The sequence below is a fragment of the Haematobia irritans genome, chromosome 4, assembly GCF_050003625.1.
Source record: "Haematobia irritans isolate KBUSLIRL chromosome 4, ASM5000362v1, whole genome shotgun sequence".
NCBI lineage: Eukaryota > Metazoa > Arthropoda > Insecta > Diptera > Muscidae > Haematobia > Haematobia irritans.
This window is the reverse complement of record NC_134400.1, coordinates 157449378-158602810: the sequence shown is the minus strand read 5'-3', so window position 1 is coordinate 158602810 and position 1153433 is coordinate 157449378. Positions and strand designations below refer to the sequence as shown.

Below are 1153433 nucleotides of genomic sequence, written 5' to 3'. Positions count from 1 at the left end.
AGCAAATTTCATCCGATCCGGCTGAAATTTGGTACATGGTGTTAGTATAAAGGGTGATACGGTCAAAATTTGGTCAAGGGAAAACGCGTGTAAATCGGTGAAATTGTTTATTTAAAAAATCAAATTAAATTTCTTTTTCAAGTTCAATTAGTATAAAATTAAGGAAAAATATTCAGTTAGGCTTTCGCTTTTCCAAATCCTAATTGCCGGGCCTCACGCTTGACACCTGCCATCAGATTGTGTACAGCAACCTTGTCCACCTTCTTCGCCGCAGAAAACCAGTTTGCCTTGAACTGCTGCTCGTCCTTAGCAGTTTTTTTGGTCTTCTTTAGGTTCCGCTTGACAATAGCCCAGTATTTCTCAATTCGGCGGACTCTGACGTGTTGGGAGGGTTCTTGTCCTTGGGAACCACCTGCACGTTGTTGGCGGCGTACCACTCCATGGTCTTTTTACCGTAATGGCAAGATGCCAAATCCGGCCAAAACAGTACGGAACAACCGTGTTTCTTCAGGAAAGGCAGCAGACGTTTATTCAAACACTCTTTCACGTAAATTTCTTGGTTGACAGTCCCGGAAGCTATGAAAATGCTGCTTTTCAAGCCACAGGTACAGATGGCTTGCCAAACCAGATATTTCTTTGCGAACTTTGACAGTTTTATGTGCTTGAAAATATCTGTTACCTTTCCCCTTCCTTTTGCCGTATAAAACTCCTGTCCCGGAGCTGCTTGTAGTCGGCTTTGACGTAGGTTTCGTCGTCCATTACCACGCAGTCAAACTTCGTCAGCATCGTCGTGTACAGCCTCCGGGATCGCGCTTTGGCCGTCGTATTTTCTTTATGATCGCGATTTGGAGTCACTACCTTCTTGTAAGTCGATAGTCCGGCTCGTTTTTTGGCTCGATGCACGGTTGTAGACGATACACCCAGCTTATTTGCGGCATCTCGGAGAGAGAGGTTAGGGTTTCGCTTAAAACTACCGGCAACTCTCTTTGTCGTCTCAGCGGCTTCCGGTTTTCGATTTCCCCCCGATCCAGACTTCCTGGCTGTCGACAAACGTTCCCCAAAAACTTTAATTACATTTGTAACGGTTGATTTGGCAACTTTTAGCGATTTTGCCAGTTTGCGTGCGAGTAGCTCGGATTTTCGCGATGTGCGAGCAAAATTTTGATACGCTGTTCTTCTTGCTTGGACGGCAACATTCTACACACACACCTTCAAAATGAAGGGTGTTCAGGTTTTTTAAATGCAAAATTGAAAGAAATACGTCAAGTTTATATTGACCAAATTTTTACCGTATCACCCTTTATGGTCTCTAACAACCGTGCAAAAATTGGTCCACATCGGTCCATAATTATATATAGCCCCCATATAAACCGATCCCCCGATTTGGCTTGCAGAACCTCTAAGAGAAACAAATTTCATCCGATCCGGCTGAAATTTGGTACATGATGTTTGTATATAGTCTCTAATGACCATGCAAAAATTGGTCCATATCGGTCCATAATTATATATAGCCCCCATATAAACCGATCACCAGATTTGACCTCCGGAGCCTCTTGGAAGACCAAAATTCATCTGATTCAGTTGAAATTTGGTACGTGATGTTACTATATGGCCTCAAACACCCATGCAAAAATTGGTCGATATCGGTCCATAATTATATATAGGCCTCATATAATCCGATCCCCAGATTTGACCTCCGGAGCACCTTGGAAGAGCAAAATTCTTCCCATTCGGTTGAAATTTGGTACGTGATGTTAGTATATGGTATCCAACAACCATGCAGGAATTGGTTCCTATCAGTCCATAATTATATATAGCTCCCACATAAACCGATCGTCAGATTTTACCTCCAGTGCCTTTTGGAGAAGCAAAATTCATCCGATCTGGTTGAAATTTGGTACGTGGTGGTAGTATATGATATTTAACAACCATGCCAAAAGTGGTCCATATCAGTCCATAATCAATTATAGCCCCCATATAAACCGATCCCGAGATTTGGTTTTGGAGCCTCTTGGAGGAGCAAATTTCATCCGAGTGAGTTGAAATTTGTGGATGACAGTCTTTCGTAGAAGTTTCTACGCCATCCATGGTGGATTCTGCCTGGCCGAACTTACGGCCGTATATACTTGTTCTTTTGTTAGAGTTTTTTGAATTTCTTCGAAAATTTTAAACTGTTATCACCAAAAAAATACAAAACTTTTGATTTTATATGTGTTATTTAGTCAATTTCGTTTATATCAAGCAATGTTCTTTTCTGACTTTAAGTCTTTAATAGACACATTTTACAGTTTCATAGTAAAAATTTAATATAGTAGTATGTAATGTTGAACATCTTTTTGGAATCTTCCGAACATATGAAGAATATATGTAAATACAAAAAAAAAACTTTTTGGTGTGTGGTCGAAGCAGGGATCGAACCCACGACCCTTGGTAAGCAAGGCGGACGTACCCCCAACTAAATGTATGTTTCTGTTAAATAAAGGTTGTTTAATCCGCTCGTGGGCGCCGAAAACTATGCTATATAAATATAACTGTTTGTGTTGCTTGAGCGTTGGTGGCTACAGCAATAATTTTCTGTTGATGACAATAACAGCTACGTAGCCCAGTGGATAGTGTGTTGGCTTACAAATTGTATGGTCCGCGGTTCGATTCTCCGTCCAGGCGAAAGGTAAAATTTAAAACAATATAAAATCGAATAATTTCTTCTACATTGTTTGTATTACAGAAACAGGTGCTAAGAACTAAAAAAAAAAACTTAGTGGAAGTGAGAAAGATGTGAGGGAAAATGCAATTTGCCAGAAAAGCCTGTTTTTGAGTTAGTCTTTATGAAATTGTTTTTACATCCAGGAAAAATAATAAACGTTTATCACAAGAAGTATATACTTTTCTTCCAAACAAAACTTCCTTACAGCGAAAAGCAAATGAGAAACGATCTTTGTATACAATTTCGTTTGGGAGGAAAGAATTATTTTTTGCATGCAGGGAACATGGAACAAGTTTGTCACAAAAATATTTCTTTTCTCCAAATATAACAGGCTTACCGAAATTAAATATACATAATTTCAGAGAAAATAATATGGTTGCAACAAACATGTTACACTTTACATGCACTTAGAGAAGGAATGTGATCATCCCAAACATGTTTTATGAGCAAAATATTGTTTTTGAATTGTGAACAGGAACATGTTTGCTGCAACTATGTTATTTTCTCGAAAACTATGTATCTAATTTCGTTGACCATGTCTATGTGTGCTGAGAAAACAACATTTTTGCAACAAAAATGTTCCATGTTTACCGTTCAAAAATAACATGGTGCTCTTAAAACATGTTTGGGGTGATCATATTCCTTCTCTGTGTGTGTTAAAAAGTAAATTTACGTTCTTGAAACACGTACGTATCAAATATAACTTGGTACGCAGCAGCCCTGTTTAGTTGATTCGTGCAGAGATGAATATGATCAACCCAAACATGTTTCAAGAACGAAGTGTTATTTTTGGAACATTTTTGTTGCCAAACATATACATACATAATTACCGAGAAAATAACATAGTTGCGACAAACATGTTTCATGTTCACTGTCCAAAAATAACATTTTGCTCTTGAAACATGTTTGGGGTGATCATATTGCTTCTCTGAGTATAGGGAAGAACTTCGATTGTGTCACTTCGCTATTAACCACCCATAGTGCTTTCATAAATCTTATCCAATATTATAGTAGGCACATTTTATCACTTCCGTTTTCATAACACATTGGTTTTTATACCCACCACCATAGAATGGTGACGGGGGTATAATAAGTTTGTCATTCCGTTTGTAACACATCGAAATATCGATTTCCGACTATATAAGTATATATATTCTTGATCAGGGAGGAATTCTAAGACGATATAACGATGTCCGTCTGTCTGTCTGTCTGTCTGTTGTAATCACGCTACAGTCTTCAATAATGAAGCAATCGTGCTGAAATTTTGCACAAACTCGTCTTTTGTCTGCAGGCAGGTCAAGTTCGAAGATGGGCTATATCGGTCCAGGTTTTGATATAGTCCCCATATAAACCGACCTCCCGATTTGGGGTCTTGGGCTTATAGAAACCGTAGTTTTTATCCAATTTGCCTGCAATTTGAAATCTAGAGGTATTTTATGACCGTAAAGAGGTGTGCCAAAAATGGTGAGTATCGGTTCATGTTTTGGTATAGCCCCCATATAGACCGATCTCCCGATTTTACTTCTTGGGCTTATAGAAACCGCAGTTTTTATTCAATTTATCTGAAATTGGAAATCTAGAGGTATTGTAGGACCACAAATACGTGTGCCAAAAATTGTGAGTATCGGTCCATATTTTGGAATAGCCCCCATATAGACCGATCTCCCGATTTTACTTCTTGGGCTTATAGAAACCGCAGTTTTTATTCAATTTACCTGAAATTGAAAATCTAGAGGTATTGTAGGACCACAAATGCGTGTGCCATATAGACCGATCTATATGGCACACGCATTTGTGCCATATAGACCGATCTCCCGATTTTACTTCTTGGGCTTATAAAAACCGCAGTTTTTATTCAATTTACCTGAAATTGGACATCTAGAGGTATTGTAGGACCACAAATACGTGTGCCAAAAAGTGTGAGTATCGGTCCATATTTTGGTATAGCCGCTATATAGACCGATCTCCCGATTTTACTTCTTGGGCTTATAGAAACCGCAGTTTTTATTCAATTTACCTGAAATTGGACATCTAGAGGTATTGTAGGACCACAAATACGTGTGCCAAAAATTGTGAGTATCGGTCCATGTTTTGGTATGGTCCCCATATAAAACGACCTCCCGATTTGGGGTCTTGGGCTTATAGAAACCGTAGTTTTTATCCAATTTGTCTGAAATTGGAAATCTAGAGGTATTTTAGGACCATAAAGAGGTGTGCCCGAAATGGTGAGTATCGGTCCATATTTTGGTATAGCCCCCATATAGACCGATTTCCCGATTTTACTTCTTGGGCTTCTAGAATCCGAAGTTTTTATCCTATTTGCCTGAAATTGGAAATCTAGAGGTATTTTCGGGTCATAAAGAGGTGTGCCGAAAACGGTGAGTATCAGTCCATATTTTAGTATAGCCCCCATAAGAACTCCTTGGGTTTCTAGAAACCGTAGTTTTTATCTGATTTGCCTGAAATTGTAAATATTCTGGTATTTTAGACTCACAAAAACGTGTATCGGATTAAGTTTTTATCGGTCCATTTGGTAATGCCTCCATATAGACCGACTTCACTTCTTGAGGGTTAGAAGGAGCACTGATCATGAAAATTGCTTGAAACTCAATATAAAATTTCCAGATTTTACTTCTACAGATTTAAGATTTCAAATCAATAACGTCTTGATTTATAATTTTCTTGCACACTTACAAGAGATGTTAATGATTCCTCTAAAACTCAAACAAAAACGGTTCTTATAAATCCTGAATCTGATATAGTCCTCATAGGTGAAATCTTTAAATTTATCTTCGGGAAGTGTCCTCAAGCCCTCCTAAAATTTCAAAGGAAACCCTAATATTTGGTTCATGGTGGTGGGTATTTAAGATTCGGCCGGGCCGAACTTACTGCTGTATATACTTGTTAATTGTATCCTTGATCTCAAAGAATCTTTCTATCATGTTACGATTACTATTAAATTCCCTCTTTATACATTTTTTTATATATTAGCTATAATAATTTGGATAATATTTAATAATATTGAACTTAAACTTGAGAGGCCTTGATTCGATAAAAAAAGCTCAATTCAAAATGAATCGAAGTGAATCGAATACAAGAAGAAATGATTAATTAGATGCTAACATAAGTAACCAATGATCATTCCACTGTTAATTGTAATTAAATCAATAGAAAACCACAGTAAAATCGGACAAGCTATTGGTCCATGTATGTGGTCAATTGAAATCACAATAAATAATTAAGTTGTTATCACCTTTAAACAAAAACTGCGATATAACCTAGCAGTCATAAAAGGCAAAACAGGTTCATAATTTTGGAAACATTGAATCAATGGATAATTGAATCAATAGCCCAACTCTAATTACGTTTAGACTCTAAAAGAAATAAAAACCAATGAATCATAAGGCTAAAAGAGCCAATATCAGATGTGGCATTAATATCATTATGATATTATAGATATACTGAAAATAATATTAACCTCATATGAAAGGTGATGTACCTAAATTTTGGGATATGCAAATTATATAATATTAAGTATAAACTTCCTTAAAATAAAACAAGTAAGTAAAGTCTAAAGTCGGGCGGAGCCGACTATATTATACCCTTCACCACTATGTAGACAAACATTTGTGTTACCATCTCAACTACTTAAAATTTGCTGGGAGCTATATACAAGTTTGCATTTCCAGATACAAATACTTTTAATGGAAACAATTTTTTGTACTTCTACAAAACTCTAGAATTAAAATTTAAATCGGCTAAGGCCCTGGGATGAAACACAATGTTAGTAAAAAATATGGGAAATATGAAGCGAGAGAAATTTTAATGCAATTGTACAAAAGAGATTTATGATTTTTCAGGCGATACATATGTATTCGAGATATAGGACAATTAGAGTAATATTTACAATTTTTGCTACTCAGCAGTGGCGATTTTACAAGGATATTGGTTAGATCTCGCCAAGATATGTGGTCAAGTGTGGGTTGTGATATATTATTTGGTCTAGTCGGGCGACTTGGAGCCTTATTTAAAACTCATCCGTTCTGTGGAAATTTTGGCATTGCAGTGTGTAGGATATGGCTATGATATGGGGAAATCATCACAGAAATTTGTGTAGAGTGTGAGAATTTTGGCCATATTTGTATTCTCTGAGGAAACTATCCAGTCAATTGGAGGAAAATCCCATTGAAAATGGGTCTAAAATATGAAACAGTCTACCATATTTCCCAACTCTGGTGTACGTATATATGGGAGCTATATACAATCTGAACTAATTTTGACTAAATTTGACATGCATAGTTAGAATAATAATTCTGCTATCTATGCGAAATTTCACGTAAATGGGAGTATAACTTTGGCCCCCCTGGTCATATGAGTGCAACTCGGACGGGAGATATATATGGGAGCCATATCTAAAGCGATTTCAACCAAATTTGCCACAATTACCTATACTACTAAACGTACTCCTTGTGCGAAATTTGAAGCAAATCACGGCAAAACCCTGGATTTTGAGGCCATATAAGTTCAAATAGAACGAAATATATATATATATATATATATATATATATATATATATATATATATATATATATATATATATATATATATATATATATATATATATATATATATATATATATATATATATATATATATATATATATATATATATATATACAATAGTATCGTTAAAAGTATGTTTCACAATCAAACAACGGACGCTATTGAAATCGTAAGCGTGATAAAATCCGTGAAGGTCATTAAAATCGGTGAGCTTGAATCGTTAACGTGAATTTGTTCGTGAGTGTGATTTTTTTCTGTCTCTGTCTTAACGTGAATGTGAATTTTATCGTGAACGTCAATTTTATCGTGAGCGTGAATTGGATCGTGAACGTGAATTTTATTCGTGGGCGTGATTTCGGAGAAATTTTACTCACGCAAATCACGAAAACAATTTGATTTTTGCTCACGCACGACAAATTTTTGTTTAGTCCCGTTCACGCACATTCATGAGATTTAGTTTAAATTCCATTCACGGCTTCGGGTGATTCATGCGTGATTCACGAAAATGTTTTGTTTTTTTTTTTTTGTTCTGAACCCATGCCAGTTTAACTGGCGGTCTAAAGAACCAAAGTATAGAAAAGCGCAAATATTCGTGCTAATCCACCACACGGACGAAAAAGACCTTTTTGTCATATGTTTGGGTATAAACATTATATGTTTGGAACTCAAATTTTTAAACACAATATTTTTGAGTGCAAACATATAATGTTCATAAACTAGCATAAAATGTTTGTAAATATATTATGCTTGGATTCAAACATATATTAATTTAGAAATAGCCCATAAACATATATGTGTTTACAAAGAAAGCCAAAGTGTATGCTGGAAGTAAAATAATGAAAGTAACCAATTGGCGCATTACAAATATATATACACAAAGAAAATTTCATTAAATATAGGAAAAATACTACGTATGAATATAAACAAGTATAAATTTACATATTATGAGTAAACATATATATGTTGTGATATAAAACTTCGCCAAAAATTGTATATGCTTAAGTAAAATATTAAATTGAGTATTCGGAGAGAAAATTCATTCGGAACCAAGATAAAATATCTCGCTCAATTGAACTCCTAGGTTGTACATTCGATAACTTCATGAAGCTTAGAACCATGATGTTGTTTTACAAAGTACTTAAATTTAGGACACCGCCAAATCTGGCAGAAAGATTCCAGTTTGGAGGTTCGAGTAGAATGCATGCGTTGGTAATGCCCCGTTTTCAGACTTTGGTGATGCAGCGATCGTTCCTAAATCGAGTCACACGCTTATGGAATACCTTAATACCTTACGAAAATAGAAATTTTAATTTGCCATGTTTTAAGTTTAAGGAATTGGTTTTATCTCAGTTATGAACATCTACCATAGCTAACACTTAAATTTTTCGAACTGTGTTTACGCTACAAACATCTCTTTTTCCTTCCATTCATCCATGTTCGTGTTAGGTTCTTGAATCTTGAATAGTATATTAATCACATATTCAAAAATTATATATAGTATTGATATTGATGAGCTTAAATTATATTTTATAATTAAGTGTCAAACCAATGTAAAACTTTTGTAATCAATTTTGGCCTTATTTGAGCTTCTGATTATAATTATAAATAAAGTGAAATGAAATGAATGAATATATTTGAAAAAAGAGCATGAGTTTTGTTTATCATTTTCGCATTACGGGCACAATTTTTTTGTTTCGTCAAAACAAATCGGAACGTAGGACGAGTAAGTCAAAATATTCAAACAAAGGTAATTAAAGGGATCTTCATAAAAACTAACGAAAGGGCACTATACACTGAACAAAAAGCATGTCCGGTTCCAAAGATTATGTCTCCACTTTAACAATTTTGGTATTGATTCCGAACCAAAGAAGCGGAGAATACAAGTAAGGATGCTTTTAAGACACAATTCTCTTTTAAATGGGGTTTTGTGTACTCTACGAAGCACATTTCAATTTTTCGCTTTTTCAGCTTTTTTTCATATGCTATAAAATGTCCGTTAAAAACAAGACTTCCAGTAGAAATTATGCTTTTTTATGATTTTTGCCTTGTAGTCAAGATGCAAAAATGCAACAAATTTAAAGACAGTTTCATTAATTTTAAAGAATTTTTCTGAATTATTAAAGTCAAGTTGACCTTAGTCCAAAAATTTGTTCTTTCATGTTATGATACCCATTTTTAAGTCAAATCACTTAATTATAACGACAAAACGACTTCATTGAAAGTAGCGACCTTTGAACATGGAAAAAACTTTATATTAGAGAAATGCGTCTTCTAAGCTAAGCAAAAGTTGTATTCTTATTTTAAGGACATGAACTCTTTGGCCTCACGACAATATTTTTTCAGTGCACTCTTTTTAGAGTTGTGAAAGTAAAATGAAAACAGGGCGAAACAGTGAAAAATTAAACAGTAAGATCTATAAAAACAAAGATTAGTTCCTCTTTATTAATGAGTAGTCCAAGAGGAGTTGACGGATTTTTTTCGAAAATAAAAGCGGACATTGAGTTTGAGTTTTGCCGCTAAAATTATATCTCATTTTAGCGGCAAAACCAGAATAACATTACAACTTTTTCCGGTAAATTGTATTATAACATGGTGGGGAAAGATCCAAAGCAACAATTGAATAAGTTTATTTTCTTTAAAAGAAATTATTAAAGAAATGTAAAAGGGTAAACATGGTCATTTTAACGCTATAATACCAATTTATACCGGCCTTAAGAATTAAATTAAGTACAAAATTATTCGTTAATAAAAATTCATATTTATTTGTATTTCTAAGTTAATGGTGTTACATGCTAGCAAACAATTGTTCACACCAAAATAAATTTATGTGTTGTTGTAAAATTAATGTTTAGAATTTAAATATAATGTGCTTTTGAATGGTTATCGTTAACTTTAGGATTCGATGGAAAAATATCTTTATATACTCGAATTCACGTTCTTCTTTTGTAAGAGTTTTTGAATTTCTTCGAAAATTTTAAACTTGTATACAAAAACCTTTATTTGTTACACTATTTTTATTTTTCCAATAAAAAAATAATATTTGATTTGAACTCAGTCCATTTCGTTTATATCAAGCATTTTTCTTTTCTGACTTTAAGTCTTTTATAAAACACACTTTACAATTTCGTAGTAAAAATTTAATATAATAGTATGTAATGCTGAACACCTTTTCGGGAACTTCCGAACGAATCTGGAATATATGTTAAAAAATATATTTAAAAAAAATGGTGTTGGTCGAAGCAGGGATCGAACCCAGGAACCCTGTCACGCAAGGCGGACGACCAACCACTGCTCCTCGCTGCCAACAAATGTATGTTTAACAATGTTATGTTTGCTTCGGCTCGTGGGCGCCGCAAGCTATGCTATATAAATATAACTTATAACGATAATTATCTCTTGATGACCATAACAGCTACGTAGCCCAGTGGTTAGTGTGCTGGCTTACAAACTGTGTGGTCCGATGTTCGAATCCCCGTCCGGCAAAAGGTAAAATTGAAAAAAAAAAATTATAAAATTTAATAATTTCTTCTAAAGGGTGATTCTTTTGAGGTTAGGATTTTCATGCATTAGTATTTGACAGATCACGTGGGATTTCAGACATGGTGTCAAAGAGAAAGATGCTCAGTATGCTTTGACATTTCATCATGAATAGACGAACGATCTGCCACAACGTCGAATTTTCAGTGAATGGGCCCTAGAAAAGTTGGCAGAAAATCCGCTTTTTTATCGACAAATTTTGTTCAGCGATGAGGCTCATTTCTGGTTGAATGGCTACGTAAATAAGCAAAATTGCCGCATTTGGAGTGAAGAGCAACCAGAAGCCGTTCAAGAACTGCCCATGCATCCCGAAAAATGCACTGTTTGGTGTGGTTTGTACGCTGGTGGAATCATTGGACCTTATTTTTTCAAAGATGCTGTTGGACGCAACGTTACGGTGAATGGCGATCGCTATCGTTCGATGCTAACAAACTTTTTGTTGCCAAAAATGGAAGAACTGAACTTGGTTGACATGTGGTTTCAAGAAGATGGCGCTACATGCCACACAGCTCGCGATTCTATGGCCATTTTGAGGGAAAACTTCGGAGAACAATTCATCTCAAGAAATGGACCGGTAAGTTGGCCACCAAGATAATGCGATTTGACGCCTTTAGACTATTTTTTGTGGGGCTACGTCAAGTCTAAAGTCTACAGAAATAAGCCAGCAACTATTCCAGCTTTGGAAGACAACATTTCCGAAGAAATTCGGGCTATTCCGGCCGAAATGCTCGAAAAAGTTGCCCAAAATTGGACTTTCCGAATGGACCACCTAAGACGCAGCCGCGGTCAACATTTAAATGAAATTATCTTCAAAAAGTAAATGTCATGGACCAATCTAACGTTTCAAATAAATAACCGATGAGATTTTGCAAATTTTATGCGTTTTTTTTTTAAAAAAGTTATCAAGCTCTTAACAAATCACCCTTTACAATGTTTGTATTACAGAAAAAGGTGCTAAGAACTAAAAAAACTCACGGAAGTGAAAAAAATGTGGGGCAATATACAATTAGGCAGAAAAAAAATTTGAGCACAATATTCTTTGGGAGAAAATTCTTCTCAGCATATAATATTTATGGGTCCAAAATGCCTCCAAACATATTATATGTTCACATAATAACATATAGTTTTTTGGAAGACAACATTATTGAATTTGGATGGAAAAATACAAAATGTTTGGAACTTAGACTACCCAAACATATTATATTGTTTAGACCAATATTCTTTCAAACATATTATATATTGGAAGAAATCAAACATATAAATGTTTGGGCAATACCCAAAAATGTATATGCTTGAAGCAAAATATGCTTGGGATTATATGTTACAGACGCGATTTTTTTTGAGGGTGCAAGAAGGCTGATAACAATTGCTTCTTCTCTTTTTACAATTCCTTTCAAATTCCTTCTCAGCACTGCAGATATGTCTTCCACATCATTGCCGCATTCCTCGTCACTGGGACATCCCAATCGAAGTTCAAAATTTGTTTAATATCATTGTTTTTCAAACCTTTTTTCTCTAGGTCCCATGTCCAAAAATATGTAATTTTACTACCACAATTACCCACTTGTTGTTTTTTGCAATTCTACACTCTCAAAAAAATCGCTTCTGTAACATATACTCCCAAACACATTTTGCTTCAAGCATGTACATTTTTGGGTATTGCCCAAACATTTATATATTTGATTTCTTCCAATATATAATATGTTTGAAAGCATATTGGTCTAAACAATATAATATGTTTGGGTAGTCTAAGTTCCAAACATTTTGTATTTTTCCATCCAAAGTCAATAATGTTGTCTTCCAAAAATCTATATGTTATTATGTGAACATATAATATGTTTGGAAGCATTTTGAGCCCAAAAATATTATATGCTTAGAAGAATTTTCTCCCAAAGAAGATTGTGCTAAAAAATTTTTTCTGCCTAATTGTATATTCCCTCACATCTTTCTCACTTCCATGAGTTTTTTTTAGTTCTTAGCACCTTTTTCTGTAATACTCGTACAAACATTGTAGACGAAATTATTCAATTTTATAATTTTTTTTTTAAATTTTACCTTTTGCCGGACGGGGATTCGAACAGCGGACCACACAGTTTGTAAGCCAACACCTTGTCCACTGGGTTACGTAGCTGTTATGGTCATCAATAGATAATTATCGTTATATATACACGCTCACAAAAAATCGCTTCTGTAACATATACTCCCAAACATATTTTGCTTCAAGCATATACATTTTTGGGTATTGCCCAAACATTTATACGTTTGATTTCTACCAATATATAATATGTTTGAAAGCATATTGGTCTAAACAATATATGTTTGGGTAGTCTAAGTACCAAACATTTTGTATTTTTGCATCCAAATTCAATAATGTTGTCTTCCAAAAAACAATATGTTATTATGTGAACATATAATATGTTTGGAAGCATTTTGCACCCAAAAATATAATATGCTTAAAAAAATTCTCCCAAACAATATTGTGCTCAAAATTTTATTTATTTATTTATATATTTACAAAATAATATGCATTTAATACTAGCGACGCCATCTATGTGTCAGACCGGGGACTCATCAGCCAACCTGTTAATACTGTTTATTTAAAATTGTCTACACCCTCACAAAAAATCGCTTCTGTAACATATACTCTCAAACATATTTTGCTTCAAGCATATACATTTTTGGGTATTGCCCAAACATTTATATGTTTGATCTCTTCCAATATATAATATGTTTGAAAGCATATTGGTCTAAACAATATATGTTTTGGTAGTCTAAGTTCCAAACATTTTGTATTTTTGCATCCAAATTCAATAATGTTGTCTTCTAAAAAACAATATGTTATTATGTGAACATATAATATGTTTGGAAGCATTTTGCACCCAAAAATATTATATTCTTAAAAAAATTCTCCCAAACAATATTGTGCTCAAAATTTTATTTATTTTTTTTATATATTTACAATCATAATGCATTATGAAAATAAACAGGTAATATAGGTGCTAACAACATAGGTTTTCGACCTGAATGCTCAAAATTTTGTTTCTGCCCAATTGTATATTCCCCGACATCTTTCTTACTTCCACGAGATTTTTAGTTCTTAGCACCTTTTTCTGTAATACAAACATTGTAGAAGAAATTATTCAATTTTATGATTTTTTTTTATTTTAATTTTACCTTTTGCCGGAGGGGGATTCGAACAGCGGACCACACAGTTTGTAAGGATCAAAGAAGTAGCTGATCAATTGCCCAAGGAAAAATAAAATGTTAATTTTGTAATAACAAGCAACAACCACCAACTTAATTCAATATCGCTCCCTGTTAAATAGCGCTCCAAGCTACTAAACACATATATGTTTATAGGCTATTTCTAAATTAATATATGTTTGCATTCAAGCATATTATATTTACAAACATTTTATGTCCCAAACATAATATGTTCTAACATATTAACATATATGTCCCAAACATGTTATGCTAGTTTATGAACATTATATGCTGGCACTCAAAAATATTGTGTTTAAAAATTTGTGTTCCAAACATATAATGTTTATAGCCAAACATATGAAAAACAGTCTTTTTCATCCGTGTAAAAATAATCTTAATTTTTCTAAAATTAAACAAAATTTTTCTTCCTGGTGGGTTCACTGTCTTTTCAGTGTATAGCTATAGTTTAGAATTCTCTTCGTATATTATTAATATTCGGAACTGTAAAACTACATGGAAATTATTGTTTTCTCCAACATGAAAAAGCTAAATGAAAGATTTACTAAATTCGTATTTCTCACAAAACAGTTCAGAATTTCCTAAAATTTGTAAATTTTATTAGGGTTTTCTTTTTCCCGGACTTTTTCCATTCCCGGGAAATCGGGAATTTTTTCGAAACCAACTTTGATGTGGCATACATTTAGACAGTTGAATAAATTAGAAATCGCCTAAAGTTACGGTTATAAGGCTCTGTCTGGACAACTGACAATATGTATAATGTTGATCTCTTACATGAGCCATAAATCATACTAAACTACAAAATATTTTGTAATACAAACAATTTTTACAATGATTTCTTTTGGTATAGTTTTCGGAAGAACACTATAGTGGGATTTTTTGTAACATTAAAAAACTGTTTGGAAATGAAAGAAACTTATTTCGATTTCACTCATGTAATACCTCATTCACATTACACTTCCAAAATCCACCTTCACTAGATTTCAACTGTCACTTTCCTTATAAATAAGGAATTTAAAATCCACTTTTAATACATTTCGCGCCTAATGTGAATGAGGTATAATTCAAGAAACTATCTTAATAAAGGTTGGAATTTCAATATTTCATAAAAATATCCTTGTAATAATTGTGAAATTATGCAAATGTGTGTCACATAAGTTAAAATGTCTCTTTGTTTGTTTTAGTAAAGAAAATTTCCCGGAAAAGGGGAAGCGAAAAAATAGCTTGCCGGGAAAAACCCTAGCCATTAAACTTCGAATGACGTAAAAAAACAAAAACAAATTTGCAGTCTTTAACTCCACTTTTTTCTTCGAAAGGTACGAAATTTTTCTAACAAGTTACAAATAATTATGTCTAACAAATTCAAAATCTTGAATTTGTCGAAAAGTATTTATATAAAGGGTGATACGGTCAAAATTTGGTCAAGGGAAAACGCGTGTAAATCGGTGAAATCGTTTATTTAAAAAATCAAATTAAATTTCTTTTTCAACTTCAATTAGTATAAAATTCAGGAAAAATATTCAGTTAGGCTTTCGCTTTTCCAAAACCGAATTGCCGGGCCTCACGCTTGACACCTGCCATCAGATTTTGTACAGCCACCTTGTCCACCTTCTTCGCCGCAGAAAGCCAGTTTGCCTTGAACTGCTGCTCGTCCTTAGCAGTTTTTTTGGTCTTCTTAGGTTCCGCTTGACAATAGCCCAGTATTTCTCAATTGGGCGGAGCTCTGGAGTGTTGGGAGGGTTCTTGTCCTTGGAAACTACCTGCACGTTGTTGGCGGCGTACCACTCCATGGCCTTTTTATCGTAATGGCAAGACGCCAAATCCGGCCAAAACAGTACGGAACAACCGTGTTTCTTCAGGAAAGGCAGCAGACGTTTATTCAAACACTCTTTCATGTAAATTTCTTGGTTGACAGTCCCGGAAGCTATGAAAATGCTGCTTTTCAAGCCACAGGTACAGATGGCTTGCCAAACCAGATATTTCTTTGCGAACTTTGACAGTTTTATGTGCTTGAAAATATCTGCTACCTTTCCCCTTCCTTTTGCCGTATAAAACTCCTGTCCCGGAAGCTGCTTGTAGTCGGCTTTGACGTAGGTTTCGTCGTCCATTACCACGCAGTCAAACTTCGTCAACATCGTTGTGTACAGCCTCCGGGATCGCGCTTTGGCCGTCGTATTTTGTTTAGCATCGCGATTTGGAGTCACCACCTTCTTGTAAGTCGATAGTCCGGCTCGTTTTTTGGCTCGATGCACGGTTGTAGACGATACACCCAGCTTATTTGCGGCATCTCGGAGAGAGAGGTTAGGGTTTCGCTTGAAACTACAGGCAACTCTCTTTGTCGTCTCAGCGGCTTCCGGTTTACGATTTCCCCTGATCCAGACTTCCTGGCTATCGACAAACGTTCCCCAAACACTTTAATTACATTTGTAACGGTTGATTTGGCAACTTTTAGCGATTTTGCCAGCTTTGCGTGCGAGTAGCTCGGATTTTCGCGATGCGCGAGCAAAATTTTGATACGCTGCTCTTCTTGCTTGGACGGCGTTTAGACAACTGAAGAGTGAATTCCAAAATCAAAATAGGAGCAACATTCTACACACTCACACCTTCATAATGAGGGGTGTTCAGGTTTTTTAAATGCAAAATTTAAAGAAATACGTCAAGTTTATATTGACCAAATTTTGACCGTATCACCCTTTATAACATACATTTTCCTTCCTGGTGGGTTTAGAAATAAATCTTTTTTATCACACGAAATTTTAGCCAACAATAACATGTTAAAATTATTTACTTCTATTCATATCCATTTTCAGAAAATTTCAGAAAAATCTATTCACTCTTATTAGTATAAAAATGAATTAAATTTTGCGATATGATGATGTAGTAGTTTCTGGACTAGATTTGCACACTCACCTATTCTTTATTAAAATTTTAAAAAAGTGACTTGATTTGTCTTTCATAAATTTAATGAACAAATTATGATGCTTCTGTTTGTTTTATGTCATTGCAATGTTTCAATGGCAGATATGTAAATAATCGATTTTCGTCATCATTTATCATGAATGAAGGCAGAAACGAATTGTTGATTCTCAGCCTTTCTAAAAAGTACTTGAATAACTGGCACTATTGCTGTTGTTTTTTGTGTCATGACATACAACGATATGACAGCAACAAATTTCTTTAAATTGTATTAAAAACAAAAAAAACGCTAATAGTAAAACAATGTAATTTATTACAAGTTCAATTTTCTCAAAATTTTATTTCTATAGAAAATTTTCTCAATATTTTATTTCTATAGAAATTTTTCTCAATATTTTATTTCTATAAAAAAAAATTTTGTCAATATTTGATTTCTATAACGAATTTTTTCAAAATTTTATTTCTATAGAAAATTTTGTCAAAATTTTATGTCTATAGAAAATTTTCTCTTAATTTTATTTCTATAGAAAATTTTCTCAAAGTTTTATTTCTATAGAAAATTTTGTCAACATTTTATTTCTATAAAAAATTTTGTCAACATTTTATTTCTATTAAAAATTTTGTCAAAATTTTATTTATATAGAAAATGTTGTCTATATTTTATTTCTATAGAGAATTTTGTCAACATTAAAAATAGTCGACCAACATTTTAAGAAAATTTTGTCAAAATTTTATTTCTATCGAAAAATTTTTCAAATTTTTATTTCTATAGAAAATTTTATCCACATTTTATTTCTATAAAAAATGTTGTCAAAATTTTATTTCTATTAAAAATTTTGTCAAAATTTTATTTATATAGAAAATTTTGTCTATATTATATTTCTATAGAGAATTTTGTCAACATTTTATTTCTATAAAAAATTTTGTCAAAATTTTCTCAAAATTTTATTTCTATAGAAAATTTTCTCAGTATTTTATTTCTATAGAAATTTTTATCAATATTTTATTTCTATAAAAAAAAATGTTGTCATTATTTTATGTCTATAGCGAATTTTGTCAAAAGTTTATTTCTATAGAAAATTTTGTCAAAATTTTATTTCTATAGAAAATTTTGTCAACATTTTATTTCTATAAAAAATTTTGTCAAAATTTCATTTCTATTAAAAATTTTGTCAAAATTTTATTTATATAGAAAATTTTGTCTATATTTTATTTCTGTAGAAAATTTTGTCAACATTTTATTTCTATAAAAAATTTGCCAAAATTTTCTCAAAAATTTATTTTTGTAGAAAATTGTTCTCAAAATTTTATTTCTATAGAAAATGTTCTCAAAATTGTATTTCTATAGAAAATTTTGTCAAAATTTTATTTTAATAAAAATTTTTGGCTATATTTTATTTCTATAGAGAATTTTGTCAACATTTTCTCAAAATTTTATTTCTATCGAAAATTTTCTCAACATTTAATTTCTATCAAAAATTTTCTCAAAATATTATTTTTACCGAAAATTTTCTCAAAATTTTATTTTTATCGAAAATTTTCTCAAAATTTTATTTCTATCGAAAATTTTGTCAAAATTTTATTTTAATAAAAATTTTTGTCTATATTTTATTTCTATAGAGAATTTTGTCAACATTTTCTCAAAATTTTATTTCTATAGAAAATTTTCTCAAAATTTTATTTCTATCGACAATTTTCTCAACATTTTATTTCTATCAAAATTTTTCTCAAAATATTATTTCTGCCGAAAATTTTCTCAACATTTTATTTCTATCGAAAATTTTGTCAACATTTTGTTTCTATAGAAAATTGTCTCAATATTTTTTTTTTTTCTATAAAAAATTTTGTCAATAATTTATTTCTATAGCGAATTTTGTCAAAATTTTATTTCTATAGAAAATTTTCTCAAAAAATTATTTTAATAGAAAATTTTATCAAAATTTTTCTTTTATAGAAAATTTTGTCAAAATTTTATTTCTATAGAAAATTTTCTCAAAAACTTATTTTAATAGAAAATATAATCAAAATTTTTCTTCTATAGAAAATTTTGTCTATATTTTATTTCTATAGAGAATTTTGTCAACATTTTCTCAAAATTTTATTACTATAGAAAATTTTCTCAAAATTTTATTTCTATCGAAAATTTTCTCAACATTTTATATCTATCAAAAATTTTCTCAAAATATTATTTCTACCGAAAATTTTCTTAAAATTTTATTTTTATCAAAAACTTTCTAAAAATTTTATTTCTATAGAAAATTTTGTCAACATTTTATTCCCATAGAAAATTTTCTCAATATTTTATTTTCTCAAAAATTTTTAATAGAAAATTTTCTCAAAATTTTTCTTCTATAGAAAATTTTGTCAAAATTTTTCATCTATAGAAAATTTTGTCAAAATTTTATTTCTACAGAAAATTTTCTCAAAAATTTATTTTATTAGAAAATTTTATCAAAATTTTTCTGCTATAGAAAATTTTGTCAAAATTTTTCTGCTATAGAAAATTTTCTCAAAATTTTATTTATATAGACAATTTTCTCAATTTTATTTTTGTAGAAAATTTTCTCAAAAATTTATTTCTATAGAAAATTTTCTCAAAATTTTATTTCTATCGAAAATTTTCTCAACATTTTATTTCTATCAAAAATTTTCTCAAAATATTATTTCTATCGAAAATTTTCTCAAAATTTTATTTCTATCGAAAATTTTCTCAAAATTTTATTTCTATAGAAAAATTTGTCAACATTGTATTTCTATAGAAAAATTTGTCAACATTTTATTTCTATCAAAAATTTTCTCAAAATATTATTCCTATAGAAAAATTTGTCAACATTTTATTTCTATAGAAAATTTTCTCAAAATTTTATTTCTATAGAAAATTTTCTCAATATTTTATTTCTATAGCGAATTTTGTCAAAATTGTATTTCTATAGAAAATTTTCTCAAAATTGTATTTCTATGGAAAAATTAGTAAAAATTTTATTTCTATAGAAAATTTTGATGCGAAATATTGCCTTTCTCTCTTTAATTGAATTATTAGATTTCGATGTCTCCATTCCAAAGTACGCTAAGTCTAAAAAGTGCATTTTTACGGGGAACAAGTTCAAAGTTTTTTTTTGAAATTTCTCAAAAACCATATAAGATATAAATTCACTTGTTTCGGTCTTAAAATCATGTTTATTGTAGATTTTTATACCCTTCACCACTACTGTGGTACAGGGTATAATAAGTTTGTGCATTTGTATGTAACGCCAGGAAGGAGTAATCATAGACCAACCTTTTAGTATACGGATCGGCTTAGAATTAAATTCTGAGTCGATTTTATTTATTTATTTATTTATTTCGTCTAGGGAAAATATTCCTTACAGACTAATGCTTAATAATAAATTGTGTTTAACAAGTTCTTAAATTGATTAATATTCAAAGAAAAGTCTACGTCGTATAGCAAACTTATTCTATTACATTCTGTAAGAAATCTAGTGATGGGCTCATTCATAGCGTAGCTAGTTCTATGACAAGGAACATGAAAAACTTCAAAATTTCTTAATCTTCGGGATGGTACATGAAATCCTATTTTACTAAAAATATAAGGACAATCTAAAGTGCCACATATAACTTTATATAAGAATAGAATGCATTGCAGAAGTCTTCGATCTTTTAATGTAGGCAAATGTATCAATTTACATCGATGCTCATAGAGTGGAATTGGCTCAGTAAAATTGAGTGAACTTAAGCAAAACTTCACAAATTTTTTCTGAAGACGTTCAATACGATTAATATGCGTACTACACGACGGGCTCCAAACAATTTGTGCATATTCTAACTTTGTCCTTACAAGCGCAGTGTACAAAGTCTTGCGAACATAAGGATCTTGAAACTCTGTACTATGTCGTCTGATCAAAGCTAAAAGGGCATAGGCTTTTGGCATTATGTAATCAATATGAGCATTAAATGATAATTTAGAATCGAAAAAAATGCCGAGATCTAAAATCTCACTAACCTGCCTAACACGATTATCGGTAACATAATACTCAGATATCATTGGGGAGTGACGACGACTAAAACATACATAAAAACATTTTCTAACATTTAGTGACAAGTGATTAATCTCACACCAATTCACAATCGAATTTAAATCACATTGAAGATGAATAGCATCTAATAAACTATTGACGCACTTGAATAATTTTAAATCATCTGCATATAACAAAGTGTTGGAAAAAGAAATGCTCTTAGGCAAATCATTTATGAACAAATTAAATAATAATGGGCCCAGAACACTACCCTGTGGAACCCCTGATTTCGCAAAATAATTATAAGAGTTTACGCCATCAATAGACACCAAGTACACTCTATTGAATAAATATGACCCAATCCACTTTAATGATTTTGAATGAAATCCAATCCTTGCTAATTTCGCAAGCAATATATCATGATCGACTTTGTCAAACGCCTTGGATAAATCAAGAAAAATAGTATCTACTTGGCAACCCCTTTCGAAACTATCTATGCAAAAATTAGTAAATGATAAAAGATTCGTTGTTGTAGACCTGCCACTTACAAATCCATGTTGGTAAGTAGATAAAATCGGCTTAACAGCAGCAGAAATGTAACGATACATAACATGTTCAAATACTTTAGAAACATTCGACAATTTTGATATGGGCCTATAATTAGATATATCAGTTTTATTTCCCGATTTAAAAATTGGAGTTACAAAAGAAATTTTCCAACGATCGATAAATAACCCCGATTGTAATGATTTATTAAATATTAATCGTAACGGTAAACAGACAGAAATAGCAAGTTTTTGTAAAAGAAACGCAGATAAACCATCAACATCAAATTTGCGTGAAGCTTTCAAGGATGCAATTGCATCCAAAATATCACTCTCATTAATTTGAATGAAACCAAAATCTAAACAATCATCAACAAGGTCCAAGTAAGAAGTACTATCATCGTAGTGAACTTCCTCATTGAAATTTGATGCGAAGAAAGTTGCGAATAAGTTAGCTAAATCCACAGAATCATTAACAATAATATCACCTAAATGCATCGACGATGGGTATTCACTGAATGATTTTTTCGAGTCTATATATTGCCAAAAAGACTTAGGATTGTCCTTGATCCTATTCTGAAAGTCTAGTAAGTATTGCTTATATAGAAACTTGTTTAAGTAATCAAATTCACGCGAATAATATTTGTAACGCTCATAATTTACATTATCTTTATAATTCTTAAACAGTTTGTAGAACTTATTCCTTAAATTCTTTAACTTTTTCAATCCTGGCGTGTACCATGGAAGTTTATGCACCTTACCATTACTAGCTCGCAAGTATTTATTAGTATGCATCTGAATTTTATTGACAAAATAAAAATAGCAATCATCTACTGATTTGTCATTAAACGCATCAGCCCAGTTATAATCTAATAACTCCTGATTTAAAATCTCAAAATTACAATTATCAGGGTAAAAATAATTACAATACGATGAACTAATTTTACGAAACATTATAAATTCAAAATCAATTTCTAAAGCCACATGATGCATATCTGGCATGGATAAAGGCATTTCACATTTACTAATATCGAATTGTAAATTGCTACTAATAAAAATTAGATCTAAAATACGATTAAGAGAGTTGACAAACCCATTTATCTGACATAAATTTATACTTAGAAGTGTATCTATAAAATTTATTTCAATTGAAGTATTAACATTCATTGCATATAACAACCGGGAGTCAGGAATTGTAGTCCATATCAGCTTACTTAGATTGAAGTCACCAAAAATAGCAAGTTCATTTTGATGACATTCTTCAGCAATTTGTTTCACATTCTGAATATGCTCATTATATACAGTATAGGAGCTTGTAGGGGGAATGTATGAAACTACCACAGTCAAATTAGATTGGCCACTTATAGTAATACATAATTGATCCAATAAACTGTTATCATTGGGCAAATTTACTCTCATAGCAGCTATACCACGACGGACAGCAACAAGCACACCACCACCCCTCATGTTATTAGTACTCATAGTATCTCTATCCTTACGGAAAACTTGAAATAATCTGGCATCAAAGAATTCTTCATCATGGAAATCGCTGTTTAACCAGGTTTCAACCAAGACGATCACATCATAAATACACTGACTGGTGTTAAAGAAAATATCCTGGCTTTTAGTGCGCATGCCAGACATATTTTGAAAATAAAACTTTAGCTTGCTTGTAAGAGGACAGTTTAAGTTTGCTCCTTCGCCAATATATCCTTTCGAAAAAATTCAAAAGGCCGCACTTTAACATATTCAGGCCACATTTCTGATTTAAATAGCTCATTATAAAAAGTCTCCGTTATGCCAAGTTTAAAACTAACTCTTCGTATCGTCGAAAGGTCAATATCTTTCTTTATAAGCTTACGGCAAAGAATGTGATCATTACCAATTCGCAAACTGCTAGAAACATAATTTACAATTTGTTCCTCAGATACTGTCGGCTTGAAAGAAGACAAATGCACCCATTTTCTTCGAGCTACAACATCTAAGTCATTCGATTTATTTTGTCCAATGACAAAAGCTTTACGATTATTTTTCTTGTGTTTAACATTAACCCATTCCGAAATGTTAGTTGGGTTCGGTTTAACAGCGCTCTCATTGCAAGCAAGAGAAGATACAGCTTGAGTATTTGTCTCTCCCTTGTATTCTCTTAGCATATCATCAACAACAACAATATTATTTCCATCAGTACAGATCTCTTTGGATGCAACTCTTTTATTCGCCACAACTACACCATCTCGCAACACATTACAGATATCTTTAGATGAAGTTCTCTCATTAGCAACAACAATAGCATCAGCACCAACAGTTAAAGCAGACGAAGAAGCACTCAAATCAGAAGAATGTGAAAATAATGTGGGCTTTGTATTTACTATTTCACCGCTTGTAGGGGCATTAACAGCATGAGTTGGTAAATAATTACCAGTACCAATAACATTCTCTGTATTTACATTATCCAATACTTGAATGTTAGTAATAATGGGCGCATTATCATCTTTACGCACATCACCAATTTCATTTCTTTCACTCGAGCCAGAGACCAAATGATCTTTCGATGTACTTGCCAGCATTTTATCTACAGATTTATCTAACCTCTCACACATTAAAGTTTTTATGTTTTCCTTTAACTCTTTAATTTCGGCAGAGAGCACGCAAACAGCAGCAACTAAGTCTTTAGATGTTTTAAGACAATCATCACATTTATAGACAATGTTTTTTAATTTATGAATCGCATTATAAATTGAAGGTTCATTAATATCAGCACAAAACAAATGAAGTTTCGATTTACAAATGCAACATTTCATATATTTGTTACTTTGAAATGGTTTGTAACATTTAAAACACACAGATTTTGGCGGAGAATACATTGCTTGCGACTGTTTGTAACAACATTCAGGCATAGACTGATTTAGCGATGTCCGTCTGTCTGTCTGTCTGTCTGTCTGTCTGTCTGTCCGTCTGTCTGTTGATGTATTTTTGTGTGCAAAGTACAGCTCGCAGTTTTAGTCCGATTGTCCTAAAATTTGGTATAGGGTCCTGTTTCGGCTCAAAGACGATCCCTATTGATTTTGGAAAAAATCGGTTCAGATTTAGATATAGCTGCCATATATATTTTTCACCGATCTGGTCATAATTGGCGTGTATATCAACCGATCTTCCTCAAATTTCGTACATCCGAATGTTTTAGGGGTCTCGAAAAACTTGCTAAATATCAGCCAAATCGGTTCAGATTTAGATATAGCTCCCATATATAGCTTTCGTCCGATTTTCACTCATTTGCCCACAGAGGCCAATTTTTAACTCCGATTTAGTTCAAATTTTGCACAGGGTGTAGAATTAGCATTGTAACTATGCGTGCCAAATTTGGTTGAAATCGGTTCAGATTTGGATATATCTCCCATATATAGCTTTCGCCCGATTTACACTCATATGACCATAGAGGCAAATTTTTAACTCCGATTTAGTTGAAATTTTGCACATAGAGTAGAATTAGCATTGTAACTATGCGTGCCAAATTTGGTTGAAATCGGTTCAGATTTAGATATATCTCCCATATATAGCTTTCGCCCGATTTACACTCATATGACCACAGAGGCCAAATTTTTAACTCCGATTTAGTTGAAAATTTGTACAGAGAGTAGAATTAGCATTGTTGCTATGCGTGCCAAATTTGGTTGAAATCGGTTCAGATGTAGATATAGCTCCCATATATATGTTTTCTGATTTCGACAAAAATGGTCAAAATACCAACATTTTCCTTGTAAAATCGCCACTGCTTAGTCGAAAAGTTGTAAAAATGACTATGATTTTCCTAAACTTCTAATGCATATATATCGAGCGATAAATCATAAATAAACTTTTGCGAAGTTTCCTTAAAATTGCTTCAGATTTAAATGTTTTACATATTTTTTACTAATATTGTGTTCCACCCTAGTGCATTAGCCGACTTAAATTTTGAGTCTATAGATTTGTAGAAGTCTATCAAATTCTGTACAGATCGAGTGATATTTAAATGTATGTATTTGGGACAAACCTTTATATATAACACCCTACGGATGTGATATGGTATCGAAAATTTAGATCTACAAAGTGGTGCAGGGTATAATATAGTCGGCCCCGCCCGACTTTAGAGTTTCCTTACTTGTTTTAGTATGTATGAATTCAAAATAGTAATAATAGATCATGGCTAAAAATGACTTAGACCACTTTAAACCGGAAACCCTTAGACTCTTTTTGGATTGGAAATTTTAACATTTTAGTCACAGGCTACGTGCAAAATTAACCATAACTTTTGATAGAGTGTCCAATAAATTCGAACTTTTGACATGATGCAATTCACATCAATCCGAATAAGAAACAACGAACTCCATCAAAAAATGCCAAGTCGACTTAGCGTACTCTAAAGTGAGACATCGATTTAGCGCAACAAAATCTTCCACAAATTGTTGTCAGATTTATTAATTAATGTATTTGATTACAATTTAAACTAACAGAAATCTCATTGAATATATGTACATATGTATGTATGTATAATAGTATGGGTTTTGGAAGTTTATGATATTGTTATCACAAATGATTCCAAAACATCTAATCAATATCCAATTAAATAAATTTTGAAATTACTTTTTTTTTTCGTTTAACGAAATAAGCATCCAAATTACTGAAGTGGTGGCAAATGTACATTCCAAATTGCTTTAGGAACGTGCTTTGCTCCTAATCAAAAAGAGGTTCCGATCGAAATCGTTGATTAAGTGCCACACAAAATTGAATGTAGTTATGACCGATCAATGTCAATGGAATGGTCAATATCGGCAACGTAGGCGGCATATCTCAAAGGGATTGTGTGTAATGACCACAATGAATTAAGATGTTTTTATGGAAAGCCGTGTTTCCCATAATGATTAAAATAGGCCTATATTGATAGCATTTGGAATCTTTAAATTAAATACACTTTTGGAAATTTAAGGTGTCGCATAGTTCAGCAACTGTAAATAGTTTGTTTCTAAGGCATGGTACAGGCTAGGTGATACGAATTTTTAACTAGTTCACTCGTTAAAATAGCAATGCATGATATTCGATTTCGTTTATATCAATCAATTTTCTCTTCTGAAGAACGAGAACGCAAATATTACGTAGTAAAGATTTAAAATAGAGATGGAATATTCCCCTCATCAAAATGTTATTTTTGGAAAATTGGTGAACATGTAAAATGTTTGTCGCAACCATGTTAAAGCAAATGGTAAAACGATGTTCGTTTGTTTAATATTTCGTTGGGGAGGAGAGAATTTTTTGGCTTTGGCTTTAGTTTAACAGGAAATTGTAATCATCAAACCTAAGGCAATAAGATTTTTTTAAATATTCCTATCTCTTTTGTTACATCTTATCAACAATATAGACCTGTTTCAAATTATATTCAGTGACGTGAACCGGAGTGTCTCTCCCACGGGTCCTTATCAAAATTCAAATCAGATATCTAGAGACATGACAGTAGCAGGGCATGTAGTGTATATAAATTTTAATTTTTTGTTTGTTTTTCAAAGCAGATATCAAATAAAAAAATTAACAAACCTTTGCATAAAAATTTGCCGTAATAGAAAAAAAAAAAAATAACCGACTATATAAAAGTGGATAGCTAGCCACCTACGATTATTCATTTGTTTCTTTTGTAATCCGTTACACTTTTGATCCATTTTTACGATCGATTGTGATTTCGAAATTCCAGCACACTTTTTCAATTAGTTATATAAATATTTACCTGCACTTAATGAATAATAGTTTCCCATAAATACAAATGTAGAAAGAGCTTCACATATAATCGTCAGCATTGAATAGATTAACATCCTCCATACAAATGCTGGCCCATCAATCCATCTGTTTATCCGATAAACGTATTGCTCTAAATTTTATGCGATTACACGCTACACCATATGGGCGATACCTGATAAATTTACCATTTCGTTGGAGACAAATCGTAATATTAATTTCCAATAACTATTTTCAAACTTTAGCATGCCCGCCTTCAATACAAAGGGTCATGGGTTCAATCTCAGTTAGACCGAACACCAAAACGTTTTCCGGCGGTGGATTATCCCGTATCGGTAATGCTGGTTACATTTCTGAGTGTTGCTAAGTGGTTTCACCCGAATGCGAAACGCCATTCGAACTCGGCTATATAAAGGAAGTTGAAAGCCATTGAGCTAAACTTTTAGTGTCCGATATCTCTATTTCCCTGTATTTGTCTGTATTTCACTTTTAATCATAAAAGTTTTGAAAAAATTTTCTATAGAAATAAAATTTTGAGAAAATTTTGAAAAAATTTTCTATAGAAGAAAAATTTTGATAAATTTTCTATAGAAATAAAATTTTGGCACTTTCTATAGAAGAAAAATTTTGAAAAAATTTTCTATAGAAGAAAAATTTTGGCACTTTCTATAAAAGAAAAATTTTGAAAAAATTTTCTATAGAAGAAAATTTTTGACAAATTTTCTATAGAAATAAAATTTTGGCACTTTTAATTACTCTTTATTTATAAATATTTATTTATTTAAGATTAAAGTCTTATAATTAAAGTACAGGAATTTTAATAAAAAAAAAAAAAACAATATCCGTTATAAATTTAAAAAGCAAACATGAATCATGATAATAATAATTTATATTAAAACATAATGAAATAATTACAAAATTTTGATAAAAATGAAAATGAAAATATGTTTAAAATTAAAGTTAAATTGAAAGGTTTAATAAATTGAAAAAAAGGTTTGGACATTTGTGTGTTTATAACAAAGTAATTATTAAATAAATAAATTTAAAGTATCAAGTAAAAAAATACAAAACAAAACACTTAAAAAAAATGATTGATAAATGGATTAATTAGTTTGCAAAGACTGGTAATGAGCAAAAATTATTTTTTTTAAATTTCATTGTGTTGTTAGTTTGCTGTAAATTATTAGGTAGATTATTCCAGGGACGTATAGTGTAAATAAAAAAAATACCACTCAGAGACTAGGCTTCGATACCGCATTGGAACAATTTTTTTACCCCTGGTCGATCTGTTTAAACAAAGCTTATCATATAAATACCGTGGTTGACCCGTGGTTTTGTGAAGGAATACAAGCGATCTTATATTAATCATATCACCAATGATACCCCAAATATCAAGGATCTATATCGTGAAATAGGGTCATAACGCCTCAATCCGTATACGTATCTTACTACACCATTATAGATACCATTAAGTTGACGTTTGCTTGCCGCGTCACAACCAGCAAACAATTCGCATCCGTATAACAATGAAGGCATGACATACGTCATAGCAAGCAGAATCCTAGTCCTGAATGGGGTCAACCTTTATGCAAACCATAATGATCTCAACTTAGCATATGCCTGACCTACCACAATATTAATATGATCCGTCCACGACAACTTACTATTCATGACAATGCCAAGGTTCCTAGCAAGCAATGGATTAAGGAATGGATTAAGGAATAGACCATTAGCAGTCGCCACCTATGAATGGCTGCCAGATCATCAAGCCTCCTAATCAGGATCTCGTAAGAATTAAGATCCTGTGCAAGATATATCTGAATATCGTCAGTGGCCCTAGCGTCGAACCCTGTGGAACACCTCGTGACATGTGGAATGGGTCTGATATTCCATTTCCCGTATAAACCGTCTGTACCCTTCCAGCAAGATACGAATCTAAAAGACGCGTCGCTCTTCGAGAGAAGTTAAAAAGGTATCTCAATTTGAGACATAGAAGGTCGTGATCCACTGTGTTAAATGCCTTTGAGTGATCAAGTAATACGAGATAGATACCTTCCCACTATCATGTTCCTTTCTCAAATCCTCGCAGACATTATCCAAAGCAGTCACATTAAAATCAGTCATCATTAAAAGTCATATATTCTGTCATTTGTCTCTATACAATTTTCTCAATAACCTTGGATAAAAAAGGCAATAAAGAAATGGGCCGAAATTCGGAATTTCCCTTCGGAATTGGGATTACCGTAGCATGTCGCCAAAGTCTAGGAAAGTAACTTGATGTTAAAATTGAAATAAAAATATACGTCACATATGGTAATATTGCAGGAAGTAGAATTTTAATAAACCTCGGATCAATATTGTCGTAACCTATCAAGTTTGATTTCACTTCACAGAAAGAGCGAAACACATCATTCTCCGTCACACAACTAAATTCAAAATCAGTACCTCCTTCCAACTGCGGTAAATTCCTGCCGAAATCATGGTACTCAGTATCCAATTGGGGTACCGTAAATCATAAACATAATCATAAACATTTTGAAAACATTTGCTAAACAAATAAAATTTTGGCAAAATTTTCTATAGAAATGAAATTTTGACAAAATTTTCTATGGAATTAAAAATTTTGACAACATTTTCTTTAGAAATAAAATTTTGACAACATTTGCTATACAAATAAAGTTTTGGCAAAATTTTCTATAGAAATAAAATAATGAGAAAAATTTTTTATAGAATAAAAATTTTGAGAAAATTTTCTATAGAAATAAAATTTTGAAAAAATTTTCTATAGAAATAAAATTTTGGCACTTTTAATCATAAAAATTTTGGCACTTTTAATCATAAAAATTTAGATAAATTTTCTATAGAAATAAAATTTTGGCAAAATTTTCTATAGAAATGAAATTTTGACAAAATTTTCTATAGAAATAAAATAATCGCAACATTTTTTATAGAATAAAAATTTTGAGAAAATTTTCTATAGAAATTAAATTTTGATAAATTTTTCTATAGAAATGAAATTTTGACAAAATTTTCTATGGAATTAAAAATTTTGACAACATTTTCTATAGAAATAAGATTTTTAAAAAATTTTCTATAAAAATAAAATTTTGAACATATTTTTTTCTGGGTTTATGTCCAATACTATATTTTCCCCTTTCTCATACTAAGGTCACTTGGCGCCCGAAAATAGGGAAAAAAGTTTTAGATTAATTTAGAAATAATTTATATAAAATTTATTTAATTCATATTTTTCCTTTAGAAAAAAGAGTGACACTTTTTTTTAAATTATTGTGCCACCTTCTAATAATAGTTCCTTTTTTTTTAAAAAATTAGAGAAAGCATTTTTTTTTGACGACAGAAAATATTTTTGGGACAAAAATTCTCCATGTTCCAAACGCCCCCTCCCCCCACCTCCACACACCATCGAAAAATAACACTTTGCTCTTGTTGTAGTATGTTTGAGGTGATCATGTTTCTTCTTGGCGTGTGAAGGGTACACGCGTTTCGGTCTGGCCGCACTTTGCACCAGTTTTGTCTGTTCACCTTAAAATGACAACAAGTGATGCCATAAAATTGGATAATGGTACTTGAGAAGTTACCAGTTCTGTTTTTGTTCAAAAACCTAGTGGTACTTGAGATGTTGGTAGGCGGGTTTCTTGGATAAATAGGTGAATAATTTATCTTGGTGGCTGAAGTTGTTGCCATCATTGTTTATTGGTGGGCAATACGTTCGAATAACTCCATTGACCTCAACTCCTTTGCTTGTGTCTGACTAAGTGGCAAAGTGATTGTTGAATGGTTGGTATACTGAGCCATTCAGCTAAACTAGCAAGGAGATGACGAGACAGTTTAAGACATAAGCTGCTTACTTTAGATGGAATCATCCATTTGGGATATATTAAAGTAAAACAATTGTCTTCGAAACGCAATCAAGTCAACTGAAAACGACTAACGACTTGATTTTTGCTGGAAGGTGACATAATTTACTTATGAGATTTTATATTTAATAATTTTGTTGCAAATATTATCCATTTCTAGTTTGAGGGGAGCAGAAGGGCTTATGTTCTTTATTCCAGTTTGTGCTGAACACCCTAAAACTAAACAAAGGTGTTTTAACTCTTCTCCATAATGCTGCTGACATTAATGGATAGTTTCACTGGTTTTCTAGGTGTCACTGTGCCATACGTCATTCGCAAGTTCACTATATGTGAGTAAAAACTAGAACTTCGTGGAAGACATCCCAAGAATTGCGTGAGTCATATCCCAGCAAAAAAATCGTCGCCAAAAATGAATTGAAAATTTTCTTTTTGGTTCCGGAAGTGGTGCACAATTTATGCAGAAGCAATGAATTTTATATGGGCTTGTCATAGAACAGATGTCCACCATTTCAACTGCCGTTGCACTGAATTTGCATCACTTTTTAAGGGTTGATCCGAATTCGGTCTGTGATATTTTGGCAAATAAATAATTTTTATGATTTTTATAAAGTTCTAACCTTGGTCGCCACAGTTTGTAGAATTCTACCAAAATTGATAGATTTTTTACTGTTTGGTAGATTGGTAGAATTCTTGATGTTTTGGTAGATTTTACATTTTATAAAGAACTAAAATTTTCACAAAATTTTCGATAGAAATAAAATATTGACCAAATTTCCTATAGAAACACAATTTGGCAAAATCTTCTATTAAAAATTTTCTATAGGAATAAAATTTTGACAAAATTTTATATAGAAATAAAATTTTGACAAAATTTTCTAATGAAATAAAATTTTGACAAAATTTTCTAATGAAATAAAATTTTGACAAATTTTCTGTAAAAATAAAATTTTAACAAAATTTTCTATAGAAAAAAAATGTTGACAAAATTTCTTATAGAAATAAAATTTTGACAAAATTTTCTATAGAAATAAAATTTTGACAAAATTTTCTATAGAAACACAATTGTGACAAAATTTTTTTTAAAGAAATAAAACTTTTACACAATTTTCTATAGAATTAAAATTTTGACAAAATTTTCTATAGAAATAAAATTTTTACAAAATTTTCTGTAGATATAAATTTTTGACAAAATTTTCTATAGAATTAAAATTTTTACAAAATTTTCTATAGAAATAAAATTTGGACAAAATTGTCTATAGAAATACAATATAGACAAAATTTTCTAAAGAAATTAAATTTTGACAAAATTTTCTATAGAAATAAAATTTTGTAAATAAAATTTTGAAAAAACATTCTATAGAAATAAAAGTTTGAAAAAATTTTCCATAGAAATAAAATTTTGACAAAATTTTCTATAGAAATAAAATTTTGACAGACTGGTCTATGTAAATGAAATGTTGACAAAATTTTCTATAAAAAAATTGACAAAATTTTCTATAGAATTAAAATTTTGACATAATTTTCTATAGAATTAAAATTTTGACATAATTTTCTATAGAAATAAATTTTTGACATAATTTTCTATAGAATTAAAACTTTGACAAAATTTTCTATAGAAATAAAATTTTGACAAAATTTTCTATAGAAATAAAATTTTGACAAAATTTTCAATAGAAATAAAATTTTGACAAAATTTTCTATAGAATTAAAATTTTGACACAATTTTTGATAGAAATAAAATTTTGACAAAATTTTCTATAGAATTAAAATTTTGACAAAATGTTCTATAGAATTAAAATTTTGAAACAATTTTCTATAGAAATAAAATTGTCTATGGAAATAACATTTCATTTCCATAGACAATTCTGTCATTTTCTATAAAAAAATTGACAAAATTTTCTATAGAAATAAAATTTTGACAAAATTTTCTATAGAAATAAAATTTTGACAAAATTTTCTATAGAAATAAAATCTTGACAAAATTTTCTATAAAAAAAAAATTTGACAAAATTTTCTATAGAAATAAAATTTTGACAAAATTTTCTATAGAAATAAAATTTTGACAAAATTTTCTATAGAAATAAAATTTTGACAAAATTTTCTATAGAAATACAATTTTGACAAAATTTTCTATAGAAATAAAATTTTGACAAAATTGTCTATGGAAATAAAATGTTGACAAAATTTTCTATAAAAAAAAAACGAGTAAGGAAAGTCTAAAGTCGGGCGGGGCCGACTATATTATACCCTGCACCACTTTGTAGATCTAAATTTTCGATACCATATCACATCCGTTAAATGTGTTGGGGGCTATATATAAAGGTTTGTCCCAAATACATACATTAAAATATCACTCGATTTGGACAGAATTTGATAGACTTTCACAAAATCTATAGACTCAAAATTTAAATTGGCTAATGCACTAGGGTGGAACACAATTTGAGTAAAAAAACATATGCACTAACTTATAATACCCTGTTCCACAGTGTGGCGCAGGGTATAAATATGGGAAACTTTTAAATCTGGAGCAATTTTAAGGAAACTTCGCAAAAGTTTATTTGTGATTTATCGCTCGATATACATGTGTTAGAAGTTTAGGAAAATTAGAGTCATTTTTAAAACTTTTCGACTAAGCAGTGGCGATTTAACAAGGAAAATGTTGGTATTTTGACCATTTTTGTCGAAATCAGAAAACCATATATATGGGAGCTATATCAAAATCTTAACCGATATCAACCAAATTTGGCACGCATAGCTACAATGCTAATTCTACTCCCTGTGCAAAATTTCAACTAAATCGGAGTTAAAAATTGGCCTCTGTGGTCATATGAGTGTAAATCGGGCGAAAGCTATATATGGGAGATATATCCAAATCTGAACAGATTTCAACCAAATTTGGCACGCATAGTTACAATGCTAATTCCACTCCCTATGCAAAATTTCAACTAAATCGGAGCAAAAAATTGGCCTCTGTGGGCAAATGAGTGTAAATCGGGCGAAAGCTATATATGGGAGCTATATCTAAATCTGAATCGATTTGGCTGATATTTTGCAAGTTTTTGGAGACTCATAAAATATTCGGATGAACGGAATTTGAGGAAGATCGGTAGATATGCACGCCAATTATGACCAAATCGGTGAAAAATATATATGGCAGCTATATCTAAATCTGAACCGATTTTTTCCAAAATCAATAGGGATCGTCTTTGAGCCGAAACAGGACCATATACCAAATTTTAGGACAATCGGACTAAAACTGCGAGCTGTACTTTGCACACAAAAATACATCAACAGACAGACGGACAGACAGACAGACGGACGTCGCTAAATCGACTCAGAATTTAATTGTAAGCCGATCCGTATACTAAAAGGTTGGTCTATGATTACTCCTTCTTGGCGTTACATACTATAGAAATCTATAGAAATAAAATTTTGACAAAATTTTCTATAGAAACACAATTGTGACAAAATTGTTTTAAAGAAATAAAACTTTGACAAAATTTTCTATAGAATTAAAATTTTGAAAAAAATTTCTATAGAAAGAAATTTTTGACAAAATTTTCTATAGAATTAAAATTTTGACAAAATTTTCTATAGGAATAAAAATTTGACAAAATTGTCTATAGAAATAAAATTTTGACAAAATTTTCTGTAGAAATAAAATTTTGACAAAATTTTCTGTAGAAGTAAAATTTTGACAAAATTTTCTATAGAAATAAAATTTTGACAAAATTTTCTATAGAAATAAAATTTTGACAAAATTTTCTATAGAAGTAAAATTTTGACAAAATTTTCTATAGAAATAAAATTTTGACAATATTTTCTGTAGAAATAAAATTTTGACAAAATTTTCTGTAGAAATAAAATTTTGACAAAATTTTCTATAGAAATAAAATTTTGACAAAATTTTCTATAGAAATACAATTGTGACATAATTTTTTTAAAGAAATAAAACTTTGACAAAATTTTGTATAGAAATAAAATTTTGACAAAATTTTCTATAGAAATAAAATGCTGACAAAATTATCAGTAGAAATAAAATTTTGACAAAATTTTCTATAGAAATAAAAATTTGACAAAATTTTCTGTAGAAATAAAATTGTGACACAATTTTCTATAGAAATAAACTTTTAACAAAATTCGTCAAAGAATTTAATAGTTTTCAATAGTCATGAACTTATCTATGATATTTATCATTCTCTCGAAATGAAAATTTCTTCCGCTTATTACAATCGCTGAATTGCAATTTTTCACTTAACAATCCCCAATAGAATGACCATTGGTTTTTAAAAGGTTCTGGTCTGTTTGTGATTTGCCACAGTTCTAGTAAATCACTCATTCATAATGGATATTGTAAAATTTCTCTTCGTTGTATGGAACTTTACTCCAATTATGGCATTTACATTTGAACCGAAAATCTGGTATTTGGATGCACGTAAACCATCCCGAAGTTTTGAACAAGGCATTGTAGAGTATTTCGAGAATAAAACTGGACTTTTAAGTGTAGCTATACGAGTAGATTATTCCAAAAGTTGGAAGTTTGTCATTAACGGTCATTTGGCAGAGGCTTTTAGAGGAAAGAATTCATTGAAATTTGAAATTTTTAGTGATGGACATCGAAGGAAACACAAATTTTTCAAATATAATCTATGGTATGTGGATTCCTTCAAAGGATTTCAGTAAGTAAATTAAAACATTGCAAATTCAGATTACATACATATTACATTTACAAATATTCTATATTACGTTACAAAACAAATTATCAAAATATTACACAAAAAAAAAAAAAACGTTTGACTGAGGGGTGTAGAAAACGTTGAAAAGTTCAAACCAAAAAAATGGTTTTTTAATTTTTGTTTTTTGCTGTTTCGTTTATATCGGGCTGTGTTAGTTTCTGAAAAACAAGAAAAAATTGGAATAATAAAAAATGCTACATTTGTTTTTTCAAATCTTTGAGAATTTATTCCGAAAAAAATTGTAAATAATCGTCCATCGCAAGCCATTACTTTCTCCCCATCAAAAATTCCAACAAATTTTCTCCTTCATTTTTTGCAATAAAATATGGACAATTTTTGTTATTTTTTTTTTAATTTAGACCTTGTTGTAGTAGATCCGCTATTAGTGATGCAATGCAGACGTTCGCAAGCCTCCCCAAAATGCTGCTTTGTGGGAACAAAAGTTTACATAGACAGAACAAACAAAACTGTGTTGTTTATACTCAGGGCAAATGACCTCTACAGAGTTTTTTTTTTTGCAAAAACTAAAAATGTAGAAAATAACATAAAATTTTAGAATCAGTTTAGATATGTTTGAATTGGCTACCTTGAACCCGAATTATGGATTTCAAACGGTCGACAAAGCCATCACACGCGGGCTCCGCGGTCTTTCGGTACATTCCCGGCGAAGCACAGTCTTGAAAGATCGACACTTTAATATTTCTTAGTGCCAACCATAATCTCCAAAATGGCAAACGGATTGCTACCGCAGATTTTGGTACCCATTGTGCCGTAGAAATGAAACGAAAAATCTCCGTTTTAAGCCAATCTTAATTGCAATAGTCATGGTTGCCACTCGTCCCAAAAATTATGTGCCAAAATTCGAAGAAAATTTAACCAAATATCTACCAAATTGAAAAAAAATTATATATTTTTAAGTTATTGATCAAATTTTTGTGGTTAGTATAAAAAATGTTTTTTTATTCGAAAGAAATATTTTATATTGAATTTATAGATTTTTTTAATTTTGATTCTGCAGAAAATTTTGTCAAATTTTTATTTCTATAGAAAATATTGTAAAAAATTTCTTTCTATAGGAAATTTGGTTAAAATAGAATTTGTATAGGAAAATTTTATTTCTATAGTAAATTCTTGCCAAATTTTATTTCTATTGCAAATTTTGTTTCTATAGAAAATTTTGTCAACAATTTTATTTCTATAGAAAATTTTGTCAACAATTTTATTTCTAAGGATAATTTTGTTAAAATATTATATTACATATAAAATTTTATGTCTATAGAACACTTTTGCAAAATTTTATTTCTATAGACAATTTTTGCATAATTTCTTTTCCATAGAAAATTGTATGTGCGTGAAGATAAATTGTAAATTGTAAATTGTAAATAGCTAAGACACAAACCAGACAGATTTAGCGGCGCACCGAATGGGTTAATTGAGTTATGCTAAAGCGACCAAAAAATGGTTATATTTATTTTGACTAATTTTAACCAATAATAAATTAACTAACCGACAAATTTGATACCATAATAAAGGTCTCGGAGTGCACTTTCAGAATATAAGATCACATGGATAAAAGACACAATAACGATTGAGATATTGCAGAAATAAAACCGCACTAATTGATCATTATTTTTTATAAATTCAGGCCACTGTGCAAAACTGCCCATGATATTTTGGTACCAGGAGAAAGGGCGTGACGTGTACTTTCTGGCTATATGGTCGCTATATTCGAAACCAATCCAGAAATTTGTGTTTTATGCAATTTAAAGGAAAAATACTAACTTGGATGTATTAATATAAGGAAAAATGTCCCACTGTGCAAAACTGTCCAGGATATTTTGGTATCGGGGGAAAGGGCGTGACATGTACTTTATGGATAAAAGATTTCTATATTCGAAATCAATCCAGAAAATTGTGTTTTATCCAAGTTAATAGGAAATTACGAACTATGATAGAAATATAAAGAAAACTGGCCCACTGTGCCAAACTGCCCAGGATATTTTGGTATCAGGAGAAAGGGCGTGACATGTACTTTACGGCTAAATGGTTTTTATATCCAATACCAATCCAGAAATGTATGCTTTGTCCAATTGTATGCAAAAATGCAAACTACGTTCGAAATATAAAGAAAAATATCCCACTGTGCAAAACTGCCCAGGATATTTTGGTATCAGAAGAAAGGACGTGACGTGTACTTTCTGGCTATATGGTCGCTATATTCGAAACCAATCCAGAAATTTGTGTTTTATGCAATTTGAAGGAAAAATACTAACTTGGATGTATTAATATAAGGAAAAATGTCCCACTGTGCAAAACTGCCCAGGATATTTTGGTATCGGGAGAAAGGGCGTGACATGTACTTTATGGATAAAAGATTTCTATATTCGAAATCAATCCAGAAAATTGTGTTTTATCCAAGTTAATAGGAAATTACGAACTATGATAGAAATATAAAGAAAACTGGCCCACTGTGCCAAACTGCCCAGGATATTTTGGTATCAGGAGAAAGGGCGTGACATGTACTTTACGGCTAAAAGGATTTTATATCCAATACCAATCCAAAAATGTGTGTTTTGTCCAATTTTATGCAAAAATGCAAACTACGTTCGAAATATAAAGAAAAATATCCCACTGTGCAAAACTGCCCAGGATATTTTGGTATCGGGAGAAAGGGAGTGACATGTACTTTATGGATAAAATATTTCTATATTCGAAATCAATCCAGAAAATTGTGTTGTATCCAAGTTAATAGGAAATTACGAACTATGATAGAAATATAAAGAAAACTGGCCCACTGTGCCAAACTGCCCACGATATTTTCGTATCAGGAGAAAGACCGTGACATGTACTTTACGGCTAAAAGGTTTTTATATCCAATACCAATCCAGAAATGTGTGCTTTGTCCAATTTTATGCAAACATGCAAACTACGTTCGAAATATAAAGAAAAATATCCCACTGTGCAAAACTGCCCAGGATATTTTGGTATCAGAAGAAAGGGCGTGACGTGTACTTTCTGGCTATATGGTCGCTATATTCAAAACCAATCCAGAAATTTGTGTTTTATGCAATTTAAAGGAAAAATACTAACTTGGATGTATTAATATAAGGAAAAATGTCCCACTGTGTCCCGATACCAAAATATCCTGGGCAGTTTTGCACAGTGGGACATTTTTCCTTATATTAATACATCCAAGTTAGTATTTTTCCTTTAAATTGCATAAAACACAAATTTCTGGATTGGTTTCGAATATAGCGACCATACAGCCAGAAAGTACACGTCACGCCCTTTCTTCTGATACCAAAATATCGTGGGCAGTTTTGCACAGTGGGATATTTTTCTTTATATTTCGAACGTAGTTTGCATTTTTGCATAAAATTGGAAAGCACACATTTCTGGATTGGTATTGGATATAAAAACCATTTAGCCGTAAAGTACATGTCACGCCCTTTCTCCTGATACCAAAATATCCTGGGCAGTTTGGCACAGTGGGCCAGTTTTCTTTATATTTCTATCATAGTTCGTAATTTCCTATTAACTTGGATAAAACACAATTTTCTGGATTGATTTCGAATTTAGAAATATTTTATCCATAAAGTACATGTCACGCCCTTTCTCTCGATACCAAAATATCCTGGGCAGTTTTGCACAGTGGGACATTTTTCCTTATATTAATACATCCAAGTTAGTATTTTTCCTTTAAATTGCATAAAACACAAATTTCTGGATTGGTTTCGAATATAGCGACCATATACACGTCACGCCCTTTCTCCTGGTACCAAAATATCATGGGCAGTTTTGCACAGTGGCCTGAATTTATAAAAAATAATGATCTATTAGTGCGGTTTTATTTCTGCAATATCTCAATCGTTATTGTGTCTTTTATCCATGTGACCTTATATTCTGAAAGTGCACTCCGAGACCTTTATTATGGTATCAAATTTGTCGGTTAGTTAATTTATTATTGGTTAAAATTAGTCAAAATAAATATAACCATTTTTTGGTCGCTTTAGCATAACTCAATTAACCCATTCGGTGCGCCGCTAAATCTGTCTGGTTTGTGTCTTAGCTATTTACAATTTACAATTTATCTTCACGCACATGAAAATTGTGTATCTTAATTGGAGCGGAAAATTTTGCAAAATCTACCAAACAGTAAAATATCTATCATTTTTGGTAGAATTCTACCAACTGTGGCAACCGTGGCAATGATTCTGAGTCCTGTTGTAATTTTCATGGTCTTCAATACTGTCTTTACGACATTTTCCCGATAATATTCGGTATTTATTTTTACCCCATTGTCGATGAATACAAGGGGGAGTGACTATCGGCGCCGCTTGAGTTATGGTGGTCAATCAAAGAAGTAGGATGAGCTCTTACACTTTTTCGAACTTCAATGGCTTCAGTCCATGCTCAGTTTTCAATATGTGTTCCATCCGTTCTCGCGATATGTTCAGCTCAATTTCCTAACAACTGTGGCGTGGATTTCGATCAATTCTGTTACCGTTTGTTTTGTTCACTTTAACATGCATCAAAGCAATCACACTTGATTTCAATCACGCATAACTTTATTTCTGAATTCGACAGGTCAAAATGCTTTTGTAAACTTGTAAACAATTACGTGGATTGCAGTGTTTCAGGATGTAATCTCATGCTAATTATTTTCTTCCAGAACTCTTCTGCCCGACATCGATAATCGTCGCGTAGACAAGAGGGGCCAGTATATGGTAGTAATGGACTCAGCAAAACATTTAAATAGCTCCATAGAGTTACAGCGTATTGTGGAAAAGGCGTTTGAGCGAAATATTGTGGACATTGCTGTGGCCATCTATGACAACAACTACACCTTCAATCTGTACAACTATGATATTTTCCGACCGGGAACGTGTCGCCAAGTTATGTTACATCAATATAATAAATTCCAAGATGGAAAATTCATGTCCCCGGATCTATTCCCATATAAATTTCACGATTTCCACCAATGTCCCATTGACTTTCATATGCGTTTGGCTGCCCCTTTCTTCAGCTACAATCTAACATCGGATAAGAAACGTATCGATCAATTTTGGGGTTTAGAGGCGAAAATCATAAAAACCATGGCTGCCAAATTAAATTTCAAGCTAAGACTAAAGCAATCGTATGGAAAGATTGTTGGTCATGTATTTGATAATGGGACCTTTACAGGTCCTTTTCGAGCTATGATGGATAGGAAATTTGACATTCTAATGGGCTATTATCATTTCCCAGAACGTTCTCAATATTTTACTGTCAGCGAACCTTATTTTCACAGCATATCTGTGGTGGTTATTCGAAAACAACGCAACTATATGCTTGAAGGTCAATGGATTGTTGCTCCCTTCCGCGTTGGAGTTTGGTTCTTAATTATCCTGACAGTTATTTGGGGTATGGCAATGATCTATGTTGTACGCCACCTGGTGAAGACCCATTTGAGTTTGCGAGTAACCTGGCTTGATGTATTCGGCTTAGCAATTGGGAATGCGCGTTTGTTACGTTACCATTTACTCGCAACCAATATTGTAATCATCGTATGGAACTGGGGATTCCTTATGATTTGTGCCACATTTGGAGGAAAGCTTTACGAGGCTTTCAACAAATATCCCGGGTCATCTCCTATGTCAGTGGCAAAGCTAGTCGCTCAAAACTACACCTTTCTAATTAAGAATATATTCAACGAAGAGTTAACGCATGCTTGGCAAATTCCTACGAATCAGATCATCTTCACCAATTTCGCCAATGATGAAATTGGCTTTGAAACACTGCTGAATGCAACACACCCAGTGGCCTTGTTAACAAATTACTGGCAACTTCAATCGTTTATTGCCTCACGTCGTTTGCATGATGAATTTTATATGGTTCCTAGGACTGTTGTCTTAAATCAGATATGTGCCTATCTGCGTCCCCAATCGTATCTTGTTGAACCGTATAATCGTTTTTTGCGTCACCTTCAATACGGCGAAATTTTGAAAAAATGGATGCGCGATATTACCGGAGGCCTACATTTATCGGGCGCTTTACAGCAATTGTCAAGACGAACAGCGCACATCGGACCCCTTCAACTATCATTACAACAACTGAGTATTGTATTTTTGGGCTTAATCATAGGTCATTCGATCTCCCTCCTAGTATTCCTAGGTGAAATTATCGTGCATTTTATTATTATAAAAAAGTAAGCTTTTTTGTGTTGCAATGGATAATTGCAACACAAAGAAGCTTACTTTTTAATGCTAATTGACTAAAATGAATACTAACAAAAACATTGACCTAATATGATATGAAAGTTTATGTAAACTGCATTTTAGAACACAAAAGGAAAATAAAAATCAGATTAAGGACACTTTTCTTTAAAATAAAAAAAAAAATATATATTATCAAAAAAATTACATTTCGGGATTGGGCAAGCCTAGTGCCTAGGGAGCCACCGTGGTGCAATGGTTAGCATGCCCGCCTTGCATACACAAGGTCGTGGGTTCGATTCCCGCTTCGACCGAACACCAAAAAGTTTTTCAGCGGTGGATTATCCCACGTCAGTAATGCTGGTGACATTTCTGAGGGTTTCAAAGCTTCTCTAAGTGGTTTCACTGCAATGTGGAACGCCGTTCGGACTCGGACTTGTCATTGAGCTTAACATGGAATCGGGCAGCACTCAGTGATAAGAGAGAAGTTCACCAATGTGGTATCACAATGGACTGAATAGTCTAAGTGAGCCTGATACATCGGGCTGCCACCTAACCTAACCTGAGCCTAGTGCATATAGAAAATTTTGTAAAAAATTTATTTCTGTAGAAAATTTTGTCCAAATTTTATTTCTGTAGAAAATTTTGTCCAAATTTTATTTCTGTAGAAATTGTTGTCAAAATTTTATTTCTATAAAAAATTTTGTCATAATTTTATTTCTATAAAAAAAATTTGTCAAAATTTTATTTCTATCAAAAATTTTGTTAAAATTTTATTTTTATAGAAAATTTTGTCAAAATTTTATTTCTATAGAAAATTTTGTCAAAATTTTATTTCTATAGAAAATTTTGTCAAAATTTTATTTCTATAGAAAATTTTGTCAAAATTTTATTTCTATAGAACATTTTGTCAAAATTTTATTTCTATAGAAAATTTTGTCAAAATTTTATTTCTATAGAAAATTTTGTCAAAATTTTATTTCTCTAGAAAATTTTGTTAAAATTTTATTTCTGTAGAAAATTTTGTCAAAATTTTATTTCTATAGAAAATTTTGTCAAAATGTTTTTTCTGTAGAAAATTTTGTCAAAATTTTATTTCTATAGAAAATTTTGTCAAAATTTTATTTCTATAGAAAATTTTGTCAAAATTGTATTTCTATAGAAAATGTTGTCAAAATTGTATTTCTATAGAAAATTTTATTTCTGTAGAAAATTTTGTCCAAATTTTATTTCTATAGAAATTTTGTCAAAATTTTATTTCTATAGAAAATGTTTCAAAATTTTATTTCTATAGAAAATTTTATCAAAATTTTATGTCTATAGAAAATTTTGTCCAAATTTTATTTCTGTAGAAAATTTTGTCCAAATTTTATTTCTATAGAAATTTTGTCAAAATTTTATTTCTATAGAAAATGTTTCAAAATTTTATTTCTATAGAAAATTTTATCAAAATTTAATGTCTATAGAAAATTTTGTCCAAATTTTATTTCTGTAGAAAATTTTGTCCAAATTTTATTTCTATAGAAAATTTTGTCAAGATTTTATTGCTATAGAAAATGTTGTCAAGATTTTATTGCTATAGAAAAATTTGTTGAAATGTTATTTCTATAGAAAATTTTGTCAAAATTTTAGTTCTATAGAAATTTTGTCAAAATTTTATATCTATAGAAAATTTTGTCCAAATTTTATTTCTGTAGAAAATGTTGTCCAAATTTTATTTCTATAGAAATTTTGTCAAAATTTAATATCTATAGAAAATTTTGTCCAAATTTTATTTCTGTTGAAAATTTTGTCCAAATTTTATTTCTATAGAAAATTTTGTCAAGATTTTATTGCTATAGAAAAATTTGTCGAAATGTTATTTCTATAGAAAATTTTGTAAACATTTTATTTCTATAGAAAATTTTGTCAAAATTTTATTTCTATAGAAAATGTTTCAAAATTTTATTTCTATAGAAAGTTTTATCAATATTATATTTCTATAAAAAATTTTGTCAGCCAAACCATCAAGAATTCTACCAATCTATAAATCTAACAGAATTGTACCAACTGTGGCAACGGTGGCGGAACCTCCTTTTTTTTAGCTATTTTGATACCCACCACCATAGAATGGGGATGGGGTATAACAAGTTTGTCATTCCTTTTGTAACACATCGAAATAGCGATTTCCAACTACATATAGTGTATATATTCGTGATCAGAGAGAAAGTCTAAGATGATATAACCACACGCAGAATCACCTCAACCATGTTTCAAGAGCAAAATTTTATTTTTGGATGGTGACCATGTAACATGTTTATGGCAAAAATGTTCTTTTCTCGCCAACAATAATATGCTTGCCGAAATCAGACACATAATCTCCGAGAAAATAACATGGTTGCGACAAACATGTTACATGGTCACCATTCAAAAATAACATTTTGCTCTTGAAACATGGTTGAGGTGATCATATTCCTTCTCTGAGTGCATGTCCGTCTGTCTGACTGTTGTAATCACAGTACAGCCTTCAGTAATGGCGCTATCATCCTGAAATTTGACACAGATTCGTTTGTTGTTTGCAGGCAGGTCAAGTTCGAAGATGGGCTATATGGGTTTTAATATAGTCCCCATATAAACCAACCCCCCGACTTGGGGTCTTGGGTTTTTAGAAACCGTAGTTTTTAACTAATTTGCCTGAAATTGGAAATCTAGAAGTATTTTAGGACCCTAACAGGATGTGCCGAAAATGGTGGATATCGATCCATGTTTTGGTATAGCCCCCGAATAGACCGATCACCCGATTTTACTTCTTAGGCTTCTAAAATCCGTAGTTGTAATCCAATTTGCCTGAAATTGGAATTCTAGAGATATTTGAAGACCATAAATAGGTGTACCGAAGATGGTGAGAATTGTTTGGTACATCCCTATATAACCCGATACCACTTCTTGGGTATCAACCAAATTTGGTACAACAAGTTGAAATGTTAATTCTAATGTGCAAAATTTCACGTAAATCGGAGTAAAAGATTGGCCACTGTGGTCATATGAGTGAAAATCGGGCGAACGATATATATGGCAGCTATATCTAAATCTGAACCGATTTCAATAAAATTTGGCACACTTGACTACACTACTAATTGTACTCCTAGTGCAAAATTTCAACCAAATTGGGGTAAAACTCTGGCTTCTGGGGTCGTATTAGTCCATATCGGGCGAAAGATATATATGGGAGTTATATCTAAATCTGAACCGATTTCTTTCCAAAATCAATAGGGTTCTATTCTGAGCCAAAACACATACTTGTGCCAAATTTGAAGTCGATTGGACTAAAACTGCGACGTGGACCTTGATTACAAAAATGTGTTCACGGACAGACGGACATGGCTATATCGACTCACACCCAAAAGGAGAATCTATCTCGTCTCCTTTTGGGTGTTGCAAACATATGCACCAACTTATAATACCCTGTTCCACAGTGTGGCGCAGGGTATAAAAAATTTAGCAGTTTCATAATAGGAAGGAAGGTATACAAAATATGTATATGTCATATTTTATTTCAATATCACCATACTGATAATTCATTGGCCGTTACAATACTTTCTCTACTAAACTTTGCATGTTTGGGTACTATTCCCGATTTATGTGACTTAAATATATATCCATAACGTCTTTATTAAGATAAACGACTTGCTGCAGTTTAGTACCAGACTGTAAATTAATATTTTCTGCATCATTTGATGTTTGGCCATTCTCATCAGTTAAGCTAGAGTTCGATCCGACTGAGGGCAACTCATCTATATATTCCATCCATTGATCATTATTCGTGCTCTCTTTCGATCCAGATGACGACATTTTTTTATAATCTACGGCTCTTTGGTATTTTATGTTGTAAGCCGATTTCACATTTTCTTTACAATCACGGCAAACTTTTTGGTTTTCCCGAAAATTTGGATATATATTTCTAATGAACTTGATGAGGCGCTGATCATCAATAAAAACACCCGGCGATTTTAATGGATGATTTCCCATAGAGCATAATAAGTCTCCAAATGACATTGTTAAAATTTTTGAGAACCAAAGCTTCCAAATAATACACAATAAATGCTTTTGTTTTTTTTTTGTTTGCTTAATTACTGACTTGACAATGTTCACCATTGCTAGTCAAGTGTTTATTTCATAGAAGACAACAAAAAAAAAATCCTCTTGTTGGTATGTAATGTCGACTTTTTGAATTTTTTCTTAAAACTTTTCACGTTTACTTTTCTTTAATAATCAATTTTAAAGAATAAAGGGTGATACGGTCAAAATTTGCATTTAAAAAACCTGAACACCCCTCATTTTGAAGGTGTGTGTGTGTAGAATGTTGCTCTTATTTTGATTTTGGAATTCATTCTTCAGTTGTCAAAATGCCGTCCAAGCAAGAAGAGCAGCGTATCAAAATTTTGCTCGCGCATCGCTAAAATCCGAGCTACTCGCACGCAAAGCTGGCAAAATCGCTAAAAGTTGCCAAATCAACCGTTACAAATGTAATTAAAGTGTTTGGGGAACGTTTGTCGACAGCCAGGAAGTCTGGATCGGGGGGAAATCGAAAACCGGAAGCCGCTGAGACGACAAAGAGAGTTGCCGGTAGTTTCAAGCGAAACCCTAACCTCTCTCTCCGAGATGCCGCAAATAAGCTGGGTGTATCGTCTACAACCGTGCATCGAGCCAAAAAACGAGCCGGACTATCGACTTACAAGAAGGTAGTGACTCCAAATCGCGATGATAAACAAAATACGACGGCCAAAGCGCGATCCCGGAGGCTGTACACGACGATGCTGACGAAGTTTGACTGCGAGGTAATGGACGACGAAACCTACGTCAAAGCCGACTACAATCAGCTTCGGGGACAGGAGTTTTATACGGCAAAAGGAAGGGGAAACGTAGCAGATATTTTCAGGCACATAAAACTGTCAAAGTTCGCAAAGAAATATCTGGTCTGGCAAGCCATCTGTTCCCTGTGGCTTGAAAAGCAGCATTTTCATAGCTTCCGGGACTGTCAAACAAGAAATTTACGTGAAAGAGTGTTTGAATAAACATCTGCTCCCTTTCCTGAAGAAACACGGTTGTTCCGTACTGTTTTGACCGGATTTGGCATCTTGCCATTACGGTAAAAAGGCAATGGAGTGGTACGCCGCCAGTAACGTGCAGGTGGTTCCCAAAGACAAGAACCCTCCCAACACGCCAGAGCTCCGCCCAATTGAGAAATACTGGGCTATTGTCAAGCGGAACCTAAAGAAGACCAAAAAAACTGCTAAGGACGAGCAGCAGTTCAAGGCAAACTGGCTTTCTGCGGCGAAGAAGGTGGACAAGGTGGTTGTACAAAATCGGATGGCAGGTGTCAAGCGTGAGGCCCGGCAATTCGGATTTGGAAAAGCGAAAGCCTAACTGAATATTTTTCCTTAATTTTATACTAATTGAACTTGAAAAAGAAATTTAATTTGATTTTTTAAATAAACGATTTCACCGATTTACACGCGTTTTCCCTTGACCAAATTTTGACCGTATCACCCTTTATAAACTTTGTAAAACGTTGTTTTGGGCTATTCCCCATCAGATTATAATAAAATTTGCAACAGATATAAATTTATACTTGTTTATTTGATTTTTTTACGGGGTGTGAAAACACTTTCATAAAGACTAAAGGTTGAATTACACACCATGCGTCAATCCGTGCGTTGATGGAAGGGTTGATTTTTTTCTATTTGCGGCAGACTATTCGAGCTTTTGATTTCAAAGAGAAATTTCAACTCTTCAATCATCGGACGCATTGAACGCACGTTATGTAATTCTACCTGAACTCAAAAATTGTTTTTGAGTTTTCTGGCTAATTTGCTTCTTCTCTCACATCTTTCTCACTTCCACCAGGTTTTTTGTTTTTTGTGTAATACAAACATGTTTGATTTTATTTGATTTTATAAATTTTTTAACTTTCGCCTGGACGGAGAATCGAACCGCGGACCATACCGTAGAGCCATACAGTTTGTAAGCCAATACACTATCCACAGGGCTATGTAACAGGTTGGCTGACAAGTCCCCGGTCTGACACATAGATGACGTCGCTAGTATTAAATGCATATTATTTTTATATAGTACCAACCTTGTGAGATAGAGCGTCTTTTGTGATGCAACTTTTGTTATTGTGAAAAAAATGGGAAAAAAGGAATTTCGTGTTTTGATAAAATACTGTTTTCTGAAGGAAAAAAATACGGTGGAAGCAAAAACTTGGCTTGATAACGAGTTTCCGGACTCTGCCCCAGGGAAATCAACAATAATTGATTGTTATGCAAAATTCAAGCGTGGTGAAATGAGCACGGAGGACGGTGAACGCAGTGGACGCCCGAAAGAGGTGGTTACCGACGAAAACATCCAAAAAATCCACAAAATGATTTTGAATGACCGTAAAATGAAGTTGATCGAGATAGCAGAGGCTTAAAGATATCAAAGGAACGTGTTAGTCATATCATTCATCAATATTTGGATATGCGGAAGCTCTGTGCAAAATGGGTGCTGCGCGAGCTCACATTTGACCAAAAACAACAACATGTTGATGATTCTGAGCGGTGTTTGCATCTGTTAACTCGTAATACACCCGAGTTTTTCCGTCGATATGTGACAATGGATGAAACATGGCTCCATCACTACACTCCTGAGTCCAATCGACAGTCGGCTGAGTGGACAGCGACCGGTGAACCGTCTCCGAAGCGTGGAAAGACTCAAAAGTCCGCTGGCAAAGTAATGGCCTCTGTTTTTTGGAATGCGCATGGAATAATTTTTATCGATTATCTTGAGAAGGGAAAAAACCATCAACAGTGACTATTATATGGCGTTATTGGAGCGTTTGAAGGTCGAAATCGCGGCAAAACGGCCCCATATGAAGAAGATGGCAAAAATTCATGAATTGGGCTTCGAATTGCTTCCCCACCCACCGTATTCTCCAGATCTGGCCCCCAGCGACTTTTTCTTGTTCTCAGACCTCAAAAGGATGCTCGCAGGGAAAAAAATTGGCTGCAATGAAGAGGTGCTCGCCGAAACTGAGGCATATTTTGAGGCAAAACCGAAGGAGTCGTTATAATCGTTGTATCACTCTTGAAGGGAACTATGTTGAATAATAAAAACGAATTTTGACAAAAATGTGTTTTTCTTTGTTAGACCGGGGACTTATCAGCCAACCTGTTAGCTGTCATCAACAGACAATTATCGCTCAAGCAGGAGCAAACAATCAAATAGTTATATTTATTTAGCATAATTTTTGGCGCCCACGAGCCGATGTAAAGAAACTATAATAAAAACATACATTTAGTTGGGCACCGTGGAGCAATGACTAGCATACTCGCCTTGCACACAACGGGTCGTGGGTTCAATCCCTGCTTCGGCCGAACACCAAAAAGGTTTTTTTTTTTACATATATTCCAAAACTGTTAGGAAGATCCCGAAAATATGAACTGGCTTATTTTGAAGTCGTTTAGTGGGAAAAATGCATATAAAGGGTGATACGGCCAAAATTTGGTCAATATAAACTTGACGTATTTCTTTCAATTTTGCATTTAAAAACCTGAACACCCCTCATTTTGAAGGTGTGTGTGTGTAGAATGTTGCTCCTATTTTGATTTTGGAATTCACTCTTCAGTTGTCAAAATGCCGTCCAAGCAAGAAGAGCAGCGTATCAAAATTTTGCTCGCGCATCGCGAAAATCCGAGCTACTCGCACGCAAAGCTGGCAAAATCGCCAAAAGTTGCCAAATCAACCGAGATGTTGCAAATACGCTGGGTGTATCGTCTACAACCGTGCATCGAGCCAAAAAACGAGCCGGACTATCGACTTACAAGAAGGTAGTGACTCCAAATCGCGATGATAAACAAAATACGGCCAAAGCGCGATCCCGGAGGCTGTACACGACGATGCTGACGAAGTTTGACTGCGTGGTAATGGACGACGAAACCTACGTCAAAGCCGACTACAAGCAGGACAGGAGTTTTATACGGGACAGGAGTTTTATACGGCAAAAGGAAGGGGAAAGGTAGCAGATATTTTCAAGCACATAAAACTGTCAAAGTTCGCAAAGAAATATCTGGTTTGGCAAGCCATCTGTACCTGTGGCTTGAAAAGCAGCATTTTCATAGCTTCCGGGACTGTCAACCAAGAAATTTACGTGAAAGAGTGTTTGAATAAACGTCTACTGCCTTTCCTGAAGAAACACGGTTGTTCCGTACTGTTTTGACCGGATTTGGCATCTTGCCATTACGGTAAAAAGGCCATGGAGTGGTACGCCGCCAACAACGTGCAGGTGGTTCCCAAGGACAAGAACCCTCCCAACACGCCAGAGCTCCGCCCAATTGAGAAATACTGGGCTATTGTCAAGCGGAACCTAAGAAGACCAAAAAAACTGCTAAGGACGAGCAGCAGTTCAAGGCAAACTGGCTTTCTGCGGCGAAGAAGGTGGACAAGGTGGCTGTACAAAATCTGATGGCAGGTGTCAAGCGTGAGGCCCGGCAATTCGGATTTGGAAAAGCGAAAGCCTAACTGAATATTTTTCCTGAATTTTATACTAATTGAACTTGAAAAAGAAATTTAATTTGATGTTTCAAATAAACGATTTCACCGATTTACACGCGTTTTCCCTTGACCAAATTTTGACCGTATCACCCTTTATATAGCACCCAACACATTAGACGGATGTGATATGGTATCGAAAATTTAGATCTACAAAGTGGTGTAGGGTATAATATAGTCGGCCCCGCCCGACTTTAGACTTTCCTTACTTGTTTATTTTCGACATGTTTCTACGTAATTAATTTATTATGCATTTTAAGCGAAATAAAGCCTTTAACTTTTTTAAATTTCAATATAAAATGTTTTGAGTTTTTCTGGCTCTTTTTTGTAAAATCTAGCAGTTTTTGGTGAAACAATTCTGCTTTAAAGCAATATACGTTGTCATACCTCTTATTTGTCCACCATTAAATGAAAATACTGTTTTATTTTTCTGAACACTTGTAAGATTTATTAATAATTTATTTAATCTTATTATGCTTTTTTTCAATAATTTTTGGTGTAAATTGAAACAAAATATTTTCGGTTAACTCTTTATGTATATTACGCAATTGTTTGCTTCATCAAAATTTCTTAAAATCTTATTTTGTATTTTGTTTAATTAAACGGCATATTTGTAATTGATGTTCGTTTTGTTTGTTTTGTTTTAATATCATATGGTTTTGAAATACTTGGATATAATTAACTTTTAGTTCTCAAATACTGTTTTTGTTTTTCAATTTAAAAATCATATGTTTCAAATCGATGTTCAGAGTTTAGTTTTTTCGTTTTTTTTTTATTTTAAATTAAATGCAAATTTGTTTTGAAACAATTACTTTATTTTTTTGTAATTTAACTTTGAAGGTCCCACCAAATTGTTTTTGCCAACTGAGTCGACAATTGTTGGAAACAAAATTAACATAGTCTATGAAAATAGATTCCAAATATAATAATAAAAATTACAAGTAAGCAACTTTCGCGAATGTAATTTCCTAGAATTTTAACCTACACCCAAACAAAATGTGAACCCTATATTTCACTAAAGCCGATTTAACTCTCTTTTCAGTTCTTGGAATTATTACGTTTTAAGAAAGTTTCCATCACGTTAATATTTTTTGTGTACGTTAGTTAAATTAACTAATACAGAGGAAAAAATTATACACAAATGAAGCATAAAGATTAACTAAATTCGTGTCTCCCACAAAATAGTTCAAAACTTCTTAAAATTTGTAAATTTTACCAATAATGCGCCCATCTTTAACTTCGTATGGCACTAAAGACATTCTTGCAATTTTGAACTCCAATTATTTTCTTCAAACTATAAAATTTTCTTTAACAAGTGAAAAAAATTTACTATGTCTAATACATTTTCTTGAATTTGTCGAAAAATATTTACTTATTTTTGTGATATCGGCGTTATGCCAGCTTTTGTAATATTGTTTATTTAAAATTTTCTACAAATAATCGAAATTTTCTAAAATTAACCAAAATTTTTCTTCCTGGTGGGTTCACTACTTTTTCAGTGTAGTCAGTGCAATGGCATGGTTAGGTTGGATATACCGGCAGCCTGTTCTTGTAGTCTCACTTTGACTATTCAGTCTATTGGGTTACCACACAAGTGGTAATCTTCGCTCTTATCAATGAGTGCTGCCCAAATCTATTTTTAGATCAATAACAAGGGACCTCGTTTTTATGACCGAGACAGAATGGCGTTTCACTTTCACAGTTGCCACTCGTGCCAAAAACTATCTACCAAAATTTGAAGAAAATTTTACCAAAAATCTACCAAATTTAAAAAAAATAAGTTTTTTATCCAAATTTTGCCGAAACTTTATATGTATAGAAAATTTTGTCAAAATTTTATTTCTACAGAAAAATTTGTCAAAATTTTATTTCTATAGAAAATTTTATCCAAATTTTATTTCTACAGAAAAATTTGTCAAAATTTTATTTTTCATCTGTTGGTTAAAGCTACACTTGTAGTTTAGTCAATGCATGGTTTTGAGCTGAAATCAAAAACAACAATAATGATTGAATAATAAACCAACAATAACAACAACAAAATTATATTTCTATAGAAAATTTTGACAACATTTTTATACTCTCCACCATAGGATGGGGGTATATTAACTTTGTCATTCCGTTTGTAACACATCGAAATATTGCTTAAGACCCCATAAAGTATATATATTCTGGGTCGTGGTGAAATTCTGTGTCGATCTGAGCATGTGCCTCAAACACCAATGCAAAAATTGAAAACGAAATCGGTCCATAATTATATATAGCCCCCATATAAACGGATCACCAGATTTGACCTCCGGAGCCTCTTGGAAGACCAAAACTCATCTGATTCAATTGAAACTTGGTACGTGCTATTAATATATGGCCTAACACACTCATGCAAAAATTGGTCGAAATTGGTCGAAATCGGTCCATAATTATCCCCAAATTTGACCTCCGGTGCCTTTTGGAGAAGCAAAATTCATCCGATTCAGTTGAAATTTGGTACGTGGTGATCGTATATGATATTTAACAACCATGCCAAAAGTGGTCCATATCAGTCTATAATCATATATAGCCCCCATATAAACCGATCCCGAGATTTGGTTTTGGAGCCTCTTGGAGGAGCAAATTTCATCCGAGTCAGTTGAAATTTGGTACATTGTGATAGTATATGGCCGTTAACAACCATGCCTAACTAGGTCCATATCAGGCTATAGTTATATATAGTCCTCAGATAAATCGATCCCCAATCACACAAAAATTGGTCCATATCAAGTTCATAATTGTATATAGCCCCCATATAAGCGACCCCCATATTTCAATTCTGGCTCTCTACGTACCGTGCAAAAGTTCATATCGATTCATAATTATTTGTAGACTTACCTATACATAACTTTTTTGTCTAATATATACCACGTATGGACTAACTCAAAATTTAGAAAACGATGTTAAGAAGTTTTAAGATACCACACCCAGAAAAAAGTGCCTTTGAAACTAAAGGAAAAAATTTTCATCAATATAGTTTATCCATTTTATTTCCATTAAGGTAAATTTTTGTGAAAAATAATAAAATTTACTCGTTTCAGTAAAAAAATCCTAAACTGTAAGCAGTTAGGAATAGTTCATTAACTAGAATAAGGCATGGAATTTTACTCATACTATTTTCTTCGCTGGGTATAAGAATTTACTACTGAAAAAGAAAATTTTATTCACCGATAACAAAGCATTCGTAAAAATAAACAAAAACCGAACTAAAACCAAGTTTCCTCAAAATTAGTAAAATTTCTTATAAAATGATAATTGCGACTTCCTTTATAATAGAAAGTTTTTCATACATACGAACAACACTTGGCATAGAAAAATATTTTAGTTCATTCGTACTAAGAAGTATGCAATCCTTTCAAAACTTAAGGAAACACACTTGTTAGAATATAGGAAATTTTCCTAAATTTCTATTGTCTACCTGTAATCGATACCTGTCATCGTAATCGATGTGTTTGCGCGTGGGTGTAATCGATATATTTGCGCGTCGGTTGTTTTTTAGTTGGAATCGCGTTGTTTCGGAGAGATTGTTAAAAAATAATATGGTAAAATAATATAATAAATAAAAAATAAAATATATAAAATATTTGTTATTTTAAATTAGTGAGAAAAATTGTCGTTTTTTTTTAAATAAATCTATCAATGTTCGTGATAGTGTATAAAGAAAGAAAACACCAGCAGAATAACAACCCTTTCATTTGTCTTCATTTTGGAATCTTCAATTATCAGGTAATATTCAGTGACGCTAACCTTTTGCAACAAAAATGTTTTATGATTTTTTATATTTGTAGGTATTGAAATTGTAAAAGGAGGACAAAATCGTTAGGCAGCAACTTATTAAAAGTGAAAAGTACAAGAAGAAGAAAAAGTGCGTTTTACAGTTGATAATATCACACGGAAATTGGAAATAGTGGAATAATAAACTAATATTTCAAAGAGATTCGATGCTGTTGATTCTTAATAAATATATTCAATATATTAATAAAACATGTATTTTATTGAAGATAAAGTTGCTTATAGAAATAAATAAAATTGTATTTAAAAACGAAGGTAAGCAGTTCTAATTATGAAGTAAAAGTTTTACCACAAATGTGTAAGATTTGTCCAAATGAATGAAAAATTTCAATAAAATCATTCCATATATGAATTCAAATTAGTTAAATTTTTTCATTCTGTAGTATAGTGGTACATAAATATAGGAAAATGTTAACTAATATATGGAATACATTATTCCTAATTTCTACGAAAATCACATCGTTCAAACAAATAAAAATGGCTTTGGCGCTATACGAAGTTCAACTTTCTTCACAATGAGTTCATTTTAACTTAAAGAAGGGGTCACTTTTTTCTGGGTGCACAACCCAAGTAATTCGATTGTGGATGACAGTCTTTCGTAGAAGTTTTTACGCATTCCGTGGTGGTTGGTACATAAGATTCGACCTGGCCGAACTTACGGCCGTATATACTTGTTTTCTATGAAAATTTTGTCAAAATTGTATTTCTATAGACAATTTTGTCAAAATTTTATTTCTATAGACAATTTTGTCAAAATTTTATTTCTATAGACAATTTTGTCAATTTTTTTTCTATAGAATCCCAAAAGCACTTCCAAAACTGTTCTCTTAAAGATGTTCTTTATTTTAACTACTCTGGAAGTTCTTTTTATTCAATTTTTTGTAACTCGCTTTTTTCGTATTTTTGCAAGGAAATTTTAACTTTTTTTGTTTCAAATAGGTTAAAAACAGAATAAGGATTAATAAAATGGTATAAGTTATTAAAAAATTTTCGAAAAAATGCTAAATCCATTCTAGAAAAATTTTCAATTTTTGAAAATATTTGATGTCAACTGTTTCAGACAAGCTGTACAATGCTTTAAAAATCATAAAAAAATAAATTATTTTTTTTGCAAATTATTGCAAAATTTTTTAATTTACATCCAAAACACTGAATTCGGATCACACCTTAAGAAGTGCTGCAAATTCAGTGCAACGGCATTTGAAATGGTGGACATCCGTCCTATCAAAATTTTCTTTCTATGCACCCAGAAAAAAGTGCCTTCGAAACTAAAGGAAAAAATTTTCTTCAATATAGTTTATCCATCAAGGTAAATTTTTGTGAAAAATAATAAAATTTTCTCGTTTCATTAAAAAAATCCTAAACTGTAAGCAGTTAGGAATAGTTCATTAACTAGAATAAGGCATGGAATTTTACTCATACTATTTTCTTCGCTGGGTATAAGAATTTACTACTGAAAAAGAAAATTTTATTCACCGATAACAAAGCATTCGTAAAAATAAACAAAAACCGAACTAAAACCAAGTTTCCTCAAAATTAGTAAAATTTCTTATAAAATGATAATTGCGACTTCCTTTATAATAGAAAGTTTTTCATACATACGAACAACACTTGGCATAGAAAAATATTTTAGTTCATTCGTACTAAGAAGTATGCAATCCTTTCAAAACTTAAGGAAACACACTTGTTAGAATATAGGAAATTTTCCTAAATTTCTATTGTCTACCTGTAATCGATACCTGTCATCGTAATCGATGTGTTTGCGCGTGGGTGTAATCGATATATTTGCGCGTCGGTTGTTTTTTTAGTTGGAATCGCGTTGTTTTGATATACGGAGAGATTGTTAAAAAATAATATGGTAAAATAATATAATAAATAACAAATAAAATATATAAAATATTTGTTATTTTAAATTAGTGAGAAAAATTTTCGTTTTTTTTAAATAAATCTATGAATGTTCGTGATAGTGTATAAAGAAAGAAAAAACCAGCAGAATAACAACCCTTTCATTTGTCTTCATTTTGGAATCTTCAATTATCAGGTAATATTCAGTGACGCTAACCTTTTGCAACAAATATGTTTTATGATTTTTTATATTTGTAGGTATTGAAATTGTAAAAGGAGGACAAAATCGTTAGGCAGCAACTTATTAAAAGTGAAAAGTACAAGAAGAAGAAAAAGTGCGTTTTACAGTTGATAATATCACACGGAAATTGGAAATAGTGGAATAATAAACTAATATTTCAAAGAGATTCGATGCTGTTGATTCTTAATAAATATATTCAATATATTAATAAAACATGTATTTTATTGAAGATAAAGTTGCTTATAGAAATAAATAAAATTGTATTTAAAAACGAAGGTAAGCAGTTCTAATTATGAAGTAAAAGTTTTACCACAAATGTGTAAGATTTGTCCAAATGAATGAAAAATTTCAATAAAATCATTCCATATATGAATTCAAATTAGTTAAATTTTTTCATTCTGTAGTATAGTGGTACATAAATATAGGAAAATGTTAACTAATATATGGAATACATTATTCCTAATTTCTACGAAAATCACATCGTTCAAACAAATAAAAATGGCTTTGGCGCTATACGAAGTTCAACTTTCTTCACAATGAGTTCATTTTAACTTAAAGAAGGGGTCACTTTTTTCTGGGTGCACAACCCAAGTAATTCGATTGTGGATGACAGTCTTTCGTAGAAGTTTTTACGCATTCCGTGGTGGTTGGTACATAAGATTCGACCTGGCCGAACTTACGGCCGTATATACTTGTTTTCTATGAAAATTTTGTCAAAATTGTATTTCTATAGACAATTTTGTCAAAATTTTATTTCTATAGACAATTTTGTCAAAATTTTATTTCTATAGACAATTTTGTCAATTTTTTTTCTATAGAATCCCAAAAGCACTTCCAAAACTGTTCTCTTAAAGATGTTCTTTATTTTAACTACTCTGGAAGTTCTTTTTATTCAATTTTTTGTAACTCGCTTTTTTCGTATTTTTGCAAGGAAATTTTAACTTTTTTTGTTTCAAATAGGTTAAAAACAGAATAAGGATTAATAAAATGGTATAAGTTATTAAAAAATTTTCGAAAAAATGCTAAATCCATTCTAGAAAAATTTTCAATTTTTGAAAATATTTGATGTCAACTGTTTCAGACAAGCTGTACAATGCTTTAAAAATCATAAAAAAATAAATTATTTTTTTTGCAAATTATTGCAAAATTTTTTAATTTACATCCAAAACACTGAATTCGGATCACACCTTAAGAAGTGCTGCAAATTCAGTGCAACGGCATTTGAAATGGTGGACATCCGTCCTATCAAAATTTTCTTTCTATGCACCCAGAAAAAAGTGCCTTCGAAACTAAAGGAAAAAATTTTCTTCAATATAGTTTATCCATCAAGGTAAATTTTTGTGAAAAATAATAAAATTTTCTCGTTTCATTAAAAAAATCCTAAACTGTAAGCAGTTAGGAATAGTTCATTAACTAGAATAAGGCATGGAATTTTACTCATACTATTTTCTTCGCTGGGTATAAGAATTTACTACTGAAAAAGAAAATTTTATTCACCGATAACAAAGCATTCGTAAAAATAAACAAAAACCGAACTAAAACCAAGTTTCCTCAAAATTAGTAAAATTTCAAAACTTAAGGAAACACACTTGTTAGAATATAGGAAATTTTCCTAAATTTCTCTTGTCTACCTGTAATCGATACCTGTCATCGTAATCGATGTGTTTGCGCGTGGGTGTAATCGATATGTTTGCGCGTCGGTTGTTTTTTCTAGTTGGAATCGCGTTGTTTTGGTATACGGAGAGGTTGTTAAAAAATAATATGGTAAAATAATATAACAAATAACAAATGAAATATATAAAATATTTGTTATTTTAAATTAGTGAGAAAAATTTTCGTTTTTAAAAATAAATCTATCAATGTTCGTGATAGTGTAAAAGGAAGAAAACACCAGCAGAATAACAACCCTTTCATTTGTCTTCATTTTGGAATCTTCAATTATCAGGTAATATTCAGTGACGCTAACCTTTTGGAACAAAAATGTTTTATGAGTTTTTATATTTGTAGGTATTGAAATTGTAAAAGGAGGACAAAATCGTTAGGCAGCAACTTATTAAAAGTGAAAAGTACAAGAAGAAGAAAAAGTGCGTTTTACAGTTGATAATATCACACGGAAATTGGAAATAGTGGAATAATAAACTAATATTTCAAAGAGATTCGATGCTGTTGATTCTTAATAAATATATTCAATATATTAATAAAACATGTCTTTTATTGAAGATAAAGTTGCTTATAGAAATAAATAAAATTGTATTTAAAAACGAAGGTAAGCTGTTCTAATTATGAAGTAAAAGTTTTACCACAAATGTGTAAGATTTGTCCAAATGAATGAAAAAATTTCAATAAAATCATTCCATATATGAATTCAAATTAGTTAAATTTTTTCATTCTGTAGTATAGTGGTACATAAATATAGGAAAATGTTAACTAATATATGGAATAAATTATTCCTAATTTCTACGAAAATCACATCGTTCAAACAAATAAAAATGTCTTTGGCGCTATACGAAGTTCAACTTTCTTCACAATGAGTTCATTTTAACTTAAAGAAGGGGTCACTTTTTTCTGGGTGTGGAACATTTTGTCAACATTTTTTTCTATAGAAAATTTTGTCAACATTTTTTTCCTATAGAAAATTTGGTAATTTTTTTTTCTATAAAAAATTAAGTACATCTTAGTTGGAGAGAAATTTCCAAGAAATCTACCAAACAGTAAAAAATCTCCCATTTTTGGTAGAATTCTACCAACTTTGGCAAACGTGTTCACCACCTAGAGAAGCTGTAAGCCATTCAGAAATGTCACCAGAATTACTGAGAGGGGCAAATTGTTGTGTCCTTACATTCCTTTCTGAAACGAAAATGTCCATCGGGGAAAATTGTGGTTTATACGTGCCTTGTGGGCCAATACCGAGTCTGTTGGTATGACCATGACCAAAATGTTTACGAGAGAACATACGCGAATTAGCTTCCCTTTCAGTTCGACGTCATGCTCAATGAAAACGTCGCGGTCACAGCTGCCTATCAAGGGGGATGGGCAGCTTAACCAAAAGTATTTTCCTTTGTCAAAATGTGATACCTTTCAAAAATAAATGCCCGCTTGAAACAAATCGACTTTTTTAACCCGTTCATCTACAAAAAAAAAAAAAAAACTTCGAAAGGACTGGAATTCATAATGTAACTTGTGAATTGAAAAAATATGTCACGTGGTACCACAGTACTCAAAAGGCACGGAAGTGAAAACTTTTTCAACGCCTCTTGCTATGTCATAAATTGAGATGGAAAATTATGTTGGGTACACTCGATTGAATCAGCGCTACAATTTTAGAAGTTTACAAATTGCTCGATTGAGACTATTCTTGTTTTTTTGCTTGCTTTGGTGACAAATTGGAACTTGTTAGGCTTTACCTTGGGCTTGTTTTCATTAGATTTGGTATCCATTTACGGTATAATTTAAAATATTTAACCACGCGACCATTCACTGCTGTTAAATTTTTGTAATTCTTTTCCAACCGAACAACAATTCGTAATATTTTTAGGATTTAAAATCTTCCTTAAAGGATTTGTATATTTTAGTTCTCTAACATTCTTTAAAGCTTTATATACGATTAGCATACATTTGTTTCTTTGAGTGTACCAGTATAATTATAACGATTTATGATGCGACACAAAAACATTTTGTGGCTTGTCAACAAATCAAAACTCAGGTAGGCAGTGTTGCCATTTTGGTCCGATCGATCCGATGGACCAAAATTGGTCCAAAAATTTATTAATTTTTAAATTAAGTCCGATGATAGGACCAAAAGGAGTTTGGTTGATTTTGGTTCATTTTCGTCAAATCGGCAAATTTACAAAATTTTCTATAGAAATAAAAATTTTACAAAATTTTCTTCAGAAATAAAATTTTGACAAAATTTTCTATAGAAATGAAATTTTGACAAAAAATTTCTATAGAAATAAAATTTTTACAGAATTTTCTTTAGAAATAAAATTTTGACAGAATTTTCTTTAGAAATAAAATTTTGACAAAATTTTCTATAGAAATAAAATTTTGACAAAATTTTCTATAGAAATAAAATTTTGACAAAATTTTCTATAGAAATAAAATTTTGACAAAATTTTCTATAGAAATATAATTTTGACAAAATTTTCTATAGAAATAAAATTTTGACAAATTTTCTATAGAAATAAAATTTTGACAAAATTTTCTATAGAAATAAAATTTTGACAAAATTTTCTACAGAAATAAAATTTTAACAAAATTTTCTATAGAAATAAAATTTTTACAGAATTTTCTTTAGAAATAAAATTTTGACAAAATTTTCTATAGAAATAAAATTTTGACAAAATTTTCTATAGAAATAAAATTTTGATAAAATTTTCTATAGAAATAAAATTTGACAAATTTTCTATAGAAATAAAATTTTGACAAAATTTTCTATAGAAATAAAATTTTGACAAAATTTTCTATAGAAATAAAAGTTTGACAAAATTTTCTATAGAAATAAAAGTTTGACAAAATTTTCTATAGAAATAAAAGTTTGACAAAATTTTCTATAGAAATAAAATTTTGACAAAATTTTCTATAGAAATAAAATGTTGACAAAATTTTCTATAGAAATAAAATGTTGACAAAATTTTCTATAGAAATAAATAAAAATAAAAAATTGGAATAGAAATAAAAATTTAACAAAATTTTCTACCGATGTAAAATTTTGGAAAAATTTTAGCTTTTGAATTATATTAATATTATTTGGTAAAATGGTCCGCTAGTACGAATTTCGGTCCAATTTTGGAAAAATTTCGGTCCAAAATAAAAATTCATTGTGGCAACGCTGCAGGTAGGTGTCATTTTTAATCTAACAGACAACCATTTTGAAGATGCCTTAACTTCTTGTCAACTACCTTTATAGTAAGCGATTATGTTGGATTATGACCTATAGGTCAGCAAAATACCTCGGTATAGATGTACATTAAATCCGTTACGAATTGGAGTTTATAGGATAATTGCTTATATGCGATGCATGGTGGATGTAGTGATGATTCCGATCTAGATTAAAAATTTTTCGAATACGATCGTCAGATTAGTATTTTTTTTTAATTCAAAATAATGTAAAAATTAATTGCTATCAACAATTAAAAAAAAATTAAATAATACAGCGCATTCATTTTGAATGCTGTCTCTCTTTTAAAATGTTTAATTTTTTACGCCGTCAAAACAGAAAAAATTCAGCTGAAAATGACAAAAACAGTCACTGTTTGTTCTCTGCTATTTTTTTTTTAATGAAATAAGTGTTTTAGTTTATTTGAAATTAACAAAAAAAACTTTAATCAATGGTCTATTGAAATGAAACCACATTCGGTAGAGTCTCAGAATAGTATATGATTGGAATACACATCAAAATTATCCTTGACAATCTGTTGGATAGTTCTTCGCTTGATCAAGAATTACAAAATTCAACAGCAGGCATCGACCACAGTTTTTTCTGTGATTGTAAGTTTAACTTTGTCAGCAGACAAAAGCTGCTGTAATAATAAACTTTTTTGCTGCTATTACCAACATTATTTTTGGACCCATGGTGTCCTTGGTAAGAAGTGTAAGAGCAAGGTTTTTATGTCTACTTATAGAAAAAAGTCCTTTAAAAACAGTAATCGATGTATATATATATATATATATATATATATATATATATATATATATATATATATATATATATATATATATATATATATATATATATATATATATATATATATATATATATATATATATATATATATATATATATATATATAAAGGGTGATTTGTTAAGAGCTTGATAACTTTTTTTTTAAAAAAACGCATAAAATTTGCAAAATCTCATCGGTTCTTTATTTGAAACGTTAGATTGGTCCATGACATTTACTTTTTGAAGATAATTTCATTTAAATGTGGACCGCGGCTGCGTCTTAGGTGGTCCATTCGGAAAGTCCAATTTTGGGCAACTTTTTCGAGCATTTCGGCCGGAATAGCCCGAATTTCTTCGGAAATGTTGTCTTCCAAAGCTGGAATAGTTGCTGGCTTATTTCTGTAGACTTTAGACTTGACGTAGCCCCACAAAAAATAGTCTAAAGGCGTCAAATCGCATGATCTTGGTGGCCAACTTACCGGTCCATTTCATGAGATGAATTGTTCTCCGAAGTTTTCCCTCAAAATGGCCATAGAATCGCGAGCTGTGTGGCATGTAGCGCCATCTTGTTGAAACTACATGTCAACCAAGTTCAGTTCTTCCATTTTTGGCAACAAAAAGTTTGTTAGCATCGAACGATAGCGATCGCCATTCACCGTAACGTTGCGTCCAACAGCATCTTTGAAAAAATACGGTCCAATGATTCCACCAGCGTACAAACCACACCAAACAGTGCATTTTTCGGGATGCATGGGCAGTTCTTGAACGGCTTCTGGTTGCTCTTCACTCCAAATGCGGCAATTTTGCTTATTTACGTAGCCATTCAACCAGAAATGAGCCTCATCGCTGAACAAAATTTGTCGATAAAAAAGCGGATTTTCTGCCAACTTTTCTAGGGCCCATTCACTGAAAATTCGACGTTGTGGCTCGTTAGTAAGTCTATTCATGATGAAATGTCAAAGCATACTGAGCATCTTTCTCTTTGACACCATGTCTGAAATCCCACGTGATCTGTCAAATACTAATGCATGAAAATCCTAACCTCAAAAGAATCACCCTTTATATATATATATATATATATATATTCCTCAAATTGAAAATCTAGAGGTATTTTAGGACCATAAAGAGGTGTGTCGAAAATCGTCCGTATCGGTCCATGTTTTGGTATAGTTGCCAATACACCGATCTCCCGATTTTTATTCTTTGGCTTCTATAAACTGTATTTACTATCCGATTTGCCTGAAATTGGAAATTTAGAGGTATTTGGGGACCTTAAAGAGGTGTGCCGAAAATGGTCCGTATCGGTGCATGTTTTGGTATAGCCCTCATATAGACCGATCTCCCGATTTTGCTTCTTGGGCTTCTAGAAACTGTATTTACTATCCGATTTGCCTGAAATTGGAAATTTAGAGGTATTTGGGGACCTTAAAGAGGTGTGGCGAAAATGGTCCGTATCGGTCCATGTTTTGGTATAGCCCCCATATAGACCGATCTCCCGATTTTGGTTCTTGGGCGTCTAGAAACTGTATTTTCTATCCGATTTTCCTCAAATTGGAAATCTAGAGGTATTTTAAGATCACAAATAGGTGTTTCGCAAATGGTGCCTATCGGTCCATGTTTTGGTATAGCCCCCATATAGACCGATCTCCCGACTTTATTTCTTGGGCTTCTAGAATCCGTAGTTTTTATCCAAATTGCCAGAAATTATAAATATAGAAGTATCTTAGGACCATAAAGAGGTGTGTCGCAAATGGTCCGTATCGGTCCATGTTTTGGTATAGCCCCTAGGTTAGGTGGCAGCCCGATGTATCAGACTCACATAGACTATTCAGTCCATTGTGATACCAAATTGGTGAACTTCTCTCTTATCACTGAGTGCTGCCCGATTCCATGTTAAGCTCAATGACAAGGGACCTCCTTTTTATAGCCGAGTCCGAACGGCGTTCCACATTGCAGTGAAACCACTTAGAGAAGCTTTGTAACCCACAGAAATGTCACCAGCATTACTGAGGTAGGATAATCCACCGCTGAAAAACTTTTGGTGTTCGGTCGAAGCAGGAATCGAACCCACGACCTTGTGTATGCAAGGCGGGCATGCTAACCATTGCACCACGGTGGCTCCCTGGTATAGCCCCTATATAGACTGATCTCTCGATTTTACTTCTTGGGCTTCTAGAATTCGTAGTTTTCACCAATTCGTCTGAAAGTGGAATTCTAGAGGTATTTGAGGAACATTAAGAGGTGGTGAGTATTGGTCCATGTTTTGGTATAGGCCCCATATAGACCTAACTCCCGAATTTATTTCTAGGTCTTCAAATCAAGGCGTTATTTCATCATATACACGATATGTTTATGATTTCTCTAAAACTTAAACAAAATTGGTTCTCATAAATCCAGAATCTGAGCTGGTCTTCATAGGTGGAATCTTTAATTTTTTTCTTCGGGAAGCGTACTGCTTGAACTGATTTGCTTGGGAGAAGATTTGTCATCAAACCCCCTAAAATGCTATATATTATCAAGTAACCCGCTACGACGATGAGTTTTCCAAGTAAACTATTATATTTTATTCATGGTGGTGGGTATTTAAGATTCGGTCCGGCCGAACTTACTGCTGTATATACTTGTTTTTGTATATTTCAGCCAAACTAAAACATGTTTTTTTGTGTTATCGTGTTGAAAAATAGGAGACAATGTTTGCTATTTTATAGCAAACAATGACGGATTTCCGTTTTCAGCTGACTTTTCCACTGAGTCTACTAACAAATTCCCTTGGGTGTAACTAAGTATCCTGAATTTTCTGTAAATAGATTCACATTTAGATACAGTTCCCAAATATTTATTTAATCCGATGTACGCAATACGGACAAAATTTCACTGAGATTTAATTTAATTGCGCTAGTGATTGTTATTTTTTTTTTTGTTTGCTTTTGGTTTGCCCAAATTTTATTCGCAAATATATTTAGGTAAGCTCTCTTTCGATTTTTGGGCGATTTACCGTTTAAATACATATACATTTTTAACTTTGTTTTCGATTTCGTTTTACTTGTACACCTTTAAAATGTTATAATGATCAAAAAATATTTATTTTTTTCGGCAAAAATGTGTTATTATTGTTGTTTTTTTTTTTTAATATATAATTCATAGTTTTCTTAAAAAGACACAATATCTTTTGGTTTTTTGTAAAAAATAAAAAATTATATATTTATCTCTTTTTCTATTTTATAATTTGATGAGTACTATTAAAAATACAATATATATTTTTTTTACTAGATAGGATATTTAAAAAGGAATATAAGTTTTCTTTTTTTTTCATAAAAAAATAGCTACAAGAAAATTAGCAAAACTTTTTTTTAGCTTGGAAAAGGGTGGGAGAAGAAACGTAGAAAAATTAATTTACATATTTAAAAGATTTAAATATGTCATAATAATAATTATTTGTATAGAAATAATTTATATGTACATAAATATCTATAAAAATAATTCAAACGTTTCTTTGAATTCACCTCCCTGAAAATCCAATATAGCTGAAAGTAGGTCTGCTTTACAGAGGATTTGTGTTTTTTTTTTTTTTGTTGCTATCTACAAAAAATTAATTTTCCAATTTAAATATTTAAAGATTTTTTTGTAACTTGTATAGAATTAGATACATATAGAAAATATATAGATAAATGGTGTTAAACAAATTATAAATATATAAAACAAAAAAAAAAAAAACGAAAAAATTATAGGCTGGGTTAATTAAAAACAAAAATAAAAGAACAAATTAAAACAAAAGAAACCTGATGTGCTAATTAAACTTAACTAAAATAAACAACTTTGTAATAAGAACTTTAATTTCTCTAAACTAGACTCTACAAGGAGAATGGGGAGGAGGATATCGTATGATATTGTATAATCGATTATCGAATCAAAAAGAAATTGTCTTTGGAACAATTGAAATCTTAGGTGTTTACAAAAGACATTACACGAATCCAATAGAAATTATTAAAAAAAACAATACCAAAATAATTATAAAAAAATATATGTATATATATTCCGTTTTTTTTACTTTTGGATTCGTTTATCATGCATTTAAAATTTTTCGTTTGTATTTGGAAAAAGAAACAGAGTTTTACATAAAAATAAAGGCACTGTTCCATTTGGGAAACTATATTCTCACAAGATGAGAATTCCCTTTTTGTTTTTTTCTTAAAAAAGAAAATTTTTAAATATTTTACAATTCGTTTTCTTCTGCATATTCTTAATATATAAAGCAAGTGCATGTATACATTTCTGTGTTTTTTTCTTTTCTTTTCATTTTTTATCAATTATTTTGCAAAATCTATTCTATAGCATCTCTCTAGTTAATGGTGATACAATAATGGTTTTATTTTAATGTAATTAAGCTCCAAATCAATCATAACAATAGTTAGATCTTTCTCCTATACAACAAGAAAAACCTGTAAGCATATTCAAACTTGTATGTAATTCCTCCGACTTAACAAAGATAATGTCTTTTTTCCTTATAGCTTCTATAGGGATTTGTATTCGTTTTTGTGTTTTTTTTTTTTTGCACCAAATACTACAGATTTCTTTTGTATAAATTTTCTACATCCTTTGTTTCGCTAAAACTATCATAAAATATTTACAATATTCCTCCGGCCACATCTTCTTCGATTGGGGCAGGTGAGTATAGTTTCAAAATATCTTGAATGGCACTATTCGAACCAAAGATAAGGGCAGCCACACCACATATACAGATGACAATGTTCTTCCATATTATCCAGTTGAATGGACCGAAACCGGTATCCCAATGTGTCACAATTTCGATGAAGACCTATGAGAAAAATGAGGCATACGAATATAGAAACGATATTTGTTGTAATAATTTCTATTACAAGGGTAAATACTTACGGGGAAGATCAAACCAAGAATGGAGAAGCAGAAAGCACCAATTAGACCCATAAATGGAGCTATAGTTGGCACAGCCACAGCCAAACCAACGGCAGCGGTAACCAAAACGGTTCTGTAATAACCAAATCAAATCAAAGAATATTTTAAGTTTATTTGCAAAAGAAAGAATTTTTTTATTTTACAAAATATGAATGAAATGAATTTAACACTACAAAGGTGCCCATACACCCAAATAAGTTTGTTGGTGGACACAAAAGAAAAGTCTCCTAAAATGGTAGAAAGTTTGCTGAAAAAGGAAACCCAGTCACTGATTGCTGAAATAGCAAATATTTTTTTGCCCTTAAATGGGCTCATCTAGGGGCTACCGTAACACAATAACCACAAAAGTTAAGTAAATATCTTGTATTTACTACAAAAATCTGGATATATCTCATATTAAGGAGCTTTTCAGATTACCAAAAGCAGGAATATACAAAAACAAGTAAGTAAAGTAGAAAGTCGGGCGGGGCCGACTATATCATACCCTAAACCACCCTTACTGAATTAGTAATCATAAGCATTTGTGGGGTAACATTGATATAGGTCTGGGAGATAAACCGCAGTTGCATATTTAAGAAAATTAAGGGATACATGTTTATGGATGCTTTGACTCAATCTGACTATAGCTCATAGTCAGTGTTGCCAGGGAAAATGTTCGGTTTACCCTACAATGACAGAAAAGTTCCCTACTAATCCATACATTCCCAAACAATCTTCCCTACAATATTTTTCGTTAAATTTAAACAAATTTTACAAAACAACAAGTATATACAGCACTAAGTTCGGCCGGGCCGAATTTTAAATACCCACCACCATGAACCAAATATTAGGGTTTCCTTTGAAATTTCAGGAGGGCTTGAGGACACTTCCCATAAATAATAAAATTAAAGATTTTACCTATGACGACTATATCAGATTCTGGATTTATAAGAACCATTTTTGTTTGAGTTTTAGAGGAATCATTAACGTATCTTGTAAGTGTGCAAGAAAATTATAAAATAACGTCTTAATTTGAAATCTTAAATCTGTGGAAGTAAAATCTGAAAATTTTACATTGAGTTTCAAGCAATTTTCATGATCAGAGCGCCTTCTACACCGTCAAGAAGTGAAGTCAGTCTATATGGAGGCATTATCAAATGGACCGATAAAAACTTAATCCGATACACGTTTTTGTGAGCCTAAAATATCGGAATATTTACAAATTCAGGCAAATCAGATAAAAACTACGGTTATAGAAACCCAAGGAGATAAATCGGGAGATCGTTCTTATGGGGGCTATACTAAAATATGGACCGATACTCACCGTTTTCGGCACACCTCTTTATGACCCGAAAATACCTCTAGATTTCCAATTTCAGGCAAATAGGATAAAAACTTCGGATTCTAGAAGCCCAAGAAGTAAAATCGGGAAATCGGTCTATATGGGGGTTATACCAAAATATGGACCGATACTCACCATTTTCGGCACACCTCTTTATGGTCCTAAAATACCTCTAGATATCCAATTTCAGACAAATTGGATAGAAACTACGGTTTCTATAAGCCCAAGACCCAAAATCGGGAGGTCGTTTTATATGGGGGCTATACCAAAACATGGACCGATACTCACAATTTTTTGGCACACGTATTTGCGGTCCTACAATACCTCTAGATTCCCAATTTCAAGTAAATTGAATAAAAACTGCGGTTTCTATAAGCCCAAGAAGTAAAATCGGGAGATCGGTCTATATGAGGGCTATACCAAAACATGGACCGATACTAACCATTTTCGGCACACCTCTTTATGGTTATAAAATACCTCTAGACTTCAAATTTCAGGCAAATTGAATAAAAACTACGATTTCTGTAAGCCCAAGACCCCAAATCGGGAGGTCGTTTTATATGGGGACCTTACCAAAACATGGACCGATATAGCCCATCTTCGAACTTGACCTGCCTGCAGACAAAAGACGAGTTTGTGCGAAATTTCAGCACGATTGCTTCATTATTGAAGACTGTAGCGTGATTACAACAGACAGACAGACAGACAGACAGACAGACAGACGGACAGATGGACATCGTGATATCGTCTTAGAATTTCTCCCTGATCAAGAATATATATACTTTATATAGTCGGAAATCGATATTTCGATGTGTTGCAAACGGAATGACAAACTTATTATACCCCCATCACCATTCTATGGTGGTGGGTATAAAAATGGTTCTAAGTACTTTATTATCTTAAAACATGAATATGCAACGAATATAACATAGAATATAAATTTGTATTACCACCACGGTTGTCACAGTTGGTAGAATTCTACCCAAAATAGTATTTTCTTTTTTGTTAAATCTCTATAAAAATAAAATTTTGGAACAAGTTTCTATTAACAAATTTTTGTGAGAAATTTTTCTATAGAAATAAAATTTTGAGAGAAAAATTCCATAGAAATAAAATTTTGAGAACATTTTTTATAGAAATAGTATTTAAAAAAAAAAAAAAATCTATAGAAATACAATTTTGACAAAATTTTCTACAGGAATAAAGTTTTGACAAAAATTTCTATAAAAATATTTGTTTGGTAGATTTGTGGTAATCTTCAAATTTTGTTAGATTTTTTGTGGCACGAGTGGTAACTGTTGTTACCACACATTGTTAAAGATCAAGCCTTGCCGTCTTCTAATTTCCTCCTCTAGAGCCACCAAAATGTAAAAATGATTACAAATTTTGCTGAGTGAAAATTTCCCTACATTGTGGCCCTACGTCCCTACAAGACGCTAAATATTAGAAAAACCCTACATATAGGGAATTTCCCCTACTTCTAGCAACACTGGCTGTATTTGATATTGCACCTACGGAGTTAGTATGCCACTAATATTGAGCCCATTATTAAAAAAAAGAGAAAATCGTTCAATTAGTGTGGGTTATAAATCCAAATTTGTAAAAATCGTGCAATATTCTTATGTAAGAGCTACAAGTACGTATAAATACGATCGGCTAGTACATCAAAATTTGAAATTTGAGTAACATTGGTTAATAAATAAGAGTACTATGGCCAAATTTGGGAAAATCGAGCGCTGCATATATATGGAAGCTATATATAAATCTGAACCAATTTGCATAATATTTTGCGCGTTTGATTAATACCACAAAAGGTTACCTTGTGCAAAATTTGAGTAAGATCAGTTAAGAAATGAGGCCTCTATGGTCAAACATAAGGTTATTAGGGGCGAATTTTTCAAAATCGGGCGATACATAAAGGGTGATTTGTTAAGAGCTTGATAACTTTTTTTTTAAAAAAAACGCATAAAATTTGCAAAATCTCATCGGTTCTTTATTTGAAACGTTAGATTGGTCCATGACATTTACTTTTTGAAGATAATTTCATTTAAATGTTGACCGCGGCTGCGTCTTAGGTGGTCCATTCGGAAAGTCCAATTTTGGGCAACTTTTTCGAGCATTTCGGCCGGAATAGCCCGAATTTCTTCGGAAATGTTGTCTTCCAAAGCTGGAATAGTTGCTGGCTTATTTCTGTAGACTTTAGACTTGACGTAGCCCCACAAAAAATAGTCTAAAGGCGTCAAATCGCATGATCTTGGTGGCCAACTTACCGGTCCATTTCTTGAGATGAATTGTTCTCCGAAGTTTTCCCTCAAAATGGCCATAGAATCGCGAGCTGTGTGGCATGTAGCGCCATCTTGTTGAAACCACATGTCAACCAAGTTCAGTTCTTCCATTTTTGGCAACAAAAAGTTTGTTAGCATCGAACGATAGCGATCGCCATTCACCGTAACGTTGCGTCCAACAGCATCTTTGAAAAAATACGGTCCAATGATTCCACCAGCGTACAAACCACACCAAACAGCGCATTTTTCGGGATGCATGGGCAGTTCTTGAACGGCTTCTGGTTGCTCTTCACTCCAAATGCGGCAATTTTGCTTATTTACGTAGCCATTCAACCAGAAATGAGCCTCATCGCTGAACAAAATTTGTCGATAAAAAAGCGGATTTTCTGCCAACTTTTCTAGGGCCCATTCACTGAAAATTCGACGTTGTGGCAGATCGTTCGGCTATTCATGATGAAATGTCAAAGCATACTGAGCATCTTTCTCTTTGACACCATGTCTGAAATCCCACGTGATCTGTCAAATACTAATGCATGAAAATCCTAACCTCAAAAGAATCACCCTTTATATGGGAGCTATAACTACATCTGAACCGATTTCGATGAAATTTTGCACATATAGTTAGTACTATAGAGGACTGGATCTAGCCAACTTTGAGTAAGATCGGTTAATAAATAAGGGTTCTATGGCCAAATTTGGGAAAATCGGGCTATACATATATATCGGAGCTATATCTAAATTTGAACCGATTTCTATGATTTTTTGCACATATAGTTAGTGCTATTGAAGATTACATTTAGCCAACTTTTAGTAAGATCGGGTTTTAAGGGTTTTGTGGCCAAATTTAGGAAAATCGGGCGATACATATATATGAGAGCTATATCTATATCTGGATGAAATTTTGCAGACTTGAAGGGCGATGAAAAAGATTATCATTTGCCAAATTTGGTGGCGATCCGTTTGAAAAAAGCGCAACGTGACCCCATTTGTCGAAATCGGGCGATACATATATATGGAGCTATATCTGCCAAAAAATGTGCCTACCAGAAATATTGATTTTAGACCCCATAACATATATACCGATTGACTCAGAATCACCTCCTGAGTCGATCTAGCGCTTGGTGTTCGTCCGTCCGTCTGTCCATGTATTTGTTGTTCACAGTATTCCGGTTGCAATTATTAACCGATTCGGATGAAATTTGGTACAGGGTGTTTTTGGCACAAGGACGAACGCTATTGAATTTGAAAGAAATCGGATCACATTTAGATATAGCTCCCATATATATGAATCGCCCGATTTCCCAAATTTGGCCATAAAACTCTTATTTAACAACAGATCTTACTCAAACTTGATTGACTATAACCTTCTATAGTACTAACAATATGTGCAAAAAATCATTGAAATCGGTTCAGATTTAGCTATAGGTCCCATATAGATAAATAAGGGTTTTTATGGCCAAATTTAGAAAAATTGGGCGATACAGATTTTTCCAAATTTGGCTATAAAACCCTTATTTATCAACCGATTGTACTCAAATTTGGCTCACTTAGTTGGTAATCTACTATAGCACTAACTATATATGCAAAATTTCATCGAAATCGGTTCAGATTTAGATATAGCTCGCATATATATGCATAGCCCGTTTTGGAAAAATTTGCCCTAATAACCTTAATCTTGACCATAGAGGTCTCATTTCTTAACTGATCTTACTCAGATTTTGCACAAGGTAACGTTCTGTAGTATCAATCAACCCTGCAAAATTTTATACAAATTGGTTCTGATTTAGATATAGCTCCCAAATATATACACCGCTCGCTTTTTCCAAATTTGGCCATAATACTTTTATTTAACAGGTTGGCTGATAAGTCCCCGGTCTGACACATAGATGGCGTCGCTAGTATTAAATGCATATTATTTTTATATAGTACCAACCTTCAAATGATTCGCGTCAAAATTTGACGTCTGTAAGTCAATTAGTTTGTGAGATAGAGCGTCTTTTGTGAAGCAACTTTTGTTATTGTGAAAAAAATGGAAAAAAAGGAATTTCGTGTTTTGATAAAATACTGTTTTCTGAAGGGAAAAAATACGGTGGAAGCAAAAACTTGGCTTGATAATGAGTTTCCGGACTCTGCCCCAGGGAAATCAACAATAATTGATTGGTATGCAAAATTCAAGCGTGGTGAAATGAGCACGGAGGACGGTGAACGCAGTGGATGCCCGAAAGAGATGGTTACCGACGAAAACATCAAAAACTCCACAAAATGATTTTGAATGACCGTAAAATGAAGTTGATCGAGATAGCAGAGGCCTTAAAGATATCAAAGGAACGTGTTGGTCATATCATTCATCAATATTTGGATATGCTCTGTGCAAAATGGGTGCCGCACGAGCTCACATTTGACCAAAAACAACAACGTGTTGATGATCCTGAGCGGTGTTTGCAGCTGTTAACTCGTAATACACCCGAGTTTTTCCGTCGATATGTGACAATAGATGAAACATGGCTCCATCACTACACTCTTGAGTCCAATCGACAATCGGCTGAGTGGACACCGAAGCGTGGAAAGACTCAAAAGTCCGCAGGCAAAGTAATGGCCTCTGTTTTTTGGGATGCGCATGGAATAATTTTTATCGATTATCTTGAGAAGGGAAAAACCATCAACAGTGACTATTAGATGGCGTTATTGGAGCGTTTGAAGGTCGAAATCGCGGCAAAACGGCCCCATATGAAGAAAAGAAAAAGTGTTGTTCCACCAACACACAAAAAAATTTTTTTCTGATTCAATCACCAAATTAATTGATCCAATTAATTTTTTAATTGAAATGTCTTCAATCACGGAAATGATAGTATCAATCACAGTTTTAATTGGGCATAGAAAAAAATCTTGATTAAAAAATAATTGATTTTTTCAGCAAATTTCAATTAATTTTTTAATTGATTCAATTAAAAATTTAATTGATGTTGATTGCAAAACTCAATTAATTTATTAATTGAAAAAGGTAACTATTTTTAATTACTTTCTGAATTGGCTTAGAGTTTTTATTTGGATTAACAAATGATTGTTTGAAATACATTTTTAATTAAAAATTAAAAAAAATCAGCACTTTTTTTAACTGAATTAGTCTTCCGAATTTGATTAAAAAGTTGATTGTATCAATTAATTTTTTAATTAAAAATTTTAAAATTTTCAATCATTGACTTAATTAACTTAATGTTTCTATCATGATTAAAAAGTTAATTGTATCAATTAATTTATTAATTGAAAAAATTTTCAACTTCAATTAACTTTTTAATTGGATATATTTTGGTGATATTTTTTTCTGTGAAGACAACGCACCGTGCCACAAGTCATTGAGAACAATGGCAAAAATTCATGAATTGGGCTTCGAATTGCTTCCCCACCCACCGTATTCTCCAGATCTGGCCCCCAGCGACTTTTTCTTGTTCTCAGACCTCAAAAGGATGCTCGCAGGGAAAAAATTTGGCTGCAATGAAGAGGTGATCGCCGAAACTGAGGTCTATTTTGAGGCAAAACCGAAGGAGTACTACCAAAATGGTATCAAAAAATTGGAAGGTCGTTATAATCGTTGCATCGCTCTTGGAGGGAACTATGTTGAATAATAAAACGAATTTTTACAAAAAAAAAAATGTTATTTTCTTTGTTAGACCGGGGACTTATCAGCCAACCTGTTATCAATCAACCCTGCAAAATTTTATACAAATTGGTTCTGATGATATAGCTCCCAAATATATACACCGCTCGCTTTTTCCAAATTTGGCCATAATACTCTTATTTATTAACCAATGTTACTCAAATTTCAAAATTGAAAGTAGTAGCCGATCGTAGTTAGACTTACGTGTAGCTCTTACATAAATATATTTCCCAAGTTTTACAAATTTGGATTTATTACCCATACTAATTGAAAGATTTTCTCTTTTTTAATAATGGATTCAATATTAGTGGCATACTAACTCTGTAGGTGCAGAATCAACTGTAGCTCGTAATACTAGACATTTCTGTTCAGATTGTGATTAATCTCCCATAAACATGTACCCCTTAATGTTCTTAAATATTGAAATACGGTTTATCTCCCAAACCTATACCATAGATACCCCACCACACAAAGAATGTTTACTAATTCAGTAGGGGTGGTTTAGGGTATGATATTGTCGGTCCCGCCCGACTTTCTACTTTACTTACTTGTTTTTCTATGGATGTAACCAAATCGATACTATTCGGCGGTATAGTTTTCAACTTTTGATAGTACAGCGGAGCCGATATCTCTTGTGCTGTGAGTATCTAAACATTCTATATATGCCTAAAATTTGGCATCTTTAAATGGTACAACAAGAAGAAAAAGAAGAATTTTTGAATTTTTACTCAAAAGTAATTTCCATTTTTTGTTTTATCTAATTTTTTGAAATTGTGTAGCAAAAATCGGATTTAGGTACAACGTGTGGAGATACAAAATACCAACCACTTCGATTTAGATTTCTATATAACCCAAATTTTCATATTTATGGTTATGTGAAATCAATCTAGCAATAGTAAGCATATAAAAAATTTGCCTTTGTTGGTTTCAATATACTCGACTCTGGCCAATATTAGCATTTTCTTACTTTTTTCTATAAGGAAATGGCATTTGGAAATACAAAAATGTAAAATAAAATCTTATATTGTTAAAAACTAAGTATTTTACGAAGGATTACGACATTTTTGACGTATGGTAAAATACGTCGTAAATGTATGTTAAATACCTTATGCGTCTTACAGACTATAAGTTTTTCCGGACGGAATGTATGTGTTTGTACAGAATCTTACAGTGTGTCCAACCGATACGACAATTCGTTGATAACTAAAGAATCGGTAAATGTGTTATCGATCCCAAAACATGCAGCAGTATCGATTATGCCTTCGGACTTAACTTATAATATGGCCAATATATGAGATATGTTCGACACGACCACTGTGGTCCGGATAAACTTATAGTCTGCAAGGCGCATTACAGACCATCTCTGGGTTTAGGATATGTAAAAGTTTTTTTGCTCATAATGAAAATTGCTATCCTCGAGTAGAATTTTTTAAACCTACTTCACGCGTTTTTATGCTTCGAAGTTTTTCAGAAATCTAATATGCCACTCATTTGGACTGTATCTCTCTTCTTCGATAAAACGCATGAATATATAATTTTATAAACAGAAATTTTCATCAAACTACATGCTGTACCACAATTGTAGATTGCTTCGAGTGTTTGTATATTGAAAATCAGCCGTCTGCTATTAGCAGCTGTTTTTTTTTTCGATGAGTGTACATAATGACAAAATATCGAAATTATCTTGCATTTGATAGTTATTTGACTTTTCATTAAAACAAATTTCGAAATTTTACTTACCTCAGAACATAGTTAACCATAATGGGACGTTTGGTACATTTATCCTTAATGCTATCCCATACAATTTCCAAGCAGACATAGAATTGCAAACCGAATGTACAGTATACAGCCAAAGCGATCAACACTTTTACAGCTTGAGCAGGCCTACAGACAAAAAAACCAACATACAACAAGAGTTAAATTATTTATTTCAAAATTTGTTTGCCTTTATAATAACTCACCATTCATGAACTGGCAAATTCAATGTAATACTTTCACCGGTGGCATCACCATAACGCAAATAGCCCAAGAAACCCAAAAACATATAGATCAAAGTTACACCAGACATACCCTGACTCAAGACACCGCAAATACCCAAGAAATGACGGGGATTTTCCATATTATTTTCCAAAGGCATAACAACACCAATGGCCTCCATGGCGAAAATCGAAATGGAAAAGAATGCAGGCATAGTACCCCAAGAGACATAGCTACGGGTTTCAATCGATGGTAGATCTTGGACCAAATAATAGAAAGTAATACCCAAGCCAAGACCCATGAACACATTAGCAACCATAGAGACGGGAGCCAAATATTTCAAATTTGGAATCCAGGATAGAAGGATCAATGGGATAAGGAAGGAAGCAATGAGCAAACGTGAATTCATTTCCGTACCAGTCCAATGGTTTATAACCTACACCAACAATAAAACATGAGTTGTTAATTTGAGATTAAATCAAAATCAAATAGTACTCACCTGTTCGAAATTCTTTGCTACAATTACAGTGTAAACAGAGCAAGTACCAAAGTATGTTAGGAACAAACCAAACAATATGGAAAACTTGGCAATTGGAGCAAAACCACGACACCATTTGGGACCATTCAGAAAAGCCACTTCAGCGATTTCGGCAAAGCTCATTTTTGAACGTCTTGCCTTGTAGTACAATTTGTGGCCGCATTTCACCTGAAGAAGAGAAAATAAAAACAAATTCAATATTTGCCCAAAAAATATTTATTTATATATATTGTCTGAGGATTATGGCTTCATAGCTCATCTAAACATGATCACATAGGCAGGGCATTTCTTGTAAACATAATTTATTGATAATTTGTTTATTAAACTTTCTCGCGACAATACAACAATGAACCTGTGACGCAACCATCCAAAAGTTTACTTATTAACACGTTTATGGATTAACGTACATCAAATTTCTTAATCAAGATTTGTATAATGGGAGAATTTATTTCTTACTAAACATTTTTTCTAGATATTTTATGATAAACATTTTGTAGTCTTAAGATTTTGATACAAAAATTACACTAAACACCGATATAATCAACAAAGTGTGCTCACACAATTTGTATGACCATGAACTGAAAAATCTTTTACTTCCGCAAATACATTATGTGTATATGTATATTTTTTTACTTTCCGGTTGTATTTTGATGCAGATTAATGAAAGAGATTGGTTTCTTGTAAAATATGGAAATATCGATTTCTGACCACATAAATTGTAAGGAGAACGAACGATGTCCGTTCGTCTGTTGCATCCTTCAACAATGGACTTATCATGCTACAATTATTCACATGTTCGTGTTTTTCCTGCAAATAAAGCCCGTCCGAAGATAGCCTACACACAAAAAGAAATTTTTCTGATTCAATCACGAAATTAATTGATCCAATTAATTTTTTAATTGAAATGTCTTCAATCACAGAAATGATAGTATCAATTAAAAAATTAATTGAAGGTCAATTAAAAAATTAATTGATCCAATTAAAAAATTAATTGATCCTATTAATTTTTGTGATTGATTATTGTTTCAATTAAAAAATTTGTTGATTCAATTAAATTTTTAATTGAATATTTTTTAAAACTCAATTAAAATTTTAATTGGAAAATTTTTCGTGAAATTTTTTTCTGTGTATGTAGGTCCAAGATGGAATATATGATATGTATTGCAACCAATTTTAACCGCTTGTCTGACAGATGAGAGATTTATTCATTTTATTGTTTACAAGCTTACGAAAGCATATAGATCTGTTGTAGTAATAATTCGTGATGGAATTCGATGGAAACCCCTCCAGAATTTAAATGTGAATAAATCTATTTCTTTTATCATTGCTCGTTAGCGTGATACTAGCAATGTTGCATGGCGTTCAAAAAGTGCAAAAAAAAACAACGGTAACAACACCAAAAATTATCCAAAAAGTCTACAAATTTGATAGAAATTCACGGCGCTGTGGTAGAAAACTTGCCCATGAGCTGAACATATCACGAGAACGACTGCAACACATATTGAAAAATGAACTTAAAGCACATTGAAGTTCCTAAAAGCCCATAAGCTCACCCATGTTCAACAAAAATATAGACTAGAAAGAGCAAAGGATTTGCTTCACTTGCACGAAAGTGGTCAGTTACCGAATTAGATTTTCTCCGATGAGAATCTATTACAAAATGATCGGGTTTACTTCCCAAAGAGTACTGCTGAAAATTTTGACAAAATTTTATTTCTATAGAAAATTTTGTTAAAATTTTATTTCTATAAAAATTTTTGTTAACATTTTATTTCTATAGAAAATTTTGTCAAAATTTTATTTCTTTAAAAATTTTTGTTACAATTTTATTTCAATAGAAAATTTTCTCAAAATTTTATTTCTATAAAAAATTTTGTCAACATTTTATTTCTATAGAAAATTTTGTCAAAATTTTATTTCTATAGAAACTTTTGCCAAATTTTCATTTCTATAGAAAATTTTATCAAAATTTTATTTCTTGTTAAAATATTATTTCTATAGAAACTTTTGCCAAATTTTAATTTCTATAGAAAATTTTATCAATATTTTATTTCTATAGTAAATTTTATTAAATTTTTGTTTCTATAGAAAATTTTGTCAAAATTTTATTTCTATAGAAAATTTTGTCAAAATTTTATTTCTATAGACAATTTTGTCAAAATTTTATTTCTATAGAAAATTTTGTCAAAATTTTATTTTTATAGTAAATTTTGTCAAAATTTTATTTCTATCGACAATTTTGTCAAAATTTTATTTCTATCGACAATTTTGTCAAAATTTTATTTCTATAGACAATTTTGTCAAAATTTTATTTTTATAGTAAATTTTGTTAAAATTTTATTTCTATATAAAATTTTGTCATAGAAATAAAATTGTCTATAGACAATTTTGTCAAAATTTTGTTTCTACAGAAAATTTTATCAAAATTTTGTTTCTATAGAAAATTTTGTCAAAATTTTATTTCTATAGAAAATTTTCTCAAAATTTTGTTTCTATAGAAAATTTTCTTAAAATTTTATTTCTATAGAAAATTTTGTCAAATTTTAATTTCTATAGAAAATTTTGTCAAAATTTTATTTCGATAGTAAATTTTGTCAAAATTTTATTTCTATAGAAAATTTTGTCAAAATTTTATTTCTATAGAAAATTTTGTCAAAATTTTATTTCTATAGAAAATTTTGTCAAAATTTTGTTTCTATAGAAAATTTTGTCAAAATTTTGTTTCTATAGAAAATTTTGTCAAAATTATATTTCTATAGAAAATTTTGTCAAAATTTTATTTCTGTAGAAAATTTTGTCAAAATATTATGTCTATAGAAACTTTTGCCAAATTTTAATTTCTATAAACAATTTTGTCATAGAAATAAAATTGTCTATAGACAATTTTGTCAAAATTTTATTTCTATAGAAAATTTTGTCAAAATTTTATTTCTATAGAAAATTTTGTCAAAATATTATTTCTATAGAAACTTTTGTCAAAATTTTATTTCTATAGAAAATTTTGTCAAAATTTTATTTCTATAGAAAATTTTGTCAAAATTTTATTTCTATAGAAAATTTTGTCAAAATTTAATTTCTATAGAAAATTTTGTCAAAATTTTATTTCTAAAGTAAATTTTGTCAAAATTTTATTTTTATAGAAAATTTTGTCAAAATTTTATTTCTATAGAAAATTTTGTCAATATTTTATTTCTATGGAAAAATATCAAGAATGCTACCAATCTACCAAACAGTAAATCTACCAGTTTTGGTAGAATTATACCAAATGTGGCAACCGTGGTCCTTTAACGGTCGAATGTCGCTCTCCGCTCGTATTCATCGACTGTGGGGTCAAAATAAACACCGAATATAATCGGGAAAATGTCCTAGAGACAATATTGAAGGCCTGGACAGATCCTTAAAATGGAGGCCCCTTTCTATCATCTCCAGACGGCGCTTCGCTGGGAATGGTCCAAAATACATCAGAGCAACTTTCGTGAGATGACTTTGTAGACCGTTTGAAGATCATAATTCTTGCCAAAGGTAGCCAATTAGAATTAATCTAAACTGATTTTAATACGGGATAGCCTTTTTCGTGCAGCGTGAGATGACTTTGTAGACCGTTTGAAAACCATAATTCTTGCCAAAGGTGGCCAATTATAATAAATCTAAACTGATTCAAAAATTAAAAAGAAAACTGTGTTTATTGTGGCAATTTATCGTCTATTGTAACACAATAAAATTAATATATTTGTTATTATATATTATGATATAATAGCAAACGAAATGTTTGGAGATCACATGTAGAAGAATTTACGAATATTAGAGGACTGGGAAGTACAAAAGAAATAAAACTATCATTTGAAAACCTAAATATTTTACAAATTGTTTTTGCGCTGTATCAAAAATTACAAAAATGTAATTGCAGACATCTACGGTTGTCATTTGCAGACCTTTTCCTATGATCCAAATTGTAATAATAACTTACAAATATTAGACCAAATGTCTGGATATGTATCTAGTAATTATTTGGTTATTCTTGGAATATTGTTTTTTTTTAATCAGTCTCTTAGACGTCTGGTCATATTTTTGGTATTCTGTGAAATCACTTTGTCGTTGAACTTGATATAAGTTCATTGGTATAGAATTTCTAAATTCACTTTTGCATTGCATATCAAATGTTTTATTAACAACGGATCAAGATAAAGGGTGATTCTTTTGAGGTTAGGATTTTCATGCATTAGTATTTGACAGATCACGTGGGATTTCAGACATGGTGTCAAAGAGAAAGATGCTCAGTATGCTTTGACATTTCATCATGAATAGACTTACTAACGAGCAACGCTTGCAAATCATTGAATTTTATTACCAAAATCAGTGGCAGAAAATCCGCTTTTTTATCGACAAATTTTGTTCAGCGATGAGGCTCATTTCTGGTTGAATGGCTACGTAAATAAGCAAAATTGCCGCATTTGGAGTGAAGAGCAACCAGAAGCCGTTCAAGAACTGCCCATGCATCCCGAAAAATGCACTGTTTGGTGTGGTTTGTACGCTGGTGGAATCATTGGACCGTATTTTTTCAAAGATGCTGTTGGACGCAACGTTACGGTGAATGGCGATCGCTATCGTTCGATGCTAACAAACTTTTTGTTGCCAAAAATGGAAGAACTGAACTTGGTTGACATGTGGTTTCAACAAGATGGCGCTACATGCCACACAGCTCGCGATTCTATGGCCATTTTGAGGGAAAACTTCGGAGAACAATTCATCTCAAGAAATGGACCGGTAAGTTGGCCACCAAGATCATGCGATTTGACGCCTTTAGACTATTTTTTGTGGGGCTACGTCAAGTCTAAAGTCTACAGAAATAAGCCAGCAACTATTCCAGCTTTGGAAGACAACATTTCCGAAGAAATTCGGGCTATTCCGGCCGAAATGCTCGAAAAAGTTGCCCAAAATTGGACTTTCCGAATGGACCACCTAAGACGCAGCCGCGGTCAACATTTAAATGAAATTATCTTTAAAAAGTAAATGTCATGGACCAATCTAACGTTTCAAATAAAGAACCGATGAGATTTTGCAAATTTTATGCGTTTTTTTTTTTTAAAAAGTTATCAAGCTCTTAACAAATCACCCTTTATTATGATTCAAATCTAAATGGTTTTTTACAATGGAATTATATTCAGCGGCCATTGACTGATGTCGTTGCGTAACCGAACACGATAACAACCACGATTAAAACAAATTCGGCAATTTTCAACAAGGCATTTTCCAAAAGGGCTTTAACCCCCAGAAATTTTGCAAATTCAGTTTTTTTGTTCTTTTTTAAAGCAACGAATATTTTTTTTTAATGTAACACTTCTATCATATTTTTTTGATTATTATATATTTCAATATATTTTATTTAACTTTCTTTTTAGATTTTTTGCTATGTCGTTATTTATTGTATTTAATTTTTTTTTTGTTTCTAATTTTTAAACACCTACATTTTTAATTCAACTTACCAGCACATAACTGCAGTGTGTACAAATGAGGGCGGTTAAAATTGTGGCAAATATTCCCATAATAATACCAGAATACATGAAAGCTATGGGCATTGATAGAATACCAGTACCCAGTGAAGCTTTCAGCAAATGTGTTAGGGTTTCGCTGTCCCTGTTTGTGAAAAAATAAATAAATAGCCGTTAATTTTAAATCTAAATTTTCTGTTTGGATTTAAAATCCAAAAATTCACAAAACTTACGTTGTGGGATGTTCATTTTGTCTGTCGGCAAATGGGTCATAATCCGATTGATTCAATGCCTGTTCAGTATCTTTGCGAGGTTGGATTTTATATCTGAAATAAAATAGAGAAAAATGTTAATAAATTTCAGAATCAAACAAACTTAAAAAAAGAAATATATATTAATAAACAAAACCTGCCTCAATTCCATGGGTTCGGTTAGGGTATCCCCGGATTTGACCATATTTTAGCTAGTTTCTTTAATTTGTAATTAACAAAAGTTTCTTTTTTAATTTCTCTCAACTCAATAAAGATTCGTTTGTTGTTAAAATGCTTCAAATATTTTCAGAGTATTCGCACGTTTTCAGCACAACTACCTTCCAGTGGGAAATCTTAACGACTACTGTTTTATTAGCAAGACAAGACAATTTGCTTTTAAGAGATATCTGTGCGAAAATCAATCAACAATCAACTGGGATGACCATCTTCTCCAATGTCTAAATTCGAAGTGAAATTCTGTCGACATTAACGATCAGCAAAAACGACTACGACAAGAGTCACGGGCTCAAACACAAACGAAAACTACTGCGATATTTGCTAATAGTGGGACCGCTTTGCCAGTGATGGTCAGAAGCCGCATTAATTGGTCTATAGTGATTTTTTGTGGTGGTACGTACGTTGGTATCTTTTTGCAACATTAGCAAATTCAATTCTGTGGCTACAATTACTCTGAATGGCCCCTCGGCCAAACCTTCCTTCTCCTCTTACTACTATGTATGTTTACCTCTATAACAAACGAACGAAAACTCATAATACAATATCTGGCAAGGGGAGTATTATTCTGTTCTTCTTTGTGGACACCAAAAACAATAGGAGGGCAGGGATTATGTGTATCATAAACTTCAACCATGTGCATACTCAGCGCATTTGTTGCATGTGACTGTAGTTAGTATTCAGTCATGCCCAAGTCTAGCTTCACCACATTCTCCTCCTTTTATTTTTCCTTTTGTGTTGTATGTGCTATGATTCGATTGACCATTTCTATTGCATCAGCCAGCATGTGTTTTTAGTTGGAATCAATTAGAGGAATGTGAAGTTTTATTTTTTTCTACTTCCATTTTTGTATTTGAGTGTTCTGTTACAAGAAACACATATAACAAAAATAAACCATTGTTTGATTGGTAATGTGAAACAATATCGACAATATGGCTTGAATTATTCCTGTTAATTCAATGGGAAAATTTCACTATCCATTGGATAGGAGTAAAGCTATGTGTCTTAATTTGGGTAATTTTAAAGTTTCAAAGCATACTTTTAGGCGTCTTCGAAAAATATACAAAATAGACGCTCGTATTATTCGGCTAGTAAAATACCATACGAATAGTAACGTAATATTCGACAAGTTTTCGTAACGTAAATTTGAATACGTGTTGATTTTAAGCACATTGCAAAGATTAGTACCATTGAGATGAACAGTAATGTTTAGAGAATGAAAATCGATAATTGATTGTTCAATTAAACGAAATATATAAGAGTTTCAAATCAAATCAACTTAATTTTAGTAACTCTGCACTCATAAAAGAAAGTCTGCAAAAAAAATAGCAGTCAGTGTCTATTCTCAAAATTTTCAGAATTTGACAAGTTAACATAGTAAAGTCTAAGGTCGGGCAGGGCCGACTATAACAGGTTGGGTGATAAGTCCCCGGTCTGCCACATAGATGGCGTCGCTGTTATTAAATGCATATTATTTCTATATAGTACCAACCTTCAAGCGTGGTGAAATGAACACGGAGGACGGTGAACGCAGTCGACGCCCGAAAGAGGTGGTTACCGACGAAAACATCAAAAAAATCCACAAAATGATTTTGAATGACCGTAAAATGAAGTTGATCGAGATAGTAGAGACCTTAAAGATATCAAAGGAACGTGTTGGTCATATCATTCATCAATATTTGGATATGCGGAAGCTCTGTGCAAAATGGGTGCCGCGCGAGCTCACATTTGACCAAAAACAACAACGTGTTGATGATTCTGAGCGTGTTTGCAGCTGTTAACTCGTAATACACCCGAGTTTTTCCGTCGATATGTGACAATGGATGAAACATGGCTCCATCACTACACTCCTGAGTCCAATCGCGATTGTCGATTGAGTGGACAGCGACCGGTGAACCGTCTCCGAAGCGTGGAAAGACTCAAAAGTCCGCTGGCAAAGTAATGGCCTCTGTTTTTGGGATGCGCATGGAATAATTTTTATCGATTACCTTGAGAAGGGAAAACCATCAACAGTAACTATTATATGGCGTTATTGGAGCGTTTGAAGGTCGAAATCGCGGCAAAACGGCCCCATATTAAGAAAAAAAAGTGTTTCTCCACCAAGAAAACGCACCGTGCCACAAGACATTGAGAACGATGGCAAAAATTCATGAATTGGGCTTCGAATTGCTTCCCCACCCACCGTATTCTCCAGATCTTGCCCCCAGCGACTTTTTCTTGTTCTCAGGCCTCAAAAGGATGCTCGCAGGGAAAAAATTTAGCTGCAATGAAGAGGTGATCTCCGAAACTGAGGCCTATTTTGAAAAACCGAAGGAGCACTACCAAAATGGTATCAAAAAATTGGAAGGTCGTTATAATCGTTGTATCGCTCTTGAAGGGGACTTATCAGCCAACCTGTTCTTATACCCTTCACCACTATGTAGACCAAAAATTTTAATACCATCTCAACTTCTTCCTATATAAAGGTTTAGGATTTCTTCCAAAATCAATAACGATTGTCTTTGCCCAGAAAAAGCACTATCCCAAATTTAACGACCATCGGACGTAAACTGCGAACTGTACTTTGCACACAAAAACACATGAACGGACAGACAGACGGACGGACAGACAGAGAGACGGACGGACATAGCTAAATCGATTCTGAACTAAATTCTAAGACGATCGGTATACTAAACGATGGGTCTCTGACTTTTCTTTCTTGGCGTTACAAACAAAAACACAAACTTATTATACCCTGTACCACAGTAGCGGTGAAGCGGTATAAAAATGTCACAAAAATGAATTTCACCATTATTTCAAATCCTACTTTTTGTTTTATTGTTTTAAATTATCTGGTAGTCACAGATTATTTTCCATTTCGAGTGACATACGTTTGCCCTATATAAATTTAGGATTAACTAAGTAGCCTTAGACTTAGATAATTTGTCAAAATAGAATTATTGCTTTTTGGATTTTTAATCATTACGACGCATTGATTTCTGCATTGGTGACCCCGACGAAATTGGCGACAACAACCATTTAGAAATATCTCGTGTTGCGGTAAACGTTCCACCATTCTGGCGAAAAAATCCTCGATTATGGTTCCGGCAATTGGAGTCACAATTTATTATATCTGGAATTGGGAGCCACCGTGGTGCAATGGTTAGCATGCCCGCCTTGCATACACCAGGTCGTGGGTTCGATTCCTGCTGCTTCGACCGAACACCAAAAAGTTTTTCAGAGGTGGATTATTCCACTGGTGACATTTCTGAGTGTTTCAAAGCTTCTCTAAGTGGTTTCACTGCAATGTGGAATGCCGTTCGGACTCGGCTATAAAAACGAGTTCCCTTGTCTTTGAGCTTAACATGGAATCGGGCAGCACTCAGTGATAAGAGAGAAGTACACCACTGTGTCGCAATGGACTGAACAGTCTAAGTTAGACTGATACATCGGGCTGCCACGTACCCTAACCTAACATCTGGAATTACTGCTGATGATACCAAGTTCCATACATTAGTAGGTTCAATCGAGAGCAACATTCTAAACCATGTAAGCCATATTTTAGAAAATCCCCCAGCGGAAAATAAGTACGGGACTCTTAAGGTTGCATTATTGAATGCATTTATGGAATCTGAAGAGAAGCGTCTACGAAAACTTTTGGAAAATGTAAGTATTGGTGACAAAAAATCTTCGGCATTGCTAAGAGAAATGCGTGCGTTGTCTTGCGGTAAGATATCTGAAAAATTTGCTGAGAACATTATGGATGCAACGTCTTCCCTCAACTATAAATGCTATACTTTCGGTAAGTGATGCCTTTTCAACTGACCGCAAGCGCCGAACTCAAAGATATTCCCGTAGCTCCTCATAAAACCGCAACAAATCCTTTACATCATCGGCTCTTTGTTGGTATCATAAGAAATTCGGCGCACAAGCAACAATATGTCGATCTCCTTGCGACTTGAACCGTTCGGAAAACCATTAGACCCCTCATCTATGGTGGCGGTAGAGAGTGGTCGTCAAATAAGTCGCCTGTTCATTCAAGATTTTGGAAGTATTTTACCATCACTATTGTCACAAGAGCCATATTATATTTTGTGAAACACCAAGCGCAACTAGCTTATTATTATTAATTTTTTTAATTAAAAACGAAAATGAAGTTCCGAAAATATAGTTATAATAATTGTACTCATGCTATGCTTTAATGTAGTAACTTGGCGTGGTAAAACTTCTCAATACACGGATGAAAAAGACTGTTTTTCATATGTTTGGCTATAAACATTATATGTTTGGAACACAAATTTTTAAACACAATATTTTTGAGTGCAAGCATATAATGTTCATAAACTAGCATAACATGTTTGGGGCATATATGTTAATATGTTAGAACATATTATGTTTGGGACATAAAATGTTTGTAAATATAATATGCTTGGATGCAAACATATATTAATTTAGAAATAGCCAATAAACATATATGTGTTTAGTAGCTTGGAGCGCTATTTAACAGGGAGCGATATTGAATTAAGTTGGTGGTTGTTGCTTGTTATTACAAAATTAACATTTTATTTTTCCTTGGGCAATTGATCAGCTACTTCTTTGATCCTTACAAACTGTGTGGTCCGCTGTTCGAATCCCCGTCCGGCAAAAGGTAAAATTAAAATAAAAAAATCATACAATTGAATAATTTCTTCTACAATGTTTGTATTAAAAGGGTGCTAAGAACTAAAAAATCTCGTGGAAGTGAGAAAGATGTGGGGGAATATACAATTGGGCAGAAACAAAATTTTGAGCATTCAGGTCGAAAACCTATGTTGTTAGCACCTATATTACCTGTTTATTTTCATAATTCATTATGATTGTAAATATATAAATAAATAAATAAAATTTTGAGCACAATATTGTTTGGGAGAATTTTTTTAAGCATATAATATTTTTAGGTGCAAAATGCTTCCAAACATATTATATGGTCACATAATAACATATTGTTTTTTGGAAGACAACATTATTGAATTTGGATGCAAAAATACAAAATGTTTGGAACTTAGACTACCCAAACATATATTGTTTAGACCAATATGCTTTCAAACATATTATATATTGGTAGAGATCAAACATATAAATGTTTGGGCAATACCCAAAAATGTATATGCTTGAAGCAAATATGTTTGGGAGTATATGTTACAGAAGCGATTTTTTGTGAGGGTGTAGTCACGCCGCTTTTTCGACGAGTTTTGGATATCGTATACGACTTTTTCCGACATGTCGGGGATCCTTACAATGTTGGCAGGAGATATACCATATACAAGTTTTTGATGAAACAAAACCGGAAATAATGTAAATGTTCATATATTCCAAAACTATGTTACATTTTTATTAACACATTACGAAATGTATTGTAGTTTTCCAGAAACGAAATCGACTGTGCTTTTGGAATAAAAAGGGATTCATTTATGGCCAAAAAATAAATTTTTATACAAAAAACTTCGTGATAAAGTTTGGACTATTCTAACACTCAAAAAAAGAGTTTACTTGGATTCAAAGATTTTGACCTTCTCTTAAGGATTTTGTATTGATTCCGAGCCAAAGATGCGGCTTCTTTAAAATAAAAATATTTTATATTTTTTAGCGACCTATCTGGCCTTAAATCTAGGGTCAATAAAATTAAAATTAGGATTCAGATCTCATTTATAGAATTTTCATTTTCTTTTCGAGAATTATACACAAATGAGGTAAAAAGTTTTACTAACTTCGTACTTCTCGCCAAATAGTTCATTATTTCTTTAAATTTGTAAATCATGAACTTCGTATGTCACTAAAGACATTCTTTAACAAGTGGAAAAAAATAATTATATCTAATAAATGTTCTTGAATTTGTCGAAAAATATTTACTTATTTTTGTGATATCGGCGTAATGTCAGCGCTTGTAATACTGTTTAGTGAAAATTTTCTAAAAATTTTAAAATTTTTCTAAAATTAACTAAATGTTTTCTTCCTGGTGGGTTCAGTGTAATAAAGCTATTGACGTAAAAACAAATGTAAGTTTAAAAATCCAAATTATAGCGGATACCTCAAAGTAATTCCAAAAAACCTTTAAACCAAAGATGCTAAATCCTAAGACTAAGTCTTAGCCTATATTTGAAGCTTTTTTATCTTAAATCTAAAGATGCAATATTTCAGTTCATTTAAGGACGATTTCTTTAAATCAAAAATGTGTTTCTTTATTTTAAGGAAAATTTTCCTTAGTTCAAAGACACGCGACTTTAACGGAGGGACGCAAATTTACAATATTTGTGTCCTAAATTTAATGAAAAACAAATTTTGAAGTAAAGATTATAAACTTTGTTTTAATTAAAATTTCATTATTTTAAAGAAATTTGTCCTTAATATTTTGTAAATAGCGCATCCAAAAATTTAGGTTGCATAATCTTTAATATCACGTAAATTATTTTTCAGTGAAGAAACATAAAACATACCAAAGAAAAAAAATGTTTGCCTTTCCATGCGTTTTATATTTTTTGTTTGTATCTATTGCACACACAGTGTAATTTTGATGATAATAATAATCCATAAGAATACGCAAAACTGTCATACAAATAATTGTTATTTATAATCTTCCGTTTTTTTTTACTTATAATCTCTCCATAGGCAATCAAGTTTATGGCTACCACTTATGTCAACTTGACATTGATCTTTCCCGTCAATCAATAAGACATTTTAAATTACAATCAATAAAAGATTTGTTAAATTGAAACGAGAGCAGTAGTAGGTACTCAAGAATTTATGGGGAAATGAAAAAAAAAAATAAAAAAAAAAAAAAAATACACAGATAGAAGCAAGTATATATATACGGGTGGGCCGACTCTTGAATGCCCTCCATCAAGGATCGTTTATAACAAATGATAACACCCTCAGAAATGTCACCAGCATTACTGAGGTGGGATAATCCACCACTGAAAAATTTTTTGGTGTTCGGTCGAAGCAGGAATCGAACCCACGACCTTGTGTATGCAAGGCGGGCATGCTAACCTTTGCACCACGGTGGCTCCAACAAAGATTTTTGCCCTTTTTGGATTGGAAATTTTTAAAACTTTAGTCAAAGGCTACACGCAAAAAAATAATTCTTTCCTCCCAAACGAAATTTTAGACAAACAAAGTTCGTTTCTCATTTGCTTTTCGCTGTAAGGAAGTGTATTTGGAAGAAAAGTATATACTTTTTGTGATAAACGTTTATTCTTTTCCAGGATGTAAAAACATCATAAAGACAAACTCGAAAAAAACATTGTTTTCTTGCTAATTGCATTTTCCCTCACATCTTTCTCACCATCCACGAGGTTTTTTAGTTCTTAACACCTTTTCCTGTAATGACAATGTAGAAGAAATTATACGATTTTATAAATTTTTAAAATTTTTTTACCTTTCGCCTGGACGCAGAATCGAACCGCGGACCATGCACTTTGTAAGCCAACACACTATCCACTGAGCTATGTTATGTTATGGTCATCAATAGATAAATATAAGTTATATTTATATAGCATAGCTTGCGGCACCCACGAACCGATTAAACAAAGTTTATTTAACATAAACAAACATTTAGTTTGGCACCGTGGAGCAGTGGTTGCTACGTCCGATTTGCATGCCAAGGGTCGTGGGTTCGATCCCTGCTTCGACCAAAGTTTTTTTTTGTTTTTTTTTTACATATATTCCAGATATGTTCGGAAGATTCCGAAAAAATTTTCAACATTACATTGTAGTATATTAAATTTTGAACTGTAAAATGTATCTTATTAAAGACCTAAAGTCAGAAAAGAACAGTGTTTGATATAAACGAAATGGACAGTGTTGTTGTTTCAAAAATAACTTTTTTTATTGAAAAAATAAAAATTTTGTAACAAACGAATTATGAAATAATTTAAATGTCGTGCTATTTTAGATTCATAATTTTTTTTAAGATCAAAAACTGAAACCAATATGGTAAAAAATGAAAAGCGAGTCTCCGGTATTTGTGTGTGTAAACCATGCAGATTAAGCGCTTTTCCATATCGAATGTAACGACACTATTACCATTTTTGTTAACTTTTTGGCCAGCAAATGACCCTTAAGCAGACAACTGTAGAACAATTGCGATATGAACCATTTTAACTATCACACCTTATCTCATTGTGAAGGACTTCAAATTAATACTAAGAGCACTTTATAATCAACAAGTATATACGGCCGTAAGTTCGGCCAGGCCGAAGCTTATGTACCCTCCACCATGGATTGCGTCGAAACTTCTACTGAAGACTGTCATCCACAATTGAATTACTTGGGTTGCGGTAACACTTGCCGATGGCAAAGTATCTTAAAACTTCCTAACACCGTAATATATACCACATAGTCCATACGTGGTATATATTAAACTAAAAAAGGCCGATTAAGTTTAAAGTTTCTATAGAAATAAAATTTAGACAAAATAAAATTTTGACAACATTTTCTATTGAAGTAAAATTTTGAAAAAAATTTCTATAGAAATAAAATTTGAATAAAATTTTCTATAGAAATAAAATTCTGACAAAATTTTCTATAGAAATAAATTTTTGACAAAATGTTCTATAGAACTAAAATTTTGACAAAATTTTCTATAGAAATAAAATTTTGACAAAATTTTCTATAGAAATAACATTTTGACAATGTTTTCTATAAAAATAAAATTTTGGTAGATTATTTTTGGCTCGAGTGGCAACCATGATTATGAACCGATAAGGACCAATTTTTGTGTGATTGGGGATCGCCTATATATAACTATAGATCGATGTGGACCAATTTTGGCATGGTTATTAGCGGCCTTATACTAACACCACGTTGCAAATTTCAACCGAATCGGATGAATTTTGCTCTTCTAAGAGGCTCCGGAGATCAAATCTGGGGAACGGTTTATATGGGGGCTATATATAATTATGGACCGATATGGACCAATTCTTGCGTGTTTGTTGGAGACCACATTCTAACACCACGTTCCAAATTTCAACCGGATCGGATGAATTATGCTCCTCTAAGAGGCTCCGGAGGTCAAATCTGGGGATCGGTTTATATGAGGGCTATATATAATTATGGACCGATATGGACCAATTTTGGCACGCTTGTTAGAGACAATATACTAACACCACGGACCAAATTTCAATCGGATCGGATGACTTTTGCTCCTCTAAGAGACTCCGGAGTTCAAATCTGGGTATCGGTTTATATGGAAGCTATATATAATTATGGGCCGATGTGGACCAATTTTTGCATGGTCATTAGAGAACATATACCAACACCATGTACCAAATTTCAGCCGGATCGGATGAAATTTGCTTCTCTTAGAGTAATCGCAAGCCAAATTTGGGGGTCCGTTTATATGGGGGCTATACGTAAAAGTGGACCGATATGGCCCATTTGCAATACCATCCGACCTACATCAATAACAACTACTTGTGCCAAGTTTCAAGTCGATAGCTTGTTTCGTTCGGAAGTTAGCGTGATTTCAACAGACGGACGGACATGCTCAGATCGACTCAGAATTTCACCACGACCCAGAATATATATACTTTATGGGGTCTTAGAGCAATATTTCGATGTGTTACAAACGGAATGACAAAGTTAATATACCCCCCATGCTATGGTGGAGGGTATAATAATGAATTTTTAAATATAAAGTTGTAGTTGCAATTATTATTAAATGCAGTCATCGCATAAAATCGATTTAAAGATACATACGTACATATATATTTAAAATCAAAAATTAATTTGTTTTTGTCGAATAACACTCTTATCATAATACTGATAAGAACTGAATGTCTAATACTCACATCACTAATTTCGAAATAATTAAAAAATGTTAGGTAGAACCTCAAATGTTTGTTCAAAATCGACCTTTATTCAGGCTCTGCTGGCGCCTAGCAATCAGAAAAAAATTACAGATTTTTTATACCTCACTCTATTGTATTTATCAAGTTGATATGGACCCTGAGTACTCAGAGACAAGAAGAAAAATTTCAAGAAATTTATAGGATAGCTGGCACGAAAAGTTCACAATTGCACACTGTATATAAAAAAAAACAAAAAGAACCAAACCACGTTTAAAATTAAACGATATCCAGTGGCAGTCAAATGGCAAATGATTTGAAAATATTCCGTGAAAGAATGCAATAAATACCCAGCAAAAAAAGCGTCGCCAAAAAAGTAATGAAAATGTTCTTTTTGGATCCGGAAGTGGTGCAAAATTGACGCAGAAGCGATGAATTTAACATGGGCTTGTCATAGGACAGAAGTCCTTCATTTCAACAGCCGTTGCCCTGAATTTGCATCACTTCTTTAGGTGTGATCCGAGTTCAATGTTTTGGATGTAAATTACAAAAAATTCTGTGATATTTCGTCAAATAAATAATTTTTTATAATTTTTAATGGATTCTAACGCTTGTCGGAAACATTTGACCTCAAATATTTTCAAAAATGCACAATTTTTTCAGATTGGATTTAGCATTTTTTTCGACAAAATTTAAATGATTTGTACCATTTTATGAATTCTTGCTCTGTTTTTAACTCATTTGAAACAAATAAAGTTAAAATTATCCATTAAAAGTATGAAAAAAACCAAGATATAAAAAGTTGAATTAAAAGAACTTCCTGGGTAGTTAAAATTAAAAACATCATTGGGAGTGCATCTTCTGGAAGTGCTTTTAAAGTTGTGCCTTTGGAAGAACTTCCAAATTTTTTTTGCTGCACTGAAAAAAATATTGTCATGAGGCCAAAGATTTCATGTCCTTAAAATACGAATACAAATTTTGCTTAGCATAGAAGACGCATTTCTCTAATATAAAGTTTTTTTCCTTGACCAAAAGTCGATAAACTTTTCAATGAAGTCGTATTGTCCTTATAATTAAGTGATTTTTCTTAAAAATGGGTATCATAACACGAAAGAAAAATTGTTTAGGGTAAGGTCAACTTGACTTTAATAATTCAGAAAAATTCTTTAAAATTAATGAAATTGTCTTTAAATTTGTTGTCTTTTTGCAACTTGACTACAAAGCAAAAAATCGTTAAAAAATAGGACATGTTTTTCAACACTTTATTTTAAAGATGTTTTTTACTTGAAACATAGCATAATTTCTACTGGAAGTCGAGACTGAATTTGGAAAATAAAGTTGTCGTTAACTCGTTTTTAAAGGACTTTGATAGCATATGAAGAAAAAAATCTGAAAAATCGAAAAATCAAGATTTGCTTCCTGGAAGCAAGTACACAAAACCCAAATTTAAAAGAGAATTGTGTCTTAAAAGTATCCTTACTTGTATTCTCCGCTTCTTTGGCTCGGAATCAATACCAAAATTGTTAAAGTAAAGACAAAATCTTTGGAACCGCGCATGCTTTTTTTTCAGTGTGGGTATTGAGGTACCAGTTTGAGGTGAAACCCTTAAGGTTCCAAATATTACACCAAAGAAAAAATGTAGACTGGAAAGAGCAAAGATAAAAATTTCCCAATTCGTAAACTCCGAAATCTCAGCGCTTGAGAATAGCGACCACATTTCCCACAGACCCAAAATTGATATATTCTTTACTGGTTGGTAGAATTCTTGGCATTTGGGAACACTAAAAAAAGTGAACCCCATATGGCACTAAAGCCAATTTAATTCTATTTTACTACATGGAAATATTATGTTTTGAGAAAGTTTTCTTGACTTTGGTATTTTTTATGTACATCCCAGCAAAAACTCCTATTACCAGGTATGAGTACAAGTATGTCTGCACCATATAGGTAACAACTTCTTCGTACATAGTATATCAGCAGTATTACTTTTACATGGGCATACCAGCAGTCGAAAAATAAGTACTTCGTCGCAAGCATACCAGCTCTCCAAAAATAATAGGTTTACCATAAATAGAATCAACAAGTATATACAGCAGTAAGTTCGGCCGGGCCGAATCTTAAATACCCACCACCATGAATCAAATATTAGGGTTTCTTTTGAAATTTCCGGGGGGGTTTGAGGACAGATCAAGCAGAAAAGTTCAACCAGTACACTTCCCGAAGATAAATTTAAAGATTTTACCTATGAAGACTATATCAGATTCTGGATTTATAAGAACTATTTTTGTTTGAGTTTTAGAGGAATCATTAATATCTCTTGTAAGGATGCAAGAAAATTATAACATAACGTCTTGATTTGATATCTTAAATCTGTAGATTTTCACCTGAGACGTAAAATCTGGAAATTTTACATTGAGTTTCAAGCAATTTTCATGATCTTCTATACCCTCAAGAAGTGAAATCGGTCTATATGGAGGCCTTACCAAATGGTTCATATGGAGACTATATCAAAACCTGGACCGATATAGCCCATCTTCGAACTTGACCTACCTGCAGACAAAATACGAGATTGTGCAAAATTTCAGCACGATTGCTTCATTATTGAAGACTGTAGCGTGATTACAACAGACAGACAGACAGGCAGACGGACATGGTTATATCGTCTTAGAGTTGCTCCCTGATCATGAATATATATACTTTATATATAGTCGGAAAACGATATTTCGATGTGTTACAAACGGAATGACAAACTTATTATACCCCGTGGTGGGTATGAAAAGAGCGGGTGAGTTGCTGCTCTCATATCTATTTATAGATTTTATAACGTCTTGATTTGATATCTTAAATCTGTAGATCTTCACCCGAGGCGTAAAATCTGGAAATTTTACATTGAGTTTCAAGCAATTTTCATGATCTTCTATACCCTCAAAAAGTGAAATCGGTTTATATGGAGGCCTTACCAAATGGTTCATATGGAGACTATATCAAAACCTGGACCGATATAGCCCATCTTCGAACTTGACCTGCCTGCAGACAAAATACGAGATTGTGCAAAATTTCAGCACGATTGCTTCATTATTGAAGACTGTAGCGTGATTACAACAGACAGACAGACAGGCAGACGGACATGGTTATATCGTCTTAGAGTTGCTCCCTGATCATGAATATATATACTTTATATATAGTCGGAAAACGATATTTCGATGTGTTACAAACGGAAAGACAAACTTATTATACCCCGTGGTGGGTATGAAAAGAGCGAGTGAGTTGCTGCTCTCATATCTATTTATAGATTTTATTCTCTCTTATAAGTTACTTTCGTATTCTCGGTCTTTTACTACCCCTTTCTCTCCCTCTGTTTATATTTATGGTACAATTTGTACTTTGAAAATCTCTATGACGCCAGGAGGAATCGAACTTAGATCTGTTGTTTTGTAATCCTACACACACTATACCCTATTCCACGGCATGGATTTATTCAATGATGTCATTTTGCAATATAAATGAAGTACTATACAACTTAAGAAAACAAGGGTATATTTTATTGGCATTATAAATTAATATGTTGCAATTTTTTTCTGAAATTTATCGCTACTATTTACGGTGCCCACAATCGCTGTAGAGGATATTCTATTTAAAACAAGTATATACGGCCGTAAGTTCGGCCAGGCCGAATCTTATGTACCCTCCACCATGGATTGCATAGAAACTTGTACTAAAGACTGCCATCCACAATCGAATTATTTGGGTTGCGGTAACACTTGCCGATGGCAAGGTATCTTAAAACTTCTTAACACCGTCTTCTCAATTGTAAGTTAGTCCATACGGGGTATATATTAAACATTAAATACGTAAATAATTCAGTTTGACATAATTTTCTATAGAAATAAAATTTTGACAAAATTTTCAATAGAAATAAAATTTTGACAAAATTTTCTATAGAAATAAAATTTTAACAAAATTTTCTATAGAAATAAAATTTTGACAAAATTTCCTATAGAAATAAAATTTTGACAAAATTTTCTATAGAAATAAAATCCAATGAATGACTGCAACTACAGGGATTGATGACAACAACAACAACAATGATGTGAAGTCTGAGTAAGATTTTCCACTTCCACAAAAGTTGAAGGTACCACCAGTAATCATAAGTTTTGTTGGGTATATTTAGTAACAAAATTTTGACAAAATTTTCTATAGAAATAAAATTTTGACAAAATTTTCTATAGCAATAAAATTTTGACAAAATTTTCTATAGAAATAAAATCCAATGAATGACTGCAACTACAGGGATTGATGACAACAACAACAGCAATGATGTGAAGTCTGAGTAAGATTTTCCACTTCCACAAAAGTTGAAGGTACCACCAGTAATCATAAGTTTTGTTGGGTATATTTAGTAACAAAATTTTGACAAAATTTTCTATAGTAAAAAAATGTTGATAAAATTTTGGTAGATTATTTTTGGGGATCGGCTATATATAACTATAGACCGATATGGACCAATTTTGGCGCCATGTACCAAATTTCAGCTGGATCGGTTGAAATTTGCTTCTCTTAGAGGCTCCGCAAGCCAAATCTGGGGATCAGTTCATATGGGGGCTATATATAATTATGGACCGATGTGGACCAATTTTTGCATAGCTGTTAGAGACAATATACTTACACCATGTACCAAATTTCACCAGGATCGGATGAAATTTGCTTCTCTTAAAGGCTCCGTAAGCCAAATCTGGGGATCGGTTTATATGGAGGCTATATATAATTATGGACCGATTTGGACCAATTTTTGCATGGTTGTGAGAGACCATATACTAACACCATGTACCAAATTTCAGCCGGATCGGATGAAATATGCTTCTCCTAGAGGCTCCGCAAGCCAAATCTGAGGGTCCGTTTGTATGGGGGCTATACGTAAAAGTGGACCGATATGGCCCATTTGCAATACCATCCGACCTACATCAATAACAACTACTTGTGCCAAGTTTCAAGTCGAGAGCTTTTTTCGTTTGGAAGTTAGCATGATTTCAACTGACGGACGGACGGACATGCTTAGATCGACTCAGAATTTCACCACGACCCAGAATATATATACTTTATGGGGTCTTAGAGCAATATTTCGATGTGTTACAAACGGAATGACAAAGTTAATATACCCCCCATCCTATGGTGGAGGGTATAAAAATTGGATTTAAAAATTGTTAAAATGTCTTTAGCGCCATACGAAGTTCAAGACAGTAATAATTTCAGTTAAATTTACACATTTGAGACTCAATTTAAGCAAACTTCTTCCATTTTGGGAAAATATGAACTATTTTATTTTTTTTTAGTAAAATTGTTCACGTCATTAAAGTAAGCAACGAATTATTCAAATAAGGTACATTTACTCACATTGGACAAATTTTAACTAAAATCAACAAATTTTCATTAACTAACTTAGCGCCCCCTTTTTTGAGTGTTGCTAGGATATTTTGTGTTTGTGTGGCAACCGTGACGGCGACCCAAAGCAATTTGATTTGCAAAAAAGTCGATTAGACAAATTTGAAGATTAAGAGAAATTTAAGATTTAAGCTATTGACTTTTTACCGACAAAAAAAGCAGTGAATTAGTCGAAAATACGATTCGACACACTACATTTTCACAACTACCGGCTTTTCACAAACTATACAAATTGTTCTTATTCAAAACATTATCCACTATAATCTAACAGCAATTAAATAATTTAATAATAATTCTACTGGTAATATCTCGTTTTTAGATGCTTTTAATTTTCAAATGGGCAATTGAAGCTATCATGTGCCCATCTAATAGAATTAATAAAGAATTTCCGCCAATGGGGCATAGTTGTGGCAGCAAAAAAGCGCATTTTTTAAATTGAAGATTAAAAACACCAATGCTGACATGATTCACGATTGTCAACAACATAGGAAGATCAACGTTGCAATGTCATCTCCTAATCAAAGGCATGTGTGAAAAATGTTTATTATTTACACGCAAGAACTTAATTTTTTTTTGTGGGAAACAACATTTTTAAAATCGATCCCAATAAGTGTATATTGTTGTTGCCAATATTTCTGATAATAGGTATCAGAACACACACACATAAAATTCTTGCTTCCCAAACGAAATTTTTGACCAACGAACATCGTTTGAAATGTTTTTGGAGGAAAGCTACATTACACAGCGAATATATTTGGAAGTATTTCTAAAGACACAACTTTAAAATCACTTCCAAAAATGTCCTCCCAAAGATGTTCTTTTTTTAACTACTTAGGATGTACTTTTAATTCAATTGTTTTTATAACTTGCTTTTTTCATATTCTTATGAAGGTGGTTTATCCAATGACACCTTTTTTTCGAGTAACAACATTGAACCACGGTGGGAGCCACCGTGGTGCAATGCAATGTTTAGCATGCCCGCCTTGCATACACAAGGTCGTGGGTTCGATTCCTGCTTCGATTGAACACCAAAAAGTTTTTTCAGCGGTGGATTATTCCACCTTAGTAATGCTGGTACCATTACTGAGTGTTACAAAGCTTCTCTAAGTGGTTTCACTGCAATGTGGAGGTCCCTTGTCATTGCACTGAAAAAAAGCATACTCGGTTCCAAAGATTTTGTCTTTACTTTAAAAAATTTGGTATTGATTTCGAGCCAAAGAAGCGGAGAATACAAGTAAGGATACTTTTAAGACACAATTCTCTTTTAAATTTAGGTTTTGTGTACTTGCTTCTAGGAAGCAAATTTTAATTTTTCGCTTTTTTAGCTATTTTTCTTCATATGCTATCAAAGTCCTTTAAAAACGAGTTAACGGCAACTTTATTTTCCAAATTAAGACTCGACTTCCAGTAGAAATTATGCTATGTTTGAAGTAAAAAACTGCTTTAAAATAAAGTTTTGAAAAACATGTCCTATATTTGAACGATTTTTTGCTTTGTAGTCAAGATGCAAAAAGACAACAAATTTAAAGACAATTTCATTAAATTTAAAGAATTTTTCTGAATTATTAAAGTCAAGTTGACCTTAGCCTATAAATTTTTTCTTTCATGTTAAGATACCCATTTTTAAGTCAAATCACTTAATTATAAGGACAATACGACTTCATTGAAAAGTTTATCGACTTTTGGACAAGGAAAATAACTTTATTTTAGAGAAATGCGTCTTCTATGCTAAGCAAAATTTGTATTCGCATTTTAAAGACATGAAATCTTTGACCTAACGACAATATTTTTTTCAGTGTGAGCTTAACATGGAATCGGGCAGCACTCAGTGATAAGAGAGAAGTTCACCAATGTGGTATCACAATGGGCTGAATAGTCTAAGTGAGCCTGATACATCAGGCTGCCACCTAACCTAACCTAACCTAGGGTTGCCAGATGATGATTGCCGAAATCCGGGACATTGCGCCATATATTCTGGGATATGTCGGGACAAGCAAAAACAGTCACATTTTTCGAAAATAGTTGTCCATATTTTATCACTTACTAATTCTTTTGGTAAATTTGCATAAACGCCATGTCTTAGTCGTTATTGTCTGCAGACTTTGAAATTCCTAAATATGTTGGATCCTTTGAAACTTTCTTCCCAGATGGCTGCGATGATTTTAGATCAAACGTCGAAATATTTCGAAAAAATGTTTTTTAAGAGTCGGAAGCCTAAACTCATGTTTACTGACATATTACTTTCGGTTATGGCAAAAAAAAAAAAAAAAAAAAAACGTTAGCTCTGAGGTGACAATCACTGTTTCATTTGTAGTGCCTTTCGATACTGGGAATTTGGACAACGCCATGGACATGGATTTGGGTATATTTCGCCACAATTGATGATTTTTATGTCACTAAAGAGTCTATAGTCGTGATGGCGATAAAATCGAACTTGAATATATTAGCAGGAAACTGATTATTATAATTTGTAAAAATATATATTTATGTATATTTTTTACATTTACTGCTCAAATAACAGTGATGGTGTCTAATTATACAATTATTTTTCGAGCTTTATGGACAGATATAGATTAAGGAACATGGTTAATAGCCATTGAAAAGAAAACGCCAGATACAAATCTATACACGCCTGGACTGTACATGTTTCGGTTCGGGCGAATGAACCTTTCCACAGCCTTTAGTACAGATCTGGCTGGGAGAGATAACTACTCAACTTTGGGCCCTTTATGCTAACTCCTTATGGAGAAAACATTTCGGAATCTTCCTCTTACAAATTGAATCATCTTTTCTCCCACTGTACATCATCTTTTCATATAACTTACAAGTCCCTAATCTTATAATACCCTCCACCATAGGATGGGGGTATATTAACTTTGTCATTCCGTTTGTAATATATATATATATATATATATATATATATATATATATATATATATATATATATATATATATATATATATATATATATATATATATATATATATATATATATATATATATATATATATATATATATATATATATATATATATATATATATATATATATATATGTATATATATATATATATATATATATATATATATATATATATATATATATATATATATATATATATATGTATATATATATATATATATATATATATATATATATATAATATATATATATATATATATATATATATATATATATATATATATATATATATATATATATATATATATATATATATATATATATATATATATATATATATATTATATATATATATATATATATATATATATATATATATATATATATATATATATATATATATATATATATATATATATATATATATATATATATATTATATATATATATATATATATATATATATATATATATATATATATATATATATATATATATATATATATATATATATATACATATATATATATATATACATATATACATATATATATATATATATATATATATATATATATATATATATATATATATATATATATATATATATATATATATATATATATATATATATATATATATATATATATATATATATATATAATATATATATATATATATATATATATATATATATATATATATATATATATATATATATATATATATATATATATATATATATATATAATATATATATATATATATATATATATATATATATATATATTTATATATATATATATATATATATATATATATATATATATATATATATATATATATATATATATATATATATATATATATATATATATATATATATATATATATATATATATATATATATATATATATTTATATTTCTGGGTCGTGGTGAAATTCTGAGTCGATCTGAGCATGTCCGTCCGTCCGTCCGTCCGTCCGTCCGTCTGTTGAAATCACGCTAACTTCCGAACGAAACAAGCTATCGACTTGAAACTTGGTACCAGTAGTTGTTATTGATGTAGGTCGGATGGTATTGCAAATGGGCCATATCGGTTCACTTTTACGTATAGCCCCCATATAAACGGACCCCCAAATTTTGCTTGCCGAGGCCTCTACAAGAAGCAAATTTCATTCGATCCGGCTGAAATTTAGTACATGGTGTTACTATATGGTCCCTAACAACCATGCAAAAATTGGTCAACATCGGTCCATAATTATATATAGCACCCATATAAACCGATCCCCGATTTGGCTTGCAGATCCTCTAAGAGAAACAATTTTCATCCGATCCGGCTGAAATTTGGCACATGGTGTTAGTATATGGTCTCTAACAACCATGCAAAAATTGGTTCATATCGGTCCATCATTATATATAGTTCCCCATATAAACCGATCCCCCGATTTGGCTTGCGGAGCCTCTAAGAGAAGCAAATTTCATCCGATCCGGCTGAAATTTGGCAAATGGTGTTAGTATATGGTCTCAAACAACCATGCAAAAATTGGTTCACATCGGTCCATAATTATATATAGCCCCCATATAAACCGATCCCCCGATTTGGCTGGAGGAGTCTCTAAGAGAAGCAAATTTCATCCGATACGGCTGAAATTTGGTACATGGTGTTAGTATATGGTCTCTAACAACTATGCGAAAATTGGTCCATATCGGTCCATAATTATATATAGCCCCCATATAAACCGATCACCAGATTTGACCTCCGGAGCCTCTTAGAAGACCAAAATTCATCTGATTCAGTTGAAATTTGATACGTGATGTTAATATATGGCCTCAAACACCCATGCAAAAATTGGTGGATATCGGTCCATAATTATATATAGGCCTCATATAAACCGATCCCCAGATTTGACCTCCGGAGCACCTTGGAAGAGCAAAATTCTTCCCATTCGGTTGAAATTTGGTACGGTATGTTAGTATAGGGTATCCAACAACCATGCAGGAATTGGTTCCTATCAGTCCATAATAATATATAGCTCCCATATAAACCGATCCCCTGATTTGACCTCCGGTGCCTTTTGGAGAAGCAAAATTCATCCGATCTGGTTGAAATTTGGTACGTGGTGGTACTATATGATATTTAACAACCATGTGAGTTGAAATTTGTGGATGACAGTCTTTCGTAGAAGTTTCTACGCAATCCATGGTGGAGGGTACATAAGATTCGGCCTGGCCGAACATACGGCCGTATAAACTTGTTTTTATTTCGTTTTGTTACATAGTAATGCAACAACACGAAATTTATTTTTAGAACGCTAATTTGTTAGAATTCACCTAAGTGGTGAACAGTCGAACAATGCTTTGATTTGTTTCTGTAAGTGATGAGTTTGAATGAAATGGTACAAAATCTGACAGATATATGTACATTAAAAAGTATGAAAATCCAAAACCAAAAATATTTTTGAAATTTCAAATTGTTTTCTTTTCTAAGAAATGGGAAATATAAAAATATATGCCTTGAGTAATTAAAATTCTGGGATTTTTTGCAAATTTTGTGAAAGATTCGAGACATTTCCTGGAAATGAAATACAACAAAAATTCAGTAATTGATATCTTAATAAAGGGTGATTCTTTTGAGGTTAGGATTTTCATGCATTAGTATTTGACAGATCACGTGGGATTTCAGACATGGTGTCAAAGAGAAAGATGCTCAGTATGCTTTGACATTTCATCATGAATAGACTTACTAACGAGCAACGCTTGCAAATCATTGAATTTTATTACCAAAATCAGTGTTCGGTTCGAAATGTGTTTATCGACACATTTTGTTCAGCGATGAGGCTCATTTCTGGTTGAATGGCTACGTAAATAAGCAAAATTGCCGCATTTGGAGTGAAGAGCAACCAGAAGCCGTTCAAGAACTGCCCATGCATCCCGAAAAATGCACTGTTTGGTGTGGTTTGTACGCTGGTGGAATCATTGGACCGTATTTTTTCAAAGATGCTGTTGGACGCAACGTTACGGTGAATGGCGATCGCTATCGTTCGATGCTAACAAACTTTTTGTTGCCAAAAATGGAAGAACTGAACTTGGTTGACATGTGGTTTCAACAAGATGGCGCTACATGCCACACAGCTCGCGATTCTATGGCCATTTTGAGGGAAAACTTCGGAGAACAATTCATCTCAAGAAATGGACCGGTAAGTTGGCCACCAAGATCATGCGATTTGACGCCTTTAGACTATTTTTTGTGGGGCTACGTCAAGTCTAAAGTCTACAGAAATAAGCCAGCAACTATTCCAGCTTTGGAAGACAACATTTCCGAAGAAATTCGGGCTATTCCGGCCGAAATGCTCGAAAAAGTTGCCCAAAATTGGACTTTCCGAATGGACCACCTAAGACGCAGCCGCGGTCAACATTTAAATGAAATTATCTTCAAAAAGTAAATGTCATGGACCAATCTAACGTTTCAAATAAAGAACCGATGAGATTTTGCAAATTTTATGCGTTTTTTTAAAAAAAAAAGTTATCAAGCTCTTAACAAATCACCCTTTAGATTTTTCTTTAGTTACCCGGATCAGTTAGATCTCTGCCTTTAATTATTTTTTTTTTGTAAAATAAAATTCTCTATTTGATTAAATAACAGAAACCCTCTCATTATAATAAAAATCTCAATTTTACTTACTTTGTATTTCCACCCAATCCATCGCCGGGTAAGAATTGCTCCATTTCTTGGGGCGCATGTTTGCTGCTGCTATCCTGAAATCACAAAAAGTCAACCAATCATGTGTAATAAATTAATAACGAAAAAAACCTAATAAACAATTAATTGTTAATAGTTCATGCGATTTCAATTTGTTTACACTACACAACAAGTAAACAATTAAGATAGGACATGTACGACAATCAATAAATACATTGAAAAAAAAAACGTATTCGTAAATTTTACTATGTGTCAACAAGTTCTACATTTTATACAGGGATATATCAATGTTTCTAAAATGGAGATTTAGCATGTATAGGATATTTTAAAGTAGGTATCAAAATATTAATGTAAATAAAATATATCACTATATTCTATGTTTTTTTTTCATTAATTATAAAAATAAAAATTATATTAAATTTATAGTTTAAAGCAATTATATCTTTTCATACATTCACATATGTAAATCTCAATCTATCAGTTATTTTAGATAACTCAATTATACATGTTGAATATGGTCAGATAGAATTACGTCAATTGGGTAAGTACTATGTTCAGTTTTGAAGCTGAAACCCAGCATGTTTTACTTTTTTGAATCAATTAACCTTTAACTGGGTACGTGGTGGTAAAATTTACCACCTCGAACACTCGTTTACATATATTTTAAAAAAGACGTGTGAAATAAAGTATATGTTAATCATTGAAAGAACATATAATATTTCGAAATATTGTTTTATTTTCGTTAAATACAATGTTTACTAATCAACAAATATAATAATGATACAAAAAAACCATTTTTTTACAGAAAAAATATTAATGTAAAAGAGGGGGTAAAATTTACCACACGTCGCAAATTACGCAAAAAAATTTCACCTCACCGGTTAAAGGTTAATTGAGAAATATAAAATGTTTTGCAATCAATGCCTTGGGTCTTTTCCATCCATAACTTGACAAGACTTGCTAAAAATGTAATCGTCTTCATATATACGAGGGCGTTTCGGAAACTTCTTAGCCTATCAATGAAAGAGAATAGTTAGTTTTTCAAAAATATTAATATCCTGAAACTTCAATACACTTAGTCCAATGCTTTTCTAGCAATTCTATCCCTTGATTAAAATAGTTTTCCTCAAGGTCTTCAAAATAGTGGTTTACAACTGTAATTGCGCCTTCATTTGAGGTAAAACGCTTGCCAGCAAGGATTTTTTTTAGATTTGGGACCAAGTAAAAGTCACTGGGAGCTAAATCAGGAGAATAAGGTGGGTGGTCAAGCAACTCGTACTTTAATTCGTTTAATTTTAGCCAATGTTAAAACACTCTTGTGCGCTGGTGCGTTGTCTTGATGAAAAATTATTTTTTTGTGTTGTAAGCCAGGACGTTTTTTCTCGGATTTGTACATTTAATTGATCCAAAAGGTTGCAATAGTACTCTGAATTTATTGTTTTACCCTTTTGCAGATAGTCAATCAATAAAATACATTTGAAGTCCCAAAAAACCATTGCCATAACCTTACCAGCCGTAACCTTGTTTTTGCCTTCTTCGGGGCACTTCCTCCAGATTCAGTCCATTGTTTGGATTATTCTTTTGTCTACGGAGTATAGTGGTGGATCCATGTCTCATCAACAGTTATGAAACGACGCTTAAAATCCATTTTATTTCGCTTAAAACGATCCAAGCAAACTTGAGAAATTTCCATTCTTATGCGTTTTTGATCGATTGTTAACAAATACGGCACCCATCTTGCAGAAAGCTTTTTCATCTGTAGTTCTTCGTGCAAAATTAAATGGACTCGATCATTTGAGATGCCCATGATATTAACAATTTCACGCACTTTTATTCGTCGATCATTTAATACCATATCATGCACTTTGGCTACAATTTATGTTGTTGTTGCTGTTTTTGGACGTCCACTACGTGGTTCATCTTCAATGCTTGTACGACCACGTCTAAATTCAGCAACCCAATTTTTTACTGTTGCATATGAAGGAGCACTTTCACCTAACACATTCACCATATCATTATGAATTTCTTGTCCCGATAAACCTTTTTTATGTAAATATTTAATGACGGCACGCATTTCTAATTTTTCCATTGTAAAAAAATTGCGGATGCGTCTTTTTTGAACACCTGTTTCTATATGAAGGAGTTCCCAGATCAGAACAAAATTTAACATGTGTTCATAACAGAGATGGAAGTTTCCAAAACGCTTAACTTTTTTCTGTTTATACCGCGCTTTTTGAGCTAGGCTAAGAAGTTTCCGAACTGCCCTCGTATATTTGTACTTTTAATTTAGTGTTTTGATGAAAACACCAAACATAGTACTCATCTTTAGATGTAATTGTATGACAATATAATAAACAAATATAGGATTAACTACGTTTTGGTTCTAATTTATAAACAATTTTAATTGGAATAGTTTATGAATTATGGAATTTTATGTGAAAAAACTTTTGCTATTACGAATAACTTCAAATATTCCGTTTGGAAAGGCGAAAATCGCAGATCCCGCAAAAACTTGACATGATGACGAATTTCCGGACACTGTAGTAGACAAAAAATCGTTGTACCAAGAACATTGAATACAGTGGACTCCCGAAAAAAATCACCACCAGCAAAATGATTTTGAATAACACCAGTGTTGCCAGTATTGGGGATTTTTCCCCAAATTGGGGATATTTTTTCCGCAAATGGGGGACTAAATTTTTAAGATGGGGACTTGCGGATTTGGTGGGGAATTTCCATAAATTTGGGGATTTTTTTCGAGAAATTGGTTTAATCGTTTTTAACAAAATGTTATTTCTAAAGGAAATTTTGCCAAAATTCTATTTCTATAGACAGACCATTTTGCCAAAATTTTATTTCTATAGAAAGTTTTATCAAAATTTTATTTCTATAGAATGTTTTATCAAAATTTTATTTCTATATAGAAAATTTTGTCAAAATTTTATTTCTATATAGAAAATTTTGTCAAAATTTTATTTCTGTATAGAAAGTTTTGTTTTATTTCTATATAGAACATTTTATCAAAATTTTATTTCTATAAAGAAAATTTTGTCAAAATTTTATTTCTATATAGAAAATATTGCCAAAATTTCTATATAAAAATTTTGTTATCAATTTTTTTTATATTCATTCATAAATACAAGCAACTCGGAACTCCTATTTTCATATCTTCAGCATTTGGAATACGATCACCAGTCTCTTGGTGCTCGAAATCTTGATATTATTGCAGCTTGCTGGATTATTATTACTGATTTTCTACAGCAGAGCCGTTTGCTTTATTTATTTATTTTTTTCTTTTAATGGTCAAAAATGTATTGGAGATTTTTGTGAGGAATTTAAATTTAAATTGGGGATTTTTGGGGACGATAATTTGGGGACAAGAGCCTTAAAAATACTGGCAACACTGAATAACACTAAACTGAATCTGAATAAAATATTGGGTGCGCTCTAATGATCAGAAAATGAAGCTAATTGCCATTCACTGATATTTGGGCAAGATAAAGGTTGCGAGGAAAGCTCACTTCTGACCAAAAACAAAACGACGAATTGATGATTCGGAGTAGTGTTTGGAGCAGATTAAACTTCTCACTATCGAATTAAACCTACTGGTAACTTTAATGTGTTTGTTTTAGTCAGTTGTTCCGGCAGCCTAGAGAAATTTTGGTAATTTTGAGATACTAAGAGTTTCTTCTAAAAATTTGTACAATTTTAAAATTTCAATCAAGCAACCTTAACGCAATAAGCGCTATTAGACCAATAACACCTGTTGAAGTGTAAGAAAAAAATATAAAAAAGAAACCTGAGATAACATCGTGATTTACTAGAGACAGCCTGTTGGTTAGGTTAGATATAGGCCGTTTTTTAGGCTTAGACTATTCAGTTCATTGTGATACCACAATGGTGAACTGAATTCTGTCCGATTCCATGTTTGACAAGGAATCTTCTTTTTATAGCCTAGTCCAAAGGGCGTTTCACATTACGGCGAAACCACTTAGAAAAGCTTTGAAACAATCAGCATTGTTATCACGGTTGCCGCCACAGTTGATAGATTTCTACCAATAATGGTAAATTTTTTACTGATTTTGCAAAATATTCCTCTACAACTAAAAGTTACTTCAATTTTAAATAAAATAAAATTCAGACAACATTTTCTATAGAAATAAAATTCTGACAAAAGTTTTCGTAGAAATAAAATTTTGAGAAAATTTTCTATAAAAATAAAATTTTGAGAAAATTTTCCATAGAAAAATAAAATTTTGAAAAAAAATTTCTATAGAAATAAAATTTTGAAAAAATTTTCTATAGAAATAAAATTTTGAGAAAATTTTCAATAGAAATAAAATTTTGAGAAAATTTTCCATAGAAAAAAAATTTTGACAAAATTTTCTATAGAAATCAAATTTTGACAAAATTTTCTATAGAAACAAAATGTTTCTTGTTTTTGATTTCAGCCTAAAAGCATGCATTGACTAAACTGCAAGTACAGTAACCAACACAGGAAATTTAAATTCAATCATCTGTGATCGTAGCCATAAGAAAAAAGCTCTGTGATATTTTAATTTAGTTTTTTATTTATTTATTTTTGAAATTATTTTAAATTTGTGTTTAATGTTATTCATGTGCCGTCACTTTTTACCTTTTAACAATGATATCGAAAATATGAAAAAAGACTAAATATTACAATAAAATTCATCCCAGAAGAAGTTGGAAATTGCCAACGAAACGTCGGATAAAAATATGAAGTAAAGTCTTTTTATTTGCATATTTACAGATCTTAAAAGTCCGATTTAGAATTAATCTAAAAGAATCCAAAAAGAGGAAAATAATGTTTGTCAAATTTATTTGGGCAAAGCCCTATAGACTGCAAGATGGTTGGATGGACGTGCGTTTCGGAATTTCCACATTCCTCATCAGCATTCTCTATCATCATCAGAAGAAATTCTGGTAGTTCACTAAACCCAAAGTGAACCACACTAGAACCTTCCGAAAGCCGAAATAAAAACAAAAAGAATGATTGAAGAATAAACCAACAATAACAAAACAAAACGAATGAAATAAAATTTTGACAAAATTTTCTATAGAAATACAATTTTTGTCAAAAAAAGTCCATTGTGAGTAAGCTCTCCTTTTAGTAGAAGAAGAAGTAAGTTTATCTAAAATCATTAATATCATAATTTAAAATGAACAAATAAAACATTTCATTCGAAAAAAAGACATTTTTTCACTAACGACGAAAATTTTATCGAAAACTTCAAAATATTTTTTAATTTGGTAGATTTTTGGTAAATTTTTTTATAATTTTGGTGGATTATTTTTGGCACGAGTGGCAACCGTGATTGGTATACATTTTTTGGCTATCTTGAATAAAGGAAGGATCATAAACAACGAATATGGAAGGATGAAATCAAACCCAAAGTGAAATTTCACCCAAGCAATGCAATGAAAACGATGGGAAAATCCATGAATTGTGAAGGACGAAATCAAACTAAAAGTTTCACCCACAAGTTAATGAAAACGATGGCAAATCCATGAATTGGGCTTCGAATTGCTTACGTATCAGAGAACGGCTGCGATCTACCGCAACCGACCAGTGTATTTAGTAAACACCAATATTTGCAATCTTAAAACACCAATTGGTAAACAAATTTTCAACCACTAATATCCATTGCAACCGACGACTGTCGGTCTTTGTTAGTATGAGTGTTGGTCTCTCGAAAACACCGTAGTAAAGCAATCACACAAATTGGTTACCCATATCTCAGCAGTTTGGTATTCTCTTATTTGGTACTCTCTCAATTCTCTTGAGCTAATGACAACTGCTGGTAATCGTTGTTGTTGAGTGCATTCACACTTAAGTGCCACACCAGGGATGGAAAACACAATTTTTAAGAAAGTACAAAGAAGGTATTTTTTTGATCGAAAAGGTACTTTTTACTAAATTTCAACAAAAATTCCACTGGAAGATTACTGTCAAAAATTGTCAAGAAAATAAAATTTTGACAAAATTTTCTATAGAAATAAAGTTTTGACAACAATTTTTGTAAAAATAAAATTTTGAGAAAATTTTCTATATAAATAAAATGTTGACAAAATATTCTATAGAAATAAAATTTTGCAAAAAAATTTTATAGAAATAAAATTTTTCAAAATAATTTTATAGAAATAAAATTTTGCAAAAATTTCGTAAAGAAAAAAAATTTTTAGAAAATTTTCTATAGAAATAACATTTTTACAAAATTTTCTATAGAAATAACATTTTGCAATAATTTTATATAGAAATAAATTTTTGAGAAAATTTTCTACCGAAATAAAAAATCGATAATATAGAATCGCATGCTTTTTTCGACTAAAACATTCTTGAAACTCAATAAAATCGTGTTTTTGACTATGGCTTTCACAAAATCGAGATTTTCTTCTGTTTTGCCAAATTTGTAAAAGACTATTAGCAAATGAGGTTGATAAAGACTTTCTCAAAATATTTTAATATCAAAAAAAATGTCTACACAAAAGGTACTAAATCATTCGCGGGGGTACTACGGTACTGACCGGGGTGAAAAAGTATTGAAAAAAGTACTATAGTACTGAATTTTCCATCCCTGTGCCACACTCGTTTTTTGTTTACCGAGCGTTGTTACGATGTCAATTGGTTTAAGATTGCAAGACACTGCATACGAACATTGTTATATACTGGTGGTGTTTTTATTCTCGCATTTGTATCAATGTAAAAGATCGCATGGTAATTGGTGTCTTACTCACTGCCACCAACATTTTGTGGTTAAGATTGCAATACGAAAAAAAGCCACCGGTTGCTGTTCTCTGTTACGTATCTTCCGTGTTCTCCAGTGACCATTAGCTATTCTCACATCTAAAAAAATATATGCCAAATGAAGCGATGATTGCCAGATTACCAGAGGGTGTCCCCAATAAAATTCCATAATTCATAAACTAATGATTCAACAGACATCTATCCAATTTATACACTTATGTTTGAAAATTAGGACTATACCAAGTATAGTCTCTCTCTAGGATGGAGAGACTATAAAAATTGTCATCAACATATCGTATCGTACGATATTCAATATCGTATCAGTACGATATTCAAATTATATGTATTTTTTTTTTAATTTTATTGAATTGATCCCCTTTTCACATTGAAATATTGGAAAATTTACGAGTGTGCATTTTTTTTTTCAATGTAGAAAAGTAGGGAATTACTTCCACTACTTACTGTAATATTCACCATGATTGTTGTTTTGTTTTCTTTTTTTTTTTAATTTATTGCGATTCCTTTTCAATTGAACTTAAAAAGGTAGTTGGTATTCTCGTGGCCGCTTCCGCTTTTTTTCGAGATTGATTCTTTAATTAATTGATGATGGCGTTTGTTTTGTTCATTTAGAATTAGAACTTATGAGGGTTTTTTCTTCAAATAGATCTCAATTCTTGGCCTTTGGAACACGTGCTTTCAGTGAATGTAGCTCTTCAATGAATTCCTAGATGATGACGGTTTCTGTAAGAAAAAAAAAAACAAACAATTGACAAATTAATTAAAAATGTTTCAATTTATGTCATTACAACAAATCGAGATCAATTAACAATATCTAAGATTGATCTTATTAGCTAAAAACTGTAGTATTCTAATCTAAGAGACCATCATAATTGCTATCAGTTGATTGCGGAAGATGTGATGGGTGTTTGGAATGTGCGTGTCGTATGTATTGCTTAATTAATTTATTGGATTAATTGACAGTTTGTTAAATTTTCTCAATTGTAAGAAATTCCGCAAAGATCACATGTTGTTTGTTCTTTGCCGGCTATACCAGGAATCTTGAACCTAGCATTGATAGTAAATAATTTGAGAAAATTACCAAGACCCTCAAAATTAATTATGTATCCTGAGATAATTGTTGTTGTTATTTTGTAATATTAAAGGTTAAATTTATTAGTTTGAGAGTCATGGGTATAATAAAAAATCTAATATCGTATATCAAGTTATAATTATACGCGCAGAGAAGAAATATGATCACCTCAAACATGTTTCAAGAGCATTCTGTGTCACTCGAAAAAGCAGATTGGATCCCCAACTTGTGATGCGGAAGAAGTGCAAATTTGGGTCTTCTCCAATGAATTTTACATGGGTTTATCATAGGATGGAAGTACTCTGCTTTCGCATCGTTTGCATCGCTTTAGAAGTTATGCTTTGGATGTTCATTTGGATAAAGAATTTGTAAGCAAGGATAACTTTAAAAGCACATAACTTTAAAGCACTTCCAAAAATATCCTCCCAAAGATTTTCTTTATTCTTATTACACAGGAAGTTCTTTTAATTCAATTTTTTATAACCCGTTTTTTTCATATTTTTAAAGGGTAATTTTAACTTTTTTTGTTTCAAATACGTTAAAAACAGAGTAAGAATTTACAAAATGGTAGCAATTATTTAAATGTTGTCGAAAACAATGATAAAACCATTCTACACGGACGAAAAATACTGCTTTTCATATGTTTGGGTGTAAAAATTATACACCCAGAAAAACGGGGCTCTAATGCCAACTGAACTTTATTTTAGTTCATGAAGATTAGTTGATTTTAGTTAAATTTTGCACAATATGAGTAAATGTTCCTTATTTGAATAATTTTTTTAAAAAATTTTAATGAAATTTCCTTCGTGTGGATATATTTTTAAGGTGCCAATTGGTTACTTCCTTTATTTTACTTGTAGAATACTCTCTAGGTCTCTCTTTCGAAACACATAAATGTTTATAGGCTATTTCCAAATTAATATATGTTTGCATATAAGAATATTATATTTACAACCATTTTATGTCCCAAACATAATATGCTCTAACATATTAACATATATGTCCCAAACATATTATGCTAGTTTATGAACATTATATGCTTGCACTTAAAAATATTGTGTTAAAAAATTTGAGTTCCAAACATATAATTGTTACACCGAAACATATGAAAAACAGTCTTTTTCGTCCGTGTGGTAAAGGTGAGTACTAAGTTCGAGTTTAGCTGCTAAAATATGGTATATGGTCTCTCACAACCATGCAAAAATTGGTCCAAATCGGTCCATAATTATATATAGCCCCCATATAAACCGATCCCCAGATTTGGCTTGCGGAGCGTCTAAGAGAAGCAAATTTCATCCGATCCGGTTGAAATTTTGAACATGGTGTTAGTATATGGTCTCTGACAACCATGCCAGAATTGGTCCATAATTATATATAGCCCCATATAAACCGATCCTCAGATTTGGCTTGCAGAGCCTCAAAGAGAAGCAAATTTAATCCGATCCGGCTGAAATTTGGTACATCGTGTAAGTATATTGTCTCTAACAACTATGCAAAAATTGGTCGACATCGGTCCATAATTATATAACATATAGCCCCCATATAAACCGATCTCCCGATTTGGCTTGCGGAGCCTCTAAGAGAAGCAAATTTCATCCGATCCGGCTAAAGTTTGGTACATGGTGTTAATATATGGTCTCTAACAATCATGCAAACTTTGGTTCATATCGGTCCATAATTATATATAGCCCTCATATAAACCGATTCCCCGATTTGGCTTGCGGCCCGATTTCTATAGAAAATTTTGTCAAATTTTATAGCTATAGAAAATAATTATATATAGCCCCCATATAAACCGATCCCCAGATTTGACCTCCGGAGCCTCATGGATGAGCAAAATTCATCCGATTCGGTTGAAATTTGGTACGTGGTGTTAGTATATGGTCTCTGACAACCATGCAGGAATTGGTCCATATCGATCCATAATTATATTTAGCCCCCCATATAAACCGATACCCAGATTTGACCTCAGGAGCCCCTTGGAAGGGCAAAATTCACCCGACCCGGTTGAAATTTGGTACGTGGTGAAATTTGGTACAATGCGCTAGTATATGGCCGCTAACAACCATGCCAAAATTTGTCCATATCGGTCTATAGTTATATATAGCCGATCCCCAAAAATAACCTACCACAATTTTATTTCTATAGAAAATGTTGTCAACATTTTATTACTATAGAAAATTTTGTGCAAATTTTATTTCTATAGAAAATTTTGTCAAAATTTTATTTCTATAGAAAATTTTGTCAAAATTTTATTACTATAGAAAATTTTATTACTATAGAAAATGTTGTCAAAATTTTATTTCTATAGAAAATTTTGCAAACTGAATTATTTACGTATTTAATCGGCCTTGTTTTGTTTAATATATACCCCGTATGGACTAACTTACAGTTGAGAACACGGTGCTAAGAAGTTTTAAGATACCTTGCCATCGGCAAGTGTTACCGCATCCGATTATAGATGACAGTCTTTAGTACAAGTTTCTATGCAATTCATGGTGGAGGGTACATAAGATTCGGCCTGGCCGAACTTACGGCCGTATATACTTGTTTTTTTTTTATTGATTTTCTATTCTATTAAAATTTTTCAAAATTTTCATTTTCATTTTAAAGCGTATGTTTTGCATCTTGTCTTAATCGGAATTGAAAAAAATATATAGGAGATTCAATTCCAATTTTTTTGCAATGTTGCTGGGCATATTAAACACGCCATAGTTATTTCTTCAAATGTTTAGGGCAAATTTCTTCATCGTCGCATAAGGATAATTTCATTGGGTGGGGGAAATTGGAAATAATCTGTTTACCATAAATTTGAGATAGTTTCAGCTTGATCTAACGGTTGACTTTTTCTGTGTACTCTTAACACTTTTTATGTTGTCAACTCAAATTTTCAAATTTTCTCTCACTATAACATATAATTTTCATGTTCCAAATACTTTTCAATGTTTATAAAGATATAAAATTTAAGTCACATTCTTTTCGAAAAGCTTTGAAAATGGTGTTACACCACCACATTATACGACAATAAATTATAACTGATTTTTGATTTTAATTTAAAACAACAAAAAAAAAACAGAAATCACTGATATTACTAACCGACATCCAAAACCAGACTGATTAATTGTGGGATGTCGTTACAGTTGGGGAGACTGTAGGAAACGATTTTAAAACATTAATAGCCTTTTCCATATTTATTTTCTAAAGTATACCTTTATCAACAGGGAACAATATTGTTAACCTTTTAACCCGGAGATTGATGATTATATAGAAAAGCAAATAAGAAACAAAAAATGCTAAGAGAGAACAAGTTTTTGTTGTTTTTTTTTTTTTAATGATTAACATAACAAATCATGGGCAGAATATTTTCATCCACAATGAAATGTATATTAGTGTAACATGAGAAATATTTTGTAACATTACCCAACAAATCTTAATAAAATTAAAATTAGTGAAAAATTATACCAACGTTTTTTCATCAACTCCTACAATGTGAATGCAATAATTAAAATCTTAATTGAGATTGTAGAAATATTGTTTGCATTAATTATTTTATTGACATAGGTGATTGGTATAATTTCTGCAATTAAAAACAAGTAAGGAAAGTCTAAAGTCGGGCGGGGCCGACTATATTATACCCTGCACCACTTTGTAGATCTAAATTTTCGATACCATATCACATCCGTCAAATGTGTTGGGGGCTATATATAAAGGTTTGTCCCAAATACATACATTTCAATATCACTCGGTCTGGACAGAATTTGATAGACTTTTACAAAATCTATAGACTCAAAATTTAAGTTGGCTAATGCACTAGGGTGGAACACAATGTTAGTAAAAAATATGGGAAACATTTAAATCTGAAGCAATTTTAAGGAAACTTCGCAAAAGTTTATTTATGATTTATCGCTCGATTAATATGTATTAGAAGTTTAGGAAAATTAGAGTCATTTTTACAACTTTTCGACTAAGCAGTGGCGATTTTACAAGGAAAATGTTGGTATTTTGACCATTTTTGTCGAAATCAGAAAAGCATATATGTGGGAGCTATATCTAAATCTAAACCGAACCAAATTTGGCACGCGTAGCTACAATGCTAATTCTACTCCCTGTGAAAAACTTCAACTAAATCGGAGTAAGAAATTGGCCTCTATGGTCATATGAGTGTAAATCGGGCGAAAGCTGCAAAATTTCAAACAAATTGGACCAAAACTCTGGCTTCTAGGACAATATTAGTCCATATCGGGCGAAAGATATATATGGGAGCTATATCTAAATCGGAATCGATTTCAACCAAATTTAGCACGCATAGCTACAATGCTAAATCTACTTCCTGTGCAAAATTTCAACCAAATTCGGCCAAAAATCTGGCTTCTTGATCTGGCACTTGACTATACGACTAAGTGTTATGTTTGTACAAAATTTCAAGCAAATCGATATAAAACTCTGGCTTCTGGGGCCATATAAGTCCATATCGGGCGAAAGATATATATGGGAGCTATATCTAAATCCGAACAGATTTCTTCCACAATCAATAGGGTTCTATTCTGACCCAAATTAGGAACATGTGCCAAATTTGAAGGCGATTAGACTTACATTGCGACCTAGACTTTGATCACAAAAATGTGTTCACTGACAGACAGACGGACGGAGGGACGGGCGGACAGACGGACATGGTTATATCGACTCAGCGACCCACCCTGAGCATTATTGCCAAAGACACCATGTGTCTATCTCGTCTCCTTCTGGGTGTTACAAACATATGCACTAACTTATAATACCCTGTTCCACAGTGTGGCGCAGGGTATAAAAACAGAAGGTCGTCCGAATCTTCAGTGCTCTATGCCATTTATATTTTTTTTTCAGAGCCCACGGTGAAAATCTTAAAAAAATCGTATCCAAAAAAAATCGAGTGATTACATACAAACAATTTTTTTTGTGATTCAATCACGAAATTAATTAATTGTTTTAATTGAAATGTGTTCAATCACAAAAATTATAGTATCAATTAAAAAATTAATTGATACTATTAATTTGTATACCCTGCGCCACACTGTGGAACAGGTGCATACGAGATAGACACAGGGTGTCTTTGGCAAAAATGCTCAGGTTGGGCTCCAGAGTCGATATAGCCATGTCCGTGAACACATTTTTGTAATCAAAGTCTAGGTCGCAGTTTTAGTCCAATCGACTCCAAATTTGGCACAAGTATGTGTTTTGGCTCAGAATAGAACCCTACTGATTTTGGAAGAAATCGGTTCAGATTTAGATATAGCTCCCATATATATCTTTCGCCCGATATGGACTAATACGGTCCCAGAAGCCAGAGTTTTACCCCAATTAGTTTGAAATTTTGCACTAGGAGTACAATTAGTAGTGTAGTCAAGTGTGCCAAATTTTATTGAAATCGGTTCAGATTTAGATATAGCTCCCATATATATCTTTCGCCCGATTTACACTCATATGACCACAGTGGCCAATTTTTTATTCCGATTAAATTGAAATTTTGCACACACACACAAAAAAAATTTCTGGTTCAATCACGAAATTAATTTTTTAATTGAAATGTCTTCAATCACAGAAATGATAGTATCAATTAAAAAATTAATTGAAGGTCAATTAAAAAATTAATTGATCCAATTAAAAAAATTAATTGATACTATTAATTTTTGTGATTGATTTTTGTTTCAATTAAAAAATTTGTTGAATCAATTAAATTTTTAATTGAATATTTTTTAAAACTCAATTAAAATTTTAATTGGAAAAATGTTCGTGAAATTTTTTTCTGTGCAGGGAGTGGAATTAGCATTGTAGCTATGCGATTTACACATATGACCACAGAGGCCAATTGTTTGCACAGATTTAGTTGAAATTTTGCACAGGAAGTAGAATTAGCATTGTAGCTATGCGTGCCAAATCGGTTCAGATTTAGACATAGCTCCCATATATATGTTTTTCTGATTTCGACAAAAATGGTCAAAATACCAACATTTTCCTTGTAAAATCGCCACTGCTTAGACGAAAAGTTGTAAAAATGACTCTAATTTTCCTAAACTTCTAATACATATATATCGAGCGATAAATCATAAATAAACTTTTTCGAAGTTTCCTTAAAATTGCTTCAGATTTAAACGTTTCCCATATTTTTTTTTACTAACATTGTGTTCCACCCTAGTGCATTAGCCGACTTAATTTTTGAGTCTATAGATTTTGTAGAAGTCTATCAAATTCTGTCCAGATCGAGTGATATTTATTCATATGTTTGGCTATAAACATTATATGTTTGGAACCCAAATTTTTAAACAAAATATTTTTGAGTGCAAGCATATAATGTTCATAAACTACCATAACATGTTTGGGACATATATGTTAATATGTTAGAACATATTATGTTTGGGACATAAAATGTTTGTAAATATAATATGCTTGGATGCAAACATATATTAATTTAGAAATAGCCTATAAACATATATGTGTTTAGTAGCTTGGAGCGCTATTTAACAGGGAGCGATATTGAATTAAGTTGGTGGTTGTTGCTTGTTATTACAAAATTAACATTTTATTTTTCCTTGGGCAATTGATCAGCTACTTCTTTGATCCTTACAAACTGTGTGGTCCGCTGTTCGAATCCCCGTCCGGCAAAAGGTAAAATTAAAATAAAAAAAATCATACAATTGGATAATTTCTTCTACAATGTTTGTATTACAGAAAAAGGTGCTAAGAACTAAAAAATCTCGTGGAAGTGAGAAAGATGTGGGGGAATATACAATTGGGCAGAAACAAAATTTTGAGCATTCAGGTCGAAAACCTATGTTGTTAGCACCTATATTACCTGTTTATTTTCATAATTCATTATGATTGTAAATATATAAATAAATAAATAAAATTTTGAGCACAATATTGTTTGGGAGAATTTTTTTTAAGCATATAATATTTTTGGGTGCAAAATGCTTCCAAACATATTATATGTTCACAAAATAACATATTGTTTTTTGGAAGACAACATTATTGAATTTGGATGCAAAAATACAAAATGTTTGGAACTTAGACTACCCAAACATATATTGTTTAGACCAATATGCTTTCAAACATATTATATATTGGAAGAGATCAAACATATAAATGTTTGGGCAATACCCAAAAATGTATATGCTTGAAGCAAAATATGTTTGGGAGTATATGTTACAGAAGCGATTTTTTGTGAGCGTGTAGGAGAACAAAAACCTTTATATATAGCACCCAACACATTTGACGGATTTGATATGGTATCGAAAATGTAGATCTACAAAGTGGTGCAGGATATAATATAGTCGGCCCCGCCCGACTTTAGACTTTCCTTACATGTTGTGATTGATTTTTATTTCAATTAAACAATTTGTTGAATCAATTAACTTTAATTGGAAAAATGTTCATGAAATTTTTTTCTGTGTTGAAGCTCAAAAATTAAATCTGGAGATCATTTAAAGAAAACATTTTTGTAATTCGAATTATATCGTAATATCTCTAGACGGATAGACATACACCCAGAAAAAAGTGATCCCTTCTTTAAGTTAAAATGAACTCATTGTGAAGAAAGTTGAACTTCGTATAGCGCCAAAGACATTTTTATTTGTTTGAACGATGTGATTTTTGTAGAAATTAGGTATAATGCATTCCATATATTAGTTAACGTTTTCCTATATTTATGTACCACTACTACAGAATGACAAAAATTAACTGATTTGAATTCATATATGGAATGATTTTATTGAAAATTGAAAATTTTTCATTCATTTGGACAAATCTTACACATTTGTGGTAAAACTTTTACTTCATAATTAGAACTGCTTACCTTCGTTTTTAAATACAATTTTATTTATTTATATAGGCAATTTTTTCTTCAATAAAATACACGTTTTATTAATATATTAAATATATTTATTAAGAATCAATAGCATCGACTGGCCTTTAAATACTAGTTTATTATTCCACTATTTCCAATTTCCATGTAATGTCATCAACTGTAAAACGCATTTTTCTTCTTGTACCTTTCACTTTTAATAAGTTGCTGCCTAACGATTTTGTCCTCCTTTTATAATTTCAATACCTACAAATATAAAAAATCATAAACCATTTTTGTTACAAAAGGTTAGCGTCACTGAATATTACCTGATAATTGAAGATTCCAAAATGAAGACAAATGAAAGGGTTGTTATTCTGCTGGTGTTTTCTTTCTTTATACGCCATCACGAACATTGATAGATTTATTTTCAAAAAACGAAAATTGTTCTCACTAATTTAAAATAATAAATATTTTATTTGTTATTTATTATATTATTTTACAATATTATTTTTTAACAATCTCTCCGTATACCGCAACAACGCGATTCCAACTAAAAAAACAACCCACGCGCAAACACATCGATTACGATGACAGGCATCGATTACGGGTAGACAATAGAAATATAGGAAAATTTCCTATATTCTAACAAGTGTGTTTCCTCAAGTTTTGAAAGGATTGCATACTTCTTAGTACGAATGAACTAAAATATTTTTTTATGTCAAGTGTTGTTCGTATGTATGAAAAACTTTCTATTATAAAGGAAGTCGCAATTATCATTTTATAAGAAATTTTACTAATTTTGAGGAAACTTGGTTTTAGTTCGGTTTTTGTTTATTTTTACGAATGCTTTGTTATCGGTGAATAAAATTTTCTTGTTCAGTAGTAAATTCTTATACCCAGCGAAGAAAATAGTATGAGTAAAATTCCATGCCTTATTCTATTTAATGAACTATTCCTAACTGCTTACAGTTTAGGTTTTTTTTTACTGAAACGAGTAAATTTTATTATTTCTCACAAAAATTTACCTTAATGGAAATAAAATGGATAAACTATATTGATGAAAAATTTTTCCTTTAGTTTCGAAGGCACTTTTTTCTGGGTGTAACCATATTAAATCATAAATTCATCAATATCGCTAATAAATACTATATGAAGTCGTATGCTAATATTTCGATGTGTTACATTATTCTGCCTCAATTAGTATAATAAAAATTGAAGGAAATCTTTGATATGTTTATATTGCCTTAAAAGACATTGAGTTTATTAAAATGTTCAATGGTTCACAAATGACAATGGTAACATTTCAATTTATTAAATTTGTCAAAACATTTCAAACGACAAACCCCTAAGAGATGACATTCTTAAAATGCAAATTAAATTCAATAAACTCCCAGACAATCTCAAACGATTTGAACTTTTGATCAATCGCAAAAATACAAGATAGGAGCTTGTTTATTTAGTTGTAGGCTACATTGTTTAGCTTATAAATCAATTGGAAATTGAATTTCAAAACGGCAATATAGGATTGTCTTTCACGTGACTCTGATGGGAAACTAATTCAAGACGAAGTTCGTTGGCTTTGATGAAGGGGTTTAATTTCCAAATGGAATTTATTTTCACGTAGCAAAAAAGGGGAAAAATAAATAAACAAATAAAAGAGAAAATAAAAATAGGAGAATAAACAAGTATATAAAGCAGTAAGTTCGGCCGGGCCGAATCTTAAATACCCACCATGAATCAAATATAATAGTTTACTATGAAAACTCTCCGTCGTAGCGGGTTTCTTGATAATATATAGAAATTTAGGGGGTTTGATAACAAATTTTCTCCCAAGCATATGATGAAATAACGCCTTGATTTGAAATCTTAAATCTGTAGATTTTTTCCGCCATTATTTAACCCTTTCACTACCGAAATAAATCTAATATTAAAAGTTCTAACTTTTCTTCTGTTTTTACTTGTACTAACAGCATGTAGAACAAAAATTGTCTTTTTGAAACCCTACCCCAATTACTTCAAGAGCTATATGAGCTTGTTCTGAAAACTTGATTCTTGAATTGTGACCAATTGGCCTTACGAAAATAAGCGCTATTTGGCCTATAATATCTTTCAAAGTGTGAGAAAAAATACAAAAAAGAATTCGAAAAAGTATCAGCTATAGGTTTTGTATGAATGTCCATTTACTAGAAACATACAGTAGAAAAATTGTCTCAAATTTTCGTATTTTTCGTTTATTGTTAAAGAAGTTTATAAAAATGTATTGAATATTGAAAATATTTATGGCTTATTTAGATTAAGGCCTCTACTTTAAAATAGCATCGAGAAATAAATCGAAACTAAGTGGGAAAATACAATTTGGTGTCTTTTTCAAATATCCTTCTAAGTGAACATCGGTAGTGAAAGGGTTAAATGAATACGATGAGTAAAATCTGGAAATTTTACTTTCAGTTTCAAGCAATTTTCATGATCATTGTCTAAAATTTCATTCCGGAGGAAAATATTTTTTCTTTGGGTGTACCCTCAAGAAGAGAAATCTGTCTATATCGATGCCTTACCAAACGGACCGGTAAAAATAAATGCGATACAGATTTTTGAGGGTCTAAAATTCCAGTATATTTAAATTTTTGTGCAAATCGGATAAAAACTACGGTTTCTAGAAGCCCAAAGAGTTAAATCTGGAGATCGGTCTATGTGGAGGCTCTACTAAAACATGGGTCGACACACACCATATTCGGCTGACCTATTTGTGGTCCAGAAGTCCTAGAAATAAATTCGGGAGTTAGGTCTATATAGGGGCTATACCAAAACATGGACCAATATTCACCACCTCTTAATGTTCCTCAAATACCTCTAGAATTCCACTTTCAGACGAATTGGGTGAAAACTACGAATTATAGAAGCACAAGAAGTAAAATCTGGAGATCAGTCTATATAGGGGCTATACCAAATCATGGACCGATACAGACCATTTTCGACACACCTCTTTATGGTCCTAAAATACATCTAAATTTCTAATTTCCGGCAAATTTGATAAAAACTACGGATTCTAGAAGCCCCAGAAATAAAGTCAGGAGATAGGTCTATATGGGGTCTATACCAAAACATGGACCGATAGACACCATTTGCGACACACCTATTTGTTATCTTAAAATACCTCTAGATTTTCAATTTCAAGCACATCGGCTAGAAAATATAGTCTCTAGACGCCCAAGAAGATCGGTCTATATGGGGTTTATACCAAATAATGGACCGATACACCTCAATTTCGGCACACCTATTTGTGGTCCCAAAATACCTCTAGATTTCCAATTTTAGGCAAATCGGGTAATAAATACAGTTTATAGAAGCCCAAGAATAAAACTCGGGAGATCGATCCATATGGGGGCTATACCAAAACATGGACCGATAGGCACCATTTCCGGTACACTTTTTGATGGTGCTAAAATACCTGTAGATTTCTAATTTCACGCAAATTGGATAAAAACTACAGTTTTTATAAGCCCAAGACTCCAACTCGGGATGTCGGTTTATATGACAACTATATCAAAACTTGGACCGATATGGTCCATCTTCGAACTTGACCTGCCTGCAAACAAAAAACGAACCTGTGCCAAATTTCAGGACGATAGCGCCATTATTGAAGGCTGTAGCGTAATTACAACGGACAAACAGACGGACATGCTTATATCGTCTTAGAATTTCTCCCTGATCAAGAGTATATATACTTTACATAGCCGGAAATCGATATTTCGATGTGTTACACACGGAATGACAAACCTATTATACCCCCATCACCATTCTATGGTGGTGGGTATAAAAACGGAAAAAATAATCTCATCGTTTCCCTACGGGAAATTAGTGCAAATTGCCATTAATGGACCCATTACAGGACTGGTACTTGTGCTCCAGTTTATCAACATTTTTAATTGTCATCTTTTTGAATCCACACTTTTACTACAATACAACTATCAGAATTATTTATTGTTCAACATAAAGGGTGATACGGTCAAAATTTGGTCAAGGGAAAACGCGTGTAAATCGGTGAAATCGTTTATTTAAAAAATCAAATTAAATTTCTTTTTCAAGTTCAATTAGTATAAAATTCTGAAAAAATATTCAGTTAGGCTTTCGCTTTTCCAAATCCGAAATGCCGGGCCTCACGCTTGACACCTGCCATCAGATTTTGTACAGCCACCTTGTCCACCTTCTTCGCCGCAGAAAGCCAGTTTGCCTTGAACTGCTGCTCGTCCTTAACAGTTTTTTGGTCTTCTTTAGGTTCCGCTTGACACTAGCCCAGTATTTCTCAATTGGGCGGAGCTCTGGCGTGTTGGGAGGGTTCTTGTCCTTGGGAACCACCTGCACGTTGTTGGCGGCGTACCACTCCATGGCCTTTTTACCGTAATGGCAAGATGCCAAATCCGGCCAAAACAGTACGGAACAACCGCGTTTCTTCAGGAAAGGCAGCTGACGTTTATTCAAACACTCTTTCACGTAAATTTCTTGGTTGACAGTTCCGGAAGCTATGAAAATGCTGCTTTTCAAGCCACAGGTACAGATGGCTTGCCAAACCAGATATTTCTTTGCGAACTTTGGCAGTTTTATGTGCTTGAAAATATCTGCTACCTTTCCCCTTCCTTTTGCCGTATAACACTCCTGTCCCGGAAGCTGCTTGTAGTCGGCTATGACGTAGGTTTCGTCGTCCATTACCACGCAGTCAAACTTCGTCAGCATCGTCGTGTACAGCCTCCGGGATCGCGCTTTGGCCGTCGTATTTTGTTTATCATCGCGATTTGGAGTCACTACCTGCTTGTAAGTCGATAGTCCGGCTCGTTTTTTGGATCGATTCACGGTTGTACACGATACACCCAGCTTATTTGCGGCATCTCGGAGAGAGGTTAGGGTTTCGCTTGAAACTACCGGCAACTCTCTTTGTCGTCTCAGCGGCTTCCGGTTTTCGATTTCCCCCCGATCCAGACTTCCTGGCTGTCGACAAACGTTTCACAAACACTTTAATTACATTTGTAACGGTTGATGTGGCAACTTTTAGCGATTTTGCCAGCTTTGCGTGCGAGTAGCTCGGATTTTCGCGATGCGCGAGCAAAATTTTGATACGCTGCTCTTCTTGCTTGGACGGCATTTTGACAACTGAAGAGTGAATTCCAAAATCAAAATAGGAGCAACATTCTACACACACACACCTTCAAAATGAGGGGTGTTCAGGTTTTTTAAATGCAAAATTGAAAGAAATACGTCATGTTTATATCGACCAAATTTTGACCCTTTATTCCTTTCTGGTGCGATACGAATGGAAACTGGGTCCTCAGATTTTGTCCCAGACTGTTTCATGAGCAGTTGTCTATGGGTAGGCCTACTACGTTATTCCAGGACGTGTCCTTTGGGATGAGTCCAAGTCGTGTCCTAATGTATAAATTTTCCCAGCCAATGACAAACCCATGTTGAAGTGACCGGTCCATTCCATACGCTTGGACCAGAACTGTGACTGGTCCATACACACCAGGGACTAACCCTGTACCGGTCCTGCACCGAAAAAAGAAACTGATTTATAGGAAGAATGAGCTACCTCGCACGAAAATTGAACTAAATTTTACTGCACACTTTGAGATTTCCACAAAGCGTTGTTGAAACCAGGAAAATTTCATGCCCTTTTGTATCTTTTAACTGCAGTTGACAAAATTACATCCTCTCATCAAATTTCATGCCCTTTTGTATCTTTTAACTGCAGTTGACAAAATTACATCCTCTCATAGAAGAAAAAATTAACTAAAAATTAAGAAGAAAATCATTGGCGCCAAATCATGACCATTTTAACCATACAGTAGTTTATTCTTACTATTTTTGGGAATCGTACGAAAATCTGCTTTTAATTTAGTTCATATTTCATTAAGTTGTGGAAATTTCAGAAAAAATAATAAAATTTAACTTCTACCAAATAATTTTTTTTTTCGATAAAAATAAGTTAAATGTAACGTTAGTTTAACTACGGATTTTTTTTTCTGTGTCGGGTTAATCCTTTCCCGTAATTACACACTTCGGTATAGGGTTGTTATACCGAAGTGTGTAAGTACATTACAAAACTTTTTTTTTTGATGTATACACTAAAAAAACATGTTTGACCATAAAATTGTACTCAAAAAACAGTGAACCCGCCCGGAAGGAAATTTTGATCAATTTTATATTATTTAGGTAAATTTTAGAAAAATACAAACGTAGATGTCACGCCGATTTCACAAAAATAAGTATATATTTTTCGACTGATTCAAGAAAATTGATTAGACATAATTATTATTTTTTTTTTCGTAGTTTGAAGGAAAAACTTGGAGTTCAAAATTGCAAAAATTTCTTTAGTACCATACGAAGTTCAAGATGGGCGCATTATTTGTAAACATTTTAAAAACTTAAGAAATTTTTAACTATTTTGTGGGACACGCGAATTTTACTAAATTTTATTTAATTAAAAAACTAATTGAAACAAGTATCCTTTTTAATCAAAGTTCGAAGACTAAGTCAGCTAAAAAACAAGTATATACGGCCGTAAGTTCGGCCAGGCCGAATCTTAAATACCCACCACCATGAATCAAATATTAGGGTTTCCTTTGAAATTTTAGGGGGGTTTGAGGACAAATCAAGCAGAGCAGTTCAACCAATACACTTAAATTAAATTAAATTTAAAGATTTTACCTATGAAGACTATATCAGATTCTGGATTTGTAAGAACCATTTTTGTTTTAGAGGAATCATTAACATCTCTTGTAAGTGTGCAAGAAAATTATAAAATAACGTCTTGATTTGAAATCTTAAATCTGTAGATTTTCACCCGAGAAGTAAAATCTGGAAATTTTACATTGAGTTTCAAGCAATTTTCATGATCGGTGCGCCTTCTATACCCTCAAGAAGTTAAATTTCAGGCAAATCGGATAAATACTACGGTTTCTAGAAACCCAAGGAGTTAAATCGGGAAATCGTTCTTATGGGGGCTATACTAAAATACTGACCGATACTCACCATTTACGGCGTATCTCTTTATGATCCAAAAATAATTCTAGATTTCGAATTTCATACAAATTGGATAAAAACTACGGTTTTTATAATCCCAAGAAATAAAATCCGAAGATCGGTCATTATTGGGGATATACCAAAATATGAACCAATACACGCCCTTTTCGGCACACCTCTTTATTGTCATAAAATACTTCTAGATTTCCAATTTTAGGCAAATTGGATAAAAACTACAGCTTCTATAAGTCCAAGAAGTAAAATCGGGAGATTGGTCTATATGGGGGATATACTAAAACATGGACCGATACTCACCATTTTCGGCACACCTATTTATGGTCCAAAAATACCTCCAGATTTCCAATTTCAGGCCAATTGGATAAAAACTTCGGATTCTAGAAGCCCAAGAAGTAAAATCGGGAAATCGGTCTATATGGGGGCTATACCAAAACATGGACCGATACTCACCATTTCGGCACACCTATTTATGGTCCTAAAATACCTCTAGATTTCCAATTTCAGGCAAATTGAATAAAAACTACGGTTTCTATAAGCCCAAGACCCCAAATCGGGAGGTCGGTTTATATGGGGATCATACCAAAACATTGACCGATGCTCACCATTTTTGGCAAACCTCTTTACGGTTCTAAAATACCTCTAGATTTCCAATTTCTGGTAAATTGAATAAAAACTGCGGATTCTAGAAGTCCAAGAAGTAAAATCAGGAGATCGGTCTATATGGGGGCTATACCAAAACATGGACCGATACTCACCATTTTTGGCATACCTCTTTATGGTCACAAAAAACCTCTAGATTTCAAATTTCAGACAAATCTGAGAAAAACTACGATTTCTATAAGCCCAAGACCCCAAATCGGGAGGTCGGTTTTTATGGGAACTATATCAAAACCTGGACCGATATAGCCCATCTTCGAACTTGACCTGCCTGCAGACAAAAGACGAGCTTGTGCAAAATTTCAGCATGATTGCTTCATTATTGAAGACTGTAGCTTGATTACAATAGATAGACAGACGGACCTGGTTATATCGTCTTAGAATTTCTCCCTGATCAAGAATATATATACTTTATATAGTTGGAAATCGATATTTCGATGTGTTACAAACGGAATGACAAACTTATTTTTATACCCACTACCATTCTATGGTGGTGGGTATAAAAATAGTGGAGATTTTTTTCAAATTTTAATTAAAAATTTCTTCATCAAACTAAAACTCTTATATTATTAACTAAATGAAGAGATTGAAAATAGTTACGTTTTTAATTAAAAAATTTATTGAGATTTGTGTTCTACACAAATATTATATTAAATTATGTATTTTTAATTGAATCAATTAATTGACATTTGCAATTAATTTTTTAATTAAGTAGTTTTTAGGTCAAATTAAGACTGTAATTTATACTATAATTTTCGTTATTGAAGACTTTTCAATTAAAAAATTAATTGGATCAATTAATTTCGTAATTGAATCAATTATTTCTGTGTAGCATTTTAAGGACAAACAATCTTTGTACTCATGACAATATTATTTTCAGTGTTTTAGGTATAATTTGAATTTTTAAACTGACATTTATTTGTATGTGAATAATAGCTTTGCTAAAATATCTCAAAACGTGAATGAAAATTCGACCCTAGTTTCAAAGTGTACGAGTATATCTTAATTTTATTTATACACACAAAAATTGTCTTTTCTGATTCAATCATGAAATTATTTAAATGTCTTAATCATGAAAATGATTGTATCAATCACAGTTTTAATTGGGCATAAAAAACTACATGATTAAAAATATAATCGATTTAAGTAGCAAAATTCAATTATTGCTTTTAATTAAAAAAGGTAACTATTTGAAATTAATTTCGGAATTGATTTTGTGTTTTAGTTTGATTAACAATTGCTTGTTTGAAATAATTTGTTTTTTAAATAAACAGTTTGATTAAAAAGTTAATTGCATCAATCTGCATCCTGGGCTAGTGATCAATACAAAAACTTTAGAGAAAACCAATATTTCTGAATGAAAGTAACTTTTAAGTGTATGATGTACCTAACATATTATTTTTCCTTAACGCTTTGGAAAATATTAGTCACATGTGTTGTGTCTAATGTTTATAGTTCAATGATTTCATAAAAGAATACAACAAATTACAATTACAAGTGAAATTCTAACATATACAACCTTCAAATATTGCCATGGCAAAACTATTCGATGAAGAAGAAATTCTCTTAAACCATAACAAAACAAAAACATTGTTCATGAACAAAAACAAATCCCTTTTACTACCCCTTGCTGGCAATTTGCTGTATCCTACACATCAATAGCGAATAACAAAAAATATTAGATTTAAAATTTACATACAGATCATTGGCAATTTTTCAAAAATCAAATTGAAATCGAAAAGTTCACAAACAAAATACCAATTAGTCATCTATAAAAATAATTGTGGAATACTACTATAGCAATATTTATAGAAGAATGCAATCCCTACAATAGTTCTATATTCAAGAAAAAAAACGTTTACTTGATAAATGGGTCAAATAAATTCCTATTGGAGTAGGTTAAGTGGTCTGTTCGAGCTAGACAAATTGACAAAAAAAAAAAAAACAACAGCAATACGAAAAAAACGTGATTATTCAAATTTTATTTAAACATCATGATGGTCCATTGTAGTTTGCGGGTTTTTTTTTTATTTTATTCATTTTTTCTGTGTTTGGTTTTGATTTGATTATTTTTTCAGCACAAAAAGTCATATGGTGAATGGCTTCCCAAAACATATCAAAACATAAATAAAAGAATATTTATATGTATATTTAAATCTATTTGATTTTCTTTATTATGTTAAATTATTTATCATAATACGTAGTGTTGTGCCTAGTGGTCCATTTCATTCACTTATGTGGTTTTTGCGTCATAAGTTTTATGCGAAAATTGATCACTCGACAAGAGAGACATCACGTGTTTGTCGTAGACATGGAAAATTAAAACATGTTGATTCATCTATATCATGTGCCAGCTTTTCAAAGCCATTTGGTAGAAATATTATGTATTATGTAGTTTTTTTATACCCTCCACCATATTAACTTTGCCATTCCGTTTGTAACACATCGAAATATTGTTCTAAGACCCCATAAAGTATATATATTCTGGGTCGTGGTGAAATTCTGAGTCGATCTGAGCATGTCCGTCCGTTCGTCTGTTGAAATCACGCTAACTTCCGAACGAAACAAGCTATCGACTTGAAACTTGGCACAAGTAGTTTTTATTGATGTAGGTCGGATGGTATTGCAAATGGGCCATATCGGTCCACTTTTACGTATAGCCCCCATATAAACGGACCCCCAAATTTGGTTGCGAGGCCTCTAAGAGAAGCAAATTTCATCCGTTCCGGCTGAAATTTGGTACATGGTGTTAGTATGTGGTCTCTAACAACCATGCAAAAATTGGTCTACATCGGTCCATAATTATATATAGCCCACATATAAACCGATCCCCCGATTTGGCTTGCGAGGCCTCTAAGAGAATCAAATTTCACCCGATCCGGCGGAAATTTGGTACATGGTGATAGTATATGGTCTCTAACAACCATGCAAAAATTGGTCCACATCGGTCCATAATTATATATAGCCCCCATATAAACCGATCCCCCGATTTGGCTTGCGAGGCCTCTAAGAGAAGCTAATTTCATCCGATCCGGCTGAAATTTGGTACATGGTGTCAGTATATGGTCTCTAACAACCATGCAAAAATTGGTCCACATCGGTCCATAATTATATATAGCCCCCATATAAACCGATCACCAGATTTGACCTCCGGAGCCTCTTGGAAGACCAAAATTCATCTGATTCAGTTCAAATTTTGTACGTGGTGGTAGTATATGATATTTAACAACCATGCCAAAAGTGGTCCATATCAGTCCATAATCATATATAGCCCTCATATAAACCGATCCCGAGATTTGGTTTTGGAGCCTCTTGGAGGAGCAAATTTCATCCGAGTTAGTTGAAATTTGGTACATTGGGCCGTTAACAACCATGCCTAACTAGGTCCATATCGGTCTATAGTTATATATAGCCCTCAGATTAATCGATCCCCAATCACACAAAAATTGGTCCATATCAATAATTGTATATAGCCCCCATATAAGCGACCCCCATATTGCAATTCTGTCCATATCGATTCGTAATTATTTGTAGACTTACCTACACATACTTTTTTTGTCTAATGTATACCACGTATGGACTAACACACAATTTAGAAAACGAATTAAGATACCACAACCCAAGTAATTCGATTGACGCAATCCATGGTGGAGGGTACATAAGATTCGGCCTGGCCGAACTTATGGCCATTTATACTTGTTTTTTCTTATATATAAGATGATCATCACCTAATTCATCAAACAATACAAAGTGTTACACACAAGCGGTACAGTCAAGGTGAGAAATCTATCACCTTTACCTTGGAAAGTTGTTTTTGTGATTCAATTACAAAATTAATAGATCCAATTAAATGAGTAATTGAAATTGCTTCAATCTCGAAAATGACAGTATCAATCACATAATTAATTTTAAATTAAAAATATTCTTGATTAAAAAATTAATTTATTTCGTCGGCCCATTCAATTAACTTTTTAATTGGCTCCATTAAAAATATAATTGATTTTAACCGCAAAACTCAATTAATTTTTTAATTTAGACAATCAAATATTTATCGTTTTTTTGTTTTCATTGTGATATCACTTCTAGTTGTCATGCATCGTTGAACTCATATCAGTTTTTGAGAAAATTGGGTCTTAATTGGTCACTGTGCCACAAATCTGCAAATCCACCAAGTACTGGTGGAGACATCGTTCCACAAGTATTTAGAATGCGTATCTGAAATCAGTTTATCCACAATCAGTTTAGCAGTTTTGATACAATTTTCTATAGAAATAAACATTTTGACATTATTATTTTATAGAAAATTTTGTCAAAACTTTTTTTCTATAAAAAAATTTTGTCAAAAATTTTGTTTCTATAGAAAATTTTTGTAAAAATTTTATTTCTATAAAAAATTTTGTCAAAGTTTTATTTCTATAGAAAATTTTGTCAAAATTTTATTTCTATAGAAAATTTTGTCAAATTTTTTTTTCTATAGAAAATTTTGTCAGAATATTGTTTCTATAGAAATTTTTGTCAACATTTTCTATTTCTATATAAATAAAAATTTTACAAAATTTACACTTTTTGCAAAATTTTATTTTATAGAAAATTTTGTCCAATTTTTTTTTTCTATAAAAAATTTTGTTTCTATAGAAAATTTTGATAAAATGTACAAAATTTTACTTCTATAGAAATTTTTGTCAAAATTTTATTTCTATACAAAAATTGTCAAAGTTTTATCTCTATAGAAAATTTGTCAAAATTTTATTTCTATAGAAAATTTTGTCAGAATATTGTTTCTATAGAAATTTTTATAAAATTTTTATTTCTATATAAATAAAAATTTTACAAAATTAATTAAAAAATAAATGAAAAATTTATAGAATTTACTACAGAAATAAAATCTTGGCAAAAATTTCTATAGAAACAAAATTTTGACAAAATTTTCTATAGAAATAAAATTTTGTATATTTTGTCAAAATTTTCTATATTAATTTCTACTTGTTATGTATCGTTGAACTCATATCAGTTTATCCAATTGGTTAACACATTTTGAGAAAATTGGGTCTTAATTGGTCACTGTGCCACAAATCTGCAAATCCACAAGTACTGGTGGAGACATCGTTCCACAAGTATTTAGAATCTGAAATCAGTTTATCCAATTGGTTCGGTTTGTGTTTTTACTAAGGGCGTTTTCGATTGGCAAAAAATATGTTGCCTTAGTGTTACACAACTTTTCCCCTCATTGTATTTTCGCCCAAATGATAGTGTCATTCCAAAGTTATTGTTAATTCGTAATATTATGAGGGATACAGGATCCAAAATCCAAGACTGGTTTCTTGAAATTTTGCAATAATTTTCGAGAATGTTGCACCTTTTTACCCAATCGAAATCACCATAAGATAAAGTTAACTTTAACATCTGGGACATCTGCCTAAATCCGCTTCTGCCATAACCTGCCATTTGACAAAATTTCTATAGAAACAAAATTCTGACAAAATGTTCTATAGAAATATAATTTTGACAACATTTTTTATAGAAATAAAATTTTGACAAAATTTCTTATAGAAATAAAATTTTGACAAAATTTTCTATAGAAATAAAATTTTGACAACATTTTCTATAGAAATAAAAGTTTGACAAAATTTTTTATAGAAATAAAATTTTGTACATTTTGTCAAAATTTTCTATTGAAATAAAATTTTGTACATTTTGTCAAAATCTTCTATAGAAACAAAATTTTTTTACAAAAAAAAAGTTTTGACAAAATTTTCTATAAAATAAAATTTTGCAAAAAGTTTATATAGAAATAAAATTTTTGCAAAAATTTGATCAAAAATAAGATCTTTTAAATTTATTAGATATTTGATAAAGTTTTCTTAAAATTGTTGTAGATTATTTTTGGCACCAGTGGCACCCGTGCTTAGGATCCCTGACGGCATTATAAATTAGCTACTTGTTTAGGATGACACTATAATTTAGGGGTAAATACTATTAGGGAAGAAGTAGTGTAGCCCTAGGGTTGCACCTTTTCACCGGAACGAAATCACAATTAAATGGATCCTCACTGCAATTAATCGCTTCTTTGACTAGGACTAGTGTAAGTATACTGAAAAAAACATTGACCTAATATGGAAGATTATGCAACTTAAATTTTAGGACTCGAAATTTACGCAATGCTAAGGACAAAGTTCTTTAAAATAATGAAATTTTAATTAAAAGAAAGTTTATAATCCTTATTTCAAAAACTTTTTTCATTAAATTTAGGACACAAATCTTGAAATTTTGCGTCCCTCTGTTAAAGTTGTAGATCTTTGAAGTAAGGCAAATGTTCCTTAAAATAAAGAAAAACATTTTTAATTTAAAGAAATCGTCTTTAACTCTACTGACATATTGAGTTTTTAAATTTAAGATTAAACTGCTTCAAATATAGGCTAAGACTTATTTTAAGGATTTGCATCTTTGGTTTCAAGTTTTTTTTAGCATTAAGAAAACAATTTTTACTTTGAAGTACTTGGCATAATTTGGATTTTGAAACTGGAATTTGTTTGTACATGAATACCTTTATTAATACACCGCAAACAGAGAATAAAAATTCGATGAATGAGATCTGTATCCAATTTTAATTTTATCGATCCTAGATTTAAAGCCAGGGAGTTCCCTAAAAAATGTCTTTATTTTAAAGAAGCCGCATCTGTGGCTCGGAATCAATACCAAAATCCTTAAAGGAAAGTCAAAATCTTTGGATCCAAGTAAACTTTTTTTGAGTGTACAAAGTATTTCGTTCAGTGTTAGTATATGCAATGAATTTTAAAATTTTACGTAAATAGCTTACCTATATATACTAGATATATTATTTCGTAACGTTGCTAAAACCTGTAAGAAAGAAGATAAATTAGTAATGTACAAAAATATAGAGTATTTTTCAAGAAATTTTAAATTTTACTGTGTACGCTTTAGTTTGACAACAGATTCACATCGAGAGCAACATTGTTCAATGAACATAGTTTTAATGTATTTCATGGAATTAATTCATAATATTTAATTTATTTAAAATGTATTTTATTATTCGTAAATACAATTGTGTTCAAATGTTTGCAATTTCCTCAATTTACCAGCCAAATACTCTCTTAGCTGATTCAATACAATTCCATACATTTTCTCATTTCTGATCATACAAGTCATTTTTAATATCATAAACATTTGTTGAACATTAAATAAAACAAACTGTTTTTGTCCTTTTCGTTTTGTGAAGACGAAAAGACAACTGCAACAATGTAGGCAAAAAAAGTAGAACGAAAAACCATTTTTACGATTAATTTTGAGCACATGACTGCCCACACTAACTAATAACGAATTATTTTTAAACCATACTACCAAATTTGCAGACATTTGAATTTTTTTTTGTAACCAAGAGCCCCATAGTGTACCCCTTTGAAATGGCATTTAAACAATACAAACAATTTTAAGACATTTTTCTGAAAACTATGACATCCCCATATTTATCGTTTTGCTGACTGTCTGAATTTGCTACAGTAACAATATTGCTGATGCAAAAACAAGAAAGCTAGGTGATGATCTAGTATATGAAGAAATATAATATCAGTACCACCTTCAACTAGAAGACAAACAGCATAATGCGAACAATATTATTTCGAGGTTAAAATTAAAGAAACCAAAAAACTGATACAGGAAAACTCGAACTTAAGCAAAATTGTCTTGTTATACCCTCCACCATAGGATGGGGGTATATTAACTTTGTCATTCCGTTTGTAACACATCGAAATATTGCTCTAAGACCCCATAAAGTATATATATTTTGGGTCGTGGTGAAATTCTGAGTCGATCTGAGCATGTCCGTCCGTCCGTCCGTCCGTCTGTTGAAATCACGCTAACTTCCGAACGAAACAAGCTATCGACTTGAAACTTGGCACAAGTAGTTGTTATTGATGTAGGTCGGATGGTATTGCAAATGGGCCATATCGGTCCACTTTTACGTATAGCCCCCATATAAAGGGACCCTCAGATTTGGCTTGTGGAGCCTCTAACAGAAGCATATTTCATCCGATCCGGCTGAAAGTTGGTATATGGTGTTGGTATATGGTCTCTAACAACCATGCAAAAATTGGTCCACATCAGTCCATAATTATATATAGCCCCCATATAAACCGATCCCCCGATTTGGCTTGCGAGGCCTCTAAGAGAAGCAAATTTCATCCGATCTGGCTGAAATTTGGTACATGGTGTTAGTATATGGTCTCTAACAACCATGCAAAAATTGGTCTACATCGGTGCATAATTATATATAGCCCCATATAAACCGATCACCAGATTTGACCTCCGGAGCCTCTTGGGAGACCAAAATTCATCTGATTCAGTTGAAATTTGGTACGTGGTGTTAATATATGGCCTCAAACTCCCATGCAAAAATTGGTCGAAATCGGTCCATAATTATATATAGCTCCCATATAGACGGATCCCCAGATTTGACCTCGGGAGCCCCTTGAAAGAGCAAAATTTATCCAATTCGGTTGAAATTTGGTACGTGATGTTAGTATATGGTATCCAACAACCATGCAGGAATTGGTTCATATCGTTCCATAATTATATATAGCACCCATATAAACCTATCCCCAGATTTGACCTCCGGTGGCTTTTGGAGAAGCAAAATTCATCCGATCTGGTTGAAATTTTGTACGTGGTGGTAGTATATGATATTTAACAACCATACCAAAATTGGTCCATATCGGTCCATAATCATATATAGCCCCCATATAAACTGATACCGAGATTTGGTTTTGGAGCCTCTTGGAGGAGCAAATTTCATCCGAGTCAGTTGAAATTTGGTACATTGTGCTAGTATATGGCCGTTAACAACCACGCCTAACTAGGTCCATATCGGTCTATAGTTATATATAACCCTCAGATAAATCGATGCCCAGTCACACAAAAATTGGTCCATATCAATAATTGTATATAGCCCTCATATAAGCGACCCCCATATTTTAATTCTGGCTCCCTACGTACCGTGCAAAAGTCCATATCGATTCGTAATTAGTTGTAGACTTAACTACACATACTTTTTTGTCTAATGTATACCACGTATGGACTAACACACAATTTAGAAAACAATTTAAGATACCACAACCCAACACTGAAAAAAATATTGTCGTGAGGTCAAAGATTTCATGTCTTTAAAATACGAATACAAATTTTGCTTAGCGTAGAAGACGCATTTCTCTAAAATAAAGTTATTTTCCTTGTCCAAAAGTCGATAAACTTTTCAATGAAGTCGTATTGTCCTTATAATTAAGTGATTTGACTTAAAAATGGGTATCTTAACATGAAAGAAAAAATTTATAGGCTAAGGTCAACTTGAATTTAATAATTCAGAAAAATTCTTTAAATTTAATGACATTGTCTTTAAATTTGTTGTCTTTTTGCATCTTGACTACAAAGCAAAAAATCGTTCAAATATAGGACATGTTTTTCAAAACTTTATTTTAAAGAAGTTTTTTACTTCAAACATAGCATAATTTCTACTGGAAGTCGAGTCCTAATTTGGAAAATAAAGTTGCCGTTAACTCGTTTTTAAAGGACTTTGATAGCATATGAAGAAAAATAGCTAAAAAAGCGAAAAATTAAAATTTGCTTCCTAGAAGCAAGTACACAAAACCTAAATTTAAAAGAGAATTGTGTCTTAAAAGTATCCTTACTTGTATTCTCCGCTTCTTTGGCTCGGAATCCATACCAAATTTTTTAAAGTAAAGACAAAATCTTTGGAACCGAGTATGCCTTTTTTTTTTCAGTGTAATTATGGACTGATATGGACCACTTTTTGCATGGTTGTTAAATATCATATACTACCACCACGTACCAAATTTCAACCAGATCGGATGAATTTTGCTTCTCCAAACGGCACCGAAGGTCAAATCTGGGGATCGTTTCGACCAAATTTTTGCATGGGTGTTTGAGGCCATATACTAACACCATGTACCAAATTTCAGCCGAATCGGATGAAATTTGCTTCTCTTAGAGGCCTCGCAATCCAAATTTGGGGTTCCGTTTATATGGGGGCTATACGTAAAAGTGGACCGATATGGCCCATTTGCAATACCATCCGACCTACATCAATAACAACTAAGTGTGCCAAGTTTCAAGTCGATAGCTTGTTTCGTTCGGAATTTAGCGTGATTTCAACAGACGGACGGACGGACATGCTTAGATCGACTCAGAATTTCACCACGACCCAGAATATATATACTTTATGTAGTCTTACAGCAATATTTCGTTGTGTTACAAACGGAATGACAAAGTTAATATGCCCCCCATCCTATGGTGGAGGGTATAAAAATAAGTAAATATTCCTTGATAAAAATAGTTTTCCTCAAGGTCTTCAAAATTGTGGTTTACAACTGTAATTGCATCTTCATTTGAGGTAAAACGCTTGCCAGCAAGGAATTTTTTAGATTTTGGAACAAGTAAAAGTCACTGGGAGCTAAATCAGGAGAATAAGGTGGGTGGTCAAGCAACTAGTACTTTAATTCGTTGATTTTAGCCATTGTTAAAACACTCTTGTGCGCTGGTGCGTTGTCTTGATGAAAAATTATTTTTTTGTGTGTAAGCCAGGACGTTTTTCTCCAATTTGTACATTTAATTGATCCAAAAGGTTGCAATAGTACTCTGAATTTATTGTTTTACCCTTTTGCAGATAGACAATCAATAAAATACCTTTGAAGTCCCAAAAAACCATTGACATAGCCTTACCAGCCGATTGAATTGCTTTTTCCTTCTTTGGGGCACTTCCTCCAGCTTCAGTCCATTGTTTGGATTGTTCTTTTGTCTCTGGAGTATAGTAGTGGATCCATGTCTCATCAACAGTTATTAAACGATGCTTAAAGGCCATTTTATTTAGCTTAAAACGATCCAAACAAGCTTGAGAAATGTTCATTCTTATGCGTTTTTGATCGACTGTTAACAAATGCGGCATCCATCTTGCAGAAAGCTTTTTCATCTTTAGTTCTTCATGCAAAATTAAATGGACTCGATCATTTGAGATGCCCATGATATTAGCAATTTCACACACTTTTATTCGCCGATCATTTAATAGCATATCATGAACTTTGGCTACAATTTCTGTTGTTGTTGCTGTTTTTGGACGTCCACTACCCAGCAAAAAATATTTCAGCAGTAAAATTTAGTTGCGCTTTTTGGTATACAATAAAGTAGGCAGTGCATCCACTCTGTATGTATCGGCGGCAATAACGTAAACGAATAAGCAAACAAGTTTATGATCATTCGTTTACGTTATTGCAACCAATTCATGCAGTATAGATGCGCTAAAGGTAGTGCTGTTTTCCGTCATACCAATAACAATATTGCTCACCTCTGAGCAATATTGATATTGAAATGAGCAATTATATCAGCGCTATGTTGAAGCTGCTATAAATCGCTCTGATTCGGTTGTTTTGTAAGCAGTTGGTACCAGAGCTGTGGAGTCGAGCCAATTTTGCTCGACTCCGACTCCAGCAGTTTTCATCAGCTCGACTCCGACTCCGGAGTCGACTCCGGGTAATATAACTAAATCTCATTTTAATACCACTAATTTGTAGTTCTATTGAGGGGGTACCTTAAGTGGATCGATATAAAGTATCATATTTATAAATAAAATAATACTATAAATACCCATCATAATATGAGAAGATACCAACAGTATATGTATTTGTGGACCAACATTATTTATACTATCTCAAATCCTTTAAATTTGTTGCGAACTATATGCATGAATTTGAATCTGAATCTATTTAGGCAAAATTGTATATACTTCTACAAAATCTATGTACTTAAAATTTAAAACTAACGTTATGGGACGTAACACAATTTTAACAAAAAATAAAAATGCAAGGAAAGTCTAAAGTCGAGCGGGCCGATTATAATATACTCTGCACAACTTTGTATTTAGATCTACATTTTGATAAAATCTCAAATCAGACTTCTACAAAATCTCGGGCAATATTTGGGAAATATTTATAATTGTTTAGACAATTTCGCAAAAATGCATTTATGATTCATTCATTGAAAAATTTGAAAATTTGAGTCATTTCTACAAGTTTTCGACTTAGCAGTGAGTATCAGTAAGCATACAAATTTTTGTCTAGTAAATAAAAATTTGACTAAATTTTCTATAGAAATAAAATTTTGATTTAAATTTTTATAGAAATAAACTTATCAATAGAAATAAAATTTTGAAAAAAAAAGATTGTGTAACAAACTAAATTTTACAAAATTTTCTATAGAAACAAAATTTTGACTCAATTTTCCATAGAAATAAAATTTTGACTAAATTTCCCATAGAAAAAAATATTTCTATAGTAATAAAATTTTGAATAAATTTTTTATAGAAATAAAATTTTGACAAAATTTGCTATAGAAATAAAATTTTGACAAAACTTTTTATAGAAATAACATTTTGACAATTTTTCTATAAAAAACAACTTTGAAAAAAATTTTCTGCCAATATTCCACATATGTATATGGCCTTAAGATAAAATTAAACAAAATAATTTCGATTGTTCGAAATATTTCAAATAAATTGATATGGGCAATAATATGGATCGATCCAACCCATCTGCTAGTTTAGCATTCTAGGAAACATAAAAAGATAGCCGTAAGTGGAAGTTGATTTTCATTTACAATCATGCTGTACATTGATCGAATGAATAACGCAATGGAATCTAATTTGCGTAAAAACTTGCTTAGTTACAAAAATGTGAAGTATTTTAAAAAATTTGGTTTAGCCGGAGTCGGAGTCGAGCAAAATTTTTACGACTCCGACTCCGACTCCAGCAAAATCTTCAGACTCCGACTCCAAGACTCCGACTCCGACTCCACAGCCCTGCTTTCAACTAACACATTCACCATATCATTATGGTGATTTCTTGTCCCGATAAACCTTTTTATGTAAATATTTAATGACAGCATGCATTTCTAATTTTCCATTGTAAAAAAATTGCGGATGCGTCTTTTTTGAACACCTGTTTCTATATTAAGGAGTTGCCAGATCGAAACAAAATTTATCATGTGTTCATAACAGAGATGGAAGTTTCCAGAACACTTTTTTAACTTTTTTCTGTTTATACCGCTCTTTTTGTGCTAGACTAAGAAGTTTCCGAACTGCCCTCGTACGTGAAACACTTCCATGAGTGAAATATCTCTTAAAAGTAAGCTTCAATTCTGATGAACGACTAAAAATGCTATGGGTAACACCAATTCAAGAAAAATAAACCACGGATGAAAGAAAAATGTTGTGTTCTTCCTTAACCTAAAAAAATCCGTCATCATTGCATTCATGTGAATTTTGCAAATAACTACAAATTCATTGGATTTATTATTATCTTATCCTTCGAAATATTCTGTGAAGGATATGGTTCTTCCCTAAAAATGAGATATTTTTTACCAAATACACCCAGAAAAAAGTGTCTTCGAAACTAAAGGAAAAATGTTTATCAATTTAGTTTAGCCATTTTATTTTCATTAAGTTAAATTTTTGTGTGAAATAATAAAATTTACTTGTTTCAGTTAAAAAATGCTAAACTGAAAGCAGTTAGTAATAGTTCATTAACTAGAATAAGGCATGGAATTTTACTAATACTGTTTTCTTCGCTGGGTATAAGAATTTACTACTGAACAAGACAATTTTATTCACTGATAACAAAGCATTCGTAAAAATAAACAAAAACCGAACTAAAACCAAGTTTCGTCAAATTTAGTAAAATTTCTTGTAAAACGATAACACTGACTTCCTTTATTATAGAAAGCTTATCATACATACGAATAACACTTGCCAAAGAAAAATATTTTAGTTCATTCGTACTAAGAAGTATTCAGTCCTTTCAAAACTTAAGGAAACACACTTGTTAGAATATAGGAAATTTTCCTATATTTCTTTTATCTACACGACTGAAAAAGACTGTTTTTCATATGTTTGGCTATAAACATTATATGTTTGGAACACACATTTTTAAACACAATATTATTGAGTGCACGCATATAATGTTCATAAACTAGCATAACATGTTTGGGACATATATGTTAATATGTTAGAACATATTATGTTTGGGACATAAAATGTTTGTAAATATAATATGCTTGGATGCAAACATATATTAATTTAGAAATGTCCTATAAACATATATGTGTTTAGTAGCTTGGAGCGCTATTTAACAGGGAGCGATATTGAATTAAGTTGGAGGTTGTTGCTTGTTATTACAAAATTAACATTTTATTTTTCCTTGGGCAATTGATCAGCTACTTCTTTGATCCTTACAAACTGTGTGGTCCGCTGTTCGAATCCCCGGCCGGCAAAAGGTAAAATTAAAATAAAATAAAAATCATAAAATTGAATAATTTCTTCTACAATGTTTGTATTACAGAAAAAGGTGCTAAGAACTAAAAAATCTCGTGGAAGTGAGAAAGATGTGGGGGAATATACAATTAGGCAGAAACAAAATTTTGAGCCTTCAGGTCGAAAACCTATGTTGTTAGCACCTATATTACCTGTTTATTTTCATAATTCATTGTGATTGTAAATATATAAATAAATAAATAAAATTTTGAGCACAATATTGTTTGGGAGAATTTTTTTAAGCATATAATATTTTTGGGTGCAAAATGCTTCCAAACATATTATATGGTCACATAATAACATATTGTTTTTTGGAAGACAACATTATTGAATTTGGATGCAAAAATACAAAATGTTTGGAACTTAGACTACCCAAACATATATTGTTTAGACCAATATGCTTTCAAACATATTATATATTGGTAGAGATCAAACATATAAACGTTTGGGCAATACCCAAAAATGTATATGCTTGAAGCAAAATATGTTTGGGAGTATATGTTACAGAAGCGATTTTTTGTGAGGGTGTACCTGTAATCGATACCTGTCATCGATGTAATCGATATGTTTGCGCGTGGGTTGTTTTTTTTTTAGTTGGCGTTGTTATAGTATACGGAGAGATTGTTATAGTAAAATAATATAATAAATAACAAATAAAATATTTGTTATTTTAAATTAGAGAGAAAATTTGTCGTTTTTTTCAAAATTATTGAACATAAATAACAAACAATAATTCTATCTATGTTCGTGATGGTGTATAAAGACAGAATAACAACGCCTTCATTTTGGAATCGTCAATTAACAGATAACATTTTGGGAAAAAAATGGTTTATGATTTTTTATATTTGTAGGTATTGAAATTGTAAAAGGAGGACAAAATCGCTACGCAGCATTAAAAGTGAAAGGAACAAGAAGAATAAAAGCATTACGTTTTACAGTTGGTAACAGTCGATGCTGTTAATTCTTAATAAAAATATTTACTATATTAATAAAACATGTCTTTTATTTAAGAAAAAATGCCTATATAAATAAATAAAACTGTATTTAAAAAAGAAGGTAAGCAGTTCTAATTTTGAAGTAAAAGGTTTACCACAAATATGTAAGATTTGTCCAAATGAATGACAAATTCGTATTCCCTTACATTATACTTACTTGGCGGGGGCCATTTATGAGTTACTCATGTAAAAATTGTTATACAATTTTAAATTTACACACTTATTATTTTATGTATCTTTACTTAGGCTATAGTCATGTAATACATTTTTTATTTGGCCTCATTGGCTTTGTATTACGAAATAAATGGAAATTGAAATTGAAAATTGAAAAAGTTCAATAAAATGATTCCATATATGAATTCAATTCAGTTAAATTTTTTCATTCTGTAGTATAGTGGTACATAACTATAGGAAAATGTTAACTAACATATGGAATGCATTCTACCTAATTTCTACGACAATTACATCGTTCAAACAAATAAAAATGTCTTTGGCGCTATACGAAGTTCAACTTTCTTCACAATGAGTTCATTTTAACTTAAAGAAGTGGTCACTTCTTTCTGGGTGTAGTCTCTCAGTTTGAAAAAATCAGGAAGGCGCAGCGAAGCGGGCCGGGTTCGGCTAGTATTCTATAGAAATAAAATTTTTAGAAATCTGTCTATGTAAGTAAAATTTTGAGAACATTTTCTATAGAAACAAAATTATGGGAAAATTTTCTATAGAAATAAAATGTTTAGAAAATTTTTCTATAGAAATAAAATTTTTACAAAAGTTTCTACACAGAAAAAAAAGTGTCTCGTAAATTTAAGAAGATTTTTACAATAATTTATTACAAGAATTTTCCAGAATTTTAGTTCATTTTTCGTATCTGTAACGAAAATTAACTACTCGAAAGGAAATTTTACAAATTTTAAGTAGCAATCGTTTAGTTCATAGCCTACAAAATACGATGGAAATTTCCTTAAATATTTTCTTAACTGGTAGTTAAAAATTCTTTCGTCATACTATGAAACTACTTATGAAATATTAAATACTTTCTAAATATTATGTGTAATTTACTATAAAGAGTTTTTGTATGAGAAAATATTTTTTTACGAAAATTGAACTTGAAAGCGGATAGCAATTTCTTACTGGCAATTCCTATAGTTAATAATAGTTGGTACAACATTTCTAAATGAAATATTTTTAGTTCACATGTAATTAAATTTATAGACATTTTCGTCAAAAATGGGTAGATATCATTTCATGAAGTTTTTTCTAATTTTAAGTTAAACGTTTCATCGTTCTTATACTGATATGCATTTAAGAGTATTGTTTTTAGAGTAAATTGTGGACAGATGCGATGAACTAATGCATAGTACAGAGATCTTTCTCGTCAAAGTGGAATATGTTTAATGTAAAGATGATGTTACTTGAATTTTTTTTTTGAGAGTGAGAGCATGCAATGCAATAATGAGAAATGGTAGCGAGTGATGGGGATGTTGTGTATATCTGAGCGTGGGGTTGTTTTTATTTTTGTTCTTTCAGTGGTTTGTGTGTGTGTGTGTTGATTATTCGCGAATGGTTTATTTGTCTGGATGAGGTGTTGTTTTCAATGAAGGCACATGTGTTTTTGTTGTTGTAGAAATGTTTTGGTTTTGCTTGGTTTTGTTTGGTATGCTTCAGTTGTATAGTTGGCGTTGGCGTGGGCTGTTGCACCTTTTTAGCAAGTATGTAACAAGGGAATATAAAGGTATGGAATATTTTGGTTTTTTTGAGACATATATTGGTGTTTGTTTATTAAAACTTTTAAATGAAAATTAATATTTTAGCGATGAGGTGTACAATGGCGAAGTGATGATCGGTAGCTTAGAAAAAAATTATTAATAATGTTCAATATTTAGGAAAAAATGGTGAAATGGAAAGTATATTGAAATTGTTTTATCTAATTTAATTTTTATTATTCAATGTAAAAAATAAATATCCAATTTCAGAGTAACTCCAGATGAATTTGGAAAATTGTTTGTTACACCTCAGCGTATAGTTTAACCATACATAGGTAAGTGTGGTTTTCTGTTAAAAAAATAATATTCTTTATGTTTATTATTATTTGCTAATTATTATTATTATTGTTATTTTTTAACCAGCTTCATGTTTTTCTTTGTTGTAAAAAAATATTTAATTTAAGAGCAACCCCAGATGTATTCGGGCAAATTTTTATATTTCTCCTCAGCGTATAATTTAATAGAGAAGTGGTAAGTTTTCTTTTCAAAATTTACTTTCTTTTCACTAGAATATTTACGTTTTTATGACCTTTTTATTATCAAAATTACATGTTTTTAATACCAACATTTTTATGAATTGGTAAGCTTTCTTTAACATTCTTTAACCAGAATATTTACTTTTTTATGCATATTATTTTTTTAATTAGATTTTTGGAAAGCAATTTAGTGTTTTTTATTTAATGTAAAAAATAAATATTTAATTTCAGAGTAACCCCAAATGAATTTCGATAACTTTTTAACCTCAGCGTACAATGTAATAGAGAATTGGTAAGTTTTATATTAAAACTTTGGCTTTCTTTTAACAAGAATATTTATTGTATAATGTCCTTCACATCGATAACAACACAATTTTATGAGTTAATATATTGCTTAATTCATTATTTCTCTAATTGTTTCAGGTACAAACTTTATGAGGTACGTTTATCTAAGAAAAGTTGAATTCCTTGCACCATTTAATAAAATGCCCCCAAATATGGTAAGTTACAAGCTAATTTAAAGAGATTAAAAATTATATTTTATTACATGTTAATTTTTAACAATTTTCATTATTCCTTCCATTTTTTTCAGCAAGATATGTGAATATATACCAGCGATGAATAAAAAACTAAGGAAAAGTCAAAATGTCCAAATAGCCAGTTAAAATAAAGTACTTTCTTGTTCCACGTGGTCATAATTTTTATTCACAAAAACATTGTATTAAGAACTTTCATCATAAGTTGTTATAATAAAGTACTTTTGCTTAAAGAAAGTTTAATTTTATTGTATGAAAATTTTCATAATAGTAAAACGGTTTGTTGTTCCTTTAATTATTTAATTTCTCTGTACTGTGGAATGATTGATTTAAAAATAGTTTAGTCGCGGACATTTTAAAGAGACTGTTACCCAATTTTTATTATCGGGTTTCCCACAAAATAAGCAAGTAAACCAAAATAATACTGACTTTTTAACTTGGTAGGGGTATATAAATCTTATGGTGTTGTAAAAATGAACTAAACTACAATGTTATAGATGAACTAAAATTTAATAGAATTAAAAACTAGACAAGTTGAAAAAAATCTTGAGGGCTAAATCATGGTCAATATTACTACAGTTTAGTTAATTTTGCAATGGAAAAGGGTTCACTGTTTTTTCAGTGTATAGAAATAAACCGCGATCTCAATACTTTGGCGTTTGGGGCTTTTTTGGAGAGTAAGTTTGGACATACAAAACATGCAAAAGTGTCGACCATCTCAAGACCGTGCTGGAAATGGACCAAAATACAGCAGATCTAATTTCGGCAATTTAAAGGCCATAATTGGTGCCAAAATTAAAAAAGTAAGAAAATATATAGTGACTTTGTTGTTACATTGCATATCATCATCCCAGTAGGTTATGTTAGGTTAGGTTAGGTGGCAGCCCGATATTTCAGGCTCACTTAGACTATTCAGTCCATTTTGATACCATATTGGTGAACTTCTCTCATCCTAGTAAAATGCAACTTTTTTTGCAAAAAATAAGTTAAATTTCGTATCAATATAACGATGGCCTTTTTCTGTGTAGTTCTTATTCTACAATATTATTGAATATTTTTGGTATGTCGAACCATATGTAGAAATTTGCTATTTGTCATTATTGTGCCAAAATTCATGTATTTTAGCATAGCACGCGAACATGTGGCCACACCCACTTCTCTCCCCCTCCGAGAAAAAACCTTGCACGCGATGAAAGCTCTTTGTTTTATAAATAGACAAAATAAATAATAATATTTGGTGTCGTTTGGTATTTATAAGTTTTTTTTCCCGTTTTCCACTTATTGCGAGAAATTCATAGAGGAATAGCAAGTAATTACACAATACTAGATAACGAGTAACGATGCTTTTTTTTTCATTTATGTATATGCGTAATTTTATCAAAAAAAATATATAAAAGATAAAAGAAACAATCATTACCTAAAAAACACCGGCAATAACAAAACTTATTGATAATGACAACGCAATATCAAAATTTAATCAATAGATCCAAATACCATAGTGAATTCTCAAATATTACAACAATCTGGCCCAGAGCATGGTCATTGTCATTGTGATAGCAAGGAAATGACGCTATATGCTATGTAATATGCGATTGACAGACGTAGTAATGAATCGTAATGCACTTTGGCACTGGCATTTGAGAATTTCAAAAAAAAAGTGAACATTGCATGTCAATAGAGTGACAGTACCAAACGCCATCTTCTGTTATCAATTTGCTCGATGCGATGTTATACTAAAAAAAATCTTGGCACTTTATTCTCACCTATGTTTATTTATAGAAATCTGAACGCAGCAATGACAACATTAATCGCAATTTTCTGTCAATATGTCAATTTTTGTTTTTGTTTAAATATCTATCTAAGTAAGTTTAAGGAATTTCAACTATTTACCTATGCCTTCCGCCCCCATTGTGCAATAATTTAGTTAACAGGTAATTTTTTTACTGAAATTCTAGAATTTGGGTATGCGGAAAAGTTTAGGTGGAATGACAAGATTATGTAGTCATAGAATTTTTCTGAAAAACTGTTGAAAGATAATAGAGCCTACACTGAAAAAAAAGCATACTCGGTTCCAAAGATTTTGTCCTTACTTTAAAAAATTTGGTATTGATCCCGAGCCAAAGAAGCGGAGAATACAAGTTAGGATACTTTTAAGACACAATTCTCTTTTAAATTTAGGTTTTGTGTACTTGTATCTAGGCAGCAAATTTTAATTTTTCGCTTTCTCAGCTTTTTTTCTTCATATGCTATCAAAGTCCTTTAAAAACGAGTTAACGGCAACTTTATTTTCCAAATTAGGACTCGACTTCCTGTAGAAATTATGCTATGTTTGAAGTAAAAAAGCATACTCGGTTCCAAAGATTTTGTCCTTACTTTAAAAAATTTGGTATTGATCCCGAGCCAAAGAAGCGGAGAATACAAGTTAGGATACTTTTAAGACACAATTCTCTTTTAAATTTAGGTTTTGTGTACTTGTATCTAGGCAGCAAATTTTAATTTTTCGCTTTCTCAGCTTTTTTTCTTCATATGCTATCAAAGTCCTTTAAAAACGAGTTAACGGCAACTTTATTTTCCAAATTAGGACTCGACTTCCTGTAGAAATTATGCTATGTTTGAAGTAAAAAACTTCTTTAAAATAAAGTTTTGAAAAACATGTCCTATATTTGAACGATTTTTTGCTTTGTAGTCAAGATGCAAAAAGACAACAAATTTAAAGACAATTTCATTAAATTTAAAGAATTTTTCTGAATTATTAAAGTCAAGTTGACCTTAGCCTATAAATTTTTTCTTTCATGTTAAGATACCCATTTTTAAGTCAAATCACTTAATTATAAGGACAATACGACTTCATTGAAAAGTTTATCGACTTTTGGACAAGGAAAATAACTTTATTTTAGAGAAATGCGTCTTCTACGCTAAGCAAAATTTGTATTCGTATTTTAAAGACATGAAATCTTTGACCTCACGACAATATTTTTTTCAGAGTTGGGTTGTGGTATCTTAAATTGTTTTCTAAATTGTGTGTTAGTCCATACGTGGTATACATTAGACAAAAAAAGTATGTGTAGTTAAGTCTACAACTAATTACGAATCGATATGGACTTTTGCACGGTACGTAGGGAGCCAGAATTAAAATATTGGGGTCGCTTATATGAGGGCTATATACAATTATTGATATGGACCAATTTTTGTGTGACTGGGCATCGATTTATCTGAGGGTTATATATAACTATAGACCGATATGGACCTAGTTAGGCATGGTTGTTAACGGCCATATACTACCACAATGTAGCAAATTTCAACTGACTCGACTGAAATTTGCTACTCCAAGGGGCTCCAAAACCAAATCTCGGGATTGGTATATATAGCCCCCATATATATGATTATGGACTGATATGGACCACTTTTGGCATGGCTGTTAAATATCACCAGATAGGATGAATTTTGCTTCTCCAGTAGGCACCAGAGGGGATCGGTTTATATGGGGGCAATATATAATTATGGACTGATATGAACCAATTCCTTCATGATTGTTGGATATACTGACATCACGTACCAAATTTCAACCGAATCGGATGAATTTCGCTCTTCCAAGGGGCTCCGGAGGTCAAATCTGCACTGAAAAAAAAGCATACTCGGTTCCAAAGATGTTGTCTTTACTTTAAAAAATTTGGTATTGATTCCGAGCCAAAGAAGCGGAGAATACAAGTAAGGATACTTTTAAGACACAATTCTCTTTTAAATTTAGGTTTTGTGTACTTGCTTCTAGGAAGCAAATTTTAATTTTTCGCTTTCTCAGCTTTTTTTCTTCATATGCTATCAAAGTCCTTTAAAAACGAGTTAACGACAACTTTATTTTCCAAATTAGGACTCGACTTCCAGTAGAAATTATGCTATGTTTGAAGTAAAAAACTTCTTTAAAATAAAGCTTTGAAAAACATGTCCTATATTAGAACGATTATTTGCTTTGTAGTCAAGATGCAAAAAGACAACAAATTTAAAGACAATTTCATTAAATTTAAAGAATTTTTCTGAATTATTAAAATCAAGTTGAACTTAGCCTATAAATTTTTTCTTTCATGTAAAGATACCCATTTTTAAGTCAAATCCCTTAATTATAAGGACAATACGACTTCATTGAAAAGTTTATCGACTTTTGGACAAGGAAAATAACTTTATTTTAGAGAAATGCGTCTTCTATGCTAAGCAAAATTTGTATTCGTATTTTACAGACATGAAATCTTTGACCTCACGACAATATGTTTTTCAGTGTGGGGATCGGTTTATATGGGGGCTATATAAAATAATGGACCGATTTCAACCAATTTTTGCATGGGTGTTTGAGGCCATATATTAACACCACGTGCCAAATTTCAACTGAATCAAATGAATTTTGGTCTTCCAAGAGGCTCCGGAGGTCAAATCTGGTGATCGGTTTATTTAGGGGGCTATATATATAATTATGGACCGATGTGGACCATGTTTTGCATGGTCATTAGAGACCATATACTAACACCATGTACCAAATTTCAGACGGATCGGGTGAAATTTGTTTTTCATAGAGGCTCCGAAAGCCAAATCGGGGGATCGGTTTATATGGGGGCTATATATAATTATGAACCGATGTGGACCAATTTCTGCATGGTTGTTAGAGGTCATATGGTGATACCATGTACAAAATTTCAGCCGGATCGGAGGAAATTTGCTTCTCCTAGAGTCCCCGCAAGCCAAATTTGGGGGTCCGTTTATACGGGGGCTATACGTAAAAGTGGACCGATATGGCCCACTTGCAATACCATCCGACCTACATCAATAACAACTACTTGTGTCAAGTTTCAAGTCGATAACTTGTTTCGTTCGGAAATTAGCGTGATTTCAACAGACGGACGGACGGACATGCTCAGATCGACTCATAATTTATGGGGTCTTAGAGCAATATTTCGATGTGCTACAAACGGAATGACAAAGTTAATATACCCCCATCCTATGGTGGAGGGTATAAAAATGTTCGTTAATTTAATTAATCTCAAAATTTGGAATACAATTTAATTAAATTTTCGCACGAAATAGTTAATTTTTCCCATAATGTAGTTTTCTTTTTTTTCTGTGTCGATGTGACGTTTTGAATAAGGGTGTATTGGAAAGTTATACTACTCAGTGTTAATATTCTTACAGGAAGCATTCTCATTCACACAGTAAACAAATAATAGTAATAAATAATAAATAATAAAACAAGTAAGGAACGTCTAAAGTCGGGCGGAGCCGACTATATTATACCCTGCACCACTTTGTAGATCTGAATTTTCGATACCATATCACATCCTTCAAATGTGTTGGGGGCTATATATAAAGGTTTGTCCTAAATACATACATTTAAATATCACTCGATTTGGACAAAATTTGATAGACTTTTACAAAATCTATAGACTCAAAATTTAAGTCTGCTAATGCACTAGGGTGGAACACAATTTTAGTAAAAAATATGGGAAACGTTAAAATCTGAAGCAATTTTAAGGAAAGTTCGAAAAAGTTTATTTATGATTTATCGCTCGATATACATGTATTAGAAGTTTAGGAAAATTTGAGTCATTTTTACAACTTTTCGACTAAGCAGTGGCGATTTAACAAGGAAAATGTTGGTATTTTGACAATTTTTGTCGAAATCAGAAAAACATATATATGGGAGCTAAATCTAAATCTGAACCGATTTCAATCAAATTTGGCACATATGACTATATTACTAATTGTACTCCTAGTGCAAAATTTCAACCAAATTGGGCCAAAACTCTGGCTTCTGGGGCCATATAAGTCCATATTGGGCGAAAAATATATATGGAAGCTATATCTAAATCTAAACCGATTTCAATCAAATTTGGCACACATGACTATACTACCAATTGTACTCCTTGTGCAAAATTTCAAGCTAATCGGGATAAAACTCTGGCTTCTGGATCCATATAAGTGCATATCGGGCGAAAGATATATATGGGAGCTATATCTAAATCTGAATTGATTTCAACCAAATTTGGCACGAATAGCTACAATGCTAAATCTACTCCCTGTGCAAAATTTCAAACAAATTGGGCCAAAACTCTGGCTTTTAGGACCATATTAGTTCATATCGGGCGAAAGATATATATGGGAGCTATATCTAAATCGGAACCGATTTCAATCAAATTTTGCACACTTGACTTTACTACTAATTGTACTCCTAGTGCAAAATTTCAACCAAATTCGGCCAAAAATCTGGTTTTGGGGCCATATAAGTCCATATCGGGCGAAAGATATATATGGGAGCTATATCTAAATCTGAACCGATTTCAAACAAATTTTGTACACTTGACTATACGACTAAGTGTTATGTTTGTACAAAATTTCAAGCAATTAGTGCATATCGGGCGAAAGATATATATGGGAGCTATACTAAATCTGAACCGATTTCTTTCTTCTTTGAAGGCGATTGGACTTAAATTGCTACCTAGACATTGATCACAAAAATGTGTTCACAGACAGACGGACGGACGGACGGACGGACGGACATGGTTATATCGACTCAGGGACCCACCCTGAGCATTATTGCCAAAGACACCATGTGTCTATCTCGTCTCCTTCTGGGTGTTACAAACATATGCACTAACTTATAATACCCTGTTCCACAGTGTGGCACAGGGTATAAAAAGGAGCATACTTATTACACGCTGCTAAATTTCAATTACAATTTTCGTGTATACATATTTGTTTTTTTTTATGTCATGCCATAAACAAAGAATTTCTACATTTAATAATGTTTTTACTACACAATTTGGCTATTACATAGTTGGCCTATGGTTTAGCTCTTTTGCTCATTGCAAAATTTTTGTTGTCCGTATCGGTTGGTTTATTTTGAATGACATGCATTATCTATTCAAATAAACATTGAAATGTTATATAAAAAAATGTGTAAATGTACGAAAAGTCATTTATTTTCACACAAACACCACCAATTACAAGGAAAATGGTGGCAAACGAAAAAAGGAAAAAGATATTTGTTTAAAAAAATTTTTTTTTGTGATCCAGAAAATATTCGAAAAATTTAAATGACTACACTGCAGTACGAAAAGGTGTTCAATGATGATAATTTGATGCGTCCCGTACAGTGAATTAAATTTGCAAAAAAAAATTATATGACAAACTTTTAATTGTGTAACTTTCAAAGCACAGATGATATTATTTCTATTCACAGTTCATATTATTGTTTATAAGCCACCAAAAGCATTTGTAAGTTATGTAAAAAAACTTATGCAAGCGTAATAAATAAATGAAGTTACAAAAAATGTACATACTATGCGGGCAAGATGTTAGATAAATTTGAAAATTCTTTATATTTCTATAAAGATTTGTGTTTTTTCCAATCCTCGATTGAGCTTTTAGTTTCTCAATCGACTCGGGACTGAGCGCATAAGTATTAGTCAATACACACAACAAATTGTTTTCTGATTCAATCACGAAATTAATTGATCCAATTAATTTTTTAATTGAAATGTCTTCAATCACAGAAATGATAGTATCAATTCAAAAATTCATTGAAAGTTAATTTATCCAATTGAAAAAATTGTTGAATCAATTAAATTTTTAATTGACAATTTTTTAAAACTCAATTAAAAAATTTTAATTAGAAAAATGTTAGTGAATTTTTTTAAACCTTTTTATTTTCCAAAGGACCAAAATCGCAGTTAATTTAAATATTATTTTATTTATTTTAAGCAAAATTTGCCTTACTTCAAAGACATGCGACCTTGGACGCAAATTTCAATGTTTCGTATCCTAAATTTAATGATAAAAATCCGGTGGAAATTATTTGTTACCGTTTTACGGTGGGAAACCGCAGAAGTTCTACCGTGTTGAAATGTCTCTAGTGAATAAACGACAAAAGTTGGTCGAGCAAAATGGATAATATTTGGTTCAATAAAATTCATTACAAACACAAATAAAGGTTTAAAATTTAGTTAGATATAGGAAAAAGATTTTTTAATATAAAAAAAAAACATTTTCTTAAATTAGGAAGAACAACTTCCTTCTAAGATTTAGTGTGGTGAGTATACGAAATTTAATGAAAACAAAATTTTAAAATGATGATTACAAATTTTTTGATTTGAAAAAATGGCTCCCTACACTAAAAAAAAAGAGATCCTATATTTTACTAAAGCCAATTTGCACTCTCTTTTAATTCATGGAATTATTTATTTTTTTAAGTAACAAAATTTTTTTTGTGTACGTTAGTTAAATTAACTAAAAAAGGGGGAAATTATGCACAAATGAAGCTTAAAAATTTACTAAATTCGTGTCTCCCACAAAATAGTTCAGAATTTTTTAATATTTGTAAATTTTATCAATAATACGCCCATCTTGAACGACCCAGCAAAAAAAAGCGTCGGCAAAAAAGTAGTGTAAAAGGTTCTTTTTGGATCCGGAAGCGGTGCACAATTGGCGTAGAAGCGATGAATTTAACATGGGCTTGATATAGGACGGAAGTCCTTCATTTCAATAGCCGTTGCACTGAATGTGCATCACTTAGTGAGGTTTGATCCGAATTCAATGTTTTGGATGTGATTTAAAGAATTCTGTGATATTTTGATAAATAAATAATTTTAAAATTTTTTTTTTTATGATTTTTATGCATTCTAATGCTTGTCTGAAACGATTGATTTCAAATATTTACAAAAATTAGCCATTTTTCAAGAAGGGATTTATCTTTTTTTAACAAATTTTAAATAATCTGTACCATTTTATTAATCCTTACTCTGTTTTTAACTTATTTGAAACAAAAAAAGTTAAAATTACCTTTTAAAAATATGAAAAAAGCTAATTAGACAAAAATTGAATTAAAAGAACTTCCTGAGTAGTTAAAATAAAGAACATCTTTGGGATGACATTTTTGGAAGTGTTTTTAAAGTTGTGCTGTTGTACTTCCATTTTTTTTGTTTTGCTGGGTACATATATCACTAAAGACATTTTTGCAATTTTGAAATCCAATTTTTTCCTTCAGACTACGAAATTTTCTTTTACAAGTGGAAAAAATTAATTGTATCGAATACATTTTCTTGAATTTGTCGAAAAATATTTACTTATTTTTGTGAAATTGGCGTGACATCTGCGTTTGTAATACAGTTTAGTTAAAATTTTCTATAATTAACCTAATTTTATTAACAACAAATATATCCGGCAGTAAGTTCGGCCAAGCCGAATCTTATGTACCCTCCCCCATGGATTGCGTAAAAACTTCTACTAAAGACGGTCATCCACAATTAAATTACTTGCGGCCAATGGCAAGCCATCTTAAAACATCTTAACATCATCTTCTAAATTAGTCCATGCGAGATATATAGTAGACAAAAGACAGGTCGATTAAATACGTATATATTCAGTTCTTGACCGATATATATATAGGGAAGAAATAATTACGAACCGATATAAACTTTTGTGCGGTAATTATAGAGCCAAAATTGAAATATGGTCGCTTTATATGGCGGTTATATAAAATTATGAACTCGAGTTTTCCAAAAATGACAGATTTTTTACTGTTTGGTAGAATTCTTGATGTTTTGGAAGATTTTGCAAAATATTCCTCTCCAATTATGAAATGCTTCATAAATTTTCTATAGAAATAACATTTTGGCAAAAGTTTCTACAGAAAAAAAATATCTGACAACATTGTCTATAGAAATAAAATTTTGACAAAATTTTCTATAGAAATAAATTTTTACGTTTTGTTATTGTTGGTTCTGTTCTTTAATCATTGTTGTTGTTTTTTTTGATTTCAGCTTAAAACCATGCATTGACTAAACTACAAGTGTAGCTTAACCAACCGAGGAAAAATAATGTTTCTTTTCCTCGGTTGGTTAAGCTACACTCGTAGTTTAGTCAATGCATCGTCTTAAGCTGAAATCAAAAAAAACAACAACAATGAAATAAATTTTTGGCACAATTTTGTATAGAAATTATATTTTGACAAAATTTCCTAAAGACATAAAATGTTGACAAAATTTTCTATAGAAATAAAATTTTGACAAAATATTCTATAGAACTATAAAATTTTCTATAGAAATATAAAATTTTTATAGATTATTTTTGGCTCGAGTGGCAATCGTAATTTTTCTGTGATTGGGGATCGGTTTATATGGGGGCTATATATAATATAGATCGAAACGGACCAATTTTGGCATGGTTGTTATCGGCCATACACTAGCGAAATGTACCAACCGGATCGGATGAATTTTGCTCCTTCAAGAGGCTCCGGATGTCAAATCAGGAGATCGGTTTATATGGGGCTATATATAATTATGAACCGATATGGCCCAATTTTTGCATGGTTGTTAGACACCATATACTAACACCACGTACTAAGTTTAAACCGAATCGGATGAAATTTGCTTCTCTTAGAGGCTCCGCAAGCCTAATCTGGGGATCGGTTTATATGGGGGCTATATATAATTATGAACCGATGTGGACCAATTTTTGCACGGTTGTTAGAGACTATATACCAACACCATGTTACAAATTTCAGCTGGATCAGATGAAATTTGCTTCTCTTAGAGGCTCCGCTATATATAATTATAGACCGATGTGGACCAATTTTGCTTCTCTTAGAGGCTCCGCAAGCCTAATATGGGGATCGGTTTATATGGGGGCTATATATAATTATGAACCGATGTGGACCAATTTTTGCACGGTTGTTATAGACTATATACCAACACCATGTACCAGATTTGACATCGGATGAAATATTCTTCTCTTAGAGGCTCCGCAATATCCGTTTATATGGAACTATACGTAAAAGTGACCCGATATGGCCCATTTGCAATACCATCCGACCTACATCAATAACAACTACTCGATAGCTTGCTTCGTTCGGAAGTTAGGGTAATTTCAGACGGACGGACATATGTGACCGATGTGGACCAATTTTAGCACGGTTGTTAGAGACCATATACCAACACCATGTACCAAATTTCACATCGGATGAAATATTCTTCTCTTAGAGGCTCCGCAAGCCAAATCTGGAGATCCGTTTATATGGAACTATACGTAAAAGTGACACGATATGGCCCATTTGCAATACCATCCGACCTACATCAATAACAACTCCTCGATAGCTTGCTTCGTTCGGAAGTTAGCGTAATTTCAGACGGACGGACATGCTTAGATCGACTCAGACTTTCACCACGACCCAGAATATATATACTTTATGGGGTCTGAGAGCAATATTTTGATGTGTTACAAACGGAATGACGAAGTTAATATACCCCCCATCCTATGGTGGAGGGTATAAAAATTTTCCTTCCTGGTGGAGTCACTGTGTTTGAGTGTATTATTGTACTAAAACGTCCTAAAACTTAGGTTGTATATTCTTTCTTATTAGATCAATATGATTTTCAGTGTTGTAAAAAAAGAGGACCCTTATGAGCCATTTCTACGACATCGTCTCTGTTAATGTAAGCCTTTTTAATTTATTTTTTTTTTATTATTTGCATGTTAACATTTTTCGTTATCAGTAAACAAATAACGCAAAACCGCAAAAAATCCAAAAGAAACTTTTCTAAGCCTTATGTAAAATATCAAGCAAATGGAACCAATTCCAAGAAGTTCCCATTTTCAATTCAGATAATGTAAATTTAATAGTACAAAAGTACAATTGTATTCTAATTCAGACGAACTTCTTTATCGCGGTAAAACTGCCAACTACCTCCATATTTTTGCGGTTATTGGTTTTTCGATACGAAAAAAAAACAATGCAAACATCAAACTGAAAAAAAGTAAACCCACTATAAAAAATTAGGGTTATTTTAGAAAATTTCAACTATAATGTGATACAAAAAAAAATTGATATGAAATGTATTAAGGAATTATAAGCTCCTTTAGAGCAAAGCTATTTTTTGTAGATGAAGAAAATGTCGTATTTAAAATAAAAAAAAAAAAAAGTTGAGTTAAATATTGCTAAAATTATACAAAATTCAAGACAGATACACTTAGTTAAAAATTATTCAATTGGGAAAATTATAAACTATTTTGTGATAAATTTCAATTTTGTGCTATAATTGTATAAAATAGATCATATTAAAATAAAATAAAAAAACAAGTAAACTTTACTTAAATTATGTTCAAAATTTTCTAAAATGTGAAAATTATACTAAAAGATTCACTGTCTGAACTTCATTTAGCGCTAAAGGCATTTTACAAATTAATAACTCCTTGAAAATATTAAATTTTCTTAAACACCAAAAAATATTAAAAAAATAATAATAATAAATTTTATTCAATTTGATAAAAAGTATTAACTTATTTGTATCAAGTTATAAAATATTAGTAAAATAATTAACAAAAAATTGTTAAACATTTTAAAAAAATAAATATTTTCTTTCATGGTACACAGAAAAATTTTTTTATACCCACCACCATAGAATGGTGACGGGGGTATAATAAGTTTGTCATTCCGTTTGTAACACATCGAAATATCGATTTCCGACTATATAAAGTATATATATTTTTGATCAGGGAGAAATTCTAAGACGATATAACGTTGTCCGTCTGTCCGTCTGTCTGTCTGTCTGTTGTAATCACGCTACAGTCTTCAATAAAGAAGCAATCGTGCTGAAATTTGGCACAAACTCGTCTTTTGTCTGCAGGCAGGTCAAGTTCGAAGATGGGCTATATCGGTCCATGTTTTGATATAGTCCCCATACAAACCGACCTCCCGATTTGGAGTCTTGGGCTTATAGAAATCGAAGTTTTTATCCAATTTGCCTGAAATTTGAAATCTAGAGGTATTTTATGACCATAAAGAGGTGTGCCAAAAATGGTGAGTATCGGTCCATGTTTTGGTATAGCCCCCATATAGACCGATCTCCCGATTTTACTTCTTGGGCTTATAGAAACTGCAGTTTTTATTCAATTTACCTGAAATTGGAAATCTAGAGGTATTGTAGGACCACAAATATGTGTGCCAAAAATTGTGAGTGTCGGCCCATATTTTGGCATAGCCCCCATATAGACCGATCTCCCGATTTTACTTCTTGGGTTTATAGAAACCCCAGTTTTTATTCAATTTACCTGAAATTGGAAATCTAGAGGTATTGTAGGACCACAAATACGTGTGCCAAAAATTGTGAGTATCGGTCCATGTTTTGGTATGGTTCCCATATACAACGACCTCCCGATTTGGGGTCTTGGGCTTATAAAAACCGTAGTTTTTATCCAATTTGTCTGAAATAGGAAATCTAGAGGTATTTTAGGACCATAAAGAGGTGTGCCGAAAATGGTGAGTATCGGTCCATATTTTGGTATAGCCCCCATATAGACTGACTTCCCCATTTTACTTCTTGGGCTTCTAGAATCCGAAGTTTTTATCCTATTTGTCTTAAATTGGAAATCTAGAGGTATTTTCGGGTCATAAAGAGGTGTGCCGAAAACGGTGAGTATCGGTCCATATTTTATTATAGCCCCCATAAGAACGATCTCCCGATTTAACTCCTTGGGTTTCTAGAAACCGTAGTTTTTATCTGATTTGCCCGAAATTGTAAATATTCTGGTATTTTAGGCTCACAAAAACGTGTATCGGATTAAGTTTTTATCGGTCCATTTGGTAATGCCTCCATATAGACCGACTTCACTTCTTGAGGGTGTAGAAGGCGCACTGATCATGAAAATTGCTTGAAACTCAATGTAAAATTTCCATATTTTACTTCTCGGGAGAAAATCCACAGATTGAAGATTTCAAATCAAGACGTTATTTTATAATTTTCTTGCACACTTACAAGAGATGTCAATGATTCCTCTAAAACTCAAACAAAAATGGTTCTTATAAATCCAGAATCTGATATAGTCCTCATAGGTGAAATCTTTAAATTTATCTTCGGGAAGTGTCCTCAAGTCCTCAGGCCTTCTGAAATTTCAAAGGAAACCCTAATATTTGGTTCATGGTGGTGGGTATTTAAGATTCGGCCCGGCCGAACTTAGTGCTGTATATACTTGTTTTCTATTAAAGTCATAATTGAGTTTTAAAAAATATTCAATTAAAAATTTAATTGATTCAACAAATTTTTTAATTGAAACAAAAATCAATTACAAAAATTAATAGCATCAATAAATTTTTTAATTGATACTATCATTTCTGTGATTGAAGACATTTCAATTAAGAAATTAATTGGATCAATTAATTTCGTGATTGAATCAAAACAAATGTATGTCTGGGTTCACTTTGTTTTGGGTGTATGTCCGAACTGCCTGTCACATTACATGGGAGACCCCAATATCACCATACGCAGAAAGGAAATATAATCATCCCAAACATATTTCATAAGCAAAATGTCATTTTTTGTTGGTGAAAATGTAACATGTTTGTCCCAAAAATATTGTTTTCTCGCCAAACATAACGTGTTTGCCGAAATCATATACATAATTTTCGAAAAATGACATGGTTTGCATCTAAGCATATTATATTTACAAACATTTTATGTCCCAAACATAATACGTTCTAACATATTAACATATATGTCCTAAACATGTTAACATATGCTAGTTTATGAACATTATATGCTTGCGCTTAAAAATATTGTGTTAAACAATTTCAGTTCCAAACATATAATTTTTAGACCCAAACATATGAAAAACAGTCTTTTTCGTCCGTGCACACCACTGCTGTAACAATTGAACTTGGAATGCCATAGGTGATGTCTTACATAAATTAATGTCTGCTTACTATGAACTTTCTAATTGGTTGTAATATAATTTTATTGATTTTAGTCAACTCTTGGACAAATCTATAGTTCCATCACCACCGAATAGACGAAAAGAGAAAGAAACAAACAAAAAAAACAGAGAATACGTTTCCTAAAATCCAACAATAATAAAACTGTTAAGAGGCAGTCATTAGTGGGGAGGAGGCGAAAGAATGAATGACATAGATTAGAAAACAAAACAATTGAGATGTTGGCCTTTCATGATTTATGTATGGTATTATCACCATAATCAGAAATATAACAAAAGCACTAAGTGTGTAAGCATTGACTAAAAATGAAATAAAAATAAAATCAAAACAAAACAAAAATTATTTGAGAGTTTTAGTTTTTAACATGAATCCGAAAACGAAAATGAAATTTTAATGTTCTCTATCGCTGCTCTGTTTGAGAGTATGCCAAATTTGTGGTTTCATAAGAAATTCTGTTGAAATAGTACATACACGCAAAGAAAACAAAAGGCTTGGAAACGTTTTTGTTTTATTAGAGTTAGTTAACTTTTATCACCAAAATAATTCGTTTGTTACAAAATGTTTATTTTTTCAATAAAAAAAGATTATTTTTGAACCAACAACACAGTCCATTTCGTTTATATCAAGCACTGTTTTTTCTGACTTTATGTCTTTAATAAGACACATTTTACAATTTCATAGTAATAATTTAATATATGTAAAGTTGAACACCTTTTCGGAATCTTCCGAGCATATCTGGAATATATGTAAAAACAACATAAACAAAAAACTTTTTGGTGTTACGTCGAGGCAGGGATCGAACCGAGGACCCTTGGTATGCAAGGCGGACGTACCAACACACTAACCACTGAGCTATGTACCTGTTATGGTCATCAATAGATAAATATCCATATAAGTTATATTTATATAGCATAGCTTGCGGCGCCCACGAACCGAATAAACAAAGTTTATTTAACAGAAACAAACATTTAGTTTGGCACCGTGGAGCAGTGGTTGCTACGCCCGACTTACATGCCAAGGGTCGTGGGTTCGATCCCTGCTTCGACCAAAGTTTTTTTGTTTTTACATATATTCCAGATATGTTCGGAAGATTCCGAAAAAATGTTCAACGTTACATTGTAGTATATTAAATTTTGAACTGTAAAATGTGTCTTATTAAAGACCTAAAGTCAGAAAAGATCAGTGTTTGATATAAACGAAATGGACTGTGTTGTTGTTTCAAAAATAACTTTTTTTATTGAAAAAATAAAAATTTTGTAACAAACGAATTTTTTTGGTGATACAAGTTTAAAATTTTCGAAGCAATTCAAAAAACTCTAACAAAAGAAAAACTTTTTTGGTACACGTTTTCCAAACGTTTTTTTTCTTTGCGTGTTGAAGCTCGAGGTCTTTATAAATATTTACATAATTCTTACAAAAGATCGACCAAAAATCAAATAAAAAACGAATAAATAAATATTATTTATTAGGGAAAATATCACACAATTTTTTAATTCACATTCAAAACCCTGAATTCGGATTACACCGTAAAAAGTGATGCAAATTTATTGCAACGGCTGTTGAAACGGTGGACATTCGTTCTATGACGAGTTCCAATTACATTCATCGCTTCTCCGCCAATTTTGCACCACTTCCGGACACAAAAAGAACATTTTCACTTCTTTTTTGGCGACGCTTTTTTGCAGCGTTATTAAGATATTAATTTATGAAAGAATAGTTTTAATTACTATTTTTTAATTAAGATGACTAAACCAGACTAAACAATATAATAAAGGAGCTTTACAGCCTGTTTCTGTATGTCGAATGAGCTCTGTGGATCGACTAAAATGGAAACAAACAGCTGAATTTATAACCAAAAAACAGCTGTTTCTATGCATTTCAGTCGATCGATTGAACTCGTTCGACATACAGAAACAGGCTGTTAGTTATTCAACTAAACCATAAGCTCAATCACAGCTCTATGTCATAAATATCAGACTTCAAACATTGCCATCGGCAACTGCTACCACAACCCAAGTAATTCGATTATGCATGAAAGTCTTTAGCGGAACTTTGTGCGGTTGTATATACTTGCTTAATTTTTATAAAAATGTAAAATCGTAAATAGGTTTTCAAATTCTGGGGGGGGGCTAAATTTTTTCTGGGGTGTCTAAGCCCCCTCCCCAGAGGCCTTCCTACGCTTATGATGGGAGCTATATATAAATCTGAACCGATTTCAATAAAATTTTGCACACTTGACTATACGACCAAGTGTTATGTTTGTACAAAATTTCAAGCAAATCGGTATAAAACTCTGGCTGCTGGGTTCATATTAGTGCATATCGGGCGAAAGATATATATGTGCCAAATTTGAAGGCAATTGGACTTAAATTGCGACCTAGACTTTGATTACAAAAATGTGTTCAGAGAAAGACGGACGGACGGACAAACGGACAGACGGACATAGTTATATCGACTCAGCGACCCACCCTGAGCATTATTGCCAAAGACACCATGTGTCTATCTCGTCTCTTTCTGGGTGTTACAAACATATGCACTAACTTATAATACCCTGTTCCACAGTGTGGCACAGGATATAACAAGTGAAATTGGTGGGAAAAAAATTATTTTTTAGTTGTTTTAATTATTTCATCCAAATGAACTTCCAAGGCACAACTTCTAAAGCAATGCAAATGATCCGAAAACGAAGAACTTCCATCTTATGACAAGCCCTTGCAAAACTATTGGAGATGATCCAAGTTTGCACTACTTCCGAATCACAAGTTGAGGATCCAAACTACTTTTTTGGAAGCTCTTCTTTTGTCTGTAGATCTAATTTACAATAAACTGAAGGAATTTGCATATGTTTTAAATGCTCCCCTCAATCGTCATAATAGCCTGGATTCCAAAGCGTTTACAACAATATCCGAATGGAACATTTCGTTTATATATTTACCGAAATTGAATTTCAAAATAAGTAGTTTTTTATTTTCTTATAATATTTATTCGAATTATATTAAATTTTTAGGCGCCGGCAACAAAGGAAATTTTTTGAAGTTGCATAGGGTATTTTCAAAAATCCTTCTACTTTAAACATAAATTATGTCATGTTTGAAGTAAAGTCCATATCTAATTTAAAGTATTCACAGTCGTATTATTTTTTTTTTTAAGTATCTCCATAGATAATTACTCTACTCTAGATTAAGAAAATTGAAATGCTTTACAAATAAAGACGTAAAATATGATGGTATTACAACGCTTTGACATAAATACATTAGGTTGTAATCATCCTTAAATTGTTATCCTCAGCTGTTGACGGAACTTGTTAGATGAAATAGGAAAATCCATATTCTCTTCAATTATGTGTTGGTGTCCTAAGGATATAAAGTGACTTCATTATAAAACCAAGCGTCCAATTTCAAACTGAGAAAAAAGTAAAGACAGATTGGTGTCAACATTTTCACCCACATAAATCCTTTACGACCCATTTGGCCATACCATTGGCCCCATATATCCAATACAAAGGGAAGTTCTAAAAAAAGCAGGTCAACCCACAATGAATGCATCAAAATATCGTTTTTTTTCTTCATTGCCTACATTGGCTATATGCAATGTTTTGACGTCACTTTTCCCTTGAATTGGCCTAGTATTTCGAGTAGAGGAAATAACATCGCAAAACAATAGTACACAGAGCCAGATGGACTATTTGCATAACTGAATGAATGAATTCGCGATGTCAATGACGTAGAGTAAAAAAAAAAAAAAAAAACTATCAACAGAGAATATTTTGCAGCTTAGGCAAACATGCGCAAAATCGATTTGCCCAAGCATTATCAGTTAGCAAAGGGAAGTGTGAGTTTTTATACCCTACGCAAAAAAAGTAAAATATATTGACCTAATATGAATTTCGATGTATTAAAGTAAGCGAAATTTCTTAATGAATTTTTACATTCTGGAAAGATAATTAACTACATCTGCCATTAATTCATTATGTGCAAAGGACTTTGTATGAAAATAATAATATCATCTAACATATGTGATCAAAGTCTCATTAGCTACACACATAATTAAATAAAGATTGGTAGATATATACACACAAAACATTACGTTTAAATTCAGCAACCCAATTTTTTACTGTTGCATATGAAGGAGCACTTTCAACTAACACATTCACCTTATCATTATGAATTTCTTGTCCCGATAAACCTTTTTTATGCAAATAAAGGGTGATACGGTCAAAATTTGGTCAATATAAACTTGACGTATTTCTTTCAATTTTGCATTCTACACACACACCTCATTTTGAAGGTGTGTGTGTAGAATGTTGCTCCTATTTTGATTTTGGAATTCACTCTTCAGTTGTCAAAATGCCGTCCAAGCAAGAAGAGCAGCGTATCAAAATTTTGCTCGCGCATCGCGAAAATCCGAGCTACTCGCACGCAAACGTGGCAAAATCGCTAAAAGTTACCAAATCAACCGTTACAAATGTAATTATAGTGTTTGGGGAACGTTTGTCGACAGCCAGGAAGTCTGGTAGTTGCCGGTAGTTTCAAGCGAAACCCTAACCTCTCTCTCCGAGATGCTGCAAATAAGCTGGGTGTATCGTCTACAACCGTGCATCGAGCCAAAAAACGAGCCGGACTATCGACTTACAAGAAGGTAGTGACTCCAAATCGCGATGATAAACAAAATACGGCCAAAGCGCGATCCCGGAGGCTGTACACGACGATGCTGACGAAGTTTGACGGCGTGGTAATGGACGACGAAACCTACGTCAAAGCCGACTACAAGCAGGACAGGAGTTTTATACGGGACAGGAGTTTTATACGGCAAAAGGAAGGGGAAAGGTAGCAGATATTTTCAAGCACATAAAACTGTCAAAGTTCGCAAAGAAATATCTGGTTTGGCAAGCCATCTGTATCTGTGGCTTGAAAAGCAGCATTTTCATAGCTTCCGGGACTGTCAACCAAGAAATTTATGTGAAAGAGTGTTTGAATAAACGTCTGCTGCCTTTTCTGAAGAAACGCGGTTGTTCCGTACTGTTTTGGCCGGATTTGGCATCTTGCCATTACGGTAAAAAGGCCATGGAGTGGTACGCCGCCAACAACGTGCAGGTGGTTCCCAAGGACAAGAACCCTCCCAACACGCCAGAGCTCCGCCCAATTGAGAAATACTGGGCTATTGTCAAGCGGAACCTAAAGAAGACCAAAAAAACTGCTAAGGACGAGCAGCAGTTCAAGGCAAACTGGCTTTCTGCGACGAAGAAGGTGGACAAGGTGGCTGTACAAAATCTGATGGCAGGTGTCAAGCATGAGGCCAGGCAATTCGGATTTGGAAAAGCGAAAGCCGAACTGAATATTTTTCCAGAATTTTATACTAATTGAACTTGAAAAAGAAATTTAATTTGATTTTTTAAATAAACGATTTCACCGATTTACACGCGTTTTCCCTTGACCAAATTTTGACCGTATCACCCTTTATTTAATGACAGCACGCATTTCTAATTTTTCCATTGTAAAAAAAATTTGCGGATGCGTCTTGTTTGAACACTTGTTTCTATATGAAGGAGTTGCCAGATTGAAACAACATTTAACATGTGTTCATAACAGAGATGGAAGTTTCCAGAACACTTTTTAACTTTTTTCTGTTTATTCCGCTCTTTTTGTGCTAGACTAAGAAGTTTCCGAACTGCCCTCGTATATGTTTTTCCGATTTGGGCAAAAATGGCCAAAATACCCACATTTTCCTTATAAAATCGCCACTGCTAAGGCGAAAACTTGTAAAAGTGACTCACATTTTCCCTTATTTCTAATACATATCTATCGACCGATGAATCATAAACACACTTTTGCGAAGTTGCCTCGAAATTGGTTCAGATTTAAATGTTTCCCATATTTATACCCTGCGCCACACTGTGGAACAGGGTATTATAAGTTAGTGCATATGTTTGCAACGCGCAGAAGGAGGCGAGATAGACACATGGTGTCTTTAGCAAAAATGCTCAGGGTGGGCTCTTGAGTCGATATAGCCATGTCCGTCTGTCCGTGAACACATTTTTGTAATCAAAGTCTAGGTCGCAGTTTTAGTCCAATCGACTTCAAATTTGGCATAAGTATGTGTTTTGGCTCAGAATAGATCCCTATTGATTTTGGAAGAAATCGGTTCAGATTTAGATATAGCTCCCATATATATATTTCGCCCGATATGGACTTCGATGGCCCCAGAAGCCAGAGTTTTACCCTAATTTGCTTAAAATTTTGAACAAGAAGAACAATTAGTACTATAGTCAAGTGTGCCAAATTTTATTGAAATCGGTTCAGATTTAGATATAGCTCCCATATATATCTTTCGCCCGATATGGACTAATACGGTCCCAGAAGCCAGAGTTTTACCCCAATTTTGTTGAAATTTTGCACAGGGAGTAGAATTAGCATTGTTGCTATGCGTGCCAAATTTGGTTGTAATCGGTACAGATTTAGATATAGCTCCCATATATAGCTTTCGCCCGATTTACACTCATATGACCAAAGAGGCCAATTTTTTTCTCCGATTTAGTTAAAATTTTGCACAGGGAGTAGAATTAGCATTGTAGCTATGCGTGCCAAATTTGGTTGTAATCGGTACAGATTTAGATATAGCTCCCATATATAGATTTCGCCCGATTTACACTCATATGACCAAAGAGGCCAATTTTTTTGCTCCGATTTAGTTAAAATTTTACACAGGGAGTAGAATTAGCATTGTAGCTATGCGTGCCAAATTTGGTTGAAATCGGTTCAGATTTAGATATAGCTCACATATATATGTTTTTCTGATTTCGACAAAAATGGTCAAAATACCAACATTTTCCTTGTAAAATCGCCACTGCTTAGTCGAAAAGTTGTAAAAATGACTCTAATTTTCCTAAACTTCACATACATCGAGCGATAAATCATAAATAAACTTTTGCGAAGTTTCATTAAAATTGCTTCAGATTTAAATGTTTCCCATATTTGTTACTAAAATTGTGTTCCACCCTAGTACATTAGCCGACTTAAATTTTGAGTCTATAGATAGTGTAGAAGTCTATCAAATTCTGTCCAGATCGAGTGATATTTAAATGTATGTATTTGGGACAAACCTTTATATGTAGCCCCCAACACATTTGACGGATGTGATATGGTATCGAAAATTTAGATCTACAAAGTGGTGCAGGGTATAATATAGTCGGCCCCGCCCGACTTTAGTCTTTCCTTACTTGTTTTTTACTAACATTGCGTCCCACCCCCGGGCATTAGCCGACTTCAATTAAAAGTCTATAAATGTTGTAGAACTCTGACAAATTTTGTCCATATCTGGTCAGATTTAAATGTATATGTGTATGGGAACATAACCCTTTATATATAGCACCCAACACATTGGATATGCTATCGAAAACGGGCATCTACAAAGTGGTGCAGGGTATAATATAGTCGCCCCCGCCCGACTTTAGACTTTTCTTACTTGTTTTTTATAAATTTATGGACAGGAGTCTGCGTACATCATAGTTCGCTGATGGTAATTCGCCTTAAAATTTCTTTTGTCTATAATGCCCTTTTAAAAGGTGTTGAAGATAAATGGAGAAAAACTTTGAAAAAAACTCTACCCTGAAATGCAACAAAAAAACCACATGGTTTTCTATACTACTTTGTGCAACAAAGTTCGTGGAAGAAATAAAAAATGTGAAAATTTTTGATAATCACACTGAAAAAAATATTGTCGTGAGGTTAAAGATTTCATGTCTTTAAAATACGAATACTAATTTTGCTTAGCACGGAAGACGCAATTCTCTACTATAAAGTTTTTTCCTTGTCCAAAAGTCGATAAACTTTTCAATGAAGTCGTATTATCCTTATAATTAAATGATTTCACTTAAAAATGGGTATCATAACATGAAAGAAAAAAATTTTGGGCTAAGGTCAACTTGACTTTAATAACTCAGAAAAATTCTTTACATTTAATGAAATTGTCTTTAAATTTGTTGCCTTTTAGCATCTTGACTACAAAGCAAAAAATCGCTCAAATATAGGACATGTTTTTCAACACTTCATTTTAAAGACGTTTAATACTTGAAACATATCATAATTTCTACTGGAAGTCAAGTCTTAATTTGGAAAATAAAGTTGTCGTTAACTCGTTTTTAAAGGACTTTGATAGCATATGAAGAAAAAAAGCTGAGAAAGCGAAAAATTAAAATTTGCTTCCTAGAAGCAAGTACACAAAACCTAAATTTAAGAGAGAATTGTGTCTTAAAAGTGTCCTTACTTGTATTCTCCGCTTCTTTGGCTCGGAAACAATACCAAAATTTTTAAAGTAAAGACAAAATCTTTGGAACCGGGCATGCTTTTTTTTCGGTGCAACTGAAATTACTCAAAATATTTTATAATAATTGGTAAGTAAAAATGAAACACGAAATGAAAACTTTAAGGAAGTCACTAAACTCAAATCTCTTTGCAGACAACTAAAATCATTGGATGCTATATTCTTGGAAGATATTTGCCGATGAAAAAATGATGAAGGAAACAACAAAGAAAAGTTTCCAGAGAACTTTCCAAGTGCAACAAATCCTATATCAAGAACTTCTGGATGAAAATGTGCATTACATCCCGTCATCAGTTTGTTATTTTGGGAATTCCTCATGCTGGAATCTATTCTAACACACGCAGAGAAGGAATATGATCACCTCAAACATGTTTCAAGAGCAAACTGTTATTTTTGTATGGTGACCAGGTAACATGTTTGTCACTAAAATGTTATTCTCTCGTCAAATATAACCTGCTTGCCGAAATCAGATACATGATTTCCGAGAAAATAACATGGTTACCATGTTATATGGTCACCACTCAAATAAAATAACATTTTGCTCTCAAAACATGTTTGAGGTGATCATATTCCTTCTCTGGATGCACGCAGGCCAGCAAGTTCCTCGATAGTAATTATTTCAAATTGCCACACCCTCAAAAAAAATCGCCTCTCTAACATATGTTCCAAACATATTTTGCAGGAAGCACATATATTATTGGATACTGCCGAAACATTAATATGTTTGTTTTATGTGAACATATTCTATTTTTGGAAGCATTTTGAGCCAAAAATATTATATGCTTGGAAGAATTTTCCCCAAAGAAGATTGTGCTCATTCCCTAACATAATTTTCACTTCCACGAAATTTTTTAGTTCTTGGCACCTTTTTCTGTAATACAAATAATGTTGAAGAAATTATTCAATTTTATAATTTTTTTTAAATTTTACCTTTCGCCTGGACGGAGAATCGAACCGAGGACCATACAGTTTGTAAGCCAACACACTACCACTGAGCTACGTAGCTGTTATAGTCACCAGAAGACAATTATCGTTATAAGTTACATTTATATAGCATAGTTTGCAGCGCCCACGAGCCCATGCAAACATAACATTATTTAACAGAAACATACATGTGTTGGCAACGTGGAGCAGTGGTTAGCATGTCTGCCGTACATGCAAAGGGTCGTGGGTTCAATCCCTGCTCCGACCAAACACCAATTGTTTTTTTTTAATTTACACATTTATATTTATACTATATTAAATTTTTATAATGAAACTTCGAAATGTGGGTTATTAAAGATTTACAGTCAGAAACAGTGCTTGATATAAACGAAATGGACTGAGCTTTTGGATAAAATATTATTTTTTTATTGCAAAAATAACAATTTTGTAATAAAAAACTGGTTTTGGTATAAAAGTTTGATATTTTGGAAGGAATTCAAAAACTCTAACAAAGGAAGAAAGTGGGGTCGAGTATAAACATACATAAATAATTTTATAATATACACAAATTAAATAATATTTAGACTTAAATTAAATAATATTTAGACTTAAGCGTATGAAATTGTTGGCCTTTTCATAAAGCAGTTTCCGAAACAACATATAAGCGGTTTCACAGAAATTGCTCTCTTTCGATTCTCTCGCTGTGTTAATTTGATATCTTTCGTCAACCCTCCCGGTTTTTATCTCTATTTCTTTCTCTATACTCTCTCTCTCTCTCTGTCGCTCTCTGAATAAAATATCACAACATATATATGTTTACTCGAAATTTGTCAATTTATATATGTTTACATTCACACATGTAATTTTTATGAAACATGCATGCCCCAAACATAATATATTCTAACATATTAACATATGTGTTCCAAACATTTAGTGTTAGTTTGAAAACATTACATGTTTGCACTTAAATATATTGTGTTTAAAAATTGTGCCCGAAACACATTTTGTTTATATCGAAACATATGAAAAACATATTTTTCTAACAGTGCAGCATATTAATTAATAATTAATTTATAAATAGTTATGGGACACCAACATTATGGAAGAAATCGAATTATACATGTAAAAATGTTTAAGATATTTAAAGTTGTATTGATAGTTTTATTTATTAATACGTTTAATAAGGTAATTATCCCTTGAAATTTAGTGTTGACTTTCAGTTAGAACTGGGATTGACTTTCATACAAATTGTGGTTAGAGAATATTCGCAACAATGTTAATTTTTAATTTGTCAAACATTGAAAACTGTTAGAGAAATTATTTAGTAGCAATGCATTTCAATTTGAGGATTACAATTGAGAAATTATTGCAGATGTGTTGAATTTTACTGTTGAGGGTAATGTCTGTTTTTTGTTGAGAACGCGATTTTCTCAACAATTTCTCAACTGGAAAATTAAATACACTAATCTTTTGAAAAAAATGTTTGAAAAATAATTGAATTTTGGTATTTTTCAACCGTTTGTGTTTATTGGGAACAGTCAAAAAAAAACCAAGTGTGAAAATTATCACAAACATGGGTTTAAATCAAATAAAACGTCATTCATCTTTACCTTCATCAAAACATATTTATGACGGTAATGTTAATGTCATTATCTCAGCATATGGTAACGGGAACATCTAGGAAAGAAATGACGCACATCTACTTTTCAAAGTGAATGGTGTTAATTATTGGCATTGAATCAAGAACTAGTATTACATTTGTATGGGAAATATTGCCATCTATTTAGCATAAATTTGTACTGTCTACTTTTATGGGTATCCGATATATTTAGCAAAGATTCGGGGGAACTATATTTTGTACTGCCATGTTTCACAAAACAAAAATACCCATTTCAGTTATGGGTAATCATCACTATATGATGTTGAATGATAAGTGATATAGAATATATTCTTTATGCTTATCTACACTGTTAGAAAAATATGTTTTTCATATGTTCCGATATAAACAAAATGTGTTTCGGGAACAATTTTTAAACACAATATATTTAAGTGCAAACATGTAATGTTCCTAAACTAACACAAAATGTTTGGGACACATATATTAATATGTTATTATGTTTGGTGCATGAATGTTTCATAAAACTAATATGTGTGATTGTAAACATATATAAATTTACAAATTTCGAGTAAACATATATATGTTGTGATATTTTATTCAAAGAGAGAGAGAGAGAAAGTATAGAGAAAGAAATAGAGATAGAAACCGGGAGGTTTGACGAAAGATGTCAACATAACACAGCGATAGAATCAAAAGAGAGCTATTTGTGTATGTTGTTTCGGAAAACGGTTTTATGATAAGGCCAAAAAATGTGATATGCTTACGTCTAAATATTATTTAATTTGAATATTAGAATGAGTATTCGGAGTAAAGAGAATAGACATTCGGAACCAAGAGAATAAACATTTGAAAAACAGCATGTGTTTTCGCCTTGAGAGCAGCATTTTATGTATGTGTGAACATGTGTTTTGTATATCATTTTGGCATTATGGGCACAATTTTTTTCTTGGTTCGTTAAAAGAAATAGGAACGTACGAGGAGTAAGTCAAAATATTCACACAAGGGAAATTAAACAAAAACAAGTATATACGACCGTAAGTTCGGCCAGGCCGAAGCTTATGTACCCTTCACCATGGATTGCTTAGAAACTTCTACTGAAGACTGTCATCCACAATCGAATTACTTGGGTTGCGGTAACACTTGCCGATGGCGAGGTATCTTAAAACACCGTAATATATACCACATATATACGTGGTAAACTAAAAAAAGCCGATTAAATACGTATATAATTAAGTTTGAAGTTTGTATAGAAATAAAATTTTGACAAAATAAAATTTTGACAACATTTTCTATAGAAGTAAAATTTGGAAAAAATTTTCTATAGAAATAAAATTTGGAAAAAATTTACTACAGAAATAAAATTTTGACAAAATTTTCTTTAGAATTAAACATTTTCTATAGAAATAAAATACTGACAAAACGTTCTATAGAAATAAAATTTTGACAAAATTTTTTATAGAAATAAAATTTTGACAAAATTTTCAATAGAAATAAAATTTTGACAAAATTTTCTATAGAAATAACATTTTGACAAAATTTTCTATAAAATTAAAATTTTGGCAAAATTTTCTATAGAAATAACATTTTGACAATGTTTTCTATAAAAATAAAATTTTGGTAGATTATTTTTGGCTCGAGTGGCAACCATGATTATGAACCGATATGGACCAATTTTTGTGTGATTGGGGATCGGCTATATATAACTATAGACCGATATGGACCAATTTTGGCATGGTTATTAACGGCCTTATACTAACACAACGTTGCAAATTTCAACCGGATTGGATGAATTTTGCTCCTCCAAGAGGCTCCGGAGATCAAATCTGGGAATGGTTTACATGGGGGCTACTTATAATTATGGACTGATATGGACCAATACTTGCGTGTTTGTTATAGACCACATTCTAACACCATGTTCCAAATTTCAACCGGATCGGATGAATTTTGCTCCTCTAAGAGGCTCCGGAGGTCAAATCTGGCGGTCGGCTTATCTGGGGGCTATATATAATTAAGGACCGATATGGACCAATTTTGGCATGGTTGTTAGAGACAATATAATAACATCACGTACCAAATTTCAATCGGATCGGATGACTTTTGCTCCTCTAAGAGGCTCCGGAGGTCAAATCTGGGAATCGGTTTATATGGGGGCTATATATAATTATGGGCCGAGGTGGACCAATTTTTGCATGGTCATTAGAGAACATATACCAACATCATGTACCAAATTTCAGCCGGATCGGATGAAATTTGCTTCTCTTAGAGGCTCCGCAAGCCAAATCGGGGGATTGGTTTATATGGTATATATTTATATATGTAATTGTGGACCGATATGGACCAATTTTTGCGTGGTTGTTCGAGACCATATACTAACACCATGTACCAAATTTCAACCGGATCGGATGAAATTTGCTCCTCTTAGAGCAATCGCAAGCCAAATTTGGGGGTCCGTTTATATGGGGGCTATACGTAAAAGTGGACCGATATGGACCAATTTTTGCATGGTTGTTAGAGACCATATACTAACACCATGTACCAAACTTCAGCCGGATCGGATGAATTTTGCTTCTCTTAGAGCAATCGTAAGCCAAATTTGGCGGTCCGTTTATATGGGGGCTATACGTAAAAGTGGACCGATATGGCCCATTTGCAATACCATCCGACCTACATCAATAACAACTATTTGTGCCAAGTTTCAAGTCGATAGCTTGTTTCGTTCGGAAGTTTGCGTGATTTCAACAGACGGACGGACGTACATGCTCAGATCGACTCAGAATTTCACCACGACCCAGAATATATATACTTTATGGGGGTCTTAGAGCAATATTTCGATGTGTTACAAACGGAATGACAAAGTTAATATACCCCCATCCTATGGTGGAGGGTATAAAAACGGTGGAAAATATGTAAAAATTACAAAGGGATCTTCATAAAAATAACGAAAGGGCACTATATTCTTTTTAGAGTTGCGACAGTAAAATGAACAAGTATATACAGACCTATGTTCGGCCGGGCCGAATCTTAAATACCCACCACCATGAACCAAATATTAGGGTTTCCTTTGAAATTTCAGGAGGGCTTGAGGACTTGAGGACACTTCCCGGAGACAAATTTAAAGATTTCACCTATGAGGACTATATCAGATTCTGGATTTATAAGAACCATTTTTGTTTGAGTTTTAGAGGAATCATTAACATCTCTTGTAAGTGTGCAAGAAAATTATAAAATAACGTCTTGATTTGAAATCTTAAATCTGTAGAAGTAAAATCTGGAAATTTTACATTGAGTTTCAAGCAATTTTCATGATCAGTGCGCCTTCTACACCCTCAAGAAGTGAAGTCGGTCTATATAGAGGCATTACCAAATGGACCGATAAAAACTTAATCCGATACACGTTTTTGTGAGCCTAAAATACCAGAATATTTACAATTTCAGGCAAATCAGATAAAAACTACGGTTTCTAGAAACCCAAGGAGTTAAATCGGGAGATCTTTCTTATGGGGGCTATACTAAAATATGAACCGATACTCACCGTTTTCGGTATACCACTTTATGACCCGAAAATACCTCTAGATTTCCAATTTCAGGTAAATCGAATAAAAACTGCGGTTTCTATAAGCCCAAGAAGTAAAATCGGGAGATCGGTCTATATGGGGGCTATACCAAACCATGGACCGATACTCACCATTTTTGGCACACCTCTTTATGGTCATCAAATACCTCTAGATTTCAAATTTCAGGCAAATTGGATGAAAACTACGATTTCTATAAGCCCAAGACCCCAAATCGGGAGGTCGGTTTATATGGGGACTATATCAAAACCTGGACCGATATAGCCCATCATCGAACTTGACCTGCCTGCAGACAAAAGACGAGTTTGTGCAAAATTTCAGCACGATTGATTCATTATTGAAGACTGTAGCGTGATTACAACAGACAGACAGACAGACAGACGGACAGACGGACATCGTTATATCGTCTTAGAATTTCTCCCTGATCAAACAGTAAAATGTATAAAAAACAAAGTTTAGTTCCTCTTTATTTATAAGAAATCCAAAAGGAGTTGACGGACACGTTCAAATATAAAAGCGGGCATTAAGTTCGAGTTTTGCAGCTAAAACAATTGAAAAAGTTTATTTTCTTTAAAATGAATTATTAAAGAAAATTAAAAGGCAAAACAGCGTCATTTTAGAGCGATAATAAGTTTTACCTTAAAGGTAAAACTGAAATTAAGTACAAAACACGATAAGTTTTAAATGCTAGTAAAAAAACTGTTCACGCCTAAATAAATTTATGTGTATATTATAAAATTATTTATGTATGTTTATACTCGACCCCACGTTCTTCTTTTGTTAGTTTTTGATTTTTTGAATGTTAGAACATATAATGTTTGGGACATAAAATGTTTGTAAATATAATATGCTTGGTTGCAAACATATATTAATTTAGAAATAGCCTATAAACATATATGTGTTTAGTAGCTTGGAGCGCTATTTAACAGGGAGCGATATTGAATTAAGTTGGTGGTTGTTGCTTGTTATTACAAAATTAACATTTTATTTTTCCTTGGGCAATTGATCAGCTACTTCTTTGATCCTTACAAACTGTGTGGTCCGCTGTTCGAATCCCCGTCCGGCAAAAGGTAAAATTAAAATAAAAAAAATCATAAAATTGAATAATTTCTTCTACAATGTTTGTATTACAGAAAAAGGTGCTAAGAACTAAAAAATCTCGTGGAAATGAGAAAGATGTCGGGGAATATACAATTGGGCAGAAACAAAATTTTGAGCATTCAGGTCGAAAACCTATGTTGTTAGCACCTATATTACCTGTTTATTTTCATAATTCATTATGATTGCAAATATATAAATAAATAAATAAAATTTTGAGCACAATATTGTTTGGGAGAATTTTTTTTAAGCATATAATTTTTTTGGGTGCAAAATGCTTCCAAACATATTATATGGTCACATAATAACATATTGTTTTTTGGAAGACAACATTATTGAATTTGGATGCAAAAATACAAAATGTTTGGAACTTAGACTACCCAAACATATATTGTTTAGACCAATATGCTTTCAAACATATTATATATTGGTAGAGATCAAACATATAAATGTTTGGGCAATACCCAAAAATGTATATGCTTGAAGCAAAATATGTTTGGGAGTATATGTTACAGAAGCGATTTTTTGTGAGGGTGCACATTTCGAAGTTTCAGTATAAAAATGTACTATAGTATAAATATAAATTTTTTATTTATTGTAATTTTAATTATAATAAATATAGAAATAAATAAATAAATAAATAAATAAATAAAATAAATATAAATTAAAAAAAAAATGGTGTTTGGTCGGAGCAGGGATTGAACCCGCGACCCTTTGCATGCAAGGCCGGCATGGTAACCACTGCTCCACGTGGCCAACAAATGTATATTTCTGTTAAATAATGTTATGTTTGCATAGGCTCGTGGGCGCTGCAAACTATGCTATATAAATGTAACTTATAACGATAATTGTCTACTGGTGACTATAACAGCTACGTAGCTCAGTGGTAGTGTGTTGGCCTACAAACTGTATGGTCCTCGGTTCGATTCTCTGTCCAGGTGAAAGGTAAAATTTAAAAAAAATTATAAAATTGAATAATTTCTTCAACATTATTTGTATTACAGAAAAAGGTGCCAAGAACTAAAAAATTTCGTGGAAGTGCAAATTATGTGAGGGAATGAGCACAATCTTCGTTGGGGAAAATTCTTCCAAGCATATAATATTTTTGGGCTCCAAATGCTTCCAAACATATAGTATGTTCACACAAAACAAACATATTAATGTTTCGGCAGTATCCAGTAATATATGTGCTTCCTGCAAAATATGTTTGGAACATATGAGGGCGGTTCGGAAACTTCTTAGCCTATCAATGAAAGAGAATAGTTAGTTTTTCAAAATATTTTTATTTTTCAATATAATCTCCTGAAACTTCAATACACTTAGTCCAACGCTTTTCTAGCAATTCTATCCCTTGAGTTTTCCTCAAGGTCTTCAAAATAGTGGTTTACAACTGTAATTGCATCTTCATTTGAGGTAAAACGCTTGCCAGCAAGGAATTTTTTTAGATTTGGAAACAAGTAAAAGTCTCTGGGAGTTAAATCAGGAGAATAAGGTGGGTGGTCAAGCAACACGTACTTTAATTCGTTGATTTTAGCCATTGTTAAAAAATCTTGTGCGCTCGTGCGTTGTCTTGATGAAAAATTGTTTTTTTGTGTTGTAAGCCAGGACGTTTTTCTCGATTTTGTACATTTAATTGATCCAAAAGGTTGCAATAGTACTCTAAATTGATCGTTTTACCCTTTTGCAGATAGTCAATCAATAAAATACCTTTGAAGTCCCAAAAAACCCGTTATCATAACCTTACCAGCCGATTAAATTGTTTTCGCCTTCTTTGGGCCACTTCCTCCAGCTTCATTCCATTTTTTGGATTGTTCTTTTGTCTCAGGAGTACAGTGGTGGATCCATGTCTCATCAACAGTTATGAAACGACGCTTAAAATCCATTTTATTTCGCTTAAAACGATCCAAACAAGCTTGAGAAATGTTCATTCTTATGCATTTTTGATCGACTGTAAGGTTAGGTTAGGTGGCAGCCCGATGTATCAGGCTCACTTAGACTATTCAGTCCATTGTGATACCACATTGCTGAACTTCTCTCCTATCACTGACTGCTGCCCGATTCCATGTTAAACTCAATGACAAGGGACCTCCTTTTTATAGCCGAGTCCGAACGGCGTTCCACATTGCAGTGAAACCACTTAGAGAAGCTTTGAAACCCTCAGAAATGTCACCAGCATTACTGAGGTGGGATAATCCACCGCTGAAAAACTTTTTGGTGTTCGGTCGAAGCAGGAATCGAACCCACGACTTTGTGTATGCAAGGCGGGCATGCTAACCATTGCACCACGGTGGCTCCCGACTGTTAACAAATGCGGCACCCATCTTGCAGAAAGTTTTTTCATCTGTAGTTCTTCATGCAAAATTAAATGGGCTCGATCATTTGAGATGCCCATGATATTAGCAATTTCACGCACTTTTATTAGTCGATCATTTAATACCATATCATGCACATTGGCTACAATTTCTGTTGTTGTTGCTGTTTTTGGACGTCCACTACGTGGTTAATCTTCAATGCTTGTACGACCACGTTTAAATTCAGCAACCCAATTTTTTACTGTTGCAAATGAAGGAGCACTTTCACCTAACACATTCACCATATCATTATGAATTTCTTGTCCCGATAAATCTTTTTTATGTAAATATTGAATGACAGCACGCATTTCTAATTTTTCCATTGTTAAAAAATTGCGGATGCGTCTTTTTTGAACACCTGTTTCTATATGAAGGAGTTGCCACATCGAAACAAAATTTAACATGTGCTCATAACAGAGATGGAAGTTTCCAAAATACTTAACTTTTTTCTGTTTATACCGCGCTTTTTGTGCTAAGCTAAGAAGTTTCCGAACTGCCCTCGTATGTTAGAGAAGCGATATTTTTGAGGGTGCATTTTTAAAGTATTTTTTTTTTTTCGATTTCTTTAAAAAAAAAACATGAACTTTTCTAATATTTTAATGTATTATTTAAGTCAATGTCATCCATCTAGCAGCACGTGTATCCCAGTCATTTACATCACTGTTTACTAAAGACGCAATAAACCAAAATGCTATGGATAATCGATTTGAATACTTAATAGTTTGCAATATGCAAAATTACATTTCTATTCCATAATGGAAAGCAGAAGTCTCTCATTTCCACCTGACCGCAGAGAATTTACTGGTACACAAACAAAAAAAAAAGCTTTGAATTGTATATAAATCTGAGAAGTACGTTTATAGTTCCATACACACATGTAAGCAAAATTTTATTTTCTGGGAAACGAAGGAAAATCCCTATCCCTGGGTAAATAAGGGGAAAGTGAGTGAGTGCGAGAACCTTACGATGCAAAAACCTACTTCATTTCTTTGTAATGTCATGCGCGATTTTCTCCGTGTAAAATATCGAATATTTATGCAATAGTCGTCGTTGCCGCATTTGAAAAAAAATTCTCCTTTTTTAGATAATAAAAGAATGAACAAAAGTGAATACCTTTTCTTGTTCGAAACAAATGTTTAAATAACTTTGTATTTAAACAATAAACAAAAAAGTGTTTCAAGAGTAAATAGAAAAACGATCGTGTGTTGTTCCATGCATAAAAAGATCAAGTCATTCCACTTTTTCAAATTATAACTCCTCGCTTGGGTGGTTAGATGGTACACGCTCACAAAAAATCGCTTCTGTAACATATACTCCCAAACATATTTTGCTTCAAGCATATACATTTTTGGGTATTGCCCAAACATTTATATGTTTGATCTCTACCAATATATAATATGTTTGAAAGCATATTGGTCTAAACAATACATGTTTGGGTAGTCTAAGTTCCAAACATTTTGTATTTTTGCATTCAAATTCAATAATGTTGTCTTCCAAAAAACAATATGTTATTATGTGACCATATAATATGTTTGGAAGCATTTTGCACCCAAAAATATTATATGCTTAAAAAAATTCTCCCAAACAATATTGTGCTCAAAATTTTATTTATTTATTTATATATTTACAATCATAATGAATTATGAAAATAAACAGGTAATATAGGTGCTAGCAACATAGGTTTTCGACCTGAATGCTCAAAATTTTGTTTCTGCCCAATTGTATATTCCCCGACATCTTTCTCACTTCCACGAGATTTTTTAGTTCTTAGCACCTTTTTCTGTAATACAAACATTGTAGAAGAAATTATTCAATTTTATGATCTTTTTTTTAATTTTACCTTTTGCCGGACGGGGATTCGAACAGCGGACCACACAGTTTGTAAGGATCAAAGAAGTAGCTGATCAATTGCCCAAGGAAAAATAAAATGTTAATAACAAGCAACAACCACCAACTTAATTCAATATCGCTCCCTGTTAAATAGCGCTCCAAGCTACTAAACACATATATGTTTATAGGCTATTTCTAAATGAATATATGTTTGCATCCAAGCATATTATATTTACAAACATTTTATGTCCCAAACATAATATGTTCTAACATATTAACATATATGTCCCAAACATGTTATGCTAGTTTATGAACATGCTTGCACTCAAAAATATTTTGTTTAAAAATTTGTGTTCCAAACATATAATGTTTATAGCCAAACATATGAAAAACAGTCTTTTTCATCCGTGTAGTGACAATTATAGAATTATATTACACATAGCAAAGAATTGTTGTTATCTTATCGCAGAATATGGATGTGAACAATATTTGTCGTATGTCGAATTTCTTTTATTTCCGGAAAATTACAAACAAATGTAGAGAAATAATTGTAACGTCATTTGTATCACCTTAGTAAAGTTGGAAAATTGATTTCTATTGACACGTATATGAATAAAGACATTTATAACATTTTGCGGTGGAAAAATATGACATATAGTGGGATTATTTTAAAACCCCTCTTATTCTGCTGTAGGTCCCCGTCGGCCCGTTCTCGTGGTACTGCTGAATAGGCCAACTCATGAAACCAACAATAAATCTCACTATGAGCAAGACTGAAGGTTAACGTAGAAGTGTTATGAAACGCTGTGCATTTCTCTATTAAAATTCAAAATTAGTATGACATGTGTCATAAACACTTAACTAGGTGGAGGCATACACCACGGAATTTGAACAAGGAATTTGTAAATGTAATTAAAGAAAACTTTTAGCAGATTTGTTAAATGTGAGAAATATTTGGTTTCCGTATGCAATTCCATTGACAATATTATAACAAAGTGGGTATGGTAAAACCTTGTACTTATTGGAAAGAATGGTTTTTATATTCACTAATTTATGTATATTACTTTTGTGAGGCCTCATGTGCTAGCATTAATCAGTATCATTAGACATCATCAGCTTTTTACTTGAAAACTTACAAACTGTTTACCGCAGTTTGAATGTATACAGTAATCCTCTAATATTTTGCCACCATAGCAAATAATTTGATATTCTGTGGATCTATATGTTATTTATTTTTATTGAGAACTTGAATATGGGTTTTAAGCATCCTTAAAAGTTTTCAAGGAAAAGTGGTTCCTAACCTGTGTGGTGTCTTTGAGAACTAATTTTAGCAATTGAGCATTGCTGTTTAATTGTTCTCCTAATTGAAATGTCCCGCCCGGACACATAGATACCGCTTAGTTTCTTTATTCCATGGAAATTAGTCACAGAGAACTATATCTGGAAAATACCTTTTTTTGGGATTAAAATTAACAAAATTTATAAATGATTCTAATAAAAAAAAAACTTAAATGTAATGGTACGAAGTTGTCTATTAATATTGCAATTAAATAATTTATTGCGTTTAATTAAATATGTGATATACAAATTTTCCCAAATTGCGAAGAAAGTCCCAACATAAATCCCTAAGTCATCTTGGCCACAAACTCAAAAAAAAGGTTAACCCTCCAGGGCATACAATTTTTTATCGATTTAAACTGTATTTTGGCCGATTGGGAAATGACAAATTTAAGTTGTTCTAATTCTAACAAGTATATACGGCCGTAAGTTCGGCCAGGCCGAAGCTTATGTACCCTCCACCACGGATTGTGTAGAAACTTCTGCGAAAGACTGTCATCCACAATCGAATTACTTGGGTTGTGGTAAGGTATCTTAAAACTTCTTAACATCGACCACTAAATTGAAAGTTAGTCCATATGTGGTATATATTAGACAAAAAAGTTATGTATAAGTAAGTCTACAAATAATTAGGAATCGATATGGACTTTTGCACGGTACGTGGAGATTCGCTTATATGGGGGCTATATACAATTATGAACTTGATATGGGCCAATTTTTGTGTGATTGGGGATCGATATGGACCTAGTTAGTCATGGTTGTTAACGGCCATATACTAGCACAATGTACCAAATTTCAACTGACTCGGATGAAATTTGCTCCTCCAAGAGGCTCTAAAACCAAATCTCGGGATCGGTTTATATGGGGGCTATATATGATTATGGACTGATATGAACCACTTTTAGCATGGTTGTTAAATATCATATACCACCAAGAGGCTCCAAAACCAAATCTCGGGATGGGTTTATATGGGGCTATATATAAATATGGACTGATATGAACCAATTCCTACATCACGTACCAAATTTCAATTGAATCGGAAGAATTTTGCTCTTTAAAGGGGCTCTGGAGGTCAAATCTGGAGATTGGTTTATATGGGGGCTATATATAATTATGGACCGATTTCAACCAATTTTTGCATGGGTATTTGAGACCATATACTAACACCATGTACCAAATTTCAGCCAGATCGGATGAAATTTGCTTCTCATAGAGGATTCGCAAGCCAAATCTGGGGTTCCGTTTATATGGTGGCTACACCAAAATGTGGACCGATATGGCCCATTTGCAATACCATCCGACCTATAGCTTGTTTCGTTCGGAAGTTAGCGTGATTTCAACAGACGGACGGATGGACATGCTTAGATCGACTCAGAATTTCACCACGACCCAGAATATATATACTTTATGAGGTCTTAAAAATTTTGGTTCTCATTTTTGCTCATGATGCAATTTAAACCGCCTTAAAATAGGATGTAGTCAAAATATTGAAGGATGACGGTAGTGTACAAACAATAAGGATGACTTTCCAGGGTTAACTCAAGTTAATGAAAATTATTGTTACATATTCAGGCCTATTCCCATAATCGTAATCGCAAAAAATGTGCGATTTCTCCAATTAGACTTGTTCCGGTCATCGCAAATCGCAAAAATTTTGAAATTTCAAATCGATTTATAAAACATGCTTAACAATAAATTACATGTTCGTGAAAATAAAGTTAACATTAAAATTTATGTTAACATTGTCTTAACGTTAACAGAGCTCTGCTAAGTGCTTAACAGAGAAAATATAAAGCTAACTTTAAAAAGAGCAAATAGGTAAAATTAAAAAGCGATCATAGTGCAAAAACTATAGAGGGGCAGTATACACCCATTTTAGGGCACGATGAGTAGAATCAAAATCCAAAGTAATTTCATCAAATTCATTGCCAACATTTGAGATATTTTCACTTTAAGTGACAATTCAGTTAAAGTTAAAAACAAATGTGACCACTGTGCAAAAACTATAGAGGGGGCAGTATACACCCATATACCAAATTTTAGGGCACGATGAGTAGAATCTAAATCCGAATAATCGTGCCCTAAAATTTGGTAGATGGGTGTATACTGCCTCCTCTATAGTTTTTGCACAATGATCGCTTTTTTATTGTAACTATTTGCTCTTTTTAAAGTTAACTTTATTTTTTCTCTGTTAAGCACTTAGCAGAGCTCTGTTAACGCTCTGTTAACGTTAAGACAATGTTAACATCAATTTTAAAGTTAACTTTATTTTCACGGACATATAAATTGCTATATGTCTTGGCAGTAAATCAAAAATATAAAATATCGAAATAATGTACTTGTAAAGTAATAATCGCGTATATTTTGGTGCGACCCATTTTAACACAATCTCAAGTTTTGCGATTCGCATATCGTGTTCCAAATATTACGATTTTATTTAGAAACTGGTGAGAATGAAACTCAATGCAACACTGAGTAGCGTGGCGCCATAATTATTTTGTAATTTTGTGGCGTCGATGTATTTCGAAATAGGCAATTGCATTCAAAAAAACCACAAATTCATTTATTGTTTTCTTTTTCAAAAAATTTGCTGGACTAAAATGTTTTTTCGTTAACAGCTATGACACATTTTGGAATTGAAATTTTGCGATGTTCAATTTCATACTCTTTCGCACGATTTCCGGAACAAGCAATTATAAATCGCACGATTTTATTTTCGATACATATCGCAAAATGTTGTGAAATTGGGAACAGGCCTGATTATAACAATATTTATTCGAACTTATTGGACAGGAAGATTAAGGGAATTGATACTATTAAATTACTGAAAAGAAAATGCCAGATAAAATTATTATTTTAATTTTTTGGTAACATTTGTTTTAATAAAAAATTCTACAATATAAGAATGTTTTGACTTTTTTGTGTACGTTAGTTAAACGAACTAAAATAGAGGGAAAATACACAAATGAAGCATTAATATTTATCAAATGGTATTTTCCACAAAATAGTATAGAATTTCTTAAAATTTATAAATTTTACCACAAGTGCCCCATGTTGAACTTCGTAAGGCTGTAAATACATTTTTGCAATTTTGAATTCAAAATTGTTGCCTTCAAACTACGAAATTTTCTTTGACAAATGAAGCAACAAAAATAATGATGTTTAATAAAATATCTTGAATTTGTCGCAAATATTTTCTCATTTTTGTGATATCGGCGTTTATTGTACAGTTCAGTTAAAATTTTCTAAAAATAATCTACATTTTCTTTCCTTTTTGAGTTTAATTATATACCTAAATCATTTTTAATATCCCAGCGAAAAAAAAATTAAAGTTGTTCCTAAGCCATTACTTTTAATGAATATGAAAAAAAGATTTAAAAAGTGCACCGATCAATTTCTCGGCAGACGTGAAATTTGTTATAAAATATTTACTAGTATTATTCAAGACGTCTTTTCGTAGAGATATAAGTCGAAAAAATTAAAAAAAAAGTGTGTTTCTTTTCTTATTTTTTATGAAGTTAAATCCGAGATACTAAAGAATTAATGCAAAGAATGTAAAATTGCTTTCTCTTCCGGATCGAAAAAGAACTTTCCATTGCTTTTTTGGCCACTCTTTTTTTGCTGCGATTCTAATAATGAAGTTTATGGATATTTTCGTAAGTAGAAAAAGTTACGATTTCCTATTATATATTTTCGTCTATAAATCTTACAATACAACCTCTCGCGGACACCATTACTTAATAGATTTACTTTATTTAGCCGGACTATATTAGATGACAATTCGAATTACTTAATTTTTTTTTTCGAGAGTTTCGCACATTGGGTCAGTGATGCCATGCGTAGGGAAAAATCCTTTTTTGTAGGGATTTTTTCTTAAAATTACAACTGTAGGGGAAAAAGGACAGATTTTTCATTTTTTATACAAATGTAGGAAATTTTTCCAATTTTTAGATTTTACTATATTTTGCAACAAGAAGAGTACTTTTGCTTAATATTTCAAATATTATAAGATCCAAAATATATAGTAGTCAAGGCATCAACTAATTGAATACGTAATTCGCCGTCAACGATGTTATTGTAATGATATTATTTAGAAAAGGTCAGTGGTATCGTTAAAAGATTTTTTTGCATTGGTATTTAATAACATGAAATAGATTTACTTTTGCAGGAATGAACGCTTCCATTTAGGTACATAAACAGTTGATGGCTTCCCCAACTTGGTGCTTCCCAATATTTTCTAATACAAAAATCACTTCAACAGTGCATTAGCGGTTCGCTTATATAAATGTAGAATGTTTATTCCGGATTATCTTTAAATAATTGTTTTACGCTGTTTACCTATGGGCAAATTACATTCATAAGAGTTTTTAATTTTTTTAAAAAAATTTCATCTACAATTACCATTCCAGCAAAATTTAGAAAAAATACCTTTTTGTGCAAATTGGCTCACTGTTGAGTTAAAGGATTGGCTAACAAAATGACGATTTTAAATGTCAGGGCATTGCTTGTGGAAAATTCGTAAATTGTGGAAAACCTGACCTGAAGAAACACGCGGCCTTTAAAGTTCATAAGAAAAATGTTGGTAGTGTTAAAAATGAGCAATGATGTTGCAAAGTTTGAAATCCGATTAAGAATGTCAGTATTAATATTATTGCACATTTTGGTCCCTTTATTGAAGGATATAGTTCCTGACTATTAATTTTAAAGAAATATTTGTTTGAATTTGTCAATTTTTTACCGTAGCGAAAAATGTAGGGAAACAAGTTTTGGGCGTAGGGAAAAAGGGAATTTTTAGGAGCCGCGTAGGGAATTTTCAAAGAAACTTCCTGGCATCACTGCATTGGGTTGATTTGCAATTTTTTTATAAAATGCCTGTTCGCCTGTTGTTTTTGTAACTTCCTAGATTCTACTTTTACTAAATGTATATCTACCAAAAGAGACAAAAAAAATACTTTATGAAAATTAGTTGATTGTAGTTAAATGTGCAAATGGTTGTATTATTTAACATATAAGAAACTTCCACTGTGCGCCACCTTTATGACACTACTCTGCATTGACATGAAAACGACAACTGTGTTACCCACACCCTCATTTCTTTTTTTCTCACACTCTCTCTTTCTTCACCTATTCTCTTATTTCTTTCTTGTCCATTGTATGCTATATTACTCTTTGGCATGGAGAGATTGTGTTCTAATTTGGTTTTTCTTAACTTTACCCCAGTTCGCAGTAGATCTGGTACCAATGTCTTCATGTGGTTTCGTTTATGTAGATTATGATACCTGTTACAGCATTGACATGAGACAGCAGCTGATTTGCCTTCGACCTTTATAGTTTATCCTATTTCTTGTTCATTTTACTCATTTTCACTAACGAAGGTGTTGGCATAGTAAATTGACAACGGTAAACCGTTGCAATGAGTCGTAGGAGGAAAAATAAAAGATTCCACATATTTTACGTGTCATGGTATAGTTTTTGGTGTTAGATAATTAATCTTCCCATGTTTTTATTTTGGTTCTGGTTGGTTTCCAAAAGACGTCAGACGAAAAAAAAGTACAGTTGATTTTTTACACAGGTAGAAGGTTATTCGAAATTCCAACACCTTTTATTATTCAACCACTAAAGCTTGAATGGTTTATAAATCGTAATTGTTTTGTTGTTTTCTATTTTCTTTTTAAATTTGTTGTAGTTGCTTACAATTTGCTGGTATGTTATTTTAATAATGTTGTTTTGGGCAATGTGGTCTATATGTTTACCCAGTACCATGCTTTTTTTTTATTTTCAAGGGGTCTCTCAACACATAAACAAGTCCAGTTATATTCCTCTTGCTCTCTTATTATTGAAACGTTGCTTGTACCTTAGTAGATTGGTGAGAGTAAGAGTATCGAAGCAAGAACTTACGAGTTTAATAAAAACAAAACAACAACCAAGGACAAAACAGTTGTGCATTAAAATTAAGGGATTAGAGAGAACATTGAAATGACTCATTAGAATTGAATCAGACAACATATTTAGGAAATATACTCCCCAAGTAAAATATTAAATCTCTCACTATGTCCAATTTTCATAGCGAAACTTATTTGTTGCTCGGTTTCTTTTTTAATATGAATGCTAAGGATACTTTAACTTATTTGAAAAAAAGTAAAAACTTAAGAACCCTCCATCATGGATTACGTACAAAGCTCCACTAAAGACTGTCATCCACAATCGAATTATGTGGGTTGAGGGAACAGTTGCCGATGGCAAGGTATGTTGAGCCTTCTTAAAATTATTTAGTAAATTGTAACATAGTTTATATTGACATTTTGTTAAATAAATATGGAAGATTAAATACCTACATAAGCCATTTTATTTCTTGAACGGTTTATATAGGGGTAAAATATTGGGAGTCGTTCGATTTTGGACTTATATAAAATTATGAACCAATTTTTTTACATGCTTTTTAAAAGGCCTATACTGTCACCACGTACACGCAAACAAATAATTCTTCCTCCTAAACGAAATTTTCGACAGACAAATATCATTTCCCATTTGCTTTTTGCTGTAAATGAGGGTATTAAGTTCGAGTTTAGCCGTTAAAATCGAAAATAAAATCTGAAAAGCAGAATAAAACCATAACTTTTTCGGGAAATTTTATTTTAACTTGATGGGGAGAGATCCGTAGAAAAAATTTAAAAAGATTATTTCTTTTTGCTGTACATGAGGTCTTAAGGACTAACTCAACTATTTTTTGTTTCATTTTCTGGATACATACTACTATATTAAATGTTTACTATGAAACTTCAAAATGAGTCTTATTAAAGAAAATTACTATACTTGATATAGACGAAACGGACTGTGATTTTGGAACAAAACTTATTTTTCATTGCAACAATACACTTTTTTAACAAACAAGTGTTTTGGTGGTAAAAGTTTGAAATTTTCGAAGTAATTCCAAAAACTTTAACAAAAGAAAAACGTTTTCCAAAAGTTTTTTTCTTTGCGTGTACCGAATTTCAACGGGATAAACAACAAGCAGAAGTCCAGTGCAAGAATTATTTTATTTGAAATCGAACCGCGGCCCATACGCACAAGCAACACATGCAGTCATGCATTTTATAGAGTATGGGCGCCCACGAGTCGATGGAAAGAAACTTTATTTAACAGAAACATACCTTTAGTTCTTAAAAATATAACTATTGGAAATGGAAATAATATAACTGTACATATATTCTTAAAAGGTTCGACATTACATACTCCTATATAATATTTTTACTATGAAACTTCAAGATGTGTCTTATTAAAGAAATGTACTGTAATTGATATAAACGAAATGGACTGTGATTTTGGAACAAAAATGATTTTTTATTGCAACAATAAACATTTTTTAACAAACAAGTATTTTTGGTGATAAATGTTTGAAATTTTCGAAGGAATTTAAAAAAAAAATCTAACAAAAGCAAAATGTTTTCGAAACACGTTTTCCAAACGTTTTTTTCTTTGCGTGAACAACAAGCACAAGTCCAGTACAAGAATTAGTTTATTTGAAATTTATTTTGCAGACCTTAGAATCTTGAAACTATATTGAAACCGTGGTGCAATGGTTAGCATGCCCGCCTTGCATACACAAGGTCGTGGGTTCGATTCCTGCTACGACCGAACACCAAAAAAAGTTTTTCAGCGGTGGATTATCCCACCTCAGTAATGCTGGTGACATTTCTGAGGGTTTCAAAGCTTCTCTAAGTGGTTTCACTGGAATGTGGAACGCCGTTCGGACTCGGCTATAAAAAGGAGGTCCCTTGTCATTGAGCTTAACATGGAATCGGGCAGCACTCAGTGATAAGAGAGAAGTTCACCACTGTGGTATCACAATGGACTGAATAGTCTAAGTGAGCCTGATACATCGGGCTGCCACATAACCTAACCTAACCTAACATGATTCGCGCAAAGCAAAAAGAAATTATCGCTGATTTTTCCCTTAAGAATCATTTTATTATCATTGACAATGAACTACAATGCTTAAGTATGTATATATATATTTCACTAACATTTTCAAGTCTAAATAATCACAGTGTTTTAAATGAAATAAGAAAGCAAAACATTACAAATTCGCCAGCTAATAGTTGAACTTGGATCTTTGTTTTCAACAAAAACAAAACGTGTTTAAGCCACGTGAGCTCATAATGGTAAAATAATGGAATTTGGAATAGATTGAACCTCAAATGTGTTGATAATGAGTTCAATTTCATGCATGATAACTTAAATGATTTCGTTATTAATTTTTATAAAAATTAATGAATATTTTTGATTTTATACAGATAACAAATAAAAATAATTACAGAAATATACACTGAAAACACGCTCAAAAACAGTGAACCCAAAAGGAAGGAAAATTTTGGTTGGTCATTTCTAATTTTCAAGAATAAATAATTCAAGAAAATTTATTAGACATAATTTTTTTTCCACTTGTTAAATAAAATTTCGCAATTTAAAGTAAAAAGTTAGAGTTCAAAATTGCTAAAATGTCTTTAGTACCATACGAAGTTTTGGATGGGCGCATTATTTGGTAAAATGTATGAATTTGAGGAAATTCTGCACTTTTTTGTAAGACACGAACTTTTCATTTGATTATATTTTTTTTATGATTTTTGCGTGATCACATTGTACATACACGGACGAAAAAGAATGTGTTGAACTCAAATTTGTTAATATGATGGAACATACTATGTTTGGCACGTTACACTTTCCTAAATATAATGTTTCTGGTTGCAAACATATTTTAATTTAGGGATTTCGTAAAAATAGCTGAAGGCCAAAAAAATGTGAAAATTAGAGGTGATTTTTTTTTTTTTGAGGGTGTAAATTTTCCTTAAATGATGGGTGTAAAAATTTTACACACAAACTCAAAACTAAGTGCAAGCATATAATGTTCATAAACTAGCATAACATGTTTGGGACATATATGTTTATATGTTAGAACATATTATGTTTGGGACATAAACTGTTTGTAAATATAATATGCTTAGATGCAAACATATATAAATTTAGAAATAGCATCTAAACAAATATGTGTTTAGAAAGAGAGACCTAGGGAGTATGCTGCAAGTAAAATAATGGAAGTAACCAATTGGTGCCTTAAAAATATATCCACACAAAGAAATTTTCATTAAAAGATAAACTGTTTCTAAATATAATATGCTTAGATCCAAACATATATTAATTTAGAAATAGCCTATAAACATATATGTGTTTAGAAAGAGAGACCTAGAGAGTATGCTGCAAGTAAAATAATGGAAGTACATAACCAATTGGCGCCTTAAAAATATATCCACACCAGTGTATGCCCTAAGGTGAAACATAATATGTTTGAACAATACAAACAATATTTTGTTTGGACCAATCCTGAAAATATATATGCTTGAAGCAAAATGTGTTTGGGGTATACAAGTATGAAGCGATTATTTTGAGGGTGCAGACTATAAGTTTTTCCGGACGGAATGTCTGTATTTGTAAAGAATCTTACAATGTGTCCAATCGATACGAGAATTCGTTGATGACTAAATAATCGGACTTTACTTATAATGTGGCCAATATATGGTATATGTTCTATAAAAATAAAATTTTTTATAGAAATACAATTTTGACAAAATTTTCTATAGAAATAAAACTCTAACAATATTTTCCTAGGAAATAAAATTTTGAAAAAATTTTCAATAGAAATAAAATTTTGACAAAATTTTATATAGAAATATAATTTTCAGAAAATTTTCTATAGAAATAAAAATTTCAGAAAATTTTCTATAGAAATAAAATTTCATTTTCAGAAAATTTTCTATAGAAATAAATTTTTGAAAAAAATTTCTATAAAAATACAATTTTGACAAAATTTTCTATAGAAATAAAAGTTTGACAAAATTTTCAATAGAAATAAAAGTTTGACAAAATTTTCAATAGAAATACAATTTTGACAAAATTTTCTACAGAAACAAAATTTCGACAAAATTTTCTATAAAAATAAAATTTTGACAAAATTTTCTACACATATAATATTTTCGGAAAATTTTCTATAGAAATAAAATTTTGACAAAGTTTTCTTTAAAAACAAAATTTTGAAAAAATTTTCTATAGAAATAAACTTTTCAGAAAATTTTTTTATGGAAATAAAATTTTTTTATGGAAATAAAATTTTCAGAAAATTTTCTAAGAAATAAAATTTTCCATAGAAATAAAATTTTGACAAATTTTTCTATAAAAATAAACTTGTGACAAAGTTTTCTATAGAAATAAAACTCTAACAAAATTTTCTATGGAAATAAAATTTTGACACTATTTTCAACAGAAATAAATTTTTGACAAAATTTCGACAAAATTTTCTAAAGAAATAAAATTTTGACGAAATTTTCTGTAAAAATAAAATATTGGCAAAATTCTCCGTAGAAATAAAATTTTGCAAAATTTTCTATAGAAATACAATTTTGACAAAATTTCCCATAAAAAATTAAATTTTGTCGTCCGCATAAACTTATTGTCTGCAAGGCGCATAAAGTATCTCGTCGCTAGTGTGAAAGATTTTCGAAAATGCATGACAGCGCCAAGAACTTTATTAAACGGAAACAATTATCATTTTTTATATAGCCCTCGATAATACGTACACCCGTTATTTTATTCTATATGTACCATGTCAAATTTTTGTCACTAAAAAAAGCCAATAAATAAGGGAACTAATTAATATTAATAGCTTGCCTGTTTCAATGTCATGCATGTCATTGATTTCTTTATCATCATTATTTTCGACATACAATTGATGAGAGTAATTTAGATATTGGGATTTAATACTAATTTCATTCAAAAAGTTATCTAATGTTGGTATGTCTAATTTAATATGCACTCATCCACAAATATACACCGAAAAATATATCAATTATTTAAAAAAAATCAATTTGTTCGCAAATCTAAAAATCTATGAACTGGCCAAAAATTTATGACTTTATGGAAAAGTGTAGCGTTTTTTGGCATAAACATATTCAGTTAATGAATATTTTGCCTTTTCAGCCCACAGTGAAGGCACAGACTTCCCACGTTTTGTGGCAGACGTGTACATGTAACATAGTCTCATGCCATGGCTTTCAATGACACACACACATACACTTGGTGAAAAACACACTGACAAACAGGAAGGCAAGCAGGCAGTCGGGCGATCATCTCGAAATCATTATAAAACGGACGGACAGAGTTGCAAAAAAAAATAAAATGAACTTGAGCTAAAGCACATGTTTCAATTCTAATTCTTATAGTTCGATATTATGCGTTTGTTTATTTTTATTTTATAAAAAATTAAAAACTTACTTTGTAGTATTCTCTCAGATGTGTGTGTGTGTTGCGAGTAACTATGCAAATCTCTTTTACAATTTTTCGCGCGCCTTGATTTCTAATAACAACAAAAAAAATCAATTTTGTTATTTTTAGCAGCACACCAACATAAAACGCCAAATTTTTGCTCTTTCGTTGATTATAGTTTTTTTTTTTTTTTAACACACGGCGGTCTGCTACAATAGACCGTAAAACGAACGCAAACGCTTTTTTACACAACCAAGTAGTTATCAAAATTTAGAATATTTGTTGTTCCTTTTGTTAGTTTATTCTGATATTACTATTTTTAATTTGGACGAAACACTATATGAAACAGTAGTGATGACGAGACTGGCAGCGCGATGTTTTTTTTTCCGTTACAAAGCGGTTAATTTTAGTAAAATCAATAAAATTCACCAATAAAATGTTCTAAATGGGAAAGAAAAATAGAATTGAAAATGTTTTATGCCGATTCCTGCGTTTTTTGGTAGGATATTACATTAGATAGGGGTTGGGATCCGTTGAAAAAACACATGAGTCGTCAATACCATAAAATAAATAAAAAAATTAAATGAATATTCCTCCGACGACCGTGTTCCGCTTTAAACTTAACGTTACAAAAACCGTCATCAAACTGTGTAGAAAATGCGTGGCGGGAGTGTTAATATAACAATACGAATACAACGACGAAAAAGAGAGAGCACAATACCACCGCACAAATAATAAATTCGAAGAAGCACCACCATTTGGTAATATAGATTTGCCAATAATTCTCTTTCTCTCTAAATTGGTGATGTCAATTATGCGGATATACTAATGGCTAAATTTGCTAACATTAACAGTGTTGTCACTATTTTTTCTACCATTTGTCAACGAAAAATTCCAATTTCAACTGAAATTCTCCAATACGTTTATGAAAAAAACTTATTTTTATTCAACACTTGGTTATTTTTTGTATGCTTCTATAATTTAAGTGACAGCAAAACACTATTATGCTTTATTACATACATATATCGATATTATTTATTGATCACGGTATTGTTGCATAAAAGAGTCTGTAAGAGAGATTAGCATGAAAAAGACACTTTGATGTTCTGACTGGCTTGGGGCCTTAACTACTGAGAAATCGTTGATATGTGTCTATTTTGTAACAAGTAACAGTACCAAAAGAAGTTGTTTTTATTTATTTTTCATAATTCCGCTCTTAAACCGCATATAGCTTGTTTATACTTAATATTAAAGAGTTATTTTATGTAATGTTAGTACACCCAATAAAAGGACGACGAAGGCATCTCTGAAACAGGTGACTACAAAGAGTTTAGCCTTGGCATTACAAAACTGAAGCTCCAAAGGCCTCCGACAACATAATGATATGAAGTTTGCTTCGATGTATTCTTCAAATTATTGCGCCGGAAAATGTGAATAGAATTTAATTATCTTCCCTGTTCTAGTTTACGTATTCGCAAAACGCAAAATTTTCCTCAACCTCAAGACTATGAACTAGGGCTGCCATTCGGGATCGATTTTTATAAATCCCGGGATTTCAAAATATAGAATCCCGAGATTTTTTCGGGATTCTATAAATATTTTGTGTAATAACAATCTATAACGCCAAAAATATTTGTAAATTAAACCAATTTAGTTTAATTAAATTTTATTAACAAAAAATAAAAGAACATAAGAGTTAATTAAAAACCAATTACAAATGCTATCATACTTAACGAACACTTATGCTATGTTCCCACCGATTCGTTTTTCCAAAACATTTCACCGTTGACACCGTGTTGAGATGTTTTAGTTTGACAGTTACCATGGAAACTAGAAATTCACATTTACTCGAAATTCACTTATAGGCAACGTATGTCCATATAATTACCGCGAGCGCAAAGGGAAAAAAATTTTATGTTATTTTCACATGTCAATGTTCTTAAAAGCCTTTGTTTATTCCCTTTTTTCTATGAAACTTATTTTAATATTTTGACATATATTTTGAATAGGGTATGTTATTCAGGGTATATTCCAAATTAGGTCGGTTCATATTCTAAAATTGACGTGTTTTGGAGGAAAACTTGTGTTTTGAACTTTTTTTTTAGTATGGCGAAAACGACTCGTTTTGAAGTGCTTATAAAGGGAAAACATTTCAAACCCCAAAACATGCTTGGTAAGAACGCCGTATTAGTCTAACTGAACAATGTAAAGAAAAGAATAACAGAAAATTATGACAAAAATATTTTAAAGCCCAATTTCATATCTCTATCTTACTCAGCAAAACATTTTAAGGATTTTGATTAGATTAGGATTATATTCGTACACTTGCATTAATCCTTTTGTACTTCATCTTTTTAAGTAACTTCTTTAAAATATCAAGACCTCCAAATTTTTATCAAATAAACGCGATCTTGCCATATTGTCGATGGACCTTTTATAGTTGATTTTTGTTTTATGGAGCACAAATTCCATTTCACATGAACTCATTCTTCAAAAGAGGACCTTATCGTTTAGTTCGATTTTTTGATGAGATTGTGCTTTTTTAGTATACCTCATGTATAATAAATTCTTACTCAAGATGTAGCATAAATGTTTATTAAAATTTATTAGTAAATAATGCTAAAAAGTCACCAATTAAACAAATTGGAATTATTTTTTTCGGGATCCCGAAAAATCCCGGGATTAAAAATAAAAAATCCCGGGATTTCGGGACGGGATTTATCACGGGTGATTATGAATCATAGTGATATATATTACCGACATTTGACTATACATTGTCAATTAGATTGCCTTTGATGACTACAATTTGTTTTTATGAAATTATTCTCCAATTGTCATGTAGATAATGATAATGGTTAAACATTTTCCTGAAAATTTCATGATAAATTACAATTCAGATATACTAAATTATGGTTACTTCCGCTGGAACCGGAAGTTAAAATTATTGACGTTTAGAGAATAAAAATGATTTTTTTTTTAGAAATGACCCCCTCTCTATTATAGCAAGATTTTAATAAATATTAATATTGCTTACATTAATGACAAAATGAGACAAACAAATGAAAGTACACCCCTTAATGGAGCGTTTTAACTAACTTAACACGCTGCAGTGACATTATTGCTTGGTAACACAAATCGCCCAACAATGTTAAGTAATTCAAGAGACATACTTATATGTAGTTAAGAATCGAGAGAGGGATGGTTTAGTATTCTCGCCATATTGTGTGTTGTATAAAAGAACACAATAAAAACATTATATGGTGATTATGATGTTTACAATGACATTTGCGCTCTTTGGGGGATTGCCAACAAGACAAGCCCAACAAAATGCTCTCTTTGCCATATTAATTCAAAATGATATGGGTTTCATTTGTTAAATAGCCATTTGTTTAATTCCAATAAGAATTAAACTTGTTCACAAAATACTCTAGGATCACTTCTTAGAAGGAATGTTACCACTTGACATAGCAAAATTAATACTTCCTTCCCTATAAAATATTTTTAACACGTGCATTCCGAAATAATGAGCGCATTTACATGATTCTTTTAAAAGCTGTATGTTTGTAGTAATGGTACAAGTCAAATTGAACCAAGTCCACTTTCTACATAAATGGGAGGTTTTCTCTCCCCTGTTTTCAGCATGTTTGTTGGTGTTGAGCAGATGCTCTTTTGCTGGTTACCACCAAAGACGAGAGATGTATTTGCTGATGTAAGTCTAGTTCAGTATGTCATCATCAATTGAAGAGAATAGAATTTTTACTTCTCTTTTTTCATCTCAGTAGCCGGCACGGGTAGTGTTGCCAATACTTTGCATCAGTGCTGCCGCTAGTGAAAAATTGAGTGAAGTAGATTTTGGAAAAAAGTGGAGTAGATTGAATAAAATTGAAGTAGCATACATTTTTGAAAACAAAACAATAGAATTCATTTTATTATACCCTCCACCATAGGATGGGGGTATATTAACTTTGTCATTCCGTTTGTAACACATCGAAATATTGCTGTAAGACCCCATAAAGTATATTCTGAGTCGTGTTGAAATTCTGGGTCGATCTGAGCATGTCCGTCCGTCCGTCTGTTGAAATCACGCTAACTTCCGAACGAAAGAAGCTATCGACTTGAAACTTGGCACAAGTAGTTGTGCCACTTTTACGTATAGCCCTAATATAAACGGACCCCCAAATTTGGCTTGCGGGGACTCTAAGCGAAGCAAATTTCATCCGATCCAGCTGAAATTTGGTACATGGTTTCAGCATATGATCTCTAACAACCATGCAAAAATTGGTCCACATCGGTTAATAATTCAATGATTAAAACCGCTATGTTAATCGTAATTAAAGGAATAGGAAAAACAATTAGGTAATATGGGGAAAAATTTTAAAATTTGAAGCAGAAGAAAAAGTGAAGCAGATTTTTGGAAGAAGGAGTGAAGAAGTAAATTTTGTGAAAACGAAGCAAAATACTTCGATTGAAGTAGTAGCGGCAGTACTGTTGCTGATGTAAGTCTAGTTCAGTATGTCATCATCAATTGAAGAGAATAGAATTTTTACTTCTCTTTTTTCATCTCAGTAGCCGGCATTTTTACGTCACGGGTAGTGTTGCCAATACTTTGCATAGCTATTCACCGACCACACGTGTCGGTGGAGTTAGAGTCTCCCATAACTCCGCTCACGGAGAAACATTTTGCACATGACAGTGTTGCCAGGTTAGGGGTTTTCCCCCCAAATTTAGGGGGTTTTTTCACATTTAGGGGGATTTTTAGGGGTAAAATTTATTTGGGGGGATTTTTGGGGGTAAAAAAATATTTCAGACCTTATAAAGTGGAGCAATTCTCAAGCAAATTCGGAACAATTCTAGCATGAGTTATGAGAAAAAAGATGCGGAAAGTCAACAAGAACATCCTAAATACAAACAAGTATCCAATAGCATTATTTTCGTTATCTTTTTTAAACTCTTCTGTTGAAAGGGCATTTTTAATATTTGACAAAATTAAAAACAATCGTATTTTAACTTAGCATCTGAAAGCTTTTTAAGAGTAAGCCCGCTTTTTAAATTGATATACATATTGTATTATTACATCCATAGAAAAAATAATTTCCTCAGGGATGAAATTTTAAACAAACGAAAATCTCTTTTGTTTTAAAGTATTTTCTTAAATAGCAAATTTTATTTTTTATTTACTTCATACGAAAAAAAATTTTAGCATCAAAAGAAAACTTAGTTTTTTTAAAATTTCGTTTCTCAGGAAAGAACTCTTCTTTCAGGATATATATTTGTGTTAAATTTAATTTTTAAAGTTTATCACCACATGATTTTTTTCACGTAATTTTGGGACCACTTTTTGTACTTTTATATTCTGAAATTTTTTGGGGGTTTTTGAAAAAAGCTTAGACCAATTTAGGGGTTTTTTTCTTAAGATTTGTGGGGAAGAATCAAAAATCACCTGGCAACACTGGTACATGACCACTTTCATCATTGTGGCAGAGAGTTGGAAATACAAGAGGACGAAAAGTTCTCTTCTGCAAAGAAAACAAATATTAACCGTATATATGTCGCACAATGCCTGCAGTAGAGGTGTGCGCGTGACACGAAATTTTCGTGACACGCGTGATTCACGCGTGAGTCACGTGATTCGTGAATGAAATTTTGACCAAATCACGTGAATGTGCGTGAATGGGACTGAACAAAAATGTGTCGTGCGTGATCGTGCGTGAACATCAAATTCTTTTCGTGAATGTGCGTGAGTAATTTTTTTTTCAAAATCACGCTCACGACAAAATTCACGTTCACGAAAAAATTCACATTCACGAACAATTCACGCTCACCACAAAATTCACGCTCACGAAGAAATTCACGTTCACGAAGAAATTCACACTCACGAAAACTTCACACTCACGATGACATTCACGTTCACGAAAAAATTCACGTTCACGAAAAATTCACGCTCACGAGAAAATTCACGCTCACGAAGAAACTCACATTCACGAAAAATTCACACTCACGATGAAATTCACGTTCTTCTTGTGCAAAATGTTAAGCAAAGTGGGGTAAAACTCTGGCTTCTGGGGCCATATAAGTTCATATCGGGCGAAAGCTATATATGGGAGCTATATCTAAATCTGAACCGATTTCAACCAAATTTGGCACGCATAGTTACAATGCTAATTCTACTCCCTATGCAAAATTTCAACTAAATCGGAGCAAAAAATTGGCCTCTGTGGGAAAATAAGTGTAAATCGGGCGAAAGCTATATATGGGAGCTATATCTAAATCTGAACCACGCCAATTATGACCAGATCGGTGAAAAATATATATGGCAGCTATATCTAAATCTGAACAACAGACAGACAGACGGACAGACAGACAGACATCGCTAAATCGACTCAGAATTTAATTCTAAGACGATCGGTATACTAAACGATGGGTCTCAGACTTTTCCTTCTTGGCGTTACATACAAATGCACAAACTTATTATACCCTGTACCACAGTAGTGGTGAAGGGTATAATAATGATTGAACATTTTTACATTTTTAAATTGAAAACATACTTCCAAATAAAAAATTAATAATTTTCGGAAATAATTGGTTTCATTGGTTCATTAAATTTTGGCTTAGATGTAAAAAAAAATAATTCTATATAGTATAATTATAATATATGTAATTATAATATAATAAAAAATAAAATAAGTAAACAATAACACTATAAATCATTGATTGCCTCAATTAAAAATTAATAAGGTTTTTCGGCCAAAATCAATCCAAATTTTAATTGAATTTATATTTTGATTTGATTAAAATGTTAATTGTATCTGTTAATTTTTTAATTGAGTACGTTTTCAACTTCAGATTTTTAATTAGAAATATTTTGGCGAATTTGTGTGGGTAGCTCATTTGTATCACGAGCGAGAGTGAGTAAGTTTTTAAGTTCGTACTCATTCGTGAATTACATTTTTTCGTTTGTTTTGTAAGTATAATAGTCGTGAACGTGCGTGAGTTGCATTCTACATCGTGCGTGAATAGCGTGAATAGTTTTTTTTATGAATCGTGAGTGTGTGGAAGTACGTTTCATTGTTCGTGAACGTGCGTGAGTAGTTTTTTTTCGAATCGTGAGTGTGCGTGAATAAGTTTGTTGTTCGTGAACGTGCGTGAGTTGATATATCCCGTCGTGAGCGTGCGGTAGTCACTATTCTGCAATCGTGAGTGTTTATCTTTGCAGGATTTTGGTTCGTGAACGTGAGTGAGCGTGAATCAATAAAAACCTTCGTGCGTGAATGTTACGAATTCATTCGTGAGCGTGCGTGAGTGTGAGCAATTCCAAAACGGGCGTGCGTGATCGTGCGTGAATATTACGAATTCATTCGTGAGCGTGCGTGAGTATGAGCAATTCAAAAACGGGCGTGCGTGATCGTGCGTGAATGTTACGAATTCATTCGTGAGCGTGCGTGAGTGTGAGCAATTTTAAAACAGGCGTGCGTGATTGTGCGTGAATGACATTTTGAATTTGTGAGCGTGCGTGAGCGTGCGTGAAAACTCCCTCACGCGCACACCTCTAGCCTGCAGCTTTGGTATTACCGCCCAGCAAAAAAAGCGTCGCCTAAAAAGTAATGAAAATGTTCTTTTTGGATCCGGAAGTGGTGCAAAATTGACGCAGAAGCGATGAATTTAACATGGGACGGAAGTCCTCCATTTCAACATCCGTTGCACTGAACTTGATTCACTTCTTTAGGTGTGATCCGAATTCAATGTTGTGGATGTAAATTAACAAATTATGTGATATTTTGTCAAATAAATAGTTTTTATAATTTTGAATGGATTCTAACGCTTGTCGGAAACGTTTGACTTCAAATATTTTCAAAAATTCACAATTTTTTCAGATTGGATTTAGCATTTTTTTCGACAAAATATAAATGATTTGTAAAATTTTATGAATTCTTATTCGGTTTTTAACCTGTTTGAAACAAACAAATTTAGAATTACCTATTAAAAGTATGAAAAAACCAAGTTATAAGAAATTGAATTAAAAGAACTTCCTGGGTAGTTAAAATAAAGAACATCATTGGGAGTGCATCTTCAGGAAGTGCTTTTAAAGTTGTGCCTTTGGAAGAACTTCCAAATTTTTTTGCTGGGCGACGTTGAGGTCGAAGCGCTGTTTTGATAAATTGGTTATAAAGGCATCGGCAGTTATAACTCCAAATTGTCTGCCAAAAAAATAATAGAATGAAAACATTTATAAACAAGTGTGTAATGTAAAAGGTCTATATCATACCCTAAATCACCTCTACTGAATTAGTAAACATTGTTTGTGGAGTATCGATGGTATAGGTTTGGTAGATAAACCGCATTTTCATATTTAGGTACATTAATCGGGTACATGGTTATGGGCGTTTTATTACAATCTGAACAGAAATGTCTGATATTAGGATCTATAGTTGATTCTGAACCTACACGGATGAAAAAGACTGTTTTTCATATGTTTGGCTATAAACATTATATGTTTGGAACACAAATTTTTAAACACAATATTTTTGAGTGCAAGCATATAATGTTCATAAACTAGCATAACATGTTTGGGACATATATGTTAATATGTTAGAACATATTATGTTTGGGACATAAAATGTTTGTAAATATAATATGCTTGGATGCAAACATATATTAATTTAGAAATAGCCTATAAACATATATGTGTTTAGTAGCTTGGAGCGCTATTTAACAGGGAGCGATATTGAATGAAGTTGGTGGTTGTTGCTTGTTATTACAAAATTAACATTTTATTTTTCCTTGGGCAATTGATCAGCTACTTCTTTGATCCTTACAAACTGTGTGGTCCGCTGTTCGAATTCCCGTCCGGCAAAAGGTAAAATTAAAATAAAAAAATCATAAAATTGAATAATTTCTTCTACAATGTTTGTATTACAGAAAAAGGTGCTAAGAAATAAAAAATCTCGTGGAAGTGAGAAAGATGTCGGGGAATATATAATTGGGCAGAAACAAAATTTTGAGCATTCAGGTCGAAAACCTATGTTGTTAGCACCTATATTACCTGTTTATTTTCATAATTCATTATGATTGTAAATATATAAATAAATAAATAAAATTTTGAGCACAATATTGTTTGGGAGAATTTTTTTTTAAGCATATAATATTTTTGGGTGCAAAATGCTTCCAAATATATTATATGGTCACATAATAACATATTGTTTTTTGGAAGACAACATTATTGAATTTGGATGCAAAAATACAAAATTTTTGGAACTTAGACTACCCAAACATATATTGTTTAGACCAATATGCTTTCAAACATATTATATATTGGTAGAGATCAAACATATAAATGTTTGGGCAATACCCAAAAATGTATATGCTTGAAGCAAAATATGTTTGGGAGTATATGTTACAGAAGCGATTTTTTGTGAGGGTGTACAGAGTTAGTATGCCACTAATATTGAGTCCATTATTAAAAAAGAGGAAATCGCTACATTAGTGTGGGTAATAAATCAAAATTTGTGAAATTTGGGAAATATATTTATGTAAGAGCTACAGTTTAACTACGGTCGGCTAATACTTCAATATTAGAAATTTGAGTAACATTAATTAATAAATAAGAGTCTTATGACCAAATTTGAGAAAATCGAGCGATGCATATATATGGAAGCTATATCTAAATCTGAACCGATTTGGATAATATTTTGCTGGTTTTGTTGATACCACAGAAGGTGCTAAATTTGAGTAAGATCGGTTACTAAATAAACCTATTATGGTCAGAAATAAAGTTATAAAGGGTAAATTTTTGAAAAACGGGCGATACATATATATGTGATCTATATCTAAATCTGAACCGATTTGGATTATGTTTTGCAGGTTTGGCTGATATTACGGGAGATTACCTTGTGCTGAATTTGAGAAAGGTCGGTTAATAAATGAGCCCACTATGGCCAAAAATAAGGTTATAAGGGGTAAATTTTTGAAAAACGGTCGATACATATATATGCATATATATATATATATATATATATATATATATATATATATATATATATATATATATATATATATATATATATATATATATATATATATATATATATATATATATATATATATATATATATATATATATATGCATATATATGTATCGACCGTTTTTCAAAAATTTACCCCTTATAACCTTATTTTTGGCCATAGTGGGCTCATTTATTAACCGACCTTTCTCAAATTCAGCACAAGGTAATCTCCCGTAATATCAGCCAAACCTGCAAAACATAATCCAAATCGGTTCAGATTTAGATATAGATCACATATATATGTATCGCCCGTTTTTCAAAAATTTACCCTTTATAACTTTATTTCTGACCATAATAGGTTTATTTAGTAACCGATCTTACTCAAATTTAGCACCTTCTGTGGTATCAACAAAACCAGCAAAATATTATCCAAATCGGTTCAGATTTAGATATAGCTTCCATATATATGCATCGCTCGATTTTCTCAAATTTGGTCATAAGACTCTTATTTATTAATTAATGTTACTCAAATTTCTAATATTGAAGTATTAGCCGACCGTAGTTAAACTGTAGCTCTTACATAAATATATTTCCCAAATTTCACAAATTTTGATTTATTACCCACACTAATGTAGCGATTTCCTCTTTTTTAATAATGGACTCAATATTAGTGGCATACTAACTCTGTACACCCTCACAAAAAATCGCTTCTGTAACATATACTCCCAAACATATTTTGCTTCAAGCATATACATTTTTGGGTATTGCCCAAACATTTATATGTTTGATCTCTACCAATATATAATATGTTTGAAAGCATATTGGTCTAAACAATATATGTTTGGGTAGTCTAAGTTCCAAAAATTTTGTATTTTTGCATCCAAATTCAATAATGTTGTCTTCCAAAAAACAATATGTTATTATGTGACCATATAATATATTTGGAAGCATTTTGCACCCAAAAATATTATATGCTTAAAAAAAATTCTCCCAAACAATATTGTGCTCAAAATTTTATTTATTTATTTATATATTTACAATCATAATGAATTATGAAAATAAACAGGTAATATAGGTGCTAACAACATAGGTTTTCGACCTGAATGCTCAAAATTTTGTTTCTGCCCAATTATATATTCCCCGACATCTTTCTCACTTCCACGAGATTTTTTATTTCTTAGCACCTTTTTCTGTAATACAAACATTGTAGAAGAAATTATTCAATTTTATGATTTTTTTATTTTAATTTTACCTTTTGCCGGACGGGAATTCGAACAGCGGACCACACAGTTTGTAAGGATCAAAGAAGTAGCTGATCAATTGCCCAAGGAAAAATAAAATGTTAATTTTGTAATAACAAGCAACAACCACCAACTTCATTCAATATCGCTCCCTGTTAAATAGCGCTCCAAGCTACTAAACACATATATGTTTATAGGCTATTTCTAAATTAATATATGTTTGCATCCAAGCATATTATATTTACAAACATTTTATGTCCCAAACATAATATGTTCTAACATATTAACATATATGTCCCAAACATGTTATGCTAGTTTATGAACATTATATGCTTGCACTCAAAAATATTGTGTTTAAAAATTTGTGTTCCAAACATATAATGTTTATAGCCAAACATATGAAAAACAGTCTTTTTCATCCGTGTAGGTTCAGAATCAACTATAGATCCTAATATCAGACATTTCTGTTCAGATTGTAATAAAACGCCCATAACCATGTACCCGATTAATGTACCTAAATATGAAAATGCGGTTTATCTACCAAACCTATACCATCGATACTCCACAAACAATGTTTACTAATTCAGTAGAGGTGATTTAGGGTATGATATAGACCTTTTACATTACACACTTGTTTATAAATGTTTTCATTCTATTATTTTTTTGGCAGACAATTTGGAGTTATAACTGCCGATGCCTTTATAACCAATTTATCAAAACAGCGCTTCGACCTCAACGTCGCCCAGCAAAAAAATTTGGAAGTTCTTCCAAAGGCACAACTTTAAAAGCACTTCCTGAAGATGCACTCCCAATGATGTTCTTTATTTTAACTACCCAGGAAGTTCTTTTAATTCAATTTCTTATAACTTGGTTTTTTCATACTTTTAATAGGTAATTCTAAATTTGTTTGTTTCAAACAGGTTAAAAACCGAATAAGAATTCATAAAATTTTACAAATCATTTATAAAGGGTGATTCTTTTGAGGTTAGGATTTTCATGCATTAGTATTTGACAGATCACGTGGGATTTCAGACATGGTGTCAAAGAGAAAGATGCTCAGTATGCTTTGACATTTCATCATGAATAGACTTACTAACGAGCAACGCTTGCAAATCATTGAATTTTATTACCAAAATCAGTGTTCGGTTCGAAATGTGTTTATCGACAAATTTTGTTCAGCGATGAGGCTCATTTCTGGTTGAATGGCTACGTAAATAAGCAAAATTGCCGCATTTGGAGTGAAGAGCAACCAGAAGCCGTTCAAGAACTGCCCATGCATCCCGAAAAATGCACTGTTTGGTGTGGTTTGTACGCTGGTGGAATCATTGGACCGTATTTTTTCAAAGATGCTGTTGGACGCAACGTTACGGTGAATGGCGATCGCTATCGTTCGATGCTAACAAACTTTTTGTTGCCAAAAATGGAAGAACTGAACTTGGTTGACATGTGGTTTCAACAAGATGGCGCTACATGCCACACAGCTCGCGATTCTATGGCCATTTTGAGGGAAAACTTCGGAGAACAATTCATCTCAAGAAATGGACCGGTAAGTTGGCCACCAAGATCATGCGATTTGACGCCTTTAGACTATTTTTTGTGGGGCTACGTCAAGTCTAAAGTCTACAGAAATAAGCCAGCAACTATTCCAGCTTTGGAAGACAACATTTCCGAAGAAATTCGGGCTATTCCGGCCGAAATGCTCGAAAAAGTTGCCCAAAATTGGACTTTCCGAATGGACCACCTAAGACGCAGCCGCGGTCAACATTTAAATGAAATTATCTTCAAAAAGTAAATGTCATGGACCAATCTAACGTTTCAAATAAAGAACCGATGAGATTTTGCAAATTTTATGCGTTTTTTTTAAAAAAAAAGTTATCAAGCTCTTAACAAATCACCCTTTATTTTGTCGAAAAAAATGCTAAATCCAATCTGAAAAAATTGTGAATTTTTGAAAATATTTGAAGTCAAACGTTTCCGACAAGCGTTAGAATCCATTCAAAATTATAAAAACTATTTATTTGACAAAATATCACATAATTTGTTAATTTACATCCACAACATTGAATTCGGATCACACCTAAAGAAGTGAATCAAGTTCAGTGCAACGGATGTTGAAATGGAGGACTTCCGTCCCATGTTAAATTCATCGCTTCTGCGTCAATTTTGCACCACTTCCGGATCCAAAAAGAACATTTTCATTACTTTTTAGGCGACGCTTTTTTTGCTGGGCGGTAATACCAAAGCTGCAGGCATTGTGCGACATATATACGGTTACGATTTGGATTATGTTTTGCAGGTTTGGCTGATATTACGGGAGATTACCTTGTGCTGAATTTGAGAAAGGTCGGTTAATAAATGAGCCCACTATGGCCAAAAATAAGGTTATAAGGGGTAAATTTTTGAAAAACGGTCGATACATATATATGCATATATATATATATATATATATATATATATATATATATATATATATATATATATATATATATATATATATATATATATATATATATATATATATATATATATATATATATATATATATATATATATATATATATATATATATATATATATATATATATATATATATATATATATATATATATATATATATATGTATATATATATATCTGTACCGATTTCGATGATTATTTGCACATACAGTAAGTACTATAGAAATTTACATTTGGCCAACTTTAATTAATATCGGTTGATAAATAAAAGACTTATGGCAAAATTTGAGAAAATCGGGCGATACATATAAAGGGTGGTTAAAATTTCAAGGGCCGATGTTGATTTTGAATAAAACACAAACCATTTAGGAAATTATTATAATTTTATTTTATTATGATATTACTGGTATTACTCAATTATGTATGGAACAAAATATCGGCCAAATGGGCACCGCGACCTCGGTGGAACACCTTCATCCAATGGTCCAAATTTTCGATGACGCTGAGGCATAATGGAGGTTCTATGCCGTTAATGTGCCGAATTATTTCATCCTTTAGCTCTTGAATTGTTGCTGGCTTATCGACGTACACCTTTTCTTTCAAATAACCCCAAAGAAAAAAGTCCAACGGTGTCAAATCACATGATCTTGGCGGCCAATTGACATCAACATTACGTGAGATAACACGGCCATTGAATTTGTTGCGCAAAAAAGCCATTGTTTCGTTAGCTGTGTGGCAAGTGGCACCGTCCTGCTGAAACCACATATCGTCCACATCCATATCTTTCAATTCGGGTCATAAAAAGCTCGTTATCATCTCACGATAGCGAACACCATTCACAGTAACTGCCTGACCGGCCTCATTTTGGAAAAAATACGGCCCGATGATGCCGCCAGCCCATAAACCGCACCAAACAGTCACTCTTTGTGGGTGCATTGGTTTTTCGACAATTACTCTTGGATTCTCATTCGCCCAAATGCGGCAATTCTGTATATTGACGAATCCACTGAGGTGAAAATGTGCCTCATCACTGAAGATGATTTTCTTCGAAAATTGATCATCCACTGTTGCCATTTCTTGGAACCATTCTGCCCATTCACGACGTCCATGGTTCAAATTGAGTAAGTCTGAAATAGAGAAATGTCAAATAAAATTCGGAAAAAAAAACTTGGCGTTTAGGTGTGGTTCACATTCAACATCGGCCCTTACAATTTAACCACCCTTTATATTGGACTGTTGGCAAACAAACACTCTGTACTAAATTTCATCGAAATCGGTTAATAAATGCGACCGGAATCCTGTGAACACTTGATTCCGAGTCGATCGGTATATACTATATGGGGTCTAAAATCAATATTTTTGGTAGGCACATTTTTTGGCAGATCAAAGTTATTATACCCTGACCACTATGTGGTTTAGGGTATAAAAAGAGCATTTGTTACTACAAAGTAAGGTTTTAAGTCCTATTTTCCTTACGTTTTTTAAAGTCGGCATAGAACTGAACTGGGTGACGTCGACGCAAACTGTATGATATTTGAGAGAAAACTGCATATTATTAGAGAAATTTTCCTCTTGACTGCCACCTACTGACGCAGTTTCGCTTCACTGTTTCGCTCTCTTGTATTTCCTCCTCTCTGATTAAGGTATTAACTAGGGATGTCATTTGGAATTGATTTTTAAAAATCCCGATATTAGGGATTTCAAAATATAGAATCCCTTGATCCCGGGATTTTTTCGAGATCCCGAAATTTTCGGGATTATTTAAATATTGTAATAACAATCTACACAACTAAAAAATTATAGTGCATTAAGGTGGGTATTAAGTTCGAGTTTAACCGATAAAATCGTCATTTTTTCACTAAAGTGAAAACTAAATCAGTAAAAAAAGGCATAAAATTATACATATTTGTTGCAAATTTTATTATAACTTGATGGGGAATTGCTCAAAGCAAATTTTCACAAAGTTTGTATTCCTTAAAATGGATTATTAAAGAAAAGTAATAGTGAAAAAATGGCGATTTTAGCGGCTAAACTCGAACTTAATACCCACCTATTTGTGGCACGAATTTCACATGAACTCTTTATTCAAAGGACCTTAGAATCCCGGGATTTCGGGACGGGATGACAGCCCTAGTATTAACTCGTTCAGGATAACCTTAACTAAAAATCCACATCATACCAAGGGTAGCGTTTACAGTGTTCGATGCATACTGTATGGAACATTTGTCCGATTTTCTGACATTATTTTTTTTCTTGTTCTAAGATTAATTCAACAACTATGAAATAGATGATTTTAATTTCATTAGCGTTCTCCAAACGTCAAATAATTTTAATATTGTAGTTGCGAAATGAATTACAATTTTAATTTAAAAGGGAAGAAACCCCAATGAAACATACATGAGATGGGCGACGATACACTGAAAGGAAAAAGTACGTCATGAGGATGAATCTTTACATCACGGTGACGAATTTTTCGTCAAAAATGAGCTAACGTAACATTTCATCCCATTGACGATTTTTTCGTCATAGTGATGAATTGAATTCATCCCTGTGATGAACTTATTTACATCCCATACACGACTATGTTACGTCCAGATGATGAATGTATTTCATCTATGTGATGATATTTTTCGTATCTGCGATTATTCTCTTTCATCCATGCGATGATGCAATTCTTCAAAAGTACGATTCTCGTTCGTCATCGCTACAAACGCCTTCGTCATAGCGATGAACTCTTTCCCTAAATTTGACGCAATCCATTCATCAATATGATGTAATAGATTCATCAATTTGATGTAATCGATTCATCAATACGATGTAAACATCAAATTGATAAATTGATTATTAGAAGTATTTTCTACGACACTTTTAATAAAGAACCATATTGTTTTTTATTTTAATTAAATTTAAATTTTATTTATTTGAAATATGTACAACTAACGAAGTAAAAACGTATACAAAATTGTTCATACACATCTACCAAAGCTGTTGATTTTGATAAATTGACCATCTAGACACACAAACATTCTGTTACCTTAATTAGTGTTTAGATCACCAAGGATGAAAAGTTTTATGGGTTCATCCTGTGAAGTAAAAAAATTATAAAGAAGAATTTAAAAATTGAAATTTTAAATTATTGTAAAATATATTCGATCTTTTTAGAACAAAATTTAACTCACCCTTTTTGTGCCCAACTGTTCCTTCTCGTTTTGAATTGTTTGCTCATCCAATTCATCTTTATTCTTTAATTTCTTTATCCGTATTCAGTTTTCACAGAACGAAAAATGTTGCGGCATTTATCTGTAAATTTAAAAATACTTCCATAAACATATAAATGTTGAAAAAAAATTGACCAAAAAATAAAAAAATCGTCATTTTGGTTAAAGTTTTTTTTTTTTTTTTTCGATATATAACACTTCATGTTTACTCACATTTTTGTTTTTATTTTCACTTTCACATCTTTAAGCATTAGCTCTTTATTTTCGGCATGCGCGACTACCTTTACACTTTGGACTAAACTCAACAACTGAGAGGAACCATTTGAAATGTTCTTACCGCACAGAAAAAAACAATATTTCTACCACACAACTACGTATGGATGTGTTATTGCATTAGTATTTGAATACATGTCAACGGAGTAGATGAAACTTTTCGTCTATTTGATTACTATTTTCGTCATTTTGACGACTTTTATTGTTCTCATATGTCTTGTAAGCCCATTTAAAAACAAACATGTGAACAAATGTTTGCTCAAATACTCGTTTGAGTTAAGTTAAATGTGGAGAGAGCATGAAATACCCAACAAAAATAACTTAGCTCTCATTAATAAAAGCTGTGTACAGTTATTTTAAAAACAAAACGTAGCAAGCGCATTTGGTCGTGTGTGTGTTTTTTTAGGTAGAGAAATAAACACACATCTACAGAACGTATGAATTTTATCATCACATTGAACACTGTTTCGTCACATTGACTATTGATTCGACTTTTAGGTGTTTCACTTTAGTACTAATGGAAAAATCTAAATTACAAACATCTATATACTATATACACTGTATATCGTTTTATGTTTTAGTTAGCATTGAGATTTTTTGATACACATTTCAGAGAAAAGTGTGTTTCATCAATTTGAAGATTCTTTCGTCGCATTGACGAAAACCAGCATCCTTGATACATCATGAAAATAAAACACTTAAAACTTTTGTCCAACTTCTATTATTCATATATTGGGACTTCATATAAACGAAATTAATTTAAATCAAATGTTAATTTTGGTTAACTTTTGCTGAATCCGAAAGAAAATAATTTCGTCTCATAGACGAAACTAGATCATCAATGTGACGAACTATGAAAAGAACAAAAATTGACTTTGATGATTGATTTCGTCACGTGGACTACCGAAATACTCCCATGGACGAAACTTTTCATCGCATAGACGAAAACGCATTGATGAAACTCAATCGTCAAGGTGACGTACGCTTTTTCTTTCGGTGTGGAATCTAAAGGTGGGTGGTTTTCAACTAGGGTTTTTTCCCGGGAACGGGATCCCGGGAATTCCCGGGACATTGCTATTTTTCCCGCTTTCCCGGGAATAAAGTGCGGGAATTCCCGGGAAATTTTCTTTACAATATATTACGTATAATAGAGGGTTTTGTATGGCAAATGACAGTTGAAATCTAGTTAAGGTGGATTTTGGAAGTTTGGAATGTGAATAACTATGGTACCAAGTCGTCGTAGTTACCTTGTGGAGCATACATAGTCGTGGGTTCTAATCCAGAATCCAACGGACTCCCAATTGTTAAAAAGAAGTTTGCACTTCCTTATTTATGATTGTCATATATCTGTAAACCGACATTCCGATAGACTGGTAGACTGAGTAAACCTTTAAAAACAACGGGACATTTTACCTTATGTAACCCACGTTGGCAATTGCACAATTTCAAAATTTCATAATTATTGGAAGGATGTTTTTTATGAAATAAGAAAATTCGAACCTTTTTTAAGATAATTACTTTAAAGGGTGATACGGTCAAAATTTGGTCAATATAAACTTGACGTATTTCTTTCAATTTTGCATTTAAAAAACCTGAACACCCCTCATTTTGAAGGTGTGTGTGTGTAGAATGTGGCTCCTATTTTGATTTTGGAATTCACTCTTCAGTTGTCAAAATGCCGTCCAAGCAAGAAGAGCAGCGTATCAAAATTTTGCTCGCGCATCGCGAAAATCCGAGCTACTCGCACGCAAAGCTGGCAAAACCGCTAAAAGTTGCCAAATCAACCGAGATGCTGCAAATAAGCTGGGTGTATCGTCTACAACCGTGCATCGAGCCAAAAAAACGAGCCGGACTATCGACTTACAAGAAGGTAGTGACTCCAAATCGCGATGATAAACAAAATACGATGGCCAAAGCGCGATCCCGGAGGCTGTACACGACGATGTTGACGAAGTTTGACTGCGTGGTAATGGACGACGAAACCTACGTCAAAGCCCACTACAAGCAGGACAGGAGTTTTATACGGGACAGGAGTTTTATACGGCAAAAGGAAGGGGAAAGGTAGCAGATATTTTCAAGCACATAAAACTGTCAAAGTTCGCAAAGAAATATCTGGTTTGGAAAGCCATCTGTACCTGTGGCCTGAAAAGCAGCATTTTCATAGCTTCCGGGACTGTCAACCAAGAAATTTACGTGAAAGAGTGTTTGAATAAACGTCTGCCGCCTTTCCTGAAGAAACACGGTTGTTCCGTACTGTTTTGGCCGGATTTGGCATCTTGCCATTACGGTAAAAAGGCCATGGAGTGGTACGCCGCCAACAACGTGCAGATGGTTCCCAAGGACAAGAACCCTCCCAACACACCAGAGCTCCGCCCAATTGAGAAATACTGGGCTATTGTCAAGCGGAACCTAAAGAAGACCAAAAAAACTGCTAAGGACGAGCAGCAGTTCAAGGCAAACTGGCATTCTGCGGCGAAGAAGGTGGACAAGGTGGCTGTACAAAATCTGATGGCAGGTGTCAAGCGTGAGGCCCGGCAATTCGGATTTGGAAAAGCGAAAGCCTAACTGAATATTTTTCCTGAATTTTATACTAATTGAACTTGAAAAAGAAATTTAATGTTATTGTTACACGCGTTTTCCCTTGACCAAATTTTGACCGTATCACCCTTTAATTTCAAATTTATACCTTATACACATTAGCCTTGAAATCTATTAAAATTGAGGTTTAAAGCCCTTATTTATAGGGCATACGATAACTGAAATCTAATTCAAGTGGATTTTGGAAGTGTAATGTGAATGCCGTATTACATGGTAGTGTTTCCCTTTTGGGAATATTGACTGAAAATGTGCATTTATTGACCCCGTTTAACGAAAGTGAAATCGAAATAAGTTTCTTTCATTTCCAAACAGTTTTTTTAGTGTTACAAAAAATCCCACTATATTAATAGTGATCTTCCGAAAACTATACCGAAAGAGATTTATGACTGATGTAAGAGAACAACATAATATATATTGTTAGATTCCAGAGAGCGCCTTATAACCGTAGCTTTAGGCGATTTCTAATTTATTCAAATGTATAAACGTATTCCACATCAAAGCAAGTTTCGCTTTGACCGGGATCCCGGGAAATTCGAAAAAATTCCCGCTTTCCCAAAAAAGTCAGGGAAAAAGAAAACCCTATTTTCAACCAAAACTCTAAAATAAAAGTGCAAAAATATTTAAGACGATTATATTTTTAATCAATTTTGTCAAATCTTGGATGCAAACGTTTTAAAACATTGATTGTGTAGAATTTCTTTAAAATTAATGGATTCAAAAAAGTAATTGTGGAAAAAGATGATTTTCGGCTTGAAAACCGAACTTTAAAGATATTACGAATAAACAAATACACAGAAAAAAAATATATATATCCAAAACATTGCCAATTAAAAAGTTGATTGAAGTTGAAAACTTCCAATCAAATGAAATAATTAATTGATACAATCAATTTTTTATCAAATTCGGAAGAGTAAGTCACTTTAAAACTTATGGTTTTTTTTTTTGATTAAAAATTTGTTTGAAACCATCAATTTTTGAAACAAATTAAAAAAATATGAAAATTTCTTATAGAAAGTTATTGAAATATAGTATACTGAAAAAATTACTTGAATTTTGCAATCAACATCAATTAAAAATTTAAAATTTAAAAATTAATTGAAATTTGCTAATGAAATCCATTAATTTTTTAATCAAGTATTTTTTTATGCTGAATTAAAACTGTGATTGATACTATAATTTTCGTGATTGAAGACATTTCAATTAAAAAAATTAATTGGATCAATTAATTTTGTGATTGAATCAAACATTTTTTTATGTGTAAAGACAATATAACAACAAACACAGGCTGTATTTTAGCAGATTTTTTCTATGAGTAAATTTTTATATTTTACAATTATAAATCCAATATCGTATTACACATTTTCTATACTAATTTTAAAGGTCCAAGCGTATTTCAATCCTCTACGATCAATATGGTGTTTGGGAGGAAATTGAATACTGATAGCAGGCCCATTTAGTTGCCACTAAGAAACATAAATCAAAAAGTAAATGGATATTAAACTCCAGGCCAACTCATTACTGCCAGATGAGCACACCTACCTTTATTCCTGTATCCTCCATGCCCAACATTGTAATTGAGATAATACTAACATCCAACTCCTCCAAACCCACCAAAGCCACTGTAGTTGTTGTTTCATTGTACTTTTTACCCCATGGATATATGTCCAACGAATTTGTCTCATAAGGATATTCCAAAACAATGGCAAAAATTACAATTCTCTCTTTTTGAGACAAATCATTCGCATTCGTTGAACTGGTATACCATACGCCTGGAGTAACTGTATCATTCTGTTGAGTCCATGGTTTCGAGCCATAAATAGCTTCAGCATTCACTTTTAACCATTGGCCCATATCACGTAATCTTTCTTCAAAAATTGGCAATATTGTGCCATATTTTGTAGGACCAACATTGACAAGGACATTGCCATTGCAACTAACAGTAGTGACAATTTCATGTATAACTTCTTCACTTGTCATAAAGTCATTCAATGTTAAATCGTACCGTTGACCCCAGCTATTTTTATCAAGAGTGAATGCATTTTCCCATTTATGCTTCTGCAAGACACCAGGATTAAAACGATCCTGACAGTTGTAGAAATCGCCATGCTTACAGCCAGTACCAATGCCCCAGCGGTCATTGGTAACAACAGTGTCACGTACGGGGCTGTCATTATAGAGCCTAGTATTAAAGGAAATAAAACAACAAACAAGCGAATTAATATAACTACACTGAAAAAAAGTTTTTGTCTTTACTGGAATTATTTTGGTATTTGTTCCGGGCCGAAGAAGCAAGGAATTACACTAAGGATATATTTAAAACACAAATAAGGTTTTGAAAGACGCTTCCTATTTTTGAACGCTGTTTAACTTTGTAACTAAGATAAACTCAAACAAAAAAAAACAAAAAAACAGTTTTCTCGGATCCAAATATTTTGACCTTCCTTAAGGATTTTCATATTAATTCCGAGCCAAAGATGTACACGCAAAAAAATAATTCTTTCCTCCCAAACGAGATTTTAGACAAACAAAGTTCGTTTCTCATTTGCTTTTTGGAGGAAGTTCATTTCGAAGAAAAGTATATACTTTTTGTGATAAACGTTTATTCTTTTCAAGGATGTAAAAACAATTTCATAAAAACTAACGCAAAAAAACAAAAACAAACAATCTTTTCTGGTTAATTTAATTTTCCCTCGCATCTTTTTTACTTCCACGAGGTTTTTTAGTTCTTAGTACCTTTTTCTGTAATACAAACAATGTAGAAAAAATTATTCGATTTTATAAATTTTTTAAATGTTATCTTTCGCCTGGACGGAGAATCGAACCGCGGACCATGCAATTTGTAAGCCAACACACTATCCACTGGACTACGTAGCTGTTATTGTCACCAATAGACAATTATCCATATAAGTTATATTTATATAGCATAGCTTGCGGCGCCCACGGCACCGTGGAGCAGTGGTTGCTACGTCCGCCTTGCATACACAGAAAAAAATTTCACGAAAAAATTTCCAATTAAAATTTTAATTGAGTTTTAAAAAATATTCAATTAAAAATTTAATTGAATCAACAAATTTTTTAATTGAAACAAAAATCAATCACAAAAATAAATAGTATCAATTAATTTTTTAATTGGATCAATTAATTTTTAATTGACCTTCAATTAATTTTTTAATTGATATTATCATTTCTGTGATTGAAGACATTTCAATTAAAAAATTAATTGGATCAATTAATTTCGTGATTGAATCAGAAAATTTTTTTTTGTGTGTAGCAAAGGTCCTGAGTTCGATCCCTGCTTCGACCGAACACCAAAATTTTTTTGTTTTTGCTTTTTTTTACATATATGTTCGGAAAATTCCGAAAAGTTGGTCAACATTACATACTACTTAATATAGTATTTATACTATAAAACTGTAAAATGTGCCTTATTAAAGACTTAAAGTCAGAAAAGAACAGTGCTGTATATAAACGAAATGGACTGTGTTGTTGGTTCAAAAATATTTTTTTTTCTATTGAAAAAATAAAAATTTTGTAACAAAAGAATTTTTTTTGGTGATAAAAGTTTAAAATTTTCGAAGAAATTCAAAAACTCTAACAAAAGAAAAACGTTTTCGGTACACGTTTTCAAAACGTTTTTGTTTTCTTTGCGTGTAGCTTTTTGAAAATGAAGATATTTTTAGCGACATGCATAGTTCTAAGATCGATAAAAATTAAGATTAGGATACAGATTAAATTTATAGAATTTTCATTCTTTTTGCGATAAAACTATTCACGTACATCGAAAAAAAAAATATTTACGTGATATAAAAGATTATGCAACCAAAATTTTAGGATGCGCAATTTACAAAATATTAAGGAACCATTTTCTTAAAATAATGAAATTTCAATTAAAATAAAGTTAATAATCTTTGCATAAAACTTTTTTGTTTTTATTAAATTTAGGACACAAATTTTGGAAATTTGGGTACCTCCGTTAAAGTTGTATGCCTTTGAACTAAGGCAAAATTTCTTTAAAGTAAAGAAACATATTTTTGATTTAAAGAAATCGTCCATAAATTAACTGAAATATTGAATCTATGTTATAGATTTAAGATAAAAACGCTTCAAATATAGTCTACGATTTATTTTAAGGATTTAGCATCTTTGTCTATGTCTTTGGATCCAAGTAAACTGTTTTTGAGTGTACAAACAAATGCAGGGCTAAACATCAAAATTATAACAGATACTTGAAAGTAAAAAATATTTTCTTAATTCCAAAAAAAAAAACTTTAAACCAAATACACAAAATTCTCAAAATAAATGTTAGTCTATATTTGAAACTTTTTATATTAAAACTAAAGATACAATGTATCAGTTAACTTAAAGATAATTTCATTAAATCAAAAATGTTTTTCTTTGCTTTAAGCAAAACTTTCCTTAGTTCAATGTCATATGACTTTAAATTTAAATCAAAAAAATTTAATTTAATCAAAAAAATTGAGCAGCAAAGGTTATAAACTTTCTTTTAATAAAATTGTCACTATTTTAAAGGAATTTGTCATACATATTGTTTAAATTGTGTGTCCTAAAATTTAGGTTAGGTTAGGTTTTTGTATACAAAAAATCAACCAATTTAAAGGAGATTTCATTAAAGCCAAGATGAATTTTGTCCTACACAATTTTCTTTTTCTTTTATATAAAGATACCCATTTTAAAGTCGAATCACCTAACTCTAAGGACAAAACCCCTTCAATGAAAAGTTTATCAACTTTTGGTCAAATAGAAAATCTTTGTATCAGAGACATGCGACGTTACAGGAAATGCGTTTGCTTACGAATATATTTTGTTCCGTGTAGCAAAAATAGCATAGTTCTGTTGGTTTAAAAACAGATCAACTGTTTTTATGTTTTGTGGCAATTGTTTTTCCAAGAGTGTATCCATTAGCTGCCTAGCAACTCAATATTTTCTTACCATGCTATAAATTCTTCGGACTTCCAATATTTATCCGGTGCCTCCCAGTCACCATCTGACCATATTATTTCCGGTAGATATTCTCGAACCAAGAATTCCTGTTCTGGTCTTACTTTTTGGTTCACATAATCCTGCGTTAAGAATATATGAAGCTTATCATTTATATACATCCTATTGAACCATTCGAATAGCGAATAATATAGTCCAAATTTCAAATCGCTATGCTGGCGTAGGGCCAACGATAGTTCTCCTAAAAAAAAAAAATAGGTAAAATATTTAATAATTATATAAAAATATAAAATTAATATATTAAATAAAAAATGTTTCAGAGAAGTAAAATTATACACATATGCTTACGGATTATATCTCTTTTCGGTCCAACATCCATGGAATTCCATCCAAAGGATTGATGTGAAGGCCAAAGACAATATCCATCATGATGTTTACTTGTCAATACCACATATCTGTAAGAATGTACGAAAGATCACTAATGTCAGTTAACCCTTAAATGCACAAGATCAACGACGGAATGGTAAAAAAGAACATCTACACACACAAAGAAAATTTCATTAAAATTGAGCCATCGAAACTATTTCATTGATGTAATGAAACATTTTCATTGCGACAATGAAAATATTTGTTAATAGTACGAAACGTTTCATTGATTAACAGAAAATTCATTATAATAACGAAAAATGTCGTTATATCAACGAATTTGTTTCATTGTCTCAATTTCAATGACACATTTCGTTAATATAACGAAGTTTTTTCTATCAGTGCATAATAAATTTTTTTGTCAAAAAAATTGTTTGTGTTTTTTTGAAAAAATAATGGTTGTATCTTCAAAAATACAGTGAGCATTGAAAAATAATGGTTGTATCTTAAAAAATACAGTGAGCATTGAACTAAGTTTTCATTTACAAATAAACAACTTGATTTTAGTAGAGAATAGAGATACTTTTACAATACACACTTTTTGTTTACACTGAAAAACAAGCATGCCCGGTTCCAAAGATTTTGTCTTTACTTTAAAAAATTTGGTATTGATTCCGAGCCAAAGAAGCGGAGAATATAAGTAAGGATACTTTTAAGACACAATTCTCTATTAAATTTGGGTTTTGTGTACTTGCTTCTACACGCTCACAAAAAATCGCTTCTGTAACATATACTCCCAAACATATTTTGCTTCAAGCATATATATTTTTGGGTATTGCCCAAACATTTATATGTTTGATCTCTTCCAATATATAATATGTTTGAAAGCATATTGGTCTAAACAATATATGTTTGGGTAGTCTAAGTTCCAAACATTTTGTATTTTTGCATCCAAATTCAATGAACATATAATATGTTTGGAAGCATTTTGCACCCAAAAATATTATATGCTTAAAAAAAATTCTCCCAAACAATATTGTTCTCAAAATTTTATTTATTTATTTATATATTTACAATCATAATGAATTATGAAAATAAACAGGTAATATAGATGCTAACAACATAGGTTTTCGACCTGAATGCTCAAAATTTTGTTTCTGCCCAATTGTATATTCCCCCACATCTTTCTCACTTCCACGAGATTTTTTAGTTCTTAGCACCTTTTTCTGTAATACAAACATTGTAGAAGAAATTATTCAATTGTATGATTATTTTTATTTTAATTTTACCTTTTGCCGGACGGGGATTCGAACAGCGGACCACACAGTTTGTAAGGATCAAAGAAGTAGCTGATCAATTGCCCAAGGAAAAATAAAATGTTAATTTTGTAATAACAAGCAACAACCACCAACTTAATTCAATATCGCTCCCTGTTAAATAGCGCTCCAAGCTACTAAACACATATATTTTTATAGGCTATTTCTAAATTAATATATGTTTGCATCCAAGCATATTATATTTACAAACATTTTATGTCCCAAACATAATATGTTCTAACATATTAACATATATGTCCCAAACATGTTATGCTAGTTTATGAACATTATATGCTTGCACTCAAAAATATTGTGTTTAAAAATTTGTGTTCCAAACATATAATGTTTATAGCCAAACATATGAAAAACAGTCTTTTTCATCCGTGTAGGAAGCAAATTTTTATTGTTCGCTTTTTCAGCTTTTTTTCTTCATATGCTATCAAAGTCCTTTAAAAACGAGTTAAGGACAAACTTTATTTTCCAAATTCAGACGAGCCTTCCAGTAGAAATTATGCTATGTTTCAAGTAAAAAACATCTTTGAAATAAAGCGTTGAAAAACATGTCCTATTTTTGAACGATTTTTTGCTTTGTAGTCAAGATGCAAAAAGGCAACAAATTTAAAGACAATTTCATTAACTTTAAAGAATTTTTCTGAATTATTAAAGTCAAGTTGACCTTAGCCCAAAAAAAATTCTTTCATGTTATGATACCCATTTTTAAGTCCCATCACTTAATTATAAGGACAACACGACTTCATTGAAAAGTTTATGGCCTTTTGGTCAAGGAAAAAAACTTTATATTAGAGAAATGCGTCTTATATGCTAAGCAAAATTTGCATTCGTATTTTAAAGACACGAAATCTTTGATCTCACGACAATATTTTTTTCAGTGTACCACCAATACTTTCATCTCTGGTAAATATTATGTAAATTCCAATTTTTAGTTTTTTTTTTTTAATTTTTAGTCGAAATTTGATTTTCAACTTTGACTGCAGATTACTTAGAAGTACCACGAAATTTCCGGAAAAACATATTTATACCCTTCACCACTACTGTGGTACAGGGTATAAAAAGTTTGTGCATTTGTATGTAACGCCAAGAAGGAGTAATCATAGACCAACCTTTTAGTATACGGATCGGCTTAGAATTAAATTCTGAGTCGATTTAGCGATGTCTGTCTGTCTGTCTGTCTGTCCGTCTGTCTGTCTGTTGATGTATTTTTGTGTGCAAAGTACAGCTCGCAGTTTTAGTCCGATTGTCCTAAAATTTGGTATAGGGTCCTGTTTCGACTCAAAGACGATCCCTATTGATTTTGGAAAAAATCGGTTCAGACTTAGATATAGCAGCCATATATATTTTTCACCGATCTGGTCATAATTGGCGTGTATATCAACCGATCTTCCTCAAATTCCGTACATTCGCATATTTTATGAGTCTCGAAAAACTTGCCAAATATCAGCCAAATCGGTTCAGATTTAGATATAGCTCCCATATATAGCTTTCGCAAGATTTACACTTATTTGCCTACAGAGGCCAATTTTTTGCTCCGATTTAGTTGAAATTTTGCATAGGGAGTAGAATTAGCATTGTAACTATGCGTGCCAAATTTGGTTGAAATCGGTTCAGATTTGGATATATCTCCCATATATAGCTTTCGCCCGATTTACACTCATATGACTACAGAGGCCAATTTTTAACTCCGATTTAGTTGAAATTTTGCACAAGGAGTAGAATTAGCATTGTAGCTATGCGTGCCAAATTTGGTTGACATCGGTTCAGATTTAGATATAGCTCCCATATATAGCTTTCGCCCGATTTACACTCATATGACCACAGAGGCCAGTTTTTAACTCCGATTTAGTTAAAAATTTGCATAGGTTAGGTTAGGTTATGTGGCAGCCATTAGCGTAGTTAGACAATTTTCCTGGGGGGGGGGGGGGGGGCTATAGCCTCCCTAGCTAAAACTTTATAGACTGAACTTATAGGTTCAACTAACGTTTTATTTCATAAAATTGAATAAAAAATAGACATCAAAATAACTCGACAATCAATTTATAATAAAGCAACTAAAAGTACCCCACGGGAAATTGGTGCAAATTGCCACTGCCGGACCTATCACAGAACTGGTACCTGTGCTCCAGTTAGTTGCAATTTTCACATTTAGTGAAATAAAATGATCAGAATAACCTTTTGTTCGACATATTTCAAAAGTTTTTTTTTCATTTCGGGTTCGATTGGGAGCCCAAATTGAAAGAGATTTCTAAGAGTTTGTCCGAGACTGGTTCCTGAGGACCTGTTTATGGGTTGCTCCTGCTAAATTGTCCCAGGACGTGTCCTTTGGGATGAGTCCAAGACGCGTTCTAAAATGTAAGTTTACTTCGTCAATGACAAACCCATGTTAAAGTGGACGGTCCCTTCCATACGTTTTGATCAGAACTGGGACTGGTCCATACACACCAGGGACTAGTCCTGTACCATTTCTGTGGTTGATCCATTTCCCGTAGGGTAGTTCCACACTTTTCCCAGCAAAAAATTGGGAGTTGTTCTAAAGGCACAACTTTAAAAGCACTTCCAAAAATGTCCTCACAAAGAAGTTAACTATTTTAACTACACAGGAAGTTTTTTAACTTATTTTTTTTACATTTTAATGAGTAATTTTTTGTTTTGTTTTTTCAAATAGTTTAAAAAAAGAGCAAGAATAAATAAAATGGTACAAATTATTCAAATTTTGCCACAAAAATGCTAATGCCATTATAGAACAATCGATAATATTTGAAAAAAACGTTTCAAACAAGCGTTAGAATGCATTAAAAAATCATAAAAAAGTATAAAAATTATTTATTTGGGAAAATATCACAAAATTTTTAATTCACATTCAAAACACTGAATTCAGAGCACACCCTAAGAAGTGATGCAAATTCATTACAACGGTTGTTGAAACGGTGGACATTCGTTCTATGAAAATTTCATATTACATTCATCGCTTCTCCGCCAATTTTGTACCACTTCCAAACCCAAAAAGAAGATTTTCACTTCTTTTTTGGCGACGCTTTTTGCAGCATTATTAAGATATTAATTTATGAAAGAATAGTTTTAATATCAATTAGTATTTTTTATTCAACTAAATCATAAGTTCAACCACAGCTTTATTTCATAAATATCAGACTTCTACCACAACTTAAGTAATTCGATTGTACATGAAAGTCTTTAGTGAAACTTTGTGCGCTGTACGAGTATATACTTGTTTAATTTTTATAAAAATGTAAAATCGTAAATAGGTTTTCAAATTCTGGTTGGGTCTAAAATTTTTCTGGGGGGGTCTAAGCCCCCTCCCCAGAGGCCTTCCTACGCTTATGGTGGCAGCCCGATGTATCAGGCTCACTTAGACTATTCAGTCCATTGTGATACCACAGTGGTGAACTTCTCTCTTATCACTGAGTGCTGCCCGATTCCATGTTAAGCTCAATGACAAGGGACCTCCTTTTTATAGCCGAGTCCGAACGGCGTTCCACATTCCAGTGAAACCACTTAGAGAAGCTTTGAAACCCTCAGAAATGTCACCAACATTACTGAGGTGGGATAATCCACCGCTGAAAAATTTCTTGGTGTTCGGTCGTAGCAGGAATCGAACCCACGACCTTGTGTATGCAAGGCGGGCATGCTAACCATTGCACCACGGTGACTCCCTTTTGCATAGGGAGTAGAATTACCATTGTAACTATGCGTGCCAAATTTGGTTGAAATCGGTTCAGATTTGGATATATCTCCCATATATATCGTTCGCCCGATTTACACTCATATGACCACAGAGGCCAATTTTTAACTCCGATTTAGTTGAAATTTTGCACAAGGAGTAGAATTAGCATTGTAGCTATGCGTGCCAAATTTGGTTGACATCGGTTCAGATTTAGATATAACTCCCATATATATTTTTCCGATTTCGACAAAAATGGTAAAAATACCAAAATTTTCCTGGTTAAATCGCCACTGCTTAGTCGAAAAATTGTAAAAATGTATATATATCGAGCGAAAAATCATAAAAACAACTTTTGCGAAGTTTCCTTAAAATTGCTTCAGATTTAAATGTTTCCCATATTTTTTTACTAACATTGTGTTCTACCCCTGTGCATTAGCCGACTTAAATTTTTAATCTATAGATTTTGTGGAAGTCTATCAAATTATGTCCAGACCGAGTGATATTTAAATGTATGTATTTGGGACAAACGTTTATATATAGGATGTGATATGGTATCGAAAATTTAGATCTACAAAGTGGTGCAGGATATAATATAGTCGGCCCCGCCCGACTTTAGACTTTCCTTACTTGTTTTAAAAATAACGTTATGATGTTTTAAATGCAACAAACTTAATTTCAAACACCCACATTTTTTATGGGGCTTAAATATGACCGTGATGAGGGAGGACATAAAGCCCAAACTGAAATTATCCGATTTGACCGCCCCAAGGGAGGTCATAATGCCGAAAAATCATTTCGGGCGACATGTGCGTTGGGGATATGTCCGGCCGCATTTTAAAAACCCAACACCATGAATCAAAACAGAGCTATTTCCATTAAACAACTCTTCGTCGTAACGGGTTACTCGAAAATATATAGGATTTCAGGTGGATTTGATAACATACATATACACTCCCAAGCAAACATATATACCAAAAGAAGGATAGATACACACCATATTCGTTAAACCTATTTATGGAATATTTTGAATTCCAGACGAATCGGATAAAAATTGGGGTGTCTAGACGCTCAATAAATCAAATTGGGAGATCAGTCTATATGGGGGCTATATCAAAACATGGGAAGTTAAATCGGGAGATCGCGCTATAAGGGGGCTGTACCAATACATGGAGCGGTACACATCATCTTCGGCAGACTTATTTATGGGCCTAAAATACCTCTAGATTTCCAATTTCAGGTAAATCGGATAAAAATAGCGGTGTCTCGAAGACCAAGAAGTTAAAACGGGTTATGGGTACGGTTGTGACAGTTGGTACAATTCTACCCAAAATGGTAGATTTTTTGATTGATGTTTTGGTAGATTTTGCAAAATTGTCCTGCCCTACTAAGCAGTACTTCACAAATTTCCTCAAGAAATAAATTTTTGAAATTTTGTATAGAAATAAAATTTTGACAAAATTTTCTATAGAAATGGAATGTTGACAAATTCATACAGAAATAAAATGTTGACAAAATCTTCTATAGAAATAAAATTTTTACAAAATTTTCTATAGAAATAAAATTTTCAAAAAATTTTATTTGGAAATAAAATTTTTACAAAATTTTCTATAGATATAAAATTTTGACAAAATTTTCTATAGAAATAAAATGTTGGCAAAATTTTCTATAGAAAAACAAAATTTTGACAAAATTTTCTATAAATATACATACTTTCTATAAACAACAAAATTTTCCTTAGAAATAAAATTTTGACAAAATCTTCTATAGGAATAAAATTTTGTCAAAATTTTCTATTGAAATAAAATTTTGACAAAATCTTCTATAGAAATAAAATTTTGGCAAAATTTTCTATAGAAATAAAATTTTGGCAAAATCTTCTATAGAAATACAATTTTGTCAAAATTTTCTACTGAAATAAAATTTTGACTAAATGTTCTATAGAAATAAAATTTTGACAAAATTTTCTATAGAAAAAAAATTTAGACAAAATTTTCTATAAATTTACATATTTTCTATATAAACAACTTTAATTTTTGTTTTATGCCATATTAGCAAAGTCTCAAGGGATATTTATACACTCAAATAAATTGTTACTATTAGGATTAGAGGAGGAGATAAATAAAATGTTGACATAATTTTCTATAGAAATAAAATTTTGACAAAATTTTCTATAGAAATAAAATTTTGACAAAATTTTCTATAGAAATACAATTTTGACAAAATTTTCTACAGAAATAAAATTTTGACAAAATTTTCTATAGAAATAAAATTTTGACAAAATTTTCCATAGAAATAAAACTTTGAAACAATTTCCTATAGAAATAAAATGTTGACTAAATATTCTATAGAAATAAAATTTTGACAAAATTTTCTATAAATTTACATATTTTCTATAAACAACTTTAATTTTTGTTTTATGCCATATTGGCAAGGTCTCAAGGGATATTTATACACTCAAATAAATTGTTACTATTAGGAGTGGTCATAAATAAATAAACTTTTAAAATAAAACAATAAAACACTTATTTTGAAGAAACATTTTTTCCATAATAACCACCAACATTTGATCAAACTCGGCAAATCAAGATTTTTTTATTTGGTAGTTTTTTTTTGGAAAAATTTTCTTCAAATTTTGGTAGATTATTTTTGGCCAAATACCTCTACATTTTGTATTTCAGGCAAATCGGAAAAAAATAATGGTTCTAGATGCTCGATTCGTACTATCGACTCAAATAAAGAATTCATGATTTTTTTTTTTGAATTTCATGTTATTTTTGTTTTTATACCCTGCGCCACATTGTGGAACAGGGTATTATAAGTTAGTGCATATGTTTGTAACACCCAGAAGGAGACGAGATAGACACATGGTGTCTTTGGCAATAATGCTCAGGGTGGGTCCCTGAGTCGATATAACCATGTCCGTCTGTCCGTCCGTCTGTCTGTGAACACATTTTTGTGATCAAAGTCTAGGTCGCAATTTAAGTTCAATCGCCTTCAAATTTGGCACATGTTCCTAATTTGGGTCGGAATAGAACCCTATTGATTTTGGAAGAAATCGGTTCAGATTTAGATATAGCTCCCATATATATCTTTCGCCCGATATGCACTAATATGGACCCAGCAGCCAGAGTTTTATACCGATTTGCTTGAAATTTTGTACAAACATAACACTTAGTCGTGTAGTCAAGTGTGCAAAATTTGATTGAAATCGGTTCAGATTTAGATATAGCTCCCATATATATATTTTGCCCGATATGGACTTATATGGCCCCAGAAGCCAGATTTTTGGCCGAATTTGGTTGAAAGTTTGCACTAGGGGTACAATTAGTAGTATAGTTAAGTATGCAAAATTTGATTGAAATCGGTTCAGATTTAGATATAGCTCCCATATATATCTTTCGCCCGATATGGACTAATATGGTCCTAAAATCCAGAGTTTTGACCCAATTTGGTTGAAATTTTGCACAGGAAGTAGATTTAGAATTGTAGCTATGCGTGCTAAATTTGGTTGAAATCGATTCAGATTTAGATATAGCTCCCATATATATCTTTCGCCCGATATGAACTAATATGGTCCTAGAAGCCAGAGTTTTGGCCCAATTTGTTTGAAATTTTGCACTAGGAGTACAATTAGTAGTGCAGTTAGGTGTGCAAAATTTGATTGAAATCGGTTCAGATTTAGATATAGTTCCCATATATAGCTTTCGCCCGATTTACACTCATATGACCACAGAGGCCAATTTTTTGCTCCGATTTAGTTGAAATTTTGCACAGGGACTAGAATTAACATTGTAGCTATGCGTGCCAAATTTAGTTGAAATCGATTCAGATTTAAATATATCTCCCATATATAGCTTTCGCCCGATTTACACTCATATGACCACAGAGGCCAATTTTTAACTCCGATTTAGTTAAAATTTTGCACAGGAAGTAGAATTAGCATTGTTGCTATGCGTGCCAAAATTGGTTGAAATCTGTTCTGATTTAGATATAGCTCCCATATATATGTTTTTCTGATTTCGACAAAAATGGCAAAAATACCAACATTTTCCTTGTAAAATCGCCACTGCTTAGTCGAAAAGTTGTCAAAATGACTCTAATTTTCCTAAACTTCTAACACATATATATCGAGCGATAAATCATAAATAAACTTTTGCGAAGTTTCCTAAAAATTGCTTCATATTTAAATACTTCCCATATTTTTTACTAACATTGTGTTCCAACCTAGTGCATTAGCCGACTAAAATTTTGAGTCTATAGATTTTGTAGAAGTCTATTAAATTCTTTCCAGATCGATTGATATTTAAATGTATGTATTTGGGACAAACCCTTATATATAGCCCCCAACACATTTGACGGATGTGATATGGTATCGAAAATTTAGATCTACAAAGTGGTGCAGGGTATAATATAGTCGGCCCCGCCCGACTTTAGACTTTCCTTACTTGTTTTCCTATAATTCTTAAAAAATCACCCTTTATTAATAAATGTAAAAATGTGTCTTTTTACCACGCTTTACCGCCTGTTCGTGGAATTTTCGTTCGCCTCGAGACGAACGATTCGTCAAAAATCACATATTAATATATCGAAAACAAGAGTCTGTGAAATCCCAATTGTTTCGGTGTTCCATAGTAAATCAGAAATAACGAGTTCATAACAAATTTCAGGATTTTGTACCAAATATATCTAAAGTTATTTTAGTTTCAATCTAGACGAACGATTCGTCTCGAGTCGATTTTGTGTTTCATGAACAGGCAGTTAAACTTTTAAAAGTCGCTTATATGGAACGTTTCATTGTTTCAAAATGGACTCATAATAAAGATACTAAAAAAAAATCTTTACACTCAATGATATGCCAGTATTATAAAAATTGTTGGCAGGAAGTCATTAGTGAAAAAATTTGGGTTTAATTTCATTTTCATGGGGAAACGCGAATTTAGTACTCAAAAAATTTAATTTTGGGGCACAACCTGAAAAGATCTGGCAACCCTAATAACATTCTCTCGAGTGCATTTACTCACTTTGCTCCACTGCTTTTAAATAACAGAGCCCATTGAGTGGCATTGAAGAGCTCGGCAGTAAAATCGGGAGCGAATTCTTGATAAGAAAAGCCGGGTTTATAATTGTTCTCCATAAACTCAACATAGTTTTGTGCTTTTGAATCTATTAAAAAAAGTAAAAAAATATATTAATAAAAATGTTTTGCCATTACTTTCTCATTTTCCTACTTTTCCAATTTGTCCAAAACCATTCACTACCCATACTTGGCACAGAGTATACACCCCAATGTATGAAAATGCCTACTTTGGCTTCATCATACCATACAGGAAGAGGCCGTTTGTCTAAACTAGCCCAGTGTGGTTCATATTTCTCGCCAGATTCACTTATTATTGAACCGATGCAACAAATTAAACTAAAGATAATAACACATATACTTTTCGCCATTGGAAGAAATTCACTTTTTTTTCTTCCGAGAATAGCTATTGATCTCTTCCTAGCTGTATCTACACTAAATAGCATGTAGGCTCTTTAACGAATTAAGCCGAGTTTAATTGAGTTTGTTTTGAATTGAATTGAACTGCGAGATCTTCTCAATTAATCATATGTTCACACGGAGAAAAATTACATGAACATTTTCAAATTATCATGTACACGGAAAAAATGATCACTAACATTTTGTCCAAAAATTTTTATTTGAATTCGAAAAATTATTCAATTAAACATTTAATTGGCTTATTTAATTTTTTAATCGAAAAAAGAAGCAATCAATAATTCATATTAATTGCATAATTTAATTTTTTAATGGAACCAGTAAATATTTTAATTCAAGCCGGTAATTGATGCCATAATTTTCATGATAGAAGCAATTTTAATTAAAAATTAATTGCATCGTGATTGAAACCGACGACGAGTTGTCAACATTTTAATACACCCAAAGAAATTTGTTAATAGACACAGCAGAAGAATCTGGAAGACGCCTCAGTAAAAAATCTGTTGACACAGCAAAAAATCAGCTAAAAGTCTGAAACAGCAAACATATTTTTTATTTATTTTTGAAGTTCGATATAATATCTGAATATTTATAAAAGAATGGCATACACTGTTAGAAAAATATGTTTTTCATATGTTCCGATATAAACAAAATGTGTTTCGGGCACAATTTTTAAACACAATATATTTAAGTGCCAACATGTAATGTTCCTAAACTAACACTAAATGTTTGGGACACATATGTTAATATGTTAAAATATATTATGTTTGGGGTATGAATGTTTCATAAAAATAATATGTGTGAATGTAAACATATATAAATTTACAAATTTCGAGCAAACATATATATGTTTACAATTTCTGTGAAACGGTTGTATGTTCTTTCGGAGGGTGCTGTTATGCCCCAATTTGATAATAGATTTTTGGGCAAATTTTATTGATATTTTGCTTTTTTGCTGTTTCTACTAACAAATTTCTTTGGATGTGGGTTGTTTTCATCAACTCTTTGTATGGACAATGGTAGGAGGAACAACCGATGTATTCACTTTTAAATGATGGAGGGCTCTAATGATAGTCATTTATGGTTCTCCAGCCAAATATTTTTTTGCCACAACAAAAAACCTGCATTATTAAAAAAAAAGGCGATCTGTAAACATTTTGTTTGCTGGTACACCCTCAAAAAAAATCGCTTCTTTAACATATGTTCCAAACATATTTTGCAGGAAGCACATATATTATTGGATACTGCCGAAATATTAATATGTTTGTTTTATGTGAACATATTATATGTTTGGAAGCATTTTGAGCCCAAAAATATTATATGCTTGGAAGAATTTTCCCCAAAGAAGATTGTGCTCATTCCCTCACATAATTTTCATTTCCACGAAATTTTTAGTTCTTGGCACCTTTTTCTGTAATACAAATAATGTTGAAGAAATTATTCAATTTTATAATTTTTTTTTAATTTTACCTTTCGCCTGGGCGGAGAATCGAACCGAGGCCCATACAGTTTGTAAGCCAACACACTATCCACTGGGCTACGTAGTAGTTATAGTCACCAGTAGACAATTATCGTTACAAGTTACATTTATATAGCATACTTTGCAGCGCCCACGAGCCCATGCAAACATAACATTATTTAAAAGAAACATACATTTGTTGGCCACGTGGAGCAGTGCTTAGCATGTCTGCCTTGCATGCAAAGGGTCGTGGGTTCAATTCCTGCTCCGACCGAACTATTTTTTTTTTGCAATTTAGACATTTATATTATATTAAATTTTTATAATGAAACTTCGAAATGTGGATTATTAAAAATTTACAGTTAGAAACAGTGCTTGATATAAACGAAATGGACTGAGCTTTTGGATAAAATATTATTATTTTTTTTTTTTTGCAAAAATAACAATTTTATAACAAAAAACTGTTTTTGGTATAAAAGTTTGAAATTTTGGAAGAAAATCAAAAACTCTAACAAAAGAAGAATATAAACATACATAAATAATTTTATAATGTACATTTAAATTTAAATTTATAATGTACTAGCATTTAACACCATTTTAAATGCCTTTAAAACTTATCGTGTTTTGTACTTAATTTCATTTTTACCAAAATGCCAAAATGACAAACAAAACACTTGTCCCCACATACATAAAATTCTCCTCTCAAGGCGAAAACACATGCTGTTTTTTTTCAAATCTCTATGCTCTTGGTTCCGAATGTCTATTCTCTTTACTCCGAATACTCATTCTAATAATCAAATTAAATAATATTTAGACTTAAACATATAAAATTTTTGGCCTTATCATAAGGTAGTTTTCCGAAAGAACATACAACCGTTTCACAGAAATTGTAAACATATATATGTTTGCTCGAAATTTGTAAATTTATATATGTTTACATTCACACATATTATTTTTATGAAACATTCATACCCCAAACATAATATATTTTAACATATTAACATATGTGTCCCAAACATTTAGTGTTAGTTTAGGAACATTACATGTTGGCACTTAAATATATTGTGTTTAAAACTTGTGCCCGAAACACATTTTGTTTATATCGGAACATATCAAAAACATATTTTTCTAACAGTGAGCAAACAAAATCTTTGCTGATCGCATTTAGGAGCTTGTAACTATATTACAGTGCAAAAATATACCAAAAACTCCTTTTGGTTCTTAAATAGGCTTTGTGGAAGAATTTATAACCAAAAAATTTATAATTTGAATTAAATTGAGCAGTTTGTAAGAGGTCAGCTAAAAATTTACACCTTCGATTGGCCACCAGAACTCACGTCTCGGTGATGGTATTACTGTGGGCCGCTGTAACGGACTATATCTCTCTCCACTCGTATTCCATCTATCGTGGAGTAAAAATAAATGCCGAATGAAAAACATCATACAGACAGTACTGAAGCCCTAGCAGACAAACATTTCGGCCGAAGACCATGGACATTCCATCAGGACTCAGCACACATGAGGCAACATTAGTTTACAATGGAGGCTCTAGGGATCTATAAATCGATTAATCGATTTTAATTAATTAAAAAAATCGAAATTGATTATTAACCTAAAAATAATCGCAAAATCGATTTTAGATTTTCATCTAATTTTTAATTTTAACTATCAAAAATCGATTTTAGTGTTCTCTGTTTTCATATTCATTGGTTTCAATTCAATTGAAAAAAAGTAAGGAAAGTCTAAAGTCGGGCGGGGCCGACTATATTATACCCTTCACCCCTATGTAGGCCAAAATTTATGTTACCATCTCAACTACTTCACATTTGCTGGAAGCTATATAAAGGAGACAATTTTTTTACTTCTACAAAATCTCTAGAATTAAAATTTAAATCGGCTAACGCTATCCAGTTAATTGGAGGAAACTTCCATTGAAAATGGGTCTAAAATCTGTAACAGTCTACTATATTTTCTCAACTCTGGTGTACGTATATATGGGAGCTATATATAATCTGAACCGATTTTGACTAAATTTGACATGTATAGTTAGAATAATTCTGCTGTCTATGCGAAATATGGGAGCCATATCTAAATATGAACCGATTTTAACCAAATTTGGCACAATTACCGATACTACTAAACGTACTCCTTGTGCGAAATTTGAAGCAAATCACGGCAAAACCCTGGATTTTGAGGCCATATAAGCTCAAATCGGACGAAAGATATATATGGGAGCTATATCTAAATCTGAATCGATTTTTACCATATTTGACACATATAATAGTATCGTTAAAAGTACCGCTTGTGCAAAATATAAAGTAAGTCAGGGCGAAACTCAGGCTTTTGAGACCATATAAGTCCAAATCGGGCGAAAGATATATATGTGAGCTAAATCTAAATCTGAACCGATTTTAACAAAATTTGACACACTTAACGATACTATTAAACGTACCTCTTGTGCAAAATTTGAAGCAAATCACGGCAAAACTCTGTCTTTTGGGGCCATATAAGTTCAAATCGGACGAAAGATATATATGGGAGCTATATATATAAATTTGAACCGATTTCAATCAAATTTACCAAGCATTGGTAGAATGTCAATTCTACTCTCTGTGCAAAATTTCACGAAGATCGGTAGTAAACTTTGGCCTCAAATATACAAAATATTTTTGAGTGCAAGCATATGATGTTCATAAACTAGCATAACATGTTTGGGACATATATGTTAATATGTTAGAACATATTATGTTTGGGACATAAAATGTTTGTAAATATAATATGCTTGAATGCAAACATATATTAATTTAGAAATAGCCTATAAACATATATGTGTTTAGTAGCTTGGAGCGCTATTTAACAGGGAGCGATATTGAATTAAGTTGGTGGTTGTTGCTTGTTATTACAAAATTAACATTTTATTTTTCCTTGGGCAATTGATCAGCTACTTCTTTGATCCTTACAAACTGTGTGGTCCGCTGTTCGAATCCCCGTCCGGCAAAAGGTAAAATTAAAATAAAAAAAATCATAAAATTGAATAATTTCTTCTACAATGTTTGTATTACAGAAAAAGGTGCTAAGAACTAAAAAATCTCGTGGAAGTGAGAAAGATGTCGGGGAATATACAATTGGGCAGAAACAAAATTTTGAGCATTCAGGTCGAAAACCTATGTTGTTAGCACCTATATTACCTGTTTATTTTCATAATTCATTATGATTGTAAATATATAAATAAATAAATAAAATTTTGAGCACAATATTGTTTGGGAGAATTTTTTTTAAGCATATAATATTTTTGGGTGCAAAATGCTTCCAAACATATTATATGGTCACATAATAACATATTGGATGCAAAAATACAAAATGTTTGGAACTTAGACTACCCAAGCATATATTGTTTAGACCAATATGCTTTCAAACATATTATATATTGGTAGAGATCAAACATATAAATGTTTGGGCAATACCCAAAAATGTATATGCTTGAAGCAAAATATGTTTGGGAGTATATGTTACAGAAGCGATTTTTTGTGAGGGTGTGCAGTGTAAGGGCAAAACTTGAACGAACACACAACAAATAGACGAACCTCTGTCGGAGTGTTTATCCGACCGTCTAAGGTCCGCTTAATTTTTAATTTTGACTATCAAAAATCGATTTTAGTGTTCTCTGTTTTCATATTCATTGGTTTCAATTCAATTGAAAACAAGTAAGGAAAGTCTAAAGTCGGGCGGGGCCGACTATATTATACCCTTCACCCCTATGTAGGCCAAAATTTGTGTTACCATCTCAACTACTTCACATTTGCTGGAAGCTATATAAAGGAGACAATTTTTTTACTTCTACAAAATCTCTAGAATTAAAATTTAAATCGGCTAACGCTATCCAGTTAATTGGAGGAAACTTCCATTGAAAATGGGTCTAAAATGTGTAACAGTCTACCATATTTTCTCAACTCTGGTGTACGTATATATGGGAGCTATATATAATCTGAACCGATTTTGACTAAATTTGACATGTATAGTTAGAATAATTCTATCTATGCGAAATTTCACGTAAATGGGAGTATAACCTTGGCCCCCCTGGTCATATGAGTGCAAATCGGACGGAAGATATATATGGGAGCCATATCTAAATATGAACCGATTTTAACCAAATTTGGCACAATTACCGATACTACTAAACGTACTCCTTGTGCGAAATTTGATGCAAATCACGGCAAAACCCTGGATTTTGAGGCCATATAAGCTCAAATCGGACGAAAGATATATATGGGAGCTATATCTAAATCTGAATCGATTTTGACCATATTTGACACATATAATAGTATCGTTAAAAGTACCGCTTGTTCAAAATTTAAAGTCAGGGCAAAACTCTGGCTTTTGAGACCATATAAGTCCAAATCGGGCGAAAGATATATATGTGAGCTATATCTAAATCTGAACCGATTTTAACACAATTTGACACACTTAACGATACTATTAAACGTACCTCTTGTGCAAAATTTGAAGCAAATCACGGCAAAACTCTGTCTTTTGTGGCCATATAAGTTCAAATCGGACGAAAGATATATATGGGAGCTATATCTAAATTTGAACCGATTTCAATCAAATTTACCAAGCATTGGTAGGATGTCAATTCTACTCTCTATGCAAATTTCACGAAGATCGGTAGTAAACTTTCGCCTCTGTGGTCATATGAGTCTAAATCGGACGAAAGATATATATGGGAGCTATATCTAAATCTGAACCGATTTGGCTGATATTTTGCAAGATTTTCGAGATTCATAAAATATTTGGATGTACGGAATTTCAAAAAAATCGGTTGATAAACACGCTAACTATGACCAAATCGGGGATAAATATATATGGCAGCTATATCTAAATCTGAACCGATTTTTTCTAAAACCAATAGCGATTGTCTCTGCCCCAAGAAACGGTCCTATGCCAAATTTGAGGGCGATCGGGCTTAAATTGCGAGCTGTACTTTGTGCACAAAATTACATATACAGACAGACGGACGGACAGACAGACAGACGGACATCGCTAAATCGACTCAGAATTTAATTCTAAGCCAATCGGTATACTAAAAGATGGGTCTATGACCACTATTTCTTGGCATTACATACAAATGCACGAACTTATTATACCCTGTACCACAGTAGTGGTGAAGGGTATAAATACAGAGATATTTCTTAATTTTTATTTATAGAATTCTATTACCAATAAGAATAAAAATACTGATTTGATTAAGTTAAATATCAAATTGGTTTAAATGAATCCTTTATGTTTTCAATTTCCTTGAATTTATTTGGGGAAATAATGATAAATGATTCGTACATGTTAAAAATTTTATACTTAACATTTTAAAAATATATTAAACAAAATAAAAAAATATTAACATGATTTTTTTGCATTTCTCTCCAACTCGCAAAAACAAAATAGATTTCATAAAATCGAATATTTTGTATAATCATTATTTCTATTCGATTACGAAAAATCGAATATTCGAATTTTGAATGGTAAAAATAATCGAAAATCGATTTTTGATTAAAAGTCAATAATCGAAAAGTCGAAAAATCGATTATTGGTTTGAACTACAGATTCCTAGGAGGCTCCTCGCTTCTTTTCTGCAGAACAATGACTTCGGATCTCAACCCGTTGGGCTTTAGCGCCTGGGACATTTTGGGGAGTAATATGTCCATCATCTCAAGACCGTGCTATGCCGGGAATGGGCCAAAATACCATTGAGCCATTTTTATCTATCGCCTGATGGGTTTGCTATTTTGTAGGCCATAATTCGTGCCAAAGGTAGACAATTTGATTCCACAATTGTATGTTATTTCCGACTTTTAGAACAATAAAATTAAAAAATATTGCGCTTTGTTTTTGCATTACACACCAGCACAAAAATTTGGAAGGCACAGCTTTAAAAGCACTTCCAAAAATGTCCTCCCAAAGACATGCTTTTAATTTAATTTTTTATAACTCACATTTTTCATTTTTTTCATGGGTAATTTTAACTTTTTTGTTTCAAATAGGTTAAAAACCAAGTAAGAATAATTAAAACGGTACAAATTATTTAAATTTTGTCGAGAAAAATGCTAAATTCATTCTAAAAAATTGCGAATTTAACATTTTTAAATTCAAACGTTTTAGACAAGCGTTAGAATTAATTAAATTTATAAAAATTATTTATTAGGCGAAATATCAAATTTTTTTTATTCACATTCAAAACATTTAATTCGGATCACACCTTAAGGTGAGTACTAAGTACGAGTTTTTCCGCTAAAGTGAAAACTAAATCAGTAAAAAAAAGGCATAAAATTATGCATATTTGTTGCAAATTTTATTACACCTTGATGGGGAATAGCCCAAAGCAAAATTTCACAAAGTTTGTATTCCTTAAAATGGATTATTAAAGAAAAGTAATAGTGAAAAAATGACGATTTTCGCGGCTAAACTAGAACTTAATACCCACCTGTAAGAAGGATACAAATTTAGTGCAACGGCTGTTGAAATGGTGGTCATCCCTCCTATGATAAGCCCATGTTAAATTCATCGCTTCTGCGCCAATTTTGCATCACTTCTGGATACAAAAAAAAAAATGTTCACTACTTTTCTGCCGACGTTTTTTTTTTACTGGGATATTGCACACCTTGTATATATCTGAGACATACAATCTGATTTCGAACGAAAAACACAATCAAAATTTTTGAGCTTCTTTTTATTGCAAAAAATGTATATCAATAATAAATATATGGTTAATGATAGATTTTTATAAAAATGCGTAATATAAAAAATTTATTGAAAGATATTGTAAGACAATAAATCTAGACATACTTAACCTATTAGATGAAAGGATTATTAAATTAAGGATGATTATGAATTGAAGGATCAGACCACTCATGGTATAACTAAAAATTTCTTCCTATTGAATTTATTTAAGCAAATTTTAGTTTTCCAAAAGAAACACTGTTGATGAGTACTTCTAGTATACGTATCGTTACGGATAAGAAAAATTGACCGTTAATCTTTTGTTTGTTTGTTTTTTTTTAGAAAGCTAGGACATTGAAGGAAATTCCATGTGATTATGATCTGACCCAATGTTCCAGTTCAACATAAGTTAACAAAATGGAAAACGCATGAATCAACAACTAATCGATGAAAGATACAAAACAAAGTTAATATGAAAACGAATTTTAATAAAATATTCATAAACAAATATGGAAGTAGCAAAATCGAGGTGATAGTCTTCTGTGTAATACTATTTGTGTACATTTATTAATATCTATTGTTCTGAGATAGCTTGCAAAGTTAGTTACTTTTGTTTTTGGCAATTATCCATGTTATACTTAAAGTATAACATGTTTATTACCTTGATGTCGTTCAATTCCATGTAATAGCGATACCAATAGGAAATAGTTTACAAATATTGAAATTCCAAAAATAAGGAAAAATTTATTTAAATGATTTTTTTCTATCGCCTTCACATGAAACCAACTTGAATCAATAAAATGTGTTTGGTTTTTACTATTTGTAGCAGTGTATGGAACTATTGTTGTTTTGTATAAATATAAAAGAGTGTTTAGGTGTACCAATAATCATAGGCAAGTGATTATGTATAGGATTAAGGATAATAGTTTGTGGTGGTTTAGAGATGAATGTTATAAAAATCGCAAGGTTTTTTTTTGCTTTTCCATTACTTTTCTCAGTAATTGCGATTAGGAATGTTTCCAAATATCTTTGCTGTTAACTTTAGTTGATTGATTTGAGATTTATGTTGATTACATGTTCAAATACGTGGACGTGTAATTTATATATGTATGTGTAAGATAAAAACTAAAAAAAAAATGTGTGTAATTTCGATTTGTGACTTTTTTGAAGTCAAGTTTTTCATTTCATTACTACAACTAATGGCAGTTATGCTTCTTTTCAAAATATGAAGATATAAAAAGTGATGCATGTAAAAAAATTTCTTATCGAAAATTTACAAAAACTCTTTGGTTATTTTTATACTACTATAGATTTAATTATTCCAGATTTGTTTTAGATTTTCGAAAATTTTAATCATTCGCTTTATAGTCTGCGAATGAGAGAGGATTAATAATATACATATATGGTTTTCAAAAATATATATATATAATGCCAAAATAAAACCTTAAAACTCTCTATTTGAAGCCATCAATTATCGAAAGTTTATCACAGATAAACTACGACTATGCATACAATCGTCGAGATTATTTAGAGCATCGATATATGTGTGCCCCTATCTCTTATGGCTTCAAATAGATAAACCGTCAGTGTTCCTCTGGTGGTGTACGGAATTGAGTAATCCAATCGGTAACGCGTAATCGAAAAATTTCCGTTTTGGTTAATATCCAATCACGATATTGATGAGGTATTGCTTCTACCAACTTTTCGGCTATTTCGGGATTTTTAAACATAATCATATAAATGAGAACAACATTGAATGCCACCATTAGTAAGAAAATGATCAGCGATGTTAGAGCCGTACTGGATGTAGCTTGTTTATTTCCATGACCATAAAGTGAGCCATTAGCTGATTTTTTCGATTTTGTTGCCTTGGCAATGATGATATTGTCATTTGTTGGCGCCACTGAAGTTGGCGTTTTACTAGCTCCATCCAATGTATTGTTATTGGTCTTCTTTTTTGATTTGGATTTTTTCGATTTTTTGGATTTCTGTTGGTCTACTACATTACTTGACTCGGGTTCTTCTACAACATTCGTACTTTGTTTTTGTAACATTTCCTGTTTGTATTGTTCCTTAGCTTTGATGGCCTCAATTTGCATAGTGGACATAAATTTAACCTGCAATGCTTGGATTAAATAGAAATATTTCATATAATTAAAATTTTACATACAGTTCTTTTTGCGGATTCTTGACAATCTTTTGTGGTCAAATTAATGCCTACAATTTTAGCCAATGCTGGCGTCAAGGGATTCCCCTTCAAATCAAGATATCGTAAATTTGTCAAATCACCAAAGCTCAAGGGTAAATGTTCCAATTGATTGTTGTATAAATCCAAATGACGCAAATTTCTCAAAAGTCCAAAATCATCGGGTAGAAATTTGATTTGGTTTTTACTCAAATCCAATTTAACCAAACGTATGAGTGTTGTAAAGTTTTTCTAGAATAAGAATAAGGTAAAATATTCATATGAGTACACTTCAAACTTGATCCTCATTCAAGTCAACAATATTAATTACACCGGACAAAGGAACACTTTTCCCTCAAATCAAAGAAACAAATCACGAACACGTATTTTCTCTACAGAAACTCTTATTGCGATTCTCAGGTAATTTGTTAGAAATCTTTTCGACGTGATGAACGAAAAATGTAATAGACCACTCCTAAATGGCTAAATAAAAAATAAAACTGAAAATGTAATTTTTTATTTTCTTTTAAATACGTAAAAAGTATTTTAACGTCAAAAAAAAAGGTATTTTAACGTCAAGTATTTAAATACAAAGTGGATGGATCAAAACAACAAATAATATCCAGAGATTGATAAAATAAGCACCCTTCGACTATCAATTCCATTGTGAGGAGAGGAGATGAAATGAAAACTTTTTGGTGTTCAGCCTAAACTCTCGTAGACTTCATGACGTTATGGGTGAATTTCCGTAACCATCAGGCGATATCTGTCTGACTATATTTTTTACTGTCTCACATTATGGAACTGTCGTAATGAAATTTGCAATTTTTACTCAAAATGGTCTGATCTCTTGATTTTACTTCCAAGGTCTAGGGGCGGATTTTTTCAACCGATTTACCTAAAATTGAAATTCTAATTTTATTTTAGGTCTATCAAGAGATATACTGATTATGGTTTACATTTTGGTCTAATTTTGAGAATAGCCTCGTGTTAAAACAAACCCCTGATTTTATTCTTTGGCACTATGAAGTCCCCATTTTCGTCAGATTCGCCCGAAATTTGCATTTTGGAGTTTTTGTTAGGCCCATAAAGAGGTGTGCTAAATTGAGTTTAAATCGGTTAATATTTTAAGTATATTGGCAAAGTTTTCACAATAACACTTCTGATTGGTTTTCATTTCACTTATTCATTCTCTAATCTGTGAGGCATATTTGGCCTAATCGATTATGCTATTAAGTTGCATAGGCAAAATTAACATACAAATATTTCAAATAAATAATTTTACAAAGTTACAAAGTTATGCACTACAGCTTATGCTAAAAAAACCAGTGGCACAATAATTGATGAAGAAAACATATATTTTATATATTTTATTCACGGTTTTGAAATGTACTTGCGACGTTAATTCCTTGAATTAGTTAAATACAGAAATATACTTACACCTAGTGACAGTAGTTGGTTACTGGACAAATCCAAAACTGTAACGCGTTTTAGGGCCGCCTGAAATTGAAAAGAAAAATGTAAAAGTTTTTCTGTTAATTTTTTGTGCTTTTATGCCATTCCATAGATTGTGTGCTTGTGTAAATATGATGATAATGAGGGTTTATTTATTAACCGCTTAAAGCATAGGCTTATGCACTATTTATTTTGGTTCAAAAGATTCGACCTTAGTATCGGGTTCAGGCGCTAAAATCAAAAATCAATAAATGAATAAAAATATAGTATTGCAAAAAGGTAATGGGGAAAAAATGGGGACTAAAACCGAAAATTGTACATTGGCTGTACACAGCAGTGGTTAGTACTTCAGCAGCTGACAAGTTTAGATAAAGTGCAGCGAATGGCGTACTTCTGTATCTTGTGTAAGACAGGAACAGATTCCCTTAATGTCATGCTGCATCTATGGCCTTTAGACATATTAGCCAAATAGTTAGCAGCAACAACGGATGAACGGTTGCGTGAGCTGTCGCTATGGTAGGAAAAACACACGGCAACATATTGGTCCTCAAAATTATACCAGAGGTGTCAAACTTGGTGGATTACTCTGTGACGAAACCGCTTATGGATATTAAGTATGAAACTCTAATTTCCAACAGTGCGGCGTAGAACACGTAGATCCCTGGGAATAAACGTTATATAGATTTCTACACCGATGGCTCCAAATAGGATGGACAAGTGTGTTTCAAAGTATATTCTAAAGACTTGGAACGGAACTTAAAATAGCGAAACGATTACCTAATCACTGTAGGAGGTTTCAGGCTGAAATATTAGCAATATAAGAGGTGGCTAATTGGGTGAGAAGTACTGTTACACCAAATGTTGGCATTAATATATACTCAGACAGTCAACCTGCAATAAAATCCAAGGACCCGTTGTTCTTTAACTCGAAAACCCCTATCAACTGCCGCAAATCGCTCCATGAGATGGCTAAGCAGTACAATATATATCTAATATGGGCATCTGTCCACAGGAACATACCAGGGAACAGCGAAGCAGATGAGTTAGGAAGGCTATAAACTACTTTACATATTTCAGAGGAATTAATATCTGATGGTATGCCTCTGGCTACCTGCAAGATCATACTGCGTGAGAAGGCTGTTATGATGTCGAATGTCCGATGGGAGAAATAGCATCTAAACTTAATCCGCACACTAGATATGTTAGTGATTTCAGACGTCAGATATCACTTTTGATATTTGCTATAACGGGTCGCTGTCTGATAGGCGAGTTTGCAAAAACTATTGACTACTGGATGAGCTGTTATGATGTGGAGGAAAAGGAATGAATTAGACACCTGTTGTGTGAATGCCCTACATTTTGTGTATGGCGTAATTGAATTTGAGGAGCATACAGTTTTAGATTACTGCCGGACCTGGAAAATGTTAATTAATCGGCCTGCTAATGTTTTTGGAACAATCTAGTTGATTCAACAGAAGAAAATAATTATATAATTAAAACTAGAAGTGTCCATATGTAACATGTACTCTAAGTTAATGTCGTATCACAAGGACTGAATAGTCTAAGTGAGCCTGAAAATAAATCGAGCTGCCACTTTAACCTTTATAAAGCTAATTTTATCAATTGGGAAATGACCCAAAGCAACAATACACTTCTCACCTTAAAATGAATTTAAAAAAATATAACCGCGAAAGTATAGCTGTTTTAAAAAGCTACTTCGCTCTTAATACTGGCCTAAAGGTACAATTCCTTTTCCAATTAGACTGGGAATTCCAATTGGTGCAGTTAATATTGGTTGCAATGCAATAGGTCATCAGTAATGCGAATTCTTCCATATAATAAAATCCTTCGACGCATCATAAAATATACCACTGTATATTATTGCCTCAGTTCCAGATAGTGTATTTACAATTTAAATGCAAAATACATTGTAGCAAAGATCGGTGATATTATGTATATTGCAGTGTTTCATCACTTCTCGGCAATGTTGTTGGAAGGATTTCCTTTATGATTGATGTAAAAGGAATTAAAGAAACGGCGAAAATGTACTTATTTCCACAGAATTTATGCATTGAAAAATTCCTGCCAGGTTTTACAAAAAAAAATAGATGCCTTTAAATTATTGCACATTTGTTTTAGAGTCCTACTGTGGAAGTCCAACAGCAAGCTGACACCGGCCTTTATCTAGTCAGCTGATTTTGGCATATTATTTATAGATACAACTCTCTTTTACTCTCTCGAAGTATGCATACACAGCACACACAAATTTGTTCAACCAAAAACAAGCATTTTAGACAGAACGAATGAATGCGAGAAAGTGCACTTTTTAAGAGTTGTTTTTTAGGCCACCAAAGTCCAACCCCAACGGATATTATGGCGCAGCCCAGCTGCAATTGACCCACAACTTGCTATACCCAAAAGCGAGATAAGCGAAAGTGTTATACATTAATTGGATGGGGATTAAATATCGGTATATGGGTACTCAGGGAAGATTTTAATGCATTTCGTTCAATGGGTGTTTGTAGTGTTTATTGACCCACAAATAGCCCATATTTCCGAAATTTCACGATCTCATTTTTAATAGGGAACCATGTTTATATTTTTTTTTTCATAAATCTCGTACGGACTTTCACTTTTAATTCATCCTAAACCCGTCATTATTTTATTTTTTTTCTAAATTTTCTGCCTACATTAGAAGGCATTTTCTTTTGTTTTCAATGCACAAAACAAACACACACACACACTTACAATTTCTTTCACCGGTATATCCTTTAATTCGCACAAACTTAAATCGCATATATTATCATCCACCACCTTTTCCTTAACATTTATCTTCAGAGATTTTGGCATTTTTATTTAGCAAATTTCAAATAATTTTCGACCAAAATAAGTATTTTATTAATTTTGTATTGGCGAAGCCAAACGAGAAACCCGAAACCACCAAAAGAGTAATGAGAAACGCAGTGCAAGAGAAGTTCAAGGTTTTTGCAAAAATGCCAATGTTCGATAAAAATATATTTTCGGAGGATTTGTCATAGGCAATGACGGGTAAATTATTAATGTTGTGCAGCAGGGTAAAATTTTTACAATGAAAATGTTTTAAATTTGTTTAAATATACAAAAAGTGGGGTGGCTATGGAAATGACATATGGTTTATTAAAAATATTTAATAAATTTTAAACAGCAAATAAGTTTTAATTTTTTGGGTATTTTTATATGAATTGCGAGAATCTACAGACAACTTTATATTGGCAACCCATTATCCTTTAACAACGGAGAAGTGTCTTATCATATAACATTCCATGTGAGTAAGTGAGACAAACCTATGGGCTCTATATAAAACAAAATCTTCAAGAGTTACCAGTATTTTTGCAACAATTTGTATTAGGTTGTTCGCTTTCATTTTAATACAAAAGAGCGGGAGAAATACCATTTAGTAAAATCTGAAAAAAAAACAAACATTGCTGCAGAATAGACACACCAATTTTAAGATTTATACCTATATTCTAGGTAATATTTATATGTTTTTTTTTTTTGGAATTTAGAGCACACAATTTTTATTGCGAAATTCTTTTTTCAGAGTTGCGATTTCCAAAATTTGTAACATTGCTTTCAATAGTACTCAAATGAAAGATTTTCAAATCATAAAAATTTCGTGAAATTTGTTTAAAATTTGGAATTGTGAATCGATCTATTTGTCGATATGCTATTTATGTTTCATAGCAGTTCGAACAATGAGCATTTCAAACTTCGATATCATCGATAAATGGAAATACACAAAAAGTTGTAATCGCAGCAGTAAGTATTTATTTCTACTTGAGCAGCTAATGTATACACCCAGAAAACAAATTCGTTGCGTCAACCGAATTATTTGCCAACCGAAAGCGGTTGGTTCCATCAACTATCAAAGAGTTCGGTCGACACAACTAACATTTGACAATTGTAACCGCTTGGTAGTATGTTGGACCAACCTTGCATTAGTTGTCGTTATCGACTCTTTTTTATTTGGTTTGTTGGTGCAACCGCCCACGAAGTTATTTGTTGTTACCCTGACCAATTGTTAGATATACTTACCAAATTACAGTATTAAATGAAAAGTGCAGATTATATAATTCAATTTTCATATATTATGCATGTACGTACATATAAGTTTTTATAAACATAAAAGTATAATTCATAGACATTTGTAGAAATATGTATATTATAAGAAATTAAAAACTAATAATCCCAAACTACAAATTCTTCTCCAGAAGGGGATACAGAAATGTTTGAATATGAATTTATTGCAATATTTTCCAACTCAAGCACATTGTAATTTTTTCTATTTGAATCGATTCTGTATGCATAGTAATGGTTGTCAAAATATAATGTTTCTAAAATTTTTGTGCATATAAAGTATTTTTTATCTTCAAATATTACATTCTCAATCAACCCGAAATACGGCTCATTATTTTGACATACACTCAAGCAAACTACAACATTCTTTTTTAAAAGCATATTATTATACAAAATCCATGATATTTCCTTGGCATATGGGCTGATCCCACAAAGCTTCATTTTTGAATCATTTGATATTGAACCTGTTTTAATTTGTGGAACGAAATTATTTTCCAATATTTGTTGGGCTGTATTTAGCTGATTTTTAATATTTAATGATTTCAAAATATTGATTCTGTTGTTAGAGTTATGAGCAGTTTTTTTAAAAACTTGATGCTTACTTTCAAATCGGATTGAATTTGTATGAACAAGTGGACCTATTCGATGCATAATTGTCGAATAATGGGTCATAAAATGGAACTTGGGTTTTAAATAACTCTGAGATAATTTTTGGTAAAGCTTATTGTGATAAGCTATCAAATGACTTACATATTTTGGCGTGCTGGTTGTAAAACTTTTTCTATATAAAACACTAATTATTTCCCTTAAAGTAATAAACAGAGACCACTCTTCGCAACCAGTAATCATGTCTCCTATTAAAAATGGGAAATACTTAATGAAAGAAAGCATTTCGGAAGCTGATAATTTTAATTTGGATTTACTCAAGCAATCTTTGTCAAGAAGAGGTGGTTTTGTATCACTTGGCCCGAAATCAAATGTTTCAATTCGCTTATTTAAAAATTCTATAGTGAATATCTTTTTATCTACACAAAACCTTTTTAATATAACTAACAAATCGTAGTGGGCAACGCCTTCTAATAAATCGTGCATTAAATCCACACAATTGTTTTCGACAACATGAAAATTTTGCAATTTATTAAAAATAGAGTTTTCTTTAATACCTTTTGGTTCAGAAGTGTTTGATAGGTCGAATGCATAATTTTTTTTGTCTCTTAGTGAGTTTTCGTTTTCCACACATAAATGTTTGGCTTCATCGGAATTTAATCTACAAAACCTACAGTAATAATGAGCTCGAAATGACTCAGAAAAGCCCAAAATGGAATTAATTCCCAAATTATCGCCACCAATTAGGCAGGTAATAAGTTTAATAATTTTTCCATTTACTGATACTCCCACATTTTGTAAATTATTTAAACTCTGAACTAGCTTGCTAAATATAACATCATTGCCGTATTTTTTCCGGTCTTCTGTGAAAAAGAGCATACCCAAATAAATAGATGATAAGCATGAATTTAAGTGGTCAGGAAGAGCTAAAATTTTTACATAAACACCACCAATTTTATATTGACCACAATGTGAACCTAAAGGATTAAGTATTTCAAAATCATCAAAGTAAACCATTATTGGTATGCATATTGTCGATTTGTCGTTACCAGCGTTAAAATAACGCAGTTTTTCTTTCCATAAAGGGCTTTGAATAATGTTGTCAAGTGACAAAGATAATTCCAATTTACTCATGTACTTGATAATTTCATTAAGTAAAACTGTTTTGGTAAATAGCACACAAAATAGGGTTTCTAAATTAACCAAAATATAAAAAAAATCATAGTTAGAACTTGTGATCTGATTACCATTTTTGTAGCAAAGAGAGGTCTCCGTTTCAATATCAACAACAGTGTAATCTATTAGTATATTCTGCGCTTCTAACAATTTCAATAGCAGATACTCTGATTTTCCTTCCGAAGGGCTTATCATGGACTTAAGATGTTCCTTTATACAATTCGTATTTACTTTGTCATCGTTTAGCAATTTTAGTAAATTATTGATATGCATATCATATACGTCAAAAACACCACTTATTGATTCAAATGCTAATTTTCGTGGTATTCTTTCATCAGATACAAATTTTAAAACCAGTGCCAATAAATCTTTTTTATATGTTTCGAAAATTGAAATATTCTGTTCGGTAAACAACTGCATTGAGTTTGTAATAGGGGTTAATGTGGAAATGGTGGAACCAGAATCTATTTCATTTTCAACCGATCTACTACAAAAAATAGTTTCAAAGTGATAATTTTTAATATGCCTCAAATGGGTGTAAACATTTGAAAAAACTCGACTACAATTTGTACTACTACATCGGAATATCGAATTTTTTCTATGCATGTTTCTTAAATGTTCTGAATAAGAAAGGTAGGTATTTAAAAAAATATTGCAAAAACTACAATTCATGTTAAAAATAATTATCTATTTAAATTGTAAAATACGGTTTTAATACCTGTGTTATTAGAATCGTGCTCGGTGGTTACGTTAAAGACATATTTTTGTAAAAAATTCCATACCATTTTACTTTCAGCTGGATAACGTAAATTTAGGGCCATATAAAAACAAAAGCAAATTTCTATTGCTTGCAGGGGATCGTCAAATAAATATTTGTTGTCACACAATAAAACGTAAGCTTGCAAAGATTTGAAGTCACCTATAAAAACGATGTATGGTTGCGAGGTCAAGTTATCTTCCACATGGTGATTTTCGAAATCATCAGCCTGTTGTAAAGTCTGTAAAAAAGTTTTCATTAAAATGTTATTGTTTTTTCATTGTATAGTGGCTTACATCAAAATGGACAACAAACTTTTCTTGAATTTCAATTTTTGAAACTTTGATTTGTTTCTTATTCTTTGCTCTTATATTAATTGAAGGAAATAAATATGGTAATAGCAAAAACGCAACTGCTTTTTTATCTCCTGGAAACGAAACAAAAAAGGCTAGTAAGAAGTTTTTTTACATATATATATGTATATATAATATCACATACTTTCCGGTAGTGTATCTGCTTTGCGTAAAATTTTTTGAGCACTATAGTCCTTTACACTTTTTAGTCTCTCAAAAATGTTACTGTATAAGCTGTCCCATGTCGAAATTCCATTATAACCCAATAAACACAGGATGAACGTTTTTCAAATGCAACAACTTTTCAGTTTGAGGGTAAATATAATTTTCAACATAAATTCAACATGACTTGAAATAGCTCATCTTCAATACATCTTCAAATTGTTTGCGAATTACTTCCAATTTGCCAAAATGTTGACGAAATCTTTGAAAAGGTGTTGAAGATAATATGAGAAAACTTTGACAAAACACTACCCTAAAATGCAACGAAAAAACCATGTGGTTTTCAATACTTATTTGTGCAACGAAGTTCGTGGTCAATTACAAGAAATAAAAAAATGGAAAATTTTAGACAAATAACCAAATAGTTTATAAAAATAGGTAAGTGAAAATAAAAAATGAAATAAAACTTTAAGGAAGTCACGAAATGTATATCTCTTTGCAGAAAACTGAAATTATGGATTCTACGTTCTTGAAAACATTAAAAAGCTGGCCGATGAAAAAATTGTGGACAATTAACTGGAACTGCTTCAAATAGTTTATAATAATTAGTACGTCAATATGAAAAATTAAATCAACACTTTAGAGAAGTCACTAAATTTAAATCTCTTTGCAGAAAACTAAAATCTTTGGATGCTACATTCTTACAAACATTAAGAAGCTGACCAATGAAAAATGAGTGGCTTATCGACAAGAAAAAGTTTCCAGACAAGAAAAAGTTTCCAGAAACATTACAAGTGCAAGCTATTAAAATTGTTAAAAGCAACAAATTGTTGAAATCAACAACTTCTGGATGTAAATGTGCATCACATCGTCAGTTCAATTCATATGCTATTATCAGTTTAAAATGGATATTTTGTGAATTCCTTCTGCTGGAAATCAATTCTAACACGCGGTCCAGTACGTTCCTAATTTCAAATTGCCCGCATGTTAATAAATGTTAATGCTGTTTTATGACACCAAAAGGAAGGAAATCGAATTATCAATGCAAAAGTGTTTACTAATAATGTTTAAGATATTTAAAGTTTTGTTGTTTTTTTTTTTTGTTCTTATTTGTTGATATGTTTAATAAGATTATTATTTATCAATTGGTATTGTAGTGTATTATGTAGTGTAGTGTATTATTATATATTTTATTTTGATGAAAATTAATAAATTATACAAAATTCATAGAATTTTGGCTTTGACTTTCAATTTGAAGTGGGGATATCATTCATACAAATTTAGGTTGAAAAGTATTTGCAACGATGTTAATTTGAATTTGACTCGCATCGAAAATTGTTTGACAAATTATTGAGTAGCGATGCATTTCAATTTGAGGATAACACTTGAGATATTATTGCTAATGTGTTGAATTTCACTGTTGAGGGTAATGTCTGTTTTTTGTTGAGAACGCGATTTTCTCAACAATTTCTCAACTTGAATATTACCCTAATCCTTTGAAAAAATGTTTGAAAAATTGTTGAAATTTAGCATTTTTCAAACGTTTGTGTTTATTGGGAAGTGGGATAAAGTGATGCTACGTCAGATTTAAAAAGCTCAAATACTCCAGCGTGGTTAGTTCTGAATACTGGAAACAATTGCAAATACTCCCTTGTACAAGAGCCGAGTTTTCGCAATAAGTGTTGTCTTTGCTGCAGACTTCTACACCAAGCTGCAAAATATTCGTCATTCATACGACTGGTACTCTTTAGAAATTCTATATCATCTGAAGTATCTGAATAATGATTGCCATTAACATTTGTCATTTATTAAACGTCATACGTCATTTACCTTGAAACACTGCACCTGGGATGGTTTTAGGCTGGTAACCGCGACGTTTTAAGAAACCAGATTTAGACAAACGTTTTCTTAAATTGTTGTAAGCATCATATAGCTTTCCTGAGGCTTTTTGTCCGAATTTAGCAGGTGAATAGTAAATATCCTTTGGCTCTTGTGGAAAAAGTTTGCATATTAAATCGGAAATATATATGTAGTCGGCTCGCGTTAATCTGCAATGAAAGATAAAAAGAAAATATCAAACGAAGTATTAGTTAATGCAAATCCTATATTTTATCTCATAGTAAATAAATTTGGACTTCTGCTATTGGTAATTATTATATATAAATTGCCACTGAATTTTCGTTCACTAACAAATAGACCTAGACAATTTTTGACCTTTTTCTAAATTATTTATACTCACACAAAATTCACATCGTTTTGCAAAATGTATTTTATAATTATTTTCGAAATTTTGGTTCTATCAGAATTCTCCAAACACTGTACGCTATGCTCCCGCACAATAATTTGAAATTCTATATCTTCCAACTCTTTGAGTATCTATAATTGGTACGATCAGAAATTTTACAAAGAAAATCATTTGAAAGTATTACACTCAAATCCAATAATGCCGAAACGTTGTTTAAATCATTCATTTCATCAGAAACAACATTTTGAGTTTCTAAACTTTGGATTTCTTGAATACTTTTAGATTCAGTTGCTGCTACAGTCAATCCACTGGCTACTTCCTCCACTTCAAAATCATCTTCAATGTCACACAAAATTTCTTGAAATTCAATTACTTCATCTACAGATTAAAGCAAATTAAAATATAAAATTTAATTTTAAATAACTTCAGAACCTCTCTGAAATTCTTTTGCCTCAAGTACCCATCCTGGCACATATCGAAATTGGTTGATGTAGTCAGGCAATATATCGTCTGATATTTTAACACCATTGGCTGCATCAAAAAACTGTATGTGTCCAAGAATTTGGAAATGTTCCTTTACTAAAATAATTCAAAAGAAGAATACTCAGATTTGACATTCCACTACTATTACGATAAATAAGTACGACTGTAATAAAAACTAACAATGTACAAATCTGTTCATAATAATGAAGTAGCTAAAATTTATTTTTTTATATTTATCTCATTGAAAATCACTTACTGTCTTCACAAATAGCATTTGTCGTCAAGCTCAAAGCTCCGCATTTTATTGGAACGATTTCCTTCTTGTTTTTGTATAAGACGTTTACGAACACCGCCATTCCAATTATATTACAAAAATATATGGTAAAAAAGTAGTTAAACTGTCTTGGAATCTTCTGTCTTGAAAACAACCATAGTATTTTTCAGCTATAAGCGCCAACCTTAAAAGAAAACGATCAGATGTTTAAAAATATGACGTAAATGTTTACCAATTATAAAAGCGTGTGCGTTAGTGAAAGTGAAAACAGTCTTATGGCCAGTTTCTCATCCTCCGATTAATTTTAACCGGTGGATAGACCTCCGGTTAGTAAAATTTTTGTATGGGATCAGCTGTTTTATCGACACGATAAATAATAACAAGACATTGAGAAACTGGCCCTTATATCACGTTTCGGTTCTAATAATTGTTCCTTGTGATGTTTGTACTTTCGTCGTTTTTCTTTTTCCGTCTAAAGGTGGGTACTATGTTTGTTGGCACGAAAAAAACTTCACTTAACCATTCTTTCGCGTTGAAAAATGAGAGTGTTGACAATACATTTCGAACGAAGGTTAGGTTAGGTTAGAAAAAGAAAACAGCTATTTTGGAGCTATTCCGCGTTTATTTCTCCGCAATTTAATTGACAACATCGCCAAATGTCATACTATTTTTAGTTATACATACGCAGCAGCTGATTGTTTACATACACGCATTAATGATAATTGTTTTGAAAAGTGTTTTTCTACCAGTTTTTGGATTGTTTTGCAAAAAAATCTCATACAGCACTGGACACTAATAATTGTTAAGAATAAAGCTCCAGCCGCTCTACTCCTGGTGTCTTACCACATTCTGCAACAGCTTTTGCAACATGTGGTACATTGTCTTCTTCAGCTTTTCCAAATGGATACCGTCAATTTGTAACGCACATCAAAAAAACATATAATTCCGGTGTTATGCTAACTTTTACATCATGCGCAGCAATGGACTCATTCATCAACAAACTTAATTCGTTGGTGTCCACAATATCTACACAATCGCATTGCAATACCATGCTGTTACCGCCTCACTAGCAATTTCAAATCCAGTGGTCACCACCACGGTTCCCACAAAGGATAATAACGCCATTTCATTTGCCAATGTTGTTACATCGGGGGGAACAACCAACTTAAGCCCATAACTCAAGTTCAAGGGTAGTTCCTAAGCCAAAGTCACTGTTCCCGACTTATATTTCGTCACAAAGGGATGTTAGTGTTCTATACCAGACTCTTCGTTGACTGAAATTAATACATTGAGAAGCAATTGGCTGGTTTACTGAAGGATGTTATACTCTCCCAATGTATAAGTTCCAATAACTATTTCAGTCACGTTATGAAATTCAACCAGTGTTTTGAATTGATAAAATGCAAGAATGCCGCTAACTGAAATTTAAAAGCCACAACGAAATTAAATCGTTTCATTCCAGCCTATCGCAATCATTTTGGACAAATGATGAATACAAGAAAATTATTTTGCTATTTAAATAAAAATTATTTAATTATTTGCTATAAACATTTATTTTGGATATAACTTTGTTCAGAAAAATTTACTAATTTTATATTAAAAAGTATAAAACGTATAAGACCACCCAATTACTTATACCCCGGTATATAAAAATAAAACAAGTTCGATTATAATTTTATTATGATTTTTTATTAATTTGTACATTTATACACTAATTAAAGACCCTAGAAGACAATGTTTTCTTTTCTGGATTATCAGCTTTCTTTCATTAATATTGTTATATTTAAAAATGTTTAATTATCATTTCTCATATTTAGCTTTCATGTTGTTTCCATTAAAAATTAAAATTGCATTAACATTTCTTTTGTTCAGTTCTCATTCATTTACGCCTCTTACACACAAAAAACGAGCTCGCTTAACAAATAGAAAAGGGAGCAATTACGAGGAGCGGTAAAATAATAAAAAAAAATACAATTCATTTCTTTGTAAAAAATGGGTGTTGAATGTAGAAGCACTGGGTTTACAGAGATAAGACGAAATCGTTTTTAAGCATATTTTAAAAAAGAAATATTCATCGATTACATCTGCAGTATTATGACAATTAGCTTCTTCTACTTCTTCGTGTTCTGTGCAAACATTATGTTGCATAACATTAGTCAATTCTAAATTAGCAGGGGATGATGATAAATGGTGGCCTGGTTGTATCTCTACAATATGACGCTGATGGAATGCTATTGTTGCTGATGGCTGAAGCGATGATGGTACTGTTGTAATAGGCGGAGTTTCCAACGGGCACCGGTCGCCGATTGGAAACTCCTAGAAGACATTCCTTAGGGGTAAAATTTCACCCGGCCACTTCTTCGCCAGCAAAATCCAATTTAACAACATCACCTGGTAAACATTCCTCCACATCAACTTCATTCTCTGCCGTATTTATACGGTTCAATGTCATTGTAATATCTGACCAGACTTAAGTCCACGGTAGCTCCTGCTAAAGCCATTGTAGTGGTGGGAACAACAACATTCGATCCAGCTGCTGGTGATACTATTGTGGATGATTGTGAAACCACCATTGCATTAGTATTGCATTTGTATTACTAACGGCAGCAACAGTCGATATTGCATTTGAAGAATTAGTAATACTGGCTAATGTTGGAGTAGTATTTGCTGCCACCCCAATGGGACCACTCACTACTTGGGCGGCCGTTGTATTTGGTTGTTGCAATACAATATTTGCGATCACAGCCACTGTGGTCGTGGCAGGTGTTGAGGGTGCTATGTTGGAGTTGTTCACTGTAGCTGATGTAGTGGCTGCAATTGTGGGTGTCAGGGATGTGAGGGCAGATGCTACTGTGGCAGAAACGGCTACAGAACCAGATGCTGTTATATATGTTATATACATATAGCACTCCGTTATTTTTATTTCGTCAATCTAATTGCATTTTTAAATAACAACGCGAACCACTTTTGTATTCTAATTTAACACAAATCATTTGAATAAATCAATTATTTCTTAATTCACATTACAAATGGCGCCATGTTTTGAAACTAACTAATCTCAACATATGGAAGGATTTAAAGCCGACCTAATTAGGGACTATGCACTTTATGTCAGTTTTTCAACTCGAAAAAAACAAAGTACCACAAATGAAAAAATATTTCGGTAGTTTTTCGCATTTTTGGTTTTGTATGGGATTTCGCTTCGGAAACCGAACATAGTACCTACCTTAAAGGTTGGTATTAAGTTCAGGTTTAGCCGCTTAAATCATTTTTTCACGATTGCTTTTCTTTTATAATCCACTTTAAGGAATACATACTTTATAAAAATTTGCTTTGGGCTATTCCACATCAAGTTATAATAAAATCTGAAACAAAAATGTATAATTTTACACCTTTTTTACTGATTTAGTTTTCACTTTAGTGAAAAAATGAAGATTTTAGCGGCTAAAGGTGAGTATTGAGTTCGAGTTTATCCGCTAAAATCGATAAAGTGAAAACTAAATCAATAAAAAAGTCATAAAATTATACATATTTGATGCAAAATTTATTATTACTTGATGGGGAATAGCCCAAAACAAATTTTCACAAAGTCTGTATTCCTTAAAGTGGATTAATTAAGAAAAGTAATTGTAAAGAAATAGCGCTTTTAGCGTCTAAACTCGAACTTAATACCCACTTTATAGGCTAGTTTCTCATTCTGTGATTAACACTTAACCGGAGGGTAGACTACCGATTAGTACAAATTTTGTAGAAGGTCAGCTATTTTACCGACACGATAAATAATTATTCATTGAGAAACCGTCCATAATAATGTTTAAAAAATTTGAATTGTCCATTAAAAACTAACATTATCCGAAAAACACTAGATTTGAGAACTGTTAAAATTCCATATGTTTTCAAACACGAAATTATCAAACATACACATTACATTAGCACGCTTTTCAATAATGTTGTGCTTAATGGCGATTCTGTATTTTATGTGAATCACATGTAAACAAACGGGAAATATTCCAAATTGCAGGAAATTGTAACTAAAAGTTTTAAAATATTTACGGGAAAATAATACTTTATCGAAGATAAAATGAACCCAATTGAGCAAGGAGAACATTTGCTTGTGCTAGAAGGTAATATCTGCATAAATACACTTCACGCCCAGCTCTTTCCAATCCGATAAAATTTTGTTTGCTATCACAGTGAAAAATGTGTATTCTTTAATTTACATTATTGTTCCTTAACACCATTAATTTTGTGTATTTCATTGATGCGCCTTACTCGACCAGCACTAAAACCCCCGCATATCATGTGAACCCCGGGATCTGCCACAATTCAGTCTGAAACAGGTCTTGGAAGCTGAGAACACTTCTTTTGCCGGAGCTGAGACATTAGCAGCTGGCCAATTTATATTGCTAACTCAGTCATTTGGAAATATATATTTGGATGAAACCATTTTGAGATATATATGTGTCCATAATTGTACATCTCATCCGGTTGAGGGTGCGACAGTAAAGGCTGACCTACAATTTAACAATACCCGGATAAATTTTCCAATGCATGAAAACTAAACCGGCCACACTGGGTCCTGATGGGACTTTATATGATACGCGTCGGTAGGTCCAAATATATATTTTCTTTATGTAATTTCTTTCATATAATCCTAATTGATGAAAATACATTTTTTCAGGTTGATGTAGTCTTGAGGAAGTCTATTGTGCTGCAAATGAAAAACGACAAAATATATTTGAATATGTACTTACCAGAAATGTCCTCCTTAAGCCTCTAGTGCCGATCTTTAATACAATAATATGCAAATTTTGTAGCGTCATACCATGTTGATATAAATAATTATTTGTTGCAACAACTAGCTTACGCGCGTCACATAATTGAACTAAGATTCTATTAGTATACTCAATTTTTGGTTGTACCAACCATTTGTTGATTCCCATGATGTAGGTCTCTCTATGCCGGTGGTTAGCTCAACAATTTTATGCAGCATAAAACTAAATTTATCGGCATTGGTTATTGTAACCAATTGAGTGATTATGGGAACTTCTCTTTGATTCTGTGAACTTTTTTATGGTCGTGTTGGATGTATAATGGGGAAATTAATCAAAACATTGTTCTTGTAACAAAAAATAGGTTACTGACATTATTTCCTCATTGTAATGATCGAATTGCAACCAACCATTTCTCTGGGTGTAGACTAGCTAGAAACCAGTCAAAACAACGTATGGAAAACATTGTACTCATCTGGAACGACAACACCATGGGAACAGGCCATTTCGCTTGCCCAGCAAAGCCTATCCGTCTCACCACCAGATCACTCTGGACACACCCCATCCTTGTCGCAGAGTTCCTTGATCTGGAAACTACATAAAAAACTGTTAAAACAACAACAACTATTTCGCTACAAAAAATTGGCCCTTTTAAAGTTCTGAGCAGAATTAGCTTTCCATTAGGCCACAACCACCCTATATTCTGAATAAAGTATATGTTTGCGGTGAAATGTTCAAGAACTAAATTTCTATTAGAATTATTGGCTCCCTTCTGTATCCTCTTCGATACGTTAAGATTATATATGCATCATTAAATACATATATGCTCTAATTCGGTCCATAATTTGATATAGGCCCATATAAAGTCATAATTTTCATCTGGTTACTCAGAAGTAGCTATTCTTTCACAAAAAGTCATATGCCCATAACTTCATGCAGTCTACATAAATCGATCTCAAGATTTCACTTATTGAGATATATTTGAGTTTTCTGCCAATTAAACAAATCTGATTTTGGAACAAACGTAATTTTTATTTTTAACATTTTATTTCGATAAATAGTAATTAGGATAAACGGGACATATATCGATGCATGACGTTTTAGAAAATGGTGAATGCTTCCGTAAGGACAATAATAGCGCATTCCCACTAAATCTAATTTATTTATGTATAAAGCTGTTTATCCGCTAAAGGTGGGTATTAAGTTCGAGTTTAGCCACTAAAATCGTAATTTTTTCACGATTACTTTTCTTTATTACTCCATTTTAAGGAATACAAACTTTGTGAAAATGTGCTTTAGGCTTTTCCCCATCAAGTTATAAAAAAATTTGCAACAAATATGTATACTTTTATGCCTTTTTCTTACTGATTTAGTTTTCACTTTAGCGATTCTAGCGGCTAAACTCGAATTTAGTACTCACTTTTAGCCGTTAAAATCGTCATTTTTTCATGATTACTTTTCTTTAATAATCCATTTTAAGGAATACAAACTTTGTGAAAATTTGCTTTGGGCTTTTCCCCATCAAGTTATAAAAAAATTTGCAACAAATATGTATAATTTTACGCCCTTTTCTTACTGATTTAGTTTTCACATTAGCGAATTTAGAGGTTAATCTCGAACTTAGTACCCACCATAAAGGTGGGTACTAATCCATTTTAAGAAATATAAATTTTGTGAAAATTTGCTTTGGGATATTCCCCATACAGTTATAATGAAATCTGCGACAAATATGTATAATTTTATGACGTTTTTTACTCATTTAGTTTTCACTTTAGTGAAAATTAGCGGCCTTAAAGGTGGGTATTAAGTTCGAGTTTTTTCACTAAAGTGAAAACTAAATCAGTAAAAAAAGGAATACAATTATACATATTTGTTGCAGATTTTATTATAACTTGATGGGGAATAGCCCAAAGCAAATTTTCACAAAGTTTGTATTCCTTAAAAAGTATTATTAAAGAAAAGTAATCGTGAAAAAATTGCGATTTTAGCGGCTAAACTCAAACTTAATACTCACCTTAAAGGTGGGTATTAAGTTCGAGTTTAGCCGCTAAAAACGTCATTTTTTCACGATTACTTTTCTTTAATAATCCATTTTAAGGAATACAAACTTCGTGAAAATTTGCTTTGGGCTTTTCCCCATCAAGTTATAATAAAATTTGCAACAAATATGTATAATTTCATGCATTTTTCTTATTGATTTAGTTTTCACTTTAGCGATTTTAGCGGCTAAACTCGAACTTAATACTCACCTTAAAGGACAAAAGAAAATTTTCATTTTCATAAAAAACTGAATTAAAATAAACAAGTATATACGGCCGCAAGTTCGGCCAGGCCGAATCTTATGTACCCACCACCATGGATTGCGTAGAAACTTCTACGAAAGACTGTCATCCACAATCGAATTACTTGGGTTGTGGTATCTTAAAACTTCTTAACATCGTTTTCTAAATTGTGATTTAGTCCATACATGGTATATATTAGACAAAAAAGTTATGTATAGTTAAGTCTACAAATAATTACGAATCGATATGGACTTTTTGTACGCAGAGAGCCAGAATTGAAATATGGGGGTCGCTTATATGGGGGCTATATACAATTATGAACTTGATATGGACCAATTTTTGTGTGATTGGGGATCGATTTATCTGAGGGCCATATATAACTATAGACCGATATGGACCTAGTTAGGCATGGTTGTTAACGACCATATACTAGCACAATGTACCAAATTTCAACTCACTCGGATGAAATTTGCTCCTCCAAAAGGCTCCAAAACCAAATCTCGGGATCGGTTTATATGGGGCTATGTACGATTATGGAGTGATATGGACCACTTTTGGCGTGGTTGTTAAATATCATATACCACCACCACGTACCAAATTTCAAGCAGATCGGATGAATTTTGCTTCTCCAAAAGGCACCGGAGGTCAAATCTGGGGATCGGTTTATATGGAAGCTATATATATTTATGGACTGATAGGAACCAATTCCTGCATGGTTGTTGGATACCATATACTAACATCACGTACCAAATTTCAACCGAATGGGAAGAATTTTGCTCTTCCAAGGGGCTCTAGAGGTCAAATCTGGGGATCGGTTTATATGGGGCCTATATATAATTATGGACCGATTTCGACCAATTTTTCCATGGGAGTTAGAGACCATATACTAACACCATGTACCAAATTTCAGCCGGATCGGATGAAATTTGCTTCTCTTAGAGGCCTCGCAAGCCAAATCGGGGGATCGGTTTATATGGGGGCTATATATAATTATGGATCGATGTGGACCAATTTTTAAATGGTTGTTAGAGACCATATACTAACACCATGTACCAAATTTCAGCCGGATCGGATGAAATTTGCTTCTCTTAGGGGCCTCGCAAGCCAAATCGGGGGATCGGTTTATATGGGGGCTATATATAATTATGGACCGATGTGGACCAATTTTTGCATGGCTGTTAGAGACCATATACTAACACCATGTACCAAATTTCAGCCGGATCGGATGAAATTTGCTTCTCTTAGAGGCCTCGCAAGCCAAATTTTGGGGTCCGTTTATATGGGGGCTATACGTAAAAGTGGACCGATATGGCCCATTTGCAATACCATCCGACCTACATCAATAACAACTACTTGTGCCAAGTTTCAAGCCGATAGCTTGTTTCGTTCGGAAGTTAGCGTGATTTCAACAGACGGACGGACGGACATGCTCAGATCGACTCAGAATTTCACCACGACCCAGAATATATATACTTTATGGGGTCTTAGAGCAATATTTCGATGTGTTACAAACGGAATGACAAAGTTAATATACCCCCCCATCCTATGGTGGTGGGTATAAAAAGAAAAAAATATAAAATTAAAAAAATGGAAAACATATGGCAAAATGTTCAAATGATATTCATTAATACTTATTCCAGCTAGTATAAAAAAAAACTATTTTCTACTGTATTAAGGTGGGTATTAAGTTCGAGTTTAGCCGCTAAAATCATCATTTTTTCACGATTACTTTTCTTTGATAATCCATTTTCTTTGATAATCCATTTTAAGGAAAATTTGCTTTGGGCTTTTCCCCATCAAGTTATAATAAAATTTGCAACAAATATGTATAATTTTATGCATTTTTCTTACTGATTTAGTTTTCACTTTAGCGATTGTAGCGGCTAAACTCGAACTTAATACTCACCTTTAGCGTATAATTTATGAGAATTTTTACCATATCGTAAGAGGTGGCTGTATGTTTTTCTGTGATGTTTACTTATTTGCATTGGAGCTCCAACATAAGCCATTCTGATAGCCGTATTAACCTTATCTGGAAGTTGCAATCCGTTCCTATTTGGAATCTTGCGTTGTTGCTGGCTCATAAAAGTATTTTTCTTTTATTCGATTTTACGCCTTGGATGCTTAGAAGTCGCAATTGTAATCCAATTTTGTCTAGTGTATTTTACACCGATAAAAATATATTCCCAATTTAGATTATAGCGGTTTACTTTTCTCTAGAAAAGAGAACATTCATTGAAGCATGCTAAATGCTGCAGGTTTTTACTACTATAGTTGTGTAATTCGAGTAATTTGTCGAGTAAATAATTCGTACATTTTCTAGGTTTTACAATGTTGCCTAAAGGATTTTAAAGTAGAGTTGTTTAGATTCCTGACCTCTAATATCAAAAGCCGATCAGAAAATATTTTCTTTGCAGTTATGCCTTTAGTTGAGAAAATGTTAAATTTCTGACCAAATAAGATATATTTTTAAAGTATTTGTATGTTTGGTTCCCACTTGTTAAACAGGAACTTAGTACGGGTAAACAGTTTTTGGTCAATCATAAAATTGTTAAAAACTTTGTACAAAAAGAGCCTCATTCATGGTGGGAGGGTATATGAGGTATGGCCCGGCCAAAAACTCTGCTTATTTTATAAATATTCATATCTGTAAACTAGATTTTGCGAAATTGATCTTCCATATCCATTAAAAAAAATATTTAAGTTTCCAGTTTTTTTTTTTAGATCTATCCATTGTAGGATTATTGGTGTAGATGTAAAATTAACAACTACCAATTACACCCCACAAAATCCTCCCCCAAAATTAAAAAAAAAAACTGAAAATTTTCAAAATAAATTTAAAAAGTTCTTTTTATTAGCTTATAAACAAATAAGCTTTGTTTAAATCCTTAAGAAAACATTACAGTTTAATCTTCCTCTTCTTCGGCACCACCGGAACCACCTTGGTTCTTCTTCATGTTCTTCCTCTTAACGCGACCAGGGCGGCCACCACCGAAGGGTGACTTCAATGAGAAGTCAATGTGTTTCTGGGAATCCAAACGGACAACAAATGAGGGAATGTTGACCACTTGTTTGCGGACGCTATTGAAATAGAAAGGAAAATAAAGAAATAACAAAATTAAAATCTCTCCATCAAATAATAGCCAATTAAAAGGAGGTACTTTAAGAGTTTCTTTATCGAGGTTCAGTTTTCTATGTTTTTTCAATATAACTTACTCGGCTGAGCGTTTAGGATGGACCTAAACATAATTGGTTTTTAACTCCCTGCAGATAGTACTACAGTATGGAGAACCAATACCAAAAGACGTTGAAAGCCGGTACAAAATACCCATACCTCCTTTACAAAAACTCAGGGTAAATTGTTCGACTTTCAAGTGGTCTTACTGAACTTTTTCGTTTCCACAGCATATAAGTATAATTTGTTCATTTCGCAAAGCTATTTGGCTTATGCATGGTCAGAGAATATTTACCGAATGTGACGTTGACGGATCAAGACACGAGCATGATGGATGGACTTGGCCAATCCCAATTTGAAAACTTGGGTTTGGAGACGGCGTTCCAAGAAATCTTCGATTTTCAAACCCAACACGTAATCAAGCTTCATGCGAGACTCATCCAAGACACCAATGCGAACCAAACGACGCAACAAAGCGTTACCTGTATGAAGTAGAAGAGAACAATTGAAATAAATGGATATTCACATAACAAAATTTGTAGATAGCGATTTTGGTTTTCAGCGTTTATGTATCTTCAAAGAATTTTTTAAACTCAGACAAGAAGTGTCAGATAAAAAATTAAAATACAAAATCATCATCGCCATCAGACAATCGGCTTAAAATCCCTGTCATTAACTTACCTTGGAACAATCTTTTTTCGTCCTTCTCTTCCAATGTCAACAATTCACGGGCAGCCTTACGGATTTTAGCCAAAGCATACTTGACACGCCATACCTCACGTTTGTTACGGAGACCATATTCACCAATGATCTTCAATTCTTGGTCCAAGCGTGCCTTTTCATAAGGACGACGAGGAGTGACATAGGTCTTTGAAAAGACCGAGGGTATACGTCCGTTCACCATGTTGTTTCCAACTCAAGCCGATTACTAGAATATATGACAAGAGATATTCAGGTTAGACAGAAATCTTTAAACATCGCAAGCATCATGCTTTTATTTGAAGAAATTATTTCCAGACTTTATAGCTAATATATTTAGTTTTCGCTTGCTATCAACATTTTTTTTGATAAATCTTGATATTTAATAAAATATGAAAATAATTCCAACGAAACTCAGCAGCACACGTACATTCGGTTTGACGATTCAACAAAGAAAGAAAGAAAAGGCAAACTGCCGGATGACATTTTTGCTGACAGCTGTAGAGTTGCCAGTTTTTTTTTTTTTAATAATATATTCTAACAATGCTGCCAGATTTGATAAAATGTGGTAATTACATGATAGCTACCTCTAGTACGGCGTTCACACCATGCATGTTTTGGGCCTTGAAATGTTTTTGCTTTATAAAGGCCGGTACTCTGTTCGGTTTTCGCGTTGAAACTCCATACAAAACCAAAAAATGCGAAAAATTTGCGAAATTTTTTCCATTTGTGATACTTTGTTTTTTCGTGTTGAAAAACTGACGTTTATAGCACGGCGCCATTTGCAATGTGAATTAAGAAATAATTTATTTATTAAAAACTATTTGTGCGGGTTTATAAATCAAACACGGACCCTATTTTTGTTCCGAAACTATACAAAGGATCAAAGGAATATCAGATCAATTGCCCAAGGAAAAATAAAATGTTATTTTGTAAAAACAAGCAACACCACCAACTTAATCCAACATCGCTCCCTGTAAAATAGCGCTCCAAGCTACCTAAAAAAACGCCGCATTCTATGTGCGAAATAATGGTTTCCATAAAAATTTTTCGCAAGAATGAACATAGTACCGGCCTTAATACTACGTTTACACCTCAATATTCATTGAAAAATGTTAAAACCCCATAAACACAAACGTTTGAAATATGCTAAATTTCAAAAATGTTTCAACTATTTTTTGCAATGTATTAGGGTAATATTCAAGTTGTTGAGAAAATCGCGTTCTTAACAAAAAGCAGACATTACCCTCAACAGTAAAATTCAACACATTAAGCCTATTCCCTGCCAGCATTTCAAAGTTCCATTTCAACCTCATCGTTACCACAGACTCGTAAATGTCACTTCAACCATCATGAAAAGGTACATCAAAAAGTACATGCAAGTAATTTGCCATCCCTACTGTTAAAAAAGCCATTTTTTTTTTGTGAAACGCCAAGCGCAACCAGCTTGTTATATTTTAATTAAATAAAAACGAAAATAAAGTTCTGAAAACATAGATTATACGCTTAAAATTGTGAAAGGTATATTGGTGAACAATTTGGTGATTTTCCAAATGGAATAAAGTGATTGTTTTTCAGATATTTTACAGACACGCTGCCTCCATGGAATAAAAACACTGGTTGATAGACGCAGCAACATGTAACTCGCTACTTGTAACTCAACATCATCATTAATGCCAAAAATTATGTTAAATGTAATGTGATAGTGGTATAAATGTTATATTTTTAAGAATTTGTAAATGTTTAATCAAATTAATAAATATCTAAACAAACGTGTTTTACTCGACCACAATGATTCTTTTACAACTATCTTAAAATGCACTTTTTCTGATTGTTTGGAGGGTCCCTTATTGGCGTCGTTCTAAATTGATCTATAAAGGCACCTAATAATTGCACTCATGCGAAACCTTTTTGTAGTAACTTTTGCGTGGTACAACTTCTCAATAGTGACGGCGCTTTTCCGACGAGTTTTTGATATCGTATACGATTGTTTTCGACGTGGTGGAGATTCTCAGAAGTGTCGTCAAATTCCAAAAATGTTGGCAGGGTTATTATTAAGATCACGTTTTCGCACGAAAAACTGTTATACTCCATATAAAAAACGTTAGAGCGGAATGCGAAATCTTTGTTTTGAGCATTTTCAGACACATATTTATACAACGCTGGAATTTTCGCACGAAAAATAGGCAGGCATATTATTTCGCATAAATAAGTTAACATCCCTCCCAATAAACACAAACGTTTGAAAAATGCTAAATTTCAACAATTTTTCAAACATTTTTTCAAAGGATTAGGGTAATATTCAAGTTGAGAAATTGTTGAGAAAATCGCGTTCTCAACAAAAAAACAGACATTACCCTCAACAGTGAAATTCAACACATTAGCAATAATATCTCAAGTGTTAAGGCCGGTACTCTGTTCGGTTTTCGCGTTGAAACTCCATACAAAACCAAAAAATGCGAAAAATTTGCGAAATTTTTTCCATATGTGATACTTTGTTTTTTTTCGTGTTGAAAAACTGACGTTTATAGCACGGTGCCATTTGCAATGTGAATTAAGAAATAATTTATTTATTAAAAACTATTTGTGCGTGTTTATAAATCAAACACGGACCATATTTTTGTTCCGAAACTATACAAAGGATCAAAGGAATAGCAGATCAATTGCCCAAGGAAAAATAAAATGTTATTACGAAATTTTTTATACCCACCACCATAGAATGGAGACTGGGGTATAATAAGTTTGTCATTCCGTTTGTAACACATCGAAATATCGATTTCCGAATATATAAAGTACATATATTCTTGATCAGGGAGAAATTCTAAGACAATATAACCTTGTCCGTCTGTCTGTTGTAATCACGCTACAGTCTTCAATCGTGCTGAAATTTTGCACAAACTCGTCTTTTGTTTGCAGGCAAGTTCGAAGATGGGCTACATCGGTCCAGGTTTTGATATAGTCCCCATATAACCCGACCTCCCGATTTGGGGTCTTGGTCTTATAGAAAACGTAGTTTTTATCCAATTTGCCTGAAATTAGAAATCTAAATGTATTTTAGGCCCATACTAGGTGTGCCAAAAATGGTGAGTATCGGTCCATGTTTTGGATAGCCCCCATATAGACCGATCTCCCGATTTTACTTTTTGGGCTTATAGAAACCGTAGTTTTTATCAAATTTGCCTGAAATTGGAAATCTAGAGGTATTTTCGGACCATAAAGAGGTGCGCCGAAAACGGTGAGTTTCGGTCCATGTTTTAGTATAGCCCGCATAAGAACGATCTCCCGATTTAACTCCTTGGGTTTCAAGAAACCGTAGTTTTTATCCGATTTGCCTGAAATTATAAATATTCTGGTATTTTAGGCTCACAAAAACGTGTATCGGATTAAATTTTTATCGGTCCATTTGGAAAGGCCTCCATATAGGCCGATATCACTTCTTGAGGGTATAGAAGGCGCACTGATCATGAAACTTGCTTGAAACTCAATGTAAATTTTCCAGATTTTACTTCTCGGTTGAAAATCTACAGATTTAAGATTTCAAATCAAGACGTTATTTTATAATATTCTTGCACACTTACAATCGATGTTAATGATTCCTCTAAAACTCTAACAAAAATGGTTTTTATCCAGAATCTGATAAAGTCTTCATAGGTAAAATCTTTAAATTTATCTTCGGGAAGTGTACTGGTTGAACTACTCTGCTTGATCTGTCCTCAAACCCCCCTGAAATTTCAAAGGAAACCCTAATAGTTGATTTATGGTGGTGGGTATTTAAGATTCGGCCCGGCCGAACTTACTGCTGTATATACTTGTTTTGTATATTGTTATTACTTAAAATATTCAACGAATACCTAAAAAATCCCGGGATCCCGGCATTCTATATTTTGAAATCCCGACACTCGTTATTTATAAAAATCGATACCAAATGACAGCCTTAATTAATATTAAACAAAAATTCATAAAGTCTTTGAATTAGAATAACTTAAAATTTGTCATTTGTTGAAAATCTGAGTCGATCTAGAGACGTCCGTCCGTCTGTGTAAATCACCCAACTTCCGAACTATCGACTTGAAAGTTGGCACAAGTAGTTGTTATTGATGTAGGTCGGATGGTATTGCAAATGGGCCATATCGGGCCACTGCTAGGTGTAGCCCTCATATAAACCGATCCCCAGATTTGACCACCGGAGCCTCTTGAAAGAGTAAATTTCATCCGATCCGATCCAAATTTGACCACCGAGGTATATTAACTTTGCCATCGGTAACTGTTACCACAACCCAAGTAATTCGATTGTGGGTGACAGTCTGTAGTAGAACTTTCTCCGCAATCATCAAATTTGGCCTGGCTGTATCTACTTGTTTTTTTTTTAATGTTTCCAAAAAATATAGCATCCAAAGATTTTCGTTTTCTGCAAATAGATTTGAGTTCAGTGTTTTCCATAAAGATTTCATTTCAGTTTTTATTTTGGCTTACTAATAATTGTTTTAATTTCTTCCAAATGACCACAAACGTTGCGTTGAATAAAATACAAGAGTAGCTTAACCAACAGAGGAAAATAATGTTTGTCAAATTTATTTGGACAAAGCCCTATGACCAGGGCTGTGGAGTCGAGTCAATTTTGCACGACTCCGACTCCAGCATTTCTTATTAGCCTCGACTCCGACTCCGGAGTCGACTCCAGGTGGTGTACCTAAATCTCATTTTAACAGTATTCCAATTGTAATTTTAAGTTTTCTATTTTGCCACATGTGTTTATATGTCAAAAAGAACTCTAATTTTTGATACGACTCGACGAATTTGACGACCAAATTGAACCAGAACTCTGGCTTCTAGAACCATAATAGTCCATATCGGGCGAAAGATATATATGGAAGCTATAACTAAATCTGAACCGATTTCAATCAAATTTGGCACACATGACTAAAGGGTGATACGGTCAAAATGTGGTCAATATAAACTTGACGTATTTCTTTCAATTTTGCATTTAAAAAAACCTGAACACCCCTCATTTTGAAGGTGTGTGTGTAGAACGTTTCTCCTATTTTGATTTTGGAATTCACTCTTCAGTTGTCAAAATGCCGACCAAGCAAGAAGAGCAGCGTATCAAAATTTTGCTCGCGCTTCGCGAAAATCGCTAAAAGTTGCCAAATCAACCGTTACAAATGTAATTAAAGTGTTTGGGGAACGTTTGTCGACAGCCAGGAAGTCTGGATCGGGGGGAAATCGAAAACCGGAAGCCGCTGAGACGACAAAGAGAGTTGCCGGTAGTTTCAAGCGAAACACTAATCTCTCTCTCCGAGATGCCGCAAATAAGCTGGGTGTATCGTCTACAACCGTGCATCGAGCCAAAAAACGAGCCGGACTATCGACTTACAAGAAGGTAGTGACTCCAAATCGCGATGATAAACAAAATAAGACTGCCAAAGCGCGATCCTGGAGGCTGTACACGACGATGCTGACGATGTTTGACTGCGTGGTAATGGACGACGAAACCTACGTCAAAGCCGACTACAAGCAGCTTCCGGGACAGGAGTTTTATACGGCAAAAGGAAGGGGAAAGGTAGCAGATATTTTCAAGCACGTAAAACTGTCAAAGTTCGCAAAGAAATATCTGGTTTGGCAAGCCATCTGTACCTGTGGCTTGAAAAGCAGCATTTTCATAGCTTCCGGGACTGTCAACCAAGAAATTTGCGTGAAAGAGTGTTTGAATAAACGTCTGCTGCCTTTTCTGAAGAAACACGGTTGTTCCGTTCTGTTTTGGCCGGATTTGGCATCTTACAATTACGGTAAAAAGGCCATGGAGTGGTACGCCGCCAACAACGTGCAGGTGGTTCCCAAGGACAAGAACTCTCCCAACACGCCAGAGCTCCGCCCAATTGAGAAATACTGGGCTATTGTCAAGCGGAACCTAAAGAAGACCAAAAAAACTGCTAAGGACGAGCAGCAGTTGAAGGCAAACTGGCTTTCTGCGGCGAAGAAGGTGGACAAGGTGGCTGTACAAAATCTGATGGCAGGTGTCAAGCGTGAGGCCCGGCAATTCGGATTTGGAAAAGCGAAAGCCTAACTGAATATTTTTCCTGAATTTTATACTAATTGAACTTGAAAAAGAAATTTAATTTGATTTTTTAAATAAACGATTTCACCGATTTTATACTACTAATTGTACTCCTAGTGCAAAATTTCAACCAAATTGGGCCAAAACTCTGGCTTCTGGGGCCATATAAGTCCATATCGGGCGAAAGATATATATGGAAGCTATAACTAAATCTGAACCGATTTCAATCAAATTTGGCACACATGACTATACTACTAATTGTACTCTTTGTGCAAAATTTCAAGCTAATCGGGATAAAACTCTGGCTTCTGGGTCCATATAAGTGCATATCGGGCGAAATATATATATGGGAGCTATATCTAAATCTGAATCGATTTCAATCAAATTTGGCACACATGACTATACTACTAATTGTACTCCTAGTGCAAAATTTCAACCAAATTGGGCCAAAACGCTGGCTTCTGGGGCCATATAAGTGCATATCGGGCGAAAGATATATATATGGGAGCTATATCTAAATCTGAACCGATTTCTTCCAAAATCAATAGGGTTCTATTCTGACCCAAAAAAGGAACACGTGCCACTTATACGTGGACTTATATTGCGACCTAGACTTTGATCACAAAAATACGTTCACAGACAGACGGACGGACGGACATGGTTATATCGACTCAGGGAACCACCCTGAGCATTATTGTTAAAGACACCATATGTCTACCTCGTCTCCTTCTGGGTGTTACAAACATAGGCACTAACTTATAATCTGTTCCACAGTGTGGCGCAGGGTATAATTACGTTCCATTGTCGTGACCAGACGGTGATAAAATGAAACTGAAACGTTCACAAAAAATCAAAACGATATGTTCACAATTTCGTCCACGGGCATTCACGATTTCATGAACGGCATTCGTTTTTCGTTGGCCATGAAAAGTCTTAAAATAATCGTTAGACGTTATTATGGCAACTCCCTCAGTGGTGCAATGTGCTAAGGCGACTGTTAATGCGTATGGTGCAGAAAACACAGGTGGGAGTCACATTTAAAAATAATCAAGCTTCCAGAAGTTTAAGAAGTAAAATCTTAGTATTGGTCTATTTAGTCATTTTATAAAAAATAAATCTATATAAAAAGAAAAATACACAAACATCAAAATGTTGGGCTAATCAGACAGAAAGATTAGATGGTGTAATTTTATCGTTGTAAGATTGAACGAATCGTTTTGAAATGAGCACGACGTGCATGATTTTTTCTATGAGTGTATGGAGATTTCTCAAGTAATTATCTTCATATACAAAATCTGGGCCGACGGAAATTTTCAGCATTTGTTTATGGATCTCAAATCAACTCTAAATTTAAAATTTTTGATAAATCTTATGAAAATTTTAGACTGGGAAAAATTTCGTAAAACAAATCGGAAGATGGGTTTATATGTAAGTGCTGTATCACAAAATTGTCCGGTATGACCCATCTTCGAACTCGACATGCCAGAACAGAACGTTAGGTTCCACTGCTATATTGCATTAAAATTGTACCTTCATCAAGAGTATATATAAATAGGGTCATAAATCTATAGTTTAATATGTTGAAAATGGACAATACAATTTATCAATTCACCCCATATTCTAGTAAAACCTACTATTTATATCATCGTGAAATTTCACCCATATAAATACACTTTGAATGGCTTGAAATCCAGTACTTCGTTTTTCGTTGTTCGATTAAAACCCCTAATGGAATCTAATTTGTCAAAATATTTCTCTAGTTAGGTTAGGTTAGGTTATGTGGCAGCCCGATGTATCAGGCTCACTTAGACTATTCAGTCCATTGTGATACCACAGTGGTGAACTTCTCTCTTATCACTGAGTGCTGCCCGATTCCATGTTAAACTCAATGACAAGGGACCTCCTTTTTATAGCCGAGTCCGAACGGCGTTCCACATTCTAGTGAAACCACTTAGAGAAGCTTTGAAACCCTCAGAAATGTCACCAGCATTACTGAGGTGGGATAATCCACCGCTGAAAAACTTTTAGGTGTTCGGTCGTAGCAGGAATCGAACCCACGACCTTGTGTATGCAAGGCGGGCATGCTAACCATTGCACCACGGTGGCTCCCTTTCTCTAGTTACAAAGATATGAAGTGTTTTTCAAATTTTTCCAGCAAAAAATGCGTCGCCAAAAAAAGTAGGGAATATGTTCTTTTTGGATCCGGAAGTGGTACAACATTGACGCAGAAACGATGAATTTAACATGGGCTTGTCATAGGACGGATATCCACCAACAGCCGCATAGTGGTTTCAAATCGCTTTTTTGGAAATAATTCTGCAACTTTTGAACGGATAAATAAATCAACATAATTTGACTGTGTGTGAAAGGTGAGGTGTAGGTGTAGGTTTCCTCTAAGTTTGCAAATTTATGGGTCCCTAGTGGGTCCACGGGCTGACTTGTAGGCGTTGAAAGTTGGTCTTCTCGGCGGAATGAAATTTTAGCTGTCCACCCCGCAAATTTGAACCGATTCCGATGATTTGCTGGGTAGAACACAGAAACCTCTACAAAAAAGTTCGAGCATGTGGGCACAATTTATTTTTTTTTTTGCAAAATTTTGACAAAGTGAGGTCAGTATTTTGAACCTAGAAGTTCGTTTTTTAGCGGATTCGTAATTTTTCTTCTTAACTGCATTCCCTACAAAATTCTACGAAGTCTAGAAGAAAACAGTATATACGGCCGTAAGTTCGGCCAGGCCGAATCTTATGTACCCTCCACCATGGATTGCATAGAAACTTCGAATTACTTGGGTTGCGGTAACACTTGCCGATGGCAAGGTATCTTAAAACTTCTTAACACCTTCTTCTCAATTGTAAATTAGTCCATACGGCCAATTAAATACGTAAATAATTCAGTTTGACAAAAGTTTCTATAGAAATAAAATTTTGACAAAATTATCTATAGCAATAAAATGTTGACAAAATTTTCTATAGAAATAAAATCCAATGAAGGACTGGGGAATTCTTCCCAATTAAATATGAGCTAAATTATTACACCCAGAGAAATGATTGGTTGGAATTCGAGTACGACAACAAATAGATAGGGGAGACCTACAATTTTTAGTTGTTTGGAATAAATGTTAGTTACTTCCCTTGTTTAATTGTTTCTATAACCAATATAATAGCTGTGTGACTAAAAATTCGTACACCCGACCAAATATTGGTCGTTATTTATATATTGAAGTAAGCAACCATTTCAATATATTCCATATTGTTGTGATAACTAATCTGTTTTGCCAATGTGTCACCAAACCCAACAGAAAGTCTGTCTGGCCAATAAGTTGGTTGTGTTAACAGATTTGATAGTTATAAAGGGAACTTGTTGCTATGGACTACATATATGAAAACAAATAATCTTTTGTTTCATTAATTATCAAGTTAGATTTTTTTCAATGTAAATAAGATCAACATCAAATTGCAACTCACTCTTCACCATTTATCTTAATTTCCATAAAATATGTAGAGATATCTTAGCAAATGTGACCACTACCGAAGTTGGGAAAGGTAAATATATGGTTTGTCTGCCTCATCATCGGTCTCAAAATCTCAACATTTCCCTGCTGCCGATATATAAGAAAAAATTATGAGCCTGATTGAATCCCAAGTCACACTGAGAATTAATCACGTGATTGTGAGTGGTCGAACTAACAAAGTTAATGTATGGTCGTGAGTACTGGCGGAAGTTGGGAAAATCCATGTATTTCATTTGCTATGGGACGATTCCAATGATGATAATATGGTACTACAACAACAACTGGAAATATCTGATTCTGCTTTTGAAGATTGTGCAAATCTCCACCTTAGCTATTTCATGGGGTTATCTTTTACCCTTCATAAAAGGCTTTTTACAAGATCCTTTTTGGTCAATAACTACAATATACGTTAATATATAATAAAATAAAAACTAAAATGAATTCAACGGATTTTTTCTTTAAATTCGCAAGCATTGGTTATCGGGCAAATAGTTAGTTGTTTTGACAAACGAACGCAATTGTATTGGTTGTGATTGCCAATTAGACTGTTAATGTGCCCAAAATTTAGTTATTCAAACTATTTTATATACTGTTGTGTCAGACAACAATTGGTTGCTTCAACAAATTTTGTCGGTTATATTCTGATAGTAGATGGGACCAAATAATTTGGTTGGCAAAAAAATTGGTTGGCACAACAAATTTGTTTTCTGTGTGTAGTTTTTGTACCCAAAAAAATAGCAACAACCGAATTCCAATTACACCCAACAACAACAATGCAGCAATTTTAAATTAAGCCAAACGAAGTTTCAACAACCCACAAAACGGCGAAGAAAGCAACTACAGGGATTGATGGCAACAACAACAATGATGTGAAGTCTGAGTAAGATTTTCCACTTCCACAAAAGTTGAAGGTACACGCAAAAAAATAATTCTTTCCTCCCAAACGAAATTTTAGACAAACAAAGTTCGTTTCTCATTCGCTTTTCGTTGAAAGGAAGTGTATTTGGAAGAAAAGTATATACCTTTTGTGATAAACGTTTATTCTTTTCCAGGATGTAAAAACAATTCCATAAAGACTAACTCAAAAAAAATTTCTGACTAATTGCATTTTCCCTCAACTCTTTCTCACTTCCACGAAGTTTTTTAGTTCTTAGCATCATTTTCTGTAACACAAACAATGTAGAAGAAATTATACGATTTTATAAATTTTTAATTTTTTTTTTTACCTTTCGCCTGGACGGAGAATCGAACCGCGGACCATGCAAATTGTAAGCCAACACACTATCCACTGAGCCATGTAGCCGTTATTGTCATCAATAGACAATTACCCATATAAGTTATATTTATATAGCATAGCTTGCGGCGCCCACATTTAGTTGGACACCTTGGAGCAGTGGTTGCTACGTCCGACTTACATGCCAAGGGTCGTGGGTTCGATCCCTGCTTCGACCAAATTTTTTTTTTAACATATATTCCAGATATGGTCGGAAGGTTCCGAAAAAATGTTCAACATTACATTCTACTATATTAAATTTTTACTATGAACTGTAAAATGTGTCTTATTGAAGACCTAAATTTAGAAAAGAACAGTGTTTGATATAAACGAAATGGACTGTGTTGTTGGTTCAAAAATAACTTTTTTTATTGAAAAACTAAAAAATTGTATAACAAACGATTTTTTTTGGTGATAAAAGTGTATACTTTTCGAAGCAATTCAAAAAACTCTAACAAAAGAAAAACGTTTTCGGTACACGTTTTCCAAACGTTTTTTTTGCGTGTACCACCAGTAATAATAAGTTTTGTTGGGTATACTAATAACATTTTGACAAAATTTTCTATAGTAAACAAATTTTGACAAAATTTTCTATAGAAATAAAATTTTGGTAGATTATTTTTGGGGATCGGCTATATATAACTATAGACCGATATGGACCAATTTTGACATGGTTGTTAGCGGCCATATACTGGGTCGGATGAATTTTGCTCCTCCAATAGCTCCGGAGGTCAAATCTGGGGATCGGTTTAAATGGGGGTTATATATAATTAAGACCGGTGTTGACCAATTTTTGTTAGAGGCCATATACTAACACCACGTACCAAATTTCAACCGGATCGGGTGAATTTTGCTCTTCCAAGGGGCTCCGGCGGTCAAATCTGGGGATCGGTTTAAATGGGGGTTATATATAATTAAGACCGGTGTGGACCAATTTTTGTTAGAGGCCATATACTAACACCACGCTGAAAAAAAAGCATGCCCGGTTCCAAAGATTTTGTCTTTACTTTAAAAATTTTGGTATTGATTCCGAGCCAAAGAAGCGGAGAATACAAGTAAGGATACTTTTAAGACACTATTCTCTTTTAAATTTGGATTTTGTGTACTTGCTTTTAGGAAGCAAATTTTAATTTTTCGCTTTTTCAGCTTTTTTTCTTCATATGCTATCAAAGTCCTCTAAAAACGAGTTAACGACAACTTTATTTTCCAAATTAAGACTTGACTTCCAGTAGAAATTATGTTCTGTTTCAAGTACTAAACGTCTTTAAAATGAAGTGTTGAAAAATATGTCCTATATTATATATAATTAAGACCGGTGTTGACCAATTTTTGTTAGAGGCCATATACTAACACCACGTACCAAATTTCAACCGGATCGGGTGAATTTTGCTTCTCTTAGAGGCCTAGCAAGCCAAATCGGGGGATCGGTTTATATGGGGGCTATATATAATTATGGACCGATGTGAACCAATTTTTGCATGGTTGTTATAGACCATATACTAACACCATGTACCAAATTTCAGCCGGATCGGATGAAATTTGCTTCGCTTAGAGGCTCCGCAAGCCAAATCGGGGGAACAATTTATATGGGGGCTATATATAATATTGTTTGGAAATCTATTCTACATTCTCACAAAACGGCTTGAGTTTTCTTCCGAAATATTAAAATTTCGAATACGATTTCGATGGTTCCATCATAAATTTACTTTTTACTCTACTTGGCCAAGTTAGTTTACTGCTATTATGAAATCATTTTTGTGGAACTGGGACCTCAGGTTGTCCGCTCCTTTCCATACATATCGGATTTAGATCATATATCCAATAAATATAGATTTGATGTAGATGGATCATTTTTAATAATTTGAAGTTTCTTTTTACCCATAACGAACGATATTGTCATAATAAGTCTTAGCCTATATTTGAAGCGTGTTTTTTTATTTACATATAAAAATTCAATATTTCAGTTAATTTAAGGACGATTTAAATCAAAAATGTGTTTCTTTACTCTAAGGAAAATTTCCCTTAGTCCAAAGACATGCGACTTTAAAAGAGGGATGCAAAAATTCCAAAATTTGTGTCCTAAATTTAATTAAAAAATTTAACCATTTTTAATATTTTATAAATTGCACATCCTAAATTGCGTTATCTTTAACATCTCGTAAATACTTTTTTAAGTGTATGGACCAGATCCAGTGGTCAAAACGTATGGAATCGACCAGTCACTTTAACATAGGTTTGTCATTGACGGGGCAAGTTCACACTTTAAGACACAACTTGGACTCATTCCAAAGGACACACGCTGCGACAATTCAGTAGAAATACCCCATGAAACAGTCTGGGACAAACCCTTAGGAACCTGTTTCATTTTTTGCATCCGAATCTCAATACGAAGGAACGGTTAATAAATCTTTGCTTATAAAGGGTGATTCTTTTGAGGTTAGGATTTTCATGCATTAGTATTTGACAGATCACGTGGAATTTCAGACATGGTGTCAAAGAGAAAGATGCTCAGTATGCTTTGACATTTCATCATGAATAGACTTACTAACGAGCAACGCTTGCAAATCATTGAATTTTATTACCAAAATCAGTGGCAGAAAATCCGCTTTTTTATCGACAAATTTTGTTCAGCGATGAGGCTCATTTCTGGTTGAATGGCTACGTAAATAAGCAAAATTGCCGCATTTGGAGTGAAGAGCAACCAGAAGCCGTTCAAGAACTGCCCATGCATCCCGAAAAATGCACTGTTTGGTGTGGTTTGTACGCTGGTGGAATCATTGGACCGTATTTTTTCAAAGATGCTGTTGGACGCAACGTTACGGTGAATGGCGATCGCTATCGTTCGATGCTAACAAACTTTTTGTTGCCAAAAATGGAAGAACTGAACTTGGTTGACATGTGGTTTCAACAAGATGGCGCTACATGCCACACAGCTCGCGATTCTATGGCCATTTTGAGGGAAAACTTCGGAGAACAATTCATCTCAAGAAATGGACCGGTAAGTTGGCCACCAAGATCATGCGATTTGACGCCTTTAGACTATTTTTTGTGGGGCTACGTCAAGTCTAAAGTCTACAGAAATAAGCCAGCAACTATTCCAGCTTTGGAAGACAACATTTCCGAAGAAATTCGGGCTATTCCGGCCGAAATGCTCGAAAAAGTTGCCCAAAATTGGACTTTCCGAATGGACCACCTAAGACGCAGCCGCGGTCAACATTTAAATGAAATTATCTTCAAAAAGTAAATGTCATGGACCAATCTAACGTTTCAAATAAAGAACCGATGAGATTTTGCAAATTTTATGCGTTTTTTTTTTAAAAAAAGTTATCAAGCTCTTAACAAATCACCCTTTAGTATCCGATGCCAAGTTTGTTTCCCAAAAAGAATTAATTATTTGCGTGCAAATTGTGTGCCCACATTCTCGCTTCATACTTAACTTCACAATATACGGGTGCTAGGAAAACGCAAAATTGACACCACTTCGAACCTAGTCGTATCATGAAACAACAACAAGAGCTTTACATAGCACGTTATTTTGACACTTCTGATTGGTTGGCATGATGCAACTTACTTCTAACTTCAAATATTTTCTATAAACAATACAAAAGGCAAGACAGTGTTGCCAGGTTAGGGGTTTTCCCCCCAAATTTAGGGGTTTTTTACACGTTTAGGGGGATTTTTAAGGGGTAACATTTATTTGGGGGAATTTTTGGGGGTAAAATATTATTTTAGACCCTATAAAGTGGAGCAATTCTCAACAAAATTTGGAACAATTCTGGCATGAATTTTGAAAAAAAAAAAAACAAAAAAATGAGGGAAGTCAACCCATGTTCTTAAATACAAGCAAGTAAGCAATGACATTCTGTTTTAAACGCATTTGTTGAAGGGGCATTTTTAATATTTGATACAATTAAAAACCAATTAAGAAATGTTATTGTAACATTAAATTATTGGTCTCATAATTTCACACCTACAATTTTGGCGAATAATGTATATATTTACTGAACTTTAATTTTTGTTTATTTTTTATTTCTATTATTTATACTTTATAAGCCGTTGTTTTAATTAATTTGATTTGAAAGATTTATACATTGAATTATATTGTTTTGTCTGCTCTTTATATTGATATACATTTTGTATTAGTATACCCATAGAAAAATTATTTTTGTGTTAAATTTAATTTGTAAAGTGTATCATTTTTAACAAAATTTGGGACACCTTTTTGACTTATTAACATTCTTAAATTTTTTGGGGGGTTTTGAAAAAAGTCTAGACCAATTTAGGAGTTTTTTTTTAAGATTTGGGGGGAAGAATCAAAAATCACCTGGCAACACTGAGGCAAGAGAACCCTCTTTACAACCGATGAGATGCGATGGGGTAAGATATAGAACGTGGGGAATAATAAATCGAATGTTAAATAAACTGAACATTTTGGGTGGTAATCAACAGACAAATAATCGGAAGTAATGAGTGTTGCCATAATATAGGCGAATGGAGTGGCCTTAAAAGGCATGACAAACAAATGAGAAATTTGAAGACGTTGGAGCTAAATATATGAAATCCTACTTCATATTAGTATTACAAATTAAAGCCAAATACGTCTCAAACTTGGACACTGTGAAAACTGGACAACTTTCACATATGGATAATTCAAAGTAAAAAATTGTTCTTAATCCAAAAAAAAAAAACAAACCAAAGATACAAAATCCTCAAAATAAACCTATATTTAAGGCATTTATATTTTAAATTTTACAAATCAAAAATCTTTTTCTTTACTTTAAGGAAAAAAATGAGGTTGATTCAATACACTTTTTGATTTAATGTTGTTTTAATTAAAAAATTAATAAAAACATTTAATATTTTGTCCGTGTATGAAGTAAAGTAATTAAAAGAAAAGTTTTCAATTTTTTTACTTAGTCCACCCTTATACAGTGGGTCATTCTATGTTACAAGAAGTTTTATGAAATATGTCTGTTTATTTAACATATTATTTAATTTTTAATTAAAAAAATTAAGTGTATGTGTAGTCCTTTAAGCAATATTGACTGAATATGAATACAAGGGGCATATATAAAAACAAGTAAGTAAAGTCTAAAGTCGGGCGGGGCCGACTATATTATACCCTTCACCACTATGTACACAAACATTTGCGTTACCATCTCAACTACTTCAAATTTGCTGGGAGCTATATAAAGGTTTGCGTTTCCAGATACAAATACTTTTAATGGAGACAATTTTTTGTATTTCTACAAAATCTCTAGAATTAAAATTTAAATCGGATAACGCCCTGGGATGTTAGTAAAAAATATGGGACATATGAAGCGAGAGAAATTTTAACGCAATTGTACAAAAGAGCTTTTATGATTTATCAGGCGATACATATGTATTCGAGATATAGGACAATTTTAGTAATATTTATAATTTTTGTCACTCATCAGTGGCGATTTTACAAGGATATTGGTTAGATCTCGCCAAGATATGTGGTCAAGTGTGGGTTGTGATATAAAGGGTGATTCTTTTGAGGTTAGGATTTTCATGCATTAGTATTTGACAGATCACGTGGGATTTCAGACATGGTGTCAAAGAGAAAGATGCTCAGTATGCTTTGACATTTCATCATGAATAGACTTACGATCTGCCACAACGTCGAATTTTCAGTGAATGGGCCCTAGAAAAGTTGGCAGAAAATCCGCTTTTTTATCGACAAATTTTGTTCAGCGATGAGGCTCATTTCTGGTTGAATGGCTACGTAAATAAGCAAAATTGCCGCATTTGGAGTGAAGAGCAACCAGAAGCCGTTCAAGAACTGCCCATGCATCCCGAAAAATGCACTGTTTGGTGTGGTTTGTACGCTGGTGGAATCATTGGACCGTATTTTTTCAAAGATGCTGTTGGACGCAACGTTACGGTGAATGGCGATCGCTATCGTTCGATGCTAACAAACTTTTTGTTGCCAAAAATGGAAGAACTGAACTTGGTTGACATGTGGTTTCAACAAGATGGCGCTACATGCCACACAGCTCGCGATTCTATGGCCATTTTGAGGGAAAACTTCGGAGAACAATTCATCTCAAGAAATGGACCGGTAAGTTGGCCACCAAGATCATGCGATTTGATGCCTTTAGACTATTTTTTGTGGGGCTACGTCAAGTCTAAAGTCTACAGAAATAAGCCAGCAACTATTCCAGCTTTGGAAGACAACATTTCCGAAGAAATTCGGGCTATTCCGGCCGAAATGCTCGAAAAAGTTGCCCAAAATTGGACTTTCCGAATGGACCACCTAAGACGCAGCCGCGGTCAACATTTAAATGAAATTATCTTCAAAAAGTAAATGTCATGGACCAATCTAACGTTTCAAATAAAGAACCGATGAGATTTTGCAAATTTTATGCGTTTTTTTAAAAAAAAAAGTTATCAAGCTCTTAACAAATCACCCTTTATTATTTGGTCAAGTCGGGCGACTTGGAGTCTTATTTAAACCTCAACCGTTCTGTGGAAATTCTGGCATTACAGTGTATAGGATATGACTAAGATATGGGGAAATCATCACAGAATTTTGTATAAAGTCAGGGAATTTTTGCCATATTTGTATAAACCGGAAAAATGAATATATTGAGGCTTTATCTAACTCTGAACCAAATTCGATCAAACTTGACACACCTAAATATCATATTAAATATATTCTCTGTGGAAACTATCCAGTCAATTGGAGGAAAATCCCATTGAAAATGGGTCTAAAATATTAAACAGTCTACCATATTTCCCCAACTCTGGTGTACGTATATATGGGAGCTACATATAATCTGAACCGATTTTGACTAAATTTGACATGCATAGTTAGAATAATAATTCTGCAATCTCTGCAAAATTTCACGTAAATGAGAGTATAGCTTTGGCCCCCGTGGTGATATGAGTGTAAATCGGACGAAAGATATATATGGGAGCTATATCTAAATATGAACCGATTTTAACCAAATTTGGCACACTTACCGATGCTATTAAACGTACTCCTTGTGAAAAATTTGAAGCAAGTCAGGGCAAAACTCTGGCTTTTGAGGTCATATAAGTGCAAATCGGACGAAAGACATATATAGGAGCTATATCTAAATCTGAACCGATTTAAACCAAATTCAGCATACATAACGACACCGTTAAACCTACCTCTCGTGTAAAATTTGAAGCAAGTCAGGGCAAAACTCTGGCTTTTGAGGTCATATAAGTGCAAATCGGACGAAAGATATATATGGGAGCTATATCTAAATATGAACCGATTTCAACCAAATTTACCAAGCATTGGTAGAATGCCAACTCTACTCTCTGTGCAAAATTTCACGAAAATCGGTAGTAAACGTTGGCCTCTGTTGCCATATGAGTCTAAATCGGACGAAACATATATATGGAAGCTATATCTAAATCTGAACTGATTTGGATAATATTTTGCAAATTTTTAGAGACTCATAAAATATTTGGATGTACGGAATTTGAAGAACATCGGTTGATAAACACGCCAATTATAACCAGATCGGGGATAAATATATATGACAGCTATATCTAAATCTGGACCGATTTTTTTAAAAATCAATTTGAGGACGATCGGACTTAAACTGCGACCTGTACTTTGCGCACAAAAATACATGAACAGACAGACAGACAGACGGACATCGCTAAATCGACTCAGAATTTAATTCTAAGACGATCGGTATACTAAAAGATGGGTCTCAGACTTTTCCTTCTTGGCGTTACATACAAATGCACAAACTTATTATACCCTGTACCACAGTAGTGGTGAAGGGTATAATAAGAACTAAAATAAGTATATATACGCAAAGAAAAAAAAAAAAGGTTTGGAAAACGTGTACCGACAACGTTTTTCTTTTGTTAGAGTTGTTTGAATTGCTTCGAAAATTTTAAACTTTTATCACCAAAAAATTCGTTTGTTACACAATTTTTATTTTTTCAATAAAAAAAGTTATTTTTGAAACAACAACACAGTCCATTTCGTTTATATCAAGCACTGTTCTTTTCTGACTTTAGGTCTTTAATAAGACACACTTTACAGTTCAAAATTTATTATACTACAATGTAATGTTGAACATTTTTTCGGAATCTTCCGAACATATCTGGAATATATATGTAAAAAACAAACAAAAAAAAAACTTTGGTCGAAGCAGGGATCGAACCCACGACCCGTGGCATGCAAGTCGGACGTAGTAACCACTGCTCCACGGTGCCAAACTAAATGTTTGTTTCTGTTAAATAAACTTTGTTTATTCGGTTCGTGGGCGCCGCAAGCTATGCTATATAAATATAACTTATATGGATAATTATCTATTGATGGCCATAATAGGTACATAGCTCAGTGGTTAGTGTGTTGGCTTACAAAGTGCATGGTCCCCGGTTCGATTCTCCGTCCAGGCGAAAGGTTAAAAAATTTTAAAAATTTATAAAATCGTATAATTTCTTCTACATTGTTGGTATTACAGGAAAAGGTGTTAAGAAAATGCAATAAGCAAGAAAACAATCTTTATACCCTTCACCACTACTGTGGTACAGGGTATAATAAGTTTGTGCATTTGTATGTAACGCCAAGAAATAATTGTCATAGACCCATCTTTTAGTATACCGATCGGCTTAGAATTAAATTCTGAGTCGATTTAGCGATGTCCGTCTGTCTGTCTGTCCGTCCGTCCGTCTGTCTGTATATGTAATTTTGTGCACAAAGTACAGGTCGCAGTTTAAGTCCGATCGTCCTCAAATTTGACATAACGTCTTTTTTCGGGTAGAAGACAATCGCTATTGCTTTTGGAAAAAATCGGTTCAGATTTAGATATAGCTGCCATATATAGTTATCACCGATTTCATCATAATTCACGTATTTACTAACCGACGTTCTTCAAATTTTGTACATCTAAATGTTTTGTCAGTCCCGTAAAAACTACCAAATATCAGCTAAATCGGTTCAGATTTATATATAGCTCCCATATATATCTTTCGTCCGATTTTGACTTATATGGCCCCAAAAGCGTGAGTTTTGCCCTGAATTGCTTCAAATTTTGCACAACGAGTACGTTTAATAGTATCGTTAATTGTGCCAAATTTAGTTGAAATCGGTTCAGATTTAGATATAGCTCCCCTATATATCTTTCGTCCGATTTTGACTAATATGGCTTCAAAAGCCAGAGTTTTGCCCTGATTTGATTAAAATTTTGTACAAGGAGTACGTTTGATAGTATCGTTAATTGTGCCAAATTTAGTTGAAATCGGTTCAGATTTAGATATAGCTCCCATATATATCTTTCGTCCGATTTGGATTTATATGGCCCCAAAAGCCAGAGTTTTGCCCTGATTTGCTTCAAATTTTGCACAACAAGTACGTTTAATAGTATCGTTAAGTGTGCTTAATTTGGTTAAAATCGGTTCAGATTTAGATATAGCTCCCATATATATCTTTCGTCCGATTTGGATTTATATGGCCCCAAAAGCCAGAGTTTTGCCCTGATTTGCTTCAAATTTTGCACAACAAGTACGTTTAATAGTTTCGTTAAGTGTGCTTAATTTGGTTAAAATCGGTTCCGATTTAGATATAGCTCCCATATATATCTTTCGTCCGATTTGGACTAATATGCCCACAGAGGCAAAAGTGTTACTCTGATTTACGTGAAATTTTGCAGAGGGAGTAGAATTGAACTTGAAACTTTGCACAGGCAGTAGAATTAAGGTTCTGCATATGCGTGTTTATTTTGGTTGAAATCGGTTCAGATTTTGATATAGCTCCCATATATATCTTTCGCCCGATTTTCCGTCATATGACCACAGAGGTCAAAGTTGTTATCCGATTTACGTGAAATTTTGCACAGGGAGTAGATTCAACATAGAACTACACGCAAAGAAAAAAAAAACGTTTGGAAAACGTGTACCGAAAACGTTTTTCTTTTGTTAGAGTTTTTTGAATTGCTTCGAAAATTTTAAACTTTTATCACCAAAAAAATTCGCTTGTTACAAAATTTTTATTTTTTCAATAAAAAAAGTTATTTTTGAAACAACAACACAGTCCATTTCGTTTATATCAAACACTGTTCTTTTCTGACTTTAGGTATTTAATAAGACACATTTTACAGTTCAAAATTTAATATACTATAATGTAATGTTGAACATTTTTTTCGGAATCTTCCGAACATATCTGGAATATATGTATAAAAAAAAACAAAAAAACAAAACAAAAAAAACTTTGGTCGAAGCAGGGATCGAACCCACGACCCTTGGCATGCAAGTCGGACGTAGCAACCACTGCTCCACGGTGCCAAACTAAAAGTTTGTTTCTGTTAAATAAACTTTGTTTATTCAGTTCGTGGGTGCCGCAAGCTATTCTATATAAATATAACTTATATGGATATTTATCTATTGATGACCATAACAGGTACATAGCACAGTGGTTAGTGTGTTGGCTTACAAAGTGCATGGTCCGCGGTTCGATTCTCCGTCCAGGCGAAAAGTAAAACAAATTTTAAAAATTTATAAAATCGTATAATTTCTTCTACATTGTTGGTATTACAGGAAAAGGTGTAAAGAACTAAAAAACCTCGTGGATGTGAGAAAGATGTGAGGGAAAATGCAATTAGCTAGAAAACAATGTTTTTTTTTTTTTTTTTTTTTTTTTTTTGAGTTTGTCTTTATGAAATTGTTTTTACATCCTGGAAAAGAATAAACGTTTATCACAAAAATTATATACTTTTCTTCCAAATACAATTCCTTACAGCGAAAAGCAAATGAGAAACGAACTTTGTTTGTCTAAAATTTCATTTGGGAGGAAAGAATTATTTTTTTGCGTGTATGCATGTGAAATTTGATTGCAATCGGTTCAGATTTCGATATAGATTCCATATACATGTTTTTCCTATTTAGGCAAAACTGACCGAAATACCTACATTTGCCTTATCAAATCGGCACTGCTATGTCGAAAACTTATCAAAATGACTCAAATTTTCCTATTACTCTATTACACATCTATCGACCTATAAATCATAAATACACTTTTGCGAAGTTGCCTCATAATTGGTTCATATTTAAATGTTTCCTATATTTTTTTACTAACATTGTGTTCCACCTCAGCGCATTAGCCGACTTAAATGTAAAATCTATAAGTATTGCAGAACTCTGTACAGATCTGCTCAGATATACAGAATATATGTGTATGCATTCATATAGCATCCAACACATTGGACGAATTTGATATGGTATCGAAAATGTGGACTTACAAAGTGGTGAAGGGTATAATATAGTCGGCCCTGCCCGACTTTAGACTTTCCTTACTTGTTTTTTTGAGTTAGTCTTTATGAAATTGTTTTTACATCCTGGAAAAGAATAAACGTCTATCACAAAAGGTATATACTTTTCTTCCAAATACACTTCCTTACAGCGAAAAGCTAATGAGAAACGAACTTTGTTTGTCTAAAATTTCGTTCGGGAGGAAAGAATTATTTTTTTGCGTGTACAACAGTAAGTTAGGCCGGGCCCACCACCATGAATAAAATATAATAGTTTACTTTGAAAACTCTTCGTCGTAGCGGGTTACTTGATAATATATACCATTTTACGGGGTTTGATGACAAATCTTCTCCCAAGGAAATCAGTTCATCCACACGCAAAAAAATAATTCTTTCCTCCCAAACGAAATTTTAGACAAACAAAGTTCGTTTCTCATTTGCTTTTCGCTGTAAGGAAGTGTATTTGGAAGAAAAGTATATCCTTTTTGTGATAAACGTTTATTCTTTTCCAGGATGTAAAAACAATTTCATAAAGACTAGCTCAAAAAAAAAAACATTATTTTCTTGCTAATTGCATTGTCCCTCACATCTTTCTCACATCCACGAGGATTTTTAGTTCTTAACACCTTTTCCTGTAATACCAACAATGCAGAAGAAATTATACAATTTTATAAATTTTTAAAATTTTTTTTACCTTTCGCCTGGACGGAGAATCGAACCGCGGACCATGCACATTGTAAGCCAACACACTAACCACTGAGCTATGTACCTGTTATGGTCATCAATAGATAAATATCCATATAATTTATATTTATATAGCATAGCTTGCGGCGCCCACGAACCGAATAAACAAAGTTTATTTAACAGAAAAAAACATTTAGTTTGGCACCGTGGAGCAGTGGTAGCTACGTCCGACTCTCATGCCAAGGGTCGTGGGTTCGATCCCTGCTTCGGCCAAAGTTTTTTTTTTTGCTTTTGTTTTTTTTTTACATATATTCCAGATATATTCGGAAGATTCCGAAAAAATGTTCAACATTACATTGTACTATATTAAATTTTGAACTATAAAATGTGTCTTATTAAAGACCTAAAGTCAGAAAAGAACAGTGTTTGATATAAACGAAATGGACTGTGTTGTTATTTCAAAAATAACTCTTTTTATTGAAAAAATAAAAATTTTGTAACAAACGAATTTTTTTGGTGATAAAAGTTTAAAATTTTCGAAGCAATTCAAAAAACTCTAACAAAAGAAAAACGTTTTAAGTACACGTTTTCCAAACGTTTTTTTTCTTTGCGTGCAGTACGCTTCCCGAAGATAAATTTAAAGATTCTACCTATGAAGACTAGATCAGATTATTGATTTATAAGAACCAATTTTGTTTGAGTTGTAGAGAAATCATAAACATATCGTGCAAATGATGAAATAACGCCTTGATTTGAAGTCTTAAATCTGTAGATTTTTACCGTCATTATTTAAATGATTACGAGTAGTAAAATCTGGAAATTGTACTTTCAGTTTCAAGCAATTTTCATGAGCAGTGCGCCTGTTATACACTGAAAGAAGAGTTTCCTTTTCTGATGAACGAAATTTTAGACAAGCAAAGTTTCCTTTAGACACAAATTTTAGAGAAAATCGTTAAATCGCTTATCAAACATTCAGAATAATGTGCTCTAAACGAAAATACTTTATACGAAAGGGGAATTTCGTTTGTCTAAAATTTCAGTCCTGAGGAAAATATTTTTTTTTTGGTGTACCATCAAGAAGAGAAGTCGGTATATATCGATACCTTACCAAAATGACCGGTAACAATAAATACGATACAGATTTTTGAGAGTGTACAATACCAGTATATTTACATTTTCGAACAATTCGGATAAAAACTACGGTTTCTAGAAGCCTAAGGAGTTAAATAGGGAGATCGGTCTATGTGGGGGCTATACCAAAACATGGGTCGACACACACCATATTCAGCTGACCTTTTTGAGGTCAGCCGAATTCTAGAAGTCCTAGAAATAAATTCGGGAGGTAGGTCTATATGGAGACTATATCCAAAACTTGAACCAATACTCATCATTTTCGACACACCTCTTAATGGTCCTCAAATACCTCTAGAATTCCTATTTCAGACTACTTGGGTAAAAACTACGAATTCTAGAAGCCCAAGAAGTATAGTCGGGAGATCAGTCTATATGCGGACTATACCAAACCAAAAACCAATACTCACCATTTTCGACACACCTCTTAATGATCCTCAAATACCTCTAGAATTCCAATTTCAGGCAAATTGGATAAAATCTACGGATTTTAGAAGCCCAAGAAGTAAAATCAGGAGATCGGTCAATATGGGGGCTATACCCAAACATGGACTGAAAGACACCATTTTCGACACACCTTTTTGTGGTTCAAAAATACCTATAGATTTTAAATTTCAGGCAAATCGGATAGTAAATACAGTTTCTAGAAGCCCAAGAAGTAAAATCGGGAGATCGGTCTATATGGGGGCTATACCAAGAGATGGACCGGTACGCCCCATTTTCGCCACACCTACTTGTGGTCCTAGAATACCTCTAAATTTCCAATTTAAGGCAAATTGGATAAAAACTATGGTTTTTGTAAGCCCAAGACCCCAAATCGGGAGGTCGGTTTATATGGGGATTATATGAAAACTTGACCTGCCTGCAAACAAAAAAAAAAAAAAGAATCTCTGCCAAATTTCAGGATGATAGCGCCATTATTGAAGGCTGTTGCGTGATTACAACAGACAGACACACGGACATGCACATATCATCTCAGAAATTCTCCCTGATCAAGAATATACATTATACATTATATAGTCGGAAATCGATATTTCGATGTTGTAACACAACGGAATGACAAACTTGTTATACCCCCATCACCACTCTATGGTGGTTGTCTCCACAGTGATACCAGCAAACATTTTTAACTCAATTAGATATATAACATCACGATAAGAACGGCTTCCAAAACATGGAAAATATTTGACAGTCATTTTGGTCAAATATTTGCCTTTCTACAAAACTATTTTAAACTATTAAAAAAAAATAAACTAAATTTAAACTTAATTAATTGAAAGTTTTTAAGATTTACATTCCCGGCGGAAGGTATATTAGTTGAGACCCATTTTTGTTTAAATACTTTTACAATTTTTCTTTTAATTATTTTTCCATACAAAACCCATTCTTTTTTAATAGGGTCGGCATACTCAAAAAAGGGGGCGCTAATGCCAACTGAACTTTATTTTAGTTCATGAAGATTAGTTGATTTTAGTTAAATTTTGCCCCATGTGAGCAAATTTGAATAATTTTTTGCTAACTTTAATGGCGTAAACTAAAAATAAGAAAAAATGTTGTGTACAAATATAATGCACAATTTTACTAAAAAATAAAATTGATCATATTTTCCTAAGTTGAGAGAAGTTTGCTTAAATTAAGTTCATAAGTCTCTGAAGTGGGTAGATTTTATTAATATTGCAGCTGTCTTGAACTTCGTACTGCGCTAAAGTCATTTTAATTTTAATTTTTAAATCCAATTTTTTCCTCCAACACATGAAATTTTCACAAACAACAGAAAAAATATTTGTTTTAATAAATTTTCTTCAATTTGACAAAAAGTATTAACTTATTTTTTTGATTTGGATTTTGGAACTAACTCCGAAAATAAACAGATTTTTAATGAGAAAATCGAACGTAGTACTGGCCTTAATAACGGAATTCTAATTAGAACAGAGAAAACATGGCAACTCTACCATCATTTGTGAGAGCTCCAACATAAGTGGTTGGTTGCATTCGGCGTTTGTGTTGTGTATATGTGTGAATGCGTTGGGGTTGTGCTTAGCCAACATTGTTTGACTTGTTCGAACATTACTACCAACAGTTGTTATTCGTGGTTCGAAACGAAAGTACCGAAACGGAAGTTGAACGGGTGGATGTACGTCTCTCACATTATCGTCGCAGCAATAGCCGTCGTCGTCAAATTTCCGTCCTTTGTTCATTTACTGGAAAACGTTGTCACTTATATTCGTTGTAAGTTTGTTCGTTTTTCCTATATACGGTGTTTGGTGTTAATAACAAAACGAATGCAAAACAAAATAAAATAATCGGCATAATAAAAGAATAAAACGTGTGTGTGCTTTTGATATCGAAGATGCCGTTGTGTGGTCTAGTGCAACATAATAATTTAGCCGAGAGGAAGGAAGAAGAGTAGAAAATCACAAGAAATTATACATATGAAAATATAAAATACGAAAAAAATACATATCTTCTATTTTAAATACATCCACCATCCATATACCTATATGCATACCAAACAAACATCATCCATCCATCTACATACCTATAAACAAGAATAAAAAAACAAAAAAACAACAAAATATATAAATAACACAACGCGGAGAACAAAATACTAAAATTAAAGTGTATACGAGGCGGCGGCTATACGAATAAGAAGAATATATCCAAAAAAGTGAGAGATACGAAGATTGTCTGGTGTGTTGTTGGCATCAAAGCCCCCCCTACCCCGTAACCCATGCCGATTGTTGTGTATTTCCATGTTTTTGTGGATGTGTGTATGAGCCATCAATGTTCTGTTGAGTGATCATCACTACATGGATTTAGAATAACAACAACAAAAGCAATAAAAAACAGGCTAGGCTATAGTGTTGTTTGTTTTGTTGCCAGTGTGCTTGTTACTCTCTGTTCTATTATTCAATTCCTTGTGTTGTTGGCCCTGTTAGTAAATGGATTATCGTGTATGTGTGCGTGTGTGATTGCATAGTCGAATGGTCGATTATATGTGAGAGAAATATTCGTTTTCATTTGAATGCAAAGAGAGAAAACTAGTTTTTGAGATCTAGGCAACAAACAAAGAAGTTCTCCCATTATTACAAAGCAAAAATAAATCTTATAAGAAAAGTGAATTTTTATAATTATCGATAAAAAAAGTGCATAGAGGATGACATATTTTAAAAATATCCAACTGAATGCAAAATTAACCACTGTTCTTTTATAAAGTGCCGGTAATAACCTTCACATAACAACTCCCTATGTCATCGTCTTTCTCTATTGCGTGGGTTCTTTGTTTGGAGTATATGTGAATGTGACCGAATCTGTGTGTGGCGCTTCAAATTAGTTTGCGATTCATGATTAATTCTCAGAATTTTGTCAGTTGAGAATTTGTTTTTTTAATAAACCAGGCAATATCGAAATTACAATAAAAGAAGAAAGCACACACACACACACGCGCGCGAACATAACCCTCGAATGAAAAAGTTGTTGTGCATTATTTACCGGTTGATTGTAAATTGAGAGGGTTGGCAACAAGTTGCTTAGCTCGCCCTTTAGAGAGCCCCCTATATTGTGATGGAATACCGTTAATGGAATTGTAAGAGCCGGTGTTTATGTGGCATTGTGTATGTGTGCTAGCCAGTCTTTTGTATTATGCTTCAAATTAAACAAAAAAAGAATAATAACAAATTTATATGACTACAAATATCAACAATACGAATTTCCATTGAATTTAATTCAAAACGAATAAATCCTAAATAAAAACATTCAGCAACAATACCTTCCAATTTGCCCCGAAATCAAGGTAGGTGAATAGGAAAAATACGAAAAATGGTAATTTGTTTGGCCAACCAATTGAAATTTGTATAACACCTTTCTACATATACGAATTTTCGAAATTGTTTTTTAAAATCTGTGGACTTTATTAAAGTATTTATTTAGTAGTAATGGCCACTCTATAAAAGGCTGATGCTCATTCAAGCAACCATTATTTTTTGCGAATACATATATTCTTTTTAAATTAATTGAAATGAAAAAAAAAAAATTTTTTTTGATCGATATGGCGTGGAAATATTAGTTTCAGACGTCATAAATATAAATTTTAACTAAAATTAACAAGTGCCAACAAAATACAAATAATTTAATACTTTTATTCAATTAAAAAAAAATTATTAAATATATTGAATGTAGTTTAAAATTTTTTTGGTATTTTGAATTGGATTTAAATTTTGTTCTATTCTGTAATGAAATATCTTTAGCGTTATACGAAGTTCAATTTGGACCTAATTTTTGTATTTTGTGCGCTTTTCGAATTTAGTAAAATCGTGTACTGCATTTTTGTACAGGTTTTTCTAATTTTTATTTCATGTCGTTACACTGAAAAAAAAGCATGCTCGGTTCCAAAGATTTTGTCTTTACTTTAAAAATGTTGGTATTGATTCCGAGCCAAATAAGCGGATAATACAAATAAGGATACTTTTAAGACACAATTCTCTTTTAAATTTAGGCCTTGTGTACTTGCTTCTAGGAAGCAACTTTTAATGTTTCGTTTTTTTTCAGCTTGTTTTCTTCATATGCTATCAAAGTCCTTTAAAAACGAGTTAACGACTACTTTATTTTCCAAATTCAGACTCGACTTCCAGTAGAAATTATGCTATGTTTCAAGTATAAAACGTCTTTAAAATAAAGTGTTGAAAAACATGTCCTATATTTGAACGATTTTTTGCTTTGTAGTCAAGATGCAAAAAGACAAAAAATTTAAAGACAATTTCATTAATTTTAAAGAATTTTTCTGAATTATTAAAGTCAAGTTGACCTTAGCCCAAACATTTTTTCTTTCGTGTTATGATACCCATTTTTAAGTGAAATCGCTTGATTATAAGGACAATACGACTTCATTGAAAAGTTTATCGACTTTTGGACAGGGAAAAAAAAACTTTAAATTAGAGAAATGCGTCTTCTATGCTAACCAAAATTTGCATTCGTATTTTAAAGACATGAAAGCTTTGACCTCAGGACAATATTCTTTTCAGTGTAGATTAACAAATATATATTTTTATTATTTATTTTATGTATTTAAAAATATTTTGTGACCCTACGGGAAATTATTGGAAATTGCCACTAACGGGGAACTATCCCAGGACTGGTACCAGTAGGTCGATTTGTTAAATTTTCATAAAGGGTGTTTTTATGAGTTTTTTTTTTTATATTAATCACTCTGTTGTCTGACAGCTGTTTTGACAGTTTAAAGTGACGTTTTCATTCAGTATTGTTTGGCAAATATTCATGAATAGGTTGACTTCAGAACAACGCTTTCAAATCGTGGACATTTATTTTCAAAAAAAAATGTTCAATTAAAAATGTTTATAGAGAAAAAATTCTCTTCACTGATGAGGCGCAATTTTGATTGAATGGATATGTCAAAAAGCCAAATTGCCGTGTTTGGAGCAAAGATAATCCACTCGCCATTCAAGAATTATCAATGAATCCCGATAAATGTACTGTTTGGTGCAGTCTATAGGCTGGTGGAATCATCGGTCCTTATTTCTTTAAAAATGAGGAAAGACGACGCGTTACCGTGAATGGAAATCGATACAGAATCATGATCAATGAAATGTGGTTTCAAAAGGATGGTGCCACTTGTCATACTGCGGGCGAAACAATGGACTTATTGAAAGAATATTTCAATCACAACATTATTTCGAGAAATGGTCCGGTGAATTGTGGGGATACCTGAAGTCATTTGTTTACGTAGATAAATCAGCAACGATTGATAAATCAGCAACCAGAAATTATCTCAGGTTCCTACGAGTTTGTCCCGGATTGGTTCATGGACTAGCCCTGCATCGGTCCCATAGATGATAAAATTCAAACAAATACACTGAAAAAACTGTGAACCCACCAGGAATAAAAATTTTGGTTAATTTTAGAAAATTTTAATTATTAATTATTTTTAGAATATTTTAACTACGAATAAACTATATTACAGACGTAAACATCACGCCAATATCGAAAAAATAAGTAAATATTTTTCGACAAATTCAAGAAAATTTATTAGACATAGTTAATTTTTTTTACTTGTTAAAGAAAATTTTATACACCCCTCAAAAAAAATCGCTTCTCTAACATATGTTCCAAACATATTTTGCAGGAAGCATACATATTATTGGATATTGCCGACACATTATTATGTTTGTTTTATGTGAATATTATATGCTTGGAAGAATTTTCTCCCCAAGAAGATTGTGCTCATTCCCTCACATAATTTTCACTTCCACGAAATTTTTTAGTTCTTGGCACCTTTTTCTGTAATACAAATAATGTTGAAGAAATTATTCAATTTTATAATTTTTTAAATTTTACCTTTCGTCTGGACTGAGAACCATGCAATTTGTAAGCCAACACACTATCCCCTGGGCTACGTAGCTGTTACAGTCACCAGTAGAAAATTATCGTTATAAGTTACATTTATATAGCATGTTTGCAGCGCCCACGAGCCTATGCAAACATAACATTATTTAATAAAAACATATATTTGTTGGCCACGTGGAGCAGTGGTTAGCATGCCTGCCTGCACCGACCGAACACCAAAATTTGTTATTTTTTTTTATGTGTGTTATTAAAGATTTACAGTCAGAAAATGACAGTGCTTGATATAAACGAAATGAACTCAGCTTTTGGATAAAATATTATTTTTTAAATGCAAAAATAACAATTTTGTAACAAAAAAATGGTTTTGGTATAAAAGTTTGAAATTCAAAAACTCTACCAAAAGAATAACGTGGAGTCGAGTATAAACATACATAATTTTACAATATACTAGCATTTAACACCATTTTAAATGCATTTAAAATTTCTCGTATTTTGAAATACAAATAAATATGAATTTTTATTAACAAATAATTTTTGTACTTAATTTGCCACAATGGACTGAATAGTCTAAGTGAGCCTGAATCTTAATCGGGCTGCTACTTTAACCTAGGACCGGAATTAAGTTGGCATTATCGTTCGAAAATGGCCATGTTTTCACATTTTCTTTTCTTTAATAATTCATTTTAAAGCAAATAAACTTTTTCAATTGTTGCTTTGGATCCAGTTTTGCCGCTAAAATGAAAAATAATTTTAGCGGCAAAACTCGAATTTAATGCCCGCTTTCATTTTTAAAAGTGTACGTCAACTCCTCTTGGACTACTTATTAATAAAGAGGAACTAAACTTTTTTTCTGAAGATCCCTTTGTATTTTTGTTTATTATACCCTCCATCATAGGATGGGGGTATATTAACTTTGTCATTCCGTTTGTCACACATCGAAATATTGCTCTAAGACCCCATAAAGTATATATATTCTGGGTCGTGGTGAAATTCTGAGTCGATCTAAGCATGTCCGTCCGTCCGTCCTTCCGTCTGTTGAAATCACGCTAACTTCCGAACGAAACAAGCTATCGACTTGAAACTTGGCACAAGTAGTTGTTATCGATGTAGGTCGGATGGTATTGAAAATGGGCCATATCGGTCCACTTTTACGTATAGCCCCCATATAAAGGGACCCTCAGATTTGGCTTGTGGAGCCTCTAACAGAAGCCTATTTCATCCGATCCGGCTGAAATTTGGTACATGGTGTTGGTATATGGTCTCTAGCAACCATGCAAAAATTGGTCCACATCGGTCCATAATTATATATAGCCCCCATATAAACCGATCCCCAGATTTGGCTTGCGGAGCCTAAAAGAGAAGCAAATTTCATCCGATCCGGCTGAAATTTGGTACATGGTGTTGGTATATGGTCTCTAACAACCACGCAAAAATTGGTCCACATCGGTCCATAATTATATATAGCCCCCATATAAACCGATCCCCATATTTGGCTTGCGGAGCCTCAAAGAGAAGCAAATTTCATCCGATCTGGCTGAAATTTGGTACATGATGTTGGTATATAAACCGATCCCCAGATTTGGCTTGTGGAGCCTCTAAGAGAAGCATATTTCATCCGATCCGGCTGAAATTTGGTACATGGTGTTGGTATATGGTCTCTAACAATAATGCAAAAATTGGTCCACATCGGTCCATAATTATATATAACCCCCATATAAACCGATCCCCAGATTTGGCTTGCGGAGCCTCAAAGAGAAGCAAATTTCATCCGATCTGCCTGAAATTTGGTACATGATGTTGGTATATGGTCTCTAACAACCATGCAAAAATTGGTCCACGTCGGTTCATAATTATATATAGCCCCCATATAAACAGATTTGGCTTGCGAAGTCTCCAAGAGAAGCAAAATTCATCCAATCCGGTTCAAATTAGGAATGTGGTGTTAGTATATGGTCGCTAACAACCATACCAAAATTGGTCCAATCACACAAAAATTGGTCCATATCGGTTCATAATCATGGTTGCCACTAGAGCCAAAAATAATCTACCAAAATTTTATTTCCGTAGAAAATTTTGTCAAAATTTTATTTCTATAGAAAATTTTGTCAAAATTTTATTTCTAGAGAAAATTTTGTTAAAATTTTATTCGGTTCATAATAAAATTTTCATCATTTTCAAAATTTTATTTCTATAGAAAATTTTGTCAAAATTTTATTTCTATAGAAAATTTTGTTCAAATTTTATTCGGTTCATAATCATGGTTGCCACTCGAGCCACAAATAATCTACCAAGATTTTATTTCTATAGAAAATTTTGTCAAAAGTTTATTTCTATAGAAAATTTTGTTAAAATTTTATTTCTGTAGAAATTTTTGTCAAAATTTTCTTTCTATAGAATATTTTGTCAAAATTTTTATTTCTATAGAACATTTTGTTAAAATTTTATTTCTGTAGAAAATGTTATCAAAATTTTATGTCTACTTTGTCAAACTGAATTATATACGTATTGGATCGATCTTTTTTGATTTAATATATACCACGTATGGACTTACATACAATTTAGAAGATGGTGTAAGGAGGTTTTAAGATACCTTGCCATCGGCAAGCGTTACCGCAACTTAAGTAATTCGATTGTGGATGGCAGTGCTTACAAGAAGTTTCTACGCAATCCATGATGGAGGGTACATAAGCTTCGGCCTGGCCGAACTTACGGCCGTATATACTTGTTTTTAATTTCCTTTCTTGTTAAATATTTTCACTTACTCGTGGTACGTTCCGATTTCTTTTGACGAACCAACAAAAAAAATTGTGCCCACAATGCCAAAATGATAAACAAAACACATGTCCACACATACTTAAATTGCTGCTCTCAAGGCAAAATCACATGGTGTTTTTTTATGTCTATTCTCCTGGTTCCGAATGTCTATTCTCTTTACTCCGAATACGCAATTTAATGTTCAAGTTAATTAATATTTAGACTTAAGCATATCCAATTTTTGGCGAAGCCTTATTAACAGGCCAAGCGCATAGCCAAAACAAATGGAACATGTAAAACAGTTTTTCGAAACAACATAGAAGAAGTTTCAAAAAATTGCTCTCTTTTGATTCTCTCGCTGTGTTATGTTGATATCTTTCGTCAACCCTCCCGGGTTCTTTCTCTACACTCTCTTTGTCTCTGTCGCTCCCTGAATAAAATATCACAACATATAAAGGGTGGTTAAAATTTCAAGGACCGATGTTGATTTTGAATAAAACACAAACTATTTAGGAAATTATTCTAATTTTATTTTATTATGATATATTGGTATTACTCAATTATGTATGGAACAAAATATCGGCCAAATGGGCGCCGCGACCTCGCTGGCACACCTTCATCCGATGGTCCAAAATTTCGATGACGCTGAGGCATAATGGAGGTTCTATGCCGTTAATGAGCCGAATTATCTCATCCTTTAGCTCTTGAATTGTTGCTGGCTTATCGACGTACACTTTTTCTTTCAAATAACCCCAAAGAAAAAAGTCCAACGGTATCAAATCACATGATCTTGGCGGCCAATTGACATCGCCATTACGTGAGATAACACGGCCATTGAATTTGTTGAGCAAAAGAACCATTGTTTCGTTAGCTGTGTGGCAAGTGGCACCGTCCTGCTGAAACCACATATCGTCCACATCCATATCTTCCAATTCGGGCCATAAAAAGTTCGTTATCATCTCACGATAGCGAACAACATTCACAGTAACTGCCTGACCGGCCTCATTTTGGAAAAAAATACGGCCCGATGATGCCGCCAGCCCATAAACCGCACCAAACAGTCACTCTTTGTGGGTGCATTGGTTTTTCGACAATCACTCTTGGATTCTCATTCGCCCAAATGCGGCAATTCTGTTTATTGACGAAACCACTGAGGTGAAAATGTGCCTCATCACTGAAGATGATTTTCTTCGAAAATTGATCATCCACTGTTGCCATTTCTTGGAACCATTCTGCCCATTCACGACGTCCATGGTTCAAATTGAGTAAGTCTGAAATAGAGAAATGTCAAATAAAATTCGGAAAAAACTTTGGCGTTTAGGTGTGGTTTACATTCAACATCGACCCTTACAATTTAACCACCCTTTATTAATCTAAGCCCCTTTTGCAATAATGGATCGGCTGAAATTTGGTACGTGGTATTAGTCTATGACCTATAACAACCATGCAAAAATTCGTGCATATCGGTCTATAATTGGATTTCCGGAGCTTTCTGGAGGTGTATAATTCATGCGACCAGGTTAAAATTTGGTACGTGATGTCAGTATATATAACAGTATATATAACCCGACCCCCAAATTTTATTTCTGAAGTGTAATGGGTGACTAACGTACGATTTAGAAAAAAATGGTAAACATATTTAAGATACCTTGCCATCGGCAAGTGTTGACTGATGACAGTATAACTTTCTACGCAATACATGCTGGAGGGTACATAAAATTCGGCCTGGCTAAACGTACAGCCGTATAAACTTCTTCTTTTGTTTCTGTTTCACCCACAAATCTTATTGAGATTAAAGAAAATCACCATCTCTATCATACATAACTCAACATGTATCCGACAATCCTTCTATTTATGGCATTTGCGATTTTTTTTTAAGGGGTTTTAAGAATCTCAACCTAGTGGATGGGTTATCATGCCGTCTGTTATGGATTTAGGACTGCTTAGGACTGGTTTTTTGTTTTGATTGAGAATCTTCTCATTCCGAGGCATGTTCAATATTCCTTGTTTGTTTTTACTGCTCAAATTTCAAGCTTTTCCACAGAAAAAAAAAAAAACACATGCTCCAATGAATATCATCGGCCACTTTCCACCAAGAAATGGAAAGAGGTCTAGAAACACAAAAACCTACCCCCAGGCAAAAAAAAAAAATGTGTCCAAAATTAAGATTAATCGTTTGGTATTGGTCAATTTCAACATACTCAGTGGTTTTTGGAAAGAGACATTTCTGTTAAACGGATTATTAAATGCAATAACAAAAACAATAGCCGAAAATGTTACATTGGTCGGTTGGAAAGCCTATTAATTTTATGTGGAATTTAGTTATGGGTTTTGTTTTCATTCCTAAAAGGGGGTTTGATGGATGTAACACCACAATCTTAATGGTTTTTTATTTTCAATTGATTCGATGATACGTTAATATTTAAGTAGATAATGTAATCGCATCAATCTATTCGAAGGTAATAAAGCAACGTTCACTGGTTAGAGAGTAGATAAAAGTAGGATACTTAGTTCAGTTAAAAGTTTTCTGTATAAATTTAAAATTTTTAATTGAATTAAATTTAATTAGGAACATTTTGTAGCATTTTCGATACATATACAATTGATTTTATTCCAACGATTATAGGATGGTGATGGGGGTATAATAAGTTTGTCATTCCATTTGTAACACATCGAAATATCAATTTCCAACTATATATAGAATATATATTTTTGATCAGAGAAAAATTCTAAGACGATCTAACGACGTCTGTCTGTCTGTCTGTTGTAATCACGCTATAACCTTCAATAATGAAGTTATCGTGCTGAAAGTTTGCACAAACTCGGCTTTTGTCTGCAGTCTAATCAAGTTCGAAGATGGATTATACCGGGCCATGTTTCGATATAGCCCCCACATAGGCAGATCTCCCAATGTGATGTCTTGACCGTATGGGAGCCGAAATTTTCATCCGATGTACTTGAAATTTGAAATCCAGAGGTACTTTAGATCCATAAAGAGCTTTGTTAAAATTTGTACACGGACGAAAAAGACTGTTTTTCATATGTTTGGGTGTAAAAATTATATGTTTGGAACTCAAATTTTTTAACACAATATTTTTAAGTGCAAGCATATAATGTTCATAAACTAGCATAACATGTTTGGGACATATATGTTAATATGTTAGAACATATTATGTTTCGGACATAAAATGTTTGTAAATATAATATGCTCAGATGCAAACATATATTAATTTGGAAATAGCCTATAAACATATATGTGTTTAGAAAGAGAGACCTAGAGAGTATGCTGCAAGTAAAATATTGGAAGTAACCAATTGGCGCCTTAAAAATATATCCACACAAAGAAAATTTCATTAAAATTTTGTACTACCAGTGTATGCCCTAAGGTGAAACATAATATGTTAGAACAATACAAACAATATTTTGTTTGCACCAATCCTGAAAATATATATGTTTGAAGCAAAATGTGTTTGGGGGGTATATCTTACAGAAGCGTTTTTTTGGAGGGTGTATATTTATTGATATATAGACCATATATAAACCGATTTGACTTCTTGGGGGCATGGAAGCCGTAATTTTCACCCGATTTTCATGCCGCCATATATAGACCGATTTGACTTGTTGGGGGCATGGAAGCCACAATTTCCAACCCATTTCCATGACATTTAGCGATATTTATGTCCCTAAAAGGCTGTGCTATATTTAGTATATATGAGCCCATATTTTTTTTTATCAAGCCCTCATATAGACCGATCTCCCGATGTGATTTCTTGAGAGCTTGGGAACCGCAATTTTCATTCCATTTGTTTAAAATTTGAAATCTAGAGGTATTTTAGTCTCGTAGGGAGCTGTGCCCTATATTGTGATATAGTCCCCATATAGACCGATATTTTAAAGTCGTAAAGAGCTATAAAAAATTTTGTATATATTGGGTCGTGTCTTAATAAAGCTTCCATATACTAGATCGATATTCCAATTTGAGGGGATGGAGGCCACATTTTTTTAAATCTGGAAGTATTTTAGACCCAAAAGGACACTAAAACAAGTATTTACAGCAGTAAGTTCGGCCGGGCCGAATCTTAAATACCCACCACCATGAACCAAATATTAGGGTTTTCTTTGAAATTTCAGGAGGGCTTGAGAACTTGAGGACACTTCCCGAAGATAAATTGAAAGATTTCACCTATGAGGACTATATCAGATTCTGGATTTATAAGAACCATTTTTGTTTGAGTTTTAGAGGAATCATTAACATCTCTTGTAAGTGTGCAAGAAAATTATAAAATAACGTCTTGATTTGAAATCTTAAGTCAGTAGATTTTCACCCGAGAAGTAAAATATGGAAATTTTACATTGTGTTTCAAGCAATTTTCATGATCAGTGCGCCTTCTATACCCTCAAGAAGTAAAGTCGATCTATATGGAGGCATTACCAAATGGACCGATAAAAACTTAATCCGATACACGTTTTTGTGAGCCTAAAATACCAGAATATTTACAATTTCAGGCAAATCGGATAAAAACTACGGTTCCTAGAAACCCAAGGAATTAAATCGGGAGATCGTTCTTATGGGGGCTATACTAAAATATGGACCGATACTCACCGTTTTCGGCACACCTCTTTATGGCCCGAAAATACCTCTAGATTTCCAATTTCTGGCAAATTGGATAACAACTTCGGATTCTAGAAGCCCAGGAAGTAAAATCGGGATGTCGGTCTATATGGGGCTATACCCAAACATGGACCGATACTCACCATTTGTGGCACACCTCTTTATGGTACTAAAATACCTATAAATTTCCAAATTCAGGCAAATTATATATAAACTACGGATTCTATAAACCCAAGATGTAAAATCGGGAGATCGGTCTATATAGGGGCTATACCAAAACATGGAACGATACGAACCATTTTCGGCAAACCTTCTGATGGTCCTCAAGTACCTCTAGATTTTCAATTTCAGGCAAATTGGATAAAAACTACGGTTTCTATAAGCCCAAGACCCCAAATCGGGAGGTCGGTTTATATGGGGACAATACCAAAACATGGACCGATGCTCACCATTTTTGGCACACCTCTTTACGGTTCTAAAGTACCTCTCGATTTCCAATTTCAGGTAAATTGGTTAAAAACTGCGGTTTCTAGAAGCCCAAGAATTAAAATCGGGAGATCGGTCTATATGGGGGCTATACCAAATTATGGACCGATACTCACAATTTTTGGCACACATATTTGTGGTCCTACAATACCTCTAGATTCCCAATTTCAGGTAAATTGGATAAAAACTGCGGTTTCTAAAAGCCCAAGAAGTAAAATCGGGAGATCGGTCTATATGGGGGCTATACGAAAACATGGCCGATACTCACCATTTTTGGCACACCTCTTTATGGTCATAAAATACCTCTAGATTTCAAATTTCAGGCAAATTGGATAAAAACTACGATTTCTATAAGCCCAAGACCCCAAATCGGGAGGTCGGTTTATATGGGGACTATATCAAAACCTGGACCGATATAGCCCATCTCCGAACTTGACCTGCCTGCAGACAAAAGACGAGTTTGTGCAAAATTTCAGCACGATTGCTTCATTATTGAAGACTGTAGCGTGATTACAACAGACAGACAGACAGACAGACAGACAGACGGACATCGTTATATCGTCTTAGAATTTCTCCCTGATCAAGAATATATATACTTTATATAGTCGGAAATCGATATTTCGATGTGTTACAAACGGAATGACAAACTTATTGTACCCCCGTCACCATTCTATGGTGGTGGGTATAAAAAAGTTTACTTGGATCCACAGATTTTGACCTTCCTTCAAGGATTTTGATATTGATTCCGAGCCAAATATACGGCTTCTTTAAAATAAAGAAGATTTTTGCGACCTATCTAGCTTTAAATCTAGGACCAATAAAATTAAAATTAGAGTACAGATCTCATTTATCAAATTTTCATTCTCTCCTCGCGGTTTATTAATAAAGGTACTCACGTACACTGAAAAAAAATATTTACGTGATATTAATGATTACGCAACCTCAATTTAAGGATGCGCAATTTACACACTATTAAGGATAAATTTCTTTAAAATAATGAAATTTTGATTAAAAGAAAATTTATAATCTTTGCTTTAAATTTTTGTTTTCATTAAATTTAGGACACTCATTTTGAAAATTTGCGTCCCTTCGTTAAAGTTGCATGTATTTAAACTAAGGCAAATTTTCCTTAAAGTAAAGAAACGCATTTTTGATTTATAGAAATCGTCCTTAAATTAACTGAAATATTGAATCTTTATATTTAAGATAAAAACGCTTCAAATATAGGCTAGGACTTATTTTGAGGATTTAGCATCTTTGGTTTAAAGTTTTTTTGAAATTAAGAAAATAGTTTTTACTTCGAAGTATCCGTCATAATTTTGATTTTTATACTGGCATTTGTTTGTACGTGAATAGCTTTATTAATATACCGGAAAAATAGAAGGTATCCTAATTTTAATTTTATAGGTCCACCAAATACACGTAATTTTACCGAAACCTAGCATAACTATTTTTGTTTAGTTTTCTTCAAGATCTTCATATTGATTTGAAATACTTTTATCTCAATTACAATATTCTCAAGTAGAAACTTTTTACCACAGATACTCTATTTTTGTATTGTCTTTAGGGTGATTTATGCATCCCCTCTTCTATTTTTCTAAACTAAGAAATTGTTTATTTACCTCATAATTTTTGCATAGTATATTTTTTTTTGTTCTCCTTAGTTTTCTCCCCGTAAATATACCCATCGCCACATTAGTTTAACACTACTCGAAGAAAACTATTTGGACTTTTGTATATTTTATGCGTAATAAATTTTTTGTTCACTGTTATAGTCTTTCGCTCCTACGAAATCATTCACGACCACCCGCCTTTGTATTACCGTGTATTTGAAATTCTCAAATATACTTTTCCTCCTGGTATTTTCTTTTGTTTTGGTGTTTATAAGAAATGTCTATTAAAACGTTTTTTTACCTTAATAAATATCTTTGGAAATTGTTCTTGTACTTGAATCTTGCTTGGCTGACTCGATTTGCTTTACAAAGACGCGATACCAATTAATTGTACAAAGTCATAAGGTATGCCATTGCATGAATGCCTGCCTGCCACGTATCAAGAGATATGTAGTTTTAGTTTAGTTGGTGTGTTCTTAAAGAAAATTCATAAATTTGCAATGGGCAAGTTTTAGTTTTTCTGGAAAAAAGCCTCAGAGCCACTTTTTTCTGGAAAAAATCTCCGAGAAACTTTTTTCTGGAATAAAGTCTCACCGACCCTTTTTTCTGGAAAAAAGTCTCACCGACACTTTTTTCTGAAAAAAAGTCTCACCAACACTTTGGCTGTCAGCGAATGTCCAAAATTTAGTTTGGCAATGAAAGCAAAAGAATAGGATGTTACTGGTCCAAGAATGCTTCATATAGCATATTTTGCGAGTACAACGATTTCTTCTCCTTTAAATGTGGAGGCGAGTTCTGCTTAGAATAGAAGCCTCATTCCTTCAATACAAAGGTTTTTATTCCTTAATCAAAAGTTGAAAAACTCAGTCAAAGAAGGCGTTTTGTCCCTTGAGTTGGGAGATTGGACCTTGTTTCTATCGCGGACAACACAAATTAAGTGGCGTAGGCAGACGACTTGAAAATACTGTCGAATGTGAGCTTGAGATATTTTGTGACCATAGTCAGAATTGATTCGCCATCGGTTCTAACATTCAAGAAAAAGTCTCACCGACACTTTTATCTGGAAAAAGTCTGACCGACACTATTTGTGTGGAAAAAGTCTCACCGACACTTTTTTCTGGAAAAAGTTTGACCGACACTATTTGTGTGGAAAAAGTCTCACCGACACTTTTTTCTGGAAAAAAGTCTCACCGACACTTTTTTCTGGAAAAAAAGTTTCACCGACACTTTTTTCTGGAAAAAAAGTTTCACCGACACTTTTTTCTGGAAAAAAAGTTTCACCGACACTTTTTTCTGGAAAAAAAGTCTCACCGAAACTTTTTTCTGGAAAAAAAGTCTCACCGAAACTTTTTTCTGGAAAAAGTCTCCCCGACACTTTTTTTCTGGAAAAAAATCTCACCGACACTATTTGTGTGGAAAAAGTCTCACCGACAGTTTTTTCTGGAAAAAAGTCTCACCGACACTTTTTTCCGGAAAAAAGTCTCACCGAAACTTTTTTCTGGAAAAAGTCTCACCGGCACTTTTTTCTGGTCTCATCGACATTTTTCTTGTAAAAAAGTATCAACGACATTTTTTTTTTCCAGAAAAAAGTGTCGGTGAGACTTTTTCCACACAAATAGTGTCGGTGAGACTTGTTTTCAGAAAAGTGTCGGTGAGACTTTTTTTCCAGAAAAAAGTGTCGGTGAGATTTTTTTTTTAAAGAAAAAAGTGTCGGTGAGACTTTTTTCCAGAAAAAAAGTGTCGGTTAGACTTTTTTCCAGAAAAAAGTGTCGGTGAGCCTTTTTCCAGAAAAAAGTGTCGGTGAGACTTTTTCCACAAAAAGTATCGGTGAGACTTTTTCCAGAAAAAAGTTTCGGTGAGACTTTTTTCCAGAAAAAAGTGTCGGCGAGACTTTTTTCCAGAAAAAAGTGTCGGTGAGACTTTTTTCCAGAAAAAAGTGTCGGCGAGACTTTTTTCCAGAAAAAAGTGTCGGTGAGACTTTTTTCCAGAAAAAAGTGTCGGTGAGACTTTTTTCCAGAAAAAAGTGTCGGTGAGACTTTTTCCACACAAACAGTGTCGGTGAGTCTTTTTCCACACAAATAGTGTCGGTGAGACTTTTTTTCCAGAAAAAGGTGTCGGTTAGATTTGTTCCAGAAAAAGTGTCGGTTAGACTTTTTTCCACAAAAAAAGTGTCGGTGAGACTTTTTATCCAGAAAAACGTGTCGGTGAGACTTTTTTCCAGAAAAAAGTGTCGGTGAGACTTTTTTCCAGAAAAAAGTGTCGGTGAGACTTTTTTCCAGAAAAAAGTGTCGGTGAGACTTTTTTCCAGAAAAAAGTGTCGGTGAGACTTTTTTCTGGAAAAAAGTGTCGGTGAGTCTTTTTCCACACAAATAGTGTCGGTGAGACTTTTTTTCCAGAAAAAGGTGTCGGTTAGATTTTTTCCAGAAAAAGTGTCGGTTAGACTTTTTTCCACAAAAAAAAAGTGTCGGTGAGACTTTTTATCAAGAAAAACGTGTCGGTGAGACTTTTTCCAGAAAGAAGTGTCTATGAGACTTTTTCCCAGAAAATTGTGGAAAAAAGTCTCACCGACACTTTTTTTGTGGAAAGAAGTCTCACCGACACTTTTTTCTGGAAAAAAAGTCTCACCGACACTATTTTCTGGAAAAAATTCTCACCGACACTTTTTTTCTGGAAAAAAGTCTCACCGACACTTTTTTCTGGAAAAAAAAGTCTCACCGACACTTTTTTTCTGAAAAAAAAGTCTAACGACACTTTTTTCTGGGAAAAAGTCTCACCGAAACTTTTTTCTGAAAAAAAGTCTCTCCGACAATATTTGTGTGCAAAAAAGTTTTACAGAAAAAATCTCAAAGGTATTTTTTTTTTAGAAAAAAGACTCACCGACCCTTTTTTCTGGAAAAAGTCTCACAGCAATTTTTTTGTGGAAAAAGTCTCACAGACACATTTTTCTTACACCTGCAAGACGAGCGGTTTAAAAATGATAGCAATCTTAATTTGGTTGCAATATATATCAGCTACACTGTATATGCAATTACATTCTTTCCGTTTTAGTATTGCTTATAAATTGTACATCGTGTGTGAGATAGCCATGATCTGATGTTCACAAATAATGTGGTTTGCTTTTTAAATGAAGTTTCTATGAGCCTGTTTGTGCGTGTGTGCTAAAATCTATTCTATAAATAGAATTGCTTGATGTACATATGTGTTGCTTGTGCTTTGATAGCAAAAACAACATTCATGTGTCGATTATAATTAGAACTACATGATCCAAGTGGATAGGGTGTTTTGTTTACAAACCCTATGGTCTTTGTTTCCATTCTATGTTCAAACAAAAGCTAAAATTAAAAATTACAGAATTAAATTGATTAAATTTAATTCAATTACATGAAATAAAATAAAATAACATCAATTTGATCATAATGAAACGGAATTATGTCTAATTAAATTGAAGTTTACCGGTCTGATGTCATTTAGTGGTGTAGTTGGTTTCACTGGTCGCTTTCCTTCTCTCCTTTCAATTTTATTCCGCCGAAAAACTGACATTAGATTTTCCAAGAAATTTATGTTTCTCGCCTTGCATCTATACCAAAAAATCGTCCTCCACCGGGATGAGCTACAAGCCTAACTACCACACATAAATTTTATGATGGTAGAATAAACTTCTTTTTGGCTTAGATTCATCGTCATAGTTTTATCTCTTCGAATGAGTTGAGCTCTTTAAAGTCATTTATCTTGGTATTTCTATGTAGTAGCCTTAATCGAGACGTTTCCGTCCGTTCGTACCTCGGTTGTATGGTATGGCAGGCACATGAAAACAAGCCAAACTAACCAGGCAACATCATTGATTTGTGGGCAATACGCGTCTCAAGGTAAATTACGACATCTTCACCAAGAAGAATAGCTGTGGAATGGCAAAACAGAGATTTTCTGCAAAAAAACGCTGGGCAAGTTAAAATGAAGCATGAAGATTTCGGTTGCTACAGATTCGATTTCATTGGTAACCAGATTTTGTCTTCTTTCGCTTTCATGTTGTTCACTTTTCCCTCTTCTTTCGTTTTCCTTGAATTATGCCAAAAGCCAAAAAGATCCAAGCCAAATACACTGACCAATGGTTAGAAGAAATAATACGAGCGAAGACTTTGTTTGTAGAATAAAATTTAGAGGTTACCATAAATAATGCAAAATTTTAATGAAAAAACTTTGGCTGTCAGCGAATGTCCAATATTTAGTTTGGCAATGAAAGCAAAAGAATAGGATATGTTACTGGTCCAAGAATGCTTTTGAAGAGGCTTTAGCATATTTCATATAGCATATTTTGCGAGTACAAAGATTTCTTCTCCTCTAAATATGGAGGCGAGTTCTGCTTAGAATAGAAGCCTCATTCCTTCAATACAAAGGTTTTTATTCCTTAATCAAAAGTTGAAAAACTCATTCAAAGAAGGCGTTTGGTCCCTTGAGTTGGGAGATTGGACCTTGTTTCTACCGCGGGCAACACAAATTAAGTGGCGTGGGCAGACGACTTGAAAAGGCTGTCCAATGTGAGATATTTTGTGACCCCATAGTCAGAATTGATTCGTCATTGGTTCTAACATTCGAGGGACTGCTTACACTGAAAAAAATATTGTCGTGGGGTCAAAGATTTCATGTCTTTAAAATACGAATACAAATTTTGCTTAGCATAGAAGACGCAGTACTCTAAAATAAAGTTATTTTCCTTGTCCAAAAGTCGATAAACTTTTCAATGATGTCGTATTGTCCTTATAATTAAGTGATTTGACTTAAAAATGGGTATCTTAACATGAAAGAAAAAATTTATAGGCTAAGGTCAACTTGACTTTAATAATTCAGAAAAATTCTTTAAATTTAATGAAATTGCCTTTTAATGTGTTGTCTTTTTGCATCTTCACTACAAAGCAAAAAATCGTTCAAATATAGGACATGTTTTTCAAAACTTTATTTTAAAGAAGTTTTTTACTTCAAACATAGCATAATTTCTACTGGAAGTCGAGTCCTAATTTGGAAAATAAAGTTGCCGTTAACTCGTTTTTAAAGGACTTTGATAGCATATGAAGAAAAACAGCTGAGAAAGCGAAAAATTAAAATTTGCTTCCTAGAAGCAAGTACACAAAACCTAAATTTAAAAGAGAATTGTGTCTTAAAAGTATCCTTACTTGTATTCTCCGCTTCTTTGGCTCGGAATCAATACCAAATTTTTTAAAGTAAAGACAAAACCTTTGGAACCGAGTATGCTTTTTTTTCAGTGTACTTCTGCCGTCCATGTAGTGAATACTGTGACTCAAGATTAGGTGACAGAAATACTTAAATATCTAGCAGTGAAAGAACAAGATCAGCAAAGTATACGTTTAAGCTATTGCAAATGTCATCAACAATGGGTCCGGATGCTATGAATGTCATGACCTCGACGCCGTCCGGAGGGGGAGGTTGTTCCTACATTTCATATACGCCTGCGCCCGCACAGATAATTAAGAGCCCAAAGTTTCGTTCCTTCCGGTAGGGACGTGTTTTCGATGTCCTCGATGGGTTTATCCATACCGAATGCCTTCGATAGGTCAGGCGCAGCGAGGAGCGTCCTATGATACGGCTTGGACTGGTAGAATCCTCTATTTATGTATGCTTTAATGGCATGCAGTGCTGTTGTCGTATTATGCATTTTGCGGAATCCATGTTGTTGGTTGGATCTTGGAGCGGCGTAGTGCCTTAAGTGTCTTAGCTTCGCCTTCAGTAGTGAAATCACCCTACCCATTTTCAGTACATCGGGTCTGGTGAGTGATTCCAAGGACAAATTGGGGAGTCTGGTCAAGTACTCAACTCTCAGTATACCGAGATGCTTCAGCATTAGCATAAAAATTTCGTCTGGGCCCAGCGCCTTGGATGATTTTGCTCTGCTGATAACATTGGTAATTTCGGCTGGGGTAAATTGTCGTGTGTCGATGGCTCGGAGACCACGAATGCTACGAAGGGTCTCCTTTGCTCTCTGCCACTCTCGGAATGCTCGACAAACTCTCGGTTGATAAAATCATCCGCATCTTTTCGGATCAGTAACCGTGCCTAGGTTACATTCCTTCAGGTTCTCTAATCATGTGTTCCGCTTGTGCTCGCAATCTGCAGATTAATTTCCCTACTTCTAGAAACAGCAGACGGCGATCATCACTCTAGTCTGCGAATACCTCCGCTTCTGTCTGGGAAATTCGACCAGCGGATATGAAACAAGCGGCTGCTACTTTGATGATGTCCCGGAACACCCTCTGGTCAATATGAACATGGGAGGGGGACCGGAGCTCCCTGGAGCGGCGATCGGCGCACTTACGTGTTGTTTTTTGGTTTTTTTTTTTCCAGGAGCCGAAACTTCTCTGCACATCGCCTTGTGACCATAACTATTCTTGTAGACCCAACCTTATCAAAGCCCCTGTGAATGGAATATGAAATTTCAAAAGCTTCAGACATTTTGAATCTATAGAATAAATCCTCCTTTGGGCATGCTAGCAGTAACATAAGCATTTTCGGCTTCCAGATGAATGAAGGTTAAGACATGGAATATTACACCACTTGTCTAACTTCTCCTATTTCCTATTGACTTGTAATCAATAATGTACAAGTGTTGAGTGCTGTTCTACGTCATATCTGCTCAGCATTACTCAACCACAATAGGATGGGCAATAGCAAATATAGAATTCGAATCATGTTTTATCTAACAACAAAAATAATCCCTTGAGAGTAAGCCAATGAATGATGGAAAAATATAAGAAGAAATGAAATCCATGACACGTATTTAACACACTATAGACATGTGACTTAGGAAATGTTGGAGAAAACGGTCCGGTAAACAAAAGACGAAGACAATTGTGATAGCCATTTGAAGGATTTAGACTATGCGCCAAAAAATGAGCAACAATGAAATATCCATAGTAACAATATCCCTTTAGATATTCAAGAGGCCTACATACTTACGTATAGAAATTGTTTCTAGGTGGTTTCATGCTGGTAAGGTAGTTTCATATGCAGAGAAGTGATTTATGTTTCCGACAAAATCCACGTTGTTTTCTTCCGAAAAACTGTTTGATGTTCGGTAGAAACTGGAATTGCACTCGTAACTCTTTACAAGGCGGACATGGTAACAATGTTATTATACAACGTGGGTTCCCGATCCAACGATGATTAATTTTAAAATGACTAAACTTAAATGTTCGGCAGTTGGTGACGACTTCGTTAATAGTTAATTGGGAACTGGCTTATTTGCTGATATATAGGTGATCGTGACAGGATGAGCGTTCTGAAGTTTGGAAGATTTCCCATAAACACTACTGTTGACTTGAAGATTTCAGTGGGGGCTCTTGTGGATTCGAAGAACTCAGTGCTGGAACTGTGGATCACAAGAAACCATTACAAAAGTCTGTTCATCCGAACAACACTTTAGGTGTATTGCAATTCTGAAGAATTCAGAGGAGAAACTGCAAAGGACTGAGATGGAAACCAATGAACTCAGTAAGGAGTCTGTACATCGGAAAACCTCTCAGTGCGGGGACTGTAACTCCGAAAAACTTTGTGAAGGGATCTGTACATCCGAAGGACTCTGCGGGGAAACTGCAGATCCGAAGAGCTGAGTGTGGAATTATAGCTGCAAAGAACTGAGATGGGAACTGTAAATTCAAATAACTCAGTAAGGAGTCTGTGCATCGGAAAAACTGAGCGGTATGGATTGTTCAGCAGAAGAACTCTGCGGAGGAATTGCAGATCTGAAGAACAGGTGACATGTACATTGCCTTGAAGATTTCAGTGTAGGAACTGTAGATCTGAAGCACAGGTGACCTATACATTGCGGGATCTGTAGCTTCGAAGAGCTTTGTGGGGAACTGAAGATCCGAAGACATCAATGATGGATCTGTAGATCCGAAGAACTCAATAATGAAACTTTATATCCGAAGAAATCAGTAAGGGGTCTGTACATCCGAAGAACTCAGTGGATGGACTGTTCATATGAAGAACTCAGTAGGAATACTACAAATCTGAACAATTCAGTGCGCAACTGCAGCTCCGAAAAAAAAACTGAGAGGGAGAATCTGTACATTAGAACAACTCATTGGTGGATTTTTGGATCCGAGGAAACTCAGTGTGGGAATCGGAGGTCCCGTGTACGATTATATGTTTTGTATTTTACTTAATGTAGTTAGTGGGGAATTTTAATTGCTATTCAAATTCCCCAAAGGAACTCAATAATCGCTATTAAGATAGCAACAGTCGAGGTTCTGAGGCAACTAATTTGAATCTCGATTGTTAGCGCCATCTTTATTCCCTCATCACTTGTCCCGCCATTCCGATAATTTATGGATTTTTTTTATCTTTTCGGAAGTTTCCTTCCTTGAGGTGACAAGGTTTTGGTGGTTTATCCCACGACACTTTACCATATACAGATGGTCGAAGAGTTTCCCGGATTTTTTCGTCTATAACATTGCTGTGTCATGCTCCTAAATCGGCAGCGCAGTAGTTTGCTCTGCTTTCATAAGGTAACTCCCTCCCATGACTCCTAGGTCATAACTGCTATCAACCAATTCTCCCTGAATCTTATTTCTGCTTCGAACATTTTTGGTAGCCTTGTGTTTACCAAAGACGACCAGATTCTGAAACCTTAAGGTAATAGCCACGCTCTGACCACAGATATGGATATCGAGCACCTAGTTCATCTCATTAGTCCACTACGTGAAAGTTGTTCCTCTTGAATAGAATTCTACCAAAAATGGTAGATTTCTTGATGTTTTGGTAGATTTTGCAATGTATTCCTCTCCAAAAATTTTCTACAGAAATAAAATTTTGAGAAAATTTTTTTATAGAAATAAAATTTTGAGAAAATTTTCTACGGAAATAAAATTTTGAGAAATTTTTTTTATAGAAATAAAATTTTGAGAAAAATTTTATAGAAATAAAATTTTGAGAAAATTTTTTATAGAAATAAAATTTTGAGAAAAATTTTTATAGAAATAAAATTTTGACAAGATTTTCTATAGAAATAAAATTTTGAGAAAATTTTTTATAGAAATAAAATTTTGACAAGATTTTCTATAGAAATAAAATTTTGAGAAAATTTTCTATAGAAATAAAATTTTGAGAAAATTTTCTATAGAAATAAAGTTTTGACAAAATTTTCTATTAAAATAAAATTTTGACAAAATTTTCTATAAAAATTACATTTGACAAAATTCTCTATAGAAACAAAATTTTCTATAGAAATACAATTTTGAGAAAATTTTCTATAGAAATAAAATTTTGAGAAAATTTTCTACAGAAATACAATTTTGAGAAAATTTTCTATAGAAATAAAATTTTGAGAAAATTTTCTATAGAAATAAAATTTTGAGAAAATTTTCTATAGAAATACAATTTTGAGAATATTTTCTATAGAAATACAATTTTGAGAAAATTTTCTATAGAAATAAAATTTTGAGAAAATTTTCTATAGAAATAAAATTTTTAAAAAATTTTCTATAGAAATAAAATTTTGAGAAAATTTGCTACAGAAATAAAATTTTGAGAAGATTTTCTATAGAAATAAAATTTTGAGAAAATTGTCTATAGAAATAAAATTTTGACAAAATTTTCTATAGAAATAAAATTTTGAGAAAATTTTCTATAGAAATAAAATTTTGACAAAATTTTCTATAGAAATAAAATTTTGACAAAATTTTCTATAGAAATAAAATTTTGACAAAATTTTCTATAGAAATAAAATTTTGAAAAAATTTTCTATAGAAATACAATTTTGAGAAAATTTTCTATAGAAATAAAATTTTGAGAAAATTTTCTATAGAAATAAAATTTTGAGAAAATTTTCTATAGAAATAAAATTTTGAGAATATTTTCTATAGAAATACAATTTTGAGAAAATTTTCTATAGAAATAAAATTTTGAGAAAATTTTCTATAGAAATAAAATTTTGAGAAAATTTTCTATAGAAATAAAATTTTGAGAAAATTTTCTATAGAAAAAAAATTTTGAGAAAATTTTCTATAGAAATAAAATTTTGAGAAAATTTTCTATAGAAATAAAATTTGACAAAATTCTCCATAGAAACAAAATTTTGACAAACTTTTCTATAGAAATAAAATTTTGACAAAATTTTCTATAGAAATAAAATTTTGAGAATATTTTCTATAGAAATACAATTTTGAGAAAATTTTCTATAGAAATAAAATTTTGAAAAAATTTTCTATTGAAATAAAATTTTGAGAAAATTTTCTATAGAAATAAAGTTTTGACAAAATTTTCTATAGAAATAACATTTTGACAAAATTTTCTATAGAAATAAAATTTTGAGAACATTTTCTATAGAAATAAAATTTTGAGAACATTTTCTATAGAAATAAAATTTTGAGAACATTTTCTATAGAAATAAAGTTTTGACAAAATTTTCTATTGAAAAAAAAATTTGACAAAATTTTCTATAAACATAAAATTTGACAAAATTCTCTATAGAAACAAAATTTTGACAAAATTTTCTATAGAAATAAAATTTTGAGAATATTTTCTATAGAAATAAAATTTTGAGAACATTTTCTATAGAAATAAAGTTTTGACAAAATTTTCTATTGAAAAAAAAAATTGACAAAATTTTCTATAAAAATAAAATTTGACAAAATTCTCTATAGAAACAACATTTTGACAAAATTTTCTATAGAAATACAATTTTGACAAAATTTTCTATAGAAATACAATTTTGACAAAATTTTGTATGGAAATAAAATTTTGAGAAAATTTTCTATAGAAATACAATTTTGAGAAAATTTTCTATAGAAATAAAATGTTGACAAAATTTTCTATAGAAATAAAATTTGACAAAATTCTCTATAGAAACAAAATTTTCTATAGAAACAAAATTTTGACAAACTTTTATATAGAAATAAAATTTTGACAAAATTTTCTATAGAAATAAAATTTTGAGAATATTTTCTATAGAAATACAATTTTGAGAAAATTTTCTATAGAAACAAAATTTTGACAAAATTTTCTATAGAAATAAAATTTTGAGAAAATTTTCTATAGAAATAAAGTTTTGACAAAATTTTCTATAGAAATAACATTTTGAGAATATTTTCTATAGAAATACAATTTTGAGAAAATTTTCGATAGAAATAAAATTTTGACAAAATTTTCTATAGAAATAAAATGTTGAGAAAATTTTCTATAGAAATAAAGTTTTGACAAAATTTTCTATAGAAATAACATTTTGACAAAATTTTCCATAGAAATAAAATTTTGAGAACATTTTCTATAGAAATAAAGTTTTGACAAAATTTTCTATTGAAAAAAAATTTTGACAAAATTTTCTATAAAAATAAAATTTGACAAAATTCTCTATAGAAACAAAATTTTCTATAGAAACAACATTTTGTCAAAATTTTCTATAGAAATAAAATTTTGAGAATATTTTCTATAGAAATACAATTTTGAGAATATTTTCTATAGAAATAAAATTTTCTATAGAAATAAAATTTTAAGAAAATTTTCTATAGAAATAAAATTTTCACAAAATTTTTTATAGAAATAAAGTTTTGGCAAAATTTTCCATTGAATCAAGACCAGTACAGAGAGAGGATAATTCACCGCTGAAAAACTTTTTGGTGGACCCTTGGTATGTAAGTCGGACAAGATGACCATTGCATTACAAGCTAATTAATGTATCTCATAAGATAAAGTGGGAGGCAGCTCTCCATAATATAGTAGGGTTTCGACCACTGTTTTGAAGGCGAAACGCCACATTCGCTGTATTCTTCATACGATGTGATTCACTTTGCTCTTTCATCATTGGTTTCTTTTCGAAAATGTTTTTACTTCTTTATCGGCTAAGTACTTATCGGAAAACTTTCGAATACTTAAATTCTTAACATGGATTTTTTTAATTTATTTAAATTCTTGCGATAGGACAAGTTTATCGACATTTTTTCATTTACGCCGAATATAGATAAAATATTTTGGTTTGGTGTAATTAGACAGGCGTATGAAGAAATAAATTCACTGAAACTTGCGAGTTTCTAGTTTATTTTTAAATATCCCACATATGTAGGATAAAAAATATGCTTCTTTTCAACTTGTAACACCTTACATCGTGTTCTGATTTTGTTTTTCCTCCCATCGGTTTTACATCGACCAAGTTTTCCATCCTCGTATGGCATCTGCGCGCACCTCACCCCCTCAATATTATTTTCTTTCGAGCAACTGACATCTTCTATAAATAGTTGCCGTAATCATCGTCGTGTGTCTACTTGAACATGGAGATCTGTAGTGTGTATGCATGTAGCCACTAGCCCCCATATGAGTAGCCACCAGCCACCAGGCATTTTTGTTGAGAATAAAACCTCAATAAAAGTTTCATATAACCCGTACGACGTATTCCCCACAATCATATCCAGAAATGTAAGACGAAAGACTTGAATAGAACAAACGTATTTTGTTTTAGTTTCTGGCCATTGCACAAAATAGGAAAGATTTCCCAAAAAGAAAACCCAATGGTGAAGAATGATGTTGCACAGTGGTGTGGTTGTAAAATAAATTTATTTGTTTACCACAACATTTCCAGCACACTCAAAAAGCAATGATCTTACCAGGAAGGACAATTTTTGTTAATTTTAGAAAATTTTAACTAAACTGTGTTAAAAACGCAGATGTCACTCCGATTTCATAAGAATAAATAAATATTTTGCGATAAATTCAAGAAAATTTATTATACATAATTATTTTTTTTTCACTTGCTAATGAAATTTTCGTAGTTTGAAGGAAAAAATTGGAGTTGGAAAAATGCCTTTAGCACCAAACGAAGATCAAGATGGGCGCATTATTGGCAAATTTACAAATTTACAAATTTCTGAATTACTTAGTGGGAGACACGAACTTAATTAATCTCTATGTTTCATTTGTGGACAATTTCTTCTTCTTTTTAGTTCATTTAACTAACGTACGCCAAGAAAATTAATAAAGTCAAGGAAACTTTCTTAAAACATAATAATTGCGTGAACTGAAAAAAATTGTGAGAAAATTTTAGCAATAAATTACCAAATAAAAAAATCTTATTTCTATAGAAAATTTTGTTAAAATTTTATTTCTATAAAAAATTTCATCAAAATTTTACTTCTATAGAAAATTTTGTCAAAATTTTATTACTATAAAAATTTCATCAAAAATTTATTTCTATATAAAATTTTGCCAAAATTTTATTTCTATATAAAATTTTGCCAAAATTTTATTTCTGTAGAGAATTTTGTCAAAATTTTATTTCTATAGAGAATTTTGTCAAAATTTTATTTCAATAGGAAATTTTGTCTAAATTTTATTTCTATAAAAAATTTCATCAAAATTTTATTTCTATAGAAAATTTTGTCACAATTTTATTACTATAGAATATTTGCTTAAATTTTATTTCTATAGAAAATTTTGTATAAATTTTATTTCTATAGAAAATTTTGTAAAAATTTTATTTCTATTGAGAATTTTGTCAAAATTTTATTTCTATAGGAAATTTTGTCAAAATTTTATTTCTATAGAAAATTTTGACAAAATTTTATTTCTGTAGAACTTTTTCTCAAAATTTTATTTCTTTAGATTTTTTTCAAACTTTTATTTCTATAGAAAATTTTGCCAAACTTTTATTTCTATAGAAAATTTTCTCAAAATTTTATTTCTATAGAAAGTTTTCTCAAAATTTTATTTCTATACACAATTTTTTCAAAATTTTATTTCTATACACAATTTTCTCAAAATTTTATTTCTATAGAAAATTTTCTCAAAATTTTATTTCTATAGAAAATTTTCTTAAAATTTTATTTCTAAAAATTTGCCAAAATTTTATTTGTATAGAAAATTTTGCCAAAATTTTATTTCTATAGAAAGTTTTGTCAAACTTCTATTTCTATAGAAAGTTTTGTCAAAATTGTATTTCTATAGAAAATTTTGTCAAAATTTTATTTCTATAGAAGATTTTGTCAAAATTTTGTTTCTATAGAAAATTTTGTCAAAATTTTATTGCTTTATATTTTTTTTTTCAAAATGTTATTTCTATATAGAATTTTGTCAAAATTTTATTTCTTTAGAATTTTTTTTTCAAAATTTTATTTCTATAGAAAATTTTGTCAAAATTTTATTTCTATTGAAAATTTTGTCAAAATTTTATTTCTATAGAAAGTTTTGTCAAAATGGTATTTCTATAGAAAGTTTTGTCTTAATTTTATTTTTTTTTTCAAAATGTTATTTCTATAGAACATTTTGTCAAAATTTTATTTCTATAGAGAATTTTGTCAAAATTTTATTTTTTTAAGAAATTTTGTCAAAATTTTATTTGTATAGAAAATTTTGTCAAAATTGTATTTCTATAGAAAATTTTGTCTAAATTTTTATTTCTATAAAAATTTCATCAAAATTTTATTTCATTGTTGTTGTTTTTTGATTTCAGCTTAAAACCATGCATTGACTAAACTACAAGTGTAGCTTAACCAACAGAGGAAAAGAATGTTTGTCAAATTTATTTATCATCGATTTCGGCATAAGCCGGCTATCATGTAAAACCGTTTTTCGGAAGGTTCAAGTGTGGTTCATTGTTGGGTTTAATGAACTGCCTGAATTTATTCTGATAATTGGTTGATAGTTTTGCTGCAAGTATAGGGAATTTTATTCAAAATTCTATTTCTATAGGAAATTTTGTCAAAATTTTATTTGTATAGAAAATTTTGTCAAAATTTTATTTCTATAGAGTTTGGTCAAAATTTTATATCTATAGGAAATTTTGTCAAAATTTTATTTCTATAGGGAATTTTGTCAAAAATTTATTTGTATTGAAAATGTTGTCAAAATTTTATTTCTATAGAAAATTTTGTGTAAATTTTATTTCTATACAAAATTTTATCAAAATTTTATTTCTACAGAAAATTTTATTACTATAGAAAATTTTGCAAAAATTTTATTTCTATAGAAAATTTTGTCAAAATTTTATTTCTATAGAGAATTTTGTCAAAATTTTATTGCTATAGGAAATTTTATCAAAATTTTGTTTCTTTAGAAAATTTTGTCAAAATTTTATTTCGTTATAATTTTTTTTCAAAATGTTATTTCTATAGAGAATTTTGTCAAAATTTTATTTCTATAGAGAATTTTGTCAAAATTTTATTTCTATAGAAAATTTTGTCAAAATTTTATGTCTATAGAAAATTTTGTCAAAATTTTATTTCTATAGAAAATTTTGTCAAAATTTTATTTCTATAGGAAATTTTGTCAAAATTTTATTTCTATAGAAAGTTTTGTCAAAATTGTATTTCTTTAGAAAGTTTTGTACAAATTTTATTTCTTTAGATTTTTTTTCAAAATTTTAGTTCTATAGAAAATTTTGTCAAAATTGTATTTCTATAGAAAAAAGTACCCTCGTATGTGTGTATATTCGATGTATCAACCAAGTAGATTTTTTCTAGTGTATATGTCTATCCAAAGTTTTTGTTGTATAAGACCTATTGAATGATTTCTGTGTGTGTTTGGCTAAATATGAAAGATCTCCACCTCAATTGTCTATGTAAATACCGTATAGAGAATCTAATCGTCCCTACTATACAAGTTTAGATTCTCCTCATTTAAATTTTACTTTTTTTTTGTTTAGTAAGGGCCACGAAACCAGTTTCGTGTTGCAAAGCGTATGGTCATTGTCCCTTCGAGTTTTCGATCACCTGACATCGAACACTTTTCGTGCTCATCATTTTAGTTGGTCTTCTTTTGTTCTTAACCTTAACATTTTATTGGGGAATTCTCTTTTGTGGTCTTCCTTTGCTAGTAGTCCCACAATTTGTGCTCAACAGAGGGGAGTGTTGTTGGATCTTGCTGATATGCTTTGTTTGCAGACTATATGAAATAATTTTTCATTTCATTTTTTGCTACATTGCAATACAATGCAGTTTTTCCAGTTTTTGGTTTTGCTGGTTGGTTTCGGTGTGTAACTTGCAATTGTGGCTTGGGTTGCCAGTGAAAAGATCCAAAACACCAAGAAAAAACGATAATAATAGAAGAGAAAAAAATCACTTGCGGCTTCGATAATGTTGAAACAGAAATTATTGAGGTGGGGAACGTCATAATACATGTTCTCATGTTCGTTTGTGAAGAATAATATAAGATACGACATGTTCATACATTTTACTGCACCTATCAAACATATACGATCGAACAAGCCAAGTTAGCTACGTCATACCCATAATGGCGTTTGAGAGAGGGATGAAATATTAATAGTTTTCATTTGTACTGTTTTGGATTTGGAAATAGTACCAATTTTCAGAAATAAAAGATGAAGTAGCAATAAGACTTGAAGTTGAAATAATAATAAGGTTGGCCGATATGTATTGTAACCCAATTCAGATGGCTATCATTTCTAAACCGTCTGACAGCTAAAGATTTATTCCAGTGACAGTTCATTTTATTGTTTACTAGCTTACAAAACCAATTTGATGTTTATTTGTGATGGAATACAATCATGATATGATATGAACCAATTTTCACGTGATAATTAGACAACCAAATTTCAACCAGATCGGATGAAACTTGCTTCTCTAGGATGCACAAGTAAAATCTGGAGATCGGTTTATATGGGAGCTATATATAATTTTTGCAATGATTGTTGGAGGACTAACGCCACGTACCAAATTTAAACCATCGGATAGAATTTGCACCTCCAGCGAGCTTCGGAAATAGATTCTGGGGATCGGTTTTTGCGTGGTTAGTACTGGGTATATAGTAACACCGAATTTTAATGGGATCGTGTGAAATTGGCTCCTCCAAGAGGATCTGCAAGCCAAATCTGGGGATCGGTTTATATGGGGGCTATAGTGGTGCAATGGTTAGGGAGCCACCGTGGTGCAATTGTTAGCATGCCCGCCTTGTATACACAAGGTCGTGGGTTCGATTCCTGCTTCGACCGAACACCAAAAGTTTTTCAGCGGTGGATTATCCTACCTCCGTAATGCTGGTGACATTTCTGAGGGTTACAAAGCTTCTCTAAGTGGTTTCACTGCAATGTGGAGCGCCGTTCGGACTCGGCTATAAAAAGGAGGTCCCTTGTCATTGAGCTTAACATAGAATCGGGCAGCACTCAGTGATAAGAGAGAAGTTCACCAATGTGGTATCACAATGGACTGAATAGTCTAAGTGAGCCTGATACATCGGGCTGCCACCTAACCTAACCTATGGGGGCTATATAATTATTGACTGATATGGGCGAATTTTTGCATGGTGGTAGTGGTGATATACTAAAACCACGTACCGAATATCAACCGAATCGGATTAAATTTTCTCCTCTAAGAGTATCCGCAAACTAAATCAGGGGTTCAGTTTATATGGGGGTTATACCTCCGAAATGGTATCAATATCATCCGACCTACATCAATAACAACTAGTTGTGCCAAGTTTCATGTTGATAGCTTGTTTCGTTCGGAGGATAGCTTGATTTCAACAGACCGACGGATGGACGGACGTAGGTAGATCGACTCATAATTTCACCACGTCCCAGCATATACACGCAAAGAAAAAAAACGTTTGGAAAACGTGTACCTAAAACGTTTTTCTTTTGTTAGAGTTTTTTGAATTGCTTCGAAAATTTTAAACTTTTATCACCAAAAAAGTTCGTTTGTTACAAAATTTTTATTTTTTCAATAAAAAAAGTTATTTTTGAACCAACAACACTGTCCATTTCGTTTATATCAAACACTGTTCTTTTCTAAATTTAGGTCTTTAACAAGACACATTTTACAGTTCAAAATTTAATATACTACAATGTAATGTTGAACATTTTTTCGGAATCTTCCGAATATATCTGGAATATATGTAAAAAAAAAAAAAACAAAAAATAAAAAAAACTTTGGTCGACGACCCTTGGCATGCAAGTCGGACGTAGCAACCACTGCTCCACGGTGCCAAACTAAATGTTTGTTTCTGTTAAACAAACTTTGTTTATTCGGTTCGTGGGCGCCGCAAGCTATGCTATATAAATATAACTTATATGGATATTTATCTATTGATGACCATAACAGGTACATAGCTCAGTGGTTAGTGTGTTGGCTTACAAAGTGCATGGTCCGCGGTTCGATTCTCCGTCCAGGCGAAAGGTAAAAAAATTTTAAAAATTTATAAAATCGTATAATTTCTTCTACATTGTTCGTATTACAGGAAAAGGTGTTAAGAACTAAAAAACCTCGTGGATGTGAGAAAGATGTGAGGCAAAATGCAATTAGTAAGAAAACAATGTTTTTTTTTTATGAGTTTGTCTTTATGAAATTGTTTTTACATCCTGGAAAAGAATAAACGTTTATCACAAAAAGTATATACTTTTCTTCCAAATGCACTTCCTTACAGCGAAAAGCAAATGAGAAACGAACTTTGTTTGTCTAAAATTTCGTTTGGGAGGAAAGAATTATTTTTTTGCGTGTATGTATGTACTTTATGGAGTCTGAGATCAATATTTCAATGTTTTACAAACGCAATGACAAATTTAATATACTCCCCATCATATGGTGGAAATGATTACTAGCCAAAGAGAAAATGTACACTTTTTATTGACTACCAGAACTCAAGCGCCATCGATGGTAATGGACGCTATATTCATCGACCCGTATTGATCGATCGGGTCAAACTAAATTCCGAATATTATCTATAAAATGTCCTAAAGACACTACCGACAATCATTTCGGCCGTAGACTAAGGGCATTCCGACAGGACTCAGCACAATCGCACTCAGTACACGCGAACCAAGAATAGCTTAAAAAGTTGTTCCTCGTTTCATTTCTAGCGCAAATGGCCACTGAAATTTTCGGATTTCAATCCGTTGGACTTTTGCGCCTTTGGCATTTTGGAGAGTAAGATTGACACCAAAAATAACGCAGAGTCACTTGCAACGTGTTATAGTTTTTTCTCGGTCGTTTGGAGATTATAATTTTTGTCAAAGATATCCAAGACGAACAAATCTAAACTGATTCTAAAATTTTTGTTATTTTTGCTTTTGAACAATAATATTAATACTAAACAATAAAGTCTATATTAGAGGTGTGCCTAACGTTCACGAAGGAATTTTTTCGTAGTATTGACGCTCATGTACACTCACGAATCCGAATATACGCAGGAAAACCTTTTTCACAAGTGGAACATTTGTATTCACACATACCCACGATCAGAAGAAGGCACTAACGCGCAAAAATATTGTGACCAACGACCACATTCTCGTGGTTCACGAAAAATCTCCTGACTCGAAAATTCGCCTCATCCAAGAACTATCATGATTCACCGTAAAGAATGTACCAAAATTAGTACAATTGTACCAACATTTGCATCCATAAATATAGCAGATTAGGCTGATTGAGTAAAGCTCTCTCTCTCTCTTTATTTCTCATTGGTTGTATTATGTTCGTTATGATGTTTCCGAAACCATCTCAAACCTGTTTGACCATATGATCAGTATATGCAAGTTGTATGATTTGTTTATGCCGACTTCTTTAATCCCCCATCCCACCAACCCTTGAGCGAGCAAAATTGTTATTATGGCCTGTATATATTATGCAAGAGTGTTGTTGTTTTCTATTTCTGGTCTTAGATCTTGTTGCCGATCATTCATTCATTGCTCTTAATGTAATTGCTTGAAATGAGTAGCAAAAAAAAAAAAAAAACAAGTATATACAGCAGTAAGTTCGGCCGGGCCGAATCTTAAATACCCACCACCATGAACCAGATATTAGGGTTTCCTTTGAAATTTCAGGAGGGCTAGAGGACTTGAGGACACTTCCCGAAGATAAATTTAAAGATTTCACCTATGAGGACTATATCAGATTCTGGATTTATAAGAACCATTTTTGCTTGAGTTTTAGAGGAATCATTAACATCTCTTGTAAGTGTGCAAGAAAAATATAAAATAACGTCTTGATTTGAAATCTTAAATCTGTAGAAGTAAAATCTGGAAATTTTACATTGAGTTTCAAACAATTTTCATGATCAGTATTTACAATTTCTGGCAAATCAGATAAAAACTACGGTTTCTAGAAACCCAAGGAGTTTAATCGGGAGATCGTTCTGATGGGGGCTATACTAAAATATGTACCGATACTCACCGCTTTCGGCACACCTCTTTATGACCCGAAAATACCTATAGATTTCCAATTTCAGGCAAATAGGATAAAAACTTCGGATTCTAGAAGCCCAAGAAGTAAAATCGGGAAATCGGTCTATATGGGGGCTATACAAAAATATGGACCGATACTCACCATTTTCGGCACACCTCTTTATGGTCCCAAATACCTCTAGATTTCCAATTTCAGACAAATTGGATAAAAACTACGGTTTCTATAAACCCAAGACCCCAAATCGGGAGGTTGTTTTATATGGGGACCATAAGCATAGGAAGGCCTCTGGGGAGGGGGCTTAGACCCCCAGAAAAATTTTAGCCCCCCCCCCAGAAAAATTTTAGCCCCCCCCCAGAATTTGAAAACCTATTTACGATTTTACATTTTTCTAAAAATTAAACAAGTATATACACAGCAGAAAGTTCCGCTAAAGATTTTCATGCACAATCGAATTACTTTGGTTGTGGTAGCAGTTGCCGATGGCAATGTTTTTAATCTGGTATTTATAAAATAAATCTGTGGTTGAACTTTTGATTTAGTTGAATAACTAAAGCTCCTTTATTATTTTGTTTAGTCTGGTTTAGTCAATTTAATTTAAAAAATAGTAATTGATACTATTTGGGGGCTACACCAAAATATGGACCGATACTCACCATTCTCGGCACACCTCTTTATGGTCCTAAAATACCTCTAGATTTCCAATTTCAGACAAATTGGATAAAAACTACGGTTTCTATAAGCCCAAGACCACAAATCGGGAGATCGCTCTATATGGGGGCTATACCAAAATATGGACGGATACTCACAATTTTTGGCACACGTATTTGTGGTCCTACAATACCTCTAGATTTCCAATTTCAGGTAAATTGAATAAAAACTGCGGTTTCTATAAGCCCAAGAAGTAAAATCGGGAGATCGGTCTATATGGGGGCTATACCAAAACATGGACCGACACTCACCATTTTTGGCACACCTCTTTATGGTCATAAAATACCTCTAGATTTTCAATTTCGCGCAAATTGGATGAAAACTACGGTTTCTATAAGCGAAAGACCCCAAATCGGGAGGTCGGTTTATATGGGGGCTATACCAAACCATGGACCGACACTCACCATTTTTGGCACACCTCTTCAAGGTCCCAAAATTCCTCTAGATTTTCAATTTCGCGCAAATTGGATGAAAACTACGGTTTCTATAAGCGAAAGACCCCAAATCGGGAAGTCGGTTTATATGGGGGCTATACCAAAACATGGACCAACACTCACCATATTTGGCACACCTCTTCAAGGTCCCAAAATATCTCTAGATTTTCAATTTCGCGCAAATTGGATGAAAACTACGGTTTCTATAAGCGAAAGACCCCAAATCGGGAGGTCGGTTTATATGGGGGCTATACCAAAACATGGCCCGATATAGCCCATCTTCGAACTTGACCTGCGCGCAGACAAAAGACGATTCTGTGCCAAATTTCAGGACGATAGCTCCATTATTGAATGCTGTAGCGTGATTACAACAGACAGCCAGACAGACAGACAGACGGACAGACGGACATGCTTATATCGTCTTAGAATTTCTCCCTGATCAAGAATATATATACTTTATATAGTCGGAAATCGATATTTCGATGCGTTACAAACGGAATGACAAACTTATTATACCCCGTCACCATTCTATGGTGGTGGGTATAAAAAACCAAAGAAACACGATTTCTATATCTTTGAAGTGCACATGGAAATGCTTTGCTTACGTCTTTACCGATGTCGTTGACGATTGCAGTTGTTTTTGGTTTGGCAGAAGTGCAAATTCTTGGTTTCGAGGAATAAATTTTATTACTAGCATTAATTAGCAATAACCTGAAAAAATTACTTCTCTAACACATGTCACAAACATATGTTGCAGTGTAACGGCAGGAACTGTTGAAACTTCTCAAAATCTAGTGCTACCTCTATCTATCAGCCGTTTCTGGTCTTGTTTCGGAGAAAATACATCGAGCAAGGTACTAAACTCAAATGTAGATAGCTAACCCTGTTACCATTATCTACCGGCCGTGTTCAGGTCTTGTTTCGGAGGAAATACATCAAACACGCTATTAAACTAGCCCTGCACGACGAGGACAATTTCGATATTAAAAATAAAGTAAACAAGTTAGATGTATTCTTACAATATACAGCGAAATGTAAAGGAGTTCCACGTTGGGCGCCATTTAATATATCTAACGGAACTTTTATATATTCTCAAAGCCTATTGCTGCATTTATCCACCGGCCGAGCTCAGGTGAATGGGTGCAGTTCTTGTTTCGGAGAAAATACATCAAGCACGCTACTAAACTAAAATATAAATAACTAACTATGCACGACGATGGCAATTTCAATATGAAACAAGTATATACGGCCGCAAGTTCGGCCAGGCCGAATCTTATGTACCCTCCACCATGGATTGTGCAGAAACTTCTACGAAAGACTGTCATCCACAATAGAATTACTTGGGTTTTGGTATCTTAAAACTTCTTAACATCGTTTTCTAAATTGTGAGTTAGTCCATATGTGGCATATATTAGACAAAAAAGTTATGTATAGTTAAGTCTACAAATAATTACGAATCGATATGGACTTTTTGCACGGTACGTAGAGAGCCAGAATTGAAATATGGGGGTCGCTTATATGGGGGCTATATACAATTGTGAACTCGATATGGACCACGTTTTGTGTGATTGGGGATTGATTTATCTGAGTGCTATATATAACTATATGCCGATATGGACCTAGTTAGGTATGGTTGTTAACGGCCATATACTGCCACAATGTACCAAATTTCAACTGACTCGGATGAAATTTGCTCCTCCAAGAGGCTCCAAAACCAAATCTCGGGATCGGTTTATATGGGGGCTATATATGATTATAGACTGATATGGAGCAATTCCTGCATGTTTGTTGGATACCATATACTAACATCACGTACCAAATTTCAACCGAATCGGATGAATTTTGCTCTTCCAAGGGGCTCCGGAGGTCAAATCTGGGTATCGGTTTATATGGGGCCTATATATATATATATATATATATATATATATATATATATATATATATATATATATATATATATATATATATATATATATATATATATATATATATATATATATATATATATATATATATATATATATATATATATATATATATATATTTTTTTTTTTTTTTTTTTTTTTGGTCTTCCAAGAGGCTCCGGAGGTCTAATCTGGTGATCGGTTTATATGGGGGCTATATATAACTATGGAAAGATATGGACCAATTTTTGCATGGTCATTAGAGACCATATACTAACACCATGTACCAAAATAGCCCACATGTAGACGGTCCATGTTTTGGTATAGCTCCCATATAGACCGATCTCCCGATTTTACTTCTTGGGCTTATAGAAACGGTAGTTTTTATCCAATGTGCCTGAAATTGCAAATCTAGAGGTATTTTAGGACCATAAAGAGGTGTGCCGAAAATGTTGAGTATCGGTCCATGTTTTGGTATAGCCCCCATCTCCCGATTTTACTTCTTGATCTTATAGAAACCGTAGTTTTTATCCAGTTTGCCTGACATTCGAAATGTAGAGGTATTTTGGACCATAAAGAGGTATGCCAAAAATGGTGAGCATCGGTCCATGTTTTGGTATGATCCCCGTATAAACCGACCTCCCGATTTGGGGTCTCGGGCTTATAGAAACCTTAGTTTTTATCCAATGTGCCTGAAATTGGAAATCTAGGGGTATTTTTGGACCATAAAGAGATGTGCCAAAAATGTTGAGTATCGGTCCATGCTTTGGTATAGCTCCCATATAGACCGATCTCCCGATTTTACTTCTTGGGCTTATAGAAACGGTAGTTTTTATCCAATGTACCTGAAATTGGAAATCTAGAGGCATTTTAGGACCATAAAGAGGTGTGCCGAAAATGTTGAGTATCGGTCCATGTTTTGGTATAGCCCCCATCTCCCGATTTTACTTCTTGATCTTATAGAAACCGTAGTTTTTATCCAGTTTGCCTGACATTGGAAATCTAGAGGTATTTTGGACCATAAAGAGGTATGCCAAAAATGGTGAGCATCGGTCCATGTTTTGGTATGATCCCCGTATAAACCGACCTCCCGATTTGGGGTCTCGGGCTTATAGAAACCGTAGTTTTTATCCAATTTGCCTGAAATTGGAATTCTAGAGGTATTTTAGGACCATAAAGAGGTGTGTCGAAAATGTTGAGTATCGGCCCATGTTTTGGTATAGCTCCCATATAGACCGATCTCCCGATTTTACTTCTTGGGCTTATAGAAACCATAGTTTTTATCCAATGTGCCTGAAATTGGAAATCTAGAGGTATTTTTGGTCCATAAAGAGGTGTGCCAAAAATGGTGAACATCGGTCCATGTTTTGGTATGATCCCCGTATAAACCGACCTCCCGATTTGGGGTATTGGGCTTATAGAATCCGAAGTTTTTATCCAATTTGCCTGAAATTGAAAATCGACAGGTATTTTCGGGCCATAAAGAGGTGGGCCGAAAACGGTGAGTATCGGTCCATATTTTAGTATAGCCCCCATAAAAACGATCTCCCAATTTAACTCCTTAGGTTTGTAGAAACCGTAGTTTTTATCCGATTTGCCTGAAATTGTAAATATTCTGGTATTTAAGGCTCACAAAAACGTGTATCGGATTGAGTTTTTATCGGTCCATTTGGTAATGTCTCCATATAGACCGATTTCACTTCTTGAGGGTATAGAAGACGCACTGATCAATTGTTTGAAACTCAATGCAAAATTTCAAGATTTTACTTCTCGGGTGAAAATCTACAGATTTATGATTTTACATTATTTTATGATTTTCTTGCACACTTACAAGAGATGTTAATGATTCCCCTAAAACTCAAACAAAAATGGTTCTTATAAATCCAGAATCTGATACAGTCTTCATAGGTGAAATCATATGTAAAAAAAAAAAATAAAAATAAAATTTATTTTCGGGAAGTGTACTGGTTGAACTACTCTGCTTGATCTGTCCTCAAACCCCCCTGAAATTTCAAAGGAAACCCTAATATTTGATTCATGGTGGTGGGTGTTTAAGATTCGGCCCGACCGAACTTACTGCTATATATACTTGTCAAGGCGTCAATTGGTTACTTCCATTATTTTGCAGCATACTCGCTAGGTCTTCCTTTCTAAACACATATATGTTTATAGGCTATTTCTAAATTAATATATGTTTGCATCTAAGCATATTATATTTACAAACATTTTATGTTCCAAACACAATATGTTCTAACATATTAACATATATGTCCCAAATATGTTATGCTAGTTTATGAACATTATAACACTTATAGCACTTAAAAATATTGTGTTAAAAAATTTGAGTTCCAAACATATAATTTTTACACCCAAACATATGACAGTCTTTTTCGTCCGTGTATACCCATCCAAAACTTAAATTTTCACTTAAAACGGCCTAATTCCGTACTTTCTAATACTTGTCCAAAAGGATTGCATCGGAAGTGGAAAAAATCGGTAGGGGATTCCGAGATGCGCTTTAAAAGAAATGTTTGTGGACTTCTCCACAAGGACTACTTCGTAAGAGGTAACAATTGATGGGGGGTTCGGGAAAGCGCTTTAAAAGAAATGTTTGTGGAACAACTTCCAATTTTTTTGCTGGGTATCTAAAGAAATCCTTTTTTAATGAGATCAAGCAATATCTTGAATAATACAGCCAGAGGATCCCTGGTTTAAATTGGTTAAATTTAATACCTTGTACCCGCAACACAAATAACTCATTCTGCTGCCCCAATAGTTTTATACTAGTTTATGAACATTATTATGTTTGCACCTAAAAAAAACTGTGTTGAAAATGGACACCCAAACATAAATTGTTTACATGGTGTAATAGAAAGAATCATATTTACAACGTTTCTTCTTTGGTCTGTGTAGTAGTTTTCTTCTTCTATTTTATAGATAATCACTTCCTTTTAAATTTTATATACATTTCGTATTCTATCGAGAATTCTATAGCTCTTGTCGTCGCTGCGCATGTGCACATTCTCAGTAAGCGGGTAAGCTTGCCTCTCAAAAAGTGTTCTTTAATGTTGACGTTCCTATATTGCCAATACCCCTTTAACTCCCCGAGCTTTGTGACAGGGTCGTACTTAATTCTGGACTCTTTGTCCTCTGTTATTGTTGTATGTGTTGTTTTTTTATTGTTCTTTGGTTTTCTCTTATCGCTTGAGTTCTATGTGGTTCTTGTCTTTTGTTAAATGCATTACAAAGAGTGCTGTGTGGTTTAAGGTTAAGGACCCTTTTGACAACAGAAATGCATTCATTGGATATTCTTCAGTACCAAGAAATTGTAGAACATATCGACTGAATGACTTGCCCGATGTATGACGACGTAGCCGTTGAGCATGTTCATATGTGCACGTGCATACAAAGGCGTTTCTGCAATCTCTGTGGATTGTAAAGGCAACATGAAAGTGGTGACGATATAACATACAGGTAATAATCAAAAGCAAGGCCTTGTAATGTTAAATGGGGACTGCAGATTATTTCGGTAGGCCATTCATACCCTTAAAAAAGTCTACGAAAAATTTTAAAGCCAATTTAACGGTACTTTAGTTTAAGACAAAAAAAAAATTATAATATTGGTGTAAAAAAATATTTTTCGAAAAAATTTAAAGATATTTATTATTGCATTTTGCGTTCCTTCTTTAGAATAATGGAAATTTTCCTTAATGTGGGGACAACATTTTTGATTTAAAGAAATAACCGGATGTACAAAATCCATGGTACAGCGATAAAGAAGCTTCATACCCTCAGAAGAAGTCACCGTGGTGCAATGGTTAGCATGCCCGCCTTGCATACACAAGTTCGTGGGTTCGATTCCTGCTTCGACCGAACACCAAAAAGTTTTTCAGCGGTGGATTATCCCGCCTCACTTGTGACATTTCTGAGGGTTTCAAAGCTTCTCTAAGTGGTTTCACTGCAATGTGGAACGCCGTTCGGACTCGGCTATAAAAAGGAGGTCCCTTGTCATTGAGCTTAACATGGAATCGGGCAGCACTCCGTGATAAGAGAGAAGTTCACCAATGTGGTATCATAATGGACTGAATAGTCTAATTGAACCTGATACATAGGGCTGCCACATGACATAACCTAACCTAACCTAATCTACCTTAAAAAAAAAAACTCAACGAAAATTACAAATGTCAATTTAACGATAGATTAGTTTATGACAAAAAAGTTACAATCGTTTTCATTAAACAATTTACAACATTGGTGTAAAAAACTTTTTTTTTCAGAAAATTTAAGAATACTTATCATTGTATTTTGCGTTCGTTCTTTAAAGTCAAATGTCTTCAGAATTTTGCAAATTTTCCTTAACATTTTTGATTTAAAGAAATAGGTTTATTTTTGAAAAATTTCACTAAAATATTTTACTAATTGTAATATGACACAAATAAGTTTATGATATTTGTCAAATTGAAGAACAATTATTAAAAACAATATTTTTTTTGTTTAAGAAAATTTCATATTTTGATGGAAAAAATTGGAGTCAATAATTGTTGAAATGTCTTTAGCGTTGTATGAAGCTTAAAACAGACACAATTTAAGGAAAATTTACTCATTTCAGAAACTTATGAACACAATTTAAGTAAACATCTCCCATTTTAGGAAAATATGAACTATTTTCAAATTTAGTAAAATTGTGTAATATACTTCATTTGTATACAACTTTTTTCTCATTTTTAGTTCAAGTTTTAATGACTTGCAAAAAACAAGTATATACAACACTAATTTCGGCCGGGCCGAATCTTAAATACCCACCACCATGAACCAAATATTAGGGTTTCCTTTGACATTTCAGGAGGGCTTGAGGACTTGAGGACACTTCCCGAAGATAAATTTAAAGATTCCACCTATGAGGACTATATCCGATTCTGGATTTATAAGAACCATTTTTGTTTGAGTTTTAGAGGAATCATTACCATCGCTTGTAAGTGTGCAAGAAAATTATAAAATAACGTCTTGATTTGAAATCTTAAATCTGTAGAAGTAAAATCTGGAAAATTTACATTGAGTTTCAAGCAATTTTCATGATCAGTGCGCCTTCTACACCCTCAAGAAGTGAAGTCGGTCTATACCAAATGGACCGATAAAAACTTAATCCGATACACGTTTTTGTGAGCCTAAACTACCAGAATATTTACAATTTCAGGCAAATCAGATAAAAACTACGGTTTCTAGAAACCCAAGGAGTTAAATCGGGAGATCGTTCTTATGGGGGCTATACTAAAATATGAACCGATACTCACCGTTTTCGGTATACCTCTTTATGACCCGAAAATACCTCTAGATTTCCAATTTCAGGTAAATTGAATAAAAACTGCGGTTTCTATAAGCCCAAGGAGTAAAATGGGGGATCGGTCTATGTGGGGGCTATACCAAAATATGGACCGATACTCACAATTTTTGGCACACGTATTTGTGGCCCTACAATACCTCTAGATTTCCAATTTCAGTAAAATAGGATAACAACTTCGGATTCTAGAAGCCCAAGAAGTAAAATCGGGATATCGGTCTATATGGGGGCTATACCAAAATATTGACCGATACTCACCGTTTTCGGCACACCTCTTTATGGTCCTAAAATACCTCTAGATTTCCAATTTCAGACAAATTGGATAAAAACTACGGTTTCTAAAGGCCCAAGACCCCAAATCGGGAGGTCGTTTTATATGGGGACCATACCAAAACATGGACCGATCTGGACCCGTCTTCGAACTTGGCCTGCCTGCAGACAAAAGACGAGTTTGTGCAAAATTTCACCACGATTGCTTCATTATGGAAGACTGTAGCGTGATTACAACAGACAGACAGACGGACAGACGGACATCGTTATATCGTCTTAGAATTTCTCCCTGATCAAGAATATATATACTTTATATAGTCGGAAATCGATATTTCGATGTGTTACAAACTGAATGACAAACTTATTATACCCCCGTCACCATTCTATGGTGGTGGGTATAAAAACAATATTTTCTGGCTAATTGTAGTTTCACTCACATCTTTCTCACTTTCACGAGGTTTTTTTTAAATCTTAGCACCTGTTTCTGTAATACAAACAATCCCAGCAAAAAAATTTGGAAGTTCTTCCAAAGGCACAACTTCAAAAGCACTTGCAGAAGATGCACTCCCAATGATGTTCTTTATTTTAACTTCCCAGGAAGTTATTTTAATTCAATTTTTTATAACATGTTTTTATACCCTCCACCATAGGATGGGGGTATATTAACTTTGTCATTCCGTTTGTAACACATCGAAATATTGCTCTAAGACCCCATAAAGTATATATATTCTGGGTCGTGGTGAAATTCTGAGTCGATCTAAGCATGTCCGTCCGTCCGTCCGTCTGTCCGTCTGTCCGGCTGTCCGTCCGTCTGTGGAAATCACGCTAACTTCCGAACGAAACTAGCTATCGACTTGAAACTTGGCACAAGTAGTTGTTATTGATGTAGGTCGGATGGTATTGAAAATGGGCCATATCGGCCCACGTTTACGTATAGCCCCCATATAAACCGATCCCCAAATTTGGCTTGCGGAGCCTTCCGGAGCAGCAAAATTCATCCGATCCGGTTGAAATTTGGTACGTGGTCCAAGTATACGGTCTCTAACAACCATGCAAAAACTGGTCCATATCGGTCCATAATTATATATAGCTCCCATATAAACCGATCCCCAGATTTGACCTCCGGAGCCTCTTGGAGGGGCAAAATTCATCCGATCCGTTTGAAATTTGGTACCTGATGTTAGTATACGGTCTCTAACAAGCATGCAAAAATTGGTCCATATCGGTCCATAATTATATATAGCTCCCATATAAACCGATCCCCAGATTTGACCTCCGGAGCCTCTTGGAGGAGCAAAAGTCATCCGATGCGGTTGAAATTTGGTACATTTCGTTAGTATATGGCCTCTAACAGCCATGTAAAAATTGTCAAATTTTATTACTATAGAAAGTTTTGTCAAAATTTCATTTCTATAGAAAGTTTTGTAAAAAGTTTATTTCTATAGCAATGTTTGTCAACATTTTATTTCCATAGAAAATTTTGTCATAATTTTATTTCTATAGAAAATTTTGTAAAAAATTTATTTCTGTAGAAAATTTTGTCAACATTTTAGTTCTATAGACAATTTTGTCAACATTTTATTTCTATAGAAAATTTTGTCAACATTTTATTTCTATAGAAAATTTTGTCAAAATTTTATTGCTATAGAAAATTTTGTCAACATTTTACTTCCATAGAAAATTTTGTCAACATTGTATTTCTATAGAAAATTTTGTCAAGTTTTTATTTCTATAGAAAACTTTGTCAAAATTTTATTTCTACACTGCTAGAAAAATATGTTTTTCATATGCTCCGATATAAACAAAAAGTGTTTCGGACACGATTTTAAACCACAATATATTTAAGTGCGAACATGTAATGTTCCTAAACTAACACTAAATGTTTGGGACATCTATGTTAATATGTTAGAATATATTATGTTTGGGGCATGAATGTTTCATAAAAATAATATGTGTGAATGTAAACATATATAAATTAACAAATTTCGAGTAAACATATATAAAAGTCTTCTGTTTTTTCGAGCTTGAGATCGGTATATATTTATGTATTATTTTCTTTCAATATTTCGCAATTTCTTTGAATTGCTTCTTCAGGAAATATGTATATCGTCTACAATAACTAAACACTTATTCTTATTGGAGTCAGCGAAACATCACTGCTCTCGTCAGGTTTCATTATTGCACTCACCTGACGAGAGCAGTGATGTTTCGCTGACTCCAATAAGAATAAGTGTTTAGTTATTGTAGACGATATACATATTTCCTGAAGAAGCAATTCAAAGAAATTGCGAAATATTGAAAGAAAATAATACATAAATATATACCGATCTCAAGCTCGAAAAAACAGAAGACTTTTATTTGAAAATAAAGATCGAAAAACAACAAAAACATAAAAAAGTAAACATATATATGTTGTGATATTTTATTCAGAGAGCGACAAAAAGAGAGTATAGAGAAAGAAATAGAGATGGAAACCGGGAGGGTTGACGAAAGATATCAACAGAACAAAGCGAGAGAATGAAAAAAGAACAATTTCTGTGAAACCGCTTGTATGTTGTTTCGGAAAACTGTTTTATGATAAGGCTAAATATTTGATATGCTTAAGTCTAAATATTATTTAATTTGAATAAAGAGAATAGACATTCGGAACCAAGAGAATAGACATTTGAAAAACAAACTGCATATGTTTTCGCCTTGAGAGCAGCATTTTATGCATGTGTGAACATGTGTTTTGTTTATCATTTTGGCATTATGGGCACAATTTTTCGTTAAAATAAATCAGGGGTCTTCATAAAAATAACGAAAGGGCACTATACTCTTTTTAGAGTTGGGACAGTAAAATGAAATAAGGAGGAAATAGTGAAAAATTACACAGTAAAATGTAAAAAAACAAACTTTAGTTCCTCTTTATTAAAAAGTAGTCCACGAGGAGTTGACGGACACCATCAAATATAAAAGCGGGCATTAAGTTCGAGTTTTACAGCTAAAACAATTTAAAAAGTTTATTTTCTTTAAAATGAATTATTAAAGAAAAATAAAAGGAATTTTAGAGCGATGGTGTTAAATGCTAGTAAAAAACTGTTCACTCCTAACTAAATTTATGTTTATAAAGGGTGATTTGTTAAGAGCTTGATAACTTTTTTTTTTTAAAAAACGCATAAAATTTGCAAAATCTCATCGGTTCTTTATTTGAAACGTTAGATTGGTCCATGACATTTACTTTTTGAAGATAATTTCATTTAAATGTTGACCGCGGCTGCGTCTTAGGTGGTCCATTCGGAAAGTCCAATTTTGGGCAACTTTTTCGAGCATTTCGGCCGGAATAGCCCGAATTTCTTCGGAAATGTTGTCTTCCAAAGCTGGAATAGTTGCTGGCTTATTTCTGTAGACTTTAGACTTGACGTAGCCCCACAAAAATAGTCTAAAGGCGTCAAATCGCATGATCTTGGTGGCCAACTTACCGGTCCATTTCTTGAGATGAATTGTTCTCCGAAGTTTTCCCTCAAAATGGCCATAGAATCGCGAGCTGTGTGGCATGTAGCGCCATCTTGTTGAAACCACATGTCAACCAAGTTCAGTTCTTCCATTTTTGGCAACAAAAAGTTTGTTAGCATCGAACGATAGCGATCGCCATTCACCGTAACGTTGCGTCCAACAGCATCTTTGAAAAAATACGGTCCAATGATTCCACCAGCGTACAAACCACACCAAACAGTGCATTTTTCGGGATGCATGGGCAGTTCTTGAACGGCTTCTGGTTGCTCTTCACTCCAAATGCGGCAATTTTGCTTATTTACGTAGCCATTCAACCAGAAATGAGCGTCATCGCTGAACAAAATTTGTCGATAAAAAAGCGGATTTTCTGCCAACTTTTCTAGGGCCCATTCACTGAAAATTTGACGTTGTGGCTCGTTAGTAAGTCTATTCATGATGAAATGTCAAAGCATACTGAGCATCTTTCTCTTTGACACCATGTCTGAAATCCCACGTGATCTGTCAAATACTAATGCATGAAAATCCTAACCTCAAAAGAATCTCCCTTTATTATAAAATTATGTATAAATGTTTATACTCGACTCCACATTCTTCTTTTGTTAGTTTTTGAATTCCTTCCAAATTTTAAAGTTTTGTACAAAAACAGGTTTTTATTAAAAAATTTTTATTTTTGCAATAAAAAATAATATTTTATCCAAAAATCAGTCAATTTCGTTTATATCAAGCACTGTTACTGACTATAAATCTTTAATAACACACATTTCGAAGTTTCATTTAAAAAAATTTAATATAGTATAAATATAAATGTGTAAATTACAAAAAAAAACAAAGAAAATGTTCTGTCGGAGCAGGGATTGAACCCACGACCCTTTGTATGCAAGACAGACATGCTAACCACTGCTCCACGTGCCAAACAAATGTATGTTTCTGTTAAATAATGTTATGTTTGCATGGGCTCGTGGGCGCTGCAAACTATGCTATATAAATGTAACTTAAAACGATAATTATCTACTGGTGACTATAACAGCTACGTAGCCCAGTGGATAGTGTGTTGGCTTACAAACTGTATGGTCCTCGGTTCGATTCTCCGTGCAGGCGAAAGGTAAAATTTGAAAAATTTATAAAAGTGAATAATTTCTTCAACATTATTTGTATTACAGAAAAAGGTGCCAATAACTAAAAAATTTCGTGGAAGTGAAAATTACGAGTATGTTAGGGAATGAGCACAATCGTGTTTGGGAAAAATTCTTCCAAGCATATAATATTTTTGGCTCAAAATGCTTCCAAACATATAATATGTTTACATAAAACAAACATATTAATGTTTCGGCAGTATGCAATAATATATGTGCTTCCTGCAAAATATGTTTGGAACATATGTTAAAGAAGCGATTTTTTTTGAGGGTGTATAGAAAATTTTGTCAAACTGAATTATATACGTATTTAATCGGCCTTTTTTTTGTGTAATATATACCCCTTATGGACTAACTTACAATTTAGAAGACAGTGTTAAAAAGTTTTACGATACCTTGCCATCGGCAAGTGTTATCGCAACCCAAGTAATTCGATTGTGGATGACAGCCTTTAGTAGAAGTTCCTACGCAATCCATGGTGGAGGGTACATAAGATTCGGCCTGGCCGAACTTACGGCCGTATATACTTGTTTCATACTTTAATGGGTAATTTTAACTTTTTATACCCTCCACCATAGGATGGGGGGGGGGGGTATATTAACTTTGTCATTCCGTTTGTTACACATCGAAATATTGCTCTAAGACCCCATAAAGTATATATATTCTGGGTCGTGGTGAAATTCTGAGTCGATCTGAGCATGTCCGTCCGTCCGTCCGTCTGTTGAAATCACGCTAACTTCCGAACGAAAGAAGCTATCGACTTGAAACTTGGCACAAGTAGTTGCTATTGATGTAGGTCGGATGGTATTGCAAATGGGCCATATCGGTCCACTTTTACGTATAGCCCCCATATAAACGTACCTCCAAATTTGGCTTGTGAGGCCTATAAAAGCCTATAAAAATTTCATCCGATCCGGCTGAAATTTGGCACATGGTGTTAGTATATGGTATCTAACAACCATGCAAAAATTGGTCCACATCGGTCCATAATTATATATAGCCCCCATATAAACCGATCCCCCGATTTGACTTGCGAGGCCTCTTGGAAGACCAAAATTCATCTGATTCAGTTGAAATTTGGTACGTGGTGTTAATATATGGCCTCAAACTCTCATGCAAAAATTGGTCGATATCGATCCATAATTATATATAGGCCCCATATAAACCGATCCCCAGATTTGACCTCCAGAGCCCCTTGGAAGAGCAAAATTCTTCCCATTCGGTTGAAATTTGGTACGTGATGTTAGTATATGGTATCCAACAACCATGCAGGAATTGGTTCCTATCAGTCCATAATTATATATAACTCCCATACCGATCCCCAGATTTGACCTCCGGTGCCTTTTGGAGAAGCAAAATTCATCCGATCTGCTCGTGGTGGAAGTATATGATATTTAACAACCATGCCAAAAGTGGTCCATATCAGTCCATAATCATACATAGCGTCATATAAACCGATCCCAAGATTTGGTTTTGGAGCCTCCTGGAGGAGCAAATTTCATCCGAGTCAGTTGAAATTTGGTACATTGTGCTAGTATATGGCCCTTAACAAACATTCCTAACTAGGTCCATATCGGTCTATAGTTATATATAAATCGATCCCCAATCACACAAAAATTGGTCCATATCAAGTTCATAATTGTATATAGCCCCCATATAAGCGAGCCCCATATTTCAATTCTGGCTCTCTACGTACCGTGCAAAAGTCCATATCGATTCGTAATTATTTGTAGACTTACCTGTACATACCTTTTTTGGTCTAATATATACCACGTGTGGACTAACTCACAATTTAGAAAACGATGTTAAGAAGTTTTAAGATACCACAACCCAAGTAATACGATTGTGGATGTTGGTCTTTGATAGAAGTTTCTACGCAATCCATGGTGGAGGGTACATAAGATTCGGCCTGGCCGAACTTACGGCCGTATATACTTGTTTTTGTTTCAAATAGGTTAGCAAGAATTCATAAAATGGTACAAATCATTTAAATTTTGTCGAAAAAATGCTAAGTCCAATCTGAAAAAATTGTGAATTTTTGAAAATATTTGAGGTCAAACGTTTCCGACAAGCATTAGAATCCATTAAAAGTTATAAAAATTATTTATTTGACAAAATATCACAGAATGTTTTAATTTACATCCATTGAATTCAGATCACACCTAAAGAAGTGATGCAAATTCACTGCAACGGCTGTTGAAATGGAGGACTTCTGTCCTATGACAAGCCCATGTTAAATTCATCGCTTCTGCGTCAATTTTTCACCACTTCCGGATCCAAAAAGAACATTCTCATCACTTTTTTGGCGACGCTTTTTTTGCTGGGATGTAGAAGAAATTATTCAATTTTATAAATTGAGAAATGGTACCGCGGACCATACAATTTGTAAGCCAACAAACTATCCACTGGGCTACGTAGCTGTTATTGTTATCAATAGACCATTATCGTTATAAGTTTTATTTATATAGCATAGTTTGCGGCGACCACGAGCCTATTAAACAAATTTTATTTAACAGTAACATACATTTAGTTGGGCACCGTAGAGCAGTGGTTGGTACGTCCGCCTTGAAACTTTAAAATGTGTCTTATTAAGACTTAAAGTCAGAAAAGAACAGTGCTTGCTATAAACGAAAAGGGACTGTGTTGTTGGTTCGAAAATTTTATTTTTTATTGAAAAAAAAATAACAATTTTGTTACAAATGAATTTTGTTGGTGATAAAAGTTTAAATTTTTCGAAGAAAAAATTCTAACAAAAGAAAAACGTTTTCGGTAAACGTTTTCCAAATGGGTTTTTTTCTTTGCGTGTAGCATGATCGCCTTTCATACGAGGGTTCAATTCCAGGTTCGATGGAACTCCACAATGTTTTTTAACGGTAAGGTTGACGAAATTTCTGGACACCCTGAACAAAATGATCGTAGATAAACTAACCCTAAATTTAACTTTTAGTTATTGTAAAAAAAAAAGTATTTGTGTGTAGTTAAATTTTATTATTTTTTGGAAATTTTCCACAACCCAATGAAATTTTCCTTTTTTTTTCAGTATGTCTCAATCATTTTAATCGGTCCATTTGCTTTGTTTGTGATTGTTTTACTATAAGTTAATACAAACAAGTAAGGAAAGTCTAAAGTCGGGCGGGGCCGACTATATTATGTCCCAAATACATACATTTAAATATCACTCGATCTGGACAGAATTTGATAGATTTCTACAAATTCTATAGACTCAAAAGTTAAGTCGGCTAATGCACTAGGGTGAAACACAATGATAGTAAAAAATATAGGAAAGATTTAAATATGAAGCAATTTTAAGGAAACTTCACAAACTTTTATTTATGATTTATCGCTCGATATATACGTATTAGAAGTAGAGGAAAGTTAAAGTAATTTTTACAACTTTTCGAGTAAGCAGAGGCGATTTTAAAAGGGAAATGTTCGTATTTTGACCATATTTGTCGAAATCAGAAAAACATATATATGGGAGCTATACCTAAATCTGAACCGATTTCAACCAAATTTGGCACACCTAACTACACTACTAGTTGTACTCCTAGTGCAAAATTTCAATCAAATTGGGCCAAACCTCTGGTTTCTAGGACCATATTAGTCCATATCGAGCGAAAGATATATATGGGTGCTATATCTAAATCTGAACCGATTTCAACCAAATTTGGAACACATGACTACACTACTAGTTGTACTCCTAGTGCAAAATTTCAATCAAATTGGGCCAAAACTCTGGCTTCTAGGACCATATTAGTCAATATCGGACGAAAGATATATATGGGAGCTATATCTAAATCTGAACCGATTTCAATAAAATGTATCACACTCGACTACACTGCTAATCGCACTCCATGTGCAAAATTTCAACCAAATTGGGCCAAAACTCTGGCTTCTGGGGCCATATAAGTCTATATCGGGCCAAAGATATATATGGGAGCTATATCTAAATCTTAACCGATTTCAATCAAATTTTGCACACTTGACTATACTACCAATTGTACTCCTCGTGCAAAATTTCAAGCAAATGGGGAAAAAACTCTGGCTTCTGGATCCATATAAGTGCATATCGGGCGAAAGATATATATGGGAGCTATATCTAAATCTGAACCGATTTCTTCCAAAATCAATAGGGTTCTATTCTGACCCAAAACAGGAACATGTGCCAAATTTGAAGTGGATTAGACGAAAACTGCGGCCTAGACTTTGATCACAAAAATGTGTTCACAGACAGACGGACGGACGGACGGACGGACATGGTTATATCGACTCAGGGAACCACCCCGAGCATTATTGCCAAAGATACCATGTGTCGATCTCGTCTCCTTCTGGGTGTTACAAACATATGCACTAACTTATAATACCCTGTTCCACAGTGTGGCGCAGGGTATACAAATTGTGCATTCGACGAATGCAACTTTTTCCAACGCTGATAAGAGCTAAATTGTATATCAAAATTTTGTGGGATTATAGAAAGGGATCAAAAAAATTGGTATTCGTTTGACTCACCACTGGTGAGATGAATTTCATAAGGCCTTATGGCCTCTAGGTATTCCTATTGCATTTCAATCCTGGATTTTTAAGAAAACCCAAACACACCCGTTACCACCATACAGTACAAGTTGATATTGAACAATATGGCAGTTTTGTTCATGGCTTTTACGACGGCTCCTTCTTTTTTTAGACTTTAACAAGTTTATGGTAGTATATGGTTATTTTTGTTGCTGCCATCTTCATTCCATTAACATCAACAAGAGAAGACGAACAATAGCAATAGCATTTTTTTATACCCACCACCATAGAATGGTGACGGGGTATAATAAGTTTGTCATTCCGTTTGTAACGCATCGAAATATCGATTTCCGACTATATAAAGTATATATATATTCTTGATCAGGGAGAAATTCTAAGACGATATAAGCATGTCCGTCTGTCCGTCTGTCTGTCTGTCTGGCTGTCTGTTGTAATCACGCTACAGCATTCAATAATGGAGCTATCGTCCTGAAATTTGGCACAGAATCGTCTTTTGTCTGCGCGCAGGTCAAGTTCGAAGATGGGCTATATCGGGCCATGTTTTGGTATAGCCCCCATATAAACCGACCTCCCGATTTGGGGTCTTTCGCTTATAGAAACCGTAGTTTTCATCCAATTTGCGCGAAATTGAAAATCTAGAGATATTTTGGGACCTTGAAGAGGTGTGCCAAAAATGGTGAGTGTCGGTCCATGTTTTGGTATAGCCCCCATATAAACCGACTTCCCGATTTGGGGTCTTTCGCTTATAGAAACCGTAGTTTTCATCCAATTTGCGCGAAATTGAAAATCTAGAGGTATTTTGGGACCTTGAAGAGGTGTGCCAAAAATGGTGAGTGTCGGTCCATGGTTTGGTATAGCCCCCATATAAACCGACCTCCCGATTTGGGGTCTTTCGCTTATAGAAACCGTAGTTTTCATCCAATTTGCGCGAAATTGAAAATCTAGAGGTATTTTATGACCATAAAGAGGTGTGCCAAAAATGATGAGTGTCGGTCCATGTTTTGGTATAGCCCCCATATAGACCGATCTCCCGATTTTACTTCTTGGGCTTATAGAAACCGCAGTTTTTATTCAATTTACCTGAAATTGGAAATCTAGAGGTATTGTAGGACCACAAATACGTGTGCCAAAAATTGTGAGTATCCGTCCATATTTTGGTATAGCCCCCATATAGAGCGATCTCCCGATTTGGGCTTATAGAAACCGTAGTTTTTATCCAATTTGTCTGAAATTGGAAATCTAGAGGTATTTTAGGACCATAAAGAGGTGTGCCGAGAATGGTGAGTATCGGTCCATATTTTGGTGTAGCCCCCAAATAGTATCAATTACTATTTTTTAAATTAAATTGACTAAACCAGACTAAACAAAATAATAAAGGAGCTTTAGTTATTCAACTAAATCAAAAGTTCAACCACAGATTTATTTTATAAATACCAGATTAAAAACATTGCCATCGGCAACTGCTACCACAACCAAAGTAATTCGATTGTGCATGAAAATCTTTAGAGGAACTTTCTGCTGTGTATATACTTGTTTAATTTGTAGAAAAATGTAAAATCGTAAATAGGTTTTCAAATTCTGGGGGGGGGGCTAAAATCTTTCTAGGGGGTCTAAGCCCCCTCCCCAGAGGCCTTCCTACGCTTATGGTCCCCATATAAAACAACCTCCCGATTTGGGGTCTTGGGTTTATAGAAACCGTAGTTTTTATCCAATTTGTCTGAAATTGGAAATCTAGAGGTATTTGGGACCATAAAGAGGTGTGCCGAAAATGGTGAGTATCGGTCCATATTTTTGTATAGCCCCCATATAGACCGATTTCCCGATTTTACTTCTTGGGCTTCTAGAATCCGAAGTTTTTATCCTATTTGCCTGAAATTGGAAATCTATAGGTATTTTCGGGTCATAAAGAGGTGTGCCGAAAGCGGTGAGTATCGGTACATATTTTAGTATAGCCCCCATCAGAACGATCTCCCGATTAAACTCCTTGGGTTTCTAGAAACCGTAGTTTTTATCTGATTTGCCAGAAATTGTAAATACTGATCATGAAAATTGTTTGAAACTCAATGTAAAATTTCCAGATTTTACTTCTACAGATTTAAGATTTCAAATCAAGACGTTATTTTATATTTTTCTTGCACACTTACAAGAGATGTTAATGATTCCTCTAAAACTCAAGCAAAAATGGTTCTTATAAATCCAGAATCTGATATAGTCCTCATAGGTGAAATCTTTAAATTTATCTTCGGGAAGTGTCCTCAAGTCCTCTAGCCCTCCTGAAATTTCAAAGGAAACCCTAATATCTGGTTCATGGTGGTGGGTATTTAAGATTCGGCCCGGCCGAACTTACTGCTGTATATACTTGTTTTGTACAATGCTAGTGTAACTTGACTGTTGCATGTTGTACGCTGGTGTATGGATGACGCTTTGTCTATATAGATTTCATACGATTTGGTTTTGTCTGACCTGGCCCTTTATGAAATTTCTTAAAATTGAAGGTGGCTAAATGCATAAAACGTTGCGGTAGGTTATTCACGAGAAATGGTTTGCTTTTAAGCCTAACAAAAATAACAAAACAAAATATATTGTGATGAAGATTTTGGGAATCCGCTTGGCATGTTGTAAAATAAGCCAGATACTCGTACATTCAATCAAATCGAAATGAATTTTTATGTACGCGTTTTTGTAGCATATGCCACAGGATTTAAATGTTTAATCGCTATGGTTCCCTCAGTATCATCATCTGAAACGAGCCCTGTTTAAGTGACAATACGTCTGTTCCATTTGTTCGTTGTTCATATGATCAAATTCCCAATTTTTTTATCTGATTTCCTTGATAGTTGGTGTAAATAGTGTCTTTCCACAATGATGTGAAAGACACTTTTTATAACTATAGTTACAAAAAAGTGTGTATTACACACAATTTTTTTCCTGATTCAATCACGAAATTATTTGATCCAATTAATTTTTTAATCGAAATGTCTTCAATCACAGAAATAATAGTATCAATTAAAAAATAAATTAAAAGTCAATTAAAAAAATTAATTGATACTATTCATTTTTATACCCTCCACCATAGGATGGAGGCATATTAACTTTGTCATTCCGTTTGTAACACATCGAAATATTGCTCTAAGACCCCATAAAGTATATTCTGGGTCGTGGTGAAATTCTGAGTCGATCTAAGCATGTCCGTCCGTCCGTCCGTTTGTTGAAATCACGCTAACTTCCGAACGAAACAAGATATCGCCTTGAAACTTGGCACAAATAGTTGTCATTGATGTAGGTCGGATGGTATTGCAAATGGGCCATATCGGTTCACTTTTACGTATAGCCCTCATATAAACGGACCCCCAGATTTGGCTTGCGAATTCTCTAAGAGAAGCAAATTTCATCCGATCCGGCTGAAATTTGGTACATGGTGTTAGTATATGGTCTCTAACAACCGTGCAAAAATTGGTCCAGGTCGGTCCATAATTTTATATAGCCCCCCCCCCCACATAAACCGATCCCTAGATTTGACCTCCGGAGCCTCTTGGAAGACCAAAATTCATCTGATTCAGTTGAAATTTGGTACGTGGTGTTAATATATGGCCTCAAACACCCATGCAAAAAGAGGCTCCAAAACCAAATCTCGGGATGGGTTTATATGGGGGCTATATATGATTATGGACTGATATGGCCCACTATTGGCATGGTTGTTAAATATCATATACTAACACCACGTGCCACCGTGGTGCAATGGTTAGCATGCCCGCCTTGCATACACAAGGTCGTGGGTTCGATTCCTGCTTCGACCGTACACCAAAAAGTTTTTCAGCGGTGGATTATCCCACCTCAGTAATGCTGGTGACATTTCTGAGGGTTTCAAAGCTTCTCTAAGTGGTTTCTCTGCAATGTGGAACGCCGTTCGGACTCGGCTATAAAAAGGAGGTCCCTTGTCATTGAGCTTAACATGGAATCGGGCAGCACTCAGTGATAAGAGAGAAGTTCACCAATGTGGTATCACAATGGACTGAATAGTCTAAGTGAGCCTGATACATCGGGCTGCCACCTAACCTAACCTAACACAACGTGCCAAATTTCAACCAGATCGGATGAATTTTGCTTCTCCAAAAGGCTCCAAAACCAAATCTCGGGATTGGACTGATATTAACCAATTCATGCATAGTTGTTGGATACCATGAACTAACATCACGTACCAAATTTCAACCGAATCGGATTAATTTTGCTCTTCCAAGGGGCTCCGGAGGTCAAATCTGGCGATCGGTTTATATGGGGCCTATACATAATTATGGACCGATTTCGACCAATTTTTACATGTATTAACACGACGTACCAAATTTCAACTGAATCAGATGAATTTTGGTCTTCCAAGAGGCTCCGGAGGTCAAATCTAGGGATCGGTTTATATGGGGGCTATATATAACAGGTTGGCTGATAAGTCCCCGGTCTAACAAAGAAAAACACATTTTTTGTCAAAATTCGTTTTTATTATTCAATATAGTTCCCTTCAAGAGCGATACAACGATTATAACGACCTACCAATTTTTTGATACCATTTTGGTAGTACTCTTTCTGTTTTGCCTCAAAGTAGGCCTCAGTTTCGGCGATCACCTCTTCATTGCAGCCAAATTTTTTCCCTGCGAGCATCCTTTTGAGGTCTGAGAACAGGAAAAAGTCGCTGGGGCCAGATCTGGAGAATACGGTGGGTGGGGATGCAATTCGAAGCCCAATTCATGAATTTTTGCCATCGTTCTCAATGACTTGTGGCACGGTGCGTTGTCTTGGTGGAACAACACTTTGTTCTTCTTCATATGGGGCCGATTTCAAACGCTCCAATAACGCCATATAATAGTCACTGTTTATGGTTTTTCCCTTCTCAAGATAATCGATAAAAATTATTCCATGCGCATCCCAAAAAACAGAGGCCACTACTTTGCCAGCGGACTTTTAGGTATTTCCACGCTTCGGAGACGGTTCACCGGTCGCTGTCCACTCAGCCGACTGTCGATTGGACTCAGGAGTGTAGTGATGGAGCCATGTTTCATCCATTGTCACATATCGACGGAAAAACTCGGGTGTATTACGAGTTAACAGCTGCAAACACCGCTCAGAATCATCAACACGTTGTTGTTTTTGGTCAAATGTGAGCTCGCGCGGCACCCATTTTGCACAGAGCTTCCGCATATCCAAATATTGATGAATGATATGACCAACACGTTCCTTTGATATCTTTAAGGCCTCTGCTATCTCGATCAACTTCATTTTACGGTCATTCAAAATCATTTTGTGGGTTTTTGTGATGTTTTCGTCGGTAACCACCTCTTTCGGGCATCCACTGCGTTCACCGTCCTCCGTGCTCATTTCACCACGCTTGGATTTTGCATACCAATCAATTATTGTTGATTTCCCTGGGGCAGAGTCCGGAAACTCATTATCAAGCCAGGTTTTTGCTTCCACCGTATTTTTTCCCTTCAGAAAACAGTATTTTATCAAAACACGAAATTCCTTTTTTTTCCATTTTTTTTCACAATAACAAAAATTGCTTCACAAAAGACGCTCCGTCTCACAAACTAATTGACTTACAGACGTCAAATTTTGACACGAATCATTTGAAGGTTGGTACTATATAAAAATAACATGCATTTAATACTAGCGACGCCATCTATGTGTCAGACCGGGGACTTATCAGCCAACCTGTTAATTGACTTACAGACGTCAAATTTTGACATGAATCATTTGAAGGTTCACACAAAAAAAATTTTCTGATTCAATCACGAAATTAATTGATCCAATTAATTTTTTATTTGAAATGTCTTCAATCACGAAAATGATAGTATCAATCACAGTTTTAATTGGGCATAGAAAAAATTCTTGATTAAAAAATTAATTGATGTCATTAGCAATTTTCAATTAATTTTTTAATTGATTCAATTAAAAATTTAATTGATTTTAAATGCAAACCCCAATTAATTTTTTATTTAAAAAGGTAACTATTTTCAATTACTTTCTGAATTGGCTTAGAGTTTTTATTTGGATTAAGAAATGTTCATCACTTTTTTTAACTGACTTAGTCTTCTGAATTTGATTAAAAAGTTAATTCTATCAATTAATTTTTTAATTAAAAATTTTAAAATTTTCAATCATTGACTTAATTAACCTAATGTTTCTACCTTGATTAAAAAGTTAATTGTATCAATTAATTTATTAATTGAAAAAACATTCAACTTCAATTAACTTTTTAATGGAAATATTTTGGTGATATTTTTTTCTGTGTTGGTACTATATAAAAATAATATGCATTTAATACTAGCGACGCCATCTATGTGTCAGACCGGGGACTTATCAGCCAACCTGTTAGCTTGACTCAGAATTTCACCACGAACCAGAATATATATACTTTATGGAGTCTTAGAGCAATATTTTGATGTGTTAAAAACGGAATGACAAAGTAAATATACCCCCATCCTATTGTGGAGGGTATAAAAATCTGATTTCATAAAAACATTTTCGATTTTTATCTCTAGATAGAGAGATACAATTTCCATGTTTACAGAAAAATAGATCGGTACACTTTTCAGACATTTTATGGAAATTGTCATTATATTACATATCCTTGCTGTGTTTTATACACAGTGAAAATTAGAAATTTTAAATTTATGGCTAAAACTGCGCAAAACAGCGGATTTTCATTTATCACCTCAAAAGAAATGCTTGTGACGTAAAAATTATGTCCATCTGTAGAAGAGCATTTTTGGATGTACATCACAAGTAAGAACTTCCAATTTTTTCCAGGGTATATAGTGTAAGACTTATTTGGAAGATATTGCATATTTGGTTCAAAGTTTTTTTTTTTAATTAAGAAAAAAATTTTCCTCCAATTTTTTAAGAATTTTTATTTTAAAGAAGCTGCATCAACATCACATCCTTCAGAGAAGGTTAAAATCTTTAGACCCAAGTAAACTTTTGTTTGAGTATATAAACACTTGCTATCCCAAGGCTGACATTTCCATTCCATCTCATATCGTATTGAACTTTTAAAGCAAACCCATTGGAACAATTATTTTTCCCACTTGCAATTATTGTAGAACCTTTGGCCATGACCATCACCGACTGGCCATCATCACATTATCTGTAGAAGGTCCAACAAGTTCATTTCAATTAACTCGAGGCAATTAAAATGCTTTAGTCTCTTCCATTCCCTTAGTACAGTCAGTATAAGTGTGTCCAACGCTATTTGTCGGTACTTGGATCGAAGGAAAGAAACCTTGACATCTAATGGATATGAAGTTATTGATGGGAATTAAATTTCAAACAGGCGAATAGATGAGTGGTTCAATGCGAAGATTGATAACCTAAAGGATGCTTGTATTTCCCCTGGTACTTGTGGATTCAATAAGTTGTTAGAGACTATAATTGGCTATACTCTTAGCAATATGAAATGAAGAGAATTGAAATAGGTACAATAATGTACTACTGTGGGCAAAAAAAGTACATACAAAAAATATTTTTTGTGTTCAATCACAAAATTAATTGATCCAATTAATTTTTATTTGAAATGTCTTCAATCACAGAAATGATAGTATCAATTTAAAAATTAATCAAAAGTTAATTAATTGAAAATTAATTTTTTAATTTAAAGTTAATTGATACTATTAAATTTTGTGATTGATTTTTGTTTCAATTAAACAATTTGTTGAATCTATTAAATTTTTAATTGAATAATTTTTAAAACTCAATTAAGTCTTTAATTGCAAACATTTTCGTGAATTTTTTTTTTTCTATTTAAGTAAAAGTATCAATTTGATGCTCTTCATATAAAGAAAACAAATTTTTTTTGTTTGGTTTCAATCACCAAAATAGTTAATCCTTTTAATTTTTAATTGCAACTGCTTTAATTAGGGAATTGATAAAATGAATTACCGACACTAATTAAAGATTTATTGATCCAAATAAAATTTAAGTGAAAAAATATTGCCGATAATTTTTTTGCATTTATGCCAACGTTTTTTCCCAACCCTCGAACACAGAAAAAAAATCTCCATTAAAATATTAATTGAATTTTCAAAAATAATCAATTAAAATGTTAATTGATTTAACAATTTTTTTTTGTTATTAAAACAAAAATCAATCACGAAAATTAATAGTATCAATTATTTTTTTATTTTTGGTTATTTTTAGATCTGTTCTAAAATGGTCTTTCAAGGTCTCTCAATATGCAAATAAAAAGACTTTATTTCATATTTACATCCGACGTTTCGTTGGTGATTTCCAACTTCTTCTGGGATGAATTTTTATACCCTGCGCCACACTGTGGAACAGGGTATTATAAGTTAGTGCATATGTTTGCAACACCCAGAAGGAGACGAGATAGATACATGGTGTCTTTGACAAAAATGCTTAGGGTGGGCTCCTGAGTCGATATAACCATGTCCGTCTGTCCGTCCGTCCGTCTGTCTGTCTGTGAACACATTTTTGTGATCAAAGTCTAGGTCGCAATTTAAGTCCAATCGCCTTCAAATTTGGCACATGTTCCTAATTTGGGTCGGAATAGAACCCTATTGATATAGAACCCTACCGATTTGCTTGAAATTTTGTACAAACATAACACTTAGTCGTGTAGTCAAGTGTGCAAAATTTGATTGAAATCGGTTCAGATTTAGATATAGCTCCCATATATATCTTTCGCCCGATATGGACTAATATGGTCCTAAAAGCCAGAGTTTTGGCCCAATTTGGTTGAAATTTTGCACAGGAGGTAGATTTAGAATTGTAGCTATGCGTGCCAAATTTGGTTGAAATCGATTCAGATTTAGATATAGCTCCCATATATATCTTTCGCCCGATATGAACTAATATGGTCCTAGTAGCCAGAGTTTTGGCCCAATTTGTTTGAAATTTTGCACTAGGAGTACAATTAGTAGTGCAGTTAAGTGTGCAAAATTTGAAATCGGTTCAGATTTAGATATAGTTCCCATATATAGCTTTCGCCCGATTTACACTAATATGACCACAGAGGCCAATTTTTTGCTCCGATTTAGTTAAAATTTTGCACAGGGAGTAGAATTAGCATTGTTGCTATGCGTGGCAAATTTGGTTGAAATCGGTTCTGATTTAGATATAGCTCCCATATATATGTTTTTCTGATTTCGACAAAAATGGCCAAAATACCAACATTTTCCTTGTAAAATCGCCACTGCTTAGTCGTAAAAATGACTCTAATTTTCCTAAACTTCTAATACATATATATCGAGCGATAAATCATAAATAAACTTTTGCGAAGTTTCCTTAAAATTGCTTCAGATTTAAATACTTCCCATATTTATACCCTTCACCACTCTGTGGTACAGGGTATAATAAGTTTGTGCATTTGTATGTAACGCCAAGAAGGAAAAGTCTGAGACCCATCGTTTAGTATACCGATCGTCTTAGAATTAAATTCTGAGTCGATTTAGCGATGTCCGTCTGTCTGTCCGTCTGTCTGTCTGTCTGTTGATGTATTTTTGTGTGCAAAGTACAGCTCGCAGTTTTAGTCCGATTGTCCTAAAATTTGGTATAGGGTCCTGTTTCGGCTCAAAGACGATCGCTATTGATTTTGGAAAAAATCGGTTCAGATTTAGATATAGCTGCCATATATATTTTTCACCGATCTGGTCATAATTGGCGTGTATATCAACCGATCTTCCTAAAATTCCGTACATCCGAATATTTTATGAGTCTCAAAAAACTTGCAAAATATCAGCCAAATCGGTTCAGATTTAGATATAGCTCCCATATATAGCTTTCGCCCGATTTACATTTATTTGCCCACAGAGGCCAATTTTTTGCTCCGATTTAGTTGAAATTTTGCACAGGGAGAAGAATTAGCATTGTAGCTATGCGTGTCAAATTTGGTTGAAATCGGTTCAGATTTAGATATAGCTCCCATATATAGCTTTCGCCCGATTTACACTCAAATGACCACAGAGGCCAATTTTTTGCTCCGATTTAGTTGAAATTTTGCACAGGGAGTATAATTAGCATTGTAGCTATGCGTGCCAAATTTGGTTGAAATCGGTTCAGATTTAGATATAGCTCCCATATATAGCTTTCGCCTGATTTACACTCATATGACCACAGAGGCCAATTTTTAACTCCGATTTAGTTGAAATTTTGCACAGGGAGTAGAATTAGCATTGTAACTATACGTGCCAAATTTGGTTGAATTCGGTCAGATTTAGATATAGCTCCCATATATATGTTTTTCTGATTTCGACCAACATTTTCCTTTTAAAATCGCCACTGCTTAGTCGAAAAGTTGTAAAAATGACTCTAATTTTCCTAAACTTCTAATACATATATATCGAGCGATAAATCATAAATAAACTTTTGCGAAGTTTCCTTAAAATTGCTTCAGATTTAAATGTTTCCCATATTTTTTTTTTACTAACATTGTGTTCCACGTAGTGCATTAGCCAACTTAAATTTTGAGTCTATAGATTTTGTAGAAATTTATCAAATTCTGTCCAAATCGAGTTATATTTAACGGATGTGATATGGTATCGAAAATTTAGATCTACAAAATGGTGCAGGGTATAATATAGACGGCCCCGCCCGACTTTAGACTTTCCTTACTTGTTTTTTACTAACATTGTGTTCCAACCTAGTGCATTAGCCGACTAAAATTTTGAGTCTATAGATTTTGTAGAAGTCTATCAAATTCTGTCCAGATCGAGTGATATTTAAATGTATGTATTTAGGACAAACCTTTATATATAGCCCCCAACACATTTGACGGATGTGATATTGTATCGAAAATTTAGATCTACAAAGTGGTGCAGGGTATAATATAGTCGGCCCCGCCCGACTTTAGACTTTCCTTACTTGTTTAAAATTAATTTTAAATTGTAAAAAGCAACGGCACAGGAACACCACGATATTAAACAAATATTTAAAATAATTTCAAAAATAATTACAAAACTAAATTAAAATATCACAGATGTTTTTCCTTATGAGTACGATAATAGAAGATTGGACGTACATTTTTTAAATGGATTAATTAATTTTTTTGTATTGATACTATCATTTCTGTGATTGATGGTATTTCAATTAACTATTATTTGGATCAATTAATTTCGTGATTGAATCCAAAAAAAAAAAAAAGAAACATGTGAAACATGTCGAATAGTTCCTTACCGGTATAGCCACGAAGGCACAGTGCTTCGATCCCATACAACGAATGGACAAAAATAAAAGCATACATCGACGGAAAGCGAATATTTGAAGCGTCTTGTTGATGGTCAAAACTAAAACAAATACCAAGTTTGGTTCCGATCGGAGCACTCATTCACGTACCTCCCATACAAAGGTATCAATCATATCAGATTGCATAAAAGGGGGTGTGATAATACAAATAGCAAAATCTCTGTCATTTGGGAACGGTTATCGATCACTTTTTGAAATTTTGTATGGTTAGAGCCGAGATATTGACCAAACAGTGAGCCAAATTTTGAGACCCTTTGTGGACCGGAACCCTACTGACAGGCCTCTAAAATTAGACTTATATGACCCCAGAAGCCAGAGTTTTAGCATGATTTGCTTTAAAGGAGTCCACTGATAGTATCGCAAAGTGTGCAAAATTTGATTGAAATTAGTAGAGACCACAGATGCCAAAGCTGTTATCCGAATTACATGGAATTTTGCACAGGGAATAGAATTAACATTTTTTACTATGCGTGCTCCCATAAAGAGTGAAACCTCTCAAACTTGGACACTCTGAAAACCGGAGACGTCCCAAAAGTGCACAGTTGTCTGAGGAAGTTTGCTATACTAAGACATTAAAATTGACCTCTCATAACTGGGGCCAAATCACCGCATTCGTCATCGAGTAAAAATATATTATGAATCCAAGTGTTTTTTGTCCTCGTTTTCGGATTCAGACGATGAGTACAAAGTGGCATTAATAAGGAAAAATATTCGTGACAAAAGCAGTCCTTTAGAATTGCCTGAAGTAGAGTAAGAGTAAATTGTGTTTTTAACATCCATAGATTTAAAAGACGTTTTCATATGTCAAAAGAAGCTTTTAAATATGTTCTTGAAAAAATAAGTTTTTTTGAAGCGGCTACTGAGCATTCCTTTCTTTGATCCGATTCCCTAAATGCAAGTAATATATTTTCTTAAATGTATTTTGCCAAAATGGAATAATAATTACATTTTCACCAACTTTTTTCTTTTTGTTTACCTTTTTTCTGCTCAAAAATCACTACATATTTCGTTTTCGATAGCATGCTACCTATCGTGTTCAACTTCGAGTAGAAACAATTCGATAACGACTGCGGTGATCCGCGTAAACTACATTACGAAGACGAAGTACTCGATTTCGACTGCGGTGATTTGGCCCCTGGACACCTCTCAAATGTGGACAAAATTTAGGCGACCGCGGATGTCCACCTTTCAAAGGTTTCACGGTAAATTTTTCGTCCGATTTATACTCGGATGTCATAATTTCATTCAAATTAATTTGAATTTTTGCACAGAGAGTACTGATAACGTTTTAGCAATGTGTACCAAATTTGGTCAAAATCGGCTCAAATTTAGGCACAGTCATCTTATATATGTTCCTCCAATTTTGGCAAATATGGCCACTGCAAAAATAAAAGCTTGTAAAAATGACTACCAACCGATAAATCGTAAAAACAATTTTGCGAATTTGTGTAAAAATGACTTTAGATTTCAATATTTCCTATATTTATACCCACCACCATAGAATGGTGACGGGGGTATAATAAGTTTGTCATTCCGTTTGTAACACATCGAACTATCGATTTCCGACTATATAAAGTATATATATTCTTGATCAGGGAGAAATTCTAAGACGATATAACGATGTCCGTCTGTCCGTCTGTCTGTCTGTTGTAATCACGCTACAGTCTTCAATAATGAAGCAATCGTGCTGAAATTTTGCACAAACTCGTCTTTTGTCTGCAGGTAGGTCAAGTTCGAAGATGGACTATATCGGTCCAGGTTTTGATATAGTCCCCATATAAATCGACCTCCCGATTTGGGGTCTTGGGCTTATAGAAATCGTAGTTTTTATCCAATTTGCCTGAGATTTTAAATCTAGAGGTATTTTATGACCATAAAGGGGTGTGCCAAAAATGGTGAGTATCGGTCCATATTTTGGTATAGTCCCCGTATAGACCGATTTCCCGATTTTATTTCTTGGGCTTATAGAAACCGCAGTTTTTATTCAATTTACCTGAAATTGGAAATCTAGAGGTATTGTAGGACCACAAATACGTGTGCCAAAAATTGTGAGTATCGGTCCATGTTTTGGTGTGGTCCCCATATAAAACGACCTCCCGATTTGGGGTCTTGGACTTATAGAATCCGTAGTTTTTATCCAATTTGTCTGATTGGAAATATAGAGGTATTTTAGGACCATAAAGAGGTGTGCCGAAAATGGTGAGTATCGGTCCATATTTTGGTATAGTCCCCGTATAGACCGATTTCCCGATTTTACTTCTTGGGCTTCTAGAATCCGAAGTTTTTATCCTATTTTTGGGTCATAAAGAGGTGTGCCGAAAACGGTGAGTATCGGTCCATATTTTAGTATAGCCCCCATAAGAACGATCTCCCGATTTTACTTCTTGGGCTTCTAGAATGCGAAGTTTTTATCCAATTTGCCTGAAATTGGAATGTCCGTGAAGTTAAAGTTAACTTTATCTTAGCGGAGACAAAAACCGAGCTATGTTCACTTTGTACAAAAGTTCAGCTAAATAATGAACATAGCTCAATTACGTAGGAAGGAAAAATGAATATTAAATAAAATTATTAATTTTTAATGCGAAACATCCTGTAGGTAAACGAAGTTAAAGCAATTTAATAGAAATATGTATAAAGTGCTGGAAAAAATACAAAGATTTATTGAAAATCCCACATAGTCAGCGAAAATTGGACTATAAAACTGAAAGCTAAAATTTAGAATTTAGGTCACTGTGCCAAAAATCGGCATGGGGGGATATACCAAGTAGTGGTGGAGACAGCTCTCCCCGAGTAGAATACGAATCTGAAATCAGATTATTCAAATGGTTAACAGTTTTTGAGAAATTTCGGTCTTAAGTTGAAATTCAGATTTTGGGCCGATTTTAGTATTTGGGCCACTGTGCCAAAAATCGGCATGGGGGGATATACCAAGTAGTGGTGGAGACAGCTCTCCCCGAGTAGAATACGAATCTGAAATCAGATTATTCAATTGGTTAACAGTTTTTGAGAAATTTCGGTCTTAAATTGAAATTCAGATTTTGGGCCGATTTTAGTATTTGGGCCACTGTGCCAAAAATCGGCATGGGCCCAAATACTAAAATAGGCTCAAAATCTGAATTTCAACTTAAGACCGAAATTTCTCAAAAACTGTTAACCAATTGAATAATCTGATTTCAGATTCGTATTCTACTCGGGGAGAGCTGTCTCCACCACTACTTGGTATATCCCCCCCATGCCGATTTTTGGCACAGTGACCTAAATTCTAAATTTTAGCTTTCAGTTTTATAGTCCAATTTTCGCTGACTATGTGGGATTTTCAATAAATCTTTGTATTTTTTCCAGCACTTTATACATATTTCTATAAAATTGCTTTAGCTTCGTTTACCTACAGGAAGTTTCGCATTAAAAATTAATAATTTTATTTAATATTCATTTTTTCTTCCTACGTAATTGAGCTATGTTCATTATTTAGCTGAACTTTTGTACAAAGTGAACATAGCTCGGTTTTTGTCTCCGCTAAGATAAAGTTAACTTTAACTTCACGGACATAAATTGGAAATCTAGAGGTATTTTCAGGCCATAAAGGGGTGTGCCGAAAACGGTGAGTATCGGTCCATATTTTAGTATAGCCCCCATAAGAACGATCTCCCGATTTAACTCCTTGGGTTTCTAGAAACCGTAGTTTTTATCTAATTTGCCTGAAATTGTAAATATTCTGGTATTTTAGGCCCACAATAACGTGTATCGGATTAAGTTTTTATCGGTCCATTTGGCAATGCCGCCATATAGACCGACTTCACTTCTTGAGGGTGTAGAAGGCGCACTGATCATGAAAATTGCTTGAAACTCAATGTAAAATTTCCAGATTTTACTTCTACATATTTAAGATTTCAAATCAAGATGTTATTTTATAATTTTCTTGCACACTTCAAAGAGAGGATTTTCTTAGAAAATCTCTAGACTTAAATATTAAAAATTTTATCCAAATCGATTCAGATTTAAATAAATATATATGGGAACGTAAACCCAACAAATTTGAAGGATTTGAGATGGTAGCAAAACTACAAAGTGATGTAGGGTATAATATAGTCGGCCCCCCGCCCGACTTTAGATTTTACTTACTTGTATTGTTTTTTTTTTTGCTTTTAGTTCAAAAAATCTCCACAAATATCTACACAAAATATTTAACTTGGAGAAAATCGGACAATTCATTCTTTTTTAATGGGGTTAAATTTAATCCCATTTAAAAAAAAAAAAAACTTAAAATTTTTAAATATTTTTTAAAAATTGTTCTAGTCAATTATAGTAAAATTTTATTTTTGTCTTGATATCATAGTCTATCAAAAGCGGAAATTAGAATAAAAATTGGAACACATCGCCTTCATCGACTCAGCTTTTATCTCCTCAATCGAGGGGTTTGCTGAGAGTGGTCTCAAGCTAATACTATGGTAACGGAACAATATTAGAATACATTTTCACAAGATGATTGAAATTGCGTTATCTTCCGAACGAAACCATTTATCTGCTTAAAACTTATCTACATGTACCAGTTGTTATTAGTATGAGTTGTATGCGATTGCAAATGGGCCATATTGGTAGACTTATAGGTATATGGGGTCTATACCTATAAGTCTTCCAATAAAATAATCTCCGATTTAACTCCTGATACGTGATGTATATGCCTTTTAAGAATCTAGAAAAAAATTTGTCCATATAAGTCAATAATTATATATAGCCCCCCCAAATAAGACCAACCCATGTTGATCTACTTTGTGTCTCCTGGAGGACCAAAATTAATCCCATCCGATTGAAATTTGGGGATGATGGAATCCGTCGTAAGAAGACTCTCAAGTTGAGAAAAAGAAAACAAAATTCTCTAACCGTGGCTCAGTCCGATTTTGATACATAAAATTCCATTATTACGCCCCATAATGAATTTATCATTTCCTCAACAATCGTCTCCTTTTAAAGGGGTTTTTATTTTTAAGTCAAACGTACAGGCGACACCATTATATACCAATTTCTCTTTTTGTCCCCATATATTTCGATCCGTGTTGTTTTTTTTTTTGTAGATAAGAGAAACTTGTATGGTCGTTAGTAACTTTTTCTTTCAGTTCACCAAGGTATAGTTCCCATTTCTGATGTAATTAGAGCATTTCCTGTTCTCTATAAATTAGGTTTTTTTTTTGTGCAAATGCAAAAAATTGCTTTCAAATTGCCATTATCGCTGTCAATGGCATCATCATGATTGGCAAGCTATAAAATAACAAATATGCACTATACTTTTTTTTTTTTTAAAGTCTCGATCAAACTCCAGTCATTAGTACACTTTGGAAAAAAAATTTGTGTTAAATTTTAATGAATTAATTGGCAAATTGATGAATTATTCATGCAGTTTGCTACATTTAACAATAAGTGAAAAAATAAATAAAAACAGAAACTAAACTATCAAGGTTATATGCTACCCTTAATCAATTGGCTGATAGTTGGAGTCCAAGGAGATTGTTAGATATAGCTTCCATATAGACCGATTCCCAGACTTTTTGAACGTGCGGAAAGCACATTTTTCATGCGATCAGCTTGTGTGAGTATCAGTCCTTTAACTATTACACACAAATTGGTCGACATCGGTCTACAACTATTTATATAAATAGATCAGCAGATTGGACTTCAGAAACCTTCTAAGGCTTCAACTATCAACCTATTCGCGTTCCCTAGATGAACCTTCTCCTAGATAAACTTCACTAGCACCGAGTCTATATGGGTCCATACGTCGATGTATTAATTTGCATGCAAGATGGGCATGCTAACTATTGCACCACTGTGGCTCCCAATAATTTTCTTTTGCAAAAGCGAAAATTCTTTTTAGGATCAGTTTGGATCGAATTATGGCCTTCAAACGGCTGATAAAGCCATCACTCTCTGTATGAAAGTGGCTCTATGGTATTTTGGTCCATTCCCAGCGAAGCTGCTTCTTGAGATGATCGACACTTTGATATTTTTAGTGCCCAATGTCTCAGACCAAGTCCAACGGATTGAGATGCGGTAGAACTGAGCCATCCTTGGTTGACGCGTGCTAAGTACGATGGTTCTGAGTTCGGTTGTAATGCTCATGGCCTGCGGCCGAAATGTTTGTCTACCCATGGCATTGTTTTTAGGATATTTTCCCGATAGTTTTCGGCATTTATTTTGACACACGTTTGCGTTCTGGTGGCTAATCGAATATGTAAATTTTCAGCTGATCTCTTTAGCAATTAACGTATTACGATAACGAGCAACGGTACGCGAAACAAACATTTAAATGCTGGAGGGCACTATCACACCATAACGCTTGAATTCCATCACAAAAAAAAAACTTTATCTCTGAATGCAATAGATCGAAATGCTCTTAAAAGCTTGTAAACAATAAAATGAGCTGTCACCGGAATACATCTTTCAGTTGTCAGTTGTGGGTTTAGAAATGATAGCAACCTGAAGTAGGTTGCAATACATATAAGCCACATTGTATACTCTATATGGTCGGATATCTCAATGTGTTTCACACGGAATGGCAAACTTATTAACAGGTTGGCTGATAAGTTCCCGTTCTGACACATAGATGGCGTCGCTAGTATGCATATTATTTTTATTTTTAATGCATATTATTTTTATATAGTACCAACCTTCAAATGATTCGTGTCAAAATTTGATAAAATACTGTTTTCTGAAGGGAAAAAATACGGTGGAAGCAAAAACTTGGCTTGATAATGAGTTTCCGGACTCTGCCCCAGGGAAATCAATAATAATTGATTGGTATGCAAAATTCAAGCGTGGTGAAATGAGCACGGAGGACGGTGAACGCAGTGGACACCCGAAAGAGGTGGTTACCGACGAAAACATCAAAAAAATCCACAAAATGATTTTGAATGACCGTAAAATGAAGTTGATCGAGATAGCAGAAGCCGTAAAGATATCAAAGGAACGTGTTGGTCATATCATTCATCAATATTTGGATATGCGGAAGCTCTGTGCAAAATGGGTGCCGCGCGAGCTCACATTTGACCAAAAACAACAACGTGTTGATGATTCTGAGCGGTGTTTGCAGCTGTTAACTCGTAATACACCCGAGTTTTTCCATCGATATGTGACAATGGATGAAACATGGCTCCATCACTACACTCCTGAGTCCAAACGACAGTCGGCTGAGTGGACAGCGATCGGTGAACCGTCTCCGAATCGTGGAAAGACTCAAAAGTCCGCTGGCAAAGTAATGGCCTCTGTTTTTTGGGATGCGCATGGAATAATTTTTATCGATTATCTTGAGAAGGGAAAAACCATCAACAGTGACTATTATATGGCGTTATTGGAGCGTTTGAAGGTCGAAATCGCGGCAAAACGGCCCCATATGAAGACGAAAAAAGTGTTGTTCCACCAAGACAACGCACCGTGCCACAAGTCATTGAGAGCGATGGAAAAAATTCATGAATTGGGCTTCGAATTGCTTCCCCACTCACCGTATTCTTCAGATCTGCCCCCCAGCGACTTTTTCTTGTTCTCAGACCTCATAAGGATGCTCGAAGGGAAAAAAATTTGACTGCAATGAAGAGGTGATCGCCGAAATTGAGGCCTATTTTGAGGCAAAACCGAAGGAGTACTACCAAAATGGTATCAAAAAAATTGGAAGGTCGTTATAATCGTTGTATAGGTCTTGAAGGGAATTATGTTGAATAATAAAAACGAAAAATGTGTTTTTCTTTGTTAGACCGGGGACTTATCAGCCAACCTGTTATACACAAAAAAAATCAGATTTATTCACGAAATCAATTGCTCCAATTAATTTTTGTATTGAAATTTCTTAAATCACGAAAATGTTGGTATCAATCACAGTGAAATAGCGAAAATGATGGTATCAATCAATAATTGGGCATAAAAAAATATTTGATTAAAAAATAAATTGATTTGATTTGTAAATTTCAAATATTTTTTTTTATTAATTCAATTAAAAATGTAATTGATGTTGATTGCAAACATAAATTATGTTTTTAATTGATTCCAGCAAAAATTTAATTGATATCGATTGGAAAACTCAATCAATATTGATAGATTCGATTAATTATTTAATTAAGCTTTTTAATTAAATCAGTTAAACAATTAATTGAGGTTTGAAATAGAGGTGTGCACGTGAGTAATATTTTACTCACGCTCACGCACACTCACGACGGAAAAATCTTACTCACACACGACATTGTTTGGTAGGTCTAACGCACACGCACACTCACGAAACGAAAACTTTTACTCACGCACGACAATGTCGTGACTCACGAAAAATACTGTGGCTCACGAAAAATATCGTGACTCAAGAAATATGTCGTGACTCTCGAATAATTTTATGAGTAATTTACCTGAGGGACGTGTCTGAAATCATGAGCACGATTAAAATCGAGAGCGTGATTAAACTCTTAACAACTTAGGAGTCAGTAAAATTCCAAATGAATTTAACTTTTAAGCGTTTTATGTTGGAGAGCGGGATTATTTTCGTGAGCGTAATTCGTTACTCACACACTCTCACGAAGATATTGTTTTCGCGACTCACGATCCGCACGACATATTGGTTTGTTAATCACGCTCACGCACACATGAGCGTGACTCACGACTCACGCGTGAGTCACGAAAATTTTCGTGAGTCACGACAATTTTGTGTCACGTGCACACCTCTAGTTTGCAATCGACATCGATTAATTTTTTTTCATTAAATTGTTAATTGGAAAAATTAATTGTTTAATAAACACCGCGAAAATTTTCGCTCGTTTTCGTAACTATGTTAGCTGTGTGTTTCTAAAGGGTGATACGGTCAAAATTTGGTCAAGGGAAAACGCGTGTAAATCGGTGAAATCGTTTATTTAAAAAATCAAATTAAATTTCTTTTTCAAGTTCAATTAGTACAAAATTCAGGAAAAATATTCAGTTAGGCTTTCGCTTTTCCAAATCCGAATTGCCGGGCCTCACGCTTGACACCTGCCATCAGATTTTGTACAGCCACCTTGTCCACCTTCTTCGCCGCAGAAAGCCTATTTGCCTTGAACTGCTGCTCGTCCTTAGCAGTTTTTTTTGGTCTTCTTTAGGTTCCGCTTGACAATAGCCCAGTATTTCTCAATTGGGCGGAGCTTTGGCGTGTTGGGAGGGTTCTTGTCCTTGGGAACCACCTGCACGTTGTTGGCGGCGTACCACTCCATGGCCTTTTTACCGTAATGGCAAGATGCCAAATCCGGCCAAAACGGTACGGAACAACCGTGTTTGTTCAGGAAAGGCAGCAGACATTTATTCAAACACTCTTTCACGTAAATTTCTTGGTTGACAGTCCCGGAAGCTATGAAAATGCTGCTTTTCAAGCCACAGGTACAGATGGCTTGCCAAACCAGATATTTCTTTGCGAACCTTGACAGTTTTGTGTGCTTGAAAATCTGCTACCTTTCCCCTTCCTTTTGCCGTATAAAACTCCTGTCCCGGAAGCTGCTTGTAGTCGGCTTTGACGTAGGTTTCGTCGTCCATTACCACGCAGTCAAACTTCGTCAGCATCGTCGTGTACAGCCTCCGGGATCGCGCTTTGGCCGTCGTATTTTGTTTATCATCGCGATTTGGAGTCACTACCTTCTTGTAAGTCGATAGTCCGGCTCGTTTTTTGGCTCGATGCACGGTTGTAGACGATACACCCAGCTTATTTGCGGCATCTCGGAGAGAGAGGTTAGGGTTTCGCTTGAAACTACCGGCAACTCTCTTTGTCGTCTCAGCGGCTTCCGGTTTTCGATTTCCCCCCGATCCAGACTTCCTGGCTGTCGACAAACGTTCCCCAAACACTTTAATTACATTTGTTACGATTGATTTGGCAACTTTTAGCGATTTTTCCAGCTTTGTGTGCGAGTAGCTCGGATTTTCGCGATGCGCGAGCAAAATTTTGATACGCTGCTCTCCTTGCTTGGACGGCATTTTGACAACTGAAGAGTGAATTCCAAAATCAAAATAGGAGCAACATTCTACACACACACACCTTCAAAATGAGGGGTGTTCACGTTTTTTAAATGCAAAATTGAAAGAAATACGTCAAGTTTATATTGACCAAATTTTGACCGTATCACCCCTTAGTTTGATTAAAAAATTTAATTAATTTTTTTTAATTAAAGGAATAACTATTTTCAATTTACTTTGTATTTTCATTTTAATTAAAAAATTGATTGTCAAATAAATATCAATAGTTTGTTAAGCTTGAGTTCTCAAGCTAAACAAACTATTGGTACTTATTTGAAAGAGAAAAGATCGACTAAACATACAAAAAAAAACGATTGTAACAATTAAATTTTTTTATTAAAAATTAAAAAAAAATCAAACAATTTTTAAACTGCCATAGTGTCCCGAGTATGATCAATTAATTTTTTAATTAAAAATTTAAAATTTTTCAATCATTGTCCTAATTGACTTAATGTCTCCAGTTTGATTAAAACGTTAATTGTATCAATTAAATATTTAATTGAAAAAGGTTTCATCTTCAATCAACTTTTTAATTGGAAATATTTTGGTGATATTTTTTTTTTCTGTGTACCCATATTTTATGGTATTGGATATAAAAACTAAATATCTTTAGGGAAACCATGTGATCCTGCAGTAGTCATGCATTCCTTTAGCACTAACTACCCAGTCAGTTCACAATTTTTTACGTGTAATGATCTCTTTGTTCCCTTTTTATATGATTAACTAACATCCATCTCGAAAAGTGAAGTTATGTTGTCGTAAGGTACACCAAGTAATTGCATCAAAAGTAACTGCCAACAATTATGGCCACCATCGGGTGGCAGTTCCAGAGGACAACCTGAAAAGTGGGGAGCCATACAACAAGGAGAACGTCTCACACCGCCATCATCATTATCGTCATCGGTTGTAGTGGCAGTAGCAGTACCAGCAATATTATCTCATGCATCATGTACAACAAGCAGGGAACATCCATTCATCCAATATATCTGGTTCCAGCACCATGGAGTGAAAAGTGATTTGTATGCTACTCTCTTTGTCCACTGGATGGTTGCGGCGGGAATATGTATCTCGCTCGAATGATGCAATATTAATGTTGCCAAAAGTTTGCCATCCATCAGCATGGTGTGTGCTACAATAGCTAGCAATTTGCCATGGTTTCCTTTGCCTTTCCTCGTTAGCCTCCTATCACCAAATTGTTTGCCCAATGCCTTGTAGCAGATGGTAGTTTAGCAAGCAAATTGTTTTGAATCCATCAGGACTTAAATTGTTGAATATGTTTCATAACGTATACATTGCCTAGGATGTGGATGGTGGATGTGTTTTCCATAAAAATGTCAAAAAAAAAGTTTGTCACTATGGTTCTAACATATATAAAAAAATCTATAGATAGTTCTCTAATCGTTATTAGAAACGTGACGTGAGTAAAATTTTACCCACGCTCAATGTTGGAAATTTTTTCACATCACAGTAAAGAGCAAGTACACTGAAAAAATCATGCCCGGTTCATAAGATTTTGTCTTTACACTAATGATTTTGGTATTAATTCCGAGCCAAAGAAGCGGAGAATTTAAGTAAGGATACATTTGAGACACTTTTCTGTTTTAAATTTGAGTTCTGCGTACATACAAAATTTTTATACCCTCCATCATAGGATGGGGGGTATATTAACTTTGTCATTCCTTATAAACGGAATCGAAATATTGCTCTAAGACCCCATAAAGTATATATATTCTGGGTTGTGGTGAAATTCTGAGTCGATTTGAGCATGTCCGTTCGTCCGTCTGTTGAAATCACGCTAACTTCCGAACGAAACAAGCTATCGACTTGAAACTTGGCATAAGTAGTTGTTATTGATGTAGGTCGGATGGTATTGCAAATGGGTCATATCGGATCACTTTTACGTATAGCCCCCATATAGACCCATCCCCCGATTTGGCTTGCAGATCCTCTTGGAGGAGAAAAATTCATCCGATCCGGTTGAAATTTGGTATGTGGTGTTAGTATGTGGTCTATAACAACCATGCAAAAATTGGTCCATATCGGTCCATAATTATATATAGCCCCCATATAAACCGATCCGCAGATTTGACCTCCGGAGCCCCTTGGAGGAGCAAAATTCATCCGATCCAGTTGAAATTTGGTACGTGGTGTCAGTATATGGTCTCTAACAACCAAGCAAAAACTGATCCATATCGGTTAATAACCTCCGGTTCATAACCTCCGGTTCATAACCTCCGGTTCATAACCTCCGGTTCATAACCTCCGGTTCATAACCTCCAGTTCATAACCTCCGGAGCTTCTTGGAGGAGCAAAAGTCATCCGATCCAGTTGAAATTTGGTATGTGGTGTTAGTATGTGGTCTCTAACAACCATGGAAAAATTGGTCCATATCGGTCCATAATTATATATAGCCCCCATATAAATCGATCCCCAGATTTGACCTCCGGAGCCTCTTGGAGGAGCAATATTCATCCCATCCAGTTGAAATTTGGTACGTGAAATTTGGTACGTGTTTGTCAAATTTATTTGGGCAAAGCCCTATAGACTGCAAGATGGTTGGATGGACGCACGTTTCGGTATTACCACATTTCTCATCAATCTCGAACCATCATTCCAGCAATCTCGAACTCGATGATTTGACGGTGGCAAAGGAAAAGAGATATGTTTGTACGAATGTATTTCGGCATAAGCCGGCTATCATGTAAAACCTTTTTTCGGAAGGTTCAAGTATGGTTCATTGTTGGGTTTAATGAGCTGCCTGAATTTATTCTGATAATTGGTTGATAGTTTTGCTGCAAGTAGAGGATGCTGATGAGCAATGTGGTAATTTCGAAACGTGCGTCCATCCAACCATCTTGCAGTTTATAGGGCTTTGCCCAAATAAATTTGACAAACACGTACCAAATTTCACGTACCAAATTTCAACTGGATGGGATGAATATTGCTCCTCCAAGAGGCTCCGGAGGTCAAATCTGGGGATCGATTTATATGGGGGCTATATATAATTATGGACCGATATGGACCAATTTTTCCATGGTTGTTAGAGACCACATACTAACACCACATACCAAATTTCAACTGGATCGGATGACTTTTGCTGAGAAAATTTTTTATAAAAAAAAAAAATTGAGAAAATCTAAATTGTTTTCTATAAAAATACAATTTTGACCATTTCTATAACAAAAATGGACAAAATTTTCTATAGAAATACAATTTTGAGAAAAAAATATTATAGAACTAAAATTTTGAGAAAACCTTCTATAGAAATAAAATTTTGAGGATATTTTAAATAGAAACAAAATTTTGAGAAAAAATAAAAATTAAATTTTAAGTTTCTATAGAAATAAAATTTTGACAAAAATTTCTATAGAAATTCGTGAGAAAACCCACTATAGAAATAAAATTTTAACCATTTCTATAAAAAAAAAAATTACCAAAATTTTCTATAGAAATAAAATTTTGAAAAAATATTAAATAGAAACAGAAAAATTGATATAAAATAAAATATTTGTTAAACTTTTTTATAGAAATAAAATTTTTAGAAAAATTTTGACCATTTCTGTAAGAAAAATAATAAATAAAAATAAAGAAATAAAATTTTGAGAAAAAATTGATATACAAATTAAATTTTTAGAAAAATTTTCTACAGAAATAAAATTTTCCTTAGAAATAAAATTTTGACAAAATTTTCTATAGAATAAAATTTTGATAAAATTTTCTATAGAAATAAAATGTTGAGAAAATTGTTTATAAAAACAAAAATTTGAGAAAATCTATAGGAGTGACATTTTGGCCACATTTTCTATAAAAATACAATTTTGACAATTTGGACCATTTCTATAACAAAAATGGACAAAATTCATGAGAAAACCTTCTACAGAAATAAAATTTTAACCATTTCTATAAAAAAAATAACAAAATTTTCTATAGAAATAAAATTTTGCGAAAATTTTTTATAGAAATAAAATTTTGAGAAAATTTTTTTATAGAAATAAAATTTTGAGAAAATTTTTTATAGAAATATAATTTTGAGAAAATCTATAGAAATGACATTTTGGCCACATTTTCTATAAAAAATACAATTTTGACCATTTCTATAACAAAAATGGACAACATTTTCTATAAAAATACAATTTTGAGAAAAAAATTTATAGAAATAAAATTTTGAGAAAACCTTCTATAGAAATAAAATTTTGAGAACATTTAAAATAGAAACAAAATTTTGAGAAAAAATAAAAATTAAATTATAAGTTTCTATAGAAATAAAATTTTGACAAAAATTTCTATAGAAATTCATGAGAAAACCTTCTATAGAAATAAAATTTTAACCATTTCTATAAAAAAAAATTAACAAAATTTTCTATTGAAATAAAATTTTGAGAAAATCTATAGAAATGACATTTTGGCCACATTTTCTATAAAAATACAATTTTGACCATTTCTATAACAAAAATGGACAAAATTTTGTATATAAATACAATTTTGAGAAAAAATTTTATAGAAATAAAATTTTGAGAAACCATTCTATAGAAATAAAATTTTGAGAACATTTTAAATAGAAACAAAATTTTGAGAAAAAATAAAAATTAAATTTTAAGTTTCTATAGAAATAAAATTTTGACAAAAATTTCTATAGAAATTCATGAGGAAACCTTCTATAGAAATAAAATTTTAACCATTTCTATAAAAAAAAATTAACAAAATTTTCTAATGAAATGAAATTTTGAGAAAATTTTTTATAGAAATAAAATTTTGAAAAAATATTAAGTAGAAACATATATTTATATAAAATAAAATATTTGTTAAAATTTCCTTTAGAAATAAAATTTTTAGAAAAAATTTGACCATTTCTGTAAGAAAAATTTACAAAATTTTCTATAGAAGTCAAATGATAAGAACATTTTTTATATAAATAAAATTTTGACAAATTTTCTAGAAAATATTTCTATAGAAAGAACATTTGTGGAAAATTTTTCGATAGAAAGAAAATTTGTAGAAGAATTTTCTATAGAAATAAAATTTTGGCAAATTTTTCTTTAGACATGAAATTTTGGCAAATTTTCTTTAGAAATGAAATTTTGAGAACATTTTCTATAGAAATGAAATTCTGAGAACATTTTCTACAGAAATAAAATTTTGAAAACAGTTTCTATAGAAACAAAAATTTTGTCAAAACTTTCTATAGAAATAAAATTTTGACAAAATTTTCTATAGAAATAAAATTTTGACAAAATATTCTTTAGAAATAAAATGTTGGCAAATTTTTCTATAGAAATAAAATTTTGACAAAAATTTTCTATAGAAATAAAATTTTGACAAAAATTTTCTATAGAAATAAAATTTTGACAAAAATTTTTTTTCTGTAGAAATAAAATAATTTTGACAAAATATTCCTTAGAAATAAAATGTTGACAAATTTTTCTATAGAAATAAAATTTTGACAAAAATTTTCTATAGAAATAAAATTTTGACAAAAATTTTCTATAGAATTAAAATTTTGACAAAATAATATTGTTTGTTTGGTAGTTTTTTGGTAAAATTTTCTTCAATCCCGAAATATAAAGGGCAACCCTCGTATACGATTGAGTCAATCGAATCGACATACCCAACTACCAATCAATAAAGCGGGCAGCTTCACAAGTGATTTTGAACAGGAAATTCGTTTTCGAAACTCATTCATTCTCTGCGTAGAACAAAAGTAACAACACCCCATATACTGGGTCATATGATTCATAGATGGTCAGTAGGTGAAATTTAATAGATTGGATTGAATTTTATATGTCGTCACTACAAAAAAAACTGTCATTTGTTCGCAAAGCTGGGTTTGTAGGTAAAAACGCAATCATCACCTATATATCAAAGGCAAAACTAGTTTCGTCTAATATTTTGGCAAAACCGGCAATTTAAAACAGCTCACGCACTTTTGAAGCTGGTATGTGAACGATTAGCTGGTGGTTCACACCAAATCATGGTCTAACTCAATAAAAAATGGTCATGTATACAATTGTGTGTTTGTTTCTTCTCCAGTATCTCTCATAGCCGGCTTGGAGATGGCAAAATACGAAAAACACAGAAAGAGAAAAATAAATATAAACAATTCAACAAACTTATGACCAAGATATCAGAAAATATGCTAATTAGGCAAGTAAATCAGTTGACGTATAAGGCAGAATAGAGGAGTGGAGAGACGAATGTTAAAAGGTCACTAACACCTGATCACACAACGTTCAAACTTTTTAAGGAATACTGTAAAGACGAGATTTATGTCTAGTTTCTATGGTATGTTGGTTTGGTGGACTAACTGTAAGATATCGGAGGTGTCATTCACCGGAAATCAATTATGGTGTTTATAAAATTTTACACACGTACTTCGTCAAGTACTTTGCTAGACAATAATTTAATTTTTATAGAATTACTTGGATACCTGATTGGTTGTAGAGCATGTTGACATAGGTCACCGGAAAGTCTTGGTGACAGGAAATACACGAAAAAAAGTTTCCAAGAAAAAAAGTGAAGAGTAGTACACTTGCCTTGCTTATGGTGGATTCTCACAAATTCGGGTTTATTTGCTATCAAAGCATACGATAACAAGTAAAGATGGTGCCGAATTTGGCCGGTCACATTTTGCGGGCATGTCAGGTGAAAATTGTGTTTTTATGGATCCATATAGTCATATCATGAGATTGGTCAATAAAGCAGATATTTCAAAATATTGATCGCTATGAATTGCCTTTGACTTATCGGAAAAAATGCGGTTTCCATGCCCTCATGAAGTCAAATTGGATGATCGATCTATTTAGAGCCTATATCAAAATTTGGACCGATATATATCAACTTTGGCACGAACCTACAATACCTATAGATAGCAAATTTTAAGTCAATCGATTAAAAACTTGTGACTGTATCCACACCCAGAGAAGGAATATGATCACCTCAAACATGTTTTAAGAGCAAAATGCTATTTTTGGGTGGTGACCATGTAGCATGGTTTTCGCAACCATGTTATTTTCTCGGAAATCATGTATCTGATTTCGGCAAGCGGGTTATATTTGACGAGAAAATAACATTTTGGTGGCAAACATGTTACATTGTCACCATACAAAAATAACATTTTGCTCTTGAAACATGTTTGAGGTGATCATATTCCTTCTCTGCGTGCAAACATGGACCATTATACACCACTCTGGGTATTATAACATATGCTAACAACATCCAGAAGGAGACGGGATAATGTCTTTCGCAATAATTTTTTGTCTCAAAATTTTATATAAAAAATTAACTCAAAATTTTATTCCTCTAGAAAATTTTGTCAAAATTTCATTTTTATAAATTTTTTTCTATAGACTTTAATTCCCTAGAAAATGTTTTCAAAATTTTATTTCTACAGCAAATATTGTCAAAATTTTATTTCTGTAGAAAATGTTGTCAAAATTTTATTTCTATAGAACATTTTGTCAAAATTTTATTTCTGTAGAAAATTTTGTCAAAATTTTATTTCTATAGAAAATTTTTTAAAATTTTTTTTTCTATAGAAAATTTTGTCAAAATTTTTTTTCTATAGAAAATTTTGTCAAAATTTTATTTCTATAGAAAAGTTTGTCAAAATTTTATTTCTATAGAAAATTTTGTCAAAATTTTATTTCTACAGAAAATTTTGTCAACATTTTATTTCTATAGAAAATTTTGTCAAAATTTTTTTCTATAGAAAATTTTATCTAAATTTTATTTCTACAGAAAATTTTGTCAACATTTTATTTCTATAGACAATTTCATGAAAATTTTATTTCTATAGAAAATAAAATTTTATTCTACAGAAAATGTTGTCAAAATTTTATTTCTATTGACATTTTTTCAAAATGCTAACAACATCCAGAAGGAGACGGGATAATGTCTTTCGCAATAATTTTTTGTCTCAAAATTTTATATAAAAAATTAACTCAAAATTTTATTCCTCTAGAAAATTTTGTCAAAATTTCATTTTTATAAATTTTTTTCTATAGACTTTAATTCCCTAGAAAATGTTTTCAAAATTTTATTTCTACAGCAAATATTGTCAAAATTTTATTTCTGTAGAAAATGTTGTCAAAATTTTATTTCTATAGAACATTTTGTCAAAATTTTATTTCTGTAGAAAATTTTGTCAAAATTTTATTTCTATAGAAAATTTTTTCAAATTTTTTTTTCTATAGAAAATTTTGTCAAAATTTTTTTTCTATAGAAAATTTTGTCAAAATTTTATCTCTATAGAAAAGTTTGTCAAAATTTTATTTCTATAGAAAATTTTGTCAAAATTTTATTTCTACAGAAAATTTTGTCAACATTTTATTTCTATAGAAAATTTTGTCAAAATTTTTTTCTATAGAAAATTTTATCTAAATTTTATTTCTACAGAAAATTTTGTCAACATTTTATTTCTATAGACAATTTCATGAAAATTTTATTTCTATAGAAAATAAAATTTTATTCTACAGAAAATGTTGTCAAAATTTTATTTCTATTGACATTTTTTCAAAATTTTATTCCTATAGAAAATCTTGTCAATATTTTATTTTTATAAAATTTTTTCTCAAGATTTTAATTTCCTAGAAAATGTTCTCAAAATTTTATTTCTACAGAAAATATTGTCAAAATTTTATTTCTGTAGAAAATTGTGTCAAACTTTTACTTCTATTTATGGAAAATTTTGTCAAAATTTTATTTCTATAGAAAAGTTTGTCAAAATTTTATTTCTATAGAAAATTTCGTCACAATTTTATTTCTATAGAAAATTTTGTCAAAATTTTTTTTCTATAGAAAAGTTTGTCAAAATTTTATTTCTATAGAAAATTTCGTCACAATTTTATTTCTATAGACAATTTTGTCAAATTTTTTTTTCTATAGACAATTTTGTCAAATTTTTTTTTTGTTTTTCTATAGAAAATTTTATCTATTTATTTCTATACAAAATAAAATTTTTTTTCTATAGAAAATTTTGTTAAAATTTTATTTCTATAGAAAATTTTGTCAAATTTTTTTCTATAGAAAATTTTGTTTCTATGGAAAATTTTATCAAAAATTTTATAGAAAATATTGTTAAAATTTATTTTTAAAGATTTTTTTTCAAAATTTTATTTTTAAAGAAAATTTTTTCAAATTTTTACTTCTATAAAAAGTTTGTGAAAATTTTAACTTATATAGAAAAATTTGTCGAAATTTTATTTTCTATAGAAGATTTTGTCCAAACTTTATTTCTATAGAAAAATTTGTCAAAATTTTATTTCTATAGCAAATTTTGTCAAAATTTGTTTGTCTAGAAATTTTTGTTAAATTGTTATTTCTATTGAAAGTTTTGTCAAAATTTTATTTCTATTAACAATTTTATCAAAATTTTTGTCTATAGAAAATTTTATCAAAATTTTATTTCTATAGAAAATAAAATTTTATTCTGCAGAAAATTTTGTCAAAATTTTATTTCTATTGAAAATTTTTTTTTTCAAAATTTTATTCCTATAGAAAATTTTGTCAATATTTTATTTTTATAAATTTTTTTTCTCAAGATTTTAATTCCCTAGAAAATGTTCTCAAAATGTTATTTCTATAGAAAATATTGTCAAAATTTTATATCTGTAGAAAATTTTGTCAAAATTTTATTTCTATAGAAAATTTTGTCAAACTTTTATTTCTATTGAAAATTTTGTTAAAATGTTTTTTATTTATTTTTATTTTTGTTTTATTTTCATCATGTAATTTGAAGCCACTTAGCGGCCAATTTATATAAATTACAACGGACTACTAACTATGAATAAAGAACAAATCAAGTTATGACAATGTGAGAACATATGCGTGTATATAATAAATATAAATGTGTATAAAATAATATAAAAATAAATTAATTAATAATATGAAATATAACAAAACATTTTAGGTTCCCAATATAATTAAAAGAAGACAAAATAAGAAAAGATTATTTACTAAATCAACCACAACAACAGATGATCGAGTAATTTTTTCGATAAGTCGAATCAGAAATCGAGAAATCCTTTAAGTTAGTAGGGAGACAATTATATGATCTGGCCATTCTAGACTGAAATGACGTGTCCATATAACCTCTGGCAAGCGGCATAACAATCTGATTTCGCCGCGAGCGGCCAAAAGAAAATAAGTCCACGAGAAATCGAAGTGACTGAGCACTGAAAATCTTGTGGAAAAGAACAAGTGACCTGAAGTCAATAAAACTAGAAAATGGGCACCCAAGGAACTCCTGGACATGAGGAGAAATATGGTCATATCGACGAAGTGAATAAAGATAACGGACTATTCTATGAATTGCTAGTTTAACCTCCCTTATGTTACCAGCATTTGTGCCACAAAAAACCTCAATACAGTATAGAATATTGGGCATTGCCAAAGCATGTACAAGTCTCTTCTTTAATGAAAATGGCAGCATCAAATCAGAGTTGTACAATTGGCGTAGAGTCAAATTCGTATGACTAACAACATTGTCTATATGTACATCAAATGAAAGTCTATCGTCAATGGTAACCCCCAAACATTTCAAATGGTGTACAACCTCAATATTACACCCATTGTAAGAGAGAGTTAGTCCAATATCAGGATGAGATGAAAAAAGCAATGCTTTTGTCTTAGAACCATTGACGGAAAGATTATTGAGACACATCCAACTGTATAAATTACTAGTTACAAAATCAATCTTAGCTTGTAAGACATCTATATTCTTAACATCCCCCCGAAAAAGCAACTGAACATCGTCTGCGTACGAAAAAGTGGAACAAAACATATCAAGGCTTGTAAATAAATCATTAACAAAAAGTATGAAAAGCATTGGCCCAAGAATTGAGCCCTGAGGGACTCCACTCCTCACCGACAGCAAATTTGATATTTTCCCATTGATCTGGACATATTGCTTCCTACCTGAAAGGTATGAAGCAAGAAGTTTGCAGGCACTAAAGCCGAAGCCGAAATATTGGTGAAGCTTTTTTACCAATATTAAATGATCCACACGATCGAAAGCTTTTTCCAAGTCTAACGAAAGTAAAACGCATAATTTATCATGCGTGAAATTCCCCCTTATAGCGTCGGTTAGGCCGAGCAGTAACATCGCTGCGCTTCTATGACTTCTGAAGCCACATTGACAATCGGAAAGCAAATTGTTAAATTCCAAATAATCATTAAGTTGCTTTTTCGAAATATATTCGAAACCTTAGATAAAACAGGCATTAGCGCTATTGGCCTATACTGCTGACAATTCGGATTTGACTTTTTCTTAATCGGACACACTCTTGCCGTTTTCCACTCTCGAGGGAACTTAGAGGTCATGATAATGGTGTTGACCAAATGAAGGAAGTGGTCGGCGATATAGTGTATTACTATTTTGTAGAATTTAAGTGGAAATCCATCATTTCCAGAAGCATTCGACTTAACGGACGAAAAAGAACAGATGACATCGTTAATAGTAACGCAGTTGAATGAAAATCCCGCTTCACCAAGTGAAGAAGTTAAAAACGATCCAAAGTCCCCCACGACACTTAATTGGTTACTTACAAATTCCTCATTCAAATCATCAGCACTATTTTTATAGAAAAATTTGCAAAATTTTATTTCTATAGACCATTTTGTCAAAGTTTTTTTTTATAGAAAATTTTATCAAAATTTTATATATTTAGAAAATAAAATTTTATTCTATAGAAATTTTTTTTTTTAATTTTATTTCTTTGGAAAATTTTGTCAAAACTTTTTTTTTCTAAAGAAAATTCTGTAATTTTTGTTTTTTCTATAGAAAATTTTGTTTATATGGAAAATTTTATCAAAAATATATTTCTATACAAAATTTTGTCAAAATTTTATTTTTCAAGAAAGTTTTTTCAAAATTTTATTTCTTTATTTATTTATAAGAAGTTTGTGAAAATTTTAACTTATAAAGAAAATTTGTCTACATTTTAATTTGTATAGAAGATTTTGTCCAAACTTTATTTCTATAGAAAAATTTGTCAAAATTTTATTTCTACAGAAAATTTTGTCAAAATTTTATTACTATAGTTTCTGTTTTCACAATTTTATTAATATAGAAGATTATGTTAAATATAAATCTTTTCCAAAATTCTATTCCTATAGACAATGTTCTCAAAATTTCATTTTTATAGAAAATTTGTCAAAATTTTATTTCTATAGGAAATGTTATCAAAATTTTATTTTTATAGAAAATTTTGCCAAAATTTGTTTGTCTAGAAATTTTTGTTAAATTGTTATTTCTATAGAAAATTTTGTTAAAATGTTATATTTATAGAAAAATTTTACAAAATTTTATTTCTATAGACAATTTGTCAAAGTTTTTTTTTTTTTTTATACAAAATTTTATCAAAATGTTATATCTATAGAAAATAAAATTTTATTCTATAGAAAATTTTGTTAAAATTTTATTTCTATGGAAAATTTTGTCAAAATTTTATTTCTGAAGAAACTTCTGTACAGTCGACTCCGCTTTAGCGCAATGCGCTTTACTGAAAAACCTCGGATAACTGAAATCGATCGCATTCCCCAGTTGTTTTTTCTGTACATTTCATTTAAATTACTCCGCTTTAGTGAAACTCCGCTTAACTGAAAAAATCGGATTACTGAAAAGTTTTTTGTGTTCAAATGAGTTTCGTCACATTAGTATGACTTCGCTTTACTGAAAATGCCACATTCTCGCTATTGAGAGAGAGTACATTTTCTTCTCCGTATTGAGAACGCTTTATTTCAAGTGAAGATGGCACTTTCAAATCACTCTGTAAATAAAATCAACTGAAAGGTAAAATTGTAGATGCCACACACACGGAATCAAACACCTTGTTTTTATTATTTTATGTACATAGCATTGGTCATAAGTTCGGTTAACTGAAATTGAGTGGATTTTTTTCCAGTTATACGGAGTCCGCTTTACTGAAACTTTTTCAGTTATCCGAAGTTCGCATTACTGGAAGTTTTTTTCAGTTATCCGTAGTCCGCTTTAGCAAAAACTTCGGATAACTGAAATTAAATGGCTGCATTTTTAACGTTTCAGCAAAGCGGAGTCGACTGTATTTTTTTTCTATAGAAAATTTTGTTTCTATGGAAAATTTTATCAAAAATTTATTACTATACAAAATTTTGTCAAAATTTTATTTTTAAAGAAAATTTTTTCAAGATTTTATTTCTATAAAAAGTATGTGAAAATATTAACTTATATAGAAAAAATTGTCTAAACTTTATTTTCTATGCAAGATTTTGTCCGAACTTTATTTCTATAGAAAAATTTGCCAAAATTTTATTTCTATAGAAATTTTTGTCAAAATTTTATTACTATAGTTTTTGTTTTCACAATTTTATTAATATAGAAGATTATGTTAAATATAAAATTTTTCCAAAATTTTATTCCTGTGGACAATGTTCTCAAAATTTTATTTTTATAGAAAATTTGTCAAAATTGTATTTCTATAGAAAATGTTATCAAAATTTTATTTTTATAGAAAATTTTGCCAAAATTTTTTGTCTAGAAATTTCTGTTAAATTGTTATTTCTATAGAAAATTTTGTTAAAATGTTATTTCTGTAGAAACATTTGACAAAATTTTATTTCTATAGACAATTTTGTCAATTTTTTTTTATAGAACATTTTATCAAAATTTTATTTCTATAGAAAATAAAATTTTATTTTACATAAAAATGTTTTCAAAATTTTATTTCTATTCAAATTTTTTCAAAATTTTATTCCTATAGAAAATTTTGTCAAAGTTTTTTTATTCTATAGAAAATTTTATCGAAATGTTATTTCTATAGAAAATAAAATTTTTTTCTATAGAAAATTTTGTCAAATTTTTTTCTATAGATAATTTTGTTCCTATGGAAAATTTTGTCAAAATTTTATTTTTAAAGAAAATTTTTTTCAAAATTTTATTTTTAAAGAAATTTTCTTCAAAATTTTATTTTTAAAGAAAAATTTTTCAAAGTTTTATTTCTATAAAAAGTTTGTGAAAATTTTAAGTTATATAGAAAAATTTGTCTAAATTTTATTTTCTATAGAAGATTTTGTCCAAGCTTTACTTCTATAGAAAAATTTGTCAACATTTTATTACTATAGTTTTTGTTTTCAAAATTTTATTAATATATAAGATTATGTTAAATATAAAATTTTTCCAAAATTTTATTCCTATGGACAATGTTCTCAAAATTTTATTTTTATAGAATATTTGTCAAAATTTTATTTCTATTGAAAATTTTGTCAAAATGTTATTTCTATAGAAAATTTTGCCAATATTTTATTTCTACAGAAAATTTTGTCAACACTTTTTTTCTATAGACAATTTTGTCAAAATTTGTTTCTATAGAAAATAAAATTTTATTCTACAGAAAGATTTGTTAAAATTTTATTTCTATTGAAATTTTTTCAAAATTGTATTCCTATAGAAAATTTTGTCAATATTTTATTTTTATAAAATTTTTTTCTCAAGATTTTAATTCTCTAGAAAATGTTCTCAAAATTTTATTTCTACAGAAAATATTGTCAAAAATTTATTTCTGTAGAAAATTTTGTCAAAATTTTATTTCTATAGAAAATGTTGTCAAATTTTTATTTCTATAGAAAATTTTGTCAAAATTTTATTTCTATAGAAAATTTTGTCAAAATTTTATTTCTATAGAAAAATTTGTCAAAATTTTATTTCTATAAAAAGTTTGTGAAAGTTTTAACTTATATAGAAAAATTTGTCTAAATTTTATTTTCTATAGAAGATTTTGTCCAAACTCTATTTCTATAGAAAAATTTGCGAAAATTTTATCTCTATAGAAAATTTTGTCAAAATTTTATTACTATAGTTTTTGTTTTCAAAATTTTATTAATATATAAGATTATGTTAAATATAAAATTTTTCCAAATTTTTATTCCTATGGACAATGTTCTCAACATTTTATTTTTATAGAAAATTTGTCAAAATTGTATTTCTATAGAAAATGTTATCAAAATTTTATTTTTATAGAAAATTTTGCCAAAATTTGTTTGTCTAGAAATTTTTGTTAAATTGTTATTTCTATAGAAAATTTTGTTAAAATGTTATTTCTGTAGAAAATTTCGTCAAAATTTTATTTTTATAGAAAGTTTTTTCAAAATTTTATTTCTATAGAAAATTAAGTCGACTTAAAATCTGACGCAAGTATGTGTTCTAGGTCAGAATAGAGCCCTCTGGATTGTGGAAGCAATCGTTTCCGAGTTACATAGAACTCCCATATATATTTCGCTTGTGAGGTGCTTCAAATTTAACACAAGGAGTACAATGAATAGTGTAGTCAAATGTGCCAAATTTAGCTGAAGTCGGTTCAGATTAAGTTATAGCTCCCATGTATATCTTTCACCCAAGTAAGTTACAGTTATATGACAACAGAGGCCAACGTTTTACTGTGATATAAGTGATAAATATCACAGGGATTACAAATAACATTCTAGCTTTGCATGCCAAACTTATTTGAAGGTATATTTTATTGTCGTCATTTACTATGCAATGCTTTCATTGAACTTGAACTTTGTCTAAAATCTCAAATGTATTTCCTTTAAATATAAATCTTTGGCTGTAGCATTTCCATTTAGCATTTGGAAGACAATGACATCAGTATATGACATTAAATTTTCTTAAATCTGAAAAGTAATAGACAATATTTTACTATTCACCATGTGGGGATTTTTCTCATATCATCATCATTTACTATAGCTGGCTTATATTTAAAGCTGACATTAAAAATTGAAATTCAAGTTCGTAGCAAAAAGCGAATGTATGATTCACGATCCAACGATTTATTTGCATTATCATATATTATTGAAAATTAACAATTGTCGTCAATGTTTATTGGTATTTTATTTCTACTCGATAGGGATTTTATTTTGGATTTTATTTTCAAATGAAAATTGACGAAAAAAAAATTGCATTGTTGTGGAAATCAAAAACGTATAACATTTCTGTATTGCCATTACCACATTTTGTTAGCTGAATTATTGATCTCGAACTTGTAGTCATGTGTTGTGTACAATGCATACAAATACTTGGCAAATTGTCATGAATCATTGACTGTTTCCCTTCAGCCCCCCGATTTCTATTTAATAGCAATGTAATTGTATTAGAATTGCCAGTGATTTGCACTTCCATCCATTTTGTTATAATTGCTTTAATTGGCCAATTTTTGAATTTCCCTTCAATTATCCGAGAATTTGGTCAGAGTTATTTGAACTTAGAAATAATGTAATTAAAGTTCTTTTTAGATAAAGTTCTTTTTAGATGTTTGTTATATGTTTCGGTTTAAAAAGAGATATGTGTTTTGGATTAAATGCTTAATACATGATTTTTGAGTGTAATCATGTAATATTCAGAAACTAATATAAAATCTTTGGAACATACGAGGGTTGCCTTTTGTTTTTCGGGATTAAAGAATAAAAACAAATATTAATCATCGAAAATCGCTTTATTATTTTTCAAAATATTTCCCATTAAGATCTCTATACTTTTGCATGCGTTTAAACCAATTGTCGAAGCACTTTTCAGGTGTCGTAAAACTTTGACTTCCCATTTTATTTTTTTTTTGCGTACGGCAATAAAGTCATTTGGTGCCAAGTTAAGACCACACGGCGGATGACCCATCAAATCGATGTTTTGATTGGTCAAAAATGCTATTGGTTGAGCCGATGTATGAGTACTTGAATTGTCTAGGTGATGTGAGTGATCCGTCTTCGGCGGTTGGTTTTTCCGATTTCTTGGAAGAGAATTGGCAAACAAATTATTGTGAGCCACTCACAATTGACTGTTCTGCATTATCCTACACAGAAAAAACTATCATCAAAATATTTCCAATTAAAAAGTTGATTGAATTTTTTTTTTCAATTAATAAATAACTTGATACAATTAACATTTTAATCAAACTCGGAAGTGATGGAAATTTGTGTTTAATTTTTAACTAAAAATTTATTTCAAACAAAAAATTTTTTAATCAAACTAAAAACACTAACGGCCATTTTCATGTAGCTCCGTTGGGAGCCACCGTGGTGCAATGGTTAGCATGCCCGCCTTGCATACACAAGGTCGTGGGTTCGATTCCTGCTACGACCGAACACCAAAAAGTTTTTCAGCGGTGGATTATCCCACCTCAGTAATGCTGGTGACATTTCTGAGGGTTACAAAGCTTCTCTAAGTGGTTTCACTGCAATGTGTAACGCCGTTCGGACTCGGCTATAAAAAGGAGGTCCCTTGTCATTGAGCTTAACATGGAATCGGGCAGCACTCAGTGATAAGAGAGAAGTTCACCACTGTGGTATCACAATGGACTGAATAGTCTAAGTGAGCCTGATACATCGGGCTGCCACATAACCTAACCTAACCTAACCATGTAGCTCCGTTAGGCTTTAACTGCCAGTTAATAAAAAGTAAATTGCAAATATCTTCTCTCCGGTTAACTTTAACTGAAACATTTTTAGCAGTTAAGTTCCTAACTGGCATTTTGAATATAAAGGGTGATTTGTTAAGAGCTTGATAACTTTTTAAAAAAAAAAAAACGCATAAAATTTGCAAAATCTCATCGGTTCTTTATTTGAAACGTTAGATTGGTCCATGACATTTACTTTTTGAAGATAATTTCATTTAAATGTTGACCGCGGCTGCGTCTTAGGTGGTCCATTCGGAAAGTCCAATTTTGGGCAACTTTTTCGAGCATTTCGGCCGGAATAGCCCGAATTTCTTCGGAAATGTTGTCTTCCAAAGCTGGAATAGTTGCTGGCTTATTTCTGTAGACTTTAGACTTGACGTAGCCCCACAAAAAATAGTCTAAAGGCGTCAAATCGCATGATCTTGGTGGCCAACTTACCGGTCCATTTCTTGAGATGAATTGTTCTCCGAAGTTTTCCCTCAAAATGGCCATAGAATCGCGAGCTGTGTGGCATGTAGCGCCATCTTGTTGAAACCACATGTCAACCAAGTTCAGTTCTTCCATTTTTGGCAACAAAAAGTTTGTTAGCATCGAACGATAGCGATCGCCATTCACCGTAACGTTGCGTCCAACAGCATCTTTGAAAAAATACGGTCCAATGATTCCACCAGCGTACAAACCACACCAAACAGTGCATTTTTCGGGATGCATGGGCAGTTCTTGAACGGCTTCTGGTTGCTCTTCACTCCAAATGCGGCAATTTTGCTTATTTACGTAGCCATTCAACCAGAAATGAGCCTCATCGCTGAACAAAATTTGTCGATAAAAAAGCGGATTTTCTGCCAACTTTTCTAGGGCCCATTCACTGAAAATTCGACGTTGTGGCTCGTTAGTAAGTCTATTCATGATGAAATGTCAAAGCATACTGAGCATCTTTCTCTTTGACACCATGTCTGAAATCCCACGTGATCTGTCAAATACTAATGCATGAAAATCCTAACCTCAAAAGAATCACCCTTTATTAGCAAGATGGCAGATTTGTCCATAGTACGGTTTAAAAGTTCGCTAGCTAACGTAGCACTAACGGAGCTTCATGAAAATGGGGGTAAGTCAATTAAGAAAGTAAGTCAATTAATGGAAAAATTATTTGAGTTTTGCAATCAATATCAATTAAATTTTCAATTGAATCAATTAAAAAATTAATTGAAATGTGCTAATGAAATCAATTAATTTCTAATCAAGAATTTTTTAATGTTCAATTAAAACTGTGATTGATGCCATCGTTTTCGTGCACACACAAAAATGTTTTTCTGATACAATCACAAAATTAATTGATCCAATTAATTGTTTAAATGTAATGCCTTCAATCACGAAAATGATAGTATCAATCACAGTTTAATTTGGGCATAAAAAATATTTGATTAAAAAATTAATTGATTTAATTTGAAAAGTTCAATTATTTTTATACCCTGCTCCACATTGTGGAACAGGGTATTATAAGTTAGTGCATATGTTCGCAACACCCAGAAGGAGACGAGATAGACACATGGTGTCTTTGGCAAGAATGCTCAGGGTGGGGTCCTGAGTCGATATAGCCATGTCCGTCTGTCCGTGAACACATTTTTGTAATCAAAGTCTAGGTCGCAGTTTTAGTCCAATCGACTTCAAATTTGGCACAAGTATGTGTTTTGGCTCAGAATAGATCCCTATTGATTTTGGAAGAAATCGGTTCAAATTTAGATATAGCTCCCATATATATATTTCGCCCGATATGGACTTATATGGCCCCAGAAGCCAGAGTTTTACCCTAATTTGCTTAAAATTTTGCACAAGAAGAACAATTAGTACTATAGTCAAGTGTGCCAAATTTTATTGAAATCGGTTCAGATTTAGATATAGCTCCCATATATATCTTTCGCCCGATATGGACTAATACGGTCCCAGAAGCTAGAGTTTTACCCCAATTTGGTTGGAATTTTGCGCAGGGAGTATAATTAGCATTATAGCTATGCGTGCCAAATTTTGTTCAAATCGGTTCAGATTTAGATATAGCTCCCATATATAGCATTCGCCCGATTTACACTCATATGACCACAGAGGCCAATTTTTTGCTCCGATTTAGTTGAAATTTTGCACAGGGAGTAGAATTAGCATTGTAGCTATGCGTGCCAAATTTGGTTGAAATCGGTTGAAATCGGTTCATATTTAGATATAGCTCCCATATATATGTTTTTCTGATTTCGACAAAAATGGTCAAAATACCAACATTTTCCTTGTAAAATCGCCACTGCTTAGTCGAAAAGTTGTAAAATTGACTCTAATTTTCCTAAACTTCTAATACATATATATCGAGCGATAAATCATAAATAAACTTTTTCGAAGTTTCCTTAAAATTGCTTCAGATTTAAATGTTTCCCATATTTTTTTACTAACATTGTGTTCCACCCTAGTGCATTAGCCGGCTTAAATTTTGAGTCTATAGATTTTGTAGAAGTCTATCAAATTCTGTCCAGATCGAGTGATATTTAAATGTATGTTTTTGGGACAAACCTTTATATATAGCCCCCAACACATTTAACGGATGTGATATGGTATCGAAAATTTAGATCTACAAAGTGGTGCAGGGTATAATATAGTCGGCCCCGCCCGACTTTAGACTTTCCTTACTTGTTTTTAACTTAGTTTGATTAAAAAGTTAAATATAAAATTTTTTTAATATATATTTTATATATATTTTTTTAATTAAGAACTTAAAAATTTTCAATCATTGAATTAATTAACTTAATGCTTCTATCTTCATTAAAAAGTTAATTGTATCAATTAATTTATTATTTGAAAAAATTTTCAACTTCAATCAACTTTTTAATTGGAAAAAATTTGGTTTTTTGCGAGAAAAAACAAAAATAGTTTTTCCAACAAAAAATCTCAATATGGGGAATAAAAATAACTTAATGGTCTAGAAACATGTTTGAGGTGATCATGTTGCTTCTATGCGTGAATATAAAGTGATTCTGAAAATTCGATGTTATTTTCGGCATTTTTTGCTTTAGAAATATTAGAATAAACAAGTATATACGGCCGTAAGTTCGGCCAGGCCGAATCTTATGTACCCTCCATCATGGATTGCATAGAAACTTCTACGAAAGACTGTCATCCACAAATTTCAACTCACATGGTTGTTAAATAAACTACCACCACGTACCAAATTTCAACCAGATCGAATGAATTTTGCTTCTCCAAAATGCACCGGAGGTCAAGTCTGGGGATCGGTTTATATGGGAGCTATATATTATTATGGACTGATAGGAACCAATTCCTGCATGGTTGTTGGATACCCTATACTAACATTACGTACCAAATTTCATCCGAATGGGAAAAATTTTGCTTTTCCAAGGTGCTCCGGAGGTCAAATCTGGGGATCGGTTTATATGGGGCCTATATACAATTATGGACCGATATCGACCAATTTTTGCATGGGTGTTTGCGGCCATATATTAACATCACGTACAAAATTTCAACTGAATCAGATGAATTTTGGTCTTCCAAGAGGCTCCGGAGGTCAAATCTGGTGATCGGTTTATATGGGGGCTATATATAATTATGGACCGATATGGACCAATTTTTGCATGGATGTTAGATACCATATACTAACACCATATACCAAATTTCAGCCGGATCGGACGAAATTTGCTTCTCTTAGAGGCACCCCAAGCCAAGTCGGGGGATCGGTTTATATGGGGGATATATATAATTATATACCTATGTGAACCAATTTTTGCATGGTTGTTAGAAACCATATATTAACACCATGTACCAAATTTCAGCCGGATCGGATGAAATTTGCTTCTCTTAGAGGCTCCGAAAGCCAAATCGGGGGATCGGTTTATATGGGGGCTATACGTAAAAGTGGACCGATATGGCCCATTTGCAATACCATCCGACCTACATCAATAACAACTACTTGTGCCAAGTTTCAAGTCGATAGCTTGTTTCGTTCGGAAGTTAGCGTGATTTCAACAGACGGACGGACGGACGGACATGTTCAGATCGACTCAGAATTTCACCACGACCCAGAATATATACTTTATGGGGTCTTAGAGCAATATTTCGATGTGTTACAAACGGAATGACAAAGTTAATATACCCCCATCCTATGGTGGAGGGTATAAAAATATAGGGCTTTACTTTGTTGCATTACATCTCAGCAAAAATGTTTCTTCTAAAGCGCATCCCGGAATCCCCCATCAATTTTTCCACATCCGATGCAGTTCTATTGGACAAGTCGTAGAATGTACGGACTTAGGTCGTTTTAAGTGAACATTTAAGTTCTGGACAATTAAAATTCGTAAAAAAATAAATAGAAACAAGTATATACAGCACTAAGTTCGGCCGGGCCGAATCTTAAATACCCACCACCATGAACCAAATATTAGGGTTTCCTTTGAAATTTCAGGAGGGCTTGAGGACTTGAGGACACTTCCCGAAGATAAATTTAAAGATTTCACCTATGAGGACTATATCAGATTCTCGATTTATAAGAACAATTTTTGTTTGAGTTTTAGAGGAATCATTTACATCTCTTGTAAATGTAAATACAAGAAAATTATAAAATAGCGTCTTGATTTGAAATCTTAAATCTATAGAAGTAAAATCTGGAAATTTTACATTGAGTTTCAAGCAATTTTCATGATCAGTGCGCCTTCTACACCCTCAAGAAGTAAAGTCGCTGTGTATGGAGGCATTACCAAATGGACCGATAAAAACTTAATCCGATACACGTTTTTGTGAGCCTAAATTACCAGAATATTTTCAATTTCAGGCAAATCAGATAAAAACTACGGTTTCTAGAAACCCAAGGAGTTAAATCTGGAGATCGTTCTTATGGGGGCTATACTAAAATATGGACCGATACTCACCGTTTTCGGCACATCTTTTCATGACCCGAAAATACCTCTAGATTTCCACTTTCAGGCAAATAGGATAAAAACTTCGGATTCTAGAAGCCCAAGAAGTAAAATCGGGAAATCGGTCCATATGGGGGCTATACTAAAATATGGACCGATACTCACCATTTTCGGCACACCTCTTTATGGTCCTAAAATACCTCTAGATTTCCAATTTCAGACAAATTGGATAAAAACTACGGTTTCTAAAAGCCCAAGAAGTAAATCGGGATATCGGTCTATATGGGGGATATACCAAAACATGGACCGATACTCACAATTTTTGGCACACGTATTTGTGGTCCTACAATACCTCTAGATTTCCAATTTCAGGTAAATTGAATAAAAACTGCGGTTTCTATAAGCCCAAGGAGTTAAATCGGGAGATCGGTGTATATGGGGGCTATACCAAAATATGGACCGATACTCACAATTTTTGGCACACGTATTTGTGGCCCCACAATACCTCTAGATTTCCAATTTCAGGTAAATTGAATAAAAACTGCGGTTTCTAAAAGCTCAAGAAGTAAATCGGGAGATCGGTCTATATGGGGGCTATACCAAAACATGGACCGATACTCACCATTCTTGGCACACCTCTTTATGGTCATAAAATACCTCTAGATTTAAAATTTCAGGCAAATTGGATAGAAACTACGATTTCTATAAGCCCAAGACCCAAAATCGGGAGGTCGGTTTATATGGGGACTATATCAAAACCTGAACCGATATAGCCCATCTTCGAACTTGACCTGCCTGCAGACAAAATACGAGTTTGTGAAAAATTTCAGCACGATTGCTTCATTATTGAAGACTGTAGCGTGATTACAACAGACAGACAGACAGACGGACATGGTTATATCGTCTTAGAATTTCTCCCTGATCAAGAATATATATACTTTATATAGTCGGAAATCAATATTTCGATGTGTTACAAACGGAATGGCAAACTTGTTATACCCCCGTTACCATTCTATGGTGGTGGGTATAAAAAGTAAAATTGGAAAAAAATTGTTTTATAGTTCTTTCAATTTCTTCATCCAAATGAACTTCCAAAGCAAAACTTCCAAAGCAATGCGAAGGTTCAAACAATGAAGTACTTCCGTCCTATGACAAGCCCATGTAAAACTCATTGGAGAAGATCTAAGTTTGCACTTCTTCCGGATCAAAAATTGAGGATCCAAACTACTTTTTATACCATGCACCATAGGATGGGGGTATATTAATTTTGTCATTCCGTTTGTAACACATCGAAATATTGTTCTAAGACCCCATAAAGTATATATATTCTGGGTCGTGGTGAAATTCTGAGTCGATCTGAGCATGTCCGTCCGTCCGTCTGTTGAAATCACGCTAACACAAATAGTTGTTATTAATGTAGGTCGTATGGTATTGCAAATAGGCCATATCGGTCCATTTTTACGTATAGCCCCAATATAAACGGACCCCAAGATATGGCTTGCATATCCTCTAAGAGAAGCAATTTTCATCCGATCCGGCTGAAATTTGGTACATGGTGTTAGTATATGGTCTCTAAAACCGTGCAAAATTGGTCCACATCGGTCTATAACTATATATAGCCCCCATATAATCCGATCCCCAGATTTGGTTTGCGGAGCCCCTAAGAGAAGCAAATTTCATCCCACACACAAAAAATTTTTTTCTGATTCAATCACGAAATTAATTGATCCAATTAATTTTTTAATTGAAATGTCTTCAATCACAGAAATGATAGTACCAATTAAAAAATTAATTGACAGTCAATTAAAAAATTAATTGATACTATTAATTTGTGTGGTTGATTTTTTTTTTCAATTTAAAAATTTGTTTAATCAATTAAATTTTTAATTGAATATTTTTTAAAACTCAATTAAGATTATAATTGGAAAAATTTTTGTGAAATATTTTTCTGTGCATATAAACCGACCCCCCGATTTGGCTTGCGGAGCCTCTAAGAGAAGCACATTTCATCCGATCCGGCTGAAAGTTGGTATATGGTGTTAATATATGGTCTCTACTAACCACGCAAGAATTGGTCCACATCGGTCCATAATTATATATATCCCCCATATTAACCGATCCCCATATTTCACCTCCGGAGCCTCGCGGAAGAGCAAAATTCAACCGATTCGGTTGAAATTGTGTATGTGGTGTTAATATATGGCCTCAAACACCCATGCAAAAATTGGTCGAAATCGGTCCATAATTATATTTAGCCCCCATATAAACCGATCCCCAGATTTGACCTCCGGAGCCCCTTGGAAGAGCAAACTTAATCCGATTTGGTTGAAAGTTGGTACATGGTGCTAATATATGGTCTCTACTAACCACGCAAAAATTGGTCCACATCGGTCCATAATTATATATATCCCCCATATAAACCGATCCCCAGATTTGACCTCCGGAGCCCCTTGGAAGAGCAAAATTCATTCCATTCGGTTGAAATTTGGTACGTGATGTTAGTACATGATATTTAACAACCATGCCAAAAGTGGTCCATATCAGTCCATAATCATATATAGCCCCCATATAAACCGATCCCGAGATTTGGTTTTGGAGCCACTTGGAGGAGCAAATTTCATCCGAGTCAGTTGAAATGTGGTACATTGTGCTAGTATATGACCGTTAACAACCATGCCAAACTAGGTCCATATCGGTCTATAGTTATATATAGCCCTCAGATAAATAGATCCCCAATCACACAAAAATTGGTCTATATCAAGTTCATAATTGTATATAGCCCACATATAAGCGATCCCCATATTTCAATTCTGGCTCTTTACGTACCGTGCAAAAGTCCATATCGATTCGTAATTATTTGTAGACCAAAGATTTTGTCTTTACTTTAAAAATTTTGGTATTGATTCCGAGCCAAAGACGCGGAGAATACAAGTAAGGATACTTTTAAGACACAATTCTCTTTTAAATTTGGGTTTTGTGTACTTGCTTCCAGGAAGCAAATTTTAATTTTTCGCTTTTTCAACTTTTTTTCGTCGTATGCTATTAAAGTCCTTTAAAAACGAGTTAACGACAACTTTATTTTCCTAATTAAGACTCGACTTCCAGTAGAAATTATCCTATGCTTGAAGTAAAAAACTTCTTTAAAATAAAGTTTTGAAAAACATGTCCTATATGTGAACGATTTTTTGCTTTGTAGTCAAGATGCAAAAAGACAACACATTTAAAGACAATTTCATTAAATTTAAAGATGTTTTCTAAATTATTAAAGTCAAGTTGATCTTAGCCCAAACATTTTTTCTTTCATGTTATGATATCCATTTTTAAATCAAATCAAAGGACAATACGACTACATTGAAAAGTTTATCGACTTTTGGACAAGGAAAAAAAAACTTTATATTAGAGAAATGCGTCTTCAATGCTAATCAAAATTTATATTCGTATTTTAAAGACATGAAATCTTTGACCTCACGACAATATTTTTTTCAGTGTATACATACCTTTTTTTTGTCTAATATATACCACGTATGGACTAACTCACTCACCACAACCCAATTATTTCGATTGTGGATGACAGTCTTTCGTAGAAGTTTCTACGCAATCCATTGTGGAGGGTACATAAGATTCGGCCTGGCCGAACTTACGGCCGAATATACTTGTTTTAAGCTCTTTATTTGCTGGGATGTCATACATTCTGTCTATGACTCTTCAACCCTCATAATACGCACCATAGGATATATTTTTGATTAAATCGTTCAAAGATTATTGTAATACTATTTAGTTTATTTCCTACTTATTTTGTGAAATCTTACAATATGCCAATTATATGCATTTTTTTTATTTTGCATATTTTAATTAAATATAAATTGATTTTCCACTAAATTTCGTTTTCTCTTTTCCTTTTAGCTACTTCCAGTTGCACAGTTGAAATATCGCCATCCATATCATCATCTTCCTTTGCCAGAGCTAATGAAAATCTGAAATATTCCACTTAAAAAAAGAAAAACGAAAAGATAATTCAATAACGAAGTGCCATCTGTTACCATATTTCCAATTAGAGGTCATTAAGAAAAAAAGGAAGCCAAAAAAAAAAAAAAAATATAGCAATTGCACAAAAAAGAAAAAAAAAAATCATAAAAGTCAATAAAATTGAATGCTCAGTGTTGTTTTTTATGAAAGTATTATTCAAGTTAAAATTTTAGGAAGCCGGTCTGCCATTGTCCGCGTGTGTTTTTTCAGTTTTTTTTTGGTGATAATTAATTCATAGCCTACGATAGCTTCCATTGGATTCATTGGCATACTCACACAAAACCATATCATATTAAGCAATATCCTTGTCACAGAAGATCCATATCACCGGTATCCTTTAGCTTTTGGGGTTGTCTATGACCACTCGTCGCAATTCCACCGGTCTCATCTGGTCGCATTTGAGGAAATCTCTGTACAAACGTAGTACAAAGAAAATGAAAACAATTTCATGATACTATAAGTGGTCTGAATCAGTGTTATTGAATTATTTAAAAATGCCTTCAACACCGTACGACTTGGTACAGGACGATCAGGATTTACGAGTACCATTGCATGCCGAACAGGCCTTTTTCAATGGTATCACATTTCAAGCAAAGGTAAGTGGAATATGGTGTAAACCGTTTTTTATTTTTTGTTTGCCTACATGTCCTTTTAAAGTGGCTATTAAGGATATATCGGCGAAGTATTTATAAAGAAAATATACAGTAGATAAGGGATATAAGAAAATCGGAAAAACACAACTGTTTTCTTATATGCGTTTCGTATACACCGAAAAAAAAAAACAGTAAACTATTTTATAGGAAGAATGAACTACCTCGCACGAAAGTTGAACTAAATTTTTGAGATTTCCACAAAGCGTAATTAAAACCGGGAAAATTTATTGCACTATTGTACTTTTTAACAGCAGTTCACGAAATTAACATACATCCTCTCATAGCATAGGATTCATAGCTAGTTAACATACACTGTAAGAAAATATTGTGAGTCCAAGAGTGGATAAACTATTTAAGAAAGTTGTTTTGTCCTTACAGCTCATTCGACTTAAAAATGGGTATACTTACGCTACATGAAAAACAAGTATATAAAGCAGTAAGTTCGGCCGGGCCGAATCTTAAATACCCACCACCATGAATCAAATATTATAGTTTCCTGTGAAAATTTCAGGGGGATTTGGTGACAAGCAGATCAGTTCAACCAGTACACTTCCCGAAGATAAATTCAAAGATTTTACCTATGAAGACTAGATCAGATTCTGGATTTATAAGAACCATATTTGTTTGAGTTTTAGAGGAATCATAAACATCTTGTGCAAGAAAGTGATGAAATAACGCCTTGATTTAAAATCTAACATCTGTAGATTTTTACCCCCATTATTTAAATGATTACCAGAAGTCAAATCTGGAAACTATAATTCAGTTTCAAGCAATTTTCATTTTCAGTGCACATGGACCGATATTCACCATTTTCGGCACACTTCTTTATGTTCCTAAAATACTTCTAGATTTGAAATTTCATGCAAATTTGATAAAAACTATGGTTTCTAAAAGCCCAAGAAGTAAAATCGGGAGATTGGTCTATTTGGGAGATAAACCTAAACATGGACCAATACACGCCATTTTCGGCTCTCATATTTAAGGTCCTAAAATACCTCTAGATTTCTCATTTCAGGCAAATTGGATAAAAACTACGGATTCTAGAAGCCTAAAAAATAAAATCATTTCTTGCACACCTATTTGTATTCCTAAAAACCTCCAGATTTTCGATTTCAGGCAAAGTGGAAGCCCAAAAAGTAATATCGGGAGATCGGTCTATCTGATCGCTATATCAAAACATGGACCTATACTCACCATTTTCGGCATACCCTAAAATACCTCTAGATTTCCAATTTGATGCAAGTTGGATAAAAACTACGGTTTCTATAAGCCCAAGAATAAAATCTGGACATCGGTCTATATGGGGGCTATATAAAAACATGGTCCGATACTCATCATTTTCAGCACACCTCTTTAGGGTTTTAAAATACCTCTAGATTTCTAATTTCAGGCAAATTGGATAAAAACTACAGATTTTAGACGCCCAAGAAGTAACAACTGGCGATCGGTCTATATGGGGGCTATACAAAAACATGGACCGATACTCACCATTTTCGGCACAGCTCTTTATTGTTCTAAAATACCGCTAGATTTCCAATTTCCGGCAAATTGGATAAAAACTACGGATTCTATAAGCCCAAGACCCCAAATCGGGAGATCGGTCTATATGGGGGCTATACCTAAACATCAACCGATAGTCACCATTTTTGGTACACCTCTTTATGGTGCTAAAATACCTCTAGCTTTCCAATTTCAGGCAAATTGGATAGAAACTAAGGTTTTTATAAGCCCAAGACCCCACATTGGGAGGTCGGTTTATATGGGGACTATATCAAAACTTGGACCGATATAGCCCATCTTCGAACTTGATCTGCCTGCAGACAAAAGACGAGCTTGTGCGAAATTTCAACACTATTGCTTTATTATTGAAGACTGTAGCGTGATTACAACAGACAGACAGACAGACAGCCAGACAGACGGACATGGCTATATCGTCTTAGAATTTCTCCCTGATCAAGGATATATATACTTTATATAGTCGGAAATATTTCGATGTGTTACAAACGGAATGACAAACTTATTATACCCCCGTCACCATTCTATGATGGTGGGTATAATTATTTTGCTGGACTAATATCAACTTGGCTTCAATAATTCTAAAAACTCTTTACAATTAATGAAATTTAAATTCGTTGACTTTTGGTATTTAGCAAAGCTAAACAGGTTGAACAGTTTCTAAAGGACTCTGATAGCACACGAACAAAAAGTCTAAAAAAAAATCGGAATGATTCAAATTTGTCTCCTACACCCTCAAAAAAATCGCTTCTGTAACATATACCCCAAACATATTTTGCTTCAAGCATATATATTTTTAGGATTGTTCCAAACAAAATATTGTTTGTATTGTTCAAACATATTATGTTTCACCTTAGGGCGTACACTGGTAGAAAAAAAAATTTAATGGAATTTTCTTTGTGTGCATATATTTTTAAGGTGCCAATTGGTTACTTCCATTATTTTACTTGCAGCTTACTCTCTAGGTCTCTCTTTCCAAACACATATATGTTTATAGGCTATGTCTAAATTAATATATGTTTGCATCTAAGCATATTATATTTACAAACATTTTATGTCCCAAACATAATATGTTCTACCATATTAACATATATGTTCCAAACATATTATGCTAGTTTATGAACATTATATGCTTGAACTTAAAGATATTGTGTTAAAAAATTTGAGTTTCAAATATATAATTTTTACACCCAAACATATGAAAAACAGTCTTTTTCGTCCGTGCATAAACACACCGCACTTCAAAATTGTTGATATTGGACAAAATTATTATATAGACACCATATAACCACGATTGCCACAGTTGGTAGAATTCTACCAAAAATTTTAGTTTTTATACCCTCCACCATAGGATATTAACTTTGTCATTCCGTTTGTAACACATCGAAATATTGATCTAAGACCCCATAAAGTATATTTATTCTGGGTCGTGGTGAAATTCTGAGTCGATCTGAGCATGTCCGTCCGTCCGTCTGTTGAAATCACGCTAACTTCCGAACGAAATAAGCTATCGACTTGAAACTTGGCACAAGTAGTTGTTATTGATGTAGGTGGGATGGTATTGCAAATGGGCCATATCGGTATAGTATAGCCCCCATATAAACGGACCCCGAAATTTGGCTTGCGAGGCCTCTAAGAGAAACAAATTTCATCCGATCCGGCTGAAGTTTGGTACATGGTGTTAGTATATGGTCTCTAACAACCATGCAAAAATTGGTTCACATCGGTCCATAATTATATATAGCCCCCATATAAACCGATCCCCCGATTTGGCTTGCAGAGCCTCTAAGAGAAACAAATTTCATCCGATCCGGCTGAAATTTGGTACATGATGTTAGTATATGGTCTCTAATGACCATGCAAAAATTGGTCTATATCGGTCCATAATTATATATAGCCCCCATATAAACCGATCAGCAGATTTGACCTCCGGTGCCTTTTGGAGAAGCAAAATTCATCTGGTTGAAATTTCTGGATGACAGTCTTTCGTAGAAGTTTCTACGCAATCCATGGTGGAGGGTACATAAGATTCGGCCTGGCCGAACTTACGGCCGTATATACTTGTTTTTTACTGTTTGCTAGATAGGTGGAGTTCTTGATGGTTTGGTCGATTTGGCAATATATTCCTCTCCAAATAAAAGGTACTTACAAAATTTTCTATATAAATGACAAAATTTTCTATAGAAATAAAATTTTGACAAAAATTTCTATGGAAATAAAATGTTGACAAAATTTTCTATAGAAATAAAATTTTGACAAAATTTTCTATGGAAATAAAATTTTGACAACATTTTCTATAGAAAAAAAATGTTTGCAAAATTTCCAATATAAATAAAATTTTTGTCTATGGAAATAAAAATTTGCAAAAATATTTTATAGAAATAAGATTTTGCAAACAAATTTTAATAGAACAAAATTTTTATTTTCTACAGAAATAAAATTTTCCAAAAAAAAAAAAAAATTCTACAGAAATAAAATTTGGTAAAATTTTCTCCTTTGTTTGTAGAATTGGTAACATTCCCTTTTTGTCGCAAACTAAACTCGTTAAAATATTTTAAATTCTAATTTTTTTTTAAATTTGGTAAATTTGCGGTAAAATGTTCTTCATTTTTTTGGCGCCAGTTGCAACCGTGCATACAACCCGTTTTACGCCGGGTCTTCTAGAGCATTCTGAAAACGAGCTGAATACTTCAAAATAGGTCATTGTAGTACAATTGTACTACAAATCAAATTTAGTACAATTGTACAAACTTTCGCATCCCTGATAGATAGCCAATACAGCAGATTAAGTACCTACACGCAGAGAAGAAACATGATTGCCACAGTCATATTCGAAGAGCAAAATAATATGATAGCAGCTATTTTTGCGGCGACCATGTAACATTTTAACCTGCAACCATGTTGGCTCAGTGAACATGGTTCTAAGAAAAATACAATTGTCCTCATCTAAAATGTTATTATATTGATAAAAAGAATTTTGTTTCCATTAAAAGACAATGGTCACGATCTAAAATGTTATGTTATTCGTCAAAAATGTTTTTCTTCTAGTTAAAAGAACATGGTCACAACCTAAAATGTTTTGATTTTAATGAAAAAACTTTTTTCGTCGTCGAAAAAAGGACGCCGCTTGAGAAAAGAAAACAAAATATCAACTTTATTTATTTGTTTTTATTTATTTATAAACTAATTCATTGTTTATTTTTTATTTATAATGTCGTGCAAGCAAACTTCACATATTTTTACACACTCTAGTTTGGTTCAATTTCAACAATAAGTAATCATTCCATATTTACTTCGTGACCATCAAATGTACAAACGCAGACATCATGTAACTGCAAATAAAAATAAATTATACCATATATCAAAATGCAGAACAAAAACCAGGTATATTATTTTCAATTACACTTTCCTTGTTTGTATTCACATAAAACCACGTGCCATTTCTGAATAAATAAATTAACACAAAACACAATAATTCCGTATTCTCCGTCCATTCCAAGAAACAATCAACGCACGACTGACGCGCAAAATGAAAATCGTGTGTACCTGCTCAATGTTTTTATAAAATTCTTGTCGCTGCAAAAAAATTAAAAAATTAAATGGTCACGAAAACAATGTACATGGTCTTTATGGCCATGTAATGGCTGTAGACATGTCTATACGTAAACTATAAAAATATTTTTTTCTCTGCAAAAAAGTAAAAAAATTAAATGGTCAGATACATGATTTTCCTGACCATATAATGGTCTCAAATTCTATCATTTAAATAATAGAACATGTTTGCGGCATTTGAGAACCATTTAAATGCTTATTGACAACATATATTTTTCTCCGCTCGAAAATTATTTTTACAAAGACAAAATACATGGTTTTCGCGACAATTACATACTCTAAATAAGCATTAAATGGATGCGGCAACCATGTCCAAACATGTTTTTTCTGTGCGTGTATATAAAAACTTTAGTTCTTAATCGGTTTATATGGCAGCTATATATGATTATGAACTGATATGGTATGCATGCATGCTTTTTTAGAAGGCGTATACTGATATCTCGTCAGATGCAATTTGTTCCCCACGAGGTAAAGAAGTTAAATCTGGGAATTTGAGTTCATCGGATGGACGTACTCGTACATAGCTAGATCGACAGAGAATTTGACCATGGTGTCTGAAACCACTATGTGTTAGTAATGCAGTATTGGCAACAGATGGCTTAGATCGGGATATGCGAAACAGTCAAACAGGTTTTATGTCAATCGGAATCTATCTGATTTTTGTTTATTTCTATTTTTTTTTTTTTTATTAAAATCTTTTTCGTCTCTTACCGACCTCCCGAGCCTATTGAGGGAGATAATTTTATCCGATCCGGTTGAAATGTGGTACGTGATTTAAGTATACGCTCTATAACAACCATGCAAAATTTTGTCCATTATTATATATGGTATACAATATAAACCAACCTCGCAAGATTTAATTTCGGAAGGCTCATGGACTGTTCTATATAAAAAGTTCAAGAACATGAGGTATTTATTCTGTCTTTTTTATACCAACATACAATTTAGAAGACAATGTTTGGAAGATTTCCCTGTAGGAAATGTCAATAGTGAAACTGTTGTGAATCACTACTGACCATGTCACCACCCTGTAGGAAATGTCTATAGTGAAACAGTACTGACTTACCATTGACTGTGTCGCCAGTACCACTGACCAAATATACCCCAGACAATGTAAAATTCTATTGACATTTAACATGTACTTGTCATTGAGAATGAACTACTGACACAAGAACTACTGACTAGGTGGTACTTTTGGAACCATATGGAGACATTGGAACCACTGAATCAGTAGTCCATTGTCACTATTTTGTCAACACTTTTTTACCAAATAAAAAGGCGTAAAATGAGAAATTAAAATCATATTTACGCCCATTTTCATGAATCCCCGTTAGTGCTCCATTAGCTAACGAACTTTTCAACCGTACTACGGACATATCTGACATCTTGCTAATATATTCCATATGTCAGTTAAGATCTTAACTGCTGAAAAATTCTCAGTTAAAGTTAACCGGAGAGAAGATATTTCGATTTTACTTTCTGTTAACTGGGAGTTAAAACCTAACAGAGCTACATGAAAATGGCCGTTATTATGTATATTTAATTAAATTAAAGAAAAATTCAGTCTTTTTCATGGGCACTATTTCTTCAAGGCTGGCCGTACCTTTAACATTTTTTTTGCCCAATAATGCTGCCGCAGAAAGCGGAACGTCTAGGCCGTCCTTTCTGGAAGGCGATGTTTCGATGTACCACTGCTTCAGTTTTTTTTTCTCAAATTCAGAGTTGGAGTGGGCAATCAAAATCTTCAAAAGTTTCACAATTTTCTTCTTGCAGCACAAAATCACTGAAAGTGCTCTCTCTAGAAATTAACTTCTCTTCAGCATTTACTCTATCCTTGTACAATTTTAATTGCTTTTTCACAAGTCTTTTGTAAGTTCTTTTATTCCTTTTTTAATTCACTTATAAAACTCACTTATCTTCTTAAACTGTTGTCCAATTATTGCGATACCACGTGTTTTTTTGTCATAAATTTCTCTACACATCAAAGCCAGAGAAATATTTACAGACAAGCTGTAGACAAATTATCTACAATGTCACGGTGGCTCCGTGGTGCAATGGTTAGCATGTAAAACCTTCTCAATATTTGACCTACGGAGCCTCTTGGTTCAAATTAGGAACGTGGTGTTAGTATATGGTCGCTAAGAACCATACCAAAATTGGTGCAATCACACAAAAATTGGTCCATATCGGTTCATAATCATGGTTGCCACTAGAGCCAAAAACAATCTACCAAAATTTTATTTCTATAGAAAATTTTGTCAAAATTTTATTTCTAGAGAAAATTTTGTTAAAATTTTATTCCGTTCATAATAAAATTTTCATTATTGTCAAAATTTTATTTCTATAGAAAATTTTGTCAAAATTTTATTTCTATAGAAAATTTTGTTCAAATTTTATTCGGTTCATAATCATGGTTGCCACTCGACCCAAAAATAATCTACCAAGATTTTATTTCTATAGAAAATTTTGTCAAAAGTTTCTTTCTATAGAAAATTTTGTTAAAAATTAATTTCTGTAGAAATTTTTGTCAAAATTTTCTTTCTATAGAAAATTTTGTCAAAATTTTTATTTCTATAGAAAATTTTGTCAAAAGTTTATTTCTATAGAAAATTTTGTTAAAATTTTATTTCTGCAGAAATTTTTGTCAAAATTTTCTTTCTATAGAAAATTTTGTCAAAATTTTTATTTCTATAGAAAATTTTGTGAAAATTTTATTTCTATAGAAAATTTTGTGAAAATTTTATTTCTGTAGAAAATTTTGTCAAAATTGTATGTCTACTTTGTCAAACTGAATTATATACGTATTGGATCGATCTTTTTTGATTTAATATATACCACGTATGGACTTACATACAATTTAGAAGATGGTGTTAGGAGGTTTTAAGATACCTTGCCATCGACAAGCGTTACCGCAACTTAAGTTTCTACGCAATCCATGATGGAGGGTACATAAGCTTCGGCCTGGCCGAACTTACGGCCGTATATACTTGTTTTGTTTTTTTTTTGCGATATTTATATACGATTGTTTTTCACTACTCTTTTTATGCCCTCCATCATAGGATGGGGGTATATTAACTTTGCCATTCCGTTTGTAACACATCGAAATATTGCTCTAAGACCCCATAAAGTATATATATTCTGGGTCGTGGTGAAATTCTGAGTCGATCTAAGCATGTCCGTCCGTCCGTCCGTCTGTTGAAATCACGCTAACTTCCGAACGAAACAAGCTATCGACTTAAAACTTGGCACAAGTAGTTGTTGTCGATGTAGGTCGGATGGTATTGAAAATGGGCCATATCGGTCCACTTTTACGTATAGCCCCCATATAAAGGGACCCTCAGATTTGGCTTGTGGAGCCTCTAACAGAAGCATATTTCATCCGATCCGGCTGAAATTTGGTACATGGTGTTGGTATATGGTCTCTAACAATCATGCAAAAATTGGTCCACATCGGTCCATAATTATATATAGCCCCCACATAAACCGATCCCCAGATTTGACTTGCGGAGCCTCAAAGAGAAGCAAATTGCATCCGATCCGGCTGAAATTTGGTACATGGTATTGGAATATGGTCTCTAATAACCGTGCAAAAATTGGTCCACATCGGTCCATAAATATATATGGCGCCCATATAAACCGATCCCAAGATTTGGGTTGCGGAGCCTCAAAGAGAAGCAAATTTCATCCGATCCGCCTGAAATTTGGTACATGATATTGGTATATGGTCTCTAACAACCATGCAAAAATTGGTCCACATCGGTTCATAATTATATATAGCCCCAATATAATCCGATCCCCAGATTTGGCTTGCGAAGTCTCCAAGAGAAGCACATTTCATCCAATCCGGTTGTTATTTGGAACATGGTGTTAGTATATGATCTTTAACAACCGTGCCAGAATTGGTCCATATCGGTCCATAATTATATATAGCCCCCATATAAAACATTCTCCAGATTTGACCTCCGGAGCCTCTTGGAGGAGCAAAATTCATCCGATCCGGTTCAAATTAGGCACGTGGCGTTAGTATATGGTCGCTAACAACCATGCCAAAATTGGTCCAATCACACAAAAATTGGTCCATATCGGTTCATAATCATAGTTGCCACTAGAGCCAAAAATAATCTACCAAAATTTTATTTCTATAGAAAATTTTATTTCTATAGAAAATTTTATTTCTATAGAAAATTTTATTTCTATAGAAAATTTTGTCAAAATTTTATTTCTATAGAAAATTTTGTCAAAATTTTATTTCTATAGAAGATTTTGTCAAAATTTTATTTCTAGAGAAAATTTTGTTAAAATTTTATTCGGTTCATAATAAAATTTTCATCATTGTCAAAATTTTATTTCTATAGAAAACTTTGGCAAAATTTTATTTCTATAGAAAATTTTGTTCAAATTTTATTCGGTTCATAATCATGGTTGGCATCCGAGCCAAAAATAATCTACCGAGATTTTATTTCTGTAGAAAATTTTGTCAAAAATTTATTTCTATAGAAGATTTTGTTAAAATTTTATTTCTGTAGAAATTTTTGTCAAAATTTTGTTTCTATAGAAAATTTTGTCAAAATTTTTATTTCTTTAGAAAATTTTGTGAAATTTTTATTTCTATAGAAAATTTTGTTAAAATTTTATTTCTGTAGAAAATTTTGTCAAAATTTTATGTTTACGTTGTCAAACTGAATTATATACGTATTGGATCGATCTTTTTTGATTTAATATATACCACGTATGGACTTACATACAATTTAGAAGATGGTGTTAGGAGGTTTTAAGATACCTTGTCATCGGCAAGCGTTACCGCAACTTAAGTAATTCGATTGTGGATGGCAGTGTTTAGATGAAGTTTCTACGCAATCCATGATGGAGGGTACATAAGCTTCGGCCTGGCCGAACTTACGGCCGTATATACTTGTTAAATTTCTTTTGCTCATATAATTTTTTACAGCTGTCAAAAATGTCTACCATCAAAGGCAAGTGTAGACCATTTCTTGACTATGTCACCATAACAGTTGACAAAAGTGGTGACTTTGAGATACTAAACCCCAGTCTTCCTACAGGGTTAATATACCTTGTCATCGGTAACTGTTCCCACAACCCAAGAAATTCGAAAAAATGCAAAATGATGAAATATATAAATATAATTTTTTTTCCTGAAAATAAAATTTTCTCCAACGATTGTATTCATTGGATATTTTGTTAGTTGGTTAATCTTTTCGAGTATTTCAAGGGTGATTTACTATAACATAAAATTCCCATTTCTCTCTTCAACATCCTGCGTACACGCAAAAAAATAATTCTTTCCTCCCAAACGAAATTTTAGACAAACAAAGTTCGTTTCTCATTTGCTTTTCGCTGTAAGGAAGTGTATTTGGAAGAAAAGTATATACTTTTTGTGATAAACGTTTATTCTTTTCCAGGATGTAAAAACAATTTCATAAAGACTAGCTCAAAAAAAAAAACATTATTTTCTTGCTAATTGCATTGTCCCTCACATCTTTCTCACAACCATGAGGATTTTTAGTTCTTAACACCTTTTCCTGTAATACCAACAATGTAGAAGAAATTATACGATTTTATAAATTTTTAAAATTTTTTTTACCTTTCGCCTGGACGGAGAATCGAACCGCGGACCATGAACATTGTAAGCCAACACACTAACCACTGAGCTATGTACCTGTTATGGTCATCAATAGATAAATATCCATATAAGTTATATTTATATAGCATAGCTTGCGGCGCCCACGAACCGAATAAACAAAGTTTATTTAACAGAAACAAACAGTTAGTTTGGCACCGTGGAGCAGTGGTAGCTACGTCCGACTCTCATGCCAAGGGTCGTGGGTTCGATCCCTGCTTCGGCCAAAGTTTTTTTTTGCTTTTGTTTTTTTTTTTTTTACATATATTCCAGATATATTCTGGAGGTTCCGAAAAAATGTTCAACATTACATTGTACTATATTAAATTTTGAACTGTAAAATGTGTCTTATTAAAGACCTAAAGTCAGAAAAGAACAGTGTTTGATATAAACGAAATGGACTGTGATGTTATTTCAAAAATAACTTTTTTTATTGAAAAAATAAAAATTTTGTAACAAACGAATTTTTTTGGTGATAAAAGTTTAAAATTTTCGAAGCAATTCAAAAAACTCTAACAAAAGAAAAACGTTTTCGGTACACGTTTTCCAAACGTTTTTTTTCTTTGCGTGTACTACAAACTTTATGTTATACCTTTCTACTCGTAGTATTATCTATTTCTAAACTGCAACAGCATTGAATTTGAGATATACATTCAACATGAGTGTTTCATGCTTCAGTCACTTTAGAGTCTTCCATGCTTTGAATTGTTCTAGGAATATTTGATTTCTCAGTTACTCAAATACAACTGGGGATGCTAAGTCTTACGTATGATTTTACATAAACATTCAATCAAACTTAATAGTCTTATTGTAATCTGATGCAATAACATTCAGAAATATCCGTAACTGCTGAGGCAACTGAGAAAACAAACTCTTTTCCCCACTCTTCACAGTTTATGGATATGGATTCATCACTCAAATGGTGAATGCCAATTGTTTGTAGTGAAAATATTTTTGGAAAGCAAATCAACTGAAATGAAATACCACTGTATTTATTGCAGTTCATATGATTCTACCAAGCTACCATCTATGAATATGAACGACAGTTCTATGGTTAGTGAAGTGGCGGGAAAGTAGTGAGAATACTTCGAAAAATTTATATTGAAATTTCATGATATTTGATTTTGGGTTTTCAGTTCTTGCAAATTTGTAAAATTGCTTCAATAATAGTAATGCTCGAAGCAATTTGTTAGAGAATTAAATATGAAAGCAGTTACCAGTGATGCCAGGAAGTTTTTTGAAAATTCCCTACGCGGCTCCTAAAAATTCCCTTTTTTTCCCTACGCCCAAAATTTTTTTCCCTACATTTTTCCCTACGGTACTAAATTCAAACAAATTTGACAAGAAAATGGCAAATATTTTATATTGATTTCAATTTCTTTAAAATTAATAGTCAGGGATTATATCCTTCAATAAAGGGACCAAATGTTTAATAATATGAATATTGACATTTTTATTCGGATTTCGAGCATTGCAACATCATTGCTCATTTTTAACACTACCAACATTTTTCTTGTGGACTTGAATGGCCGCGTGTTTCTTCGGGTCAGATTTCTACAATTTACGAACTTTCCACGATTTTATTTTCCACGGTTTTATTTTCTTCACTAGGCGACATTTTTCTAAAACATTAAAAACTGTTGTGAATGTAACAGTTGTAAAACGGTTTTTGAAGATATTCCGGAATAAAAATCCTACATTTACTATTTTTATGTTAGCCTGACACCAATGCAGGCCGGTTTAATGTCCAAGTTATTTAAACTACATATTATTACAATACTTATTCGAGCTTATTGGACAAGTTCTTTTCAGCAATAAGGTGGGTATTAAGTTCGAGTTTAGCCGCTAAAAACGTAATTTTTTCACGATTAATTTTCTTTAATAATCCATTTTAAGGAATACAAACTTTGTGAAAATTTGCTTTGGGCTTTTCTCCATCAAGTTATAATAAAATTTGCAACAAATATGTATAATTTCATGCATTTTTATACCCACCACCATAGAATGGTGACGGGGGTATAATAAGTTTGTCATTCCGTTTGTAACACATCGAAATATCGATTTCCGACTATATAAAGTATATATATTCTTGATCAGGGAGAAATTCTAAGACGATATAACGATGTCCGTCCGTCTGTCTGTCTGTCTGTTGTAATCACGCTACAGTCTTCAATAATGAAGCAATCGTGCTGAAATTTTGCATAAACTCGTCTTTTGTCTGCAGGCAGGCCAAGTTCGAAGATGGGCTATATCGGTCCATGTTTTGGTATAGCCCCCATATAGACCGATCTCCCGATTTTACTTCTTGGGCTTATAGAAACCGCAGTTTTTATTCAATTTACCTGAAATTGGAAATCTAGACGTATTGTAGGACCACAAATACGTGTGCCAAAAATTGTGAGTATCGGTCCATATTTTGGTATGGTCCCCATATAAAACGACCTCCCGATTTGGGGTTTGGGCTTATAGAAACCGTAGTTTTTATCCAATTTGTCTGAAATTGGAAATCTAGAGGTATTTTAGGACCATAAAGAGGTGTGCCGAAAATGGTGAATATCGGTCCATATTTTGGTATAGCCCCCATATAGACCAATTTCCCGATTTTACTTCTTGGGCTTCTAGAATCCGAAGTTTTTATCTTATTTGCCTGAAATTGGAAATCTAGAGGTATTGTAGGACCACAATTATGTGTGCCAAAAATTGTGAGTATCGGTCCATATTTTGGTATAGCCCCCATATAGACCGATCTCCCGATTTAACTCTTGGGCTTATAGAAACCGCAGTTTTTATTCAATTTACCTGAAATTGGAAATCTAGAGGTATTGTAGGACCACAAATACGTGCGCCAAAAATTGTGAGTATCGGTCCATATTTTGGTATGGTCCCCATATAAAACTACCTCCCGATTTGGGGTTTGGGCTTATAGAAACCGTAGTTTTTATCCAATTCGTCTGAAATTGGAAATCTAGAGGTATTTTAGGACCATAAAGAGGTGTGCCGAAAATGGTGAGTATCGATCCATATTTTCGTATAGCCTCCATATAGACCGATTTCCCGATTTTACTTCTTGGGCTTCTAGAATCCGAAGTTTTTATCCAATTTGTCTAAAATTGGAAATCTAGAGGTATTTTCGGGTCATAAAAAGGTGTGCCGAAAACGGTGAGTATCGGTCCATATTTTAGTATAGCCCCCATAAAAACGATCTCCCGATTTAACTCCTTGAGTTTCTAGAAACCGTAGTTTTTATCTGATTTGCCTTAAATTGTAAATATTCTGGTATTTTAGGCTCACAAAAACGTGTATCGGATCAAGTTTTTATCGGTCCATTTGGTAATGCCTCCATATAGACCGACTTCACTTCTTGAGGGTGTAGAAAGAGCACTGATCATGAAAATTGCTTGAAACTCAATGTAAAATTTCCAGATTTTACTTCTACAGATTTAAGATTTCACATCAAGACGTTATTTTATAATTTTCTAGCACACTTACAAGAGATGTTAATGATTCCTCTAAAACTCAAACAAAAATGGTTCTTATAAATCCAGAATCTGATATAGTCCTCATAGGTGAAATCTTTAAATTTATCTTCGGGAAGTGTCCTCATGTCCTCAAGCCCTCCTGAAATTTCAAAGGAACCCCTAATATTTGGTTCATGGTGGTGGGTATTTAAGATTCGGCTCGGCCGAACTTACTGCTGTATATACTTGTTCTTACTGATTTAGTTTTTACTTTAGCGGCTAAACTCGAACTTCGTTAACGGTGAATTGCGTATTCCATTCGTTGAAGCTTTGACTACCATATATTTTGGATCTTCAAATATCTGGAATATTAAGGAAAAGTACTCTTCTTGTTGCAAAATGTAGTAAACTCTGGAAATTGGAAAAATTCCCAACATTTGTAGAAAAATGAAAAATCTGTCCTTTTTTCCCTACAGGTGTAATTTTAGGAAAAATTCCCTACAAAAAAGGATTTTCCCTACGCATGGCATCACTGGCAGTTACTATTCAGTAAGGACATCAATCTCAAAAACCAATGTTTAAGAAGTATTTAGAGGCAGTAGTTGAAGTGAAGAATGGAGAATTTTAGAAAAATCTTAATTATAGCTAACTTTGTCGTTTGTATTCCATTGAAATAATGGCCCCATCATGAAGCATATACATTTGTGGTCATAGTGGAATTCTGAGGCGATTCTATGAATCTATGTCCCTACTACCGTCTGTTGAAACAACCTTAATTTGGGAACGAAGTAAGGCATCCAATTGAAACTTGCCACAAGTATTTCTTATTGCAGTACACGCAAAAAAAAATTTTTTTTTCCCCAAACGCAATTTAAGAGAAATTTTAGCCATATTCATTTGATTGTAAAATGAAGGCTGAAATTTTGCACTGCGAATAGAATTAACATTTTAGCAATGTGAGCGAAATTTGCTTCAAATCGGTTAACATTTACACATAGCTCCCATATATACAGTGCTGTTCAAAATATTTGCAAGTATCCCTACCATGAACTTAACATAAAGGGTGGTTAAAATATCAAGAGCCGATGTTGATTTTGAATAAAACACAAACTATTTAGGAAATTATTGTAATTTTATTTCATTATGATAAATTGATGGTATTACTCAATTATGTATGGAACAAAATATCAGCCAAATGGGCGCCGCGACTTCGGTGACACACCTTCATCCGATGGTCCAAATTTCCGATGACGCTGAGGCATAATGGAGGTTCTATGCCGTTAATGTGCCGAATTATCTCATCCTTTAGCTCTTGAATTGTTGCTGGCTTATCGACGTACACCTTTTCTTTCAAATAACCCCAAAGAAAAAAGTGCAACGGTGTCAAATCACATGATCTTGACGGCCAATTAACATCGCCATTACATGAGATAACACGGTCATTGAATTTGTTGCGCAAAAGAGCCATTGTTTCGTTAGCTGTGTGGCAAGTGGCACCGTCCTGCTGAAACCACATCCATATCTTCCAATTCGGGCCATAAAAAGTTCGTTATCATCTCACGACAGCGAACACCATTCACAGTAACTGCCTGACCAGCCTCATTTTCGAAAAAATACGGCCCGATGATGCCGCCAGCCCATAAACTGCACCAAACAGTCACTCTTTGTGGGTGCATTGGTTTTTCGACAATCACTCTTGGATTCTCATTCGCCCAAATGCGGCAATTCTGTTTATTGACGAATCCACTGAGGTGAAAATGTGGCTCATCACTGAACATGATTTGTTGCCATTTCTTGGAACAATTCTGTCCATTCACGACGTCCATGGTTCAAATTGAGTAAGTCTGAAATAGAGAAATGTCAAATAAACTTCTGAAAAAAAACTTGGCGTTTAGGTGTGGTTCACATTCAACAGAATTTACAGAATGTTCATAAATTCAACGGAATTCCAACTAAACTATTCCCTGTGTGTACACGCTGTAATGCCAGATTTTCCACAGAACGTTTGTGTTGGCTCGGACTTGTGTAAATGTCGCCCGATTTGCTCAAATGTTGTCTAAAAACCCACAATTGACCCATATCCTTGTAACATCGACACTGCTAAGTAGGAGAAGTTTTAAAAATTTACATTACTCTCAATGTTGCCAGTATTTTTCTGGCTCTTGTCTCCCAAATTATGAAGTTTTCGTCCCCAAACATCCCCAATTTAAATTTAAATTCCTCACAAAAATCCCCAATACATTTTTGACAAGTTTTTTTTGAAAAAAAAAAAAAACAAATAATAAATGAAGAAAAAGTTTTTACTGTAGAAAATCAGTAATAATTTAAAAATTTGATTTTTGTCAAATCCCGCAATCAGCAATAACAACAAGATATCGAACCGCAACCACAAGAGACTGGTGATCGTCTTCCAAATGCTGGTGATATCAAAATGGGAGTTCGGTCCCTTGTATTTATGAACGAAAATTTACTTCTAAATATTCATGTAGTAAAATTCGGTGGTAGGCTCTATAGACATAACCTTCTGAGAAATTTTTTTATTTAGAAATAAAATTTTGACAAAGTTTTCTACAGAAATAAAATGTTCTATAGAAATAAACTTCTGAGAAATTTTCTATAGAAATAAAATTTTGACAAAATTTTCTATAGACATAAAATTTTGACAAAATTTTCTATAGAAATAAAATTTTGACAAAATTTTCTATAGAAATAAAGTTTTGAAAAAATTTTCTGTAGAAATAAGATTTTGACAAAAGTTTCCAAAGAAATAACATTTTGATAAAATTTTCTATAGAAATAAAATTTTGACAAAATTTTCTATAGAAATAAAATTTTGACAAAATTTTCTATAGAAATAAAATTTTGACAAAATTTTCTATAGAAATAAAATTTTGACAAAATTTTCTACAGGTATAAAGTTTTGACAAAATTTTCTATAGAAATAAAATGTTGACAAAATTTTCCAAAGAAATACAATGCTGACATAATTTTCTATAGAAATAACATTTTGACAAAATTTTCTATAGAAATAAAATTTTGACAAAATTTTCTATAGACATAAAATTTTGACAAAATTTTCTATAGAAATAAAATTTTGACAAAATTTTCTATAGAAATAAAATTTTGAAAAAATTTTCTGTAGAAATAAGATTTTGACAAAAAATTCCAAATAAATAAAATTTTGATAAAATATTCTATAGAAAGAAGATTTTGACAAAAGTTTCCAAAGAAATAAAATGTTGACTAAATGTTCTATAGAAGTAAAATTTTGACAAAATTTTCTATAGAAATAAAATTTTGACAAAATTTTCTATAGAAATAAAATTTTGACAAAATTTTCTATAGAAATAAAATTTTGACTAAATTTTCTATAGAAATAAAATTTTGACGAAATTTTCTATAGAAATAAAATTTTGACGAAATTTTCTATAGAAATAAAATTTATCTAATTTTACAATTATTAATCGAGCTTTATGGACAGATTTAGATTAAGGAACATGATTAATAGAGTCATTGAAAAGAAAACGCCAGATACAAATCTATACACGCCTGGACTGTACATGTTTCGATTCGGGCGAATGAATCTTTTCACAGCCTTTAGTAAAGATCTGGCTGGGAGAGATAACTCAATGTTGGGTCCTCTATGCTAACTCCTTATGGAGAAAACATTTGGGAATTTTTCCTCTTACAAATTGAATCATCTTTTCTCCCACTGTACATCATCTTTTCATATAACTACATCTGTCCATAAAGCTCGATTAATAATTGTAAAATTAGATATAAATGCTTTATAACGTTAATTGCCTGTTTCGGTATCAGGCTAACATGAAATGAAATAAAATTTAACAAAATAAAATTTAACAAAATATTTTGACAAAATGTTCTATAGAAATAAAATTTTGACGAAATTTTCTACAGAAATAAAATTTTGACACAATTTTCTATAGAAATAAAATTTTGACAAAATTTTCTATCGAAATAAAATTTGGAAAAAATTTCTATAGAAATATCATTTTAACAAAATTTTCTATAGAAATAAATTTTTGACAAAATTTTCTATACAAATTAAATTTTTAACAAAATTTTCTATAGAAATAAAATTTTGACAAAATTTTCTATAGAAATAAGATTTTAACAAAAGTTTCCAAAGAAATACAATGTTGATAAAATTTTCTATAGAAATAAAATTTTGACAAAATTTTCTAAGAAATAAAATTTTGACAAAATTTTCTATAGAAATAAAATTTTGACAAAATTTTCTATAGAAATAACATTTTGACAAAAGTTTTAAAAGAAATACAATGTTGATAAAATTTTCTATAGATATAAAATTTTGACAAAATTTTCTTTAGAAAAACAACAACAATGCTTAAAGAACAAAACTAACAACAACAAAACAAAACTAATAAAATTTTGACAAAATTTTATATAGAAATAACATTTAACAAAATATTTTGACAAAATTTTCTATAGAAATAAAATTTTGACGAAATTTTCTACAGAAATAAAATTTTGACAAAATTTTATATAGAAATAAAATTTTGACAAAATTTTCTATAGTAATAGAATTTTGACAAAATTTTCTATAGAAATAAAATTTTGACAAAGTTTTCTATAGAAATAAAATTTTGGAAAAATTTTCTATAGTAATAGAATTTTGACAAAATTTCCTATAGAAATAAAATTTTGACAAAATTTTCTATAGAAATAAAATTTTGACAAAATTTTCTATAGAAATAAAATTTTGACAAATTTTTCTATAGAAATAAAATGTTGACAAAATTTTCTATAGAAATAAAATTTTGACAAAATTTTCTATAGAAATAAAATTTTGACAAAATTTTCTATAGAAATAAGATTTTGACAAAAGTTTCCAAAGAAATAAAATGTTGATAAAATTTTCTATTGAAATAAAATGTTGACAATATTTTCTATAGAAATAAAATTTTGACAAAATTTTCTATAGAAATAAGATTTTGACAAAATTTTCTATAGAAATAAGATTTTGACAAAAGTTTCCAAAAAAATACAATTTTGACAAAATTTTCTATAGAAAAACAACAACAATGCTTAAAGAACAAAACCAACAATAACAAAACAATACTAATAAAATTTTGACAGAATTTTATATAGAAATAAAATTTAACAAAATTTTCTAAAGAAATAAAATTTTGAAGAAATTTTCTTAAGAAATAAAATTTTGGCAAAATTTTATATTGAAATAAAATTTTGACAAAATTTTATATTGAAATAAAATTTTGACAAAATTTTATATTGAAATAAAATTTTGACAAAATTTTCTATAGAAATCAAATTTTGACAAAATTTTCTATGGAAATCAAAGTTTGACAAAATTTTCTATAGAAATAAGATTTTGACAAAATTTCCTATAGAAATAAAATTTTGACAAAGTTTCCGATAGAAATGAAATTTTGACAACATTTTCTATAGAAATAAAATTTTGACAAAATTCTCTATAGAAATAAAATTTAACAAAATATTTTGACAAAATTTTCTATAGAAATAAAATGTTGGCAAAATTTTCTATGGAAATAAAATGTTGACAAAATTTTCTATAGAAATAAAATTTTGACAAAAATCTACAGAAATATAATTTTGGCAAAATTGTCTATAGGAATAGAATTTGACAAAATTTTCTATAGAAAAACAAAACCAAAAAAAAAAGAACAAAACCTTGTTGAACAAAACTAATACAATTTTGACAAAATTTTGTATAGAAAAAAATTTAACAAAATTTTCTATAGAAATAAAATTTTGACGAAATTTTCTATAGAAATAAAATTTTGACGAAATTTTCTACAGAAATAAATTTTGACAAAATTTTATATAGAAATAAAATTTTGACAAAATTTTCTATAGTAATAGAATTTTGACAAAATTTTCTATAGAAATAAAATTTTGACAAAGTTTTCTATAGAAATAAAATTTTGACAAAATTTTCTATAGTAATAGAGTTTTGACAAAATTTCCTATAGAAATAAAATTTTGACAAAGTTTCCTATAGAAATAAAATTTTGACAACATTTTCTATAGAAATAAAATTTTGACAAAATTTTCTATAAAAATAAAATTTAACAAAATATTTTCTATAGAAATAAAATTTTTTTCCTTCGTTTTGTTTGTTATTGTTGGCTTCTCTTCAATCGTTATTGTTTTTTTTTTTTTTTTTTTTTTGATCTATAGTCGGCTTCTGCCTATCAAACCCTTTTTCGGGAGGTTCAAGTGTAGTTCACGTTGGGTTGAGTGAATTACCCGAATTTATTCTGATAATTGGTTGATAGTTTTGCTGCAAGTAGAGGATGCTGATGAGGAATGTGGTAATTCCGAAACAGCTGTACATCCATCTTGCAGTCTATAGGGCTTTGCCCAAATAAATTTGACAAGCATACTTTTCCTCTGTTGGTTAAGCTACACTTGTAGTTTAGTCAATGCATGAGATCAAAAAAAAAAAAAATAAAATTTTGACAAAATTTTCTATAAAAATAAAATTTTGACAAAATTTTCTATAGAAATAAAATTTTGACAAAATTTTCTATAAAAATAAAATTTTGACAAAATTTTCTATAAAAATAAAATTTTGACAAAATTTTCTATAAAAATAAAATTTTGACAAAATTTTCTAAAAAAATAAAATTTTGACAAAATTTTCTATAGAAATAAAAATTTGGAAAAAAAGATTAAAGCGAAAAAATCCCCACAAAATTCTCCAAATTTATGGAAACACCCCACCAAACCCCCAAGTCCCCAACTCAGATATCCCCCATCCCCATTCACACCCAGAGAAGGAATATGATGACCTCAAACATGTTTAAGAGCAAAATGTTATTTTTGGGTTGTGACCATGTAACATGGTTTTCGCAACCATGTTATTTTCTCGGAAATCATGCATCAAGCAGGTTATACTTGACGAGAAAATAACATTTTAGTGACAAACATGTTACATGGTCACCATACAAAAATAACATTTTGCTCTTGAAACATGTTTGAGGTGATCATATTCCTTCTCTGCGTGCACGAACAAATATCCCCAATACTGGCAACACTGATTACTCTAATACATGTTCTGTAAAAGAAATGTTTGTTGAACAACTTGTTAGATAGTAATCATTTACGATGTTTTTTTAAGTAATTTACCTCCAATATTATTTAGCGATGGGGGTTTATATCAAAGATAATAAAAGAGGAAGATGGGAGATTGGCTACTGAGCACATCAAACCATTTACCACATTAGTTTAATACTCGAACCAAACGCGTATACGACAGGTATTGACATAGCATTAAAATGCACATAAAAAGAAACTAAGAGCACGAAATAAATTTCCATAAAGGGGAAAATGTAATTTTTTTTGTTGTTGCCTAAAATTTATCATTGTTTCATTAAGAAAATTTAATTTTTCATTTAAAAAATAAAAACTAAAAACAACTAAAAGGGTACAAACATGTATTAAACTAATCTGGTAAATGCAACATTTGGTATGACGCAAGCCAATCTCCCATCTTTCTCTTTTATTATCTTTGGTTTATATAGTCATATTGTTTCGTCATATCCGTCCATCTTAACACTTTTCCTATGCATACCATTCCTTAAATAAAAAATCATTCGTTTACAGCATTCCTTTAAATAAATATAATCCTTGCAATAGAAGACATTCCCATAAACATTAGTTCAAGGATCAGAAAATGCCAATAATTTCTATCCATTCAACCTTTTTGGCCTAAAACGAGGTAAAATACAATCTTTTCCTTTTATTTTTGAAAACTCATCAATTTTCATTATAAAATGCCTTTGCTATTCACATATTTTATGATCTTTTCTATGAATTGGATTTTGTTTTTGGTCATATTGGTATTGACTTTCTTGGATTCCTAGGAACAAAAAACCATGCAAACTGTATGCTTTTCGACATCATTTATGCTGGAGTTAACCTTAAACGTTCGCCCTACTCTTCTCAATGTAAACAAAGAAAATGAAATTCGAAGCAAAACTGCCCTTGAAGGAGGGGCAAGCAACCAGCCCAGTTATATTCCTTCCATGAAATATTTTGATTGTGTGTCCAAAAAGGATATACTTTGAGAAATTCAGTATTGTTGTTTTTTGTGTTGTGCGTAGAAAATTAGCATAAAATGCTAATTTTACCTTGAACTTTATTGAAACCAAAAAATAAAGAAATGGTGTAGTGGGACAATGTAGAAACAATTTTTTCCAATACTTAAGATTAGAGACGTAGACGCCTAGTCTTATCCTAGAAGGTTATATGACTTTTGCCTTCTCAGATATATTGTCCCTTATTTACATATTAAGTTGTTAAGGTTAACATGCACCAAATTATATTAATCTTCTGGTAATATCTTAACCACTTAAAGAGAAGGTGTCATGGTTCATGAAAAGCTCTTGAAATATGTGATCCCTTATGTTGGTATCAAAGGGTAAATGTGGATTTTTCCCAAATTTCTCTTATGAATTTTTTTAATGTCTTTTAAATACCCCAAAAAAGTTATATGCCCAAAGCAGTAGTAAAAGAGGAATTGTAAGGAGTTTTTGGATCCATATACCTATGTTAGGTCTAGGCTGGAATATGCTGCCATTGTGTGGAGTCCTATATATAATGTACATTGTGAACGGATTGAAAAATTACAGAGAAGATTCACTAAATTTGCTTTAGTATCTGTACCTTTTACTGAGCCTTTGCCCTCATATCAAGCTAGATGCAGATTAATTCATTTGAAATCTCTTGAGAACCGTAGATTAAAATTTTCTGTTTTGTTTGTTTTCAAGGTAATTAATGGATTTATAGATTGTCCCCCTCTTCTAGAGATTATTGGTTTTAATGTACCAGTACGGAATCTTAGACGTCATGACTATTTTAATATTCCTTTTCATAGGAGTAATTATGCTTCTTGCGAGCCCATTTTGAGAGCTTTAAAAGAATTTAATAAATTGAATAATAACCTTAATTTGGATTTTTCAATTTCTCTAAATAAATTTATTTGTACCAGTGTTGGGCGTTATTCAATAAATTTTTATTCAAATAACAAATAACAAATAATTTTTTATTCGTTATTTTTCATTTGGAATTTTTTGAAATCAATTTTCAACTGTTATCTGTTTATTTGTGTCACAAATAATAATGGATTTATAGATTGCCCCCCTCTTCAAGAGATTATTGGTTTTAATGTACCAGTACGGAATCTTAGACGTCATGACTATTTTAATATTCCTTTTCATAGGAGTAATTATGCTTCTTGCGAGCCCATTTTGAGAGCTTTAAAAGAATTTAATAAATTGAATAATAACCTTAATTTGGATTTTTCAATTTCTCTAAATAAATTTATTTGTACCAGTGTTGGGCGTTATTCAATAAATTTTTATTCAAATAACAAATAACAAATAATTTTTTATTCGTTATTTTTCATTTGGAATTTTTTGAAATCAATTTTCAACTGTTATCTGTTTATTTGTGTCGTCATTCGTTAGTTGTTATTTGTCATACAAATTATATTTTTTTTTTTGAATCGAAAAAAATAAATTGAATTTATTGAATTCTTCTGATAAAATAATCTTTTTTTGAGGAGCGATAATTGTCTTTATAACTAGGAATGGAACCGGAAGGTACAACATCCAAAAATAGTGATTCAAGTGAATCTGGGTTTTCCATTTTTGATGGAAAATTCTACAGAATTTTAGAAGACGGAGTAAAGAACATCAGTGCTGTGTGTGTGAAATGTGAGCCTGATTTTGTTAAGATAAAAGGAGATAAAAATTCAACATCAAACTTCATATCTCACCTTAAGAGGCGACATGGTAAGCAGTGATGCCAACTCCCGGAAGGCAAAAAGCACCAAACTGTATTATAAATTCTAACATACCACTTCCCACCACAAAAACTACTAACGCCAACCAAAATAATAATAAAAAAAAAAAACAAGTATATACGGCCGTAAGTTCGGCCAGGCCGAAGCTTATGTACCCTCCATCATGGATTGCGTAGAAACTTCTTCTAAACACTGCCATCCACAATCGAATTACTTAAGTTGCGGTAACGCTTGCCGATGGCAAGGTATCTTAAAACCTCCTAACACCATCTTCTAAATTGTATGTAAGTCCATACGTGTTATATATTAAATCAAAAAAGATCGATCCAATACGTATATAATTCAATTTGACAAAGTAGACATACAATTTTGACAAAATTTTCTACAGAAATAAAATTTTAACAAAATTTTCTATAGAAATAAAATTTTCACAAAATTTTCTATAGAAATAAAAATTTTGACAAAATTTTCTATAGAAAGAAAATTTTGACAAAAATTTCTACAGAAATAAAAATTTAACACAATTTTCTATAGAAATAAAATTTTGACAAAATTTTCTATAGAAATAAAATTTTGACAATGATGAAAATTTTATTATGAACCGAATAAAATTTTAACAAAATTTTCTCTAGAAATAAAATTTTGACAAAATTTTCTATAGAAATAAAATTTTGACAAAATTTTCTATAGAAATAAAATTTTGGTAGATTATTTTTGGCTCTAGTGGCAACCATGATTATGAACATATATGGACCAATTTTTGTGTGATTGGACCAATTTTGGTATGGTTGTCAGCGACCATATACTAACACCACGTTCCTAATTTTAACCGGATCGGATGAATTTTGCTCCTCCAAGAGGCTCCGGAGAACGTTTTATATGGGGCTATATATAATTATGGGCCGATATGGACCAATTGTGGCACCGTTGTTAAAGATCATATACTAACACCATGTTCCAAATTACAACCAGATTGGATGAAATTTTCTTCTCTTGGATACTTCGCAAGCCAAATCTGGGGATCGGTTTATATGGGGGCTATATATAATTATGAACCGATGAGGACCAATTTTTGCATGGTTTTAGAGACCATATACCAACATCATGTACCAAATTTCAGGTGGATCGGATGAAATTTGTTTCTTTTTGGCGCACCGCAACCCAAATCTGGGGATCGGTTTATATAGGCGCTATATATAATTATGGACCGATGTGGACCAATTTTTGCACGGTTGCTAGAGACCATATACCAATACCATGTACCAAATTTCAGCCGGATCGGATGCAATTTGCTTCTCTTTGAGGCTTCGCAAGCCAAATCTGGAGATCGGTTTATATGGGGTCTATATATAATTATGGACCGATGTGGACCAATTTTTGCACGGTTGCTAGAGACCATATACCAATACCATGTACCAAATTTCAGCCGGATCGGATGCAATTTGCTTCTCTTTGAGGCTTCGCAAGCCAAATCTGGAGATCGGTTTATATGGGGTCTATATATAATTATGGACCGATGTGGACCAATTTTTGCATGGTTGTTAGAGACCATATACCAATACCATGTACCAAATTTCAGCCGGATCGGATGCAATTTGCTTCTCTTTGAGGCTTCGCAAGCCAAATCTGGAGATCGGTTTATATGGGGTCTATATATAATTATGGACCGATGTGGACCAATTTTTGCATGGTTGTTAGAGACCATATGCCAACATCATGTACCAAATTTCAGCCGGATCGGATGAAATTTGCTTCTCTTTGAGGCTCCGCAAGCCAAATCTGGGGATCGGTTTATATGGGGGCTATATATAATTAAGGACCGATGTGAACCAATTTTTGTATGATTGTTAGAGACCATATACCAACACCATGTACCAAATTTCAGCCGGATCGGATGAAATATGCTTCTCTTAGAGGCTTCACAAGCCAAATCGGGGGATCGGTTTATATGGGGGCTATATATAATTATGGACCGATGTGGACCAATTTCTGCATGGTTGCTAGAGACCATATACCAACACCATGTACCAAATTTCAGGCGGATCGGATGAAATATGCTTCTGTTAGAGGCTCCACAAGCCAAATCTGAGGGTCCCTTTATATGGGGGCTATACGTAAAAGTAGACCGATATGGCCCATTTGCAATACCATCCGACCTACATCGATAACAACTACTTGTGCCAAGTTTCAAGTCGATAGCTTGTTTCGTTCGGAAGTTAGCGTGATTTCAACAGACGGACGGACGGACGGACGGACATGCTTAGATCGACTCAGAATTTCACCACGACCCAGAATATATATACTTTATGGGGTCTTAGAGCAATATTTCGATGTGTTACAAACGGAATGACAAAGTTAATATACCCCCATCCTATGATGGAGGGTATAAAAATAAAAAAAACTTCATAAGATGTATTATAGAAGATTTCGTGTATTGATTTGACGCATTTGCACTTTTATGAAATTATGAATATCTATTCAAGTGTACACCTTGATCATTTTGAATGCTTTCATCATTTTGGTCAGTAATGTCTTTCAAATTTCAAATATTTTTTTAAAGGACAATAAAATTTTTTCGACATTAAATTTGGAAATATTAATATTTATTTCAGTTATGGGTGCTTTTGTTAATTTATTACAAACGTTTTTAATTACATCTTTATCAAGTTCACAAATTCGGCACTCGTCGCTAGACATTTCCCAGCAAAAATTCCTATTACCGGGTATGAGTATAAGTATGCCTGCACCAAATTGGTTCTAACCAATACCCTAAATACCAATATTGATCAAAAAATTATATCGTCAATTAAACTTAATACTGTTCAAATTGAGAAAAGCACCAAAAGCACTAAATGAAAATGCCAGAAACACCAAGTTGGTGCTTTTTTTAAAAGGCACTAAAAAGGAAATATGGTGCTTTTTGCAAATCAAAAAGCACTAAATTTGGTGCTAAAAGCACTAAATTGGCATCACTGATGGTAAGGATGCCTTTGAAGAGTACCAGAGCTATAAACGCCTAAAACGTTCTCAAGCGAAGGAGGTAATGAGGGTTTTTTTTTACATACGTGTATTATTTGAAATTTTATTTGAAACTTTCGAATAACAAATAAATGCTGATAAAAGAACAATTTGAAAATCACTCCACAATGTCAATTCCCTTACAAATATAAAGGGTGATTCTTTTGAGGTTAGGATTTTCATGCATTAGTATTTGACAGATCACGTGGGATTTCAGACATGGTGTCAAAGAGAAAGATGCTCAGTATGCTTTGACATTTCATCATGAATAGACTTACTAACGAGCAACGCTTGCAAATCATTGAATTTTATTACCAAAATCAGTGGCAGAAAATCCGCTTTTTTATCGACAAATTTTGTTCAGCGATGAGGCTCATTTCTGGTTGAATGGCTACGTAAATAAGCAAAATTGCCGCATTTGGAGTGAAGTGCAACCAGAAGCCGTTCAAGAACTGCCCATGCATCCCGAAAAATGCACTGTTTGGTGTGGTTTGTACGCTGGTGGAATCATTGGACCGTATTTTTTCAAAGATGCTGTTGGACGCAACGTTACGGTGAATGGCGATCGCTATCGTTCGATGCTAACAAACTTTTTGTTGCCAAAAATGGAAGAACTGAACTTGGTTGACATGTGGTTTCAACAAGATGGCGCTACATGCCACACAGCTCGCGATTCTATGGCCATTTTGAGGGAAAACTTCGGAGAACAATTCATCTCAAGAAATGGACCGGTAAGTTGGCCACCAAGATCATGCGATTTGACGCCTTTAGACTATTTTTTGTGGGGCTACGTCAAGTCTAAAGTCTACAGAAATAAGCCAGCAACTATTCCAGCTTTGGAAGACAACATTTCCGAAGAAATTCGGGCTATTCCGGCCGAAATGCTCGAAAAAGTTGCCCAAAATTGGACTTTCCGAATGGACCACCTAAGACGCAGCCGCGGTCAACATTTAAATGAAATTATCTTCAAAAAGTAAATGTCATGGACCAATCTAACGTTTCAAATAAAGAACCGATGAGATTTTGCAAATTTTATGCGTTTTTTTTTTTAAAAAAAGTTATCAAGCTCTTAACAAATCACCCTTTAACTCCTACATTAAAAAAAAAAGTTTACTTGATTTTAATGATTAAAAAGCTTCCTTTAAGAATTTTGGTATTGATTAAGTTTACTTGATTTTAATGACTAAAAACCTTCCTTTAAGAATTTTGGTATTGATTCCGAGCCAAATAGGATGCTTCCGTAAAATAAAGTAGTTTTTAAGGGACTTATCTACAAGCAAAACAAAAAAAAATAATTCGTTTCTCCCAAACGAAATTTTAGAATTTTTTTTGTTATGAAGCTTCAAAATGTGTCTGATAAAAGACTTAAATTCAGAAAAGAACAGTGCATGATATAAACGTAATGGACTATGTTAAACCACATAGTGGTCAGGGTATAATAACTTTGATCGGCAAAAAATGTGCCTACCAGTAATATTGATTTTAGACCCCATCAAATATATACCGATCGACTCTGAATCACCTCCCGAGTCGATCTAGCGCTTGGTGTCCGTCTGTCCGTCCGTCCATGTATTTGTTGTTCGCAGGATTCCGGTCGCAATTATTAACCGATTTTGATGAAATTTGGTATATGGCATTTTTTTGGCACAGGGACGAACGCTATTGAATTTGGAAAAAAATCTGATTAAATTTAGATATAGCTCCCATATATATGTATCGCCCGATTTCGACAAATGGGGTCACGTTGCGTTTTATTACTCACCGATCGTCTTTAAATTTGACACAAAGTAATATTTTTCATCATTCTTCAAGTCTGCAAAATTTCATCGAAATCGGTTCAGATTTAGATATAGCTCTCATATATATTTATCGCCTGATTTTGCCAAATTTGGCCATAAAACCCTTATTTATCAACCGATCTTACTCAAACTTGGCTTACTATAATCTTTTGTAATACTAGCAATAAGTGCAAAAAATCATCGAGATCGGTTTAGATTTAGCTATAGCCCACATATATATGTATAGCCCGATCTTCCCAAATTTCGCCATAAAACCCTTATTTATCAACCGATCTTACTCAAACTTGGCCTACTATAATCTATTGTAATACTAGCAATAAGTGCAAAAAATCATAGAGATAAGGTTTAGATTTAGCTATAGCCCCCATATATATGTATAGCCCGATCTTCCCAAATTTCGCCATAAAACCCTTATTTATCAACCGATCTTACTAAAATTTAGCATAACGTAACCTTCTGTGGTATCATCCAAACCTGCAAAATATCATCAAAATCGGTTCAGATTTAGATATAGCTCCCACATATATGTAGCGCCCGATTTTCAAAAATGCATCCCTAATAACCTTATTTTTGACCATAGGTTAGGTTAGGTATAGTGGCAGCCCGATGCATCAGGCTCACTTAGACTATTCAGTCCATTGTGGTACCACATTGGTGAACTTCTCTCTTATCACTGAGTGCTGCCCGATTCCATGTTTAGCTCAATGACAAGGGACCTTCTTTTTATAGCCGAGTCCGAACGGCGTTCCACATTGCAGTGAAACCACTTAGAGAAGTTTTGAAACCCTCAGAAGTGTCACCAGCATTGTTAAATCAATCTGAAATAAACTGTGAAACGATAAGGAAAATATCAATTGAATTTTGACCATAGTGGCCTTATTTATTAACCGATCTTACTCAAACTTACCACAAGGTATCCTTCTCTGGTATCAATCAAACCTGCAAAATATCATTTAAATCGATCCACATTTAGATTTAGCTACCTTATATGTGCACAGCTCGATTTCCCAAGTTTGTCCATAATTCTCGTATTTATTGACAAATGTTATTCAAATGTCAAATTTAGATGTATTAGCCGATCGAACTTAGACTTACATAAATATATTGCCAAATTTTCACAAATTTGGCTACATTATCCACGCTAATTGAGCGATTTCCTATTTTTTTAATAATGAACTCAATATTAGTGGCCTACTAACTCTGTAGGTGGGAGTCACAGTGGTGGGGGTTTTTAGGGTATGATATAGTCGGCCCCGCCCGACTTTCTACTTTACTCACTTGTTTTAATCAAAAAAAAAATTTTTTTTTTGCAAAAATAAAAATTTATTGGTGGTAAAAGTTTGAAATTTTCGAAGATATTCAAAACACTCTAGCAACCGAAAAACGTTTCCGGTACACGTTTTTTTTGTTCTTTACGTTTTGTTTGTCCCTTTTCTTTTTGCGATATATCAACAGAGGTATTACACACATAGAAGGAATGTGATCATCCCAAATATGTTTCAAGAGCAAAATGTTATGAATTCGGTCAAAATGTTTATATTAAAAGATACAATGTGCTTGAAGATAAATTCCGAATTTAGTTAGCACCGACACAAACCATTTTTTTTTTTGCAGAGCTCTGTTAATTAGTTAACAGAGCTTCATAAAGGAGATAACAGAGCACTGTAACGAGATAACAGAGGTATTTTCTGCCCTAACCGTTGATTGATTTATTTTTTGATCACCAGGAAAAATATTAAATGGTCTGCCTGACCAATTTACTTTATCTAAAATTAAAGCACCCACTTGTGGCATTATCACTCACAGCTACATTCACACATATGTCTCAAAATTTTGCAGAAAATTGAGTTTTTCGGCACAATTTTTTGAGAGGATGGAACTCACGTGACCATTGTGGCCACATGGACAATTGTCCCACAATGACCCATACACCATATGAAAGGGCTTGAAAAGCTCTATCGATATTGGATATAATTTTTGTTAATATTAATATATTGCAAAAAAAGAATAAAAATTCGACAAATGAGATCTGTATCCTAATTTTAATTTTAGAGAGCCTTGATTTAAAGACATTTAGCTCCCTAAAAAAAAATTCCTTATTTTAAAGAAAAAGGTGCAATTAGCCAGAGAATTGAAAAAAAAAAACAAGTAAGGAAAGTCTAAAGTCGGGCGGGGCCGACTATATTATACCCTGCACCACTTTGTAGATCTAAATTTTCGATACCACATCAAATCCGTCAAATGTGTTGTGTGCTATATATAAACGTTTGTCCCAAATACATACATTTAAATATCACTCGATTTGGACAGAATTTTATAGACTTTTACAAAATCTATAGACTCAAAATTTAAGTTGGCTAATGCACTAGGGTGGAACACAATTTTAGTAAAAACATATGGGAAACATTTAAATCTGAAGCAATTTTAAAGAAACTTCGCAAAAGTTTATTTATGATTTATCGCTCGATATATATGTATTAGAAGTTTAGGAAAATTAGAGTCACTTTTACAACTTTTCGACTAAGCAGTGGCGATTTTACAAGGAAAATGTTGGTATTTTGACTATTTTTGTCGAAATCAGAAAAACATATATATGGGAGCTATATCTAAATCTGAACCGATTTCAACCAAATTTGGCACGCATAGTTACAATGCTAATTCTACTCCCTATGCAAAATTTCAACTAAATCGGAGCAAAAAATTTTCCTCTGTGGGCAAATCAGTGTAAATCGGGCGAAAGCTATATGTGGGAGCTATATCTAAATCTGAACCGATTTCATTCAAATTTGGCACGTATAGTTACAATGCTAATTCTACTCCCTATGCAAAATTTCAACTAAATCGGAGCAAAAAATTTTCCTCTGTGGGTAAATCGGGCGAAAGCTATATATGGGAGCTATATCTAAATCTGAACCGATGTCAACCAAATTTGGCACGCATAGCTACAATGCTAATTCTACTCCCTGTGCAAAATTTCAACTAAATCGGAGTTAAAAATTGGCCTCTGTGGTCATATGAATGTAAATCGGGCGAAAGCTATATATGGGAGATATATCCAAATCCGAAGCGATTTCAACCAAATTTGGCATGCATAGTTACAATGCTAATACTACTCCCTATGCAAAATTTCAACTAAATCGGAGCAAAAAATTGGCCTCTGTGGGCAAATGAGTGTAAATCGGGCGAAAGCTATATATGGGAGCTAAATCTGAACCGATTTCAACAAAATTTGGCACGAATATCTACAATGCTAAATCTACTCCCTGTGCAACCAAATTGGGCCAAAGCTCTCAATTTTAGGACCATATTAGTCTATATCGGGCGAAAGATATATATGGGAGCTATATGCAAATCTGAACCGATTTCAATCAAATTTTGCACACTTTACTATACTACTAATTGTACTCCTAGTGCAAAATTTCAATCAAATTCGGCCAAAAATCTGGCTTCTGGGGCCATATAAGTCCATATCGGGCGAAAGATATAAATAGGAGCTGTATCTAAAACTGAACCGATTTCAATCAAATTTTGCACACTTGACTATACGACTAAGTGTTATGTTTGTACAAAATTTCAAGCAAATCGGTATAAAACTCTAGCTGCTGGGTCCATATTAGTGCATATCGGGCGAAAGATATATATGGGAGCTATATCTAAATCTGAACCGATTTCTTCCAAAATCAATAGGGTTCTATTCTGACCCAAATTAGGAACATGTGCCAAGTTTGAAGGCAATTGGACTTAAATTGCGACCTAGACTTTGATCACAAAAATGTGTTCACAGACAGACGGACGGACGGACGGACAGAAGGACAGACATGGTTATATCGACTCAGGGACCCACCCTGAGCATTATTGCCAAAGACACCATGTGTCTATCTCGTCTCCTTCCGGGTGTTACAAACATATGCACTAACTTATAATACCCTGTTCCACAGTGTGGCGCAGGGTATAAAAATTGAGTTAGTCTTTTGTAAATGGTTTTTTACATCTTATAAAAGCCGTAAACATCATCACCAAAATAATATACTCTTCTTCCAAATAAAGCTTAGTACCAAAACTATGTTTGTGGGCCTAAAATTTCATTTGCACTAAAAAATTATTGTCGTGAGGTCAAAGATTTCATGTCTTTAAAACAGGGATCCGGAGCGGTCTATTTTTTTCGCTCCGCTCCGCTCCTCTTCGAGAAAATTATAGTACAAACATTGTATTATTTGTTCAATTGAGTTTTATTTTATTTAGAAAAATCGGGCGGTACATATATGGGAGCTATAGCTAAATCTGAACCGATTTCGATGATTTTTTGCACATATAGTTTGTGCTATAGAAGATTACATTTCGCCAACTTTGAGTAAGATGGGTTGATAAATAAGGGTTTTATGACCTAATTTGACAAAATCGGGCGATACATATATATGGGACCTATATCTAAATCTGAACCGATTTCGATGAAATTTTCAGACTTAAAGGGTGATACAGAAGATTATTTTGTGCTAAATTTGACGACGATCGGTTAGTAAAAAAAGTGCAACGTGACCCCATTTGTCGAAATCGGGCAATACATATATATGGGAGCTATATCTAAATTTGATCCGATTTCTTCCAAATTCAATAACGTACGTCCTTGTGCCCAAAAAAACTCCCTGTACCAAATTTCATCAAAATCGGTTAATAATTGCGACCGAAATCCTGTGAACAACAAATACATGGACAGACGGACGGATGGACGGACGGACGCCAAGCGCTAGATCGACTCAGGAGGTTATTCTGAGTCGATCGGTATATATTTTATGGGGTCTAAAATCAATATTTCTTGTAGGCACATTTTTTGGCAGATCAATCTTGTTATACCCTAACCACTATGTGGTTTAGGGTATAATGACTTTAAAACAATGTGTTGAAATATTTTATTAATTTTGAAGATTTTTTCAGAAATATTAAATCCATTTTGACTTCATTAAAGGAAGCATTCTAGGAAGCATATGTTATTTTTTCATTTTTTTAGATTTTTTCGTCAGTTGTTATCAAAATCCTTTAAAAACGAGTTAACGAGTTATTTTTTTTCCATATTAAGACTCGACTTCCAGTAGAAATTATGCTATGTTTCAAGTAAAAAGCGTCTTTAAAATAAAGTGTTGAAAAACATGTCTTATTTTTTAACGATTTTTTGCTTTGTAGGCAAGATGCAAAAAGGAAACAAATTTAAAGACAATTTTATTAATTTTAAAGAAGTTTTCTTAATTATTAAAGTCACGTTGACCTTACCTCAAAAATTTTATCTTTCATGTTATGATACACATTTTTAAGTAAAATCACTTAATTATAAGGACATTACAACTTCATTCAAAAGTTTATTGCCTTTTGGACAAGAAAACAAGTATATACAGCACTAAATTCGGCCGGGCCGAACCTTAAATACCCACCACCATGAACCAAATATTAGGGTTTCCTTTGAAATTTTAGGAGGGCTTGAGGACTTGAGGACACTTCCCGAAGATAAATTTAAAGATTTCACCTATGAGGACTATATCAGATTCTGGATTTATAAGAACCATTTTTGTTTGAGTTTTAGAGGAATCATTAACATCTCTTGTAAGTGTGCAAGAAAATTATAAAATAACGTCTTGATTTGAAATCTTAAATATGTAGAAGTAAAATCTGGAAATTTTACATTGAGTTTCAAGCAATTCAAGTGAAGTCGGTCTATATGGAGGCATTACCATTACCCAAGGAGTTAAATCGGGAGATCGTTATTATGGGGGCTATACTAAAACATGGACCGCTACTCCCTATTTTCGGCACACCTCTTTATGACCCGAAAATACCCCTAGATTTCCAATTTCAGACAAATTGGATAAAAAATACGCTTTCTATAAGCCCAAGACCCCAAATCGGGAGGTCGTTTTATATGGGGACCATACCAAAACATGGACCGATACTCACAATTTTTGGCACACGTATTTGTGGTCCTACAATACCTCTAGATTTCCCATTTCAGGTAAATTGAATAAAAACTGCGGTTTCTATAAGCCCAAGAAGTAAAATCGGGAGATCGGTCTCTATGGGGGCTATACCAAAATATGGACCGATACTTACAATTTTTGGCACACGTATTTGTGGTCCTACAATACCTCTAGATTTGAATAAAAACTGCGGTTTCTATAAGCCCAAGAAGTAAAATCGGGAGATCGGTCTATATGGGGGCTATACCAAAACATGGACCGATACTCACCATTTTTGACACACCTCTTTACGGTCATAAAATACCTCCAGATTTCAAATTTCAGGCAAATTGGATAAAAAATACGATTTCTATAAGCCCAAGACCCCAAATCGGGAGGTCGGTTTATATGGGGACTATATCAAAACCTGGACCGATATAACCCATCTTCGAACTTGACCTGCCTGCAGACAAAAGACGAGGTTGTGCAAAATTTCAGCACGATTGCTTCATTATTGAAGACTGTAGCGTGATTACAACAGACAGACAGACAGACAGACGGACATCGTTATATCGTCTTAGAATTTCTCCCTGATCAAGAATATATATATATACTTTATATAGTCGGAAATCGATATTTCGATGTGTTACAAACGGAATGACAAACTTATTATACCCCCGTCACAATTCTATGGTGATGGGTATAAAAAACTTTATTTTAGAGAAATGCGTCTTCCATGTTAAGCAAAATTTGCATTCTTATTCTAAGGATATGGAATCTTTGACTTCACGACAATATTTTTTTCAGTGTAGAAAACTAAAAAATTAAATATAAATAAGATCGTTTAATTGCATTTATTTGACGTTCATTACAAACATCTTTGTAGTAATACGGGATGAAATTGATCGAAAGTACTGTTGTTACTTTTACAACACATACTAGATATATATTTTGACATTTGCCGTTTTTGAAAACAATTACTAAAAAACACGTTGTGTTTTCCCCAATGTACGTACGTACAAAAATACATATCGTACATTTTAAACGTTTACTCACACTACGCTAAGTACTAGCTAAATTTGAAATTACCTACACAGTGTAATTTCAAAGTTACACATTTCATTCAAGTAATATTTTATTCGGAGCGGAGCGGTTTTTCATTTGGAAACCGCTCCGCTCCGGATTTTAGAAATGTCGCTCCCGCTCCGGCAAAAAAAGGGCTTGCTCCGCTCCGCTCCACGCTCCGCACCGCTTCGCTCCGGATCCCTTCTTTAAAATACGAATGCAAATTTTGCTTAACATAGAATACACATTTCTCTAATAGAAAGTTTTTTTCCTTGTCCAAAAGTCGACAAACTTTTCAATGAAGTCGTATTGTCCTTGTAATTGAGTGATTTCACTTAAAAATGGGCATCATAACATGAAAGAAAAAATGTTTGGGCTAAGGTTAATTTGACTTTAATAATTCAGAAAAATTCTTTAAATTTAATGAAATTGTCATTAAATTTGTTGCCTTTTTGCATCTTGACTATAAAGCAAAAAATCGTTCTAATATAGGACATGTTTTTCAAAACTTTATTTTAAAGAAGTTTTTTACTTCAAACATAGCATAAGTTCTACTGGAATTCGAGTCTTAATTTGGAAAATAAAGCTGTCGTTAACTCGTTTTTAAAGGACTTTGATAGCATATGAAGAAAAAAAGCAGAAAAAGCGAAAAATTAAAATTTGCTTCCTAGAAGCAAGTACGCAAAACCCAAATTTAAAAGAGAATTGTGTCTTAAAAGTATCCTTACTTGTATTCTCCGCTTCTTTGGCTCGGAATCAATACCAAAATTTTTAAAGTAAAGGCAAAATCTTTCCTTCCACACTGAAAAAAAAGTATGCCCGGTTCATACTTTTTTTTCAGTGTGGAAGGAAAGAAGTTTGTGTGCTTGTATAAATTAATTAAAAAAAAAAACTAATTTAAGTTTAGAATATTTATTCACGCCTCTGCATCCTCAATAGACAAACACTTCGACCTTCCTTTAGTCACAGAAAAGGCAAACACTTTCCTTGGCTTTTGCATGAATCATCATAATCATCACCATGGCTCTTTATTGGCTTAATAAAATTGAAACACTTTTATGAATGAATTTTTTCTTTAGTATTTTTTCCATTTGATTGTCATAATTTGGTGCCTTTGATGAAGGCTTTGAATAACTCCCCATATACAATAAAACAGCTTGACATTGTAAGGCTGAATATGAAATGAAAATGTCTGTATGATGGGATGTCCTATGATAGTGCATGCATCCTTTTTTTCACTTTTTCACATGATAGCCCAGATATGTGTCTTTGTCAGTCTTTGTATGTGGTGTTGGATTGTGATACCTTTCTGTGCATACAGTTATGCCTCCTATTGTGTATTTACATTCTTTTTTGTTATGGAAATTTATTAACACTATTTTCCCAGGCATATCTTTCGGGCAAGCTCTGACACATGGACGAGTGTACTTCGCACCCCTGGTACTGTCATTTACACCCTCTTATTTATGTTGGTCTGGTATCTCTGGTGTTTATAGAGAAAATATTCATATTTTCTCATAAAAAGAACCAATTTTAATCTTTATGAACACATTCCGTCTATTGCATAAAAAATGTAGAGTAATATTGTGTTTTTTTTTTGTTATATGCAAACATTATGTCATTCGGATTATTGCGAATAAGGCGATGATGATAATGATGATGCATATATAACAGCATATGAGACGTTGGATATTGTGGGCAGCTTCATAATTCATTCTAAGTGAGTGATCAAAGAAATGTTTATGATTTCATTGGGTTGTGCGAGTTATTAAAATCCTTATAACTTTGAACACCATCAATTTAGGAGATGTTTAGGTAACGGAACAATGGGGTTAGTATTAAGAAGCACTTTATAAATGGTAAATAGATTAAAATCTTTATATATGGTGGCATTATTACTTAAAAATGAAACCTTTTTCCAATCAAATGACACCTGTTTTACATTAAAAATGAAACCATGGTTAGGTTAGGTGGTTAGGTTAGGCAATCACGATTGCCACTCGTGCCAAAAAAAAAAATACCAAAATTTGAAGACAATTGTACTAAAAATCTAGCAAATCAAAAAAAAAATTTTTTTTCTTCGAATGAATGAATGATTTCTCTTATTAGCCAAACAAATTGGAGATATTTATCCCTTGAAGTAAAACTGCACGGGACTACATCTGCAAAAAGGTAGAACTTACTTACAATGGATTGTATGAAATAACACGAAAATTTACATCTCCACCATAGGATGGGGGTATATTAACTTTGTCATTCCGTTTGTAACACATCGAAATATTGCTCGAAGACCCCATAAAGTATATATATTCTGGGTCGTGGTGAAATTCTGAGCCGATCTGAGCATGTCCGTCCGTCTGTTGAAATCACGCTAAATTCCGAACGAAATAAGCTATCGACTTGAAACTTGGCACAAGTAGTTGTTATTGATGTAGGTCGGATGGTATTGCAAATGGGCCATATCGGTCCACTTTTACGTATAGCCCCCATATAAACGGACCCCCAAATTTGGCTTGCGAATCCTCTAAGAGAAGCAAATTTCATCCGATCCGGCTGGTGGTACATGGTGTTAGTATATGGCCTCTATGCAAAAATTGGTTCACATCGGACCATAACTATATATAGCCCCCATATAAACCGATCCCCCGATTTGGCTTTCGGGGCCTCTAAGAGAAGCAAATTTTATCCGATCCGGCTGAAATTTGGTACATGGTGTTAGTATATGGTCTCTAACAACCATGCAAAAATTGGTCCACATCGGTCCATAATTATATATAGCCCCCATATAAACCGATCACTAGATTTGAACTCCGGAGCCTCTAAGAGAAGCAAATTTCATCCGCTCCGGCTGAAATTTGGTACATGGTGTTAGTATATAGTATTTAACAACCATGCAAAAATTAGTTCACATCGGTCCATAATTATATATAGCCCCCATATATAACCGATCCCCCGATTTGGCTTTCGGGGCCTCTAAGAGAAGCAAATTTCATCCGATCCGGCTGAAATTTGGTACATGGTGTAAGTATACGGTCTCCATTGGTCATGCAAGAATTGGTCGAAATCGGTCCATAATTATATATAGCCCCCATATAAACCGATCCCCAGATTTGACCTCCGGAGACCCATCGAAGAGCAAAATTCATCCGATTCGGTTGGAATTTGGTACGTGATGTTAGTATATGGTGTCCAACAACCATGCAGGAATTGGTTCATATCAGTCTATAATTATATATAGCACCCATATAAACCGATTCCCAGATTTGACCTCCGGTGCCTTTTGGAGAAGCAAAATTCATCCGATCTGGTTGAAATTTTGTACGTGGTGGTAGTATATAATATTTAAAAACCATGCCAAAAGTGGTCCATATCAGTCCATAATCATATATAGCCCCCATATAAACCGATCCCGAGATTTGGTTTTGGAGCCTCTTGGAGGAGCAAATTTCATCCGAGTCAGTTGAAATTTGGTACATTGTGCTAGTATATAGCCGTTAACAACCATGCCTAACTAGGTCCATATCGGTCTATAGTTATATATAGCCCTCAGATAAATCGATCCCCATTCACACAAAAATTAGTCCATATCAATAATTGTATATAGCCCCCATATAAGCGACCCCCATATTTCAATTCTGGCTCCCTATGTACCGTGCAAAAGTCCATATCGATTCGTAATTATTTGTAGACTTACCTATACATAAGTATTTTGTCTAATATATACCACGGATGGACTAACTCACAATTTAGAAAACGATGTTAAGAAGTTTTAAGATACCACAACCCAAGTAATTCGATTGTGGATGACAGTCTTTGGTAGAAGTTTCTACGCAATCCATGGTGGAGTGTACCTAAGATTCGGCCTGTCCGAACTTACGGTCGTTTATGCTTGTTTTTCATTTTATTTCTATAGAAAATTTTGTCAAAGTTTTATATCTATAGGAAATTTTGTCAAAATTTTATTTCTATAGAAAATGTTATTTCTATAGAAAATGTTATGTCTATAGAAAATGTTATTTCTATAGAAAATGTTGTCAAAATTTTATTTCTATAGAAAATTTTTTCAAAATTTTATATCTATAGGAAATTTTGTCAACATTTTATTTCTATAGAAAATTTTGTCAAAATTTTATATCTATAGGAAACTTTGCAGATTAGAAAATTATATAGAATATTTTGTCAAAATATTATTTCTATAGAAAACTTTGCCAAAATTTTATTTCTATAGAAAATTATTTTCAAAATTGTATTGCTATATAAATATTTGCCAAAATTTTATTTCTATAGCAAATTTTGTCAAAATTTTATTTTTATAGAAAATTTTATTTCTATAGAAATTTTTTTCAAAATTTTATTTCTATAGAGTTTTTTTTCAAAATTTTATTTCTATAGAAAATGTTATTTCTATAGAAAATGTTATTTCTATAGAAAATGTTGTCAAAATTTTATTTCTATAGAAAATTTTGTCAAAATTTTATTTCTATAGAAAGTTTTGTCAACACTTTATTTATTTAGAAAATTTTGTCAAAATTTTATATCTATAGGAAACTTTGCAGATTAGAAAATTATATAGAATATTTTGTATAGAAAATTTTATTTCTATAGAAATTTTTTTTAAAATTTTATTTCTATAGAGTTTTTTTTTCAAAATTTTATTTCTATAGAAAATGTTATTTCTATAGAAAATGTTATTTCTATAGAAAATGTTATTTATATAGAAAATTTTGTCAAAATTTTATTTCTATAGAAAATTTTTTCAAAATTTTATATCTATAGGAAATTTTGTCAACATTTTATTTCTATAGAAAATTTTGTCAAAATGTTATATCTATAGAAAACTTTGCAGATTAGAAAATTATATAGAATATTTTGTCAAAGCATTATTTCTATAGAAAACTTTGCCAAAATTTTATTTCTATAGAAAATTATTTTCAAAATTGTATTGTTATATAAATATTTGCCAAAATTTTATTTCTATAGGAAATTTTGTCAAAATTTTATTTTTAAAGAAAATTTTATTTCTATAGAATTTTTTTTTAAATTTTATTTCTATAGAGTTTTTTTTTCAAAATTTTATTTCTATAGAAAATGTTATTTCTATAGAAAATGTTATTTCTATAGAAAATGTTATTTATATAGAAAATGTTGTCAAAATTTTATTTCTATAGAAATTTTTTTCAAAATTTTATATCTATAGGAAATTTTGTCAACATTTTATTTCTATAGAAAATTTTGTCAAAATTTTATATCTATAGGAAACTTTGCAGATTAGAAAATTATATAGAATATTTTGTCAAAATATTATTTCTATAGAAAACTTTGCCAAAATTTTATTTCTATAGAAAATTATTTTCAAAATTGTATTGCTATATAAATATTTGCCAAAATTTTATTTCTATAGCAAATTTTGTCAAAATTTTATTTTTATAGAAAATTTTATTTCTATAGAAATTTTTTTCAAAATTTTATTTCTATAGAGTTTTTTTTCAAAATTTTATTTCTATAGAAAATGTTATTTCTATAGAAAATGTTATTTCTATAGAAAATGTTGTCAAAATTTTATTTCTATAGAAAATTTTGTCAAAATTTTATTTCTATAGAAAGTTTTGTCAACACTTTATTTATTTAGAAAATTTTGTCAAAATTTTATATCTATAGGAAACTTTGCAGATTAGAAAATTATATAGAATATTTTGTATAGAAAATTTTATTTCTATAGAAATTTTTTTTAAAATTTTATTTCTATAGAGTTTTTTTTTCAAAATTTTATTTCTATAGAAAATGTTATTTCTATAGAAAATGTTATTTCTATAGAAAATGTTATTTATATAGAAAATTTTGTCAAAATTTTATTTCTATAGAAAATTTTTTCAAAATTTTATATCTATAGGAAATTTTGTCAACATTTTATTTCTATAGAAAATTTTGTCAAAATGTTATATCTATAGAAAACTTTGCAGATTAGAAAATTATATAGAATATTTTGTCAAAGCATTATTTCTATAGAAAACTTTGCCAAAATTTTATTTCTATAGAAAATTATTTTCAAAATTGTATTGTTATATAAATATTTGCCAAAATTTTATTTCTATAGGAAATTTTGTCAAAATTTTATTTTTAAAGAAAATTTTATTTCTATAGAATTTTTTTTTAAATTTTATTTCTATAGAGTTTTTTTTTCAAAATTTTATTTCTATAGAAAATGTTATTTCTATAGAAAATGTTATTTATATAGAAAATGTTGTCAAAATTTTATTTCTATAGAATTTTTTTTCAAAATTTTATATCTATAGGAAATTTTGTCAACATTTTATTTCTATAGAAAATTTTGTCAAAATTTTATATCTATAGGAAACTTTGCAGATTAGAAAATTATATAGAATATTTTGTCAAAATATTATTTCTATAGAAAACTTTGCCAAAATTTTATTTCTATAGAAAATTATTTTCAAAATTGTATTGCTATATAAATATTTGCCAAAATTTTATTTCTATAGCAAATTTTGTCAAAATTTTATTTTTATAGAAAATTTTATTTCTATAGAATTTTTTTTCAAAATTTTATTTCTATAGAGTTTTTTTTTTAAATTTTATTTCTATAGAAAATGTTATTTCTATAGAAAATGTTGTCAAAATTTTATTTCTATAGAAAGTTTTGTCAACACTTTATTTATTTAGAAAATTTTGTCAAAATTTTATATCTATAGGAAACTTTGCAGATTAGAAAATTATATAGAATATTTTGTCAAAATTTTATTTATATAGATAACTTTGCCAAAATTTTATTTCTATAGAAATTTTTTTTCAAAATTTAATTGCTATATAAATATTTGCCATAATTTTATTTCTATAGAAAATTTTGTCAAAATTTTATTTTTATAGACAATTTTATTTCTATAGATTTTTTTTCAAAATTTTATTTCCATAGAAAATGTCAAAATTTTATTTCTATAGTATTTTTTTCAAAATTTTATTTTTATATAAATATTTGTCAAAATTTTATTTCTATAGAAAATATTGTCAAAATTTTATTTCTTTAGAAAATTTTGTCAAAATTTTATTTCTATAGAAAATTTTGTCAAAATTTTATTTCTATGGAAAATTTTGTCAACATTTTATTTCTATAGAAAATTTTGTCAACATTTTATTTCTATAGAAAATTTTGTCAAAATTTTATTTCTTTAGAAAATTTTGTCAAAATTTTATTGCTTTAGAAAATTTTTTCAAAATTTTATTGCTTTAGAAAATTTTGTCAACATTTTATTTCTATAGAAAACTTTGCCAATTAGAAAATAGAAAATTTTGTCAAAATTTTATTTCTATAGAAAATTTTGTCAAAATTTTATTTCTATAGGAAATTTTGTCAAAATTTTATTTCTATAGAAGATTTTGTCAAAATTTATTTCTATAGAAGATTTTGTTAAAATTTTATTTCTATAGAAAATTTTGTCAAAAATTTATTTCTATAGAAAATTTTGTCAAAACTTTATTTCTATAGAAAATTTTGTCAAAATTTTATTTCTATAGAAAACTTTGTCAAAATTTTATTGTTTTAGAAACTTTTGTCAAATTTTATTTCTATAGAAATTTTGTCAAAATTTTATGTCTGAAGAAAATTTTAACAAAATTTTATTTCTGAAGAAAATGTTGTCAAAATTTTATTTCTTAAGAAAAGTTTGTCAAAATTTTATTTCTTTAGAAAATTTTGTCAAAATTTTATTTCTATAGAAAATTTTGTCAAAATTTTATTTCGTTAGCAAATTTTGTCAAAATTTTATTTTTATATAAAAAATTTTGTCAAAATTTTATTGTTTTAAAAACTTTTGTCAAATTTTATTTCTATAGAAAATTTTGTCATATTTTATTTCTATAGAAAATTTTGTCAAAATTTTATTTCTATAGAAAATTTTGTCAAAATTTTATTTCTATAGAAAATTTTGTCAAAATTTTATTTCTATAGAAAATTTTGTCAAAATTTTATTTCTATAGAAAATTTTGTCAAAATTTTATTTCTATAGAAAATTTTGTCAAAATTTTATTTCTATAGAAAATTTTGTCAATATTTTATTTCTATAGAAAATTTTGTCAAAATTTTATTTCTATAGAAATAAAATTTTCTATAGAAATAAAATTTTCTATAGAAATAGAAAATTGACAAAATTTTCCATAGAAATAAAATTTTGAAAAAAAAAAATTTTTTTCTGTAGAAATAAAATTTTGACAAAATTTTCTATAGAAATTCAAAATTTTATTTCTATAGAAAATTTTTGGAGAAGAATACAAATCTACCAAAACATCAAGAATTCTACCAATATTCCAAACAGTAAAAAATCTACCATTTTTTGATAGAATTCTATCAATTGTGGCAACCGTGGTTTGAACCCACACAATTTGTCTACCTCTCAAAAAAAAGGATCGTGTCGATTGGACGAAAGAAATGCTCCAGTCGATCACGGTTCTTCGAAACATGTCTATGACATTGTGACAGGTGATGGATCTTGGATTTATGCGTATGAGCCTGAAAGTAAACATCGATCGACTGTGCGACACCTGAAGAAGTTGTTATGCGTTCAGAATGCATGTTTTGGAGATACCTCAATCAGAGTAACAAAAGTACTTCGACAATTGGTTCAAAATCATGCGAAAGTGTATAGATCTTAATGGAGAATATTTTGAACAAAAATATAGCTATTTTCGATGATTATTATTTGTTTTTGTTCTCTAATCTCAAAATATAAAAGGCGACCCTTGGCTATGTTTAGTTCTTAACTTGCTCTCTAAAACGAAAAAAAAACTGCAATTAAAGTGTAATCGACGTATTTCGCATATTTCAAGTCTTACACATTTTTATATGCCTATATTGCTCTGACTGTAGGTTTTCTTTCGAATATTTTCCCACAGAAAACTTATGTTTTAAAGTTATGGTGAATAGCATTTTCAGGATAACCTAAAGCCATATTTCTCTCTTCCTTAGGATGAATTTCTAATGCCCAAGTGATGCCAACTCTAATTTAAAGTTAAATGCATCCCCTCTTGCCTAATTGTACTCACTTAGTTTTCCCGTAATCCTACATACTTCAAATCCATTTGCAAAATTCCTGGAACCCTAAACGAAAGTAATACGAAACCACAATTTGTATAATCTTAGCACCTACCGTGTGAATTCCATGATCCAATATTTATCAGCTCGATTTGTTGGAGGCCATGTGAACCGCAAGAAAAGTTCATTGTTTGTGAGATTAAAACCTTTTATGGTAAATTATCGATGGCAAAACTGATGGTTTTGGGTATACGTTGTAGCGTAAGCAAATAATGACTCATTGATTAGAAGGAGTTATGGTTCGAAATGAAAAGAGAAACCTTCTGTACGAGTATGTAGCCATAGCCAGGTGTGCCAAAAACTTTTGCCTATACCATAAAAGGGAATAGCAAAGTCGCTGGGTTTTTCTTTTTGATTGCAATGGATATTAAAATAAATAATGGAAAATAGGAAAACAATGGTTTGAAGGAAAAAATTCACAGGAACCACCATATGGAATATTGCATGTTTTACACTGGGAAAATATTGCCCATGAAGTTTAATTGTAAACCAGCAAAGGAAAGTGCTTCTCAAAATGTGATTTATTGTTCGTAAGCCAAAGGTGTGTAATTGCCTTCAACATAGAAAAAAGTCCATTGTTAAATTGATGCTAAAAGAACGAAAAAGCTGATCATTCAGGTCATGCAGCATTGATCGGAACAAAAGGTAATCCGAAGGAGCAATGTCTGGGCTATACGACAAGTAGGGAAGAACTTCCTGTTTGAGTGTTTCCAAATAATTCTTTAAGAATATTGTTAGATCATTATCGTGCTGCAAAATATCATTATCGTACCTTTTCAAATACTGTGGCCGTTTATCATGCAATAATCGGCTCAAACGCATTGAATGAGTTCGATAAAAAACTTCTGTGATCGTTTTACTCGGTTACAGTAGATCATAGTATTCCACACCCAGTTAGCCCCACTAAATATACAGCATAAGTTTCTATCCATGGATGGCGTCGATGTTGAGGCTAAAAATAATTATGAAATTGGAAACACCCAAATTATAGTGTCCATACTGTAGGCACTACTTTTCTGCGCAAAGTTGTAAGTGCAGAATTCAGCGCTACTTCTTATAAACATGTAAGCAAGTTCTTGGGTTACAGCGGGCGACGCACTTAATAGTTTTTTTTTTTTATTGAACGCCCGACAAAAATTATATAAAATATGGAAGTGCTGAAATTAGCGTTGCACTAGAGTAAGCGGGTGCTTCTTCCTTCGCTTACCAAGTTGCACTTCTGTAAGCACGAGCAATTTGTGTTTTTTTAATCACGAATTCTTACAGATATATTAGTTGAATTCTTGTGCTTGAAGGATAAGGACGTATTTTGCGGACGATTCAATTCATTTTGTGTTCTCGTGTTTTGTATATTGTTTAATTTATGGCGTTTTCGATTCGCAAAAAATATGTTGTCTCATTGTTACCCTACTTTTTTCCTCATTGCATTTTCGACCAAATGATAGCGTCATTCCAAAGTTATTTTTAATTCCATATATTGTGAGAGATACAGGATTAAAAATCTATCACAGTGCCCTTCCTATTTTGCTATCAATTTCGAGAATGTTGCACCTTTTTTCCCAATCGTAATCGACATTAGTTCAAGGTAAAAGTAACTCTTGGGGCCAGCAACGCGGACCGGGCCCAGCTGGTATAATTATAGAAAAGGAAGACTTTTAAACAGTTTGTTCATTTCATAATTTTTAAAGGCAGTATTTTACCGCTATCTGGCACTACTATACGGCTATTATGTTTCCAATATTCGAAATTTCTATTTGCATTCTTAAGTCCACTAAGGTTGCAATGATTTTCTCATGTAAATTTAGCGCTGAATTTCATACACATTTCCTTACAAATTCGTCAGTGAATTCTTCGCAGAGGTAAGCCCTGATTGACTTTGACTTCCCTTAAAAAGCTGCTGAAAATGGGAAGTTCACAACCTGTGGTAACAGAAGGGATCGAATAGTCAAAGTGAGTCTAAAATGTCGGGATTCAATTATACAAAACCTAATGTAAGGACAAATTGAGGAGTGTGGTCAAGTACTCAACTCCCGGTATTCCCAGATTCATTAGCATTGAAGAAATTGCGTCGGGGCACCGCGCTTTGGATGGATCTGTACTGTCGATGGCATCGGTAACTTGGGTTGAGGTAAACTGTGATGTGTCCATGGCTCGGAGACCATGAATGGCTCCTCTTTTCGCTCTATAACTCTCTGGATGGTCTATAAACTGTCGCATAAAAATCTTGCTCATTTCTTGGGATCAGCCTCTCTCACTGCGCCTAAAGTGACTTAGATCCCATCAGGACGACTCTTACAGTTGACCATATCAGACCTGTGCCTAGATTAATTTTTTCAAGTGCTCTAACCTTGTTTTCCACTTGTGCTCATTGATGATCTTTTTAATTCAGTTCCCTGATTCTAGGATCAGTAGGGTTGGCATGAACTAGCTAGGATCGCGCTCGTCTGCGAGTCATGTCGTTTCTGGTGGGAAGTTGAGCTCACATACGCAAGTCGATCAGATGTTGTAATGGTGTCCTGGAATACCCTTTCGGTAAATGAACACGTCCCCTCTTCTGCAAGCTCAATGAAGTGGTAACTCACCACTAGTCTATAAAGCTGTCCATGGTGGTTTTCTTTTGACCTTCAAAGGTTTTTGAAATCGAAGAGTCCGTTACTGGTGAGAGTTATGGGGAGATAGCTTGATCTCAGTGAATTTAAGGGGTGCCAGGATACCTCATTTATTAGACTAAGGATATAACTGGCGAATTGCTGCAATAAGACTCGAGGGGCCTCTCCGTTCACATGCGTCCAAAGTATGGAGTCATAAAATTTGTTTTGCAAAAGCTTTGTCCCACTCCTGGGAGCTCACTGAAACAGCGAGTTGTGTAGTGTACGAAGCTGTCCCTGGTGATCTTCTTTTTGTTGATAAACGTCCGATTTTTCAGGTGCTCTAACCATGTTTTCCGCTTGATGCTCGTTCTTATTCAGTTCCCTGATCAGCAGGGTTGGTATGAAGTAGCTAGTATCACGCTCGACTGCGAGTCATGTCGTCAACCAGTGGTTATAAAGCGCGGATGTTGCGTTAATGGTGTACCTATGGGCAAATGAGCAGGTCCTCTCTCTCCTGGGAGTTCACTGAAGCGGTGAGTTGTGTAGTTTATGAAGCTGTCCCTGGTGGTCTTCTTTCGACATTCAGAGGTTATGTAATCGGTCTGTCAGATGAGAGTAATGGGGAGATAGTTTGATCCCAGTGAATGTAAGGGGTGCTAGGACACCTCATTTATCAGACCAAACGACCTAAGGATATACATGGCGAACTGCTGCAATCATCATCCATAATTCTCGAGGGTTCTCTTCATTCACATGCATCAAAAATATGGAGTCATCGATTTAATTTGTAAAAGCTTTGTCCCTCTGCTGGGAGTTCAATGAAACGGCAAGTTATGGAGTGTATGAAGCCGTCCCTGGTGGTCTTCTTTTTATTGATAAACGTCAAAGGTTATATCACTGGTGAGAGTTATGGAGAGATGATGTGAAAGCAGTGAAATGAAGGAGTGCCAGGGCACCTTATTTATCAGGCCAAGCGACGCTAAGGATATGCCTGGCGAACTACTGCAATCGTCCATAATTTTCGAGGGGCCTCTTCGTTCACATGCATCCAAAATATCGAGTCGTCAATTTGATTTGCAAAAACTTTGTCCTTCTGGTCACTACCTAGGAGAGAACTAACAGGTTGGCTGATAAGTCCCCGGTCTGACACATAGATGGCGTCGCTAGTATTAAATGCATATTATTTTTATATAGAACCAACCTTCAAATGATTCGTGACGTCTGTAAGTCAATTAGTTTGTGAGATAGAGCGTCTTTTGTGAAGCAACTTTTGTTATTGTGAAAAAAAATGGAAAAAAGGAATTTCGTGTTTTGATAAAATACTGTTTTCTGTAGGGAAAGAGTACGGTGGAAGCAAAAACTTGGCTTGATAATGAGTTTCCGGACTCTGCCCCAGGAAAAGCAACAATAATTGATTGGTATGCAAAAAGCGTGGTGAAATGAGCACTGAGGACGGTGAACGCAGTGTACGCCCGAAAGAGGTGGTTACCTCTTAACATAAAAAAAATCCACAAAATGATTTTGAATGACCGTAAAATGAAGTTGATCGAGATAGCAGAGGCCTTAAAGATATCAAAGGAACGTGTTGGTCATATCATTCATCAATATTTGGATATGCGGAAGCTTTGTGCAAAATGGGTGCCGCGCGAGCTCACATTTGACCAAAAACTACAACGTGTTGATGATTCTGAGCGGTGATTGCAGCTGTTAACTCGTAATACACCCGAGTTTTTCCGTCGATATGTGACAATGTATGAAACATGGCTCCAACACTACACTCCTGAGTCCAATCGACAGTCGGCTGAGTGGACAGCGACCGGTGAACCGTCTCCGAAGCGTGGAAAGACTCAACAGTCCGCTGGCAAAGTAATGGCCTCTGTGGGATGCTCATGGAATAATTTTTATCGATTATCTTGAGAAGGGAAAAACCATCAACAGTGACTATTTATGGCGTTATTGGAGCGTTTGAAGGTCGAAATCGCGGCAAAACGGCCCCATATGAAGAAGAAAAAAAGTGTTGTTCCACCAAGACAATGCACCGTGCAACAACTCATTGAGAACGATGGCAAAAATTCATGAATTGGGCTTCGAATTGCTTCCCCAGCCACCGTATTCTCCAGATCTGGCGCCAGCGTTTTTTGCTTGTTCTCAGACCTCAAAAGGATGCTCGCAGGGCAAAAATTTGGCTGCAATGAAGAGGTGATCGCCGAAACTGAGGCCTACTTTGAGGCAAACCCGAAGGAGTACTACCAAAATGGTATCAAAAAATTGGAAGGTCCTTATAATCGTTGTATCGCTCTTGAAGGGAACTATGTTGAATAATAAAAACGAATTTTGACAAAAAAATGGGTTTTTCGTTGTTAGACCGGGGACTTAACGGCCAACCTGTTATTATGTCAACAAAAATTTCGTTAGCTCAATTTTGATGATATTTTCTTTATTTTATTTTTTGATGGTTAACGGGCAGTCAAATTTTCCTTTTTGGCTCCAATTTCATAGCTTTATGCATCAGATATTAAATTGCACTCTTTAAATTACCCAATATTTGCTACAGCAGATCCTAGTAATTCAAGACCATGGTGGAGGGTCTATGAACATCAGACCAGACGAACTCAATTCCTTTTCTATTTCGTTTTTATACCCTTCACCACTACTGTGGTACAGGGTATAATAAGTTTGTGCATTTGTATGTAACGCCAAGAAATAGTGGTCATAGACCCATCGTTTAGTATACCGATCGTCTTAGAATTAAATTCTGAGTCGATTTAGCGATGTCCGTCTGTCTGTCCGTCTGTCCGTCTGTCTGTCTGTTGGTGTATTTTTGTGTGCAGAGTACAGCTCGCAGTTTCAGTCCGATTGTCCTAAAATTTGGTATAGGGTCCTGTTTCGGCTCAAAGACGATCCCTATTGATTTTGGAAAAAATCGGTTCAGATTTAGATATAGCTGCTATATATATTTTTCACCGATCTGGTCATAATTGGCGTGTATATCAACCGATCTTCCTCAAATTCCGTACATCCGAATATTTTATGAGGCTCGAAAAACTTGCAAAATATCAGCCAAATCGGTTCAGATTTAGATATAGCTCCCATATATAGCTTTCGCCCGATTTACACTCATTTGCCCACAGAGGCCAATTTTTTGCTCCGATTTAGTTGAAATTATGCACAGGGAGTAGAGTTAGCATTGTATCTATGTGTGCCAAATTTGGTTGAAATCGGTTCAGATTTAGATATAGCTCCCATATATAGCTTTCGCCCGATTTACACTCATATGACCACAGAGGCCAATTTTTAACTACGATTTAATTGAAATTTTGCACAGGGAGTAGAATTAGCATTGTAGCTATGCGTGCCAAATTTGGTTGAAATCGGTTCAGATTTAGATATAGCTCCCATATATAGCTTTCGCCCGATTTACACTCATATGACCACAGAGGCCAATTTTTTGCTACGATTTAATTGAAATTTTGCACAGGGAATAGAATTAGCATTGTAGCTATGCGTGCCAAATTTGGTTGAAATCGGTTCAGATTTAGATATATCTCCCATATATAGCTTTCGCCCGATTTACACTCATATGACCACAGAGGCCAATTTTTAACTCCGATTTAGTTGAAATTTTGCACAGGGAGTAGAATTAGCATTATAGCTATGCGTGCCAAATTTGGTTGACATCGGTTCAGATTTAGATATAGCTCCCATATATATGTTTTTCTGATTTCGACAAAAATGGTCAAAATACCAACATTTTCCTTGTTAAGTCGCCACTCCTTAGTCGAAAAGATGTAAAAATGACTCTAATTTTCCTAAACTTCTAATACATATCGAGCGATAAATCATAAATAAACGTTTGAGAAGTTTCCTTAAAATTGCTTCCGATTTAAATGTTTCCCATATTTTTTTACTAAAATTGTGTTCCACCCTAGTGCATTAGCCAACTTAAATTTTGAGTCTATAACTTTTGTAAAAGTCTTTCAAATTCTGTACAAATCAAGTGATATTTAAATGTATATATTTGGAACAAACCTTTATATATAGCCCCCAACACATTTGAGGGATGTGATATGGTATCGAAAATTTAGATCTACAAAGTGGTGCAGGGTATAATATAGTCGGCCCCGTCCGACTTTATACTTTCCTTACTTGTTTTTTCTGGTATTTTGTCAGTCATGAAAGTAGATGATGGGTGATTGCGACATTGCAATGGATGGCAAATTGTGGAATCGTGCGTGCGTGCCATTGCTGGCTGTGGGGTAAAATGCGCATGCTTAGCAGCGCACCCAGAAGAGAGCAGCTGTTGTTTGTTATTTGCCACACAAATGGTGTTTTGAAGGCGTTGCACCGAAGTTTATTTCTGAACAGCAGCAATTTATTGTTGTTGGACAAAAGCAATGATGGTTACGCTTGGGAAACTTTGTTAGTTAGGTAATAAATATTCTCACTCGTAGTAGTTCTGTCAGAGTCATTCATACCATTCCTGGTGCAATATTAGCTAGAAAGTTAGCTTTTACTGTCTAAAATGCTTTGGAGGACCGGGGAAGAATGGGTGTTGGTTGTTTTAGGTTTTTTTTGTATAAAATAACATTTCCTGTTATTAATAGGGTTCGGTCATTATGAGTTTTCTTTTAGTTTTATATGTTCTGTTCTTTTTTGCACAAAGTATAGAACAACACATACATAAAGTTCTTTATTTTCCTGCTTTTTGAGCGTTACAATATGCGGAGTAGGGATTGTAATGAGAATCGAAAAGTCGACTTTGAGATTTTACGATTTTTTTAATTTCATAAATCGCCTTTTCGATTTTTGTAAATGTCGAGTTTACTCAAATTTATTAGATTGGAGGTTAGGTAGTAACTGAACTGTGCCGAAGTTATCAGCCCACCGTTGGGAAACTCTTTCATGGTGGGGTGATGCCACTCTACGAAGTTATGAATTTTCATCTCTAAATTCAACGTATGCTATATAGTGAGCCATCAGGGATTCAAACTCAGTTTCGAATAAGAATTATTAAAATTTTGTAGAAAAAAATGCTAAATCCAATCTACAAAAAGTGAGAATTTTTGAAAATCTTTGAGGTCAAACGTTTCAGTCTAGCGTTAGAATACATTAAAAATCATAAAAATTTTTAAAAACTATTTGGCAGAATATTACAAACTTTTTTAATTCACATCCAAAACACTGAATTCGAATCACATCTTAAGAAGTAATACAAATTCAGTGCAACGGCTGTTGAAATGGTGGACATCCGTCCTAAAGGGTGATACGGTCAAAATTTGGTCAAGGGAAAACGCGTGTAAATCGGTGAAATCGTTTATTTAAAAAATCAAATTAAATTTCTTTTTCAAGTTCAATTAGTATAAAATTCAGGAAAAATATTCAGTTAGGCTTTCGCTTTTCCAAATCCGAATTGCCGGGCCTCACGCTTGAAACCTGAAATCAGATTTTGTACAGCCACCTTCTTCGCCGCAGAAAGCCAGTTTGCCTTGAACTGCTGCTCGTCCTTAGCATTTTTTTTGGTCTTCTTTAGGTTGCGCTTGACAATAGCCCAGTATTTCTCAATTGGGCGGAGCTCTGGCGTGTTGGGAGGGTTCTTGTTCTTGGGAACCACCTGCACGTTGTTGGCGGCGTACCACTCCATGGCCTTTTTACCGTAATGGCAAGATGCCAAATCCGGCCAAAACAGTACGGAACAACCGTGTTTCTTCAGGAAAGGCAGCAGACGTTTATTCAAACACTCTTTCACGTAAATTTCTTGGTTGACAGTCCCGGAAGCTATGAAAATGCTGCTTTTCAAGCCACAGGTACAGATGGCTTGCCAAACCAGATATTTCTTTGCGAACTTTGACAGTTTTATGTGCTTGAAAATATCTGCTACCTTTCCCCTTCCTTTTGCCGTATAAAACTCCTGTCCCGGAAGCTGCTTGTAGTCGACTTTGACGTAGGTTTCGTCGTCCATTACCACGCAGTCAAACTTCGTCAGCATCGTCGTGTACAGCCTCCGGGATCGCGCTTTGGCCGTCGTATTTTGTTTATCATCGTGACTTGGAGTCATTACCGTCTTGTAAGTCGATAGTCCGGCTCGTTTTTTGGCTCGATGCACGGTTGTAGACGATACACCCAGCTTATTTGCGGCATCTCGGAGAGAGAGGTTAGGGTTTCGCTTGAAACTACCGGCAACTCTCTTTGTCTTTGCGGCTTCCGGTTTTCGATTTCCCCCCGATCCAGACTTCCTGGCTGTCGACAAACGTTCCCCAAACACTTTAATTACATTTGTAACGGTTGATTTGGCAACTTTTAGCGATTTTGCCAGCTTTGCGTGCGAGTAGCTCGGAATTTCGCGATGCGCGAGCAAAATTTTGATACGCTGCTCTTCTTGCTTGGACGGCATTTTGACAACTGAAGAGTGAATTCCAAAATCAAAATAGGAGCAACATTCTACACACACACCTTCAAAATGAGGGGTGTTCAGGTTTTTTAAATGCAAAATTGAAAGAAATACGTCAAGTTTATATTGACCAAATTTTGACCGTATCACCCTTTATGAGAAGCCCATGTTAAATTCATCGCTAATGCGCCAATTTTGCACCACTTCCGGATCCAAGAAGAGCATTTTCACTACTTTTTTCTGACGCTTCTTTTGCTGGGCAGTGATAAGAGAGAAGTTCACCACTGTGGTATCACAATGAACTGAATAGTCTAAGTGAACCTGAGATATCGGGCTGCCACCATACTTAATCTAACCTAACGTATGACTGGCGCCCGCACAGAGAAGCAACGTTTCATTCCTGCCGTTGGGAACTTGGTTTTCGTTGTCCTCGAATAGGGAGACATGGCTGATGGGCCCGAATACCTTCGATAGCTGAATACGGCTTGGGTTGGTTGAGTCCTCTGTTTATATACGCTATAATTGGATGTAAAAAATTGTGCTATGGAATTTTCGCAATCCATGATGGTTAGTAGCGATATAATTTTCCCAAGGTTGGGGAGGAGTAGTGTCAGCAATGGTCATCAGGTATAACGAGTGTATCCAAGCTCAAATTGAGTAGTCCACCAGATTCTTTGACATTATTATTGAAATTCCGTCGAAGCCCTGTGTTTTGGAGGGCTTTGAGCTGTTGAGGACATCGGTAACTTTGGAGTGTCGTTGATTCAATTTTTAAAATTTTGAAATAGTCCAGCCGGGTCGGATTTTAAATACCCCCACCATCATGAGTCAAATAATATAATTTTTTCTTTTGCAAAGTCTTCGTAGGGTTACTTGAAGATGCAAGCCAACATATATACCAACATGAAAATCGGGAGACTTAGTCCTGAAAATCCAGAAATAGTCCAGCCGGGTCGGATCTTAAATACCCCCCACCATCATGATAATTTTTTCTAGTGAAAAGTCTTCGTGGGGTTACTTGAAGATACAAGCCAACATATATACCAACATGAAAATCGGGAGACTTAACAGATGGGAGCTGTGGTTAGGTTAGGACCTAAAATACATCTAAATTAAGAATTTCAGTCAAATCGGATAAAAATTTCGGTGTCAAAAAGTTCAAGACTTGACCTGCCTGCAGGCAAAAGACGAGTTAATTTGAATTTTCAGCACTACAGTTTACTTACTACAAACAGTAGTGTGATAACAACAGACAGACATGGTTATATCATCTTAGAATTTTTCCCCCCGGTCTGACACACAGATGGCGTCTCTAGTATTAAATGCATATTCTTTTTATATAGTACCAATCTTCAAATGATTCATGTCAAAATTTGACGTCTGTAAGTCAATTAGTTTGTGAGATAGAGCGTCTTTTGTGAAGCAACTTTTGTTATTGTGAAAAAATGGAAAAAAGGGAATTTCGTGTTTCGATAAAATACTGTTTTCTGAAGGGAAAAAATACGGTGGAAACAAAAACTTGGCTTGAGAATAGGTTTCGGCACTCTGCCCCAGGGAAATCAACAATAATTGATTGGTATGCAAATTTCAAACGTGGTGCAATGAGCACGGAGGACGATGAACGCAGTGGACGCCCGAAAGAGGTGGTTACCGACGAAAACATCAAAAAAAATCCTCAAAATGATTTTGACTGACCGTATAATGAAGTTGATCGAGATAGCAGAGGCCTTAAAGATATCAAGGAAATGTGTTGGTCATATCATTCATCAATATTTGGATATGCGGAAGCTCTGTGCAAAATGGGTGGCGCGCGAGCTCACATTTGACCAAAAACAACGTGTTGATGATTCTGAGCGGTGTTTGCAGCTGTTAACTCGTAATACATCCGAGTTTTTCCATCGATATGTGACAATGGATGAAACATGGCTCCATCACTACACTCCTGAGTCCAATCGACTGAGTGGACAGCGACCGGTGAACCGTCTCCGAAGCGTGGAAAGACTCAAAAGTCCGCTGGCAAAGTAATGGCCTCTGTTTTTTGGGATGCGCATGGAATAATTTTTATCGATTATCTTGAGAAGAGAATAATCGTCAACAGTAACTATTATATGGCGTTATTGGAGCGTTTGAAGGTTTGAAGAAAATTCTAAAATTATGCGATTTTTTGCAGTTTATAAAAATAAGCTTTTTAGACTTTTTAAAATATTGATAAAATTCACTTTCCACTTTTGCGATTACTGAAAGTCTAACCACATTTGGCTTTTAATTTAACTTTAATCTTTCGATTTTATCAAAAGAGTTTGTTTAACCGATTTTGGGTCACTACGAGTATAAGCGTTGATTATAAATAATTGATTTTGAAAATCGATTTTTTTTTGGCGATTAGTCGAAAGTCGACTCACTTTCGTCTATCAAAGAAATTCTCGATTTCGTTTTATCGATTTGGTCAATATAAAAAGTCTATTTGACGACTTGACGCAATTTTCAAATAATTCCAAAGTCAATTAGTCGACGAATATAAAAAGTCGTGTTTTTATACCCTCCACCATAGGATGGGGGGTATAACATATTAACATTGTCATTGTCATGGAGGGTATAATATATTAACATTGTGACATTGATATATTGCTCTAAGATCCCATAAAGTATATATATTCTGGGTCGTGGTAAAATTCTGAGTTGATCTAAGCAAGGCCATCCGTCCGTCTGTTGAAATCACGCTAACTTCCAAAAAAACAAGCTATCGACTTGAAACTTGGCACAAGTAGTTGTTATTGATGTAGGTCGGATGGTATTGCAAATGGGCCATATCGGTCCACTTTAGCGTATAGCCCCATATAAACGGACCCCCAGATTTCTTTTGCGGAGCCTCTAAGAGTAGCATATTTCATCCGATCCTGCTGAAATTTGGTACATGGTATCAGTATATCGTCTCTAACAACCATGCAAAAATTGGTCCATATCGGTCCATAATTATATATAGCCCCCATATAAACCGATTCCCAGATTTGACTTCCGGAGCCTCTTAGAGAAGCAAAATTCATACGATCCAGTTGAAATTTGGTACATGGTGTTGGTATATGTTCTTTAACAACCATGCAAAAATTGGTCCATATCGGTCCATAATTATATATAGCCCCCATATAAACCCATCCCCAGATTTGACCTCCGGAACCTCTTGGAGGAGCAAAATTCATCCGATTCGGTTGAAATTTGGTACGTGGTGTTAGTATATGGCCGCTAATAACCATGCCAAAATTGGTCCATATCGGTCCATAATTATATATAGCCCCCATATAAATCGATCCCCAGATTTGACCTCCGGAACCTCTGGGAGGAGCAAAATTCATCCGATCCGGTTGAAATTTGGAACGTGGTGTTAGTATATGGCCGCTAATAACCATACCAAAATTGATCCATATCGGTCTATAGTTATATAGCCGATCCACAATCACACAAAAATTGGTCCACATCGGTTCATAATCATGGTTGCCACTCGAGCCAAAAATAATCTACCAAAATTTTATTTCTATAGAAAATTTTGTCAAAATTTTATTTCTATAGAAAATTTTGTCAACATTTGATTTCTATAGAAAATTTTGTCAACATTTTATTTCTATAGAAAATTTTGTACAAATTTTATTTCTATAGAAAATTTTGTCAAAATTTTATTTCTATAGAAAATTTTGGCAAAAATCTATTTCTATAGAAAATTTTGTCAAAATTTTATATCTATAGAAAAATTTGGCAAAATTTTATTTCTATAGAGAATGTTGTCAAAATTTTAATTCTATTGAAAATTTTTGTCCAAATTTTACTTCTATAGAAAATGTTGTCAAAATGTTATTTCTATAGAAAATTTTGTCAAACTTTATTATATACGTATTTAATCGGCCTTTTTTTTAGTTTAATATTTATATACCACGTATGGACTACCTTGCAATTTAGAAGACGGTGGCAAGGTTTTAAGATAGCTTGCCATCGGCAAGTGTTACCGTAACCCAAGTAATTCGATTGTGGATGACAGTCTTTAATACAAGTTTCTATGCAATCCATGGTGGAGGGTATATAAGCTTCGGCTTCGCCGAACTTAAGGCCGTATATACTTGTTACTTTTTAAAATTTTGAAAATGTAGACTTTCGACGTTTGCGATTACTGAAAAGTCCAATCACATTCGCCTTGCGATTTACTTATTGTATTTTTAAAGATCGATTATCATTATAGATCGATTAGTCGATTTTGGCCAATATTAAAAGTCGATAAGTTGATTTTGAAGAGTACACAAAGCCGACTTTGATTTTCCCACAGTGTTTGTTTTTTATAAAAAGTCGATTAATCGATTTTCCACTATTGTATCCCTAATGTGAAGATTTGTTATATCGCAGAATACTACGATACAGTAAAAGTTGCTTAACATGATTGTGAGCATGATGGCCGTGGTGGAGGTTACGTCTATGGCTAAATTTTAGGGCAACTTAGCAAACGTGATAACAATTTCTTATTGTGGCTACGTCGTCATGGCATACTGCCACTGATGGTGCTGAGAAACAGAAGGAAATTGCTGTGTGCATTAGCTATTGCAACAATAGCATCAACATTGTTTGCAAAATGACCCGTAAAAAATGACCCCTTTCCAGTGGCAAAACAACAGAAGAAAAAACAAACTAAAAAAAAAAAAACAACGAACCATGCAAGGAATAAAGAACACGTGTGTTAATGGTCTACATTCATAGATCTAGAAACTATGCTACTTTTGAATGTTGAAAACCAAACATAATGCAGGATAAAACTGTGTACATTATGTGCTGGGGGTGTTGGACTGTCAGTGAAGTAAGAGTGAACGATAAATATTTCGAGATATAAATTATGATTAAACAGGAAGTGAATACTTAGTATAGTCTGCAATTTATTTGAAGACAATGAACCCCGAGAATATGAGGGAAAGATACACATGCAAAAATAACATCTACATCTTACAAACGGAAAGTTTAATAAAAGCGAAAATTCTAGGAAATGACACGAACAGCGGTTATGAACGGAGTTTAATGCAATATCATGGAATATGCTTAAGCTATATAGCAACCAGATTGAGGTTAAGACAATTTTCTATATAATTTTGACAAAATTTTCTATAGAAATAAAATTCGGAGAAAATTTTCTATAGAAATAAAATTTTGTGAAAATTTCCTATAGAAATAAAATTTTGACATAATTTTCTATAGAATTAAAATTTTGACAATATTTTCCATAGAAATCAAATTTTCTATAGAAATAAAATTATGAGAAAATTTTCTATACAAATAACAATGACAATATTTCTATAGAAATAAAGTTTTGAGAACATGGAAATAAAATTTTGAGAAAATTTTCTATAGAAATAAAATTTTGACAAAATTTTTTATAGAAATGAAATTTTGACAAAATTTTCTATAGAAATAAAATGTTGACATAATTTTCTATAGAAATATAATTTTTACAATATTTTCTATAGAAATAAAATCTTGAAAAAATTTCTATAGAAATGAAATATTGAGAACATTTTCTATGGAAATAAAAATTTCTATAGAAATAAATATTTGAGAACATTTTCTATAGAAATAAATCTTTGACACAATTTTCTATAGAAATAAAAGTGAGACAAAAGTTTCTACGGAAATAAAATTATCAGAAAATTTTCTATAGAAATAAAAATTTGAGAGAATTTGTATAGAAATTAAATTTTGAGAAGATTTGCTATGGAAATAAAATTTTAAGAAAATTTTCTATAGAAATAAATTTTTGAGAAAAATTTCTATAGAATAAAAATCTTATATAGAAATGAAATTTTGAGAATATTTTCTATGGAAATAAAATTTTCTATAGAAATAAAATTTTGACAAAATTTCTATAGAAAATAAATTTTGAGAAGATTTTCTATGGAAATAAAATTTTAAGAAAATTTTCTATAGAAATAAATTTGTTGAGAAAAATTTTTATAGAAATAAAACTTTGACAAAATCTTCTATAGAAATGAAATTTTGAGAACATTTTCTATGGAAATAAAATTTTGATAAAATTTTTGATAGAAATAAAATTTTGACAAAATTTTCTATAGAAATGAAATTTTTGAGAACATGGAAATAAAATTTTGAAAAAATTTTCTATAGAAATACAATTTTGAGAAAATTTTCTATAGAAATAAAATTTTGACAAAATTTTCTATAGAAATGAAAATTTCAGAACATGGAAATAAAATTTTGAGAAAATTTTCTATAGAAATAAATTTTTGAGAAAATTTTCTATAGAAATAAAATTTTTACAAAATTTCTATAGAAATATAATTTTGACAAAATTTATATAGAAATGCAATTTTGAGAACATTTGCTAAGGAAATAAAATTTTCTATACACCGAAAAAAAAGTAAACTGTTTTATAGGAAGAAATCATTGGCGCCAAATCATGACCATTTTAACCATACAGTATTTCATTCTTACTATTTTTGGGAATCGTACGAACATTTTCATTTGTTTTAGTTCATATTGAACTTATGTGTACGGCAATCGAACTTTATTCTCACGTTTAGTTCATAAAATATTTGAGACATACTTAGAGAAACGAAAATTTCATTGGGCTGTGGAAAATTTCGCAAAAAGTAATAAACTTTAACTACTAACAAATAATTTTTTTACAATAAAAATAAGTTAAATTTATCGTTAGTTTAACTACGGAATTTTTTTCTGTGTATAAATAAATTTTTAAGAACATAATATGAACATAAAATGTAGACAACATTTTCTATAGAAATAAAATTATGAGAAAATTTCTACAGAAATAAAAATTTGAGAAAATGTTCTATAGTAATAACATTTCGAAAACATTTTCTATAGAAATACAAATTTGAGAAAATTTTCAATAGAAATAAAATTTTGAGAAAATTTTCTATAGAAATAAAATATTGACAAAATCTTCTATAGAAATGAAATTTTGAGAACATTATCTATGGAAATAAAGTTTTCTACACGCAAAGAAAAAAAACGTTTGGAAAACGTGTACCGAAAACGTTTTTCTTTTGTTAGAGTTTTTTGAATTGCTTCGAAAATTTTAAACTTTTATCACCAAAAAAATTCGTTTGTTACAAAATTTTTATTTTTTCAATAAAAAAAGTTATTTTTGAAATAACAACACAGTCCATTTCGTTTATATCAAACACTGTTCTTTTCTGACTTTAGGTCTTTAATAAGACACATTTTACAGTTCAAAATTTAATATAGTACAATGTAATGTTGAACATTTTTTCGGAATCTTCCGAATATATCTGGAATATATGTAAAAAAAAACATAAGCAAAAAAAAAAAACTTTGGCCGAAGCAGGGATCGAACCCACGACCCTTGGCATGAGAGTCGGACGTAGCTACCACTGCTCCACGGTGCCAAACTAAATGTTTTTTCCGGTAAATAAACTTTGTTTATTCGGTTCGTGGGCGCCGCAAGCTATGCTATATAAATATAACTTATATGGATATTTATCTATTGATGACCATAACAGGTACATAGCTCAGTGGTTAGTGTGTTGGCTTACAATGTGCATGGTCCGCGGTTCGATTCTCCGTCCAGGCGAAAGGTAAAAAAAATTTTAAAAATTTATAAAATCGTATAATTTCTTCTACATTGTTGGTATTACAGGAAAAGGTGTTAAGAACTAAAAATCCTCGTGGATGTGAGAAAGATGTGAGGGACAATGCAATTAGCAAGAAAACAATTTTTTTTTGAATTTGTCTTTATGAAAATGTTTTTACATCCTGGAAAAGAATAAACGTTTATCACAAAAAGTGTATACTTTTCTTCCAAATACACTTCCTTACAGCGAAAAGCAAATGAGAAACGAACTTTGTTTGTCTAAAATTTCGTTTGGGAGGAAAGAATTATTTTTTTGCGTGTATAGAAATAAATGTCTGACAAAATTTCTATAGAAATAAAATTTTGAGAACATTTTCTATGGAAATAAAATTTTGATAAAATTTTTGATAGAAATAAAATTTTGAAAAAAATTTCTATAGAAATGACATTTTTGAGAATATGGAAATAAAATTTTGAGAAAATTTTCCTCACAAATAAATATTTGTGAGAATTTTTGTTATGTGTACGGCCATCGAACTTTATACTCACTTTTAGTTCATAAAATATTTGAGACATACTTAAAAAAACGAAAATTTCATTGGGCGTTGGATATTTCGCAAAAAGTAATAAACTTTAACTACTAACAAATAATTTTTTTACAATAAAAATAAGTTAAATTTAGCGTTAGTTTAACTACGGAAATTTTTTTCTGTGTATAAATAAATTTTTGAGAACATAATATGTACATAATATGAACATAAAATGTAAACAAAATTTTCTATAGAAATAAAATTATGAGAAAATTTTCTATAGAAATACAATTTTGACAAAATTTTCTATAGAAATACAATTTTAACAAACTTTTCTATAGAAATACAATTTTGACAAAATTTTCTATGGAAATAAAATTTTGAGAAAATGTTCTATAGTAATAACATTTGGAAAACATTTTCTATAGAAATAAAAATTTGAGAAAATTTTCTATAGAAATAAAATTTTGAGAAAATTTTCTATAGAAATAAAATTTTGACAAAATCTTCTATAGAAATGAAATTTTGAGAATATTTTCTATGGAAATAAAGTTTTCTATAGAAATAAATTTCTGACAAAATTTCTATAGAAATAAAATTTTGAGAACATTTGCTATGGAAATTAAATTTTCTATAGAAATAACATTTTGAAAAAATTTCTATCGGAATAAAATTTTTAAAAAAATTTCTTGGGAAATAAAAGTTTTAGAAATTTTTTTATAGAAATAAATTTTTTACAAAATTTTCTATAGAAATACAATTTTGACAATAATTTCTAAAGAAATAAAAGTTTGACAAATTTTTCTTTTGTCTACTTTAAAAAAAAGAAGATTTTTTTTTTTGAATTTGGTAGGTTTGTGGTATGATTTTCTTCAAAGTTGGTTAGAATATTTTTGACACGAGTGGCAACCGTGCTGTTAGTTCCAAGATTTATTCCGGTGACAATGAAGGAAAGATTTGCTCGAAATCCATGCGGCAGTGAAAAAAAAAAAAAACTTTCTCGTCAGCTGAATACATTGCAGGAGCGAATGCAACACATATTGAAGAATGAATTTGGACTCAAGCCATTGAAGATTCAGAAAGTGCAAGTATTTACCGATGCAGAAAAAAAGTTGGATTGAAAAGATCCAACACTGAAAAAAATATTGTCGTAGGGGCAAAGTTTTTTGGTCCTTAGAGTACGAATGCTCTTTTGTGCTTAGCACAAAAGGCGTATTTCTGTGACAAAAAAATTTCTTCCTTGTCCAAAAGTCGAATGTACCTATAAAACACTTTTCAGCTTTTTTCCAATGTGCCTACGAGAGGTTAATTTTAATGTAATAATATAGCAATAATTGTACGAAAGTTATCCACGTTTGAGAGGTATACGCTTTTCGGAGAATTTTCACTGTTTATTCTATTTGTAAATACTTGTTCGTAAATTATGACGACGTAAATACTATGTAAATGTGCATTGTTTTAAAGGAAGTATTTTAAATTTATGAACAATTTTATACACTTTATGAATAACATCATTGGAAATTTGTTTTTTTTTTTATAAACGAAATGACTATTTCTTATTATTACTTGACTATATATTCTTTGGAGTTTTACATTTTATCAAACATCTTTAATGTTGAAGCTGTTTATTTACAAATATTTTGTACAAATGGGAAATAGCACCAGAAAACACATAGGACCAATCAAGCATACCACTGACAATTCAACATTCCTAATAGATGGCAATGTCAACCATTGAAAGAAACAGCAGTATAGCTGAATGCATGGTTTACCGTGAATTCTGTTTTTGTCAAAATCAAGTTTCAAATTTAATTAAGAGCTATTACCCGTTACCAAATGCAGACGTGCTATTGATTCATACATAAAAATCAATGCCAGTTGAAATGGAAAGATGTGATAAAAAAGAGATATTTGTAAAAGGTTACAAAAAATACATGTGTGCAAAAATCAATCCAAATATATTAAGGTTTAAATAGAATGAACGGATATAGATGGATGGTGATACAATAAATTTGTCATTCCATTTGTAATACATTCAATTATATTCTTGATCAAGGAGAAATTCTAAGACGATATAACCATATCCGTATATACGTCCAACCTTTTGTCTGTCTGTTTGTTATAATCACGCTACAACCTTCAATAATGAAGATGGATTATGTTCGTCCAGGAAATAACATTTTGGCAAAATTTTCTATAGAAATAAAATTTTGCTAAAATTTTCTATTGAAATAAAATTTTGCCAAAATTTTCTATAGAAATAGAAGTTTGACAAAATTGTCTATAGAAATAAAATTTTGACAAAATTTTTTATAGAAATAATATTTTGACAACAATTTCTATAGAAATAAAATTTTGACCAAATTTTCTGTAGGAATAAAATTTTGACAAAATTTTCTATAGAAATAAAATTTTGACAAAATTTTCTATAGAAATAAAATTTTGATCAAATTTTCTATAGAAATAAAATTTTGGCAAAATTTTCTATAGAAATAAAATTTTTAAAAAATTTTTATAGAACTAAAATGTTGACAAAATTTTGTATAGAAATAAAATTTTTACGAAATACTGATTTCAGATTCGTATTCTGCACGTGGAGAGCTGTCTCCACCAGTACTTCGTATATTCACGCTACAGCCTTCAATAATGAGCCAATCGTTCGAAGATGGACTATATTCGTCCAGGGAATAAAATTTTGACAAAATTTTCTATAGAAATACAATTTTAACAAAATTTTCTATAGAAATAAAACTTTGCCAAAATTTTGACAAAATTTTTTATAGAAATAAACTTTTGGCACAATTTTCCATAGAAATAAAATTTTGATAAAATTTTCTATAGAAATAAAATTTTGACAAAATTTTCTGTAGAAATAAAATTTTGACAAAATTCTCTATAGAAATACAATTGTGACAAAATTTTCTATAGAAATAAAATTTTAACAAAATTTTCTATAGAAATAAAATGTTGACAAAATTTTTTATACACATAAAATTTTGACAAAATTTTCTATGGAAATAAAATTTTGACAAAATTTTCTATAGAAATAATATGCTGACAAAATTTTCTATAGAAATAAAATTTTAAAAAATTTTCTATAGAAACAACATTTTTTATAGAAATAAAATTTTGATAAAATTTTCTATAGAAATAAAATGTTGACAAAATTTCCTATAGAAATAAAATTTTGACAAAATACTGATTTCAGATTCGTATTCTAATCGTGGAGAGCTTTCTCCACCAGTACTTCGTATATTCCCCCCATGCCGATTTTTGAGACAGTGGCCCAAATACTAAAATCTGACTTTCAGCTTAAGACCCAATTTTCACAAAAACTGTTAACCAGTCGGATAATCTAATTTCAGATTCGTATTCTAATCGTGGAGAGCTTTCTCCACCAGTACTTCGTATATTCCCCCCATGCCGATTTTTGAGACAGTGGCCCAAATACTAAAATCTGACTTTCAGCTTAAGACCCAATTTTCACAAAAACTGTTAACCAATCGGATAAACTAATTTCAGATTCGTATTCTACTCGTGGAGAGCTGTCTCCACAAGTGCTTGGTATATTCCCCCATGCCGATTTTTGGCACAGTAGCTCAAATACTAAAATCTGACTTTCAGTTTTATAACGCAATTTTTGCCCAAATCTGTGAGATATTCAGTAAATCTTTAAATTTTTTCAGTGCATCATACATATTTCTATTATATTGTTTTACCTTCGTCTGCTGACAATAGTTTTTGTATTAAAAAATCATAATTTTATTTAATATTCATTTTTCCTACATACGTTAGGTTAGGTTAGGTTATGTGGCAGCCCGATGTATCAGGCTCACTTAGACTATTCAGTCCATTGTGATACCACAGTGGTGAACTTCTCTCTTATCACTGAGTGCTGCCCGATTCCATGTTAAGCTCAATGACAAGGGAACTCCTTTTTATAGCCGAGTCCGAACGGCGTTCCACATTCCTGTGAAACCACTTAGAGAAGCTTTGAAACCCTCAGAAATGTCACCAGCATTACTGAGGTGGGATAATCCACCGCTGAAAAACTTTTTGGTGTTCGGTCGTAGCAAGAATCGAACCCACGACCTTGTGTATGCAAGGCGGGCATGCTAACCATTGCACCACGGTGGCTCCCTAAGAGAAGAAAATTTCATCCTACATACGTGACTGAGCTATTTTCATTATTTAGCTGAACTGTTGTACCAACTGAACATAGCTCGGTTTGTGTCTCCGCTAAGATAAAGTTAACTTTAATGTCACGGACATTTTTTGTGGTAGTTTTTGATAAGGTTTTTTCCAAAACTATCGACTTACAAGACGGTAATGACTCCAAGTCACGATGATAAACAAAATACGACGGCCAAAGCGCGATCCCGGAGGCTGTATACGACGTTGCTGACGAAGTTTGACTGCGTGGTAATGGACGACGAAACCTACGTCAAAGCCGACTACAAGCAGCTTCCGGGACAGGAGTTTTATACGGCAAAAGGAAGGGGAAAGGTAGCAGATATTTTCAAGCACATGAAACAGTCAAAGTTTGCAAAGAAATATCTGGTTTGGCAAGCCATCTGTACCTGTGGCTTGAAAAGCAGCATTTTCATAGCTTCCGGGACTGTCAACCAAGAAATTTACGTGAAAGAGTCTTTGAATAAACGTCTGCTGCCTTTCCTGAAGAAACGCGGTTGTTCCGTACTGTTTGGCCGGATTTGGCATCTTGCCATTACGGTAAAAAGGCCATGGCGTGGTACGCCACCAACAACGTGCAGGTGGTTCCCAAGGACAAGAACCCTCCCAACACGCCAGAGCTCCGCTTAATTGAGAAATACTGGGCTATTGTCAAGCGGAACCTAAAGAAGACCAAAAAAAAAATGCTAAGGACGAGCAGCAGTTCAAGGCAAACTGGCTTTCTGCGGCGAAGAAGGTGGCTGTACAAAATCTGATGGCAGGTGTCAAGCGTGAGGACCGGCTATTCGGATTTGGAAAAGCGAAAGCCTAACTGAATATTTTTCCTGAATTTTATACTAATTGAACTTGAAAAAGAAATTTAATTTGATTTTTTAAATAAACGATTTCACCGATTTACACGCGTTTTCCCTTGATCAAATTTTGACCGTATCACCCTTTACTTATCAGGGTGAAAAGATATTGAGAAAAGTACTATAGTACTGCATTTTCCATCTCTGATACACATTACCGAATATCTCTAATCCTCAGAGAAACATATATTTTTGTCTTCAAAATAATTGATCCAATTGTTCGCGATATTATTTTCTGTGCTTGTTTTAAATTATAGTACCTCGCTTTGTATTCTTTTATATATATTTTAATTTTATTTCCTTTATTTTGCCTCTTTTCAGGTGAGTTGTGAAGTGCTAAATTATATTAACATATTTGTTTGGTAAGTTATGTAGAATTTAGATTCTTCCAATATCTAAGAAGATGCTACAGAAACCCCTACATTCCTAAATTTCAATACATATTGTGAAGTCATTTTAATGGGGCTGATTTAGTTCACTTCACTTAAAAAAAAAAAAACATGCCCGGTTCTAAATATTTTGTCTTGACACTAATGATTTTGGTATTGATTCCGAGCCAAAGACACAATTCTTTTTTATACCCTCCACCATAGGATGGGGGTATATTAACATTGTCATTCCGTTTGTAACACATCGAAATATTGCTCTAAGACCCCATAAAGTATATATATTCTGGGTCGTGGTGAAATTCAGAGTCCATCTAAGCATGTCCGTCTGTCCGTCCGTCCGTCTGTTGAAATCACGCTAACTTCCGAACGAAACAAGCTATCGACTTGAAACTTGGCACAAGTACTTGTTATTTTTTTTTACGTATAGCCCCCATATAAACGGAACCCCAGATTTGGCTTGCAGACCCTCTAAGAGAAGCAAATTTCATACGATCCGGCTGAAATCTGGTACATGGTGTTAGTATATGGTCCTTAACAACCATGCAAAAATTGGTCCATATCGGCCCATAATTATATATAGCCCCCATATAAACCGATCCCCAGATTTGGCTGGCGGAGCCTAAAAGAGAAGCAAATTTCATCCGATCCGGCTGAAATGTGGTGCATTGTGTTAGTATATGGTCTCTAATGACCATGCAAAAATTGGTCCACATCGGTCCATAATTATTTATAGCCCCCATCATTAGCGTAGCTAGACGTTTTTCTTAGGGGGGGCTATAGCCCCCCTAGCTAAAAATTAGTAGACTGAAGTTATAGATTCACTTAACCCTCTAATGCCAAAGGCAGGACCTTTAGGCGGGCTTCGTTATATGAGGAAGCCTTTAGTAAAACACACCTTAAGCCAACAAAACTGGGTAAAATAAAAAGAAAATTTCGTTAAAACTCTTCAAGAGGCTTTGCAGCATATACTGAATTTTATCGTATAAATTTTTCTTGTGGCAAAAAAATTGGGGCATTAGAGGGTTAATATTTTATTTTATAAAAATGAATAAAAAGTCAGACTTCAATATACGTAGACAATTAATTTATAATGAAGCAACTAATAGTTCCATAATATTTCCCAGCAAAAAAAAAAATTGGTAGATGTTCTAAAGACACAACTTTATGGTAAAAGCACTTCCAAAAATGTCCTCATTAAGATGCTAATTGTTTTAGCTATACGGGAACTTTTTAAATTAAATTTCTACAACTTTTTTTTCATATTTTTAATGGGTATTTTTTTAAATACGTTAAAAAAGGGTAAAAATTAATAACATTTTGCCTCAAAAAAGCCAAACCTATTCTAGAAATATCGATAATTTTTTGGAAATGTTCGAGGTCAAACGTTTCGGTGTAAGAATGCATTAAAAAAATAAAAATGTTTTATTTGGAAAAATATCAAACAAATTTTTAATTCACATTCAAAACACTGAATTCAGATCACACCATAAAAAGCGATTCAAATTCTGTGCAACAGCTGTTGAAATGGTGGACATCCGTCCTAGGACAAGCCCATGTTAAATTCATAACTTCTGCGCCAATGTTCCACCACTTCCGGATCCAAATATCACATTTTCACTACTTTTTTGGTAACGCTTTTTTGCTGGATATATAAAAACAATGGAAAATCGTAAATAGGTTTTCAAATTCTGAAGGGGGGGGGGGCTAAAATTTTTCTGGAGGGGTCTAAGCCCCCTTCCTTCCTACGCTTATGGCCCCCATATTAACCGATCCCCAGATTTGGCTTGCGGAGCCCCTAAGAGAAGAAAATTTCATCCGATCCGGCTGAAATTTGGTACGTTATGTTAGTATATGGTATCCTATCTAACTACTATGCACAAATTGGTCGAAATCGGTCCATAATTATATATAGCCCCCATATAAACCGATCCCCAGATTTGACCTCCGGAGCCCCTTGGAAGAGCAAAATTCATCCGATTCGGTTGAAATTTGGTACGTGATGTTAGTATATGGTATCCAACAACCATGCAGTAATTGATTCATATCAGTCCATAATTATATATAGCCCCCATATAAACCGATCCCTAGATTTGACCTCCGGTGCCTTTTGGACAAGCAAACTTCATCCGATCTGGTTGAAATTTGATACGTGGTGGTAGTATATGATATTTAACAACCATGCCAAAAGTGGTCCATATCAGTTCATAATCATATATAGTCCCCATATAAACCGATCCCGAAACTTGGTTTTGGAGCCTCTTGGAGGAGCAAATTTCATCCGAGTCAGTTGAAATTTGGTACATTGTGCTAGTATATGGCCGTTAACAACCATGCCTAACTAGGTCCATATCGGTCTATACACGCAAAGAAAGAAAAAAACGTTTGGAAAACGTGTACCGAAAACGTTTTTCTTTTGTTAGAGTTTTTTGAATTGCTTCGAAAATTTTAAACTTTTATCACCAAAAAAATTCGTTTGTTACAAAATTTTTATTTTTTCAATAAAAAAAGTTATTTTTGAAACAACAACACAGTCCATTTCGTTTATATCAAACACTGTTCTTTTCTGACTTTAGATCTTTAATAAGACACATTTTACAGTTCAAAATTTAATATACTACAATGTAATGTTGAACATTTTTTCGGAATCTTCCGAACATATCTGGAATATATGTAAAAAAAAAAAGACAAAAAAAAACTTCGGTCGAAGCAGGGATCGAACCCACGACCCTTGGCATGCAAGTCGGACGTAGCAACCACTGCTCCACGGTGCCAAACTAAATGTTTGTTTCTGTTAAATAAACTTTGTTTATTCGGTTCGTGGGCGCCGCAAGCTATACTATATAAATATAACTTATATGGATATTTATCTATTGATGACCATAACAGGTACATAGCTCAGTGGATAGTGTGTTGGCTTACAAAGTGCATGGTCCGCGGTTCGATTCTCCGTCCAGGCGAAAGGTAAAAAAAATTTTAAAAATTTGTAAAATCGTATAATTTCTTCTACATTGTTGGTATTACAGGAAAAGGTGTTAAGAACTAAAAACCTCGTGGATGTGAGAAAGATGTGAGGGAAAATGCAATTAGCAAGAAAACAATGTTTTTTTTTTTTTTGAGTTTGTCTTTATGAAATTGTTTTTACATCCTGGAAAAGAATAAAGGTTTATCACAAAAAGTATATACTTTTCTTCCAAATACACTTCCTTCCAGCGAAAAGCAAATGAGAAACGAACTTTGTTTGTCTAAAATTTCGTTTGGGAGGAAAGAATTATTTTTTTTGCGTGTGATATTTAACAACCATGCCAAAAGTGGTCCATATCAGTTCATAATCATATATAGCCCCCATATAAACCGATCCCGAGATTTGGTTTTGGAGCCTCTTGGAGGAGCAAATTTCATCCGAGTCAGTTGAAATTTGGTACATTGTGCTAGTATATGGCCGTTAACAACCATGCCCTCAGATAAATCAATCCCTAATCGCACAAAAATTGGTCCATATCAAGTTCATAATTGTATATAGCCCCCATATAAGCGACTCCCATATTTCAATTCTGGCTCCCTACGTACCGTACAAAAGTCCAAATCGTCTAATACATATATAACATGTTAAGAAGTTTTAAGATACCACAACCCAAGTAATTCGATTGTGGATGACAGTCTTTTGTAGATGTTTCTACGCTATCCATGGTGGAGGGTACATAAGATTCAGCCTGGCCGAACTTACGGCCGTATATACTTGTTAAATTTGTGTTTTGCGTACTTGATTCTAGGAAACAAATTTAAATTTATTCGTATTTTCTGATTTTTCCTTTATGTGCTCTCAAAAGTCAAAAATCTCTTAAAGTAAAGTATTGAAAAATACGATAATAATTGTTTTTAGTGTAATGAGTGATTTTAAAGCGATGTTGAAATAATCGATGTTGATAATAATTTTTGTTTGCTAATTTCCAATACATATCGATGTTGTAATAAGCCACCTTGCTTTGGCAAAAAATAGCATCACTGTCCTATATTTAGAATATATTCATACATCTGCATCATATTGTAACTTTCACGGAAGTCGCATCTGTAAAACATAATAATATCAGATGATTACTTTTTGTTTGCAACTCCTATAAAAGTGGATGCCATTAGAAATTCGTTAGCCAAATGGCGCTGATGGTGATTTATTTTGTGAGCAACAAAACTTCCGAAAATACCTCCCATTCTCCAGCTCACCTACCGTCATTAAGCACAGCGAGAATTACCAAAATTCAAAAAGTAAACTTCACACTTAGTGTCTCGTAAAATAATGTGTACGTCTTCTTATTCATGTTGTTCTTCTTAATGGTGGTTTAGTACCTGTACAGTTCTTGTCAATGTTACACCTACTGTATGTGAAACAGTGGTTCGGTCGGTCTAAATTGAGTTATGGGCCAGAACAAATGCTCTTACACACAAACCCAAAAAAAAATATGACCAATATATTTCCAATTAAAAAGTTGTTTGGAACTGAAAAATTGAAAAAAAAACAAGTATATACGGCCGTAAGTTCGGCCAGGCCGAAGCTTATGTACCCTCCATCATGGATTGCGTAGAAACTTCTTCTAAACACTGCCATCCACAATCGAATTACTTAAGTTGCGGTAACGCTTGCCGATGGCAAGGTATCTTAAAACCTCCTAACACCATCTTCTAAATTGTATGTAAGTCCATACTTGGTATATATTAAATCAAAAAAGATCGATCCAATACGTATATAATTCAGTTTGACAAAGTAAACATAACATTTTGACAAAATCTTCTACAGAAATAAAATTTTAACAAAATTTTCTATAGAAATAAAAATTTCACAAAATTTTCTAAAGAAATAAAAATTTTGACAAAATTTTCTATAGAAATAAAATTTTGACAAAAATTTCTACAGAAATAAAATTTTAACAAAATCTTCTATAGAAATAAACTTTTGACAACATTTTCTACAGAAATAAAATCTCGGTAGATTATTTTTGGCTCGGATGGCAACCATGATTATGAACCGAATAAAATTTGAACAAAATTTTCTATAGAAATAAAATTTGAACAACATTTTCTATAGAAATAAAATTTTGAAAATGATGAAAATTATATTATGAACCGAATAAAATTTTAACAAAATTTTCTCTAGAAATAAAATTTTGACAAAATTTTCTATAGAAATAACTTTTTGACAAAATTTTCTATAGAAATAAAATGTTGGTAGATTATTTTTGGCTCTAGTGGCAACCATGATTATGAACCGATATGGACCAATTTTTGTGTGATTGGACCAATTTTGGTATGGTTGTTAGCGACCATATACTAACACCACGTTCCTAATTTGAACCGGATCGGATGAATTTTGCTCCTCCAAGAGGCTCCGGAGGTCAAATCTGGAGAACGTTTTATATGGGGGCTATATATAATTATGGACCGATATGGACCAATTCTGGCACGGTTGTTAAAGATCATATACTAACACCATGTTCCAAATTATAACCGGCTTGGATGAAATTTGCTTCTCTTGGAGACTTCGCAAGCCAAATCTGGGGATCGGTTTATATGGGGGCTATATATAATTATGAAGCGATGTGGACCAATTTTTGCATGGTTGTTAGAGACCATATACCAACATCATGTACCAAATTCAGCCGGATCGGATGAAATTTGCTTCTCTTTGAGGCTCCGCAAGCCAAATCTGGGGATCGGTTTATATGGGGGTTATATATGATTAAAGACCGATGTGGACCAATTTTTGCATGATTGTTAGAGACCATATACCAACACCATGTACAAAATTTCAGCCGGATCGGATGAAATATGCTTCTCTTAGAGGCTCCACAAGCCAAATCTGGGGATCGGTTTATATGGGGGCTATATATAATTATGGACCGATATGGACCAATTCTGGCACGGTTGTTAAAGATCATATACTAACACCATGTTCCAAATTACAACCGGCTTGGATGAAATTTGCTTCTCTTGGAGACTTCGCAAGCCAAATCTGGGGATCGGTTTATATGGGGGCTATATATAATTATGAAGCGATGTGGACCAATTTTTGCATGGTTGTTAGAGACCATATACCAACACCATGTACCAAATTTCAGCCGGATCGGATGAAATTTGCTTCTCTTTTTGGCTCCGCAAGCCAAATCTGGGGATCGGTTTATATGGGGGCTATATATAATTATGGACCGATGTGGACCAATTTTTGCATGGTTGTTAGAGACCATATACCAACACCATGTACCAAATTTCAGCCGGATCGGATGAAATTTGCTTCTCTTTTTGGCTCCGCAAGCCAAATCTGGGGATCGGTTTATATGGGGGCTATATATAATTATGGACCGATGTGGACCAATTTTTGCATGGTTGTTAGAGACCATATACCAACATCGTGTACCAAATTTCAGCCGGATCGGATGAAATTTTCTTCTCTTTGAGGCTCCGCAAGCCAAATCTGGGGATCGGTTTATATGGGGGCTATATATAATTATGGACCGATGTGGACCAATATTTGCATGGTTGCTAGAGACCATATACCAACACCATGTACCGAATTTCAGCCGGATCGGATGAAATATGCTTCTGTTAGAGGCTCCGCAAGCCAAATCTGGTGATCGGTTTATATGGGGGCTATATATAATTATGGACCGATGTGGACCAATTTTTGCATGGTTGTTAGAGACCATATACCAACATCATGTACCAAATTTCAGCCGGATCGGATGAAATTTGCTTCTCGTTTAGGCTCCGCAAGCCAAATCTGGGGATCGGTTTATATGGGGGCTATATATAATTATGGACCGATGTGGACCAATTTTTGCATGGTTGTTACAGACCATATACCAACACCATGTACCAAATTTCAGCCGGATCGGATGAAATATGCTTCTGTTAGAGGCTCCACAAGCCAAATCTGAGGGTCCCTTTATATGGGGGCTATACGTAAAAGTGGACCGATATGGCCCATTTTCAATACCATCCGACCTAAATCGATAACAACTACTTGTGCCAAGTTTCAAGTCGATAGCTTGTTTCGTTCGGAAGTTAGCGTGATTTCAACAGACGGACGGACGGACGGACATGCTTAGATCGACTCAGAATTTCACCACGACCCAGAATATATATACTTTATGGGGTCTTAGAGCAATATTTCGATGTGTTACAAATGGAATGACAAAGTTAATATACCCCCATCCTATGATGGAGGGTATAAAAAAATTAATTGATACAATTAATTTTTTAATCGACTATAAATCAACTAACTCATAGAGAGTTATTCTGCCCTAAATGTGAACGTTTCTCGAGTATCAACCCAACTCTAGAAATTATAAATAACATATTCAAAAATGGGATATTTAGTTGTTGTTATAGGACCCAACAAAAAAAAAATTGGAGGTTCTTTTAAAGGCACAACTTTAAAAGCAAAGATGTTCTTTATTTTAACTGCACAGAAAGTTAATTTGATCCAATTTTTTATAACTCGCTTTTTTCATATCTTTAATGGGAAATTTGAATTTTTTTTGTTTCAAATATGTTCAAATCAGATTAAGAATTAATAAAATGTTTACATTTTATCGATAAAAATGCTAAATCGATTCTAGAAAAACTACGAATTTTTGAAAATATTTGATGTCAAACCTTCCAGACAAGCGTAAGAATCAATTCAAAATCATAAAAAATTGTAAAAATTATTTATTTGTATAAATATCACAAAATTTCTTAATTCCCTTCTAAAGCACTGAATTCGCATTAAACCTTAAGAAGTGATGCGAATTCAGTGCAACGACTGTTGAAATAGTGGATATCCGTCCTATGGCAACGCCATGTTAAATTCATCGCTTCTGCGCCAATTTAGCACCACCTCCGGATTTTTCTATAGAAATAAACATTTGACAAAATTTTCTATAAAAATAAATTATTAATAAAATTTTAAATATATAGAAATACAATTTCCTATAAAAATGAATTGTTGACAAAATTTTCTATAGAAATAAAATTTTGAAAAAATATCTATAGAAATAAAATTTTGACAATTTCTATATAAATAATTTCAATATTTTCTGCAAAAATTAAATTTTAACAAGATTTTCCATAATTAATTTTTTTTTCTAAAAAAAAAAAAAAGATTTTTTAAATCAAAAAAAAAAAACAGAAAAAATTTACCAAATCGGTGTAGATTTAAATATATATGTATACTTTTAGAATAGTCTTTAAATTTGATGTTAAGGAATTTTAGCACTTTTTGGCTTCGAAAAGTACATTTTTCATACATTTTTAGTACTTTTTCGTCAACATAATTTGTCATCTCTTGCAGAGACCCGGTCCAAAATCGCACTGCGAAAAACCATAACAAAACCTCCAACTAGGATGATACCGTTCCTACACACACAGGACGATGAATCATAGCACTTGACCACCGAGTCTTTAGGATGGATATACTTATTGAAGAAGGACCAATTAATTCGCGAATACAAATCGGCTAAAATACCAGACGATGGATCAACAGTGAAGTGCCTCCGATAGGAGCTCGCAAAATATGTTCGAGCAAAGAGAAGTTCTTAAAAAGTTCTGTTACACGATCTTGAAGCCGAACTTAGGACCGAAGTTGTTCAATCAACCAAGAACGCGCAGAGCTCTCGTGTAAATAAGCTAGTACCTGCTGACCACGAGGTTATGAGCATAGTTCAAAATGGAACATAAAATATACTGGAGAGGGCGATTGATGGAAAGAACGGAGGAACTATCCGAGTGTTATCGCCTCTCAACTGGTGGTTCCGCGTTATAGGAGATATCTCCAACTTGGCAGAATTTCGCCATAATGCTGAGATTTCTTGCTTCTATGTGCGTGGATGGTGGAGGTTCCCATCCCCTCCCTTCTAAATATCAAGAAATCTCGTATCCCATAACCATTTTATAACCACCACAATTTTTCCATATTTGTTAGAAGGCCTAAACTAACATCACGTACCAAAACTTAAACTAGATCGGATGAAATTTGATCCTCCAGGAGACTACAGAAGTCAAATCTGGGCTCATTTATAATAACATTCGACCTATATCAATCAGAAGTAGTTGTGTGAGTAACACCTATTTAATTTTTTAGGGTTCAGTTTCACATGGCCTTTTATATTAAACGAGAAAATAACCCCTAATTTTATTTTGGGGTCGCTTCAGTAACATTTTGTTGGGGCTCATATTCATGAGGTTCATATTCATTATAAAGCATCGCCCCATATTTATGACCATGTTTCATTCAGTTTTTAGGTCTTACTTTTGGCATCCAATTTACTTTTTGGGAGCTCTTTTTTGCTGGGTGGCTTATTTAGTCGATGAAGCATTTGATACCAATGTGCATCGATGAAGAGAGAAACAAAATATCTGAAAATATTTTTATCACTTTGCCATAAATTTTTCAAACATAATTGCATAATAAAATGTTGAGCACAATGTTTCTAATTTATCCCGGAAATTTCGTGATGAGAGGGGGGATGGGCTCGCCAAAAGTTGTCCAAGCCAATTGGCTATTTGTTTGAAATGAAGCAACAAAGACAAACCAAAACAAAATCCACTCTTAGACTTCCACTCCTCAAAAAGTGTATTTAAGTAGTTGCTGTCCTAAAAGCAACAGCATCATATCCTGCCTTCGTCTTAGCAAGGTAATAAAGCAGATAATGGAACTGAGAGTAAAATTCCTTCATACGTGCTGTACGTTAAACATTGTGTTAATGCCATTCGTTAGCTGAATATGCCTAAAATGCTGTGTTGTTTGGTCTTGCCAGAGTCAGAGGAAATAAAGATTTGATTACACCATCCACTATGTAGTCAACAATTTCATATAAAAATACCAGAGCTGTTAGAACTAAGAGGATATGCAATTATATTGGTAATGGAATGTTGCTCTTGAATGTTGTAAACTTTTCTCTGGTTTAATTTTATGTTTTTTTTTTTTAGTGTTTTTGGAATTGAAAAATGTTTACATGGTGCTACAGTATTTTGGTCAAGGTTTGGTTTGGGAGGAAAGAGAAGTATGTATGACCACCCTGCATCACACTTAAAACAAAATGATCCCTTAAATATTCTAGTTAAAATGAACTAATTTTGAAGAATGTTCAACTTCGAATAGCACTAAAGCCATTTTGGGTTGCTTGAAGGATATGCCATTTTCGTACACATTTGAAAAAACAACAAGTACATACGGCCGTAAGTTCGGCCAGGCCGAAGCTTATGTACCCTCCACCATGGATTGCGTAGAAACTTCTACTGAAGCCGATGGCAAGGTATCTTAAAACGTCCTAACACCGTAATATAAAGGGTGATACGGTCAAAATTTGGTCAATATAAACTTGACGTATTTCTTTCAACTTTGCATTTAAAAACCTTAACACCCCTCATTTTGAAGGTGTGTGTGTGTAGAATGGTGCTCCTATTTTGATTTTGGAATTCACTCTTCAGTTGTCAAAATGCCATCCAAACAAGAAGAGCTGCGTATCAAAATTTTGCTCGCGCATCGCGAAAATCCGAGCTACTCGCTCGCAAAGCTGGCAAAATCTCTAAAAGTTGTCAAATCAACCGTTACAAATGTAATTAAAGTGTTTGGGGAACGTTTGTCGACAGCCAGGAAGTCTGGATCGGGGGGAAATCGAAAACAGGAAGCCGCTGAGACGACAAAGAGAGTTGCCGGTAGTTTCAAGCGAAACCCTAACCTCTCTCTCCGAGATGCCGCAAATAAGCTGGATGTATCGTCTACAACCGTGCATCGAGCCAAAAAACGAGCCGGACTATCGACTTACAAGAAGGTAGTGACTCCAAATCGCGATGATAAACAAAATACGACGGCCAAAGCGCGATCCCGGAGGCTGTACACGACGACGCTGACGAAGTTTGACTGCGTGGTAATGGACGACGAAACCTACGTCAAAGCCGACTACAAGCAGCTTCCGGGACAGGAGTTTTATATAGGGCAAAAGGAAGGGGAAAGGTAGCAGATATTTTCAAGCACATAAAACTGTCAAAGTTCGCAAAGAAATATCTGGTTTGGCAAGCCATCTGTACCTGTGGCTTGAAAAGCAGCATTTTCATAGCTTCCGGGACTGTCAACCAAGAAATTTACGTGAAAGAGTCTTTGAATAAACGTCTGCTGCCTTTCCTGAAGAAACACGGTTGTTCCGTACTGTTTTGGCCGGATTTGGCATCTTGCCATTACGGTAAAAAGGCCATGGAGTGGTACGCCGCCAACAACGTGCAGGTGGTTCCCAAGGACAAGAACCCTCCCAACACGCCAGAGCTCCGCCCAATTGAGAAATACTGGGCTATTGTCAAGCGGAACCTAAAGAAGACAAAAAAACTGCTAAGGACGAGCAGCAGTTCAAGGCAAACTGGCTTTCTGCGACGAAGAAGGTGGACAAGGTGGCTGTACAAAATCCGATGGCAGGTGTCAAGCGTGAGGCGCGGCAATTCGGATTTGGAAAAGCGAAAGCCTAACTGAATATTTTTCCTGAATTTTATACTAATTGAACTTGAAAAAGAAATTTAATTTGATTTTTTAAATAAACGAATTCACCGATTTACACGTGTGTTCCCTTGACAAAATTTTGACCGTATCACCCTTTATACCACATAGTCCATACGTGCTATATATTAAACTAAAAGAGGCAAAACAACAAAATAAAATTTTGAAAACATTTTCTATAGAAGTAAAATTTTGACAAAATTTTCTTTAGAAATAAAATTTGGAAAAAATTTTCTATAGAAATAAAATTTTGACAAAATTTTCTATAGAAATAAAATTTTGTCAAATTTTTCTATAGAAATAAAATTTTGAAAAAATTTTCTATAGAAATAAAATTTTGACAAAATTTTCTATAGAAATAACATCTTGACAATGTTTTCTATAAAAATAAAATCTTGGTAGATTATTTTTGGCTCGAGTGGCAACCATGATTATGAACCGATATGGACCAATTTTTGTGTGATTGGGGATCGGCTATATATAACTATAGACCGATATGGACCAATTAATTTTGGCATGGTTATTAGCAGGCTTATACTAACACCACGTTGCAAATTTCAACCGGATCGCATGAATTGTGCTCCTCCAAGAGACTCCGGAGGACAAATCTGGGGATCGATTTATATGGGGGCTATATATAATTATGGACCGATATGGACCAATTCTTGCATGGTTGTTAGAGACCATATACTAATACCACGTACCAAATTTCAACCGGATCGGATAAATTTGGTCCTCTAAGAGGCTCCGGAGGTCAAATCTGGGGATCGGCTTATATGGGGGCTATATATAACTATGGGTCGATGTGGACCAATTTTTGCATGGTTATAGAGAACATATACCAACACCATGTACCAAATTTCAGCCGGATCGGATGAAATTTTCTTCTCTTAGAGCAATCGCAAGCCAAATTTGGGGGTCCGTTTATATGGGGGCTATACGTAAAAGTGGACCGATATGGACCAATTTTTGCACGGTTGTTAGAGACCATATACTAACACCATGTACCAAATTTCAGCCGGATCGGATGAAATTTGCTTCTCTTAGAGCAATCGCAAGCCAAATTTGGGGGTCCGTTTATATGGGGGCTATACGTAAAAGTGGACCAATATGGCCCATTTGCAATACCATCTGACGTACATCAATAACAACTACTTGTGCCAAGTTTCAAACAGCCATGCAAAATTGGTCCATATCGGTCTTTAGTTATATATAGCCGATCGCCAATCACACAAAAATTGGTCCATATCGCCAAAAATAATCTACCAACATTTTTATTCTATAGAAAATTTTGTCAAAATTTTATTTCTATAGAAAATTTTGTCAAAATTTTATTTCTATAGAAAATTTTGTCAAAATTTTATTTCTATAGAAAATTTTGTCAAAATTTTTTTTCTATAGCAAATTTTGTCAAAATTTTATTTCTATAGAAAATTTCGAAAGTTCGAAGACGGGCTACATCGGTCCAGATTTTTATATACTCCCCATACACTAATAGAAAAAATTGCGTTTCACAATCGTGAACGGACGTTGTCAAAATGAAACGGAAACGTTCACAAAAAATCAAAACGGAATGTTCACGATTTCGTCCACGGGCGTTCACGATTTCATGAACGGCATTCGTTTTTCTTTGGTAATGAAATGTCTTAAAATAATCGTTAGACGTTGTTATGTCAACTCCGCCGTTGGTGCAATGTGCTAAGGCGACTGTTAACGTGTATCGTGCAGGCAACACAGGTTCGAGTCACGGTAGGGGAAATCTTTTTTTAATTTTGTTTATAAATTCGTAACCATTACGTTTTCAGATCATGAACGCTGGTTGTTGTTTTGAAAACTTATGGTGTCATTTTTACGTTGTCAGATTGTCCCCATCTGTTCTCAGTTTGACAACACATGTGTGTTGATTCACTTTCATGAACGGATCGTTTCAAAATGACCACGCCGTTCATGATTTTTTCTATAGGTGTATAAACCGACCACCCGATTTGGGGTCTTGGGCTTATAGAAATCGTAGTTTTCATCCAATTTGCCTGAAATTTGAAATCTAGAGATACTTTATGACCATAAAGAGGTGTGCCAAAAATAGTGAGTATCGGTCCATGTTTTGGTATAGCCCCCATATAGACCGATCTCCCGATTTTACTTCTTGGACTTCTAGAATCCGCAGTTTTTATTCAATTTACCAGAAATTGGAAATCTAGAGGTATTTTAGAACCATAAAGAGGTGTGCCAAAAATGGTGAGCATCGTTCCATGTTTTGGTATGGTCCCCATATAAACCGACCTTCCGATTTGGGGTATTGGGCTTATAGAAACCGTAGCTTTTATCCAATTTGCCTGAAATTGGAAATCTAGAGATATTTTAAGATCATAAATAGACGTGCCGAAAATGGTGAGTATCGGTCCATGTTTTGGTATATCCTCTATATAGACCAATCTCCCGATTTTACTTCTTGGACTTATAGAAATTGTAGTTTTTAGCCAATTTGCCTGAAATTGGAAATCTAGAAGTATTTTATGGCCATAAAGAGGTGTGCCGAAAAGGGCGTGTATTGGTTCATGTTTTGGTATATCCGCAATATAGACCGATTTCCCGATTTAACTCCTTGGGTTTCTAGAAACCGTAGTTTTTATCCGATTTGCCTGAAATTTCACTTCTTGAGTGTATAGAAGGCGCACCGATCATGAAAATTGTTTGAAACTCAATGTAAAACTTCAAGATTTTACTTCTCGGGTGAAAATCGACATATTTAAGATTTCAAATCAAGACGTTATTTTATAATTTTCTTGCACACTTACAAGAGATGTTAATGATTCCTCTAAAACTCAAACAAACATGGTTCTTACAAATCCAGAATCTGATATAGTCTTCATAGGTAAAATCTTTAAATTTATCTTCGGGAAGTGTACTGGTTGAACTGTTCTGCTTGAATTGTCCTCAAACCCCCCTGAAATTTCAAAGGCAACCCTAATATTTGATTCATGGTGGTGGGTATTTAAGATTCGGCCTGGCCGAACTTACGGCCGTATATACTTGTTGTTTGTTTAATATATACACCGTATGGACTAACTTACAAGACGGTAGTAAGAAGTTTTAAGATACCTTTCCATCGGCAAGTGTTACCGCAATCCAAGTAATTCGATTGTGGATGACTGTAGTAGAAGTTTCTACGCAATCCATGGTGGAGGGTACATAAGATTCGGCCTGAACGAACTTACGGCCGTATATACTTGTCTGTTAGTTGTAATCACGCTACAGTCTTCAAGCTATAGATCTGTAATGGTGCATAAATTCAAGTTCGAACGAAGTTGGGCTATTTCGGTCCAGATGTTCATATAGCCCCATACTAACCGACTCCCCAATTTGTGGTCTGGAGCGTCTACACGCAGAGAAGAAACATGATTGTCACAATCATATTCGAAGAGCAAAATAATATGATAGGAGCTATTTTTGCGGTGACAATGTAAAAAGTCAAAAAATTGGATGGTCAGGTACGTGATTTTCCCGACCGTGTAATGGTCTCAAATTCTATCATTTAAATAATAGAACATGTTTGCGGCATTTGAGAACCATTTAAATGCTTATTGACAACATATATTTTTCTCCGCTCGAAAGTTAATTTAAAAAAAGACAAAATACATGGTTTTCGCGACAATTACCTACTCTAGATAAGCATTAAATGGTTGCGGCAACCATGTCCAAACATGTTTTTTCTGTGAGTGTAGTCATCGCAAATTCTTATCCGATTTGCCTGAAATTCAAAATTTAGATGTATTTTGCGTCTATAAATAAGTGTACCGAATATGGTGTGTATCGGTCCATGGTTTGGTATAGCCGCCATATAACCAGATCTCGCGATTTGACTTCTTGGGCTTCTAGGCACTGTAATTTTATCCGATTTGCCTGAAATTCAAAATCCAGAGGTATATTGGGTTCATAAAGAAGTGTGCGAAAGATGGTGTGTATTGGTCCATATTTCGGTGTAGGTCCAATATAGCCCGATCTCTTGATTTGACTTCTTGGGCTTGTACAAACGTTAATTTTTATCCGATTTGCCTGAAGTTGGAATCTAGAGGTATTTTAGGTCCACATATATGTAAGTGTGCGAAGATTGTGTGTATCGGTCCATGTTTTGGTATTTTCCCTCATATAGACCGATCTCCCAATTTGACTTCTTGGGCTTCTAGATATCGTAATTTTTATCCGATGTGCCTGAAATTCAAAATCTAGAGGCGTTTTGTGTCCACACATATGTAAGTCGATTATGGGGCGTATCGATCCACATTTTGCTATACCCCCATATAGACCGATCTCCCGATTTGACTTCTTGGGCTTCTAGACATCGTAATTTTTATCCTATGTGCCTGAAATTCAAAATGTAGAGGTTCGTAAATAGGTGTAGCGGATATGGTGTGGATCGGTCCATGTTTTGTTATAGACCCCATGTGTTAAGTCTTTTGATTTTTTTTTATTTATTTAGAATTTAACATTAGTTATGAAATATTACAATATTTTGTACCTCAGCGCCCTTTAGGCTTTGTTTGAGGTTATCTGGCGTTACAATTCAAATGAGTAAAATAGTAGTGTAAAAAAATCCGTATTGCTATATATGTTAACGACTTAAGGTCAAGTCTCAATTTTCAAACAAAAAAAAAAAAAAAAACGTCGTTAACACGCCTGTTAACGGACTTTGATGAATAAAAAACAGAAAACCCTAATAAAGAATAAACTTGGTACTAGGTACTAAATTTGAGTACTACTAAAATTGATAGAGAATTAAAATATCTCTCTATTACATACGTATAAATCGGGAAACCCAACTTTTTCCATTTGGCTCGAGGGGCACTTTATTCCAGGCCATATATTGAGATTTCCAAACACATTTTGTAATATCCGATTATACCATCAGATAGAGGACTCAAAAATCTATCTTTCACATATAAATCTGGAACCGCATCTATTTCCACTTGGTCCAGTGGACACATTTCTCTCTGTTTCGTATATACAACCCTCCTACGATTCGAAAAACTTTTTGGCAAGAGATTTTTATACCAATCCACCTTCCCATAGTTTCTCTCACTTCTCCCTATCCTCAAAACAATAAACAATCCTTTGAAGTGTTACTTAATTACTTTGTAAAAAGCAATTGTCCTTAAAAATAAATTTTATTTTAAATCACCCTAGAAAAGTTTATGGTTTCGAATTTTGCTGGTTGTTTTCAAAAGAAATAATGTGACAAGAATATCATCATTGTCTTCAAGGAGGCTGCTGTTGGTACAGGGATGAGGAAACAATGTCATATTAATGAGGTAACACTTTTTCGTTGGTCTTTGCGGTTGACAAAAAACGTCTGGCTTAACCTGTTCTCTTTGTCAATGCTACCGATGAGTGCTTCCTAGATATCCAATCAAGCCATTACCAGGAAGGAGGCCAGTAAAATCATGTTGTTTGCATCATTAAGTTGCGGTGACTACGGTCTCAAATGAAAACAGAGCAGATTGTATTTTAAGACAGGCAGCAGTGTCCCTTTAATGGCTAAAGGCAAGTTATAAAATGGTGGAGGATGAGAGTTTACCTCACTATTTCCAAAACCTCAAGTCCCAATCAGACTGTCACTGTATACACCCTACTCCAAGGGAATATTTAAGTGCAGTATGACAGGGCTGCTGGATCACGGTTGCCACAGTTGGTAGAATTCAGCCAAAAATTTTAGTTTCTTTACTGTTTGGTAGATTGAAAGAATTCTTGATGTTTTGGTAGATTTTACAAAATATTCCACTCCAATTAAGAGATATTTAATTTTTTTATAAAAATAAAAATAAAAACCAAATCAGTTTTTGGCAAAAACTGATAAAAAATCAAATTTTAACAAAATTTTCTATAGAAATAAAATTTTGACAAAAGTTATATAGAAATAAATTTTTTGCAAAATTTTTTATAGAAATAGGTTAAGTTAGGTGACAGCCCGAACTATCAGTCTCACTTAGACTATTCAGTCCATTGTGATACCACATTGGTGAACTTCTCTCTTATTACTGAGGTGGGATAATCCACCGCTGAAAAACTTTTTGGTGTTCGCTCGAAGCAGGAATCGAACCCACGACCTTGTGTATGCAAGGCGGGCATGCTAACCATTGCACCACGGTGGCTTTATAGAAATATAATTTGACAAAAATTTTCTATAGAAATATAATTTGATAAAAATTTTCTATAGGAATAAAATTTTGACAAAATTTTCTATAGAATTAAAATTTTGACAAAATGTTCTATTGAAATAAAATTTTGACAAAATTTTCTACAGAAATATAATGTTGACAAAATTTTCTATTGAAATAAGATTTAGACAACAATTTCCGTAGAAATACATTTTAGACTAAATTTTCCATTGAAATAAAATTTTAACAAAATTTTCTATAGGAATAAAATTTTGACAAAATTTTCTATAGAAATAAAATGTTGACAACATTTTCTATAGAAATAAAATGTTGACAAAATTTTCTATAGAAATAAAATATTGACAAAATTTTCTATAGAAATAAAATTTTGATAAAATTTTCTATAGAAATAAAATGTTGACAAAATTTTGTATAGAAATAAAATTTTGACAAAATTTTCTATAGAAATAAAATTTTGACAAAATTTTGTATAGAAATAAAATTTTGACAAAATTTTCTATAGAAATAAAATTTTGACAAAATTTTCTAAAGAAATAAAATTTTGACAAAATTTTCTATAGAAATAAAATTTTAAAAAAATTTTCTATAGAAATAAAATGTTGACAACATTTTCTATAGAAATAAAATGTTGACAACATTTTCTATAGAAATAAAATGTTGACAAAATTTTCTATAGAAATAAAATATTGACAAAATTTTCCATAGAAATAAAATTTTGATAAAATTTTCTATAGAAATAAAATGTTCACAAAATTTTGTATAGAAATACAATTTTGACAAAATTTTCTATAGAAATAAAATTTTGACAAAATTTTCTAAAGAAATAAAATTTTGACAAAATTTTCTATAGAAATAAAAATTTTGACAAAATTTTCTATAGAAATCAAATGTTGACAAAATTTTCTATAGAAATAAAATGTTGACAAAATTTTCTATAGAAATAAAATGTTGACAAAATTTTCTATTGAAATAAACTTTAGACAAAAATTTCCATAGAAATAAAATTTTGACAAATTGTTCTATTGAAATAAAATTTTGACAAAATGTTCTATTGAAATAAAATTTTGACTAAATTTCCCATTGAAATAAAATGTTGACAACATTTTTTATAGAAATAAAATTTTAACAAAATTTTCTATAGAAATAAAATGTTGACAAAATTATCTATAGAAATAAAATGTTGACAAAATTTTCTATAGAAATAAAATGTTGACAAAATGTTCTATTGAAATAAAATTTTGACAAAATTTTCTATAGAAATAAAATTTTAACAAAATTTTCTATAGAAATAAAATGTTGACAAAATTTTCTATAGAAATAAAATGTTGACAAAATGTTGTATTGAAATAAAATTTTGACTAAATTTTCCATTGAAATAAAATTTTGACAAAATTTTCTATAGAAATAAAATGTTGACAAAATTTTCTATAGAAATAAAATGTTGACAAAATTGTCTATAGAAATAAACTTTAGACAAAAATTTCCATAGAAATAAAATTTTGACAAATTGTTCTATTGAAATAAAATTTTGACAAAATGTTCTATTGAAATAAAATTTTGACAAAATAAAAATTTTAACAAAATTTTCTATAGAAATAAAATGTTGACAAAATTTTCTATAGAAATAAAATGTTGACAAAATGTTCCATTGAAATAAAATGTTGACAAAATTTTCTATAGAAATAAAATGTTGACAAAATGTTGTATTGAAATAAAATTTTGACTAAATTTTCCATTGAAATAAAATTTTAACAAAATTTTCTATAGAAATAAAATTTTGACAAAATTTTCTATAGAAATAAAATTTTGACAAAATTTCCTATAGAAATAAAATTTTGACAACATTTTCCATAGAAATAAAATATTGACAACATTTTCTATAGAAATAAAATGTTGACAAAATTTTCTATAGAGATAAAATTTGATTAAGCTTAATAAAGAAACACATTTTTGATTTGAAGAAATCGTCATTAAATTAGCTGAAATATTGAATCTTTAGATTTAAGATAAAAACGCTACAAATATAGGCTAAGACTGATTTTGAGGATTTTGCATCTTTGGTTTAAATTGTTTTTTTTTATAGGATTAAGAAAACATTTTTTACTTTAAAGTATTTGTCACGACTAGAATTCTTCGGTTTCTATACAATACAATTTTTGTCCGATTGACCTTATAGTGTAATTCTAAAAGTATTTGAGTTCCACAAATATACGCGAGGGTCTATCGGCCATGTTTTGGCTGTAAACTGAAATTTTTTCCGATATGCCCGAATTTGGGTCCATAAATAGAATATATAAAATTTAATTTATATCGGTAATTAACATAGTGGAATACCTATTTTTCGAGTTATACGTCTCATATGCCAACAAAACTGTTACCTGGTGTAGTAAAGGGTGATACGGTCAAAATTTGGTCAATGGAAAACGCGTGTAAATCGGTGAAATCGTTTATTTAAAAAATCAAATTAAATTTCTTTTTCAAGTTCAATTAGTATAAAATTCAGGAAAAATATTCAGTTAGGCTTTCACTTTTCCAAATCCGAATTGCCGGGCCTCACGCTTGACACCTGCCATCAGATTTTGTACAGCCACCTTGTCCACCTTCTTCGCCGCAGAAAGCCAGTTTGCCTTGAACTGCTGCTCGTCCTTAGCAGTTTTTTTGGTCTTCTTTAGGTTCCGTTTGACAATAGCCCAGTATTTCTCAATTGGGCTGAGCTCTGGCGTGTTGGGAGGATTCTTGTCCTTGGGAACCACCTGCACGTTGTTGGCGGCGTACCACTCCATGGCCTTTTTACCGTAATGGCAAGATGCCAAGTCCGGCCAAAACAGTACGGAACAACCGTGTTTCTTCAGGAAAGGCAGCAGACGTTTATTCAAACACTAGTTCACGTAAATTTCTTGGTTGACAGTCCCGGAAGCTATGAAAATGCTGCTTTTCAGGCCACAGGTACAGATGGCTTGCCAAACCAGATATTTCTTTGCGAACTTTGACAGTTTTATGTGCTTGAAAATATCTGCTACCTTTCCCCTTCCTTTTGCCGTATAAAACTCCTGTCCCGGAAGCTGCTTGTAGTCGGCTTTGACGTAGGTTTCGTCGTCCATTACCACGCAGTCAAACTTCGTCAGCATCGTCGTGTACAGCCTCCGGGATCGCGCTTTGGCAGTCGTATTTTGTTTATCATCGCGATTTGGAGTCACTACCTTCTTGTAAGTCGATAGTCCGGCTCGTTTTTTGGCTCGATGCACGGTTGTAGACGATACACCCAGCTTATCTGCGGCATCTCGGACAGAGAGGTTAGGGTTTCGCTTGAAACTACCGGCAACTCTCTTTGTCGTCTCAGCGGCTTCCGGTTTTCGATTTCCCTCCGATCCAGACTTCCTGACTGTCGACAAACGTTCCCCAAACACTTTAATTACATTTGTAACGGTTGATTTGGCAACTTTTAGCGATTTTGCCAGCTTTGCGTGCGAGTAGCTCGGATTTTCGCGATGCGCGAGCAAAATTTTGATAGGCTGCTCTTCTTGCTTGGACGGCATTTTGACAATTGAAGACTGAATTCCAAAATCAAAATAGGAGCAACATTCTACACACACACACACACCTTCAAAATGAGGGGTGTTCAGGTTTTTTAAATGCAAAATTGAAAGAAATACGTCAAGTTTATATTGAGCCACCGTGGTGCAATGGTTAGCATGCCCGCCTTGCATACACAAGGTCGTGGGTTCGATTCCTGCTACGACCGAACACCAAGAAATTTTTCAGCGGTGGATTATCCCACCTCAGTAATGCTGGTGACATTTCTGAGGGTTTCAAAGCTTCTCTAAGTGGTTTCACTGGAATGTGGAACGCCGTTCGGACTCGGCTATAAAAAGGAGGTCCCTTGTCATTGAGCTTAACATGGAATCGGGCAGCACTCAGTGATAAGAGAGAAGTTCACCACTGTGGTATCACAATGGACTGAATAGTCTAAGTGAGCCTGATACATCGGGCTGCCACATAACCTAACCTAACCTAACCTATATTGACCAAATTTTGACCGTATCACCCTTTAGGATCCGTATTCCTTAAAAATGGCCTTGATTTCAGCTGACGACCTTTAGCACAGACAAACATCGCTCAAGTGATTGTAAATTCCAGAGCCTTGGGTCCCAGAACAACCAGAACGATAAGGTCAGTAGAGCACCTCTCATTTGGTGAAGGGCGTGAAAACATTAAACAATGGACTTCCCAGCGCTTATTTAAACTCCAAACCCATTTTAAGATAATTCGAATACATTTTAAGTCAATTCGATTTATTTGTGGCAAAAATTAGATTGGTGATGTTTTCAAAACAAAACAAGAACAAAAACCAAAACATTCCCGAAGCTAAAACAAAAGCGACGAAGAGTGTTTGGAATTCTCTTCAACTGACAAATCTATCCAATTGTCTCTATCTCGAGTCATTTTTCTATCAAACTACTCCGGACAGTACTGGCCGTTTGGTGTTATCATTGACATCATTATCAAGTTGAGTATTCTTTGACTTTCTGGCTATTATGACGGCTTCGCTTTAGTTAACTGGCCTACTGGTTCTACCTCCATTGACGTAGTGGGAGGTTTGCTATTCATACTGGTCTGCAAGGAAGAAAAGGACAGTTGATTTTATTGTCTCACATATCTTACGCTAGTGTCCTTATTTCGAAATAACAAAATTACTATGCTGAACATTGACAATCATGAATGACATGACATCAGTTCCAGATGTAGCTTTCTATAATTTGTTTGGCAATAGATAGGATACACCCAGAAAAAATTAAGGATTAAGGACTACGGTGGTGATAGGTTAGGTTAGGTTAGGTAAGGTGGCAGCCGATGTATCAGGCTCACTTAGACTATTCAGTCCATTGTGATACCACATTGGTGAACTTCTCTCTTATCACTGAGTGCTGCCCGATTCCATGTTAAGCTCAATGACAAGGGACCTCCTATTTATAGCCGAGTCCGAACGGCGTTCCACATTGCAGTGAAACCACTTAGAGAAGCTTTGAAACATTCAGAAATGTCACCAGCATTACTGAGGTGGGATAATCCACCGCTGAAAAACTTTTAGGTGTTCGGTCGGAGCAGGAATCGAACCCACGATCTTGTGTATACAAGGCGGACATGCTAACCATTGCACCACGGTGGCTCCTACGGTGGTGATAACTTGAATCTTCCGATATTACAGTAGGTTTCATTTTTTCTTGAAACTACTAAATGAGTATATACGGTCAAAAGGTCAGTCGCCTTGAATCTTAAATAAAATGAAATCATCTCCTCATAATGGATAATCGAATATGATGTCAATACAGACCTATCTTCCGATTCTGCGGCTTCTAAGCTCCACTGTTGTGTTCGATTTTCCTAAAATTCCAAAAGTGGAGGTACTATTGGTCCACAAATACTTGATTTGCATTAGTTCAGCTCACGAGCAAGTTTTCTACCACTATGGAGTGGATTTCTCAAATCTGGCCACTTTTCGGATCATTTCTGATATTGTAACATTTTTGGTTTGTGTTACAGAAATTATATCTTAATTAACTGTTACATTGAATCTTTTGCTTATACATAAAAAACTTCAAATATGAATTAAAAATTATTTATTTTGAGATCATTTTGCTTCTAATCAATGTCAAAATCCTTAAAAATTCCAATCCAAAAAATCTTTAGATCCAAAAAAAATTCTTCGCGTGTACACACAAAAAAAGTTTCTGATTCAATCACGAAATTAATTGATGCAATTAATTTCTTAATTGAAATGTCTTCAATCACAGAAATGATATGTTAGTATCAATAAAAAAAATTAAGAAATTAATTGATACCATTAATTATTGTGATTGATTTTTGTTTCAATTAAAAAATTTCAATAAAAGTTGTAATTTAATATTTTTTGTAAAGCTCAATTATGACTTTAATTGGAAAAATTTTTGTGGATTTTTTTTTCTGTGTATATAACGAATTGCCAATTGTGGTAATATTAATGTGATAGCTAAGAGAGCCTATGTCCTTTACTTTATTGTGTTGTTCTATCAATTCTTCATTATTTTATCAATGTCATTTCAGGCATTTCCTAACAATGCTGACATCCCAATGACTTCAGTTGACTTGTTATTTCTTTACTCCACCCACCTCCCCTGACTCCGTTTATGGCATTTCTTTCTTCGTCGTCTTGGTTAAAAGGCCTTTCAGGGGCTTCATTGTTCAGCTTACAATTGTGAAAGTAACAGATGTACAATCTCGTTATAGGACCTTATGATTTCTTCCTTTCTACACATTAACCACCATCAGCATTGGTCTTCTTCCGCCTACGATATTTTTATGTCGCCCTCACCATCGAGCCAAAACTTGGATTTGTTTTTAGTGAAATTACTTTGCCACATTTGTTGCTGGCAAGAACATTTTGGGAAAAAAAGGGAAATGAGTGTGCCTGGCATATCTTTAATGTTTTGCCAAAAAGGATGTCAGTTATTTTGGGGGAGACTTTAAAATTCTTTGCCTTTGTCACAACAACAAGCCTCCCATGCTCTCTTTGAAATTCTTTAGTCCAATGCCAAATGCGGCAAATTTTGGATACACTCAAAGAAAGAAGATAAAACGTTTGGAAATTTTCTATAGAAATAAAATGTTGACAAAATTTTCTATAGCAATAAAATGTTCACAAATAACATTTTGCTAAAATTTTCTATAGAAAAAAAAATTTGACAAAATTTTCTATAGAAATAAAATTTTGACAATATTTTCTATAGACATAATATTTGGACAAAATTTTCTATAGAAATAAAATGTTGACAAAATTTTCTGTAGAAATAAAATTTAATAAAATAAAATTTAACCAAATATTTTGACAAAATTTTCTATAGAAATAAAACTTTGACAAAATTTTCTATAGAAATAAAATTTTGACAAAATTTTCTTTAGAAATAAAATTTTGACAAAATTCCTATAGAAAAAAAAATTTGACAAAATTTTCTGTAGAAATAAAATTTAATAAAATAAAATTTAACAAAATATTTTGACAAAATTTTCTATAGAAATAAAATGTTGACAACATTTTCTATAGAAATAAAAATTTTACAAAATTTTCTATAGAAATGAAATTGTGACAATAGTTTCTATAGACATAATATTTGGACAAAATTTTTTATAGAAAGAAAATTTTGACAAAATTTTCTTTAGAAATAAAATTTTGACAAAATTCCTATAGAAAAAAAATTGACAAAATTTTCAGTAGAAATAAAATTTAATAAAATAAAATTTAACAAAATATTTTGACAAAATTTTCTATAGAAATAAAATGTTGACAACATTTTCTATAGAAATAAAAATTTGACAAAATTTTCTATAGAAATAAAATTTTGACAATATTTTCTATAGACATAATATTTGGACAAAATTTTCTATAGAAATAAAATTTTGACAACATTTTCTGTAGAAATAAAATAAAATTTAACAATATATTTTGACATAATTTTCTATAGAAATAAAATGTTGACAACATTTTCTATAGAAATAAAAATTTGACAAAATTTTCTATAGAAATAAAATTTTGACAAAATTTTCTATAGAAATAAAACTTTGACAAAATTTTCTATAGAAATAAAATTTTGACAACATTTTCTTTAGAAATAAAATTTTGACAAAATTCCTATAGAAAAAAAAATTGACAAAATTTTCTGTAGAAATAAAATTTAATAAAATAAAATTTAACAAAATATTTTGACAAAATTTTCTATAGAAATAAAATGTTGACAAAATTTTCTATAGAAATAAAAATTTGACAAAATTTTCTATAGAAATAAAATTTTGACAAAATTTTCTATAGAAATAAAATTTTGACAAAATTTTCTATAGAAATAAAATTTTGACAAAATTTTCTATAGAAATAACATTTTGACAAAATTTTCTATAGAAATAAAATTTTGACAAAATTTTCTATAGAAATAAAATTTTGACAAAATTCCTATAGAAAAAAAATTTTGACAAAATTTTCTGTAGAAATAAAATTTAATAAAATAAAATTTAACAAAATATTTTGACAAAATTTTCTTTAGAAATAAAATGTTTACAAAATTTTCTATAGAAATAAATTGTTGACAAAATTTTCTATAGAAATAAAATGTTGACAAAATTTTCTATAGAAATAACATTTTGCTAAAATTTTCTATAGAAATAAAATTTTGACAATATTTTCTATAGACATAATATTTGGACAAAATTTTCTATAGAAATAAGATGTTGACAAAATTTTCTATAGAAATAAAATGTTGACAAAATTTTCTATAGAAATAAAATGTTGACAAAATTTTCTATAGAAATAAAATTTTGACAAAATTTTCTACAGAAATAAAATTTTGACAAAATTTTCTATAGAATAAACATTTTGATAAAATTTTCTATAGAATAAACATTTTGATAAAATTTTCCATTGAAATAAAATTTTGACAAAAGTTTCCAAAGAAATAAAATTTTGACTAAATTTTCTACAGAAATAAAATTTTGACAAAATTTTCTATAGAATAAACATTTTGATAGAAATAAAATTTTGATTTCTATAGAAATAACATTTTGACAAAATTTACCAAAGAAATAAAATTTTGACAAAATTTACCAAAGAAATAGAATTTTGACAAAATTTTCTATAGAAATAAATTTTTGACATAATTTTCTATAGAAATAAAATTTTGACAAATTTATCTATAGAAATAACTTTTTGACAAAATTTTCTATAGAAATAACATTTTGACAAAAGTTACCAAACAAATAAAATTTTGACAAAATTTTCTACAGAAATAAAATTTTGACAACATTTTCTATAGAAATAAAATTTTGAAAAAAGGTTCCAAAGAAATAAAATGTTGACTAAATTTTATATAGAAATAAAGTGTTGACGAATTTTTCTATAGAAATAAAATTTTGACAATTTTTTTTTCGAAATAAAATTTTGACAAAATTTTCCAAAGAAATAAAAAACTCAATTTTATATAGCAATAACATTTTTACCAAATTTTACATCGAAGCAAAATTTTGACAAAATTTTCTATAGAAATGAAGTTTTGACAAAATTTTCTATAGAAATAAAATTTTGACAAAATTTTCTATAGAAATAAAAACGTTTGGAAATTTTCTATAGAAATAAAATCTTGACAAAAGTTTCTATAGAAATAACATTTTGACAAAATTTTGTATAGAAATAACATTTTGATAAAATTTTCTATAAAAATTACAATTTTGACAAAATTTTCTGTAGAAATACAATTTTGACAATATTTTCTATAGACATAATATTTGGACAAAATTTTCTATGGAAATAAAATGTTGACAAAATTTTATATAGAAATAAAATTTTGACAAAAGTTTCCAAAGAAATAAAATTTTCACTAATTTTGACAAAATTTTCTATAGAAATAAAATTTTGACAAAATTTTCTATCGAAATAAAATTTTGACAAAATTTTCTATAGAAATAACATTTTGACAAAATTTTCTATATAAATAAAATTTTGAAAAAATTTTGTATAGAAAAAAAATTTTGACAAAATTTTCTGTAGAAATAAAATTTTATAAAATAAAATTTAACAAAATATTTTGACAAAATTTTCTATAGAAATACAATTTTGACAAAATTTTCGACAGTAATAAAATGTTGACAAAATTTTGACAAAATTTCCCAAAGAAATACAAAACTCAATTTTATATAGCAATAACATTTTTACAAAATTATACATCGAAATATAATTTAGACAAAATTTTCTATAGAAATGAAATTTTGACAAAATTTTCTATAGAAATAAAATTTCGGCAAAATATCTATAGAAATAAAATCTAGACAAAATTTTCTATATAAATAAAATCTTGACAAAATTTGCTATAGAAATAAAATTTTGACAAAATATTTTTTTGTTTGGTTGTTTTTTTGTAAAATTTTCTATTGGGTCAATTGAAATGGGCTCTTCTGTATAGTCAGACACCAGTTTTAACATAGCCCCACTAAAAACACACGATCTAGTCGGCCAATTGGCCGGTCGCGAATTAGAAGTAAAATGCTTTGTTGCATTTGACATCGTCTTGTTGTCAAGCACATGTCATGCAAGGCAAGCTCTTGCATTATGACAAAAAATTGGATATCATCTCACGGTAGCACTCACCATTCACGTTAGTTTACTATTCAGTTACGTTAGGATTCGTAACACCTTTGAAGAATTATGGTGCAATGATGTCACCAGCCCATAAACCGTACCAAACTGTGACTTTTTCTGGACGCATTGGTGGCTTTTGCAAATCTTTTTTCCGATCTTCACTTCGAGAATGACAATTTAGCTTGTTTACGTTTTTCATTGAGCCAACAATGAGCTTCACCGCTGAACACAATTCTAGCGCCATCAACTTAATAAATAACGCAGTTTACAAACTGAAGATGTTTGATAGTGAAACAAAGCACGAAGCATACATCAGCGGTTGAAGCCAGTAATGCTAAAAAAAGATAATCACTAAAAAAATCACCCTTTAGTTAGTCGTTTGTATGAAAGGGAAAATCAGAAGTTTCTTTAAATGGGCTTGTGTGTGCAGTACACGCTGATCTAAAAATAGATCTGCTTGTCCATATGCGTTACTTGGGTGCTGATGTCTATAGCCATATTTCTGATGAGTGTATGGACTACATGACCCAGTGAATAGTGTGTTGAAATACAAAACGGAAGGTTTGTGGTTCAATCATCCGTTAAGACAAAAGGTAAATTTTAAGATCTGAAATTTGCGTCTGCATACTTTGTATTACACAAAAGAGATAGAGCTACATAAACTATTTGGAAGTGAGAAAGATTAACCAGAAAATGTTAAGGCCGGTACTATGTTCCCTTTTCGCGTAGAAATTTTCGCTGTTACTTTATTAAAATATCTCAATTTAAAGCAGAGAATTTAACTCCATAGATACGTAATTTCTTTGTCGTCGAGATTTCATAAAGATTTAATAGGAATATGTTTGTTTTCATGTATAATTTTGATTATTTCAGAAAAAGTAATCGCGAAAATAAAGTGATTTCAACTCGAAAACCAAACATAATACCGGCCTTTACTTGCAAAAGACATGGAAGATTTTTGTCACAAAACGATTTGTTTCTGGTCAAACGTATATATGATTACCTAACATGGTTGCGACGATGTTACATTATGCTCTTGAAACATGTTTGAGGTTATCATCTATATAAATAAAATAGATTTTAAATCTTGTAACAGACATTAACATTTATCACAAACATAATATAAGTTTCTTGCAAACAACATTTGTTTATGGCGAGAAAAAATGCAAAGAAAATTGCAAATGTTGTTTGTTGGTCTAAAATTTCGTTTAGGAGAAAAAATATTTTTTTTTTTGCGTGTGAAAGTTCTTATTTATAATTACAGCATTGTGCCAAGCAACCTCAGTCATATACAGACATACGGGTAGCCCGGAACCATGACAACAACAATAACAACCCAGCAGCAACATGTGGCCCTAATTAGCAACTGGAAAATATGATAATGATTTTTTCTTGTCATGTGTTTTTCTGTGTAGGATCTTTGTTATAGCCAGCCAGCCTATTGCAAAAGTAAAACTTTTGATTATGGATTTGTTGTGTATGGGGGGGTTGGGGGGAGTTTTGGAAAATTGCTTTGCTGAACTTTGATGCCACAGGTTGGATTTGCAAATATGAAATATAAATTCATGGAAGGACTAAACCCAATTGTAGCGTTTGTGATTTCCTACTGGCCGGACAGCTTAGTGGAAATCCATCGAGAGATGGTTTGAGTTTGTCAAAGTCCAATGATCTTTACAAAAATTTTTTCACCTTTGTATCCATGGAATGCTCACAAAGAAAAATGTTTCCTTTTTTCAACCGTGTCCGGACGGCGTTTCGCATTGTATTGAAGCCATATCGAGAAGCTTCGAAACGCACAGAAATGTTACCATCACAAAATGTTCATTCACATGAACACATACTCACATACACAAAATGTTCATTGAAGTTGTAACGAAATCAATTAAATAATTAACTAATACAATTAAATTTTTATTCAAATTAAAAAAAAAAAAAAAACAAATCAATTATGAAAATAAGGGGCATTTATTACATATTTACAGAATCACCTCCTGAGTCGATCTAGCTCTTGTTGTCTATCCGTCTGTCCACGTATTTGTTGTTCGCAAGATTCCGTTAGGAATTATTTGATCCGATTTCCGACGAAATTTGGAACAATGCAATTTTGTATAGCACCAGCTATACACACATTAAAATAATTAAATTACTTTATGAATAGTATTCACAAAAAATTTCCAATAATGGGATTCATAAATTGTATGAAAATCTTTTATAAATTAAACGATTCCTGACCACTATATGGTTTATGGTATAAAAATATAGTTTTCGAATGATTACGAATACATACATAATCCCAGAAAAAAAATTTGGAATTTCTTCTAAAGGCACAACTTAAAAAGCTCTTCCAAAAATGTCCTCCCAAAGATATTCTTTATTTTAACTGCACAGGAAGTTCATATGAGTCAATTTTTTATAACTCTCTGTTTTCTTATTTTTAATGGGTAATTAAAAATTGTGTTGTTTCGAATAGGCTAAAAACAGATTAAGAATTAATAAAATAGAGCAAATTATTTAAATTTTGCCGAAAAAAATGCTAAATCCTTTCTAGAAAAATTGCGAATTTTTGAAAACATTTGATGTCAAACGTTCCAGACAAGCGTTATAATGTATTAAAAATCATAAAAAAATTTAAAAATTATATATTCGTCAAAATATCACAAAATTTCTTAATTCCCATCCAAAACACTGGATTCGCATCACATCTTAAGAATTGATGGAAATTCAGTGCAACGTCTGTTGAAATGGTGTACATCCGTCCTATGACAAGCCCATGTTAAATTCATCGTTTCTGCGTCAATTTTACACCACTTCCGGATCCAAAAAGAAAATTTTCACTACTTTTTTGGCGATGCTTTTTTTGCTGGGATATTAATGAATTATTTTATATTATAAATGAAATATATATTACTTTCGATATTTTTATTTTTATGGTATACCCTAAACCAAATACTGGTCAGAGTATAATAACTTTGATCTGCCAAAAATGTGCCTGCCAGAAATATTGATTTTAGACCTCATAACATAAATACTGATCGACTAACAAAGTGTCTTTTTTTGGCGCACGAACGAACGCTATTGAATTTGGAAACATCTGATCAAATTTAGATATAACTGCCATATATATGTATCGCGCTATTTCAACAAATGGGATCATATACACTGTTGCCACTCGTGCCAAAAAGAATCTACCAAAATTTGAAGAAAATTTTACCAAAAATCTACCAAACTTAAAAAAAAATTAAATTTTATTACTATATTTCTCAAAATGTTATATCTATAGAAAATTTTGTCAAAATTTGATTTCTAGAAAATTGAGTCAAAATTGCATTTCTGTAGAAAATTTCGTCAAAATTGTATTTCTATAGAAAATTTTGTCAAAATTTTATTTCTATAGAAAATTTTGTCAAAAAAAATTTTTTTTATAGACAATTTTGTCAACATTTTATGTTTTAATAGAAAATTTTGTCATAATTTTATTTTAATAGAAAATTGGGTCAAAATAGTATTTCTATAGAAAATTTTGTCAAAATTTTATTTCTATTGAAAATTATGTCAAAATTGTATTTCTATAGAAGTTTTTGTCAAAATTTTATTTCTATCAAAAATTTTCTCAAAATTTCATTTCTATAGAAAATTTTGTAAAAATTTTATTTCTATAGAAAATTTTGTCAAAATTTAATTTATATGGAAGATTTTGTCAAAATGTAATTTCTTTAGAAAATTTTGTCAAAATTTTATTTCTATAGAAAATTTTGTCAAAATTTTATTTCTATAGAAAATTTTGTCAAAATTTTATTTCTATAGAAATATTTTTTGTTATTGTTGTTTTTTTTTTGTCCTTTAATCATTGTTGTTGTTTTTTTTTGATTTCAGCTTAAAACCATGCATTGACTAAACTACAAGTGTAGCTTAACGAACAGAGGAAAAGAATGTCAAATTTATTTGGGCAAAGCCCTATAGACTGCAAGATGGTTGGATGGACTCACGTTTCGGAATTACCACATTCCTCATCAGCATCCTCTACTTGCAGCAAAACTATCAACCAATTAACAGAATAAATTTGGGCAGTTCACTAAACCCAAAAGTAAACCACACTTGAACCTTCCGAAAAAAACGTTTTACATGATAGCCGGCTTATTCTGTTGGTTAAGCTACACTTGTAGTTTAGTCAATGCATGGTTTTAAGCTGAAATTAAAAAAAAAAAACAAAAAAATGTTATTTCTATAGAACATTTTGTCAAAATTTTATTTTTTTAGAAAATTTTGTCAATATTTTATTTCTATAGAAAATTTTGTCAAAATTTTATTTCTATAGAAAATTTTGTCGAAATTTCATTTCTTTTGAAAATTTTGTCAAAATTTCATTTCTTTAGAAAATTTTGTCAAAATTTGATTTCTATAGAAAATTTTGTCAAAATTTTATTTCTACAGAAAATTTTGTCAAAATTTTATTTCTATAGAAAATTTTGTCACAATTTCATTTCTTTAGAAAATTTTGTCAAAATTTTATTTCTTTAGAAAATTTTGTCAAAATTTTATTTCTATAGAAAATTTTGTCAAAATTTTATTTCTAAAGAAAATTTTGTCAAAATTTTATTTCTATAATTTTGTCTAAATTTCATTTCTTTAGAAAATGTTGTCAAATTTTTTTTTATAGAAAATCTTGTCAAAATTTTATTTCTATAGAAAATTTTGTCATTTCTTTAGAAAATTTCTTTAGAAAATTTTGTCAAAATTTTATTTCATTATATTACATGTTAGCCTGATACCGAAACAGGCAATTGACGTCCAAATGCATTATATCTAATTATACAATTATTTTTCGAGCTTTATGGACAGCCAGATCTATACTAAAGGCTGTGGAAAGGTTCATTCGCCCGAACCGAAACATGTACAGTCCAGGCGTGTATAGATTGGTATCTGGCGTTTTCTTTTCAATGGCTCTATTAACCATGTTCCTTAATCTATATCTGTCCATAAAGCTCGAAAAATAATTGTATAATTAGAAAATTTTATTTCTATAGAAAATTTTGTCAAAATTTTATTTCTATAGAAAATTTTGTCAAAATTTTAGTTCTTTAGAAAATTTTGTCAAAATTTGATTTCTATAGAAAATTTTGTCAAAATTTGATTTCTATAGAAAATTTTGTCAAAATTTTATTTCTATAGAAAATTTTGTCAAAATTTGATTTCTATAGAAAATTTTGTCAAAATTTGATTTCTATAGAAAATTTTGTCTATAGTTTATTTCTATAGAAAATTTTGTCAAAATTTTATTTCTATAGAAAATTTTGTCAAAATTTTATTTCTATAGAAAATTTTGTCAAAATTTTATTTCTATAGAAAATTTTGTCAAAATTTTATTTCTATAGAAAATTTTGTCAAAATTTTATTTCTATAGAAGATTTTGTCAAAATTTTATTTCTATAGAAAAGTTTGTCAAAATGTTATTTCTATAGAAAATTTTGTCACAATTTCATTTCTTTAGAAAATGTTGTTAAAATTTTATTTCATTCGTTTTGGTTTGTTATTGTTGGTTTTTTTGTCTTTTAATCATTGTTTTTGTTTTTTTTTTTTTGATTTCAGCTTAAAACCATGCATTGACTAAACTACAAGTGTAGCTTAACGAACAGAGGAAAAGAATGTTTGTCAAATTTATTTGGGCAAAGCCCTATAGACTGCAAGATGGTTGGATGGACTCACGTTTCGGAATTACCACATTCCTCATCAGCATCCTCTACTTGCAGCAAAACTATCAACCAATTAACAGAATAAATTTGGGCAGTTCACTAAACCCAAAAGTAAACCACACTTGAACCTTCCGAAAAAAAGTTTTACATGATAGCCGGCTTATTCTGTTGGTTAAGCTACACATGTAGTTTAGACAATGCATGGTTTTAAGCTGAAATCAAAAAAACAACAAAATTTTATTTCTATAGAAAATTTCGTCAAAATTGCATTTCTATAGAAAATTTTGTCAAAAAATTTTTTATAGAAAATTTTGTCCACATTTTATGTTTGTCATAATTTTATTTTAATAGAAACTTGGGTCAAAATTGCATTTCTATAGAAAATTTTGTCAAAATTTTATTTCTATTGAAAATTTTGTCAAAATTGTATTTCTATAGAAAATTTTGTCAAAATTTTGTTTCTTTAGAAAATTTTGTCAAAATTTTATTTTTTTAGAAAATTTTGTCAATATTTTATTTCTATAGAATTTTGTCAAAATTTTATTTCTATAGAAAATTTTGTCGAAATTTCATTTCTTTTGAAAATTTTGTCAAAATTTCATTTCTTTAGAAAATTTTGTCAAAATTTGATTTCTATAGAAAATTTTGTCAAAATTTTATTTCTATAGAAAATTTTGTCAAAATTTTATTTCTATAGAAAATTTTGTCACAATTTCATTTCTTTAGAAAATTTTGTCAAAATTTTATTTCTTTAGAAAATTTTGTCAAAATTTTATTTCTATAGAAAATTTTGTCAAAATTTTATTTCTAAAGAAAATTTTGTCAAAATTTTATTTCTATAATTTTGTCTAAATTTCATTTCTTTAGAAAATGTTGTCAAATTTTTTTTTGATAGAAAATCTTGTCAAAATTTTATTTCTATAGAAAATTTTGTCATTTCTTTAGAAAATTTTGTCAAAATTTTATTTCTATAGAAAATTTTGTCAAAATTTTATTTCTATAGAAAATTTTGTCAAAATTTTAGTTCTTTAGAAAATTTTGTCAAAATTTGATTTCTATAGAAAATTTTGTCAAAATTTGATTTCTATAGAAAATTTTGTCAAAATTTTATTTCTATAGAAAATTTTGTCAAAATTTGATTTCTATAGAAAATTTTGTCTATAGTTTATTTCTATAGAAAATTTTGTCAAAATTTTATTTCTATAGAAAATTTTGTCAAAATTTTATTTCTATAGAAAATTTTGTCATTTCTTTAGAAAATTTCTTTAGAAAATTTTGTCAAAATTTTATTTCATTATATTACATGTTAGCCTGATACCGAAACAGGCAATTGACGTCCAAATGCATTATATCTAATTATACAATTATTTTTCGAGCTTTATGGACAGCCAGATCTATACTAAAGGCTGTGGAAAGGTTCATTCGCCCGAACCGAAACATGTACAGTCCAGGCGTGTATAGATTGGTATCTGGCGTTTTCTTTTCAATGGCTCTATTAACCATGTTCCTTAATCTATATCTGTCCATAAAGCTCGAAAAATAATTGTATAATTAGATATAATGCATTTGGACGTCAATTGCCTGTTTCGGTATCAGGCTAACATGTAATATAATAAGCAACGATGAGCCCGTCGTAAAACTAGGAAAAACACGACTAATGTACGCGTTAGAAGTGTTGTTGTATCCTGGAAACCAGTTTCTGTTAATTGTCATATGTTGTAGTTGACTGTAGAAACAATAAGCATTGTTCGACTGTTCACCACTTAGGTGAATTCTAACAAATTAGCTTTCTAAAAATAAATTTCGTGTTGTTGCATTACTATGTAACAAAACGAAATAAAAATAAGATTAAGGGACTTGTAAGTTATATGAAAAGATGATGTACAGTGGGAGAAAAGATGATTCAATTTGTAAGAGGAAATTTCCCAAATGTTTTCTCCATAAGGAGTTAGCATAAAGGGCCCAAAATTGAGTTATCTCTCCCAGCCAGATCTATACTAAAGGCTGTGGAAAGGTTCATTCGCCCGAACCGAAACATGTACAGTCCAGGCGTGTATAGATTGGTATCTGGCGTTTTCTTTTCAATGGCTCTATTAACCATGTTCCTTAATCTATATCTGTCCATAAAGCTCGAAAAATAATTGTATAATTAGAAAATTTTATTTCTATAGAAAATTTTGTCAAAATTTTATTTCTATAGAAAATTTTGTCAAAATTTTAGTTCTATAGAAAATTTTGTCAAAATTTTAGTTCTTTAGAAAATTTTGTCAAAATTTGATTTCTATAGAAAATTTTGTCAAAATTTGATTTCTATAGAAAATTTTGTCAAAATTTGATTTCTATAGAAAATTTTGTCAAAATTTGATTTCTATAGAAAATTTTGTCTATAGTTTATTTCTATAGAAAATTTTGTCAAAATTTTATTTCTATAGAAAATTTTGTCAAAATTTTATTTCTATAGAAAATTTTGTCAAAATTTTATTTCTATAGAAAATTTTGTCAAAATTTTATTTCTATAGAAAATTTTGTCAAAATTTTATTTCTATAGAAAATTTTGTCAAAATTTTATTTCTATAGAAAATTTTGTCAAAATTTTATTTCTATAGAAAAGTTTGTCAAAATGTTATTTCTATAGAAAATTTTGTCACAATTTCATTTCTTTAGAAAATGTTGTTAAAATTTTATTTCATTCGTTTTGGTTTGTTATTGTTGGTGTTTTTGTCTTTTAATCATTGTTTTTGTTTTTTTTTTTGATTTCAGCTTAAAACCATGCATTGACTAAACTACAAGTGTAGCTTAACGAACAGAGGAAAAGAATGTTTGTCAAATTTATTTGGGCAAAGCCCTATAGACTGCAAGATGGTTGGATGGACTCACGTTTCGGAATTACCACATTCCTCATCAGCATCCTCTACTTGCAGCAAAACTATCAACCAATTAACAGAATAAATTTGGGCAGTTCACTAAACCCAAAAGTAAACCACACTTGAACCTTCCGAAAAAAGTTTTTCATGATAGCCGGCTTATTCTGTTGGTTAAGCTACACATGTAGTTTAGACAATGCATGGTTTTAAGCTGAAATCAAAAAAACAACAAAATTTTATTTCTATAGAAAATTTCGTCAAAATTGCATTTCTATAGAAAATTTTGTCAAAAAATTTTTTATAGAAAATTTTGTCCACATTTTATGTTTGTCATAATTTTATTTTAATAGAAACTTGGGTCAAAATTGCATTTCTATAGAAAATTTTGTCAAAATTTTATTTCTATTGAAAATTTTGTCAAAATTGTATTTCTATAGAAAATTTTGTCAAAATTTTGTTTCTTTAGAAAATTTTGTCAAAATTTTATTTTTTTAGAAAATTTTGTCAATATTTTATTTCTATAGAATTTTGTCAAAATTTTATTTCTATAGAAAATTTTGTCGAAATTTCATTTCTTTTGAAAATTTTGTCAAAATTTCATTTCTTTAGAAAATTTTGTCAAAATTTGATTTCTATAGAAAATGTTGTCAAAATTTTATTTCTATAGAAAATTTTGTCAAAATTTTATTTCTATAGAAAATTTTGTCACAATTTCATTTCTTTAGAAAATTTTGTCAAAATTTTATTTCTTTAGAAAATTTTGTCAAAATTTTATTTCTATAGAAAATTTTGTCAAAATTTTATTTCTAAAGAAAATTTTGTCAAAATTTTATTTCTATAATTTTGTCTAAATTTCATTTCTTTAGAAAATGTTGTCAAATTTTTTTTTGATAGAAAATCTTGTCAAAATTTTATTTCTATAGAAAATTTTGTCATTTCTTTAGAAAATTTTGTCAAAATTTTATTTCTATAGAAAATTTTGTCAAAATTTTATTTCTATAGAAAATTTTGTCAAAATTTTAGTTCTTTAGAAAATTTTGTCAAAATTTGATTTCTATAGAAAATTTTGTCAAAATTTGATTTCTATAGAAAATTTTGTCAAAATTTTATTTCTATAGAAAATTTTGTCAAAATTTGATTTCTATAGAAAATTTTGTCTATAGTTTATTTCTATAGAAAATTTTGTCAAAATTTTATTTCTATAGAAAATTTTGTCAAAATTTTATTTCTATAGAAAATTTTGTCAAAATTTTATTTCTTTAGAAAATTTTGTCAAAATTTTATTTCTGCAGAAAATTTTGTCAAAATTTTATTTCTATAGAAAATTTTGTCAAAATTTTATTTCTATAGAAAATTTTGTCAAAATTTTATTTCTATAGAAAAGTTTGTCAAAATTTTATTTCTATAGAAAAGTTTGTCAAAATGTTATTTCTATAGAAAATTTTGTCACAATTTCATTTCTTTAGAAAATGTTGTTAAAATTTTATTTCATTCGTTTTGTTTTGTTATTGTTGGTTTTTTTTGTCTTTTAATCATTGTTTTTGTTTTTTTTTTGATTTCAGCTTAAAACCATGCATTGACTAAACTACAAGTGTAGCTTAACGAACAGAGGAAAAGAATGTTTGTCAAATTTATTTGGGCAAAGCCCTATAGACTGCAAGATGGTTGGATGGACTCACGTTTCGGAATTACCACATTCCTCATCAGCATCCTCTACTTGCAGCAAAACTATCAACCAATTAACAGAATAAATTTAGGCAGTTCACTAAACCCAAAAGTAAACCACACTTGAACCTCCCTAAAAAAGGTTTTACATGATAGTCGGCTTATTCTGTTGGTTAAGCTACACTTGTAGTTTAGACAATGCATGGTTTTAAGCTGAAATCAAAAAAAAAAACAACAAAATTTTATTTCTATAGAAAATTTGGCAAAATTTAATTTCTTTAGAAAATTTTGTCTATATTTTATTTCTATAGAGATTTTGTCAAAATTTTATTTCTATAGAAAATATTGTCAAAATTTTAGTTCTTTAGAAAATTTTGTCAAAATTTTATTTCTATAGAAAATTTTGTCAAAATTTTATTTCTATAGAAAATTTTGTCAAAATTTTATTTCTATAGAAAATATTGTCAAAATTTTAGTTCTTTAGAAAATTTTGTCAAAATTTGATTTCTATAGATAATTTTGTCAAAATTTTATTTCTATAGAAAATTTTGTCAAAATTTGATTTCTATAGAAAATTTTGTCAAAATTTGATTTCTATAGAAAATTTTGTCAAAATTTGATTTCTATAGAAAAGTTTGTCACAATTTAATTTCTTTAGAAAATTTTGTCAAAATTTTATTTCATTCGTTTTGTTTTGTTATTGTTGGTTTTTTTTTGTCTTTTAATCATTGTTTTTGTTTTTTTTTTTATTTCAGCTTAAAACCATGCATTGACTAAACTACAAGTGTAGCTTAACCAACAGAGGAAAAGAATGTTTGTCAAATTTATTTGGGCAAAGCCCTATAGACTGCAAGATGGTTGGATGGACTCACGTTTCGGAATTACCACATTCCTCATCAGCATCCTCTACTTGCAGCAAAACTATCAACCAATTAACAGAATAAATTTGGGCAGTTCACTAAACCCAAAAGTAAACCACACTTGAACCTTCCGAAAAAAACGTTTTACATAATAGCCGGCTTATTCTGTTGGTTAAGCTACTCTTGTAGTTTAGTCAATGCATGGTTTTAAGCTGAAATCAAAAAAACAACAAAATTTTATTTCTATAGAAAATTTTGTCAAAATTTAATTTCTTTAGAAAATTTTGTCTATATTTTATTTCTATAGAAGATTTTGTCAAAATTTTATTTCTATAGAAGATTTTGTCAAAATTTTAATTCTATAGAAAATTTTGTCACAATTTCATTTCTTTAGAAAATTTTGTCAAAATTTTATTTCTTTAGAAAATTTTGTCTAAACTTTATTTCTATAGAAAATTTTTTCTAAGTTTTATTTCTATAGAAGATTTTGTCAAAATTTTATTTCTATAGAAGATTTTATCAAAATTTTATTTCTATAGAAAATTTTGTCAGAATTTTATTTCTGTAGAAAATTTTGTCAAAATTTTATTTCTTTAGAAAATTTTGTTAAAATTTTATTTCTTTAGAAAATTTGGTGTAAATTTTATTTCTATAGAAAATTTTGTATAAACTTTATTTCTATAGAAAATTTTGTCTAAATTTTATTTCTATAGAAGATTTTGTCAAAATTTTATTTCTATAGAAAATTTTATCAAAATGTCATTTCTTTAGAAAACTTTGTCAAAATTTTATTTCTTAAGAAAATTTTGTCAAAATTTTATTTCTATAGAAAATATTGTCAAAATTTTATTTCAAAAATTGCTTAAAATTGTATATCTATAGAAAATTTTGTCAAAGTTTGATTTCTATACAAAATGTTGTTAATTTTTTTTTTATAGAAAATTTTGTCAGCATTTTATGGTTTAATAAAAAATTTGTCATAATTTTATTTTAATAGAAATTTGGGTCAAAATTGCATTTCTATAGAAAATTTCGTCAAAATTGCATTTCTATAGAAAATTTCGTCAAAATTGTATTTCTATAGAAGATTTTGTCAAAATTTTATTTCTATAGAAAATTTTGTCAAAAAAGTTTTTATAGAAAATTTTGTCAACATTTTATGTTTGTCATAATTTTATTTTAATAGAAAATTGGGTCAAAATTGCATTTCTATAGAAAATTTTGTCAAAATTTTATTTCTATTGAAAATTTTGTCAAAATTGTATTTCTATAGAAAATTTCGTCAAAATTTTATTTCTTTAGAAAAATTTGTCAAAATTTTATTTCTTTAGAAAATTTTGTCAATATTTTATTTCTATAGAAAATTTTGTCAAAATTTTATTTCTATAGAAAATTTTGTCGAAATTTCATTTCTTTTGAAATTTTTGTCAAAATGTTATTTCTATAGAAAATTTTGTCAAAATTTGATTTCTATAGAAAATTTTGTCAAAATTTTGTCACAATTTCATTTCTTTAGAAAATTTTGTCAAAATTTTATTTCTTTAGAAAATTTTGTCAAAATTTTATTTCTTTAGAAAATTTTGTCAAAATTTTACTTCTATAGAAAATTTTGTCAAAATTTTCCCTCTATAATTTTGTCTAAATTTCATTTCTTTAGAAAATGTTGTCAAAAAATTTGTTTATAGAAAATCTTGTCAAAATTTTATTTCTATAGAAAATTTTGTCAAAATGTTATTTCTTTAGAAAATTTTGTCAAAATTTTATTTCTATAGAAAATATTGTCAAAATTTTATTTCTTTAGAAAATTTTGTCAAAATTTGATTTCTATAGACAATTTTGTCAAAATTTGATTTCTATAGAAAATTTTGTCAAAATTTGATTTCTATAGAAAATTTTGTCAAAATTTGATTTCTATAGAAAATTTTGTCTATTTCTATTTATTTTGTCTATTTATTTCTATAGAAAATTTTGTCTAAATTTTATTTCTTTAGAAAATTTTGTAAAATTTTTATTTCTATAGAAGATTTTGTCAAAATTTTATTTCTATAGAAAATTTTGTCAAAATCTCATTTCTGTAGAAAATGTTGTCAAAATTTTGTTTCATTCGTTTTGTTTTGTTATTGTTGTTTTTTTTTTTTTTGTCTTTTAATCATTGTTGTTGTTTTTTTTTTTTGATTTCAGCTTAAAACCATGCATTGACTAAACTACAAGTGTAGCTTAACGAACAGAGGAAAAGAATGTTTGTCAAATTTATTTGGGCAAACCCCTATAGACTGCACGATTGTTGGATGGACGCACGTTTCGGAATTATCACATTCCTCATCAGCATCCTCTACTTGCAGCAAAACTATCAACCAATTAACAGAATAAATTTAGGCAGTTCACTAAACCCAAAAGTAAACCACACTTGAACCTCCCTAAAAAAGGTTTTACATGATAGTCGGCTTATTCTGTTGGTTAAGCTACACTTGTAGTTTAGTCAATGCATGGTTTTAAGCTGAAATCCAAAAAAAAAACAAAATTTTATTTCTATAGAAAATTTTGTCAAAATTTAATTTCTTTAGAAAATTTTGTCTATATTTTATTTCTATAGAAGATTTTGTCAAAATTTTATTTCTATAGAAAATATTGTCAAAATTTTATTTCTTTAGAAAATTTTGTCAAAATTTTATTTCTATAGAAAATTTTGTCAAAATTTTATTTCTATAGAAAATTTTGTCAAAATTTTATTTCTATAGAAAATTTTGTCAAAATTTTATTTCTATAGAAAATTTTGTCAAAATTTTATTTCTATAGAAAAGTTTGTCAAAATTTTATTTCTATAGAAAAGTTTGTCAAAATGTTATTTCTATAGAAAATTTTGTCACAATTTCATTTCTTTAGAAAATGTTGTTAAAATTTTATTTCATTCGTTTTGTTTTGTTATTGTTGGTTTTTTTGTCTTTTAATCATTGTTTTTGTTTTTTTTTGATTTCAGCTTAAAACCATGCATTGACTAAACTACAAGTGTAGCTTAACGAACAGAGGAAAAGAATGTTTGTCAAATTTATTTGGGCAAATCCCTATAGACTGCAAGATGGTTGGATGGACTCACGTTTCGGAATTATCACATTCCTCATCAGCATCCTCTACTTGCAGCAAAACTATCAACCAATTAACAGAATAAATTTAGGCAGTTCACTAAACCCAAAAGTAAACCACACTTGAACCTCCCTAAAAAAGGTTTTACATGATAGTCGGCTTATTCTGTTGGTTAAGCTACACTTGTAGTTTAGACAATGCATGGTTTTAAGCTGAAATCAAAAAAAACAACAAAATTTTATTTCTATAGAAAATTTGGCAAAATTTAATTTCTTTAGAAAATTTTGTCTATATTTTATTTCTATAGAAGATTTTGTCAAAATTTTATTTCTATAGAAAATATTGTCAAAATTTTAGTTCTTTAGAAAATTTTGTCAAAATTTTATTTCTTTAGAAGATTTTGTCTAAACTTTATTTCTATAGAAAATTTTGTCTAAGTTTTATTTCTATAGAAGATTTTGTCAAAATTTTATTTCTATAGTAAATTTTATCACAATTTCATTTCTTTAGAAAATGTTGTCAAAATTTTGTTTCTTTACAAGATTTTGTCAACTTTTTATTTCTTTAGAAAATTTTGTCAAAATTTCATTTCTTTAGAAAATTTTGTCTAAGTTTTATTTCTATAGAAGATTTTGTCAAAATTTTATTTCTATAGAAAATTTCATTTCTTTAGAAAATTTTGACAAAATTTTATTTCTATAGAAAATTTTGTCAAAATTTTAGTTTTGTAAAGTTTGCCGAATTTGGTTGTCATCGATTCAGATTTAGATATATCTTTCGTCCGATTTTCCCTCATACGACCACAGTAAAGTTGTAATTCGATTTACGTGAAATTTTGCACAGGGAGTAGTATCACCATAGTTATTATGACTCAAATTTTCGTAAATCATAAATACACATTTGCGAAGATGTCTAAAAATTGGATTAGATTTAAATGTTTCCCATAGTTTCCCATTGTGTTCCACTCCAGTGTATTAGCCGGCTTGAATTTTAATCCTATAGATTTTTTAGAACTATAGATTTTTAGAACATTTTGTCCAGATTGGGTCACATTTAAATATATGTATATGGGAACATAAACCTTTATATAAATAGCACCCAACACAGTGGACGGATGGTATCGAAAATGTGGATCAAAGTGGCGAAAATGTGGACCAAAGTCGGTTCTGTCCGACTTTAGAATTTCCGTACTTGTTTTTATATTAAATCAAACGCATATGCATGTCACACAACGTTGACCAATGGAATCGAAGGAACATCAAACGTATCGAATAGCGCTGATGTTTTTAAATTTTCCAAATGTGGTCGATATAGTGGTGGGATGGTGGGCGTTCTGTCTCATTTGTATGATTTATATTTTAATTTGTTATGATTTTATTTTGCTACTTATGAAATTTATGATATTTTAGTTTCCTTTTTGTGAAACATTTAAAAATTAATGAATATGCCTTCCGAATTTTGAAAATGTATATTTTTATTATTTGCACGCTCGCTGTGTACATGATTTCTCTTGTGTGTTTTTTTTTTTTGGTTTTTGTTTTATTTAAATATTCATATTTATTTTGCCCATTTTGTTGAAAGCAAAGAATTCCCGCCTGTCTTAGCGTGGCGTTTGGCATAGAAAACATCATTGTTTTGGTGCTGCCTTCTGTTGTTTCCCAACTGACTCTTATTTGGCCAATATTCCTTTAAAGAAAGACAAACGAAAGCAAACAAGAGGCGGACAAATATGATTTGTTTTCTAACAACACTTGCCGGCACTTCACTTTTCTGCTCGAGGTTAGTGATGTCAGAGATGTGCTACTGCAGGCTATAACCTTAGAATCGTTGTGTACTCGATTGTTTGAAGCATTGTTAGATAGAAACTGGGAAATTATATGCTGCTAGTTGAGGACACATGTTGCCCACTGGCACTGTAGTGGCTCCATTGGGAGAAAGTTTCCGAAGTAAACCAAGTAGGAAAAATCTACAGTCGGCCCGGAGGTGACTATATCATACCCAATGAAAAGGTTATTTTTGGATTCGGAAGCAGTGCAAAATTGGACACACAAAATATTTGAATTTACGAAATTTGATGAAGATCGACTGATAAATACGTCATTTATAATCAAATCGGTTATGAAAATATATGGCAGCTATATATAAATCTGAACCGATTTTTTTTTTTCAAAATCTATAGCGATTGTCTTTCAGCCAAAGTAAAATTCTGTGCCAAATTTGGGGACGATCGGACTTAAACTGCGAGTTGTACTTTGCACACAAAATTACATATAGGGTAAGTGCAGCAAATGTGGTATGGGCTGGTAATGTGGTATAGTAGCTTTTTTCTCTATCTAACAACATACGAAGAACTAAACCAAGCTGAATAAATTGTGGCTGTCAGAAAATGAAGCTATCAAATATAAATTTGATTTTTGCAACTCTTTCTTTGTGCCAGTTGAAAGAATTCACATTTACCCGTGCTCGAAGGTTTTTTTTTTGGTGGTTCTTAATCATTTCGTTTTGTGTGAAGATATATTTTAAATTTATTAATTTTCGGATGTAAATAACTGACGAGTACTAAATAAGCAAAAAATGTATGCAATTGCGATACACATATTGCATTTATTTTTTTTACAAAAAAAATCTACATTATGGTGTACCACATTACCTGGACATTTTATGAATCCGTGCTTAATGTGTTTTTTAATAAATTCGCAAATATATCCGAAATTATGGGTTTCTAATTTTTCGCTCATAGTTGCGTGGATGGCTAACACTAGTAAAATGAATGTGGTAAAATCTTAGCCTCGTCGAAGAAAAACAAAAAATTTGGCTTTCTGCACTTACCCTACAGACAGACGGACAGACAGACACACCGAAAAAAAGTGCAATTTTTTATAGGAAGAATGAACTGCCACGCACGCAAATTGAACTAAATTTTACTCCACATTTTGAGATTTCCACAAAGCGTTGTTAAAACCAGGAAATTTTAATGCCCTGTTGTACTTTTTAACTGCAGTTCACGAAATTACATCATCTCATAGAAGAAACAAGTATATACGGCCGTAAGTTCGGCCAGGCCGAATCTTATGTACCCTCCACCATGGATTGCATAGAAACTTGTACTAAAGACTGTAAAGACTTGCCGATGGCAAGGTATCTTAAAACTTTTTTACACCGAGTTCTCAATTGTAAGTTAGTCCATATATTAAACAAAAAAAACAAGTATATACGGCCGTAAGTTCGGCCAGGCCGAAGCTTATGTACCCTCCATCATGGATTGCGTAGAAACTTCATCTAAACACTGCCATCCACAATCGAATTACTTAAGTTGCGGTAACGCTTGCCGATGGCAAGGTATCTTAAAACCTCCTAACACCATCTTCTAAATTGTATGTAAGTCCATACGAGGTATATATTAAATCAAAAAAGATCGATCCAATACGTATATAATTCAGTTTGACAAAGTAGACATAAAATTTTGACAAAATTTTCTGCAGAAATAAAATTTTAACAAAATTTTCTATAGAAATAAAATTTTCACAAAATTTTCTACAGAAATAAAAATTTTGACATAATTTTCTATAGAAAGAAAATGTTGACAAAAATTTCTACAGAAATAAAATTTTAACAAAATTTTCTATAGAAATAAACTTTTGACAAAATTTTCTATAGAAATAAAATCTTGGTAGATTATTTTTGGCTCGAGTGGCAACCATGATTATGAACCGAATAAAATGTGAACAAAATTTTCTATAGAAATAAAATTTTGACAAAATTTTCTATAGAAATAAAATTTTGACAATGATGAAAATTTTATTATGAACCGAATAAAATTTTAACAAAATTTTCTATAGGAATAAAATTTTGACAATGATGAAAATTTTATTATGAACCGAATAAAATTTTAACAAAATTTTCTCTAGAAATAAAATTTTGACAAAATTTTCTATAGAAATAAAATTTTGGTAGATTATTTTTGGCTCTAGTGGCAACCATGATTATGACCCGATATGGACCAATTTTTGTGTGATTGGACCAATTTTGGTATGGTTGTTAGCGACCATAACTAACACCACGTGCCTAATTTGAACCGGATCGGAATTTTGCTCCTCCAAGAGGCTCCGGAGGTCAAATCTGGAGAATGTTTTATATTGGGGCTATATATACTTATGGACCGATATGGACCAATTCTGGCACGGTTGTTAAAGATCATATACTAACACCATGTTCCAAATTACAACCGGATTGGATGAAATTTGCTTCTCTTGGAGACTTCGCAGGCCAAATCTGGGGATCGGTTTATATGGGGGCTATATATAATTATGGACCGATGTGAACCAATTTTTGCATGGTTGTTAGAGACCATATATCAACACCATGTACCAAATTTTAGCCGGATCGGATGAAATTTGCTTCTCTTTTAGGCTCCGCAAACCAAATCTGGGGATCGGTTTATATGGGGGCTATATATAATTATGGACCGATGTGGACGAATTTTGGCATGGTTGTTAGAGACCATATACCAACACCATGTACCAAATTTCAGCCGGATCGGATGAAATATGCTTCTCTTAGAGGCTCCGCAAGCCAAATCTGGGGATCGGTTTATATGGGGGCTATATATAATTAGGGACCGACATGGACCAATTTTCGCATGGTTGTTAGAGACCGTATATTAACACCATGTACCAAATTTCAGCCGGATCGTATGAAATTTGCTTCTCTTTTAGGCTCCGCAAGCCAAATCTGGAGATCGGTTTATATGGGGGCTATATATAATTATGAACCGATGTGGACGAATTTTGGCATGGTTATTAGAGACCATATACCAACACCATGTACCAAATTTCAGCCGGATCGGATGAAATATGCTTCTCTTTTAGGCTCCGCAAGCCAAATCTGGGGATCGGTTTATATGGGGGCTATATATAATTATGGACCGATGTGGACCAATTTTTGCATGGTTGTTACAGACCATATACTAACACCATGTACCAAATTTCAGCCGGATCGAATGAAATTTGCTTCTCTTAGAGGCCTCGCAAGCCAAATTTGGGGGTCCGTTTATATGGGGGCTATACGTAAAAGTGGACCGATATGGCCCATTTGCAATACCGTCCGACCTACATCAATAACAACTACTTGTGCCAAGTTTCAAGTCGATAGCTTGTTTCGTTCGGAAGTTAGCGTGATTTCAACAGACGGACGGACGGACGGACGGACATGCTCAGATCGACTCAGAATTTCACCACGACCCAGAATATATATACTTTATGGGGTCTTAGAGCAATATTTCGATGTGTTACAAACGGAATGACAAAGTTAATATACCCCCATCCATAATTATATATAGTCCCCATATAAACCGATCCCCTGATTTGGCTTGCGGAGTCTCTAAGAGAAGCTAAATTCATCCGATTCGGTGGAAAATTGGTACGTGGTGTTAGTATATGATCTCTAACAACCATGCAAAAATGGGTCCATATCGGTCATAATTATATAACCCCCCTTTTAAATTGATCCCCAGATTTGACCTCCGGAGCTCTCGGAGGAGCAAAATTCATCCGATCCGGTTGAAATTTGGTACGTGGTGAAATTTGGTACATTGGGCTAGTACATGGCCGCTAACAACCATGCCAAAATTGGTCCGTATCGGTCTATAGTTATATATAGCCGATCCCCAAAAATAATCTACCAAAATTTTACTTCTATAGAAAATTTTGTCAAAATTTTACTTCTATAGAAAATTTTGTCAAAATTTTATTATTATAGAAAATTTTGTAAAAATTTTATTACTATACAAAATTTTGTCAAAATTTTATTTCTATCGAAAATTTTGTCAAAATTTTATTTCTATACAAAATTTTGTCAAGATTTTATTTCTGTAGAAAATTTTGTCAAAATTTTATTTCTATAGAAAAATTTGTCAACATTTTATTGCTATAGAAAATTTTGTCAATATTTTATGGCTATAGAAAATTTTGTCAAAATATTATTTCTATAGAAAATTTTGTCAAAATTTTATTTCTATTAAAAATTTTGTCAATCTAAATTATATACGTATTTAATCGGCCTTGTTTTTGTTTAATATATACCCCGTGTGGATTAACGTAAAATTGAGAAGACGGTGTTAAGAAGTTTTAAGATACCTTGCCATCAGCAAGTGTTACCGCAACCCAATTACTTCGATTGTGGATTACAGTCTTTAGTACAAGTGGCTATGCAATCCATGGTGGAGGGTACATAAGATTCGGCCTGGCCGAACTTGCGGCCGTATATACTGGTTGTATCTCAAATATGTCATATCCATTTGGCAAATTTTTGGTTTATATCAAATTGGACCCTCTTCAGCCTTTCTCATGAATATGGTTTGTAAAAAATCCTTTTTACACCAAACAAATATTTGCCTGACACTAATTTACATAGTCATTAAAGATTTAAAAAAAATATATATATGTTTTTGTTGATTAACAATAAACTATAAACCATGAACTAACTTTGGTTTTTATTCCTCTGTTGACAAGGGTATTATACAAATGATAGTGACATTGATGGTCAACGGGTTAAAATTTTGTAATTTTATTTTTTCACAAAACCAAACTGCAAGGCTTTATCCAAATTAAAAAAAAAAACGTACACCCACACATATCACAATGTATATACGTCCTTTATGTATATACATTGTGATACGAGTATGTATATATATATATATATTTGGCATATGTATGTAAATATTTTAAGGATAAATATTGATGTTTGACCAAAAAGTTTGTGATGTCTGTTAGACTCTCTTATATTTCACTCATGTGTATAAACATGAAAACCACAGAGATTAAACCACATTCTGTCCTTTATTGAGTCATGAAAAAAAAGAAAACCGAAAAGGTGTTTACTGAACCTTCCAATAACGCTGAACTGTATGACTGCCGAGAACATGCCATGATGAACCAATAGTACAAACTTTACACACAGTGGAGATTCATTTCCCATTATTATAATCACCAACCAATGGGTGATGAGACATCGAAGGGTCGGATTGTATTGCAGATAGGCCATATTGAACCACTATTAGGTATAGCCCCCATATAAGCCTACCGATTTAAACCGATCCGGTTGGAATTTGGTACGTGATGTAGAAATGACGGAAATAGCATCAAATTTTAGAATTATTCAAATTGGCCAAAACTACACGGATGAAAAAGACTGTTTTTCATATGTTTGGCTATAAACATTATATGTTTGGAACACAAATTTTTAAACACAATATTTTTGAGTGCAAGCATATAATGTTCATAAACTAGCATAACATGTTTGGGACATATATGTTAATATGTTAGAACATATTATGTTTGGGACATAAAATGTTTTTATATATAATATGCTTGGATGCAAACATATATTAATTTAGAAATAGCCTATAAACAGATATGTGTTTAGTAGCTTGGAGCGCTATTTAACAGGGAGCGATATTGAATTAAGTTGGTGGTTGTTGCTTGTTATTACAAAATTAACATTTTATTTTTCCTTGGGCAATTGATCAGCTACTTCTTTGATCCTTACAAACTGTGTGGTCCGCTGTTCGAATCCCCGTCCGGCAAAAGGTAAAATTAAAATAAAAAATATCATACAATTGAATAATTTCTTCTACAATGTTTGTATTACAGAAAAAGGTGCTAAGAACTAAAAAATCTCGTGGAAGTGAGAAAGATGTGGGGGAATATACAATTGTGCAGAAACAAAATTTTGAGCATTCAGGTCGAAAACCTATGTTGTTAGCACCTATATTACCTGTTTATTTTCATAATTCATTATGATTGTAAATATATAAATAAATAAATAAAATTTTGAGCACAATATTGTTTGGGAGAATTTTTTTTAAGCATATAATATTTTTGGGTGCAAAATGCTTCCAAACATATTATTGCCCATATGCAAAACAATTTATTGACAGTTTATCGAATGAATTTGTACGGCAGAAGTAGGCTTGAAGTTTTCTTTAACTTTTTTGCATATGGGTGTATATGTTCACATAATACCATATTGTTTTTTGGAAGACAACATTATTGCATTTGGATGCAAAAATACAAAATGTTTGGAACTTAGACTACCCAAACATATATTGTTTAGACCAATATGCTTTCAAACATATTATATATTGGAAGAGATCAAACATATAAATGTTTGGGCAATACCCAAAAATGTATATGCTTGAAGCAAAAGATGTTTGGGAGTATATGTTACAGAAGCGATTTTTTGTGAGCTTGTATTACACGTTGCACGAAAGTGGCTCAGCGGTAGTTTGGCCCATTTGCCGGGGATGCGATATCTTTAGATGGTCGACACTTTGGTCTTTTTTAGTGCCAACCTTACTCTCCAAAATGCCCCTGACGCAAAAGTCCAACGGATTTAGATCCGGAGATTTTGGTGACAATTGTGCGGTAGAAATCAGTTATTTTTGGGTTGACGAGAGCTGAGTGCAATGGTGCTGAGTCCTGTCGGAATGTCCATGGTTTGCGGTCCATGGTTTGCGGTCCAGAGCTTCAATACTATCTTTAGGACATTTTCCCGATAATATCGGCACTTATTTTTGATCCATGGTCGATGAGTACAAGCGGGGAGCAACCATTGGACGTTACGGCGGCACACACCATTACCATTAGGTTAGGTTAGGTGGCAGCCCGATGTATCAGGCTCACTTAGACTATTCAGTCCATTGTGATACCACATTGGTGAACTTCTCTCTCATCACTGAGTGCTGCCCGATTCCATGTTAAGCTCAAGCTTAACAAGCTATCTCCTTTTTATAGTCGAGTCCGAACGGCGTTCCGCATTGTAGTGAAACCACTTAAAGAAGCTTTGAAACACTCAGAAATGTCACCGGCATTACTGAAGTGGGATAATCTACCGCTGAAAAACGTTTTTGGGGTTCGGTCGAAGCAGGAATCGACCCCACGACCTTGGGTAATGCAAGGCGGCATGCTAACCATTGCACCACGGTGGGAGATTAATTAAGTCCACTCAAGTCCACTCCAGCTATCAATAACCCCGCAATTGTATATGGTCCTTCGAGTAGGCATAGCTGCTAAGTATGACATTCTGACGCCAGTAAGACGTTCCTGGGAGAATGGGATCAAAGATCAAATACCAGAAGGAAATAATTGCTACACCGGTGTACCGAACACAAGTGAGAGCACGGGACTGGGCGTATATGTGGAGGGCCCAGACACCAAAATTGCGTACCGATTACCGAACCACTGTAAAATCCTGCAGGCAGAAGTAACATATGTGCTTTAAGGGATTGTGTTAAATGGCTCGGAGAAACGCGAGACCACACGGCGTGAACATCTTCAGAGATTGCCACAGGACAATGAAATCAATAGCACATTACGGTTCGATCGCAAACCGTTTTGGAATATAAAATCATGATCAATGACTACTCAGGGTCCGCATCATATGGGTGCCGCGACATGCCGGAATAAGAGGAAACGTAAAAGTAAATGAACTGGCGATAAGAGCTAGCTTAGATAGGGGAGTGAACATAGAAAACGCAAATCCAATAGGGGCAACGCGGGTCGAGTTCGATGAATGGGCTTGGTAGATACATAAAGCGATGATCGAAAGGGCGACGAAAATACTATGGGGTGACCCAGAAAAAAAGAACTACTCAAATGAGTAAGACGACAGTCAAGAGGACCGTACACCTAGAATTGGGAGCATTTCTGTGACGAATAGAAGCAGAAGAGGATGGTGCATGCAGGGCGTGTTTTGAGGGTGATGAGACCTTGAAGCACCTTACTAGGCAAGGAGTTAAATATATCGGTTAATGCACCGTCCAGACTATAAGTTTATCCGGACGGAATGTCTATGTTTGTTAAGAATCTCACAGAGTGGACGAACGATAAGAATTGTCGGATGTAAGTAAAATATCGATAACTTTGTTATCGATACCATTAACAAGCTGCTGTATCGATTATGTCTTCGTAAATAACTTATAGTGTTGCCAATATCTTGGATATGTTTGATACGAGCACTGTAGTCCGGATAAACTTATATCCTAGACGGCGCAAAAGAGGTGATTCGGGACTTATACCAACTTGGAAGCAGGGACTGGAAAAAAGTAGGGAATTCGTTAGTCATGCAGAGATCCTGGATGGAAAGAAGTAGAAGTAGGTGCATGTTAGCCGACATGAGAAAGGGCAACATGAATCCCCGTTTCAACCTAACCTACACAATTCAATTATTAATTTTTTAATTGAAATGCCTTAAATCACAGAAATGATAGTATCAAATAAAAAATTATTTGATCCAATTAAAAAATTAATTGATACTATTAATTTATGTGATTGATTTTTGTTTCAATTAAAAAATTTGTTGAATCAATTAAATTTTTAATTTAATATTTTTATAACCTGCGCCACACTGTGGAACACGGTATTATAAGTTAGTGCATATGTTTGCAACACCCAGAAGTAGACGAGTTAGACACATGGTGTCTTTGGCAAAAATGCTCAGGGTGGGCTCCTGAGTCGATATAGCCATGTCCGTCTGTCCGTGAACACATTTTTGTAATCAAAGTCTAGATCGCAGTTTTAGTCCAATCGACTTCAAATTAGGCACAAGTATGTGTTTTGGCTCAGAATAGATCCCTATTGATTTTGGACGAAATCGGTTCAGATTTAGATATACCCAGCAAAAAAATTTGGAAGTTCTTCCAAAGGCACAACTTTAAAAGCACTTCCAGAAGATGCACTCCCAATGATGTTCTTTATTTTAACTACCCAGGAAGTTCTTTTAATTCAATTTTTTATAACTTGGTTTTTTTCATACTTGTTTCAAATAGGTTAAAAACAGAGTAAGAATTCATAAAATGATACAAATCATTTAAATTTTGTCGAAAAAATTTTAAATCCATTCTGAAAAAATTGTGAATTTTTGAAAATATTTGAAGTCAAACGTTTCCGACAAGCGTTAGAATCCATTAAAAATTATAAAAATTTATAAAAAATATTTATTTGACAACATATCACAGAATTTTTTAATTTACATCCAGAACATTGAATTCGGATCACACCTAAATAAGTGATGCAAATTCAGTGCAACGGCTGTTGAAATGGAGGACTTCCCTCCTATGACAAGTCCATGTTAAATTCATCGCTTCTGCGTCAATTTTGCACCACTTCCGGATCCAAAAAGAACAATTTCATTACTTTTTTGGCGACGCTTTTTTTGCTGGGTAGCTCCCATATATATCTTTCGCCCGATATGGACTAATATGGTCCCAGAAGCCAGAGTTTTACCCCAATTTGGTTGAAATTTTGCACTAGGAGTACAATTAGTAGTGTAGTCAAGTGTGCCAAATTTTATTAAAATCTGTTCAGATTTAGATATAGCTCCCATATATATATCGTTCGCCCGCTTTACACTCATATGACCATAGTGGCCAATCTTTTACTCCGATTTAATTGAAATTTTGCACAGGGTGTAGAATTAGCATTGTAGCTATGCGTGCCAAATTTGGTTGAAATCGGTTCAGATTTAGATATAGCTCCCATATATAGCTTTCGCCCGATTTACACTCATATGACCACAGAGGCCAATTTTTAACTCCGATTTAGTTGACATTTGGCACAGGGTGTAGAATTAGCATTGTAGCTATGCGTGCCACATTTGGTTGAAATCGGTTCAGATTTAGATATAGCTCCCATATATATCTTTCGCCCGATTTATACTCAAATGACCACGGGGGCCAAAGTTAAACTCCCATTTACGTGAAATTTTGCAGAGATAGCAGAATTATTATTCTAACTATGCATGTCAAATTTAGTCGAAATCGGTTCAGATTATATGTAGCTCACATTATATGTACACCAGAGTTGGGAAAATATGGTAGACTATTTCATATTTTAGACCCATTTTCAATGGGATTTTCCTCCAATTGACTGCATAGTTTCCACGTAGAATATATTTAATATGATATTTATGTGTGCCAAGTTTTATCTAATTTGGTTCAGAATTAGATAAAGCCTCCATATGTTCATTCTTCCGATTTATACAAATATGGCCAAATTCGCTTTACACAAAACTCTGCGATGATTTCTTAGTCATATCCTACACACTGTAATGCCAGACTTTCCACAGAACGGTTGAGTTTTAAATAAGGCTCCAAGTCGCCCGACTTGACCAAATAATATATCACAACCCACACTTGACCACATATCTTGGCAAGATCTAACCAATATCCTTGTAAAATCGTCACTGCTGAGTAGCAAAACTTGTAAATGTTACTCAAATTGTCCTATATCTCGAATACATAAGTATCGCCTGATAAATCGCAAATGCTCTTTTGTACAATTGCATTAAAATTTCTCTCGCTTCATATTTCCCATATTTATACCCTTCACCACTACTGTGGTACAGCGTATAATAAGTTTGTGCATTTGTATGTAACGCCAAGAAGGAGTAATCATAGACCAACCTTTTAGTATACGGATCGGCTTAGAATTAAATTCTGAGTCGATTTAGCGATGTCCGTCTGTCTGTCTGTTGATGTAATTTTGTGTGCAAAGTACAGCTCGCAGTTTTAGTCCGATTGTCCTAAAATTTGGCATAGGGTCCTGTTTCGGCTCAAAGACGATCACCGATCTGGTCATAATTGGCGTGTATATCAACCGATCTTCCTCAAATTCCGTACATCCGAATATTTTATGAGTCTCGAAAAACTTGCAAAATATCAGCAAAATCGGTTCAGATTTAAACATAGCTCCCATATATAGCTTTCGCCCGATTTACACTCATATGACCACAGAGGCCAATTTTTAACTCCGATTTAGTTGAAATTTTGCACACGAAGTAGAATTAGCATTGTAGCTATGCGTGCCAAATTTGTTTGAAATCGGTTTAGATTTAGATATAGTTCCCATATATATCGTTCGCCCGATTTACACTCATATGACCACAGTGGCCAATCTTTTACTGCGATTTAGTTTAAATTTTGCACAGGGAGTAGAATTAGCATTGTAGCTATGCGTACCAAATTTGGTTGAAATCGGTTCAGATTTAGATGTAGCTCCCATATATATGTTCTTCTGATTTCGACAAAAATGGTCAAAATAACAACATTTTCCTTGTAAAATCGCCACTGCTTAGTCGAAAAGTTGTAAAAATGACGCTAATTTTCCTAAACTTCTAATACAAATATATCGAGCGATAAATCATAAATAAACTTTTGCGGAGTTTCCTTAAAATTGCTTCAGATTTAAATGTTTCCCATATTTTTTACTAACACTGTGTTCCACCCTCGTGCTTTAGTCGACTTAAATTTTGAGTCTATAAATTTTATAGAAGTCTGTCAAATTCTGTCCAGATCGAGTGATATTTAAATGTATTTATTTGGGACAAACCTTTATATATAGCCCCAACACATTTGACGGATATGATATGGTATCGAAAATTAAGACCTACAAAGTGGTGCAGGGTATAATATAGTCGGTCTCGCCCGACTTTAGACTTTCCTTACTTGTTTTTTAATTGAAATGCCTTAAATCACAGAAATGATAGTATCAAGTAAAAAATTATTTGAACCAATTACAAAATTAACTGATTAATTTATGTGATTGATTTTTGTTTCAATTAAAAAATTTGTTGAATCAATTAAATTTTTAATTGAATATTTTTTAAAACTCAATTAAGACTTTAATTGGAAAAATTTTCGTGAAATATTTTTCTGTGTAACCTTACATAATCATGCTGTCGCACACTCACGCTATTGTCGTCAGTGTGATTCACGAGAATTTCGTGTCACGTGCACACCTCCATCGTCAATCTCTATACCAAAGCATTTTATTTCACAATTGTAATCACTGGCAAACAACCACGGTATTGACCGTCTACGGTTTGTATCCAAAATGACCACTTCAAAGGGGTCAGATCGGTGAGATGAACAAAATAGATTTACTGTGATGAGTGAATACCAACCGAACCAATAAATGAATCACTGAAAACTCTGGTATCAATTTAATTGGAAAACATTTAATTAATTTCTCTCCAGTACCCATGATGCACTTTGTGTGTCTGGTGGTGTATGATGGCGATTTCTAAATGAATGAACCAGAGTGTTTTTGATCCAAATAAAACAACCCAGCAAAAAAAGCGTCACCACAATAGTAGTGAAAATTTTCTTTTTGGATCCGGGAGTGATACAAAATTGGCGCAGAAGCAATGAATTTAGCATGGGCTTGTCATACGACGAATGTCTATCATTTCAACACCCGTTACAGTGCATTTGCATCATTTTATATGGTGTGATCCGAATTCAGTGGTTTAGATGTGAATTAAAAAGATGTTATGATATTTTGCCAAATTTAAATTATATTTTGTAATTTTCAATACACTCATCTGCTACATTTGACCTAAAATATTTTGAAAACTTCGCATTTTTTCTAGAATGGATTCAGCATTTTTTTTTTTCAAAATAATTTGTACCATTTTATTAATTCTTACTCTAATTTTAACGTATTTGAAACAAAACAAGTATATACAGTAGTAAGTTCGGCCAGGCCGAATCTTAAATACTTACCACCATGAATCAAATGTAATAGTTTCCTTTGAAAATTTCAGGGAGTTTGATCACAGATATTCTCCCAAGCAGATCAGTTCAACCAGTACGCTTCCCGAAGATAAGTTTAAAGATTTTACCTATGAAGACTAGATCTGATTCTGGATTTATAAGAATCATTTTTGTTCGAATTTTAGAGGAATCATAAACATCGCTTGTAAGTGTGCAAGAAAGTTATAAAATAACACCTTGATTTGAAATCTAAAATCTGTAGATTTTTACCCCCCAATATTTAAATGATTACGAGAAGTAAAATTTGGACATTTTATATTCAGTTTTAAGCAATTTTCATGATCAGTGCACTTTCTGTACCCTCAAGTAGTGGAGGCCTTACCAAATGGACCGATAAAAACTAAATCCTATACGCGTTTTTGTTGGTCTAAAATACAAGTAAATTTACAATTTCAGGCAAATCGGATAAAAATTACGGTTTCTAGAAACCCCAGGAGTTATATCGGGAGATCCGTCTTATGCACTGAGAAAAATATTGGCGTGAGGTCAAAGATTTCATGTCTTTAAAATACGAATGCAAATTTTGCTTAGCATAGAAGACGCATATCTCTAATATAAAGTTTTTTTCCTTGTCCAAAAGTCGATAAGCTTTTCAATGAAGTCGTATTGTCCTTATAATTAAGTGATTTCACTTAAAAATGTGTATCATAACATGAAAGAAAAAATGTTTTGGCTAAGGTCAACTTGACTTTAATAATTCAGAAAAATTCTTTAAATTTAATGAAATTGTCTTTAAATTTGTTGTCTTTTGGCATCTTGACTACAAAGCAAAAAATCGTTCAAATATAGGACATGTTTTTCAACACGTTATTTTAAAGACGTTTTCTACTTGAAACATAGCATAATTTCTACTGGAAGTCGAGTCCTAATTTGGAAAATAAAGTTGTCGTTAACTCGTTTTTAGAGGAATTTAATAGCATATCAAGAAAAAAAGCTGAAAAAGTGAAAAATTAAAATTTGCTTCCTCGAAGCAAGTACACAAAACCCAAATTTAAAAGAGAATTGTATCTTAATAGTATCCTTACTTGTATTCTCCGCTTCTTTGGCTCGGAATCAATACCAAAATTTTCAAAGTAAAGACAAAATCTTTGGAACCGGGCATGCTTTTTTTTCAGTGTGGGGGCTATGCAAAAAACATGGACGGATACACACAATATTCAGCACATCTAATTGTAGTTCTAGAATCTAGATCCCAAATCGGAAGGCCGGTTTATAAGAGGACTATATATAAAAAACTATAGCTCTACACAATATATTCGGCACACCTCTTTATGGTCCTAGAATACCTCTAGATTTTCAATTTCAGGCAAATTAGATTAAAACTACGGTTTCTATAAAGACCCCAAATAGGATGATTAGTCTATATGGGGACTATATCAAAACATGAACCGATACTCATCATTTTCGACACACCTCTTTATACCCTTCACCACTACTGTGGTACAGGGTATAATAAGTTTTTTAGTCCTAAAATACCTCTAGATTTCCAAGTTCAGTCAAATTGGATAAAAACTACGGTTTCTATAAGTCCAAGGCACCAAATCGGGATGTCGGTTTATGTGGCGATTATATCAAACCATGGACCGATACTCACCATTTTCGGAACACATCTTTATTATGGGAGCCACCGTGGTGCAATGGTTAGCATGCCCGCCTTGCGTACACAAAGTCACGGGTTCGATTCCTGCTTCGACCGAACACCAAAAAGTTTTTCAACCTCAGTAATGCTGGTGACATTTCTGAGGGTTTCAAAGCTTCTCTAAGTGGTTTCACTGCAATGTGGAACGCCGTTCGGACTCGGCTATAAAAAGGAGATCCCTTGTCATTGAGCTTAACATGGAATCGGGCAGCACTCAGAGCTAAGAGATAAGTTCACCAATGTGGTATCACAATGGACTGAATAGTCTAAGTGAGCCTGATACATCGGGCTGCCACCTAACCTAACCTAACCTTATGGTCCTAAAATACCTCTAGATTTTCAATTTCAGGCAACTTGATTAAAACTACGGTTTCTATAAACCCAATACCCCAAATCGGGTGATCAGTTTATATGGGGGCTATATCAAAACATGGACCGATACCCACCATTTTCAGCACACCTCTTTGTAGTTCTAAAATACCTCTCGATTTCCAATTTCGTTCAAATTGGATAAAAACTACGGTTTCTATAAGCCCAAGACCCCAAGTCAGGTGGTCGGTTTATATGGGGACTACATCAAAACGGACATGGTTAAATCGTCTTAGAATTTCTCCCTGATCAAGAATATATATACTTTATATAGACGGAAATCGATTTTTCCATGTATTACAAACGGAATGACAAACTTATTATACCCCCATCACCATTCTATGGTGGTGGGCATAAAAAATTAAAATTACTCATTAAAAATATGATAATAGTGAGTTATAAAAAATTTAATTAAAAGAACTTCCTGTGTAGTTAAAATACACAAAATCTTTGGGAGGACATTTTTGGAAGTGCTTTAAAGTTGTGGCTTTAGAAAAATTTCCAAATTTTGTTGCTGAGATGGGCTTGTCATAGAACGGATGTCCACCGTTTCAACAGCCGTTGCACTGAATTTGCATCGCTTCTTAAGATGTGATGTGTGGATGTGAATTATTTTTTTTTGATATTTTGCCAAATAAATAATTTATATTATATTTAAAAATTTTTTAATGCACTTTAATAATTGTCTCAAAAAATTTTTTTTTTAAATTTCACTAGTTTTCTAGAATGAATTTAGCAGTTTTTTTGTAAATAATTAAATAATTTGTATTAAGATGTAATGTGTGGATGTGAATTAAAATTTTTTTTTGATATTTTGCCAAATAAATAATTTATATTACATTTAAAAATTTTTTTAATGCACTTTAATAATTGTCTCAAAAATTTTTTTAAAAAATTTCACTAGTTTTCTAGAATGAATTTAGCAGTTTTTTTTGACAAAATTTAAATAATTTGTATTAGTTTATTAATTCTTACTCTATTTTTAACCTATTTGAAATAAATACAGTTAGACTTACCATTGACATTTTTGGAAGTAGTGCCTTTAGAAAAACTTCCAAATTTTGTTGCTGAGATGGGCTTGTCATAGAACGGATGTCCACCGTTTCAACAGCCGTTGCACTGAATTTGCATCGCTTCTTAAGATGTGATGTGTGGATGTGAATTATTTTTTTTGATATTTTGCCAAATAAATAATTTATATTATATTTAAAAATTTTTTAATGCACTTTAATAATTGTCTCAAAAAAATTTTTTTTTAAATTTCACTAGTTTTCTAGAATGAATTTAGCAGTTTTTTTTTTTTGTAAATAATTAAATAATTTGTATTAAGATGTAATGTGTGGATGTGAATTAAATTTTTTTTTATATTTTGCCAAATAAATAATTTATATTATATTTAAAAATTTTTTAATACACTTTAATAATTGTCTCAAAAATTTTTTTAAAAAATTTCACTAGTTTTCTAAAGGGTGATTTGTTAAGAGCTTGATAACTTTTAAAAAAAAAAAAAAAAACGCATAAAATTTGCAAAATCTCATCGGTTCTTTATTTGAAACGTTAGATTGGTCCATGACATTTACTTTTTGAAGATAATTTCATTTAAATGTTGACCGCGGCTGCGTCTTAGGTGGTCCATTCGGAAAGTCCAATTTTGGGCAACTTTTTCGAGCATTTCGGCCGGAATAGCCCGAATTTCTTCGGAAATGTTGTCTTCCAAAGCTGGAATAGTTGCTGGCTTATTTCTGTAGACTTTAGACTTGACGTAGCCCCACAAAAAATAGTCTAAAGGCGTCAAATCGCATGATCTTGGTGGCCAACTTACCGGTCCATTTCTTGAGATGAATTGTTCTCCGAAGTTTTCCCTCAAAATGGCCATAGAATCGCGAGCTGTGTGGCATGTAGCGCCATCTTGTTGAAACCACATGTCAACCAAGTTCAGTTCTTCCATTTTTGGCAACAAAAAGTTTGTTAGCATCGAACGATAGCGATCGCCATTCACCGTAACGTTGCGTCCAACAGCATCTTTGAAAAAATACGGTCCAATGATTCCACCAGCGTACAAACCACACCAAACAGTGCATTTTTCGGGATGCATGGGCAGTTCTTGAACGGCTTCTGGTTGCTCTTCACTCCAAATGCGGCAATTTTGCTTATTTACGTAGCCATTCAACCAGAAATGAGCCTCATCGCTGAACAAAATTTGTCGATAAAAAAGCGGATTTTCTGCCAACTTTTCTAGGGCCCATTCACTGAAAATTCGACGTTGTGGCAGATCGTAAGTCTATTCATGATGAAATGTCAAAGCATACTGAGCATCTTTCTCTTTGACACCATGTCTGAAATCCCACGTGATCTGTCAAATACTAATGCATGAAAATCCTAACCTCAAAAGAATCACCCTTTAGAATAAATTTAGCAGTTTTTTTTGACAAAATTTAAATAATTTGTATTACTTTATTAATTCTTACTCTGTTTTTAACCTATTTGAAATAAATACAGTTAGGCTTACCATTGACATTTTTGGAAGTTGTGCCTTTAGAAAAACTTCCAAATTTTGTTGCTGAGATGGGCTTGTCATAGGACGGATGCCCACCGTTTCAACAGCCGTTGCACTGAATTTGCATCGCTTCTTAAGATTTGATGTGTGGATGTGAATTAAAATTTTTTTGATATTTTACCAAATAAATAATTTATATTATATTTAAAAATTTTTAAATGCACTTTAATAATTGTCTCAAAAAAATTTTTAAAAATTTCACTAGATTTCTAGAATGAATTTAGCAGTTTTTTTGACAAAATTTAAATAATTTGTATTAAGATGTGATGTGTGGATCTGAATTAAATTTTTTTTTGATATTTTGCCAAATAAATAATATATATTATATTTAAAATTTTTTTAATGCACTTTAATAATTGTCTCAAATTTTTTTTTTTTAATTTTCACTAGTTTTCTAGAATGAATTTAGCAGTTTTTTTTTTGACAAAATTTAAATAATTTGTATTACTTTATTAATTCTTACTCTGTTTTTAACCTATTTGAAATAAATAAAGTTAGACTTACCATTGACATTTTTGGAAGTTGTGCCTTTAGAAAAACTTCCAAATTTTGTTGCTGAGATGGGCTTGTCATAGGACGGATGCCCACCGTTTCAACAGCCGTTGCACTGAATTTGCATCGCTTCTTAAGATTTGATGTGTGGATGTGAATTAAAATTTTTTTGATATTTTGCCAAATAAATAATTTATATTATATTTAACAATTTTTTAATGCACTTTAATAATTGTCTCAAAAATTTTTTTCTAAAATTTCACTAGTTTTCTAGAATGAATTTAGCAGTTTTTTTGACAAAATTTAAATAATTTGTATTAAGATGTAATGTGTGGATGTGAATTAAAATTTTTTTGATATTTTACCAAATAAATAATTTATATTATATTTAAAAATTTTTAAATGCACTTTAATAATTGTCTCAAAAAAATTTTTAAAAATTTCACTAGATTTCTAGAATGAATTTAGCAGTTTTTTTGACAAAATTTAAATAATTTGTATTAAGATGTGATGTGTGGATGTGAATTAAATTTTTTTGTGATATTTTGCCAAATAAATAATATATATTATATTTAAAAAATTTTTAATGCACTTTAATAATTGTCTCAAATTTTTTGTTTTTAAATTTCACTTGTTTTCTAGAATGAATTTAGCAGTTTTTTTCGACAAAATTTAAATAATTTGTATTAATTCTTACTCTGTTTTTAACCTATTTTTGAAATAAATACAGTTAAACTTACCATTGAAAAGTGTGAACAAAAAACGAGTTATAGAAAATTTAAGAACTTTCTGTTTAGTTAAAATAAACAACATCTTTGGGAGGACATATTTGAAAGTGATTTTAAAGTTGTGCCTTTAGAACAACTTCCAAATTTTTTTGCTGGGCATATATTCATCTACGCATAGCCATTTACTCGTGCTCTACAAAAATTGCGTGCCCAGTAATCACCAGAGCTCTTTTGGGTTCAATCATTATGAATTGTGTGTCATTAAATTTGTTTTACCATAATTAATTAAATTGTAACATTTAATTGTTTGTGTGTAGAGGAAAGCAGATGTCGTAGCATCCTAAATGGAGTAGTGTGTGACTATAGTTGACCAGAATATTTTTATACCAATTGCCATAGGATGGTGATGGGAGTATAATAGGTTTGCCATTCCGTTTGTACCATATTAATTTTCGACTATATAAAGTATATACAGACGAAGCTCCGGTTAACGAATATCCCCAATTTAAGGAACATCAAACTTCTTTACATTGAGTATTTTAAATAGCGAACGGTTCAAAAAAATTTATGTTCGATTTTACGAAAAACCTTAAGGAATTAAACAATAAATATAATTTCACTGAGATTAGATGCAATTAAGCAGTGATTTTGTACAGCAAAGAATGAGTAGATAAACAATATACCTAGAAAAAAAGGACTAGTACCTAGACGACCTTAAAAACAAGTAACAGGTTGGCTGATAAGTCCCCGGTCTGACACATAGATGGCGTCGCTAGTATTAAATGCATATTATTCTTATACCCTTCACCACTACTTTGGTACAGGGTATAATAAGTTTGTGCATTTGTATGTAACGCCAAGAAGGAAAAGTCTGAGACCCATCATTTAGTATACCGATCGTCTTAGAATTAAATTCTGAGTCGATTTAACGATGTCCGTCTGTCTGTCTGTCTGGCTGTCTGTCCGTCCGTCTGTCTGTGTGTGTGTTCATGTATTTTTGTGCGCAAAGTACAGGTCGCAGTTTAAGTCCGATCGTCCTCAAATTGGGCACAGGGTCGTTTTTTGGGACAAAGACAATCGCTATTGATTTTGGAAAATATCAGTTCAGATTTAAATAGAGCTGCCATATATATTTATCCCCGATCTGGTCATAATTGACTACATCCGAATATTTTATGGGTCTCGAAAAACTTGCAAAATATCAGGCAAATCGGTTCAGATTTAGCCCGTCGATGAGCCCGTCGTAAAACTAGGAAAAACACGACTAATGTACGCGTTAGAATTGTTGTTGTATCCTGGAAACCAGTTTCTGTTAATTGTCATATGTTGTAGTTGACTGTAGAAACAATAAGCATTGTTCGACTGTTCACCACTTAGGTGAATTCTAACAAATTAGCTTTCTAAAAATAAATTTCGTGTTGTTGCATTACTATGTAACAAAACGAAATAAAAATAAGATTAAGGGACTTGTAAGTTATATGAAAAGATGATGTACAGTGGGAGAAAAGATGATTCAATTTGTAAGAGGAAATTTCCCAAATGTTTTCTCCATAAGGAGTTAGCATAAAGGGCCCAAAATTGAGTTATCTCTCCCAGCCAGATCTATACTAAAGGCTGTGGAAAGGTTCATTCGCCCGAACCGAAACATGTACAGTCCAGGCGTGTATACACGGATGAAAAAGACTGTTTTTCATATGTTTGGCCATAAACATTATATGTTTGGAACACAAATTTTTAAACACAATATTTTTGAGTGCAAGCATATAATGTTCATAAACTAGCATAACATGTTTGGGAAATATATGTTAATATGTTAGAACATATTATGTTTGGGACATAAAATGTTTGTAAATATAATATGCTTGGATGCAAACATATATTAATTTAGAAGTAGCCTATAAACATATATGTGTTTAGTAGCTTGGAGCGCTATTTAACAGGGAGCGATATTGAATTAAGTTGGTGGTTGTTACTTGTTATTACAAAATTAACATTTTATTTTTCCTTGGGCAATTGATCAGCTACTTCTTTGATCCTTACAAACTGTGTGGTCCACTGTTCGAATCCCCGTCCGGCAAAAGGTAAAATTAAAATAAAAAACATCATACAATTGGATAATTTCTTCTACAATGTTTGTATTACAGAAAAAGGTGCTAAGAACTAAAAAATCTCGTGGGAGTGAGAAAGATGTGGGGGAATATACAATTGGGCAGAAACAAAATTTTGAGCATTCAGGTCGAAAACCTATGTTGTTAGCACCTATATTACCTGTTTATTTTCATAATTCATTATGATTGTAAATATATAAATACATAAATAAACTTTTGAGCACAATATTGTTTGGGGGATTTTTTTTAAGCATATAATATTTTTGGGTGCAAAATGCTTCCAAACATATTATATGTTCACATAATAACATATTGTTTTTTGGAAGACAACATTATTGAATTTGGATGCAAAAATACAAAATGTTTGGAACTTAGACTACCCAAACATATATTGTTTAGACCAATATGCTTTCAAACATATTATATATTGGAAGAGATCAAACATATAAATGTTTGGGCAATACCCAAAAATGTATATGCTTGAAGCAAAATATGTTTGGGAGTATATGTTACAGAAGCGATTTTTTGTGAGCGTGTAGATTGGTATCTGGCGTTTTCTTTTCAATGGCTCTATTAACCATGTTCCTTAATCTATATCTGTCCATAAAGCTCGAAAAATAATTGTATAATTAGATATAATGCATTTGGACGTCAATTGCCTGTTTCGGTATCAGGCTAACATGTAATATATTGCTCCCATATATATTTTTCGTCCGATTTAGACTCATATGACCACAGAGGCCAAAGTTTACTACCAATTTTCGTGAAATTTTGCATAAAGAGTAGAATTGACATTCTACCAATGTTTGGTAAATTTGATTGAAATCGGTTCAGATTTAGATATAGCTCCCATATATATCTTTCCCCCGATATGGACTAATACGGTCCCAGAAGCCAATTTGGTTGAAATTTTGCACTAGGAGTACAATTAGTAGTGTAGTCAAGTGTGCCAAATTTTATTGAAATCGGTTCAGATTTAGATATAGCTCCCATATATATCGTTCGCCCGATTTATACTCATATGACCACAGAGGCCAATTTTTAACTCCGATTTAGTTTAAATTTTGCACAGGGAGTAGAATTAGCATTGTAGCTATGCGTACCAAATTTGGTTGAAATCGGCTCAGATTTAGATGTAGCTCCCATATATATGTTCTTCTGATTTCGACAAAAATGGTCAAAATAACAACATTTTCCTTGTAAAATCGCCACTGCTTAGTCGAAAAGTTGTAAAAATGACGCTAATTTTCCTAAACTTCTAAAACATATATATCGAGCGATAAATCATAAATAAACTTTTGCGAAGTTTCCTTAAAATTGCTTCAGATTTAAATGTTTCCCATATTTTTTACTAACACTGTGTTCTACCCTCGTGCTTTAGCCGACTTAAATTTTGAGTCTATAAATTTTATAGAAGTCTGTAAAATTCTGTCCAGATCGAGTGATATTTAAATGTATTTATTTGGGACAAACCTTTATATATAGCCCCAACACATTTGACGGATGTGATATGGTATCGAAAATTAAGATCTACAAAGTGGTGCAGGGTATAATATAGTCGGCCCCGCCCGACTTTAGACTTTCTTTACTTGTTATATAGTACCAACCTTCAAATGATTCGTGTAAATATTTGACGTCTGTAAGTCAATTAGTTTGTGAGATAGAGCGTCTTTTGTGAAGTAACTTTTGTTATTGTGAAAAAAATGAAAAAAAAAGGAATTTCGTGTTTTGATAAAATACTGTTTTCTGAAGGGGAAAAATACGGTGGAAGCAAAAACTTGGCTTGATAATGGGTTTCCGGACTCTGCCCCAGGGAAATCAACTATAATTGATTGATATGCAAAATTCAAGCATGGTGAAATGAGCACGGAGGACGGTGAACGCAGTGGACGCCCGAAAAAGTGGTTACCGACGAAAACATCAAAAAAATCCACAAAATGATTTTGAATGACCGTAAAATGAAGTTGATCGAGATAGCAGAGGCCTTAAAGATATCAGAGGAACGTGTTGGTCCAATCATTCATCAATATTTGGATATGCGGAAGCTCTGAACAAAATGGGTGCCGCGCGAGCTCTCACTTGATTAAAAACAACAACGTGTTGATTATTCTGAGCGGTTTTTGCAGCTGTTAACTCGTAATACACCCGAGTTTTTCCATCGATATGTGACAATGTATGAAACATGGCTCCATCACTACACTCCTGAGTTCAATCGACAGTCGGCTGAGTGGACCGCTGTCCACCGGTGAACCGTCTCCGAAGCGTGGAAAGACTCAAAAGTCCGCTGGCAAAGTAATGGCCTCTGGTTTTTGGGATGCGCATGGAATAATTTTTATCGATTATCTGGAGAAGGGAAAAACCATCAACAGTGACTATTATATGGCGTTATTCGAGCGTTTGAAGGTCGAAATCGCGTCAAAAAGGGCCCATATGAAGAAGAAAAAAGTGTTGTTCCACCATGAGAACGCACCGTACCACAAATCATTGAGGACGATGGCAAAAAGTCATGAATTGGGCTTCGAATTGCTTCCCCACCCACCGTATTCTCCAGATCTGGCCCCCAGCGACTTTTGCTTGTTCTCAGACCTCAAAAGGATGCTCGCAGGGAAAAAATTTGGCTGCAATGAAGAGGTGATCGCCGAAACTGAGGCCTACCAGAATGGTATCAAAAAATTGGAAGGTCGTTACTATCGTTGTATCGTTCTTGAAGGGAACTATGTTGAATAATAAAAACGAATTTTGCCAAAAAATGTGTTTTTCTTGGTTAGACCGGGGACTTATCAGCCAACCTGTTATATACAGCAGTAAGTTCGGCCGGGCGAATCTTAAATACCCACCACCATGAATCAAATATTATAGTTTCCTTTGAAATTTCAGTATAGTACACTTCCCGAATATAAATTTAATGATTTTACCTATGAAGACTATATGAGATTCTGGATTTATAAGAACCATTTTTGTTTGAGTTTTAGAGGAATCATTAACATCTCTTGTAAGTGTGCAAAAAAATGATGAAATAACGCCTTGATTTGAAATCTAAAATCTGTAGATTTTCACCCCCATTATTTAAATGCTGGAAATATGAAAATTTTCAAACAATTTTCGTGATCAGTGCGTCTTCTATACCCTCAAGAAGTGAAATCGGTATATATGGAGGCCTTCACAAATGGACCGCTAAAAACTAAATCCGATACACCTTTTTTCGAGTCTAAAATTCCAGTATATTTACAATTTCAGTCAAATCGGATAAAAAGTACGGTTTCTACAAGCCCACCGTGGTGCAATGGTTAGCATGCCCGCCTTGCATACACAAGGTCGTGGGTTCGGTTCCTGCTTCGACCGAACACCAAAAGGTTTTTCAGCGGTGGATTATCCTACCTCAGTAATGCTGGTGACATTTCTGAGGGTTTCATAGCTTCTCTAAGTGGTTTCACGCCGTTCGAACTCGGCTATAAAAAGGAGGTCCCTTGTCATTGAGCTTAACATGGAATCGGGCAGCACTCAGTGATAAGAGAGAAGTTTACCAATGTGGTATCACAATGGACTGAATAGTCTAAGTGAGCCTGATATATCGGGCTGCCACCTAACCTAACCTACAAGCCCAAAAAGTAAAATCGGGAGATCGGGCTATACTAAAACCTTGACCGATACTCACCATTTTCGGCGCACCTCTTTACGAGAGCGGTTCGGAAACTTCTTAGCCTATCAATGGAAGAGAATAGTTAGTTTTTCAAAAATATTTTTAATTTTCAATATAATCTCCTGAAACTTCAATACACTTAGTCCAACGCTTTTCTAGCAATTCTATCCCTTGATTAAAATAGTTTTCCTCAAGGTCTTCAAAATAGTGGTTTACAACTGTAATTGCATCTTCATTTGAGGTAAAACGCTTGCCAGCAAGGATTTTTTTAGATTTGGGAACAAGTAAAAGTCACTGGGAGCTAAATCAGGAGAATAAGGTGGGCGGTCAAGCAACTCGTACTTTAATTCGTTGATTTTAGCCATTGTTAAAACACTCTTGTGCGCTGGCGCGTTGTCTGATGAAAAATTATTTTTTTTTGTGTAGAAAGCCAGGACGTTATTCTCGAATTTGTACATTTAATTGATCCAAAAGGTTGCAATAGTACTCTGAATTTATTGTTTTACCCTTTTGCAGATAGTCAATCAATAAAATACCTTTGAAGTCCCAAAAAACCGTTGCCATAACCTTACCAGCCGATTGAATTGTTTTTGCCTTCTTTGGGGCACTTCCTCCAGCTTCAGTCCATTGTTTGGATTGTTCTTTTGTCTCTGGAGTATAGTGGTGGATCCATGTCTCATCGACAGTTATGAAACGACGCTTAAAATCCATTTTATTTCGCTTAACACGATCCAAACAAGCTTGAGAAATGCTCATTCTTTTGCGTTTTTGATCGACTGTTAACAAATGCGGCACCCATCTTGCAGAAAGCTTTTTCATCTGTAGTTCTTCATGCAATATTAAATGGACTCGATCATTTGAGATGCCCATGATATTAGCAATATCACGCACTTTTATTCGTCGATCATTTAATACCATATCATGCTCTTAGGCAACTATTTCTGTTGTTGTTGCTATTTTTGGACGTCCACTACGTGGTTCATCTTCAATGCTTGTACGACCACGTTTAAATTCAGCAACCCAATTTTTTACTGTTGCATATGAAGGATCACTTTCACCTATTAGCATATCCACCATATCATTATGAATTTCTTGTCCCGATAAACCTTTTTTATGTAAATATTTAATGATAGCACGCATTTCTAATTTTTCCATGGTAAACAAATTGCGGATTTGAATACCTGTTTCTATATGAAGGAGTTGCCAGATCGAAACAAAAGTTAACATGCGTTCATAACAGAGATGGAAGTTTCCAAAACACTTAACTTTTTTCTTTTTATACCGCGCTTTTTGTGCTAGGCTAAGAAGTTTCCGAACTGCCCTCGTACTTGAGGAGAAAGGAGGTCTCCCTGTGGCCTTTTTTTCCCCGACCAAATATTAAACAAGTAAGGAAAGCCTAAAGTCGGTCGGGCCGTCTATATTATACCCTACACCTCTTTGTAGATCTAAATTTTCGATACCATATCACATCCGTCAAATGTGTTGGGGGCTATATATAAAGGTTTGTCCAAATACATACATTTCGATCTGGACAGCATTTGATGACTTCTACAAAATCTATAGACTCAAAAGTTTATTTATGATTTATCGCTCGATATATATGTATTGGAAGTTTAGGAAAATTAGAGTCATTTTTACAACTTTTCGACTAAGCAGTGGCGATTTTACAAGGAAAATGTTAGTATTTTGACCATTTTTGTCGAAATCAGAAAAACATATATATGGGAGCTATATCTAAATCAGAACCTATTTCAACCAAATTTGGCACGCATAGCTACAATGCTAATTCTACTCCCTGTGCAAAATTTCAACTAAATCGGAGAAAAAAATTGGCCTCTGTGGTCATATGAGTGTAAATCGGGCGAAAGCTATATATGGGAGCTATATCTAAATCTGAACCGATTTCAACCAAATTTGGCACGCATAGCTACAATGCCAATTCTACTTCCTGAGCAAAATTTCAACCAAATTGGGGTAAAACTCTGGCTTCTGGGACCGTATTAGTCCACTTCGGGTGAAATATATATATGGGAGCTATATCTAAATCTGAACCGATTTCTTCCAAAATCAATAGGGATCTATTCTGAGCCAAAACACATACTTGTGCCAAATTTGAAGTCGATTGGATTAAAACTGCGACCTAGACTTTGATTACAAAAATGTGTTCACGGACAGACGGACATCGCTATATCGACTCAGGAGCCTACCCTGAGCATTTTTGCCAAAGACACCATGTGTCTATCTCGTCTCCTTCTGGGTGTTGCAAACATATGCACTAACTTATAATACCCTGTTCCACAGTGTGGAGCAGGGTATAAAAATCATATACCTCATATAAATTTCATAATCTCCCCCAAGTTCTCCTTTCACTGTACAATAAAAAAAGTGGACAAAGGGGAGACCCCCTCCTCGACCAAATATCGAAAACTAAAGTAGCTGTTCTTTGCCTAGACGCCTCCTTCAACCTTCCCTGAAAAGTTCAAACAAATCGGATAATTTTGTTACAATTTTCAAAAAGTCGTGCAAGGGGAAGGTCCCCCTTTCCGTCCAAATATTAAAAAAAATTAGGTACCCCATAATAAATTCATAAACTCATGTCGTGTTCTCTGTAAATCTCAAGTAAATTAGAGAATTTTTGCATTTTTAATGTACATTAAACAAAAATCGTATAAAGGGGTGGTCCACCTCCGCGACCAATATCGAAAAATAAAGTAACGGGTCTTTGCTAAGACATCACCAAAATTTACCCAAAATCGTAAAACTTTGGCCCAATTGTGAAAAAGTCGGGCAAGGGGGATGTCCCCCTCCCCCACCAGATATCAAAAAATAAGGTACCCTATTTTCACCACATGATTACCGTCTACGTGCTCCGAACATTTTTCATGTAAAACAAGTAAGGAAAGTCTAAAGTCGGGCGGGGCCGACTATATTATACCCTGCACCACTTTGTAGATCTAAATTTTCGATACCATATCACATCCGTCAAATGTGTTGGGTGCTATATATAAAGGTTTGTCCCAAATACAGACATTTAAATATCACTCGATTTGGACAGAATTTGATAGACTTTTACAAAATCTATAGACTCAAAATTTAAGTTGGCTAATGCTAGTGCAACACAATGATTGGTGAAACACAATGATTGCAAAAAAATATGGGAAAGATTTAAATATGAAGCAATTTTAAGGAAACTTCACAAACTTTTATTTATGATTTATCGCTCGATATATATGTATTAGAAGTAGAGGAAAATTAGAGTCATTTTTACAACTTTTCGACTAAGCAGTGGCGAGTTTACAAGGAAAATGTTTGTATTTTGACCATTTTTGTCGAAATCAGAAAAACATATATATGGGAGCTATATCTAAATCTGAACCGATTTCAATCAAATTTGGCACACATGACTACATTACTAATTGTACTCCTAGTGCAAAATTTCAACCAAATTGGGCCAAAACTCTGGCTTCTGGGACCATATAAGTCCATATCGGGCGAAAGATATATATGAAAGCTATATCTAAATCAGAACCGATTTCAATCAAATTTGGCACACATGACTATACTACCAATTGTACTCCTTGTGCACAATTTCAAGCTAATCGGGATAAAACTCTGGCTTCCGGGTCCATATAAGTGCATATCGGGCGAAAGATATATATGGGAGCTATATCTAAATCTGAATCGATTTCAACCAAATTTGGCACGCTGCAATCCTAAATCTCCTCCCTGTGCAAAACTTCAACCAAATTGGGACAAAACTCTGGCTTCTGGGGCCATATAAGTCCACATCGGGCGAAAGATATATATGGGAGCTATATCTAAATCTGAACCGATTTCAATCAAATTTTGCACACTTGACTATACTACTAATTGTACTCCTAGTGCAAAATTTCAACCAAATTCGGACAAAAATCTGGCTTCTGGGGCCATATAGGTCCATATCGGGCGAAATATATATATGGGAGCTATATCTAAATCTGAACCGATTTCAATCAAATTTTGCACACTTGACTATACGACTAAGTGTTATGTTTGTACAAAATTTCAAGCAAATCGGTTGAAAACTCTGGCTGCTGGGTCCATATTAGTGCATATCGGGCGAAAGATAAATATGGGAGCTATATCTAAATCTGAACCGATTTCTTCCAAAATCAATAGGGTTCTATTCTGACCCAAATTAGTGACATGTGCCAAATTTGAAAGCGATTGGACTTAAATTTCGACCTCGACTTTGATCACAAAAATGTGTTCACAGACAGACAGACGGACGGACGGAGGGACGGACGGACGGACAGACGGACATAGTTATATCGACTCAGGGATCCACCCTGAGCATTATTGCCAAAGACACCATGTGTCTATCTCGTCTCCTTCTGGGTGTTACAAACATATGCACTAACTTTTAATACCCTGTTCCACAGTGTGGCGCAGGGTATAAAAAATGAAATTATAAAACAAAAGCAACCGCGATGAATTCAATGTGCGCTGTATGTTATGCAACAAAAAGATTTTCCCGCTTTTTCGATGAAACTTTTCTTGAATTTTCTTTGCTATAAACCTCACGGAGCCCGATACCTTTTCAACGAATGCAAAGCCGTGCGTTCTGGAATTATTGCGTCAGGAAGGAAAACCCGACATATTTTATATAGTAGATATTGTAAATGCTTTATTTTATCTTTTATATTTTAATCAATAAAATTAAAAAACAAATTGCTCAGTGTATAAAAAACTTCATTGACAATGACATTTAACATAGAATTGTCCATTTCCAATAGAAATAACATCAGACATTTTTGTGAACAATGCATGCAATGGTGAGCCCATTAGAGCCCGTATGATCCACACCAATCGCCATTCTACATCTCCACTGCCATTAGTAAATATAGAAAACTTGTCTTGACCAAATTGGTTGTTACACTTCAGAGTAGAAATTCCAAACCAGCTTCCAAAATACTACAAGTGGTGATCATGAATGCAGCCAATAACTGTCATTAGTCAGTGATTGGCAATGACGCATAATTCTCCAGCAGCAGCTGATGATTGCTCCGGCTATTGTTAGCAATCATCTACAGTAGTCATTGTTGGTTTCATTACAAACAACACACCATTGGACTCTGATGTGTTGTTGGTTCCACCTTATTAAGTTATAATGATCATAAAATATACGGAAAAACTTGTCCTGACCGATAGAAATAAAAATAATCACAAGTTTTTTCTTACCATAAATAGCTGCAAGCCTTTTATACTAGCGCAAAAATTTTCTTTTCTCTCCAGTTTTCCTGAAGTCAAAGAAAATGACAATTATCTGTACAGTTATATATAGAAATTGATATCCGAAAGAAAAAACAAACAAATATATACGGCCGTAAGTTCGGCCAGGCCGAATTTTATGTACCCTCCATCACACTCAAAAAAAAAAAAAAAAAAAAAAACAAAAAATGAACTCTCTATTTCACTAAAGCCAATCTTTATCTTTATTTTAGTTCATGGAATTATTATGTTTAGAGAAAGTTTTCTTTACTCAAATAATGTTTTGTGTACGTTAGTTAAATTAACTAAACCCGAGGAAAAAATATACTCAGATTTTCTTTAAATTTGTAAATTTTACCAAAAATGCGTCCATCATGAACTTCGCTTCGTTTTCTTTAACATGTGAAAAAACTTAGTTATGTCTAATAAATTTTCTTGAATTTGTCGAAAAATATTTACTTATTTTTATGACATCGGCGTGATGCCAACGTTTGTAATACTGTTTAGTTAAAATTTTCTACAAATATTAAAAATTTTCTAAAATTATCCGAAAGTTTTCTTCCTGGTGGGTTCACTGATTTTTTCAGTGCATGGATTGCATAGAAACTTGTACTAAAGGGTGAACGCGTGTAAATCGATGAAATCGTTTATTTAAAAAATCAAATTAAATTTCTTTTTCAAGTTCAATTAGTATAAAATTCAGGAAATATATTCAGTTAGGCTTTCGCTTTTCCAAATCCGAATTGCAGGGCCACACGCTTGACACCTGCCATCAGATTTTGTACAGCCACCTTGTCCACCGTCTTCGCCGCAGAAAGCCAGTTTGCCTTGAACTGCTGCTCGTCCTTAGCATTTTTTTTTTGGTCTTCTTTAGGTTCCGCTTGACAATAGCCCAGTATTTCTCAATTGGGCGGAGCTCTGGCGTGTTGGGAGGGTTCTTGTCCTTGGGAACCACCTGCACGTTGTTGGCGGCTTACCACTCCATGGCCTTTTTACCGTAATGGCAAGATGCCAAATCCGGCCAAAACAGTACGGAACAACCGTGTTTCTTCAGGAAAGGCAGCAGACGTTTATTCAAACACTCTTTCACGTAAATTTCTTGGTTGACAGTACCGGAAGCTATGAAAATGCTGCTTTTCAAGCCACAGGTACAGATGGCTTGCCAAACCAGATATTTCTTTGCGAACGTTGACAGTTTTATGTGCTTCAAAATATCTGCTACCTTTCCCCTTCCTTTTGCCGTATAAAACTCCTGTCCAGGAAGCTGCTTGTAGTCGGCTTTGACGTAGGTTTCATCGTCCATTACCACGCAGTCAAACTTCGTCAGCATCGTCGTGTACAGCCTTCGGGATCGCGCTTTGGCCGTCGTATTTTGTTTATCATCGCGATTTGGAGTCACTACCTTCTTGTAAGTCGATAGTCCGGCTCGTTTTTTGGCTCGATGCATGGTTGTAGACGATACACCCAGCTTATTTGCGGCATCTCGGAGAGAGAGGTTAGGGTTTCGCTTGAAACTACCGGCAACTCTCTTTGTCGTCTCAGCGGCTTCCGGTTTTCGATTTCCCCCCGATCCAGACTTCCTGGCTGTCGACAACCGTTCCCCAAACACTTTAATTACATTTGTAACGGTTGATTTGGCAACTTTTAGCGATTTTGCCAGCTTTGCGTGCGAGGAGCTCGGATTTTCGCGATGCGCGAGCAAAATTTTGATACGCTGCTCTTTTGCTTGGACGGCATTTTGGCAACTGAAGAGTGTTCAGGTTTTTTAAATGCAAAATTGAAAGAAATACGTCAAGTTTATATTGACCAAATTTTGACCGTATCACCCTTTAAAGACTGTCATCCATAATCGGATGCGGTAACACTTGCCGATGACAAGGTATCTTAAAACTTCTTAACACCGTGTTCTCAATTGTAAGTTAGTCCATACGGGGTATATATTAAACAAACCAAAAAAAAAAAGGTGATTAAATACGTAAATAATTCAGTTTGCAAAATTTTCTATAGAAATAAAATTTTGACAAAATTTTCTATAGAAATAAAATCTTGACAAAATTTTGTATAGTAATAAAATTTTGACAAAATTTTGTATAGTAATAAAATTTTGACAAAATTTTGTATAGTAATAAAATTTTGACAAAATTTTCTATAGAAATAAAATTTTGACAAAATTTTCTATAGAAATAAAATTTTGACAAAATTTTCTATAGAAATAAAATTTTGACAAAATTTTATATAGAAATAAAATTTTGACAAAATTTTCTATAGAAATAAAATTTTGACAAAATTTTCTATAGCAATAAAATTTGACAAAATTTTCTATAGAAATAAAATTTGACAAAATTTTCTATAGAAATAAAATCTTGACAAAATTTTCTATAGTAATAAAATTTTGACAACATTTTCTATAGTAATACAATTTTGACAAAATTTTCTATAGTAATACAATTTTGACAAAATTTTCTATAGTACTAAAATTTTGACAACATTTTCTATAGTAATAAAATTTTGACAAAATTTTCTATAGAAATAAAATTTTGACAAAATTTTCTATAGAAATAAAATTTTGGCAAAAGTTTCTGTAGAAATAAAATTTTGGCAAAATTTTCTATAGCAATAAAATTTGACAAAATTTTCTATAGAAATAAAATCTTGACAAAATTTTGTATAGTAATAAAATTTTGACAAAATTTTCTATAGTAATACAATTTGGACAGAATTTTCTATAGTAATAAAATTTTGACAAAATTTTCTATAGAAATAAAATTTTGACAAAATTTTCTATAGAAATAAAATTTTGGTAGATTATTTTTGGGGATCGGCTATATATAACTATAGACCGATATGGACAAATTTTGACATGGCGGCCATATACTAGCGCAATGTACCAAATTTCACCACGTACCAAATTTCAACCGAATCGGATGAATTTTGCTTATCCATGAGGCTCCGGAGGTCAAATCTGAGGATCGGTTATATGGGGGCTACATATAATTATGGACCAATTCCTGACTGATTGTCTGAGACCATATACTTACACCATGTACCAAATTTCAACCGAATCGGATGAATTTTGCTTATCCATGAGGCTCCGGAGATCAAATCTGGGGATCGGTTTATATGGGGGCTACATATAATTATGGACCGACTTGGACCAATTCCTGCATGGTTGTTAGAGACAATATACTAAAACCACGTACCAACTTTCAACCGAATCGGATGAATTTTGCTCATCCATGAGGTTCCGGAGGTCAAATCTGGGGATCGGTGTATATGAGGGCTATATATAATTATGGGCCGATGTGAACCAAAGTGTGCATGGTTGTTAAAGACCACATACCAACACCGTGTTCCAAATTTTAACTGGATCGGATGAAATTTGCTTCTCTTAGAGTCTCCGCAAGCCAAATCGGGGGATCGGTTTATATGGGGACTATATATAATTATGGACCGATGTGGACCAATTTTTGCATAGTTGTTAGAGAGCATATACTTACACCATGTACCAAATTTCAGCCGGATCGGATCGAATTTTGCTCCTCCAAGAGGCTCCGTAAGCCAAATCTGAGCGTCGGTTTATATGGGGGTCCGATATGGCCCATTTGCAATTCCATCCGACCTACATCAATAAAAACTACTTGTGCCAAGTTTCAAGTCGATAGCTTGTTTCGTTCGAAAGTTAGCGTGATTTCAACAGACGGACGAACGGACGGACATGCTTAGATCGACTCAGAATTTCACCACGACCCAGAATATATATATACTTTATGTGGTCTTAGAGCAATATTTCGATGTGTTACAAACGGAATGACAAAGTTAATATACCCCCATACTATGGTGGAGGGTATAAAAAAGATCATCACCTAGTATGGCTGGGCAGAGTTCATACAGCATCCGTGAATTTTAATTCTCTGATCTGATCTGAACTCGAATTGAAATGAAATGAAATTGAATTTAATTAAATGCAACTCATTCAATAAAATAAAGCATACAGTATTTACATCCAAAAAATTGAATTCGGATTACACAAGGAACATTTTCTTTACTTTTTTGGCGACGCTTTTTTTGCTGGGTATGTACTGATTAATGATTTGAGCTTATGCTACTTTATAATGCTTTCCATAATCATTGTCAAGTAAGTTATTCAAATGGAACCTTTTCAAACAAAATCAGATTTTCACATCTTACCGTGTTCACATTTCATCATTAACGTAGTGTTGAAAATCTGGCCTTTAATGATTCGTTAAAATGAGTTACATCAATTGTAAGATGCGAACAATAGTCATAGAAAACTAATGGGCGAAAAATCGTCTGAGACAATCGAGATTTCGAACATGACAGCAAACAAAAGTTTATAACAATGTTGCTGTTACCTTGATTTTTACATTGAAAATTAGCCAGCAAATTTCAAAAGAAAGTCCTTGAAAGGTATGTGTTGCCAGAAGACATCGAGGAAGTAATGTAAACCGATGAATGTGCTTTTATGGTCGAAAATCGCTATATCAAATCCATTAAATTTGATATCCCAAGGTGATTGATATGAAAATGGATCGATTAGGCCATTTACAGGATATAGATTTACCTAAGTAAATCGAGTAAAAAATTTAACTTTTTTACACAGAAACTCCGAAAAACGTACACTGACAAAAAGCATGCCAGGTTCCAAAGATTTTGTATTTATCCTAAAGATTTTAGTATTGACTCCGAGCCAAAGAAACGGAAAATGGAGTGAGGACACTTTTAAAACAAAATTCTCTTTAAATTTGAGTTTTGCTTATTTGTTGTTTTGGTAGATTTTGTCCTTTTCATAAATTTTCTAACGAAATAAAATTTTCACAAAATTGTCTATAGAAATAAAATTTTGACAAAATTTTCTATAGAAATAAAAATTTGACAAAATTTTATATAGAAATAAAATTTTGACAAAATGTTCTATAGAAATAAAATTTTGGCAAAATTTTCTATAGAAATAAAATTTTAACAAAATTTTCTATAGAGATAAAATTTTGCCAAACTTTTCTATAGAAATAACATTTCGACAACATTTTCTATAGAAATAACATTTTGACAAAATTTTCTATAGAAATAAAATTTCGACAAAATTTTCTAACGAAATAAAATTTTCACAAAATTTTCTACAGAAACAAAATTTTCACAAAATTTTCTACAGAAACAAAATTTTGGCAAAATTGTCTATAGAAATAAAATTTTGACAAAATTTTCTATAGAAATAAAATTTTTACAAAATTTTCTATAGAAATAAATTGTTGACAAAATTTTATTTCTATATAAAATTTTGTCAAAAATTTAGAAATAAAATTTTGGCAAAATTTTCTATAGAAATAAAATTTCGACAAAATTTTCTATAGAAATAAAATTTTGACAACATTTTCTATAGAAATAGAATTTTGACGAAATTTTCTATATAACTAAAATTTTGACAAAATTTTCTATATAAATAAAATGTTGACAAAATTTTCTATAGAAATAAAATTTTTACAAAATTTTCTATAGAAATAAAATTTTGACAAAATTTTCTATAGAAATAAAATTTTGACAAAATTTTCTATAGAAATAAAATTGTGACAAAATTTTCTATAGAAATAAAATTGTGACAAAATTTTCTATAGAAATAAAATTTTGACAAAATTTTCTATAGAAATAAAATTTCGACAAAATTTTCTATAGAAATAAAATTTTGACTAAATTTTCTATAGAAATAAAATTTTGACAAAATTTTCTATAGAAATAAAATTTTTACAAAATTTTCTATAGAAATAAAATTTTGACAAAATTTTCTATAGAAATAAAATTTTGACAAAATTTTCTATAGAAATAAAATGTTGACAAAATTTTCTATACTCGTAGAAATAAAATTTTGACAAAATTTTCTATAGAAATAAAATTTTGACAAAATTTTCTATAGAAATAAAATTTCGACAAAATTTTCTATAGAAAAAAAATTTTCACAAAATTTTCTGCAGAAATAAAATTTTGACAACATTTTCTATAGAAATAAAATTTTTACAAAATTTTCTATAGAAATAAAATTTTGACAAAATTTTCTATAGAAATAAAATTTTGACAAAATTTTCTATAGAAATAAAATGTTGACAAAATTTTCTATACTCGTAGAAATAAAATTTTGACAAAATTTTCTATAGAAATAAAATTTTGACAAAATTTTCTATCGAAATAAAATTTTGACAAAATTTTCTATCGAAATAAAATTTTGACAAAATTTTCTATCGAAATAAAATTTTCACAAAATTTTCTGCAGAAATAAAATTTTGACAAAATTTTCTATAGAAATAATATTTTCACAAAAATTTCTATAAAAATAAAATTTGACAAAATTCTCTATGGAAACAAAATTTTTTATATTATCAAAATTTTGACAAAATTTTCTATAGAAATAAAATTTCGACAAAATTTTCTATAGAAATAAAATTTCAATAAAATTTTCTATAGAAATAAAATTTTGCAAAAATTTTCTATAGAAATAAAATTTTGGCAAAATTGTCTATCGAAATAAAATTTTGACAAAATTTTCAATAGAAATAAAATTTTGGCAAAATTTTCTATCGGAATAAAATTTTCACAAAATTTTCTATAGAATCAAAATTTTGACAAAATTTTCTATAGAAATAAAATTTTGGCAAAATATTCTATAGAAATAAAATTTTGACAAAATTTTCTATAGAAATAAAATTTTGACAAAATTTTCTATAGAAATAAAATTTTATTTGTTGTTTTGATCTCAGCTTAAAAGTCATTGCGTTGACTACGTTACAAGAGTAGCTTAACCAACAGAGGAAAATTGGCAAAGGAAAAGAGAAATGTTTGTACAAAGATTTATTTCGGCAAAAGCCGACTATCGTAAACCTTTTGTCAGAAGGTTCAAGTGTGGTTCACTTCGGGTTTGGTGAACTACCAGAATTTGTTCTGATAACTGGTTCATAGTTTTGCTGCAAGTAGAAGATGCTGATGAGGAATGTGGTAATTCCGAAACGTGCGTCCATCCAACCATCTTGCAGTCTATAGGGCTTTGCCAAATAAATTTGACAAACGTTCTTTTCCTCTGTTGGTTAAGCTACTCTTTAGTTTATTCAACGCAATGGTTTTTGAGCTGAGATCGAAACAACAAATATGATTGAAGTACAAACCAACAATAACAAAACAAAACGAATGAAATAAAATTTTAACAAAATTTTCTATAGAAATAAAATTTTGAAAAAAAAATCTATAGAAATAAAATTTTGACAAAATATTCGATAGAAATAAAATGGTGACAAAATATTCTATAGAAATAAAGCTTGATTTCCATGAATTGTATAAAATTTTTGATTTGTAACAAATATTTTTTCATCATTCACATGGACCACTCTGACGGTTCGCATTGTTAATTGTAACGTTCTTTCATTCAGATATCACCAACGTAGTCATTTTCTCTGACTACGGAATATATTATATTTTTGGGGACTGAAGCTATCTGTATTCTGCTACCCAGTGTCTGTTTGTATTCCATCATCCAGCGCCAGTATGCCATTCTTTATTGTTTTTAAAATTTCCACTTTTTGTTTTTACCGAAATGCTTTTGCTGTTTCCAAAATCGCTTTCCACTATGCGACATTGCGGAAGTCATCATCAATCTTTTATGTGTTATCTGCAGCAACAGCAACTGTAAAGTCACACCATCAGGCCCTTAAGGCCAGAATATTCACAGCACGAAGTTTCACTGTCACGTGGCTATGGTTATGCGTACTTAAAATGCATTTTTCATGCGAAAAATTTCATTTATATTCCATTTCGCTTTACTTCATTTGCACGCAGAGAAAATGAGCCACTAATCGTAGTGATATTTATTGCTGTAATTTATTGTGTGAAGCAAAGATATGGAATTTCTTTTGCCTTGAATTTCATACTCTCAGGACCAACTATTTACTACAGTGTACGGTGCATCACTACATATCACATTTTTGACATTTCTTTCTTTCTGAGAGACAAAGTTTATTATTAAATTTTTCTGTTTTTGTTTTTTATACTCTTAGCCAATAACTTTGTTTCTAACATATATATTCTGGGTCGCAGTGAATTTCTGAGCCGTCTGTGCCGAGCTCCCGTCATGTAATGATTGACACGCCCGCCTTGCACACATAGGGTCGTAGGTTCAATCGCAGTTTCGAAAGAATGTCAAAAAGTTTTTTTCACCGGTGAATTATAACACTGGTGACATATCTGAGTGTTTCAAAGCTTCTCTAAGTGGTTTCACCGCAATATGAAACCCCATTCGAATTTGGCTATAAGAAGAAGGTCTCTTGTCATTGCACTTTGGCCGTAATCGGCGGCAAAAAATACTTCCCACCAAGTTAGCTTCACAAAATTTGGTGAGTAGATTTGTAGTTATCAAAAAATGGATTTTAGATCAAAAAATGGATTTAAAGTAATGGCTAGCTGGGTTCACCAAAATTTCTATACAAATTATTTAATTGGCAAAATATCACTAAATTTGTATACCCTCCACCATAGGCTGGGGGTATATAAACTTTGCCATTCCATTTGTAACACATCGAAATATTGCTCTAAGACCCCATAAAGTATATATATATTCTGGGTCGTGGTGAAGTTCGGAGTCGATCTAAGCATGTCCGTCCGTTTGTCCGTCTGTTGAAATCACGCTAACTTCCGAACGAAACAAGCTATCGACTAGAAACTTTGCATAAGTTGTTGTTATTGAAGTAGGTCGGATGGTATTGCAAATGGGTCATATCGGACCACTTTTACGTATAGCCTCCATATAAACCGACGCTCAGATTTGGTTTGCGGAGCCTATTGGAGGAGCAAAATTCATCCGATCTGGTTGAAATTTGGTACATGGTGTTAGTATTTGGTCTCTAACAACCATGCAAAAATTGATCCACATCGGTCCATAATTATATATAGTCCCCATATAAACCGATCCCCCGATTGGGATTGCGGAGCCTCTAAGAGAAGCAAATTTCATCCGATCCGGTTGAAATTTGGTACACGGTGTTAGTATTTGGTCTCTAACAACCATGCAAAAATTGGTCCACATAGGTCCATAATTATATATAGTCCCCATATAAACCGATCCCCCGATTTGGCTTGCGGAGCCTCTAAGAGAAGCATATTTCAACCGATCCGGCTGAAATTTGGTACATGGTTTAGTATATAGCTTCTAACAACCATGCAAAAATTGGTCAACATCGGTCCATAATTATATATAGCCCCCATATAAACCGATCCCCAGATTTGACCTCCGGAGCCTCATGGATGAGCAAATGTCATCCGATTCGGTTGAAATTTGGTACGTGGTGAAATTTGGTACATTGCGCTATTATATGGCCGATAACAACCATGCCAAAAATAGCCCATATCGGTCTATAGTTATATATAGCCGATCCCCAAAAATAATCTACCAAAATTTTATTTCTATAGCAAATGTTGTCAAAATCTTATTACTATAGAAAATTTTGTCAAAATTTTATTACTATAGAAAATTTTGTCAAAATGTTATTATTATACAAAATTTTGTCAAAATTTTCTTTCTATAGAAAATTTTTCCAAATTTCATTTCTATAGCAACTTTTGTTAAAATTTTATTTCTATACAAAATTTTGTAATATCCCTGTATAGTCATACATATTCCAAAATATTTGAATTGTTTATGAAAATGTATATAAAGGTTTTATCCTAATTTTTCCCTTTGATAATGTATAGATAAATATAGATTAAAACATATTGTTAATATCTCTGATGAAAAATCTTATTTGTAGCAATATCTAAAAGATAAAATCTCATTCAAGCATTGTAATTATATTGAGAAATGAAGACTAATAAAGACGAATTCAAAAATTGATTGGATTGAATTTGTCAAGATTTTATTTCTATAGAAAATTTTGTAAAAAGTTTATTTCAATAGAGATTTTGGTCAAAAGTTTATTTCTATAGAAAATTTTGTCAAAATTTTATTTCTATAGAAAATTTTGTCAACATTTTATTTCAATAGAAAATTTTGTCAACATTTTATTTCTATAGAAAGTTTGTCAAAATTTTATTTCTATAGAAAATTTTGCCAAACTGAATTATATACATATTTAATCGGCCTTTTTTATTTTTGTTTAATATATGGACCGTATGGACTAACTTACAATTGAGAAGACGGTGTTAGGAAGTTTTAAAAATCAATACTAACATCTTTGTAACTGCGCAGACTATATTTTCCGTGTGCAAGACCTACGAACAAGCGAACGGAGTACCGTTCCGTAGTTTCTGTTTTTTGTTTTGCATATCTCCTGAAATTTTATTTCGCTTAATTAGTAACTGAAATTAAAAAAAAAAAAATCCACTAAAAGTAATCTATCCACTACTACACCCTCACAAAAAATCGCTTCTGTAACATATACTCCCAAACATATTTTGCTTCAAGCATATACATTTTTGGGTATTGCCCAAACATTTATATGTTTGATCTCTACCAATATATAATATGTTTGAAATCATATTGGTCTAAACAATATATGTTTGGGTAGTCTAAGTTCCAAACATTTTGTATTTTTGCATCCAAATTCAATAATGTTGTCTTCCAAAAAACAATATGTTATTATGTGACCAGCATTTTGCACCCAAAAATATTATATGCTTAAAAAAAATTCTCCCAAACAATATTGTGCTCAAAATTTTATTTATTTATTTTTATATTTACAATCATAATGAATTATGAAAATAAACAGGTAATATAGGTGCTAACAACATAGGTTTTCGACCTGAATGCTCAAAATTTTGTTTCTGCCCAATTGTATATTCCCCGACATCTTTCTCACTTCCACGAGATTTTTTAGTTCTTAGCACCTTTTTCTGTAATACAAACATTGTAGAAGAAATTATTCAATTTTATGATTTTTTTTATTTTAATTTTACCTTTTGCCGGACGGGGATTCGAACAGCGGACCACACAGTTTGTAAGGATCAAAGAAGTAGCTGATCAATTGCCCAAGGAAAAATAAAATGTTAATTTTGTAATAACAAGCAACAACCACCAACTTAATTCAATATCGCTCCCTGTTAAATAGCGCTCCAAGCTACTAAACGCATATATGTTTATAGGCTATTTCTAAATTAATATATGTTTGCATCCAAGCATATTATATTTACAAACATTTTATGTCCCAAACATAATATGTTCTAACATATTAACATATATGTCCCAAACATGTTATGCTAGTTTATGAACATTATATGCTTGCACTCAAAAATATTGTGTTTAAAAATTTGTGTTCCAAACATATAATGTTTATAGCCAAACATATGAAAAACAGTCTTTTCCATCCGTGTAGTGAGCGTATATTATCACATAAATATTCAAAAGCATCCTCAGAATTTTTATCAACACGACAACAAATGAAAAATGCATTCAATTATATCCTTCTAGCATTTATATATCATGATGCTGGAAATGGGTGTGGGGTGGAGGAGAGAAAGGAAAGAGAGTTTCCCAAAAAAAGAAAACAGGAGACAGAAACTTATGCATCTATAGGAAAATTCATGTGAAAACAAGTATATACGGCCGTAAGTTCGGCCAGGCCGAATCTTATGTACCCTCCACCATGGATTGCGTAGAAACTTTTACGAAAGACTGTCATCCACAATCGAATTACCTGGGTTGTGGTATCTTAAAATTTCTTAACATCGTTTTCTAAATTGTGAGTTAGTCCATACGTGGTATATATTAGACAATGCGTAGAGAGCCAGAATTGAAATATGGGGGTCGTTTATATGAGGGCTATATACAATTATGAACTTGATATGGACCAATTTTTGTGTGATTGGGGATCGATTTATCTGAGGTCTATATATAACTATAGACCGATATGGACCTAGTTAGGCATGGTTATTAACGGCCATATACCTCCAAGCGGCTCCAAAACCAAATCTCGTGATCGGTTAAATCTCGTGATCGGCTATATATGATTATGGACTGATATGGATCACTTTTGGCATGGTTGTTAAATATCATATACTACCACCACGCTCCAAATTTCAACCAGATCGGATGAATTTTGCTTCTCCAAAAGGCACCGGAGGTTAAATCTGGGGATCGGTTTATATGGGGTTTATATATAATTATGGACTGATATGAACCAATTCCTGCATGGTTGTTGGATACCATATACTAACATCACGTAACAAATTTCAACCCAATCGGATGAATTTTGCTCTTCCAAAGGGCTCCGGAGGTCAAATCTGGGGATCGGTTTAAATGGGGCCTATATATAATTATGGACCAATTTCGACCAATTTTTGCATGGGCGTATATTAACACCACGTACCAAATTTCAACTGAATCAGATGAATTTTGTTCTTCCAAGAGGCTCCGGAGACCAAATCTGGTGATCGGTTTATATGTGGGCTATATATAATTATGGACCAATTTTTGCATGGTCATTAGAGATCATATGCTGACACCAACCGGATCGGATGAAATTTGCTTCTCTTAGAGGCTCCGCAAGCCAAATCGAGGGATCGGTTTATATGGGGGCTATATATAATTATAGACCGATGTTCACCAATTTTTGCATGGTTATTAGAGACCGTATACTAACACCATGTACTAAATTTCAGCTGGATCGGATGAAATTTGCTTCTCATAGAGGAATCGCAAGACAAAATTGGGGATCCGTTTATATGGGGGGCTATACTTAAAAGTGGAGCGATATGGCCCATTTGCAGTACCATCCGACCTACATCAATAGCAACTACTATAACTACTTCTGCCAAGTTTCAAGTCGATAGCTTGTTTCGTTCGGAAGTTAGCGTGATTTCAACAGACGGACGGACGGACATGCTTAGATCGACTCAGAATTTCACCACGACCCAGAATATATATACTTTATGAGGTCTTAGAGCAATATTTCGATGTGTTACAAACGGAATGACAAAGTTAATATGCCCCCATCCTATGATGGAGGGTATAAGAAAAACTAAGAACATATCGAGATATGGTATTTGCTCATCGAGTGCGTGTTACGTTGGTGCCCACACTGAAAAAAAATCTTGCCTAGTTCCAGTGGTTTTGTCTTACACTAAGAATACATGCAATACACTTTTAAATTTAGGTTTTGCCTGTTTGCTATTATGAAAAAAAAAATTCAATTTATGAAGTTTTGCTTCTTTTGTCATCGTGTAAAATCCAATTTCTTCATACACTCAAAAAAAAAGGTAAACCCTATATTTCGCTAAAGCCAATTTAATTCTATTTTAGTGCATGGAATTATTACGTCTTAAGAAAGTTTCAATGACTTCAATAATTTTTTGCATACGTTGTTAAATTAATTAAAACAGAGGAAAAACTTATGCACGAATAAAGCACAAAGATTAACTAAATTCGTGTCTCCCGCTAAATAGTTCAGTATTAAAATTTGTAAATTTTATCAATATTGCGTCCATCTTGAACTTCGTATGGCACTCAATACATTTTTGCAATTTTGAACTCAAACTTTTTTCTTCAAACTACACTGAAAAAAAAGCATACTCGGTTCCAAAGATTTTGTCTTTACTTTAAAAAATTTGGTTTTGATTCCGAGCCAAAGAAGCGGAGAATACAAGTAAGGATACTTTTAAGACACAATTCTCTTTTAAATTTAGGTTTTGTGTACTTGCTTCTAGGAAGCAAATTTTAATTTTTCGCTTTCTCAGCTTTTTTTTCTTCATAAGCTATAAAAGTCCTTTAAAAACGAGTTAACGGCAACTTTATTTTCCAAATTAGGACTCGACTTCCAGTAGATATTATGCTATGTTTGAAGTAAAAAACTTCTTTAAAATAAAGTTTTGAAAAACATGTCCTATATGTGAACGATTTTTTGCTTTGTACACGGATGAAAAAGACTGTTTTTCATATGTTTGGCTATAAACATTATATGTTTGGAACACAAATTTTTAAACACAATATTTTTGAGTGCAAGCATATAATGTTCATAAACTAGCATAACATGTTTGGGACATATATGTTAATATGTTAGAACATATTATGTTTGGGACATAAAATGTTTGTAAATATAATATGCTTGGATGCAAACATATATTAATTTAGAAATAGCCTATAAACATATATGTGTTTAGTAGCTTGGAGCGCTATTTAACAGGGAGCGATATTGAATTAAGTTGGTGGTTTTGGCTTGTTATTACAAAATTAACATTTTATTTTTCCTTGGGCAATTGATCAGCTACTTCTTTGATCCTTACAAACTGTGTGGTCCGCTGTTCGAATCCCCGTCCGGCAAAAGGTAAAATTAAAATAAAAAAAAATCATACAATTGAATAATTTCTTCTACAATGTTTGTATTACAGAAAAAGGTGCTAAGAACTAAAAAATCTCGTGGAAGTGAGAAAGATGTGGGGGAATATACAATTGGGCAGAAACAAAATTTTGAGCATTCAGGTCGAAAACCTATGTTGTTAGCACCTATTTACCTGTTTATTTTCATAATTCATTGTGATTGTAAATATAAAAATAAATAAATAAAATTTTGAGCACAATATTGTTTGGGAGAATTTTTTTTAAGCATATAATATTTTTGGGTGCAAAATGCTTCCAAACATATTATATGTTCACATAATAACATATTGTTTTTTGGAAGACAACATTATTGAATTTGGATGCAAAAATACAAAATGTTTGGAACTTAGACTACCCAAACATATATTGTTTAGACCAATATGCTTTCAAACATATTAAATATTGGAAGAGATCACACATATAAATGTTTGGGCAATACCCAAAAATGTATAGCTTGAAGCAAAATATGTTTGGGAGTATATGTTACAGAAGCGATTTTTTGTGAGCGTGTAGTCAAGATGGAAAAAGACAACAAATTTAAAGACAATTTCATTAAATTTAAAGAATTTTTCTGAATTATTAAAGTCAAGCTGACCTTAACCTATAAATTTTTTCTTTCATGTTAAGATACCCATTTTTTTCTTTAGTAAGTGAAAGACAGTAATTTTGTCTAATCAATTTTCTTGAATCTGTCGAAAATTACTTACTTATTTTTGTGAAATCGGCGTGACATCTGCGCTTCAAATACAGTATAGTTAAAATTTTCTGAAATAAATGGATTTTCTCTAAAATTAACCAAAATGTTCTTTCCTGGTGGATTCACTGTTTTTTGAGTGTAACAGGTTGGCTGATAAGTCCCCGGTCTGACAGATAGATTGCGTCGATAGTATTAAATGCATATTATTTTTATATAGTACCAACCTTCAAATGATTCGTGTCAAAATTTGACGCCTGTAAGCCAATTAGTTTGTGAGATAGAGCGTCTTTTGTGAAGCAACTTTTGTTATTGTGAACAAAAATGGAATAAAGGAATTTCGTGTTTTGATAAAATACTGTTTTCTGAAGGGGAAAAATACGGTGGAAGCAAAAACTTGGCTTGATAATGAGTTTCCGGAAATCAGCAATAATTGATTGGTATGCAAAATTCAAGCGAGGTGAAATGAGCACGGAGGACGGTGAACGCAGTGAACGCCCGAAAGAGGTGGTTACTAGAGGTCTGCACAATTCCATTTGTAAATGCAGAGTACACGTGTACTTGCTACATCAGTACATCTATTTGAGAGAGTCGCAAAACTATTGGTTCACATTTTGATGAACACCAAAAGCCACGAGTAACTTCTTGTTGCTACTCTGATGTCTTCACTACCAACAAACACATATTCCTCTTCCTCTCTTATTGAAGTGTACTCAGAGTGATCACGTCGAGTATGTTGCGAAAACAAAACTTCATAGAGTACTCCATGTACCACGTGCAGTTTCAGAAATACAAAAAACAGTTACTCTCCATAATATATGTTTTGGTTTGTTATAAAGAACGGTAAACGTTAAGGTAAGTGTGTGACATACATAAATATATGAAATATGTGATATACATACATATCTATGATTAATAATAATGGAAAGTTTTGCTTCGCACATAACTGAGAAATACTTGTGGTACCACGTGAAGTAAAGAGAATCCATGTTGTACTTTTTCTCAAGTACTTACATTTTTATTGTTCCTTTTTTTCGGAACACATATTGTTTCGGATAAGTACTTGGTGGTATTTGACAAGCAATTGTTCTCTTCACTTCACTACTTGCGCTCTGAGAGAAAGACAGAGTATGTAGTATATTCAACAGCGAATTGCATACATGTAGTGAAAAGTTATTCGATGCAGACCTCTAGTGGTTACCGACGAAAACATCAAAAAAATCCACAAAATGATTTTGAATGACCGTAAAATGAAGTTGATCGAGATAGCAGAGGCCTTAAACATATCAAAGGAACGTATTGGTCATATCATTCATCAATATTTGGATATGCGGAAGCTCTGTGCAAAATGGGTGCCGCGCTAGCTCACATTTGACCAAAAACAACAACGTGTTGATGATTCCGAGCGGTGTTTGCAGCTGTTAACTCGTAATACACCCGAGTTTTTCTGTCGATATGTGACAATGGATGAAACATGGCTCCGTTACTACACTCCTGAGTCCAATCGACAGTCGGCTGAGTGGACAGCGACCGGTGAACCGTCTCCGAAGCGTGGAAAGACTCAAACGTCCGCTGGCAAAGTAATGGCCTCTGTTTTTTGGGATGCGCATGGAATAATTTTTATCGATTATCTTAAGAAGGGGAAACCTATCAACAGTGACTATTGTATGGCGTTTTAGGAACGTTTGAAGGTCGAAATCGCGACAAAACGGCCCCATATGAAGAAGAAAACAGTGGTGTTCAACCAAGACAACGCATCGTGCCGCAAGTCATTGAGAACGATGGCAAAAATTCATGAATTGGGCTTCGAATTGCTTCCCCTTTTCTTGTTTTCAGACCTCAAAAGGATGCTCGCAGAGAAAAAATTTGGCTGCAGAGGTGATCGCCGAAACTGAGGCCTATTTTGAGGCAAAACCGAAGGAATACTACCAAAATGGTATCAAAAAATTGGAAGGTCGTTATAATCGTTGTATAGCTCTTGAAGGGAACTATGTTGAATAATAAAAACGAATTTTGACAAAAGAAAATGTGATTTTCTTTGTTAGACCGGGGACTTATCAGCCAACCTGTTATATTCTGGGTCGTGGAGAAATTCTGAGTCTATCTAAGCATGTCCGTCCGCCCGTCCGTCCGTCCGTCCTTCCGTCCATCTGTTGAAATCACGCTAACTTCCGAACGAAACAAGCTATCGACTTGAAACTTGGCACAAGTAGTTGTTATTGATGTAGGTCGGACGGTATTGTGCCATATCGATCCACTTTTACGTATAGCCCCCATATAAACGGACCCCTAGATTTGGCTTGCGGCTCCTCTAAAAGAAGCAAATTTCATCCGATTATTGATGTAGGTCGGACGGTATTGTGCCATATCGATCCTCTTTTACGTATAGCCCCCATATAAACGGACCCCCCAGATTTGGCTTGCGGATCCTCTAAAAGAAGCAAATTTCATCCGATCCGGCTGAAATTTGGTACATGGAGTTAGTATATGGTCCCTAATAACCATGCCAAAATTGGTCCACATCGGTCCGTAATTATATATAGCCCCCATATGAACCGATCCCCAGATTTGGCTTGCGGAGCCTTTAAGAGAAGCAAATTTCAGCCGATCCGGCTGAAATTAGGTACATGGTGTCAGTTTATGGTCCCTAAGAACTGTGCAAAAATTGGTCCACATCGGTCCATAATTATATATAGCCCCATATAAACTGATCCCCAGATTTGACCTCCGGTGCCTCTAAGAGGAGCGAATTTCATCCGATCCAGCTAAAATTTTTTACGTGGTGTTAGTATATGGTCTCTAACAACCACGCAAACTTTGGTTCACATCGGCCCATAATTATATATAGCCCCCATTTAAACCGGTCTCCAGATTTGACCTCCGGTGTCTTTTGGAGAAGCAAAATTCATCCGATCTGATTGAAATTTAGTACGTGTTGTTAGTATATGGTCTCTAACAACCATGCAGGTATTGGTCCATGTCAGTCCATAATTATATATAGCCCCCATATAAACCGATCCCGATATTTGGTTTTGGAGCTTCTTGGAGGAGCAAGTTTCATCCGAGTCAGTTGAAATTTGGTATTAATATGATTTCATTGGAATCATATAAAGTCTAGTGCTCTGGTAAGTTCACTCTTTATACCCTTCACCCCTACTGTGGTACAGGGTATAATAAGTTTGTGCATTTGTATGTAACGCCAAGAAATAGTGATCATAAACCCATCTTTTAGTATACCGATCGGCTTAGAATTAAATTCAGAGTCGATTTAGCGATGTCCGTCTGTCTGTTTGTCTGTCCGTCCGTCTGTCTGTATATGTAATTTTGTGCACAAAGTACAGCTCGCAATTTAAGTCCGATCGTCCTCAAATTTGGCATATGGCCGTTTCTTGGGACAGAGACAATCGCTATTGGTTTTGGAAAAAATCGGTTCAGATTTAGATATAGCTGCCATATATATTTATCCCCGATGTGGTCGTAGTTAGCGTGTTTATCAATACCGTACATCCAAATATTTTATGAATCTCGAAAATCTTGCAAAATATCAGCCAAATCGGTTCAGATTTAGATATAGCTCCCATATATATCTTTCGTCCGATTTAGACTCATATGACCACAGAGGCCAAAGTTTACTACCGATCTTCGGGAAATTTTGCACAGAGGGTAGAATTGACATTCTACCAATGCTTGGTAAATTTGATTGAAATCGGTTCAAATTTAGATATACCTCACATATATATCTTTCGCCCGATTTGAACTTATATGGCCACAAAAGCCAGAGTTTTGCCGTGATTTGCTTCAAATTTTGCACAAGGGGTACGTTTAATAGTATCGTTAGTGTGTCAAATTTTGTTAAAATCGGTTCAGATTTAGATATAGCTCACATATATATCTTTCGCCCGATTTGGACTTATATGGTCTCAAAAGCCAGAGTTTTGCCCTGACTTACTTCAAACTTTGCACAAGCGGTACTTTTAACGATACTATTGTATGTGCCAAATATGGTCAAAATCGATTAAATATATATATATATATATATATATATATATATATATATATATATATATATATATATATATATATATATATATATATATATATATATATATATATATATATATATATATATATATATATATATATATATATATATATATATATATATATATATATATATATATATATATTTCGTTCGATTTGAACTTATATGGGTTTTGCCGTGATTTGCTTCAAATTTCCCACAAGGAGTACGTTTAGTAGTATAGGTAATTGTGGCAAATTTGGTTGAAATCGGTTCAGATTTAGATATGGCTCCCATATATATCTCCCGTCCGAGTTGCACTCATATGACCAGGTGGGCCCAAGTTATACTCCCATTTATGTGAAATTTCGCATAGATAGCAGAATTATTATTCTAACTATGCTTGTCAAATTTAGTCAAAATTGGTTCAGATTGTATATAGCTCCCATATATACGTACACCAGAGTTGGGGAAATATGGTAGACTGTTTCATATTTTAGACCCATTTTCAATGGGATTTTCCTCCAATTGACTGGATAGTTTCCTCAGAGAATACAAATATGGCCAAAATTCTCACACTCTACACAAATTTCTGTGATGATTTCCCCATATCATAGCCATATCCTACACACTGCAATGCCAAAATTTCCACAGAACGGATGAGTTTTAAATAAGGCTCCAAGTCGACCAAATAATATATCACAACCCACACTTGACCGCATATCTTGGCGAGATCTAACCAATATCCTTGTAAAATCGCCACTGCTGAGTAGCAAAAATTGTAAATATTACTCTAATTGTCCTATATCTCGAATACATATGTATCGCGTGAAAAATCATAAATCTCTTTTGTGCAATTGCATTAAAATTTCTCTCGCCTCATATTTCCCATATTTTTTGCTAACATTGTGTTTCATCCCAGGGCGTTAGCCGATTTAAATTTTAATTCTAGAGTCTTTGTAGAAGTACAAAAAAATGTTTCCATTAAAAGTATTTGTATCTGAAAATGCAAACTTTTATATAGCTCCCAGAAAATTTTAAGTAGTTGAGATGATAACACAAATGTTTGTCTACATAGTGGTGAAGGGTATAATATAGCCGGCTCCGCCCGAATTTAGACTTTACTTACTTGTTTTTTAATGTAGTTGTTTGACAAGAAGTCGATTAGTGGAAAATTTGATTTTCGACTGTTTTTAGCCCCATAAGTAAAACTTCGTGTCATCTATCCTATATATAGATAAAATACTTAAGCGAAATACAAACAAAATGATATTTAGTTGTGTTTCCAACCTTAACAAATTTGTATTATTTTAAAGAAAATTCAACTTCCCTGTACTCGTACTTCGTACTCAAAACGAAGCTGTGCAATACACCAAGACTTCACCTCGAAATATTTTCAATGAGGCTACTTTTATGGCTAGCAAATAATCACCGGCTGGTACTAACATCATATTCATCATATGCTTATTCAAAATTAAATCTTTCACTATGATGTCATGCTGTAGTTTACAAAAAAAAAAAAATGACAAAGAGAAAAATTAAATGGCATTTCCCGGTAAAATTCATTTACTTACGTTGTAAGGGCAAGAGTGGTTAACATTCGAATACTGAGTAACCACCTCCATGAGCATCATCAAAACAGGATTACGAGATTTTTTGGACTTGAGGAAAGCACAGATATCAGTGGTGGTATTATAAAGATATGGTTTATAGCCATTGGATTTCTTAAACAAAGCCACATTGGCCTGAAAACAAATAGAATAGTATTCGCTAAAGGTTTTCCGTGAAACAATCTAACAACAAAATCTTACAGTAATATTGCTAATGGGCAGTTGATGCATTTTGGCCTCCAAATTAAAGGCTATCGAACCTCGGGCTGGAACATTCAATTCACATTTCTCAAAGGTGACAAATTTCGAATCGATGGCATTGCATCTCACATTGGTAAATCGTATAACGCCATTTACACTCAAGCCGCCTAATAACAAAATAATCACAACGGAGTGTTGAAAAATCATGGTCCTTTCAATTTATTTTTGTTTTTGGGATAAGCGACTACCTTTCACTGTGTTTTATTCACCACACAGACAATAATATTTTTTATGCGTGAATTTTTATTCGTAATGGAAAACTAATTTCAAATTCCATAAATAGCCCATAGCAATTTTTGAAACCATTTAGATTTATCAGTAAACTTTTTTAAATGGTTGAGTTGTTTCAAATGGATTAACAAACCAACTCAGCAAAATTTGGGTAAATAGTTGGGTAAAAAATTGATTAACCCCCATTTTCATGAAGTGCTACGTTAGCTATTGAACTTTTAAACGGTACCATCATTTTGCCTATACTCGTATATTCCATATGCCAATTAGTAATTTAACTAATGAAAATGTTTCGGTAAAAGATAAACGGAGAGACGATATTTGCAATTTACTTTCTGTTAACTGGCAGTTAAAGCCTAACGGAGCTACATTCATGTAACTGTAAGAGTTTTTATACCCTCCACCATAAGATGGGGGTATATTAACTTTGTCATTTCGTTTGTTACACTTCGAAATATTGCTCTAAGACCCCATAGGTTAGGTGAGGTGGCAGCCCGATGTATCAGGCTCACTTAGACTATTCAGTCCATTGTTTTACCACATTGGTGAACTTCTCTCTTATCACTGAATGCTGCCCGATTCCATGTTAAGCTCAATGATAAGGGACCTACTTTTTATAGCCGAGTCCGAACGGCGTTCCACATTGCAGTGAAACCACTTAGAGAAGCTTTGAAACAGTCAGAAATGTCACCAGCATTACTGAGGTGGGATAATCCACCGCTGAAAAACTTTTTGGTGTTAGGTCGAAGCAGGAATCGAACCCACGACCTTGCAATGGCATGCTAACCATTGCACCACGGTGGCTCCCAAATAAATAATGTATATATATTCCGGGTCGTGGTGTAATTCTGAGTCGATCTAAGCATGTCCGTCCGTCCGTCTGTTGAAATCACCCTAACTTCCGAACGAAACAAGCTATCGGCTTGAAACTTGGCACAAGTAGTTGTTATTGATGTAGGTCGGATGGTATTGCAAATTGGCCTTATCGGTCCACTTTTACGTATAGCCCCACATAAACCGACGCTCAGATTTGGCTTGTCGAGCCTCTTGGAGGAGTAAATTTCATCCGATCCGGCTGAAATTTGGTGCATGTGTTAGTATATGGTCTCTAATAACCATGCAAAAATTGGTCCATATCGGTCCACATTAACGTATAGCCCCCATATAAACGGACCCCCAAATTTGGCTTGCGATTGCTCTAAGAGAAGCAAATTTCATCCGATCCGGCTGAAATTTGGTACATGATGTAAGTATATGGTCTCTAACAAATATGCAAAAATTGGTCCAAATCGGTCCATAATTATATATAGCACCCATATAAACCGATCCCCAGATTTGGCTTGCGGAGCCTCTAAGAGAAGCAAATTTCATCCGATCCGGCTGAAATTTGGTACATGGTGTAAGTATATGGTCTCTAACAACTATGCAAAAATTGGTCCACTTCGGTCCGTAAATATATATAGCCCTCATATAAACCGATCCCCCGATTTGGCTTGCGGAGCCCCTTGGAAGAGCAAAATTCACCCGACCAGGTTGAAATTTGGTACGTGGTGAAATTTGGTACATTGCGCTAACAACCATGCCAAAATTTGTCCATATCGGTCTATAGTTATATATGTTATAGCCGATCCCCAAAAATTATCTCCAAAATTTTATTTCTATAGAAAATGTTGTCAAAATTGTATTACTATAAAAAATTTTGTCAAGATTTTATTTCTTTAGAAAATTTTGCAAACTGAATTTTTTACGTATTTAATCAGCTTTTTTTTAAATATATACCCCGTATGGACTAACTTACAATTGAGAACACGGTGTAAAGAAGTTTTAAGATACCTTGCCATCGGCATCCGATTATGGATGACAGTCTTTAATACAAGTTTCTAAGCAACCCATGGTGGAGGGTACATAAGGCCGTACATAAGGGTACGGCCGTATATACGAGTATATATGGGAGCTATATCTAAATCTAAACCAAAATCAATAGTGTTCTATTCTGACCCAAAACACATATTAGTGCCAAATTTGAAGTCGATTGGACTCAAACTGCGATCTAGACTTGAATCACAAAAATGTGTTCACAGACATACAGACGGGCATACAAGGCTTGATCGATTCAGGGGCCGACCCTGAGCATTATTGCCAAAGACGCCATTTATCTATCTCGTCTCCTTCGCGGTGTTGCAAATATATGCACTAACTAATACTCTGTTCCGCAGTGGGCGCAGGGTATAAAACGTGATGGACATTTTTTGTGTAAATTTTAACTAAAAAATTATTTCAAACAATCAATTTTTTAATCAAACTAAAAACACAAAGTTAGTTAAGAAAGTAATTGAAAATAGTTATGTTTTTAATTAAAAAATTAATTGAGTTTTGCAATCAACATCAATTAAATTTTTTACTTGAATCAATTAAAAAATTAATTGAAATTGGCTAATGAAATCAATTAATTTGCGTGATTTCAACAGACGAACGGACGGACATCGCTACATCGACTCGAAATTTCACCATGACCCATACTATATCTACTTTATGGGTCTGAGACCAAGAACAGGTTGGCTGATAAGTCCCCGGTCTAACAAAGAAAAGCACATTTTTTGTCAAAATTAGTTTTTATTATTCAACATAGTTCCCTTCAAGAGCGATACAACGATTATAATGACCTTCCAATTTTTTGATACCATTTTGGTAGTACTCCTTCGGTTTTGCCTCAAAATAGGCCTCAGTTTCGGCGATCGCCTCTTCATTGCAGCCAAATTTTTTTCCCTGCGAGCATCCTTTTGAAGTCTGAGAACAAGAAAAAGTCGCTGCGGGCCAGATCTGGAGAATACGGTGGGTGGGGAAGCAATTCGAAGCCCAATTCATGAATTTTTGCCATCGTTCTCAATGACTTGTGGCACGGTGCGTTGTCTTGGTGGAACAACACTTTTTTCTTCTTAATATGGGGCCGTTTTGCCGCGATTTCGACCTTCAAACGCTCCAATAACGCCATATAATAGTCACTGTTGATGGTTTTTCCCTTCTCAAGATAATCGATAAAAATTATTCCATGCGCATCCCAAAAGAACAGAGACCATTACTTTGCCAGTGGACTTTTGAGACTTTCCACGCTTCGGAGACGGTTCACCGGTCGCTGTCCACTCAGCCGACTGTCGATTGGACTCAGGAGTGTAGTGATGGAGCCATGTTTCATCCATTGTCACATATGGAGTGAAAAACTCCGGTGTATTACGAGTTAACAGCTGCAAACACCGCTCAGAATCATCAACACGTTGTTGTTTTTGGTCAAATGTGAGCTCGCGCGGCACCCATTTTGCCCAGAGCTTCCGCATATCCAAATATTGATGAATGATATGACCAACACGTTCCTTTGATATCTTTACGGCCTCTGCTATTTCGATCAACTGCATTTTACGGTCATTCAAAAACATTTTGTGGACTTTTTTGATGTTTTCGTCGGTAACCACCTCTTTCGGCCGTGCACTGCGTTCACCGTCCTCCGTGCTCATTTCACCACGCTTGAATTTTGCATACCAATCAATTATTGTTGATTTCCCTGGGGCAGAGTGCCGAAACTCATTATCAAGCCAAGTTTTTGCTTCCACCGTATTTTTCCCCTTCAGAAAACAGTATTTTATCAAAACACGAGATTCCTTTATTCCATTTTTGTTCACAATAACAAAAGTTGCTTCACAAAAGACGCTCTATCTCACAAACTAATTGGCTTACAGGCGTCAAATTTTGACACGAATCATTTGAAGGTTGGTACTATATAAAAATAATATGCATATAATACTAGCGACGCCATCTATGTGTCAGACCGAGGACTTATCAGCTAACCTGTTATTTCGATGTGTTAGGAACGGAATGGCAAAGATAATTCCTGTGGTAGAGGGTATAATATAAGTAAAATTGCTGATTTTTTTTGTTTTTCATTCAAATGAACTTCCAAGGCATAATTTCTAAGGCAATGCAAACAATGAAACAAATATTTACGTGACAGTAAAGATTGCGCAACCTAAATTTTAGGATGCAAAATTTGCAAAATATTAAGGACATTTTATACCCTGCGCCACACTGTGGAACAGGATATTATAAGTTAGTGCATATGTTTGCAACACCCAGAAGGAGACGAGTTATACACATGGTGTCTTTGGCAAAAATGCTCAGGGTGGGCTCCTAAGTCGATATAGCCATGTCCGTCTGTCCGTGAACACATTTTTGTAATCAAAGTCTAGGTCGCAGTTTTAGTCCAATCGACTTCAAATTTGGCACAAGTATGTGTTTTGGGTCAGAATGGAACCCTATTGATTTTGGAAGAAATCGGTCTAGATTTAGATATAGCTCCCATATATATCGTTCGCCCGATTTACACTCATATGGCCAATCCTTCACTCCGATTTAATTGAAATTTTGCACAGGGAGTAGAATTAGCATTGTAGCTATGCGTGCCAAATTTGGTTGAAATCGGTTCAGATTTAGATATAGCTCCCATATATATCGTTCGCCCGATTTACACTCATATGATCACAAAGGCCAATTTTTAACTCCGATTTAGTTGAAATTTTGCACAGGGAGTAGAATTAGCATTGTTACTATGCTTGCCAAATTGGGTTGAAATCGGTTCAGATTTAGATATAGCTCCCATGTATATGTTTTTCTGATTTCGACAAAAATGGTCAAAATACCAACATATTCCTTGTGAAATCGCCACTGCTTAGTCGAAAAGTTTTAAAAATGACTCTAATTTTCCTAAACTTCTAATACATATATATCGAGCGATAAATCATAAATAAAATTTTTGCGAAGTTTCCTTAAAATTGCTTCAGATTTAAATTTTTCCCATATTTTTTTACTAACATTGTGTTCCACCCTAGTGCATTAGCCGACTTAAATTTTGAGTCCATAGAAATCTATCAAATTCTGTCCAGATCGAGTGATATTTAAATGTATGTATATGGGACAAACCTTTGTATATAGCCCCCAACACATTTGACGGATGTGATATGGTATCGAAAATTTAGATCTACAAAGTGGTGCAGGGTATAATATAGTCGGCCCCGCCCGACTTTAGACTTTCCTTACTTGTTTTTTCTAAATAATGAAATTTTAATTAAAATAAAGTTTATAATATTTGCTTCAAAATGTTTTTTCATTAAATTTAGGAAACACAGTCCCATGTTTTTGAACTAAAGAATGTTTTGAACTTAAAATAAAGAAACACATGTTTGATTTAAAGAAATTCGCCTTAAATTAACTGAAATATGGAAACTTTAGATTTAAGATAAAAACGCTTCAAATATAGGCTAAGACTTATTTTGAGGATTTAGCATCTTTGGTTTAAAGTTTTTTTGGAATTAAGAAAACATTGTTTACTTTGAAGTATCCGTTATAATTTGGATTTTTAAACTGGCGAGCCGCATCTTTGGCTCGAAATCAATACCAAAATCCTTAAGATTTTGACCTTATCTTAGGATTCAAGTAAACTTTTTTTGAGTGAACGATCAGTAAACTAGATGTTTTTGTCCCATGTAAAATTTATAAAAGATGATCGAAATTAGCAACACTTCCAGATGCAACACATTTCCGCGAATTTCCTACACGATAGTAAGTCAGTCATTTGCCACTCTTATATCAGATGTACTACGAGTATATTCTAGAAAGTCGGTATTTAATATATAGCAACGATACATCTACATTTAAGCCGATTTGGCGCATTCAAAGCACACAATAGTCGTCCTTTTCAATGAGTTCTGTGCACAGTACATGCCTTTTTACGCGTGCATGAGGTTAAATAAAATTCTTTATTTGTGTACTTGGCATTGCTTTGTTAGATGTTTTTTGTGATTGAAATTCGTACACCATATGTGTGATGCCAATGTAGAGATTCCACATTCGCCCAGTGGCATAAAGAAGGGCTGAAGTTTTCGGGTAAACATACAGTCTTTGTGATTAACCCTTAACATCAGCCAAAAGGATACACTGCATACAATAAAGGTTACTAAAGGTAATTCACCAAAGATTGCCATTAAACGATCACTACTTTTCTAGTTTGGTCTTCAAGAGACAAGCAAAAGTATTGTTGACAGCAACATTTGAAAGAAAAAGTGTTCATGTTGGAGAAAACCTTTTTAAATACATTAAAGGAAGAGTTTTCTTTTCTGAGGAATAACGTTTTAGACAGGCAAAGTTTTCCTTTGACGCCAAAAAAATTTTCTTTCAAAGTAAATTATGGTAATGGTGTGACCCGCCATAACTGCCAATGGTCGCTCTCCGCTCGTATTGATCGACCGCGGAATCAAAATAAATGCCGAATATTATGGGAAAAATGTATTCACAATAGTACACACAAAAAAACATTTTTCTGATTCAATCACGAAATTAATTGATCCAATTAATTTTTTAATTGAAATGTCTTCAATCACGAAAATGATAGTATCAATCATAGTTTTAATTGGGCATAGAACAAATTCTTGATTAAAAAATTAATTGATTTCATTACCAAATTTCAATTAATTTTTTAATTAATTCAATTAAAAATTTAATTGATGTTGATTGCAAAACTCAATTAATTTATTAATTAAAAAAGGTAACTATTTTCAATTACATTTTGAATTGGCTTAGAATTTTTATATGGATTAACAATTGATTGTTTGAAAAAAATGTAATTAAAAATTTAAAAAAATTTTCATCACTTTTTTAATTGACTTAGTCTTCCGAATTTGATTAAAAAGTTAATTGTATCAATTAATTTTTTAATTAAAAATTTTCAATCATTGACTTAATTAACTTAATGTTTCTATCATGATTAAAAAGTTAATTGTATCAATTAATTTATTAATTGAAAAAATTTTCAACTTCAATTAACTTTTTAATTGGAAATATTTTGGTGATATTTTTTTCTGTGTATTGATGGTTTGGCAGATAAACATTTCGGCCACAGACATTCCAATTGAACACAGCACGCATCAACCAAGAATGGCTTCAAAAAGAGGTTTCTGGCTTCATTTCTACCATGGCCACTAAAATCTCCGAATCTCACTCCATTGGATTCTTTTACCTAGAGCAGTTCGGAGGGTAGATTTGGTTAGGCTAGGTATAGTGGCACCCTGCCCTTTCAGGTTTATTTAGACTATTCTGCCCATTGCGTTCCCACAATGTTTCGCCTGGAATGGCCCGATGTACCGCAGAGCTACTTTCATGCAGCGTATGCTGGTCTTGTGGGGATGGTTGCCACAGTTGGTAGAATTCTACAAAAATGGTAGAAATTTTACTGTTTGGTAGATTGGTAGAATTCTTAATGTTTTGGGAGATTTTGTAAAATATTCCTCTCCAACTAAGAGGTACTTCACAATTTTTTATAGAAATAATTTTCTATAGAAATAAAATTTTGACAGAATCTTCTATAGAAATAAAATTTTCTATAGAAATAAAATTTGGTCAAATTTTCTATGGAAATTAAATTTTGAAAAAATTTTCTATAGAAATAAAAATTTGACAAATTTTTCTATAGAAATAAAAATGTGACAAATTTTTCTATAGAAATAAAAATTTGATAAAATTTTCTATAGAAATAAAATTTTGACAAAATTTTCTATAGAAATAAAATTTTGACAAAATTTTCTATAGAAATAAAATTTGATAAAATTATCTATGGAAATAGAATTTTGAAAAAATTTTCTATAGAAATAAAATTTCGACAAAATTTTCTATAGAAATAAAATTTTGACAAAATTTTCTATAGAAATAAAATTTTGACAAAATTTTCTATAGAAATAAAATTTTCATTATATTTGTTTAGTTCGACTCGAGGTCACAGAAATAAAACAGATGTTGTTATTGTGAATTTTAACATCCTATAATCCGAGACATCTCCGATGCAGGGAAATTACTTTAAACAAAAAGGGAAAACATTTAACACATTAATTAACTAAATATATCTCAAGACTTGAAAAATACGGATAATTACAGTAAGAAGTTAAAAACAATGAACTTGTTCCCAAGGGAAATAAAATAAAATTTTGACAAAATCTTCTATAGAAATAAAATTTTCACAAAATTTTCTATGGAAATAAAGTTTTGAAAAAAATTTCTATGGAAATACAATTTTGACAACATTTTCTATAGAAATAAAATTTAGACAAAATTTTCAATAGAAATCAAATTTTGACAATATTTTCTATAGAAATGAAATTTTGACAAAATTTTCTATAGAGGGAAAATTTTGACAAAATTTTCTAAAGAAATGAAATTTTGACAAAATTTTCTAAAAAAAATAAAATTTAGACAAAATTTTCTATAGAAATCAAATAAAATTTTGACACAATTTTCTAAAGAAATGAAATTTTGACAAAATTTCCTATAGAAATAAAATTTTGACAAAATTTTCTATAGAAATAAAATTTTGACAAAATTTTCTATAGAAATACAATTTTGACAAAATTTTCTATAGAAATAAAATTTTGACGAAATTTTCTCTAGAAATGCAATTTTGACCCAATTTTCTATTAAAATAAAATTATGACAAAATTTTCTATAAAAATTTTTTTTGACAACATTTTGTATAGAAATAAAATTTTGACAAAATTTTCTATAGAAAGAAAATTTTAACAAAATTTTCTATAGAAATAAAATTTTGACAAAATTTTCTATTGAAATAACATTTCGACAACATTTTCTATAGAAATAACATTTTGGCAAAATTTTCTATAGAAATAAAATTTTGACAAAATTTTCTATAGAAATACAATTTTGACAAAATTTTCTATAGAAATAAAATTTTGACGAAATTTTCTCTAGAAATGCAATTTTGACCCAATTTTCTATTAAAATAAAATTATGACAAAATTTTCTATAAATTTTTTTTTTTTTTACAACATTTTGTATAGAAATAAAATTTTGACAAAATTTTCTACAGAAATAAAATTTTGACAAAATTTTCTATTGAAATAACATTTCGACAACATTTTCTATAGAAATAAAATTTTGACAAAATTTTTTATAGAAATAAAATTTTGACAAAATTTTCTATAGAAATAAAATTTTGACAAAATTTTCTATAGAATTAAAATTTTCATTATATTTGGTTAGTTCGTCCTGAGGGAAATTACTTTAAACAAAAAGGGAAACCATTTAAAACATTAATTAACTAAATATATCTCAAGACTTGAAAATTACAGTAAGAAGTTAAAAACAATAAACTTGTTCCCAAGAGAAATAAAATAAAATTTTGACAAAATCTTCTATAGAAATAAAATTTTCAAAAAATTTTCTATGGAAATAAAGTTAAAAAAAAAAAACATTTTATGGCAATAAAATTTTGACAACATTTTCTATAGAAGCAAAATTTTGACAAAATTTTGTATAGAAATAAAAATTTTACAAAATTTTCAATAGAAATGAAATTTTTACAACATTTTCTATAGAAATAAATATTTGGCAAAATTTTCGATAGAAATAAAATTTTTAAAACATTTTCGATAGAAATAAAATTTTGACAAAATTTTCTATAGAAATAAAATTTTGACAAAATTTTCTATAGAAATAAAATTTTGACAAAATTTTCTATAGAAATAAAATTTTGACAAAATTTTCTATAGAAATAAAATTTGGTAAATTATCTATGGAAATAAAAAATTTTAAAAAATTTTTTGCAGAAATAAAGTTTTCTATGGAAATAAAATTTTGAAAAAAAATTTTCTACGGAAATAAAATTTTGAAAGAATTTTTACAAAATTTTATATAGAAATAAAAATTTGGCAAAATTTCGATAGAAATAAAATTTTGACATTTGCTATAGAAATAAAATTTGATTAAATTATCTATGGAAATAAAACTTTGAAACAATTTTCCATAGAAATAAAATTTTGACAAAATTTTAGATAGAAATAAAATTTTGACAAAATTTTCTTTAGAAATAAAATTAAAAAATCTACCATTTATAGAAATAAAATGTTAACAAAATTTTCTATAGAAATAAAATGTTGACAAAGTTTTCCATAGAAATAAAATTTTGACAAAATTTTCCATAGAAATAAAATTTTGACAAAATTTTCCATAGAAATAAAATTTTGACAAAATTTTCTATAGAAATAAAATTTGACAAATAAGATTTTTTTGTTTAGTAGTTTTTTGGTTAAATTTTCTCAAAATTTTGGTAGATTATTTTTGGCACGATTGGCAACTGTAATTTGTGAGTCGTTTGAAGGTCATACTTCGTGCCAAAGTTAGCAAATTCGAACAAATCTAAACTAGTTCAAAATTTCATGTTTCCGATATTTGTTGCTTTTTAATGAAAAAAAATTAAAAATTAAAAAAAATGAAAAAGTATGACGCTTAAGCTTGTTGCACAGTATAACAGTCACCCTATTATTATTATTTAAAATTTCCTTTGTTCAATTGAAGCGGCCAAATAGCTCCTTAATACGTTTTCTCCAAATGAAGCCATGGTTTTGCCTAAAATTTTATTTGTAGAGCAACATCCATTTTCCGGGAGATTCAAATCCGCGCAATAGTGAACTTTTTATACCCTCCACCATAGGATGGGGGTATATTAACTTTGTCATTCCGTTTGTAAAGGTGGGTATTAAGTTCGTGTTTAGCCGCTAAAACCGTCACTTTTTCACGATTACTTTTCTTTAATAATCCATTTTAAGGAATACAAACTTCGTGAAAATTTGCAACAAATATGTATAATTTCATGCATTTTCTTACTGATTTAGTTTTCACTTTAGCGATTTTAGCGGCTAAACTCGAACTTAATACTCACCTTAACACATCGAAATATTGCTCTAAGACCCCATAAAGTATATATATTCTAGGTCGTGGTGAAATTCTGAGTCGATCTGAGCATGTCCGTCCGTCCGTCTGTTGAAATCACGCTAACTTCCGAACGAAACTCTATCGACTTGAAACTTGGCACAAGTAGTTGTTATTGATGTAGGTCGGATGGTATTGCAAATGCGCCATATCGGTCCACTTTTACGTATAGCCCCCATATAAACGGACCCCCAATTTTGGCTTGCGATTGCTCTAAAAGAAGCCAATTTCATCCGATCAGGCTGAAATTTGGTACTTGGTGTTAGTATATGGTCTCTAACAACCATGCAAAAATTGGTACATATCGGTCCACTTTTACGTATAGCCCCCATATAAACGGACCCCCAAATTTGGCTTGCGATTGCTCTAAGAGAAGCAAATTTCATCCGATCCGGCTGAAATTTGGTACATCGTGTTAGTATATGGTCTCTAACAACCATTCAAAAATTGGTCCACATCGGTCCATAATTATATATAGCCCCCATATAAACCGATCCCCAGATTTGGCTTGCGGAGCCTCAAAGAGAAGCAAATTTCATCCGATACGGCTGAAATTTCGTACATGGTATTAGTATATGGTCTCTAACAACCATGCAAAAATTGGTCCATATAGGGCCATAATTTCATATAGCCCCCATATAAACCGATCCCCAGATTTTAACTCCGGAGCCTCTTAGAGGAGCAAAATTCATCCGATCCGGTTATATATAGCCGATTCCCAATCACACAAAAATTGGTCCATATCGGTTCATAATCATGCTTGCCACTCGAGCAAAAATAATCTAGCAAAAATTTATTTATATAGAAAATTTTGTAAAAATTTTATTTCTATAGAAAATTTTGTCGAAATTTTATTCCTATAGAAAATTTTGTCAAATTTTATTTCTATAGAAAAATTTGGCAAAATTTTATTTCTATAGAAAATGTTGTCAAAATTTTAATTCTATAGAGAATGTTGTCAAAATTTTAAATATTTTGAAAATTTTTTAAAATTTTTTTTTCTATAGAAAATTTTGTCAAACTTAATTATATACGTATTTAATCGGCCATTTTAAGTTTAATATATACCACGTATAGACTACGTGGTATATATTACGGTATTAGGAAGTTTTAAGATACCTTGTCATCGGCAAAAGATACCTTGTCACCGCAACCCAAGTAATTCGATTGTGGATGACAGTCTTCAGTAGACGTTTCTACGCAATCCATGGTGGAGGGTACATAAGCCTGGCCGAACTTACGGCCGTATATACTTGTTTTTAATAGTTTCACTTAGAACTGAGAAGTTGCGCATTTTCGGAGACTGACCCAAAAAAGTGATATCGGAAGTAAAATAAAGAAATTAATAGAGTAGCTCAGGATGAGCATAAAATGAAATGTTTGTGGAAAAATTTTTTGAGAAAATTACCACTAACCCTAAAGGGCCTGAAAAAGGCCCACTCGTTTACAAAAAGTCATCGCTCATTTCATATTTAAATTCAAATACCACCATATCAAAGCTGATTCGCTGACACGAATTCGAGCATATCCAGCTAGCTATCTCAACGTATCGTCGCCTGCAAGTGGCCCAGGATTCATGGATACAGGGTTGGTAGCGTATGCTGCAGAAGTAGTTGCTGTTGTTTGCTTTTTTAATAGCTGCCACTTGTTCTGCTTGTACTTTTTGATTGCTGCTGTTATTTTTGCTGTTATTTAAATCTTTTATGTAAGTCTTTTTGTGTAAGAGACTACTGCGGTATACTGTCTTGTATTTCAAGTCGGCATTTTATTGCCGCAAATGGATCCTTTAAGTAAAATGCTTTCTCCGCTCTAGCAGTGCCTACATTGGAGTATATTCACATGGTACATGGATGCCTACAATGAAATCTGTTGAGGTATTTTACGAGTATGAATGTGATCCTTTAACAGCATATACTGACTGCTGCAATAATTTTCCTAATGGCATCGTAAAATGTTTTCCTACTCTTTTTAATTTCAGAATTTTAATGGCTATTAAATTGAGGTACTATTTGAGATCTAGGATGTTTAGTTCCATAAGTGCTATTTAAATAAAGGGTTAGTCAAGTTGATGGCTTATTGAAGAGTTCTCTTTTTTATATGGCTTTTTTATATTATATGGTTGTATGTGTCGTTCACATTTCTAACTATAAGATTTGTTTGCCAATAACTTAGGGGTGTATGTTAATTATACCCACTACTACAATAGCAAGGTGATAGGGTTGTATAAAAAGTTTGGCATTCCATTTGTAGATACATTCTTGATCAGATAGTTCTACCACCTAGCAAGGTCCGTCTGTTTTTAATGTAGTTTCATCCATTTCAACTACACGGATGAAAAAGACTGTTTTTCATATGTTTGGCTATAAACATTATATGTTTGGAACACAAATTTTTAAACACACTATTTTTGAGTGCAAGCATATAATGTTCATAAACTAGCATAACATGTTTGGGACATATATGTTAATATGTTAGAACATATTATGTTTGGGACATAAAATGTTTGTAAATATAATATGCTTGGATGCATACATATATTAATTTAGAAATAGCCTATAAACATATATGTGTTTAGTAGCTTGGAGCGCTATTTAACAGGGAGCGATATTGAATTAAGTTGGTGGTTGTTGCTTGTTATTACAAAATTAACATTTTATTTTTCCTTGGGCAATTGATCAGCTACTTCTTTGATCCTTACAAACTGTGTGGTCCGCTGTTCGAATCCCCGTCCGGCAAAAGGTAAAATTAAAATAAAAAAATCATACAATTGAATAATTTCTTCTACAATGTTTGTATTACAGAAAAAGGTGCTAAGAACTAAAAAATGTCGTGGAAGTGAGAAAGATGTGGGGGAATATACAATTAGGCAGAAACAAAATTTTGAGCATTCAGGTCGAAAACCTATGTTGTTAGCACCAATATTACCTGTTTATTTTCATAATTCATTATGATTGTAAATATATAAATAAATAAATAAAATTTTGAGCACAATATTGTTTGGGAGAATTTTTTTTAAGCATATAATATTTTTGGGTGCAAAATGCTTCCAAACATATTATATGTTCACATAATAACATATTGTTTTTTGGAAGACAACATTATTGAATTTGGATGCAAAAATACAAAATGTTTGGAAATTGACTACCCAAACATATATTGTTTAGACCAATATGCTTTCAAACATATTATATATTGGAAGAGATCAAACATATAAATGTTTGGGCAATAGCCAAAAATGTATATGCTTGAAGCAAAATATGTTTGGGAGTATATGTTACAGAAGCGATTTTTTGTGAGCGTGTAGTAGGCAGATCAAAGAACAATGCAACAAGAATGGGGGGTGTCCAGAGTGATCTGGTGGTGAAACGGGTAGGCTTAGCTGGACAAGCGAAAATGTGACGAATGTCATGTGGCCCTTGATTACAGATGGGACACACGTCAGCTACGTAGCTATCAATTACTGATAAGTACGAATTGAGGCGGCTGCACTTGCTTGATCTTAGTTGGGCCAAAACTACCCTGGTTTGCTGTGGAAGGTCTCTCTCCTCCGGTGCTGTGGGCGGTGGTCGGATTCCGAGAACCGGATTAATCTTGTAGGTGATCAAGGGGTGTACTGCGGAGACATTCTGTTGCAATTCTAAGGGCAGCGTTCTGACAGGACTGTATGTTTTTCCACTGCGTGTCGCTCATTTGAGGTGTCCACACTGGCGCCTTATATGTAGTCAATAAGGTTTCTTTGTCCGCACCCCAAGTGCTGCCGGCAAGCGACTTGAGAACCTTGTTTCTACCGCGGAAATTATCACAAAATGCAGTGGCATCGTCGGACGACTTAAAAAAGCTGTCGAATGTTACCCCGAGAATCTTGGGGTCATTTGTGGTCGGAATTATTTCGCCGTCGATTCTGACATTCAACTGCCTGCGTACTTCCGCCGTCCATATAGTGAATAGTGTGGCTGAGGATTTGGTGGGAGATATCCTCAAATTCCTTGCAGTGAAATAACTGGTAAGATCAGGTAGACGTTCAATCGATCGCATATGTCATCAACAATGGGCCCAGATGCCATGATTGTGCCCGGATCCACGTACGACTGGCGTCCGCATAGATAATTCAGAACCCAATGCTTGGTTCCTGCCGGTAGGGACGTATTCTCGATGTCCTCGAATAGTGTGGCATAGTTGACCCTATAGAAAGCCTTCGATAGGTCAAGCGCCACGAGGACCGTCCTATGACACGGCTTGGGCTGATTGAGTCCCATATTAATGTGTGCTGAAATGGCATGCAAGGCTGTCGTCGTGCTATGTACCTTACGGAACCCATGTTGATGGTGGGCAGCTGGTAAATTCTCCACAAGGCTGGGGAGGAGTAGTGCCTCAAGTATCTTGGCTACTGGCGAGAGACGGGATATCGGTCTGTATGATTCACCTTTATTCGAATCGTGGCCTGTCTTCAGTAGTGAAATCACAATACCCATCTGCCAGACATCGGGTATAATGAGTGATTCCCAGGACTAAGATTCCCATATGCTTCTGAATTAGCATTGAAATTCCGTCGAGGCCCAACGCTTTGGGCACGTGTTGTTGTGCGTGTCCGTATGTCAATCTGTCTATTGTAATAACGCTTCAATAATCCACTGAAAAAGCTTTCGTGGGGCAGCCACCGTGGTGCAATGGTTAGCATGCCCGCCTTGCATACACAAGCTCTGGGTTCCTGCTTCCACCGAACACCAAAAAGTTTTTCAGTGGTGGATTATCCCACCTCAGTAATGCTGGTGACATTTCTAAGGCTTTCAAAGCTTCTCTAAGTGGTTTCACTGCAATGTGAAACGCCGTTCGGACTCGGCTATAAAAAGGAGGTCCCTTGTCATTGAGCTTAACATGGAATTGGGCAGCACTCAGTGGTAAGAGAGAAGTTCACCAATGTGGTATCACAATGGACTGAATAGTCTAAGTGAGCCTGACACATTGGGCTGCCACCTAACCGTGGGGCAATGGTTGGCATGCCCACATTATATAGAAAGGGACATGGATTCTATCACAGTTTCGATCAACTACATAAAAATGTTTCTAAGCTTCTCTAAGTGGTTTCACTGCAATGGGGAATGCCGTTCGGATATAAAAAGAGATACTATGAGATAAATCATAGTATCGGGCAACACTCAGTGGTAAGAGAGAAGTTCACCACTGTGGTATCAGTGGAGAACTTCTCTGTGATGGCAGCCCGATATTTTAGGCTCACTTAGACTATTCAGTCCATTGTGATACTATTAACAATATGAAAAAACGAGTTATAAACAAGTATATATGGCCGTAAGTTCGGCCAGGCCGGATCTTAAAGGGTGATACGGTCAAAATTTGGTCAAGGGAAAACGCGTGTAAATCGGTGAAATCGTTTATTTAAAAAATCAAATTAAATTTCTTTTTCAAGTTCAATTAGTATAAAATTCAGGAAAAATATTTCGTTAGGCTTTCGCTTTTCCAAATCCGAATTGCCGGGCCTCACGCTTGACACCTGCCATCAGATTTTGTACCGCCACCTTGTCCACCTTCTTCCCCGCAGAAAGCCAGTTTGCCTCGAACTGCTGCTCGTCCTTAGCAGTTTTTTGGTCTTCTTTAGGTTCCGCTTGACAATAGCCCAGTATTTCCCAATTAGGCGGAGCTCTGGCGTGTTGGGAGGGTTCTTGTCCTTGGGAACCACCTGCACGTTGTTGGCGGCGTATCACTCCATGGCCTTTTTACCGTAATGGCAAGATGCCAAATCCGGGCAAAACAGTACGGAACAACCGTGTTTCTTCAGGAAAAGCAGCAGACATTTATTCAAACACTCTTTCACGTAAATTTCTTGGTTGACAGACCCGGAAGCTATGAAAATGCTGCTTTTCAAGCCACAGGTACAGATGGCTTGCCAAACCAGATATTTCTTTGCGAACTTTGACAGTTTTATGTGCTTGAAAATATCTGCTACCTTTCCCCTTCCTTTTGCCGTATAAAACTCCTGTCCCGGAAGCTGCTTGTAGTCGGCTTTGACGTAGGTTTCGTCGTCCATTACCACGCAGTCAAACTTCGTCAGCATCGTCGTGTACAGCCTCCGGGATCGCGCTTTGGCCGTCGTATTTTGTTTATCATCGCGATTTGCAGTCACTACCTTCTTGTAAGTCGATAGTCCGGCTCGTGTTTTGGCTCGATGCACGGTTGTAGACGATACACCCAGCTTATTTGCGGCATCTCGGAGAGAGAGGTTAGGGTTTTGCTTGAAACTACCGGCAACTCTCTTTGTCGTCTCAGCGGCTTCCGGTTTTCGATTTCCCCCCGATCCAGACTTCCTGGCTGTCGACAAACGTTCCCCAAACACTTTAATTACATTTGTAACGGTTGATTTGGCAACTTTTAGCGATTTTGCCAGCTTTGCGTGCGAGTAGCTCGGATTTTCGCGATGCGCGACCACAATTTTGATACGCTGCTTTTCTTGCTTGGACGGCATTTTGACAACTGAAGAGTGAATTCCAAAATCAAAATAGGAGCAACATTCTACACACACACTCCTTCAAAATGAGGGGTGTTCAGGTTTTTTAAATGCAAAATTGAAAGAAATACGTCAAGTTTATATTGACCAAATTTTGACCGTATAACCCTTTATGTACCCTCCACCATGGATTGCGTAGAAACTTCTACGAATGACTGTCATCCACAATCGAATTACTTGGGTTGTGGTATCTTAAATCGTTTTCTAACTTGTGAGTTAGTCCATACGTGGTATATAGTAGACAAAAAAGGTATGTGTAGGTAAGTCTACAAATAATTAAGAATCGATATGGACTTCTGCACGGTACGTAGAGAGCTAGAATTGAAATATGGGGGTCGCTTATATGGGGGCTATGTACAATTATGAACTTGATATGGACAAATTTTTGTGTAATTGGGGATAGATTTATCCGAGGGCTATATATAACTGTAGACCGACATGGACCTAGTTAGGCATTGTTGTTAACGGCCATATACTAGTACAATGTACCAAATTTCAACTGACTCGGATGAAATGTGCTCCTCAAAGAGGCTCGGGATCGGTTTATATGGGGGCTATATATGATTATGGACTGATATGGACCACTTTTGGCATGGTTGTTAAATATCATATACTACCACCACGTACCAAATTTCAACCAGATCGGATGGATTTTACTTCTCCAAAAGGCACCGGAGGTCAAATCTGGGGATCGGTTTATATGGGGGCTATATATAATTATGGACTGATATGAACCAATTTCTGCATGGTTGTTGGATACCATATACTAACATCACGTACCAAATTTCAACTGAATCGGATGAATTTTGCTCTTCCAAGGGGCTCCGGAGGTCAAATCTGGGAATCGGTTTATATGGGGGCTATACATATTTATGGACCGATTTCGAGCAATTTTTGCATGGGTGTTTGAGGCCATATATTAACACCATGTACCAAATATGCATGGTCATTAGAGACCATATACTAACACCATGTACCAAATTTCAGCCGGATCGGATGAAATTTGCTTCGCTTAGAGGGATCGGTTTTATGGGGGCTATATATAATTATGGACCAATGTGGACCACTTTTTGCATGGTTGTTAAAGACCATACACTAACACCATGTACCAAATTTCAGCCGGATCGGATGAAATTTTCTTCTCTTAGAGGCTCCGCAAGCCAAATCTGGGGATCGGTTTATATGGGGGCTTTATATAATTATGGACCGATGTAGACCACTTTTTGCATGGTTGTTAAAGACCATACACTAACACCATGTACCAAATTTCAGCCGGATCGGATGAAATTTTCTTCTCTTAGAGGCTCCGCAAGCCAAATCTGGGGATCGGTTTATATGGGGGCTATATATAATTATTGACCGATGTGGACCAATTTTTGTATAGTTGTTAAAGACCATATACTAACAGCATGTACCAAATTTCAGCCAGATCGGATGAAGTTTTCTTCTCTTAGAGGCTCCGCAAGCCAAATCTGGGGATCGGTTTATATGGGGGCTATATATAATTATTGACCGATGTGGACCAATGTTGCATAGTTGTTAAAGACCATATACTAACACCATGTACCAAATTTCAGCCTGATCGGATGAAGTTTTCTTCTCTTAGAGGCTCCGCAAGCCAAATCTGGGGATCCGTTTATATGGTACGTGGTGGTATATACTACCACCACGTACCAAATTTCAACCAGATCGGATGGATTTTACTTCTCCAAAAGGCACCGGAGGTCAAATCTGGGGATCGGTTTATATGGGGGCTATATATAATTATGGACTGATATGAACCAATTTCTGCATGGTTGTTGGATACCATATACTAACATCACGTACCAAATTTCAACTGAATCGGATGAATTTTGCTCTTCCAAGGGGCTCCGGAGGTCAAATCTGGGAATCGGTTTATATGGGGGCTATACATATTTATGGACCGACTTCGAGCAATTTTTGCATGGGTGTTTGAGGCCATATATTAACACCATGTACCAAATATGCATGGTCATTAGAGACCATATACTAACACCATGTACCAAATTTCAGCCGGATCGGATGAAATTTGCTTCGCTTAGAGGGATCGGTTTTATGGGGGCTATATATAATTATGGACCAATGTGGACCACTTTTTGCATGGTTGTTAAAGACCATACACTAACACCATGTACCAAATTTCAGCCGGATCGGATGAAATTTTCTTCTCTTAGAGGCTCCGCAAGCCAAATCTGGGGATCGGTTTATATGGGGGCTTTATATAATTATGGACCGATGTAGACCACTTTTTGCATGGTTGTTAAAGACCATACACTAATACCATGTACCAAATTTCAGCCGGATCGGATGAAATTTTCTTCTCTTAGAGGCTCCGCAAGCCAAATCTGGGGATCGGTTTATATGGGGGCTATATATAATTATTGACCGATGTGGACCAATTTTTGTATAGTTGTTAAAGACCATATACTAACAGCATGTACCAAATTTCAGCCAGATCGGATGAAGTTTTCTTCTCTTAGAGGCTCCGCAAGCCAAATCTGGGGATCGGTTTATATGGGGGCTATATATAATTATTGACCGATGTGGACCAATGTTGCATAGTTGTTAAAGACCATATACTAACACCATGTACCAAATTTCAGCCTGATCGGATGAAGTTTTCTTCTCTTAGAGGCTCCGCAAGCCAAATCTGGGGATCCGTTTATATGGGGGCTATACGTAAAAGTGGACCGATATGGCCCATTTGCAATACCATCCGACCTACATCAATAACAACTACTTGTGCCAAGTTTCAAGTCGATTGCTTGTTTCGTTCGGAAGTTAGCGTGATTTCAACAGACGGACGGACGTGCTTAGATCGACTCAGAATTTCACCACGACCCAGAATATATATACTTTATGGGGTCTTAGAGCAATATTTCGATGTGTTACAAACGGAATGACAAAGTTAATATACCCCCATCCTATGGTGGAGGGTATAAAAATGAATAAAAAGAACTTCCTGTGTAGTTAAAATAAAGAACATCTTTGGGAGTACATTTTTGGATGTGCTTATAAAGTTGTGGCTTTACAACATCACTCAAATTCTTTGCTTGGGGTATAATATGTGTATCACCTTTTGTAACACCTCAAAATATCGATTTCCGAATTTATAAAGTATATATATACGAGGGCGGTTCGGAAAGAGAATAGTTAGTTTTTCCAAAATATTTGTATTTTTCAATATAATCTCCTGAAACTTCAATACACTTAGTCCAACGCTTTTCTAGCAATTCTATCCCTTGTTTTCCTCAAGGCAATTCCCTTTAAATAGTTTTCCTCAAGGCCTTCAAAATAATGGTTTACAACTGTAATTGCATCTTCATTTGAGGCGCAACGCTTGCCAGCAAGGAATTTTTTTAGATTTGGTAACAAGTAAAAGTCACTGGGAGCTAAATCAGGAGAATAAGGTGGGTGGTCAAGCAACTCGTACTTTAATTCGTTGATTTTAGCCATTGTTAAAACACTCTTGTGCGCTGGTGCGTTGTCTTGATGAAAAATTATTTTTTTTTTTTGTGTAGAAAGCCAGGACGTTTTTCTCGAATTTGTACATTTAATTGATCCAAAAGATTGCAATAGTACTCTGAATTTATTGTTTTACCCTTTTGCAGATAGTCAATCAATAAAATACCTTTGAAGTCCCTTGCAGAAAACCGTTGCCATAACCTTACCAGCCGATTGAATTGTTTTTGCCTTCTTTGGGGCACTTCCTCCAGCTTCAGTCCATTGTTTGGATTGTTCTTTTGTCTCGGGAGTATAGTGGTGGATCCATGTCTCATCGACAGTTATGAAACGACGCTTAAAATCCATTTTATTTCGCTTAAAGCGATCCAAAGAAGCTTGAGAAATGCTCATTCTGATGCGTTTTTGATCGACTGTTAACAAATGCGGCACCCATCTTGCAGAAAGCTTTTTCATCTGTAGTTCTTCATGCAAAATTAAATGGACTCGATCATTTGAGATGCCTATGATATTAGCAATTTCACGCACTTTTATTCGTCGATCATTTAATACCATATCATGCACTTTGGCTACAATTTCTGTTGTTGTTGCTGTTTTTGAACGTCCACTAGGTGGTTCATCTTCAATGCTTGTACGACCACGTTTAACTTCAGCAACCCAATTTTTTACTGTTGCATATGAGGGAGCACTTTCACCTAACACATTCACCATATCATTATGAATTTCTTGTCCCGATAAACCTTTTTTATGTAAATATTTAATGACAGCACGCATTTCTAATTTTGCCATTGTAAAAAAAATTGGGGATGCGTCTTTTTTGAATACCTGTTTCTATATGAAGGAGTTGCCAGATCGAAACAAAATTTAACATGTGTTCATAAAAGTGATGGAAGTTTCCAAAACACTTAACTTTTTTCTGTTTATACCGCGTAGGTTAGGTTAGGTTAGGTGGCAGCCCGATGTATCAGGCTCACTTAGACTATTCAGTCCATTGTGATACCACATTGGTGAACTTCTCTCTTATCACACCCAGAAAAAAGTGCCTTCGAAACTAAAGGAAGAATTTTTCATCAATATAGTTTATCCATTTTATTTCCATTAAGGTAAATTTTTGTGAAAAATAATAAAATTTACTCGTTTCAGTAAAAAAATCCTAAACTGTAAGCAGTTAGGAATAGTTCATTAACTAGAATAAGGCATGGAATTTTACTCATACTGTTTTCTTCGCAGGGTATAAGAATTTACTACTGAACAAGAAAATTTTATTCACCGATAACAAAGCATTCGTAAAAATAAACAAAATACAAACTAAAACTAAGTTTCCTCAAAATTAGTAAAATTTCTTATAAAATGATAATTGCGACTTCTTTTATAATAGAAAGTTTTTCATACATACGAACAACACTTGGCATAGAAAAATATGTGTTTGCGCGTGGGTGTAATCGATATATTTGCGCGTCGGTTGTTTTTTTAGTTGGAATCGCGTTGTTTTGGTATACGGAGAGATTGTTAAAAAATAATATGGTAAAATAATATAATAAATAACAAATAAAATATATAAAATATTTGTTAATTTAAATTAGTGAGAAAAATGTTCGTTTTTTGAAAATAAATCTATGAATGTTCGTGATGCTGTTCGTGAAGAAAATAACAACCCTTTCATTTGTCATTTTGGAATCTTCAATTATCAGGTAATATTCAGTGACGCTAACATTTTGTAACAAAAATGGTTTATGATTTTTTTTTATATTTTTAGGTATTGAAATTGTAAAAGGAGGACAAAATCATGAGGCAGCAACTTATTAAAAGTGAAAAGTACAAGAAGAAGAAAACGTGCGTTTTAAGTTGATAATATCACATGGAAATTGGAAATAGTGGAATAATAAACTAATATTTCAAGGACAGTCGATGCTGTTGACTCTTAATAAATATATTCAATAATTAATAAAATATGTCTTTTATTGAAGATAAAATTGCTTATTTAAAAATTAAAATTGTATTTAAAAACGAAGGTAAGCAGTTCTAATTATGAAGTAAAAGTTTTACCACAAATATGTAAGATTTGTCCAAATGAATGAAAAAATATCAATAAAATCATTCCATATATGAATTCAAATCAGTTAAATTTTTTCATTCTGTAGTATAGTGGTACATAAATATAGGAAAATATTAACTAATATATGGAATGCATTCTACCTAATTTCAACGAAAATCACATCGTTCAAACAAATAAAAATGTCTTTGGCGCTATACGAAGTTCAACTTTCTTCACAATGAGTTCATTTTAACTTAAAGAAGGGGTCACTTTTTTCTGGGTGCACTGAGTGCTGCCCGATTCCATGTTAAGCTCAATGACAAGGGACCTCCTTTTTATAGCCGAGTCCGAACGGCGTTCCACATTGCAGTGAAACCACTTAGATAAGCTTTGTAACCCTCAGAAATGTCACCAGCATTACTGAGGTAGGATAATCCACCGCTGAAAAACTTTTGGTGTTCGCTCGAAGCAGGAATCGAACCCACGACCTTGTGTATGCATGCTAACCATTGCACCACGGTGGCTCCCTTATACCGCGTAATATCCATTGGTCTTTGATTAAAAAATGTAAATGTTTATGCATGGATATTTGGCCCCTCTATTTATTTTCAGTTTCAGTTTATTTTCAGTGACCCCCACCCAGTAAGAAAATTCCTAAGGAAAGCTTGTTCTTTTATGATAAAATCGTCACAAAATGAAAATCAAACAACAGCAAAAAGAACAAAATCATGTATGCTCTTCGTTGATGGCGGATAAATGACATTCCAATTATGCCAAAACAGCATATCGCGTAGCATTAGCTTTTGTCAACCATTACCAAGGCATTAACATTCACGTAGGAGTTTTATTCACATCATTCGTACCAGATGACGCTCGCTACCAGCCAGCTAGCTAGCTAGCTAGCTGCTAGCCATGTGTCAACTCAAGTCTGGACGTCATGCGTTGCTCAATGTGATTGAGTGACTTGTGTGATGACTCTGTTTCAGTGGGGGGAGAGTATGGGTGAGTATTCTATCATTTGCTAAATAGAATGGTTCGTACAACATTAATTTGGATCAATTACCTATTCGGTTCCACCCCAATGACAGACATAAGTCAAACATGCTTCATGAAACAAGACGAACGTCAATAGAAAGATTGTCGTTGAGTTTGACCGGGCCGAAAGTCATACGAGGCTTGCCTTTTATATTTCGGGAAGCAGTCTGCTAAATGACACACAGAAAAAAATATCACCAAAATATTTCCAATTAAAAAGTTAATTGAAGTTGAAAATTTTTTCAATTAATAAATTAATTGATATAATTAACTTTTTAATCAAGATAGAAACATTAAGTTAATTAATTCAATGATTGCAAATTCGGAAGACGAAGTCAGTTAAAACAAGTAAGTAAAGTTTAAAGTCGGGCGGGGCCGACTATATTATACCCTTCACCCCTATGTAGGCCAAAATTTGTGTTACCATCTCAACTACTTCACATTTGATGGAAGCTATATAAAGGAGACAATTTTTTTACTTCTACAAAATCTCTAGAATTAAAATTTAAATCGGCTACCGCTATCCAGTTAAATGGAGGAAACATCCATTGAAAATGGGTCTAAAATGTGTAACAGTCTACCATATTTCCCCAACTCTGGTATACGTATATGGGAGCTATATATTATCTGAACCGATTTTGACTAACTTTGACATATATAGTTAAAATAATAATTCTGCTATCTATGCGAAATTTCACGTAAATGGGAGTATAACTTTGGCCTCCCTGAACCGATTTCAACCAAATTTGGCACAATTACCGATACTACTAAACGTAACCCTTGTGCGAAATTTGAAGCAAATCACGGCAAAACCCTGGATTTTGAGGCCATATAAGTTCAAATCGGACGAAAGATATATATGGGAGCTATATCTAAATCTGAATCGATTTTGACCATATTTGGCACATACAATAGTATCGTTAAAAGTACCGCTTGTGCAAGATTTGAAGTATGTCAGGGCAAAACTCTGGCTTTTGAGACCATATAACTCAAAATCGGGCGAAAGATATATATGTGAGCTATATCTAAATCTGAACCGATTTTAACAAAATTTGACACACTTAACGATACTATCAAACGTACCCCTTGTGCAAAATTTGAAGCAAATCACGGCAAAACTCTGGCTTTTGTGGCCATATAAGTTCAAATCGGACGAAAGATATATATGGGAGCTATATCTAAATTTGAACCGATTTCAGTCAAATTTACTACACGCAAAAAAATAATTCTTTCCTCCCAAACGAAATTTTAGACAAACAAAGTTCGTTTCTCATTTGCTTTTCGCTGTAATGAAGTGTATTTGGAAGAAAAGTATATACTTTTTGTGATAAACGTTTATTCTTTTCCAGGATGTAAAAACAATTTCATAAAGACAAACTCAAAAAAAAAAACATTGTTTTCTTGCTAATTGCATTTTCCCTCACATCTTTCTCACATCCACGAGGTTTTTTAGTTCTTAACACCTTTTCCTGTAATACCAACAATGTAGGAGAAATTATACGATTTTATAATTTTTTTTTACCTTTCGCCTGGACGGAGAATCGAACCGCGGACCATGAACTTTGTAAGCCAACACACTAACCACTGAGCTATGTACCTGTTATGGTCATCAATAGATAAATATCCATATAAGTTATATTTATATGGCATAGCTTGCGGCGCCCACGAACCGAATAAACAAAGTTTATTTAACAGAAACAAACATTTAGTTTGGCACCGTGGAGCAGTGGTAACTACGTCCGACTTGCATGCCAAGGGTCGTGGGTTCGATCCCTGCTTCGACCAAAGTTTTTTTTTTTTTTTTTTTTTTTATTACATATATTCCATATATGTTCGGCAGATTCAGAAAAAATGTCAACATTACATTGTACTATATTAAATTTTGAACTGTAAAATGTGTCTTATTAAAGACCTAAAGTCATAAAAGAACAGTGTTTGATATAAACGAAATGGACTGTGTTGATGTTTCAAAAATAACTTTTTTTATTGAAAAAATAAAAATTTTGTAACAAACGAATTTTTTTGGTGATAAAAGTTTAAAATTTTCGAAGCAATTCAAAAAACTCTAACAAAAGAAAAACGTTTTCGGTACACGTTTTCCAAACGTTTTTTTCTTTGCGTGTAAGCATTGGTAGAATGTTAATTCTACTCTCTGTGCAAAATTTCACGAAGATCGGTAGTAAACTTTGGCCTCTGTGGTTATATGAGTCTAAATCGGACGAAAGCTATATATGGGAGCTATATCTAAATCTGAACCGATTTGGCTGATATTTTGCAAGATTTTTGAGATTCATAAAATATTTGGATATACGGTATTTCAAGAAATTCGGTTGATAAACACGCTAACTATGACCATATCGGGGATACATATATATGGCAGCTATATCTAAATCTGAACCGATTTTTTCCAAAACCAATAGCGATTGTCTATGTCCCAAGAAACGGCCCTATGCCAAATTTGAGGACGATCGCACTTAAATTGCGAGCTGTACTTTGTGCACAAAATTACATATACAGACAGACGGACGGACAGACAGACAGATAGACAGACGGACATCGCTATATCGACTCAGAATTTAATTCTAAGCCGATCGGTATACTATGACCACTATTCCTTGGCGTTACATACAAATGCACAAACTTATTATACCCTGTACCACAGTAGTGGTGAAGGGTATAAAAACGGCGAAGAGAGAGAGAGAGAGATAATAGAGACAAAAGAAATTAACACTGGAGATGTTACACATTCTCAATACATCAACAGAGAAGCGGATGAATTATAAGATAGACGCTGACAATTTCGCGAAGCTTTAGGAATCTGATCAGAAAATAGAGAGCCAGAATTTGAAATATGGGGGCTATATACAATTATCAGAAATTATCAGAAATCAGAAAAACATATATATGGGAGCTATATCAGAATCTGAACCGATTTCAACCAAATTTGGCACGCATAGCTACAATGCTAAATCTACTCCCTGTGCAAAATTTCAACCAAATTGGGCAAAAACTCTGGCTATTAGGACCATATTAGTCCATATCGGGCGAAAGATATATATGGGAGCTATATCTAAATCTGAATCGATTTCAACCAAATTTGACATTCATAGCAACACTGCTAAATCTACTCCCTGTGCAAAATTTCAACCAAATTGGGCCACAACTCTGGCTTTTAGGACCATATTAGATATATATGGGAGCTATATCTCAATCTGAACCGATTTCAATCAAATTTTGCACACTTGACTATACTACTAATTGTACTCCTTGTGCAAAATTTCAACCAAATTCGGCCAAAAATCTGGCTTCTGGGGCCATATAAGTCCAAATCGGGCGAAAGATATATATGGGAGCTATATGTAAATCTGAACCGATTTCTTCCAAAATCAATAGGGTTCTATTCTGACCCAAATTAGGAACATGTGCTAAATTTGAAGGCGATTGGACTTAAATTGAGACCTAGACTTTGATCACAAAAATGTGTTCACAGACAGACGAAGAGACGTAAAAGACGGACATGGTTATATCGACTCAGAGACCCACCCTGAGCATTATTGCCAAAGACACCATGTATCTATCTCGTCTCCTTCTGGGTGTTACAAACATATGCACTAACTTATAATACCCTGTTCCACAGTGTGGCGCAGGGTATAATTAGGAAGTTCTTCCAAAGGCACAACTTTAAAAGCACTTCCAGAAGATGCACTCCCTAAGATATGAAGAACAACTTTAGAAGTTCTTTTAATTACATTTTTTATAACTGTTTTTTCCTCATTCTTACGGCCATTTTCATGTAGCTCCGTTAGGCTTTAACTGCCAGTTAACAGAAAGTAGATTGCAAATATCTTCTCTCCGGTTAACTTTAACTCAAAAATTTTCGTCAGTTAAATTCCTAACTGGCCTATGGAATATAAAGACAAGATGACAGCTTCGTCTATAATACGGTTTAAAAGTTGGTTAGTTAACGGAACACTAACGGAGCTTTATCAAAATGGTGGTTAATGGGTAATTTGAACGTTTTTATTTCAAAAGGTTAAAAACAGAGTAGCAATTAATAAAATTGTACAAATTATTTAAATGTTGACGAAAGACAATGCTAAATCCAATAAAGAAATATTGCGAATTTTCAAAATATATTAGGTAAAACGTTTCAGGCAAGTGTTAGAATGCATTAAAAATCATAAAAAAAGTATAAAAAGTATCTATTTGGCAAAATATAACAAAATTTTTTAATTCACTCCCAAAACACTGTATTCGAATCACACCATAAGAAGTGATGCGAATTCAGTGCAACGGCTGTTGAAATGGTGGACATCCTTCCTATAACAATCCCATGTTAATTGCATCGCTTCTGCGCCAAATTTGCAGTACTTCCGGATTCAAAAAGAACATTTTCACTACTTTTTTGGCGATGCCTTTTTTTGGTGGGTAATTATGGACCGATATGGACCAATTTCTGCATGGTTGTCGGAGACTATATATTTATACCACGTACCAAATTTCAACCGGATCGGATGAAATGTGCTCCTCCAAGAGGTTCCGGTAGTCAAATCTGGGGATCGGTTTATATGGGGTCTAATTATGGATCGATATGGATCGATTTGCATGGTTGTTAAATACCATAGAATAACACCATGTACCAAATTTCACCCGGATCGGATCAATTTTGCTCCTCCAAGAGGCTCCGTTGGTAATATGTCGGGGTCGGTTTATATGGGGGCTATACGTAAAAATGGTCCGTTATGACCCATTTGCAATACCATCCGACCTACATCAATAACAACAACTTGTGCCAGTTTCAAGTCGATAGCTTGTTTTGTACGGAAGTTAACGTGATTTCAGTAGACGGACGGATGTGGCTAATTTCACCACCACCCATATACTTTGTAGGATCTTAGAGCAATTTGCCGATGTGTTACAAACGGAATGACAAAGTTAATATACCCCCATCCTACGGTGGTGGGTATAAAAACAGGATTCGTTTTTATACCCTCCACCATAGGATGGGGGTATATTAACTTTGTCATTCCGTTTGTAACACATCGAAATATTGCTCTAAGACCCCATAAAATATATATATTCTGGGTCGTGGTGAAATTCTGAGTCGATCTGAGCATGTCCGTTGATAATTGATATAATTAACTTTTTAATCAAGATAGAAACATTAAGTTAATTAATTCAATGATTGCAAATTCGGGAGACGAAGTCAGTTAAAACAAGTAAGTAAAGTTTAAAGTCGGGCGGGGCCGACTATATTATACCCTTCACCCCTATGTAGGCCAAAACTTGTGTTACCATCTCAACTACTTCACATTTGCTGGAAGCTATATAAAGGAGACAATTTTTTTACTTCTACTTCCGTCTGTTGAAATCACGCTAACTTCCGAACGAAACAAGCTATCGACTTGAAACTTGGCACAAGTAGTTGTTATTGATGTAGGTCGGATGGTATTGCAAATGGGCCATATCGGTCCACTTTTACGTATAGCCCCCATATAAACGGACCCCCAAATTTGGCTTGCGATTGCTCTAAGAGAAGCAAATTTCATCCGATCCGGCTGAAATTTGGTACATGGTGTTAGTATATGGTCTCTAACAACCATGCAAAAATTGGTTCATATCGGTCCACTTTTACGTATAGCCCCCATATAAACGGACCACCAAATTTGGCTTGCGATTGTTCTAAAAGAAGCAAATTTCATGCGATCCGGTAGTATATGGTCTCTAACAACCATGCAAAAATTGCTCCACATCGGTCCATAATTATATATAGCCCCCATATAAAACGATCCCCCGATTTGGCGTGCGGAGCCCTTAAGAGAACCAAATTTCATCCGATCCGGCTGAAATTTGGTACATGGTGTTAGTATATGGTCTCTAACATCCATGCAAAAATTGCTCCACATCGGTCCATAATTATATATAGCCCCCATATAAACCGATCCCCCGATGTGGCTTGCGGAGCCTCTAAGAGAAGCAAATTTCATCCGATCCGGCTGAAATTTGGTACGTGGTGTTAGTATATGGTCTCTAACAACCATGCAAAAATTGCTCCACATCGGTCCATAATTATATATAGCCCCCATATAAACCGATCTCCAGATTTGTCCTCCGGAGCCTCTTGGAGGAGCAAAATTCATCCGATCGGGTTGAAATTTGGAACATGGTGTTAGAATGTGGTCTCTAAGAAACACGCAAGAATTGGTCCATATCGGTCCATAATTATATATAGCCCCCATATAAACCGTTCCCCAGATTTGATCTCCGGAGCCTCTTGGAGGAGCAAAATTCATCCGATCCGGTTGAAATTTGCAACGTGGTGTTAGTATAAGGCCGCTAATAACCATGCTAAAATTGGTCCGTATCGGTCTATAGTTATATATAGCCGATCCCCAATCACACAAAAATTGGTCCATATCGGTTCATAATCATGGTTGCCACTCGAGCCAAAAATAATCTAGCAAAATTTTATTTCTATAGAAAACAAAATTTTCTATAGAAATAAAATTTTGCCATCGGCAAGTGTTACCGCAACCCAAGGAATTCGATTGTGGATGACAGTCTTCAGTAGAAGTTTCTACGTAATCCATGGTGGAGGGTACATAAGATTCGGCCTGGCCGAACTTACGGCCGTATATACTTGTTTGTTGTTAATGTTTTAGAAGCTGACTTTTTGAATGTGCAAATAGTTACTGGATGCCATTCGCGTACTTTTCAGTCATTTTAAGCAAAGAGAATAAAAATGCACTCTTACTCTCTTGCTAGTTTTTACTGGATATTTTGTTCTGGAAAAGTACGCGAACAGACCTATTGCTTGGATGTGTCAACTGTATTTCCTAACATTTGCTATTATTAGCTACAGTAACAAATCAGGATCATAGTCCTTGTTTAGTGATGGCCTTTTGGTATGACAAGCAAACATAAAATTTAGTCCCCATAAACATTTGTGCAAAGCAAATAGAATTATTTGTTCCAGTGAATGAAAAATGTGGATTTTATTTTCATATTAGCCAGAATTTGCCACAAATCATCCATCGGTCTCACATGCGGTTCATCATTCGTGATGCTCATTTTGGGTTTAATGTTTATTTACACACTTCATTGCTCGCTATTAGACTTGTGAAAAAAAATGGAGGCAATTTACTTTTAGCCCACTATATTCGTGGAAACAAATAAAACACAAAAGACTCTTTGTCCATAGCTAATGTGACCAATGCGGAACAATGAATTTCCTTCCGATGGACTGCACAAAAAAAACAAAACGCAAAGGATCTTTGTGGTCATTACGTCTTAAGGTCAACTTGGAATGTCTTGTCAGCTAATAAAGGCCAGAATGTTTTTTTTTTTGTTTAACATTTCAGGATTAAAGGGGGGACAAGCAGTAGATGTTGTAACAATGCAGAGGGGTCCTAAGACCAAAGTTATTATTCTGTGAAAATTGTATAAGAGAATCAAAGGTGGGGTTGCCACTTTGCCCCTGTTATCCTGTGTATTCTGTCCCAGATTGGCGATATAGTCTTGGAAATGTCCCCACCCCATTTCCCCGCTTATTCCACGGTCTTTTGTAGCATTTGTTGAATTTTTATTTGCTTTTTGTGTTGAACTTTTTAATAAATTACCGTGACCGTGTTGGAGGTCCTTGTTGTTCGTTATGTTTGACCGGAATTTTCTTACAATTCACGATTCATCCATCTATCCGGTTTTGTTTTCCCTTACCATAGTGTTGGAAATAATTTTTGTGTAAAATTTTATGATATCCCAGTTTGTTCATGGATGAACTTTTCGTCGCTTCTTTGACTTTTTTACGACTTCCAAGACCCACGGACTCCAGCCATCCATCTATCCATCCCTGTTCCACACACACACACACAGGGAAATTAATAAGCTAAAGAAAATGAAAAGTCATTGCCGCCGTTTGTAGTCTGTTTTAATGTTGACCGCCAAAACTTGGTATTTGTAAGGGGAAACGGAAATACACACAGTAATTCTTGGTAGTAACATGAAGGAAGGGCCAACAACGCCAAACATTATTTTGGCTGACGAAGAGGGAAAGCATTGATGTCATTGTTGTATTCATGAGAAAAATGTTTACAAAGAGAAAATCTTTTATTTGATTGTTGTTAAATTAACTTTCTTTTCTTAAGATTCTCAGTCCTTAGTTATTGTCCCTAACCCCCAGATCTCTCTCACCTAAATTCTCCCATAAATCACAAAATTTTCTATAACTTTACTTAGAAAAACATCAACAAACATTTTTTATGTCAACCACAAAATTATTGGTGTAATGAAAAAAAAAAAAAAATCTTCTTTTGTTTGCTATATTTATTGAAAAGTTAATTTGTAATAATTGTAATGTTTCCAAGGAAATTTATTGATTAATATCTTAAGGGATTTGTATGAAATTCTTTAAAAAACATCAAGTTGGGGGAGGCTGGGGGGTGGGGGTACATATTCACAGAAAAATATATAGCATAGGATGGTGGTGGGTATAGCACTGCCATTTCGTTTGTAATCGAATGTCGAGATATACATACTGGGTCGTGGTGAAATTCTTAGTAGTTCTAGGGATGTTATACACAAGGTCGTGGGTTCGATTCCTGCTTCGACCGAACACCAAAAAGTTTTTCAGCGGTGGATTATCCCACCTCAGTAATGCTGGTGACATTTCTGAGGGTTTCAAAGCTTCTCTAAGTGGTTTCACTGCAATGTGGAACGCCGTTCGGACTCGGCTATAAAACGGAGGTCCCTTGTCATTGAGCTTAACATGGAATCGGGCAGCACTCAGTGATAAGAGAGAAGTTCACCAATGTGGTATCACAATGGACTGAATAGTCTAAGTGAGCCTGATACATCGGGCTGCCACCTAACCTAACCTAACCTAGGGATGTTCATCCGTTCGCCCGTCTGTTGAAATCACGCTAAGTTCTGAACGGAACAAGCTATCGCCTTGATGTATGATGAATGGTTTTGCAAATAGGCTTTATTGGCCCACGGACAATTATATCGTAATATGACGTTGTTAGGCATCCAATTACGAAATTAATATCACTAGGCAATTAGATTCTAATGCGTTTCTATTAATACTTTAGTATGGACTGGATCAAGAAACCTTCCGATGAGATAACATCCCAACGATGATACGAACATGTTGCCTGATAAGGAACGAGAGGAGGTAATATCGCTTGGGGAGCAAACTGCTGGTGTTTCACCGGTCCACATTCCACTGAACTCCCCTTCCAAAGACACTAATCAAAAAACTAATGTAGTGGTGATTGATATTAACCCAACGCCACCCAAGTCTAAAGGTTAAAGTGGCAGCCCGATTTATTGTCAGACTCACTTAGGCAATTCAGTCCATTGTGACGGCCCCCCTATGAACCATTCAATCATTCTGCAGTCGATCTGCTATCTACTACAAACCCCTCTCAAGAAAGTAATTTTCAAGCCGTGAAATCGTGTACCATGGTTGGGGAGCTATCCGACAACGTTGCCGACATGTTCTCTGATGAGGAACGAGAGGAGGTAACATGACAACGTTGGGCCAGCATACTAGTATGGACTGGATCAAGAAACTTTCCGATAACATCCCAACGATGATACGAACATGTTGCCTGATAAGGAACGAGAGGAGGTAACATCGCTTGGAGAGCAAACTGCTGGTATTTCACCGGCCCACATTCCACTGAACTCACCTTCCAAAGACACTAATCAAAAAACTAATGTAGTGGTGATTGATATTAACCCAACGCCACCCAAGTCTAAAGGTTAAAGTGGCAGCCCGATTTATTGTCAGACTCACTTAGGCAATTCAGTCCATTGTGACGGCCCCCCTATGAACCATTCAATCATTCTGCAATCGCTCTGCCATCTACTACAAACCCCTCTCAAGAAAGTAATTTTCAAGCCGTGAAATCGTGTATCATGGTTGGGGAGCTATCCGACAACGTTGCCGACATGTTCTCTGATAAGGAACGAGAGGAGGTAACATGACAACGTTGGGCCAGCATACTAGTATGGACTGGATCAAGAAACCTTCCGATGAGATAACTTCCCAACGATGATACGAACATGTTGCCTGATAAGGAACGAGAGGAGGTAACATCGCTTGGAGAGCAAACTGCTGGTATTTCACCGGTCCACATTCCACTGAACTCACCTTCCAAAGACACTAATCAAAAAACTAATGTAGTGGTGATTGATATTAACCCAACGCCACCCAAGTCTAAAGGTTAAAGTGGCAGCCCGATTTATTGTCAGACTCACTTAGGCAATTCAGTCCATTGTGACGGCCCCCCTATGAACCATTCAATCATTCTGCAATCGCTCTGCTATCTACTACAAACCCCTCTCAAGAAAGTAATTTTCAAGCCGTAAAATCGTGTACCATGGTTGGGGAGCTATCCGACAACGTTGCCGACATGTTCTTTGATGAGGAACGAGAGGAGGTAACATGACAACGTTTGGCCAGCATACTAATTATGTTTCATTGGTCCACCGCCTACTGGCCAGATGGTCAACTAGGGTCCGTCACGTCTTCGAAATTAGAGGTGTGCGAGTGACACGAAATTCTCGTGACACGCGTGATTCACACGTGAGTCGTGAACAAAATCCAAAGCAAGTCTCGTGAATGTGCGTGAATGGGACTAAAATAAATATGTTGTGCGTGATGAATAAAATCGTTTCGTGAATGTGCCTGAATAAAATTTCTGCAAAGTCACGCTCACGAAAAAAAAACAACATTTAATTCATACTCGTATGTTAACTGAAATTAATTTAGCTCTCGAACTATATTATATTTTTGAAGTTTGTTACCTTTGCTGATTTCCGTTTGGAAAATGTCGTGAGGCTCGTTAATTTGTCGTGAATTACGAGAATTGTGATGAGTCGTGCGTGAACGTGAGTCCTTAAAAGTAGTTCGTGCGTGAGTACTGGTTTTCATTTCATGAATGTGCGTGAGTGGAATTGGCTACAACAAGTATCGTGCGTGAATAAACATTTTGCTTCGTGAATGTGAGTGAAATTTCAGTCACGCGCACAACTCTATTCGAAATCAACCGCCCGTCTTTATAGTCTCGTCCGTCCGATTCCATCTTTATCGCCCATAAGTATACAATATCTTACCTCGTTGGCACCCAGATATTCCATATCCATAGTCCATTTGTAAATTGGAATTCGTGCTGTGCCAGCGAGAGCCCTCTGGGCTCCCTGTGGACGCTTTAGCCAACTTTGTTGGAAAAACTAAAGTAATAGTGACTACTACTATGCTAGAAATCTTGTCCCATTTATCTCGCCGCGCAACTGTTTAACACCGACGCGTCTCAATGTAGGCGCCTTCAAACCGCCCAATCGTTTTCTGCGGTTGGGAATGTTCCCTACTTCTTTGCTACGGACTTGCTCTCTGATGAGGAAAGAGTAAAGGTAACATCGCTTGGCCAGCATACTGTTGATGTTACATTGGTCCACCACGCACTGACCTTCCCTTCCAAAGACACAAACCGAAAAACCTATGAAATTGTAGCTGCTACTAGCCCATCGCCCATCTCCCTCAAACGAAACATTAAATCATCTGTCCAAATTCTTCAAGTCGTGCAACCGTCTGCTACGAATCCCTCTCAAGGTAGGCATCTTCAGGCCGTAAAACCGTTAACTACGGTTTTCGCGACTACACTACTGACATGGTCTCTGATGAGGATCTAGAGGAGGGGACCCCTCCCAAATACAGCATCTTCAAGCCTTGAATCCGTTTCTTACTGTTGTGGAACTTCCCGACTACGCTACTGACATGCTCTTTGATGTGGAAAGAGAGAAGGTAAAATCGCTAAACCAGGATACTGGCGGTGTTTCATTGGGCCTCTACTCACTGACTTCCCCTTACAAAGACAAGAATCGAACAACTAATTTTATAGTGGCTGCTATAAGCCCATCGCCCTCCAACGAACCATTAAATCATGCTGCAGGCCGATCTGTCGAAATTATTCAAGTCGAGCTACGGTATACTACGGATCACTCTCAAGGAAAGCATTTGCTAGCCTCGAAACCGTTTAATATGGTTGTGGAATTTCCCGACTACGCCACTGAGAGGAGGTAACATCACTTGGCCAGCATACTGCTGGTGTTTCTTTGGTACACATCCGGCGGACCTCCCCTTCCAAAGATACCAAACCAAAAACTAATGTAGTGGTGGCTGGTACTAGACCATTGCTCTCCAATTAACCATTAAATCGTATTGCCATCTGTGAAAATTTCAACCGCGATACCGGTCTCTGGCTGGTACTAGACCATTGCTCTTCAATTAACCATTAAATCGTATTGCCATCTGTGAAAATTTCAACCGCGATACCGGTCTCGATAGATTGTAAGGCTCTTTAAGGCGTGCAACCTTCTACTACGCTTCCGTTAGAGAATAAAAACCAACGATCTGGACCGCACTCCGCGCAGCCGGTCTCGATAGATTGTAAGAGTCTTTAAGGCGTGCAACCTTCTACTACGGTTCCGTTAGAGAATAAAAATCAACGATCTGGACCACACTCCGCGCAACCGGTCTCGATAGATTGTAAGACTCTTTAAGGCGTGCAACCTTCTACTACGGTTCCGTTAGAGAAAAAAGATTCATAAATGGAAGTTTCGCACCGTTATGATCCACCACTAATGCTCGACCTATTTAGAAAACAGTCATATTTTCAACCAATGTCCAGTTCTTCAGAAATGTCGAGTGTGTTCTGAGAGGTATCATGCCTTCCTCAATTTTCGAGATGGTACAAAGTCCGCTCGTGTCCATGGTCCGTCACGGCCTCGAAATCATTCGTCCGTCTTTATAGCCTCGTTCGCTGACCGTCTGATTACAGCTCTGCTGTCCACAAGTATAAAATATCTTACCTCGTTGGTATCCAGTTAGTCCAGCCAGGAACTTTTGGATCGTTGTGGTCGTATTAGCCAAATTTGTTCTTCACTTGTCCGTTATTTTCGAATTCCATAATCAAAATGCCCTTTTAAACTTATAAACAATAAAATAAAATGAATTGTAAGTGGAATAAATTCGTATATTCCGGGTAAATTCGGGGTATCTCATTCGCGTTTTTGCTAAAGTAATTGAATAACTTCATTTTATATTTAAACAAGGAATTTGTGGAACGATTTCTATTTTTTTGTTTGTTTTTGATTTGCTTGATACCTATCCAATATCGGTCGAAGAATTTAAATATACAATATATGAAACTCTATCATGGGAGAACACCCGATTCTTATTAACAAAGAATAATGCTATAGATGACGCCATTTGAAGAGGGCCAGAAATGTCACCAATACTGAGTAGAGATAAACCAAAACAGAGAGCTTTAACGCAACTGTGTATTACGAGTGATTTATTTTCTTCCCGAATTCGCCTAAAAAATATGCCGTTATTGAACTGATCAATTAATTGAAATCCATATTCATGTATCCACAGAAAAAAATTTCACGAAAATGTTCCCAAATAATGTCTTAATTGACTTTCAAAAAATATTCAATTAAAAATTTAATTGATTCAACAAATATTTTAATTGAAGCAAAAATCAAATACAACAAGTATATACGGCCGTAAGTTCGGCCAGGCCGAATCTTATGTACCCTCCACCATGGATTGCGTAGGAACTTCTACTAAAGGCTGTCATCCACAATCGAATTACTTGGGTTGCGATAACACTTGCCGATGGCAAGGTATCGTAAAACTTTTTAACACTGTCTTCTAAATTGTAAGTTAGTCTATAAGGGGTATATATTAAACAAAAAAAGGCCGATTAAATACGTATAAAATTCAGTTTGACAAAATTTTCTATAGAAATAAAATTTTGACAAAATTTTCTATAGAAATAAAAACTTGACAAAATTTTCTATAGAAATAAAATGTTGACAAAATTTTCTATGGAAGTAAAATGTTGACAAAATTTTCTATAGCAATAAAATTTTGACAAAAGTTTCTATAGAAATAAAATGTTGACTAAATTTTCTATAGAAATAAAATGTTGACAAAATGTTCTATAGAAATAAAATGTTGACAAAATTGTCTATAGAAATAAAATGTTGACAAAATTTTCTACAGAAATAAATTTTTTACAAAATTTTCTATAGAAATAAAATTTTGACAAAATTTTCTATGGAAATAAAATGTTGACAAACATTGCTATAGAAATAAACTTTTTACAAAACTTTCTATAGAAATGACATTTTGACAAAACTTTCTATAGTAATAAAGTTTTACAATTTTTACATGGCTGTTAGAGGCCATATACTAACGGAATGTACCAAATTTCAACCGCATCGGATGACTTTTGCTCCTCCAAGAGGCTCCGGAGGTCAAATCTGGGGATCGGTTTATATGGGAGCTATATATAATTATGGACCGATATGGACCAATTTTTGCATGGTTGTTAGAGACCATATACTAACACCACTTTCTAAATTTCAATTGGATCGGATGAATTTTGCTCATCCAAGAGGCTCCAGAGTTCAAATCTGGGGATCGGTTTATATGGGAGCTATATATAATTATGGACCGATATGGACCAATTTTTGCATGCTTGTTAGAGACCGTATACTAACATCAGGTACCCAATTTCAAACGGATCGGATGAATTTTGCCCCTCCAAGAGGCTCCGGAGGTCAAATCTGGGGATGGGTTTATATGGGAGCTATATATATTTATGGACCGATATGGACCAATTTTTGCATGGTTGTTAGAGACCGTATACTAACATCAGGTACCAAATTTCAACCGGATCGGATGAATTTTGCCCCTCCAAGAGGCTCCGGAGGTCAAATCTGGGGATCGGTTTATATGGGGGCTATATATAATTATGGACCGATATGGACCAATTTTTGCATGGTTGTTAGAGACCGTATACTTAGACCACGTACCAAATTTCAACCGGATCGGATGAATTTTGCTGCTCCGGAAGGCTCCGCAAGCCAAATTTGGGGATCGGTTTATATGGGGGCTATACGTAAACGTGGGCCGATATGACCCATTTTCAATACCATCCGACCTACATCAATAACAACTACTTGTGCCAAGTTTCAAGTCGATAGCTAGTTTCGTTCGGAAGTTAGGTTAGGTTAGGTTAGGTTATGTGGCAGCCCGATGTATCAGGCTCACTTAGACTATTCAGTCCATTGTGATACCACAGTGGTGAACTTCTCTCTTATCACTGAGTGCTGCCCGATTCCATGTTAAGCTCAATGACAAGGGACCTCCTTTTTATAGCCGAGTCCGAACGGCGTTCCACATTCCAGTGAAACCACTTAGAGAAGCTTTGAAACCCTCAGAAATGTCACCAGCATTACTGAGGTGGGATAATCCACCGCTGAAAAACTTTTTGGTGTTCGGTCGTAGCAGGAATCGAACCCACGACCTTGTGTATGCAAGGCGGGCATGCTAACCATTGCACCTCGGTGGCTTCGTTCGGAAGTTAGCGTGATTTCCACAGACGGACGGACAGCCGGACAGACGGACAGACGGACGGACGGACGGACATGCTTAGATCGACTCAGAATTTCACCACGACCCAGAATATATATACTTTATGGGGTCTTAGAGCAATATTTCGATGTGTTACAAACGGAATGACAAAGTTAATATACCCCCATCCTATGGTGGAGGGTATAAAAATTAATTGTATCAATTAATTTTTTAATTGGATCAATTATTATACGCTCCACCATAGGATGGGGTATATATAAAGTATATATATTCTGGGTCGTAGTGAAATTCTGAGTCGATCTAAGCATGCTCGTCCGTCTGTTGAAATCACGCTAACTTCTGAACGAAACAAGCTATCGACTTGAAACTTGGCGCAAGTAGTTGTTATTGATGTAGGTCGGATGGCATTGCAAATGTGCCTTTACGTATAGCCCTCATATAAACCGACGTTCAGATTTGGCTTGCGTAGCCTCTTGGAGGAGCAAAATTCATCCGATCCGGTTGAAATTGTGTACATGGTGTTAGTATATGGTCTCTAACAACCATGCAAAAATTTGTCCACATCGGTCCATAATTATATATAGCACCCATATAAACCGATCCCCAGATTTGACCTCCGGAGCCCCTTTGGATGAGCAAAATTCATCCGATCCGGTTGAAATTGTGTACATGGTGTTAGTATATGGTCTCTAACAACCATGCAAAAATTTGTCCACATCGGTCCATAATTATATATAGCCCCCATATAAACCGATCCCCAGATTTGGCTTGCGGAGCCTCTCAGAGAAGCACATTTCATCCGATCCAGCTGAAATTTGGTACATGGTGCAAGTATATGGTCTCTAACAACTATGCAAAAATTGGTCTACATCGGTCCATAATTTTATATAGCCCCCATATAAACCGATCACCCGATTTGACCTCCGGAGTCTCATGGACGAGCAAAATTCATCCGATTCGGTTGAAATTTGGTACATGGTGTTAGTATATGGTTTCTAATAACCATGCAAACAGTGGTCCACATCGGTCCATAATTATATATAAACCGATCCCCAGATTTGGCTTGCGGAGCCTCTCAGAGAAGCACATTTCATCCGATCCAGCTGAAATTTGGTACATGGTGCAAGTATATGGTCTCTAACAACTATGCAAAAATTGGTCTACATCGGTCCATAATTTTATATAGCCCCCATATAAACCGATCCCCAGATTTGACCTCCGGAGCCCCTTTGGAAGAGAAAAATTCATCCGTTTCGGTTGAAATTTGGTACGTGATGTTAGTATATGGTATCCAACAACCATGCAGGAATTGGTTCATATCAGTCCATAATTATATATAGCCCCATATAAACCCACCCCGAGATTTGGTTTTGGAGCCTCTTGGAGAAGCAAAATTCATCCGATCCGGCTGAAATTTGGTTCATAGTGTTAGTATATGTTTTTTAACAAACACGCAAGCATTGGTCCACATCGGTCCATAATCGTATATAGCCCCCATATAAACTGATCCCCCGATTTGGTTTGCGGAGCCTCTAAGAGAAGCAAATTTCATCCGATCCGGCTGAAATTTGGTACATGGTGTTAGTATATGGTCTCTAATTACCATGCAAACTTTGGTTCACATCGGTCCATAATTATATATAGCCCTCATATAAACCGATCCCCAGATTTGACCTCCGGAGTAGCATGGACGAGCAAAATTCATCCGATTCGGTTGAAATTTGGTACGTGGTGTTAGTATATGGTCTCTGACAACCATGAAGGAATTGGTTCATATCGGTCCATAATTTAATGTAGCACCCCATATAAAACCGATCCCCAGATTTGTCCTCCGGAGTTATGGGAGGAGCAAAATTCATCCGGCCCGGTTGAAATTTGATACGTGGTGAATTTTGGTACATTGCGCTGGTATATGGCCGCTAACAACCATGCCAAAATTGGTCCATATCGATCTATAGTTATATATAGCCGATCCCCAAAAATAATCTATCAAACCTTTATTTCTATAGAAAATTTTTTCAAAATTTTATTTCTATAGAAGATTTTGCCAAAATTTTATTTCTTTAAAAAATTTGTTCAAAATTTTATTTTTATAGAAAATTTTGTCAACATTTTATTTCTATAGAAAATTTTGTCAAAATTTTATTACTATACAAAACTTTGTCAAGATTTTATTTCCATAGAAAATTTTGTCAAAATTTTATCACTATACAAAACTTTGTCAGGATTTTATTTCTATAGAAAATTTTGTCAAAATTTTATTTCTATCGAAAATTTTGTCGAAATTTTATTTCTATAGAAAATTTTGTCAAATTTTATTGCTATAGAAAATTTTGTTAAATTTTATTGCTATAGAAAATTTTGTCAAAATTTTATTGCTATAGAAAATTTTGTCAAAATTTTATTGCTATAGGAAATTTTGTCATACTGAATTATTTACGTATTTAATCGGCCTTTTTTGTTTAAAATATACCCCGTATGGGCTAATTTCCAATTGAAAACACGGTGTTAAGAAGTTTTAAGATACCTTGCCATAGGCAAGTGTTACCACAACCCAAGTAATTCGATTGTGGATGACAGTCTTTAGTATAAGTTGCTATGCAATCCATGGTGGAGGGTACATAAGATTCGGCCTGGCCGAACTTACGGCCGTATATACTTGTTTTATTTACTTTCAATTAATGTTTTAATTGATACTATCATTTCTGTGATTGAAGACATTTCAAAAATTAAAAAAATTTATTGGATCAATTAATTTTGTGAATGAATCAGACTTTTTGTGTGTGTGTATGTTTGCAACACGAAAATTTTCGTGACTCACGCTTGATTCGTGAGTGATTAACCAAACAAATGTCGTGCGTTAGCGTGAGTCACGAAAATAATATCTTCGTGAGTGTGCGTGAGTAACGAAAACACGCTCACGAAAATAATCCCGCTTACGAACATAAAATGCTTACGAGTTAAATTCATATATAATTTTAGTGACATCCTAAGTGTTAAAAGTTTTATAACGCTCTCGATTTTAATCATACTCATATTTTCAGTCAGGTTATATAGGTAAATTACTCATAAAATTATTCGTGAGTCACGACATTTTTCGTGAGTCACAATATTTTTCGTGAGTCACGACATTTACAAGATTTTCGTGCGTGAGTAAAAATTTTCTTTTCGTGAGCGTGAGTCCTACGTGAGTGTGTGTGCGTGAATAAGATTTCTCCGTCGTGAATATGCGTGAGTGTGAGTAAAATATTACTCACGTGCACACCTCTAGTAGTATCTTTGGAAATATTGCTCAGGGCCGGCAATTTACTTTAAATTTTGCACAAAGAGTGCAACTGATAGTGTCTTAAAGTGCGCCGAATTTTGTTGTAATCGGTTAGGATTTAGTTATAGCTCCCATATATATTTTTCGCCCGATTTACACTCATATAACCACAGAGGCCAAAGTTTTGCTCTGATTTACTTGATACTTTGCACAGGCAGTACACTGAAAAAATATTCAAGTGCTATTAAAGATTACGCAACCTAAATTTTAGGATGTGCAATTTACAAAATATGAAGTAAATATGTGTTATTTTATAATAAAGAGTCTTTAAATTTTAACAAAATCAGGAAGATGTAGCAAAGCGGGCCGGTTTCGACTAGTCCTAATATATAAAGTTGACACTTACCACTCTCTTCTTGCAATTAAAGATATTTGCTCTAGTACACTTAAAATAAACTGTTATAGGTGCAAACTGTCGTAATCGGCTTGCTTACATACAAAAAAACACTTTTAAACTAAAATTAAAAAGCAGACACACTCTCCCGCTCTCTCTCTCACACACACACACACACACATATATAAACCAATTTACTCACACCCAATGGCATAGAATTAACTTTCAACATTCATTTAGTCCCCAATCCCATGTTTACTGCAAAAGTCCTTGTTGTCGTCAGACTCTGGAAATCTGGCTTAGCTGTTGGTTTTTATAGCTCAGGATGCTTGTTTTGTATTTTCCTTTTAGTCACCATAAACAATGTTACACATTTTATTTTTATAGCAGACACAATTTAAAAGAAGAAGATCAAAAAATAGGCAGCAGTGAATTTTGAAAAATAACAACAAACAATGAAGGTAAATATTGTTTAACATTATTTAATTATGTATTAGCATTGTCGACGATTGTAATCTGTGTTTCTCCGTTAAATAAAAGATAAGCTATTGAGATCCATAATGGCGCAGAAAACAAATGCAAGTGGACAAAAACTTTGACCTGGAGGATTATGTACCCCTCCAATGAAATCTTCATTTTCGACTACAAAGTCCATCGTTAAACTTAGGCTAAAAGTAGAGGTGTGCACGTGACACGAAATTGTCGTGACTCACGAAAATACTCGTGATTCGTGCGTGAGTCGTGAGTCACGCTAATGACAACAGCGTGAGTGTGCGTGAGCGTGATTAAGAAACCAAAATGTCGTGCGTGAGTCACGAAAATGTTATCTGCGTGAGTGTGCGTGAGTAACGAATTACACTCACGAAAATATTCCTGCTCACCAACATAAAACGCTTAAGAGTTAAATTCAATTACAATTTTAGTGACACTTGGGATGTTAAGAGTTTAATAACACTCTCGATTTTAATAATGCTCATGTTTTCAGACACTTCGGTAAGGTAAATTAATCATAAAATTATTCGGTAAGGTAAATTAATCATAAAATTTTTCGTGAGTCACGGTATTTTTCGTGAGTCACGACGTTTTCGTGCGTGAGTGTGCGTGAGTACAAATTTTCATTTCGTGAGTGTGCGTGAGCGTGAGTCCTACCAAAAAATATCGTGCGTGAGTATGATTTTTCAGCCGTGAGTGTGCGTGAGCGTGAGTAAACTATTACTCACGTGCACACCTCTAGCTAAAAGTAATTTATTTTTATCCAAAAAAAAAAAAAAAAATCGTTTTGCTTAGTTTTATAATTATACCCTTCACCACTACTATGGTACAGGGAATAATAAGTTTGTGCATTTGTATGTAACGCCAAGAAGGAAAAGTCTGGGACCCATCGTTTAGTATACCGATCGTCTTAGAATTCAATTCTGAGTCGATTTAGCGATGTCCGTCTGTCTGCATATGTAATTTTGTGTGCAAAGTACAGCTCGCAGTTTAAGTCCGATCGTCCTCAAATTTGGCATAGAGTTTAACATTGGCTCAAAGACAATCGCTATTGATCGGTTCAGATTTAGATATAGCTGCCACATATATATTTATCACCGATCTGGTCATAATTGACATATTTATTAACGTATTTTCTCAAAATTTCGGCCAGCTAACTATTTTGGGGCTATCGTAAGATATGCAAAATATCAGCCAAATCGGTTCAGATTTAGATATAGCTCCCATATACATCTTTCGTCCGATTTCGACTTATATGGCCTCAAAAGCCAGAGTTTCGCCCTGATTTGCTTCAAATTTTGCACAAGGAGTACATTTAATAGTATCATAAAGTCTACCAAATTTCGTTGAAATCGGTTCAGATTTAGATATAGCTCCCATATACATCTTTCGTCCTATTTCGACTAATATAGCCTCAAAATTGCGGATGGTATTGCAAATGGGCCATATCGGACCACTTTTACGTATAGCCCCCATATAAACCGATCCCCAGATTTGGCTTGCGGAGCCTCAAAGAGAAGCAAATTTCATCCGATCCGGCTGAAATTTGGTACATGGTGTTTGTATATGATCTCTAACAAGCATGCAAAAATTGGTCCACATCAGTCCACAATTATATATAGCCCCTATATAAACCGATCCCCCGATTTGGCCTCCGGAGCCTCATGGATCACCAAAATTCATCCGATTCAGTTGAAAATTTAGTACGTGGTGAAATTTGGTACATTGCACTAGTATATGGCCGCTAACAACCATCGGTCCATATCGGTCTATAGTTATATATAGCCGATCCCCAAAAATAATCTACCAAAATTTTATTTCTATAGAAAATTTTGACAAAATTTTATTACTATTCAAAATTTTGTCAAGATTTTATTTCTATAGAATATTTTGTAAAAATTTTATTTCTATAGAACATTTTTTAAAATTTTTATTACCATACAAAATTTTGTCAATATTTTATTTCTATACAAACTTTTGTCAAACTGTTATTTCTATAAAAAAAATTATCAAAATGTTATTTCTATAGAAAATTGTGTCAAAATTTTATTTCTATACAAAATTTTGTCAAAATTTTATTTCTATACAAAATTTTGTCAAAATTTTATTTCTAAAGAAAATTTTGTCAAAATTTTATTTCCATAGAAAATTTTGTCAGAATTTTATTTCTATAGAAAATTGTGTCAAAATTTTATTTCTATGCAGAATTTTGTCAAAATTTTATTTCTATAGAAAAATTTATAAAATTTTTATTTCTATAGAAAATTTTGTCAACATTTTATTTCTATAGAAAATTTTGTCAAAATTTTATTTCTATAGAAAATTGTGTCAAAATTTTATTTCTATAGAAACTTGTGTCAAAATGTTATTTCTATAGAAAAATTTTGTCATAATCTTATTGTTATAGAAAATTTGGTCAAAATCTTATTGTTATAGACAATTTTGTCAAAATTTTATTTCTATAGAAAATTTGTTATTCGGCTTTTTTATACCCACCACCATGGAATGGTGACGGGGGTATAATAAGTTTGTCATTCCGTTTGTAACACATAATAAATATCGATTTCCGACTATATAAAGTATATATATTCTTGATCAGGGAGAAATTCTAAGACGATATGACGTTGTCCGTCTGTCTGTCTGTCTGTTGTAATCACGCTACAGTCTTCAATAATGAAGCAATCGTGCTGAAATTTTGCACAAACTCGTCTTTTGTCTGCAGGCAGGTGGGCTATATCGGTCAAGGTTTTGATATAGTCCCCATATAAACCGACCTCCCGATTTGGGGTCTTGGGTTATAGAAATCCAATCCAATTTGCCTAAAATTTGAAATCTAGAAGTATTTTATGACCATAAAGAGGTGTGCCAAAAATGGTGAGTATCGGTTCATGTTTTGGTATAGCCCCCATATAGACCGATCTCCCGATTTTACTTCTTGGGCTTATAGAAACTGCAGTTTTTATTCAATTTACCTGAAATTGGAAATCTAGAGGTATTGTAGGACCACAAATATGTGTGCCAAAAATTGTGAGCGTCGGCCCATATTTTGGCATAGCCCCCATATAGACCGATCTCCCGATTTTACTTCTTGGGTTTATAGAAACCGCAGTTTTTATTCAATTTACCTGAAATTGGAAATCTAGATGTATTTTCGGGCCATAAAGAGGTGTGCCGAAAACGGTGAGTATCGGTCCGTATTTTAGTATAGCCCCCATAAGAACGATTTCCCGATTTAACTCCTTAGGTTTCTAGAAATCGTCGTTTTTTATCCGATTTGCCTGAAATTGTAAATATTCTGGTATTTAAGCTCACAAAGACGTGTATCGGTCCATTTGGTAATGCCTCCATATAGACCGATTTCACTTCTTGAGAGTATAGAAGGCGCACTGATCATGAAAATTGCTTGAAACTCAATGTAAAATTTCCAGATTTTATTTCTCGGGTGAAAATCTACAGATTTAAGATTTCAAATCAAGGCGTTATTTTATAATTTTCTTTCACACTTACTAGAGATGTTAATGATTCCTCTAAAACTCAAACAATAATGGTTCTTATAAATCCAGAATCTGATATAGTCTTCATAGGTAAAATCTTCGTGAAGTGTACTGGTTTTTATTAACATTGTGTGTTGTTTCATCCCAGGGTATTAGCCGATTTAATTTTTAATTCTAGCGATTTTGTAAAAGTACAAAAAATTGTCTCCAAATCTTTTCAGATATAAATCAGATATGGTAACAAAAATTTTGGTCTACATAACGGTGATGGGTATAATATAGTCGGCCCCGCCCGACTTTAGACTTTACTTACTTGTTTTTGTTCTAAATTTTTCCCAACCCAATTGAATTTTCTTAAACATTTTTGGAAACAGAACATGGGTATAAAAACCAATGACCAAATACATAAGTCCAAGTTCAAACTAAATCAGAATAAAAATTTCGTACGATTCGAACAAATAGTAAAAATGAACTACAGCGTGATTAACAACATATGGTAAATGATTTGATATCGACAATTTCTTTTTTGATATGGGCGTCTTACATACGAAATTGCACACTTAATATGTTACCCCCATCATTGGGTGTTTATAAAAGTATAAACTCTCTGCTATTCATATTTTATTTAGGGATACATCTGCTAACTCTACATTGGATACACTCATAGAAAAAATCATGAACGGCGTGCTCATTTCAAAACGATTCGTTCCTGAAAGTGAATCAACACACATGTGGTGTCAAACTGTGAACAGGCGGTGTCAATCTGACAACGATAAAATGACAACGTTATGGTAACGACAAAATTAAACAAGTATATACGGCCGTAAGTTCGGCCAGGCCGAAGCTTATGTACCCTAAATCATGGATTGCGTAGAAACTTCTTCTAAACACTGCCACCCACAATCGAATTACTTAAGTTGCGGTAACGCTTGCCGATGGCAAGGTATCTTAAAACCTCCTAACACCATCTTCTAAATTGTATGTAAGTCCATACGTGGTATATATTAAATCAAAAAAGATCGATCCAATACGTATATAATTCAGTTTGACAAAGTAGACATAAAATTTTGACAAAATTTTCTACAGAAATAAAATTTTAACAAAATTTTCTATAGAAATAAAATTTTCACAAACTTTTCTATAGAAATAAAAATTTTCACAAAATTTTCTATAGAAAGAAAATTTTGACAAAAATGTCTACAGAAATAAAATTTTAAAAAAATTTTCTATAGAAATAAACTTTTGACAAAATTTTCTATAGAAATAAAATCTTGGTAGATTATTTTTGGCTCGATTTTCTATAGAAAGAAAATTTTGACAAAAATGTCTACAGAAATAAAATTTTAACAACATTTTCTATATAAATAAACTTTTGAACAAAATTTTCTATAGAAATAAAATTTTGACAATGATGAAAATTTTATTATGAACCGAATAAAATTTTAACAAAATTTTCTCTAGAAATAAAATTTTGACAACATTTTCTATAGAAATAAAATTTTGGTAGATTATTTTTGGCTCTAGTGGCAACCATGATTATGAACCGATATGGACCAATTTTTGTGTGATTGGACCAATTTTGGTATGGTTGTTAGCGACCATATACTAACACCACGTTCCTAATTCGAACCGGATCGGATGAATTTTGCTCCTCCAAGAGGCTCCGGAGGTCAAATCTGGAGAACGTTTTATATGGGGGCTATATATAATTATGAACCGATATGGACCAATTTTTGAACGGTTGCTAGAGACCATATACCAATACCATGTACCAAATTTCAGCCCGATCGGATGCAATTTGCTTCTCTTTGAGGCTTCGCAAGCCAAATCTGGAGATCGGTTTATATGGGGGCTCTATATAATTATGGACCGATGTGGACCAATTTTTGCATGATTGTTAGAGACCATATACCAACACCATGTACCAAATTTCAGCCGGATCGGATGAAATATGCTTCTCTTAGAGGCTCCACAAGCCAAATCTGGGGATCGGTTTATATGGGGGCAATATATAATTAAGGACCGATATGGACCAATTTTTGCATGGTTGTTAGAGACCATATACCAACACCATGTACCAAATTTCAGCCGGATCGGATGAAATATGCTTCTCTTAGAGGCTCCACAAACCAAATCTGGGGATCGGTTTATATGGGGGCTATATATAATTATGAACGGATGTGGACCAATTATTGCATGGTTGTTAGAGACCATATACCAATATCATGTACCAAATTTCAGCCGGATCGGATGAAATTTGCTTCTCTTTGAGGCTCCGCAAGCCAAATCTGGGGATCGGTTTATATGGGGGCTATATATAATTATGGACCGATGTCGACTAATTTTTGCATGATTGTTAGAGACCATATACGAACACCATGTACCAAATTTCAGCCGGATCGGATTAAATATGCTTCTCTTAGAGGCTCCACAAACCAAATCTGGGGATCGGTTTATATGGGGGCTATATATAATTATGGACCGATATGGACCAATTTTTGCATGGTTGTCAGAGACCATATACCAAATTTCAGCCGGATCGGATGAAATATGCTTCTGTTAGAGGCTCCACAAGCCAAATCTGAGGGTCCCTTTATATGGGGGCTATACGTAAAAGTGGACCGATATGGCCCATTTTCAATACCATCCGACCTACATCGATAACAACTACTTGTGCCAAGTTTCAAGTCGATAGCTTGTTTCGTTCGGAAGTTAGCGTGATTTCAACAGAGGGACGGACGGACGGACGGACATGCTTAGATCGACTCAGAATTTCACCACGACCCAGAATATATATACTTTATGGGGTCTTAGAGCAATATTTCGATGTGTTACAAACGGAATGACAAAGTTAATATACCCCCATCCTATGATGGAGGGTATAAAAAAATTTCCGCTAGCGTGACTCGAACCTGTGTTTTCTGCACCATACGCGTTAACAGTCGCCTGAGCACATTGCACCATCGAGGGAGTTGCCATAATAACGTCCAACGATTATTTTAAGACTATTCATGGCCAAAGAAAAACGAATGCCGTTCATAACATCGTGAAGGCCCGTGGACGAAATTGTGAACATTCCGTTTTGATTTTTTGTGAACGTTTCCGTTTCATTTTGTCACCGTCCGTTCACGACTATGGAACGTAATTTTTTTCTATTAGTGTACTCTTGTATTTGCTATCATAGTATATGTCCACAAGTTTTCTAATATTTGATTTGGGAATACATACATCCTTAGAAAATGACTCTATCTATTTTCCAAGTGCGTGTATTGCATTAGAATAAAACCCATGCAGGCAAATTCTATATCTTCCATTTAATATCTCATAATTTACATGGGATATTAATTCTAAAATGGCTTTAAGCCATGACACACTTTCTGGAGGTTGATCCTAGAATTGTATTGAGAGCAACAAACACAAAAATTGCAATATTTTTTAAGATAATGTCCAAAAATCCATAATTTATGACATAATTGGGAATTTGAAGAAACTATTCCATGATGGGTACATTGGCTTTAGCCTTCTTTTGGGGAGAGTTGTATCACCCTTAAGTACGGTAAAACTGGTTACAGGAAAAAAACTGGCAATTTGCTTTACATATTTGACTATACATTCAAGCAAAAATGAATGATTTTTATACCCACCACCATAGATTGGTGACGGGGGTATAATAAGTTTGTCATTCCGTTTGTAACACATCGAAATATCGATTTCCGACTATATAAAGTGTATATAACAGGTTGGCTTATAAGTCCCCGGTCTGACACATAGATAGCGTCGCTAGTATTAAATGCATATTATTTTTATATATGTTAGTACCAACCTTCAAATGATTCGTGTCAAAATTTGACGTCTGACGTCCATATATATGCATCGCTCGATTTTCTGAAATTTGGCCATAATACTCTTATTTATTAACCAATGTTACTCGTACGTACTTGTAGCTCTAACATAAGAATATTGATCGATTTTTAAAAATTTGGATTTATTACCCACACTAATTAAACGATTTTCTCTTTTTATACCCTCCACCATAGGATGGGGGGTATATTAACTTTGTCATTCCGTTTGTAACACATCGAAATATTGCTCTAAGACCCCATAAAGTATATATATTCTGGGTCGTGGTGAAATTCTGAGTCGTTCTGAGCATGTCCATCCGTCCGTCCGTCTGTTGAAATCACGCTAACTTCCGAACGAAACAAGCTATCGACTTGAAACTTGGCACCAGTAGTTGTTATTGATGTAGGTCGGATGGTATTGAAAATGGGCCATATCGGTCCACTTTTACGTATAGCCCCCATATAAACGGACCCCCAAATTTGGCTTGCGAGGCCTCTAAGAGAAGCAAATTTCATCCGATCCGGCTGAAATTTGGTGCATGGTGTTAGTATATGGTCTCTAACAACCATGCAAAAACTGGTCCTCATCGGTCCATAATTATATATAGCCCCCATATAAACCGACCCCCCGATTTGGCTTGCGAGGCCTCTAAGAGAAGCAAATTTCATCCGATCCGGCTGAAATTTGGTACGTGGTGTTAGTATATGGTCTCTAACAACCATGCAAAAATTGGGCCACATCGGTGCATAATTATATATAGCCCCCATATAAACCGATATCCCGATTTGGCTTGCGAGGCCTCTAAGAGAAGCAAATTTCATCCGATCCGGCTGAAATTTGGTATATGGTGTTAGTATATGGTCTCTAACAACCATGCAAAAATTGGGCCACATCGGTGCATAATTATATATAGCCCCCATATAAACCGATCCCCCGATTTGGCTTGTGAGGCCTCTAAGAGAAGCAAATTTCATCCGATCTGGCTGAAATTTGGTACATGGTGTAAGTATGTGGTCTCCAACAACTATTCAAAAATTGGTTAACATCGGTCCACATCGGTCCATAATTATATATAGCCCCCATATAAACCGATCCCCAGTTTTTACCTCCGGTGCCTCTAAGAGAAGCAAATTTCATCCGATCCGGCTGAAACTTAGTACATGGTGTATGTATATAGTCTCTAACAACTATTCAAAAATTGGTCCACATCGGTCTATAATTATATATAGCCCCCATATAAACCGATCCCCAGTTTTGACCTCCGGAGCCCCGTGGAAGAGCAAAATTCATCCGATTCGGTTGAAATTTGGTACGTGGTGTTAATATATGGCATCAAACACCCATGCAAAAATTGGTCGAAATCGGTCCATAATTATATATAGCCCTCATATAAACCGATCCCCAGATTTGACCTCCGGAGCCGCGTGGAAGAGCAAAATTCATCCGATTCGGTTGAAATTTGGTAGGTAATGTTAGTATATGATACCCAACAACCATGCAGTAATTGGTTCATATCACTCCATAAGTATATATAGCCCCCATCCCCAGATTTGACCTCCGGTGCCTTTTGGAGAGACAAAATTCATCCGATCCGGCTGAAATTTGGTACGCGGTGTTAGTATATGATATTTAACAACCATGCCAAAAGTGGTCCATATCAGTCCATAATCATATATAGCCCCCATATAAACCGATCCCGAGATTTGGTTTTGGAGCCTCTTGGAGGAGCAAATTTCATCCGAGTCAGTTGAAATTTAGTACATTGCGCTAGTATATGGCCGTTAACAACCATGCCTAACTAGGTCCATATCGGTCTATAGTTATATATAGCCCTCAGATAAATCGATCCCCAATCACACAAAAATTAGTCCATATCAATAATTGTATATAGCCCCCATATAAGCGACCCCCATATTTCAATTCTGGCTCCCTACGTACCGTGCAAAAGTCAATATCGATTCGTAAGTATTTATAGACTTACCTACACATACTTTTTTTGTCTAATGTATACCACGTATGGACTAACACACAATTTAGAAAGATTTAAGATACCACAACCCAAGTAATTCGATTGTGGATGACAGTCTTTCGTAGAAGTTTCTACGCAATCCATGGTGGAGGGTACATAAGATTCGGCCTGGCCGAACTTACGGCCGTTTATACTTGTTTTAATAATGGGCTCAATATTAGTGGCATACTAACTCCGTAGGTGCAATATCAACTACAGCCAGTGTTGCTAGAAGTGGGGGAAATTCCCTATATGTAGGGTTTTTCTAATATTTAGCGTCTTGTAGGGCCACAATGTAGGGACATTTTGTAGAAAATTTGTCAACATTTTATCTCTATACAAAATTTTGCCAAAATTGTATTTCTATAGACATTTTTTCAAAATATTATTTCTATAAAAAAATTATATTCTAAGTTATATACGTTGCATATTCATGCTTTACGATAATAAAGTACTTAGAATCATTTTTGGGTTGTAAAATTTGTTTAAATTTAACGAAAAATATACTAGAGAAAATTGTTTAGGAATGTATGGGAAAGTAGGGAACTTTTTTTGTCCTTGTAGGGTAAACCGAACATTTTTCCTGGCAACACTGACTATGAGCTATAGTCAGATTGATACAAAGCACCCCTTAATTTTTTTAAATATGAAACTGCGGTTTACCTCCCATACCTATATCACCCCACAAATGTTTATGTTTACTAATTCAGTAAGGGTGGTTTAGGGTATGATATAGTCGGCCCCGCCCGACTTTCTACTTTACTAACTTGTTTTGATAGCATTAAATGGTACTACTGAGTGTTATGATTAACATAATTTTTCTTTATATTTAATTATCAAAACAATTTTTATACCCACCACCATAGAATGGTGACGGGTATAAAAATATCGATTTCCGACTATATAAAGTATATATATTCTTGATCAGGGAGAAATTCTAAGACGATATAACGATGTCCGTCTGTCCGTATGTCTGTCTGTCTGTCTAGCTGTCTGTCTAGCTGTCTGTCTGTTGTAATCACGCTACAGTCTTCAATAATGAAGCAATCGTGCTGAAATTTTGCACAAACTCGTCTTTTGTCTGCAGACAGGTCAAGTTCGAAAATGGGCTATATCGGTCCAGGTTTTGATATAGTCCCCATATAAGCCGACCTCCCGACTTGGGGTCTTGGGCTTATAGAAATCGTAGTTTTTATCCAATTTGCCTGAAATTGGAAATCTAGAGGTATTGTAGGACTACAAATACGTGTGCCAAAAATTGTGAGTATCGGTCCATGTTTTGGTATAGCCCCCATATAGACCGATCTCCTGATTTTACTTCTTGGGCTTATAGAAACCACAGTTTTTATCCAATTTGCCTGAAATTTGAAATCTGGAGGTATTTTATGACCATAAAGAGGTGTGCCAAAAATGGTGAGTATCGGTCCATGTTTTGGTATAGCCCCCATATAGACCGATTTCCCGGTTTTACTTCTTGGGCTTCTAGAATCCAAAGTTTTTATCCAATTTGCCTGAAATTGGAAATCTAGAGGTATTTTATGACCATAAAGAGGTGTGCCAAAAATGGTGAGTATCGGTTCATGTTTTGGTATAGCCCCCATATAGACCGATTTCCCGGTTTTACTTCTTGGGCTTCTAGAATCCAAAGTTTTTATCCAATTTGCCTGAAATTGGAAATCTAGAGGTATTTTCGGGCCATAAAGAGGTGTGCCGAAAACGGTCCATATTTTAGTATAGCCCCCATAAGAACAATTTCCAGATTTAACTCCTTGGGTTTTTAGAAACCGTAGTTTTTATCCGATTTGCCAGAAATTGTAAATATTCTGGTATTTTAGGCTGTAACGTGTATCGGATTAAGTTTTTATCGGTTCAGTTGGTAATGCCTCCATATAAACCGACTTCACTTCTTGAGGGTGTAGAAGGCCAACTGATCATGAAAATTGCTTGAAACTCAAAGTACAATTTCCAAATTTTACTTCTCGGGTGAAAATTTACAGATTTAAGATTTCAAATCAAGATGTTATTTTATAATTTTCTTGCACACTTACAAGAGATGGTAATAATTCCTCTAAAACTCAAACCAAAATGGTTCTTATAAATCCAGAATCTGATATAGTCCTCATAGGTGAAATCTTTAAATTTATCTTCCGGAAGTGTCCTCAAGCCCTCTTGAAATTTCAAAGGAAACCCTAATATTTGGTTCATGGTGGTGGGTATTTAAGATTCGGCCCGGCCGAACTTACTACTGTATAGACTTGTTTTAAGTTAAGGTGAGTACTATGTTCGATTTTTTCACCAAAACACTAAATTAAAAGTACAAATATATTTATGAAGACGATTATATTTTGATCAAGTATTGCCAAATAATGGATGGAAAAGATCTAAGGAATTGATTGCAAATAATTTTACAGTTAATTAAAAAAAAGAAACCGTGAAAACAACCGTGGTTTTCAGCTTGAAAACTGAACATAGTACTAAGCTTTAAAACGTAAATACATCTTTAATAAATATATATGTATTAAGTTTATTTATTTTTATTTTTCTTTCCAGGTACAACAAGAATTCTGGTATACTATCGCACGTAAGAAATTAATTAGAAAACCAAATTAAATTATTATGAATAATGCGCATTCAGGACAAACGTAATTTAATGATATAAAGGATTTCCACGTCCTCATCATTTTCTATTATTCAATGATCTACACATTTCAAGTATTCCACTCTATTCTATTCATTGGGGAGTTTTAAAACCCCACCATGCAAAAAAAAAATCAGCGAAGACACACTCTTACTTTCCAAGTACACCGCAAGTTCACCCTGTGCTATCACAATGAACAGAATAGTCTAAGTGAGCTTGAAAAAAAAACGGGCTGTCAATATATCTAATCTAAGTAAATACATCACACCAGTATATTGCCGTTGGAATCGCAATACACCATTCCGTTTGTAACACATGGGAATATTGATTTCCGAATATATAAAGTACTAGCCAAACCCGGCCCACTTCGCTTCGCCTTCCAGATCTTTTAAAACTAAGAGACTAATTGTTCACAGTATATTTCCAAGGATACGATAATAAAAAATCCCAAATATTTGAAGTTATTTTCAAAATTCACATAAATGCAGGGTTCGGTTTATTGATGGAATTGATCACGGCTAAATTTCTCCGAATAGTAATGTTGATAAGAGTTTTATAAAATGGAAATTTAGAAATTCGAAAAAATTCTGAAATTCATTACCCATATTTTTATTGCTTGACTTTCAATGAAAATTTTAAATTTCTTGACTCTAACAGTAATAGAAATGTAGAATTATTATCATGGGCCACTAGTCAAGCTACCAAACCAAAAAATAAACCAAAGAACTCTACTGACACAACAAATGAAGTACCCCTTCGTCTGGCAAGAAAGAACATCCCCTCCCGGGTAAATATCAAAACATTAAGTACTTATTTCCCATAAAGGGACCACCCTCTACCATCCCAGCACATTTCAAGAAAATCAGAAAACTTTAAAATTTGCAAAAAAAAATGAGGCAAGGAGGAGGTGTAAATCCTCGAACAGATATCGGAGAATCACGTACCCCATTTCGAAAAGATTTTGTTCAGAGACAACTCTAAACATTCCGGAAATTTAAAAAAAAATCGGGGTACTTTTCTTCAAGTTTAAAAATGTTGAAAAATAAAGAAGCCAATCTTTGTCTAGACGCCACCTTAACCTTTACTGAAAATTTCAAGCAAATCGGATTGGTGAAACTTTCAAAGGAGGAGGTCCCCATCCCTATCCAAATATTAAACAAGTATATACGGCCGTAAGTTCGGCCAGGCCGAATCTTATGTACCCTCCACCATGAATTGCGTAGAAACTTCTATGAAAGACTGTCATCCACAGTCCAATTACTTGGGTTGTGGTAATACTTACCGATGGCCGGGTATCTTAAAACTTCTTAACATCGTTTTCTAAATTGTGAGTTAGTCCATACGTGGTATATAATAGACAAAAAAGGTGTGTATAGGTAAGTATGCAAATAATTAGGAATCGATACGGACTTTTGCACGGTACATAGAGAGCCAGAATTGAAATATGGGGGTCGCTTATATGGGGGCTATATACAATTATGAACTTGATATGGACCAATTTTTGTGTGATTGGTGATCGATTTATCTGAGGGCTATATATAACTATAGACCGATATGGACCTAGTTAGGCATGGTTGTTAACGGCCATATACTAGCACAATGTACCAAATTTCAACTGACTCGGATGAAATTTGCTCCTCCAAGAGGCTCCAAAACCAAATCTCGGGATCGGTTTATATGGGGGCTATGTATGATTATGGACTGATATGGACAACTTTTGGCATGGTTGTTAAATATCATATACTAGTACCACGTACCAAATTTCAGCCGGATCGGATGAATTTTGTCTTTCCAAAAGGCACCGGAGGTCAAATCTGGGGATCGGTTTATATGGGTGCTATATATAATTATGGACTGATATGAACCAATTCCTGCATGGTTGTTGGATACCATACACTAACATCACGTACCAAATTTCAACCCAATCGGATGAATTTTGCTCTTCCAAGGGGCTCCGGATGTCAAATCTGGGGATCGGTTTATATGGAGGCTATATATAATTATGGACCGATTTCGACCAATTTTTGCATGGGTGTTTGATGCCATATATTAACACCACGTACTAAATTTCAGACGGATCGGATGAATTTTGTCTCTCCAAAAGGCACCGGAGGTCAAAACTGGGGATCGGTTTATATGGGGGCTATATATAATTATAGACCGATGTGGACCAATTTTTGAATAGTTGTTAGAGACCATATACATACACCATGTACTAAGTTTCAGACGGATCGGATGAAATTTGCTTCTCTTAGAGGCACCGGAGGTCAAAACTGGGGATCGGTTTATATGGGGGCTATATATAATTATGGACCGATGTGGACCGATGTGGACCAATTTTTGAATAGTTGTTAGAGACCACATACTTACACCATGTACCAAATTTCAGCCGAATCTGATGAAATTTGCTTCTCTTGGAGGCTCCGCAAGTCAAATCGGGTGATCGGTTTATATGGGGGCTATATATAATTATGATCCGATGTGAACCAATTTTTGCATAGTTGTTAGAGACCATATACTTACACCATGTACCAAGTTTCAGCCGGATCGTATGAAATTTGCTTCTCTTAGAGGCTCCGGAGGTCAAATATGGGGATCGGTTTATATGGGGGCTATATTTAATAATGGACCGATGTGGACCAATTTTTGCATGGTTATTAGAAACCATATACTAACACCATGTACCAAATTTCAGCCGGATCGGATGAAATTTGCTTCTCTTAGAGGCTCCGCAAGCCAAATCTGGGGATGGGTTTATATGGGGGCTATATATAATTATGGACCGATGTGGACCAATTTTTTCATGGTTGTTAGAGATCATATGCTAACACCATGTACCAAATTTCTCTTAGAGGCTCCGCAAGCCAAATCGGGGGGTACGTTTATATGGGGGCTATACGTAAAAGTGAACCGATAAGGCCCATTTGCAATACCATACGACCTACAGCAATAACGACTACTTGTGCCAAGTTTCAAGTCGATAGCTTGTTTCGTTCGGAAGTTAGCGTGATTTCAATAAACGAATGGACGGACGGACATGCTTAGATCGACTCAGAATTTCATCACGACCCAGAATATATATACTTTATGGGGTCTTAGAGCAATATATCGATGTGTTACAAATGGAATGACAAAGTTAATATATCCCCATCCAATGGTGCACTGAAAAAACAGTGAACTTTTTAAATTTGTAATATTTTTAGAAAATTTTAACTAAACAGTATTACAATTGCTAACATCACGCCGATATCACAAAAATAAGTAAATGTTTTTCGACAAATTCAAGAGAATTTATTAGACATAAATAATTTTTTTTCATTTGTTAAAGAACATTTTGTAGTTTGAAGGAAAAAATTGGAGTTCAAAAATGCAAGAATGTCTTTAGTGACATACGAAGTTCATGATGGACGCAGTTTTGGTAAAATTTACAAATTTAAAGAAATAATGAACTATTTTGTGAGAAGTACGAATTTAGTAAATCTTTTTGCTTAATTTGTGTATAATTTTTTCCCGTTTTTTAGTTCATTTAACTGACGTACACAAAAACTTATTATAGTAGAGGAAACTTTCTCTAAACATCATAATTCCATGAACTAAAATAAAGTTAAATTGGCTGAAATAGAGAGTTCACTTTTTTGTTTGAGTGTGGAGGGTATCAAAATCAGGTACCCCATATTAAATTCATAACATTCTCCAAGGTATATGCAAATTTCAAGTAAATCCGAGAAGTTTTGTTTTTGTTCCCGTAAATAGAGCTCTTATAAAAAGTTCTCCCAATTTTATCTCCTGAGTATCGAGACTCTGTTATTTCTATCCGATTTTCTTGAATTTGCAAATCCACAGGTATTTAAACTTATTTTGTCCAAATTTTAAATTATTAAGAATTTTTTCCAGGGGAATTTTTTTCCTTAGAAGCTTGTCAAAAATGTATTGGAGAATTTGTTTAAGGAATTTTTGGTGACGAAAACCTCTCAATTTGGCGATAAAGGCCAAGGCTAAAATACTGGAAGCACTGAAATACATTGCGTGTTCTCATCTCACGCATTTATTTGCATTTATCATTAGATTAATTAGAAGTTTTCTGTCACACATACACACACACAATCAACGCGCAATTACACACACAACCCCATCGGCAAGAAGGATACACAACAAATCAACTCCCTCATTTTCTCCAAAGCTAATAAATGCCAACAAATAACAACCATTATTTACAATGCTGAGCTTGAGTGTATGTTGAGTCGAAAGAGAGTGAGAGAGAAAGAGAGTAAGTTAATAAATGAAAGCAGTAATTAGTGTATGTGTTTAACCACTTGGAAGCCGTATTAGAGTGCAAGTGTTTATCTTCTACTTAGTGTATGCCAGCCATCGTAGGTTGTTGAATCAGCCTCTAGCAAAAAATATCGACCTACTAATGAACGAGAGTGTGCACTGCTAGGACTAAATTAAGAAGCATAAGTCTAGTACGTGTGTGCAGGGGTTTACCTCTACATAATCACAAGACCCTTTTGATAAGACTCAACACTTGACTGATTTCAAAAGTACCAAAAGCTTTTAGGTTGTATTGGCCAATGAGAGTTTTGTTGCTAAAACACATTGATAGTATCGTAAAACCAACAAGTATTGTGATTTGAAATGTTATGGATATTGCCACTTATTACTATTTATTTATTTATTTGTATTGTTTACATGCATTACTATCAAGGACCATTCGGTGTCTAAGTTTATTCGGGTTCAAGCTTACATACACTCTACATCTACATCATGGATAGCAAAGTTGCAAAATCTTTTAATGTGCATGAAGGGAAATTACATAGATATGGAATATTATCACAATATTTCGAAATACAGAGTATTGACACACAGTCCACCGTAGGATGAGTCGTATACCAACCTAGTCATTCTTGCCCGGTACCAAAGATTTTGTTTTTATCTTAATGATTTTGGTATTGATTTCGGTCCAAGGAATTTTTGAGTTCTCCGTACTTGATACAAAAAAAAAAAAAAAAAAAACAACAACAACAGATTTCTTCATGTGCTCAGTGTTCTTTAAAAATGTCTTAACGAAAACTTTAATTTATAATTTCAGCCTCGACTTCGTGTAGGTTTCAAGTAAAAACAAGTATATACGGCCGCAAGTTCGGCCAGGCCGAATCTTATGTACCCACCACCATGGATTGCGTAGAAACTTCTACGAAAGACTATCATCCACAATCGAATTACTTGGGTTGTGGTATCTTAAAACTTCTTAACATCGTTTTCTAAATTGTGATTTAGTCCATACATGGTATATATTAGACAAAAAAGTTATGTATAGTTAAGACTACAAATAATTACGAATCGATATGGACTTTTTGTACGTAGAGAGCCAGAATTGAAATATGGGGGTCGCTTATATGGGGGCTATATACAATTATGAACTTGATATGGACCAATTTTTGTGTGATTGGGGATCGATTTATCTGAGGGCCATATATAACTATAGACCGATATGGACCTAGTTAGGCATGGTTGTTAACGACCATATACTAGCACAATGTACCAAATTTCAACTCACTCGGATGAAATTTGCTCCTCCAAGAGGTTCCAAAACCAAATCTCGGGATCGGTTTATATGGGGCTATGTACGATTATGGACTGATATGGACCACTTTTGGCATGGTTGTTAAATACCATATACTACCACCACGTACCAAATTTCAAGCAGATCGGATGAATTTTGCTTCTCCAAAAGGCACCGGAGGTCAAATCTGGGGATCGGTTTATATGGGAGCTATATATAATTATGGACTGATAGGAACCAATTCCTGCATGGTTGGTGGATACCATACACTAACATCACGTACCAAATTCCAACCGAATGGGAAGAATTTTGCTCTTCCAAGGGGCTCTGGAGGTCAAATCTGGGGATCGGTTTATATGGGGGCTATATATAATTATGAACCGATGTGGACCAATTTTTGCATGGTTGTTAGAGACCATATACTAACATCACATACCAAATGTCCGCCGGATCGGATGAAATTTGCTTCTCTTAGAGGCCTCGCAAGCCAAATCGGGGGATCGGTTTATATGGGGGCTATATATAATTATGGACCGATGTGAACCAATTTTTGCATGGTTGTTAGAGACCATATACTAACACCATGTACCAAATTTTAGCCGGATCGGATGAAATTTGCTTCTCTTAGAGGCCTCGCAAGCCAAATCGGGGGATCGGTTTATGTGGGGGCTATATATAATTATGGACCGATGTCGACCAATTTTTGCATGGTTGTTAAAGACCATATACTGACACCATGTACCAAATTTCAGCCGGATCGGATGAAATTTGCTTCTCTTAGGGGCCTCGCAAGCCAAATCGGGGGATCGGTTTATATGGGGGCTATATATAATTATGGACCGATGTGGACCAAGTTTTGCATGGTTGGTAGAGATCATATACTGACACCATGTACCAAATTTCAGCCGGATCGGATGAAATTTGCTTCTCTTAGAGGCCTCGCAAGCCAAATTTTGGGGTCCGTTTATATGGGGGCTATACGTAAAAGTGGTCTGATATGACCCATTTGCAATACCATCCGACCTACATCAATAACAACTACTTGTGCCAAGTTTCAAGTCGATAGCTTGTTTCGTTCGGAAGTTAGCGTGATTTCAACAGACGGACGGACGGACGGACGGACATGCTCAGATCGACTCAGAATTTCACCACGACCCAGAATATATATACTTTATGGGGTCTTAGAGCAATATTTCGATGTGTTACAAACGGAATGACAAAGTTAATATACCCCCCATCCTATGGTGGTGGGTATAATAAGGTGTTTATAGATATATCTTATGTTTGAACGCGCTTTTGCTTTTTAGTCAAGACACGAAAAGACAACAAATTTAAAGACAAAAACAAAAAACAAATTGCCTCTGTAACATAACACTCCCCAACATATTCTGCTTCAAGCATACACACTGATTCTGATTCAATCAAAAAAAATTAATTGATCCAATTAATTTTTTATTGAAATGTCTTCAATCACGAAAATGATGGTATCAATCACAGTTTTAATTGGGCAAAAAAAAAAAAAAAAGATTTGATTAAAAAATGAATTGATTTGATTAGAAAATGTCAATTAATTTTGTAAAAATTTAACTGATGTTAATTGCAAAACTCAAGTAATTTATTCAATTAAACACGTGACTATTTTCAATTACTTTCTTATCTGACTTTGTGTTTATACCCTGCGCCACACTGTGGAACAGGGTATTATAAGTTAGTGCATATGTTTGCAACACCCAGAAGGAGACGAGATAGACACATGGTGTCTTTGGGAAAAATGCTCAGGGTGGGCTCCTGAGTCGATATAGCCATGTCCGTCTGTCCGTGAACACATTTTTGTAATCAAAGTCTAGGTCGCAGTTTTAGTCCAATCGACTTCAAATTTGGTACAAGTATGTGTTTTGGCTCAGAATAGATACCTATTGATTTTGGAAGAAATCGGTTCAGATTTAGATATAGCTCCCATATATATATATATTTCGCCCGATATGGACTTATATGGCCCCAGAAGCCAGAGTTTTACCCTAATTTGCTTAAAATTTTGCACAAGAAGAACAATTAGTATTATAGTCAAGTGTGCCAAATTTTATTGAAATCGGTTCAGATTTAGATATAGCTCCCATATGGTCCGATATGGACTAATAGTCCCAGAAGCCAGAGTTTTACCCCAATTTGCACTAGGAGTACAATTAGTAGTGTAGTCAAGTGTGCCAAATTTTATTGAAATCGGTTCAGATTTAGATATAGCTCCCATATTTATCGTTCGCCCGATTTACACTCATATGACCACAGTGGCCAATATTTTACTCCGATTTAATTGAAATTTTGCACAGAGAGTAGAATTAGCATTGTAGCTATGCGTGCCAAATTTGGTTGAAATCGGTTCAGATTTATATATAGCTCCCATATATAGCTTTAGGCCGATTTACACAAATTTGACCACAGAGGCCAATTTTTTACTCCGATTTAGTTGAAATTTTGCACAGGGAGTAGAATTAGCATTGTAGCTACGTGTGCCAAATTTGGTTAAAATCGGTTCAGATTTAGATATATCTCCCATATATAGCTTTCGCCCGATTTACACTCATATGACAACAGATGCCAATTTTTAACTCCGATTTAGTTGAAATTTTGCACAGGGAGTAGAATAAGCATTGTTGCTATGCGTGCCAAATTTGGTTAAAATCGGTTCAGATTTAGATATAGCCCCCATATATATGTTTTTCCGATTTCGACAAAAATGGTCAAAATACCAACATTTTCCTTGTAAAATCGCCACTGCTTCGTCGAAAAGTTGTAAAAATGACACTAATTTTCCTAAACTTCTAATACATATATATCGAGCGATAAATCATAAATAAACTTGTGCGAAGTTTCCTTAAAATTGCTGCAGATTTATATGTTTCCCATATTGTTTTACTAACATTGTGTTCCACCCTAGTGCATTAGCCGACTTAAATTTTAAGTCCATAGATTTTGTAGAAGTCTATCAAATTCTGTCCAGATCGAGTGATATTTAAATGTATGTATTTTGGAGAAACCTTTATATATAGACTCCAATACAATTGACGGATGTGATATGGTATCGAAAATTTAGATCTACAAAGTGGTGCAGGGTATAATATAGTCGGCCCCGCCCGACTTTAGACTTTCCTTACTTGTTTTTAATTAAAAAATTGATTATTTAAAATAAGTTTTTATTTAAAAATTAAAAAAAAAATCACTTTTCTAACTGACGTAGTCTCCCGAGTTTGATTAAAAAGTTATTTGTATAAATAATTTTTTTAATTAAAAATGTAAAAATTGTCAATCATTGACTTAATGTTTCTATCTTCATTAAATAAAAAGTGAATTGTATCAATTAATTTAATAATTGAAATTGTTTTCAACTTCAATCAACTTTTTAATTCTAAAAATTTTGGTGATATTGTTTATACCCTCCACCATAGGAGGGGGGATATATTAACTTTGTCGTTCCGTTTGTAACACATCAAAATATTGCTCTAAGCCCCATAAAGTATATATATTCTGGGTCGTGGTGAAATTCTCGATCTAAGCATGTCCGTCCGTCCGTCTGTTGAAATCACGCTAACTTCCGAACGAAGCAAGCTATCGATTTGAAATTTGGCACAAGTAGTTGTTATTGATGTAGGTCAGATGGTATTGGCCATATCGGCCCAATTTTACTATAGCCCGCATATAAACGGACCCCCAGGTTGTGTTATAACCTAGCATTTTTTTTAGCAATTTTAAGGAAACTTCCAAAAGTTTATTTATGATTTACCGCTCGATATATATGTATTAGAAGCTTAGGGAAATTAGAGTAATTTTTACAAATTTCGACTAAGCAGTGGCGATTTTACAAGTGAAATGTTGGTATTTTGACCATTTTTGTCGAAATCAGAAAAAACATATATATGGGAGCTATATCTAAATCTGAACCGATCTCAACCAAATTTAGCACGCATAGCTATAAATCTAATTCTACTCCCTGTGCAAAATTTTAACTAAATCGGAGCGAAAAATTGGCCTCTGTGGTCATATGAGTGTAAATCGGGCGAAAGCTATATATATGGGAGCTATATCTAAATCTGAACCGATGTCAACCAAATTTGGCACGCATAGCTACAATGCTAATTCTACTCCCTGTGCAAAACTTCAACTAAATCGGAGTTAAAAGTTGGCCTCTGTGGTCATATGAGTATAAATCGGGCTAAAGCTATATATGGGAGCTATATCTAAATCTGAACCGATTTCAACCAAATTTGGCACGCATAGCTACAATGCTAATTCTACTCCCTGTGTAAAATTTCAACTAAATCTGAACCGATTTCAATAAAATTTGGCACACTTGACTATCGTTCTTCTTGTGCAAAATTTTAAGCAAATTAGGGTAAAACTCTGGCTTTTGGGGCCATAAAAGTCCATATCGGGCGAAGTATATATATGGGAGCTATATCTAAATCTAAACCGATTTCCAAAATCAATAGGGTTATATTCTGAGCCAAAACACATACTTGTGTCAAATTTGAAGTCGATTGGACTAAAACTGCGACCTAGACTTTGATTACAAAAATGTGTTCACGGACAGACAAACATGGCTATATCGACTCGGGAGCCCACCCTGAGCATTTGTGCCAAAGACACCATGTGTCTATCTCGTCTCCTTCTGGGTGTTGTAAACATATGCACTAACTTATAATACCCTGTTCCACAGTGTGGCGCAGGGTATAAAGAACAAATATTCCGATTTCATAGAAATATAAAACTGAAAGTGGTGATAAAGACACCCCGTTAGCATAACCATATTTTTGAATGTTTACTATATATAAATTTTACATTGACAAATAAAGTTTAGTTCTGATCATAAAATCAACCCATCCAAACGTGTTTAATTTTTCGGGCTCACCCCTCTAAGAGAAGCAAATTTCATCCGATCTGGCTGAAATTTTGTACATGGTGTAAGTATATAGTCTCTCGGCCCATAACTATATATAGCCCCCATATAAACCGATCCCCAGATTTGGCTTGCGGATACCCTAAGAGAAGCAAACTTCATCCGATCCGACAAATATTCGGTACATAGTGTTAGCATATGGTCTCCAACAACCATGCAAAAATTCGTCTATATCGGTTCATAATTATATATAGCTCCCATATAAACCGATCTCCAGATTCGAAATCTTGATCATATTGCAGCTCGCAAGCTGATATAAATATATATTTTTTTTCAATTTTTAATTATTGGTCAAGAAATGCTTGGATTTTTGTTTGCACTACTATATCCAAAAAGCAGCGTGATTTTTTCTTCTTGTATATTTTTTTACATTCATTCCCACCCCTTTTCATTGATTCATTCAATAATTTACTCTTTCAAAGAATAAAGAACCAAATGATTGACCCTTCAGTAGCTGTTCTCCTACTCCATCCGGTAGATAGCAAATGAAATTTACAGTGAAAATATTTGTATTGTTAGTTGATATTTTCACACGTCACACATCATCAGTGAGCAAACACTTCCGGTTGATTGAGTTTTTCTTCAATACAATTTCTCAATTATGGACCCAAATGGAAACAACGTCGACAACTTAAAGCATCTTAACAATTTTTATCCGAAGGCAATTCAATACACCACCCACCGCACTTATTCTCACATATCCTCTTAAACAAAAATCTGTATCGATATAAAGCAATAAACTGACCAATATCTTATTTCGAAAGGAAAACAAGAGGAAGGGCCATTGGTCTCAAAAAGAAAATAATCAAAGTGAAATCAGAGATCACATAAACACCCGAAAAATATAAAAGGGCTATATGAAAGTAATAGATTGATTTTTTTTTTCAGCAATTTCTAAACCGCTCGTTTGACAGCTGACCGGTTTACTCCAGTGACAGTTCATTTAATTGTTTACAAGTTTACAAAAGCATTTTGATCTATTGCATTGAGAAATAGAGTTATTGGTTATGGAATTCCAGCGTTATATTTAGTATGATTACCATGGCTAAAGACCTCCAGCATTTAAATGTGCTTAAAACTTTTGTTTCTCCTACCATTGCTTCTAACCATGGTCAAAGATGGTCTGTCGTAAACTGTAAGGTATTTGACATAGATTTATGACGTATTTTACCATATGTCAAAAACGTTGTAAACCTTCGTAAAATTCGTAGTTTTTGACAAAATAAAAATTTTATAACTATAAGTTTTTTGGAACCATTTAGTTCACACCACCATAGAATGGTGATGTGGGAAAAAATTTAATAAGTCATTCCGTTTGCAACACATCGAAATATCGATTTCCGACTACATAACGTATACATATTCTTGATCACGAAGAAATTCTCAGACGGTATAACCATGTCCGTCTGTTTGTCCGTTGTAATCATGTTGTAATATAGCCCGATCTCCTGATTTAACTTCTGGTGCTGTGGAGTAGGAGTCTGAAGATTTTGCTGCAATCGGCGTCGTAAAAATTTTGCTCGACACCGGCCAAACTAAATTTTTGAAAACACTTCACATTTTTGTAACTAAACAAGTTTTTACGCAAATTAGTTTCCATTGCGTTATTCATTCGATCAATGTACGGTATGACTGTAAATGAAAAGCAACTTCCAATTACGGAGATCATTTTATGTTTCTTACAATTTTAGACTAGTAGATGGACTGAATCGATCCATTTTAATGCCTACCACCATAACAATTTATTTAAAATATTTCGAACAATCGATTCTATTTGTATACCCTGCGCCACACTGTGGAACAGGGTATTATAAGTTAGTGCATATATTTGCAACACCCAGAAGGAGACGAGATAGACACATGGTGTCTTTGGCAAAAATGCTCAGGATGGGTTCCTGAGTCGACATAGCCATGTACGTCTGTCCGTGAACACATTTTTGTAATCAAAGTCTAGGTCGCAGTTTTAGTCTAATCGACTTCAAATTTGGCACAGTATGTGTTTTGGCTCAGAATAGAACCCTATTGAACAGGGAATAGATTTAGCATTGTAGCTATGCGTGCAAGATTTGGTTGAAATCGATTCAGATTTAGATATAGCTCCCATATATATCTTTCGCCCGATATGCACTTATATGGACCCAGAAGCCAGAGTTTTATGCCGATTAGCTTGAAATTGTGCACAAGGAGTACAATTGGTAGTATAGTCATGTGTGCCAAATTTGAGTGAAATCGGTTCAGATTTAGATATAGCTCCCATATATATGTTTTTCTGATTTCGACAAAAATGGTCAAAATACTAACATTTTCCTTGTTAAATCGCCACTGCTTTCGAAAAGTTGTAAAAATGACTCTAATTTTCCTAAACTTCTATACATATATATCGAGGATAAATCATAAATAAACTTTTGCGAAGTTTCCTTAAAATTGCTTCAGATTTAAATGTTTCCCATATTTATACCCTGCGCCACACTGTGGAACAGGGTATTATAAGTTAGTGCATATGTTTGTAACACCCAGAAGGAGACGAGATAGACACATGGTGTCTTTGGCAATAATGCTCAGGGTGGGTCCGTGAGTCGATATAACCATGTCCGTCTGTCCGTCTGTCCGTCCGTCCGTCCGTCTGTCTGTGAACACATTTTTGTGATCAAAGTCTAGGTCGCAATTTAAGTCCAATCGCCTTCAAATTTGGCACATGTTCCTAATTTGGGTCAGAATAGAACCCTATTGATTTTGGAAGAAATCGGTTCAGATTTAGATATAGCTCCCATATATATCTTTCGCCCGATATGCACTAATATAGACCCAGCAGCCAGAGTTTTATACCGATTTGCTTGAAATTTTATACAAACATAACACTTAGTCGTATAGTCAAGTGTATAAAATTTGATTGAAATCGGTTCAGATTTAGATATGGCTCCCATATATATCTTTCGTCCGATATGCACTAATATGGACACAGCAGCCAGAGTTTTATACCGATTTGCTTGAAATTTTATACAAACATAACACTTAGTCGTATAGTCAAGTGTATAAAATTTGATTGAAATCGGTTGAGATTTAGATATGGCTCCCATATATATCTGTCGTCCGATATGCACTTATATGTACCCAGAAGCCAGAGTTTTATCCCGATTAGCTTGAAATTTTGCACAATGAGTACAATTGGTAGTATAGTCATGTGTGCCAAATTTGATTGAAATCGGTTCAGATTTAGATATAGCTTCCATATATATTTTTCGCCCGATATAGACTTATATGGCCCCAGAAGCCAGAGTTTTGGCCCAATTTGGTTGAAATTTTGCACTAGGAGTACAATTAGTAATATAGTCATGTGTGCCAAATTTTATTGAAATCGGTTCAGATTTAGATATAGCTCCCATATATATGTTTTTCTGATTTCGACAAAAATGGTCAAAATACCAACATTTTCCTTGTTAAATCGCCACTGCTTAGTCGAAAAGTTGTAAAAATGACTCTAATTTTCCTAAACTTCTAATACATATATATCGAGCGATAAATCATAAATAAAGTTTTGCGAAGTTTCCTTAAAATTGCTTCAGATTTAAATGTTTCCCATATTTTTTTTTACTAAAATTGTGTTCCACCCTAGTGCATTAGCCAACTTACATTTTGAGTCTATAGATTTTGTAAAAGTCTATCAAATTCTGTCCAAATCGAGTGGTATTTAAATGTATGTATTTGGGATAAACCTTTATATATAGCACCCAACACATTTGACGGATGTGATATGGTATCGAAAACTTAGATCTACAAAGTGGTGCAGGGTATAATATAGTCGGCCCCGCCCGACTTTAGACTTTCGGTACTTGTTTTTTACTAAAATTGTGTTCCGCCCTAGTGCATTAGCAAACTTAAATTTTGAGTCTATAGATTTTGTAAAAGACTATCAAATTCTGTCCAAATCGATTGATATTTAAATGTATGTATTTTGGAGAAACCTTTATATATAGACTCCAATACAATTGACGGATGTGATATGGTATCGAAAATTTAGATCTACAAAGTGGTGCAGGGTATAATATAGTCGGCCCCGCCCAACTTTAGACTTTACTTACTTGTTTTGTACTAACATAGTGTACCATCCCAGGGCATAAGCCGACTTAAATTTTAAGTCTATAGATTATAAATTTTGTTCCGATGGAGTCAAATTTAAATGTATGTATTTGGGACAAAAACCTTTATATATAGCACCCAACACATTTGACGGATATGATATAGTATCGAAAATGTGGATTTACAAAGTGGTGCAGGGTATAATGTAGTCGGCCCCGCCCGACTTTAGATTTTCCTTACATGTTTCTTCATGAGCTTTAAAGTCTATTTAACACTTGGTAACGACAACATTTCCATATTTATACTCAACTTCATGGAGAAATTGGATCATGTTTCAAGTAAAAAACGCCTTTAAAATAAAGTTTTTAATAACATCTCCTTTTTTAAACGCTTTTTAGCTCGATAAATTTAAAGATGATTTAATTAATTTTGAAGATTTTTTCTGCAATATTAAAGCCAAGTTGACCTTAGTAAAACGAAATTTTCTTTCATGTTAGGATACCCAATTTTAAGTTTATTCACTTAACTGTATCGTCTTTTGGACAAAGAAATAACCTTATATCAAAGAAGTGCCTCTTCTATGCTAAGCAAAATTCTCATTCGTATTTTAAGGACATGAAATCTTAAACCTCACGAAAATATTTTTTTCAGTGTAAATATACTGTAAATATTTATGATATTTACCATGTTTTTGTACGTTTTATACAAGTATATGACATTTTAGACCTTTAAAACATTTTGACAGTAGAAAATCAAAAAAAAAAAAAATCTGGTAATCATATCGGAATATAACTGTGCTCAATTTCAAGAGTTTCCAGCTTTATCGTGTACGATCTTATAAAGAGTATATATAATTTACCTAGTATCTGGGTATAAATAAAACACTGCTTATGTCTTTTCAACCCTAACTCTCACACTTAACCATAACCGTCGAAGACCATATACAAACAGTCAAGATTGGGTACCATTTTTGTGTACACTCAAAAAGGGTCCGTATCCTTTTTTCCCCATTTCCTGCATGGCATACACTATTTCCTTTCCATTGAAAAAAATTAAAGAGTTTTTATTCGTTTTTTCCGCCAGTTGTCTTTAACGAATTCGTCTTGTAATGTTTCATAGAACCCCAATGGCATCTATCCTCAATCCTTTTTATACCCTCCATCATAGGATGGGGGTATATTAACTTTGTCATTCCGTTTGTAACACATCGAAATATTGCTCTAAGACCCCATAAAGTATATATATTCTGGGTCGTGGTGAAATTCTGAGTCGATCTAAGCATGTCCGTCTGTCTGTTGAAATCACGCTAACTTCCGAACGAAACAAGATATCGACTTGAAACTTGGCACAAGTAGTTGTTGTCGATGTAGGTCAGATGGTATTGAAAATGGGCCATATCGGTCCACTTTTACGTATAGCTCCCATATAAAGGGACCCTCAGATTTGGCTTCTGGAGCCTCTAACAGAAGCATATTTCATCCGATCCGGCTAAAATTTGGTATATGGTGTTGGTATATGGTCTCTAACAACCATGCAAAAATTGGTCCACATCGGTCCATGATTATATATAGCCCCCATATAAACCGATCCCCAGATTTGGCTTGCGAAGCCTAAAAGAGAAGCAAATTTCATCCGATCCGGCTGAAATTTGGTACATGGTGTTGGTATATGGTCTCTAACAACCGTGCAAAAATTGGTTCACATCGGCCCATAATTAAATGTAGCCCCCATATAAACCGATCCCCAGATTTGGCTTGCCGAGCCTCAAAGAGAAGAAAATTTCATCCGATCCGGCTGAAATTTGGTACATGATGTTGGTATATGGTCTCTAATAACCATGCAAAAATTGGTCCATATCGGTCCTTAATTATATATAGCCCCCATATAAACCGATCCCCAGATTTGGCTTGTGGAGCCTCTAAGAGAAGCATATTTCATCCGATCCGGCTGAAATTTGGTACATGGTTTTGGTATATGGTCTCTAACAACCATGCAAAAATTGGTCCAAATCGGTCCATAATTATATATAGCGCCCATATAAACCGATCCCCATATTTGGGTTGCGGAGCCTCAAAGAGAAGCAAATTTCATCCGATCCGCCTAAAATTTGGTACATGATATTGGTATATGGTCTCTAACAACCATGCAAAAATTGGTCCAAATCGGTCCATATATATATATATATATATAGCGCCCATATAAACCGATCCCCATATTTGGGTTGCGGAGCCTCAAAGAGAAGCAAATTTCATCCGATCCGCCTGAAATTTGGTACATGATATTGGTATATGGTCTCTAACAACCATGCAAAAATTGGTCCACATCCGTTCATAATTATATATAGCCCTCATATAAACCGATCCCCAGATTTGGCTTGCGAAGTCTCCAAGAGAAGCAAATTTCATCCAATCCGGTTGTAATTTGGAACATGGTGTTAGTATAAGATTTTTAACAACCGTGCCAGAATTAGTCCATATCGGTCCATAATTATATATAGCCCCCATATAAAACGTTCTCCAGATTTGACCTCCGGAGCCTCTTGGAGTAGCAAAATTCATCCGATCCGGTTCAAATTAGGAACGTGGTGTTAGTATATGGTCGCTAACAACCATAACAAAATTGGTCCAATCACACAAAAATTGGTCCATATCGGTTCATAATCATGGTTGCCACTAGAGCAAAAAATAATCTACCAAAATTTTATTTCTATAGAAAATTTTGTCAAAATTTTATTTCAAGAGAAAATTTTGTTAAAATTTTATTCGGTTCATAATAAAATTTTCATCATTGTCAGAATTTTATTTCTATAGAAAATTTTGTCAAAATTTTATTTCTATAGAAAATTTTGTCAAAATTTTATTTCTATAGAAAATTTTGTTCAAATTTTATTTGGTTCATAATCATGGTTGCCACTCGAGCCAAAAGATTTTACCAAGATTTTATTTCTATAAAAAATTTTGTCAAAAGTTTATTTCTATAGAAAATTTTGTTAAAATTTTATTTCTGTAGAAATTTTTGTCAAAATTTTCTTTCTATAGAAAATTTTGTCAAAATTTTTCTTTCTATAGAAAATTTTGTCAAAATTTTTATTTCTATAGAAAATTTTGCGAAAATTTCATTTCTATAGAAAATTTTGTTAAAATTTTAATTCTGTAGAAAATTTTATAAAAATTTTATGTCTACTTTGTCAAACTGAATTATATACGTATTGGATCGATCTTTTTTGATTTAAAATATACAACGTATGGACTTACATACAATTTAGAAGATGGTGTTAGGAGGTTTTAAGATACCTTGCCATCGGCAAGCGTTACCGCAACTTAAGTAATTCGATTCTGGATGGCAGTGTTTAGAAGAAGTTTCTACGCAATCCATGATGGAGGGTACATAAGCTTCGGCCTGGCCGAACTTACGGCCGTATATACTTGTTATACTTAAATCTCAATCCTTTTTATACTTATATCTCTTAAATCTCAAATATTATCTGATTGGGAGATAAATGAGATTTTTAATTTCTATATCTTTAGCAACTAACATTTTTTCTATTATTTCCTATTAGTATTAACTAATTCTATTAATTATACCCTGCGCCACACTCTGGAACAGGGTATTATAAGTTAGTGCATATGTTTGCAACACCCCTGGCAAAAATGCTCAGGGTGGGCTCCTGAGTCGATATAGCCATGTTTGTCTGCCGTCTGTCCGTGAACACATCGACTTCAAATTTGGCACAAGTATGTGTTTTGGCTCAGAATAGAACCCTATTGATTTTGGAAGAAATCGGTTCAGATATAGATATAGCTCCCATATATATATATATATATATATATATATATATATATATATATATATATATATATATATATATATATATATATATATATATATATATATATATATATATATATATATATATATATATATATATATATATATATATATATATATATATATATATATATATATATATATATATATATTTCGCTCGATATGGACTTGTATGGCCCCAGAAGCCAGAGTTTTACCATAATTTGCTTAAAATTTTGCACAAGCAGAACAATTAGTACTATAAACAAGTGTGCCAAATTTTATTGAAATCGGTTCAGATTTAGATATAGCTCCCATATGGTCCGATATGGACTAATACGGTCCCAGAAGCCAGAGTTTTACCTCAATTTGGTTAAAATTTTGCACTAGGAGTACAATTAGTAGTGTAGTCAAGTGTGCCTAATTTTATTGAAATCGGTTCAGATTTAAATATAGCTCCCATATATATCGTTCGCCCGATTTACACTCATATGACCACAGTGGCCAATCTTTTACTCCAATTTAATTGAAATTTTGCACAGGGAGTAAAATTAGCATTGTAGCTATGCGTGCCAAATTTGGTTGAAATCGGTTCAGATTTAGATATAGCTCCCATATATAGCTTTCGCCTGATTTACACTCATATCACAGAGGCCAATTTTTTTGCTCCGATTTAATTGAAATTTTGCACAGGGAGTAGAATTAGCATTGTAGCTATGCGTTCCAAATTTGGTTGAAATCGGTTCAGATTTAGATATAGCTCCCATTTATATGTTTTTCTGATTTCGACAAAAATGGCCAAAATACCAAAATTTTCCTTGTAAAATCGCTACTGCTTAGTCGAAAAGTTGTAAAAATGACACTAATTTTCCTAAACTTCTAATACATATATATCGAGCAATAAATCATAAAAAAACTTTTGCGAAGTTTCCTTAACCCTTTCGACCCTAAAGTTGCCTGTGGGCAACTTTTTGTGTTTTGAGACTCACTGTCAGCGTTGTTTTTGTTTTTGTTCATAAAACTGCAACGGTATCGAAAGCTACAAGTGTTTTCTTCAAGTTGAATGAAAAATCAGCTAATTTGGTTGTCAATTAGCAAAAATTTTTTTCATTAATACGCACGTACCTCAAGAAAAAATATTTGCGAATTTAAAAAGAGATTTTTATACATGTGACTTTTTTCAAAAATTACAACTAAAATGTTGAAAGTTTTTATTAAATCGATTGTAGTAGATGTCAAATAAAATATTTCTGGAAGTCAAATCATAGAATTGCAAATAAAAACAACAGATGAGAAATTTTTAAAATTGAAAAGTTGCCTGTGGATTTCATCCAATTTCAGAAAAATTGGATGAAATCTACGGTTTCTATAAGCCCAAGACCCCAAATCGGGAGGTCGTTTTATATGGGGACCATACTAAAACATGGACCGATACTCACAATTTTTGGCACACGTATTTGTGGTCCTACAATACCTCTAGATTTCCAATTTCAGGTAAATTGAATAAAAACTGCGGTTTCTATAAGCCCAAGAAGTAAAATCGGGAGATCGGTCTATATGGGGGCTATACCAAAATATTGACCGATACTCACAATTTTTGGCACACGTATTTGTGGTCCTACAGTACCTCTAGATTTCCAATTTCAGGTAAATTGAATAAAAACTGCGGTTTCTGTAAGCCCAAGAAGTAAAATCGGGAGATCGGTCTATATGGGGGCTATACCAAAACATTGACCGATACTCACCATTTTTGGCACACCTCTTTATGGTCATAAAATACCTCTAGATTTCAAATTTCAGGCAAATTGGATAAAAACTACGATTTCTATAAGCCCGTGAGTCACGCGTGATTCACGCGAAGCCGTGAATGAAATTTAAACGAAATCTTGTGAATGAAATTTAAACGAAACCTCGTGAATGTGCGTGAACGGGATTAAAGAAAAATGTGTGGCGCGTGAGCGTGAGAAAAAATCAAATTGTGTTCGTGATTGTGAGTGAGTAAACTTTCTCCGAAATCACGCTCCCGATAAAAATTTACTTTCACGATCCAACCCACGCTCACGATCCAACTCACGCTCAAGATAAATAAAATTCACGTTAACAATAAAATTCATATTCACATAAAATTCGCACTCACGGTAAAACAGACACAAAAAGGCACAATCACGAACAAATTCACGTTCACGATTAAATTCAAGCTCAACGATTTTAATCACCTTTACATATTTAATCACGCTTAAGATTTCAATAGCGTGAGTCACGAGAAATTTCGTTAATTACCAGAATTTTATTGAGCCACGAAAATTGTCGTGTTCCGAAAATATTCGTGACTTACGAGATTTGTCGTGAATTACGAAAATTGTCGTGAATCGTGCGAAAGCGTGAGACGTAAACATTGTTCATGTGTGAGCGTGTGCGAGTATGACTTTTCATTTCGTGACCGTGAATTCCTACCCACATGGCATGAGTGAGTACAAATATTTATTCGTGCATGTGTTTGAGCGTGATTGAAATATATGTATATATTTACTGTAAAATAACAAAAACCAAAAATAACAAAAAACAAAAAACAAAAATAATAACAAAAAACAAAAATCCAATAAAACGTAATACGTCTATCATTACAAAACAAACTAGTTTGTAGTCACAATAGCCCAAAGTTGCCCACAGGCAACATTCTCTACCGCTTAAACGAATGGGCGTGGCGACCCGAAATTTTGGCTAGACGCTTCTTAAATGACTTCGACATGATTAAAAGTAAAAAAAAAAATTAGCGAATAAAATAAGAATAAAAATTCGGGGTCGAAAAGGTTAAAAGTGCTTCAGATTTAAATGTTTCCCATATTTTTATACCCACCACCATAGAATGGTGACGGGGGTATAATAAGTTTGTCATTCCGTTTGTAACACATCGAAATATCGATTTCCGACTATATAAAGTATATATCTTCTTGATCAGGGAGAAATTCTAAGACGATGTAACGATGTCCGTCTGTCTGTCTGTTGTTATCACGCTACAGTCTTCAATAATGAAGAAATCGTGCTGAAATTTTGCACAAACTCGTCTTTTGTCTGCAGGCAGGTCAAGTTCGAAGATGGGCTATATCGGTCCAGGTTTTGATATAGTCCCCATATAAACCGACCTCCCGATTTGGGGTCTTGGGCTTATAGAAATCGTAGTTTTTATCCAATTTGCCTGCAATTTGAAATCTAGAGGTATTTTATGACCATAAAGAGGTGTGCCAAAAATGGTGAGTATCGGTCCATGTTTTGGTATAGCCCCCATATAGACCGATCTCCCGATTTTACTTCTTGGGCTTATAGAAACCTCAGTTTTTATTCAATTTACCTTAAATTGGAAATAAAGAGGTATTGTAGGACCACAAATACGTGTGCCAAAAATTGTGAGTATCGGTCCATGTTTTGGTATAGCCCCCATATAGCCCGATCTGCCGATTTTACTTCATGGGCTTATAGAAACCGCAGTTTTTATTCAATTTACCTGAAATTGGAAATCTAGAGGTATTGTAGGACCACAAATACGCGTGCCAAAAATTGTGAATATCGGTCCATGTTTTGGTATGGTCCCCATATAAAACGACCTCCCGATTTGGGGTCTTGGGCTTATAGAACCCGTCGTTTTAATCCAATTTGCCTGAAATTGGAAATCTAGAGGTATTTTCGGAAACATAAAGAGGTGTGCCAAAAATTGTGGGTATCGGTTCATGTTTTGGTATAGCCCCCATATAGACCGATTTCCCGATTTTACTTCTTGGGCTTCTAGAATGCGAAGTTTTTATCCAATTTGCCTGAAATTGGAAATCTAGAGGTATTTTCGGGCCATAAAGGGGTGTGCCGAAACCGGTGAGTATCAGTCCAAATTTTAGAATAGCCGTCATAAGAATGATCTCCCGATATAACTCCTTGGGTTTTTAGAAACCGTAGTTTTTATCCGATTTGCCAGAAATTGTAAATATTCTGGTATTTTAGGCTCACAAAAACGTGTATCGGATTAAGTTTTTATCGGTTCATTTGGTAAGGCCTCCATATAGACCGATTTCACTTCTAGTGGGTATAGAAGGTGGTGGGTATTTACACACAAAAAAATAATACATTTATTTGATGAATAGTGTTCACAAAAATTTTCCAAACACGGGATTCATAAATTATATGAAAACAATTCATAGAATAAACAATTATACAGCACTAAGTTCGGCCGGGCCGAATCTTAAATACCCACCACCATGAACCAAATATTATGGTTTCCTTTGAAATTTCAGGAGGGCTTGAGGACTTGAGGACACTTCCCGAAGATAAATTTAAACATTTCACCTATGAGGACAATATCAGATTCTGGATTTATAATAACCATTTTTGTTTGAGTTTTAGAGGAATCATTAACATCTCTTGTAAGTGAGCAAGAAAATTATAAAATAACGTCTTGATTTGAAATCTTAAATCTGTAGAAGTAAAATCTGGAAATTTTACATTGAGTTTCAAGCAATTTTCATGATCAGTGCGCCTTCGACACCCTCAAGAAGTGAAGTCGGTCTATATGGAGGCATTACCAAATGGACCGATAAAAACTTAATCCGATACACGTTTTTGTGAGCCTAAAATACCAGAATATTTACAATTTCAGTCAAATCAGATAAAAACTACGGTTTCTAGAAACCCAAGGAGTTAAATCGGGAGATCGTTCTTATGGGGGCTATACTAAAATATGGAACGATACTCGCCGTTTTCGGCACACCTCTTTATGACCCGAAAATATCTCTAGATTTCCAATTTCAGGCAAATAGGATAAAAACTTCGGATTCTATAAGCCCAATAAGTCATATCGGGAAATCGGTCTATATGGGGGCCTATCCCAAAATATGGACCGATACTCACCATTTTCGGCACACATTTTTATGGTCCTAAAATACCTCTAGATTTCCAATTTCAGATAAATAGGATAAAAACTACGGTTTCTATAAGCCCAAGACCCCAAATCGGGAGGTCGTTTTATATGGGGACCATACCAAAACATGGACCGATACTCACAATTTTTGGCACACATATATGTGGTCCTACAATACCTCTAGATTTCCAATTTCAGGTAAATTGAATAAAAACTGCGGTTTCTATAAGCCCAAGAGGTATAATCGGGAGATCGGTCTATATGGGGGCTATACCAAAACATGGACCGATACTCACCATTTTTGGCACACCTCTTTATAGTCATGAAGTACCTCTAGATTTCAAATTTCAGGCAAATTGGATAAAAACTTCGATTTCTATAAGCCCAAAACCCCAAATCGGGAGGTCGGTTTATATGGGGACTATATGAAAACCTGGACCGGTATAGCCCATCTTCAAACTTGTCCTGCCTGCAGACAAAAGACGAGTTTGTGCAAAATTTCAGCACGATTGCTTCATTATTGAAGACTGTAGCGTGATTACAACAGACAGACAGACGGACATCGTTATATCGTCTTAGAATTTCTCCCTGATCAAGAATATATATAATTTATATAGTCGGAAATCTATATTTCGATGTATTACAAACGGAATGACAAGCTTATTATACCCCCGTCACCATTCTATGGTGGTAGGTATAAAAATACAGGTTTTCATTGGCTACGAATGTATACATAATATGAATGGAGTTTTTAATATTATAAATGAAGTACACTAATAGAAAAAATTACGTTCCATAGTCGTGAACGGACGGTGACAAAATGAAACGGAAACGTTCACAAAAAATCAAAACGGAATGTTCACAATTTCGTCCACGGGCGTTCACAATTTCATGAACGGCATTCGTTTTTCTTTGGCCATGAAAAGTCTTAAAATAATCGTTAGACGTTATTATGGCAAATCCCTCGGTGGTGCAATGTGCTAAGGCGACTGTTAACGCGTATGGTGCAGGAAACACAGGTTCGAGTCACGCTAGCGGAAGTTTTTTTTTTTTTTTAATTTTATTTATAAAGTCGTAACCATAACGTTGTCAGATCATGAACGCTGGTTGTTGTTTTGACAACGCATGGTGTCATTTTATCGTTGTCAGATTGACACCGCCTGTTCACAGTTTGACACCACATGTGTGTTGATTCGCTTTCATGAACGAATCGTTTTGAAATGAGCACGCCGTGCATGATGTTTTCTATGAGTGTATACATAATTTTATAATATTTTATATTACTTTTGAGCACCAACGCTTCCATTTAATATTGTTTTTTGTCAATTTTTTACAGCAATAAAAAATTCTTCGAATCGCGACGGCGACTCAAACTGTACTGAAAAACTCAAACACACGTGTTGACTTCAAAACGTTATGTTTCGTTTTTTTTTGTCTCGTATTATATGCTTGTATTGTTACATATGAGAGTAACTCTATGTTGTGGTTCTCTCACACTATGAGAAAACCAGTATTTTTTGATATATTAAGTAAAGTTTCATTGATTTTATGAGACCGGTCATATATGTTATTAAAAAATTCATAATTTCACAAGTATTTACGAAAACAATATATTATGTAAGTGTACATATTTTTTATGGAAAAGTCCATAAATTTGTAAAAATGTACAAATTTATGTACAAATTCATATTTTATTTTTTTGTGTGTGAGATTCGGCCCGATTGAACTTACTGCTGTATATACTTGTTTTTTTTTTACTCAAATGCTATAGAAAAAGTATATATCAGCCATTATCAGCCCTGGCTTGGACATATGTATGTACCACATTATACGCATTATATATCCAAAAATTGCAACACTATACGGACATCTGTTGTAGGGCAATATTTCTCTCCATGCCCCTCCCTCCTACTTTTAGGAAATTCGCCATGAAATAGTTTTTCCTATTTAAAAGAGTTCAGAGGCAGAAGATGTGAGCGGAAATGGTTATTTGGTTTGTTTATATTTCCTTTTCTTGTTAAGTTCTTCATTTTGGTTTTATATGTTTTCGCCTTCAAATGATTACTGTTTCACTTGCCTTTCGTAAGACCATTTTCTTTTGGCTTGGCTACTTTTGTCCTTGTTTACTAAGGACCGAAGTTTTCGTGTTTATTTGTATTATGTGCAAAAGGTTCATTAATTTCCTTCACACATTATCAAAATGTAATAATTGTTTGCATTTATTTGTGTGTGCTTTTCTTTTTTTTCTTTCTTTATTCTCAAGTATACAAACGTACGTTAGGTTATGAAGAAGAAAACCCAAAACCTCTTTTCGAATTGAGTGGTGTATTATTTATGTAATATTGATTTAGGTAAAAAGATTGGTGTTTTTATTATGGAACGCTCGGTAGGTCTTGTACTTAATGGAGTGTATGATTTCGCAAGATAAATATATACGAATGAAATAAATATTTATGACATTATCGACTAAGGGGACCAAAAGTTAGATTATTTGAAAAGGCTTGAAAAGGGGGATAGCTTGTGTAGACACTCAAAGAAAAGTGAACTCATGAGCCAGTGTTGCCAATATTTGGGATTTTGCTAATATCGCCTCCATATTGATCGATCAACCAATTTTACTACTTTAATATACCATTTGCATTTGTCGAGTGTCTACACGGTTGAAAAATACGGTTTTTCATATATTTGGGTGTACAAATTATATGTCTGGAACTCGAATTTTTTAACACAATATTTTTAAGTGCAAGCATATAATGTTCATAAACTAGCATAACATGTTTGGGACATATATGTTAGAACATATTATGTTTGGGACATAAAATGTTTGTAAATATAATATGCTTAGATGCAAACATATATATTAATTTGGAAATAGCCTATAAACATATATGTATTTAGCAAGAGAGACCTAGAGAGTATGCTGCAAGTAAAATAATGGACGTAACCAATTGGCGCCTTAAAAATATATCCACACAAAGAAAATTTCATTTAAATTTTTTTTTCTACCAGTGTATGCCCTAAGGTCAAACTTAATATGTTTGAACAATACAAACAATATTTGGTTTGGACCAATCCTGAAAATATATAACAGGTTGGCTGATAAGTCCCCGGTCTAACAAAGAAAAACATTTTTTTTTTGTCAAAATTCGTTTTTATTATTCAACATAGTTCCCTTCAAGAGCGATACAACGATTATAAATGCCTTCCAATTTTTTGATACCATTTTGGTAGTACTCCTTAGGTTTTGCCTCAAAATAGGCCTCAGTTTCGGCGATCACCTTTTCATTGCAGCCAAATTTTTTCCCTGCGAGCAACCTTTTGAGGTCTGAGAACAAGAAAAAGTCGCTGGGGGCCAGATCTGGAGAATACGGTGGGTGGGGAAGCAATTCGAAGCCCCATTCATGAATTTTTGCCATCGTTCTCAATGACTTGTGGCACGGCGCGTTGTCTTGGTGGAACAACATTTTTTCTTCTTCATATGGGGCCGTTTTGCCGCGATTTCGACCTTCAAACGCTCCAATAACGCCATATATTTAATAGTCACTGCACAGAAAAAAATTTTACGAACATTTTTCCAATTAAAATTTTAATTGAGTTTTAAAAAATAGTCTATTAAAAATTTAATTGATTCAACAAATTTTTTAATTGAAACAAAAATCAGTCACAAAAATTATTAGTATTAATTAATTTTTTAATTGGATCAATTAACTTTTTAATTGACCTTCAATTAATTTTTTAATTGATACTATCATTTCTTTCCACGCTTCGGAGACGGTTCACCGGTCGCTGTCCACTCAGCCGACTGTCGATTGGACTCAGGAGTGTAGTAATGGAGCCATGTTTCATCCATTGTCACATATCGACGGAAAAACTCGGGTGTATTAACAGCTGCAAACACCGCTCAGAATCATCAACACGTTGTTGTTTTTGGTCAAATGTGAGCTCGCGCTGCACCCATTTTGCACAGAGCTTCCGCATATCCAAATATTGATGAATGATATGACCAACACGCTCCTTTGATATCTTTAAGGCCTCTGCTATCTCGATCAACATCATTTTACGGTCATTCAAAATCATTTTTATTTTGGTTTTTTATTTATTTATTTATTTATATTTGTAAACCAACACAACAAGAAGAACTCTTATATGTGAAAGTGTTGGACGCATTGGAGTAAAATACAATATTAGGATATTTAACTTAACTTAATATAGATATGAATATGGATACACAAATTTAATTAAATAATTTATAGAGCTCAGTTTTAAAAGATGTAGAGTTGCTTATGCGCTGTATGTTTGGAGGTAGTTCATTCCAGAGACGTATTGTAGAGGGAAGAAATTGTCTTTCTGAATTTAGACATACCATTCTAGGTGTTATAAGTTTCATTCCTCTCTGTGAGCGAGCAAATTTCAGTCGGTTAAATAAGTATTCAGGTTCACCAGTTTATGATATTATATTACAGAACAAGGCTTTTTATATTCAAATAATTTTTAAACGACACATTAAATATTTGATGTGTATATTGTTATATACTTTCGTACCGTTTCCGATTATATACATATCTAGTTATGTCATTGATGATAACTTGAAGTCTGCGACTATCGTTGTAGTTACAGCTACCGAAGATTTCACTGCCATATAAAAGAGTAGGGATTGGGTAAAATTTTGCCAGCAACATTCGAATCTCAAAAGGTGTGCTCATGCGTACAGCCCATAAATTTCGTAGCATCCCATACACCATTCCAATATTTCGATTTATGTGATTGGTCCAATTCAAATTTGAATTAAACATTAATCCTAAATTTGTGGCTGTAACTACACTGTGTATGATACTGTTATTGAGTTTAATGCTGATGTTATCCAGTTCTGTAGTTTTTCGCTTGTAAATTGTTAAAAGTTTAGATTTCATGGGATTAAACATAGACCATTACTCTTTGCCCATGCATGGACGCAATATAAGTCGTCATTTATGTTTACTACACGGATGAAAAAGACTGTTTTTCATATGTTTGGCTATAAACATTATATGTTTGGAACACAAATTTTTAAACACAATATTTTTGAGTGCAAGCATATAATGTTCATAAACTAGCATAACATGTTTGGGACATATATGTTAATATGTTAGAACATATTATGTTTGGGACATAAAATGTTTGTAAATATAATATGCTTGGATGCAAACATATATTAATTTAGAAATAGCCTATAAACATATATGTGTTTAGTAGCTTGGAGCGCTATTTAACAGGGAGCGATATTGAATTAAGTTGGTGGTTGTTGCTTGTTATTACAAAATTAACATTTTATTTTTCTTTGGGCAATTGATCCTTCTTTGATCCTTACAAACTGTGTGGTCCGCTGTTCGAATCCCCGTCCGGCAAAAGGTAAAATTAAAATAAAAAAAATCATACAATTGAATAATTTCTTCTACAATGTTTGTATTACAGAAAAAGGTGCTAAGAACTAAAAAATCTCGTGGAAGTGCGAAAGATGTGGGGGAATATACAATTGGGCAGAAACAAAATTTTGAGCATTCAGGTCGAAAACCTATGTTGTCAGCACCTATATTACCTGTTTATTTTCATAATTCATTATGATTGTAAATATATAAATAAATAAATAAAATTTTGAGAATTTTTTTTAAGCATATAATATTTTTGGGTGCAAAATGCTTCCAAACATATTATATGTTCATATAATAACATATTGTTGTTTTGGAAGACAACATTATTGAATTTGGATGCAAAAATACAAAATGTTTGGAACTTAGACTACCCAAACATATATTGTTTAGACCAATATGCTTTCAAACATATTATATATTGGAAGAGATCAAACATATAAATGTTTGGGCAATACCCAAAAATGTATATGCTTGAAGCAAAAGATGTTTGGGAGTATATGTTACAGAAGCGATTTTTTGTGAGCGTGTAGACATTGCTGAACTTCAGACAGTTTCGCAGCAGTATATAATTGTACATCATCTGCGTACATTTGAGTTTTACAATTGGTTAGCACGTCTGGTAGGTAGTTTATATATATATAGAAAACAATAAAGGCCCAAGTATAGATCCTTGAGGGACACCTTTGGTTAATTCCAACATACTAGAACATACGTTATCTGAAGTAACCGCTTGTGTTCTGTTTGGCAAATACGAAGATAGAAGCTTACATGCCGAGTCAGAGAAGTGAAATAGTTTGTTAAGTTTAGTAATTAAAATGTGATGGTCGACAGTATCAAAGGCTTTGCTGTGGTCCAGAAGAACTAAGAAAGATACAATTTTTTCATCCATGTTATGACGTATGTCCTCAATTACATCTATAAGAGCGGTTGTACAGCTCCTCCTTTTCCGAAAGCCAGACTGTCTGTCAGTTAATAAGTTGTTGCTCTCTATAAATTTGATCATCTGAAGAGACATGATTCGTTCCAGAGCTTTCGACAAAAACGGTAGTATGGCTATAGGCCTATACTCATTATTATTCTTGGGTATTGGGATTATTTTCGCAACTTTCCATTCATTAGGAAAATTTGATTTTGTTAGCGCAGTATTGAAAATATGTGAAATGTACGGTAACAGTCTAGGAATCAGTATTTTTAAAAATCGCGGATTTATTTCATCTAGTCCTGTGGCGTTAGACTTAAAGGGTGTTACGGTCAAAATTTGGTCAAGGGAAAACGCGTGTAAATCGGTGAAATCGTTTATTTAAAAAATCAAATTAAATTTCTTTTTCAAGTTCAATTAGTATAAAATTCAGGAAAAATATTCAGTTAGGCTTTCGCTTCTCCAAATCCGAATTGCCGGGCCTCACGCTTGACACCTGCCATCAGATTTTGTACAGCCACCTTGTCCACCTTTTTCGCCGAAGAAAGCCAGTTTGCCTTGAACTGCTGCTCGTCCTTAGCAGTTTTTAGGTCTTCTTTAGGTTTCGCATGACAATAGCCCAGTATTTCTCAATTGGGCGGAGCTCTGGCGTGTTGGGAGGGTTCTTGTCCTTGGGAACCACCTGCACGTTGTTGGCGGCGTACCACTCCATGGCCTTTTTACCGTAATGGAAAGATGCCAAATCCGGTCAAAACAGTACGGAACAACCGTGTTTCTTCAGGAAAGGCAGCAGACGTTTATTCAAACACTCTTTCACGTAAATTTCTTGGTTGACAGTCCCGGATGCTATGAAAATGCTGCTTTTCAAGCCACAGGTACAGATGGCTTGCCAAACCAGATATTTCTTTGCGAACTTTGACAGTTTTATGTGCTTGAAAATATCTGCTACCTTTCCCCTTCCTTTTGCCGTATGAAACTCCTGTCCCGGAAGCTGCTTGTAGTCGGCTTTGACTTAGTTTTCGTCGTCCATTACCACGCAGTCAAACTTCGTCAGCATCGTCGTGTACAGCCTCCGGGATCGCGCTTTGGCCGTCGTATTTTGTTTATCATCGCTATTTGGAGTCACTACCTTCTTGTAAGTCGATAGTCCGGCTCGTTTTTTGGCTCGATGCAGGGTTGTAGACGATACACCCAGCTTATTTGCGGCATCTCGGAGAGAGAGGTTAGGGTTTCGCTTGAAACTACCGGCAACTCTCTTTGTCGTCTCAGCGGCTTCCGGTTTTCGATTTCCCCCCGATCCAGATTTCCTGGCTGTCGACAAACGTTCCCCAAACACTTTAATTACATTTGTAACTGTTGATTTGGCAACTTTTAGCGGTTTTGCCAGCTTTGCGTGCGAGTAGCTCGGATTTTCGCGATGCGCGAGCAAAATTTTGATGCGCTGCTCTTCTTCCTTGGACGGCATTTTGACAACTGAAGAGTTAATTCCAAAATCAAAATAGGAGCAACATTCAAAATGAGGGGTGTTCAGGTTTTTTAAATGCAAAATTGAAAGAAATACGTCAAGTTTATATTGACCAAATTTTGACCGTATCACCCTTTAATATACTCGATGCTTTCATAAACTTCATTCTGGTCAACACATCGAAATGTAAATGGATTTTCATTAGGTGCAGTAGACATTTGGTCATTAATTTCTGGAGAAGGTGGCGTTGATTCGATGTTAGCAAAACGTTTATTCAGCTCATTAATATCAATTTCAAATTTATTTGGTACATGTACTTCGGACCCAATGCCGATGTTACGAATTTCTTTCCACTTACTTTTAGAATCAACGGCTTTCCGGAATCTTTCTTGAAAATATGAATTTTTCGCCATGTTAATATGTTTTACTACTAGTTTTCTTGCGCTTTTAAAGATATTATGTAAATGCGGAGTTTTATAACGTCTGTCATCTATCAATTTTCTGATGTTAGAGTTGAACCACGGTGGCTGTTGTGTTTTTATTTTTATGGTTTTTACAGGAATAAAGGAATTATAAAGCATTATTATATGCTTTTGTATGAAATTTACTTGGTCATTAACTGATTCAAGCTCATACGTTAAATTCCACGGAACTTCATCAACAGCTTGATCTAACTCATGTTGGTTGAGGTTTTTGAAATCTCGATATGTTACGACTTGTTCCTTCCTAACAACATTGAATTCATATGTTTGAAAGATTAGATCATGTTTTGAGAATCTCGGAACTGAAAGTTGATCATATAGCAGCACTTTCGATGTTTGACTTACAAAAAACAAATCCAGCAGAGTAGTCGATTTAGTCGATTTTGTGGATTTTTTTTTTTGATGTTTGCGTCGGTAACCACCTCTTTCGGGCGTCCACTACGTTCACCGTCCTCCGTGCTCATTTCACCACGCTTGAATTTTGCATACCAATCAATTATTGTTGATTTCCCTGGGGCAGAGTCCGGAAACTCATTGTCAAGCCAAGTTTTTGCTTCCACCGTATTTTTTTCCTTCAGAAAACAGTATTTTATCAAAACACGAAATTCCTTTTTTTCCATTTTTTTTTCACAATAACAAAAGTTGCTTCACAAAAGACGCTCCATCTCACAAACTAATTGACTTACAGACGTCAAATTTTGACACGAATCATTTGAAGGTTGGTACTATATAAAAATAATATGCATTTAATACTAGCGACGCCATCTATGTGTCAGACCGGGGACTTATCAGCCAACCTGTTATGCTTGAAGCAAAATGTGTTTGTGGTATATGTTACAGAAGCGATTTTTTTCGACTTCTTAAAAAATTGCAAGTTTCTTTATATCCAGCATTTAAAATTTAGATGTTTGATGGTCGTTCGACTGGTTTCCTGTTCTAAAATTTTGACAAAATTTTCTTTAGAAATAAAATTTTAACAAAATTTTCTATATGTGTCCTACCTCTTTTCCAATATGTGTCTTACCTCCTATAGCCAGTTCATTTGCTTTTATATACATTTTCTCTTATTACAGCCTGTCCGGCGACCATAGGATGCTGATCCTGCTATATTCTGAGTATTCGTTGATCATGCGTTTGCATTTCAATACGGTTTGCCATCGAACCATAATGTCTGTTATTACAAAAATGCTCTTATAGGCTTCAAATTTGGAACACAAGCTGTATACAATGATGTAGGGTATTTTATGTTTTGGTCCACAATGTACTCGAACATTTCCTCCTAGCATTTATCGTGTAAATTTATTCTCAAACTTTGATGTCATATCGGTTGCTTGTTGCTCTTGTAACTGAATTTAAGCAAGCAATCGATCTTAACAATTGTCAGTAGAGTATGTACTGAGAGTGGTACCCTCTCTCGCCTTTACCCCATCATCACTCTTGTTTTCTTGGTTAGCAAAAACAAGTCTTAATTGACCTTAACTTGCATTTGCATGAAAATCATGCAACCAATGACATTTCAATGAACTTGAAAATACACAAGAGGACAAAAGGACCCTGACTACTGAAGTTTGTTCTATTGATTCAAGTACAGATAGAGGAAAATGACTGTAGTACCAGCAGCATCAGCATGACATTGTTGCATGAAAACGAAAGCATCTTCCATTTGTTCATATTTTCTTGTTCATGAACTTTTATAGTAGAATTACATCGTGTTGTACAATCAACTTAATTGCCTGAAACACTTCATAACACAGAGGGAAACAATATTATAAAGGATACAATATGGAATGTTATTTAATAGAAGAGTTTTTAAACGGAGGGTGAATGTCAGTAATTCACGCAAATTGTGGGAAAATGGAGAAAACAAGCACATGTTGGAGACTGTTCGTGTGGGCCTAATCTTATGTACGTACCTACCTACAATCATAGATTTATACAATCTAAAAGTTCTCCTAAATACTGTAACAGTTTATTAAATGATTTCATAACTATTTTTATACCCTTCACCACTACTGTGGTGCAGGGTATAATAAGTTTGTGCATTTGTATGTAACGCCAAGAAATAGTGGTCATAGACCCATCTTTTAGTATACCGATCGTCTTAGAATTAAATTCTGAGTCGATTTAGCGATGTCCGTCCGTCTGTCTGTATATGTAATTTTGTGCACAAAGTACCGCCCGCAATTTAAGTCCGATCGTCCTCAAATTTGGCATAGGGCCGTTTCTTGGGACAGAGACAATCGCTATTGGTTTTGGAAAAAATCGATTCAGATTTAGATATAGCTGCCATATATATTTATCCCCGATTTGGTCATAGTTAGCGTGTTTATCAACCGATTTTCTTGAAATACCGAACATCCAAATATTTTATGAATCTCAAAAATCTTGCAAAATATCAGCCAAATCGGTTCAGATTTAGATATAGCTCCCATATATAGCTTTCGTCCGATTTAGACTCATATAACCACAGAGGCCACAGTTTACTACCGATCTTCGTGAAATTTTGCGCAGAGGGTAGACTTAATATTCTACCAACGCTTGGTAAATTTGATTGAAATCGGTTCAAATTTAGATATAGCTACCATATATATCTTTCGTCCGATTTGAACTTATGTGGCCACAAAAGCCAGAGTTTTGCCGTGATTTGCTTCAAATTTTGCACAAGGGGTACGTTTAATAGTATCGTTAAGTGTGTCAAATTTTGTTAAAATCGGTTCAAATTTAGATATAGCTCACATATATATCTTTCGCCCGATTTGGTCTCAAAAGCCAGAGTTTTGCCCTGACATACTTCAAATTTTGCACAAGCTGTACTTTTAACGATACTATTGTATGTGCCAAATATGGTCAAAATCGATTCAGATTTAGATATAGCTCCCATATATATCTTTCGTCCGATTTGAACTTATATGGCCTCAAAATCCAGGATTTTGCCGTGATTTGCTTCAAATTTCGCACAAGGGTTACGTTTAGTAGTATCGGTGATTGTGCCAAATTTCGTTGAAATCGGTTCAGATTTAGATGTGGCTCCCATATATATCTTCCGATTTGCACTCATATGACCAGTGGGCCAAAGTTATACTCCCATTTACGTGAAATTTCGCATAGATAGCAGAATTATTATTCTAACTATACATGTCAAATTTAGTCAAAATCGGTTCAGATAATATATAGCTCCCATATACGTATACCAGAGTTGGGGAAATATGGTAGACTGTTACACATTTTAGACCCACTTTCAATGGAAGTTTCCTCCAATTAACTGGATAGCGTTAGTCGATTTAAATTTTAATTCTAGAGATTGTCTCCTTTATATAGCTTCCATCAAATGTGAAGTAGTTGAGATGGTAACACAAATTTTGGCCTACATAGGGGTGAAGGGTATAATATAGTCGGCCCCGCCCGACTTTAGACTTTACTTACTTGTTTTTGTTTAAATTTTTGTTTTTTATTAAAAAAAAAAAAACGTTTTCGATATATGTTTTTCAAATATATTTAAAATTTAACTTAAAATCATTCCATTTGAACCTACACTAAAAAAAAAAACAAGTAAGGAAAGTCTAAAGTCGGGCGGGGCCGACTATATTATACCCTGCACCACTTTGTATCGATACCATATCACATCCGTCAAATGTGTTGGGTGCTATATATATAAAGGTTTGTCCCAAATACATACATTTGGTTTGTCCCAAATCAAATTTGGCACACATGACTATATTACTAATTGTACTCCTAGTGCAAAATTTCAAACAAATTGGGCCAAAACTCTGGCTTCTGGGGCCACATAAGTCCATATCGGGCGAAAGATATATATGGGAGCTATATCTAAATCTGAACCGATTTCAATCAAATTTGGCACACATGACTATACTACTAATTGTACTCCTAGTGCAAAATTTCAACTCAATTCGGCCAAAAATCTGGCTTCTGGGTCCATATTAGTGCATATCGGGCGAAAGATATATATGGGAGCTATATCTAAATCTGAACCGATTTCTTCCAAAATCAATAGGGTTCTATTCTGACCCAATTTAGGCACATGTGCCAAATATGAAGGCGATTGGACTTAAATTGCGACCTAGACTTTGATCACAAAAATGTGTTCACAGACAGACGGACGGACGGACAGACGGACATGGCTATATCGACTCAGGGACCCACCCTGAACATTATTGCCAAAGACACCATGTGTCTATCTCGTCTCCTTCTGGGTGTTACAAACATATGCACTAACTTATAATACCCTGTCGTAGTGAAATTCTGAGCATGCCCGTCCGTCACGCTAATTTCCGAACGAAACAAGCTATCGACTTGAAACTTGGCACAAGTAGTTGTTATTGATGTAGATCGCATGGTATTGCAAATGGACCATATCGGACCACTTTTACGTATAGCCCCCATATAAACCGACGCTCAGATTTGGCTTGCGGAGCCTCTTGGAGGAGCAAAATTCATCCGATTCGGTTGAAATTTGGTAAGTGGTGTTAGTGTATGTTCCTAACAACCATGCAGAAATTGGTCCACATCGGTCCATAATTATATATAGCCCCCATATAAACCGATCCCCGGATTTGACTTGCGGAGCCTTTTCAATTTCAGCCGATCCGGCTGAAATTTGGTTCATGGTGTAAGTATATGGTCTCTACCAAATATTCGAAAATTGGTCCACATCTCCCGATTTGGTTTGCGGAGCCTCTAAGAGAAACAAATTTCATCCGATCCGGGTAAAATTTGGTACATGGTGTTAGTATATGGTTTCTAACAACCATGCAAACTTTGGTTCACATCGGTCCATAATTATATATAGCCCTCATATAAACCGATCCCCTAATTTAACCTCCGGAGCCGCATGGATGAGCAAAATTCATCCGATTCGGTTGAAATTTGGTACGTGGTGTTAGTATAAGGTCTCTGACAACCATGCAGGAATTGGTCCATATCGGTCCATAATTATATGTAGCCCCCAGATAAACCGATCCCCAGATTTGACCTCCGGAGCCCCTTGGAAGAGCAAAATTCACCCATTATTTCTATAGAAAATGTTATCAAAATTTTATTTCTATAGAAAATTTTGCAAACTGAATTATTTACGTATTTAATCGTAATGTTTAATATATACCCCGTATGGACTAACTTACAATTGAGAACACGGTGTTAAGAAGTTTTAAGATACCTTGCCATCGGCAAGTGTTACCGCATCCGATTATAGATGACAGTCTTTAGTACAAGTTTCAAAGTAATCCATTGTGGAAGGTACATAAGATTCGGCTTGGCCGAACTTACGGCCGTATATTCTTGTGTACATTTGTTTATTTGGTTTGACATAAACAATATTTACTTGTCTAAAATTTCGTTTGGGAGGAAAGAATTATTTTTTGGCGTGTAGTTTGTATTTGTGATTTTATGCAGATATGGAAAATAAACTAGTTATTTTTTCGGAAATGGTGGCCATCTCATTCCATCGGAACTACAAAAAATGTCACACATCTGTTTGATATTTCTCTTCATAACTCATAGAATGACCAAGGTGACTTTATGACAGAATCATAAAAGAAAAAAAATCATAATTTCACTTGCCGTTGATTTTGGCGGTGGAAAATCAATACCATAAATTCCATAGCATGTTCAATATTTGCTTTTAAACTTTATGTTCATGAGCGCCAGATGCGTTCTTAACATCAATAAAAATGGAAATCCCAAAGTAGGTAAAATGTGGCACGGAGAAAATCAAGAGAAGAGATGCATTTCATATGTCGCGATGTTTTGTAGTTTGTCACTATGGACGCTAAAGCAAGCAACTACATCAGAACAACTCTGACGCAGTTGGTCTATACGTAAAAGTTTCTCTATGGTTGAATAAAAAGGAAAAAATGTTATATGTCCATTGTGGTTAAACTTTTAATGGTCAATATGGCACAATTGGTGACACCATTGCATTCATTTTGAATTGGTCTTTTACTACATCGACCGCTGGATAGTGCCCCTAGATATCTATTTTACAATCAATGACATGGTTATAAACAATCGCCTCCCAGTTGTTGTATTCGAATTTATCTACGTCAATGTATCGCTTGTTAGAACATAGGCTTTTACTTCGAAAAAAAAGCATACCCGCTTTCAAAGATTTTGCATTTACACTACGTAAATACCTCAATTGCAAAGGGATTCTATTATTCGTTTGTTTTATACCCTCCACCATAGGATGGGTGGATTCCGTTTGTAAAGTATATATGTTATATTCTGGGTCGTGGTGAAATTCTGAGTCGATCTAAGCATGTCCGTCCGTCTGCACGTCCGTCTGTTGAACTCACGCTAACTTCCGAACGAAACAAGCTATCGACTTGAAACTTGTCATAAGTAGTTGTTATTGATGTAGGTCGGATGTTATTGCAAATGGGCCATATCTGACCACTTTTAAGAATATATATTTAAATTGGTCCACATCGGCCCATAATTATATATAGCCCCCATATAAACCGACCCCTAGGTTTGGCTTGCAGAGCCTCTTTGAGGAGCAAAATTCATCCGATCCGGTTGAAATTTGGTATGTGGTGTTAGTATATGGTCTCTACCAACCATGCAAAAATTAGTCCATATCGGTCCATAATTATATATAGCCCCCATATAACCCGAGTCAATGATTTGATCTCCGGGGTCTCTTACAGGAGCAAAATTCATCCGATCCACACTGAAAAAAATATTGTCGTGAGGTCAAAGATTTCATGTCTTTAAAATACGAATGCAAATTTTGCTTAGCATAGAAGACGCATTTCTCTAGTATAAAGTTTTTTTCCTTAACCAAAGGTCGATAAACTTTTCAATGTAGTCGTATTGTCCTTATAATTAAGTGATTTGATTTAAAAATGGATATCATAACATGAAAGAAAAAATGTTTGGGCTAAGATCAACTTGACTTTAATAATTTAGAAAAAAACTTTAAATTTAATGAAATTGTCTTTAAATTTGTTGTCTTTTTGCATCTTGAGTACAAAGCAAAAAATCGTTCAAATATAGGACATGTTTTTCAAAACTTTATTTTAAAGAAGTTTTTTACTTCAAATATAGCATAATTTCTACTGGAAGTAGAGTATTAATTTGGAAAATAAAGTCGTCGTTAACTTGTTTTTAAAGGACTATATGCTATGAAGAAAAAAAGCTGAAAAAGCGAAAAATTAAAATTTGCTTCCTAGAAGCAAGTACACAAAACCCGACTTTAAAAGAGAATTGTGTCTTAAAAGTATCCTTACTTGTATTCTCCGCTTCTTTGGCTCGGAATCAATACCAAGTTTTTTAAAGTAAAGACAAAATCTTTGGAACCGGGTATGCTTTTTTTTCAGTGCAGTTGAAATTTGGTACGTGGTGTCAGTTATGGTCTCTAACATCCATGTAATAATTGGTCAAAATTCATCCGATCCGGTTGAAATTTGGTATGTGGTGTTAGTATATGGTCTCTAACAACCATGCAAAAATTGGTCCATATCGGTCTATAGTTATATTTAACCGATGACCAATCACACAAAAATTAGTCCATATCACCAAAATAATCTACGAAAATTTTATTTCTACAGAAAATTTTGTAAAAATTTTATTACTATAGAAAATTTTATTTCTATAGAAAATTATTCTATTCTATAGAAAATTTTATTTCTATAGAAAATTATTCTATTCTATAGAAAATTTTATTTCTATTGAAAATTTTGTCACAATTTTATTTCTATAGAAAATTTTGTCACAATTATATTTCTATAGAAAATTTTGTCACAATTTTATTTCTATAGCAAATTTTGTCAAAATTTTATTTCTATAGAGAATTTTGTCAAAATTTTAGTTCTGTAGATTATTTTGTAAAAATTTTATTTCTATAGCAAATTTTGTCAAACTTTGATTTCTATAGAAAATTATTGTCAAAATTTTATTTCTATAGAAAATTTTGCCAACATTTTATTTCTATAGAAAATTTTTCAAAAATTTTATTTCTATAGAAAATTTTGCCAAAATTTTATTTCTATAGAAAATTATGTCAAAATTTTATTTCAATAGAAAATGTTGTCAAAATTTTATTTTTATAGAAAATTTTGTCAAAATTTTATTTTTATAGAAAATTTTGTCAACATTTTATTTTTATAGAAAATTTTGTCAACATTTTATTTGTATAGAGAATTTTGTCAAAATTTTATTTCTGTAGATAATTTTGTAAAAATTTTATTTCTATAGCAAATTTTGTCAAACTTTGATTTCTATAGAATATTATTGTCAAAATTTTATTTCTATAGAAAATTTTGCCAACATTTTATTTCTATACAAAATTTTGCCAAAATCTTATTTCTATAGAAAATTTTGTCAAAATTTTATTTCAATAGAAAATGTTGTCAAAATGTTATTTCTATAGAAAATTTTGTCAAAATTTTATTTCAATAGAAAATGTTGTCAAAATTTTATTTTTATATAAAAAATTTTGTCAACATTTTATTGTTTTAGAAACTTTTGTCAAATTTTATTTCTATAGAAAATTTTGTCATATTTTATTTCTTAAGAAAAGTTTGTCAAAATTTTATTTCTTTAGAAAATTTTGTCAAAATTTTAATTCTATAGAAAATTTTGTCAAAATTTTATTTCGTTAGCAAATTTTGTCAAAATTTTATTTTTATATAAAAATTTTGTCAAAATTTTATTGTTTTAGAAACTTTTGTCAAATTTTATTTCTATAGAAATTTTGTCAAAATTTTATTTCTATAGAAAATTATTGTTAAAATTTTATTTCTATAGAAAATTTTTCCAAAATTTTATTTCTATAGAAAATTTTTTCAAAATTTTATTTCTATAGAAAATTTTGCCAAAATTTTATTTCTATAGAAAATTTTGTCAAAATTTTATTTCAATAGAAAATGTTGTCAAAATTTTATTTTTATAGAAAATTTTGTCAAAATTTTATTTTTATAGAAAATTTTGTCAACATTTTATTTTTATAGAAAATTTTGTCAACATTTTATTTGTATAGAGAATTTTGTCAAAATTTTATTTCTGTAGATAATTTTGTAAAAATTTTTTTTCTATAGAAAATTTTGTCAAAATTTGATTTCTATAGAAAATTTTGCCAAAATTTGATTTCTATAGAAATTTTGTCAAAATTTGATTTCTATAGAAAAATTTTCCAAAATTTTATTTCTATAGAAAATTTTGTCAAAATTTTATTTCAATAGAAAATGTTGTCAAAATTATATTTTTATAGAAAATTTTGTCAAAATTTTATTTTTATAGAAGATTTTGTCAACATTTTATTTTTATAGAAAATTTTGTCAACATTTTATTTTATAGGAAATTTTGTCAAAATTTTATTTCTATAGATAACTTTGTCAAATTTTATTTCTAAAGAAATTTTTGTCCAAATTTTATTTCTATAGAAAATTTTGCCAAAATTTTATTTCTATAGAAAATTTTGTCACAATTTTATTTCTATAGAACATTTTGTCACTATTTTATTTCTATAGAAAATTTTGTCAACATTTTATTTCTATAGAAAATTTTGTCAAAATTTTATTTCTATAGAAAATTTTGTCAAAATTTTATTTTTATAGAAAATTTGTTAAAATTTTATTACCATAGAAAATTTTGTCAAAATTTTATTTCTATAGAGAATTTTGTCAAAATTTTATTTCTATAGAAAATTTGTCAAAATTTTATTTCTATAGTAAATTTTGTCAAACTTTGATTTCTATAGAAAATTATTGTCAAAATTTTATTTCTATAGAAAATTTTGCCAACATTTTATTTCTATAGAAAATTTTGCCAAAATCTTATTTCTATAGAAAATTTTGCCAACATTTTATATATAAAAATTTTATTTCTATAGAAAACTTTATTTCCATAGAAAATTTTGTGAAAAGTTTAGTTCTATAGAAAATTTTGTCAAAATTTTATTTCTATAGAAAATTTTGTCAAAATTTTATTTCTATAGAAAATTTTGCCAAAGTTTTATTTCTACAGAAAATTTTATCAAAATTTTATTTCTATAGAAAATTTTATTTCTATAGAAAATTTTGTCAAAATTTTATTTCAATAGCAAATGTTGTCAAAATTATATTTTTATAGAAAATTTTGTCAAAATTTTATTTTTATAGAAGATTTTGTCAACATTTTATTTCTATAGAAAATTTTATCAAAATTTTATTTCTATAGGAAATTTTGTAAAAATTTTATTTCTATAGAAAATTATGTCACAATTTTATTTCTATAGAAAATTTTTTCACTATTTTATTTCTATAGAAAATTTTATCAAAATTTTATTTTTATAGAAAATTTGTCAAAATTTTATTACCATAGAAAATTTTGTCAAAATTTTATTTCTATAGAGAATTTTGTCAAAATTTTATTTCTATAAAAAATTTGTCAAAATTTTATTTCTATAGAAAATTTTGTCAAACTTTGATTTCTATAGAAAATTATTGTCAAAATTTTATTTCTATAGAAAATTTTGCCAACATTTGATATCTATAGAAAATTTTGCCAAAATCTTATTTCTGTAGAATATTTTGCCAACATTTTATATATCAAAATTTTATTTCTATAGAAAATTTTGTCAAAATTTTAGTTCTATAGAAAATTTTGTCAAAATTTAATTTTTATAGAAAATTTTGTCAAAATTTTATTTCTATAGAAAATTTTGTCAAAATTTTATTTCTATAGATAATTTTGTCAAATTTTATTTATAAAGAAAATTTTGTCCAAATTTTATTTCTATAGAAAATTTTATCAAAATTTTATTTCTATAGAAAATTTTGCCAAAATTTTATTTCTATAGAAAATTTTGTCAAAATTTTATTTTTATAGGAAATCTTGTCAAAATTTTATTTCTATAGAAAATTTTGTCAAAATTTTATTTTTATAGAAAATTTGTCAAAATTTTGTTTCTATAAAAAATGTTGTCAAAACTTAATTTCTGTAGAAAATTTTGTCATTTTTTTTTCTATAGAAAATCTAGTCAAACTAAATTACTTATATACACTGAAAAAAAAGCATGCCCGGTTCCAAAGATTTTGTCTTTACTTTAAAAATTTTGGCATTGATTCCGAGCCAAAGAAGCGGAGAATACAAGTAAGGATACTTTTAAGACACAATTATCTTTAAAATTTGGGTTTTGTGTACTCGCTTCCAGGAAGCAAATTTTAATTTTTCGCTTTTTCAGCTTTTTTTCTTCATATGCTATCAAAGTCCTTTAAAAACGAGTTAACTACAACTTTATTTTCCAAATTAAGACTTGGCTTCCAGTAGAAATTATGATATGTTTCAAGTAATAAACGTCTTTAAAATGAAGTGTTGAAAAATATGTCCTATATTTGAACGATTTTTTGCTTTGTAGTCAAGATGCAAAAAGGCAACAAATTTAAAGACAATTTCATTAAATGTAAAGAATTTTTCTGAGTTATTAAACTCAAGTTGACCTTAGCCCAAAAATTTTTTCTTTCATGTTATGATACCCATTTTTAAGTGAAATCACTTAATTATAAGGACAATACGACTTCATTGAAAAGTTTATCGACTTTTGGACAAGGAAAAAATCTTTATGGTAGAGAATTGCGTCTTCCGTGCTATGCAAAATTTACATTCGTATGTTAAAGACATGAAATCTTTGACCTCACGACAATATTTTTTTCAGTGTACGTATTTAGTCGGCGTTTTTTTGTTTAATATAAAGGGTGATTCTTTTGAGGTTAGGATTTTCATGCATTAGTATTGGACAGATCACGTGGGATTTCAGACATGGTGTCAAAGAGAAAGATGCTCAGTATGCTTTGACATTTCATCATGAATAGACTTACGATCTGCCACAACGTCGAATTTTCAGTGAATGGGCCCTAGAAAAGTTGGCAGAAAATCCGCTTTTTTATCGACAAATTTTGTTCAGCGATGAGGCTCATTTCTGGTTGAATGGCTACGTAAATAAGCAAAATTGCCGCATTTGGAGTGAAGAGCAACCAGAAGCCGTTCAAGAACTGCCCATGCATCCCGAAAAATGCACTGTTTGGTGTGGTTTGTACGCTGGTGGAATCATTGGACCGTATTTTTTCAAAGATGCTGTTGGACGCAACGTTACGGTGAATGGCGATCGCTATCGTTCGATGCTAACAAACTTTTTGTTGCCAAAAATGGAAGAACTGAACTTGGTTGACATGTGGTTTCAACAAGATGGCGCTACATGCCACACAGCTCGCGATTCTATGGCCATTTTGAGGGAAAACTTCGGAGAACAATTCATCTCAAGAAATGGACCGGTAAGTTGGCCACCAAGATCATGCGATTTGACGCCTTTAGACTATTTTTTGTGGGGCTACGTCAAGTCTAAAGTCTACAGAAATAAGCCAGGAACTATTCCAGCTTTGGAAGACAACATTTCCGAAGAAATTCGGGCTATTCCGGCCGAAATGCTCGAAAAAGTTGCCCAAAATTGGACTTTCCGAATGGACCACCTAAGACGCAGCCGCGGTCAACATTTAAATGAAATTATCTTCAAAAAGTAAATGTCATGGACCAATCTAACGCTTCAAATAAAGAACCGATGAGATTTTGCAAATTTTATGCGTTTTTTTTTTTCTAAAGTTATCAAGCTCTTAACAAATCACCCTTTATATACAACATATGAACTAACAATTTAGGAAACGATGTTAAGAAGTTTTAAGATACCTTGCCATTGGTAAGTATTACCACAACCCAAGTAATTCGATTGTGGATGAATTACTTGGGTTGGGGTCGTAGAAGTTTCTATGCAATCCATGGTGGAGTGTACATAAGATTCGGCCTGGCCGAACTGACGGCCATATTACTTGTTACAACTTCAGTGGTTTCAGTCCAAGCTTTACCATTGCGGCAGTTTAGATTTGTTCCAATTGGCTACCTTTGTCATCAACTGGTTGCCAGTTGGAACATCGAAACATTTGAAAAACACTATTATTTCTGTGTGCAGTTAATCTTGTTCATAGTTCATAATTTACTTTGGTTTACTTGCACTTTATTAATTATCTCATGACCCCAGGGCTTTTATTTGAAAGCTATTAAAACTTGTAATTGAAGTAATATAAAAGAAATATATACAATGCTTTTGGCTAAATGTACTCAATGAATTTTGATTAAATTTGCTTTAGGCCTATTTGCGTATCAAAGGTATACAAATACATACTAATAATATTTTCTTCTATTGTTCTTTTCCTTATAGGTAAGAAACGCGGACAATTCTCTTTGATAGTCCTGTTCAAATGTTCATATTGATGTGAATGGTGATGTTTATTTGTGGAAGTATCCAATGTCTATGGGTAAATATTTATTTAGGTAATTATGATTATATTTATTGTATAAAGACTTATTATTGTAATTAGGAAATCTCTTTGAAGGGATAACAGTGAAAGGTTTAAAACTCATTGGTATTAATCACACAAACAATGTTTTTTTCTAATTCAATCACGAAATTAATTGATCCAATTAATTTTTTAATTGTAATGTCTTCAATCACAGAAATGATAGTATCAATTAATAAATTAAAAAAAAATTGATCCAATTAAAAAAAAATAATTGATACTATTAATATATGTGATTGATTTTTATTTCAATTATAAAAAAAAAAATGTTGAATAAATTAAATTTTTGATTGAATATTTTTTTTTAACTGATTTGATGACAGATATTCTCCCAAGCTGAGCAGTTCAACCAGTAAACTTCCCGAAGATAAATTTAAAGTTTTACCTATGAAGACTATATAAAATTCTGGATTTACTACGGATTTACAAACAATAAAATCATTTGTTGCACACCTACACGCTCACAAAAAATCGCTTCTGTAACATATACTCCCAAACATATTTTGCTTCAAGCATATACATTTTTGGGTATTGCCCAAACATTTATATGTTTGATCTCTTCCAATATATAATATGTTTGAAAGCATATTGGTCTAAACAATATATGTTTGGGTAGTCTAAGTTCCAAACATTTTGTATTTTTGCATCCAAATTCAATAATGTTGTCTTCCAAAACAACAATATGTTATTATATGAACATATAATATGTTTGGAAGCATTTTGCACCCAAAATTATTATATGCTTAAAAAAAAAATCTCAAAATTTTATTTATTTATTTATATATTTACAATCATAATGAATTATGAAAATAAACAGGTAATATAGGTGCTAACAACATAGGTTTTCGACCTGAATGCTCAAAATTTTGTTTCTGCCCAATTGTATATTCCCCCACATCTTTCGCACTTCCACGAGATTTTTTAGTTCTTAGCACCTTTTTCTGTAATACAAACATTGTAGAAGAAATTATTCAATTGTATGATTTTTTATTTTAATTTTACCTTTTGCCGGACGGGGATTCGAACAGCGGACCACACAGTTTGTAAGGATCAAAGAAGTAGCTGATCAATTGCCCAAGGAAAAATAAAATGTTAATTTTGTAATAACAAGCAACAACCACCAACTTAATTCAATATCGCTCCCTGTTAAATAGCGCTCCAAGCTACTAAACACATATATGTTTATAGGCTATTTCTAAATTAATATATGTTTGCATCCAAGCATATTATATTTACAAACATTTTATGTCCCAAACATAATATGTTCTAACATATTAACATATATGTCCCAAACATGTTATGCTAGTTTATGAACATTATATGCTTGCACTCAAAAATATTGTGTTTAAAAATTTGTGTTCCAAACATATAATGTTTATAGCCAAACATATGAAAACCAGTCTTTTTCAACCGTGTATTTGTGTAAAAAAATCTCCAGATTTACAATTGGACAACAACTACGGTTTCTACAAGCCCAAAAAGTAAAATCGGGTGATCGATCTGTATGGGGGCTATACTAAAACATTGACCGATACTCACCATTTTCGGCGCACATCTTTGTGGTCCTATAATACTTCTAGATTTCCAATTTCAGGCAAATTGAATAAAAACTAAGGTTTCTATATGGGGGCTATACCTATATTCCACCGTGGTGCAATGGTTAGCATGCCCGCCTTGCATACACAAGGTCATAGGTTCGATTCCTGCTTCGACCGAACACCAAACATTTTTTCAACGGTGGATTATCCCACCTCAGTAATGCTGCTGACATTTCTGAATGTTTCAAAGCTTCTCTAAGTGGTTTCACTGCAATGTGGAACGCCGTTCGGACTCGGCTATAAATAGGAGGTCCCTTATCATTCAGCTTAACATGGAATCGGGCAGCACTCAGTGCTACGAGAGAAGTTCACGAATGTGGTATCACAATGGACTGAATAGTCTGAGTGAGCCTGATACATCGGGCTGCCACATAACCTAACCTAACCTACCCTCGTATAATTGAATAATCTTTAACAAACTTTGTGAGATTAATTCTTTATTCATTCAAAGGAATAGCATTTGTATCGAATGGATATGAATCCTAATAGCAGACATCACAACTAATTTCGTATTTAAGACACACATGCCTGGCAGACATAATTCGAGAGAAAACTAATGAAGCGCACGTAAGAATGCGATTAACATTAAATTGGTATTTATGACTAATTAAGTGGCAGGTGTAAATAGTAATGAATTAATTGAAATCTAAGTTACTGTTAATTAATATACTATACTTCCATACAGTGAAACCTCTTCGATTTGGACATTCACGGTAGCTCACATTTGTAAGATGTCCACTTATGAGAGGTTAATTTTAATATGATGAACGTCTCATGAAATTTTTTCCACATTTGAGAGGTGTCTGTCTTTCAGAGTGTCCATGTTTAAGAGGTTTCACTGTAATTGGAAATTTGTTTGCTCTTAGGATTTAGGGTACGATTTTTCTAGATGATTAAATAGTCCAATACAAAACTTCACCTTAAAATCAATTTTCATTTTGAAATCTAAAACCCTATAATAGATTTAAAGGTCTATGTTTTTAATTTTATATTATTATGCTTCTTGGGCAAGACTCATTACCAAATAATTAAACATTCATCCTGGCAAAAAAAAAAAAAAAATACAGCGAAAAGGATGGCCAAAACTCTATAATGAAGCAAGTACGTAAAAGTTTGAAAGAATATAATGAGAATAAATTAAAAAGAGACGTGCTGGGAAGACTTATTTTTCCTTGGGAGCAACCAAAAGGGATTAAACGTTTGGCCTTTCATTTTATATCCACCACCATAGGATGTTGATGGGGGCATAATAAGTTTGTCATTCTGTTTGTAACACATGGAAATATCGATTTCCGGCTATATAAAGAATATATATATATATATATATATATATATATATATATATATATATATATATATATATATATATATATATATATATATATATATATATATATATATATATATATATATATATATATATATATATATATATATATATATATATATATATATATATATATATATATATATATATATATATATATATATTCTGTGGATCAGGGAGAAATTACGTTACAACCTGCATCATTCTGAAATGTGCCATTGGCTGGTTTTTTTTTTGTTTGTCTGCAAGCATGTCAAGTTCGATCCAGATTTCTATATAATCATAGGGTTTCATAAGAATGTAGATTTCGCAATTTTCAACCGATTCGAGATATATTTTAGGTCCACAAATACACCCAAAAAATAATTATTTTCTCTCAAACGAAATTTTAAACAGACAAATATCGAAACCCATTTGGTTTTCGCTATAAGGAAATTTGTTTGTTAGAAAACTATACACTTTTTGTGATAAACGTTGATTCTTTTATAAGGTTGATATAAGGTTCGAGTTTAGCCGCTAAAATCGCCATTTTTCACGATTACTTTTCGTTAATAATCCATTTTACAGAATACATACTTTATGAAAGCTTGATGTGGGTTATTCCCCATTAAGTTATAATAAAATCTGCATCAAATAGGCATAATTTCATTCTTTTTTCCTGATTTACTTTTTATTTTAGTGGCTAACCTCGAACTTTGTGTCCACCTATCGGATTTACAAATAATTTCATACCGACCATCAAAAAAAATGTCTGGATTATTGCATCTTCGCTCACAAAAACCATCTCCACGGGGTTTTTAGTTCTTGGCATCTTTTACCGTAATACTATCAATTATAGAAGAAATTATTCGATTTTATATATTTTTATACCCTCCACCATAGGATATTAAGTTTGACATTCCGTTTGTAACACATCGAAATATTACTCTAAGACTCCATAAAGTATATATATTCTGGGTCGTGGTGAAATTTGGTGTCGATCTAAGCATGTCCGTCCGTCTGTTGAAATCACGCTAACTTCCGAACGAAACAAGTTATCGACTTGAAACTTGGCACAAGTAGTTGTTATTGATGTAGGTCGGATAGTATTGTCAATGGGCCATATCGGACCACTTTTACGTATAGCCCCCATATAAACGGACCCCCAGATTTGGCTTGCGAATCCTCTAAGAGAAGCAAATTTCATTCGATTCGGTTGAAATTTGGTACATGGTGTTAGTATATGGTCTCTCACAACCATGTAAAAATTGGTCCAAATCGGTCCATAATTATATATAGCCCCCATATAAACCGATCCCCAGATTTGGCTTGCGGAGCCTCTAAGAGAAGAAAATTTCATCCGATCCGGCTAAAATTTGGTACTTTGGCTCACATCGGTCCATAATTATATATAGCCCTCATATAAACCGTTCCCCAGATTTGAACTCCGGAGTCTCATGGACGAGCAAACTTTATCCGATTCGGTTGAAATTTGGTACGTGGTGTTAGTATATGGTCTCTGACAACCATGCAGGAATTGGTCCATGTCGATCCATAATTATATGTAGCCCCCATATAAACCGATCGCCAAATTTGACCTCCGGAGCCTCATGGATGACGTGGTGTTAGTATAAGGTCTCTGACAACCATGCAGGAATTGGTCCATATCAGTCCATAATAATATGTAGCCCCATATAAACCGATCCCCAGATTTGACTTCCGGAGCTCATGGATGAGCAAAACTCACCCGACCCGGTTGAAATTTGGTACGTGGTGAAATTTGGTACATTGCGCTAGTATATGGCCGTTAACAACCTGCAAAAATTTGTCCATATCGGTCTATAGTTATATATAGCCGATCCCCAAAAATAATCTACCAAAATTTTATTTCTATAGAAAATTTTGTCAAAATTTTATTACTATAGAAAATTTTGTCAAAATTTTATTGCTGTAGAAAATTTTGTCAAGATTTTATTTCTATAGAAAAATTTTGTCAAAATTGTATTACTATAGAAAATGTTGTCAAAATTTTTTTACTATAGAAAATCTTGTCAAAATTTTATTTCTATAGAAAATTTTGTCGAGATTTTATTTCTATAGAAAAATTTTGTCAAAATTTTATTACTATAGAAAATCTTGTCAAAATTTTATTACTATACAAAATTTTGTCAAGATTTTATTTGTATACAAAATTTTGTCAAAATTGTATTTCTATAGAAAATTTTACGTACGTATTTAATCGGCTTTTTTTTTGTTTAATATATACCCCGTATGGGCTAACTTACAATTGAGAACACGGTGTTAAGAAGTTTTAAGATACCTTGCCATTGGCAAGTGTTACCGCATCCGATTGTGGATGACAGTCTTTAGTACAAGTTGCTATGCAATCCATGGTGGAGGGTACATAAGATTCGGCCTGGCCGAACTTACGGCCGTATATAATTATTTTTATACCCTGCGCCAGACTGTGGAACAGGGTATTATAAGTTAGTGCATATGTTTGTAACACCCAGAAGGAGACGAGGTAGACATATGGTGTCTTTAGCAATAATGCTCGGGGTGGTTCCCTGAGTCGATATAACCATGTCCGTCTGTCCGTCCGTCCGTCTGTCTGTGAACACATTTTTGTGATCAAAGTCTAGGTCGCAGTTTAAGTCCAATCGATTTCAAATTTGGCACATGTTCCTGTTTTGGGTCAGAATAGAACCCTATTGATTTTGGAAGAAATCGGTTCAGATTTAGATATAGCTCCCATATATATCTTTCGCCCGATATTGACTAATATGGTCCTAGAAGCCAGAGTTTTGGCCCAATTTGGTTGAAATTTCGCACTAGAAATACAATTAGTAGTGTAGTCATGTATGTCAAATTTGGTTGAAAACGGTTCAGATTTAGATATAGCTCCCATATATATCTTTCGCCCGATATGCACTTATATGGACCCAGAAGCCAGAGGTGTATCCCGATTAGCTTGAAATTTTGCACAAGGAGTACAATTGGTAGTATAGTTATGTGTGCCAAATTTGATTGAAATCGGTTCAGATTTAGATATAGCTTCCATATATATTTTTCGCCCGATATGGACTTATATGGCCCCAGAAGCCAGAGGTTTGGCCCAATTTGATTGAAATTTTGCACTAGGAGTACAACTAGTAGTGTATTCAAGTGTGCCAAATTTGGTTGAAATCGGTTCAGATTTAGATATATCTCCCATATATAGCTTTCGCCCGATTTACACTCATAGGACCACAGAGGCCAATTTTTAACTCCGATTTAGTTGAAATTGCATTGCACAGGGAGTAGAATTAGCAATGTTGCTATGCGTGCCAAATTTGGTTGAAATCGGTTCAGATTTAGATATACCTCCCATATATATATATATATTTTTCTGATTTCGACAAAAATGGTCAAAATACAAACATTTTCCTTGTAAAATCGCCACTGCTTAGTCGAAAAGTTGTAAAAATGACTCTAATTTCCTAAAATTCTAATACATATATATCGAGCTATAAATCATAAATAAACTTTTGCGAAGTTTCCTTAAAATTGCTTCAGATTTAAATGTTTCCCACATTTATAACCTGCGCCACACTGTGGAACATTGTGTTCCACCCTAGTGCATTAGCCGACTTAAATTTTGAGCCTATAGATTTTGTAGAAGTCTATCAAATTCTGTCCAGATCGAGTGATATTTAAATGTATGTATTTGGGACAAACCTTCATATATAGCCCCCAATACATTTGACGGATATGGTATCGAAAATTTAGATCTACAAAGTGGTGCAGGGTATAATATAGTCAGCCCCGCCCGAGTTTAGACTTTCCTTACTTGTTTAATTTTATAGTTTGCCTTGACGGAGAATCGAACCGCGTATCATACAATTTGTAAGCCAACACACTATCCAATGGGCTACGTGGCTGTTATTGTCATCAACAGATAATTGTTGCTATAGCCATTAATGCATAAGCAACACAAGCAGTTATATTTATAAAGCATAGTTTTGGGCGCCCACGACCCGAAGTAAAAAAAAACACTTTATTTGACAGAAACATTCATTTGGTTGGCCACCGTGGATCAATGGTTATATTACCCGGAGCCACCGTGGTGCAATGATTAGCATGCCCGCCTTGCATACCCAAGGTCGTGGGCTCAATTCCTGCTTCGACCGAACACCAAAACGTTTTTCAGCTGTGGATTATCCCACCTCAGTAATGCTGGTGACATTTCTGAATGTTTCAAAGCTTCTCTAAGGGGTTTCACTACAATGTGGAACGCCGTTCGGACTCGGTTATAAAAATGAGGTCCCTTGTCATTGAGCTTAACATGGAATCGGGTAGCACTCAATGATAAGAGAGAAGTTCACCACTCTGGTATCACAATGGATGTAAGAGAGCCTGAAATATTGCGCTGCCACTATACCTAATCTAACCATCCCTCAATCTATGTAGCCCACCAAGCTCAAATCGTTTCAAAACTGAGATATTTCAAAGGGCATAGAGTTTTTTTTCAGCAAAGTGAAATGCTAATATTTTCACTATTTTCGGTAATTGTATGCAGATTTTTCTAATTTAGTTACCTTGAACTTAATTGTACGGTCATTACCTGATACACCCTCATCCAGTTCATAATTTTTTGAGATATGCATGGGATAAAAGTAAATTATGTGGAAAATTTAGAAAATTTTGTGAAAAATATTAATCTAAGACAAAATATTTGTTTTTACTAAAAAAATAGGTTAATCAATTTTCGATAGATTTTTTATCTGCATAAATATGAAATAAAACAATTACCTCCATATAATTGACTGATTTCTGCTCATGTTAATGAGTGCCGTTTTTGTTTTTGTTTTTTTTACATATACTTCACAATTAAGCAAAGTGTGAGTTATTCAATTAAACTATTTTTATTGTACTCTTCACTCTGTTCATCATGGGAGGAGAGAGTGGTAGGCTAATGTAATGTGGAAGTTGTTCTAAAGGCAAAACATTAAAAGCACTTCCAAAAATATCCTTTATTTTAACTACACAGCAAAATATTTGAAACCTTAGAATGCATTAAAAATCACAAAAAAAAACTATTTATTTGGCAAAATATCACAAAATGTTTTAATTCACATCCAAAACACAGAAGTGATGCAAGTTCAGTGCAAACGGCTGTTGAAATGGTGACCATCCGTCCTACCAAAGCAAAAAAGCGTCGCCAAAAAAGTAGCGAAAATGTTCTTTTTGGTTCCGGAAGTGGTGCGAAATTGACGCAGAAGCGATGAATTTAACATGGGCTTGTCATAGGACGGATGTACACCATTTCAATAGCCGTTGCACTGAATTTGCATCACTTCTTAAGGTGTGATTGGAATTCAGTGTTTTGGATGTGAATTAAATTTTTTTTTTAATATTTAGTGAAATAAATATAGTGTGTTAATGATTTATCAGTCGATAGATATGTTTTAGAAATAGTGAAAAATTTAAGTAATTTTTAAAAGTTTTCATTTCACTTTTTTGAAAATAAAACAAGTATATACAGCACTAAGTTCGGCCGGGCCGAATACCTTTAGATTTCCAATTTCAGGTAAATTGAATAAAAACTGCGGTTTCTATAAGCACAAGAAGTAAAATCAGGAGATCGGTCTATATGGGGGCTATACCAAAACATGGACCGATACGGACCATTTTTGGCACACCTCTTTATGGTCATAAAATACCTATAGATTTCTAATTTCAGGCAAATAGGATAAAAACTTCGGATTCTAGAAGCCCAAGAAGTAAAATCGGGAAATCGGTCTATATGGGGGCTATACCAAAATATGGACCGATACTGACTATTTTCGGCACACCTCTTTATGGTCCTAAAATACCTCTAGATTTCCAATGTCAGACAAATATATATATATATATATATATATATATATATATATATATATATATATATATATAGGGTACCGAAGCTTATGTACCCTCCATCATGGATTGCGTAGAAACTTCATCTAAACACTGCCATCCATAATCGAATTACTTAACTTGCGGTAACGCTTGCCGATGGCAAGGTATCTTAAAACCTCCTAACACCATCTTCTAAATTGTATGTAAGTCCATACGTGGTATATATTAAATCAAAAAAGATCGATCCAATACGTATATAATTCAGTTTGACAAAGTAGACATACAATTTTGACAAAATTTTCTACAGAAATAAAATTTTAACAAAATTTTCTATAGAAATAAAATTTTCACAAAATTTTCTATAGAAATAAAAATTTTCACAAAATTTTCTATAGAAAGAAAATTTTGACAAAAATTTCTACAGAAATAAAATTTTAACAAAATTTTCTATAGAAATAAACTTTTGACAAAATTTTCTATAGAAATAAAATCTTGGTAGATTATTTTTGGCTCGAGTGGCAACCATGATTATGAACCGAATAAAATTTGAACAAAATTTTCTATAGAAATAAAATTTTGACAAAATTTTATATAGAAATAAAATTTTGACAATGATGAAAATTTTATTATGAACCGAATAAAATTTTAACAAAATTTTCTCTAGAAATAAAATTTTGACAAAATTTTCTATAGAAAATTATATAGAAATAAAATTTTGGTACATTATTTTTGGCTCTAGTGGCAACCATGATTATGAACCGATATGGACCAATTTTAGTGTGATTGGACCAATTTTGGTTGTTAGCGACCATGCCTAATTTGAACCGGATCGGAAGAATTTTGCTCCTCCAAGAGGCTCCGGAGGTCAAATCTGGAGAATGTTTTATATGGGGGCTATATATAATTATGGACCGATATGGACCAATTCTGGCACGGTTGTTAAATATCATATACTAACACCATGTTCCAAATTACAACCGGATTGGATGCAATTTGCTCCTCTTTGAGGCTTCGCAAGTCAAATCTGGAGATCGGTTTATATGGGGTCTATATATAATTATGGATCGATGTGGACCAATTTTTGCATGGTTGTTAGAGACCATATACCAACATCATGTACCAAATTTCAGCCGGATCGTATGAAATTTGCTTCTCTTTGAGGCTCCGCAAGCCAAATCTGGGGATCGGTTTATATGGGGGCTAGATATAATTATGGACCGATGTGGACCAATTTTTGCATGATTGTTAGAGACCATATACCAACACCATGTACCAAATTTCAGCCGGATCGGATGAAATATGCTTCTCTTAGAGGCTCCACAAGCCAAATCTGGGGATCGGTTTATATGGGGGGTACATATAATTAAGGACCGATATGGACCAATTTTTGCATGGTTGTTAGAGACCATATACCAACATCATGTACCAAATTTCTGCCGGATAGGATGAAATTTTCTTCTCTTTGAGGCTCCGCAAGCCAAATCTGGGGATCGGTTTATATGGGGGCTATATATAATTATGGACCGATGTGAACCAATTTTTGCATGGCTGTTAGAGACCATATACTAGCACCATGTACCAAATTTCAGCCGGTTCGGATGAAATTTGCTTCTCTTTCAGGCTCCGCAAGCCAAATCTGGGGATCGGTTTATATGGGGGCTATATATAATTATGGACCGATGTGGACCAGTTTTTGCATGATTGTTAAAAACCATATACTAACACCATGTACCAAATTTCAGCCGGATCGGATGAAATATGCTTCTGTTAGAGGCTCCACAAGCCAAATCTGAGGGTCCCTTTATACGGGGGCTATACGTAAAAGTGGACCGATATGGCCCATTTTCAATACCATCCGACCTACATCGATAACAACTACTTGTGCCAAGTTTCAAGTCGATAGCTTCTTTCGTTCGGAAGTTAGCGTGATTTCAACAGACGGACAGACGGACGGACGGACGGACATGCTTAGATCGACTCAGAATTTCACCACGACCCAGAATATATATACTTTATGGGGCCTTAGAGCAATATTTCGATGTGTTACAAACGGAATGACAAAGTTAATATACCCCCATCCTATGATGGAGGGTATAAAAAGTGAAATTAATTATGGTGTGCATTGTAGAATATCCTTAAATAGGTATCACATTAAACTCTTAAGAACTCATTAGCTGCATTAATGAGAAACTCATATTGAGTTCTCCCTTTCCAGGAGATTTGTTTTTTTATTTATTTAAATATAAAGAAAGTAATATTAATTTTATCTCTCGATTTTTTTATGTGTTCTAGAATATTCTAGAATTATCTTGGAATTAGATCGGTGGTAGTTACAAATGATTGTACCTCGGCTACCCAGTGATTGCAAATGGCCACCCGTAGTTTAAACATATATTCTCCAGAAGGTAAAGGCATATATCTGAACATATCCTCATTGAGTGTAGCATTTCTTACAATAATATCGTGCTAGATGTTGGAATGGTAAGAGTAAAAAAAATATATATTATATTTAAAAAGCAGTAATGTAACAAAGGCCAGGAGCAAATTCAAATCTACACCATCAGTTTGCGATTGGAAATGAAAAATCAATAATATGGATTCGTGGAAGACTCTCGTATATTTGGAGCTAAGAGCCACTTAGCATGTCTATCTTGAATGCAAAGGGTCAATGGTTTAATTCCAGCTTCTTTCTAACATTAAAATGAGTGTATTATCATATATAGTCACGGTTGCCACAGTTGGTAGAATTTTACCAAAAATTGTAGATTTTTTACTGTTTGGTAGATTGCTAGAATTCTTGATGTTTTGGTAGATTTTATGCTATATTCCTCTCCAACTAAAAGGTAATCCATAATAAAATTTTGACAAAATTACATATAGAAATGAAATTTTGACAAAATGTCCTATAGAAAGGGAAGTTCTACATAATGTCCTATAGAAATTAAATTTTGAAAAAAATTCTATAGGATTACAATTTTCAAAAAATTTTCTATAGCAATTAGGGCTGTCACTCGGGATAAATCCCGTCCAGGAATCCCGGAATTTTTTATTTTGAATCCCGAGATTTTTCGGGATCCCGAAATGGCCCTTAGATATGATACCCGAAAATTGAGTTGATAAACATTTATGGTACACCTTGAGTAAGATTTTATTATACATGAGGTATATTATAGAAAGGACAATTTCATCAAAAACCGAAGTAAACGATAAGGTCCTCCTTTGAACAATGAGCTCATATGAAATGGAATACGTTTCACATAAAATCAAAAGGAATGATAAATGGTCTGTCGACAATATGACAAGATCGCGTTTATCTGAAAAAAAGTGCTTTGGCTTCATTTTGTCTGTACGGAATGCTCATATTTAATGACAATATCCACAATTTGCCTCTATGCGTGGCACAATTTTCACAACAGTATTCGAAGCCTTTTCGCACTTTAGCCTGTTTTTTAGAAAAGAACCTAAAAAGTACATTTTCCGGACAAAATGCAAAAATTTTCGAATTTTTACAAGAAAAATCCCGAGATCCCCGGAATTTGAAATCCTGAATCCCGGGATTTATAAATGACAGCCCTAATAGAAATAAAATTTTGAGAAAATTTTCTATAGCAATACAAATTTAACCCTAGGATAGGCGATAACCTTTCGATCACTAAGCGCTCAAAGTCAAATTTGGTCTGGCTAGAAATAAAATTTTGAGAAAATTTTCTATAGAAATAAAATTTTGAGAACATTTTCTATAGAAATAAAATTTTTAGAAAGATATGATATGATACCCGAAAATTGAGTTGATAAACATTTATGGTACACCTTGAGTAAGATTTTATTATACATGAGGTATATTATAAAAAGGACAATTTCATCAAAAACCGAAGTAAACGATAAGGTCCTCCTTTGAACAATGAGTTTATGTGAAATGGAATGCGTGTCACATAAAATCAAAAGCAATGATAAATGGTCTGTCGACAATATGACAAGATCGCGTTTATCTGAAAAAAAGTGCTTTGTCTTCATTTTGTCTGTACAGAATGCACATATTTAAAATGTTGCCAGTAACCTACACAAATCCTATCATTTCAGCGGGCAGAAAAGAATTCAAAGGAGCCAACAGAACAATTGCAGCACTCTAGCTTGTCAGCAGTGGTGACAATGTCCACAATTTGCCTCTATGCGTGGCACCATTTTCACAACAGTATTCGAAGCTTTTTCGCACTTTAGCCTGTTTTTTAGAAAAGACCCTAAAAAGTTGATTTTCCGGTCAAACTGCAAAAATGTTCGAATTTTTACAAGAAAAATCCCGAGATCCCGGGATTCTATATTTTGAAATTCCGAATCCCGGAATTTATAAATGACAGCCCTAATAGAAATAAAATTTTGAGAAAATTTTCTATAGAAATTCAAATTTAAGAAAATTTTCTATAGAAATAAAATTTTTAAAAAGATTTATGTAGAACAAAAAAAAAAAAAATGTTGTCAAACTTTTCTATAGAAATAAAATTTTTACAAAATTTTCTATAGAAATAAAATTTTGACAAAAAATTTCTATATAAATAAGATTTTGACAAAATTTTCTATAGAAATAAAATTTTGACAAAATTTTCTACAGAAATAAAATTTTGACAAAATTTTCTATAGAAATAAATTTTTGGCAAAAGTTTCTATAGATATAAAATTCTGATAAAATTTTCTACAGAATTAAAATTTGGAGAAAATTTTCTATAGAAATAAAATTTTTAAAAAGATTTCTGTAGAAAAAAAAATGTGGACAAAATTTTCTATAGAAATAAAATTTTTACAAAATTTTCTATAGAAATAAAATTTTGACAAAAATTTTCTATAGAAATAAAATTTTGACAAAATTTTCTATAGAAAAAAAATGTTGACAAAATTTTCTATGGAAATAAAATTTTTACAAAATTTTCTATAGAAATAAAATTTTGGCAAAAGTTTCTATAGATGTAAAATTCTGATAAAATTTTCTCCAAAATTTAAATTTGGAGAAAATTTTCTATAGAAATAAAATTTTGACAAAATTTTCTATAGAAATAAAATTTTGAAAATATTTTCTTAGGTGCAACATTTTGGCAAAATTTTCGATAGATATAAAATTCTGATAAAATTTTCTATAGAACTAAACTTTCGAGAAAATTTTCTATAGAATTAAATTTTCGATACAAATTTCTGTAGAATTAAAATTTGGACAATATTTTCTATAAAAATAAAATTTTTACAATATTTTCTATAAAAATAAAATTATGATAAAATTTTCTATAAAATTAAATTTTCGAGAAAATTTTCTATAGAATTAAAATTTTGACAAAATTTTCTATAGAAATAAAATTTTGACAATATTTTCTATAAAAATAAAATTTTGACAATATTTTCTATAAAAATAAAATTTTGATAAAATGTTCTATAGAATTACATTTTCGTGAAAAATTTCTATAGAATTAAAATTTTGACAAAATTTTCTATAGAATTAAAATTTTGACAAAATTTTCTATAGGATTAAAATTTTGACAAAACTTTATATAGAAATAAAATGCTGACAAAATTTTTATAGAAATAAAATTTTGACAAAATTTTTATAGAAATAAAATTTTGACAAAATTTTCTATAGATATAAAATTCTGATAAAATTTTCTACAGAATTATAATTTGAAGAAAATATTCTATAGAAATAAAATTTTTGACAAAATTTTCTATTGAATTAAATTTTCGAGAAAATTTTCTATAGAATTAAATTTTCGAGAAAATTTTCTATAGAATTAAAATTTTCACAAAATTTTCTATAGAATTAACATTTTGACAAAATTTTCTATAGAAATAAGATTTTGACAATATTTTCTATAAACTAAAATTTTGACAATATTTTCTATAAAAATAAAATGTTGATAAAATTTTCTATAGAATTAAATTTTCTAGAATTAAATAGAATTAAAATTTTTACAAAATTTTCTATAGAATTAAAATTTTGACAAAATTTTCTATAGAATTAAAATTTTGACAAAACTTTCTATAGAAATAAAATGTTGACAAAATTTTCTATAGAAATAAAATTTTGAAAATTTTTTTTTATAGAAATAAAGTTTTGATAAAATTTTCTATAGAATAAAAATTTTGACAAAATTTTCTATAGAATTAAAATTTTGATAAAATTCTCTATTTAATTACCATTTTGAGAAAATTTTCTATAGAATTAAAATTTTGACAAAATTTTCTATAGATATAAAATTTTGAAAAATTTTTCTATAGATATAAAATTTTGATAAAATTTTCTATAGAATTTAAATGTTGAGAAAATTTTCTATAGATTTAAAATTTTGAAAAAAATGTCCTATAGAGCTTTTTCTATATAAATAAATCATTTTTTATATTATTGATGGTACTTTTTCATATAAAATACACTCAAAAACAGTTAACCATCTATTTCACTAGAGCCAATTTAATTTTATTTTTGTTCATGGAATTAATTATTATGTTTCGAGAAAGTTTCTGTTACTCTAGGTTAAAGTGGCAGCCCGATTAAGATTCAGGCTCACTTAGACTATTCAGTCCATTGTGATACTCTAATAATTGTTTGCATACGTTAGTTAAATGAACTGAAAAGAAAACGGCTAAAAATTATACATAAATGAATCACTAAATAATTCATTATTTGTTTTAAATTGCAAATTCTACTACAAATGCGCCCATGTTGAACTAAAAACATTCTTGCAATTTTGAACTCGAAAGTTTTCCTTCAAACTACAAAACTTTCTTTAACAAGTTAAAACAAGTATATACGGCCGTAAGTTCGGTCAGGCCGAATCTTATGTACCCTCCACCATGGATTGCGGGGAAACTTCTACGAAAGACTGTCATCCACAAATTTCAACTCACATGGTTATTAAATATCATATGCTACCACCACGTACCAAATTTCAACCAGATCGGATGAATTTTGCTTCTCCAAAAGGCACCGGAGGTCAAATCTGGGGATCGGTTTATATGGGAGCTATATATTATTATGGACTGATAGGAACCAATTCCTGCATGGTTGTTGCATACCCTATACTAACATCACGTACCAAATTTCAACCGAATGGGAAGAATTTTGCCCTTCCAAGGTGCTCCGTAGGTCAAATCTGGGGATCGGTTTATATGGGGCCTATATATGATTATGGACCGATATCGACCAATTTTTGCATGGGTGTTTGAGGCCATATATTAACATCACGTACCAAATTTCAACTGAATAAGATGAATTTTGGTCTTCTAAGAGGCTCCGGAGGTCAAATCTGGTGATCGGTTTATATGCGGGCTATATATAATTATAGACCGATATGGACCAATTTTTGCATGGTTGTTAGAGACCATATACTAACACCATGTACCAAATTTCAGCCGGATCGGATGAAATTTGCTTCTCTTAGAGGCTCCGCAAGGCAAAATAGGGGGATCGGTTTATGTGGGGTCTATATATAATTATTGACCGATGTGAACCAATTTTTGCATGGTTGTTAGAGACCATATACTAACACCATGCGCCAAATTTTAGCCGGATTGGATGAAATTTGCTTCTCTTAGAGGCTCCGCAAGCCAAATAGGGGGATCGGTTTATATGGGTGCTATATATAATTATGGACGGATATGGACCAATTTTTGCATGGTTGTTAGATACCATATACTAACACCATGTACCAAATTTCAGCCGGATCGGATGAAATTTGCTTCTCTTAGAGGCCTCACAAGCCAAATGTGGGGGTCCGTTTATATGGGGGCTATACGTAAAAGTCGAACGATATGGCCCATTTGCAATACCATCCGACCTACATCAATAACAACTACTTGTGCCAAGTTTCAAGTCGATAGCTTGTTTCGTTCGGAAGTTAGCGTGATTTCAACAGACGGACGGACGGACATGCTTAGGTCGACTCAGAATTTCACTACGACCCAGAATATATATATATATATATATATATATATATATATATATATATATATATATATATATATATATATATATATATATATATATATATATATATATATATATATATATATATATATATATATATATATATATATATATATATATATATATATATATATATATATATATATATATATATATATATATATATATATATATATATACTTTATGGAGTCTTACAGCAATATTTCGATGTGTTACAAACGGAATGACAAAGTTAATAATTTCTATACCCTCCACCATAGGATGGGGGGTACTATGGTGGAGGGTATAAAAATTAATTATGTCTAATAAATTTTCTTGAACTTACTTATTTACTTATGTTTATGGTGTTGGCGTGATGATCAGCGTTTAGATAAAAATTTCTAAAAATAATCTGTGTTTTCTAAAATTAACCAAAATTTGTCTTCCTGAATTGAATCCGCAATGGTTTTCAGTGCACCCAGAAAAAAGGGGCTCTAATGCCAACTGAACTTTATTTTAGTTCATGAAGATTAGTTGATTTTAGTTAAATTTTGCAGTATATGATTAAATGTTCCTTATTTGAATAATTTTTTGCTAACTTTTATGACGTGAACTAAAAATAAAAAAAAAAGTTGTATACAAATATAGTGCACAGTTTTACTAAAAAATAAAATAGTTAATATTTTCCTAAAATGGCAGAAGTTTGCTAAAATTGAGTTCATAAGTCTCTCAAATGAGTAAATTGTACTAAAATTGTACCTGTCATGAACTTCGTATAGCGCTAAAGACATTTTAACAATTTTTAAATCCAATTTTTTCTTTCAACATATGAAATTTTCTTAAACAAGAGAAAAAAATTATTTAGTTTTTATAAATTTTCTTCAATTTGACAAAAAGTATTAACTTATTGGTAACATGTTGCAATTAGAAAACTATTTTAGTTAAAATTTTCTAAAATAAACCTACATTTTCTTCCACGGTGGGTTCACTTTTTTTTGGGTGTGTATTATAAAAAAAAATCCTGCACTTAAGTACCGGGAAAGAGGGAGCGAAAATGTCGCAAAATTCCGGGATCTGGTTGCCGAAAATAACCCTTAATAGCAATTCAAACCCATTTTTTTTTAATTTAAGAAAATATTTTCATAAATTTTATGAATTCCACCACTGAGAGATTTCAGTGAAATTTTTGTGTAAAAGCCATTCAAACCCAGATCTTTTTTAATTTTAGAATTTTTTTTTTCATACAATTCTATAAGATAAATGAATGATTCTTTAGTGTAAAAATCTCAATGAACTGTTACTAAAATTTTTCATATATCGTTCATTTATATCAACAATTTTTTGTAAAAGATATCCAACATCAGAGCCTTTACAAATAACCAGATGGTGGAAATATAAGCTTTGCCCCTGGCGAATCTTATATTGTAAATACAATATACTTACATTATAGGGACATGAATGATTCAAGTTTGTATTTTTGAGAACTGTATCCCAATAGATTTTCACAAAGGGATATCTTTTACGATTTTTAAAAAAATCACAAAAATCCATGGTATAGTTGTAAAGAAAAGGCCGATAACCATTGGCTTTCTTAAATAAACTTATATTCATCTGTAAAATTTGAAGAACATCAAAGAAATATATTTGACACTTTAGAGGCTTCATACTAACCGTGCCGTTTAATATCGGTTGTGTATAGTTCACTTTAGCATGTACATTAAGAGCGATCACACCACGTCCTACCACCTTCAAATCACAGCGTAAAAATGACACCAGTGTTCTATTAAACTCTAAACATTTTATATTTGTATAACGAATTCCACAGTGTAATCCTTGAAAATTTCTTATCACCACTAACAAAACAAAAAATGGTTGAATTCGCATTTTATTTTATTGGACGAAACTCTTTGCTCAGTGGTTAAAAAGTAGTACTAAATCTCCAATTGACAGGTATTCGCTTATAAAGCTTTTGGCAAATTGCTTCCTACCATATTTACCTATGTTTAGTGATTTCATAGATTTGTTTTTTATAAAACTTCCAATTAAAATTCAATTTTTGTTGAATCTATTGACCTCCTAATTTATCCTAAATGTGATAACATACAAATACATATGGTAAAATGGATTGAATCTCAAATACAAGGGATACAGAATCAAGGAAAATCGTGTACTATTGGTCTCCAGTACACGGCCAAAAAAAAAGTGTGATTTTCATATGGTTCGGTGTAAACATACATATGTGGGAGCTATATCTAAATCTGAACCGATTTCAACCAAATTTGGCACGCATAGCAACAAAGCTAATTCTACTCCCTATGCAAAATTTCAACTAAATCAATGTGTAAATCAAGCGAAAGCTATATATGAGAGCTATATCTAAATCTGACCCGATTTCAACCAAACCAAATTTGGTACGGATAGCCAGAATGTTAATTCTACTTCCTGTGCAAAATTTCAACTAAATCGGAGCTAAAAATTGGCCTCTGTGGTCAAATGAGTGTAAATCGGGCGAAAGCTATATATGGGAGATATATCTAAATCTGAACCGATTTCAACCAAATTTGGCACACTTGATTATATTAGTACCAATTGCACTCCTTATGCAAAATTTCAAGCAAATCAGGATAAAAATCTGACTTCTGGGCATATATAAGCCCATATCGGGCGAAAGATGTATATGAGAGCTATATCTAAATCTGAACCGATTTCTATAAAATTTCACACACTAGACTATAGTACTAATTATTCTTCTTGTACAAAATTTCTAGCAAATTAGGGTAAAACTCTGACTTCTGGGCATATATAAGCCCATATCGGGCGAAAGATATATATGAGAGCTATATCTTAATCTGAACCGATTTCTATCAAATTTGACACACCTGCGACCTAGACCTTGATCACAAAAATGTGTTCGCAGAGAGACGGACATGGCATATCGACTCAGGACCCCCCCCCCCCCCCCGAGCATTTTTGTCAAATACCCCATATATCTATCTCGTTTCCTTCTGGGCAATGCAAACATATGCACTAACTTATAATACCCTGTTCCACAGTTTGGCGCATTGTATAAGAATCTTTTCTTGCTAACAGTCAAACAATTATATTTATATAGCATAGTTTTCGGCGCCCACGAGCCGATTAACTCTTTGGGCCACAGTTTTATAATTTTTAGAACTGCTTTTTTGGTTTAATATAGGTTTATTTATTATAAAATAAAAGAAAAAAAAAACCAAGTATATACGGCCGTAAGTTCGGCCAGGCCGAATCTTATGTACCCTCCACCATGGATTTCGTACACCCTCAAAAAAAATCGCTTCTTTAATATATGTTCCAAACATATTTTGCAGGAAGCACATATATTATTGGATACTGCCGAAATATTAATATGTTTGTTTTATGTGAACATATTATATGTTTGGAAGCATTTTGAGCCCAAAAATATTATATGCTTGGAAGAATTTTCCCCAAAGAAGATTGTGATCATTCCCTCACATAATTTTCACTTCCACGAAATTTTTAGTTCTTGGCACCTTTTTCTGTAATACAAATAATATTGAAGAAATTATTCAATTTTATAATTTTTTTTTTAAATTTTACCTTTCGCCTGGGCGGAGAATCGAACCGAGGCCCATACAGTTTGTAAGCCAACACACTATCCACTGGGCTACGTAGTAGTTATAGTCACCATCTTATGGTGGAGGGTATAATAAAGTTTTGCTTCAGGATTTTGGAATATAGGGTGGTTAGTTAACTAACCACCGTAGTGGTTGCAACAAAATAAAATCAAATAAAACAAAAATTATTTTCGATTTTTTATATATATATGTTATCACAAAACAAAAAAAAACAAGTAAAAACAAGTATATACAGCAGTAAGTTCGGCCGGGCCGAATCTTAAATACCCACCACCATGAACCAAATATTAGGGTTTCCTTTGAAATTTCAGGAGGGCTTAAGGACACTTCCCGAAGATAAATTTCACCTATGAGGACTATATCAGATTCTGGATTTATAAGAACCATTTTTGTTTGAGTTTTAGAGGAATCATTAACATCTGTTGTAAGTGTGCAAGAAAATTATAAAATAACGTCTTGATTTGAAATCTTAAATCTGTAGATTTTCACCCGAGAAGTAAAATCTGGATATTCTACATTGAGTTTCAAGAAATTTTCATGATCAGTGCGCCTTCTATACCCTCAAGAAGTGAAGTCGGTCTAAATGGAGGCATTACGAATGGACCGATAAAAACTTAATCCGAGTTAAATCGGGAGATCGTTCTTATGGGGGCTATACTAAAATATTGACCTATATTCACCGTTTTCGGCACACCTCTTTATGGCCCGAAAATACCTCTACATTTCCAATTTCAGGCAAATTGGATAAAAACTCCGGATTCTAGAAGCCCAAGAAGTAAAATCGGGATATCGGTCTATATGGGGGCTATATCAAAACATGGACCGATACTCACCATTTGTGGCAAACCTCTTTATGGTCCTAAAATACCTATAAATTTCCAATTTCAGGCAAATTGTATATAAACTACGGATTCTATAAACCCAAGATGTAAAATCGGGAGATCGGTCTATATGGGGGCTATACCAAAACATGGAACGATAGAGACCATTTTCGGCACACCTTTTGATGGTCCTCAAGTACCTCTAGATTTTCAATTTCAGGCAAATTGGATAAAAACTACGGTTTCTATAAGCCCAAGACCCCAAATCGGGATGTCGGTTTATATGGGGACCATACCAAAACATGGACCGATGCTCACCATTTTGGGCACACCTCTTTACGGTTCTAAAGTACCTCTCGATATCCAATTCCAGGTAAATTGGATAAAAACTGCGGTTTCTATAAGCCCAAGAAGTAAAATCGGGAGATCAGTCTATATGGGGGCTATACCAAAATATGGACCGATAATCACAATTTTTGGCACACGTATTTGTAGTCCTACAATACCTCTAGATTTCCAATTTCAGGCAAATTGGATAAAAACTACGATTTCTATAAGCCCAAGACCCCAAGTCGGGAGGTCGGCTTATATGGGGACTATATCAAAACCTGGACCGATATAGCCCATTTTCGAACTTGACCTGCCTGCAGACAAAAGACGAGTTTGTGCAAAATTTCAGCACGATTGCTTCATTATTGAAGACTGTAGCGTGATTACAACAGACAGACAGACAGACGGACAGACGGACATCGTTATATCGTCTTAGAATTTCTCCCTGATCAAGAATATATATACTTTATATAGTCGGAAATCGATATTTCGATGTGTTACAAACGGAATGACAAACTTATTATACCCCCGTCACCATTCTATGGTGTTGGGTATAAAAATAAATGAACACAACTGATCTCGTTGATTTATAAACACTTGATGCTGCTTTATTTCAATCACAACTGACAGGTTAAAAATCAAGGGATTTCCCCAAGTTTAAGTAAAGATAAAAACATAACCGGTGCACTCTAGCGACAAAGTCTCGCAACAAATGATTAACAGTGGCTTTACAAATGTAAGAATTTAAAAAAATTTGACTTGAGACGGCACACAATCAGTTTTATACAAGCAAAAGCAGGTGGTTAGTTAACTAACCACCAAACCTGAAAGAGTTAAAAAAACTTTATTTTGCTTTGACACTTCTTGCTTTGACACTTCTTGTGTCTTATTACAGACTTAAAGTCAAAAAAGAACAGTGCTTGATATAAACGAAATGAATTGTGTTTTTGGATTAAATTTTGTTATTGCAAGAATTAAAAAAAACGCTAGGAAACGAAAAACGTGTTCGGTTCACGTTTTCCAAAGGTTTTTTCTTTGCACATATCAGGATAAACAAATTCTGATTTATTTTTCGATATTTGATCAGGTAAGGGGACTTCCATTTTTTAGCACATTGCAGCACAAACTAAACTTCTTCGATTTACTTGAAATTTAAAAGGAACGTAGGACTGATATGGACCACTTTTGGCATGGTTGTTAAATATCATATACCAACACCACGTACCAAATTTCAACCAGATGGGATGAATTTTGCTTCTCCAAGAGGCTCCAAAACCAAATCTCGGGATGGGTTTATATGGGGCTATATATAATTATGGACTGATAGAACCCAATTCCTGCATGATTGTTGGATACCATATACTAACATCACGTACCAAATTTCAACTGAATCAGATGAATTTTTGTCTTCCAAGAGGCTCCGGAGGTCAAATCTGGGAATCGGATTATATGGGGGGACCGATTTCGACCAAGTTTTGCATGGGCGTTTGAGGCCATATATTAACACCACGTACCAAATTTCAACTGAAGCAGATGAATTTTGCTCTTCCAAGAGGCTCCGGAGGTCAAATTTGGAGATCGGTTTATATGGGGCCTATATATAATTATGGACCGATCTGGACCAATTTTTGCATGGTTATTAGAGACCATATACTAACACCATGTACCAAGTTTCAGCCGGATCGGATGAAATTTGCTTCTCTTAGAGGCTCCGCAAGCCTAATCTGGGGATCGGTTTATATGGGGGCTATACATAATTATGGACCGATGTGGACCAATTTTTGCACGGTTGTTAGAGACCATATACTAACACCATGTACCAAATTTCAGCTGGATCAGATGAAATTTGCTTCTCTTAGAGGATTCGCAAGCCAAATCTGGGGGTCCGTTTATATGGGGGCTATACGTAAAATTGGACCGATATGGCCCATTTGCAATACCATCCGACCTACTTGTGCCAAGTTTCAAGGCGATAGCTTGTTTCGTTCGGAAGATAGCGTGATTTCAACAGACGGACGGACGGACATGCTTAGATCGACTCAGAATTTCACCACGACCCAGAATATATATATTTTATGCGGTCTTAGAGCAATATTTCGATGTATTACAAACGGAATGACAAAGTTAATATACCCCCATCCTATGGTGGAGGGTATACAAATTATGTTTGCAACCACATATTATTTTCGTTGGTAACTTCAGGTCTTTACGAGCCTATAAAATATTGTGTGGCAAAAAGTATCTACTATTTTGAAGACCCTTTCCAAGCCAAAGAAAACTACCTGTTTATGGGTCTCAACCAGAGATGGTCTGTATCAAACTTTTTTAGGTTTGCGACTGTCGCAAAGTTGTAAACGTCGTAAACGTCACATACGCGTCGTAAATGTAGAAAAAGTAACAAAAGTCGCAAACTGAAAATACTTTAGTCGCGTCGGCTAGGCAGCGAATTCGATGATATCCAAGACGATGGTAGGTGCGAAGAAGTTTCAATTCTTAGGAATGTTCACAATTTTCGGTTTTAGTCCCCACATTTTCCCTATTGCCTTTTGCACGAGTACAGGGTAACCGTGGATTTTCTCGTCCTTTCTTAGCTTTAAGTTCAGTCTCCTGTCCAATATAACTCCAAGGTATTTTACACACTCACTAACGGGAATTTCGATACCACCTAAGAAAATAGGCTTGACCATGGGAAAACTTTCACAAATTTCTGCAGAAACTCACAGCAAATGCTGTCAAACTAAATTAAAAAATGTTCAGGATTTCTTCTATTCAAAATTTGGTTTTCTACAGTAGGTTTACGACTTTTGCGACATACGTATTATACCGTCGCAAACGTATGTCGCAAAAGTCACAGTTTGTGACAGGCCAACCCTGGTCTCAACATCAAATACCGCACAGAATGTAATATGGTTTGGAATTTTAAACAAAAGTAACCAAATATGATTCAAAAAGTATAAGTATAAAATCGGTGTTTTACACCGTGAATGACTCTATGTAATCTAAAATCTTAAAATTTTCTATTTTATTATACCCTGCGCGCGCCACACTGTGGAACAGGGTATTATAAGTTAGTGCATATGTTTGTAACACCCAGAAGGAGACGAGATAGACACATGGTGTCTTTGGCAATAATGCCCGGGTTGGTTCCCTGAGTCGATATAACCATGTCCGTCTGTCCGTCCGTCCGTCCGTCTGTCTGTGAACACATTTTTGTGATCAAAGTCTAGGTCGCAGTTTAAGTCCAATCGACTTCAAATTTGGCACATGTTCCTGTTTTAGGTCAGAATAGAACCCTATTGATTTTGGAAGAAATCGGTTCAGATTTAGATATAGCTCCCATATATATCTTTCGCCCGATATTCACTTATATAAATCCAGAAGCCAGAGTTTTATCCCGATTTGCGTGAAATTTTGCACGAGGAGTACAATTAGTTGTGTAGTCAAGTGTGCTAAATTTTATTGAAATCGGTTCAGATTTAAATATAGCTCCCATATATATCTTTCGCCCGATATTGACTAATATGGTCCTAGAAGCCAGAGTTTTGGCCCAATTTGGTTGAAATTTTGCACTAGAAGTACAATTAGTAGTGTAGTCATGTGTGCCAAATTTGGTTGAAATCGGTTCAGATTTAGATATAGCTCCCATATATAGCTTTCGCCCGATTTACACTCATATGACCACAGAGGCCAATTTTTTACTGCGATTTAGTTGAAATTTTGCACAGGGAGTATAATAAGCATTGTTGCTATGCGTGCCAAATTTGGTTGAAATCGGTTCAGATTTAGTTATACCTCCCATATATAGCTTTCGCCCGATTTACACTCATATGACCACAGAGGCCAATTTTTTACTGCGATTTAGTTTAAATTTTGCACAGGGAGTATAATAAGCATTGTTGCTATGCGTGCCAAATTTGGTTTGGTTGAAATCGTTTCAGATTTAGATATAGCTCCCATATATATGTTTTTCTGATTTCGACAAAAATGGTCAAAATACCAACATTTTCCTTGTAAAATCGCCACTGCTGAGTCGAAAAGTTGTAAACATGACTCTAATTTTCCTAAACTTCTAATACATATATATCGAGCGATAAATCATGAATAAACTTTGTCGAAGTTTCCTTAAAATTGCTTCAGATTTAAATGTTTCCCATATTTTTTTTACTAACATTGTGCTCCACCCTAGTTCATTAGCCGACTCAAATTTTGAGTCTATAGATTTTGTAGAAGTCCTGTCCAGATCGAGTGATATTTAAATGTATGTATTTGGGACAAACCTTTATATATAACCCCCAACACATTTGACGGATGTGATACGGTATCGAAAATTTAGATCTACAAAGTGGTGCATTGTATAATATAGTCGGCCCCGCCCGACTTTAGACTTTCCTTACTTGTTATACCCACCACCATAGGATGGGGGGTATATTAACTTTGTCATTCCGTTTGTAACACATCGAAATATTGCTCTAAGACCCCATAAAGTATATATATTCCGGGTCGTGGTGAAATTCTGAGTCGATCTGAGCATGTCCGTCCGTTCGTCCGTCCGTCCGTCCGTCCGTCTGTTGAAATCACGCTAACTTCCGAACGAAACAAGCTATCGACTTGAAACTTGGCACAAGTAGTTGTTATTGATGTAGGTCGGATGGTATTGCAAATGGGCCATATCGGTCCACTTTTACGTATAGCCCCCATATAAACGGACCCCAAAATTTGGCTTGCGAGGCCTCTAAGAGAAGCAAATTTCATCCGATCCGGCTGAAATTTGGTACATGGTGTTAGTATATGGTCTCCAACAACCATGCAAAAATTGGTCCACATCGGTCCATAATTATATATAGCCCCCATATAAACCGATCCCCCGATTTGGCTTGCGAGGCCCCTAAGAGAAGCAAATTTCATCCGATCCGGCTGAAATTTGGTACATGGTGTTAGCATATGGTCTCTAACAACCATGCAAAAATTGGTCCACATCGGTTCATAATTATATATAGCCCCCATATAAACCGATCCCCCGATTTTGCTTGCGAGGCCCCTAAGAGAAGCAACTTTCATCCGATCCGGCTGAAATTTGGTACATGGTGTTGGTATATGGTCTCGAACAACCATGCAAAAATTGGTCCACATCGGTCCATAATTATATATAGCCCCCATATAAACCGATCCCCCGATTTGGCTTGCGAGGCCTCTAAGAGAAGCAAATTTCATCCGATCCGGCTGAAATTTGGTACATGGTGTTGGTATATGGTCTCTAACAACCATGCAAAAATTGGTCCACATCGGTTCATAATTATATATAGCCCCCATATAAACCGATCACCAGATTTGACCTCCGGAACCTCTTGGAAGACCAAAATTCATCTGATTCAGTTGAAATTTGGTACGTGGTGTTAATATATGGCCTCAAACTCCCATGCAAAAATTGGTCGATATGGGTCCATAATTATATATAGGCCCCATATAAACCGATCCCCAGATTTGACCTCCAGAGCCCATTGGAAGGGCAAAATTCTTCCCATTCGGTTGAAATTTGGTACGTGATGTTAATATATGGTATCCAACAACCATGCAGGAATAAGAAGTTTTAAGATACCACAACCCAAGTAATTCGATTGTGGATGACAGTCTTTCGTAGAAGTTTCTACGCAATCCATGGTGGTGGGTACATAAGATTCGGCCTGGCCGAACTTGCGGCCGTATACACTTGTTTTGTACTAACATTGTATTCCACCCTAGTTCATTAGCCGACTCAAATTTTGAGTCTATAGATGTTGTAGAAGTCTATCAAGTTCTGTGCAGATCGAGTGATATTTAAATGTATGTATTTGGGACAAATCTTTATATATAGCCCCCAACACATTTGACGGATGTGATATGGTATCGAAAATTTAGATCTACAAAGTGATGCAGGGTATAATATAGTCGGCCCCGCCCGACTTTAGACTTTCCTTACTTGTTTTAATTCTTCATTTATTCAAAAGTTTGCATACTGGTGACTGTACAAATTATTGACTTACAAAAATTAATGTAAATTGTCATATGTATCTATACCCGCTACTGGCGAAGAAATAATTGTTGGGGATTACTAGATATTTAATGTTTTTATGCTTCTATTTACGTTTTTATGAATACACAATAAATTAGTATAACAATTAAAATAGTATCAATGAGTTTTCTTTATATTTTTACACGGTTTTCGATTATTATTAATAGCAAAATATTGGTTGTCTCGATAATTCAACATATTATCATCATATCATTGGTTGTCCTACTCACATAATAAATCGAATTGGTTATGGTTGCCAATATACGGTTCGTCTTCTCATATATTAGTTATCCAAACAAATGTGTTTACAACTATGTCAGACAACAGTTGGTTGTAGTAACACATTTTGTAAGTTATTTCCTGATAGTACCTGGGACCAAATATATCGGTTGGCAAAAGAATTAGTTGTCCCAACAAATTTGTTTTGTGTGTGTGTATTATATCTTCAATTTACGATAATTACTCTAGAATTTTCTTGGAACGAGATCGGTGGTTGTGAGTGATGTTTGTACCTCTGCTACCCAATAATTGTAAATGGCCACTCGCAGCTTGAACAAATAATCTCCAGATGGCAAAGGCATATATTTGAACATATCCTCATTGAGTGTGGTATTTCTTACAATAATATCATGCTAAATAGATGGTAGAATGGTAGGAGTACAAAAGAAATATAATATACAAAGGTGTTAGAATAATAATGGCCGGGAGCAAGTTCATATATACACCATCAGTAGGAAATGAGAGTTCAATAAAATAGATTCGTTGTACACGCAGAGAAGAAACATGATTGTCACAAGCATATTCGAAGAGCAAAATAATATGATAGGAGCTATTTTTGCGGCGACCATGTAACATATTTGCTCAGTGAACATGGTTCTAAGAAAAATAAACTTGTAATCATCTAAAATGTTATTATATTGATAAAAAGAATTTTGTTTCCATTAAAAGACAATGGTCACGATCTACAATGTTATGGTATTCCTCAAAAATGTTTTTCTTCCTGTTAAAAAAAAAACATGTCACAACCTAAAATGTTTTGATCTTTATGAAAAGACTTTTTCGTTGTCGAAAAAAGGACGCCACAATATTTATTTGTTTTTATTTATTTATAAACTAATTAATTGTTTATTTGTATTTATAAAGTCATCACATATTTTTACACTCTCTAACAGGTTGGTTGATAAGTCCCCGGTCTAACAAAGAAAAACACATTTTTTTTTGTCAAAATTCGTGTTTATTATGTTTATTATAGTTCCCTTCAAGAGCGATACAACGATTATAACGACCTTCCAATTTTTTGATACCATTTTGGTAGTACTCCTTCGGTTTTGCCTCAAAATAGGCCTCAGTTTCGGCGATCACCTCTTCCTTGTAGCCAATTTTTTTCCCTGCGAGCATCCTTTTGTGGTCTGAGAACAAGAAAAATTCGCTAGGGCCAGATCTGGAGAATACGGTGGGTGGGGAAACAATGTGAAGCCCAATTCATGAATTTTTGCCATCGTTCTCAATGACTTGTGGCACGGTGCGTTGTCTTGGTGGAACAACACTTTTTTCTTCTTCATATGGGCCCTTTTTGACGCGATTTCGACCTTCAAACGCTCCAATAACGCCATATAATAGTCACTTTTGATGGTTTTTCCCTTCTCAAGATAATCGATAAAAATTATTCCATGCCAAAAAACAAAGGCCATTACTTTGCCAGCGGACTTTTGAAAGTTTTCTTTTCTGAGGAACGAAATTTTGGACAACCAAAGTTTTCTTTTGCAACTAGCAAATTTTCTTTATAAGCAAATTAAAAAGATTATTTAAAATCAATCAAAAAGGCACTCGTTGCATAGTTTGTCATAGATTCGCGTTTAAGTTGCTCTTACAGAAATTAATTAACATTAAAAGCGAATTTCGTTCCGGAGGGTGTATTAGAAATAATGAATACACACAAAAAAAAATTTACGAAAAATTTTCCAATTAAAATTTTAATTGAGTTTTAAATTAAATATTTAATTGATTTAACAAATTTTTTAGTTGAAACAAAAATCAATCACAAAAATAATAGTATCAATTAATTTTTTAATTGGATCAATTAACTTTTTAATTGACCTTCAATTAATTTTTTAATTGATACTACATTTCTGTGATTGAAGACCTTTCAATTAAAAATTAATTGGATCAATTAATTTCGTGATTGAATCAGGAAATTTTTTTTTGTGTGTATGGAGTGAAAACAAGCTGTAATAACCAAATATAATCAAACCGATTTTCAAAAAAGGACACAATCAATTGTTTGAAAACCATCGAAGAATATCTTTATTATCAGTAGCCGGCAAACTTTACTCCCGAATACCGTTGGAAATATAAAAATTTAAGGTTGAACAACAGATTAAAAACCAATAATGAGGATTCAGATCTAATCGAGGAACTCCAGACCAAATAAGCGAGAAAACTATGGATTTGGATAAACAAAAACCAAAAAAGTAGTGAAAATGTTCTTTTTGGCCCCGGAAGTGGTGCAAAATTGGCCTAGAAGCGATTATTTTAACATGGGCTTGTCATAGGACGGATGTCCACCATTTCAACAGCCGTTGCACTGAATTTGCATCACTTCTTTAGGTGTGATCTCAATTCAATGTTTTGGATGTAAATTTAAAATACGTGAATAGCTTTATTAATATGTCGGAAAAATTGAATGAAAATTCGATCCTAGATCCTAGATTTAAAGCTAGATAGGTCGCAAAAAAAATTCCTTATTTTAAAGAACCCACATCTTTGGCTCGGAATCAATACCAAAATCCTTAAAGAAAGGTCAAAATCTTTGGATCCAATATATATTTGGTTGAAATTTGGTACATTGCGCTAGTAACAACCATGCACAAATTCGTCCATATCGGTTCATAATCATGGTTGCCACTCGAACCAAAAAAATCGACCAACATTTTATTTCTATAGAAAATTTTGTCAACATTTTATTTTATTATAAAAAATGTTGTCAAAATTTTATTTCTAGAGAAAATTTTATTAAAATTTTATTTTTATAGAAAATTTTGTCAAAATTTTGTTTGTCAAATTTATTTGGGCAAAGCCCTATAGACTGCAAGATGGTTGGATGAACGCACGTTTCGGTATTACCACATTCCTCATCAGCATCATCTATTTGCAGCGAAACTATCAACCAATTATCAGAATAAATTCAGGCAGTTCACTAAACCCAAGGTGAACCACACTGGAACCTTCCGAAAAAAGGTTTGATAGTCGCCTACTGCCTAAACAAATTTACAAGTAAATCAACAGAAGCATTATTCCCAAAGCAGACAGTGTCAAATATTTGGGCCTTCACTTTGATAAAAAACTTAACTGGAAAGATCATGTCGTTGCCAAAAGGAAGCAGTTGGATTATAAGCGAAAGAAAATGTATTGGCTATTGGGAAAACGTTCAAAATTATCAACTGAAAACAAAATAATGCTGTATAAAGCAATTCTGAAACCGATATGGACTTATGGCATCCAAATATGGGGGACAACCAGTAAATCAAATATCAGCATTCTGCAGCGATTTCAATCAAAAACTTTAATGTTAATGACCGATGCACCCTGGTTTGTGAACAACAATACTCTACACAGAGATCTTGGAATTCCATTATAGGACGATGAAGTAAAACGTTACAGTTCGCGATACTTAGCTAGTCTAAATAATCATTCCAACATACTTGCTATAACTCCACTTGATGACACTGACGAGGTGAAGAGGCTGAAGAGACATCATATTCTAAATCAAGAATATGACAAAATAATTAGTTAAGATATATGGAGTACTTTGTCTAGTTTGCTGGAACTCGATGCACAGTCAATGTGAATAGTTATAACATTTGCTTATTGTTTGCTTATGAAAAAAAAGGAATAAAATTTTGACAAAATTTTCTATAAAAATAAAATTTTGACAAAATTTTCAATATAATTAAAATTTTGACTAAATTTTCTATAGAAAATAAATTTTGACAAAATTGTCTATCGCAATAAAATTTTGACAAACTTTTCTATAGAAATTAAATTTTGACAAAATTTTCTATAGAAATAAAATTTTGACTAAATTTTCTATAGAAATAAAATTTTGACTAAATTTTCTATAGAAATAAAATTTTGACTAAATTTTCTATAGAAATAAAACTTTGACAAACTTTTCTATCGACATAAAATGTTGACAAAATTTTCTATAGAAAAAAAAAAATGTTGACTAAATTTTTTATAGATATAAAATTTTGAAAATTTTTTCTGAAGAAATAAAATTTTGATAAAATTTTCTATAGAGTTAAAATTTCAAAAAAAAAAAAAAATCCTATGGAACTGAAAATTTTACAAAATTTCCTATAAAAATAAAATTTTGACAAAATTTGGCATATATAAAAATTTTCTATAAATTTGAAATTATTCATGCTTCGAGTTTTCCTTGTTCTCGAGAAGTTAAATAGGGAAAATCGGTTTATATGAAGACTACAGCTTTTATGGACCCAAAATACATCTGGATTTCAAATTTCAAGTTAATCAGATGAAAATTGCGGTTTTCATGCTTTCCAGAAATCAAATCGGAAGATCGGTTTTTATGGAGAACTGCCTGCCGACTTCAGCACCATGACTTCATCATTGAAAAAACCCAAAAAAAAAAAAATAAATAATTACATTATATTTGCCTCTCTACTAAGACAAAATTAAACCAATGGTACTATAAATCATTTTTGTATTTTTTATATAAAATACACTCAAAAAAAGTGAACCCTCTATTTCACTAGAGCGAATTAATTTTATTTTTGTTCATGGAATTATTATGTTTCGAGAAAGTTTATTTTACTCTAAAAATTGTTAGTTAAATGAACTGAAAAGAAAACGGCAAGAAATTATACATAAATGAATCACAAAAAAATTCATTATTTCTTTAAAATTGCAAATTCTACTACAAATGCGCCCATGTTGAACTAAAAACATTCTTGCAATTTTGAACTCGAAAGTTTTCCTTCAAACTACAAAATTTTCTTTAACAAGTTAAAAAAAAATATTCATGTCTAATAAATTTTCTTGAATTATCTTTTTTATTTATATTTGTGGTATAGGCGTGATGGTCAGCCTTTGTGTAAAATTAACAAAATTTGTCTTCAAAATTCGAAATTCCCGCACTTAATTAGCGATAAAGCGGTAGCGAAACTATCGCAAAATTCCGGGATCTAGTTCCCGAAAATAATCCTATTATTATAACCTGCGCCACACTGTGGAACAGGGTATTATAAGTTAGTGCATATGTTTGCAACACGCAGAAGGAGACGAAATAGACACATGGTGTCTTTGGCAAAAATGCTCAGGGTGGGCTCCTGAGTCGATATAGCCATGTCCGTCTGTCCGTCTGTCCGTGAACACATTTTTGTAATCAAAGTCTAGGTCCAGTTTTAGTCCAATCGACTTCAAATTTGGCACAAGTATGTGTTTTGGCTCAAAATAGAACCCTATTGATTTTGGAAGAAATCGCTTCAGATTTAGATATAGCTCCCATATACAGTTGTGCTCAAAATAATAGTAGTGCTGTGCTGAATTTTTTTTTCTGCTTCTTCTATTCCTTCCACTAAAGGTTTATTTTATCTTTGTTTTTTACTATATCATTGTTTGGAGTGTGCATAATAAAAAAATACCGTTGGTTTAACTTCTGATGCTATTGTTGTTGTAAAAAAATCGACATAAGAAGCTCCAAAACAAATAAAAGGGTTATAAGCTAGCTTACAAACAATTAAAAGACGAAAATAATTTAGCTGTCCATAGTCCAAGAAAAGTCACTCTCCTTTCAAAAAAAAAAAAACATGTATCGAAAAGAATAAAGTATGCCCAAGAGGATTTCCATTGGTCAGTACAGAAATGGAGGAACATTCCCCAGTACAGAAATGGAGGAACATTGGATGGATGAGTCGAAAATGGTGCTTTATGATTGAAGAGGATCCCGTCTATATGTTCGCAACCTAAAAACACTGAGTACAGTACCAATTTTACGACAAAAACTGTAAATCACGATGGTGTTTTAATTTATTTGCTACTACTATTATTTTGAGCTCAGCTGTATATATTTCGGCCGATATGGACTTATCTGGCCCCAGAAGCCTGAGTTTTACCCTAATTTGCTTAAAATTTTGCACAAGAAGAACAATTAGTACTATAGTCAAATGTGTCAAATTTTATTGAAATCGGTTCAGATTTAGATATAGTTCCCATATATATCTTTCGCCCGATATGGACTTATATGGCCCCAGAAGTCAGATTTTTGGCCCAATTTGGTTGAAATTTTGCACTAGGAGTACAATTAGTAGTATAGTCAAGTGTGCAAAATTTGATTGAAATCGGTTCAGATTTAGATATAGCTCCCTTATATATCTTTCGCCCGGTATGGACTAATATGGTCCTAAAAGCCAGAGTTTTGACCCAATTTGGTTGAAATTTTGCACAGGGAGTAGATTTAGCATTGTAGCTATGTGTGCCAAGTTTGATTGAAATCGGTGCAGATTTATATATAGCTCCCATATATAGCTTTCGCCCGATTTACACTCATATGACCACAGAGGCCAATTTTTTACTCCGATTTAGTTGCAATTTTGCACAGGGAGTAGAATTAGCATTGTAGCTATGCGTGCAAAATTTGGTTGAAATCGGTTCAGTATAGCTCCCATATATATGTTTTCTGATTTCGACAAAAAAGGTCAAAATACCAACATTTTCCTTGTAAAATCGCCACTGCTTAGTTGAAAAGTTGTAAAAATGACTCTAATTTTCCTAAACTTCTAATACATATATATCGAGCGATAAATCATAAATAAACTTTTGCGAAGTTTCCTTAAAATTGCTTCAGATTTAAATGTTTCCTATATTTTTTTACGAACATTGTGTTCCACCCTAGTGCATTAGCCGACTTAAATTTTGAGTCTATAGATTTTGTAGAAGTCTATCAAATTCTGTCCAGATCGAGTGAGATTTAAATGTATGTATTTGGGACAAATCTATATATAAAGCCCCAAACACATTTGATGGATGTGATATGGTATCGAAAATTTAGATCAAAGTGGTGCAGGGTATAATATAGTCGGCCCCGCCCGACTTAAGACTTTCCTTACTTGTTTATTATTAACATTGTGTTCCACCCTAGTGCATTAGCCGACTTAAATTTTGAGTCTATAGATTTTGTAGAAATCTATCAAATTATTTCCAGATCGAGTGATATTTAAATGTATGTATATGGAACAAAACTTTGTATATAGCCCCCAACACATTTTTATTTCATATGACTTCATTCATTGAAGAATTTTTGTGAACCCTATTCATAAAATAAATGAATGATTCTTTAGATCAAAAAAAATTTGTTTTAGTCCAAAGTGTTCAATATCAGACCCTTTACAAATCACATGATGGTGGAAATAGAAGGTTTGCTCCTGGCGAATCTTATATTATAAATACAATATACTTACATTATAAGGACATGTATGATTTAAATTTGTATTTTGGAGAACTGTATCCCAATAGATTTTCACAAATGGATATCTTTTTCGGTTTTTTAAGAAATCACAAAAATCCATGGTACTGTTGTAAAGAAAAGGCCGATAACCATTGGCTTTCTTAAATAAACTTATATTCATCTGTAAAATAATAAAAACAAGTATATACAGCACTAAGTTCGGCCGGGCCGAATCTTAAATACCCACCACCATGAACCAAATATTAGGGTTTCTTTGAAATTTCAGGAGGGCTTGAGGACTTGAGGACACTTCCCGAAGATAAATTTAAAGATTTCACCTATGAGGACTATATCAGATTCTGGATTTATAAGAACCATTTTTGTTTGAGTTTTAGAGGAATCATTAACATATCTTGTAAGTGTGCAAGAAAATTATAAAATAACGTCTTGATTTGAAATCTTAAATCTGTAGAAGTAAAATCTGGAAATTTTACATTGAGTTTCAAGCAATTTTCATGATCAGTGCTCTTTCTACACCCTCAAGAAGTGAAGTCGGTCTATATGGAGACATTACCAATTGGACCGATAAAAACTTAATCCGATACACGTTTTTGTGATCCTAAAATACCAGAATATTTACAATTTCAGGCAAATCAGATAAAAACTACGGTTTCTAGAAATCGGGAGATCGTTCTTATGGGGCTATACTAAAATATGGACCGATACTCACCGTTTTCGGCACACCTCTTTATGACCCGAAAATACCACAAAATTTCCAATTTCAGGCAAATAGGATAAAAACTTCGGATTCTAGAAGCCCAAGAAGTAAAATTGGGAAATCGGTCTATATGGGGGCTATACCAAACCATGGACCGATACTCACAATTTTTGGTACACGTATTTGTGGTCCTACAATACCTCTAGATTTCCAATTTCAGGTAAATTGAATAAAAACTGAGGTTTCTATAAGCCCAAGAAGTAAAATCCGGAGATCGGTCTATATGGGGACTATACCAAAATATGGACCGATACTCACAATTTTTGGCACACGTATTTGTGGTCCTACAATACTTCTAGATTTCCAATTTCAGGCAACTAGGATAAAAACTTCGGATTCTAGAAGCCCAAGAAGTAAAATCGGGAAATCGGTCTATATGGGGGCTATACCAAAATATGGGCCGATACCCACCATTTTCGGCACACCTCTTTATGGTCCTAAAATACCTCTAGATTTCCAATTTTAGACAATTTGGATAAAAACTACGGTTTCTATAAGCCCAAGACCCCAAATCGGGAGGTCGTTTTATATGGGGACCATACCAAAACATGAATCGATACTCACAATTTTTGGCACACGTATTTGTGGTCCCACAATACCTCTAGATTTCCAATTTCAGGTAAATTAAAAAAAAAACTGCGGTTTCTATAAGCCCAAGAAGTAAAATCGGGAGATCGGTCTAAATGGGGGCTATACCAAAACATGGACCGATGCTCACCATTTTTGGCACACCTCTTTATGGTCATAAAATACCTCTAGATTTCAAATTTCAGGCAAATTGGATAAAAACTACGATTTCTATAAGCCCAAGACCCCAAATCGGGAGGTAGGTTTATATGGGGACTATATCAAAACCTGGACCGATATAGCCCATCTTCGAACTTGACCTGCCTGCAGACAAAAGACGGGTTTGTGCAAAATTTCAGCACGATTGCTTCATTATTGAAGACTGTAGCGTGATTACAACAGACAGACAGACAGACGAACAGACGGACATCGTTATATCGTCTTAGAATTTCTCCCTGATCAAGAATATATATACTTTATATAGTCGAAAATCGATATTTCGATGTGTTACAAACGGAATGACAAACTCATTATACCCCCGTCACCATTCTATGGTGGTGGGTATAAAAAAAACAACTGTCGAAGAAGTATTGTGATAGTTTATGCTTCAAGCTTACCGTAGCATTTGATATTGGTTGTGGATAGTTCACTTTTGCATGTACGTTAAGGGCGATCAAACCACGTCCTACCACCTTCAAATCACAGCGTACAAAAGCCACAAGTGTTTTATTAAAATCTAAACATCTTATATTTGTATAACGAATTCCACCATGCAATTCTTGAAAATTTCTAACCACCACTAATAAAACAATGAATTGTTGCAGTCGCATTTTGTTTGTTTTTGTCGGAAACTCTTTGTACGGCACTCAAAATTAATACTAAATTTATAATTCATAGATTCATTCGTTTATAACGTTGTGATAAATTGTTTTGTATAATTAAAAACGTTATGTACTGACATTTTGAAATTTGTTTTTTAAAGGGTCAATTAAAATTCTATTTGTTTTGGATATGTCGACCGCTACATTTAGCCCACATGTGTTTTTTCATTACCACACTCAAAAAAAAAAAAAAGAATATTTCTGCGGGGTTCACTGTTTTTATACCCTCCACCATAGGATGGGGGTATATTAACTTTATCATTCCGTTTGTAACACATCGAAATATTGCTCTAGGACCCCATGAAGTATATATATTCTGGGTCGTGGTGAACTTCTGAGTCGATCTAAGCATGTCCGTCCGTCCGTCTGTTGAAATCACGCTAACTTCCGAACGAAACAAGCTATCGCCTTGAAACTTGGCACAAGTAGTTGCTATTGATGTAGGTCGGATGGTATTGCAAATGGGCCATATCGTTCGACTTTTACGTATAGCCCCCATATAAACGGACCCCCAGATTTGACTTGCGAATCCTCTAAGAGAAGCAAATTTCATCCGATCCGGCTGAAATTTGGTACATGGTGTTGGTATATCGTCTCTAACAACCGTGCAAAAATTGGTCCACATCGGTCCATAATTATATATAGCCCCCATATAAACCAATCCCCAGATTTGGCTTGCGGAGCCTCAAAGAGAAGCAAATTTCATCCGATCTGGCTGAAATTTGGTACATGGTGTTAGTATTTGGTCTCTAACAACCACGCAAAAATTGGTTCACATCGGTCCATAATTATATATAGCCCCCATATAAACCGATCCCCAGATTTGGCTTGCGGAGCCTCAAAGAGAAGCAAATTTCATCCGATCTGGCAGAAATTTGGTACATGGTGTTAGTATTTGGTCTCTAACAACCATGCAAAAATTGGTTCACATCGGTCCATAATTATATATAGCCCCCATATTAACCGATCCCCCGATTTGGCTTGCGAGGCCTCTAAGAGAAGCAAATTTCATCCGATCTGGCTGAAATTTGGTACATGGTGTTGGTATATGATCTCTAATAAACATGCAAGAATTGGTCCACATCGGTCCATAATTATATATAGGCCCCATATAAACCGATCCCCAGATTTGACCTCCAGAGCCCCTTGGAAGAGCAAAATTATTCCCATTCGGTTGAAATTTGGTACGTGATGTTAGTATATGGTATCCAACAACCATGCAGGAATTGGTTCCTTTCAGTCCATAATTATATATAGCTCCCATATAAACCGATCCCCAGGTTTGACCTCCGATGCCTTTTGGAGAAGCAAAATTCATCCGATCTGCTTGAAATTTGGTACGTGGTTATAGTATATGATATATAACAACCATGCCAAAAGTGGTCCGTATCAGTCCATAATCATATATAGCCTCATATAAACCGATCCCGAGATTTGGTGTTGGAGCCTTTTGGAGGAGCAAATTTCATCCGAGTGAGTTGAAATTTGGTACATTGTGCTAGTATACGGTCGTTAACAACCATGCCTAACTAGGTCCATATCGGTCTATAGTTATATATATCCCTCAGATAAATCGATTTCCAATCACACAAAAATTGGTCCATATCAAGTTCTTATTGAATATAGCCCCTATATAAGCGACCCCCATATTTCAATTCTGGCTCTCTACGTACCGTGAAAAAAGTCCATATCGATTCGTAATGATTTGTAGACTTAACTATTCATAACTTTTTTGTCTAATATATACCACGTATGGACTAACTCAAAATTTAGAAAACGATGTTAAGAAGTTTTAAGATACCACAACCCAAGTAATTCGATTGTACATAACAGTCTTTCGTAGAAGTTTCTACGCCATCCATGGTGGAGGGTACATAAGATTCGGCCTGGCCGAACTTATGGCCTTATATACTTGTTTTTTTTGTTTTAATTTGCTAGAGTTTTTGTTAAATTTTCTTCAAATTGTGGTAGATAATTTGTGGCACAAGTGGCAATCGTGGTCGTGGGCAGTCATCTTACTATTTGTTTTACCTTAATCCTCTATGCAATCGGATATTTTTGATCCCTTTTATGGGAAGTAAAGGGTGATATGGTCAAAATTTGGTCAAGGGAAAACGCGTGTAAATTGGTGAAATCGTTTTTAGTTATATGGTTTGTGATTATGAGAAGTTGAACAATGTCCTAATAGATAAAATTCGGGATTTACAATACACAGGTGATCCTTCAATTGATACTTCTTGTTTAACAGCTTGTTTGGACGAAGCGATTAACATTTCAACTGTGAATAAAACGAAGATTTATGATTTGAGGAGCAGCATAGCTCCATGGGTCAATGGAAATCTTAAGAAACTTCTGGCGTACAAAGATCGTCTTTTGAAGCTTCGTAGGAAGAATCCGCATTCAAATATAAACTTATATTTGAAGAGCATCAGTAGAGTGATTAAAATTGCTTATAAAAATTCAATGAACAACTATTATGCTGATACTTTAACGAATTTGAGGAATGATCCTAAAAAGTCATGGGGCTTCTTGAACAGATCACTTGGAAGAGTTAAGGATAGAGAGATATGTATAAATGACAGGTATGGAAAAGTAGTTAAATGTGATAAACTTAAGAGTGAAACTTTGAATAATTATTTTGTGGATTCAATTCGGAGGGTGAAGTCAAGAATTGACGAGCACCCGAATGATGATATTAATGGCTTAGGAACATTGGGTACATATAACACACGTTTTCGTATTAGTTACACGTCTAATGAGGAAAGAGAGGACATTATTAGTAACTTATTACCTTCTAAGAGTTGTGGGCATGATGGGATATATCCGAAGACGCTGTTATCTTGTGCTACTATAATAACTCCATATTTAGTGAGGATTTTTAATGACATGGTGAGAACCTCAATATATCCACAAATCCTTAAAGTACGTAAAGTGGTACCAATACCTAAAAAAAGTGACGCTGCTGCGTTAGAAGATTTCCGACCCATTTCAATTCTGCCAGTTATTGACACTGTTTTCGAGCGTGTAATACATAGTCAACTGTATAGGTATTTTTTGGATAATCATTTATTGAATGATTTCCAATATGGCTTTCGGAAAGCATGTGGGACGGAGGAGGCTGTTATAAATGTGCATACCAGTATTTGCAAGGGATTAGATGAGGGTCATCGGGCCGTTATTGGGGTATTTTATGATTTATCGAAAGCCTTTGATCTTGTCGATCACAATATTTTGATAAGGAAACTCGAATCTTATGGAATTTGTGGTAATGGACTGATGCTATTGAAAAATTATTTAACTAACAGGAAACAGTTTGTACAGCTGAAAGGGCAGAAAAGTTCACTGAGAGATGTCAGGTATGGAGTACCTCAAGGTAGTGTTTTAGGGCCGCTACTGTTTTCTATTTATATAAACGATTTGAAGGATCTAACATTGGATGGGAGGATATTTATTTACGCGGATGACATTTGTCTTATTTATCCCTATAAAAATGAAACAGCGGTAAAGCTTCATATAGAAAGAGATGCGTCATTGATTTTAGAGTTTATTCGCCTTAATAAGCTCTATCTGAACTCCGACAAGACTCAACTTATCAGATTTAAACCTCGTTTTAAATTCAGCAATCGATTTAGTATTCATATTGATGGAAGTGAGATACAGGAAGTTCACACCGTACGATATTTAGGTTTACATTTACAAGGGAACCTTTCGTGGGATAGTCATATACATTACCTTAAATCTAAAATATCACCAGCACTTGGATTACTATACAAGTTTCAACACAGGTTCGATATGAAAACTAAACTCTTAATTTTTCAGGCCTTGATTCAAAGTCATTATAGTTACTTGCCTATAATTTATGGTTGGAAAAAATCAGCTGAGTTGAAATCTCTTCAGCGGCTTCAGAATAAAACTCTGAAAATCGTAGCAAATTTGAGAATTTCTCATTCCACTTTGGACTTATATCAGGAATTTTTCCCCACAATTTTGCCTATATATGGAATTCATAAACTTCAATCAATGATCTATATTTATAAAAGCTTACATAATATCGGACATCACACCATACACTTTGTGAGAAATCAGCTATCGGTAAATACCCGTAATAGAAATAATTTAAAAATAGCTTATTGTCAATCTGAAACCACAAAACAACGTATTGATCATGTAGGTACGCAGCAATATAATTTGCTGCCCCCATATATTAAAGAAATTGAACATCTATCTTTGTACAAAATTACTTTGAAGAAATATTTACTAGAACGAATTGAAGAGCTTCTGGTATAATGTAAATGGAGATAAAATATTATTAATTATTGTATTTATATAAAATGGAATTTAAATAATATTATGTATATCTTTATTAAATTGATAATATATACTTTATGAACAGTCTCTAAAATGCCTAATGACGCAGAGACGAAATGTATTAATGTTTTGTAATTTGCACAATAAAAAAAAAATCAAATTAAATTTCTTTTTTAAGTTCAATTAGTATAAAATTCAGGAAAAATATTCAGTTAGGCTTTCGCTTTTCCAAATCCGAATTGCCGGGCCTCACGCTTGATACCTGCCATCAGATTTTGTACAGCCACCTTGTCCACCTTCTTCGCCGCAGAAAGCCAGTTTGTCTTGAACAGCTGCTCGTCCTTAGCAGTTTTTTGGTCTTCTTTAAGTTCCCCTTGACAATAGCCCAGTATTTCCCAATTAGGCGGAGCTCTGGCGTGTTGGGAGGGTTCTTGTCCTTGGGAACCACCTGCACGTTGTTGGCGGCGTACCACTCCATGGCCTATTTACCGTAATGGAAAGATGCCAAATCCGGCCAAAACAGTACGGAACAACCGTGTTTCTTCAGGAAAAGCAGCAGACGTTTATTCAAACACTCTTTCACGTAAATTTCTTGGTTGACAGTCCCGGAAGCTATGAAAATGCTGCTTTTCAAGCCACAGGTACAGATGGCTTGCCAAACCAGATATTTCTTTGCGAACTTTGACAGTTTTATGTGCTTGAAAATATCTGCTACCTTTCCCCTTCCTTTTGCCATATAAAACTCCTGTCCCGGAAGCTGCTTGTAGTCGGCTTTGACGTAGGTTTCGTCGTCCATTACCACGCAGTCAAACTTCGTCAGCATCGTCGTGTACAGCCTCCGGGATCGCGCTTTGGCCGTCGTATTTTGTTTATCATCGCGATTTGGAGTCACTAGCTTCTTGTAAGTCGATAGTCTGGCTCGTTTTTTGGCTCGATGCACGGTTGTAGACGATACACCCAGCTTATTTGCGGCATCTCGGAGAGAGAGGTTAGGGTTTCGCTTGAAACTACCGGCAACTCTCTTTGTCGTCTCAGCGGCTTCCGGTTTTCGATTTCCCCCCGATCCAGACTTCCTGGCTGTCGACAAACGTTCCCCAAACACTTTAATTACATTTGTAACGGTTGATTTGGCAACTTTTAGCGATTTTGCCAGCTTTGCGTGCGAGTAGCTCGGATTTTCGCGATGCGCGAGCAAAATTTTGATACGCTGCTCTTCTTGCTTGGACAGCATTTTGACAACTGAAGAGTGAATTCCAAAATCAAAATAGGAGCAACATTCTACACACACACACAGGTTCAGGGTGTTCAGGTTTTTTAAATGCAAAATTGAAAGAAATACGTCAAGTTTATATTGACCAAATTTTGACCGTATCACCCTTTACGTGAAGCAGTGATCTGAATGATGAAGGATAATTTTTGTCCTGCATGTAGGGAAGGAATGTGATAACCGCAAACATGATTCAAGAGCAAAATGTTATTTTTGAACGATGAACATGGAACATTTTTGTCGCAAAAATGTTCTTTACTCAGCAAACATATACATAGTTGCCGAAATCAGATACATATGACATTTTGCTCTTGAAACATATTTGAGGTGATCATACATACAAGGTGTTTTTACATAAAGAAATAATTGGGATATAAACATTATTTTGATGCGAAACTATCTTAACGAAAATAAAAACATGAAATAAATTTTGTTGCTACCCTCTATCTAAAGCCCATCTACTATATGTCGTTGGAGAGATAGAGTAGGAGAGGGATGATTAAGACCTAATTGCCTGTGGGTCTAAATACAAACTCGAAAAAAAAAGAAAAACAAAAAAGACTATTCTTATTTTTAAACTTTGTCAATTTCCTTTGTCCTTTGGGCCCAAGAACAAGGCTGGTATTTGATTTACATTCTTTTTACCTCGATGTTCACTTTTGCCATTAGGTCAAATGAAAAGAAATGGAAACATTTTTCTTTGAAGTTATTCTTCAAGTAGTAAGGAAGGAAGTTTTCCATTTTCCTTTTTCTATTCCTAAACCCATTGCCTGTATAGCAATTCAGTGATAACGTTGGTAACCCTCCTGTGTTGGGTCGTTTCTTTTGATTATCGCCAGTTCGGCAAAGTAATTTCTTTAATTAAGTCAGCCCAAGGTTTTAATGAGTTTGAATAGGCCTGCTGAATTGAAATAGACACAAATGCCACAGTAAAGTTAAGTGTTTTCAGTTAAGGTAGAGTGTTTGCTAAAGGGATAGACGGTACACTGACCCATGTAAAAAAAACAAAGACATCATATTGCAAATAATAATAATAATTTGCAAGTATCTATCAGGGGACTAAAAAACGTTATTATTTTCCATGGATAGAGAAAAGTATGTGCTGCGTTATAATAAAGGAAGTTTGAAATAATATTTAAGTAAGCATAAGAAGAAGAATCATTATTTTCAGAATGCTTTAAAAAGTAATATTCCCTAAATAGAAAATAATTTTGTGGCAGATTGTGCCAGAAGAGACAAATAGGATGGGTTGGGGAAAGTGGTCGTCCGTTTCGAAAGGTAAACTGAGACTAGTAAGTGAGTTCAACCGAGAGTGATAGTTATATACCCTGCACTACACTGTGCAACAGGATATTGTTATTTTTTTCAGATTCAATCACAGACTTAATTTATCCAATTAATTTTTTATTTGAAATGTCTTCAATCACGAAAATGATAGTATCAATCACACAATTGATCATGAAAAAATACTTGATTAAAAAATTTATTGATTCCATAGCAAATTTTAATTAGTACATACACAATTTTTTTCAGATTCAATCACAGACTTAATTGATCCAATTAATTGTTATACCCACCACCATAGAATGGTGACGGGGGTATAATTAGTTTGTCATTCCGTTTGTAACACATCGAAATATCGATTTCCGACTATATAAAGTATATTTATTCTTGATCAGGGAGAAATTCTAACACGATATAACGATGTCCGTCTGTCTGTCTGTTGTAATCACGCTACAGTCTTCAATAATGAAGCAATCGTGCTGAAATTTTGCACAAACTTTCCTCTTTTGTCTGCAGGCAGGCCAAGTTCGAAGATGGGCTATATCGGTCCAGGTTTTGATATAGTCCCCATATAAACCGACCTCCCGATTTGGGGTCTTGGGCTTATAGAAATTGTAGTTTTTATCCAATTTGTCTGAAATTTGAAATCTAGAGGTATTTTATGACCATAAAGAGGTGTGCTAAAAATGGTGAGTATCGGTCCATGTTTTGGTATAGCCCCCATATAGACCGATCTCCCGATTTTACTTATTGGGTTTATAGAAACCGCAGTTTTTATTCAATTTACCTGAAATTGGAAATCGAGTGGTACTTTAGAACCGTTAAAAGGTGTGCAAAAATGGTGAGCATCGGTCCATGTTTTGGTATGGTCCCCATATAAACCGACCTCCCGATTTGGGGTCTTGGGCTTATAGAAACCGTAGTTTTTTCCAATTTGCCTGAAATTGAAAATCTAGACGTACTTGAGGACCATCAAAAGGTGTGCCGAAAATGGTGAGAATCGTTCCATGTTTTGGTATAGCCCCCATATAGACCGATTTCCCGATTTTACTTCTAGAAGCCCAACTAGAATCCGAAGTTTTTATCCGATTTGCTTGAAATTGGAAATCTAGAGGTATTTTCGGGCCATAAAGAGGTGTGCCGAAAACGGTGAGTATCGGTCTATATTTTAGTATAGCCCCCATAAGAACGATCTCCCGATTTAACTCCTTGGGTTTCTAGAAACCGTAGTTCTTATCTGATTTGCCTGAAATTGTAAATATTCTGGTATTTTAGGCTCACAAAAACGTGTATCGGATTAAGTTTTTATCGGTCCATTTGGTAATGCCTGCATATAGACCGACTTCACTTCTTGAGGGTATAGACGGCGCACTGATCATGAAAATTGCTTGAAACTCAATGTAAAATTTCCAGATTTTACTTCTACAGATTTAAGATTTCACATCAAGACGTAATTTTATAATTTTCTTGCACACTTACAAGAGATGTTAATGATTCCTCTAAAACTCAAACAAAAATGGTTCTTATAAATCCAGAATCTGATATAGTCCTCATAGGTGAAATCTTTAAATTTATCTTCGGGAAGTGTCCTCAAGTCCTCAAGCCCTCTTGAAATTTCAAAAGAAACCCTAAAATTTGGTTCATGGTGGTGGGTATTTAAGATTCGGCCCGGTCGAACTTACTGCTGTATATACTTGTTTAATTGAAATGTCTTCAATCACGAAAATGATAGTATCAATCACAGTTTTAATTGAGCATGAAAAAATACTTGATTAAAAAATTAATTGATTCCATGGCAAATTTGAATTAATTTTTTAATTGATTCAATTAAATTTTTAATTGATCCAATTAAATTTTTAATTGATGTTGATTACAAAATTCAATATATTTTTAAATTAAAAATGAAACTATTTGTAATCGCTATAATACATTTCAATCACTTTCTACAACTATTTTTCATCCTTTTTAGTTTGATACAAAAATTTAAAGTTTCAAAAAAATTTTAATTAAGAATTTAAAAAATACATCCATAAGTTAACTGTCTTCTTCTTCCGAGTTTGATTAAAAAATAAATTGTATCAAATAATTTTTAAATTTAAAATTAAAAAAAAAAAAAAATCAATCATTAACTTAATTGACTTAATGTTTCTAGTTTGATCAGTTTTGCTAGAGAAATTTTTCGGTTTACCCTACAAGGACAAAAAACGTTACATACTTTCCCCCACATTCCCAACAAATTTTCCCTACAAATTTCCTTGAAATACATTTCCTTTTATAAAATAAAATTTTGACAAAATTTTTTATAGAAAAATTAAAAAAAAATTTCTGTAAAACTAATATTTTGACAAAATTTTCTATGGAAATATAATTTTGAAAAAATTTTCTATGGAAATAAAATATTGACAAAATTTTCTATCTAAATAAAATTTGGACAAAATTTTGCCCAATTTTCTATAGAAATAAAAATTTTGACAAAATTTTCAATATATTTTTTTTAATCTACTATACAAATACAATTTTGACAAAATGTTCTGTAGAAATAAAATTTTGACAAAATTTTCTACAGAAATAAAATTTTGTCAAAATTTTCTACAGAAATAAAATTTTGACAAAATTTTCTACAGAAATAAAATTTTGAGAAAAATGTCGATAGAAATAAAATTTTGAGAAAAGTTTCTATAGGAATAGGTTAGGTTAGGTTAGGTTAGATGGCAGCCCGATGTATCAGGCTCACTTAAACTGTTCAGTCCATTGTGATATCACATTGGTGAACTCCTCTCTTAACATGGAATCTGATTGCTGCCCGATTCCATGTTAAGTTCAATGACAAGGGACCTCCTTTTTATAGCCGAGTCCGAACGGCGTTCCACATTGCAGCGAAACCACTTAGAGAAGTTTTGAGACCCTCAGAAATGTCACCAACATTACTGAGGTGGGATAATCCACCGCTGAAAAACTTTTTGGTGTTCGGTCGAAGCAGGAATCGAACCCACGACCTTGTTTATGCAAGGCGGGCATGCTAACTATTGCACCACGGTGGCTTCTATAGGAATATAAGTTTCTATAGGAATAAAATTTTGACAGAATTTTCTATGGAAATAAATTTTTCTAAAGAAATAAAATTTTGACAAAATTTTCTACAAAAATACCATTTTGACAAAATTTTCTACAAAAATACAATTTTGACAAAATTTTCTATAGAAATAGAATTTTGACAAAATGTTGTATAGGAATAAAATTTTGACAAAATTTGTTATGGAAATAAAATTTTCTAAAGAAATAAAATTTTGACAAAGTTTTCTATGAAAATAAAATTTTCTAAAGAAATAAAATTTTGCAAAATTTTCTACAAAAATACCATTTTGACAAAATTTTCTACAAAAATACAATTTTGACAAAATTTTCTATAGAAATAAAATTTCGACAAAATTTTCTGCAGAAATAAAATTTTGACAAAATTTTCGCTAGAAATAAAATTTTGACAAAATTTTCGATAGAAATAAAATTTTGAGAAAATTTTCTATAGGAATAAAATTTTGACAAAGTTTTCTATGGAAATAAAATTTTCTAAAGAAATAAAATTTTGACAAAATTTTCTACAAAAATACCATTTTGACAAAATTTTCTATAGAAATAATTTTGACAAAATTTTCTACACAAATAAAATTTTGACAAAATTTTCTATGGAAATAAAATTTCGACAAAATTTTCTGCAGAAATAAAATTTTGACAAAATTTTCGCTAGAAATAAAATTTTGACAAAATTTTCGATAGGAATAAAATTTTGGCAAAATTTGCTATGGAAATAAAATTGTCTAAAGAAATAAAATTTTGACAAAATTTTCTATGGAAATAAAATTTTCTATAGAAATACAATTTTGTCAAAACTTTTTATAGAAATAAAATTTTGACAAAATTTTCGATATAAATAAAATTTTGGCAAAATTTGCTATGGAAATAAAATTTTCTAAAGACATAAAATTTTGACAAAATTTTCTATAGAAATAAAATTTTCTTTAGAAATAAAATTTTGACAAAATTTTCTACCGAAATAAAATTTTGACAAAATTTTCTATGGAAATAAAATTCTGACAAAATTTTCTACCGAAATAAAATTTTGACAAAATTTTCTATGGAAATAACATTTTGACAAATTTTTCTATGGAAATAAAATTTTGACAAAATTTTCGATAGAAATAAAATTTTGACAAAATTTTTGCTAGAAATAAAATTTTGACAAAATTTTCGATAGGAATAAAATTTGGACAAAATTTGCTATGGAAATAAAATTTTCTAAAGAAATAAAATTTTGACAAAATTTTCTATAGAAATAAAATTTTGACAAAATTTTTTACAAAAATACAATTTTGTCAAAATTTTCTATAGAAATAGAATTTTGACAAAATTTTCTATAGAAATAGAATTTTGACAAAATTTTGTATAGAAATAAAATTTTGACAAAATTTGTTATGGAAATAAAATTTTCTAAAGAAATAAAATTTTGACAAAATTTTCTACAAGAATACAATTTTGACAAAAGTTTCTATAGAAATATAATTTTGACAAAATTTTATATAGAAATAAAATTTTGACAAAATTTTTTATGGAAATAAAATTTTCTAAAGAAATAAAATTTTGACAAAATTTTCTATAGAAATAGAATTTTGACAAAATTTTATATAGAAATAAAATTTTGACAAAATTTTTTATGGAAATAAAATTTTCTAAAGAAATAAAATGTTGACAAAATTTTCTACAAAAATACAATTTGGACAAAATTTTCTATAGAAATAGAATTTTGACAAAATTTTGTATAGAAATAAAATTTTGACAAAATTTGTTATGGAAATAAAATTTTCTAAAGAAATAAAATTTTGACAAAATTTTCTATAGAAATAGAATTTTGACGAAATTTTGTATAGAAATAAAATTTTGACAAAATTTGTTATGGAAATAAAATTTTCTAAAGAAATAAAATTTTGAGAAAATTTTCTACAAAAATACAATTTTGACAAAATTTTCTATAGAAATAGAATTTTGACAAAATTTTGTATTTTCTATAGAAATAGAGTATTGACAAAATTTCTATTCCTGCTCTAGAGCAACCAAAATGCAAAAATTATTAAAAATTGTGTTGAGTGAAAAAGTCCCTACATTGTGTTCATACGTCCAAACAAGACGCTAAATATATAAAAAACAAAACCTACATGTAGGGACTTTCCCCTACTACTGGCAATACTTAGTTTGATTAAAAGATTAATAGTATCAATTAATTTTTTTATTGAAAGTGTTTTCAACTTCAATCAACTTTTTAATTGGGAATATTTTGGTGATATTTTTTTCTGTGTAGGTTCGCACATAATGACAAGGGATAGACACATGGTGTCGTTGGCAATAATGCTCAGTGTAATTCCCTGAGTCGATCTAGTCATAACCCTCTGTTCATCTATCGTAAAGTGCCAAAATTTGCCAAATTTCGTTGAAATCGGTTCAGATTTAGATATAGCTCCCTATATATCTTTCGCCTGACTTAAATGTGTTCTTATTTCAATTCTCCCCTTCTTTGACAAGGAATCAATACCAAAATCATTAGTGTAAACACAAAAACCTTTGTGTTGTATTTTTCAGTGTAGATTTTTAAGTTTAGGCATGTCCGACTATTTGGCCGTATGCTCTTTATTAATCGAATCATGGCATAATTTATACTTGAAGTCGGAATCGAATTTGGAGATGAATGAATGAAGGACATTGATTCCAATTGTTCAAAAAATCTAAAAAAGCAATTAAATTCAATTTTGTTTTCCAATATCAATTACACAAAATTTAAATCTAAAGGTGAAATGCATCCTTAGTATCTCCACAGTGCAATTCTCCGCTTCAAATTATTAGTGTAAAAGCAAAATTTTTTCAGTGTAAATATTGTGTAATGTTAAAGAGTTTGTGTTTTGTGACGAAACTTTAAATATAAAAACCAATTTCAGAATTTTCCACGACATTTTGCTTTACAAAAAAAATCAAAAAAAGAATTTAGAAGTTCAACTTAAACTTTTCAATAGTTTCAAGTGCACCAAGTGTTTAGAGTGTTTCAAAAAAAAAATGTTTTTTTTTTTTGGTACAAACATTGTTGCAACATAGCATGGATTACCAAGGAACATGCCACTTTGCACGTCACCATATCATGTTAAAATGAAAAAAGTTTTTTATTCCCCCTTTGCAACTATTAAGATTAAAGTCTTATCGTATAGAGGTTACCAGAACACCTTAAAATATGCTTTCGAAAATAGGAGTGGCTAGTAGGAAAACAAATACAAAATGCTTTAGATATTCCCCAAGAATTATTATATGCAACTTAGATGGTGCTGTGTTGCCTAATTTGATTAAAACTCTTTGAAAATGGGATTTAAAATAGAAACAAGTCTCTAAAATCGAGCTGAATGTTACATAGCCATGGATTCCTTGAAATGACCCCTAATCGTAGCGGATAGCTTGAAATTTTAAAATTATATTAAGGGTATTTTCCTTTAACTCAAAGACATACGACATGAACGGAGGAAGGCAAAATTGTCATATTCATGTCCTAATTTTAAAGAAAATAGTTCCTAAAAAAAGATCTTTAACTTTTCATTGATTAAACTATCTTTAGTTTAAAAAAAAAAGTTGTATTTAATAATATAATATGTAACAAGTATATACGGCCGTAAGTTCGGCCAGGCCGAAGTTTATGTACCCTCCACCATGGATTGCGTAGAAACTTCTACTGAAGACTGTCATCACAATCGAATTACTTGGGTTGCGGTAACACCTGCCGATGGCGAAGTATCTTAAAACTTCCTAACACCGTAATATATACCACATAGTCCATACGTGGTATATATTAAACTAAAAAAGGCCGATTAAATACGTATATAATTAAGTTTAAAGTTTCTATAGAAATAAAATTTTGACAAAATAAAATTTTGACAACATTTTCTATAGAAGTAAAATTTGGAAAAAAAAATGTCTATAGAAATAAAATTTGGAAAAAATTTTCTATAGAAATACAATTTTGACAAAATTTTCTATAGAAATAAAATTTTGACAAAATTTTCTTTAGAAATAAAATTGTGACAAAATTTTCTATAGAAATAAAATTTTGACAAAATTTTCTATAGAAATAACATTTTGACAATGTTTTCTATAAAAATAAAATTTTGGTAGATTATTTTTGGCTCGAGTGGCAACCATGAATATGAACCGATATGGACCATTTTTTGTGTGATTGGGGATCGGCTATATATAACTATAGACCGATATGGACCAATTTTGGCATGGATATAAGCGGCCTTATACTATCACCGCGTTACAAATTTCAACCGGATCGGATAAATTTTGCTCCTCCAAGAGGCTCCGGAGATCAAATCTGGGGAACAGTTTATATGGGGGCTATATATAATTATGGATCGATATGGACCAATTCTTGCGTGTTTGTTAGAGACCACATTCTAACACCATGTTCCAAATTTCAACCGGATTGGATGAATTTTACTCCTCCAAGAGCCTCCGGAGGACAAATCTGGGAATCGATTTATATGGGGGCTATATATAATTATGGACCGATATGGACCAATTTTTGCATGGTCATTAGAGAACATATACCAACATCATGTACCAAATTTCAGCCGGATCGGGTGAAATTTTTGTTTCTTAGAGGCTCCGCAAGCCAAATCGGGGGATCGGTTTATATGGGGGCTATGTATAATTATGGACCGATGTGGACCAATTTTTGCATGGTCATTAGAGAACATATACCAATACCATGTACCAAATTTCAGCCGGATCGGATGAAATTTGCTTCTCTTAGAGGCTCCGCAAGCCAAATCGGGGGATCGGTTTATATGGGCGCTATATATAATAATGGACCGATGTGGACCAATTTTTGCATGGTTGTTAGAGACCATATACTAACACCATGTAACAAATTTCAGCCGGATCGGATGAAATTTGGTTCTCTTAGAGGCTCCGCAAGCCAAATCGGGGGATCGGTTTATATGGGGGCTATATGTAATTATGGACCAATATGGACCAATTTTTGCATGGTTGTTAGAGACCATATACTAACACCATGTAACAAATTTCAGCCGGATCGGATGAAATTTGGTTCTCTTAGAGGCTCCGCAAGCCAAATCGGGGGATCGGTTTATATGGGGGCTATATGTAATTATGGACCGATATGGACCAATTTTTGCATGGTTGTTAGAGCCCATATACTAACACCATGTACCAAATTTCAGCCGGATCGGATGAAATTTGCTTCTCTTAGAGCAATCGCAAGCCAAATTTGGGGGTTTATATGGGGGCTATACGTAAAAGTGGACCGATATGGACCAATTTTTGCACGGTTGTTAGAGACCATATACTAACACCATGTACCAAATTTCAGCCGGATCGGATGAAATTTGCCTCTCTTAGAGGCTCCGCAAGCCAAATTTGGGGGTCCGTTTATATGGGGGCTATACGTAAAAGTGGACCGATATGGCCCATTTGCAATACCATCCGACCTACATCAATAACAACTACTTGTGTCAAGTTTCAAGTCGATAGCTTGTTTCGTTCGGAAATTAGCGTGATTTCAACAGACGGACGGACGGACATGCTCAGATCGACTCAGAATTTCGCCACGACCCAGAATATATATACTTTATGGGGCTTAGAGCAATATTTCGATGTGTTACAAACGGAATGACAAAGTTAATATACCCCCATCCTATGGTGGAGGGTATAATAATAATAATATACGGCAATCCATCCTCGGTTGCCAATCGAGCCATAAATAATCTATCAACATTTGGAGTAAATCGTAGTTTGTCAAAATTTTATTTCTATAGAAAATTCTGTCTCAATATTATTTCTATAGAAAATTTTGTCAAAATTTTATTTCTATAGGAAATTTTGTCAAAATTTTGTTTCTATGGAAAAATCCGTCAAAATTTTATTTCTATAGAAAATTTTGTCAAAATTTTATTTATGTAGGAAATTTTGTCAAAATTTTAATTCTGTAGAAAATTTTGTCAAAATTTTATTTCTATAGAAAATTTTGTCAAAATTTTATTTCATTGTTGTTGGTTTTGATTTCAGCTTAAAACCATGTATTGACTAAACTACAAGTGTAGCTTAACCAACAGAGGAAAAGTAGGCTTGTCAAATTTATTTGGGCAAAGCCCATTAGACTTCAAGATGGTTGGATGTACAGCTGTTTCGGAATTACCACATTTCTCATCAGCATCCTCTACTTGCAGCAAAACTATCAACCAATTATCAGAATAAATTCGGGTAATTCACTCAATCCAAAGTGAACCTTTCTATAGAAAATTCCGTCAAAATTTTATTTCTTTAGGAAATTTTGTCAAAATTTTATTTCTATAGAAAATTTTGTCAAAATTTTACTTCTATAGAAAATTTTGTCAAAATTTTATTTCTGTAGAAAATTTTGTCAAAATTTTATTTCTGTAGAAAATGTTGTCAAAATTTTATTTCTGTAGAAAATTTTGTCAAAATTTTATTTCTGTAGAAAATTTTGTCAAAATTTTATTTCTGTAGAAAATTTTGTCAAAATTTTACTTTTATAGAAAATTTTGTCAAAATTTTATTTCTATAGAAAATTTTGTCAAAATGTTATTCCTATAGAAAATTTTGTCAAAATTTTATTCCTATAGAAAATTTTGTCAAAATTTTATTTCTGTAGAAAATTTTGTCAAAATTTTATTTCTGTAGAAAATTTTGTCAAAATTTTATTTCTATAGAAAATTTTGTCAAAGTGTTTTTTGTATAGGGTATTTTGTCAAAATTTTATTTTTATATATATTTTTGTCAAAATTTTATTTCTATAGGAAATTTTGTCAAAATTTTATTTTATACATATGTTTGTAAAAATTTTATTTCTATAGGAAATTTTGTCAAAATTTTATTTTATACATATTTTTGTAAAAATTTTATTTCTATAGAAAATTTTGTCAAAATTTTATTTCAATAGAAAATGTTGTACAGAGTTTTATTTCCATAAAAAATTTTGTACAAAATTTTATATGTTATCTATAGAAAATGTTGTCAAAATTGTATTTCTATTATCCATTATGAGGAGATGTTTTCAAAGAACATTAAAATGAAATGACGGTGGGTATTTAAAATTCTTTCTTTCGGCCCAATAATCGTATATATTTGTTTCTATGGCCCGGCTTTCTTTCTTATCATATTTTTCTCCTGATTGCATATAATCTAAATTTAAAATGGTCCTCTAGCAAAACTCTTTTACTGCACCAAAAGGACATTCATTCACTCAAGCAGTTATTTATCCTTCATTGTGTTCAGTCTATTTAACGTTCTTAGTTTTATTTACCTTGCCTCATCTATGGACGTATACTCCATCAGCTGTTATGCATAATCTTTTTCGCAATCTCATTAACATTCGTCACATTCGCTTTGCTACGTTTTTTCAGTCATTGACTTTCTTAATTGCTGTCATTTAACGATGGTAAATTTCTTCTTTGGCTTTTGTCCTTGTTGCTGTTGGTAACACAGAAATGTACATCGTGCACTTATTAAAAGTTTTCAAGTTTCTCCGTTTTAGCTGCGTAAATTTGTTTGTAGTTTTAGTTTTTTTTTTCTAGAACCTCCACCATATTGCAAACGTTCTTTAAAGAGATTATAAAAACATTGTTTTTCTTTTGTAATTCCGAACAAGCTTAAGACCCTAGCAGACAAAGCTAACAATTATATTTATAATCTTATTGTAAATGTAATAAATAAATAAACAAATAAAAACATTTTTTTTAGTGTTTCGTCTTTGATTTTCAGTACCTTTGACGTACTTAAGTACATTAACAGTTTTTACTATCAATGATTTGTTATTCTGTGTGTAACGCCTCGACATATTTGTCTCAGACCCCATATACACTACAACTCTGTTGTGGTGAAATTCTAAGTCGATTTACACTATTAGAAAAAACTACGTTCCAAAATCGTGAATGAAACGAAAACGTTCACGAAAAATCAAAACGTGATATTCACGTCCACGGGCGTTAACGCTTTCATGAACGGCTTTCAATTTTTGTGGGCATAAAAAAGTTTTAAAATATTCGTTAGACGTTCTTATGGCAACTCAGTCGGTGCTACAACCCTCTAAGGCGACCGTTAGTGCAGGCAATCCAGGTTCGAATCACGGTATCGTATTTTTTTATTTTATTTTTTTTATATAAACTAGTAACCATTACGTTTCTAGATCATGAACGCTGTTGATATTGATGTGGGTAGGATGGCATTATAAATCGGTTTTATCGGACCAGCTTTAGGATAGCTCCCTTTGAAACCGATCTCAACATTTGACTTTTTGATCCTTCTGATGCCACAGTTTTTATCAAATTTGGTTGAAATTGGACAGATGATGTTAGCATTTGTTCTAATAGCCATATCGGCCAATAATTATATAGCACTTATACAAACCGATTCTCAGATTTAATAATTTTCTTTCTGTAGAAATTTTATTTCTATAGAAAATTTTGTCAAAATTTAATTTCTATAGAAAATTTTGGCAAAATTTTATTTCCATAAAAAAATGTGTCAAAATTTTATTTCCATAGAAAATTTTGTCAAAATTTTATTTCTATAGAAAATTTTGTTTCTATAGAACATTTTGTCAAAATTTAGTTTCTATAGAAAATTTTGGCAATTTTTTTTTTCCATAGAAAATTTTGTCAAAATTTTATTTCTATAGAAAATGTTGTCAAAATGTTGTTTCTATAGAAAATTATGTCAAAATTTTATTTCTATAGAAAATTTTGTAAAAATTTTGTTTCTATAGAAAATATTGTCAAAATTTTATTTCTATAGGAAATTTTGTCAAAATTTTATTTCTATAAAAAATTTTGTCAAAATTTTAGTTCTATAAAACATTTTGTCAAAATTTTATTTCTATAGAAAATTTTGTCACAATTTTATTTCTATAGAAAATTTTGTCAAAATTTTATTTCTATAGATATTTTGGTCAAAATTTTATTTCTATAGAAAATTTTGTCAAAATTTTATTTCTATAGAAAATTTTGTTAAAATTTTATTTCCATAGAAAATGTTGTCAAAATTTTATTTCTATAGAAAATTTTGTTAAAACTTTGTTTCTATAGAAAATTTTGTCAAAATTTTGTTTCTATTCTATTTATATAGAAACTTTTATCAAAATGTTATTTTTGTAGAAAATTTTGTCAAAATTTTATTTCTATAGAAAATTTTGTTAAAATTTTTTTCTGTGGGAAATTTTGTCAAAATTTTATTTCTATAGAAAATTTTGTCAAAATTTTATTTCTATTTCTATAGATTGTGTCAAAATTTTATTTCTATAGAAAATTTCGTCAAAATTTTATTTCTATAGAAAATTTTGTCAAAATTTTATTTCTATGGAAAATTCCGTCCAAATTTTATTTCTATAGAAAATTTCGTCAAAATTTTATTTCTATAGAAAATTTCGTCAAAATTTTATTTCTATAGAAAATTTTATCAAAATTTTATTTCCATAGAAAATTTTGTCAAAATTTTATTTCTATAGAAAATTTTGTCAAAATTTTATTTCTATAGAAAATTTTGTCAAAATTTTATTTCTAAAGAAAATTTTGTCAACATTTTATTTCTATAGAAAATTTTGTCAAAATTTTAGTTCTAGAGAACATTTTGTCAAAATTTTGGTTCTATAAAACATTTTGTCAAAATTTTATTTCTATAGAAAATTTTATCAAAATTTTATTTCTGTAGAAAATTTTGTCAAAATTTTATTTCTAAAGAAAATTTCAAGCTTGTTTAATTATTGTCTATAGAAAATTTTATTTCTATAGAAAATTTTGTCAAAATTTTATTTCTGTGGGAAATTTTGTCAAAATTTTATCTCTATAGAAAATTTTGTCAAAATTTTGGTTCTATAGAAAATTTTAGAAAATTTTGTCTAAATTTAATTTCTAGAACATATTATGTTTGGAACATAAAATGTTTTTAAATATAATATGCTTAGATGCAAATATATGTTAATTTAGAAATAGCCTATAAACATATATGTGTTTAGAAAGAGAGACCTAGAGAGTAAGCTGCAAGTAAAATAATGGAAGTAACCACTTGGCGCCTTAAAAATATATCCACACAAAGAAAAATTCATTAAAAATTTTTCAGTCAGTGTATGCCCTAAGATGAAACATTATATGTTTGAACAATACAAACAATATTTTGTTTGGATCAATCCTGAAAATATATATGCTTGAAGCCAAATGTGTTTGGGTTATATCTTACAGAAGCGATTTTTTGAGGGTGTACCAACTGTAGTCATCTTGTTTCTATAGAAAATTTCGTCAAAATTTTATTTCTATAGAAAATTTCGTCAAAATTTTATTTCTATAGAAAATTTCGTCAAAATTTTATTTCTATAGAAAATTTTATCAAAATTTTATTTCCATAGAAAATTTTGTCAAAATTTTATTTCTATAGAAAATTTTGTCAAAACTTTGTTTCTATAGAAAATTTTGTCAAAATGTTGTTTCTATTGAAAAATTTTGTCAAAATTTTATTTCTATAGAAAATTTTGTCAAAATTTTATTTCTAAAGAAAATTTTGACAAAATTTTTCAATAGAAACAAAATTTTGACAAAATTTTCTATAGAAACAAAGTTTTGACAAAATTTTCTTTAGAAATAAAATTTTGACAAAATTTTCTATAGAAATAAAATTTTGACAAAATTTTCTATAGAAATAAAATGTTGACAAAATTTTCTTTAGAAATAAAATTTTGACAAAATTTTCTATAGAAATAAAATTTTGACAAAATTTTTCAATAGAAACAAAATTTTGACAAAATTTTCTATAGAAACAAAGTTTTGACAAAATTTTCTATAGAAATAAAATTTTGACAAAATTTTCTATGGAAATAAAATTTTGATAAAATTTTCTATAGAAATAAAATTTTGACGAAATTTTCTATAGAAATAAAATTTTGACGAAACTTTCAATAGAAACAAGATGACTACAGTTGGTACACCCTCAAAAAATCGCTTCTGTAAGATATAACCCAAACACATTTGGCTTCAAGCATATATATTTTCAGGATTGATCAAAACAAAATATTGTTTGTATTGTTCAAACATATAATGTTTCACCTTAGGGCATACACTGACTGAAAAATTTTTAATGAATTTTTCTTTGTGTGGATATATTTTTAAGGCGCCAAGTGGTTACTTCCATTATTTTACTTGCAGCTTACTCTCCAGGTCTCTCTTTCTAAACACATATATATTTATAGGCTATTTCTAAATTAATATATATTTGCATCTAAGCATATTGTATTTAAAAACATTTTATGTCCCAAACATAATATGTTCTATAGAAATAAAATTTAGACAAAATTTTCTAAAATTTTCTATAGAACTAACATTTTGACAAAATTTTCTATAGAGATCAAATTTTGACAAACTTTCCCACAGAAATAAAATTTTGACAAAATTTTCTATAGAAATAAAATTTTCTATAGACAATAATTAAACAAGCTTGAAATTTTCTATAGAAATAAAATTTTGACAAAATTTTCTACAGAAATAAAATTTTGATAAAATTTTCTATAGAAATAAAATTTTGACAAAATGTTCTATAGAACCAAAATTTTGACAAAGTGTTCTATAGAACTAAAATTTTGACAAAATTTTTTATAGAAATAAAATGTTGACAAAATTTTCTTTAGAAATAAAATTTTGACAAAATTTTCTATAGAAATAAAATTTTGACAAAATTTTTCAATAGAAAAAAAATTTTGACAAAATTTTCTGTAGAAACAAAGTTTTGACAAAATTTTCTATAGAAATAAAATTTTGACAAAATTTTCTATGGAAATAAAATTTTGATAAAATTTTCTATGGAAATAAAATTTTGACGAAATTTTCTATAGAAATAAAATTTTGACGATATTTTCTATAGAAATTTTCTATTGATCTCCGGAACCTCTTTAAAGAGAAAATTTCTTAAGATTGAAAAGCTGTACACGATAATGCTATATGCCACCATATCGGTCCATAATTATATATAGCCTCATAGACACCGATCCGCAGATGTGACTCTGCAACCTTTTGGAGGAGCAAGTTTCATTCCATTCGGTTGAAATTTGACCCTCTAATCACCATGCGAAAATTGCTTCATATCGAAATTATTATAGACTCCTCTGTATAAACCGATCAAGAAGTAAATAGGCCTATATAGGTATTTAACCAGCATTTTTTTATCTAATATGGATTAACTTGTAAGTTAGAAGACAACGATAGAGAAATTAATCAATACTATGCCATTGGAAATGGTTACCACAACCCGATTAATTCGATTGTGGTTGAAAATCTTTAGAAAAACTTTTACTCAATCCACGGTGAAGATTCGGGCTGGCCGAACTTTCGGCAGATTTACTTGTTATTTTTTTTAAAATACACATTTTTCATAACCATAACGTTGCAGCGATGGACTATCCCCTGTAAATAATGCTGGTGACATTTCTGAGTGTTTCAAATCTTCTCTGAATGGTCTCGCCCTAGTATGAAATGCCGTTTGGGCTCGACTAGTCATTGAGCTAAACATACGATCGACCAGCACACATTTTCATCTCGTGAAAAATTTTCTATAAAACGAAAATAAAAATGTTCCGGTTCGCAAAAGTGTCCAATGACCATAACATATATTTTCTCTGCGTGTAGTATGTCTTAACATATTTCTCTCAACTTCATTCTTTCGTCATCGGAGTCTTGGTCGTTAATGGATATAAATTCACTATTATCATTAAAGGTGGGTGGAGACGTGAACATACAGTACACAAAATCAACAACTGTAGCAATTTTATAGTTTTTTTCCCCCCCCTAGACTCTATTATACTCAACAAAGGCGGAAACGGATGTGGCTTGTTTTGCTGCCACAGTAGTAGTAATAGAGTAGATTCTTAGAGTAGCAGCCAACAGCAACTTCCTTTTCCACTTGCTATACCTTGATTTTCTACTTGTCATGGTGGTCTAACGTTGTCATGGTATTTCGAAAAGCCAAGTGTTGCTTTTGTTTTAATTTCGTTCAAGACGTACGATGCTCATGTCCCTGTACCTGTTCAACATTATTATGTGGCTTAGATAAATATGGTAAAAAAGGAAAAAAAAACAGGCAAATAACTAAAACAAAGGAGGTGCAAGAAGTGTAAATAAATTAACGCAGACAAGGTGTTGCAAAACGAGTGGAAACAATTTAAATTTAAGTATGATTTGCCTTTTCGAGTAGATTTTTTACCTTCTAAGAGTTTTCAAAGGATTCGTTAGTTTACCATTCACTATTGAGGTTGTTGTTTGTGATTCTGTTGGCAATGTGTCCAAAATATGGTAGAGAAAACTTAAAAAGAAGAAAACTTGAATAAAATGCCTTATAATTCTGGAAATTATTTTGTAACTACGAGGGCCGTTCGGAAACTTCTTAGCCTATCAATGAAAGAGAATAGTTAGTTATTCAAAAATATTTTTATTTTTCAATATAATCTACTGAAACTTCAATACACTTAGTCCAACGCTTTTCTAGCAATTCTATCCTTGGATTAAAATAGTTTTCCTTAAGGTCTTCAAAATACACTGAAAAAACAGTGAACCCACCAGGAAGAAAACTTTCGGTTTAATTTTAGAAAATTTTGAATATTTGTAGAAAATTTTAACTAAACAGTATTACAAACGTTGGCATCACGCCGATGTCATAAAAATAAGTAAATATTTTTCGACAAATTCAAGAAAATTTATTAGACATAACTAAGTTTTTTTACTTGTTAAAGAAAATTTTGTAGTTTGAAGGAAAAACTTGGAGTTCAAAATTGCAAGAATGTCTTTAGTGACATACGAAGTTAATGATGGACGCCTTTTTGGTAAAATTTACAAATTTAAAGAAATTCTGAACTATTTTGTGGAATACACGAATTTAGTTAATCTTTATGCTTCATTTGAGTATATTTTTTTCCTCGGTTTTAGTTAATTTAACTAACGTAAACAAAAAATTATTAAAGTAAAGGCAACTTTCTCCAAACATAATAATTCCATGAACTAAGATAAAGTTAAATTGGCTTTAGTGAAATAGAGAGTTCACTTTTTTTGAGTGTAGTGGTTTACAACTGTAATTGCATCTTCATTTGAGGTAAAACGCTTGCCAGCAATAATTTTTTTAGATTTGGGAACAAGTAAAAGTCACTGGGAGCTAAATCAGGAGAATAAGGTGGGTGGTCAAGCAACTCGTACTTTAATTCCTTGATTTTAGCCATTGTTAAAACACTCTTGTGCGCTGGTGCGTTGTCTTGATGAAAAATTATTTTTTTGTATTGTAAGCCAGGACGTTTTTCTCGAATTTGTACATTTAATTGATCCAAAAGGTTGCAATAGTACTCTGAATTTATTGTTTTACCCTTTTGCAGATAGTCAATCAATAAAATACCTTTGAAGTCCCAGAAAACCGTTGCCATAACCTTAGGTTAGGTTAGGTGGCAGCCCGATGTATCAGGCTCACTTAGACTATTCAGTCCATTGTGATACCACATTGGTGAACTTCTCTCTTATCACTGAGTGACAAGGGACCTCCTTTTTATAGCCGAGTCCGAACGGCGTTCCACATTGAAACCACTTAGAGAAGCTTTGAAACCCTCAGAAATGTCACCTGCATTACTGAGGTGGGATAATCCACCGCTGAAAAACTTTTTGGTGTTCGGTCGAAGCAGGAATCGAACCCACGACCTTGTGTATGCAAGGCGGGCATGCTAACCATTGCACCACGGTGGCTCCCAAGCCATAACCTTACCAGCCGATTGAATTGTTTTTGCCTTTTTTGGGGCACTTCCTCCAGCTTCAGTCCATTGTTTGGATTGTTCTTTTTTCTCTGGAATATAGTGGTGGATCCATGTCTCATCAACAGTTATGAAGCGACGCTTAAAATCCAGCTTGAGAAATGTTCATTCTTATGCGTTTTTGATCGACTGTTAACAAATGCGAAACCCATCTTGCAGAAAGTTTTTTCATCTGTAGTTCTTCATGCAAAATTAAATGGACTCAATCATTTGAGATGCCCATGATATTAGCAATTTCACGCACTTTTATTCGTCGATCATTTAATACCATATCATGCACTTTGGCTACAATTTCTGTTGTTGTTGCTGTTTTTGGACATCCACTACGTGGTTCATCTTCAATGCTTGTACGACCACGTTTAAATTCAGCAACCCAATCTTTTACTGTCGCATAGGAAGGAACATTTTCACCTAAAACATTCACCATATCATTATGAATTTCTTGTCCCGATAAACCTTTTTTATTTAAATATTTAATGACAGCACGCATTTCTAATATTGTAAAACAAGTATATACTTGTCGAAAAAACAACATGTCGAAAAACTGTCATCCACAATCGAATTATACCTCATTCACATTACACATCCAAAATCCACTTTTACTAGATTTCAACTGTCATTTGCCTTATAAAAAGTAGATTTCAAATCTCGAAAATGTAGATTTTGAGCGTAATGTGTAGAGCCTATTACTTGGGTTGTGGTATCTTAAAACTTCTTAACGTCGTTTTCTAAATTGTGAGTTAGTCCATACGTGGTATATATTAGACAAAAAAGTTATGTATAGGTAAGTCTACAAATAATTACGAATCGACATGGACTTTTGCACGGTACGTAGAGAGTCAGAATTGAAATATGGGGGTCGCTTATATCGGGGCTATATAGAATTATGAACTTGATATGGACCAATTTTTGTGTGATTGGATCGATTTATCTGAGGGCTATATATAACTATGGACCGATATGGACCTAGTTAGGCATGGTTGTTAACGGCCATATACTAGCACAATGTACCAAATTTCAACTGACTCGGATAAAATTTGCTCCTCCAAGAGGCTCCAAAACCAAATCTCGGGATCGGTTTATATGGGGGCTATATATGATTATAGACTGATATGGACCAGTTCTGGCATGGTTGTTAAATATCATATACTACCACCACGTACCAGATCGGATGAATTTTGCTTCTCCAAAAGTCACCAGAGGTCAAATCTAGGGATCGGTTTATATGGGGGCTTTATATAATTATGGACCGATATGGAACAATTCTTGCGTGTTTGTTAGAGACCATATTCTAACACCATGTTCCAAATTTCAACCGCATCGGATGAATTTTGCTCTTCCAAGGGGCTCCGGAGGTCAAATCTGGGGATCGGTTTATATGGGGCCTATATATAATTATTGACCGATTTCGACCAATTTTTGCATGGTTGTTAGAGACCATATACTAACACCATGTACCAAATTTCAGCCGGATCGGATGAAATTTGCTTCTCTTAGAGGCTCCGCAAGCCAAATCGGGGGTTTGGTTTAAATGGGGGCTATATGTAATTATGGACCGATTTGGACCAATTTTTGCATGGTTGTTAGAGACCATATATTAACAACATGTACCAAATTTCAGCCGGATCGGATGAAATTTGCTTCTCTTAGAGCTATCGCAAGCCAAATTTGGGGGTCCGTTTATATGGGGGCTATACGTAAAAGTGGACCGATATGGCCCATGTGCAACATTGTCCGACCTACATCAATAAGAACTACTTGTGCCAAGTTTCAAGTAGATAGCTTGTTGCGTTCGGAAGTTAGCGTGATTTCAACAGACGGACAGACGGACGAAAGGACGGACGGACGGACGGACATGCTCAGATCGACACAGAATGTCACCACGACCCAGAATATATATACTTTATGGGGTCTTAGAGCAATATTTCAATGTGTGACAAACGGAATGACAAAGTTAATATACCCCCATCCTATGGTGGAGGGTATAAAAAGTTAAAATTACCCATTAAAAATATGAAAAAAGAATGTTATAAAAAATTTAATGAAAAGAACTTCCTGTGTAGTTAAAATAAAGAACACCATTGGGGGTACATCTTCTCGAAGTGCTTTTAAAGTCGTGCCTTTGGAAGAACTTCCAAATTTTTTTGGTGGGAAGTTTGTCATTCCGTTTGTAACACATCGAAATATCGATTTCCGACTATATAAAGTATATATATTTTTGAACAGGGAGGAATTGTGAGACGATATAAGCATCTGCCGTCTGTATGTCTGTCTGTCGGTGTGTCTGTTATAATCACGCTATAGCTTTCAATATTGGTGCTATCGCCCTGAAATTTTTAGTTTTTATCCACTTTGCCTGAAATTGGAAACCTAGAGGTATTTTTTATGTTTTGGTATAGCCCCCATATTTTATGTTTTGGCATAGCCCCCATATAGACCGATTTCCCAATATAACTCCTTGGGCATCTAGAAACCGTAGTTTTTATCCGATTTGCCCGAAAATGTAAATAAGCTGGTATTTTATATCCTCAAAAATCTGTATTATATTTATTTTTATCGGTCCATTTGGTAAGGCATCGATATAGACCGATTTCACTTCTTGAGGGTATAGCAGGCGCATTGATCATGGAACTGAAAGTAAAATTTTACAGATTTTACTCCTCGTAATCATTTAAATAATGGAGGACTAACTCAAAAGATTTTAGATTTCAAATCAACGCGTTATTTCATCATTTACACCAGATGTTTATGATTTCTCTAAAACTCGAACAAATTTGGTTCTTATAAATCCAGAATCTGATCTAGTCTGCATAGGTACAATCTTAAAATTTATCTTCGGGAAGCGTACTGGTTGAACTGATCTGCTTGAGAAAATATCTGCCATCAAAGCCCCTGAAATTCTATATATTATCAAGTAACCCACTACGACGAAGAGTTTTCAAAGGAAACTATTATATTTGGTTCATGGTGGTGGGTATTTAAGATTCGGCCAGGCCAACTTACTGTTGTATATACTTGTTTACTATTAAATTTGGATCTTTGCCGAAAACAGATTTTTTGGTTTAGCTTTAGAATACCTTTATGTCATGGCTTCAAAGAAATGTACCCAAGTGAAAAAATAATATTTCACAATTATTTGTTTATTTTTCTTATACCCTCCATCATAGGATGGGGGTATATTAACTTTGTCATTCCGTTTGTAACACATCGAAATATTGCTCTAAGACCCCATAAAATATATATATTCTGGGTCGTGGTGAAATTCTGAGTCGATCTAAGCATGGCCGTCCGTCCGTCCGTCCGTCTGTTGAAATCACGCTAACTTCCGCACGAAACAAGCTATCGACTTGAAACTTGGCACAAATAGTTGTTATCGATGTAGGTCGGATGGTATTGAAAATGGGCCATATCGGTCCACTTTTACGTATAGCCCCCATATAAAGGGACCCTCAGATTTGGCTTGTGGAGCCTCTAACAGAAGCATATTTCATCCGATCCGGCTGAAATTTGGTACATGGTGTTGGTATATGGTCCCTAACAACCATGCAAAAATTGGTCCACATCGGTCCATAATTATATATAGCCCCCATATAAACCGATCCCCAGATTTGGCTTGCGGAGCCTAAAAGAGAAGCAAATTTCATCCGATCCGGCTGAAATTTGGTACATGGTGTTAGTATATGGTCTCTAACAACCATGCAAAAATTGGTCCACATCGGTCCATAATTATATATAGCCCCCATATAAACCGATCCCCAGATTTGGCTTGCGGAGCCTCAAAGAGAAGAAAATTTCATCCGATCCGGCTGAAATTTGGTACATGATGTTGGTATATGGTCTCTAATAACCATGCAAAAATTGGTCCATATCGGTCCTTAATTATATATAGCCCCCATATAAACCGATCCCCAGATTTGGCTTGTGGAGCCTCTAAGAGAAGCATATTTCATCCGATCCGGCTGAAATTTGGTACATGGTGTTGGTATATGGTCTCTAACAATCATGCAAAAATTGATCCACATCGGTCCATAATTATATATAGCCCCCATATAAACCGATCCCCAGATCTGGCTTGCGGAGCCTCAAAGAGAAGCAAATTTCATCCGATCCGGCTGAAATTTGGTACATGATGTTGGTATATGGTCTCTAACAACCATGCAAAAATTGGTCCACATCGGTCCATAATTATATATAGACCCCATATAAACCGATCTCCAGATTTGGCTTGCGAAGCCTCAAAAAGAAGCAAATTTCATCCAATCCGGTTGTAATTTGGAACATGGTGTTAGTATATGATCATTAACAAGCGTGCCAGAATTGGTCCATATCGGTCTATAATTATATATAGCCCCCATATAAAACGTTCTCCAGATTTGACCTCCGGAGCCTCTTGGAGGAGCAAAATTCATCCCATCCAGTTCAAATTGGGAACGTGGTGTTAGTATACGGTCGCTAACAACCATACCAAAATTGGTCCATATCAGTTCATAATCATGGTTGCCACTAGAGCCAAAAATAGTCTACCAAAATTCTATTTCTATAGAAAATTTTGTCAAAATTTTATTTCTATAGAAAATTTTGTCAAAATTTTATTTCTATAGAAAATTTTGTCAAAATTTTATTTCTAGAGAAAATTTTGTTAAAATTTTATTCGGTTCATAATAAAATTTTCATCATTGTCAAAATTTTATTTCTATAGAAAATTTTGTTCAAATTTTATTCGGTTCATAATCATGGTTGCCACTCGAGCCAAAAATAATCTACCAAGATTTTATTTCTATAGAAAATTTTGTCAAAAGTTTATTTCTATAGAAAATTTTGTGAAAATTTTATTTCTATAGAAAATTTTGTTAAAATTTTATCTCTTTACTTTGTCAAACTGAATTATATACGTATTGGATCGATCTTTTTGATTTAATATATACCACGTATGGACTTACATACAATTTAGATGATGGTGTTAGGAGGTTTTAAGTTTTAAGCCATCGGCAAGCGTTACCGCAACTTAAGTAATTCGATTGTGGATGGCAGTGTTTAGAAGAAGTTTCTACGCAATCCATGATGGAGGGTACATAAGCTTCGGCCTGGCCGAACTTACGGCCGTATATACTTGTTTATCCTAAAGTTTACATGTGGCAAGTTAAAATTAATGTAAAATCTTTTAGAAAATAATAACCCTTGGTGTGTGCGGAGCAAATGGAAAATTATTGATAAAAGTTAAAGCAACACTGGCATGGCCTAATCCCCATGGTTATATTCATCCCAGCCACAAATTTCTCTAAGATGGTAAAAGATTTTCTAGAAATTCTCCCAAACAATACCAACGATTATTGCTAGGAATTTGTGTTTACTTGGTATCTTTGTTATGGATTTTGTTACTTTTACTCGAAGGAGCACTGGTAGTTGCTGTGGCTACACTGGCGTTTGCTTTTAATTTAAATAGCCCTTGTGGCACAAGCACTCATAAAATGGACAGAGAGAGAGAGAGAGAGTTTCTTTATTTGCTCTTCATATTGTGGATTTTGTCTTAACTTAAGCTTTATTGGTTGCCAGTGACCAAGTAACCAACAAACATTACACGAAAGACAATTCAGTTGGACATCCAAGTTTATTTCATTGCCCCATGAAAACCCCTTTGGATACATTTTTTATTATTATTAGGTTTATTGCATGTTTACTTTTGGGGAAAAAAACAACCATTGTATGTTATGTATAACTTGGATTTCTTCATTGGCCACCATCCGAGGGTCAGGGGGTTTTGTCTATTTGCTGACATTTAATGGGAAGCATTTCAAACAAACTTTAGATTGAATGGGAATAGGATATCAGCGTCATATTACAGAGAAACTTAACAACACAACACAAAAGGAAATTTCATTAAAAATGGTGCACTGAAAAAAAGCATGCCCGGTTCCAAAGATTTTGTCTTTACTTTAAAAATGTTGGTATTGATTCCGAGCCAAAGAAGCGCAGAATACAAGCAAGCATACTTTTAAGACAAAATTCTCTTTTAAATTTGGGTTTTGTGTACTTGCTTCTAGGAAGCAAATTTTATTTTTACGCTTTTTCAGTTTTTTTTTCTTCATATGCTATCAAAGTCCTTTAAAAACGAGTTAACGACAACTTTATAAAGACATGCAATCTTTGACCTCACGACAATATTTTTTATCAGTGTGGTGGTGGGCACATATCCAGCACTAAGTTTGGTATTTTAGGCTCAAAAGAGTTTACTTGGATCCACAGATTTTGACCTTCCCTTAAAGATTTTGGTATTTATTCCGAGCCAAAGATGCGGCTTCTTTAAAATAAGGAATTATTTTAGGAGCCTATGTAGCTTTAAATTTAGGATCAATAAAATTAAGTTTATGTTACAGATCTCATTTATGGAAATTTCATTTTATTTTTGCGTTATATTAATAAAGCAATTCGTGCAGAAAAAAATGCCAGTTTAAAAACCAAGTAAAAAGTGTTTTCCCAATGCTAAAAAACTTTAAAGCAAAGGCAGTGGTACCAGTATTTTTCTGGCACAAATCCCCAATTTAAATTTAAATTCCTCACACTCAAAAAAAAAGTGAACTCTCTATTTCACTAAAGCCAATTTAACTTTGTTTTAGTTCATGTAATTATTACAACAGATTGACTGATAAGTCCCCGGTCTAACAAAGAAAAACACATTTTTTGTCAAAATTCGTTTTTATTATTCAACATAGTTCCCTTCGAGAGCGATACAACGATTATAACGACCTTCCAATTTTTTGATACCAATTTGGTAGTACTCCTTCGGTTTTGCCTCAAAAATAGGCCTCAGTTTCGGCGATCACCTCTTCATTGCAGCCAAATTTTTTCCCTGCGAGCATCCTTTTGAGGTCTGAGAACAAGAAAAAGTCGCTGGGGGCCAGATCTGGAGAATACGGTGGGTGGGGAAGCAATTCGAAGCCCAATTCATGAATTTTTGCCATCGTTCTCAATGACTTGTGGCACGGTGCGTTGTCTTGGTGGAACAACACTTTTTTCTTCTTCATATGGGACCGTTTTGCCGCGATTTCGACCTTCAAACGCTCCAATAACGCCATACAATAGTCACTGTTGATGGTTTTTCCCTTCTCAAGATAATCGATAAAAATTATTTCATGCTCATCCCAAAAAACAGAGGCCATTACTTTGCCAGCGGACTTTTGAGGCTTTCCACGCTTCGGAGACGGTTCACCGGTCGCTGTCCACTCAGCCGACCGATTACGAGTTAACAGCTGCAAACACCGCTCAGAATCATCAACAACGTTGTTGTTTTTGGTCAAATGTGAGCTCGCGCGGCACCCATTTTGCACAGAGCTTCCGCATATCCAAATATTGATGAATGATATGACCAACACGTTCCTTTGACATCTTTAAAGCCTCTGCTATCTCGATCAACTTCATTTTACGGTCATTCAAAATCATTTTGTGGATTTTTTTGATGTTTTCGTCGGTAACCACCTCTTTCGGGCGTCCACAGCGTTCACCGTCCCCCGTGCTCATTTCACCACGCTTGAATGTCGCATACCAATCAATTATTGTTCATTTCCCTGGGGCAGAGTCCGGAAACTCATTATCAAGCCAAGTTTTTGCTTCCACCGTATTTTTTCCCATCAGAAAACAGTATTTTATCAAAACACGAAATTCCTTTTTTCCATTTTTTTCACAATAACAAAAGTTGCTTCACAAAAGACGCTCTATCTCACAAACTAATTGACTTACCGACGTCAAGTTTTGACACGAATCATTTGAAGGTTGGTACTATATAAAAATAATATGCATTTAATACTAGCGACGCCATCTATGTGTCAGATCGGGGACTTATCAACCAACCTGTTAAAAAAGCCTGCATAGTGTCATTGCTTTATATTTGGCGAGAAAACCACAAGGGGCTATCGTTAAAGCATATCCAGCATTTTATTAGGAATAAACCTTTTTTCTCGTACCGTTGCCCTTAATCATGATACTAGCAGTGTTGCATGGCGTCCCAAAAGTGAACGATCGAAATCTATGACTCTTAGGTAGAAAAATTGCTCGTGAGCTGCAAATATCGCGAGAAAGGAGGCAACATATATTGAAAGCTGAGCTTTGACTTAAGCCACGAAATTCCAAAAATTGCAAGGGGCTTGCACGAGAGTGGCCAGATACCGTATCTTGTTTTCTCCTCTGAGAAGTCATTCCGTATATAGCGGTTTGTAAACAAACATAATGATCGGGAGTACTTGCCAAAGTACCAGAACTCAATCTCTGCCGATGGTAACGACGAGGTTCGCAGTAACGGCCGCTCCCCGCTCGTATTCATCGACCCTAGCTTACACTCAAAAAAAAGTGAACTCACTATTTCACTAAAGCCAATTTAACTATATTTTAGTTCATGAACTTATTATATTTGGTGAAAGTTTCATTTACTCTAATAATTATTTGCGTACGTTAGTTAAATGAACTAAAAGATGGGACAAAATTATACACAAGTTAAGGATAGAGATTTACTAAATTCGTATTTGTCATAAAATAGTTCATTATTTCTTCAAATTTGTAAATTTTACTACAAAAGCGTCCATCATGAACTTCGTATGTCACTAAAGACATTCTTGCAATTTTGAACTCCAATTTTTTCCTTCAAACTACAAAATTTTCTTTAAAAAGTGAAAAAAATTATTTATGTCCAATAAATTTTCTTGAATTTGTCGAAAATTTTTTACTTATTTTTGTGATATCGGACGATGCCAGCGCTTGTAATACTGTTTAGTTAAAAATTTCTAAAAATATTCAAAATTTTCTAAAATTAATCAAAAGTTTTCTTCCTGGTGGGTTCACTGTTTTTTCAGTGTAGGTTAAGTGGCAGTCCGATATATCAGGCTCACTTAGACTATTCAGTCCATTGTGATACCACAGTGGTGAACTTCTCTCTTATCACTGAGTGCTGCCCGATTCTATGCTAAGCTCAATGACAAGGGACCTCCTATTTATAGCCGAGTCCGAACGGCGTTCCACATTGCAGTGAAACCACTTAGAGAAGCTTTGAAACATTCAGAAATGTCACCAGCATTACTGAGGTGGGATAATCCACCGCTTAAAAACTGTTTAGTGTTCGGTCGAAGCAGGACTCGAACCCACGACCTAATGGCAACTAGCCATTATAATTTTTATTTCTATATAATGAACTTCTTTGTTTTAAAATTACAGGAAAATTAATTTTCACTAAATTTTGTTTTTCTATTTTCAGGTAAGAGTGCTAAGACATCGAAGACATTTAACCTTGTGGTAAGAACAGTAATGATGCGATGACGGTTTTCTACCATATAAACAATTTATATTCCTGGTCTGGGTATAATTCTACGGCAATCTAACGATGTCAGTCTGTTTGTAAACACGCTACAGCTTTCAATATTGATGCTGAAATTTAGCGCAGGAATTTAAACTGGATCTAAAGGGTGATACGGTCAAAACTTGGTCAAGGGAAAACGCGTGTAAATCGGTGAAATCGTTTATTTAAAAAATCAAATTAAATTTCTTTTTCAAGTTCAATTAGTATAAAATTCAGGACAAATATTCAGTTAGGCTTTCGCTTTTCCAAATCCGAATTGCCGGGCCTCACGCTTGACACCTGCCATCAGATTTTGTACAGCCACCTTGTCCACCTTCTTCGCCGCAGAAAGCCAGTTTGCCTTGAACTGCTGCTCGTCCTTAGCAGTTTTTTTGGTCTTCTTTAGGTTCCGCTTGACAATAGCCGAGTATTTTTCAATTGGGCGGAGCTCTGGCGTGTTGGGAGGGTTCTTGTCCTTGGGAACCACCTGCACGTTGTTGGCGGCGTACCACTCCATGGCCTTTTTACCATAATGGCAAGTACGGAACAACCGTGTTTCTTCAGGAAAGGCAGCAGACGTTTATTCAAACACTCTTTCACGTAAATTTCTTGGTTGACAGTCCCGGAAGCTATGAAAATGCTGCTTTTCAAGCCACAGGTACAGATGGCTTGACAAACCAGATATTTCTTTGCGAACATTGACAGTTTTGTGTGCTTGAAAATATCTGCTACCTTTCCCCTTCCTTTTGTCGTATAAAACTCCTGTCCCGGAAGCTGCTTGTAGTCGGCTTTGACGTAGGTTTCGTCGTCTATTACCACGCAGTCAAACTTCGTCAGCATCGTCGTGTACAGCCTCCGGGATCGCCCTTTGGCCGTCGTATTTTGTTTATCATCGCGATTTTGAGTCACTACCTTCTTGTAGGTCGATAGTCCGGCTCGTTTTTTGGCACGGTTGTAGACGATACACCCAGCTTATTTGCGGCATCTCGGAGAGAGAGGTTAGGGTATCGCTTGAAACTACCGGCAACTCTCTTTGTCGTCTCAGCGGCTTCCGGTTTTCGATTTCCCCCGATCCAGACTTCCTGGCTGTCGACAAACGTTCCCCAAACACTTTAATTACATTTGAAACGGTTGATTTGGCAACTTTTAGCGATTTTGCCAGCTTTGCGTGCGAGTAGCTCGGATTTTCGCGATGCGCGAGCAAAATTGTGATACGCTGCTATTCTTGCTTGGACGGCATTTTAACAACTGAAGAGTGAATTCCAAAATCAAAACAGAAGAAACATTCTACACACACACACCTTCAAAATGAGGGATGTTCAGGTTTTTTAAATACAAAATTGAAAGAAATACGTCAAGTTTATATTGACCGTATCACCTTTTAATGAAATTTGTCCTTCCAGTAACATAAGTGGATGGGTTTATATGTTAATTATGGAGTGGTATGAACCATTTCTTAGTATTGATATTAGAGGGCATAGACTAACACCATGTACCAAATTTCAATCGGATCGGATGAAATTTGCTCTTCTAAGTGTCGTGTTGGTCATATCATTCGTCAATATTTGGATATGCGGAAGCTCTGTGCAAAATGGGTGCCGCGCGAGCTCACATTTGACCAAAAACAACAACGTGTTGATGATTCTGAGCGGTGTTTGCAGCGGTTAACTCGTAATAAATACACCCGAGTTTTTTCGTCGATATGTGACAATGGATGAAACATGGCTCCATCACTACACTCCTGAGTCCAATCGACAGTCGGCTCAGTGGACAGCGACCGGTGAACCGTCTCCGAAGCGTGGAAAGCCTCAAAAGTCCGCTGGCAAAGTAATGGCCTCTGTTTTTTGGGATGAGCATAAAATAATTTTTATCGATTATCTTGAGAAGGGAAAAACCATCAACAGTGACTATTATATAGCGTTATTGGAGCGTTTGAAGGTCGAAATCGCGGCAAAACGGTCCCATATGAGGAAGAAACAAGTATATACGACCGCAAGTTCGGCCAGGGCGAATCTTATGTACCCACCACCATGGATTGCGCAGAAACTTCTACGAAAGACTGTCATTCACAATCGAATTACTTGGGTTGTGGTATCTTAAAACTTCTTAACATCGTTTTATAAATTGTGATTTAGTCCATACATAGTATATATTAGACAAAAAAATTATGTATAGTTAAGTCTATAAATAATTACGAATCGATACGATATTGACTTTTTGTACGTAGAGAGCCAGAATTGAAATATGGGGGTCGCTTATATGGGGACTATATACAATTATGAACTTGATATGGACCAATTTTTGTGTGATTGGGGATCGATTTATCTGAGGGCCATATATAACAATAGACCGATATGGACCTAGTTAGGCATGGTTGTTAACGACCATATACTAGCACAATGTACCAAATTTCAACTCACTCGGATGAAATTTGCTCCTCCAAGAGGTTCCAAAACCAAATCTCGGGATCGGTTTATATGGGGCTATGTACGATTATGGACTGATATGGACCACTTTTGGCATGGTTGTTAAATATCATATAATACCACCACGTACCAAATTTCAAGCAGATCGGATGAATTTTGCTTCTCCAAAAGGCACCGGAGGTCAAATCTGGGGATCGGTTTATATGGGAGCTATATATAATTATGGACTGATAGGAACCAATTCCTTCATGGTTGTTGGATACCATATACTAACATCACGTAACAAATTCCAACCGAATGGGAAGAATTTTGCTCTTCCAAGGGGCTCTGGAGGTCAAATCTGGGGATCGGTTTATATGGGGCCTATATATAATTATGCACCGATATCGACCAATTTTTGTATGGGAGTTTGAGGCCATATATTAACACCACGTACCAAATTTCAACTGAATCAGATGAATTTTGGTCTTCCAAGAGGTTCCGGAGTTCAAATCTGGTGATCGGTTTATATGGGGGCTATATATAATTATGAACCGATCTGGACCAATTTTTGAATGGTTGTTAGAGACCATATACTAACATCACGTACCAAATTTCAGCCGGATCGGATGAAATTTGCTTCTCTTAGAGGCCTCGCAAGCCAAATCGGGGGATCGGTTTATATGGGGGCTATATATATTTATGGACCGATGTGGACCAATGTTTGCATGGTTGTTAGAGACCATATACTAACGCCATGTACAAAATTTCAGCCGGATTGGATGAAATTTGCTTCTCTTAGAGGCCTCGCAAGCCAAATCGGGGGATCGGTTTATATGGGGGCTATATATATTTATGGACCGATGTGGACCACTGTTTGCGTGGTTGTTAGAGACCATATACTAACACCATGTACCAAATTTCAGCCGGATCGGATGAAATTTGCTTCTCTTAGAGGCCTCGCAAGCCAAATCGGGGGATCGGTTTATATGGGGGCTATATATAATTATGGACCGATATGGACCAATTTTTTCATGGTTGTTAGAGACCATATACTGACACCATGTACCAAATTTCAGCCGGATCGGATGAAATTTCCTTCTCTTAGAGGCCTCGCAAGCCAAATTTTGGGGTCCGTTTATATGGGGGCTATACGTAAAAGTGGACCGATATGGCCCATTTGCAATACCATCCGACCTACATCAATAACAACTACTTGTGCCAAGTTTTAAGTCGATAGCTTGTTTCGTTCGGAAGTTAGCGTGATTTCAACAGACGGACGGACGGACGGACGGACGGACATGCTCAGATCGACTCAGAATTTCACCACGACCCAGAATATATGTACTTTATGGGGTCTTAGAGCAATATTTCGATGTGTTACAAACGGAATGACAAAGTTAATATACACCCCATCCTATGGTGGTGGGTATAAAAAGTGTTGTTCCACCAAGACAACGCACCGTGCCACAAGTCATTGAGAACGATGACAAAAATTCATGAATTGGGCTTCGAATTGTTTCCCCACCCACCGTATTCTCCAGATCTGGCCCCCAGCGACCTTTTCTTGTTCTCAGACCTCAAAAGGATGCTCGCAGGGAAAAATTTTGGCTGCAATGAAGAGGTGATCGCCGAAACTGAGGCCTATTTTGAGGCAAAACCGAAGGAGTACTACCAAAATGGTATCAAAAAATTGCAAGGTCGTTATAATCGTTGTACCGCTCTTGAAGGAAACTATATTGAATAATAGAAACGAATGTGCTTTTCTTTGTTAGACCGGGGACTTATCGGCCAACCTGTTAAGCCAAATCGGGGGATCGGTTTATATGGTGACTATATATAATTATGAAACAATATAGGTATATTTTTCCATGAATGTATGGCCTCTAACACTTTTGCAAAAATTTATCTCTATTGTTTTATAATTATATAAAATTATATTTTATATAGTATACTGCACAAATACACTGAAAAACAAGTAAGGAAAGTCTAAAGTCGGGCGGGGTCGACTATATTATACCTTGCACCACTTTGTAGATCTAAATTTTCGATACCATATCACATCCGTCAAATGTGTTGGGTGCTATATATAAAGGTTTGTCCCAAATACATACATTTAAATTTCACTCGATTTGGACAGAATTTGATAGACTTTTACAAAATCTATAGAGCTGTACTTTGCACACAAAAATACATCAACAGACAGACGGACATCGCTAAATCGACTCAGAATTTAATTCTAAGTCGATCCGTATACTAAAAGGTTGGTCTATGATTACTCCTTCTTGGCGTTACATACAAATACCCAAACTTATTATACCCTGTACCACAGTAGTGGTGAAGGGTATAAAAATGTGTCTAATAAATTTTCTTGAATTTGTAGTAAAATATTTACTTATTTTTCTGAAATCGGCGTGACATCTTCGTTTGTAATACAGTTTAGTTTAAACTTTCTAAAATTAAAATAATTTTTCTAAAATTATCGAAAATTCTCCTTTCTGGTGGGTTCGCAGGTTTTTAAGTGCATTGTAGTGGGTCGAAACCTCTACATTAGTTAGTACCCTACATTCTGTCATTATTTATATTCATAATTTATTATTGTTATAAATATTACAAATAAATAATGCATATTTTTTTTTACTTTTTTTACGATTGTTTTACGATCGTATAGCATTATATTCTTTTCATTTACCAATTCGATAAAATAGTGGGAGATATTAAATAGTTTTTTTCATAAATTGTAAATGAATAATTGTGTAATGGAATAAAATTCTATCGGCGTTTTATTGTAAATAACGTTCTATGAATTTTTTGGCTTATTGCTTTCACCGAGTTTCAATTATATTAAGCTCCTTAAGCTATGCTAAAATGCTTATGTTACATTGGTTCTATGAAAAAATATGCCCTCAGATGATAATGAAAACTTGATGGAGGAAAATAATAAGAAACAAGGCATACTTTTAGGCAGTTGCAAATAATGCTAATTTTTCAAATGTTGAAATGTGGCAGTGATGTTCAACACATTTTCTCTTTGGATTTCAGGTCTTAGCAAAAGCATGAACCATTTTTTCAATTTTCACATAGGAGGATGAAGCGTAGATAAGAAAAATTCAACAAGTACTAAATGAAAAAAAGAATAACAAGCATTTGTAGCTCCTTTCTTTTGCGAAAGAAATTTCTGTTTTAATTCCAGGGGCATATTTGCTTTCTCCCCGCCATGGTGCCTTTAAAAACAATTTGAATTAATTAAAAATGAAAATGTTTAATTAGTATTTACATGGAAAATTTTGTATTTAACAAAATCCTATGAATTACGCAAAGACTGATGTAACATCAGTGACGCGGAGAGAGAGAGAGAGAGAGAGAGAGACGTATTCGTGGATATCGAAATGCCAAATTATCATCGTCATCATCTAAAGCAGCAACAGATTTCATGTTGGAAATATTATGGCACCTTATTGCCATGCTTAATATATTCAAATAGCTTTGGCTATAAATTAAATGAAGATTTTATTGTTCATTTGCATGTGGCATTTAGAATTAAAAAAAATCTTTAAAATATTTTCTACTGGCTTTCACAATTATTTAAAAAAAGCGTACTCAGAAAAAAAGTAAACTAAAACTTCGTGCGAAAATTGAACTAAATGGTATTCCGTGTTTAGAGATTTTCATAATGCCTCATTATAATAATCGGCATTTACTGACATTTTTGGATTTCGACCATCATTTAGAAAAAAACGTTTTGTTTTTAAAGTACAAATTAACTAAAAGTAAATGGAAAAACACTGGGAAAGGGACTGTAGTTCATTTTTACTATATGTGAGAATTTTACGAAAAATTTTGTAGAGAAGTTTTTTATACCCCAAACCACATAGTGGTTAGGGTATAATAAGTTTGATCTGCCAAAAAATGTGCCTACCAGAAATATTGATTTTAGACCCCATAAAATATATACCGATCGACTCAGAATCACCTCCTGAGTCGATCTAGCGCTTGGTGTCCGTCCGTTCGTCCGTCTGTCCATGTATTTGTTGTTCACAGGATTCCGGTCGCAATATTTAACCGATTTTGATGAAATTTGGTACAGAGAGGTTTTTGGGCACAAGGACGAACGCTATTGAATTTGGAAGAAATCGGATCAAATTTAGATATAGCTCCAATATATATGTATCGCCCGATTTCGACAAATTGGGTCAAGTGGCGCTTTTTTTTTCAAACGGATCGTCACCAAATTTGGCAAAAAATAATCTTTTTCACCGCCCTTCAAGTCTGCAAAATTTCATCCAAATCGGTTCAGATTTAGATATAGCTCCCATATATATGAATCGATCAACCGATCTTACTCAAAGTTGGCTAAATGTAATCTTCCATTGCACTAACTATATGTGCAAAAAATCATCGAAATCGGTTCAGATTTAGATATAGCTCCCATATAAAGGGTGGTTAAATTGTATGGGCCAATGTTGAACGTGAACCACACCTAAACGCCAAGTTTTTTTTCCGAATTTTATTTGACATTTCTCTATATCAGACTTACTCAATTTGAACCATGGAGAGATACACAATCCAACAACGTGTTAAATGGTTCCAAGAAATGGCAACAATGGATGATCAATTTTCGAAGAAAATCATCTTCAGTGATGAGGCACATTTTCACCTCAGTGGATTCGTCAATAAACAGAATTGCCGCATTTGGGCGAATGAGAATCCAAGAGTGATTGTCGAAAAACCTATGCACCCTCAAAGAGTGACTGTTTGGTGCAGTTTATGGGTTGGCGGCATCATCGGGACGTATTTTTTCCAAAATGAGGCCGGTCAGGCAGTTACTGTGAATGGTGTTCGCTATCGTGAGATGATAACGAACTTTTTATGGCCCGAATTGGAAGATATGGAAGTGGACGATATGTGGTTTCAGCATGACGGTGCCACTTGCCACACAGCTAACGAAACAATGGCTCTTTTGCGCAACAAATTAAATGGCCGTGTAATGGCGATGTCAATTGGCCGTAAAGTTCATGTGATTTGATACCGTTGGACTTTTTCTTTGGGGTTATTTGAAAGAAAAGGTGTACCTCGTTAAGCCAGCAACAATTAAAGAGCTAAAGGATGAGATAATTCGGCACATTAACGGCATAGAACCTCCATTATGCCTTAGCGTCATCGAAAATTTGGACCATCGGATGAAGGTGTGCCACCGAGGTCGCGGCGCCCATTTGACCGATATTTTGTTCCATACATAATTGAGTAATACCAATATGTCATAATAAAATAAAATTACAATAATTTCCTAAATAGTTTGTGTTTTATTCAAAATCAACATCGGCCCTTGAAATTTTAACCACCCTTTATATGTATAGCCCGATTTTCCCAAATTTGGCCATAGTACTCTTATTTATTAACCAATGTTACTCAAATTTCAAATTTTGATGTACTAGCCGATCATATTTATACGTATTTGTAGCTCTTACATAAGAATATTGCTCGATTTTTACAAATTTGGATTTATTACCCACACTAATTTAACGATTTTCTCTTTTTTAATAATGGGCTCAATATTAGTGGCATACTAACTCCGTAGGTGCACATAGTCAGTATTGCTAGAAGTAGGGGCTATTCCTTATATGTAGGGTTTTTCTAATATTTAGCGTCTTGAAGGGATGTAGGGTCACAATGTAGGGACATTTTCACTCAACACAATTTTTACATTTTGGTGGCTCTAGAGGAGGAAATTAGAAGCCGGCAAGGTTTGATCTTTAACAATGTGTGGTAACAACAGTTACCACTCGTGCCAAAAAAAATCTAACAAAATTTGAGGATTACCACAAATCTACCAAACAAATATTTCTATAGAATTTTCTGTCAAAACTTTATTACTGTAGAAAATTTTGCCAAAATTGTATTTCTATAGACTTTTTTTTACAATATATTATTTCTATAAAAAAATTTATCAAAACTTTATTTCTATGAAATTTTTTCTTATAATTTTATTTCTATAGAATTTATTGTCAAAATTTTATTTCTATAGAAAAATTTCGAACAAAAATTTGTTTATAGAAACTTTTTCCAAAATTTTATTTTTATAGAGATTTAACAAAAAAGATTACTATTTTGGGTAGAATTCTACCAACTTTGCCAACCGTGGTGGTAATACAAATTTATATTATAAGTCATATACGTTGTATATTCATGTTTTAAGATACTAAAGTACTTAGAACCATTTTTGTTTTGTAAAATTCTTTAAATTAAACGAAAAATATTGTAGGGAAAATTGTATGGGAAAGTAGGGAACTTTTTTGTCCTTGTAGGGTAAACCGAACATTTTCCTTGGTAACATTGACTATGAGCTATACTCAGATTGAGACAAAGCACTCATGAACATGTGCCCCTTAATTTTCTTAAACATGCAACTTTTTATACCCTCCATCATAGGATGGGGGTATATCAACTTTGTCATTCCGTTTGTAACACATCGAACTATTGCTCTAAGACCCCATAAAGTATATATATTCTGGGTCGTGGTGAAATTCTGAGTCGATCTAAGCATGTCCGTCCGTCCGTCTGTTGAAATCACGCTAACTTCCGAACGAAACAAGCTATCGACTTGAAACTTGGCACAAGTAGTTGTTATCGATGTAGGTCGGATGGTATTGAAAATGGGCCATATCGGTCCACTTTTACGTATAGCCCCCATATAAAGGGACCCTCAGATTTGGCTTGTGGAGCCTCTAACAGAAGCATATTTCATCCGATCCGGCTGAAATTTTGTACATGGTGTTGCTATATGGTCTCTAACAACCATGCAAAAATTGGTCCACATCGGTCCATAATTATATATAGCCCCCATATAAACCGATCCCCAAATTTGGCTTGCGGAGCCTAAACGAGAAGAAAATTTCATCCGATCCGGCTGAAATTTGTACATGATGTTGGTATATGGTCTCTAACAACCATGCAAAAATTGGTCCACATCGCTTCATAATTATATATAGCCCCCATATAAACCGATCCCCAGATTTGGCTTGCGAAGTCTCCAAGAGAAGCAAATTTCATCCAAGCCGGTTGTAATTTGGAACATGGTGTTAGTATATGATCTTTAACAACCGTGCCAGAATTGGTCCATATCGGTCCATAATTATATATAGCCCCCATATAAAATGTTCTCCAGATTTGACCTCCGGAGCCTCTTGGAGGAGCAAAATTCATCCGATCCGGTTCAAATTAGGAACGTGGTGTTAGTATATGGTCGCTAACAACCATACCAAAATTGGTCCAATCACACAAAAATTGGTCCATATCGGTTCATAATCATGGTTGCCACTAGAGCCAAAAATAATCTACCAAAATTTTATTTCTATAGAAAATTTTGTCAAAATGTTATTTCTAGAGAAAATTTTGTCAAAATTTTATTTCTAGAGAAAATTTTTTATTCGGTTCATAATAAAATTTTCATCATTTTCAAAATTTTATTTCTATAGAAAATTTTGTCAAAATTTTATTTCTATAGAAAATTTTGTTCAAATTTTATTCGGTTCATAATCATGGTTGCCACTCGAGCCACAAATAATCTACCAAGATTTTATTTCTATAGAAAATTTTGTCAAAAGTTTATTTCTATAGAAAATTTTGTTAAAATTTTATTTCTGTAGAAATTTTTGTCAAAATTTTCTTTCTATAGAATATTTTGTCAAAATTTTTATTTCTATAGAAAATTTTGTGAAAATTTTATTTCTATAGAAAATGTTGTTAAAATTTTATTTCTGTAGAAAATTTTGTCAAAATTTTATGTCTACTTTGTCAAACTGAATTCTATACGTATTGGATCGATCTTTTTTGATTTAATTTATACCACGTATGGACTTCCATACAATTTAGAAGATGGTGTTAGGAGGTTTTAAGATACCTTGTCATCGGCAAGCGTTACCGCAACTTAAGTAATTCGATTGTGGATGGCAGTGTTTAGAAGAAGTTTCTACGCAATCCATGATGGAGGGTACATAAGCTTCGGCCTGGCCGAACTTACGGCCGTATATACTTGTGTGTTTTTTTTTTTTGGTTAATAATGCTTTATTAATGCCATCTATCTTACATTGATATTTACATTATTCTTGGTTTACAAATTTCCTTAATGGTAATGACCACTGGGACAATCCATAAAATATATTTACTTAAAATGTTTGGATAATGGTCTATTCAGCCATACGACACAAGTCCTATGTAACCAAGTCTTGAGGAGGCTTTCGTTTCAGCCTTCTAAATGTATGACGATTTGACATCAAATCGGTAGCAAGATGATTTGGATGATTCAAAATTCTTAATTTGTACAATGACAATTGGTATGCAATTTCTTCGTTTACAGTTTTGATGTTTAATTCATGGTGTAAGCGTTTGTTGGTTATATATGGCGGAGCATTTGTGATTATTCTAAGCACTTTGGATTGGAATTGTTGCAGGGCTTAATATTTGTGTTGGAGGCAGTTCCCCATAACTGGATTCCATATGTCCAGATTGGTTTTATGATGCATTTATAAATAAGAACTTTATTTTCTAAAGAAACCTTAGATCGTTTCCCCACTAGATATTTCATTTTGTTAAATTGTATATCAAGCGCTTTTCTTTTTGTTTGAATATGTTTTTTCCACATTAATTTCTTGTCCAAATGTACTCCCAGATATACAACATCATCACGTTAAGGGATTTTGATTTGGTTCAACTTCACTGGAGGGCATGTGCTTTGTTTTAATGTAAATGTTACATGGGCTGATTTAGTTTCATTTGCCTTTATTCGCCATTCATTTAGCCAGGTTGATAGTTTGTTTAAGTGGTTTTGTAAGTATCTACTTGCGACGTTCGCGTTCTTGCTTACAGCTAATACTGCTGTGTCGTCAGCAAAAGTTCCAACTATAGTTTTATCTGATATAGGGAGGTCTGAAGTAAACAAGAGATAAAGCAGTGGACCAAGTACACTACCTTGAGGTACACCTGCGCGTATATTTTTGAGCATACTTGATTGATTGGCTTCCTGAACATAAACATATCGGCCTTGGATGTATGATTTAATAAACATATATATATTTATTGGAAGGAGTTTTCTTATTTTATAAAGAAGACCTTCGTGCCAAACCATGTCGAATGCTTGGGATATATCTAAGAATATCGCTGGACAATATTCCTTTGATTCAAACGAGTTGTTTATTGTTTCGACTAGTCGATGGATTTGTTCAATTGTGCCATGTTTTTTTTTCCTAAAACCAAACTGGTGATCTGGGATAAGGTTCTTTTGGTTTACTATTGGCATTAATCTTTTTAGAAATAGACTCTCAAGAACTTTTAAAAGCAGTGGTAAAAGGTTTATTGGTCTATAGGATTTTAATTGATCAGCAGGTTTTCCGGGCTTCAGTATCATTTTTATCTGGGCGACTTTCCATTGGGGGGGTACAAAGCATCGTGTTAAACATGCGTTATATATAAGTTAGGAGGCTTAATGCTTCTTTTGGCAATTGTTTCAGGACTGTAGGTGTAATGAGGTCATAACCAGGTGCTTTATTTGTCTTAAGATTGCTGATAACGTTAAGGACTTCAGATTTCGTAAACTTCTTAATCGGCAAATCGAGTTGATGTGTTTGATTGAGAAGTCGGTGGATATTATTTGGAATATCGTTTGTATTTGGAGAAAAGACCTCATAAAAATGATTAGCAAATGTAGTTGATTTCTCGAGATTTGTTTTTGCCCAAGAGTTATCAGGTTTTCTTATGGGGCAATTTGTTTTTGGATAACCTTTTAAAGTCTTTGTAACCTTCCAAAGGGAATAATCAGTATTCTTGTTCGGAACGAGATTTTGGATAGTTCTTTCGAATTTTTCGTTTTGCAATCATTGTAAGAGATCTTTGAGTTCAGCGGTTGCCTTATTTAATTTTCTCTTATCTTCGGGAGATTTTGTCTTTTGCCATATTTTCTTAGCTTTTCTCTTTATGGTTAATTTTTCCAAGACCTGTGGGGGGCTGGTTGGTTTTGACGAAAAGTTGCTCAGTGGTGTTGCATTCCACGAGGCTTGTTGAATAGTTCGGACCAAATATTCAACAGCATCTGATATTTCTTCATCAGTTTTAAGTGGGACGTCTTCACTCAGTTGTGTGCGCAAATAGTATCTGAAGTAGTGCCAATTTGTTTTTTTGTTATGCAATGTGCATTTATGTTCAATTTTCATATACTCTGACGTCAGTGTTAGTGCAACCGGCGAATGGTCAGAAGAAAGTTCGAACCACGTTGTACAGTTTTGCGACCCTTCGGGTATACCTTTACATATACAAAAGTCTATTAAGTCTGGGATTTTGTTTAGATCTGCTGGCGAATATGTAGGTGTCCCTGGCGATATGACTTTTAACTGCAGTTCTTTTATAGCATAGTACAATTGTTTTCCTTTTGGGGTCGCAAGACGAGAACCCCAAAACGGATGTTTAGCATTGTAGTCGCCACAAGCTATGAATTTATTACCCAACGTGTTCAAATAATTCATGTACATTTCTTTTTTTATATTATGTTTGGGGGGAGAGTATAATGAAGATATTGTTAATGGTCCTAGCCAGTCTTCTACAATGACGTTCGTAGCTTGAATTTCATGAGAACAATAGTGATCTCCCTGGTGATGTTTGATGTTTTCCTTTATAAGGATGCCTGAACCCCCACGAGCTTTACCATCAGGGTGAGTTACGTGGTAGAATTTATAATGTGGTATATCAAAATGAGACTTTGTTGTGAAGTGTGTTTCAACTGCGGTTTATCTCCCAGACCTATATCAATTTTATCCCACAAATGTTTACGATTACTAATTCAGTAAGGGTGGTTTAGGGTATGATATAGTCGGCCCCGCCCGACTTTCTACTTTACTTACTTGTTTTATACTAACATTGTTTTCCATCCCAGGCCATTAGCCGACCTAAATATTAAATCCATAGATTTTATAGAAGTCGAACAAATTTTGTCCAGAGCGAGTCAGAGTAAATGTAAAAAATTTGGAAAAATATGGTATGGTATCGAAAATAAGGATCTACAAAGTGGTGCAGGGTATAATATAGTCGGCCCCGCCCGACTTTAGACTTTCCTTACTTGCTTTCGTTTAATATTTGCTAAAGTGCACTGGGTTTATGCGTAATATAAATTCAAAGACGTAACGTATACGCTCCATGGTACACAATCAGTTATCATTTGTTCGCTCGATTGGATACAACCACATCCATTTTTAACCACATAAACTAATTGAAGTCATAGTGTCTTTTGTGGTCTATTTAAACTCAGTTGGTAGACATTTAGCTCTTATTGAAACCCCTTTAACAGTCGAGTTTATCGTAATGCAAATTACAGCATACGTGTGACATGAAACTATCGGCCTGAGTGACAGTCGACTGCAAAACATCACCATAAAAAAGTCATTGGGATAGCATTGCCACACTATGGCAAAAGCCATCTTCATTGTGTCCTCTCAGTGTGAATTGTATTGACACTTCGTTTTACTGTGACATAATTGTGGCACATCAATTACGAAATGTTTACAATTGCACTTGGGCCAATTTGCCAACAACAATGGTAAAACTCAACGGCGGTAAACGATTGGTATATTCATACATATATGGGTATTTTATTAAAGTGCTCACTGAAGGTCATGATGGGTAGATTGCATTTAATGTTTACAGTTCTTTTATGACATACGAGTATGTCAATGGGGAGCAGAATTTATCATATTACCAAAAAAAAAAAAAAAACAATAAGAAATAGTGTGTGGTATTTGTAGCAGAAATATTAGTCTTATAGCCATATTTTCCCTGCGTCCCAGTTCTGTTAAAAAATTAAGGGACCGGTGACTATAGCAGGGGTTTGACATTGAGGGGTTTTATTTAAACTTTAGGACACGACTTGGATCCAAGGACAACTTCGTATGACTACACTGTAGACAGGTCCTCAGGAACCAGTTTGGAACATACTCTGAGGAATTTGTTTCATTTTGAACATCCGAATGGTACCAGAACGGAAAAAATGTTGGTATACCATATATTGAACGAGAGATTATTTAGCTAATTGTGTTACAGTAAATGTGCATATTCTTATTGGATTTTTATATCAAGAGCCCAGCACAAAAAATGGACTTCTTCTAAAGGCACAACTTTAAAAGAACTTCCAAAAATGCTCTCCCAAAGATGTTCTTTATTTTAACTGCACAGGAAGTTCATTTGAGTCAATTTCTTTATAACTCGCTTTTTTATATTTTTAATGAGAAATTTATTTTTTTTTTTGTGTTTCAAATAGGTTAAAAACAGATTAAGAATTAATAAAACGGTACAAATTATTAAAATTTAGCCGAAAAAAATGATAAATCCTTTGTAGAAAAGGAACTTCCAAAAATGCTCTCCCAAAGATGTTCTTTATTTTAACTGCACAGGAAGTTCATTTGAGTCAATTTCTTTATAACTCGCTTTTTTCATATTTTTAATGGGAAATTTATTTTTTTGTGTTTCAACTAGGCTAAAAACAAATTAAGAATTAATAAAACGGTACAAATTATTAAAATTAAGCCGAAAAAAATGATAAATCCTTTGTAAAAAAATTTCGAATTTTTGAAAATATTTGATCACAAAAGTTCCAGACAAGCGTTATAATGCATTAAAAATCATAAAAAGTTTTAAAAATTATTTATTTGTCAAAATATCTTAACTCACATCCAAAACACTGAATTCGCCTCACACCTTAAGAAGTGATGCAAATTCATTGCAGCGGCTGTTGAAATGGTGGACATCCGTCCTATGACAAGCCCATGTTAAATTCATCGCTTCTGCGTCAATTTGACACCACTTCCGGATCCAAAAAGAACAGTTTCACTACTTTTTTGGCGACGCTTTTTTTGTTGGGAGAATATAGAAATCAAAAAAATATGTGAAAATTTAAAAATTGTGAATAACTGAAGAACTGGCACCTGCCCTGTGACAGGTTCGTTAGTGGCGATTTGCACAAATTTCCCTTGGATTGTGTACTGGATGGCTCATACACACAAAAAAATATTATAATTTTTGAGCTAACAATAAATTGTTGTTACAGAAAATTTTGAAGTTCAACTAAATTTTTGTTGATATAACAAAATGTTTGTTGCTATAACAAAATTAGTTGCTAAAGTGACTAAAATCGTAATTGTAATTACAAAATACGTTGTTAGCTCAAATTTAAACATAATTTTAATTGTATTGACAATCAAATTAATTGATATTTTTTTGTGTGTATGTATTAGAGCAAACTTTAGGTTGATATCCACTCGTCTGACAGACCCAGCAAAAAAATTTGGAAGTTCTTCCAAAGGCACAACTTTAAAAGCACTTCCAGAAGATGCACTCCCAATTAGGTTCTTTATTTTAACTACCCATGAAGTTCTTTTAATTAAATTTTATATAACTTGGTTTTTTTCATACTTTTAATGGGTAATTTTAACTTTTTTTGTTTCAAATATGTCAAAAATAGAGTAAGAATTCATAAAATGATACAAATCGTTTAAATTTTGTCGAAAAAATGCTAAATCCAATCTGAAAAAATTGCGAATTTTTGAAAATATGTGAGGTCAAATGTTTCAGACAAGCGTTAGAATCCATTAAAAATTATAAAAAATTATAAAAATTATTTATTTGACAAAATATCACAGAATTTTTTAATTTACATCCAAAACATTGAATTCGGATCACACCTAAAGAAGTGATGCAAATTCAGTGCAACGGCTGTTGAAATGGAGGACTTCCGTCCTATGACAAACCCATGTTAAATTCATCGCTTCTGCGTCAGTTTTGCACCACTTCCGGATCCAAAAAGAACATTTTCATTACTTTTTTGGCGACACTTTTTTTTGCTGGGGACTTATTATAAAACAAGCATATACGGTCGTAAGTCCGGCCAGGCCGAATCTTATGTACCCTCCACCATGGGTTGCATAAAAACTTCTACTAAAGACTGTCATCCAGAATCGAATTACTTGGGTTGCGGAAACACTTGCCGATGGCAAGGTATTTTAAAACTTCTTAACACCGTCTTCCAAATTGTAAGTTAGTACATACGGGGTATATATTAAACAAAACAAGTATATACGGCCGTAAGTTCGGCCGGGCCGAATCTTATGTACCCTCCACCATGGATTGCGTAGAAACTTCTACGAAAGACTGTCATCCACAATCGAAATACTTGGGTTGTGGTATCTTAAAACTTCTTAACATCGTTTTCGAAATTGTGAGTTAGTCCATACGTGGTATATATTAGGCAAAAAAGTTATGTATATATTTTTTTTTGGACTGGTATGGACCACTTTTGGCATGGTTGTTAAATATCATATAAAGGGTGATTTGTTAAGAGCTTGATAACTTTAAAAAAAAAAAAACGCATAAAATTTGCAAAATCTCATCGGTTCTTTATTTGAAACGTTAGATTGGTCCATGACATTTACTTTTTGAAGATAATTTCATTTAAATGTTGACCGCGGCTGCGTCTTAGGTGGTCCATTCGGAAAGTCCAATTTTGGGCAACTTTTTCGAGCATTTCGGCCGGAATAGCCCGAATTTCTTCGGAAATGTTGTCTTCCAAAGCTGGAATAGTTGCTGGCTTATTTCTGTAGACTTTAGACTTGACGTAGCCCCACAAAAAATAGTCTAAAGGCGTCAAATCGCATGATCTTGGTGGCCAACTTACCGGTCCATTTCTTGAGATGAATTGTTCTCCGAAGTTTTCCCTCAAAATGGCCATAGAATCGCGAGCTGTGTGGCATGTAGCGCCATCTTGTTGAAACCACATGTCAACCAAGTTCAGTTCTTCCATTTTTGGCAACAAAAAGTTTGTTAGCATCGAACGATAGCGATCGCCATTCACCGTAACGTTGCGTCCAACAGCATCTTTGAAAAAATACGGTCCAATGATTCCACCAGCGTACAAACCACACCAAACAGTGCATTTTTCGGGATGCATGGGCAGTTCTTGAACGGCTTCTGGTTGCTCTTCACTCCAAATGCGGCAATTTTGCTTATTTACGTAGCCATTCAACCAGAAATGAGCCTCATCGCTGAACAAAATTTGTCGATAAAAAAGCGGATTTTCTGCCAACTTTTCTAGGGCCCATTCACTGAAAATTCGACGTTGTGGCTCGTTAGTAAGTCTATTCATGATGAAATGTCAAAGCATACTGAGCATCTTTCTCTTTGACACCATGTCTGAAATCCCACGTGATCTGTCAAATACTAATGCATGAAAATCCTAACCTCAAAAGAATCACCCTTTACTATCACCACGTACCAAATTTCAAGCAGATCGGATGAATTTTGCTTCTCCAAAAGGCACCGGAGGTCAAATCTGGGAATCGGTTTATATGGCAGCTATATATAATTATGGGCTGATAGGAACCAATTCCTGCATGGTTGTTGGATACCATATTCTAACATCACGTACCAAATTTCAACCGAATGGGAAGAATTTTGCTCTTCCAAGGGGCTCTGAAGGTCAAATCTGGGGATCGGCTTATATGAGGCCTATATATAATTATGGACCGATTTCGACCAATTTTTCCATGGGAGTTAGAGACCATATACTAACACCATGTACCAAATTTCAGCCGGATCGGATGAAATTTGCTTCTCTTAGAGGCCTCGCAAGCCAAAACGGGGGATCGGTTTATATGGGGGCTATATATAATTATCGACCGATGTGGACCAATTTTTGCATGGTTGTTAAGGACCATATACTAACATTATGTACCAAATTTCAGCCAGATCGGATGAAATTTGCTTCTCTTAGAGGCCTCGCAAGCCAAATCGGGGGATCGGTTTATATGGGGGCTATATATAATTATGGACCGATGTGGACCAATTTTTGCATGGTTGTTATAGACCATATACTAACGCCATGTACCAAATTTCAGCCGGATCGGATGAAATTTGCTTCTCTTAGAGGCCTCGCAAGCCAAATCGGGGGATCGGTTTATATGGGGGCTATATATAATTATGGACCGATGTGGACCAATTTTTGCATGGTTGTTAAGGACCATATACTTACACCATGTACCAAATTTCAGCCGGATCGGATGAAATTTGCTTCTCTTAGAGGCCTCGCAAGCCAAATCGGGGGATCGGTTTATATGGGGGCTATATATAATTATGGACCGATGTGGATCAATTTTTGCATGGTTGTTATAAACCATATACTAACACCATGTACAAAATTTCAGCCGGATCGGATGAAATTTGCTTCTCTTAGAGGCCTCGCAAGCCAAATCGGGGGATTGGTTTATATGGGGGCTATATATAATTATGGACCGATGTGGACCAATTTTTGCATGGTTGTTAAGGACCATATACTAACATCATGTACCAAATTTCAGCCAGATCGGATGAAATTTGCTTCTCTTAGAGGCCTCGCAAGCCAAATCGGGGGATCGGTTTATATGGGGGCTATATATAATTATGGACCGATGTGGACCAATTTCTGCATGGTTGTTAGAGACCATATACCAAATTTCAGCCGCATCGGATGAAATTTGCTTCTCTTAGAGGCCTCGCAAGCCAAATTTGGGGGTCCGTTTATATGGGGGCTATATGTAAAAGTGGACCGATATGGCCCATTTGCAATACCATCCGACCTACATCAATAACAACTACTTGTACCAAGTTTCAAGTCGATAGCTTGTTTCGTTCGGAAGTTAGCGTGATTTCAACAGACGGACGGACGGACGGACGGACATGCTCAGATCGACTCAGAATTTCACCACGACCCAGAATATATATACTTTATGGGGTCTTAGAGCAATATTTCGATGTGTTACAAACGGAATGACAAAGTTAATATACCCCCCATCCTATGGTGGAGGGTATAGAAAGCCGATTAAATACGTATATAATTGACTTTGACAAAAATTTTCTATAGAAATAAAATTTTGACAAAATTTTCTATAGAAATAAAATATTGACAAAATTTTCTATAGAAATACAATTTTGACTAAATTTTCTATAGAAATAAAATTTTAGTAGATTATTTTTGGCGATATGGACCCATTTTTGTGTGATTGGGGATCGGCTATACCATATAACTATAGACGGATATGGACCAATTTTTCAATGGTTGTTAGAGGCTCCGGAGGTCAAATATGGGGATCGCTTTATATGGTTCTTATCGGACCATAATTATATATAATTATGGACCGATAAGAACCAATTATTGCATGAATGTTAGAGACCATATGCTAACACCACGTACCAAATTTCAACAGGATCGCATGAAATTTGCTTCTCTAAGAGGGTCCGCAAGCCAAATCTGGGTGTCGGTTTATATGGAGGCTATATGTAAAAGTGGTCCACTATGGCCCATTCGTAATACCATCCGACCTACATCAATAACTACTATTTATGTCAAGTTTCAAGTCGATAGCTTGTTTCGTTCGGAAGTTAGCGTGATTTCAAGAGACCGACGGACATGCTTAGGTCGACTCAGAATTTCACCACGATCCAGAATATATATACTTTATGGGGTTTTAGAGCAATATTTCGATGTGTTACAAACGGAATGACAAAGTCAATATACCCCCCATCCTATGGTGGAGCGTATAAAAACAATAAGTGACTATGCCCTTCGGCATTTAAATTTGAATGAAACTTTTTTATCTCGTACCATTGCAACACTGCCGTGATACTGACAGTGTTGCATTCACGGTTGTCACTCGACCCAAAAATAATCTACCAAAATTTTAAGAAAATTTTGCCAAAAAATACCAAGCAAAAAAAAATTTTCAATTTTTTCCATAGAAACTATGGTTAACATTTTATTTCAATAGCAAATTTTGTCAAAATTTTATTTCCATAGAAAATATTTTCAACATATTATTTCCAAGAAAATATTGTCAAAATTTTATTTCCATAGAAAATATTGTCAACATTTTATTTCCATAGAAAATATTGTAAAAATTTTATTTCCATAGAAAATATTGTCAAAATTTTATTTCTATAGAAATATTTGTCAATATTTTATTTCTATAGAAAATTTTGTCAAAATTTTATTTATATAGAAAATTTTGTTAAAATTTTATTTATATAGAACATTTTGTCAAAATTTTATTTCTATAGAAAATTTTGTCAAAATTTTATTTCTATAGAAAATTTTGCCAAAATTTTATTTCTATAGAAAATTTTGTCAAAATTATATAGAAAATTTTGTCAAAATTTTATTTCTGTAGAAAATTTTGTAAATTTTTTTTTTCTAAAGAAATAAAATTTTATGCCAACAAAATACCAAGCAAAAAAAAAAATATTTTTCAATTTTTTTCCATAGAAAATATTGTTAACATTTTATTTCAATAGAAAATTTTGTCAAAATTGTATTTCCATAGAAAATATTTTCAACATATTATTTGCAAGAAAATATTTTCAACATATTATTTCCAAGAAAATATTGTCAAAATTTTATTTCCATAGGTTAGGTTAGGTTAGGTTATGTGGTAGCCCGATGTATCAGGCTCACTTAGACTATTCAGTCCATTGTGATACCACAGTGGTGAACTTCTCTCTTATCACTGAGTACTGCCCGATTCCATGTTAAGCTCAATGACAAGGGACCTCCTTTTTATAGCCGAGTCCGAACGGCGTTCCACATTCCAGTGAAACCACTTAGAGAAGCTTTGAAACCCTCAGAAATGTCACCTGCATTACTGAGGTGGGATAATCCACCGCTGAAAAACTTTTTGGTGTTCGGTCGTAGCAGGAATCGAACCCACGACCTTGTGTATGCAAGGCGGGCATGCTAACCATTGCACCACGGTGGCTCCCTTTATTTCCATAGAAAATATTGTAAAAATTTTATTTCCATAGAAAATATTGTCAAAATTTTATTTCTATAGAAATATTTGTAAAAAATAGAAATAGAAAATTTTGTCAAAATTTTATTTATATAGAAAATTTTGTCAAAATTTTATTTATATAGAACATTTTGTCAAAATTTTATTTCTATAGAAATATTTGTCAAAATTTTATTTCGATAGAAAATTTTGTCAAAATTTTATTTCTAACATATAGAAAATTTTGTCAAAATTTTATTTGTATAGAAATTTTGTCAAAATGTTATTTCTATAGAAAATTTTGTCAAAATTTTATTTGTATAGAAATTTTGTCAAAATTTTATTTCTATAGAAAATTTTGTCAAAATTTTATTTCTATAGAAAATTTTGTCAAAATTTTATTTCTGTAGAAAATTTTGTCAATTTTTTTTTCCAAAGAAATAAAATTTTTTGCCAACAAAATACCAAGCAAAAAAAAAATATTTTGCAATTTTTTTCCATAGAAAATATTGTTAACATTTTATTTCAATAGAAAATTTTGTCAAAATTTTATTTCCATAGAAAATATTTTCAACATATTATTTCCAAGAAAATATTTTCAACATATTATTTCCAAGAAAATATTGTCAAAATTTTATTTCCATAGAAAATATTGTCAAAATTTTATTTCTATAGAAATATTTGTCAAAATTTTATTTCTATAGAAAATTTTGTCAAGATTTTATTTATATAGAAAATTTTGTCAAAATTTTATTTATATAGAACATTTTGTCAAAATTTTATTTCTATAGAAATATTTGTCAAAATTTTATTTCTTTAGAAAATTTTGTCAAAATTTTATTTATATAGAAAATTTTGTCAAAACTTTTATTTATATAGAACATTTTGTCAAAATTTTATTTCTATAGAAAATTTTGTCAATTTTTTTTTCTAAAGAAATAAAATTTTTACAAAAATTTCAAAGTCCATTGTAAGCAAGTTCTCCCTTTTTAAAGAAGTAGTAGCATTCCCTTAATGGTGCAAGCTAAATCGTTAAAATATTGAAAATTCGACACATTTACAATTCCAGGAATATTTATTACACCGTGAAAAAATTATCGCTAATAGTAGAGATCAAATAGTGAAATTATTTTCTGAAATAGAATAATTAAACATTTCTGTGGAAGATAAAAACATTTTTTTCAGTTTGATAAAAAGCTTCAAAATATTTTTTTTACTTTGGTAGATTTTTGGTAAAATTTTATTTAAATTTTTGCAGATTATTTTTGGTACGAGTGGCGACGTTGGTCATAAGTAATAAGTAAAAGTTTAAGAGAATGTAGTATCGTTTTTTTTAACCATATTTTTAGTTTATTCACTCTGCATTTTTGTGATATTTTATGGGATAGGAGCTTTATTGCAGTGCACTGGGTTTATGCGTATTATTATTTTTTTCATTTACGTTGGGTGGTCTTTTATTTAATGTAATGTATACGCTCTATTGTATAGAATTTCATAATCCAAATGTTATTCACACGATGGATTCTATAACCACATGAGCTAATTAAAGTTAGTCCTTGTTTATACTTTAATTTTTAATTCTCATTAAAATTTAATTCAATTTAATTCCTATTAATTATAAACAAATATGTTCGACAATAATCTATAGCGGAGAGTGATAGCTAGTTGGCAAACATTATCATAAAAAAAGTCAAATGACTAACATTTTTACATACATACAACACACACACACACACATACCCACCAGTAAGAGCACTTATTTTAAATGGTATCGACACTTTACTGTAATACAACAGTGGCACATCAATTACGATGAAATGTTTACAACTGCACTTGAATCTATTGGTTCCAGGTCACAGTAGAGCAAAAACGAACGAGAGCATATTCATATGTGCATAAATGGCTAACTTACTCAACTGCCAAATGACTGTCAGGGACTGATGTGAAAGCCAGCACTCAGTAGGTGTTTACAGTTTACATGGCTTATGTCAAGTGGTAGCAATATGGAATACATTTAACAGCTGCAGCGTTGCTCTTTTTATGTGATGGCTAGGATAAAAAGAGAAAAATCATATGCCTTTAATTGAGACCAGTAAAATGTTAGTGTTGGTGTTAGAGTTTTTTTGCTATGCCAGTGGGTGTGAATCAGGCCATGTCTAGACTTTAATAGATACCGATTCAATTAAAAGCCCATATTTCCACAAAATGATTTAATGTGGTTTTAATACGATACAATTAAATTAAATAAAACCTAAACTAAAAATTCCAAATTCAAACTCGAATTCATGTACAAATTATGCAATGTTTCAAATACCAAGTATATACAACCAAAAGTTCGGCCCGGGCGAATCTTAAATACCCACCACTATGGAAAGTATACAATAATTTTCTTTGGAAACATCTCCTCATAAGTGATGGGTCATATATAACATTAAGTCTTTTGGTGCGAATAAAAAATTGTGCGAATTCGCTTAATATCGGGTCTGCATTTTTATTGCAAAAATATATTTGTTTGTAGTTAAATTTTATTATTTTTTGCGAAATTTTCCACTGCCCAATGAAATTTTCCTTTTTTTTTAAGTATGTCTCAAACATTTTATGAACTAAACGTGGGTATAGAGTTCAAAGACCATACACATAAGTTCAATGTGAAATAAAGCAGAAGAAAATCTTCGTACCATTTGATTTGGCGCCAATTTTTTTCTTTAATTTTAGTTAATTTTTTTTCTATGAGAGGTAGCGCTCACCATTCACAGTTACGTTATGATTCGCATCATCTTTGCTATGACTCTTACTGATTTCCACTCCAAAATTGATAATTCTGCTTATCTATGTACCTATTTTGGGCCAACAATGAGCTGGCCCTAAATGGAGGAAGGGCGCAGTGAACTTTCTTAACAAAACACGAATTTTGATAATAAAATTGAATAATTTGCAAGTGTTCTTCGCTTGTAAGGCGTTTCATAGTTAAATTATAGACAAAACTGAAGATTTTTGGCTGTGTTGCCAATAAGTTAATAGCTAATAAGTCACCCTTTAAATATATACTATTACGATATTTTCAGCGGAACAAAATGGTGAAATTCGGTTTATATTGGGTATGTAGTAATTTACATATACAGGATGGCTGATATTTATTGCAATCAATTTCATGTTGCTATAATTTCAATTTGATCAATTGCATTCAAATGTAAATCCTGGATAATGTCCTCCAGCATTTAAATGTGAGTAAATCTTTTATTTGCCGTACCATAACTCGTTGCCATGTTACTGGTAAGTTAATAAGTTTTGTTTTCTTCCAATGACTTCTTATTGCAGTTTTAGCAGTTTGTGAACAAACAAAATGATTGGGTTTACATACCAAAAAGGTCAACTGCAAATGTAGACCTTCGACTGGCCACCAGAACTCAAGCGGTGTAAAGTGGTCGTAGCGCTCAATAGTCGTTTTCATCGAATGTGGGGTCAAAGCAAATGAGGAATATTATTGGGAAAATATCCCAAAGGCGGTAATGAATCGCGAAATAAATATTTCTTCCGCAGACCGTGGACATTCCAATAGAACACAACCACGGTTGCCACTTCATCCCAACATAATCTACCAAAATTTGGAGAAAATTTTACCAAAAAAAAAAATACAAAACAAAAAAATCTTAATTTGCCAAATTTGATTTCCATAAAAACTTTTGTCAAAATTTTATTTTATAGAAAATTTTCTCAAAATTTTATTGTTTTAGAAAATTTTGTCAAAATTTTATTTCTATAGAAAATTTTGTTAATATTTTATTTCTATAGAACATTTTTCCACAATTTTATTTCCATAGAAAATTTTGTCAATATTTTATTTCTTTAGAAAATTTTCTCAAAATTTTATTTCTATAGAAAATTTTGTCAAAATTTTATTTCTTTAGAAAATTTTGTCAAAATTTTATTTCTATAGAAAATTTTGTTAACATTTTATTTCTTTAGAAAATTTTGTCAATATTTTATTTCTATAGAAAATTTTGCCACAATTTTATTTCTATAGAAAATTTTGTCAAAATTTTATTTCTTTAGAAAATTTTGTCAAAATTTTATTTCTACAGAAAATTTTGTGAAAATTTTATTTCTATAGAAATTTTTCCACAATTTTATTTTTATAGAAAATTTTGTCAAAATGTTATTTCTATAGAAAATTTTGTCAAAATTTTATTTCTATAGAAAAATTTTTTTTGTCAAAATTTTATTTCTATAGAAATTTTTGCCACAATTTTATTTCTATAGAAAATGTTGTCAAAATTTTATTTCTATAGAAAATTTTGTCAAAATTTTATTTCTATAGAAAATTTTGTCAAAATTTTATTTCTAACATATAGAAAATTTCGTCAAAATTTTATTTGTATAGAAATTTTGTCAAAATGTTATTTCTATAGGAAATTTTGTCAAAATTTTATTTCTTTAGAAAATTTTGTCAAAATTTTATATCTATGGAAAATTTTGTTCAAATTTTATATCTATGGAAAATTTTGTCATAATTTTATAACTAACAAAATTTGAATTCTATAGAAAATTTTGTCAAAATTGTATTTCTATAGAAAATTTTGTCAAAATTTTATTCCAAAAGAAAACTTTGTCAAAATTTTATTCCTAGAGAAAACTTTGTCAAAATTTTATTCCTATAGAAAACTTTGTCAAAATTTTATTTCTATAGAAAACTTTGTCAAAATTTTATTTCTATAGAAAATTTCATCAAAATTTTATTTCTATAGAAAATTTTGTCAAAATTTTATTTCTATAGAAAATTTCGTCAAAATTGTATTTCTATAGAAAATTTTCTCAAAATTTTATTTCTATAGAAAATTTTGTCAAAATTTTATTTCTATAGAAAGTTTTGTCAAAATTTTATTTCTATAGAAAATTTTGTCAAAGTTTTATTTCTATAGAAAATTTTGTCAAAATTTTATTTGTATAGAAAATTTTGCCACAATTTTATTTCTATAGAAAATTTTGCCACAATTTTATTTCTATAGAAAATTTTGTCAAAATTTTATTTCTATAGAAAATTTTGTCAAAATTTTATTTCTAACATATAGAAAATGTTGTCAAAATTTTATTTGTATAGAAATTTTGTCAAAATGTTATTTCTATAGAAAATTTTGTCCAAATTTTATTTCTTTAGAAAATTTTGTCAAAATTTTATATCTATGGAAAATTTTGTTCAAATTTTATATCTATGGAAAATTTTGTCATAATTTTATAACTAACAAAATTTGAATTCTATAGAAAATTTTGTCAAAATTTTATTTCTATAGAAAATTTTGTCAAAATTTTATTTTTATAGAAAATTTTGTAAAAATTTTATTTCTATAGAAAACTTTGTCAAAATTTTATTCCTAGCGAAAACTTTGTCAAAATTTTATTCCTAGAGAAAACTTTGTCAAAATTTTATTCCTATAGAAAATTTTGTCAACATTTTATTTCTATAGAAAATTTCGTCAAAATTTTATTTCTATAGAAAATTTTGTCAAAATTTTATTTCTATAGAAAATTTCTTCAAAATTTTATTTCTATAGAAAATTTTGTCAAAATTTTATTTGTATAGAATATGTTTTCGAAATTTAGTTTCTTTAGAAAATGTTGTCAAAATTTTACTTCTGTAGAAAATTTGTGATGTACCTCTTAGCTGGAGAGGAATAATTTGCAAAATCTACCAAAATAGCAAGAATAATCTAATAATCTACCAAACAGAAAAATTTACCAATTTTGGCTACCTTTGACACAACACCATCACATTCAGCACGCGTCAACAAAAAATGACTAACAGGTTTAGGTTAGGTTAGGTTATGTGGCAGACCGATGTCTCAGGCTCACTTAGACTATTCAGTCCATTGTGATACCACATTGGTCAACTTCTCTCTTATCACAGAGTGCTGCCCGATTCCATGTTAAGCTCAATGACAAGGGATCTCCTTTTTTATAGCCGAGTCCGAACGGCGTTCCACATTGCAGTAAAACCACTTAGAGAAGTTTTGAAACCCTCAGAAATGTCACCAGCATTACTGAGGTGGGATAATCCACCGCTACAAAACTTTTTTGGTGTTCGGTCGAAGCAGGAATCGAACCCACGACCTTGTATATGCAATGTGGGCATGCTAACCATTGCACCACGGTGGCTCCGAAAAATGACTAAAAAATGAAGGTTCATCTTTGGGCTGCACTTCCCCGGGAATTGGCCAAAATACCACAAGTCCACTTTAGTGCAGCATACCATAATTCGTGTCAAGGATAGCTAATTCGAACAAATCTAAATTTTCAATGTTATTTTATGTCGATTCTACTTTCTGTGCAAGTAAAGAGTAAAACTTTGGCTTCTGCGGTCATAAGAGAATAAAGTGGGCGAAAGTTATATCTAAATCTGATCTGATTGTGTCAAATTTAAGAGACTCACAAACATTCAGGTTTTGGAAATACGGTTTATACGTCAGCTATGATTAAATCTGTGCCGATATCTAAATCTGAACCGATTACTTTTAAAAACCGTAGGGTTTGAACCTAAACTGCGAGGTATACTCTGAATACTAATAAAAAATATATATGAACAGACATACAGACGGACATCGATTCAGAATTTCTCGGGCGATCTATATATTGAACGTCTCAGGCTATTGCTTCATTTCGGCATTCCATACAAATGCACAAACTTATAGTGGTAAAGGTTATAGAAACAAAAGATTTTTTTGAAAATATAGTGAGTTGTTTAACATATGTGATGTAGAATTTTAGATAATTCAGTATTTTTCTGTATTCTGAAATTTTGAAATTGCAACTACAAGAACCTTTGAATTTGACTGTCCTTTCTGGCACAATTTTATATATGGGCATAATCTTATATATTGACAAAGCTTCAAATCCCCTGACCAACTATGTCATAGTTCTCCTGGCCTGAACCCGTAGGAAATAATGATTGGAAATCAATAGTTCAATATGGATAACCACCCTTCCAAAGACACAACTTTAAAAACACTTCCAGAAGATGCACTCCCAATGATGTTCTTTATTTTAACTACCCAGGAAGTTCTTTTAATTCAATTTTTTATAACTTGGTTTTTTCATACTTTTAATGGATAATTTTAACTTTTTTTGTTACAAATAGGTTAAAAACAGAGTAAGAATTCATAAAATTGTACAAATCATTTAAATTTTGTTGACATATATGCTAAATCCAATCTGAAGAAAAAAAAATCAATTTTTGAAAATATTTGAGGTCAAACGTTTTCGACAAGCCCTAGAATCCATTAAAAATTATAAAAAATTATAAAAATTATTTATTTGACAAAATATCGCTGAATTTTTTAATTTACATTAAAAACATTGAATTCGGATCACACCCAAAGAAGTGATGCAAATTCAGTGCAACGACTGTTGAAATGGAGGACTTCCGTCCTATGACAAGCCCATGTTAAATTCTTCGCTTCTGCGTCAATTTTGCACCACTTCCGGATCCAAAAAGAACATTTTCATTACTTTTTTGGCGATGCTTTTTTTGCTGGGATTTTAATTCAAACGTTTCGGACATGCGTTAGAGTGCATTAAAAATTTATAAAAATTATTTATTTGTCAAAATATGACAACATTTTTAAATTCACATCCAGAATACTGAAATTATTTATTTGTCAAAATATGACAACAATTTTAAATTCACATCCAAAACAGAGTAAGAAATGATGCAAATTCAGTGCAGCAGCTGTTGAAATGGTGGACATCCGTCCTATGACAAGCCCGTATGAAATTCATCGCTTCTGCGCCAATTGTGCACTACTTGTGGATCCAAAAAGAACATTTGCACAACTTTTTTGGCGACGCTTTTTTTACTGGACAATTGCCGAAACTCATGATCAGAAACCTAAAATTCAACACAATTATCCCGATTGTCCCTTTTATTTATTTACTCTACACATTCACAAGACATGTAATGCACGCAAAAAATAATTCTTTCCTCCCAAACGAAATTTTAGACAAACAAAATTCGTTTCTCATTTGCTTTTCGCTGTAAGGAAGTTTCTTTGGGAGAAAAGTATATACTTTTTGTGATAAACGTTTATTCTTTTCCAGGATATAAAAATAATTTCATAAAGACTAAATCAAAAAACAATCTTTTCTGTTTAATTGCATTTTCCCTCACATTTTTCTCACTTCCACGAGGTTTTTTGAGTTCTTAGCACCTTTTTATACCCTTCACCACTACTGTGGTACAGGGTATAATAAGTTTGTGCATTTGTATGTAACGCCAAGAAGGAAAAGTCTGAGACCCATCGTTTAGTATACCGATCGTCTTAGAATTAAATTCTGAGTCGATTTAGCGATGTCTGTCTGTCTGTCTGTCTGTCTGTCTGTCTGTCTGTCTGTCTGTCTGTTGATGTATTTTTGTGTGCAAAGTACAGCTCGCAGTTTTAGTCCGATTGTCCTAAAATTTGGTATAGGGTCCTGTTTCGACTCAAAGACGATCCCTATTGATTTTGGAAAAAATCGGTTCAGATTTAGATATAGCTGCCATATATATTTTTCACCGATCTGGTCATAATTGGCGTGTATATCAACCGATCTTCCTCAAATTCCGTACATCCGAATATTTTATGAGTCTCGAAAAACTTGCAAAATATCAGCCAAATAGGTTCAGATTTAGATATAGCTCCCATATATAGCTTTCGCCCGATTTACACTCATTTGCCCACAGAGGCCAAGTTTTTGCTCCGATTTAGTTGAAATTTTGCACAGGGAGTAGAATTAGCATTATAGCTATGCGTGCCAAATTTGGTTGAAATCGGTTCAGATTTAGATATAGCTCCCATATATATGTTTTTCTGATTTCGACAAAAATTGACAAAATACCAACATTTTCCTTGTAAAATCGCCACTGCTTAGTCGAAAAGTTGAAAAAATTACTCTAATTTTCTTAAACTTCTAATACACATATATCGAGCGATAAATCATAAATAAACTTTTGCGAAGTTTCCTTAAAATTGCTTCAGATTTAAATGTTTCCCATATTTTTTTACTAACATTGTGTTCCACCCTAGTCCATCTTAAATTTTGAGTCTATAGATTTTGTAAAAGTCTATCAAATTCTGTCCAAATCGAGTGATATTTAAATGTATGTATTTGGGACAAACCTTTATATATAGCACCCAACACATTTGACAGATGTGATATGGTATTGAAAATTTAGATCTACAAAGTGGTGCAGGGTATAATATAGTCGGCCCCGCCCGACTTTAGACTTTCCTTACTTGTTCTGTAATACAATGTAGAAGACATTATTCGATTTTATAAATTTTTCAAATTTTACCTTTCGCCTGGACGGAGAATCGAACCGCGGACCATGCAATTTGTAAGCCAGGACACTATCCACTGAGCTACGTAGCTGTTATTATCATCAATAGATAATTATCCATATAAGTTATATTAATATAGCATAGCTTGTGGCGCCCACGAGCCGATTAAATAAACTTTATTTAACAGACACAAACATTTAGTTGGGCATTATGGAGCAGTGGTTGCTACGTCCGCCTTGCATGCCAAGGGTCGTGGGTCCGAGCCCTGCTTCCACCGAACTTTTTTTTACATATATTCCAGATATGTTCGGAAAATTCCGAAAAGATGTTCAACATTACATACTACAACATTACATACTAAACATACTAAAAACATTAAATTTTTACTATGAACTGTAAAATGTGTCTTATTAAAGACTTAAAGTTGATATAAACGTAATGGGCTGTGTTGTTGGTTCAAAAATATTTTTTTGTTTTTATGGAAAAAATAAAAACTTTGTAATAGACGAATTTTTTTGGTGATAAAAGTTTAAAATTTTCGAAGAAATTCAAAAAAACTCTAACAAAAGAAAAACGTTTTCGGTACACGCTTTCCAAACGTTTTTTCTTTGCATGTGGTGATAATTTCTCTGGTGAAAACCACTGACGTACTATGTACGTTTGAGAATTACTTTAGAAATTCATTGTTTGATATTACGATTCATCGGAACCCCCTATTGTGGTGTCTGCCGGATATAAAGCGTAAGTCTTACAAAGCGAATGCATCAATTCTGACGTCACTTATCGAAGATAGGCGTGCGCGAGCATCTTCCATATAAGCGTCAAATATACAAAATGAAAATAAAATTATTTCTGTTTTATATCATTGGGCGACATTCTCATGTAATAAACAATACGGAATAATGGGAGGTCTGCTATTGCTGCGAAGCATTATGCCCCCCTACCCGTGTTGTTTGTTTGTCTTTTAATGCAAACGGAAAGAGTGAATTCGCTCATACGAGGCATCGAAGCACAATGCCTTGCTGGCAATGTAAACTGGTGGTGACACTTTTATGTCTTGTTCTCGTTTTTGTTCCTGTTTTTAAGTTTGAGCGATTTCAGTGAATACGATGAACACAGTCAGCAGCCGCATTTTATCCCATCAAACATTTATTTGTGTGTGTTTTCAAGTGCTTCTGAGTTGTACATTATCATATTTGAAAACATAGAAAAAATACAAATAATACAGGGAGGGAGGCTGATATGTAATGTAATTAGGGGTTTTTCCCCGGACTTTTTCCATTCCCGGGAAAGCGGTAATTTTTTTCGAATTTCCCGGGATCCCGGTCAAAGGGACACTTGCTTCGATGTGGCATATATTTAAACATTTGAATAAATTAGAAATCGCCTAAAGCTACGGATATAAGGCGCTGTATTATACTAAAATAAGAAATTTTTTGTAATAACAAAATACAAAAAAGCTATTACAAAGGTCACAATGGACAGTCTTTTCCGATATAGTGTTTTTTTTTTTTTGTACTTCGATGTCACCATCGTAAAACAGATTCACCCACCATATGCACATGTTCGGTCAATATTCCCAGAAGGAATACACCATCTATATTTAAAATTAAAGTAACTATCATAATAAAAGTTGCCATTTTAATATTTCATAAATACATCCTTGCAATAATTATGAAAATATTTTGAAATAATGCAATTACGAGTATAAGGTAAAATGACCCATTGTTTATATTGGAATGCCGGTTTACAGAAATATGACGATAACAAATTAGGAAGAGCAAACTTCTGTTAACCAATTGGTAGGCCGTTATAACCTTCTAGCCCAGGTTCTAACTAGGGTGCCAGATTTTGAAGAGGCAAAAAGAGCACATTCGGTTTAAAAAAAGAGCACATACAAAAAAAAAGAGCACACTCTTTCAAATAAAATAAAAATATTTAATTCCATAATAATTCATTTAAATATAAAACAAGTATATACGCCCATAAGTTCGGCCAGGCCGAATTTTATGTACCCTCCACAATGGATTGCATAGAAACTTCTACGAAAGACTGTCATCCACAATCGAATTAATTGGGTTGTGGTATCTTAAAACTTCTTAACATCGTTTTCTAAATTGTGAGTTAGTCCATACACGGATGAAAAAGACTGTTTTTCATATGTTTGGCTATAAACATTATATGTTTGGAACACAAATTTTTAAACACAATATTTTTGAGTGCAAGCATATAATGTTCATAAACTAGCATAACATGTTTGGGACATATATGTTAATATGTTAGAACATATTATGTTTGGGACATAAAATGTTTGTAAATATAATATGCTTGGATGCAAACATATATTAATTTAGAAATAGCCTATAAACATATATGTGTTTAGTAGCTTGGAGCGCTATTTAACAGGGAGCGATATTGAATTAAGTTGGTGGTTGTTGCTTGTTATTACAAAATTAACATTTTATTTTCCCTTGGGCAATTGATCAGCTACTTCTTTGATCCTTACAAACTGTGTGGTCCGCTGTTCGAATCCCCGTCCGGCAAAAGGTAAAATTAAAATAAAAAAATCATACAATTGAATAATTTCTTCTACAATGTTTGTATTACAGAAAAAGGTGCTAAGACCTAAAAAATCTCGTGGAAGTGAGAAAGATGTCGGGGAATATACAATTGGGCAGAAACAAAATTTTGAGCATTCAGGTCGAAAACCTATGTTGTTAGCACCTATATTACCTGTTTGTTTTCATAATTCATTATGATTGTAAATATATAAATAAATAAATAAAATTTTGAGCACAATATTGTTTGGGAGAATTTTTTTTAAGCATATAATATTTTTGGGTGCAAAATGCTTCCAAACATATTATATGTTCACATAATAACATATTGTTTTTTGGAAGACAACATTATTGAATTTGGATGCAAAAATGCAAAATGTTTGGAACTTAGACAACCCAAACATATTATATTGTTTAGACCAATATGCTTTCAAACATATTATATATTGGAAGAGATCAAACATATAAATGTTTGGGCAATAGCCAAAAATGTATATGCTTGAAGCAAAATATGTTTGGGAGTATATGTTACAGAAGCGATTTTTTGTGAGGGTGTACGTGGTATATATTACACAATAAAGTCTACAAACATAGCTTATATGTGGGCTATATACAATTATGAACTTGATATAGACCAATTTTTGTGTGATTGGGGATCTATTTATCTGAGGGCTATATATAACTATAGACCGATATGGACCTAGTTAGGCATGGTTGTTAACGGCCATATACTAGCACAATGTACCAAATTTCAACTGACTCGGATGAAATTTGCTCCTCCAAGTGGCTCCAAAACCAAATCTCGGTATCGGTATATATGGGGGCTATATATGATTATGGACTGATATGGACCACTTTTGGCATGGTTGTTAAATATCATGTACTAACATCACGTACCAAATTTCAACCGAATCGGATGAATTTTGCTCTACCAAGGGGCTCCGGAGGTCGAATCTGGGGATCGGTTTATATGGGGCCTATATATAATTATGGACCGATTTCGACCAATTTTTGCATGGGTGTGTGAGGCCATATATTAACACCACATACCAAATTTCAACTGAATCGGTTGAATTTTGCTCTTCCACGAAGCTCCGGAGGTCAAATCTGGGGATCGGTTTATATGGGGGCTATATATAATTGTGGACCGATGTGGACCGATGTGGACCAATTTTTGCATGGTTGTTAGAGACCATATACTAACACCATGTACCAAATTTCAGCCGGATCGGATGAAATTTGCTTCTCTTAGAGGTTCTGCAAGTCAAATCGGGGGATCGATTTATATGGGGGCTATATTTAATATGGACCGATGTGGACCAATTTTTGCATGGTTGTTAAAGATCATATACTAACACCATGTACCAAATTTCAGCCGGATCGGATGAAATTTGCCTCTCTTAGAGGCCTCGCAAGCCAAATTTGGGGGTCCGTTTATATGGGGGCTATACGTAAAAGTGGACCGATATGGCCCCTTTGCAATACCCTCCGACCTACATCAATAACAACTACTTGTGCCAAGTTTCAAGTCGATAGTTTGTTTCGTTCAAGTCGATAGCTTGTTTCGTTCGTGATTTCAACAGACGGATGGACGGACGGACATGCTCAGATCGACTCAGAATTTCACCACGACCCAGAATATATATACTCTATGGGGTCTTAGATCAATATTTCGATGTGTTACAAACGGAATGACAAAGTTAATATACCTCCCATTCTATGGTGGACGGTATAATATGGGAAACATTTAAATCTGAAGCAATTTTAAGGAAACTTCGCAAAAGTTTATTTATGATTTATCGCTCGATATATATGTATTAGAGTTTAGGAAAATTAGAGTCATTTTTACAACTTTTCGACTAAGCAATGGCGATTTTACAAGGAAAATGTTGGTATTTTGACCATTTTTGTCGAAATCAGAAAAACATATATATAGGAGCTATATCTAAATCTGAACCGATTTCAATAAAATTTGGCACACTTGACTATAGTACTAATTGTTCTTCTTGTGCAAAATTTTAAGCAAATTAGGGTCTATACAAGCGAACTTAAAGTTAGTGTTTTTGGTAGTCAAGTACTCATTGGACGGCAGGGACACTATTTAATTAGAAAACAAGTAAGTAAAGTCTAAAGTCGGGCGGAGCCGACTATATTATACCCTTCACCACTATGTAGACAAACATTTGTGTTACCATCTCAACTACTTAAAATTTGCTGGGAGCTATATAAAAGTTTGCATTTCCAGATACAAATACTTTTAATGGAAACAATTTTTTGTACTTCTACAAAAACTCTAGAATTAAAATTTAAATCGGCTAACGCCCAGCGATGAAATACTTAGTAAAAAATATGGGAAATGTGAAGTGAGAGAATATTGTACAAAAGAGATTTATGATTTTTCAGGCGATACATATGTATTCGAGATATAGAATAATTAGAGTAATATTTACAATTTTTGCTACACTGAAAAAAAAAACAGTGAACCCACCAGGAAGAAAACTTTCGGTTAATTTTAGAAAATTTTGAATATTTGTGGAAAATTTTAACTAAACAGTATTACAAACGTTGGCATCACGCCGATGTTATAAAAGTAAATAAATATTTTTCGACAAATTCAAGAAAATTTATTAGACATAACTATGTTTTTTCACTTGTTAAAGAAAATTTTGTAGTTGGAAGGAAAAACTTGGAGTTAAAAATTACAAGAATGTCTTTAGTGACATACGAAGTTCATGATGGACGCATTTTTGGTAAAATTTACAAATTTAAAGAAATTCTGAACTATTTTGTGGAAGACACGAATTTAGTTAGTCTTTATGCTTCAGTTGAGTATATTTTTTTCCTCGGGTTTAATTAATTTAACTAACGTACACAAAAAATTATTAGAGTAAAGGAAACTTTCCCCAAACATAATAATTCCATGAACTAAAATAAAGTTAAATTGGCTTTAGTGAAATAGAGAGTTCACTTTTTTTTGAGTGTACTCAGCAGTGGCGATTTTACAAGGATATTGGTTAGATCTCGCCAAGGTATGTGGTCAAGTGTGGGTTGTGATATATTATTTGGTCTAATCGGGCGACTTGGAGCCTAATTTAAAACTCATCTGTTCTGTGGAAATTTTGGCATTGCAGTGTGTAGGATATGGCTAAGATATGGGGAAATCATCACAGAATTTTGTGTAAAGTTTGAGAATTTTGGCCATATTTGTATTCTCTGAGGAAACTATCCAGTCAATTGGAGGAAACTTCCATTGAAAGTGGGTCTAAAATGTGTAACAGTCTACCATATTTCCCCAACTCTGGTGTACGTATATATGGGAGCTATATATAATCTGAACCGATTTTGACTAAATTTGACATGTATAGTTAGAATAATAATTCTGCTATCTATGCGAAATTTCACGTAAATAGGAGAATAACTTTGGCCCCCCTGATCATATGAGTGCAAATCGGACGGAAGATATATATGGGAGTCATATCTAAATCTGAACCGATTTCAACCAAATTTGCCACAATTACCGATACTACTAAAAGTACTCCTTGTGCGAAATTTGAAGCAAATCACGGCAAAACCCTGGATTTTGAGGACATATAAGTTCAAATCGGACGAAAGATATATATGGGAGCTATATCTAAATCTGAATCGATTTTGACCATATTTAGCACATACTGTCGCACAATAGTATCGTTAAAAGTACCGCTTGTGCAAAATTTGAAGTAAGTCAGGGCAAAACTCTGGCTTTTGGGACCATATAAGTCCAAATCGGGCGAAAGATATATATGTGAGCTATATCTAAATCTGAACCGATTTTAACAAAATTTGACACACTTAACAATACTACTAAATGTACCCCTGGTGCAAAATTTGAAGCAAATCACGGCAAAACTTTGGCTTCTGTGGTCATATGAGTCTAAATCGGACGAAAGATATATATGGGAGCTATATCTAAATCTGAACCGATTTGGCTGATATTTTTCAGGATTTTCGAGATTCATAAAATATTTGGATGTACGGTATTTCAAGAAAATAGGTTGATAAACACGCTAACTATGACCAAATCGGTGATAAATATATATGACAGCTATATCTAAATCTGAACCGATTTTTTCCAAAACCAATAGCGATTGTCTCTGTCCCAAGAAAAGGCCCTATGCCAAATTTGAGGACGATCGGACTTAAATTGCGAGCTGTACTTTGTGCACAAAATTACATATACAGACAGACGGACGGACAGACAGACAGACAGACGGACATCGCTAAATCGACTCAGAATTTAATTCTAAGCCGATCGCTATACTAAAAGATGGGTCTATGACCACTATATCTTGGCGTTACATACAAATGCACAAACTTATTATACCCTGTACCACAGTAGTGGTGAAGGGTATAAAAATTGGAGTTAAGAATTGCAAAAATGTCTTCAGTACCATACGAAGTTCATGATGGTCTCATTACTGTTAAATATTTTAAAAATTTTAAGAAATTCTGAACTATTTCGTGGGAGACCCGAATTTAGTTAATCTTTTTTCATGGAAACTTTCTTAAATCGTAAAACTTCCATGAACTTAAATTGAATTAAATCAGCTTTAGTGAAATATAGGGTTCTGTTCGTCGCAAGCGCAAATGCAGGTATATGAAAAAATAAAACGCAAAGTTGGTTAGGGTTTTGTAATATTAAATAAGGGTAGCCGTAAGCTTTATTTATGTTATTTTGATTATGGGTAACAAGTTTACCTTCGATTTTACAACGATATGTAAAAACAATAACCAATAATGATCCGAGTGATCCAATTGTCTAGATAATAATAACAAAACATAATCAAGATGGAGAGGGCGGGGGCGTCAATCATACCAAAAACAGGGAATTACTCGGTAAAATCTGTGTAAAAACTCCCACAGAGTTGCAACAAAAAGGAGCCCAGACTTTACCCACTACGAACATCCAAATTAGAGTTGCCAGTACACGTAGCAAACGTAAACGACAAATTAAGAAACTTATTTATTCTAACTTAAACATTGCCGCCCACCTTGCAACATCGTGATATGTTGTAACTATATACAAAGCTTATGACTAAAAGGCACAGTGCAGTGTTTCATATTTTCTATAATTTATTCAATTCATCTTTCTTAAAGTATTCAATCCAATTCTTTTCAAAATTCAACTTATATCTAATTGGCCAGTAGGGACCACAACAAGCAAATAAGGGCTCCAAAAATTAATAGTCGGTCAGAGCCACTAGGGACTCTAGGGTACTCTACGGGCAGCAACCATAAAAAAAAAAAAAGTGGGCCAGTAGGGAGCCCGGCGAGCCAGGAAGGACTCAGGTGTTGCACACTCCCGAGAGCACCCAACAAAATATGGTATAATGCGCCACAGGCAAAGCAGGCGCCGTGTAGACGCGGTCCGTGACGATGCGCGCGTAGACTTCGGGACCAAAACCGACCGCTACTCGACCGACGCGGTAAAACTGGGGATCCGCCAAAGTGAGGCCCAAAAAGGAATCCTTAATTTTCTCCGGAACCGATTCTGCCGGAGTACGGACATGCTCCAAATTAGCAACCCTAGCGACCAAAGTTATCCGCTGCAATGGGTCATACAAAGATGCCACGGTCAACAGAGAAATTCGAGCGCCGTCAATGGTGGACACCGGAAGCCGCAAATTCGCGACCATCGAGACACAAATATGGCTCTGCGTGTGCAGTTGTCAATCACTGCTCGAACAGCCACAGAACCCCCCGACGCACTTACCCGGACAAACATGCTCGGCGACAAAGAAACGACACATTGCAACGGTAGATGTCCAATCATTGCAGGCGCAGCACACGCGCGCGTTCCGTCTTCACCGATGTGCGAAGACACTACAGGGGTCCTAAAATGAGCCCGGTGGGAGGTTCGCGGCTTACTAACACTGTGCGCTTTAACGGGATCCGAATGTAAGATGGTGTGATGGTCGCCACTACACTTCTCACACCCCTTACGACTCACGCAGTCCTTCGGTTGGTGGGTGTGAGCCAGGCAACGCGAACAATAGCGCAACATCACAACCATCCTAATGCGCCGCTCGGAAGACATACCTAAAAACTTTCTACAAAACCGGAGAGTGTTCTTCCGACCACACACTCTACACGAGAAAGATTCCGAGCTGAAGGGCTTTCCCATTACAACCGCTTTCGAGGACGTCTCCGACTGTGCAGACACATTTGTTAGTGGCAGGGTCGTAACTACTGACGACTGCTGGGGAGCCAGGACAGGTACCGGATTGACGATAGCGGTAGTTTCCTCAGCCACTACTGCTTGCTAAATCACCGTGGTCGCAGTTTCTCTACGGATCTCCTCCTCCGACATTTCCATCAATTCGTCGAAATCTTCCAAGCCGTCGTCGAAGAATGAGATCTTCTCCATGATACTGCGAGAGGAAACTAGGTTATTAACAGTCCGACTGATTGGTCAGAATGACCAATGTGATTATGGGTCGTCTTACAACACCATTTGCGGTACGAACGTCCGCGACGAGAATGTGACCATCAACTCACGGGAAAACGTCTACAACGCGTCCCAACCTCCACGATGTTGGATGGAGCTGTTCATGCCTAATAACAACCAGATCGCCCTGCGCTATACTACGTTGGGAACTCTTCCACTTATACCGCATGTGCAAACTCTTCAAGTACTCCTCCTTCTATCTTATACAAAATTGATAGGCAAGGGCCTTCACTTTCGAAACCGATTAACCAAGGACAACGGCTTCTCAGTAACAAGGGGCTCCGCGGGAGCGAGAAGCGGAGCACCTATCAAAAAATGACCCGGAGTGAGCGCATCTAACTCATCTGGATCCTCGGACAAAGAGGGCGCGAATTCAAACAAACCTCTATCCTAGCTAGAACTGTCGATAGCTACTCGAACGTATACCTAAGATTCAGCGCCTGCTTCCGAAAGTGAAGCTTAAAACTCTTAACCCCAGCTTCCCTCAACCCACCCATATGTGGGGCTCCAGCTGGGATGAAATGCCACGACAGGCCCCGGTGGGCAAAAGTCGAAGAAACGAAATCGCAACCTTCCCTAAGAAAAGCTTTAAAATCCCTCTCGATCTCCCGAGACGCACCAACAAAATTGGTGCCATTGTCCGAAAAAATGGTGTCAGGACAACCTCGACGCGCAATAAAGCGATGAAATGCAGCCAAAAAGTTGGCAGTTGACAAGTCCGACACAGCTTCCAAATGAATAGCCTTCGTACCAAAGCACAGGAAAACGCAAACATAGCCCTTAGTAATCTTACAATACCGACCAGTAAATGACTTATCTCGAAAGGACCGGCAAAGATTTTTTTTTTTTTTTTTTTGAGTGTGATGACTTCCCATATGTAAGTCATGTCCTACACTAAAAAAAAGCATGCCCGGTTCCAACGATTTTGTCTTTACAATAATTGATTCCGATTCAAAGAAGCAGAAAATTGAAGTAAGGATAAATTTAAGACACAATTTTCTTTTAAATTTGAGTATCAAACAAATTTTATTTATCCGTTTTTTTCGACTTTTTTCTTCATGTGCTATCATAGTTCTTTAAACACGTGTTAACAAAAAATTTCCAAATTCGGGTCGACTTCAAGTGGAAATTGTGCTATGTTTCAAATAAAAAACGTCTTTAAAATAATAGTGTTGACAAAAAAAAATTCTAATTTTAAATTCTAATCTTTGGCCTCACGGCAATATTTTTTCAGTGTACACGCTTTAGTGGAAGACTTTGCATAGAACAGTGAACAGTTATAAAGCAATCACACTATCACGTTTGAATTCCATCAAGAATGACTTTATTTAAATTAAATGGTTTTCTGGGTAGCAATATGATAAAGAAGTGATGATGTAAATCTGCTTACATACACTACAGCGATAACGATCTCGATGCTGCTGTCACAGACATTGTCATCCCGCACATGTATTTCTTGTAAAAAAAATTTCGAATGTAGGTCCCTATCTACGCAATTACTATCCTTGGGTGCGTATTTTTACAGAATAATAAAATAAATAAAAAAGCCCAAGTCATTGTATATCGAAAACAGAATCAAAGTCATTTAAATTTACAATAAAATATTTACATAACTCAAGTAGTTCAACTTAATCTATAGCATTTTCACTTCAAATGAAACCTTTTACATTTCAAATGAAATCTTTTTCAAATCAAATGAAACCTTTTTCAAATCAAATGAAACCTTTTTCATTTCAAATGAAACCTTTTTCATTTCAAATGAAACCCTTTTCAAATCAAATGAATCTTTTGAAGTTTCAATGAAATTTTGGTCCTGATTTTTATTCGAATTCATATATAGATCATTGATGGTTGAGATATAAGTACTGTGTATATGAAGGAAACAAAGAGCATGGCTAAACAATTTATACTTTAAGACCGAAGTAAGAAGACCAGCAAAAAAGACGTAGTAAAAACGCAATGATAATAATTCTTCTTTGATATTTCAGTATTTTAGATTTCATTTAAAAAACAAATAAGGAAAATCATAAAAAAATTCTAATTGTATCTTTACGTAATGAGTTTCAGATAACGCTGACAAGTTCCACGTCTGCCGGAAAATGGACCAGTACACTTTTTAAATATTTTTTGGAAATGTCCATTATTTTTTTGTCCTTACTGTGTTTTATATCTGGTAAAATTCTGAAAATTTTAATTTATTGCGAAAACATAGTAAAACAAAGAATTTTTATGTATCGTAATGTGGAAATTAGGTCCATCTCTAGAAAAGCATTTTTGGATGTACATTACGGGTAATGACTTAGGATGAACTTCCGAATTTTTTGCTGGGATAGGAAAAATTTCCAAAAAAATATTTTCACTTATAATGTCACCAAACCCTTAGTTTACAACTGACTTCAAAGAAATTTTTATTTTTTAAATTTCGTATGAAAAATTACAATAGCTACTATAACTCTTTATGGATTTTCAATTGGATGAAATTTCCCATGAGAATATTAGACATCGATTAGAAATAGTGACTTTAATTTAATTAAAAATCCTAATAACTTTTTGAATAACGTTTACCACAGCTATATTCATTTAAAAAATGAATATATGAAATCGCCATTAAACTTAATACCCACACACACACAAAAATTTTTTTCTGATTCAATCACGAAATTAATTGCTACACCCGATCAGATATGGAAAAATAGGATGTGCTACACCCGATCAGATATGGCAAAATAACATGGCCATTCTATGATGGTGCACACAAAAAAATTTCACGAAAATTTTTTCCAATTAAAATTTTAATTGAGTTTGAGAAAATATTCAATTAAAAATTTAATTGATTCAACAAATTTTTTAATTGAAACTAAAATCAATCACAAAAATAATAGTATCAATTAATTTTTTAATTGGATCAATTAATTTTTTAATTGACCTTCAATTATTTTTTTAATTGATACTATCATTTCTGTGATTGAAGACATTTCAATTAAAAATTAATTGGATCAATTAATTTCGTGATTGAATCAGAAAAAAAATTGTTTGTGTGTACTTGCACAACTTTTTGAATATTTTTATACCCTGCGCCCAGCAGCAAGAGTTTTTTACCGATTTGCTTGAAATTTTGTACAAACAAAACACTTAGTCGTATAGTCAAATGTGCAAAATTTGATTGAAATCGGTTCAGATTTAGATATAGCTCCCATATATATATATTTCGCCCGATATGGACTTATATGGCCCCAGAAGCAAGATTTTTAGCCGAATTTTGTTAAAATTTTGCACTAGGAGTACAATTAGTAGTATAGTCAAGTGTGCAAAATTTGATTAAAATCGGTTCAGATTTAGATATAGCTCCCATATATATCTTTCGCCCTATATGCACTTATATGGACCCAGAAGCCAGAGTTTTATCCCGATTAGCTTGAAATTTGCACAAGGAGTACAATTGGTAGTATAGTCATGTATGCCAAATTTGATTGAAATCGATTCAGATTTAGATATAGCTCCCATATATATCTTTCGCCCGATATGCATTTATATGGACCCAGAAGCCAGAGTTTTATCCCGATTAGCTTGAAATTTTGCACAAGGAGTACAATTGGTAGTATAGTCATGTATGCCAAATTTGATTGAAATCGGTTCAGATTTAGATATAGCTTCCATATATATGTTTTTCTGATTTCGACAAAAATGGTCAAAATACCAACATTTTCCTTGTTAAATCGCCACTGCTTAGTCGAAAAGTTGTAAAAATGACTCTAATTTTCCTAAACTTCTAATACATATATATCGAGCGATAAATCATAAATAAACTTTTGCGAAGTTTCCTTAAAATTGCTTCAGATTTAAATGTTTCCCATATTTATACCCTACACCACTACTTTGGTACAGGGTATAATAAGTTTGTGCATTTGTATGTAACGCCAAGAAGGAGTAATCATAGACCAACCTCTTAGTATACGGATCGGCTTAGAATTAAATTCTGAGTCGATTTAGCGATGTCTGTCTGTCTGTTGATTTATTTTTGTGTGCAAAGTAGAGCTCGCAGTTTTAGTCCGATTGTCCTAAAATTTGGAATAGGGTCCTGTTTCGGCTCAAAGACGATCCCTATTGATTTTGGAAAAAATCGGTTCAGATTTAGATATAGCTGCCATATATATTTTTCACCGATCTGGTCATAATTGGCGTGTAAATCAACCGATCTTCCTCAAATTCCGTACATCCGAATATTTTATGAGTCTCGAAAAACTTGCAAAATATCAGCCAAATCGGTTCAGATTTAGATATAGCTCCCATATATATATTTTACCCTATTTACACTCATATGACCACAGAGCCCAAAGTTTACTACCGATTTTCGTTAAATTTTGCACAGAGAGTAGAATTTACATTCTCCCAAGGCTTGGTAAATTTGATTGAAATCGGTTCAGATTTAGATATAGCTGCCATATATACCTTTCGTCCGATTTGCACTTATATGGCCTCAAAAGCCAGAGTTTTGCCCTGACTTACTTCAAATTTGTCGCAAGGAGTATGTTTAATAGCATAGGTAATTGTACCAAATTTGGTTGAAATCGGTTCAGATTTAGATATAGCTCCCATATATATCTGTCGCCCTATTTGCACTTATATGGCCCCAAAAGCGAGAGTTTTGCCGTGAGTTGCTTGAAATTTTGCACAAGGGTTACGTTTAATGATACTGTCATGTGCGACAAATTTTGTTAAAATCGGTTCAGATTTACATATAGGTTCCATACATATCTTTCTGCCGATCTACACTCCTATGGCCCCAGAGGCCAATCTGTTATTTTTACCAACATTGTGTTCCACCTCAGCGCACTAGCCGGCTTAGATGTAAAATCTATAAGTATTGCTGAACTCTGTACAGATCTGCTCATATATACAGAATATATGTGTTTGGATTCATATAGCATCCAACACATTGGACGGATTTGATATGGCATCGAAAATGTTGACTTACAAAGTGGTGAAGGGTATAATATAGTCGGCCCGGTTTTTTGATTGGAATCAATAACAGAATAATTAGTGTACAATACAAATTCTTTGGAAAAACTTTTTTTCACTTTGGACAGCAGCTTATAATTAAACGTGGACTGACATAGAAAAAGTCTCCCATGCGCCACAGCTTATCTGTGATTGCAACATCAAAATAGGATGTATTGAAATTCCATTATTACCAAAAGACAAATCTATTTTAGTATATTAAGAAATTGATATTGTCATGAGCCACAAATAACATGTCTATCTAATTATGGCTCCAATTAAATTCATATAAAAAACATTCCTTGACGTCATTAGAATCTGACAACGAACTACACAATGCACACTTTCCCTCTTCATAAAATGTGCATCTCGTGTTAAGATACAAATAACTTTTGTTGGTTTGATATTAAATTTGGCAAGCCATAGTAGTGCATTTCACATCGCACTAATTTGAAAGTGTTTCGATTATCGGCCGTCGATAGGGCCTTATGGTCCAATACTCTTTGAGGCTACAATAACCTAGATTTTCTGTATGAAATTTTTGCAAGAAATTTTTTTTTTTAGCGAAATTAAATTTTAGGAGAACAAAATTTCATTGATTGAAACGGCGGTACACGCCTTATTATACCCTCCATCATAGGATGGGGGTATATTAACTTTGTCATTCCGTTTGTAACACATCGAAATATTGCTCTAAGACCCCATAAAGTATATATATTCTGGGTCGTGGTGAAATTCTGAGTCGATCTAAGCATGTCCGTCCGTCCGTCCGTCCGTCTGTTGAAATCACGCTAACTTCCGAACGAAACAAGCTATCGACTTGAAACTTGGCACAAGTAGTTGTTATCGATGTAGGTCGGATGGTATTGAAAATGGGCCATATCGGTCCATTTTTACGTATAGCCCCCATATAAAGGGACCCTCAGATTTGGTTTGTGGAGCCTCTAACAGAAGCATATTTCATCCGATCCTGCTGAAATTTGGTACATGGTGTTGGTATATGGTCTCTAACAACCATGCAAAAATTGGTCCACATCGGTCCATAATTATATATAGCCCCCATATAAACCGATCCCCAGATTTGGCTTGCGGAGCCTAAAAGAGAAACAAATTTCATCCGATCCGGCTGAAATTTGGTACATGGTGTTACTATATGGTCTCTAATAACCATGCAAAAATTGGTCCACATCGGTCCATAATTATATATAGCCCCCATATAAACCGATCCCCAGATTTGGCTTGCGGAGCCTCAAAGAGAAGCAAATTTCATCCGATCCGGCTGAAATTTGGTACATGATGTTGGTATATGGTCTCTAACAACCATGCAAAAATTGGTCCATATCGGTCCTTAATTATATATAGTCCCCATATAAACCGACCCCCAGATTTGGCTTGCGGAGCCTCAAAGAGAAGCAAATTTCATTCGATCCGGCTGAAATTCGGTACATGATGTTGGTATATGGTCTCTAACAACCATGCAAAAATTGGTCCACATCAGTCCATAATTATATATAGACCCCATATAAACCGATCTCCAGATTTGGCTTGCGATGCCTCAAAGAGAAGCAAATTGTATCCGATCCGGCTGAAATTTGGTACATGGTGTTGGTATATGGTCTTTAACTACCGTGCAAAAATTGGTCCACATCGGTCCATAATTATATATAGCGCCCATATAAACCGATCCACAGATTTGGGTTCCGGAACCTCAAAGAGAAGCAAATTTCATCCGATCCGCCTGAAATTTGGTACATGATATTGGTATATGGTCTCTAACAACCATGCAAAAATTGGTCCACATCGGTTCATAATTATATATAGCCCCCATATAAACCGATCCCCAGATTTGGCTTGCGAAGTCTCCAAGAGAAGCAAATTTCATCCAATCCGGTTGTAATTTGGAACATGGTGTTAGTATATGATCTTTAACAAGCGTGCCAGAATTGGTCAATATCGGTCCATAATTATATATAGCCCCCATATAAAACGTTCTCCAGATTTGACCTCCGGAGCCTCTTGGAGGAGCAAAATTCATCCGATCCGGTTCAAATTAGGAACGTGGTATATGGTATATGGTCGCTAACAACCATACCAAAATTGGTCCAATCACACAATCGGTTCATAATCATGGTTGCCACTAGAGCCAAAAATAATCTACCTAAATTTTATTTCTATAGAAAATTTTGTCAAAATTTTATTTCTATAGACAATTTTGTCAAAATTTTATTTGTAGAGAAAATTTTGTTAACATTTTATTCGGTTCATAATCAAATTTTCATCATTTTCAAAACTTTATTTCTATAGAAAATTTTGTCAAAAGTTTATTTATATAGAAAATTTTGTTAAAATTTTATTTCTGTAGAAAATTTTGTCAAAATTTTCTTTCTACAGAATATTTTGTCAAAATTTTTATTTCTATAGAAAATTTTGTGAAAATTTTATTTCTATAGAAAATTTTGTTAAAATTTTATTTCTGTAGAAAATTTTGTCAAAATTGTATGTCTACTTTGTCAAACTGAATTATATACGTATTGGATCGCTCTTTTTTGATTTAATATATACCACGTATGGACTTACATACAATTTAGAAGATGGTGTTAGGAGGTTTTAAGATATCTTGCCATCGGCAAGCGTTACCGCAACTTAAGTAATTCGATTGTGGATGGCAGTGTTTAGAAGAAGTTTCTACGCAGTCCATGATGGAGGGTACATAAGCTTCGGCCTGGCCGAACTTACGGCCGTATATACTTGTTATTTCTGAATTGGTAAGGGCGTCCAGAAGATTATTAATGTTATACCCACCACCATAGAATGGAATGGGGGTAAAAAAGTTTGTCATTCCATTGGTAACACATCGAAATATCGATTTCCGACTATATACAGTATATATATTCTTGATCAGGGAGAAATTCGAAGACGATGTAACCATGTCCGTCTGTATGTCTGTTGTAATCACGCTACAGCTTTCAATAATGGAGATATCGTCTTCCAAGTTGGCACAGATTCGTTTGTTTGCAGACAGGTCATGTTCGAAGATGGGCTATATCGGTCCAGGTTTTGATATAGCCCTCATATAAACCGCCCCCCCATGTATATATATATATATATATATATATATATATATATATATATATATATATATATATATATATATATATATATATATATATATATATATATATATATATATATATATATATATATATATATATATATATATATATATATATATATATATATATATATATATATATATATATATATATATATATATATATATATATATATATATATATATATATATATATATATATATATATATATATATATATATATATATATATCCCCGGAGGGCGGGTTTATAAGGGGGATAGGTTTTTCAGAACCACAATTAGGAGTGCATCGTTGCATGTTTTTGGCGTAGCACCCCAATAAAATGATCTCCCGAATTGACTCCTTGGGCTTTTATTAACCGCAGTTATTATAAAATTTGCCTGAAATTTTAACGGATTTGGTTTTTATCGATCCATTGGTAAGGCCTCCATATAGACAGATGTCATTTCATGAGGGTATAGAAGGTGCATTGATCATGAATCCAAATCCGGTTAATGATAATGTTGTGTGTAGGGATAAGTCCCCAGCAAAAACAATTTTTGTTCTACAGGCACAACGTTAAAAGCACTTCCAAAAATGTCCTCCTAAAGATGTTCTTTATTTTAACTACATAGGAAGTTCTTTTAAATCAATTTTTTATAACTCGCTTTTTTTCATAATTTTAACTTTTTTATTTCAAATTGAATAAAACCAGAGTAAGAATTAATAAAATGGTACAAATTATTTAAATATGGTCGAAAAAATACAAAATCCATTCTAGAAAAATAGAAGGTAAAACGGTTCAGACAAGCGTTAGAATTCATTAAAAATAAAAAATAGAAAGAAATATTTATTTGGCAAAATATCGCAACACACATTCGGATCACACCTTAAGAAATGATGCAAATTGAATGCAACGGCTGTTGAAATTGTGGACATCCCTCCTATGACAAGCACATGCTTCTGAGCCAATTTTGCACCACTTCCGGATCCCAAAAGAACCTTTTCACTACTTTTTTTGGCAAAAAATTGTAACGAATGTCAAATGAGTCTCCAGATTGTTAGCATATAAATGGATTGGACAGGTACGATAGTCCATATTGCCGTAGTTCAGTCGAGGATTCTTTATAAATATTCGTTACCCAAATAAATATAATACTACCTCTGTAAATTTAAATTAATATATTTATTTCAAAAATTTTTTATTATTGCTGTTACAAAATAAGTCCCCAAAATATTGGGTATCTATTTCTTTTTGCATTTATTTATTTAGATTTATTTATTTTTTGCGGTATAATTCATAAAATATTTTGGGGATTTATTTCATTTTAGGGACTTATTTCATGGAGTCCATTAGAATGAAGTAGGCCCTAAAATTCAGTGCCCGACCTTTATGCTAAGCAAAACCAAATCAAGACAGGCACATACTTCGGGGCAGCAGCATTTATGTGGGAATCGTATGTGTTCTGTGTTCGAAAGAATACAATTTATTTATAGCATTTAAATGAAAATAAATAGAAAAACATCAAAAAACGATTCTAATTTCATTCAAAATGTTACATACTCGTACATATTCACTTTCACTGGCTATGTTGCGCCATTGATTGCATGCGAAGCATATGAAGCGTTCTTATAGCTTTCAGTGTTGCCAGTAGTTTTCTGGGTCTTGTCCCCAAATTATGATGTCTTCGTTTCCAAAAATCCCCAATTTAAACTTAAATTCCTCATAAAAATCCCCAATAAATTTTTGACAAGTTTTTTTTTTTTGAAAAAAAAAAAAAAAATAAATAATAATAAGGCAAAAGGCTCTGTTGTAATCAGTAATAATTTAAAAATTAAAATTTTGTCAAATCCAGCAAGCTGGAATAAGATAAAGATTTCGAACCACAATGCCAAGAGAGTGGTGATCGTCTTCCAAATGCTGGAGGTATGAAAATTGTCACCTTTATTTATGAACGAAAATTTAATTCTAAATCTTCAATTAGTAAAGTTAGGTGGTAGACACGTTGCCAAAGTTGGTAGAATTTTACCAGAAATGGTAGATTTTTTTTTATTGTTTGGTAGATCGATAAAATTGTTGACGATTTAGAAATAACTTTCTATAGAAATAAAATTTTGACAAAATTTCTATTGAAATAAAATTTTGACAAAATTTTCTATAGAACTAAAATTTTGTGATCATTTTCTATACAGAAATAACATTTTGACAAAATTTTCTAAAAAAAATCTATAAAAATTCTATATAGAAATAACATTTTGAGAAAATTTTCTGTAGAAATAAAATTTTGTAAAAATTTACTATATAGAAAACAAAAATTGGAAAAAACAATTTTGAAATAATTTTCTATACAGAAATAAAATTTTGTCAAAATTTTCTATAGAAATAGAATTTTGACAAAATTTTCTATAGAAATAAAAATTCAACAAAATTTTATATAGAAAAGAATTTTGACAAAATTGCCAATAGAAAAAAAAAAATGGACAAAATTTTCGATAGCAATAAAATGTTGACAAAATTTTCTATAGAAATAAAATGTTAATAAAATTTTCTATAGAAATAAAATTTTGAAAAAATTTTCCATATGAAAAAAAAAATTGACAATTTTTCTATAGAAATCAAAAATCCCCAAATTTATGGAAATTCCCCACCAAATCATCAAATCCCCAACTCAGAAATTTCGTCCCTATTCACGAAAAAATATCCCCGATTTGGGGAAAAATCCCCAATACTGGCAACACTGATAGCTATCCACATTCGTTTCAAATATGTTGCCCTTTTCTAGAGTCATGTCAAGATAAAGAGGAAATGGACTTCCTCATACACAGAAAAAAATATATACATATATGTGATCTTGTATATAAATTACTAAACTTTTATATTTTTGATATATTTTATAATCCTTTTTTAAGATTTTTTTTTAATAACGAGTCCATGCATCATTCATAAAATACATGAACATTTACGTAGTATATCCGAAAATACTGGGTTTTCTTGGCGTTAGAAAGCCACCACATAATGTTGCATTCATATGCACACTGAAAAAAAAAGCATACTCGGTTCCAAAGATTTTGTCTTTACTTTAAAAAATTTGGTATTGATTCCGAGCCAAAGAAGCGGAGAATACAAGTAAGGATACTTTTAAGACACAATCATTAGCGTAGCTAGACAATTTTCCTAGGGGGGGCTATAGCCCCCCTAGAAAAAAATTAATAGACTGAACTTCAGTTCGATTCATGTTTTATTTTATAAAAAATTAATAAAAAATCAGACTTCAATATAACTCGACAATTAATTTATAAAAAAGTAACTAAAAGTAGTTCAACACTTTTTCCCAGCAAAAAAATTTTTGTGCTGTGTTTCTAATAGCACAACTGTAAAAGCACTTCCAAAAATGTCTTCACAAAGAAGTTAATTATTTTAAATACGCAGGAAGTTGTTTTGATTCAATTTTTTATAACTCATTTTTTCTTTAATGGGTATTTTCTTTTTGTTTTTAATGGGTTGTTGTAACAATTTATTGTGATTTCATCCATTTTTATGTTATACGCTTTGGTATTCAACTTATGGCCAGATCGAGGAACTCTGCGACGTGTTGTGTTTCTAATGGGTAATTTTTTTGTAATGGATTAAAACAGAGTAAAAGTTTATAAAATGGTACACATTGTTCAAATTTTGCCGCAAAAATGCTAATCCATTCTAAAAAATTTTAATATTTTAATAATTTTTGAAAATATTCGATAAACAAGCTTTATAATGCATTAAAAATCATAAAAAATTTTATTCGGGAAAATATCACAAAATTCACCTTATAGTAAAGAAACCAACTTACAATTTAGAAGACAATGTTAAGAAATAAAATCGGCAACTGCTACCACAATGCAAAGTCGTAAATAGGTTTTCAAATTCTGGGGGGGGGGCTAAAATTTTTCTGGGGGGGGGGTCTAAGCCCCCTCCCCAGAGGCCTTCCTACGCTTATGGACACAACTCTCTTTCAAATTTAGGTTTTGTGTACTTGCTTCTAGGAAGCAAATTTTAATTTTTCGCTTTCTCAGTATTTTTTCTTCATATGCTTACAAAGTCTTTTAACAACGAGTTAACGGCAACTTTATTTTCCAAATTGGGACTCGACTTCCAGTAGAAATTATGCTATGTTTGAAGTAAAAAACTTCCTTAAAATAAAGTTTTGAAAAACATGTCCTATATTTGAACGATTTTTTGCTTTGTAGTCAAGATGCAAAAAGACAACAAATTTAAAGACAATTTCATTAAATTTAAAGAATTCTTCTGAATTATTAAAGTCAAGTTGACCTTAGCCTATAAATTTTTTCTTTCATGTTAAGATACCCATTTTTAAGTCAAATCACTTAACTATAAGGACAATACGACTTCATTGAAAAGTTTATCGACTTTTGGACAAGGAAACTAACTTTATTTTATTTTATTTATTATATTTGTCTTTAAAATACGAATACAAATTTTGCTTAGCATAGAAGACGCATCTATGCTAAGCAAAATTTGTATTCGTATTTTAAAGACATGAAATCTTTGACCTCACGACAATATTTTTTTCAGTGCATACAAACCTTCTAGCTGTTTATCTATCTTATAAATATGTGTTTAAAAGGGAGCCAACGTGGTGCCATGGATAGCAAGATCCCCTAGCATACACTGAAAAAATATAGTCGTGAGGCCAAAGATTTCACGTCCTTAAAATACGAATGCAAATTTTGCTTAGCTTAGAAGACGCATTTCTCTAATATAAAGTTGTTTTCCTTGTCCAGAAGTCGATCAACTTTTCAATGAAGTCGTATTGTCTTTATACCCTTCACCACTACTGTGGTACAGAGTATAATAAGTTTGTGCATTTGTATGTAACGCCAAGAAGGAAAAGTCTGAGACCCATCGTTTAGTATACCGATCGTCTTAGAATTAAATTCTGAGTCGATTAAGCGATGTCCGTCTGTCTGTCTGTCTGTCTGTCTGTCCGTCTGTCTGTTGATGTATTTTTGTGTGCAAAGTACACTGCGAGCTGTAGTCCGATTGTCCTAAAATTTGGTATAGGGTCCTGTTTCGGCTCAAAGACGATCCCTATTGATTTTGGAAAAAAATCGGTTCAGATTTAGATATAGCTGCCATATATATTTTTCACCGATCTGGTCATAATTGGCGTGTATATCAACCGATCTTCCTAAAATTCCGTACATCCGAATATTTGATGAGTCTCGAAAAACTTGCAAAATATCATCCAAATCGGTTCAGATTTAGATATAGCTCCCATATATAGCTTTCGCCCGATTTACACTCATTTGCCCACAGAGGGCAATTTTTTGCTCCGATTCAGTTGAAATTTTGCACAGGGTGTAGAATTAGCATTATAGCTATGCGTTTAAAATTTGGTGGAAATCGGTTCAGATTTAGATATAGCTCCCATATATAGCTTTCGCCCGATTTACACTCAAATGCCCACAGAGGCCAATTTTTCGCTCCGATTTAGTTGAAATTTTGCACAGGGAGTAGAATTAGCATTGTAGCTATGTGTGCCGAATATGGTTGAAATCGGTTCAGATTTAGATATAGCTCCCATATATAGCTTTCGCCCGATTTACACTCATATGACCACAGAGACCAATCTTTTACTCCGATTTAATTGAAATTTTGCACAGGGAGTAGAATTAGAATTGTAGCTATGCGTGCCAAGTTTGGTTGAAATCGGTTCAGATTTAGATATATCTCCCATATATAGCTTTCGCCCGATTTACACTCATATGACCACAGTTGAAATTATGCACAGGGAGTAGAATTAGCATTGTAACTATGCGTGCCAAATTAGGTTGAAATCGGTTCAGATTTAGATATAGCTCCCATATATATGTTTTTTCTGATTTGGACAAAAATTGTCAAAATACCAACATTTCCCTTATAAAATCGCCACTGCTTAGTCGAAAAGTTGTAAAAATGACTCTAATTTTCCTAAACTTCTAATACATATATATCGAGCAACAAATCATAAATAAACTTTTGCGAAGTTTCCTTAAAATTGCTTCAGATTTCAATGTTCCCCATATTTTTTTTACTAAAATTGTGTTCCACCCTAGTGCATTAGCCGACTTAAATTTTGAGTCTATAGATTTTGTAAAAGTCTATCAAATTCTGTCCAAATCGAGTGATGTTTAAATGTATGTATTTGGGACAAACCTTTATATATAGCCGCCAACACATTTGACGGATGTGATATTGTATCGAAAATTTAGATCTACAAAGTGGTGCAGGGTATAATATAGTCGGCCCCGCCCGACTTTAGACTTTCCTTACTTGTTTTAATTAAGCGATTTGACTTAAAAATGGGTATCATAGCATGAAAGAAAAAAATTTTGGGCTAAGGTCAACTTGACTTTAATAATTCATAAAAATTCTTTAAAATTAATGAAATTGTCTTTAAATTTATTGTCCTTTTGCATATTGACTACAACGCAAAAAATCGTTCAAAAATAAGACGTGATTTTCAACACTTTATTTTAAAGACGTTGTTTGCTTGAAACATAGCATAATGTCTACTGGAAGTCGAATTTGAATTCCGGAAAGGACTTTGAAGAAAAAAAGCTGAAACAATGAAAATTTAAAATTTGCTTCCTAGAAGCAAGTACAAAAAACCCAAATTTAAAAGAGAATTGTGTCTTAAAAGTATTCTTACTTGTATTCTCCGCTTTTTTGGCTCGGAATCAATACCAAATTTTTAAAGTAAAGTCAAAATGTTTGGAACCGGACATGCTTTTTTTTCAGTGTACAAAGGCTCATGGTTTCACTCCCAGCTTTTACTGACCACCAAAAAGTTTTTCAGCAGTAGAGTATCCGCTTTCAGTAATGCTGGTGACATTCCCAAAGCTTCTCTAAGAGGTTCCAAAGTAATGCGAAACGCCATTCGGACTCGGATATAAAAAGGAGGGCAGCACTCATTGATGAGAGAGAAGTTCATCACCAAAACAAAGTTTTTTATAACCTCCGCCTTATGATGGTGATCAGGGAGAAATGATGTTGATCAGGGAGAAATTCTAAGACGATATAACCATGCCTGTCTGTCTGTTGTAATCACGCTACACTAATAGGAAAAAATTGCGTTCCACAATCGTGAACGGACGGTGACAAAATGAAACGGAAACGTTCACAAAAAATCAAAACGGAATGTTCACGATTTCGTCCACGGGCGTTCACAATTTCATGAACGGCATTTTTTTCCTTTGGCCATGAAAAGTCTTAAAATAATCGCTAGATGTTGTTACGACAACTCCGCCCGTGGTGCAATGTGCTAAGGCGACTGTTAAATGATATGGTGCAGACAACACAGGTTCGAGTCACGGTAGCGGATTTTTTTTTTTTTAATTTTGTTTATAAATTCGTAAACATTACGTTGTCAGATCATGAACGCCGGTTGTTGTTTTGACAACGCATGATGTCATTTTTACGTTGTCAGATTGACCCCGTCCATTCTCAGTTTGACAACACGCGTGTGTTGATTCACTTTCATGAACGGATCGTTTTGAAATGACCACGCCGTTCATGATTTTTTCTATGGGTGTACAGCCTTCAATAATGATGCAATCTTGGTGCTAACATAAAATTTTGAACAGATTCTTCTATTATATGCAAACGGGTCAAGTTCAAAGATGGGCTAAATCGATTCATATTTTGATTTGATTCATTTTCCGATTTAGTGTCTTGAGCATTTACACTGAAAAAAAAAATTTTGACCTAATATGGAAGATTATGCAACTTAAATTTTAGGACTCGAAATTTACGCAATGCTAAGGACAAAATTCTTTAAAATAATGAAATTTTTAGTTATTTTTAGATCTGTTCTAAAATGGGCTTTCAAGGTCTCTCAATATGCAAATAAAAAGACTTTATTTCATATTTACATCCGACGTTTCGTTGGTGATTTCCAACTTCTTCTGGGATGAATTTTTTATTGAAATCTGGCAACCATATTGTAAACAGAAAAAAAAAATAAAAATACAATTACTTCTATGTAGCGTATCATAAGCTAAACTCTAAACTTACATTTAGTCTTTTGTCATATTTTTTAAAATTAATTTTAAATTGTAAAAAGTAACGGCACAGGAACACCACGACATTAAACAAATATTTAAAATAATTTCAAAAATAATTACAAAACTAAATTAAAATATCACAGATGTTTTTCCTTATGACTACGATCATAGAAGATTTAAAAGAACGTTTATAATTCTTGCTTCAAAAATTTTTTTCATTAAATTTAGGACACAAATCGTGAAATTTTGCGTCCCTCTGTTGAAGTTGTAAATCTTTGAAGTAAGGCAAATGTTCCTTAAAATAAAGAAAAACATTTTTAGTTTAAAGAAATCGTCTTTAACTCAACTGACATATTGAATATTTAAATTTAAGATACAAAAGGCTTCAAATATAGGCTAAGACTTATTTTAAGGATTTGCATCTTTGGTTTAAAGTTTGTTTTTTAGCATTAAGAAAACAGTTTTTACTTTGAAGTACTTGGCGTAATTTGGATTTTGAAACTGGAATTTATTTGTGCATGAACACCTTTATTAATATATCGCAAACAGAGAATAATAAAAATTCGATGAATGACATTTAAATTTTATCGATCCTAGATTTAAAGCCAGGAAGGTCCGTAAAAAATGCCTTTATTTTAAAGAAGTCGCATGTTTGGCTCGGAATCAATACCAAAATACTTAAAGAAATGGCAAAATCTTTGGATCCAAGTATTTTTTTTTTTAGTGTAGACATCTGCTTTGCCTGAAATTCCAAATCTAAAGGTATTCTAGGTCCATAAATAAGTGTTCCGATCTCCCGATTTAACTTCTAGGGTTTCTGAACACCAACATTATTACCGATTTGCTGAAATAGGAAATCTGGAGGTATTTTAGGTTAAATATGGTGAATTTGCTATGCCTCGGTCCATGCTACGGTATAACCCCCATTTTGCCCGATTTCACGAGTTAACTTCTTGGTATTCTATACATCCTAATTTTTATCCTATTTGCCTGAAATTAAAACTTTAGAGGTATTTTAGTTCCGTAAATAGGTCTGGCGAATATGGTGTCAATCTGTCCATGTTACCGTACACTGAAAAAAAATATTGTCGTGAGGTCAAAGATTTCATGTCTTTAAAATACGAATGCAAATTTTGCTTAGCATAGAAGACACATTTCTCTAATAGAAAGCTTTTTTCCTTGTCCAAAAGTCGACAAAGTTTTCAATGAAGTCGTATTGTCCTTATAATTGAGTGATTTCACTTAAAAATGGGTATCATAACATGAAAGAAAAAATGTTTGGGTTAAGGTTAATTTGTCTTTAATAATTCAGAAAAATTCTTTAAATTTAATGAAATTGTCATTAAATTTGTTGCCTTTTTGCATCTTGACTACAAAGCAAAAAATCGTTCTAATATAGGACATGTTTTTCAACACCTTATTTTAAAGACGTTTTTTACTTGGAACATAGCATAATTTTTATTGGAATTCGAGTCTTAATTTGGAAAATAAAGCTGTCGTTAACTCGTTTTTAAAGGACTTTGATAGCATATGAAGAAAACAAGCTGAAAAGGCGAAAAATTAAAATTTGCTTCCTAGAAGCAAGTACGCAAAACCCAAATTTAAAAGAGAATTGTGTCTTAAAAGTATCCTTACTTGTATTCTCCGCTTCTTTGGCTCGGAATCAATACCAAAATTTTAAAAGTAAAGACAAAATCTTTGGAACCGGGCATGCTTTTTTTTTTCAGTGTATAGCCTTCATATAGCCCTATCTCCCGGTTGGACTTCTTAGGCTTCTAGATACCACAATGTTTATCGGATTTGCCTGAAATTGGAAATCTGGAGGTATTTTAGGTTAACAAATAAATATGCCGAAGTTAATGTGCCTCGGTCCATGCTTCGGTATAACCGCCATTTTGCCCGATTTCACGAGTTAACTTCTTGGTATTCTATACATCCCAATTTTTTTCCTATTTGCCAAAAATTCAAAATCTAGAGGTATTTTAGTTCCGTAAATAGGTCTGGCGAATACTTCCATATAACCCGATCTCCCGATTTGACTTTTCGAGCGTTTAGACAACCGAATTATTTATCCAATTTGCTTTGGAATTATAAATCCAGAGGTATAGTGTGTATCGGTCCATATTTGGTATCTCCCCTATATATACCGATCTCCCGATTTGACTTCTTGGGCGTCTAGATATCCAAATTTTTATCCGATTTGCCAAAAATTCAAAATCTAGAGGCATTTTGGGTCCACAAAAAAGTAAGCCAAATATGGTGCGTATCGATCCACATTTTGATATACCTCTCATATGGACCGATCTCCCGATTTGACTTCTTAGGCCTCTAGACACCGCAATTCGTATCTGATTTGCCTGAAATTCAAAATTTGGAGATATTTTAGGTCCGTAAATAGGTGTAACGAATATTATTGTAATTTTTAAATAAAATAAAAATGTAAATAAAATAAAAACTGCAATTTTGTATAAAAGTATTTTATTTCGTAAATACGTCGTTTTGAATTATGACCTTTTAATAATGTTCACGGAAATTCTGAAATTAGTATTTTAAAATTTTTTATTTAGTCAGGGAGGGAACCTACAAATAAGATTATAGCTAAAAAATTACCCTTTATATATATGAAATCTGAAGTTTTCCGATTTGTTTGAAATTTTAATGAGACCTGCATGGGAATGGATGGCACTTAATTTTTAGGGTTTCTAGGGAAGAAGTTCTATGACCCAATTTTTTTATAAATTTGCTTTTACATTAATTTCTGTACATATTGTTATTATGTCATGGTACATGGTTTATATACATTAGAAGGTGATTAATGGGAGTTTCAGATCTTTACTGCATAAATGGCATTGAATTAGGTCATCAATCATTTTAAATTGTTTTCGTTTTATGATAGATTTCATATGAAGTCTGGTTAGGCATTTGTTATTCGTTACAAAGGAAAGCTTTAGGGGTTTTTCTTCTTCTCTAAAATCTTTCGATAGAGAAATCCCTTATCGTTTACTAATACATGAGGCCACTTTCAAAATACTAGGTGTGTTTTATTTAACGTAACGAAATGTTTCAATTTGTCCCCGAATAACATCGAAAATAAAAAGATCTAGTTCATATTGGATATACGAGTATAACATCACCATAGAAGTAACTATTTTACAAACATGGTACTCAGATATTTAGGAAATACTGTTGGAGTGTCAAATGTTTGACACTCATTTTGGTCAACTATTTGCCTAGTGTGACCATACCCTTAGTCTGTGAAAATAAGAAAACAAAAACAAGTAAGGAAAGTCAAAAGTCGGGCGGGACCGACTATATTAAACCCTGCACCATAGACTTCTACAAAATCTATAGACTCAAAATTTAAGTCGGCTACTGCACTAGGGTGGAACACAATGTCAGTAAAAAAGTATGGGAAACATTTAAATCTGAAGCAATTTAAAGCAAACTTCACAAAAGTTTAATTATGTTTCATTGCTCGATATATATATATATATATATATATATATATATATATATATATATATATATATATATATATATATATATATATATATATATATATATATATATATATATATATATATATATATATATATATATATATATATATATATATATATATATATATATATATATATATATATATATATATATATATATATATATATATATATATATATATATATATATATATATATATATATATATATATATATATATATATATATATATATATATATATATATATATATATATATATATATATATATATATATATATATATATATATATATATATATATATATATATATATATATATATATATATATATAGCAGGGGCGATTTTACAAGGAAAATGTTGGTATTTTGACCATTTTTGTCGAAATCAGAAAAACAAATAAAGGGTGATTCTTTTGAGGTTAGGATTTTCATGCATTAGTATTTGACAGATCACGTGGGATTTCAGACATGGTGTCAAAGAGAAAGATGCTCAGTATGCTTTGACATTTCATCATGAATAGACTTACGATCTGCCACAACGTCGAATTTTCAGTGAATGGGCCCTAGAAAAGTTGGCAGAAAATCCGCTTTTTTATCGACAAATTTTGTTCAGCGATGAGGCTCATTTCTGGTTGAATGGCTACGTAAATAAGCAAAATTGCCGCATTTGGAGTGAAGAGCAACCAGAAGCCGTTCAAGAACTGCCCATGCATCCCGAAAAATGCACTGTTTGGTGTGGTTTGTACGCTGGTGGAATCATTGGACCGTATTTTTTCAAAGATGCTGTTGGACGCAACGTTACGGTGAATGGCGATCGCTATCGTTCGATGCTAACAAACTTTTTGTTGCCAAAAATGGAAGAACTGAACTTGGTTGACAAGTGGTTTCAACAAGATGGCGCTACATGCCACACAGCTCGCGATTCTATGGCCATTTTGAGGGAAAACTTCGGAGAACAATTCATCTCAAGAAATGGACCGGTAAGTTGGCCACCAAGATCATGCGATTTGACGCCTTTAGACTATTTTTTGTGGGGCTACGTCAAGTCTAAAGTCTACAGAAATAAGCCAGCAACTATTCCAGCTTTGGAAGACAACATTTCCGAAGAAATTCGGGCTATTCCGGCCGAAATGCTCGAAAAAGTTGCCCAAAATTGGACTTTCCGAATGGACCACCTAAGACGCAGCCGCCAACATTTAAATGAAATTATCTTCAAAAAGTAAATGTCATGGACCAATCTAACGTTTCAAATAAAGAACCGATGAGATTTTGCAAATTTTATGCGTTTTTTTTTTAAAAAAAGTTATCAAGCTCTTAACAAATCACCCTTTATATGGGAGCTATATCTAAATCTGAGCCGATTTCAATCAAATTTGGCACGCATAGCTACAATGCTAATGGGGAGCCACCGTGGTGCAATGGTTAGCATGCCCGCCTTGCATACACAAGGTCGTGGGTTCGATTCCTGCTACGACCGAACACCAAAAAGTTTTTCAGCGGTGGATTATCCCACCTCAGTAATGCTGGTGACATTTCTGAGGGTTTCAAAGCTTCTCTAAGTGGTTTCACTAGAATGTGGAACGCCGTTCGGACTCGGCTATAAAAAGGAGGTCCCTTGTCATTGAGTTTAACATGGAATCGGGCAGCACTCAGTGATAAGAGAGAAGTTCACCACTGTGGTATCACAATGGACTGAATAGTCTAAGTGAGCCTGATACATCGGGCTGCCACATAACCTAACCTAACCTACAATGCTAATTCTACTCCCTGTGCAAAATTTCAAACAAATCGGGCCAAAACTCTGGCTTTTAGGACCATATTAGTCCATCTCAAATTTTGCACACATGTTTATACTACTAATTGTACTCCTAGTGCAAAATTTCAACCGAATTCGGCCAAAAATCTGGCTTCTGGGGCCATATAAGTCCATATCGGGCGAAAGATATATATGGGAGCTATATCTAAATCTGAACCGATTTCAATCAAATTTGACTATACGACTAAGTGTTACGTTTGTACAAAATTTCAAGCAAATCGGTATAAAACTCTGGCTGCTGGGTCCATATTAGTACATATCGGGCGAAAGATATATATATGAGAGCTATATCTAAATCTGAACCGATTTCTTCCAAAATCATTTATACCCTGTTCCACAGTGTGGCGCAGGGTATAAATATGGGAAAGATTTAAATATGAAGCAACTTATAATAAACTTCACAAACTTTTATTTATGATTTATCGCTCGATATATGTATTAGAAGGTTAGGAAAATTAGAATCATTTTTACAACTTTTCGACAAAGCAGAGGCGATTTTAAAAGGGAAATGTTCGTATTTTGAGCATTTTTTTCGAAATCAGAAAAACATATATATGGGAGCTATACCTAAATCTGAACCGATTTCAACCAAATTTGGCACGTATAGCAACAATGCTTATTATACTCCCTGTGCAAAATTTCAACTACATCGCAGTAAAAAATTGGTCTCTGTGGTCATATGAATGTAAATCGGGCGAAAGCTATATATGGGTGCTATATCTAAATCTGAACCGATTTCAGTCGAATTTGGCACACTTGACTACACTACTAATTGCACTTCTAGTGCAAAATTTCAACCAAATTGGGCCAAAACTCTGGCTTCTAGGACCATATTAGTCAATATCGGGCGAAAGATATATATGCGAGCTATATTTAAATCTGAACCGATTTCAATAAAATTTAGCACACTTGACTACACTACTAATTGTACTCCATGTGCAAAATTTCAACCAAATTGGGCCTAAACTCTGGCTTCTGGGGCCATATAAGTCCATATCGGGCGAAAGATATATATGGGAGCTATATCTAAATCTGAACCGATTTCTTCCAAAATCAATAGGGTTCTATTCTGACGCAAAACAGGAACATGTGCCAAATTTGAAGTCGATTGGACTTAAACTTCGAGCTAGACTTTGATCACAAAAATGTGACAGACGGACGGACGGACGGACAGACGGACATGGTTATATCGACTCAGGGAACCACCCCGAGCATTATTGCCAAAGACACCATGTGTCTATCTCGTCTCCTTCTGGGTGTTACAAACATATGCACTAACTTATAATACCCTGTTCCACAGTGTGGCGCAGGGTATAGAAATTGAAAATATGGTGATTGGCATCTGAAACACACATATCCTCGAGGCCTGTAAAAACTGATTATCGAGGAAGCTTTGATCTCCTTACTTACCTGATATTTGTGAATTTCGTAACCTAACTTAATCCACTGAACCTTGAGCCTTCTTCAATAGGACGACATCGCATGTCACTCTCCGCACATCCTCCATGGTACATTGGATACATGGAAGTGGGCCACGTTATTGCTGTCACTATGCGACATATTCATGCTAATGCTAACGAATTAAACCATTCAACCCAACCCCTTGACTTAAAGAAATAGAAATCTTTCTGGATTTTTCACTTACATTGAGAACCTTCCCAACAACTTTAAAAGAACTTCCAAGAATGTCCTCCCAAAAATGTTCTTTAGTTTAACTACACAAGAAGTTATTTTAATTAATTTTTTATAACTCGCTGTTTTATTATTTTTATTGGGTTACATTAATCATTTTTGTACCAAATAGTTTAAAAACAGAGTAAAAACTAACTTATAATACCCTGTTCCACAGTGTGGCGCAGGGTATAATTAATCATTATTTATTTAAAATTTTTATTATATAAAATGCTAAATCAATACCAACATGTTTAGTGTTAAGACAAAATCATTGGAACCGAGCATAATTTTTGTCTACATCATAGACAAAACATAGACCGATTCACACCATAGTAGGCACCAGGGCTGTGGAGTCGGAGTCTGAAGATTTTGCTGTAGTCGGAGTCGTAAAAATTTTCCTCGACTCCGGCTAAATTAAATTTTTTAAACACTTCGCATTTTTGTAACTAAATAGGTTTTTACGCAAATTGGATTCCATGTACTTATGTACCCTCCACCCTGGATTGCGTAGAAACTTCTACGAAAGACTGTCATCCACAAATTTCAACTCACATGGTTATTAAATATCATATACTACCACCACGTACCAAATTTCAACCAGACCGGATGAATTTTGCTTCTCCAAAAGGCACCGGAGGTCAAATCTGGGGATCGGTTTATATGAGAGCTATATATTATTATGGACTGATAGGAACCAATTCCTGCATGGTTGTTGGATACCCTATACTAACATTACGTACCAAATTTCAACCGAATGGGAAGAATTTTGCTCTTCCATGGTGCTCCGGAAGTCAAATCTGGGGATCGGTTTACATGGGTCCTATATATAATTATGGACCGATATCGACCAATTTTTGCATGGGTGTTTGAGGCCATATATTAACATCACGTACCAAATTTCAACTGAATCAGATAAATTGTGGTCTTCCAAGAGGCTCCGGAGGTCAAATCTGGGGATCGGTTTATATGGGGGCTATATATAATTATGGACCGATATGGACCAATTTTTGCATGGTTGTTAGAGACCATATACTAACACCATTCACCAAATTTCAGCCGGATCGGATAAAATTTGCTTCTCTTAGAGGCTCCGCAAGTCAAATCGGGGGATCGGTTTATATGGGGGCTATATATAATTATGGACCGATGTGAACCAATTTTTGCATGGTTGTTAGAGACCATATGCTTACACCAAATTTCAGCCGGATCGGATGAAATTTGCTGCTCTTAGAGGCCTCGCAAGCCAAATTTGGGGGTCCGTTTATATGGGGGCTATACGTAAAAGTGGGCCGATAGGGCCCATTTGCAATACCATCCGACCTACATCAATAACAACTACTTGTGCCAAGTTTCAAGTCGATAGCTTGTTTCGTTCGGAAGTTAGCGTGATTTCAACAGACGGACGGACGGACGGACGGACGGACGGACGGACATGCTCAGATCGACTCAGAATTTCACCACGACCCAGAATATGACAAAGTTAATATCCCCCCCCCCCATCCTATGGTGGAGGGTATAAACATTTATTTGAAATATTTCGAACCATCGATTTTATTTTTATTTAATTTTATTTGAAGACCTTAAAGCTATATACATATGTCGAAGATTGACAGAAGATTTTGTCAACATTCCTATAGAAAATTTTGTCAAAATTTTATTCCTATAGAAAATTTTGTCGAAATTTTATTCTATGAAAATTTTATTTCTATGAAAATTTTGTCCAAATTTTACTTCTATAGAAAATGTTGTCAAAATTTTATTTTGTCAAAATTTTATTTCTATAGAAAATTTTGTCAAACTTAATTGTATACGTATTTAATCGGCCTTTTTATACCCACCACCATAGAATGGTGACGGGGTATAGTAAAGTTTGTTATTCCGTTTGTAACACATCGAAATATCGGTTTCCGACTATATAAAGTATATATTCTTGATCAGGGAGAAATTCTAAGACGATATAGCCATGTCCGTCTGTCTGTCTGGCTGTCTGTTGTAATCACGCTACAGTCTTCAATAATAAAGCAATCGTGCTGATAAATTCTGCAGGCAGATTAAGATAGGCTATATCGGCAGATTAAGATGGGCTATATCGGTCCAAGTTTTGATATAGTCCCCATACAAACCGAACTCCCGATTTGGGGTCTTGGGCTTATAAAAGCCTTAGTTTCTATCCAATTTGCCTGAAATTGGAAATCTAGAGGTATTTTATGACCACAAAGAGATGTGCCAAAAATGGTGAGTATCGGTCCATGTTTTGGTATAGCCCCCATATGGACCGATCTCCCGATTATATTTCTAGGGTTTCTAGAATCGATAGTTTCTATCCAATTCGCCTGAAATTAGAAATCTAGAAGTATTTTAGCACCATAAAGAGGTGTGCCAAAAATGGTGGCTATCGGTTGATGTTTAGGTATAGCCCCCATATAAACCGATTTCCCGATTTTACTTCTTGGACTTCTAGAATCCGTAGTTACTATCCAATTTGGTTGAAATTTGAAATCTAGAGGTATTTTAGGACCATAAAGAGGTGTGCTAAAAATTAGTGAGTATCAGTCCATATTTTGGTATATTCCTCCATATAGACCGATCTCCCGATTTGGGGTCTTGGGCTAATAGAATCCGTAGTTTTTATCCAATTTGCCTGAAATTGAAAATCTAGAGGTATTTTAGAACAATAAAGAGGTGTGCCGAAAATGGTGAGTATCGGACCATGTTTTTATATAGCCCCCATATAGACCGATCTCCATATTTTATACTTGGGCTTATAGAAACCGTAGTTTTTATCCAACTTGCCTCAAATTGGAAATCTAGATGTATTTTAGGACCATAAAAAGGTATGTCAAAAATGGTGAGTATAAGTCCATGTTTTGATATAGCCATCAGATAGACCGATCTCTCGATATTACTTTTTGGGCTTCTAGAAACCGTAATTGTTGTCCATTTTGCCTGAAATCGAAAATCTGGAGGTTTTTAGGAATAGAAATAGTTGTGCAAGAAATGATTTTAGTTTTTAGTCTTCTAGAATCCGTAGTTTTTATCCAATTTGCCTAAAATGAGAAATCTACAGGTATTTTAGGACCTTAAATATGGCAGCCGAAAATGACGTGTGTAACTCAATTAAAATTTTAATTGGAAAACTTTTCGTGAAATTTTTTTGTGTGTACATAGAATATTTTTGTCACCTAAATATTGTTTAGATTTTACCAATATCTCTATAGGAAAACAAAACTCACCTAATGTCTATTGAATTAAATTCAACCACATCTAACACGCACGGCAAATCTTCTACCTTATTAAATCGTATACTCCTATAGGATGATTGCATGTGTGTTAAAAAGTATACGGAGAGGAAGGACGTAGGTCCGTATCCTTAAATCGAAGAGTGTGAATAATCTCTACATTGTGATTTGGTATTAGAACATGAACATAGTGAGGCATGTAAACCTACGGGTCCATATATCTATCAATGTTTGACACAACAAAGAGATTTGAATGATTTACCAGCATGCCTTACATCAAGAATACGGACATTGTGCGATTGTGAAGTGACTAAAGGGATCATTCACCTAAAACAGATTTGTATGGATTTTATTTTTGATTCAATGATGAACAATGGATGGATTCACTAAATTCCAATGCCTCTTACAACAACCAGGATGTGAAGAAATAACAATACAAATCTGTTTGTTTTTTTTCTTCTCCCAATTGTCTTAATCTGAAGCATGCTTTCATTTATTCCATCTATAGTTCTGATTACGAAAACAATGAAGCCTCAAATTCTAGGAGATGGGTTGAGCTACAAAACGGAAAGTATAAAACTTGATTGATTGTATTTTCTTTATTGTTCAAACGATAGCTGTTGTTTTTTTATGAATTAAATCCCTTTTCCTATAATCCTGCTTGGGTTCCAATTGCAGCCATGGAGATGAAATTGGTTGGAAATAAATGGGGTAGAGAGCTTGAGCTTTTATAAGTTAAAGAACGAGATGGAAAAATTGTTTAATAAATATTATATTATTATTACATTCGTGAAACTATCGTAGATGATGGATGAATATGGTTGTTGTAATATCAAAATAGGAAAAACTAAATTCCCCTTTATTATAAAGTATTCTTTTTGAGAACATTTTATGACAAACGATTCAATGATTCTCTAACATGTGATATTTTATGTTTTTAAGGAAAAATGTTTAAGTGACGCTTTTTATACCCTAAACCACATAGTGGTCAGGATATAATAAGTTTGATCGGCCAAAAAATGTGCCGACCAGAAATATTGATTTTAGACCCCATAAAATATATACCGATCGACTCAGAATCACATCCTGAGTCTATCTAGCGCTTGGTGTCCGTCCGTCCGTCCGTTTGTCCATGTATTTGTTGTTCACAGGATTCCGGTCGCAATTATTAACCGATTTTGATGAAACTTGGTACAGGGAGTTTTTAGGGCACAAGGACGAACGCTATTGAATTTGGAAGAGATCGGATCAAATTTAGATATAGCTCCCATATATATGTATCGCCCGATTTCGACAAATGGGGTCACGTTGCGCTTTTTTTCAAACGGATCGTCACCAAATTTGGCAAAAGGTAATCTTTTCTATCGCCCTTCAAGTCTGCAAAATTTCATCCAAATCGGTTCAGATTTAGATATAGCTCTCATATATATGTATCGCCCGATTTTCCAAAATTTGGCCACAAAACCTTTATTTATCAACCGATCTTACTCAAAGTTGGTTAAATATAATCTTCTACAGCACTAACTATATGTGCAAAAAATCATCGAAATCGGTTCAGATTTAGCTATAGCTCCCATATATATGTACCGCCCGATTTTTCTAAATTTGGCCATAAAACCCTTATTTATCAACCGATCTTACCCAAATTTGGCTAAATGTAGTTTTCTATAGCACTAACTATATGTGCGAAAAATCATCGAAATCGGTTCAGATTTAGATATAGCTCCCATATATATGTATAGCCCGATTTTCCCAAATTTGGCCATAGAACCTTTATTTATTAACCGATCTTACTAAAAGTTGGCTAGAACCAGTCCTCTATAGTACTAACTATATGTGCACAATTTCATCGAAATCGGTTCAGATGCAGATATAGCTCCCATATATGTATCACCCGATTTTGAAAAATTCGCCCCTAATAACCTTATGTTTGACCATATAGGCCTCATTTCTTAACTGATCTTACTCAAATCTTGCACAAGGTAAACGTTTGTGGTATTAATCAAACCAGCAAAATATTATGCAAATTGGTTCAGATTTAGATATAGCTTCCATATATATGTATCGCTCGATTCTCCCAAATTTGGCCATAGTACTCTTATTTATTAACCAATGTTACTCAAATTTCAAATTTTGATGTACTAGCCGATCGTACTTGTACGTACTTGTAGCTCTTACATAAGAATATTGCGCGATTTTTACAAATTTGTATTTATTACCCACACTAATTTAACGATTTTCTCTTTTTTAATAATGGGCTCAATATTAGTGGCATACTAACCCCGTAGTTGCAATATCAACACAGCCAGTGTTGCTAGAAGTAGGGGAAATTCCCTATATGTAGGGGTTTTCTAATATTTAGCGTCTTGTAGGGACGTAGGGCCGCAATGTAGGACATTTTCACTCAACACAATTTGTAATAATTTTTACATTTTGGTGGCTCGAGAGGAGGAAATTAGAAGCCGGCAAGGCTTGATCTTTAACAATGTGTGGTAAACTTTATTCCTGTAGAAAATTTTGTCAACATTTTATTTCTATAGAACATTTTGTCAAAATTGTATTTCTATAGAATTTTTTTTTCAAAATATTATTTCTATAAAAAATTTTCTCAAAATTTTATTTCTGGGGAAGTTTTTCTCAAAATTTTATTTCTTTAGAATTTATTGTCAAAATTTTATTTCTATAGAAAAATTTCTAACAAAAATTTGTTAATAGAAACTTTTTAAAAAAATTTTTTTTATAGAGATTTAACAAAAAAGATTTCTAATTTGGGTAGAATTCTACCAACTGTGGCAACCGTGGTGGTAGTACAAATTTATATTCTAAGTTATATACGTTGCATATTCATGTTTTAAGATAATAAAGTACTTAGAACCATTTTTGTTTTGTAAAATTTTTTAAATTTAACGAAAATTATAGTAGGGAAAATTGTTTGGGAATGTATGGGAAAGTAGGGAACTTTTTTTTGTCCTTGTAGGGTAAACCGAACATTTTCCCTGGCAAAATTGACTATGAGCTATAGTCAGATTGACACAAAGCACCCATAGACATGTACCCCTTAATTTTCTTAAATACGCAACTGCGGTTTATCTCCCAGACCTATATGTTACCCCACAAATGCTTATGATTACTAATTCTGTAATGGTGGTTTAGGATATGATATAGTCGGCCCCGCCCGACTTTCCACTTTACTTACTTGTTTTATTTAAATATTTAATTCAATGATATACTAAAAACAAGTAAATACAGTAGTAAGTTCGGCCGGGCCGAATCTTAAATACCCACCACCATGAATCAAATATAATAGTTTCTTTTGAACATTTTAGGGGGGTTGGCTGACAGATATTTTCCCAAGCAGATAAGTAGAACCAGTACGCTTCGCGAAGATAAAAGTAAAGATTTTACCTATGAAAACTAGATCAGATTCTGAAACATTTTTTGTTTGAGTTTTAGAGGAATCATAAACATCTCTTGTAACTGTGCAAGAAAATGATGAAATAACGCCTTGAACTGAAATCTAAAATCTGTAGATTTTTACACCAATTATTTAAATGATTACGAGATGTAAAATCTGGAAACTTTGCATTCAGTTTCAAGCAATTTTCATGATCAGTGCGCCTTCTATACCCTTAAGAAGTGAAATCGGTCTAAATGGAGGCCTTACCAAATGGACCGATAAAACTAAATCATATACACTTTGTTATGGGTCTAAAAAGTCAGTATATTTTCAATTTATGGCAAACCGGATAAAAACTCAAATTTTTAGAAACCCTAGGAGTTAAATCGGCAGTAGGGTGTAATGGGGCTATACCTAACCATGGAAGGATACACAATGTATTCAGCACATCTAATTGTAGTTCTAGAATCTAGACCCCAAAACGGAGGGCCGGTTTATAAGGGGGCTATATCAAAAAGTGTACCGATACACAATATATTCGGCACACTTTTTTTATACCCTGCGCCACACTGTGGAACAGGGTATTATAAGTTAGTGCATATGTTTGTAACACCCAGAAGGAGACGAGATAGACACATGGTGTCTTTGGCAATAATGCTCAGGGTGGGTCCCTGAGTCGATATAGCCATGTCCGTCTGTCCGTCCGTCCGTCCGTCCATCTGTCTGTAAACACATTTTTGTGATCAAAGTCTAGGTCGCAATTTAAGTCCAATCGCCTTCAAATTTGGCACATGTTCTTAATTTGGCTCAGAATAGAACCCTATTGATTTTGGAAGAAATCGGTTCAGATTTAGATATAGCTCCCATATATATCTTTCGCCCAATATGCACTAATATGGACCCAGAAGCCAGAGTTTTATACAGATTTGCTTGAAATTTTGTACAAACATAACACTTAGTCGTATAGTCAAGTGTGCAAAATTTGATTGAAATCGGTTCAGATTTAGATATAGCTCCCATATATATCTTTCGCCCGATATGGACTTATAGGGCCCCAGGAACCAGATTTTTGGCCGAATTTGGTTGAAATTTTGCATTAGGGGTACAATTAGTAGTATAGTCAAGTGTGCAAAATTTGATTGAAATCGGTTCAGATTTAGATATAGCTCCCATATATACCTTTCGCACGATATGGACTAATATGGTCCTAAAAGCCAGAGTTTTGGCTCAATTTGGTTGAAATTTTGCACAGGGAGTAGATTTAGCATTGTAGCTTTGCGTGCCAAATTTTGTTAAAATCGATTCAGATTTAGATATAGCTCCCATATATAGCTTTTGCCCGATATGGACTAATACGGTCCCCGAAGCCAGAGTTTTGGCCCAATTTGTTTGAAATTTTGCACTAGGAGTGCAATTAGTAGTGCAGTTAAGTGTGCAAAATTTGATTGAAATCGCTTCAGATTTATATATAGCTCCCATATATAGCTTTCGCCCGATTTACACTCATATGAGCACAGGGGCCAATTTTTTACTCCGATGTAGTTGAAATTTTGCACAGGGAATAGAATTAGTATTGTAGCTATGTGTGCCCAATTTGGTTGAAATCGGTTCAGATTTAGATGTAGCTCCCATATATATGTTTTTCTAATTTCGACAAAAATGGTCAAAATACCAACATTTTCCCTTTTAAAATCGCCTCTGCTTAGTCGAAAACTTGTAAAAAGGACCGTAATTTTCCTTATCATCAAATACATATATATCGAGCGATAATCATAAAAAAACTTTTGCGAAGTTTCCTTAAAATTGCTTCAGATTTAAATGTTTCCCATATTATTTTACCAACATTGTGTTCCACCCTAGTGCATTAGCCGACTTAAATTTTGAGTCTATAGATTTTGTAGAAGTCTATCAAATTCTGTCCAGATCGAGTGATATTTAAATGTATGTGGGACAGAGTGGTGCAGGGTATAATATATTCGGCCCCGCCCGACTTTAGGCTTTACTTACATGTTTGGTCCTAGAATATCCCTAGATTTCCAATTTCAGCAAATTGGATAAAAACTACGGATTCTAGAAGCCCAAGAAGTAAAATCGGGAGATCGGTTTATATGGGGGCTATATCGAAACATGGTCCCATAATCACCATGTTCGGCACATCTCTTTATTTTCCTAGAATACCTCTAGATTTCCAATTTCTGTCAACTAAGATAAAAACTACAGATTCTAGAAGCCCAAGAAGTAAAATCGGGAGATCGGTCTATATGGGGGCTATAACAAAACAGGGACCAATGTACACCATTTTCTGAAAACCTGTTTATAGTCTTATTTTCAAATTTCCGGCAAATTGGATAACAAATACGGTTTCTAGAAGTTCGAGATGTAAGATCGAGAGATCTTTCTATAGCAAACCATAGAGCGAAACCCACCATATTCGGCATAACTATTTGTGGTCCTAGAGTACCTCTAGATTTCCAATTTCAGGCAAATCGGATAGAAAAAACGGTTTCTAGATGCCCAAGAAGTAAAAGCGAAAGATCCGTCTATATGGGGGCTGATAGACACTATTTTCGGCACACCTATTTGTGGTCCTAAACTACCTCTAGATATCCAAATCGAATAGAAAATACGTTTTCTACAAGCCCAACACCCCAAATCGGGGTGTCGGTTTATATTGGTGCTATATCAAAATTTGGACCGATGGGCTATCTTCGAACTTGACCTGCCTGTAAACAGAAAACGAATCTGTGCCAAATTGCATGACGATAGCGCCATTATTGAAAGCTATAGCGTGATTACAACAGACAGACGGACATGGTCACATCGTCTTAGAATTTCTCCCTGATCAAGAATACATATACTTTATATAGTCGGAAGTCGATATTTCGATGTGTTACAAATGAAATGACAAAGTTATTATGCCCCCATCGCCATTATAAGGTGGTGAATATAAAAATGTTATATCCCAAACATAATATGTTCTAACATATTAACATATACATATGTCGCAAAGATATTATGCTAGTTTAGGAATATTATATGCTTGCACTTAAAAATAATGTGCTAAAAATTTGAGTTCCGAACATATAATTTTTACACCCAAACTTATGAAAAACAGATTTTTTCGCCAATGCATATAAATAGCTTTTACCAATTCCTCCGGTTCAAACGATACGGCTTCTAAAGTTAAAGTTGAAATTTGTAATATTAGATTTTAGATTTGCAGGGTCCTTTTTTCGTGTGTAGGTTAGGTTAGGTTAGGTTATGTGGTAGCCCGATGTATCAGGCTCACTTAGACTATTCAGTCCATTGTGATACCACAGTGGTGAACTTCTCTCTTATCACTGAGTGCTGCCCGATTCCATGTTAAGCTCAATGACAAGGGACCTCCTTTTTATAGCCGAGTCCGAACGGCGTTCCACATTCCAGTGAAACCACTTAGAGAAGCTTTGAAACCCTCAGAAATGTCACCTGCATTACTGAGGTGGGATAATCCACCGCTGAAAAACTTTTTGGTGTTCGGTCGTAGCAGGAATCGAACCCACGACCTTGTGTATGCAAGGCGGGCATGCTAACCATTGCACCACGGTGGACACGGTGTGTACAAGACCATCGTATGAAAATATCGGTCATCGCATGATTCGAGACGTAATTTCTTTTTTTTTTTTCTTATATCATGCCATCGTTAACTAACATATTACCACAAGTCAAGTAATTCGGTTGTGGATGATAGTCTTTTGTAGAACTTTATACGAAATCCATGACGGCGGATACATAAAAGATACATACGAGACCCAATACAAATGAGGATTTGCGTCGATTTACGAGTATTTCTTTAGGTCTATGGCTTACGTTCTCTTAATTGTGGATTAAAGCTATTCCTCCCAAATGGATGGATGTGAGGTTGAATATCATAGACATGCCATAAAGAAAAGTTATGAATGAATAAATACCAACACAAAAATGTTGCAAATATAAATATGCGTTGTGGTTGTCTACGATTTGCTTTGTGCATCAAAAGAAACCTGCGGTGACCTCACTGCAAATGAATATACAAAGTGAAATACTTTAATTACAGCTCAACATAACTATCTTCGGGACAGTGAAACAATATATGAATTAATAACAAAGACCAAAAATGTCCAATTGGAAATTATAAAGCATGTATTCTATTTTCAGTTTTATATAAATAAAAAAAAAAATTCGACAAATTTTTCTATAGAAATAAAATTTTGACAAAATTTTCTATAGTAATATAAATTGTTTAATAGACATAAAATTTGGACAAAATTTTCTATAGATATAAAATTTTGACAAATTTTTCTATAGAAATAAAATTTTGACAAAATTTTTTATAGAAATAAAATTTTGACAAAATCTTCTATAGAAATAAATTTTGATAAAATTTTCCATATAGTAAAATTTTGACAAAATTTTCTATAGAAAAAAAAATTTAACAAAATTTTCTATAGAAATAAAATTTTGAAAAAATTTTCTATTTTAATTTTAACAAAATTTTAACAAAATTTTCTATAGAAATAACATTTTGAAAAAATTTTCTATAGAAATAAAATTTTGAAAAAAAATTAAAATTTTGACAACATTTTCTATAGAAATAAAATGTTGACAACATTTTCTATAGAAATAAAATTTTGACAAAATTTTCTATAGATATAAAATTTTGACAAAATTTTCTATAGATATAAAATTTTGCCAAATTTTCAGATATAAAATTTTGACAAAATTTTCTATAGAAACAAAATTTTGACAAAATTTTCTATAGAAATAAAATTTTGACAAAATTTTCTATAGAAATAAAATTTTGACAAAATTTTCTATAGAAATAAAATTTTGACAAAATTTTCTATAGAAATACAATTTTGACAAAATTTTCTATAGAAATAAAATTTTGACAAAATATTCTATAGAAATAAAATTTTGACAAAATTTTCTATAGATATAAAATTTTGACAAAATTTTCTATAGAAATAAAATTTTGACAAAATTTTCTATAGAAATAAAATTTTGACAAAATTTTCTATAGAAATAAAATTTTGACAAAATTTTCTATAGAAATAAAAATTTGACAAAATTTTCTATAGATATAAAATTTTGACAAAATTTTCTATAGAAATAAAATTTTGACAAAATTTTCTATAGAAATAAAATTTTGACAAAATATTCTATAGAAATAAAATTTTGACAAAATTTTCTATAGAAATAAAATTTTGACAAAATTTTCTATAGAAATAAAATTTTGACAAAATTTTCTATAGAAATAAAATTTTGACCAAATTTTCTATAGAAATAAAATTTTGACAAAATATTCTATAGAAATAAAATTTTGACAAAATTTTCTATAGAAATAAAATTTTGACAAAATTTTCTATAGAAATAAAATTTTGACAAAATTTTCTATAGAAATAAAATTTTGACAAAATTTTCTATAGAAATAAAATTTTGACAAAATTTTCTATAGATATAAAATTTTGACAAAATTTTCTATAGATATAAAATTTTGACAAAATTTTCTATAGATATAAAATTTTGACAAAATTTTCTATAGAAATAAAATTTTGACAAAATTTTCTATAGAAATAAAATTTTGACAAAATTTTCTATAGAAATAAAATTTTGACAAAATTTTCTATAGAAATAAAATTTTGACAAAATATTCTATAGAAATAAAATTTTGACAAAATTTTCTATAGAAATAAAATTTTGACAAAATATTCTATAGAAATAAAATTTTGACAAAATTTTCTATAGAAATAAAATTTTGACAAATTTTTCTATAGCAATAAAATTTTGACGACATTTTCTATGGAAACAAAATGTTGACAACATTTTCTATTGAAATAAAATTTTGACAAAATTTTCTATTGAAATAAAATTTTGACAAAATTTTCTATACAAATAAAATTTTGACAAAATATTCTATAGAAATAAAATTTTGACAAAATTTTCTAGAGAAGACTTTTTCGTTTTGGAAGTTTTTTGGTTGAATTTGGATGAATTTTCTCCAAATTTTGTCAGATTATATGTGGCTCGAGTTGCAACCGAACGCTGAGTGCGAAGATGCAGAGTCCGGTTTGGAATGTCCATGACCTGCGGTGGCCCCAGGGCTTCAATATTTTCTTTTGGGCATTTTCCCGATCATATTCGGCATTAAGACGAACTGACTGGTTAACTTTACAGTTTTCAGTTAACGAGTGCTGCAGTGGGTCCACGGGCAAACCTGTAGGCGTTGAAAGTTGGTCGTGAGTCCCCAGTGGGTCCACGGGCTAACCTGTAGGCGTTGAAAGTTGGTCATCTCGGGTGTATGAAATTTTGTTTTAGCTGCCAAATCGGAAATCATGAAACGATTTCGATTGTTTTTTTCTGCACTAAAAGGAAAGTGTGGTGTTGTTAAAGTGCAGTGGCCTAGGGGGTATTCTTTTTGGTGATTTATTCCATGGAAATATTATGTTTTCCGTTTTTTTGGCCGTTGATTTTTATCTTCCATTTTTGAAAATATTTATGGCATGAGAATAAGCTTTTCTCCATCTTCTTTAATAGAGCTTTTGTGGCTTTACTCGAGGATATGAGAGCAGTATCGTCAGCATAGTATGCCACATCAATTCCCTTTGGTGGTTTGAAATCGGAGGTATATAGAGTATATAAGAGTGGGGACAGAATAGATCCTTGGGGCAGTCCAGTTGGAATATTCTTATATCTTGAGGTTGCCGAGTTTATTGCTACCGTAAATGATCTGTCAGTGAGAAAATCGTCTACAATATTGCAAATATATTTTGGAACACTTGAAACTATTAGTTTGTACAGCAGTCCTTTGTGCCAGACGTGTTAGAGACCATATACTAACACCACATTAATAGAAAAAGTTTCGTTATATTAACGAAATGTGTCGTTAAAAGTCAGCCAATGAAGGTTAGGTTAGGTGGCAGCCCGATGTATCAGGCAAATGAGGATTTGCGTCGATTTACGAGTATTTCTTTAGGTCTATGGCTTACGTTCTCTTAATTGTGGATTAAAGCTATTCCTCCCAAATGGATGGATGTGAGGTTGAATATCATAGACATGCCATAAAGAAAAGTTATGAATGAATAAATACCAACACAAAAATGTTGCAAATATAAATATGCGTTGTGGTTGTCTACGATTTGCTTTGTGCATCAAAAGAAACCTGCGGTGACCTCACTGCAAATGAATATACAAAGTGAAATACTTTAATTACAGCTCAACATAACTATCTTCGGGACAGTGAAACAATATATGAATTAATAACAAAGACCAAAAATGTCCAATTGGGAATTATAAAGCATGTATTCTATTTTCAGTTTTATATAAATAAAAAAAAATTCGACAAAAGTTTCTATAGAAATAAAATTTTGACAAAATTTTCTATAGTAATATAAATTGTTTAATAGACATAAAATTTGGACAAAATTTTCTATAGATATAAAATTTTGACAAATTTTTTTATAGAAAATTTTGACAAAATTCTCTATAGTAATATAAATTGTTTTATAGACATAAAATTTTGACAAAATTTTCTATAGATATAAAATTTTGACAAATTTTTCTATAGAAATAAAATTTTGACAAAATTTTTTATAGAAATAAAATTTTGACAAAATCTTCTATAGAAATAAATTTTGATAAAATTTTCCATATAGTAAAATTTTGACAAAATTTTCTATAGAAAAAAAAAATTTAACAAAATTTTCTATAGAAATAAAATTTTGAAAAAATTTTCTATTTTAATTTTAACAAAATTTTAACAAAATTTTCTATAGAAATAACATTTTGAAAAAATTTTCTATAGAAATAAAATTTTGAAAAAAGATTAAAATTTTGACAACATTTTCTATAGAAATAAAATGTTGACAACATTTTCTATAGAAATAAAATTTTGACAAAATTTTCTATAGATATAAAATTTTGACAAAGTTTTCTATAGATATAAAATTTTGCCAAATTTTCTATAGATATAAAATTTTGACAAAATTTTCTATAGAAACAAAATTTTGACAAAATTTTCTATAGAAATAAAATTTTGACAAAATTTTCTATAGAAATAAAATTTTGACAAAATTTTCTATAGAAATAAAATTTTGACAAAATTTTCTATAGAAATAAAATTTTGACAAAATTTTCTATAGAAATAAAATTTTGACAAAATTTTCTATAGAAATAAAATTTTGACAAAATTTTCTATAGAAATAAAATTTTGACAAAATTTTCTATAGAAATAAAAATTTGACAAAATTTTCTATAGATATAAAATTTTGACAAAATTTTCTATAGAAATAAAATTTTGACAAAATTTTCTATAGAAATAAAATTTTGACAAAATATTCTATAGAAATAAAATTTTGACAAAATATTCTATAGAAATAAAATTTTGACAAAATTTTCTATAGATATAAAATTTTGACAAAATTTTCTATAGAAATAAAATTTTGACAAAATTTTCTATAGATATAAAATTTTGACAAAATTTTCTATAGAAATAAAATTTTGACAAAATTTTCTATAGAAATAAAATTTTGACAAAATTTTCTATAGAAATAAAATTTTGACAAAATTTTCTATAGAAATAAAATTTTGACAAAATTTTCTATAGAAATAAAAATTTGACAAAATTTTCTATAGATATAAAATTTTGACAAAATTTTCTATAGAAATAAAATTTTGACAAAATTTTCTATAGAAATAAAATTTTGACAAAATATTCTATAGAAATAAAATTTTGACAAAATTTTCTATAGAAATAAAATTTTGACAAAATTTTCTATAGAAATAAAATTTTGACAAAATTTTCTATAGAAATAAAATTTTGACCAAATTTTCTATAGAAATAAAATTTTGATAAAATATTCTATAGAAATAAAATTTTGACAAAATTTTCTATAGAAATAAAATTTTGACAAAATTTTCTATAGAAATAAAATTTTGACAAAATTTTCTATAGAAATAAAATTTTGACAAAATTTTCTATAGAAATAAAATTTTGACAAAATTTTCTATAGATATAAAATTTTGACAAAATTTTCTATAGATATAAAATTTTGACAAAATTTTCTATAGATATTAAATTTTGACAAAATTTTCTATAGAAATAAAATTTTGACAAAATTTTCTATAGAAATAAAATTTTGACAAAATTTTCTATAGAAATAAAATTTTGACAAAATTTTCTATAGAAATAAAATTTTGACAAAATTTTCTATAGAAATAAAATTTTGACAAAATATTCTATAGAAATAAAATTTTGACAAAATTTTCTATAGAAATAAAATTTTGACAAAATATTCTATAGAAATAAAATTTTGACAAAATTTTCTATAGAAATAAAATTTTGACAAATTTTTCTATAGCAATAAAATTTTGACGACATTTTCTATGGAAACAAAATGTTGACAACATTTTCTATTGAAATAAAATTTTGACAAAATTTTCTATTGAAATAAAATTTTGACAAAATTTTCTATACAAATAAAATTTTGACAAAATATTCTATAGAAATAAAATTTTGACAAAATTTTCTAGAGAAGACTTTTTCGTTTTGGAAGTTTTTTGGTTGAATTTGGATGAATTTTCTCCAAATTTTGTCAGATTATATGTGGCTCGAGTTGCAACCGAACGCTGAGTGCGAAGATGCAGAGTCCGGTTTGGAATGTCCATGACCTGCGGTGGCCCCAGGGCTTCAATATTTTCTTTTGGGCATTTTCCCGATCATATTCGGCATTAAGACGAACTGACTGGTTAACTTTACAGTTTTCAGTTAACGAGTGCTGCAGTGGGTCCACGGGCTAACCTGTAGGCGTTGAAAGTTGGTCGTGAGTCCCCAGTGGGTCCACGGGCTAACCTGTAGGCGTTGAAAGTTGGTCATCTCGGGTGTATGAAATTTTGTTTTAGCTGCCAAATCGGAAATCATGAAACGATTTCGATTGTTTTTTTCTGCACTAAAAGGAAAGTGTGGTGTTGTTAAAGTGCAGTGGCCTAGGGGGTATTCTTTTTGGTGATTTATTCCATGGAAATATTATGTTTTCCGTTTTTTTGGCCGTTGATTTTTATCTTCCATTTTTGAAAATATTTATGGCATGAGAATAAGCTTTTCTCCATCTTCTTTAATAGAGCTTTTGTGGCTTTACTCGAGGATATGAGAGCAGTATCGTCAGCATAGTATGCCACATCAATTCCCTTTGGTGGTTTGAAATCGGAGGTATATAGAGTATATAAGAGTGGGGACAGAATAGATCCTTGGGGCAGTCCAGTTGGAATATTCTTATATCTTGAGGTTGCCGAGTTTATTGCTACCGTAAATGATCTGTCAGTGAGAAAATCGTCTACAATATTGCAAATATATTTTGGAACACTTGAAACTATTAGTTTGTACAGCAGTCCTTTGTGCCAGACGTGTTAGAGACCATATACTAACACCACATTAATAGAAAAAGTTTCGTTATATTAACGAAATGTGTCGTTAAAAGTCAGCCAATGAAGGTTAGGTTAGGTGGCAGCCCGATGTATCAGGCTCACTTAAACTATTCAGTCCATTGTGATATCACATTGGTGAACTTCTGAACAGACGTATTAGAGAGAGAGAGAGAGTATGGAGAGACGTTTTAGAGAGAGAGAGAGAGAGAGAGTATGGAGAGACGTTTTAGAGAGAGAGAGAGAGAGAGAGAGAGAGAGAGGCAGAATCACTCAAACTCCAATTCGTATTATTAACGAACATATTTCATTAATACGACGAAATATAACAATTTAAAAATTATTTTTAAACGATCCATATCATTATATTAACGATCGCTTTCGTTTTATAAATGAAAATTTCAATTCCAGTTTCGAAGTATATAAAACGACTGTTTTAAGGGCTAAAAGTTTCCAAAAGTTACTCTCCATGCGCAAATGATTATAATAATTTCATCTTGAAAAAATTGTTTATTCTAATTCTTGAAAAAATTACAAAGTTAATATTCGTAATATTAACGAAACGCGTTTCATTAATATAACGAAAAACCAAAACACAAAATTGTCTTTTAACGGTTGATTTCGTTGTATTAACGATCATTTTCGTTCTTATAACGAAAAATTTCGTAATATTAACAAAAAATAATCAACGAAGCCCGTTCGTTAATAGTACGAAACATTTTTCTACCAGTGTAGCCGAGTCCGAACGGCGTTCCACATTGCAGTGAAACCACGTAGAGAAGCTTTGAAACCCTCAGAAATGTCACCAGCATTACTGAGGTGGGATAATCCACCGCTGAAGAACTTTTTGGTGTTCGGTCGAAGCAGGAATCGAACCCACGACCTTGTGTATGCAAGGCGGGCATGCTAACCATTGCACCACGGTGGCTCCCAATAGCCTTCCTAAATCATCAACTACCGAGAATAGACGAACCAATGTTCTCCTCTACTACTGTTTAAAAACGAACCGAACTTCCCATCAACTACCGAACATCGATAAACCGACGTTCTCATCAACGAACCCAATTTATCGCTGACAACGAATTATCATCGAGCAGAATTCCTCATCAATTATCGCATCTCCATGACCCAAAACCCTCATCCATTAACAAGTCGAATACTGAACTACAGCCGATCATCAAGAAACTGACGCACTCATTAACGAACCGAATCTTTCATCAAATTCCGATCATCTATAGATGATCGAAGTACTTACATCTTGTCCATTATCTACGCATCGAATTCCTTCCTCATCTCACGAAGATACCAGTTGCCGTATTGATGACATCCCGAATGGCTGCTCCCATCAGATCCTGATCATATTAGAGAGATTGTCAAATATCACACAAGTACGAGTAGATTATAATATAGTTTTTATCAATAAAATCGACTGAATTAATATTTAACATGAAAGAGGTAAACACTTGTGTCTTTATTTACTTATGGGTCCCTACGGAGACCCTGGAGGCGACTGAGCTTACCTCAGCGGACGAGAAAATTCCGTTACATGCTTTTGTAACATTGTAAACAATAATAAATATATACGGCCCTAAGTTCGGCCAGGCCGAATCTTATGTACCCTCCACCATGGTTTGCGTAGAAACTTCTACGAAAGACTGTCATCCACAAATTTCAACTCACATGGTTGTTAAATATCATATACTACCACCACGTACCAAATTTCAACCAGATCGGATGAATTTTGCTTCTCCAAAAGGGATCGGTTTATATGGGAGCTATATATTATTATGGACTGATACACACAAAGAAAATTTCATTAAAACTCAGCCAACGAAAAAATTTCATTGATATAACGAAACATTTTCATTAATACAATGAAAATATTCGTTAATATTACGAAGCGCTACGTTAATTAATAGAAAAATCGTTATAATAACGAAATATTTCTTTGTATTAACGAATTTGTTTCGTTGGCTGACTTTTAACGACACATTTCGTTAATATAACGAAACTTTTTCTATTAGTGTTGGAACCAATTCCTGCATGGTTGTTGGATACCCTATACTAACATCACGTACCAAATTTCAACCGAATGGGAAGGATTTTGCTCTTCCAAGGCGCTCCGGAGGTCAAATCTGGGGATCGGTTTTTTATGGGGCACATATATAATTATGGACCGATATCGACCAATTTTTGCATGGGTGTTAGACACTATATACTAACACCATGAGGCCATATATTAACATCACGTACCAAATTTCAACTGAATCAGATGAATTTTGGTCTTCCAAGAGGCTCCGCAAGCGAAATCGGGGGATCGGTTTGTATGGGGGCTATATATAATTATGGATCGATATGGACCAATTTTTGCATGGTTGTTAGAGACCATATACTAACACCATGTACCAAATTTCAGCCGGATCGGATGAAATTTGCTTCTCTTAGAGGCTCCGCAAGCCAAATCGGGGGATCGGTTTATATGGGGGCTATATATAATTATGGACCGATATGTACCAATTTCTGCATGGTTGTTAGAGACCATATACTAACACCATGTACCAATTTTCAGCCGAATCGGATGAAAATTGTTGCTCTTAGAGGCTCTGCAAGCCAAATCGGGGGATCGGTTTATATGGGGGCTATATATAATTATTGACCGATGTGGACCAATTTTTGCATGGTTGCTAGAGACCATACACTAACACCATGTACCAAATTTCAGCCGGATCGGATGAAATTTGCTTCTCTTAGAGGCTTCGCAAGCCAAATTTGGGGGTCCGTTTATATGGGGGCTATACGTAAAAGTGGACCGATATGGCCCATTTGCAATACCGTCCAATCTACATCAATAACAACTACTTGTGCCAAGTTTCAAGTCGATAGCTTGTTTCGTTCGGAAGTTAGCGTGATTTCAACAGACGGACGGACATGCTCAGATCGACTCAGAATTTCACCACGACCCAGAATATATATACTTTATGGGGTCTTAGAGCAATATTTCGATGTGTTACAAACGGAATGACAACGTTAATATACCCCCATCCTATGGTGGAGGGTATAAAAAGAAATGTAAGTCGAATAAATCTGACGTTTGTCAGACCAGTGGTTTAGAAATGATAGCAACCTGAAGTTGGAAGATAGAGAAACATATAAGTTGAGATTTATATGTCGCAGTTTTCAGAACGCGAAACCTAAATTTAAAAGAAGATTGCTTTTTAAATGTATCCTTCGTGTAAGTTCTGGCTTCTTTGTTTCGAAAATCAATACCAACATAATTTGGTTAAAGAAACAAGGTTTGTAAAAGCGAAATTTTTCTCATTGTAAGTTTACGTAATAAAACGTTCCTGTTTACCACTGCCTCTATTGTCCCAAGAATGAATGAAGGATCCAGTTTTCGTTTACCTTTTGTTACAAGCCCCCAATTTTGCATTGGCCTACTGTATTTTGGAATTAAAATGATTTTGGTTTACTTATCTCTTCTTACCTTAGCATAAATTTAATTTAATGCTTTTCTTCCTTTGTATCTTTCAGTTTGTCGGCTGGGAAGAAGTACCCCGTCCCAACACACGGGCTGAGATTGTTCAGGCCATGCGAAGGATTCGGGTAAGTTAATGTGAAAAATTCATTCCTTATCCTTAACGAATATATGTACATGTTTCTTGTTCGATGAAAAAGTGAGATATTTCGACATTAAATGTTTGGGAAAATGTCCCCTTCTGCGATTAGATGATAATTTCACATGGAAAATTTTTTTGACAAATACATCGTGTCGATTTCAAAAGTTTGATTTTCTTTCCAATAAAAAAAAACATGTTTAGGTTTTTGTGAATTCTAACAGACTCCCTATAATTTTCTTTTTTGATATTGTGATATATCACTTTTGAAGTAAGTCTCTGCTACTACCAATTCCAAAAGGAGATAGTACTAGTAGCGAGTTTTCTAAACAATGGACAATGCTAGTGCGGGGGGAGCTTATTGTCATATAAATTTAATATCAAACGCTTTACATGTAGTTGGCTGCAGGTTTCTCCTTACCATTTGGAATTTTGTTTGTATTCATGCGCATAGGAGAATTATGCTGGTCCTATAAGTCCCCCTTAAATAAGAAAAGTTATTTGGTAATCTGTACAAATACACATTCGTATGTAGATTTTATGTGGCTGCAATTTATTACTATCGGATACCTGTCCCGCACACACACACACAGTGGAAGATTTGTTATTGTGGAAAAATGTCGCAACTTTTTAAATTCCGGTCAGATCTCTTTAACTACACAAAAAATGTTGTTGTTGGTTATTGATCCTATAACGAAATTAATTGATTTAATTACATTTTAGTTGAAATTCCTTCAATCTCAAAAATCAGTACCAACCACAAAATTAATAGAGATAAACAAGTAACGAAAGTCTAAATTCGGGCGGGGCCGACTATATTATACCCTTCACCATTATGTAGACCAAAATTTGTGTTACCATATCAACTACTTCATATTTGTTGGGAGTTATTATCAAAATTTATATTCCTATATACAAATATTTATATCTGAAACGATTTCGAGACAATTTTTTGACCAGATCGGTGATAAATATATATGGCAGCTATATCTAAATCTGAACCGTTTTTTTCCAAAATCAATAGCGATTGTCATTGAGCCAATGTAAAACTCTGTGCCAAATTTGAGGACGATCGGACTTAAACTGCGAGCTGTACTTTGCACACAAAATTACATATATAGACAGACGGACGGACAGACAGACAGACAGACGGACATCGCTAAATCGACTCAGAATTTAATTCTAAGCCGATCCGTATACTAAAAGGTTGGTCTATGATTACTCCTTCTTCGTATTACATACAAATGCACAAACTTATTATACAAACTTATAGTGGTGAAGGGTATAAAAATAAAATTGATCAACAAAATTAATTGATTTCTTCTTAAAATGTTTATTGATTTATATCGAAAACTCAATTGATTATATTGATGGGGTATAACAAGTTTGTTATTGTATCACATCGAAATATCGATTTTCGACTATATAAACTATGTACATGTTTGATCAGTGAGAAATTATAAGATCAGCACGCTGAGAAGGGATATGATCACCCCAACCATGTTCCAAGAGCAAAATGTTACTTTTTCACGGAAAACATGTAGCATGTTTGTGTAAACCATGTTCTTTTCTCGGAATTGATATATCTGATTTCGGAAAGCATGTTCTATTTGATGAGAAAAGAATATTTTTGCTACAAAAATGCTACATGGTCGGTAAATTTTTTTCCGTCGTAAGTGTGCGTCAGTAAAATATTACTCACGTGCATGCCTCTAATATACTCGTAGACCAATTTTTGCATGGTTGGTAGAGGGCATGTACTTGCATCACTTACTAAATTTCAACCGGATCAGATGAAATTTCGTCCTCCTAGAGGCTCCACAAACCAAATCTGGGAATCGTGTGGGGCTTATACCTAACAGTGTCCCGATGGCCCATATGCAATACCATCTGACCTACCTTCCGACTACCATTTGTTCTCATCTATGTTTGGCTGAAATTCGAAATGTGTGTCGAATTTAGTTTTATAGATCGATTTCCCGTTTTGAGTTCTTGGACATCTAAACACCACAATATCTAGTCGATTGTAAATCCTTCTAGTCTAAAATTGTAAATTCAGAGGAATGTTAGAACCACATGGAGATATGTTAAATTTGCTTTATATCGGTAAAAGTTTGATATAATCCTCATATATACTGGTCTCCTGACATGGCTGAACTTAGCTAAATTGCACGAGAGTACACCCAAAAACGAAAACGTTTTTCTTCTGTTAGAATTGTTTGATTTTCTTTGAAAATTTCAAACTTTTATCACAAAAAAAAAAAATTGTTGTTAGCAATTTTTATTTTTTCAATAAAAAAAATATTTTTGATCCAAAAATGCAGTCCACTATCAAATACTATTATTTTATATCAAACACTATTATCTTCTGACTTTAAGTCTTTAATAAATAAAGTTTCTTTACATCGGCTCGTGGGCGCCCAAAACTATGCTATACAAATATAACTGTTTGCAATTGTTTTACATTCTGTAAAATAATCAAAGTTTGTCACATATTTTTTCAATAAAAAAAAAAAAATATTTTTGATCCAAAAATACAGTCCACTATCAAACGCTATTATTTTATATCAAACACTATTATTTTCTGACTTTAAGTCTTTAATAAATTAAGTTTCTTTACATCGGCTCGTGGGCGCCCAAAACTATGCTATACAAATATAACTGTTTGACTGTTTGCAATTGTTTTACATTCTGTAAAAGAATCAAAGTTTGTCACAAGAAAAATAGACTTTTTTTTCCAAACAAACGTCCTCACATGGGAAACCATATTTGTATGTCTAAAATTTCGAGAAGAAGAATAATTTTTTTTGCGTGTAGAAGTAAAATTTCTGCATTTTACGTTTCGTGCTCATTCTTGTTATGCCTATAAAATCCTATAGAATTTAGATTTCAAATCATGTGAGGCGTTATTTCATCGGAGTGTCTTCCATGCTTAGAGGAGAGCTGTTTAAGATTTCTCTTAACCTCAGCCAAATTGTTCTTATAAAACCAGAATCTGATGTGCTCTCTAGATAGGGTCACGGCCTAAAGGAAAAAAAAGTTGATGCGGTCACCCCCCAGTTTTGTAGCATATTCGAAGACAATTTCAGAACACCAAAACTTTATATTTCCGTGCACCCTACGACCTCCCGAAAGCGAAAGTGATTGTTAGAAATTTAAAACAGTAGGCTCTCAAATTGTTCTAGCAAAAACACATGCACTTTGCATAACGCAGAAAATGCCGTAGTGCAAACAACGAGTATGTATACAAAGGTACCGTTAGAAATTTACAGATAAACAGGTTTTGTGTTCTAAATGCCTTATAAATTAATTTCGTAGATGTGAATAACGAGGTGCATGTGGTTTCGATCGGACATCATGACAACACAGCAAAAACTATTTGGTGGTGTGTAGGGTGACCCATTGACTTTTTAAAATCTCTGTAACTTTTTTGTTTATGAATATAAGTAAATATTTCAAAAGCAAAAGTTTCATATTTTGTTAAGATCTTTATAATGGTTATCGGAAATGGGCATCATAGGGGTATACGAAGCGAAACAAAAACAAGTATATACGGCCGTAAGTTCGGCCGGGCCGAATGGATTGCGTAGAAACTTCTACGAAAGACTGTCATCCACAATCGAATTAATTGGGTTGTGGTATCTTAAAACTTCTTAACATCATTTTCTATATTGTTAGTTAGTCCATACGTGGTATATATTAGACAAAAAAGGTATTTATAGGTAAGTCTACAAATAATTACGAATCGATATGGACTTTTGCACGGTACATAGAGAGTCAGAATTGAAATATGGGGGTCGCTTATATGTGGGCTATATACTATTATGAACTTGATATGGACCAATTTTTGTGTGATTGGGAATCGATTTATTCGAGGGCTACACGCAAAAAAATAATTCTTTCCTCCCAAACGAAATTTTAGACAAACAAAGTTCGTTTCTCATTTGCTTTTCGCTGTAAGGAAGTGTATTTGGAAGAAAAGTATATACTTTTTGTGATAAACGTTTATTCTTTTCCAGGATGTAAAAACAATTTCATAAAGACTAGCTCAAAAAAAAACATTATTTTCTTGCTAATTGCATTGTCCCTCACATCTTCCTCACATCCACGAGGATTTTTAGTTCTTAACACCTTTTCCTGTAATACCAACAATGTAGAAGAAATTATACGATTTTATAAATTTTTAAAATTTTTTTTACCTTTCGCCTGGACGGAGAATCGAACCGCGGACCATGCACATTGTAAGCCAACACACTAACCACTGAGCTATGTACCTGTTATGGTCATCAATAGATAAATATCCATATAAGTTATATTTATATAGCATAGCTTGCGGCGCCCACGAACCGAATAAACAAAGTTTATTTACCGGAAAAAACATTTAGTTTGGCACCGTGGAGCAGTGGTAGCTACGTCCGACTCTCATGCCAAGGGTCGTGGGTTCGATCCCTGCTTCGGCCAAAGTTTTTTTTTTTTGCTTTTGTTTTTTTTTTTACATATATTCCAGATATATTCGGAAGATTCCGAAAAAATGTTCAACATTACATTGTACTATATTAAATTTTGAACTGTAAAATGTGTCTTATTAAAGACCTAAAGTCAGAAAAGAACAGTGTTTGATATAAACGAAATGGACTGTGTTGTTATTTCAAAAATAACTTTTTTTATTGAAAAAATAAAAATTTTGTAACAAACGAATTTTTTTGGTGATAAAAGTTTAAAATTTTCGAAGCAATTCAAAAAACTCTAACAAAAGAAAAACGTTTTCGGTACACGTTATCCAAACGTTTTTTTTCTTTGCGTGTATATATAACTATAGACCGATATGGACCTAGTTAGGCCTGGTTGTTAACGGCCATATACTAGCACAATGTACTAAATTTCAACTCACTCGGATGAAATTTGCTCCTCCAAGAGGCTCCAAAACGAAATCTCGAGATCGGTTTACACGGGGGCTATATATGATTATGGACTGATATGGACCACTTATGGCACGGTTGTTAAATATCATATCCGATCACCACGTACCAAATTTCAAGCAGATCGGATGAATTTTGCTTCTCCAAAAGGCACCGGAGGTCAAATCTGGGGATCGGTTTATATGGGAGCTATATATAATTATGGGCTGATAGGAACCAATTCCTGCATGGTTGTTGGATACCATATACTAACATCACGTACCAAATTTCAACCGAATGGGAAGAATTTTGATCTTCCAAGGGGCTCTGGAGGTCAAATCTGGGGATCGGTTTATATAGGGCCTATATATAATTATGGACCGATTTCGACCAATTTTTGCATGGGAGTTTGAGGCCATATATTAACACCACGTACCAAATTTCAACTGAATCAGATGAATTTTGGTCCTCCAATAGGCTCCGGAGGTCAAATCTGGTGATCGGTTTATATGGGGGCTATATATAATTATGGACCGATGTGGACTAATTTTTGCATAGTTGTTAGAGACCATATACTTACACCATGTACTAAATTTCAGCCGGATCGGATGAAATTTGCTTCTCTTAGCGGCCTCGCAAGCCAAATCGGGGGATCGGTTTATATAGGGGCTATATATAATTATGGACCGATGTGGACCAATTTTTGCATGGTTGTTAGAGACCATATACTAACACCATGTACCAAATTTCAGCCGGATCGGATGAAATTTGCTTCTCTTAGAGGCCTCGCAAGCCAAATCGGGGGATCGGTTTATATGGGGGCTATATATAATTATGGACCGATGTGAACCAATCTTTGCATTGTTGTTAGAGACCATATACTAACACCATGTACCAAATTTCAGCCGGATCGGATGAAATTTGCTTCTCTTAGAGGCCTCGCAAGCTAAATTTGGGGGTCCGTTTATATGGGGTTTACGTATAGCCCCCATATAAACGGACCCCCAAATTTAGCTTGCGAGGCCTCTAAGAGAAGCAAATTTCATTCGATCCGGCTGAAATTTGGTACATGGTGTTAGTATATGGTCTCTAACCATATACCGATTAGATGTGTGCACGTGAGTAATATTTTACTCACGCTCACGCACACTCACGACTGAAAAATCATACTCACGCACACTCACGCACGAACTTTTTTGGTAGGACTCACGCTCACGCACACTCACGAAAAGAAAATTTGTACTCACGCACACTCACGCACGAAAACGTCGAAAAATACCGTGACTCACGAAAAATATCGTGACTCACGAAAAATATCGTGATTCACGAAAAATATCGTGACTCACGAATAATTTTATGATTAATTTACCTTACCGAAGTGTCTGAAAACATGGGCATTATTAAAATCGAGAGTGTTATTAAACTCTTAACATCCCAGGTGTCACTAAAATTGTTATTGAATTTAACTCTTAAGCGTTTTATGTTGTTGAGCAGAAATATTTTCGTGAGTGTAATTCGTTACTCACGCACACTCACGAAGATATTATTTTCGTGACTCACGCTCACGCACGACATGTTGGTTTGTTAATCACGCTCACGCACACTCACGCTGTTGTCATGAGCGTGACTCACGACTCACGCACGAATCACGAAAATTTTCGTGAGTCACGACAATTTCGTGTCACGTGCACATCTCTAATACCGATATGGACCGATATGGCCCATTTGCAATACCATCCGACCTACATCAATAACAACTACTTGTGCCAAGTTTCAAGTCGATAGCTTGTTTTGTTCGGAAGTTAGCGTGATTTCAACAGACGGACTGACGGACGGACATGCTCAGATCGACTCAGAATTTCACCACGACCCAGAATATATATACTTTCCTTTCGATCGGACTTCAAATGACGACACAGCACAATAAATTGTATTTCGGGAGGTCGTAGGGTGCACGAAAAAAAAAATTTTTTGGTGTTTTGAAATTGTCTTCGAATATGCTACAAAACTGGGGGGGGGGTGACCGCATCAACTTTTTTTCGTGACCCTACACTGAAAAAACAGTGAACCCTTTTCCATTGCAAAATGAACTAAACTGTAGTAATATTGACCATGATTTAGCCCTTAAGATTTTTTTCAACTTGTCTAGTTTATAATTCTCTTAAATTTTAGTTAATCCATAACATTGTATTTTAGTTCATTTTTACAACACCATAAGATTTATATACCCCTACCAAGTTAAAAAGTCAGTATTATTTTGGTTTACCTGCTTATTTTTTGGGAAACTCGATAATAAAAAGTGGTTGACAGTCTCCTTAAAACGTCGACGACTAAACTATTTTTAAATCAATCATTCCACAGTACAGAGAAATTAAATAATTAAAGGAACAACAACCCGTTTTACTATTATGAACATTTTCATACATTAAAATTCAACTTTCTTTAAACAAAAGTACTTTATTATAAAAACTTATGATGAGATTTCTTAATACAATGTTTTTGTGAATAAAAATTATGACCACGTGGAACAAGCAAGTAGTTTATTTTAACTCACTATTTGGACATTCATCGTTATTCACATATCTTACTGAAAAAAATGGAAGGAATAATGCAAATTGTTAAAAATTAACATGTAATAAAATATAATTTTTAATCTCTTTAAATTAGCTTGTAACTTACCATATTTTGGGGCATTTTATTAAATGGTGTAAGGAATTCAACTTTTCTTAGATAAACGTACCTCATAAAGTTTGTACCTGAAACAATTAGAGAAATAATGAATTAAGTAATATATTAACTAATAAAACTATGTTGTTATCGATGTGAAGGACATAATACAATAAATATTCTTGTCAAAAGAAAGCCAAAGTTTTAATATAAAACTTACCAATTCTCTATTAAATTGTACGCTGAGGTTAAAAAGTTATCGAAATTCATTTGGGGATACTCTGAAATTAAATATTTATTTTTTACATTAAATAGAAAACATTAAATTGGTTTCCAAAAAATCTAATTAAAGAAATAATATGCATAAAAAAAAACTAAATATTCTGGTTAAAAGAATGTTAAAGAAAGCTTACCAATTCATAAAAATGTTTCCAAATTGTTATTCTGAAATTAAGTATTTGTTTTTTACAATAAAAATATTAAATTTGTTTCCAAAAATATTTGATTATTGTAATACTAAAATAAGGTATTAAAAACATGTAATTTTGATAATAAAAAGGTCATAAAAATGTAAATATTATAGTAAAAAGAAAGCCAAATTTTAAAAGAAAACTTACCACTTCTCTATTAAATTATACGCTGAGGAGGAATATAAAAATATGCCCGAACTCATCTTGGGGTTGCTCTGAAATTAAATATTTTTTTTACAACAAAGAAAAACATTAAACTAGTTTCAAAAAAATAAAAATAATTAGCAAATAATGATATAAATAAAAAATATCCTTTTTAAAAGAAAACCACATTTTAAAAAGAATACTTACCAATTTATGATTAAACTATATGCTGAGGTGTATCAAAAATTTTCCAAAAATATCTGATTAAAGTAATACTAAAATAAGGTATTAAAAACCTGTAATTTTTGACAATACAAATTTCATTAAAACGTAAATATTCTAGTGAGAAGAAAGCCAATTTTTAAAAGAAAACTTATCACTTCTCTATTAAATTATACGCTGAGGAGAAATATAAAAATTTGCCCGAATCCATCTGGGGTTGCTCTTAACTTCGATATTTTTTTACAACAAAGAAAAACATGAAACTTGTTAAAAAAAATAATAATAATAATTAGCAAATAATAATATACATAAAGAATATTATTTTTTAAAAGAAAACCACATTGAAAAAAGAACACTTACCTATTTATCATTAAACTATACGCTGATGTGTAACAATTTTTCATCTGGAGTTACTCTGAAATTGAATATTTATTTTTTACATTGAATAATAAAAATTAAGTTACATAAAACAATTTCAATATACTTTTCATTTCAGCATTTTTTCATAAATATTGAACATTCTTAATAACTTTTTTCTAAGCTACCGATCATCACTTCGCCATCGTACATATCATCACTAAAATATTAATAACTTTCATTTCAAAGTTTTAATAAACAAACACCAATATATGTCTAAAAAACCAAAATATTCCATACCTTTATATTCCCTTGTTACATACTTGCTAAAAAGATGCAACAGCCCACGCCAACGCCAACTATATAACTGAAGCATGCCAAACAAAACCAAGCAAAACCAAAACATTCCTACAACAACAAAAACACATGTGCCTTCATTGAAAACAACACCTCATCCAGACAAATAAACCATTCGCCAATAATAAACACACACACAAACCACTGAAAGAACAAAAACAACCCCACGCTCAGATATACACAACATCCCCATCACTCGCTACCATTTCTCATTATTGCATTGCATGCTCTCACTCTCAAAAAAAAAATCAAGTAACATCATCTTTACATTAAACATATTCCACTTTGACGAGAAAGATCTCTGTACTATTCATTAGTTCATCGCATCTGTCCACAATTTACTCTAAAAACAATACTCTTAAATGCATATCAGTATAAGAACGATGAAACGTTTAACTTAAAATTAGCAAAAACTTCATGAAATGATATCTACCCATTTTTGACGAAAATGTCTATAAATTTAATTACATGTGAACTAAAAATATTTCATTGGGAAATTTTTTACCAACAATTATTAATCATAGGAATTGTCAGTAAGAAATTGCTATCCACTTTCAAGTTCATTTTTCGTAAAAAAATATTTTCTCATGCAAAAAAATCTTATGGTAAATTGCACTTATTATTTAGAAAATACTTTACATTTCAAAAGTAGTTTTATAGCATGACAAACGAATTTTTAACTACCAGTTAAGAAATTTTTTAAGGAAATTTCCATCGTATTTTGTAGGCCATGAACTAAACGATTGCTACTTAGAATTTGTAAAATTTCCTTTCGAGTAGTTAATTTCCGTTGAAGATACGAAAAATGAACTAAAATTCTGGAAAATTCTTGTAATAAATTATTGTAAAAATCTTCTTAAATTTACGAGACACTTTTTTTCTGTGTATCTAGTGCTCTCCATATATATTGTTACGAATTTGATAATTATAGATATAAGTTTATTTAAATTAGTTTCCGTTAATTTAAAATTTCAAATTGTAACGATAAAATTTCGCTATCACTTGTTGGAATCATCTATTCATTTTCTAGTATTTTCCTGAATTTCTTTTATGTTCTTTTGTTTGCTTACCGAAATGTTAGTTCTTACTCTCTCATAGAATAGCAACCCCTTTGCTTTGTTATTCTGCATTCTCATTTCATTGTCTATTGTCATTGTTGTTGTAGTAATGCGAGCATATATCTATGTGAGTGTGTATGTGTTTGGCAGCCACCAGACGAATAACTTAATGGTCATAGATCCTTCTAGCATTGTCTAAGAATGTTCTGGCGTTGCCAGAATATTGTGGTGCTACCGGAATGTTCTCGTATTGCCACACCGTCATATATAAAAGCGCTCGCATGCTGCTAACGAGTCAGTCTTAATTAAAGCGTCAAACGAATAACTTCAGTGTGAACGAATTGTAAAGTGTGAAGTCATAGTAAATAAATTGTAGATTGTCGTTATTTAAAAGAACTGTGTTTTAATTGTCGGGTAATTAAAAACGCCTAAATATAAAAACGTAACAATTGGTGTCGGAAGTGAAATAACGAAAAAAAATCTACAATGAAGTTTAATGAGCTTCGTGTGGAAGACTTAAAAAAGGAATTGAGCGAACTGGAGCTGCCGACAACAGGCAATAAGGCCCAGCTTCAAAAGCGTCTACTGGAAGAGTTTGAACGGCGTAATATGGACATTGCGACGCATGAGTTTGATTATAAGGAAGACATTGATGAATCAATACTCGTCAATACAAGCAGTGTAGAAACTCCATCTGTGGCTTCGAGTGTTGTGGATTACACCTCAATGCTCAATGTTTTGAGCAAAATGATGGAAGAGAATTCTAGAAAACTGGAAGCAAATTCTCTAAAAATGGAAGAAAATTCTAGAAAATTGCTGGAAGAAAACGCTCTAAAAATGCAAGAAAATTCTAGAAAAATGATGGAAGAAAATTCTCTTCTTTTGGTGGAGAAATTTGACGAAAATTCTAGAATTCTTAATGAAAAGTTACAACAACTTTCGGAAGGTATGGAGAAACGCGTAGACCACATTGAAAGTCAAATTGTGGAATTGGATAAGAAATTTGTGGTTCACGATGAAAAATTTCTACACCTTGAGAAAAAAATGTCAGAACTAGAAATGAAAGGTGGTCCACTGCGCGTAATCGAGGGCCCAAAAATCAAAACTCCTGTTTTTGATGGTTCATCTTCATTTGATGTTTTCAAATTCCAATTTGAGACGGTGGCATCCAGAAACATGTGGAATGACAACGACAGAGCAATTGAACTTCTGTTGGCATTGAAGGGTAATGCTGCCGATGTAATACAAAGTATCCCAACTTCTTCCAGAAATAACTATAAGGAAGTAATAGCTGCGCTACAACGCAAGTACGGTGGAGAACATAAGCAAGACATCTTCAGAATGGAATTAAGAGGAAGGGTCCAGAAATCAAATGAGACTCTACAAGATTTTGCAACAGAAGTTGAGCGGTTGGTGCTGTTGGCATACCCAGGAGAGAGTCACCCACTTGTGGACCGCATCAAAATTGAGACCTTTGTGAATGGCATTCGAGACCCAGACATAAAATGTGCAACATATGCGTCACAAAAAGCTACATTTGTGGAAACTGTAACATTTGCCCTTACACAAGAGACAGCGAGGGTACTAGCACGTCCTCAAATTCACAAAGTACGTAAGGTGGAGACCGAGAATGACGAATCAAATTCCGTGATTGATTCAGTGAAAGAAGCCGTTAAGCAGGCAATGCAAGAAATGAAGCAAGAGGCAAATAAATCCCGGATCAAATGCTATAACTGTGACAAGCCGGGACATCTAGCTCGAGAATGCAAAGCACGACGCAAACGGTCAAGGTCCACATCACCATCTCCATTAAACAATAGCCATAAGAAGGTGACCCCACAGTCAAGTGAGTCACCTTTAAACTAAATCGAGCTAGTTCAGCGGGGCAAGAGCTGGCTCCCACAGTCGATGGCCCCACCATCTCCATAGCAATAGTTCAACAGAAAAATAACAATTTAACTATTGCGGGTGTTATTAATGGCGACAAGCGTACTTTGACGTTGGATACTGGTGCATCAAAGTCTATCATTAGATCTGATTTAGTAAAAGGAAAAGTTACACCACTGATTGGAGTCAAGCTACGCACGGCTACAGGGGAACCCGCAACCGTATATGGAAAGGTCACCGTAAAATTAACTATTGCTAACAAATCCGTTACTTATGATTTCATTGTGGCAGATATAGTAGACGAAGTTATAATTGGAGCGGATTTCATGATTGCTTTTGGTCTCAATTTGGATATGAAGCGTCGTGTAATGACATGGTGCGATGCTGAAATAACGGTAAACGTGGGATACGACGGGAATACACCTGTCAGACGTTTGACAACGAGCCAGTCGGAGTCTATACCACCGAATGCCGAAGCAATTATATGGGTTTCTATGAATGGAGATTGTGAAGTCGGCCAATTGTGGGTTGTTGAACCAGCAGAAAACAAAAGCAACAACATCTTGATAGCAAGTGCCCTGGTAACAACGAACGAAGAGAGACTAATACCAGTTCGTGTCTTGAACTTGTCTGACAATCATGAGCAAATCGTAAAATTTTCTGATATTGGAAAATGTACACCAGCCGAGGCAATAGTCAATTTGGAAGGCACCTCATCAAAGACACATGGAGCAGTGAGAAAACATCTAGAAGGGTATTTCGAGGCTTGGACACGTCATCTATCGCCGTCAGAGAGAAATAAAGCCAAGCAATTGTTGTGGAAAAACGCCTCTGCTTTTGCTTCTGAAAAGGGAAATCAAGGAAGAACATCTGTAGTGAAACATGAAATTAAAACCGCAGAAGAAAGGCCCATAAAACAGGCACCACGAAGTGTTCCCCTGGCAAAAAGAGACGAAGTTCAAAAGCTCATAAAGGAAATGGCGGAGAGTGGAGTGATCGAGCCATCATCAGGTCCTTGGTGTTCCCCAGTTGTGCTGGTCAAAAAGAAAGATGGAAGTACCCGATTCTGCGTGGATTACAGAAAACTGAATGATGTCACCAAAAAGGACAGTTATCCGCTTCCACGCATTGATGACACGTTGGACACACTAGCCGGAACAACATGGTTTTCTACGCTTGATTTGCAGAGTGGATATTGGCAAGTAGAGATCGCCGAGAAAGACAAGGAAAAGACGGCTTTTGGCGTTAATGGTGGTCTCTGGCAATTCAATGTAATGCCGTTCGGGCTCTGCAACGCTCCGGCTACCTTCGAAAGATTGATGGAGCGGGTACTGAAAGGGTTGCACTGGAAGTCGTGCTTGATATACTTGGACGACATCATAGTGATGGGCAAAACATTTGACGAGCACCTTAAGAACTTGAAAGACGTTATCCAGCAATTGTCAGCCGCTGGTCTACGCCTTAACGCAAAGAAATGCTCCCTTTTCCAGCGGGAAGTTAAATACTTGGGTCATCATGTGACTGCAGAGGGCATATCCACCGATGAAGACAAAATCCAAGCTGTCAGAGATTGGCCACGACCCCGAAATCTCCACGAATTAAGAAGTTTCCTTGGGTTATGTACATATTACCGACGATTCGTCCCAAACTTCGCCAGCATCGCCGCTAGTCTCCATAAATTGACGCAAAAAGGTCAGAAGTTCCAGTGGAGCGACGAACAGGAGGATTCATTCCAACATTTAAAAGAACTTTTATGTTCAGCTCCTGTTCTAGCGTATCCTATTCCGGGCGAAAAATTTGTTTTGGATACAGATGCTAGCGCGCATGGTATTGGAGGTGTGCTATCCCAACAGATAGACGGCAAGGAGAAGGTCATCGGATATTTCAGCCGAACGTTGTCCAAGCCCGAAAAGAACTACTGTGTAACGCGACGAGAGCTGCTAGCCGTCATAGAGGGTGTAAAACATTATCATAAATATTTGTATGGACAACACTTCTTGCTCAGGACTGATCACTCAGCTCTACGATGGTTGCTCCAATTCAAGAATCCGGAAGCTCAACTGGCACGTTGGATCGAGAGGCTCCAAAGCTATGATTTCAGTATCGAGCATAGAAAAGGTGGAAAACACGGTAACGCTGACGCTTTGTCACGTCGACCTTGCAGTATAGAATGCAAGCACTGCTCGAAAGCTGAACATAAGGAGGAGATTGTTGATATTCGGCTGTTACACATCGAATCTGGGGTGGACTGGCCAACAGAACAGCGTAAAGATCCCATTTTGAACAAAATTATTTCGGCAAAGGAAGAGAACAAGAAGCCCAGTAAGAAAGACATCGCAGCCGAAAGTCCACTTATGAAATCATACTGGGCTCAATGGGATAGTTTAGTTCTAGTCAATGGATCCCTGCAACGTAAATGGGAAAGCGAAGATGGCAAGAGCAGCCGAAATTTGATCATCGTACCGGATTCCAAAATAAGAGACGTTTTGGCGGAGTTCCATAATGGTCCCAGTGGAGGTCATCTGGGAATAACCAAAACCGCCGAGAAAGTGAAGCAACGATTCTACTGGGTTGGATGCCAGAAATCAATTGCTGAATGGGTAGCCAATTGCGAGAAGTGCATGAAGGCGAAAGGTCCAACAAGGAAAAGTCGAGGTCCTATGCAAGAATATAGACCAGGAGCCCCGTTTGAAAGAATAGCAATGGACGTGGCAGGCCCTTTCCCAGTAAGTGATTCTGGAAACCGTTATGTCCTTGTGGTCATGGATTACTTCAGCAAATGGCCGGAGGTGTATGCAATTCCAAACCAAGAGGCAAAAACGATTGTGGATGTGGTCAACAAAAACTGGATATGTCGCTACGGTGTGCCGTCCGAGATTCACTCAGACCAGGGAAGAAATTTTGAATCGGCCATATTCAAAGAGATGTGTGAATCCCTTGGTATCAAGAAAACGAGGACTACGCCATTACATCCACAATCCGATGTCATGGTAGAAAGGTTTAATCGCACTCTGGAGGAACATCTTCGAAAAGTAGTGGACAACGGCCAGAGGGACTGGGACGAGCATATACCAAAGTTTTTGCTGTCGTATAGATCTGCCATTCATGATTCCACCTCTCGAACACCGGCCAATGTTCTATTCGGAACTGAGTTGAAGTTGCCTGGCGATCTGATATTCGGCGCTAAACCTAATGAGCTCGCCATGGAAGAAAACAGAAACGACATCCCAAACACTTTCGGTGAAGTTCACGAATCAGTGCGCAACAAAATAAAAATGGTCAGCAACAGAATGAAGGCGAGATACGATCGTGCTGTAAATACAGAGGGCTTCCAAGAAGAAGAATTGGTTCTGCTATTTAACCCGCAACGAAAGAAAGGATTGTGTCCTAAACTGCAAACACAGTGGGAAGGCCCATACAAAGTCATCAAGAAGATCAATGATGTTGTATACCGGATTCAGAAGGACGACAGCCCTAGATCAAAGATGAAAGTTGTACATCTGGAACGATTGGCTCCTTACGGAACAGGTTCTGTGCCTGTTCGGGACGAACAGGCTTAAGCGGGAGGCAGTGTTACGAATTTGATAATTATAGATATAAGTTTATTTAAATTAGTTTCCGTTAATTTAAAATTTCAAATTGTAACGATAAAATTTCGCTATCACTTGTTGGAATCATCTATTCATTTTCTAGTATTTTCCTGAATTTCTTTTATGTTCTTTTGTTTGCTTACCGAAATGTTAGTTCTTACTCTCTCATAGAATAGCAACCCCTTTGCTTTGTTATTCTGCATTCTCATTTCATTGTCTATTGTCATTGTTGTTGTAGTAATGCGAGCATATATCTATGTGAGTGTGTATGTGTTTGGCAGCCACCAGACGAATAACTTAATGGTCATAGATCCTTCTAGCATTGTCTAAGAATGTTCTGGCGTTGCCAGAATATTGTGGTGCTACCGGAATGTTCTCGTATTGCCACACCGTCATATATAAAAGCGCTCGCATGCTGCTAACGAGTCAGTCTTAATTAAAGCGTCAAACGAATAACTTCAGTGTGAACGAATTGTAAAGTGTGAAGTCATAGTAAATAAATTGTAGATTGTCGTTATTTAAAAGAACTGTGTTTTAATTGTCGGGTAATTAAAAACGCCTAAATATAAAAACGTAACAATATATTAGTTTCCAGATGCTTCTCGATTCTATGTTTAGCTCAAAAACATTTAACATCCAGAAATGTCACCAGCATTACTGAGAAGAAATAATCCACCACTGAAAAACTTTTTTGTTGTTCGGTCGAAACTAGGATTGAACCCAGGACACTTTGTATGCAAGGCAAGCATGCTAACAATTACACCACTGTTGTTCTGAAGGTATAATCGAATCACTTCTTATTCGATATTTCACTTTGTTATCAACAAGAATTCCACAAAAATTAATTCTTCCACTGTTCGCTGGAGGATTAGACTTCTTGATTTATGATATTGTTTAGATTTTGTTTAATTCTACCTTTTACATATCTTAAATATTCCTGAGTTTATGGTTTTGGGAAAACCCAATATATTCTCTACTTAAGAGGCAACCATAAAAAAAACCAAATACCCTTTTCATTCAATGTCTGGTGTAGGACACATTTCTTCTGATAGCTGTTATCACTTGAAAACAAGAATTGTTAATATCTGATTTAATCATGCGGGCAAAACTTTGCGTATGTTTACAATAAGGCAATGGATTTATTTAGGATTGAAAGTTTATGGAAAATGCATATCTAATGAAATACAAACAAAAAGGGATGATCTAACTCAGTAAAAGTCAAAATTTTGTAACCCTTATGTCCATATGTCGACAAGGAGCTATTGAATATTGCAGAGTTTCTTCATGTATGGAGGGAGCCACCGTGGTGCAATGGTTAGCATGCCCGCATACACAAGGTCGAGGGTTCGATTCCTGCTTCTACCGAACACCAAAAAGTTTTTTAGCGATGGAATATCCCACCTCAGTAATGCGGGTGACATTTCTGAAGGTTTCAAAGCTTCTCTTAGTGGTTTCATTGCAATGTGGAACACCGTTCGGACTCGGCTATAAAAAGGAGGTCTCTTGTCATTGTCATTGAGGAATCGGGCAGCACTCAGTGATAGGAGAAAAGTTCACCAAGTGGTATCACAATGGACTGAATAGTCTAAGTGAGCCTGATATATCGGGTTGCCACCCAACCTAACTTTCATGTATGGTTTAAAGAGTATTGTTGTCTATGGTAGAGGTTAGTCTAGGTCTCTGAAAATATATTAGGGCTGTTAAGTTAACTAAAAACAAGTATATACGGCCGTAAGTTCGGCCAGGTCGAAGCTTATGTACCCTCCACCATAGATTGCATAGAAACTTCTACTGAAGACTGTCATCCACAATCGAGTTACTTTGGTTGCGGTAACACTTGCCGATGGCTAGGTATCTTAAAACTTCCTAACGTCGTCTTCTAAATTACAAGGTAGTCCATACGCGATATATATTAAACTAAAAAAGGCCGATTAAATACGTATATAATTAAGTTTGACAAAAGTTTCTATAGAAATAAATTTTTGACAAAATAAAATTTTGATAACATTTTCTATAGAAGTACAATTTGTACAAAATTTTATTTCAATAATTTTGACAATATTTTCTATAGAAATAAAATTCAAAAAAACAATCTATAGAAATAAAATTTTGACAACATTTTCTATAGAAATAAAATTTTTACAAATATTTCTATAGAAATAAAATTTTGACAAAATTTTCTATAGAAATACAATTTTGACAAAATTTTCCTTAGAAATAAAATCCTGCAAAAATTTCCCATAGAAATAAATTTTGCAAAAAATTTTTATAGAAATAAAATTGTGACAAAATTTTCTATAGAAATACAATTTTGACAAAATTTTCCATAGAAATAAAATCCTGCAAAAATTTCCCATAGAAATAAATTTTGCAAAAAATTTTTATAGAAATAAAATTGTGACAAAATTTTCTATAGAAATAAAATTTTGACAAAATTTTCTATAGAAATACAATTTTGACAAAATTTTCCATAGAAATAAAATCCTGCAAAAATTTCCCATAGAAATAAATTTTGCAAAAAATTTTTATAGAAATAAAATTGTGACAAAATATTTGTAGAAATAAAATTTTGACAAAATTTTCTATAGAAATAAAATTTTGACAAAATTTTCCATAGACATAAAATTTCGACATAATTTTCTATAGAAATAAAATTTTGCAAAAATTTCTATAGATATAAAATTTTGATCAAAATTTTTTTTCTTTAGAAATAGATAGAAATAGAAATAAAAAGTGTATGGAAATAAAATTTTGACTAAATTTTCTGTAGAAATAAAATTTTGATACAATTTCCTATAGAAATAAAATTTTGAAAACATTTTTTATAGAAATAAAATTTTGCAAACATTTTCTAAAGAAATAAAATTTTGCAAAATTTTTCTATAGAAATAAAATTTTGCAAAATTTTTCTATAGAAATTAAATTGTGACAAAATTTTTTTATAAATAAAATTTTGACAACATTTCTGTAGAAATAAAATTTTGACAAAATTTTCTATAGAAATAAAATTTTGACAAAATTTCCTTAGAAATAAAATTTTGACAAAATTTTCTATAGAAATAAAATTTTGAAAAAATTTTCTATAGAAATAAAATTTTGCAAAAATTTCTATAATAGAAATATAATTTCTATAAAATAAAATTCTATCGAAATAAAATTTTGACTAAATTTTCTATAGAAATAAAATTGTGACACAATTTTCTAAAGACTTAAAATTTTGATAAAATTTAACTTAAATTTCACTTCATATAAAATTATTTTTAGGTGATGTACGAGGGCGGTTCGAAAACTTCTTAGCCTATCAATGAAAGAGAATAGTTAGTTTTTCAAAAATATTTTCATATCTCAATATAATCTCCTGAAACTTCAATACACTTAGTCCAACGCTTTTCTAGCAAATCTATCCCTTGATTAAAATAGTTTTCCTCAAGGTCGTCAAAATAGTGGTTTACAACTGTAATTGCATCTTCATTTGAGGTAAAACGCTTGCCAGCAAGGAATTTTTTTAGATTTGGAAACAAGTAAAAGTCACTGGGAGCTAAATCAGGAGAATAAGGTGGGTGGTCTAGCAACTCGTACTTTAATTCGTTGGTTTTAGCCATTGTTAAAACACTCTTGTGCGCTGGTACGTTGTCTTGATGAAAAATTATTTTTTGTGTGTTGTAAGCCAGGACGTTTGTCTCGAATTTGTACATTTAATTGATCCAAAAGTTTGCGATAGTACTCTGAATTTATTTGTTTACCCTTTTGGAGATAGTCAATCAATAAAATACATTTGAAGTCCCTTGCAGAAAACCGTTGCCATAACCTTACCATCCGATTGAATTGTTTTTGCCTTCTTTGGTGCACTTCCTCCAGCTTCAGTCCATTGTTTGGATTGTTCTTTTGTCTCTGGATTATAGTGGTGGATCCATGTCTCATCAACAGTTATGCAACGACGCTTAAAATCCATTTTATTTCGCTTAAAACGATCCAAACAAGCTTGAAAAGTGTTCATTCTTATGCATTTTTGATCGACTGTTAACAAATGCGGCACCCATCTTGCAGAAAGCTTTTTCATCTGTAGTTCTTCATGCAAAATTAAATGGACTCGATCATTTGAGATGCGCATGATAAAGGGTGGTTAAAATTTCAAGGGCCGATGTTGATTTTGAATAAAATACAAACTATTTAAGAAATTATTGTAATTTTATTTTATATGATATATTGGTATTACTCAATTATGTATGGAACAAACTATCGGCCAAATGGGCGCCGCGACCTCGGTGGCATACCTTCATCCGATGTCCAAATTCTCGATGACGCTGAGGCATAATGGAGGTTCTATGCCGTTAATGTGCCGAATTATCTCCTCCTTTAGCTCTTGAATTGTTGCTGGGCTTATCGACGTACACCTTTTCTTTCAAATAACCTCAAAAAAAAAAATGTCCAACGGGTCAAATCACATGATCTTGGCGGTCAATTGACATCGCCATTACGTGAGATAACACGGCCATTGAATTTGTTGCGCAAAAGAGCATTTGTTTCGTTAGCTGTGTGGCAAGTGGCACCGTCCTGCTGAAACCACATATCGTCCACATCCATATCTTCCAATTCGGGCCATAAAAAGTTCGTTATCATCTCACGATAGCAAACACCATTTACAGTAACTGCCTGACCGGCCTCATTTTGGAAAAAATACGGCCGATGATGCCGCCAGTCCATAAACCGCACCAAACTGTCACCCTTTGTGGGTGCATTGGTTTTTCGACAATCACTCTTGGATTCGCATTCGCCCAAATGCGGCAATTCTGTTTATTGACGAATCCACTGAGGTGAAAATGTGGCTCATCACTGAAGATGATTTTCTTCGAAAATTGATCATCCACTGTTGCCATTTCGTGGAACCATTTAACACGTTGTTGGATTGTGTATCTCTCCATGGTTCAAATTGAGTAAGTCTGAAATAGAGAAATGTCAAATAAAATTCGGAAAAAAGTTGGCGTTTAAGTGTGGTTCACATTCAACATCGGCCCTTACAATTTAACCACCCTTTATAAGCAGTTCCACGCACTTTTATTCGTCGATCATTTAATACCATATCATGCACTTTGGCTACAATTTCTGTTGTATTTGCTATTTTTGGACGTCCACTACGTGGTTCATCTTCAATGCTTGTACGACCACGTTTAAATTCAGCAACCCAATATTTTACTGTTGCATGAAGAAGCACTTTCATCTATTAGCACATTCATCATATCATTATGAATTTATTGTCCCGATAAACCTTTTTTATGTAAATATTTAATGACGGCACACATTTCCAATTTTTGCATTGAAAAAAAATTGTGGATGTGTCTTTTTTGAACACCTGTTTCAATATGAAGGAGTTGCCAGATCAAAACAAAATTTAACATGTGTTCATAACAGAGATGGAAGTTTCCAAAACACTTAACTTTTTGTGCTTGGCTTAGAAGTTTCCGAACTGTCCTCGTTTATTTATATATATATATATATATATATATATATATATATATATATATATATTTTTTTTTTGATTGTGGAAGAAATTGGTTTTAGATATAAAAATATCCAGAAGCCAGAATTTTTTTATCTGCTACAATTTTTCACAAGCAGTATAATTCGTAGTTTTGTCGATATAACTAGTCTATATATATAAGTCTATATGTGGTATATCTTTCGTCCGATTTACATTCATATGACCACAGAGACCAACGTTTATTCCGAGTTGGAATTAACATTCTAACTGTATAGGATATAGTCGACCAAGTCCGAATTTAGTTTTTCTTTACTTGTTTTTAATATGTTTTTTACTTTCCCAAATGGAATCCGAAATACTGAAATAGTATCACATTTAAAGAATTAATGTGAAATAAATGCAGTGGCCACGCTAAACAGATGACATCCTGCCGATGACAAGCCCCTCTTCCTAACCAGAAAAACACTTTCACTGCTTTTTTGGTTATACTTTTTTTGCTTGGATGTGTTATCCGGTAGTAATTAAAATGTGTGCTTACATAAATCCAAGAGCGCTCTCAGACATACAAGTATGTAACAACATTCTAGTCAGACGTCCTATGGATGCTTTTTTCTTCTGGCTATAAAAACAACTAAATCTCCACCGTAGTAATACCATTATTTTTCTCCTTTATCCTGGCATGTTTGCCAAAACCAAAACCAAGATCTTATTATCCTTTTGGGTAGAATACTCAAAATGATGTGACTAACATTTCCATTTGGATTGTTAGGAGATTTGAAGTTCAAAGAATTTTGCATTAGTTTTTGTTTTTCGTTTTTTTGTCATATTGTCAGAGCTGTTTTTATGTTCTGGACAAAAGTAGCCTTAAGCCTAATAACATGGGAGTACCACACATTATCTACATACCATGAGTTCTGAAAGACCATGAAGCACGTTATTGGGTGGTAAATCTATTTGTCTATACGCCGTTAGCATGGTTTGCCTTAGAGAAGAATAATATTGTCCTTGTAGAGTAGAATTGTGAGATAGAACTGACACAATTGGAAGATTTGGCATTTATGTAAAGCAAACATGTCTCTTGTTCTTTGATCATTTATTCTCTATTCCTTTGGTTGGGGTAAATGACGTCTAGCCTTATAGGTCAACAACCAAATGTGTAATATATTTGCACATAGGAAAATGAATGCTTTACTCAGAAATTAAATTTTAGTAAAACAAGTTGTCCCCTTAATGGCACCCAGAGAAGGAATATGATCACCTCAAACATGTTTAAATTGCAAAACGTTATTTTTGACCGGAGAACATGTAACATGTTTGTCGCAACCATGTTATGTTCTCGAAAATTATGTACCTCTTTTCGGCAATCACATATGTTTTACGAGAAAAGAACATGATTGCGACAAAAATGTTCCATTTTCACCGTCCAAAAATAACATTTTGCTCTTAAAACATGTTTGAGGTGATCATATTCCCTCTCTGCTTGGGGAAACTATCTTATAGGCAACCAATTTCTGAGAAACGATATTTTAGACCACAGAAACGAGGCAATATGTACACATTTTTATTGGCCTTTAATGAGACAACTTTACCAATAAATGAAAACTTCGTTGATCTAAAATATCGTTTCGGACAAAGAAATTATTTTTTCGGGAGACAAAAAACATTACATCCACTACATTAGTTTTTGGCACAAAGTTCCAAGAGACATGTATCGGTCTAAGATTGTTTTATTGCCTGCCAAAAAAACAAAATGAATTTTTGGAACAACGAAGATTTATTTTAGTTTTCAAATTGTCTCCTTAAAGGGAATTAAGTTTTTATTTCTGGTACCCGTTTTCATATTTGCCCTTAAAAACCAACATTAACAGCAAAAAAAAAAAAAACTTCGTTAGTGTACAATTTCGTTTTCTAGAAAAAAAAAAAATATTTTTTGCATGTGGAAGCACAACAACTAGTAATGGGAATTATAAATTAAAAGAACTTTGGTGTCCGTGGTTATAAAAGAGTAAATCTTAAAAAATATGTATACACACAAAGAAAATTTCATTAAAATTGAGCCAACGAAAAATTTTCATTGATATGACGAAACATTTTCATTAATACAAGGACGTTACGTTTATTAACAGAAAATTTGCTATAATAACGAAAAATTGCGTTGTATTTACGAATTTGAATAAAACTTTGGCCTGTATGGTCATACGAGTATAAATCGGGCGAATATGACAGTTATATCTAAATCCGAGCCGATTTCAAACAAATAAAGCACGCTATATATATATATATATATATATATATATATATATATATATATATATATATATATATATATATATATATATATATATATATATATATATATATATATATATATATATATATATATATATATATATATATATATATATATATATATATATATATATATATATATATATATATATATATATATATATATATATATATATATATATATATATATATATATATATATATATATATGTCGCAACCATGTTATGTTCTCGAAAAATATGTACCTCTTTTCGGCAATCACATATGTTTTACGAGAAAAGAACATGATTGCGACAAAAATGTTCCATTTTCACCGTCCAAAAATAACATTTTGCTCTTAAAACATGTTTGAGGTGATCATATTCCCTCTCTGCTTGGGGAAACTATCTTATAGGCAACCAATTTCTGAGAAACGATATTTTAGACCACAGAAGTTTTATTTGTTATTATTTGTTATATATATATATATATATATATATATATATATATATATATATATATATATATATATATATATATATATATATATATATATATATATATATATATATATATATATATATATATATATATATATATATATATATATATATATATATATATATATATATATATATTAGTGCATATGTTTGTAACACCCAGAAGTAGACGAGATAGATAGGGTGGGTCCCTGAGTCGATATAACCATGTCCGTCTGTCCGTCCGTCCGTCCGTCCGTCCGTCCGTCTGTCTGTGAACACATTTTTGTGATCAAAGTCTAGGTCGCAATTTAAGTCCAATCGCCTTCAAATTTGACACATGTTCCTAGTTTGGGTCTAAATAGAACACTATTGATTTTGGAAGAAATCGGTTCAGATTTAGATATAGCTCCCATATATATCTTTCGCCCGATATGGACTTATATGGCCCCAGAAGCCAGATTTTTGGCCGAATTTGGTTGAAATTTTTCACAAGGAGTACAATTAGTTGTATAGTCAAGTGTGCAAAATTTGATTGAAATCGGTTCAGATTTAGATATAGCTCCCATATATATCTTTCGCCCGATATGGACTAATATGGTCCTAAAAGCCAGATTTTTGGCCCAATTTGGTTGAAATTTTGCACAGGGAGTAGATTTAGCATTGTAGCTATGCGTGCTAAAGTTGGTTGAAATCGATTCAGATTTAGATATAGCTCCCATATATATCTTTCGCCCGATATGCACTTATATGGACCCAGAAGCCAGAGTTTTATCCCGATTAGCTTGAAATTTTGCACAAGGAGTACAACTGGTAGTATAGCTATGTGTGCCAAATTTGATTGAAATCGGTTCAGATTTAGATATAGCTTCCATATATTTTTTTCGCCCGATATGGACTAATATGGTCCTAGAAGCCAGAGGTTTGGCCCAATTTGATTGAAATTTTGCACTAGGAGTACAACTAGTAGTGTAGTCAAGTGTGCCAAATTTTATTGAAATCGGTTCAGATTTAGATATAGCTCCCATATATAGCTTTTGCCCGATTTACACTCATATGACCACAGAGGCCAATTTTTTACTGCGATTTAGTTTAGTAGAACAGTGAGTAGAATTAGTATTGTACCTACACGGATGAAAAAGACTATTTTTCATATGTTTGACTATAAACATTATATGTTTGGAACACAAATTTTAAACACAATATTTTTGAGTGCAACAATATAATGTTCATAAACTAGCATAACATGTTTGGGACATATATGTTAATATGTTAGAACATATTATGTTTGGGACATAAAATGTTTGTAAATATAATATGCTTGGATGCAAACATATATTAATTTAGAAATAGCCTATAAACATATATGTGTTTAGTAGCGTGGAGCGCTATTTAACAGGGAGCGATATTGAATTAAATTGGTGGTTGTTGCTTGTTATTACAAAATTAACATTTTATTTTTCCTTGGGCAATTGATCAGCTACTTCTTTGATCCTTACAAACTGTGTGGTCCGCTGTTCGAATCCCCGTCCGGCAAAAGGTAAAATTAAAATAAAAAAAATCATAAAATTGAATAATTTCTTCTACAATGTTTGTATTACAGAAAAAGGTGCTAAGAACTAAAAAATCTCGTGGAAGTGAGAAAGATGTGGGAGAATATACAATTAGGCAGAAACAAAATTTTGAGCATTCAGGTCGAAACCCTATGTTGTTAGCACCTATATTACCTGTTTATTTTCATAATTCATTATGATTGTAAATATATAAATAAATAAATAAAATTTTGAGCACAATATTGTTTGGGAGAATTTTTTTAAGCATATAATATTTTTGGGTGCAAAATGCTTCCAAACATATTATATGTTCACATAATAACATATTGTTTTTTGGAAGACAACATTATTGAATTTGGATGCAAAAATACGAAATGTTTGGAACTTAGACTACCCAAACATATATTGTTTAGACCAATATGCTTTCAAACATATTATATATTGGAAGAGATCAAACATATAAATGTTTGGGCAATACCCAAAAATGTATATGCTTGAAGCAAAATATGTTTGGGAGTATATGTTACAGAAGCGATTTTTTGTGAGCGTGTATTCGTGCCAAATTTGGTTGAAATCGGTTCAGATTTAGGTATAGCTCCCATATATATATGTTTTTCTGATTTCTACAAAAATGGTCAAAATACGAACACTTCCCTTTTAAATCGCCTCTGCTTAGTCGAAAAGTTGTAAAAATTACTCAAATTTTCCTCTACTTCTAATACATATATATCGAGCGATAAATCATAAATAGAAGTTTGTGAAGTTTCCTTAAAATTGCTTCATATTTAAATCTTTCCCATATTTTTTTACTATCATTGTGTTTCACCCTAGTGCATTAGCCGACTTAAATTTTGAGTCTATAGAATTTGTAGAAGTCTATCAAATTCTGTCCAGATCGATTGATACCTAAATGTATACATTTGGGACAAACCTTTATATATAGCACCCAACACATTTGACGGATGTGATATGGTATCGGAAATTTAGATCTACAAAGTGGTGCAGGGTATAATTTAGTCGGCCCCGCCCGACTTTAGACTTTCCTTCCTTGTTTTTTCTATGATTGTTATATACCCACTTTCTATGGTGGAGGCTATAAAAATTTGTCTACAGACAGATAAACATCGAGTAGTGGGATAACTCCGAGAAATTTTGTCAAAACCATTATGTGGAAAATTCGTTCTGGTTATTTCACAGTCAAATAAAAAGTTTACTTTGATACAAAGTACTTGTATTACTCGTATTGTGATTTAAAAAAAAAGATAGAAATAAATGTTAATTTTACAAGTGAGTGAAGTAAAAAGTCCGGCGGGACCGACTATATCATAATTAGTAAAGATACGCATTTCTGGGGAATCATTGAAATAAGTTTTTGGAGATAAAGCATAGTTCCATAATTATGAAAATTAAGGGGCACATGTTTATGGGAACTCTATCTCAATATGAACAGATCTATATTTGATTTTATACCTGCAGAGTTAGTATCCTAGCAAAAAAACAGCGTCGCGAAAAAAGTAGTGAAAATGTTCTTTTTGGATCCGGAAGTGGTGCAGAGCACAGAAGCGATGAATTTCACAAGGGCTTGTCACAGGACGGATGTCCACTATTTCAACAGTCATTGCACGGAATTTGAATCACTTTCTAGGGTGTGATCTGAATTCAGTGTTCAAAAAGAACATTTTCACTACATTTTTGGCGACGCTTTTTTTGCTGGGTTAACATAGGCTTGTCATAGGACGGATGTCCACCATTTCAACTGCCGTCGCACTGAATTTGCATCACTTCTTACTCTGTGATTCAAAGTCAGTGTTTTGGATTTGAATTAAAAAATATTGTCATATTTTGGCAAATAAATAATTTTTACAATTTTATATGATTTTTAATGCACTCTAATGCTTGTCCGAAACGTTTGAATTAAAATATGTTGAAAAATTCGCAATATTTCTTGAATGGATTTTGAATTTTTTCGACAAAATTTCAATAATGTGTACCATTTTGTTAAATCTTACTTTGTTTTTAACCTTTTTGAAACAAAAAAAAAATAAATTTACCCATTAAAAATATGAAAAAAGTGAGTTATAAATAATGGAATTAAAAGAACTTCCTGTGTAGTTGAAATAAGAAACATCTATGGGAGTAGATCTTTTCAAAGTGCTTTTAAAGTTGTGCCTTTGGAAGAACTTCCAAATTTTTTTGCTAGAAACCGGGCAATTTATTTTTGCTATATCCCAGCAAAAAAGAAAGCGTCGCCAAAAAAGTAGTGAATGAATGTTCTTTTTGGATCCGGTGCAAAATTGGCGTAAAAGCGATGAATTCGTCATAGGCTTGGAATATGACGGATGTCCAAACTTTTAAATAGCCGTTGCACTGAATTTGCATCACTTCTTAAGGTGTGATTCGAATTCAGTGTTTTGGATGTGAATTAAAAAGTTTCGATAAATTTTGCCATATAAAATATTTTTAATGCTTTCTAATACTTGTCTAAAATGTTTGACCTCAATTTTTTTATACCCTGCTCCACACTGTGGAACAGGGTATTATAAGTTAGTGCATATGTTTGCAACACCCAGAAGGAGACGAGATAGACACATGGTGTCTTTGGCAAAACTGCTCAGGGTGGGTTCCTGAGTCGATATAGCGATGTCCGTCTGTCCGTCTGTCCGTGAACACATTTTTGTAATCAAAGTCTAGGTCGCAGTTTTAGTCCAATCGACTTCAAATTTGGCACAAGTATGTGTTTTGGCTCAGAATAGATCCCTATTGATTTTGGAAGAAATCGGTTCAGATTTAGATATCGCTCCCATATACATATTTCGCCCGATATGGACTTATATGGCCCCAGAAGCCAGAGGTTTACCCTAGTTTGCTTAAAATTTAGCACAAGAAGAACAATTAGTACTATAGTTAAGTGTGCTAAATTTTATTGAAATCGGTTCAGATTTAGATATAGCTCCCATATATATCTTTCGCCCGATATGGACTAATACGGTCCCAGAAGCCAGAGTTTTACCCCAATTTGGTTGAAATTTTGCACAGGGAGTAGAATTAGCATTGTAGCTATGCGTGCCAAATTTGGTTGAAATCGGTTCAGATTTAGATATATCTCCCATATATAGCTTTTGTCCGATTTACACTCATATGACCACAGAGGCCAATTTTTAACTCCGATTTAGTTGAAATTTTGCACAGGGAGTAGAATTAGCATTGTTGCTATGCGTGCCAAATTTGGTTGAAATCGGTTCAGATTTAGATATAGCCCCCATATATATGTTTTTCTGATTTCGGCAAAAATGGTCAAAATACAAACATTTTCCTTGTAAAATCGCCACTGCTTAGTCGAAAAGTTGTAAAAATGACTCTAATTTTCCTACACTTCTAATACATATATATCGAGCGATAAATCATAAATAAAGTTTTGCGAAGTTTCCTTAAAATTGCTTCAGATGTAAATGTTTCCCATATTTATACACTTCACCACTACTGTGGTACAGGGTATAATAAGTTTGTGCATTTGTATGTAACGCCAAGAAGGAGTAATCATAGACCAACCTTTTAGTATACGGATCGGCTTAGAATTGAATTCTGAGTCGATTTAGCGATGTCCGTCTGTCTGTCTGTCCGTCTGTCTATCCGTCTGTCTGTCTGTCTGTTGATGTATTTTTGTGTGCAAAGTACAGCTCGCAGTTTTAGTCCGATTGTCCTAAAATTTGGTATAGGGTCCTGTTTCGGCTTAAAGACGATCCCTATTGATTTTGGAAAAAATCGGTTCAGATTTAGATATAGCTGCCATATATATTTTTCACCGATCTGGTCATAATTGGCGTGTATATCAACCGATCTTCCTCAAATTCCGTACATCCGAATATTTTATGATTCTCGAAAAACTTGCAAAATATCAGCAAAATCGGTTCAGATTTAGATATAGCTCCCATATATAGCTTTCGCCCGATTTATACTCATTTGCCCACAGAGGCCAATTTTTTGCTCCGATTAAGTTGAAATTTTGCATAGGGAGTAGAATTTGCGTTGTAACTATGCGTGCCAAATTTGCTTGAAATCGGTTCAGATTTGGATATATCTCCCATATAAAGCTTTCGCCCGATTTACACTCATATGACCACAGAGGCCAATTTTTAACACCGATTTAGTTGAAATTTTGCACAGGGAGTAGAATTAGCATTGTAGCTATGCGTGCCAAATTTGGTTGAAATTGGTTCAGATTTAGATATAGCTCCCATATATATGTTTTTCTGATTTCGACAAAAATGGTCAAAATACCAACATTTTCCTTGTAAAATCGCCACTGCTTAGTCGAAAAGTTGTAAAAATGACTCTAATTTTCCTAAACTTCTAATACATATATATCGAGCGATAAATCATAAATAAACTTTTTCGAAGTTTCCTTAAAATTGCTTCAGATTTAAACGTTTCCCATATTTATACCCTTCACCACTACTGTGGTACAGGGTATAATAAGTTTGTGCATTTGTATGTAACGCCAAGAAGGAGTAATCATAGACCAACCTTTTAGTATACGGATCGGCTTAGAATTAAATTCTGAGTCGATTTAGCGATGTCCGTCTGTCTGTCTGTCCGTCTGTCTGTCCGTCTGTCTGTCCGTCTGTCTGTCTGTCTGTCTGTCTGTCTGTCTGTTGATGTATTTTTGTGTGCAAAGTACAGCTCGCAGTTTTAGTCCGATTGTCCTAAAATTTGGTATAGGGTCCTGTTTCGGCTCAAAGACGATCCCTATTGATTTTGGAAAAAATCGGTTCAGATTTAGATATAGCTGCCATATATATTTTTCACCGATCTGGCCATAATTGGCGTGTATATCAACCGATCTTCCTCAAATTCCGTACATCCGAATATTTTATGAGTCTCGAAGAACTTGCAAAATATCAGCCAAATCGGTTCAGATTTAGATATAGCTCCCATATATAGCTTTCGGCCGATTTACACTCATTTGCCCACAGAGGCCAATTTTTTGCTCCGATTTAGTTGAAATTTTGCACAGGGAGTAGAATTAGCGTTGTAACTATGCGTGCCAAATTTGCTTGAAATCGGTTCAGATTTGGATATATCTCCCATATAAAGCTTTCGCCCGATTTACACTCATATGACCACAGAGGCCAATTTTTAACTCCGATTTAGTTGAAATTTTGCACAGGGAGTAGAATTAGCATTGTAACTATGCGTGCCAAATTTGGTTGAAATCGGTTCAGATCTAGATATAGCTCCCATATATATGTTTTTCTGATTTCGACAAAAATGGTCAAAATACCAACATTTTCCTTGTAAAATCGCCACTGCTTAGTCGAAAAGTTGTAAAAATGAATCTAATTTTCCTAAACTTCTAATACATATATATCGAGCGATAAATCATAAATAAACTTTTTCGAAGTTTCCTTAAAATTGCTTCAGATTTAAACGTTTCCCATATTTTTTTTACTAACATTGTGTTCCACCCTAGTGCATTAGCCGACTTAAATTTTGAGTCTATAGATTTTGTAGAAGTCTATCAAATTCTTCCAGATCGAGTTATATTTAAATGTATGTATTTGGGACAGACCTTTATATATAGCCCCCAACACATTTGACGGATGTGATATGGTATCGAAAATTTAGATCTACAAAGTGGTGCAGGGTATAATATAGTCGGCCCCGCCCGACTTTAGACTTTCCTTACTGGTTTTTTACTAACATTGTGTTCCACCCTAGTGCATTAGCCGACTTAAATTTTGAGTCTAAAGATTTTGTAGAGGTCTATCAAATTCTTCCAGATCGAGTGATATTTAAATGTATGTATTTGGGACAAACCATTATATATAGCCCCCAACACATTTGACGGATGTGATGTATCGAAAATTTAGATCTACAAAGTGGTGCAGGGTATAATATAGTCGGCACCGCCCGACTTTAGACTTTCCTTACTTGTTTTAAATTCGAAAATTTTCTAGACTGGATTTAGCATTTTGTTCCACAAAATTTTAATAATTTGTTCCATTTTATTAATTCGTAATCAGTTTTTAGCCTATTTGAGACAAAAAAAGTTCAAACTACTCATTAAAAATATACAAAAAATTGAATTAAACGAACATCCTGTGTAGTTAAAATGAAGAACATCTTTGGGAGGACATTTTAGGAAGTGCTTTTGAAGTTATGCCTTTGGAACAACTTCCAAATTTTTTTGCTGGAATGTAAATCTAAATAAGTTAGTCTGATGTCTTTAAATGTGAAATTTGAATAACTTTGGTTAATCAATAAAAGTTTTATTACCAAATTTGTGAAAATCTGGCGATACATTTATATACATACATATATCTACATTTGATCCGATGTTTTCCTAATCCAATAGCGTTCGTATTTGTGTCAAAAGAACACTCTGTACCAAATTTCATCAAAGTCGGTTAAGAATTGACTACATGGACTGATGGACAGACTAACATCAAGGGCTAGGTGTTTCGGAGTCGATCGGTATATATTTTAAGGGGTTTAAAGTCAATATTTCTAATAGGCACATTTTTTGACAGATAAATGTTGTTACACCCTGAGGGTATAAGAATCCAAATTATAACAGATACTTCAAGTAAAAAGTATTTTCCTAATTCTCGCAATGAGTCCTAGCCTATATTTAAAGATTTTTTATTTTTAATCCAAAGATACAATATTTCAGTGAGCTTAAAGACTATTACTTTAAATTTCAAAACAAAAAATCAAATCTAAAATCTTAGATTTAATTAAAATTATATTTGTAATTAATTTAATTAAAATTGCTATATGCTAAAGAAATTTATCCTTGGTATTGTATAAACAGCATGTCCCAAAATTTTGATTACGTAATCTTCAATATTTGCTCAATAGTTATTTCGGGGAACAAACTCTGTAGTGACAGTAGGGATGAAAATTTTATCTGGCCAAAGAATATTTGTTTATTTTTTTGCGTGTACAATGCTGTAACTTCGCACAGACCTCACGCAGAGAAGAAACATGTTTGTCACAATCATATTCGAAGAGCAAAATAATATGATAGTAATAATATGATAAATAGTTACGAATCGATATGGACTTTTGCACGGTACGTAGGAAGCCAGAATTGAAATATGGGGGTCGCTTTTTTATCGTTTATTTATTTAGGTTTATATATGAAATTTTACTACAAATAAACAAATAGATAAAGTATTTATATATAGTGCACACAGTAGGACTCTCAAGTACAATTTTTAAGATACATTTACTATTAAGATTAATTATTCTTTGAGTTATATGGGTGTCGCTTATATGGGGGCTATATACAATTATTGATATGGACCAATTTTTGTGTGATTGGTGATCGATTTATCTGAGGGCTATATATAACTATAGACCTATATGGACCTAGTTAGGCATGGTTGTTAACGGCCATATACTAGCACAATGTACCAAATTTCAACTGACTCGGATGAAATTTGCTCCTCCAAGAGGCTCCAAAACCAAATCTCGGGATCGGTTTATATGGGGGCTATATATGAGTATGGACTGATATGGACCACTTTTGGCATGGTTGTTAAGTATCATATACTACCACCACATACAAAATTTCAACCAGATCAGATGAATTTTGCTTCTCCAAAAGGCACCGGAGGTCAAATCTGGGGATCGGTTTATATGGGTGCTATATATAATTATGGACTGATATGAACCAATTCCTGCATGGTTGTTGGATACCCTATACTTACATTACGTACCAAATTTCAACCCAATCGGATGAATTTTGCTCTTCTAAGGGGCTCCGGAGGTCAAATCTGGTGATCGGTTTATATGGGGGCTATATATAATTATGGACCGATGTGGACCAATTTTTGCATGGTCGTTAGAGACCATATACTAACACCATGTACCAAATTTCAGCCGGATCGGATGAACTTTGCTTCTCTTAGAGGCCTCGCAAGCCAAATCGGGGGATCGGTTTATATGGGGGCTATATATAATTATGGACCGATGTGGACCAATTTTTGCATGGTCATTAGAGACCATATACTAACACCATGTACCAAATTTCAGCTGGATCGGATGAAATTTGCTTCTCTTAGAGGCCTCGCAAGCCAAATCGGGGGATCGGTTTATATGGGGGCTATATATAATTATGCACCGATGTGGCCCAATTTTTGCATGGTTGTTAGAGACCATATACTAACACCATGTACCAAATTTCAGCCGGATCGGATGAAATTTGCTTCTCTTAGAGGCCTCGCAAGCCAAATTTGGGGGTCCGTTTATATGGGGGCTATACGTAAAAGTGGACCGATATGGCCCATTTTCAATACCATCCGACCTACATCAATAACAACTACTTGTGCCAAGTTCCAAGTCGTTCGGAAGTTTAGCGTGATTTCAACAGACGGACGGACGGACGGACATGCTCAGATCGACTCAGAATTTCACCACAACCCAGAATATATATACTTTATGGGGTCTTAGGGCAATATTGCGATGTGTTACAAACGGAATGACAAAGTTAATATACCCCCCATCCTATGGTGGAGTGTATAAAAACCTGCAGATTTCCAATTTCAGACAAATTGGACAACAACTACGGTTTCTACAAGCCCAAAAAGTACAATTGGGAGATCGGTCTATATGGGGGCTATACTAAAACATTGACCGATACTCACCTTTTTCGGCGCACCTCTTTATGGTCGTAAAATAATTCTAGATTTTAAATTTTGTGCAAATTGGATAAAAACTACGGTTTCTATGAGCCCAAGAAATAAAATCTGGAGATCGGTCTATATGGGGGCTATACCAAAACATGGATCGATACTCAAAATTTTTGGCACACCTCTTTATGGTCCTAGAATACCTCTAGATTTTCAATTTCAGGCAAATTGGATAAAAAATACGGATTCTAGAAGCCCAAGAAGTAAAATCGGGAGATCGGTCTATATGGGGACTACATCAAAACCTGGACCGATATAGCCCATCTTCGAATTTGACCTGCCTGCAGACAAAAGACGAGTTTGTGCAAAATTTCAGCACGATTGCTGCATTATTGAAGACTGTAGCGTGATTACAACAGACAGACAGACAGAGAACCAGACAGCCAGACAGACGGACATCGTTATATCGTCTTAGAATTTCTCCTTGATCAAGAATATATATGCTTTATATAGTCGGAAATCGATATTTCGATGTGTTGCAAACGGAATTACAAACTTATTATACCCCCGTCACCATTCTATTGTGGTGGGTATAAAAATTAAATGGTCACGAAAACAATGTATATGGTCTTTATGGCCATGTAATGGTTCTAGACATGTCTATACGTAACCTATAAAATACCTTTTTTCTCTGCAAAAAAGTAAAAAAAATGAATGGTCAGGTACATGATTTTCCCGACCATGTAATGGTCGCAAATTCTATCATGTAAATAATAGAACATGTTTGCGGCATTTGAGAACCATTTAAATGCTTATTTCTCCGCTCGAAAATTATTTTTACAAAGACAAAATACATGGTTTACGCTACAATTACCTACTCTAGATAAGCATTAAATTGATGCGGCAACCATGTCCAAACATGGTTTTTCTGTGCGTGCTGCTGTTGAAGGATATGTTTGATGAATAGAAGCTATTATGCTAACTACTAATTGTCTTATATATCTCCGCATTGAATATCTGTTGTACCACCTTCAATGCGAACGTTATTCTTTATGCACGAACGAATAAATGCCATTGTTTGGTATGAATGGAACATGAAATATTATCTGCTGATACATGATTTGTTCGTGAGTTCAGAATGCCATGACCAGGACTTACATCCGTTTCGATTTAATGGTTTGCTTCTTTTTATTCGGTATTGGGAGTGAAGAATAGATTAACATTGTCAATAGATTGGCAGTGACACATATAGAATAAGGAAAATATTTTTCTATAGGAATTTCGTAGGAAGGCGCATACATGCAAAGTTCAAATACGATTCAATTTGTATTCAATATATACAAAAAGCACACCGGGAGACTGTTGTATATGATGTCTATATGAAACTCTTATAAATGTATACCAAATTTTGTATATTTCTTTGGGGACATAAAATTCCTCTAGATTAACCGGGAGATCGGTCTATATAAGGGCTATACCATGCCAGCAAAAAAATTTGGAAGTTCTTCCCAAGGCACAACTTTAAGAGCACTTCCAGAAGATGCATTCGCAATGATGGTTTTTATTTTAACTACCCAGGAAGTTCTTTTAATTCAATATTTTATAACTTGGTTTTTTTCATACTTTTAATGGGTGATTTTAACGTTTTTTTTTTATACCCTTCACCACTACTGTGGTACAGGGTATAATAAGTTTGTGCATTTGTATGTAACGCCAAGAAGGAGTAATCATAGACCAACCTTTTAGTATACGGATCGGCTTAGAATTAAATTCTGAGTCGATTTAGCGATGTCCGTCTGTCTGTCTGTTTGTCTGTCTGTCCGTCTGTCTGTCTGTTGATGTATTTTTGTGTGCAAAGTACAGCTCGCAGTTTTAGTCCGATTGTCCTAAAATTTGGTGTAGGGTCCTGTTTCGGCTCAAAGACGATCCCTATTGATTTTGGAAAAAATCGGTTCAGATTTAGATATAGCTGCCATATATATTTTTCACCGATCTGGTCATAATTGGCGTGTATATCAACCGATCTTCCTCAAATTCCGTACATCCGAATATTTTATGAGTCTCGAAAAACTTGCCAAATATCAGCAAAATCTGTTCAGATTTAGATATAGCTCCCATATATAGCTTTCGCCCGATTTACACTCATTTGCCCACAGAGGCCAATTTATTGCTCCGATTTAGTTGAAATTTTGCATAGGGAGTAGAATTAGCGTTGTAACTATGCGTGCCAAATTTGCTTGAAATCGGTTCAGATTTGGATATATCTCTCATATAAAGCTTTCGCCCGATTTACACTAATATGACCACAGAGGCCAATTTTTAACTCCGATTTAGTTGAAATTTTGCACAGGGAATAGAATTAGCATTGTTACTATGCGTGCCAAATTTGGTTGAAATCGGTTCAGATTTAGATATAGCTCCCATATATATGTTTTTCTGATTTCGACAAAAATGGTCAAAATACCAACATTTTCCTTGTAAAATCGCCACTGCTTAGTCGAAAAGTTGTAAAAATTACTCTAATTTTCCTAAACTTCTAATACATATATACCGAGCGATAAATCATAAATAAACTTTTTCGAAATTTCCTTAAAATTGCTTCAGATTTAAACGTTTCCCATATTTTTTTACTAACATTGTGTTCCACCCTAGTGCATTAGCCGACTTAAATTTTGAGTCTATAGATTTTGTAGAAGCCTATCAAATTCTTCCAGATCGAGTGATATTTAAATGTATGTATTTGGGACAAACCTTTATATATAGCCCCCAACACATTTGACGGATGTGATATGGTATCGAAAATTTAGATCTACAAAGTGGTGCAGGGTATAATATAGTCGGCCCCGCCCGACTTTAGACTTTCCTTACTGGTTTTTTTTATACCCTTCACCACTACTGTGGTACAGGGTATAATAAGTTTGTGCATTTGTATGTAACGCCAAGAAGGAGTAATCATAGACAAACCTTTTAGTATACGGATCGGCTTAGAATTAAATTCTGAGTCGATTTAGCGATGTCCGTCTGTCTGTCTGTCTGTCTGTTGATGTATTTTTGTGTGCAAAGTACAGCTCGCAGTTTTAGTCCAATTGTTCTAAAATTTGGTATAGGGTCCTGTTTCGGCTCAAAGACGATCCCTATTGATTTTGGAAAAAATCGGTTAAGATTTAGATATAGCTGCTATATATATTTTTCACCGATCTGGTCATAATTGGCGTGTATATCAACCGATCTTCCTCAAATTCCGTACATCCGAATATTTTATGGGTCTCGAAAAACATGCAAAATATCAGCCAAATCGGTTCAGATTTAGATATAGCTCCCATATATAGCTTTCGCCCGATTTACACTCATATGACCACAGAGGCCAATTTTTAACTCCGATTCAGTTGAAATTTTGCACAGAGAGTAGAATTAGCATTGTTGCTATGCGTGCCAAATTTGGTTGAAATCGGTTCAGATTTAGATATAGCTCCCATATATATGTTTTTCTGATTTCGACAAAAATTGTCAAAATACCAACATTTTCCTTGTAAAATCGCCACTGCTTAGTCCAAAAGTTGTAAAAATGACTCTAATTTTCCTAAACTTCTAATACATATATATCGAGCGATAAATCATAAATAAAATTTTGCGAAGTTTCCCGAAAATTGCTTCAGATTTAAATGTTTCCCATATTTTTTTTACTAAAATTGTGTTCCACCCTAGTGTATTAGCCAACTTAAATTTTGAGTCTATAGATTTTGTAAAAGTCTATCAAATTCTGTCCAAACCGAGTGCTATTTAAATATATGTATTTGGGACAAACCTTTATATATAGCACCCAACACATTTGACGGATGTGATATGGTATCGAAAATTTAGATCTACAAAGTGGTGCAGGGTATAATATAGTCGGCCCCGCCCGACTTTAGACTTTCCTTACTTGTTTTTGTTTCAAATAGATTAAAAACTGAGTAAGGATTCATAAAATGGTATAAATCATTTAAATTTTGTCGAAAAAAAATGCTATATCCAATCTGAACAAATTGAGATTTTTTGGAAATATTTGATATCAAAAATTATAAAAAATTATTTATTTGACAAAATATCACAGATTTTTTAATTTACATCCAAAACATTGAATTCGGAGCACACCTAAAGAAGTGATGCAAATTCAGTGAACGGCTGTTGACAAACCCATGTTAAATTCATTGCTTCTGCGTCAATTCTGCACCACTTCCGGATCCAAAAAGAACATTTGCATTACTTTTTTGGCGACGCTTTTTTAGCTGGGATAATATGGACCAATACACACCATATTCAGTAAACCTATTTTTAGACGTGAAATAGGCTTTAGAATTTATGGCATAAGAATTGCGGTATATAGAAATTAAAATCGGCAGATCGACCTATAGCAGGTTGGCTGATAACTCCCCGGTCTGACACATAGTACCAACCTTCAAATGATTCGTGTCAAAATTTGACGTCTGTAAATCAATCAGTTTGTGAGATAGAGCGTCTTTTGTGAAGCAACTTATGTTATTGTGAAAAAAAAATGGAAAAAAAGGAATTTCGTGTGTTGATAAAATACTGTTTTCTAAAGGGAAAAAATACGGTGGAAGCAAAAGCTTGGCTTGATAATCAGTTTCCGGACTCTGCCCCAGGGAAATCAACAATAATTGATTGGTATGCAAAATTCAAGCGTGGTGAAATGAGCACGGAGGACGGTGAACGCAGTGGACGCCCGAAAGAGGTGGTTACCGACGAAAACATCAAAAAAATCCACAAAATGATTTTGAATGACCGTAAAATGAAGTTGATCGAGATAGCAGAGGCCTTAAAGATATCAATGGAACGTGTTGGTCATATCATTCATCAATATTTGGATATGCGGAAGCTCTGTGCAAAATGGGTGCCGCGCGAGCTCACATTTGACCAAAAACAACAACGTGTTGATGATTCTGAGCGGTGTTTGCAGCTGTTAACTCGTAATACACCCGAGTTTTTCCGTCGATATGTGACAATGGATGAAACATGGCTCCATCACTACACTCCTGAGTCCAATCGACAGTCGGCTGAGTGGACAGCGACCGGTGAACAGTCTCCGAAGCGTGGAAAGCCTCAAAAGTCCTCTGGCAAAGTGATGGGCTCTGTTTTTTGGGATGCGCATCGGAATAATTTTTATCGATTATCTTGGGAAGGGAAAAGCCATCAACAGTGACTATTATATGGCGTTATTGGAGCGTTTGAAGGTCGAAATCGCGGCAAAACGGCCCCATATGAAGAAGAAAAAAGTGTTGTTCCACCAAGACAACGCACCGTGCCACAAGTCATTGAGAACGATGGCAAAAATTCATGAATTGGGCTTCGAATTGCTTCCCCACCCACCGTATTCTCCAGATCTGGCCCCCAACGACTTTTTCTTGACATCATACCTCAAAAGGATGCTCGCAGGGAAAAAATTTGGCTGCAATGAAGAGATGATCGCCGAAACTGAGGCCTATTTTGAGGCAAAACCGAAGGAGTACTACCAAAATGGTATCAAAAAATTGGAATTGGTCGTTATAATCGTTGTATCGCTCTTGAAGGGAACTATGTTGAATAATAAAAACGAGTTTTGACAAAAAAATGTGTTTTTCTTTGTTAGACCGGGGACTTATCAGCCAACCTGTTATATCTATATCTGAACCGATGTCAATAAAATTTAGCACACTTGACTACACCACTAATTGTAGTCCTAGTGCAAAATTTCAAGCAAATCAGGGTAAAACTCTGGCTTTTGGGTCCATATAAGTCCATATCGGGCGAAAGATATATATGGGAGCTATATCTAAATCTGCACCGATTTCTTCCAAAGGGTTCTTTTCTGACCCAAAACAGGAACTTGTGCCAGGCGATTGGACAAACAAACATGTGTTCACATACAGACGGATATGGCTAGATCGACTCAAGGACCCACATTGAGCATTATTGCCAAAGACATCATGTGTCTATCTTGTCTCCTCCTGGGTGTTGCAAACATATGCACTAACTTATAATACCCTGTTCCACAGTGTGGCGCAGGGTATAAACATATTTTAGCGTCCTATCTGGCCTTAAATCTAGGATCAATAAAATTAAAATTAGGATTCAGATCTCATTTATCGAGTTTTCATTTCCTTTTCGCAGTATATTAAAAAAGCTATTCACGCACAAAAAAATGTCAGTTTGAAAATCCAAATTACAGCGTATATCTCAAATTACAACCGATTTCTTAATTCCAAAAAAAAAACTTTAAACCAAAAGCTAAATCCTCAAAATTAGTCTTAGCCTATATTTGAACCGCTTTTATCTTAAATATAAAGATTGAATATTTCAGTTAATATAAGGACAATTTGTTTAAATCAAAAATGTGTTTCTTTAATTTAAGAAAAATTTGCCTTAGTCCAAAGACATGTGACTTTAACGGAGGGACGCAAAGTTACCAAAATTTGTGTACTAAATTTAATGAAAACAAGTAAGGAAAGTCTAAAGTCGGGCGGGGCCGACCATATTATACCCTACACCACTTTGTAGATCTAAATTTTCGATACCATATCACATCCGTCAAATGTGTTGGGGCTATATATAAAGGTTTGTCCCAAATACATACATTTAAATATCACTCGATCTGGACAGAATTTGATAGACTTCTACAAAATCTATAGACTCAAACTTTAAGTCGGCTAATGCTCTAGGGTAGGACACAATGTTAGTAAACAAATATGGGAAACATTTAAATCTGAAGCAATTTTAAGGAAACTTCACAAAAGTTTATTTATGATTTATCGCTCGGTATATATGTATTAGAAGTTTAGGAAAATTAGAGTAATTTTTACAACTTTTCGACTAAGCAGTGGCGATTTTACAAGGAAAATGTTGGTCGAAATCAGAAAAACATATATATGGGAGCTATATCTAAATCTGAACCGATTTCAACCAAATTTGGCACGCATAGCTACAATGCTAATTCTACTCCCTGTGCAAAATTTCAACTAAATCGGTGTTAAAAATTGGCCTCTGTGGTCATATGAGTGTAAATCGGGCGAAAGCTTTATATGGGAGATATATCCAAATCTGAACCGATTTCAAGCAAATTTGGCACGCATAGCTACAATGCTAATTCTACTCCCTGTGCAAAATTTCAATTAAATCGGAGTAAAAGATTGGCCACTGTGCTCATATGAGTGTAAATCGGGCGAACGATATATATGGGAGCTATATCTAAATCTGAACCGATTTCTTCCAAAATCAATAGGGTTCTATTCTGAGCCAAAACACATACTTGTGCCAAATTTGATTGGACTAAAACTGCGACCTAGACTTTCATTACAAAAATGTGTTCACGGACAGACGGACATGGCCATATCGACTCAGGAGCCCACCCTGAGCATTTTTGCCAAAGACACCATGTGTCTATCTCGTCTCCTTCTGGGTGTTGCAAACATATGCACTAACTTATAATACCCTATCCACAGTGTGGCGCAGGGTATAATAATTGTCCGTTGAGGGAGTTGAACCTGAGGCCTCACAGTTCTAAATTTCCGTTGATAGTTAAACCGTTCACGCCTGAATATAGTCGTAACCACAACATTTACAGATTACGAAGGCTGGTTGTTGTTTTAAACACTCATTAATTTATTTTATCGTTGTTATATTGATAACGTCTATTCTCCGTTTGAAATGATATGTGTGTTGATTCCCGTTCGTGAACACATCATTATGAAGCGTGAACGCCGTTCACAATTATTTCTAAGGGTGTGTAAATCCAAAATGTCATTGTTATATACAGGATGAATACATTACACTAGAAAGAGAGTGACAAAGTTAGTATGCCACCTATCTCTAAATTGATTGGTATGTTATAACGAAATTAGTCAGATTATATGTTCCAAAATTGTTCAAATTCCAAAATCAGTGATGCTACTATATGTTACATGTAAATTAACAATACATTTTAATATTCCCAGAAAATGTCCCCTTTCAAGACAAGACACAAAATTGGCAATAAATGTTAACCATTTAAATGTACAATCTCTTTTCACCATAAAGATATCCATTTACAAGCGATTCAATCGTATTAGGAAGTAAAATTACAAATTTTGCAAAATAACGACTAGACTCCGCCCATGACAATCTCACATATGTATATAGAGGATGTCACTTAAAAATGTAGGCTAACGTTTTGCGTTTTGTACAATCAAATCGAATCGAACGATAATGGTAATCAGGATGTCTTACAGAAATAAAAGTCAACATTTTGCACATATCATGGGGCCGTTTAGTTTTGTTTTACAGCATGGTAGCGCGTTGACATTTCATTGGCAATGCGTAAGTGAGTGAGTGAGTGGTTGATGGGTAAATCAATGACAATGATATCATGATGAAGATGATAAGAGGCTGCTGATGCAAGCAGAACACGTAATCAGTTTAAGGCTTAAGAAGGAATATCAATGTTTGCACACTCTCCGACTCTCACCCACGATCTCACACACCAGCAGTTGCCTCGAATAACTTTTGCATATATGTATGTTGTATACATGTGTTTGCCTTAATGGAAGCAATCAAGAGTTAATCTTTGGAATATCTTAAATAAAATTACATTCAAGCATTCTAACACACACTCACACGCACACAGAAACCTACACAAATCTACACCCACTCTATTGCTACTGTGCATTATATTTTTTCACATACGAGTATGTAGAGGGTTTCCAAAAAGATGTGTTATTTTGTATTACTCTGAATTTCGGTGATTGTCATTTTAGAAATTTTTATTCTTTGACATTTGTCGAGTAAAAAATACGCGAATAAGAACTAGTTTATATGGCTAAAAATTCGGCCGGTACGATTCCAGCTCCCACCACCATGGAATGCACATTAAAGATTCTGTAGCCTTAATTTAAGGACATGAAAAATTAAAACTTACTAAGGACAATTTTCTTTATAGTACAGAAACCTAGGGCTACATTGAAAACGATATTTACGTGATATTAAAGATTACGCAGCCTAAATTTTAGGATTTACAAAATATTTAGGATACATTACTTGAAAATAATGAAATTTTAATTTAAATTAAGTTTGTTTTTTAATTAAATTATTATTATTCCTTTACTATTATTCCTTTAAATCAGTATGACTTTGGGCTAAGGCAAATTTTCTTTAAAGTAAATAAATACATTTTTGATTTAAAGAAATCGTCCTTAAATTAACTGAAGTATTGAATCTTTAGATATAAGATAAAAACGCTTTTAATATTGGCCAAGACTTAGCTTGAGGATTTTGCATCTTTGGTTTAAGATTGTTTTCTTTTTGTTATTAAGAAAACATTTTTATACCCTCCACTATAGGATGGGGGGGGGGGTATATTAACTTTGTCATTCCGTTTGTAACACATTGAAATATTGCTCTAAGACCCCATAAAGTATATATATTCTGGGTTGTAGTGAAATTCTGAGTCGATCTAAATATGTCCTTCCGTCGATCCGTCTTTTGAAATCACGTTAACTTCCGAACGAAACAAGCTATCGACTTGAAACTTGGCACAAGTAGTTGTTATTGATGTAGGTTGGATGACTTTTACGTATAGCCTCCATATAAACCGACCCCAGATTTGGCTTGCGGAGCCTCTTGAAGGAGCAAAATTCATCCGATACGGTTGAAACTTGGTACATGGTGTTAGTATATGGTCTCTAATGACCATGCAAAAATTAGTGCACATCGGTCCATAATTATATATAGGCCCCATATAAACCGATCCCCAGATTTGACCTTCGGAGCCCCTTTGGAGAGCAAAATTCATCCGATCCGGAGATTTGGTCTTGGAGCCTCTTGGAGGAGCAAATTTCATCCAAGTCAGTTGAAATTTGGTACATTGTGCTAGTATATGGCCGTTAACAACCATGCCTTACTAGGTCCATATCGGTCTATAGTTCTATATAGCCTTCAGATAAATCGATCCCCAATCACACAAAAAGTGGTCCATATCAAGTTCATAATTGTATATAGCCCCCATATAAGCGACCCTAATATTTCAATTCGGACTAACTCACAATTTATAAAACGATGTTATGAAGTTTTAAGATACCACAACCAAAGTAATTCGATTGTGGATGACAGTACAAGTTTCTATGCAATCCATGGTGGAGGGTACATAATATTCGGCCTGGCCGAACTTACGGCCGTATATACTTGTTAAGTTTAGCGCCCATATAAACCGATCCCCAGATTCGGTTTGCGGATCCTCTTACAGAACTAAATTTTTCTATTCTAAGCAAAATTTTCATTTGTGTTTTAAGGACACGAAATCTTTAGCCTTACGACAATATGTTTGTTCATTGTAAAGGATATATATCGACCTCTTATTGGGAAACCCTTTACTTGATTTTATTAGTTCGTATGTTTGTCTCATATATGAAAGGGATAATGCACGGGCCTTGTACGAGTCTCTGTGTATTTTGAGAATTACAAACATTTCGTATATTTTCAATCAGCCTCTTTAAGGCGTCTTCGTCATTTGTAACCTCAATCTACGGAGGGACAACTTTTTAATTATTTTTGTCAAAAGTTTCACGAAATTCCTTAGCTTAATGTGTTGAAAATTTTAAACGCTATATGATGATGTCCCTGAAAGGATGATATAATTTAAATACCCATTGATATAAGCATGTACACATATGGGATAACTGAAAACTTTTCCAATAAATCAGCGGCACAGTAGTTTTGCTAAAAAACTGGGAAAATTATTCTATAGAAATAAAATTTTGACAAAATTTTCTATAAAATTAAAATTTGGACAAAATTTTCTATAGAAATAAAATTTTGACAAAATTTTCTATAGAAATAAAATTTTGAGAAAATTTTCTATAGACATAAAATTTTGAGAAAATTTTCTATAGAAATAAAATTTTGACAAATTTCTACAAATAACAAATAACTGAAAACTTTTCCAATAAATCAGTGACACAGTAGTTTTGCTAAAATTTTGACAAAATTTTCTATAGAAATTAAATTTTGCTAAATTTTCTATACAAAAAAATTTTGACAAAATTTTCTATAGAAATAAGATCTTGATAAAATTTTCTATAGAAATAAAATTTTTACAAAATTTTCTATAGAAATAAAATTTTGACTAAATTTTCTATAGAAATAAAATTTTGACAAAGTGTTCTATAGAAATAAAAATTTGACAAAATTTTCTATAGAAATAAAATTTTGCCAAAATTTTCTATAGAAATAAAATTTTGCCAAAATTTTCTATAGAAATAAAATTTTGCCAAAATTTTCTATAGAAATAAAATTTTGACAAAATTTTCTATAGAAATAAAATTTTGACAAAATTTTCTATAGAAATAAAATTTTGACAAAATTTTTTATAGAAATACAATTTTGCCAAAATTTTCTATAGAAATAAAATTTTGACAAAATTTTCTATAGAAATAAAATTTTGACAAAAATTTCTATAGAAATAAAATTTTGACAAAATTTTCTATAGAAATAAAATTTTGACAAAATTTTCTATAGAAATAAAATTTTGACAAAATTTTCTATAGAAATAAAATTTTGACAAAATTTTCTATAGAAATACAATTTTGACAAAATTTTCTATAGAAATAAATATTTAACAAATTTTTCTATAGAAATAAAATTTTGCTAAATTTTCTATAGAAATAAAATTTTGCTAAATTTTCTATAGAAATAAAATTTTGATTGAATTTTCTATAGAAATAACATTTTGACAAAATGTTCTATAGAAATAAAAATTTGACAAAATTTTCTATAGAAATAAAATTTTGCCAAAATTTTCTATAGAAATAAAATGTTGACAAAATTTTCTGTAGAAATGAAATTTTTACAAAATTTTCTATAGAAATAAAATTTTGACAAAATTTTCTATAAAAATAAAATTTTGACAAAATTTTCTATAGAAATTCAATTTTGACAAAATTTTCTATAGAAATAAATATTTAACAAAATTTTCTATAGAAATAAACATTTATCAAATTTTTTTAAAATTAAATTTTGACAAAATTTTCTATAGAAATAAAATTTTGACAACATTTTCTATAGAAATGAAATTTTGAAAAAATTTCCCATAGAAATAAAATATTGACAAAAATTTTCTATAGAAATAAAATTTTGACAAATAAAATAGAAATAAAATTTTGACAAAATTTTCTATAGAAATAAAATTTTTACAAAATTTTCTGTAGAAATAAAGTTTTGCAAAATGTTCTATAGAAATAAAATTTTGACAAAATTTTCTATAGAAATAAAATTTTGACAAAATTTTCTATAGAAATAAAATTTTGAAAAAATTTTCTATAGAAATAAAATTTTGACAAAATTTTCTATAGAAATAAAATTTTGACAAATTTTTCTATAGAAATAAAATTTTGACAAAATTTTCTATAGAAATTAAATTTTGACAAAATTTTCTATAGAAATTAAATTTTGACAAATTTTTCTATAGAAATAAAATTTTGACAAAATTTTCTATAGAAATAAAATTTTGACAAAATTTTCTATAGAAATAAAATTTTGACAAAATTTTCAATAGAAATAAAATTTTGACAAATTTTTCTACTGAAATAAAATTTTGAAAAAATTTTCTGTATAAATAAAATTTCGACAAAATATTTATAAAATTTTCTTTAGAAATAAAATTATTTATTTATTTATTTATTGTTTATTTTAATCATACAGTAAATGTATGATAAAAAAGAAAAGGGAAAAGTAGCATTGGCTGCTAAGGCCATCAGCTATAACAATTTTATGTTTAACGCAATTTAGGGATGCGAACAACCTTTTCAGTAGGGAGAACTAAGCCGCAAACTTTTCAAACAAACAAACTTTTCTTTAGAAATAAAATTTTGACAAACTTTTCTATAGAAATAAAATTTTGACAAAATTTTCTATAGAAATAAAATTTTGAAAAAAATTTTTATAGAAATAAAATTTTGACAAATTTTTCTATGGAAATAAAATTTTTAAAAAATTTTCTATATAACTTTGAAAAGATTTTCTATATTAATAAAATTTTGAAAAAAATTTCTATATAATAAAATTTTGAAAATTTTTTCTACAGAAATAAAATTTTTAAAATTTTTTCTACAGAAATAAAATTTGGACAAAATTTTCTATAGAAATAAAATTTTGACAGAATTTTCTATAGAAATAAAATTTTGACAAAATTTTCTATGGAAATAAAATTTTGAGAAAATTTTCTATAGAAATAAAATTTTGACAAAATTTTCTATAGAAATAAAATTTTGACAAAATTTTCTATAGAAATAAAATTTTGCGAAAATTTTCTATAGAAATAACATTTTGATAACATTTTCTTTAGAAATACAACTTTAGCAAATTTTGGTAGATTATTTTGCCACGAGAGGCAACTGTGATTGGGCACTGTTGGTATGACAAAGCCATCTCACGCTGCACGGGAGTGGCTCTGCGGTATTTTGGCCTATTCCCGACATAGCGTCGTCCTGAGATGATCGAAACTTTGGTATTTTTAGAGTCATCCGAAATGTTTGTCTGCCCAGTACTTCCCTACTATTTTTAGACCATTTTCCCCAAAATATTCGGCATTAATTTTGACCCCAAGGTCCATGAATACAAAACGGGGAGCGGCCATTAGTCGTTGCAACGGCTCAAAGCATTACACTCGTCTGCGCTTGAGTTCTGGTGGCCAATCAAGGGTGTAAATTTTCAGCTGACCTCTTTCACAGTAAAACCAATCATTTCTGTTTATTTAAAATTGGCCATTTTCGTGCAATCGAAGCAACTCTTTGGCTCTTTCCAATGTAACTTTTTGTGCATTGGTGAGGTTTTACATCAGGGAGTGCTTGCAAAGGCACGTTTTTAATACTTTTGTTCAGTTCAGACTACTATACATGTTTTTTGCCTATAAAAAACACTGTCTTGCTTAGCAGAATTTATGAACGCAATAGGGATTTTAACTCTTTTCGGCATACCTTTCTTAGTTTTTCCCCAACAGATTAAAACTTAAAGCCTAAGGGCACATCTTAACTTTGTTTAAAAGACATAGACAATGGATTTTTTCTTTTCTTTTCAACACATTACCCTGTTTAATATGTACATCATCTTTTTACGGCAACATTCCATGTTTTTCTTTTTGTCTCATCTGACATTTGAATGAAATTCATGGCAGCCTATCGCGTTATCATTGCCTTTAACCTCCAGCATTCCATACCTCTGGATTTATTTGAATATTTCAAAAATGAATTTTGCTGCGCGTGTTAAGGGATACGATAAAAAATTTTTTTTGGCGTTATGCGTTTGGGTAATTTCATCAACGCCTTGTCAGTTTATGGCCCATTCCCTCTATGGCTTTTCATTGCGATAAGAGCAGTCAACATGTGATGACATGACTAAACAAATGTTTGAGAATCCTGGTAAAAGGGATATTAGGTTTTATGATTGGCTTGCAAGCTTTACCACATCATGCCTTCTGTTCTAGTAGCTGTCAGCAAATATGCAAAGTAATTTTGACAGTAATGAAAAATTGAATTCATACCAAATGAAGTTTACATTTGTACCGACATGTGTATGATTTTGTGGCATAACACTGATAGAAAGAATCGTAAATAAACCCACATAGAAACTTGCATTAAAAATTCATGCACTTTGCGGGGTTCCTAAATGTTAACTCCTTACAGTGTAAAATTTATATTGAAAGGATTTTGAATGGTGAAATTGTTTCTAACACCAAGCTTTTCTCTAAGTGTAGAGTTATCTCACAAATGTTTTGCTTATATGTAAAACATTTGAAAGGTATTTCGAAATTTTTCTTTTCGCCTGAATGTGACAACTTTTTCTTGCTTCCCATCTAATTCACTCCTTATAGCACCTGTCTCTATCTCGTTTTCTAATATATTTCTTATTGGAAAACTTTATCGGTAAAGGCCGGTACTATGTTCATTCTTGCGAAAATTTTTTATAGAAACCATTATTTCGCACATAGAAAGCGGTGTTTATTTAGGTAACTTGGAGCGCTATTTTACAGGGAGCAATATTGAATTAAGTTGGTGGTTGCTGTTTGTTATTACAAAATTAACATTTTATTTTCCTTGGGCAATTGATCTGCTGCACCTTTGATCCTTTGTATAGTTTCGGAACAAAAATATAAACCGTGTTTGTGTTATAAACCCCCACAAATAGTTTTAATAAATATATTATTTCTTAATTCACATTGCAAATGGCGCCATGCTATAAACGTCAGTTTTTCAACTCGAAAAAAACAAAGTACCACAAATGGAAAAATTTCGCTAGTTTTTCGCATTTTTTAATTTTGTATGGAGTTTCAACGCGAAAACCGAACAGAGTACCGGCCTTAATGTAAGAAATGTCTCTACGAAATTTCTCAATAGCTTGGCATACAAAGTTAAAAAGTTTTCGAGTAACAAAGATGTATTAAAAATCTGTTTTTACACTCTTCAACTTGTGTCGAACCCGAAACAAGTAGGGAAACCCTAGAGTCGGACAGGGCTGATTACAGTGAAAACTCTCAAACTTGGACCCTCTGAAACCAGGACACCTCAAAAACATGGACAATTGTCTGGGGACGTTTGATATATTAACATATTAAAATTAACCTCTCATACCTGGACACCTCTCAAAGGTGGACAAAATTTACACGCAAAAAAAAAAAAATAATTCTTTCCTCCCAAACGAAGTTTTAGACAAACAAAGATCGTTTCTCATTTGCTTTTCGCTGTAAGGAAGTTTGTTTGGAAGAAAAGTATATATTTTTTGTGATAAACGTTTATTCTTTTCCTTCATGTAAACACAATTTCAGAAAGACTAATAAAAAAAAACAATCTTTTCTGGCTAATTGCATTTTCTCTCACTTCCACTAGGTTTTTATACCCTCCACCATAGAATGGGGGTATATTAACTTTGTCATTCCGTTTGTAACACATCGAAATATTGCTCTAAGACCCCATAAAGTATATATATTCTGGGTCGTTGTGAAATTCTGAGTCGATCTGAGCATGTCCTTCCGTCCGTCCGTCTGTTGAAATCACGGTAACTTCCGAACGAAACAAGCTATCGACTTGAAACTTGGCACAAGTAGTTGCTATTGATGTAGGTCGGATGGTATTGCAAATGGGCCATATCGGTCCACTTTTACGTATAGCCCCCATATAAACGGACCCCCAAATTTGGCTTGCGATTGCTCTAAGAGAAGCAAATTTCATCCGATCCGGCTGAAATTTGGTACATGGTGTTAGTATATGGTCTCTAACAACCATGCAAAAATTGGTCCATATGGGTGCACTTTTACGTATAGCCCCCATATAAACGGACCCCCAAATTTGGCTTGCGATTGCTCTAAGAGAAGCAAATTTCATCCGATCCGGCTGAAATTTAGTACATGGTGTTAGTATATGGCCTCTAACAACCATGCAAAAATCGGTCCTTATGGGTCCACTTTTACGTATAGCCCCCATATAAACGGAACACCAAATTTGGCTTGCGATTGCTCTCAGAGAAGCAAATTTCATCCGATCCGGCTGAAATTTTGTACATGGTGTTAGTATATGGTCTCTACCAACCACGCAAAAATTGGTCGATATGGGTCCACTTTTACGTATAGCCCCCATATAAACGGACCCCCAAATTTGGCTTGCGATTGCTCTAAGAGAAGCAAATTTCATCCGATCCGGCTGAAATTCAGTACATGGTGTTAGTATATGGTCTCTAACAATCATGCAAAAATTGGTCCACATCGGTCCATAATTATATATAGCCCCCATATAAACCGATCCCCAGATTTGGCTTGCGGAGCCTCAAAGAGAAGCTAATTTCATCCGATACGGCTGAAATTTGGTACATGGTATTAGTATATGGTCTCTAACAACCATGCAAAAATTGGTCCATATCGGTCCATAATTATATATAGCCCCCATATAAACCTATCCCCAGATTTGAACTCCGGAGCCTCGTAGAGGAGCAAAATTCATCCGATCCGGTTGAAATTTGGTACGTGGTGTTAGTATATGGTCTCTAACAACCATGCAAAAATTGGTCCATATCGGTCCATAATTATATATAGCCCCCATATAAACCGATTCCCAGATTTGGTTTGCGGATCCTCTAAGAGAAGCAAATTTCATCCGATCCGGCTGAAATTTGGTACATGGTATTAGTAGTATAGTCTCTAAGAACCATTCAAAAATTGGTCCGTATCAGTCCATAATTATATGTAGCCCCTATATAAACCGATCCCCAGATTTGAACTCCGGAGCCACTTGGACGAACAAAATTCATCCGATCCGGTTGAAATTTGCAACGTGGTGTTGATATATGGCCGCTAATAACCATGCCAAAATTGGTCCATATCGGTCTATAGTTATATATAGCCGATCCCCAATCACACAAAAATTGGTCCATATCAGTTCTAATCATGCTTGCCACTCGAGAAAAAATAATCTAGCAAAATTTTATTTCTATAGAAAATTTTGTCAAAATTTTATTTCTATAGAAAATTTTGTCGAAATTTTATTCCTATAGAAAATTTTGTCAAATTTTATTTCTATAGAAAATTTTGTTAAAATCGTATTTCTATAGAAAATGTTGTCAAAATTTTAATTCTATGGAGAATGTTATCAAAATTGTTTTTTTTCCTTTTTTTCTTATAGTAGTTAACATCTCATATTATAACAAATATAATTAACAAAAAATACAGAAATGGTAACAAAAAACCTTAATTCTTTAACATTGTATATACACGTATTGGAAAAGGGAATAAAATTAGAAAACACTTTACCGAAGGAAAATACTACTAATTAAAAACCTTCGAACGCAATTTAATTTATAATTTTATGGTCATCATACTGAGAGATTATAAACTAGAGAGATTATAAACTAGAGGGTTTTCTGATAGAGTGCAGCGATAGATGAAGTTGCTATTTAAAAGTGTAATATTATATGAAATCATTTTTACATCGGCTAAGTCATGCAACCGTTGAGTGGGATAGTCCCAAGGCAAATTAAGGATCATTTTTAATACTCTATTTTGGCAAATTTTGTAAAGTTTTAATATGTGTACTTGCACAATCTCCCCATACTGCATAAGCATACAATAAAATAGACTGGAACACTGTTTTGTATAAAATAATTTTGTTCGTAACAGACAGACATAAGCTTCGGCCTGGCCGAACTTACGGCCGTATATACTTGTTTAGTTCTTAGCACCTTTTACTGTAATACAAACAATGTGGAGAAATCGCCTGGCCGGAGAATCGACCCGCGTACCATGCAATTTGTAAGCCAACACACTAACCACTGGGTCATTTAGCTGTTACTGTCATCAATAGATAATTATCGTTTTAAGTTATATTTATATAGCATAGTTTGCGGCGCCTACGAGCCGATTAAACACACTATATTTAACAGAAATATATATTTAGTTGGGCACCGTGGAGCAGTGGTTGGTACGTCCGCCTTGCATACCAAGCGTCCTGGGTTCGAAAGCTGCTTCGACCGAACACTAACCACAGACGAATTGGTCTGTGGTGTTGGTTCAAAAATATTTTTTTTATAGAAAAAATAAAAATTTTGTAAAAAACGAATTTTTTTGTGATAAAAGTTTACAATTTTCGAAGAAATTCAAAAAAACTCTAAGAAAAGAAACACGTTTTCGGTACACGTTTTCCAAACGTTTTTTTTTTTTCTTTGCATGTAGGCGACCGTGGGTGTCCACCTTTCGAGCTTTCACTGTATATTATGCCCGGCATCATTCTGTAGATCTACATATTCAATACCTTCTCAAATCCTTCAAATTTGTTGAAACCTATATATATATATATATACACTAAAATAAAACAAGTATATACGGCCTTAAGTTCGGCCAGGCCGAAGCTTATGTACCCTCCATCATGGATTGTGTAGAAACTTCTTCTAAACACTGCCATCCACAATCGAATTACTTAAGTTGCGGTAACGCTTGCCGAAGGCAAGGTATCTTAAAACACCATCTCCTAACACCATCTTCTAAATTGTATGTAAGTCCATACGTGGTATATATTAAATCAAAAAAGATCGATCCAATACGTATATAATTCAGTTTGACAATGTAGACATACAATGTTGACAAAATTTTCTACAGAAATAAAATTTTAACAAAATTTTCTATAGAAATAAAATGTTGGTAGATTATTTTTGGCTCTAGTGGCAACCATGATTATGAACCGATATGGACCAATTTTTGTGTGATTGGACCAATTTTGGTATGGTTGTTAGCGACCATATACTAACACCACGTTCCTAATTTGAACCGGATCGGATGATTTTTGCTCCTCCAAGAGGCTCCAGAGGTCAAATCTGGAGAACGTTTTATATGGGGGCTATATATAATTATGGACCGATATGGACCAATTCTGGCACGCTTGTTAAATATCATATACCAACACCATGTACCAAATTTCAGCCGGATCGGATGCTATTTGCTTCTCTTTGAGGCTTCGCAAGCCAAATCTGGAGATCGGTTTATATGGGGTCTGTATATAATTATGGATCGATGTGGACCAATTTTTGCATGGTTGTTAGAGACCATATACCAACATCATGTACCGAATTTCAGGCTGATCGGATGAAATTTGCTTCTCTTTGAAGCTCCGCAAGCCAAATCTGAGGATCGGTTTATATGGGGGCTATATATAATTATGGACCGATGTGGACTAATTTTTGCATGGTTGTTAGAGACCATATACCAACATCATGTACCAAATTTCAGCCGGATCGGATGAAATTTTTTTCTCTTTGAGGCTCCGCAAGCCAAATCTGGGGATCGGTTTATATGGGGGCTATATATAATTATGGACCGATGTGGACCAATTTTTGCATGGTTGTTAGAGACCATATACTAACACCATGTACCAAATTTCAGCCGGATCGGATGAAATTTGCTTCTGTTAGAGGCTCCACAAGCCAAATCTGAGGGTCCCTTTATATGGGGGCTATACGTAAAAGTGGACCGATATGGCCCATTTTCAATACCATCCGACCTACATCGATAACAACTACTTGTGCCACGTTTCATGTCGATAGCTTGTTTCGTTCGGAAGTTAGCGTGATTTCAACATACGGACGGACGGACGGACGGACGGACGGACGGACATGCTTAGATCGACTCAGAATTTCACCACGACCCAGTATATATATACTTTATGGGGTCTTAGAGCAATATTTCGATGTGTTACAAACGGAATGACAAAGTTAATATACCCCCATCCTATGATGGAGGGTATAAAAAGATCGATCCAATACGTATATAATTCAGTTTGACAAAGTGGACATAAAATGTTGACAAAATTTTCTACAGAAATAAAATTTTAACAAAATTTTCTATAGAAATAAAATTTTCACAAAATTTTCTATAGAAATAAACTTTTGACAAAATTTTCTATAGAAATAAAATCTTGGTAGATTATTTTTGGCTCTAGTGGCAACCATGATTATGAACCGATATGGACCAATTTTTATGTGATTGGACCAATTTTGGTATGGTTGTTAGCGACTATATACTAACACCACGTTCCTAATTTGAACCGGATCGGATGAATTTTGCTCCTCCAAGAGGCTCCAGAGGTCAAATCTGGAGAACGTTTTATATGGGGGCTATATATAATTACGGACCGCTATGGACCAATTCTGGAACGCTTGTTAAAGATCATATACTAACACCATGTTCCAAATTACAACCGGATTGGATGAAATTTGCTTCTCTTGGAGACTTCGCAAGCCAAATCGGATGAAATTTGCTTCTCTTTGAGGCTCCGGAAACCAAATCTGGGGATAGGTTTATATGGGCGCTATATAATTATGGACCGATGTGGACCAATTTTTGCATGATTGTTAGAGACCATATACCAACATCATGTACCAAATTTCAGCCGGATTGGAAGCAATTTGCTTCTCTTTGAAGCTCCGCAAGCCAAATCTGAGGATCGGTTTATATGGGGGCTATATATAATTATGGACCGATGTGGACCAATTTTTGCATGATTGTTAGAGACCATATACCAACATCATGTACCAAATTTCAGCCGGATCCGATGAAATATGCTTCTCTTAGAGGCTCCACAAGCCAAATCTGGGGATCGGTTTATATGGGGGCTATATATAATTAAGGACCGATATGGACCAATTTTTGCATGGTTGTTAGAGACCATATACATGTACCAAATTTCAGCCGGATCGGATGAAATTTTCTTCTCTTTGAGGCTCCACAAGCCAAATCTGGGGATCGGTTTATATGGGGGCTATATATAATTATGGACCGATGTGAACCAGTTTTTGCACGGTTGTTAGAGACCATATACCAACACCATGTACCAAATTTCAGCCGGATCGGATGAAATTTGCTTCTCTTTTAGGGTCCGCAAGCCTAATCTGGGGATCGGTTTATATGGGGGCTATATATAATTCTGCACCGATGTGGACCAATTTTTGCATGATTGTTAGAGACCATATACCAACACCATGTACCAAATTTCAGCCGAATCGGATTAAATATGCTTCTGTTAGAGGCTCCACAAGCCAAATCTGATGGTCCATTTATATGGGGGCTATACGTAAAAGTGGACCGATATGGCCCATTTTCAATACCATCCGACCTGCATCGATAACAACTACTTGTGCCAAGTTTCAAGTCGATAGCTTGTTTCGTTCGGAAGTTAGCGTGATTTCAACAGACGGACGAACGGACGGACATGCTTAGATCGACTCAGAATTTCACCACGACCCAGTATATATATACTTTATGGGGTCTTAGAGCAATATTTCGATGTGTTACAAACGGAATGACAAAGTTAATATACCCCCATCCTATGATGGAGAGTATAAAAACAGTACACCAACCGGGAAGGAAAGTTTTGGTTATTTTAGAAAATTTTATTTAAAGACACAGAAAAAAATGTCCATAGTTAAACTAACGCCAAATTTAACTTATTTTTATTGGAAAAAATTTATTAGCTAGTAGTTAAATTTTATTGTTTTTTGCAAAATTTTCCAAGGCTTAATGAAATCTGATTTGTTTTAAGTATGTCTCAAAAATTTTATGAACTAAACGTGGATATAAAGTGCAATGAACGTACACATAAGTTCAATATGAAGTAAAGCCAAAGAAGATTTTCTTACTATTCCCAAAAATAGTAAGAATGAACTACTGATACTGAATGAACTTTACTTGTAGTTAATTTTTATACCCTCCACCATAGGATGGGGGTATATTAACTTTGTCATTCTGTTTGTAACACATCGAAATAGTGCTCTAAGATCCCATAAAGTATATATATATATATATATATATATATATATATATATATATATATATATATATATATATATATATATATATATATATATATATATATATATATATATATATATATATATATATATATATATATATATATATATATATATATATATATATATATATATATATATATATATCGTGGTAAAATTCTGAGTCGATCTAAGCATGTCCGTCCGTCTGTTGAAATCACGCTAACTTCCAAACGAAACAAGCTATCGACTTGAAACTGGGCACAAGCAGTTGTTATTCATGTAGGTCGGATGGTATTGCAAATGGGCTATATCGGTCCACTTTTACGTATAGCCCCTATATAAATGGACCCCCAGATTCGGCTTGCTGAGCCTCTAAGAGAAGAATATTTCATCCGATCTGTCTGAAATTTGGTACAGGATGCTAGTATATGGTCTCTAACAACCATACAAAAATTGGTCCATATCGGTCCATAATTCTATATAGCCCCCACATAAACCGATCCCCAGATTTGGCTTGTGGTTTCTCTAAGAGAAGCAAATTTTATCCGATCCGGCTGAAGTTTGGTACATGATGTTAATATATGGTCTCTAACAACCATGCAAAAATTGATCCATATCGGTCCATAATTATATATAGCCCTCATATAAATCGATCCTCAGATTTGGCTTGCGGAGCCTCTAAGAGAAGCAAATTTCATCCGATCCGGCTGAAGTTTTTGTAGGTGGTGTTAGTATGTGGTCTCTAATAACAATGCAAAAATGGATCCATATCGGTCTATAATTATATATAGCCCCCATATAAACCGAACCCCAGATTTGGTCTGCGGAGCCTCTAAGAGATCTGCCTGAAATTTGGTACATAGTGTTAGTATATTGTCTCTAACAACTATGTCAAAATTGATCTATATCGGTTCATAATTATATATAGCCCCCATATAAATCGATCCCCAGATTTGGCTTGCGGAGCCTCTAAGAGAAGCCTATTTCATCCGATTCGGCTGAAATTTGGTACGTGGTGTTAGTATATGGTATTTAACAACCATGCCAAAATTGGTACCTATCGGTCCATAATCATATATAGCCCCCATATAAACAGAACCCCTGATTTGGTTTTGCAGCCTCTTGGAGCAGCAAATTTCATCCGATATATAGCAATCAGATAAATCGATGCCCAATCACACAAAATTTGGTCCATATCAGTTCATAATTGCATATAAAGCAACCCCCATACTTCAATTTCCGATCTTAAGAAGGTTTAAGATACCTTGCCATCGGTAAGTATTACACTGAAAAAAACTTTGAACCCACCAGGAAGAAAAGTTTTTGGTTAATGTTAGAAAATGTTGAATATTTGTAGAAAATTTTAACTAAACAGCATAACAAACGCTAGCATCACGCCGATATCACAAAAATAAGTAAATATTTTTCGACAAATTCAAGAAAATTTATTAATTTTTTCACTTGGTAGAGAAAATTTTGTAGTTTGAAGGAAAAAATTTGAGTTCAAAATTGGAAGAATGTCTTTAGTGACATACGAAGTTCATGATGGGCGCATTTGTAGAAAAATTTACAAATTTATTACAAAAAGAAATAATGAACTATTTTGTGAGAAACACGAATTTAACAAATCTTTATGCTTAATTTGTGTATCCTTTTTCTCCCGTTTTTTTTTTGTTCATTTGACTAACGTACGCAAAAAATTATTAGAGTAACGGAAACTGTTTCCTAACATAATAATTCCATGAACTAAAATAGAGTTAAATTGACTTTAGTGAAATAGAGAGTTCATTTTTTTTTTGAGTGTACCACAACCCAAGTAATTCGATTGTGGATGCTAGTCTTTAGTAGAAGTTTCTACACTGTTAGAAAAATATGTTTTTCATATGTTCCGATATAAACAAAATGTGTTTCGGGCACAATTTTTAAACACAATATATTTAAATGCCAACATCTAATGTTCCTAAACTAACACTAAATGTTTGGGACACATATGTTAATATGTTAAAATATATTATGTTTGGGGTATGAATGTTTCATAAAAATAATATGTGTGAATGTAAACATATATAAATTTACAAATTTCGAGCAAACATATATATGTTTACAATTTCTGTGAAACGGTTGTATGTTGTTTCGTAAAACTGCTTTATGATAAGGCCAAATATTTTATATGCTTAAGTCTAAATATTATTTAATTTGAATATTAGAATGAGTATTCGGAGTAAAGAGAATAGACATTCGGAACCAAGAGCATAGAGATTTGAAAAAAAAACAGCATGTGTTTTCGCCTTGAGAGGAGAATTTTATGTATGTGGTGACTGTAAATTTTTAATAACCCACATTTCGAAGTTTCATTATAAAAATTTAATATAATATAAATGTCTAAATTGCAAAAAAAAATGGTTCGGTCGGAGCAGGAATTGAACCCACGACCCTTTGCATGCAAGGCAGACATGCTAACCACTGCTCCACGTGACCAACAAATGTATGTTTCTTTTAAATAATGTTATGTTTGCATGGGCTCGTGGGCGCTGCAAAGTATGCTATATAAATGTAACTTGTAACGATAATTGTCTACTGGTGACTATAACTACTACGTAGCCCAGTGGATAGTGTGTTGGCTTACAAACTGTATGGGCCTCGGTTCGATTCTCCGCCCAGGCGAAAGGTAAAATTAAAAAAAAAAATTATAAACTTGAATAATTTCTTCAACATTATTTGTATTACAGAAAAAGGTGCCAAGAACTAAAAATTTCGTGGAAGTGAAAATTATGTGAGGGAATGATCACAATCTTCTTTGGGGAAAATTCTTCCAAGCATATAATATTTTTGGGCTCAAAATGCTTCCAAACATATAATATGTTCACAAAAAACAAACATATTAATATTTCGGCAGAATCCATTAATATATGTGCTTCTTGCAAAATATGTTTGGAACATATGTTAAAGAAGCGATTTTTTTGAGGGTGTACGCAATCTATGGTGGAGGGTACATAAGATTCGGCCTTCCATCTACTTGGCATTGTAAATTGCCGGCCTAATATCTTCTTGTTATACTACCATGCGATTTATCGATAAACGAATGATGGACAAAATCATCCATTTAGTAACTCATACCACATTAAATCTCTCTCGTTTAGCTCCAACACAGAAAAATATGAATGAAAATTAAATCAAATTATTTTGATATCATTCCATTATAACTTGAGATAGCATATGTTTCCAAGTCATCCTAATTGAATCCACTTTTATAGTTATGATGAGGATATGCATGAATATGCGAAGAAGAAAAACTGTGATGACGATTATGATTTGAAGATGATTGCTGTTGATTATGATATTTTTATTGCTTTATAAGTACTTTGGGCGAAATGGCTTAGAGTTTTTACGAGCAACCCGCCCATCTCATCCCATCCCCATTCTGAAGAAAAACAATTGGCTCCACACTTGTTCGTCCCTTTTGGCCAAATGGATAGAATCCTTTAAAACAACCTTATGATTGTTGGATAATAAAATCTTCACAATCTGTAGTAGCAGCAGTTGTAGTTTTAGTCCTTTGTCTAACTCTCGTATCTGTCTAACAATTTGGAGATCTTTATGGCACTAGCGATAATAGAAACAAAAGCAGTAACATATGTGTGTGGGGGCCCGTTGTCTTTCTTGCAAAACCCTAATGAAATTATTGTTCATACTTAGTTGCCTAAGTGTTATTACTTAGAAAAAGATGGTCCGAAACATTACCAAATTACCAAATTCCTAAATGTCTGGTAGAGAGATAAATTAACATAGAAAACTTTTTCTATACACTATAGTTAGGCAAATGTTCTTTATGTTACTAATATACATAGAGGAAAAATTGAATGTTTATTACTATTGTGGAGGATGAAAGGAAATATATTTATTGCCGTTCACCATTTTGCCAACTAGAGACATTATTCCATCAGAGCAAACAGTTTGTGGTTTCTCTTGAAGCCACTTTTACTCCAATAATAGAGTTCTGCAATGACTGAAACAATTTATAGGCCCATGGTGCGAGGCCAGGGTTATATGGTGGATTCATGGAAACTTCTCAGTCAGGCTCTCATACACCCAAAGTAGGAACATTATCACAAAATGTTACTTTTGCGAGGAAAATGTTCCATGTTCCCCCGAAGTCTTCACACAGTTTTTGGTGATTCATCAACGTTGTCCTCATGCAAGACGAAGTTCTTTCTGTTGATCAGATAGGATGGGTGTTATATTAACTTTGTCATTCCGTTTGTAAAACAATGAAATATTGGTCTCAGAGTTGATTTTGTACGTGATGTTAGTCTATAGCCACTAACCAATTGACCCATATCGGTCCAGGATTATATATTGCCACGATCAGAGAATTGCAACCGGGTGGCTTTTTATACCCTCCACCATAGGATGGGGGTATATTAACTTTGTCATTCCGTTTGTAACACATCGAAATATTGCTCTAAGACCCCATAAAGTATATATATTCTGGGTCGTGGTGAAATTCTGAGTCGATCTGAGCATGTCCGTCCGTCCGTCCGTCCGTCTGTTGAAATCACGCTAACTTCCGAACGAAACAAGCTATCGACTTGAAACTTGGTACAAGTAGTTGTTATTGATGTAGGTCGGATGGTATTGAAATTGATCCATATCGGTCTACTTTTAAGTATAGCCCCCATATAAACGGACCCCCAAATTTGGCTTGCGACTGCTCTAAAATAAGCAAATTGCATCCGATCCGGTTGAAATTTGGTACATGGTGTTAGTATTTGGTCTCTAACAACCATGCAAAAATTGGTCCACATCGGTCCATAATTATATATAGCCCCCATATAAACCGATCCCCCTATTTGGCTTGCGGAGCCTCTAAGAGAAGCAAATTTCATCCGATCCGGCTGAAATTTGGTATATGGTGTTAGTATATGGTCTCTAACAACCATACAAAAATTGGTCCATATCGGTTCATAATTACATATATCCCCCATATAAACCGATCCCCCGATTTGGCTTGCGGAGCCTCTAAGAGAACCAAATTTCATCCGATCCGGCTGAAATTTGGTATATGGTGTTAGTATATGGTCTCTAACAACCATGCAAAAATTGGTCCACATCGGCCCATAATTATATATAGCCCCCATATAAACCGATCCCCAGATTTGACCTCCGGAGCCTCTTAGAGGAGCAAAAGTCGTCCGATCCGATTGAAATTTGGTCCGTGGTGTTAGTATATTGTCTCTAACAACCATGCCAAAATTTGTCCATATCGGTCCATAATTACATATATAGCCCCCATATAAGCCGATCCCCAGATTTGACCTCCGGAGCCTCTAAGAGAAGCAAATTTCATCCGATACGGTTGAAATTGGGTACGTGGTGTCAGTATATGGTCTCTAACAACAATGCAAGAATTGGTCCATATCGGTCCATAATTATATATACCCCCATATAAATCGATCCCCAGATTTTCGGTCTATAGTTATATATAGGCGATCCCCAATCACACAAAAATTGGTCTTTATCGTTTCATAATTATGGTTGCCACTCGAGCCAGAAATAATCTACCAAAATTTTATTTTTATAGAAAACATTGTCAAAATGTTATTTCTATAGAGAATTTTGTCAAATTTCCAAATTTTATTTCTATAGAAAATTTTTTTCCAAATTTTACTTCTATAGAAAATGTTATCAAAATTTTATTTTGTCAAAATTTTATTTCTATAGAAACTTTAAACTTAATTATATACGTATTTAATCGGCCTCTTTTAGTTTAATATATACCACGTATGGACTATGTGGTATATATTACGGTGTTAGAAAGTTTTACGATACCTTGCCATAGGCAAGTGTTACCGCAACCCAAGTAATTCGATTGTGGATGACAGTCTTTAGTAGAAGTTTCTACGCAATCCATGGTGGAGGGTACATAAGCTTCGGCCTGGCCGAACTTACGGCCGTATATACTTGTTTTCGTATTGCAATCTTGCCCACAAAATGTCGATGGCAGTGAGTAAGTCACCAATTACCATGCGATCTTTTACATTGATACAAATGCGATAATAAAACAAGTAAGGAAAGGCTAAAGTCGGACGGGGCCGACTATGTTATACCCTGCACCACTTTGTAGATCTAAATTTTCGATACCATATCACATCCGTCAAATGTGTTGGGGGCTATATATAAAGGTTTGTCCCAAATACATACATTTAAATATCACTCGATCTGGACAGAAATTGATAGACTTCTACAAAATCTATAGACTCAAAATTTAAGTCGGCTAATGCACTAGGGTAGAACACAATATTAGTAAAAAAATATGTGAAACATTTAAATCTGAAGCAATTTTAAGGCAACTTCGCAAAAGTTTATTTATGATTTATCGCTCGATTTATATGTATTAGAAGTTTAGGAAAATTAGAGTCAAGTTTACAACTTTTCGACTAAGCAGTGGCGATTTTACAAGGAAAATTTTGCTATTTTGACCATTTTTGTCGAAATCAGAAAAACATATATATGGGAGCTATATCTAAATCTGAACCGATTTGGCTGATATTTTGCAAGTTTTTCGAGATTCATAAAATATTCGGATGTACAGAATTTGAGGAAGATCGGTTGATATATATGCCAATTATGACCAGATCGGTGAAATATATATATGGCAGCTATATCTAAATCTGAAACGATTTGTCAATAGGGATCGTCTTTGAGCCGAAACAGGACCCTATACCAAATTTTAGGACAATCGGACTAAAACTGCGAGCTGTACTTTACACACAAAAATACACCAACAGACGGACGGACAGACAGACAGACGGACATCGCTAAGTCGACTCAGAATTACATTCTAAGCCGATCCGTATACTAAAAGGTTGGTCTATGATTACTCCTTCTTGGCTTTACATACAAATGCACAAACTTATTATACCCTGTACCACAGTAGTGGTGAAGGGTATAAACACCACTAGTATAACAGGTTGGTTGATAAGTCCCCGGTCTAACAAAGAAAAAAAATTTTTGTTGTCAAAATTCGTTTTTATTATTCAACATAGTTCCCTTCAAGAGCGATACAACGATTATAACGACCTTCCAATTTTTTGATACCATTTTGGTAGTACTCCTTCGGTTTTGCCTCAAATAGGCCTCAGTTTCGGCGATCACCTTTTCATTGCTGCCAGATCTGGAGAATACGGTGGGTGGGTAAGCAATTCGAAGCCCAATTCATGAATGTTTGCCATCGTTCCCAATGACTTGTGGCACGGTGCGTTGTCTTGGTGGAACAACACTTTTTCTTCTTCTTAATAGTCAATGTTGATGGATTTTCCCTTCTCAAGATAATCGATACAAATTATTCAATGCGCATTCCAAAACACAAAGGCCATTACTTTGTCAGCGGACTTTTGAGTCTTTCCACGCTTAGGAGACGGTTCACCGGTCACTGTCCACTCAGCCGACTGTCGATTGGACTCAGGAGTGTAGTGATGGAGCCATGTTTCATCCATTGTCACATATCGAATGAAAAACTCGGGTGTATTACGAGTTCACAGCTGCAAACACCGCTCAGAATCATCAACACGTTGTAGTTTTTGGTCAAATGTGAGCTCGCGCGGAACCAATTTTGCACAGAGCTTCCGCATATCCAAATATTGATGAATGATATGACCAACACGTTCCTTTGATATTTTTAAGGCCTCTGCTATCTCGATCAACTTAATTTTACGGTCATTCAAAATCATTTTGTGGATTTTTTTGATGTTTTCGTCGGTAACCACCTCTTTCGGGCGTCCACTGCGTTCACCGTCCTCCGTGCTCATTTCACCACGCTTGAATTTTGCATACCAATCAATTATTGTTGGTTTCCCTGGGGCAGAGTCCGGAAACTCAATAACAATCCAAGTTTTTACTTCCACCGTATTTTTTCCCTTCAGAAAACAGTATTTTATCAAAACACGAAATTGCTTTTTTCCCATTTTTTTTCACAATAACAAAAGTTGCTTCACAAAAGACGCTCTATCTCACAAACTGATTGATTTACAGACGTCAAATTTTGATACGAATTAATTGAAGCTTGGTACTATATAAAAATAATATGCATTTAATACTAGCGACGCCATCTATGTGTCAGACCGGGGACTTATCAGCCAACCTGTTATAACAATGTTCGTATGCAGTGTCTTGCAATCTTAAACCAATCGGCATCGTAACAACGCTCGGTAAACCAAAAACCAGTATGGCACTTAAGTGTGATTGCACTCGACAACAACAATTACCAGCAGTTGGCATTAGCTGAAGAGAATTGAGAGAATTGCGGTAGATCGCGGCCGTTCTCTGGCCACGATATAAACCGGTCCCCAGATTTGGCGTGAAAAGCCTCTTGGAGGAGCGAATTTCATCCGATCCGCTTGGTCCAAATTTGTTTGTAATTGTATATATTCCCATATAAAGGGTGATACGGTCAAAATTTGGTCAAGGGAAAACGCGTGTAAATCGGTGAAATCGTTTATTTAAAAAGTCAAATTAAATTTCTTTTTCAAGTTCAATTAGTATAAAATTCAGGAAAAATATTCAGTTAGGCTTACGCTTTTCCAAATCCGAATTGCCGAGCCTCACGCTTGACACCTGCCATCAGATTTTGTACAGCCACCTTGTCCACCTTCGCCGCAGAGAGCCAGTTTGCCTTGAACTGCTGCTCGTCCTTAACAGTTTTTTTGGTCTTCTTTAGGTTCCGCTTGACAATAGCCCAGTATTTCTCAATTGGGCGGAGCTCTGGCGTGTTGGGAGGGTTCTTGTCCTTGGGAACCACCTGCACGTTGTTGGCGGCGTACCACTCCATGGCCTTTTTACCATAATGGCAAGATGCCAAATCCGGCCAAAACAGTACGGAACAACCGTGTTTCTTCAGGAAAGGCAGCAGACGTTTATTCAAACACTCTTTCACGTAAATTTCTTGGTTGACAGTCCCGGAAGCTATGAAAATGCTGCTTTTCAAGCCACAGGTACAGATGGCTTGCCAAACCAGATATTTCTTTGCGAACTTTGACAGTTTTATGTGCTTGAAAATATATGCTACCTTTCCCCTTCCTTTTGCCGTATAAAACTCCTGTCCCGGAAGCTGCTTGTAGTCGGCTTTGACGTAGGTTTCGTCGTCCATTAACACGCAGTCAAACTTCGTCAGCATCGTCGTGTACAGCCTCCGGGATCGCGCTTTGGCCGTCGTATTTTGTTTATCATCGCGATTTGGAGTCACTACCTTCTTGTAAGTCGATAGTCCCCCTCGTTTTTGGGATCGATGCACGGTTGTAGACGATACACCCAGCTTATTTGCGGCATCTCGGAGAGAGAGGTTAGGGTTTCGCTTGAAACTACCGGCAACTCTCTTTGTCGTCTCAGCGGCTTCCGGTTTTCGATTTCCCCCCGATCCAGACTTCATGGCTGTCGACAAACGTTCCCCAAACACTTTAATTTTATTTGTAACGGTTGATTTGGCAACTTTTAGCGATTTTGCCAGCTTTGCGTGCGAGTAGCTCGGATTTTCGCGATGCGCGAGCAAAATTTTGATACGCTGCTCTTCTTGCTTGGACGGCATTTTGGCAACTGAAGAGTGAATTCCAAAATCAAAATAGGAGCAACATTCTACACACACACACCTTCAAAATGAGGGGTGTTCAGGTTTTTTAGATGCAAAATTGAAAGAAATACGTCAAGTTTATATTGACCAAATTTTGACCGTATCACCCATTAAAGACGGTCACCCACAAAAGAATTACTTGGGTTGCGGTAACACTTGCCGATGGCAAGGTATCTTAAAGCTTCTTAACACCGTCTTCTCAATTGTAAGTTAGTCCTCACGGGTTATAATTAAACAAAAAAAAAACCGAATAAAAAATTTCTATAGAAATAAAATACTGACAAAATTTTCTATAGAAATAACATTTTGTCGAAATTTTCTATAGAAATAAAATGTTGACAAAATTTTGTATAGAAATAAAATTTTAATAAAATCTATATATAAAGGGTGATTTGTTAAGAGCTTGATAACTTTAAAAAAAAAAAAAACGCATAAAATTTGCAAAATCTCATCGGTTCTTTATTTGAAACGTTAGATTGGTCCATGACATTTACTTTTTGAAGATAATTTCATTTAAATGTTGACCGCGGCTGCGTCTTAGGTGGTCCATTCGGAAAGTCCAATTTTGGGCAACTTTTTCGAGCATTTCGGCCGGAATAGCCCGAATTTCTTCGGAAATGTTGTCTTCCAAAGCTGGAATAGTTGCTGGCTTATTTCTGTAGACTTTAGACTTGACGTAGCCCCACAAAAAATAGTCTAAAGGCGTCAAATCGCATGATCTTGGTGGCCAACTTACCGGTCCATTTCTTGAGATGAATTGTTCTCCGAAGTTTTCCCTCAAAATGGCCATAGAATCGCGAGCTGTGTGGCATGTAGCGCCATCTTGTTGAAACCACATGTCAACCAAGTTCAGTTCTTCCATTTTTGGCAACAAAAAGTTTGTTAGCATCGAACGATAGCGATCGCCATTCACCGTAACGTTGCGTCCAACAGCATCTTTGAAAAAATACGGTCCAATGATTCCACCAGCGTACAAACCACACCAAACAGTGCATTTTTCGGGATGCATGGGCAGTTCTTGAACGGCTTCTGGTTGCTCTTCACTCCAAATGCGGCAATTTTGCTTATTTACGTAGCCATTCAACCAGAAATGAGCCTCATCGCTGAACAAAATTTGTCGATAAAAAAGCGGATTTTCTGCCAACTTTTCTAGGGCCCATTCACTGAAAATTCGACGTTGTGGCTCGTTAGTAAGTCTATTCATGATGAAATGTCAAAGCTACTGAGCATCTTTCTCTTTGACACCATGTCTGAAATCCCACGTGATCTGTCAAATACTAATGCATGAAAATCCTAACCTCAAAAGAATCACCCTTTATAAAACTCAATCTATGTTTGTTTATTTGTTTGTTTGTTTGTTTGTATGTTCCAAGTTGGCTCCGAAACGGCTGAACCGATTTACTTGAAACTTTCAGAGATCGTAGGGGGCGTTCATGTGGTGAAAATAGGGTACCTCATTTTTTGACACCTGGTCGCGGAGGGGGGCCTCCCCTTTGTCGGACTTTTTGAAAATTGGACCAAAGTTGACCGATTTGCTTGAAATTTTCATTGAAGATTGGGGTTGGCATCTAGACAAAGATCCGCTACCTTTTATTTCGATATTTGGTGGCGGAGGGGGGCCTCCCCTTTGTTCGACTTTTTTAAAGTACAGTGAAACAACTAAAATTCTCTAAATTATCTGAGATTTACAGAGAACATGTGGTGGGGTTATGGAATTAATATGGGGTACCTGATGATTTCATATGAGGGGGCCTCCCCCTTGCCCTACTTTTTGAAACTTGGAACAAAATTATGCGATTTGCTTGAAATTTTCATTGAATGTTGGGGTTGGCATCTAGACAAAAATCCGCTACATTATTTTTCGGTATTTGGTCGGGGAGGGGGACCTACCCTTTGCCGATTTTTTTTTTTTTGAAAGTACAAACAAAACTAAACTCCCCCCACTGAAATTTTACGGAAAAAATGGGTTATGAAATTTATATCAGGTTCCTGATTTTTTAATAAAAATAAAAGGGCATAGGGAGACATCCGCTTCTCTTAAGTACATACAGAGAAACAATTAAACTTTACCGAGTTACTTGAGGACTGGGGAGAGGTTACGATATTAATATTTGATACCTGATTTTGTGATATTTGGACGGAAGAGAGGCCGCCCCTTTAGGCTTATAATTTGCTTGACATTTTCTGGGACGTTTACAAAAGATACGCTACATCACTTTTCGATATTTGGTCGGGGAGGAGGTCCTCCTCTAAAACTGCAAAAAAAAAATATTTAAGTTTTCTTGAAATTTACAAAAGCAGTGGGGGAAGGTTATGAACGAAGAGACAACCTTCCTTGCCCCACACTTGAAGGAAAGTTTTAAGAATTTTCAGGGAAGGTTAGGGGTGCTATTCACTACGGTGTTTGTCGATATTGTATCGGGGAAAGTGACGTCCCTTTAAAACAATAGAGCAAAATTTTAACATCGCCGATCTACTTGAAATTTACAGGGAACGTGGGAGGAGGTAATTAAATTTATACATGATTTTTAAATTAGTATATGATTTTTCGATATCTGGTTGTGGAAGGGGAAAATTGAAATAAACTTTGTCGATTTACTCCGATAGAATTTATAGGGACCATTGAGTAGTTGCGAAATTAATATAGGGTACGTGATAGTCCGATATCAGGTCGGAGTGGTGCGAAGTTGGGGAGAGGGTTCCCTTTTGTCCGTTTTTTTTTTATACCCTGCGCCACACTGTGGAACAGGGTATTATAAGTTAGTGCATATGTTTGCAACACCCAGAAGGAGACGAGATAGACACATGGTGTCTTTGACAAAAATGCTTAGGGTGGGGTCCTGAGTCGATATAGCCATGTCCGTCTGTCCGTGAACACGTTTTTGTAACCAAGGGATTAGGTAGTAATTTAAGCCCAATCGACTTCGAATTTGGCACAAGTATGTGTGTTGGGTGAAAATGGAACCCTATTGATTTTGGAAGAAATCGGTTCAGATTTAGATATAGCTCCCATATATATCTTTCGCCCGATATGCACTTATACGGCCCTAGAAGCCTGAGTATTACCCCAATTTGGTTGAAATTTTGCACTAGGAGTTCAATTGGTAGTGTAGTCTAGTGTGCCAAATTTTTTTGAAATCGGTTCAGATTTAGATATAGCTCCCATATATATCGTTCGCCCGATTTACACTCATATGACCACAGAGGCCAATTTTTAACTCCGATTTAGTTGAAATTTTGCACAGGGAGTAGAATTAGCATTGTAGCTATGCGTGCCAAATTTGGTTGAAATCGGTTCAGATTTAGATATAGCTCCCATATATAGCTTTCGCCCGTTTTACACTCATATGACCACAGAGGCCAATTTTTTGCTCCGATTTAGTTTAAATTTTGCACAGGGAGTAGAATTAGCATTGTAGCTATGCGTGCCAAATTTGGTTGAAATCGGTTCAGATTTAGATATAGCTCCCATATATAGCTTTCGCCCGATTTACACTCATATGACCACAGAGGCCAATTTTCAACTCCGATTTAGTCGAAATTTTGCACAGGGAGTAGAATTAGCATTGTAGCTATGCGTGCCAAATTTGGTTGAAATCGGTTCAGATTTGGATATAGCTCCCATATATATGTTTTTCTGATTTCGACAAAAATGGTCAAAATACCAACATTTCCCTTGTGAAATCGCCACTGCTTAGTCGAAAAGCTTTAAAAATGACTCAAATTTTCATAAACATCTATTACATATATATTGAGCAATAAATCATAAATACGAATGCGAAGTTTCCTTAAAATTGCTTCAGATTTAAATGTTTCCCATATTTTTTTACTAACATTGTGTTCCACCCTAGTGTATTAGCCGACTTAAATTTTGAGTCTATAGATTTTGTAGAAGTCTATCAAATTCTGTCCAGATCGCGTGACATTTAAATGTATGTATTTGGGACAAACATATATATATTGCCCCCCAACACATTTGCCGGATGTGATATGGTATCGAAAATTTAGATCTACAGAGTGGTGCAGGGTATAATATAGTCGGCCCCGCCCGACTTTAGACTTTCCTTACTTGTTTTTTTCTTAAATTGAAAGTAGAGGGTTGTCCGTAAATGGGAACTCGGTACATAATTTTATGATTTTTGCACAGGCTTCTGCCAGACTTCTTTTTAGTAAAGAACTTAAATTTACATGAAATTGGTAGCCAACGTAGAGGGTGCATCATTTTCCAACATTTTAGCAAATGTTAATGTGGTATAATTTTTTACTACTTTTGCTTTTTCCGATTTATTGGATAATATAGTGCTTAATTTTCAGATATGTTGAGGAAAAGGATATCTTTCCTTGACAAGCCACACTTAAAATTCACAAGAAATATAGAAGATTGTCCAACTACTTGAATACAGAACATTATTAAAAAAAATTTGGTGGAAAGGGTACACCCTCTCCCGCCGTATTTGTACCTATAAACGAAAAATCAAGTAGTCCTATTTGTTTAAAACAATTCAAATCTTTTCGAATTTGTTGTCAGCACGAAGGATATAGTTGACTAAGTTAACGCAAAATGTTCCTCCAAATACGCTTCGGAAGGTGCAGCGAAGCGGGCCGGGTTACGTTTTTTTTATAAATTTAAATTTTGACAAAATGTTCTATAGAAATAAAATCTTGACAAACTTTTGAATAGTAATAAAATTTTGTCAAAATTTTCTATAGAAATGAAATTTTGGTAGATTATTTTTGGGGATCGGCTATATAACTATAGACCGAATGGACCAATTTTGGCATGGTTGTTAGCGGCCATTACTAGCACAATATACCAAATTTCACCACGTACCAAATTTCAAACGAATCGGTTGAAGTTTGCTCCTCCTCCTTTGAAGAACTCCTCCGGAGTTCAAATCTGGGGATCGGTTTATATGGGGACTACATATAATTATGGACCGATGTGGACCAATTTTTGCATAGTTGTTAGAGACCATATACTAACACACCAAGTACCAAATTTCAACCGGATCGGATGAATTTTGCTTTTCCAAGAGGCTTCGCAAGCCAAATCTGAGCGTCGGTTTATATGGGGGCTATATATAATTGTGGGCCGATGTGTACCAATTTTTGCATGTTTATTAGAGACCATATACTAACACCATGTACCAAATTTCAGCCGGATCGGATGAAATTTGCCTCTTTGAGGTTCCGCAAGCCAAATCTGGGGATCGGTTTATATGGGGGCCATAAATAATTGTGGACCGATGTGTTCCAATTTTTGCATGGTTATTAGAGACCATATACTTACACCATGTACCAAATTTCAACCGGATCGGATGGGGATCGGTTTATATGGGGGCTATATATAATTATGGACCGATGTGGACCAATTTTTGCACAGTTGTTAGAGATCATATACTAACACACCAAGTACCAAATTTCAACCGGATCGGATGAATTTTGCTTTTCCAAGAGGCTTCGCAAGCCAAATCTGAGCGTCGGTTTATATGGGGGCTATATATATAATTGTGGCCCGATGTGTACCAATTTTTGCATGGTTATTAGAGACCATATACTAACACCATGTACCAAATTTCAGCCGGATCGTTGAGGCTCCGCAAGCCAAATCTGGGGATCGGTTTATATGGGGTCTATATATAATTGTGCACCGATATGGACCAATTTTTGCATGGTTGTTAGAGACCACACGCAAAAAAATAATTCTTTCCTCCCAAACGAAATTTTAGACAAACAAAGTTCGTTTCTCATTTGCTTTTCGCTGTAAGGAAGTGTATTTGGAAGAAAAGTATATACTTTTTGTGATAAACGTTTATTCTTTTCCAGGATGTAAAAACAATTTCATAAAGACTAGCTCAAAAAAAAAATTATTTTCTTGCTAATTGCATTGTCCCTCACATCTTTCTCACATCCACGAGGATTTTTAGTTCTTAACACCTTTTCCTGTAATACCAACAATGTAGAAGAAATTATACGATTTTATGAATTTTTAAAATTTTTTTTACCTTTCGCCTGGACGGAGAATCGAACCGTGGACCATGCACATTGTAAGCCAACACACTAACCACTGAGCTATGTACCTGTTATGGTCATCAATAGATAAATATCAATATAAGTTATATTTATATAGCATAGCTTGCGGCGCCCACGAACCGAATAAACAAAGTTTATTTAACAGAAACAAACACTTAGTTTGTCACCGTGGAGCAGTGGTAGCTACGTCCGACTCTCATGCCAAGGGTCGTGGGTTCGATCCCTGCTTCGACCAAAGTTTTTTTTTTTTTGTTTTTTTACATATATTCCAGATATATTCGGAAGATTCCGAAAAAATGTTCAACATTACATTGTACTATATTAAATTTTGAACTGTAAAATGTGTCTTATTAAAGACCTAAAGTCAGAAAAGAACAGTGTTTGATATAAACGAAATGGACTGTGTTGTTATTTCAAAAATAACTTTTTTTATTGAAAAAATAAAAATTTTGTAACAAACAAATTTTTTTGGTGATAAAAGTATAAAATTTTCGAAGCAATTCAAAAAACTCTAACAAAAGAAAACCGTTTTCCGTACACGTTTTCCAAACGTTTTTTTTTCTTTGCGTGCATATACTAACACACCAAGTACCAAATTTCAACCGGATCGGATGAATTTTGCTTTTCCAAGAGGTTCCGCAAGCCAAATCTGAGCGTCGGTTTATATGGGGGCTATACGTAAAAGAGGTCCAATATGACCCATTTGCAATACCATCCGACCTACATCAATAACAACTACTTGTGCCAAGTTTCAAGTCGATAGCTTGTTTCGTTCGGAAGTTAGCGTGATTTCAACAGACGGGCGGACGTACGGACGGACATGCTAAGATCGACTCAGAATTTCACCACGACCCAGAATATATATACTTTATGGGGTCTTAGAGCAATAATTCGATGTGTTACAAACGGAATGACAAAGTTAATAGACCCCCTATGGAGGGTATAAAAATTAAAACAAAATATTTATTTATCAAAATGTCACAAAAATTTGTAATTCACATCCAAAACACTAAATTCGTATCCCACTTTAAAAAGTGATGCTAATTCAGTGCAACGGCCGTTGAAATGGTGGACATCCGTCCTATGACAAGCCCATGTTAAATTCATGGCATCTGCGCCAATTTTGCATCTCTTCCGGATCCCAAAAGGTAATGTTCACTACTTTTTTGGCGACGCTTTTTTTGCTGTTCTTTAAATAACCCCCCTAGCTAAAAATTGTTTAGATACGCTAATGATTAAGAGAATCACTTTCCATGACATTTCCTAAAAAAATGGAAAATATATTCGTTCAATTTTGGACATTTGTCATCGTAGTTTATCATTCCAAAAAAACACATGATGGAAGTTTTAGGAAAACCCGCAAGAAGGTGTTGAAGTTATAGCTTTCCACATAAATTTTTAAGTCATTTAAAAAGAGGAAAAAAACAACAACAACAAAGAAACCTTTGAAATTCCCCACAGAGATGATGACTTGTCTAGAAAACATATCCATACAACAGTAGCTAAGACAAATATTCTTAAATCATCTGCACTTTAAGGCTTAAGGCCTTGTCGTATACTGTGAGAATTTTTTTGTTATGGTTTTTCTTCGGGAAAAGTCAAGTCCATAGGAAAATCCACAAAATTTATGCTTATGACAATTTAAGTACAATGATAAAATGTGAACCACCATCACTTTTCAAGTTTCAATGCTTCGGGATGTGTGGGACATTTCGAACGAAAAAAAAAAACCTAAAATTCCTAGTAAATTGTTTTAAAATGACTTTTTGAACTTGTCTTACCCTGGCCCGGTAAATGGATGCTGAATATATGGGATGCACGCCCATTATCCAGTTGGTTTGAGGTTTAACTTCAACTTCAATGTTCCATGCAGATAAGTTGACGTTTACATGTGGATGTAGATGTAGATGTAGGAATTGTGAAAAATTGTAAATGAATGTTATTTAAATGTTTGAAATATTGTTAAAGTATTTTGCCACATATTTGTGTTAACAAATTTTTCAACATTTTTGTTGCAAAAACTATGTGTATGTAGCCAAGGAGAGAAATAATCCTACGTAGTGGAACTATATGACAATTTTGGGTTTATAATTTTAAATTGAGAATATCGAGGATTTTTCAGCTGAAGCCTGTCGAATTTTAATAAAGACATTTTCCACAAACATCCTCTGACATATCGAGAAAAACTTCAGTAATACAACTTTGTGTTTAGAAACGTGTTTGCTAGTAAGAGTTAAAGCTTTATTTGAAGTGCACTGCAATAAAATCAAGTAAAAGTTAAAATGAAAAAGTTGTCGCGCGATGTAAAGGACAATATAGTTTCCTTAACTAATAATGGGTCTTCATCGCGGAAAATAGCCAAGGAGCTAAATATAAGTCAATGACAACGGACCTCCTTTTTATAGCCGAGTCCGAACGGCGTTCTACATTGCAGTGAAACCACTTAGAGAAGCTTTGAAACCCTCAGAAATGTCACCAGCATTACTGAGGTGGGATAATCCACCGCTGAAAAACTTGTTGGTGCTCGGTCGAAGCAGGAATCGAACCCACGACCTTGTGTATGCAAGGCGGGCATGCTAACCATTGCACCACGGTGGTCATTGAGCTTAACATGGAATCGGGCAGCACTCATTGATAAGAGAGAAGTTCACCAATGTGGTATCACAATGGACTGAATAGTCTAAGTGAGCCTGCTATATCGGGCTGCCACCTAACCTAACCTAACCTAACCTAAATATAAGTCAGTCTGTGGTCATTCGCGCCCAAAAAGGATGAAATGGCAGAAATGAGGCGGAACAAGTCCGTAACGCCGAAAAATACTACTGTTGCCAAAAATGGAATGAATGGACAGCAAGACGAGCGCTCCACTGTAAAAAAAATTAACCTGCATTGTCCGAAAAGAATCAAAAGGCGCGAATGAAGTTTGCAAAATTGAACGACAGATGACTGGAAACGTGTTATCTGGTGAGATGAATCAAAATTCAACCTTTTCCAATCGGACGGTAAACAATATTGCTGACGTCGTCCTGGTGATACCATTCAACGTCACCATGTTAAGCAAACTGTTAAGCATGGGGGTGGATGCGTCATGGTTTGGGATTGCTTCACTTGGTGGCACATTGGGCCATTGCAGAAAATTGATGGTATAATGAAGAAGGAAGACTATTTTGCAGACTCATCTTCCCGATTTTGTTGACAAGAGTCAACAACAGCATGGTGATCCGAAGTATAGTTAAAAAATAGCGCAAAAATGGCTTAGTGAACAAAAATTTCAAGTGATTAATTGGCCAGCGCAAAGCCCCCACCTCAACCCGACTGAGAATTTATGGTCAATCGTGGGAAGACGCCTGGGATTGTATAAATCAGCTCCATCAAAATTGGAAGACCTTTGGGAACGAGTACAGCTTGAGTGGCAGAATATACCACATGAAATATTAGTGATGCGGATGGTAACATTATTGCCACTGATACAAACAAATCTGAAGTATTGAATAGACATTTTTCAGATTCTGTCTGAATATTAGTGATGCGGATGGTAACATTATTGCGACTGATACAAACAAATCTGAAGTACTGAATAGACATTTTTCAGATTCTGTCTGCAAACTTAAGGATTCGAACTTATTGAGACTAGTTCAAGTGAAATTGTGGATGAAATATTAGGCTTCTCGGTATACAAGTCTTGTGAACATGATAACATTTCTATAGCTATATTGAAGCATTGCAGCGATATAATTAGTCCAAATTTAGAAAAGATTTTTAACTGCATGATTCAGACCCAGGATTATCCTGATATCTTAACAAGTATATACGGTCGTAAGTTCGGCCAGGCCGAAGCTTATGTACCCTCCACCATAGATTGCGTAGAAACTTCTACTGAAAACTGGCATCCACAATCGAATTACTTGGGTTGCGTTAACACTTGCCGATGGCAAGGTATCTTAAAACTTCCTAACACCGTAATAGTCCACATAGTCCATACGTGGTATATATTAAACTAAACAAGTATATACGGCCGTAAGTTCGGCCAGGCCGAAGCTTATGTACCCTCCATCATGGATTGAATTACTTAAGTTGCGGTAACGCTTGCCGATGGCAAGGTATCTTAAAACCTCCTAACACCATCTTATAATTGTATGTAAGTCCATACGTGGTATATATTAAATCAAAAAAGATCGATCCAATACGTATATAATTCAGTTTGACAAAGTAGACATAAAATTTTGACAAAATTTTCTACAGAAATAAAATTTTAACAAAATTTTCTATAGAAATAAAATTTTCACAAAATTTTCTATAGAAATAAACTTTTGACAAAATTTTCTATAGAAATAAAATCTTGGTCGATTATTTTTGGCTCGAGTGGCAACCATGATTATGAACCGAATAAAATTTGAACAAAATTTTCTATAGAAATAAAATTTTGACAATGATGAAAATTTTATTATGAACCGAATAAAATTTTAACAAAATTTTCTTTAGAAATAAAATTTTGACAAAATTTGTATAGAAATAAAATTTGACAAAATTTTCTATAGAAATAAAATTTTGGTAGACTATTTTTGGCTCTAGTGGCAACCATGATTATGAACCGATATGGACCAATTTTTGTGTGATTGGACCAATTTTGGTATGGTTGTTAGCGACCATATACTAACACCACGTTCCTAATTTGAACCGGATCGGATGAATTTTGCTCCTCCAAGAGGCTCCGGAGGTCAAATCTGGAGAACGTTTTATATGGGGGCTATATATAATTATGGACCGATATGGACCAATCCTGGCACGCTTGTTAAAGATCATATACTAACACCATGTTCCAAATTACAATCGGATTAGATGAAATTTGCTTCTCTTGGAGACTTCGTAAGCCAAATCTAGGGATCGTTTTATATGGGGGCTATATATAATTATGAACCGATATGGACCAATTTTTGCATGGTTGTTAGATACCATATACCAATATCATGTACCAAATTTCAGGCGGATCGGATGAAATTTGCTTCTCTTTGAGGCTCCGGAACCCAAATCTGGGGATCGGTTTATATGGGGTCCATATATAATTTTGGACCGATGTGGACCAATTTTTGCATGGTTGTTAGAGACCATATACCAACATCATGTACCGAATTTCAGCCGGATCGAATGAAATTTGCTTCTCTTTGGGGCTCCGCAAACCAAATCTGGGGATCGGTTTATATGGGGGCTATATATAATTATGGACCGATGTGGACCAATTTTTGCATGGTTGTTAGAGACCATATACCAACACTATGTACCAAATTTCAGCCGGATCGGATGAAATATGCTTCTGTTAGAGGCTCCACAAGCCAAATCTGAGGGTCCCTTTATATGGGGGCTAAACGTAAAAGTGGACCGATATGGCCCATTTTCAATACCATCCGACCTACATCGATAACAACTACTTGTGCCAAAATTCAAGTCGATAGCATGTTTCGTTCGGAAGTTAGCGTAATTTCAACAGACGGACGGACGTATGGACGGACATGCTTAGATCGACTCAGAATTTCACCACGACCGAGAATAGATATACTATATGGGGTCTTAGAGCAATATTTCGATGTGTTACAAACGGAATGACAAAGTTAATATACCCCCATCCTATGATGGAGGGTATAAAAAGTTGTCGCGCGATGTAAAGGACAATATAGTTTCCTTAACTAATAATGGGTCTTCATCGCGGAAAATAGCCAAGGAACTAAATATAGGTCAATGACAAGGGACCTCCTTTTCATAGCCGAGTCCGAACGGCGTTCTACATTGCAGTGAAACCACTTAGAGAAGCTTTGAAACCCTCAGAAATGTCACCAGCATTACTGAGGTGGCATAATCCACCGCTGAAAAACTTTTTGGTGCTCGGTCGAAGCAGGAATCGAACCCACGACCTTGTGTATGCAAGGCGGGCATGCTTACCATTGCACCACGGTGGTCATTGAGCTTACATGGAATCGGGCAGCACTCTAAGAGAGAAGTTCACCAATGTGGTATCACAATGGACTGAATAGTCGAAGTGAGCCTGATATATCGGTCTGCCACCTAACCTAACCTAACCTGAATATAAGTCAGTCTGTGGTCATTCGCGTCCAAAAAGGATGAAATGGCAGAAATGAGGAGGAACAAGTCCGCAAGGCCCAAAAATACTACCATTGCCAAAAATGGAATGAATGGACAACAAGACGAGCGCTGTAAAAAAAATAATCCTGCATTGTCCGAAAAGAATCAAAAGGCGCGAATGCAGTTTGCAAAATTGGGCGCCAGATGACTGGAAACGTGTTATCTGGTGTTATCTGATGAATCAAAATTTAACCGTTTCCAATCGGACGGTAAACAATATTGTTGACGTCGTCCTGGTGATACCATTCAACGTCACCATGTTAAGCAAACTGTGAAGCATGGGGGTGGAGGCGTCATGGTTTGGGACTGCTTCACTTGGTGGCACATCGGGCCATTGCAGAAATTTGGTGGTATAATGAAGAAGGAAGACTATTTTGCAGACTCATCTTCCCGATTTTGTTGACAAGAATGCCTCTCCTGAAGATGAAGTCGTATTTCAACAGGATGGTGATCCGAAGTATAGTTCAAAAATAGTGCAAAAATGGCTTAGTGAGCAAAAATTTCAAGTGATGAATTGGCCAGCGCAAAGCCCCTACCTTAACCCGACTGAGAATTTATGGTCAATCGTGGGAAGACGGCTGTGATTGTATAAATCAGCTCCATCAAAATTAGAACACCTGTGGGAACGAGTACAGCTTGAATGGCAGAATATACCAGATGAAATTATTTAGGAATTGGTTGAAAGTATGCCAAAGCGTATAAATATGGTATTAAACAATAAAGGGTTATGGACCAAGTACTCGAAAATGTTCCAACTGACACCGGTATAGAAAAGTGCAACATTGAGTACATGCGAGTTTGTTTTGTTATGTGTATTTATCTCTATGAATTCTTTATTTTTGTTTTGAGTTTTTTGTTGTTTTATTTAGAATGGAAGAAGGAATAAAGGAAAAATAAAATTGTTTTGAGTTTCTTTTTTACTGCTTATTTTATTCGTTTAGAATAAAAAAAAAATAATTTTGTACTCAGTTCTGCACGCCACTGTATGTATTTAATCTGCCTTTTCCAATTTAACATAGACTTCATAGGGACTAACTTTGTAACACTTCGGTATTTTTTTTTTATGTCAACATTACATGTCCCAGGTGGGGATATTGGAGACGATTGTGTGGTAGAATTGAAGCGAGAGCCTGCATTTTGAGCCATTCTTGGTTAACGTGTACCGAATGCGATGGTCCTATGTGAATGTCCATGGCTGATTGAACTAGGTTAGGTTAAGGTTAACTAAAACTAAAAGTACCTATCACATATGGGCACTTCTAGTTTTAATCACTGAACCTATTCGATTATGTACTTTTGTTGAACAAACCACATTGTTCCAAAAACATTAGCAGATTGCTTAAGTTAACATTTTCCAGGTCCGCAAGTAATCTTAAGCTGTATGCTGTAAGATCCCCCGATTTGGCTTGCGGAGCTTCTAAGAGAAGCAAATTTCATCCGATCCGGCTGAAATTTGGTACATGAGTTAGTATATGTTCTCTAACAACCATGCAAAAATTGGTCCACATCGGTAAATAATTATATATAGCCCCCATATAAACCGATCCCCCGATTTGGCTTACGGAGCCTGTAAGAGAAGCAAATTTCATCCGATCCGGCTGAAATTTGGTACATGGTGTTATTATGTGGTCTCTAATGACCATGCAAAAATTGGTCCACATCGGTCGATAATTATATATAGCCCCCATATAAACCGATCACCAGATTAGACCTCCGGATCCTCTTGGAAGACCAAAATTCATCTGATTCAGTTGAAATTTGGTACGTGGTGTTAATATATGACCTCAAACACCCATGCAAAAACTGGTCGAAATCGGTCCATAATTATATATAGCCCCCATATAAACCGATCCCTAGATTTGGCTTGCGGAGCCTCTAAGAGAAGAAAATTTCATCCGATCCGGGTGAAATTTGGTACATGGTGTTAGTATATGGTCTCTAACAACTATGCAAAAATTGGCCCACATCGGTCAATAATTATATACATCCCCCATATAAACCGATCCCCCGATTTGGCTTGCGGAGCCTCTAAGAAAAGCAAATTTCATCCGATCCGGCTGAAATTTTGTACATGGTGTTAGTATATGGTCTCTAGTGACCATGCAAAACTTCGTCCGCATCTGTGCATAATTATATATAGCCCCCATATAAACCGATCACCAGATTTGACCCATATTTCAATTCTGGCTCCCTACGTACCGTGCAAAAGTCCATATCTATTCGTAATTACTTGTAGACTTACCTATACATAACTTTTTTGTCTAATATATACCACGTATGGACTAACTCACAATATAGAAAACGATTTAAGATACCACAACCCAAGTAATTCGATTGTGGATGGTGGTCTTTCGTAGAAGTTTCTACGCAAGCCATGGTGAAGGGTACGTAAGATTCGGCCTGGCCGAACTTACGGCCACATATACTTGTATATCACTAGATTTTTTCATATTTTTAATGGGATTTTTTTTGTTGTTTCAAATTGGATAAAATCATATTAAGAATTAATAAAATGGTACAAATTATTTAAATTTTGCTTTATAAATTGCTAAATCCATTTTAGAAAAATTGCGAATTTTTGAAAATATTTGATGTCAAACGTTCCAGACAATATAATGCATTAAATATCATAAAAAAATTGTAAATATTTATTTTATTTGTCAAAATATCACAAAATTTCTTAATTCACAACCAAAACACTGAATTCGCATTACACCTTAAGAAGTGATGCAAATTCAGTACAACTGCTTTTGAAATGGTGGACATCCGTTCTATGACAACCCAGCAACAAAGCGTCGCCAAAAAAGTAATGAAAATGTTCTTTTTGGATCCGGAAGTGGTGCAAAATTGACGCAGAAGCGATGAATTTAACATGGGCTTGTCATAGGACAGAAGCCGTCCATTTCACCCGCCGTTGCACAGAATTTGCATCACTTCTTTAAGTGTGATCCGAATTCAATGTTTTGGCGGTAAATTAAAAAATTCTGTGATATTTTGTCAAATAAATAATTTTTATATTTTTTTATAATTTTTAATGGATTCTAACGCTTGTCGGAAACGTTTGACCTCAAATATTTTCAAAAATTCACAATTTTTTCAGATTGGATTTAGCATTTGGTGGACAAAAATTAAATGATTTTTACCGTTTTATTAATTCTTACTCTGTTTTTAACCTATTTGAAACAAAAAAAAAGTTAAAATAATCTTTTAAAAGTATGAAAAAACTCAGTTATAAAAAATTTAATGAAAAGAACTTCCTGGGTAGTTAGAATAAAGAACATCATTGGGAGTGCATCGTCTGGAAGTGCTTTTAAAGTTGTGCCTTTGGAAGAACTTCCAAATTTTTTTGCTGGGAAGCCCATGTTAAATTCATCGTTCTGCGTGAATTTTGCACCACTTCCGTATCCAAACAAAACATTTTCACTACTTTTTTGACGACCACTTTTTGTTTGCTGGGTATGGGTGGACGGAATTAGTACCAGAATGCTTAGGGGAAGCCAAAATCGTTGGATCAAAGTAAATTTTGTTTAGTATATGCAATAGGGCAACCGTTTCGGGTTTATTTGCTCTTAAAGAATTTCATTTGTCTAAGATTTCTGTAACGAATTTATTTTGTCTTTTTTCTATTTTCTTTATATTTTAATAAGTGTCAAAAATATTAACTCCTTCTTTCTTATTCATATTTTTTTACAGTACGAATGTAAAGTACAGAATCTGAAAAAACGAAAAGTTACCATACACATATCCGTCAATGGCGTTCGAGTTGTATTGAAAAAGCGTAGGAGAAAAGTAAGTTATCGAAGTCAAGGGTATCACTTGAATTGAACAATATGTTCGATATTTTGCTTCATCCATTTAATATATGTATGTATGTATGTTTCTTTTTTCATTTGCAGAAAAAGAATTGGTCCAATGATTGTGAGGAAATTGAATTACTGAATCATCCCATCTATAGAATTTTCTATGTGTCCCATGATAGCAGTGATCTCAAAATATTTAGTTATATTGCCCGAGATGCCAGTACAGACACATTTAAGTGTTCGGTATTTAAAAGTCATAAAAAGGTAAGTCTACAGGCCATGATGCCATTTTTGCCATTTTGCTATTTTTTTTTGTGTGTGTGAACTTTGGTAGGAAATCTTATTTTGGCTTATTGGATTTCATCGTCGCCATAAAACTGAATTTTTGTTTTCTTGTGGAACAAGTAATGTACTGTTTCGCAGTATTTTGTTGGTTAATTAATTTGGCTCACTTCCAATAGCCAGCCAGCCGTCTTTATTGTCGTTGAGTCCACGAGATGTCATCTTGGGATATTTTTTTTTTTTTTTGCTTTATTTTGTATAATTAACTTGAGAGTGTAGTTATAATCAGATCATATTGTGGTCGAACCGAGGATGATGGTATGCAAATTGTGGTACATAATTACAACCGAAAAGGTATTTCATGTCTTCGTAATTTCCTTAAAACATATGAGGCTCCTTTATTATACTACTATACAAACCCAATCCGCCTTTTCTGCGTCTAGCTGGCTTATTCAAATCTGCAAGAGACTCCTCTATGCGATATTGCTCTTTCTGTGACATAAATTTTTAAACAATATTTTACGCTAAATAAGTCAGGCATATCTTTCGCAGAACATTGCAAAGGAGTAAGATAATAATTTAATTATTAGGATTTATAGTTGATTCCGACATCAAATGAATGCGAATATAAATTAATTGTAAAGTCGAAGCCAAAACCAATCTCACATACACAGGTTAAATCAAAGTTTCGTTCTAACCAGTGTTGTCACCCTACGGGAAATTGGTGCAAATTGCCACTGACGGACCTATCACAGGACTGGTACCGGTGATCCAGCTTGTCGCAGTTTTCAAATAGTGATAATTTAATGATTTCCATACTCGCTTAATATAAAAATCTTATAGGATCTACACATTTAGTAAAGTAGAATTACCAGAATAACTTATTGTTCAACATTTTTTAAAAGTTTTTCATTTCTGGTGGGATTCGGATAACCAAACTGAAACAGATTTCTAAGAGTTTGTCCGAGACTGGTTCATGAGGACCTGTCTATGGAGTGCTACTACTAAAATGCCCCAGGACGTGTCCTTAGGAACAAGTCCAAGGCGTGTCCTAAAGTGTAAATTTACCCCGTCAATGACAAACCCATGTTAAAGTGATTGGTCCCTTCCATACGTCTTGACCAGAACTAGGTCCATGCACACCAGGGACTAGTCCTCTACGAGTCCTGTGTTTGATCCATTTCCCGTAGGGCAGTATTTTTGTTTTTGGCTCTTGTCCCCAAATTATGATGTTTTCGTCCCCAAAAATCCCCAATTTAAATTTAAATTCCCCACAAAAATCCCCAATACATTTTTTACAATTAAAAAAAAACAAGTGAGTAAAGTAGAAAGTCGGGCGGGGCCGACTATATCATACCCTAAACCACACCTACTGAATTAGTAAACATAAGCATTTTTGGGGTATCATTGGTATAGGTTTTGGAGTATCATTGGTATAGGTTTTGGGGGGTACATGTTTATGGGTGTCTTGTCACAATCTGAGCAGAAATGTCTAATATAAGGAGCTATAGTTTATTTTGCACCAAGAGAGTTAGTATGCCACTAATATTGAGTCCATTATTAAAAAAGAGGAAATCGGTCAATTAGTTGTGGGTAATAAATCCAAATTTCTGAAAATAGGGCAATAGATTTATGTAAGAGATACATGTAAGTCTAAATACGATCAGCTAGTACATCAAAATTTGAAATTTGAATAACATAGGTTAATAAATAAGAGTATTATGGCCAAATATGACAAAATCGAGCGTTGCATATATATGGGACCTATATCTAAATCTGAACCAATTTGTATAATATTTTGTAGGTATGATTGATACCACAGAAGTTCACTTTGTGTAAAATTTGAGTACGATCAGTTAGTAAATGAAGCCCCTATGGTCAAAAATAAGGTTATTGGGGCAAATTTTTCAAAATTGCGCGATACATAATGGGAGCTATATCTAAATTTGAACCGATTTCGATTAAATTTTGCACATATAGTTAGTGCTATAGAAGATTACATTTAGCCAACCTTGGTTACGATCGGTTGATAAATAAGGGTTTTACGGCCAAATTGACAAAATCGGGCGATACATATATATGGGAGCTATATCTAAATCTGAACCGATTTCGATGAAATTTCGCACATACAGTTAGAGGTATAGAAGATTATATTTAGCCAACTTTGAGTACTATCGGTTGATAAATAAGGGTTTTACGGCCAAATTTGGCAAAATCGGGCGATACATATATATGGGAGCTATATCTAAATCTGAACCGATTTCGATTATTTTTGGCACATATTGTCAGTACCATAAAAGATTAGAATAAGCCAAGTTTGAGTAAGATCGCTTAATAAATAGGGTTTTATGGCCAAATTTGGGAAAATCGGGCGATACATATATATGGGAGCTATATCTAAATCTGAACCGATTTCGATGAAATTTTGCAGATTTCAAGGGTGATGAAAAATATTAGTATGTGCAAAATTTGATGACGATCGGTTTGTAAATAAGCGCAACGTGACTCCATTTGTCGAAATCGGGCGATACATATATATGGGAGCTATATCTAAATTTGCTCCGATTTCTTCCAAATTCAATAGCGTTCGTCCTTGTGCCAAAAAAACACCCTGTACCAAATTTCATCATTACAGAGAAATCGGTTAATAATTGCGACCGGAATCCTGTGAACAACAAATACATGGACAGACGGACGGACGGCCACCAAGCGCTAGATCGACTCAGGAGGTGATTCTGAGTCGATCGGCATATATTTTATGGGGTCTAAAATCAATATTTCTGGTAGGCACATTTTTTGGCCGATCAAACTTATTATACCCTGACCACTATGTGGTTTAGGGCATAAAAATAACAATAATAAAGCAACCGGTTCTGCTGTACAAAATCTATAATAATAATCCAGTAAGCTGCAATTAGATCAAGATTTCGAACAACACACCAAGAGATTGGTGATCGTCTTCGGAGTTCCCCGTATTTCTGAATATTAATAGCAAAAAAATTTTCTATATAGAACAAAAAAATTTTTTGACAAAATGTTTTATATAAAAATAAAATTTTGAAAAATTTTCTATATAGAAATAAAATTTTGACAAATTTTTCTATATAGATATACATATTTGACAAAATTTTCTATAGAAATAAAATTTTTACAAAATTTTCCATAGGAATAAAATTTTGACAAAATTTTCTATATAGAAGCAACATTTTGACAAAATTGTCTATATAGAAATAAATTTTGTTAAAATTTTCTATATAGAAAAAAATTTTGACTAATTTTTCTATATACATAGATATAAATTTTTGACAAAATTTTCTATACAAATAAAATTTTGACAAAATTTTCCATAGAAATAAAATTTTGGCAAAATTTCCTATAGAAATAAAATTTTGACAAAATTTTCTATAGCAATAAAATTGTGACCAAATTTTCTATAGAAATAAAATTTTGACAAAATTTCCTATAGAAATAAAATTGTGACCAACTTTTTCTATAGAAATAAAATTTTGGCAAAATCTCCTATAGAAATAAAATTTTGTTAAAAAAAAGATAAAACCGATTTCTCAAAAAAAAAAAAAATCCTCACAAAAATCCCCAAATTTATGGAAATTCCGAACCAAATCCCCAACTCCCCAACTCAAAAATTTCGTCCCTATTCACGAAAAAATATCCCCAATTTGGGGGAAAGTCCACTACTGGAAACTCTGGTTTAAACACAAAAATTTTGTTTCACCGGTGAGTTTCGGACTTTTTTTTTCAAGTAGGCCACTACATTATTAAAATCTATGAAAAAATTGTATATAGAGACATTGATTTTACATTATTTCGCCGCAGAAACTCCATCCAAGTTTAATTTTCAATATATAAATAGAGATGTGGTTCCCTTCTAAATAGAAACATTGACAAGTTACGTATTCCCTCTATCTATGTTGGAAATTTAGTAGCCCATTATTCATACAATGTGTTACCCAGTTTATATTGCAGAATCACCTCCAATTAAATGTTAAAATTTCTTGAATTTAATGGAATAAAATATGTTCAAACATTAACTAAGACAAAAGTCACTTGTAACATTATTAGCCAAACATAAAAATGAACTGAAACAATTTTTTTTTATAAAGAGGTCAGAGACCCAAAAAATGAAATGCTCCTTTCTCAGCGTATGATTGCCTTGCAGACAAATCGGAGGTACCACCCACCCAAAAATGTAATAACTTATTTTAGGGGGTGAATATCAAGGAGCAATAACATTTTTTAAATACACTCAACAAAGGTTGGAGAGATAGGTTAGGTTAGGTTAGGTTAGATGGCAGCCCGATGTATCAGGCTCACTTAGACTATTCAGTCCATTGTGATACAACATTGGTGAAGCTTTGAAACCCTCAGAAATGTCACCAGCATTACTGAGGTGGGATAATCCACTGTTGAAAAACTTTTTGGTGTTCGGTCGAAGCAGGAATCGAACCCACGACCTTGTGTATGCAAGGCGGGTATGCTAACCACTGCACCACGGTGGCTCCCAAGGTTAGAGATGAGATACTGCAATTAAATCCTGGACCATTCTTTAATTACAGAGAAATATAAAATCGGTTAAATTACAACAAGTAAACAAGTTCGCCAAGGCCGAATCTTATATACCCTCCACCATAGATGGCATAGAAAGTATAGGGGTCTATAACCAATTTTCGCACGGATGAAATTTGCTCTTCCTTGCGACTTCCGAAGTCAAATGGTATCGGTTTATATGGGGGTCCATACTCAACAAAAATTTTTTTGGAAGTTCTTCCAAAGGCAAAACTTTAAAAACACCAATCTAGAAAACGTGCGAATTTTTGTTTTTTAAATATTGAGGTCAAACGTTTCAGAAAAGCGTTAAAATGCAATTAAAAATCATAAAAAATTATAAAATTTATTTATTTGGCAAAATACCACAAATTTTTTTTCACTCACTTCCAAAACACTGAATTCGGATCACAACTTAAGAAGTGAAGCAAATTCAGTGCCACGGCTGTTGAAATGGTGCGCAGCCGTCCATGTTAAATTTATCGCTTCTGCGCCAATTTAGCACCACTTCCGGAACCAAAAATACTTATTTGTAGACACTTTTTTTGCTGGATAATTGTATATATTATGGACCAATATTGATTAATTTTTGCATGGCTATTAGAGGCCATATACTAAGACTACGTACCAAATATCAAACTGATCAGATAAAATGTACACCTCCAGGAAGCTCCGGAAATCAAATCTTGGGATCTGTTTATACACGCAAAGAAAAAAAAAACGTTTGGAAAACGTGTACCGAAAACGCTTTTCTTTTGTTAGAGTTTTTTGAATTGCTTCGAAAATTTTAAACTTTTATCACCAAAAAAATTCGTTTGTTACAAAATTTTTATTTTTTCAATAAAAAAAGTTATTTTTGAAATAACAACACAGTCCATTTCGTTTATATCAAACACTGTTCTTTTCTGACTTTAGGTCTTTAATAAGACACATTTTACAGTTCAAAATTTAATATAGTACAATGTAATGTTGAATATTTTTTTGGAATCTTCCGAATATATCTGGAATATATGTAAAAAAAAACAAAAGCAAAAAAAAAACTTTGGCCGAAGCAGGGATCGAACCCACGACCCTTGGCATGAGAGTCGGACGTAGCTACCACTGCTCCACGGTGCCAAACTAAATGTTTGTTTCTGTTAAATAAACTTTGTTTATTCGGTTCGTGGGCGCCGCAAGCTATGCTACATAAATATAACTTATATGGATATTTATCTATTGATGACCATAACAGGTACATAGCTCAGTGGTTAGTGTGTTGGCTTACAATGTGCATGGTCCGCGGTTCGATTCTCCGTCCAGGCGAAAGGTAAAAAAAATTTTAAAAATTTATAAAATCGTATAATTTCTTCTACATTGTTGGTATTACAGGAAAAGGTGTTAAGAACTAAAAATCCTCGTGGATGTGAGAAAGATGTGAGGGACAATGCAATTAGCAAGAAAATAATGTTTTTTTTTTTGAGCTAGTCTCTATGAAATTGTTTTTACATCCTGGAAAAGAATAAACGTTTATCACAAAAAGTATATACTTTTCTTCCAATTACACTTCCTTACAGCGAAAAGCAAATGAGAAACGAACTTTGTTTGTCTAAAATTTCGTTTGGGAGGAAAGAATTATTTTTTTGCGTGTATAGGGGCTATGTATAATTATGGACCAATTTTTGCATTTCAAATGGATCATTGAAATTTGTTTCTCCAAGAGGCTCAGCAAGCCAAATCGGGTGGTCGGTTTATATAAGGTCTATATTTATAAACGGTTCGATATGGCCCATTGGCAACATTCGACCTACAGCAATAACAACTACCTGTGCCAAATTTTATGTGGATATCTGGTTTCGTTCGTAAGTTAGCTTGTTTTCAACAGATGGACGGACATCGCTAGATCGACTCAGAATTTCTTCACGATCGAGAATATATATTATTTATGGGGTCTGAGACCAGCGTTACCGTTGTGCCACTTTTATGGGCGATTCCACTAAATGTGACACTTTTAAAGATTTTGTGCAACATTTTCAACAATGTGAGACACTTTTCCAAAAGCTTAAATTTTATGGGGAGTTAACATTAGAAAACGATACTTTTTTTCAGAAATCGAATTTTGTTCACCAACGATAAATATCTATCGTCCAATAATTCTTGTTATATGTGAACGGATATAATTCAATTTATGGTGGTAATGTGTAATCTGTGTATGTCAAATTTATTGTGGCGGTTTGACGCTTATTTCAGTTAGTTAATTTTGTGAATGTGTAAGTTCTGCTAAAAGTAGATTTCATTGGAACCAACGAATTGCATGATAATGATGATCAGTTTTTAGGTTTAATCCCATGAAAGCTCAAGAAAACTTTGCAATCACTCTTGCAGACTGATAGACTACAATTCTAAAACTGATGGCGGTATAAACAGTACAAGCGAGCTTCCAAATGGGTTAGGCAAAACCAGGGAACAAAAAAAATTCTTTGCATTGCAAGTAAACATCTTTTAATAAATATAATAATAACTAAGTTAATAAAAATAATTGTGTCACTTTTTGAAAATTCCCAACGTTAATGCTGTCTGAGATCAAAATTTCGATGAATTATAAACGGAATGACAAAGTTAGTATACCCACTATGGTGGAGGGTATAAAAAGGTCATTCAAGGGGATATAGCCCTCCATCAAAATACCGACGATGCCTGCTTCAAGTGCATATAAACCCCCTATGATCCTTGTAAATTTTAACTAAATCGGAGAAAGTACACGCAAAAAAATAATTCTTTCCTCCCAAACGAAATTTTAGACAAACAAAGTTCGTTTCTCATTTGCTTTTCGTTGAAAGGAAGTGTATTTGGAAGAAAAGTATATACTTTTTGTGATAAACGTTTATTCTTTTCCAGGATGTAAAAACAATTTCATACAGACTAACTCAAAAATTTTTTTCTGGCTAATTGCATTTTCCCTCACATCTTTCTCACTTCCACGAAGTTTTTTAGTTCTTAGCACCTTTTTCTATAATACAAACAATGTAGAAGAAATTATACGATTTTATAAATTTTAAAATTTTTTTACCTTTCGCCTGGACGGAGAATCGAACCGCGGACCATGCAATTTGTAAGCCAACACACTATCCACTGAGCTATGTAGCCGTTATTGTCATCAATAGACAATTACCCATATAAGTTATATTTATATAGCATAGCTTGCGGCGCCCACGAGCCGATTAAACAAAGTTTATTTCACAGAAAAATACATTTAGTTTGGCACCATGGAGCAGTGGTTGCTACGTCTGACTTGCATGCCAAGGGTCGTGGGTTCGATCCCTGCTTCGAGCAAAGTTTTTGTTTTTTTTTTTACATATATTCCAGATATGTTAGGAAGATTCCGAAAAATTTTTCAACATTACATTGTAGTATATTAAATTTTGAACTGTAAAATGTGTCTTATTAAAGACCTAAAGTCAGAAAAGAACAGTGTTTGATATAAACGAAATTGACTGAGTTGTTGGTTCAAAAATAACTTTTTTATTAAAAAAATTAATATTTTGTAACAAACGAATTTTTTTGGTGATAAAAGTGTATACTTTTCGAAGCAATTCAAAAAACTCTAACAAAAGAAACACGTTTTCGGTAGACGTTTTCCAAACGTTTTTTTTCTTTGCGTGTAAGTATTTAGAGTCGAGCATGCGAAAAATTTCGCACTCCACCAAAATATTTAAAAAATTAAGTACCGATTTTATGTTAAGGGCCATTATCTACATTCCATTTACTTCAAACCTGTTAACCCTCTAATGCCCAAATTCAAATATTTACATACATTATAAATCCATAAAAATATTAAGCACGAATCTCTAACTCCATTGAAAGCCATTATCATACCAGCTCTCCTTTTCTATACAGAATTTTTAATTTCCAAGATCTCTTTGTAGTTGTAAGACAAAAATATTTCGCAAAGTCAAAAATTTTCTTTCTTTGTGGATCAGAGTTGCCAGGTAATTTTTGATTCTTCCCCCCAAATCTTAAGAAACAAAACCCCCAAATTGGTCTAGACTTTTTACAAAAACCCCCAAAAATTTTAAGAATATAAATAGTACAAAAAGAGGCCCAAAATTTCGTTAAAAAATCCTGTAGTGATACACTTTAAAAATTAAATTTAACACAAATATATAAACTTGAAAGAAGATTTTTTCTGAGGAACAACATTTTAGACAAAATAAGTTTTTTTTATGCTAAACATTTTCTTTTGAAGTAAATAAAAATCATTAGATAAAATAGTCTATGTTAAGTGAGCCTGATACATCGAGCTGCTACCTAACCTAACATAACCTTGTTTTTAATTGTGTAAAATATTAAAAATGCCCCTTCAACAGATGCGTTTAAAAAAGAATGTCATTGCATACTTGCTTGTATTTAGGAACATGGGTTGACTTCCCTCATTTTTTTGTCAAAATTCATGCCAGAATTGTTCCAAATTTTGTCGAGAATTGCTCCACTTTATAAAGTCTTTTTTACCACCAAAAATCCCCCCAAATAAATGTTACCCCTAAAACTCCCACTGAACGTGTAAAAATCCCCTAAATTTGGGGGGGGGGGGGAAACCCACCAACCAGGCAACACTGTTAAGGATGCTCCATAGACAATAGATGTTATATAGATAGGCCATGTGTCTCTTAAAAAAAAATGTGTCAGTTCCTAAAATTAATTTTCTGACATTTCGTTTTGATTTTTTCGTAAAGAGTCAGTCCCAAACATTAATTTTCGCGCATTTGCTTTTGTGTTGTTCGTAAAGAGCAATGCTGCTCAAAATTAAATTTCGTATTTTCGCGGTTTTGGTCACAATTTTTTGTTCAAATATGAACTTTTAATATGTTAATTTATTTATAAATCCTCTTTTACATCATAAACGTTCTAATTTTGTGTAAAATTGGCAAACTACAAAAAGGAAAACGAAAGAGATTGTAAGCGTGCTCTTATTTCTCTCGTTCATTCTTAATCTTCGGAACTGTCAAACTTAGTTTGACACCCATGGCCTATCTATATAACATCTATTGTCTATGGGATGCTCGTGTATGGACACAGCAATGCTGTGAAATGACCAACACATCCCATGTTTACGATTCAAACAAACTCTCTCTCTCTCTCTACTTCTCTCGAGATTACCCTGCCAACATTTGGGTGATAGTTTTATCGTCTTTCGCTAAGATGTCACTATTTCGGATCGCCAGGAAGTTTTCTGGTAGTAAAATCTCAAGCACAGCAACAATAAAAGCAACTATCGCGTGGGGTGTTTCCGTTTCGAAACAATTCGACTCTAACAGCGATCAAAAATCTAAATATAGACTCCATACATCGACATAGCTAATTTTTCAATAGCACCTGTCTGAGAGTACATGTGTGTAAAAATCCACTATCAACCAACGAGCGTGGGTGGCACAGAGGGAGAGCCTCTGACTTGAAAACGAAAGGTTCCGAGTTCAATGCTCGGTGCATACGACCATCATTTTTATTTTTTAAAAGATAACTATCGCTTTTCTAACTACTTTTAGTCACTGGTTCGATTCCCCGAGAACACTATCGCGTAGAGGGACATTTGTTCCCGAACGGGGACCCTAATTCGATAAGAAGATGATATCGCCTGCGAAAGTTTTATCTTCCGCGGCGAAAGTACTTCGATACACTTTCGAGAGAAAATGTTTGCAGGGTATATGAATAACTAACCTGCATTGTGTTGTATATATTACTACTGTATTTATGTTACTATTGTATTACTACTTTACCAATAATTTATATATTACAAAACATATATGTTCTGACTCACTTGTCATATGATTAATATAATAAAACTTCTACAATACATACTTAACATGGTGTCAGAGTGAAAAAAAAATAAAGCTAAAAATTTTGTATCATAAAAGAAAAGTTTTTTAAATCATGCCTTCTGAAACGGGAAACCACCAAGCAGTTGGTGGACAATTTGTTGCCTCGTTGAACCCAATAAATCTAAAAGCCGCAAATATGGCAAAAGAGTGGAAGCGGTGGTCAACGCAGTTTAAAATATTTTTACGTGCATCAAATTTGGAGTCCGAAACGGACCAAAGAAAAGTTGCATTATTACTTCATCACATTGGAAGTCAGACCATGAATATATTTAACTCGTTCGATGTCAATGAGGATACGGTAAAATATGATGATTTAGTAAAAATGTTCGAGACTCATTTTGTGCCACAAGTCAACATAGTTATGGAAAGGCACAAATTTTTTACCTGCAAGCAAGAGGAGACTCAATCCATTGACGAATATATTACACTCTTAAGGAATTTAAGCTCTAATTGTGATTTTGGTGTGCTGAGAGATGCATTAGTGAGAGACATATTTATATGTGGACTGTCGGTTTCGTATACAAATATAAAGGAGAGGCTTTTGTCGGAGGGTGATATAAAGCTAGAGAAAGCTATTGTAATAGCTAAAAATATTGCGATGGCAAAACAGAATGCTTTGGTTTTGCATCCTGGAAATGCCGAAGAAAACACTATTAATGTTGTTCAAAAAGGATATGTAAAATCTCAAATCAGAACTCAAGATACCAGATTCAAACAGAATAAGGGATTTGGAAGTTTTCGGCGTCAGCATGAAGGAACCGGTAGAGGTGCTAGAAATGACAACTGTAATAAATGTGGACAATGGCATAAAACTAAATGCCCTGCAGAAGGTGTGAGATGTCATAAGTGTGGAAACTTCAATCATTTCGCAAGAATGTGTTCCTCAAATAACAAATTAAAGGGTGATTCTTTTGAGGTTAGGATTTTCATGCATTAGTATTTGACAGATCACGTGGGATTTCAGACATGGTGTCAAAGAGAAAGATGCTCAGTATGCTTTGACATTTCATCATGAATAGACTTACTAACGAGCAACGCTTGCAAATCATTGAATTTTATTACCAAAATCAGTGGCAGAAAATCCGCTTTTTTATCGACAAATTTTGTTCAGCGATGAGGCTCATTTCTGGTTGAATGGCTACGTAAATAAGCAAAATTGCCGCATTTGGAGTGAAGAGCAACCAGAAGCCGTTCAAGAACTGCCCATGCATCCCGAAAAATGCACTGTTTGGTGTGGTTTGTACGCTGGTGGAATCATTGGACCGTATTTTTTCAAAGATGCTGTTGGACGCAACGTTACGGTGAATGGCGATCGCTATCGTTCGATGCTAACAAACTTTTTGTTGCCAAAAATGGAAGAACTGAACTTGGTTGACATGTGGTTTCAACAAGATGGCGCTACATGCCACATAGCTCGCGATTCTATGGCCATTTTGAGGGAAAACTTCGGAGAACAATTCATCTCAAGAAATGGACCGGTAAGTTGGCCACCAAGATCATGCGATTTGACGCCTTTAGACTATTTTTTGTGGGGCTACGTCAAGTCTAAAGTCTACAGAAATAAGCCAGCAACTATTCCAGCTTTGGAAGACAACATTTCCGAAGAAATTCGGGCTATTCCGGCCGAAATGCTCGAAAAAGTTGCCCAAAATTGGACTTTCCGAATGGACCACCTAAGACGCAGCCGCGGTCAACATTTAAATGAAATTATCTTCAAAAAGTAAATGTCATGGACCAATCTAACGTTTCAAATAAAGAACCGATGAGATTTTGCAAATTTTATGCGTTTTTTTAAAAAAAAAAGTTATCAAGCTCTTAACAAATCACCCTTTAGTTAAACAGCTGGGTAAAAATGATGACACTGATGTTGATGAAAATCAAGACGACCTATTTATTGGAATGGTAGACAATGTAGAGAAAAAAATGGCGGAGTGGAATGTGGAGGTAAAAATTAATGAATTTGAGATATCATTACAAATAGACACTGGGGCACAAGCTAATATATTATCATATGAAACAGCCAGGAAGTTAGATATTCTAAAAGTCCTAAGAAAAACACCTGTTCGTATTTTTACTTTTAGTAAGGAGAGGATTCCTGTTTTGGGAACCACAGATTTGAATGTGAGGTACAATTCTAAATTTTTTTCTATAACATTTTTTGTTGTCAATTTAAACTGTAAAAATATAATAGGAATTGAAAGTGCCATTGAAATGAACTTAATATCAAAAGTTAATGCAATTTCATCGGAACAAATAACTGAAAGATATTCGGATGTGTTTAAAGGTCTTGGTCTATTACAAAACAAATGTAAACTAACAATTAATAGAGATGTCACTCCGGTAGTCGAACCACCTCGGAAAATTCCGTTCAAATTGTATAATAGCTTAAAAAAGGAATTGGAAAGAATGATAGATTTAAATGTGATTGTGCCTGTCAGTGAACCAACTGAGTGGGTTAATTCCATTGTGCTAGTAACAAAGCCAAATGGAAGTATAAGGGTTTGTTTGGATCCAAGAAATTTGAATAGAGCAGTTTTAAGACCACATTATCCTTTCCCAGGCATTGAAGACTGCAAATCAAGACTTATTGGTTCTCAATACTTTACTACACTAGATGCAACAAGTGGCTTTTGGATGGTTCCCTTGGACGATGCGTCCTCGAAGTTGTGCACATTTAATACACCATTTGGCAGATTCCGATTCTTAAGATTACCATTCGGCATAAATGCTGCTCCTGAGATATTTCATTCAGAAATGATTAGGCTCTTTGGGGATATACCGGGTTTAATAATATATATAGACGACTTTTTAGTGTACTCACGTAGTTTAGAGGAGCATACAAAGACTTTAGAGGCAATTTTCGAACGAGCAAAAGAAGTTGGATTGAAATTTAATAAGTCGAAATGCAATTTTTTTAAACAAGAAATAAAGTTTTTAGGTCATATTTTTGATCGATCTAGAGTACGTCCTGATAACGATAAGATAAAATCTATTTTAAATATGCCAAATCCAAATAATGTCAAGGACCTTCAACGATTTTTAGGAATGGTTAATTATTTGGGTACATTTATAGAAAATTTGTCGGATAAAAACAAGAATTTACGTGAGCTTTTACAAGATAAAGTTTTATGGCATTGGTCGCCAGTTCATGAGCTAGAGTTTTTAAAATTAAAGAAGGAGATAACGTCTTCACCTGTTTTAGCCTATTTTGACCCTAGCAAAGAGATTATTTTGTCGGTAGATGCTTCGAATTTTGCTATGGGGGCAGCAATTTTGCAAGAAAGACATCCTATAGCGTATGCGTCAGTATCTCTTACGGAGTCTCAACGATGTTATGCTCAGATTGAAAAGGAATTGTTCGCGATTGTCTTTGGGTGCGTACGTTTTCATCAGTATGTGTATGGTTCTAAAATTATTGTTGAAACGGACCATAAACCTCTTGTCAGCTTATTTAATAAACCACTATATAAAATTCCTCCACGTCTTCAAAGGTTTATGCTCAGACTGCAGTGCTACAATTTAACTATAGTATATAGACCTGGTAAGGAGTTGAAGATCGCGGATACATTATCTAGGGCTCCCCTAGCAAATGAGACGATAACAGATATGGATGAAGAGATTACACTTCATTGCAACTTTGTGTCATCCAGTATGGATGTGTCGTTTGCAAGCTTAGAGATTATTAAGAAGCACACTTCTGAAGATGACGTGTTAGCAAAAGTAATGCAGTATACTCGAGACGGCTGGCCAAGAGACAAAAAGTCTGTTGTTCCGAGTATATCTCCATACTTCAAGATAAGGGACAGCATTACAAATTTGAATGGTATATTACTTAAGGACAACCAAATTTTGGTTCCTAGTAGTTTGCGAAAGTCAGTAATACAAAAGCTCCACGAAGGTCATTTAGGAATGGTTAGGTGTAAGAATTTAGCACGCCAAACCGTCTATTGGCCTAATATCTATAATGATATTGATAATATCATTTCAAATTGTGAAACTTGTCTAAAGTACAAGAATTGTAACGTAAGGTCTCCTCTACTACCACATGAAATTGTAGATTTACCCTGGTATAAGGTTGGTTGTGATATTTTTGAGCTTAATAGTAAGAAGTATTTACTTGTAGTGGACTACTTTTCTAAGTATATTGAACTTGAGGCCCTAAATAGTGGTAATAGTAGTTCTTTTGTGATAAACAAGCTTAAATCAATTTTTGCCAGGCATGGAATACCACATACATTAGTTTCTGACAATGGTCCACCCTTCAACTCAGAGGAACTTAAAAAGTTTTGTAAGGAGTGGGAAATCGACCATATAACTTCCAGTCCCTATTTGCCTAGGTCAAATGGGCTGGCGGAAAGGTCAATACAGACTGTTAAGAAATTGCTCATCAAATGTCTTGAAAGCAACTCTGATCCCTATATTGCTTTACTCTTATATAGAACTACACCTAAGGGTAATTTGCCTAGCCCATCTGAGTTACTTATGTCGAGATCTCTTCGAACAAAAGTTCCGTCTATTTTTGAAAATTTTCGTCCAAAGGTGGTTGACTTAGAGAAATATAAACGAAATGTACAATTGAACGCTGAGTATACATCTAATTATTACAATCGAAAGTCAAAGAAAGTGAAGCCTTTAATAAATGGAGAGAAAGTTATGTTTAAGAAAACTCCTGATAGTAATTGGTTTCATGGAGAAGTTGTAAATGTTTGCAAAGAACCCCGATCATTTGTAGTTTTGGATAACAATGGTTCTCTTTTTAGGAGGAACCAAGACCATATCAGAAAATTGCCACCTATAATAAATAACTGCAATTCTAACGAAAGGGAAGATGAGAGAGATGTTGAGAATCCAAATAAGAAGAATAATGAAAAAACTAGTAACACGACTAGGAGTGGCAGAACCGTTAAACAACCAATTAGATTTGGGTATTAAATTACAATAAATAAATATTAACATCATTTCAATGAATCTTTCAATTATGTTTATTATCTTGTCCTTTATTATTAAATATTTATACTTAAATTAATTTTGTTTTATCTTCACATCTATTCATTATAATCATATGTTGAGAAGGGAGATGTTGTATATATTACTACTGTATTTATGTTACTATTGTATTACTACTTTACCAATAATTTATATATTACAAAACATATATGTTCTGACTCACTTGTCATATGATTAATATAATAAAACTTCTACAATACATACTTAACACATTGGTATATGTATGTGGCTTCTTAACCGGCAGAAAAATTATGGCAAAAAAAAACATGAACATTTCCGCGTATTGATGGTGCTTGTGTGTGTTCTTTCCTTTCAAAAATAATTAAAACCAAATGAGTGCTTTAAATAGTGCTAAATGTGTGCTGTAAATCTTTCATGATTTTCTTTCGCTTTTCTGCATTTGGCCTTAGAATTTTATGAATTTTGCCATAGTAGCCGCTATGGAATATGGATTCTGGTAATTAAATTCAAAAAACGAGAACACTTTAATGCTTTATTGTATGGATGGTCTTAAGCTTTTGTATAATGAATAAACGAAATGTATTCCTAAGGGGACTCTGTGATGCAGAGGATGGATTATATTTTATATAGTATACATACTTCCATGAACTACTACTAATAGACAAAAGAGAATATGACTACGATGCTCCCAGCCACAGCTGCTTGTGTTGACTTTATGCAGTCATATTTTATTGTCATTGTCTCAATAGTTTAGTTTTATCTATGCGTTATAGTCAGCAGCAGTTTAGTACTTACATACATTTGTTTGCACCCTGAGGGTAATTTGCATAAAATCATATCGCATCTATTGATATCAATAGAAAAATTAAATTTTGAATATAATTTTATTCACTGTGAATTAGTTTAAGTGAATACATCATCAAGAGCCTCAGTTCCTATAACATTAGGCTAAACCATTAGGCACTGCTGCATTAAATCTGTGTACACAGGGTTACTGGTATTTTTTACAACCACATTTCCGGTTCCAAATATTTTGTTTTGCCCAAAATTTTTTTCTTTATCAAATGTTGTCAAAATTTTATTTCTATAGAAAATTTTGTCACAATTTTATTTCTATAATAAATTGTGTCAAAATTTTATTTCTATAGAAAATTTTGTAAAAATTGTATTTCATTATAGTTGTTTTTGATTTCAGCTTAAAACCATACATTGACTAAATTACAAGTGTAGCTTAACGAACAGAGGAAAAGAATGTTTGTCAAATTTATTTGGGCAAAGCCCTATAGACTGCAAGATGGTTGGATGGACTCACGTTTCGGAATTACCACATTCCTCATCAGCATCCTCTACTTGCAGCAAAACTATCAACCAATTATCAGAACAAATTCTGGTAGTTCACCAAACCCAAAGTGAACCACACTTGAACCTTCCGAAAAAAGGTTTATGATATTTCGGCAAAAGGCCATATACTAGCGTAATGTACCAAATTTCAACCGAATTAGATGAATTTTACTCCTCCAAGAGGTTCCGGAGTTTACCAGGTACGAACTTTGAACCGAATCGGATGAAATTTGCTTCTCTAAGAGGCTTCGCAAGCCAAATCTGGGGGTCGGTTTATATGGGTGCTATATATAATTATTTACCGATATGAAAATCTGGCGTTTTTTTTTCAATGGTTCTATTGATCAAATTCCTTAATCTATTTTGTCCATACAGCTCGAATAAAAATTAATTGCAAATTAAATTTTATTTCTATAGTAAATGTTGTCAAAATTTTATTTCTATCGAAAATTTCGTCAAAATATTACTTCTAAAGAAAATTTTTCAAATTTTGATTTCTCTAAAAAATTTTGTCAAAATATTATTTCTATAGGAAATTTTGTTAAAGTTTTATTTCTATAGAAAATTTTGTCAAAATTTTATTTCTTTTGAAAATTTTATGAAAATTTTATTTTTATAGAAAATTTGGTCAAAATATTTTTTCTATAGATAATTTTGTCAAGATTTTATTTCTATAGAAAATTTTGTCAAAATTTTATTTCTATAGAAAATTTTGTCAAAATTTTATTTCTATAAAAAATGTTGTCAAAATCTTATTTCTATAGAAAATTTTGTCAAAATTTTATTTCTATCGAAAATTTTGTCAAAATTTTATTTCTATCGAAAATTTTGTCAAAATTTTATTTCTATCGAAAATTTTGCGAAAATTTTCTTTCTATCGAAAATTTCGTCAAACTTCATTTCTATAGAAAATTATGTCACAATTTCATTTCTATAGAAAATTTTGTCAAAATTTCATTTCTATAGAAAATTTTGTCAAAATGTTATTTCTATAGAAAATTTTGTCAAAATTTTATTTCTATAGAAAATTTCGTCAAACTTCATTTCTATAGAAAATTTTGTCAAAATTTCATTTCTATAGAAATTTTGTCAAAATGTTATTTCTATAGAAAATTGTGTCAAAATTTTATTTCTATAGAAAATTTTGTCAAAATTTTATTTCGATAGAAAATTTTGACAAAATTTTATTTCTATAGAAAATTTTGTCAAAATGTTATTTCTATAGAAAATTTTGTCAAAATTTTATTTCTATCGAAAATTTCGTCAAACTTCATTTCTATAGAAAATTTTGTCAAAATTTTATTTCTATAAAAAATTTTGTCAAAATTTTATTTCTATAGAAAATTTTGTCAAAATTTTATTTCTATAGAAAATTTTGGCAAAATTTTATTTCTATAGAAAATTTTGGCAAAATTTTATTTCTATAGAAAATTTTGGCAATATTTTATTTGTATAGAAAATTTTGGCAAAATTTTATTTTTATAGAAAATTTTGTCAAACTTCATTTCTATAGAAAATTTTGTCAAAATGTCATTCCTATAAAAAATTTTGTCAAAATGTTATTTCTATAGAAAATTTTGCAAAATTTTATTTCTATAGAAAATTTTGTCAAAATTTAATTTCTATAGAAAATTTTGTCAAAATATTACTTCTATAGAAAATTTTGTCAAAATTTTATTTCTATAGAAAATTTTGTCAAAATTTTATTTCTGTAGAAATTTCAATTTTTTAGAACATTTGCTAAAAATTTAATTTTATAGAAAATTTTGTCGATATTTTATTTCTATAGAAAATTTTGTCAAAATTTTATTTCTATAGAAAATTTTACCAATATTTTATTTCTATAGAAAATTTTGACAAAATTTTATTTCTATAGAAAATTTTGTCAAAATGTTATTTCTATAGAAAATTTTGTCAAAATTTTATTTCTATCGAAAATTTTGTCAAACTTCATTTCTATAGAAAATTTTGTCAAAATTTTATTTCTATAAAAATTTTTGTCAAAATTTTATTTCTATAGAAAATTTTGTCAAAATTTTATTTCTATAGAAAATTTTGGCAAAATTTTATTTCTATAGAAAATTTTGGCAAAATTTTATTTTTATAGAAAATTTTGGCAAAATTTTATTTCTATAGAAAATTTTGGCAAAATTTTATTTTTATAGAAAATTTTGTCAAAATTTTATTTCGATAGAAAATTTTGTCAAACTTCATTTGTATAGAAAATTTTGTCAAAATGTCATTCCTATAGAAAATTTTGTCAAAATGTTATTTCTATAGAAAATTTTGCAAAATTTTATTTCTATAGAAAATTTTGTCAAAATTTTATTTCTATAGAAAATTTTGTCAAAATATTATTTCTATAGAAAATTTTGTGAAAATTTTATTTCTATAGAAAATTTTGTCAAAATTTTATTTCTATAGAAAATTTTGTCAAAATTTTATTTCTGTAGAAATTTCAATTTTTTTAGAACATTTTGCTAAAAATTTAATTTTATAGAAAATTTTGTCGATATTTTATTTCTATAGAAAATTTTGTCAAAATTTTATTTCTATAGAAAATTTTACCAATATTTTATTTCTATAGAAAATTTTGTAAAATTTTACGTCTATAGACAATTTTGTCAAAATTTTATTTCTATCGAAAATTTTGTCAAAATTTTATTTCTATAGAAAATTTCGTCAAACTTCATTTCTATAGAAAATTTTGTCAAAATTTCATTTCTATAGAAAATTTTGTCAAAATGTTATTTCTATAGAAAATTGTGTCAAAATTTTATTTCTATAGAAAATTTTGTCAAAATTGTATTTCTATAGAAAATTTTGACAAAATTTTATTTCTATAGAAAATTTTGTCAAAATGTTATTTCTATAGAAAATTTTGTCAAAATTTTATTTCTATCGAAAATTTCGTCAAACTTCATTTCTATAGAAAATTTTGTCAAAATTTTATTTCTATAGAAAATTTTGTCAAAATTTTATTTCTATAAAAAATTTTGTCAAAATTTTATTTCTATAGAAAATTTTGTCAAAATTTTATTTCTATAGAAAATTTTGTTAAAATTTTATTTCTATAGAAAATTTTGGCAAAATTTTATTTTTATAGAAAATTTTGGCAAAATTTTATTTTTATAGAAAATTTTGTCAAACTTCATTTGTATAGAAAATTTTGTCAAAATGTCATTCCTATAGAAAATTTTGTCAAAATGTTATTTCTATAGAAAATTTTGTGAAAATTTTATTTCTATAGAAAATTTTGTCAAAATTTTATTTCTATAGAAAATTTTGTCAAAATTTTATTTCTGTAGAAATTTCAATTTTTTAGAACATTTTGCTAAAAATTTAATTTTATAGAAAATTTTGTCGATATTTTATTTCTATAGAAAATTATGTCAAAATTTTATTTCTATAGAAAATTTTACCAATATTTTATTTCTATAGAAAATTTTGTAATATTTTACACCTATAGAAAATTTTGTAAAATTTTACGTCTATAGACAATTTTGTCAAATTTTTTTTCCTATAGAAAATGTTGTCAAAATATTATTTCTATAGAAAATTTTGTTAAAATTTTATTTCTCTCGAAAATTTTGTTAAAATTTTATTTCTGTTGAAAATTTTGTCAAAATACCCAATTTTAGGACGATTCACTATAAGGACTTTAAATCGACTTCATTGAAAAGTTTATCGACCTTGGGACTTTATCAGAGAAGTTCGTCTAAGTAAAATTCGCATTCGTATTTTATGGACTTAAAATCTTTGGTCTCACGACCTCACGACAAAATTTCACAAATTTTTTTACTTCACATCCAAAACACTGAATTCGAATCACAAGTTAATAAGCCATGCAAATTCAGTGCAACGGATGTGGAAATAGTGGACATCCGTCCTATGACTATACCATGTTGAATTCATCGCTTCTGTGCCAATTTTGCACCACTGCGGGATCTAAAAAGAACATTTTTACTGCATTTTTGGCGATATCGATTTCCGACTATATAAAGTATATATATTCTTGATCAGGGAGAAATTCTAAGACGATATAAGCATGTCCGTCTGTCTGTCTTTTGTAATCACGCTACAGCCTTCAATAATGGGGCTATCGTCCCGAAATTTGGCACAGATTCGTTTTTTGTTTGCAGGCAGGTCAAGTTAGAAGATGGGCTATAGCGGCCCAAGTTTTGATATAGTCCCCATATAAACCGACCTCCCAATTTGGGGTCTTGGGCCTATAAAAACCGTAGTTTTTATCAGATTTGCCTGAAATTGGAAATCTAGAGCTATTTTGGAACCATAAAGAGGTGTGTCGTAAATGGTCCGTATCGGTCCATGTTTTGATATAGCCCCCATATAGACCGATCTCCCGATTTTGCTTCTTGGGCTTCTAGAAACTATATTTACCATCCGATTTGCATGAAATTGGAAATCTAGAGGTGTTCTGGGACTATAAAGAGGTGTGTCGAAAATGGTCCGTATCGGTCCATGTTTTGATATAGCCCCCATATAGACCTATCTCCCGATTTTGCTTCTTGGGCTTCTAGAAACTATATTTACCATCCGATTTGCATGAAATTGGAAATCTAAAGGTATTCTGGGACTATAAAGAGGTGTGGCGAAAATGGTCCGTATCGGTCCATGTTTTGATATGGCCCCCATATAGACCGATGTCGATTTTGCTTCTTGGGCTTCTAAAAACTATATTTACCATCCGATTTGCATGAAATTGGAAATCTAGAGGTATTTTGGGACTATAAAGAGGTGTGTCGAAAAAGGTTCGTATCGGTCCATGTTTTGATATAGCCCCATATAAACCAACCTCCCGATTTAGGGTCTTGGGCCTATAGAAACCGTAGTTTTTATCCAATTTGCCTAAAATTGGAGAAATAAAAATAAGATTAAGGGACTTGTAAGTTATATGAAAAGATGATGTACAGTGGGAGAAAAGATGATTCAATTTGTAAGAGGAAATTTCCCAAATGTTTTCTCCATAAGGAGTTAGCATAAAGGGCCCAAAATTGAGTTATCTCTCCCAGCCAGATCTATACTAAAGGCTGTGGAAAGGTTCATTCGCCCGAACCGAAACATGTACAGTCCAGGCGTGTATAGATTTGTATCTGGCGTTTTCTTTTCAATGGCTCTATTAACCATGTTCCTTAATCTATATCTGTCCATAAAGCTCGAATAATAATTGTATAATTAGATATAATGCATTTGGACGTCAATTGCCTGTTTCGGTATCAGGCTAACATGTGAAATTTCCTTTTCTTGTAAAGTATTTTCGTTTATTCAACGATTGTCTCTAAAATTTGTGTCAAAAGAAAACTTTGCTTATCTAAAATGTTGTTTCTCAAAAGCAAAAACACTTCAGGGTATAGCAGGCTCACTGATCATGAAAATTGAAAATTATTTAAATCGTATTTATTTAAATAATGACGGAAAAAATCTACAGATTCAAGATTTCAAATCAAGGCGTAATTTCACCATATACACGATATGTTTATATTTTCTCTTAAACTCAAACAAAATTATTTCTCATAAATTCAGAATCTGATCTGTTCTTCATAGGTAGAATCTTTAAAGTTTGTCTTAGCGAACTGACTTGCTTGGGAGAAGATTTGTCATCAAATCCCCTACAATTCTATATATTATCAAGTAACCCACTACGACGAAGAGTTTTCAAAGTAAACTATTATACTTGATTCCTGGTGGTGGGTATTTAAGATTCGGCCCGGCCGAATTTACTGCTGTATACACTTGTTCATTATATTGTTTGTCCTTAAGGCAAAGTTATGGCATTTTCATATTTGCAAACACACATTGTCCTATACAAATGTTACAAAGTGTATTTATTTGTAGAATACTTATAACGAATTTATTAGTTTATCATCCTTTTGACATAGATATGCACGTAGCTACATGCATACATTGTAGACATCTGTGTTTTATTCTATTTAAGATTTATGGCGGAGACATTTCTTCTACCACAAGCTTGTAGAACATTTCTTTTTCAATAAAAAAAAAACATATTCCAATAACGAGCACAAGTATAAGAATTCCTAGAATACAAAACATGCATCATGATGCCAATCATTTGTTGAGCGAACGTATGTTTGAAACAGAATTGAAGATTCATAGCATTGTCGAAGATGAATCGTTTGCAAAAAAATACCTGTATGTTGAAAAATTTATTTTATAGGAAAAACCAATATTTCGACAAATCATTTTCCAATAGCACATGAAAGATGGCTAAAGAATGTACAGGGAAATATAAAATAAATTATTTCTTAACTATGACATATCGACTATTTCGATTTTGGATTTCTCAAATACGCAGTATGAATATTAAAATACAAGAAAAAAATAAAGTTCAAGTAGGGTGACAAAAGGCATTACTTAAGCCCTTTCTCCCTGTTGCCTTTCTACTGTGCTCTAAAAGCAGTACGGCTTTGTAATTAAAATTTTGAGTGGCATTTGCTTTTCGTTGGTATGACTTTAGTGACATCTGTGCCAAATGTCCTATCAAAGTAATCTTTAGTGTTTTGGAGATATACTCTACACTACAACAAGTGCATACGCCGAATTTTAAAATGATTGAAATTAGGGGTCTTAAATTTCTGGTGACGAAAGTTTAAGGTTAAGGATATTTCGAAATATCTGATAATTGTATTAAGACGTGGAGGACGAATGGTATACATCGGGATGAAAGGAATATTCAGGTTGCCATGGCTCTTTGTGCCGTAGCTAGGAACTCTGTGACCTTAACGGATTTCCTAATTTGGTCCAGAATCACATCTTCACTGATGTGGTTAACTCTTTGCCTAGTAAAGGCAAGGCGGTGACAAAGGTAGTGTTGCAAGGTCTTATCATCCTCAAAACACGCCTTAGAGGCAATGTCCTTCAACCTCAGTTTCGACCGCTATAAAATGAAGATCACTTGTCATTAATACAAACATAGAATCAGGCAGCACTCATTGATACGAAAGAAGTTCACCACTGTGGTCTTACAATGGACCGAATAGTTTAGGTGAGCCTGAAATATCGGGCTGCCACTATACTTAATCTAACATCCTCTGGTGTTCCTATTCGGCACAGATGTGCTCTCATTTCTAGATGCCCGGCATTATTTCCACGGTCCTCTTGACTCTTGTCTTACTCTCCTTGAGTAACATAGTTCTCCAGTGTCCCGTGTCCATTCATCTAACTCGGCCACGTTGCCCCGATTGTCTTTGCGTTCTCTAAGTTTGCTTCCCTATAAGTCCTAGCTCTTATCGTCAGTTCATTTGTCTTTAAGTTTCCTCTTATTCTTTCATGTCCCGGCACCCATAGGATGCGAACCCTGTCGTACTGCAAGTATTTATTGATCATGCTTTGTATTCCAATACGGTTCGCGATCGTACCGTAAAGACTGCTAATGCCTATATTGCACACTCGATAGCTATGGCCACCTCAGGCATACGCTTATGGGTCATCCAACGTTTCACCCACCATCTCCCCTTATTATCCATTGATGGTTCGTCATGTTTCGTGTTTCTGTCCCGCCATGGCTGGGATGATAATGAAGAAGTTGGGACAGAAAACCGAAACATGATGAACCATCAACGAATAATAGGGGGAGATAGTGCACGGATGAAAAAGACTGTTTTTCATATGTTTGGCTATAAACATTATATGTTTGGAACACAAATTTTTAAACACAATATTTTTGAGTGCAAGCATATAATGTTCATAAACTAGCATAACATGTTTGGGACATATATGTTAATATGTTAGAACATATTATGTTTGGGACATAAAATGTTTGTAAATATAATATGCTTGGATGCAAACATATATTAATTTAGAAATAGCCTATAAACATATATGTGTTTAGTAGCTTGGAGCGCTATTTAACAGGGAGCGATATTGAACTAAGTTGGTGGTTGTTGCTTGTTATTACAAAATTAACATTTTATTTTTCCTTGGGCAATTGATCAGCTACTTCTTTGATCCTTACAAACTGTGTGGTCCGCTGTTCGAATCCCCGTCCGGCAAAAGGTAAATTTAAAATAAAAAAATCATAAAATTGAATAATTTCTTCTACAATGTTTGTATTACAGAAAAAGGTGCTAAGAACTAAAAAATCTCGTGGAAGTGAGAAAGATGTGGGGGAATATACAATTAGGCAAAAAATCGCTTCTGTAACATATACTCCTAAACATATTTTGCTTCAAGCATATACATTTTTGGGTATTGCCCAAACATTTATATGTTTGATCTCTTCCCATATATAATATGTTTGAAAGCATATTGGTCTAAACAATATATGTTTGGGTAGTCTAAGTTCCAAACATTTTGTATTTTTGCATCCAAATTCAATAATGTTGTCTTCCAAAAAACAATATGTTATTATGTGAACATATGATATGTTTGGAAGCATTTTGCACCCAAAAATATTATATGCTTAAAAAAATTCTCCCAAACAATATTGTGCTCAAAATTTTATTTATTTATTTATATATTTACAATCATAATGAATTATGAAAATAAACAGGTAATATAGGTGCTAACAACATAGGTTTTCGACCTGAATGCTCAAAATTTTGTTTCTGCCCAATTGTATATTCCCCCACATCTTTCTCACTTTCACGAGATTTTTTAGTTCTTAGCACCTTTTTCTGTAATACAAACATTGTAGAAGAAATTATTCAATTGTATGATTTTTTTATTTATTTTAGTTTTACCTTTTGCCGGACGGGGATTCGAACAGCGGACCACACAGTTTGTAAGGATCAAAGAAGTAGCTGATCAATTGCCCAAGGAAAAATAAAATGTTAATTTTGTAATAACAAGCAACAACCACCAACTTAATTCAATATCGCTCCCTGTTAAATAGCGCTCCAAGCTACTAAACATATATATGTTTATAGGCTATTTCTAAATTAATATATGTTTGCATCCAAGCATATTATATTTACAAACATTTTATGTCCCAAACATAATATGTTCTAACATATTAACATATATGTCCCAAACATGTTATGCTAGTTTATGGACATTATATGCTTGCACTCAAAAATATTGTGTTTAAAAATTTGTGTTCCAAACATATAATGTTTATAGCCAAACATATGAAAAACAGTCTTTTTCATCCGTGTATGTCCTCAAAACATCCACTTCTTCTCCAAATCATTACCAGTTTTATTTCTCTGTTGATTTATGTTTGAAATTTTACGCGTTGGAGATTACATTACATTAATGATTGCTTCCCATTTTTGATGGTAATTAATACCCATCATTCTAAAGCACCACAGTGAGTTTTTATGGATAAGAGAAATCATTATTTCACGCCTTTCTTTAGACATTTATCAAGGAAATTAATTTCCATCTGCTGAGTAAAAAACACAGAACAAAACCAAACGATACACAGCGATCCATTGGAAGGGCTTGTATTTGTATAGGCCCTTTTAATGGCGGCTGTTATCCTTGGCCACGAAAACATAAAATTAATGTCACATAATCCCTTGTGAAGGCTTATATTAAAGGCATACCATAATAACCTGCCAGCTTAGTTGGTTCTCCACATCTTTTAAATTTCTATGATAGACGACGACTTGGTTGCAATGGATGGCAGCAGCATCCAAACATAGACATTTCATTTAAATAATGATTAATTAGCTTGGTCTATTTTTATATTCTATTTAACCGCATTATAGAAATTTATGGAGGGAGGACATTAGAAGTGGACTTTGAAATCATTAAACAGAATACCAATGAAAAATTGTTTTAATATAAATTTTTTCTTAACACAAAAATTATGATGCTACTGTTTTATATCCTACGCCATTACACAGAAAAAAATTTCCGTAGCTAAACGAACGCTATATTTAACTTATTTTTATTGTAAAAAAATTATATGTTATACCCTCCACCATAGGATGGGGGCCTATTAACTTTGTCATTCCGTTTGTAACACATCGAAATATTGCTCTAAGACCCCATAAAGTATACAGCTCCGCTCAAAATAATAGTAGTAGCAAATAAATTAAAGCACCATCGTGATTTACAGTTTTTGTCGTAAAATTGGTACTGTACTCAGTGTTTTTAGGTTGCCGAACATATAGAGGGGATCCTCTTCGATCATAAAGCACCATTTTTGACTCATCCATCCAATGTTCCTCCATTTCTGTACTGGGGAATGTTCCTCCATTTCTGTACTGACCAATGGAAATCCTCTTGGGCATACTTTATTCTTTTCGATACATGTTTTTTTTTGAAAGGAGAGTGACTTTTCTTGGACTATGGACAGCTAAATTATTTTCGTCTTTTAATTGTTTGTAAGCTAGCTTAAAACCTTTTTTTTTGTTTTGGAGCTTGCAAAGGGATTCTTCTTATGTCGATTTTTTTACAACAACAATAGCATCAGAAGTTAAACCAACGGTATTTTTTTATTATGCACACTCCAAACAATGATATAGTAAAAAACAAAGATAAAATAAACCTTTAGTGGAAGGAATAGAAGAAGCAGAATAAAAAATTCAGCACAGCACTACTATTATTTTGAGCACAACTGTATATCTGGGTTGTGGAGAAATTCTGAGTCGATCTAAGCATATCCGTCCGTCTGTTGCAATCACGCTAACTTCCGAACGAAACAAGTTATCGCCTTGAAACTTGGCACAAGTAGTTGTTATTGATGTAGGTCGGATGGTATGGGCCATATCGGTCTACTTTTACGTATAGCCCCCATACACTGAAAAAACAGTGAACCCACCAGGAAGAAAACATTTAGTTAATTTTAGAAAATTTTTAATATTTTTAGAAAATTTTAACTAAACAGTATTACAAACGCTGACATCGCGCCGATACCACAAAAATAAGTAAATATTTTTCGACAAATTCAAGAAAATTTTTAGATAGAATTATTTTTTTCTACTTGTTAAGAAAATTTTGTAGTTTCAAAGAAATTGGAGTTCAAAATTGCAAGAATGTCTTTAGTGACATACGAAGTTCATGATGGACGAATTTGTAGTAAAATTTACAAATTTAAAGAAATAATGAACTATTTGGTGAGAAGTACGAATTTAGTAAAACTTTTTACTTCATTTGTGTATATTTTTCCCCGTTTTTTAGTTCATTTAACTAACGTACGCAAAAAGTTATTATAGTAAACGAAACTTTCTCCATATATAATAATTCCATGAACTAAAGCAAAGTTAAATTGGCTTTAGTGAAATAGAGAGTTCACTTTTTTTTTTGAGTGTATAAACGGACCCCCAGATTGGGCTTGCGAATCCTCTAAGAGAAGCAAATTTCATCCGGCTGAAATTTGGTACATGGTGTAAGTATATGGTCTCTATGCAAAAAGTGGTCCACATCGGTCAATAATTATATATAGCCCCCATATAAACCGATCCCCAGATTTGGCTTGCGGAGCCTCTAAGAGAAGCAAATTTCATCCGATCCGGCTGAAATTTGGTAAATGGTGTTAGTATATGGTCTCTAACAATCGTGCAAAATTGGTCCAAATCGGTTCATAATTATATATGTTATAGGCCCCATATAAACCGATCGCCAGATTTGACCTCCGGAGCCTCTTGGAAGACCAAAATTCATCTGATTCAGTTGGAATTTGGTACGTGGTGTTTATATATGGCCTCAAACGCCCATGCTAAAATTGGTGGAAATCGATCCATAATTATGTATAGCCCCCATATAAACCGATCCCAGATTTGACCTCCTTGGAAGAGCAAAATTCATCCGATTTGGTTAAAATTTGGTACGTGATGTAAGTATGTTCTATGGTATCCAACAACCATGCAGGAATTGGTCGAAATCGGTCCATACACGCAAAAAAAAAACGTTTGGAAAACGTGTACCGAAAACGTTTTTCTTTTGTTACAGTTTTTTGAATTGCTTCGAAAAGTATACACTTTTAACACCAAAAAAATTCGTTTGTTACAAAATTTTTATTTTTTCGATAAAAAAAGTTATTTTTGAACCAATTTTTCATTTATATCAAACACTGTTCTTTTCTGACTTTAGGTTTTTAATGAGATACATTTTACAGTTCATAGTAAAAATTTAATATAGTAGAATGTAATGTTGAACATTTTTTCGGAATCTTCCGACCATGTCTGGAATATATGTAAAAAAAACAAAAACACTGTGGTCGAAGCTGGGATCGTACCCACGATCCTTTGCATGCAAGTCGGACGTAGCAACCACTGTTCCACGGTGCCCACCTAATGTATTTTTCTGTTAAATAAACTTTGTTTAATCGGCTCGTGGGCGCCGCAATCTATGCTATATAAATATAACTTATATGGGTAATTGTCTATTGATGACAATAACGGCTACATAGCTCAGTGGATAGTGTGTTGGCTTACAAATTGCATGGTCCTCGGTTCGATTCTCCGTCCAGGCGAAAGGTAAAAAAAAAATTTTAAAATTTATAAAATCGTATAATTTTTTCTACATTGTTTGTATTACAGAAAAAGGTGCTAGGAACGAAAAAACTTCGTAGAAGTGAGAAAGAGTTAGTTGAGTTAGTCTTTATTAAAATGTTTTTACATCCTGGAAAAAATAAACGTTTATCACAAAAAGTATATACTTTTCTTCCAAATACACTTCCTTTCAACGAAAAGCAAATGAGAAACGAACTTTGGTTGTATAAAATTTCGTTTGGGAGGAAAGAATTATTTTTTTGCGTGTAATTATATATAGGCCCCATATAAACCCATTCTGAGATTTGGTTTGGGAGCCTCTTGGAGAAGCAAAATTCATCCGATCTGGTTGAAATTTGGTACGTGGCGTTAGTATATGATATTTAACAACCATGCCAAAAGTGGTCCATATCAGTGCATAATCATATATAGCCCCCATATAAACATAAGTTAAGTATGAACTAAAGCAAATGAAACTTTTCGTACGATTCCCAAAAATAGTAACATAAGAACGAACTAATGTATTGTTAAAATGGTCATGATTTGGCGCTAATGATTTTTATCTTAACTTTTAGTTAATATTTTCCTCTATAAGAGGGTGTAATTTCGTTAACTGTAGTTAAAAAGTACAACAGGGCATTAAATTTTCCTGGTTTTAAAAACGCTTTGGGGATCTCAAAATGTGTAGCAAAATTTAGCTCAATTTTCGTACGAGTTAGTTTTTTGCTTTTGTTCTCCTCGATGCTCTCACCGATTTTCAACCCGCAAAGACTTTTTTGTTTGTAATGGTAGTGGCTTCGATTTCGTTTGCTATCTTAAGTCGACTATGGCTTAAAACAAGTATATACAGCACTAAGTTCGGCCGGGCCGAATCTTAAATACCCACCACCATGGACCAAATATTAGGGTTTCCTTTGAAATTTCAAGAGGGATTGAGGACTTGAGGACACTTCCCGAAGATAAATTTAAAGATTTCACCTATGAGGACTATATCAGATTCTGGATTTATAAGAACCATTTTTGTTTGAGTTTTAGAGGAATCATTAACATCTCTTGTAAGTGTGCAAGAAAATTATAAAATAACGTCTTGCTTTGAAATCTTAAATCTGTAGATTTTCACCCGAAAAGTATCTACAATCTGAAAATTTTACATTGAGTTTCAAGCAATTTTCATGATCAGTGCGCCTTCTATACCCTCAAGAAATGAAGTCGGTCTATATGGAGGCATTACCAAAAGGACCGATAAAAACTTAATCCGATACACGTTTTTGGGAGCCTAAAATAATATTTACAATTTCAGGCAAATCGCATAAAAATTACGGATTCTAGAAACCCAAGAAGTAAAATCGGGATATCGGTCTATATGGGGGCTATACCAAAACATGGACCGATACTCACCATTTTCGGCACACCTCTTTATGGTCCTAAAATACCACTAGATTTCTAATTTCAGACAAATAGGATAAAAACTTCGGATTCTAGAAGCCAAGAATTAAAATCGGGAAATCGGTCTATATGGGGGCTATACCAAATATGGACCGATACTTACCATATTCGGCACACCTCTTTATGATCCTAAAATACCACTAGATTTTCAATTTCAGACAAATTGGATAAAAACTACGGTTTCTATAAGCCGAAGACCCCAAATCGGGAGGTCGTTTTATATGGGGACCATACCAAATCATGGACCGATACTCACAATTTTTGGCACACGTATTTGCGGTCCTACAATACCTCTAGATTTCCAATTTCAGGTAAATTGAATAAAAACTGCGGTTTCTATAAGCCCAAGAAGTAAAATCGGGAGATCGGTCTATATGGGGGCTATACCAAAATATGGACCGATACTCACCATTTTCGGCAGGCCTCTTTATGGTCCTAAATTACCACAAGATTTCTAATTTCAGGCAAATAGGATAAAAACTTCGGATTCTAGAAGCCCAAGAATTAAAATCGGGAAATCGGTCTATATGGGGGCTATACCAAATATGGACCGATACTTACCATATTCGGCACACCTCTCTATGATCCTAAAATACCACTAGATTTTCAATTTCAGACAAATTGGATAAAAACTACGGTTTCTATAAGCCCAAGACCCCAAATCGGGAGGTCATTTTATATGGGGACCATACCAAAACATGGACCGATACTCACAATTTTTGGCATACGTATTTGTGGTCCTACAATACTTCTAGTTTTCCAATTTCAGGTAAATTGAATAAAAACTGCGGTTTCTATAAGCCCAAGAAGTAAAATCGGGAGATCGGTCTATATGGGGGCTATACCAAAATATTGTCCGATACTCACAATTTTTGGCACACGTATTTGTGGTCTTACAATACCTCTAGATTTCCAATTTCAGGTAAATTGAATAAAAACTGCGGTTTCTATAAGCCCAAGAAGTAAAATCGGGAGATCGGTCTATGTGGGGGCTATACCAAAACATTGACCGATACTCACCATTTTTGGCACACCCCTTTATGGTCATAAAATACCTCTACATTTCTAATTTCAGGCAAATTGGATAAAAACTACGATTTCTATAAGCCCAAGACCCCAAATCGGAAGGTCGGTTTATATGGGGACTATATCAAAACCTGGACCGATATAGCCCATCTTCGAACTTGACCTGCCTGCAGACAAAAGACGAGTTTGTGCAATATTTCAGCGCGATTGCTTCATTATTGAAGACTGTAGCGTGATTACAACAGACAGACAGACAGACAGACAGACGGACAGACGGACATCGTTATATCGTCTTAGAATTTCTCCCTGATCAAGAATATATATACTTTATATAGTCGGAAATCGATATTACGATGCGTTACAAACGGAATGACAAACTTATTATACCCCCGTCACCATTCTATGGTGGTAGGTATAATAAGAAAAGTTTAACTTGATATTTTTATCGTTACACGTTCGGAGCATCGTGTGTGTTTGGTTGCACTTGATTTGCCTCCCAAGCCGAATCTGGCTTAAAATAAGAAAGATTGATCCAAGCCTTCAATCCGCTTAAAACAAGTTCATTTTGGCTCAAGTTAAGCGCTATTGGGTTTAATGTAAGCTTAAATGCGGATTGAATCAAGTACAGATTAGGATTAAATAGAGTTTCACTAGGCTTAAATCAAGCACTTCCCGTACTTAAAACAAGCATAAACACGATTGAAAATTTCTAAAATTAAGAAATCTGTACTTAATATTTTCGGGATTAAATTAAGAATTTTCTTCTTGGATTTAGAAAATCCGTACTTACCGTACTTTTGACACCGCTACGGCTTGAATCAAGTAAACTTTTCTCTATTAATTTTTTGGGTGTAGTGAAAACAAAATTTATGCCGCAGAAATATAGGAACATGTACTACTTCCCAGGAAAAAAAATGGTAGTTGTTCCACAAACATTTCTTTATAAGCCCATTTCGGGATCCTCTATCAATCTTTCCCACTGCCTACCAATAAGAGTGGTATTTCACTAATTTGATTTTAGTCGCCAGATTTCGCTCACTCCGATACATACCCTGATTCAAAATTTAATTTATGAACTTAAAGAAGATTTAAAATCGCACTAAATATGTCGAAGGGGTACGGCTGTACTTTATTTATTTACATAATAATAAGTGTTAAATTTTATCAAAACTGCTAAGTGCCTATCGGACGTCTCTCGTAAGTGCCTATGTGTGTGTGTGTGGGGGCCACCGTCGTGCAATGGTTGCATGGGTTCAACCACAGTTTCGACCAAACACCAACAATTTTTTAGCGGTGGATTATCCCGTCCCAGTAATTCTGGTGACGTTTCTGAATGTTTCAAAGCTTCTCTAAATGGTTTCACCGCAATGTGGAACTAACTTAACCTTTGTGTGTGTGTGTGTGTCTATCAACGTTCTATACACTCCCTCTGCTTCCGTAAATTTTATGAGAACCTAGATGGATACTTTGTTTATTTTTGAATAATTTTCATTTACCTCTTGTTTGGATTTTCACTTGCAGATTAAAGTAATTATTATTCGTTGGATCTTGTTATGCGTACTATACTACAAATTTTCTTTTAATGTTCTTCGTTGTATATTCGAACAACGGTGTGTAGTGACGTCACGAAAAGAAAAAAAAACGTATAATTTTCTTTCTCTCTTCTCGTCGTGCAATAAGTAAATCTTCGATGAGATAAATTAGCTTTGGTAAGGAGAAAAGCAAACAAGAGGGTCTACATTTAGTTGATGTCGTTCACCGTTGTTTGTTTGGATTTTGGCATGGATCCGTAGACAAAGGAAGTGAGTTGGGTTGGAGATATTGTACAATACCGGAATGGATTGTCTGAGTTTTAATTCTATACAGTTTATAGTTTATAGGTATTATAAGTTAGTGCATATATTAGCAACACTCAGAACGACAGGACGAGATAGACACATGGTGTATTTGGAAATAATGGGCTGGCTCCTAGGCGATTTAGCGATGTTCTACTGACCGGTTGTCTTTCTATCGATCTTTGGAAAATCGTCTTGAAATTTGGCATAAGTCCATCTTTTCAGCCATAATCGATCCCCAAGATGATGTATACAGTCAAACACAATGAACCCACCTGGAAGGAAAATGTTGGTTAATTTTATAAAAATTTTAACTAGACTGTAACATAAAAGTTTGACGTTTGAAGAAAAAAATATTTGAGTTTAAAATTGCCTTTAGTCCCATACGAAGTTCGTGGTTGGCGCATTTTTATAAAGTTAGGGGTGATGTCTAGACGTAATAGTTTGGCTGATAAGTCCCCGGTCTGACACATAGATGGTGTCGCTAGTATTAAATGCATATTATTTTTATATAGTACCAACCTTCAAATGATTCGTGTCAAAATTTGAAGTCTGTAAGTCAATTAGTTTGTGAGATAGATCGTCTTTTGTGAATCAACATTTGTTATTGTGGAAAAATGGAAAAAAAAGAATTTCGTGTTTTGATAAAATACAAATTTCTAAAGGGGAAAAATACGGTGGAAGCAAAAACTTGACTTGATAATGAGTTTCCGGACTCTGCCCCAGGGAAATCAACAATAATTGATTGGTATGAAAAATTCAAGCGTGGTGAAATGAGCACGGAGGACGGTGAACGCAGTGGACGCCCGAAAGAGGTGGTTACCGACGAAAACATTAAAAAAATTCACAAAATGATTTTGAATGACCGTAAAATGAAGTTGATCGAGATAGCAGAGGCCTTAAAGATATCAAGGGAATGTGTTGGTCATATCATTCATCAATATTTGGATATGCGGAAGCTCTGTGCAAAATGGGTGCCGCGCGAGCTCACATTTGACCAAAAACAACAACGTGTTGATGATTCTGAGCGGTGTTTGCAGCTGTTAACTCGTAATACACCCGAGTTTTTCCGTCGATATGTGACAATGGATGAAACATGGCTCCATCACTACACTCCTGAGTCCAATCGACAGTCGGCTGAGTGGACAGCGACCGGTGAACTGTCTCCGAAGCGTGGAAAGACTCAAAAGTCCGCTGGCAAAGTAATGGCCTCTGTTTTTTGGGATGCGCATGGAATAATTTTTATCGATTATCTTGAAAAGGGAAAAACCATCAACAGTGACTATTATACCGCGTTATTGGAGCGTTTGAAGGTCGAAATCGCGGCAAAACGGCCCCATATGAAGAAGAAACCAGTAAGGAAAGCCTAAAGTCGGGCGAAGCCGACTATATTATACCCTGCACCACTTTGTAGATCTAAATTTTCGATACCATATCACATCCGTCAAATGTGTTGGGGGCTATATATAAGGGTTGGTCCCAAATACATACATTTAAATATCACTCGATCTGGAAGAATTTTATAGACTTCTACAAAATCTATAGACTCAAAATTTAAGTCGGCTAATGCACTAGGGTGGAACACAATGTTAGTAAAAAATAAATATGGGAAACGTTTAAATCTGAAGCAATTTTAAGGAAACTTCGAAAAAGTTTATTTATGATTCATCGCTCGATATATATGTATTAGAAGTTTAGGAAAATTAGAGTCATTTTTACAACTTTTCGACTAAGCAGTGGTGATTTTACAAGGAAAATGTTGGTATTTTGACCATTTTTGTCGAAATCAGAAAAACATATATATATATGGGAGCTATATCTAAATCTCAACCGATTTCAACCAAATTTGGCACGCATAGCTACAATGCTAATTCTACTCCCTGTGCAAAATTTCAACTAAATCGGAGTTAAAAATTGGCCTCTGTGGTCCTATGAGTGAAAATCGGGCGAAAGCTTCATATGGGAGATATATCCAAATCTGAACCGATTTCAAGCAAATTTGGCACGCATAGTTACAACGCAAATTCTACTCCCTATGCAAAATTTCAACTAAATCGGAGCAAAAAATTGGCCTCTGTGGGCAAATGAGTGTAAATCGGGCGAAAGCTATATATGGGAGCTATATCTAAATCTGAACCGATTTTGCTGATATTTTGCAAGTTTTTCGAGACTCATAAAATATTCGGATGTACGGAATTTGAGGAAGATCGGTTGATAAACACGCCAATTATGACCAGATCGGTGAAAAATATATATGGCAACTATATCTAAATCTGAACCGATTTTTTCCAAAATCAATAGGGATCGTCTTCGAGCCGAAACAGGACCCTATACCAAATTTTAGGACAATCGGACTAAAACTGCGAGCTGTACTTTGCACACAAAAATACATCAACAGACAGACAGACGGACAGACAGACGGACATCGCTAAATCGACTCAGAATTTAATTCTAAGCCGATCCGTATACTAAAAGGTTGGTCTATGATTACTCCTTCTTGGCGTTACATACAAATGCACAAACTTATTATACCCTGTACCACAGTAGTGGTGAAGGGTATAAAAAGTGTTGTTCCCCAAGACAACGCACCGTGCCATAAGTCATTGAGAACGATGACAAAAATTCATGAATTGGGCTTCGAATTGCTTCCCCACCCACCGTATTCTCCAGATCTGGCCCCCAACGACTTTTTCTTGACATCATACCTCAAAAGGATGCTCGCAGGGAAAAAATTTGGCTGCAATGAAGAGGTGATCGCCGAAACTGAGGCTTATTTTGAGGCAAAACCGAAGAAGTACTACCAAAATGGTATCAAAAAATTGGAAGGTCGTTATAATCGTTGTATCGCTTTTGAAGGGAACTATGTTGAATAATAAAAACGAATTTTGACAAAAAAATGTGTCTTTTTTTGTTAGACCGGGGACTTATCAGCCAACCTGTTACTATAATGGATATCTGATTTTGTGATATTCGCTGATTAAAATTTGGGCTTATAATTTGCTTGAGATTTTCTGGGGCGTCTATACAATATACGCTATATCCTTTTTCAATATTGGGGCGGGGACGTAGACCTCCTCTAAAACTGAAAAAAATAGAATTCTCAATTTTACGTGAAATTTACAAAGGCCGTAGGGAAGGTTATGAAATCAATTGGTGTACTTGATTTTTGGGTATTTGGCCGGGAACCTTCTCCTTGTCCCACACTATGAAACTTGAAGGAAAGTTTACAGATTTTCTTGGAATTTGCAGAGAAAGTGACGCCCCTTTACAAAACAGAGAGCAAAATCTAACCTTCTCCGATTTTCTTGGAATTGGTCGGGGAGGGGCAAAGGAGGGGTGTTACCTTTCGCCCGATTTTTTTAAATAGAAAGTAGAGGATTGTCGAAAATGGGAACTCGGTACATAATTTTATGATTTTTCACAGGCTTCTACCAGACTTTTTTAAGTAAAAAACTTAAATTTACATGAAGTTGACCGGCAAGAGGGTAGAGGGTGCTTCATTTTCCGGTATATGTTTGGGAAAGGCATGTTCTCCGTGTCCAACATTTTAGCAAATGTTAATATGGTCAATTTTTAAGTACTTTTACTTTTTCCGATTTTTTGGACAGCATATTGAGGAGAAGTACACCTCTTTGACAAACCACGCTTGAAATTCACTGGAAATGTAGAAGATTGTCCAACGGTTCTAAAATAGAACAATTAAAAAATAAACAAAAAATGGTTGAAAGTGAACACCCCTTACCCGACGTTTATTAAGCCGTTGTACATAACCGCCCTATTTCTGTATATAAACGAAAAAGCAATTAGTCCAAGTAGACCATGGAGTGATTAATCAGTACTTCAGTTTTTGTGCCAGACTTCCTCTGACCCTACCATTCTTAAAAAGCGTTCAAATCTTCTATAATTTGTTTTCAGATCGAAGGATATGGTTGACTAATTCAACGTAGATATGCTTCGGGAGGCGCAGTGAATCGGGCCGCTAGTGTACTCTATAAAACGATGCGGGGTATAATGTGCACTGTGACTGATATACATTGCAACCATTCTCAGGTTGCTTTATTTAAAATACTCATCTGCTAGCTGACAGATTTATTACACTGGCAGTTCATTTTATTGTTTACAAGTTTTCGATAACATTTCAGTTTATTGCATTAAAAAAATATTATTCGTTATAGAAGTCAAGCGTGATAGTGTGATTGCTTTATATTTGTCTGGAAACCCTCATGAGGCTACCTTTAGAGTCCTTCAGCATTTAAATGTGAATAAAGGTTTTGTTTATCGCTCGTGATACTATCAATGTTGCTTTTCGTCCATAAGTCGAACGCAAAAAACGTTAACAAGAAATGATGCGAAAATTTAATTAACGCCAGATTTGATCGAAATCTACGCCGATGTAGTAGAAACCATGCTCGTGAGCTGAAAATATCGCGGGAATGTGAACTTCCGAAAAGTGCAAGATCTAACCGATGCACATCCAAGTTAGACTGGAAAGAACCAAGTAGTTGCTTCATGGTGCAATGCTTAGCATGCCCGCCTTGCATACACAAGGTCGTGGGTTCGATTCCTGCTTCGACCGAACACCAAAAAAAGTTTTTCAGCGGTGAATTATCTCACCTCAGTAATGCTGGTTACATTTCTGAGGGTTTCAAAGCTTCTCTAAGTGGTTTCACTGCAATGTGGAATGCCGTTCGGACTCGGCTATAAATAGGAGGTCCCTAATCATTGAGCTTAACATGGAATCGGGCAGCACTCAGTGATAAGAGAGAAGTTCACCAATGTGGTATCACAATGGACTGAATAGTCTAAGTGAGCCTGATACATTGGGCTGCCAGCTAATCTAACCTAACCTAACGACTGATGGTCGCTCTCCGCTCGTATTCACCGACCATGGGGTCAAAATAAATATCGAATATTATTGGGGAATTGTCCTAAATACCGTATTAAAGCTCTGGGTAGACAAACATTTCGGTCGCAGACTATGACGTTCGAACAGAATCAGGGTTGGCCTGTCACAAACTGTGACTTTTGCGACGCTATAATATTTACGTATGCCGCAAAAGTCGTAAACCTACTGTAGAAAACCTAATTTTGAATAGAAGAAATCCTGAACATTTTTATACCCTCCACCATAGGATGGGGGTATATTAACTTTGTCATTCCGTTTGTAACACATCGAAATATTGCTCTAAGACCCCATAAAGTATATATATTCTGGGTCGTGGTGAAATTCTGAGTCGATCTGAGCATGTCCGTCCGTCAGTCCGTCCGTCTGTTGAAATCACGCTAACTTCCGAACGAAACAAGCTAATGACTTGAAACTTGGCACAAGTAGTTGTTATTGATGTAGGTCGAATGGTATTGCAAATGGGCCATATCGGTCCACTTTTACGTATAGCCCCCATATAAACGGACCCTCAAATTTGGCTTGCGAATCCTTTAAGAGAAGCAAATTTCATCCGATCCGGCTGAAATTTGGTACATGGTGGTATATGGTCTCTAAGAACCATGCAAAAATTGGTCCACATCGGTCCTAAATTATATATAGCCCCCATATAAACCGATCCCCAGATTTGGCTTGCGGAGCCTCTAAGAGAAGCAAATTTCATCCGATCCGGCTGAAATTTTGTGCATGGTGTTAGTATATGGTCTCTAACAACCATGCAAAAATTGGTCCACAGCGGTCAATAATTATATATAGCCGCCATATAAACCGATCACCAGATTTGACCTCCGGAGCCTCTTGGAAGACCAAAATTCATCTGATTCAGTTCAAATTTGGTACGTGGTGTTAATATATGGCCTCAAACACCCATGCAAAAATTGGTTGAAATCGGTCCATAATTATATACAGGCCCCATATAAACCGATCCCCAGAATTGACCTCCGGAGCCCCTTGGTAGAGCAAAATTCATCCGATTCGGTTGAAATTTGGTACGTGATGTTTGTATATTGTATCCAACAACCATGCAGGAATTGGTTCATATCAGTCCATAATTATATATAGCTCCCATATAAACCGATCCCCAAATTTGACCTCCGGTGCCTTATGGAGAAGTAAAATTCATCCGATCTGGTTGAAATTTGGTACGTGGTGGTAGTATATGATATTTAACAACCATGCCAAAAGTGGTCCATATCAGTCCATAATCATATATAGCCCCCATATAAGCCGATCCCGAGATTTGGTTTTGGAGCCTCTTGGAGGAGCAAATTTCATCCGAGTCAGTTAAAATTTGGTACATTGTGCTAGTATATGGCCGTTAACAACCATGCCTAACTAGGTCCATATCGGTCTATATTTATATATAGCCCTCAGATAAATCGATCCCCAATCACACAAACATTGGCACATATCAAGTTCATAATTGTATATAGCCCCCATATAAGCGACCCCCATATTTCAATTCTGGCTGTCTTCTACGTATGGACTAAGTCACGGTTTAGAAAACGATGTTAAGAAATTTTAAGATACCACAACCCAAGTAATTCGATTGTGGATGACATTCTTTCGTAGAAGTTTCTACGCAATCCATGGTGGAGGGTACATAAGATTCGGCCTGTCCGAACTTACGGCCATATATACTTGTTTAATTTAGTTTGACAGCATTCGCTGTGAATTTCTGTAGAAATATGTGAAAGTTTTCCCACGATTAGGCCTATTTTCTTAGGTGGTATCGAAATTCCCGTTGGTGAGTGTGCAAAATACCTTGGGATTATATTCGACAGGAGACTGAACTTAAAGCTAAGAAAGGACGAGAAAATCCACGGTTACCCTGTACTCGTGCAAAAGGCAATAGGGAAAATGTGGGGACTGAAACCGAAAATTGTGAACATTCCTAAGAATTGAAACTTCTTCGCACATACCATCGTCTAGGATATCATCGAATTCGCTGCCTAGCTGACGCGACTAAAGTATTTTGAGTTTGCGACTTTTGTTACTTTTTCTACATTTACGACGCATATGTGACGTTTACAACTTTGCGACAGTCGCAAACCTAAAAAAGTTTGATACAGATCATCTCTGAACAGGATTCAACTTCATTGCACGCTTCATTTCTACCGCATAATGGCCACCAAAATATCCGGATCTCCGTTAGGCTTTGGCGCCTGGGTCGACAAAGTATCGATCTACTCCAAACGGTGATTTGCCGAAGTACCGTGCAGCATGCGATGGCTTTCTCGGCTGTTTGAAGACCATAATTCGTGCTAAAGGTAGCCAATTCGAACAAATCGAATTTATGCCAGCCCAATATTACGGTCTCACATAGACTATTGAGTCCATTGTTGTGATACCACAGTGGTGAAGTTTTCTTCTTATCACTGAGTGCTGCCCGATTTTATCGCCGAGTCCGAACGGTGTTCTCCACATTGTAATGAAACCACTTAGAGATGCTTTGAAACGCTCAAAAATTTCTCCAGCATTGCTCAGAGGGGATAATCCACCACCGAACAATGTTTTGGTGTTTGGTCGACCCTTTGTAACATATGCAAGGCGAGTATGCTAACCATTGTAAAGCAGTGGCGCCCTTTGTCATATTTCGCCAAAATACAACTCCTTTTGTCCAAAATTGTATACTTCAGAAAATAAAGGGCTTATTTCAGTGTAGATCTAGACATTCATAATATCTGTAAAGAGGTGTGGTGTTTTCATAGGTTCCATGATGGACTTTTTTTTAAGTTCAAAAAGGGGTTTTTGTTGCCAAAAATGACCAATGATTATCATCCATTTCCACCTGTCCACATCAGAGGGAAATTGTATTTCACTAGATTTCTTCGTCCATATAATGTTCGAAAATTTCACACAGTTTTAGAGAATTCCAAATTACGAAAAGCTTTCGTTTTTACGCATAAACTAAAAGCTTTGCCATACGACTCTCCAAATGAGAAAAGAAAATTTATTTTTCTCCTCGTTATTGATAATCAACACAAAGAAATTCTTCCAAATCTACAAACGATCATTTAGTATATCAAGTGCTATACGTCGTATGAGTTCTCTAGATAATTTAAGCGAATGGAAATATAATCGAACGCGGATATTCAAGAAAATATCATAAATATATATATTCGTTTTTTTTTTGTTCGTTTGTGGAAAAAGAAAATAGAAATTTTCTTTGTGTACATACACCACAAAAAAAAAAAGAGTAAACACACATAAGTTTTCACAATTCTCACGTGTTTGTGTTTGTGCTTAGAATATATATAAAAAATACATAAAATGTGAAAGATTCATTAAAATGAAGTGAAAACAAGAAAGTGGAATTACAAAGCGAAAAAGAAGAGAGGAAATTCCTCATACAATCAAATGATTTGGAAAAATAATCAAAGTAAAAAACAACACGATAATAATCAATCATAGAATATATATTGAAAAATCATAATACGAAATAAATACCATGTCCTAACCAAAAATTCTCCCACAAATGGGTGAAAGAAAGCATTCGAATAAACAAAAAATATAATCAACAAAAAAGATAATTGAACTAAACATCAGTTTTCCGTACGAAATTGGGTGCCGAAAGAAATCTCTGTCGCCTATATACCTTTGTGTGTATGATAAAAAAATAAATAAATATATTTGAGTGAAATTTTATTTAAAAAAAAAGCATTACCTATAGAAAAATGGATAAAAAATCCGCAGATTTTTGAACAAACAAAACACCAAAAAAAATGCAAAAAATGTTTTTTTGTTATGAAAAGCAGCAGCATTATCTGAACATTTTAAAATAGATGGTGAATAAATAATTAGCAGTTGTTGTTTTTTTTATTATTCTTTTTTCAATTGTCAATCATTACTCTTACACTTTTTGTCAATAACTAAGTAATATAAGGAACAAGGTTGGCCTGTCGCAAACTGTGACTTTTGCGACATACGTTTATGACGGTATACTGCGTATGTCGCAAAAGTCGTAAGCCCAATGTAGAGGTTAGGTTAGGTGGCAGCCCGATGTATAAGGCTCAATTAGACTATTCAGTCCATTGTGATACCACACTGGTGAACTTCTCTCTTATCACCAGAGATGGTCTGTATCAAACTTTTTTAGGTTTGCGACTGTCGCAAAGCTGTAAACGTCGTAAACGTCACATACGCGTCGTAAATGTAGAAAAAGTAACAAAAGTCGCAAACTGAAAATACTTTAGTCGCTATACCTAGGCAGCGAATTCGATGATATCCAAGACGATGTTATGTGCGAAGAAGTTTCAATTCTTAGGAATGTTCGCAATTTTCGGTTTTAGTCCCCACATTTTCCCTATTGCCTTTTGCACGAGTATAGGGTAACCGTGGATTTTCTCGTCATTTCTTAACTCTAATAGGTGGCAGCCCGATGTATAAGGCTCACTATTCAGTTCATTGTGATACCACACTGGTGAACTTCTCTCTTATCACTGAGTGCTGCCCGATTCCATGTTAAGCTCAATGACAAAGGACCTCCTTTTTATAGCCGAGTCCGAACGGCGTTCCACATTGCAGTGAAACCACTTAGAGAACCCTCAGAAATGTCACCACCATTACTGAGGTGGGATAATCCACCGTACACCGAAAGAATTTTCTTCGTAAAAAGAACGAAAAATTTCGTTAAAAGTACGAAATTTGTCATTGTTTTACAACCAAAGAAACTTTTCATTAAAAGTACGAAATATTTCGTACTTCTTACGAAGAAAAGTTCTTCCAAAATTTTCGCAGTTTGTATGAAAAAAAAAATCGTACTTTTTATGAAGAATCTTCGTACTTTTTATGAAAAATCTTCGTACTTTTTATGAAACAATTTCGTTCTTTTTATGAAAATGTTTCGTACTTTTTATGAAAAATTTTCGTAGTTTTTATGAAAAATTTTCGTACTTTTTATGAAAAACTTTCGTACTTTTTTTCAAAAATGTTCGAACTTTTAGAAAAAAAATTATAGTCGAAAGTGCATTTGGTTGTAGTTACAAGTGTGAAAAATGACATCACTACTTTACATCTTAAGTTTTTGAATAATTTTTAGTTTTATTGCTTCACTTTTATTCATAGCGCGCTATAACCCAAATGAGAAGTAGCATAGACTTACATAAAACAAGTATATACAGCAGTAAGTTCGGCCGGGCCGAATCTTAAATACCCACCACCATGAACCAAATATTAGGGTTTCCTTTGAAATTTCAGGAGGGCTTGAGGACTTGAGGACACAACCCGAAGATAAATTTAAAGATTTCACCTATGAGGACTATATCACATTCTGGATTTATAAGAACCATTTTTGTTTGAGGTTTAGAGGAATCATTAACATCTCTTGTAAGTGTGCAAGAAAATTATAAAATAACGTCTTGATTTGAAATCTTAAATCTGTAGAAGTAAAATCTGAAAATTTTACATTGAGTTTCAAGCAATTTTCATGATCAGTGCGCCTTCTACACCCTCAAGAAGTGAAGTCGGTCTATATGGAGGCATTACCAAATGGACCGATATAAACTTAATCCGATACACGTTTTTGTGAGCCTAAAATACCAGAATATTTACAATTTCAGGCATATCAGATAAAAACTACGGTTTCTAGAAACCCAAGGAGTTAAATCGGGAGATCGTTCTTATGGGGGCTATACTAAAATATGGACCGATACTCACCATTTTCGGCACACCTCTTTGTGACCCGAAAATACCTCTAGATTTCCAATTTCAGGCAAATAGGATAAAAACTTCGGATTCTAGAAGCCCAAGAAGTAAAATTGGGGAATCGGTCTATATGGGGGCTATACCAAAATATGGATCGATACTCACCATTTTCGGTACACCTCTTTATGGTCCTAAAATACCTCTAGATTTCCAATTTCAGACAAATTGGATAAAAACTACAGTTTCTATAAGCCCAAGACCCCAAATCGGGAGATCGGTCTATATGGGGGCTATACCAAAATATGGACCGATACTCACAATTTTTGGCACACGTATTTGTGGTCCTACAATACCTCCAGATTTCCAATTTCAGGTAAATTGAATAAAAACTGCGGTTTCTATAAGCCCAAGAAGTAAAATCGGGAGATCGGTCTATATGGGGGCTATACCAAAATATGGACCGATACTCACAATTTTTGGCACACATATTTGTAGTCCTACAATACCTCTAGATTTCCAATTTCAGATAAATTGAATAAAAACTGCGGTTTCTATAAGCCCAAGAAGTAAAATCGGGAGATCGGTCTATATGGGGGCTATACCAAAATATGGACCGATACTCACAATTTTTGGCACACATATTTGTGGTCCTACAATACCTCTAGATTTCCAATTTCAGGTAAATTGAATAAAAACTGCGGTTTCTATAAGCCCAAGAAGTAAAATCGGGAGATCGGTCTATATGGGGGCTATACCAAAACGTGGACCGATACTCACCATTTTTGGCACATCTCTTTATGGTCATAAAATACCTCCAGATTTCAAATTTCAGGCAAATTGGATAAAAAATACGATTTCTATAAGCCCAAGACCCCAAATCGGGAGGTCGGTTTATATGGGGACTATATCAAAACCTGGACCGATATAGCCCATCTTCGAACTTGACCTGCCTGCAGACAAAAGACGAGCTTGTGCAAAATTTCAGCACGATTGCTTCATTATTGAAGTCTGTAGCGTGATTACAACAGACAGACAGACAGACAGACAGACAGACAGACAGACAGACGGACAGACGGACATCGTTATATAGTCTTAGAATTTCTCCCTGATCAAGAATATATATACTTTATATAGTCGGAAATCGATATTTCGATGCGTTACAAACGGAATGACAAACTTATTATACCCCCGTCACCATTCTATGGTGGTGGGTATAAAAATAGAATAAATGAATACACTCAAGGACATTATAAAAAACAATTTAATGCCGCGAACGGAAATTTTACAACTTCAATGAAACTTCTTCGTTATTTCAAAGAAAATGTTTCGTACTTTTTATGAAGAAATTTTAACGCAGAATGTTTCGTAAAATATTCGTAAAAACTTCTTCACAAAATTCATGAAATTTGAAGAAAGTTTCGTTAAAAGTACGAACTTTTTACGAAGAAAAGTTAATGTAGAATATTTCGTAAAAGTTTCGTATATTCGTAAAATGTTCTTCGTAAAATTTACGAAAATGAATGAAAATTTCGTTATTTTAATGAAGAATTCACGAAGAATAGTTAATGAAGAATTCTTCGTAAAATTAACGAAGAGAATTCTTTCGGTGTAATTACGTTGTTTCAATTAATTTTTAATTGAAAGTTCTTTAATCACATAAATTGTTGCATCAATCACCACCCACCTATTAAACAAGTAAGGAAAGTCAGGCGGGACCGACTATATTATACCCTGCACCACATTGTAGATCTAAATTTTCGATACCATATCACATCCTTCAAATGTGTTGGGGGCTATATATAAAGGTTTGTCCCAAATACATTCATTTAAATATCACTCGATTTGGACAGAATTTGATAGACGTTTACAAAATCTATAGACTCAAAATTTAAGTTGCCTAATGCACTAGGGTGGAACACAATTTAAGTAAAAAAATATGGGAAACATTTAAATCTGAAGCAATTTTAAGGAAACTTCGCAGAAGTTTATTTATGATTTATCGCTCGATATATATGTAGTAGAAGTTTATGAAAATTAGAGTCATTTTTACAACTTTCCGACTAAGCAGTGGCGATTTAACAAGGAAAATGTTGGTATTTTGACCATTTTTGTCGAAATCAGAAAAACATATATATGGGAGCTCTATCTAAATCAGAACCGATTTCAATCAAATTTGGCACACATGACTATATTTCTAATTGTACTCCAAGTGCAAAATTTCAACTAAATTGGGTCAAAACTCTGCCTTCTGGGGCCATATAAGTCCATATCGGGCGAAAAATATATATGGAAGCTATATCTAAATCTCAACCGATTTCAATCAAATTTGGCACACTTGACTATACGACTAAGTGTTATATTTGTACAAAATTTCAAGCAAATCGGTATAAAACTCCGGCTGCTGGGTCCATATTAGTGCATATCGGGCGAAAGATATATGTGGGAGCTATATCTAAATATGAACCGATTTCTTCGAAAATCAATAGGGTTCTATTCTGACCCAAATTAGGAACATGTGCCACATTTGAAGGCGATTCGACTTAAATTGCGACCTAGACATTGATCACAAAAATGTGTTCACAGGCAGACGGACGGACGGAGATGGTTATATCGACTCAGGGACCCACACTGAGCATTATTGCCAAAGACACCATGTGTCTATCTCGTCTCCTTCTGGGTGTTACAAACATATGCACTAACTTATAATACCATGTTCCACAGTGTGGCGCAGGGTATAAAAATGAATTGATCAAATTAAAAATTAATTGAAAGTATTAAGTTTTGTGAGTATTTTTGTATTAAATAAAATATTTTTTGAATTTTTAATTGAATATTTTTTAAGAATTAATTATGATTTGAATTGGAAATTTTTTTCATGATATTTTTCTGTGAATGTGTATGATCATTAAAATGTATACGCACGTTTCGTTTGTAAAATTTGGAGACTTACTTGGAATAAAGACAATTTCATTGGACTGGGGTAAATTTCCGAAAAATAATGGTCTTCCCGGATTCTCTCAAATCGTGGCAAAATTAAATTAAACCAATATTCAAATTTTCTATTTTAAATAATTCATGTTTGGTGACATTGCTTCATTGTATAACTGATCTCGTTTTTTCTTACGGGAAAACAAAATAAATGCGAAATATGAACAAAAACAAAATTTTACACATGATTTTTGTTTTTGCTCTTTCTCTTCCTCTCTCTCTCTCTCTCTCTAATATTCGTTGTATGATCTAAGTCAAACAATAACATTTCTCTTTGGAAAAATTAGTAGACATCCATAAAACAACTCGTACACTTATTAATTGGATATACAAACACAATTAAGTGATCAACCCAGCAGGGCAATGAAGAAGGATTTCGACAAGTTAAAACATTTTGTATGTCTTAAATTAATAGATTGATTTTTTAAAATTTATAATTTGTTATATGGAAATATTTGTTTAATAGATGAAATTTATGTAATAATATGTATTAAAATATAACATAGTTAAATACATTATTTTAGGTATGTATTGGGAAGCTCACTACGAATTTCGATGCCCAGTGAAGACTAACATTGTCCTGGTATATGACCCTATGTGAAATGGAACAGCCAATAAGGAGGTCACTTCAAACGTGCTTCAAGAGCTAAATTTTTTAATGGGGAACATGTAACATATTTGTTGCATTCATATCATTTTCTCGGAAATTATGTGTCCGACTGCAGCAAGCATTTCGTGAGAAATTATCGTCTTTTCTGGCAAAAATATAAAATAACATTGTGGTCTTCAAATATGTTTAAAATGTTCATATTTCTTCTCTGCGTGAAAAGAAAATGGAATTTCCCAATTTAGCCTCCGATAGGCTTGGAAAGAGGTCTGTCTAGGCAATGAGTTAAGGAAGCTATATTAAATCTAATACAATATAAACGATATCCTATAGACTTAGGTTAGGTTAAGTTAAGTTAGGTATAGTGGCAGCCCGATATTTTTTAGACTATTGAGTGCTGTCCTTTTTATAGCCGAGTCCGAACAGCGTTCCACATTGCAGTGAAACCACTTATAGAAGCTTTGAAATACTCAAAAATGTCACAAGTATTACTGAGGTGGGATAATCCACCGCTGGTGTGTGGTCGAATCTGTGGTTTGAACCCACTAAGATACCAATTTTATACGATTTTTTTAGATATCCAATATCGATTTAAAAATGAGATCTGTATCTAGCGAACAATCAATAAATGGCCAGAAGGACGGATTCTCAGGCCTTGATCGACTTTTAAAGAGATTTAGGTATATATTTTTATACGCTCCACCATAGCAATGGGGGGTATATTAACTTTGTCATTCCGTTTGTAACACATCGAAATATTGCTCTAAGACGACATAAAGTATATATATCCTGGGTCGTGGTGAAATTCTGAGTCGATCTAAGCATGTCCGTCCGTCCGTCTGTTGAAATCATGCTAACTTCCGAACGAAACAAGCTATCGACTTCAAACTTGGCACAAGTAGTTTTTATTGATGTAGGTCGGATGGTATTGCCAATGGGCCATATCGGTCCGTTTTTACGTATAGCCCCCATATAAACCGATCCCCCAGGCTTGCGAAGCCTCTAAGAGAAGCAAATTTCATCCGATCCGGCTGAAATTTGGTACATGGTGTTGGTATATGGTCTCTAACAACCATGCAAAAAATGGTTCACATCGGTCCCTAAATAATTTATATATAGCCCCCATATAAACCGAACCCCGGAGTTGACCTCCGGAGCCCCTTGGAAGAGCAAAATTCACCCGGTTGAAATTTGGTACGTGGTGTTAGTATATGGTCTCCAACAACCATGGAAAAATTGGTCCACACCGGTCTTAATTATATAACTCTCAATGTTGCAATTTTTTACCAATCGAAATCGCCATAAGTTTTTTGTGCATCGGTGAGCTCTTGCACCTTTTGGAACTTCATTGGCTCATTTCTCAATATGTGTTGAATCCGTTCTTCCAATAAAGGGTGTTACGGTCAAAATTTGGTCAATATAAACTTGACGTATTTCTTTCAATTTTGCATTTAAAAAACCTGAACACCCCTCATTTGAAGGTGTGTGTGTGTGTAGAATGTTACTCCTATTTTGATTTTGGAATTCACTCTTCAGTTGTCAAAGTGCCGTCCAAGCAAGAAGAGCAGCGGATCAAAATTTTGCTCGCGCATCGCGAAAATCCGAGCTACTCGCACGCAAAGCTGGCAAAATCGCTAAAAGTTGCCAAATCAACCGTTACAAATGTAATTAAAGTGTTTGGGGAACGTTTGTCGACAGCCAGGAAGTCTGGATCGGGGAGAAATCAAAAACCGAAAGCCGCTGAGACGACAAAGAGAGTTGCCGGTAGTTTCAAGCGAAACCCTAACCTCTCTCTCCGAGATGCCGCAAATAAGCTGGGTGTATCGTCTACAACCGTGCATCGAGCCAAAAAAACGAGCCGGACTATCGACTTACAAGAAGGTAATGACTCCAAATCGCGATGATAAACAAAATACGACGGCCAAAGCGCGATCCCGGAGGCTGTACACGACGATGCTGACGAAGTTTGACTGCACGCTCACAAAAAATCGCTTCTGTAACATATACTCCCAAACATATTTTGCTTCAAGCATATACATTCTTGGGTATTGCCCAAACATTTATATGTTTGATCTCTTCCAATATATAATATGTTTGAAAGCATATTGGTCTAAACAATATATGTTTGGGTAGTCTAAGTTCCAAACATTTTGTATTTTTGCATCCAAATTCAATAATGTTGTCTTCCAAAAAACAATATGTTATTTTGTGAACATATAATATGCTTGGAAGCATTTTGCACCCAAAAATATTATATGCTTAAAAAAATTCTCCCAAACAATATTGTGCTCAAAATTTTATTTATTTATTTATATATTTACAATCATAGTGAATTATGAAAATAAACAGGTAATATAGGTGCTAACAACATAGGTTTTCGACCTGAATGGTCAAAATTTTGTTTCTGCCTAATTGTATATTCCCCCACATCTTTCTCACTTCCAAGACATTTTTTAGTTCTTAGCACCTTTTTCTGTAATACTAACATTGTAGAAGAAATTATTCAATTTTTTTTTATTTTAATTTTACCTTTTGCCGGACGGGGATTCGAACAGCGGACCACACAGTTTGTAAGGATCAAAGAAGTAGCTGATCAATTGCCCAAGGAAAAATAAAATGTTAATTTTGTAATAACAAGCAACAACCACCAACTTAATTCAATATCGCTCCCTGTTAAATAGCGCTCCAAGCTACTAAACACATATATGTTTATAGGCTATTTCTAAATTAATATATGTTTGCATCCAAGCATATTATATTTACAAACATTTTATGTCCCAAACATAATATGTTCTAACATATTAACATATATGTCCCAAACATGTTATGCTAGTTTATGAAAATTATATGCTTGCACTCAAAAATGTTGTGTTTAAAAATTTGTGTTCCAAACATATAATGTTTATAGCCAAACATATGAAAAACAGTCTTTTTCATCCGTGTGCGTGGTAATGGACGACGAAACCTACGTCAAAGCCGATTACAAGCAGCTTCCGGGACAGGAGTTTTATACGGCAAAAGGAAGGGGAAAGGTAGCAGATATTTCCAAGCACATAAAACTGTCAAAGTTCGCAAAGAAATATCTGGTTTGGCAAACCATCTGTACCTGTGGCTTGAAAAGCAGCATTTTCATAGTCAACCAAGAAATTTACGTGAAAGAGTGTTTGAATAAACGTCTGCTGCCTTTCCTGAAGAAACACGGTTGTTCCGTATTGTTTTGGCCGGATTTGGCATCTTGCCATTATGGTAAAAAGGCCATGGAGTGGTACGCCGCCAACAACGTGCAGGTGGTTCCCAAGGACAAGAACCCTCCCAACACGCCACAGCTCCGCCCAATTGAGAAATACTGGGCTATTGTCAAGCGGAACCTAAAGAAGACCAAAAAAACTGCTAAGGACGAGCAGCAGTTCAAGGCAAACTGGCTTTCTGCGGCGAAGAAGGTGGACAAGGTGGCTGTACAAAATCTGATGGCAGGTGTCAAGCGTGAGGCCCGGCAATTCGGATTTGGAAAAGCGAAAGCCTAACTGAATATTTTTCTTGAATTGTATACTAATTGAACTTGAAAAAGAAATTTAATTTGATTTTTTAAATAAACGATTTCACCGATTTACACGCGTTTTCCCTTGACCAAATTTTGACCGTATCACCCTTTATGTTCAGCTTACCACCAGTTTTCTACCAATGCGGCGTGGATTTCGATCAAATTTTGCCCTCATTTTGAGATAATTTCGCAGTTGTTATCGCTTTTTTTTAATTGCTTAGACGCGATGCCCACCTGTCAGTATCAGAGTACCGAGCAATGGTACGAGAAACAAAAAAAATGTATTCACATTTAAAGGCTCTAACGATAGCCACTTAAGGTTTGACAAATATAAAGCAATCACATTTTCACGCTTGAATTCCATTATGAGTAACTTCATTTCTGAATGCAATAGATCAAAATGCTTTTGTAAACTTGTAAACAGTAAAATGAACTGCCTATGAAATAAATCTGTCAGCTGTCAGACAAGCGGCTTAGATATTAAACCAACCTGAACCAATACATGTCAGCCACGTTGTATTCTTTTATGCGACATTTAATTTACAAAAAAAAAAAATATTCTTCTCTTAAAACGGTCAACTAGTACATTTTCCGCATATGATATGGAAAAATGATATCATAGGATATGGAAAAATAATGGATATAGAATGATTCCGGGGATGTGCTAAAATAGCTATGCTTGTGTATTAACTTTCAATTGTTTGTTGGGTTATAATTGCTTTTTGTTTTACACTCATCGATGATGTCATAAAAATGACAAAATTTCCAATTTCCTATTGAAAAAATTGATTGATTCTTATAGCCTTTGATGTCAGCCATTCATAATTATCAGCAGATATATTTTAGGAAAAATAGAACCTATTACAAAAAAAAAACTCTTTAACTATGGCCCAATTTCCGGACAAACAAACAACCTTCAATTTTCACATTCACTTACATTGAAATGTGTCATTTCACAAACAAAAAGCTGATTCTTACATTTGCCCACATAGCAGAGGGGGCAAATTGTGGTAAACGAAATTCACATTAACTTCACGAGACTACGTCAAGTGTAAACTACACCCAAGGGCATAATTGAAAGACATTTTATGGTAGTGCAAAAGGGCAAACACGATATTCACCCGCGAAAGCCCTTTTAGACAGAACAACCAAACAAAAGAACGGCATTTAGCTTGGTGTGGTCGAAGCTCAAATATCCTCCATCGTCGTAACCGTTGAGAATTCCACAAAAAAACTCAAAAATTTACGCAAAAAGTTTATTCGTAATAAGAGGTGGCGCACACATATAACAAAAAAAAAAAAAAAAAATATGGCACAAAAATGAAACACATTTTTTTTAAGGAAAAATACAATATAAACGCATTTAATTTTCTGTGGAAATATAAAATCACTTTTGTCCAGATTTAATTTAACCTAAAATTTTTTTTATTTAGTTTCAAGATACAAGTTGAGTTCTGTAATGTAAACTGGTTAACCTATCACACAGAATTTTTTTGCATATTTTCAGGCGGTACATGTGGTATCGGAAGAAACAAGTGAACAAATATTGAACGTCTAAATTCGATCCGCATTCTTGTTATTAACGAGATTTGGTACAAAGATACAAGAAATTTAGTAAATAGTGACATACATGAAAAAATCGCAAACAAATTTTAAAAGTGCGGTATTTAGTGACACGAGAAAAAAATTTACATATCAAATTTGTTAACATTTGTTACCATGCCTTCCACCGCTCTAATCAGCGTTCATATCGATAATTTCTAAAACGTGCCACTTTTTGTGGCCTCGTCTGCTACAAAGCCTAGCAAAAAAGGTTTGAAAATTCTTCTAAAGGCACAACTTTAAAATCACTTCTAAAAATGTCCTCGCAAGGAAGCTCTTTATTTTAGCTGCACAGGAAATTCTTTTAATTCAATTTTTTATAACTCGCTTTTTTCCATATTTTTACTGGAGAATATAAATTTTCTTATTTCAAATAGGTTAAAAATAGATTAAGACTTAATAAAATGGTAAAAGTTATTTTAATTTTTCTGAAAAATTGCCAAATCCATTCCAAAACAAGTATATACAGCACTAAGTTCGGCCGGGCCGAATCTTAAATACCCACCACCATGAACCAAATATTAAGGTTTCCTTTGAAATTTCAGGAGGGCTTGAGGACTTGAGGACACTTCCCGAAGATAAATTTAAAGATTTCACCCATGAGGACTATATCAGATTCTGGATTTATAAGAACCATTTTTGTTTGAGTTTTAGAGGAATCATTAACATCTCTTGTAAGTGTGCAAGAAAATTATAAAATAACGTCTTGATTTGAAATCTTAAATCTGTAGAAGTAAAATCTGGAAATTTTACATTGAGTTTCAAGCAATTTTCATGATAAGTGCGCCTTCTATACCCTCAAGAAGTGAAGTCGGTCTATATGGTGGCATTACCAAATGGACCGATAAAAACTTAATCCGATACACGTTTTTGTGAGCCTAAAATACCAGAATATTTACAATTTCAGGCAAATCAGATAAAACCTACGGTTTCTAGAAACCCAAGGAGTTAAATCGGGAGATCGTTCTTATGGGGGCTATACTAAAATATGGACCGATACTCACCGTTTTCCGCACACCTCTTTATGACCCGAAAATACCAATTTCAGGCAAATTGGATAAAAACTTCGGATTCTAGAAGCCCAAGAAGTAAAATCGGGAAATCGGTCTATATGGGGGCTATACCAAAATATGGACCGATACTCACCATTTTCGGCACACCTCTTTATGGTCCTAAAATACCTCTAGATTTCCAATTTCAGATAAATTGGATAAAAGTACGGTTTCCATTTGTGGTCCTACAATACCTCTAGATTTCCAATTTCAGGTAAATTGAATAAAAACTGCGGTTTCTATAAGCCCAAGAAGTAAAATCGGGAGATCGGCCTATATGGGCGCTATACCAAAACATGGACCGATACTCACCATTTTTGGCACACCTCTTTATGGTCATAAAATACCTCTAGATTTCAAATTTCAGGCAAATTGGATAAAAACTTCGATTTCTATAAGCCCAAGACCCCAACTCGGGAGGTCGGTTTATATGGGGACTATATCAAAACCTGGACCGATATAGCCCATCTTCGAACTTGACCTGCCTGCAGACAAAAGACGAGTTTGTGCAAAATTTCAGCACGATTGCTTCATTATTGAAGACTGTAGCGTGATTACAACAGACAGACAGACAGACAGACATACAGACGGACATCGTTATATCGTCTTAGAATTTCTCCCTGATCAAGAATATATATATATATATACTTTATGTAGTCGGAAATCGATATTTCGATGTGTTACAAACGGAATGACAAACTTATTATAACCCCGTCACCATTCTATGGTGGTGGGTATAAAAATTGCGAATTTATGAAAACATTTGATGGCAAACGTTCCACACAAGCGTAAGAATGCAATAAAACTCATAAAAAAATGAAAAAATATTTATTTGTCAAAATATCACAAAATTTGTTTAATTCACATCCAAAACATTGAATTCGCATCACACCTTAAGAAGTGATGCAAATCCAGTGCAACGGCTGTTAAAGTAGTGGACGTCCGCCCTTGTTAAATTCATCGCTTCTGCGCCAATTTTGCACCACTTCCGGATCCAAAAAGAACATTTTCACTACTTTTCTTCTTTTTGCTGGGTGACAAAAAGTGTAATTTGTAACAAAAATTGTCGCAGAAATTTTAAAAAAGACAAAAAGATGCAAACTTTAGTTTTTATTGAGACAAATATATGACTTTACAATTTCAGGCAAATCAGATAAAACCTACGGTTTCTAGAAACCCAAGGAGTTAAATCGGGAGATCGTTCTTATGGGGGCTATACTAAAATATGGACCGATACTCACCGTTTTCCGCACACCTCTTTATGACCCGAAAATACCAATTTCAGGCAAATTGGATAAAAACTTCGGATTCTAGAAGCCCAAGAAGTAAAATCGGGAAATCGGTCTATATGGGGGCTATACCAAAATATGGACCGATACTCACCATTTTCGGCACACCTCTTTATGGTCCTAAAATACCTCTAGATTTCCAATTTCAGATAAATTGGATAAAAGTACGGTTTCCATTTGTGGTCCTACAATACCTCTAGATTTCCAATTTCAGGTAAATTGAATAAAAACTGCGGTTTCTATAAGCCCAAGAAGTAAAATCGGGAGATCGGCCTATATGGGCGCTATACCAAAACATGGACCGATACTCACCATTTTTGGCACACCTCTTTATGGTCATAAAATACCTCTAGATTTCAAATTTCAGGCAAATTGGATAAAAACTTCGATTTCTATAAGCCCAAGACCCCAACTCGGGAGGTCGGTTTATATGGGGACTATATCAAAACCTGGACCGATATAGCCCATCTTCGAACTTGACCTGCCTGCAGACAAAAGACGAGTTTGTGCAAAATTTCAGCACGATTGCTTCATTATTGAAGACTGTAGCGTGATTACAACAGACAGACAGACAGACAGACATACAGACGGACATCGTTATATCGTCTTAGAATTTCTCCCTGATCAAGAATATATATATATATATACTTTATGTAGTCGGAAATCGATATTTCGATGTGTTACAAACGGAATGACAAACTTATTATAACCCCGTCACCATTCTATGGTGGTGGGTATAAAAATTGCGAATTTATGAAAACATTTGATGGCAAACGTTCCACACAAGCGTAAGAATGCAATAAAACTCATAAAAAAATGAAAAAATATTTATTTGTCAAAATATCACAAAATTTGTTTAATTCACATCCAAAACATTGAATTCGCATCACACCTTAAGAAGTGATGCAAATCCAGTGCAACGGCTGTTAAAGTAGTGGACGTCCGCCCTTGTTAAATTCATCGCTTCTGCGCCAATTTTGCACCACTTCCGGATCCAAAAAGAACATTTTCACTACTTTTCTTCTTTTTGCTGGGTGACAAAAAGTGTAATTTGTAACAAAAATTGTCGCAGAAATTTTAAAAAAGACAAAAAGATGCAAACTTTAGTTTTTATTGAGACAAATATATGACTTTACAATTTCAGGCAAATCAGATAAAACCTACGGTTTCTAGAAACCCAAGGAGTTAAATCGGGAGATCGTTCTTATGGGGGCTATACTAAAATATGGACCGATACTCACCGTTTTCCGCACACCTCTTTATGACCCGAAAATACCAATTTCAGGCAAATTGGATAAAAACTTCGGATTCTAGAAGCCCAAGAAGTAAAATCGGGAAATCGGTCTATATGGGGGCTATACCAAAATATGGACCGATACTCACCATTTTCGGCACACCTCTTTATGGTCCTAAAATACCTCTAGATTTCCAATTTCAGATAAATTGGATAAAAGTACGGTTTCCATTTGTGGTCCTACAATACCTCTAGATTTCCAATTTCAGGTAAATTGAATAAAAACTGCGGTTTCTATAAGCCCAAGAAGTAAAATCGGGAGATCGGCCTATATGGGCGCTATACCAAAACATGGACCGATACTCACCATTTTTGGCACACCTCTTTATGGTCATAAAATACCTCTAGATTTCAAATTTCAGGCAAATTGGATAAAAACTTCGATTTCTATAAGCCCAAGACCCCAACTCGGGAGGTCGGTTTATATGGGGACTATATCAAAACCTGGACCGATATAGCCCATCTTCGAACTTGACCTGCCTGCAGACAAAAGACGAGTTTGTGCAAAATTTCAGCACGATTGCTTCATTATTGAAGACTGTAGCGTGATTACAACAGACAGACAGACAGACAGACATACAGACGGACATCGTTATATCGTCTTAGAATTTCTCCCTGATCAAGAATATATATATATATATACTTTATGTAGTCGGAAATCGATATTTCGATGTGTTACAAACGGAATGACAAACTTATTATAACCCCGTCACCATTCTATGGTGGTGGGTATAAAAATTGCGAATTTATGAAAACATTTGATGGCAAACGTTCCACACAAGCGTAAGAATGCAATAAAACTCATAAAAAAATGAAAAAATATTTATTTGTCAAAATATCACAAAATTTGTTTAATTCACATCCAAAACATTGAATTCGCATCACACCTTAAGAAGTGATGCAAATCCAGTGCAACGGCTGTTAAAGTAGTGGACGTCCGCCCTTGTTAAATTCATCGCTTCTGCGCCAATTTTGCACCACTTCCGGATCCAAAAAGAACATTTTCACTACTTTTCTTCTTTTTGCTGGGTGACAAAAAGTGTAATTTGTAACAAAAATTGTCGCAGAAATTTTAAAAAAGACAAAAAGATGCAAACTTTAGTTTTTATTGAGACAAATATATGACTTAAATTTTATTTTGTCAGTTTTCCCAAAGAATTGTAGAACCATATTTTTCTAATTAGGTCTAGATTACATTAACAATCTTTCTGTGAAAATCATTTCATGCGATTAGCATTTCAGGGACGTAACCACGGTTGCCACAAACAAATCTACCAAAATTTTACCAAAAATCTACCAAATTAAAAAAAAAATAATGTTGAAATTTTTGATCAAAATTTTCTTAAAATTTTATTTCTATAGAAAATTTTGTCAAATTGTTATGTCTATAGAAAATTTTGTAAAAATTTTATTTCTATGGAAACCTTTGTCAAAATTTGAGTTTTATAGAAAATTTTGTCAAAATTTTAGTTCTGTAAAAAATATGTCAACATTTTATTTCTGTAGCAAAGTTTGTTTAAATTATATTTCTATAATTTTTTTGTCAAAATCTCATTTCTGTAGCAAATTTTGTCAAAATCTCATTTCTAAGAAAATTTTGTCAAGATTTTAATTCTACCGAAAATTTTGTTAAAAATATTTCTATAGAATAATTTGTGAAGATTTTATTTTTATCGAAAATTTTATTTCTATAAAAACTGTTGTCAAAATTTTATTGCTAAAGGAAATTTTATTTTTATAGAAAATTTTGGCAACATTTTATTTCTATAGAAAATTTTGTAAACATTTTATTTATAGAAATTTTTGTCAAAATTTGATTTCTATTGAAAATTTGTTCAAGATTTCATTCCTACCGAAATTTTTGTTAAAAGTTTATTTCTATCTAAGATGTCAAAATTTTATTTCTATAGAAAATTTTGTCAAAATTTTATTTCTATGGAAACTTTTGTCAAAGTTTTAGTTTTATAGAAAATTTTGTCTAAATTTTAGTTCTGTAAAAAATTTTTCAACATTTTATTTCTATAGCAAAGTTATTTGAAATTTTATTTCTATAAATTTTTTTTTTGTCAAAATCTCATTTCTATATCAAATTTTGTCAAAAACTTATTTCTAAGAAAATTTTGTCAAGATCTTACCGAAAATTTTGTTAAAAATATTTCTATAGAATATTTTGTGAAGATTTTATTTCTATCGAAGATTTTATTTCAATAAAAACTGTTGCCAAAATTTTATTTCTATAAAAGTTTTTGTCAAAATTTTATTGCTAAAGGAAATTTATCAAATTTTTATTTCTATAGAAAATTTTGGCAACATTTTATTTCTATAGAAAATTTTGTAAACATTTTATTTATAGAATTTTTTGTCAAAATTTGATTTCTATTGAAAATTTTTTCAAGGTTTCATTTCTACCGAAATTTTTGTTAAAAGTTTATTTCTGTCTAAAATGTCAAAATTTTATTTCTATAGAAAATTTCGTCAAAATTTTATTTCTATAGACAATTGCGTCAAAATTTTATTTTTATAGAAAATTTTGTCAAAATTTTATTTCTGTAGATAATTGTTATCAAAATTTAATTTCTATTAAAATTTTTGTCAAAATTGTATTTCCTTAAAAAAATGTTGTCAAAATTTTATTTCTATAGAAAATTTTGTCAACATTTTATGTCTATAGAAAATTTTGTCAAAATTTTATTTCTGTAAATAATTTTTCAAATTTTTATTTCTATAGAAAATTTTGTCAAAATTTTATTTCTATAGAAATTTTTGTCAAAATTTTATTTCTATAGAAAATTTTCTCAAAATTTTATTTCTATAGAAAATTTTCTCAAAATTTTATTTCTATAGAAAATTTTGTCAAAATTTTATTTCTATAGAAACTTTTGTCAAAATTTTATTTCTATAGAAAATTTTGTCAAAATTTTATTTCTATAGAAAATTTTGTCAAAATTTTATTTCTATAAATAATTTTTCAAATTTTTATTTCTATAAAAAATTTTGTCAAAATTTTATTTCTATAGGATATTTAGTCAAAATTTTATTTTTATAGAAAATTTTGTCAAAATTTTATTTCTATAGAAAATTTTGTCAAAATTTTATTTCTATAGAAAATTTTGTCAAAATTTTATTTCTATAGAAAATAGTGTCAAAATTTTATTTCTATAGAAAATTTTGTCAAAATTTTATTTCTATAGAAAATTTTGTCAAAATTTTATTTCTATAGAAATTTTTTTCCAAATTTTTTTTTGTAGAAAATTTTGTCAAAATGTTATTTCTATACAAAATTTAAGTACCTCTTAGTTGGAATGGAATATTTTCCACAATTTTCCGAAACATTAAGAATTCTACCATTCTACCAAACATTAAAAAATATGCCATCTACCATTCCTTGAAATTTAAAATTAACTCGGTTTATCTACCATAGAAAATTTCCTGTGCATACTTTTAGGCGGAACACTAGTCCACTGAGAACATTGTGACAGAAAAGAGGAAATTGTTCGCATGTATGATATTCGAATGGTAAACGTGATTATTTGTTAAGACACAGACCATATCCGCAATCTTAACGGTATTTGTCACAATGTAGAGAAAAAACTGACAGTATAATTAAATTTATTAAAAAGTGGCACAATATGACGAAAAAGTGGCACAAAAATGTATAAAGTATCACATTTAGTGGCATAAAAGTGTCATCGATTTATAAAAGTGGCAAATTTGTCACTAAAGTGAAACAACGGTAACACTGATACGCATTTTGGTGTAGTTGTAAAAGGGTGAATGCGAACCAAATCGGTTTAACGAACCTTTAAGATTTTCTCGAAATCACATCTGAGGATCGCCTTCTTTAAGCGGTTGCGCTGAAAAGTTAAGCTTACCAGATTGGGCGTTAATAACTCTATTAATGAAAGATTTAGGGTGATTCGGTCACAAGTCAATGTGTCACAAACGGAATGACAATTCTACTGGTTCCTATGGCTATGATTTATAGTATAAGGGAAAACTGAAAAAAAAATTGAGCTGTATGCAAATATGCATATCTAGGGACATGTCAAAATACGTCAAATTTCTAGAAAACTAAAAAACAATCCCCAAACAATTAGATATTTGTAATGACACTCAGTGTCAACAGTTCATATATTTCCAACCAGTTGTGATGCCGATTTTAATATTTCTTTCTCGGAATTTTTAAAACTTAAACCTTGTATACGATGGCGATATTTCTCAATCAAAATAACTCAAACTTACGAAAATTCTATGTTCTCTTTAATGGTCTATGGGGGAAACCAAAAAATTTTTTTTCACAATATTTTACAGGTATTACAAAAAAAAAAAAAACAAAACAAGAAATATGACAACCTTTCAAAATAGATCAACGTTGACAATTCTGATTGATTGTGGTGGTGGAGCCGATGAAGCTCTTTGTTTTTAAGGGGATGTAGTTTCAAGGTAATTGGAATGAAACCCCCCAAATGTATTCTCTTTGGTTAATAAGAATTATTCAAGACTGTCAAGAAATTGAGGGCAAATTAAATGAACCAATATAAAGGCGTCTGGGTGTAATTTATTACTTTGCCCCCACTTCAATTTATACAAATACTGTTGCATGGGGCGTCTTTGTGTCTCTGTGGCCCATTCCATTAAGTGGAAACTCACAATCTGTAACATGTTGCAGACGAAGTGATGGCGGAAAATTGGTGGCATAAGGTATTTTGTTTTTTCTTTTTAATCTATAAGAAAATAAACCTATTCTGGGATTTATAATTAGATTCGATGAGATACTTTTAGAATATCACCCACACATCCCCCCTCCCCACAACATATGTATAAACGCATAGTCCATAAACGCGTAGTCAACTAAGAGAAAATTGTGCAACTTTTATAGGAAAGTATATCAAACAGTCTTGGTTAAGGCACAGTGGGTAGGGACAATTGAATTTTTAAATAAAACAAGTATATACAGTAGTAAGTTCGGCCGGACCGAATCTTAAATACCCACCACCATGAATCAAATATAATAGTTTACTTTGAAAACTCTTCGTCGTAGCGGGTTAATTGATAATATATAGGATTTCAGGGGATTTGATAACAGATATTCTCCCAAGCAGATCAGTTCAACCAGTACGCTTCCCGAAAATAAATTTAAAGATTCTACCTATGAAGACTAGGTCAGATTCTGGACTTATTAGAACCAATTTTGTTTGAGTTTTAGAGAAATCATAAACATATCGTGTAAATCATGAAATAAAGCCTTGATTTGAAATCTTAAACCTCTAATGCCCAATCTCGCCTTTAGGCGGGCTTCGATAAATCATGAAGCTTTTAGTAAAATACACCTTAAGACAACAAAATTGGGTAAAATAAAAAGAAAACTTAGTTAAAACTGTTCAAGAGCACATGCTGAATTTTACCGTATAAATTTTTCTTGTTTCGTTTTCTTGCTTTTGTGTCGCTAACACTGAATATTTAATCAGCTGGCAAAAAAATTGGGGCATTAGAGGGTTAAATCTGTAGATTTTTAACGCCATTATTGAAATGATTACGAGGAGTAAAATCTGGAAATTTTACTGTTAGTTTCAAGCAATTTTTATGATCAGTGCGCCTGCTATACCCTCAAGAAGTGAAATAATAAATGCGATACAGATTTTTGAGGGTCTAAAATACCCATATATTTACATTTTCGGGCTAAGTGGATAAAAACTACAGATTCTAGCAGCCCAAGAAATAAATTCTGGGGGTAGGTCTATATGGGCGCTATACCAAAACATGGACCAATACTCATAATTTTCGACACACCTCTTAATGTTCCTCAAATACCTCAAATTTCAGAAAAATTGGCTAAAACCTACGAATTCTAGAAGCTCAAGAAGTTAAATCGGGAGATCAGTCTATATGGGGGCTCTTTATGGTCGTAGAATTCCTCTAGATTTCTAATTTCTGGCAAATTGGATAAAAACCCCGGATTCTAGAAGCCCAAGAAGTAAATTTGGGGGATCGGTCTATATGGGGGCTACACCACAACATGGACTGATACGCCCCATTTTCTGCACACCTACTTGTGGCCATAAAATACCACTATATTTCTAATTTCAGGCAAATCGGAATAAATGCAGTTTCTAGAACCCCAAGAAATAATATCGAGAAATCGGTTTATATGGAGGCTATACCAAAACATGGACCGATACGGACCATTTTTGACACACCTATTTGTGGTCATAAAATACCTCTAGATTTCAAATTTCATCCAAATTGGATAATAAATAATGTTTCTAGAAGCCCAAGCAATAAAATCGGGAGATCGGTCTATATGGCGGCTATACGAAAACATGGACCGATACGAATAATTTTTGGCACACCAATTTATGGTCCCAAAATACCTCTAGATTTTCAATTTCAAGCAAATCAGATTGTAAATACAGTTTCTAGACGCCAAAGAAGTAATTGGTCTATATGGGGGCTATACACCGAAAGAATTCTCTTCGTTAATTTTACGAAGAATTCTTCATTAACTATTCTTCCTGAATTCTTCATTAAAATAACGAAATGTTCATTAATTTTCGTAAATTTTACGAAGAACATTTTACGAATATACGAATCTTCTACGAAACATTCTACATTAACTTTCCTTCGTAAAAAGTTCGTACTTTTAACGAAACTTTCTTCACATTTCATGAATTTTGTGAAGAATTTTTTACGAATATTTTACGAAACATTCTGCGTTAAAATTTCTTCATAAAAAGTACGAAACATTTTCTTTGAAATAACGAAGAAGTTTCATTGAAGTTGTAAAATTTCCGTTCGCGGCATTAAATTGTCTTTTATAATGTGCTTGAGTGCATTCCTTTATTCTATTTTTTTATGCAAATCTATGCTACTTCTCATTTGGGTGATAGCGCGCTATGAATAAAAGTGAAGCAATAAAACTAAAAATTATTCAAAAACTTAAGATGTAAAGTTGTGATGTCATTTTTCACACTTGTAACTACAACCAAATGTACTTTCGACTATAAATTTTTTTTCTAAAAGTTCGAACATTTTTCAGAAAAAAGTACGAAAGTTTTTCATAAAAAGTACGAACATTTTTCTTAAAAACTACAAAAACTTTTCATAAAAAGTACGAAACATTTTCATAAAAAGAACGAAATTGTTTCATAAAAAGTACGAAGTTTTTTCATAAAAAGTACGAAGATCCTTCATACAAAGTACGAATTTTTTTCTTACAAACTACGAAAATTTTGGAAGAACTTTTCTTCGTAAAAAGTACGAAATATTTCGTACTTTTAATGAAAAGTTTCTTTGGTTGTAAAACAATGACAAATCTCGTACTTTTAACGAAATTTTTCGTTCTTTTTACGAAGAAAATTCTTTCGGTGTACGGTGGATTATCCCACCTCAGTAATGGTGGTGACATTTCTGAGGGTTCTCTACGTGGTTTCACTGCAATGTGGAACGCCGTTCGGACTCGGCTATAAAAAGGAGGTCCTTTGTCATTGAGCTTAACATGGAATCGGGCAGCACTCAGTGATAAGAGAGAAGTTCACCAATGTGGTATCACAATGGACTGAATAGTCTAAGTGAGCCTGATACATTGGGCTGCCAGCTAACCTAACCTAACCTAACGACTGATGGTCGCTCTCCGCTCGTATTCACCGACCATGGGGTCAAAATAAATATCGAATATTATTGGGGAATTGTCCTAAATACCGTATTAAAGCTCTGGGTAGACAAACATTTCGGTCGCAGACCATGACGTTCGAACAGAATCAGGGTTGGCCTGTCACAAACTGTGACTTTTGCGACGCTATAATATTTACGTATGTCGCAAAAGTCGTAAACCTACTGTAGAAAACCTAATTTTGAATAGAAGAAATACCTGAACATTTTTATACCCTCCACCATAGGATGGGGGTATATTAACTTTGTCATTCCGTTTGTAACACATCGAAATATTGCTCTAAGACCCCATAAATATATATTCTGGGTCGTGGTGAAATTCTGAGTCGATCTGAGCATGTCCGTCCGTCCGTCCGTCCGTCCGTCCGTCTGTTGAAATCACGCTATCTTCCGAACGAAACAAGCTATCCACGTGAAACTTGGCACAAGTAGTTGTTATTGATGTAGGTCGAATGGTATTACAAATGGGCCATATCGGTCCTCTTTTACGTATAGCCCTCATATAAACGGACCCTCAAATTTGGCTTGCGAATCCTCTAAGAGAAGCAAATTTCATCCGATCTGGCTGAAATATGGTACATGGTATTAGTATATGGTCTCTAACAACCATGCAAAAATTGGTCCATATCGGTCCACTTTTACGTATTGCCCCCACATAAACCGACACCCAAATTTGGCTTGCGATTGCTCTAAGAGAAGCAAATTTCATCCGATCCGGCTGAAATTTGGTACCTGGTGGATATAGCCCCCATATAAACCGATCCCCAGATTTGGCTTGCGGAGCCTCTAAGAGAACCAAATTTCATCCCATTTGGCTGAAATTTTGTACATGGTGTTGGTATATGTTCTATAATAACCTTGCAAAAATTGGTCCACATCGGCCCATAATTATATATAGCCCCCATATAAACCGATCCCCAGATTTGACCTCCGGAGCCTCTTATAGGAGCAAAAGTCATCCGATCCGATTGAAATTTGGTACGTGGTGTTAGTATATTGTCTGTAACAACCATGCCTAAAGTAGTCTATATCGGTCCATAATTATATATAGCCCCCATATAAGCCGATCCCCAGATTTGACCTCCGGAGCCTCTTAGAGGAGCAAAATTCATCCGATCCGGTTGAAATTTGGTACGTGGTGTTAATATATGGTCTCTAACAACCATGCAAGAATTGGTCCATATCGGTTCATAATTATATATAGCCCCCATATAAATCGATCCCCAGATTTTTCCTCCGGAGCCTCTTGGAGGAGCTAAATTCATCCGATCCGGTTGAAATTTGGAACATGGTGTTAGAATGTGGTATCTTTCAAACACGCAAGAATATGTCCATATCGGTCCATAATTATATATAGCCCCCATATAAACCGTTCCCAAGATTTGATCTCCGAAGCCTCTTGGAGGAGCAAAATTCATCCGAGCCGGTTGAAATTTGCAACGTGGTGTTAGTATAAGGCCACTTATACCCATGCCATATCGGTCTATAGTTATATATAGCCGATCCCCAATCACACAAAAATTGGTCCATATCGGTTCATAATCATGGTTGCCACTCGAGCCAAAAATAATCTACCAAAATTTTATTTTTATAGAAAACATTGTCAAAATGTTATTTCTATAGTAAAATTTGTCAATATTTTATTTCTATAGAAAATTTTGTCAACATTTTATTTCTATACAAAATTTTGTCAAAATTTTATTTCTATAGAAAATTTTTTCCAAATTTTATTTCTATAGAAAATTTTTTCCAAATTTTACTTCTATAGAAAATGTCAAAATTTTATTTTGTCAAAATTTTATTTCTATAGAAACTTTAAACTTAATTATATACGTATTTAATCGGCCTTTTTTAGTTTAATATATACCACGTATGGACTATGTGGTATATATTACGGTGTTAGGAAGTTTTAAGATACCTTGCCATCGGTAATTGTTACCTTAATCCAAGTAATTCGATTGTGGATGACAGTCTTCAGTAGAAGTTTCTACGCAATCTATGGTGGAGGGTACATAAGCTTCGGCCTGGCCGAACTTACGGCCGTATATACTTGTTTGATTTAATATATACCACGTATGGACTTACATACAATTTAGAAGACGGTGTTAGGAGGTTTTAAGATACCTTGCAAGCGTTACCGCAACTTAAGTAAGTCGATTGTGGATGGCAGTGTTTCGAAGAAGTTTCTACGCAATCCATGGTGAAGGGTACATAAGCTTCGGCCTGGCCGAACTTACGGCCGTATATACTTGTTTTTCTCTTATTCGCAACTTCAAACTATTCTTGGTTTGCGCGGTCCATAATGTCCACCCAAGCCTTAGTTGCATCATGACTACACTGAAAAAAAGCATGCCCGGTTCCAAAGATTTTGTCTTTACTTTAAAAATTTTGGTATTGATTTCGAGCCAGAGAAGCGGAAAATACAAGAAAAGATACTTTTAAGACACAATTCTCTTTTAAATTTGGGTTTTGTGTACTTGCTTCTAGGAAGCAAATTTTAATTTTTTGCTTTTTCTCTTCATATGCTATCAAATTCCTTTAAAAGCGAGTTAACGACAACTTTATTTTCCAAATTAAGACTCGACTTCCAGTAGAAATTATGCTATGTTCCAAGTAAAAGACGCTTTTAAAATTAAGTGTTGAAAAACATGTCCTATATTTGAATGATTTTTTGTTTTGTAGTCAAGATGCAAAAAGACAAAAAATGTAAAGACAATTTCATTAAATTTAAAGAATTTTCCTGAATCATTGAAGGCAAGTTGACCTTAGCCCAAACATTTATTCTTTCATGTTATGATACCAATTTTTAAGTGAAATCACTTAATTATAAGGACAATACGATTCTTTTGAAAAGTTTATCGACTGTTGGACACGGAAAAAACTTTATATTAGAGAAAGGCGTCTTCTATGCTAAGCAACATTTGCATTCGTATATTAAAGACATGAAATCTTTGACCTCACGACAATATGTTTTTCAGTGTAGCTAAAATTTTAAACATTTTTAATTAGTATGGAAATTGGTTCTAATAAGCCCAAGAGTGATTTTATAAAATTCTCTCTAAATAAAAATTCACTTATGCGAGACTTAAGTAGTTTTCCTTCCTTCTAGTTTTTGCAGAAATTTTGGAAAGAAAGGATGAGTGAATACCGACCGTCGCGTTTACTGTACCATCAAGGCTTTAGGCTTTAATACTTCTGAAAAAAAAAATCTTCAAACTTAATGAATTCGTTTTTAAATTTGTTGATTTTTTGCATCTTGGCTACAAAGCTAAAAAAACGTTTAAAAACATGAGATGTTTTTAAAGACGTTTTTAACTTGAAACGTAGCATACTTGAAGTCGAGACTGAATATGAAAATTTAAGTTGTCTTTAAAAATTTGTAAATGGACTTTGATATTCTATGAAGAAAAACGCTGAAAAACACATATAAGATTTATGCCTGATTTTACACCTACAGAGTTAATAAACCACTAAAATTGCACATATTAGGGACACAAAAGCCTTATAATTGATTTATATTTTTTCCAGTGTAACATAATTGATTGCAACACTCTATATTTTCGAAAAAATGTTAATCTAATATTTAAATGGATCAGTTTGGTTTTTTTTTTCCTTTTGGTTTCTATGTCTATCAAGTGATTTACTCTGTTTATTGCCTCATTCCGGGTAATATCACATAAATTTTTTTCGGAAAGACTTAAGTGTATTTTTGAAATATAAAACAACGTCATCGTTATTTCTATACAATACACGAATAATTCTTGTTGTGATCGTTTGCTATGATCTATGAATATTTTATCATGTTTCGTAAACATATTCTCCAGACGGGACCATAATTTTGTTGAAGATTATAGGCTATAATATTTGGTTGACATTACCATTACCAGAAATCAAATGAAACAGAAATCATACAATTTTGGGTCAAAAACAAAAAAATTAATACCCTTCATCATTGCTAGAAAAGCGTTGGACTAAGTGCATTGAAGTTTTAGGAGATTATATTGAAAAATAAAAATATTTTTGAAAAACTAACTATTTTCTTTCATTGATAGGCTAAGAAGTTTCCGAACCGCCCCTCGTATGATATATACAAATTTAAAGAGATTAGTCTTAGCGACTTTGCAACTTGAATATTTACAAAAGATTTTGATATTATAATCAATAGTTTATAAATGAATAAACGATCGAAGGAAAAAGCGACAAAAAAACCGTACAAATATAAACAAGTATATACAGCAGTAAGTTCGGCCCGGCCGAATCTTAAATACCCACCACCATGAACCAAATATTAGGGTTTCCTTTGAAATTTTAGGAGGGCTTGAGGACACTTCCCGAAGATAAATTTAAAGATTTCACCTATGAGGACTATATCAGATTCAGGATTTATAAGAACCGTTTTTGTTTGAGTTTTAGAGGAATCATTAACATCTCTTGTAAGTGTGCAAGAAAATTATAAATCAAGACGTTATTGATTTGAAATCTTAAATCTGTAGAAGTAAAATCTGGAAATTTTATATTGAGTTTCAAGCAATTTTCATGATCAGTGCTCCTTCTAACCCTCAAGAAGTGAAGTCGGTCTATATGGAGGCATTACCAAATGGACCGATAAAAACTTAATCCGATACACGTTTTTGTGAGTCTAAAATACCAGAATATTTACAATTTCAGGGAAATCAGATAAAAACTACGGTTTCTAGAAACCCAAGGAGTTCTTATGGGGGCTATACTAAAATATGGACTGATACTCACCGTTTTCGGCACACCTCTTTATGACCCGATAATACCTCTAGATTTCCAATTTCAGGCAAATAGGATAAAAACTTCGGATTCTAGAAGCCCAAGAAGTAAAATCGGGAAATCGGTCTATATGGGGGCTATACCAAAATATGGACCGATACTCACCATTTCGGGCACACCTCTTTATGGTCCTAAAATACCTCTAGATTTCCAATTTCAGACAAATTGGATAAAAACTACGGTTTCTATAAGCCCAAGACCCCAAATCGGGAGGTCGTTTTATATGGGGACCATACCAAAACATGGACCGATACTCACAATTTTTGGCACACGTATTTGTGGTCCTACAATACCTCTAGATTTCCAATTTCAGGTAAATTGAATAAAAACTGCGGTTTCTATAAGCCCAAGAAATAAAATCGGGAGATCGGTCTATATGGGGGCTATTCCAAAATATGGACCGATACTCACAATTTTTGGCACACGTATTTGTGGTCCTACAATACCTCTAGATTTCCAATTTCAGATAAATTGAATAAAAACTGCGGTTTCTATAAGCCCAAGAAGTAAAATCGGGAGATCGGTCTATATGGGGGCTATACCAAAACATGGACCGATACTCACCATTTTTGGCACACCTCTTTACGGTCATAAAATACCTCTAGATTTCAAATTTCAGGCAAATTGGATAAAAACTACGGTTTCTATAAGCCCAAGACCCCAAATCGGGAGGTCGGTTTATATGGGGACTATATCAAAACCTGGACCGATATAGCCCATCTTCGAACTTGACCTGCCTGCAGACAAAAGACGAGTTTGTGCAAAATTTCAGCACGATTGCTTCATTTTTGAAGACTGTAGCGTGATTACAACAGACAGACAGACAGACAGACAGACAGACAGACGGACAGACGGACATCGTTATATCGTCTTAGAATTCCTCCCTGATCAAGAATATATATACTTTATATAGTCGGAAATCGATATTTCGATGTGTTACAAACGGAATGACAAACTTATTATACCCCCGTCACCATTCTATGGTGGTGGGTATAAAAAGAGAAAAAACAAGTATATACGGCCGTAAGTTCGGCCAGGCCGAAGCTTAAATATGTACCCTCCACCATGGATTGCGTAGAAACTTCTACTGAAGACTGTCATCCACAATCGAATTACTTGGGTTGCGGTAACACTTGCCGATGGCAAGGTATCTTAAAACTTCCTAACACCGTAATATATACCACATAGTCCATACGTGGTATATATTAAACTAAAAAAAGGCCGATTAAATACGTATATAATTAAGTTTAAAGTTTCTATAGAAATAAAATTTTACCAAAATAAAATTTTGACAACATTTTCTATAGAAGTAAACTTTGGAAAAAACTTTCTATAGAAATAAAATTTGGATAAAATTTTCTATAGAAATAAAATTCTGACAAAATTTTCTATAGAAATAAAATTTTGACAAAATTTTCTATAGAAATAAAATTTTGACAAAATGTTCTATAGAAATAAAATTTTGACAAAATTTTCTATAGAAATAAATTTTTTACAAAATTTTCTATAGAAATAACATTTTGACAATGTTTTCTATAAAAATAAAATGTTGGTAGATTATTTTTGACTCGAGTGGCAATCATGATTATGAACCGATAAGGACCAATTTTTGTGTGATTGGGGATCGCCTATATATAACTATAGACCGATATGGACCAATTTTGGCATGGTTATTAGCGGCCTTATACTAACACCACGTTGCAAATTTCAACCGGATCGGATGAATTTTGCTCCTCCAAGAGGCTCCGGAGGACAAATCTGGGGATCGATTTATATGGGGGCTATATATAATTATGAACCGATATGGACCAATTCTTGCATGCACACAGAAAACAAATTTGTTGTGCCAACCAATTTTTTTGCCAACCGATTTATTTGGTCCCATCTACCATCAGAATATAACCGGCAATATTTGTTAGAGCAACCAATTCTTGTCTGGCACAACAATACATACATTGTTTAGATAACTAAAATTTGAGCACATTAACACCCTAATTGGTAATCCCAACCAATAAAATTTCATTCGTTTGTTACAACAACTAATTATTTTTTCGGACAACCTTATGAAATTAAGAAACCATCCTTTGAATTACGTTTAATTTATATTTAATTTTATTAAATATTAATATTTCTTGTATTGATTATTGAGCTAATAAAACATCGTCATCTGTAGAACATTTTTGAACTGGAAAAGAAACTTCACAAAATAGATAGTTGCGATGTTTGCAAACCAATCTGCATAATTTTGAGGCCCAAGGAGGTCCTCGGCCTATAAGAATCCTTCTAAACTTGTAATCTTCGATTTCATAAATCTTATTGGAGGGCAGTTCTCAAAATATTTTGCTTTTAAAGCCTGAAAGAAAAAATACCTAACGAAATTTTTGCGTTAATATCCAATTTGGCATGATCATGGTGTAATGGTCATTCGGTTTTAATCGCAGAAGTGAAGCCAATGTATCCGAAACACCTACAGAGCTTAGAACTGAATGGAAATGTTTCAGTTGCGGTGCTTATAATTACCGGATCGATTTTCAGCGTGACTCTGAACTCAGGCATGGATCATGAAATGTTGTCGTTACATCGGAAGTATCACATTTGTTGAGATATCCCTAGAGGGAAGAAGGTAAAGAGTGAGGAGTATTAATTTAATTTGATGTTTAAGTTACAGCTACCCAATTTAAAAATATACAAAAAAACTCTCAGACTTGGTCACTCTGAAAACCGGCACCTACCAAACGTGGACGGTTTTCTAACTGGACACCTGCCAAATGTGGACAAAAGTTAGACGACCGTTTGTGTCTTCCATTCACTGTATATATATAACTCACAGCAATCCTTTATGGACATGTTCTCTAAATTCGAGTAAACGTCATCAAAATATTGAATTGAAATTTAAAGAATTTAAAGTTGATAATTAATTAGGCAAAACACATTATATTTGTTGTTATATATGTAGTCCATAACAACCAATTCCCTTTATAACTATCAAATCAGTTAACACAACCAACTTAGTTGTTAAACAGACCTTCAGTTGGGCATGGAAGCATATTGGCAAAAGAAGTCAGTTAGCACAACGGGGTGTAATAAATTGAAATGGTTGCTTACTTCAATATATAAATAACGACCAATACTTGGTCGTGTGTACCAACTTTCGGTCACACCGCTATTATATTGGTTATATAAACTATCTAACAAAAGAAATAACTAACAATTATTCCACACAATTAAAAATTGTGAGTCTCCACTATCAAATTGTTGTCGTAATCGAATTCCAACCAATCATTTCTCTGGGTGTGGTTGTTATAGACCATATACTAACACCACGTACCCAATTTCAACCGGATCGGATAAATTTTGCTCCTCTAAGAGGCTCCGGAGGACAAATCTGGGGATCGATTTATATGGGTGCTATATATAATTATGAACCGATACGGACCAATTCTTGCATGGTTGTTATAGATCATATACTAACACCACGTACCCAATTTCAACCGGATCGGATGAATTTTGCTCCTCCAAGAGGCTCCGGAGGTCAAATCTGGGGATCGGCTTATATGGGGGCTATATATAATTATGGGCCGATGTGGACCAATTTTTACACGGTCATGAGAGATCATATACCAACACCATGTACCAAATTTCAGCCGGATCGGATAAAATTTGCTTCTCTTAGAGGCTCCGCAAGTCAAATCTGGGGATCGGTTTATATGGGGGCTATATATAATTATAGACCGATGTGGACCAATTTTTCATGGTTGTTAGAGACCATATAGTCCCCTAGGTACCAAATTTCAGCCGGATCGGATGAAATTTGCTTCTCTTAGAGCAATCGCAAGCCAAATTTGGGTGTCGGTTTATATGGGGGCAATACGTAAAAGTGGACCGATATGGACCAGTTTTTGCATGGTTGTTAGAGACCATATACTAATACCATGTACCAAATTTCAGCCAGATCGGATGAAATTTGCTTCTCTTAGAGCAATCGCAAGCCAAATTTGGGGGTCCGTTTATATGGGGGCTATACGTAAAAGTGGAACGATATGGCCCATTTTCAATACCGTCCGACCTACATCAATAACAACTACTTGTGCCAAGTTTCAAGTCGATAGCTTGTTTCGTTCGGAAGTTAGCGTGATTTCAACAGACGGACGGACATGCTCAGATCGACTCAGAATTTCACCACGACCCAGAATATATATACTTTATGGGGTCTTAGAGCAATATTTCGATGTGTTACAAACGGAATGACAAAGTTAATATACCCCCATCCTATGGTGGAGGGTATAAAAACTACTATATATAGTTACGATTGAATAAAAGGGGAATCGATTAATGGTAAAGTGAGTTTATATGATCATAGCTTGACCAAGAGCATTTGTCGGCAAATTTATTTTTGACAAAAGGAATATTGTGGATAGCGTGAAGACTCGAGGTAGGGTAGAAATATGGAAGAGTATATATCATCTTCAGTAACTTATTCTGAGCTACTTGTAGGCGCTTGATATGACAGTCAGATGCATCATGCCAAACGGGAGCGGCATAAAAGAGCATACTACTAAAGACGACCTTAAAGATTAGCAACTTATTATCAATATACATATTTCCATTGAAAATGCAAAATTAAATGATTTTATGATTTATTGTCTGCATTGCTTCGACTAGCATTTGTTGTTGTTTATTCGTATGTGGCATATTTAAGACAAAAAATAATAATAATCCAATTAAAATTTATATATTTTATAATTTAGATTGACCATTTTATGGATGAGATAAGTTTCGTTGATTGTTCTCATGAGTGTGGTATCAACATAGACGAGTATTTCGATGACACTCGTACAACAATTCAATGAAAATTTCTCTGAATGATTGAATTGTTTTTCGAATAAAAAAAAAATTCCAAGAATGTTTTGAATTTTTTGTTCTTATATTTTCATGTGTTTACTAACCAGTCGCTAGCAAGTTAAATATAAATTGAAATTATATTATTAAAATAGAACATTTGTAGCAAAAACAAAATTTCATCATGTTAGCGTAGAATCGCATTTATGTCACATTATTTATAAAAATAGATAAATTAGTGTGAATTCTATAGAAACATGTGAAAATGTTTCATAAATACTGCACAACATTTGTTTATACTCATATTTACTTATTTTTCTGATATCGCCGTAAGGTCAGCATTTGTAAAACTATTTATTTAAAATTTTCTAAAAATTATCTAAATTAACCAATATTTTTCTTCCTGGTGGCTTCACTGTTTTTTCAGTGTACACCAATGATTTTGGTATTGATTCCGAGCCAAAGAAGCGGGGAATTGAAGTAAGGATACCTCTAAAGACAAAATTTTCTTTTAAATTTGAGTTTTGCGTACTTGATTCTAGGAAACAAATTTTAATTTATTCGTTTTTTCTGTATACGTAAATCTGGGCAATTTTTATTCTATTTATTGAGTTTTAAAAAATATTAATTTAAAAATTTAATAGATTCAACCATTTTTTTAATTGAAACTAAAATCAATCACAAAAATTAATAGTATCAATTAATTTTTTAATTGGATCAATTTTTAATTGATAATATCATTTCTATGATTGAAGACATTTCAATTAAATAATTAAAGAAACTTTCTCCAAAAATAATAATTCCACGAACTAAAATAAAGTTAAATTGGCTTCAGTGAAATAGAGGGTTAACTTAGTTTTTAAGTGTAGTATCTGTTATAATTTTTAAACTGAAATTTATTTGTACATGAATAACATTGTTTGTATATCGCAAAAAGAAAATGAAAATTCGATAGTTGAGGTCTGTATTCTAATGTTAGCTTTAAAGAGCCTAGATATAAAGGCAGACAACTCCCTAAAAGCTGTCTGTATGTTAAAGAAGCCGAATCTTTGACTCGGAATCAATATCAAAATCTTTAAGGTACGTCAAAATCTTTGGATCCAAGTAAACTTTTTTTTTGAGTGTAGCTCTCTGTACGCAATCTAAGGTGAAGGGTACATAAAATTCGGCCTGGCCGAACATTCTTTTATCTTAATTACAAACATAAAAATCGTTCAGAAAAAGGAATCGTCTTTGAAGACCGTAATTTAAAGACCAAATCTATTTGAGTAAAGACAAAATATTTGGTCTATGATTTTTGTCAGTGCATAAAAGAAAAAAAAAAATAACTAAAGTAAGAGAAAAACCCCTGGCTTATTTTCACGATTTTTACAAATTTTCTCCCTCAGTTTTCATTGAACATGTCTGTACAATCATTGGTTTTTACCCAGAAAAAAATTTTATAATAAAATAAAACAAGTATATACGAGAACGGTTTATATGGGGCCTATATATAATTATGAACCGATATGGACCAATTATGGCTCGGTTGCTAGAGATCGTATACTAACAACATGTTCCAAATTTCAACCGGATTGGATGAAATTTGTTTCTCTTAGAGACTCCGCAAGCCAAATCTGGGGATCGGTTTATATGGGGGCTATATATAATTATGGACCGATGTAGACCAATTTTTGCATGGTTGTTGGAGACCATATACCAACACCATGTGCCAAATTTCAGTAAGATCGGATGAAATTTGCTTCTCTTTGAGGCTCCGCAAGCCAAATCTGGGGATCGGTTTATATGGGGGCTATATATAATTATGGACCGATGTGGACCATTTTTTGCGTGGTTGTTAGAGACCATATACCAACACCATGTACCAAATTTCAGTAAGATCGGATGAAATTTGTTACTCTTTGAGGCTCCGCAAGCCAAATCTGGGGATCGGATTATATGGGGGCTATATATAATTATGAACCCATGCGAACCAATTTTTGCATGGTTGTTGGAGACCATATACCAACATCATGTACCAAATTTCAGGCGGATCGGATGAAATTTGTTACTCTTTGAGGCTTCGCAATCCAAATCTGGGGATCGGTTCATATGGGGGCTATATATAACTATGGACCGATGTGGACCAATTTTTGCGTGGTTGTTAGAGACCATATGGCAACACCTTGTACCAAATTTCAGCCGGATCGGATGAAATATGCTTCTGTTAGAGGCTCCATAAGTCAAATCTGGGGATCGGTTTATATGGGGGCTATATATAATTATGGACCGATGTGGACTAATTTTGGCTAATTTTGGTTGTTAGAGACCATATACGAACACCATGTACCAAATTTCGGCCGGATCGGATGAAATTTGTTTCTGTTAGAGGCTCCGTAAGCCAAATCTGAGGGTCCGTTTATCATCCGAACTACATCAATAACAACTACTTGTGCCAAGTTTCAAGTCGATAGCTTGTTTCGTTCGGAAGTTCGCGTGATTTCAGCAGACGGACGGACGGACGGACATGCTCAGATCGACTCAGAATTTCACCACGACCCAGAGTATATATACTTTATGGGGTCTTAGCACAATATTTCGATGTGTTACAAACGGAATGACAAAGATAATATACCCCCCATCCTATATGGGAGCCACCGTGGTGCAATGGTTAGCATGCCCGCCTTGCATACACAGGGTCGTGGGTTCGATTCCCGCTACGACCGAACACCAAAAAGTTTTTCAGCGGTGGATTATCCCACCTCAGTAATGCTGGTGACATTTCTGAGGATTTCAAAGCTTCTCTAAGTGGTTTAACTGGAATGTGGAACGCCGTTCGGACTCGGCTATAAAAAGGAGGTCCCTTGTCATTGAGCTTAACATGGAATCGGGCAGCACTCAGTGATAAGAGAGAAGTTCACCACTGTGGTATCACAATGGACTGAATAGTCTAAGTGAGCCTGATACATCGGGCTGCCACATAACCTAACCTATGGTGGAGGGTATAAAAAATTAGAGAATAATAAAATGTTTTTTTTTTTTTTTTGACAATAAAAATAAATCATTTTTAGCATCATTTGAACAAGGGACTTTTTGCTGTGTAGAAAAATAATTTTTGTGTAGTTTATTTGTTAATAACAAATTTGTATTCCTGAAATCCCTGCTGTGATCTGGCCTAGAAACCCAAATGGTAAATTTTAACCACCACACTAGAGGCTAATAATATTTTAGTTTGAATGACAATTGAAGAAAGAGTAATTGACATAAAGAACACAACAAAAGATGTGCCAAATTTTTAAATGAATTTTTATTATTATTAGAGAATACCTGACAAATAAACTCTCCAAAGAAAACAAGAAAATAAAACTATTACAATATTGCGAAAGAAAATTAAACAAAATATTTTACAAAACTACGAAAATAAAAACCGGCATCGTTACCACAGAAACGGGTCTGTGGGGACATTTATATGAATCACCGTTTTTCGAAATCATCGATGACGAAGACAAACCATTAACTAAGCCACTAAATATCTATCAGGATGGACAGTGTAAAGCAAATCAATCATAGTGAAAAATTGTGAAAATACACAGGCTATTTATGCATACACCGTTTTATGCTTTTCCATATACTTGATTGAGATTATTGAACCCAAATAACCCAGTTCCATCGTAGTGTGAATAACCTTAGACAAGGATGTAAGAGCCGAGGCGAAAATTTGATAAATGATCAAAATAATTTGCAATTTCTTAAAATTAGATTTTTTCCAAAACTAGGTGATAATAAATACCCTAGAATCACCCCCTGCCTTAGCAATGACCTTCTTTCGAGTTCAATAGAACCAAGAAACGAGAAAAAGAAAGAAAATCGCAGGCGGTGGCGATTGGCGAGCAAAACAATTTCATACTCGCGTACACAGTTTTTTTTTTTTTTTTTTTTGACAAAATGATGGAAGTGGCAAAATGGTATACGCATAGTGCCAATTAATTGCAAATCAGTGAAAGTGACCTTAAACTTCACATAAACTAAATTTGCGAGAACGAGAAGGTCGGCGACTTTTCCGGAGCTTTTCACCAAAATTAGTGCTGCGGAATTTTTGCAAGAGTTTCCAAGTTTCTTCATCGTATTACCGTAAAGCAAAAGACCATGATGAAGCATGATGTTATGGCAAAGCCCTTACCCCTTAGTCCTAATAAGGATATACCCAAAAAGAGCCTTTGGAAATCAAAATCTAGTACAGAGGCCAATGTTCCCAAAAGTCCCATGACAAAAGCCTTTGACTTTCTACCTTGGACACGTAGTAAAAAATCCAATGAAAAGTCAGGAAAATCAAGTGAGCCCAAAACTAAATCTGATCTCTCGCCAACTGGTTCTGCTCCCCCATTGGGCACCTCGCTTGAAGATAAAAAGGACCCGCTCAACTACCAACGTAATATCTTTCGCAATGGTAGTGGTCTGTTAAGGGATATTTTAGGAGATCGTTTGAACAAAGATGAAAAATCTTTGAAAAAGTCAAATATTCGCCGGCCTCGCCAAGTCACCTCACGCAATAAAAGTCTCGATATCAATGAACTAATCAATTGCGTGGAAAAGGAACTTAATGGATCACCCGGAGATGATCAAAAATATTCGCAGAACGTCCAACATCGTTTTCTCGACGATACCTTTATTGAAAATATAATGAGAGCCAAGGAGGCTTACCACAGAAATCTCCAAGAAAATGGCGATCAGGACCTGGACTCACCAGGCCAACATCAAAAACGGTTTAGTCCTACGGATTACAATGATACCGAAGATGAATATTTCTATCAACAACAACAAGAGCTAGCTCAACTTTATCCCAATAACAGTGGCACCACCGAAGATCCTCGTAAAATTCAAGGGGGCAATGCCTCTCCCAAGCATATCCTATTCAATGATGAGAATACCGTGTATCTCATCAAGAAAGGGCAACCTGTGAACAAATCTCTGAAGAACTGTGATAAAGAACGCAAACAGAATGCCCAGCAGGCAGAGCATATTGTTAAGGCTCGTCTTAAATTCAAAAAACTATCTTCGACTGATAATCCAGCATCACATGGTGACTTCAAGTCCACTGTGCTGAACAATAATCGGGTGATAGCTCAAGATAAAATGACACAAAACCGCAAAAGTATACTCCAGAGACAACATACAAATCCCGAAGATTACAGTGGCTATAAGCCTTGTCCCACTAGTCCTGATGGCTTGCGCAAACGATCTCCCTCTGCTGGACGTTATCAGCAACTGAAATCCCATGGTCTAATCGGAAGTGGTTATTCATCGCCGCACTATCAACGTCGTAAATCTTTGACCGAAGGCCTTACATACGATCATCCGAGTGCATCGCTACACGATACCGGAGGGAATTCCAGTACCAGTAGTATGGGCAGTGGTGCCAGCTCCAATGGCATTGCTGCTGGTATTCTCAATGATCGGCCAAAAACCGATAGGCCGCGTAAAAAACTTTCATTCCGCGAACCTGTGGTGGCTGAAAAACGACGTACACGTCGTCAAAGTGCCGAAGTGGTCAGTGTTACAACCAATGGTGTCAATGTGCAGCCAAATGCTGTCAATGTGGCCAATGCCACATCGAACTGTGATAATTTAGTTAATAGTAATAGTAGTAGAAGATCAACACCTTCAAATGATGCATCTACACCGACGGAAGATGTTTTAATGCAGGTAAGTTATTACTTGAAGAATATCATAGTGAATCTCTCAGTTTGCTGAAAGAAGATGTTTATTTGATGTAGAACGAAAATTTAGACAATTGAAGATAATCTGAAGATAATATTTGATGTCCATGACTTTTACATTAGCTGATAACACTTTTGACCCCGAAGTTTTATATGTTTTTTACTTTTAATCATGTTTAAGTCATTTAAGAAGCATCTATCCAAAATTTCGGGTCGCCACGCTTATTCGTTTTGTCGGTAGGGAATGTTGCCGGTTGGCAACTTTGGGCAATTGTGTCTATAAAATAGTTTGTTCTGTAATTGTAAACGTATTATGTTTTATTGGATTTTGTTGTTTGTTGTTATTTTTAGAGAAAATATATACTTGGAAGAAATTTTTGTACTTACGCACGCCACGTGGGTAGGAATTCACGCTCTCGCAAATTCACGAAATGAAAAATCATAATCGCGCACGCTCACGCACGAACAACGGTTACGCTTCATGTTCTCGCACGATTCACGAGTATTTTCGTAATTCACGACAAATCTCGTGGTTCACGTATATCACCATGGATTGCGTACAAATTTCTACTACAGACTGTCATCCATAATCGAATTACTTGGGTTGCGGTAACACTTGCCGATGGCAAGGTATCATAAAACTTAAACACCGTCTTCTAAATTGTAAGTTAGTCCATACGGGGTATATATTCAACCAAAAAAAGCCGATTAAATATGTATATAATTCAGTTTAACAAAATTTTCGGTAGAAATAAAATTTTGACAAAGATAGAAAAAATAAATATAAATAAAATTTTCACAGATTTTTTTATAGAAATAAAATTTTGAAAAATTTTCTATAGAAATAAAATTTTGAAAAGTTTTTTATAGAAATAAAATGTTGACAAATTTTTCTATAGAAATAAAATATTGACAAAATTTTCTATAGAAATAAAATTTTGACAAAGTATTCTATAGAAATAAAATTTTCACAGAATTTTTTATAGAAATAAAATGTTGAGAAATTTTCTATAGAAATAAAACTTTGAAAAATTTTCTATAGAAATAAAATGTTGAAAAAATTTTCTATAGAAATAAAATGTTGACAAAATTTTCTATAAAAATAAAATTTTGAAAAATTTTCTATAGGAATAAAATTTTGAAAAATTTTCTATAGAAATTAAATTTTGACAAATTTTCTATAGAAATTAAATTTTGAAAAATTTTCTATAGAAATAAAATTTAGTTTTGTTATTGTTGGTTTGTACTTCAATCATGTTTGTTGTTTTGATCTCAGCTTAAAAATCATTGCGTTGACTAAACTACAAGAGTAGCTTAACCAACAGAGGAAAAGAATGTTTGTCAAATTTATTTGGGCAAAGCCCTATAGGCTGCAAGATGCTTGGATGGACGCACGTTTCGGAATTAACACATTCCTCATCAGCATCCTCTACTTGCAGCAATACTATCAACCAATTATCAGAACAAATTCTCGTAGCTCACCAAACCCAAAGTGAACCACATTTGAACCTTCCGAAAAAAGGTTTATGATATTTATGATATTTCGGCAAAAGTACACTATGATAAACCTTTTTTTGGAAGGTTCAAGTGTGGTTCACTTTGAACCGGATCGGATGAAATTTGCTTCTCTAAGAGGCTCCGCAAGCCAAATTTGGCGGCCGGTTTATATGGGAGCTATACGTAAAACTGGTCCAATATGGCCCATTTGCAATACCATCCGATCTACATCAATAGCAACTACTTGTGCCAAGTTTCAAGTCGATAGCTTGTTTCGTTCGGAAGTTAGCGTGATTTCAACAGACGGACGGACGGACATGCTCAGATCGACTCAGAATTTCACCTCGACCCAGAATATATATAGGGTGAGTGCAGCTAATGTTATATGCCCATTTGTTTGTACTAGTGTTAGCCATCCTCGCAACTATGAGCGGAAAATAAGAAACCCATAATTTCGGATATATTTGCGAATTTATTAAAAAACAAGTAAGGAAAGTCTAAAGTCGGGCGGGGCCGACTATATTATACCCTGCACCACTTTGTAGATCTAAATTTTCGATACCATATCACATCCGTCAAATGTGTTGGGGGCTATATATAAACGTTTGTCCCAAATACATACATTTAAATATCACTCGATCTGGACAGAATTTGATAGGCTTCTACAAAATCTATAGACTCAAAATTTAAGTCGGCTAATGCACTAGGGTGGAACACAATGTTAATAAGAAACAAGTATATACGGCCGTAAGTTCGGCCAGGCCGAAGCTTATGTACCTTCCACCATGGATTGCGTAGAAACTTCTACTGAAGACTGTAAAAGTTAAAGTGGCAGCCCGATTAAATTTCAGGCTCACTTAGACTATTCAGTCCATTGTGAAGACTGTCATCACAATCGAATTTTGGTAAATTATTTTTGGCTCGAGTGGCAACCATGATTATGAACCGGTATGGACCAATTTTTGTGTGATTGGGGATCGGCTATATATAACTATATACCGATATGGACCAATTTTGGCATGGATATTAGCGGCCTTATACGAACACCGCGTTACAAATTTCAACCGGATCGGATGAATTTTGCTCCTCCAAGAGGCTCCGGAGATCAAATCTGGGGAACAGTTTATATGGGGGCTATATATAATTATGGACCGATATGGACCAATTATTGCGTGTTTGTTAGAGACCACATTCTAAAACCATGTTCCAAATTTCAACCGGATCGGATGAATTTTGCTCCTCCAAGAGGCTCCGGAGGACAAATCTGGGAATCGATTTATATGGGGGCTATATATAATTATGGACTGATATGGACCAATTTTTGCATGGTCATTAGAGAACATATACCAATACCATGTACCAAATTTCAGGCGGATCGGATGAAATTTGCTTCTCTTAGAGGCTCCGCAAGCCAAATCGGGGGATCCGTTTATATGGGGGCTATATATAATTATGGACCGATGTGGACCAATTTTTGCATGGTTGTTAGAGACCATATATTAACACCATGTACCAAATTTCAGCCGGATCGGATGAAATTTAGTTCTCTTAGAGGTTCCACAAGCCATATCGGGGGATCGGTTTATATGGAGGCTATATATAATTATGGACCGATGTGGACCAATTTTTGCATGGTTGTTAAAGACCATATATTAACACCATGTACCAAATTTAAGCCGGATCGGATGAAATTTGGTTCTCTTAGAGGCTCCACAAGCCAAATCGGGGTATCGGTTTATATGGGGGCTATATGTAATTAGGAACCGATATGGACCAATTTCTGCATGGTTGTTAGAGACCATATACTAACACCGTGAGGAGCCACCGTGGTGCAATGGTTAGCATGCCCGCCTTGCATACACAAGGTCATGGGTTCGATTCCTGCTTCGACCGAACACCAAAAAGTTTTTCAGCGGTGGATTATCGCACCTCGGCTATAAAAAGGAGGTCCCTTGTCATTATGATTAACATGGAATCGGGCAGCACTCAGTGATAAGAGAGAAGTTCACCAATGTGGTATCACAATGGACTGAATAGTCTAAGTGAGCCTGATACATCGGGCTGCCACCTAACCTAACCTAACCTAACACCATGTACCAAATTTCAGCCGGATCGGATGAAATTTGCTTCTCTTATATGGTCCGTTTATACGTAAATATATGGTCCGTTTATACGTAAAAGTGGACCGATATGGCCCATTTGAAATACCGTCCTACCTACATCAATAACAACTACTTGTGCCAAGTTTCAATTCGATAGCTTGTTTCGTTCGGAAGTTAGCGTGATTTCAACAGACGAACGGACGGAAGGACGGACGGATGGACGGACATGCTCAGATCGACTCAGAATTTCACTACAACCCAGAATATATATACTTTATGGGGTCTTAGAGCAATATTTCGTTGTGTTACAAACGGAATGACAAAGTTAATATACCCCCATCCTATGGTGGAGGGTATAAAAAAAACATTCTAGCACGGGAGCCGCCGTGGTGCAATGGTTAGCATGCCCGCCTTGCATACACAAGGTCGTGGGTTCGATTCCTGCTTCGACCGAACACCAACAAGTTTTTCAGCGGTGGATTATCCCACCTCAGTAATGCTGGTGACATTTCTGAGGGTTTCAAAGCTTCTCTAAGTGGTTTCACTGCAATGTGGAACGCCGTTCGGACTCGGCTATAAAAAGGAGGTACCTTGTCATTGTGCTTATCATGGAATCGGGCAGCACTCAGTGATAAGAGAGAAGTTCACCAATGTGGTATCACAATGGACCGAATAGTGTAAGTGAGCCTGATACATCGGGCTGCCACCTATCCTAACCTAACCTAACGGGTAAATGTGAATTTTAACTGTCACGAAGAAAGAAAGAGTTGCAAAAATCAAACTTATCTTTGATTGCTTCATTCTCTGACAGACACAATCTATTCAGCTTGGTTTAGTTATTCGTATGTTGTTAGATAGAGAAAAAAGTTACTATACCACATTTGCTGCACTCACCCTACTTTATGGGGTCTTAGAACAATATTTCGATGTGTTACAAACGGAATGGCAAAGTTAATATACCCCCATCATATGGTGGAGGGTATTCAAATTTCTCACCTGTTGGTTTTTGTCCTTTAGGGTCAAAAGGGTTAACAAAAAATGATTTGAAATATTTGAAAAAATTGTCCTTTAGGATAAGATATGGAATTTATATGGTTCGATAACAATTTAATAAAATTAATTTTAATATTTTAATCTAACAACAATTGGGGATAGGGATTTTTTCATTTCCAAATTAATCGTTTTATATTTTTTCGGTCTGTTTGTTTTACTTCATATACGCAAAAAGTAATCCTTCCACCAAAATGAAATTTGGTGGAATTTTGGTTGAAATTTTTTTTCGTGCATTTTTGTTTATAAAATTTTAACAAATCGTGAACTATTTTGTAGGAAATTCAGATATAGTAAAATTTTTCCTTAATTTGTGTATATATTGTTTCTTTTTATATAGCTCATTTAACTAACTTATTCATACTAGAGGTGTGCACGTGAGTAATATTTTGCTCACGCTCACGCACACTCACGACGGAGAAATCTTATTCACGCACACTCACGCACGATATTTTTTGGTAGGACTCACGCTCACGCACGCTCACCAAAAGAAAATTTGTACTCACGCACTCTCACGCACGAAAATCTTTTAAATGTCGTGACTCACGAAAAATATCGTGACTAACGAAAAATGTCGTGACTCACGAATAATTTTATGAGTGATTTACCTTTAGAACCTGACTGAAAACATGAGTGTGGTTAAAATCGTTTGGGTTATAAAAATCTTACCCCCTAGGATGTCACTAAAATTATAAATGAATTCAAATCGTAAGCATTTTATGTTCGTCAGCGGGATTATTTTCGTGAGCGTGTTTTTCCGAAATTCGTACTCATGCACACTCACGAAGATATTATTTTCGTGACTCACGCTCACGCAAGACATTTGGTTGGTTAATCACGCTCACGCCGTTGCCGCCAGCGTGAGTCACGAAAATTTTCGTGACTCACGACAATTTCGTGTCACGTGCACACCTCTAATTCATACTAGAGGTGTGCACATGAGTAATAGTTTACTCACGCTCACGCACTCTCACGACTGAAAAATCATACTCACGCACGATATTTTTTGGTAGGACTCACGCTCACGCACACTTGCGAAAAGAAAATTTGTACTCACGTACACTCACGCCCGAAAACGACGTGACTCACGAAAAATATCGTGACTCACGAATAATTTTATGACTAATTTACCTTACCGAAGTGTCTGAAAACATGATCATTATTAAAATCGAGAGTGTTATTAAACTCTTAACATCACAGGTGCCACTAAAATTGTAATTGAATTTAACTCTTAAGCGTTTTATGTTGGTGAGCAGGAATATTTTCGTGAGTTTAATTCGTTATTCACGCACACTCACGAAGATATTACTTTCGTGACTCACGCTCACGCACGACATTTTGATTTGTTAAGCACGCTCACGCACACTCACGCTGTTGTCATGAGCGTGACTCACGACTCACGCACGAATCGCGAAAATTTTCGTGTCACGTGCACACCTCTAATTGATACATTATTAATGTGAGGCAAACTTCTCATATTCGCGAAACTAAAACATATGGATATCCATGAACTAAAATAATGATAAATTGGCTTTAGAGCCCAGTTTTTTCGGTGTGCGTACCAAATGCCACTTACTTTTTATGCTGGGTCATTGACAACTCGTAAAAGTTACAATGATGGTAAATCTGTCAATAAAGTCAATAGCAACAAAAACAAAACATATGCACACATTTCAAGAACTTTTAGAGCCTTTTAACGAATTGATGGCGGTTTTATGTGATATCGTAAAAACGTTGGTGAAATGTTCGTAGTGCAGGTATATATGACACCTAAATACACTCATATAAAAAGCAATAATAGCATATAAAGTTATATTTATATAATAAAATTGAATGTCTCATTCAAACTAAAGTTTCGCCATTGCCATGTACACTGGCATATGTGTCAAATTGGACACAACTGCTAATTGATGTTTGCTTTATTGAAAACTGTTTATATTGTTTATTGTTAGGCTTTAATTTAATGTAAAAGATTGGCATTTTCATTTTTTACTTGCAGGCTAAAAAGTCTAAAATAACATTGGGTTTCGACCATAATTTTTTTACCCTGCGCCATACTGTGGAACAGGGTATTATAAGTTAGTGCATATGTTTGCAACACCCAGAAGGAGACGAGATAGACACATGGTGTCTTTGGCAAAAATGTTTAGGGTGGGCTCCTGAGTCAAAGTCTAGGTCACAGTTTTAGTCCAATCGACAAGTATGTGTTTTCGCTCAGAATAGAACCTTATTGATTTTGGAAGAAATCGGTTCAGATTTAGATATAGCTCCCATATATATCTTTCGTCCGATATGGACTAATACGGTCCCAGAAGCCAGAGTATTACCCGAATTTAGTTGAAATTTTGCACTAGGAGTACAATTATTAGTGTAGTCAAGTGTGCCAAATTTTATTGAAATCGGTTCAGATTTAGATATAGCTCCCATATATATGGTTCGCCCGATTTACACTCATATGATCACAGTGGCCAATATTTTACTCCGATTTAATTGAAATTTTGCACAGGGAGTAGAATTAGCATTGTTGCAATGTGTGCCAAATTTGGTTGAAATCGGTTCAGATTTAGATATAGCTTCCATATATATGTTTTTCTGATTCGACAAAAATGGTCAAAATACCAACATTTTCCTTGTAAAATCGCGGTGCCGACTATATTATACCCTGCATCACTTTGTAGATCTAAATTTTCGAGACCATATCACATCCGTCAAATGTGTGGGGGGCTACATATAAAGGTTTGTCCCAAAATACATACATTTAAATATCACTCGATCTGGAAGAATTTGATAGATTTTAACAAAATCTATAGACTCAAAATTTAAGTCGGCTAATGCACTAGGGTGGAACACAATGTTAGTAAAAAATATGGGAAACGTTTAAATCTGAAGCAATTTTAAGGAATCTTCAAAAAAGTTTATTTATGATTTATCGCTCGATATATGTGTATTAGAAGTTTAGGAAAATTAGAGTCATTTTTACAACTTTTGGACTAAGTAGTGGCGATTTTACAAGGAAAATGTTGGTATTTTGACCATTTTTGTCGAAATCAGAAAAACATATATATGGGAGCTATATCTAAATCTGAACCGATTTCAACCAAATTTTGCACGCATAGCTACAATGCTAATTCTACTCCCTGTGCAAAATTTCAACTAAATCGGAGTTAAAAATTAGCCTCTGTGGTCATATGAGTGTAAATCGGGCGAAAGCTATATATGGGAGCTATATCCAAATCTGAACCGATTTCAACCAAATTTGGCACGCATAGCAACAATGCTTACTCTACTCCCTGTGCAAAATTTCAACTAAATCGGAGTTAAAAATTGGCCTCTGTGGTCATATGAGTGTAAATCGGGCGAAAGCTATATATGGGAGATATATCCAAATCTGAACCGATTTCAACCAAATGTGACACGCATGGCTACAATGCTAATTCTACTCCCTGTGCAAAATTTCAACTAAATCGGAGTTAAAAATTGGCCTCTGTGGTCATATGAGTGTAAATCGGGCGAAAGCTATATATGGGAGCTATATCTAAATCTGAACCGATTTGGCTGATATTTTGCAAGTTTTTCGAGACCCATAAAATATTCGGATTCGCGAAATTTGAGGAAGATCGGTTGATATACACGCCAATTATGACCAGATCGGTGAAAAATATATATGGCAGCTATATCTAAATCTGAACCGATTTTTTCCAAAATCAATAGGGATCGTCTTTGAGCCGAAACAGGACCCTATACCAAATTTTAGGACAATCGGACTAAAACTACGAGCTGTACTTTGCACACAAAAATACATCAACAGACAGACAGACGGACATCGCTAAATCGACTCAGAATTTAATTCTAAGCCGATCCGTATACTAAAAGGTTGGTCTATGATTACTCCTTCTTGGCGTTAAAAAGAAATGCACAAACTTATTATATCCTGTACCACAGTAGTGGTGAAGGGTATAAAAATACGCCACATAGTGACGATCATCATTACTGATGTTTGAATTTAGCTTTTAAATGTGTGCCAAAGCATATTCTGGCAGCAAGCGTTAGATAAAAATGTAGTTTTGTCCGTGTTTCAATAGAAACATGTCGAAAATAAAAATGGCTAAATACAGTTTAATGGTACAACCATGATGTCCAAAAAAGCCACCCAGAAAAAATTCACGAAAATTTTCCCAATTAAAATCTTAATTGAGTTTAAACAAGTATATACTATAGGTGTGCACGTGAGTAATAGTTTACTCACACTCACGCACACTCACGACTGAAAAATCATACTCACGCACGATATTTTTTGGTAGGACTCACGCACACTCACGAAAAGAACATTTGTACTCACGCACACTCACGCACGAAAATGTCGTGACTCACGAAAAATACCATGACTCACGAAAAATATCGTGACTCACGAATAATTTTATGATTAATTTACCGTACCGAAGTGTCTGAAAACATGATCATTATTAAAATCGAGAGTGTTATTTTACTCTTAACATCCCAGGTGTCACTAAAATTGTAATTGAATTTAACTCTTAAGCGTTTTATGTTGGTGAGCAGGAATATTTTCGTGAGTGTAATTCGTTACTCACGCACACTCATGAAGATATTATTTTCGTGACTCACGCTCACTCACGACATTTTGATTTGTTAATCACGCTCACGCACACTCACGCTGTTGTCATGAGCGTGACTCACGACTCACGCACGAATTACGAAAATGTTCGTGAGTCACGACAATTTCGTGTCACGTGCACACCTCTAGTATATACGGCCAGGCCGAATCTTATGTACCCTCCACCATGGATTGCGTAGAAACTTCTACTAGGTTAGGTTAAAGTGGCAGCCCGATTAAGATTCAGGCTCACTTAGACTATTCAGTCCATTGTGATACCACATTAACTAAAAGTAACTATTACATATGGGCACTTCTAGTTTTAACCGCTGAACCTTCTCGATTATTTTCTTCTGTTGAACCAACCAGATTGTTCCAAAACCATTAGCAGACTGCTTAAGTTAACGTTTTCCAGGTCCGCCAGTAATCTGAAGGTATATGCCCTTGAAATTTGCTTACGCCTTACACAAAATGCAGGGCACTCACACAAGAGCTGTTTTATTGATTCCTTTTCCTCCGCATCATGACAGCTCATACATTAGTCATTATACTTCGCACCAATAGTTTCTACTACAATCGAATCAACTGTCATCCACAATCGAATTACTTGGGTTCTTAACATCGTCTAGTTCCATACGTGGTATATATTAGACAAAAGGGAACTCTACAAATAATGACGAACCGATATGAGCTTTTGCGCGGTAATTAGATATCCAGAATTGAAATATGCGAAGTCGCTTTATATTGGCGCTATATACAATTATGAACCGATATAAACTATTTTTTGCATGAATGCTAGAGACTATATACTTACATAAAATACAAAATTTCAACTGAATCGGATGAAATTTGCTTCTCTAAGAGGCCCCGAAGGTCAAATCTGGGGATCGGTTTATATGGGGGCTATATATAATTATGGACCGATATGGACCAATTTTGGCATGGCTGTTAGAGACCACAAAGTAACACCAAGTATCAAATTTCAAACGGATCGGATGAAATGTGCTCCTGCAAAAGGTCCCGGAGGTCAAATCTGGGGATCGGTTTATATGGGGGCTATATATAATTATGGACCAATTTTGCCATGGTTGTTAGAGACCACATACTAACACCACGTATCAAATTTCAAACGGATCGGATGAAATATGAATTATAGGGGATCTGGGGATCGGATTATATGGCGGCTATATGTAAAAGTGGTTCAATATGGCTCATGTGCAATACTATCCGATCTACCATCAATAGCAACTACTTATGCCAAGTTTCCAGTCGATAACTTGCTTCATCAGGAAGTTAGCGTGATTTCAACAAACGGACGAACGGACATGCTTAGTTCTACTCAGAATTTCACCACGACCCAGAATATATTATGGGGTCTTAGAGCAATATTTCGATGTGTTATAAACGGAATGACAAAATTAACAACCCCCCCCATCCTATGGTGGAGGGTATAAAAATATTCAATTAAAAATTTAATAGATACAAAAAAATTTTAAATTGAAACGAAAATCAATCATAAAAATTAGTAGTATAAATTAATTTTTTAATTGATACTATCATTTCTGTTATTGAAGACATTTCTATTAAAAAGTTAATTGGATCAATTAATTCCGTGAATGAATCAGATTTTTTTTTGTGTGCAGAAAAAAAGAAGGAATATGATCAGCTCAAACATGTTTTAAGAGCAAAATGTTATTTTTGGGTGGTGACCATGTAACATGGTTTTCGCAACCATGTTATTTTCTCGGAAATCATGTATCTGATTTCGGCAAGCAGTTTATATTTGATGATAAAATAACATTGTAGTGACAAACATGTTACATGGTCACCATACAAAAATAACATTTTGCTCTTGAAACATGTTTGAGGTGATCATATTCCTTCTCTGAGTGTAAATGGATTGTTTTTCCCGCCAAACGACTTCAAAAAAAGTAAGAAAAGTCCTGCACCACTTTGTCGATCGACATTTTTTTCCAATTTCTAGGGTAGTACATACAAAGATTTACACTCAAAAAAAAGTTTACTTGGATCCCAAGAGTTTGACCTTCCTTTAAGGATTTTGGTATTGATTCCGAGCCATAGATGCGGCTTCTATAAAATAAAGAAATTTTTTAGCGACCTATCTGGCTTTAAATCTAGGACCAATAAAATTAAAATTAGGATATAGATCTAATTTATCAAATTTTCATTCTCTTTTCGGGGTTTATTAATAAAGGTACTCACGTACAAACAAATGTCAGTTTAAAAATCTTAATTATAACGGAGTAAAAAACGTTTTCTTAATTCCAAACAAAACTTTAAACCAAAGACGCTAAATCCTCAAAATAAGTCTTAGCCTATATTTGAAGCGTTTTTATCTTAAATCTAAAGTTTTAATATTTCAGTTAATTTAAGGACAATTTCTTTGATTCAAAAATGTGTTTCTTTACTTTAAGGAAAATTAGCCTTAGTTCAAAGACATACGACTTTAACGGAGAGACGCAAATTTACCAATTTATATGTATTGGCCTATGAAAGGCTTTGTATTACTATTTGTTTAATAAATGAAATGAAATGAAATGAAATTAGTAAAGCCAAGTTGACTTTAGGTCAACTAAAATTTTTTTCATGTAGTAATACACATTTTTTGTCGAATCACTCAACTGGGACTAGGACAAATCGACTTTATTGAAAAGTTGATCGTACAAGGAAAATAATCAGATAAATACGCCTTCTGCGCTAAGCAAAATTCACATTCGTATTTTAAGGATTTTTTTGTATTCTATATTAGATGAAAATATCAATGATCTTTATAAGATTATAAGTATGAAAATATCAATGCTCTTATCATTTCAGTCCCAGGCGATGCGTATAGTACGCACAGTTGGACAGGCTTTTGAAGTATGCCACAAATTCAACATTCATAAAAATTCCCTGGACCACACAGAAGATCGTTCTGATATCTCGTCATCAGAACTCTTAGATGTGGAGACTCGTTCCGATCAGCATTTGAGTGATGAGGATGTCCATAACAAGAAAGGTGAGTAAATAAAAAATAATTATTCATACACTGAAAGTAGCGTTCTTCTCCAAAACACGTATATACAATAGTAAGTTCGGCCGGGCCGAATCTTAAATACCCACCACCATGAATCAAATATAATTGTTTCCTTTGAAAATTTCAGGGGGGTTTGATGACAGATATTTTCCCAAGCAGATCAGTTCAACCAGTATACTTCCCACAGATAAATGTAAAGATAAAGAGATATGCTGGCAAATTTGTTTAGGCAGTAGCCGACTATCAAACCCCTTTTTCGGGATGTTCAAGTGTAGTTCACGTTGGGTTGAGTGAATTACCCGAATTTATTCTGATAATTGGTTGATAGTTTTGCTGCAAGTAGAGGATGCTGATGAGGAATGTGGTAATTCCGAAACAGCTGTACATCCAACCATCTTGCAGTCTATAGGGCTTTGCCCAAATAAATTTGACAAGCATACTTTTCCTCTGTTGGTTAAGCTACACTTGTAGTTTAGTCAATGCATGGCTTTTAAGTTGAGATCAAAAAAAAAAAAAAAAAAAAAAAACAACAATAACGTGTAAAGATTTTACCTATGAAGACTAGATCAGATTCTGAATTTATAAGAACCATTTTTTGTTTGAGTTTTAGAGGAATCACAAACATCTCTTGTAAGTGTGTAAGAAAATGATGAAATAACGCCTTGATTTGAAATCTATAATCTGTGGATTTTTATCTCAAGTATTTAAATGACGACGAGAAGTAAAATCTGGAAATTTTGCATTCAGTTTCAAGCAATTTTCATGATCAGTGCGCCTTCTATACCCTCAATAAGTGAAATCGGTCTATATGGAAGCCTTACCAAATGGACCGATAAAACTAAATCATATACACTTTGTTATGGGTCTAAAATGCCAGTATACTTTCAATTTGTGGCAAATCGGTTAAAAACTACAATTTCTAGAAACCCTTGGAGTTACTCAATATATTCGGCACACCCCTTTATGGTCCTAGAATACCTCTACATTTCCAATTTCAGGCAAATTGGATAAAAACTACGGTTTCTAGAAGCCCAAGAAGTAAAATCGGGAGATCGGTTTATATGGGGGCTATATCAAAACATGGTCCGATAATCACTATTTTCGGCGCATCTCTTTATTTCCCTAGAATACCTCTAGATTTCCAATTTCAGGCAAATTGGATAAAAACTACGGATTCTAGAATCCCAAGAAGTAAAATCGGGAGATCGGTCTATATGGGTGCTATATCAAAACATAGACCGGTACACACCATTTTCGACACACGTCTTTATGGTCCAAAAATACCTCTAGATTTCCAATTTCAGACAAGTTGGATAAAAACTGCGGATTCTAGAAGCCCAAGAAGTAAAATCGTGAGATCGGTCTATGTGAGTGCTATATCAAAACATGGACCGATAGGCACTATTTTCGGTAAACTTTTTGATGGTCCTAAAATACATCTAGATTTCCAATTTCAGGCAAATTGGATAAAAACTACAGTTTTTATAAGCCAAAGACCCCAAATCGGGAAGTCGGTTTATATGGGCACTATATCAAAATTTGGACCGATATAGCCCATCTTCGAACTTGACCTGCCTGCAGACAAAAGACGAGTTTGTGCAAAATTTCAGCACGATTGCTTCATTATTGAAGACTGTAGCGTAATTACAACAGACAGACAGACGGACAGGCGGACATGCTTATATCGTCTTAGAATTTCTCCCTGATCAAGAATATATATACTTTATATATTCGGAAATCGATATTTCGATGTGTTACAAACGGAATGACAAACTTATTATACCCCGACACCATTCTATGGTGGTGGGTATAAAAACGGAATCTTATACACTCAAACAAAAAAGTGAACTCTATTTCATATGAACTATTTTATTTTTATACCCACCACCATAGAATGGTGACGGGGGTATAATAAGTTTATCATTCCGTTTGTAACACATCGAAATATCGATTTCCGACTATATGAAGTATATATATTCTTGATCAGGGAGAAATTCTAAGACGATATAACGATGTCCGTCTGTCTGCCTGTTGTAATCACGCTACAGTCTTCAATAATGAAGCAATCGTGCTAAAATTTTGAACAATCTCTTCTTTTGTCTGCAGGCAGGTCAAGCTCGAAGATAGGCTATATCGGTCCAGGTTTTGATATAGTCCCCATATAAACCGACCTCCCGATTTGGGGTCTTGGGCTTAAAGAAATCGTAGTTTTTATCCAATTTGCCTGAAATTTGAAATCTAGAGGTATTTTATGACCATAAAGAGGTGTGCCAAAAATGGTGAGTATCGGTCCATGTTTTGGTATAGCCCCCATATAGACCGATCTCCCGATTTTACTTCTTGGGCTTATAGAAACCGCAGTTTTTATTCAATTTACCTGAAATTGGAAATCTAGAGGTATTGTAGGACCACAAATACTTGTGCCAAAAATTGTGAGTATCGGTCCATATTTTGGTATAGCCCCCATATAGACCGATCTCCCGATTTTACTTCTTGAGTTTATAGAAAACGCAGTTTTTATTCAATTTACCTGAAATTGGAAAACTAGAGGTATTGTAGGACCACAAATACGTGTGCCAAAAATTGTGAGTATCGGTCCACGTTTTGGTATGGTCCCCATATAAAACGACCTCCTGATTTGGGGTCTTGGGCTTATAGAAACCGTAGTTTTTATCCAATTTGTCTGAAATTGGAAATCTAGAGGTATTTTAGGACCATAAAGAGGTGTGCCGAAAATGGTGAGTATCGGTCCATGTTTTGGTATAGCCACCATATAGACCGATTTCCCGATTTTAGTTCTTGGGCTCCTAGAATCCGAAGTTTTTATCCTATTTGTCTGAAATTGGAAATCTAGAGGTATTTTCGGGTCATAAAGAGGTGTGCCGAAAACGGTGAGTATCGGTCCATATTTTAGTATAGCTCCCATAAGAACGATCTTCCGATTTAACTCCTTGGGTTTCTAGAAACCGTAGTTTTTATCTGATTTGCCTAAAATTTTAAATATTTTGGTATTTTAGGCTCACAAAAACGTGTATCGGATTAAGTTTTTATCGGTCCATTTGGTAATGCCTCCATATAGACCGACTTCACTTCTTGAGGGTGTAGAAGAATATAAAATTTCCAGATTTTACTTCTACAGATTTAAGATTTCAAATCAAGACGTTATTTTATAATTTTCTTGCACACTTACAAGAGATGTTAATGATTCCTCTAAAACTCAAACAAAAATGGTTCTTATAAATCCAGAATCTGATATAGTCCTCATAGGTGAAATCTTTAAATTTATCTTCGGGAAGTGTCCTCAAGTCATCAAGCCCTCCTGAAATTTCAAAGGAAACCCTAATATTTGGTTCATGGTGGTGGGTGTTTAAGATTCGGCCAGGCCGAACTTACTGCTGTATATACTTGTTTTTTAATAAAACTGTGTATTATATTCTTATTTTCTTATGTTTAGTTTACGTCACTAAAGTTAGCAAAATATTATTCAAATAAGAAACATTTGCTCACACTGGGAAAAATTTAACTGAAGTCAACTAATTTTCTTCCGTTGGCATTAGCGCCACTTATTTTGACTGTAGCTCTTTAAGGAAATACTTTATAACACAATGGGTATTTAGTTTGTCTAAACTTTCGTTCACAAGTAAAATATTTTTTGTTTGATTGTAGACATTTTGTTCCAAAAAACAAAACTCTTAAAAGCAATTAAAAGACAATAACTAGTACGCTATTCATGCACTCTGGTCTATATCCTCCTAATCAGAATAGTTTAAATACAAGGGAATTTTGTTTTGTTTCAAATTTCATTCCTGATTAAAGCGTTGGGTTGTTTTGATTTTTTTTAATGTTTCAATAAAATATAAAAATTTATTTACTTTATCAATGATCCCCCATAATGTTTAATATTTTTATGACATAAGCCATTGCACGGAAAAGTCGTAAACATAACATTTATTTATCCCATGTATAAAGCTGAGACACGCGTTCTTCTGTACTTTGGCTTTTGGGCTGAGTTGAGGATGATAATGATGGTGATGGTATTTTTTTCCAACGTTGCAGACTTCTTGGAAATCGTTAAATTTTATATTGGGTGCTGATATTCGCTTTATTAAGAAATTCTCACATAACACTAAGGATCAATAAGAATAGTTAGCAGATGTGATATGTGATAGTTACATTGACAGATTATAATCGAAATAAAATACATGTATGAACAGGCTCAAGGGTCCTCCAAACTAAAAAACTCATATATTATAGTATTGGACAATCGAAAAAGTCTTTGGGTATTTTGTCACTTATGTCATACCATATGGTGTGACTAAGGTGATATATTAAAAAAAATAAAAAAGTGTAAATTCGGAAAAGTTAGAAAAAGGTTACATCTGCTCCAAAAAGATTGAAAAAAATAGTAAGGAAAGTCTAAAGTCGGGCGGGCCGACTATATTATACCCTGCGCCACTTTGTAGATCTAAATTTTCGATACCATATCACATCCGTCAAATGTGTTGGGGGCTATATATAAAGGTGTGTCCCAATTACATACATTTAAGTATCACTCGATCTGGACAGCATTTGATAGACTTCTACAAAATCTATAGACTCAAAATTTAAGTCGGCTAATGCACTAGGGTGGAACACAATGTTATTAAAAAAATATGGGAAATATTTAAATCTGAAGCAATTTTAAGGAAACTTCGCAAAAGTTTATTTATGATTTATCGCTCGATATATATGTATTAGAAGTATAGGAAAATAAGAGTCATTTTTACAACTTTTCGACTAAGCAGTGGCGATTTTACAAGGAAAATTTTGGTATTTGGACCATTTTTGTCGAAATCAGAAAAACATATATTCCACTCCCTGTGCAAAATTTCAATTAAATCGGAGTTAAAAATTGGCCTCTGTAGTCATATGAGTGTAAATCGGGCGAAAGCTATATATGGGAGATATATTTAAATCTGAACCGATTTCAACCAAATTTGGCACGCATAGCTACAATCCTAATTCTACTCCCTGTGCAATATTTCAACTAAATCGGAGTAAAAGATTGGCCACTGTAGTCATATGAGTGTAAATCGGGCGAACGATATATATGGGAGCTACATCTAAATCTGAGCCGATTTCAATAAAATTTGGCACACTTGACTACACTACTAATTGTACTCCTAGTGCAAAATTTCAACCAAATTGGGGTAAAACTCTGGCTTCTGGGACCGTATTAGTCCATATCGGGCGATAGATATATATATGGAAGCTACATCTAAATCTGAACCGATTTCAATAAAATTTGGCACACTTGACGACACTACTAATTGTACTCCTAGTGCAAAATTTCTACCAAATTGGGGTAAATTTCTGGCTTCTGGGACCGTATTAGTCCATATCGGGCGAAAGATATATATGGGACCTATATCTAAATCTGAACCGATTTCAATCAAATTTGGTACACATGACTATACTACCAATTGTACTCCTTGTGCAAAATTTCAAGCTAATCGGGATAAAACTCTGGCTTCCGGGTCCATATAAGTGCATATCGGGCGAAAGATATATATGGGAGCTATATCTAAATCTGAACCGATTTCAATCAAATTTGGCACACTTGACTATACTAAAGGGTGATTCTTTTGAGGTTAGGATTTTCATGCATTAGTATTTGACAGATCACGTGGGATTTCAGACATGGTGTCAAAGAGAAAGATGCTCAGTATGCTTTGACATTTCATCATGAATAGACTTACTAACGAGCAACGCTTGCAAATCATTGAATTTTATTACCAAAATCAGTGTTCGGTTCGAAATGTGTTTATCGACAAATTTTGTTCAGCGATGAGGCTCATTTCTGGTTGAATGGCTACGTAAATAAGCAAAATTGCCGCATTTGGAGTGAAGAGCAACCAGAAGCCGTTCAAGAACTGCCCATGCATCCCGAAAAATGCACTGTTTGGTGTGGTTTGTACGCTGGTGGAATCATTGGACCGTATTTTTTCAAAGATGCTGTTGGACGCAACGTTACGGTGAATGGCGATCGCTATCGTTCGATGCTAACAAACTTTTTGTTGCCAAAAATGGAAGAACTGAACTTGGTTGACATGTGGTTTCAACAAGATGGCGCTACGTGCCACACAGCTCGCGATTCTATGGCCATTTTGAGGGAAAACTTCGGAGAACAATTCATCTCAAGAAATGGACCGGTAAGTTGGCCACCAAGATCATGCGATTTGACGCCTTTAGACTATTTTTTGTGGGGCTACGTCAAGTCTAAAGTCTACAGAAATAAGCCAGCAACTATTCCAGCTTTGGAAGACAACATTTCCGAAGAAATTCGGGCTATTCCGGCCGACTATACGACTAAGTGTTATGTTTGTACAAAATTTCAAGCAAATCGGTATAAATCTTTGGCTGCTGGGTCCATATTAGTGCATATCGGGCGAAAGATATATATGGGAGCTATATTTAAATCTGAACCGATTTCTTCCAAAATCAATAGGGTTCTATTCTGACCCAAATTAGGAATATGTGCCAAATTTGTAGGCGATTGGACTTAAATTGCGACCTAGACTTTGATCACAAAAATCACAGACAGACGGACGGACGGATGGACGGACAGACGGACAGACGGACATGGTTATATCGACTCAGGGACCCACCCTGAGCATTATTGCCAAAGACAATTAGTGTATATCTCGTCTCCTTCTGCACTAACTTATAATACCCTGTTCCACAGTGTGGCGCAGGGTATAAAAAGTGTAAATTCGGAAAAGTTAGAAAAAGGTTACATCTGCTCCATCTGCTCCATCTGAAAAAATGAAGAAATTTCAATTTTTTAAACAATGGACAAATGCCACTCAAGCCTGCAAATTGAATTTGGAAAGTTTATTGAAAACTGTATTAGTTCGTGTAGTACAACAATTGTTTGCTAGATGTCGTTTTGGAAAATGCTTCTTACTCTGGTCGACCTATCGTTGGAAAGAATTGACTTGGATCGATACATAAGCAGCCATGTCATCACTAGAAGAAAATAGAAATTCATCAAGAGTAATGGGATGCTTACAAGATGAATCTGAGTGGATATAAGAGAGAGCTGAGAAGGGTTCAGCACAACTTTTGAAATGATTACTATAGCAGTATTGAAAACACGTCCGAGACTTCGGAAGGTATTGGCATCCACTAAAACCTCTCCGGGTTTAGTTAAAACACCGGAGGGCCATTGGGCAACGTCCACTCAGGAGACGCTGGAGGTAATATTGGCCATACATCAGACGGCTTAACAATGATTGTCGACGATATATAAAGACTATACTAATTTAGCATAATTCCAAGAAAGTGAAAAGAGACAAAAGTCATTTTCATTTCTAAAGAGGAAAATCCTTCCACCAGGGTGGGATGGATTTCCGGCCAATGATATTATCCTTATTACTTCTTATGACTCTAGAGGAGTTTATAGATATTTGTCTTAGAAGTAGCATTGATTCAAAGAGAGAGAAAGATCTTTTGGGACCGCATTGTACTACATGACTCCCGAAATCTGTTCAGGAGTATTTCGTTAGAACTGAATGTCTAAACTCTTCTGGGAAACTCGGTATGTTCAAGGAATCGATGAATAGAACTAAGCGTACAAGATTCCAAGTGGGGATATAAGATATAAGAGAACACGAAATCACAAAATCTGATTTCAAAAGTTCCCGGAAGAGAAAACAGGTTGCCATGAAGACAGAATTAGAATTGAAATTTTATAGCATAGCTCATGATTCTAAAGTTTCAGCAAATATGACGCGGTGCAATCGGGAGGAGGATATAATTTAATTGATGCTAACTTTAGGAAGGTATCTACTACAAACCAAATGTGATCGAATCGGTCTCCAAAATTTGAAAATGTAATTTAATTCTTAACGGGTCAGGCAAATTTATTTTTTCATGTGTGTCTATGAAGAAATGAAAGCTCAATGTGTGTCCATTAAAAAATAATTGACGCTTTTCTAGACATCGAAGAGGCACTTAATAACATCTATCCGACTTCGATATTAAATGGATGGACAACTCTGAGTGTTGATCAAGGGACAGGCGAACTTCTAACGAAGATACGTATTTCAGCCACACTAGGGCAAGCAAACATTCAAAGATATGTGAACAGAAGCACTCCCCAAGGAGGAGTTCTATTATTTCTCAGTCATCCGGGGGTTTCCCTGTATAATATCTACATCCTACAAAGACAGAACTGGTCATTTACTCCGAAGAAGGCAAATTGCCTACGGTTAAGCCCATCTCCTAAGATGGTGTTGATATTCCCTCTGGTGAGTATTCAAAACACCTTTGGGTTATGTTGGACAGGAGGCGGAACTTTTTGCATAATATTCAATAAAGGGCGAGAAAAACCACGGTAGCCTTGTACTCGTGCAAAAAGGCAATACGGAAAAGGTGGGAACTAAAACCGAAAATTGTGGCTGTATACGGCAGTGGTTAGACGTATAATAATATGTGGTGTTGTGGTCTTGCAACCAGCTCTTCAGCACTCGACAAGTTTAGAATGTCGTATTTGTGTATCTCAGGCGCATTCAGTAAGACAGGAACAGGTTGTCTTAATTTCATGCGAAAAATTGCGAAATTTTGAAAATATTTGAGGTTAAGGGTTTCAGACAAGCGTTAGATTGCATTAAACATCATAAAAAATATACAAATTAATTATTTGTCAAAATATAACAAAATTTTTTAATAAACATCCAAAACACTGAATTCGGATCACACCTAAATAAGTGATGCATATTCAGTGCAATGGCTGTTGAAATGATGGACATCTGTCCTATGACAAGCCCATGTTAAATTCATCGCTTCTGCGCCAATTTTTCACCACTTCCGGATCCAAAAAGAACATTTTCACTACTTTTTTGGCGACGCTTTTTTTTTGCTGGGCAGTAAAAAAACGCTATCTGTGCAGTTAAAATAAAGAACAACTTTGGGAGGACATTGTTGGAAGTGCTTTAAAAGTTGTGCCTTTAGTAGAACTTCCAAATTTTTTTGCTGGAAAATAATGCTAGATGTCCGAAACGCAGTGGATAACACTCTGTTGGAACCCCTTTTCGACAAGAAATTTGCAACTCTTATTCCCAAACAGTGAGGCGTGGAGTACACAAATCCTAGGAAATAGAAGGTTTGGTTCTAAATTGAATGTAGAAGTGAGTTTTGGGGTATACATGGAACTTAAAATAGCGAAAATATTACCAACCTGCTATAAAATCCTTGAACGCCGAAAACGGGTGACTGGCGAAGCGAAACAGTTAGCAAGGCTAGGAACTATCTTACATATTCCAGGGGAACTACACGGATGAAAAAGACTGTTTTTCATATGTTTGGCTATAAACATGATATGTTTGGAACACAAATTTTTAAACACAATATTTTTGAGTGCAAGCATATAATGTTCATAAACTAGCATAACATGTTTGGGACATATATGTTAATATGTTAGAACATATTATGTTTGGGACATAAAATGTTTGTAAATATAATATGCTTGGATGCAAACATATATTAATTTAGAAATAGCCTATAAACATATATGTGTTTAGTAGCTTGGAGCGCTATTTAACAGGGAGCGATATTGAATTAAGTTGGTGGTTGTTGCTTGTTATTACAAAATTAACATTTTATTTTTCCTTGGGCAATTGATCAGCTACTTCTTTGATCCTTACAAACTGTGTGGTCCGCTGTTCGAATCCCCGTCCGGCAAAAGGTAAAATTAAAATAAAAAAAAATCATAAAATTGAATAATTTCTTCTACAATGTTTGTATTACAGAAAAAGGTGCTAAGAACTAAAAAATCTCGTGGAAGTGAGAAAGATGTCGGGGAATATACAATTGGGCAGAAACAAAATTTTGAGCATTCAGGTCGAAAACCTATGTTGTTAGCACCTATATTACCTGTTTATTTTCATAATTCATTATGATTGTAAATATAAAAATAAATAAATAAAATTTTGAGCACAATATTGTTTGCGAGAATTTTTTTAAGCATATAATATTTTTGGGTGCAAAATGCTTCCAAACATATTATATGTTCACAAAATAACATATTGTTTTTTGGAAGACAACATTATTGAATTTGGATGCAAAAATACAAAATGTTTGGAACTTAGACTACCCAATCATATATTGTTTAGACCAATATGCTTTCAAACATATTATATATTGGAAGAGATCAAACATATAAATGTTTGGGCAATACCCAAAAATGTATATGCTTGAAGCAAAATATGTTTGGGAGTATATGTTACAGAAGCGATTTTTTGTGAGGGTGTAGCATCTGTTGGTATACCTCTGGCTACCGGCAAGCTCTTACTGCGTGAGAACGCTGTTATGACGGCAAGTACCCGATGAGAGAATTGCAAGTGTTGTAACGACACTAAGCAAATATGGCCCCATTTAAACTCACACTGTTAGAAAAATATGTTTTTCATATGTTTCGATATAAACAAAATGTGTTTCGGGCACAATTTTTAAACACAATATATTTAAGTGCAAACATGTAATGTTCTCAAACTAACACTAAATGTTTGGAACACATATGTTAATATGTTAGAATATATTATGTTTGGGGCATGCATGTTTCATAAAAATTATATGTGTGAATGTAAACATATATAAATTTTCAAATTTCGAGTAAACATATATATGTTGTGATATTTTATTCAGAGAGTGACAGAGAGAGAGAGAGAGAGTATAGGGAAAGAAATAGAGATAAAAACCGGGAGGGTCGACGAAAGATATCAAATTAACACAGCGAGAGAATCAAAAGAGAGCAATTTCTGTGAAACCGCTTATATGTTGTTTCGGAAACTGCTTTATGATAAGGCCAAAAATTGTATATGCTTAAGTCTAAATATTATTTAATTTAAGCCTAATTATTATTTAATTTGTGTATATTATAAAATTATTTATGTATGTTTATACTCGACTCCACGTTCTCCTTTTGTTAGAGTTTTTGAATTCCTTCCAAAATTTCAAACTTTTATACCAAAACCAGTTTTTTATTACAAAATTGTTATTTTTGCAATAAAAAAATAATATCTTAGCCAAAAGCTCAGTCCATTTCGTTTATATCAAGCACTGTTTCTGACTGTAAATCTTTAATAACCCACATTTCGAAGTTTCATTATAAAAATTTAATATAGTATAGATATAAATGTGTAAATTAAAAAAAAAATTGGTGTTTGGTCGGAGCAGGGATTGAACCCACGACCCTTTGCATGTACGGCAGACATGCTAACCACTGCTCCACGTTGCCAACACATGTATGTTTCTGTTAAATAATGTTATGTTTGCATGGGCTCGTGGGCGTTTCAAACTATGCTATATAAATGTAACTTATAACGATAATTGTCTACTGGTGACTATAACAGCTACGTAGCTCAGTGGTAGTGTGTTGGCTTACAAACTGTATGGTCCTCGGTTCGATTCTCCGTCCAGGCGAAAGGTAAAATTTAAAAAAAAATATAAAATTGAATAATTTCTTCAACATTATTTGTATTACAGAAAAAGGTGCAAAGAACTAAAAAATTTCGTGGAAGTGAAAATTATGTTAGGGAATAAGCACAATCTTCTTTGGGGAAAATTCTTCCAAGCATATAATATTTTTGGGCTCAAAATGCTTCCAAACATATTATATGTTCACATAAAACAAACATATTAATGTTTCGGCAGTATCCAATAATATATGTGCTTCCTGCAAAATATGTTTGGAACATATGTTAGAGAAGCGATTTTTTTTGAGGGTGCAGATATCACTCCCGATATCTGCTATAATGGGTCGCTACCTGATAGGCGAATTTGCAGAAACTATTGGTGCAAAGTATAATGTCTACTGTATAAGCTGTCATGATGCGGAGGAAAAGGAATCAATTAAACATCTCTTGTGTGAGTGTCCTGCATTTTGTGTAAGGCGTAAGCGAATTTAAGCAGTATATAGCTTTAGATTACTGGCGGATCTGGCAAACGTTAACTGAAGCAGTCTGCTAATGTTTTTGGAACAGTCAGGTTGGTTCAACAGAAGAAATTTGTAAAGTTTACGGAGACGATACTGCATCAATACGTGCTAACTTCCGTATTGGAAATTTCGATGTGGTAGGGCTCTCTGGTCGATCTATCGTTAAAAAGTCTACGAAATTTTGGAAACGTTTGACCAGGGCCTTCAAATGTGAAGCCATGACATCGCCAAGGAACTACACATTCATCAGAAAACGATGGGTAGAAAACGAGATTCGATATACGATATCGTACATGACTTGCCGTCGTGGAATCGAGCCATTTTTGAAGCGAATGATAACATGAAAATTGGCTCAAAGACCACAACACATCACTGTCGAAAAAGTGGGTTGCCCTCAGCACATTACCTTGCTTAGGTGGGGGGAGTAAAAAATAAGACCTCGGCATTAGATGTATGATTTTTTCTTCGCATACCACATGTACACCGGTAGTAATTTTTATCATACCATCCCTCAACATATCCCCCTTCTCGTTTGTGGGTTGTCAAAATCAATTTTCACACATGCAAGGCAGACAGTTTTTTTTTTGTTTTTTTTGCAAATTTTCACTTTATGGATTTTTAAAATCTATCATAAAATTTACGATTTACATCAACTGTCGAACACAGATAATTTCTGTTAAACCAACAAAAAAAAACAAAAGCAAAATTGAGTTGGACGTGTGCTCGATATTTTTTTTTTGTGGAGGAGAAATTGTTTGTTCTTTTTTTTTTTGCTTTTGTTAATGGACTATTGTTCTTATTTCAGTTGCGGAAGATTTTATGTTGAGTATATTTTCATAGATTTTCTTTTGTTCTTTACATTCAATGGAAATTTTCCATTATCCTATACATCTTGTGTAATTATATTCAATATGTTTTTGTGGTTGATTTTCATTGCATTTTCTTTTTCTTGTGTATAGTGGAAATTTTCTTACGAGAGCGATGCTACAAATTTTACTCACGTCACATCTAGATAGTTTATTCCATTTGGCCAAAAACGAAATATCACCTAAGGGAATGAATTAACCTCAAATCCCAATATTTCTTCTTTATTGTTTGACAGTGCTAGGATTTGTAGGCCATGGTTCGATGTTTGTACGTTGTTCATACCACCAATGCGCTTTTAAATTTGCTTGCTAAGTAATAGCATGCCCAAATGATCAGTTCTTTTTGCAAAAACGGTTTCACTCTTGATATCAGTAATAACGGACAATTGCCTGAGAATAAAGTTGCAAAACTATGTGTGTTAAGTACACGGACAATTGCATGAGTCTACTGGCAGACGTCGGAAATATAAACTAAAGCGTTTTACCCTCCTCTAACTATTTGTTGTGGATTGTACCTTGTGAATCCTTGAAAACGGTGATCATCACCTTTTCGGCCGATGGAAGGCTGTTCTCGCCTTCTGTGATGTACTCAATTTTTCCACTGTTCATTCCTTGGTAACAGTGCAGAAACTTCCTGGGGTTAAGTCTAACCACTGCATTAGAAATATGATCACCTCAACCAGGATTCAAGAGCTTAATGTAATTTTTGGACGGGGAACATCCCAGCAAAAAAAGCGTCGCCAAAAAAAGTAATAAAAATATTCTTTTTGGATCCGGAAGCGGTGAAAAATTGACGCAGAAGCGATAAATTTAACATGGGCTTTCCATAAGACGGAAGTTCTCCATTTCAACAGCTGGTGCACTGAATTTGCATCACTTCTTTAGGTGTGATCCGAATTCAATGTTTTGGATGTAAATTAAACAAGTATATACGGCCGTAAGTTCGGCCAGGCCGAAGCTTATGTACCCTCCACCATGGATTGCGTAGAAACTTCTACTGAAGACTCTCATCCACAATCGGTAGCGGTAACACTTGCCGATGCAAGGTATCTTAAAACTTCCTAACACCGTAATATATACCACATAGTCCATACGTGGTATATATTAAACTAAAAAAGGCCGATTAAATACGTATATAATTAAGTTTAAAGTTTCTGTAGAAATACAATTTTGACAAAATAAAATTTTGACAACATTTTCTATAGAAATAAAATTTGGACAAAATTTTCTATAGAAATAAAGTTTTGACAAAATTTCTATAGAAATAAAATTTTGACAGCATTTTCTATAGAAATAAAGTTTTGACAAAATTTTCTATAGAAATAAAATTTTGACAACATTTTCTATAGAAATAAAATTTTGGTAGATTATTTTTGGCTCGAGTGGCAACCATGAATATGATATGGACCAATTTTTGGTGTGATTTGGGATCAGCTATATATAACTATAGACCCATATGGACCAATTTTGGCATGGTTATTAGCGGCCTTATACTAAAATTTCAACCGGATCGGATGAATTTTGCTCCTCCAAGAGGCTCCGGAGATCAAATCTGGGCAATGGGTTATATGGGGACTATATATAATTATGGACCAATTTGCGCATGGTTGTTAGAGACCATATAGTAACACTATGTACCAAATTTCAGCCGGATTGTATGAAATTTGGTTCTCTTAGAGGCTCCGCAAGCCAAATCGGGGGATCGGTTTATATGGGGGCTATATGTAATTATGGACCGATATGGACCAGTTTTTGCATGATTATTAGAGACCATATACTAACACCACGTACCAAATTTCAACCGGATCGAATGAATTTTGCTCCTCTAAGAGGCTCCGGAGGTCAAATCTGGGGATCGGTTTATATGGGGGCTATATATAATTATGGACCGATATGGACCAATATTGGCATGGTTGTTAGAGGTAATATACTAACACCACGTACCAAATTTCAACCGGATCGGAAGAAATTTGCTTCTCTTAGAGGATCCGCAAAACAAATCTGGGGATCGGTTTATATGGGGGCTATATATAATTATGGACCGATATGGACCAATTTTTGCATGGTTATTAGAGACCATATACTAACACCACGTACCAAATTTCAACCGGATCGGGTGAATTGTGCTCCTCTAAGAGGCTTCGGAGGTCAAATCTGGGGATCGGTTTATATGGAGGCTATATATAATTATGGACCGCTATGGACCAATTTTTGCATGGTTCTTAGAGACCATATACTTACATTATGTTCCAAATTTCAGGCGGATCGGACGAAATATGATACTCTTATAGGCTCCGCAAGCCAAATCTGGGGGTCCGTTTATATGGGGGCTATACGTAAAAGTGGACCGATATGGCCCATATGGGTCCGTTTATATGGGGGCTATACGTAAAAGTGGACCGTCCGACCTATATCAATAACAACTACTTGTGCCAAGTTTGAAGTCGATAGCTTGTTTCGTTCGGAAGTTAGCGTGATTTCAACAGACGGACGGACATGCTTAGATCGACTCAGAATTTTACCACGACCCAGAATATATATACTTTATGGGGTCTTGGAGCAGTATTTCGATGTGTTACAAACGGAGTGACAAAATTAATATACCCCCCATCCTATGGTGGAGGGTACAAAAATATTTTTTTTGTGCGCTCACCTCCGAACGTTACCATAGTTTGTATTAAAACTTGGTATAACATCCATATAAAGCGAACCCCAAATTAGACATCCGCTGCCTTTTATCGTTCCATAATTATATATAATCCCATTATAAACCGATATCCAGATTTTGCCTCCGGAACCAAATTTCTTGCGATTCATATAAACCGCACCCAAGATTTGACTTATGAAGCCTCAGGGAGGAAAAATTTCCATCCGATTTGCTTGAATAATGACCCTCTACCTGCGAAGTTTGGTTCATATCGTTTCATACTTATTTATAGACTCATCTATATAAACCGATCTGGAACTAAGGAGGCTTATACGTATAGATATTTAATCAGAATAACTTCGAAAGCAACTGTAAAAATAAAACCAATGCTTTGCCATCGTCAACTATCAACTGAACCCTAGGCCTTAGTAGAACTTTGTACACAATCCATGATGGAGGGTACACTGAAAAACAAGCTTGCCCGGTTCCAAAGAGCCAAAGAAGCAGATAATTCAAATAAGGATACATTTAAGACACAATTCTCATTTAAATTAAAGTTTTGCGTACTTCTAAGAAACAAATTGTAATTTATTTGTGTTTTCAGCTGATTTCTTCATGTGCTGTCAAAGTCTTTCAAAAACGTGTTAACGACAACTTAATTTTACGAATTCATGGTCGATTTCAAGTAGAAATTATGCCATGTTTCAAATAAAAAAACGGCTTTAAAATAAAGTATTGAAAAATATCTCCTATTTTTGCTTTGTACACTGTTAGAAAAATATGTTTTTCATATGTTCCGATATAAACAAAATGTGTTTCGGGAACAATTTTAAATCACAATATATTTAAGTGCAAACATGTAATGTTCCTAAACTAACACTAAATGTTTGGGACATCTATGTTAATATGTTAGAATATATTATGTTTGGGGCATGAATGTTTCATAAAAATCATATGTGTGAATGCAAACTTATATATATTTACAAATTTCGACTAAACATACATATGTTGTGATATTTTATTCAAAGCGACAGAGAGAGTATAGAGAAAGAGAGATGGAAACCGGGAGAGTTGACGAAAGATATCAACATAACACAGCGAAAGAATCAAAAGAGAACAATTTCTATGAAACCGCTTTTATGTTGTTTCGGAAAACTGTTTTATGATAAGGCCAAACATTTGATATGCTTAAGTCTAAATATTATTTAATTTGAATAAAGAGAAGAGACATTCGGAACCAAGAGAATAGACATTTGAAAAACAAACAGCATATGTTTTCGCCTTGAGAGCAGCATTTTATGTATATGACATGTGTTTTGTTTATCATTTTGGCATTATGGACACAATTTTTTTCTTGGTTCGTTAAAAGAAATCAGGGATCTCCATAAAAATAACGAAAAGGCACTATACTATTTTTAGAGTTGGGACAGTAAAATGATTAATAACCCACATTTCGAAGTTTCATTATAAAAATTTAATATAGTATGAATATAAATGTGTAAATTAAAAAAAAGTGTTCGGTCGGAGCAGGCATTGAACCCACGACCCTTTGCATGCAAGGCAGACATGCTAACCACTGCTCCACGTGGCAAACAAATGTATGTTTCTGTTAAATAATGTTATGTTTGCATGGGCTCGTGGGCGCTGCAAACTATGCTATATAAATGTAACTTATAACGATAATTATCTACTGATGACTATAACAGCTACGTAGTCCAGTGGATAGTGTGTTGGCTTACAAACTGTATGGTCCTCGGTTCGATTCTCCGTACAGGCGAAAGGTAAAATTTAAAAACTTTATAAAAGTGAATAATTTCTTCAACATTATTTGTATTACAGAAAAAGGTGCCAAGAACTAAAATATTTCGTGGAAGTGAAAATTACGAGTATGTTACACGCAAAGAAAAAAAACGTTTGGAAAACGTGTACCGAAAACGTTTTTCTTTTGTTAGAGTTTTTTGAATTGCTTCCAAAATTTTAAACTTTTATCACCAAAAAAAATCGTTTGTTACAAAATTTTTATTTTTTCAATAAAAAAAGTTATTTTTGAAACAACAACACAGTCCATTTCGTTTATATCAAACACTGTTCTTTTCTCACTTTAGGTCTTTAATAAGACACATTTTACAGTTCAAAATTTAATATACTACAATGGAATGTTGAACATTTTTTCGGAAGCTTCCGAACATATCTGGAATATATATAAAAAAAAAAAAAACAAAAAAAAACTTTGGTCGAAGCAGGGATCGAACCCACGACCCTTGGCATGCAAGTCGGACGTAGCAACCACTGCACCACGGTGACAAACTAAATATTTGTTTCTGTTAAATAAACTTTGTTTATTCGGTTCGTGGGCGCCGCAAGCTATGCTATATAAATATAACTTATATGGATATTTATCTATTGATGACCATAACAGGTACATAGGCCAGTGGTTAGTGTGTTGGCTTACAAAGTGCATGGTCCGCGGTTCGATTCTCCGTCCAGGCGAAAGGTAAAAAATTTTAAAAATTTATAAAATCGTATAATTTCTTCTACATTGTTGGTATTACAGGAAAAGGTGTTAAGAACTAAAAAACATCGTGGATGTGAGGGAAAATGCAATTAGCAAGAAAACAATGTTTTTTTTTTGAGTTTGTCCTTATGAAATTGTTTTTACATCCTGGAAAAGAATAAACGTTTATCACAAAAAGTATATACTTTTCTCCCAAATACACTTTCTTACAGCGAAAAGCAAATGAGAAACGAACTTTGTTTGTCTAAAATTTCGTTTGGGAGGAAAGAATTATTTTTTTGCGTGTAGGGAATGAGCACAATCGTCTTTGGGAACAATTCTTCCAAGCATATAATATTTTTGGGCTCAAAATGCTTCCAAACATATAATATGTTCACATAAAACAAACATATTAATGTTTCGGCAGTATCCAATAATATATGTGCTTCCTGCAAAATATGTTTGGAACATATGTTAAAGAAGCGATTTTTTTTGAGGGTGTATAAAAGATACAATAAGCCAAGAAATTTAAAGACAATTGCATTCATTTTGAAGTTCTTCTCAGAATTATTAAAGCTAAGTTGACCTTAGTAAAACGAAAATTTCTTTCATGATAGGATATCCAATTTTAAGTCAAATCACTTAATTATAAAGACAAAACGACTTCATTGAAAAGTTTTTCGACTTTTGGACAAGGAAAAAAAAACTTGACATCAGAGAAATGCATCTTCTATGCTAAGCATACGACATGATTTCATTAAGGACATGAAATCTTTGGCCTCACAACAATATGTTATATATATTTTTTTTTTCATTGTATATAAGATTCGGTCTGGCCGAACTTTCGGCCGTATTTACTTGTTTTTACAGTAATGTAATCATAATTTTTACTAATTTGTTGCCACATATGTTTGTAATTTTTCTGTAATATAAATTTTTATTGTATTTATTGTTGGTGTTGTATTTAATATTGTATTTCTTTTGTAATTAGTTTAATCATCAACTCTGTTATATTTGAATTTAAATAAAAATAAACTTTGCTATGGATGATAGTTTCATCGGTTGTTATTTGTTTATGTTTACATTTGGACGAGGTTGAATAGGAGGCCTTATGGCCCTGCCAGTGGTCTTCTGTGTTCGTTTGGTTAATGTATTTTTGTAAGCCTTGACACAGGGTAAATATTGATGGCATACATTTCGATTTGTTGCGATTAAATATTCAAAATAAAATTCCCTTTCCCTTCCATTAGCGGTAGGATTCTTTAAATTACAAATTTTCGCTATTGAGTTCATTGACGTAAAATTTATTTTATCAATTTCATTGAAACAAGGTGACTTGGGAGATGTTGGTGTTTGGGTTGGTATTGTAAGAAAACAAAAACAAACAGACAAAAACACTTCATAGAAGGTCATAACCTTCATTGAATTGTATGAAAATTTTGCTGTGGGCATTTTATGCTTGCAAAAATAAAAGAAGTGCAATTGATGCTTACCCTATCTCATTTAACTTAAATTAATTTCAAATGTATACAACTTACAAACAAAATGAAAATTGTCGTATAAACTTAATTACAGCTAATTTCTTCACTGTTCCAAGTCGTAATATTATCGAAATATTTCACTGCCATAAGGAAATAGTTAATTTAACTCATTATGCGAAATTTCCTTTTCAGTACGAAAGTAATTCAATAAAGAATCTAGCATAAAAATTACATTAGTTCCTAGTCTGTAACTATAATAACTCATTCCAAAATAAATAAAAGTACAGTTAAACCTTTGAAAAGTGGACACCCACGGTCACCTAAATTTTGTCCACATTTGGGAGGTGTCCAGTTATTAGAAGTTAATTTCAACGTGTTAATGTGTCAAAAGTGCCCAAACACCTGTCCACTTTTGGGAGATGTCCGGTTTTCAGAGTGTCCAAGTTTGTGAGGTTTCACTGTAGTTCCACTATACATTACTCTTAATGCAAAAAAAAAACAAGTAAGGAAGGGCGGGGCCGACTATATTTTACCCTGCACCACTTTGTAGATATAAATTTTCGATACCATATCACATCCGTCAAATGTGTTCGGGGCTATATATAAAGGTTTGTCTCAAATACATACATTTAAATATCACTCGATGTGGACAGAATTTGATAGACTTCTACAAAATCTATAGACTCAAAATTTAAGTCGGCTAATGCACTAGGGTGGAACACAATGTTAGTAAAAAATATGGGAAACATTTAAATCTGAAGTTATTTTAAGGAAACTTCGCAAAAGCTTATTTATGATTTATCGCTCGATATATATGCATTAGAAGTTTAGGAAAATTAGAGTCATTTGTACAACTTTTCGACTAAGCAGTGGCGATTTAAAAAGGAAAATGTTGGTATTTTGACCATTTTTGTCGAAATCAGAAAAACATATATATGGGAGCTATATCTAAATCTGAACCGATTTCAATCAAATTTAGCACACATGACTTTATTACTAATTGTACACCTAATGCAAAATTTCAAGCAAATTGGGCCAAAACTCTGGCTTCTGGGGCCATATAAGTCCATATCGGGCGAAAAATATATATGGAAGCTATATCTAAATCTGAACCGATTTCAATCAAATTTGGCACATATGACTATACTACCAATTGTACTCCTTGTGCAAAATTTCAACCTAATCGGGATAAAACTCTGGCTTCTGGGTCCATATAAGTGCATATCGGGCGAAAGATATATGTGGGAACTATATCTAAATCTGAATCGATTTCAACCTAATTTGGCACGCATAGCTACAATGCTAAATTTACTACCTGCACAAAATTTCAACCAAATTGGGCCAAAACTCTGGGTTGTGGGACCATATTAGTCCATATCGGGCGAAAGATATATATGGGAGCTATATGTAAATCTGAACCGATTTCAATCAAATTTGGCACACTTGACTACACTACTAATTGTACTCCTAGTGCAAAATTTCAACTAAATTCGGCCGAAAATCTGGCTTCTGGGGCCATATAAGTCCATATCGGGCGAAAGATATATATGGGAGCTATATCTAAATCTGAACCGATTTCAATCAAATTTTGCACACTATACTATACGACTAAGTGTTATGTTTGTACAAAATTTCAAGAAAATCGGTATAAAACTCTGGCTGCTGGGTCCATATCGGGCGAAAGATATATATGGGAGCTATATCTAAATCTGAACCGATTTCTTCCAAAATCAATAGGGTTCTATTCTGACCTAAATTAGGAACATGTGCCAAATTTGAAGGCGATTGGACTTAAATTGCGACCTAGACTTTGATCACAAAAATCACAGACAGACGGACGGACGGACGGACAGACGGACAGACGGACAGACGGACATGTTTATATCGACTCAGGGACCCACCCTGAGCATTATTGCCAAAGACACCATGTGTCTATCTCGTCTCCTTCTGGGTGTTACAAACATATGCACTAACTTATAATACCCTGTTCCACAGTGTGGCGCAGGGTATAAAAAAAAAACTGATGAATGTAACATAATATACATCAATTGACATTGACATACACAGAGAGTAGATATAATGTTCTTATTAAATGTACCAAATTTGGTCCATATCGATTTAGATTTAGATATATCTCCCCTGTATATGTACGCCCAATTTGGGAGACAAATTGCTACAAAAACATACTTTGTATACAATCTCAAAGATATTTCTCCATTCCAAAATAAGCGTCGCCAAAAAGAGTTGTGAAGACGTTCTGTTTGGATCCGCAAGTGGTGCAAAATTGGCGCAGAAGCGATGAATTTAACTTTACATAGGACGGATGTCCATCATTTTAACGGCCGTTGCACTGAATTTGCATCACTTCTTAAGGTGTGATCCAAATTCAGATATTTAAATGTGAATTAAAAAATTGTGCCATATTTTGCCAAATAAATAATTTTTTATGATTTCTAATGCATACTGAATGAAGCATGTCTGAAACGTTTGACTTCAAATATTTTTAAAAATTCTCAATTATTCTAGAATGGATTTTTTCAAACAAAATTTGAAATATTTGTACCATTTTATTAATTCTTAGAAGCAAGTACACAAAACCCAAATTTAAAAGAGAATTGTGTCTTAAAAGTATCCTTCTTGTATTCTCCGCTTCTTTGGCTCGGAATCAATACCAACATTTTTAAAGTCAAAACAAAATCTTTGGAACCGGGCATGCTTTTTTCAGTGTCTGTAACATAGTCTCCATTTGGTCTACCTTTACAAGGCAATACTAAGGACTTGTAAGATACCTTGCCATCGGCAAGAGTAAGTAATTCGATTTTGTATGGCAGTTTTTAGAAGAACTTTGTATCCAATCCATGGTGGAGGGTACCTACTAGTCATGAATTATAGCCCCAATATAATTCCCAATATAATAATTATATATAGCCCCAATATAAACCGATCCCCAGATTTGACCTCCGGAGCCTCGTGGATGAGCAAAATTCATCGGATTCGGTTCAAATTTGGTACATGGTGTTAGTATATGGTCTCTAACAATCATACCAAAATTGGTCCATATCGGTCCATAATTATATATAGCCACCTTATAAACCGATCACCAGGTTTGACCTCCGGAGCCTAGTGGATGAGCAAAATTCATCGGATTCGGTTGAAATTTGGTACATGCACACAAAGAAAATTTCATTAAAACTCAGCCAACGAAAAATTTTCATTGGTATAACGAAACATTTTCATTAATACAATGAAAATATTCCTTAATAGTATGAAACGTTACGTTAATTAACAGAAAATTCGTTATAATAACGAAAAATTTCGTTGTATTAATGAATTTGTTTCATTGGGAGCCACAGTGGTGCAATGGTTAGAATGCCCGCCTTGCATACACAAGGTCGTGGGTTCGATTCCTGCTTCGACCGAACACCAAAAAGTTTTTCAGCGGTGGATTATCCCACCTCAGTAATGCTGATGACATTTCTGAGGGTTTCAAAACTTCTCTAAGTGGTTTCACTGCAATGTGGAACGCCGTTCGGATTCGGCTATAAAAAGGAGGTCCCTTGTCATTGAGCTTAACATGGAATCGGGCAGCACTCAGTGATAAGAGAGAAGTTCACCAATGTGGTATCACAATGGACCGAATAGTCTAAGTGAGCCCGATACATCGGGCTGCCACCTAACCTAACCTTCATTGGCTGACTTTTAACGACATATTTCGTTAATATAACGAAAATTTTTCTATTAGTGTGGTGTTAGTATATGGTCTCTAACAATCATACAAAAATTGGTCCATATCGGTTCATAATTATATATAGCCCCCATATAAACCGATCCCCAGATTTGACCTCCAGAGCCTCGTGGATGCGCAAAATTCATCGGATTCGGTTGAAATTTGGTACGTGGTGTTAATATATGGTCTCTAACAACCATGCAGGAAGTGGTCCATATCGGTCCATAATTATATTTAGCCCCCCATATAAACCGATCCACAGATTTGACCTCCGGAGCCCCTTGGAAGAGCAAAATTCACCCGATCCGGTTGAAATTTGGTACGTGGTGTTAGTATATGGTTTCTAACAGCCATGCAAAAATTGGTCCATATCTGCCAATAATTCTATTTAGCCCGGATTTAAACCGATCCCCAGATTTGACCTTCGGAGCTCTTGGAAGAGCAAAATTCATCCGATCCGGTTGAAATTCGGTACGTTGTGAAATTTGCTACATTGCGCTAGTATATGACCTCTAGCAACCATGCCAAACTTGGTTCATATCGGTCTTTAGTTATATATAGCCGATCCCCAAAAAAAAATCTACCTAAATTTTATTTCTATAGAAAATTATGTCAAAATTTTATTACTATACAAAATTTTGTCATAGTTTTATTTCTACAGAAAATTTTGTAAAAAATTTATTTCTATAGCAAATTTTGTCAAAATTTTATTGGTATAGCAAATTTTGTCAAAATTTTATTGGTATAGAAAATTTTTTAAACATTTCTATAGAAATGGGTTTTTTTTTGTGTAATATATACCCCATACACACAAAAAAAATTTTTCTGATTCAATCACGAAATTAATTGATCCAATTAATTTTTTAATTGAAATGTCTTCAATCACGAAAATGATAGTATCAATCACAGTTTTAATTGGGCATAGAAAAAATTCTTGATTAAAAAATTAATTGATGTTATTAGCAATTTTCAATTAATTTTTTAATTGATTCAATTAAAAATTTAATTGATTTTGAATGCAAACCCCAATTAATTTTTTATTTAAAAAGTTAACTATTTTCAATTACTTTCTGAAATGTTCATCACTTTTTTTAACTGACTTAGCCTTCCGAATTTGATTAAAACGTTAATTGTATCAATTAATTTTTTAATTAAAAATTTTAAAATTTTCAATCATTGACTTAATTAACTTAATGTTTCTATCTTGATTAAAAAGTTAATTGTATCAATTAATTTATTAATTGAAAAAACATTCAACTTCAATTAACTTTTTAATTGGAAATATTTTGGTGATATTTTTTTCTGTGTATGGACTATGTTATAATTGAGAAGACGGTGTTAAGAAGTTTTATGATATCTTGCCATTGGCAAGTGTTACCGCAACACAAGTAATTCGATTGTGGATGACAGTCTTTAGTACAAGTTTCTATGCAATCCATTGTGGAGGGTACATAAGATTCGGCCTGGCCGAACTTACGGCCGTATATACTTGTTATATATTAAAATATTAATTGAAAAAAATAATATATTTTCGGGTTATAGAATTTTATATTAACTATCATTTAAAAATACATTTTAATACAAGCTCGCTCTTAAGGATCTGAAAAGGCCATTGAATTCTTTGCTACCCCACATGTATTAACATATAGACGATTTCCCTTCATGAACTCAATACTATGTAAGGTAACTCACAGTCGTAAGCATTTTGGGTCAAGAGATCAACGTCAATCAGCATTTATTGCTGTCAAAGTATAAAAACCTCGTTTGCAAAAGATCGTGCAGAAAGATGAATTACATACCACCCAGAAAGAATTGCAAGCAATTTTAAAATTTATTTTGTTTATATGTCAGTTTTATGGAGAATACTGATATACAAATGTTGATTGAACACATGTCGTACACCTTACACTTCAGGTTATTTCAAGCTTATTGCAATATATCTTAGTAAATCAAAACGGAGAATGCAGTGACTTACATTCGTAAAAAATGGGGTATTTTAATCAATGCATAGTTTTAATCTGAAATCGAAATAACAAAAATTAATTTCGGTTATATAAAATTTATTTCCGGAGGAAAATATTTTGGGTTGATTTTAGCAACTATTTTAACAAAAACTGGGTCCGATTGACCTGGACCTGGTAGAAATTCTACGGCGCACAGTGGGTTAGAGTAGCATGTTTTCTTGGATCAAATCAGGGAAGCTATGTTAGGATAATTTTTCTTTATTTTTCAGTTAATACCATTAAAATAAGTTAAAACAAGTATATACGGCCGTAAGTTCGGCCAGGCCGAATCTTATGTACCCTCCATCATGGATTGCGTAGGAACTTCTACTAAAGGCTGTCATCCACAATCGAATTACTTAGGTTGCGATAACACTTGCCGATGGCAATGTATCGTAAAACTTTTTAACACTGTCTTCTAAATTGTAAGTTAGCCCATACGGGGTATATATTAAACAAAAAAAGGCCGATTAAATACGTATATAATATAGTTTGACAAAATTTTCTATAGAAATGAAAACTTGACAAAATTTTCTATAGAAATAAAATGTTGACAAAATTTTCTATGGAAGTAAAATGTTGACAAAATTTTGTATAGAAATAAAATGTTGACAAAATTTTCTACAGAAATAAATTTTTTACGAAATTTTCTATAAAAATAAAATTTTGACAAAACTTTCTATGGAAATAAAATTTTGACAAACATTTCTATAGAAATAAACGTTTGACAAAACTTTCTATAGAAACGAAATTTTGACGCAATTTTCTATAGTAATAAAATTTGACAAAATTTTCTATGGAAATAAAGTTTTGGGTAGATTATTTTTGGCGATATGGACCAATTTTTGTGTAATAAGTCATCGGCTATATATAACTAAAGACCGATATTGACCAATTTTTACATGGCTGTTAGAGGCCATATATTGACAAAATGTACCAAATTTCAACCGCATCGGATGACTTTTGCTATATAGAATTATGGACCGATATGGACCAATTTTTGCATGGTTGTTAGATACCATATACTAACACCATGTACCAAATTTCAACTGGATCGGATGAATTTCGCTCCTCCAAGAGGCTCCTGAGGTCAAATCTGGGGATCGGTTTATATGGGAGCTATATATAATTATGAAACGATATGGACCAATTTTTGCATGGTTGTTAGAGACTATATACTAACACCACGTACTAAATTTCAATTGGATCGGATGAATTTTGCTCCTCCAAGAGGCTCCGGAGTTCAAATGTGGGGATCGGTTTATATGGGAGCTATATATAATTATGAACCGATATGGACCAATTTTTGCATGGTTGTTAGAGGCCGTATACTAACATCAGGTACCAAATTTCAACAGGATCGGATGAATTTTGCCCCTCCAAGAGGCTCCGGAGGTCAAATCTGGGGATCGGTTTATATGGGGGCTATATATAATTATGCACCGATATGGACCAATTTTTGCATGGTTGTTAGAGACCGTATACTAACATCAGGTACCACATTTCAACCGGATCGGATGAATTTTTCCCCTCCAAGAGGCTCCGGAGGTCAAATCTGGGGATCGGTTTATATGGGGGCTATATATAATTATGGACCGACATGGACCAATTTTTGCATGGGTGTTAGAGACCGTATACTAAGACCACGTACTAAATTTCAACCGGATCGGATGAATTTTGCTCCTCCAAGAGGCTCCGGAGGTCAAATCTGGGGATCGGTTTATATGGGAGCTATATATAATTATGGACCGATATGGACCAATTTTTGCATGGTTGTTAGAGGCCGTATACTAACATCAGGTAATAAATTTCAACCGGATCGGATGAATTTTGCTGCTCCGGGAGGCTCCCCAAGCCAAATTTGGGGATCGGTTTATATAGGGGCTATACGTAAACGTGGTCCGATATGGCCGATTTTCAAAACCATCCGACCTACATCAATAACAACTACTTGTGCTAAGTTTCAAGTCGATAGCTTGTTTCGTTCGGAAGTTAGCGTGATTTCCACAGACGGACGGACAGCCGGACAGACGGACAGACGGACAGACGGACGGACGGACGGACGGACGGACATGCTTAGATCGACTCAGAATTTCACCACGACCCAGAATATATATATACTTTATGGGGTCTTAGAGCAATATTTCGATGTGTTACAAACGGAATGACAAAGTTAATATACCCCCATCCTATGGTGGAGGGTATAAAAATGTTTTCTAAGTATATTTGAGTATAATTTTATTAAGTAATCCCAAATATCAGTGTAGGTATGTAGTGCAAGGAGTACAGTATGAGAACTTAAACATTGCATTTTATACATCTTAAAGTTAATCATCCACATCCACATCATCATCATTATCATCATCATTATCGTTATCATCATTATCATCATCCGCAGCATCAGCAACTTCAACATCACTGAAACAGTTCTTGTTCGGAGCTGCAGGTACAATTAAATCAATTGCCTCCTCTGGTAATCACTACACGCAAAGAAAAAAAAACCTTTGGAAAACGTGTACCGAAAACGTTTTTCTTTTGTTAGAGTTTTTTGAATTGCTTCGAAAATTTTATACTTTTATCACCAAAAAAATTCGTTTGTTACAAAATTGTTATTTTTTCAATAAAAAAAGTTATTTTTGAAACAACAACACAGTCCATTTCGTTTATATCAAACACTGTTCTTTTCTGACTTTAGGTCTTTAATAAGACACATTTTACAGTTCAAAATTTAATATAGTACTATGTAATGTTGAACATTTTTTCGGAATCTTCCGAACATATCTGGAATATATGTAAAAAAAAAAACAAAAAAACTTCGGTCGAAGCAGGGATTGAACCCACGACCCTTGGCATGCAAGTCGGACGTAGCAACCACTGCTCCACGGTGCCAAACTAAATGTTTGTTTCTGTTAAATAAACTTTGTTTATTCGGTTCGTGGGCGCCGCAAGCTATGCTATATAAATATAACTTATATGGATAATTATCTACTGATGACCATAACAGGTACATAACTCAGTGGTTAGTGTGTTAGCTTACAAATTGCATGGTCCGCGGTTCGATTCTCCGTCCAGGCGAAAGGTAAAAAAAAATTTAAAAATGTATAAAATCGTATAATTTCTTCTACATTGTTGGTATTACAGGAAAAGGTGTTAAGAACTAAAAAAGACCTCGTGGATGTGAGAAAGATGTGAGGGAAAATGCAAGAAAACAATGTTTTTTTTTTGTTTTGAGTTAGCCTTTATGAAATTGTTTTTACGTCCTGGAAAAGAATAAACGTTTATCACAACAAGTTTATACTTTTCTTCCAAATACACTTCCTTACAGCGAAAAGCAAATGAGAAACGAACTTTGTTTGTCTAAAATTTCGTTTGGGAGGAAAGAATTATTTTTTTGCGTGTATTTGTCAAAACAAAGATTATTATTAAAATAAACAAAAACAAAATATTATTGTAACAAAGAATATTATTAAAAGAAACAAAAATAACAACATTAATATACGGAAAAGAAGAGCACAAATAAATAGAAAAAGTTGCATGAAAAACAACAAAACACAACAACAGCACCAGTCGCGATATCAATGTGACTTTTAGCTAATTTGACTGCTGCAACACTTGTATTAAACAATGCATGGCTTCTAAAAAGCACAAAAGGGCAGCGTAAAATTTTGCAATATAACACAGATTTATGTCCTCTTTAATATAAACTACAAATTATGACACGAATGTGGACGAATAATAACTATATATCCATTTTAAATATAAAAATATTATTTTTTTTTTGGCATTTTCAATATAAATAACTACATCTAAATCACTTCCACACATAATTTGAGATACAAATGTTAACGACGTATTTGCAAAATAACCTGAACTTGATGGTTCCATTGAAAAATGTTTAACTTTTACAATACTTTTTAAAATAAATAAAAATTTCAACGGGAACGTTTTCACTTTTTTCAGCCTTTTTTGCACAAAAATTTCTATGAAGTTTGACTTTGAAGTTTCACTACAAAAACACCAGACCACTTGTGACATTTATTTTAACGACAAGTGATGTAGAATTTTATATACTGTAACCGTGTGCAAAAAATTTTAACGATACTTAATTTTTGTTTTTTTAATTGCTTGTTTTTCGGCAATATATAAAGTAGAGGTGTTCACTTGAATAATATTTTAAGCAATCATTATATTTTTGATCGGGCTCACGCACACTCACAATATGAAAATCCGCATTCACGCAAACTTTACCAACAAGACGATTGAATCATCTGATTTATTATCACTTGTCAAGATCTCATAGACGTGTTTCGAAGAACAGCGATCGTATTTTTGGAGCATTTCATTCGACCAAATCGGATTTTTTTGACACTCAAATATTTATGCTGTATTGAATGTATGCTGGTCTCACTAATACCTAAGGTTGTCACAATGTCACGATCGGTCATATGACGATCTTGCAATATTAGTTGGCACACAGCATCTATGGTTTCCGGAACAAGAACTAATTTTTGACGACCTTCACAAATTTCGTCTTGGAGTGAACTACGACTTCAGTTGAATTCACCATACCATTGATAAACATTAGTCCTTGACGGAGCTTCGTTGTCAAAAATTGAACTTAGTTCATCGGTGCACTGTTGTTGAGTTAATCCACGTCGAAAGTTGTAAAGAATAATCGCACGAAATTGTTCACCAATTAATACCATTTTTAGTGCGAGATGAATAGTACCTTTAGATTTACAATTTCAAGCAACTAGGATGAAATAATGAAACTCCCATGCCCTCAAGAAGTCAAATCGGAAGACCGGTCTATATATGAAAATATGGACCGCTATATATCAAATTTAGCACAGCTATTTATGGACCTAAAATTTCCCTCCCATTTCCATCATAATCGGATAAAAGAAGCGTCATCTGTATGCATAAGTGGTTAAATCGGTGAATCTTTTTTTATGATGTAAGACGATATAAGCATGTCCGACTGGCCGTCTGTCGGTCGGTCTGTTGTAATCAATAATGACGCTATCGTATTGAAATTTGGCACAAATTCGTCTTGTTTTCTGGACGCAGGCCAAGTTCGAGGATGGTCTATATCGGCCCAGGTTTTGTGTATAGCTCCCATATAAACCGATTTCGGGTCTTGAGCATACATACACCGCACTTTTCATGCGATTTGCCTGAAATTGGAAATGTAGCGATATTTTAGGTCTATAAGATTTGGCTGAAATTCAAAATGTAAAGGTATTGTAGGTCCAAAAAGAGTTGTGGCGAATATGATGTGTATCGGTCCATGCACTGAAAAAACAGTGAACCTACCAGGAAGAAAACTTTTGGTTAATTTAAGAAAATTTTGAATATGTTTAGAAAATTTTAACTAAACAGTATTACAAATGCCGGCATCATGCCGATATCAAAAAAATAAGTAAATATTTTTCGACAAATTCAAGACATTATTAGACATAAATAACTTTTTTCACTTGTTAAAGAAAAATTTGTGGTTTGAATTGGCTCATTTGGTATATATACACCGATCCCATATGGTTTATTGTTGACCAAAAATTCCTGAATACTATGTTTTAGTCCCAGCAAATTTTTTCTGGGTAAAGAATTCCAGTAAAAACTTATCGATTTCTCAAAATTTGTTTGCTGGCTTTTTTGAGTACACGAAAGATTTCGAGTAAAAATTGAGTGACAATTATCTAAAATTATCGGCTACGCAAATGGCTTACATGTTATCGTGGTCCCATAAAAGTTCAGTTAAAATGAATATTAATTAGGCAACATTTTTATACCCTCCACCATTGGATGGGGGATATATTAACTTTGTCATTCCGTTTGTAACACATCGCAATATTGCTCTTAGACCCCATAAAGTATATATATTCTGAGTCGTGATGAAATTCTGAGTCGATATAAGCATGTCCGTCCGTCCGTCTGTTGAAATCACGCTATCTTCCGAACGAAACAAGCTATCCACGTGAAACTTGGCACAAGTAGTTGTTATTGATGTAGGTCGGATGGTATTGCAAATGGGCCATATCGGACCACTTTTACGCGTAGCCCCCATATAAACCGACGCTCAGATTTGGCTTGCGGAGCCTCTAAAAGAAGCAAATTTCACCAGATCCGTCTGAAATTTGGTACATGGAGTTAGTATATGGTCTTTAACAACCATGCAAAAATTGGTCCACATCGGTCCATAATTATATATAGCCCCCATATAAAGCGATCCCCAGATTTGGCTTGCGGAGCCTCTAAGAGAAGCAAATTTCATCCGATTCGGTTGAAAATTGGTACGTGGTGTTAGTATATGATCTCTAACACCCATGCAAAAATTGGTCTACATCGGTTCATAATTATATATAGCCCCCATATAAACCGATGCCCAGATTTGACCTCCGGAGCCCCTTGGAAGAGCAAAATTCGCGCGATCCGGTTGAAAGTTGGTACGTGGTGTTGGTATATAGTCTCTAACAACCATGCAAAAATTGGTCCATACCGGTCTTAATTATATATAACCCCAATTTAAACCGATCCCCAGATTTGACCTATGGAGCTCTTGGAGGAGCAAAATTCATCCGATCCGGTTGAAATTTGGTACATTGGGCCGGTACATGGCCGCTAACAAGCATGCCAAAATTGGTCCGTATGGGTCTATAGTAATATATAACCGATCCCCAAAAATAATCTACCAAAATTTTATTTCTATAGAAAATTTTGCCAAAATTTTTACTATAGAAAATTTTGTCAAAATTTTATTACTATACAAAATTTTGTCAACATTTTATTTCTATAGAAAATTTTGTCAAAATTTTATTTCTATAGAAAATTTTGTCAAAATTTTATTACTATACAAAATTTTGTCAAGATTTTATTTCTGTAGAAAATTTTGTCAACATTTTATTTCTGTTTTGTTTTTTATTGTGGCTTGTACTTCAATCAGTTCACTAAACCCATGGTGAACCACACTTGAACCTTCCGAAAAAAGGTTTATGATAGCCGGCTTATGCCGAAATAAATTCATACAAACATTTCTCTTTTCCTTTGCCACCATCAAATCATCGATTGGATTGCAGTTGGCTTTTCCTCTGTTGGTTAAGCTACTCTTGTAGTTTAGTCAACACAATGGTTTTAAAGTTGAGATCAAAACAACAAATAAAATTTTATTTCTATAGAAAAATTTTGTCAAAATTTTATTGTTATAGAAAGTTTTATCAAAATTTTATTTCTATAGAAAATTTTGTCAAAATTTTATTTCTATAGAAAATTTTGTCAAACTGAATTAAATACGTATTTAATCGGACTTTTTTGTTTAATATATACCCCTTATGGACTAACTTACAATTGAGAAGACGGTGTTAAGAAGTTTTAAGATACCTTGCCATAAGCAAGTGTTACCGCAACCCAATTACTTCGATTGTGGATGACAGTCTTTAGTACAAGTTTCTATGCAATCCATGGTGGAGGGTACATAAGATTCGGCCTGTCCGAACTTACGGCCGTATATACTTGTTTTTTTTTTTATATTTCATTAAAAATGTGACTTGGTACATTAGCGTTTTTTTTCTAACTTTTTTTATACCATGCGCCACACTGTGTAACAGGGCATTATAAGTTAGTACATATGTCTGCAACATCAAGAAAGGGACGAAATACACACATGGTGCCATTGGAAATAATGTTCAGGACATGCCCCCGAGTCGATCTGGTCATGTCCGTTTGTTTGCCAACATGTCCGATTATCTGCGACCTTTGTTACAAACTAAGCTTTCGTTTAATCGACTTCAAATTTGGCACATGTATGTTACTTGAATCAGTGTATAATTCTATTGATTTTTGAAGAAATCGGTTCATTAGTCCTTGGCCTCAAGCCAAACGAATACTCCCAAAAAATGAAATCTTAATTAAAATAGAGTTTATAATCTTTGCTTCAAAAACTTTTTTTTTTATTAAATTTAGGACATATATTTTGAAAATTTGCGTCCCTCCGTTAAAGTCCTATGTCTTTGAACTAAGGCAAATTTTCCTTAAAATAAAGACACATTTCTGATTTAAAGAAATCGTTCTTTAATTAACTGTAATATTGAATCTTTAGATTTAAGATAAAAACGCTTCAAATAGAGGTTTAGATTTATTTTGAAGATTTTGAATCTTTGGTTTAAATTTTTATACCCTCCACCATATGATGGGGGTATATTAACTTTGTCATTCCGTTTGTAACACATCGAAATATTGCTCTAAGACCCCATAAAGTATATATATTCTGGGTCGTGGTGAAATTCTGAGTCGATCTGAGCATGTCCGTCCGTCCGTCCGTCTGTTGAAATCACGCTAACTTCCGAACGAAACAAGCTATCGACTTGAAACTTGGCACAAGTATTTGTTATTGATGTAGGTCGGATGGTATTGCAAATGGGCCATATCGGTCCACTTTTACGTATAGCCCCCATATAAACGGACCCCCAAATTTGGCTTGCGATTGCTCTAAGAGAAGCAAATTTCATCCGATCCGGCTGAAATTTGGTACGTGGTGTTAGTATATGGTCTCTAACAACCATGCAAAAATTGGTCCATATCGGTCCACTTTTACGTATAGCCCCCATATAAACGGACCCCCAAATTTGGCTTGCGATTGCTCTAAGAGAAGCAAATTTCATCCGATCCGGCTGAAATTTGGTACATGGTGTTAGTATATTGTCTCTAACAACCATGCCAAAATTGGTACATATCGATCCATAATTAGCCCCCATATAAGCCGATCCCCAGATTTGACCTCCGGAGCTTCTTAGAGGAGCAAAATTCCACCGATCCGGTTGAAATTTGGCACATGGTGTTAGTATATGGTCTCTAACAACCATGCAAAAATTGGTCCACGTCGGTCCATAATTATGTATAGCCTCCATATAAATCGATCCCCCGATTTGGCTTGCGGAGCCTCTAAGAGAAGCAAATTTCATCCGATCCGGCTGAAATTTAGTACGTGGTGTCAGCATATGATATCGGTTCATAGTCATGGTTGCCACTCGAGCCAAAAATAATTTACCAAAATTTTATTTCTATAGAAAATTTTGTTAAAATTTTATTTCTATAGAAAATTTAGTCAAAATTTTATTTCTATAAAAAATTTTGTTAAAATTTTATTTCTATAGAAAAGTTTGGTAAAATTTTATTTCTGTAGAAAATTTTATCAAAATTTTCTTACTATAGAAAATTTTGTGAAAATTTTGTTAAAATTTTTTTATGTCTATAGAAAATTTTGTCAAACTGAATTATATACGTATTTGATCGATCTTTTTTGATTTAATATAACCACGTATGGACTTACATAGAATTTAGAAGACGGTGTTAGTAGGTTTTAAGATACCTTGCCATCGGCAAGCGTTACCGCATCTTAAGTAATTCGATTGTGGATGGCAGTGTTTAGAAGAAGTTTCTACGCAATCCATGGTGGAGGGTACATAAGCTTCGGCCTGGCCGAACTTACGGCCGTACATACTTGTTTTTAATTAAGAAAACATTTTTTACATTGACATATCCCTTATAATTTGGATTTTTTTAACTGACAGTTCATACATATGGGTTCTTCCAATTTGGGCAAATATGGTCAAAACACCCACATTTTGTTGTAAAATCTCGACTACTAAGTCGAATACTTTTAAAAGTGACTCAAGCGCTCCTATACCTCTATTACATATATATATTGACTGATAAATCATAAATGCACATTTGCGAAATTTTATGTAATGGTCTTAGATTTAAATATTTCCCATATTTTTTACTAACATTGTGTTCTGCCCCAAGGCATTAAACGATTTAAATATTATGCCTAGAGATTTTGTAGAAGTCTAAACAATTTTTTCCCATACATAAATCATTATATAGCTCCCAACAACTTCGATGGATTTGAGATGTTGTAGAAAATGTAGATGTACAAGAGGTGCAGTGTATAATATAGTCGGACCCGCCTGTCCTTAAACCTTCCTAACTTGTTTAAGCTATTTTCTGGAGGAAATCTGTGGTGAAACAATACTGGTAATGCTGTTCATGTAATCGCAATTTGATATTTCGATGTGTTCCAAACGGATTGGCAAACTGGTGATGGGTATAAAAATAAGCAAATTAGTGAAAATGGACCATTTTCCTGGTCTGACCCATCTGACCAAATTAAAACTCTTTGGGACCAATTTTGGTCAGATTGAAACAAAATGGCAACATTGCATGCATCTATCTATAGCTTTATCGCCTTCATTCTCAGCCAGCAAAAAAAAAAAAAAACCTTAACAGTGACAATATTTTGAATGCTCTTTTCGCTTTTTGTATCTCAAATGTAGATCAAGGTTAATAGCCTCGATGCATCTAAACTTTGTAGACATAATGCACAAAGAAAAAGGTTTTCACTTTAAAAGCAAACACCACCCATTTGAAATGCATCAAGTCATGGTCAATATAAACAAAAGTCAAACAATGATGTGAAACAACCTTCCTTGGATTTGCAATATATGTCCCATAGACCATTTCATCTGATTTTCGAAAATTAATATCTAAATGATCAGCATTCTAAGGCATAGACTATAGATGTGTCAAAGTCGTCGGAAAAAAGAAATACGTTTCGATGACAAAACCATTATTAATTTAATTACACCATTTTCGTCTTCCTTCTCTCTCGCTAGCTCTCGCTCTCACTCTCTTGGGCGATGGCAGAAACATTTCCTAGAATTTCATCAAGATTATTTATTAGTAGACACGGAAAATATGATTGGGTCGTATTCACTCAATGATGATCGCCCAAGAAGCGATTAAGCAAGACGATGCTGATTTCTTATTGTAGCTGTAGCTGATGATTTTCCCCCGTCTTCAGTGACTTATTTTCATACTGTTCACATTAATTTCTGTAAAAAAAGTGAAAGAAAAACAATTTTAACAAAAATAACATAGTCGACAAATGCCATTTCATTTTCATTTCGATATCTTTTTTGGGAGCAAGGTGGTTCTTGACGTCATTCGTCTATGTTTTGTTACACAAAAAAAAATAAAAATCATATAAGCGAGTATATGCGTGTTGTCAATTATATGTACATAGTGTTTTTATTTAAATAAAAAAGCAACAAAAATACGCATAAAAAGAACAATAACCACATAGGTTTTAGTTTTACAAAATATATCAAATGGTTTTTACATAATTTTAAATCGGCCCATAAAAACCGCAACAGCTTTAAATATTCAATTCTATCGAAAGCATCATCAACATAAGTAGTTTTCTATGCAGTTATCAAATAATCTCCTATATGAGATTCTACCGACAGCAATGGTTCGCAAAGGGCATTACATAGAGGATCCATATGAAGTTGTTCTTCGTACATTAGTACATAAAAAATATATCTAAACGGATTATCAAAAAATTATAGAAATAAAAATTTTGCAAAATTCTCTATAGTAATAAAATTATTGCTAAATTTTATTGTTAAAAAATTAAATTGTTAAAAAATTTTCTATAGAAATAAAATTTTGAAAAAATTTTCTATAGAAATAAAATGTTGACAAAGTTTTCTATATAAATAACAAGAGAGGAAAGTCTAAAGTCGGGCGGGGCCGACTATATTATACCCTGCACCACTTTGTAGATCTAAATTTTCGATACCATATCACATCCGTTAAATGTGTTGGGGGCTATACATAAAGGTTTGTCCCAAATACATACATTTAAATATCACTCGATCTGGACAGAATTTGATAGACTTCTACAAAATCTATAGACTCAAAATTTAAGTCGGCTAATGGACTAGGGTGGAACACAATGTTAGTAAAAAACAAGTAAGGAAAGTCTAAAGTCGGGCGGGGCCGACTATATTATACCCTGCACCACTTTGTAGATATAAATTTTCGATACCATATCACATCCGTCAAATGTGTTGGGGGCTATATATAAAGGTTTATCTCAAATACATACATTTAAATATCACTCGATGAGGACAGAATTTGATAGACTTCTACAAAATCTATAGACTCAAAATTTAAGTCGGCTAATGCAAAAAATGCGAAATGCGAAAAATATATATGGAAGCTATATCTGAATCTGAACCGATTTCAATCAAATTTGGCACATATGACTATACTACCAATTGTACTCCTTGTGCAAAATTTCAACCAAATCGGGATAAAACTCTGGCTTCTGGGTCCATATAAGTGCATATCGGGCGAAAGATATATATGGGAGCTATATCTAAATCTGAATCGATTTCAACCAAATTTGACACGCATAGCTACAATGCTAAATCTACTACCTGTACAAAATTTCAACCAAATTGGGCCAAAACTCTGGCTTTTAGAACCATATTAGTCCATATCGGGCGAAAGATATATATGGGAGCTATATCTAAATCTGAACCGATTTCAATCAAATTTCGCACACATGACTATGCTACTAATTGTACTCCTAGTGCAAAATTTCAACTAAATTCGGCCAAAAATCTGGCTTCTGGGGCCATATAAGTCCATATCGGCGAAAGATATATATGGGAGCTATATCTAAATCTGAACCGATTTCAATCAAATTTTGCACACTTGACTATACGACTAAGTGTTATGTTTGTACAAAATTTCAAGCAAATCGGTATAAAACTCTGGCTGCTGGGTCCATATTAGTGCATATCGGGCGAAAGATATATATGGGAGCTATATCTAAATCTGAACCGATTTCTTCCAAAATCAATACGGTTCTATTCTGACCTAAATTAGGAATATGTGCCAAATTTGAAGGCGATTGGACTTAAATTGCGACCTAGACTTTGATCACAAAAATGTGTTCACAGACAGACGGACGGACGGACGGACAGAAGGACAGACGGACATGGTTATATCGACTCAGGGACCCACCCTGAGCATTATTGCCAAAGACACCATGTGTCTATCTCGTCTCCTTCTGGGTGTTACAAACATTTGCACTAACTTATAATACCCTGTTCCACAGTGTGGCGCAGGGTATAAAAATATGGGAAACATTTAAATCTGAAGCAGTTTTAAGGAAACTTCGCAAAAGTTTATTTATCATTTATTGCTCGATATACATGTATTAGAAGTTTAGGAAAATTAGGGTCATTTTTACAACTTTTCGACTAAGCAGTGGCGATTTTACAAGGAAAATTTTGGTATTTTGACAATTTTTGTCCAAATCAGAAAAACATATATATGGGAGCTATATCTAAATCTGAATCGATTTCAACCTAATTTGGCACGCATAGCAACAATGCTAATTCTACTCCCTGTGCAAAATTTCAACTAAATCGGAGCAAAAAATTGGCCTCTGTGGTCATATGAGTGTAAATCGGGCGAAAGCTATATATGGGAGATATATCTAAATCTGAACCGATTTCAACCAAATTTGGCACGCATAGCTACAATGCTAATTCTACTCCCTGTGCAAAATTTCAATTAAATCGGAGTAAAAGATTGGCCTCTGTGGTCATTTGAGTGTAAATCGGGCGAAAGCTATATATGGGAGCTATATCTAAATCTGAACCGATTTCAACCAAATTTGACACACGTAGCTACAATGCTAATTCTACTCCCTGTGCAAAATTTCAACTAAATCGGAGCAAAAAATCGCCCTCTGTGGTCATTTGAGTGTAAATCGGGCGAAAGCTATATATGGGAGCTATATCTAAATCTGAACCGATTTCAACCGAATTTGACACGCATAGCTATAATGCTAATTCTACTACCTGTGCAAAATTTCAACTACATCGGAGCACAAAATTGGCCTCTGTGGGCAAATGAGTGTAAATCGGGCGAAAGCTATATATGGGAGCTATATCTAAATCTGAACCGATTTGGCTGATATTTTGCAAGTTTTTCAAGACTCATAAAATATTCGGATGTACGGAATTTGAGGAAGATCGGTTGACACACACGCCAATTATGACCAGATCGGTGAAAACTATATATGGCGAATATATCTAAATCTGAACCGATTTTTTTCCCAAATCAATATGGATCGTCTTTGAGCCGAAACAGGACCCCATACCAAATTTTAGGACAATCGGACTAAAACTGCGAGCTGTACTTTGCACACAAAAATACATCAACAGACAGACAGACAGACAGACAGACAGACAGACAGACAGACAGACAGACGGACATAGCTAAATCGACTCAGAATTTAATTCTAAGACGATCGGTGTACTAAACGATGGGTCTCAGACTTTTCCTTCTTGGCGTTACATACAAATGCACAAACTTATTATACCCTGTACCACAGTAGTGGTGAAGGGTATAAAAATGTTGGCAAAATTTTCTACGGAAATAAAATTTTGACAAAATTTTCTATTGAAATAAAATTTTGACAAATTTTTCTATAGAAATAAAATTTTGACCAAATTTTCTACAGAAATAAAATTTTGACAAAATTCTCCATAGAAATAAAATTTTAACTAAATTTTCTATAGAAATAAAATTTTGACTAAATTTTCTATAGACATAAAATTTTTGACAAAATTTTCTATAGAAATAAAATGTTGACAAAATTTTCTATAGAAATAAAATGTTGACTAAATTTTCTATAGAATAAAAATTTTTGACAAAATTTTCTATAGAAATCAAATTTTTGATAAAATTTCCTATAGAAATAAAATGTTGACAAAATTTTCTACATAAATAAAATTTTCACAAAATTTTCAACAGAAATAACATTTTGAGAAAATTTTCGATAGAAATGAAATTTTGACAAACCTTTTCATAGATATAAAATTTTGTTAAAATTTTCTACAGAAATAAAATTTTGTCAAAATTTTCCATAGAAATAAAATTTTGAGTAAATTTTCTATAGAAATAACATTTTGACAAAATTTGCTATAGAAATAAAATGTTGACAATTTTCTATAGAAATAAAATTTTTTGTAAAAATTTCTATAGAAATAAAATTTTGACAAAATTTTCTATAGAAATAAAATTTTTGATAAAATTTTCTATCGAAATATAAGTTTTCTATATAAATAAAAATGTTGAAAAAATTTTCTATAGAAATGAAATTTTGACAAAATTTTTTATAGAAATAAAATTTTGACAAAATTTTCTATAGAAATAAAATTTCTGACAAAATTTTCTATAGCAATCAAATTTTTGATAAAATTTTCTATAGAAATAAAATTTTGACAAAGTTTTCCATAGAAATAAAATTTTGACAACAATTTCTATAGAAATAAAATTTTGACAAAGTTTTCTATAGAAAAAAATGTTGACAAAATTTTCTATAGAAATCAAATTTTGACAAAATTTTCTATAGAAATAAAATTTTGACAAAATTTTCTATAGAAATAAAATTTTGACAAAATTTTCTATAGAAATAAAATTTTGACAAAATTTTCTATAGAAATAAAATTTTGACAACATTTTCTATAGAAATAAAATTTTCTGTAGAAATAAAATTTTCCATAGAAATAAAATTTTGAGTAAATTTTCTATAGAAATAACATTTTGACAAAATTTGCTATAGAAATAAAATGTTGACAATTTTCTATAGAAATAAAATTTTTTGTAAAAATTTCTATAGAAATAAAATTTTGACAAAATTTTCTATAGAAATAAAATTTTTGATAAAATTTTCTATCGAAATATAAGTTTTCTATATAAATAAAAATGTTGAAAAAATTTTCTATAGAAATGAAATTTTGACAAAATTTTTTATAGAAATAAAATTTTGACAAAATTTTCTATAGAAATAAAATTTCTGACAAAATTTTCTATAGCAATCACATTTTTGATAAAATTTTCTATAGAAATAAAATTTTGACAAAGTTTTCCATAGAAATAAAATTTTGACAACAATTTCTATAGAAATAAAATTTTGACAAAGTTTTCTATAGAAAAAAATGTTGACAAAATTTTCTATAGAAATCAAATTTTGACAAAATTTTCTATAGAAATAAAATTTTGACAAAATTTTCTATAGAAATAAAATTTTGACAAAATTTTCTATAGAAATAAAATTTTGACAAAATTTTCTATAGAAATAAAATTTTGACAACATTTTCTATAGAAATAAAATTTTGACAAAATTTTCTATAGAAATAAAATTTTGACAAAATTTCCCACAGAAATAAAATTTTGACAAAATTTTCTATAAATATAAAATTGTGACAACATTTATAGAAATAGAAATAAATATTTGAAATTTTTTGTTTCAAATAAAATTTTGACAAAATTTTCTATAGAAATAAAATTTTGACAACATTTTCTATAGAAATTAAATTTTGAGAAATTTTTCCATAGAAATAAAATTTTGACAAAATTTCCCACAGAAATAAAATTTTGACAAAATTTTCTATAAATATAAAATTTTGACAAAATTGTTTATAGAAATAAATATTTGAAATTTTTTGTGTTAAATAAAATTTTGACCAAGTTTTCTATATAAATAAAAATTTTGACTAAATTTTCTATAGAAATTAAATTTTGACAAAATCTTCTATAGAAATTAAATTTTGACAAAATTTTCTATAGAAATCAAATTTTGACAAAATTTTCTATAGAAATAAAATTTTGACAAAATTTTCTATAGAAATAAAATTTTGACAACATTTTCTATAGAAATAAAATTTTGACAAAATTTTCTATAGAAATAAAATTTTGACAAAATTTCCCACAGAAATAAAATTTTGACAAAATTTTCTATAAATATAAAATTGTGACAACATTTATAGAAATAGAAATAAATATTTGAAATTTTGTGTTTCAAATAAAATTTTGACAAAATTTTCTATAGAAATAAAATTTTGACAACATTTTCTATAGAAATTAAATTTTGAGAAATTTTTCCATAGAAATAAAATTTTGACAAAATTTCCCACAGAAATAAAATTTTGACAAAATTTTCTATAAATATAAAATTTTGACAAAATTGTTTATAGAAATAAATATTTGAAATTTTTTGTGTTAAATAAAATTTTGACCAAGTTTTCTATATAAATAAAAATTTTGACAAAATTTTCTATAGAAATTAAATTTTGACAAAATCTTCTATAGAAATTAAATTTTGACAAAATTTTCTATAGAAATTAAATTTTGATCAAATTTTCTATGGAAATCAAATTTTTGATAAAATTTTCTATTGAAATAAAATGTTGACAAAATTTTCTATAGAAATAAAATTTTTGATAAAATTTTCTATAGTAATAAAATTTTGACAAAGTTTTCCATAGAAATAAAATGTTGACAAAATTTCCCACAGAAATAAAATTTTGACAAAATTTTCTATAAATATAAAATTTTGACAAAATTGTTTATAGAAATAAATATTTGAAATTTTTTGTTTTAAATAAAATTTTGACCAAGTTTTCTATATAAATAAAAATTTTGACAAAATTTTCTATAGAAATTAAATTTTGACAAAATCTTCTATAGAAATTAAATTTTGACAAAATTTTCTATAGAAATTAAATTTTGACAAAATTTTCTATGGAAATCAAATTTTTGATAATATTTGAAATATTTGAAATTGTTTGTTTTAAATAAAATTTTGACAAAATTTTCTATAAATATAAAATTTTGACAAAATTTATAGAAGTAGAAATAACTATTTGAAATATTTTGTTTTAAATAAAATTTTGACAACATTTTCTATAGAAATAAAATTTTGACAAATTTTTCAATAGAAATGAAATTTTGACAAAATTTCCACAGAAATAAAATTTTGACAAAATTTGATTTATATGGACCAAAATTTCAACCCGTGAACATGTAACATGATTGCCGTGTAGGAGGTGATCATATCCCTTCTTTGATTAGGTCGAAAACCTTTGTTGTTAGCACCTATCTCATTTAATATCATAATTTATTATGGTTTTAAATTCTTTAATAAAAATAAAAATAAAATAAAAATGTTGACAAAATTTTTTATTGAAATAAATATTTGAAATTTTTTGTTTTAAATAAAATTTTGACAACATTTTCTATAGAAATAAAATTTTGAAAAAATTTTCCATAGAAATAAAATTTTGACAAAATTTTCTATAAGTATACAATTTTGACAAAATTTTCTATAGAAATAAAATTTTCTATAGAAAAAAAAAATAAAAATGTAACATGTTTACCGTATAGGAGGTGATCATATTCCTTCTTTGGGTGCGCATCGAATGGAAATTTTCCTCCAGGAGGCTCTACGTCATAGTTTGCATATACCCTTCGTTTTAATAGATATTGTGGTAAATAGCCATACTATTCTTAATGATAATTGAATATTTATAGGTTATTTATAGGTTCAAATTTAAAATTTTACATAAACACTTGTAAATGGCAAATTAATTAATTTTATTATTTCCTTTTGTGGTTTCTCTGATTATTTAATTGCAGGTGTTACACCGGATTTAAGTGCACCCCAAAGGCCAAATCATTTGGAGTTAATACCACAAACGAATCTCAGTAAACCTGGAAATGTGTTGGTAAGTAAACTTCAAATTATACTTAAATATCCTTGGGCAATGTTCAGTGTACTCAATTTCCGTGCATAATGAGTGGAAATAATAATTCTCTGAAGACGGGAGGCAATGCAGAATTTATGTGAAAATCGAAATTATTATCAACGATTTTGTCTGTTTTTCGGAAGAATCATCCAATGTAACTGACGCCAAAAGTTATCGATTAAAGCGACCCCTCTTGTCTCTGTGAAAATAGTTTTTATTGATTCAAATGTGCAATTGATGCAATTTGCAGATAAATTTACTTTACTTTAATTTCGATATGAGAAATATTCCAACCTCCTCAAGTGTAATCTCAATAAATTTTAAGTTTTAAAATTGAAAATTACGATACGGTCACACTAGGCGAATATTTGACAGAAATAAGAAAAACAATTCGTCACCACCGCCGCACCAGCAAAAATTTTTAGCTCATGTTAGATATATAACATCACGATAGCAGTGGTTTCCAAAAACTGTATCCAGATATTTCAAAAATGCTCTTGGAAAAATTTTGGTCGAATATTTGCCAATATGTGTTACAAACACATCGAAATATCGATTTCCGATCCACCGATTTGGGGTCTTGAGCTTCTAGAAACCGTATTTTTTATTCGATTTGCCTGATATTGGAAATCAAATAGGTGTGATAAAAATGGTGTGTATCAGTTCATGTTTTGGTATAGCCCCCTTATAGACCGATCTCCCGATTTTATTTCTTGGGTTTCTAAAAACCGTAGTTTTTATCCGATTTACCTGAAATTACAAATCTAGAGGTATTTTAGGACCATAAAGAGTTGTGACGAACATGGTGTATATCGGTCCATGTTTTGGTATAGCCTCCATATACACCGATCTCCCAATTTTACCTCTTGGGTTTCTATAAACCTTAGTTTTTATCAGATTTACCTGAAATTAAAAATCTAGAGGTATTTTGGGTCGATAAAAAGGTGTGCCGAATATGGAGTGTATTGGTCCAAGGTTTAGTTTATCCTCCATATAGCTCTATCTATCTCTATCGATTTGACTTCTTGAGCCTATAGACATCCAAACTTTTATCCGATTTGGCTGAAATTAAAAATCTAGAGGTATTTTAGGATGACAAATAGGTATGCCAAATATGGTGTGTATTGGTCCACGATTTGTTATAGCCCCCATATAGCCCGATCTTCTTGGGCTTCTAGAAATTTCTGAAATTCAAAATCTGGAGATATTTTGGGTTTACGCATAAGTACGCCGAATATGGTGTGTATCGATTCATGTTTTGGTATCTACCTCATATAACAGATTGGCTGATAAGTCCCCGGTCTAACAAAGAAAAACACATTTTTTGTCAAAATTCGTTTGCATTATTCAACATAGTTCCCCTCAAGAGCGATACAACGATTATAACGACCTTCCAATTTTTTGATACCATTTTGGTAGTACTCCTTCGGTTTTGCCTCAAACTAGGCCTCAGTTTCGGCGATCACCTCTTCATTGCAGCCAAATTTTTTCCCTGCGAGCATCCTTTTGAGGTCTGAGAACAAGAAAAAGTCGTTGGGGGCCAGATCTGGTGAATACGGTGGGTGGGGAAGCAATTCGAAGCCCAATTCATGAATTTTTGCCATCGTTCTCAATGACTTATGGCACGGTGCGTTGTCTTGGTGGAACAACACTTTTTATACCCTCCACCATAGAATGGTGACGGGGGTATAATAAGTTTGTCATTCCGTTTGTAACACATCGAAATATCGATTTCCGACTATATAAAGTATATATATATATATTCTTGATCAGGGAGAAATTCTAAGACGATATAAGCATGTCCGTCTGTCCGTCTGTCTGTCTGTTGTAATCACGCTACAGCCTCCAATAATGGCGCTATCGTCCCGAAATTTGGCACAGATTCGTTTTTTGTTTGCAGGCAGGTCAAGTTCGAAGATGGGCTATATCGGTCCAAGTTTTGATATAGTCCCCATATAAACCGACCTCCCTATTTGGGGTCTTGGGCCTATACAAACCGTAGGTTTTATCAGATTTGCCTGAAATTGGAAATCTAGAGGTAGTTTTGAACCATAAAGAGGTGTGTCGAAAATGGTCCGTGTCGGTCCATGTTTTGGTATAGCCCCCATATAGACCGATCTCCCGATTTTGCTTCTCGGGCGTCTAGAAACTATATTTACCATCCGATTTCCCTGAAATTGGAAAACTAGAGGTATTTTGAAACCATAAAGAGATGTGTCGAAAATGGTCCGTATCGGTCCATGTTTCGGTATAGCCCCCATATAGACCGATCTCCCGATTTTGCTTCTTGGGCGTCTAGAAACTATATTTACCATCCGATTTGCCTGAAATTGGAAATCTAGAGGTATTGTGGGACTATAAAGAGGTGTGTCGAAAACGGTCCGTATCGATCCATGGTTTGGTATAGCCCCCATATAGACCGATCTCCCGATTTTGTTTCTTACGCGTCTAGAAACAGTATTTTCTATCCGATTTGTATGAAATTGAAAATCTAGAGGTATTTTGCGATCATAAAGAGGTGTGTCGAAAATGGTCCGTATCCGTTCATGTTTTGGTATAGCCCCCATATAGACCGATCTCCCGATTTATCTTCTAGGTCTTCTAGAAACTATATTTACCATCCGATTTGCCTGAAATTGGAAATCTAGAGGTATTTGAGGGCCATAAAAAGGTGTGCCGAAAATGGTGCTCATCGGTCCATGTTTTGGTATAGCCCCATATAGACTAATCTCCCGATTTCGCTTCTTGAGCTTTTAGAAACTATATTTTCTATCCGATTTTCCTGAAATTGAAAATCTAGAGTTCTTTTGGGACCATAAAAAGGTGTGTCGGAAATGGTGCCCATCGGTCCATGTTTTGGTATAGCCCCCATATAGACCGATCTCCCGATTTTGCTTCTTGGGCTTCTAAAAACTATATTTACCGTCCGATTTGCCTGTAATTCTTGAGCTTCTATAAACTTTATTTATTACCCGATTTTCCTGAAATTCGAAATCGAGATGTATTTTTAGACCACTAATAAGTGTGCCGAAATTGAGGTATATCGAGGTCCATTTTTTGGTATAACCCCCATATAGACTGATCTCTCGATTTTTACTTCTTGGGCGTCTAGAGACTATATTTTTTAGCCGATTTGTTTGAAATTGAAAATCTGAAGGTATTTTAAGATCACACATATGTGAGTAACAAATGATGCCTATCGGTCCATGTGTTGGTATAGCCCCAATATAGATCGATCTCCCGGCTTTATTTCTTTGGCTTCTAGAATCCGTAGTTTTTATACGATTTGCTGGAAATTAGTAATCTATAATGAAATTTTAGACAAACGAAATTTCCTTTTCTTATAAAGTATTTTCGTTTATTCAACGATTGTCTCTAAAATTTGTGTCAAAAAACTTTGCTTGTCTAAAATTACGTTTCTGAAAAAAGAAAACACTTCTTTCATGGCCATGAAAATTGCTTGAAACTGAAAATATAATTTCCAGATTTAACTCATCGTATTTGTTTAAATAATGGCGGAAAAAATCTACAGATTTAAGATTTCAAATCAAGTCGTAATTTCATCATATACACGATATGTTTATAATTCTCTAAAACTCAAACAAAATTGGTTCTCATAAATCCAGAATCTGATCTGGTCTTCATTGACTTGCTTGGGAGAAGATTTGTCATCAAACCCCCTACAATTCTATATATTATCAAGTAACCCACTACGACGAAGAGTTTTCAAAGTAAACTATTATATTTGATTCATGGTGGTGGGTATTTAAGATTCGGCCCGGCCGAATTTACTGCTTTATATACTTGTTTCTTCTTGATATGGGGCCGTTTTGCCGCGATTTCGACCTTCAAACGCTCCAATAACGCCATATGATAGTCACTGTTGATGGTTTTTCCCTTCTCAAGATAATCGATAAAAATTATTCCATGCGCATCCCAAAAAACAGAGGCAATTACTTTGCCAGCGGACTTTTGAGTCTTTCCACGCTTCGGAGACGGTTCACCGGTCGCTGTCCACTCAGCCGACTCAGCCGATTGGACTCAGGAGTGTAGTGATGGAGGCATGTTTCACCCATTGTCACATACCGACGGAAAAACTCGAGTGTATTACGAGTTAACAGCTGCAAACACCGCTCAGAATCATCAAGACGTTGTTGTTTTTGGTCAAATGTGAGCTCGCGCGGCACCCATTTTGCACAGAGCTTCCGCATATCCAAATATTGATGAATGATATGACCAACACGTTCCTTTGATATCTTTAAGGCCTCTGCTATCTCGATCAACTTCATTTTACGGTCATTAAAAATCATTTTGTGAATTTTTTTGATGTTTTCGTCGGTAACCACCTCTTTCGGGCGTCCACTGCGTTCACCGTCCTCCGTGCTCATTTCACCACGCTTGAATTTTGCATACCAATTAATTATTATTGATTTCCCTGGGGCGAAGTCCGGAAAATCATTATCAAGCCAAGTTTTTGCTTCCACCGTATTTTTTCCTTTCAGAAAACAGTATTTTATCAAAACACGAAATTCCTTTTTTCCATTTTTTTTCACAATAACAAAAGTTGCTTCACAAAAGACGCTCTATCTCACAAACTAATTGACTTACAGACGTAAAATGTTGACACGAGTCATTGGAAGGTTGGTACTATATAAAAATAATATGCATTTAATACTAGCGACGCCATCTATGTGTCAGACCGGGGACTTATCAGCCAACCTGTTAGATCGACTTCCAGATTTGACCTCTTTAAGTGTGTAGACATCCAAATTTTTATGCGATTGGCCTGAAATTCATAATCAAAAGGTATTTTGAGTCCACTCATAACTAAGCCGAATATGGGGCGTATCGTTCGATTTTAATATACCCCCCATAAAGACCGATCTCCCAATTTGACTTCGAGACACTGCAATTTTCATCCGATTTGCCGGAAATTAAAAATTTTGAGCTATTTTTGGCTCGTAAATAGGTGTTGCGAATATGATGAGGATCGGTCCTTGTTTTAGTATAGCTTCCATGTGTTAAGTCTCCCGATTTCCATGTTGGTATATATGTTTGCTCGGCAGAGTACCTGTCATCAAAGCCACCTGAAATGCTATATATGTATTTTCAAGTAACCTAACGAAGACGAAACTATTATATTTTTTGATTCATGGCGGTGGGTATTTAGCATTCGGCCCGTCCGAACTTAAGTCCGTTTATACTTGTTTGTGTGAACATTGTTCTCTAAATCGAAGCCACTGCGATTATTTTGTGATCCCAGATTTCTCTGTAAAGGTGGGTATTAAGTTCGAGTTTAGCCGCTAAAACCGTCATTTTTTCACGATTACTTTTCTTTAATAATCCACTTTCATGAATACAAACTTTGTGAAAATTTGCTTTTGGATATTCCCCGTCAAGTTATAATGAAGTCTGCAACAAATATGTATAATTTTATTACTTTTTTTTACTGATTTAGTTTTCACTTTAGTGAAAATTAGCGGCTAAACTCGAACTTAATACTCACCTTAAAGAAACATTCGTCAAAAACGAAATCTGTTAAATTTATATGTTACACATTCTATATGTAAGGCTGAGGACTTTTCAAATGAACTGTAACTAGACGTTACTCCTATAATTAAAAAAAAAATAATACACAACACTCTTTATAGTTCTTACCGTTTTATTACATAGTCCAATATCCAAAAAAACATTTTTTGTTATAGCGACTTGATTTGAAAAATGTGTTGAGTTATTTGCTAATTTCTGCGCATTTTAAATTGCAATAGTCAGTGAAAGCTATTTTTGGCTTTAGCCATTTTTATTTTGCAACATCCAGTCCAGGTGTATCGAATTATGAGTGTGTTTTTTTCTGGCTACAGACTGAATATAAAATTTTTGAATTTTAATTATTGTTTTAATTAATGTTTATATGCATGATGGATGGAATAAATGGCGCTGGAACTTCAACATATCGAACCGTTCAATATTGTTTATATACAATATCCATTTAATGAAATAATAACAAAAAAAATTATAATATGTTGTTTAAATTTCCATACATATTATTATACCCTCCATCATAGGATGGGGGTATATTAACTTTGTCATTCCGTGTGTAACACATCGAAATATTGCTCTAAGACCCCATAAAGTATATATATTCTGGGTCGTGGTGAAATTCTGAGTCGATCTAAGCATGTCCGTCCGTCCGCCCGTCCGTCTGTTGAAATCACGCTAACTTCCGAACGAAACAAGCTATCGACTTGAAACTTGGCACAAGTAGTTGTTATCGATGTAGGTCGGATGGTATTGAAAATGGGCCCTATCCGTCCACTTTTACGTATAGCCCCCATATAAAGGGACCCTCAGATTTGGCTTGTGGAGCCTCGATCCGGCTGAAATTTGGTATATGGTGTTGGTATATGGTCTCTAACAACCATGCAAAAATTGGTCCACATCGGTCCATAATTATATATAGCCCCCATATAAACCGATCCCCAGATTTGACTTGCAGAGCCTCAAGGAGAAGCAAATTTCATCCGATCCGCCTGAAATTTGGTACATGATGTTGGTATATGGTCTCTAACAACCATGCAAAAATTGGTCCATATCGGTCCTTAATTTTATATAGCGCCCATATAAACCGATCCCCAGATTTGGCTTGTGGAGCCTCTAAGAGAAGCATATTTCATCCGATCCGGCTGAAATTTGGTATATGGTGTTGGTATATGGTCTTTAACAATCATGCAAAAATTGGTCCACATCGGTCCATAATTTTATACAGCCCCCATATAAACCGATCCCCAGATTTGGCTTGCGGAGCCTCAAAGAGAAGCAAATTTCATCCGATCGGGCTGAAATTTGGCACATGATGTTGGTATATGATCTCTAACAACCATGCAAAAATTGGTCCACATCGGTCCATAATTATATATATATGGGGATCGGCTGGATCCCCAGATTTGGCTTGCGAAGTCTCCAGGAGAAGCAAATTTCATCCAAGCCAGTTGTAATTTTGAACATGGTGTTAGTATATGATCTTTAACAACCGTGCCAGAATTGGTCCATATCGGTCCATAATTATATATAGCCCCCATATAAAACGTTCTCTAGATTTGACCTCCGGAGCCTCTTGGAGGAGCAAAATTCATCCGATCCGGTTCAAATTAGGAACGTCGTGTTAGTATATGGTCGCTAACAATCATACCAAAATTGGTCCAATCACACAAAAATTGGTCCATATCGGTTCATAATCATGTTTGCCACTAGAGCCAAAAATAATCTACCAAAATTTTATTTATATAGAAAATTTTTTCAAAATTTTATTTCTATAGAAAATTTTGTCAAAATTTTCAGAAAGATTTTCAAAATTTTATTTCTATAGAAAATTTTGTCAAAATTTTCAGAAAGATTTTCAAAATTTTATTTCTATAGAAAATTTTGTTCAAATTTTATTCCTATAGAAAATTTTGTTAAAATTTTATTTCTGTAGAAAATTTTGTCAAAATTTTATGTTTACTTTGTCAAACTGAATTATATACGTATTGGATCGATCTTGTTTGATTTAATATATACCACGTATGGACTTACATACAATTTAGAAGATGGTGTTAGGAGGTTTTAAGATACCTTGCCATCGGCAAGCGTTACCGCAACTTAAGTAATTCGATTGTGGATGGCAGTGTTTAGAAGAAGTTTCTACGCAATCCATGATGGAGGGTACATCAGCTTCGGCCTGGCCGAACTTACGGCCGTATATACTTGTTTTATATTATACCCAACGCAATGGAAAATGTATTTCTGTAGCCATTACATTAGAATTGTTTGTCGTATTACCTTTTCTTTTATTCATATTATTTGAGAAGCATATTGTTCTGGATGTAAGATTTGTATTCATGTTTATACCCTCCACCATAGGATGGGGGATCGAAATATTGGTCTAAGACCCCATAAAGTATATATATATATATATATTCGTCGTGATCGTGGTAAAATTCTGAGTCGATCTAATCATGTCCATCTGTTGAAATCACGCTAACTTCCGAACAAAACATGCTATCGACTTGAAACTTGGCACAAGTAGTTGTTATTGATGTAGGTCGGATGGTATTGCAAATGGGCCATATCGGTCCACTTTTACGTATAGCCCCCATATAAACGGACCCCCAGATTTGGCTTGCGGATCCTCTAAGAGAAGCAAATTTCATCCGATCCGACTAAAATTTGGTACATGGTGTTAGTATATGGTCTCTAACCATCATTCAAAAATTGGTCTACATCGGTCCATAATTATATATAGCCCCCATATAAACAGATTCCCCGATTTGGTTTGCGTTGCCTCTAAGAGAATCAAATTTCATCCGATCCGGCTGAAATTTGGTACATGGTGTTATTATATGGTCTCTAACAACCATGCAAAAAATGGTCCACATCAGTCCATAATTATATGTAGCCCCCATGTAAACCAATCCCCAGATTTGACCTCCGGAGCCTTTTGGAGAAGCAAAATTCATCCGATCAGATTGAAATTTAGTACGTGTTTTTAGTATATGATCTCTAAGAACCATGCAGGTATTGGTCCATATCAGTCCATAATTATATATAGCCCCGTATAAACCGATCCCGAGATTTGGTTTTGGGGCGTCTTGGAGGAGCAAATTTCATCCGAGTCAGTTGAAATTTGGTACATTGTGCTAGTATATGGCCGTTAACAACCATGCCAAACTAGGTCCATATCGGTCTATAGTTATATATAGCCCTCAGGTAAATCGATCCCTAAGCACACAAAAATTGGTCCATATCAAATTCATAATTGTATATAGCCCCCATATAAGCGACCCCCATATTTCAATTCTGGCTCTCTAAGTACTGTGTAAAAGTCCATATCGATTCGTAATTATGTGTAGACTTACCTATACATACCACGTATGGACTAACAATTTAGAAAACGATGTTAAGAAGTTTTAAGATACCTTGCCATTGGTAAGAATTACCACAACCCAAGTAATTCGATTGTGGATGACAGACTTTCGTAGAAGTTTCTACGCAATCCATGGTGGAGGGTACATACACACAAAAAAATAATACATTTATTTTATGAATAGTGTTCACAAAATTTTTCCAAACACGGGATTCATAAATTATATGAAAACAATTCATAAAATCAAAAATACAGGTTTTCATTGACTATGAATGTGTACATAATATGAATGGAAATTTTAATATTACAAATGAAGTATACATATTTTTGTCATTGAAAAATATGTACCTTTACATAATATGTACTAAAAACGTCATTCATTATATGCAACTTTTCTTTTAATTTTTTTCTCCTGATTCTTAATGCCTGCATAATTGGTCAAAATGTATGAACACATTTATTAAAACCCGCATTAAAGTCCAGCCAGCAAAGAACATCATTTTATAATATTTTATATTATTGATAAACATGAGCACCGACGCCTCCAGTTAATATTGTATTTCGTAATTTTATTTTTTACAGTAATAAAAAATCTTCAAATCGCGACGGCGACTCAAACTGTACTGAAAAACTCAAATACATCAAACTCGTGTGTTACCTTCAAAACGTTATGTTTCGTTTTTTGTTGTCTCATATTATATGCTTGTGTTGTATACATATGAGAGTAACTCTATGTTGTGGCTCTCTCACGCTAAGAGAAAACCAGTATTATTGATATATTAAGTAAAATTTCATTAATTTTATGAAACCGTCTCTATATATTATTAAAAGATTCATAATTTCAAAACAAGTATTTATGAAAACAATATATTATGTAAGTGTACACATTTTTTATGAAAAAGTCCGTAAATTTGTAAAAATGTACAAATTTATGTACAAATTCATATTTTATTTTTTTGTGTGTAAGATTCGGCCTGGCCGAACTTGCGGCCGTATATACTTGCTTTTTTTTCGTAATACATGCAAATTTTGAAAGTTTGATAAAATTCCCATTGAGTTCAATTATAATCACAGTCTGGTATTGATGGTAGATTTACTTTGTGATACCATGTTAAAGATACAATTGTCCACCAAGGAAATTGGAAGATGTTCCAGAAGGTGAGTTAATACTTCTGTGTTCACTGAACAATATTTTGTCTTGTCCTTAAACTACGAATTCGGCTTTTACTTACTATAGTTAGAAGCAGGGCTGTGGAGCCGGAATCGGAGTCTTGGAGTCGGAGTCTGAAGATTTTGCTGGAGTCGGAGTCGTAAAAATTTTGCTCGACTCCGACTCCGGCTAAACCAAATTTTTTAAAACACTTCACATTTTTGTAACTAAGCAAGTTTTTACGCAAATTAGTTTCCATTGCGTTATTCATTCGATTAATGTACAGCATGATTGTAAATGAAAATCAACTTCCAATTACGGCTATCTTTTGATGTTTCCTAGAATGTTAGACTAGCAGATGGGCTGGATCGATCCATTTTAATACCCGAAATTATTTTTTTTTTAATTTTATTTTAAGGTCATATACATATGTGGAATATTGACAGAAAAATTTTTTAAAGTTGTTTTTTTATAGAAAATTTTGCCAAATTTTATTTCTATAAAAAGTTTTGTCAAACTTTTATTTCTATAAAAAATTTATTTAAAATTTTATTACTATAGAAATATTTTTTTTCTATAGAAAATTTATCAAAATTTTATTTCTATAGAAAATTGAGTCAAAAATTTTGTTTCTGTTGAATATTTTGCAAAATTTTATTTCTATAGAAAATTTTGCAAAAGTTTGTTTGTTACACAATTTTTTTTTTTAATTTTATTTCTATTGATATTTTATTTCTATAAAACTTTAAGTCAAAATTTTATTTCTATAGAAAATTTTGCCAAAATTTTATATTAATAGATTTTTTATTAGAAAATTTGGTCAAAATTTTATTTCTATAGAAAATTTTGCCAACATTTTATAGTAATACATTTTTTTATTAGAAAATTTTGTAAAAATTTAATTTCTAAAAAAAATTTAGTCAAAATTTTGTTTTTGTAGAATATTTTGCAGAATTTTATTTACTACACAAAAATTTTTCTAAAATTGTATTTTTATTGATAATTTTTTCAAAATTTTATTTCTGTAAGAAAAAATTGTCAAATTTTATTTCTATAGCAAATTTTCTCAACAAATTTTTTTTTACTGATGCTCACTGCTATAAAAAATGTTTTCGAAATTTTATTACTAGAGATATATTTTTTTCTATATAAAATTTAGTCAAAATTTTATTTCTATAGAAAATTTAGTCGAAATTTTGTTTCTATAGAATATGTTATTTTGCAAAATTTTATTTCTATAGAAAATTTTGTTTGCTACACATTTTTTTAAATTGTATTTCTATTGATAACTTTTTCAAACTTTTATTTCTATAAAAATTTTTGCCAAATTTTATTTCTATAAAAATTTCATTCAAAATTTTTTTTCTATATATTTGGTCAAAATTTGATTTCTATAAAAAATTTTGCCAAAATTTTATTTCTATAGAAAATTTGGTCAAAATTTTGTTTCTGTAGAAAATTTTGCAAAATTTTGTTTACTAGACAAAAATTTTTCCAAAATTGTATGCTCACTGATGCTCACTGCTAAGTCGAAAACTTGTAGAAATGACTCAAATTTTCAAATTTTTCAATGAATGAATCATAAATGAATTTTTGCGAAATTGTCTAAACAATTATAAATATTTCCCAAATATTGCCCGAGATTTTGTAGAAGTCTGATTTGAGATTTTATCAAAATGTAGATCTAAATACAAAGTTGTGCAGAGTATATTATAATCGGCCCGACCGACTTTAGACTTTCCTTGCATTTTTATTATACCCTGCTCCACACTGTGGAACAGGGTATTATAAGTTAGTGCATATGTTTGTAACACCAAGAAGGAGACGAGATAGACACATGGTGTCTTTGGCAATAATGCTCAGGGTGGGTCCCTGAGTCGATATAACCATGTCCGTCTATCCGTCCGTCTGTCTGTGAACACATTTTTGTGATCAAAGTCTAGGTCGCACTTTAAGTCCAATCGCCTTCAAATTTGGCACATGTTCCTAATTTGGGTCAGAATAGAACCCTATTGATTTTGGAAGAAATCGGTTCAGATTTAGATATAGCTCCCATATATATATATATATATATATATATATATATATATATATATATATATATATATATATATATATATATATATATATATATATATATATATATATATATATATATATATATATATATATATATATATATATATATATATATATATATATATATATATATATATATATATATATATATATATATATATATATATATATATATATATATATATATATATATATATATATATATATATATATATATATATATATATATATATTTCGCACGACATGCACTAATATGGACCCAGCAGCCAGAGTTTTGTACCGATTTGCTTGAAATTTTGTACAAACATAACACTTAGTCGTATAGTCAAGTGTGCAAAATTTGATTGAAATCGGTTCAGATTAAGATATAGCTCCCATATATATCTTTCGCCCGATATGGACTTATATGGCCCCAGAAGCCAGATTTTTGACCGAATTTGGTTCAAATTTTGCACTAGGAGTACAATTAGTAGTATAGTCAAGTGTGCAAAATTTGATTGAAATTGGTTCAGATTTAGATATAGCTCCCGATATGGACTAATATGGTCCTAAATGCCAGAGTTTTGGCCCAATTTGGTTGAAATGTTGCACAGGGAGTAGATTTAGCATTGTAGCTATGTGTGCCAATTTTGGTTGAAATCGATTCAGATTTAGATATAGCTCCCATATATATCTTTCGCCCGATATGCACTTATATGGACCCAGAAGCCAGAGTTTTATCCCGATTAGCTAGAAATTTTGCACAAGGAGTAAAATTGGTACTATAGTCATGTGTGCCAAATTTGATTGAAATCGGTTCAGATTTAGATATAGCTTCCATATATATTTTTCGCCCGATATGGACTTATATGGCCCCATAAGACAGAGTTTTGGCCCAATTTGGTTGAAATTTTGCACTAGGATTACAATTAGTAATATAGTCATGTGTGCCAAATTTGATTGAAATCGGTTCAGATTTAGATATAGCTCCCATATATATGTTTTTCTGATTTCGGCAAAAATGGTCAAAAAAAGTTGTAAAAATTACTCTAATTTTCCTAAGCTTCTAATACATATATATCGAGCGATAAATCATAAATAAACTTTTGCGAAGATTCCTTAAAATTGCTTTAGATTTAAATGTTTCCCATATTTTGTTACTAAAATTGTGTTCCACCCTAATGCATTAGCCAACTTAAATTTTGAGTCTATAGATTTTGTAGAAGTCTATCAAATTCTATCCAAATCGAGTGATATTTAAATGTATGTATTTGGGACAAACCTTTATATATAGCACCAACACATTTGACGGATGTGATATGGTATCGAAAATTTAGATCTACAAAGTGGTGCAGGGTATAATATAGTCGGCCCCGCCCGACTTTAGACTTTCCTTGCATTTTTATTTTTTGTTAAAACTGTGTTACGTCCCATAACGTTAGATTTAAATTTAAAGTACATAGATTTTGTAGAAGTATATACAATTTTGTCTAAATCGATTCAGATTCAAATGCATGCATATGGGAATATAAACCTTTATATAGCTCGCAACAAATTTAAATGATTTGAGATAGTATCAATAATTTTGATCCACAAATACATATACTGTTGGTATCTTCTCATATTATGATGGGTATTTATAGCATTATTTTATTTATTAAACATTGCCCTAAATTTGAAATATAGAGTTTAATTGGCATCTACTGTGAAATTAAGACCTTTTTTTGCACACATAAATAAATACGATACTTTATATCGATCCACTTACGGTACCCCCACAATAGAACTACAAATTAGTGGTATTAAAATGAGATTTAGTTATATTACCCGGAGTCTAGCTGATGAAAAATGCTGGAGTCGGAGTCGAGCAAAATTGGCTCGACTCCACAGTCTTGGTTAGAAGACGCATTTTTCTGATACAAAGTTTTTTTGTTTGAGCAAAATTCACTATTCAATCAAATCCACCTGATCTATAAGAAATAAATTACCTACATGATAGAGAAAACTTAGATTTTTGGGTGATTATGGCGCACTGATAAACGCATTTAAATGGACAATGCCTTGTTCACAATAGCATCGTTTATCAATCCTTATTATCTTGCCAATTAATAAATGATTTTCAAAAATTATCCAACCGATGAAATATAGGCACCAAGTAGCCCATTTACCTAATCCATTGACCCCTTCCCCCTATTTACCATCGGAGAAAATTTGTTTACATATCCACAAAAACAACGAAAAATATTTATGAAATGTGTGTACAAAAATCAATTGAATTTGGAAAATCTAGACGATGGATGGCAACTTGAGAAATATAAACAAACAATTGATGAAAACATGCTTGATTTTATTTATAACAACGATGAGTTAAAAAGCTTCAAAAAATTAGCCATTTCCATAGATGCTCAAATCAACAGCACATTGTGGAAAGATATTAAATTATAATGAGAAATTTTTTATTTTTGGTTCATGTTTTTTATGCGGGCCATATGCCATTATCCTAATATCATTACCACATTAATTTAAGTCTCTGTCGTACACTCATTATGGAATAGTAAATTTAAAAATAAATTATACCTAAAATATTATTAAATTTATGCAGTGAGGTTGAAAAATCCAAATCAAATATCGACAATGTAATTGAAATGATATCGCCAAAGTGAATGTTATATCAATGCAGGGATAATAAATGATGTTGATTAGAACTGGCTACAAATGTATTTCAATGATAATTTTACTCTTTATACCCTTCATCGTAGTATGGAGCCAAATCCAACAAAAGTTACTCTTGAACTAAGGACTTCGATTGTCCGTTTTTTTTTTATCGCAAAAACTGAACATGTCGCAATCGTACCACTAGAACAACGCAGGACATTCAGTTCTGAGTGGTAAACAATCATTTGTTTGGCAGTTGTCTTCCAAGAAATTAGGAACACTAAACATGGTTGCCACAATTGGTAGAATTCTACCAAATATGGAAGATTTTTTTTAATATTTGGTAGATTGTTACAGTTCTTGATGTTTTGGTACATTTTGCAAAACATTATCTCCAATAAAGATGTACCTCAACTTTCTATTGAAATAAAATTTTAAGAAGTTTTTCTATAGAAATAAAATTTTAAGAAATTTTCTATAAAAATAACATTTTAAGAATTTTTTTAGAAATATATTTTTTGAAGCCATTTTTTATAGAAATGAAATTTTAAGAAAAATTTCTATAAAAATAACATTTTGAGAAAATTTTATTTCTATAGAAATACAATTTTGAGAAATTTTTCTATAGAAATAACATTTTGACAAAATTTTGAGATCTTTTTAATAGAAATATATCTCTTGAGACCATTTTTTATAGAAATAAAATTTTGAGAAAATTTTCTATAAAAATGAAATTTTGAGAAAATTTTCTATACAAATAAAATTTTGACAAATTTTTCTATAGAAACAAAATTTTGACAAAATTTTCTATAGAAATAAAATTTGAACAAAATTTCTTTAAAAATAAAATTTTGACTAATTTTTCTGTAGAAATAAAATGTTGACAAAATTTTCTATAAACATAAAATTTTGACAAAATTTTCTATAGAAATAAAATTTTTACAAAATTTTCTATAGAAATAAAATTTTGAGAAAATTTTCTATAGAAATAAAATTTTGGGAAATTTTTCTATAGAAATAGCATTTTGACAAAATTTTGAGAACTTTTTAATAGAAATATATCTTTTGAGACCATTTTTTATAGAAATGAAATTTTTAGAAAATTTTCTATGGAAATGAAATTTTGACAAAATTTTCTATAAAAATAAAATTTGGACAAAATTTTCTATAGAAATAAAATTTTTACAAAATTTTGAAAAATTTTTCGGCCTTCGTCGGTTAGTGTCATGGTTGCTACTCGTGCAAAAAATAATGAAAACCTTTATTTTGAAGATTTTTCTATTAAATTTGTGGTTATTATGAATTTTTCTTTTCAGTATTTCCAATATTAAATATTAGCGAAAATTTTGTTTGATGTATCCGTTGAATTGTAAATGGTCGAATTTTAAAGATTTTTTAACGATTTTGCATTGCACCAACAAGGGAAAGTTAGTATTTCTACAAAAAGAGATAACTTACTCACAACGGACTTTTATGACCTAACACAAACATTAAAATTTTTAAATATATTGATTTTATGGAAAAATTGCCAATATTTTATTTTTATAGGATCTAAATTTTATTTATTTATATAAACTTACTCTAAATTTTATTTTTTTTTTTTCCATAGACAATTTTATTTCTATAAAAAAAGAACTCTCAAGAGTTTATTTTTATTTGCCCCAAAAAAAAATATATTTCTATAAAACAAGTTCACAAAATTTTGTCAAAATGTTATTTCTAGAGAAAAATTTCTCAAAATGTTATTTCTATAGAAAAATTTCTCAAACTTTTATTTCTATAGAAAAATTTTTTAAAGTTTTATTTCTATAGAAAATTTTGTCAAAATTTTATTTCTATAGAAAATTTTGTCAAAATTTTATTTCTGTAGAAAATTTTGTCAAAATTTTATTTTTATAGAAAATTTTGTCAACATTTTATTTTTATAGAAAATTTTGTCAAAATTTCATTTCCATAGAAAATTTTCTAAAAATTTCATTTCTATATATATAAATATATCTTTTGAGACCATTTTTTATAGAAATAAAATTTTGAGAAAATTTTCTATAAGAATGAAATTTTGAGAAAATTTTCTATAAAAATAAAATTTTGACAAAATTTTCTATAGAAATAAAATTTTGACAAAATTTTCTATAGAAATAAAATTTGAACAAAATTTCTTTAAAAAGTAAATTTTGACTAAATTTTCTATAGAAATAAAATGTTGACAAAATTTTCTATAAAAATAAAATTTTGACAAAATTTTCTATAGAAATAAAATTTTTACAAAATTTTCTATAGAAATAAAATTTTTACAAAATTTTCTATAGAAATAAAATTTTGAGAAAATTTTCTATAGAAATAAAATTTTGGGAAATTTTTCTATAGAAATAACATTTTGACAAAATTTTGAGAACTTTTTAATAGAACTATATCTTTTGAGACAATTTTTTATAGAAATGAAATTTTGACAAAATTTTCTATAAAAATGAAATTTTGACAACATTTTCTATGAAAATAAAATGTTAACAAAATTTTCTATAAAAATAAAATTTTGACAAAATTTTCTATAGAAATAAAATTTTGACAAAATTTTCTATAGAAATAAAATTTTGACAAAATTTTCTATAGAAATAAAATTTGAACAAAATTTCTATAAAAATAAAATTTTGACTAAATTTTCTATAGAAATAAAATGTTGACTAAATTTTCTATAGAAATAAAATGTTGACAAAATTTTCTATAGAAATAAAATTTTGACAAAATTTTCTATAGAAATAAAATTTTGACAAAATGTTCTATAGAAATAAAACTTTGAGAAATTTTTCTATAGAAATAACATTTTGACAAAATTTTGAGAACTTTTTAATAGAACTATATCTTTTGAGACCATTTTTTATAGAAATGAAATTTTGACAAAATTTTTTATAAAAATTGAATTTTGACAAAATTTTCTATGAAAATAAAATGTTAACAAAATTTTCTATAAAAATAAAATTTTGACAAAATTTTCTATAGAAATAAAATTTTGACAAAATTTTCTATAGAAATAAAATTTTGACAAAATTTTCTATAGAAATAAAATTTTGACAAAATTTTCTATAGAAATAAAATTTGTACAAAATTTTCTATAGAAATAAAATTTTGACAAAATTTTCTATAGAAATAAAATTTGAACAAAATTTCTATAAAAATAAAAATTTGACTAAATTTTCTATAGAAATAAAATGTTGACTAAATTTTCTATAGAAATAAAATGTTGACAAAATTTTCTATAGAAATAAAATGTTGACTAAATTTTCTATAGAAATAAAATTTTGACAAAATGTTCTATAGAAATAAAACTTTGAGAAATTTTTCTATAGAAATAACATTTTGACAAAATTTTGAGAACTTTTTAATAGAACTATATCTTTTGAGACCATTTTTTATAGAAATGAAATTTTGACAAAATTTTCTATAAAAATGAAATTTTGACAAAATTTTCTATGAAAATAAAATGTTAACAAAATTTTCTATAAAAATAAAATTTTGACAAAATTTTCTATAGAAATAAAATTTTGACAAAATTTTCTATAGAAATAAAATTTTGACAAAATTTTCTATAGAAATAAAATTTGTACAAAATTTTCTATAGAAATAAAAATTTGACAAAATTTTCTATAGAAATAAAAATTTGACAAAATTTTCTATAAAAATAAAATTTTGACTAAATTTTCTATAGAAATAAAATGTTGACTAAATTTTCTATAGAAATAAAATGTTGACAAAATTTTCTATAGAAATAAAATTTTGACAAAATTTTCTATAGAAATAAAATTTTGACAAAATGTTCTATAGAAATAAAACTTTGAGAAATTTTTCTATAGAAATAACATTTTGACAAAATTTTGTGAACTTTTTTTATAGAAATATATTTTTTTGGGGTCATTTTTTATAGAAATTAAATTTTGAGAAAATTTTCTGTACACCCAGAAAAAAGGGGCTCTAATGCCAACTGAACTTTATTTTAGCTCATGAAGATTAGTTGATTTTAGTTAAATTTTGCACAATATGAGTAAATGTTCCTTATTTGAATAATGTTTTGCAAACTTTAATGACGTGAACTAAAAATAAGAAAAAAAGTTGTATACAAATATAGTGCACAATTTTACCCAAAAATAAAATAGTTCATAATTTCCTAAAATGGCAGAAGTTTGCTTAAATTAAGTTCATAAGTCTCTCAAATGAGTAAATTTTACTAAAATTGTAACTGTCTCGAACTTTGTACAGCGCTATAGACATTTTAACAATTTTTAAATCCAATTTTTTCTTCCAACATATGAAATTTTCTTAAACAACAGAAAAAAATTAATTATTTTTAAAAAATTTTCTTCAATTTGACAAAAAGTATTAACTTATTTGTAACATGTTGCAATTAGAAAACTATTTTAGTTAAAAATTTCTAAAATAAACCTACATTTTCTTCCACGGTGGGGTCACTTTTTTTTGGATGTAGAAATAAAATTTTGAGAAATTTTTGTTTTAGAAATAAAATTTTGAGAAAACTTTTTATAAAAATAAACTCTTGAGAGTTCTTTTTTTATAGAAATAAAATTGTCTATAGAAATAAAAATAAAATTTAGAGCAAATTTTTATAGAAATAAGATTTTGAAATTTTGGCAATAGCCTATAAAAATAAAATATTGACAATTTTTCAATAAATTCAATATATTTAAAAATTTTAATGTTTGTGTTAGGACATAAAAGTCCGTAGTGAGTAAGTTATCTCTTTTTGTAGAAATACTAACTTTCCCTTGTTGGTGCAATGCAAAATCGTTAAAAAATCTTTAAAATTCGACCATTTACAATTCAGCGGATACATCAAACAAAATTTTCGCTAATATATAATATTAAAAATACTGAAAAGAAAAATTCATAATAACCACAAATTTAATAAAATAAAAAAAACTTCAAAATAAAGGTTTTCATTTTTTTTTGCTCGAGTGGCAACCATGACACTAACCGCCGAAGGCCGATCACTCTTCACTCCGACAATGCGAGCTCTCACACATCGACTCAAAAACCTTGCATTTTTCAGCACTCTAAACATCGATTTAATGGGTCATCCGCTATATAGTGCTGATTTGGCACCGAATGATTTATTTTTTTTCCGCAAGCTAAAATCAGAATGACAGGTCAACGTTTTTCGACACATGAAGGTGCGTTCAGAATGGAGATACTTCAATTAGAAGAGATCGCTAGTTCATGAACGAACTAGTTCAATTGAACGGATCGCTGAAATGATCGGGCTGAATTAGTTCGCATCAATCTTTCTCGTTCATCATGTCACTTGACCTAACTAAGTACATTGTATCAGTTTATTCGCACAGTTATTTTTGCTTTCCTTGCCAATGAACTACTGAACTAACTGACCCAACTAGTTCACTGATCGGAAAAGAGCAAAATTGAACGATAATTTCATTGAACTGCAATGCCCAACACTATAAATTAGAGTGGCAAAGTAATTCGACAAGTGCATTCAAAATTGTTTAGATCGTAATCGGGGAATATTTTGAAAAACAATAGAGCAATGGTTAATATTTGTTTTTGTTCTCTAATACCAAAATATAAAAATCAGCCCTCGTATTACGTTTGAAATCCATCACATACAACTTTCTTTTTAAACAAACCCAGATGCAAAGGCTGAGTATTCGATCTTATGACATAGTCAAAAAGTGTGAAAAGTACATTTTTTTCTTTTGTTTGTAGTTGATTTCACAATTAGAAACAAAAGTAAAAAATGGAATATGGAAAAAATGAGCTATCTCGTGTGATAATTGAACTAAACTGTATTCCAAATTTTAAGATTAATTAAACTAACGAAAATTTTCTGACAAATTTGAATTTTGAACTGCCATTGACGAAATGCATCCTTTCGCGAAAAGAAATAATGAACTAAAAATAAAGAAACATTTTTAGGCGCTAGATCATTACCATTTTAAGATCATTACTTTTTGTATTAAGTATTAATGCAATTTGTGTATATTAGTATTAATTAATTTATCTGTTTTTTTCCAGACCGATGAAGACAAATCGCCTACAACACCCTCATCATCGCCTAGTCGAGAAATTAACAAACTCAAAGATCAATTAGAACAACAGGCAATGCAAACGCGTCAAGCTCTAGCTCAGCTGATGCTTGTAAGGGAGCAACTGATATCGGAGACAAATGCTAGGATTGAGGCTCAGGTAAGTGACTAGGTAAAAACTGTTTAACACTTTTACATATAATTTTTTTATTTTATTTCATTAGGCTCGAACCCAACAGCTATTGCAACAGAATCGTGAGCTACTCGAACATTTAGCTTCTCTGGGTGCTTACACTGAACAACAGGCGCCAAGTTTAACAACAGCCAACATTGGAATGGCACCACAGGTGTGTTTGCAAGATATAAATTCTGTTTGCATGATATTTTAAGCGATATGATTTGTAAAAGCTTTTATTTTTTTTTTTTTTGAAAAATTTATAATAATTTTTTCTCATATACATGGGAAGATAATTGCTGAAGCAACAAGGGGAACGTTATCATTCCTTGTAGCCTTTAATATCATGCGTTTATATGTTGATGAACTTTTGAGTACTAAACAGAGAATTCATGCATGTCCTCATCCAATCGAAATGTTTAAGCATGTTGCTTTTATTTGATTTTAAATTAATTTATATATTCTTTCTTTTTAATTGAAAAGTCATCTGACACATAACTAGAGCAACTGGAATTAAATCCGTGTTATTAGCTCTAACGTTTAAACGAATCGCGTATAACTACTACAGCTAGTTACGAGTACTGGATAATTAGTTTATGAAGTATGGAGCTTTTTGACGGGAGACAAATTTAGTTGAGGGAAAAACTTGTCATCACGTCTCCAAATACTGCCATTCGCAGAACGTTTGCTTAAATTGCCCGTAGACTTGTGGTAGCTTTCTCCTCTGAGGTATGCGAAAACCTAACCAATGTTTCGGGCCCAGCAATTTTTTTTACAATATGGGCAATACGGAAGGAAGACAAAGAGCTGCTCGGTTTGCAGTTGATTGGCTTGGACGTCACCGGAAGTTGATGAGTACTTCAGTTAATTGATCGCAACTGTTGAATGCGTTGACACACTTCAACAAAATAATTCAAAAATCAGAAACAAAACATGGACCGATACACACCATCTTCGACACACTTATGCGTGTACCTAAAATATTGAATTTCAATGAAATCGGATAAAAATTGCGGTGTCTAGAAGCCCAAGAAGTCAAATTGGGAGATCGGGCTATATGAAGCTATACCAAACCACGGACCGACACACAATACGTTATATTCGGCACACTTATTTATGAACCCAAAATAGTTTTTTTATACCCTCCACCATAGGATGGGGATATATTAACTTTGTCGTTCCGTTTGTAACACATCGAAATATTGCTCTAAGACCCCATAAAGTATACATATTCTGGGTCGTGGTGAAATTCTGAGTCGATCTGAGCATGTCCGTCCGTCCGTCTGTTGAAATCACGCTAACTTCCGAACGAAACAAGCTATCGACTTAAAACTTGGCACAAGTAGTTGTTATTGATGTAGGTCGGATGGTATTGCAAAAGGGCCATATCGGTCCACTTTTACGTATAGCCCCCATATAAACGAACCCCCAAATTTGGCTTGCGATTGCTCTAATAGAAGCAAATTTCATCCGATCCGGCTGAAATTTTGTACATGGTGTTAGTATATAGTCTCTAAAAACCATGCAAAAATTGGTCCATATCGGTCCACTTTTACGTATAGCCCCCATATAAACGGACCCCCAAATTTGGCTTGCGATTTCTCTAAGAGAAGCAAATTTCATCCGATCCGGCTGAAATTTGGTACATGGTGTTAGTATATGGTCTCAAACTACCATGCAAAAATTGGTCCACATCGGTCCATAATTATATATAGCCCCCATATAAACCGATCCCCAGATTTGGCTTGCGGAGCCTCTAAGAGAAGCAAATTTCATCCGATGCGGCTGAAATTTGTTACATGGTGTTGGTATATGTTCTCTAGTGACCGTGCAAAAATTGGTCCACATTGGCTTTAATTATATATAGCTCCCATATAAACCGATCCCCAGATTTGGATTGCGGAGCCTCTAAGAAACGAAAATTTCATCCGATCCGGCTGAAATTCGGTACATGGTGTTAGTATATGGTCTCAAACAATCATGCAAAAATTGGTCCACATCGGTCCATAATTTTATATAGCCCCCATATAAACCGATCCCCCGATTTGGCTTGCGATTGCTCTAAGAGAACTAAATTTCATCCGATCCGGCTGAAATTTGGTACATGGTGTTAGTATATGGTCTCTAACAACCATGCAAAAATTGGTCCACATCGGTCCATAATTATATATAGCCCCCATATAAACCGATCCCCTGATTTGGCTTGCGGAGCCAAATCCGATCCGGCTGAAATTTGGTACATGGTGTTGGTATATGTTCTCTAATGACCAAGCAAAAATTGGTCCATATCGGTCCATAATTATATATAGCCCCCATATAAATCGATTCCCAGATTTGTCCTCCGGAGCCTCTTGGAGGAGCAAAATTCATCCGATCCGGTTGAAATTTGCAACGTGGTGTTAGTATAAGGCCGCTAATATACATGCCAAAATTGGTTCGTATCGGTCTATAGTTATATATAACCGATCCCCAATCACAAAAAAATTGGTCCATATCGGTTCATATTCATGGTTGCCACTCGAGTCAAAAATAATCTACCAAAATTTTATTTTTATAGAAAACATTGTCAAAATGTTATTTCTATAGAAAATTTTGTCAAAATTTTATTTCTATAAAAATTTTGTCAAAATTTTATTTCTATAGAAAATGTTGTCAAAATTTTATTTCTAAAGAAAATTTTGTCAAAATTTTATTTCTATAGAAAATTTTGTCAGAATTTTACTTTTATAGAAAATTTTTTCAAAATTTTACTTTTATAGAAAATGTTGTCAAAATTTTATTTTGTCAAAATTGTATTTCTATAGAAACTTTAAACTTAATTATATACGTATTTAATCGGCCTTTTTTTGTTTAATATATACCACGTATGGACTATATGGTATATATTACGGTGTTAGGAGGCTTTAAGATACCTTGCCATTGGCAAGTTTTACCGCAACCCAAGTAATTCGATTGTGGATGACAGTCTTCAGTAGAAGTTTCTACGCAATCCATGGTGTAGGGTACATAAGCTTCGGCCTGGCCGAACTTACGGCCGTATATACTTGTTTTTTTTTTTTTTGAATTTCAGGCAAATCGGATGAAAAAGTTTGTTTGTTTGTTTAACATTTATTGGTCTTGTACAACAAGTACAGTACAAGATTTATATAATACAAAATAGAAAGTTTGTATGGGGCTATATCCAAAAGCTGGAACGGTGTAGTCCATCTTCGATCTTGACCTGGCTGCAGACAAAATAACGCTAAATTTCTGCCCGATAGCTTCATTATTGAAGACTGTAGCGTGATTGCAACAGACAGACCGACAGATAGACGGTCCGACGGACATGGTTATATTGTCTCAGAATTTCTACCTGATGAAGAATAATATACTTTATAGTGTCGGAAGTCGATATTTTGATTTGTTACAAACGGGATGACAAACTTATTATATCCCCATCACAATTCTATGGTGCTGAATATAAAAAGTAAATACGGCCGCAAGTTCGGCCAGGCCGAATCTTATGTGCCATGGATTGCGTACTTATAGTAAAAGTGAATTCATTTGCCAACAATTTCGCTTAAGAGGAAAGTAAATTTTCCTGGTGTATGAAATTTGTACTATTTTGTTATTACATTCTAGCAGATTTCTTTACTCTCTGTATAACTTTATAAAATAATTCTCGCAACTAATATTATCTAACAAGTGTTGCCATTTTATTTCGAGCGTGTTTATAATTATATTTACTGTTGTGCTCATGTGAATGTTGTTTCATTTTGTGTTAAATATTTGCCTATTTATTGTGTTCTTTAGTTAAATGTGCTGTTTTGAGTTAAAAGCCAATTGTTCCAGTTTGCCTCTTGAGAAAATGCTTTGAAAAACTCAATCGCTTTTCTAAATAAATGTTATTTTCTTTTTTTACTCAAATGTCCTATGTATAGAACCATTTGCAAATGTTGCTACAAGCTACTACGGGAACTGCCAACACTAACTTGGCCACTATTAATCAGCAAATTAATAATTTGGGCAGCATCAATCAACAGCTGACAACACTGAGTCATCAACTGAGTGGACTAAATCAGCAAACCCAAAATCTGCAAAATTTCCAACAACAGCACCAGCAACAATCACCAACCTCATCTCCCTTGGGTCAACAACAAAATCTGGGAAATGCCCTAGCTCCTCCCACACCAACACCATCATTCAGTCAATCACAATTGCATTTGAATGTATCCGGAGCAAGTGGTTCGAATGTAACCACAAATACCTTATCTTCCAGTCCTTTCCCCTCCATGAATCAATTGCAAAATATATCATCACACTTGCATCAACTAAGTTCTTCGCCGAATGTGCAACAACAGCAAGAGGCCTTGTCGAAAGATCTGTTTCAGGTTAATCAGGAACTATTAAATCGCCTTCACGCCTTAAATCTGGGAGCAAGTGCAAATAACAATGCCACAGCGGGAGCATTGGGTCTAACAAATGGTGGAGCAGGAGGTGCTACTCCATCGCCACACAACTCCTTCTTCTATGTAAATCCCATGTCTTGCAGTCCATCCAATAATAACAATAATGCCAGTAGTAATTATAATTTCCTAAGTACCCCGACACCCAGCTCCATGGGTAATTTAACACCCTCGCCCATGGGTACACTGAACCGTAACTCGTATTCCAATTCCCCTCTGACATTGAACGAGGAGATACAGTTGAGTCTGGATAAGAATCTGAATACTCTCGATGAGCATTTAATGAAACCCTTTGCTCATAACCTTACACAGTCGGTATCGAACGGTAATATAGCAGGGGGATCTGCTTCCGGATCCAGGGAGAATAGTAGATCCTCGTCAACAGTTGATTCACCGCTGGCTCAGCTGGTTCGCAGTAACTCAAATCTGAACAATAATAACGCAGATCCAATAAGCCCTTCCACTTCAAATTCACCGCGTTATAATACAGTCATGCTGAAAGTAACCGATGAGGCGGGTAATGTAACCAATCAGCGTAAACTATCGGCTACGCCCAGTTTCATACAACGTAGTACCAGTGAAAAGGTACCTAATCGTAGTCAAATGATGAGCCAAGTACAAAGAACAGCTTGGGCAAGACACACAACGAAATAACATTGGGAAATATTCGAGTAGGAATATTCATTTAAGAAGATGACTCCAATACATACGGAAGATGTTCAACTAACATTTGTGTGAAGTGAATAAAATGTCAATTGAGATTAAAGCATATAAGGACAATAATGGCAAACGTAATGTAATAGAAGTACTTTTTGAATTTTTCGAATAATTTGGTGGTATTTCTCTCTTTAGAAATAATACCAAAGAAAGGTTCTAGTTGACAAGAATATTGATATCATGCAAAGAATTGTATTAAAAAAAATTAAATTAACTTCAATTCAATGTAATTTAATCAAAGAAGCTCCATTTATATCGGCCAGCTAAATCCATTTGTTCTTCTGCTTTAATCTCCATATCACCCACTATTCACTTGAATCGTTTAGTATTTAAAAAAAAAGTTTTACATACACATATATTTTTTTTTTCTTCTTTATTGTAGAAAATTCTAATATACTTAATCAGTTTATGTGCTGGTGCTAGGAGTATTAAATACTCCAGTTCATAGCTCTATTTTATGTTAAAGTATTACTACAGTTGAGACAAATGCAATTACAAAAACGTTAGTTGTTTATTTGTTGATAAAATGGTTTCAATTAAGTTAATCTAGTTTTTATTTATACAAAATTGCTATATTTCTTATGGTTGGTTTGAATATATAAGTAATGTTTATTTTTTTGTTGTTGTTGTTTTTTATTCATTTACGAAACTGCTTATGTCAGATTGTGATTATTTTTGCAGAAGAATTAAAACAAAATTAAGGCAGCCTTATACATTTTGCCTAGAAAAACAACGTGCAAAACTCAATCTTCTTTGAGTTCGATTCGAACATTAAAAAACATTGAAAAAATTATATTTTAATGTGAGTCGACTTATACAGTTTCTTTGCAAAACCAATGGTTTATGCTCCACTCACAACTGATTCCTCAGTATTAGTTTATTAGTGTTGGGAGATGTATTGTTTAAATGAATTACATTTTATTGTCACTTTGGGTTTAATTCGCTTTTTCTTTTTTGTTTAAGTTACGCATAGTTCTTGGTTTGGAGAGAATGGTTGGGCAAAATAAGGATCGATCATTGGAAATTAAGTCTGTTCGATTGGCTGTCTAAGAAAGAGAATAAAGTAAGATTATTGATGCTGACATGTTCACTGATTTCGATGCAATCTCTCATTTGTTTTGTGATAAGTTTCTGGAAGCATACTGTGTATTTCTTGTTGGCTTAAAATCTGTCCTGGAGGCTAATCAAGGCATGCATTTGTATGTAACGCCAAGAAATAGTGGTCATAGACCCATCTTTTAGTATACCGATCGGCTTAGAATTAAATTCTGAGTCGATTTAGCGATGTCCGTCTGTCTGTCTGTTTGTCTGTCCGTCCGTCCGTCTGTCTGTATATGTAATTTTGTGCACAAAGTACAGCTCGCAATTTAAGTCCGATTGTCCTCAAATTTGGCATAGGGCCGTTTCTTGGGGCAGAGACAAACGCTATTGGTTTTGAAAAAATTCGGTTCAGATTTAGGTATAGCTGCCATATATATTTATCCCCAATGTGGTCATAGTTAGCGTGTTTATCAACCGATTTTCTTGAAATACCGTACATCCAAATATTTTATGAATCTCGAAAATCTTGCAAAATATCAGCCACATCGGTTCAGATTTAGATCTAGCTCCCATATATATCTTTCGTCCGATTTAGACTCATAAGACCACAGAGGCCAAAGTTTACTACCGATCTTCGTGAAATTTTGCACAGAGGGTAGAATTGACATTCTACCAATGTTTGGTAAATTTGATTGAAATCGGTTCAAATTTAGATATAGCTCCCATATATATCTTTCGTCCGATTTTAACTTAAATGGCCACAAAAGCCAGAGTTTTGCCGTGATTTGCTTCAAATTTTGCACAAGCGATACGTTTAATAGTATTGTTAAGTGTGTCAAATTTTGTTAAAATCGGTTCAGATTTAGATATAGCTCACATATATATCTTTCGCCCGATTTGGACTTTTATGGTCTCAAAAGCCAGAGTTTTGCCCTGACTTACTTCAAATTTTGCACAAGCGGTACCTTTAACGATACTATTGTATGTGCCAAATATGGTAAAAATCGATTCAGATTTAGATATAGCTTCCATATATATCTTTCGTCCGATTTGAAGTTATATGGCCTCAAAATCCAGGGTTTTGCCGTGATTTGCTTCAAATTTCGCACAAGGAGTACGTTTAGTAGTATCGGTAATTGTGCCAAATTTGGTTGAAATCGGTTCAGATTTAGATATGGCTCCCATATATATCTTCCGTCCGATTTACACTCATATGACCAGTGGGCCAAAGTTATACTCCCATTTACGTGAAATTTCGCATAGATAGCAGAATTTTTATTCTAACTATACATGTCAAATTTAGTCAAAATCGGTTCAGATTATATATAGCTCCCATATCTACGTACACCAGAGTTGGGGAAATAAGGTAGACTGTTACACATTTTAGACCCATTTTCAATGGAAGTTTCCTCCAATTAACTGGATAGCGTTAGCCGATTTAAATTTTAATTCTAGAGATTTTGTAGAAGTAAAAAAATTGTCTCCTTTATATAGCTTCCAGCAAATGTGAAGTAGTTGAGATGGTAATACAAATTTTGGTCTACATAGGGGTGAAGGGTATAATATAGTCGGTCCCGCCCGACTTTAGACTTTACTTACTTGTTTTTTGCTACAATTTTTTGGTGAGGATATTAAATAATTTTAAATTTTATCACTCAAGCCTTTACCATTCTCATTCGAACTCGCAACGATATATATGTGTTACTTATATAAATGAATTAAAAACAGAATATATTGTTTTTTTTTTTTAGTTTTAAATATTCTAAAATGTGATGAGAAGTCCTAAATAAATGCAATATCCTATTTGAGAAAAAAAAAAACGTATACACAAAGAGTCTGGACTGAGACAAAAAAAAAAAAAAATACACATCACATTCTTCATACATAATCAGTCAAATTATAGGCAGGAAATAATAATAACACAGAAAATCCAAGCAAATAAATCACTTATCCCAGCCGAAAGTACTCGATGAGAGGAGAAAAGTAATTTCTGGATTTTGCTAGATTGGGTGCCGTTCGTATTTTATGAGCCTCTAAAGTTTTGTCGCCAAATTCGATTTTTAACACCTTTTGTAATTTTCGTATGGCCATAGCTCGAAAAATGGTGTGAATTTTTTTTTCGGATATTCAGCAAAGTTGTAGCTCGTGACTCGGCTAACAAACATGCAGAATATATTAAGTACGAAAATGTTTATCTTCGTGCTCCAAATTGAAAAAAAAAAATACCACTTTTATCACCGATTTTTTCCGTTTTTCGACTACAGTTCTTGAATATTTTACGAAACAGTCTAGGGAAGAAATGTAGCCTATAATTATGAACAACTTTGTAGAACATGCCAAATTTATATGACCACTCCTCGATAAGGATTTTGCATACAAATGTGATTAAATTTCATTTTTAGCAATTCAAAATAACAACAACGAGTTTACAAATACGCATTTGTTTTGTTGTTTCGTATACAAAAAACTACAAATAAAAAATAAATTGCAAAAAGAGTATCAAGAAATTGTCGTATGATTGGTATGTACTACAAAGTTGTTCATAATTTTATAGGCTACATTTCTTCCCTCGACTGTTTGGTAAAATTTTCTATAGTTCAAGGGCTGTAGTTGAAAAACTGAAAAAATCGGTGGTAATTTATTCGACATTTTAGCGATTTAGAGCATGAACATGAAAATTTTCCGAACTAATATATTCAGCATTTTTGTTGGCCAAGTCAAGAGCTACAACTTTGCTAAATACATCAAAAACGAATTCACAACATTTTTCGTCGTATGGCCATAAGTAAAGTGCTCAAAATCGAATTTGTCGACAAAAATTTAGAGGCTCATAAAAGACGAACGGCAACCAATCTAGCAAAATCCAGAAATTACTTTTTTCCTCTCATCGAGTACTTTCGGCTGGGAAAAGTGATTTTTTGTTGAATTTTGCATCATAGTGTAATAAAATAAAAATATTTAAAAAAACATCAAATACAACAATGACATATGTTTATCAATATTATCATATACAAACCAAATAAATAGGAAATTATATTCTGCAAATAATCAAGTAACAATAATATCAGGTTACTACAAATTATTATAAATCCTAAGAGTAAGCTATATAATATTTGTAAATATATTTTTATGTCGAACCAAAAAACATGTTTTTTAAAATTGCTAAGCTAAATAGAATTTACTTACTTGGGAAATGAAAGGGGGAAAAAAACAAAGCAAAGATCATGAAAGTCCTCGTATTTTCTTATCATATCCAATCAAGTATTTTATGCTATTAACATTTTACATAAAAATTAGATTAATAAAGTTTTCAGAGAAAATGTTAATTTTTTTCTTCTCTTCATTATTGTAATCTCATAATGGAATGCTCAAACTTTCATCTTGGTTTTAAGATGAAACCATAATTTAATCGATGTAATTTAAAAATAAAAGCGTAATTAGTTATTGTCATGACTATCATTATTAAAAGCATTGTTATCATTACCACAACCCCAAATAATATCATTATTGTCCTAAATCTTAGAAATTTAATCTGTTAGTTTTAATTAGTTACATAAAATGTTTAAACAGTAACAAGAAAACAAAAATATATCTAAATAAAAGTAAATTATATTGACAAAAAAATGCAATGATTTGCAAATGTTATTATTTTATGGTCTTCATTCCATTATAATGGGTATATAGCATTTTCATCAATTGATCCAATTAATTTTTTAATTGAAATGTTTTCAATCACAGAAATAATAGTATCAATTAACAAGTATATACGGCCGTAAGTTGGGCCAGGCCAAATCTTATGTATCCTCGACCATGGATTGCGTAAAAACTTCTACTAAAGACTGTCATCCACAATCGAATTACTTGGCTTGCGGTAACACTTGTCGATGACAAGGTATCTTAATACTTCTTAACACCGTCTTCTAAATGGTAAGGTAGTCCATACGGAGTATATATTAAACAAAACAAGTATATACGGCCGTAAGTTCGGCCAGGCCGAAGCTTATGTACCCTCCATCATGGATTGCGTAGAAACTTCTTCTAAACACTGCCATCCACAATCGAATTACTTAAGTTGCGGTAACGCTTGCCGATGGCAAGGTATCTTAAAACCTCCTAACACCATCTTCTAAATTGTATGGAAGTCCATACGTGGTATAAATTAAATCAAAAAAGATCGATCCAATACGTATAGAATTCAGTTTGACAAAGTAGACATAAAATTTTGACAAAATTTTCTACAGAAATAAAATTTTAACAACATTTTCTATAGAAATAAAATTTTCACAAAATTTTCTATAGAAATAAAAATTTTGACAAAATATTCTATAAAAAGAAAATTTTGACAAAAATTTCTACAGAAATAAAATTTTAACAAAATTTTCTATAGCAATAAACTTTTGACAAAATTTTCTATAGAAATAAAATCTTGGTAGATTATTTGTGGCTCGAGTGGCAACCATGATTATGAACCGAATAAAATTTGAACAAAATTTTCTATAGAAATAAAATTTTGACAAAATTTTCTATAGAAATAAAATTTTGAAAATGATGAAAATTTTATTATGAACCGAATAAAATTTTAACAAAATTTTCTCTAGAAATAAAATTTTGACAAAATTTTCTATAGAAATAACTTTTTGAAAAAATTTTCTATAGAAATAAAATTTTGGTAGATTATTTTTGGCTCTAGTGGCAACCGTGATTATGAACCGATATGGACCAATTTTTGTGTGATTGGACCAATTTTGGTATGGTTGTTAGCGACCATATACTAACACCACGTTCCTAATTTGAACCGGATCGGATGAATTTTGCTCCTCCAAGAGGCTCGGGAGGTCAAATCTGAAGAACGTTTTATATGGGGGCTATATATAATTATGGACCGATATGACCAATTCTGGCACGGTTGTTAAAGATCATATACTAACACCATGTTCCAAATTACAACCGGCTTGGATGAAATTTGCTTCTCTTGGAGACTTCGCAAGCCAAATCTGGTGATCGGTTTATATGGGGGCTATATATAATTATGAAGCGATGTGGACCAATTTTTGCATGGTTGTTAGAGACCATATACCAACATCATGTACCAAATTTCAGCCGGATCGGATGAAATTTCCTTCTCTTTGAGGCTCCGCATGCCAAATCTGGGGATCGGTTTATATGGGGGTTATATATAATTAAGGACCGATGTGGACCAATTTTTGCATGATTGTTAGAGACCATATACCAACACCATGTACCAAATTTCAGCCGGATTGGATGAAATATGCTTCTCTTAGAGGCTCCACAAGCCAAATCTGGGGATCGGTTTATATGGGGGCTATATATAATTAAAAACCGATATGGACCAATTTTTGCATGGTTGTTAGAGACCATATACCAACATCGTGTACCAAATTTCAGCCGGATCGGATGAAATTTGCTTCTCTTTTAGGCTCCGCAAGCCAAATCTGGGGATCGGTTTATATGGGGGCTATATATAATTATGGACCGATGTGGACCAATTTTTGCATGGTTGTTAGATACCATGTACCAACACCATGTACCTAATTTCAGCCGGATCGGATGAAATTTGCTTCTCTTTTAGGCTCCGCAAGCCAAATCTGGGGATCGGTTTATATGGGGGCTATATATAATTATGGACCGAAGTGGACCAATTTTTCCATGGTTGTTAGAGACCATATACCAACATCGTGTACCAAATTTCAGCCGGATCGGATGAAATTTTCTTCTCTTTGAGGCTCCGCAAGCCAAATCTGGGGATCGGTTTATATGGGGGCTATATATAATTAAGGACCGATGTGGACCAATTTTGGCATGGTTGTTAGATACCATATACCAACACCATGTACCGAATTTCAACCGGATCGGATGAAATTGTCTTCTCTTTTAGGCTCCGCAAGCCAAATCTGGGGATCGGTTTATATGGGGGCTATATATAATTATGGACCGATGTGGACTAATTTTTGCATGGTTGTTAGAGACCATATACCAACACCATGTACCAAATTTCAGCCGGATCGGATGAAATATGCTTCTGTTAGAGGCTCCACAAGCCAAATCTGAGGGTCCCTTTATATGGGGGCTATACGTAATAGTGGACCGATATGGCCCATTTTCAATACCATCCGACCTACAGCGATAACAACTACTTGTGCCAAGTTTCAAGTCGATAGCTTGTTTCGTTCGGAAGTTAGCGTGATTTCAACAGACGGACGGACGGACATGCTTAGATCGACTCAGAATTTCACCACGACCCAGAATATATATACTTTATGGGGTCTTAGAGCAATATTTCGATGTTTTACAAACGGAATGACAAAGTTAATATACCCCCATCCTATGATGGAGGGTATAAAAAGACCGATTGTATACGTATATAATTAGTTTAATAAAATTAAAATTTTTACAAAATTTTCTATAGACTTAAATTTTGACAAAATTTTCTATAGAAATAAAATCTTGAAAAAAATTTCTATAGAAATAAAATTTTGAAAACATTTTCTATAGACTTAAATTTTGACAAAATTTTCTATAGAAATCAAATTTTGACAAAATTTTCTAAGGAAATAAAATTTTGACAAAATTATCTATAGAAATAAAATTTTGACAAAATTTTGTATAAAAATAAAATGTTGCAAAAAAAATCTATAGAAATAAAATTTTGACAAAATTATCTATAGAAATAAAATTTTGACAAAATTTTCTATAAAAATAAAATTTTGACAAAATTATCTATAGAAATAAAATTTTGACAAAAATTTCTATAGAAATAAAATTTTGACAAAATTTTGTATAAATAAAATGTTTACAAAAAAGTCTATAGAAATAAAATTTTGACAAAAATTTCTATAGTAATAAAATTTTAACAAAATTTTCTATAGAAATAAAATTTTGGTAGATTATTTTTGGCTCGAGTGGCAAACATGATTATTATCCGATATGGACGAATTTTTGTGTGATTGGGGATCGTCTATATATAACTATAGACCGATATGGACCAATTTTGACATGGTGGTTACTAGCACAATGTGCCAAATTTCACCCGAATCGGATAAATTTTTCCCCTCCAAGATGCTCCGGAGGTCAAATCTGGGGTTCGGTTTATATGGGGGCTATATATAATTATGGGCCGATATGGACTAATTTTTGCATGGCTGTTGGATACCATACACTTACTCCTTGTACCAACTTTCAACCGGATCGGACGAATTTTGCTCCTCCAAGAGGCTCCGAAGTTCAAATCTGGGGGGTCGGTTTATATGGGGGCTATATATAATTATGGACCGATAAGAAACAATTTTTGCATGGTTGTTAGAAACCATATACTTACTCCTTGTACCAAATTTCAACCGGATCGGATAAATTTTGCTCTTCAAAGAGGGTCCGGAGGTCATATCTGGATGGGTTTATATGGGGGCTATATATAATTATGGGCCGATATGGACCAATTTTTGCATGGTTGTTAGATACACCACGTACCAAATTTCAACCGGATCGGATGAAATGTGCTTCTCTAAGAGGCTCCGCAAGCCAAATCTTGGGGTCGGTTTATATGGAAGCTATACGTAGAAGTGGTCCTATATGGCCCATTTGCAATACCATCCGACCTACATCAATAACAACTACTTGTGCCAAGTTTCAAGTCGATAGCTTGTTTCGTTCGGAAGTTAGCGTGATTTCAACACACGGACGGACGGACATGCTTAGATCGACCCAGAATGTCTTAGAATGGGGTCTTAGAACAATATTTCGATGTGTTACAAACGGAATGACAAAGTTAATATACCCCCATCCTATGGTGAAGGGTATAAAAAACAATTAATTGATCCAATTAAAAAATTAATATTAATTTGTGTGATTGATTTTTGTTTCAATTTAACAAGTATATACGGCCGTAAGTTCGGCCAGGCCGAAGCTTATGTACCCTCCATCATGGATTGCGTAGAAACTTCTTCTAAACACTGCCATCCACAATCGAATTACTTAAGTTGCGGTAACGCTTGCCGATGGCAAGGTATCTTAAAACCTCCTAACACCATCTTCTAAATTGTATGGAAGTCCATACGTGGTATAAATTAAATCAAAAAAGATCGATCCAATACGTATAGAATTCAGTTTGACAAAGTAGACATAAAATTTTGACAAAATTTTCTACAGAAATAAAATTTTAACAACATTTTCTATAGAAATAAAATTTTCACAAAATTTTCTATAGAAATAAAAATTTTGACAAAATATTCTATAGAAAGAAAATTTTGACAAAAATTTCTACAGAAATAAAATTTTAACAAAATTTTCTATAGAAATAAACTTTTGACAAAATTTTCTATAGAAATAAAATCTTGGTAGATTATTTTTGGTTCGAGTGGCAACCATGATTATGAACCGAATAAAATTTGAACAAAATTTTCTATAGAAATAAAATTTTGAAAATGATGAAAATTATATTATGAACCGAATAAAATTTTAACAAAATTTTCTCTAGAAATAAAATTTTGACAAAATTTTCTATAGAAATAACATTTTGACAAAATTTTCTATAGAAATAAAATTTTGGTAGATTATTTTTGGCTCTAGTGGCAACCATGATTATGAACCGATATGGACCAATTTTTGTGTGATTGGACCAATTTTGGTATGGTTGTTAGCGACCATATACTACACGCAAAAAAATAATTCTTTCCTCCCAAACGAAATTTTAGACAAACAAAGTTCGTTTCTCATTTGCTTTTCGCTGTAAGGAAGTGTATTTGGAAGAAAAGTATGTACTTTTTGTGATAAACGTTTATTCTTTTCCAGTATGTAAAAACAATTTCATAAAGACTAACTCAAAAAAAATTGTTTTCGTGCTAATTGCATTTTCCCTCACACCTTTCTCACATCCACGAGGTTTTTTAGTTCTTAACACCTTTTCCTGTAATACCAACAATGTAGAAGAAATTATACGATTTTATAAATTTTTAAATTTTTTTTGACCTTTCGCCTGGACGGAAAATCGAACCGCGGACCATGCACTTTGTAAGCCAACACACTAACCACTGAGCTATGTACCTGTTATTGTCATCAATAGATAAATATCCATATAAGTTATATTTATATAGCATAGCTTGCGGCGCCCACGAACCGAATAAACAAAGTTTATTTAACAGAAACAAACATTTAGTTTAGCACCGTGAAGCAGTGGTTGCTACGTCTGACTTGCATGCCAAGGGTCGTGGGTTCGATCCCTGCTTCGACCAAAGTTTTTTTTTTGTTTTTTTTTACATATATTCCAGATATGTTCGGAAGATTCCGAAAAAATGTTGAACATTACATTGTCCTATATTAAATTTTGAACTGTAAAATGTGTCGTATTAAAGACCTAAAGTCAGAAAAGAACAGTGTTTCATATAAACGAAATGGACTGTGTTGTGGTTTCAAAAATAACTTTTTTTATTGAAAAAGTAAAAATTTTGTAACAAACGAATTTTTTTGGTGATAAAAGTTTAAAATTTTCGAAGCAATTCAAAAAACTCTAACAAAAGAAAAACGTTTTCGGTACACGTTTTCCAAACGTTTTTTTTTCTTTGCGTGTAACACCACGTTCCTAATTTGAACCGGATCGGATGAATTTTGCTCCTCCAAGAGGCTCCGGAGGTCAAATCTGGAGAACGTTTTATATGGGGGCTATATATAATTATGGACCGATATGGACCAATTCTGGCACGGTTGTTAAAGATCATATACTAACACCATGTTCCAAATTACAACCGGCTTGGATGAAATTTGCTTCTCTTGGAGACTTCGCAAGCCAAATCTGGGGATCGGTTTATATGGGGGCTATATATAATTATGAAGCGATGTGGACCAATTTTTGCATGGTTGTTAGAGACCATATACCAACATCATGTACCAAATTTCAGCCGGATCGGATGAAATTTGCTTCTCTTTGAGGCTCCGCAAGCCAAATCTGGGGATCGGTTTATATGGGGGTTATATATAATTAAGGACCGATGTGGACCAATTTTTGCATGATTGTTAGAGACCATATACCAACACCATGTACCAAATTTCAGCCGGATCGGATGAAATATGCTTCTCTTAGAGGCTCCACAAGCCAAATCTGGGGATCGGTTTATATGGGGGCTATATATAATTAAAAACCGATATGGACCAATTTTTGCATGGTTGTTAGAGACCATATACCAACATTGTGTACCAAATTTCAGCCGGATCGGATGAAATTTTCTTGTCTTTGAGGCTCCGCAAGCCAAATCCGGGGATCGGTTTATATGGGGGCTATATATAATTATGGACCGATGTGGACCAATTTTTGCATGGTTATTAGAGACAATATACCAACACCATGTACCGAATTTCAACCGGATCGGATGAAATTGGCTTCTCTTTTAGGCTCCGCAAGACAAATCTGGGGATCGGTTTATATGGGGGCTATATATAATTATGGACCGATGTGGACCAATTTTTGCATGGTTGTTAGAGACCATATACCAACACCATGTACCAAATTTCAGCCGGATCGGATGAAATATGCTTCTGTTAGAGGCTCCACAAGCCAAATCTGAGGGTCCCTTTATATGGGGGCTATACGTAAAAGTGGACCGATATGGCCCATTTTCAATCCCATCCGACCTACATCGATAACAACTTCTTGTGCCAAGTTTCAAGTCTATAGCTTGTTTCGTTCGGAAGTTAGCGTGATTTCAACAGACGGATGGACGGACATGCTTAGATCGACTCAGAATTTCACCACGACCCAGAATATATATACTTTATGAGGTCTTAGAGCAATATTTCGATGTGTTACAAACGGAATGACAAAGTTAATATACCCCCATCCTATGATGGAGGGTATAGAAATGTGTGTAAAATTCAACTAAGATTTTAATTGGAAACATTTTCGTGAAATTTGTTTCTGTGTGAAATACCACAACTAATTACGACCTTTCAATTACAGCAATTCGAATTCGCATATCTGTAAAGATCTAATGGTAGGTTGTGAAAGAATTCCGATTTTTACTTGGATTAAGATCTTCTTTACGAAGAAACTGTGATAATCCCAGGAGTTTGTTGCTGCCAACGTTGGATACAATATAGTGTTCGGAATTTTAGGTATACTGAAAAAGATACCGTCGGGAGGCCAAAGATTTCGTGTCCTTAAAATAAAAATGCGTTTTTTGCATAGCATAGAAGACGCATTTCTCTGATATAAGGTTTTTTCCCCGACCAAAATGCGATCAACTTTTTAATAAAGACCTTTTGTACTTCCTTATTAAAATACTTAAAAATACGTAACTTAAAATGAAAGAAAATTTTGTTTGACTAAGGGCAACATGTGAAAATGTGAAAAATTCTTCAAAATGAATGAAATCGTCTTTCAATTTGTTGATTTTTTGCATCTTAAAACAAAGCAAAAAAGCTTTGTTGGAGAGGTTTTCAACACCTTATTTTAATTACGAGTTTTATTTCAATCATAGCATAATTTCTACTTGAAGTCATGTCTGAATTTAGAAATTAAAGTTTTCGTTATCACGTTTTTAGAGGTCTTTGGTAGTACATGAAGAAAAACAAGTATATACGGCCGTAAGATTGGCCAGGCCGAATCTTATGTACCCTCCACCATGGATTGCGTAGAAACTTCTACTAAAGACTGTCATCCACAATCGAATTACTTGGGTTGAGGTAACACTTGCCGACGCCAAGGTATCTTAAAACTTCTTAACACCGTCTTCTAAATTGTAAGTTTGTCCATACGGGGTATATATTAAACAAAAAAGGCCGATTAAATACGTATATAATTCAGTTTCACAAAATTTTCTATAGAAATAAAATGTTGACAAATTTTTCTATGGACCAATTTTTGTGTGATTGGCGATCGACCATATATAACTAACGAGCGATATGGACCAATTTTTGCATGGCTGTTAGCGGCCATATACTAGCGCAATGTACCAAATTTACACCAAATGGGATGGTTCCTCTAAGAGGTTCCGGAGGTCAAATCTGGAGAGCGATTTATATGAGGGCTATATATAATTATGGATCGAGATGGACGAATCTTCGCATGATTGTTAGAGACCATATACTAACGCCACGTACCAAATTCGAACCGGATCGGATGATATTTGCTCCTCGAAGAGGTTCCGGAGATCAAATCTGGGGATCGATTTATATGAGGGCTATATATAATTATGGACCGATATGGACGAATTTTTGCATGAATGTTAGAGACCATATACTAACACCACGTACCAAATTTCAACCGCATCGCATGAATTTTGCTCTTCCAAGAGGCTCCGGAGATCAAATCCGGGGATCGGTTTATATGGGAGCTATACGTAAACGTGGTCCGATATGGCTCATTTGCAATACCATCCGACCACCGTGGTGCAATGGTTAGCATGCCCGCCTTGCATACACAAGGTCGTGGGTACGATTCCTGCTTCGACCGAACACCAAAGTTTTTCAACGGTGGATTATCCCACCTCAGTAATGCTGGTGACATTTCTGAGGGTTTCAAAGCTTCTCTAAGTGTTTTCAGTGCAATTTGGAACACCGTTCGGACTCGGCTATAAAAAGGAGGTCTCTTGTCATTGAGCTTAACATGGAATCGGGCAGCACTCAGTGATAAGAAAGAAGTTCACCAATGTGGTATCACAATGGACTGAATAGTCTAAGTGAGCCTGATACATCTGGCTGCCACCTAACCTAACCTACATCAATAACGTTCGGAAGTTAGCGTGATTTCCACACAACGGCGGACAGACGGATAAATGGACGGACATAGCTATATCGACTCAGAATTTCACCACGACCCAGAGAATATATATATATATATATATATATATATATATATATATATATATATATATATATATATATATATATATATATATATATATATATATATATATATATATATATATATATATATATATATATATATATATATATATATATATATATATATATATATATATATATATATATATATATATATATATATATATATATATATATATATACTTTATGGGGTCTTAGACCAAAATTTCGATGCGTTACAAACGGAATGACAAAGTTAATATACACCCATCGTATAGTGGAGGGTATAATAACTAAAAAAAAAAACTAATATATTAAAATTTGTTTCCTGGAATCAAGTATGCAAAACTCAAATTTAAATGGGGATCGTGTCCTAAATTTGCCTTACTTAAATTCTCCGCTTCTTTGGCTCGGAATCAATGCCAAAATCATTAGTGTAAAGACAAAATCTTTGGAACCGCACATGCTTTGTCAAGTTCGAAAATAGGTCATATGGATCCGATCTTTCGATTTGGCTTAGGAGGCGTATATTTTTTTTGGCATATTTTTATATAACACTGATATAGAATAATTACAGGAACTGACTTCTTGAACTTCTCGAAACTTTTCTATTTAGACTTGTGTTCTATTGTAATTTATCGGCCTAAAATTTGAAATACAGTGTTCGTTTAGACCACCTACTGAGATTTGTCAGTGTGCAATTCGTATCAAATTTGTAAAATTAGTGTTCTTGTGAACACAAAAATTCATATGGTGAACAAAAATATTTATATTGGTAAATTTTTGGAACCTTCCACACCAAATGCCACTTAGCGTAGGTCACACTCGGCAAATATTTGATTAAGATGAATGTTAAACATTTTGCATGACCTTTTTCGAAATATCTGGCCGTTTTTTTACAAATACTACTTCAGGGCTGTTTTCTTTTAGCACTGGATACCCTAAGCCGTGAAGGACTAAAAGAAAACAGAGTACTCGTTTATCCAGGACATCTCCAAAAATATGCAACACTGTCATCAGCTGTTCAAAAACAATCACAGAAAAGAAGTGAAATCTTGCATTTTTAATGTATGAAATGCTCCAATTAGTAATAAATATTTACTGCTGCGATTATTTACGACACTATGCCACTTTGAATTTCATGTTTTTCGATAAATTAGTCACAATAAAGTGCTATTGTGAATCGATGAAGCGTCACTTTATCAAAACACAATCTGACAAGATCGGCGCGACTTGCACTGATGAGATGTTCTGGATAGAACACTAGTGCAACGATGTTCTGGATAGCCCATACAAATGTTGTATCCAGTGCAAAAAGAAAACATCCCTATCGTTATGTGCCTATGATTTTTTTTATTTCTTCAAATGTTTAATGTTTGCACTCAAGACTGCGCTTCGGGAGTGGACCAACATTCCGCAAAAGTAGCCAATTCGAATAATTTTATTTGATTGTAAAATTTGATGTTATTTTCATTAGATAACAGCCACTTTGTACATTAAGGGATGCCGGTTGCCACTAGTGTCAAAAATAATCTACCAAAATTTGTAGAAAAATTTAACAAAAATCTGTCAAATTAAAAAAAAATCTTTATTTGGAAGTTTTTTAATCAAATTTGTGGTTAGTATAAAAAAAAAAAAACGTTTTTTCAGTATTTGTAATATTACAAATTATGATCTCTCCTATTGGAAATAATTTTTTGGAAGTATCCCTTGAATTGTAAATAGGTCCAATTATACAGTTTTTAATGATTTTACCGTGCAAACAAGGGAATGCTACTACTTCTACAAAAAGGGAGAACATACGGTATGGTCACTCTAGTCAAATATTTGACAGAAATATAAATTGAATTCGTCGCCACAGTAAAACCACCAAACATTTTTATCTCATATTGTATTTAGATATTTCGAAAATGTTGTGTGAAAAAAGTTTGACACACACTTTTGGTCAGGCCGTACCCTTACTCACAATGGACTTTGATAATTACAAACAATATATACAGCAGTAAATTCGGCCGGGCCGAATTTTAAATACCCACCACCATGAATCAAGTATAATAGTTTACTATGAAAACTCTTCGTCGTAGTGGGTTACGTTATAATATATAGAATTGTAGGGGGTTTGATGACAAATCTTCTCCCAAACGAGCCAGCTCCCGAAGACAAACTTTAAAGATTCTACCTATGAAGACCAGATAAGATTCTGGATTTATGAGAACCAAATTTGTTTGAGTTTTAGAGAAAATATAAACATATCGTGTATATGTTGAAATTACGCCTTGATTTAAAATCTTAAATCTGTAGATTTTTCCGCATTTATTTAAATACGATGAGTAAAATCTGGAACTTTTACTTTCAGTTTGAAGCAATTTTCATGATCAGTGCGCCTGCTATACCTTGAACGAAGTGTTTCTTTTTGAGAAACGTAATTTTAGACAAGCAAAGTTTTCTTTTGACACAAATTTTAGAGACAATCGTTGAATAAACGAAAACACTTTATAAGAAAAAGAATTTTCGTTTGTCTAAAATTTTATTACAGATTACTAATTTCCAGCAAATCGGATAAAAACTACGGATTCTAGAAGCCCAAGAAATAAAGCCGGGAGATCGGTGTATATGGGGGCTATACCAAAACATGGACCGATAGGCACCATTTGCTACTCACATATTTGAGATCTTAAAATATCTCCAGATTTTCAATTTCAAACAAATCGGCCAGAAAATATAGTCTCTAGACGCCCAAGAAGTAAAAATCGAGAGATCAGTCTATATGGGGGTTATACCAAAATATGGACCGATATACCTCAATTTCGGCACTCTTATTTGTGGTCTAAAAATACCACTAGATTTCGAATTTCAGGCAAATCATGTAATAAATACAGTTATTGTAGCTCAAGAATTTCAGGCAAAGCGGATGGTAAATATAGTTTCTAGAAGCCCAAGAAGCAAAATGGGAGATCGGTCTATATGGGGGCTATACCAAAAAATGGACCGATGGGCACCATTTTCGGCACACCTTTTTATGGTTCCAAAAGAACTCTAGATTTTCAATTTCAGGAAAATCGGATAGAAAATATTGTTTCTAGAAGCCCAAGAAGCAAAGTCGGGAAATCAGTCTCTATGGGGCTATATGAAAACATGGACCGATGAGCACCATTTTCGGCACACCTTTTTATGGTCCTCAAATACCTCTAGATTTCCAATTTCAGGCAAATCGGATGGTAAATATAGTTTCTAGAAGCCCTAAAAGCAAAATCGGTATATCGGTCTATATGGGGGCTATACCAAAACAGGTACCGATGAGCACCATTTTCGGCACACCTTTTTATGGTCCCCAAATACTTCTATACTTCCAATTTCAGGCAAATTTGATAAAAACTACGGGTTTTATAGACTCCAAGACTCCAAATCGTGAGGTTGGTTTACATGGGGGCTACATCAAAACATGGACCGATGCGGACAATTTTCGACACACCTCTTTATGGTCCCAAAATACCTTTAGATTTTCAATTTCATACAAATCGGATAGAAAATACTGTTTCTAGACGTGTAACAAGCAAAATCGGGAGATCGGTCTATATGGGGGCTATACCAAAACATGGACCGATATGGACCATTTTCGACACACCTCTTTATGGTCCCACAATACCACTAGATTTCCAATTTCAGGCAAATCGGATGGTAAATATAGTTTCTAGACGCCCAAGAAGCAAAATCGGGAGATCGGTCTATAAGGGGGCTATATCAAAACATGGACCGATACGAACGATTTTCGACACAACTCCTTATGGTCCTAAAATACCTCTAGATTTTCAATTTCAGACAAATCGGATAGAAAATACTGTTTCTAGACGCCTAAGAAGCAAAATCGGGAGATCGGTCTATATGGGGGCTATACTAAAACATGGACCGATACGGACCATTTTCGACACACCTCTTTATGGTCCCACAATACCACTAGATTTCCAATTTCAGGCAAATCTGATAAAAACTACGGTTTTTATAGGCCCAAGACCCCAAATCGGGAGGTAGGTTTATATGGGGACTATATCAAAACTTGGACCGATATAGCCCATCTTCGAACTTGACCTGCCAGCAAACAAAAAACTAATCTGTGCCAAATTTCGGGACGATAGCGCCATTATTGAAGGCTGTAGCGTGATTACAACAGACAGACATACAGACGGACAGACGGACATGCTTATATCGTCTTAGAATTTCTCCCTGATCAAGAATATATATACTTTATATAGTCGGAAATCGATATTTCGATGTGTTACAAACGGAATGACAAACTTATTATACCCCCGTCACCATTTATGGTGGTGGGTATAACAAGTAAGGAAAGTCTAAAGTCGGGCGGGCCGACTATATTATACCCTGCGCCACTTTGTAGATCTAAATTTTCGATACCATATCACATCCGTCAAATGTGTTGGGAGCTATATATAAATGTTTGTCCCAATTACATACATTTAAGTATCACTCGATCTGGACAGTATTTGATAGACTTCTACAAAATCTATAGACTCAAAATTTAAGTCGGCTAATGCACTAGGATGAAACACAATGTTATTAAAGAAATATGGGAAACATTTAAATCTGAAGCAATTTTAAGGAAACTTCGCAAAAGTTTATTCATGATTTATCGCTCGATATATTTGTATTAGAAGTTTAGGAAAATTAGAGTCATTTTCACAACTTTTCGACTAAGCAGTGGCGATTTTACAAGGAAAATGTTGGTATTTTGACCATTTTTGTCGAAATCAGAAAAACATATATATGGAAGCTATATCTAAATCTGAACCGATTTCAACCACATTTGGCACGCATAGCTACAATGCTAATTCCACTTCCTGTGATCAACTAAATCGGAGTTAAAAATTGGCCTCTGTGGTCATATGAGTGTAAATCGGGCGAAAGCTATACATGGGAGATATATTTAAATCTGAACCGATTTCAACCAAATTTGGCACGCATAGCTGCAATCCTAATTCTACTCCCTGTGCAATATTTCAACTAAATCGGAGTAAAAGATTGGCCACTGTAGTCATATGAGTGTAAATCGGGCGAACGATATATATGGGAGCTACATCTAAATCTGAACCGATTTCAATAAAATTTGGCACACTTGACTACACTACTAATTGTACTCGTAGTGCAAAATTTCAACAAAATTGGGGTAAAACTCTGGCTTCTGGGACCGTATTAGTCCATATCGGGCGAAAAAAAAATAAAAAACAAGTATATACAGCAGTAAGTTCGGCCCGGCCGAATCTTAAATACCCACCACCATGAACCAAATATTAGGGTTTCCTTTGAAATTTTAGGAGGGCTTGAGGACACTTCCCGAAGATAAATTTAAAGATTTCACCTATGAGGACTATATCAGATTCAGGATTTATAAGAACCGTTTTTGTTTGAGTTTTAGAGGAATCATTAACATCTCTTATAAGTGTGCAAGAAAATTATAAATCAAGACGTTATTGATTTGAAATCCTAAATCTGTAGAAGTAAAATCTGGAAATTTTATATTGAGTTTCAAGCAATTTTCATGATCAGTGCTCCTTCTAACACTCAAGAAGTGAAGTCGGTCTATATGGAGGCATTACCAAATGGACCGATAAAAACTTAATCCGATACACGTTTTTGTGAGTCTAAAATACCAGAATATTTACAATTTCAGGCAAATCAGATAAAAACTACGGTTTCTAGAAACCCAAGGAGTTCTTATGGGGGCTATACTAAAATATGGACTGATACTCACCGTTTTCGGCACACCTCTTTATGACCCGAAAATACCTCTAGATTTCCAATTTCAGGCAAATAGGATAAAAACTTCGGATTCTAGAAGCCCAAGAAGTAACATCGGGAAATCGGTCTATATGGGGTCTATACCAAAATATGGACCGATACTCACCATTTCGGGCACAACTCTTTTTGGTCCTAAAATACCTCTAGATTTCCAATTTCAGACAAATTGGATAAAAACTACGGTTTCTATAAGCCCAAGACCCCAAATCGGGAGGTCGTTTTATATGGGGACCATACCAAAACATGGACCGATACTCACAATTTTTGGCACACGTATTTGTGGTCCTACAATACCTCTAGATATCCAATTTCTGGTAAATTGAATAAAAACTACGGTTTCTATAAGCCCAAGAAGTAAAATCGGGAGATCGGTCTATATAGGGGCTATACCAAAATATGGACCGATACTCACACTTTTTGGCACACGTATTTGTGGTCCTACAATACCTCTAGATGTCCAATTTCAGGTAAATTGAATAAAAACTGCGGTTTCTATAAGCCCAAGAATCGGGAGATCGGTCTATATAGGGGCTATACCAAAATATGGACCGATACTCACAATTTTTGGCACACGCATTTGTGGTCCTACAATACCTCTAGATTTCCAATTTCAGGTAAATTGAATAAAAACTGCGGTTTGTATAAGCCCACGAAGTAAAATCGGGAGATCGGTCTATATGGGTGCTATTCCAAAATATGGACCGATACTCACAATTTTTGGCACACGTATTTGTGGTCCTACAATACCTCTAGATTTCCAATTTCAGATAAATTGAATAAAAACTGCGGTTTCTATAAGCCCAAGAAGTAAAATCGGGAGATCGGTCTATATGGGGGCTATACCAAAACATGGACCGATACTCACCATTTTTGGCGCACCTCTTTACGGTCATAAAATACCTCTAAATTTCAAATTTCAGGCAAATTGGATAAAAACTACGGTTTCTATAAGCCCAAGACCCCAAATCGGAAGGTCGGTTTATATGGGGACTATATCAAAACCTGGACCGATATAGCCCATCTTCGAACCTGACCTGCCTGCAGACAAAAGACGAGTTTGTGCAAAATTTCAGCACGATTGCTTCATTATTGAAGACTGTAGCGTGATTACAACAGACAGACAGACAGACGGACAGACGGACATCGTTATATCGTCTTAGAATTCCTCCCTGATCAAGAATATATATACTTTATATAGTCGGAAATCGATATTTCGATGTGTCACAAACGGAATGAAAAACTTATTATACCCCCGTCACCATTCTATGGTGGTGGGTGTATATATATATATATATATATATATATATATATATATATATATATATATATATATATATATATATATATATATATATATATATATATATATATATATATATATATATATATATATATATATATATATATATATATATATATATATATATATATATTATACCCTCCATCATAGGATGGGGGTATATTAACTTTGTCTTTCCGTTTGTAACACATCGAAATATTGCTCTATGACCCCATAAAGTATATATATTCTGGGTCGTGGTGAAATTCTGAGTCGATCTAAGCATGTCCATCCGTCCGTCCGTCTGTTGAAATCACGCTAACTTCCGAACGAAACAAGCTATCGACTTGAAACTTGGCACAAGTAGTTGTTATCGCTGTAGGTCGGATGGTATTGAAAATGGGCCATATCGGTCCACTCTTACGTATAGCCCCCATATAAAGGGACCCTCAGATTTGGTTTGTGGAGCCTCTAACAGAAGCATATTTCATCCGATCCGGCTGAAATTTGGTACATGGTGTTGGTATATGGTCTCTAACAACCACATCGGTCCATAATTATATATAGCCCCCATATAAACCGATCCCCAGATTTCGCTTGCGGAGCCTAAAAGAGAAGACAATTTCATCCGATCCGGTTGAAATTCGGTACATGGTGTTGGTATATGGTATCTAACAACCATGCCAAAATTGGTCCACATCGGTCCATAATTATATATAGCCCCCATATAAACCGATCCCCAGATTTGGCTTGCGGAGCCTCAAAGAGAAGAAAATTTCATCCAATCCGGCTGAAATTTGGTACACGATGTTGGTATATGGTCTCTAACAACCATGCAAAAATTGGTCCATATCGGTTTTTAATTATATATAGCCCCCATATAAACCGATCCCCAGATTTGGCTTGTGGAGCCTCTAAGAGAAGCATATTTCATCCAATCCGGCTGAAATTTGGTACATGTTGTTGGTATATGGTCTCTAACAACCATGCAAAAATTGGTCCACATCGGTCCTTAATTATATATAACCCCCATATAAACCGATCCCCAGATTTGGCTTGCGGAGCCTCAAAGAGAAGCAAATTTCATCCGATCCGGCTGAAATTTGGTACATGATGTTGGTATATGGTCTCTAACAACCATGCAAAAATTGGTCCACATCGCTTCATAATTATATATAGCCCCCATATAAACCGATCACCAGATTTGGCTTGCGAAGTCTCCAAGAGAAGCAAATTTCATCCAAGCCGGTTGTAATTTGGAACATGGTGTTAGTATATGATCTTTAACAACCGTGCCAGAATTGATCATATCGGTCCATAATTATATATAGCCCCCATATAAAACGTTCTCCAGATTTGACCTCCGGAGCCTCTTGGAGGAGCAAAATTCATCCGATCCGGTTCAAATTAGGAACGTGGTGTTAGTATATGGTCGCTAACAACCATACCAAAATTGGTCCAATCACACAAAAATTGGTCCATATCGGTTCATAATCATGGTTGCCACTAGAGCCAAAAATAATCTACCAAAATTTTATTTCTATAGAAAATTTTGTCAAAATTTTATTTCTAGAGAAAATTTTGTTAAAATTTTATTCGGTTCATAATAAAATTTTCATCATTTTCAAAATTTTATTTCTATAGAAAATTTTGTCAAAATTTTATTTCTATAGAAAATTTTGTTCAAATTTTATTCGGTTCATAATCATGGTTGCCACTCGAGCCACAAATAATCTACTATGATTTTATTTCTATAGAAAATTTTGTCAAAAGTTTATTTCTATAGAAAATTTTGTTAAAATTTTATTTCTATAGAAATTTTTGTCAAAATTTTCTTTCTATAGAATATTTTGTCAAAATTTTTATTTCTATAGAAAATTTTGTGAAAATGTTATTTCTATAGAAAATGTTGTTAAAATTTTATTTCTGTAGAAAATTTTGTCAAAATTTTATGTCTACTTTGTCAAACTGAATTCTATACGTATTGGATATACCACGTACGGACTTCCATACAATTTAGAAGATGGTGTTAGGAGGTTTTAATATACCTTGCCATTGGCAAGCGTTACCGCAACTTAAGTAATGCGATTGTGGATGGCAGTGTTTAGAAGAAGTTTCTACGCAATCCATGAGGGAGGGTATATATATATATATATATATATATATATATATATATATATATATATATATATATATATATATATATATATATATATATATATATATATATATATATATATATATATATATATATATATATATATATATATATATATATATATATATATATATATATATATATATATATATATATATATATATATATATATATATATATATATATATAATATATATATATATATATATATATATATATATATTTATATTTATATATATATATATATATATATATATATATATATATATATATATATATATATATATATATATATATATATATATATATATATATATATATATATATATATATATATATATATATATATATATATATATATATATATATATATATATATATATATATATATATATATATATATATATATATATATATATATATATATATATATATATATATATATATATATAAATCTGAACCGATTTCAATCAAATTTTGCACACATGACTATACTACCAATTGTACTCTTTGTGCAAAATTCCAAGCTAATCGGGATAAAACTCTGGCTACTGGGTCCATATAAGTGCATATCGGGCGAAAGATATATATGGGAGCTATATCTAAATCTGAATCGATTTCAACTAAATTTGGCACGCATAGCTACAATGCTAGATCTACTCCCTGTGCAAAATTTCAACCAAATTGGGCCAAAACTCTGGCTTTTAGGACCATATTAGTCCATATCGGGCGAAAGATATATATGGGAGCTACATCTAAATCTGAACCGATTTCAATCAAATTTTGCACACTTGACTATACTACTAATTGTACTCCTAGTGCAAAATTTCAACCAAATTCGGCTAAAAATCTGGCTTCTGGGGCCATATAAGTCCATATCGGACGAAATATATATATATGGGAGCTATATCTAAATCTGAACCGATTTCAATCAAATTTTGCACACTTGACTATACGACTAAGTGTTATGTTTGTACAAAATTTCAAGCAAAGCGGTATAAACCTCTGGCTGCTGGGTCCATATTAGTGAATATCAGGCGAGAGATATATATCAATAGGGTTCTATTCTGACCCAAATTAGGAACATGTGCCAAATTTGAAGGCGATTGGACTTAAATTGCGACCTAGACTTTGACAGGCGGACGGACGGACGGACAGACGGACATGGTTATATCGACTCAGGGACCCACCCTGAGCATTATTGCCAAAGACACCATGTGTCTATCTCGTCTCCTTCTGGGTGTTACAAACATATGCACAAACTTATAATACCCTGTTCCACAGTGTGGCGCAGGGTATAATTGAAAATTTTTAACGATATTGAATTTATGGGAAATTTGTTTATTTCTATAGAAAATGTTCTCAAAAGTTTATTCCTATAGAAAATTTTCTTAAAATTTTATTTCTACATTGGCACAGGCTGGTAATGTGGTATATTAGCTTTTTTCTCTATCTAACAACATACGAACAGAGAATGAAGCAATCAAAGATCAATTTGATTTTTGCAACTCTTTCTTTGTGCCAGTTGAAATAATTCACATTTACCCGTGCTCTACCAAAACATCAAGATTTCTACCAAACAGTAAAAAATCTACCATATTTGGTAAAATTCTATCAATTGTTGCAACCGTAATGTCAGACCAATATTCCCATGAACTACAAACAGAATGATATCGTTAGTATACTCCTCATCTGATGGTGTTGATTTAATAACGTACAAAAATATCAACTTTATCAACCCCGGCTGGGGGAGTATGAAGGGGAGCCAAACGCATTACCGTAAAAGTTAAGCCCATCGAAACGATTGATTGTAACACACTGTGCTTTTAAGACACAGTTTATAGAAAATATCTCGCTCTCTAACAAATCTGTACTAGCATCAACATACCCTTGCTATGGGAGATAATGTTTAATGTCTGAGATGACAACAGCTGACGTGAGAGGACATCTTTCTTGGCACATTCTTAGTGATAATTTAAGCTTCTCTTATTGTGGGTGTTTATATGAGACCAACATTGGGATTTAATTGGTAATCATGAATGCTCTGTTGGCTGTCGTCTACTGTTGGTTGATACCAGCAGTAGCAGAACTACCACAGACTCAAATTCTTTATAATTAATTCTGTGAAAATTGGCTTTTAATGAGTTCCAAGGAGTATGTCGTAGCAAATAGGATATGATGTTTACCTTTTTTCCCAACCATAATTATTATTTAGTGATTAACTTAATAGAATATCACGTTAAATGTGCCTTTAATGGGATGTCATCGTGGTAATGTTATATCACCTTAAATTTTCGTTAATAAAAATTTTATTATATATATAAACTATTTAGATCATTAAAGGATACTATTTTAAATACGAAAAGATTTAAAGCATGTAGGAAATTTTTTAGAATTTTTGTAGAGGTGTAGACTTTGTTAATTGTACTTGTAAATGGCGAATGTAGTGGTGTAGTCAAACACTATATTACCTTCTTAGAGGCAACGCCAAGGATCACAATGTATTAAAAGAACGGCAACAGTGATGCATTATACTAAATGTTAGCTAAGACGAAGTATTACCAATTCAAATGACCAGATTGAAGAAAAGCACCACCAGTAATAAAACCATACCGAAAAAGGAAGTGGAAGCACACTCAAAGCAAAATCACAGCCAATTATATACAAATTAATGGTTTGCCAATGAATACAAGTACTACTATGGCAAAACCTTTTTTTAAACTCTCCGCCACGAACTAAATAAGCACCTCGCTTGAAACCTGGCACAAGTTGCTGTTATTGTAGCTATAGGTCGGATGGTATTGCAAGTGGGCCGTATCGGACTACCTTTCGGTATAGCCACCATATAAACGATCCCCAGATTTGATGTCTTAAGCCTCCTGTAAGATTTCAAATTCAAATTTCATGCGATACGATTGATGATGTCAATAAAGGGTGATACGGTCAAAATTTGATCAATATAACCTTGACGTATTTCTTTCAATTTTGAATTAAAAAAAAACCTGAACACCCCTCATTTTGAAGGTGTGTGTGTGTGTAGAATGTTCCCTGTAGGAAATTGAGGTGACTTTAAGTTAATAAATTGTTAGTCATAACTGAGTCACAGGTGACTCAAATCCTAACTCATTTCCCATGTAAAATCCTATTCAGTTTTTGTCATTGGAACGAGTCAGTCCTCGCTCAAACCTGCATAAGCTTCAGCTAACCAAAAGTTAGCTCAAAGTGAGTTAGCTTTAGGCTGATAATATATGAGCATACTATGAGTTAGCTCTTAACTGATTAGTTTATGGTGAGCTCTTTGTGGATAATAAAATATTTTGTTTTTGTTTTATTATTTTTGATTCATTTTATTTCGAATTAATTAAAAAATAATAACAATTCAGATTTTTTTAAAATTATTTTACAGTAAATAAAATATAACCTAAGTAAAAATTCGGATAAGTTGAGTTCATCTTGTCTTGAGTTTGAGTGTTGTGTTAATTTTCTCGTTTAACTCGGAGTTGTACCTACTTTTGTAATGACGCACACTGAATGGAAGTGGCATTCGTCAGGGAGGTCCAAAAGGCTTAAGTGTATTTCCCAATATCTTCGTCCTCAAACAGCCATTTAACACTTTTATTCGAAGTTTCCATTTATTCCTTCACTGATAATGATGGGTTCTAGTGGAAATAAGGAAAGTTTAATTATTAAATTGCGTTTGAATTATGCATTTCTATGCTACTTACCGCTAACCGTGACAAAAAATTACAAAAGTTCTCTGAAAATAGAAGCTAATTTGAAACAAATATAAAAAGCCAAATCCAAATTGACAGTTATAGAAGCCAATACATATTTTTTGTTTGTTTATTTGAATTGTTTCCATGACTTTACTTCACTTAAATATGCATCAGCTTAGAGTGAGTAAAAAGGTAACTCATTGCTGATCGAGAAAAAGTGAGTTTGGGAAAAATTCAACTGACTCAAGACCGCATAAATAATGAGTTAGCTTAAAGTCGCCTCAAATTAGTTAGTAAAAAGTTAGTTTGATTTTGAGTGAGTTCGAGACATTCCTACAGGGTTGCTCCTATTTTGATTTTGGAATTCACTCTTCAGTTGTCAAAATGCCGTCCAAGCAAGAAGAGCAGCGTATTAAAATTTTGCTCGCGCATCGCGAAAATCGGAGCTACTCGCACGCAAAGCTGGCAAAATCGCTAAAAGTTGCCAAATCAACCGTTACAAATGTAATTAAAGTGTTTGGGGAACGTTTGTCGACAGCCAGGAAGTCTGGATCGGGGGGAAATCGAAAACCGGAACCCGCTGAGACGACAAAGAGAGTTGCTGGTAGTTTCAAGCGAAACCCTAACCTCTCTCTCCGAGATGCCGCAAATAAGCTGGGTGTATCGTCTACAACCGTGCATCGAGCCAAAAAACGTGCCGGACTATCGACTTACAAGACGGTAGTGACTCCAAGTCACGATGATAAACAAAATACGACGGCCAAAGCGCGATCCCGGAGGCTGTACACGACGATGCTGACCAAGTTTGACTGCGTGGTAATGGACGACGAAACCTACGTCAAAGCCGACTACAAGCAGCTTCCGGGACAGGAGTTTTATACGGCAAAAGGAAGGGGAAAGGTATCAGATATTTTCAAGCACACAAAACTGTCAAGGTTCGCAAAGAAATATATGGTTTGGCAAGCCATCTGTACCTGTGGCTTGAAAGGCAGCATTTTCATAGCTTCCGGGACTGTCAACCAAGAAATTTACGTGAAAGAGTGTTTGAATAAACGTCTGCTGCCTTTCCTGAAGAAACACGCTTGTTCCGTACTGTTTTGGCCGGATTTGGCATCTTGCCATTACGGTAAAAAGGCCATGGAGTGGTACGCCGCCAACAACGTGCAGGTGGTTCCCAAGGATAAGAACCCTCCCAACACGCCAGAGCTCAGCCCAATTGAGAAATACTGGGCTATTGTCAAACGGAACCTAAAGAAGACCAAAAAAACTGCTAAGGACGAGCAGCAGTTCAAGGCAAACTGGCTTTCTGCGGCGAAGAAGGTGGACAAGGTGGCTATACAAAATCTGATGGCAGGTGTCAAGCGTGAGGCTCGGCAATTCGGATTTGGAAAAGCGAAAGCCTAACTGAATATTTTTCCTGAATTTTATACTAATTGAACTTGAAAAAGAAATTTAATTTGATTTTTTAAATAAACGATTTCACCGATTTACACGCGTTTTCCCTTGACCAAATTTTGACCGTATCACCCTTTATGAACTTTTGTGCTGCAATTAAAGAGCCAGATTTGAAATATGGGGGTCGCTTTATATGGGGGCTATATGCAATTATGAACACGAGTCTACCGAAAATGGTAGATTTTTTACTGTTTGGTAGATTGATAGAATTCTTGATATTTTGGAAGATTTTCAAAAATATTCCTCTCCAACTAAGAGGTGCTTCATAAATTTTCTATAGAAATAACATTTTGACAAAATTTTCTAAAGAAATAAAGTTCTAGCAAAATTTCCTAAAGAAATAAAATGTTGACAAAATTTTCTATAGAAGTATACAATTTTGACAAAATTTTCTATGGCAATAACATTTTTAATAGATTATTTTTGGCTCGAGAGGCAATAGTGTTTTCTCTGTGATTGGGATCGGTTTATCTGGGGGCTGAATATTAGAGTGACTGCAACTTATATGGGGTAAAAAAAATGTCGGAATCTTGTTCGCCTTAACCCCACAAAACGAATCCCCGTTCCATATATTGGGATAGCCAAAATTTGAGCCCGATTAAACGACGTTAACACATGCCGCTCGTCGCTCAAAATTTGAAAAAAAACGAATGTTTTGGCCAAAAAGTTGACGTATTGAACCATAACTTGAGAACGGTAAATAACAAAAACAAGCACGATATCACAAACAATAGCTTATTTTGTTCTTAAAAATTTATGTTATGAACAAAGTTGTTGTAACTCTGAGTTAAACCTAGTTACGCCAGCTTCGAAAACGCGACCTGGTGCCACTAGGTTCATTCGCCTCAACCCCACAAAACGAATCCTCTTTCCAGATATTGGGATAGCCAAAATTTGAGCCCGATTAAACGACGTTAACACTCAAAATTTGAAAAAAAACTTGTCTAGTTTATAATTTTCTTAAATTTTAGTTCATCTATAACATTGTAGTTTAGTTCATTTTTACAACACCATAAGATTTATATACACCTACCAAGTTAAAAAGTCAGTATTATTTTGGTTTACTTGCTTATTTTGTGGGAAACCCGATAATAAAAATTGGTTAACAGTCTCTTTAAAATGTCGACGACTGGACTATTTTTAAATCAATCATTCAACAGTATAGAGAAATTAAATAATTAAAGGAACAACAAACCATTTTACTATTATGAGAATTTTCATACATTAAAATTAAACTATCTTTAAGCAAAAGTACTTTATTATAAAAACTTATGATGAAAGTTCTTAATACAATGTTTTTTGTAAATAAAAATTATGACCACATGGAAAAGAGAGTAGTTCATTTGAACCCGCTGTTTGGACATTTTGACTTATCCTTTTTTTATTCATCGTAGGTAATTTTTTCACATATCTTGCTGGAAAAAAATGGAAACAATAATGAAAATTAATAAAAATTAATACCATGTAATGAAATATAATTTTTAATTCTTCATTTTAGCTTGTAACTTACCATATTTGGGCATTGGCATTTTATCAAATGGTGTAAGGAATTCAACTTTTCTTTGGAAAACGTATCTCATAAAATTTGTACCTGAAACAATTAGAGAAATAATGAAGTATTCTAAATAAACTCATAAAACTATGTTGTTATCGATGTGAAAGATATAATAAAATAAATATTCTAGTTGAAAGAAAGCCAAAGTTTTAATATAAAACTTACCAATTCTCTATTAAATTGTACGCTGAGGGGAAATATAAAAAGTTGTCCAAATTTATTTGGGTTACTCTGAAATTGAATATTAAATAAAATTATTAAATAACTTTTCAAAAAATCTAATGAAAAAAATAATAATATGCATAAAAAACCAAATATTCTTGGTATTCCTAAACAGTCATCAAAATGACGACACGTAATTTTATTTTCGATTTAAAATGCATTTTAGTCTATTGGGAAATGGTAAATTTAAGTTATACTAATTCGATCGTTTTATGAATTTTTGTTTTATACTACTTAAAACCAAATTGAATAAGAAAATAAATGCAAGTTTGGTTCACTTTTTCGCTCACGATGAAAATTATATCGTCTTGAAATCAGCCGTAGTCAAAATGACGAAGGATGACGTTAATGTACAAAAAATAAGGATGGCTATCCAGGGTTAAAAGAAAGTTAAAGAAAACTTACCAATTCACTATTAAATTACAGGCAAAGGAGTACTAAAAATTTGTCCAAATTTTAAGGGGTTATTCTGAAATTAAATATTTATTTTTACATTAAAAATATTACATTAGTTTCCAAAAAAATTAATTAAAGAAATACTAAAATAAGGTATTAAAAACCTGTAATTTTGATGATAAAAAGGTCATAAAAACGTAAATATTCTAGTTGAAAGAAAGCCAATTTTTAAAAGAAAACTTACCAATTCTCTACCTTTTTAAATTTGTTTGAATCCGTCTGGAGTTGCTCTAAAATTAAATATCGCTTTTACAACAAAGAAAAACATTAAACTGGTTTCCAAAAAAAAAAAAATAATTAACAAATAATAATATACATAAAAAATATTCTTTTCAAAAGAAAGCCATATTAAAAAAATACTTACCAATTTATGAATAAACTATACGCTGAGATATTACAAAAATTTTCCAAATTCATCTGGAATTGAATATTAATTTTTTACATTGAATAATGAAAATTTCAATACACTTTCAATTTCAACATATTTTACTAAATATTCTTAATAACTTTTTTCTAAACTACCGATAAAATATTAATAACTTTCATTTAAAAGGTTTAATAAACAAACACCAATATATGACTCAAAAATCCAAAATATTCCATGCCGTTATATTCCCTTGTTGCATACCTACTTAAAAGATGCAACAGCCCACGCCAACGCCAACTATACAACTGAAGCATGCCAAACAAAACCAAGCAAAGCCAAAACATTCCTACAACAACAAAAACACATGTGCCTTTATTGAAAACAACACCTCATCCAGCCAAAAACCATCAATGAATAACAAACACACACACACATAAGCCACTAAATGAACAAAAATAAAAACAACCCCACGCTCATGTATACACAACAAAACTCAAGTAACATCATCTTTACATTAATCACATTCCACTATGCCGATAAAGATCCCTGTACTATGCATTAGTTCATCGCATCTGCTGACAATTACTCTAAGAATAATATTCGTAAAGGCACACCAGTTTATGAACGATGAATCGTTTAACTTAAAATTTGCAAAATTTTCATGAAATGTTATCTACCATTTTTGACGAAAATGTCTATAAATTTAATTACATGTGAACTAAAAATATTTCATTGGGTAATTTTTTACCAACAATTATTAACTATAGGAATTGTCAGTAAGAAATTGCTATCCACTTTCAAGTTCATTTTTCGTAAAAAAATATTTTCTCATACAAAAAAATCTTATAGTAAATTGCACTAATTATTTAGAAAATAATTTACATTTCACAAGTAGTTTTATAGCATAACAAACGAATTTTTAACTACCAGTTAAGAAATTTTTTAAGGAAATTTCCATCGTATTTTGTAGGCCATGAACTAAACGATTGCTTCTTAGAATTTGTAAAATTTCCGTTCGAGTAGTTAATTTTCGTTGAAGATACGAAAAATGAACTAAAATTCTGGAAAATTCTTGTAATAAATTATTGTAAAAATCTTCTTAAATTTACGAGACACTTTTTTTCTGTGTACCAAATTTCAGTCGGATCGGATGAACTTTTCTTCTCTTAGAGGATCCGCAAGCCAAATCTTGGGATCGGTTTATATGGGGGCTATATATAATTATGGGCCGATATGAACCAATTTTTTCATGTTTGTTAAAGACCTTATACTAACACTAAGTACCAAATTTCAGCTAGATCGGATGAAATATGCTTCTCTTAGAGGCACCGCAAGCCAATTTTCGGGGTCCGTTTATATGGGGGCTGTACATAACAGTGAACCGATATGGCCCATTTGCTATACCACCCGATCTACATCAATAACAACTACTTACATTTCAACGGACGGACACACTTAGATCGACTCAGAATTTCATCACGACCCAGAATATATATATTTACTTTATGGGGTCTTAGTGCAATATTATAGATGTTTTACAAACGGAATGGCAAAGTTAATATACCCCCCATCCTATGGTGGAGGGTATAACAATTTTAAAAAGCTGTGCTAATATTTTTATATATCGGTCCATGTTATCTCCCATCAAATATACTTTCTAATATTAAATTTATAGCCTCGTATGGCTACAACAAATTCCCTAAGTTCAGTTTACGACAGACTCGATATTAGTCCAATCTCCACAAATTTTTACAGCAAAAGTCGTATTATATATGACAATCGATTAAGATAAAAATATTTTGTTTTTACACCGAAACGTAACATATGAAAACACCCTATTCTTTTCTTTTACCAAATAAATATCACAAAATTATCTATCTTCCTTTTTTGTTCATTTCAGCTTTCCTCGACAGCCAAAGTAGCTCGTTGGTTTCAACAATTACCCTGGAACAATACCACATCATTATCACGTCCTGAAAGTGGCTTCGTTTCCGGTGACTCTCGTTCTGAAAAGTTTCCAGATGAGCAACAGTATTTTAGTGAGGATTTATGCGATGAATTTCTACTCGTAGAGGGTAGCAGTACGATTTGGACTAAGCTAAGTGCTAAAAAACGGCGCAAATTACTTGGTATGCGTTTGGGAAAAGTAACTACATTTTAGGTAAAATCCCAATGCCAAGAATATACACTGAAAAAAAAAGCATGTGCCCGAGTCCAAAGATTTTGTCTTTACACTAATGATTTTGGTATTGATACCGAGCCAAAGAAGCGGAGAATTGAAGTAAGGATACTTTTAAGACAGAATGGTCTTTTAAATTTAAGTTATACGTAGTTGATTCTAGGCAGCAAATTTTAATTTATTCGGTTTTCTGTTTTTTTCTTCGAGTGCAATTAAAGTCATTTAAAAATCGTGTTAACGACAACTTAAATTTTCAAATTCAGACTCGACTTCAAGTAGAAATTATGCTATGTCTCAAGTAAAAATCGTCTTTAAAATAAAGCGTTGAAAAAGTCTCCTATTAAACGCATTTTTGCTTTGTTGTCAAGATGCAAAAATACAACAAATTTAAAAAAAAATTTTTAAATTTTGAAGAATTTTTCACAATTATTAAAGACAAGATGACCTTAGTCAAACAAAATTTTCTTCCATTTTGAAATACCCATTTTTAATTTGAACCACTTAATTATAAAGAAAAAAACTACTTTATAGAAAAGTTCGTCATATTTCGGGCAAGGAAAAAAACTTTATATCAGAGAAATGCGTCTTCTATGCTAAGCAAAAAACGCATTCGTATTTTAAAGACATGAAATCTTTGGTCTCACTACAATATTTTTTTTTTTTTCAGTGTACGTTAAAGTATTTTGAAATTATAATTTTAAGCTTTTTTTGTAGTTGGTATTTCATTATTTTGTAATATTTGTATTTAAGAGAAAAACTACAACATTCGAAATTTATTAATGAGATTTATTTTAGGAAACAGAAAAATATGGCCATAATTTTTTAGCTAACAATGTATGTAGTTTAAGTACTTAATTTATATATTTACAATTTTTTTTTAAGATACAATTTTCCATACTCTATAATCTTTTTTTGTAAGAAATAATTTTTGAAATAATTGCTTTTGTATTTTGTTTCAAAACCAAATTCTTTTGGGGTAAATAAAATAGATTAGAGAAAAGCCTTACTAATCTTGTCCAAAATTCGTTTTGTTTATTCTTAACCCTTTACGAGTAATGTCGAAGACCAGCGATTTTTATACATTTTTCGAGTCTCATTAGTTTTAAACTGTATTTTTTTTAACAAAGGTCTATTATGCCATTTATAAAAAATAATCAATACTTATAGGCTATAGAATTTTGTACACATAAAGAAAAAATGCTTATCTCCGCAATGAAATTTTACCCTTAGCAAAAAGTTTGCGATTTTTTATAGTCTATTTAACTTCGTTTTAGTTCCTGAAAATTAGTTTTGCGTAGTTAAATTTTGCAAAATGTGAGAAATTGTTTATTTAATTTGAATAATTTTATGCTTACTATAATGGAGTAAATTAAAAATGTGAAAAAAAAAGATTTTATACAAATGAAGTATATAATATTACTAAATTTGAAAATAGATCATATTTTCCTAAAATGTGTAAAGTAAAGTATAACCAGCAAAAAAAAAGCGTCGCCAAAAAAGTAGTGAAAATGTTCTTTTTGAATCAGGAAGTAGTACAAATTTGGCGCAGAAGCGATGAAATTAACATGGGATTGTCATAGGAAGGATGTCCACAATTTCAACAGTCATTGCACTGAATTCGCATCACTTCTTATGGTGTGATTCGAATTCAGTGTTTTGGGTGTGAATTAAAAAATTTTGTCATATTTTGCCAAATAAATACTTTTTATACTTTTTTTTATGATTTTTAATGCATTCTAACACTTGCCTGAAACGTTTTACCTAACATATTTTGAAAATTCTCAATATTTCTTTATTGGATTTAGCATTATCTTTCGTCAACATTTAAATAATTTGTACAATTTTATTAATTGCATCTTCTGGAAGTGCTTTTAATGTTGTGCCTTTGGAAGAACTTCCTAATTTTTTTTTGCTGGGTTACTTAAACTGCGTTGACAAATTTCTGAAATTAGAAAATTTTCTTCTATAGGAAATAATATTAAAGACATATTTGTGTCATGTTGCAATTACCCAATAAATAACGAGCTTCCAAAAAAGTTGTTCGGATCCCAAACTTGTGATCCCGAAGTAGTGCAAACTTGGATCATCTCCAATGAATTGTACATGGTCTTGTCATAGGATCGTTTTCGGATCTTTTCAACTGCTTTAGAAGTTGTGCCTTGGAAGTTCATTTAGATGAAGAAATTTATAAAACTAAAACAAAACAATATTTTTGACAAAATCATTTTTTATTTTTATCAATATTTTCAATACACTTTTTATATTCTAACACCCATATACAGAAAAGTTATAGAAAACTTCAAGCCTAATTTTACCATAGAAATTCCTTTGATAAACTGTCAATAAATTATTTTGCATATGCACTGAAAAAAAAGCATACTCGGTTCCAAAGATTTTGTCTTTACTTTAAAAAATTTGGTATTGATTCCGAGCCAAAGAAGCGGAGAATACAAGTAAGGATACTTTTAAGACACAATTCTCTTTTAAATTTAGGTTTTGTGTACTTGCTTCTAGGAAGCAAATTTTAATTTTTCGCTTTCTCAGCTTTTTTTTCTTCATATGCTATCAAAGTCCTTTAAAAACGAGTTAACGGCAACTTTATTTTCCAAATTAGGACTCGACTTCCAGTAGAAATTATGCTACGTTTGAAGTAAAAAACTTCTTTAAAATAAAGTTTTGAAAAACATGTCCTATATTTCGACGATTTTTTGCTTTGTAGTCAAGATGCAAAAAGACAACAAATTTAAAGACAATTTCATTAAATTTAAAGAATTTTTCTGAATTATTAAAGTCAAGTTGGCCTTAGCCTATAAATTTTTTCTTTAATGTTAAGATACCCATTTTTAAGTCAAATCACTTAATTATAAGAACAATACGACTTCATTGAAATGTTTATCGACATGTCGACAAGGAAAATAACTTTATTTTAGAGAAATGCGTCTTCTATGCTAAGCAAAATTTGTATTCTTATTTTAAAGACATGAAATCTTTGACCTCACGACAATATTTTTCAGTGTAGATAGGGTCACGAAAAAAAGTTGATACGGTCACCCCCCAGTTTTATAGCATATTCGAAGACAATTTCAGAACACCAAAACTTTTTTTCCGTGCACCCTACGACCCCCCGAAATACAATTTATTGTGCTGTGTCGACATTTGAAGTCCGATCAAAAAGAAACGCATATCGTTGTTCGTGGTTGATCAGGGGCTATATTTCGTGCATTGGTCATTTTTGACTCCGACGTCAAATTTGATTTTTAATTTTTTTAATACGTATGTCGCAAAAGTCGTAAACCTAGTGTAGAAAACCTCATTTGGAATTAAAGAAATTGTGAATATTTTTTAATTTAATTTAGTTGGGCTCCCCGATAGAAGGTATGCAAAAAATGTTTTATATTGTATTTATTCAAAACTCTACTAGATTTACATCTCTCATTCACAACTTCAAACTATTCTTGGTTTTCGTGGTCCAAGCTTTAGCTGTATCAACTAATGACTAGCTACTATTTTGAAAAATTTTAATTAGTATGGAAATTGGCTCTAATAAGCCAAAAACTTAAGTAGTTTTCCTTCCTTCCAGTTTCTGCAGTAATTTGTGAAAGGTTAACTATGAGCGAGTACCGACCGTCACGTTTACTGCACCATCGAGTAGTTTATAGTAATTTTGGCTTCGAGATTCCAATTGAAATAACTATATTCTCAAGTTTGTTAAAATCGCTAAAAATCTTATGAACATTCCTGAGAATTGAAACTTCTTCGCATATATCATAATTTTGGATATCATTCGCTACCTATCTGAAGGGTCTGAAGTATTAGCACTGAAAAAAATATTGTCGTGAGGTCAAAGATTTCATGTCTTTGAAATACGAATACAAATTTTGCTTAGCATAGAAGACGCATTTCTCCAAAATAAAAATATTTTCCTTGTCCAAAAGTCGATAAACTTTTCAATGAAGTCGTATTGTCCTTCTAATTAAGTGATTTGACTTAAAAATGGGTATCTTAACATGAAAGAAAAAATTTATAGGCTAAGGTCAGCTTGACTTTAATAATTCAGAAAAATTCTTTAAATTTAATGAAATTGTCTTTAAATTTGTTGTCTTTTTGCTTCTTGACTACAAAGCAAAAAATCGTTCAAATATAGGACATGTTTTTCAAAACTTTATTTTAAAGAAATTTTTTACTTCAAACATATCATAATTTCTACTGGAAGTCGAGTCCTAATTTGGAAAATAAAGTTGCCGTTAACTCGTTTTTAAAGGACTTTGATAGCATATGAAGAAAAAAGTTGAGAAAGCGAAAAATTAAAATTTGCTTCCTAGAAGCAAGTACACAAAACCTAAATTTAAAAGAGAATTGTGTCTTAAAAGTATCCTTACTTGTATTCTCCGCTTCTTTGGCTCGGAATCAATACCAAATTTTTTAAAGTAAAGACAAAATCTTTGGAACCGAGTATGCTTTTTTTTCAGTGTGGAGTTTGCGACGTTTGCTACTTTTTCTACATTTACGACGTGTATGTGACGTTTACGACGTTTACAACTTTGCGACAGTCGCAAACCTTAAAATGTTTGATACAGACCATCTCTGCCTTTGTATACATACTCGTCGTTAGTATACGAAGCGAATTAAAAAATTAAAAATCAAATTTGACGTCGGAGTCAAAACTGACCAATGCACGAAATATAGCCCCTGGTCAACCACGAACAACGATATGCGTTTCTTTTCGATCGGACTTCCAATGACGACACAGCACAATAAATTGTATTTTGGGGGGACGTAGGGTGCACGGAAAAAAAGTTTTGGTGTTCTGAAATTGTCTTCGAATATGCTACAAAACTAGGGGGTGACCGCATCAACTTTTTTTCCTTTAGGCCGTGACCCTATCTAGTGTGCACGTGACACGAAAGTGTCGTGACTCACGAAAATTTTCGTTACTCACGCGTGAGTCGTGAGTCACGCTGAGGGCAACGGCGTGAGTGTGCGTGATTAACCAACCAAATGTCGTGCGTGAGCGTGATTCACGAAAATAATATCTTCGTGAGCGTGCGTGAGTAACGAATTTAGGAAAAACACGATCACGAAGATAATCCAGCTTACGAACATAAAATGCTTAGGAGTTGAATTCATTTATAATTCTTGTGATATCCTAAGTGTTAAGAGTTTTATAACGCTCTCGATTTTAATCATACTCATGATTTCAGTCAGGTTCTGTAGGTTAATTACTCATAAAATTATTTGTTAGTCACGACATTTTTCGTGAGTCATGATATTTTTCGTGAGTCGCGACATTTAAACGATTTTCGTGCGTGAGTGTGCGTGAATAAGATTTCTCCGTCGTGAGTGTGCGTGAGGGTGAGCAAAATTTTACACCAAAACAGAACGTCTTAGCACACTCAGCCAAAAACGCCATTGAACGCAAAGCGTCGAAACATCAATTCAAATGTTTGTGATATGATCGTAATAGGACACCAATGCACAACATCCCACCAAAAGAAATTGGAAGTTCTTCCAAAGGCACAACTTTAAAAACATTTCCAGAAGAAGCACTTCCAATGATGTTCTTTATTTTAACTACCCAGGAAGTTCTTTTAATTCAATTTTTTATAACTTGGTTTTTTCATACTTTTTATGGATAACTTTAAATTGTTTTGTTGCAAATGGGTTAAAAATATAGTAAGAATTCATAAAATGGTACAAATCATTTAAATTTTGTCGAGAAAAATGCTAAATCCAATCTGAAAAAATTGTGAATTTTTGAAAATATTTGAGGTCAAACGTTTCCGACAAGCGTTAGAATCCATTAAAAATTATAGAAAATTATAAAAATTATTTATTTGACAAAATATCACAGAATTTTTTAATTTAAATCCAAAACATTGAATTCGGATCACACCTAAAGAAGTGATGCAAATTCAGTGCAACGGCTGTTGAAATGGAGGACTTCCGACCTATGACAAGCCCATGTTATATTCATCGCTTCTGCGTCAATTTGGTACAACTTCCGGATCCAAAAAGAACATTTTCATTACTTTTTTGGCGACGCTTTTTATACCCTTCACCACTACTGTGGTACAGGGTATAATAAGTTTGTGCATTTGTATGTAACGCCAAGAAATAATTGTCTTAGACCCATCTTTTAGTATACCGATCGGCTTAGAATTAAATTCTGAGTCGATTTAGCGATGTCCGTCTGTCTGCCTGTCTGTCTGTCCGTCCGTCTGTCTGTATATGTAATTTTGTGCACAAAGTACAGGTCAAATTTTGCACAACGAGTACGTTGAATAGTATCGTTAATTGTGACAAATTTAGTTGAAATCGGTTCAGATTTAGATATAGCTCCCATATATATCTTTCGACCGATTTGGACTTATATGACCCCAAAAGCCAGAGTTTTGCCCTGATTTGCTTCAAATTTTCCACAACAAGTACGTTTAATGGTATCGTTAAGTGTGCTTAATTTGGTTAAAATCGGTTCCGATTTAGATATAGCTCCCATATATATCTTTCGTCCGATTTAGATTTATATGGCCTCAAAAGCCAGAGTTTTGCCCTGAGTTGCTTGAAATTTTGCACAAGGAGTACGTTTTATAGTACGTTAATTGTGCAAAATTTAGTTGAAGTCAGTTCAGATTTAGATATAGCTCCCATATATATCATTCGCCCGATTTGGACTAATATGCCCACAGAGGCAAAAGTGCTACTCTGATTTACGTGAAATTTTGCAGAGGGAGTAGAATTTATCTTGAAACTTTGCACAGGCAGTAGAATTAAGGTTCTGCATATGCGTGTTTATTTTGGTTGAAATCGGTTCAGATTTTGATATAGCTCCCATATATATCTTTCGCCCGATTTTCGGTCATATAACCACAGAGGTCCTTATCAAATCGCCACTGCTAAGTCGAAAACTTATCGAAGTGACTAAAATTTTCCTACTACTCTATTACACATCTATCGACCGATAAATCAGAAATACACCTTTGCGAAGTTGCCTCAAAATTGGTTCATATTTAAATGTTTCCTATATTTTTTACTAACATTGTGTTCCACCTCAGCGCATTAACCGACTTAAATGTAAAATCTATAAGTATTGTAGAACTCTGTGCAGATCTGTGCAGATCTGCTCAGATATACAGAATATATGTGTATGGATTCATATAGCATCCAACACATGGACGGATTTGATATGGTATCGAAAATGTGGACTTACAAAGTGGTGAAGGATATAATATAGTCGTCCCCGCCCGACTTTAGACTTTCCTTACTTGTTTTGCTAGGATATGAATGAAAAAATAAAGAACACAGGTTCAAATCTCACCAGTGCCAATTTTTATACCCTAAACCACATAGTGGTCAGGGTATAATAAGTTTGATCGGCCAAAAAATGTGGCAACCAGAAATATTGATTTTAGACCCCATAAAATATATACCGATCGACTCAGAATCACCTCCTGAATCGATCTAGCGCTTGGTGTCCGTCCGTCCATCTGTCCGTCTGTCCATGTATTTGTTGTTCACAGGATTCCGGTAGCAATTATTAACCGATTTGGATGAAATTTGGCACAGGGCGTTTTTTGGGCACAAGCACGAACGCTATTGAATTTGGATCAATTTTAGATATAGTTCCCATATATATGTATCGCCCGATTTCGACAAATGAGGTCTCGTAGCGCTTATTTTCAAACGGATCGTCACCAAATATGGCAAAAAGTAATCTTTTTCATCGCCCTTCCAATCTGCAAAATTTCATCGAAATCGGTTCAGATTTAGGTATAGCTCTCATAGATATGTATCGCCCGATTTTCCTAAATTTGGCCACGAAACCTTTATTTATCAACCGATCTTACTAAAAGTTGGCTAAATGTAATATTCTATAGCACTAACTATATGTGCAAAAAATCATCGAAATCGGTTCTGATTTCGCTATAGCTCCTATATATATGTTCCGCCCGATTTTTCTAAATTTGGCCATAAAGCTTTTAGTTATCAACCGATCTTATTCAAAGTTGGCTAAATGTAATCTTCTATAGCACTTACTATACGTGCAAAAAATCATCGAAGTCGGTTCAGATTTAGATATAGCTCCCATATATATATGTATACCCCGATTTTCATAAATTTGGCCATAGAACCCTTATTTATTAACCGATCTTACCCAAAGTTGGATAGATCCAGTCCTCTATAGTACTAACGGTATGTGCAAAATTTCATCGAAATCGGTTCAGATATAGTTATAGCTCCCATATATGTATCGCCCGATTTTGAAAAATTCGCCCCTATTAAACTTATGTTGGACCATAGAGGCCTCATTTCTTAACTGATCTTACTCAAATTTTGCACAAAGTAACCTTAGTTAGTATTAATCAAACCCGCAAAATATTATGCAAATTGGTTCAGATTTAGATATAGTTTCCATATATATGCATAGCTCGAAATTCCCAAATTTGGCCATAAAACTCTTATTTATTTAATAATGGGCTCAATATTAGTGGCATACTAACTCCGTAGGTGCAATATCAACTACAGCCAGTGTTGCTAGAAGTAGGGGAAATTCCCTATATGTAGGTTTTTTTTCTAATAGTTAGCGTCTTGTAGGGGCGAAGGGCCACAAAGATGTTTTCACCCAACACAATTTTTACATTTTGGTGGCTCTAGAGGAGGAAATTAGAAGCTGGCAAGGCTTGATCTTTAACAATGTGTGGTTACCACTCGTGCCCAAAAAAAATCTAACAAAATTTGAAGATTACCACAAATCTACCAAACAAATATTTCTATAGAAATTTATGTCAAAACTTTATTCGTGTAGAAAATTTTGTCAACATTTTATTTCTATAGAAAATTATGTCAAAATTGTATTTCTATAGAAATTTTTTTCAAAATGTTATTTCTCTAAAAAATTTTCTCAAAATTTTATTTCTATGGAATTTTTTCTTAAAATTTTATTTCTATAGAATTTATTATCAAAATTTTATTTCTATAGAAAAATTTCGCAAAAAAAATTGTTTATAGAAACTTTTTCCAAATTTTTATTTCTACAGAGATTAAAAAACTACTATTTTTGGTAGAATTCTACCAACTATGGCAACCGTGTTGGTAATACAAATTTATGTTCTGGGTTATATATTTACGTTGCATTTTCATGTTTTAAGATAATAAAGTACTTGGAACCATTTTTGATTTGTAAAATTTATTTAAATTTAACGGAAAATATTGTAGGGAAAATTGTTTGGGAACTTTTTTTTGTCCTTGTAGTGTAAGCCGAACATTTTCCCTGGCAACACTGACTATGAGCTATAGTCAGATTGACACAAAACACCCGTAGACATGTACCCCTTAATTTTCTTAAATATGCAACTGCGGTTTATCTCCCAGACCTATATCAATGTTACCCCACAAATGCTTATGATTACTAATTCAGTAAGGGTGGTTTAGGGTATGAGAGAGTCGGCCCCGCCCGACTTTCTACTTTACTCACTTGTTTTTTTATTTCCCTTTAAACAAGATATTTTAGCTCAAAAGATATTTTTTCGCTCTTCAAAATAGAAAACTCGTGTTTCAGTATGCAGTTATATATAAAAACAGACTATGCATTAAAGACTCAATTAACATTCTTTATAAAAAAATTTCATTTCGGAGCAAATTATTTTTTCCTCGAGTGTACATGACGATAGGTTTCTTGCTTTCTCTGTTGAAAAAATTTTATTTTTAGAAAAACAGTCTTGTGGTTTAGTTCCCCTAACTGCTTATTTCCTTTTGTTTGTGGTACATATATAATTTTTTGTTTTTAAATTCAGAGAAAGGCAAGAGACTAAACGAAGGCAGAGTTATCCTTAAAATATGCTTAACTACTTTTCGTAAAATTTATATGAATGTATATAATGGAAAAGTTTATCAAAGAATATTTAAGGCAAACAATTTTGAGATAGGAAACTATTGACCACATTCCGTTTTTATTTCTACAGTCTTGAATTTATTTTATTTATCTTTTAAATTCAAAAAGTCATATTGATAATAATTAAGTTATTTACTTCATAATTTATAATTATATGCTAATCTAGAGATTAAAGTATAAAATATCTCATAGAAAAATGTTAAGGAAAATTTGTATCCTCCTTGAGACTGAATAACCATCATTGGAATCAAAGAAAAACAAAACACAGGAAACTAAGAGAAATTATTATAATACAAGGTTATTATTGTACACATGTACATTCATTGATATACATATATTAATTATGCACAAGAAATAATGAATTTATTTTATGAATAGTGTTCACAAAAACTTTGTAATAATGGAATTAAAAAAAAAAAATTATAAACAAAAATTTCATAAAATTAAAAATAATTGCTTTTGAATGGCTACGAATGCATACATAATTCTTATGAAATGTCTTATATAATACACTAAATATACATTATTTTCAATAATGAAACTATATGGACTTATTACATAATATTTATGAAAAACGTCATATATTCCATCAACCTTTTACTCTTTCTCTTTTGGATTCTTCTTAAAATTGTATTCATATATCTCAATGACCTAGCTGTAATCGAATATCAGACTTAATTAAAAACAAAACAAAAAGAAAAAAAGTCACAGATATATGCTCATAACTGCCCAGCAAAAAAATTTGGAAGTTCTTCCAAAGGCACAACTTTAAAAGCACTTCCAGAAGATGCACTCCCAATGATGTTCTTTATTTTAATTACCCACGAAGTTCTTTTAATTCAATTTTTTATAACTTGATTTTTTCATACTTATAATGGATAATTTTAACAAATAGGTTAAAAATTCATAAAATGGTACAAATCATTTAAATTTTGTTGAAAAAATGTTAAATCCAATCTGAAAAAAATGTGAATTTTTGAAAATATTTCAGATCAAACGTTTCCGACGAGCGTTAGAATCCATTAAAAATTATAAAAAAAATATAAAAATTATTTATTTGACAAAATATCACAGAATTTTTTAAGCTACAAAAAAAAAAACATTGAATTGGGATCACACCTAAGGAAGTGATGCAAATTCAGTACAACGTCTGTTGAAATTGAGGACTTCCGTCCTATGACAAGCCCATGTTAAATTCATCGCTTCTGCGTCAATTTTGCACCACTTCCGGATCCAAAAAGGATATTTGCATTACTTTTTTGGCGACGCTTTTTTTACTGGGTGATTATTATTAACAATGCAAAATGTTTAAAAAAAATTACTAATTAAAACCATTAACAGTCATTATAAACGACAACATTCCTGATTCAATCGCACAAGTCCCTTTGGAAAAGACATTAAAAGAACGAACATCAATTACTTTTTAAATAATAATAAATAATACTTATGAAATGTCTTATATAATAAATGAAATATTTTATATTTTTCAATAATGAAAATATATGTACTATTACATAATATTTACAAAAAACGTCATACAATCAAACTTTCTCTTTTGGATGCTTCTTAAATTTATCCGAATGACCTACGAGTAATCGAATATCAACCTTAATTAAATACAAAACAAACAAGTATATACGGCCGTAATATCGGCCAGGCCGAATCTTATGTACCCTCCACCATGGATTACGTAGAAATTTTACTAAAGACGGGTTGCGGTCGATGACAAGGCATCTTAAAACTTGTTAACATCATCTTCTAAATTGTAAGTTAGTCCATGCGGGATATATATTAGACAAAAGAAAGGTCGATTAAATACGTATATATTCAGTTCTTGACCGGTATATATAGGGAAGATATAATTACGAACCGATATGAAATTTTGAGCGGTAATTATAGAGCCAGAATTGAAATATGGGGGTCGCTTTATATGGGGGCTATATACAATTATGAACACAAGTCTACCAAAAATGACGAATTTTTATACCCACCACCATAGAATGGTGACGGGGGTATAATAAGTTTGTCATTCCGTTTGTAACACATCGAAATATCGATTTCCGACTATATAAAGTATATATATTCTTGATCAGGGAGAAATTCTAAGACGATATAACGATGTCCGTCTGTCCGTCTGTCTGTCTGTTGTAATCACGCTACAGTCTTCAATAATGAAGCAATCGTGCTCAAATTTTGCACAAACTCGTCTTTTGTCTGCAGGCAGGTCAAGTTCGAAGATGGGCTATATCGGTCTAGGTTTTGATATAGTCCCCATATAAACCGACCTCCTGATTTGGGGTCTTGGGCTTATAGAAATCGTAGTTTTTATCCAATTTGCCTGAAATTTGAAATCTAGAGGTATTTTATGACCATAAAGAGGTGTGCCAAAAATGGTGAGTATCGGTCCATGTTTTGGTATAGCCCCCATATAGACCGATCCCCTGATTTTACTTCTTGGGCTTATAGAAACCGCAGTTTTTATTCAATTTACCTGAAATTGGAAATCTAGAGGTATTGTAGGACCACAAATACGTGTGCCAAAAATTATGAGTATAGGTCCATATTTTGGTATAGCCCCCATATAGACCGATCTCCCGATTTTACTTCTTGGGCTTATAGAAACCGCAGTTTTTATTCAATTTACCTAAAATTGGAAATCTAGAGGTATTGTAGGACCACAAATACGTGTGCCAAAAATTATGAGTATCGGTCCACATTTTGGTATAGCCCCCATATAGACCGATCTCCCGATTTTACTTCTTGGGCTTATAGAAACCGCAGTTTTTATTCAATTTACCTGAAATTGGAAATCTAAAGGTATTGTAGGACCACAAATACGTGTGCCAAAAATTGTGAGTATTGGTCCATGTTTTGATATGGTCCCCATATAAAACGACCTCCCGATTTGGGGTCTTGGGCTTATAGAAACCGTAGTTTTTATCCAATTTGTCTGAAATTGGAAATCTAGAGGTATTTTAGGGCCATAAAGAGGTGTGCCGAAAATGGTGAGTATCGGTCCATATTTCGGTATAGCCCCCATATTTCCCGATTTTACTTCTTGGGCTTCTAAAATCCGAAGTTTTTATCCTATTTGCCTGAAATTGGAAATCTAGAGGTATTTTCGGGTCATAAAGAGGTGTGCCGAAAACGGTGAGTATCGGTCCATATTTTAGTATAGCCCCCATAAGAACGATCTCCCGATTTAACTCCTTGGGTTTCTAGAAACCGTAGTTTTTATCTGATTTGCCTGAAATTGTAAATATTCTGGTATTTTAGGCTCACAAAAACGTGTATCGGATTAAGTTTTTATTGGTCCATTTGGTAATGCCTCCATATAGACCGACTTCACTTCTTGAGGGTGTAGAAGGCGCTCTGATCATGAAAATTGCTTGAAATTCAATGTAAAATTTCCAGATTTTACTTCTACAGATTTAAGATTTCAAATCAAGACGTTATTTTATAATTTTCTTGCACACTTACAAGAGATGTTAATGATTCCTCTAAAACTCAAACTAAAATGGTTCTTATAAATCCAGAATCTGATATAGTCCTCATAGGTGAAATCTTTAAATTTATCTTCGGGAAGTGTCCTCAAGTCCTCAAGCCCTCCTGAAATTTCAAAGGAAACCCTAATATTTGGTTCATGGTGGTGGGTATTTAAGATTCGGCCCGGCCGAACTTACTGCTGTATATACTTGTTTACTGTATGGTTGATTGCTAGAATTCTTGATGTTTTGGAAGATTTTGCAAAATAAGAAGTGCTTCTTAAACCAACTAAGAAGTGCTTCATAAATTTTCTATAGAAATAATATTTTGACAAACTAAATAAAATTCTGACAAAATTTTCTATAGAAATAAATTTTTGGCAAATTTTCTTTAGAAAATGCATTTTAACAACATTTCCTAAAAAGACATAAAATGTTGACACAATTTTCTATAGAAATAAAATTTTGACAATCTTTTCTATAGAAATATAAAATTTTGACAACATTTTCTATGGCAATAAAATTTTGGTAGATTATTTTTGGCTCGAGTGGCAATCGTGATTTCGGGGGCTATAATATAATAGAGATCCATACGGACCAATTTTGGTATGGTTGTTATCGACCATACCAAATTTCAACCGGATCGGATGAATATTGCTCCTTCAAGAGGCTCCGGAGGTCAAATGTGGGGATCGGTTTATATGGGGGCTATATAGCATTATGGACGGATGTGGACCAATTTTTGCCAAATTTCAGCCGGATTGGAAAATCGGTTTATATGGCTATATATAATTATGGGCCGATATGGACCTATTTTTACGTGTTTGTTAGAAACCATATTCTAACACCATATACCAAATTCTAGCCAGATCGGATGAAATACGCTTCTCTTAGAGGCTCCATAAGCCAAATCTGGGGATCGGTTTATATCTGGCTGGAATTTGGTATATAACACCATATACCAAATTCCAACCAGATCGGATGAAATATGCTTCTCTTAGAGGCTCCCTAAGCCAAATCTGGGGATCGGTTTATATGGGGGCAATATGCAATTATGAACCGATATGGACTAATTTTTGCTTAGTTGTTGGAAACCATATACCAACACCATGTATTTCAGCCGGATCGGAAAAAATTTGCTTCCCTTTGAAGCTCCGCAAGCCAAATGTGGGGATCGGTTTATATGGGGGCTATATATAATTATGGGCCGCTTTGGACCAATTTTTACGTGTTTGTTAGAATCCATATTCTAAAACCATATACCAAATTCCAGCCAGATCGGATGAAATATGCTTCTCTTAGAGGCTCCGCAAGCCAAATCAGGGGGTCCGTTTGCAATACCATCCGACCTACATCAATAACAAATACTTGTGCCAAGTTTCTTCGTGATTTGAATAGACGAACGGACGGAAATGCTTAGATCGACTCAGAATTTCACCGCGATCCAGAATATATATACTTTATGGGATCTTAGAGCAATATTTACATGTGTTACAAACGGAATAACAAAATTAATATACCCCCCATTCTATGGTGGTGGGTACAAAAAAGGTCACAGATATATTATCACATAACACGTTCATATTTAATCATAATTGATTATGACTAATAATAAAAAGAAAAATATTTACATCTTACACATTAGAACCATCAACAGTCATTGTAAACGACAACATTCCTGATTCAATCGCACAATCCCATTTGGAAAAGACATTAAAAACGAACATCAATCACTTTTTATCTATAAGTAATTTAAATTAAGATATAAATTTCTATGTAACAACAGGCTAAAGCTCAAACTAAATTTAGGCATTAAATAAATTTAATTGATACCTAATAGGATAACCCATAACTAATTTGTCATAATTATATAAATGAAATAAATTAAAAAGTGTTACCACACATTTCGAAGAATTAATGTTAAGTAAACAATAGAATTTAAATAACTTATATGATTTGAAATACTACAATTTAAGGAAACTTTATAGGTTTAACAGAAATACTTAAGCGATTTACAATAGTTTAATAAAACGATCTATATTTTTTGAAAAGATTTTAATTTAATTTTGTTTGTTTTTTCACATCTCAAATCAACACTGAAAACAAGTCCAAGACTAAAAGGTCGAAAGGGTCGAATCTTAAAAACATACAATAATTTTTCTTGTAAACACGTAATGGGTTCCCCTATATCGTTCGTATATAATAAAGAGCTTGCTGATTTGAAATTTAATTAAAACACAGGCAAATAATGAAATGGCCAAAAAATTGTTTATTTGGTAGATAATTTCTTGTCATTTAATATTGAGATATAATTCCGGGCATATGGCCACCATGACTATTTTGCACAAAGAGAAGGTCGAAATCGCGGCAAAACGGCCCCATATGAAGAAGAAAAAAGTGTTGTTCCACCAAGACAACGCACCGTGTCACAAGTCATTGAGAACGATGGCAAAAATTCATGAAGTGGGATTCGAATTGCTTCCCCACCCTCCGTATTCTCCAGATCTGGCCACCAGCGACTTTTTCAAAAGGATGCTCGCAGGAAAAAATTTGGCTGCAATGAAGAGGTGATCGCCGAAACTGAGGCCTATTTTGAGGCAAAACCGAAGGAGTACTACCAAACTGGTATCAAAAAATTGGAAGGTCGTTGTATCGCTCTTGAAGGGAACTATGTTGAATAGTAAAAAAGAGTGTGTTGTTCTTTGTTAGACCAGGGACTTATCAGCCAACCTGTTAGACATATGGTGTCTTTAGCAATATTGCTCAGGGCCGGCCCCTGAGTCGATCTAGCCATGTCCGTCTGTCCGCCTGTCTATGAACACATTTTTGTAATCAAAGACTAGGTCGCAATTTAAGTCCAATCGCCTTCAAATTTGGCACATGTTCCTAATTTGGGTCAGAATAGAACCCTATTGATTTTGGAAGAAATCGGTTTAATTTTAGATATAGCTCCCATATATATCTTTCGCCCGATATCTACTAATATGGTCCCAGAAAGCAGAATTTCAGCCTGATTTACTTTAAATTTTGCACAAGAAGTGCAATTGAAAATATGCTGAATTTGGTAGAATTTGTAAGAATGACTTAAATTTTCCTATACATTTAATACATAGCTATCGACCGATAAATCATAAATACCCTTTAGCAAAGTTGCCTAATAATTGCTTCGGCTTTAAATGTTTCCCATATTTATACCCTGCGCCACACTGTGGAACAGGGTATTATAAGTTAGTGCATATGTTTGCAACACGCAGAAGGAGCCGAGATAGACATATAGTGTCTTTGGCAAAAATGCTTAGGGTGGGCTCCTGAGTCGATATAGCCATGTCCGTCTGTCCGTGAACACATTTTTGTAATCAAAGTCTAGGTCGCAGTTTTAGTCCAATCGACTTCAAATTTTGCAGTAGTATGTGTTTTGGCTCAGAATGAATTTGGGAAGAAGTCGGTTGACGCAAATTTCTATATAAATTAAATTTTGACAATCTTTTCTCTTGCAATAAAATTTTTGTAGATTACAAATACATATATATATATATATATATATATATATATATATATATATATATATATATATATATATATATATATATATTTTGTCAGGAATTGACCTCCATGCATCTCTTACTGCTTCCCAGAGTTGAGATATGCTTGCTGGCTGATACTGGGCAACCGACTTGTTCACATCCCACCATAAATTCTCGATTGAATTGAGGTCTGGCGACTGTGGTGGCCACTCAAAAATATTTAGTTTGTTTTCCTCAAACCACTTTTTCGCAACTTTGCTAGAATGTTTTGGGTCGTTGTCCTTCTGGAAGACCCAAAACAATGGCATATTATATCTAGCATATGGTAGAATTACTTCCTGCATAATATGGACATAAATGTGTCTATCTATGATCTTTTTGATCCAATATATAGGCCCTACTCCGTAATACGAAAAGTATGCCCAAATCATTATAGAAGCACCACCGTGATTTACAGTTTACGTCGTAAAATTGGGATTGTACTCAGTGTTTGGAGGTCGCCAAACATATTGACGGGATCCCTTTCCACCATAAAGCACTATTTTTGACTCATCCGTTCATAAAATATTCCTCCATTTCTGTACTGTACTATGGGCAGCTAAATTATTTTCGCACAAGCATCTTCGAATTGTTTGTACGCTAGCTTTTACCCCTAACTCGTCTTTTATTTGTTTGGAGCTTGCCAAGGGATTCTGCTTACGGTATCTTATATATATATATATATATATATATATATATATATATATATATATATATATATATATATATATATATATATATATATATATATATATATATATATATATATATATATATATATATATATATATATATATATATATATATATATATATATATATATATATATATATATATATATATCAGCTTAATCGGTTCAGATTTATATATAGCTCCCATATATATCTTTCGTCTGATTTGGACTTATATGGCCCCAAAAGCGAGAGTTTTGCCCTGATTTGCTTCAAATTTTGCACAACGAGTACGTTTAATAGTATAGTTAATTGTGCTTAATTTGGCTAAAATCGGTTCCGATTTAAATATAGCTTCCATATATATCTTTCGTCCGATTTGGATTTATATGACCTCAAAATCCATTTTGCCCTGAATTGCTTGAAATTTTGCACAAGGAGTACGTTTTATAGTATCGTTAATTGTGCAAAATTTACTTGATGTCGGTTCAGATTTAGATATAGCTTCCATATATATCATTCGCCCGATTGGGACTAATATGCCCACAGAGGCAAAAGTGCTACTCTGATTTACGTGGAATTTTGCAGAGGGAGTAGAATTGAACTTGAAACTTTGCACAGGCAGTAGAATTAAGGTTCTGCATATGCGTGTTTATTGTGGTTGAAATCGGTTCAGATTTTGATATAGCTCCCATATATATCTTTCGCCAGATTTTCCGTCATATGACCACAGAGGTCAAAGTTGTTATCCGATTTACGTGAAATTTTGCACAGGGAGTAGATTCAACATGGTAACTATGCATGTGAAATTTGATTGCAATCGGTTCAGATTTCGATATAGATTCCATATATATGTTTTTCCTATTTAGGCAAAACTGGCCGAAATACCTACATTTTCCTTATCCTTATCATCTATCGACCAATAATTCATAAATACACTTTTGCGAAGTTGCCTCAAAATTGTTTCATATTTAAATGTTTCCTATATTTTTTTACTAACATTGTGTTCCACCTCAGCGCATTAGCCGACTTAAATGTAAAATCTATAAGTATTGCAGAACTCTGTACAGATCTGCTCAGATATACAGAATATATGTGTATGGATTCATATAGCATCCAACACATTGGACGGATGTGATATGGTATCGAAAATGTGGACTTACAAAGTGGTGAAGGGTATAAAATAGTCGGCCCGCCCGACTTTAGACTTTCCTTACTTGTTTTTTTACTAACATTGTGTTCCACCCTAGTGCATTAGCCGACTCAAATTTTGAGTCTATAGATTTTGTAGAAGTCTATCAAATTTTGTCCAGATCGAGTGATATTTAAATGTATGTATTTGGGACAAACCTTTATATATAGCCCCCAACACATTTGACGGATATGATATGCTATCGAAAATTTAGATTTACAAAGTGGTGCAGGATATAATATAGTCGGCCCCGCCCGACTTTAGACTTTCCTTACTTGTTTCTTCAATAAAATACACGTTTTATTAATATATTAAATATATTTATTAAGAATCAACAGCATCGACTGCCTTGAAATATTAGTTTATTATTCCACTATTTCCAAATTCCATGTAATGTCATCAACTGTAAAACGCATTTTTTTCTTCTTCTTGTACCTTTATACCATAAGAACGCGATTCCAACTAAAAAATATAGGAAAAGTTCCTATATTCTAACAAGTGTGTCTCCTAAAGTTTTAAAAGAACACTTCTTAGTACGAATGAACTAAAATATTTTTCTATGTCAAGTGTTATTCGTATGTATGATAAGCTTTCTATAATAACGGAAGTCAGAATTATCATTTTATAAGAAATTTTACTAAATTTGAGGAAACTTGGTTTTAGTTCATATTTTGTTTATTTTTACGAATGCTTTATTATCAGTGAATAAAATTTTCTTGTTCAGTAGTAAATTCTTATACCCAGTGAAGAAAACAGTATTAGTAAAATTCCATGCCTTATTCTAGTTAATGAACTAACTGCTTTCAGTTTAGGATTTTTTTACTAAGGCAAGTAAATTTTATTATTTTAAACAAAAATTTAACTTAATGGAAAATAAATGGATAAACTAAATTGATGAACATTTTTTCCTTTAAGGTGAGTATTAGGTTCGAGTTTAGCCGCTAATTTTCAGATTTCATTATAAGTTGATGGGGAATATCCCAAAGCAAATTTTCACAAAGTTTGTATTCCTTGAAATGGATTATTAAAGAAAAGTAATCGTGAAAAAATTACGACTTTAGTGGCTAAACTCGAACTTAATACCCACCTTTAGTTTCGAAGGCACTTTTTTCTTGGTGTACTTGTTTTTTACTAACATTGTGTTCCACCCTAGTGCATTAGCCGACTTAAATTTTGAGTCTATAGATTTTGTAGAAGTCTGGTAAGTTTGAAACTTGGTATGTGGTGTTAGTATAAGGCCACCGTGGTGCAATGGTTTGCATGCCCGCCTTGCATACACAAGGTCGTGGGTTCGATTCCTGCTTCGACTGAACACCAAAAAGTTTTGCAGCGGTGGATTATTCCACCTAAGTAATGCTGGTGACATTTCTGAGGGTTTCAAAGCTTCTCGAAGTGGTTTCACTGCAATGTGGAACGCCGTTCGGACTCGGCTATAAAAAGGAGGTCCCTTGTCATTGAGCTTAACATGGAATCGGGCAGCACTCAGTGATAAGAGAGAAGTTCACCAATGTGGTATCACAATGGACTGAATAGTCTAAGTGAGCCTGATACATCGGGCTGCCACCTAACCTAACCTAGTATAAGGTCGCTAAGGACCATGCAAAAATTGGTCCATATCGGTCAATAATTATATATAGCCCCCATATAAACCGATCCCCAGATTTGAACTCCAGAGTCTCTTGGAAGAGAAAATTTCATCCGAATCGGTTAAAAGTTGGTACGTGGCGTTAGTACTTGGTCTCTAACAACCATGCAAAAATTGGTCCATCTCGGTCCATAATAATATATAGCCCTCAAATAAATCGATCCCCAGATTTGACCTCCGGAACCTCTTGGAGATACAAAATTCATCCCATTCGGTTGAATTTTGGTACATTGCACTAGTATATGGCCGCTAACAACCATGCAAAAATTGCTCCATATCAGTCTATATTTATGTATAGCCGATCGCCATTGACACAAAAATTTGTCCATATCGCCAAAAATAATCTACCAAAATTTTATTTCTATAGATAATTTTGTCAAAATGTTATTACTATAGAAGATTTTATCAAAATTTTATTTCTATAGAAAATTTTGTCAAACTGAATTATATACGTATTGAATCGGCCTTTTTTGTTTAATATATACCCCGTATGGACTAACTTTCAATTTAGGAGACAGTATTAAGAAGTTTTAAGATACCTTCATATCGGCAAGTATTGCCGCAACCCAAGTAATTGTCGATGACAGTCTTTAGTAGAAGTTTCTACGCAATCCATGGTGGAGGCTACATAAGATTTGACCAGGCCCAACTTACGGCTGTATATACTTGTTTTCGTTTCGTTTGTATGAAATACAAAATGTTTGAATTTTTGGTTTGAGAATTCATTAAAATTCTGATAAAGGTATTTACTATTTAAAGTAAATATTTCTTGTACATAAAAAAATTAGCACAAAACTTTAACGAAGGGACGCAAACTTCGAAGTTGAGCGTCCTAAATTTAAAGAAATAAAATTTTAAAACTGAAATTGTAGGCTTTGTTTTAATCAAAATGTCTTTATTGTGACGAAATTTGTCGTTAGTGTTATGTGTAATGTCTTTTGTAATAAGACAATATTTCTTCTAGTGTGTACTGTGTCTACCGCTGAGAATTTGTAGTGTCAAAAGAATCAACAAATTTGCCCATATCGGTACGGCACAAAGTATGTGACATCACTGAAAGACAAATCTTCCGGTTATCTACCAATAAAGAAAAGCTCTTACCAAACTATACACAGAAAAAAATGAAGCAAAATAAAAATCAATTATTGGCATAATTGAATGAAAATCAAATACAACAAGTATAAATGGCCGTAAGTTCGGCCAGGCCGAATCCACCATAGATTGCGTAGAAACTTCTACGAAAGACTGTCATCCACAATCGAATTACTTGGGTTGTGGTATCTTAAATCGTTTTCTAAATTGTGAGTTAGTTTATACGTGGTATACATTAGACAAAAAAGTATGTGTAGGTAAGTCTACAAATAATTACGAATCGATATGGACTTTTGCACGGTACGTAGGGAGCCAGAATTGAAATATGGGGATCGCTTATATGGGGGCTATATCGATTTACATGAGGGCTATATATAACTATAGACCGATATGGACCTACTTAGGCATGGTTGTTAACGGCCATATACTAGCACATTGTACCAAATTTCAACTGACTCGGATGAAATTTGCTCCTCCAAGAGGCTCCAAAACCAAATCTCGGGATCGGTTTATATGGGGGCTACATATGATTATGGACTGATATGGACCACTTTTGGCATGGTTGTTAAATATCATATACTACCACCACGTACAAAATTTCAACCAGATCGGACGAATTTTGCTTCTCCAAAAGGCACCGGAGGTCAAATCTGGGGATCGGTTTATATGGGTGCTATAATTAATTATGGACTGATATGAATCAATTCCTGCATGGTTATTGGATACCATATACTAACATCACGTACCAAATTTCAACCGAATCGGATGAATTTTGCTCTTCCAAGGGGCTCCGGAGGTCAAATCTGGAGATCGGTTTATATGGGGGCTATATATAATTATGGGCCGATTTCGACCAATTTTTGTATGGGAGTTTGAGGCCATATGTTAACACCAAGTACCAAATTTCAACTGAATCAGATGATTTTTGGTCTTCCAAGAGGCTCCGGAAGTCAAATCTGGAGATCGGTTTATATGGGGGCTATATATAATTATAGACCGATGTGGACCAATTTTTGCATGGTTGTTAGAGACCATATACTTACACCATGTACCAAATTTCAGCTGGATCGGATGAAATTTGCTTCTCTTAGAGGCCTCGCAAGCCAAATCTGGAGATCGGTTTATATGGGGGCTATATATATAATTATAGACCGATGTGGACCAATTTTTGCATGGTTGTTAGAGACCATATACTAACATCATGTACCAAATTTCAGCCGGATCGGATGAAATTTGCTTCTCTTAGAGGCCTCGCAAGCCAAATTTGGGGGTCCGTTTATATGGGGGCTATACGTAAAAGTGGACCGATATGGCCCATTTGCAATACCATCCGACCTACATCAATAACAACTACTTGTGCCAAGTTTCAAGTCGATAGCTTGTTTCGTTCGGAAGTTAGCGTGATTTCAACAGACGGACGGACATGCTCAGATCGACTCAGAATTTCACCACGACCCAGAATATATATACTTTATGGGGTCTTAGAGCAATATTTCGATGTGTTACAAACGGAATGACAAAGTTAATATACCCCCCATCCTATGGTGGAGGGTATAAAAATAATTGAAAATACAATTTTTGTATTTGATTCAAGTATTCACTTTTTTCTGTGTAGACATTGTTTTAAGCAATGGAATACCAACCTATTTTTCCTTGTAGGACTTTTTGTTCTTCATTGTCGTAATACCACGGTAAACGCTTGCAAAGTTAATGAGAAAAAGGTGTCTCAGTTGACGCCTACTCAAAACCGCAAACACATCCTTGTTATTAACCGAAAGCAAACACGCATGGTTGTTTCCAACTCCCACCATATATCTTTTCCGGTGAAATGACGGAGAGTTTTAAAAAGCAAAAATGAGCTGTTGCTTTTTTGTTGTCACATGGAAAAGCTCAAATGATATGACAGTGAAAGTAGCACCAACAGCAACTCTAGTAGCAACATCAAGGAGCAACATGTTAATAACGTCGTCATACAGGAACAAGGTTACAGCCATAAAACAAAAAAATACTTTCCTAGTCAAATAGCAAAGAGCAAAGAAAGGTTCCATCAAGTCGAATTTTGGAAACCCTCCATACACACACACACAGAACAAAATGGTTGATTGCTTCATTGTTTGTAGTTCATATGGGCTGGGGTGATTGTCAAAATTATCCCAATAGTGGTTCTCATTAACAGAAAATCTATACTAGGAACTATAACAAGAATAAAACAAGTATATACGGTCGTAAGTTCGGCCAGGCCGAATCTTATGTACCCTCCACCATGGATTGCGTAGAAACTTCTACGAAAGACTGTCATCCACAATCGCATTACTTGGGTTGTGGTATCTTACAACTTCTTAACATCGCTTAGTCCATACGTGGTATATATTAAACAAAAAAGGTATGTGTAGGTAAGTCTACAAATAATTACGAATCGATATGGACTTTTTGCACGATGCGTAGAGATCGCTTATATGGACGCTATATACAATTATGAACTTGATATGGACCAATTTTTGTGCGATTGGGGCTCGATTTATCTGAGGGATATATATAACTATAGACCGATATGGACCTAGTTAGGCATGGTTGTTAGCGACCATATACTAGCACAATATACCAAATTTCATCTGACACGGATGAAATTTGCTCCTCCAAGAGGCTCCAAAACCAAATCTCCGGATCGGTTTATATGGGGGCTATATATGATTATGGACTGATAGGAACCACTTTTGGCATGGTTGTTAAATATAATATACTACCACCACGTACCAAATTTCAACCAGACCGGATGATTTTTGCTTCTCCAAAAGGCACCGGAGGTCAAATCTGGGGATCGGTTTATATGGGAGCTATATATAATTATGGACTGATATAAACCAATTCCTGCATGGTTCTTGGATACTATATACTAACATCACGTACCAAATTTCAAACGAATCGGATGAATTTTGCTCTTCCAAGAGGCTCCGGAGTTCATTATGGACCGATTTTGACCAATTTTTGCGTGGGTGTTTGAGTCCATATATTAACACCACGTACCAAATTTCAACTGAATCAGATGAATTTTGGTCTTCCAAGAGGCTCCGGAGGTCAAATCTGGTGATCGGTTTATATTGGGCCTATATGTAATTATGGAGCGATGTGGGCCAATTTTTGCACGGTCATTAGAGACCATATACTAACACCATGTACCAAAGTGTATTGAAGTATCAGGAGATTATATTGAAAAATAAAAATATTTTTGAAAAACTAACTATTTTCTTTCATTGATAGGCTAAGAAGTTTTGGAACCGCCCTCGTACTAACATCGCGTTGCCCATTTCAACCGGATCCGATGAAATTTGCTCCTCCAAGAGTATCCCGAAATCCAAATCTGGGGATCGGTTTATATGGGGGCTATAATAATTATGGACCGATATGGACCAATTTTTGCATGGTGGTTAGATTTCCTATACTAATATCATGTACCAAATGTCAACCGGATCAGAAAACATTTGCTCTTCCAAGAAGCTACTGCAAGCCAAATCTGGGGGTCGGTTTATATGGGGTCTATAAAAACTACTTGTGCCAAGTTTCAGTTCTATAGCTTGTTACGTTCCGAAGTTAGCGTGATTTAAACAGACTCACGAACATTGCTAGATCGACCAAGAATATTTAATGGGGCGCAAATCCGACTACATGTTTTCACTTTGTGCAATCTCACAAAGATTGGACCGTTGATTATTAGAAATAAGTTATATGGTCACATGAAACAAAAAAAAAAAACCGTCCATCCGATGCAAAATAACATTACTGCTAATGACCTCGGAATATTACTGGTAATGAACTGGTAACGACAGAGCACCACGTTAAGCAAACCGTTAAACATGAAAGAGGAAGCCTCTTGGTATGGTGATGGTGGCAAACTTGGCCGCTGAAATCATGAAAGTAGGAGACTATCCAGCAAAAACTTCATGAATTTTCATCGAACTTGTAAAGGAGAATTGTCGGAGGGGGCACTTGCCAAAGCGAGGAATTCATCGAAATTGTAAAGAAGAATTGTCGGAGGGGGCACTTGCCAAAGCGAGGAATTCATTGGTGAATTTAACAAGAAATGTATCGCGAAAATGCGCTTACTTTTTGCATACTTAGAAGCTCATAAAGTTTACCACGAGGTTAGAACCAGTGTTGGGCGTTATTCAATAAAATTGCATTCAAATAACAAATAATTGTTTATTCGTTATTTTTCATTTGGAATTTTTTGAAATCAAATTTCAACTGTTATCTGTTTATTTGTGTCACAAATAATTATTCGTCATTCGTTAGTTGTTATTTGTCATACAAATAATAATTTTTTTTGAATCGAAAAAAAATAAATGGAATTTATTGAATTTCTCTGATAAAATAATCTTTTTTTGATGAGCGATAATTGTCTTTATAACTAGGAATGGAACCGGAAGGTACAACATCCAAAAATAGTGATTCAAGTGAATCTGGTTTTTCAATTTTTGATGGAAAATTCTACAGAATTTTAGAAGACGGAGTAATGATTATCAGCTCTGTGTGCATGAAATGTGAGCCTGATTTTGTTAAGATAAAAGGAGAGAAAAATTCAACATCAAACTTCATATCTCACCTTAAGAGGCCACCGTGGTGCAATGGTTAGCATGCCCGCCTTGCATACACAAGGTCGTGGGTTCGATTCCTGCTACGACCGAACACCAAAAAGTTTTTCAGCGGTGGACTATCCCACCTCAGTAATGCTGGTGACATTTCTGAGGGTTTCAAAGCTTCTCTAAGTGGTTTCACTGGAATGTGGAACGCCGTTCGGACTCGGCTATAAAAAGGAGGTCCCTTGTCATTGAGCTTAACATGGAATCGGGCAGCACTCAGTGATAAGAGAGAAGTTCACCACTGTGGTATCACAATGGACTGAATAGTCTAAGTGAGCTTGATACATCGGACTGCCACATAACCTAACCTAACCTAACCTAAGAGGCGACATGGTAAGGATGAGTTGAACGAAGTAGTTACAAAATTTGTAATTGATTCGTTGGTGCCTCTTAGAGTAGTAGAAAATCAATACTTCAAAAAAATATGTGAAGGATGTACCTCAGGACAAATAATTTCAAGGCGCCAGCTTGGTCGTGAAATAGATAAAAAATTTCAGAGCCATGTGGTGGAAACTAAGCTAAAACTTAAAGAGAGCAAGTTTGTTCGTACAACTGCTGATATTTGGTCATCACATAAGCGAAGTTTCTTTGGAGTCACTGCCCACTGGATACATTTAGGCGACCTGAACAGGGAATCAGCGGCGCTGTCATGCAGACGTTTTAAAGGTGTGCATTCGTACGACAAAGTGGCTGAAATCCTGAATGAAATACATTTTGAATATGAAATAGACACCACAAAATTGATAGCAACCGTCACTGATAATGGAAGTAATTTTGTAAAGGCGTTCAAAGTTTATGGAGTAGAAAGGGAAGCAATAGAGATTGCCGCCGAATATGAAAGTGATAATGAATATGATTGTGAGGAGGATTTAAACCAACAAATGTTGAAATCCGGGAATGAGGTGTTGCCTAATCATATTCGTTGTAGTAGCCACACACATAATTTATGTGCATCCCATAAACTATCGGACGAATTATTTGAAAAGCGTGTTGTGTTAAAATCTAACATGAGTAAAATGCGTTAAATTAACTTTGTTTTAAAATAGATTTACATTTTGATTTTGTTTTTTAATACATTTTTGAGAAATTTGTTTTTTTTTTCACATACGTATTTTTAAAATTTCATTTGAAACTTTCGAATAACAAATAACAAGTATATACGGCCGTAAGTTCGGCCAGGCCGAAGCTTATGTACCCTCCACCATGGATTGCGTAGAAACTTCTACTGAAGACTGTCATCCACAATCGAATTACTTGGGTTGCGGTAACACTTGGCGATGGCAAGGTATCTTAAAACTTCCTAACACCGTAATATATACCACATAGTCCATACGTGTTATATATTAAACTAAAATAATAAGTTTAAGGTTTCTATAGAAATAAATTTTTGACAAAATTTTCTATAGAAATAAAATTTTGTCAAAATTTTCTATAGAAATTAAATTTTGACAAAATTTTCTAAAGAAATAAAATTTTGACAAAATTTTCCGGAGATCAAATCTGGGGAACGGTTTATATGGGGGCTATATATAATTATGGACCGATATGGACAAATTCTTGCGTGTTTGTTAGAGACCACATTCTAACACCTTGTTCCAAAATTGAACCGGATCGGATGAATTTTACTCTTCCAAGAGGCTCCGGAGGACAAATCTGGGGATCGATTTATATGAGGGCTATATATAATTATGGACCGATATGGACCAATTCTTGGATGGTTGTTAGAGACCATATACTAACACCACGTACCAAATTTCAACCGGATCGGATCAATTTTGCTCCTCTAAGAGGCTGCGGAGGTCAAATCTGGGGATCGGCTTATATGGGGGCTATATATAATTATGGGTCAATGTGGACCAATTTTTGCATGGTCATTAGAGAACATATACCAACACCATGTACCAAATTTCAGCCGGATCGGATGAAATTTGCTTCTTTTAGAGGCTCCGCAAGCCAAATCGGGGGATCGGTTTATATGGGGGCAACATATAATTATGGACCGATGTGGACCAATTTTTGCTTGATTGTTAGAGACCATATACTAACATCATGTACCAAATTTCAGCCGGATCGGATGAAATTTGCCTCTCTTAGAGCAATCGCAAGCCAAATTTGGGGGTCCGTTTATATGGGGGCTATACGTAAAAGTGGACCGATATGGACCAATTTTTGCATGCTTGTTAGAGACCATATAGTAACACCATATAACAAATTTCAGCCGGATCGGATGAAACTTGCTTCTGTTAGAGCAATCGCAAGCCAAATTGGGGGGTCCGTTTATATGGGGGCTATACGTAAAAGTGGACCGATATGGACCAATTTTTGCATGGTTGTTAGAGACCATATACTAACACCATGTACCCATTTGCAATACCATCCGACCTACATCAATAACAACTACTTGTGCCAAGTTTCAAGTCGATAGCTTGTTTCGTTCGGAAGTGAGCGTGATTTCAACAGACGGACGGACGGACGGACGGACATGCTCAGATCGACTCAGAATTTCACCACGACCCAGAATATATATACTTTATGGGGTCTTAGAGCAATATTTCGATGTGTTACAAACGGAATGACAAAGTCAATATACCCCCATCCTATGGTGGAGGGTATAAAAAGATAACAAATAAATTTAAGTTATTTGTTTTGACAAATAAATGAATAAAAAAATTATTTGTTATTCCAAATAAAAACTAAATCGAATTTATTCGTTATCTTTTTATTCGTTATTTAGAATAAATTTTGACCAACACTGGCTGTCATGATGCGGAGGAAAAGGAATCAATTAAACACCTCTTGTATGAGTGTCCTGCATTCTGTGTAAGACGTAAGCAAATTTTAGGATCATACAGCTTTAGATTACTGGCGGACCTGGAAAACGTTAACTTAATGAATCTGCTAATGTTTTTGGAACAATCTGGTTGGCACAACAGAAGAAAATAATCGAGAAGTTTCAGCGGTTAAAACTAGTCTAAGTGAGCCTGAAACTTAATCGGGATGCCCTAACCTATGCACTCGGTTTTGGTCCCCACTGTATATACTTCATGGGATCTGAGGCCAATGTTTCAATGTGTTACAAACCGAATGGCAAAGTTAATATAACCCAATCCTATGGTGGATGCTTTAAAAAGTTTAGGCAGTTTCTCTGTCTATTGTAATCACGCTATAGCCTTAAAAAATGAAATAGTGCTGAAAGTTTGTTCAAACTCGTTTTTTGTCCATGTCCATGTTTCGATACAGCCCCCATATAAACCGATATATCGAACAGGGCAGTAGAATTCTTTCCCATAAAATAATTAACTTTTGTGCATACATATGCTCAAAATTATAAAATTTGCTAATCTGATTTGCAGATTATAAAATAATCTGCAACAGATGATTTGTATTTATATCCAAATGTTAGTGTGACGTAGAATATTTTTTATTTATTTTTTATTTTTTTTTTTTCAACACTCAATCAGCTTAATATTATTTTACATAAAATCCTCCATTTTATTCCGTTTATTCTAGCTCGTTGGCTAAATTCCACACCTGGTGTCACAAACAGAACAACCAAATTAATTGACCATCCATGCTTGGGAGTGCAAAAACTTTTAAATTAAAAAAGTGCGTTTGACGATAAATACACTGATGTCAGGCAATGAGCGTGGAACAAGACGGAACGTCACATCATAAACTACCTTAGAATAATAATAAAAAAAAAACTGGATAATAAACATATAGAAAAACACAACTTATGGTCATCATATGTGTTGGTATGTGTGAATACGAAGTTTCCTTAGAACCATAGAGCTGAGAGTAATAATATGTGTAGGTATATGAACGTTAGTAAATTACAGTATGTCCTTTATGTTTGTGTGTCTCTGTGTGTGTGTGTGTGTATTAGTTGCTTACGTTTTTAATAGCCACAATTTCATCCATGTCCATTTGAATGGCAAACAATTGCTGTATTTTTTTGTATATTGTTCAAAGTGTAGTCTTATGCGAAATACGGCAGTTAACGGACGTGTACGGGATTTACTATAAACACAAATTCGTAGCCCGCTTCCAAAACACAATCAAGACCTTGGAATTAGAAACATTTTAAACAATGAAATCTCCTAGTCTTCATTGAAGAACCCATATTGAATCTAAGCAACACCATGAAACAACAGAACTTTTTCGATGATCCCAAAGGCATTTTAGAACAAATTCGTAATCAACCTCAACAGCAAAATGAATTGCAATTCCCAACATCTACATCTACAAGTCAAATGGTGCCACAACAAAGACGTCGTTTATCCACATTTACTGCCCCATCAATGGTGCAAAACTCACCTTCGGCACCTTTGACAACGACCCCATTGGCTTTAGGTTATCCATCAACCAGTTCATTGGGCAGTGATCACCAATTACCTTTTGGGGCAATGCATCGTCGTCCTAAACCTGGAATTCTAAGACTCGATATGAGTAAGCCTCGACGTTCATCAGGTGGTTCAGTGGAATTTCGAATGCAACCGCACATGTTTGGAGCGGTAAGTTCATGATGTGAATGTAGATGTATGTGTGTGTGTTTCTATAAATAGACTTTGCCATACTTTTTATACTTATCTATATCACTTTAGTAGTGAACAAAAACAATATTGTGTCAACATTTTCATACACTCAACAAAAAAAAAAATACTTGGATTCAAAAACTATGGCATTCCTTTCAGGTATTGATACCAGGCCAAAAGGTGCAATTTTTTATACCCTGCGCCACACTGTGGAACAGGGTATTATAAGTTAGTTCATATGTTTGTAACACCCAGAAGGAGACGAGATAGACACATGGTGTCTTTGGCAATAATGCTCAAGGTGGATCCCTGAGTCGATATAACCATGTCCGTCCGTCCGTCCGTCTGTCTGTGAACACATTTTTGTGATCAAAGTCTAGGTCGCAATTTAAGTCCAATCGCCTTCAAATTTGGCACATGTTCCAAATTTGGGTCAGGATAGAACCCTATTGATTTTGGAAGAAATCGGTTCTGATTTAGATATAGCTCCCATATATATCTTTCGCCCGACATGCACTAATATGGACCCAGCAGCCAAAGTTTTATACCGATTTGCTTGAAATTTTGTACAAACATAACACAAATTTTATTGAAATCGGTTCGGATATAGATATATCTCCCATATATATCTATCGCCCGATATGGAACCGATCTGGTCATAATTGGCGTGTTTATCAACCGATGTTCTTCAAATTCCGTACACACGAATATTTTATGAGTCTCAAAAAAACTTGCAAAATATCAGCCAAATCGGTTCAGATTTAGATATAGCTCCCATATATATCTTTCATCCGATTTAGACTCATATGGCAACAGAGGCCAGAGTTTTGGCCCAATTTGGTTGACATTTTGCACTAGGAGTACAATTAGTAATATAGTCATGTGTGCCAAATTTGATTGAAATCGGTTCAGATTTAGATATACCTCCCATATATATGTTTTTCTGATTTCGACAAAAATGGACAAAATACCAAAATGTTGGTAAATACCTTGTCAAATCGCCACTGCTTAGTCGAAAAGTTGTAAAAATGACTCTAATTTTCCTAAACTTCTAATTCATATATATCGGGCGATAAATCATAAATAAACTTTTGCGAAGTTTCCTTAAAATTGCTTCAGATTTAAATGTTTTCCATATTTTTTTACCTCCCTAGTGCATTAGCCGACTTAAATTTTGAGTCTATAGAATTTGTAGAAGTCTATCAAATTCTGTTCAGATCGAGTCATATTTAAATGTATGTATTTGGGACAAACCTTTATATATAGCCCCCAACACATTTGACGGATGTGATATGGTATCGAAAATTTAGATCTACAAAGTGGTGCAGGGTATAATATAGTCGGCCCCGCCCGACTTTAGACTTTCCTTACTTGTTTAAATTAATTTGTTGGGATATTCCCATGTCAATATATTTAAATCTGGATCACGGTTGTCACTCGAGCCACAAATCTAACAAAATTTCGAGAAAATTTTACAAAAATTCACACAAAAAATTTTTTTTCAAAATATTATTTCTATACGAAATTTTGCTAAAATTTTATTTCTATAGAATATGTTGTCAACATTTTATTTCTATAGAAAATTTTGCCAAAATTTTATTTATATAGAAAATTTTGTGAACATTTTATTTCTATAGAAAATTTTGTCAACATTTTATTTCTATAGAAAATATTGTCAAAATTTTATTTCTATAGAAAATTTTGTCAAAATTTTATTTCTATAGAACATTTTTTCAGCATTTTATTTCTATAGAAAATATTGTCAACATTTTTTTTTTCTATAGAAAATTTTGTGAACATTTATTTCTATAGAAAATTTTGTCAAAATTTTATTTCTATAGAAAATTTTGTCAAAATTTTATTTCTATAGAAAATTTTGTCAAAATTTTATTTCCATAGAAAATATTGTCAACATTTTATTTCTGTAGAAAATTTTGGCAAACTTTTATTTCTATAGAATTTTTTGTGAACATTTTAATTCTATAGAAAATTTTGTCAAAATTTTAGTTCTATAGAAAATATTGTTAACATTTTATTTCTACAGAAAATTTTGTCAAACTTTTATTTCTATAGAAAATTTTGTCAAAATTTTATTTCTATAGAAAATTTTGTCAAAATTTTATTTCTATACATACAAAAAAAAAATTTTCTGATTCAATCACCAAATTAATTGATCCAATTAATTTTTTAATTGAAATGTCTTCAATCACGAAAATGATAGTATCAATCACAGTTTTAATTGGGAAAAAATTCTTGATTAAAAAATTAATTGATTTTTTCAGCAAATTTCAATTAATTTTTTAATTGATTCAATTAAAAATTTAATTGATGTTGATTGCAAAACTCAATTAATTTATCAATTAAAAAAGGTAACTATTTTTAATTACTTTCTGAATTGGCTTAGAGTTTTTATTTGGATTAACAAATGATTGTTTGAAATACATTTTTAATTAAAAATTTAAAAAAAAAATCAGCACTTTTTTTTAACCCTTTCACTACCGATGTCCGCTTTGAAGGACATTCGAAAAAGACACCAAATTCTATTTTTCCACTTAGTTTTGATTTATTTCTCGATGTTATTTTAAAGTAATCTAAATAACCTATAAATATTTTCCATATTGGTGAGGTCCAAAATACATTTTTGTAAACTTCTTTAGAAATAAACGAAAAATACGTAAATTTGAGACAATTTTTCTACTGTATGTTTCTAGTAAATGGACATTCATACCAAAACTATAGCTGACACTTTTTCGGGTTCTTTTTTGTATTTTTGCTCACACTTTGAAGGACATTATAGGCCAAATAGCGCTTATTTTCGTAAGGCCACTTGGTCACAATTCAAGAATCAAATTTTCAAAACAAGCTCATATAGCTCTTGAAGTATTTGAAGTAGGTTTTCAAAATGGCAATTTTTGTTCTACATGCTGTTAGTTCAAGTAAAAACAGAAGAAAAATTAAAGTTTTTAACATTAGGTTTATTTCGGTAGTGAAACGGAATTAGTCTTCCAAATTTGATTAAAAAGTTAATTGTATCAATTAATTTTTTAATTAAAAATTTAAAAATTTTCAATCATTGACTTAATTAACTTAATGTTTCTATCATGATTAAAAAGTTAATTGTATCAATTAATTTATTAATTGAAAAAATTTTCAACTTCAATTAACTTTTTAATTGGAAATATTTTGGTGATATTTTTTTCTGTGTAAAAAATATTGTCAAAATTTTATTTGTATAGAAAATTTTGTCAACATTTTATTTCTATAGAAATTTTTTTCAACATTTTATTTCTATAGAAAATATTGTCAAAATTTTATTTCAATAGCAAATTACCAAATGGACGGACACCAAGCGCTAGATCGATTCAGGAGGTGATTCTGAGTCGATCGGTATATATTTTATGGGGCCTAAAATCAATATTTCCTGACCACTATATGGTTTAGGGTATAATTATTAAAGTCATGGAAACTTTTTTCCATGAACTAATATACAATTAAATCGGCTTTAGTGAAATATAGGGTTCAATTTTTTAAGTGTATGTATATATGTGTATACTGATGTATAGTAAATCCCATGCAAAATCCTTCTCATACAATGGGAAAACGTTTCTTGTAAAAGAGCGATCTCCTCCAATGTTCGTGTGTACACAATTTGAATGGAGCACATGAATAGTGGAATTAAGTAATTGAAATAAATGCCCTTATAATTGTAGTAAGCATCTCGTATGGGACTACTTGGAAAAGTAATAAAACTAAAATTGTTTCACATCAATTTAGTGTTTATCCTGTTTAGAAAAAGTCACAGGACAATGAAATATACACGACACTGGGTTCGGTCTATGTCGAAGTTAATTTACGTTCCAGCACAGTGTGACTTGACACACGCAGTTAGAAAGATTGGAAGCTAGGAATATACATTGGAAAAAACTAAAACATTTTATGATAAAAATAAAATACGTCATGCGAAAATTGTGTTTTGTTTCCTTTGAGTTTCTTCCATAATATTCCCCTTTTAATTCAATGACGATTTATCGACTTCTTGGTTAAAAGTTCAATTTCGATGGAAAGGCAAAATCTTTGGAGTCTGGCAAATTTTTTTTCAGTGTACCATTTACGACATTTTGTAAAATAAAGCAAAAATACATTGACATTAAACATTAATCATGGCGCCCCAGCAAAAACTAGGTAACCACAACTCATTACAATTTGCATTACTAGCAGTAAAACTCTCATTACACGTTGCATTACATTGCGATGAATTATAATGACTAACTTATGACAATAATAAATACATCTCAGTAATTTGTGATGATTATTCTCAAAATGTAATGCAGTTCACCGATAATGGCTAAATAAAATGGAATTAATTATGGCATAATTAGCTATAAACATCAACAGAATTGAGCATTTACTTAAAAAATTTCAAAAAAATGTAATCTAAGGTTGATTCTGAAGATTTTCCCGGCATTTAAATGAATGTAGGTAGTATTCACGAATTTAACTCACTAGTTGTTTTAGTAAGTTTTTATACCCCCCCCCCCCCATAGAATGGTGACGGGTGTATAATAAGTTTGTCATTCCGTTTGTAACACATCGAAATATCGATTTCCGAAATTCTAAGACGGTATAACGATGTCCGTCTGTCTGTTGTAATCACGCTACAGTCTTCAATAATGAAGCAATCATGCTGAAATTTCGCACAAACTCGTCTTTTCCTGCAGGCAGGTCAAGTTCGAAGATGGGCTATATCGGTCCAGGTTTTGATATAGTTCCGATATAAACCAACCTCCCGATTTGGGGTCTTGGGCTTATAGAAATCGTAGTTTTTATCCAATTTGCCTGAAATTTGAAATCTAGAGGTATTTTATGACCATAACGAGGTGTGCCAAAATGGTGAGTATCGGTCCATGTTTTGGTATAGACCCCATATAGACCGATCTCCCGATTTTACTTCTCGGGCTCATAGAAACCGCAGTTTTTATTCAATTTACCTGAAATTGGAAATCTAGAGATATTGTAGGACCAAAAATACTTGTGCCAAAAATTGTGAGTATCGGTCCATGTTTTGGTGTAGCCCCCATATAGACCGATCTCCCGATTTTACTTCTTGGGCTTATAGAAACCGCAGTTTTTATTCAATTTACGTAAAATTGGAAATCTAGAGGTATTGTAGGACCACAAATACGTGTGCCAAAAATTGTGAGTATCGGTCCATGTTTTGGTATGGTCCCCATATAAAACGACCTCCCTATTTGGGGTCTTGGGCTTATAGAAACCGTAGTTTTTATCCAATTGGTCTGAAATTTGAAATCTAGAGGTATTTTAGGACCATAAAGAGGTGTGCCGAAAATGGTGAGTATCGGTCCATATTTTGGTATAGCCCCCATAAGAACGATTTCCCGATTTAACTCCTTGGGTTTCTAGAAACCGTTGTTTTTATCTGATTTGCCTGAACTTGTAAATATTCTGGTATTTTAGGCCCACAAAAACGTGTATCGGATTAAGTTTTTATCGGTCCATTTGGTAATGCCTCGATATAGACCGACTTCACTTCATGAGGGTGTAGAAGGCGCACTGATCATGAAAATTGCTTAAAACTCAATGTAAAATTTCCAGGTTTTACTTCTACAGATTTAAGATTTCAAATCAAGACGTTATTTTATAACTTTCTTGCACACTTACAAGATATGTTAATGATTCCTCTAAAACGCAAACAAAAATGGTTCTTATAAATCCAAAATCTGATATAGTCCTCATAGGTGAAATCTTTAAATTTATCTTCGGGAAGTGACCTCAAGTCCTCCTGAAATTTCAAAGGAAACCCTAATATTTGGTTCATGGTGGTGGGTATTTAAGATTCGGCCCGGCCGAACTTAATGCTGTATATACTTGCTATACCCTTCACCACTACTGTGGTATAGGGTATAATAAGTTTGTGCATTTGTATGTAACGCCAAGAAGGAAAAGTATGAGACCCATCGTTTAGCATACCGATCGTCTTAGAATTAAATTCTGAGTCGATTTAGCGATGTCCGTCTGTCTGTCTGTCCGTCCGTCTGTCTGTCTGTTCATGTATTTTTGTGCGCAAAGTACAGGTCGCAGTTTAAATCCGATCGTCTTCAAATTTGGCATATGGTCGGTTTTTGGGACAAAGACAATCGCTATTGATTTTGGAAAAAATCGGTTCAGATTTAGATATAGCCGCCATATATATTTATCCCCGATCTGGTCATAATTGGCGTGTTTATCAACCGATGTTCTTCAAATTGAGTACATCCGAATATTTTATGAGTCTCGAAAAACTTGCAAAATATCAGCCAAATCGGTTACCATCTCAACTCCTTCACATTTGCTGGAAGCTCTATAAAGGAGACAATTTTTTTACTTCTACAAATCCTCTAGAATTAAAATTTAAATCGGCTAACGCTATCCAGTTAATTGGAGGAAACTTCCATTGAAAATGGGTCTAAAATGTGTAATAGTCTACCATATTTCCCCAACTTTGGTGTACGTATATATAGGAGCTATATATAATCTGAACCGATTTTGACTAAATTTGACATGTATAGGTAGAATAATAATTCTGCTATCTATGCGAAATTTTACGTATGTTAAATGGGAGTATAACTTTGGCCGCCTGGTCATATGAGTGCACATCGGACGGAAGATATATATGGGAGCCATATCTAAATCTGAACAGATTTCAACCGAATTTGGCACAATTACCGATACTACTAAACGTATTCCTTGTGCGAAATTTGAAGCAAATCACGACAAACCCCTGGATTTTGAGGCCATATAAGTTCAAATCGGACGAAAGATATATATGGGAGCTATATCTAAATCTGAATCGATTTTGACCATATTTGGCACATACAATAGTATCGTTAAAAGTACTACTTATGCAAAATTTGAAGTAAGTCAGGGCTAACCTCTGGCTTTTGAGACCATATAAGTCCAAATCGGGCGAAAGATATATATGTGAGCTATATCTAAATCTGAACAGATTTTAACAAAATTTGACACACTTAACGATACTATTAAACGTACCCCTTGTGCAAAATTTGAAGCAAGTCACGGTAAAACTCTGGCTTTTGTGGCCATATAAGTTCACATCGGACGAAAGATATATATGGGAGCTATATCTAAATTTGAACCGATTTCTATCAAATTTACCAAGCATTGGTAGAATGTCAATTCTACCCTCTGTGCAAAATTTCACGAAGATCGCTAGTAAACTTTGGCCTCTGTGGTCACATGAGTCTAAATCGGACGAAAGATATATATGGGAGCTATATCTAAATCTGAACCGATTTGGCTGATATTTTGCAAGATTTTTGAGATTCATAAAATATTTGGATGTGCGGTATTTCAAGAAAATCGGTTGATAAACACGCTAACTATGACCACATCGGGGATAAATATATATGGCAGCTATACCTAAATCTGAACCGATTTTTTCCAAAACCAATAGCGATTGTCTCTGTCCCAAGAAACGGGCCTATGCCAAATTTGAGGACGATCGGACTTAAATTGCGAGCTGTACTTTATGAACAAAATTACATATACAGACAGACGGACGGACAGACAGACAGACGGACATCGCTAAATCGACTCAGAATTTAATTCTAAGCCGATCGGTATACTAAAAGATGGGTCTATGACTATTTCTATTCTATTTCCACTACTTCTTGGCGTTACATACAAATGAACAAACTTATTATACCCTGTACCACAGTAGTGGTGAAGGGTATAAATAGTAGATTGTTTTATAGGAAAAATGAAAATTAAACTAAATTGTACTTCACATTTTGATATTTCCAGAAAACATTGTTAAAACCAGGAAAATTTAATGTCCTGGTGTACTTTTTTAAGTGCAATTCATTCCAAATCATAGTTCATAAAATATTGGAGACATACTTCAAAAAAGGAAAATTTCATTGGGCTGAGGAAAATTTCGCAAAAAATAATAAAACTAAAATTTTTTGCAATGAAAATCTGTTAAAATTAGCTTTAGTTTAATTTTTTCGGTGTAGGAACTTTTTTAGGAAAGTACTATAATGAAAACTATAATTTATATATTTCAAGAACTTTAACCTACCTGGGTGGCTGATATGTAATGCATTAAAATAAAGCGCTATATTTATACCCTTCAACACAACTGTGGTACAGGGTATAACAAGTTTGGGCGACCACGGTTGCCACAGTTGGTAAAATTCTATCGAAAATGGTAGATTTTTTACTGCTTGGTAGATTGGTAGGATTCTTGATGTTCTGGTAGATTTTGCAAAATATTCCTCTCCATCTAAGAGGTAAAGGGTGGTTAAAATTTCAAGGGCCGATGTTGATGTTGATTGAATAAAACACAAACTATTTAGGAAATTATTGTAATTTTATTTTATTATGATATATTGGTATTGCTCAATTATGTATGGAACAAAATATCGGCCAAATGGGCGCCGCGACCTCGGTGGCACACCTTCATCCGATGGTCCAAATTTTCGATGACGCTGAGACATAATGGAGGTTCTATGCCGTTAATGTGCCAATTATCTCATTCTTTAGCTCTTGAATTGTTGCTGGCTTATCGACGTACACCTTTTCTTTCAAATAACCCCAAAGAAAAAAGTCCAACGGTGTCAAATCACATGATCTTGGCGGCCAATTGACATCGCCATCACATGAGATAACACGGCTATTGAATTTGTTGCGCAAAAGATCCATTGTTTCGTTAGCTGTGTGGCAAGTGGCACCGTCCTGCTGAAACCACATATCGTCCACATCCATATCTTCCAATTCGGGCCATAAAAATTTCGTTATCATCTCACGATAGCGATCATCATTCACAGTAACTGCCTGACTGGCCTCATTTTGGAAAAAATACGGCCCGATGATGCCGCCAAACAGTCACTCTTTGTGGGTGCATTAGTTTTTCGACAATCACTCTTGGATTCTCATTCGCCCAAATGCGGAAATTCTGTTTATTGACGAATCCACTGAGGTGAAATGTGCCTCATCACCGAAGATGATTTTCTTCGAAAATTGATCATCCACTGTTGCCATTTCTTGGAACTATTCTGCCCATTCACGACGTCCATGGTTCAAATTGAAAAGTCTGAAATAAAGAAATGTCAAATAAAATTCGGACAAAAACTTGGCGTTTAGGTGTGGTTCTTGAATGTGACCATTACTTACAATTTAACCATTACTTCACAAATTTTGTATAGAAATAAAATTTTGACAAAATTTCTTAGATAAAATTTTAACAAAATTTCTTAAATAAAATTTTGACAAAATTTCTTAAATAAAATTTTAACAAAATTTCTTTGACAAAATTTTGATAAATTTTCTATTGAAATAAAATATTGACAACATTTTCTCTAGGAATAAAGTTTTGATAAAATGTTCTCTAGAAATCATTGACAAAAATGTTCTAAAGGGTGATTTGTTAAGAGCTTGATAACTTTAAAAAAAAAAAAAAACGCATAAAATTTGCAAAATCTCATCGGTTCTTTATTTGAAACGTTAGATTGGTCCATGACATTTACTTTTTGAAGATAATTTCATTTAAATGTTGACCGCGGCTGCGTCTTAGGTGGTCCATTCGGAAAGTCCAATTTTGGGCAACTTTTTCGAGCATTTCGGCCGGAATAGCCCGAATTTCTTCGGAAATGTTGTCTTCCAAAGCTGGAATAGTTGCTGGCTTATTTCTGTAGACTTTAGACTTGACGTAGCCCCACAAAAAATAGTCTAAAGGCGTCAAATCGCATGATCTTGGTGGCCAACTTACCGGTCCATTTCTTGAGATGAATTGTTCTCCGAAGTTTTCCCTCAAAATGGCCATAGAATCGCGAGCTGTGTGGCATGTAGCGCCATCTTGTTGAAACCACATGCCAACCAAGTTCAGTTCTTTCATTTTTGGCAACAAAAAGTTTGTTAGCATCGAACGATAGCGATCGCCATTCACCGTAACGTTGCGTCCAACAGCATCTTTGAAAAAATACGGTCCAATGATTCCACCAGCGTACAAACCACACCAAACAGTGCATTTTTCGGGATGCATGGGCAGTTCTTGAACGGCTTCTGGTTGCTCTTCACTCCAAATGCGGCAATTTTGCTTATTTACGTAGCCATTCAACCAGAAATGAGCCTCATCGCTGAACAAAATTTGTCGATAAAAAAGCGGATTTTCTGCCAACTTTTCTAGGGCCCATTCACTGAAAATTCGACGTTGTGGCAGATCGTTCGTCTATTCATGATGAAATGTCAAAGCATACAGAGCATCTTTCTCTTTGACACCATGTCTGAAATCCCACGTGATCTGTCAAATACTAATGCATGAAAATCCTAACCTCAAAAGAATCACCCTTTATAAGACTAAAATTTTGACAAAATTTTTCCAATGGAAATAAAATTTTGACGAAATTTCCTATAGAAATAAAATTTTGATAAAATTTTCTATGGAAATAAAGTTTGGCAAAATTTTCTATAGAAAAAATTTTGACATAATTTTCTAAAGATTAAAAAATTTTGATAAAATTTTCTAAAGATTAAAAAATTTTGACAAAATTTTCTATAGAAAATAATTTTAACAAAATTTTCTATAGAAATAAAATTTTCTATAGAAAAAGAAAAAACATTGACAAAATTTTCTTTAAAAATCAAGTTTTTTTTAAGTTTTTTTATTTATTAGTTTTTTTGGTAAAATTTTCTTAAATTTTTGGTAGATTATTTTTAGATTGAGTGGCAACCGTGAACGCGACCCAGTATACCAATCGTCTTAGTATTAAAAGAGTCGATTTAACACTGGAAAATCATCCTTATATTTTATACACCAACGTCATCCTTCGTCATTTGGACTACGGCTTATTTCTAGACGCTATAATATGCATCGTGAGCAAAAATGAGACCATAAATTTATTTTTTTTCTTATTCAATTTGTTTTTAATTAGTATAAAACAAAAATTCATAAAATTGTTGAATTAATATAACATAAATTTATCATTTCCCAATCGAATAAAATGCATTTCAGATCGAAAACGAAATTACGCGTCGTCATTTTGACGAAGGACGACTGTCCAGGGTTAAGTAGGTCCGTCTGTCGGTTCATGTATTTTTGAGTGCAAAGTACAGTTCGCATTTTAAGTTCGATCGTCCTCAACTTTTTTCAAATGGTCTGTTGAACTCCGTTCCACAACTTTTTTGTTTATTATTAACTTTTGAATGTTTTGAATAATAATTAAATATTTGAATTTGACGTAAATAATTGAATTGCCAATACCTAATATGAATTATTGTTTTCGATACTTGAATTCAAACTTTATGCGATAACCCTAAGCTTTTACTCAAAATGAATTAATTGTTGTAAATTCTTAACCATAATGTCTGACTGACACTTCGTTTGTTGTAAAACTTCACTTGTGCTTCGTCACTGCCCCTTGTAAGCTGCCGTCATCCTGAATAAAGCCATACTTTGAATTCTTAAACTTAAACTTTGCCTTTTGCTTTCTTCTCTTTTCGTTACAAAAAATTTTTACATTTCCGAGAGTTAATCTTTACATACAGTCCACTAAAGGAAACACCTCACGGATTTGTACATGGTCAAATTGACAATCCCTGTTGATTTTGGAAAAAATCGGTTCAGATTTATATTTATCACCGATTCGGTCATAATTGGAGTGTTTATGAATTCATCTTTTTCAAATTTCGTTCAACATTTTGTGAGCCCTGTAAAACTTGCCAAATAAGTTCAGATTTATATATAGATCCCATAAATATCGTTCGACCAACATGCACATATATGATCGCAGAGCCCAGAGTTTCATATTGATTTTGCACAAGAAATACCTTTGATAGCATCGTTAAGTATGCCAATCGATTCAGAGTTAGATATAGCTCCCAAACAGAAAACAATTTCACGAACATTTTTATAGCCTTCACCAGATCCGTCTGTAACACATCGAAATATTGCTCTAAGACCCCATAAAGTATATATATTCTGGGTCGTGGTGAAATTCTGAGTCGATATGAGCATGTCCGTCCGTTTGTTGAAATCACGCTAACTGCCAAGTTTCAAGCTATCGACTAGAAACTTGGCACAAATAGTTGTTATTGATGTAGGTCGGATGGTATTGCAAATGGGCCATATCGGACCACTTTTACGTATAGCCCCCATATAAACGGACCCCCAAATTTGGCTTTCGGAGCCTCTAAGAGAAGTCGTGCGTGAGCGTGCGTGAGTAATAAAATCGGTTCCCTAGATTTGGCTTGCGGAGCCTCTAAGAGAAGAAAATTTCATCCGATCCGGCTGAAATTTGGTACATGGTGTTAGTATATGGTCTCTAACAACTATGCAAAAATTGGTCCACATCGGTCCATAATTATATATAGCCCCCATATAAACCGATCCCCCGATTTGGCTTGCGGAGCCTCTAAGAGAAGCAAATTTTATCCGATCCGGCTGAAATTTGGTACATGGTGTAAGTATACGATCTCTAATGGCCATGCAAACATTGGTCGAAATCGCTCCTTAATTATATATAGCCCCCATATAAACCGATCCCCAGATTTGACCTCCGGAGGCCCTTCGAAGAGCAAAATTCATCTGATTCGGTTGAAATTTGGTACGTGATGTTAGTATATGGTATCTAACAACCGTGCAGGAATTAGTTCATATCAGTCCATAATTATATATAGCACCCATATCAACCGATCCCCAGATTTGACCTCCGGTGCCTTTTGGAGAAGCAAAATTCATCCGATCTGGTTGAAATTTTGTACGTGGTGGTAGTATATGATATTTAACAACCATGCCAAAAGTGGTCCATATCAGTCCATAATCATATATAGCCACCATATAAACCGATCCCGAGATTTGGTTTTGGAGCCTCTTGGAGGAGCAAATTTTATCCGTGTCAGTTTGGTACATTGTGCTAGTATATGGTCGTTAACAACCATGCCTAACTAGGGCCATATCGGTCTATAGTTATATATAGCCCTCAGATAAATCGATCCCCAATCACACAAAAATTAGTCCATATCAATAATTGTATGTAGCCCCCATATAAGCGACCCCCATATTTCAATTCTGGCTCCCTACGTACCGTGCAAAAGTCCATATCGATTCGTAATTATTTGTAGACTTACCTACACATACTTTTTTTTGTCTAATATATACCACGTATGGACTAACTCACAATTTAGAAAGCGATTTAAGATACCACAACCCAAGTAATTCGATTGTGGATGACAGTCTTTCGTAGAAGTTTCTACGCAATCCATGGTGGAGGGTACATAAGATTCGGCCGTTTATACTTGTTATACGCTTCACCACTACTGTGGTACAGGGTATAATAAGTTTGTGCATTTGTATGTAACGTCAAGAAATTGTGGTCATAGACCCATCTGTTAGTATACCGATCGGCTTAGAATTAAATTCTGAGTCGATTTAACGATGTCCGTCTGTCTGTCTGTCTGTCTGTCCGTCTGTCTGTCTGTATATGTAATTTTGTGCACAAAGTACAACTCGCAATTTAAGTCCGATCGTTCTCAAATTTGGCATAGGGCCGTTTCTTGGGACAGAGACAATCGCTATTGGTTTTGGAAAAAATCGGTTCTGATTTAGATATAGCTGCCATATATATTTATCCCCGATGTGGTCATAGTTAGCATGTTTATCAACCGATTTTCTTGAAATACCGTACATCCAAATATTTTATGAATCTCGAAAATCTTGCAAAATATCAGCCAAATCGGTTCAGATTTAGATATAGCACCCATATATATCTTTCGTTCGATTTAGACCCATATGACCACAGAGGCCAAAGTTTACTACCGATCTTCGTGAAATTTCGCACAGAGGGTAGTATTGACATTCTACCAATGCTTGGTAAATTTGATTGAAATCGGTTCAAATTTAGATATAGCTACCATATATATCTTTCGTCCGATTTGAACTTATATGGCCACAAAAGCCAGAGTTTTGCCGTGATTTGCTTCAAATTTTGCACAAGGGGTACATTTAATAGTATCGTTAAGTGTGTCAAACTTTGTTAAAATCGGTTCAGATTTAGATATAGCTCACATATATATCTTTCGCCCGATTTGGACTTATATGGTCTCAAAAGCCAGAGTTTTGCCCTGACTTACTTCAAATTTTGCACAAGCGGTACTTTTAACGATACTATTGTATATGCCAAATATGGTCAAAATCGATTCAGATTTAGATATAGCTCCCATATATATATTTCGTCCGATTTGAACTTATATGGCCTTAAAATCCAGGGTTTTGCCGTGATTTGTTTCAAATTTCGCACACGGAGTACGTTTAGTAGTATAGGTAATTGTGGCAAATTTGGTTAAAATCGGTTCAGATTTAGATATGGCTGCCATATATATCTCCAGGGGGCCAAAGTTATACTCACATTTACGAGAAATTTCGCATAGATAGCAGAATTATTATTCTAACTATGCATATCAAAATTGGTTCAGATTGTATATAGCTCCCATATATACGTACACCAGAGTTGGGGAAATATGGTAGACTGTTTCATATTTTAGACCCAGTTTCAATGGGATTTTCCTCCAATTGACTGGATAGTTTCCTCAGAGAATACAAATATGGCCAAAATTCTCACACTTTACACAAAATTCTCTGATGATTTCCCCATATCTTAGCCATATCGTACACACGCAATGCCAAAATTTCCACATAACGGTTGAGTTTTAAATAAGACTCCAAGTCGTCCGACTAGACCAAGTAATATATCACAACCCACACTTGACCACATATCTTGGCAAGATCTAACCAATATCCTTGTAAAATCGCCACTGCTGAGTAGCAAAAATTGTAAATGTTACTCAAATTGTCCTATGTCTCGAATACATAAATATCGCCTGATAAATCGCAAATGCTCTTTAGTACAATTGCATCAAAATTTCTCTCGCTTCATATTTCCCATATTTTTTTCTTTTATTAACATTGTGTTTCATTCCAGAGCGTTAGCCGATTTCAATTTTAATTCTAGAGATTTTGTAGAAGTACAAAAAATTGTCTCCATTATAAGTATTTGTATCTGGAAATACAAACCTTTATATAGCTCCCAGAAAATTTGAAGTAGTTGAAATGGTAACAAAAATGTTGGTCTACATGGTGGTGAAAGGTATAATATAGTCGGCCCCGCCCGACTTTAGACTTTCCTTACTTGTTTTTAAAGTAAAATTGTGCACGATATTTGTATACAACTTTAATCTAGCCCCCTTTTTGGAGTGGACCTTCCGAATTTTAGAAAATGTTGAAATATCTCCAAAATATTGCCCTTTAATTCCAATGTCAACTTTTAGACTTCTTCGCTAAGTCAATTTCGATCAACATTAAAAATCTATTAGTCGAATTTGAAGATTTCAAAATGTCGATTTCTACTTTTGTAACCCTAATTTAAAGTGAAATTATTTGTATGACCTTCATTAACCCAGGAAAAACCCAGGTAGTTCTTCTAACATAAAGGCACGACTTTAAAATAACTTCCAAAAATATCCACCCAAAGATGTTCTTTATTTTAACTACACTGCTTTTTTCATATTTTTTATGGGTAATTTTATTATACCCTAAACCACATAGTGATCAGGGTATAAAAAATTTTGATCTGTCAAAAAATGTGCCTACCAGAAATATTGTTTTTAGACCCTATACAATATTTACCGATCGACTCAAAATCACCTCCTGAGTCGATCTAGCGCTTGTTGTCCGTCCGTCTGTCAATGTATTTGTTGTTCACAGTATTCCGGTCGCAATTATTAACCGATTTCGATGAAATTTGATACAGGGTGTTAATTGGGCACAAGGACAAATGTTTTTTTGAATTAGGAAGAAATTGGTACAAATTTAGATATAGCTCCCATATATATGTATCGCCCAATTTCGATAAATGGGGTCACGTTGCGCTTTTTTACAAGCGGGTCGTCATCAAATTTGGCAAAAAGTAATCTTCTTCATTACTCTTCAAGTCTGCAAAATTTCATCTAAATCGGTTCAGATTTAGATATAGCTCCCATATGTGTGTATCGCCAGATTTTCCCAAATTTAGCCATAAAACCCTTATTTATCAAACGATCTTATTCAAACTTGGTTTACTATATGTATAGCCCGATTTTGAAAAATACCCCCTAATAACCTTATTCTTGACTTAGAGGCCTCATTTCTTAACTGATCTTACTCAAATTTGGCACAAGGTAACCTTCTGTGGTATCAAACAATCCTGCAAAATATTATACAAATTGGTTCAGATTTACATATAGCTCCCATATATATGTATCGCTCGATTTCGCCAAATTTGGCCGTAATACTCTTATCTATTAAAGATTAAAGATTTCCTCTTTTAACTCAATATTAGTGGCATACTCACTCTGTAGGTGCAGAAACAACTATAGCTCCTAATACTGGACATTTCTGTTCAGATTGTGATTAATCCCCATTAACATGTACCCCTTAATGTTCTTAAATATTGAAATGCGGTTTATCTCCCAAACCTATACCATTGATACCCCATCCCACAAACAATGTTTACTAATTCAGTAGGGGTGGTTTAGGTGTGATATAGTGGGTCCCGCCCGACTTTCTACTTTACTGGCTTGTTTTTTTTTTTTTTTTGTTTCAAATAGTGAAAAAATAGTGAACGAATAGAGAAATAGTCCATTTTAGAAAAATTGTGGATTTTGGAACATATTTGAGGTCAAACTTTGCGGAATAGCGTTAGAATACATAATAATCTTTCGATATTTTTTATAAAGTGGCCCATCGTTGCATTACTGGTAATTAGTGTGAACTAGTTGGAACTAGTTCTATTTTATTTGTTTACACATTATCTGTAACTAGGGATTTCTACACGCTCACAAAACATCGCTTCTGTAACATATACTCCCAAACATATTTTGCTTCAAGCATACACATTTTTGGGTATTGCCCAAACATTTATATGTTTGATCTCTTCCAATATATAATATGTTTGAAAGCATATTGGTCTAAACAATATATGTTTGGGTAGTCTAAGTTCCAAACATTTTGTATTTTTGCATCCAAATTCAATAATGTTGTCTTCCAAAACACAATATGTTATTATGTGAACATATAATATGTTTGGAAGCATTTTGCACCCAAAAATATTATATGCTTAAAAAAATTCTCCCAAACAATATTGTGCTCAAAATTTTATTTATTTATTTATATATTTACAATCATAATGAATTATGAAAATAAACAGGTAATATAGGTGCTCACAACATATGTTTTCGACCTGAATGCTCAAAATTTTGTTTCTGCCCAATTGTATATTCCCCCACATCTTTCTCACTTCCACGAGATTTTTTAGTTCTTAGCACCTTTTTCTGTAATACAAACATTGTAGAAGAAATTATTCAATTGTATGATTTTTTTTTATTTTAATTTTACCTTTTGCCGGACGGGGATTCGAACAGCGGACCACACAGTTTGTAAGGATCAAAGAAGTAGCTGATCAATTGCCCAAGGAAAAATAAAATGTTAATTTTGTAATAACAAGCAACAACCACCAACTTAATTCAATATCGCTCTCTGTTAAATAGCGCTCAAAGCTACTAAACACATATATGTTTATAGGCTATTTCTAAATTAATATATGTTTGCATCCAAGCATATTATATTTACAAACATTTTATGTCCCAAACATAATATGTTCTAACATATTAACATATATGTCCCAAACATGTTATGCTAGTTTATGAACATTATATGCTTGCACTCAAAAATATTGTGTTTAAAAATTTGTGTTCCAAACATATAATGTTTATAGCCAAACATATGAAAAACAGTCTTTTTCATCCGTGTATGTTTCGCAAAAGCTTGCTTTGCTTACCCAACACACTGAACACTTGAGACATGAATTTAGATAGATAGAGATAGATTTTTAAGATTAGTTCACAAATGGTTTATTATGACAATGGGGTAGTAAAAGTCGACTACTCAACTACCCAGCAAAAAATAGCGTAGCCAAAAAGTAATCAAAGTGTTCTTTTTGAATCCGGAAGTGGTGCATAATAGGCGCAGAAGCGATGAATTTAACATGGGCATGGATGGATGTTAACCCTTTCAAAAGCCGTTGCACTGAATTTGCATCACTTCTTAAGGTGTGATCAGAATTCAGTGTTTTGGGTCTGAATTAAAACGGCCAGGCCGAACCTTATGTACACTCCACCATGGATTGCATAGAAACTTGTACTAAAGACTGTCATCCATAATCGGATGCGGTAACACTTGCCGATGGCAAGGTATCTTAAAACTTCTTAACACCGTGTTCTCAATTGTAAGTTAGTCCATACGGGGTATATATTAAACAAAAAAGGCCGATTAAATACGTAAGTAATTCAGTTTGCAAAATTTCCTTTAGGAATAAAATCTTGACAAAATTTTCTATAGAAATAAAATCTTGACAAAATTTTCTATAGTAATAAAATGTTGACAAAATTTTGTATAGTAATACAATTTTGACAAAATGTTCTATAGTAATAAAAATTTGACAAAATTTTCTATAGAAATAAAATTTTGGTAGATTATTTTTGGGGATCGGTATATATAACTATAGACCGATATGGACAAATTTTGGCATGGTTGTTAGCGGCATATACTAGGTTAGGTTAGGTTAGGTGGCAGCCCGATGTATCAGGCTCACTTAGACTATTCAGTCCATTGTGATACCACATTGGTGAACTTCTCTCTTATCACTGAGTGCTGCCCGATTCCATGTAAAGCTCAATGACAAGGGATCTCCTTTTTATAGCCGAGTCCGAACGGCGTTCCACATTACAGTGAAACCACTTGGAGAAGCTTTGAAACCCTCAGAAATGTTACTGAGGTGGGATAATCCACCACTGAATAACTTTTTTGGTGTTCGGTCGAAGCAGGAATCGAACCCACGACCTTGTGTATGCAAGGCGGGCATGCTAACCATTGCACCACGGTAGCTCCCAGCCATATACTAGCGCAATGTACCAAATTTCACCACGTACCAAATTTCAACCGGGTCGGGTGAATTTTGCTCATCCATGGGGCTCCGGAGGTCAAATCTGGGGATCGGTTTATATGCGGGCTACATATAATTATGATTCGATATGGTCCAATTCCTGCATGGTTGTCAGAGACCATATACTAACACCACGTACCAAATTTCAACCGAATCGGATGAATTTTTTTTCATCCATGAGGCTCCGGAGGTCAAATCTGGCGATCGGTTTATATAAGGGCTATATATAATTATGGACCGATGTGAACCAAAGTTTGCATGGTTGTTAGATACCATATACTAACACCACGTACCAAATTTTAGCCGGATCGGATGAAATTTGCTTCTCTTAGAGGCTCCGCAAGCCAAATCTGGGGATCGGTTTATATGGGGGCTATATATAATTATGGGCCGATTTGGACCATATAACAGGTTGCTGATAAGTCCCTGGTCTGACACATAGATGGCGTCACTAGTATTAAATGCATAGTATTTTTATATAGTGCCAACCTTCAAATGATTCGTGTCAAAATTTGACGTCTGTAAGTCAATTAGTTTGTGAGATAGGGCGTCTTTTGTGAAGCAACTTTTGTTATTGTGAAAAAAATGGAAAAAAAGGAATTTCGTGTTTTGTAAAATACTGTTTTCTGAAGGGAAAAATACGGTGGAAGCAAAAACGTGGCTTGATAATGAGTTTCCGGACTCTGCCCCAGGGAAATCAACAATAATTGATTGGTATGCAAAATTCAAGCGTGGTGAAATGAGCACGGAGGACGGTGAACATAGTGGACGCCCGAAAGAGGCGTCCACTGCGACGAAAACGAAACCATCAAAAAAATCCACAAAATGATTTTGAATGGCCGTAAAATGAAGTTGATCGAGATAGCAGAGGCCTTAAAGATATCAAAGGAACGTGTTGGCCATATCATTCATCAATATTTGGATATGCGGAAGCTCTGTGCAAAATAGGTGCCGCGCGAGCTCACATGTGACCAAAAACAACAACGTGTTGATGATTCTGAGCGGTGTTTGCAACTGTTAACTCGTAATACACCCGAGTTTTCCGTCGATATGTGACAATGGATGAAACATGGCTCCATCACTACACTCCTGAGTCCAGTCGACAGTCGGCTGAGTGGACAGCAACCGGTGAACCGTCTCCGAAGCGTGGAAAGACTCAAAAGTCCGCTGGCAAAGTAATGGCCTCTGTTTTTGGGATGCGCATGGAATAATTTTTATCGATTATCTTGAGAAGGGAAAAATCATCAACAGTGACTATAATATGGCGTTATTGGAGCGTTTGACGGTCGAAATCGCGGCAAAACGGTCCCATAAGAAGAAGAAAAAAGTGTTGTTCCACCAAGACAACGCACCGTGCCACAAGTCATTGAGAACGATGGCAAAAATGCATGAATTGGGCTTCGAATTGCTTCCCCCACCCACCGCATTCTCCAGATCTGGCCCCCAGCCACTTTTTCTTGTTCTCAGACCTCAAAAGGATACTCGCAGGGAAAAAAGTTGTCTGCAATGAAGAGGTGATCGCCGAAACTGAGGCCTATTTTGAGGAAAAACCGAAGGAGTACTACCAAAATGGTATCAAAAAATTGGAAAGTCGTTATAATCGTTGTATCGCTCTTGAAGGGAACTTTGGAATAATAAAAGCGAATTTTGACAAAAAATGTGTTTTTGTTTGTTAGACCGGGGACTTTCCAGCCAACCTGTTACTAACACCATGTACCAAATTCAAACCGGATCGGATGAATTTTGCTCCTCCAAGAGGCTCCGCAAGCCAAATCTGAGCGTCGGTTTATATGGGGGCTATACGTAAAAGTAGTCCGATATGGCCCATTTGCAATACCATCCGACCTACATCAATAGCAACTACTTTTGCCAAGCTTCAAGTCCATAGCTTGTTTCGTTCGGAAGTTAGCGTGATTTGAACAGACGGACGGACGGACATGCTTAGATCGACTCAGAATTTCACCACGACCCAGAATATATATACTTAATGGGGTCTTACAGCAATATTTCGATGTGTTACAATCCTCTGGTGGAGGGTATCCTATGATGGAGAGTATAAAAATTTATGTTATTTTAAAAAATAAATAAATTTTATGACTTTTTATGATTTTAATGTGTTTTAACGCTTGTCTTCAATGTTTGACCTCAAAATTTTCAAAAATTCGAATTTATTCTACAATGGATTTAGCATTTTTTTCGACAAATTTTTACCACTTTTAATTAATTCTTACTCTGTTTTTAACCTATTTGAAACATAACAAATTAAAATTACCCATTAAAAATATGAAAAAAGCGAGTTATATAAAATTGAATTAAAATAACCTCATACAATCCAAAAAAAATTGCTTCTGTAACATATACCCCAAACATATTTTGCTTCAAGCATATATATTTTCAGAATTGGTCCAAATAAAATATTGTTTATATTGTTCAAACATATTATGTTTCGCCTTAGGGCATATACTGGTAGAAAAAATTGTAATGAAATTTTCTTTGTGTGGATATATTTTTAAGGCGCCAATTGGTTACTTCCATTATTTGACTTGCAGCATACTCTCTAGGTCTCTCTTTCTAAACACATATATGTTTATAGGCTATTTCTAAAATAATATATGTTTGCATCTAAGCATATTATATTTACAAACAGTTTATGTCCCAAACATAATATGATCTAACATATTAACATATATGTCCCAAAAATGTTATGCTAGTTTATGAACATTATATGCTTGCACTTAAAAATATTGTGTTAACAAATTTGAGTTCCAAACATATAATTTTTACACCCAAACATATGAAAAACAGTCTTTTTCGTCCGTGTAGGTAGTTAAAATAAAGAACTTCTTTGGGAGGACATTTTTGGAAGTGCCTTTAAAGTTGTGCCTTTAGAAGAATTTCCAAACTTTTTGCTGGGTCGTGATGGGTGGCAACCGACTATCTCCACTCCTAGAGGGGTGAGAAAGATTACATGAATAATAAATGGGTCGATTGTTTGCCATATAGCATATCCTGAGGGGCAATAACACACAAATCGATGTTCGACTATAACCATCTTAATGCACTTGAATAGAAGCGAATACAAATTCCTGTGGTTGCAACCGCATGTGGAATGCAACTTGAAATTAATTAAGAATTTTCATTTAAAGGAAAAAGAACTTTTTCCGCTCCATTGTACATGGTTTGGCTTTGTCGTTTGGTTTAATTGAAAAAAAAAAGTTTCAACGCCTTGTTTTGAGTAATGAAAAACAAATGAAAACTAGTAAAACCCAAATAAACACCGCATACACTAAAGAGTGTAGTTCTGCCGAAGTTTGTTGTACTTTTAGATTGAAATAAACCTTACACTTGAATGGGAAAGTTTTTGAAGTACGTATTGTACAAAATGTGAAATTTAGTGAAAAGTGTTATTGGAAAATTTCCTCACGGCTTCAGATATGAAAAAGGAAACTTATAATAATAATTATATCATAAAACATGCCATGGTTAAAATGAAAGTTCGAAAAGAACAAACCCTTGAAATAATAATCAAATATTTTTTTTTAACAATTTGAAATCTATGCCTAGAAATATATGCATTGTGTTATGGAGATTGAATTTTATACTTCAGCAAACCAAAATCATGAAAATAAAAACCAAAAGCTCAATATTAAAACATAGCACATTTTTTGCTAAATCCCATTTAAACTAGGATGAGCATGACCAAAAATAAAATAAATCAACAACAATTTACTATCAAAGAAAAGTAACTGTAAAAAATATGAAGACCTTAAGGCATTTCGGGTTTCCAAAGTTTGCTGGTGACGATTATTAGGAATTTAAGTGTTCTAATATCTCTGAGAATAGCAGATTTGTGCACTGGTTTTCAAAACGATAAACTATGGTAAGCGTATATTTAGTAGTTTTTAGTTTTGAAGAAATTCTATACTTCTTTTTTTTCGATTGCGTCTATGGCATCCAAACTACACTGAAAAAATAGAGGATGCGTAATTTACAAAGAATGGAGGAATTTTGTTTTTTTAAATAATGAAATTTGAATTAAAATTAAGTTTATAATCTTTGCTTCAAAAATTTTTTCCATTAAATTTGGGACACAAATTTTATAAATTTGCGTCCCTCCGTTAAAGCTGCATGTCTTTGAACTAAGGAAAAATTTCCTTAAAGTAAAGAAACACATTTTTGATTTAAAGAAATCGTTCTAAAATTAACTGAAATATTGAAAATTTAGATTTAAGATAAAAACGCTTCGATTGTAGGCTAATACTTATTTTGAAGATTTAGCATCTTTGGTTTAAAGTTTTTTTTTTTTTTGGAATTAAGAAAACATTTTATGCTTTTAAGTATCTGTCATAATTTGGATTTTTAAACTTTGTTTGTATGTGAATAGCTTTATTAATATACAGCGAAAAGAAAATGAAAATTCGATAAATGAGATATGTATTCTAATTTTAATTTTATTGATCCTAGATTTAAAACCAGATAAGTCACTAAAAAATGTATTTTGGTTTTTAAAGATGTCGCATCTTTGCCTCGAAATCAACCAAAATCCTTATTGCACCCTCAAAAAAATCGCTTCTCTAACATATGTTCCAAACATATTTTGCAGGAAGCATATATATAATTGGATACTGCCGAAACATTAATATGTTTGTTTTATGTGAACATATTGTATGTTTGGAAGCATTTTGAGCCCAAAAATATTATATGCTTGGAAAAATTCTCCCCAAAGAAGATTATGCTCATTCCCTCACATAATTTTCATTTCCACGAAATTTTTTAGTTCTTGGAAATTTAATAATTTCTTGTTGAAGAAATTATTCAATTTTATAATTTTTTTTAAATTTTACCATTCTCCTGGAAGGAGAATCGAACCGAGGACCATACAGTTTGTAAGCCATCACACTATCCACTGGGCTACGTAGCTGTTATGGCCATCGATAGACAATTATCGTTATAAGTTATATTTATGTAGCATAGTCTGCAGCGCCCACGAGCCGATGCAAACAAAACATTCATTTGTTTGCCACGTGGAGCAATGGTTAGCATGTCCGCCTTTCATGCAAAGGGTCGTGGGTTCAATCCCTGCTCCGACCGTAAACCAATTTTTTTTTTTTTAATTTACACATTTATATTTATACTATATTAAATTTTTATAATGAAACTTTGAAATGTGGGTTATTAAAGATTTACAGTCAGAAACAGTGCTTGATATAAACGAAATGGACTGGGCTTTTGGATAAAATATTATTTTTTTTATTGGAAAAATAACAATTTTGCAATGAAAAACTGTTTTTGGTATAAAAGTTTGAAATTTTGGAAGGAATTCAAAAACTCTAACAAAAGGAGAACGTGGAGTCGAGTATAAACATACATAAATAATTTTATAATATACACATAAATTTATTTAGGCGTGTACAGTTTTTAACTAGCATTTAACAACATTTTAAATGCATTTAAAGCTTATCGTGTTTTGTACTTAATTTCATTTTTACCTTTAAGGCCGGTATAAAGTTGGCATTATTGCTCTAAAATGACCCTGTTTTGCCTTTTACTTTTCTTTAATAATTCATTTTAAAGAAAATAAACTTTTTCAATTGTTGTAGCTGCAAAACTGAAACTTAATGCCCGCTTTTATATTTGAAGGTGTCCGTCAAGTCCTCTTGGACTACTTATTAATAAAGGGGAACTAAACTTTGTTTTTATACATTTTACTGTTTAATTATCACTGTTTCCTCCTTTTTATACCCTCCTTATACCATAGGATGGGGGTATATTAACTTTGTCATTCCGTTTGTAACACATCGAAAGATTGCTCTAAGACCCCATAAAGTATTCAGGGTCATGGTGAAATTCTGAGTCGATCTGAGCATGTCCGTCCGTCCGTCTGTTGAAATCAAGCTAACTTCCGAACGAAAAAAGCTATCGACTTGAAACTTGGCACAAGTAGTTGTTATTGATGTAGGTCAGATGGTATTGCAAATGGTCCATATCGGTCCACTTTTACGTATAGCACTATATAAACGGACCCCCAAATTTGGCTTGCGATTGCTCTAAGAGAAGCAAATTTCATCCGATCCGGTTGAAATTTGGTACATGGTGTTAGTATATGGTTTCTAACAACCATGCAAAAATTGGTCCACATCGGTCCATAATTACATATAGCGGTCCATAATAAAATTTGGGTTGCGGAGACTCTAAGAGAAGCAAATTTCACCCCAACCGGCTGAAATTTGGTAGATAATGTAAGTATGTGGTCTCTAATAACCATGCAAGAATTGGTCGAAATCAGTCAATAATTATATATAGGCCCCATATAAACCGATCCCCAGATTTGACCTCCGGAGCCCCTTGGAAGAGCAAAATTAATCCGATTCGGTTGAAATTTGGTACGTGATGTTAGTATATGGTATCCAACAACCATGCAGGAATTGGTTCATATCAGTCCATAATTATATATAGCCCCCATATAAATCGATCCCCAGATTTGACCTCTGGTGCCTTTTGGAGAACCAAAATTCATCCGATCTGGTTGAAATTTGGTACGTGGTGGTAGTATATGATATTTAACAACCATGCCAAAACTGGTCCATATCAGTCCATAATCATATATAGCCCCCATATAAACCGATCCCGAGATTTGGTTTGGAGGAGCAAATTTCATCCGAGTCAGTTGAAATTTCCTACATTGTGCTAGTATATGGCCACTTGAAATTTGGTACATTGTGCTAGTATATGGCCGTTAACAGCCATGCCTAACTAGGTCCATATCGGTCCATAGTTATATATATCCCTCAGATAAATCGATCCAATCACACAAAGATTGGTCCATATCAAGTTCATAATTCTATATAGCCCCGATATAAGCGACCCCCATATTTCAATTCTGACTCTCACGTACCGTGCAAAAATCCATGTCGATTCGTAATTATTTGTAGACTTACCTATACATAACTTTTTTGTCTAATACAACAGGTTGGCTGATAAGTCCCCGGTATAACAAAGAAAAACACAATTTTTTGTCAAAATTCGTTTTTATTATTCAACATAGTTCCCTTCAAGAGCGATACAACGATTATAACGACCTTCCAATTTTTTGATACCATTTCCGTAGTACTCCTTCGGTTTTGCCTCAAAATAGGCCTCAGTTTCGGTGATCATCTCTTCATTGCAGCCAAATTTCTTCCCTGCGAACATCCTTTTGAGGTCTGAGAACAAGAAAAAGTCGCTGGGGGTTAAATCTGGAGAATACGGTGGGTGGGGAAGCAATTCGAAGCCCAATTCATGAATTTTTGCCATTGTTCTCAATGACTTGTGGCACGGTGCGTTGGAGCCGTTTTGCCGCGATTTCGACCTTCAAACGCTCCAATAACGCCATATATTAGTCACTGCTGATGGTTTTTCCCTTCTCAAGATAATCGATAAAAATTATTCCATGCGCATCCCAAAAAACAGAGGCCATTACTTTGCCAGCGGACTTTTGAGTCTTTCCACTCTTCGGAGACGGTTCACCGGTCGCTGTCCACTCAGCCGACTGTCGATTAGACTCAGTAGTGTAGTGATGGAGCCATGTTTCATCCATTGTCACATATCGACGGAAAACCTCCGGTGTATTACGAGTTAACAGCTGCAAACACTTCTCAAAATCATTAACACGTTGTTGTTTTTGGTCAAATGTGAGCTCGTACGGCACCCATTTTGCACAGAGCTTCCGCATATCCAAATATTGATGAATGATATGACCAACACGTTCCTTTGATATCTTTAAGGCCTCTGATATCTCGATCAACTTCATTTTACGGTCATTCAAAATCATTTTCGGGCGTCCACTGCGTTCAAAGTCATCCGTGCTCACTTCACCACGCTTGAATTTTGCATACCAATCAATTATTGTTGATTTCTCTGGGTCCATTTTTTCACAATAACAAAAGTTGCTTCACAAAAGACGCTCTACCTCACAAACTAATTGACTTACAGTCGCCAAATTTTGACACGCATCATTTGAAGGTTGGTACTATATAAAAATAATATGCATTTAATACTAGCGACGCCATCTATGTGTCAGACCGGTCCGGCTGACCGGCTATGTGTCAGCTAACCCGTTATACCACGTATGGACTTACTCACAATTTAGAAAATGACGTTAAGAAGTTTTAAGATAAAACAACCTAGATAATTCGATTGTGGATGACAGTTTTTCGTAGAAGTTTCTACGCATTCCATGGTGGAGGGTACATAAGGTTCGGCCTGGCCGAACTTACAGCCATATATACTTGTTTTTACTTCATATGCTAAGGATAACTTACATTTTCAACTTCGGACTCGACTACAAGTTGAAATAATGCTTTCTTTCTAAAAAAGTCTTAAAGTAAAGTGTTGAAAAAAATCTCATACTTTTAAACGCGTTTTTAGTTTGTAGTCAAGATTCAAAAAGACAACAAATTTTTGAAGAAAGAAAGAAACTATTAACACAAAAAGACTCCAATGAAAAGGTTATTGGTTAAGAAAAAACAAGTATATACGGCCGTAAGTTCGACCAGGCAGAAACTTATGTACCCTCCACTATGGATTGCGTAGAAATTCTACTAAATACGGTAGATTTTTACTGTTTGGTAGATTGGTAAAATTTTGGAAGATTTTGCTAAATATTCCTCTCCAACTATGAAATGCTTCATAAATTTTCTATAGAAATAATATTTTGACAAAATTTTCTATAGAAATAAATTTTTGACAAAATTTTCTATAGAAATATAAAATTGGGGGCTATATAACATATAATATAGATCGATACGGGCCAATCTTGGCATGGTTGTTATCGACCATACACTAGCGAAATGTACCAAATTTGAACCGGATCGGATGAATTTTGCTCCTCCAAGAGGCTCCGGAGGTCAAATCTGGGGATCGGTTTATATGGGGGCTACATATAATTATGGACCGATGCGGACCAATTTTTTCATGGTGCTTAGAGACCATATATCAACACCATGTACCAAATGTCAGCCGGATCGGATGAATTTTGCTTCTCTGTGAGGCTCCGCAAGCTAAATCTAGGGATCGGTTTATATGGGGCTATATATAATTATGGACCGATCTGGACCAATTTTTGCATTGTTTTTAGAAAACATATACCAACACCATGTACCAAATTTGAGACGGATCAGAAGAAATTTGCTTCTCTTTGAGGCTCCGCAAGCCTAATCTGGGGATCGGTTTATATGGGGGCTATATATAATTATGGACCGATGTGGACCAAATTTTGCATGGTTGTTAGAGACCATATACCAACACCATGTACCACATTTCAGCCAGATGGGATGAAATATGTTTCTCTTAGAGGCTCAGCAAGTGCAATCTGGGGGTCCGTTTATATCGTAAAAGTGATCCTATATGGCCCATTTGCAATACCATCCGACCTACATCAATAACAACTAATTGTGCCAAGTTTCAAGTCGATAGTTTGTTTCGTTCGGAAGTTAGCGTGATTTCAACAGACGGACGAACGGACGGTCGGACATGCTTAGATCGACTAAGAATTTCCCCACGACCCAGAATATATTCGACGTGTTACAAAAGGAATGACAAAGTTAATATACCCCCATCCTATGGTGGAGGGTATACAAAAAATGACCCCACCAGGAGGAAGTTTTTGGTTCATTTTAGAAATTAATTAACTAGACCGTATTATAAACGCAGATGTCACGTCGCTTATAACTTTGTCGTTTTTCTTCTAGTTGGTCTTATTACTTACGTTGGAGTATCGTCTATACGACCATGAAGAGATTTTTTTTAAATGGTTTATACTTTTCTGGCGGAAAAGGTCCATTGTAAAATACGATTTTTTTTTTTTTAAATTTTGACTTTTCGCATTGATATTTGTTGAACCAGTTAACTTATCACAGATCTAATTACACACGACTATTCGTCATCGGAATCAATCGGACATTTCTAACTCGAGATATATTGTGTTTAGTGAAAAAAAAGCGAAAATTTAAAAATCACGGCATATCTCAAAACTGTTCCATAATTTTTTTCGAATTGGGGAGCTCAAAATATATAAGAAAAATTAATTTTCATCAAGTGTACACGATTTTTATACCCTCCACCATAGGATCGGATGAGTTTTGAATATTGACTTTGTCATTTCGTTTGTAACACATCGAAATATTGCTCTAAGACCCCATAAAGAATATATATTCTGAGTCGTGGTGAAATTCTGAGTCGATCTGAGCATGTCCTTCCGTCCGTACGTCCGTCTGTTGAAATCACGCTAACTTCCGAACGAAACAAGCCATCGCCCTGAAACTTGGCACAAGTAGTTGTTATTGATGTAGGCCGGTGGTATCGCTAATGGGCCATATCGGTCCACTTTTACGCATAGCCCCCATATTAACGGACCCTCAAATTTGGCTTTCAGACCCTCTAAGAGAAGCAAATTTCATCCGATCCGGCTGAAATTTGGTACATGGTGTTAGTATATGGCCGTTAACAACCATGCCTAGCTAGGTCCATATCGGTCTATAGTTATATATAGCCCTCAGATAAATAGATCCCCAATCACACAAAAATTCGTCTATATCAACTTCATAATTGTATATAGCCCACATATAAGCGACCCCATATTTCAATTCTGGCTCTCTACGTACCGTGCAAATGTATATATCAATTCGTAATTATTTGTAGGCTTACCTATAATACCACGTATGGACTAACTCACAATTTAGAAAACGATGTTAAGAAGTTTTAGGATACCTCAAACCAATTAATTCGATTGTGGATGACAGTCTTTCGTAGAAGTTTCTACGCAATCCATGGTGGAGGGTACATAAGATTCGGCCTGGCCGAACTTACGGCCGTATATACTTGTTTTTTGTAAACTAGTGTTATTAAAGTCAATAAAACTTTCTCAACACATAATAATTCCATGAACTAATATAGAGTTAAATTGGCTTTAGTGAAATATAGGGTTCACTTTTTTTATACCATCCACCATAGGATGGGGTTATATTAACTTTGTCATTCCGTTTGTAACACATCGAAATATAGCTCTAAGACCCCATAAAGTATTTATATTCTGGGTCGTGGTGACATTCTGAGTCGATCTAGGCATGTCCATCCGTCTGTTGAAATCACGCTAACTTCCGAACGAAACAAGCTATCGACTTGAAACTTGGTACAAGTAGTTGTTATTGATGTAGGTTGGATGACTTTTACATATAGCCTCCATATAAACCGACCCCAGATTTGGCTTGCGGAGCCTCTTGGAGGAGCAGAATTCATCCGATCCGGTTGAAACTTGGTACATAGTGTAAGTATGTGGTCTCTAACAACTATGCAAAAATTGGTCCACATCGGTCTATAATTATATATAGCCCCCATATAAACCGATCCCCCGATTTGGCTTGCGGAGCCTCTAAGAGAAGCAAATTTCATCCGATCCGACTGAAATTTGATACATGGTGTTAATATATGGCCTCAAACACCCATGCAAGAATTGGTCGAAATCGGTTCATAATTATATATAGCCCCCATATAAACCGATCACCAGATTTGACCTCCGGAGCCTCTTGGAAGACCAAAATTCATCTGATTCAGTTGAAATTTGGTACTTGGTGTTAAAAGATGGCCTCAAACACTCATGCCAAAATTGGTCGGAATCGGTCCATAAATATATATGGCCCCCATATAAACCGATCCCCAAATTTCATCCGACTCAGTTGAAATTTGGTACATTGTGCTAGTATATGGCCGTTAACAACCATGCCTAACTAGGTCCATATCGGTCTATAGTTATATATAGCCTTCAGATAAATCGATCCCCAATCACACAAAAAGTGGTCCATATCAAGTTCATAATTGTATATAGCCCCCATATAAGCGACCCCCATATTTCAATTCGGGCTCTCTACCACGTATGGACTAACTCACAATTTAGAAAACGATGTTAAGAAGTTTTAAAATACCACAACCCAAGTAATTCAATTGTGGATGACAGTCTTTCGTAGAAGTTTCTACGCAATCCATGGTGTAGGGTACATAAGATTCGGCCTGGCCGAACTTACGACCGTATATAATTGTTTTTGTTTTTGGTGTATTCATTCAATATTTCAATTCAATTTTTATGTTTGTACGAAGGAGTTCAACATCTTAATTTATTCTTCTCACGATAACGAATCCTTGAAACATACCACACGCACAGAAAAAACATGTTTGGACATGGTTGCCGCATTCATTTAATGCTTATTTAGAGTATTTAATTGTCGCGAAAACCATGTATTTTGTCTTTGTAAAAATAATTTTCGAGCGGAGAAAAATATATGTTGGCAATAAGCATTTAAATGGTTCTCAAATGCCGCAAACATGTTCTATTATTTAAATTATAGAATTTGAGACCATTATATGGTCAGGAAAATCATGTACCTGACCATTCAATTTTTTTTTACTTTTTTGCAGAGAAAAAAAGTATTTTTATAGTTTACGTATAGACATGTCTACAACCATTACATGGCCATGTACATTGTTTTCGTGACCATTTAATTTTTTAATTTTTTGCAGCGACAAGAATTTTATAAAAACATTGAGCAGGTACACACGATTTTCATTTTGCGCGTAAGTCGTGTGTTGATTGTTTCTTTGAATGGACGGAGAATACGGAATTATTGTGTTTTGTGTTAATTTATTTATTCAGAAATGGCACGTGGTTTTATGTGAATACAAAAAATGAAAGTGTAATTTAAAAAAATATACCTGGTTTTTGTTCTGCATTTTGATATATGGTATAATTTATTTTTATTTGCAGTTACATGATGTCTGCGTTTGTACATTTGATGGGCACGAAGTAAATATGGAATGATTACTTATTGTTGAAATTGAATGAAACTAGAGTGTGTAAAAATATGTGAAGTTTGCTTGCACGACATTATAAATACAAATAAACAATGAATTAGTTTACAAATAAATAAAAACAAATAAATAAAGTTGATTTTGTGTTTTCTTTTCCAAGTGGCGTCCTTTTTTCGACGACGAAAAAAGGACGCCAAAACATTTTAAGTTGTGACCATGTTCTTTTAACTAGAAGAAAAACATTTTTGACGAATAACATAACATTTTAGATCGTGACCATTGTCTTTTAATGGAAACAAAATTCTTTTTATCAATATAATAACATTTTAGATGAGGACAATTGTATTTTTCTTAGAACCATGTTCACTGAGCCAACATGGTTGCAGGTTAAAATGTTACATGGTCGCCGCAAAAATAGCTGCTATCATATTATTTTGCTCTTCGAATATGATTGTGGCAATCATGTTTCTTCTCTGCGTGCAAGTTGTACATATTCGGTATACCCATTACTGCTTTGTTCGATTTAACTTTGTTCTCTTCAGTCGTCCACGGAGTTGTGCCTTGATTTTTGAGAATAACCTGAAGGCACGCGGAGCGAAATCAGGCGAATTTGATAGTTGCGAAGCTAAATTTGTTTGAATTTTTGAGCAAATGTTTACGAAGAACGAGTGGAGTATGAGACCCCCGAACTTGAAATCCAAGATTTAAACATTAATTTTTGTAATGCTTAAATCCTTTTTATTTAGCATTATGTTTTCCTTGACAACAAAATTCGCGTAAATAGCCCAACCTTTAAGGAAGTCATAAACAAGTTCTTTAATGTCTCAATTTGGCAATAGCGTCCAAACCAAAAAAGCAACGCCTTCTTATAGCAAATTTGTGTTTATGGAAATTAATTTCGAACACATATCCTCTCATATGCAGTGTTTCAATACGTAAGACACCATTAACCCAATTTCTAATATCCTTTTTTTTGCATTTATTTAGCAAGATCCAAAAGAGAAAAGAAGAAATCAATTCTTGGCTTATGGTGTGGTGGTGGTAGTGTCGGTGGTTGAGTGAGCCATTTATTTGGATTAACTTTCAATTTAGGTCAATTCACTCACCCAACACTCATCATTCATCCATAAAGGGAGTTTGCCATATGACATTCACACCTCACATGTAAGGCCTACCTTAATTCTTTTCCAAAGAAGAATAGAGGTGCAAAAAGGACACACGCACTCATATATTTTATGTGTTAGTCTTTCATTGTTTATTCAAAAGAATGTAGCTAAAAGCATGTGGTGTGTATGTGTGTGTGTGTGAGTGAGAAAACTTCTCTATGCATGGTTGCTTAAGCCTTTACACAACACTTTTAAAGGTGTATCCGTCACAAGTCGCCATACAATCATGATTGTGGCTAAGATATTCCGGACAACACCTTAACATGAAAATTTACTTTGCAATATAACAGTAGTTCGAAAAACGCCAAAGGGATAATCTGCCAGTCCCTCGTACCTTGAAGGCCTTTATTTGTAAACATTTTACATTCTATTTGTAACGCATCGAAATATTGGTCTCAGACGCAATTACGCGTAGGTATGGGAAAATGTTTTTCTTTTGTTAGACTTTTTTAAATTTATTCGAAAATTCTAAACCTCTATCACCAAAAAATAATTCGTTTGTTACAAAACTTTTATTTTTCAATAAAAAAAAAATATTTTTGAACTAAAAACAAAGTCCATTTCGTTTACATCAAGCACTATTCTTTTCTTACTTTAAATCTTTAATAAGATACATTTTACAGTTTCATAGTAAACATTTTAGATAGTAGTATGTAATGTTGAGCATCTTTTCGGAATCTTCCGAACATATCTGGAATATATGTAAAAAAAAAACTTTTTGGTATTCGGTCGAAGCAGGGATCGAACCCACGACCCTTGGTATGCGAGGCGGATGTACTAACCATTGCTCCACGGTGCCCAACTAAATGTATGTTTCTGTTAAATAAAGTTTGTTTAATTGGCTCGTGGGCGCCCAACACGATGCTATATAAATACAAGTGAGTAAAGTAGAAAGTCGGGCGGGGCCGACTATATCATACCCTAAACCACCCCTACTGAATTATTAAACATAAGCATTTGTGGGGTATCATTGGTATAGGTTTTGGAGAACATAAAGGGGGGGTACATGTTTATGGGTGTCTTGTCACAATCTGAGCAGAAATGTCTAATATTATGAGCTATAGTTTATTTTGCACCAAAAGAGTTAGTATGCCACTAATATTGAGTTCATTATTAAAAAAGAGGAAATCGGTCAATTAGATATGAGTATTATGGCCAAATATGACAAAATCGAATCTGAACCAATTTGTATAATATTTTGCAGGTATGATTGATACCACAGAAGGTCACTTTGTGTAAAATTTGAGTACGATCAGTTAGTAAATGAGGCCCCTATGGTCAAAAATAAAGTTATTAGGGGCAAATTTTTCAAAATCGGGCGATACATATATATGGGAGCTATATCTAAATCTGAACCGATTTCGATGAAATTGCGCATATACAGTAAGAGGTATAGAAGATTATATTTAGCCAACTTTGAGCACTATCGGTTGATAAATAAGGGTTTTACGGCCAAATTTGGCAAAATCGGGCGATACATATATATAGGAGCTATATCTAAATCTGAACCGATTTCGATTATTTTTGGCACATATTGTCAGTACCATAAAAGATTAGAGTAAGCCAAGTTTGAGTAAGATCGCTTAATATATAAGGTTTTTATGGCCAAATTTGGGAAAATCGGGTGATACATATATATGGGAGCTATATCTAAATCTGAACCGATTTCGATAAAATTTTGCAGACTTAAAGGGTGATGAAAAAGTTTACGATGTGCAAAATTTGATGACGATCGGTGAGTAAAAAAGCGCAACGTGACTCCATATGTCGAAATCGGGCGATACATATATATGGGAGCTATATCTAAATTTGATCCGATTTCTTCCAAATTCAATAGCGTTCGTCCTTGTGCCCAAAGAACACCCTGTACCAAATTTCATCCAAATCGGTTAATAATTGCGACCGGAATCCTGTGAACAACAAATACATGGACAGACGGACACCAAGCGCTAGATCGACTCAGGAGGTGATTCTGAGTCGATCGGAATATATTTTATGGGGTCTAAAATCAATATTTCTGGTAGGCACATTTTTTGGCCGATCAAACTTATTATACCCTGACCACTATGTGGTTTAGGGTTTGATTGTTGATGTCAATAACAGCTACTTAGCCCAGTGGATAGTGTGTTGGCTTACAAATTGTATGGTGCGCGGTTCGATTCTCCTTGCAGGCGAAAGGTAGAATTTTACAAATTTATAAAATCGAATAATTTCTTCTAAATTGTTTGTATTACAGAACAAGTAAGTAAAGTAGAAAGTCGGGCGGGGCCGACTATATCATACCCTAAACCACCATTACAGAATTAGTAATCATAAGCATTTGTGGGGTAACATATATGTCTGGAGATAAACCGCAGTTGCATATTTAAGAAAATTAATGGGTACATGTCTATGGGTGATTTGTGTCAATCTGACTATTGCTCATAGTCAATGTTGCCAGGGAAAATGTTCGGTTTACCCTACAAGGACAAAAAAAGTTCCCTACTTCCCCATACATTCACAAAAAATTTTCCCTACTATATTTTTCGTTAAATTTAAAAAAAATTTACAAAACAAAAATGGCTCTAAGTACTTTATTATCTTAAAACATGAATATGCAACCTATAGAAGAATAGTGAAAATGTCCTACATTGTGGCCCTACGTCCCTACAAGACGCTAAATATTAGAAAACCCCTACATATAGGGAATTTCCCCTACTTCTAGCAAGACTGGCTGTGTTGATATTGCACCTACGGATTTAGTATGCCACTAATATTGACCCCATTATTAAAAAAGAGAAAATCGTTAAATTAGTGTGGGTAATAAAAACAAATTTGTAAAAATCGAGCAATATTCTTATGTAAGAGCTACAAGTACGTATAAGTACGATCGGCTAGTACATTGGTTAATAAATAAGAGTACTATGGCCAAATTTGGGAAAATCGAGCGATACATATATATGGAAGCTATATCTAAATCTGAACCAATTTGCATAATATTTTGCGGGTTTGATTAATACCACAAAAGGTTACCTTGTGCAAGATTTGAGTATGATCAGTTAAGAAATGAGGCCTGTATGGTCAAACATAAAGTTATTAGGGGCGAATTTTTCAAAATCGGGCGATACATATATGGGAGCTATATCTACATCTGAACCGATTTCGATGAAATTTTGCTCATATAGTTAGTACTACAGAGGACTGAATCTAGCCAACTTTTAGTAAGATCGGTTAATAAATAAGGGTTCTATGGCCAAATTTAGAAAAATCGGGCGGTACATATATATGGGAGCCATATCTACATCTGAACCGATTTCGATGAAATTTTGCACATCTAGTAAGTACCATAGAGGACTGGATCTAGCCAACATTGAGTCAGATCGGTTAATAAATAAGGGTTCTATGGCCAAATTTGGGAAAATCGGGCTATACATATATATGGGAGCTATATCTAAATCTGAACCGATTTCGATGATTTTTTGCACACATAGTTAGTGCAATAGAAGACTACATTTAGCCAAATTTGGGTAAGATCGGTTGATAAATAAGGGTTTTATGGCCAAATTTAGAAAAATCGGGCGGTTTATATATATGGGAGCTATAGCTAAATCTGAACCGATTTCGATGATTTTTTGCACATATAGTTAGTGCTATAGAGGATTATATTTAGCCAACTTTGAGTAAGATCGGTTGATAAATAAAGGTTTTGTGGCCAAATTTGGGAAAATCGGGCGATACATATATATGAGAGCTATATCTAAATCTGAACCGATTTGGATGAAATTTTGCAGACTTGAAGGGCGATGGAAACGATTACCTTTTGCCAAATTTGGTGACGATCCGTTTGAAAAAACGCGCAACGTGACCCTATTTGTCGAAATCGGGCGATACATATATATGGGAGCTATATCTAAATTTGATCCGATTTCTTCCAATAGCGTTCGTCCTTGTGCCAAAAAAACTCCCTGTACCAAATTTCATCAAAATCGGTTAATAATTGTGACCGGAATCCTGTGAACAACAAATACATGGACAGACGGACGGACGGACGGACACCAAGCGCTAGATCGACTCAGGAGGTGATTCTGAGTCGATCGGTATATATTTTATGGGGTCTAAAATCAATATTTCTGGTACGCACATTTTTTGGCCGATCAAACTTATTATACCCTGACCACTATGTGGTTTAGGGTATAAAAACGTGCTAAGAACTAAAAAAATATAGTGAAAGTGAGAAAGATGTGAGGGAAATGCAATTAGCCAGAAAATATTGTTTTTATTTATGAAATTGTTTTTACATCCTGGAAAAGAATAAACGTTTATCACAAAAAGTATATACTTTTTTCCAAATAAACTTCCTTATAGCGAAAAGCAAATGAGAAACGATCTTTGTCTAAGCGATCTTTTCTAAAATTTCGTTTGGGAGGAATGAATTATTTTTTTTTGCGTGTACAATGCTATGAATCCATCACCTCATCTGGCCATATGATCTTCATTATTTCATCCATATTTGAGAGCGACAATTAAAGGGTGATTTTGTCAATGAGCTTAACTTGGAATCGGACAGCACTCAGTGATAATATAGAAATTCACCACTGTGGTGTAACAATGGACTGAATAGTCTAAGTGATCGGGCTGCCGCCTAATTTAACCTAACCTTGTAAGTAAACAAAATTTAAGTAAACGAATTTATTGTAAAAAATAAAAATTTTGTAACAAGCGAATTTTTTGGTGATAAAAGTTTAACATTTTCAAAGAAATTCCAAAAACTCTTAACAAAAGAAAAACGTTTTCGGTACACGTTTTTTTCTTTGCGTGTATCAGTTTTGAATGTTCTACTGTAATCAGTATTATTTGAAAAGATATTGGATTCAAACTTTTTTCAAGTGACTGTTTCAAATGGGGTGTCTTCAATATTAATATATTAATTTCAAAAAGAATTTTGAAAACGACTAAGGACATTAAGAAAATAATATAATATCGAATATACACTAAAAAAATTACTTGGATCCCACAATTTTGACCTTCCCTTAAGCAAGGGAGCCAAAGATGCAACTTCTTTAAAATTAAGATATATTTTAACGACCTAAATAGCTTTAAATCTATGATCAATAAAATTAAAATAATGATTCGGATCTTATTTATGGAATTTTCATTGTCTTTTAAGAAAGTTGTTACATTGTCTTTTCAGAAAGTCGTACAAACAAATGCCAGTTTAAAAATCCAAATTTTAAGGGATATTTCAAAGAAAAAAAATTTTTTCTTAATTCAAAAAAAAAAATACATCAAATATCCTAAATCTTCAAAATAATTCCTAGCCTCTATTTGAAACGTTTTTATTTTCTATCTAAAGATTGAATATTGTATTCAATATGAGAATGATTTCTTTAAATCAAAAATGTGTTTCCTTACTTTAAGGAAAACTCGATTTAGTTCAAAGAAATGCGAATTTAACGGAGGGACGCAAATTTTCAAAATTTGTGTCCCAAACTTAAAAATTTTTTTTTTAAGCAAAGATTAAAAATTTTGTTTTAAATAAAAATTTCATTATTTTAAAGAAACTTGTCTTTAATATTTTGTAAATTGCGTAATCTTTAATATCACGTAAATGTTTTTCAGTGTAGACAGATAACATCCTATTGCAAATAATTGTGATTTTTACAACGTCTTATACATTTCATATATACTCGTACAGGTATATTATGTTTCCGACAGTTACAACATTTCGACATTCGAAAACAGAAACAAGTATATACGGCCGTTAGTTCGGCCAGGCCGAATCTTATGTACCCTCCACCATGGATTGCGTAGAAACGTATACATCTGGGGATCGGTTTATATGGGGCCTATATATAATTATGGACCGATTTCGACCAATTTTTGCATGGTCATTAGAGACCATATACTAACACCATGTACCAAATTTCAGCCGGATCGGATGAAATTTGCTTCTCTTAGAGGCTCAGAAAGCCAAATCGGGGGATCGCTTTTTATGGGGCCTATATATAATTATGGACCGATGTAGACCAATATTTGCATGGTTGTTAGAGACCATATACTAATACCATGTACCAAATTTCAGCCGGATCGGATGAAATTTGCTTCTCTTAAAGGATCCGCATGCCAAATTTGGGGATCCGTTTATAACAGGTTGGCTGATAAGTCCCCGGTCTAACAAAGAAAAACCCATTTTTTTTTTGTCAAAATTCGTTTTTATTATTCAACATACTTCCCTTCAAGAGCGATACAACGATTATAACGACCTTCCAATATTTTGATACCATTTTGGTAGTATTCCTTCGGTTTTGCCTCAAAATAGGCCTCAGTTTCGGCGATCACCTCTTCATTGCAGACAAATTTTTTCCCTGCGAGCATCCTTTTGAGGTCTGAGAACAAGAAAAGTCGCTGGGGCCAGATCTGGAGAATATGGTGGATGGGGAAGCAATTCGAAGGTTGGTACTATATAAAAATAATATGCATTTAATACTATGTGTCAGACCGGGGACTTATCAGCCAACCTGTTATGGGGTCTATATGTAAAAGTGGATCGATATGACCCATTTGCAATACCATCCGAACTACATCAATAATCGGGCTGCCACTTTAACCTAACCTACTTCAATAACAACTACTTGTGCCAAGTTTCAAGTCGATAGCTTGTTTCGTTCGGAAGTTAGCGTGATTTCAACATACGGAAGGACGGACATGCTCAGAGCGATTTAGAATTTCACCACGACCCAGAATATATATACTTTATGGGGTCTTAGAGCAATATTTCGATGTGATACAAACGGAATGACAAAGTTAATATACCCCCATTCTATGATGGAGGGTATAACAATGTCAAAGATTTTTGAGAGTACCACACATAGTGCCTTATCTGCATTAAGGCCCTTTTACGAAATACCTTTCAACCTTCTCACCATCATTGACAATGAACGACAATAATAGACTGTGACAAGTCAGGAAAATATTACAACAACATTTATATTGTCTATGAAAATTTTTCAAGGAGAAATAGGCAAGGAAATAACCTCTTTCCTTTTCTCGCCATCACCATATTTCAGAAGGAATAGCTTCTATATTTCGTGATTAATTTTTGTGTGGGTGTAGAATTCGATATGGCAGGGAAAGAAGAAACATTGCCGGAAAAAGATAAGGAAATTACACATATGACAGAAGAAAAACACGAAAAGAACGCAACACAAATCGCAGTGAGGGCGGAGGAATTGTATGGGGAAATATATGTGAAGAGGTTACAGGCCAAACGACTGAGTGTAGTAAGTTTTAAGAATACTGCGGAATCAATATCATCGCTTGACGACTTCACGCTGAAAATTTTTATGAAGAACGATATAACATCAGAAAGCTTGAAGGTAAACGGGAACTGTGAAACTGGGGAATGTAATGGGGAAAATGACTATTCGAAAGATGTGATACTAAATGGACCCTCCTGCGAAAATATGCTGCCTGAGAAGAAAGTTTCTGATGTATCTCCCATGAATAGTTTTTCCTTGACCTTAAAAGCCCCACCAGAATTTGAAGACATTTCAGTTTCCGCCAAAAAGAATGACAGAAAACTCTCTTTTCGTTTGGATGATGACAACAATGAAGAACAATCCGTATACAGTGGTTCAAATTCATCGTCCAGTTCTAATCGAAAATCGCATATGTTTTCTGGTTACCATTATAATGAGAGCCACGATAAAAATTGCAACGAAAAACGTCTACTCACTGGTAGCCGTTATTCTGGTGTTTGGTTGAGTGCCCTTCAGTGTATGGATGGCTATGGCACGTACATTTATCCTGATGGGAG

At 33.3% G+C, this 1153433-nt stretch overlaps 12 protein-coding genes and 7 long non-coding RNA genes across 27 annotated transcripts in view; 8 read left to right on the top strand and 11 right to left on the bottom strand.

Moving 5' to 3' along the window:
- The first annotated feature begins 31388 nt into the window (after nt 1–31388).
- Nucleotides 31389–42065, top strand: LOC142235838 (uncharacterized). The gene is made up of 3 exons (XM_075307092.1): nt 31389–31467; nt 35460–35817; nt 40547–42065. The coding sequence occupies exons 1-3, from the start codon at nt 31389–31391 to the stop codon at nt 42063–42065; spliced, it is 1956 nt and encodes a 651-aa protein (XP_075163207.1).
- A 24671-nt stretch (nt 42066–66736) lies between these two features.
- Nucleotides 66737–194087, bottom strand: path (solute carrier family 36 member pathetic). Of its 6 annotated transcripts, none has more exons than XM_075307792.1 (12): nt 193943–194087; nt 193392–193823; nt 134938–134978; nt 111985–112263; nt 104739–104812; nt 82637–82729; nt 82398–82548; nt 76876–77082; nt 76361–76812; nt 76140–76283; nt 67100–67211; nt 66737–67022 (listed from the first exon to the last, which is right to left on the bottom strand). In XM_075307792.1, exons 4-12 carry the CDS (start codon nt 111997–111999, stop codon nt 66831–66833), a joined length of 1440 nt encoding a protein of 479 aa, XP_075163907.1. In that variant the 5' UTR covers nt 112000–112263; nt 134938–134978; nt 193392–193823; nt 193943–194087; the 3' UTR covers nt 66737–66830. The 6 variants fall into 6 exon arrangements, with proteins under 6 accessions (XP_075163907.1, XP_075163906.1, XP_075163910.1 ...); XM_075307791.1 differs by having other exon boundaries at nt 193894–194035; XM_075307795.1 differs by having other exon boundaries at nt 111997–112263; nt 193392–194034.
- LOC142237151 (uncharacterized) lies at nt 120442–120894 on the bottom strand. Its single transcript, XR_012722370.1, has 2 exons — nt 120758–120894; nt 120442–120695 (listed from the first exon to the last, which is right to left on the bottom strand). It is a non-coding gene; the product is annotated as an uncharacterized LOC142237151 (long non-coding RNA).
- Nucleotides 194088–210015: 15928 nt separating the features above from the next.
- Nucleotides 210016–210599, bottom strand: LOC142233654 (uncharacterized). Its single transcript, XR_012721459.1, has 3 exons — nt 210512–210599; nt 210260–210380; nt 210016–210163 (listed from the first exon to the last, which is right to left on the bottom strand). It is a non-coding gene; the product is annotated as an uncharacterized LOC142233654 (long non-coding RNA).
- A 3858-nt stretch (nt 210600–214457) lies between these two features.
- Nucleotides 214458–229020, bottom strand: Fuca (alpha-L-fucosidase). The gene is made up of 6 exons (XM_075306441.1): nt 228736–229020; nt 228529–228670; nt 218477–218583; nt 218120–218369; nt 214709–215348; nt 214458–214632 (listed from the first exon to the last, which is right to left on the bottom strand). The coding sequence occupies exons 1-6, from the start codon at nt 228950–228952 to the stop codon at nt 214522–214524; spliced, it is 1467 nt and encodes a 488-aa protein (XP_075162556.1). The 5' UTR covers nt 228953–229020; the 3' UTR covers nt 214458–214521.
- Nucleotides 229021–236055: 7035 nt separating this feature from the next.
- On the top strand, nt 236056–237694 carry LOC142233754 (uncharacterized). Its single transcript, XR_012721484.1, has 2 exons — nt 236056–236262; nt 237511–237694. It is a non-coding gene; the product is annotated as an uncharacterized LOC142233754 (long non-coding RNA).
- Nucleotides 237163–243829, bottom strand: LOC142233753 (uncharacterized). Its single transcript, XM_075304776.1, has 4 exons — nt 243557–243829; nt 240794–240853; nt 239339–239605; nt 237163–239285 (listed from the first exon to the last, which is right to left on the bottom strand). Exons 1-4 carry the CDS (start codon nt 243656–243658, stop codon nt 238752–238754), a joined length of 963 nt encoding a protein of 320 aa, XP_075160891.1. The 5' UTR covers nt 243659–243829; the 3' UTR covers nt 237163–238751.
- Nucleotides 243830–244912: 1083 nt separating this feature from the next.
- LOC142233551 (uncharacterized) lies at nt 244913–248117 on the bottom strand. The gene is made up of 3 exons (XM_075304507.1): nt 247962–248117; nt 247760–247890; nt 244913–247704 (listed from the first exon to the last, which is right to left on the bottom strand). The coding sequence occupies exon 3, from the start codon at nt 247376–247378 to the stop codon at nt 245027–245029; it is 2352 nt and encodes a 783-aa protein (XP_075160622.1). The 5' UTR covers nt 247379–247704; nt 247760–247890; nt 247962–248117; the 3' UTR covers nt 244913–245026.
- A 194-nt stretch (nt 248118–248311) lies between these two features.
- LOC142233554 (uncharacterized) lies at nt 248312–249210 on the top strand. The gene is made up of 3 exons (XR_012721433.1): nt 248312–248416; nt 248481–248586; nt 248652–249210. It is a non-coding gene; the product is annotated as an uncharacterized LOC142233554 (long non-coding RNA).
- Nucleotides 249211–249503: 293 nt separating this feature from the next.
- LOC142233553 (uncharacterized) lies at nt 249504–251189 on the bottom strand. Its single transcript, XM_075304508.1, has 6 exons — nt 250963–251189; nt 250656–250802; nt 250408–250601; nt 250218–250354; nt 249809–250026; nt 249504–249752 (listed from the first exon to the last, which is right to left on the bottom strand). Exons 1-6 carry the CDS (start codon nt 251060–251062, stop codon nt 249529–249531), a joined length of 1020 nt encoding a protein of 339 aa, XP_075160623.1. The 5' UTR covers nt 251063–251189; the 3' UTR covers nt 249504–249528.
- Nucleotides 251190–254883: 3694 nt separating this feature from the next.
- Nucleotides 254884–255841, top strand: LOC142236289 (uncharacterized). Its single transcript, XR_012721976.1, has 3 exons — nt 254884–255104; nt 255261–255587; nt 255662–255841. It is a non-coding gene; the product is annotated as an uncharacterized LOC142236289 (long non-coding RNA).
- Nucleotides 255842–260857: 5016 nt separating this feature from the next.
- RpS9 (ribosomal protein S9) lies at nt 260858–262419 on the bottom strand. Its single transcript, XM_075304779.1, has 4 exons — nt 262339–262419; nt 261891–262137; nt 261505–261691; nt 260858–261115 (listed from the first exon to the last, which is right to left on the bottom strand). Exons 2-4 carry the CDS (start codon nt 262111–262113, stop codon nt 260941–260943), a joined length of 585 nt encoding a protein of 194 aa, XP_075160894.1. The 5' UTR covers nt 262114–262137; nt 262339–262419; the 3' UTR covers nt 260858–260940.
- A 769-nt stretch (nt 262420–263188) lies between these two features.
- On the top strand, nt 263189–263700 carry LOC142235122 (uncharacterized). The gene is made up of 2 exons (XR_012721803.1): nt 263189–263429; nt 263487–263700. It is a non-coding gene; the product is annotated as an uncharacterized LOC142235122 (long non-coding RNA).
- Nucleotides 263701–287927: 24227 nt separating this feature from the next.
- Nucleotides 287928–1083098, top strand: LOC142237265 (capon-like protein). 4 transcript variants are annotated; one of them, XM_075308681.1, is made up of 10 exons: nt 287928–289619; nt 387063–387781; nt 804960–805031; nt 886911–887006; nt 887114–887281; nt 978810–978993; nt 1022549–1022637; nt 1043463–1043633; nt 1043698–1043820; nt 1081599–1083093. In XM_075308681.1, exons 2-10 carry the CDS (start codon nt 387680–387682, stop codon nt 1081857–1081859), a joined length of 1266 nt encoding a protein of 421 aa, XP_075164796.1. In that variant the 5' UTR covers nt 287928–289619; nt 387063–387679; the 3' UTR covers nt 1081860–1083093. The 4 variants fall into 4 exon arrangements, with proteins under 4 accessions (XP_075164796.1, XP_075164795.1, XP_075164793.1 ...); XM_075308680.1 differs by lacking the exon at nt 1081599–1083093 and adding an exon at nt 1047569–1052806; XM_075308678.1 differs by lacking the exons at nt 287928–289619; nt 387063–387781; nt 804960–805031; nt 886911–887006; nt 887114–887281 and adding exons at nt 928757–929482; nt 964317–966699 and having other exon boundaries at nt 1081599–1083098.
- LOC142233380 (uncharacterized) lies at nt 650104–669067 on the bottom strand. Its single transcript, XM_075304277.1, has 5 exons — nt 669049–669067; nt 668723–668841; nt 668495–668662; nt 661459–661578; nt 650104–650280 (listed from the first exon to the last, which is right to left on the bottom strand). Exons 1-5 carry the CDS (start codon nt 669065–669067, stop codon nt 650104–650106), a joined length of 603 nt encoding a protein of 200 aa, XP_075160392.1.
- Nucleotides 669117–687529, bottom strand: LOC142233378 (uncharacterized). The gene is made up of 4 exons (XM_075304275.1): nt 687317–687529; nt 685368–685535; nt 678399–678518; nt 669117–669137 (listed from the first exon to the last, which is right to left on the bottom strand). Exons 1-4 carry the CDS (start codon nt 687527–687529, stop codon nt 669117–669119), a joined length of 522 nt encoding a protein of 173 aa, XP_075160390.1.
- LOC142237267 (uncharacterized) lies at nt 1078609–1079564 on the bottom strand. The gene is made up of 4 exons (XR_012722416.1): nt 1079516–1079564; nt 1079281–1079344; nt 1078819–1078884; nt 1078609–1078689 (listed from the first exon to the last, which is right to left on the bottom strand). It is a non-coding gene; the product is annotated as an uncharacterized LOC142237267 (long non-coding RNA).
- Nucleotides 1083099–1112193: 29095 nt separating the features above from the next.
- Tmc (Transmembrane channel-like) overlaps nt 1112194–1153433 on the top strand; it is a 237442-nt gene continuing 196202 nt past the window's right edge. Inside the window, exon 1 of the mRNA XM_075307091.1 lies at nt 1112194–1112565. Within this exon, the coding sequence (XP_075163206.1) occupies nt 1112194–1112565 (372 nt within the window). The remainder of the gene's footprint in view (nt 1112566–1153433) is intronic.
- Nucleotides 1152590–1153433, top strand: part of LOC142237266 (uncharacterized) — a 1745-nt gene continuing 901 nt past the window's right edge. The window contains exon 1 of the mRNA XM_075308682.1: nt 1152590–1153433. This exon is cut by the window's right edge and continues 901 nt beyond it. Coding sequence (XP_075164797.1) covers nt 1152739–1153433 — 695 coding nt within the window. The 5' untranslated portion in view covers nt 1152590–1152738.

Bases quoted from the DNA above. Each gene is read 5' to 3' on its own strand.
- path (XM_075307792.1), bottom strand. The intron at 82,730-104,738 runs GTAAGTAAAATT...ATTTTATTTCAG, and splicing joins GGATTGGGTGGAAATACAAA to ATATAAAATCCAACCTCGCA. The intron at 67,023-67,099 runs GTAAGTATTTAC...TTTTTCTCATAG, and splicing joins TTCTTGGTTTGATCTTCCCC to GTCTTCATCGAAATTGTGAC.
- LOC142233753 (XM_075304776.1), bottom strand. From the start codon at position 243,658: ATGCCAAAATCTCTGAAGATAAATGTTAAGGAAAAGGTGGTGGATGAT. The intron at 240,854-243,556 runs GTAAGTGTGTGT...TTTCAATTTCAG, and splicing joins ATATACCGGTGAAAGAAATT to GCGGCCCTAAAACGCGTTAC. The intron at 239,286-239,338 runs GTATGTAAAATT...CAAGCATTGCAG, and splicing joins AAGAATCCGCAAAAAGAACT to GTTAAATTTATGTCCACTAT.
- LOC142237265 (XM_075308677.1), top strand. From the start codon at position 965,143: ATGATGAAGCATGATGTTATGGCAAAGCCCTTACCCCTTAGTCCTAAT. The intron at 1,043,634-1,043,697 runs GTAAGTGACTAG...TTATTTCATTAG, and splicing joins ATGCTAGGATTGAGGCTCAG to GCTCGAACCCAACAGCTATT. The intron at 1,043,821-1,047,568 runs GTGTGTTTGCAA...TCCTATGTATAG, and splicing joins ACATTGGAATGGCACCACAG to AACCATTTGCAAATGTTGCT.
- RpS9 (XM_075304779.1), bottom strand. From the start codon at position 262,113: ATGGTGAACGGACGTATACCCTCGGTCTTTTCAAAGACCTATGTCACT. The intron at 261,692-261,890 runs GTAAGTTAATGA...TACTTCATACAG, and splicing joins CGAAAAAAGATTGTTCCAAG to GTAACGCTTTGTTGCGTCGT. The intron at 261,116-261,504 runs GTAAATATTCTC...CTATTTCAATAG, and splicing joins ATCCGTCAACGTCACATTCG to CGTCCGCAAACAAGTGGTCA.
- LOC142233551 (XM_075304507.1), bottom strand. From the start codon at position 247,378: ATGAATTGTAGTTTTTGCAATATTTTTTTAAATACCTACCTTTCTTAT.
- LOC142233380 (XM_075304277.1), bottom strand. The intron at 668,663-668,722 runs GTTAGTATGAAG...CAAATTTTACAG, and splicing joins AACCGATATTAAACGGCACG to ATGAATATAAGTTTATTTAA. The intron at 650,281-661,458 runs GTACAATCATTT...ATTTACCCATAG, and splicing joins GCAATCACTGGGTAGCCGAG to ACATTGGATACTTCCACAAA.
- Fuca (XM_075306441.1), bottom strand. From the start codon at position 228,952: ATGGCGAAAAGTATATGTGTTATTATCTTTAGTTTAATTTGTTGCATC. The intron at 228,671-228,735 runs GTAGGAAAATGA...TTTTTTTAATAG, and splicing joins GTTTTGGACAAATTGGAAAA to ATTCAAAAGCACAAAACTAT. The intron at 218,370-218,476 runs GTAAGCATATGT...TTTTTTTTTTAG, and splicing joins ACCGAAAAGAGATATAATCC to GAGAACTATCGTTGGCCCTA.
- LOC142233553 (XM_075304508.1), bottom strand. From the start codon at position 251,062: ATGGCGGTGTTCGTAAACGTCTTATACAAAAACAAGAAGGAAATCGTT. The intron at 250,355-250,407 runs GTAATACTTTCA...TACCAATTATAG, and splicing joins CGGCATTATTGGATTTGAGT to ATACTCAAAGAGTTGGAAGA. The intron at 249,753-249,808 runs GTAAATGACGTA...ATCATTATTCAG, and splicing joins CCCAGGTGCAGTGTTTCAAG to ATACTTCAGATGATATAGAA.
- LOC142235838 (XM_075307092.1), top strand. From the start codon at position 31,389: ATGCTGCTGACATTAATGGATAGTTTCACTGGTTTTCTAGGTGTCACT. The intron at 31,468-35,459 runs GTGAGTAAAAAC...GATTTGCCACAG, and splicing joins CATTCGCAAGTTCACTATAT to TTCTAGTAAATCACTCATTC. The intron at 35,818-40,546 runs GTAAGTAAATTA...ATTTTCTTCCAG, and splicing joins GATTCCTTCAAAGGATTTCA to AACTCTTCTGCCCGACATCG.
- LOC142233378 (XM_075304275.1), bottom strand. From the start codon at position 687,529: ATGCGACTGCAACAATTCATTGTTTTATTAGTGGTGGTTAGAAATTTT. The intron at 685,536-687,316 runs GTAAGCTTGAAG...ATTATTTTACAG, and splicing joins AACCAATATCAAATGCTACG to ATGAATATAAGTTTATTTAA. The intron at 669,138-678,398 runs GTACAAACATCA...TATCACATTTAG, and splicing joins ACAATTATTGGGTAGCAGAG to GATAAATTAGGAGGTCAATA.